This window comes from Dromiciops gliroides, chromosome 3 (assembly GCF_019393635.1).
Source record: "Dromiciops gliroides isolate mDroGli1 chromosome 3, mDroGli1.pri, whole genome shotgun sequence".
NCBI lineage: Eukaryota > Metazoa > Chordata > Mammalia > Microbiotheria > Microbiotheriidae > Dromiciops > Dromiciops gliroides.
Genome location: NC_057863.1, coordinates 282752945 through 283803660, shown reverse-complemented (window position 1 = coordinate 283803660; position 1050716 = coordinate 282752945). Strand labels below are relative to the sequence as shown.

The 1050716-nt window shown below is 35.7% G+C and overlaps 3 protein-coding genes and 1 pseudogene across 3 annotated transcripts; 2 read left to right on the top strand and 2 right to left on the bottom strand.

The window, feature by feature from the left end:
* Window positions 1–90439: 90439 nt before the first annotated feature.
* CFAP47 (cilia and flagella associated protein 47) lies at window positions 90440–939841 on the bottom strand. Its single transcript, XM_043993472.1, is given in 66 exon segments — window positions 90440–90600; window positions 90603–90654; window positions 125288–125456; window positions 158174–158335; window positions 166376–166547; window positions 219796–219951; window positions 225660–225754; window positions 229380–229539; window positions 290849–290941; window positions 335264–335420; window positions 340356–340460; window positions 342808–342919; window positions 361951–362058; window positions 363472–363647; window positions 412157–412260; window positions 448865–448969; window positions 500561–500672; window positions 530493–530666; window positions 531278–531421; window positions 535291–535478; window positions 564541–564706; window positions 577951–578177; window positions 579545–579656; window positions 597700–597845; window positions 600218–600280; window positions 602285–602295; window positions 610041–610127; window positions 619070–619158; window positions 628260–628410; window positions 634640–634758; window positions 647766–647900; window positions 655947–656063; window positions 665627–665724; window positions 696427–696619; window positions 704992–705117; window positions 706089–706170; window positions 724363–724584; window positions 727575–727800; window positions 729108–729242; window positions 732299–732399; window positions 751989–752198; window positions 757761–757956; window positions 783988–784147; window positions 792633–792733; window positions 797670–797832; window positions 822239–822330; window positions 830018–830162; window positions 836526–836603; window positions 839832–839963; window positions 852981–853103; window positions 859193–859323; window positions 862948–863192; window positions 863603–863819; window positions 871576–871672; window positions 871773–871962; window positions 872193–872345; window positions 880078–880291; window positions 881047–881236; window positions 884757–884992; window positions 886354–886481; window positions 889528–889688; window positions 891148–891376; window positions 893989–894127; window positions 903592–903647; window positions 916397–916548; window positions 939689–939841. Coding segments are annotated over 66 exon segments (9402 nt in total).
* Window positions 129560–131108, top strand: LOC122748758 (L-lactate dehydrogenase A chain-like). The gene has a single exon (XM_043994699.1). The coding sequence runs from the start codon at window positions 129606–129608 to the stop codon at window positions 130599–130601; it is 996 nt and encodes a 331-aa protein (XP_043850634.1). The 5' UTR covers window positions 129560–129605; the 3' UTR covers window positions 130602–131108.
* LOC122748759 lies at window positions 428784–429709 on the bottom strand (annotated as a pseudogene).
* LOC122748756 (Na(+)/H(+) exchange regulatory cofactor NHE-RF3-like) lies at window positions 810992–812850 on the top strand. Its single transcript, XM_043994697.1, is given in 1 exon segment — window positions 810992–812850. A coding segment is annotated over 1 exon segment (1530 nt). The 5' UTR covers window positions 810992–811024; the 3' UTR covers window positions 812555–812850.
* Window positions 939842–1050716: the final 110875 nt, after the last annotated feature.

Sequence of the window (1050716 nt, the reverse complement as noted above, 5' to 3'; positions counted from 1 at the left end):
TGTACTTTTCATAACTGTAATGGGGAAAAAAGGAAGAGAAAAGACTAGGAACTTACACATTCTGTCTATTTATTTACATATTTAAGTTGTGAGTATATCCCTAGAGCCAAATTGAGTTCCTTACACATGTTTAATAGATGTTTGTTGAATTTGTTTGAATGTATAGCCAAATTGCCAGCTGACAAAAAAACAGATTCAACATTATATTCTCCCTGCCTTCCCTGGAACAACTTCTTGACCTGTCTGTGAATGGATACATCTGGAAGATGTCCCAGGAGACATAATTTTTCAATGTTGTAAAAATTCTTCAATGAAAAAGCCTCAATTATTTGCCAAAGACACTATCTTCTTTTTAAATGCATGACAACCACCTTCTTCACATGAAAAGTATACCTTGGGTTCGCCTTGTTTTGTGGAAATCCATTTATCCGTTTGGAAATGTGAAAGATTGGAGTCAATAAAATTGTTTAGTCATTTAGTCATGTCCACATTTTCATGACCCAATACAGCATGACACACCAGGCTCTTCTATTCTCCACTATTTCCCAAAGTCTGTTCAAATTCATTTCCAATGCTTCCATTAAACTATGTCATCTCATCCTCTGCCATTCTTTGGTATTCAACAGATTTCTTTTCAAATGAGTCCCATCTTCTCATCATGTGGCCAAAGTATTTAAGCTTCAGCTTCATGATTTGCCCTTTCAATGAATAATCTGAATTAATTTCTTTGATTATTTACTGATTTGAACTTGTTCCTGTTTCAGGGACTCTCAAAAGTCTTCTCCTATACCACAATTCAGAAGTGGTGATTCTTGTGGCACTCAGCTTTCCGCATAGTAAACTTTCACAGCCATACATTACTACTGGAAAAAAAACATAGTTTTGACTGTACAAAATTTTGTTAGCAAAATGATGATTTTCTGTCCAAATTTTGCATAGCATTCTTTCCAAGGAGCAAATGTCTTTTTAATTTCATGGCTGCAGTCCTCATCAATAGTGATCTTTGGGCTGAAGAATGTAAAATTTGACACTGCTTCCATTTTTCTCCTTCCATTTGTGGGAAGTGATAGAATCAGTTGCCATGATTTTATTTTTATGTTGATATTCAAGCCAGTTTTTACACTTTTTTTGCACCCTCATCAAGAGGCTTTTCATTTCTTTTTGACTTTCTTCATGTCAGAGTGGGATCTGCATATCTGGGATTGTTAATATATCTTTTCTCCTGGCAACCTTAATTCCAACTTTTCATTTATCCTGTCTGTCATCTTGTGTGATATACTCTGCAAATAAGGTAAATAAATAAGGTGACAATATAAAGCCTTGTCATACTCCTTTCTATAAATCTCAAACCAATCAATTGTTCCATGTTTGTTTCTAACTGTTAATTCTTGATCCACATACACATTCTTCAGCAGACAAGTAAGATGATATGGTACTTGCATGTCTTTGAGGACTTGCCACATTTTGTTGTGATACACAGGGACAAATAATTGACATTTATCTAGGACTTTAAGTTTTAAAAAGTGCTTTATCATTATCTTTTTTGAGCCTCATAACACCCATGTTTGGAGCTCAATAACCCCAAGAGAGTGCACTTACATCAAAATACAAGAGTAGCTCAATTTCTCAGCACTAAAAAAAAAAAAAGTAAAGCTTCTTCAAGGCAGGGCTTGTGGATAATAAATCATAATGATGGCCAATCAGTTTTATTTGAGTCCTGGATATCCCAGAATTCCTTGCTTCAGGGATCCAACTATATAGTTAAAATAAAATGTTTTTAAAATGGGAGTGAGTGGCATTTATAGCTTTTAAAATTCTACCCAAAGGGTTCTCCTAAGTTGTCTTGGGAGAGAGTTTAATTAGCTCCATCTTCTCTGAAAGGTCACAATGTACACAGTATTACTGAAAAGGTCTTACCTATTCCAGGTGATATGGCCCAAATTGCCATGGGAGCGCTTCCTCCTGAGGAAAAAAAAACACACTCATGTTCTTCAAAGAAGACCTCTCTGGTTCCATTAATTGACTTATTGAAATAAGCTACTTATATTCCACCTACCCTTACAGGTGCCTTTAAGTAGATTTTGTACTAAAACCAAAAAACAAAAAGATACCAAGAATAGGGTTGTAAATTTGAAATTAAAAAAAATATATTTTAGTAAGTGTTAACTAAGATCAAGGCATTGTTCTGTGTATTGTGGGAGATATAAAAGTTAAAAAGATTTGCTTCCAGCTTTCAAGGAGTTTGGAAACTAGGATTAGGGGAAATATTATTCAAAAATAGCTCTGATGCTAATAATAATAGTAGATAATTTTTGTATAGTGCATTAAGATTTGCCAAGCACTTTACATAAATTATCTCCTTTGTTCCCCACAATAGCCCTGCAAATAGCCCTGCAAGGTATGTCTTATCACTATGAGGAAATTGAAGCTGAAAGAGATTCAAATGACTTATTCTGGCTCATGCCACTAATGTCTGAGACAAGATATGAACTCAGTTCTCCCTGACTTAAATTCAGAACTCTATCTCATACTATATCTAGCTGTCTGATGGTGGTGATGATGTATGACCAAAAGGTGGTGTTACCCAGTATGGATTAGATATTGAAGGTGGATAGTGAAAATGAAAGGGAGGAGTACTCCTCCATTGGATTCTACCGTTATGATTTTTGAGACAATGCCACTCTTCCCCCAAATCTCCCTTTTCTCCTACTGAGTTGAGATGCTATTCGGTCATTGTCCTCACCCCACTGTCCAAGTCTGAGAAGAAAACAATGAGGGTAAAGCAATGTGATTCACATATACCTATTCCCCTTATGGCTACCTGGATCATAGTTTTAGCCTGAGAAACAGAAAAAAAAAAAAACTCCTGCAATTAAATTAATTTCTTTTGGGGGGAAAATATTAGTAAAATGTTAACCAAAACCATAGATTTCCCTATTATAGCTGAGAGACCCAAGCTAGGATAAAACTATGGCTATTTTAGATAGAGAGGCAAGACTTCTGCCTACCTTTCTACCACCCATTCACTAGTCATCTCTGTCACAGCCCATCTGTTCACAAATTAATTATAGATTCAAATCATAATAGTTATGAACAGCCATAAATTTATATCAAGGATGAAATAGCTTCTAAGGCAGTAACCCTCCCCCCCCCCAAAATGAAAAAAATTACAGAATACAAAAGTCTTTTAGTAAGTTCTTGCAATGTAAAGTGGGGGTGGGGAAGTGAAGTATTAAACCCTTCACTCTTTGGTTCCAGCTAAATAGTCCACCTTATAATTTGAACAGGCAGAAGCTGAGAGCTGAGAAAGTACTCAAGATACCTCACTACTTTAGGCTGTTCCCCATTCAAAGCTCCCACTGGATCATCTGTCTCTATCTCTCCCTGTCTCCGTGTCTGTTTCCTCTGTCTCCTTTCAACAACCCCACCTGTCATTATGCTGCTGCTGTTGCTTTTTCTTCTACTTTGGTGTTCTAACATCTTCTCTGTGTCAGTGCTCAAACACCCACAGGTATGTGTCTTTATCTCTCCCAGAAAAGCAACCTGCCCCTTTAAAACACAGCTCCTCTTTTGTTCATCAAATAAGCCAATGTATTCCAATCCCTCCTGAAGGCTTGATCCTCAGCTGTATTTCTACTTGACAAAGAGGTAACAAGGGTTATAATAATAGTAATAATTCATTTATATGTCATATGATTTGTGTTGCACTTTAGAACATAAGTGCATGAAATGAGCAACACCAGGTATGATGCAAGGTTCATGAAACCGAATATCATTCCTGATCTTAACAAGGACTGTTTATGAACTAAGAGTGCTACAGTGCATTTGGAACAAATATATTTTTCTCCCACCTGACCAGAGAAATTGCTGGTAGTCATGTTTATCTGATAATAATTTTGACAAGGGAAAGATGGAGGAGAAGAAAAGCTATGTATTCACCCACAGGCAGCAGTACAGAATGTTAAAGCTTCACACATCAAGGGCTGACTGCCCATACAGTGTCTCTTGCCCAGTACTAAAAATCACCACTTATATTAAACAAAATTGTTTAAATATGAGCCTAAGGAGTTTGCTGTGTGAAGAAAGAAAACACAATTTATCTCATGTCCCACCACCTGTTACCAAGGTGACTAGCAGTGCTTTTTTAATTTCCTTCTTTGTTCTTTAAGGGACTGAGCCAGCACCTTGGGAAATGGCTATTTGCTCTGCTATATTGACTTCTGATAGGATAGGAAAGAACATTTGAACCTGACAGCTTCTGAATCACTGAGGTCTCTGAATTGCACTTCTAATCTCTTCATATTCATGTCATGTCTGTCTATTGAATTTTTATGATGGACCCTCTGGGAAAAGTCATGTCTACTTCCATGTTTTATTGTTCATTTTCAATGAGTTTTTGGTAATGATCACTGCAAGAAGGGGGTATGGTTGGAGAATGGTTTCAATCTATCAGATGTATATAGATATCCTCATCTAGGACACTACAAGGAGATTTCCAGAAATGTTATATAAGATGAGTTGGCTCAAGATGTTTCCAGGAAAAGAAAAAAAAAACTGAGCTGACTTTAAACATCTGGGCTGGAAAGCTGCAGGGAAAGAACAGCAGCAGGCTGTCATATTGACTGTGTAGAATGTCAGTGAGAAGGCAGCCCTGAGTCAGGAGGGAGTTCAGCCCAGGATGCTAGAAGAGAGGAAGGGGGTGGCTGTCAAAAATGAGATCTTTGGAATAATATTAACTATGAAAAATGAGACAGATTTTTAATGTGGAGTTTCTAACTAAAGTTAACAATCAATCATCATCATCATTTAATGTTATTATAACGCTAAAATGTGTTCAGCACTTTATAAACTAGCAATTCCTAAATTTACCAGGCAGACAAAAACATACACAGTACACAAATACACCATTTCTGTCTCTCTGTATCTATCTCTTTGCATATACATATATATATATGTACACATGTAGATCCATCTATATAAATAGGCATATACATGTACATATATAGCTATATATGTTCATATGTCCATATATTTTTAAAAAGAGAAGAGAAAGAGGAAGAAACAGAGACAGAGACAGAGAGAGGTTATATTCTATTGGTCTTATAAAAATAAGTATATAAGTTATTGTTCTTCATTTTTCAAGGATCCATGTTATATCCAGGTATTTTTGTGCAACCATCCTATTTTTAATGATGGTCTAGTTATAAACAATTTTCTAAATTATCCAGAATATTTTGAGGTTTCTAATAGTAACACCAGAATTTCTTATATGAAGGATGGAAAGTTTTGGGATATTATTATAATATTGTAATTGTGTCTTTCTAGGTGTCCAATAGAAAACTGTTTTTTTCTATCTTCAGTGATTTCCAATTCATTGGATAATGTGTAACAATCAATAAGTCCTTAAGCACGACCTTCCTGATCCCAAATTGCTATCATAAACTTTTCTCTTCCCATAAAGTAATCTGCATGTTATCTATATACTTCAATTAATTAATCTGATATTTTTATATGGTACTCTTTTTTACTTTAAAGCCATCATCAGTTCCATCTACAAGTGTTGATAATGGATTTCAAACCCTGAAAAAATCATAAAAGACTTAAACTATCTCATTGGAAATTGTCACGTTTTACAAATTCTTGACATCATTATGCCAGTGGCAATTCAAATAGAAAACATTTTTCTACTTGGACAAGAGATACATAATTTTTTTTATTATTATTATTTGTAGCATGTAGCTATACCATAAGTACAGAGCTACTCAAAGCTTTCTGATGATCAACAGAAATAGTAGAAATGTTACAGCTTTGGGTATTGCTTGTTAAATAATCACTGATTCCATAATGAGTTTCTCTTTAGACATCATTTTTGGCACACATTTTTTGCTCCTTCGCCAATATATGTATTTTTGTATATTTTATAGATTTTTAGAGCAATACAAGCTGTGAATGTTTTGGATAAGGTACATAACACATAACTGATTTATATTTGGAGGATTCATTAGTGCTATCAACTTTGAGTAATAAATATGTGTTGCTTTCTGTTAAGAAAAGTGGAATCAAGCCCTCATCAGAAAGCAACCTGTTGGATTTATGTGTATATAATTCATGTACCATGGTGAACTACATAAATCAAGAATTATGAAACTTGACATGCCACTTTCCAGTTTTGCAGGGAAGCTAGAGTTTCAGTCACTTCCCTTGAAATAGCTATCCTGTCACTTATTATGTTAATAATATGAAAGATTTCTTTATCAGATCTGATACAACTTGAATGTTGGTTGTGCTTGGACTGATTTCAATCATATATAAAATCAAAAGTTGGCACATCCACCATCTTCATGTTGGTTTTTTATTGTTGTTGATCTAAAGTTTACATTCTTCAAGATCTCTAGGACAATTTTTAATTTATGTTGAAATGTTTTGTTTTGTTGCACTGGTTTGACTCTTTGTATCATCTTAACATTTTTCATTGAAATACTGATAAATGATATTAAGAATTTCTGATGTACTTTTATTTTGTAGACTCCATTCTGCAGGTTTTTTCCCCTCTTGCTTTTATCTGAGCAATATGGAGTTCAAGTTTTTTCTTGAGCATACTAGCTAGATATTGATGTAATACTCTGATGTCTTTCTGTATGTATTCAATAGGGGGTTTTGTTTGTTTGTTTGTTTTAGTTTGGTTTGTTATTTTGGTGTGGGGCAATGACTTGCCCGGGGTCACACAGCTATTAAGTGTCAAGTGTCTGAGGCCAGATTTGAACTCAGGTCCTCCTGAATCCAGGACTGGTGCTTTATCCACTGTGACACCTAGCTTCCCTTCAATAATTTTCTTAAGCCATTTCTGCCATAATGGTATTTGATACATGTGCTTATTTCTAGATAATTCCACCTTTCCACCTCTGGTAATGGCTGAAGCCCATACTGATAGACATGTGTACATCCCTCTATGTAGTCTATGATCCAGGAACACTGGTCTATTTTCTGTTCCTTACATATGATATTCCATATCCCAATTACACACACACACACACACACACACACACACACACACACTGGCTGTTCCTCCCATTCCTTGAATTTTTTCCCTTCTTTCTGCCTCCTGGCTTCCCTCAAATCTCATCTAAAATGCTACCATCTATAAGAGACTTTCCCCAGGTCTCCTTAATGCTAGTGTCTTTCCTCTAAGATAATCTCCAACTTATCCTTTATCTCTTCATTTCACCCTACACTATACTCCTCTGGACTTCTCTATCATGGCACAGAAACCTCTTAATCTTCCAAAATCATTTCAGCCCTGGAACTCACAAAATTATACCTCAGAAGCACACTCTGATGCTGGGGCCCTTTTCTCTCATTAGAATTAAGAGGGATTTCCCCAGAACCTACACTTAAGGATGGTATTCAGATTACCCATATATTCATTTCCGAATAGGTTATAATCTTCCATCATGCCCTTTGCCCATTTTTATCTTCTCAACCCTTTCATCTTCTTTTTGTATGTTGTTTTTCTCTTTAGAATTTAAGCTCCTTGGGAGCATCTAGGTGGCACAGTGAATAAAGCACTGGCCCTGGATTCAGGAGGACCTGAGTTCAAATCTGGCCTCAAACACTTGACACTTACTAGCTGTGTGACCCTGGGCAAGACACCTAACCCTCATTGCCCCTCCAAAAAGAATTAATTAAAAATAAAAACAGTTCTATGCCACCTAGAGCAGACCTTCTCACTCCGGCAACATCTGAAAGGAAGTGACAACTATCCTGATAAATAATTACACTTCAAAAAGGCACCCCGTTAATTTAGTTCTACCACTTCTTCCTGTTGCTTCTTGTATTTGTAAAATATGTATTTTCCAATATATCACAGACTCCTTACTGATCTTCATTGTATTGGATTACCATCACTTATTAGACTCATCTGCCTGATTGAATTCTGAATTTTGCTTCTTTGGACTTGAATACCTCTAATTCTTGTTGTTCAGTCATTTCAGGCGTGTCTGACTCTTCATGACCCCATTTGGAGTTTTCTAGGGAAAGAATGGTGTAGCATTTTACAGATGAGGATATAAGTTAAATAAGGTTAAGTGATTTGCCCAGAGTCACACAGCTAGTAAGGAAGCGCCTGAGGCCAGATTTGAACTCAGCAAGGTGTTTGTGAATTCTGGCTTAGTACTCTATCCACTGAACCACCATTGTGAGCAATAGTCTACTCAAACCTTACTATTATTAGTATGTCAAGGATAGAGGGAAAATCACTGGATTTAGTTAAAAGACCTAAATTAAAATCTCCACTTTGGCACATACTAGCTATAAAATATCAATTTATTGTTTCTGAAGTGAATATACAGTCAGGTATCCTTTTCTATTTGATTATGACACCAGTACACTAGAGAACTTCATAGATTCATATTAGTTCAGGGGTGGGGGCAGTTATTGGAAGTTTGAGGATGGATGAAAAAGTTTAAAAGATACACTGTGGAGAGTGGGATAGTGAGTTAATTAGGGAAGCATAGTAGGATTGCCTAGCAGCAGTGAGGAACCAATTTAGGTTATGTAAAATATTTTTGTTGTATACTGTGTAAAAAAAAGTCATGATTTTATTTACCTTCATTCTGAAGCACATATTTAGGAATGAAAGCAATTAATGGTCAGAATGATCCAAGGGTGAAGCTTGGTTTGGCATAATCAGCAATCTGCTAAGAAGCAAGGGATTTAAGAGAGGAAGATAGTGCAGAGTCAAGTCTACCAACTATAATAGTTCACCAAGAAATCAAGATGGGGAGAAGAGGAGAAAGTGGCTAAAGAAGGGAAAATGACCTAGGAGAGTATTAGCAAACCATAAAGCACTGTGTAGATGGCCATTATAATAAGAAATTTTCATAGAATTAAATATGAGTATTTAGTATCAAGAGGTCCCCAGTCAGTTATTTCTCACAAATCAGTTTGAAAATGAGCAGATAATGCACACAGATACACTGACACAAGATACCTCAGTATGCACCATACATACTTTGATACACATACATCAATCTCACAATATGCGCTGATTCAAAAAGAAAGATGGAGGGGGCAGCTAGGTGGCTCAGTGGATAAAGCACCGGCCCTGGATTCAGGAGTACCTGAGTTCAAATCTGGCCTCAGACATTTGACACTTACTAGCTGTTTGACCGTGGGCAAGTCACTTAACCCCCATTGTCCCGCCAAAAAAACCCCAAAAAACAAAACAAAACAAAACAAAACAAAAAACAGAAAGAAAGATGGAAATGCCTACATATCCAGAGCAAGACTGGCTTCAATGACAAAGTCCTCTTCACTCTAGGGCATTGTTTCTGTTTCTGTCATTGGTTGCCATGTCTTTACCCTTTCCACCTCTGGTTTAGACAGCATCCAGTGCTCAAGACTGTTTAGTATCAACCTTCAACTTTGCCTTTGACCACAAGTTTCTGGTGCCTGGTTCCAGGCTGTCTACATGGTTTATCTTATGCTTCATTCTTCACTTCCTCCTTGGTTCTGGTAGTAATGACTTCCAGACCTTTATTACAAATCTCTCTCTACCCAAAGCTATCATTATTGGCCTGACTTCAGCCCCTGAATCTCTCAAGATGTGGTCATTTTACTTTTGCCAGCAGGATTCTTAATACCACAAAAGGCACTGGGACAAATCTAATCCTTACTCAGCTGAGATATGAAAATTTGTAGCATGAGTGATTAAGCAATGAATCAGCCTCATTATTTGTCCTCCAGTGACCTTAATTCAAATAACATTATTTTTAAAAATCAATATAACATTTATTTAGTGTCTTTCAAGAGAGAGGCAACATGGTATAGCATAGAGAGAGCCTGCCTTGTGGCCTAAAAGACCTGCCTCTGACACATACCACTGCATACCCTGGGCCCTTAGCACTTTAGACCTCTAAGCAGCTCTCTAATTTGCTGAAAAGATGCCAATGTCTATTTGTAGAGGACGTTTCTTCACCTGAGATTTTCCTGTACCAATTAAATCACAGGTTTAATCTCAATTTATATCTGAAATGCTATTCTTTTTGTCTCTGATAAATAAAGATTTTAAAAATATCAATTAGTTTAAATCATCTATGTACCTATAATTTAATAAAGTTTACAATACATGATCAATCAGCAAACTTAAGTGCCTACTCTCTGCGAAGCACTGTGCTCATCCATCATTGGGAATTACAAATATAATGATAGAAATAATTCCTACTAACAAGGCATTTGCAATCTAAATATATTTCTTTATCCCTTCTAACCATGTTTCCCCACTTTTTTTTTCCTACTCCTACTTGTATCTCCCAGATACAAGAGTCAGTCCTCTTTCTAACTGTTGACCTTATGGCTAGGAACTACAAAGTTTACTGCTTGTAACTCAGCCATGTTGTTCTGATGGTACACCCAGCTGCTTAGAATGCCTCTTAGTGTAAAATATTGGGCCTTTCTAGGAATATCTCTCCCCACACCAAAATGTCTGCCTGATCTCTAGGTCCTAAATATTCATGATTAGGCCAAGTCTGAAAACCATTAATCTCTAATATGGACAGCATACTAAGCCCCTAATAGCTGTGAGAAAATAATTATTAATAATGTATTTCTTGGGGGGAACCAGAGATCAGTTTCAGTCCTCCCCCCACCCAACTCCAGAAAGTGCAGTTCTCAAGGAACTTGAGCAGATCTTATTTGGTTGGGACAAACCCAATGGAACAAAAGAAATGAAGATAGACTTTTTAGCTCAGTGAAGTGAAAAACTGATAGAATCAAACCACACTTAGATATTGGACTTCTGACTTTTCCCATCAGCTAAAGTCTTTTACATTCTTCCCAGATGGGATCTATAGAGTACATTTTGATTTAGATCAGCCTTAAGTCATGTCAATCAATGGAATTGAATGATGCTAAAGAATTAGCTTCGATAAACATATAATGACCTGCCTCTATCAAAAGAGGATAAAACCCTTGGCCATGCTAGGGTCTCCCTCTCTCTTGGCTTAGCTCATGGATCTCTGGCTCTCTGTGTCTGTCTCTCACTCTCTCTCTCTCTCTCTCTCTCTCTCTCTCTCTCTCTCTCTCTCTCTCTCTCTCTCACACACACACACACACACACACACACACACACACTGTGTCTCTTTCTCTCTCTGTCTCTCAGCTTTCTCCTCCCTCTTAGGACAGGCCTGAGTCCCATGAGAAGTTAGGGAGGAGCATGGTCAATATTTTACTGTTATATAATATTAATTAATAATAAATGCTTGCTGCCAAAACTAGGGCAATAGCAATTAATATAAAAACACAGTTTTAGCAATTAAATATATTTGAAAAACAGTTTTATTTTAATAATAAAAAACAAACACATAGGTTAGTCTTTGATTAGTGGGAATTATATATCCATAGTTCATTCCAATAAGACTTTTACTCAAATTTCAGTTTTAATAAAAAGAATTAATCTACACTTGGCACCAAGTTGGTCAGAGCTATTTTACTGACAAGGATACTCAACCGGATTGTATGTACATAGTACCTTTTGTTCTATCTTTTAATTTTGGGGCGTATAAACCTAGCAATGGTATAGTAGGTCAAAGGGCATGGATTGCTTAGTATTTTTTTTGCATAATTCCAAATTGCCTTCCTGAAAGGTTGGACCCATTCACATCTCTACCAAGCTATCTGTTTTCTTGAAGACCCTCCAACATCTGTCATTTTCTTTTATTTTGTTCTTTCCCCCCTTTTCCTTTTCCTTTTCCTTTTCCTTTTCCTTTTCCTTTTCCTTTTCCTTTTCCTTTTCCTTTCCTTTCCTATTTTTTTTGGTCACATTTACCATTCGGATATATGTGAAAAAGAACCTTTAAATTGCTTTAATTTTAATTTCTCTAATATTAGGGAGTTGAAACATTTTTTTCATATGACTATAGCTAAGTTGACTTTCTTCCCTTGGTAACTGCCTGCCCATATCCTCAGACCATTTATCATTTGGAGAATGAAATTTATTCTTATAAATTTGACTCAACTCCTTATGTATCTTGGAAATGAGACATTTATTAGAGAAACATGCTGCAGATTTTTTTTCTAGTTGTTTAAATAATCTTTTGTTAGTATTACTGGTAGGATTCTTAATAACTATATTGATTTAGCTTTTTTATATTTTTTATTATTTTACCTCAGCCTACTTATAAACAATTAATTTCTCCAATTTTTAGGATCTGTTTCTGTAAATAGTGTTTTGCACAAAAATATTTATAGCACACTTTGTAGAGAACAAAAATGAAATGGAACAACAAGGATGGTGACCATCTATTGGGGAATGACTGAACCAAACATGGTGTATGAATATAATTGAATGTCATTGTGTTATAACAATAAATGAAGGAAAAGATGGTTTCAAAAAGACATAGAAAGACTTATATGAACAAAGAGGGATGTAAGAAGAAACCGGGAGAACAATTTATAGCATAACTTTTTTTGGGGTTTTAATTTATTTTTGCCTTCTTCCTCTTCACCCTACAATTAGTACAGTGCCTGGCACAGACTAAACACTTACTTTGATTTGAGGTGATGTCAATATTATTAAAAAGAACAATTTTGAAAGACTTAAGAACTTTGGCCAAGGTATCCAACTCCCGCACCCCACCCCAACCCCATCCCAACACACACAGGACAGTACTCAACATGACACTGAAGTGACCATTGTGGGAATTTGTTTTCCATGATTATGTTCACATAATATAAATGTTGTTGCTTCCTTCCTTCCTGTTTTCTTTCTTCCTTTCTTTCTTCCTTCCTTTCTTTCTTTCTTTCTTTCTTTCTTTCTTTCTTTCTTTCTTTCTTTCTTTCTTTCTTTCTTTCTTGCTTGCTTGCTTTCTTGCTTTCTTGCTTTCTTGCCTCTTTTCCTTCTTGGTTTCTGTCTTCTTTCTACCTCTGTTGTTTCCTTCTTTCATTCCTTTTATCTTTCTTTTCTTTTTTAGTGAGCAGGGGAAGTGGGATAATAAAAGTAATTCTTGATAACTAAATAGAATGAAAACAGTAATGTAATGTACACATTTCAGTCCATTTATCTCGTAATACTCAGAATTCAATGCCCTGAGATATGCTATAGCAAAACATTTGCTTCAGTTGAAAACTTTCCAGGAAATGATGAAATACTAAATTAAGTTAGATGGTTAGTAAACACATTGATATAGCCCATGATAATGTACATCTCACACATAATATAGTTCAGTTTGAATTGTTCTCTATCCTTCATGTAGCTGGTGTCTTTCTGTTTAAAATGAAGTGATTCATGGCAAGTTTTGCCATGTCTAGTAATGTTAGTCACTCTTAAGTCACTAACTTAAAATAATGAGGCTTCATCATTGAAAAATCATCTAATTCTAAGCAAAATACTAAAATATATAACAATAATAGGAAAAACTTAAAGAATTCTTCAATGGATGTCAGTTAAATGAAAGCATGTTCTTCCAGACATGTCTTAAATAATACAGTTAGGTTATACTTGTGAGAATCAGAGCTCTGCCCTGAGGAGAAAGCATGTGACTTGGCATCGGGGAGTTCCCTGGTGTGCAGAAGTTGCATCTATCGAACCACCTATAGTCATGTCAATTAACCCTACCAGCCAATTAGCTTGGAGCTGTGTGTGTTGACGGCCCTGCTTCCTGTTTCACAGAGGGCTTCTGGGAGAAGCCACTGAGGATTGCTCTTTTAGTCCAGGACTTTGGCTTGACTCCCGAACTTCACATGAGCTGCTAGGGAAAGACAAGGTTTCTCTCTGGCTATACCAAATAGATCGAAGCTAGCATTTTTCATTCTATAAGAGATCTGTTCTCAACCTCTCTCTCTCTTCACTAACTTCTAATACACTTTAATAAATACTTAAAAGCCTAAACTTTTTCAGTAATTTTAGCCAGTTTCCCTCCAAAAAATGGGAGTGGGGGTGGGTGGGCAGGTTAGGACCCACATTAGATTTTAAACATCACACATTACTGTCAGTTATAATTTTCAAAGTCAGATTAGTACTATCTATCTTGAAACATGTAGTGGGGGAGGGGGAGGAAGGGAGAAGTGTGGGAAACATACTTAGAATGGATGTTGTATGTAAGTATGAAAAGAAAGCTTTTTAAAATTGATATGCTCAATATGCAATGTATACTGAGTAAAGAAACACATATTTTGTGAAAAGAATGTTTAAAAAAAACACTGAGGCTTACAATCATAAGATAATAGATTCAGGCTGGAGTTACTAGGTATTCTGGACTGAACCTGCTCCTCTATTATAGCTCAACTACACACGGGGATAGTCACACACTTGCCTTTTACATTGTATATGTTCAAGAATTCAAACAATCCTATATCTGTTTATAATTATTTATTAGTCACATATTTCTTACTACTCCAAATACATTTTTCAGCTTGGCCATAACCTTCAGTGCCTCCATCTCTCAGTACTTTCTCAGACCTTCTCCTCTGCTCTGGTTTAATTCTATACTATACTTTACACAAATATCTTTTTTACACAACAAATATACCTGGAGATTTTAGTGTACTAAAAAGTTCAATAAGGTTTAGCAGTGAGATAACAGCCAATAAAGTTAATTCAGTGTTATATTTCATTAGGCAGGAGATCATAGCTTCCAGGAATAGGAGGGTGATAGTATGATTCTATTCTTCCTTTGTCAGGTCTATTCGAAGGTCTTAAGGATATCGATGATAATCTAGACAGTATCCAGAGTAGGGCAAAAAAGATGGTGAAAGGACTTGATCCTTAATGCATAAAAGGATGGCATGGAGGAACTAGAATGTTTAGACTAGAGAAGAAAAAATTCATACGGAGCATAATAGGTGTGTTCAAGTATTTGCAGGACAACGAGGAGTTTCTTTTATTCTCTTTGGTTACTAAGGGATGAACTATGAACAATGGATGGGACCCATTAGCCTAAAGAGAGATGCCTACCTAGGCTTGAAGTCTGGAAGAGCTTACTAATGGAAATATATTATAGAGGAATTTTTTACATCAAGAGGTGGTGGATTTTACCACCTTTCAAGTTGTAAAGCAGAAACTGGATGACTACTTTTTGTTGTACATATAAGTGAAGATTTCTTTGTATATGAAATAAGTTAAGTGGCTGCTAAGGTACCTTCCAAATCTCAAATTATATGATTCTGCTATAATTTCAAAATATGACATTTCTAGCCTACCTCCTTTTTCCTACACTATGAACATGAAGCTAAACAGAGCTGGATGAAATCACAGTAATGTGCTGACTGATTCCACTACACATTTATGTTATCTAATCTAAACAAAGCCCTTACTGCAGCAACGCAATCTTATTATCCCTATTCAATTTTTAATTATACTCACAGCAGTAGTTACTAGAAACCTCTCCTTCCCTTCAGTTTCACAAAGTATTGCTTCCTCACACTCTCAGCTTATGATCTTGTCTAGAATTTCAGTCCCCAAATTGAAAGTACTTACCATGAGCTTCCTCATCTCCCTTCTATTCCTTTCTCATCACTACTTTAATCCCACTCCTCATCTTCAAAATATCTCTTTTAATGTCTCCTTTCCTAATGTCTATAAAAAGCCCATATTTTTCATTCTGAAATGTGTATGTGTGTGTCTTTTTCTATCATTCTTTTCAGATATCCTCCTATAATTCTTCTCCCTTTCTGAGCTAAACTCTTTGAAACATCTATACTCATAAATTCCAATTACTCTTTTCTTATTGTCTTCTAAATATTCTACAATCTGGATTTCTACTTTATCACTCAACTGAACTCAATCTCCCTAAAGTTACCTAAAAATCCAGTAGTTATTAGTTTCCCAGTTTTCAGTGTACTTTTCTTAATTCTCAGAATTCTTGACTGTTTTATAGCATTGGCCACTGGAAATCATATTATTTTCTTCAAGTAGATATTTTCCCTCTAAGTTATGGTCATACTGCTATCTTTTGCTTTTCTTCCCATTTGTCTGACTACTCCTTAGTCTCTGTTGCTCAAGGTTATTCAATAAATGTGTCTGTACCCTAAGGCTCTTCCTTGAGCCTTTTACTACTATCTCCCTATAATCTCTCTCTTGAAAACCTTATCTGTTTTTATAGATTCAGCAATCAAGTCTATGAAGACAGATACCTTTCTAAGGAATGCTTGAATATATACCCAACTAAACAAAGCAATTCCAGGAGTATTCCTGGATAAAAATGAAAAGATCCTAAACAGAAGAAAAATGTCGCAGATTTGCAAAAATTATTAAATTCATTTCTTCTTCACCAAGGATAGTGGCACTACCATACCTAAACCTTGAAATGATAGTCCATAAAGTGCTCACTAGACTAGTTGAAATGGCACAATTGATAAATAGTCAAAGGATACGAACAGGCAGTTTTCAGACAAAGAAATCAAAGCTATCTATAATCATAGGAAAAAAATGTTCTAGATAATTATTGATCAGAAAAATGCACATTAAACTAACTCTGCAATATCACCTCACACTTGTCAGAATGGCAAATATATATATAAAAACAGAAAAAAAATGTATGTTGGAAGAGATGTGGAAAAGCTCGGACACTAATCCACTGTTAGTGGAGTTGTGAAAAGATCCAACCATTCTGGAAATAAGTCCAAAGGGCTGTAGATCTGTGCATGCCCTTTGATCCAGAAATACCCCTCCTAGATTTATATCCCAAAGACATCCACCAAAAGATAAAAAGACCTATTTCTACAGAAACATTTATAGCAGCTAATTTTGTGGAGGCTAAGAATTAGAAATCAAGGTAATGCCCATCAATTGGGGAATGGCTAAATAAACTGCAATATATGATGGTGATGGATTATTGTGCTATAAGAAATGACAAGTAGGATGACTTCAGAAAGGCCTGGAAAGACATGTATGAAGTGACATATTGTAAAGTGAACAGAACCAAGAGGCTATTGTACACGGAGACAGTGATATTATTTGATGAAGAACTGTGAATGATTTAACTATTCATAACAATACAATTATCCAAGAAAATCTGAAAGAACTATTGATGAAACACACTAACCATCTCCAAAGAAAGAACTAATATTGACAGAACAGTCTTAAGCATGCTGTTATTCACTTTCTTTCATTTTTTCGTTTAATCAAGTTTTCTTGTGTAAAATGACAAATATGTTAATGTTTTACATAATCATATATGTATAATACATATCTGCTTGCCACCTCATTGAATAGGGAGGGGAAGAAGGGAAAGAGAGATGAAAATTAGAACCCTAAACTATAAGTAAAAACATTTATATTTTTAAAAAATAATAAAGCTTTCCCAAATAATATTCAACTTTGGACAATATCTTTATCATCTTACAAGTGACTGAAGGATATAGAAAATATAAAGTTTCATTGTAATTATTCGTTCATTACAAAAAAGAATATAGTCTGAGTAGGAGAAAGTACCTTATAGACAGACACTTTATAGACTCTTTTTCACAGGGTGTGTTCCCATCACATATAAAGACCACTTAAAATGGATGGTATATAAACACATGGATGGTATATAAACACAAATACCACTGTTTAGGCACTCCATGATAATAAATATCAGGTAAGGCAAGAAAAAAGAGATAAATGCTCATGAACAGTAACAACAACAATAATAATAATAACAACAACAACAACAATTCTATAGTGCTTGCCATGTGCCAGGAAATGTACTAAATACTTTAAAATTATTATCTCATTTCATCCTCACAACAACCCTGGAAAGTAAGTGCTATTATTATTTCTGCTTTATTTATGAAGAAACCAAAGCAAACAGAGGATTAATGACTTGTCCAGGGTCACACAGCTAGTAAGTATCTAAGGTCAAATTTTAATCCAAATTTTCCTTACTTCAGTCCCAGTGCTCTCCTCACCATACCATCTATAATGGAGGACATCATCTAAGAGTCCAGGCTCTGATTTTCTCATGATATTGTGCTGATTTCATAAAGCCACAAAGAACCATCACCCCCCCACTTATTTATTAAATAGAATCTTAAATGAAGTAGAAGTAAAAATGTCTAATTTAATGGCATAAATGGCAGCACCCCACCACTTTTGTTAATATTTCAACTACCCACCTGTCTCTTCAGTGCTCTTAGTCTTACTCTCATCATTGAGAAAAAGATTCCCAAAGTCCTTATCAGCAAAGAATGAAATAACTAAGAGAAAATAGGCTATGGGGATATGGAAACTTGCTGGGTATAACTGAGATATAAAGGGTGGAACTGAATTTATGTATCTCAATGTTAGTACACACCCTGGCAGTTTTCATCTAGTGGTTAACTTAGCCATCCATTTCTACCTGTCAGAAGACAATATTATCTCTGCATATAGAACTATCTTGCATAGTCAAATTCACAATGTGATTATCAAATTCACAGCTGAAAGCTATATGCTGTCGCCCACAATTAAGCAAGTAATAATGTCTCCTTTCCTTGACATGGAAGGCTATTCAAGTTACTACTTTTACTTTGTGATTCTCCTAGAAAAGAGAACTGCTATATCTAAACCTCTCTAGCCAAAGCTACTATATTATCTTTTTCATAGAAAACAGTCCCAGGAGGGTAGATCCCAGATGGCAGAGAAAAGTCAGGGACTTAATTGAGTTCTCCCAAATTCCCCTCCAAATACCTTTAAAATAATGTCTCAAAACAAATTCTTGAGCACAAAACCCACAAAAGGATGGTGTGCAACAATTTTCCAGCTCAAGATAATATAGAAGGTCAGCAGGAAAGGACTGTTATCATGAGTGAGAGTAGAAAACAGTCCAGTGCAGATCATGCCAGCTGAAACCAGGCCCCATAGAACCAAGAGCAGACCCTGGGTTGGACTGAAAAAAGCATCAGCAGTGGCTGCTTCCAGACTTCTCAGCTCACAGATGTTAATTGGGTCAGACAACTGGTCAGAAAGAGATTACTATGGTCCCTTTGCTGGCAATTGGGGTAGAACTTTGATGCATTGCCCATACTCATATCTAAGTTGTATACCTTGTTGGCAGTCCTGGGGTGAGGAGGAGCACTAGCAAATAAGAGTTTGTGGATGCAGGGGAGCAGGGACCCTAGTCATAATTCCAGGTCAGAAAAACAGAGCAGTGGCTCAGGCCAGGAGAGTAGTAATCCCATCTCTCCTTAAATCATACTACTTTGGAATAAAATCTTACAGACTCTTCAGAACTAGCTCTGAAAACAGTTGCACAAAAACTATGAAGCTTGGGAAAGTGTTCCTTACACCCCAGAAGCAGAGTCCCATTTTAGTACAGCATTAAAAGTTAAGAAATAGGGTGGGAATGTGAGGAAACAACAGAAAGAAATCTGACTATAGAAAGCTAGTATGATGACAAGGAAGATTAAAAAACATGCACTCAGAAGAAGATAACATGAAAAATGCTACATTCAAAGCCTCAAAAAATTGTCTCAGGTCATGGAAGAATCCAAAAAGGATTTTTAAAATCAAATAAGAGAGGTAAAAGAAAAATTGGGAAGAGAAATGAGGGTGATGCAAGAAAATCATGAAAAAAAGGTCAATAGCTTAGTAAAAGGGGCATAAAAGAAATAAAGAAAATAACCCCTTAAAAAGAGAATAGCCTAAATGGTGTAAAAAAAGGGTACAAAAATACAATAAACAGAAGAATGCTTTGAAAAGAAATTTTGGCCAAAGTATAAAAAGTTCACTGAAGAAATGAGCTCCCTAAAAAGTAGAATTGGTTAAATATAAAAGGAGGTACAGAAGTTCAATGAAGAACTAATTCCTTAAAAATTAGAATCAGGCAAGTAGAAGCTAATGACTCCATAAAATATCATGAAATAATAAAACAAAATCTAAAGAAGAAAAGAAAAATTGAAGAAAAGGCCCCACCTAGCACAGTGTCTCATACACTATCAATCTTTTCATAAACATTGTTGATCTTCCATAATATTGACTCAAAAGGCAGAATTTTTGACACGCAGCCCACAAAATGAGAATATCCAAGAAACTATTATAGGAGGAACCTTAGGTTTTATTTGGGCCAAAAAGCCACACAATAGGATAAAGAGGCTCCATCTATAGTGTAATATCTTCTTGGTACTTCTTGCTTTTCTCCCATCACCTTGGACATTTGGAATTCTTAGACAGAGAAAAGAGTAATAGGGCTCTGAGCTGTTCAGTTGGTATTTCAGTGACACTAAAGCAAATTGAATAGGAGCCAAAGAAAACAGGAGAGCTTCTGATTCTGACATAGAGAACAAGGTGACTAGGGGTCACCACAGCAAAAAAAGGTTCTTATCTAACAACAGAGATTGGAATTAGAAGCCATGAGAAGATATATGAAATTTTTTGATTACCAATTATTTTTCCATATAAATATTTTATTATTTTCTAGTTATATTAAGAGAGTTTTCCACATTTGTTTTTATAAGATTTCTAGTTTCAAATTTTTCTCCCTCCCTCCCCTCCATCACCACTCTTCCAGATAGCAAGTAATCTGTTATAGGTTATATATGTATAATCAAATTAAACATATTTCTGCATTACTCATATTATGAAAGAAAATTCAGAGTAAAAAGGAAAAACCTCAAAAAAGAAAAACAACACCAACAAAAAACAATAGAAATAGTATGGTTTCCATCATGAGTCCTTTGGAACTACCTTGGACCATTGTATTGCTGAGAAAAATCAAGTCCATCATAGTTGATCAACATATAATGTCATTGATACTGTGCACAATGTTCTCCTAGTTCTGCCCATCTCACTCATCATCAGTTCATGCAAGTCCCTGCAGGATTCTCTGAAATCCTCCTGGTCATCGTTCCTTGCAGCACAATAGTATTTCATTACATTCATATAACACAACTTGTTCAGCTATTCCCCAAGTGATGGGCAACCCCTCAATTTCCAATTCCTTGATGCCACAAAAAGAGCAGCTATAAATATTTTTGTACATGTGGGTCCTTTTCCCTTTTCCATGATCTCCCTGGAAAAAAGACCTAAGAGTGGTATTGCTGTGTCAAAGGGTATGCATAGCTTTATAGCCCTTTGAGCATAATTCCAAATTACTCTCCAGAATGGTTGGATCAATTCACAGTTCCACCATCAATGCATTAGTGTTTGAATTTTTCCACAGCTTCTCCAACATTTATTATTTTCCTTTTTTGTCATATTTGCCAATCTGATAGGTGTCAGGTGGTACCTCAGAGTTGTTTTAATTTGCATTTCTATAATCAATAGTGGTTTAGAGCATTTTTTTCATATGGGAAAAGATAGCTTTGATTTCCTCATCAGAAAATTGCCTATTCATATCCTTTGACCATTTCTCAATAGGGGAATGACTTGGATTCTTATAAATTTGGTTTAGTTCCCTATATATTTTAGAAATGAGGCCTTTATCAGAAGTACTGGCTATCAAAATTTTTCCCAGCTTTCTGCCTCCCTTCTAATTTTGGCTGCATTTCTTCTGTTTGTACAAAACCTTTTTAATTTAATGTAATCAAAAATCATCCATTTTGCATTTCATAATATTCTCTATCTCTTGTTTGGTCACAAACTGTTCTCCTTTCCAAAGATCTGAGAAGTAAACTATTACTTCCTCTGCTAATTTACCTATGGTATCACTTTCTATGTCTAAATCATGTACTCATATTGACCTTATTTTAGTATAAGGTGTAAGATGTTTCCTGGGTAATAGATTCTTGGCTGTAATCCAAGCTCCTTTGCCCCCTGGAATATCATATTCCAAACCTTGTGATCCTTTAATCTTGAAGCTGCCAATTCCTGAGCAATCCTGACTGTGACTCCATGATATTGAAATTGATTCTTTCTGGCTGCTGGGAGTATTTTCTCCTTCACCTGATAATTCTGGAATTTGGCTACAATATTCCTTGGAGTCTTCCCTTTGGGGTCTCTTTCAGGAGGTGATCAGTGGATTCTTTCAATGATGATTTTATCCTCTGATTCTATAATATCAGGGCAGTTCTCCTTGAAAATTTCCTGGTATACGGTGTCTAGATTCTTTTTCTGATCATGGCTTTCAGGCAGCCCAATGATTCTCAAATTGTTTCTCCTGGATCTGTTTTCCAGATCAGTTTTCTTTCCAATGAGGCATTTCACATTTTCTTCTATTTTTTCATTCTTTTGATTCTGTTTGGCTGATTCCTGGTGTCTCATAGAGTCATTAGCTTCAAACTGTCCAGTTCGAATTTTTAAGCCATTGTTTTCTTCAGTGAGATTATGCACCTTTTTTTTTTTTCCATTTGGCCAAATGAATTTTTTTAAGGAATTGTTTTCTTCAGTGAGTCTTTGTTCTTCCTTGTCCAAGCTGCTGATTATTTTTTCATAATTTTCTTGTGTTGCTTTCATTTCTCTCCCCATTTTTCTTCTACCTCTCTCAATTAGTGTTTAAAATTCCTTTTTTTAATTTAATTTTTATTCATTTTAAACTTAAAGACAAAAAATAATTTCCATGTACACAGCCATACATAAAAAGAGGATTCACTATAAAACCATGACTTTGCATTTCATACTGTTTACTTTAAAAACAAAAAAAATATACTAAGTACAACTTGTAATTTTCAAAGTCACTCTTCTTTTTTTGAAAGCAAGTCAGCTTTATTAATTTTTATAATTGTATTTTCCAAATTACATGTAAAAGCAAATTTTGACATCAATTGTTTTTAGCTTTCTCCCCATTTTTCTTCTACCTCTCTCAATTGATTTTTAATATCCTTTTTGAGGTCTTCCAAGAGGGCTCTTTGGTCTTGAAACCAATTCATCTTCCCTCTTGAGGCTTCACATGTAGAAAATTTGAAAGTATTGTCTTCATTTGAGTTTGTGTTTAGTTCTTCCCTGTTGACAAGAAGGTTTCAATGGTAAGAGCTCTTTTTTGTTTCTTATTCATATTGCATCTTATTTTTTTTTTAAGTTGAGGTCTGCTTTGGGGGCACCAGGGTCCCTGTTTCAAGCTTCTTGGGCTGGGGTATAGGGGCTGTGTCACTGGCTTTCTACACTGAAGCCTCTATGGCTTGTGGATGTCTCACCACCCTGGGCTTGCTCCCTGTGCTTGCTCCTGGCACACTGGGATGGCCAGACCTGGTCACGCCTGTTCTGTAGGTAGCCCTATAGCTGGCAGCCTGCCCTCTCAGCTGGTGGTGGTGGATCTCACGACTGGCCTGATCCACCACTAGCTTGCTGAGCCAGGATCAAGGGGCCTCAGTTGCTTGGCTATGGCCTAGAGCTTCAGCCTGCCTTGCCCTGACTCCCTCCACTTTGTGTTGCACTGTGGTGTACTGCGCCTCCCTTTTGCCCCAGTGAGACCGACCTTTCCTGAAGTCTTCTAAATTATCTCTGGTTGGAAAATTGTGTGTCTCTGACTCTTTGTAGGTTCTGTAGTTTCAGAATCCATCTAGAGGCTTGATTTAATGTTCTTTTTGAGGGAACCCAAGGAGAGCTCAGGCAACTTGCTGGTATCTTTCTGCCATATTGGCTTTGCCTCACTTGCCAATTATTATGAGTCATATTAAGCTAGTAATTTGGGAAAGATCATTTACCCTTCTGTTTCCCTATTTTCTCTTGTTTCTATCCTACAATAGTGAGATAGTGAGTAGACATCCTTTTTTTATTTTTTTCTTTCTTGTGACTTATAGATGAGTGTGGCCTGCTTGGAAGCAAATAATCCCACAAGATATGGCTGTGATATAGATAGGGAGGATCACAAGAAAAAAACTAGTTCTGATTAAATTAAATTAAAAAGGTTTTACACACACACACGCACCCAAATAAACAGTGCAATTTTTTTAAAAATCAGGAAACTCAAGGCAAAATTACAATAAATTTTCCTGGTATACATAGTGTCCTGAGCCAAATTTATAAAATAAAAGCCATTCCATAATTGATAAATGGTCAAAGGTAATGAATAGGCAGTTTTCAGAAGCAGAAATCAAAGTTAGTGATAGTCATATAAAAAAATCTAAATCAGTAGTAATTAGAGAAATTAAAATTAAAACAGCTCTGATGTACCAACCCATTCCTATAAGATTGGTTAACATAACAGAAAAGGAAAATGAGAAATGCTGGAGTAGATGTGGGAAATGCAGTACACTGAGATAATATTGGTAGAGTTCTGAACTGGTCCAACCATTCTGGAGAACAATTTGGAACTCTGCCCTGAGGCCTATAATATTATTTATACACTTTGACACATCAATATCACTAGTATACCTTTTTATTCTTTAAATTTCAAAGAAGAAATGAAAGAATTTCTATGTATAAAAATTTTCACAACAGTTCTTTTTGTGATAGCAAGGAATTATAAATTAGGGGAATGGCATCAATTGAGAAATGACTGAATAAGTTGTAGTATATGATTGTGTTGGAATATTATTTTACTATAAGAAATTATGAGCAAGATGGTTTCAGAAAAACCTTGAAAGACATATGAACTCATGCAAAGGGAAATGGGAACAAGGAGGATATTGTACACAATAACATCAATATTGTAATAATGATCAAGCAGGCTGAAAAATACTATACATCCCCAGAGAGAGAACTGATGAACTCTGAATGCAAATTGAAACATTTTTTTGTTGCTGTCTTTATTTTTCTTGTTTTTGGCTATATTTTCTTTGCAACATGGCTAATATGGAAATGTTTTTCATGACTTTACATTTACAATCAATATTGTGGTAAAAACGGAAGTTTTAGCTGAATCATTTGAGAGTAGAGCACATGCTACTGAAGCGGCTTTTGAAGGACTATCGTTTTGGGGAGGAGACCATGACGAACAGTGCACCTGCTGCTACCCTGAGAGCATGGCCAAGCACGCCGTACTTCCAGGACACCAACTTAAAACTGAAAGTGAAAATGGAAGTTCGCTCTCTATCTCGCACACTCTGGCTTCTTAGCTTAGCAGTGACAGGCACTCGCTTTGGTGGTCGGCTCTGGTTCTCGGCCTGGCAGGCAGCTTTGAGATTCTGTGAGTTTTATAAAAGTATATAGACTAAGTTTAGATCTAAGATTATTCATTTGTATTTCTACTTTCCTATTTCCCTAATCAGTATCACCTGTTTGTTATCTAATTAATCCCCAAACAATAAAAACTAATCCCTCACTGATTAAAGCTCAGAGGCTTCTTTTCTTACTGGTCTGGGAGTTATATAAGGGAAAAGTTAAAGGGGGAGTTTAATGTTTGTATATCCAATTTTAAATCTCACAATATCGAATTGCTTTCCTTCTCAAAGAGTGGGGATTATTGGGCAGGAGGTAGAGAAATTGGAACTCTAATTTTTTAAAAAATGATTGTTATCAAATCTATAAGAATATGAGTCCTTCCCCAAATGATAAATGGTCAAAGGATATGAACAAGAAGTTTCCCAATGAAGAAATAAAACAACATATAGTTATATAAAATGTTTTAAATCATTATTTATTAGAGAAATGCAAATTAAAACAACCTTGAGATAGTTTACACCTATCAGATTGGCTAAAATGATCAAAGGGGAAAGCAGCAAATGTTGCTAGGAATATGGGAAACTAGGGACACATTCATTGTTGATGGAATTCTGAAATGATTCAACCATTTTGGAGAGCAATCTGGAATTTTTTTTTCAGGGCAATAAGGGTTAAGTGATTTGACAGCTAATAAGTATCAAGTGTCTGAGGCTGGATTTTAATTCAGGTCCACCTGAATCCAGGGCCAGTGCTTTATCCACTGCACCACTTAGTTGCTGTCCCCCTAGCAATCTGGAATTATGCTCCAATAGTTGTTAAATTGCCTATACCCATTGACACAGCATTACCACTAGTAGGTCTATTTCCAAAGATAATTAGGGAAAAAAGAAAAGAACCTATATGTTCTAAATTCCTTATGAGAGTTCTCTTTGTGGTGGCAAAAAACTGTAAAATGTGAGAGTTACCATCAATTGGGGAATGGCTAAGCAGTTTGTGGTATATGATTGCAGTGGAATACGATTTTGTTATAAGAAGTAATGAGCATGATGGTCTTAGAAAAAATGGACTTGCATGAAATAATGAAGAATGAAATGAGTAGAATCAAGAAAACATTGTACATAGTAACAGTGAGAGAATAAATCATTTTAACTATCATAAATACCCAAATTAACTACAAAAGACATATGAAGGAAAATATTATCTGCATCCAGAGAAAGAATTAAAAAATACAAGTATACATACATACACATTTGTGTTTGTTTTTTAATTATCGGGGAGATAGGCAGTCTTTTCTAAATTATTATTATGGCATATATTCATGGCTATTTATATAATAATTGCTATTGTACCCACTTTGGAATTATTTATTTTTAATTAATATTAAATATTAGAAATGTATTGACCGTGTGGTATTTAACAAAAGCAGAAAAAGCTCCACCACCATGTCTCGAAGACATAGAGCACATGGCTTACAAACAGGGTTCAGAAGGCCAACACTATCTACTGTCCTAAGAGAAGAGTGCTCACCAACCAAGAGCCTTCTTGAATCAAGCGTGTGATCAAAGATGGTGCCAGCCAGGCACCTAGCATGTTCATGACTTTTACCCTATTTTTATTCAAGTGGGTTACTATACACTTATCAAAACTAATTGAGGAGCATAATTCAATTCCATTATCTGACATGACTTGAGGGTGTTCTATATTAAAATGATCTCTACCATGACAGCAGGGGAAGTGTACAAAAAGACTCTTCCCAAAGTTGCTCAAGGCAAAGTCTATTTTCTAGGTGTGTCAATCCCATCTGCACAATTTAGCTAAATCAAAGGCTCTATAGCTCCATTTCTATTGTACCTCCCTGTGATTTGGTCAGATAACCAGCTGAAGTTCCTAAGAACTGGACTTTCTGGGATGTGGAGGAGAGAATGCTAAAACTAATCCAGGTCCTCTCAAGAAAACTCATTATTAATAAGTATTTTCTCACACATACATACATATTTGTGTTTAATGGTAGCCATCTCTAGATTAGGGAGTAGAAAAAATGGGAAAAATTGCCCAATAAGTATTATGTATTTAAAAGGAATAGACAGTTTTACATAATAGATCTGCAGTTCCATAGGCATGCACCTATTTTTTAAAAATTGTACTATGTTGTGCAAATGCTTGTTTTATTTCATTAATTAAAATAAAATAAATAGAAACACTTTAAATGACTGTTAAAATTATTTTATAGGCAATTGTGAAATATTTAATAAGTAAAAATATTTTGAAAGTTTGGTTATGTCATTTTCCTTTCCCATTTAATTAATATACAACAAATCATACAATCACAACACACAGAGTCCTTGAAACTGTGAATTCAGTGGTAGAGTGGATCTTAAACCAGAAAAAGATTTTACATATAGCCTTGGTAGAAATAGCAGATTTTATATTTTAATGTTTAAAGCCACATCTCTTTTTCATCCCTTGCAGTAACTTGAATTTAGTCAGAAAGATATTTAATGCTGGCAGTGCATGGACTTGATATTTGGGGTACAGTCTAAGTGTTTGCTCTTTCTGTTGGCCAGAGTGGATGCTACTGACTCTTAGGTATGTGCTACCCTTGAAATGCTCCAGGCAGAAACTGTGAAGGCTAAACTGGGGGTCTCAAGTAGACAATCAGCTGGACTGTGAACATGTGGTCTTTCCCTCTGTCAAGTCTTTATCAATGATGTCTTTGAAATATGTGTAGCTTATTTAAGTAAAGATTTTAAGGTAGTGGAAAAAATTGGCATATGGATGGATAGTTATTGATATATTCTGGATTGCTTTTTTCGGATAAAGTTTGTGATCCCCCCCCACACACACACACACACACTGAGAGAGAGAGACAGAGAGACAGAGAGAGACAGAGAATCAGAGAATCACCTGGAGGACAATTCTGATACGGTATTTTTTTCATTGGATAATTAATGGGATGGTATAATCTTACTGTAGGTTTAAAAAGGAAGTAGCTCTTGACCCACGGAAACAAAGGGTCACATATCGGGACTTGTTCAGAATTACTATATTTACCTTAAAAAATTCGTAGGCCAACCTCAATTAAAAATTTTGGGATGTGGGGCAGGGGGTCCAATATGGGGCACAGAGAAAACAAAATTAATTTTATTTTTCTAAGTTTTTGAGCTGAAATGTGTTATTAAGGATAATTCTCTAATTTTTTTCTCTTCTAATTTTAATTTTGAATTTTCTCAGTTCTCCACTGGGATTATTTAGTTACAGTATAGATGCTCATATAGTCTTTAAATTTGGTTTTCCTATGGAATGTTTTTCTTATTGTGACGCACTCTTTCTCATATGATTTCAATGACATTCTATTTGTGGAGGTATGTATTAAATAAGTCATTTTGCCTGTTGTTTTGCACTAGATTGTACTGTTGATAATGAACACTGATTTATCTTATATTCTATTAATAGCATTATTGTCACTTTTTGGGTACTATTAAAATCATGGGTATTCATTTAGCCTTTAAAATATTAAGAAAAATGTAGTTCATGTTGTTCAATTATTGTTACTTGAATTTGCATATCTTTGTGCTGCTTTTATTTATTATATGGCCTTACATACTTGGTTGTCTGCTTTTACTTGATTGATTTGCTAAAGATAATTTTAAATAAATTTCAAACAGAATGGAGGCAAAAACGTTTTGAAAAAGTTATATCAAAAATGGGTGTAGAAAAATAAATAGTAGATTCTGGATATAAAAATAAGGACATTGTAAAAACATATGAAAGAGTTTTAAGTGATTTGGGGAGATGAGCAGAAATAGTTATACTTTATTTAGCACTTTGAGGTTTGTAATGAACTTTACAAATACTACTTCTTTTAATCCTCATAGCAAACATGGATTCTATTATTACCCTTATTGGGGATAATAATATAACGAGAAAACTGTGGAAGACATAGGTTAAGTGATTTGCTCAAAGTTACACAACTAGTAGAGTGTGAAACCAGATTTAACTTCAGGGAAGAAGGGAATAAACATTTATTAAGTGCTTACTCTGCGCCAGGGCCTCTGCTAAGCATTTTACAAATATTATCTCAATCAATCCTTACCACAGCCCTGGGAAGTAGGGGCTATTATGATCTTCACTTTGTATTTGAGGAAACTGAGGCAAACAGAGGTTAAGTGATTTGCTCAGAGTCACACAGCAGGTAAATTTCTGAACTCAAGTCTCATGAAAACTCTAGGCTCAGTCTTTTTTATACTATTCCACCTTCCTAACACATTCAAAGCAGAAAATACAAACCAGGTGTGTGTGGGGGGATGTGGGAGGTGGGGGGGCAACTACCAGACATAGTTGATAATTCAAAAAAAATCTTCATATATAGTTAGATATGGGGGCTAAAAATTGGTCACTATAAATCTCTTTGCAAAGGTAGAGGTGATATAAAAATGGAAACCCTAATGAGAAGAGAAGCTTTGTAAAAGGACAAAATGAAAAGCTGGTTTTTGATAGGAAAAGATACTCTACCCACTATTAACCTCTGGAAAACTGAAGGATTAAGTTAGTACCCATCTCTTCTGGAACAGAAATTTGGATCAGTCATAAGAGTGAATTTCTTTTTTTTTCTTTTTTCTTCTCTTTATTTTTTTGCAGGGCAATGAGGGTTAAGTGACTTGCCCATGGTCACATAGCTAGTAAGTGTCAAATGTCTGAGGCAGGATTTGAACTCATGTCTTCCTGAATCCAGGGCCGGTGCTTTATCCACTGTGCCACCTAGCTGCCTCTCCATAAGACTGAATTTCTATGGAAGTGGCAAGGACCTCAGATAGAATTTTTTTTTCATAGGCAATTTGATGAAAAACATCAAATGTTTTTGCATTTTCTCTGATGACAGCAAATACTACAATCTCATCAGAGACTTAGAAAAATTTAGGCTGGCAATTTTGGAGTGGCAAAGATGCAAAGGAGATATTTATTAAGTTAAGCAATAATAAAATTCAACACAAAAATTGGAAAAGTCTTTTGATTTTATGTGATTTACAGAAGCTGATAGAATGAGGAGTGACACATTCTTAGGAAACTGTCCAAATCAGGATTGTAGAAGTGGGCATAAGTCTAAGAAACTATGAAAACTTAAAAATATAAACTAATGTCCACCATGACTCAGTGACCTTCTCCCTCCACCCCTGGCTACCTTTGACCATTTGCAAATTCTTTGTAGAACCTGAACTACACAAACCAGATATCTTTCATTTTCTGACTTCACTGACATGCATAATTTCTCCCTCCCTCTTTTCTGTTTCATTTTCTGTTTTTTTTCCCTATTAGAATATAAATTCCTTGAAGATAGGGACTGTCTTTTTTGGGGGGGGGGCATGAATTTTATATCCCCAACGCTTAGCACCACAGTGATTGGCACTTATGCATACACATGCATACACATACACATTAATACATAAACACAAACATGTGTGTGCATATATATATATATGTATATGTGTATGAATAAACATGTATATATTTATAATTTATATAGCATTTTAAGGTTTGCAACACACTTTACTAAAATTGCCTCATTTTATCCTCACAACAACCCTTTAGGGTAGATATTATTGTCATCAGAATAAGTGTTTTAAAATGTTTTTTGACTTGTTTACTTGACAGCTCCTGAGGGAGAAAATGAAGAGCTGAATTATAACTGCTGAAGAGTAAAAGGGAGAAATACATGTGTGTGTGCTTGTATGTACATACATATACATATGTGTACATATGCATATACATGTAAATATACAAATACGTAGAGAGAAATAGAGAGACCGAAAGAGTTAGTTCAAAGAGAGGTGCAGAAACATGAAAATCCAATTCCACTTGAATCTAGAGTAACTTCTCATATATGGATCACAGAAAAAAAGTCAAAGACCACTACTACTTCCTATTATTTGAAAGCCAGAGCCTATTAAAAAAAATTGAAATATGCAACCATGATAAAAATCAGATCGATCAAAAAGATAAATGATCAGGGTACCAGTGGTGACTATAACATTATCTAAGGATACCACTGGTAAAGTATAGTCAGAGAAGCAGAGCCATCCTGAAAGAATTAGTGAATGATGTTATAAATGAATAAGTGAATTAATAAATTGTGTGTGTATGTGTGTGTGTGTGTGTGTGTATTGAATCTATCTATCCATCTATCTATCTATCTACCTATAACATATGTCTATATACAGAGATTTAATTATTTCATTTCCAAATTCTTTCTCTATCTCTCTCTTCCCCTTCCCTGAAAAATCACTTGTAAAAATTTTATCTCTCATGCAATGTGCTGCACATTGGGGATAAAAATACAAAAATAAAGATAATTTCTACTGTCAAGCACTTAAATTCTTATTGGCAAATAATATACATAGGATGATCATGGCCAGGGAGTAGAGCAGTTTGGAAAGTTACTGATTTGCTGAATGGAGTTGCCCTACTAAGTGGGGCCCTACTAAGACAATTTATCATAGTACCTTTTACTCATAGGAAACTTAGTTATACAGTCTGATGAATAGGAAGAAAGAAATGATGGACAGCCCACTAAATAGACTTTTAGGAAAAGAAAGAGGCAACTAGCAATAGACCAACTGAACTGGATAATGTCTCAGAAGGTGATATTTCAAAAAAAGGGTACACTGTATACAATAGCACACCAATGCTGCTTCACTCTGAAGGGCTAAGATATAGATAATTGTGAGGATAGATTGTTTCATTCTTTGTGCTTATATCTCCAAAGCATAACACAAATGTTTGGCCCACAGTCGATATTTACTAAATGCTTGCTGTGGGGAAATTTGGAGAATGAATCTTTTCTTATATAAAGCTTTAACTATAGAAACTCCAAGGGTGTAAAGTTTCCATAATGTTGCAGAGGACTGCTACAGGGTTTGAGAATATAAGCCTGGGGTTCTAAGGATGCTCATGATCAATTTGGACCATCGGCTAATTCTAGTGAAGATGGAGAATAGTCAACAGATCAAAGAAGAGGTAATACTTTCTTATGAGGAAGCAAATTAAGATGATGTGTTAAGAAAAGAAGGAAAAAAATGGTTACAGGTTGGTAGAATGCAGTTTCCAAAGTATGAAGCCCAGCTTTTTACTATTGTCATTGATGCACTCAATGGGAGCAAAAATATTTGCAAATTGAATACCCTCTGGTGCTTAGAGGGGATTCTAAAACCTCTTAGAAAAGAACTATTTCCTGGGGCATCTAGGTGGCACAGTGCATAAAGCAGTGGCCCGGGATTCAAGAATACCTGAGTTCAAATCCGGCCTCAGACACTTGACACTTACTAGCTGTATGACCCTGGGCAAGTCACTTAACCTTCTTTGCCTCACCAAAAAAAAAAAAAAAAAAAAAAAAGAACTTTTTCCTACAGGCCAGTTCACAGCTGGGCTGGTAACTGAAAATGGCAAAATACCAGGGGCAGCTAGGTGGCACAGTGGATAGAGCACTGGCCCTAGAGTCAGGAGGACCTGAGTTCAAATCCGGCCTCAGACACTTGACAACTTACTAGCTGTGTGATCCTGGGCAAGTCACTTAACCTTAATTGCCTCACCAAAAAAAAAAAATCAAAATAGCAATCCTTCTTGGGTAAAAACAAATATCACACTTTCTCATTGGATAGTTAATAAAGCTATGTACCGTCTTTCTGTAGGCTTAAGGAAGGCGTCCTTTTAGTCATATAACCAAAGGTGCCCATGTTCAGTGGTCAAGTGTTACATACATATTATTACCATACTACATCTTCTTTTCCTTTTCAAGTTGTTGCTTTCACTATGTTATCTGAAATCAAACATCCTATGGAATTGATGAAGGTAATAGGAAGGTAGCCTGACACAGCATGTTTGGGCATGACTAAGTTGATTTTCATAATTTTAAAGATCATTGTAATGTCTGTTGAACCCAAATGAGGAAAGTGAAATCCAGAGACCTGTAATTAATTACATCCCCAGTTGATCAGCTAGTTAGTGGCAGAACCAGATAAAGAACTAAGGCTCCCTCACTCTGTGTTTAGGATTATTTGAAAAGATGCTCCTCATGATAGTGGGCCTTCTCAAAAATGGGAGGTTATAATTGTATATAGAACCCTAGAGAGTAGGAGCTTGAAAGGAATGTGTGCCACAGTGATGTCCAGAATGACACTTGCCCCTAGCTTATTGAACCTGCACATTTACAAGGTTAATACTCTATTTTGTTTTCCCAGGTCACCCTTTCCAGGGGAAGGACATTCCCCAAACCAAAAATTGTTACAGTTTCTACATGACTATTTTGAGCAGATTCAGGGGAATCAACCTTTTTTTTTTTTTTTTTGCTTGCTTTGTATCAATCCCCAAAGATATATTAGAGTCATAGGAACTTTTTATCAGACTAAGATGGTCTCATGAGTTCATTAATATGAACACCCCTACAGTCATGCAGATTGCTCACTTCTTGGTCTTCTAGTCCTATTCAGTCAGTCAGCAAATATTATTAAGTTTCTACTATATGCCAGGCACTGGTGCTAAATGCTGGGAATAACAAAGAAAAGCAAAAGACAAGCCCTCAAAGAGTTCTTAATCTAATGAATATGTATCTTACCTTTCCACCAATCCAAGATAGTGGCCCTCCTCAAGTTCTTTGAATATCATGAAAGAATGGGAAAAACACTCAGCCTAACATTTGTCCATCCTCATTTTTGCTGTATGAACAATCCACCTTTTCCAGGTATAAATGTCCACAGTGATTTACTTATGTTATTACATGCAAGCAAGGTCAGCCAAATAAGAAATTAAAATAATAATAATAAATTATTGCAGCAGAATTCTATGTCCATAATTTGTGGCTAAATTTAACTTTCCTTAGCTATTATGTCAAGATCCTAATCTCTCCCTTCAATCTATCTACTATTTTACCCTCTTGCTCCCACTTTTAAATTAACCACGTCCTCAGGGATCTAGAGCCATTATTTCCTCTCAGACTGACAATTCCTTCCCTCCTTTTCAACTGCCATTACTATTTTAGTCATACATGGCCAGTCTAAGCTTTAATCTCGCTACCCTCCATAAATATAGAATTCATCTTTCACCCATCAAAGTAAAGAAGACAAATGTTTGTTGACTGGACAAGGTAAATAGATCATTGACATCCAGACACAATAAGCAAAGTCTTTGAAATCTATTTCTTTACAAAGATCCCAGAGCTTTCTAGGCCATCATCTCAATCATTCTTGTATTGATTACTTGCCTGCTATATGCATAGCCCCCTATAAGGCACTTTAAAAGATTCTAAGGAAATATAGAGCAATTCTCCCTCTGAGCAGCCTATGGTCTATTTTGACAATAAGATATATATAAAAAAAAACAGAAGTTTATATATGCATCCATGTGTATATATATATTTATATATATGCATATATATGCATATGTGTGTATATATGCATTTTATTGCTTTAATTTTTCTATAAGCAATATTAATGGCTGAAATGGCATTGAGCTCTCTAGACTTTGATAAATATCAAGAATATATTTCAAGAATGAAAGAAATATTGACTTTAGTGCAAAACCGACTTATATAGCAGGTTTAATAAAAACTGATGAATCTCCTCATCTCCTCCTACTTTTCTTCCATCTTCTTTTCTTTATTTACTTATCTCTTTTCTGTTTTTGAGGAAGTAAAATTACAGAACACATATAAAACAACATATGTGTATGATAGTGTGATGTTTTGTTCATTTTTCCAAAATTAATATTGTGAATTATTGGATGACCAACTTCCATAGAACTAGGGCTTGCGAAATTGATGAATGTTATACTTATAAGTCTTGTTTATTTTTTTCTCCTGTGTAATCTGGAATTCATCATTCATCTCAGTCATAAACTTAAGAATTTTACTTCCAGTGAGAACATACTGCTATTACTTTAAATTCAAGATGTACCAAAATGTCCTCAAAAATCTCTTTTCCTCTCTCCTTGATAGACTTTTCTTCCTTACTTCTTTTTCCTTTTAATGGTACTGCTATTTTCCCAGGTCATCATGTGTAAAAGCTTGGGGTCAACTTTTTCCCATCTCTTTTTTCCCTTACATGAAAGTAGTCATCAAATCTTTTCATTACTTCCTTTGTAAGTTCTATGATTTGGTCTTTACTTGCCATTTCCATTGCACAAATTCTGCCCATATCCATTCAACTTTGTCCCTGGCTTCATATAATAACTTCCTAACTGGCATATCTATTTCCTATCTTTCTCTTAATGTTGCTGCCAAAGTAATTTACTAAAGAATTCACTTTCCTTACTAAAAATTTGTACCATATCTAAAATCTTTGTCCTAATATCTAGGTCACCTTCTAATAGGGACAAATTTGACCCCTTTAATATTGTCCTCTTTTTTCAAATTTTCAAACATGTACCCTCTCTAGTTACTCAATTCTTTTAATTGTCCTTCAAATTCACCCCTCTCCTTTGTGCCATTGTACCCTTGTTAATGTTATTCTTTCCACTTGTGATGCCTTCTTCATTTCTATTACTAATTTTAACAATATGTCAGGGCAAAAGTCAAGTGCCATGTCCCCCATGAATTCTTTTTTATCCATCTAATCTGTAATGGTGCTTCTTTTTTTTTCTCAATTTTTATAACCTTTATCATCATTATGACCCAATAAAGAGTTTATTCATTCTCTGTTTAATATCAGAGTACCTGTTTCTATTATTTGATGACAGATTGTTTAGGAATAGAGGTCATGCCTTATGCTTTTTGTGTATCTTCTACAATACTTAAAATTGTGCTGAGCACATAATACGGGCTCAAAAACATTTAAAGGTTGATATGGAAAGTCTTTCCTTCATGACCTCCCATGATGTTTAGTGTTTGTGCCATATATTCTGAACCTTACTACCAGTTCTGCTATTGAAAGACTAAATCAATTCATTAGTAAACAGCTTACTATTTGCAAGAATTTTTTCAAGGTATCAGAGACATGAAGATAAAAATGAAATAGTCTTTGACCTCCCATGTCTTTCCAAATAGACCAAATCTTCCTTGAGAGTAGGCATTTTATATGCCTGCTGCTTCTCTGTCTATCATAGACTTAATACAGTGATTGCAGGTGTTCTGCAAATATTTCTGGATATGATTTCATCTGAATTCAATCTTAAATACATAGTAGCTATAATGTTTTCTCTGAATTATGTGTGACTTAAAATGTCAAAATATTATGTAAGGAGTTTTGTCTTGGAAGAGCTTTGTATTTCTAATCTAAAGTAAATTTTGAGATGCATATGAGACAGTGCAAATGAAAGAAGGCAAAGGCAATTTCAGACTTCTATCAGAACTAATTTCACTATTCAATAAAACAAGTACATAATGACTCTTTGGCCAAAATATTATCTCCTTAAAGAACATGTTTTCATTCATGTGTTAGTTGTATGGAAAAAAAAAAGGCTCTAAGCTTGGAGGGGAAACATGCTTTTGTGGGATGGTGGGAAAAAATCTCAGATGTAGGAAAATTTTAAAGCTTTCAGCTGGCAATGAAGAGGTTTAATTTCTAAAGTTCATTACCCACTTATATAGTGAGTCTTAACTTTCTAATTGATTTTGCTATCTCCTACAAATTCTTCAGTCATCAAGTCCCTACTTGAATACTTCCAGTGATGGTGAGCTTACTGATTTATAGCATAATCTGTTCCATTTCTTACAAACTGTGATGGTTAGAAAATTGTTCTTATTTGGTTATTTCAGTAGTGTATGATTTTTTGCAACACCATTTGGGATTTTCTTGGCAAAGATACTGGGATTGTTTGCCTTCTCCAGCTCATTTTACAGATGAGGAACTGAGACAAACAGGATTAAGTGAATTGTACAGTTGACACACAGCTATTAAGTGTCTGAGACCAGATTTGAACTCATGACAATGATTCTTCCTTACTCCAGGCCCAGCACTTCATCCACCATGCCACTTATCTGCCCTCCATGCCACCCAGTTGCCCAGGTTACAAAATATTTTTTTCTAATGGGTCTGAAATCTTTTTCCTTGTAACTTCTACCCATCTCCCATCTGACACTACGATTCAAAATAAATCTTACTTCCAGATCATAACCTAAAGCCAAACTTTCATTTTATGCAAGTTCTCATAAATCTCTGACTAAATAAATAATTTCATTCACACTAAAATGGTAAGACCTTCTAACTCTGAATTCAGTGCTCAATGGATCTTGAATTTTTCTTGTACTCCCTCTTGGAGTCATGACTATAGACCTTCTCACAAGGTCACATGAGAGAGAACATGGGAAGGGTTGTTTGATCAGAAGAACAGAAAAAAATGACCTATTTGCTGCTTATTTTGAAAAACCCCATGCAAATTTCTTGAAAGTCAATGGCCTGTTCTTTTTCACCATGAGTACTGCAAGAGGAATTGACTGAGTATCCTGAAAAGTACAGAATTTTAGAGTTGGAAAGGACATCAATTGCCACAGAATCATCCATCAAAACCCTCAATAGTATATTTCCTCAAATAATGTATCATCTTGCTGGTCAATGACCAAAACAATACACTTAGGGAAACAACATTTAAATTAAACTTTGCATATGACTCATAATCTGTATGCTTCTTAGAAACTCTTTTCCCTTTTTCTATCATTCTTCCCCTTGTCACTAATGAGGTGAAATAGGGCTACACACAGTATATTTTAAAGAACTAAGTAGCTATGAGAGTAAAGATGGGCCAAGAGTATACCCTCTGGAAATAGAGATAGTAAACTGATGATGGTGGTAGTGTGTGTGTGTGTGTGTGTGTGTGTGTGTAGGTGGGTCTTTGTCTTTCTTATATCATAATTTTAGTGATTTGGGAGTTTTTTCCTTTGATGTCAACCTCCATTTTTTAGATAATGGAAAAGCAGGAACTTTAGCATTAAAATAAAGGTTATTTACAGGTATTATTTTTTAGAAAAGTGATTTAGACTATCAAAGATGAATGAAGGGGCAGCTAGATGGCGCAGTGGATAGAGCACTGGCCCTGGAGTCAGGAGTACCTGAGTTCAAATCCGGCCTCAGACACTTAACACTTACTAGCTGAGTGACCCTGGGCAAGTCACTCAACCCCAATTGCCTCACTAAAAAAAAAAATGATGAATGAAAGTTATATAACCCAAAGTCCAAGAAACTCTAGACACACAATAACCTAATTTTGGGGAGTTTTTCAAATAATGTTCATGCCCTGAGTTTGTGCCTTTGACCAGATTCTCTTTGGGCAAACCAGTATCTGGCTCATTTCTAATCCTCCCTCAGAGTTTAATTCAATTTCAGTCTGAAGATCATTTATCAATTTGATCCACTACTGTTGATATGCATAATATATTATATTTATATAATGCTTAATAGTACCAAGATAAGGGCAGATAGATGGTGTAGTGGGTAGAGCACTGGACTTGAAGTTGGGAGGATCTGAGTTCAAATCTCACCTCAGACACTTACTAGCTATGTGATCCTGGCAGAGTCACTTAATCCCAATTGCCTTAAAAATCTGGGACTTTCTCTAGTTATCCTGATATATGTCTTGACACTGGACCCAGATGGCTCTGGATGGGAGAGTAAGATTGTTGACCTTGCACAGCTCTCCCTCACTTAAATCCAATTCACTGCAAGTCATGACATCATCACCCTAATGTTATTGTATTCTTTGAGAATAAAGGAAAAACATTAAACAAGTACCAATATAAGTATCATATGGCCAAAATAAAGAGGAAATAAAACTAATAAGAGAATCTGAAGAACAAAGGTTAAGAATATCATCAATGAAAATATGAGAGGAAGAGAAGAAGGACTACTTATGCAGTAAGAGTGAAGGGTGACAACTGGATGACTGACCACCACCTGAAAGAGATCCTAAAAGGAAACCTCAAAAGAATATTATAGCCAAATTCCAGAGCTCTCAAGTCAAGAAGAAAATATTGCAAGCATCCAGAAAGAAACAATTCAAGTATTGTGAAGCCACAGTCAGGATAACACAAGATCTAGCAGCTTCTACATTAAAATATCAGAGGGCCTGTGATATGATGTTCAAGAGGGCAAAGGAACTGGGATTATAACAAAGATTCACCTATCCAGTAAAACTGAGTATAAACCTTCAGGGGAAAAATGAGAATTCAATGAAAGAGAGGACTTTCAGGCATTCTTGATGAAAATACCTGAGCTTTACAGAAAATTTGATTTTCAAATACAAGATTCTAAAGAAGCATAAAAAGGTAAACAGGAAAAAGAAACCTTAAGGGATATTAAAAGTTTAAACTTTATATCCATACATGGGAAGATGATACTTATAATTCATAAGAACTTTCTCATTATTAGTGCAGGTGGATGGAGTATATATACACAGAGGGCAGAGGTGTGAGTTGAATATGAAGGGATGATATATTTAAAAAAATTAAATTTAGGGGTGAGATAGGAATGCACTGGGAGAAAGAGAAAGGGAGAGGTGGAATAGGGCAAAGTATCTCACATAAAAGAAGCAAGAAAAAGCTTATTCAGTGATGGGAAAGATGGGGGCAGTACTAGAGCACTCTCATTAATGAGTAAGTGAACCTCACTCTCATTAGAATTATCTCAGAGAGTGAATAGCATACACACTCAATTGAGTATAGTAATCTAGCTTACCCTGCAGCAAAGTAGGAGGGGAAAGGAATGGGGAGGGGGGGAAGGTGATAGAATGCAGGGCAGATTGGGGGAGGGGTAATTAGAAGCAAAACACCTATGAGGAAGAAAGGGTCAAAGGAGATAGAGAATAGAGTAAATGACAAGGGGGGGTGGATAGGATGGAAGAAAATTCAGTTAGCTACAATGACTGTGAAATAATGAGCAGGATGATCTCAGAAAAACCTGGAAAGATTTACATAAGCTGATGCAAAGTGAGACATACTATATACAAAGTAACAGCAATATTGTAAGATGATCAGGTGTGCATGTCGTGGCTATTCTCAGAAATGCAATGATCCAAGACAACTCTGAAGGACTTATAAACAATAAAATCCATCTCCAGAGAAAGAACTGATAGTGTCTGAATTCAGATTGAAGCACATATTTTTAAAATTTCTTTTGTTTATGCTTTTTGGTCTGCTTTCTTTTACAATCTGACCTTTGTGGGGATGTTTTGTGTGCTGAGTTGCTTGCATTCTGCATTCTTAAGTTTGTAGTTGGGATGGGGAGGGAGGGAGAAGAAGAATTTGGAACAGAAACTTTAAATATGAATGTTACAATTATTTTTACATGTAATTGGGGGGAGGAAATAAAATTCTAAATAGAAACACAGGAGAAAAAGTGTTTCATTTTCACAGAAATTCTAAGTTAAGTGATGGCTTGAGTAGGGTAGTTCTTTATTATAGAAATAAAATCTTAAAGTAGATAGTACATTTGGATATTGTCCAGTATGTTTAGACTCAAAAGTAAGCCTTTATATAGTGGATTTCTTTTTTTTTTTTTTTTGCAGGGAAATGGGGGTTAAGTGACTTGCCCAGGGTCACACAGCTAGTAAGTGTCAAGTGTCTGAGGCTGGATTTGAACTCAGGTACTCCTGAATCCAGGGCCAGTGCTTTATCCACTGCACCACCTAGCCGCCCCCTATATTGGATTTCTGAACATTTTTAGTGCAATTTTAAGCTTTAGGAGATTTATAAGACTAAAACTACACCAACCCTCATTTCTACAATATATAGAAAATTGAATTAAATTCATGAGAATACAAGTCATTCCCCAATTGAGAAATGGTCAAAGGATATGAGCAGTTTTAAGATGAAGAAATTAAAGTTATCTACAGTCATGAAAAAATGTTCTAGATCACTATTTATCAGAGAAATGCAAATCAAAATAATTCTGAGGTACTAGATCATACCTATCAGATTTGCAAATATGATAAAAAATTATAAATGTTGGAGATGTGGGAAAATTGTAACACCAATGTATGATATGATTATGGATTTGAGTCAGATTAAACTCTGACCATGGGGTCTGGAAGGTACCCAGCCCTGCCCCAGTATAGTTTGTTAGAAGTTTATTGCTTGTCAAAATTCTCACTGTCTCCTTTAAGTTTTATTGCCAATTAACAGTATTTTTACTTCTGCTCAGTCTCCCCACTTGTCAGCTACATATTAGTTTTGTCTGCAATCTATCATGTGTCAGAACCCCAGTCAGTGGGTCAGGGAGTTTGCCCACCAATTCAATACTCGGGACTCAAGAAGAAAGGATGGGACTAGGCACAGAATGCAGCCATTGAGTTGAGACCAGATGTTAAGTAACATTGTCTCTTTTTCTCAGAGCAGAATCCCCTTGGCCTTGGGGTCCCAACAATGGACTATTCTTTTCTTCCCAACATAGCCAAAGATAAATTTTTAACCCTGTCATCCTTATCTTTAGAGACAGGGGCCTGGAGAGGGGAGTCAGTGGGAACTGTGAGATGTGAAACATCTGACTCTCACTCCCCTGTTTCCTTTTCCTTTGGTTTGACCTTGTTCCCCCTCCCCTTTTCTCCCTTGTCCCTGGAACACGTATGCATGTCTCCATACGCACCCTGGGTGAGACAGGATTGGATGTTAGATTGTGAGCTCATCCACCCTAGGTGTATGTGGGGACAGTCCTTTTCAAGATTACTATAAAAACCTAGAGGATTGGGCATATCTTTGCAAGACTTCAATGTGTAATTGGGTTTTGCCCGTCCTCATGAGGATGTAATAAATCTGTCTCTGCTTGACTTGGTGGTCTCCTCGAGTTATTTGGGTAAACTGAGGCAGTTTGCTCCATACAGATGGGGGCGCGTCCGGGATCTCTTTGGGGATCTTTGGAGACTCCCAGGAGCCTGTCCTTCTGAACAAGGATGTCCCTGCTGAGTTCAGCAGGTTCAGGGGTCTGGCTCTTGGTGAGGCTTCTCAGCATCCATGCCCGGAAAGAGAGAGACTTAAAAGCCAACCAGACACAGGGATGCCGGCTAAAGTAATGAGGAGTATCCGGATTGGTTCGGTCACAACGTGTGCACAGACCCAGACTGGTGAGTAACTGGGTGACCATTCAGGGGGATTTCTAGGAAGAAATCGGGGAACCCCTAGTTATCATCCTAAGGTCTGTTGAAGTTTTGCAGGGTTGAACAGGTCACTAGGACTGAATAGACACCCTGATACGAGATACAGAATTAACCTTAGGGTGCCCTCTAGGTCCTATTGAGTTTGCGGGGTTGAAAAGGTCTGGGGACGCCCAACCAACAATAGACACCCCGAACAAAATATAGGAACGCCCCTAGGGGGGGTTTAGTACCTGTTGTTTGCAGGATTGAAAAACCTGCTAGATGGTAGAGACCTTTTAAAGGTGGAGGTCCATGCTGAGCCAGGGTTGAATAGACATCCTGAGCAAAAACAGGAGCCCGGTGAGTTCAGGGTTAAAAAGTCCAGACCAGGCTAGGATCTTGAACAAAATACGGGTAGAACATCTAGAGTAGGGCAAGTTTAAAGAGCCAGAGGAGGCTGGAAAAAATCCTGGATTAGATAATTGGAAGGAGACCTTTTCAATTGAAATTAAAAGTAGAGGTCCAGGAGTAAAAATTCCATCAAAATAACTGTATTGACAAAAGAAGAAGAAAGGGAAATTGATCCCTGCAGTCTGGGTTAGAGAAGGGACTGAGAAGGGGATTGTAGAATTGTAAATTACTCAGAATTTGAATTGAGCCATTGAAATGTGATCTGTCGGCAGCCCTAGGTAAAAGGCTGCTGACCACAAAGGAGAAAGAGTGAGTGTGAAGTTTGTTCTTAGGGAACACCTAAAGTTTGTAATAGGCAGATTAAAGAAGAGAATCCCCTGGGTCTATCTTAAAATAGATAAATGGGGTTATTTGGTGAGATATTGGCTAAGCTGCCACTTTGCTAGTTTCAGATGGTTTAAGTATGTTGAGAAGGTACGAGGAAGTTTGATTAAGTGAGGAGGAATGAATGGTTAGGAAGTTGTTTGCTAGCCTACATGGTCTGCCCTGTCTGCATTGACTGTGACCAGGGGTATGAGAGTGAATAGTTAGGATTTTTGAGAGAGAGAAAGAGAGGAAAGTAGAAGGAAAGAGAGAGAGAGAGAGAAAGAAGAAAGAAAAGAAAGCCACCCCTTCCCCTTTTTCTGCTGTGGGGGAGGAGAGAGCATAAGTCTGTGCTTGGAATTTAGAAGGAAAAGTTTTGTTTAATTGAAGAAGCTACCCTTAAAAAAAAAAAAAAAAAACAACTTGCTAGGTTAAGGAAGTGGGGGAGGAGCAGGGGGAATCTTGCTGATCTGGCATTGTCTTTCAGACTGAATTGGAGGACTAAATGTGGCATTAAAATATTCCTTTAAACTAGCAAAAGAAAAGTTTGTGTAATTAGGGAATCAAGAAGGGTAATTGAATTTGATTGGGCTATCTATTTAAGAAACTTTGGGAATCATACAAACTATATACTGCCACTTTAAAAATTTTCTTTTGTAATGGAACTGTTTAAGGAGAAACAAAAACAGGAAAATAGGAAGTGTTTAGATTAAGTGATTATGGGATGAATTAATACTAATATGAAATTATCAATGAGGTTCTATACGATATCGTTCAGAAAATAAATTGGGGTTTAATTGAATTAATTCTGATTTAACTCTAAGTGAAATATATACTGTTCTATTTGTGTAACTTTAAGCTGACTACCTCAAGGTGATTTGTAATATGGAAAGGAAAAGTGCCCAATAGTTTAATAGTTTATTGTATTGGAGATATGGTCAGATTTGGACTCTCTAAATTACTTTGGGTTATGAATTTAATTGAATGTGATAATGGTTTTCTGTGAAGTGGGCATAGTAAGAATATTCTTAGCTGTATATTAAGGCTTTAAGATCCAACAGATCCTCAGTAAAGTATAGTGATTTGCTTTTTTTTCTAAAAGTTAGAAGCTTGATGGGATCTCTTTGTGAAATGTAATTTGGTATTAGAGGGGGATGGGACTTGAAATCCTTAGTGCAGTCTCTTACCTTGAAGGACAGGAAGAAACGAAATCTAGAGATAAAGAAAAAAAAAACTGGCAAAAGAAACTGCTGGATTACTTCAAGTTGTATTGTGATCTGGTATACTGTAGTTTGAAAGAGCAACTACAACTACAACAAGAGATAATGAGAGGATTTAAAAAGGGGCCTAGTAAAATTTGTTATTATGATTGGAACGGGTTATTTGAATATTTCCTCTTTGGTTTGGAAGAAGCTGAAATTCCTCCCCACTGCAAACACTTTAGATGAGAGAGAAGGGGAGCAGAGATAAAGTTAAGCTAATTTGTTGCAATGGTGATTTGATATTGATAACAATCATGTTCAAACTTACTGTGATTTGTGAAATTGTGTTAATTAATGGAAAAAGCTTTTCTGGAATCCTGAATATCTGAATATTTGAGTTTTATTCTTAAGGTTTGGTATATATTTCTATTATGAGAATGGACAAAGTGGAAGTTTGTTATTGCAACATTGAATTAATTGGTTATTGAATTAATACAAGAACATCTAAATAATTTGTAAGTTATGAGAAAGATCTTGCTGTTTTGATCTGGATTTATTGGTGCTAAGTAATAGTTAAATTGGTGCCTGAACTTGTCATGTATGACATGTTAGTGAACAATAAGTAACTTATGAGCTATCTTGTATCATCTTAATAGGGAATCTGAAGTTTACTTATGTTTTTATTTAATTGGAATTAGAACATGTGTAGAAACACATGCAAACTAGTTGTCACTTTAAAGATGTTCCCATTGTTTAGAGGAATTCTGAGGACAGTATCTTATGTTTAACATCTAAACCCATTTTACCATGTGCTATTGTGTGGGGCATTTTCTAGTTTGTTCCCAGTATGCAATTTGGGATTGCTTACACTTATTTCAACCATTGCTTGTTATTGAGCATCTCAAAGCAGATTCATTTGTGTAGTGCTAACCTATGGATGAAAAGAGAAACCTATTTAAGTACAAGTATAGTTAATACTTGCTGTCTAGGATATGCGATCCTTGAGAAATGAATTCACTTTTAGTGATGATTGTTGGGACTTGCTATTTAAGATGTTATGGGACTATTAATCATTATTGCTCTGAGTTTGACTCCAGTTATTACTATCAAGGAATGGTGAGCCATATGATTCATGATACCAGCAACCCTATAGGGGTTTTACATGTGTGCACTGCAGGTGGAGTTCTCTTGGGAAAGGATGGGAGACCGACTGTTTGGCAAAGGCTGAGGTAGGTGTCTCCTGACTCGGTTTCCCCGAATATTACATATGGAATGCAAACTTTCCCACCTGGCTGATTTTAGGTCTGGCATATTGCATTGGTTGTCCACAAAACTTCTACTGGGAGTTGGGAAAGTACCTTTCCCCCAGAGCTTTGTTCTTTTTCTTTTGTGGCAAGTTCCTATAATCATGTCACTTGATAAGCACGAACACAATATTGTCTCTTCATCCCTAGATTAATACTGTAACATCTGGGTGAGATGCAGGTTTAAGATTTAAGCTATTTGCCTTAGAAATTCTAGTCCCTTTCAGAATCTGAACAACTAGAATGTATAAGCATTTAGCCTTGTCATCTGTCTGTTATTAGTTATGCATGTTAGAAATTGAACCAGAGACATCTCAAGTCTGTTTCAAGAAAACAGAGAAGAGTAAAATATAGAATGTTTTGTTATATAAGTTTATTGTGTAATGTAGAAATAATATCTGTCTATAGAGCATGTCCTGTAATACAAACATGGTTTATTATGGACAACTTATTTGACATGCACTGTTTTGAAATTAATTGGTTAAATGTCATCCTAAGTCTTTTATTAGAATTGAAGTTAACTTGGTAACTCTTATGTAAGTTCATTTGTGGTCATCTTCTTACAAAGGTATTTTGTAACCTAAGTTTTATGTGAGGATTACATCTTAAACAATTGAGTGAAAACTTTTGGAGAAATAAAGTGAAATGGATATAGATGTAATTTGGAAAAATTTAAGGGTTCTGCCATCAGTGGCATTTTGAAACATTTAGATTATATGGCTTGCATGTAGCAAGATAGTGGTAACCCTTTGACTTGTTGTTAATAATGTCTGTCAGATACAGAACTAGGTAAAGCTTTGAACAGCACGGGGCATTCATGACACCTTTCACTGGATGAAGGACATTTGTGAACAGCTTTTCGCTCCTGATGCAGGATCTGGGGGTTCCTGGATTCACTCTTTTGGTTTGCCCCTTTTCCCTATTGTTGTCTTTTAAAATTTTTTGTCTTTGTCTCTTTAACCTCTTGATAGTTTGTTTTATCTAGGCTCAAGGCTTTCAATTTTATGTTAGCAATTCCAGACTATATACCCCCTTCATCATCTGGACCAGGCCTGCAAGGATTTCTGCACCTTCCACTGTCAGCTCTACACACATATTCAGCTGGAAGCAGTTACAGAAGAAGAGATCTTCGCCCTCTTTTTCCTTAGCTATTGGAAGGAGGGGTGGGGAAATGTAGTGGTAGCCTGGTGGGCCTGAGTCTAGTTGGGGATACTCAGGCCTAGAAGAGGTCAATTAGAGATTACTCTTTCCTTGGATAAAGTTGGGAAACAGTTGTATTTGCTATTTAAATTTGCTTTGTAAAAGGTTCTAATAGGGGTACCTGAGGTCAAAGATGAAAATTGCTAAGTGAATGGACACTGGGAGCACATCACTGAAATTATAAAGAGGTTTTTAAATCATATTTGTTGTTATAATATTGGTAGTTATTGACATGTATATGGTATATTGGGATAATTAATTAGACCCCAATTTACCTCCTGAAAGATGCCTATGGGACAGGATTAGGTATTCATTTGTAATTTTGGAGTTCTCCTTATATTTGTCCCTGTTTAGTCCCTTGCTTTATAGGTTTGATACAACGTGCAGTTCAACAGATGCAGCTGATGGTGACTCAGCAGTTCACTGAGAAAAGATTAAAGACCCTGATTCTGAAACTTCACGAAGGAGAGACTGGTGATGAGTTGGACTTGGACTGATGGGCTGAAATCCTGCATGGCTGAAGGGCTCAATGACAGTGACTCAAATCCAGAATATGCTCTCTGAGCATAAAAGAAAAACGGAGGATTGTATGATATGATTATGGATTTGAGTCAGATTAAACTCTGACCATGGGGTCTGGAAGGTACCCAGCCCTGCCCCAGTATAGTTTGTTAGAAGTTTATTGCTTGTCAAAATTCTCACTGTCTCCTTTAAGTTTTATTGCCAATTAACAGTATTTTTACTTCTGCTCAGTCTCCCCACTTGTCAGCTACATATTAGTTTTGTCTGCAATCTATCATGTGTCAGAACCCCAGTCAGTGGGTCAGGGAGTTTGCCCACCAATTCAATACTCGGGACTCAAGAAGAAAGGATGGGACTAGGCACAGAATGCAGCCATTGAGTTGAGACCAGATGTTAAGTAACATTGTCTCTTTTTCTCAGAGCAGAATCCCCTTGGCCTTGGGGTCCCAACAATGGACTATTCTTTTCTTCCCAACATAGCCAAAGATAAATTTTAACCCTGTCATCCTTATCTTTAGAGACAGGGGCCTGGAGAGGGGAGTCAGTGGGAACTGTGAGATGTGAAACATCTGACTCTCACTCTCCTGTTTCCTTTTCCTTTGGTTTGACCTTGTTCCCCCTCCCCTTTTCTCCCTTGTCCCTGGAACACGTATGCATGTCTCCATACGCACCCTGGGTGAGACAGGATTGGATGTTAGATTGTGAGCTCATCCACCCTAGGTGTATGTGGGGACAGTCCTTTTCAAGATTACTATAAAAACCTAGAGGATTGGGCATATCTTTGCAAGACTTCAATGTGTAATTGGGTTTTGCCCGTCCTCATGAGGATGTAATAAATCTGTCTCTGCTTGACTTGGTGGTCTCCTCGAGTTATTTGGGTAAACTGAGGCAGTTTGCTCCATACACCAATCCATTGTGTGAACTGATCCAACTATTCTGGAGAAAAATTTGGAACTATGCCCAAAGGGCTTTAAAACTGAGCATACTCTTTGACCTAGCAATACCAATACTAGGCCTGTATCCCAAAGAGATGACAAAAAGTAGAAAAGGACCCAAAAGTACAAAAAATATTACTAGCAGCTCTTGTGTTGTCAAAGAATTACAAATTGAGGGGCAGCTAGGTCGTTAAGTGGTAAAGCCCTGGCCCTGGATTCAGTAGTATCCGAGTTCAAATCTGGTCTCAGACATTTGATAGTTAGTAGCTGTGTGACCTTGGGCAAGTCACTTAACCCTCATTGCCCCCCCCAAAAAATCAAGGAACATTATGCTGACATTCTATAAGTCGAGAAGTGGGAAGGGAGAAAGGAGAAGGGAGAGCAGAAAAAGTTAAATTGAGGGGAATCAAATAGAGCAACATCTAGGTGACTCAGTGCATAGAGTGCTGGGCCTAGAGTCAGGAAGGCCAGAATTCAAATCCATCCCCAGACACTTATTAGCTGTGTGACCCTGGGCAAGTCACTTAACCTCTGATTGGCTTATTCTACTGAAGAAGGAAATGGCTTACCATTTCCAGTATCTTTATCAAGAAATACAGATGGGGGCAGTTAGGTGGCACAGTGGATAAAGCACGGGCCCTGGATTCAGGAGTACCTGAGTTCAAATCAGGCCTCAGACACTTGACACTTACTAGCTGTGTGACCCTGGGCAAGTCACTTAACCATCATTGCCCCAGAAAAAAAAAAAGAAAGAAAGAAATACAGATGGACAGTATGGTCCATGTGGTCACAGAGTTAGACATGACTGAATAACAACAATCTCAGAGGGAAGTTGCTAATATTAAGGAGGACTGTGAATTGTTTCTTATAGAAAGTGGAATATTAGCTGGAACTCGAAGAAATCCAGGAAAGTGAGGCAGTGGAGCTGAGAAAGGTGAGCATTCTTGGTATGAGTGAAAATATTTGTAATTAAGTGGTGGAAACATGTGGGTGATAGAGAAAAAAAGGCCAGAGTCACTGGATTGCAAAGTACTTGGGGGTGGTAGGTTTGAAAAATAAGATATAAGGAGACAGGAAATGTAAGAAGGGTCTGGGTTATAAAGTACTTTTAACTCAAGATAATTTTATCTTTGATCTTGGTAGTGATAGGAAGCCATTGGAGTTCACTGGTGATATGGACAGCTGTGATTTTTAGGAAGATTAATTTGGCAGCTGAAGGAAAAAGGAACAGGAATGGGGAGAGACCTGAGGCATTGAGACAAAACTGCAAGATATTGCAAAAGTGTAGGCAGAGGAGAAGAGGAAGAGGAAGAGGGAAAAGGAGTTTAAGAAGGAATAGTAGAAAAATACTTGGATTTGGTATCAGAAGACCTGTGTTCAAACTCTGGTCCTCTTCCTTAGTACCATAAAAGTATAAGCCTAGGCAAATTATTTCACTTCTCTGGGAACCAGTTTCTTCAACTCTTTTTTTTGGGGGGAAGGAGCAGGGTAATGAGGGTTAAGTGACTTGTCCAGGGTCACACAGCTAGTAAATGTCAAGCATCTGAGGTTGGGTTTGAACTCAGTACTCCTGAATCTAGAGCTGGCGCTTTATCCATTGTGCCACCTAGCTGCCCCCTCAACTCTTAAAATATAATAAAATAGATGATCTCTAGGGTCCCTTCTAGTTCTAACATTTAATGAGGATGAGAGAGGATGGAAAAAGAGTATTTTATCTCACTAGGGCTCTGACCTGATTGGAGAAAAAGAGAAAATGGTTCATTGTCTGTTACTTTGACTTCTAATGAAGAGGAAGAGAAAGGAAGGCTCATAAATGTCTCCTTTAATTACTCCAGTATTTCACTCCTAGATGAGTCATTTGTATTTAATTATCTTTACTATTCCTAGAATTTATTTGGAGTTTATTTGTCAGTGGTCTCTAGGAACAAGGGACAAAAATCACACTATTTGCATTTCAATCTCTGGGTCAGATGAGAACCATTTTAGACTGAAGTAGATCTAATCCTTGTAAATGACAAGTCAAGTATGAGCCACTTTTTTGAATCTGTCTGCTTGAAGCCATTTTCTCATTCTGATCACATATCCAAATATCTTGAAGGTAATAATAGAAAATGATTAGAATATATAATTGCCTACTACATCTAATATGTAATATATGTATGCATACATGCATATGTGTGTGCATTACCCCATAATAAGGAATAATTCTAAATTGGCAAAATCCCCTCTGGTTCCTCGGTCCAGGGGGGAATTAACTGAATCAAAAACACTCTTTCTGAGACAAAAATAAATGAATCCTTGAAGGGACTGTCTTTGTAAACACCTATAATCACAGTGACTAAAAGCCTGGCAGTCTCCCCTGCAGTATAATTGTAGCCTATTGCTATTAACATGTACCTGGTGGGGAAAAAAATCATTTTTTAAAAGCTACTTTTCGCCTTTCTATCCAAGACAGTCTAAATCCCAAAACAAGACAAAGAGGAGAATTAAAGAAGCTTCCCTTTCCAGGGAACTGAGGCATTGTCGGTTTTACTGATCCTATGTAGATCTGTCTCCAAGTCCTGATACAAGCTGGCAGGCCTCTTTTTTCACAAGATCTCAAGCCCAAGAGCTTTGCAAATGAAGATAGAAAGGAGCCAAGGCCACCTTCTAAGCCAGTGCAAGGCAAACCTGACTATTTACTTTGTAACATGGGTGCTATAAGCACCCCCATGACACACTAGTGTTAATTCAGAATTTAATCATTCTATATGAATAAAAAAGATCAAGACTTCTCCATTTGCTTTTCAATTTGGCCTCTTTCAACCTTTTTCTTTGACTCTTTCCTTTTTGACATGCTTTATTTTCTTCATTATCCTGCTAGCATTTTCAAATTCACATTCCCACAAAAGGTCATGAAGATCTATGACCATGCCCTATAAAAATGTTTCCTTCCCCTCACAGTCACTATAATGCTCTCTGTGGATAATTCAGTGATGAGAGTTTCCTTAATCACATGCATTTTTGAAAAATCTCTTTACCTGGAGTAGAGTTAGGGGAGAGTATTTTCTTAAGCCAGAGAGAATTTTCTTGTGGTGGGTACTATTGGTAAAAGTGCTTTTGTGGAACAGTAGAGAGATCACCCCAGGGAAAATCCTCTAACATTTTTCTCCATTTCTAGTTCAGTAGTTCTCTCAACAACTGTAAATCTTTTCTTTTTAAGAAACCAATCGTTCTCCATGAGTCATTAAGTCTTATTCCACTGTTTTGTTATAAACTATCCATTTGAGCAAATATTGACCAATACTGGTCACCTATTGAGGGAGCTAGGAGTAAGGAAAGAAAGAGAAGGACAGAGAAAAACACAGAACCAGAAAATATAATGCAAATATAAGGCCATATTTATTCTACATTTCAACCACAAGTGAAAGTTTAATACCTAGTGTTGAGGATGGAATCTATATACTTGAAACACTAAGCATTCATATATAGAACATAATGCAGGCTTAAATTCTCTTAATTTGCTATAGTGGAAAAAAGACAACTCATCATTTTCCATCACAGAGAATACAGCATTACAAAAAGGCAGGTAACTCAATATGGTAAGGTTATCAGAAGGCATCCAGGTTGAAAACAGAAAAAAAAAGTATTTAATATTTAATAGCAAGACTATACATCAATGCATATTGAGTGAATTCTGAGATGAAATTTATTCAACATACTAAATATTAATATTTACTTTCTAGACCTATCTTTGCAAATGAAAATGAAATCTCATTTCAGCAATGCCCAGAGTCCCAAATTATATTTTCCTGCTAATTATCAAGGGAACAGCTTTGATGTTTAGTGGGCTGAGAAGAGTAGTGACTATATGATATTCCATCTTCCTCTGTACTCTTGCCTAGAGTCAGGTCCTCAGAAACATGCCCATACATTAGACAAATATTCTGAGTTATTTTTCAATGTTATAACTACAAGTGAATTTAGTGATCATCTTGAAACATTTCCATCCACCCTCAATTTACAAATAAGGAAATTGAAGCCTAGAGATCTTAGGCCAAGTTAATATTAGGTACACAGAGACAAACTAGAAACCAGGTCTCCTCACTCTGAGCTCAGGGAGGACCTTAAAATTATTTTTTTTATTCCCTATGACTTCTAGCCTTCATTTTCATATTCAACATAATATGATAACACTCCTATTTCAGTTACACTATAATCTCTTACCTTGATTCCTTGTAAATCAATCGAATTTTACCATCAAATCATTTGCCCCCTTTTCTTATTTTCAATCATACTTTGCTAAACTCTGACCTTGAATTACTCCTATCATTTGCTTTCTATATTTCTATCACTAAACCATGCAGACTGGGTGCACTACCAGTTAATGTTACATAATATTAAGAGGGTCCTCATTGCCAAAAAGTGAAGTTATTTACATTATTGTAACCACTTCCCTCTTCTACCTCCCATAACATCTATTCCAAAAAAAAAAAAAAAAAAGAATCTCTCCTCAAGCTTCCTGCGGGATTCTCTCTCCACACCCTTTCAGGATATTTTGCCTTATATTTCACTGCAAAAAACAAAAAACAAAAACAAAAACAAAAAAAAACCTGAGGTCATTTTTCAAGAGTACCCCCTTCTTCCCTTTTCTTGATCTCACATCCCGCAGACATACTGCTCCACTATGTTCTCCTTCACTCCTGCATCATATGAGGTAGCCTTCCTTCTTACTATAATAAACCTATCAGCAAGTACTCTTGATCCTATCTTTTTTCAACCTTTCTAGCAGATAGGCCCTTCTATCATCTCCTTCACTCTAATATTCAATCTCATACTTTCTAATGCTCTTTCTTTACTGTCTACAAATATAACCATGTCTTTTCAATCCCTAAAACACACACACACACACACACACACACACACATCATGGTGCTACTATATACCATCCTATAGCTCTCTTCACTTTCTTGATTAGATAAATAAAAAATCTCTTAGGTTCCTCTATTTTTCTCTCCTTATTTTCCTCTACAACCTCTAAAATCTGTTTTCCAATCTCATCATTTAATTTAAAAGTCTGTCTCCCAAAGTTAAATGAGTTTTGGGTAGGAAACTATTAACATTATTTGTGTTATGGTCTATCTTTGACAATCCAGTGTTGCTGCAATGGAAGTATACCTAAAGCTCTTAAAATAGCTAAAGGTCTACTCAGTAGAGTCTCTATGGTGTCTTTTGTCTGAGGACCAAACATAGCTAATGTCAGATATGCTTATCGCCTAACACTGAATCATATAACCTTGAAGAATTGTATTGTTACAAGGATAATTATTCTTGTTATCATTCTCATTACTATCACCTCCACCATTTTGCAACATCAAATAAGATATCTGCATTGGCATCAGGAGGATCTACACTGACAAAATCCCAGGTTTAGTTGAAATTCTTGTTGATGTATATATATCTTTGAATATACAAAGACAAATCATGTCCCTATCTGTGCATGACTGGCCAGGGCTCAGGGATATAAAATAGGAACAAATGAAATGGCACCCAGTGAAAAGTTTCTCTACATAACTATGTCTCTGAAAAGTAATCTTGAGTTTAGAATATATCTACTATTCCAAAAGCTATTGCTTCGAGAGGCACATTTCACAGCATCACCTGTCTCTTTATACATATCTATGTTAAATCGGGGAGGCTATTAAGACTATTAAGAATTTTAATTCTTACCTATATCAGATCACTTGCTGTCTTGGGGAAGGAGGAGGGAGGGAAGGGAGGGGAGGGAGGGAGAAAAATTTGAAACTAGGAATCTTATAAAAACAAATGTTGAAAACTATCTCTAAATGTAACTGGAAATAATCAAATACTTTTATGGAAAAATAAAACATAAATGGAATAAAAATGTATTTTAATTCTTGTTACTAATAAGATCACAGATTTGGAGCTGGAAGGGACCTTGGATATTATTTAGTTTAATTCTCACACTATAAATGAGGAACATGAGGCCCAGTTATGTTGTTAATTGTCAAAGGATGCATAAGTAGCAGAGTTGGAATTCAAACCCAGTTCTTATAACTCAAAATTGCACGATCACTTCACTGCACCATGTTGTTTTTACCTTTCTTCTGACACTTTTTGAATAAGGATTCGTGAATAACAAGATATACATGTTTAGATATATAGATTATCAATTGATATTATCCCCTTTTATCAGATACAGAAAGAACTTGAACTAATCTTTTCTTACTAGGGATCTCCTATTTGATTACGGACAACTTCCCAAATAGTTTTGGATCAGAATCTCTGTTCTAAGGAGATTTTGTGAATTACTCTTTTACTTGATCTGACATCCTTACCAAAAAAAAAAATAATAATATAAATATTCTAAACAATCAAATGCCAAGCATTTACTAAGCACTTACAACATGACAGCCACTGTGCTAAACACTGAATATGCAAAGAAAGGCAAATATATAGTGTTTATCTGAGATGAGTTGGCATTCTAAAGGGGAAGACAAAATGCAAAAATTTATGATGTATACATGAGATATATTCAGTGTAAATGGAAGGAAAATTCAAATAGAGAGTATAGTGGAGAGGGATAAAATAAAAGGAAAGGCCTGTTGTCTTTGATTTGAAGTGAATCTTGAAGTAGGCCAGGGAAAACAGGGGATGAGGAAAGAGAGCATTTAAGGCATAGAAGATGACCAGAAAACAGCTAGAGTCAGGAAATGGAATATCATGTGTAAGAACCATCAAGAAAACCAGTACTACTGGATTTTAGAGTACTTAGAGAGAAGGGAAATATAAGGAGACTGCAAAGATGGGAAGGGGTCAGAGCATAAAGAGCTATAAATGCCAGAAGGACCATTTTATATTTGATCTGGGAGCTAATAGGGACCCAGTGGAGTTTATTGAGTACAGGGATTACATGATCAGACCCAGGCTTTAGAAAAATTTCTTTTGAAAGTGAGTGAAACATAGATTGGGGTGAGGAAAGACTTGAGGCAAAGAGAATAACCAACAGGTTTTTGTAATAGTCTAGGCATGAGATAATAAGGGCCTGGAGAGAATTGCACCTGTATGAGGGGGATAAAAGAGATGTATACTAGGTTTTTTAGATGTACAAGTAGCAAGACTTTCAGATAGATGAATACTTTGGGTGATTGTTAGTTAGGTTGTGAGCCTGGGTGGTTGGGAAGGTAGGAATAAATAATAGGAAATAATAGAGGAATAAATAATAGAAAAGTTTAGTTCTGAAATAAATTTAAGTAAATGATAAGACTGTGTAGTGACATTCTGGGTAATGTAGTGCTTAATTAAACCTACCTATGACTTATAAATGAAGAAGTAAATGTGAGTGGGGGGGGGCTATGGGTATGGGTGTGGGTATGTAATGTGTCAAAATTATGGGACCAAATATGAGTATTGAAAGAAAGTGATTATTTGGTGCTAAGTAAACATGACACAGGTGTTGATTCAGCAGTATCTACATTAATAAAATTCACATAGAAGAAATGGCATCCATGTGTTTACCTTTCTTTTTACATATTGATTTTGAATACTTAGTTGCATTAAATCACAAATATAGTCATTTTCAAGAACATGAATTAAAGCTTTGAAAAAAAATAGCTCACATATACCTAATGTAACATGACTCTTTCTGTCTCTGTCTCTTTGTCTCTCTCTATATGTCTCTCTCTATATGTATATCTATATCTATCTATATGTATCTATATCTATCTATCTATCTATCTATCTATCTATCTATCTATCTATCTATCTATCTATCTATCTATCTATCTATCTATATTTTGCATGGGGCAATGAGAGTTAAGTGATTTGCCCAGGGTCACACAGCTAGTAAGTGTCAAGTGTCTAAGGCTGGATTTGAACTCAGGTCCTTCTGAATCCAAGGATGGTGCTTTATCCACTGTGCCAGCTAGCTTCCCCCTATATTTTAAAATCAATAATAAGGCACTATACTAATGTGGAGTTTGGAGGCCTGCACTAAAGTGAGAGCAACAATCATCTCCCCAAAACAATTGTTAAGTTAATTTTTAGGCATTGTAAATTTTAGAGGATGAATTAGAATACTCCCTTCTTGATATATAGAACACATATACTAATATGCACCATTTTTTTTGCTGATGTCTTTTGTTGGTTTTTTTTTTACATTTCCATAGTTTTCCCCAGAATCCCTTTCTCTCCCCCTTCTAGAGGGCCATCTCTTATAGCAAATAAAGGAACACAAAAAATCAATGTAACTGATAATACCTTGAAAATGTTTGAAAATCTATTTAGCAATGTGTAACACTTCTAGGCTTACCAACATTAATATTCAATAAAATGTAGGGGAAGTCAAAGGGGCAGCTAGGTGGTGCAGTGGATAGAGCACTGGCCCTGAAGTCAGGAGGACCTGAGTTCAAATCTTACCTCAGAAACTTATTAGCTGTGTGACCACAGGCAAGGCAATTGACCCCAATTGCCTTAAAAACATCCAAGATCGTCTCTGGTCATCCTGATGTGTATATATACACACACACACATATACATATATATATACATATATACACATACATACATATACATATACACACATATATCTATAGATATATCTATATCTATAGATATAGATATGAATATGGATATGGATATGGATATGGATATGGATATAGATATAGATATAGATATAGATATAGATATAGATATAGATATAGATATAGATATAGATATAGATATAGATATAGATATAGACATAGACATAGACATAGACATAGACATAGACATAGACATAGACATAGATATAGATATAGATATAGATATAGATATAGATATAGATATAGATATAGATATAGATATAGATATAGATATTTTGCCACTGGACCCAGATGGCTCTTGAGGAGAGATTGAGGTTAGTGACCTTACATAGCCCTACCTCACTTAAATCCAATTCAATTCAAGTCATGACATCACCCTGATTTCATGGTCCTCTTTGAGAACAAGGGACAAACAACAACAACAACAAGTAAAGCCAAAACACACAAAAAATTCCAAAACAAGCACATGTGGACACAAACAAATCCTAGGTGTGGGGGCCCAATACAATAATGCCTTTGGTGGATCTGGGACTTGGGGGAATCCAAAATTCCTTGTAGCCATCTCAATCATTCCTGGAGAGTTACTAGCATCATTCAGGGTGCAGAAGACCTTTAATGACATAGGGTTGGATTTAAACAGGAAAATAGTTTTTTTTCTACACAATATAATAAATCATTTCCTACAAGTTCCTGAGATTATCACTTTGAGAGATCTCATGGTTACAAGGAAAATATAGCTGGGTTTAGAGTTTCAGGTGTGAGTTCAAATACTTGATCTGCTGCTTGGTACCTATGTCACTTTAAGAAAGTTAGTTTACCCCACTCTCTGGGGGCCTCAGTTTCCTCCTACATAAAAGGATAAAATTGGATTATATAATGGATTTGGAAGTAGAAAGGAAGAGAAAACATAACATTTACTATGTGCCAGTTACTGCGCTAAGCATTTTTTTACAAACATTATCTCATTTGATCTTCACAACCCGAGGAGGTAGGTGTGATTATTATTCACATTTTACATTGGAAGAAACTGAAGCACAAAGAGGTTTATTGACTTTGCCAGGGCATACAGCTAGTAAGCATGTAAGTGTCTAAGGTTGGATTCAGATTCAAGTCTTGGCTTAGTTCCAGCACTCTCTCCACTGGGTACCAGATGTAGACTACTTGTATCAACCCAGGGACCCACTCCCCAGTGGGACCCAACCAAATTAAAATGCAATTAAAAATTTTTAACCAAATGAATAGAAATATAATACATTGTGAATAATATTAATTTGTGGTTTTATAATTCAATATGCCTATTGTCAAGTATCCTTTTCTCCTTGAATTTCACACCACAGGTCTAAAGTAACCAGCTTATTTTGCTGATGAGGACACGATACCCAGCGTAGTTAAATGACTTAGTCTAAAGTCACACACACAAGTGTGTGATATAAGCAAGATGTAAACTCAGGTCCCATCACTCTAAAGGCCATGATTTTTTTTTATTGCAAAATAGTGCCATGTCTAAGAAGATGATTTCTGAGGACTTTTCTAGCTCTTAATTGGTAGTGCTCCTATGTACTTTATTTCTTTGAATTTCAGTTTTCTTAGCTGTAAAATGAGGAAAATAATATTCATACATATCATTATTAGAAGAGAGCTCTGTAAACATTAAAAGTGAATATATGTGTGAATTACTATCCATCAATCAATCGTTAATAAGCACCAATAGCTACTGTATTGAATGGATAGTGTATAGATGTATGAAAAGTGGATAGAATGCCATGCCTGGAGATAGGAAGATGTATCCATGAGTTCAAATCTGGCCTCAAAAACTAGCTGTGTGACCATTGGCAAGTCACTTACCTCTGTTTACCTGAGTTTTTTCATATGTAAAATGAGCTGTAGAAGGAAATAGCAAACCACTCTAGTGTTTATGCCAAGAAAACCCCAAATAAGGTCATAAGGAGTAGAACAGAACTAAAAAATGACTGAAGAACAACAGCAAAAGGAATGACTATGTGCCAGGCAATGTCTTATACCCTGGAGATACAAAAAGAGGCTTTAACTTCTACTGGAGGAGATAACATGCAAGCAAATATATTCAAAGCAATCTATATGCAGTAAAGAAATAATAGGGCAGGTAGGGGGCACAGTGGATAGAGCACCGGCCCTGGATTCAAGAGGACCTGAGTTCAAATCCGGCCTCAGACACTTAACACTTACTAGCTGTGTGACCCTGGGCAAGTCACTTAACCCCAATTGCCTCACCAAAAACAAAAACAAAAAAGAAATAACAGAAGGAAGGAAGCCATAGAAGTAAGGGCAGTTTGAAATAACTTCTAGTAAAAGATGAGATATTAGATGGCATTCAACAATTGGTACTTATTCCTTTTTTCCACACATTTTGGTGAAGAATAAAAGCACATTCCAGGTAGAATCAGAAGAAGGTCTCTGGTGGTAACTTCAATTATTGTTTCAAATGTCACAGTTTTCCACTTATTCTAGACTTTTTGAAATAAGAAACTAAATGAAGACTTTTTTCTCTCAAAGGCACAGCAATTCAGGCTATGAAATGATCATCTGTTCAAGTGGGTACTATTCTGATGTAAGTTCCACTCACTGCCCTGCAAGTGGGAGCTGGTTCTTCCAGTGGCTTCTGTATCACTTCAGAGGCATAGTGTTAAAGTCAGGCCTTTGCTTTTCCTTTGGAAAGTTCAGTCAACTTCCTTTCTCAGCCTTGCTTTTCTGGTCTCTGGAAGAGAGCAATTTCTGATGTCTCTGCAGGAGGATTGTACTTGAAAGACAGTTTTCTTTTACAGAGCATTTGCCCTTTACATTGTGACCTTGACACGTTAGTACTATGACATTATGCCTTGATGTCCCAATTAACCAGCCCCCATTAGCAGTCAGGTGCCCCTCTCTACAGTACAACAACTGACACAAGGTAAAACATGGAAAAATCTGATTCATGTCAGTAGAAGCTGCAGAGCCAGAAGATGAATTGAATTCTTTTTCGATGAATCTTTTATGGACCAGCAGATATATTCAGAGTTATTTAAAAAGCAGTTAACATTCCATTAGCAACAAACTGTGATCTGTGTCAGCAGTAAGAGACTGTACAGTCATTTATTTTACTGCAAGAAGTCACTGCTGGGAGAAATACAATTATTAAATATCTAGGAGGCAAATAAATATAGAGGCAAAACTAGGGCATTTTTCTTCTGGAATTATAAACATTATGTCTGCTGCTTAGCTTCACTCCATCAAAGCTCTCAGATATTTTACTGTGGTCAGTTGCCCCCAATTCATTATCAAGAAAGTAGATAGATGATAGATAGATAAAGAGAGAGAGAGAGAGAGAGAGAGAGAGAGAGAGAGAGAGAGATGATAGAGATAGAGATAGAGAATTATCAAATCATAACTAGGCTCACATTTTCTAGCAATTTCATGACTCATTCAAATAATAAAGGCATCAATAACAAAGGCTATGCTCTGAATAGCATAGTAGAGATGAGCTAGGTTACAGAGTCCTTTTTGGTCTAGAAACACTAACTGACCTACCACTTGGCTATGATTTGTACCTAGAAAGCACATTATAGGGGCAGCTGGTGGTGCAGTGGATAAAGCACTGGCCCTGGATTCAGGAGGACCTGAGTTCAAAACTGGCCCCAGACACTAGACACTTACTAACCATGTGACCCTGGGCAAGTCACTTAATCCTCATTGCCCTGCAAAAAGAAAGAAAGAAAGAAAGAAAGAAAGAAAGAAAGAAAGAAAGAAAGAAAGAAAGAAAGAAAGAAAGAAAGAAAGAAAGAAAGCACATCATAAACAGTTATTCAAATAACCAATGAATGAAAAAAAATGATGAATGAATGAATGAATGACAGGCCAAGGGACTGAACATTTCTAGATAGCAAAGGTCTCTTCCCTTTTCATTTTTTGCTTCAGTTTCACAAAGTACATACTCCCTCTTTAGTGGGCCTATATCTATACTTAGTGCCAACTTCAGAATTTATCTTGGTAATATAGAGAATAGATCTCAATAGTGATTAGTTATATTCTCAGTGAAGTTTAGGGTTGTGGGCTGTTACTGGTTAAATTGCATTAAGATAGGGAGGATAATATTTTTAAAATCTTCCCTATCATCTAAATATCTTTAATTAAGGCCATTAATTAGTAGCTTTAGAAGAAACCATTAAAATCATAGAATCCATTCACCTTTTTTTTTTTTTTTACCACACATAAAGAAGCTAGCACCAGAGAGTAGATTTTTCTAATATAATTTTTCACATTTTAGTGGGACAAAAGTTTGTGGAAGAGTAATAAAGAACTTCCATTTTTTGGTAAGAATTTGTTGCACTGATATCCTTTGGTTCTTTTAAGGATAATTGGCATTCATATAGCAATAAACATTTGCAAAGTGCTTTACACATATTATCTGATTTGATACTCACAAAACATTTGAAGTAAATACAAGTGGTTTCATGAGACTAAGTGGGTTACTTATGTGAGTGAAATTTTCCCTAGCCCTTAGAGTCAAGTGATTTAATTATGGTCATAATCAGTATTTAACCTTCAAATCAGTTCTTTGGCTAAAAGAATATGATTTAACATGCTTTACCTATGTAAAACATAGGAATAGATATTATGTAATATGTTCTTATGTATTATGAATTTGTCCTTTGACTAACACATCATGTCCATTTGTAATATTATTAAATGGTCAATGAGATTCTAAAAATAGTATCTCTGGGCTGGAGGAACCAATCAGCATTGAAGGTTATTTAACTTTAGTGAATTGTCTCTAACATTGTACATTGGCTGACTGCCAGCATGATGGGGCACCCTTAACCTCAAGTTTATGATGTTTTGGATGATGACCATTTGGAAATGTACATTTTCTGTACCATTTGAAATAGGCACAGAAGAGAATGTGTTTGGAGTTGTGTCTAAAATTAGTAGGGTATATAAACATTCAAGCCTTGCAGGGGGTATAAAAGCCACCAGATTCCTAGACTCAGGGTCTTTCCACAGGCTCACCCCTGACAGAAGCGGGCTTTATTGTGAGACAGGTACACTCTCTCACTAAACCTATCTTTCTATGGTTTGGAGACTTCTCTGTTTTTCTTTCCTTCATCAGACTTAGAAATTTTCGTGACACCTATAATGAGGAAGCTTCCGAAACAGGATTTGAACCCTGCAGAACTAATTCCAGAACTCTTTCCACTCAACCAAACTTCTATGAAACTCTGAATTCCTTAAGAGAAAGGACTATTTTTTTCTCCTTTCTTTCTTTCTTTTTTTTTTTTTAGTGAGGCAATTGGGGTTAAGTGACTTGCCCAGGGTCACACAGCTAGTAAGTGTTAAGTGTCTGAGGCCGGATTTGAACTCAGGTACTCCTGAATCCAGGGCCGGTGCTCTATCCACTGCGCCATCTAGCTGCCCCCTCCTTTCTTTATATTGATTCCCAGTACACAGCAGTGTACTCCCTTACATAGTGCCAGATGATGAATAAATACTAGTTGACTGATTGATTGACTTTAGTTTCCTCTGGTTGCCCGTTTTGGGGATCCTTTTGTTGTTGTCTCTTTTTCTTCTGGTAAATTTAATTTTCTCCAACCTCTCTCCTCAACATCCTTGAGATAATATACTTGTAACAGTATATTCTTAAGACAAATCTATCAAGGTTATTGGAAATATCACTGCAGGGCCTTCTACTTTACATTCTTGCACTGTAGCCAGCCTTTTCCCAAATCTCATTCACCAAAGCTCTTAGCCACTTAACCTCTTCACCACCATTATACGGGAGATATAAATTGATATATTTTTCAGGATCATTTTTGTTTTGATAAAAAAGATTGTGATGTGTCCAGCTGTTCATATTTTTATCTGAGTAAATATCAGGTAGAAGCAAATGTATAGAAACAGGACCAGTGGATAAGACCTAGAGTATAGGTGTTATACCTGGCTAAATAGTTTGGAACCAAAGGAAAACGAACACATATTTTGAATGTAAAAATGCTGATTAACTAATTAAGTGACTGGTCATGTGACCTGTAATCTGTACCATGCCAGAGAACTCTGAATTAGGATCACAGTAATAAAAGTGAAGATCAGGTGTGGGTTAGCAGAACAGATACCACAGATGGGAAATGAAGGTGGTGATAAGAGGTCAGCAAGTCAGGTCAAAATTAAAAATAGCAAAGGGTGATAGAGTAAGGGCTAGCTTGGTTTGGAAAGCAATAGCTTCTCTACATGAAGAAGAGTTTGTGCCATGTTGCTTATCCATGACAGTTTTGCCTTTTAACAAGGGCCTCATGGCTTTCTGAGCAACCAAAGTCAGAAGTTTAAAGAAGGAAACTAGTTCCAGTTACAGAGGATAGAGAAATCAAGAAAAACAGTTCAGTTCTAACTGCATTCACTTACTAGCTATGTGAGCCTGGACAAGTCACTTACTCTCTGTATGTTTCAGTTTCCTTAATTGTAAAATGGGGATAAAGAAAGCAGCTATGTTTCAGTGTTGTTGCAAGGATCAAATGAGATAATATTTTTAAAAGCAAAACAAAACAAAGCCCATAATGTAGATAAAAGGTTAAAAAACCAAAATTGCCCTAGCAATAAAAGAGGCACAAAAAATCACTGAAGATGAGGCAAAATTGAGAGGTAGAATGTGGAAAATTTTCTCATGTAGAAGAGGCACAAAAGGAAGAACTTTTACAATGGAAGGAAATTGCAGGGTGGGCAATACTTGAGTGTCACTTTCAAGGTAATTGGTTCAAACAGGGAAGAATATGTCTATGTATGTATGTATGTATGTATGTTTATAGATACACATATGTGTGTATATATACGTATATGTGTGCATGCATACACACAAAAATACATACATACACACATACTGAGTATGTGTATAGAAATCTAACTTACCTAAGAGAGAAATGGGGGACGGAGGGTGGGGAGGAAGGAAATAAGAGAAAAGAGAGGGGGAGGATAAAAGGAGATCAAATTAAGGGAGACAATGCTTAGAAACAAAATCGACCTTTGAGCAATGGCAAGAAATACAAAAGAGAGACAGAGTTAAAAAAACAAAATATAATGGTATGCAGGCAAATATATAATTAGTAATCATAACTATAAATGGAAATGGGATAAGATCAACCACAACCACAGCAACAGATAGCTGAATGGCTTAGAAACATGAATCCAACACCTGAAACAGAAAGACACATACTGAGTTCAAATAAAGGATTTGAACAGGAAGCTATTGTTCTTCAAATGAAATAAAAAATGCATAGGTAGCAATCACGATCTCATACATAGCAAAAGCAAAAAATAGACCCAATAAACAAGGATAACCAGGAAAAACAGATTTCACTAAAATATATCATAGTCAATGAAGGAACATCAAAACTTTTAGAGCAAGTTTTTCTGATAAAGACCTCATTTCTCAAATATAAACTGAGCATAAAGCTCATTCCCTAATTGATTAAATGATTAAAGGATATTAATCAGGCAGCTATCAATGGACATTTAAAAAAATGTTTAGGAAGAGATAGGTGATGAATAGAGTTCCATCTAGGGAGTTGGGAGGACCTGAGTTCATTTCTGAGCTCAGATACTTAATAGCATTGTGACCCTAGGTGTGAGAATCAGAGCTCCACCACCCTGCTGAGAAGGACATTGTGAGAACCAGGGCAGCTCCACCCTGAGGAGAAAACATGTGACTAGTGTCCGGACTGTTACAGACTTGTAAATCATGTCAATCACTGCTACCAGCCAATTAGCTTGGAGCTATGTGTGTAGGGGCCTTCCATGGGTGGGCCACAGGGAGCTTCTGCTCAGAGAGAGAATGGGGGATCTGGTCTTTCCATTGGAAGTCTTGAGAGGAGCAGCTGCAGGTAGAGGGAGTGAGGGTCTGTTCTTTCTTTCTCCATGTGTTCTCTTTACTAACCCCTAATATATTTTAATAAATACTTAATGCCCAAAGATTGGTGCTATGAGATTCTAATTTAAGGTGACCACTCATTAGACTTTTAGACATCACAGATTAATTTTTTGTTGTTATTTTATTATTATTATTTTTTTATTTTTAAGTGAGGCAATTGGGGTTAAGTGACTTGCCCAAGGTCACACAGCTAGTAAGTATCTGAGCCCGGATTTGAACTCAGGTATTCCTGACTCCAGGGATGGTGCTCTAACCACTGTGCCACCTAGCTGCCCCACAGATAGATTTTTAAGCTTCACAGTTTGGTGAACCAGCTAGGACAATGCTGAACCCCTGGACCTTCTGATCTTCCAGGTGGGTAAGAAATTTTCCCCTATTTTCTATGTGCCTGTCCCTTTAAATTTCAAGTTATCTGCTAAGGATCTAAGTACCTGCTAAGGATCTAAGGATCCTGAGTACCCTTTTTCTAATTTTAGCCTCCCATTTCCACGTGTCTCTTCCTTTACTTTTTCCAATGGATCTTAGCCTCTTGAGTTGTTTTTCCTTGCTATTCACCCTGGCCAGTCTTGAAATTGTGTTTATGCTTGGTCCTTATGAATTTGAATGTTCTATTCCTATTTTTATTTTTATTCTTACTTTTCTTTGTGATATAGTGAGGAAATTTTTGAATTATAAAAAGGCGACTGATGATACTATAGATGTCAAGAACACTAAGAAAACTATAAATACCAGGACATACAATATAATGCAGGGGTCTCCCCTAGAGAAAATAATTGCAGCATGGTATTCTCATAAGCCACTGATTCAGCCAGGCATGAAAAAAGCAAGGCTTATCAAACTGTTTTATGTGGCATAAAAATATTTTAGCTTACTGGAAAACAAATGTTTAGAGAATGGACAATTTGACTACTTAACACTGAGAACTCTACAAATGATCCTGCACTTTGATTCCCCCAAAGATTTAACTTATTGGAACCTCTGGAATATAGCAAGTAAGGAATTGACAAAAAAGTGGGGAAAAGAAGGAGAATCCAAGCTCGAGTTTGAATGCAAGGCTGTCTCTCAGGCTGAAATGCCAACCAAGGAAATAAAAAAGAAAAAAAGAGGAAATTCACCTGTAGAGGAGACAGAAAAGATAGAAGTTCTTCCCCTTCAAGAGATTCCCATCAAAGATAGAAAGGGTGTTGTAGTGAAGCTGAGCCGCTATATACCTTTTGGCCCCCAAAATTTAAGTTTATGGAAATGTAAAATTCCTAAATTTAATGAGGATCCCACATCGGTTATCAGGCAATTTAGGGCAATTTTCAGAGGATATCAGCCCACTTGTATTGATGTTACTGATCTCATGGAAACGATATTATCCCCAGGGGAAAGAGCTGATATAATAGCAGCAGCAAACTCCTTAGAAACATCAGGCAAAGTTACTATTGGATGGCCTTTAGAAGACCCTGACTGGGACCCCAATATCCCTGAACATTTTGATATGTTGAAGGAAGCAAGAGAAACATTGTTGAAGGCAATAGAATCCTGTGCTAGAATGACTGATAAATGGCAAAAATTTATAGATGCAGTTCAGGAACCAAATGAAAGACCTAATAGATTATATGACAGGCTGTGTTAGCATGCCAGGGAATATGCTAGACTAGACCCATTAGATGTTAGAGATCCCCATGTTATATGTTCTCATTTTATACACTGTTCCTTACCAGAAATATGGAAATATTTTGAAAGACAGGGTCCAGTTTGGAATACCTTGAGTCCTGACAGACTTAAAGAAATAGCAACATATATTTATGCAGGAAATGGGAGGGAAGAAAAGAACAGAAAAGGCATTTTAGCTCTAGTACAGAAAACAACAAGGCAGCGAGGCTGGGCAGTAGATAATCACTATCAAGCCCCTAGATTTTGCTATTACTGCAATAGACAAGGGCACATAATGTGGTACTGTATGACTATGCAAAGAGAACAGAACCAAAACATATATAGTTTATCTCAGAGGAGGACAGAGAGGCAAAACCAAAACAGAGATTGATCTTTTCAGGGGGGTACAGACAGACAGAGGCAAAAGAGACCCTTTCAGAGAGGTATAGGTGAGCAGAATGAAAACAGTTACAGGATCTCTCAAAGGGGTACTGATCAGAAAGATATAGAGGATTGAAGGTGTAGGGTAGTGGAAATGACAGTTCAATCTGAAGACTTTACCTTTCTAGACCCTGAAATTTTTAGCCCTCTTGTGCCAGTCCATTCACCTCCCCAAAGTAATGAACCCTAGGTAACCCTTAGGGTTGGAGATACTTATTATGATTGTTTATTAGATACAGGAACCACAAGATCAGTTCTAGTGAGCAAACCTGACCCTGGCCTATTAGATCTCCAAATGTAGTTGGAGTTTCAGGAAAAACTCAAACTGTTGCAAAATTAACCCCTCACATAGTGAATCTGGGCCCAGTAACAGTAGAACATTCATTCCTACTTAGGCCTGACTCTTCTGCAAATCTATTAGGTCTTGACCTCCTTTGTAAACTTAGAGCAACCATATCTTGTTCTCTATATGTTCTCTATATGTTCTATATGAGTTCCAGGGAACTCATGATAGAAGAGGATCTCCAAATCCAAGAAAAAAAAAAAAGATCTGCGGAGTATAGATGCTGAATGAACCATACTATTTCTTTTGTTTTGGGTGCTTTTTTTTTTCTATTTTGAGGATTTTCATCATTGCTCTGATTTTTCTCTTATAACATGAATAATGCAGAAATAGGATTAATGTTAATATATATATATATATATATATATATAACCTATATCAGATTACCTGCTGTCTAGGAGCGGGGGGAGGGAAGGGAGGGAGGGAGAAAAATCTGAAATTGGAAAGCTTGTATAAACAAAAGTTGAGAACCATCTTTACATGTAATGGGAAATTAATTAATTAATTAAAAAAAAACTGGAAAAGTAGTAGGGATCTGGGTTATGAAAGACTTTAAAAGCCAAAAGGCAGATTTTATATTTTATTCTGGAGGTGATAGTGAGCCAGCAGAGTTGGTCGAATAGGGTTTTACATCATCTTAAGGAAGATCAATTGGGCAGGTGAGTGGAAGATGTACTGGAGTGGGGAAAGACTTGTGGCAAGGAGGACAACTAGCAAGCTATTGAAGTAACCCAGACATGAGGTGATGAGTGCCTGTAGCAGCATGGTGGCAGTGTCAGGGAAGAGAAGTGATATTATATCTGAAATGTTACAAAGATAGAAGCAACAAGACTTGGGAATTGATCAGATATGGAGGATAAGAGAGAATCCATGATAACACATAGGTTGTGAGTCAGGTTGAGTAGGAGAATGGAAATATCCTTAAAAATAATAGCAAAATTATTAAGAGGGGAGGAGTTGGTAAAGATACTTAACTCTGTTTTTGACATGCTGGATTTAACATACACATGTGATATCCCATTCACATTAACTAATATACAGTTGGAGATGAGAGACTGGAGATCAGGAGAGTTCAGGGCTGGAAAAATAAAACTGATAATCATCTGCATAGGCAGAATGCTGGAAAGGAATCCCTATTGATGTGCATTTGGCTATTCTGCTTTCCTAGATTCTAAGATCTTTGAAAGCTAATTCATTTTGGAAAAATACAATGCTTAACATAATACCATATTCTAATGAATATTTGTTGAATCAAGTAGCTGTTATTGTTTTCCGATTTTATTCCACATTCCCTTGCTGTTCTTCCTAACTTAGCATTAACCACAATTGGCCATTGACTATATTCTATGTTTCAAGACAATGTTAAATGTTCAGAAAAGGTTGTGTAAAGTGATTTGCTGATGTTAAACCTTTACAAGTTTTCTTTATGATTTCTAGTTTCTTGCAAGAACTGAAAACAGCCTACTGTTCTCTGGAATATGTAGTATAGTCTCTACACAAATAAGAGATAGAATCATCACCATAATTATCCCTCATCATCATGATTAAAATCTGCCTTTTATTGAATAAAAAAGGCTGATGAACTAGAGCTATATTATGGATGATAATGCTGGTTTTATTAAGTCCTAGAATACTGAAGAAATTTTTAAATCCAATACATAATACCCAAAGGGGTTCAGCATCTCTGCATTGGATAAGCCAACTGGATAAAAAAATATCCTGTTTTCCAGACTATGATAAGAAGTTGAATGGACAAGCCACTGAGCTTATCCACATGAGTACATATAAATTTAACAGACATTTCAGCCAAGAGCTGAAATGGATGAACAAAGCAGAGAGAATTGCCTTTGAGAAATTATATACTGGTTTTAGGGCTTTAAACTTTTTCCCTAAAGTGATGAAGTCACATCTTCTTTTTTAATACCAGTATACTTATGTTTAAGTTGGATCGTTTTGAATCATGGAATCCTACAATCTGAAGAAGTGAAGTTGAGATTCACTTGAATAGCCAAGGAAAGGCATGAGGCAATTGTGAGCAAAATAGTAAACATCATCTATAAAGAGTTATTCATGGGAAAAGTAGTAAATAATATTAGGAAAACATGGAGGATAGGTGCTAGAACTGATTTCATTAATATAATAGAGCTCTTCAGGAAGGAAATTTCCTCTACCAACGCAGGTGTACATTTTCACTGGAATTTAGAGTCTTGGTGACTTCCTTAGTGTTCTGAGAGATTAAATGGCTTTTTCAGGGTCACACAACCAGTATATGTCAGAGGTATGACTGACACCAAAATCTTCATGGCTTTGAAACCAGGTCTTTTTTCCACTATGTGAGGAAAATGACCATAAAACAAAACAAAAACAAACAAAGAAAAAATAGAAGTTGGGCTGATCACAGTGGCAGTGATATATAAATGATGGACAAACTATTTCTTCTATATCAATAGAACAAGAGGATGCCCCTCAATATATCGAATGGATTTCCTATATAGATTTTAGGAGATTTGTACTGGAGTTGGAAAGAATGAGCAGGCATGAATGAGTTTTTGTAGATATTATGGGAAGGAATGCCTCCATTAGTAATTTCATATATGTTATAATGAATGAAACTATAAGATCACCTAACTTTATATTTGGAAAGTAGATAAGAGGTTATCTGGTCTGGAGGAGTAAAATAGGTAATTCACAGGCATACACCATGCAGCCCACAACACTCCCAGATCCAGATTAAAATATAAATGGCAAATATTGAACTAACTAAATAAAAATACAATCAAACATAGATAAAGTTAATCTGATTTTTTGATCCAATATACAGTCTGCAGGGATTCAGTGGGCCCCATTTCTATTTAAGTTTCACACCACTTATCTATTCCATTCATTCCCATCTCAACTTGCTTTACTTATATTTTTGTCTGAGAACGTAGTCTTGTTGAGTGCAAGGTGGGCATACAAACTTCATTTAAGAACATTTGATGGATCCAGGCAAATGCAAATTTCATAGAAATAACAATTTGTATTTATAGTGCCTTGTACGTTGCTATGCACTTTATGTACATTATCTACTTTGTATTATTATTCCTACATTACAGGGGAGGAAATTCATGTTGAGATACTTGTCCTGTGTCACAACATGTGTGTCAATGGTGGGATTTAAACCCATTCCTTCCTAATACAAAGGAGAGCGTTCTACATACATACATACAATGTCTCTCAGTAAAACGATATCCATAAAAGCAACTGCACTTTTTCCCACCCAGAATACTTTATGAAATTTAGTTGGCTTCATTATTTGATCATGATATATTGTCATCGCCAAGTATCAATTTGATATAAACAATGTAAAAAATAGAATATTAGCCTAATGATACTTTGGTAGGATTAGCACTATCATTTAGGAGTTTGCTTCTAATGTACTGATTATTTGCAATAGCTGAAAAATGTGATGTACTGACAAAAACACTGGATTTGGTGTCAGACCACTTGGGTTCAAATCTTGACATCAAAACTTTCTGCCTACATAGTCTTAGGAAAGTCACTGAGCCTCTCTAGATCTAAGTTTATTTATCTTCATGTGAGGGGGTACTGGCCAGTGGAAGAGGCTGTGGAGTCTGCTTCCAGAAAGTCCTGATGACATGTAATATAAGGAACTTGCTCCCTAATTTGCAATATGCTAAAATATTCTGTAACTGGTTTTGGAGCACTAACCAAATGATGAAAAGAGAGACTGATAATTGAGATTTAATTAGGGTTCATCCAAAATGTCAAAGCAAGCCTTTGGTACTTTCTATTTCCTTCCTAACCATATTCCATTGCCAAAACAAGGAATATTGAAAGCCTACAAGTGAGGAGAGAAAATTAATTACTTTCTCTCTCTACCTGGTTTTACCACCATGTGATACATGAATGCATAACCTGCTATTACTTCTTCTCCATGAAGTCTTTTAATTTTTTGTATTTTAGGTCAAAGAGGATTAGAGATGGGTATGACTTTTAGATACCACTAGAAGTTCAAGACATGGAGGCCATGATGAGATTAGCTGGAATCCAGACAGAATAAAGTCCTGATGGATCTGTTTAACCTAGAGTAGATTAAAGGCAGCTAAAAGAGAGCAGTAGTGATTCATCCATTGGCTATATCATATTCAGAAGTCAACATGGTGGGATGAATTTTGTAGTATAAGTGGTAAATTTAAGTATACTCTAGGAACTAAGGTGGTATATGGAAGTGTGACCCAGGTATTGTGGGAAATATTTATATTTTTTTTGGGGGGGAGTCTATTTTCATTGTAAATCTCTAATTGACATTAATTAATTCAATAATATTAAGAGATGAACAATGGTTGTTTGAGCCAATGAAGTTAGAGAGAATCCCTCCCAACCCATCAGGGCTACCCCTAGAACCTTGAAGGTGAAGTGTATACTTACTCTGGGGGTGCCACCTCATCTATGAGAGCAAGAATAGACAAAAGGATTCTCAGAGATTATGAAAATGACATTTAAAATGAGAGTTTGACCTCTACTAGGTACCTTATAACATTTATCTATGATTCCATGATTCTAGGATCAGTATTAGACAGAGAAATAATATACAGTATATGCCTTAATTATTTAACTGGTTGTTATTTAATATTGAATTAATGAATCTTGAACATATGAATCTGTATGTGCATGCATGTGTATATATAATAATCCATTGGCTTTTATTTTCTCTATCTGCCTTCCTTTACATAACCATATTCTTCATCTGCACTGTGCCCTCCAATTTCTACATCCCTCCATTTTCTCCAGGACCTTCTCCCTGGAACTAAACACTCTCTATTATTTTCCCTATTTTGACTCCTTGGTGAACCAATTCAACTCAGCAATGTCCTCCTTTCTTGAATCTTTTATCCCTTTATCATATTGTCCATTATACTTAGCCAAGCCTCAGTCTTTTGCCACTTTCATAATTTGTCATCTTCATGCCTAAACAAGTGCTTCTGAATGAGGGTTAAAAACCTCATACAACTCTTCTGACTGGGTACACTATAAATTTTTTTACCTAACATCAACTATGCCCTTACTTCTACTAGACAATTCTACTATACCTCTCTAATCAACTCACTATCCCACTCATCACAGTAGCTCTTCCAAAACTTCATTGTTCCTCAGGCCACCCATGGTTTGTCCTCTCCCTCTTCTCTCAGCTGAGAATCTTGCCTCATATTTTACAGAAAAATTTAGAATATTGACCATGAACACCCTATGCCCACATCTTTTTCATCTATCTCTCAGGTTCCTTCTTCCACTTTCTCCTATGCCTTTACACATGATGAAATGGCCATATTCCTTCAAAAAGCTAACTGCACTACTTTGTTCAAGTGATCTTATTACATCTCATCTTCTCCAGTAGATTGTTCCCTCTGTCATCTTCAATCTTTCTTACTTTCAATGTTTCTCTCTTCACTGGCTCATTTCCCTTTGCTACAAAAACATATACTTCTCCCCATCCTAATTAGATAAACAAACAAACAAACAAACAGATGAATGAATGAATGAAAATAAACATTCATACTTTTACCACTGTTATCATCCCATTTTTTCCTTCTGCCCTTTTATACCTAAAGTCTGAAAAAAGGCTATTTGCAACAGGTACCTCTACTTTCTCTCCTCTTACTCTTTTCTTAACCTCTTATAACCTGGATTTCAACCATGCCATTCTACTGAAACTATTCTCTCTAAAGTAACTAATGATTTTTTTTTTCAGGGCAATGGGTATTAAGTGACTTGCCCAGGGTCACACAGCTAGTAAGTGTCAAGTGTCTGAGGCCGGATTTGAACTCAGGTACTCCTGAATCCAGGGCCAGTGCTTAATCCACTGCACCACCTAGCTGCCCCCTAACGATTTTTTAATTGCCAAATCCAATGGTCTTTTATCAATCCTCACTTTCCTTGACTTTTTTGCAGCCTTTGACACTGTTGGTCAATCTCTCTTCATTGATATTCTCATTTCTCTAGGTTTGGGGGATTCTATTCTTTCCTAGATTTTCTCCTGACTGTTCCTTCTCTTTCTACTTTGCTGGATCCTCATCCAGATAATGGCCTCTAATTGTAGGACTCCCTCAGGTTCCTGTGCTGGGTTCTTTTCTCTTCTCTCTTTATACTCCTTCATTGATGATCTCAGCAGATCCCATGGATTTAATCACCAGCATTATGTTAATGATTCGAATTGACCTTCCTGCCTCAAATGCTCTGTTGACCTTCAGTCTGGCATCTTTAAGTGAAATCTGAAACTGGATATCTGTTAGAAATTTTAAACCCAATATTTACAAGAGAACTCATTATATTTCCCCCTAAACCCTTCCCAACTCACACCTTCCTTATTATTATAGAAGAGAACACCACCCTTTCAGTCCCTCAGAATTGTATGCCAGTAGTCATACTGTATTACTAATTATCTCTCAACCCCCCTAACCAATTTGCTAACAGGACCTGCAAATTTCAGTTTTGTAACAACTTCTGAATATGCCCCTTACTCTCTTCTGACTCTTCTACCACATTAGTGAAGTCCCTCATCCTCTCATGCCTTGATTATTTCAATATCTTCCTGATGAATGTACCTGCTTAAGTGTCTCCAATCCAATTAATTTTCAATTCAGCCACTAAAGTGACTTTTCTAAAACACAGGTGTGACCATGTCTCACACACACACACACACACACACACACACACACACACAGCTTTTTATTGCTTCCAAATCAAATACTAAATTATCTGTTTGGCATCCACAGTTCTCCATAACTTAATCTAGGCCCCCTTCTAATCTTCCAGTCACACTGGTCTCCTGGCTCTTCCATGAATAAAACACTCCATCTCTCAGCTCTTGTCATTTTCCCCAGCTATCCCCTCTGCCTGGAATGCCCCCCTCCTCTTTTCTAACTACTGACCTCCTTGGCTAGCTTTAAGTCTGAACTGAAGTCCTACCTTCTACAAGAAACCTTCCCAAATACCTCTTAATTACAGTCATTTCTCTCTTAATTATTTCCTATTTATTCTGTATACAGCTTTCTTTGTATATATTTGTTTGCATGTTGTCTCTTTTCTGTTAGATTGTAAGCTCATTGAGGGCAGGAACGCTTGGCCTCTTTTTATCCCTGGTGCTTAACTCGGTGCCTGGCACATAATAAATATTTAAGGATATTTATTAAATTAGGCCTAGGTTAAATTTTTAGATAAGCTTTAAAGGTCCATATGGATGATATTAACCAAGAAATTATAAACTCTAGTATCAAAGGTTTTGACCTTGATTTATCCTTAACTAGTCTGCTGAATTCAAAAGATCTATAGTTTGTCTTACCTTGTGAAATATCTCCTGAAACTGATACAAAATGCTTTATATTACTATTTAAATTTTAATATTTATAAATGAAAAATAAGGAGTCCTCCCCCCAAAAAAACAGTGAAATTTTCTTTTTTTCAATAAAAATGCCAATCCTGACAAAATTAGAATTCATAGTTCAGCTGTTTGTGTGTAATCTGGGCATAAAACACTGTGAAAGTTAATCTAGAATGGGAAAAGTCCATATGTTTTTAGGACTCAAAACACTTTCAAACACTTAAATCTCCCTTCTGTCACTTAAGATTTGTTCCATAGGATTGTTGGAAAACTAATGAAAGTGTCTAGAGGAATACAGAATGTAATATGAAATGTGAAGCATCATATTTTATGGAAAGGGGTTATTTATCATGCCTTTAAAGGAAATAGGGAACTAAAACCAGGCTTTCTAAAATGATTTATCATTCATTTCCAGATGCATTTGTGGCATCTTCACATCCCAAGCAATACTATGGAAATTTTTATAAAGTGCAAATCTGGTATTTTCACATCTGTCCTGAGGCAGAGATATACAAGTAGAAATGAAATATGAAAAAATAAACATTTTTCAGAACTTTCTGTTAACGTTTTGTTTTGGAATGAAAATGGAAATGGCTAATATGTATTCCTGTAACATATATAAAAATGATCTACCAGGTGAATTCCAAAGCCATCATTTTCACAGTTTTAGGGAACATTGTTCATAAAAAGAAGCTTGCAGTTTATTCTGAAAAAACCTCACCTTTGATAATAATGTAAACAACCCTTGGCATCATGGGATTGATAGAAGAGTCCAATAGGATAATATCCATGAAAGCAGGAGCAGGAGCAGCAGCAGCAGCAGCAATAGCAGTAATAATGGCAGTAGTAACAGGAGTAGTAGCACAACACATAGTCTAGCTGATTTCCTATGTTATAATCATGATATTTGTTTTTTCTTTTTGTTAGATGAAAACCAAGAAACTGGTCATGGCTTAGCTTTTTTCTTGCCATGTAAGATATGTTACCTACTCCACTGATTGTGTGTTGTATTTGCTGTTATATTTCTGGATAATTAAGCTTTCATAGAAGTACTAGGCACATTTTGGTGGATGCTGGGGTTGGGGTGTAGGAAGGTGATAAGTGGTGTACCTGTAAATTATATGATGTGAGAAACTTCCAAGATTGGAAGTTTACTCCATTCATAAGGATCAACACTTTGTAATTTATATTCTTATAGAGTCCCTTGGGAAGCAATGAGAATTTGAGTTACTTGCCTCTGGGAACACAGCCGATGTATATTTGAAGGTGGGATTTGAACATTTGCAATCTCTCTGCCTTTTATGTAATGTTACCTTACATTTACACATAGGATATGGGTTAAGAAACATATTTTTAAATGATATCTTCCCACTTTAGAAGTGAGAATGAATTGATTATAAGACAAGTCACAAAATTAATAAACCAAGTGATGTGGCCTTTACTTTCCTTATTTTGAGCCATCTCTGCCACATGCTAGCTGTGGGGCAAAAGGTAATGACAAAAACAAGTAGATATTGATATGTAAAATTCTTCATATTCTGACTTCAAGCTATCTTTCCAGACCTCATTTTAAGGCCACTGTTTTTCAGGCCAAATGGACCCATTGATATTTATGTATATACCTTCCATCTCTAGCTTTGTGCCTTTAAAGAGGTTATCCCTCTATCTAGAATGTTCACCTTTTTATCTCTAAGAATACTTACTTCTATTGAATGGTGAGTTCAAGTGCCATCTCTTACATGAGGTCTTTTCCTGATCACCACAAATGTCTTCCCCATTGATCTTCCTTCTACCCTGAGATTTTTCTTTTATTTACTTGTTATAATTTGTCTTTATCTGAGTATATGCTGTTTACATTTAGTAGAATGTAACCTCCTTAGGAGAAGAGACCTTTTCATTTTTTCCCTTAAATGTAAAGGACCTGGGGAGAGAGTTTAGCATAACTGACAAAGAGCTAACATTAGAGTCAGAAATTCCTGGGTTCAAATTTTCATCTTACATATACTTACTCTGTGTTTAACCTCTATGTGTACCAGACAACTCTAAAACTACCAAGTTCAAAAGATAAAAAATCTGCATTAGTAAGAGAATTTCATCACTAGGAGTGCCCTATTTCTCTCCTCTTTCTTGCCCACCAAAAATGTCCAAAGTATCTAGTAGAGTTCCTGATATCTATTAGGTAATTCATTTTTAATCAATTCAATTACAGATAGTGATATAGTCAGATCTGTGCTTTAGAACTATGAATTCAGAAGTTGTTCGGAGGAGAGAAAAAAGATGGACTGGAGGAAGGATTATGCATCAGGAGTTTGTTACAGTAGTCCAGAAGACAGGTAGTAAAGGCCTGGACTATGGTTATTAACATAAGAGGAGAAAGGGGAAACATTTGAAGTGTGAAAGAGATTCACTAAGATTTAGAAACTGATTGGATTTTTTGGGGGGGTGACAGGGGATGGAATGAGGAAGAATGAAGATCTAGGGATACCTTCAAGGTTTAGAAGCAGTCAAGTTAGGAAGAGAGGTGGATTTCAGCAGTAAAAATAAAGTTTTCTTTGGACGTATTGATTTTGAGGTCCCTATATAAAATTCAGGTAGAGATATTTAGCTGATAGTTATTGGTGCAGCCCTGGATCTCAAGATACAATAAAGGCTGGATATGTAGGGGCAGCTGTGTGATACAATGGATAGACTGGGCCAGAAATCAGGAGAATCTAAATTAAATTAGCACCACAGAGGGGCAGCTAGGTGGTGCAGTGAATAGAGCACCAGCTCTGGACTCAGGAGGACCTGAGTTCAAATCTGACCTCAGACACTTGACACTTACTAGCTGTGTGACCCTGGGCAAGTCACTTAACCGCAATTGCCTCACCAAAAAAAAATAATTAGCACCATAGACGCTTAATAGCTGTGTGACCCTGGGCAAGTCTTAACCCCAATTTCCTTAAACATCCAGGGCCATCTTTAATAGTCCTGATATGCATCTTTCCACTGAACCCAGATGGCTCTGGAGAACAAAGTAAGGTTGGTGACCATGCAGAGCCTTCCTTCACTTAAATTCAATTCACTGTAAGCCATGACATTACTCCATATCATAGTCTTCTTTGAGAATGAAGGACAAACAACAAAAATGGAGGTTGGAAGTCAAATGAATAGAGATGATCTCTGATTTTATGGTAGCTGACAAGCTCACCAAGATAAAGCATGATGAAAGGGAAGAAAAGAGAGGACAGGAAAGAAATCTGACGTGAAGCCCTGGAGTACATGGAGGATAATTCAGCAAAGTAGACAAAAAAAACCCATTCATACAGGATGGAGATAAACCAAGAAATATGGCATTAAAAACAAAACAAAACATAAAGGACACAGTATCTGGGAGATAGGAATGGTCAACAGTGTCAGACAATACAGAGAAGCCAAGAAGGATGAGGCTTGAAAAAGGGTCATTGAGTTGCTCAATTAAGAGATCACTGATAAATTTAAAGAAAGCAATTTTACCTTATTCAGTAGCCTGCGGGCAATGAATGGAAAAAATAACTGAAAGGTTGCTATTGTTTAGTCCTTTCAATCATGCTTGACTCCTCATGACCCCTGTTTGTTTTTTTGTTTTGGGTTTTTTTTTTGACCAAGATACTAGAGGGGTTTGCCATTTCCTTTTTCAGCTTATTTCATCTATAAATAGATGAGGAAATGAGGACAACAGGCTTAAGTCACTTGAGATAAGATTTGAACTCAGGAAGATGAGTCTTCCTGATCCCAAGCTCAATACTCTATCCACTGTACCTAGGTGATAGAGTTAGTCGTAAGGAAGTGGAAGTGACAGAGCAGATGAATTTTTCTAGGACTTTGTGAAAGGGAGAAGAGCTATAGGATAAAATTTAAGTCAGGTCCAAGGGAAGATTTCTGATGGATGAAAGGCTTGTTTGTAGTCAACAGAGAAAGAGCCAGGGATAAAGATTCAAGTGGAACAAGACATATCAAAAGTGAAGAAGGAATGAAGAAATGCAAACTTTTCCCACTGATACTCCAAAGTGTGTAGTACTTTGTTTATTTTTAAATCAACTTTGTTGGGGGGAAAACAAATCATACTCACTTCATTCTAGTTTGGAAAAGTTAAGGGAAAAAATAGCTACATGTCATTAAGACTTGTTGCACTATTTCAGACTTCTGTAGAATATTTTTTTTTTATATTTTTGTTCAGAGTAATCCTTCCAAGAAATCAGCAAGTCAACCTTCTTTCCTCTTTTTACCTTGAAGTGGCAAAAGCCTGAATAAGAAGAAAAAAAATGAATCTCTAAATCAAATCCCAGTCCACTAAAAGGAGGAAAAAAGCAGGAAATGTTCTATAAACACATACTTAACGAAAGTCATTCTGGTTTCTCTTCAGACACTATGTTTGCAAAACCAAAAATAGTATATTTTTTTATTTTTGCAAGGCCAGAGGCATGATAGAATTGGCTTACCTATTTAATAACTTCTATATTTAGGGAAGGCCAAGGTAAAGTCATCTGTAGAGGAAATAGACTATGAGAAATCCCTCTAGCTTCTTAGCAACAATCCAGTGGTAAGGAATGAGACTTTACAAGGTCATGGCTCCTCAATGCATTTTTGAGTCTGTACAGTAAATAAGCCCATATTACATAAACATGCATTTTTTGAGTGTTGCTAATTCATTAGACACTGCATAAAATATAATTAGACAAGGTCTAAAACAGTGAGCTTGGAGTCTACAATCAATTTGCAAAAAGAAAATATACACAATTGAATGAAGCAAGGGCAAAAGAAACATCTACACAGTTTCCAAAAATATATTTATTATTATTGTTGTTGTTTTCCATGGTTCTGGAGTCCAAAATTCATGAGAAATGCAAATAAGAAGGAATAATGAGTTGATGAATTAAAAATAAAAACCAACAACAACATTTTTCTCCATTCAATGGGAATACCAAGTAACTAAAAAAAAAATTAAGGCATAAATTAATTTACATATCAGTTGTAGTTATTTATCTGAAGCTAGTAATTTCAAGTTTTGTAATACATGGAACAAGTCATTTATAGGAATGTCACTTGAAAAAGCTGATCAAGAACTGATACTTTATTTTATCCATAAGGTCTTATAATCTGACTAGTAAATTTATTACTAAAATTTAAAAGCTTCTAAAAATGAGTAATGATTCATATTTATATCAGTCAATCAGTCAACAAGTATTTCTTAAGTACATATTAACTGTGCCAAGCACTGTGCTGGGCTCTGGGAACCCAAAAACAAAAACAAAACAGTCCTTGACCCTGGAGGGAAACAATATGTACACATAACAGAAATTTTAAAAGATTCAAAATATAAGGGAATTTTGAGAGTTGAGATTGGAACTAACAGCTCTGGGGGAAGGGAGAAGATCATACAGAAATTGCTTATATAAGAAGTTATGTTTGAAGTGAGCTTTGAAGAAAACCTGAGATTCTAAGAGGCAAGAGAACAAAGACTGTTCATTCTAGGCTCTGGGACATAGCCAGAGTAAAGGTACAGAGGTGGGGGATAGATTATCATATATAAGGAACAACTAATAAACCAATTGGACTGAACTATAGAATATGTGAACACAATATGTTTGTGAACTTGTCTTTTATCCTAGGGGCAGTATGGACCAGCTAAAGCTTCTTGACCAGGGCAGTGATGCGATCAAACTTATGCTTTAGGGATATCACTTTAACAGATTGTGGAAGGATGAATTCAACAGGAAAGAGCTTTGAGAAAGGGTTAATAATTTGAAGGCTATTGAAATAGTTCAAGTTAGAAGTGATGAAGGCCCAAACTACGGTAGTAGGCAGCATGATGCAGTGAATAATGTTGGATTTGGAGTTACTGGAGCAAAGTTGAAATCCATGTTGATCCACTTAGTACCTGTATTATGTTGGGTATATCATTTCACTTCCATTTAGCTTTGGTTCCTCATTTATTAAATGTTGAATTGACAGTCTAGATTGGACAGGACAAACAGAGTAAGAATCAATTTGGTAGTGATAAATATAAAGTCTTACATTTGGGTTTTTTTTTTTTTTGGAGGGGCAATGAGGGTTAAGTGACTTGCCCAGGGTCACACAGTTAGTAACTGTAAAGTATCTGAGGCTGGATTTGAACTCAGGTACTCCTGAATCCAAGGCCAGTGCTTTAGACACTGCACCACCTAGCTGCCCACTTAAATTCTTTTTTAAACAATTAAAGCAAAAGCACAAGTTGGGAGGGGTAACTGAAGAACAGCTCATTTGAAAATGTAGAGCTGGAAATTCAGTGGACAACAAGCTCAGAAAAAGCCAAAATATTATGTTACCAAAGAATACTCATGCAAACTTAGGCTGAATTAAGAGAGGAACAAAATCAAAGTCTAGGAAAGAGGTACTGCCACAATGCTTTGCCTAGTAAGTCTAAACTTAGACTTGGAAAACATCCAGAAGTGGACAACTAATGTGGTGTTGTAAATTGTTCGAACATGCTGAGTAAATTAAAAGTTTTTTAAAAAGTGTTAGACAATGGTTAAAACTTTTCAATCTACTATAGTATTCCTGTTTTTCCTTTTTTTTCTTCAGAATAAATACTTTAAAAATTAAGAGTCCTTTATTAATTAATCTTAGAAGCGACAGGGATACATTGGAATTTCTTCATCAGTGAAGTAACATAATCAGATATAACCCTTAAGGATATTAATTTGACAGTTTTTTGAAGATGGTTTAGAAAAAAGAGAGACGGTATTCAAAGAGACAAATAGCAGGGCTATTGCAATGATGCAGGCAAGAAATTATGTATGCCTTAACTTGGGAACAATGGTAATCCTTTCAGTTGCACAGGAACTCAAATTCATGCCATTTGAGAATTGGATAAAGTTAACTGGTGATAGATATCCTAAAGAAGACATAGAACATCGCAAAGGCATCCTCACATTGTTTTTCCTGTATGTCATGGACCCCTTTGATAGTATGGGTAAGTCTCTGCACTTTTTCTTGTAATAATGGTTATAAATACATAAGGTGGGGTATTATTTCTAAGGAATCCAATTATGCTTTTATATATATATATATGTATACATATATATGTGTATATATATATTATATATATATGTATGTATGTATATATTTAATGTTCATGTTTCCCCAGTTAAAAATCCCTGCCACTGAGAGTTACTTATCCATGTATGCAAATGGTTCACATAATACCATCTACTTTCCTGGATTATTGTGAGCATCAAATGAGATAAATGTAAAATGCTAAGCACATAGTAAGTGTCATATAATTGGTGGTGGTGGTGATAATGATCATGAGGATGAGGGTTAGGGGGTGGTGATGATGATATAATCCACAATACCACTGAATGATTTAACATTTGTTGCTTTGCATTTTGAATCTGACCCGTGTTCTTCTTTGGCCAAAGTTCTTATTTGGTCCATCAGTTCACCAACCAAGTCCAGGATGCTTAATTTGGGACTGCTCAGTTGCACCATTCCTTCCTTGGATGTGTATTGCCTCTGAATCCATCACTCCTGGGTCTCTCCCAAATTTGTGCTGGAGAATGTTTGCAACTAACTCTCAAAAGAAGTATTCATGGCACACTCTTAAGTTTAACCTATGTTTTCAACATTTTCTCAATCACTTTAAGTCTAGACAATCAACAAAATGATAAAATAAGCCCAATTTGCAGCATTTGCCGATTCCTGAGAAATGAATACAATGAACATTGATAAATTAGCTCTCACAAGTCAATTTAAAGGAGCTCCAGGACACCCCTGGTTCTTCCTAAACCTATTCTCCATCTTTATCAAAATCCCCACTCTCTCCATCCTTCCTTGCTATCTCAGACCATCACTACTGCCTTATTTTCAATTTCCTTTCTCCAAAATCAGATCATTAGGTAAACAATTTTACTGTCCTTAGTCCTTTGAGTTCCATATCTCTTATCATATTTAACCCCATCCCATCCCAAATCCCTCCCCTGGATTATTTCAACCATTCATTTCTATTCTCCTACTCAGGTGATACTGACTGCCACTGGAAGAGGACACACAAGTAGTCTAAGAGTGTCAACTACAAATTTATAGTATCCATTTTCAACTACACCATAACCATTGCACAACAATCCTTTTATTTCTTTCTGATTGTATTACCTTTATTCTTCATAGTGCTGTTAAGTGTTTACTCTTTGCTAAACACTGGCCTGTGCATGCAAATAGAAATGCAAGACTGGTCCTGTTCTCAAGGAGTTCACATACTTTTGGGGGGAAAAACAAACAAACAAACAAAACTATAGCTACAGGTCTCATGGAAAGGTCCAGTCTCAGGGAAGATCACATATGAGTCTATTTATAATTGGTACCTAATTGGATTTTCCAAGACTTAAATTCCTGTGATAGGAATACAGAAGTTTTCACAGCGGGATTAGGAGTCAAAAAACAAAAGGAATTTAGCAATTTGAAATAAGATTACAATGGCACCATCTGGGAATTCTATCTTCATCAAATCTGGGGTTTAAAAGCTTTTACAATCTGGCTCTAGCCTATATTTCTAGATTGGCTGAAAATTATTCTTCCTAACTCTTTCCATCCTCCAATCCAAATAAACTATCTCCACCCCACTAACCGATACATACCATCATACCTCCTATTTCTCTTCCTCCTTTCCTGGAATGCTTTCTGTTTGGTTATCATAATTGCTAGATTCTCTATCTTTCTCTCTCTCTCTTTCTCTGTATATACACATATGCATATATGCATATATATGCACATCTCTGTATGTATATCTGTATTTATACATATGTATGTCTATGTGTCTGTGCATGCCTACATATATACACACATAGACACAGACTCACATATATATACACACATACATACACATGAATGTGTATGTATGTGTGTGTATCTGTTGTATTTAAGAGGCAGTATGGCTTGCTGTACAGGAAGCTGAACTAGGAATCAGAAAAACCTGGGTTTCGGTCCCAACTTTTTACTGTCTGTGGAAGCTAGGGTAAGTAACAACCTATCAGTGCTCTGAGCAACTGTCTAAAAACTTTAAGGTACAAAGAAGGTGCCAACATATATTCATAAAGTCATAAAATAGCTTTCTAGAAACTCCTGATATCAATGAAATGGGAAGACCAGACTCTCTCCTCATACTTTATTACTCTGTAAATGTGATGTTTTCCTCCAATAGAATGTAAACATATATTCCTCCAATACCTCACACAGTGTCTAGTACATAGTAGGCTCTTAACAAATATTTATTGATTGATTTATTGAATGTAAATTCCTTGACATAAGGGGTCACCTCACTTTTCAATTTTTATCTCTTGTACCTAACATAGTACCTAGTACATAGTAGACAATCTGTTCCAGTTGAATGATTGATAGATGGTTCCCTGGTGGTATTTTGTAAATATTCAGGATTCACTTTCAGGGAGCTGATTCATGATGTCTGTACAGCTTTTATTTTCCCAGTATCTGTCTTACTTTTCATTCCTCTTTGCTCCATATTTTTGAATGTTCCCTCTCTGCTCTCCCTTTCCAATTAATCAATGAATAACTAATCTACTGAGGGCTGAGCTCTGTGTTAAATGTTGAGAATACAAAGAAATGTAAACAAAACAAAACACAACAACAACAAAAACCTAGTCCCTACCTTCAAGGAGTTCACATTCTAAGGCAGAAAGCAACATGTAAATAGGTGTATATAAGACTATCAACTAATATTTATTGAACCACTGTCAGGCATTGTGCTAAATCATGAGGATAGAAAGAAAGGTAAAAGACACTCTCTCATCTCTCAGTCTAATGGAGAAAACAACATGAAAACAACTATGTATAAATAAGCTATAGACACATTATCAGAAAAGAGAAAGCATGAAAATTAAGGGATATGAGAAAAGGTTCTTAGAAAATATGGGATCTTAGCTGAGAATTGAAGGAAGACAGAGAAGCTGGGAAGTGAGGATGAGGAGGGAAAAAGTTCCAGGTATGGAGTACTGTCAGTAAAAATACCCAGTCATGAGACAGAGTGTCGTATGAAAATAATAACAAGGAGGTCATTATCACTGTATTAAATAGTGTATATGTGTGTGTCTTTTTGTAGCATATATAAGGTATAAGACGTTGAAAATAGGAATTGGCTGGGTTATAGCAGGTTTTGAAAGAAAAATAAAGAAAATAATATTTGATACTAAAGGTCACAGAAAGACACAAATGTTAATAGAATGGGTTGGGAGGGGGAGGTGGAAAATTGTCAGATTTGTACTTGAAGAAAATCAATTTGACAGAAGAATTGAGGATAGAATAGAATGGGAAGACATCTTAGGCAAGTAGATCCCCCAACAGGCTACTAAAATATTTCAGATATCAGGTGATGTAACTTTAGAACAGAATAATAACAGTGTCATGGGAGAGAAGAGGGCATATTGAAGAGATGTTGCAACAGTATAATTGGCTGACCTTCACAAAAACTTCAATATTGGGAGTGAGGGGTGACAGAGATAGGAAAGAATCCAGGATGATTCCTAAGTTATTAGCATGAGGGACTAAGAAGATGGTGTTACCCTCTAAAGAAATAAGGAAAGTAGAAGGGGGCAGAGGTTAGGGGAAAATATAATGAATTCTGCTTTGGACATATTGAGTTTAAGATGTCCACTAGACATCTAGTTCAAGATTTTTAATAGCAGCTGAAAAATTGAGACTGAAGATCAGGATGGAATTTATGACTGGATAAATACATCTGAAAACCATTTGCATAGAGATGATAGTTGAAAACTGATAAACTGATGAGAATACCAAGTGAACTATTGTATAAGGAGAATAAAAGAGGACCCAGGACAGAGCCCTTTGAATCCTCATAGCTAACAAGTATTCCCTTGATGAAAATCCAGTAAAGACTGAGAAGGAATGGTCAGATAAGAAGAAAACCAGGAAAATGTCACTCAAATATAAAGAGAAATGTCACAAAAACCAAGTGAGAATATTAAAAAGAGTTTGATCAACAGTGTTAAAGGCTACAGAGTGTTCAAGAAGATGAGGATTAAGAAAATATCAATTGACAATTAAGAGAACATTGATAACTTGGGAGAAACAATTTCAGATGGATTATGAGGTTGGAAATTGGAAGCAAAATTGCAGGGAATTAAGAAGAGAGTTAGATGAAGCAAAGTGAAGGAATCTATTATAGATAGCTTTCTCAAAGAGTTTAGTCACGTGCAAAAAGCAACAAGATATGAGACAATTGTTAGCAGATGTGATATATCAAGTGAGGGTTTGTGATGATGGTGAAGAAATGGAGTTGTAGAGAGTAAGGAAATAATGAATGTACAAGTTACAGTTAAGTTTAAAAAGGGGGAGATGGTAGAGAAGGAAATCTTCTGGAATAGAGTGGATGAAAACAACTTGTGCACGTAGAGAGGTTTGCCTTGGAAAGGAAAAGGATCACCTCTTCATGTGAAACAGGAATAAAGGAAGAGAAAATGGTAGAAGATTTCTGAATGATAGGAGATGAAGATTAGGAAATAGAGAGTTCTATGTCTATGGCCTTAATATCTTCAGTAAAGTATAAGGCAACGTTCTCACTTAAGAAGGTAGGGGAAAAGGAAGGTATAGGAGGTTTAAGGAGGATGAAAAGTTTTGCAAAAACTGCTGTGGAGAGTGGGATAGTGAGTCAAATAAGGAAATGTAATGTGGTTATTTTTCTTCACTGAAGGCCCAGTTAAGATTATTTAACAGCAAAATTCCATGAATTTCTCTAACTTCTTTCAGCATTGTGTAAGCAGGATAGAGGTAGTGGATGATGGGAGTAATCTGGCCCTGAGGATTGACAAGATAAAATGTTTGATAAGATAAGGGATCCTGGGAATTGAGAAAAGAGGGCAGTTTAGAGTTGAACTGGTTCACTAAGGGGTCAAGTTCAAGAAGAGATAAGATTATAGCTCGTGGAGGAATGATGGCCTAAGGAAGAACTAAGGGGTTAAAGGATTAGAGGTAATGATAAAGATGAAGAAGTTGGGGGTTGTATGGCTGAGGGAGAAGTGTAATCACAACATTTTTTTTGATTAGATAAAGGAGTTCATGAACATGGAAGCGAGTTGTGAGTGACTGCAAAATCAAGGGTAGGATCAGCTCTGTTTACAGCTGAGGTCAGTGGAGGAGTAGATCATGGGAAATGAGTAACTTGAGGAACTATAAGGTTAATGTGTTTTAGGGAATATCAACATATGTTTTGAAATGCCCTTGTGTGAAAGCAGGAGTCAGGGAGGAGAGAAACACTGTAAACCAGGCAATAAGTTGATTGAGGAAGGAAGAAGAATGTTCTGGAAGATAGTAGGCAACAGTCACCAGAACCTTAATTGGGCCATACATTGGGATTGAATTAATATCAAAGAAAGAGACTGAATGATATGGGTAGAGGAAGTAGTAACGGAAAACAAGACATATTCTAACTCCTCAGTGCAACCCTTGAGTCAAGAGAGTTGGAAAGTGTAACCTAGCTATAGAGGGTGAGCTGGGAAGCTGTACCATGAGGAGGAAACCAAGTCTCACTGAATGCAGGAAGATGAAAGCAGTGGGAAAAGGAAAAGTTTGCAAGAAAAACAAGTTCTTTATTTCTGGAACAAGGCAAAGGATATTGAGGATGAATTATGTAGTTTGTCTCTCACCATCAAACCTTTCTGTTGGTAGTTCTGAGAGGCAAAGAACATAAAATAATCCCAGACAGTGAGTCCTGCCCAGAAATTTTCAGGCTCAGACATAGGAGACCAGGGTATTTGGGTTGCAGGACTTTTATACTCAGGGAAGATGAAGTGAAATGGAGAATTACATAGGAATCAGTCTCAAGTAAGCAGATCAACCACCTCTGAATACATCCATTATGAGGATAAGCATTGTTGGTACAGTTTCTCTGGTGTCAGAGAAGCTACAAATAATGAACATACTGAAAATTCCAGCTATTTCTGCCTACATATACTGCCTACTTCTACTCTTAGATAGACTGTATCTGTAGTTTTAAAATGATACTATGGAGTCTGGCTGAATGACTTTAGAGACTGTCCCCTTTCTGCCCTATTGCTCCATTTCTTGTTACCCCTCTAGAATGGAAGTTACTTTTAAAACCTGACTTATTAGGAGGTAGCAACTTTTAGATGGGTTATCCATGGGTCCAAGATTGGGCTGAAGGTTTGGGGGGCACAAAGCTTCAAGATAAAAAGGGGGTAGAATTGATAGTGGGTTGTCACAAATGTATGAGAACTATCCTGCCAATATGATTTCCTTATGTTAATGGAGTCATTTACAGTGCTCAATGGTGGTTGATAAGTAATTTATAATTTGTATGTCACTCCATCATCTGATGTTATATATTACATAAGATTTTTGTGTTTAGTTTACTGTATGCTATTCTGATTAGTGGCACTGTGTTCTGTATTTTCATTTTACCTAAATATGGGTGGTATATTATATAAAATGCTGCACCATAATAGGTTAATACGTTTTTTACCTGGGCATGTAACCTCTGTATTTTGTTTTCTACAAGTTTTTCATATGATACATTGCTTTATGTGTGACCTGTGTTCAACAGAATGCAGCTACAGGTTTAATGTCATAATTACTATCTAGCTTTCTGAGGCCTAGTTGTCTATACATGTTTTCCTCCATTCCTCTCCTTCTATTCACTCCAAACCTTTCCATTTGGTTTCCCACTTCATCATTCAACTAAAGCTGCTCTGTATCTAGTTTACTAATGATGACTTAATTTCGAAATGGGAAGTTTTATCTCAATATGAATCTTCTTGACACATCTGTTGTATGGTGACCCCACTGATTATCCTCTCCCAAAATATCCTCTTGTCTCTGGGTTTTGTGACACTAGTTTCTCATGATTTACCTCCTACCTATCTCATTCATTACTTATCAGTATCTTTTGTTTTTTCATCCTCCACAGTTTACCCCCCTAATTGAAGATGCCATGCCAAGTTTCTATCAAAGGACTTTTCTCTCCTGAAATTATCAGATCCCATGAGTGTAACTATTTATGCAGATGATTCCCTAATCTATATATCCACCCCCAGCCTTTTATCACCAATTTTCTCTTGGATATTTTAAACCAGATATCACAAAGACATCTTAATATCCACATATCTAATAGTGAACTCAATATCTTTCCCCCTAAAACCCTCCTTCTCTGCCAAGCTTCTCTATACCTATTTAAGGTACCACTTTACACCCATTCTCCCATGTTTGTATCAGCATTATCCATGTCTTTACTCTTCTTTACCCCATAGATCCACTCACCAAATTTTCCCATTTGCTTTATATCCTTTCTCACATCTAACCCCATTCTTTTCTCTCATGTAACTATTGCCCTAGTTCATTCATTCATGAGATTCCATAATCCTTTTGAGTAAGAATTGTTTCAATTACAATTGTACTTATGGCTGCAACACCTAGCACAGTGCCTGGCATTTAGTAGCTACTTAATAAAAAATGCATTCATAGTGCTTTATTAGCTCTAAAATGAAAGAATTTGATTAGATCATCTATAAATTCCACCTCCTCCCAGCCCTAAATCCTCTTATCTTTCTTTGTTGACAGAAAATAAATCCCTACTAAGTTGTTTTTTGTTTTATTTTTTTTCGTGAGGCAATTGGGGTTAAGTGACTTGTCCAGGGTCACACAGCTAGTAAGTGTCAAATGTTTGAGGCCGGATTTGAACTCAGGTACTCCTGACTCCAGGGCTGGTGGTCTATCCACTGTGCCACCTAGGTGCCCCTATCTTCTTAATTAACATATTAATGCATTTAAAACAAATAAGCTTTATACCATTATTTGGAACCCATTTCAAATTTTCTTAAGCTATATTCAAATTCTTCAGAATAGTGCAACTTGAATCAGCTGATGGAGGAAAACTCAGTTCCTCCCTTTTTCAACCCCCAGGAATATAGGGCTTATTGTCTCTATTGCATGTACACTAATCTAAAGTACTCAGATGTTGCAGATTGGACAGTAATCATGCTTCTCAGCTGGTACAATAAAAAGAGGTTTAACATTATTTAAATATTGGGAATTACTGTAAACATCCCAAATCTAAAAGCAATTAAGACTCTAAACAGGTGCTGGGGAGAAGTATTTGAGCTTTATTAAGGGATTTGAGAACCGGTATGAAGAATTTCTCGTGAATGTTGTAATGACCCCACCAAAGAACAGGAGAGAAAAATAGTGTATCAAACAAATCTATACTATACACCCAACCTGACTTGGGGGAGAAGGCAGAGTGGTATAGGAACTTGAATGGTAAATACCAAGCATTATTTTTCACCAATTTACAGAATTTTATATATCCTCTAGTCTTAACTCTTATATTATATATAATATTCTTTATGTAGGTGAAGCATATTTTCATTGTGTCTAAGATCACAATACTAAGTTCTGGCACTGACAGTAAGTAAAGGTCTCCAAATGTGTCATAATTTTCTGTCCACTAACTATTGTAAAATGTTGCACAATGATTGAGCCAAAGGGATCCATCATTGGGTTTTGCCCAGCCACTGGCTACTGAGAAATAAAGATGGTAGCATTTTCTGTTTCTGGGACTTGTAATAACTACTGTCACAGTCCCATTCCTGAATGAGCTTGGGGATATTTCAAAAATAGATATTATGTAGGCATATATACATATACACATTTATATGTGTTAATTTTTAAATTACTTCTTTGGAAAATTATGCAAAATATGCAAAACATAAAAATGAAATAAAAGAAAAATCTTTCACATTGCTTAGCAATCCATTCCTTCACAGTAAGTTAATTTTATGTTTAAAGTTTAAACGTTCCTAAGCTATGTCAATGTGAGGAATTGAGGTTTTAAAGCAACATCAGTATGAGAAACAGCTTTTTCACTGAAACTCATTTTCATTTTGACTATAAATGCATTCCTGTATTTTAAAAGTTAGCAGATGATGATATTTAGAGATTTGAAGTCAATTGCGTAATATGCACATGCCAATCTACCTAAAAACACATAACAGGAGAATAGAATTATTATGATTATTTTCACCATATAAAATGAAAGCAAAAGTATAGAAGATATTTGAACTATTCTGTATTGTCTCTATTACTCCCTAGAAGTATTAAAAATGAATAGACAAATAAGATGATGGAAATATTGCAATTGCTTTTGAAGGCAATTATATACCTAAACATTTTATTTTTTTTTTCTTAAGACCAAAGGAGCACCTTTTATGGTTGAGGACACCCCTGTGGTGATTAGTTTAATGTTTTCTTGGAGGAAGTTGCGCTGATGAACTGGGATGGTTCTCAAGTTCTTATTAATGCAATCAATTCTGGCTGGTACATTATATGGTGTACTGTGTTTGGTGGCAGCCCATTGATTTGATACATCCAGTAGATATTTTCTGTCTGGAAACAAAGAGGGGAAAGGTTTTATGTGAAGCATTCATGGTCTAATAGGGAAAACATTTGAAACAAAACAAACAAAATGCTTAAAGTAATGTGCAAATTAGAAAGTCATTTGTTTTTCTCTATGCAGTGCACATGGAGAGTACGGAAATAGATCCTCACCCATAGGGAAAAACTATTAACTTGCACAACATGCAAGAGAAGTCGCTTTATTTTAAGAATGAAGAAGCATTTACTAAAAATACACACATAGTCACAAACCTGCCCTGCAGGTGGTTATATCATTTTTTTCTCTATATGCATTATTATTTTTTTTGGTGGGAGGTAGGGGGAGAGAAGAAAAGTGAATGTAAAAAATGGAGGCAGGGTGTCTATATAGTTTGTGACAGGATCATTTTTAAGCATAAACTATGACTAATTGAAAGAACTGGTTGCAAAATTGATTTACAAAACAATTTTATTACTGCATTTCAATTAACTATGAATTTATGGATAGAATATTAGACTCATTCACTCACTGGGCATCTGCTACTATACCCAATTTTGACTCCAGGAAACAGGATGCTTCTTCCAGGTGTAGCTAGTTCCTCCAATCTCATCTCCATGCTGTTACTTCCAGCCTTGAATTACACCTCTTCCCTCAGCCTTCTCTTCCCTCTCATTAGGGGTTTGGGGGGTGGGGGAAGAGCTGGGAGATGATTCCTAAAATCCTCCCAATTCTTTCCTTTATAGAAATACGAATATGTTTGGTTTCAACTCCAGCGAACAAGATGTCCCCTCCCCAGGAACCTATTGGTCTCCCCTAGTCTCCTTTTCCCCTCTGTTTTCTTCTTTCTTTTTGTATATTGTCTCTACTTGTTAGATTGTAAACTCTTTCAGGGAAGGGACTATCTTTCTTTTTATTAACTGTAGCCTTAGCACCTAGGATAGTGCCTAGCCCATAGTAGTTGTTTAATAAATGTTCATTGCATTAGATCCAGCTAAGAGCCGAGATGATCATGGTTTGATCATGTCTTCCACAATGATTGTTTGATTACAGATGCCTTCTTTAACTTATTGGAGCTTTAATTGGCTCTCCTATAAAATAGAAATAATTCTACGTAGAGTACTGATGCAAATGACTATTGGGTGACTAAATGACATGCTGGTAAATATGTTATAACTAGCTGTTCCCCCACAAAAATGTGACCAAAACACACTTTTTAAGTTATTGACAATTTTCCATTTTTTTTCTTAAATCTAGACAATCAACAAAACAATAAATTCAAGCTCTAATTGTAGCATTAGCTGCTTTCTAAATCTAAATGTTTACTGATAATTTTTACAATCCACTCTCAGAGTCACTTTGAGCTGTCTGCAGCACACTCACATTTCAACCATGAAATCTATAGAATTTATATGTTTCTGCTTATAGAAATTCAAGTAAGAAGACTTTGTATAGGGACCTGGTTATGAAATATCTCATTACTGCTATGTATATGCATAGGGGATAGCATTGAATATGGTAATCATTTTCTAGTTTACTGTCTTTTATATGCCAAAACCACAATATTCTTGCTTTCACTCTTTATAGCAGCTAGCCTTTATTTATGCATTTTTGCCTTTCATATTTCTTGCTGATTCTCTTCCATAATACTCTTTTCCTCATTAAAATGTCTTTGTATTAAAACACACACGCCCTCAAGTCCAACTCAAGGATTTCCTTGTTCTTTCAAGTATCAGCTCAAGCACCACCTGGTACTCTCACCTCCCAGGCCCTTCTCCAGGAAATCTATCATATTTATTATGCACATCTTCTATATATACTTCTTAATTCATGTGTTAGCTCCCTGATGATGATTGAGCTAAGAGTGTCCATATGTATTGCCTTTTGAGCACTTGGAACTTGGTGAAGAGTATCTGGCTCTTCCATAATGGAGGATGCAAAACACATGAGGAAGAAGTAGCTTAATTGTTTTTCTAGGAATGTACACAGCATATATACATGAGGTAAGGAAGGGGCATCAAGAGCCAGTTCTTCCAGAAAGAGTGGGAGGAAGAAAAGACAAATAGTGGTTGTTGAAGTCTACTTGCCTGAAGGGTTCTCTAGGATGTTATTTTCATATTGACCCTAACAGTAGAGAGGTCTACAGTCTTCTAAGGATTGCACCTGAGGAATGAGGAAGAACTTTTTCAGAGGTGTTCACTATTACCTACCTCTGGATATTTACATGGATCAAATGATACTGACAGACAAAATCTAGAAACTGATGATAGAGCTTATGAAGATATGTGTAAGAATCTGAACTCTTAGGACCACAGGTGGTAATTCCCTAAGTGCCTTCCATTTGAAAGCAGGACTCTGGAACAGAAAGATGGCATTGTGATACAGCCAGCTGCTTAGAACATGGAATCTCATAAGAGGATTTTAAATTTCTGGACCACATTTTAAAATATAAGAATTAAATTATTTTGGTCAGGAATGATGTAATGCTTAACTAGGACTGGGAGAAATCACATTTGCCTAATGAGAAAACTTGTATGAACTGAAGCCAAGTAAGAAAGCTAAATCAGGAAAATATATGCAAAATGATTTGTATTTTAAATGGAAAGAACAACAGCAAACAAATGAATGAATACTGTTAATGATAATGATAAAATGATTCATCTTTGAGAAAGTTGGAAATGTGCCTCCCTCCCAATCTTTTGCAAAGGTGGAATATTATGCATGTGGAACTTTGGAAACACTTCAGACTTAGCTAACATATAACATACGTATATACATGCATACAGACAGAAATAATGGATATATAGATATATAAAGGTTCACCTCAATCAAACACTGGTTCTCTAGAAGAGTCACGTTGGTGTGGTTCTCCTAGATTTTAAGACCTTAGTGTTTCTCCCCTTAAAATTGCTTGGTGGATTCAGGTCTTTTGGAAAGGCAATTTTTTTTCCAAATAGTGTAATCAGAAGAATAGATCACAAAGCATTTTCCCCAATACAGGGTTACAGTCTTCCATAAATATATAGAGAGAATTTGGAGGGAAGGGAACAGGGAATAGGCATGAACTGAAAATACATGGTCCAGAGCACATTTATAGGAACACAAGTGGCCAAAGCAAGTACAACCTTGGCAGTGAAGAGATTTAATACCCTTTGTCCTATGGAGTTCCCTCACTATTTTGGGGTGTAGGGGGTGGAGTGGATCACATTCACAATGGATAACACAATTACAATGGATGAGATTACTGTACAGGCTCAGCTGACCTAAGTTTTCATAAAGTGTGGCTGGGCAAGTCAATCTACTGCTGAACCTGTCTGGGCTATAGCTGCCAGACTGGGCCCAATAGGTTGCTTACAACAGGACCAATTCCCTGAATGTCACTGGCTTGCTCTTTAATGGTAAGCACAGTCCTTTTCCACTTTTAGTCACTGTTTTGGGTGAGTGGCAGTGTGCCGTCTTTAATCTAGGGCAAAGACTTAGCTTAGGATCAGCAGAATAATCTTCCTTTTGGCTTCCTCATTATCTGCTTTTCACCATCTCACCTTCAGTCAGGCAGTTGGGAAAAAATCTTGTTTCTTCAGTTTAACAATCTTTCCAAGTTCCCTTTCCCTCAGTGAAAGGGAATAATAAGAGCTGGCATTTGTATAGTATTTACTCTGCACCAGATACCAGGCTAAAAATGCTTTACAAATATCATCTCATTTCATTCTCACAATAACTAAAAAAGGTAGATGCTATGATTATCTCCATTCTACAGATGAAGAAATTAAGGCAAATAGAGGTTAAGTGACTTACCCAGGGTCACATATTTAGTACTGAGGCTGGATCTAAGATTCGGGTCTTCCTGACTCCAGACTCTTTCTACTTAGCTGACTCAAACTGCGACTTTTCCCTTAAGTGAGTAGAGTTTCACGCTCCCATAGTCTTTTTAGGATCTTATAAATATGAGTAACTAGGGAAAAATCTATTAATGTATTCTGTGTCCAGAAGGCAACTGTATATATTTAAGAGTGATGTCCTTTCTAGGAAAGGGTGGTATGTGTGTGTGTGTTTGTGTATACACACATATGCATATAATATTTCTATATATAATGCACTTATGTGTATGGCTGTATATACACTACATATATCATATTCTGTTTATTAATTAAATTAAACATTTCCTAGTCTTGAAGATCAAAGTAATCCATGTGATTACTCATCCTCTGGGACCCTTATATATGTTTCTCAGTAATTCATGAGAGGCTACAACCAAAAGTCCAGGAATTCCTTCAATTTCTGTTGACATTGGGAGGATGCCAATGGAGCAAATGGGATTTCTCTCCAGTAGTCTCTTGATCTTGCCAAATCTTTTCATTTATAAATTTTTATTTTATCTTTTACTCTAATTCTATTTGTAATGTATTGCAGCCTACTTACAACTATCATGTCTTCTCTATTGTCCTTAGGTTGATAATAATTTTCATGGCTTCAGAGACTGTAATGATTTATGAATCAGCCATACAACTTTATGGGTAGAATTATTGACATTAAAAATGTGACCTTTGTTTTAGGGAAAAGTTTAGGGGCAATTTAAACAATTTGTAACATCTCAAAGGCAATACATCATATCCCTCTTGTACAATTCTGCACCTAGCTCATTGTCTATTTGCAAATGAATAAAATTATATATAAACAAAGACCCATCTTAATATTTGTCCAGATATGTGAAATATGTGTACACACATATACACATAAAGTGATTAAGCAGATATTATTCATCCACTTGGATTTTTTGTTTATTTTTGCTGTACAGGTAACTTTTTTAGTAGTTATTTATCTTATCCTTGAGGCTCTCCAATGGTCTAGGGCTTAATGCAACCAAAATAATGTCAGCCACAAACAAAATGATTCTAGAGAACCTCAATGTCATAAGGAATTTCTTCTTCAAATGTCACTTTACATTGCATCTCTTTCATGAAGATGGCAAACACTTTTGACAAGAATACATTTTTGTTTGATACTTCACTTACTTAATCATCAGGATGGTGTTGAGTGGGATCTCATATCTCTAAACCTTTCACCAACTATATGATGGAAAATATTGTCAAGCAAAAAGAAATGGTAATCCCCACCCGTACGGAGATTACATTTGAATGTTGAAAGATACCAGGTTAAAAATAGCTGAAAATCTAGGGGAAGGTCAGGTGAGAAAGAAGACCCATGGTGGATGAGTTTTGAGAGCCAGAAGCAGAGCTAGTGAAGGAGTTAGCATAGGCATGACCAGGGGACTTTATTTAAATGGAGGGTTCCAAGAAGAACTCAGAAATCAGAGAGAGGGGGTTTCAGAGGCAGTGGGTCCATTTTGAAATATCTCATGAATACCCTTTTTCCCTCTAATATATTTTTTAAGAATGTCCTTGATATATGTATAATTTATTTATATAAATTAATATATTGGGAGAGAGAAAGCATATAGATTGAATGGTATTAATTTTTAATTACTTACAATCTTCTCCATTTAAAAAAAAATCTGTTCTCTGATGCATTTGATCTTTAAATGTCCTTGGGATGAGTGCTTAATTAAGTTTCTAGCTAAGTTTACTTATAGTAGTTTTATCCTCCACTACTACTCTCTGATTTATGAGGAAATAATGTTAATAATCTTCTATCTTCTTTCTCTATAACAATTTTTTCAAACCAGTTGACATTATTTATTTATTTTTTTTTTTGCGGGGCAATGGGGGTTAAGTGGCTTGCCCAGGGTCACACAGCTGGTAAGTGTCAAGTGTCTGAGGTCGGATTTGAACTCAGGTACTCCTGAATCCAGGGCCGGGTGCTTTATCCACTGCGCCACGTAGCCGCCCCTCAAGTTGACATTATAAAGTGAGGCTGCCCTTATATTTCTTTATCTTTATGGAAGTCACATATGACCTCTCTTAGGTGCCATGGAGTTTTATTTTAGTCTCCTATAGTCATTGACTTATCCTAGCTAAAGTGTTGTTTTTTGTTTTTGTTTTTGTTTTTGTTTTTGTTTTTGGGGGGGAGTAATGAAGGTTAAGTGACTTGCCCAAGTTCACACAGCTAGTAAGTGTCAAGTGTCTGAGACTGGGTTTGAACTTGGGTCCTCCTGAATCCAGGGCTGGTGCTTTGTTGACTGTGCCACCTCACTGCACCCCTAAAGTTTTATTTTTGAAGTTTGTTGCCTAATCTTCCATTTAAATCTCATTTTCTGCAATAATAATCTTGTTTAGATATATCGTGTTCAAGTTGTTTCACTTCAAAGACATGATTCTCACATTAATCTTCTATTTTAAAGAGAAACGTTTGCCTGAAGAAATCAAAAAACAAAAAAACAAAAACAAAAACAAAACAGGGGCAGCTAGGTGGTGATTCAGAAGGACCCAAGTTCAAATCCAGCTTCAGACACTTACTTACTAGCCTCATTGTCCTGCAAAAAAAAGAAAAAAGACAATTAAGCAGTGAAGGGTGAAACAAAAGCAATATTATAATAAGAATACTACCAACCACCTGGAGAAAACTAGGAAATAGTCACAAGCCTGGCAAGTAACCATGCTAAAGTACTGATTGTACTCTATTATCTTGACACCTGCTGGAACTCTCTCTGCCTACCTTGATCTTAACCCAAAGAGGTGGAGAAGTGATAGCAAACTCTCCCTGTATAAAGCAGAATATGTAATAAATCATTGTCTTGCCTTAGTAATGAGTTCATTCCTCAAAATATAAAATAAGGTGTGAGAGAAACTGAAAGTCTAGAATTTAATCTGATAAATGAGGAGAAAATATTTGTAGAAATAGAAATTATGTAAACCTTGGAAAAAGTTACTATCCAATCTTAGAATTCATCATGTTGTTGTTCAGTGATTTTAGTCATGTCCAACTATTCATGAATACATTTGGGGTTTTCTTTTTTTTTCTTTTTTTTTGTGGGGCAATGGGGGTTAAGTGACTTCCCCTGGGTCATACAGCTGGTAAGTGTCAAGTGTCTGAGGCCGGATTTGAACTCAGGTACTCCTGAATCCAGGGCCAGTGCTTTATCCACTGTGCCACCTAGCCACCTCCTGGGGTTTTCTTAACAAAGATTCTTTAGTTACTTTACATTTTCTTTTCCAGCACATTATATAGATGATGAAACTGAGGCAAACAGGGTTAATTGACTTGCACAGTGTCACACAGTAATGTCTGTAATTATATTTGAATTTAGGTCTTCCTGACTCCAAGCCTGGCATTGTATTCACTGCATTATATAATATGTTCCTAACATTTTGAAAAGATTAAATTGAAAGGGCAGATTGACTGCAAAATGCATAAAATATCTGGGAATTAACATTCTGAGGTGCATAAGAGATATCTATAGATTCAATTATGAAGTATTCCTCAGAGAAATAAAGGACAATTTACATAGCTGGAACAATATGTGGTACTTATTGCTAGGCCTTCCAATATAATAAAAATCACAATAATCCCAAATATTACCCAGGCTTGGTTGAGCATGACCAGACCAGGTATCATGGAACCTGTACTGTGTCCCCTACTATGTGGACAGCAGAAGGCTCTTTTGATTGGTTGCCTGGGTCTTAATTAAAATTGGTGTGACTGAGGTATTGATTCTCTTTCTGTACCTATTCTATTGGTTACACACAGAAGGTAAGGATCTCAGGCCCCCAATAGTTGATGAGGACAGGAGTTTCCTTGTTCCATGTCTGTTACATAGTCTCCAAGAAATGGGCCTTAATTTGTTTATTTTTGTTCTGTATTGTTGGTCCTCTTTTGTTTCAGATGGTGCTGGAAATAATCTTTACAAGCTCAGTAGTTCAAAACATGACAACCTTGGAGCCAGGATTGCAGGCAAAATGTTGGAGTTAGCCAGCCCAACATAGTAGTCCTGAGAAGCCAAGGTGCCTGAAACTCAACTTTGTAGGATGTGTAGATGACAAAATGTGGCTGTTCTGTATGAGAAGCAAATTCACTTATTAACTTAATCCCCTTTCCTTTCTCCAAAGACTGAGGTGGTACAAAGTGGATGTGAGGATTATGCTTCCCACATGTTAGCCTAGTAAATTTGTATATTCCTGATTGTACCTTCTGGAGTAAATAGTTCTATGTAAAACACTGATCAGATTGATAGTGGTTAATGGAAATAGGGTTGTAAGGGCCACCTTTTAAGATTGAGGAAACATCATCATTAAGAGCTAAGGACAATAGCAGAGAGCCTAAATATACTAAGCAGCCCTCTTAAGGATACAGGAGAATCCAGAGAACAAGGGGAAACAAGAGTGAAAAGGTAGAGGGGGTTAGCTTTGGTACAATAATTTACACTTTTAATGCTATGCCAATCAAATTACCATATAAATTTTTCAGAGAACTTAATAAATTATTTGAATTTGAAAAAATAAGATACAAAACATTGCTGTTAATGAGGAAAAAAGTAGGTTTGAAGGAAGAATAATCCTTCCAAATTCAAACTGTATTGTAGAGCATCAGTAATCAAAACTGTCCAATACTGGTTAAAAAAAATAGAGAAATAGATCAATGAAACAGACCAGACAAAGGATAATCAGAAACAATAGAACACAATAACTCAGTATTTGATAAATTTTAAAAAATAAATCACATAAAAAAAAAGAAAGAGTCCTTATTTTATAAAAACTGCTGTGAAAACTAGAAAGTAGTCAGGCAGAAATTAGGCTTAGACCAGTATTTTATACTGTATTCTACAATACACAAATAAAAGATCATACTATAAGAATTACTAGGAAAGCAGATCATATATGTCTCAAAGCTATGGGTAAGAGATATATTCTTAACCAAATAAGAAATAGATTCAATTGCAAAAGATGAAGTAGATAAAGTTGATTACATAAAACTGAAGACTTTCTAAAGAGAGAAAATGAATTAACTTGGATAATAAAGGGAATGAAAGAATGTTGGGAAGCTTCATATCAAATATATTTGATAAAGTTTTGGTAATACATATGTATGTGTATATAAACATACAAGTGTGTATACACACAGTTATGTACACACAGAGACATGCACATATGTTTATTATATAGACACATAGATAGATGATATATATATATAGATATCTATATCTATATCTATATCTATAGATATAGATATATATGACTGACAGTCATACTCCAGTAGATAAATTGCCAAAGGATATGAACAAAGAGTTGTCAATGAAGAAATGCAAAGTATTTTGAACCACATGAAAAAATTCTCCAAATAATACTAAAAGAAATGCAAATAAAAACAAACCTGAGCATTTTACCTCATATCCTAAAACTTGGTGAAGATGGCAAAAAAATTAGCAATAATAAATGTTGGAGGGGTAGTGGAATGATAAGATTTTGAAATGGTATAACCACTTGGAAAAACAATATTAAATTATGCAAATAAAATTATTAATATACCCAGACATTTTAGATGGAGATTCCATTACTAGATTTATACCCTGAGAAAGCTTTCAAAAAGGAAAAAGTACTCATGCACACCAAAATATCTGTCAGCATTTTTTTGATATTGCAAATATTTGAAAATAAATGGATGCCCGTCTATTGGGGAATTCCTAAACAAATTATGGTACATGAATGAAATGGAATATTATAATGCTGTAAGAAATTATACATGGTATGAAATGGAGAAGTAAGAAAAGTTTTATTGGATTTAACATAAAGTGAAATAAACAGATGTAATAAAATAATATATACAATGAATAGAGAAGTTTAAACACCAAGAAACATGAAATGGTGTGTTTTTTTTTTCCTTTCCAATATTACTAGTTCTTAGTCTATAACTGTCTCTGTTTTTACTCTTCCTGGCTTAGGTGTCAGTATCATATTTGTTTCACAAAAGGAGTTTGGCAGGACTTCTTCTCTGTTTATTATTTCACAACAATTATTGAATATTGAAATTAATCGATCTTTAAATAATTGAGAGTATTCATGTGTAAATCCATCCAATCCTGGTGCTTTTTTTCTTAGGAAGCTCATTCATGGTCTGTTCTAATTCTTTTTTCTAAATAGGAATATTTATATATTCAATTTACTCTTCTGCTTATCTATGCAAGTCATTTTTTTTATAAATATTGTTCCATTTCACTTAAATTTCTAACATTTTTGGCATAGAATGGGGCAAAAATATATCCTTATATTTACTTTAATTTCATTTTATTAGTTGTATATTCACCCTTTTCATTTTTATATAAATTATATGGCTTCTATCTTTTTAAAAATAAACTTAACCAATGATTTATATGTTTTATTGATGTTTTCATAAAACCAACTCATAATTGTACTTATTAATTCAATGTTCTATATGCAATTTTTAAATTTCAGCTTTAATTTTTAGGATTTCCAATTTAGTGTTTTATTTTAAATTGTATACCCAATTCATTGGTATCCTCTTTCTTTATTTTATTATATATACATTTATTATAATATAAATTTTCTTTTGATTATTGTTTTTGCTGCATCCCTTAGGGTTTAATAAAATTACTGACTCTTTCTATGATTTTTTCTTTAATCCACTCATTCTTTAAGATTAGGCTGTTTAATCCCCAATTAGGTTTTAATCTCTGTTTCCATGGTCCCTTATTAAATATAATTTTTATTCCATTGTGATGTGAAAAGAATGCACTTAATAACTCTTGTTTTTTTAACTATAAAATGTTAATGTCATAAAATATCACCAATGTTTGTAAACATACCATGAACCACTGTGAAAAAAAGGTGTATTTCTTTCTCATTCACTTCTCTCTAGATATCTACCATATCTAGCTTATCTTAAATTTTATTCACTTCTTTAAAGTCTTATTTGTTTTTGGTTAGATTTATCAAGTTCTGAGAGGGGAAGATTAAAAGTCCCCTTTGCTACTAGTACTACTATCTATCTCCAGTATCATTTAACTTTTCTTTTATTATTAATCTATATCATAATAAAAGACAAAATTTCTAGAATTATTTTACTGGTTATATAAGAGTCCCCACTAATATTTACATAGTGCAAAATAGTTATTACTTGAAAATGAGCAACAGAACAGTTAACCTTCATATAGCAAAGAAACAACAGAATTTTTAAAAACCTTCATGTTGTAATTGACACTAAAGTTGCCAACTTTATACTATAGAATAGGTATATAGATAAATGTGGCATTTCTCTAGGAGTTAATTAAAATAAAGGAACACACTATTACACATAAGATATGGACACTCTGAAGGTGAGATGTGCCAACAGTAAGTTTTCAGTACTTGGGATTCAAATTTCAATTTAACTTTTCTTTTAAAAATTATTGATGCTATATAATTTGGTGTGTATATGTTCAGTATTTATATTGTTTCATTATCTATGGTGCCTTTTATAAAAATATAGTTACCTTGTTTATCTCCACCCCTCCATTTTAACTCTATGTGTATTTCTCATTCTTAAATGTGTTCCTTGTAAACAAAATATTGTTGGGTTCTGATTTCTAATACATTCTAATATATTTCCCTTTTATGGGTAAATTCATTCCATTCACATTCAAAGTTATAATTACTATTTACTTCCATCCTATTTTTATTCACTATTGTTCTTCAGGGCATCTTTTTTTACCTACTGCTATTATCTTATCCTCTCCCCTTATGTTTCTATTCCTTATTCTACCCACAGTTCTGAGTCCCTTCCTTATCTTCTTCTCCACCCTCCTAAATCTTAATCTCTCCTTCTAAAAGTCCCTCCCTTAATCTGTCCCTTAGTCCTCTTATTCCCTTATGAGTTTCTTTATATAAGTTTAGAAAACTTTTATATATTTTGTATATATATCTTGTTCCCTCTTTAACACAGATCTGAAGGGAGTAAAGTTTTAGCACTACCAGCTTTCCACATATACCTGCATCATCTGTATCAGTTCTTTACTTCATACCCCATTTCTATGATATACTCTTTTACCTTTTCCCAAATTTCTTTATTTTTTTTAGAATCACCCCATCATATACAACTTTACACAACCTTTCTTTCAAACTACCCTGATGATGACAATTTTAAGAATACTGATAATATTTTCATATATAAGAAGTTAACAGTTTGACTTTAATCAGTTGCTTACAGTCTTTAATCTTTTCCTTATATTTCTTTTGGATCATATTATATATGGGATTTTCCACTGAGTTATTGTCTTTTTATCACAAAAATCTTCTTCTTTCAGTATATTAAAGGTCCATTTTTTTTTCATTCAGGAGTACACCTAATTTTGCCGGGTAAGTTATTCTTGACCATAAACCCAGCTCTTTTGTTCTTTGAAGTATAATGATCTAAGATTTAATGATCTCTTAGTGTAGCAGGTGCTAGGTCTTGCAAAACCCTGATTGTATCTCCACATTATTTTTTTTGTCTTGCTACTTACAAAATTTTCTCCTTAAGCTCAGAGTTTTGAAACTTGTCATAACATTTTGCCCTGAGGTGCCATATAATAAAAGACTTTATTGCTGCAATGATTGATCCTCTGGTCTGCTGGTTCTAAGTGGTCCTATGGTGATCAAAAGGTATATGGCATGATGCCTTCATTCTATTACCTCAGCCTGAGCCACTTTTCTCAGCACATTATCACCAAAATGCCCCTCTCTGCTGGTTTTACCTTTCCTGGTGCCACCATAATAGTTTTATTTATAGCTTCCCTACATATCCTGGGAGAGGACTGTCATTGGCCATGAATCAATAATATAGGCTAGAATCTTCTGAATGTTAGGCTATTTGATCTGTGTAAACTCTCAATTTTCAACCTCGTGTGTCAAAGGCTAATGATAATGACTGACATGCTAGACAGTGATTAATTAAAGAAACTAGATATACCTCACCAGAAATAATAGAAACTTATGGGTAACATGGTTATGCTTGTTAAATAATTAAGGAGTTGTTTGGTATTTGGAGGAATAAGAATTATACATACCTGCTCCATGGGGCAGACCTAGGCAAAGTAGTAGAAGTCAAATAGAGGAAAATGCTGTCTTAATATTAGGAATAAGTGTAAAATAATTAGAGGTACCCCAAAATGAAATGGACTGATTTGGGGAAAGAAACTGGTAAAGTAGTCAGTGATCGCAGGTAAAGACAAGGATTATATGATAGCAGAGATACATTTTGAATATGATGCAGAAATCTGTGAAGGATTTGTAAACTATATAATAAAGTCAATTTATAGTACTTTGCTCTTAAATGTAACATAGTTTAACTAGGTGTGAGATCGTTTTAGCCATTTATTTTTCAGAGGACATGCTCACTTATATAGCACTAGATAAGATAAAATCTTGTTTTGAAGGAAGATTAAAAAAAACACCTTTGAAGTGTTTTTAATGGAACATTTTCCTCCTTCCCTGTTTGGAAATTGAAACCTAAATTTAAAAAAAAATCTCGGGTAATCCTATCCCAGAAATTATGTAATGTTCTCCTTTGATACATTTCATATTAAGGGAAGATAAATGCACTTAGAAAAAGGTGCTGTCATGAACCAGCACTGGCAGCTTATGTTCAAAGACAACAGTCATTAAGATAAAATACATCTTCTTCATGAGTTGGCCAATTGCCTTATTAACTTCAGCATAAAGTGAAATGGCTTATCTTCCTTCATTATTGTCAGATGACCAATTTAGTTGGATGAAAGTCTAACCCTACAGTCACACTCACTGAGTGAGTGGTTCATTGAAAACTTGAAGGTCAGGGAAGCAATTTGATTGGTCAGATGATTTATAATTTTAACAGATATGGGACATTAGAGAGGCAGCATGAAATAAAAATTAAAAAGCTGGCCTCAGAGGTACAAGATCTGGATTTAAGTCTGATTCTGACATATACTGGCCATGATTCCCAGGGCAAGTCACTGAGTCTCTTTATCAAGTCAGCAAACATTGATTAAGCATATACTATGTGTACATCCATGGAAGTTAGGTGGTACAGTGGATAGAGTACTTGCCCTGGGGTCAGGAAGACTCATCTTCATAAGTTCAAATCTGGCTTGTAAGGAAAGCTGAGCATCACAGAATTGATGCTTTCAAATTGTGCTTTTGAGAGTACCTCAGACAGCCAAGGGATCAAATTATTCAATACTTAAATTAATTCAGGGTATTCTCTGAAAGGTCAAATAACAAAACTGAAGTTTAAATACTTTCACCACTAAATAAGAAGATGGGATTCATTAGAAAAGACCCTAATTTGGGAAAAGATTGAAGATGAAAGGAGAAGGGGATGGCAGAGAATAAGATGTATAGATAGTGTCAGGAAAGAATGAAACATGAACTTGGGCAGACTTTGAGAGATAGTGTATCCTCCTTTAAGAAGGCCCTGGTGTGCTTTGCTTCACAGGATCATAAAGAATCAACTGGGGGGCAGCTAGGTGGCACAGTAGATAGAGCACCGATCCTGGAGTCAGGAGTACCTAAGTTCAAATCCAGCCTCAGACACTTAACACACACTTACTAGATGTGTGACCCTAGGCAAGTCACTTAACCCTCACTAAAAAAAAAAAAAAATTAACTGAACAACAATAATGTGCAAGGCACTGTGCTAAGTGCTTCTGACATAAATTTTAGACAGTTTAGAGTCATCAAGCATAGATATATATGTACATACATGCTCATAACACACATATACATATACATAAATGTAAGTATACATTTTATGAGACTTTTCACGCAAGTTTCAGAAACAATGGTTTTAAAGTATACAAGAATGGTAATGGAAATGAATATAATATTATTCCAAGTCTAAATAATTCGAAGTTTGTCACCCCAAGAACCATTTATTGCAGCATTCATGTATTATTCTTGAACTATATTCCACTCTTCAAACAAAAGAGAAAGCTAAATAGAATTAGGAAGTGAACTCCCACCATTCCAGCTGCTGCAGCATTCAGGGGTAATTTGAAACCTAATGCTGTTATAGTTCAAGCTTCATCCCATTTTAGGTAAATATACATTAGCTACCACTTACCAGCAGGACATAATGCTCAATGGTAACAACAACAATATGCATTCTTTATAGAACTTGTTTTTCAATCCATAAACTTCCCTTATGAAACGAGTGCACAGTATAATTGTATTAATTCTATTTTGCAGACTAATAGAAACCCAAAAATAGTTTATATTTTTTTTCATGTTTATGCACTTCTCCCACCTTCCTTTGCTGATCACTGCTTGAAGCTGTTCCCTCCCCTATCTGAGCTATCATAACACACCTTTTTCCATTTATTAAACACTTACTATTATAATACCTTTTCAAATTACTTTAATACTTCATGGGTTGTGGTTTCCTCCATAGAGGTATTCCTTCCACTCACGCAGATTAAAACCCCTAAAAACTCAGGAAGGCTTGTTATCGTTGAATGTGCCTTTCCACACAGGTAGATGATCTTGGGATAACAAATATGAAATACATTCCTAAGCCTTTCCAGTTCAGTCATATCCACCAGTGCTTGTGCTCCATTGGTATAGCCTTCAGGAAAGTATAGTTACCATTCTCAGGAAGAATTTAGAACTATGCCCAAAGAGCTATGAAACTATGCAAATCCTTTGACTCAGAAATACCAATATTATGTCTATATCCCAAAGAGGTCTAAGAAAAATCAAAGGACCTATATATACAAAACTATTTATACCAGATCTTTTTTATGGTACCAAAGAAGTGGACATTGAAGGGATGTACAGTAATTGAGGAATGGCTGAACAAGTTGTGGTATATAATTGTGATGGAATACTATTGTGCTATAAGAAATGATGAGCAAAATAGTTTCAGAAAAGCTTGAAAGGGCATCTGGGAACTGATGCAAAGTGAAGTGAACAAAACTAAGAAACATTGTGCATAATAACAGCCATATTGTAATGATGATCAATTGTGAATGGCTTACTATTCTGATCATTACAATGATTCAAGACAATTGTGAAGGATTTGTGAATGAAAAATACTATTTACTTCCTGAGAGAGAATTGATGATGTCTGAGTGCAGGTTGAGACATAACTTTTTTTCAGAATTTATACAAATTTTCACAAAAATTGCATTACAAAGAAAGTGGTATGAATAATATCAAGAACTATTCATGCCACTTTCTTTACAATGCAATTTTTATAAAAATTTGTATAAATACTGAAATAACAATCATAGAGTGATATAATGAGCTAGTTTTTTTCCAAATAATACTATTTGCCAGTTCTTCAATATTACTACTACCTCTGTGCTTGTATGGGTTTTCCTGGCACATTCCCTCTTCTCTTTCTCTCTCTCTCTCTCTCTCTCTCTCTCTCTCTCTCTCTCTCTCTCTCTCTCTCTCTCTCTCTCTCTTCTGGGAAGTTGTGTTACAGGATAGAATGTGTATTTCTATCTTTTTTTTGGTAGTCCTGATTCTCCAAGCAAGAGACAAAATTCCTCAGTATTAGATCAAATGATTCTCTCTTCCTTTGGGATCCTTCCTCTTTAATTCCCTTTTTATTTCCAGTAAAGACTAACAAGGGGCTATCATTGTAAGGTAGCACTGGGTTAGCCTTATTTTTTAAGACAAAATAAAAAATTTAAAACAAAGAAAAGCAAAAAGGGTGTCCTGTGGGATCTCAGGAAGAAATAGGAGATGTAAGATATTTGGCTTAGGGTTTATGTGGAATGGATTTTCAAGTAACATTCCTTTTATCCCAACACTCTTTGGGTCAAATTGCCCAAGTACTTTTACTCCCAAAGTTCTGCCACTTTCTTTTATAAAGGCCATCTCTTTACATGCTTCTGCTCTTAGAAACCCAAAACTTCTAAGTGTCCATAAATTCTCCAACATGATATACTTTCTAGAGGATTCATCAGAATCTTAGTTCATCTTTAAACCTCTCTTCAGGACTCCCTAAACCAACTTTTAAATGTCACTTGTGGGCCTGTGTTATCATTTTTCACTCTATGGCATTGCTTTCTTTCTAATTCACTCAAGGGTCTAATTCACACTTCATACAGAGAAAACCTAGCATGCCTAAATGTTTACAGTTATTTTAATAGCTTGTTACCAAGAGCCTTTTATGTGATTAGATCTATAAAAGACCAACTCCTAGTGCTTGATATTTTATAAAGATATTTACCATCAATGACCCTAGAAGACAGAAAATATGAATATTGTTATCCCCATTTAACAGATAAAGAAATATGCACAGAAAGCAGAAGTGACTTGTCCAAAATGACATAGCTAATAATAAGTGACTGAGGCAATACTTTGACCAGGCCTTTAGCTTCTAGTGCTATTTCCAATAGATCATGTTGTCTTTCTTCAATAGTGATGATGATGACAATAATGACAATGACTAATCAACACATTTTTTTAAATGACTATTATATGCTAGACACCAAATTTAATTATATGTATAAAAAATGTAAAAAACAGTTCCTGCCATCAGGAGACTGAGGAGTTGAAGATGATTCCTGGGTTGTGTGTACAGGATAATAGTAGTGTTCTTGAAAGGAATAGAGCTATTAGCAAGAAGGGAGGTTTAGGTGGTGGGAGATAAGATAATTAATTCAGTATTAGCCATGTTGAGTTTAAAAATTTTATAAGACATCTAGTTCAAGATATCCAATAGGTAGAAGAGTAAATCAATCTTAATATCTTAATAAAATCTTATTATTAAAAATAAATAAATCTAAATATCATTAGTCTTATTGTTATTATTCAGTAATTTCACAGTCATGTCCAACTCTTCATGACTCTGTTTAGGGTTATCTTGGAAAAGATATTAGGATGGATTTCCTTTTCCTTCTCCAGATCATTTTACAGATGAGGAACTTGGGGAAACTGGGTTAATTGACTTGCTCAGGGTTACATTGCAAGTAAATGTCTCAGGCCGTATTTGAACTCAGAAATAGGAGTCTTAAAATTCTATTCCTGTCAGGGGAAGCTAGGTGGCACAGTGGATAGAGCACAGGCCCTGGAGTCAGGAGTTCCTGAGTTCAAATCCGGCCTCAGACACTTAACACTAGCTGTGTGACCGTGGGCAAGTCACTTAACCCCAATTGCCTCACAAAAAAAAAAAAAATCTAGTCCTGTCACTCTAACCAATGCACCACCTAGTTGCCCATCATTACCTGAAAGATGATGACTAAATTCATGGGAGCAGATGAAATCACCAAGTGAAATACTATAGACTTGGACAATAGTCACAAGATAATGGATGTGACCTGGATGGAGATCTGGTAAAAGAGAAAAAGAAAGTAGGAAGAAAAGAAAGAAGAGAGAAATGTCTCAAAAAAACATGAGTTCACATGGGTATTTAGGCCTTATATAATCATTTTCCTCACAACAGCCTTTGAAGTAGGGAATTTGTATGGATGTTTCCTTCAATTTGCAAATGAGAAAATAGACAAGAAAATTGATTACCCTTAATTGATATCCAAATAGTGTTCTTTGCTATCATTTCTGAGCTGAAGAATTTAAAAAATAACATAGAATTTTATGAGCTAAATTCTGTCATAATGTATCTAACTTAGGGAAATAAATATAGTGGGGAAAACCTTTCTTTATTGACTAGAAATATTTATCAAGCATATTTCCAAAGGGTATTTTAAAACATCAAATTTAATGGACATTCTGAGGGCTCAGGATGTCATCTGTCTTTGGATAGGACATTGTAATTGTTTTGTTTAAGTACTTCAAAGTGATTTTACTGTAACATTATGCATTTCATGTACAAAATAGTATCAAAATAGCTATCAAAATAGTAACATTGCACAGCATTATGAGAATTTGATGAGAAAAACAGATTTAATTTTTTTTCATGACAGTTTAAATGTAGTCTGATTATGTTCTTTCAGGGTAATTTTATTTGGGAGTTGAATAAAAGAAAAAAGATGAAATTAGAAGAAAAAGAAATGATGTGAACACACATTACAATTTTCCTATAAATCTGGTGTGAAATACAATATAAAGTGAGTGCAACTGTTCATCATAGTCAGAGGTGAATCTAAACCATCTCTATTAAAGATAAGAATTTTTGCAGATGTAGATATTTTTCTGATATCTAAAAAAGATAAATGAAGGCAAAATATACTGAATCCAAGGATATATTGTAGAAATTTTGCATTAAAGTGAATTGCTACTGAGAGAGTAGAGACTCTATATCAATTTTCTCTAATAGGGAACATCCAAATGGAATGATGTTGGCAAAACTCACATTAACAACAACCTCTGGATAAAGGTTTATCTCTGTATCATAATATTTGGACTAAATTTATATTTCTTAGAATGTTGTAATGGTTCCAGCACTTGCTAAGTTGTATGATTTTAAGAAAGTACTTTAACATTTTTGAAACTTGGTATCCTAAACTTTTGCTAATGTTACTTTGTGGAGAGTAGCATTTTCATTAAAGAAACAGCATAGTGGATAGAAACTTACACTCAAGATGGTCTAGTTTTACAGACTGTTTCTGACACTCACTAGTTCTGCAACCAAACAAGTCAATTAGTATCTTGATGTCTATTTTCTCATTATGACATATTTCATAATTCAGTCATGTCATGGTTTATTAAAGTGGAGGTAGTCCCCATTCCAATGAAAATCACAAATTTTTCACCTGCTTAAGTGAACCCATAGATTCTTAGCCTATCTAAGATCTACCAGAAATCATTGTTGTCAGGGAAGCACAGCCAAGATTTGGCAGAGAAAAGGCAGGGACTTTTCAGAACTCTTCTAAAGTCTCCTACAAACAACTTGAAATAACACCTCAAAATTAATTCTGAAGTGGCAGAACCCACAAAAAGTTGGGGTAACAAAGTCCAAAACAAGTTAGGTTAGCAGAAAAAGTCTCTTACACTGGAATGAGAGTACAAAACAGGTACCCCAACAAACTAGCAGCAAGCCTTGGGGGCAACTAAATCAACAGTGGTAGAGCCCTCAGTCCACAGACTATAAGGGGTAAGAAAACTGATCAGATGGAAATTACAGGGGTCACTTTTCTAGCACTTGTTCCAAGATTCTGATGAATTTCCAATCTGAAGATCTAGATTGCAATTTTGGGTCTCAGTCCTGGTTAGGGAGGAACACTAGCACAGCTGAGCTTGAGGCCTCAGGAGAGTTGGAACTCTGATCACAGTTCCAGGGTGCAAAAAGTGCTTGTGGTCACTCACATAAACCAGGAGAGTAGTAAACATGTCTCCTTAAATTATACCACCATGGAATAGCTGAAAATTACAGACCTCCCGGAACTAGCTCTGAAAACAGCTGCACAAAAAAACCTGAAACTTGGGACAGTATCCTGGGGAGAAGAGCTCAACTTTAACATAAATTTAAAAGTAAAGAAAGAGGCTGAGGAGCCGAATGACAAAAAAGAAAAGAAGCTAGACATAGAAAATTACTATCATGATAAGGAAGATAAAAACAGAAAACAACAAAGTAAAAATTTCTACTTTCAAACACTCAAAGGAAAATATGAATTAGTGTCAGGCCCAAAAAGAATTCCTGGGAGGTCTTAAAAAGAATTTGAAAAATGAAATAAGAGAGGTAGATGAAAAATAGGGAAAAGAGAAAAGTGTGATAAAAGAAAATCATGAAAAAAGTCAACAACTTGGTAAAGGAGGTACAAAAATACTGAATAAAACACCTTAAAAATAAGTCAAAGGTAAAAGAGGCACAAAAATCCACTGAAGGAAAGAATGTCTTGAAAAGCAGTTGGACACATGGAAAAAAGATGTACAAAAATAACTGAATAAAAGAATTCCTTAAAGAGTAGAATTGGTGAAATGGAAAAAGAGGTACATAATCTCACTGAAGAAAATAATTCCTTAAAAATTAGAAGCAAATGTTTCCTAGAGACATCACAAAATAATAAAATTTTAAGAGAATGCAAAACAGAAGAAAATTTAAACTGTATCTTTGAAAAAAACAACTGACCTAAGAAATAGATTAAGAAGAAATAATTTAAGAATTATTGTGCTACCTTTTAGCTGCGATTTAAAAAAAAATAGCCTAGACATCAACTTTCAATAGATTATGAAGGAAAACTGCCCTAATATCTTAGATCTAGAACATAAAATGGAAATTGAAAGATTCCACTTATAACTTCCTTAAAGAGATCCAAAAATGAAAATTCTCAGGAATATTATAGTCAAATTCCAGAGTGAGCTAATAGAGCAGGGAAAATTATTGCAAGCAGCTAGAAAAAAACAATGCAAAAACCATGGAACCACCATTAGGATAACATAAGATTTAGCTGCGTTCACCTTTCAGGATCAGAGAGCTTTGAATATGAAGTTCTAGAGGAAAAAGAAGCTAGGGTTGCAATGAAAAAATCTTATACTCAACAAAACTAAGTATAATCCTTCAGAGTGAAATGGATATTTAATGAAATAGAAGACTTTCAAGCATTCCTGATGAAAACACTTGAGCAGAATAGACGATTTGACTTTCAAATACAAGACTGAAGAGAATCATTATAGAAGGTAAACAGGAATGAGAAATTATAAGTAATTTGATAAGGTTGAACTACTTACATTCAACATATACCAGGAATTGAGTCAAATTTATAAAAATCAGAACCATTCCCCAATTGATAAATTTTCTAAATATAATATAAGGGCCAAATTTAGTATGGGAAGAGTTAATTGGGTGGCTTCCCTTAATATTGGGTAATAAGGGAAACAGCCTCTTTCAAAAACATAAAACATGTTTTATTAATAGGAACAAATTCAAAACACAAGTGAGATTAATAGAACTAGAAACAATAAAAAACCAAACAAACCACAGGCAACCCGAACCTGCCTCCAGCCCAGCCAGCTCCAAAGAGCTAACTTTGCCTCAAAAACACAAACTTACCAACACCCCAAATCTGTAGCTCTAAGGAGAATTAGCTTGCAGTCTCTTCTGTTTTTGTCTGAAGGTCAAACACCAACAGCTCCTCTAACTGTCTCCAATGTCCTTCCCCATTTCTCTCAGAAAACTCTCTAACTGCCTCTCAGAAAACTCCCCTCAGAAAAAAACCTCCCTAACTGCCTTTTCTTCTAACTGCCTCTCCCACAGAAAGGGGCAGTTCTTAGCCATGCTGAGTCTCCAATTGGCTCAACACACCCACATGGGCTGTCCCCATTATAATCTGGCCAGACCCATGTGGGCATAGGGAAGCTAAAAGGGGACGTTTAGTGACTTAGTTTCAATAAATGTTCCCTGTGGTCAGAGTTCCTCTTGTCTGTTCAATTATCTCCCAAAGTACAGACCCATCTTATCTTAGGCTTTTCAAGCTTTTATATATATATATTTCATTCTGACCATAATGAAGCAAAAATAAGGTTATGAAAACCCCAAATCACAATTAATTGCTTACAATATTTACAGGAATTTTCAAACAAAGCAATGAAAAATATCTATATTAAAAATAATCTAACTCATTATTAATTTATTAATTGAAGAAATGCAAATTAAACTAACTTTTAAGTAGCACCTTATACCTATCAGATTAACTAACATGACAGAAAAGGAAAATGACAAATGTTGGAGATTATGTGAGAAAACTGAGACACTAATGCAGTATTGATGGAGATTTAAACTGATTCAGCCATACTGGAGAGCAATTTGTAACTATGGCCAAAGGGTCATAAAATTATGTACACAATTTAACCCAGAAATACCTCTTCTAGGTCTGTATACCAAAGCAATAAAAACCAAAAAGGACCTATATGCACAAAAACAATTATAACAGATCATTTTATGGTGACAAATAATTATAAATTGAGGGAATGTCCATTAATTGGGCAATGGTTGAATAAGTTTTTGCATGTAATTGTGATGGAATGTGATTGTACTATAAGAAATTATGAGCAAAATGCTCTCAGAAAAAAATATGGAAAGATTTACATTTACTGAGAGCATCCTGATCATTTATTATAGAACAATAGCACTGGAAAGATATGATAAAAAATACTGTCCATATCTAGAGAAAGAAGGGATGGAATCTGAATGGAGTTGAAAACACAATTTTTAATGTTATTTTTCTTGTGTTTTTTTAGTATGTTTTCTTTCACAACCCAACTAATGTGGAAATATGTTTTGCATGACTACATATATTTAACCTTTATAAAATTCATGCCTTAGTAATGAGGGGGAGGGAGAGAAATTGGAACTAAATTTTTAAAATAATGAATTGTAAAAATGATTTTATATGTAATTAGGGAAAATATACTACTAAATAAATCTGGCAAAAAATAATTGTTGTTCTTGTTGTTCATCCTTTATTTTCAATGAGGACCAATGACATCAATAGTTCATATTTTGACTTTCACATGAATTGGATTCAGAGTTGCACAAAATGGTTGGCCTCTCTCTTCTAGAGTCATTGAAATCCAGTGGCAAGACAAAAAGCACAATGACTCACAATGGGCTGGAACACAGTGATTTATCATGGAATCTTCCAATGTCAGACCAAGATCTAATCACTCCAAAGTATCTGCTTCAGCCATCTATATGGTAGTGGGAATAAAGTATTCTCATTCACCCATCCCATGATGGCAAATGTTCACATGCTTGAAAACATTCCTCTAACTGATCAATTGCTTGGAGACCTGTTGATTTCCCTCAACCTGGATTAGCTCATATGCAGAGATGGATTTGACAGGATATGGTGGCTGTGCATGCTACAACTTGTTAGAGCCATAGTTGAGAGTTGAGTGAAAGGTGGACACCAATGAAGATTGAATAAATTTGATTAGCTAGGATATGTAAGTGTAAGGATTTTCCAGATACCTCAAGTTAATATTTCTTAAAGAAATTTCCAACTAGATCTTTAACAACACTAAGCTGAGTGCCTGAGTAGACAGGAAAAGAGACTGTGATCACATGCTTATTCTGCTATGTGATAGGAAATGGGAGAAGAGTTGGCTATCCCGAAGAGCAGAGCATGGCAGAAATAAGAATCCTGACTTCATATTTTTGGTGCTAACTAAAGAAGAAGGGAAAAAAAATGAACAAGCCTAGCAATGTAATTGAGATGAGACTGGGATGACTAGCAGATCCATTTAATGAGAATGAATAGAATCTAGAAATTTAGATACATTTGTTGTCGTTCAGTTGTTTGTTCAGTTATTTAGCCTTTTTCTGCCAGTGATACTAGGGTGGTTTGTCCTTTCCTTCTCCAGCTCATTTTACAGATGAAGAAACTGAGTCAAACAGGATTAAGTGACTTTTGTAGTGTCATACAACCAATATCTGAAGGCAGATTTTAATTTAGGTCTTCCTGAATCCATGCCTAGTTTTCTATTCACTGTGCCATCTAGCTGCCCTATAGATAGATGGATGGATGGATGGGTGGGTGGATGGATGGATAGGTAGATAGATAGACAGACAGACAGAAAGACATTAATTATGCATTTACTGGGGATAGAAGCAAGCAAGATATTCCTTGGTCTTCAAGGAGTTTACATGATGATGGGGAAATTCAACACATAAAAGAGAGATGGAAACTGGGAGTGTGAAGATATCTATCCTGGTGTCCAAAAGGTCAGGAAATTGTGTGGAGGACTGATTCTAGGCAAGATAATGCAAAAATGTCTTTATAATAACCCAAGGATCCAGGGTAGAATATAAGGTTCTAGTTAGTGGGAGAAGGGAGAAGGAGCTTATGGTCAGAGTCTAGGAAAGTTTGGAATTGGCTGTAGCTTCTTTCTCTTGCTTCCCTGAATTCTACTTTCCTGGGGAATTCATGCTAGATTCTTCCCTTATTTTCTGGGTTCACCTGGGAGAAGGGCTGTGGAAGAAAGGAAAATTGAATTCCAACTATGAAAATACTGCAGCCTACCATTGGAATAATTGGATTTTCAATTATTCACATTTTCTATGTTATCTGATAATTATAAATAAATCAAATAGCCACTTATAGAAAACTGTCAAGTCCTTTGCTTGAGGGAGTGAGGTTGATTGATTTTCAATACTGGTAGCTTACTTAGCTGAGGTAAAAGAGAGATATTGCATATTTTTGTAAGTGCTAAGTATAATAAAAAACATACTCACTACATTGCAATTGAATATAGTAAGAAAAAAAATAAGGAAACAAGCTAAAAGTGGCAAGGCAGTCTACAAGTGTATGCTTTTGTTACTGATGGTTACCAATTTAGCAATCTAGCACTGTGATAAGCAATGTTATCTTTCTGTAATGGACATTTGCACTACTAAACCCACCCAACATTCAGGGTGGTTTTTAACATTGAAATGTCATTTAAATATGTTATTACTATTATTGTTATATATTACTATTAACTTAAAGTGCTATTATGGCTTTTTAGCTATCTCCATATTCTTTGTAAAATATTTCTTAAGCCTTTTGAAATAATTTTGTAAAAATTCATCATGGGCTTTTCATTTATTTTGTATGTTTTAATTAATTACTAGCTGAAATATGTTGATGTAGCTGCTTGACAGAAATAAAAATCCAAATTAATATCCTAATCAATCCTATTCAATAAATAAAGTAGCAATTTTAAATGGTGTAAGTTAGGTTATCAAATTGTGAAATATTTTCTTTTATTCCTTAAGAATTAAAGAGACTTGAACTTTTTAAACATGCATTTTGTATTAAACACAATTCTTTTTCTCCCAACATTAAACACATCACTTTTTATTTTTTGAGGCAATTGGGGTTAAGTGACTTGCCCAGGGTCACACAGCCAGTTAAGTGTTAAATGTCTGAGGCCAGATCTGAACTCAGGTCCTCTTGAATCCAGGGCCAGTGCTCTATGCACTGTGCCACGTAGCTGCCCCAAACACATCACTTTTTAAAAATCATAGATTATCTTGAACTAGAAGGTCGACCATGACTATTATTTTAATGTTAAGTATGCTAATTTTCATGTTAAAATCAATCAGAAGAGAGATTTAACTTTGCTTTACTTATAATGACTTCTTTAAGGTCAGCTAAAGTGGTGAAAGTTATCAAACACTGTTCAGAAATCCTATAAAAAGAATGTAGCCAAATTTTCTCCTATTAAAGTTAATTTTTAATGTATAAAGTATGATATTTGTTTTTATTTTTATGGTTATTCATATTTTTTGCTTTTGTCAGAATTTTCTGATTTATTCCTACCCACACACCTTTGAACCCTTAAAGAAAAATTATAAAGTAGAATCAATCAACACAGAGGAACCCTGTTTAACTGAGAGTATTTTGTGATCCATCATCTTTTTTCCAAGTTTAAGACTGGTCATTATAATTAATCTATATTCAGTTGTTATTTAGTGTTGCTATAACTTCCATTATTTTAGTCACTGTATGTGTTTCATCTCTTCATTCTGCATATTTAGAATCATAGATCCTAGGAGTTACCTAAAGAGACCCTAAAAACCAAACAAACAAACATAAATACTGGACAGTGATGGGTGGGAAAACTCTCCCAGAGTCAGAGTCAGTAGATATCAAAGGCAGCATATGAATGGAGGTTTTAATGACAGGAAGGCCAGCTTTCTATCTACTGTACCATGTTTTCTTTCATATGATCATAGAGTTAGAGCTAAAAGATACCTTCACAGTCATTTATTCCAAAGACTTCAGTTTGAAGATGTAGAAACTGAGGCCCAGAAAGGTGATTTTCCCAAAGCCAAATACATACTAAGTAAAATAACAAGGGCTAAACTAAAGATTTATAACACTAAATTTAACATTTTTTTTACTGTTCCATGCTTCACTTTCTGTCAGTTCAAACAAGTCTTCTCATATTTCATGAATAGTCAACATTTCTTATGGAACAGTCTTAATTTATTATGTAAACAAAACAAAATTTATTCAGTTCTTCCCAAATCCATGTAATCTATTTGTTTCCAAAGTTTTTCCTGCCACAAAAAAAGCTGCAATGAATATTTTTGCATATATGGGGATGTCTTTCTTTCCTTGACTTCTTTATACTTGACTGGGTAGTCCTGGCCTTCTCAGAGTCCACAACTATTGTAGGCCTAAACAAAAACAGTTCTCATCGTAAAATTCTTTGACACCACCAAGTGACTTAATGCCAAAAATGGAGAAATAGATATTATTTTATAAATTTCAAATAAACTAAATAAATTACATGACCATCCATTTTATCATTGCACCATAAGGACCATTGGGCTTCATTCATCTTCAAATGAGATGACATTTGTAAAAAGAACTTAGTATAGTTCTTGGACTATAGTAGGTGCTTAAAACATGATTGTTCCACAAATCAAGCTGACTAGTATACATAAAAATTCATATGTTGTCTCCCCCATTAAAATTATAGTTTTTTGAGGTCAATGTCTGTTGTGCTTTCTCTTTTATATCCCAAGTAATTAACATAGTGTATTGCACTTGATGTTTTTCTTCACTTGTTGGTTAGAGGCATATGCCTAATTGTGGGAATACTGGGTCAAAGACTTGGAATATTTTAATGATTTTTCACACTTAATTCCAAATATTTTTTATAAGTTTGGGGGTCAATTCATGGCTTCACTAACAGTAGATTATTATTTCTGTCTTCCTGAAAACTCTCTAACATTTACATCTTTTATCATCTTTGTTCAGTAATAGGTATGTAATTAAGCCTCACTTGAAAAAAATCTTATTATTTATGTAAAATATATTTTTACATGTTTCTTGATATGTTGTAGTTTTTGGAATTTTTTTCTTATATTTTACCACTATCTCAAATCTAATTCATTTGGGACCTTATACATCTTGGATATCAGACTCTTCTTTAAGAGATATTTGATGTGAAGATTTTTCTACTTGATAGTTTCTCTAATGTTAGATGCATTGATTTTCTTCATGTATTTAAAAAATTATGTGATACAACTTAAAAAATCTTTTGTGACTAGATTTATTCACTCCTTCTTTTCTTAAGAATTATAGAGTTAATAAAGCAGCAGTAATCAAAACCATTTGGTACTGGCTAAGAAATAGAGTGGAGGATCAATTGAATAGGTTAGGCACAGGAGACACAGTAGTGAATGACTTTAGTAATGTACTGTGTGATAAACTCAGGGACTCCAGCTTCTGGCAAAGGAACTGAATATTTGACAAGAACTACTGGGAAAACTAGAGGATGGTTTGGCAGAAACTAGGCATAGATCAACATCTTACACCTTATATGAAAAAAAAGTCAAAATTGGTACATGATTTACACATAAATAGTGATAGCATAGGTAAATTAGGAGAGGGAGGGATAATTTACCTCTCAGATATTTGGAAAGGAGAACAGTTTATGACCAAAAAGGAGATAGAGAATATTATGAAATGCAAAATTGATGATTTTGATCACATTATATTAAAAAGGCTTTGTACAAACAGAAGCAATGCATCCAACATTATAAGGGAGGCAGAAATCTGGGAAACAATTTTTATAGACAATGTTTCTAACAAAGGCCTCATTTCTAAAATATATTGGGAACTAAATCAAATTTATAGGAGTCCAAGTCATTCCCCAATTGAGAAATGGTCAAAAGGATATGAACAGGCAGTTTTCTGATAAAGAAACCAAAGCTATCTATTCCCATATGAAAGAAATGCTCTAAATTACTATTGATTAGAGAAATGCAAATTAAAGCAACTCAGAGGTACCACCTGACATGTATCAGGTGGCTAATATGAAAAAAGGAAAATAATAAATGTTGGAGAAGCTGTGGAAAAATTGGAACACTAATGCATTGTTGTTGGAGCTGTGAACTGATCCAACCATTCTGGAGAGCAAATTAGAATTATCCCCAAAGGGCTATAAAGCTGTGCATACCCTTTGACCCACCAATGCCACTATTAGGGCTTTTTCCCAAAGATATCATAAAAAAAGGGAGAAGGACCCACATGTACCAAAATATTTATAGCTACTCTTTTTGTGGTGGCAAGGAATTGGAAATTGAGGAAATGCCCATCAATTGGGGAATGGCTGAACAAGTTGGGAGATGTGGAGTCTTTAGTAGTTTTTGTTTAATTTATTAACACTGTAAGGATATTTTTGATTACTTCTGTATCTGTATTAATATCTTCCAATGATGCCCTTTTCTATATTTTAAACTGTGCCAAAGAGCTTTAATGAATACTCTTTATAATATAGTGTGAGGAGCAAAACTCACAGAAGAATGTGCTGAAATCATTTTTTAACCAAGAATGGCTTTGAAGGTCAGAAGGAGGGAGCTGCTGTGCTAATGCAGGAGTTGAGCCCAACGCCACAGTCACCCTGACACAGATCCAGTCCCAGAAAGGTCTCACCAGAGAAGGAGACCCCCAGAGCCTCTGAATCAGCTGAAGTACCAGGGTTATCTGGAACTAAGCTCACAGTCTGGTGAATGGGCTGAGCCCTGGGCAAGGGAGAGACTACAGGGGTCTATGCTGGTGCTAAGGCAGAACTTGGATTTTATACCCCTCCTGAGAACCAGGAGGTAAGCTCGAGTAGCAGTGGCCCAGGTGGGCATGGGGCACAGGCTTGTTGGAGCTAACAACCACCACACACAGAGCTGGTTGATTAGCAAGTTGGTCTGGGGTCATCTAAGGACCAGGGAACAGGCTGGGCAAGTGAAGAACATGATCCTCCTTAAATCATATCACCTGGGATCTTCTGAAGCTTGGGATACTGCAGCCTGGAAATAGTGCCCCACTTTAAGCAGCTAAAAGTCAAGTAAAAGAAAGGCAAGATGAGCAGACAGAGAAAGGTGAGGACCATAGAAAGTTTCTTCAGTAACAAGGAAGACCAAAGGGCACCCTCAGAGGAAGATGTCAACATCACGGCCCCTATATCTAATGTTTCCAAGAAAAGTATGAATTGATCTCAGGCCATAGAGGTGCTCAAAAAGGACTTTGAAGATAAACTTAGAGATGTAGAGGAAAAAATGGAAAGAGAAATGAGGGTGATGCAGGAAAGACATGAGAAAAAAGTCAACAGCTTGAAAAGTCAAATTGGTCAAATGGAAAAGGAGGTACAAAATCTCTCTGATGAAAATAATTGCCTAAGAATTAGGATTGAACAAATGGAAGCCAGTGACTTTATGAGAAACCAAGACACAATAAAGCAAATCCAAATGAATAATAAAATAGAGGGCAATGTGAAATATCTTCTGGGAAAAACTGCTGACCTGGAAAATAGGTCCCGGAAAGATAATTTGAAAATTATTCATCTACCTGAAAACCACGATCAAGGAAAGAGCTTAGACATCATCTTCCAAAATATGCTCAGGGAAAATTGCCCTGAAATTCTAGAAGAAGCAGCTAAAATAGAAACTGAAAGAATCCACCGATCACCTCAAGAAAGAGACCTCAAAAGGAAATCTCCTGGGAATATTATTGCCAAATTCCAGAGCTTTCAGGTCAAGGAGAAAATATTGTAAGCTGCCAAAATGAAAGAATTCAAGTACTGTGGATCCCCAGTCAGGATAGCACAAGATCTAGCAGCTTCTACATTAAAGAACCAGAAGGCATGGAATATGATATTCCAAAGGGCAAAGGAACAACAATCACCTACTCAGCAAAACTCAGCAGAATCTTTCAGCGGAAAAAATGGGACCTTAATAAAAAGAAGACTTTCAGATATTTGTGATGAAAAGACCTGAACCGAGTGGCATTTTACTTTCAAATACAAGACCCTAGAGAACCATAAATAATTGGAGCTGGGGGACATACCTGGGGTCGTAAAGTGGGCAACTGTCTTATATCTGAGGCCGGGTTTTGCCTGGGATCCCCCTGGGTCCAGGGTGGATGCTTTGTCCACTGTGTCACTTAGCTAGGTGATGACAACTTTAGGGTTAAATTGAGGGGTGAAGGGAATTCACTGGGGGAGGGGAAAGGGCAAAGGTGAAGTTTTACATGAAAGAAACAGGTAAAGGCTTATGGAGTGGGGAAAGAGATGGGGGAGGAGCAGGGCAGTAAATGAATTTTACACTCCTCAGAAAAGGCTCAAAGACCTTAAACTCATCAGAGCTGTCTCAAGGAGGGACTAACAGACACACCAAAATGGGTGGAGTAATCTATTTAATCTGGGCAGTAAATGAGCCTAACACTCATCAGAATTGGCTCAAAGACCTCAATCTCATTAGAATTGGCTCAAGGAGGGAATAATGTATACACTCAAATGGGTGGAGTAATCTCTCTAACCGTTCAGGAAAATAGGAGCTGAAGGGGATAAAGAGAGAGGGGCAAAAGATAACAGTGTGAGACTTCATGATATAATATTTTGTTGATTATTGCATATTTCTTACATTTTCTCTTGGGATTACAGACATTTAATTCCTCCAAATGAATTTTGGTATTACTATGACTAGTTCTATAATTTAAGTCACTGGGAGTTGGCCAAGTTTTAGAACTATTTCTGTAAAAGATTTCTATGGTGCCATTTGTGGAGAAGGGTTCAAAGCTGTGAATCATTGTTGTATGGACTTCCTATACCATCAATTCAGATAAGTGACAATTCTATGAACTGTGGTCTTGAAGAACTTAATTGGGAAGCACTAAAAGGTTGTGACTTTAACTGGGTGATACATTATCAGAAATAGGACTTGAATCCAGGTCTTTCTGACTGAGGCAAGGTCTTTATACAGTATATCGCACTTATCATAATACATAGTATCATTATTTTTACCAATTTTCACAGCCCATTCATAAACAAAAATATCTATCTCTAATTATTCAAATCTTCCTTTATTTCTATAAGAATTATTCATCCTCTTCATATCTTGTGTGGTGGTAAGTGAATACTGAGATATTTTATATATTTTATATGTATTTTGTTTTTTTGTTTTTTGCAGGGAAATGAGGGTTAAGCGACTTGCCCAGGGTCACACAGCTAGTAAGTGCCAAGTGTCTGAGTCTGGATTTGAACTCAGGTACTCCTGAATCCAGGGACAGTGCTTTACCACTGCACCATCTAGCTTCCCCTATTTTATATGTATTTTAAGTGGGATTTCTCTTTTCCTAATGATGTTGTTAGTTATATACAGAAATGATATATTTGTAGACTTATTTTTCATCCTGTTATATGATTAATGTTATAGATCAACTCAATTTCTCCAATAAGTCTAAATGTTTTACAATAAATCATCCTATCACTTGTAAATAAGTGTAACGATTGGAATGACGCCACCTGCTGGAGACTTACTGTAGAAGAGTTCCACCCATGAAGCGAAGATCTTTGAGGGCAAGACCAGGAGTCTTTTCTTTGGCCTCAGGAAGTGACGCAGGCTAGTGGGAGGAGGAAGGAAGAGACTGGCGCTCAGTCTCACTCTCTTTCCTCTGGACTCTGATGGAGAGCAGAGCTACAAATGCGCTCTCCCTTTAATAGATAGGAATCTAGGCCTTTTCTTCTCTCTTTACCAAACTCTTATTCTCCTTAATAAATGCTTAAAAGTCTAACTCTTGCTAAAGCTTATAATTTATTGGCGACCACTCATTAGATATTTTAGACAGTTTAGCTAGAATTTTAGCCCTTAACATAAGGAAGCTTTTTTCCTTTTTAAATTTTTTTTAAATTAATTTTTTTTTCTGTGGGCAATAAGGGTTAAGTGACTTGCTCAGGGTCATAGAGCTGGTAAGTGTCAAATGTCTGAAGCCAGATTTGAACTCAGGTCTTCCTGAATCCAGGGCTTGTGCTTTATCCACTGTGCTACCTAGTTGCTCTCTTTTTTCCCCTTTTTACTGATATTTATGTCCTAATTTCTCTTTCTTATTGTTGTTGTTTTTTAATTATACTAAGCATTTTTCAATAGCTGTCAAATAATTGTGGGGTGATAGGAATTCCTTATTTACCTTCCTTTATATGGAAAGTTTCCAGTTGTATTATATTGTGAATAATATTACCTCATTGGTGTTTTAGATGGTTGTTATGTTCACATGACATAGTTCACATGGGTAAGACATATGCTTTTTAGCTCCAAAGGGCATAAATACATCAAGTCAAATGGAATTAGTCAACTGGATTTAGCTCAAGGTAAAGTATAACTTTTCCACAAAAAAATTCTACAAGAGTATACTTATAGTAAGATAGTAGGCAATCTTATCAGACACTAGAGCTATTCAAGCAGATGTTGGGCTACCACCTGTCAGAGGTCCTTGAGTTGGGAGTAGTCATGAGGGTTGGACCATATCATCTCTATGGTTCCTTGTAATTCCAAACTCTTATTATTTTTTATACCTGTACTTGATAGGACTATTCTAAATATCTGATTAATATTATATAATGTTAAGAACATTTTAAAATTACCAAATTTACTGCCAAATCTAAGTGCCCTCTTATAAATATATGAAGGTCAAAGGACTCATTTTCTTTCCATAAGTGAACAGAAACAGAAACATATTGATTTTAGTCAGGCCTGAAAACAAAGCAAAGGAAACAAGTACAAGTTCAAAAAACCTAAGAACCTTTAGTTTTTCAAAATATTTTATTGTCTTATTTCTTAAGACATTCTAAAAATGGAGAATAGAAATAATTAAATCTACAAAAATTTAAAATTTAGGGTATTCTCTGTTTTTTAAACTTTTATCACATCCCATACATTTCTGCCCAGAGTACTAGTTAATTAGTTTCTGGTTTAGATACCTAATAAAAACTCTGGCACTTGGAAATGCATATTAAAACACCAATGTTCTTACTCCATAAGGTCTAAATACTGAAAATAGACAATGCTAGTCAAGATATTTTCAGAAAAAATAGAATTATATTTTTTTCTTTAAAAGGTAAGAGTTTCAAATTAAACATGACATTTAAAAAGATATTTTTACCAAAAAATTATTTTCTCCATATATATTAACCTATGTTATATAGAGTGATTGTTTTTGTAGATAAGGTAATGCTTTCCTCTTGAATTGTCTTCAATTAAAAGTATTTCCATCTTGTATCTTTCCCAGATCTGACTCTTTTATCTTAACTTTATGCTAAATATTTTTCTAAGGTTCAAAAAATGCTGCTGTCTTTCTAGACCAGTAAACTATCATATGTAAGTATATATGTGTGTATGTATACCTATATCTTACATATGATAAAGTATGCACAAAGCATACATATACATATGTATAGACACACATGTGTGTACATATATGTATATGCATGTGTAGATATCATATATCTACATATCTCTATCTATCTATCTGATATATCTTCATGAGATACCGTGAATATAAGGCCAATATTGGAAGCAAGAACATTGAGTTTCAAGACCTACCTCTGATACATAGTGATTACTGATCATGGGTAATTTTTCAGTTAGACTCAGCAACTCTCCAAAAGATTAAATGACAAATAAAGAACAAACAAGTTGTCTGTCCACATTATCAGAGAGGTCTCCACACTGGGAATCTCCTAAACTGATTACACCATAAGGTCAGATTCCTATAAAGGTATCACATCCTATTAAAATTTTTAGTTGCCAGAAAAATCACATTTTTTTTCATTCTATGGTCCTCTAAGTTTATGTCAAGCTTATTTTCAATCAGTGCTAAATAGATTTCTTGTTATATTTTATAGCTAAATATTTTCTCCAAGAATGACAACTGAGATCTCATTCCAGATTTATGCAAAATTCCTTAACTGAAAACTTTGAAATATACTTTGTTAATTTAAGTAGAATGGTCAAGATGTAAAAGAATATGCAAAAGAAACACACAGAGAGATCTTTAAGTTATATGAAAGAACATTTTTAGGTTTACCATATACATGTAAAATACGTGACTCTGGTTTTCCAAGAACTCACCTGTATTACTAATGTTGCCTGATGCTTCCTGCTGTACATTTGTGGCTTGAATCCAACACTGATAAGTGTTCCAGCAGTGTGAAGTGGAAGAAGTTCCCCCATCTGAGGTTTTACAAAAAACTCCCGATCACTGCCTGGGAGGAAGTATGCAGTGAATGACTCTGGGTACCTAGAGAGGTGTATAAAAATCATCTCATTAAGCAAATCATTACCCCATTTCATGTGAAGAAAACTTGATGAATATAGCTGGTATCCTGCTGTTTTAGGCTTACAATTAAACATTAATGATGCTATGCAACTGTGAGCCCTGATACTTGTTATTTTACGAAATACTTAGCGAATAATGAAAGAGGCTTGAAAATAATAATAATGAAAATATATTTTCTGGAATTGCACAAAGTAACTCAAAATGAAGTTGTAATCATGTATTCTATTTCTCATGTAAAACAATGACATATGTCTACCAATTCCTAATACTTTGGTGAAATAGTCCTTATTAAATGCTGTCAAATCAAAATTGAAATTACATTGGACAATATATAATTCTCTATGTATGTTCTCATGCCATTCTGGAACTTACTTAGCCATTATGAACCTTCACATCTATGGAGGGGTAAAAAAAAAAAAAGACAACAATGATATCATTTACAGACTCCTTTGGAACACTTATATCTGAAATTCATTTTCCATGATGTTAAATAAATTGGAAGAAAATGGTGCATAAGATACAAAATAAAATATATTTATTGAAGTTCAACTTGGTGATGAAGAGGACATAAATCATGGCTAAAGTAATAACTTACTGAACTTAAGGCGGTAAGTAGCCACCAAAGTGCAGGGGAGATATCAAGATGTTAGTAGCAATGTATACCAAAGCAGATTGATCTAATTACCTAATATGGTTTCTGCTAAGGGAACAACTTCTATTAGCTTCAATTTATATTAGAATTTATCAGGTATTCACTATATGGTTCTTTGAATTACTTTGGGAATCAATAATTTTGATGTGGTTTTGTTTTTATCACAGCAAGGGTCATAGGTATATACTTTTTATCAACACTAAGCTGAATCAAACCATCTGACCTTGATCAGATAAAATAGCATTGAGCTGATTTCTTCACTTTAGTTATTTCACTGATAGTTGAGTATTGAATTTAATGTTTTAGACACATTCCATTTCTCTATTTTATTATGTTTTGCTGTATTTGTTGGAGTTCTAAAAATTGCTATTACTATAAGAAAACATGACAAAGTTGAATCTCTTAAAGGTCAACATCAATTGTCTTTGAGAGAAGGAAAAAGCTGTTGACATCAGAAAGTCAAAAATTCCGAAGATCACTCAAGAAAAGCCACAATGAAATGGAATCAATTGCAATGAAGGAAAAAGGAAAGTGGTTGAAAACAAAAATAAAAAAAGCAAGACTTGGAAAACTATTGCTTCCATAGAGTCTAATTTATCCTCAGAAAAGTAGCAAAGGTCTTCAGAGTGATGGGATAGCTAAGTATTTGTTTTAAATGAAGTCATATGTTTCTGAAGGTTGGAAGAACAGTGAAAAGAATAGTTTTGTTTTTTTCAAAAGCTATTAACTGTTGCTATGAATAAAAAAATTCTCATGAGCAAAATAGAAGACCAGAGAATTGAAGACTAGAAAAGGTTAATTTTTATTGATAAAATACAATCTTTATTTCAAGGTTAAACAAAATCTTGTCAGAAGTCCAAGGGAATATATGGGTATCTGTATGACAATATAAAACATAAAGTCAAAAAATAGAGATTAATTATTGTAATGCAGACTTGTTCATGCCATATAGTGAAAAAATAAGAAATGTATATAATGGGAAGATGATAATCATAACTAATAAGAACTTTTTCATTATTAGGGCCGTTGGAAGGAGTATTTATAGACAGAGTGTACAGGTGTGAGTCTAAATATAAATGAATTATATCTAAAAATAAAATTAAGGGGTGAGGGCAATGCACTGAGAGAAAGGGAAAGGAAGACGTGAAATGGGATAAATTATCTCACATACAATAAACAAGAAAAAGTTTTTACAGTGAAGGGAAAGATGGGGGAAGTGAGAAGGAGTAAGTGAATTTCACTCTGATCAGAATTGGCTTAAAGAAGGAATAACATACACATTCAAGTGGGTATAGTAATCAGAAGCAAAACACTTTTGAGGAGAGACAGGATGAAAGGACAGAGAGAGAGAGAGAGAGAGAGAGAGAGAGAGAGAATAAATGAGGGAAGAGAATAAAACAGAGGAAAATACAGTTAGCAGTAGTAACTCTGAAAAAAATTGAAGCAAATTTCTCTGATGTCTCTTTTCCCAAACACATAGAGAACTGAGTCAAATTTATAAAAATAAGATTTATTCCCCAATTGATAAATGATCAAAAGATGTGAACAGTTTTCAGTTGAAGTAAAATTATATAAAGCCATATGAAAAAAACTGCTCTTATACACAATTGGAGAGATGAAAATAAGAATGATTCTGAGGTATTACCTCATCTCTGACATTGGCTAATAGGGTAGAAGAGGAAAATGACAAATATTGAAAAGGATGTGGGGGAAATGAGACATTAATGCACTGTTGGTGGAGTTGTAAACTAATTCAACCATTCTGTAGAGCAATTTGCAACTATGCCCAAAAGTCTGTAAAACCGTGCATACTCTTCGACCTAAGTGTTTAAAAAGAGATAAAAAACAAAAAGGAAAAGTACCTATAGGTGCAAAACTATTTATATCAGCTCTTTTCTGGTGGCAAAGAATTGGACATTGAGGGGATGCCTATCAATTATGGAATGACTGAACAAATTGTGTTATATAATGATGATAGAATATTATTGTGCTTTAAGAAATGATGAGAAGGATGCTCTCAGAATAACATGAAAAAAATTACATAACCTAATATAAAATGAAATGTACTGTGTACATAGTAACAACAATATTGTAAGATGACTAGCTGTGAATGAGCAATACAATGATCCAAGACAACTCTGAAGGACTTATGACGAAAAATGTTATCCTTCCCCAGAGAAAAACTCCAGGGAAATATATTCTTGATCAAAACATTACCTGTATCCCTAAGATCATTGTGTTAATATTTTTATGTCTAAGACTTTGCAACTCTAATCAATGTGTTCAGGTATTTTACAGTGTTATCATTTGTCTATACATGAATTGCAAGAAATAGGTAGCAGTTATCAGATTTGACAAATCTCAAGAGTCAGAACATCATGTACTATGTGTTATCAAGAGTATAAATTGAATTTATAGTACTCATGATAGAAAAGAAGATCTGGGAAGTAAACAACTGGCTAAGGATATAGTATTTGAGAATGTTATTTTAATTTCAAGGCCTGGCTTAAAATATACAAATGTTGGGTACTAGGCCAGGGGTAAAGTACTTTTAACAAGGGCCAGTAAAATATGTTTCTCTGAAGTCATCTGAATTTAATCAAAAGGACTTTAAATTGAAAAGGATGTAGAAATGAGATAATTGCTCACATAGATCTGCCAAGCTTCATAACATAGACAGTAGCAACTGTAGCAGAGGAAAAAATAGTAGAAAAGTGAACCAATAAGTAATTTCAATATCAATATCCAAAATGAGAGCTAGCAATAAATTCAAGGATGTCAGAAGCCTAAATTCTACTACAACTTGGCAAGAATAATATAGAGGAAGAAATTCAGGTCCTGACACACGGAAGCTAATTTGGCTTCACATATCACTGAGTCTGTATCATGTAACAATTGGAATGATGCCACCTGCTGGAGAGCTACTGTAGGAAAGCTCTGCCATGAGGAGAAGGCGACTGAGGGCAAGCCATGTGGTCAGTTCCTTGGCATCAGGAAGTGACATTTGCTCATGGGTACTGTCTATCAAAGCTACCAGCCAATCAACTTGAGGAGCCTCACATTTCTGGGAGGAGGACACAAAGTAGGAAGTGGATGCTGGTGGAGGGTTTCTTCCTCTTTTGGTTCCTGACCTCGCCGTGGCAGGTCAGATGATGGGGTCTCTTAGAAATAGTTAGATTTTTACCTTTCTCTCTCATTCTAGTGCTCTTTAATAAATACTTAAACACTTAAATACTCTTGCTAAAGCTTATAGTTTATTGGTGACCACTCATTAGATTTTAGATAGTATAGCTAGAATTTTACCCCCTTACAATGAGATGCTACTCATAACCTGACATGACTCTAAAAATATTTACCTTATTCAAAAGTTCCAACTACATTCAACTTTAAAAGCATATATCAAGATATCTAACTCAGAACTCCTCGCAGCCTGACCAGCAACCTAGATTTCCCCCAAAATGGCAACTACTCTCAAGGATCAGCTGATTCTGAATGTCCTAAAGGAAGACCAGGTTCCCCAAAACAAGATCACTGTTGTTGGGGTTGGTGCAGTTGGCATGGCATGTGCCATCAGTAGCTTAGTGAAGGATTTGGCTGATGAACTTGCCCTAGTTGATGTCATAGAAGACAAACTAAAGGGAGAGATGATGGATCTCCAACATGGCAGCCTTTTCCTCAAAACGCCAAAGATTGTTTCTGGCAAAGACTACAGTGTGACTGCCAACTCAAAGTTGGTTGTCGTTACTGCTGGGGCACGTCAACAGGAGGGAGAAAGTCGTCTTAATTTGGTCCAGCGTAATGTGAATATCTTTAAATTTATCATTCCCAATATTGTTAAATACAGCCTTAATTGCAAGCTGCTTATTGTTTCCAATCCAGTGGATATTTTGACATATGTGGCCTGGAAGCTAAGTGGCTTTCCTAAAAACCGTGTTATTGGAAGTGGTTGCAATCTGGATTCTGCCCGTTTCTGTTACCTAATGGGGGAGAGACTTGGTGTCCATTCTTCAAGTTGTCATGGATGGGTCCTTGGGGAACATGGAGACTCAAGTGTTCCTGTATGGAGTGGTGTGAATGTTGCTGGTGTGTCTCTGAAGAATCTTTATCCTGCTTTGGGAACTGATACTGATTCAGAGAATTGGAAGGAAGTTCATAAACAGGTGGTTGAAAGTGCTTATGAGGTGATCAAGCTGAAGGGCTATACTTCCTGGGCCATTGGATTGTCTGTGGCAGATCTGGCAGAAAGCATTATGAAGAATCTTAGGAGAGTGCATCCAATTTCCACCATGATTAAGGGCCTATACGGCATTCATGAAGACGTCTTCCTTAGTGTCCCCTGTGTCTTGGGGCAGAATGGCATTTCAGATGTGGTGACCCTGAACCCAGATGAGGAGTCCCGTTTAAAGAAGAGTGCAGATACTCTTTGGGGAATCCAGAAGGAGCTGCAATTCTAAAGTCTTTGAATGTGCTGCCACTTTACTGTCTAGAGAACATGACACTGGTTAAGGGATTAGGTATGATGCGCTTTTCATGTAGGTCAAATCTTTCCTCTGATTAGTGACACCAGAAATATAAAACCTATGAACACACTCTTCCTAACCTTAGAAATGGGGGAATAATACAGTGTGGCTACTTATAAACCCTGTTTGCCTAGTGATGCTGGATATGTACAGTCTGGAAGTAGTTGTTAAACAGAGCCAGCACTGGCTCTCCAAACTCCCCCCCAGGTATATGACTGCCTGCCTTGTAGGTGCTGTAGGTTCTAGTAGGTCCAGAAGACAACATTCCTGGACATGAAACAACATACAGTAGTAAAACTTTGATGCATTGATTACCTTTGTGTTCCCTTCCATTAGGGCTCTCCAGCATGGCCCCATGTATCACCCTTCCAGAGGACCTGATTTTGTCTACCTATATCTCTCTCTCTCTCTCTCAATAGTTGTAAATTTCCATATTATATAAAAAAATCTATGTACAAAGGTGCAACTGATTTCTCAAGTGTCATACTAACCCTAATACTGAATAAACAACAAATAACTGAAAAAAAAGCATATATCAATATTTATTATATGTCTGGCAAAGTGCTTGAACTTCAAAATACAAAGGCAAAAAAACAGTCTTTTCCCTCAAGAAGTTTTTTTTTGGGGGGGGGTGGTGCAGAGAGAATGGAGAAGATAAATATAAAATGTATACACAGTAAATACAAAGTGGTTGGGGTAAAGCTGAGAGCACTACTAACTTGGTGGAGTCAAGGAAGGTTTCAAAGAGGAAGTAGCACTTTTGCTGAGTTTTGATGGAACCTAAGGTATGAAGAATTGATGCTGAAAAGTGAGAATACTCCAGCCACAAGGGACACCTTGTTCAATGTTAAAGGAGAAGAGGACTTAGAATATGACATTCTAGAAGGCAGAAGAGCCAGGATTATGACAAAAAAAATAATCTACCCAGAAAAACTGAAGACATTCAAAACTATGGCATAGTAGAATTTCTGAATAATTTAAAGAGGAACATTTTTCTAAAAAATGAACTATAAGAACAAACTGATTCCTTTTCAATCCATTTGTTACAGAAACAATTAAACTTATTTTTCTCAATTTGTCATATACATGTATACTTATACGTATTTATACATATATCCATATGTTTATATGTATATAATGAATACAACATAATATTGGGTTGGCTTGAATTATAACAAATTTTTTTTTCAGAAAAGATTTATGTATGACATGGTACTTGGAATGAGTTTTGGAAGGGGTTAGGGTTTCCGATATGCTATCTGGTAGGATTGCATTGCAAGAATGGGAGTCAGCCTCTAAAGAGACTTAGAGACAAGGAGATGGAATTTCATGAATTGGGAACAACAAGGACAGTTTGGTTTAAATACAGAGAGTGCAAGGTGAAGGAATGTGAAAACAGCCCAGAAAGATCAGATAGAACTCCATTGTGAAAGGCTTTCAATATCTAACAATGGAGTTTGCATTTTATCTTAAAACAATAAGAAGCCAGTGAAGCTTCTTAGGCTACAAAGACTATGGTGTATGTGACAGTCATGTGCTTTTTTGACAAGAAAGAAACACTTAGTGTTAATGTATATATCATTTGTCTTAAAAAAATAAAGTTAACATGGCTAAGAAAACAATAGAACTTACTGTTTATAAGAGGCAAAATGATGTAGTAGTAGGAATAAAACCATTGCAGTATTATTCAGTGATTTAATTAAAAGTTTTTCTTGAGGATTTTGCTCTATGAATCTCATTCAGAATTTAAAGCTTCTCTATTGATTAGAAATTCTTTTAAGTAGTGATTGAATTATTTAATCAACCTGTCAAAAGCAATCTAAAGTGATGAAATGAAGAATGAAACTGTGTTATTTTCAACATAAAATATTTGGTTACTGTGATTTGATCAAATTAAATGCAAGATGAAATTACAAAGTGATATAATTTACAAGGCGACAGTGTAACGGCTCAATTACAGTGAACTCTTGGTTATGAAGTGTTTGCTATGTACAGAGAAAGATGTCTAGGCATTTTATGAATTCAGTTCAGTATGCGCTGCTTTAGGTAGAAAATGCCTATCTCCTTAGTAGGAAAGCCTTACCAACCCTTGAAATTTAAGCTGTAGAATGAGTCTGATAAAGAAATATAGAAAGCAGCAATTATACTTTATCTAAACTTTCTCTCCCTGTACCTTAGCAGAATCTGTATACATTAGGGCATTAAGAAATGTTTGCTGAATTTTAATTTTTCCAAATAACTTTGAAAATGGAAGGGGTATGCAGGCAAAACAGTATGAAGAGAAATGGTAATGGACAATAAATCTCCTCCCCAAGAGGTAATTTTCTTAGTGTAAACAAGTATGATATTAAAAATCTGCTGCCTAACAAACAAGCTAAAATTTATTTTTGCACTTATGATTGTAAAGGGAATTTTCAAAACCTGACCAAACTTGGAAACATACTCAGAGCAATCAGGAAAGAACATTTAATCAATTAGTAGAAAAACAGAGCCCTCATTCATGCACAGAATTGTGTTTCTTCTCAGCTAATTAGTTTAGAAAAATGGTCCTGTTGATTACAATGAACAATTTCATTTTAAAAGACTCCAAATTTGGATATATAACAGTCTGATTTGAGATATGAGAATTGCAATGGATATACTATGAAAAGCCATGGGACTCCTATTTAAATTATTTTGCTTAAAAAGCTCACAAATTCCCTAAGTATAGAAGAAAATATTATATGTTCTCCAATTACCAAAATGAGGAAGAAAATATAACTATGTATAGAGTGGGAAAGGAATTCAAAGACTAGATTAGTACAGTTCCTTTTTTTTAAAAGATGAAGAAATTTGGGATTAGGGATTCTAAGTGATACCTTAAGGAATAAAGTTTGTAAGCATTTAGAGTTGGATGTGAACCAAGATCTTAACTTGACTCAGGCACTGCATTATCTATAGTATCCCATTAAATCCATCCAATCATTTTTTTTTTTTTTTGGTGAGGCAATTGGGGTTAAGTGACTTGCCCAGGGTCACACAGCTAGTAAGTGTGTAAAGTGTCCGAGGCTGGATTTGAACTCCGGTCCTCCTGAATCCAGGGCCGGTGCTCTATCCACTGTGCCACCTAGCTGCCCCCAATCATTTTTAACCCACATAAACATCCTTATAAATATCCATTAAACCAGTCCTCATTATTGCCTATTTTATATAGGATCTCTAGCAGAGCCCAAATGTTCAATAATAGATTGAAAGGGATGCTACTAACATCAGGCCTGTGGATAAACTTTATTTTCAGTAAAATTGGGGTTCCACCATGAGGGTGTTTCCTATCTGGATCTTTGTTATTGATAGTGATTTGTACAACCACTGTACCAGAAGGCTATACCTGTTTCCTATAAATACAGGATAAACTGGGTTAGATTTTAGACTGATGATAAACTAAACATTCAAATACTCATCAACTTAGCTGACATAATGAATCAAGAGACATTCTGGTTGTATTTCATGTGACTTGCTTATGTGAGGTATATGCCTTTAGTTTTTAGTATCATACAATAATACTGAAGCTAATGATTCACAATGACAATAGTAAGACCCAAATATGAGTTATGGGATAGTTGAGTACGTTATTCAAAAAAACAGAATAACTTATATATGACAAGGAGAATTATATGAAGAAGCTTAGCAGGAGAAAAAACATTAAAAGTAATCAAGTACAAGCTCCTGACTAATACAAGAATTTCTTCTATGTGGCAGGTAATCACTTAGGGTCCAGATGAGTACTTCCAGTGATAGGGAGATCACTACTATTACCGCCAAAAGTACCTACCATTTTTTTCCAAAAGTCAATTTTTTGGAAAGTTTTTACATATGTTGAGCTTAAACTTGACTCTTTAACATCTACTCATTAATTCAATTTTTACCCTTTGGAGAAAAAACAAGATTACTCTGCTTTCTAGGAAATGGCAATTTAAGTATTTGAAGACAAGCATCATGCTTCAACATTCCTTTAGATATCTTATTTTCTGGACTCATCACCATACTGGTTATCCTCTTCTTGATATGGCCCATGTTATATCAATCAAAAATATGTAGTCCCAAAGTAAATACATATAAGATGTAGTCTAAAAAATGCAGAATGTCATAAAATATTATTTTCTATGATTTGGAAATTTTTTTGACTTATGTAAACTGAGCTTGCAGTCACTTTTATCAGGAGCTAAGGACTTGTGTTTCTAGCTTGCTTTAATCATTTTTTTATCTTAATTTTGTCATCTACCATATTACCATATCTTTACAGAACAATGTGTCAGGTCTTGATGATTCAAACCCTCTATTTTCCCATCCATTCTTCTTTCTGGCTATGCCAACACCTAAGTCTAAGCCCTCAACACTAGTAACTGTGTGACTGCAGTAGGCTCCAGTCTCTCCCATCTATAATCAATCTTTTACATCACCCAACATAATTTATGACTAAGCATGATCTGAAATGGTGTGTATGATATCTTGCAAATCCTAACTTTATATATCAAGAATCTGAGGTTAATGGAGGAAAAGTGCGTTTTTCAAATTCATTTAAGTAGTTTCAGCAAAAAGATTCGAAACCACATCCTATTTCCACTACACCATAATCATCAATGATTCCTCTGCTTAAATTTCTTTAATGGCTCCCTACCTACTACAGAATAAAGTTCAACTCTTTTAGCTTTGGATTTAAGGGCCTATATAATCTGTGTTTGCCTTATTTCTCCAAACTTATTTGACCATGGTCCCTTTGTCCAGCTATACTCCACTATCAGTAATTGCTTGCACATTTTTCATGTCCTGCTTCTGTTTCTTTGTTCATACAGTTCCTGATGGTTATGATATCTTTCTTGTGTCTCCTTCCCTCATTTATGCTTATTGAAATTCCATCTAGCTTTTAAGACTCAACGTAAATGTTCTCATGAAGCATTCCTTAGTTCCTCAAATCAGAAATAAAATATCATTCCTCCCCTTAACCTTGAGTAGAATTTTGGGCATTTCTTTTTTTTTCTTTTTTCTTTTTTTTTTTAGTGAGGCAATTGTGGTTAAGTGACTTGCCCAGGGTCACACAGCTAGTAAGTGTGTGTTAAGTGTCTGAGGCCAGATTTGAACTCAGGTACTCCTGACTCCAGGGCCGGTGCTCTATCCACTGTGCCACCTAGCTGCCCCCATTTTGGGCATTTCTAAGGCAGTTTTGTTTTTGTTGTCCAAATAGTTTCAGTCATGTCTAACACTTCATGAATTCATTTAGGACTTTCTTGTCAAAGATACTGAAGTATTTTTCCATTTCCTTCTCCAGATCATTTTACAGACTAGGAAACTGAGGCAAACAGGGTTAAGTAGCTTGCTCAGGTTTACACAGCTAGTGTCTGAGGCCAAATTTGAACTCAGGAATATGTGTTTTCCTGCTTATAGACCTGTAACTCTATCCACTGGAACACTTAGACACCCCTTCTTAGTCATCACTTTGTTATATTTTGCATCATATTTCCCTAATATATGGTAAGTTTCATGAGGGTAGAGAGTAACATGTAATCTTTAGCATAGTGATCTGCTCATAATTGATGTTTAATAAATTTTTGCTGAATTATATTTGATATCTTTTTTTTCTATTTTAAATTAATTATTATTTTTTGTTGTTGTTGTTGAGCAACAAACATTTATTTTATTTTTTTCCAGTTACATGTAAGGGTAGTTTTCAACATTCATTTTCATAAGATTTAGAGTTCCAAATTGATCTCTCTACCTCCCTACATTTGCTCCCCCCTCCACAAGACCACAACCAGGTTATATATGTACAATCCACAAGTGCTCTTTTTATCAGTTCTTTCTATGGGGGTACGTAGTAAGCTTCCTCATTAGTCCCTTGGGATTGTCTTGGATCATTGCATTGTGGAGAGTAGTTAAGTCATTCACAATTTCTCATTGAACAATACTGCTGTCACTATGCACAATGACCTCCCAGCTCTGCTCACTTCACTGTATATCAGTTCATGAGTTTTTCCAGGTTTTTCTGGGATCATCCTGTTTGTCATTTCCTATAGCACAATACCATTCCACCACAATCATATACCACAGCTTCTTCAGTCATTCCTCAAATGATGGACATTCCCTTTATTCTCAATTCTTGGCCACCACAAAGAGTTGCTATAAATATTTTTTGTACAATTTTTCACCTTTTTTTCTTTTTCATGATTACTATTGTTAACTGTTTCCCTTCCATTCTATTCCCTTCCCCATGATATTTATTCTGTTATCCATCTTCTTTCATCCTATCCCTCGTCAAAAGGGATTTACTTCTGTCTGTCCCCTCCCCAAATCTGCCCTTCCTTCTTTTGCCCCTCTCTCTTTATCCCCTTCCCCTCCTATTTTCCTACAGGGTTAGAGAGATTACTCCACCCAATTGAATGTGTATGTTATTCCCTTCTTGAGCCAATTATAATGAGATTGAGCCTAAGAGTGTTAGGCTCATGTACTGCCTTGATTAAGTACATTACTCTACCCAGTTGTTGACTCAACTCTGATGAGTTTAAGGTCTTTGAGCCTTTTCTGATGAGTGTAAAATTCATTTACTGCCCTGCTCCTCCCCCATCTCTTTCCCCAATCCATAAGCCTTTTCCTGTTTCTTTCATGTAGGATATCACCTTTGCCATTACCCCTCCTGCAGTGCATTCCCCTCACCCCTCAATTTAACCCTAAAGATGTCATCATGGGACAGCTATGTGACATAGTGGACAAAGCATCCACCCTGGACCCAGGGGGATCCCAGGCAAAACCCGGCCTCAAACACAAGACAGTTGCCCACTGCACAAGCCCAGGTATGTCCTCAAACTCCAATTTTTTATGGTTCTCTAGGGTCTTGTATTTGAAAGTCATATTTGCCATTCAGTTCAGGTCTTTTCATCACAAATATCTGAAAGTCTTCTTTTTCATTAAAGTCCCATTTTTTCCTCTGAAAGATTATGATGAGTTTTGCTGGGTAGGTGATTCTTGGTTGTAATCCCATTTCCTTTGCCCTTTGGAATATCATATTCCATGCCCTCTGGTCCTTTAATGGAGAAGCTGCCAGATCTTGTGCTATCCTGACTGAGGCTCCACAGTACTTGAATTCTTTATTTTTGGAAGCTTGTGATATTTTCTCCTTGACCTGAGAGCTCTGGAATTGGGCCATAATATTCCTAGGAGTTTTCCTTTTGGTATCTCTTTCTGGAGATGATAGGTAGATGATGTCAATTTAAATTGTAGCTTCTGCTTCCAGAATTTTAGGGCAATTTTCCCTGAGCATATTTTGGAAGATGATGTCTAAGCTCTTTCCTTGATCATGGACCAATAATTTTCAAGTTATCTCTCTTGGACCTATTTTCCAGGTCAGCAGTTTTTCCAAGAAGATATTTCACATTGCCCTCTATTTTTTTAAATTTGGATTTGCTTTATTGTGTCTTGGTTTCTCATAAAGTCACTGGCTTCCATTTGTTCAATCCTAATTCTTAGGCAATTGTTTTCATCAGAGAACTTTTCCATTTGGCTTTGCGGACTGTTGACTTTTTTCTCACATTTTTCCTGTATCACCCTCATTTCTCCTTCCATTTTTTCATCTACCTCTCTAACTTTATATTCAAAGTACTTTTTAAGTGCCTCTATGGACTGAGACCAATTCATATTTTTCTTGGAAGCTTTAGATATAGGGACCCTGACATTGACATATTCCTCTAAGTATGCACCTTGATCTTCCGTGTCACTGAAGAAACTTTCTATGGTCCTCACCTTTCTATGTCTGCTCATCTTGTCTTTCTTTTACTTGGCTTTTAGCTCCTTAAAGTTGGGCACGTTTTCCAGCCTGCAGTATCCCAAGCTTCAGGAGACCCCAGGTGGTATGATTTAAGGAGGATCAGGTTCTTCACTCACCTGGCCTTTTCCCTGGTCCATAGATGACCCTAGACCAATGTGCTAATCAACCAGCTTTGTGTGTTGTGGTTGTCAGCTCCAACAAGCCTGTGCTCCTACCCCACCTGGGCCACTGCTACCCAAGCCTACCTCCTGGTTCCCAGCAGGGGTGAAAAACCCAAGTTCTACCTCAGAACCAGCATAGACTCCTGTAGTCTCCCCCCTGCCAAAGGCTCAGCCCTCTCACCAGACTGTGAGCTTAATTCCAGATGATAGTGGCACTTCGGCTGATTCAGAGGCTCCGGGGGTCTCCTTCTCTGGTGAGGCCTTCCTGGGACTGGATCTGTGTCAAGGTGATGGTGGGGTTGGGCTCCACTCCTGTTTAAGCACAGCAGCTCCCTCCTTCTGACCTTCCAACCTGTTCTTGGTTAGAAGATTATTTCAGCACATTCCTCTTTGGGTTTCGCTGCTCCATTGTCCTATGACATTATTTGGATGTTTTTTGGAGCAATTGTGTCATGAGGTCAAGAGCTCACTGCCTTTTGTCCGCCATCCTATATTTGATACCTTAAAGGACATTTTTGATGAAAAATTATGAAGAGTGTAGAGGCAAGCCAGATTCCCATGGCATACTTATAGGAACCTCCTTCCAGGTAGGCTCCAATGATATAGAGCTAGAACTCAGCTGACTCAGTCTCAATATAGAAATCTGAGGTTAATCTGCACTGAAAAACATGCATACAGAAATACATATATTGTATTACACCCTGTTTTGCCTTTTCTTTTTCATTGGATTTATTCACAATTGTTAACTAAGATATCCCACTTTCATACCATCCTTGTCCATTAAAAATGTAAGGGATCATTTACTTTTTTTTCCTCTCACACAGTTATCATTATTCTTAAATTCATCATCATGCCTTGCCTGCAATATTGTGATTTCTTTTTAACTGGTCTCTTAGCTTCCATTCTCATCCTTCACCAGCTAAAATTCCCCACAACTAGTGGGCTAAATGATCTTTCAGTTACATAGATCTGAATACATGAATATATATATTCTTTTTTCTTTTTTTTTGTTGGACAATGAGGGTTAAGTGACTTGCCCAAGGTCACAAAGCTAGTAAGTGTCAAGTGTCTGAGGCTGGATTTGAATTCAGGTCCTCCGGACTCCAGGGCCGGTGCTCTATCCACTGTGCTACCTAGCTTCCCCTATTGCAAATTGTTATATCATAATACATACATCATCAGCTTTAAGAAAATGGTGTATTGGGGGAACAAAAAAACCAAGCAATTGCTATAGTAATCCTATAATATTTGGGTAGGTATCTGATGTCACTGAAGAGATTCAATTTTCTAAAAAATAGTTATAAACTATTAAGTTATAGGAAAGAGACATGTGTGATACCCTTCTGTCTAAACAAACTTTAACCTTGTTTTGAAGGCATCCAAAGGAGACTTTTTTTTTTATTATAGAGGGAGAACCTTACATTTTTTTAGGTTTATTCATAAGTTTTATTATTAATTAAAAGTTTTTAGGTTTTCTAATTCGCCAGTGAAAATGATGTTGATAATTTAGCAAATAACTTCAGTTGAACCAAGTTAGCTTCTTCTATACCAATGAAAAATGTATAGAGTACAAAAATTCTACATGTAATTATTAGTAGTAAATATATGCTTTGTGCTAATGGAACAAATTTTATTCAGGTTAAAATGGCATTTGAAAAGAAATTATATTTTTAAAAATATTCTGTAAAATATCTAAATAATTTAATTATTTGAAAAGAAAATCTGAAAGCACAGTAATGAAAGATTGACAAAAATTATATATGTACTCCAAATCTGGATGCCAGGGAGGACAATGAGTATGACACAGAAAAACAACAACAACAAACTATACTCAAAGCTGTACACAGTGATTCTAACATAAAAAACAATAAAAAACTAATAGGAATCAATATTTGTTTTCCACTGTCTATAAAGCATTGTAAAAATTACTTTTATAAAATAAAATTTTAAATTTTATACAGAAATAATCTTATAAGTATTGCTGAGATTTGCTAAGGTTCAAGACTACCTCACACAATAGGTGATAGCTATGGGGATAGAAGAAAGATTAAAGGTTATCTTCTAGTCCAATTTACTAATTCTTCAAATAAGGGTACTGAGTCACAGAGAATTTAAATGATTTTCCACATCATATTTTAGAACACAAAATAAGTGTCTTAAATTAAAATAGGTTTTCCACTCTGCCCTCCTGCATAAATGTTTGCTTAATTTAATAATGCAATATAATTATTTGGTGTTATTTTTTTATTAGGAAAAATTGCACTGTATATAACAAATTATGGAAATTTATGAACAAGTTAGAGGAAGCATAGATAATAAAGGGGTTAGGATAAAATGAGACCAAAAAATGAGTGATGAGAGGGAGAGCCACAATGGCTAAGTAAAGTCAGGGAATTGCCTGAGTTCTTGCAAATTCTCCTCTAAATTCTTAAAACAACACATTACAATTAATTCTGGGGTGGAAGAACCATGAAAAGAATGGGACGAAACAATTTTCCAGCTCAACAACTTCAAAGGCCAGCAGAAAATGTTTGTTTCACTAGGGTTAGAGCACAGCACAGTCATGTACAGACCTCATCAGTTCATTTAAAATAACTTTAGATAATATGAAATACTTGGGAGTCTACCTGACAAAAAAAACCCCATCAACTATATGAGCATAATAACAAAATACTATCAATCAAATAAAGTCAGATCTAAATAATTTGGGAAAAAATTGCTCTTGGTTAGGCTGAACCAATATAATAAAAAATGACAATTCTACCTGTCAATTTACTTATTCAGTAGCATACCAATCAAACTATCAAAAATTATTTTATAGAGCCAGAAAAAGTAATAACAAAATTCATCTTGAAGAACAAAAAATCAAGAATATCAAGGGAATTAGTGAAAAAAATATATAAAGGAAAGTAGCCTACCACTACCAGAACTCAAACCACATTGAAAGTGATAATAAAACAATTGTACTTGAAGAGAAATACAGTGGTACATCAGTGGAATAGATTAGGTACACAATACACTTTAGTAAATAACCATAGCAATCTGGATGTTGTTAAACCCCAAAATCCAAGATTTTGGGAAAAAAACTCACCATTTGACAAAATCTGCTAGGAATATTGGAAATCACTTTGGCAAAAATTAGGAATTTGACCAACATCTAACACTTCTTACCAAGAAAATTTCAGATGATTACATGTTTTAGGCAAAATCATAAACAAATTAATAGAGCATAGATTAATTTAACTCCCATATTTGTGGATAAGGAAACATTTTTGACCAAATGAAATAGAAAGCCTTACAGGATATAAAATTGATAACTTTCGTTACATTAAATTAAAAAAAAAATTCTCACAAACAAAACCAATGCAATAAAGATTAGAAACAAAAGAGAAAACTAAAAGCAATACAGTCTTTGTGATAAAGGCCTCAATTTTGAAACATAGAGAACTGAGTCAAATTTATACAATTGCAAGTCATTCTCCAAATGATAAGGTTTTTTTTTTTCTTTTTTGATCGAGGCAATTGGGGTTAAGTGATTTGCCCAGGGTCACACAGCTAGTAAGTGTCGAGTGTCTGAGGCCTGATTTGAACTCAGGTCCTCCTGACTCCAGGGCCAGTGCTCTATCCACTGCTCCACCTAGCTTCCCCAATAAGTTTTCAAAGGATATGAACAGGCAGTTTCCAAAATAACAAATCAAAGCTTTCTAAAGTCATTTTTAAAAAAATGCTCTAAATCATTATCAATTAGAAAAATGCAAATTAAAATGACTCCAAGGTAACACCTCATACTTATCAGATTGGCTAACATGACACAAAAGGATAATGGCAAATGTTAGATGGGATAAGGGAAAAGTAGGACATTAATGCACTCTTGGTGGAGTTGTGAATTTATTCAGCCATTCTATTGAGTAATTTAGAACTATACCCAAAGAGCTAAAAATTATGCATGTTATTTGACTTAGCAATACTACTACTAAGTATGTATACCAAAAATATTTTTTAAAAAGTAAAAAAGGGGGGCAGCTAGGTGGCACAGTGGATAGAGCATGGGCTCTGGAGTCAGGAGTACCCGAGTTCAAATCCGGCCTCAGACACTTAACACTTACCAGCTGTGTGACCCTGGGCAAGTCACTTAACCCCAATTGCCTCTCTAAAAAACAAACAAACAAAAAAAAGTAAAAAGGTCCTATATGTGCAAAAATATTTATTGCAACTCTTTTTGTGTTAGCAACATAGGAGTAGAATGTATTCCTCAAAGAGAGGGAGCCCAGAACTTGAGAGTGCATTAAATTTTTGCATAGAGCTAAGAAGGAAAACTATACACAATGATTACCACATGAAGAATATACTAATAACAAATGACCAAAATTAAATATTATGGACTTGTAATGACCAAACTTGGTACAAAATAAAAGAGCTGCCTCCCTAATTTGCAAAGGTAGAGGACTATCATTGTTGAGCACTGCATATAATGCCAGACTTGCTTGATATTTTCTTTAGTTTTGATGAAATATTTTCCAATTTATTCTTTATTTTAAAGAATGGTTCTGTAGGAAGGGTAGGAATATATTAAGAAATAAAGTTCATGTAAAAAGATATCAATATTTTAAAAAACTTCTCCTTCCTGTACATCTTATACTCTTTCCAGAAACCCAAAAATTTATTAACTTGTCCCATGTAAAATATCCCATGGCACTTCCTTTAGTACAAGCTGCTTCTCTAAAACAACTGATATATGGGACCAGAGAAAGAAGTAGACATACAAGTTCCTGTCACTGTCATTTCCAGTCCCTCATTTTATTGACATCACTCAGAAACCTGTCCTCTTTTAAGTCCCACTCATTTTATCTACATCATTGACATCTTTTCTGGATCTTTGTTATAGTTAACTACCAGCAACCACTCATTTTTCTCCTGAAGACATTCAGTACTTGACTGAAAGCCTTCATTTTCTTTTCAACCTACCATGCTTATGAGGAGAGAATTTTAATGCACATGTTAATGGATCCTTAAACATCTGTTTTCCTGTTTATTAACTTTCAAGGACCTATGTCTTCATTACATCATAAGCATGCTTATGGATTTTCATACCTGTTTTTTCTATACCACCCATAATTATACCGCCTCCATGACAGTGAACTCTTAAATTTCCCTCCATTATTATTATCCATTACGTATTATTTCATCTTTCCCAATAATTCATGAATTCTATGCCCATTCTTTCCACACCTAGTAGTGTTCCTTCAGTCTATTGATCCTATAGTGTCCTGACTTTTCTCTTTCTCAGACTTGAATCATATTTGACAAGTTCACCTATATATTGACTCTTATCCTTAAACACATTGCCATTTCTACTTCTGTCTTGTCAAACTCCAAAACTTGAGTTAGAACCACAATTCTGCTTACTCTATTTCTATCCATGATAAACAGAGTTGTCAGGTCAGGATTATTATAGATATGCCCATTATAAATTTACGTTATTCAACTGATAACTTCACTATTGCATGGTAATCCTCTTACTTTTGTCTGATTAATAAACTATACAAAATGGTTATTTCAAACCTAAATTCCTAAGTCATTTTCACAAAAACCACAAATACTCCCTCTTAAAAGCAGAAATTTTACTGACCAAACAAAGCCAACCAACATAAATTTACACATTGCCTCTAATAATTACCTCACAATTTATCATCTACCACATAACAATTTATAATCTACCATCTTCTCTTTCTCTTATTTCCAATCCCTCTGTTGCTTTTAATTTTTCTTCCTTTAAAACCTCTTTAACTAATATCAATGAGCCTGAGCAAATCTCTGGAACATTAAAAAAAATCTTTCTTTGACCCTGACATTCTCATACCATTCTTTGACCCTGACATTCTCATACCATTAAACTATTAAGCTATATTGCAATGCCTTTTCAATTGACCCTCAATAGTTAAAGCCGTTGTAATATTCCTTATGATTATACAATTAGAGTGAAATTTCTCCCTCAAATATTACCAATAATTTCTTTTTTTCTTTTTCTTTTTTTTGGTGGGGCAATGAGGGTTAAGTCACTTGCCAAGGTCAAACAGGTAGTAACTGTCAAGTGTCTTAGGCCTGATTTGAACTCAGGTCCTCCTGAATCCAAGGCCAGTGTTTTATCCACTGTGCCACTTAGCTGCGCCCACCAATAATTTCTTAAACTTATCTAATCACCTTTTCTCAGTTACAGTTCTACTTGATATCTCTTCAGCCCTTGACAAATGTTAGCAACCTCTTGTTCCCAATGTTTCTCTCATCTCACTGCTACAATACTGGTCTTAAGAAGTTTTTAATGATTATTTAGGATCATGATCCATTTCATGCCCACTAAATATGAATGTGCTTTTTCCTTCTCTTTGTCATGTCATTTGTTCCCAGGATATGAGTTTTCATCACCCACCCCGCCTCCCATTAACAATCTACATAACCACTTTCCTTTCTTTTCTGAAAGACATTGAGACATTTTTATCTTCTGAAGGTTTTTATTTGCAATTTAATAAATCCAACAAGACCTGAAAAATCTACCCCTAACCCCACAAAACTCAATTCTCACTTAGATTTCACTGGTTCATTGTGTGAATATTTGTATTACTTTTATTTCCTCTTTGACCTTCTAGCAATGTAGAATAATGCATGGGAATGTTGTCTTTAGGGGAAGAAGCATTATATTCAAGGACTTTGTTAAAATTTCAATCTCTTTCACTTACACTTGTTGTTAACCTTGGGTGAGTTACTTTATGTCCAAAGGGCCTTCAGTTTACTCATCTATAAAATGAGAGTATTGGGCTAGCTGACCTGTGATTGTACTTCCAACCCTCAATACATGAAACTGTTTTCCTGAGAAAAGAATTCTACATAGTAGTACTGTGTGTTACTATGGAATACAAGAAGAAAAAAGAATCTATGCAAAATGGTTCTGAACATCAATTAAGTTTTCCTGTGTTTGGATATTTATTTTAATTATTTCACAATCCTTCCACAGTAATCCATGATGGTACATGCTAAAATTCTGCATTAATTGCAAATTATGTAGAGTAATTACTATGAATTTTGTACCACTTTTAAAATCTCAATAAATTAAATGATACATCTCAAAATTGATGTCCATACCATTTCCCTTTTTTCCCCTTAACTCAGTCAGAAAAACTATTTTTAATGTCTCATTTTATATTGTTAGCTTTACTTCATTACTGAAACAAGGGGGAAAGCAATCATATTTTGTTGTTTCTCTGCTATATTTCATCTCTGGAAATCACATATTAATTTCCAAAACAACAAAATACTGGGGTCATAAATCCTCTGTTCCACAGCACTGAATATACAATATAACAACAAACCCATTGTTAAATAAAGAGAGCATGAAGTTAATGATAAATCTAAATTGGCTGTTATTACATTCATATGAAAATTTGGACTTTGAATGGAAAAACAAAAATATAAAAAGTAAAGAAAAACATGTGAATATCACCTAGAAGTAATGATTGATATCAGCAACAATTACAGTTATAATATGGATCAGTAGTGGAGATAAGACATTCTAAATCCCAACTTTTGATCTGCCATGGAAGTAATTGGTTATTTAAGTCATGGAATCTTATTTTTCTGTCTCATTTTCCCCCTTATTAGTAAAATGAAATAATAGCAGCAATTTTTATCTTAGGGCATTAGAAACTTCAACGGGAATACAGCATTTGGTGCAAAACAACACAAACTAAAGGAGAAAAATTTTCATATTAGCAGTAACTAATGTAACTGATGAAAAACTTGATTTAAAAAAATAAATATTTAACCTGTATTAAACTATGATATTTGTGTACTACAGTGAGGGATAATTTTATTATATTGTAAAGAAAACCTATAAAATTAGGAATAATGATATTAAGGCCTAAAACAGAAATAAACTAACCAGACTCTGTCAAATTCCATCTCAATGATATTAATAATTCTTCACTCAGTTATTAAAAAAATAACTAAAACTGACACCTAATTGGCCACATCCATTTGAAGTATATTGTAATTTTTCTTTTGTTGGCTTTGGGAGTTTATATCATGACTTGCAGTGAATTGGATTTAAGTGAGGCAGGGCTGTGCAAAGTCACCAGACTCACTGTCTCCTCCAAATATACCAGGGTCCCATGGCAAGACATCCATTAGGGCAACTGGAGATGTCTCTGGATGTTTGAGCAATGTGGGTTAAGTGACTTGCCCAGGATCACATATCTCATAGTGTCAAGTGTCTGAGGCTGGATTCAAACTCAGGTACTCATGACTACAGGACCAGTGCTCTATCCATTGTGGCACCTAGCTGGACCGTTTGAAGTATAATAAATGTATAAAAGATTCACACCTAATTGGAGAGAAAGAAATGAAATCCAGAAATAACGATATTGTTGAATAAAATTATAAAAAAAATTAAAGCATATAAAGCATAACTAAACAAACCCTGAAAATTTATGAGAGGAAAATGGGAAAATTCTGAAAATTATATGAACAGAATTGAAAAAAAGATAGTGAAATGTAAATGCCAAAATCAGCAAATTAAAACAGGTATGAGAAACTTGTAAATGTTAGAGAAATGGAAAAACTTAGAAACAAAAGCATATATACCATATAAAACACCAATATGATTTAATTCCAACTGAAATGAATAAACTATTAGACATTAGCTTAAAAAAAGAAAATGAAATCACACCCTCTCAAGTAATCAAAGTTAATTCGATAAAAAAAATATATGAAAAGGATTATCAGAAATCAAAACATATATATGCCATAAAAATTGTGAATTCAATGGACATTGACAAATAACTATAATGACAGAATAAACAAATAAATCTTATAGAACTCAATCTCAGAAATCAAGAAAGCTTAAAATAACTGCCAATAGTTAAATTTCCAGGCCTAGATTGATTTATGTGTACTATATCAAATATTTAGAGAACAATTAATAAATATTTCTCTTTATTCTGAGAAGTGGAGACAAAAGTTATTCTATCACAGTGTCTTTATTAGAAAAATCATTTTGAGTGTGTGTCCAGTGGAGCCAAGATGTCAGAGAGGAAGCAGCAAGCTGCCTGAGCTCTCCTTCTGTTCCCTCAAAAAGAACATTAAATCAAGCCTCTGGACAGATTCTGAAACTACAGAACCTGCAAAGGGAGAGAGAGACACAGTCCTCCAAACAGAGATAATTTAGAAGACTTCAGAAAAAGGTGGATCTGACTCGGGCAAAAGGGAGGCCCAGCACAGGGCAGCAACCCAGCTCTGAGGGGGTCAGGGCAAGTCAGCAGGAGCTGCGGGCCACAGCCGAACAACTGAGGCCCCTGGAACCTGGTTCAAAAATCTGGTGGCCAAGAAGGACAGTGGAAAAACCTACCTGCACCAGCAGGGAGGCCACGAACGGGTCAGGCAGGAACAGACACCGGGAGCGGGTGCCTGGCTGGCCCAGCGCACCCAGACAGGAAGTGCAGGGCGGGGGATCTCCACACACCATAAAGGCCTCAGAGTAAAAACCCGGTCACACAGCACCTATACCCCTGCACAAGAAGCCCAAAACAGGGACCCTGGTGCCCCCAGAGCAGACCTCAACTTAAAAAATAAATAAATAAGCTGTAATAATGAGTAAGAAGCAAAAAAGAGCCCTCTCCATTGAGAGCTTCTGTATCAATAGGGAAGAAGCCAATGCAAACTTAGATGAGGACAATACCCTCAAATTGCCTACATGTGAAGCCTCACGAGGGAAGGTGAATTGGTCTCAAGAACAAAAAGCCTTCCTGAAAGAGCTCAAAAGGATATTAAAAATCAATTGAGGGGGCGGCTAGGTGGCGCAGTGGATAAAGCACCGGCCCTGGATTCAGGAGTACCTGAGTTCAAATCCGGTCTCAGACACTTGACACTTACTAGCTGTGTGACCCTAGGCAAGTCACTTAACCCCCATTGCCCCGCAAAAAAAAAAAAATCAATTGAGAGAGGTAGAAGAAAAAATGGGGAGAGAAATGAAAGCAAAACAAGAAAACTATGAAAAAAGAATCAGCAGCTTGGAAAAGGAAGCACAAAGATTGACTGCAGAAAACAATTCCTTAAAGAATTCATCTGGCCAAATGGAAAAAAAAGTGCATAATCTCACTGAAGAAAATAATGCCTTAAAAAATTCATTTGGCCAAATGGAAAAAAAGGTGCATAATCTCATTGAAGAAAACAATGCTTTAAAAAATTCACTTGGGGGGCAGCTAGGTGGAGCAGTGGATAGAGCACCGGCCCTGGAGTCAGGAGTACCTGAGTTCAAATCCGGCCTCAGACACTTAACACACACTTACTAGCTGTGTGACCCTGGGCAAGTCACTTAACCCCAATTGCCTCACTAAAAAAAAAAATAAAATAAAATTCACTTGGCCAAATGGAAAAAAAGGTGCATAATCTTACAGAAGAAAACAATGCCTTAAAAATTAAAATTGGACACTTGGAAGATAAGGAATCCATGAGACACCAGGAATCAGTCAAGCAGAATCAAAAGAATGAAAAAATAGAAGAAAATGTGAAATACCTCATTGGAAAGACAACTGATCTGGAAAACAGATCGAGGAGAGACAATTTGAGAATCATTGGACTGCCTGAAAGCCATGACCAGAAAAAGAATGTAGACACCATATTCCACGAAATTATTAAGGAGAACTGCCCTCATATCATAGAATCAGAGGATAAAATCATCATTGAAAGAATCCACCGATCACCTCCTGAAAGAGACCCCAAAAGGAAAACTCCACAGAATATTGTAGCCAAATTCCAGAATTATCAGGTGAAGGAGAAAATACTCCAAGCAGCCAGAAAGAAGCAATTTAAATATCATGGAGCCACAGTCAGGATTGCTCAGGACCTGGCAGCTTCAACATTAAAGGACCACAAGGCTTGGAATATGATATTCCGGAAGGCAAAGGAGCTTGGATTGCAGCCAAGAATAGGGAATTTAGGAATAGGGGGAGCTTTCCTTAGAATAATAAACAGTATCTACCTAAAGCCATCAGCAAGTATTATATGCAATGGAGATAAATTAGAGGCCTTCCCAATAAGATCAGGGGTGAAACAGGGATGTCCATTATCACCCCTATTATTTAATATTGTACTAGAAATGTTAGCTTTAGCAGTCAGAGAAGAGAAAGGAATTAAAGGAATTAGAATAGGCAAGGAGGAAACAAAACTATCACTCTTTGCAGATGATATGATGTTATACTTAAGGAATCCTAGAGAATCAACTCAAAAATATACTTGAAACATTAACAACTTTAGCAAAGTAGCAGATATAAAATATCCACATAAAATCATTAGCATTTCTATACATTGCCAACAAAGTCTAGCAGCAAGAGATAGAAAGAGAAATTCCATTTAAAATAACAGTAGATATATAAAATACTTGGGAGTCTACTTGCCAAGACAAACCAGGAACTCTATAACACAGTTACCAAACACCTCTTCACACAAATCAAATCAGATCTAAATAATATGTAAAGATATCAATTGCTCATGGATAGGCAGAGGTAATATAGTAAATATGATAATAGTGCCTAAATTAATTTACTTATTCAGTGCCATTCCAATCAGACTACCTAAAAATTATTTTATAGAGCTAGAAAAAAATAATAACAAAATTCATCTGGAAAAAAGAAATCAAAGAATATCCAGGGAAATAATGAAAAAAAATTCACAGGAAGGGGGGTTAATGGTACCAAAACCTGGAGATTTACTATAAAGCGGCAGTCAGTCACAAACTATCTGGTACTGCTAAAAAATAGGGTGGTAGATCAATGGAATAGGCTAGGCTCAAAAAATGCAGTAGTAAATGACACTAGTCATGTAGTGTTTGATAAACCCAAAGACTTCAGCTTCTGGGATAGGGAACTCAGTATTTGACAAAAACTGCTGGGAAAACTGGAACATAGTATGGCTGAAATTAGGCATAGACCAAACATCTTATACTTATACTAAAATAAGGTCAAAATGGATCATGATTTAGACATAAGAGTGATACCATAGGTAAATTAGGGAGAGAAATGAATAGTCTACCTATCAGATCTTTGGAAAGGAAAACAGTTTATGACCAAGAACCAAAGAGATAGAGTATATTATAAAAATGCAAAGTGGATGATTTTGATTACATTAAATTTTAAAAAAATTTGTACAAACAGAAACAATTGCATCCAAAATTAGAAGGGAAGCAGAAAGCTGGGAAACAATTTTGAGGCCAGTACTTCTTATCAAGGTCTCATCTCTAAAATATATATGGAACTAATCAAATTTTTGCAAGAACCCAAGTCATGTCCCCAATTGAGAAATGGTCAAAGGATATGAACAGGGCAGTTTTCTGATGAAGAAACCATAGCTATCTATTCCCATATGAAAAAATGCTCTAAATCTCTAATGATTAGAGAGAGTGCAAATAAAAACTCGGAGGTACTCGAACCTGACACCTATCAGATTGGCTAAAATGACAAAAAAGGAAATAATAAATGATGGAGAAGCTGTGGGAAAATTGGGACCTAATCCATTGTTGGTGAGCCTGTGAACTGATCCAAACAATTCTGGAGAGCAATTTGGAATTATGCCCAAAGGGCGATAAAGCTGTGCATACCCTTTGACCCAGCATACCAACTTTTGGGTCTTTTTCCCAAAGAAATCATGAAAAGGGGAAAGGGACCCACATGTACAAAAATATTTATAGCTGTTCTTTATGTGGTGGCAAGGAATTGGAAGTTGAGGGGGTGCCCATCAATTGGGGAATGGCTGAACGAGTTGTGGTATATGAATACAATGGAATAATATTGTGCTGTAAGAAATGATGAGCAGGAGGAGTTCAGAGAAACCTGGAGGTTCTTGCATGACCTGATGATGTAGTGAGAATGAAGCAGAACCAGAAGAACATTGTACACAGTATCATCAACATTGAGTGTTGATCTACTGTGATGGTCTATATGTCTTCTCACCAATGCAATGGCATAGAAGAGTTCCAGGGAACTTGTGATGGAAGAGGGATCTCCAAATCCAAGAAAAAAAAAAAAGAAAGACTGGCGAAGTATAGATGCTGAATGAACCATACTATTTCTTTGTTTTTGATGCTGTTGTTTTTTTTTTCTAGTTTGAGTTTTTCATCATTGCTTCTGATTTTTCTCTTAATAACATGACTAATGCAGAAATATGTTTAATGTTGTGTGTGTGTGTGTGTGTGTGTGTATATAACCTATATCAGATTACCTGCTGTCCTAGGGGAGGGAGGAGGGGAGGGGAGGGAGAGAAAAATCTGAAATTGTAAAGCTTGTATAAACAAAAGTTGAGAACGTATCTTTACATTTAATGGAAAAAAATAAAATACTTTATTAATTAAAAAAAGAAAAATGAGTTCGAGTTCTAAAAAAAGTTTATACAGAAGTAGAAAAAGAAAATTTTTCAATAGGGGGCCTATTAATACAACTTTGAACATAATCCTTCCCAAGGGATCATTGAGGTAATTAATTCATGGTGGCCAATGTGATATAAGAAGAGTCTACACCAGGGAAAAATATAGCACAAATAAGCAATAAGGCTAGAAAAACTATGAAGGCATTATAATACATGTAGAAACGTGTTTGACAAATATAATATTGGTTATATAACAATGATAAAATGCATAAACATGGAAGGACCCTTCTTTAATATTATCAAAGTCATCGTAGTTTACTAAGATTTAGCATTGTTTATATGAGGAAACATTAGTAAAACTCCCGTACAACCTCTTTGTGGTATCATTTGACATAGTCTTAGAATGTTATTTTTAATTGAAGGCAAAAAAATAAAATTAATTTATGGAAAGAATCCGAAGTAATCCCATTTGGTAAACAACATGCAGTTATATATTTAGAACACCCCAGAAAGCTAGAGAAGATAATAGGTTATAAAACCAAAAGATTAGAAAGGTAGCAGGAATACAAAATAAGTATGCCAATATCACTATCACTTCGTTGTAGAACGAAATACAATCAAAGAGAAAAAAATACACACATAAACATACACATATATAATGTGTGAGTATGTGTGTGTGTATAGAACCTCATTCCAAATTACTATAACATTCAGACCACATTTTATCTTTGCCAAACTTTTCTATTATTGTAGAGAGTATTACCTATCTTTCCAAGATATCCAGACATTTATCTCTGTGTCATCCTTAATTTCTCATTCTTACTCCTTTCATATATCCAAACCATTGCAAAATATTTACTTTTCTACCTTCACAACATCCTTCATATTTGTCCCCTTGTCAGGGTCTAAGAATTCCTCATCACTTTCTCACTTGTCCTATTTTAATAACACCTTCTAACTGGTCTCCCTGCTTTTAGTCTCTTACTATTCTCCATCCAGGATGCCAAAACAGCCCCCCTTTCCCTAGTCCTGGTCTCAACATGTCACACCCTTGATCAATGAATTCCAGTAGCTCCATATTACTACCAGTTTCAAACACAGAGTCCTCTGTGTAGCATTTAAATTCTTTCATAATATAGCTGTTTCCTACCATTCTAGTCTTTTCACACTTGACTACAATTTATACACTCTAATCCAACTATACTTGCTCACTTGCTGTTCTGTGAACAGGACATTACATCTCCTATTTTCTATCACTGTGGTTTCATGCTAGTTGTTCTCTATGCTTGCAACAGTCTGCCCATTTACCTCAGCTTCTTAGTTTTCCTATTGTCTTTCAAGATATAACTCAAGTTCCACTTTATACAAAAGACATTTCCAGGTCTGTGCAACTACTAAGGTCTTCCCTTTCAAATTATTTTATATCTACTCTGACTATATTTTTGTTGCTATCTAGTTATTCCCATGTTGTCTTCATTAGAGTATATGATTCTTTAGGATTGGGCTATTTTTTTCCTTTAACTTTGTTCCTTTTGCTAAACAGTGTCACTTAAATTTGATCAATAAACATTTTAAGGACTTTTTTTATATATTTCAGTCACTCTTTTACTCAAATATAAAGAATGAAACAATTCCTACTGTCAAAAAGCTTATATTCTCATCTTGGAGACATCAAATACATAATTGCCATATATAAAATACATATAAAGAGTATAAATACAAATAAATACGAAGTATTTCAGTACAAGGTTTGGTAGTAGCAGCTTGGAGTTGCTCATTCGGAATGAAGATGTAGAAATTAGTGCTTGACCTGTATATTAAATGGAGGGATTAGAGGAGGCCAGTTGAGGAAAAAGTGCATTCCAGTCAGAGGGATAGCAAAATGCAAAGACAAAGGGATAATAAATGAAGTGTTAAATGGAAGCAATAGAAAGAAAGCCAATCATTACAAGGTACAGGGCGAAGGTAAGATATTTTCTAAAGAGGAAAAAATAGGCTGGAAATAGATTGTGAAGGGATTTAAAAAGCTGAACAGAGAGGTCTATAATTGTATTCTAGAGGCATTAAAATAGATTCTTAGAATTGAATGAATAGGGATGTGGCATAATTAGATATCTCCCTAAGGGGAAATCATTTTGAAATCAGTGTAAATCATGTACAGGGATGGGAGGAGAGATTTGAAAACAGGGACACCAATAGGGGACTATTGCAATAATCTGTGTAAGAGATGATGAAGTCCTTGATCAAGTTGCTGTATGTGGGAGGAGAGAAAAGGGATCAAAGGCAAGAGATAATAGTGGAGGTAAAGGGGCAAGATTTAGTAATTGTAAAGAAAAGTGAGGAATCTAGAAAAATAATGAGTTGAAAATCTGGAAGACTAAAAAACATGGTCAGGTCTTTGAAAGAATCAATGAGGCATGGAAGATGGGTGGGTGTGGAAAAAAGATGGATTCTGTTTTGAATATTTGGACTTAACTAATTTTGAGATGCATAAAAGGAAATCAATCTAAGTGAAAAAGACTGAACAGGTAATTCATCATTCACAACTAGTAGATTGGGGATAGATAGATAAAGATAAGGAAATAGATATATCTTTTAGTCTATCTTGAGCTTAAGTTGTGGATGAATATATATTACATATATATGTGCATAATATATAATATATAAGTATGTATAGTGTGTGTGTTTAACTCACATGCACATAGTTATCTATAAACAATTTTTTCTGAATCATTTGCATAGAATTTAAATATAAGCCTATGGTGCTTATGATTATTGAGCGAGCAGTGAGAATATAGAAAAATTAGAGAAGAGGATTGAAAGATAGACAGTCTTGGGGAAAATTCATACTCATAGAAATTTATATAGATAATGAGAGCGGCAGACAAGAAACAGTTAAAAAAGGTAGAAGAAACCAGGAGAGAATAGTGTCATGAAAAGGAAATGGCAAACTACTGTCCTTTAGTTCTATTTATACATGAATTCCTGTAATTGCCTAAACCAAAACTTGTTTCCCTCTCTACCACTTCACTATATGCATTGTAACTATCTATCAGAATGTTAGAGATAGTAACATGACCATCAAATGGCAGATTAGTCCCTTATTGCAGCCCATCAATCCTTCTTCCAAAGGAATTATATAACAAATATAGCATTATTATAGTGAAATCCATAGAAGATGGAATCTGTGACAAGGTAACAATCTTTTAACACCTGAAAAAAATTTCGACATAAAGTGCACACTCAATGCAACTCCCTTACCAGCCTCCACAAAACAATGACAGAAGTACGAATAAACTCAGAGGGCCTGCAAGCACACTGTTGCAATGGCTATCCTACTATCCTTAAAATTCCAATCCCGCAAAAGTCAGTGGACACTGATACTGATAGAGGGATGAGGTAGATTGAAAAAAAAGGCTAGTTTCCTGACTAAAGGCCAGTTCTAGGCTACAACTCACCTCCCCAATCCACACCACTCACCCTCCCAGGAAACTTCAGAGACTGAGAAAAAAATATCCCCTACCCCACCATTTTTTCCTCCTATTAAAAAGGGTGGATTCTGGTTCTGTTCAGCTATGTGAAAGAAACATTCTAATAGGTAGCTACAACAGACATAGTAAAGTAGTAGATAGGGAAGCAAGTTTTAGTTTGGGCAATTACACACACACACACACACACACACACACACACACATATATATGTAGAGCTATAGGGCAGTTGTTTGTCATTTACTTTCCAGATGCAATTGTGGTATTGATTTGTTGTTCCCAGAGAAAGAGCAAGGGGGAGGAAAGTGAGCAGAACAGAGGGGGAAATGCAAAGTAGCAGGGCAGATAACAAGATGCATGCGATAGAATGGGTATCCAGTTGTTGAGAATGGCTAAATGGGCTATGAAATATGATGGAAACTTGGTTAAATATAGTGGGTTAAGATGAATTTTAAATCACTTATTGAGGAAAACCAAGCCCCATTGTGAAACTCCAAGTAGAAAAAATAAACTATGGAAGATTACTTATAGGGAATTATTTTACCAGAATAGTATAAAAAACAGCATTATCAAAGAATCTGATCATCATAATCAGAACATGAAGTAAGCCTGGGAGAGTTAAATGAAATGACTAGCCTTTTCAAAACTAAGAGCCAAACTTGTCCCTAAATTGTTTGCCATATTTTAATCAATTATTTGGTTGAAAGCAAAAAAAACAAAAAACAAAAAACAAAAAACAAAAACAAAAACAAAAAACCTGCTATAATTAAATTTGCATTGAGACGAAACTAGAAAGATGATAATGTGTTGGATAACAAAGGTCCCCAAAGAATTCATGTTAGAGATTTGGACATTACCAGATGTATTATTCTGCATTAAAGGTCTAGAGAAATGGAGAATATTTAATCTTTAGTCCCTCAAAATATCTTACCTTCAAAAAGGGACACTATTGGGTTCATTGATTGTTGTGTGTAATCTGTATGTGTATTTAGCACATATTATATAAATGCTTAGCTATTATTATTAGTATTATAAATGAACAATAGAGTAATACTTTAAATAATATAAGAATAACAAATAAGAAATAAACATCATATGAAATCTATACTAACTGGGTCCCCAGTCAGAAACCTAGTTTCTTTGGGTTGAATATTTAACCTATTCAAACCAAATCACTTAACATGATTAATTTAATGTTAGTTTTTTATTTGTATCAACAACAATGAAAAGAGTTAAAAATATATATTCCTAATAAAATCAGAGGCAGGAACAATCATGATAGTACCCAAGCATGCTTTAACAGGGTTTGTAATAGCCAGGTATCTTGGAAATGTTTTGCTTTTAAGGTGTAAAAAAGGAAAAGCAAAGATTGAAGAATAAGCAGAATGAGTAAATCGCGATGATTGCTATGGTAAGTCGAACCATGGAATTGAACTTGGATATTCTAATCAATATAGTGATCCATGACAATTCCAAAAGACTAGTGGCAAGAAACTGCTATTTAAGCATTTGTTTTCCTATTTTTCTTTTCTTGTGTTTCATTTTCTTTTTGGAAAGAATAAAGAAATATATTTACATACATTCACAAGTATGGTGGTGAATTGTAATTTCTTGCTTTCCTCAATGATGGATATGGGACTGGGAGGAGGGAAGAGAATTTGAACTAAAAAAAAAAGAATGTTGAATTTTTAAAAAGGATAAAAAATACTAAATTACTAACCATTTATCTCCAGGTGATAAAATTATAACTATAAAAATTTGAGAGAGTGAAGCCAAAATGTTTTAGAACTGCTGCTTTCCAGGGCAGAATGACAAGGAATAGGTGGAATTTTGCAGAAGAATATTATCAGGGCCAAGATGAAAAAGAAAATCTTTCTCAAATCTTAAAATTATCCATAACCAAATGGAGATTTTGAGAGAGCAGCTGGTTTCCCTTCACCATGGATTTTCATATGGGAGTGGGGTATTGTAGATATTTATAGGTTGTTCTTGTTGAAGCATAACTGGGAGAAAATAGATTCTGAGTTCTCTTCCCAACTACAATTTGGTGATTCTGCAATCTGCTACAGAGAATAATATTTATCACAATAATGAATGAAAAACAAGATACTGACGCACATAGTCACACACAACAGGACACAATGAAAATCAATAGTACACTAAATTGTATTGATGTCTAATTGTTTATATTTCAAAAGGTGCTAAGTCCTAGATATATAAAATATATGTGTATATATTACTGTATGTATATATGTACACATCATTAAGAATTATTTTATTTATTGATAGCATTTATTGAATATTATATACATATAATAGCATTGATATTGTTTGTATTGTATTGGTCATTCAAATATTAGTCTTCATTTTATTTAAAATATTATATTTATACATAAATGATATATTCGCATAAATATTTTCCTTTCCTTTGACCCAAAATGATAGTTATAGGCTATTTAGAGATTGCAATGTAGAATTTATGAGGACATGCTGTAGAGTGTATATCAATAGTGGTGAAGGTTTGAAAAAAAAACAGCTTATAAGGTTTTCCAACTTTCCCTCTTGTTTCTCTGTTGAATATATATTATTTCTACAAAATCTGGACGTATATCTATATCTATATATCTACATATCTATATTTAAAACATATATTACCGTGTCTGACTTGTCAGCCTAAAGGCAACTGTGGATTCCTTGAATAATCCAATACCTTCAATATTGATAACATCATCCACTTCTGGCTCAGTGGCAATCAGAGTTATTGGAAACTTCCATATCCCATCGGTGCTGCATTGAATGGCCAATGTGATTACAGATCTTTAAAAAATACATACATCAATACCAATGATTAAAACAGGGAAAATACTCACTGATGAAATGAGTACAATGCAATTAATAAATCCATCAAAGTACATATAGTATCTGGTGTTCGGTTTCGGAATCCAGTGAAGTAACTGTAGAGGGGGATTAGATTGAAATAGTATGGATGAATCATTTTCAGATTTCGTTTGGGATTTTGCTTTCAAACTGTTTCTCTTTGCCCATGTTTATCTTACTTAGCTGATACTCATGGAGCCATATGGTAAGCAAATAATAGACTGCATATGATATTACATAAAGAGCCTTAAAGAAAAGGTAAAAAGCTTAGGAAAGGGCATAATAGAGTAAAAAGATAATTTTATTCTTTTAAAAATATATATGATTTTGGGGCAGCTAGGTGGTACACTGGATAGAGCATCAGCTCTGAATTCAGGAGGACCTGAGTTCAAATCTGACCTCAGATACTTGACTCTTAGTAGCTATGTGACCCTGGGCAAATCGCTTAACCTTAATTGCCTCACCAAAAATAAATAGATAGATAGATATGATTTTTAGTACTAGTTTTCTTATATTTGTGTACCAGTTTCTTCATCTGAAAGATATGGTAATAAAATTTGTAGCAACACTAGCCCCAGAATTAGTATCAGCAATAGTAGTCTTAATAGTAATACTAGTGGTAGTAGTGGTAGCGATGGTGGTGATAGTAGTAGTAGTAGTAATATATTTTTTTCCAGGGTATTCTCTTGAATATATTGTCACATAGAAAATTGGATGTTCCTTTAAATTACCCAAGGAGAAAATTTGTTACAAAAATGTGCAATATTAAATATCATTAACTCCTCAAAAATGAATATTTAAAATAAAAGGAGTAAGGGTATATAGAAGCAGCCAAAATACTACTTTTTTTTTAAGTGAGGCAATTGGGGTTAAGTGACTTGCCCAGGGACACACAGCTAGTAAGTGTTAAGTGTCTGAGACTGGATTTGAACTCAGGTACTCCTGAATTGAGGGCCGGTGCTTTATCCATTGCACTATCTAGCTGCCCCGAAAATACTACTTCTTATTCTATTTATCCTCTTATAGTCCAAGACTTAGATCCAAAGATTGGAACATGATTCTTGACTCTTACACATGATCCTGACTTGGTTTCCTCACCTATTAAATAAATTGCTTATGAGGGGCAAAGCAAAGATGGCAGAGGAAAGACATTAAACACACAGAGCTCCTGATACAACTACCCTGAAAACAGCAATAAAAGAACCCATTGAGCAGAAAAACCCACAAAAATATGAACTGAGATTATTTTCTAGCTATAGATAAATTAAAAGGGACTGTGCTGCACTATGAATAAAGTCCAACCCCGTGATCATGCCGACAGATACCCTAGGCACGCCATACCAGAATAACTTAACCCCAGAGCCTCCAAATCAGCTGCAGCACCAGCATCTTCTGGAACATAGCTTGTGGTCTGGTGAGAGGGTTCAATAGCTGGCCAGGGAGAGAAAGCGCAGGGGTATCAGCGTGACCTAGGGAGGAATTTGGCTGTCCCACCGAAGCAGGGAACCAGGAAGAAATACTGAGTGGTAGGAGTCCCGGGTGGGGGAGGGGTACAGGCTCATCAAAGCTAAAAACCACCACAGCACCCTGCTGTCTGGTTAACTAGCAAGTTGGCTTGAAATTATCTTTGGACCAGAGAACAGGTCAGATGAGAGAAAAACCTGCCCTCCCTCAAACCAAAACATCTGAGACCCTCTGAAGCTGGGGACAATAATATAGCCAAGAAGCAGGGCGCCCCCCCCCCGGGGGGAAATAAAAGTCAAGTAAAAGATGAGCAAGCAAAGAATGTTCAGAATTATAGGAAGTTTCTTGAGTGACAAGGAAGATGAAGGTGCACCCACAGAAGAGGAAATCAACCTCAGGGCACCTACATCCAAAACTTCCAAGAAAAACATGAACTGGTCTCAGGCCATGGAAGCTCTCAAAAGGGACGTTGGAGAGAGAGTAGGAGAGATAGAAGGAAGGTATAGAGAGAGGGATGAAAGAATAGAAAGAGAAATAAGAGCAATGAGAAAAAAGTCAACAGTTTGAAAAGTTGAATGGAAAAGGAGATTAAAAAAAAAACTGCCAGATGAAAATAGTTGCCTAAGAATTAGGATTGAACAAATGGAAGTTATTGACATTATGAGAAGTCAAGACACAGTAAAGCAAATCTAAGTGAATGTAAAAATAGATGGCAATGTGAAATATGTCCTTGGAAAAACAGCTGACCTATAAAATAGATCCAGGAGAGATAATTTGAAGATCATTGTACTACCTGAAACCCATGACCAAAATAAGAACTTAGATACCATCCTCCAAGATATTGTCAGGGAAAAATTGCCCTGATATTCTAGAAGTGGAAGCTAAAATAGAAATTGAAAGAATCCACCATTCACCTCCTGAAAGACATCCCAAAAGGAAAACTTACAGGAATATTATAGCCAGATTCCAGAACTCCCAGGTCAAGGAGAAATTATTGCAAGCAGCTAGAAAAAAGGAATTCAAATACTGTGGAGCTCCAATAAGGATAAAACAAGATCTAGCAACACCTATATTAAAGGACTGGAGGGCATGGAATATGATATTCCAGAGGGCAAAGGATCTAGGACTATAGCCAAGAATCATGTACCCAGCAAAATTGTGTAAAATCTTTGAGAGGAAAAAATGGGACTTCAATGAAAAAGAGGACTTTCAGGCATTTGTGATGAAAAGATCTGAACTAAATAGAAAATTTGACTTTCAAATACAAGACCATGGAGAATCATAAAAAGGTAAACAGGGAAAAGAAACCTGTTTACATTCATACATAAGAAAATAATACTTCCAACTCATAAGAACTTTTTCACTAAAGAATACACAGAGGACATAGGTCTGAACTGAATATGAAGGGATGGTAATTGTAAAGCATTCATTTTTGTGTATCCTTGTTCTTTGTGGAGCAAACAGGGTGAGTTGTCTTATGTCTGTGGCCAGATTTGGGCTCTGGGCCTCCTGGGCCCAGGGTTGGTACTTTGTCCACTGTGCCACCTAGCTAACCCATGATGACATCTTTAAAATAGGGTTGAGGGGTAGGAGGAATAGACTGGGGGAAGGGGAAGGGGAGAGGTTCCTCACATGAAAGAAACAAGAAAAAAGCTTATGGAGGGGAGGGGAAGAGGGGGAAGGAGTGGGGGAGTGAGTGAACACTACTATCATCAGAATTGGCTGAAAGAGGGAATAACATAAACGCTCAAGCAGATAGATTATATTGTTTTGCCTTGAGGAAGGGTGGGAGGGGAAAGAGATTGTGGGGGAGAGAAGAGGGGAGGGAGGGAAGGGAAGTTTGGGGGAGGGAGGTGTAAAAAGCAAAACACTTTCAATGAAGGTGAAGATGTTCTGCATGATAGCACATGTATGATATATATTGAATTGCTTGATTTCATAGAGAGAGTTGAGGAGGAGGGAGGAAGAAAAATTTAGAAAACAGAATTAGCTCAAAGACCTTAACCTCATGAGAGTAGACTCAAGGAGGAAATAACACACACACCCAATTGGGAGGAGTAATCTATTTAACCCCACAGGAAAGTAGGAAGGGAAGAGGGTAAGGAGGTAAATGAAGGGAGGGTAGAATGGGGGAGGGGGCAATCAGTAGCAAAACACTTTTGAGGAGGAATAGGGTAAAAGAAGATAGAAAATAGAGTAAATATCATTGGAAGGGAATAGGATGGAGGGAAATAGTTATGATGATTGACTACAATGGCAAAATATATGGTTCGTACTCTGCTGGGCTATTGTAAAGAAAATTCTTTGTCAAGTTTAAGGTATTATATAAAAGTTATGATGAGCAGGATGCTATCAGAAAAACCTGGAAAGACTCACATGAACTGAGGCAGAGAGAAATGTACTATATACAAAATAATAGCAATAGTGTAAGATGATCTACTGAGAAGCACGTGGTTATTTTCAGAAAGGCAATGATCCAATATAACTCTAAAGAACTTATGAAAATTGCAATATACCTACAGAGAAAAAACTGATGGTATCTGAAAACAGACTGAAATACATTTTTTTTTACAATTCCTTAATCTGAAGGGTTTTTTATCTATATTCTCTCACAACTTAGTCAATGTAGAGTTGTTTTCCATAACTACTCATGTATAATTTATATTGAATTGCTTGAGTTCTTAGGGTGGGGGTAGGAAGGGAGGAAGGAAGAGAAGTTGGAACACAAAGTTTTTAAAAATTGATGTAGGGGCAGCTAGGTGGCACAGTGGATGGAGCACCAGCCCTGGAGTCAGGAGTACCTGAGTTCAAATCCGGCCTCATACATTAACACTTACTAGCTGTGTGACCCTGGGCAAGTCACTTAACCCCCATTGCCCCGAAAAAAAAAAAAAAAATTAAAAAATTGATGTAAAAATTTGCTTTCCCATATAATTTGGAAAATAAAAGTCTAAAATAAATAAATAAATAGCTTATTTATTTCACAGAGTTGCTTTGGAGAAAAAACAAGATAACGTTTATAAAGCATATTGTAAATAAGAAATTGTATTTAAGCTACTAACATCACGATTACTATTGGTGAAGTACTCTGGAATCCATATGAGACATAGGCTGCACAGGAAACTGGCAAGTTATTATCAATGAATCATCATGCTATTTCTAATCTTGCTTAAAGAACTTCAATAGAAAATGGGATCTGTAGTTATTGTTGGGGTTTCTGTCATTTATGTTAGTGGGAGATAGGTATAAGCAAATGTTAATCCTACAAACTGGCTCACATTAAGCTACCAAACAACAAAAGTTTATATACATACAAAAGAATAACTTAAAATCAGCTTCCCAAATATATAAAAATAAAAATAATAACCAATAATAGTAATAACTTTTATATGATGCCTATTTTGTATTAGGCACTGTGCTAAGTACTTTATAAATATGATCTTTCCCCCACTTACAACAGCTCTGGGAAGTGGATGTTATTTTTATCTCCATTTTACAGCTGAGGAAACTGAGGCAATCAGGTTAAATGACTTGCCCTAGGTAAGAAAGGTAGTATCTGAGGTCACATTTGAATTCATGTCCTCCCACTTAACCACCCTACTGCCTTATATTTTTTTACCCCAAAATCTTGACATATCTCAAATTTCTATTTTATCCAGCTTGGAACTAACTCTGCCAACATTTTCTAGTGGTATTCTTTTGAATTTTAGTCTTATCCACCTTAATCACTGATCCCCATACTTATCACTAAGGAAACACATATTTTCATACAAAACCACTGGAAAAATTAAATGAAAAGGAATGAGGGAGAGCTAAGTAGATGAAATCTATTTCCATACCCCTAACTGTTTTTGATCTATAGGATTTGACCAGTTGATCACTTTCTCCTGTTTAATATTCTCTTTCCTATTAGTTTTCAAGATACCACTCTCTCCTGTTTTTCCTCCTACCTATCTAACCACTCTTGTATCTTCCCCCAGAAGGTTCTATGCTAGGCCATTTTCTCTTATCCCTCTATATTTCTTCACTTGGTTATCTCATCAGCTACTATGGATTTAATTAGCACCTCTATACTGACGATTCTCAAATCTACTTAGGCTGACAAAAGTTCTCTTCTGACCTCCAATCTTGCCTCTCCAATTGCTTTCTAGACACTGGATATCCATGAGACATTTTAAATTCAAGATGTCAAAATAGCACTCAGTATCTTTCCCCCACCCCTCCAGCCCCATAGCCTCCCTATTACTGAAGAGGGGAACATCATTCTCCTAGTTCCCTAGGCTCAAAATCTAAGAATCATCTTGGACTCCTCACAATCTCTCACCCTTAAAATTAATTTGTTGCCAAGGCCTATTACCAAGACCTTTGCAATATTTTATGAATATACCCCTTCTCTCCTCTGCTATCAACTTACTTCAGGCCCTTATTATTTAGTTCCTAGACTATTCCAGTCATCTGCTGGTGTATCTGCCCACCCCAATCCATCCTCCATTTAGTCAATAAACTTATGTTCCTAAAGCCTGTGTCAGATAATGCCATCCCACTACTCAATAAACCCTAGTGGCTTCCTATTGCATCCAGGAATAAATACAAAATTCTCTATTCAACATATATAGATTTCCAAACCTAATGCCTTCCTACATTTCTAGTCTGTTTACACCTTAATCTCTAATATATACTCATCTAGTAACATTGGCCTCTTGTCTAGTTCACAAACAAAATACTCCACCCTTTGAATCCAGGCATTTTCTCTACCTATCTTTCATGCCTGAAATGCTTAGGTCCCAACTAAAATCCTAGTTTCTACAGGAAACCTTCTTAATTCCTGTGTTTTCTTTCTGTTATTTCCTATTTATACTGTATATCGCTTGCTTTGTATATATTTCTTTGAATGTTGTTTCCCAGTTTAGATTATAAACTCCTTGAGAGGACTCTATTTTGGCTGTTTTTGTATCTCCAGCATTTAGCACAGTGCCTGTCTTAATAAATATTGACTGAAGTATCTATTATGTGCTAGGCACTGTGCTAAGTGCTGAGAATACAAAAAGAGGGAAAAGAAAGTCCCTGCCCTCAAGGAGTTTACAAATCTAATGAAGAAATAAAAGAACAATATTGATTGATTGACGATTGATTGACTTGGCTCATGGCATTTTTCTAGTAGATCTACCTGGATTTTGAAGCTCTGGGTATATATGTCCAAATAATTCAAATTTAATTTAAAACACATTTTGTATATTCTCTATGTAACCTCTCCCGCTAGACTTTGACATAGAGAGTGTAAATAAAGTTACTATAGCCTTAAGAGTCATGTGAAATGCTGTGCAAATGAAAACCCATAGTATGGGATTGAGAAATCATTTTGAATTGAACTTGTCTGAGCAAGTGACATTCTTTTTTGTACGTCCCCTTTTTTTTCTCACATATAAAATGCTGGCATTAGACTAGATGATTATTAAAAGCATTTTCCAGTTTTGAATCCTTTAAGCCTAGATCTTTATAGCTACTAGAGTGACTGTTCAGACACAGGGCATGAGAGAACTAAAGACAGAGTTTTCCTCACAAAGAAAGCTTAAGTTAGGAAAAACAGAGGGAAAGAAGATGAAAAGGTCTTCATTTTAGATGGAATTATTTTAACTATTCCCCTGTGAAAATGATTGAGAATTCTTGCAAAGGGATTTTTTTGAACTAAAAAGCATGGAACTGTTTTCTTAGACATGAAATCATCTGCTATTTCAGTTGGAATTTTGAGTGATTGGTTAGGATTGGTTCTTACATCTGAAATACTGTAAATAATTAGGTCTCTTATTGATTTCAATGTAAATAAAGTCAATTATCAGTGACTTCAATGTTTCTCTAATTATAGGAGATTAGGGAGATTAGATTATATTAATCTAGAAGATTAATATATACAGAGTTGAATAAAACCTATTGGAAAATAAAGTTTTTCCTGTTCATTAAATAAATGATATTTGATTGTGGGATTTCTGAGTTTAGTTGATTGAGAGATTTTTTAAAAATTACTAATAATTGAAGAAATATACAAATGTATTCCTGAATGAACTTAAAGAACAAGATAAAATTAAGCTAGCAATAAGTCAAGCAGCAGACTGAGGGGTGCTATATAAATGAGTTGGAAAAACCTCATAAACCTTCTTATTCAATCATGGCATTATATATATAGCCCACTGAGGGGAGAGTTGATGTAGTACTTAAAACTCAATTTAAATACATAAAACAACTTATCCTATCATATGAGAGTTAACTCACAAAGCCAAGAAAAGGTCATATATTTTTATTTTTAATTTTTATTTATTTATTTGGTGAGGCAATTGGGGTTAAGGGACTTGTCCAGGGTCACGCAGCTAGTAAGTGTCAAGTGTCTGAGGCCAGATTTGACCTCAGGTCCTCCTGAATCCAGGGCCAATGCTTTATTCACTGTACCACCTAGCTGCCCCCAGGTCATATATTTTTAAAACATGTATAACTTATTCTTTAAAGGAAAGTGAATAGACCTACCTCATTGGTTTCTTTGGTGCAAAGACCATATTGAAGACTAGTGATATAATCCCATTTTCTATATGTCGTTCTTTACTGGTTAGATATAATGCCACACAGGATTCCAAGTTAGATTTCATGAGTTCAGATTCAAATTGAATTTCATACTGAAATTCATGTACTTTAGACAAATCTAGAAAAAGTGAGAGCAAGCAAAACACATTATTCTAATTCTGTTCAGCAAATTATTATTTCAGAAGTCAAATATGCTATGGTGGCAGAGGGAAGGGATAACACAAAATAAGGACAAAAATTTCATCTTATCAACATAATTGGAGTAGACAAGATTCAAACAATAGATATTATACGGACATATATTTATCATCTGTTGTCATGCGGTTGTTTCAGTTATGTCTGATTCTTTGTGAACTCAATTGGAGTTTTCCTTTTTTTGGTGTTTTTTGTTTGTTTCAATCTTAAATTTATTTTATTATTTTCTAGTTACATGTAAAAATAATTTTCAAAATTTGTTTTTTCTTTTTTTGTGTGGGTCAATGAGGGTTAAGTGACTTGCCCAGGGTCACACAGCTAATAAGTGTCAAGTGTCTGAGACCAAATTTGAACTCAGGTCCTCCTGAGTCCAGGGCCAGTGCTTTATCCACTTCACCATCTAGCTGCCCCTCAACATTTGCTTTTATAAGATTTTGAGTTTCCAAATTTTTCTCCCTCCTTCCCTTCCCACTCCCCAAGACAGAAAGTAATCTGATATAGGTTTATATACATATATATATACACATACATATATACATATAGACACACACATATATATACATATATACACATATACATATATATACACAATCACATTAAATATACTTCTGCATTAGTCATATTATGAATGAAGAATCAGAACTGAAGGGAAAAACTTCAAAAAATATTAAAAACAAAATAAAACAAAACCTAGAAACAGTATGGTTCATTCTGCATTCAGATTCCACAGTTCTTTTTTTTTCCCTGAATGTGAGAGGATTTTTAATCATGAGTCCTTTGGAAATTTCTTAGATCATTGTATTGCTGAGAAAACCTAAGTTTATCACAGTTGGTCATCACGCAGTGTTGCTGTTACTGGTTCTGCTCACTTCACTCAGCATCAGTCCACATAAGCCTTTCCAGGTTTTTCTGAAATCTGCCTACGCATTATTTCTTATAGTACAATGTTATTCCATTACATTCATATATTACAACTTGTACAGCCTTTCCAAAATTTATGGGCATTCCCTCCATTTCCAATTCTTTGCCACAAGAAAGAGAGTTACTATAAATATTTTTGTACCTATGGGTCCTTTCCCCATTTTTATGATCTCTTTGTGATACTTAGTAGTAGTATCATTGGGTCAAAGGGTATACAAAGCTCCACAGCCCTTTGGGTTTAGTACCAAGTTGTTCTACAGAATGGTTGGATTAGTTCACAATTCCAACAACAATGTATTAGTGTTGCGATTTTTCCATAGCTTCTCCAACATTTATTTTTGTTCTTTTTTATGTCATAGTAGTCAATCTGATAGGGGTGAGGTGGTACTTCAGAGGTATTTTAATTTGCATTTCTCTTATCAATAGTGATTTAGAGTATTTTTTAAATATAATAGATAGTTTTGATTTCTTCATCTGAAAAATGCTTGTTCATATCCTTCGACCATATCTCAATTGGGGAATGATTTGCCTTCTTATAAATTTTATTTAGTTCAACATATATTTTAGAAATGAGGCCTCTTTCAGAAACACTGGCTGTAAAAATTGTTCCCAGCTTTCTGCTTTCCTTCTAATTTTGGCTTCATTGCTTATTTTTGCACAAAATTTTTTTCATTTAATGTAATCAAAATGATCCATAATGTTTTGTTTATTTCTGTTGAGAATTTTATTTTCAAAATTACATGAAAAAAATTTTTGACATGAATTTTTTAAAAACTTTGTGGTCCAACTTCTCTTCCTCCCTCCCTTCCCACCCCCACCCCCAAGAACTCAAGCAATTCAATATAAGTTATACATGAGTACTCATGGAAAAAATCTCCACATTAGCTAGGTTGTGAGAGAAAACAGATAAAAACAAAACTTGCAATTAAGGAACTATCCTATCTATCTATGCACAAATACACATGTGTGTGGGTGTGTATACTCACTCACACACACACACACACACACACGCTTCAATCTCTTTTCAGATACCATCAATTCTTTCTCTGTAGATGGATCACAATTTTCATAAGTCCTTCAGAGTTATACTTGATCTTTGCATTGCTGAGAATAACCACGTGCTTCCCAGCAGATTATCTTACACTATTGCTGTTATTTTGTATGAAGTACATTTCACTTGACTTCAGTTCAAGCAGGTCTTTCCAGGTTTTTCTGATAGCATCCTGTTCATCATAACTTTTATATAATACCTTAAACTTGACAAAGAATTTTCTTCACAATAGCCCCACAAAGTACGAACCATATATTTTGCCATTATAGTCAATCATCATAACTATTTCTCTCCATCCTATTCCCTTCCCATGGTATTTACTCTATTTTCTATCTTCTTTTACCCTATTCCTCTTCAAAAGTGTTTTGCTTCTGACTTCCCCCTCCCAGGTTCTGCCCTCACTTCTTTCACCCTTCCCTTCTTATCCTCTTCCACACCTACTTTCCTGTAGCGTTAAATAGATTATTCCTCTCAATTGGGTGTATATGTTATTCCCTCCTTGAACCCACTCTGATGAGGTTAAAGTCTTTGAGCTAATTCTGTGTTCTAAATGTTTCTTCCTCCCTCCCTCTTCAACCTTCCCTTTGAAATCAATCAATTCAATATGTAATACATGTGCAGTTATGCAGAACATCTTTGCCTTCCTTAAAAGATTTTTGCTTTTCACTGCACCCTGCCTCAATCTGCCCTTCCTTCCTTCTTCTCTTCTCCCCCCTCCAATCTCTTTCCCCTCCTACATTGCCTCAGGGCAAAATATATGACTATACCCACTTGAGTATGTATGTTATTTCCTCTTTGAACCAATTCTGATAATAGTAAGCTTTACTCACTGCCCCACCCATTCCCCCTCTTCCCCTCCCCTCCATAAGCTTTCTTCTTGTTTCCTTCATGTGAGCTACCTCTCCCCATTCTACCTCTCTTCTCCCCCCCCCCACCAGTGCATTCCTCCTACCCTTCAACTCTATTTTAAAGATGTCATCATGGGTTAGCTAGGTGGCACAGGGGACAAAGCACCAGCCCTGGACCCCGGAAGACCCAAACCCAAATCTGGCCCCAGACATAAACCTCCCCCCTGCCTGCCCCACAAAAAACAAGGGTAAACAAACGACAAAAAAATAAGTGCTCTTTTAAGAGATACCATCCCTTCATATTCAGTTCAGACCTGTCTCCTCTGTATAACTGCATTCTTTTCAGCTAAAATAATATGGAGAAAGTTCTTATGAATTCCAAGTAATATCTTCCCATGTAGGAATGTAAACAATTTAATCTTTTAATATCCCTCATGATTTTTTTTTAACTTTTTATGCTTCTTTAGGGTCTTGTATTTGAAAGTCAAATTTTCTATTCAGTTCAAGGCTTTTCATCACAAATGCCTGAAAGTCCTGTTTTACATTGATGTCCCATTTTTTCCTCTGAAAGATTATACAAAGTTTTGCTGGATCCATGATTCTTGGCTGTATTCCCAGTTCTTTTGCCCTCAGGAATATCATACTCCATGCCCTCCAGTCCTTTAATGTAGATGTTGCTAGATATTGTTTTAGCCTCATTGGAACTCCACAGTATTTTAATTTCTTTTTTCTAGCTGATTGCAATATTTTCTCCTTGACCTTGGAGCTCTGGAATTTGGCTATAATATTTCTGGAGGTTTTCCTTTTGGGATCTCTTTCAGGAGGTGATTGGTGGATTCCTTCAATTTCTATTTTACCTACTGCTTCTAGAATATCAGAGCAATTTCCCCCTATAAATTCTTGGAAGATGCTATCTAAAGTCTTATTTTGGTCATTGCTTTCAGGTAGTACAATGATTTTCAAATTATCTCTCCTGGATCTATTTTCCAGGTCAACTGTTTTTCCAAGGAGATATTTCATATTGCCATCTATTTTTTTTTATTCATTTGTATTTGTTTTACTGTGTCTTGTTTTCTAATAAAGCCACCAATTTCCATTTGTTCAATCCTAATTCTTTGGTACTTGATTTCTTTTGAGAGATTTTCTATCTCCTTTTCCATTTGGCTTTTCAAGCTGTTAACTTTTTTCTCATGACTCTCCTGCATTGCTGTCACTTCTTTTCCCATTCATTCCTCCACCTCTCTAAATCTTCCTTCCATCTCTCCTACTTTCTCTTCAAAGTCCCTTTTGAGCACTTCTATGACCTGAGACCATTTCATATTTTTCTTTGAAGCTCTGGATGTTTGGGCCCTGGGGTTGTTATCCTCTTCTGAGGGTGCAACTTGATCTTCCTTGTGGATAAAGAAACTTTCTATAGTTCTCATTTTTCTTTGCTTGCCATCTGGCCATCATTTACTTGACTTTTAACTCCCTCTTACAGTGGGGCCCTACTTCTGATCTACACTGTACCAAGCTTCAGAGGGCCCCAGGTGTTTTGATTTGAGGAAGGGTAGGTTTTTCTCTCACCATGTCCAGTTCTCTGGTCCAAAGATAACCTCAAGCCCACTGGCTAATTAATGAGCTAGCAGAATTTTGTGTGCTATGATGGTTCTTAGCTTCAAAGAGCCTGTGCCTTTCCCCCACCTGGGCTTCCTGATGCTCAAGATTTCTTCCTGGTTCCTTCTGGGGTTGGATAGCCAAATTACTCCTTAGGTCCTACAGACACGCTTGTATTCCCCCATAGAACTCCCCACCCCAGGCAGTCATTCAGACCTCTCACCCAATCTCAAGTTCAGTTCCAGAAGACTCCAGTGCTGCCACAGATTTGGAGGCTCAGGAGTAAGTTTCTCTGGTACAGCCTGCCTGGTTACTGTATTTGGGGCAATCTTGGGGTTTGACACTTTGCACCCCCAGTATTGCTCCCTTTAAGCTGTCTTTGGATGGAAAATAATCTCGACTTGTGTTTTTGTGGGTGTTGCTGCTCCAAGAGTTGTTTTATTGCTGTTTGGGGGGGTAATTGTGTCAGGAGCTCTGTGCATTTAATGTCTTTCCTCTGACATCTTCTCAATTCTAATGTTGTATCTCCTTTTCCATTTGGCCAATTCTACTTTTTAGATAATTATTTTCTTTAGTGAACTTTTACACCTTCTTTTTCATTTTGTCAGTTGTACTTTTCCATACATTCTTCTCCTCATTGGCTTTTTATAACTCTTTTATCATTTGGCCTATCCAGTTTTTGTTTGTTTGTTTTTTTAAGATGACATTTTCTTCAGAATTTTTGGTCTACTTTACCAAACTGTTGACTCTTTTTTTCATGATTTTCTTATATCACTCTCAGTTCTTTTTCTAATTTTTCCTGTACCTTTCTTACTTGATTTTCAAAGTTCTTTTTGAGCCTTTCCATGTCCTGGGATCAATTTATATTTTTTTGTGGAAGCTTTGGATAAAGGAGCTTTGGCTTTGCTCTCTTTTTTTGAGTGTGTGTTTTGATCTTCCTTGTTACAATAGTAACTTTCTATGGCCAGATTTTTTCTGTTGTTTGCTCATTTTTCCACCCTATTTTTGACTCTTAATCCATTGCTAAAGTGGGGCTCTGCTTCCCAGGTGGAGGACACGGTGTTTCAAGATTCAGGGGTCTTTTATCTTTTACAGCTGTTTTCAGAGATACTTCTCAGGACTGTAAGTTTTGTATGGTGGTGTGATCTAAGAAGCATATTTAATACTCTTCTGGCCTGTGCTCTGGTATGTGAGGCCCTGAAACTGTGACTAGAGTCCCTGAATCTCTGTGGCTGTAAGGCTGCCACCCAGGATTGTGACCTGGATCTGAATATCAGCAAACAACAGAGTCCTGCCTCAGTGCTATCAAAGAAGACCCTCTAATCTCCTTTTGCTAATTGTTCAACCCTAATATTATCTGTGGGCTAAGAGTTCCAGAAGTCGTCATTCTACATTCAATGATTCTCAAGATCTACTTCTGATTTGCTGGTGTGCAGTCTATCCTGACGAGACCTGTGCTGGATTGTACAATCCTTTTACACAAGTAAAAAGACCTTTTCTTCCAATCTTCTAAGTTGTCTTTGGTTGGAAAATTATTTCACCTTATCCTTTTTTTTTTCTGTCACCCCAGGAATTGTTTTTATCACATTGTTTAAAGGGGTTTAGTGGAGTCTGAAGAGCTAAGGCAAGTTGCCACCTTTCTCTGCCATCTTGGCTCTCCCCAAAATTTTAATTACCAATAACACCCAAAAGGAAAATATAAAAAGATAAATTCTATTTATAATAAATACAGATACTATGAGATATTAGGGAGTCTACCTGCCAAGACATACTAAAAAGTAAATGAACACAATTGCAAAACACTTTTCACATAAAGACTAAATTGGAGTAATAGTAATTGTTCATAGTTATTGAGACAATATAATAAGAAATGACAATTCTAGTTATATTAATGTATTTACTCGGTGTCATACCAGTCAAACTATTCAACAGTGATTTTATAGAGCTAGAGAAACATGGCATTCATATGAAAAAACAAAAGCTCAATAATATCAAGGGAATAAAAAAAATGAACAAAATAGCCTAGCAATATAAGATATCAAGCTATATTACAAATCAGTAATCTACCAAACAATCTATACTGGATAAGAAATAGGTCCATGGAATAGATTCAGTACACAATATGCAGAAGTAAATCATCATAGTAACCTATCATTTGATAATCCCCCAAAGATTCAAGCTTTTAGGGTTAAGAGAACACTATTTAATAAAAACTGCTGGGAAAATTAGAAAGTACTCAGATAAAAGACTGACATCCCACCGCATATACCAAGATAATGTCAAAATGGACACAGGATTTACTTTTTTTTGTTAGAGGCAATTGGGGTTAAGTGACTTTTCCAGGGTCACACAATAAATGCTTGAGGTCATATTTGAACTCAGATCCTTCTGACTCCAGGACCAGTACTCTAGTCACTGTACCACCCAGCTGCCCCATGACACATGATTTAGACACAAAGGATAAAATAAACCAATTAGGGAGTATGGGGGAAAGTACTTGCCAGATATATGGATGAGGGAAGATTAGAAATAGAAAAAATTGCAGGAGGCAAAATGTATAATTTTGATTATACAAAGTTAAAAAGGTTTTTCACAAACAAAATCAATAAAGACAAATTTACATGGAAATCAGGAAACTAGAAAAAAATTTATAGCATTTCACTGATAAAGGCATCATTTCTCAAATAAGTAGTGAAATGGGCCAAATTTATTAAAACAAAAAATAAGAGACATTCCTTTATAGTCATAGCATTTCAAATGGCAGTTTCAGAAGAGATCAAAGCTATCAATTGTGATATGAAGATTGCTCTAAATGACTAATTATTAGAGAAATGTAAATTAAAAGAACTCTGAATGGTCTGCTTCATACTCATCAGATTGGCTAACATGACAGAAAAGGAAAATGATAAATGCTGGTGTAAAGAATTGGTTGTTATTTGAGGTTTTTGTGCCTCAGTGCGCACTGGCCTAGGGCTCCGCAAACCACATGGTGTTCCACCCACTGGTTGTCCCTGTTGCCATGGAGCTGGCACCTCACCTCTTCACCCCTCACTGACACCTACATGGCCCTGGCAAAATTATGATGATTGGAAGCCTAGTGAAGGCAGTCATGTGACTGTCAGAGTGGCCATCCCATTGGCTGGGGCTGTGTGGGGGTGTTTTCTGAGATTGGGGGAGAATTGGGCTTGCTAGGGGAAAGCTGGGAGGCAACAGGCATTCTGCTGTGTATTCTCAGCTGATTCCTGGGCGGTGGTATTTTTTCAGGTATTATAATTTCCCTTTCCCCATTTTATTTCCTTTCTCTTGATTCTACTGATCCAGTTTGTGTTTTTTTTAAGTTCATTCTTGTTAAAATAAATCTTGTTCTGTTTTGAGGAAAGCTACTGGTCTCCTTCCTTGCTCCAATATTGTGGCAAGCCGCTTAGCTAATACTCCCAATTAAAAATTGGTCCCCACACTGGAAAGGATGTGGAAAAATATGCATGCTAATGCAAATTCAGGAGACAATTTGGAACTATGTAGAAAGGGATATAAAACTATGAATAGCCTTTGACCCAGCAATACACCATGACGAGGTCTGTATCCCAAAGAGTTAAGAGAAAAAGGAAAATGACCCCCATGTGCAAAATATTTCAAGCAGTTCTTTTTATGGTGGCAAAGAATTAGAAATTGAATGGATGCCCATCAATTGGGGAATGGCTTAAAAATATTGTTTAATGTCATTTTGATGGAATACTATTGTGATGTAAGAAATGATATGCAGGATGCTTTCAGAAGAAAAATCCTGGAAGACTTATCAACTAATGCAAATTGACATCAGGAGAAAATTGTACACAGGACATGTAATATTATAATGATGATCAAATGTGAAAGATTTATCTACACTGATCAACATGAAAATCCATGATAATTCCTAAGGATTAACAATGAAAAATATTATCCATCTACAGAGTATGAACTGATGAATGCAGTTTGAAGCATATTATTTCATTTTATTGCTATTTTGTGCAATATTACTAATATGGCAATATTTTTAATTACTCCACATATATAATGTATATTATATTGCCTGTCTTCTCAATGGGTAGGCATGGGGCTAGAAGGAGGGACAGAATTTGGAATTCAATGTTAAAAAGTGAATGTTAAAAAATAAAGCTCCATGATTTCCCACCTTTAAAAATATAACATGTGAAAAAGAGCATTCCTCACACACATGAACTCATCAGATGGATAAACCTAGAATCTTGGTCATTCCATGATATAGTAGTTCACACAATTCATATTTCCTAGTCACAAAAAAGGAAAGAAATTATTGTGGAATTTTACAAATAATTTAACAGAGGAGAAAACTGAAGCAAAGAATGGTTAAACAATTTGTTCAGGATCATATAGATAGTAAGTGTATGAGGTCAAAATTTGAACACAGATCTTCCTGACTCTAGGTCCAGTGCTCTAGCCACTCTCCTACTTAGCTGCCTAGATGAAACATATCTCAGATGGGCATCAGTTCATAAAGGTCTTTCCAGTTTCCTTAGAAACTGTCAATTTCATAATTTCTTATGAGAAAATAATATTCCAGGTAAGCAAAGTGATTCACTCAAAGTGACATGCCTAATTGGTTACAAAACCAAGAATAGAATATGGTCCTCCACTCTCTAGTCCAATGCTCTTCCCACTACCCTATTTGCTCATTAGTGCTTCCATTAAAAGTTCAAGACTTTCAAATGGAAAGAACTCCTAATGAGGTTTTTAAAATAACCTATCGATTTTTATATCAGGATAAAGCATCCAGGTCACTACCAAAAAAAAAGTATTGGCATAGATACTTGACTTTATATGGCATCTTCCTTTTCATATAAATGGAAAAAAAAGCATTTATTCACTTACTATATGTCAAACACTGTGATAAACTCTGGGGGAAAATTAAAAAAAAAGATAGCATATGCCAATAAGGAAACTGTGTGCTTTTTAAAAAATTATTGATATTTTTTGTTTTTCTATTACATACATGACCCTGGCCTGTGATTGGGAAATATTTAACAAAATAAATAAAATGTAATAGAACATAAACAACAGCAATACGTCATTTTCTAAGTCAATATGCAGCCCACAAGATCCTTATATATGGTTTAGTGGTCAATTTCTATTTGAGTTTGATACCACTGACATAGATTTCTCCCTATATCCCTTTTTCCCCTCTCCAGAGAACCATCCTTTAATAATAAGGGATTTTTTTAAATGAAAAGGAAAGAGAGAAAGACTAGAAAAATCATCAGAACTTATCAATATATTGGGAAAAATCTGACATTTATACAATATTCTACACACATGGACCCAGTCAAAGGAGAAAGCAGAGCTATTTTCTACTATCTTCTCTTTGGGCTAAGCCTTTTCTTTATAACTTCAGCATTTACTGTTGAGTTTGTGTGTATGTGTGTATGTGTATATGTGTGTGTGTGTGTGTGTGTGTTAGATCTTTCCATTTACATTGTTGTAAACTTGTATATTTTCCTTTAAATCATTTCATGTTTTTTGATGCTTCTATGAATTCATGGTCATATTCCATTATATTCATGTAACACAGTTTGTTTAGCCATTCTCTAATCCATAGCCATATAGTTTGTTTCTAGTTCTTTGATATTAACAACACCAAAAAAAATCCTGCTATCAATGTTTTACTGAATATGGTACCTTTCTACCTTTGATGTCTTGGGGGCATATGCCTCACAGCAGGATCTCTATGACAAAGGCTATGAATATTTTACTAATTTTTTGTTGTTTGTGAGAATTTAACCATGTTTGGTGGGGATAGGTTGGGACAGGGTGTTTGTAGGGTATAGAGATTATGATTTTCAATACCAGATGAGAGAACCACCATATAAGTAAACTTTCTCTAGCAATGAAGTTCTGCACCTTCCTTACAACTTGAGTTCAAATTTGACCCCTAATACTTACTAAATGTGTGACCCTGGGCAAGTCACTTAAACCTGTTTGCCTCAGTTTTTTCATCTGTAAAATGAGCTGAAGAAGGAAATGGCAAACTACTCCAGTATCTTTCCTGAGAAAACCCCAAATGGGGTCAGAGTCAGGCACAAATAAAAAAGAACTGAAAAACTATTTTAATTTGTTATTATATATGTGTGATGCTCCTTTCTGCAGGCATACTTTATTCTGTACTGTAACAATTGGAATGACGCCACCTGCTGGAGACTTACTGTGGGAAAGCTTCTCCACGAGGAGAAGGCGTCTGAGGGCAAGGCATGCACCTTTCCTTGGTGTCAGGAAGTGAAGTTTGCTCATAGGTACTGTCAGTCAAGGCTACCAACCAATTACCTTGGAGCTGTGTATATGCAAGTGGATGAGATGTTCCCAGTTTCACAGGAGGCATGTTGGATGAAGGAGGTGTGGCTCATTCTCTCTTTTCATGAGGATTCTCATGGAGAGTGGAGCTAAAACATGCTCTCCCTTTGATAGATAGATGAATCTAGGCCTTTCTCTCTCTACCAAATTCTTATTCTCCTTAATAAATGCTTAAAAGTCTAAACTCTTGCTAAAGCTTATAATTTATTGGCGACCACTCATTAGATATTTTAGACAGACTAGCTAGAATTTTAGCCCCGTACAGAACTCAAAGTCAATTTTCTCTAAGGATGATTACTGCTTCTTTTAGAGTTTTGGAGGTAACCCTGTGGCACTAAAATTTTAAGTGCCATCATATACTAGCCTCCACTGGCATACTTCCCATTATCAGTTGAATCAGCTGAATTCCATTAGGTTTTAGATAATGGATTTACTGAAAAGGGATAGCAAGGACAGCAGTAACAACAACAACAAAATATTTCACCAATCCAGGGCACATTCTCCTCTTAGACAAGTCCTTAAACAAAATCACTAATGAAAATGGGATCAAATATAAAGTACAATCTTAGTTAATCATATGTGCAGGGAAAGCACATGGCAAAGAACTAGTTCACCATGAGTGTCTCATAGGGCTCTGTCCTGCCTCCTCTTCTTCCTCCATACTATTTCACTTGGTGATCTCATTAGCTCCAATAGGATGTATTTATCATCTCTATGCTGATGACTCTCAAATGTACTTAACTAGCCTTAATATCTCTCTATATATTTAATCTCATGTCTCCAAGTGTCTATTAGGCATCTTGAATGGAAATCTTAAGCTCAGAATGTCCAAAACTGAACTCATTATCTTCCAAAGACACTACTTGATTCTTCCATTCCTGCTATGATCTTATTTCTCTTCTTCCTCTTGTAACTAAATTCCTCAAGAATGCTATCTTCAACAGGGTACCTCCACTATCTCACCTCTCACTATTTTCTTAACCCCTTATAATGTGGCTATTTACATTATCAGATCTGTAACTATACCTCCTCTCTCCAAAATTACTAACAATCTCTTAGCTGCCAAATCCACTGTTCTTTCTAAAATCTTCATTCTCTTTGACTTCTCTATGGTCTTGACATTGTGGAGTATTCTTTCTTCCTTTATACTCTCTTCTCTCTAGGTTTTCAGGACACTATTTTGTCCTATTTTTCCACCTCTATAAGCCCCTCTTCTCTGTCTACTGTACTGGATTCGATCATCCTTCCAGATCACACTCTCCAATCATTCTGTCCTGCACCCGCTTCTCTTCTAGTCTATACTCGTTCACTTGGTATTCTCATCAACTCTAATGGATTTTTAAACAATCTCAGTGCAGATTAATTTTTTTTTCTTTTTCTTTCCTTTTTTTTTGCAGGGCATTGAAGGTTAAATGACTTGCCCAAGGTCAAACAGCTAGTAAGTATAAAGTGTCTGAGGCCGGATTTGAACTCAGGTCCTTCTTACTCCAGGGCTGGTGCTCTACTGTGCTACCTAGCTTCCCCAGATTAATCTTTAATCTGCTTTTCTTGCTCAGTGTTTTTGCTGACTTCTAATCTTATATCTACAACTACCTTTCAGACATCTAAAACTAGATGTTCAATAAACATTTTAAACTCAGTACATACTAAAAAGGACTTATCTTTACCCCCAAACCCTTCTCACTTCTGATTTCCCCTGTAACTGTACTACTAGTACTAATAGTCCATCAGGCTTGAAACCTAGAAGTCATTCTGGATTACTCAAGGAGGCAGATAGGTCGCTCAACAGAGCTCTGGACCTGGAGTCAAAAAGACGAGTTCAAATTCAGCCTCAGACATTCACTATTGTTTCACATACTCATTAGCTATATGAACAAGTCACTTAACTTCTGATTGCTTTAGTCCACTGAAGAAGGCAATGGAAAACTATTGTAGGACCTTTGTCAAGAAAACCCTATAGACAGTATGGTTCACATGGTCATGAAGAATCATATATGAATGAATGAGTGAACAAGAACAATAATCCTAGTAGCATTTCTCAGATATACCCCTTTGTCTCTTCTGACACTGACACTCTTCTAGTGAAGGTCATGACTTGATTATTTCAACAGCCTTCTGGAGGATCTGCCTATTTCAAGTCCCTCCCCTATCCAATCCATCTGCTCTATTCAATGACTAAAGTGATTTCCCTAAAGAACAGGTCTGACCTTGTCACTTTCTAACTCAATAAACTCCAGTATCTTCCTATTGCCTCCAGCAAAAAAATACAAAATGTTTGTCATTCAAAGTTCTTCTTAAACTAGTCCCTTCCTACTTTTCCATCCTTCTTTTTTCCCTCATGTGACTTGTTTGGAAAGTATTTAAATTTTTTAACATTTTAATTAATTAATTTTAAACATACTTTTCTCCTTATTTTATTTCCAAATTCTCATCTTCCTTCCCACTCATCCTCCCTCACCCTCATCTTGCCCACTGAGAAGACAAGCAATATAATATCAATTATACATGTGAAATCACATAAAACATTTCAAAATTAGTCATATTTTTTTAAAAAATCAAGACAAAGTGAGAAAATGTTACTTCAATTTACACTCAGAGTTCATCAGTTCTCACTTTGGAGGTGAGTAGCATATTTTCATCATGAGTCCCAATTTTCTTTTATTTATTACTCCGTGTGTGTGTGTGTGTGTGTGTGTGTGTGTGAGTGTATGTGTGTGTGTATGAGTGTGTGAGTGTGTGTGGCTCTCTCTCTGGTTCTCTGGTTTTGCCTGCCTCTGTCTTTCTATGTCTGTCTCTGTCTCTGTATGCTCGTTGGACCTGTCCCTCCTCAAACATCTATTTTGTCTCTAACCACCGCCTCCCTTAATCTGCCCTCCCCTTTACCATTTCCTCCTTTTCTTATACCTCTCCCCTCCTTTTTTCCTATTCAGTAAATAACATTTCTATACACACAACTGAGTGTATATATATTGTGAGGGAAAAATTCATCCTCTTCTCAATAATTCTCAGGAACTCAGCAGCGAAGTGACAAAAGCTCTTTTATTTCCTTCTCTCGAAAAGGCACCCTAGTGTGCAGCTAAATGGGTGCAAAGAAAAGGGGCTCGCAGGCCCTGTTTTATACCCTAGACCCTAGCGCAGATGGGCCCTCCCCTTTTTCATCATTGGTCCGATTATTCAAGGGTTACAATCTTCACGCAAAAACTAGCTAATTGGAACACAGTATTCCCATGCCTCTTATTTTCCTTATATGGATAGAACTCAGGAGGACCTTGTTGAGAACAGGGCTCTTTGAACCATGTGACTTTAGCCTGAGGGGGAGGAGGAGGGGATCTGAGACCTTTGTCCTTCAAGCAAATATATATATATATATATATATATATATATATATATATATATAGAGAGAGAGAGAGAGAGAGAGAGAGAGAGAGAGAGAGAGAGAGAGAGAGAGTCTTCCCTCTTTGAACCAATTCTTATGAGAGTGAGGTTCAAGCATTGCCCACCATGCATTCCTATATCTCACTCCACTCTAAAAAAAAAACAAACAAAAAGAACCACAAACACCTCTTCCCTGTGCAATTCTTTTATATGGGAAAACTTCACCAATTTTACCTCTAGCTTCCCCCTTCTCCACGTGCACCCCTCTTTCTTGACCTTTCTTTTAAGAGATCTTCCCAATATATTCAACTCACACAGATGACCTCTGTCTGTATAAACTCCTTTTAACTGCGCTAATAATGATAAATTTCTTAGAAGTTACATGAGTAGGGGCAACTAGGTGGTTCAGTGGATAAAGCACTGGCCCTGGATTCAGGAGGACCTGAGATAAAATCCAGACTTAGACACTTGACACTTACTAGCTGTGTGACCCTGGACAAGTCACTTAACCCTCATTGCACCCCCCCCCCAAAAAATGGTTACATGAGTAGTCGTCCCATATAGAAATTTAAAGTTTAATTTTATGAAATCTATTATGATTACTCATTCACATTTATCTTTTTATGTTTCTCTTAAATCTTCTGTTTGTCATAGTTTCTATTCAGCTCCACTCTTTTCATCAGGAGTGCTTGACAATTCTCTCTTTCATTACATATCTATATTTCTCCTGAAGAGTTACACTCCATTTTGCAGGAATGGTTATGCTTGGTTGTAATCCTAGCTTTTTATGTTCCGGAATATCATATTACAATCCCTATATGTTTTGTTTTGTTTTGTGGGGCAATGGGGGTTAAGTGACTTGCCCAGGGTCACACAGCTAGTAAGTGTCAAGTGTCTGAGGCTGGATTTGAACTCAGGTACTCCTGAATCCAGGGCAGGTGCTTTATCTACTGCGCCACCTAGCTGCCCCCTCCTATATGCTTTTAATGTGGAATTTGGCTGTATTACTCATGGTAGTTTTCATTTAGGGATCTCTTTCAAGAGGTGATTTGTTGATTCTTTCAATTTCTCCATAACCCTCAGGATCTAAGATTTTCCTTGAACATTTCTTTTTTTTGGGGGGAGGGGGCTAATGAGGGTTAAGTGACTTACCCAGGGTCACACAGGTAGTGTCAAGTGTTTGAAGCTGAATTTGAACTCAGGTCCTCCTGAATCCAGGGCCAGTGCTTTATCTACCGTGCCACCTAGCTGCCCTGAACATTTCTTGAAATATGATATCTAGGATCTTTCTTTGACCATAGCTTTCATACAGTCTAATAATTCTTAAATTACCTCTCCTTAATTTATTTTCAGTTACTTTTACAATGAGGTATCTCACATTTTCTTCTCTTTTTTTTTCATTCTTTTGACTTTGTTCATTGTTTCTTCATATCTCATGTAGCCCTCAGCTTTTCCTTGCCCAATTCCAATTTTTTTAAGAATGATTTTTTTTGGTGAGATTTTTAAAATCCCTTTTTCCATTTGGCCAGTTTTGCTTTTTAAGGTGATTTTTTCCCAGTATTTGTTTGTGTCTCTTTTACAAATCTATTACTTTTCCTTTCCTTATTTTCTTCATCACTCTCATTTCTTTTCCTAATTTTCCCTCCACCACACTCATCTCTTTCTTTAACTCTTCTAAGAATTCTTATGTGGTTTGTGTCCAATTACCATTTTTTCCTAAGGCCTTTTTTTGGTAACTATTTTCACACTGTTGTCTTCTTCTGAGTTTATGCCTTGTTCTAACTTTCCACCATAGTAGCTTTAATGATAAATTTTTTTATTGTTTACTCTTTTTTTACAATTCATTTTTTAACTTTGAATTTTTTTTTTTAATTTAACTCTGTTCACCTATGGGTAGAGAAGCACTAACCCAAGCTTAGGCTTTTTCATGCTGCTGTTTTCAGAGCTAGTTCTGGGGGTCTGTAAGTTTTTTTTTTCATGTTTCCAAGGTGGTGTGATGCTAGGGGAATTATGGTAATGCTCTCCTGGTCTTTCCTTTGGCCTTTAACAAAGAAGGGCCCCTGGTCCCTGGCAGTTGCAAATACTGAGCCTCTCTCTGGATTACTACCAGGTTCCTACAATAGTCTAGCAGGAAAGATCCACTAACCGGGGAAAAGGCTCTTAAACATCCTGTTTCTGGATGCTAGGCATGAAGCAAATGAACACCTATAAAGCAGGAGGTTTTGAAAATGACACTGGGTAAAAAATAAAAAAATAAAAAAGAATAGAGGAAGAAAATGGCCATGAGTGGTAGGGAGAAAAGAAGGAAGCGGGGGATTTTCTCCAATGTTAGAGATTTTCCTTTTCTTCCTGTGATTTCAGTCTTGACCATTGATATTAAAGAAAAGCTACAATGCTAGAGGAGCAAATTCTGAGTGTCTTTACTTGGTATAGTGTGATTCTTCTCATGTCGTGTTTAAGATATCAGTAGTGAAAATGATCCTAAGACTTTTCTCTATTTCCCTGGATAAAATACTGAATTAATAAACATATTTGGGTACTAACAGAGTGCATTTGAAGTTTTAGTCATTTGAAGACTAAAAGGTTGATTGTACTTGAAAAGTGGAATTGAAAGTGTTTGTTTTTCATGTCTTTTCCTGATATTTATCATTGATTTTCATTTTAACTAAGTTACTTTTTTTAAATTTCATAAAACTGGAATGGAGAAATTAGAAGTGTTTATTCTTTTTGGCAGAGACTCAAGGTGAGAAATGTTAACCAAGCTGTTTAGTTGGTTTTTGTTTGTTTTTGTTTTTGTTTTTGTTTTTACAAGACAATGAGAGTTAAGTGACTTGCCCAGGTTCACACAGCAAGTAAGTGTCAAGTGTCAGAGGCTGGATTTGAACTTAGGTCCATCTAGCTGCCCCATATTTAGCTGTTAAGCCAAAACTTGTGAGAACCTGAATGTACAGGAGCATTGTGCTGATACACATGGAATACTCTCTAACAGATGCAATTTGGATCATAAATTAGATTATGTATTTAAAGCTTCATGGTTTAGTCCAAGCCACATTTTTTACAGACAAGGAAACTTGAATAAGGAGAGACGCAAGTTGCTCAGTATCAAAAAGGAAGCAAAGTCAGAATTTTAATTAAATGCCTCTGACTCCAAATATAGGATTCTGTCTAACATGATACCACTTATAACAGACTTCATATTATGAAAACAAAATAATAACAATCCACTGACTATTGACAAAATACCAAATCTAAACCAATAAGATAAATGAGTTCAACCTAGGTGTTTTTCAGTCCTTTGGAAGATGGCCTGTGGAAATTCTAAAGAGAGATATTCCCTGTTTATGGAAAGGTTCTATAAATGTTCCTGACCAACCAAAACAACTGAAACCCAGAGAATTATGAAGCCTCCTCTGAGAAAACCACATGAAGAAAGGGGATTTTTTTAAATTAGCCACAGCAATAAATTATAAAAATATATGTTATGCAAGCAGTATGGCCCAGAAGTAAGTAGAGCTCCAAAGAGATAAGGGTGGACTTTATTGGGATAATTGGACAGTAAATATCACAATTTGAAGGAACAATTCCTAATACCAGTGCTGTCTATTTCATGAGACTAAAAACTCTTGCAAGTGAGTTCAACAAAGCATAAGCATATGTGCAAATCAGTTCCGACATAGCAACTCCTGCTTAGGCTACTGAGGATTAAATCAATGATCTATGTGTATATTGCAGAATGCAAATTGCAGATTCATCAAAGAGGGTTCAGGTGGTAAAAAACAAGGACATTCAAAATGCACTAAAAGAAAATTAGGAAGTGTTATGGAAACACATCAAATGATATCAAGGGATTTGGATCATATCTTATAATGGCATCATTTTCAAAAGATTAATGGTGGGATGCCTCAGAAAATTTTGTAACATTTTTTTAAGTTACCATGAGTATAAGATGTAATTAACTTATAGTATATTATCTTATGTAACCTTGGGCTAGTCACATCACTTGCTGGGGCCTAATTTTCTCATATGGGGAAAAAAACGTTTAATAATACTGCCTTCACCAGGCTAAATATAATAGAGACAATGAACAAGCCTAATGGTAACAGAAACCTAACAGAATCTCTCCCAGCTAGCTTCCATATTCATCCATTGAAAACTGTGAAAAGTCTATGAAGTTGAGTCATCTTTTCTTTCCAGAGAGAAATGGGAAGGATGAGGATAGGGTATGACAAGGGTTAGACAATACCAAAAGTTTCTTCAATTTCTTTTGAAAAATATTTTTTTTTTATGAAAGGGTAGCTATGAAAGTGAAATGTAGTATAGATTTTCTGGCCTATGTTGACATTAATTTGAGCTATAGAAGACAGGACACTTAAAGACCTTTGAGGAAGGGATGGAGCTTTGATAAAACTGACCTAATTTTAGTACTTTCTCTCACGGGAGTTTTGCAATAGAGGAGGAGTTCTTAACACAGAGCCCTATAAGTGGAATTTTAGTGGTCTTTGATGGAGAAAATATTATACTTTTATTTTTAATAAGCACTAACTGAAATTTAGCATTTCCTTCAATTATTCAAAAAAGGTTATTCTGAGAAAGAAGTCATTCTCTCAGTTGTGTCTTTGTGACCTCTTTTGAGGCAAAGACATTGGAGTGGTTTGCCATTTTCTTCTCCAGCTCATGTTTCCAGATGAAGACCTGAAGCAAACAGGGTCAAGTGACATGCTCAGGTTCCCACAGCTAGTGTCTGAGGCCAGATTTGAACTCAGGAAGATGATTCTCCCTATCTTCAGGCCCTGCACTCTATCTACTGTATCACCTTACTGCTCCAAAGGCTTCATCAGACTGCTAAAGATGTTGCTGATGAACAAATAAATAAAAAAAACTTTATATTAGAAGGAAAGAGAACTGCAACATTTTCCCAAGAAATTCCTACTGGGAATCTTTTGTTCAGGGGTTTAGGAATTGTTGGAACCTTAAGGTCAGAAAGGTTTGAAACCTTGCATAGAAATTAATGTCAGAGTGAAAAGAATTAAGAGTTATACAAAATAACATTCCAAAATTCCTAGCACAACAATAATTAGAAATGTTGAAGGCAGGGACGAATTCAGTTGGTGGCCTCACCCACAGCAAAAAAAAAAAAAAAAGAAATGTAACAGTCTCTACTTTCAAGGAATTTCTGGGAAACAATATGAATACAGAAAAATAAATACGCCCCCCCAAATACAAAATAAATAAAGCTAATTTTCAGAAAGGCATTAGCAGTTGAGGGTGGGAGAATCAGGAAATTTTGCATACAGAAAATGGCTTTTGAAATGAGCTTTGAAGAAAATTAGGAATTTTAAGAGGGGAAAGATCTGGGGGACAAAAAGCACAAAAGAAGGAAGATAAAGGAGATGAAATGATACACATAAATGACATAAAGTAGGTCAGTTTGGCTGTATTGGAAAGTGTATGAAAGAAATTAATTTTAAGATAAGAAGGATATATTGGAGTAAAGTTATAAAGAACTTTAAATATGAAACAGATGCATATATTTTACCCTAGAAATACTAAGGAACTACTAGAAAACTAGTCTTCTCTGACAACTATGAATTGATTTTCAAAATATTTTGATAATGGTATATCAACATATTTGCCTTCCTATTTAATCCTATATAACTTATTTATGTTTTTAAAAATACATTCTGAGAAAGGGTCCATAAGTTTCACTGGCCTGTCAGAAAAGTCAATAACTCAAAAACTTTTAGGAACCAAGTGTAAATGTAAGTGTTGTGCTTACTCTGCCCAGTACAAAATGTGAATCCACAGAAAGGAGCTTAAATAATAGCTGATCCTCAGGAAAACCATGAACTCTTCTGATAATAAATATTCTTCCAGTTAGAAACAACCCTCAAATTGTTCATAATGATTTATTTTTTTTTTACCTTCTAGTTAGGAGTAAGGAATTTTCATTTTAACAGCATCCTCTTCAAAAGAGGAGACAGTGGCAATCAGGCTGAGTATGTTTTCAGAGTCCAAGGAGGAACAATCCTTAAGACTGAATTAAGTAGGATGAACTGGTGACTTCTACATATTAAAATAAATAAATAAATAACTGATGTCAATGTTAACTACTTTCTCTCTTTCTCTCTCTCTCTCTCTCTCTCTCTCTCTCTCTCTCTCTCTCTCTGTCTCTCTCTGTCTCTCACTCACTCACTCGCTCGCTCTCTCATGTGGGGCAATGAGTGTTAAGTGACTTGCTCAAGGTCACACAGCTAGTAAGTGTCAAGTGTCTGAAACCAGATTTGAACTCAGGTCCTCCTGAATCCAGTAATGGTGCTTTATCCACTGCACCACCTAGTTGACATAATGATAACTACTTTTAAGGTGTTTTTCAGGTAGAATAAAAAGAGAATGCTTAATTGACCTGGCTCTCCAAAGAATAGGTACAGTACAATGTCTCCACTAAAAACACGTCTATTTGTACTTAATAGTAATATCATTACTACCCCTACTTCTACTAGTAAGGAGTGGGGAGAAGAGGAGGAGTGGGACTAAAAGAAAAAAAGTCATGGTGTTAGAGAAAAGCTCCCAAATTTTCACAATTCAAAGTGCCCTTAATGTCTGGGAATATTTTCATGGTATCTCTAGGTAAAACAAATTAATTAACAAATCTAATAGTTCCATCTATTAAGTAGTTAGGTCCAAGCAAGTTAATAAGTAGTTATGTCCTATCTACTAAGCAACCTAAAAAATAATATATTAACTGAAAGAAAAATAATATTTTATTTCATACTTAAATAACAATAATGGGATGTGTTTCTCTGTTGGTCATTGCATAACTTTGCAAACCATTAAATCCAATTGGACACTGTCACATTCATTTTCTGTTTTAATCTTATTTTCAAACAGTATTTACTTCTTTGCCATTGAAACAACAGACAACCCATCTTCTCAAATAAATAAGAAGCAAACAAAAACATATCTCAAATATTCAAGAAGTCATTAAAAAATTTTGGTTTGATCTAATGTTGAAACTGTGAACTATCTGAAGCCAGTAGTTCTCTTAGTGTCTAGCAGATATCAAGAATCTCTGAAATTTTTAAATATCCCGAGTACACAGTCTATGAAAGGGGGAAACATTATAGTAAAACTAAAGGGGACAATATAAATCAATTAATCCAATTCCCTTATTTAACATATGTGGAAATTGAGAAGTAAAGTGACTTTCCCTCTCTAGTATAGCTGAAATTGGAATGCTAGTCATATGGCCCAAAATCCAGTGTTGTTTCTGCTCCTCACATAGATTTGGAACTCTAACTGAATAAAGAAATTAGATTTTATTTTCATTTCAGCAACAACAACAGCAACAACAACAAAATGCCTATACCAGCCATCATTTTCAGATAATTGATTATTATATATTGTTATTATTGTTTTTCAGTAGTCCATTTGTATCCAACCTTTTCTGGACCCCTGGACCAGATCTCCATACCAACTCCAGGCTCCTTTTGTGTATTGTCTTCCTCCATTATAATGTAAGCTCCTGGGGGCAGGGATTCCCTTTCTTATTCTTATTTACATCCTTAGAGTTTAGCACAGTGCTTGGCACAAGCAGATACTTACCTAATCTTAGCTAATTGAATTGAAAATTAAAAGCAGCCATTGTTCAATCATTTCACATCTCTTGGAAAAGGATTTTATATCTTGTTCTATGTAATTTTACTAAGAACTAAAATGAGACATTTTCTATAATGTCCAGTCATTACTAACTTTTGTGTTTATGCTAAAATATTAGGATGAAAGTCAGTCACTGGAGTTGTGCTTAGCCACAGAGTTCCAGATGGCACTGAAACACCAATTAATTGCTACCCAAGAAGAGTGTCACTTGCAGAAAGAAATTACACAAAAGTTAATAGAGAACATTTTGCTCTTATTAGGGACATCAGAACTTCTCAAAATAGCTTTTATAACTGGGCCTTTACAAGTCACTTTGCTCTCAAGTTTCCTTGTGTGATGATTTATTTTTATATTTTTGTGTGTGATTATTTTTTAATAATAAGCCCTTTATAATGTTATCAGCTATGAAGTACTACTCTTTGCTTAATGATAATGCCTATGTGTTGGCCAAGAGAAAGAAATAAAAGATTCAAATGCTGATTCCCTGAACCATTTGCTACAGTAAATCCCCAATCATGTTGTTCCATTAACACTGAATACAATAATAATAATAATAATAAAGAGGTTTTTTGGCCAAAAATTTCATATTGGTCAAATCTTACAATGATTAAGATGAAGATTCCAGATTTACCTTTATCTTAGACTGGGTATAGAAGAGAGGGATACAAGTGGAGGAATTCAATTAATTCATTAATAATCTATGTGTAGAAGCAGCTAGGTGGTACAGTGGATTCAGGAGGACCTGAGTTCAAATTCGGTCTCAGACACTTGACACTTACTAGCTGTGTGACCCTGGGAAAATCACTTAACCTTCTTTGCCCTGCAAAAACTAAAAAACAAATAAATTAATTAATTAATAAATAAATACTCTATGTGTTATCTGTCCATAAACTGTGAATTTTTCGGCAATCTTGGATGTCATCAGTCTACAAATGACACATTTTTGCAATGATTTTAAATAAAATAAACAGAAACAGAATAGAAATAAACCCTGAAAAGAGTTAAGTTGAACAGCACAAAAGAATGACTGCAAATAATTCTTCATGCAAAAGCATAGGTTATTATTTACCTTTTTAAAAAAGAGATACTTTTAATTTTAGCAATATAGTACCAATATTTTCTTTGAATTCAGGCTTTTTGCAGTCTATTATGTTTTCTCATGACATTGGCTTAGTATTGCTTCCTGTCTCAATAGAAATTGATTGCTATTACTGTGTTAATTACCCAGTCAAGAAGATTAAACTACCAGGGGGCTATATGTTATATCATCTTGTCAGTTACTATCACCACTGTGTAGGGCAACCTCTTTTTAAGACGTTGTAGTGTAGTACCTAGGCACTAGAAGTCACTCAAATATGAACATAAAACTTCCTCAACTCCCTTTTCCCTGTTACCTGACCCCTCACATGCACAAGAATTCCCATATAGCTTTTGCTCTGATGGTTCAAAGTGCCTCTTTGAACTCCTACTAGGCAAATTACAATTAGTCTAGAAGAAATAAAATTAAATGTCATTTTGAATATTAAGAGAAAATATTACTTTCATAGTTGATTTTTCTCTACCTCATAAAAGTATTAAAGTCTTTAATGTCACTTCTCACACAATTTATGAATGTCCATCATATTATAGATTATTAAGAATTTCTTCCTGTTGTATAATGAATAGATCTAAACTTCTACTCTCCTCAAATTTTCATTTGCATTGTGATTTTTTTCTTTTATATTAATTATTCATTAGAAATTTATTGTAAATGGTATAAGACTTGTCTATACTGGTCTAACCACCTTCACACCAAATATCTATTTAGTTTTTTAAACAGTTTTTATTGATAAATGAGGTTCCTTCAGAGTCATTTTGTTTGGGGGGTTTATAGAAAATAACTGTTTAATAGATTTGCTTCTAAAGGTTGTTTATTTAATCTATTCCACTGATATACTTTGCTTTTTAAAAAGTCTAGTGTGGGCAGGAAAGGATATGCTCCAATCTGTATCCCTAGAAGTAACATCCAAATCAATGGGATCACTGATTCATGCTGAATATCCACATATCTGGTACCAGATGGTTTAATACTTGATTAGATCTATGATCTTATCGATGTTCTCTCCATCCATTCTCTCCATCACTGTAGATTTCAACGGATAGATACTTGCATGATTCTTATTGATTTTTTTCCTCAAAGTAACTTTTCAATAACCTGTAGGCCTTTGATAATGGTTGCTTCAATATTTCAGATTTAGCAGTTCTATTCCTCTTTCTTTCCTCCTTTATTTATGGCTTTCTTTGGTGCTTTTAACATTTTTTTCCAGTTCAATTTGAGTATTATTTTGCTTATTCTATAAAATGGTCTATTTGTATTTTGATAGGTATGGCATTAAATCTGTAAATTAATAGGGGCAGAACTATTATATGCATTAAATATGACCATGCTAACCATGAATGTTACACATCTCTTCAAATATTTAGATCTTTCACTGTCTATGAAAATTATTCAGCTATTTTTATGTATGTCCACTAGTATCTTAGAGTAAGTTAATTCACAGAAACTTAATTCATTCTTATTTTAATTCCAATTTCTCTTCCTGTCTATTACTTTCCCCAGTTTGTGTTATTAATGCATTTGATATAGTGTCAAATACTGATATTGTTTCGTAGTTTATTGAGCCTTTAAGTATTTTTTAAATCAATCATTTGCCAAGCTTCTATTAAATACTTGCTATTTTCCAGACACTGTGCTAGAGCTATGCATACAAAGTAAAAACAACAACAGTAACAATAAAAATAATATTAAGGAACTTATAATCAGAGAAGTGATGTGCATGTATATGTATATATTCATATTTATACATGTATGTATTGTGGGAATTTATCTTGATTTGGGGACCCTGCCTTTGGGCTGAGACTAAAATGCCTTAGGCCCTCAGGGTTTTTCTCTGTGCAAGCAGAGCTGCCCCTCCCCCTTCACTTCAACAGCCAAGCTAAAAATCCCAGGCAGCTGCCCTGGGCACAGCCTGTGCAAGCAGCAGGGGACATGGGCCCCTTAAGGCCTGGGTGTGGTGTACAAGGCTAACTCAAGTCCCAAGGCCTTGGAGCTAGCCAGCAAATTAGCTTGGCCTGTGAGGGGGCCTGGGGTGCCCGAGGTTTGAGGGAAGGTTTGAGGATATATAGCCTTGGAGGTAGAGATGCTAGGACATCTGTGAGAATAGAGACACTGGGAGTTCACAAGAGTATGGAGGTCAGTGAGAAAGGAAGCGCTTGGGCAGTCATCGGGACAGTACAAAAAGTGGAGTTCGCTAAGGAGACAGTGGCTAAAATAAAGAAAGGGGGTTCTCAACAGGATGGAGTAAGGGGCTTTTCAGGGGTCACTACAGTGTAGAGAGGGAAGTTATATGGAAAGGGGGAATGCTAGAAGAAGGGGTCCTTTGGTACAGAGATGTGGGAGGATGCTAAGAAAGTTCCAGGCTTGGCAAACAGGAAGTGCAAGCAGCAGTGACAGGAGAGAGAGTTAAAAGATAAAGTGGAGAGTTCATTGACAGAAAAGCTGACAGGTTGTATTTTACTTGTGTTATCCTTGTTTTTACATTTAACTCTAAGTTTATTCACTTAAATAAACCCCATATTTGCTTTAATTAAAAGAAGCATATTAATCTTTTTTTTTTCTTATCAATTTGGGAGGAGCAGTGTGGAGAAAATTTTAAAGGGCCCTAACAGACTGCAGACTGGCTTAGACAATTAATAGCAGTCAGCCAGCCAGTCAAAATCCAACAGATTAGACCCAGCAAGTTAGTAAAATATTTCTAGCAGTATGCATATATATATATATATATATACACATATATATGTGTGTATACATATGCATACATATATGTATATTTATATATGTATACATATATAACTATATGTGCATGCACATAATAAATACATTGAAAATAAATAAAATGTAGTTATAGAAGGAAGACATTGGGAGTTGAGAGATCAGCAAAGGAATCAAAAAGGAATTTCATTTGTCTCTTGATTCTATTATAATGTCTTCATCTGAAATCATAATTGTAGCTCCTACTTTTTTTAGATTCAGATGAAGCATAATTATTTTTATTTTAGACTCTTATTTTAAATCTTTATGTGTATTTGTTTTCCCTCCTCTTTAGGTAACATATTATTTGCATGGGTATCCTAACACAATCTATAACTATTTATAGATGGACCTAATTAATTATGATAAATTCATAAATACACAATTGTTATTTTTTTCATTACATATAAGGCTATTTCACTAATGTTAATCCAGTTGTTCACCATGTACAGTATACACATATAAATGCATGCGCACACACATACACACACACACACACACACACACACAATAGCCCCCTCTCCATTTCCTAACTTTGACACTAAATACAACTCTCAATATTCCTCATTTACTGGAAAAATTACTTTCCAAACTCTACTTTCTTCTACTTCTGTGATTTTTTTTTTCTAGGATCTTCTGGGTAAATTGTATTTAGACTTTTTTGCTACTTCTTATTTTAGCTGGAGGCTAATAGTTTTCAGACTGTTTCACCTTGAGCTCAGTCCTAAATCTCTGTGATGCCATGATCTGGCCATTAGCTTAAGACTGAAGAGAAATGCTGTCACTAAAAGGAGTTTAAATTTTACTAGGTGTGTGATTAGGAGTCATTAAAGGGTTTTAAGCAGGGGATTCATGTAATTATATTTATACATATGGAAGATAAGATTTTGACAGAGGTGAGAAAGATGGATTAGGTGTGAAGAGATAAAAGATTAGAAAGCATATTAAGAAACTATTGAAGTAATTAGAATTAGTATTAATATAGTACTCTGAGGTTTGCAAAGTGCTATACTAATGCTATTGCTTTTGGTCATCATGACAACCCTGAGAGGTAAGTGTTATTATAAATACTATTTTATAGATGAGGAAGCTGAACCTTAGAGAAGTCAAGTGCCTTGCCCCAGGGCCTAGTATGTCTTAGGCAGCATTTGAATTCAGGTCTTGACTCCAATTTTGACACTACATCTACTTTGGAATCTAGTGGCAATAATCTATGGGGGTGGTCATGAAGGCTGCTATATATGGTAGTCACATGGTAATGGAAAAATAATCAATAAAAAGGACATTTTACTGGTAGAATTAATAGGAGTATTCAACTAATTGGATAGGACAACTAAGAGAGAAGGGGGAAAAAAGATAACATTAAAGGTGTCAACATAGTATATTACTCACCAGATGGTTTCATAAATGAATTTCTAACAAACTTTTAAAGAATAATTAATCCCAATACCATATAAATTATTTGAAAAAAATAAGAGCTTGAAAAAAGCTTGGAAAGCCATCTATGAAATGATGCATTAGGAAGTGAACAGAACCAAGAGAATACTCTAAAAAGAGATAGCAATATTGTTTGATGAAGTATTGTGAATGACTTGACTATTATCAGCAATGATCCAAATCAATCCCAAAGGAATATTGATGAAACATACTATCCACATCCAGGGAAAGAACTGATATTGATGGAACAGATTGGGGTATGCTATTTTTCACATTCTTTCACTAAATGGCAAATATGGTGATGTTTTCCTTGATCATATATGTATAACCCATATTAGATTATTTACCACCTCGGGGAGGGGAGAGGGGAAGAGATAAAGGAGGGATAGAGATTAGAATAGAAAAATATAAAATATAAATAAAAGTGTTTAATCTGGAAAGGTGGGGGGGTGTTCTGGGAAGGGTACAGGAGGTATATATGTATTTATACATACACACACATATATATGTTGTGCATTAATGAGTTATTTAGGTATTATTTATATAGTAATTATATTTAAACAAATTTGTCATAAATTATTTATATAAATTGATATGTATTTGTTATTTATAAAACATTTATTTGAGGAATTAAAATACTAAATTATATGTATTAGAAGATATCTAGGTATATTGAAATATAATAATATAGAAAATTTATATATCCCATATTTTATATGTTTATGTATATTATATCTATGATTGATATATGTATTGTTAATATGAATATATGGATAACCTGGATTTGATAGAAGTACCTTATTATCCAAATGGATTTTATGAGACTCTGGAAATCCCCTTTGGCTAAAACTTCAAGCTGAACCCAGATAGTTAGCAGATAAGTCCCTATATATTAACCTCTCTACCCAAGAGTGTAAAGAACTCAAAATGCCCCTTTTGACTAAACTTCAACTGAGTCCCCATTCACTATCTTCTTTCCACCAAAGAATAAATAGAGCAAAATATCTAGACATCCTTGTCCTTGGTAAACCCTTCCTGTCTTTAACCTTCCTCTTATAGTATTTGCTTTAGGTTAATTTGTATCATACTAATAAAACTGACATCATCCTATAACCAGTGAGCAGAGAAAACCTTATATACCCTCAGAAAGAGGGAGTCCTTGGCCTCTCTTGAGAAGGGAGACTCTACACATGATCACATGTTATTTCTTTCTTCTTGGGACAAAATATTAAATTGATATTTTGTTTTTTCTGTCTGTCTTTGATCTGGTTTTGTCTCATAGGAGATATTAAATTCTATGATCTGGTTTTTAACCATGTTCTCTGATCTGTTTATTAATTTGTAGGAGAAATTAAACATTATTTCTCTGATTTGTTTGTAGGAAACAGGAAGATACAAAAATTATATTTGAATATTTGACTGTATAAAATATAATTATATATCACAAATAAAATAAAAAATCTTAAAAATCGAATATTGAGCAGTGTCCCTGAAGGAACAGCAAAAAAATGTGGATGTTCTTGAAGCACAATGGGATTTCTCCTAGATGTGAAATTTTAAATATCAGAAACACAATTTTCAGGATAATGGTCAAAAGACAATAGTGATTCATACTAAGGAATACCTGTGGAAGGAATGTATTGAACAAGGTTTACCAAAATTTTAACCACTCAACATGTCATTAAATGTTCAACAATATGAATCATTCCTACCTAAAGATCTTGAGATTTGCCTCAATCTATTCAGATTTATCTGAAGACTTACAAAGAAAAAAAAATGTATCTTGCTTATTGCTTTAGTTTCATTCATTTCTAATTCAAGGCATTCTTTTTTTTTGGGGGGGGGCAGGTCAATGAGGGTTAAGTGACTTGCCCAGGTCACACAACTATTAAGTGTTAAGTGTCTGAGGCCGGATTTGAACTCAAGTCCTAATGAATGCAGGGTCAATGCTTTATGTACTGCGCCACCTGGCTGCCCCTATTGAAGGCATTCTTCATAGGAACTATGGAGGTAGACAGGGTTAGGGGCCTCCAAATAATTAAGATCATGAGGTCCTATAATATTTACAGGGTAAATGCCTAATGTGGCATTTTCATTTTGATCTATAGCAAAAAGGTTCATGCTAACAGCTAAATTATCAGTAATATTTTTCAGTCATTTTGTCTTCCTAGACATTTCCTCTTCTTTCTCTTCATGTTCTAGACAAACTAAACTATTTCTTCTTCTCCATAAACAACATTCCATCTTCTGCCTTTGTGTCTTTGCAATAACTTTCCCTAATGCCAGTGTTGATCTCCTCCACCTCTGCCTCTTGGAATCCCTTGCTTCTATCAAAAATCAGCTTGATTTCTTCCTAAAAAGTGTAAGACACTATGTTAGGCAATAGAGATACAAAAAAAATACAGGAAAATCTCTGTTCTTGAAAAACTTACTGGGGAAGACACCTCAAGATGATAATATGAAGAGGAAAAGAAAATGAGTAACCACAGGAATGAAGAAAAGTTCTCCATAAGAGGAGAAAAAGGAGTTGATCCTCGAAGGAAGATAGATATTCTAAAAGACATATGTAGGGGCAGCTAGGTGGCACAGTAGATAAGAGCACCAGCCCTGGATTCAGGAGGACCTGAGTTCAAATCCAACCTCAGACACTTAACACTTACTAGCTGTGTGACCTTGGGCAAGTCACTTAACCCCAATTGCATCACCAAAATATAAAATAAAATAATTTTTAAAAAGACATATGTAATATTGAACCATGTCTATGACATATGTCTATCAAATATGATCCTCATTAAGAGTAATTCTGCACTTAGAAAAGCAATGATAATATGTGTGCTTATTTTCCTACTTGCAGAGCAAAATTCTAACATTCAGTTAGAGGTTAAGATTTCAACCCATCTCTAGGAAAGGTCCTTCTCTCCTGAGTAACTCCCAATGTGCCTTCATACCTCAAACAAAAGAACACTTAGCAACATAAGGTTATGGTCGGCCACAGGTGTTTGTAAGAAATAATATACAGGGGACAGCTTGGTGGCGCAGTGGATAGAGTACTGGCCCTGGATTCAGGAGGACCTGAGTTCAAATCCAGCCTCAGACACAGTACTACTAGCTGTGTGACCTTGAGCAAGTCACTTAACCCCACCTGCCTAGCCAAGAAAAAATAATAATTATAATATACTATGGAGAAATGTATTTTAGCAGAATTTTAAAAGCACAATTAAACAAATAAAGCAAGGGCAGAGTAGAACTTGCTAATTCCTCCCTGCAATCTTTTTTCTAAGTATTCCTGCTGCTAGAATCATTACATATCACTACAAAAAAACAGTCATACATAACTTAGATTTCGTCCAATTAAAATTTATCTCTAATGGACTTAAAGGAATTGAACATATGGACATCACATCTCTACAAAAGGATAACAGTCACCTCTCCCTTATTTTTATTCCTCACCTCCACAACCTCAAAAATTCCTACAATTGCCCCTATGTGAAAGCAGGCCCCTCCAGTCCCCCAACTCCTGGCTAGGGTCTGATCTTGATTTAGTTTTCCCTCTTCTCAAACTAGGAAGAATTACAAATCCTTGGGATTTTTGCAGACAGTCAACCTCTCATAGGTTGTTACTCACATGTGAGAAGGGATTATATTCCAACCAGGTGGGACAGTATATAAAAAGCCATAAATGCAAGAGATAGGTTGACAAATTTTGGAAAATTTAAATATGGATTATATGAAAAAGAATTCTTCAACAAGCCTGGATAAGTTTGCTAGAATCTAATTGTGAAAGATTTATACCAGCATAACACACAGAGAGTTTTTTGAGTAGGTGTTCCACGTTGCTTAAAATATTTCAGTTGAGTAGACAAGGGAGTCAGTTAATATGGCACTTGTTACTATGGTAGCATAATTTTATTTCTTTTACATTCTTGCTAGTGTTTTAGTCCCTCTGAGTCCCTGTAGTTTATTTGTTAAAGTGATTGTAGGGTAGGGTATGACTAAGAAAATTTTGCTAAACTAAACAATTGTCATATTGAAACCCTAGATATTTCTACTGAAAACCAACAGAGTAGGAGAGGTAGGTCCATTTTCAGAAATGTAGCTGCCCCCATCAATATTTCCTTTTGAAGCAAGCTTTACTTAGGTTACTCACTAGCCAATACCTGGGAAGAAGGGGCAACATTTGCTTTTTTTTTTAATTTATGAAATGACTCAAACAATTCCACAACATAGTAGGACAGAAAACACATGAAACTGCAAGTTTGTTATGTACAACATGCCATTCCTTTTAAATATATAATAAAGTTTTCATGTAACCTTCTAGTTTTTCTTTTTTGTCAACCCCCAGTCTCCCAGTCTGGAGATGGCAACCTACCCAAAATAACTGCAAAGGACCTATAAAGGAAGATGCTATCTGCATTCAGAGAAAGAACTGAAAAATAGAAGTATGTGTAGAAGGAATTTCATATATGTGTGTGTATATGAGCAAGTTCATGTGCATGTATCTATATGTACGTGTATAGGTATATGCCTATATGTATAGATATATAGATTTACTTTTCAATATTGACACTTTTCAACATCAATATTGGGAAACATTTATTATTTGGCTACAACTTTTAAAATACTAGGCTAAGTCCTGGATATGAGAAAATACTACATGCTAAATTAGACAATATTGCTACCTTCATGGAGCTCATGATATACCATATGAGATATGACATACACAATTAAATGTAAGAAGAAGTGAAATGGGGGGGGGCAGCTAGGTGGCACAGTGGATAAGGTACTGACCCTGGATTCAGGAGTACCTGAGTTCAAATCCGGCCTCAGACACTTGACACTTACTATCTGTGTGAAACTGGGCAAGTCACTTAACCCCCATTACCCCACCAAAATAAAAAGTGACATACTAAGTGCATAGGGAAGAATTATCAGGTATGAAGGGGATGTCCAAGGGAGAGAGAAAGAGGCAGAATGGAATAACTGATAGAGATCTGGCTTCAGTTTCAAGACCTAGATTCAAGTCTTGGCTCTTAAAGAGTATAAGTGCATGTTACTAAGCCTTTCAAGGTGTGCTCCAGACTACTCACTTATGTTTTAGGTTACTGAAAAGTTATAAATCTCCATTATGAGAGGGACCTTCCTTACTGGGAGGTCCGCAAACCAATGAAATCCTAATTCTAGCAAAAAAAATGAGTGAAAAGGGGAGTGTCATCACTGATGTGGGGAGGTATCAGTAAGCTGGCAAATATTAAGCCCCTACAATATTCTGGGCACTTTGTTATAAAGTATAGAAAGGAATTTAAAAATACAACAACAACAACAACAACAACAACAACAACAACAACAACAACAAAAGAGCCCTTGCTTTCTGAGTCAAAAGCAAATAGGGGGAAAAAGACTTCATAAGAAGAAGCTCTTTGATCTTGCTTTTGTTTTATTTCACCATGGATTAGCTAGAAAACACGAGGGAAATAGAATTTTTTTAACTTGCTGCAGATCGTGCATGATGAAGAAATGAAGAGTTACAATATTTGAAGATCTTATTTATTATCTTCTCTTATTGTTAGTATGTTTTCCCTATTACCAAATCACTATGGACTTTGGAATGCCTGATTTCTTAGAGATGTGCTTTTTTGTTTTTTTAACTCCAATCCGGTCATTTTAGTAGACTTGATAAGTGTCTTCAGTCAGTGCAAATCTCAGATTGCAGTAATAGGAAAGGGTATGTCATATTAAATTTTGTCATGAAGAAATGATTATAACCATTATAATTTGATCCACAGATAGCTATTGCAAAATCATCTTCTCCTGTTTAAAAAAAGTCTAATTTTGGGGGAATATTTTTAATTTTTCCTGGCTACACATAAAAACAATTTTAACAGTTTTTTTTAGAATTTTGAGTTTCAAATTCTCTCTCTTCCTCCTACACCTACCCCCTTTCTAAAACAGTAAGCAATTTGATGGATGTTATACATGTGCAATCATGCAAAATATTTCTCTTTTAGTCATGCTGTGAAAGAAAACAGATTTAAAAAGAAAACCATGAAAAAATAAAGGGAAAATGGTATGTTTTGATCTGCATTCTGACACTATCAGTTCTTTCTCTCTAAATAGATTGCATTTTTCATTATGAGTCCTTTGGAATTGTCTTAGATCATTGTATTGCTGAAAATAGTGAAAATCTTATTTTTCTATGATTTTATCCATACAATACTTCTTGTGTTTGCTTGATTTTATCACGCATCATTTAAGAGTTCTGTTAAAAATAGTATGTACTTGGGGGCAGCTAGGTGGTGCAGTGGATAAAACACCGGCCCTGGATTCAGGAGTACCTGAGTTCAAATCCGGCCTCAGACACTTGACACTAGCTGTGTGACCCGGGGCAAGTCACTTAACCCCCATTGCCCCGCAACCAAAAAAAAAAAAAATAATATGTACTCAAATTAAGATTTTCTTGCTATTTGCTAAACAGATTGAAAGGATATAAATGCTAACATATAGGGGCTAAAAGTTATGGTATTATTTAGATATTATTATGTAAACTATAATGTCTATTGCAATGGCTAGTGTAATACTGACTTTTGTTTAGAAGTAAAATAAGTAATGCATTGAATATTATAAAGAACAAGTCATTCATTTTCTGAATCAGAAGATGTTGGGTGTACTATTTGTCTTTGGTTTTACTTCTAGTTTTTAAGAAAAATCATTTGTTTTCTTTGCCATAATTTATAGCTTAGATACAATGTTTTTCTTTGGGACTGTAGGGATAAATATTCATTTTTATGCTTTGGGATAACTCTTCAGTTAAACTATTTTAATATTTACAGCACCTGAGGAAAAACATACTGTGTCTAAGTACCAAATGAAAACAGTTGAAAGTATCGCTTTGCTGGTCCCTTAGCTGGTTGTGAATCTGCACTGTAAATCTAATTTAAAACTGTAGAAAACAGCAAAATGTAATTAGATTTTCATCAGAGCTGCAAACCCTAAAGACTCCCACATTATCATATTATGGAAACCCTTTGTGAATATGTTAATATTTGTTTCTAAACAATTCCTTGACACATCAGCCACCAAGACAAAACTACAGCTGCTGGAGGCAAAAAAAAAGGTCCTGTGATCCTCACAATAAGATCGTTAAAGTTGCATGACTAACTCAAATGCTCACAGTTCTTTCTGTTCAAAAACTTTTAAGTTTTGATTAAGCAATAAAAAGCATACATAAAACATTAGGAAAAGACTTGAATTGTAATCTCGAAGCATCTTTCTCCCCCCTTTTTTTTCCCTACTGATTTTATGAAGGCTGCATATTAATTCTAGTTTTTCATAATCCTATTTCTGGTAAGATAGTTCTATCAATGCATGTTCCTTGTGTAGCAGGTTTTTTCTCCCTTCAAAGGGAAGTGGATGAAAATGGCTACAAATAGATATAGACTTAGCCATAGAGGCAATTTAATTGACTCTCTTGTAGGCAGCTAAGTGGCACAGTGGATAGAATGCCTTGTCTAGAGTCAGGAGGACTCATTGTCCTGAGTTCAAATTTGACCTCAGACACTTACTAGCTATGTGACCTTGAAAAAGTCACTTAATACTGTTTGTCTCAGTTTCCTCATCTATAAAAATGAGCTGGAGAAAAAAAAATGGCAAACCATTCCAATATCTTTGCTACAAAACCCGCAAATGGGAACACAAAGCATTGTGTGTAACTGAACAATGAAGGAAACACAACAAGGCTCTACCCTTAATGAGTTAAAATTCTGCTTGAGCATATTGAAGATGTAAGAAATCTTACATCTTTAAAAGGTCATTTGATTCTACAACATTATTTTACAAATGATAAACTCAGTCTTAAAAATGTTTAAAGTACCAGCCAAAATCACAGAGTTCGTAAGAGTTAGAATGAAGCCCAAATCTTCTGACTCATCATTGCACCATGCTGCATTCCCTTATCCTTCCTAAACTCTCTTCATTGCCTACCTTTGTATCCTAGTGGCATATACAAATTCATGATTTGCTTTTCAGTCATTTTTCAGTTGTGTCTAACTCTTTGTGGCCTCAGTGGGATTTTCTTGGCAAAAATGGTTTGCAATTTCCTTCTCCAACTCATTTTTCAGATGAGAAAAATGAGGCAAAGAGGGTTAAGTGACCTGCCCAAGGGTCACACAGCTAATCCTGATTCCAGGTGCAACACTCTTCCCATTATGCTGCCCAGCTGTCCTGATACATACTTGGGAAAGCATGTACTCTATTTTGGTTCAGGAGTTTGACCAACTTTAAGAGTGGTTATAATGCTAAAGATTATTACAAAGGAAAGCTTTAAGATGTCTATTCATGCAAACTCCCATAATGGGGAGCAGAGCTCTTCTACCACATATTATCACTCCTTTTCTGAAACATTATTCCAGCTTCTTCCATATAAGTCAGCATTCTGCAGAACACAGGACCCATCTGAAAGTATGTTATAACCATTGTTTCATGATCACTGAGTAAGAATGAAAAACTTAACATCAAGCTATGAGGAAATCAAAGAAAAATTGGATTAATGATAAATTAGTTTGAGCTATGACTTTCTACTTCCCACCTCCAACATTAGGCTACATTGTCCCCCATTCCAACATAAATTTGAGATGTGTTCATGTTTTGTTCATTTGTTTACAGAGAATTCTAACTGTATTAGTTTACTTGATCCTCCCAACAACCATGAAAATATATTTTATGCATATATAGAGTATATATAATAGAGTATCTTAAAAGTCTTAGTACAGTTTTAGACTTTAATAGGCTAAAACTACACTAAGACTTTTTGAGATACTCCATATAGCTATAACAGATATTGGTATAGCTATGGTTATGATTATAATTATAGCTATAGATAAAAACCATATAACATAGAGAATACAAATTTCATATTATCTATACTTAAAGTTCATGTGTCACATATGCAATTGATCTCTGCTAGTCATTAGGTATTAGTATCCATTGTAATGGTAATCTCTTATTCCTGCTGTGGAGAGAGGAACTGCCAAAAAGCTCATTGTACTTTGCTCTATGACAGCATGAGAGTTTTTGAAAAAGAGGCAAAGAAACGACTATTTCCTTAAAGGCAAAAATGCTTGATTAATGTGCATTACAACATATGAAACTAATTTTAAAAGACAAGCTTTGAAGCTACATACGAATTCACCACAAATCTTTTAGCATAGAAGTAATATTTTCTGTAGTAAAATATCCTGAAACCATCAATAAAAGGAGAATGAACAGCAAAAGCCAATTAACATTGTCATCTAATTTATTTTCTTGGCTATCCTAATGTAGTTCCCTTTGATAATAACAGAAAGCATATAAGTGCATCTGAAAGTATATTATAACCATTGTTTGATGATTATGATGAAAAAGAATGAATAAAATCATTGAGGAAAAGTGAAAAACTTAACATCAAACTATGAGAAAATCAAAGAAAAATTACATGGAAGATGTAACATAAAATAAACTAAGAATATCCCCACTCCCATGAAAAACTCTGATATAATTGAGTAGTTCTTTTGTATAAATAATTTCAATACTTTCAATATGTCCAGATTCTTTTTTCCACTGTGTCTTCCTTCACCCAACTTATATGATGAGGTCACCCTTCTTTTTGGCAAGTCCAGCCCCACTACATGCACAAGTGATTCCATTCTTTCCCATCTCCTCCAGGAATTTCCCATCATCTTCAGTCTGAATTATCTTCAATCACTAATGCCTAAAAACATATCTATGTCTCCCCTGTCTTCAAAAAACTCTCACTCGGTCCATGTGTCCCTGGCATTATTTCATATTTGCTGTCTTTTGTGGCTAAACTCCTTGAAAAGACTATCTTTGACAGTTTTATCTATACACTCTCTTCTCATTTTATTCTTAATTCTATAGTCTGACTACTAACTTCATCATTCAACCAAAATTGCTTTCTCCAATGTTGTCAATGATCATTCCATTGCCAGTTCCAATGGTCTTTTCTTAAACTTCATCCTTCTTGATGTCTTTGCAACTTTTGACACTTATTGATCAAACTTTCCTCAGTGTTTGGCACATATAAAATATTGAATAAATTCATTGTGACTAATACTCTCTCTCTAGGTTTTCTAATGGTTGCCCTCCTCTCTGACCATATCTCTGTGTCTTGCTGGATCTTCATATGAGTCATGCCCAATAACTATGAGTATTTGACTGGGCTTTGTCCTGGGCTCTCTTCTCTTTTCTCTCTCTGATTTTTTCACTTGTTCTTATCAGCTTCCATGGATTTAATTATAGTCTCCATGGTAATGATTCAGAAATCAGTTACTTATTCAGCCCTAACTTCTCTACTCATTTCCAGTCTCATATCCCCAACCTCCTATTAAACTGCTTGAATGAAATGTATGTTATACAGACATCTTCAACTTAACATCTCTAAAACTGAACACAATCCTTCACCCAAAACTCCTGTTTTCCCAAACTTTCCTATTATGATTGAAGGTATGACTATTCTCACAAGCCCCTAGACTTGAAATGTAGGTACTACCCTGATCTCTTCATTTTCTCTCACTTTCCATAGATGAACAGTTTCCAAGGCTCTCATATGATATGACAATAAAAATAAGACTAGGGAATTTGCTTCAAGAATGGCATGGTTTTCAAATGTAAAGAAAAAGAAACCTGAAAACAGAAAAGGAATGCTCAAAATGAAGTCAGGCTTTTGTGGGTAAATTAGTTAATCAAAATCCAGTTGTCTAATGATTTTCTCTATTTAAATATAGACTTGATATATTTCCTAATTTAGGCAGTAACTTTAAAAAATACTATTTTTGAAACATCACCAATTTGATTAATTTATTCTTTTTATTTTCTAGGGCAATGAGGGTTAAGTGACTTGTCCAGGGTACCAAAGCTAGTAGGTGTCAAGTATCTGCAGCTGGATTTGAACTCAGGTCCTCCTGAATCCTGGGCTGGTGCTTTATCCACTGTGCCACCTAGCTTCCTCTTATCAATTTATTCTAATAAACTGCTAATACACATGTATTTTTTACACTTTACATTTTAAAGTTCTGATATTTCTAGTAAATTCTTCTTCCTATATAATACAAATACTGTATATTAATTTAATGGAAATTATTTTTCTGATTCCATAGTAGATGGAGTAATTCACTTGGAGCCAGAAAGATCTAGGTCCCAACCACTCTTCATAATTTACAATCCTGACAACTTTCTATTCCTCATCCATGACATTAATCTTCTGACTCCATGCCTTTTTAGAGGGTATCCCCATGCATGTCATGTACTTTCTTCTAAAGACCAACATAAGGTTCCCAATCCCTGTCTCCATCCCAGTTTCTAGTTCATTTATACACACACACACACACACACACACACACACACACACCTTGTAATTTTTCCCAATTATTTTTTCTAAAGTAAACTTGTAACAATATCACTCCTCTTTTCAAGAATCTTCATTGGTTCCTGTTGCCTCTGGGATAAAATACAAACATCCACTTGACATTTTGTGATCTGGCTCCACCCTACATTTCTTGGCTTAATGCAAGTGGTATGAATTCTAATTCATATCACTCTACATTACATCTCCTGGCCCCATTCCTTATCAAAGACTAACTAACATTCCTAGAATGCAATTGCTGCTCAACGCCATGTCTTACAATCCTATAACTTCCTTTAAGACTTACCTCATATTATACTACACTATTACTTGTTAGTATTCTCCAGATACTCATATTGGTATTTTTATATTTAGATGTTTACATATTTTATCTCTTCCCACACTAATATTAAATATAAACTTTATGAGAGCAGAATTTTTTTTGGTTTGTTTTTGTTTTTGGTGAGGCAATTGGGGTCAAGTGACTTACCCAGGGTCACACAGCTAAGAAGTTTCAAGTGTTTGAGGCCAGATTTGAACTCAGGTCCTCCTGAATCCAGGCCCAGTGCTTTATCCACTGTGTCACCTAGCTGCCCCCCAGAATGCTTTTTTTTTTTTTAACTTTCACTTTATATGCCTTATTGACTAGCAATGCCTTGCATATGATAGGCACTTAATAAATATTTGTTCAATTGGATGGATCAAATTTGTGTGCTGGTGTCGGGTATGGTTTCTCTCATGTGTCTTTCCAATATCAATTCATATATTGTCACCTATGAGTTCTAGGCAATTTCAGAACAGAGTAAGAATGTGATGATGATGAGTACCAAGAATCTACTCTGTTAAATAAACCTGGTGGGAGAAGAGAATGATGCCTGCAACAGTGGAACCATCAGCCATTGGAAACCTTTCTCAAAGCCTTTCTGAAATAATACATAATAGCAAGGTAAAATGAAACCCTGCAAGTTGCAAATAGTGACAGAATCTGGTTACTGAATACAAGTTTTCTTTTAGGGAGGTTCTCAGGTTGAAAATGAATTATGGAAAGAAAAGTTGGGTAGCTTTGAAAATGATGTGTAGTGTTTATTACATAGGTTTTCTGGAAATGGAAATGAATTATTTTATATTGTATTCTGTCTTATGTTCTGCTATGTACCTATAAATATACATAGCATTTTTTTGTTTTTTTCTTATTTTGTATTTTTTTGAGTGTGGGGGCAATGATGTTTAAGTGACTTGCACAAGGTGACACAGCTAGTAAGTGTGAAGTGTCTGAGGCCCGATTTGAACTCAAGTCCTCTTGAATCCAGGACTGGTGTTTTATCCACTTAGCTGCCACCTAGCTGCCCCCACTCTCATTTTATATTTAAGTTTAAAATGAGTAAAAATTTTTAAAAAGTGAAGAATAGAAGAGAGATTCTGTGAGAGTGTGGGATAACAAGACAAGAGTTATGTGAAGGGAAAGCTAACTCAGCAGTTATTCTGAGGACAACAAAATTCAGCTTCGGTCACCCTCATTGGCTTTATGCTTATTACAGCATTTCCCTCAAAGGGTTTCTTCTGGTAAAAATCATAGATGATTTTTTTATTCTTTTGGATATTGTGAAATTCTGCAGGGTAAAATAGCTTCTTAGTTGTCAATAAGAATGCAAGGAATCAAGTTCTCCAGAAAACTGCTGAATCCTTCAGAGAAATTCTATGCTTTAAATAGGAGAGGTTAAGTACATTCTTTAATATCCTTTTCTTTTTATAGTTCTTCATTTTTAAATATTGAGAATTTTTTTCTTTGATTGTCTATTCTCCAAATTTAAGTGATCAATTCACTACTTCACCCAAATTCCTTTATTTTAACTTGTATGAACTGGAATTTGAATAGTGATAGAATTCTGGTTTTATTTTACTAAGGATTGAGTATCATTCATTTTAGGGGGCTTCTCAAGATTTAATTGAGTACCAGGTGTAGGCTTGGATTTTTTCCCCCACTGACACTCATCCCAGCTGGTTGGTGTACATGATTCAGACTAAGTTAAAATCATCTCTCCTGATTCAAAATTGCTAGAGGGTTCATTTCCCCCACTGAGGCTCTACAGTTAACTGCAGGTGCAGAGTCTTGGCACAATATATCTAGGTCAGTAACAATTTGGAGGTTGCTAGTAGTTGGAGGCACTGAAAAGAGTTTTACTTTCAAAGAACTTCAAAAGCAAAGAAAATGTTACTATTTCTTCTTATAGTTTTCTAAGAAACCTTATTCCTTTATAACTCACATCTCAAATGTCACATGTGTATGCATATTTATTATAGACATTCTGAGATATACTAGTGGACAAAAATGTTGGTGTGGGAATGTAAACTAGCTACTAATACTCAATTCCTCAGTAGCTTGTTGTGTGATTAAACACACGTTAGTTATCCTCTTTCTCACAGAACTTCTATTCCTGATTCAATTGTTTTTGTACATATTTATTCCTTTTAAACTTAAATACAAAATAAAAAGAAAAAAAAGAAAAATTTCTATGAACATAGCAAAACATAGGAGAGGATTCAATATAAAAAATAAATTTCCATTTCAAGAAAACATATACTAAATACTCCACCGTATTATTTATAAAATATAGCCAACTCTTTTTGATCTTAGCCTAAATTATCAAAATTATTTCAAGAAAAATATAATAGGTGTAATAATACCTACTCTATCACAGTCAAGTTCTCATATAAAGGAGGACTCTATTATTAAGATAATCTCTTAACATTAATGATATAAAATATGTATGATCTTATGTGAGAGATATTTAAAAGCCATAAACTTCTACCTTCCAGCATTTTCCCAGGCAGCAAAAGTGAATGGAAACTATGGACGCATAGAGAAAGAGATGGCCTAGTAGCTTTCGAATTCTATCTTTAAATAAATGACAAAATATTTTAAGAGAAGGTTAGCCTAAAGTCTAGGAATTTTTTTTGATAACTTGATAACTGTTTGGTATATTTTTCCTTTATAATACCATCTATATTATTATATGCATTTAAAATATCCTGAGAAGAGTCCCATACACTTTACCATAGTGCATTAAGGATCCATGACACAATAAATGGGTTAGTGAAAAATTCTTGCTGGTAAGATTCTATGTTGCAGAGAAGATTCCTACTTCCATTGGAAGAAGGAGTTTCCTCATTTATGAATCTCCTCTATCAATTAAACCATCTCAGGTCTAAGCCCTATGCTTTACAAGCAAATGGACAAGCAAGTCTAGAGAGAATCACACAAACTCCCACCACTCTTCCTTATAGTGGGAACATGAGACTTAGTATAATCAGCATTGTGCTGAATACAGAAAACTGATACACAAAAAAAGATATTAAAAAGCTCTTCCTGTTCACTGCATTATCTTATTAGAATCAAGTAAGCAAGTGGATCTTATGACATTTTGACAGCCTATTCAATTGTCCTATTTCAGTTATACCTTCTACATATTTTTTTCCTTACAAAATCACAGGATCTCTTTATGGATGACATCCCTTGGGGATATATATTTTTTAGTTCTTAGCTTCTAGAGCATCCATTAGTTGGAGAGCCTTTCTGATTCTCCTCCTCAGAGATCACATAAAATGCTCATAAACGCACTAGTAAATAGATGGATAGATACCTGTGAATTAGATGTGTGATAAACTGAAAGTCAGGATTAGTTAAAAAGCACAATAATGAAAAGCTTATCAAGTGTGTTCATTGAAAAATAGTAAATGTGTGACAGTAGTGATAAAAGAGAAAAGTGGATAAACTTGAATTTAAACAATTGCTTCTTACTAAGAATTTAGGAACAACATGTGCTTTCTCTGTAAAAGAAGAATTGCTCATCATGTTGCCTCATTCCTGGTGATGTGTTCCAAATACATTTTTTTCACTTGATAATATCCTGCACCATGAGTTTCCTCATTAGTTGACAATACTTTGGTTTGAGTTTTAGCCTAACTGGTATGGGCTAATTACCAAAACGCCATCCTCCAAGAGCCCTCCACAATCACAAAATCGCATTTTATTAAAAAGGCCTTGTTTAGGTCTTGTGACATATTTGATAACTTGATTTTTAAAATGCTTTCATAATTTCAAGGCAGAAAACCAATTCTCAAAGGGTATAGTTACGTCAGTTCTTGTGGTTTTCACATTCTTATGGCCTATGGCCTAGAATCACTAAATAAAGCCATCTTGTCTCTTTAAAATTGGAAACTGTTAAATTAACCAGCATTTTTATTGTTTCAAGTCCTCTAATCACCCAATTAAAAGGCATCATGTCTTCAGGTTATGGTCCCTCATTTCTAAATCCCCTTTATTTTCATGGAGCCATTCAATATTTAATGGAGTCCTTTAGCTGTGGGTCATGTTTAATTTTGTGTTTTTACTGCCTCACAAAGAAAATGATAGGATACCTGATCCAAATCTAGTGATGCTAATAAATTGAGAACTGACAAGATGAAATTTAAGATTAGCTAAAAAGTGAAATTATGAAAAGTTGATAAAACATAATTGAGTAGGAAAACAACAGATTCAGAACTGAAAAAAAGAATTTAGAAGACATCGAAGCTAATCATTTTACAAAGAAAGAAATTGAGATCCAGAAAGGTTTAGATATTTTACCTACAATTACACAGGTGGCAATATTGACAATACAACCCAAGCCTTGTCAATATTTTCAATGTGGATTTCCTCAGTCATCTAGCCTGCCAGTGTTTGTAGGTAACACTCCTGATAGGAAAATAGAATTAGTAGCGGAGCTGCAATGGATACTAAAATTGAGGATTAGATAAAGGCCTCAAACCTACATAACATGATCACACAACTAGTCTAGGCCAACACCATGTTTTCAAAACAGGGGACCAGAGTACCACCTATCAGTTAGTTTTGTAGATCATTCTTCAAATTTTCCTTTGGATTAGAAATTCTATTCTTCTAGAAGAGAAAGCTTCAAAAAGATAGGAAGTGGCAAGATGGATATTGGGTTTTGGACTTGAAGCATTATAATTTGGAATAGATTAAACTTTTTTCAGTTGGCCCCCGAGAGCAGAACTAGAAATGGGTATAGAGTAATCTCTTCTGATTTAATATAAGCAAAAGCTTCTTATTAAATAAAGCTACCCTAAAGTAGAATGAACTGTCTTATGAGGCAGTTAGTAGTAAAAAGTCTTCAAGTAAAACATGGATGGCCACTTGTCAGGGATATTGGAAAGGTAGGCACAGATTAGTTTAGATGTCCTCAGATCCTTTTCAACTTTGAGATCCTATTACTAAATATACTAATAATTAAGGAAAAGAAAAGCATAATAAATGTTCATATATATATATATATTATATGAACATGCATATGAATATGTTTACTCATAAAATTTATACATTACTAGATAAAAATATAACAAGAAAATTCACTAAAGTGCATCTAATATATTTATTAAAATATATTGTTTTCATATATATTCACATTACTTTGGGGAGAATTCTTAAAAAATAAAAGATAGAAATTATCTCACACAATAAACAGATAATATCATTTACATGAAATTAGAAATCATTTGTATAAGAAAAATTAATGCAACTATAAGAAGGAAATCAGTTGACTGGGAGAAAAGTCTATGCTTCAAATATCTCTAATACAGTTTGATATTCAAAATATATGAGGAACTGTCACAAATACATAACACCAAGAATCATTCTCCAATGGATAAAGAAGTAATCAAAAAGGATATGACAGGCAGCTAGGTGGTGTAGTGCATAAAGCACCGGCCCTGGATTCAGGAGTACCTGAGTTCAAATCTGGCCTCAGACACTTCACACTTACTGACTGTGTGACCCTGGGCAATTCACTTAACCCCAACTGCCCCATTTAAATAAAAAAGTTAAAAAAACATATGACAAATCTCCAAAAAAAATGTGAACCTTTAAGTAATGTGAAAAAAAATTACTCTGAGTCACTAATAATAAAACACAAACTTTGAGGCATCCTCATATACCTTGAAAACTGTCGATGATAACAAAAGACAAGCTAATTAATACACTATTGATGAATCAAAAAATTGACCATTGATTCTATAAAGGAATTCGGCACTCTTCAAGTAAAATTACTAGATTTCACTGCTTGTCAAAGGATATCAAAGATAGAAATAAAGGTCCAATATACACCAAAATATTCAAAGCAATATATTTTTTTCTTTTTTTTTTCTGGGACAATGGGGGTTAAGTGGTCGGATTTGAACTCAGGTACTCCTGAATCCAGGGCCAGTGCTTTATCTACTGCGCCACTTAGCTGCACATAAAGCAATAATTTTTAATAGCAAAGAAATGGAAACAAGACATCAATTGGGAAATGTCTTAAATTTTGGAAGATGAATGTGAGGGAATATGACTGTGCCAAGAAACAATTATTGTGAAGAATATAGATAAAGATGGAAAAACCTATGAATTGAAGCAAAAAATGATGAACTAGCAGGAAAATAATACACAAAATAACTACAACAATGCAAATGAAAATAATTACCAAAAATTTAAAATAAATTCTGTACAATTATAATGATCTTGTCCTTGAAGAAATGTGAGACTAAAGAGGATAAGGAAGGAAGTGTGGAAAAAAAGGGAGTGCAGAGCAGGGGAGGGGGCAGTTAGAAGTAAAACACTTTTGAAGAGGAATAGGTTAAAAGAAGATATAAAATAGAGTAAATATCATGGGAAGGGAATAGCATGGAGGGAAATAGTTTTAATAATTGATTGTAATGGCAAAACGTATGGTATCTACCTTGCTGGGCTATTATGAAGAAAATTCTCTGTCAAGTTTAAGGTATTATATACAGGTTATGATGAACAGGATGCTATCAGAAAAACCTGGGAAGACCTACATGAACTGAAGCAGAGTGAAATGTACTGTATACAAAATAATAGCAATACTGTAAGGTGATCTGCTGGGAAGCATGTGGTTATTTTCAGCAAGGCAATGATCCAATATAACCCTGAAGTACTTATGAAAATGTCAACCCATCTACAGAGAAAGAACTAATAGTATCTGAAAACAGATGGAAACACATTTTTTTTCTCCTCTTTGACAATTCCTCAATCTGAGGTTTTGGGTTTTTTTGACTGTTCTCTCTCACAACCTGCCTAATGTGGGAATGTTTTCCATGACTACTCATGTAAAACTTATTTTGAAATGCTTGAATTCTAGTGGGTGGGGCGGGGGTGGGAATGGAGGGGGAAGAGAAGTTGGAACACAAAATTTTTAATAAATTGATGTTAAAATCTGTTTTTACATATATTTTGAAAAATAAAATTCTATACAATTAAAAATAATAAAAAATAAAAAAAAATAAGCCTGGGCAGCTAGGTGGCACAGTGAATAAAGCATTGGACCTGGATTCCCGGAAGACCTGAGTTCAAATCTAGTCTCAGATACTCGACACTTACTGGCTCTGTGACCCTGGGCAAATCACTTGCCCTGCCAAAAAAAATAAAATAAAATAAAATAACCCCTATTCCCAGGTTTGTTGAGGGGACAAGTTGAGATTACAATTGTAAATGCTTTGCAAATCTTAAAGAATTTTATATGTGTTAGTTATTATTATTGTTACTATTTAAGGCCCATAGGGAAACTAGGCAAGTCAGAGAAATCATGCCATCTAGTCATGGCCTGCAGCTGAACCTTATAGCCTCTGACGTAGAAAGTAAGTAGTGAAACTCTGTTTGACTGAGAAAGAACAGGGATAGGGGGAGAAGAACAATAACAATGACAACAAGTACAAGAAGAACAAGAATGAGAAGAAAAACAAGAGCAAGAAGAAGAAGAAGAAAGAAGAAAAGAACAATAACAAGAGGAGGAGGAGGAAGAAGAAGAAGAAAAAGAAGTTACTCATCCTCCAAGAGCAACAATTCTTCTGTCCCCCCCAAAAAATATGCAGGAAGGTAAACCCCACAATTATATAGCTTTTACTCATAATCTTACATTTCTTTACCTCTGAGTTCAAGGATTCCCCTTTCTCAAAACAATCAGAATTTAGCAATTCTGACTTAGTGCTTTTCACAGATTGGTCCTTTCTGTGGAATGCCCAATAAATCTTTTTGTGGAGTTCAGTTATCTCCCCCATAAATCCTTGAGAACTTTCCAATATCAATAGTTGTATCTTTCTAAGTAATGAAATTAGGTGCTCTGACCCCAGCCTGTAGCCTTGCCAAAGGTTAGTCTACAACTATCTATTCAGCCTCTCATCATGCCTTTGTATCCCTTCAATGTTGTTTCCCTCAGGAGAGTGTAAGTACCTCACTTCTTCTGGTGTCCGCATGAAAACTGTTCTTATGTGAATACTATTGCACTTCATTTTTCCTACCATTGCTAAGTGTGAAGCCTATGGGGCCACTGTTGATGAAGTTTTCAGAGGGAACACCTTGACAGAGACCTATGCCAAGGTCACAGGCCTCTCATCTCCTCCAAAGCCTAGTCTATCTGATTTAGGTAACCCCCAAACCAAGACCAAAAAAAGTGTTCAGGAAGCCATTTCATTATTTTCCACCTGTATCCCTGAACTTCAGTCTGGGGTCCAGAAGGTCATCTTTCAGCAAGATTCATTACAGCAAGAATCTTGAGAGTGATGCCACATTAAAATCCCCTGTGGCAGGGGCCCCTTCCTCTCTCTGACTGCTGAGAGTGGAAGATAGACATCAGAGAACTTCTTATATATCCTCCAGTTAAGGAGAGGAAGAAAAGCAGACCTCATCATTTCCCACCCAGATGCACTGGACTCCTCCAGTCTTTATCATGCCACATTCTAGGTATTCTTCCTCCATTCTCCTTCTTTACTCCTCTTTTCAGCCTCTTTTTATGTACTGTCATGCCCCCATTAAGTTGTGAGATTTTTGAGGGCAAGGGACTGTCCTTTGAATTTTTTTTCATCCCTCGCACTGAACATAGTGATTAGCACATTCACTGATCAATCACTAAACATTTATAAGGCACCTACCTATACCAGGCACTGTACTAAGTGCTGGGGATACAAGAGTCTAATGGGGGAGAGAAATCGCAAGCCAATATATACAAAGAAAGTTATATTTAGGATAATTAGGAAATAACAGAGGAAATGCACTAGAATCAAGTAGAACAGAAAGGCTTCCAGTAAAAGAGTGGATTTTAGTTGAGAGTTAAAGGAAGTTAAGGAGATCATGAAGTAGATGTTACAAGGGCAAGTGTTTCAGGCATATTATGATAGCCAGAGAGAGTCCCTGGGGGCAAGAGATTGAGTGACTTGTTCATAAGGATGCCAGGAGGCCAGTATCACTGGATCAAAGTAGGCACTTAATATATATTTTATTGATTGAATTACTAAAACACAAGAAGCGAGTGTGGGAATAACCTAAGTGTGATTTGGACCCAGACCACTTGTGTTACTTGTCAGATAGTTGACTGGTAGTCCCTAAATTCATTTTCCCCATTTAAGAGAGATGGTAGCAGTTGAAAAAACTCACTAATTTACCTCAAAGTTTCTTAAGGTGGCCCTATCTTCTCTGCCAATTCTTATAATAAAGGCAGAGACTAGAAAATAAGGACTAGACTTTCACTTTCATTGGTAGTAGGAACTTCTGGATGAGGAAATTCCCTCCATCAATGTAACTAGGTACCTTCATGACATCTTAGAGTTATAGAGCATTTCAGAGCTCACTGAGAGCTAAGGAGAATTATCTAGGGTATTACTGGTTACAAATCAACCTCTATCCATTGTCTCTCAGTGCAGGTAGCACTGTAAAAAACAGAGATTAGCCACAGGTTTTAAACCTTTGACTCTTTTCTGATCATTTATATGAGGGATTGTTAAACCTTTTTGTGTCCTTTGGCATTCTGGAGAAAACTGTGGTTCCTCTTTTTAAAATGCATCAAATAAAATACATAGGATAACAAAGGAAACTAATTATATTAAAATAGAACTTTCATAATACTTATTTCTTTACAGAAATCTCACATTCTCCAAGATATGGATATTTACTCTTGATGGACTTTATCCAGTTTGAGAAGTAGACTTTATCGGGCTACGGGAAGAGCTAGTTGTGTAAGAACAGTTTTGTTAGAGAGTCTCTATTTTCTGGCTGAATAAAAGTATACCCTAACCAAAAAGCAAAATCCCTTAGAGTAGACAGTAAAAATAAAGTCTTCAATGATTTAATTTCCTCTGGGGCCTATCTCTGTCCCTATCAAGTGATTTGTTGTTGCTGTTGTTACAGTTCAGTCATTTCTGACCATTTTCCGTTTTCTTGGCAAAGATACTGGAGAAGTACCTATTTCACAAGAGAAGTTGTTAAAGAAATATCTATTTCTTAAACCATTAGCAGAACTAACATTGCCCTCACTACCCTCTGGGAAATTCTCATCTTTCTTGACCTTGTGGCTGGAGGCTTTGTACTCGTTACACTCCTCTGCTACTCTATTGAGGAAAGGAAAGGAATCTGCAAATGGGCTCAGTCCAACATTCTCCTGAGGAGGACAGTTCTGACCTTTTTGCTTCATGTCTAGAATGGTGTGACATGTTGTCCTTTACAAGACAAAATAGGGTGAAATTGTAGCTATTTCCATTTTTAAATTATCTTTATTTTGTGGCTTAAAGTGAAGTGGCATATATATCTTGATCTCTAGCCTCTTTTCACAAATTATATAATACTGTGACAGGAAAGATTTCATCCAGCCATTAAAGCCAGCCTAACTGAAGTGACCCTTGGGCAACCCTTAAGTGAATGCCTTATTTCAATAGCTGTATTTTACGGATAGATGTTTAAATTCAAACGATGTCGGAAAATCTGGATCTAGCTGATATACTGACCTTTGCAGTACATATGTTTATAAAGCTATCTCATCCTGTTTGCTGATATACACAAGAAACTGTTTCATGTATAAGATGAAAGCTAACTCACAAAAATCATTCTCCAAGTTTTCTCCTGATTAATAAAACTATGAGGAAATATTAACTCCAACAAAAATAAGTGGCTTTTATTTCACAGGGACCATGAGCTAAAATGAATATTGTCTTCATGAAAAAGAATCATAATTTTCTATAATGAATTGCTGGGACATACAAGAATGCAGATTACCTACGAACACCATTGTGGGAGCATATGAAGGCCAAAAAAAGGAAATAATAAAAATTGCCTGTAGAGTCTTCTACTCAGCCCTAAAATCTGGCAAAGATCCTAAGACAGACAATATGGGATAGGTGGAAAGCAAAGAACAAGGCAGCTCCAGGGAATGACTCGCTCTGTACCAGGGGCACAGAGTATGGAGGAGGAAGGAAGACCCTAGGCAAAGACTAACCTTACTATCCTAAAAGCCAATGCTCATAGGAGAGCAGCCCTCAGGGAAGTCACAGGTAACTAGTTTGTCTGCTACAATTTGCCAGACGTGTGAAAAGTCCCGCAGAAAATACCAGCCCAAAATGTCTCTGAGACAGTTGGGTGAACGTCCAACATGAAATTTGCTCTTGAACCACAAAACAGCAGGAAGGTCTCCACACAAAGCCTAACGTATATGAAAGTCTTAGAATTCTATGGCAAAAGAATGACCCAGCCAGAAACTAGCACTGGAAGAGTCTGAGGCAGTACCTATGCATGCCATTCAGTTATGTAAATGGCCAGGTACAAGAATAAGTCCCTCAACCTAGAGACTGAGGCTGCTGAGATAAATAAACCAAGGAAAATTCTGAATACCAGCAGGAAATAAGTAGGTTTAAGAGGTGCCCAGAGGACATTATGAAGTAGTGGAAAGTAGGAAGAGGGGAATAAAATAAGAAATGCAAAAGAGAAGAAGTAATGACAAGGAGAAATGATGTTTTAGAAAAGATGTTGAAGAACCTTACCCAAAAACTAAATGTCCTGAAAATGAGAATGGTCATTTTCATATGACAAATGGTTCAATAGGAAAATGAGAAATATTAAAACAAAAAAAAGATTGAAAAAATATAAATAATATTTCTGAAAGAATTGACTTAGAAAATAGGTTGAGAGATAATGTTGGGATTATTGATTCTATGAAAATTCGAATCAAAAAAAGGAATAGAATTTGAGAAATTTCAGTTTTAAAAAAAGTATATCAAACTCAAAAGATAAAAGGGAGGGGACAGATAAGGAAAGAGGGATCCAGAAGAGATACAAGATGGTAAGGAAATAGTTATAAGTTAAAGAAACTCTGGGGGGCAGCTAGATGGCACAGTGAATAAAGCATTGGCCCTGGATTCAGGAGGATGTGAGTTCAAATCTGACCTCAGATACTTGACATTTACTAGCTGTGTGACCCTGGGCAGATCACTTAACCCTCATTGCCCTGCAAAAAACAAAACAAAAAAGACAGTGTACTGATATTTTAAAAATTTAGCTGTAATAAGTATATCTTTGGGGCAGCTAGGTGGCACAGTGGATAAAGCACCAGCTCTGAATTCAGGAGGACCTGAGTTCAAATCTAAACTCAGATGCTTAACACTTACTAGATGCGTGACCATGGGCAAGTCACTTAACCTTCATTGCCCCAGAAAATAAAAGAAAAAAGAAAAACACTCTGATGTTGGAGAATGTGAGAAGAGTAGTAGAAGTAGAGGAAGAAAAAGACAGAGCCAAAATGGTGGAGTAAAAACAGGGACGCATCTGAGGAGAAAGAATGTGATAATCTTTGCAAAAAGCATATATTTTCTTGTCAGTGTATTAAAAACAATTAAGTATAGAGAGATAAATATCCCCTTCATAACTTACTATTATCGTCTTCATCTAGCAAAGTATCATGTTAAATATTGTGACCATCATTATTTTATGTGTTTTTTTTCCAGTATATGATCTAAAAAGTATATTTGGGATTTATCTTTACCACAAGAAAAGGTAAATTGTAAGGGAAAACTTTGGGTATTCTGATAAGAATATTCTGTACTCAGCATCTGGTAATAATAGTCAACAATATACATAGTGGGGCAGCTAGGTGGTACAGTGGATAAAGCACCATCCCTGGATTCAGAAGGACCTGAGTTCAATTTTGGCTTCAAACACTTGACACTTACCAGCTGTGTGACCCTGGGCAAGTCACTTAACCCTTATTGCCCCTCAAAAACAAAACAAAAACAAACAAACTATACATAGCAGCAATTGAAATAAAGCTGTAACCAAATCTGACAACACACATACAGGTGAAAATGATCAGTAAGTAAAACAGAAGCAAATAAAATGTTCTTGATGAATTTGATTAAAGACAATTATACATTTGCTCCTCCCTCTAAAAATATGGTAAATAGATTAAATGTTACATTTAATAAATGACTATTGTATAAATACCTATGTTGATGATTTATTATATTAATGCTTATGTTTTTAAATTATTAAATATATTTTAAAATATTAAATGTTATTACAATTATTAAAATACTTGTTAACATAGATCTGATTCCTTTAAAAAAAATAATTACTGAGCATTCTTCACAAAGTCAGCAAATCACTACTTTAGAAAAGGGAATAAAGGAGAAAAAAACAACAACAAAAACAAGAGTTTGGCTGGATGTTTTCTTAGTATTTCACATTTTTTGTGTTATTCCTTTTATCGTAGGTAATACAAAAATACCAGGTAGTTTGCCTAAGAGATATCAAATTCATTCAGATGTAATGACATGATGTCATTTGAAGGTGTCAGAAATATAAATGATTCAAATACCTTTGGTGTCAAAGCATTTCATTACTCTATACTATACTAGAAAAGATGAGCTGTCCCAAATCAATATGTTATAATCCATGCAGAAGTGAAAGTTGATAAACATGAAATATAATTGCTAAATACAAATCAAGCCTTTACATCAGTAATTTGTAACTCTTTTGAAATGTTGTGACTTTCAAAATGATTTAAGTATGTTATGCATTTAAACTCAAATGACATCATATTGGAGAAAAAATTAAATTAAATTAGTTATATTTACAAATGACACATAGTAAATGTTCAAAATCATTTTATGTTGTCCTAAAACAGAAGTTATATTGTACTATATAATAATTCTTACAGTAGGAAGGAAGTGAAGAAGTCTTATCAACGCATATTAGTTTTCAAAATTAGGAAAAGAGACATGTCATTCAATATTATTAGTTTAACATTAAGAATACTACACAAGGGGCAGCTAGGTGGCGCAGTGGGTAGGGCACTGACCCTGGAGTCAGGAGTACCTGAGTTCAAATCCGGCCTCAGATACTTGACACTTACTAGCTGTGTGACCCTGGGCAAGTCACTTGACCCCCATTGCCCTGGGAAAAAAAAAAGAACACTACACAAAGTGTCAATCACTCTTAAATATATGTGCAACAATGAAATATAGACAGTCAAAAGAGCAGATGGAAGAAGGATAGAAGAAGAAATTATAGCTATCACAATTCTTACTTCTTTCCCTGAAGCTATGAAGTACTTTTAAGATGTCATTACTAAATACTACTAGTATTAATAATAAAGATGCCATTAATAACATTTATCTAACATTGCTTAAGAAAACTAGCAAAGTAAAAATATAATCTCTTTTAGGAGTTCAGGTGAAATATTTCCTGGTAACAGTCACATAATTCTTCAGTGAATTGAAAGGGAAAAAAAAATACAAAGGCTTGAACAATTGAGAAGTCTCTAGAGAAGACATTTTTTCAAACATTAGGAAGCTTATATAAAAGAGCAATCTTACCATTATTGACTTGTTCTTGCTTCTGATTATCTTCCAAAGGTGTTTTTTTGGGAATCACCACTAATTCTCTTTGTTCTGATGATTCAAAAACTACACCAGTTAGAAGTACTTGTACTGCCTCTTCCACTCGATGCCTTGCTCGACTGCTTATGCTGGCTAAAAACAACAAGGATGCATTCTATTATTTTGATTCATGATTATTTTCTGATGATTTGGTATCCCTATGACACAAAAAGGGGAAAAATTATTTTCCTGTTTCCAACTAGTTATTGCCTTTAGTGAAAAGGCATATAAATTTATGTCATGTTCAAACACAGAAATAACAGTGAAGGAATAAAATGTTACAGAACTTAGGGGGAGGAATTCCTCAAGACAATAATCAGAAAATGAAACTCTAATATACACAGAATAACCTGTGGACTAAATCGCAGTGCTTGGAGTTGGGCTAACTACTGAAAATTTATTCTAATACTGGATTATTGAGTAAAAGTAAATGGTATACTTTTTAAAATGTTATCAACTACTATATATGTAATCACGGCAATAATCTCTAATGACATGGACATGCTGTGAGAAAATGAAGTGAAATGAGGGACTGGACACCTTTAATAAATGCTTGGAAAAAAATTAATTTTCTTCACAGTAGAATTTATTGAAAATTGATCAGGTAACATTGCTAATACAAGAGTTTTATATTACATATTTCTTAATTATGTTATTTTTTCAAATAATTTGGCCAATCTATTTAAATTTTTATTTAAAAGAGTTTAAATTTATTCTCCTTTAACCAGTGTAAAAATAAGAAAATTGTTTTAAATGTTATGAAAACTAAAAAGAATTCTGATTAGGTAAAATTTAGTCTGAACATAAACATTTATATTTACACAATAAATAATTCTTATTTAAATATGGAATGTCAAAATACTAAATCTATCTTTGATTTAAAAGCATTTACTATCTTTTATTGCTAGATAATAAATATATACTGAAAAATCAAAACATTATTTTTGGGTACAGGAATAAGTGGAAACTAACAGCACCATTTTAGAACAAATTGACACAAATAAGTAGCATAAAAATCTTTCTCCTCTCTCTTGCTCTGTCTCTGTGTCTATGTCTCTGACTGTCTCTGTCTCTGTCTCTCTGTCTCTCTCTCTGTCTCTGTCTGTCTGTCTGTCTGTCTGTCTGTCTCTCTATCTGTCTCTCTGTGTCTTTCTCTCTCTGCCTTTTACTCCTAATTCTTCTGGAACCAAGTCAAAGGAGCCGAGCCTATACGAATAGGAAACTTATTGCAATTTTACAGACATTTCACTGTTATACTTACAACTAGTTTAATGAACATAGAAATATCTTTTCACCTAGCATACTACATTTCACTTGGTATATTTGAATCAATGAGTGGATGGATAAATGGCTGGATGGGAAACTATATTTTCCAGATTTGACATTTTATGTTTTATGAGCATAAAGCAGCATTCATCCTTGACACTACTGATAAAGGAATCCTCTGAATGCGAATATATATAATCAATATCTCAGAAAATATTTTAAAGCACTTACTATGTGCTAGGCATTGTGCTAGAGGATATAAAGATAAAAAGAAAATAGTCTTTGTTCTTACAGAGCTTGTATTCTACTGGGGGAAACACCACCACATGTAGTTATGTACAAAAATGTGCTAAATTAATAGAGCCTAATTGGGAATGGGAAATCACTAGCAGTTGAGTAACAACAAAGGCCATGTGTAAGAAATAGTTCTTGAACTGAACTTTGAAAATAGGGATTCTAGGAGGCAGGAGGGTTGAGGAAGAGGAAAGATACATAAAAATCCTAGAAACAAAGGTTGCAGCCAGATTGGGAAGGGCTTTCAGTACCTAACAAAGGAGTTTGTATTTGATCCTAGAAGTAATAAGAAACCATTAGAGTGGATAGATCAGGGGAGTCATATGGGCAGATGAGTTCTAATCTTTAGATGATGTATGCAGAGGTTTGGGGATAGGATGACTAAACAGAACAATTGCTGAATGTATAGATTGGAAAAGGTAAAGAATTCAGTATGATTCCAAGATTGTGAACCATGGTGACCAGGATGGTCTTGTTCTCTATAGAAACAGGTAACAACCCCCTCTACCACCATCGCAAGCACAACAACAGCTAGCATTCATATAGTGTTTTAAAGCTTGCAAAGCACTTTCTAAATATTATCTCCTGTTTATCCTCAAGATCATGGCACTTTCAATAAAAAAATAGGAAATTACAATGTGTTTCACTGGTATCTCATTATCTACCAAATAACATGCAAAATGCAGACTCCTTAAGATAGCAATCAGAACCCTCATGGTCTGGCTCCTACCTAAATTTCTAGCCAAATCCCATAGTACTCTCCTTACTATATACAATAGTTCAGCAGTTTATATTATTGTTTATACTTTCCTTGTCTTCTCCTGTTGCCTCTATGCCATTGTACACATTGTGCTTATTCCTGGAGTAAATTATTCACTGACTTATACCATTTTCTCTTACTCCTATTAAATCTTCCTTCTTTTTTCCAAAAACCAGTTCAGGTGGCATCTTTTCACAGCCCACTTTTTTTTTGGTGAGGCAATTGGAGTTAAGTGACTTGCCCAGGGTCACACAGCTAGTAAGCGTTAAGTGTCTGAGGTCAGATTTGAACTTAGGTACTCCTGAATCCAGGGCTGGTGCTTTATCTACAGCACTACCTAGCTGCCCCACAGGTGGCATCTTTTCCATATTATTTACTCTACCTTCCTAGATCAAAATGAAGAGTACTCTCTTTTTGAATGCCTCAGCTCACTCTTTTAATTTATGCTAAATTATATGCTATTATGTACATAATAACTTTCTAAACCATATTAATAATTATTTGTGATTATATTACATTTCCACAAAAGAACAAAATCTCCTTGGGAGTAGGGATCAGATTGTTTCCTTTTTTAACTTTTTAATTTTTTTTTATTACCAGTGCTTAGTATTGAACCCTGCATACAATAGGTGTTTAATGTTTACTGAATTAAGATTTTAAATGATAAATAATGCTTTGGTACACATTGCTGAGAAGGTAAATATGCTTAGGGAATGAGAAAGTTTTCTAGTTATAATTAATTTCACTGCCTTAAGTCATTAAAATGGAAATGAGTACACTGAATGTTATAATTAGTATTATGCCACTGGTCTTGTCTTCTAAATTCTCTGGAAATTTGAGTACTAAAAATATAAACATCATTCATTTCCAATGAATTCATTCTTCTACTATATTATTCATCTTCAAGTGAATAGCTTCTTTAAGTAACTATACCAGCTATCTTTGGCAACCCAGAAGCAAAATTCAAAATTTTCACAGGATCAAGTAATCAGAGTTAGAAGAGACCTCACTGACCAGTCAGTCAATTCATGCCAGGAAAATAATTCTCATTACAATGTGCTGTCAAATGGTCACTGACCCTCAGCTTAGGGGCCCCCAGTGATGGAGAAGCCAGTAGATAGGGACTCTCATAGGCTTGGAAAAGATTTAATTGTGAAGAATTTCCTCTTCATATCAAGCTTAAATTTTCTTCTACTGATTCATTGTTCTTGCTTTTGGCTTCTGAGTTTTTGAAAGAAAAAGGTAGCTGTGCTTTACTATACTTCTTCAAGACTACAATGGATGTACAATCACATTGTTCTAACTATTCTCTCCATAGTTTGAATAAACAGGCATTTATTAATTGTCAATCATATATTAATCACTCTACTGATTGCTAGAGACATAGAAATGGAAGAAAAAATAATGGTTCTTGCCTTCAAGGAGTTTACATTATATCAAAAGTATATGTCATGAATAAATACATAATATATACAAAGCAAAAATAAAGTAATCTGAATGGTGAAATGCTAACAGCTGAGAGGATGAGTATAGATATAATGCTTGAGGTGTGTTTGACATGAACTTTGAAGGAATTTAGGGATTTAAGAGGCAGGAATCCCTTTTTTATTTTTTATTTTTGCAGGGCAATGAGGGTTAAGTGACTTGCCCAGGGTCACACAACTATTGTGTTGAGTGTCTGAGGCCAGATTTGAACTCAGGTCCTCCTGAATCTAGGGTTGGTGCTTTATCCACTGTGCAACCTAGCTATCCTATACAACTTTTTAAAAGGGATTCCTGGGGCAGCTAGCCACATCATCTGCAATCCAAAGAAACTGGCTTCCTTGCTATTCCTTGAACAAGACATTCCATCTCCAGACTATCTGCAATTTCTCTGGCTCTCCCCAATATGTAGAATGTTCTTACTCCTGATTTTACCTCCCAGCTTCCCCGACTTTCTCTGAGTCCCAGCTAAATTTTCACCTTCAGAAGCATTTCCTGATTCCCCCTGAATTCTGGTGCCTTCCTTCTTTTGATTATTTCCAGTTCATGCTGTATGTACCTTGTTTGTATATAGTTTGTATTTTGTTTCCCCTATTAGACTGTGAGTCCCTTTAGTACAGGAACTGTTTTTACTGTGCTTTGTCCCCATCACTTAGCTAAGTTCCTGGCACAAAGGAGTTTGATAAATTAGTATTATTTATCTCACTGACTAATGGAATCACAGATCTTCTAGTGTATGAAAGTATTGAAATAAATAGATGCTGTCAGAGTTGTGTGTATTTGCTAAAAAGAAGACTAATTTTATTCCCAGATTTTCTCAATTTTATTAAATAATGTAATTCAATATATTGCAACAAAAATTCTTTGGGGTGGGGGCAAGGGAGGGAGAGAAAGAGAGAGGGAGAGAGGGAGGGCAGAGAGAGAAAGAGAGAGAAGAAGAAGAAGAAGAAGAAGAAGAAGAAGAAGAAGAAGAAGGAGGAGGAGGAGGAGGAGGAGGAGGAGGAGGAGGAGGAGGAGGAGGAGGAGGAGGAGGAAAGAGAAAACAGGTAAGCAAAAATAAAATATCAACTATATTATATATATATGTATATATATATATATATGTATCAATGATAGATCATTGTGTCTGATATAAACAAATTTGTATAGTTTGATTCTCCCACATCTTACATGAGGTGAGTTTTCTTCACATTTCTATTACAGGCTAACCACAGCAAACTAAATAAAAGGTAAGTGACATTAGCAACCTCTATGTTATGCACACTAACATTCCTTTGCAAAAGATGTAAAAATAATATGTAGTTTAATGCATCATTAGACTGTTTTAGTTTAATCAATTCTTCATGAATTCTTTCATTTAGGAAAACAAAAGTCTGTATTTACAAGACATGAACAACAAAGCTGTCAGAAGACTGGGAAATTGTTTATGTTTTATTACGTCATTTTAAACTGATGACCATGGATTGTAAATTCTAAACTGATGTTCATCTCTATAGAGAGTAAGAAGTCAATTATCTTTTACTGAGGAAAAAAAGAAAAAAAAATCTAAGTCATTTTGAAAGACTATAAAGATTATAATTTAGAGGCTTTGTGCTTGAAAGATTTGCATTGACCATAAAAATATTGTCTAGCATAGTATTAAAAAGTACTATAAGTAAATCAAATGACAGTTATTTGTAAAATGGATTTATAATCAGATACAATTTTAATTAAAGTTATATCACAGAGAAAGTGACTGATATCCTGTTTCCAAGTACATTCTGAAGCATTTTCTTTCTCAAAGTGATGGTAAAGACAGTGTGATGTAGTGGAAAGAGATTTAATAAGAACTCACAAAAACTGGATTTCAGTTCTAGGAATGGAAAATTAGCAGTGTCATATCAGGATCACTTTACTACTTCTGTTCGAGCCTCAATTTACCTGTATGAGATAAAAAGCTCTACCTACACTCTAAGTCTTATTCTAGGCCTGGCATTCTTTGATCTCATAACATACATACCATGGTGTGTTTTAGGAGGTGGTGCTTCTGGGATTCCTTGTATGGGGTACTTCCAACGAATGTTGCAGATGTCTCCATTTTCTGTTCTTGTTGTACTATTTAGACATGCAAATTTAAAAAGTTATAATGCTAGAAGATGAAAATTTCTGCTAGTGTCAGTGAACTTTCTAATATTTTAACTAAATGGCATTTTAATTTTTAAAAGGAATCTATCTTTTAGAAATAGAGAAATACAAATTGGCATTGACTTTTTGGAAAAATTTTGGTTTTGCAAAATATTGTAAAGAGACACAATGAAATAAGGGAAATTATCAGGGAAATAATATGCATGGTAGTTGTGATAACACTTCAGAATATTAGCAGCTATAATTAAGTGGATCCTAGGGTTGGGGTTGAAGTGGGAGAAAAGGGACAAAAAGTCATCATTAAGAATGGGTCCCAGGGGCAGCTAGGTGGAGCTGTGGATAGATCACCAGCCCTGGATAAGGAGGACCTGAGTTCAAATTCGGCCTCAGACACTTAAAACTTACTAGCTGTGTGACCCTAGGCAAGTCACTTAACCCCAATTGCCTCACCAAAAAAAAAAGAAAAGAATGGGTCCCAATATTATAACATTAATGAGAAACTATTCTTTACCAAGCAGGACCATTAAGATTATTTTTCTAAGAACTACTGTGAAAGTGGGTAAAATGCTTTAAGGAATTAAATAAAAGCATTGGGCAGTTAAAACAACTTTTATGGCCTCATTGGAAGATATTTAGGGGATCTATTATTACAAATATCATTTCTGTCATATTTCCTATGTAATTCAGATGGAAATGGACCTGGGACACGTGGCTATCTTGTTATTATTTTATATTTAATTTTCCACAGATTATTACAAATGTGGATAAAATAACTGCTGTTCATTATTGAATAAGTATTGAGATAATTGAAAAGGATTGTAAATCATCTTCTAAATATTCAACTCACTGAAAGCATCATTGGGACAACTGCATTAGCAGAAAAAAATGAAAGGGACTCTTGATTTCTTCTGGTAGGTATTAATATTTTGGAAATATTTCTGTTTTACATAGTTTGGATGTTGGCAGTGTTTGGACTGACAACCTCTATTAAAAATATCATTATTGTTGTTCTTTTTTTGGCTGGGCAATGAGGGTTAAGTGACTTGCCCAAGGTCACACAGCTAGTAAATATTCGCCACTTAGCTGCCCCCCCAAATATCATTATTAAGGGTTTTTTGTTTGTTTATTTTGTGGATCAAAGTTATATCTGGCTGAATATGGGCAACAAGTCTATCTGTTATAATGCTCCAATTCGAGTTGTTTCTTTGTTAGATGTTCACAGATATTTTGATGCCTGTATTTATAGAACAAAGATTCATTGTCTGCTAATTTATGAAAGAAAGCAAACTTATTGATCATTCCAATCACCAGGTTTGGATTTTGGTTGTTATTTGACAGTTATATTTTAACAAGCTACAGTGGCACATTGCAAAATAACTACAATTTCCTTGCATAATCTACATTGATTTAGTACTCTGCAATCCTTAAGAATAATCCTCTCAAATTTCTGGTAATAATGAACTTCATCCACAATTGCCATCATAAACACCACAATTTCTATAAATAAATATGCATGATTCATTCACTTGTTTCATGCTTCTTTAATCACTTACAGGTAGTTGAGTTTAAGCTTATTATTAGAATCCAGGAAGCAATTTTGCAGAAGCCTACTCCTTTCTTATTTTGCTACTAGTTTATTTCAAAGCCAAATCCCTTTGCTGACCCTACCTTTTAATTCTAGATACTGGTGCCTGTACTCTTAACATCTCTAGGCAAGAAACTAGAGAGGGAAATTTGCAGAGTCCTAGAAAGTCACAAAGAAATAATGGAATTGTAGGGTTCTTTTTGTTATACATTCATCTAATATAGTGACAATTTGTTAAATCTATTCCAACTGCTCTTGTCTTTTTATCTATCTCAAAACTTACTTTTATCTTTCGTCATAATAGTCAGGGCAGGTGTTCCTCCTTTAGAAATTTAACCTCTCCTCATGTGTTCTCAGTGCCATTCCTACTCACTGGTCTATTATCAAAATCAACGTGTCTATCTGACCCTTGGTCTCTTATTCTTAGATTATGTATTCTTTGAAGGCAGATATCTTGCCTTCATTTTACTGGCTGTTTTGGATCATGGAACATAATCCTTTAAGTAACTGTAGAAGTTTAGCACAAGACCTTTGTTATCTAAGTTAGATAAACCCAAAATAAATAGAAAGGATGAAACTCAATTAGAAAATGAAGAATTACACTGGGAAGATATCTGTGAAAGGAAACATAAATGGTATTTCTAAAATTTTTCACCTCAATCAGTATAAGGAATGAAACTATTCTGAATTTTGTCTTGTTCTCAGAGAATCTTGCCATGGTGTTTTACATAAAATGATCTTGTCATCATTTGTTGACTAATCTTTATCTAGAAGTATCTAGCTTACCAGTAGGCATCTTAAGGAAGACAGATGAATGTGACTTCTGATAAAGGTTTATGAAGAGAAAACCATTTCTGTTGTAGGAAGACATACACACACACACACACACATATACATACATCTATATATACACATATATATTATATGTGTGTGTCTTCCTACAACAGAAATGGTTTTCTCTGTGTGGGTATTTATATACATATATACATATATGTACATACTCATATATACATGCATTTATGCATTTATTCGGCATATATATACACACACATACACATATACATGCCTTTTCTTTCAAAAATATACACAACAGGAAGGAAATATATCTATATATCTATATATGTGTGTACATATATGTATACGTGTATATATGCAATTTATATCTATATCTCAATCTCTATATCTATCTTTAACTTCTATCTCTGCCTCTCTCTCTCTGTTTCTGTCTCTGTCTATCTCTATTTCTATAATTATAATTATATAATGTCTTGGTGGTAGAACCAGACATTTGGGAAGTTGATTGGGTTTAAGGAGGCCAATGGTAATGTACTTTCTAGAATGCATACTCTTTATTCATGCTAAAGCTTTATTATATACATATTATATAATGCCATGACTTTCACGTCTGCTCCATTACTGCAAAATTTCTTGATTTGCAGAATCCCAAATTATTTCAAGTTGATTCCTAGGCATTGGCTTCTTGTTTCAGTATGAATTATCACATTCTTGGTCAAATGTTCAATGTGTATTAAACACAATCTTTCATTACTTTGGACAGGGTGAGACAAAAGTCATAAAGTCATGAAGAGGTTTGGAAATTTAATAACTCTTTTTTTCATTTTGCAATACCATTACATAATATACAGTATATATTATGCACAGTATATATTTGTATGTATATATGTATATATATATACATGAAATGAAGAAAATAGTTTTCAATAAGTTATTAAAACATTTGATCCTTTTATGACTTCTGGCCCACACTGTATCTAAGTCAGCTTACTTGCTAATTCTATATTAGCTTCACATATTTAAGATGCTGGCTCACAATTCAACCAAACCAAATATTACATGAGTATCAAATGTTTATCCCTCTTCTCCTCTGTATCCCCTCCCACAGACTAGGCTGTGGTTTTGTTTCTGATTTTTAAAAATACAATAGAATATGATATGTAAAGGAAACAGGAATACTGTTAGTTGAAAAATATGATTCCTTATTTAATTTACCTTTCTAGACCTGGGCCCAATTCATCTGCATTATCATAAGGCCAATATTCACCATTTTCCCTCACCACCTCGACAATCACCATTGCTTCATATAATTTCATAATATGAGGAACAAATAACACAGGGATATCCAACTTTCCTTTTGGAGGTAATGGTATTCCTGTAAAATAAAATTCATTTTTGGTATAAAAATGGAAAGAGTAAATAGTTGAAAGAAAATAAACGATAACTGAAAAATTTTAGGCTTTATATATTTATTGAAGTGATTTTAAGTCATAAAGCCAAATATATTAAATAATTTCATTAATGAAAATTGTTCTCAGTGCACACCCCTCTTTACAAATGCATACTGGCCTAAGTTAGCATATATTTTTCCAAGAACTGAAGAAATAGAAAAAGGAGTGCTCGTATATTCCCTGGGTATGACCTACACAGCCTGGATTTTCTCAAGACTGAGGAAGACTTAAAAATACACTTCTTCTTCTTTTCTTTTTGTGAGGCAATTGGGGTTAAGTGATTTGCCCAGAATCACACAGCTAGTAAGTGTCAAGTGTCTGAGGCTGGATTTGAACTCAGGTCCTCATGAATCCAGGGCCGTTGCTCTATCCACTGTGCCACCTAGCTGCCCCACACTTCTTCTAAGGTAGTAAATACACAACAATGATTATTCAGTTTAGTTAAACTCCTGTAGAAGATTTGAGATTGAACCTAAGTTTGTGGACTATTTGGCTGTTTTTAGTGCACATTCATTCCTTATACTTGAGCTATTCCTCTCATTAGGACCAAAAATATTTCCCATATAAAAATTTATTTCTCAAGAGATCTTCAAAAATAGTTAATTCCCACTTTTAAAATATGGGAATACCTATTTAAACATTAGAGTTCATAGGAATAAATGAAATTTTCCATAAAATGATAAGTAGCATTTATCTAAAACTATCACCAAGCATTACATGACCTAGAAGTATTCAAAATAAGATCAGGGGTGAAACAAGGATGTCCATTATCACCACTATTATTCAACATTTTACTAAAAATGTTTGATTTATTCTGGCCTCAGACACTTGACACTTACTAGCTGTGTGACTGTGTGACCCTTGGCAAGTCATTTAACTCTTTATTGCCCCACAAAAAAAGAATGAAAAAAGAAATAGAAATGTTTGATTTAGCAATAATAGAAGCAAAATAAATTGAAAGAATTAGAATAGGTAATGACAAACCAAAACTATCACTCTGTAGATCATATGGTGGTATACTGAGAGAATCCTAAAGAATCAACAACAAAAAAAATACTTGAAACAAAGAAAAACTTTAGCAAAGTTGCAGGATATAAAATAAACCCACATAAATCATTAGCTTTGCTATATATACCAGCAAAGCCCAGCAGCAAGAAAGGGAAAGAAAAATCCTCTTTAAAATAACTGTAGGCAATATAAAATACTTGGGAGCCTATCTGCTGAGAGAAACCTAGAAACTGTAAGGACAAATTTATGAAATACTTTCCACACAAAGTCAGATCTAAACAATTGGAAAAATGTAAATTGCTCATGGGTTGAGTGAGCCAAAATAATAAAAATGTCAATCCCCACTAAATTAATTTACTTATTCAGTGTCAAACCAATCAAAACACCAAAAATATTTTATTAATCTAGAAAAATCATAACAAAATGCAATTGTAAGAAAAAAGTTGAAGCATATTGAGAGAATTAATGAAAAAAATGCAAAGTGAGGTTTCCTAGCCCTAATAGAACTAAAATTATATTATGAAGCAGAAATTAAAACTGTTGGTACTGACTAAGAAATAGAGTGGTAGATCAGTGGAGTTGGTTAGATGCGCAAGACACGATAAATTACTATAGTAATATGCTGTTTGTTTGATAAACCTAAAGGCTGCAAATTTTTGGTTAAGAACCCACTATATGAAAAAAAAACTGGGAAAACTGAAAAAGAATATGACAAAAACTATGCATGGACCAACATCTCCCACAGAATACTGAAATTATATCAAAATTCATACATGATTTTAACATAAAGAGTGATACCAGAAGCAAATAAGGAGAGAGAATAGGTTACATGTCAGGTCTACAGAGAAGGGAAGAACTTATGACCAAACAAGAGATAGAGAATATTGTGAAATATAAAATAGATCATTTTGATTACATTAAATTTAAAAAGTTTTTGCACAACCAAAACAAATGCAGCCAAGATTTGAAGGAAAGCAGAAACCTGGAAAACAATTTTCCCCAAGTAGGGTTTCTGAAGAAGGTCTCATTTCTCAAATATATAGAGAACTGAGTTACATTTATCAGAATACAAGTCAATCCCCAGTTGATTGATATGGAGAGGTGGTTTTTAGATGAAAAAATTAAAGCTATATTTAGACACATAAAATCTTCTAAATTACTATTGATTAGATTAAAACAACTCTGAGGTACCACCAGATACCAATCAAATTGGTTAATATGAGAGAAAAATAATAATAAATGTTGGAGAACATGTGGGGAAATCAGAATACTAACGCATTGTTGGTGAAGTTGTGAATTTATACAACCATTTTGAAGAGAAATTTGGAACTATTCCCAACCAAAGGTCTACAAAACTGTACATACCCTTTGATCCAGCTACTAGGTCTGTTATCTCAAAGATATTAAAAAGGAAAAAGGGCCTAAATGTACAAAGATATTTATAAAAGCTCTTTTTCTGTGATGGCAAAGAATTGGAAATTGAGGGGATGGCCTTCAATTGGGAAATGGCTGAACAAGTTGTGGTATATGAATGTAATTGAATGCTACTGTCCTATAAGAAATGATGAGCAGACTGATTCAGAAAAAAAAAAAAAAACATGTAAAGACTACTATGAACTGATGCTGAGGAAGGTGAGCAGAACCAGGAGAATATTATACACAGTAACAGTAGAATTATGAGATAATCAACTATGATAAACTTAGCTCTTCTCAGCAATGCAATGATCCAAGACAATTCCAAAAGGCGCATGATGGAAAATGCTCTCCACATCCAGAAAAAGAACTATGGAGGATGAATGTATATGAAAGAAGACTATTGTCACTTTTTATAACCTTCTCACAGTACACTTTTACCTCACTGTACATTACACGCCCCCCTCCCACATTCTGTGGTTCAGTCAAATATTTTTTACTATATGTTCTTAACTACTATATGTTCATCTCTCTATGTGAGTGCTTCTCATTTCTACCTCATGGTATTCCTTTCTTCCTTTCACATACATTTCAAGCACCTCCTTCTACATTAAGCCTACCTTGCTCCTTTTTCCCACAACTGCTAGATTCCTTCCTCCCAATCTATATTGTATTACTTTATATTTGTTTTCTTATTATACATACATACATATATTCATACATACACACACTATATATAATATATAATAGGTGTATGTGTATTTGTCTACCCTATTAAAACTTCAAGTTTCTTGAAAATAGACATAGTTTCATTGTTTGTATTCAGAGCTTCACACAGTATTGACACATAATTGGTGATTAATATATGCTGTTTAACTTCATTGATTGACTAAAAATATAGAAAAGGGAAAGGAGACCTTTGCTCCCTCTCACTCTAAGCAATATGTAGGTTTTTTATAATATCATATAGCTAATATTTTAAAATTTTCATTTCTTTCCTTTTAATTTGGGAAACATAGACATGTAACCTTACAACATCTTTTCATTTTTATCTACACAACACACTTCCTCAATTTCCCTATTTATAAAATAGAAATAATAATGGCACCTACCTCTCAAGGTTGTTGTGAGGATAAAATGAGATAATACCTATAGAGTGTCATGTAAACCTTAGGAATATTCTACAATATTGATGAGAGATTCTTCCCTCTCTGTTATTCCCCAGCAAATTAATAGATCACATGATCCTGAATTTCACAAATCATCAATACCATCTGCTCTGGGAAATCTCTGATTGAAGGACACAGAAGAATGTTCTTCTGAAAAGTTAATTTCAGGAGGTTGCCCATGGCAGTCATCTCTTCCTTTTTCACTTGGCTGTACTCCCTTGAACTTCTCCATCATGTCTCTGAGCCAGATATATTTATTTCCCTTTGTTCCAACCTTTTCTGCTTCCTTTTGTGTCTTGCCTTCCCCTATTAGACTGTAATCATCCTGAGGGCCAGAATTGTCTTTCTTTTTAAAAATTTATTTTCTTTTAATATTATTTTGTTTTCCCTATTACATGTAAAGACAATTTTTGACATTCTTTTTGTTTTGTTTTGTTTAATATTGAGTTCCAAATTTTCTCCTATGAGAAAATAATGGGGTTTGGAATGGCCAAAGGCCCTAGATCAAGTGGATTGATTTGGATTTACTGACTCTGCTGATTGATTTACTTGAAGTTGACTTGATTGAAACCACACCTACCTGAGATGCTGGCTCTCAGGGGCTGTAAACTCTGACCTCAACACGGAAACCACCCTCAAGTCCAGTGAACCAGTGGATTTGGGTGATGCTAGTCAATTAGTTCTTTCTCTAGAGGTGAATAGCTTTGTTCATCATGAGTCCTTTAGAATTGTCTTATATCACTGTATTTTTGAGAATAGCTAAGTCATTCATAGTTGATCATCACACAATGTTGTTGTTACTGTGTATGTTTTCCTGGTTCTGCTCACTTCACTTGGCATAAGTTCATGTAATCTTTCCAGGTTATTCTGATTGAATCCTGCTTGTCATTTCTTATAGCACAATAATTTTTCACTACATTTGTATATCACAACTTATTCAGCTACTCCCCAATAGATGGACACTCACTCGATTTCCAATTCTTTGCCAGCATAAAAAGTTGCTATAAATACTTTTTTATAAATAGGTTCTTTTCTATTTTTTGTCTTTCTTTTTCATAGTTGTATGTCATTACCTACTATGTAGGTTATCACTTAATGTATACCAGGCATTATCCTAAGCCCTGGGCATACAAAGAGTTACAAAAGGTAGGCTTCATTCTTTATTTGGGGGGGGGGGCAGGGCAATGAGGGTTAAGTGACCAGGTCACACAGCTAGTAAGTGACAAGTGTCTGAGGCCAGATTTGAACTGAGGTCCTACTGAATCCAGTGACAGTGCTCTATCCACTGTGCTACCTAGGTGCCTGGATAGACTTCATTCATTTTTTTTTCTTCTGATCAGAATTTAATTTTACAAATTACATGTAAAAACAAATTTTTACATCAATTTTTTAAAGGTCTGTGTTCTAATTTCTCTTCCTCCCTCCCTTCCCACCCCCAACCCCAAGAACCCAAGCAATTCAATATAAGTTATACATGAGTAGTCATGGAAAACAACTCCACATTAGCTAGGTTGTAAGAGAAAAGAGATAAAACAAAACTTCAGATTAAGGAATTGTCAAAAAAAAAGTGTTTTAATATGTTTTCAGATACCATCAGTTCTTTCTCTGTAGATGGATTGCAATTTTCATTAGTCCTTCAAAGTTATATTGGATTATTGCCTTCTTGAGAATAATCACATGCTTCCCACCACATCATCTTATACTATTGCTGTTATTTTGTATACAGTACATTTCGCTTTGCTTCAGTTCATGCAGGTCTTTCCAGATTTTTCTGATAGCATCATGTTCATCATAACTTTTATATAGTACATTAAACTTAACAAAGAATTTTCTTCACAATAGCCCAGAAGAGTAGGTACATATGTTTTGCCATTATAGTCAATCATCATAAATATTTCCCTCCATCCTATTCCATTCCCATGATATTTACTCTGTTTTCTATCTTCTTTTATCCTATTCCTCCTAAAAAGTGATTTATTTTTGACTGCCGCCTCCCCTGCTCTGACCTCCCTTCTTTCACCCTTCCCTCTTTATCCTCTTCCCCTCCTACTTTGCTGTACGGTGAAATAGATTACTCCTCCCAATTGAGTGTTTATGTTATTCTATCCTTGAACCCACTCTGATGAGGTTAAGGTCCTTGAGCTAATTCTATGTTCTAAATTTTCCTTCCTCCCTCCCTCCTCAACCCTCCCTATGAAATCAAGAAATTTAATTTTTCATAATTGTGCAGTAATGCAGAACATCTTCACCTTCTTCGAGAGTATTTTGCTTTTTACTGCTCCCTCACCCAATCTGCCCTTCCCTCTTTCCCCTCTTCTCCTCCCCCATTTCCTTCCCCTCCCACTTTCCCTCAGAGCAAAAATATATTACTATACCCATTTGAGTATGTATGTTATTTCCTCTTTGAGAGAATTTGATTTAGACATAGAGGGTGATATAAGAAAATTAGGGGATCATGGGATAATGTACCTATAAGATCTATGCATAAGGGTTTCTGACCAAACAAGAGATAGAAAAGATGACAGCAAGTAAAATAGATAATTTTGATTGCATCAAATTAAAAAGATTTTCCACAAACAAAAATAATGAGGCCAATATTAGAAGGAAAAGCATCAACTGGGAAAAAAATTTTGCTGAAAGTTTCTCTGATAAAGGCCTCATTTCCCAAATACATAGGGAACTGAGTAAAATTTATAAAAATAAGAGCTATTTCCCAATTGAAAATTGATCAGAAGACATGAAGAGTTTTTTGGAAGAAATTAAAGCTATTAGTAGTCACATGAAAAAAATTAAATCACTATTGATTAGGGAAATGCAAATTAAAACAACTCTGAGATAGCACCTCACATATGTCAGATTAACCAACATGACAGAAAAGGAGAATAACAGATTTGGAGGGGATGCAGAAAAAACTTGGGCCACTTATGAAGTTGTGGACTAGAACAACCATCCTAGAGAACAATTAAAAAATATATGCAAAGGCTATAAAATTGTACATACCCTTTGGCCCAGCAATACCACTGTTAGGTCTGTATTCCAAAGAGAACAAATGAAAGGGTAAAGGACACACCTTCACTGAAAAAAATATAACAGCTCTTTTTTGTGGTGGCAAAGATTTAGAAATCGAGAAGATGCTCATCAATTAGGGAATGGTTGAACAAGTTGTGGCATATGATTTTTATGGAATATTATTGTGTCATAAAAAATAACAAGCAAGATAATTTCCCAAAAACCTTGGAAGACTTATATGAACATTGGGAAATGCATAGAAACATGAGAATATTGTATACAGTAAAAGCAATATTATAAAGATGAACAACTATGATATACTTAGCTACTCTATCAAGACAATAATGTGAGGTAATTCCATAGGATCCATGATAAAAAGTGTGTCCACATCCAGAAGAAGAATTGATAAACTCTGATTGCAGATTGGAAACATTTTAATTTATTTATTTTCTTATTTTGTATGTGTTTACTTTTGTATCATGGCTAATAAAGAAATATGTTTTGCATGACTTTACATGTAAAAATAAGTAGAATAAAGCATTAAGGCTGAGTAAATTGATTTAAAGTCTTTTAAAAATCTACTCATTTATTTGTTTACTTATGTTTTAGATTATCAATATTTCCTAATATGCATCTAGCCTTTCTAATCTCTTAGAGTCATTTCTTATAACAATGTGGGAAGAGGGGAAGTGAAAAGCAGTTCAGGAAAATTAACATACCGAACAAATCTGATACTATATTCAATATTTCTCACCCACTATTCTGCTGTTTCTATAAAGAAAGTTGGGAAATATTTTCTTATCTTTTGGGAAGGGTCAGTAGTTGAATTGAGTTTTGAATTTTTTTTTTTGCAGGGCAATGAGGGTTAAATGACTTGCCCAGAGTCACATAGCTAGTAAGTATCAAGTGTCTGAGGCCAGATTTGAACTCAGGTACTCCTGAATCCAGGGCCAGTGCTCTATCCACTGTGCCACCTAGCTGCCCCCTGATATATATATATTTTTTGCCTTGGAAGGGATATTGGTTCTTCATCTTCAAAGTTGGAAATACTTAATGGTAAATTAGAGGAAATGTGGGTAAACTCACACTGACTCATCTTCTCCAAAAATAGGAGCTAAGAGGAGGAAAGGCAGTATAATGAGTTGTTATGACTTAAATAATTTATCAACTGGTGATATTCTTTGTTGTTGAGCCTTTCTTCAATTTCATAGACTAATCCTCAGACAACAGTCAATTAATGGGTCACTGGTTATGTACTCAAAGACTTTCTTGGGCAGATATTTCTAGGTTTATTTGTAAGCAGAACTTTTAGGAATGCAGAGTCATGTTCATGTTATAATAAGTCATTAGTAGGATTTTCATGGAAGAAAGCATATACATAAAGAAATGTTATAAAAAATTTTAAATTATTATGAAATCAGACAAGAGCTGTTAATACCATTTGAAGGGCCACAGTTTTATCACCTATTTCGGATAGATGAAGAAGAGTTTGTAGCATCATCTGGAATGTAATTCAACACACCATTGGAGGTGATGGACATTTCAATGTAAAAACTGACAATGAGGAGAAAGTTGAAGGTCACACCCCTTGTTTTCTGCCATGGACTTGTAAGTAGGAAGAGGAAACTTCAATATAGGATAGCATTGGAGATACTGTCTTCAAGCAAGGAGCATCCTTCAGACAGAGCAAGGAGATGAGTTGAGGGTAAAATGAAATGAACATAGAATAAAGGGAAAATTTGCACACAATAAAATAGGGATGTGATATTGCCCCAGCAACTGGATAGTTATAATTTTATGTTTATAATAGATACTGTCTTTTGAGTGCAAGGTTTTAATTCAAGAGTAATCACAACCACAAAATATATCAAAATATATCAAACATTATAAAAAATACAAAAGTACCTAGACTTGATTCTCCTCAGTAATACATATGGTCCAAGATAGCTCCAAAGGACTCATGATGGAAAATGTTCTCCAAATCCAGGAAAAAAAGAACTATGAAATCTAGATGCTGATTGAACCACACTATTTCCATTGTTTTTGTTGTTCTTTTACTGTTTTGAGGTTTTCCCTTTTTGCTCTGATTCTTCTTTCACAGCATGACTAATGCAGAAATATGTTTAATGTGATTGCACATATATAACCTATATCAGATCACTTGCTGTCTTGGGGAGGGAGAAAAATTTGAAACTAGAAATCTTATAAAAACAAATGTTGAAAACTATCTCTACATGTAACTAGAAAATAATAAAATACTTTTATGGAAAATTAAAAAAATACATAAGTAACAAGATCACCTTTTATTGGTCAATCACTGAAATGATTTTAATATTCTTTACTAGGCACATCATCTTTGAGGGACAAAATTCCACTTGGTTGCCAAAGGAAAAACATTTGTTAATCGAGCCATGGACAAAGTTTCTTCCCATTATGTTCTCTAAATTTGTATGCTTTGTTACTGATGACCTAGAAATCCAGCCATTTGTCTGATGAGATGGTAAGTATACATGAATTAAGAAATTTTGCAGGTCAAAAGAAAGTTATCCCACTTTCCTATTTTTAAGCTTTAAGCTATAGAGCAGTTTTTGCTTAACATTCAAGTTCCACCCAGGGCACTTTACAACCACTATTTTGATAACTCCTTTGATTAAATGTGTTACAAATGTTTACCCACCAGTCTTCCATTTAAAATATAGAAATTGTGCAATCTTCTAATGGCTATGAAGTTTCCTGTTTTCCCAGAAGAAAATCTTCTAAAGAGAGTAAACTGAGCATGACCTTCATTTTAGTAATGGAAGTATTTTATCCTGGGAGATTCATTTTTAATCACTTCAGTGGTATTACATTTCTGCTCCACACAGCACAATCTCTGCTATTTAGCAAAGCTATTAGAGATGGTCCAATTCCAGCAATCAAAGAGGTGCTGGGAAACAAAGTAGGAATATAAGCTATGTTCATTTTCTCACTACAGTGACTTTTTAAAAAAGAATAAGTGTCTATTTTTAAAACACCAAATCTTCAAGAACATGGCATGATCATCCGATTCAACATTTAAATTAGCACTCTGTTGAAGTTTACATGCTTTCATTCTTTTAGCAACTAATAAAAATTTTAATAATAAAATGCAACTGAAAATATATAATGCTGATCTTAATTTTTCATCATATCACAGACTAGCTGCTTTATGGGAATGCAAGGGCATGTTAAATGTACTCTAAGGGGTGAGGATGACAGTGTTGGCATCAAAGGCAGCCCAGTGGATGTAGACTCAAAAGTCCTGACTTCAGCTGGTCCTGGTATGCACTCTGAGCATAGAGAGTAGCAACTGGAATATAAAAAGAAGGGGAAAGAGTGTGGGAACAGTCAGTAATTCAGTGGTTGGAAGTCGTAGAGATTTTGTGAATATGAGGAAAAAAATCTGAAAATTAGAGTATCCTAAAAGGAGAATGGACTGCCACATGAAGTAATTTGTTCTTCCTCAGTATGTCTTTAAGCAAAAGTCTAAGGACAATGTGGGGTTTGGGCAGTAAGAAGGAGGCTATATTGGGGTTACATGAATAAGTACAAGTTGGGTTAGATGGGCTGTGAAATTCTTTTTCTGCAATTATGTGAAATAACATAATTTCTTGGGACTTCAGTGTCCTTTTCTAAATCATGTAGAAAATTGGATCACATGCTTCTCCATCACAGCTTCCTTCTACACAAAAGTTTTGTCATTGTTTATTTAACAGATAACATCATTCTCCCTGAACCAGTTAAAAATTGTGTTCAAACAGATAAAAGAGAATTAAAACTTCCTGGAATGATTAGAGTTCACAAAATATATACTCTTTTAAATAGAAGATTTTATTTATTTTCACTCCTATCTCCTATAATTCTTTTTAAATTTCTAATTCTTCTCAGACATCTACCTATCATAACTATTTTTGCAATAAGCAATTTTAAGAAGCACTTTTGTGCTTATAACTCTTTTATTTTTCCTCTTTTATTTATTTGTTTATTGCTTTTTTATTGACAGGTTGCTAGAATCAGGATGATCTGAATTCGAATCTTTACTCACACTATATGTGTCCCTGGACAAATAATTTCACTTCTCTTAGCCTCAGTTTCTGCACTCACAAAGTTTTTGTGAGGATCAAATGTGATAACATAGTAAAGTACTTTGTAATCTTAACATATGTAAGGGCCAAATTTAGTAATGGAAGAGTTAATTGTGTGGCTGGCCTTAATATTGAAGTAAGAAAAGAAACAGCCTCTTTCAAAAAAATAGATTTATTAATGGGAACAAGTTAAAACACTATCTGAATCACACAAGTGAGATGAATAGAACTAGAAAAAAATGTATAAACAATATATAAATCTCTGAGGTACAAAGACCCCAGGCACCTGAACCTGTCTCCAGCCCAGCTAGCTCCAAAGAGATAGCTTTGCCTCGAAAACAAAGCAAGCTCACCACACCTGAAATCTGCAGCTTTAAGGAGAATCAGCTGTGCAGTCTCTTTTGTTTTTGTCTAAAGGTCAAACACAAGCAGCTCCTCTAAAAATGTCTATTTTCCTTTGCTTTTCCCTCAGAACCCTCTCTGACTAACTGTCTTTTAACTTCTTCTCCCTCCCCCTAACTCCCTCTAACTGAATCTCAACTGTATCTTAACTGTCTTCCCAACAGGAAGGGGAAGAGTGTTTCTTAGCCATGCTGAGTCTCCAATTGGCTAAGCACACCCACATGAGCTGTCACCATTATAATCTAGCCAGACCCACATGGGCATGGTGAAGCTATTAGAGAAGGCCTAGTTACATAGTTTCAATAAATGTTCCTTGTGGTCAGAGTTCCTCTTGTTTGTTCAATTATCTCTCAAATTACACACCCAAGCTTACATTTTTTACAGTCTGACCATAATAAAGCAGATAGGGTTATGAAAACCCCAAATCATAATTAATTCCTTACAATGCAATGTCAATGCTATCTATTGTTATTATTTCATTCCTTACATCCACTTCATTAAAGACATATTAAGTATCCAACATATGCATAACACTGTACTGACAAAGACTTTACCCTATTCTATGTTGTCTAGGAAGATAGTTTATTCCTATAAAATTCTAATGAAAGGTTTTCTCCATCTATCTCCTCTTCCCTATGATTCAATTCCTTAAACACACACACACACACACACACATTTAGGTCTTGACATTAGAGGCACAAAGACAAAATTAAAACTGCTACTAATTTGGAGAAAATTATATCCTAGAGGAATGAGCAACATGGTCTGACATCAGTTAAATACAATCTGTTGGGGTGTTAACAAGTATGTGTATAGAATGCTAACAAGTATCAGAAATATCAGGGAATATCAGGAAAGGCCTAATATAGGAAATGTTACTTGACCTGAATCTTGAATTTGAATTAGGAGTTCCAAGAGGTTGAGGTAACGAGGCAGTGTGATGGTGGCAGAATTATAGAAAAGGAGGTAAATGGGATGTTAAAATTTCTATAGTTCAGGGGCAGCTAGGTGGAGCAGTGGATAGAGCACCAGCCCTGGAGTCAGGAGTACCTGAGTTCAAATCCAGCCTCAGACACTTAACACTTACTAGCTGTATGACCCTGGGCAAGTCACTTAACCCCAATTGCCTCACTAAAAAAAATTATATAGTTCAGATGGTCTATAAATATTAAGTCATTTGTTGGTACTCTAAATGTAAAATGGGACAGTGAATAGAGTGTTGACCCTGAAGTCAGGAAGACTCATCTACATAAGTTCAAATCTGGCCTCAGACACTTACTAGCTGTATAATGCTGGGCAAGACACTTAACCCTGTTTGTCTCAGTTTTCTCATCTGTAAAATGATCTGGAGAATGAAATGGCAAATCACTCCAGCATCTTTGTGAAGAACACTACAAATGGGGTCACAAAGGAATGGATATAACTGAAAATTACTGAACAGAAAAATGCATAATATTTATATAGCAACCAAAAAGCAGATACATTATTGAAGGAACTGAATGATATTCAGCTTGATATTCTTCCCAAAAATGAAATCAGAGTACATTAAGAAGCTGACACTAAAGGTATGGACATCTAATGGACATCTCATAAGTTCTAATAAAGAAGTGTATAAAAAGAGTTGGAAGAATTGGTTTCACTGGTTGCCAAAAGCCAAAAAGAAACTCTTGGTCACTAAACCTTGAAATCTCAAAATAATGAAGGCTGAGTGTAAAAATATAGATAAAGAGTAAAGAGATTCTATTGAGAACCAAGTAAAAGCCTTCAAATCACATTAATCTTTCTTAATACTAAGGCAAGTAAGGCATAGTGTATATCATGCTAGGCCTGGAGACAGGAAGACTAGAGTTGAATCCAGCTTCAGACACACCTATTTGCTGTGTGAGCCTGGTTAAGTTACTTAAGCTTTTCTTGACTCAGTTTCCCCATCTGTAAAATGGGGATAATAATAACACCTACATCCCAGGGCTGTTGTGAAGATCAAATAAGATAATAATTGTAAAGCACTTGGCACAGTTCCTAGCATGTGGAAAGCACTATATATTTATATATATATATACATATGCTTCTTCCTCAACACATATATATTTTGGACGTGGAAACTATACAACGATCTTGGTCCATAATTGAGCATAAAGAGGATAACAATTTGAATTATGTTTGAGATACTATACCGTGCTTTTAAGGATTCCAAGCTTCTCTCAGAAAAAAATAGTCATCTTTTTTTCACATCAGTATCATTACAGTGACTGGATAGCTACAGGCTATGGAATATACTAATTAAAGGTATATGTGGCCAGAGAGCAATTTGTACATTTTGGGCTTGAGCAGGTTGAAATTTCAACATACAATCAACACAGAATTGTGCAGAGGTAGGGAAAAGGATATCATTAGAAAGATGGGGGTCCAGAAATAAAAGAGGTCCAGGTATATTTTAAGAAAATGTGATTACCAATACTCCATTGTTATGCAGATAATAAAAGTAATGTGAAAAATGGTTCATAAGTCATTACAGGAACCCATTATTTAGGATTTATTTATTCAGTTAACCATTTTCTTGAAGGGTTTTATTTTAAAATTACAAATATGTGCAGATTATTCCCACTTCCTGAGGGGTGACTAATAATAAAATAAAACTGCTGTGAAAATGTTTTGCGTAGTTGCACATGTATAACATATATCTGATTGATTACTGCACTAAAGAGAGAGGAGGGAAGGAAAGGAAGGAGGGATAGAAATTGGAATTCAAAACTTTAAATTAAAATGTTTTTAAATAATAAAATAAAACTGTTAAGTCAATCAAATAGAGTTACTTCATATGAAATTGCATGAAGAAGATTATGGGAAACTACTCAGTTAAACTCTCTCAAAATTCCCCTCTAAACAACTTTAAAATAACACCACAAATCAAATTTTGGAGTGGCAAAACAAATATAAAGTCAGATGAGATATTTTGATTGTCTAAGGAAACTTAAGAGGCAAGCAGAAGTGTATAATATTGAGGTAGAGGTCTGGTAGAATCTGTTCAGAGCCCACACAGCAGTGAGAAAAGTATATGCAGCAGCAGCTTCAGGAGCTCTCAGCCCAGAGATCATGAAGGCATTGGACAACTACTTAGAAAGAGATTACAGGGGACTCTGTTGGCAGTAGGTACAGCTAATGCTGATTGGAAACTCTATTGCTCATACATAGTTCTGGCTCACAATTCCAGTGTGGAAAAAATTGTTGATGATCAGTCACAAGGGATCAGGGGCCCTGATCACAGTACCAAAGCAGAAAGGAGAGATAATATTTGTGGCAACAATGGACCAGGGACTCTTCTTTAGTAAAGACCAGAGCACAAACCAGAAGAGCAATAACCATACCACTCTTGGCATCATACATCCTTGGAAGAACCAAAACCTTGAAGGCACCCAGGACTAGCTCTGAAAACAACAGCACAAAAAAGCTTAAAGCATGGCACAATAGATTGTCAACCCCCCTGAACAGATACCAACTGTAACATAAAGTTCAAAGTCAAAAACTAGCCAAGAAAAAAAAAGCAAAAACAAAAAACAAAACAAAACAATTAAAAAAAAACCTAAAAAAGGTTTTGACATTAAAAAGCTATTACTTAAATAGCTACTACAGGGAAGATCCCATAAGGAAATCTCCCTGGAATATTATAGCCAAATTTCAGAGTTCCCAAGTTAGAAAGAAAATATTGAAAGCAGACAGAAATAAACGATTCAAATATCATAGAGTCATTGTCAACAAATTCCACACCAAAGAAGCAGAACTCTTAGAATATGACATACCAGAAGGTAAAGGATTATAATTAAGAATCATTGACCCAGCAAAACTGAATGCAATCCCTCAGTGGGAAACCAGATATTTAATGAAATCGAGGACTTTCAAGCATTTCTGGTGAAAAGACCAGGGCTAATTTGAAAATTTCACATTCTAACACAAGTTTCAAGAGAAGTATAAAAAGGCAAACCTAAAACAGTAATCATAAGGGATTCAATAAAGTTAAACAATTTACATTTCTATATGGGAAAATGATACATGTAACTCCTAAGAAGTTTATCATTATTAGGGCAGTTAGGAGGTTTTCTTGTTTGTTTGTATTTTGGTTTGTTTGGGTTTGGTTTGGTTTTACAGAGGGCATGGATGTGAGTTGATTATGTTTGAATGATCTCCAAAAATGAAAAACATTTTAAAAACCCTGAATGTGGGGAGAGAGATATGTTGGAAGAAGGGTTAAGGGAAAATTAGAATGGGAAAGAAAAGTTCTCACACAAAAGAAGCATGCAAGGGACAGTTTTTACAATGGAGGTGGCAATGGCAGGTGTGGCAAACGATGCTTGAACCTCATTCTGATCCAAATTGGTTAAAAGAAGGAAGAACACATCAATCAATACATAAACAAAGGAACAAACAAATAAATAGATAAATTAATAAACAAACAAATGAATAAATAAGTAGATGGATGAATGCATGTGTAGATAGATAGATAGATAGATAGATAGATAGATAGATAGATAGATAGATAGACAGACAGATAGAAACATATAGATACAGGTAAAAGTATTGATATAGTTATGCATACATGTATATGTGTATGTATGTATAGCTACATATAAGTCTGAGTCTCCACCCTAAACTTATGTAATGAGTAGCATGTTTATAATCATTTTTCCAACATGAATGGTGATTTTATTAATCATAAAATTTATAGCTTTCAAAATTATTTTACAATGTTATTATTATGGAAATTGATGTTGGTTATGCTCATTTCATTATTTATCAGCTTATAAAGTCCTGTAAACTGTTCTTTTTTGTTTGGATTTTTTTTTTTTTAGTGAGGCAATTGGGGTTAAGTGACTTGCCCAGGGTCACACAGCTAGTGCGTGTTAAGTGTCTGAGGCCAGATTTGAACTCAGGTACTCCTGACTCCAGGGCCGGTGCTCTATTCACTGCGCCACCTAGCTGCCCCCTATTCTTTTTTATTACTGATGTTATAAAATACATTGTTTTGATTCCACTTACTCAGTCTGAGTCAATTCATATAAGGATTTATTTTTTGAAATCTTTTATTTCCTTATTTCTTACAGCAAAATAGTATTCCATACTCATATACTACAACTTCTTACTTAATTCCAGGATTTTGCCACCACAAAAGGAGCTGCTATAAATATTTTTGACCACAAAGAATCCCCTTCCTTTGATCTCTATTAGTTATATTTCAGTCAAAGACCATGTACTGCTTAGTAATTTTTTGTGTATAATTTCAAATTGCCTTCCGGGATGGTTGGACCTCTTTGCTGGTCCACTAATAGTACATCCATCAATGGGTCTCTTTTCTTATGGTCGCTCAAACATTTATCTTTCTTTCCTGTGGAGGATTTCTGAGAAAGAATGGACATAAGTCACAGTGAATGAAGTGTAGGTAGTTTGCATTGTTAGAGGTTGTACTCCAAATTAATGAGATAACAGATCCACTGGAGCATTATAATAATAAAAGTTAAAATTCTTCTCCCTTCTTTAGTAATTCTCAGTTTATTTTTTAAGTGTTTCCCTTCAGTTTTATTAATATGTTGAAAATCAGGTGGGCATGTTGGCAAAACAACAACCACAATCTTGTTGTTGTTGGGTTATTGGTTTTTTGGGTACTCAAGTTACCAATTCAATTTGACATATTATAAAACCCACGAAGATGGCCGAGAGGAATCAGCAAGCTGCCTGAGCTCTCTTACTGTTCCCTCAAAAAGAACATTAAATCAAGCCTCTGGACAAATTCTGAAACTACAAAAATCTGCAAAGAGACAGAGAGACACAGTCTTCCAACCAGAGATAATTTAGAAGACTTCAGGAAAAGGTGGGTCTGACTCAGGCAAAAAGGAGGCCCAACACAGGGCAGCAGCCCAGCACCGAGGGGGTCGGGGCAAGTCAGCAGGAGCAGCGGGCCACAGCCAAACAACTGAGGCCCCTGGAACTGGGCTCAAAAATCTGGTGTCCAAAAAGGACAGTGGAAAACCTACCTGCACCAGCAGAGATGGCAAGTTGCCAGCTGTAGGGCCACAAACAGGACAGGCACAACCAGGAACACTGACCTAGCATGCTCAGACAGGAAGTGCAGGGGGGCGAACTGCACACACTATAAAGGCCTCAGAGTAAAAAGACGGTCACACAGCACCTATACCCCTGCACAAGAAGCCCAAAACAGGGACCCTGGTGCCCCCAGAGCAGACGTCAACTTAAAAAATAAATAAATAAGCTGCAATAATGAGTAAGAAGCAAAAAAGAGCCCTCTCCATTGACAGCTTCTGTATCAATAGGAAAGAAGCCAACAAAAACTCAGATGAGAACAAGACCATCAAATTGCCTACATGTGAAGCCTCACAAGGGAAGATGAATTGTTCTCAAGAACAAAAATCCTTCCTGGAAGAGCTCAAAAAGAATTTTAAAAATCAATTGAGAGAGGTAGAAGAAAAAATGGGGAGAGAAATGAAAGCAAAACAAAAAAAATTATGAAAAAAGTATCAGCAGCTTGGAAAAGGAAGCACAAAGGTTGACTGCAGAAAACAATTCCTTAAAAAATTCATCTGACCAAATGGAAAAAAGTGCATAATTTCACTGAAGAAAAGAATGCCTTAAAAAAATTCATTTGGCCAAATGTAAAAAAAGGTATATAATCTCTCTGAAGAAAACAATGCCTTAAAAATTAAAATTGGACACTTTGAAGATAAGGAATCCATGAGACATCAGGAATCAGTCAAGTGGAATCAAAAGAATGAAAAAATAAAAGAAATTGTGAAATGCCTCATTGGAAAGACAACTGATCTGGAAAACAGATCGAGGAGAGACAATTTGGGAATGATTGGACTGCCTGAAAGCCATGACCAGAAAAAGAATCTAGACACCATATTCCAGGAAAATATTAAGGAGAACTGCCCTGATATCATAGAATGAGAGGATAAAATCGTCATCGAAAGAATCCACCGATCACCTCCTGAAAGAGACCTCAAAAGGAAAACTCCAAGGAATATTGTAGCCAAATTCCAGAATTATCAGGTGAAGGAGAAAATACTCCAAGCAGCCAGAAAAAAGCAATTTAAATATCATGGAGCCGCAGTCAGGATTGCTCAGGACCTGGCAGCTTCAACATTAAAGGTCCGCAAGGCTTAGAATATGATATTGTGAAAGGCAAAGGAGCTTGGCTTGCAGCCAAGAATCTATTACCCAGCAAAACTGATCATTCTCTTTCAGGGGAAAAGATGGACATTCAAAGACATTGGGGGACTTTCAATCTTTACTGATGAAAAGACCAGAAATGTAAAGAAAATTCAAATTTAATATACAAGACTCAAGAGAAGTTTAAAAAGGTAAACAGAGAAAAAAAAAGGTTACTCAATTAGGTTAAAGTGTTTATATCCCTATACTGGTAGATAATACTCATAACTTAAGAACTGTAAATGTATTTGGGCAGAGAGAAGGACTTTACACAGAGGGTATAAATATAAATTGTCTTTGATGTGATGATACAAAAAAATTAAGGGTTTAAAAAGGGAGTCTATGTGGAGGAGAGGAAAGGGGAGGTAGAATAGGGTGAATTATATCATAGGAAGAGGTAAAAAAAAAAACCTATTACAATATAGGGAAAGAAAGGAAGGGTGAACATTGTTTCAACTCTACTCTCATTAGATTTGATTCAAAGAGGGAATAATATATACATTAATTGGGATAAAGAAACTTAGCTCATTCTTTAGGGAAGCAAAAGGAGAAGGGAAAGGGGGGACTGATAGAAGGGAGGACAAAATCAAGGGAGAAAAGGGAAAAGAAAAGAGAGGGGGTGATAAAAAGGGAGGGCAGATTGTGGGAGGCAGGGGTAAGAAGTAAAATGTCAGTGAGGAGAAATGGGGTGAAAGAAGGGGGAAAAGTACAAAAAGGGTAAATAGAATGGAGGGGAATAGACAGTCAGTAATAATAACTGTGAATGTAAATGGGAAAAGCTCTGCTATAAAACAGAAGCCTCATTTATAAAATATATAGGGAACTAAATCAAATTTATAAAAATCTAAGTCATTCCCCAAATTAGAAATTGTCAAAGGATATGAACAAGCAGTTTTCTGATGAAGAAATCAAAGCTATCGATTGCCATATTAAAAATGCTCTAAATAAGTATTGATTAGAGAGATGCAAATTAAAACAACTCTGAGATACCACCTGACACTTATAGATTGGCTAAAATGACAAAAAAAGGAAAATAATAAATGTTGGAGAAGCTGTGGGAAAATTGGAACACTAATGCATTGTTGGTGGAGCTGTGAACTGATCCAACCATTCTGGAGAGCAGTTTAGAATTATGCCCAAAGGGCGATAAAGCTGTCCATACCCTTTGACTGAGCAATGCCACTTTTGGGTCTTTTTCCCAAAGAAATCATGGAAAGGAGAAAGGGACCCACATGTACAAAAATATTTATAGCTGCTCTTTACGTGGTGGGAAGGAATTGGAAGTTGAGGGTATGCCCATCAATTGGGGAATGGCTGGACAAGTTGTGGTATATGAAAACAATGGAATACTATTGTGCTGTAAGAAATGATGAGCAGGAGCAGTTCAGAGAAACCTGGAGGGTCTTGCATGGGCTGATGATGAGTGAGATGAGCAGAACCAGAAGAACATTGTACTCAGTATCATCAACATTGAGTGTTGATCTACTGTGATGGACTATATTCTTCTCAGCAATGCAATGGTACAGAAGAATTCCAGGGATCTCATGATAGAAGAGGATCTCCAAATCCAAGAAAAAAAAAAAAAACCTGTGGCGTATAGATGCTGAATGAACCATACAGTTTCTTTTGTTTTTGGTGCTGTTGTTTTTCTGTTTTGAGGTTTTTCATCATTGCTCTGATTTTTCTCTTATAACATGACTAATGCAGAAATATGTTTAATGTTATTATGTGTGTGTGTGTGTATATATATATATATGTATGCGTGTGTGTGTGTGTGTGTGTGTGTGTGTGTAACCTATATCAGATTACCTGCTCTCTAGGGGAGGGGGGGGAGGGAGAAAAATCTGAAATTGGAAAGCTTATATAAACAAAAGTTGAGAACTATCTTTACATGTAATGGGAAAAAAATAAAATACTTTATTAATTAAAAAAAGAAAACCCACCTGTTTTACAAAGTAGTTGCTAACTACAAAGCTATATGATTTTATTCTGTATTCATTTTGGTGGAAAATTAGTCATTAAGCATCACAGAAAGGCTAATTCTGTAATAAATCTTTAATCACGCTACAGATGCATGCAATTTTTCACAAGCCTTCCTCTTGATTGAAACAGTTTACAATATAATCTCCTACAGAATAGGGCATGTTAATTCCTGTCATTGACAAACATCATTAAAGCAAGAAATTACTTACAAAAATACATTCCAATTCAAAAATTTTAGCATTTAATTTCATAGACATAAGATTTTTTTTCTTATAGACCTTTAAACTGTGTTATCTATTGGTAACAATAAATTAAAATTATGAGGGAAAATTGGAAATTTTGAAATGATTTTCCTAGCTATGTATAGCTTTTTGTCCTTTGTCTCAAAGGGATTCATGACAGAACACCAGGAAGATCACTTCCTGACTTTCATTGAATTAACTTTCAATTGACTTTCAGTGAATTGGATTTAAGTGAGGTAGGGCCTTGCAAAGTCTTCAGTCTCACTCTCTTCTCCAGAGCTTTCTGGGTCCAGTGCCAAGATATACATCAGGATGACTGGAGATGGCCCCTGGATGTTTGAGGCAATCAGGGTTCGATGACTTGCCCAGGTCCACACAGCTAGTAAGTATCAAGTGTCTGAGGCCAAATTTGGATTCACATCCTCCTGACTACAGGATTAGTCCTCTATCCTCTGCACTACCTAGCTGCCCTTGCCTACTTATAACCATGCTGATATATCTCTGACCACTAATAATGTTATACGTGTTGCTGTTCAATCATTTCAGTCATGTCTAACTATGATACTGTTTTGGGTTTTCTTGGGAAAGATACTAGAGTGATTTATTTCCTTTTCTAGCTTATTTTTCAGATGAGGAAACTAAGGCAAACAGGGTTAAGTGACTTGCCCACGGTCACATGGCTAGCAAGTGTCTATGTTCGGATTCAAATCCATAAATATTAGCCTTTCAGATTCCAGACTAAGGACACTACCCTGTGCTACCTAGCTATCTATAATGTCATATATAGAAATTATAAATGTATGTTTAATATATGATACATGTCTAGAAATCAAAGGAAAATATTTTTACACTTTTATATTTCCTTAATTGTCCCTTAAAGAATAATAAAAAGTATAATGTCAATTTCAAACATATATATATAAATATAAATAAAATAGATCTCAACTCATATGCAAAATAGAATGTATACACTGAATTACAATCTATGTTAATTCATAGGTTTTTTTTCTTTTGACTATTCCTTAAATACATTTAAACTTAATAGCCCCTTGGGGTTTTTTTGTTTTTGTTTTTGTTTTTTTACTTGTCTAGGGATGAGCAAAAATGTTACTAAGTAGAAAAGTACAAATTGAGATAAACTAATAAACTACATAAGAAATTGTTTGTATTTTGATATCAGCAAAAACAGTCATATAGTCTTTTGCCACCATGGAACAAAACAGTCACTAGAGACTTTCTTATTGCACACAGATTTGGACAGTTATAATGTATTCCCAGCTATTATATGAGGATCTCTCAATGAATATCCACAAAGCTATTTAGAATGACTCATAGTTTACACAAGGATTCCAGTCTGTGCCATTCCTAAAATAAAATTATATGTATTGTTTTAAAAGCACAAAGTAGTCATTGACAGAAGGGATGAGAAATACTGGTGTTGTGTGTGCCATTTTCAAAATAAATAATGTCAAAACAAATGTATTAAAGATTTCTGGGAAATTAGTGCAAATGGGGAACAGTATACTTGTATGTAAGAAATGTAATGGATTTAGGAGTAGATGCTTAAAGTGTAGTAAAATGAGGGAAATTCAGGTAGGAATTCACTGGCATTACTGCAATTCTATTAAACAAATACTTATTAGGAACCCAACAATTTTCAAAAACTATTATACATTGTGGAGACTCTAAAACAAAAATGAAATGGTCTCTGACCTCAAAAAGTTAACACTGCTGGAAAAAAGATTACAACATTTACCTATAAAATTAAATCAAATTTTAAGGAGAAAACACTAGGGACTAGAGAGATTAGGTAAGCTTTCACAGAGAAAGAAGGACCTGAACTGAACCTTAAAAGAAGATAAGATTTGTGAAAGATAAACATGAGTAAGGTATCATTCTAATGCAAGAGGGAGAGAGGGTGCCAGTATGTAATATGTAAAGAAAGATTAATAGTTTAATTTTGTCTGAAGAACAGAGAATGGAAGAGAAGGAATGAGAAATAGTAACAGTAGAAAGGAAGGTCCAGTCAGATTTTATGATTGACCTTAAAGGAAAGTCTGAGAAGTATTTCATCATAGTGGCAACAGGAACCTAGAGAAGGTTCCAGATAGAGGAATAAGATGATCAGATGTCACATAAGCTTTAATATGATTATTCTTGTATGTGTGAGGAGACTAAAGTACATATATTATTATATCAGAACATAATAAGTGTTTAATAAATGTATGTTGACTGACAGATGAAGGCTTAAATGTGAATTTAGATAATTTGAATGGAAAAAAGAGGATAAATTGAAGAGATTTGATGTAAGTAGAAACAGAGGAGCTGCCAAATGATTATTCAATGAGAATTAAATGAGTGGAAAGAGAGTGAAGGACAACCTTGGGATTGTACACCTACGGTTTGCTGAGAGTGTAAACCTAGTTGTAAAGTTTGTAAACTTGGGTTACTGGAAGAATGGTGATGCCGTCAATAAAAATAGGAAAGTTTGGAACAAGTTATTAAGAGGGAAGATAAGTTGCATTTTGTACATTTTGAGGTTGAAATTCTGACAGGACACCAATATGGAGATAGGTGATTGAAAGGTCGTAATTTGAGTTCAGAAGAAAAACTAGGAATATAAATATATGTGATAGGTGTGTATAAAACCTAATCGCATATTGCCAATTTAGTATTAAATACATATACACTAAAACTCCCTAGGTGTTTATATCTGTGTTTAGGTGCGAATCATTTACATTGAAGCAGTAATGGAATCCATGGAAGTGAGTAAGATTGCCAAGAAAGAAATGTCAAGACTGTAGGACTCAGCATTTGCAGGGCAACCATTTAGAGAAAAATGATGGATGAATAATGCAATGAAGGAGATTTAGAAGGGTATACACAATCATAGGAGGGAAACTAGGAGATTTTATATCCATACAGGTCAAGGAAAAAATGAGTAGCCCAGAGTAGAGGATGGTCAATAGTGTCAAAACCTGCAAAGAAGTGGGCAAAGGAGGATCAGAACTGAGAAAATTATATTAAGCGGATTGAAGTTTCAATACAATGGTAGGGTCAGAATATTACAAGAATTTAATAAGTGAAAAAGTTGTGAGGAGCAGTCAGAATAAATGACATCTCTGAGTTTGGCATTAAAAGAAAGGAGAAACCAAATGATAGCAGGGGTGTTCAGCAGAGTCAAATAAAAGGGGTTTCTTTGTTTGTAAGATAGGGAGACTTGAAAATGTTTATAGGCAACATGGAAGTAAGCAGTATGTGGGAGGGAAATGAGACACAGATAGAGATAGAAAGAGAGAGAAAATGTTTAATGGTGTAAGATCCTAGGGAAAACATGAGGAGGTAAGGTCAAAGAAATAAATAGAAAGGCTAGACTTGGCAGACAGAAGGGCCATATGGAAAGGATAGATGGATGGATGGATGGAAGGAAGGAAGGAAGGAAGGAAGGAAGGAAGGAAGGAAGGAAAGAAAGAGGGAGGAATTGAGGAAAGGAGGGAAAGAGCAGGGAAAGAGAGAGAGAGAGAGATAGTAATTAAGGTTCATTAAAAGATAAACATACCTTTTTTGAGGCATGTAGAAATGTAGAAAGAAAAGGAATTCAACAAATATTGACTCATATTTGTTTTTTCAGTAAAGCAACCATGGACTTCATATCATGAAAGATAGAGGTATCTGTGACATGTACAAAATTTTCCTGGTGGGGAAAGAAAACATAATATTCTATTATTATTAGTAGAACCTTCCCTGATTGGGTGAAAGGCTGATGGCAAGCAGAATACTGGTTCTTAAAATAAGTGATAGGGAAGGACTGGACAAAAAGAAAATTCTTAGAATTGAATTAGAGACTCAGTCAGGTGGAGAGTCTGATAAAGTTTTCTCCTGAAGTGAGATGGTAGAGCCCTGAAATACCTAGTCCTGATACAAGCCAAATGGGTATAGGAGATGAAACTCAAAGATGATCAAGCTCTAAAACTCATATGCTGTGTGACCTTGAGGAGTTGCCAAAATTCTCTAGGCCTCCTTTTCCTCATATATAAAATAAGAGAGATGGATTAGATGACATTACAAAAATCTACAATTTTAGGACTCGTTAATTCCTAAAACATATAGAGACTTCAACAGCTAAATTAAATATTCGATAAAAGATTCCTTATTGTGTAACATTATAATCTTATATGCTGTGTCATATTCATTTTCTATTATTTCTATTAAATGCTAGTAAAGTCCTTAAAAATAATGTCTCCAAATTAACTAAGGAAATAAATATAGATAACATTTTTGTAACACTTTATAGTTTGCAAAACAATTTACATGCAAAGTCTCATTTTACTGCCCTTCTATAGGTAATTATTATCCCCAGTTTTTAGGAGAAGAAATTTATACAGAGGGGTTAAATGATCTATCCATGGTCAAGCAGTTAATATTTAAGAGACAGGATTTGAACCCTATTGTTCTGGGCTAGACCCGACTTAGGCCTGTACCCTAATCATTTCAATTCAATACTGCTAGACAATGAGACAGTCATGGATTATTCAATCTTTAACAAAAGGTGATTTATTTAACCATATATGAAAAATGGATATTTTATGAGGATAAGGATTAATAATCCTTTAAATTAATTCAATTGACTGAAGCTCTCAACATTATCTACTAACCAAGCAGTTGAAAACTGATCCAGCTCTTCATTTCTGCTTTGTAAAACTCAAGGGATAAGGAATGACTTCAGTAATCTGAGTCATTTTCCCCCTGAGCCATTCAACTCTGAAAGAATAATTCAATACCCTTTAAGGAAAAACTAGGCTAATTTTCATGCTGTTGCTTTTGTTGTAATTTGTCCTTCATTCTCAAAGAGGACCATGATAGCAATGATGTCATGATTTGCAATGAATTGTATTTAAGTGAGGGAGGGCTGTGCAAGGTCATCATCCTCATTTTCTCCTCCAGAGGCATCTGGGTCAGGTGGCAAGATATACATCAAGATGACTGGAGATTTGCTGGGAAATTTAAGTCAATTGAGGTTGTGACTTGGGGCAGAGGCAAGATTGTGGAGAAAAGACATTAAATGCACAGAGCTCCTGACACAATTACCCCCAAAACAGCCACAAAACAACTCCTGGAGCAGCAAAACCAACAAAAAAGATGGGCTGAGATTATTTTCCAACCAAAGGCAGTTTAGAGAGGGCTGTACTGGGCTGTGAACAGAGTCCAACCCTATGATCACAGTGATAAAGACCCCAGGCAAGCTTTGCCAGAGGAACTTACCCCAGAGCAACCAAATCAGCTGCAGCACCAGTATCTTCAGGAACTAAGCTTACAGTCCAGTGAAAGGGCTGAACAGCTGGGGGGTGGGGGAAGGGAGTGGAAAATACAGGGGTTTCTGTGGGACCTAAGGAGGAATTCAGCTATCCTGTCCCAAAAGGGAATCAGGAAGAAATCTTAAGTGGCAGGAGGCCCAGTTGGGAGAGGGGCACAGGCTTATCAGAGCTAAGAACCACTACAGCACACAAAGTTCTGATGACTGGTTAATTAGCAAGTTGGCTTGAAGTTATCTTCAGACCAGAGAACAGGCCAGGTGAGAGCAAAACATGCCCTTCATCAAATCGAAACACCTGGGACCTTCTGAATCTTGAGACAGTATAGCTTGGAAGTAGGTTCCCACTAGAAGAAGGAGTTAAAAGTCAAGTAAAAGATTACAGGATGAGCAAGTAAAGAAAGTTAAGGACTACAGAAAGTTTCTTTAGCCACAAGGAAGATCAAGGTGCACCCTCAGAAGATGAAAGCAAGCTCAGGGCCCCTATATCCAAAGCTTCCAAGAAAAATATGAATTGGTCTCAGACCATGGAATTGCTCAGAAGGGACTTTGAAGAGAAAGTAGAAGAGACAGAAGGAAAATTTAGAGAGATGTAGGAAAGAATATAAATAGAAATGACAGCAATGCAGGAGAGTCATGAGAAAAAAGTCAACATCTTATAAATCTAAATGGGAAAAGATATAGAAAAGCGCTCTGAAGAAAATTGCCTAAGAATTAGGATTGAACAAATGGAAGCTAGTGACTTTATGAGAAATCAAGCCACGGTAAAGCAAATCCAAATGGATAAAATAATAGAGGGAAATATGAAATATCTCCTTGGAAAAACAGCTGACCTGGAAAATAGGTCCAGGAGAGCTAATTTGAAAATCATTGGACTACCTGAAAACCATGACCAAAATAAGAGTTTAGACAGCATCTTCCATAAAATTGTCAGGGAAAATTGTCCTGATATTCTAGAAGCAGAAGGTAAAATAGAAATTGAAAGAATCCACCAATCACCTCGTGATAGAGATCCCAAAAAGAAAACCTCCAGGAATATTATAGCCAAATTCCAGAACTCCCAGGTCAAGGAGGAAATATTGCAAGCAGCTAGAAAAAATGAATTCAAATACTGTGGAGCTACAATAAAGATAAAACAAGATGGCATACATACTGAAGTGGGTATAATACTATATTTTTCCCTGAGGGAAAGTGGGAGGGGAAGAAGATAAGGGGGGGAGAGGGGAAGGAAGGAAAGGCAGATTGGGGGAGGGAGCAGTAAAAAGCAAAACACTTTCGAGTGTGTAGTGTAAAACCACATGTGGTCGCCTTATTACTTTACCAAGTGTAGGGAAAATTAGCTGGGGTTTATCATATATTTGTTACTTAGAAATTAGTGACCACTGCACCAGTTTGGGGGTATTAAGCATTTATTAAAGAATATTAAATATTAGTAAAGAGAGTACATATGGCTATGAAAGATTCGAAAACCTAGCTAGAATATAGAAGAGAAGGGACAAAATGGGGAACCCTAGTGGGCTGTGTCTTCTCTCACCAAGTTCCCAGGCTAGAGAGATCAGTGAGCATAAGCTCTCTGAGGGAAGGGGCAGAGCCCACCCTAACACACTGCTTAACGCTAATTGGCTAGCAACATTCAAATCTATTGGTTTACTGGATTTGAGAGTGGTTCAACACAGTCATGCTGATGTCAGAGCAGAGAGAACAGATCCTCTGCTGGGATCAAGGCTTTCAGGTGGGTGGTGTTTTGAGTGAGGTAACTTCCTGACTCTGGACTGGCCTTAAGAAAGGTCAGTTCAGCAAAAAAAAAAAAAAAAAGAAAGAAAAAAGAAAAACAACAACAAAAAAGAAAGGTCATGTCAGGTGCTTTCAGGGGAGCCTCTGGGAGTCCCAAATCTCCATTATTTTCTCACACAAGGAAGGTGAAGATGCTCTACATAACTGCACATCTATGACATATTGAATTGCTTGATTTCATAGGGAGGGTTGAGAAGGGAGGGATGAAAAAAATTTAGAACACAGAATTAGCTCAAAGAACTTAATCTCATCAGAGTGGTCTCAAGGAGGGAAGAACATACACACCCAACTGGGAGGAGCAATCTATCTAACCAAGCAGGGAAGTAGGAGGGGAAGAAGATAAAGAGGGAAAGAAGATAAAGAGGGAAGAAGAAAGAAAGGGGGTCAGAGCAGGGGAGGAGGCAGTCAGAAGCAAAACATGTTTGAGGAGGGATAGGGTAAAAGAAGATAGAAAATAGAATAAATATCATGGGAAGAGAATAGGATGGAGGGGAAAAGTTATGATGATTGATTATAATGACAAAATATATGGTACCTACTTTGCTGGGCTATTGTGAAGAAAATTCTTTTCAAGTTTAAGGTACTATATAAAAGTTATGATAAACTTGATACTATCAGAAAAACCTAGAAATACCTACATGAAATGAAGCAGAGTGAAATGTACTGTATACAAAACAACAGGGGGCTTCTAGCTGGCACAGGGGATAAAGCACCAGCCCTGGATTCAGGAGGAACTGAGTTCAAATCCTGCCTCAGACATTTGACACTTACTAGCTGTGTGATGCCAGGCAAGTCACTTAACCCTCATTGCCCTTAACCCTCATTGCAAAAATAAATAAATAAATAAATAAATAATAACAGTAATAGTATAAGATGATCTGCTGGGAAGGACATGGTTTTTTTCAATAATGCAATGATTCAATATAACTCTGAAGGACTTAGGAAAATTGCAATCTATCTACCAAAAAAGAACTGATGGTATCTGAAAACAGATTGAGCATAATTTTTTTGATAGTTCCTTGTTTTTGTTTGCTTTTTCTCACAACCTGGCTAATGTGGAGATGTTTTCCATGACTACTCACATATATCTTATATTGAATTGCTTGAGTTCTTGGGGGGTGGTGACATTTAAAACTTTAGTTAGTGTGTAGTCACTTTAACTTAGAAGCTTTGGCATCAATATTTGGGCATTACACATTTATTAAAACAAATTAGGTATTAGTAAAAAGAGAATATGTGGAGTTCAGAAAGTTAAGAAAAGGACTATCGAGCCTAGAGTTCCAGCCTGGTCTGGTTCTTCCTCAAGTCCTCCACCAAGGGCCTGCTTCAACTACAAACTGCTCAAGTAAACTGAGTGTGGAAGCTTTTTATAGGTATGGAGGAGAGGTGGTCCTTACACACTGCTTCAAGCTGATTGGTTAGCATCATCCAAATCCATTGGTTCACTGGACTTGAGGGTGGTCTTTTGTTGATGTCATAGTCCACAGACTCTGAGAACATACCCTTTGGGAAGTCAACCAGATGTGGCTTTAATTGAATTAATTTTAAGTAGTTTAATCAGCAAAGTCAATCACTCTCAATCAGTCTCACTTATTTCAATCAGTTCTAAATTGATATCAGGTGAGGCCTTTGGGTATCTGGCAAATCCCATTATCTTCTCACAGTGGTGGGGGTGGGAAGGGAGTGAGGAAGAGACATTGGAACACAAAGTTTTAAAAAATTCATGTCAAAATTTGTTTTTACATGTAATTTGGAAAATAAAATTCTAAACATAAAAAAAATTTAAAAATTTTAAAGTGACTTGCCGAGGATCATACAGCTAGTATGTGTCTAAGGTCATATTTGCACTCAGGTCCTCCCAAATTCAGGGCCAGTGATCTATTCACTGTACTACCTAGTTACCTCAATTTGCATGCAGGGAAGGATCAAGAAATTTGAACTAAGCCTTGGTTTTTCCTAAGTCCAAATCTAATACTCTTTCTTAATATATCATGCTTCCTATGGAGTAAGGCAAAGAGCAGTGTCATGAATAGAAAGATGCAGAAGAACCTATAAGGTAATACTTTTGAGGCCCAGGGAATTATTGATCAATTACATGAATGCTAGATGTGGAAGCTGATCAAAATTCCAAGTGGGACTGGATTCTATCCTGTCTACCTTATTATAGGAGTTTCATTTCTTCATAGGAACACACCAGTTGCAAAATACTAGAACAATTTCTTTCTTTCTTTCTTTCTTTCTTTCTTTCTTTCTTTCTTTCTTTCTTTCTTTCTTTCTTTCTTTCTTTCTTTCTTCCTTCCTTCCTTCCTTCCTTCCTTCCTTCCTTCCTTCCTTCCTTCCTTCCTTCCTTCCTTTCTTCTTTCCTTCCTTCCTTCCTTCCTTTCTTTCCTTCTTTCTTTCTTTGTCTCTTTTTCTTTTTTCTCTTCCTCCTCCTCCACCTCCTCCTCCTTCCTGTTGTAGAGTTGTTTCAGTTGTATCCAACTTTGTGTGACCCCATTTAGGGTGTTCATAGTGAAGATACTGGAATAGTTTGCCATTCCCTTATCTAGTTGATTTTATAGATTATAAAGTAAGACAAACAGAGTTAAGTGACTTACCCAGGGTCATATAGCATTAAATGTCTAAGGCCCAGCAAGTGAGACCCAATGCAGAAGGAAATCTGCCAGCTGGGGTATCTACAACTCACCAGGCTGAACTAGGCAGGGCCATTCCAGCTGCAAAAGAAGCTTGGGACAATGCAAGCTGTACCCCAGAAGTAGAACTTTAAAAGGCATGAAAGAGGCTAAAATATTAAGTAGAAACAGAAAAGAACCTTCACCATAAACAACTGCTATTATGAAAGGGGGTGATCAATACACAAATTCAGAGTAGGACAACAATGTCAAAACACCTACACATGAAGCCTTAAAGAGGAAGAGGAATTGGTCTCAAGATCAAAAAGTCCTCTTGGAAGAACGCAAAAAAGTATTTTATAAACCAAATAAGAGAGGTAGAAAAAATGAGAAAAGAAATGTGAATTAAGCAAGAGAAAGTCAATACCTTAGAAAAAGAAAACAATGCCTTAAAATATGATTGGACAAATAGAAAAGTAGGTGCAAAATATGGCTTGGTAAAATAATTTCTTAAAATTGAGAATTGGGCAGATGGAGGCTAACAACTCGATGAGACAACAGGAAGAAAAGATGAAAAGAATATAAAAGTAGAAGAGAAAGGAAAATACAGAAAAACAACAGACCTTCAGAATAGATCCAGGAGGGAAAAGTTAAGAGTAATTGGACTACTTGGGAACCATGATCAAAAAAAGCACCTGGAGGGGCAGCTAGGTGGCTCAGTGAATAGAGCACCGGCCCTGGTGTCAGGAGGACCTGAGTTCAAATCCAGCCTCAGATGCTTAACAATTACTAGCTGTGTGACCCTAGGCATGTCACTTAACCCCAATTGCCTCACCCCCCCCAAAAAAGAAAAAAAATACCTGGAAAGCATATGTCATGACATCATCAAGGAGAACTGCCCCAGAGGAAAATATAGTCATTGAAAGAATACACCAATCACCTCCTGAAAGGGACCACAAAAGGAAAACTCCAAGTAATAATGTAGCAAATTCCAGATTTATCATGTAAAGGAGGAAAGGAAAGAGAAAAATATAAACAAGGAAGAATATAGTATGCAAGGAAATACAGAGTTAAATGTGAATGCGAATAAGATGAACTCTCCCATACAATGGAAGCAAATAGTAGAGTGGATTACAAAAATGAGTCCTATAATATGTTGTTTACAAGAAAGATTTGAAGCAGAGAGATTTAGAATAAAGATAAAAGGTTGGAGCAAAATATATTATGCTTCAGCTGAAGTATTAAAAAAAAACCCATGGGTAGCTATCCTTATCTCAGAGAAAACAAAAGCAAAAATAGACCTAGTTAAAAGAAATAAGAAAGGAAACTAGATCTTGCTGAAAGTTACCATACACAGTACAGTAATAGCAATACTAAAAATATATGAAATGAATGGTACAGTGACCAAATTCTTAGAGACGTGAGCAATAGGAAGAAACAGAGAGTGAAACTATATTAGTGGGGGACTTAATTTCCCCCTCTCAGACCCAGATAAATCTAAAAGCAAAATAAATAATAAAGAAGTTAAGGAGGTTAATAGAATTTTAGAAAAATTTAAATATGATAGACCTCTGGATAAAACTGAATGGGGATACAGCAATTTCATCAGTACATGCAACCTACACAAAAATTGACCACGTATTAGGGCATAAAAACCTCACAGTCAAATGCAGAAAGTCAGAAATAATAAATGCATCCTTTTTAGATTATGATGCAATAAAAATTACATGTAATAAATAGCCATGGAAAAATAGAGCAAGAATGAAGTGGAAGCTTAATAATCTCATCCTAAAGATGAGTGGGTCAAACAACAAATCATAGATACAATCAATAATTTCATCAAAGAGAATGGCAACAATGAGACAATACACCAGAACTTAAGGGATGCAGCCAAAGCAGTTCTTAGGAGAAATTTTATATCTATAAATGCCTCCATGAATAAAATAGAAAATAAAGGAAATCAATGAATTGGGCATGCAACTAAAAAAGCTAGAAAAAGAACAAACTTAAAATCCCCAATTAAATACAAAATTAGAAATTCTAAAAGTTAAAGGAGGGATTAACAAAATCGAAAGTAAGAAAACTATAGAATTAACAAATAAAAATAAGAGCTGGTTCTCTGAAAAAGAAAAACAATAAAATAGCTAAACCTTTGGTTAATTTGATTTAAAAAAAAAGAAAGAAGGCCAAACTACCTGTATCAAAAATGAAAGGGATGAATTCATCACCAGTGAAATAGCAATTAAAGCAATAATTAAGAGATATTTTTGCCCAACTGTATGCAAATAAATTTGAATGTCTAAAGGAAATGGATAAATATTTACAAAAAGTATAAATTGCCCAGATTAATACAAGAGGAAATCCTTAAATAAGCCTATTTTAGAAAAAGAAATTGAATATGCTATCAATGAACTCATTAAGAAACATCTCCAGGGTCAAATGGGTTTAAAAGTGAATTCCACATTTAAAGAACAATTAGTTCCAATACTATACAAACTATTTGAAAAGGTATATGAAAAAGGAATCCTACCAAATTAATTTTATGAGACAAATATGGTGCTGATACCTAATCTAGGAAGAGCAAAAATAGAGAAAGAAAAGTATAGACCAATCTTCTTAATGAATATTGATACAAAAATTCTAAGTATTATATTAGCAAAGAGATTACAGCAATTTATCACCAGGATAATACACTAAGACCAGATGGGATTTATCCCAGGAATGCTGGGCTGGTTCAACATTAGGGAAACTATCAGCACAACTGACCCTATCAATAACAATAACAGGAGAACATTGTTCAAAGTATCAACAATATTGTGTGATGATCAGCTGTGATAGATTTAGCTCTTCTCAGGAATACAATGATCCAAGACAATGCCAAAACACTCATGAAGGAAATTGTTCTCCACATACAGAAAAAAGATCTATGCAGTCTGCAGGCAGATTGAAGCATACATTTTAACTTTTTGTTCTTTCTTTTTGCCATTGTTGTTTCTTTCTTGTTGTGTTTTTTTTTTATTCCTTTTGTTCTGATTCTTCTCTTACAACATGTCTAATGTGAAATATGTTTAACGTGATTGTAATGTCTAACCTATATCAGATTGATAGCTGGCTTTGGGAGAGGGGAGGGAAGGGTGGGTGGGTGTGTGGGAGAAGAATTTGGAACTCAAAATCTTACAAAAGTGAATGTTGAAAACTATCTTTACATGTAATTTGAAAAACATAAAGTGATAAAAATTTAAAAATAAGTAAACGAATGAATGAACAAATAAATAAGTAAATAGGCAAACAAATAAATGAATGAATGAATAAATAAATGGATAAGTAGATGGATAGATGATAGATAGGTATATAGGTAAGTAAATTACTTACCTCTACTATTGTCTCCTTCTTTAGTCCTTTCCTGAATTCCCATTTACTAGAATATCCTCCTGAAATTACTTTGTTTTGGCTTTGTATGTTTTGTATTTACTTGTATGGGTACATTTTATTTCTCCTGATGGAAGGCATGTATAAAGATATAAGTTTATAAGTTTAAATCTCAGCTTGGACACTAGCTATGGAACCTCTTTTTTACTTCTTCAATTATAAAATGGGGATAATAACAAAACCTACTTCATAGGGTTGTTGTAAGGATCAAAAAAAGAAATCATGCTTATAAAGTATTCACAACAGTTCCTAGCACATAGTGAGCCCTATGTAAATGTTAGTTGTTGTTGCTGCTGCTGCTGCTGCACTTTAGGGCAGGGATGGTTTTATTCAAATCTCCCCACCCAATGATAAACACAGAGTAGCTATGTAATAAAGACTTGTTGATCTTTTGATTGCAAACTGAATGGATTCTGCTGACAGTCTATTTCTTCTTTCAAACACTTTCCTAGTTAGATATTAATTTTTAGTGAATAATATAATCCCCTTCACATTTGATTGCTTGATAAATACCATTTGATTATGGTCTGCACTAGCTATTCCTATCAAGAGAAAATGTAGGGAAATATTTTAGTAGAATTTGAAATACAGCTATAGAAGTATATCTACATCCAAGAAATATAAATATCCCCAGAAGGCAGTGAGGGATTTTACCAGGCAGAAAACTGTAAAATGTAGTGATCTGGGCTTCCATAAGATACATTTATCAATTCCCTTTCATCAAATAACTGGAGAAAAATGTAAATCCTACTCACTCTCTTAGGATTAAAACATCCCCTTGCTCATAGAACTAGCAATAGAAAAAGGTTTTATTTTTGCACTTACATCCTACCCAAGGAGCCTATGACAACTTTTATCCATTTGATCTCACTATCTCACATAACTTCGTCCAGAAATGGTGGAAAGGAAAATGTAACCATTTCACTGCAAGTGTAATTGAATTTTTGACATATCAGCAATAGTTCTGATTACATTTGACAGATATATTTTTTATTTTCATTTTAAACTTTTCTTAGTTTAACAACTTTATTCTTTTTTGAAATTATGTACTATAAAATAAGCAACTGACCTGAAAGTGTTTAATTAAACTCTTCTCTGTTTCAATGTAGAAATTATGCTAGAAATTAATCCCAATACTATTTTCAGTAATACCAAAACAAATGGGAAAGATCAAACTAATGTTTGTGTAGCTTAATACAGGCAATGTGATTAAGGTGGACAAGTACTGATTTATGAGCCAGAAGACCGTGGTTATTATATCTTCAAAAACACTTGAGTACCTGTGAAGTTGTCACAATTTTCTTGGTCAATCATATAATCTATTTCTTCATCTGTAAAATGGGGATAGTATTACTTGAACTCTATATTTCATAGGGATTTTTATAGGAGAGTGCTTTGAAAATAGAGGACTAGGGTACAAATCCTGGCTCTGACACTACTATTGTGACCTTGGCAAATCAACTTCTCTGAACCTTAGTTTACTCATCAGTATAATAAGATTTAACTAGGTAACCTCTAAGAAAATTTCTATCTCTAAATCTGTGATATTATGATATTTAAAATATTTTATAATTTCCCCAGCTAGGTTTCTACATGGTAAAGTTCTTCTTTTCATGCAGCTTAGGAATTAGAAGGATTTAGAATGAACTTATCTATAATAATCTATAAAAATATTATACTTAGGGTTTTATGGATCTCAGGCAATTTTAGACAAGTTTGTTCTGTGATAATGTTCCAGTTACAGGACAATTTATTGGTTGACAAAAATGTATGGGTCCGGTGGGCAGCTAGGTGGCACAGTGGATAGAGCACTGGCCCTGGAGTCAGGAGGACCTGAGTTCAAATCCGGCCTCAGACACTTAACACTTACTAGCTGTGTGACCCTGGGCAAGTCACAACCCCAATTGCCTCACCAAAAAAAAAAAAAAAAACATGTATGGGTCCACTGCAAAGCTTCTTAAACTGTAGGCTTCAAACCTATATGGGGTCATATAACTGTGAGGGTTGCAAAAAATTTCACTCTAAATGTTTTATTTGTATACCTGTTTTATATACCTATATACCCAGGGTCACATAAAAATTTCTCAGGCAAAAAGGGGTCATGACCAGAAAAGTTCAAGAAACCCTGGTCTATTGTGTGTATATGTGTGTATGTGTATGTATATGTTCACATATATGTGCATACATATGCAATGTATGTATGAATATGCACATATACATGTGTATGTGTGTACAATACATGCATTATATGTACACACATATATGATCAAAAGCACATATAAATGTATATGCATATTTATAAATATTAATGAACAGGTATATAGAATAATTCTTTTTGAGGATCAATAGAATATAAGCTCATCTTCTGTAGCTACACTGAATTCATATATGGTACAATTCCTGTAGCAGGCAAGGCAGCAGGGATTTTATGTACCTTAATTCTTCTGATATGAGTTTGATCTCCTCTGCTAGATCTCTACATATTAATGAAATTATACAGATTCATAATTGTTTGAATTAAAGACTAGTTATTAATAGTTTAATGTCAGTGTAGCAAGAGGCCTATTGTAGAGCACCTCAGGTATTATACTTGGATCTTTGCAATTTAATATTTTTATTAATGAATTGTATAGATGACAGCTTATAAAATTTGGAGATGACAAAAATTCTGGGATGGATAACAAGCATAATAGATAACAAAGTTGGGATCCAAAAAGATTTCAATGGTCTAAAAGAATTATTTAAGATGACATTCAATAGGAAAATATGTTAAGCCATATACTTGTTTGTTTGTTTTTTTAAGTGAGGCAATTGGGGTTAAGTGACTTGCCCAGGGTCACACAGCTAGTAAGTGTTAAGTGTCTGAGGCTGGATTTGAACTCAGGTACTCCTGAATCCAGGGCCAGTGCTCTATCCACTGAGCCACCTAGCTGCCCCTCATATACTTGTTTAAAAAAAAAAAAACAACAACTTCACAAGTACATAAAGAGGGAAGCATGATTAGACAACAGTTTTTTGGGGGTGGGGGAGATCTGACAGTAGTTATGTTTAGTGGACATCAAGTCCAAAATGAGTCAACAATGTGATGTAGTAGCCAAAAGGGCTCATATAATTTTGGGCCACACTAAGACAGACATATCTTCTAGGAATAAGGAATATCCTACTATATTCTATCCTATTCATTATACTACCCTATTATTATATTCAGTTCTGGGCACAATAATTTACGAAGGATATTTATAGGATGGACACCATTTAGAGGAAGAAAATTAGGATTGAGAAATGCTTTGTGTTGATGTCATACAAAGTTTGCAATGTGCTTTAAAGATATTTCTTTGTATCCTCCTGAAAATTACTGAAAGACAGGTACTATTGTTATCATCCCATTTTTACAGGTAAGGAAAATGAGGCAGGAATATTAAATTCTTGCCCCAAACTACAGGGTCAGTGTCTGAGGCAAGATCTGAATTAAGATCTTCACTACTTAGTGATTTTGTCACTTTTGGGGGGGGGCAAGAATTATGTCTTAGATTTGTTTTCCTCAGGGCTTCAGTATATTTCTCTCTTCCAGATACCTGGAGAAGTAACCTCTTAATGTCTTTGTCTATAGCATGGACTTCCTTTGTGTATATTTGCTTATACTGGTTACTTTTCACGTCTTTTCAACTTTTTCCCAGTACTTTTTCAACTTCCTCTATAAGCACATTAAGGACTATGAGGTTGTTTGTTCTTTTTTGTGGGTAGTTCTAAAAATGTATTAGAAATTTATTTTTCCATCAAAACTCAATATGACTCTTTGTAACTTGACCCACTGGGCTGCACAGAACAAGTTTAATCCTTTTTTCAGTGGATGAGCTGTTGTCAAGCATTCAGGCATTCATGCATTTATTCATTTTAATGTATAACATTTCCATATTAGTAATTTTGTATAAGGAGACTCAAATAAGAGAAAAGAAATAAGGAAAGAAGGAAGGAAAACAGAGAGAGAGAAAGGAAGGAAGGAAGGAAGGAAGGAAGGAAGGAAGGAAGGAAGGAAGGAAGGAAGGAAGGAAGGAAGGAAGGAAGGAAGGAAGGAAGGAAGGAAGGAAGGAAGGAAGGAAGGAAGAAAATAGCATGCTTCAGTCTGTATATAATCAATATCAGTTCTTTCTTTGGAGGTGGATAGTATGCTTGGGATTATCTTGGATCACTGTATTGCTGAGAATGGTTAAGTCATTGACAATTCTTCATCAAAAATGCTGCTGTTTCTGTGCACAATGTTCTCCTTGTTCTGTTCAATTCATTATACATCAGTTCATACAAGTCTCTCCAGGCCTTTCAGAAATCATACTGCTTGTCATTTCTTATAGCACATCATTATTCCCTTAAAATCATATGCTACAGCTTGTTTGGCCATTCCCCAATTGATGGGCATTCCTTTTATTTCTAATTCTTAGCCAACACAAAAAGATCTGCTATAAATATTTTTTGTACAAATAGGTAAATAGGTCTTTGTTTCTCCTTTGGTGATGTCTTTGGAATATAAACCTAGCAGTGGTATTATTGGATCAAAGGGTGTGCACAATTTTATACCCTTTGGACATATTTCCAAATTGATCTCCAAAATGCTTGGATCAGTTCACAACTCCACCAACAGTTCATTAGAGTCACAGTTTTCCCATATCCCCTTCAGTATCCAACATTTTCCTTCTTTGTTATATTTGCCACTCTGATAGGTATGAGGTGGTACATCAGAGTTGTTTTAATTTGCATTTCTCTGATCAATAGTGATTTAGAGCATTTTTTCTTATGACCATGGATAACTTTTATTTCTTTACCTGAAGATTGCATATTCATACCTTTGACCATTTATTAATCAGGAATCACTTGTATTCTTATAAATTTGACTCAGTTCTCTATATATTTAAGAAATAAGGACTTTACTGGAGATAATTGGTCCAAAAATCTTTCGCCATTTTCTTCTTTACTTATAATTTTTGTTGCATTGGTTTCATTTGTGAAAAGCTTTTTAATTTTATATAATCAAAATAATTGGTTTTACATTTTAATGCACTATGTATGTTCTTTAGTCCCAAATTCTTACCCCGTCCATAAATCTGACAGATGACTATTCCCTGTTCCCTTAATTTGCTTATGGTATCACCCTTTATGTCTAAATTATGTACCCATTTTTTAATAAAAGTGTGTTTCCAGTTACATGTAGAGATAGTTTTCAACATTTGTTTTTATAATATTTCTAGTTTCAAATTTTTCTTCCTCCCTCCCCTTCATCCCCCCTCCCCAAGACAGAGAAAAATCTGATATAGGTTATATATGTACAATCACATTAAACATATGTGTGCATTAGTCATGGTGTGAAAGAAGAATCATAGCAAAAAGGAAAAACCTCAAAAAATAAAAACAAAAAATAGAAATATTATGGTTCAATCTGCATCTAGATTCCATAGTTCTCTTTTTTTTTTCCTAGATTCAGAGAGCATTTTCCATTATGAGTCCTTTGGAACTATCTTGGACCACTGTATTGCTGAGAAGAATCAAGTCTATCACAGTTGATCAATACACAATGTTGTTGATACTGTGTACCGTCTTCTGATTCTTCTCATATCACTCATCATCAATTCATGTAAATCCTTCCAGGTTTCTCTGAAATCTGCCTGTTCATCATTTCTTAATTGTGTACCCATTTTAACTGTATTTTCGTATACAGTGTGAAAAGTTTCTGCCATGCTGTTTTCCAGTTTTTCCAGCAGTTTTTGTCAAACAATGAGTTTTTGTTCCAAAGGCTTGGATCTTTGGTTTTATCATATTAGATTAGTATAGTCATTTACTATAGTGTAATTTGTACCTATTCTATTCCACTGATGTACCACTCTAATTCTTATGCACTACCAGATTGTTTTGATAATCATTGCTTTTTCTTTTCTTTTCTTTTCTTTTCTTTTTTTTTTTGGTGGGACAATGGGGGTTAAGTGACTTGCCAAGGTCACACAGCTAGTGAATGTCAAGGGTCTAAAACCAGATCTGAACTCAGGTCCTCCTGAATCCAGGACTGGTGCTTTATCCAATGTGCCACCTAGCTGCCCCCTAATTATTGCCTTTTTTTGTTTTGTTTTGGTTTGGGGTTTTTGTGTTGTTTTTTTTTTTTTTTTGTGGGGCAATGGGGGTTAAGTGACTTGCCCAGGGTCACACAGCTAGTAAGTGTCAAGTGTCTGAGGCCAGCTTTGAACTCAGGTACTCCTGAATCCAGGGCCGGTGCTTTATCTACTGCACCACTTAGCTACCCCTGTCCTTCATTTTTGAAGAGGACCAATGATACCACAAGTGATGTCTTGACTTAAGCATTAATTTGGCTTAATTGAGGCAGAGTTACACAAAGTCATTAGCTTTGCTCTCTCTTTATGAGTCATCAGAATAGAGTTGAAATACAAAAATCAAGACAACTGACAATGCTCTAGGATGAAATGGATGACTTTTGCATCTTTGATAGCTGACCAAGCCCTAAGTGCTTCATAGCACCTACTTCAGCCTACTTCATGGCCATTGGAACAAAGTATTTTTATCCACCCATTTTGCCATGGAAAACATACACATGCTTGGGATAGACATCCTTTAATTCATTGACAGGTTTGAAGTTCATAGATTACCCTAAATCTGATTTAACCAATCTGATCAAATGGTTTACTAGATTATTGCTTCTGTGAATGCCACAGCTTCTTGGGGCCACAGGTGAAAGTTGGATAAAGGCAGACACCAAAGGTGCATGTGGAGCTCTGAAAAGGGCTCAGCAAGTGTTCAAAACAGAGGGGTAGGTAGTCCTCTCTGAATTCCATACACCCCCACCTACTGTGATGTTAAAGTCCAAATGTACTAGTTTCCATTCTTTTTAATGGTTATTTATTGTCACAAACCTACATTTTTCTGGTTAAATTTGGTCATTTGTGATTGAATATGGTAAAATTGTCATAAATCTACATATTTGTGATGATACATGTTGCTTATTTACTGCCCAAAATCTACATATTAATATGACTGTGGATTTGGAATTGGTTGAATTAAAGAGTAGTTATTGATAATTACTAATATCTAAATAAGTATTAGTATCTATTAATAATAGAATTGTGATGTCAAAGTCCAAATACCCTAGTATCCATTCTCTTTATTGGTGAAAAAGGATTTATCATAGAGAGTTCAGTTCTTTTTATTTTTTTCTTTTTATTTCATTTTATTTATTTAATTATTTTTAATTTAATTTAATTTATTTATTTATTTTTAAATTTTTTCTATTTGTTATCCTTCCAGTTCCATAATTATATGTCCTTACAGTGCTTTTGTTTGGGACAGTCTTTTGCCTATTTTTAATGGGTTTTCCTCCTTTTTATTCTCTATTTTATACAGTGATGCTGCTCTTGATCTTCTACTGTATTTAATAATTTGATGAATGAATATATATTATAAGCCATTGTTGCCTTTGTTTGCCACCTTTAACTGACTTGGCAAATTGTGCTTGCTAAATAAGTCGTTTTAGATACTTTATTTATTTGTTTGTTTGTTTGTTTGTTTATTTATTTATTTGCGGGGCAATGAGGGTTAAGTGACTTGCCCAGGGTCACACAGCTAGTATGTGTCAAGTGTCTGAGGCTGGATTTGAACTCAGGTCCTCCTGAATCCAGGACCAGTGCTCTTTCCACTGCGCCACCTAGCTGCTCCCATTTTAGACACTTTTGTCCTTCTTATTTTTAATGTTTAAATTTGCATGTGAAAGTATCATAGTTAACGTCAATGCCCTTTACTTCTTCTATGTTCCACTTGCTGTTGTCACTAAAATTTAAACAAGTAATATTACTGCTTTCTTAACTGCATGCATTACCTCCCTTTATTCCAATTCTTTTGTTTAGCTTTGAACTGACTTTGGTCATTAAAAACAAAATAAAAGATGTTTGTAGTTTTTTAACTCTCAAAAAGGCAAACCCACCAATTCTATTCTACCTATTTCATTTTTATACCAATTCACTGTTTGATGATGTATGAGAATAAATATTAGAGAAAGCTTAAAGCAGGAAGACATATGTCACCAAAGGCTTAACGACTGATTGTCCTAAAATCTATGCAGCAGAGTTAAAGTCAGAAAGGGATTTCTCTTAGATTCTCCTGGTTGCAGATGATTTTATGCTGAAAGAATAAAGAACTGAAGCACTGCAGCAGCTCCTGGATGAAATCCCTAACCACTCAAAAGGATTTGGCCTAACTTTAGCCAAATGAGTGGAAAATAGTCTCCAGATTATGGTATGAAGTTGGAACCAATAGAGCTCATCCATTGGATTACAAAAGGAAAATGAGTTGGGCCTAGAATTAAATAAGAATAGGACAGGTTGGCTTGTCTTTTGTTCTTGGAAATTACAAAGCTTTTTTGTTTGTTTTATTTTGTTTTGAATGACCCCAAACTCATTTGTAAAACACGTCTGACTTTTTAATAGCAATATCCTCTCTGTGTTGTTTTATGACTATGAAACATAAAGGCCATTGGTTTCCAAAAAAACAAAATCAGGCAAAGAAGGGATGTGTGACTGGTGAGTATGAATAGGCTGAAGTACAAAGGAATATCTAGGCCAAAAAAGAAATAAAAAAGCATTGATAGTGTCGCAGGGTTGCCATGTACTATAATTGTATCTTCATGATGTAAAGAGGAAGTGAAAAAGTCCATCATTTTGGATGGATATTATGTGAAGAACTTATTAAAGGTCATGGAAAAGAATCACATAAAGTGGGTAAGAATAGTTTGTGGCCTGTTTTTTAATCAATGAGAGCATGGATTCACTTGTATATAAAAGTACTGAAAGTTTTTGAAGGTAATAATAATATATTGGTTGCTATGGCCAAATAATTTATCATTAAATAGCCATCCCACCAGTGATGAGTCTTCCTATGATAAAGTAGACTAGTTACTGGAAAGCAGGCTCTAAGCCATTCAGCACAGTAAAACAAATTACAGTTTATGTTCTAATGAGATGGTTTTTAACATCCCAATAGACACATTGATGTTTGGACCCCCTCATACATGATTTTTGTCCATTTATTCCTATAAACGTTGTCCCAATGCAAATAGTGAAATGGATACACTAAATAATTATAAACAAATTCTTAGATAGTATTCATTGTAGCTAGCATAGTAATTTAGTATCAATGTATTATTTATTAATATGTGCTATATATACATCTTAGAATATTTTGGGATCTCTTGAATAATAAATTTATGGCTATTTTTTCATTTGCAATCAAATGATATTTTTTCAAATTATTTTAAATTTTTATCTATTTTAAAGGGTTTTAGAGGCTTAGTTTGGGGTTATTTGGGTATCCCCAATTTTATTTTCCCCCTTTCAATCCCCCCTTCAAGTAGCTCCTAAAATATCAGACGAAGGTTTAATTCCTTTTTGGATACTTACTGGCTGAATGACTATAGGCCAGCTACATCATTCCCAAACTTTTGTTTCCTCATCTGTAAAATGGGGATACTAATACTTAACATGCTTACTTCACAGAGTTATGGTGATAAAAGTGGTTTGTACATCTTATAACATCATATGTGTCAGTCAGTCAACATGCATTCATTAAGCACATATTATGTGCCAGTAACTGTTCTGATATAATAACTTCCTATTTCCATTTTTGGGGTCTCTTTATAGCTACAATAATAATCATACTAAGGGTGATGTTCATATTGTCCTACATAACTGTACTGGATTTACTGAAATTATATAGAATACCTTCCTCTTTCATAGGGGACAGATAGATTCTAAAAATTCATCAATCTAAACAAATTTTAAAAATTGAGTTATATTTGTTCAAAATATGAAAAATTTAGGGTAGCTGCCCTTTTGTATTTGCACTCCACCCCATCTAAATATACTGCTTTTTTTTCCAGTATTCTTTTAATACTTTTTTTGTAATCAGAGGGAAAACGTTAATTAGATGTAAAAACACCTTAGACATCTTATTGCTCCCTATTGTCCCCCAAACCAGAAGGTGGTTAATCTTTCTTCTAATCCTCTAATGAGTTTGAGCCCAAATTTTAGGTCATCTGAACTGGGGGATGAGGGGTTTATGGGATTAAGGAAGAAGAGGAAGTCAGAGCTGGAGAAGCAGGTTTTAGAACTGGTCCAGGTCAGCATCAGGGAGCAAGAGATTCTTAAACTCATGATGAGTTGTCAGTGAATACATAGAATATTAATTCTTAATCATAATTTTAATATTATATGAAGTCATTATAATTTAAGTACCTATAATTTTAGCCAAAGTTCAATTACTAAAAGCTATATAACCTATTATGCATCATCATAAATCTTAGGGAATAACATAATTTTTTTTAATGTAGCAGGGGCCTTAGAGATCAGAAACAAAAGAATAGTACTTTGGATAAGCTTTCTCTTCAAAATGTTGGTTAAGTTTTGTCAAGAATTATCATCCAAAAAAATGTTTTCTGGTTTTCTGAATATGTTTACCAGCCACAAATTAAGTACAGGCTCTAAGTTTCCTCATTTAACTAAAATGATATGTTGCAATTAATACTTAAAAAAAATTAATTAAAATCCATTAAGTGTTTTGAATAATTGGATTAATCCTATTTATACAATACTGTAAAATGAAATATAAGGAAAAGAATTAAAGTAGCCAAGACATTTGTACATGTTGCTCAGTTTAATTAATCCTTTCCCATAATGAGCAATTTAAAGATTTTGTTTCTGAAGAAGTAAAATGGGATGCTCTCATTCTTCTTAGTTTGTTTATTTATTTATTTGTTTGTTCGTTTGTTTCTTTGTTTGTTTATTTATTTATTTGTGCAGAGCAAGGAGGGTGAAGTGACTTGCCCAGGGTCACACAGCTAGTAAGTGTCAAGTGTCTGAGGCTGGATTTAAATTCAAGTCCTCCTGAATCCAAAGCTGGTGATCTATCCACTGGGAGACCTAGTTGCCCTCTATCCTTCTTAGTTTAAACAAAAATTTGATCTAACAAACAGCTAGAGTTAAGTCAATTTGGCCATCAGTTGTTGTCCCCACTCCCCATACTACCCCACCCATCCCACACTTTACAGAACTCATTTCTGACTTTTTTTTTTTTTTTAGTGAAGCAATTGAGGTTAAGTGACTTGCCCAGGGTCACACAGCTAGTAAGTGTTAAGTGTCTAAGGCCAGATTTGAACTCAGGTACTCCTGACTCCAGGGCCAGGGCTCTATTCACTGTGCCACCAGGCTGCCATAATTTATGACTTTTTTTTAAAACAGGGTTTTATAAAGTATTTCATTTTATATTCTGCTAATATTATCAATTTATATTTATATTTCACTTAGGTTGTCTGGTATGTGTGTGTGTGTGTGTGTATGTTTGTGTGTGTTTGGTACATAGTTGGATAAAATATCTCCTAATAATTGCTGTAATTTCATCTTAATTGGGTGTATATTCACATTTTTCATTTTTGATTCTGAGAATTTGGTTTTCTTCTTCCTTTTTAAAATCAAATTAGGGCAGCTAGGTGGCACAGTGGATAAAGCATCGGCCCTGGATTCAGGAGAACCTGAGTTCAGATACGGCCTCAAACACTTGAAACTTATTAGTTGTGCGATCCTGGGCAAGGCACTTAACCCTCATTGCCCTGCCCCCCCCCCAATCAAATTAGTCAGTGGTTTATCTGTTTTATTGTTTGTCTATTTGTTCTTTTTTTGAAACCAACTCCCATTGGGGGAGGGCAGTGAGGGTTAAGTGACTTGCCCAGGGTCACACAGCTAGTAAGTGTCAACTGTCTGGGGTGGGATTTGAACTCAGGTCCCAATGAATTTAGGGCCTGTGCTTTATCTACTGCTCCACCTAGTTGCCCCCCCCACTCCCATTTATTAATTCAACTTTTACTTATGATTTTATTAATCTCTCCTTTGATTTTCTGGATAAATACTTTGATATTTAATTGAGGATTTTTAATTTGAAGTTTTTCTAGTTCGTTTAAGTTATGTGATCAATTTGTTGATCTGTCCTCTGCATTTTATTGATATAAATGTTTAGAGATATCAACTTTCCCCTAGGTACTCCTTTTACTTCAACCCGCAAATTTTTGTGTCTCATTTTTGTCATTTTCTCTAATGAAATTATTAATTATTTCTATAACTTCTACTTAAAAGTATACAGTTGGGGGCAGCTAGGTGGCGCAGTGGATAGAGCACCGGCCCTGGAGTCAGGAGTACCTGAGTTCAAATCCGGCCTCAGACACTTAACACTTACTAGCTGTGTGACCCTGGGCAAGTCACTTAACCCCAACTGCCTCACTAAAAAAAAAAAAAAAGTATACAGTAAATATTCCTTTTTAAAAATTTTAAAGTGTAGTCTACAGACACTGGTATGAGGACAAGCTGGAAGCACAGAATCAGGATGCCATAGAAGCACATGGGCTTTTTGACTTTGGAGGCAACAGCTGCAACAGTAACAGTGGGGCACTGGGAATGCCAGATGTAAGTAGACTGAACACCTGGTCAGAAAGAGTTTCCAAGGGCCTCATCTGCTAGCCCTGGGCAGAATTAGGCAGAATCTAGTAGCTCAATAGCCTATTACCCAGGTCTGAGTCACTGCTTCACAGTAGGAAACAGCAAGTACAATCATAACAGAGCAGGGGACCCACCTGGATAAGGACCAGTGCATGGCCAAAGATGGCCTACCCCATTCCCCGTCATACAAACTTGGAAGCACCAAAAACCCACAGGTTCCCAGACTGAAGTAAAGAAAATCAGGTTTGCACTATCCCCTCCTTGCTCAGAGATGAGCAAAGTCCAACTCTAACAAAGTCTAAAGTCAAGAAATAGCCTGGAAAAATGAGTAAACAACAACACCAACAATAAAGAATTTGATCATCAAGAGCTTCTATGGTGAGAGGGCAGTGCAAGACACAAAATGATGGAGAGGATGTATGAAATAAGTACTCTAATATACTGTTGATGGAGTTGTAAATTCGTCAAATTATTCTGAGGAATAATTTGGAACTACGTAAGAGAGTATAAAACTGAACATACCCTTTCACCCAAGAATCCTGCTACTAGCTACATATCATCAAGAGATCAAGGAAAAATGTAAAGGACTTATATGTACATACTTATGTATACCACCTCTTTTTGTGGTGACAAAGAATTGGAAGAGGATCCCCATCAAATGGAGAATAGCTGGAAAAGGTTTGTTATATGATTGTGATAGAATACTATTATTGTATAATAAACATTGAAGAGGATGGATGATTTCAGAAAAAGCAAGCAAGACAGAACCAGAAGAAGGTTCACATTAACAACAATAGAGTAATGATACTCAAGTATGAAAGATTTACCATTATAGCATCTCAACAATATATGATTGATTAATCTAGTCTGAACAATACAGTAATCTATGAAAAACATTACCCACTTTCGAGATAAAGTACTAATAGATTGTGAATACAGATTGAAGCATATCTTTCCTCTGTTTTGCTTACTTTTTTCTTTTTCCTAACATGGCTAATGTGGAACTGATTTATATAACTTAATATGCCTTATGGATATTGTATTTCTTGTCTTCTCAATAGTTCAGGAATGGGGGAGAGAGGAAGAAAATTTGTAACTGACAATTAAAATTAAACTTAATTTTAAAATTTTGAAAGAAAGAAAATCAATATTGAAAATATCAGGAATAATAATGACATGCAAAATATACTTTGTGGAGAAGAAAAAAGCATTCAAAATTTGCTGGTGGTATGACACTATGATTTAGAACCAAGAATTTTCAGGTAGTAGAGTATCTTAGCTATAAAGTTATCTTTATGAGATGAAAATAGCAACATGTAACCCACCTTATACTGTTCTCCTAAAAAATATCATCTTGAAAAAAGAACAAAATTGTTTAAATAAGGATAACAAAACAGTAAAAGAAATTAAGTGATGCAATTTAATTCTCTTTTCAAATGAGGTAACTTCTTTAAGTTTTTTAGAAGCTAATGAGGTTGATAAAAATATAAATCTTTTAAAGTGAAGATGCTTTCTGATTAATAGAAACTTTATCTATCAGAAAGTCTACCTTCTGTTCAGAGAAGGAAAGTTCATTCTTTATGAGTGTATTGCTAATATTTTTATGGACTATTATTTTAATATTAATTTTAAAAGCACCTTAGCATTTTCTTTTACTTATAAGTCATAAAGAAAATCATGATCTCCAAGAAAATACTATTAATTGGTAACATAACTGCCTGAGCTGTAAGTACAGTTTGCTCTGAACTTCTAAAGGCAAGAAGCAACATGAAGCTGAAGCTAAAACTGTTAAAGGACTTGAAAGATTTCTAAGGACCGCATGAATAACCTAACTCTGCCCTGCTGACAATATGTATTTTCATATGAAGATTAGGGAGGAACACATCCAAAACAGATAAATGTCACTATATTCTTATTGAATATCCTTTCTGTGTTTGGTCAAACTAAACATGTTTGTGTTTAACTCAAAATTTCCTTATTTTATTTCAATATCAAATCTGAACAAATTGGTAGTTAGGTGGATAAAGTAACAGCCTTGGATTCAGGAGGACCTGAGTTCAAATATGGCCTCAGACACTTGACATTTGCTAGCTGTGTGATCCTGGGCAAGTCACTTAACCCATTGCCCCACAAAAAAAAAAATATCAAATCTGAACAGAGTGCTGTGTTAGAGCATCACTTCTTATGACCTATATTTGGAAGGGTCTGGTGCATAGGATAAGGCCAAGAGTTAGTTAGACTGGTTGTGTTAAGAAGGCAGATGTGTTTTACATAATATCATCTGATAAGATGTCAATAGGATGCTGGCTTCATACCTTTAAATACTACAAAATAATAGGTTTCTTTATAACAAACAATGTGATATAATAGAATGAATGTTAGTCCTAAAGTCAGAGACCTTAGTTAAATTCTTGCCTCTGCCACTAACTACATGTTGCTGATTTTGAGCTGATAAAAGAACATCAGAATTGTATTTTTTCCCATGAATTCAGTTAGTAACACTGGAATTCAGCAAAAAAAAATTGTTTCCACTAGTTCATTACAACAAACCCACAATATCAACAAAACTACAAAGATAGGGTGACTGATCCATAGGCTCCACTCAAGACCCTTTCAGGGGATTCACAAGGTAAAAATTATTTTATAATAATGTTATGATATTATTTGCCTATTAAAATGTTCCTCTCTCAAAAAATGCTCCTTTCTTTTTCAACATAATAGTTATGCAAGGCAATATTTTCTTTATATTTTTAATCTAAAACAACATGTCTCAACAGATTTTATACAGAAGCAAATAAGAAACTCCAGCTGTCTTCTATTAAGCCAGACATTAAAGCACTTTGCAAAAACATGAAAAACAATGCCACTCATCACTAAGTTATTTTTTTGAAAATATGGTTATTTTTCATAAATGTCTTTTTTTAAGTTAACATGTAATGGGATTGATAGTTATTTTCTAATGAATGTATGAATATACATCTATAAGTTTTCATTTCAAATATGGTAAATATCAATAAAAATAACTTACATAAACAAAAGTTCTTTGGAAGTCATCAATAATGTTTTAAGAGTGTAAAGGAGTCCTAAGATCAAAAATGTTAAGAACCATTAAAGTAGAGATTTATTCATAAATTCATCTCAATCTGACTCCACATACACAGAACATAGAAATTCTGAAGCCATAATACCATTTAACAAAGTAAAATAAATGTTAAGGAAAAGTATAACCATGGCAAATTGGACCTATAATTGTTTCTAACAACTGGAGTATCCAAAGTTGAAGTAGTCGTTTAAATCAAAATAAACAGCAGTAGGAGCTCTGCTAAATTAAAAAAAAAAAAAGAAATGTTTACTGTTATTTTGGAAATCAAAGTAGAATATGTTGTATTTTTTATGACAAAAGATATGTGCACAAATACTCAACTTTATCTATGATGTTAAAAATTGGAACCCTCCTCCAACAATTTAGAAAGAAAACCATCCAGACATACCAACCCTCTGAAAATTTTATCCTTATTCTCCCATGAGGTAACCACAGAGGACACACTCAGTGTGTTGTAGGATATCCATACTATATCTGATACCATGAAGGTAGCAATGGAATAATCTGCCTTTTTACCACATCATGTTACCAACATATCCTTTCTTTGTATTATAAATGTCCTTGATGACATCTTTTATTTTTGTTCTTGAAAGTTCTTCACTGGTTATATGATTCACCTTAATCACACTTGCCATTCATTGGTCTTTGTATGATATTCACTTTTAATTTTTTAGAGAATTCTCAACACCATGCCTGTAACCCAGTCATACAGTAACACAGTGGTATTAAATACATAGGTCTTTGTTGCCATGGGAATTTGGGGGTCATAAAAGGAGATTTTTATTTCCTGAAAGCAATACACAACTTTTTCCTTCAGATCAGCAAGATCTCAAATGCTATGAGAAATGAAATAAAACTTCATCTGTAAGAATCTAAAGGCTTTCCCCCTTTTACAAAGTAAAATTTGATTTACTTGATAAATAACCATAGGATATAGCAAAAATTAATAACTAATTACTGTATATGTTCTGGACAGTTAGGATTATATGATCTAAAGGTATTATGTATTATTCATATTGTGGGTAATGAAAAAATTTTAAATGGAGAGGGAGGAATAATAATGGAGGAGGAACAAGAATAGGGGATTTTTATAAGGTTGTTTGTGATGATTCACTTCTCATAAATGTTATTTCTTGTATAAAAAGCCAGAGCCGGGGTGGCTAGGTGGTGCAGTGGATAAAGCACTGGCCCTGGATTCAGGAGTACCTGAGTTCAAATCCGGCCTCAGACACTTGACACTTACTGGCTGTGTGACCCTGGACAAGTCACTTAACCCACATTGGTGCCCCCCCCCCAAAAAAAAGCCAGAGCTAAGATGGTGAATGAAAGATAGTAGATGCTCATACTTGCTGACACATTTACTCCAAAAAAAAAAAAATACTCCAAACTCATCCAGAAAACAACTCCTGGAGCAGCAGAATCCACAAAAAGATGGGTGAGATTATGTTCCAGCCAAAGACACCTTGGAAGTTCCACAGAAGGGGCAGCTGGGCTGGAAGTGGAGTCCAGCCCCCCAATCCCAACAACACAGATACAGCCTCAGGTAGGCTACACCAGGGAAACTTACTCCCAAGTCTCCAAAGCAGCTTCAGTGCCAGTGTCTTCTGGAACTAAGCTGATGGTCTGGTGAGAGGACTGAACCACTGGCCATGGAGGAGTCTACAGGGGTGTATGCAGGAGTTAAGGGGGGATTTGGGTATCCTACCCGAGCTAGGAACCAGGAAGAAACCTCGAGTGGCAGCCCTGGTAGGGGAGGGGTGCAGGTTCATCAGAGCTAGCAACCACGAGACAAAAAATTTTGGTTCTGGTTGATTGGCAAGTTGGCCTGGAGTTATCTACAGACCAGAGAAAGGGTCAGGTGAGTGAAGAAACTGCCCCTCATTATATCATAACACCTGGGAGGCCCTGGAGCTTTGGGCAATATATCCAAAAGAAAGACCCCATACTAAGAAGGAGGTAAAAGTCAATTGAAAGACAGGCAGGATGAGCAGGCAGAGAAAGTTGCAAACCATAGATAGCTTCTTTAGTGACAAGGAAGATAGAGGTGCACCCTCAGAAGAGGATAGCAACATCAGGGCCCCTATATCTAAAGCTTCCAAGAAAAATATGAATTGGTCTCAGGCCAGAGAAGCATTCAAAAAGGACTTTGAAGATAAAGTTAGAGAGAGAGAGGAAAAAATGGAAAGAGAAATGAGAGAGATACAGGAGAGTCATGAGAAAAAAAAGTTAACAGCTTGTAATGCCAAATGGAAAAGGAGATACAAAAGCTCTCTGAAGACAATTGGCTAAGAATTAGGATTGAACAAATGGAAGCTATTAACTTTGTGAGAAACCAAGACACAGGAAAGCAAATACAAATGGATAAAAAAAAAACAAAGAGCAATATGAAATATCTCCTTGTAAAAAAATCTGACCTGGAAAATAGGTCCAGGAGAGATAATTTAAAAATCACTGGACTACATGAAAACCATAATCAAAAGAAGAGCCTAGACAGCATCTTTCATGAGATTGTCAGGGAAAATTGCCCTGATAACTAGAAACAGAAGGCAAAATAGAAATTGAAAGAATCTTCCAATCACCTCCTGAAAAAGATCCCAAAATAAAAACTCCCAGGAATACTATAACCAAATTTCAGAGCTCCCAGGTCAAGGAGAAAATATTGCAAGTAGCCAGAAAGAAACAATTCAAATACTGTGGAGCCATGGTCAGGATAGCACAGGATCTAGCAGCTTCTACCTTAAAGGATCTGAGGGGATGGAATATGATATTCCAGAGGGCAAAGGAATTGGGTTCACAACCAAAAATCACTTATCCAACAAAACTGTGTATAATCTTTCAGGGGGGAAATGGGACTTGAATGAAAAAGAGGACTTTCAGTTATTTAGGGTGAAAAGACCTGAACTAATTAGAAAAGTTGACTTTCAAATGTAAGGCCCTAGAGAAGCATAAAAAGATAAACAGGAGGGGGCAGCTAGGTGGCGAAGTGGATAAAGCACTGGCTCTGTATTCAGAAGGACCTGAGTTCAGATCCTGCCTCAGACACTTGATACTTACTAGCTGTGTGACACTGGGCAATCACTTAACCCCCATTGCCCCGCCAAAAAAAAAAAAAAAAGATAAACAGGAAAAAGAAATCATGAGAGATGTTAAAAGGCTAAACTGTTTACATTCCTATATGGGAATCTAATCATAAGAGCCTTCTGAGTATTAGGGCAGATGATAGGAATAAATTTAGACAGAGCTCACAGGTGAGAAATGATTATGAAGAAATGATACCTGTAAAACATTTATGTTTTTGTTTCTCTCTTTTTTGGGGAGAGGGGGTGGCAGTCAGGGTTAATGAGTGTCTTGCATCAGAGAACGAATTTCGACTTGGGTCCTCCTGGGTTCAGGGTGGGTGCTTTGTCCACTGAGTCACCTATCTGCCCCATGGTGACATCTTTGGGGTAAAATCAAGGTGAGGAGAGGAATACACTGGGGAAGTGGTTAGAGGAGTGGCAGAATGGGGGGAAATCTCACATGAAAGAAACAGGAAAGGATGTATGGGGTAGGGGGAGAGATAGGAGTGGTGTTAGGAAGTAAAGGAGCCTTATACACATCAGAATTGGCTCAAGGAGGGATTCACATACCCACCCAATTTGGTGGAGTAATCTATCTAACCCTGCAGGAAAGCAAGAGGGGAATGGGATGAGGTAGGAAGGGTGAAATAAGGGAGGGCAGAGCTGGGAAAGGGGGCAGTCAGAAGCAAAACACTTTTGAGGAGGAATAGGGTAAAAGAAGATAGAAAATAGTGTAAATATCACGGGAAGGGAATAGGATAGAAGGAAACAGTTATGATGATTGATTATAATGGCAAAATGTATGGTACTTTCTTTGCTGGGATATTGTGAAGAAAATTCTTTGTCACATTTTAGGTACTATATAAAAGTTATGATGAACAGGATGCTATCAGAAAAACCTAGAAAGATCTACATGAACTGAAGCAGAGTGAAATGTAGTGTATACAAAAGAAAAGCAATAGTGTAAGATGATCTTCTGGAAAGCATATGGTTATTTTCAGCAATGCAATGATCCAATATAACTTTGAAGAACTCATGAAAATTGCCTTCCATCTACAGAGAAAGAACTGATGGTATCTGAAAACACATTGAAGCATAACTTTTTTTTTTTATAGTTCCTCAATCTGAAGTTTTGTTTTTGTCTGTTTTCTTTTACAACCTGGCTAATGTGGAGATGTTTTAAATGACTTCTCATGTATAACTTATATGGAATTGCTTGTGTTCTTGGTGGTGGGGGTGAGGAAGGAGGGAGGAAGAGAAGTTGGAACACAAAGCTTTAAAAAATTTATGTCAAAATTTGTTTTTACATGTAATTTGGAAAATAAAATTCTAAACAGAAAAAAATGTTATTTCTTGCCCTTTATCCTTATTTTATGTGTAATGACTATAAAAGACATCGATCAAGATAAATAAAAATTTCTTCTCGTAGCTCCATTCCAAACCAAAAAAATTACAGAATTAAGGAAATTCTGTAATTAGAGACTCTAATTCTTCACAAAGGTACTCCAAGGCACTCATCACCCTCCTTTCATTTTTAAGCCAGATTACACCTTTTTAATAGAATGTATAATATATTCATTAGCAAAATGTAAGAATCTCTGTAATCACCCCAAACATAGTCCAACAACGTCTTTATGCATTTTATAGAAATCATTCGCAACTTTCTTGTAATATACACATACTCCTGCACACAAATAATTCACAAATCCTTATAAGGAATCAACACATTGTTCAAGTTACAAAAATACAGTGCTCAAAAGATATATGTTTATAAAAGGAGTAAAATATTATTGATTTAATAATTATTAAATAAATCTCTTTAAAGCACTGTAACATCTAAAATGTCTTTAATGACGGTCTCAAAGCCTATAAATTAATCCCACACTCATGACTTGTTCGCATACAGCACATATATAAAAATGATTCAAGTATAGTGAAAACACTAGAGTGCTGGATCTGCATGTGGAAAACTGTCCTCTCTTTAAAAATTACTATCAGTAGCAGCTAGGTAGCACAGTGGATAGAACACTGGCCCTGGATTCAGGAGGACCTGAGTTCAAATCCAGCCTCACACACTTGACACTTAATAGCTGTGTGACACTGATCAAGTCACTTAACCCTCATTGCCCCACAAAATTTTTTTTAATCAAAAAATAAACTACTTTCAACAAAATAACCCAGGCACAAGTGATAATACAACATGGCTTTTTTAATACAGAGATAGTTTAAGTCCACGATGATTCTGCTCAGCTTTTAATCAATTGTCATATTTCCTAAATAAAAGTAAGTAATACTTCATGGATAAAGAGACTTGAACCAAAGCATTTAATTAAAACCTTTATTTAGATTAATGGCATTATGTAAATAGTATCATTGCTTTAAGAGCTAAAAATTTCAGTAAGTATGTGTATAAATATGTATCTTTACACATAGAAATACATGTCTGCATATATGAATTATACATATCATCTGAATATGTATATGCAGATATGGGTATATATTTATCTTATGGAATCTTCCTCCAATTAAATAAAAATGTTACTTGGACTCAATAAATGTAAAATTTTTATTATGTGTAAAGAAATATAGAGAGCTTTGACTTTGAACCTGCAGGTCAAATTGAAATGAAAGACAAAGATGATATATGAAAATACTTGGGTTTCTTTCAAGAAAGACAAACTGAGCATAATGACATCAATAGTCAATGAGTGTTTATTAGGGTCCTACTATATGCTCCACACTGTACTAAATTCTGGGGATACAAATATGAAAGGAAGTACCTACCCTCAAGATTGCAATCTAATATTGCAAAACAACACACAAAAGGAATCTGATGGAGGAGTTTGGGAAGCTATCCAATTTGCATAGTGGAAAAATCAGAGAAATCCCAAAGTAGTGCAGTCATGTGGGAAATGAAGAACTATATTTCTGGAACCCCCTTCTCAAGTAGAGATTTGGGAATTCATGGCTTCTCCCTCCAATCAGAGGTGAAAAGGTTAGTGATCAGGTATCAGTACAAAGAAAATGCTAGGGATATATATTTTAACAAATTCAATGGCACCCTGAAATCAAAGGTAAACAAGAGCAACATGCTTTAAGCAATTACTACTTAACTTCAATTTTAATATGAAATCTGTAATTATAGCATGGACCATGATAGATTTGGAAAGTATTCTAATGAAAAAAATTAATACCAATAAAATAAAAATCTCATCACCATGAGAGAGCAATACAAAGATTAAGACTTCCTAAAAAAAGTGTTGACTGATGGTGGGGAGAGGTACGTGTATTTGAATACATACATACACACACACACAGAGATAGAAATAATTATGATGCAATTAAAAAGTGGCTCATCAACACCAGATATTATTATTTTTTTTGACAGGGCAATGAAGGTTAAATGACACTTGCCCAGGGTCACACAGCTAGTAAGTGTCAAGTTTCTGAGGCAGCTTTGAACTCAGGTCCTCCTGAATCCAGGGCCTGTGCTTTATCCACTGTGACATGTAGCTATCCCTGACACCAGAAATTACAGAAGAGTTCTCCTTAAGGAGCCAATACTTACTGATTAAGAGCAGCAAGAAGGCAGAATGAACAGAGTGCCAAGCATGAAGTCAGCAATACTTGATTTCAAATACAACCTCAGACACTAACTAGTTTTGTGAACCTAGGCAAGTTATTTAACCCTGTTTGCTTTGGTTTCCTCTGTAAAAATGCACTGGAGAAGGAATTGCCAAACCACTCCAATACCTTTGCCAAGAAAACTGCAAATGGAGTCACAAAGAGTCAGACATGCCTGAAATGACTGAACAACAACCTAGTGATCAAAGCAGATTATGACAGAAAATTACTCGGCTATATTGGAATTAGAGCATTATCACATAAATAACTGTTGTTCACATTTACCTAGGCAGAAGATACAAGGAACAATATGGAACTTTGTTAGAAAGAAAAAATTAAATACCTAAAGCTTAATACATGATAAAAAGGGGAAAAAATCAAACCTTTCTACTATACACTGAAATAATGACCACTGTTGAATTTTTACAAACACCTAAAAAGTGGGTCCTTAGTGATAAGTGATGTCAGAAGCAGGGCTTTTTCTATTCATTAACAAGAGCAATCTAAGTCTCATATTGATGCTGAAAAATCATTGTTCAACCTTCTCTTGAATACTGTCATTTCTACTGATGTGGTGAAGGCTAGTAAAAGAATAAGCACTCTACAAGTTCAAAGGAGCTTCATCTGAAAGTAGCCAAAGGTGCCTTCCCAGGTTTCATGCTCCTTGGAATTGCTATTCATTCAAGCTTTGGATGGCTGTAGCTCATATACTTTAATGACACATAGTTTTCAATACACCCTCCTGAAGTATATTCAAGGTATGCATTGCATTGAATTTTCCTTTCACTTTTTAGTGATGGGGAGGTAGAATTTATCATATCCATTTAAGTGATATTTACTACTAAATATTGGGGAAGCAGGATGAAAAATCAGGATGAGCAGGATAGAAAAATCACTTTTCCAATACTTAGTGAGGCCCATGAACCTGTGACACATCAATGTCATATATTTCAAAAAGCTCTCATCTATAACATTAACAAAGATTATTAAGAATATTCTGATATTATGGTATTCTCTTCTTTCTCTTCATCTTTAAACTTCATGTATATGATAGCCAGGATGCTCAATTTTAAGATTATTCAATATATGAAAACCCAAGTTTACATGAAATGCTGACCAAGGACACATCATTTCAGTTAGATAATTCTTCCCTAGATGAAAGGTCCAACAATCATCTGCTCATTTTCACTACTTCCCAATCATTCATTCAATAAATCTATTGAACTGAAATGAATTTAATATTTACTTAGCACCTAATGTGGGCATAATAAGATATTAGTATGTGGAAAGGGGAGATATGAAGATACCAAATTTAGAGAACCCATGATCTCAGAAGTCATATGATTATTCTCTAGCAAAGGGATGTGAAACCATTAAAGATACTAGCATTTATAATATAATTGGACTGACATAGACAAAGGTTTGCACTGCCTCTATACAAAGATGACACCCAAGTTTGTGAACTATTCATTATTTTAAAACTTTCCTAATACTGATTAGAGCAGCTCATCTTCCCAGGCCTGTAGAATCAGAATTTAAGTGTCATCCTCAACTTCTCACTTGCCTCTCATCCATTTTATTCAACTTCTTGCCAAGTTCGGTCAATTTTATTATTGTAACATCTCCTACATATGTCCCTTTAACTCCTCTGATGAAGCCTCCACCAAGGGCATCAGCAATCACTTATATTATATTTTTGGTAACTGACTTCATTCTCTAGAAAGCTAAAGGGTATGTGTGAAGACCAACTAAAGACATTTATGAAAAATATACAAAACAATGTGCTAAAACTTTTAAGAGAAAGATATTGGAAAAATAATGGAAAATATACAAATAAGGCCATACCCTATCAGGTGCTGAATAAATGTCTACTGAATTATTTTGAAGCTAAATTAACTATTTAATTATCCTTAAGACTTTGGGGGGGGGTGGGCAGGGCAATGAGGGTTAAGTGACTTGCCCAGGGTCACATAGCTAGTAAGTGTAAAGTATCTGAGGCTGGATTTGAACTCAGGTCCTCCTGAATCCAGGGCCAGTGCTTTATCTACTGGACCACTTAGCTGCCCTATCCTTAAGGCTTTTAAAGGAAGTAGAAGTATGTTGTTGTTGTTGTTGTTGTTGTTTTCAAAAGGAAAATGAGGGAATGATTGGTGTCTTGAAATGGAAATTTTTTAAAAAATTATTTAAAAAATAACAAAGTTTAGCAGTTGGGATTTAAGTCTAGGCCATTTTCTTCTCATTCATATCCAACAGTGTTATAGAAAGTAATGAGAAAAGATCTGAATTTATAATATTCTAGGATTCAGAACTTGAAGATCAGTCAGTCCATAAATAGACCTAATATGTGTCAGGAATTGTGTTAAAAGCTGGGATCACAAAAATGAGTAAAGGCATTCCCTGCCCTCAAATACCTTTAGGGTGAATACTTCATTTTACATTTTACAAACAAGAAAAATGGAGATTTAGTGACATTAACTGTGTTTCCCAAAGTCTCATAGGAAGTAGCAAAGCAGGAATTTGAGGCCAGCTTCTCTGAGTAGAGATAACGTAGGTTCCCTCCAAGATTCTTTCTAAGCTGCTTTGGAAAGAAATCAAAATGCATAATACATGCTCTAACTTGTTTTCCCCCATCCATATAAATAATTGCTTCTATCACAATGAGAATCATCTCAGGATAGGGAAGATACTATGAAAACCAGTTTCAGTCCTAGCATTACTCCAGGATAGACTGACATCTGATTTTGATGGCAAAACTTCTGACATAGAATATAACTTTGATATTCAAGACTTATATGGCAGGGTCATACTGGTTAATGTTTAATGACTGGTTCTCATCCCACAAACATAAAAGGTAAGCACAACATAATTTAAAATCTTTTTTTCATCAATATTTTTCTGCTTCTCTTTAAGTATAGATAATCATCAAAATGACAAATCAACTCCTATTTTATGATGTTTGCTGATATCTTAGGTATAAATGTTCATATAAAAAATTTAAGAACCTGCAAACCAGATGAAGCTGGTTCCAGCATGCATTTGACCCAGCAGAGTTACCCACCCATATGATTCCCTTTTTGCTTACAGTTTCACCATTCTACAGTACTTAAAAGCCACCAATCTTGAGTCCTTTCTAAATCAGCTTAGTTTAGAATGTCAAGGCACCTCCTATTACCTCAGATAAAACCTTAAAGCAATTTTTGTTTAGTTAAAAATAACAATATAGGTAAGATTCAAGCTGAAATATTAGTGTTGAGTATTCTAATAATGGTTACTAAATGCTGAAGTGCAAATCGAGCAGAAATTGAAAACATGGGAAACAAAATTCTTCTGACTACCACTTATATGAATTATGACAAAGAATGGAAATGCAATTTCATTTGGATCAGGACTTCCAGGTGAGGAAATTCTATCTACCAAAATACTACAGCATCTTGTCTGTAATTTATACCTTATATTGTTACCCAGAAAACAGAGAATTTAAATGACTGGCATGGGACCATGCAGGCCCTGTATGTGAGAAAAAGGACTTAAACATTGGTCTTTCCACTGTTAAGACCAATTTTCTATCACTTCCACCACAGCACCCCTCAGAGGAAGAGTAAGAACATTAGCCACTGTAGCCCTCAATATTTAAATTCATCACAGCAGGTGGAAAAGAATTTTAACTCTCATATTTCAGTGCCACACAAATGTGAGGATGGGAACAACAGCTGTTTCCATCAAAGAAACTCCTTTTCAGCTTTGATTTGTCTGCAATTTATCTAGATGGCAGTGCATGCTAAACTGCACAATCCCCCTGAAATCATAAGCTGAGCACTTCTTTTTTTCCCATAGCACCAGTACAAGCAACAGTAAAGAATAAATATGTTAATAGGATACAAGTTGGCAACTCATAAATAAGCAATATAAGATAAAAATGTAAAGGACTGTTATGATAATGCTTGAAAATGTATAGTTTTGGCATAGAAAAAATTGGAATTATAAAAAGAGTTTTATTTTTATAGCATCTAAAATATTAATCTTATTATTTGTATTAAAGTTAATAATTAAATTTTGAAAATTACAATTAAAATTATAAGAATAATTCTGTTAATAAAATTCAAATGTATGATTTTTGTGCAGAAACGGACTTAAATGGGATTTACTTGAGTTCAAAGTAAATCTTTAAACTCATGGTATTAAAACTGTGATGAATTTATGTATTTAAATTAAAATACTCATCTTTGTAGTTAAAAAATACTCATTCTTTTAGTTAGTAAAATGCCCTTTCCCTACAAGTTTAGGATTAACTCATTATTTAAGGTTTTAAGTAAAAAGAAGTAGGGCATATATATATATATATATATATATATATATGTGTGTGTGTGTGTGTGTGTGTATATATGTGTGTGTGTGTGTGCATGTATATATATGGATGAATATGTGTATACATATATGTGTTAATAATATTTATTCATAGGGTAAAACAAATCTATTTATATTTATATTTTCTCCCCCAGCCATAATGCCTTGCAAATAGACATTTTTTTTTTTTGCAGTGCAATGAGGGTTAAGTGACTTCCCCATGGATACACAACTAGTAAGTGTCAAGGTCTGAGGCTGGATTTGAACTCAGGTCCTCCTGAATCCAGGGCCTATGCTTTATACACTGAGCCAACTAGCTGCCCCCCGAAAAGAGATTTTTAATTAATATTTTCTGAATGGCTGATTAAAATAAATGCAATTGTATGAACTCTTCTTGCATTTTTATATTAAAAATTAAATTGCTTTTAAAACTTAAGTTTCTATTTTAACTACAACTAGGCATTATTTTCCGGTAATATCCAGTTTCTGCACATGGAGTCTAACATACACAATTTGTAATATATAATTTCCTTAATAGTTAGAATTGCTTTTTAGAGTGAGGCTAACCGTTCCTCTCCAAATTTTTCTTGCCACTTCAGCTTTCCCACATCTAAACACCTATCTCAGGGATTCCTATACTTAATATTTTGAAAGCCTCAAATTATGTCACTCTTTTGTGCTATGTAAAATGGAGTGTTACTAATGTAATGAACAAGAGTTGAAATTTCTGTGCTTCTTCTTATCAGAATTCTCTTTTACAAGCCAAACTTTTCAACATTAACTTTTACATTCATATAGTTAGCAAGACACCATACATTTTAAATTTCTAAGTCTATGAAATAAAGCAGTCTATATACTACCAGAGTATAAAGAGGATATCACATACCTTGTGTTTGCTTAAGAGTAAAAGTGAAACCAGTTTCCTTAGTAATAGTGAAATCCATGGAAGAGGCAGGAAGCTTACGGTTGCTGAATTTATCTGAAGAAGAAGAAAGAAGAAAGAAGAAAGAAGAAAGAAGAAAGAAGAAAGAAGAAAGAAGAAAGAAGAAAGAAGAAAGAAGAAAGAAGAAAGAAGAAGAAGAAGAAGAAGAAGAAGATGAAGAAGAAGAAGAAGATGAAGAAGAAGAAGAAGAGGAGGAGGAGGAGGAGGAAGAGGAAGAAGAGGAAGAAGAAGAAATGCATAATTTAATGGCACTATTTAAGGAAGAAAATTCACTAGAGATTTAAATGTGATCAAAAACCTTTTCTAATGGAAAAACATGCAGATACTTTTTTATAATATATTTTGAAATTAAATCAATAGATTCTTAAAATAATTTCCATATGTTAAAGAGATTACAATATTAAAAAATTCAACCAAAAGATATATAATGCCATAGTATTATAATTCCAATCTAGATACCACATGGATAATTACTTATATATTTCACAATAGGCATGTGTTATTCTTTAGGATGTTAGGGATGTCTCAATCTCCTTAGATCTCTAAGGTGAGGACAAGCAAAAGGATTGTGTTGCCTCAAACATATACTAAAAAGCTAAAAAAATATGTGTTTTTCTATAGATAGATAGATGTATGCATGCAATAATGAAGTAACAGTAAACCTAATAAATCCTAAAATAGGTATTTCAAACTATTAATTACCATGCATTACATGTAAGTAAGTGTCTGAGACAGGATTTGAATTCAGGTCTTCCTAAATCCAGGGCTGGTGTTCTTTCCATTGTGCTGTCTTGCTGATATCAACACATGCACACATACAAATGTATATCAAAATACATCTATATAATATGTACATATTGTGTTATATGCTTGCATATACATACATACAATGCATACATGTGTGCATACATGCATGGACACATACATACAGTTAAAGATTTTTTACAACCAGGAATGCAGCATACCCTCAATAAAGTTATTACTCTACTGTGTTATCAGGGTAGGGAAATTATTTTCAAATCTAAGAAGCTATGCTGACCCTACCAAACTGATAAAATCTTTGAATATGTGAGTCTTTCCTCTAAAAACTATTCTATATAAATTAATTAAAGCTCTTCACTAAAAGGTAGTGCTCACCAAGTAATGAATTTGGTAAAGAGAGTCATCTAAAAAGGCATAGAGGAAATGGACTGGCTTTCATGGAAAGAATATCCAGATCCAGCTCTTTGAAGAATATCCATGTTTAGTTCATATTCTGATGGAATTCAGAATGGAAGGATTTAGTTCTTTTTTGTTTGTTTTGTTTTGTTTTTTCCAGGTCAATGAGGGTTAAGTGACTTGCCAGGGTCATACAGCTAGTAAGTATCAAGTGTCTGAGGTCGGCTTTGAACTCAGGTCCTCCTGCATCCAGGACTGGTGCTTCATCTACTGTGGCACCTAGTTGCCCCCGAGGATTTAATTCTGATATATGTTATCTAATTTTCCTCTCCCAAATTTTTTTTAAATAAAAGAATAAGGATGAAGGAAATGGTATAACATTTCTCCAATAAAATGCTAACCTTCTTGTAGGGAAGATGGAAGAGCAGCATCATTTATTAAACCCAGATACTGCAATTGAGGAAAATAGCTATTCTATAAAATTTTGTGATATTGCCTAGCCTGAAGAAATCTTCCATTTCTCCTATTTTATATTGTACTTGATTGATTAATGTGAGTTTCTTATTTGAAATATTCTCCTTCTGATTGGCAGTTGGCAAAGATCACAACATGCTTAACATAAATATTTATTAAGCACTGAAGATATTATACAAAACGTTCAGGAGACCTGTAGGAATAAAGTTATTACAAGCTAATTCAAACATAGGAAAATAAAAAGCAGTGGGATTTGTTTCATGATCATAGACATGATCCTGATCATCTTACCGAATCTGTTTTGGGGTTTTTATTTTTATTTTGCCTTAGTAATTAGTCCACAAATGTTTACCTACAAATCCAATTCAGTTTGTTTTATATTAAATAATTTCTCCAAACTCAGAGAAATTATCTCCAAAATGCTGGTGTGCTGATTTATATGAGTATTATATAAAATGCCTGATGTTATCATTTTACTTGGAAAAATGCCACTAATATCTACATCAGTGTGTAGTGGTTTGTTTAAAGATAGGTGAGATAACTGATATGCTAGTCCATGAACTATACCAATCTTGAAGAATAAAGACAATTCAGAAAATATATAATTAAAGAAGTTTCTTTGTGACAGTCATAAATAGCATCCTGGGTTTAACATCAAGAAATAGAGAACTGAGTAAAATTTATAAAAATACAAGTCATTCATTCCCCAACTGATAAATGGTCTAAGGATATGAACAGGCAGTTTTCAGACAAATAAATAAAAGCTATCTACAATCATATGAAAAAAATGCTCTATATTAAAACAACTCTGAGATATCACCTCACACATATCAGAGTGCCAAATATAATAAAAATGGAAAATATTGGATGTTATAAGGGATGTGGGGAAGCTGGGATGCTAATGCACTGTTGGTGGAGTTGTAAAAATATCTAACCATTCTGGATAGCAATTTGGAATTATGCCCAAAGGGCTACAGAACTGTGCATAACCTTGGATCCAGCAATACCACTGCTAGGTTTATATCCCAAAGGCATCCCCCAAAAGAGAAAAAAATATCTATTTGTACAAAAATATTTATAGCAGCCCTTTTTGTGGTGGCTAAGAATTGGAAATCAAAGGAATGCCCATCAATAGGAGAATGGCTAAACAAACTGTAGCATATGATCATGATGGAAAATTATTGTGATGTAAGAAATGACAAGCAGGATAACTTCATAAAGGCCTGGAAAGACATGTATGAAATGATATATAGTGAAGTGAGCAGAACTAAGAGAACATTGTATACAGAGACAGCAATATTGTTTGATGAACTGTGAATGGCTTGACTATTCACAACAATACAATGATTCAAGACAAAGGACTATTGATGAAACATACTATCCACCTCCAAATTTTAAAAAAAACTGATATTGATGGAACAGACTGAAGCATGCTATTTTAAACTTTCATTTGTTTTTCTTTTTTTTTTTTTTTGATAAGGCAATTAGGGTTAAGTGACTTGCCCAGGGTCACACAGCTAGTAAGTATTAAGTGTCTGAGGCCAGATTTGACCTCAGGTCCTCCTGACTCCAGGGCCGGTGCTCTACCCACTGCGCAAACTAGCTGCCCCATTTGTTTTACTTTTAATCAAGTTTTCTTGTACAAAATGATAAATATGGTAATGGTTTACATAATCATACATGTATAACCCATATGTGATTGTTCACCTTCTCAAAGAGGGTTGAGAGAAAAAGAAGGAGAGAGAAAAATTGGAACCAAAAACTACAAATTAAAATGTTTATTATTTAAAATATAAAGAAATACATTTGTATCCACATGATCTTAAAATAGCTACTGGATATCACCACTCTAATCCTCTATGGATTATTTATGGGAGGACATGACCAAGAACTACACAGAGTAAAATAGGTTTTGACCCATTATCCTGGAGGGAATTGTCATATCCATGACAGAAGGAAATTTCTTGAAATATTGTACTGCTCAAAGCTAACTAAAAATTCAGAAATCTTAAATTAGTTCTGAATGTTTCAATCTTGTATCCAATTCCCTCAAAGCTATTCCAGAGTTAACTTCAAATCAAATCAATGAAACACCCTATCATAGCCTATAGAGAGACTGCCTTGAAGTCACTAAGCCTGGTTCTTATCCGATGTCAGAGGTATGTTGGCTATGTGACCTTAAACAAATTACTTAATCTTTTAGTATGCCATGTATTATCTAAGATAAAGGGCAAATCAGATGCCAATCTGTATTAGTAGTCAGTGAAATAATAGGTCTAGTTAGAAGAAAGTAATGTGCATAGTATTGTTCTAGGACTAAGGACACAGAAATAAAGTGAGTTCTTTAAAGGAATTGAGGTTTAAAAAAGTGTTCTTCAAATGGCAATTTAATTAGTCTTAGTTTATTTGACGAGTTCACATTCCTCTTCCTTTGGGGAGAGAGATACAAATGGCATAAGGACCAATGTCACAAAAATTTCTAAGTCCAATGAAGAAAAAGAAACAGTGAAGTTTCCAAGCCATAGAAAATAAGTTTATTGAGAGAGGGATCCTGTCTCACAATAAAGCCAGTCTCAGGTCTAGGACCCAAAGACCCCGAGCCTAGGGATCCACATGATTTTATACCACTACAGGATTGTATTTATATACAGCTAATTTTATGCATACAACATAATCAAAATAGGCCATATCTGCTAGAAAAACCTCTTAATGCAATCAAAGTAATTTACACCTAAAAGAAGAGTCACAAAACATAAGCACAGTAGTGAGGAAGAGCCACAATAGGTGCTGCCACAACTGAAGTATGTGATTCTGTATGTGGTCCTACCAACTTCAGTAGGTGACTATTCCTGATTGGTCTATGTGGCTCAGGAGTTACTATTCTTGGTAGTTGACCTTTTGAAGTTGTGGATTTAGCTGATAATTATGTGTGGTTGCAGAACCATTTCAATGTAATATGTGTATAACCCTACAAACAACTATCTTACTTAATCCATTATTATTGACTTAAGCTAATAAAAATATTTAAATATATAAATCACAATTTTATTCAATATACTGATTATTACCATGGTTAAATCACTTACATCTAAGGGGTGGGGGAAATCTCACTCACACTCCCAAGGATATATCAAACATGAGGGAGGAAAGTTAAGGGATGTGAAAATGTTTTGAAAACTGAAGTCAAAGAAGATCATGGATTCAGAGCCATAAAGACCTTCAGAAAAATTCTTGTTTTTGTTTTTGTTTTTTGGGGGGGTTGTTTATTTTTATTTTTGTTTTTAATAGATGAAAAACTGAGGAATAGTAAAGTTCATTAGCTTGCTCTAGATCTTACAGACATTAAGTAGTGGACTGAACTCTGATTTCCTTACTTAAAATTCACCACCATACATTATAACTTTGATTCTCACGTTTGATTGTTTCCATGGCACTGGGAAATTCATGTTCCCTAGGAGCAATGCAGAAACAGGCTTTCAAAGTGTTCTGTCTGTGCCGAAAATTACTAACTATGAATTAGTGTCCTTTGTGTAGCAACCAGTACTTGGCCTATATCCCATATACTCTTTGGAGGTCCACATAGAAGTGTAGGACAATATTAGTGAAGCATAGTAAATTGAGCTTATCACTGAAGTGGGGAATCCTGGAGTCCTCTAGAGACAACTGTGCATTTTGTCCCTATTCTAATCTCCCAACGCACCCCTATCCTGATCTAATGCACAGACCAGAAAATCAATCTGATAATTAGGATACTAGCCAACTGTCCTCCATCTCCATAGAAGCAAATAAATAGAATCTCATAAAAATAAAGTTTTCATAAATATTGATGATTAAAAACTAAAAAACCTACTATATGTTTAATAATTTTTGAATGAGAACAAGTACACAATCATTTACATTTAACAATCTAAATTAATTTGTTTTATGATATCAAATGGATTCAATGATAATTCCTTCCAAATCCAAGATATTAAGGAAATAGACACTCCAGTACAAAAAGTATAACAAAATGAGTGCCACATAATGACAAATTTTTGGTGTTTTTCCAATACATAAAATTTTTTGATTGCTACTGATGACTTTTGTGTATCAGTGACTTTAAAAAAATATATATCCCTTTCCCACCTCCCTCAAAAGTAAATCCTCAAAAAAAAAAAAAAGTAAATCCTGCCCCATAGAAAGATAGTTAAAACCAAAAAAATACTCATAGTCACTCCATCTGTATATACTACATTCACGTATTCATCATGAGGAAAATGTTTCATTGCCTCTTCTTCAGAATACTGTGGTGATTACTTTAGTTTCCCTCTCTTCTGATCTACTTATTGTACTGTATATCAATTCACGTAAATATTGCAATGTTTCACTGAAATTCTCATATTTTACATAGTACATATACATGGTTATGTATACGTAACTATGCATATACATAGTTATTTGCATGTTGTTTCTCCCCCATAGCCCTGCCAAAAAAAAAAAGTTTGGACAGTTTTGTATCTAGGTGGGTTTTTTGTTTGGTTGTTTTGTTTTGTTTTGTGAGGCAATTGGGGTTAAGTGACTTGCCCAGGGTCATATAGCTAGTAAGTGTTAAGTGTCTAAGGCAGGATTTGAACTCAGGTGTTCCTAACTCAAGGGCCAGTGCTCTCTATCCACTGAACCACCTAGCTGCCCCAAAAGCTAACCCCTTTTTTTTTGTTTTGTTTTGTGTGTGTGTGTGTGTGTGTGTGTGTGTGTGTGTGTGTTTAAACACAAGTGCTACTATAAATGTTTTGATATATTCTAGATTTTTATGGTATGCTCATTTGGTCAAAGGGAATAAATAGCTTAGCTATTTTTTTTTTACTTTTCAAAATTAGTATCCAGAATCGTTGGATCACAGTTCCAGTAAAAAAAAATTAGATTAACGTATCTCTTTCTGGAAAACATCTACAACAAAAAGTATTCCAAGGTTTTGTTTTATTTTTCAGCTTTGTCACCTTGTAAGGTAGAAGTAAAACCCTAGAGTTATTTTAATTTACATTTTGTTACAATTAGTATTTTGGAACAGGTATCAAAAGGAAATCTAATAACATGTTAATTCATTCCTCTGGTTTTAATTTTAATGACAATTCTTGTTCATTTTTAAAAAGTGCTAAAAATTTAATATCCATAATGTTGTTTTTTGTGAATTGGATCCAAACCATACATTCTTTCCTCTTCATTCAATTTAAATGGTATCCTAACATTAGTTTAGAGTTAAAACAAGGAAAAGTGTAACACTCTAACAGTCATATTGGTCAACTATGCTACACAAAATTCATTAATCACAATATTATAATTTCTATTCAAAATTACTATTCATGAAATTTACAACATTTCCATGTTAATAATATATTCTGAATGCATAAAACCTTATTTTTGAACTCAGTAAAAATCTTACTTGAAATATCTGTGTATTCCTTTTTTTATTTATCCTTGCTGTTCTATATCCCTAGAAGGTATTTCCAAAGTAGAACATTTCTACATGAATAAAACCAAAGATCCTATCCAAAGAAAAGTAAATTGTACAGAAAAGAATGAACTAATTATAATATTTTTTTCTATAATCAGGCTCATTTTTGTTATTGCATCAAATTCTTCCAATCACTAATAGAGGTGATTGACTCAACCTTCACTTAGGAATATAAACATTTAACATGTGCTTCAATACTAGGAATATACAAGAACAATAATTTTTAGCCCCATTAAAGGGCTTATAGTGTGTTTTTTTTTTAATTCTATGGCTTTTTATCACTAAAATGATGGCTCTAAGCTTAGCATTATTCCTGCTCATTGAAACAGATTGATTATAAAACCTGTGTAGATCTATTTGTTTTCTACTGTCAGATAGCACAGTCATTTCTGCCCTTGGGATTAATATATTGCAAGAAAATAAAAGACTTCAGGAACAACTGGAAATAGTGGTCATCTCTCTTATCTAGGGGCTAATAATAATTAGATCTTACATTTCACTCATCACTCACATGATTTTACTACTTCTTATAATTCAGAAAGTAATACATCTCTTAACTCTGATTCAGAAATTTGGATATGCATGAAATTACATTCTAGAATCTATCCTGGATCATGCATCTCCCCTATCTCCTAACCACATATCCAAAGTAATGAAGTTTAGCTTTATTTGCTTTTGACAACTGTTGACTTTTTTCATTTTTTAAGATTATATGACCAAGTTACTTTGGAATCCAGTTTCCCTTCTCCTTTGCCAAAATTACATTTTTTCAATATTTTGCTTGCACTTTCCCCTTGTTCCAAGGGTCATAAGAGACAACTGCTGGGACACATGTCAGAATGAGAAAGGAAGGAAGGAAGGAAGGAAAGATAGAAAAGAAAATCTGATAGTTTTGTTTTTACTGTGAAACAGAAGTGACATAAAAAGTATATATATAATTGCATCACAACCATTTAATTTCCATCCTTGAACCACCGAAAACTATATTTATAGATTTGTTATTATTCTCAGTCTTCTCATATTAAGTGGAGTTCATTTAGAAATGATTCGTCTTCCTCCTGCTTTTCCATCTCTGTAACTTGAAAGAAAACTAACTTCAGTCAATGGGTCCCTATTCAAATCCCACCTTTGATACCTGGTATCTGTAAGATTTTGGTCATTGTCTTAACCCTCCTGGGCCTTTCTTCATCTATAAATTGGATGGGGTAGATTAGATGTGTCTTGTGGTACTTTCCAAATATATGATCTTAAGTTTGGCCAGCAGGTAGTGATTATTGTCTGACACAGAAATTCATAAAGACTACTTACTTTGTTGATAGATTATGAAATTATGAATTTTTGAAACACTATTACTATTATGAGGTCTCTGATCTCACCTCCCCATCACAAAGATACACACTTGGGGCAGCTAGGTAGCACAGTGGATAAAGCACCGGCCTTGAATTCAGGAAGACCTGAGTTCAAATCCGGCCTCAGACACTTGACACTTACTAGCTGTGTGACCCTGGGCAAGTCACTTAACCCTCATTGCCCCGCCCCCCCAAAAAAAAAACAAAGAAAAGAAAAGAAAAGAAAAAAAAGAAAAAGAAAACAAAGATACACACTTAACAGATTACTCTCTACAAATTTTGAGCATTCATCTTACATCTTATTTACTGTTTGATCAAGTTATGTGAATTGTGCTGTGTGGGAATGTGCATGTGAGTTTGCCATAAAGATCTCATCACTTCTAAAATTCCAAAAAGCCCTGCTTTAAAACATAGTGCTTTTGAAATAAATCTTATTTTTCTCAAAAGTCAAATATTCCTGTAAACTTAATGCAGAAACCAAAGCTTGACCAGAAGATACAAAAGCCAAACTGAAATAATACCCAGGACTGAATGACTGAACACAGTAGTGAGAAAGGAGTGGCCATAGGAACAAATCATAAGGGTTAGAATGGAAAGTAAATCCTGTCTATACAGACTTACATTTATATTAATTGTTCTCAGTCCTGAGAAACCTCAGTAACTATTTAAGATTCTTCTGCAAAATGTTTCATCAAAAACAAAGTATATAACAAAGATGATTTAGGATAATATATAAGAAAAAAGCCCATCTTTCTTAACATTTCATTTTCTCCTACAAAGTCAATCTTTATAGATAGTAATAATATTTAATTTTAACTCTTTTAACTGAAATCCAGGTGTTTTCATATGGACAATCCTTGGCTACCAGATAGTCATGCCTTCACCAGGATAAAACATGTCTAAATAAAGCACATCTAAACTCTAGGAACCCTCCCTATAACTTCAGCCTTCCTTACTGCTGCTCTCCTATGTGTTGTCTTCCCTTATCATATGTAATCCTTGAGGATAGGAACTGCATATCTTTTACATGTGTTTGTTCAGTCCGTAGGACAGAGCCTGACACATAGTAAGAACTTAATAAATGTGTTTTGTTTTTTTTCATTTATCCATTCCTTCATTCATTTCCTTCACTGAATATTTGGAAACAAAAAATTTGAATTCAAAAGGAATCGACACTTTTATTTTTAAACCAAACCAAATAGAATAAGCATAGTTGTATTTCACAGAGAATCAAGTCATGGCAAGCTTTTTTCTTTTTTCAGATGGATATGAATGTGTAATTCAATTATCCTGCTGTGAGACTTATTATAAGCCATACTCATTAACTGAGTAAGAAAAATAAGTATTTTCCATGATCAAGTTTTACAAATTCAAAACCTACATTTCTGAGAAGCCAAATCAGTAGATAAAATAGAATAGTCTCTTACATTTTTTCTTGTAAATCACAATTTGTATTCCATATATACATTTCAAGCCAGTACCTTATATGTTAGAAGAATGGGGACTATGTCACATCCTACTCAGTAATCTCCTATGGCTTTTGATTACCTCTGCAAAAAAATATAAACTCCTTTGTCTGTCAGTTAAAGAGGGTCAAAAGCTGGGCCAACTTAACTTTCCTGTGTAATTATACATCATCCCCTTTCACTTACTGTGTGGTACAAAGAGTCTTTGTTCTTATTATTCCTCATATCGAGCACTACATTTCCCAGCAAGATGGCATAGTCGATGGAGCACTTGGCCTGGAGTCAAGAAGCCCTAATTTCAAACCCACTGTAAGGCATTGACTAGCTGTGTGACCCCATTCCTCATCTGCCAAATATGGATAATAATAGTGCCAATTCATTGGGTTGTTGTGCAAATCAAATGAGATAATATTTGTAAAGCACTTACTATGGTGCCGGCATATAGTAGGTAGTTAATAACTGCTCATTACCTTCCCTATACCCCTCATCTTTGTATCTTTTTACTGATTTTCTCACATAAGGAAAGTTGTGCCCCTTCCCACTTCCACCTCTCAGAATAATTAGTTCCATCAAGACAGTTTAAGCCTTTTCTGATTCCCTCTAGGTGCTAATGCCCCAATTGTCTTGTAGCTATTTTGTACATACCTATGTTGCATCCCCTGAAAGAATGTAAGCTCTTTCAAAGCAAGTTCTGTTTCATTTATATCTTTGTATCACCAGGGTCTAGAATAATGTCTGGAACATTGTGGGTGAGTATTAAATATGTTAATTGGTTGGTTGAATTCCACATTGGTAACTTTAGATTTATAGCAGACCCTTTGGCCTATTATTCCACTGAAAACACTGAGGTTATTTAAAATACACTAATTCCTTGCTGCCAGAACATGCCTCAAATTTTTTCAACATTAGTATTCTCTCTTTTCCTTGACTATTCACAGAAGGAATGACTACCTAGTCTTTAGTAGGGATAATCCCTCTAGCTGTGCTCTTTCTTTCCACCAGGAAGTACCTAACCTTACTACAGCAACCACACCCATTTTCAACTGTATTTTTAATCTGTCCTCCACTAACTTTCACCTTTGTTTAAAAACAATTTCATGTCTTCTCAACCCTAAAAAAAAAGAAAAAAAATTCACTGACCCTTCCAGTTCATCTACTTATTATCTCATCTGTTTCCCTTTTTTTGCTTAGTTTAAAAAATAGTTGCCTACGTTTTCTCATTGCCTCCTTAAGTCCTGACTCTCTTGCACTCAGGTTTCTTCTATTTTCAAAATTTGCCAATACCATCCTTTTTTTTTTTTTTTGAGGGCCAATGTGGGTTAAGTAACTTGCCCAGGGTCACACAGCTTAGTAAGTGTCAAGTGTCTGACTCCAGATTTGAACTCAGGTACTCTTTTTTTTTAATTGAATAGAATTTTATTTTCCAAAATATATGTAAAAACAAATTTTAACATCAATTCTTAAAAAAATTTGTGTTCCAACTTCTCTTCCTCCTCCATTCCCACCCCTCACCCACTAGAACTCAAGCATTTCAAAATAAGTTATACATGAGTAGTCATAGAAAACATTCCCACATTAGCTAGGTTGTGAGAGAAAACAGTCAAAAAAACCCCAAAACTTCAGATTGAGGAATTGTCAAAGAGGAAAAAAAAAATTTTTTTTAATGTGTTTCCAGGGGCAGCTAGGTGGCGCAGGTGATGAACTCAGGTACTCTTGAATGAAGGGCTGGGGCTTTATCCACTGCACACCTAGCTGCCCCCCACCATCCTTTTACTTTTAACAATACTTTATTGGTGTTATGGCCTTTTCATAATATAAGTGTTACTTCTCAATGATGCCTGGTCCTCTCCTGATAGAATATGACATCACTGAGAGAATAAAAAGAAAGCAGCCCAAGTAGACTCAATGCCCTTCTGACTTGGTAGATGTTCCACAGTCATCATATTCACCACACTGATGACCAGGTGTGTTTCTGTATGGACACATAGGGAAACCACATTTCCACAAGCTATGTACTATATCCTTGTTCCATACACTTTCTATGATGTTATTAAGTCAATTTTCTTTTTTTTTTGTCTGTTGAATGTTCTGTGAGTGCTTGATTTCATTCCAATTTAAAATCTGAACTATTAGTCAGCCTGAGCCATACCAGGATAAATTCCCTCTCCTTCCCATCCCCTAAAATGTCCCTGTTTACTAGGGGGAAAAAATGTCAGGGAAGAAAGGTAATGAAATCAATACTAGTAATCTATATTTGAAACTATTTGATCCAAATCCTTTTTCTTCCCCCTGTTCACTAACTCAAATAAAGGTCACTGGATCATATCTTTTCTCACTCTCCTTTTACTCATTCCTTTATAATCAGCCTTCCAAGGTTTTGCGTTGTTTTGGTTTTTTGCTTGTTATTTTTTCCAAGTCTTATATCTCTTTTAAACCCCTTTCTTCTTTGGGAACACACCCAGAGAATTGGGCGGTTCCTTGTTTACAAACATATTTTTACATTTTACTTATTTTTGCTGTCCTTCCTTGGAGTTTGACATCACATATTACTTAGTGTGATGAATTTGGGGTTTCTTGTAGCTGAGGAACCATGGAATCCATTTCCTTTTAAATTCCCCTTTTGGATCAAGAAATTCTGAACATAAAAATTCTTTTATGATTTCTTGAAATATGATAAGCAGATAAACCATTTATTATGGTTTTCAAGGATCACAATGATTTTTAAAACATCACTCCATCCTGTTTTCCAGATAAACTGATTTTCTTGCAGGTACCTTAAATGGTTTTTTTTTTCATTCTTTTGATTTAGTTCTAATATTCCTTTTTTAATTTAATTATTGTTTTCCTATTGTTCTACTCTGTTTTTCAAGGTGTACACTACTAGGGAATGATTTATATTTTGTTTCAACTTTGTCTTAATTCCTTCTAGGCACTCTTGGGTTTCTTATCATCAATCCATTTTTCCTTCTATTTGTAATTATTCTGGAATAATTTCCTTTCATAATTTTATCTTCATACTATTATAACCCAATATTTATCAGTTCTATCAGGAATTTTATTGTTCTTTCTTATATCTTACGTTGCTCAAATAGGGCTGTTTAATATTTCTTTTGAACTTCTCTTTCCTCTACAATCATTTTTTTTCTGATAATCATCCTGATCCGTCAGTACTGGACTCTGGGTAAAAGTAGAGAGCTGCAAGAATCCATATTGAAATTTCAGAACTTGGATTGTAGTAAGGAAATCAGCAAGCCTATCTAAAAATATTTCCTTGGCCCTTCCTCTTCCAGCAATAGGAGTCTGGAGTAACAAGATGGATATGGTAGTCTTGGTTGGGACAATTGCTAAGATCTCACTCTCAGCTGCAGTTGACACAGTTGAGCAATTATAATAGTATTCTCTGTAATCTGTCATTTAGTTCAATAATGGATTGCTCTGTTATGCTAAATCATACCTTGGCCCATGCCACCTTCCTCAACATGTTATATGAGATAAACATTAAGACAATCTCTCTCAGGAGTCTTAGTTTGAAGACTCAAGAAGTCTTGGTTTCAAGGTTAGGGAGACTGGTATCAAATCCTCCCTCTGATGCCCTCCTCCTGTGTGACCTGAGCAAGCCAATTGACCTTTCAGCTGCCCCAAGCAGCTCTCTAAATTGTAAAGTAGGTGACCATTAGCAGAAAGAATTCCTCACTGGGACCTTCCTATACTCATTAAATAACAGGTTTAGTTTAAAACTTTTAAAATTGTAAAAAAAAAAAAATTATGCAATTTGTAGAAAGGCTGTCATAATTTTAAATAGTCCCATAAAGTTATTGAAAAATGGTTTTACATAAAATGAAAATGTGAAGAAAATAGAACAATGATAATAGATCAACTTATATAATTTTATGAACATATGATTATCTTACATTTTATTTCCCCAAGGATATTATTAATCCTAATATAATATTTCTAGGAAGCAAAGAGAAGCAGTGTAACTGAAGAAACTGACCAAGAGAAATTAATCAATTTGCCCAAGCTTTCACAGGAGGTTCATTGCAATTGGTTTCAGAAATTTCAGCACTGATTGCTATACAGTAAAAAAGACCAACCTCCAGAAATTTTCTTCAGTAAAACTGTTGACTATAAAAAAGATTAAATTCACTCATAGGCCATTTTAGAACTAGCTAGATGCTCAAAGATTCAGAATATCTCTGAAATATATATGATCTTGCTTAAACAGTGTAATCACATATTTCACAAAGCTTACAATCAGTTACTTCATCCAATTATTTCTGGTGCAAGGATGGAGGTAAATTAATTTCATCACAGAAGGACCTGACACCTAAAGGGAATCAACCAATCAGAAGTATAAATTACATGTGAATAAGCCCTTTATAAATTTGAGAGAATTATAATGGTTCTATTGATTGGATAAAGGAATATGAGGCCACTGGAGAAAGATCTTGTTATCAAAAGAGCTGTCAGTGCAGTGAGCCAGTCTAATGGTGGAAGAGCTCCTATTCAGATGATTCCACTTCTAGCCAACCTCCTTTAAAGGAAAGATCTCTGGGAAGGACAGGGTAGGTGAGAATTCCCTCCCTTTTACTCCTCTCAAAACCTTCCCCAAATGCCTAGTGAAGAGATTAGACCAATGGGAAGCAAACTTATTCTGGAACTGTGATACAATGAGGACACAGTGAAAACAAACTCAGATCCAAAAAATAGCCACTCAAGGGAGAAAGCATCCAGAATTTCTCCAGATATCATTATGAATGAGAGAAAAGGTGAGACAGAAAGAGACAGAGAGAGATAGAGACTTGTTGCCAAATAAGTAATTTCAAATCTCCTAGTGATAGAACTTCCTAAAACAAAGAAGATTAGCAACAATCTTGTAACATATAGCCTTGGAGAGTTGTCTAAGGCACTGAGAGATAAAACTCATTGTCCAGAGTCACAGGGCTTGGTACATGTCAAAAGCATAATGACATCAGGTATGTACACTACCAGGGATATAATTTATTTCACAATGATATTTTTCAATTTCATTATTTGTTTCAATAAACCTCAACACTCCTTTATAATAGAGACATTAGATAAAGTAATTAACCTCAAATTTGTATGTATTTAAAATATCATTCAAAAATGCAGAGAGGTTGACTTACTATACTTAGTGGAGGAAGTTACGGTCCAGGGATATAATTGTCTATGAGAAATATTTCATTTCAACATCATGCAATATCTGCATTTGGAGAAAAGTTTCTACAGACAGATATAAAGTGTTTAGCAATTTTCCGTGTGAGCCTCTGGAAATAGCAAATTAATTACTGTCCTGGAAAAAGGTAATCATATGTTGACTGAGTCCTGAGAGAAAGTGATAGGGATATACTCCAAGGAAAGAAAAGTGAGCAGGTATGTGGAGGACCCAACTGAGAAATTCTATCTCACTTTGTGTTTGGGGTATGAGTTCAAAGATTATGTGAAGCCATATAAAAGAATGTACCAATTCTCAAATAAGAGAAATGAAAATCAAAACAACCCTAGGGTTTCACCTCATGCTCAGCAAATTTACAAAGATGTCAAGTTAGGAATGGTCGTTGATGCAGAGAATGTGGGAAAATAGACACATCATTGCATTTTGGTGGGACTCTGACTCAAGACAACCATTTTAGAAAGCGATTTGAAATTAGGCAATGTGACTAAAGAGGCCATACTCTTTTACCCAGACATTGAACAACTAGGTTTATTACCCAAGGATGTGACTGATAAGAATAAAGTCTTCAGATGCACCACAGATTTTGTAAAAGCACCATTTGTAGTAGCAAAGAATTGAAAACAAGGGAAATACCCATTGGGTGGGGGATGATAAATATATTAGGAAAAATGAATATAATAAAATATTACTCTGCTGCAAGAAATTATGAATATGATGAATAGAAAGAAGTGTGGAAAAATTTACAAAGCAAGCAGAGTAAGGAAAACAACATGCACGATGACTACAATAGTGTGAAGGGAAAAATGACCACAAAACAACCAAAAGTTAATGTTGCAAAATTACAGATAATTACATGGCTCCCAAGATAAACTATGAGAAAATACTCCCACCCCACTCCAGTGGAGAGGTGGGAGATATGGAGATAGGGAACAATGAACATATTGTTAGACTAAAAAATACCGATCAGTTTTGCTGATTTTAAAAATTTTTATTTTATTTTTGTAATAAATAAAAGTATTTTATTATTTTTCAATTATATATAAGGATAGTTTTCTAAACTTGTTTTCATAGGATTTTTAGTTCCAAATTTTTCTCCCATCCTCCCTTCCCTCCCTCCTTCCCAAGACAGAAAGCAATCTGATATAGGTTATATATGTACCATCGCATTAAACATATTTCTGCATTGGTCACCCTGTGAAAGAAGGATCAGTGGACTAGGGAAAACCTCAAAAAAGAAGGGAAAAACCAGCCCAAAAGTAGAAACAGTATGGTTCAATCTGCATTCATAATACACAGTTCTTTTTTCTGGACCTTGAGAACATTTTCTATCATGAGTTCTTTGAAACTGTTTTGGATTGTCATACTGCTGAGAAGAGCCAAGTCTATTACCACTGTTCATCACACAATGTTGCTGTTACTATGTACAATGTTCTCCTGGTTCTGGTCCTCTCAGTCAGCATCATTTCATGTAAGTCCTTCCAGGTTTCTCTGAACACCTCCTGCTCATTGATTCTTACAGCACAATAGTATTCCATTACATTCATATACCACAACATGTTTAGCCATTCCCCAATTGATTGACATTCCCTTGATTTCCAATTTCTTTGCTACTACAAAGAGAGCTGCTATAAATATTTTTGTATATGTGTGTCCTTTTCCCTCTTCTATGATCTTTTTGGAATACAGACCTAGCAGTGGTGCCACTGGGTCAAAGAGTACGCACAGCTTAATAGCCCTTTGGGCATAGTTCCAAATTGCTCTCCAGAATGGTTGGATCAATTCACAACTGCTCCAACAATGCATTAGTGTTCCAATTTTTCCACAGCTGCTCCAACATTTATTATTTTCCTTTTTGTCATATTAACCAATCTGATAGGTATGAAGTGGTATCTCAGAGTTGTTTTAATTTACATTTCTCTAACCTATAGTGATTTAGAACATTTTTTCATATGGCAACATATAGCTTTGATTTCTTCATCAGAAAACTGCCTGTTCATATTTTTTGACAATTTCTCAATTGGGGAATGACTTAAATTCTTATAAATTTGATTTAGTTCGCTATCTATTTTAGAAATGAGGCCTTTATCAGAAATACTGGCTATAAAATTGTTTCCCAGCTATCTGCCTCCTTTCTAATTTTCACCACATTGCTTCTGTTTGTACAAAACCATTTTAATTTAATGTAATCAAAGTCTTCTATTTTGCATTTCATAATATTCTCTATCTCTTGTTTGGACATAAATTGTTTTCCTCTCCATAGATCTGTGAGTAAAACTATTCCTTCCTTTCCTAAATTATCTATGGTGTCACCCTTTATGTCTAAATCTTGAACCCATTTTGAACTTATTTTTGTATAAGGTGTTAGATGTTGGTCTATGCCTAGTTTCTGCCATACTATCTTCCAGGTCTCCCAGAAATTTTTGTCAAATACTGAGTTCCTATCCCAGAAGCTGGAGTCTTTGGGTTTATCAAACAGTAGATGACTATGATCACTTACTACTGCATCTCCTGTCCCTAAGCTATTCCATTGATCCACCACTCAATTTCTTAGCCAGTGCCAAATAGTTTTGATGACTTCTGCTTTATAGTATAGCTTCAAATTTGGTATGGCTAGCCCACCTTCCTGTGCATTTTTTCATTAGTTCCCTTGATATTCTTGACCTTTTTTCTTACAGATGAATTTTGTTGTTTTTTTTTTCTAACTCTATAAAATAAATTTTAGGTAGTCTCATTGGTATGGCACTAAGTTAGTAAATTAATTTAGGTTGAATTGTCATTTTTATTATATTAGCTCAGCCTATCCATCAGCAATTGATATTTTTCCAGTTACATAGATCTGATTTTGTGTGAAAAGTGTTTTGTCACTGTGTTCATAGAGTTCCTGGGTTTGTCTTGGCAGGTAGACTTCCAAATATTTTATATTGTCTACTGTTACTTTAAATTAGAATTTCTCTTTCTATCTCTTGCTGCTGAGCTTTGTTGATCATGTATAGAAATGCTAATGATTAATGTGGGTTTATTTTATATCCTGCAATTTTGCTAAAGTTGTTAATTGTTTCAAGCAGTTTTTAGTTGATTCTTTAAGGTTCTCTAAATATACCATGATATCATCTGCAAAGAGTGAAAGTTTTGTTTCCTCCTTGCCGATTCTAATTCCTTTAATTCCTTTTTCTTCTCTTATTGCTATAGCTAACACTTCTAGTACAATATTAAATAATAGAGGTGATAATGGGCATCCCTGTTTCACCCCTGATTTTATTGGGAATGCCTCTAACTTGTCCCTATTACATATAATATTTGCTGATGGTTTTAGGTAGATACTGCTTATTTTTTTAAGGAAAGTTCCACCTATTCCTATGCTTTCTAGTGTTTTTAATAGGAATGAGAGCTGTATTTTGCCAAACACTTTCTCTATATCTATTGAGATAATCATATGATTTTGGTTAGTTTGGTTATTGATGTGGTTAATGATGTTGATAGATTATGTTGCTGATTTTTATATCTTTTATTGTTTTCCCCCTTTTTCCCTTAAAATACCCTTTGTATATGAGAGGACTTTCTTGGAAGGGAAAGAGAAGGGCTCAGAGGAGAAATTCTAATGATGTACAAAACAAAAGCAATTAAAAATTTAATTTCAAAAAATATTGTGGGAAAATAGAAATTGAAAGGTTAGTCTCTGTGTTGGCATGGTGGGACCACCACAGAGTTCCTTTAGGAACAGACACCTCCACTTTCAATAGCCAGATGGCACATTCTAAGGCTTTGAAGAGATGATATCTCAGCTACCAATGTTTGGTCACTTTACAGTCATAAGAATAGAGACCAGACTTTCCTGTGAAATGTCAACTAATAAGTCAACCAGAAATGCTAATTTCTTGGTCATTTAATGAATGGAAAATAAGCATAAGAATCAAGGATACACGTAGTATCTACAAAATTTGGGAGAGACAGTGTAGTTTGGGTCCTTGGGCGGTAGAGGGGGATCAAACAAATTCTACTAGATGAAAAGCAGAGCAGTAGAATGTAGTAAATTGGTGAAGGGTTGTTTTGGGGGTTTTTTTGGTTACGTCTTAGTTATCTAGAGATCAATGTACATATTGTACATAGTAACAGCAATACTATTATAATGATCAACTGTGAAAGACTTAGCTAGTCTGATCAATGTAATGATCTAAGCCAATTCATAATGAAAAATGCTATACACTTCCAGAGAGAAAAATGAACTTAGTAAAAAATTAAGAATGATTTTTCACTTTATTTTTCTTGCATATTTTGCAACATGGCTAGTTTAGACATGTTCTTCATGATTTCACATGTATAATTGATATCATACTGATTGCCTTCTCACTGGGTGGAGGAGGGGCTAGAGGAGGAGAGAATTTGGAAATCAATTTTTAAATGAATGTTAAAAATAAATAAATAAAAAGAATATTGTTAACTTACATGGATATTTGAGTACAAAATAATATGGGGATAAGAATTAACTAAATGAGTGGTTACATGATGGCAAATAAGTAGGATCAAAGAACTGAGTCTTTTCATTGTTACTTCATGGATTAATATCACTTTCTCCCCCTTTTGACTGTCTGAAAAAGTAGATGCTAAATCTAAATGTTCCTGTTTATTCACATTTCCTGTTTTGATTAGTACTAATAACAGCTTACTCCAGATAAATATATGATTGATCATTACTTCCTGGTTTGGCATGTTTCATTATATATGAAGAAAGGGTTGTAAATAAAAGGAGGAATAGATTATAGAGAAAAATAGATAGAGAGAAAAAGTATCTGTTTGAATTTCAAGGTAGAAACAATTTGTTCTTCCTTCTCCCATTCCCTAGCCAGGGCTTATTTAGGTATATGAAAGAGAACCATCATTAATTATTTTAATTTTGCAAGAACAAGGAAAGTTCAAGTCATATGATTCCATTTCTCTTTCTTTTAGGCTAAAATTGTGGGATTATAAAGTGATTGGGCAGTCTGGCCATGATTTAGTACTGTCCTGATCATGCTGCCTTCTCCATTATTTCCCTCAGAAAAATTCCATAGAAAAATTCCACCAAAAAATTCCTCTGAAGAGGTGGAGCCAGGGGTGGCAATTAGTAGGTCTTACCTGAAGAGAGAAGGGGAATGGCTGCAAAATTTGTACCACACCCATATTCCAGGGCTTGGGGTGGAGGTGATGAGGAGAGTTAATTTTCCCTTCCCTTTCTTGTAGGAGTTTAATAGGTTATTCTTTTTCTACCTTTAACCAAACAAACCTCCAAACTGTCAGACTTACAGTTATATATGTTTCTACAGGAAAAACTACAGCAATGATTTTCACTGGATTCTCTTTCCCCTCCATCCCTTCCTCCTGTGTAATGATAAACATTGCCTTAGTAGAATGAAGCATGTCTTCAAACTCTGAGTTGTTACATAATGTTTTGAAAATAAAGAACATGTCAATGAAAAACAGTTCTATTTTACTGGCAATTTCCAATCCTGTCACTATATAAAATGTTTATAAACTTTTTATTACACTTACTGAGTCTTATTTACTGTAAAACTTCTAGAAAGTACAGTCTATATTTGTTTGCTACACATCATCACCACTTACTCTCAACTCCCTCAAACTGAACTTCTCTCCCCATTTCTCACTCTAATGAAATTGCTGCAAAGTTACCAGCAATATACCGTTGCCATACACAGAGATCTTTTCAAAGTCTTCATCATCCTCATCATCTTTGATCTCTCTAAAGCATTTGACACTAATGATCCTCCTTCATACTTTATCTTTCTTTGGATTTAGTGACTGCCTTCTCATAGTTATCTTTCTAATTCTCCTGACATTACTTTTATGTCCTTAAATGGCACCTTGTCTCAAGATTCTTTTATATTCCCTAAATGTGACCTTGGTTCACAATCCTGTCCTTAGTCTTGTTTTCTTCTATCTATATACTTTCTTCCTTGGCAACCCAGCCTTTTACCTCCCCACTCCCTTAAATGCACATACCTTACTGTTATCTTCCCAGGGGGTTAACTATTGAGAATAGACAGGGAAAATAAAAACAATATTCTCAGGCAAGACCTAATCTGGTCCCACATCTAATTATCAGCCAAAGCCCTTAGCAATATGATGAGATAAAGACAGTTCCACATTTCTTTCATGTAATTCATAGGCAAGAACAAATTACTGGGGTTCATACTCAGGAGCATTCAATTTCTTTGAAAACAACTATAGGATAACTACTCCTTTTTGCTGAAACCAGAAAGAGTCAATAAATGAAATAAACTCAAACTCATACCACAGACCCAAAGAAAGATAGGAATGAAACATCCCAGAACACTTGTTTTTGTTTGTTTGTTTGTTGTTTTAAAAAAAGAACACAGTTCTATAAAAAAGAATTTGAACTAAAAATCATATCCACTTCCTTTAATAACATTTGTTAGGAAGTTGAGATAGACTGCATTTTGGGACACCAGGATGAAATTCCCTGACTGATTCTTAAAGGCCTGAGCTAATTTACTCAAAAGTGCTTGTAGTTTATGAAAATAAAGGTCTAGCTAGGCACTGTGGTTATTATTTTTCTTCCATAGAACTATGTATTCCTCCTGACCCCCATCACTGCCAAAGCCTCACTTCACTTAGTGGACTTTCATAGAATTCATGAGTGTCTGTTTCCTATCCGGTTTCTATATCCTCAAACCCTAGGGCATTTCACTGGACTAATTAGAGTGAGCATACCCTCATGGTGCAAATCTTCAACTAGCACCCCTATGGTTCCCAATTGCTACTTCTAGCCTCAATTTCATCCCTGAACTCTTGTCCTTCATCTCCACATGTATAGCATTGTGACCAAGTTTTTCTGTTGACATTTTAACACATTACATTTATTCATTATTTTTCCTCAAAGCCTATACCTTCTAACTTCTCAGTTCCTGTTAATAGTCATTTTCTTAGTCACACAGGCTGTAAACATTGCTAAACTGGTACATGGTTTCTTGCAGTGGGAGGCTTGGGGGGGTGGGCGGTGGGGGGTGGGGAAGCAAGAATCCTTCTCGGATGAGAAAAAAAATCCCTCAGATTCTCATATCGTGTTCCTCCTATCCCTCTTGGCTAATGAAGCCTCTCATGTACCTAGCAAGAGTCTTTCAACCCCTATTACTGAGAATTTAGAGCACAGAGCAGGGTCCTCCCAATTAGCTGATATATACAGACTTAGATGTTTCTCTGAATTTCTCTTTCTTGACCAGGAACTTTGGTTCATGTCATAGAATGATTAGCATTCCATGTACCTCTGAAATTTCTTCTATAATAGCCAGACTATAAGCTAAATAATGACTATTTGCCCAACAGACAACCTTGGGAATCAGTATATAAACATTTATTAAGTGCCACTCTGTTAGGCACTAAAGATACTAGTTTTCAAACCCTATTCTTACTTCCTCTGGTATTGATGACTGGGAAGTGAAAAGACAGAGACAATGTGGACCCAAGGAGCAAAGTAGCAGTCTCTTCTATCCGTCTAGATGAAATTTTACATTATTATATGCAGATACCAGAAAGCTAAAGCCTCAGGGGGGCTTTGAGGCACTCTCATATATTTATATCCTTGGTACTTCACCAAGTGCCTGTAGATAATAGGCACTTGATAAATTCTTGTTGAATGAAGTCTAATTAAATTTATTGTACATGGAAGGGTGAGAATGAAGAATTGAGAATAATTCTAAGGCTGAAAATCTGGGAGAAAGTTGTTTCCCTTAGCGGAATTAGGAAAGTTGATGTGGAGGGAAATTTTTTTTGAATGAAAAAACCATTTATCTATCAGTATCTTCATATTCCCCATAACACCCAACTCAGCATCTTGCACATAGTGGTTATTTAGTGTTTAGTGAATTTTTGTTGACTAAACACATTTCTAATGTTATGGGCTTTCATCTCTTTTCTTTTCTTTTTTTCATATAATATGAAATTAATTTTACAACCTGATTTATGTCCATCCTTGGTTATTTTTCTCAGGCACTAAGCTAATCAGCAGGGTAGATCCACAACATGCAAATGCAAAATAGTTTATTAATCATTTTTAAAACAAAATACATCTCTGTATACTATAAAGCTCTTAGAGAAATTTTTATATGCTGTAGTATCTAAGATTTAATAACAGTTTTATGGCAGAAACTAAAAAATTATACAGCGAAACTAGAATTATTTGTTGGCTTAAGAAGGCTCAAATTGTTATTTCAGTTAAACATTTTGCATATTTAACTAACTGACCACATGAAGATGATATATAATCACTATAAGAAAAACAGGTTGAAAGAAAGATGGTGCTGATTCAAGAAGAGTTTCTGTACCTTTTAAGTCTCAGTGACTAAATGCACAGGTTTTTTTCATTGAGCAATACAATCTGTTTTCTAAATAAAGATGAGCTAGATGTGCACAAAAAGCCATTGATTATTTTTTAAAAGATATGCTTTGCACACTCAGTGAACTTTCTTCTTTTTCAATAGACATAAAAAATGTTAAAATACTTGGACTATTTTCTACCAATATATCCTTTGGGTAAATTAATTAATAATATGTTATTGTTGCATATTATAAATGCAGTTTTTCCAAAGCACTTACAATTACTAGGACTATTTACTAGTTAACAATTCAAATGACTATATCAAGTTAGGGAATGAAAGAAATTTTGTGTATAAAGGAATTCTAATTTCATCTGTCAGTGCAAAACTCTATTCACAAAAGAGTCTACAGGAGAATATGTGTGATCTAACAAGAAGATGTCACATGCCAATGATTGAAACCTACATTTTTATGAACTATTCATTTGAAGAATAGGTAATAGTTTATTTAAATGACTCTGCTATACTTATCCACCACATTACATTCTCTACCAGTGACAAGGTGTGTGGCCATGGCTGCACTCTGGGCAATGCTCTACTAGAATCACTGCTAGGTTACTACTGGTCTATATGTTTCTTCTAGGAGAGGCAGAAACAGCATTGATGCACAGTGTTGTGCCAGGTTAAATATCCCAGTTTTCAGTTTACATGAACACCAGGAACAAGACTTCCCCCAAGGAGACTTAAAGCAATGTGGTACTTATGGGAGCTAGATTCTATTTCTGTAGGGATTCTATAATCTACCCTAGGTATCTTACAAGGAGCCCTAAAATCTGGTTTTGGCAAATATAAAAAAAAAACTTCTTTTTTAATCTTATTTTTAAAATTTATCTACTTATTTATTTATAATTTTCTCCAAATTACATGTATAATGAAATTTTCACATCATTTTTTAAAACTTTGTATTCCAAATTCTCTTCCTTCCTCCCTCCACAACCCCCTTAGGAACTCAAACAATTCAATATGTTATACATGTGCAGTCATGCAAAAATTTCCACATTAGTCACATTGTGAAAGAAAACAGACAAAAAACTTCAGAAAAAGGAAAAAACAAATATATATATATATATATATACTTCAATCTGTATTCAGATACCATCCATTCTTTCTCTGTAGAAGGATTTCATTTTTCATAAGTCCTTCTTATAGCATTCTGCTCATCATTTATTAAAGCACAATAGTGTTCCATCCTAATCTAATCCCAAAATTAGTTCAGGCATTCCCCAATTGATGGGCATCACCTGAATTTCGAATTCAACTTTTTTTAAAAAAATCTCTTTTAGGATACCACCTAGTATTGTATTTCTAGGTCAAAGAGTATGCATGGTTTTATAGCCCTTTGGCCATAGTTCCAAATTGCTCTACAGAATATTTGAATCACTTTACAACTTTACCAAGAGTGTATTAATGTCCCATTTTCCCCATATCCTTCACATTTGTCATTTTCCTCTGCTTTCCTATTATCCAGTCCAATAGGTATGAAGTAGTAGCAAGAATTGTTTTGATCTGAACCTTTCCAATCAATAGTGAATTAGAGCATTTTTTTCATATGGCTATAGGTGGCTTTGATTATTTCATCTGAAAATTTCTTGTCTTTTGATCATCTATCAATGGAGGAATGGCTCTCACTTTAAAAAATTTGACTCAGTTCTCTATGTGTTTGAGAACTGACGCCTATCAGATAAATTTGCTTCAAATTTTATTCACAATTACTATTGCTAACTGTATTACACTTCTTCCCATTCCCTCTCCTTGATATTTACTCTATTTTCTATCTTTTTTCACCGTATCCCTCCTCAAAAGTGTTTTCCTACTTACTGCCACCTCCCCCAATTTGACCTCCCTTCCTTCACCCCTCCCCCCTTATTCCCTTTCCCTTTCCACTTTCCCATGAGGCAAGATATATTACTATACCCCATGGAGTGTGCATGTTATTACATCTTCGAGCTAAATCTGATGTGAGTAAGGTTCACTCAATCTGCCTCTCCTTCCCCATCTTCCCCTCCACTCCATGTGCATTTTCTTGCTTTTTTATGTCAGATACTTTACCCCATACCACCTCTCCCTTTCCCTTTATCCCAATGCATACCTCTCCCCATTTAATTTAATTTTTTTTAGAGATATCAGCATGGGACACTTAGGTAGTACAGTGCACAAAGCACCAGCCCTGGACCCAGGAGGACCCAAGCCCAAACCTGGCCTCAGAAACAAGTCACTCACCAGCTACATGACCCTGGGAAAACCAACCAACCCTGACCACACCTCAAAATGAATAGATAGATAGATATATAAAATGCTTTAAAGATATCATCCTTTCATATTCAACTCACACCTGTGCCCTCTGTCTAAGTATACTCCATTCAACTGTACTAATAATGAGAAATTTGTTATGAGTTACAAGTATCATATTACCATGTAGGAATGGAAACAGTTTAAACTTTTAATGTCCCTTATGGTTTATTTTTGCTTTTTACCTTTTTATGCTTCTTTAGGGTCTTCTATTTGAAAGTCAAATTTTCAATTTAGTTCAAGCCTTTTCATCAAAAATGCCTGAAAGTCCTCTTTTCATTGAATTCCCATTTTTTCCCCTGAAAAATTATACAAAGTTTTGCTGGGTAGGTGATTCTTGGTTGCAATCCCAGTTCCTTTGCCCTCCTGAATTTCATAATCCAAATCCTCTAATCCTTTAATGTAGAAGCTGATAGATCTTGTATTATCCTGACTGTAGCTCCACAGTACTTGAATTGTTTCTTTTTGGCTGCTTACAATACTTTCTCCTTGACCTGGGAGCTCTGGAATTTGTCTAAATTTGTCTATAATATTCCTGGAAGTTTTCATTTTGGGATCTCTTTCAGGAGGAGAATCCACCTAGGAGGTAGATTCTTTCAATTTCTATTTTATCTTCTCTTTCTAGAACATCAGGGCAATTTCCCCTGACAATTTCTTGGGATATGATGTTTACGCTCTTTTTTTGATCATGGCTTTCAGGTAATCCAATAATTTTCACATCATCTCTCCTGGATCTATTTTCCAGGGTAGCTATTTTTCCAAGGAGACATTTCACAATGCCCTCTTTTTTCATTCATTTGGATTTGCTTTATTGTGTCTTTATTTGTCATAAAGTTGTTAGATTCCATTTGTTCAATCCTAATTCTTAAGCAATTATTTTCTTAAGAGATCTTTTGTATCACCTTTTCCATTGGTCTTTTCAAACTGTTGTCTTTTTTTATTTCATGACTTTCCAGCATCACTCTCATTTCTCTTTCCTTTTTATTCCTCTAACTCTATTACCTTATCATCAAAGCCCTTTCTGAGTGCTTCTATAACCTGGGACCAATTCTTATTTTTCTTGGATGCTTTGGCTGTAGGAACTTTGATTTTGTTATCTTCTTCTGAGAGTGTATTTTGATTACCAAGGAAGCTTTGCAGGATACACTTTTTTTTTCTGAATTCTCATTTTACCAGCTTCTTTCTTGACTTTTACCTCCTTCTTAAAGTGGGACACTGCTTCCAGGATACACTGGTCCAAGCTTCAGGGGGTCCCAGGTGGTTCAATTTAAGGAGAGGCACATTCTATACTCCCCTGACCTGGGCTCTGGTCTGTAAGTAATCAAAACCCTTCTTGCTCTTTACCCCAGGAATAGAAAACTATTTTACTATAGTTGTAAACTCAGGCATGCTTGTACCCCTCCCCAACTTGGGCTGCCACCATGCAAGACTGCTTCCTGGTTCTGAACACAGGCAAAATGATAGAGTCCCACCTCAGCACCAGCATAGACCCCTGCAATCTCCTCCAGGCCAACCATTTGACTCCCTCACTGTCCATGGGCTGAGTTCCAGAAGTAGCTGTCGTTGTAGCCAAAACACTCCTCTGGAATGGCCTGCCTGGGGCTAGATCTGCATGTTATGTGGAGCTATGCTCCTCCCTCACCCTTGCACAATAGATTTGTCTCACCAACCTTCTAAGCCATCTTTGGCTGGAAAATGATCTCATCCTGTCCTTTTGTGGCTTCTACTGCTCTTGAAATTATCTTATGGCATTATTTGAAGGAATTTTGGAGGGGTTTGGGAGGAGAGCTCTGAGAAGTCGCTGCCTTTCCTTCACCAACTTGGCTCTGTCCCCTCATATCAAAAACGTCTATTTCTATTTCTCTAGAAATATTATCAAGTATATATTTCTCCAGTTTAAAATGTCTCTTTCCACTTTTTTTCCCAGAATCAAGGTGAATTAGGAAAAAGAAGGCTTTTAGTTTAAGGAAAGTAGATAAATTAAGGCTGGAAAACAAATTGAGGGCAATAAAGTACCTCTTGTCTTGTAAAAATTATTAACTTGTTCATCCCCTAAAGCAACTGGTATGCAACCCACCCAAGGAGAGTGCCCTCTTTTCCATTCAAAGGTAAGTGTCCTCTTTTTTTCCCTTTTAGAGAGTATTATGATATTGATAATTGGGAGGAGATATTTTCATTCCTTGCAAGGAGTATAAAAGGAAAGGATCCAGGGCTAATTAGAGATAAATTCCTGTAATGTTAGTGACCTTTCTTTTGGAATGTTAACCATAAATCCTATTTCTTCCCAAGATTTTTTATTTTTCAACATTTCTATAAATGTTACTGAAAATTGTCTTGGGAAGAGAGATATGCCTGATGAAATGGCAAGTGCTGGGGAGAAATTTGGGCTAGGGGTGGTAAACTATGCCAATTTGGACATTTCTTCCCTTAAAGGATAAATGTTTGAGTATTAATTAGATTAATAAAAAATATCTGACTTACAAGCATAAATCATATAATAGTATTAATAGTTTTTTTCCCTTTGACATGGTCAATATGACACAAGAAAATTCAAATTAAAATTCACTGCCAATGTTCCAAACTGAACAAGAAAGCAGACTATTTTGGGGTTATTCTTTTAATGACTCTAAACTTCTTTTTTGGAACAAAGAATTATTTTTAAAGCAATATACTTCTAGTGATGCTGTATACCTGCAAGACATGAAATACCAACGTTTCTGCAGAATAAAGTCCAGAATCCATCAAAGGACAATGGAGAGATTCATGGAAGATATGAGCAGGCTCAGAGCATAAAAATTAGGAATTACAAAGGAGAAACAGCATAAATAATGTCATCAGAGAAATGTATGATAAAATTAAAAGATAGACAAGTTATTTGGCTACATATACACTCACATAAACATACACACACATATATATATAAACATACATCTAGAGATGTGTATATGTACACACATATATCCATGTATATATACACATACATATGCAAAGAAGCTCCCTACCAACAAAATGCATATATATGTATATGTGTATATATATATATACATACACTATATATAACATAACACAACAAAATGTGTATTATATGTGTGTATATACACATATGTGTATGTATACATATATGTGTGTACATAAACATATACATACATATACACATACACATACGAAGAAACCCCCCCAAAGAAATCTTGAGCAGGGCCCCTGCTTGGAATTGTGGGATTGTACAAGGCAAGCAGGCTTATAGGATCTGAGATTTGTATCACTGAAGGAAATAATCCTAACAGTGAATTCATGGATCTATTGGACTACTATATGTGCAAAGCACTGTGGCAAAGATTTGAAATATAAAACCAAAAAATATTTTGTTTTAGTCAAAATGTAAAAATAATAGAAAACTTCAGGACACTTTATCTCTTCCTTTTTCCTTTGTCTGGTTAATCCCTTTACTGTGAGGGATGGGGATTTGGGCATTGCTTGCCAAGTGGCTACAGAAAATAAAAGTAGTATGAGATTATATTTCACAGAAACCATGAACTGAAGGTTAATGGAAGATAGGATTTAAGAAAGTATGTTTGAAGAGAAAGAGAAAGAAAAAAAGAATTGAAGACCAGAACCTCTGGAGGAGCCAATAGCTGGCTAGCAGTTGTGGAGGTAATCAGGATGGTGATAAAGGTTTCCTATTAGCAAGAGTCTCAGTACAACAGCCAAATGAAAATAACTGCCAAATGAGAATCACTGTTGATTCAAGCAAAAATGCCAATGGTTGACTTCACTGATTTTTCCAACTCCCTTCTCCAGTTTGAAAGAGAAATTTACAATAATTTTTCCTATTCATTTTATAAATGTTTGGAGCAAATTGAGACCAAAATTATAAGGGTGGAAAGGAAATGTGACTGTACTCACAAGGAATGCTGGTTGTGATTTCTTTATGTTGCTTTCCTTTGCCTTTATTTTATGAATATTTTTAATGTTGAATACTATCAAGATGCTTGGTTTTTTAACAAATGAGTCAAATGAATATGTATTAGAAGCAGGATACCTAGAGGAGTTTCCCATAGTTTGTGAATCTTAATGTTGGGGGTAAGAGGGAAATGAACCAGAGAAAATATTATTAAGCAACTCCATGATAGGAATCAGGCACACCTATCAAAAGTTAGGCTCTGCTACTGGGATAGAATAATTGTAACCTAGTGACTTAAAAGAGAAAATACATTGATAAAAATGGAATTATATGTGCAGTGGAAGACTACTGAATACTTTGTCTACTTTTTATATTTTCTTCTCATTATACCCAAGTCTTTTCTGGCTTAATGGAAATGATGGACAGAGTAAATTATAGAATATCTATAGAGAATTTATAAAACTTAATGTTATTCATTATTTTTAGAATTTTCCCTTTTATTAGAGCAAGTTAAACAAAACTATGATTACATTGCCATGAGTACTCTTCTCTGACTGGTCCAAATTTTTAATTCTTAATGGTTTCCCATTCCATGTATCTTCTATTCATGTTGTTTTTGCTGTTCTACAAATCTTCCAGAGAAAACTCACTAAACACACTGTTAGGCTTTGGTTATTTTAATACTGTGTACAACTAGTTGTAATATTGTGTACAACTAGACAACTTAGGCTATCGATTTGTGATCTCTCATTCTTGATCAATAATTATCCACTCCTTAACACCTTTTCAAGATATTCATTAGACAGAATTCTACAAACATTCTTTAAGAGCCTAGTATATGAGATATACTTTGCTCAGGAGTAGAAGTATTTAGACAAAAGCAAATGGTCCCTTCCCACAAAGAATTTATATTCTATTGGGGGATACAACATGTATACAGATGAGATATATGCAAGGAAATGTGTGATACAGAAAGTACTAACAAAAGTGGTAGTAGTTTTCATGAAAGGTATGGTCTCAGAAGCTAAGGCCTTTGAACTTAACTTGAGACCACCTTCAAGTCCAGTGAATCAATGGATTTGGATGATGCTAACCAATCAACTTGAAGCAGCATGTAAGAACCGCCTCTGCTCCAGACCTATAAAAATCTTCCACACTCAGTTTGAGGAGAGTTTGTAATTGAAGCAGGCTCATGGTGGAGGACTTGAAGAAGAACCGGACCAGGCTGGAACTGTAGTCTAGATAGGCCTTTTCTTAACTTCACATGTTCTTTTTTTCCTAATATCTGGTATGCTTTAATAAATACTTAATGCCCCAAAACTGGTGCTAAAGCTCCTAATTTAAGGTGATCATACATTTAAATTTTAAACAACACAGGTAACAATTTAATTCAACTAAATAAATACTTCCTAAGCATTTATTTATTCAAGACACTCTTCAAGGTGCCAGGGGGTACAAAGACAAAAGTGTAACTGACAGAAAAATGAATAATGAATTGAAGAGAGACAGAGAATGGAGTGGGAATACTAGAAATAAGGCAACTATAATGATTTAGGAAAATGAAGCAATGAGGGTGTGAGCCTGGGTAATGGTAGGATGAATAGAAAGGAAGAGATAAGTGCTACAGATGGTGTGGAGAAGGAATGGACATAACCTGATTCCTAGATGAAAGATGCAAGGGAGAGAAAAAAGTAAAAAATAATGGCAAGACCATGGTCAAGGGAAAGAGGCAGAATAATGGTGCTACAGACACCACATTCCATCCTAGGTTTTTGTGTATATATCTTATACCTCCATTAGACTCTATGCTCTCCCAGGTTAAGTCTAGTCTTACAGCTTCTTTCTATCTTCCTCTGAATATAGCAGTGCCTTGCAGAAAATAAGCACTTAATAAGTGTATTTAATTGGATTGATCTGAAATCTAGTGTGATTCCTTATAAATCACATTTATGCCAAAAACAAGAGGAAGAAATAGTAATGCTGCACATTCTATCTATCTGCTTTTCAAGGTCAGACAGATAATTAGGCAATATATTCAAGGAGCATTTCAACCTGCCATTGAAAGACAGAATAGAAGTATAACATTAGTATTAAAGGCTTTTCAGAAATTTATGTAAATTATAGGTATTATTTATGGCCTACACCACTCTCTACTTATCCTGTCCCCAACACTCTGTGATTAGAAAGACCAGGTTTAATCCTAAGGGCTGAAACCAAAGGTCTCTTTGTGATTCATGTCTCCAATTTAGAATTTTACTCCAAAGGAATCTTCAAAATAAAACTCAGATATAACTTGTATCTTGATATCCCTCAATGTGTATATTGAGGTTCCTGATTCCCACAAAGGTACCAAAATGGACAATTTGGTGCAAAATAAGGAACAGAGTTTCAGCCCTATGGAAAATACACAAGGCAATAAGAACTTACAGGAGTCAATAAAATAGTGAGAAATAAAGCACTCAAAAAGCTTATCAGCTCTTCCTGGAAGGGAATTAAATTTTGGTTTTGGTATCGGGGTAACCCTTTATCATTCTGGTAAGTCCCTCTTACCCACAAAATATTACAAAGTCACGCTGGGAGAACTGACTTGTAGTTCAGATTCATCATGGAAAATGAGTATACTTTCATCTTTTTAAAACCTTCCACTCCAAGTTCCTTACTGACTTTTGCCTTCAAGTTAGAAACTTAATCAAGAATTATGTGAGCTATTGTCTTCCTTCTCCAAGTAGTATATTACACCAACAAATCTTGTTAGATCAAAGAAAGAGGAGAAAAATGAAAAGTACCTATATGTACAAAAATATTTATAGAAACTTTTTTTGTGGTGGCAAAGACTATGAGGGAATGTCCATCAATTGAGAATGGTAAATTATATGTGAGATATGAATGTGATGAAAAACAGTTGTGGTATAAGAAATGACAAATAGAATACTTTCAGAAAACCTTGGAAAGACTTACATGAACCGATGAAAAATGAAGTGAGCAGAACCAGAACATTGTACACAGTGACAGGAATATTCTAAGATGATTACCATGAATGACTTAGCTGTTCTCAGCAATACAATGAAGGAAAGCAATATCTAATGATAAAAAATGTTATCCACCTACAGAAAATGATGTGATACAGTATGGATGCCAATCTAAGCACACGTTTATTTTTTTCTTTGTTATTCTTGGTTTTGTTTTGGTTGTTTAACTGAATTTCCTTTTGTAACATAACTAATATGGAAATGTTTTGCTTGACTGCACATTTATAATTTATATCAAAAAGCTTATATTCTCAAGGAAGCTTCAGAGAAGGAGAAAGAGAATATAGAACAAAAATGTTTAAATAGATGTTAAAATTTGTGTTTACATGTAATTGAGGAAAAAATAAATAAAACTTAAGTGGAAAAAAGAAGAAATCATCTCTAGAAGGTCTGATGCCTAAGCCTTTGATCTTGAAAAACCTGTCACTTGGGGTTCAGGAATTGGTGTTTTCCCCCCAAAATTCTTCATTATCTGTTAGAAAGGCTATATTGCAGGATCAACTACTTAGGGAATTCAAAACCCACACACCTCCTTTTCTACAGTGGAGAGTGGGGTTCAGGAGCAGTGTCCTTACTCGGGTTGCATATAAGCATAATTCTGTCTGCCAAGTACTTATACTCATGTAAGTATATAGCAAGTATGCTACTATATACTTGGCATGGAAAGTTCATTCCCAGGAATTCTAGTCTATGAACTACACTCAGGAAAAATAACAATAAAAAGGGAGAAGGTGGTGCAGAACGAGAGGCTTGACAAAGCTTCCCTCTTAGGTTCACCATGTGTCTCTTCAGTAAACTGCCATTACAGATCTTGGGGAAATAGGGGAGAGTGAAGTCCCTTCTGCAATACACTTACTGGGCTCTGATCTGGAAGTCCAAGGAAAAGTAAGTGTACAAAGAAGTTCAAGTCCTTTTGCAGCTTGGTTAGGGTGGGGAATGATGGAAAACTCTTCTCAAAATTGTCCATTCTCCATCTCAGTCACTCAGATTTTTAGAAATAGTCATAGTTTACTGGAAGCCAAGCAGATGACTTTCACTTGTCCTCTCCCTACAGGCTCAAGTAATTTGTCTACCTCCATAGGAGGTGTTCTTTTGGCAGAGGTCCATTCTCTGTAAACTCACTGAATTGTTCTGGAGCTTACCTAATTAATTCTACTTACATAAAATACTAAGTATTTTACAGAATGAGTTCAAGCCATAGCAATAGCTAGATACCTGAAAGACCTGGGTTCAAGTCCAACCTGTGATGTATGACTCTAGGCAAGTCCTTTAACTTCTCTATGAACTAGGCAACATTCTTAGACTCTAAGGTTAGAAGAAAGTGCTGACCTTTGCTAGTAGGAATTCTCTACTTTTCAGAACATTTCCACATTCATATCCATTTCATTTCAGTTTACCTCTTACTTTGTCAGAAAACTTAGCAATGGATTAATCTGAACATTTTTTAATATAACCGATCACCGTGGCTTTGGTTTTGGTTTTGTCCTTTCTCCCCCTCCTAAATTATTTTTATGTTAGGGTGGTTAAACAAAACTTCATAGCTTGAAGCCTATAAATAAATGCCTGCCATCCTTATGACAAAAAGAAAAACAAAATAAAACAACAATACACACGCACAAAACAGGCACTGGTGGGATTTAGCATGTTTTATGTCTTTATTTATTGAGTTTGAAAAAACCTGTCATTAAGAGAGCCGTTTGTTAAATGACTAGGGCCACTAAACATGTTAAAATGTCATGTATAAGAACACTAAATTTCTGAGTGCCTACATTAATGGCTAATCTCAATAAATCTTCAGAACAGTAAGAATAATTCAGCATAACACATAATAGCCAACTAAATTCCATGTAAGTCTTCCAAAGGGAATCTATACTATTATATTTTGTTTCTCTTTAAATTATGTCAAAATAAAAATAATAGCAGCTATACTGAAGGTAATAAACTGATTTGTGATATAAGGCAATTTTCAGACAGCAGCAAAACATTTTTCTTGGGAATTAGTGCTTTGTTACTATGTAATAAAATAATGTTACTTACTGAGTCTGATTTAATAAAGGCTCCAACATCCACATGGAGCCTCAAAAATGACAAAGGAAAAACTAGATTATCATCAATAAATGACCACTGATGCAAGGACATGAAAAGTATAAGCCTAGATTCTTTTAAAATGTTCCTTCTTTGGGGCAGCTAGGTGGTGCAGTGGATACAGCACGGGCCCTGGAGTCAGGAGGACCTGAGTTCAAATCCAGACTCAGATCCTTTACACTTACTGGCTCTGTGACCTCGGGCAAGTCACTTAACCCCAATTGCCTCACCAAAAAAAAAAAAAAATGTTCCTTCTTTGTTGAGCTTTGATTAAAGGTGGGGTCTATGCAGTATTTTGGCACTTTCAGTCAACAAGCACCTAAAAGCAACTGAAGTGGAATGGCAACCAGCATCTCACGAGGCAAACAAGGAATGTAACAAAAATGATGAATTCCCTCTTTCCCGTTCTTTCCTCTCAGTTACACTAGTTCCCTCCTCCAGATCCCCCACACTTCTTTCTCTGCCTTTCCAACATTAAAAATGGTCTTTTCCAAAGCATCTATTGCTGAGTGACAATCAAGAAGAACAAGGTGACAAGAAGGAGAAGAAAAGTGCCATGAATTCCATATCCTCTGCCTCATTCCTCTTCAACAGCCAGAACTAGTTTCATTATATCATGGTATGCCTAGATTTGCAAATAGCCACTGTCTCTTGTTTTGTTTTTGTTTTTTGTTTTTTGTTTTTTTGCTGGGCAATGGGGGTTAAGTGACTTGCCCAGGGTCACACAGCTAGTAAGTGTCAAGTGTCTGAGGCCGGATTTGAACTCAGGTACTCCTGAATCCAGGGCTGGTGCTTTATTCACTGCGCCACCCAGCCGCCCCGCCACTGTCTCTTACCACTACCAAAGTCTCTGTTCCCCAGTGTTCCAAAGAATTACTTAAAAATCTCGTACTCTTAGAGGTCACAGAAAGTCCTTATGAAAAAAAGCCCTAAGATCTTTGCTTTCAAACATTCTGTCTTATGTCCAAGAGGTCCTAAGCATCTGTTTATGTAATTCCATGACTAAAATAAAATCAGTATCCACTAACTAAGTTTTGAGGACTTCAAGCATTTTGGAGATTTTATTAGTAATCTCATTTTCACTTCAGAGCCAACAGCCATCCACATTTGTGGCTATTCTCAATAGAGGGGAAAAATGATTGTGCCACTCAGTTACCAAGCTTGAAGAGTGGTTTGGTATAATCAACCAACTGGCTAAAGACAGCAATGCTGCCAATCTCGTCACTGATCAAAGCCTTTGGTTAAATGTCAAGTTGCCTATGCTATACTCTCATACTCTGACATGCTTAAGAATCTCAACTGGTACAGGAAAAAGACATCACTGATGGATTATTTCAAACTGTTGTGAACTCCATGATCTCCAACACTATCCACCAACTGTAAAGGACCTCTTATTGGGGGTAATGTTAAGACCTTTCCAGTTTTAGCATTTTCTGACAGCAGTGTCTGAAGTCCAAGCAACACCTCCCTTGGTGTCAAGAGAGCAGCCAATGTAGAAAGGTTTACAGAAATGTAGTATATAGCACAGTACCCTCACATTGCCATTTTACAGAATGGAAGGTATTTTGAAATGTTTTAGTTTTAAGAATTTTATTCGCTGCACAATATTTGTGATATGTAGATTACATGTGTTATGAAAAGTAAATACTGTCTCAAATCAATGTTTTTAGTTGAGATATTAGCACAGAATTCTAGGGAATTACTACTGGGAAAAATGTTTTGCATGTTATCGGTTTTATTTTTTGTACTGCATTTTATGGGTTCATTGTGTTAGAAAAAGTACATATTGTCACTTTTGTTATAAAGAACTGTATGCAAAAAATTATATTTTCAACACTCTAGTGAAAGAATACCATTTTTGATGGTTGAAGAAACCTAACCTCCTATTTTCCATAGATTCCATATATAACCATTCATGTTTTATTTTGGGGTTATTTTCTAGGAATGTTACCCCTGCAAAAGTTGATGATCAATGCTACTATCTCTTGAAAGCAGAATGCTGGATAGTTATAATGGTAAGAAATTTCTTCCTTATCCTGTTGACTCTAATTCAAATAATTCTACAGTAAGCAGGTACTTTCAAAGGGATATTTTTGGGATGACTAAAGATCCTACTCTGTGTCAGGCCCTGTGTTAGGTCCTCTAAAGATAAAAGGATATGACTTTCAAAGTAGTTTAAAAAGTGAACACCTAATAACTTTTTAGCTTCTGACATTCTATACTCAGATGGCTTACTATCAAACTAATAACAACTATATCTGTTAAAAATATGATGATCAGGCAGCAAACAAGCTTCATTGTTGTTCTTTGTTGTATTACCAGTCAGGCAATAAATCATTTTTATCAAACACTTACTTTGGGCTCTAAAATTATTGATTATTGACTGATTAATTATTAAGAATTATAGTTAATCCCTAGAATCAATACTTATGGATTTAGATTTAATTAGATTGATATTTAATTCACGAGACTCCAGTGGTAGAGTTTATAAGAATATGTTAGAAAAATGTAAGCCCACCTTCTACCTTTGCTGGAAATCAATCACAGTCTTAGTTAATTTGCTTCATTCTCCATAAACATAGATAAATAGATGATAGATAGATAGGTAGGTAGATAGATAGATAGATGATAGATAGATAGATAGATGGATGGATGTGTGTGTGTGTGTGTGTGTATAAAAAGCTATTCTCATGATCTGAGCCTGCCATGACCTAAAAATTTTGTGATATTTAGCACTCTCAGTCCAATTTCCTACTTCTTTGTCACTGCCATTGTGAAGGTGAAAGGGAATTGAAGACCCTTTAGTAATTTTCTATGTATCACAGATTTCAATGGAGGGGGAAAAAGCCTGCCTAATGGTGATGATCCTTTCCATATTTAGCTGGGCTAATGCTAAAAAACATACTATCACCGGAACCATACTGAAAGTTTTCCCCAAATATTAAAACATAACAGAGCATGCACAATACTGACTGGGTCTTGGAAAACCTAAGGTCATATCAATACCATGATGAGGCATCAGAGTAAGCTTTGGGGGAGGTTTTTTATGCTTTATTGGAAGAGAAAGAAAGATGAAATTAGGAAGAGGACTTTTATTTGGGATGTATATAAGAATGATAATTGATAATGGAGAGAACTATATACATTTGATTGTTATTTATTTCTATTTCATCTGCCGAGGGGAATGACATTTGCACTGGAAATACAAAAAATGGCTAACAGGGAATTCATATGAAAAATAATGAGGTAATAAGAGAGCACCTAATTGCCATTCATCAATCAGGTTATCCAGCCGAGATTAAATAAGATCTTTAGTACAGAAAGAATCAGCAGCAGTGATTGCCAAAACATTGTAAGTAATATCTGAAAGATCATGGAAAATAGAAGTATTAACAAATTAGAAACAAGTAAATGTCCTGATTTGAAAAAGACAGAAACAGAGACAGAGACAGAGACAGAGACAGAGACAGAGGAGAGGGAGAGAGAAGACAAAATAATTTACAAACTACAGAACAGAAAATTTTGATATCTGGGAAAAATTTACAAGGGGATTAGGGGATTTGTGGTAGGAACAATATCTATTAAGACTAGAAAATCTCTGACAGTTCTCTGTTCCCCCCCCCCCACGGGGGTGGGGAATGTTTGTTTGGTGGTTTCCTTTTGTTTTTTTGTATGTTTTCTCAAAAAGTCAATTTTAAAAATCAATGAAACAATTCTTCAGATATAACTGGCTCAAGAGACTAATGCTTTGGGGCAGCTAAGTGGTATAGTGGATAAAGCATTGGCCCTGGATTCAAGAAGATCTGAGTTCAAATCTGATCTCAGACACTCGACACTTACTAGCTGTGTGACCATGGGCAAGTCACTTAATCCTCATTGCCCCATCCCCACCCTCCCACCCCTCAAATAAAAGAGAGACTACTGCTCCAACCAGTGATATGCTTTCCTGGTTCATAAAAAATAAAAATCCCAACACACATGTATGCATTTCTCTCCACATTTGATTAATTCTTGCTGCCGTGCAAGTCAGTACACCTGACCAGATGCATCTCTATACCAAGATGAAGAGAGGAATAACCAGACAAACTAGGTCTGCATCTTTGTTGACTAGTCTTCCAATGTGATAGGTATATGAACTTCCTTTTAAAAATCATATGTGAGTTGTGATTATTTCATTTTGTTCTGATCCAAAGTCTAAACCACTGAACTGGATTGCCAGCAAAAGGAAAAGAAGGAGAGTGAGATAAAACCTATCTTCCTATCCTTCAAGTAATTGATTATGAACTCCTTTAGGCAATATAAGGTGCTCTCCTATAACACCCAATGAGCTTGGGATCTCTACTTTGAAGACCACTATCCTAAGGCAAAAAATCCCAGCACACAAGTATCTGGTTCTTCTGAGATTTTATCAGTTCCCTAACACAGTAAGTGTTAATCCACTTCTCTGGAAAGTATCTCAAATGTGGTGATCAGATGAAGTATGTCCAACTTTACTAATGCAGGGTCTTTCCATGCTGTTTTTAAGTAAACTTCCTTTTGTAAAATATTATATAGCCAACAAATGTCTCATTTTATATTCTAGCCCCAAATATGGACCATTGTACTGGTCTTAGTACGGCCTGGCTTATAACTGCATTGTTAAAGGAATAAAAACGGTGAACTTCTAGAAAGAAAAGCAGTAAGTACAAAGAATTAGCAAAGCTTGATCAAGAACAGATCATGCTAGAATCACTTGTTTCTTTTTTGAATTCTATAGACACAGTTTACCTAGATTTTACTAAAGCATTAGGCAAATGCTTATCTTGTACAGAATATGGAGAGGTATGAAATAGACAACAACACAATAAGCTGTGGGGTAGACATACTCAAATATAATTGTTAATGGTTCATTGTTTTTTGGTTGTTTTTGTTTCTGGGTGTTTTTTGTTGTTCTTGGTGTTGTTGTTGTTGTTGTTGTTGTTTTAGTGAGGCAATTGGGGTTAAGTGACTTGCCCAAGGTCACACAGCTAGTAAGTGTTAAGTGTCTGAGGCCAGATTTGAACTCAGGTACTCCTGACTCCAAGACCAGTGATCTATCCACTGCACCACATAGCTGCCCCAGTTCATTGTTAATGAAGCTGAAGATATTCCACAGAGCACCCCAGGGATCTGTACTTGGCCCTCTGGTTTTTTACGATAGTTTTATTACTAATGTGGTTAAAGGAATAGATGACATATTCATTACATTGTAGATGACAAAAGGCCGAAAGAGATAGCTAACATACTTTTTGGAAGAGTCAGGACCCCAAAAGATCTTGAAAATCTTGAACATTAAGCTCAAATATAATGAGATGAAATTTAATGAAGTTAAATTTAAATCCTTACACTTAGAAAATAAATCAATTTCATTAGCAAAGGATGGGAGAAGCAGCAACATGCCTAAAGAAGGCTTTGTCCTTTTATTGAACTATAATCATAATATGAGTTAGAGGTATGGTGTGGTCACCAAAAACCTAATGACATATAGGGCTACATTTAAAAAAGCACAACTAAAGGTACAAAAAGGTAATAGTTCTACTACACTCTGCCCTCATCAGACATCATCTGGAGAATTGTATTCAATTGCAGCCATCACAGTTTAAAAGTCAAGTGGTGGTTGCTTGCAGACCAGAGCATATACCAGCAGAGCAATAAATATAACTCTCCTTAAATCATACCACCTTGGAAGAACTAAGTACTTATAAATTCCTAGAAGTATCTCAGAGAACAGCTGCTCAAATCCCCTGAAGTTTGGACAATGTGCCCTCCAACCTGGAAGCAGTGCCCCACTTTAACAAAGAGTTAAAAGTCAAGAAATAGGCTGGGAAAAGGAGCAAACAGAAAAAAAAATGCTGACCCTAGAAAGTTTCTATGGTGACAAGGAAGATTAAAATACACCCTCAGAAGAAGACAAGATGGAAAACTCAAAATTCCTACACCCAAAGCTTCCAAGAAAAATATGAATTGGTCTCAGACAATATAAGGGCTCAAAAGGACTTTGAAAATAAAGTAATAGAGGTAGAGAAAAAATGGAAAGAGAAATAAGAGTGATGAAAGAAAATGATAGAAAAAAAAAGTAAATAGCTTGGTAAAAGAGACACAAAACAACTGAAGAAAATAACACCTTAAAAACAGATTGGGCCAAATGGTAAAAGAGGTACAAAAAGCCAATGGGGAAAAGAATGCCTTTAAAAGCTGAATTGGCCACATGGAAAAGGAGGAGCAAAAACTCTCTGAAGAAATTAATTCCTTAAAAATTAGCGTTGAGGGGCAGCTAGGTGGCTCAGTGGATAGAGCACCGGCCCTGGATTCAGGAGTACCTGAGTTCAAATCCGGCCTCAGACACTTAACACTTACTAGCTGTGTGACCTTGGGCAAGTCACTTAACCCCAATTGCCTCACTTAAAAAAAAAAATTAGCGTTGAGCAAATAGAAGCTAATGACTTTATGAGAAATCAAAAAACAATAAAGCAAAACCAAAAGAATGAAAAATAGAAGGCAATGTGAAATAACTTATTGAAAACAACTGAATTGCAAAATAGATTCAGGAGGGAAAATTTGAAAATTATTGGACTACCTGAAAGCCATGATAAAAAAAAAGCCTAGACATCATCTTCTAAGAAATTATCAGGAAAAATTGTCCTGATATTCTAGAAACAGAAGGTAAAATAGAAATTTAAATAATCCACCAATCACTCCTGAAAGAGATCCCAAAATGCAAACTTCCAGGAATATTATACACAAATTCCAAAGCCTCAGATGAAGGAGAAAATATTGGGAGCATCTATAAAGAAACAATTCAAGTACTGTGGAGCCACAGTCAGGAAAACACAAGATCTAGTAGCTTCTACTTTAAAGGATCAGAGGGCTTGGAATATGATATTCCAGAGGGCAAAAGAATTGGGATTACAACCAGGAACCACCTACACAGCAAAAATGAGTATAATACTTGAAGGGAAAAATAGAATTCAATGAAAAAGAGGACATTCAGGCATTTATGAGGAAAAGAACTGACCTGAACAGAAAATTTGATTTTCAAATACAAGACCTTAGAGAAGCATAACAAGGTAAACAGGAAAAGGAAATCATAAGGGATATTAAAAAGTTAAACTGTTTTCATTCCTACATGGGAAGATGATACTTCTAATTCATAAGAACTTTCTCATTATTAGAGCAGCTAGATGGAGTATATTTAGAGAGAGGGTGTGGGTATGAGTTGAATATGAAGGGCTGATATCATTGAAAAATAAAATTAAGGGGTAAGGGAAATACACTGGGAGAAAGAGAAAGGGAGAGGTAGAATGGGGTAAAGTATCTCACATAAAAGAAATAAGAAAAAACTTATACAGTGGAGGTGCTAGGGAGTAAGGGAACCCTAATCTCATTGGAATTGGCTCAAAGAGGGAATAACATATACGTTCAATTTGGTGTACTAGTACATCTTACCCTGCAGGAAACGAGGAGCAAAAGGGGATAAGGGAGGGGTGATAAAAGGGAGGGAAGATTCAGAAAGGTGACAGTCAGAAGCAAAACACTTTTGAGGAGGGACAGGGTGAAAGATGATATAAAATAGAGTAAATATCATAGGATGGGAATAGGATGGAGGGAAATAGAGTTAGCAATAGTAACTGTGAAAAAAAATTGAAGCACATTTATCTGATAGCCCTCAGTTCTCAAACACATAGAAAACTGAGTCAAATTTATTAAATAAGAGTCATTCCCCAATTGAGAGATGATCAAAAGATGTGAAGTTTTCAGATGAAATAATTAAAGCTACCTATAGCCATATGAAAAAATGTTCTAACGCACTAGTGATTGGAGAGATGAAGGTCAAAACAATTCTGGAGTACTACCTGATACCTCTTGGATTGCATAATAGGACAACAGAAGAAAATGAAAAATGTTATAATGGACATAAGGAAAATGTGACTTAAAGCACTCAATCTTTGTAAATTGATTCAAACATTCTGTAGAGCAGTTTGGAACTATGGCCAAAGGGCTACAAAACCATTTGTATTCTTTGACCTAGTAATATTACTACTAGTTTGGTATACAAAAAGAGATAAAATACAAAAAGTTAAATTTGAAATTGAGGAGATGCCCATCAATTGTGAAATGGCTGAACAAATTGTGAGATAAGATTATGATAGAACACCATTGTGCTATAAGAAATGATGAGCAGGATGCTCTCAGAAAAACCTAGAAAGACTTACATGAGCTGATGTAAAGGGAAATGTGCTGTATACAAAGTAACAGCTATATTGTAAGATAATCAGCTGTGAATGACAGCTATTTTCAGTAATACAATGATTCAGGACAACTCTGAAAGACTTCTGAAAAATGCAATCCTTCTCTAGAGAAAGACCTGGTGGTATCTGAATACAGACTGAAGCATACTTTTTTAGTTCCTTCATCTAACTTCTCTTGTCTGTTTTCTTTCATAATCTGACTAATGTGGAATTGTTTTGCATGACTACACTTGCATAACTTATATTGAATTTCTTGCATTCTTAAGGGGGTGGGGATGAGGGAAGAGAATTTGGAACACAAAGTTTTAAAAATCTATTTTAAAATTATTTTTAAATGTAATTTGGGAAAAAATCAAATTCTAAATTCTAAAAAGAAAAGGTCAACAAGCTGGGAGAGTGTCTCCAGATGAAGGCAACCAGGATGGTGAAGAGCATAGAGTCCATGTCATGTGAAAGTTGTTTGAAGAACTGCTAGTACCTAATCTGGATAGAAGAGTAAGGGGAGCTATGGTAGCTTTTTTGAAGCATTTGAAGATATTTCATATGGAAGAGGAATTAGATTTGTTTTCTTTGTGCCCAGAGGAAAGCAAGATCCAGTCTACATACTTTGCCTGGCACCCCAGCACCTACCCTAGAGACTTGTGCTACTGATTTGAGAGTTTATTTTTAAAATTCTGAAATTTTTTTAAAATCTCTGAAATTTGAGATCCAGATATTCATATAACAAAAAAAATGCAGCCTGTTGTAGTAAAAGAATAATAAATAGGGGGTTGGGAATAAATTGGAAATAAGTCTTGTTCTGACATTAACTAACAGTCTTACTTTAGACAAATTAGTTAACCTTTCATAGCTTTAGATCCTCTTCTCTAAAATCAGACAGTTGGGATAAATGATCTCTAAGGTCTTTCTATCTCTAGAATACTTTGGTTTTAGGAAATAATTGGGAACATATGAACTGGGAAGCTAGGTGACACAGTAGATAGAGTGTTGGCAATGGAGTTAGGAGCACCAGATTTAAAATCCAACCCCAAACACAAACAGTGTGGCCCTGGGCAATTAACCTAGTCCTGTTTGCACAGTTTCCTCATCTGCAAAATGAATTGGAGAAAGAAATGGCAAACAGCTCTAATATCTTTGGCAAAAAATCCCCAAATGTGTTCACAAAGAGTTGAACACAACTAGTCCATTAACAACAACAAAAATAACTAATTTAATTTGATTAATATTGGCATGATAAGAAAAGGGGCAAAACCCCAATAACTCACCTCTTAATAGGATATCAACAAGAACATGTTCAGTAGTGGGGTTCCTGAAAGGTATAATTACAGACAAATGCCGACCAATACATGTACATATGGTCACTGGTTCCAAGGGTAGAGGAATGAGGCCTATTCCAGACAAATGAAATATCCATTCTTCAAGCTGTTAAAAAATAAAATGAAAGACAAAACTGAGATATTTAGATCACTTCTTTACATACTATATTCACAGCACATTATGATTTTTATATTTGAGTTGCCTTATATTTTGGTATTCACTATATGTCTATGCAATTGCTTTGTCTTCTTTTCTAGATATTACTGTACTTCACCAAAAATCAATTGATTAGTTTTCCCACTGAGGAGGAAAGGGAACTAATTGCCAATATTCAAATGTCTAGCTCATTTTAAAGCACATAAGGCTATTTATGGCAACATAAAAGAGAAACTCTAATGGAAAACCTTATATTTCTGCTCAAGGCTTTTTTAATTAACTCATGTAACAAACTGAGTCATAAACCCTGCATGTAGCTTCTAAAAGCTAGAACCTCATGCCAAATGTGATGAGGATTTTATTGCATGAGAATAAGAAGACAATATATGCTCTTACCTTATAGAAAAGGAAATGGGTATGATATTATTTGTCATTCACCATTGCAATGAATTTTCTTTGCTTAATTATAATGACCACTACATTAATGATATTGGGACTACTTCAGTGTGTACATGTGAAGATTCAGATACACTGTCCTTCTATGTCTTTCAACTGTGGCACTGATTTTCAAAAAACTCATCTCTTTGTTTTTTTGGTTTTTAAAAGTCATTTTAATGTGTGAATTATCTTGACCTAAACATTTCTTAAAGAATCATAACTCCATCTATGTATCACTCTGCACTCAAGCACATAGGGAACCAACTGTTGCACCATATAATAAATACATAAGTAAATACTGACTGACTAACTCAAGCAATTGATTAATAAGAGAATAGGAACCCAATAAACAAGCCAACAAATAATCACATGCAGATGCATATTTTTACATCAATGAATGTCTCCTTTTGAATTTCCAGTCTTGTATTTTTAATTTTCTAAACTAGCTAGATTTTGATAAGCCTGAATACCAGTGAAAACCAGTAACAGATTTTTGTTCAATCTTTGAGGCAATCATTTCTAAAGTCAGTACAGATATCAAATGTCCCTTAGTTTAACAAAAAATATAGGGATGTCTTTAATTTTCCCATATTTACTTGCGCATATTTTTGTATTACACCAGTTCAATGTGTCTAAATTAAACTGTATCGAAAAGTTAATTAAATTATTAGCTACCGTACACTCAAGCACCAGTCAAAACTATTTACCAAAACAGATGCCCCTCAAATTGCTTGCATTATAAACTTGAGACTAGAGGAGAAAATTAAAGAAGGAAACCTTGTACATGTGGAGACAAAAAGCTACCCAAACAGCTAAAACAGAAACTGAGGCAGAGCTCCAAGCCAAAGCACTTTATTAAAAGGACCTGGCCCCCTCTAATGAAGTGGACCCCATACCTTCCTCACAGCCTGAGATATCCCTCCTTCCAGGACCCTATTTTTATAAGGCTTAATACTAGATCTATTACCTGAATGTTCTAAAGAGGTTACACAAAGGACAGAATTCCATTGATTGATTGACATATAACACATAAGCTAAAATAAGCAAAAATTGTATGGCATCATATCAACGGTTGGGCTAAGCAGGGAATATCTCCACTGAATAGATGGTCACAAGATGGATTTGCTCTTCCTTAGAATGCAGAAAAGGAGATGGTACAAGCTATACATACATTCTGAGTACATAGCCAGGGTGGGGGGCAGTGCAGGATTTTCTGTAGAAAACCTCCCATGCTTGGTCTGATCATGGAATCTGAGCAAAACAGGATGAAGATATCTGTGGCAGCATTCTTGTGATTATACAAGTAAGTTTCATAGCTGTTAAACAAGTAGTGAATATTATTTTAAAGTTGGAGACTTATTTGGAAACTATCTTCCTGTGTAACATGAAATATGGATTAATACATTGCTTGTTCTGATGCCTATTATTAAATGATTGCCTAAATATCTATTATTAAATGAATATATTGAAATAATTGCTAATAATCATTACCCCTTAGAGAATCATAATGAACTGACTAGAACTAATGTTTGAGTAGGGGTCCCCGATGAATCATCTTTCTCACGTACATGTATAAGCAACTATTTTATATACTGACTAAATAGCTCCCTTTGTTTCATCTTGCTTCGCTAAGAATTGCTCTGGAATCTCCAAGGTTCTAATTAGAATGCTTATAAAGGATGAAATAGGGTAGAGGTCACGGAGGAAATTTGGTTTGCATGTTGAGCAGAGCTACAGGGGCCTTCAGGATTGGCCGAAATCCGCGGAGCTTTCTATAGACGCAGATTACAACGATCATTGACTCATGACATCATGAGCCTCACTGATTTTAAATATCCTTCTTTCATTTTTGATCTTCTGACCTTTAGGTGAAGAAAGACAAACCAGTCAGAGGAAATTGAGTGAAGAATGGCTATTCTTGGAAAGAAAACAGTAAAAAGGCAGAAAATAGGGGCAGCTAGGTGGCGCAGTGGATAGAGCACCAGCCCTGGAGTCAGGAGTACCTGAGTTCAAATCCGGCCTCAGACACTTAACACTTACTAGCTGTGTGACCCTGGGCAAGTCACTTAACCCCAATTGCCTCACTAAAAAAAAAAAAGGCAGAAAATATAAAACCAGCACATGATAGCTGATATATGCTAATGAAAGCCTGCCAGAATCCCACTTTTATTATACCTTCCCACTAAGCTCATCTTGCTACATTAAAATTCTATTACATTAAGAATGCCTGCATTCTAGCCTAAGTTTACTACCTGAACATATAACTAAGCTGCCACTTCATCTATGATACTCCAACAAAATTAATTTTAGGATTCAAAAATTATAATCAAGTGACTATAGCTCAAAGTTTGTTCTTCCCTCTATAGAGCTCTCCAGAGGTTCAAAACCAGAAACAAATGAAGCAAATAATAACCCATACTAATTTCTCTCCATTCAGCAAAGAGACACAATCAGGAACTGTTAAAGCTTATACTATAAGCACAGCCATTAGTTGATTTTAGATTAGTCAGCTACTCAGCAATGAGACGGCTAAAAGCATCCACTGAAATACATTTAATCAGTGGAATCCAGGGAGAACAATCAATGCAAGGTTGTTGTTTTGGGTGTTTAGGGTTTTTGTAGGTTAAAAGTTGTTTCAAAGTGCCAAATCTAGAACAAACTCAAAACATACCTTAAAAAAACAGAAAGAAACCCATCTTTCTTATGTATGCACACTATATACACTCATTCATTATAAAGATACTATTTTGAAATGTTTACACAGTCAGTGCCTTCCAGTGACCTGACATCAGTTTGTAGAGGATAGAAATTAAAGGAATTGAATAAAATGGAAAAAGTGAAATTATTCAGGGATGAAAAGGGCAAATAAAAATCACAAAGGTTAGAGTAATACACTGCAAAGGTTGAGGAGGACAAAGCAACTGAAAAGATGAGTTATTGATCAAAGTAGAGGTACAAACAAAACCCGCAAGAATCACCATTATTTGAAAGCAGATGTGCAGGATGACACAAATCAAGCTTCAGGGATCAATTGGTCCATGAAAGTTTTAAGTGAATTATTTACTTGTTTTGTTGCTTTTGTATTTGATGAAGGATTTAACTTTTAATTTATAGGCTTGTGCTCTCTGAGCACTTAAGTTCAAAGTAGATAATAGGTGTGTTGTCTTCTTGTACTCTCCTTGAGTACAGATCATTTTGATCACAGATACAAGCATATTTCTCAATAAAAAAGATGAGGTGTCTCTGAATATATCACTTGAAAAAATTGGTATTCTCAGATGCATTTTGTTGTTAAAACAAAATAGACTTACTTTATCTTTGTTTTTCCCCACTTATGTGACAAATTTCTGCTTTTGAATTATTACATAAAACTCAAAGGAAGTCTTCATCCCTCAGGAGGAAGCCCTGTAGTGAATTTGAGGGAGGACATGATAGGAGTCACAAAAGAGGGGCAGGCAGGACTGAATTGTGCCTGCATCATTGCTAGAATAGTCACATCAAAGAGGTAACAAAACCAGGGTGTTGGAGGATGGTTAGAGCCTTTGGAAAGAAAATTGGGCATAGTAAAAAAGGGGCTCAGCATTTGAAGTCAAAGGACCTGTGTTCCGATTCCAGCTCTGTCTCTTCTGCCTGAGTTACCTAGGATAATCTGTTCACCTCTCTAGGCTTGAGTTATGCCATTTGTAAAAGGAGATGATTGGACTGGATGACCTCTTAAAGTCCCTGCCCACTCAAAGTCTATCACCTTATAATATTTCTGATAACCAATATCATTCTCCTAATGTTCTTCTCAGATGACTATAAAGGTGACAGACCATTATGAATTTTGACAGGACAATTTCTTTTAAAAATGTAAATGACATTTCTTTAAAGAAAACATTACTGTTATGCCATGCCTATTCAAATATGCTATGGCATCCACCCAGGTCTTGTTATGATATTTAGTAAATAGCACACTACTCTTTTTTATTTATTTACTTGAAGTAGATCAAAATAAGAGTGATACATTTCCATCTATTTTTCACCCTTTCAAGACTGAGGAAAGCAAATCCAACCCAAAAAAATAATGAAGGCATCATTCATTTAAGACCAAAGATAAGCTCAACTAAAGTAAAATGTTATTTAGTTTTTCCAATGCTTTAGAAAGATTATTTCAATATCCTAGACATACTGGGATATTATGCTGATGAAACGATGGACAGATGATGGATTAAAGCATTCATAATGATATGTTCACCAATTTATCATAGCAATTTTGCATGTCAAGTTAAACAAGTTGAATGGTAAAATAGAAGATAGAAAATAGATGACCATCAAAATACCTGTTTGCATTCTAAGCATCTTGCTTTAGACTCTGAAAACCAGTATAGCAATAATCCTATGGCCTGAAACATTTATTGCACATGAACATTCCATTACTTTGAAATTGTGGCATTTTAGTCATACCTGTCTACAATGGAAGATAATTGAAGCTTGCTGTTTCTCTCTTCCAAGGGCAGAAGGATAAAAGTGAACAGGCACTTCAGTAGTAGAGTAAGGAGGTACAATGAGCTGTGAAAGCACAGAAAAAGAAAAAAGAAAAAAAATCAACATTTTGGTTTGAGGCATCCCTGAGTATATCTGTGTGTGTATGTGTTGTGTGAGTCAATGCATCCCTTGTATTGATAGTGTTGATGCTGGTGTTCATACTTATGTGATTAATGTTTCTGACTATTCCTATTCTCCACTCTTGATATGTATGTTCTGCTAAGATGGATAAAGTATACTGTAGTGGTACTCACAGCATGTTTATTCCCCAGAAAATAACAACAGGGTGTTATGGACTGTATAAAAAGCAGTTAAGCTTAGTTTCATAAGCTGACTTGAAACTTTGATAAAAAAGAATATTCCTTTTACTTTGTGTTTTATTCATTTCTTGTTTTCTCACAATGCCATTCTATGTTGTAACCACAGTGAATTCAAAATCAGTTAATTCCAGGAATAAAAGACCTGTTCTCACAATGGTTAGAAAATGAAGCTCCTTTTCCTTTAGGTTACAACCTAGGAACAACATGCTACATCTCTACTCCTCTCCCTTTTGGAGACTGTACAGCAATCAATTCCAGGGTAGTTTGAATAGCCTGGTCTAGTTGACTTCAAGAAAGTGAGGAAACCAAGACAAGGGAACTGGGAGAAGGCATCCTTACTAATCCTAAAGCTCAGTAGGAGGGGCTATCATCATGAGGAGGCATACCACCCATGCTACTGGGGATGGGGGTGGGGCAAAGAGGAAAATGGGCATGGCTTATCCTAAACTAGCTAAGAAAGGAAAGAGACATAGGAGTTAGGGAGTATTCTCATAGCATCAAAGCATCCAGTAAAACCTTTGGGGTTACAGAGAAAGGGCTGTAGGAACAAGATGATTTTTGAGCTCTAGGGTAATGTATCCACTTGGACTAGTTACTTCAGGATTAATCCCCTGAGGGAATGTGATGTCTGCCAACTGTTAGAAAGAAAAGTCCAAGTGTAGAAGTCTGAAAAGGATGTACAGCAGTTGCAGGAAATGAAACATGGAAGGCAGACACTATGTTGGCAGCTCAGCTATAGAAGTCAAACCTTGCCCTCCACTCTTTTTGTTGGACTCACAACTAGGTCAAAACAAGATGCAGTGCCAGGAGTAGGATGGAGGTGTAGAGGTTATCCACTGAAGGAAAAGCATCTTGTTTCAGATGTAATTCTTTGTTCTAAGAAATTCTAAGATGTAAATAAAATTGCTGTATAATTTTTAGACTAGTGAATCTGAATATTTGCCAGAGAAATGGTGCTACCCATGAGGAAATGCCTTACTATCAATAGGCCATGGGCAAGAGATGACTCAGAGGTCTCCAGAATATAACCAGACCTTCAAATCAGAAGCTAGCTTCAGACATAAGAATTCCAATAATTTGGGCTGTTTTTTTCACCCCCATAGCAAATATTAAAGAAGTTATTATAGCGATACTTCTCAAAAATATTAGTCTGACTCAGCCACACATACTGCCTCTACCCCAATGCATGGAATTTACTCTTTTATATCTTTGCTTCTTAGAAACTTTCTCCTCCTACATAGCTGAACTCAGGTGTTGCCTCCTTTATGAAGCTTTCCCTAACCCTAGAAGTGATTCCTATCCTCCTAAGACATTTCATGGCACTGCTCTTCCAACAAGGTTTTAAGCATGATAAGGGTAAGAACGTGTAGTGTCTTTCACTTTTGTACCCTTTTCACAGAGTGGTGACTTGCAACCAATGTAGGTGCTTAATAGAAAAAGCAATTTTTCACTTAATTTAGCTTTAAAAAGAAATACTCTGGTCTTGCCACAATATCTCCATGAGAGGTAGTATAAGACAGTGGGAAGGTTTGGAGTCGAAGTATATAGGTACAAATCCTGCTTCTATCTCTATCTGTGTGATTTGGGGCAACTCATTTAAACTCTCAGCTCTAATTCCCTCATCTCTAAAGTCAGGGGTTGAGCTGGATAGCCTTAAAGGTGCTTTCTAGCTCTAGTCCTATGATCATTTCATTCAGAATGAATCAAATCAAAAATCCCATTATTTTAGACTTGGGAGTAACCTTTTGGACTACTCCAATCACTTCTTTTTATAAATGAGAAAAATGAAGCTCAGAGTGAAAAAAATTACATAGCTAGTTAGCAGTAAAAATGGGATAAGAAACAAGATCTGCTGATTCCCAGTATACTATTTTCCCACCACACTGATTTGACTATTTTGTTTTTTTGAGGACTTGAAGATTTTTTTTTCATCGTAATTGAAGCGAATTTGGAATCTCACAAAAATACTTAATACTATCTTATTCTGGATTCGATATGTTCTGCTAGAATCTGTAACAAAGATAGTTTGTATTGTTTTCAAATATACTTACTAATGCTTTTTTGTTAGGATCCAACAAAAAGTTTACAGGATTACTGTTGGTAATTGTCAATTCCAGGGTTTCACGTGTAGAATTAACTAAAGGGATAATCTGATGGACTTTCCTGTAAGAAATACATAAGGCATAATTAATAGAATTTAAACTAATATACTGGACAAAATAATGTTCAGTAAATTCAAAGTTATTTTTCTAATATGAAAAGCAAAAATAATCTTAGATGAATGAATACATTATTTTGGGGGGGCGGGGCAATAAGGGTTAAGTGACTTGCTCAGGGTCGTACAACTAGTAACTGTCAAGTGTCTGATGCTAGATTTGAACCCAGGTCCTCCTGAACCCAGGGCTGATGCTTTATCAAATGTGCCACCTAGCTTGCCTCCTTGTATCTTTTTGTGAAGAATTTTTCATACTGTTTGTTTTTAGAATTTTTTAAAAGTGGTTTTCTGGGGATAGCTAGGTGGTATAGTGGATAAAGCATCGGCCATGGATTCAGGAGAACCTGAGTTCAAATCCAGTCTCAGACATTTGACATTTACTAGCTGTGTGGCCCTGAGCAAGTAACAACCCTAATTGCCCAGCAAAAAATAAAATAAAATAAACAAACAAATAATAAAAGTCGTTTTCTGCCTTAGAAGTAATTGTGACATATTATATCATACCAAAATTATTTTACTTAAGCACATATCTGACCTTGTCATTCGCCTACTCACTGAATTCAGAGCTCTATATTTATCTCTAGGATGCTCTATTATTATCCTCCATCTCTAACTCCTCTTTTTTGGCATTTAAAGCCCTTCAAAACCTAGCCTCAACCTATCTGTAAACACTGAGTATTCATTATTCCTCTTTCCATACTCGATGAACTAACTATACTTGCCTTCTTCATGTTTCTCATATACAATACTCCATTTCTTGTCCCACTGACTTTGCACTACTTTTCCAGGTTAACTGAAATGTAGTACATCCTCACCTTCACTTCATAGAATCTTTTTTTCTTTCAAAATGCAACAAAATGTTTTTACTGGTCTTCCAGAATGCTAGTGTTCTCTTCTCTACCTAGTTTGTATTTAATTTCTATTCTTAATGTATGTGTATTCTATTGATACTTATATATGTGCAAAATACCTTCTCTGATAGAATATAAACTCCTTTAGAAAAGATATTATTGCACTCTTTCTACTTCTATCCCCAGTGGCAATTATTATGTGCTTAATAAATTGTATTGATTGAGTGATTGATCACGGTTAAATCTAACATCTTAGAGATTATATAGTAGTGTATGAACTGTATTATATATGTATAGGTCATAAATTTTCAAGTCCTTCCATCTATAAAATTAATAGGACAGAAATTAATGATAATCAAGTGACAAATAATACCACATGTATTTACTTTCCATGCAAGGAATAGGTGAGAGCCTATAATTAATTCCTATTCCTAAATATCTTTGATATATAGCTTCTAAGCCATAATTCTTCTTTATCATTTTATATCCTTGAGCAATGACATCAAATTACTGAATATAGTACTGTCCATTTATGTGTGCACTCTCTTACTCACATTTATCTACAGCTCCCTCCCCTCTCTGAAGCAACTATATCAAGTATATTTTTTATGTCAAGATGATTATAGCATTCATTAGAACCTAGGGAACATTCACTCTGTGCAATATGTATATTATGATTTTTAAATTGTAATTCTATGATGCTCCAACAGAGTAAAATTAATAGTACAGGGAAACTGAACATCTATTCAGACCAAATTGTAAAACGTAATATGATTGCCTCTTCCCAGAAAACTATATTAAAAAAAACAAAATGAAGACATAACGATATATGTTAAAATAGAAATGTTGTGAAATACTATTCTTAGAAAATAAATTATGCAACAGACCATAAATCAGAAGCTAGTTGTGTCACCAAAGCTTCCTGTATTTTACTCAAATGTTCAAAGAAAATTATTAAATGAAAACCTATAAAATGAGATAACCCAAATACTCTAAGAACTGTTCTAATCTCTTAGTCTTACAAAGGAGAATATACTCAATGCATTTAGTTTTAGGAAATCACTGTCTACTTTGGAATATGTGTTAGCACAATAGAAAAATTCTGTAAGATTTATGCTGGAGTAACATAGGACACCAACAATATGGTTTACAATGGAAGAAAATAATCATATTTTAAGAAGAACAAAATTTGACCTATGGCTTAAATGAATCTGTGGGGTAGCAGAAGTTTAATATTTGAATTAAACTTATCAGATATCCAATATATAGCCCCAAGATTTTACTTTATCTTGTTTATTTATATTTTTAAATCATGTTTTGTTACAATGAAATTAAACATGAGATATATCTTTTACATGTACCTTTATTTTAAAAGGAAATAAATAAGTAAAAACTATGGATACCTATACAAATGTAAGTGTGAGGCAATAATTTATTAATTTGTAAAGAAGTCACACTTTTTTTTATGAAGCAAGAGTTAAGCCTGAGTACTTGACTAATTAATATGATTTTTTTATAGAAAGAGTATGCAAGATATCAAACATGACTTTTCTAAATTGAATTTCTTAATCTCTCTAAACTTTGATGTACATCCATGAAATCAAAATAGATAGAATCCTTACAATATGAACAGGTTTTAAATTTCATATTGAGGCAGGTTAATCACCTCACCTTCTGGAGGGTTAACTCTATTAGTAACTGTGATAAATTTTCTACGGTTTATATTTGCTTTTGAAGGGAAAATAAAACCTTCCTATCTCAACTGAATGCCTGTTGAAGTAGTGGTGTGTTTTTTCCCATCTGTATCTTCATTCAGAATATGTGATACAGTGTGTGGAAGTTAAAGGTATATATATATGGTTAAAACAAATAACTTCTCTCTGTTGGATGACCCCTAGCTTTGTGTAGACAGAGATACTCCTTCACAGATATCTTTCCTCAGTATTCCCTGTGAGAATAACTTTCCCTTAATACCTTTTTTATATATATTTTTTTCTTTTATCTTTTCTTTTGCAGGGCAATAAAGGTTAAGTGACTTGCCCAGGGTCACACAGCTAGTAAGTGTCAAGTATCTGAGACCGGATTTGAACTCAGGTCCTCCTGTATCCAAGGCTAGTGCTTTATCCACTGTGCCACCTAGCTGTCCTTCCCTTAGTACCTTTTAACAGTTGAAGGGGGCCTTTGACACAGATGGAAGGAAACAATAAGAAGGTAAAATTATTCGAACATATGGTCTAAGGCAAGGGTATTCAGTTTCTTTTACACCAAGAATCATCCTGAACCTATAGTTTTAAAACAATTGCACCCAGATAATTTACAGAGTTTGATTTTTTTCTCTACTTTCTGCCAATAGCTATGAAATACTGTTTTGTTAAAAAAAATAATGAGTAAAATATTCTTAATTTATTTCTAGAAGCTCAAGCTACTATGATTCCATCACATCTGGTAAAGAGTCCATTAGTTCATCTACTTCTTGGTATACTATATTTGTCTTCACTATTCAGACTGTCTTATTCTAAAGTTTGAAACCCATGCTAATCATGTTATTCATACTTTTCTCAGTTCATCATTCATTCTACTGTGAAGAATTAATTGTTATTTGAGGTTTTTATGACCCCATCTTTTGGCTGGGTGCTGTGTGTGGTCAGCCTGGGGTCTGCTGGGAAGAAGGGAGGTTTTCCACCATTCTAGAATGAAGCTGGAAGGTGAAAGGATGCTGCTGTGTGTTCTCAGCTGATTCCTGGGTGGTGGTGGTGTTCAGGTTGTATAATTTCCCTTTCCCCATTTTATTTCCTTTCCCTTGATACTACTGATCCTGGTTTTTTTTGTTTGTTTGTTTTTTAAGTTCATTCTTGTTAAATAAATCCTGCTCTGTTTTGAGGGAGGCTGCTGGTCTCCTTCCTTGCACGAATATTGTGGCGAGCCACCTACCTAACACTCCCCAATTAAAAATTAGTCCCTACAGTTTTGGTGAGCCAATCAGGAGTTGATTAACATAGTGAATTTCTTTAAACCACCCCCCTTCCCCCTTATTTGGTCATGAGCCAACTAACCTGGGAGACCTTCTTGCCCCTCCCCCACTGCCCCCTTAGGCAATCTCCCTTGCTTTTAAAAAACCTTAGCATTTATCTTGTTGGTCCTTTAGACTTTTCCTTGCATGATTTAAGTCCTGGAGACAATGTATATATTAAAAATTTTCAGTGGACCAGTGGGACCCAGCATGCTTGGGAGGGACCTTTTCAGGTATTATTGACAGCTCCTACTGTTATTAAAATTGGAGAAAAAGAATCTTGGATTCATTGTTCCCATGTGAAGCCCGCACCATTTGTGGGTAAAGTAATTACAGATAAAACTCAACCAACTGCTAAAGAGCAAAGAAACCGAAAGGAACCCAGGGGTAATAGACAGCTCCAATTTGTAAGCATTATCACTCAATTGCAAATCCTGGGACTCAAACTCTGTAAGGTATCAGGAGATGGAAATTGTCTTTTCAGAGCCCTCAGAAACCAGTTAGAAGGTCATTCGAGAAACCGTCTCCAACACAGACAAGAAACTGCTAATTATATGCTCAGTCATAAAGAAGACTTTGGATCTTTTATAGAAACAGATATTCCCTTTGAAGCATATGTTTCTGATTTGAAAAAAGCTGGTACTTGTTCTGGGAATGAGGCCATTGCAGCCTTTGCCAAACATAACCAACTCAACATAAACATTCACCAGTTGAATGAACCTCTATGACAAATTTGTGGCACAGAAAAAAACAATGCTAAAGAACTCCTTATTTTCTACCATAACGGTCATTGTGACAGCATTAGAAGAATCAATGAGGATTCAGAGACCCCTGCCATTTTGGCATGCAAAAAATTGGGGAACCAGTTTAAAAAATGTGGTGTACCCCAAATTCTAGCATTATAAACTCTTACCTTAAACACACTTTTCCTCCTACAGGTAAAGAACTCCACCAAGAGCACATGGCTCTGTCTTCTAGAAAGGGATATTGAACCTTATTGCTTGATTTATAAGACAATTAATAAACATATTGAGTCTCACTGATGTTTTATTTCCTTTTGATAAATTGTTTATCATTTCAAGTATCTGTTATTGTCATTGTACTAGATAGAAAATTCATGGACAAGATGATATACTTTACTTGCTTAATGAAGATTCTGTAATAATGTTTAATAATATCAGTCATTTACATTCATTTATCATTTGTATGTCACTGTGACTATGTATATTCTGGGTATGGTTTTGGGATTGTATATATATTTCAAGTATATCCTAAGTTATGCAGCGTAACATGCATTTTTGCCATCATATTGTTTTTGGTGAAATTAATATGAGATTTATGATTTATGGAAACTTACCATTTCAGAGACTAATTGCTCTTACAATGAGCTTGGTGGAGATGGTTCAACCCCACATTGCAGGCCCTGGAGAGAATATATGTACAATAGGAGGAGAGACAAGTACATGTAAGATACCCTGATGGAGGCTGAGAGAACAGCCAAATACATTCAGGAACACTATAGTTTGCTTATGAGAGCAGCTATGTAGAGCACAATTGCTGGATATAGTCCAGTTTCTTCTTCTCTCACTCCAAAAATAGTCTGGTGTCATATTAGCCCTAACATATGCACCTGGTTTAACTTGACTTGGCTTTTTCAATCAATCTGGTAGCATGGTCAGAATCCATCCACCTGAGGCCTAGCATAACTTTTTTTTTTTTTTTGGCAGGGCAATGAGGGTTAAGTGACTTGCCCAGGGTTACACAGCTAGTAAGTGTTAAGTGTCTGAGGCCAGATTTGAACTCAGGTACTCCTGAATCCAGGGTCAGTGCTTTACCACTGCGCCATCTAGCTGCCCCCTAGCATAATTATTAAATGTCTATGCACCACGAGATGTGGCATGGTAACCTTTCCATAACATTTTCAGGTGTCATCATGCACAAATAACTAAATTTGGCCTTGTTCCAGACATATAGTGGTAAAAATGTTAGTAATGTTATAACTGTCTCAATTTTGTATTGTGTATGGATATGAGTGTCCTCCAAATGTGGGACTCCAATATGCTGTATATATCAAGTTTAAATTTGTTTTGCATATTTGAAGAACTTTCATTATTTAATTTGAACATTTTTGCTAATGATTAATGAAAATCCAGCAGTTCCAGAGACAACCAGAATCCATAGACAGCCAGAATCCAGACCAGGGTCCAGTCCCCCTGATGACATCTCAACCCTCCTTTGAAGACAAGATTTTAAGGACTTTAAATGGACATTTTTGTTTTGTTTTTTTTCCTTCTGTTGCTATATACATCACCTGTAATATGTATTTTCCCTTTACTATATTGTTATTAGTATATTGTTTGTCAGCATTGGTTATGATATTCTATTATATTTTTTATTTATTTATTGTTTATTATTTATTTTTACATCAAGGAAACACCCCGTGTTTCTTGACGAAACAAAACGGGGAATGTAAATAATGAATTTTTGTTTGAGGTTTTTATGATCCCATCTTTTGGCTAGAATTAAAAAAAAAAAAAAACCTAAGTGCAGGCACCGTCCTGGGGCTCCGCCAACTACATGGTTCTCCACCCACTGGTTGTAGCCATTGCCATGGCACTGGCACCTCATGTCATCACCATTTGGGGATGCCTACATGGGTCTGGCAAAATTATAATGATTGGAAGCCTATTGAGGGCAGTCATGTGACTGTCAGAGCAGCCAGCCAATTGGCTGGGGGCTCTGTGTGGTCAGCCTGGGGTCTACTGGGAAGAAGGAAGGTTTTCCGCCATTCTAGAATGAAGCTGGAAGGTGAAAGGATGCTGCTGTGTGTTCTCAGCTGATTCCTGGGTGGTGGTGGTGTTCAGGCTGTATAATTTCCCCTTCCCCATTTTATTTCCTTTCCCTTGATCCTACTGATCCTGTTTGTATTTTTTTAATGTTGTTCTTGTTAAATGAATCCTGCTCTGTTTTGAGGGAGGCTGCTGTTCTCCTTCCTTGCTGCAATATTGTGGTGAGCCACCTAGCTAACACTCCTCAATTAAAAATTCGTCCCTATACTGCTAACCAAGGAATAATTGTCAAGAATTTAATATGTATAAAACCATGGACTATGCACTGGTGATACAAAGAAAGGCAAAAGCATGGCCCTTGTCCTAAAGTACTTCACACTTCCTTGGAGTAGATTAAATGTAAATAACAATGCGTCCAAGATACATATAGTACAAATGAAAGGTAATTTCAGAGGGAAGGCAATTGTAGCTGGGTGGCACTTGGATACCCTCCTGCAGAAAATAGGATTTGAGCTGCATCCTAATGGAAACCAGAAGCCAGAAGGAAGCCAGGAGCCATGAAGCTGAGGTGAAAAGAGAGAACATTCCTAGCATGAGGGATATCCAGTGAAAAGGCAGGGAATCAGGTGATGAAGGGTTAAGGAACAATATATAGGCGAGTGTGAGGAGGGGAATAAACTGTACACCTGGAATAGTCAAAAGAAACTAGATTGTCAATGTCTTCAAATGCCAAAAATATGATTGTATATTTGTTTCTATAGGTAATAGCAGGTTTAATATGATGAGGGCCTGCACCAGGAAGACAGCTATTTTGAATAGAAAGCAGGGATTGTAGATAAGAGACAAAAAAGAGGTAAAATGAGAAGACAATAATAGATTAAACACATGGGGTTAGTGTGGATTACGCATCAAGAATCACACAAGAGTTCTGAGCCTGTGTGACTGGGAGGGTGTTGGTGTCTGCAAGCATAATATTAAGTATGTTGGGAAGAGGGAACAGTTTAAGGGCAAAGTCTTCTTCTTTTGAGTATGTTAAGGTTAAGATGCCTATGTGTTCTGAGCTGTAGTTTAGGTTTGATTTTAGAACAAAATGAGATACTCATAAGTCATTCAACACTTAGCAAGAAGATGCAACTAGCAGGAAGAGGATTTTCCATAAGGATAAGCATCTAGGACATCTAGAGTTGATTCAGGGTCTCTTACCTGTCCAAGTCTCCAAGTACACCTGGAGCTCCTCATGGCTCCTCTGCAGTCAGATAATAAGGATATGATATCAATAGTCTGAACATTTCCTCTCCTGAATCAAGTCTTAAGGAAGATCTCAATACCTTTTATAGAAAAACTAGCCTACTTCACAATGTGAAAGGGATATGGCTCCAACTATATCATGAGACATCTAGCTTGAGAAGTTCATGAGACAATTGTTGATATAAGACTGGACCTACGGAAAAAGATTAGGGCTAGATATATAGACATTTGTGAGAATCAGGGTGCCACCCCCTGCTGAGAAAGACATTGTGAGAAAAAGGTCAAGTACCCCTGAAGAGAAAGCGTGTGACTAGTGTCCGGAAGCTGCCTGGCACCTGGAAGTTACATCTATTCATAGAACCGCCTGTAAGTCATGTCAATCAATGCTACCAGCCAATTAGCTTGGAGCTGTGTGTGGGGACCACTCCTCTTCTAGTCCCGTAGGGAGCTTCCGCCTTAGGAGACTGAGGATCTGCATCTTTTCAGTAGCTAGGCTTTTTCTTTCTGAACTCCATGTGTTCTTCCTCTCTTTTCCAAAGACTAATGATATAAGCTTCTAATTTAAGGTGACTACACATAAGGTTTTTCTCATAACAGTTAGATTTTAACCATCACCATTCAATAGTAAAGCAAGAGAAATGCACACTAATATTAAGAAATAAGTAATTGCTTATATTAAAGAATGATACTAAGAATAAACTTTGGGGGCAGCTAGGTTGCACAGTGGATAGAGCACTGGCCCTGGATTCAGGAGGACCTGAGTTCAAATCTGGCCTCATACATTAACACTTACTAGCTGTGTGACCCTGGGCAAGTCACTTAACCCCAATTGCCCTACCCCCCCCCAAAAAAAAGAATAAACTTTGGACTCAACATAGAGCTCCCCTGGACAGGAAAAGTAAAAAGCAGAATGGTGAGGAGCATGTAGATCACTGACTAGTATCAGTTCTGCCAAAGGTTAGCATTCCCAAATCATTGTGCTGAAGAGCCTCTTCTTAGCCTCAGGGTGCTTAAATAAGCCCACCTTCGAAGAGAGGCTGAAGTGGTGATGGCAGGGCAGAGCTCTGCTTGCTCTTTGATTCAAGCTCACTGCTGGGCCTCTCCAACTACACACCAATTTTGATCCTATCTCCCTCAAGTCTCTTTCCTCAAAATTTACTTAGCAGCATTTAAAATACATCTTGTCTCTCCTGAGACTGCTAGTCTCTTAACAAAAGAAGCCAACTGAATTCTTAGAAAAGATCTCTCCTCTAGTCCATGTATCATAATAAACCAAACTCAAAAGTGAGAATGTGTATGAGCTTGACAAAGTGGTAAAAAGATTGATATATGTATGGGCATCTCTGCCTCACTTTCCATATTTTCTTATACACAATAGCCATTTCAATGTTTAATTGAAAGGAAAAATCACAACCCAACTGGCAAAAAGAACTCATAAATGCAACTACTGAACTTATTTAATGAATTTTTAGAAAGAATAGAGAAAGAAGAATGGTACCCAAAAATTGAAAGTAGTATTGGTTTTACATTGGTTTGAATTTACATAAAAAGGAGATAAAATTGTCTAAAATATGGACTCCAGCTTGACATCCATTGCCATTAAAATTTTAGAATGCAGTATTAAATGGGCAGTTATTGAAATATAAAAAAGTAGTGATCACTAAAAACCAGCATAGTTTCAATAAGTAGAAATCTTAAGTTAAGCCTACTCCCTTTCATGCATTGGCCAACTATAATACTTTCCCTACAGTGCTAGCAACATCATTCTAATACACACATATGCATGTTACATGTATGCACACATATACATACACTCATGTGTACATATATGTTATAAATACATGCGTGCATTATGTGCATATATCTTTGTATGTGTATATCTTTTCCAATATAAGAGCTGTTCATGGAAATATCCACAAACAGTGCAGTATATGTGTGCGTATATTCATAGTTATAGGTCTATAAATATATAGAGATATATAGATATTTATATAATATATACATACACATATAATAGATTCTTCACATTATAAAAATGAATAATATTTTATGGAGTATATTGTTTCCTACAGAAGAGTGTTTGTGACAAATAGAGAGGTCTAATATTCTGCTTGACTCTTTAATGGAAAATGAAATGATCTGAGTTACTTTCTAATTCATCTGATTTCTAAATTAAAAAGTAAGGTCAAGTGTTGACATTTATATTTATATATATAGGTGTATATAGGTATATGTAGGTATATAAATTGGTATATATGTTATATCACATATTACATATTTTATATACACACACACACATACACACACACACACACACATACACACACACACATATATATATATTTGCGTTGAATAAGAAGACACAAAATCTGGATCCCTTTGCAATTTCATAATGTCCATTATAAAAAGTTCTAGAGGATAATAAAGTATAATTGAGAGGATTTTTTGTAGTTTTGAAATGAGATCTACTTCAATATTTTGTGTCTATTTGTGAAAATAAAGAATATATTTCATAGGAACTTTAATGAATTTCATAGCTAAGTGAATTGAAGTAACCTACAGGCACTTTCAAAATTAAAGTCTATAACTTTTCAAATATGTTATACCGCAAAATGTTAAGAAAATTGCATGTCCTATGTAAAGGAAAAACACAAAGGAGAAAAAATGGAGAGAAAAATGTAGTCTTTAAATGACTGCCAAAAAACCAAGGAGCTAGAAGGAAATTTAGAGTGTCATCTAATCTAACCTGCCCTTAACTACCAATTTCACAATAAATCACAGATGGCTACCAAAATGAAGATAATAATGCATGTTAAGAGGTTTTATATCAGATATATTTTATAATTGCTATTTTTAAAATATCCTGTCTACTTAACTAATGGACAAAATTAAAATTTAATAATAGGTAATTGTTTTAGCTTTTGATCTATTGTTAAATACTACTATTATTTCATCTTGGTCTTGCTATTTTACAACAGTGATAATAAATTATTTGTTATGCCCTCTGGAATAGTTGGTGATATATTACCTGAATAAAGCGATATGATAAAGCAATAAAGGCTGAAAGAGATTATGTATATATACATAAAGACACATATAACATCACATCTATAATGTACTATCATATGTTATGTCATGTCAATATCCACATTAAAGCATTATATAAAAGCTAGCTATTATTCCTTATTCAAGAAGCTCTATTAATATTGGCTAAATGTTTGTCAGGGATTATGGTCATAAGTTATTTTGTTCTAAAAGTCAACAGAAGATGAACTAGCATCAAGGATGAATCAGATCCAGGATAAGGTACATTTTCAATAAACCAAAGTTAAATAATGTCCAAAGAAAGGTCAAAATCAATAAAGCACTAAAGTTATTAACTAGGAGCTACATAGTGGATATGCTTGATCAGGGTTAACAAAGTCTACAGCAATAGCAAAAAAGATGAAAATTTGCTTCCAATGTGGGCTTGCTTCAGGGATTCAGACATCTTGTTATCAATAGAATTTCTGCAACTGCATCATTGAAATATATAATCTTGAACTAAATGGTGAGGTTTATGGAAGTATGGTAGAAGATAAACAGGGTGGAGTTGTTTCTGGGAAAGCTTACAACATCAGACTTCTAGCCTATATTTTCATTCAAATAGTAAGTCTGATGTCATAAAAACAAAAATGCAAAATTTTCCATATTACAGACATGTTCTAACTATCTACCATTACCAGAGAGGATAATAACCAGTTCTGGTATTGGTAGTTGGAAGTTTCATATCATTGTGGGTCTTTTGGGAAAAAAAAAAGTGAAAATCTAAAAGTCAGTTGATTAAATAGTTTGCAACAGGCCTCTCTCAGAATTTTAAAGATTGTTTTGATACATGGAATAAATAATTTTCTCAAAGATGGCAAAACAAAATATCTGAGGTCTTAAAATTGATCTGTCCCAAATAATTAGTTTCTAAAATTTTGTACATTTGTCTTATTTCAGATTAAAATGAAAAACAAAACCTGTGTTTTCTCATTAATAGACTAAAATGGGTTTAACAGAATTTCCCCCATATTATATTTGTTTGTTTGTTTGTTTGTTTGTTTTGGTGAGGCAATTGGGGTTAAGTGACTTGCCCAGGGTCACACAGCTAGTAAGTGTTAAGTGTCTGAGGCTGGATTTGAACTCAGGTACTCCTGACTCCAGGGCCAGTGCACTATCCACTGTGCCACCTAGCTTCCCCATCCCCCATATTATATTAATGAAGGAAATGGTTTATTTTATCTGCCACTCAAATTGAATAGATGTTATGGATTATTGTGGAAAATATTCCAAATCTTACACTGTGGGATACAGATCAAAAGAGACATTATTCAGAAACATATAGCTATGAGGGGATTAAAAAAGAAAATTTCCCTTTAACTCAACATATGGCAATTTTTTATGTTGTGTGAAAAACCAATTTATTTTATAAATTGTCTTAACCTGGTCATGCTTTAAGGGCAACAAATAATATTAATGGCTTTTGTCTAATGTGATTCCTCAACTGTCTCCTTATACTAACATCTCTCAGCTTGAAAATCTGGACTTGACCTTGTGCTAGGTCCTTCTCAGATCTTGTTATGAATGTCTGGTTTACACTCTGCATCTTTTGCCTTTGAAAACACTTAATGCTTCTGGCAAAATTTTTAGTTAACTTTGCATCTTAAAGAGGCTCCATGGTGTAGGCTCAATTAAGAAGATCTCTCTCCTTGCTTTTCTCTGGAATTCTGTATTCAGTTGGGTTTATCTTTCCCTTTCTAATGTCTGGCTTTGAGAGTTGGGAAATAAGGAAAGCTGAGCACGGCAGAATTAATGTCTTTAATTTGTGGTGGTGGAGAAAAATTTTGAGAGTCCCTCAGACAGGAAGGAGATCAAATTAATATTTAAAGACATTAATTCAGATTATTCACTAGAAAGTCAAATGCTGAAGCTGAAGCTAAAACTTAAATACTTAGGCCACATAGTGAGAAGATAGGACTCATTGGAAAATACCCTGATGGAAAATATTGAAGATAAAAGAAGATGGCAGAGGATGAAATGGATAGATCATGGCATGAAAACAATAAACATGAACTTGGACAGACTTTGAGAGTGTGTCATTTGAAAATAGATGGGGGTGCCTATCTCTGTCCTAAGTTTTAGGGAATTTTGGGGGGGTTTTAATATATTGCTACTTATAAATTAGACACTACTGCAACAGTTTGGGGCATTGAGAATTTATTAAAGCATATTAAATGTTAGTAAAGAGAGAGTGCATGGTTCTGAAAGTTCAGAAGCCCTAAATGACCTCGGAGAGAGAGAGAGAGATAGAGAGAGTGAGTGAGGGGCCTACATGGCTTTCTCCTCTAGTGTCCCAGCCAAGAGAGTGCATGAGAGAGTGTAAGTTCCCTGCAATCTGGAGGAGAGATAGCCCTTATACACTGCTCGAAGCTAACTAGCTAGCATCATTCAAATCTATTGATTTACTGGACTTAAGGGTGGTCTATATTAAAATAAGCAGTATGTGCTGAGGTCAGAGTCCAGAGAGCAGACTCTCTGAGGGGAAAGGCTGTCAGGTAGGTGTGATTTTAATCTCTATTGTCTCTCTAACTTTACCGACTCTAGGCTGGCTCTGAAAGCTCCCTATCAGGGGCCTCTGGGACCCCCCAAATCCATTATTTTCTGACAGAAAATAGTGGAGGATAGAAGGGCCTGGATTGCTATGGTCCATGGAGACACAAAGAGTTGGGCACAACTGAATGACTGAACAACAACATGGTGTAGACAATAGAGAGGGCTGGGCTCTGACATAGCCAGACCTGGCTTTAAGTCCCATCCATAACATATGCTTAATGTGTGTTTCTGCATAAGTTTCTTAACTTCTTCATGCCCCTAAGCAATTTTCTAAGAGTAGACATTGTGATCATGTACAGTGGTATGGGAGATTTCCTCACCTCCAACTATCTTTAGCATGGAGAATATAGGACTGGTAAACACACTCCTGTACCCACACACTCACACCCACATAAAACCTCTTTCTGTAACTTCCTTGTCCCTGCTTTTTCCTCTTTTCGGAAATGGAAAAAAGTTTTGGTCCACATCATAAACTCTGACCAATCTAAGTCCCTCCAGGGACCAAGTCATATAGGGCAAAACAGATTTTCCTTCTGTTATTACAACTATTATGGACAAAACATTTTTTTAAAAAATTAAGACAATATACTACCATATTCTTCTACAAAAATTTTAAGCCATGGTAAAACTATGAACATTGGTGTTAGCTTCTTTTTTTAGCTCTCTTTTCCTCCTACAAAATAAATTATTTAGGATTATGACTTTGATCTCTCCAATCTTTCTCATATCTCTTTTCTTTGTTATTACTGCTACCCTTTCCCTCCTTAAGTACTTACAAAACACCTGGAGTATAGCAGCCTTCTTATAGAACTCACCATGTCCCTGCTATCCTGAATTCAATCCACCTTTTAAGTCATTTTTAGATTAATTTTCCTTATGAACAAAACTGATTCTATCACTTTTCTCACAGCCTTCACTGCTACCCTCTGCAAAGAAATACAGTTAAAAGTCCTTAGCTTTGCCTTCAAGGTGCTCCACAATTAAGAAAGAAACACTATACTTTGCCAGACTTACTTCATACTCTTCACCCTTTAAGTCCTCAACTCAAACTGGGTTCTTTCCTCCCCTGAACAGGTCCTGAATTATGTTGCCTCTGGACTTTTGTACATGTTCTTCTTTTTTATTTTCATTCTTAATAGTATTTTATTTTTTCCAGTTAAATGTAAAGATAGTTTACAAAATTTGTTTTTATAAGATTTTGAGTTCCAAAAATTTCTTCCTCCCTGCCTCCCCTCCCACCTCCACAAGACATTAACCAATCTGATATAGGTTATATATGTATAATCATGTTAAACATATTTCCACAATAATCATATTGTGAAAGAATCAGAACAAAACACCTCAAGAAAGAAAAAAACAAACAAAAAAAGTGAAAATAGGATGGTTCAATTTGTATTCAGATTCCACAGTTCTTTTTCTGGATGTGGAGAACATTTTACATCAAGAATCCTTTGGAATTGTCTTGGATCATTTTATTGCTGAGAAAAGTCATGTCTATCACAGTTGATCATCACACAATGTTGCTGTTGCTGCTCTATGTACAATGTTCTCCTGGTTCTGTGTATGTTCTCCATAATGCATGGGATATACTCCCTCAACTACTGCTAAAAGAATTCTGGGAGATGGGTACTATTATTGTGCCCATTTTGCAGATGAGGAAATAAGGCAGAGATGCCTATACCTTAAGGCCTAGATCAGATGTCATTTTTATCACCAAACTTTTCCTTATCTCCACTTAGACCATGAAGAATAATGCTCTGATATATTTGATTTGTTCCTTTCTTGTGCAATGGGTATGGATACATCATGAAAGAAATAAAATATTAAATGCTATGCATGCAAAGCTCAGTATTAATAAGCACTGAAACTAAAAATAGAAAAGCAAGACAGTGTTTGCTCTCAAGGAGTTCACATTCTAATAGGAAGAGGCAACACATAATGGAGCTTTCAGTTGCAAGTTAGACGGAAAGACCTAGTGGTTCTTAGGGCACAGTACTAAAGCAGATAACAATACATCTTCTGCAAAACACATTAGAATTTTGCATCGATAATGCCATATTCTTTTAGGATATTAGGACATTTGACAATGCCAAAGACTTTGACAATAAGAACTTTCTTTTCCGTCTCTCCAGTAGTTGTATGTCACTGAGGAGATAAGGACTTCAGTACCTGCAGAGTCAGTGGCTAGGTCACATCTCTGCTTGCTCCCCTGATAAATGGCTTTATGGTGAAATAGAAGCAGAACTCTTGGTCTTCTAGGAGTGGTGGAGGGAGCTGACATTTCTGCGGACCTTGTAGTTTATCTGCCCATCAGTAGCAGTTGATATGGGAGGAGAGAATCCCATCGAGGATTGCCAGCCTGGAGAGTGTCTACATGGTCCATGCTATCAAAACCAAGTCAGTTTTGGTAGTAGTGCTATTTCCAGGTATCATTTTGCAAGAATGATTAATAATAATATGGAACTTTAAAATTTATAAAACACATTCTTCACAATACCCTTATGAGGTATTTCACAAATGAGGAAACAAAGGTTCAAACAGGTTATGTGAGACAATGAGCCTAATTACTACTCATTAATTAAAAATTAGCAGAATTAGTACTCAAGTTCAGGTCTACAAATATCAAGGACCATATTTTCTTTTCATCTCAGGTCTATGGTCAAATTCCTCTACTCATCTGTGAACTATGTGACTATGTTTGGCTTGATTTTGATCTTTGTGTTTCTTATTATTGTCTAACATGATGATTTATATTTGGTAGGTACTTAATCAATAAATGATGATACCTACTGAAATTAAGAAACTGAGAAACAAGGCAAAAGGTTAAATGTGTTGGAAAACTTAAAAATCAATAGAAGCACTTAGCATAGTGCCTGACATAGAATAAAATGCTTTATCATTCATTATTCATTGAAATAAAAATAGATCTTTAAATCACATTTCCCTAAAATAATGTTCCTAACACCTTTAAATGTAATGTTTTCAATAATCCATGGATTTTTGAAACCTCAATAAATATTTTGGCATAATAATAACTTCCTGGGGTGCAGAAATCTTGATTGGACTCATAAGATACTGATAAACAATTATTCAGATGAAGTATAAAGGGAGGACCGGCCACAGAGAGCTTAGTCCTTAAAGGCCTCTCAGATTAAGACTGACTTCCTAATGAATTATGTGACTCTAAACACAATAACTATTTAATGTTTTTATGGAATATTACCTCACAGTTACTTTATGTTTTTATTACAGAAACCAAAACAGCATGCATTTCATTCAAGTACGTGCACAAATATTTCTTCCCTGGTGCCATTTCAATCTGTGGTTCATTGGAGACCTGTTGCTAGCCATCTGTGACTGAGAGGTTTTGTCTGTGAGACAAAGAAAAGCCTTCCAATTAGCTGCCAAGGGGAGCTACTAAGCTCACAATTACTTCACTTGCAAAAGGTGAGTAACAACAATGCAAGAAAGTGAGGCAAGAATTATGAGTTTCAGGGCATGAAGAAGGTAGTTAACCTGTCTCCTTCATGGCTGCTATGTGTCTTTCAACACATTATGCCTCTGGTTCCTTTTTTTGTGAATTTTTTTCTTTATGTTAGGTGGAGTATTCTGAGAGGAAAGTACCCAGGCAAATATATGAGAAAGGAGATAGATACATTAGAGACATCAGAAGTTCTACTGACAACTGTTGTTGACAGTAGAGCCCACCAATAGTGACAGCAGTGAATAGCAGAGTGGTAGTATCCAACCACAGAGGAAGTAGCTTCAGATGTAAAGACAGTTACCCCAGGATAACAACTACTTCAAGAATCTAGAGCCCTTGGTTAGAGAGAAATGCTGACTATGAATTGTAGATAGGCTTTGAAATTTTATTATATAAGCATTAACTATTATTATTATTGAGTAGATGAATATTCCTTTTTTAAATTTTCTGTTTGAACTAAAATGTATTTTAATACTAATTTCCTGATTAATTGATTTGATAAATGTCAAAATAAATTTTGAGAAGGTTCAAATCATTTTGAATAATATGGCACAATTATTTGAGAAATGCAGGGATAAATTATTTTATATGTTCCAGCTATGCCAGGATGAAGGCTAATAGAAGACCAAAATGTTATAAGATGGAATAACTGACTTCTGATTCTGTGATTTCCAAAGGAGACACTTTTTAACAGATTTTTGACAGGTTCTAAGTTCTTCTTATGAGGAATCTCAGTTGAAGACAAATGATTACATAATATAAAAAACATTCATGTGACCCTGCATGCCATAATAATATTATGTTTTTATGGAATATTACTTCAAAGTTACTTTATGTTTTTATTACATAAACCAAAATAGCTTGCATTTTATTCTAGTGATTTTATTCTTCTGCTTTTTCTTTTCCAAAACAGGGGGAATAATGGAAGAACATTTTTTTTTGGCTGGACATTGATGCTGAAATTATGATTTGGATAATACTCGCCTTAATTTAATATTTTTCTATAATTATTAAAATGCAGGGTTTTAGGTTATTAAATTGGTGTCAAATTGTTACTTTTTATACATATGTTCAATTTTCTTCAATTTTATTGTTCATAATGAGTTTTTAAAATTTTCAATGTTACTGCCACTTCCTTTATATGTTATATAAAATATATGTTTATATATAAAGATCTTTTTTATCTCACCAGAGTCCTTCCTTTGTAGTATTTATTGTAACCAAATTAAACAGTGACTCTGATGTTTCAAAATGGAATGGAGCTAACCTTGAGTTTATAGGTTCATAGATTAAGAGCTAAAAGAAAATTTAAGCGTTCATCTCCTTAATTTTACAATTTAGGAATCTGAGGATGAGAGAGGTTAAATGACTTGCCAAGGGTCACATAGCTCATTAACAATGTGAAATTTTAACCCATATCTAAATGACTCCAAATTCAGGGATCTTGCCCTTATGCCACATTGTCAAATAGTAAGAGTAATCCAAACTGAAACTTAGAAGGGAAGATTGCCAAACAGATAAAGAGGCAAAGGATTTGAAAAAAAGAGGAGAGTGTTGAGTTGAATTAATTCACCAACAAGGAAAATGGAAATTAAAGGCTGACTCAAAGCCCCCAGTAGAGCAAATAATCATCACTTCCTTGATTAGTATTTGCAAACTCTTGAATGATTAGCCTAGTATAGGAATAAGAAAGATCCTATATAGTAGTAGCATCAATTTTTCCATAAATATTAAGAAATACTGAGAGGGATGGACTGACCAAAAGTTTATTGTTTGTCCCCATTTATCCTACATAGAAAACAACAAATTAGCTTGCTTTTCCTTAGTGATTCTTAAAAATTACACACTCCACTAAAAGCAAATCGAAATAATAATTAACTCTCATGTAAAATACATAAGCACATTATAGGAATATATTTACTAGTAGCAGAAATAATTGGTCCAGTGACACCCAACTTACTTTCCAAGGTCACACCGTATCTCTGGCATTGTAGTTGGTCTTGGCCTTTCAGCAGTTAATTTCAGTAAATACCAAAACTCGATACCAATATGAGGCTGGAAAACAACACTGGAAAGAGAAATGTTCAAGATTTTTATCAACAGGACTATGTGTCCATAACTGTTAGGCAAGCAAAACAAAAGTTCAGAATAATAAGCAACATTTACCTTGAAAAATAGCTTCAAATACACTGAATATCAATGTGAATGCCACTTGAAAAATTTATTATTTCATAGATTTGTAGTTATTTAAATTAAAAATGTGAAATATAGTTATCAATTAACTTAATATATATTTTCCAAAACCATTTTTAAAGTAAAATTGTAATCTAAGTGGAATATAACATATAAAGTGACATATAGAATCATGCTTTTGTTATATTTACAAATGGGGAAAAATTGGAAAATCTTCACAAATAAAATGTGCATAAATAAATTTTATTTAATGTAATCAAATGTCCATAGAAATAATATTCTTATTTTTATGCTTCCAGATATGAATATCATATTTTCATTGAAAACATTATTTTATCCCAAAATATTTTGGTACAATAAAAGCATTAATATACCCTGGCATAACAGTGATATTTCAAAGAATTTTTGTCTTAGAAAGTTAATATAAAACTTTTTTAAACTGCTTTTTAAAATTAATAAGGTTGTCATTTTCACTGATTGGAGTGAGAAACATCTAGGTTTAAATCCTACCTTTAACCATTCTGTTTCTGTATCTCTAGATAGGTCACTTAAACTCTAATAGCCTATTTTCCAAGGCTAAATATCAGTCAATAAACTTTTATTAAATATTGATTATGCTATTCACTGTGTTTAACAGATGAGATTCCTGTCTGTATATAGGGATTTTCCATAATAGGATTTTCCTATACAGATTCTCTGTCCTTAAGAGAATTTTGAGTTAATAAAGAAAATTAAATGGATTAGTTTAAGGTAAAACTTGTTTTCATCTGTTCTGAATGAAATATTTTTACTTAATTCACTTTTTTACTTAAAAAATTCTGTGGGCAGCTAGGTGGTACGGTGGATAGAGCACCGGCCCTGGAGCCAGGAGTACCTGCGTTCAAATCCGGCATCAGGCACTTAACACTTACTAGATGTGTGACCCTGGGCAACTCACTTAACCCCAATTGCCTCACCAAAAAAAAAAAAAAAAAAGAAAGTTCTGACCACCTACTTTATGACAAAGGATATCTATGTATAGAGATAGTGATATATACAGACATACACATATATACATGAGTACTACAAATCATATAACATAATTGTAAAGAAATAAAATGTGTTGCATCAAAGAAATCATATGGCAACATCAAGCTGCTATAATAAGAAATTCTTCCAATTAAAAAATTCTACAAGATCAAAGAGAATGTTCTTTAAGGTTAAGTCATGCAAAGAAATAGCCCATGTTCAAATAAGTTAGTTCGAGTATACCAAACATATGATATTCATTAGGCTTTCGTAAACATACCTTTCATTTGCACAGCCTATAATCATCGGGGAATATTTGACTACGTAGGTTATTTTTTCATTTGGATCCAGAACAAGCGTGGTCTCTCCTCTAAGGGAAATGTCTGTTAATATCACATCTAAATGGAGCTCTCTTTGTTTGGGATTAGTAATAGATATTTCAATTCCAATAGTATCCTAAAATTTTCAAAAAATAAGCAATTTTTAGTATCAACAAAGAATAATAATTTTTGAGATGTAAATCATAAGAAAACTCCTACAATAGTTGTTTCTTTCAATAAGAGTTATTTTTTAACTTGATTTAACCATTGATTACATTTCTTATATTCCAGGATTCATTCTTTTCTAAGAAATATACATTATACAACATATTTATTATGGTTTGTTAACTATGATAAGGCAATTAAAAAAAAAAATAATAGAGCCTATGAAAAGGCAAAAATACACATTTAAGTAGAAAGTCATTTTTTTCTGTGCTGTTAGATAACTTCACATACAAAATATTGTTGCTGCTTTCGCCTATTTCCTGTACTTACACCAAGGCCCCAAACCATGAAACCTCAAATTGCCTGAAGAGAAGAAAAAAATGTGCAATCATCGTTATATGGTTTGGGGTCAGCCCAGCTTATCTAATCAAACCCTTCCCATTTCCCCTCTAAACCCTGCCTAGCTCCTCAAGCCCAGGGTTTCCAACTTTAGCACAAAACCCAGGACTATGTTCTCTATGTTTCAGCACTCAAACTGAAGCTTCTTTTGCACTGACAACATGTGACTGTCTTATATCCCATTCTTTCAAAGTCCTTACTTCAGATGTGGGCTATGAATCAGAATTTGGGGAGTGGAGGGGACCTTGGACCTATCCATTGGAAGAGACCTATCAAGTCAAGTGCTGCTTAAAAGGAATCCTTTCTGGAACCTCCCTGACAAATGAACTAGACCAAACCTGAAGAAATCCAGTGACAGAATATCCACAGCCTCCTGAAGCAATACCTTATTTTGGAAGATTTCTATTTGCTATGACAAGTTATCAGCTTACACATAACTTTCACTTCTTGTTCTTGATTATGTCTATAAAGAATAATAGTGGGGGACAGCTAGGTGGCACAGTGGATAAAACACTGGCCTTGGATTCAGGAGTACTTGAGTTCAAATGCAGCCTCAGACACTTGACACTTACTAGCTGTATGACCCTGGGCAAGTCACTTAACCCCCATTGTCAGCAGAAGAAGAAGGAAAAGGAGAAGAAGAAGAAGCAGCAGCAGCAGCAGCAGCAGCAGCAAAACACAGGCAGAGACACACATACCTGTGTCTGGATGGATGGATGAATAGAGATAGGGATGTATATATGTATGTATGTGTATATGTGCATGTATGTGTATATGCACGTGTATATGTACATGTGTATCTATATATACATATTAACACTTATGTATGTGCATATGCACACATATGGAGATAGGGACATTTATATGTGTCTTTATGTGTGCCTAGAGTGCTTTAGATTGCAAAAAGTACTTTATATCAATCATCTCATTTAAGCCTCAGAACAATCACATAAGCTATATATTGTTTATAAAATTGGCCCCACTTTATAGGTTCATAGAGGTCTTCCTATAGTCAAGTGTCAAAGGTGGAATTTGAATAAAGCACTGCAGGTTGAACATACTTGCCACTGCATAACACTCTTACTCTGAGCAGAAACAAGTCTAATCCCTCTCCTCTTTTGTAGCCTTGAAAATACTTGAAAACAGCTGTTTTCTTTTCCTTTGCTAAATGTCCATAATTCTTTCAATAGATCCTTTCATAGTATGACTTCTGGTCCTCTCACCATCCTGTTCGCTCTTCTCTACACATTATTTTATCAATTGGCAGTTCCCAAGGAATTAATAAATAATTCTGAGGGAATAAATATTTTAATAGTTGGTGATATGTTACCTGAATAAAGTGATATGAATATGAATTTGAATGAGAGTAAGTGGTAAAAAAAAATTAAAAACCATTCCAAAAGAGGGGAGCATTGTGGGAATTTTGGACACAAAGAGCTGACAAGTACAAGAAATACTTGCACATTTCAGGGTCTTTTCCAGTTTTCAAATCAAGTGATATATAGATGACTGACAAGAGAGATGAGATATTCACTGCAAAGTGATTCCATATTGTAATTATATATTTGAACAACGCATTAAATCCACACAATAGATTCCAAATAGTCATCTTAAGAAGTATTTTTTTAATAAATTGCATAATAGAAGGAGAAAATTGGACAAATATGGTAGATTAGGTACAGAATAAACAATATATTATAATATGAACAATAAGGATCCTATCCAGGTTTATAGTTAGATTACTATATGGCTTAGGTATGTCAAGAGATAGAGACACAGCTCATGCTCAGGAAATTTACACAACAACAATTTATTAATTTTTTTAAAGGATTTGATAAGGATATGTACTTCTATGGTACAGTCATCCTTTTTTCCTCTCCTTATTTAGGCATAACAAATGGTAAGGCCCAAACAGGAATTGACTAGTCTAGCCATGACTAGAGATTGTCCATGAGTGACCCACTATCCCCTCTCATTTGAATTTCTTTATGTCCTGGAGTAAATATGTTATTCAGCCATGTTTTCCAACTGTACTAATCATAAATGAGCCAGGTAACAATGCAAATTGGGTTTGCAAAATTTCATTGGAGCTTAGTCATTATACCTTCAGAATTCAGCAGCTCTTCTGGCTTTTTCTACAGTAAGCCTTTCTCAAAGCTTCTTAATTCCAGTGACTTCCCAATGTTATTTCCAATTTATCCTGTGTAAACCTTCTATCCACTGCCATACTAACTCTTACTAGCATTATATAAAACATTTAATATCCAATAGACAGTAGAGTTTAAATCATTTAAGATTTTCACATTGTAGAAACTTGTTAGAAGCTATTTATCTTTATAATAAAGCAACTTGCTTTTCTTCCTAGGCAAGAAAAATAGTCGATCCCAATATGGGCATGACTTATATAGTATAGTATAGTATAGTATAGTATAGTATAGTATAGTATAGTATAGTATAGTATAGTATAGTATAGTATAGTATAGTATAGTATAGTATAGTATATATTATAGAAATGCCAAATGATAGGAACAAAAATGGTCTTTCCTTTTGTGATACTCTATAGTGTTTTGCCTTTAAATAAATAAATATATATATATATATATATATAGTAACATTAGAAAATTACTTTGAGCAATATGAACTATGGATACACAGTATTTGAAATATAAAAATGATACCTTCTTTGAGAAGTTTCTCATTTTTAGTAAGTAAACTAGTAGCAAACTATTTAATACCATCATTACATACAGGTACTAACAGGGTTTAAATATATTCTTTAACATTCCTCTCCTAACTATCTATAGGATTTTTGTAGGTAAATTCATTTCAATGAATGCTAACCTAAGACATTTAACAAAGGAAGCTCCATCTACAACAACTGTTAATTACCTTTCTTTGAAAGGTATTCCACGGCCTGTATTCTGTGGGAATTTATTTTTATTTGGGGACCCTGCCTTTCAGCTGAGATTAAAAAGCCTTAGGCTCTCAGGGTTTTTTTCTGTGTGAGGGGCTAGTGCCCCTCCCCCTCCACTTCAGCTGAGCCAAAAAAGCCCCTTGGGCTTTTCAGGATGCCTGGTCAGATGGCTGGGGAAAAAAAAAAAAAAAAGCCCCAGCTTCCTATGCCCTGAGGGGAGCTGCCCTGGAGAACCCAGGCATGTCCTGCCAGGCCCTAGGCCTGTGCAGAGGTCCCAGGTGCGCAGCAGGGGGCACAGGCCCCTCGAGCCCCACTGGGCACAGCAGTAGTGCAGCCAGTGGATTAACTTGGCATATGCGGGTTCGCACAGGGCCCGAGGTTTGAGGGGGAGAAGGAACAGATATACAGAGCTAGTGAGACAGTGAAGAGGCAGACATATGGACGTTGGGAGAGTTGGGAAGATTAAGAGAAGGGGGGGGTGGGGAGACAGTACAAGGAGGTTGGAGAAGACAGTAAGAGGGGAGAAGACAGAGGAAGGAGTGGTACAGAGTAAGGGGCTTTTCAGGGGTTCTTCACTAAGGTAGTGACAGAGAAGTTAAAGAGTGAAGCAGAGAAGTTGGAGTGAAGGAGTGAAAGTTGGAGAAAGCTGGAGCATACCCTAAGGCAAGAGGCTGCAATGGCCCTTATTATATTAAAAGCAGACAGGTTGTATAATTTGTATGTCTTAACTTATCTTTTACACTGATTTTTATAAATAAATTCTGCTTTGATTATTTAATTAAGAGGCTTCTTAATCTTTTGCTTATTTATTTGGGAGCAGTGTGGAGAAATTTTTAAACAGCCCATATTAAATTAATAGCAGTCAGATAGCCAGCCAGTCAAAAATCCCCAGATTAGTCCCCAGTCAGATTAGTCCCCCCAAATTAGGTAAACTAGTTAGTTTAAAATATTTTTACAATTCTATTTTATGATAAATGGATCTTGCTCAGTGGGCAGTTGATATTCATTGCAATTGCTGTGAATTCTTTATATTAGAAGTCAGAAATATTTGGTCAATGTTTCTCAGGTTTGTAGTGCACTCCCCCTCTTTAGGATGGATTATAAAGATTTACTGTAATAGTATTGTAAGGTCAATAATATGTTTAAAACTGCTGTGATTGATGTTTTATTGAAGATCAAGAAGAATAATGCTGACTGTAGATGGTGATTTCAGAAACAACCTTCATCTTTACATGAGATATTTTGGGTTAGATGATAGATCGCATTCCCCTAAAGTTGTAAAACTTTTTCTCCAGCTTATATCTAAAGAATAGTTTATTCAAGATTGCATGTCTAGGAGGCAGCTAAGTGGATCAGTGGATAAAGCACTGGCCCTGGATTCAGGAGGACCTGAGTTCAAATCCAGCCTAAGACACTTGACACTTACTAGCTGTGTGACCCTGGGCAAGTCGCTTAATACTCATTACCCTGCCAAAAATAAACAAAGAAAGAAACAAAAAAGATTGCATGTCTATATTCTACTTTCAAAGACATGGATTTAGAGAAACTAATATAATTTCTCAAACCAAAAATGCATACTTCATAATCTAAAAGAAAAATTGGAAAAATTCTCAGTTATCCATATTACTCAAGGAATGCACAATACATAAATTTGTTCTCTCTCTCTCTCTCTCTCTCTCTCTCTCTCTCTCTCTCTCTCTCTCTCTCTCCCTTCCTTTCTCTCTCTCTCTCCCAAAACACTGAATATAAGCAACTGTAATAATGGAGGGGGAGAGTAATATGATAACCCTAGGGGGTAGGTCCTATTATCATCACCTTTTTACAGAGGAGGGATTTGAGACAGAAAGAAGTAATTTGCTGAGGGACACATAGAAAGTATTTAAATATATATATGAACACAGAGCTTCCTCACTCTAAGGTCAGTGTTCTATCCATTGTGACACTTACCTGCCTAAGTGGAAGAAGGGCAATGATTTCCTACAAGTCTTGAAATATATTAATATTTTTAAACATTGAAAACTAATCGAAAAGCACGTGCACCTCCTGTTTGTAGTGAATAGGAGAATTTTTTATCTTTCCATGGAAGAAGATTGAAAACAAAATATGCTGGAACACACAAATACCATACTGTCCTTGTGAAAATTCTAAAGAGCTTTTGCCAATGCTCACTGAATTTCTTAGGTATTACACTTACAGTATTTCCTTCATTTTCCCTAAAATTTTACATTAATCCCTTATGTATAGTCACCATTCTACTGTCTTAGAAAGTTGTATGAGACTCACAAAGGATATGGGATTTTTCCATAGTCATGTAGCCATTAAGTCAGAGAGGGAATTTGGACACATGTGTTCCTGACTCCAAGTCCATCACTCTCAAGTACACTACATTCCCCTTTATGTATTGCTTATCTTTTCATTATTGGTATAAATGGTTCTTTTTTGTCACAGTAAAAAAGAAAATTCCAATTGCATTTTTACTTCAAAGAACTTCAATTTTATTAGTTGAATTCTACCTCCACTAATGTAGATTTTCTTGATGGATTGCTTTCACCAAAAATGTTCAAAAACTATAGCAAACCTTCTGAGGATGAGGCACTCCAAAGTTTGCTAGGTTAGTTCTCAAGTGATAGGTCTGTCTTTTTGTATATGTAACAATATTTATGTGTATGTGTATATATTTATGTGTGCATGTATGTGTGTGTATTTTAAATACATGTATATGGTTTCATCTATAAGTAGATAAAATACAGATACTTTTGTCTAGATAAAGATATAGATATCTATATGTATAGAAATAGATTCGGATATAAACATAGATATAAACACAGAAAAGCAGTTGGGTGGCACAGTGGATAACAAGGGTTAAGTGAGTTGCATCACAAAAGTCATGAAAAAAAGTGAACAGCTTGAAAAGCCAAATGGAAAAGCTCTATGAAGAAAATAATTGCTTAAGAATTAGGATTGTGGATAAAGCACTGGCCCTGGATTCAGTAGCGTCTGAGTTCAAATCTGCCCTCAGACATTTGACACTTACTAGCTGTGTGACCCTGGGCAAATCACTTAACCCTTACTACCACACACACACAAAAATAGGATTTAACAAACAGAAGCTAACGACTTTATGAGTAATCAAGACATAATAAATCAAATCCAAATGAATGAAAAAAGTAGAGGACAATGTGAAATATCTCCTTAAAAAACATCTGACTTAGAAAATAGATCCAGGAAAGATAATTTGAAAATTATTAGACTACCTGAAAACCATCATCTTCCAAGAAATTGTCAGGAAAAATTGCCCTGATATTCTAGAAGCAGAAAGTAAAATAGAAATTGAAAGAATCCACCGATCACCTCCTGAAAGATCCCAAAAGGAAACCTTCAAGGAATATTATAGTCAAATTCCAGAGATTCCAGGTCAAGGAGAAAATATTGCAAGAAACTAGAAAAAAATGAATTCAAATACTGTGGAGCTACAGTAAGGATAAAACAAGATCTAGCAACATCTACATTAAAGGAATGGAGGGCATGGAATATGATATTCCAGAGGGCAAAGGAACTGGGAGTATAGCCAAGAATCATATACCCAGGAAAACTGAGTATAATCTTTCAGGGGAAAAAATGGGACTTCAACAAAAAAAGGACTTTCAGGCATTCAGGATGAAAAGATCTGAACTGAATAGAAAATTTGACTTTCAAATGGAAGACCCTAGAGAAGCATAAAAAGGTAAACAGGAAAAAGAAATCATGAGGGATATTAAAAGATTAAACTGTTTACATACCTACATGGGTAGATAATATTCCTAACTCATAGCTGAAAGGAATATTCTTAGAGGGCACAGGTGTGCATGGAATATTAAGGGATGATATCTGTAAAGCATTTATTTTTTTTATTTATCCATGTTTTTTGTGGAGCAGGCAGGGCGGGGTGGCTTATGTCTGGGGCCAGATGTGGGCTCGGGGCCTCCTGGTGCTTTGTCCACTGTGTCACCTAGTTTACCCATGATGAAATCTTCAGAATAATGTTAAGGGATAAGAGTAATGCACTGGAAGAAAGAGAAAGGGAGAGGCAGATTGGGGAAAAGTAGTTCACATAAAAGAAATAAGAAAAACCTTATGAAGTAGAGTGGAAGATGGGGAAGGGGACAGGGGCAGTGAGTGAGCCTAACTCTCATCAGAATTGGCTCAAAAAGGGAATAAAATATACACTCAAGAGGGGATAGTTATATCTTGCCCTGTGGGAAAGTAGGAGGAGAAGGGGAAAAGTGGGTGGGGGCTGAAAGGCAATGGAAGGAAGAAGAGATTAGGGGAGGGGGCATTAAGAAACAAAACACTTTTGAGGAGGGATAGGGTGAAGGAAGATAGATAATAGAGTAAGTATCAAGGGGAGGGATTAAGATGGAGGGTAATATAGTTAACAATAGTAACTGTGAAACAAATGACGAGCAGGATGCTATCAGAAGGATGTATGAAAAACACAAACTATCAATGGAGATAGAATTGATGCATCTGTATACAGATTGGAGTATAATTTTATTTGTTAGCTCCTCTATTTTTTTTAGTGAGGCAATTGGGGGTTAAGTGACTTGCCCAGGGTCACACAGCTAGTAAGTGTTAAATGGCTGAGGCCAGATTTGAACTCAGGTACTCCTGACTCCAGGGCTGGTGCTTTATCCACTGCACCACCTAGCTGCTCCATTAGCTCCTCTTTTTAAAGGTAATTTTTCTATTTTCTTTCACAACCTGACTAATGAGAAGATGTTTTGCAAAACTGCATATGTATGACATATTGAATTGCTGGATTTCAAAGGGAGGGTTGAGAGGGAGGGAAGAAGAAAATTTAGAACACAGTTTTAAAAAATCAATGTGAAAACTAATGATGAGCCAAAGTTCAGAGAACCCTGGAAGGGCTTACATGAACTGATGCTGACTAAGAGGAGCAGAACCAGGATAACATTGTATACAGTAACAGCAACATTGTGCAATGAAAAATTGGGATAGACTTGGCTCTTTTTAGCAATGTAATGGTCCAAAGCAATTTCAAAGAACTTCATAATAGAAAATGTTCTCAACATCCAGAAAAAAGAACTGTGACTTTTGAATGCAGATTACACCATACTGTTTATACTTTTTGAGCTGTTTTTTTTTTCCTTCTTTGTTAAGGTTTTTCCCTTGGGTTCTGATTCTTCTTTCACAATATGACTAATGCAGAAACATGTTTAATGTGATTACACATATATAACCTATATTATATTACTTTCTGCATTGGGGAGAAGGGAGGGAAGGGAGGTGGGAGAAATATTTGGAACTGATAATCATATGAAAACAAATGTTGAAAACTATCTTTATATGTAACTGGAAAATAATAAAATACTGAAAAAGAAACAAAAAGTTCTTTCTGTCTATAAGACATTAAAGATACACCAAGGATTGTCAATCACTTTCTAATATAAACTACCTGAAAGGTATGGACTTGACGAAGGATGAACTCTTTCATTGATCTTAGTATAAAAAACTTACTCCAAATAGAGTTTAATTAAAAAATTACCAGTAAAATCCTAAAATTTCTTGAGAAAAGTTTATCTTCTCTTTTTATAGGAAGCCATCATAGGTTTAATTCCATTTACAATGACAAATCTTCGGAAACTAAAACTTATAACTATCAAAAGAACAAAAAATTTGCTTGTATGTCCAATATATCTGTTGCCTTGTGAAAGCCTATTCCACAAATTATATGTTCTTGAGCAGTGTGCTCAAGTTCCGACAGGTCTTATGAAGTTAAAAAGACCCCAAGTATGGGCCAGGGAGACTATATCCATTGTTTGAAGATCCATTCATGCTAAATCATGAAGGATCATTATCAGGTTGGCTACAGGATGATGACGTTTTTAGGGTTTGTTTGTTTGTTTGTTTGTTTTTTTACAATGCTCAAGAACTTCTAAGTTATAAAGGGACTGGGATGTGTATCAGTGAAGAGAATATCAATACTAATGAAATCACAGATCCTTTTAGTACTGAAGTATGGAGACAAGATTAATTTTTCTCTGTTAAGGCTAAAATTCTAGCTAAACTGTCTAAAATATCTAATGAGTGGTCGCCAATAAATTATAAGCTTTAGCAAGAGTTAGACTTTTAAGCATTTATTAAGGAGAATAAGAATTTGATAAAGAGAGAGAGAAAGGCCTAGATTCATCTATCTCTCTAAGGGAGAGTGCATTTCTAGCTCCCTTCTCCGCCAGAGTCCTGAGGAAAAAGAGCCAGTCAGAGCGCCAGGCTCCCCCTTCTTCCTCCCACAAGCAAATGTCACTTCCTGATGCCAAAGAAAAGACACATGGTTTTGCCCTCAAAGACCTTCACCTCATGGGCGGAGCTCTTCTACAGTAAGTCTCCAGCAGGTGGCGTCATTCCAATCGTTACATCTCTATTGAACAAATGGGAGGAATCATTTCAGAGAAGGCCAGGGCTCAAGAAACTTATTTGTTTAAAAAAAAATAGCACCTATATCCCAGGTTTGTTATTAGGACCAAATAAAATAATATGTGTAAAGTGCTTTGCAAACCTTAAGTGTTACACTAATCCTAGCTATTATATAAAGAGGTTGCTATCTCTATAGACCTTAATAAAGCTATAAATATTGAAAACTGATGCAGATATCAAAATCAGTATCTACCCAGAATCTCATCAGCTTACAGGGGCAGCTAGGTGACACAGTAGATAAAGCACTGGCCTTGGATTCAGGAGGACCTGGCCTCAAACACTTGACACTTACTAGCTGTGTGACCCTGGGCAAGTCACTTAATGCCAATTGCCAGGAGGAGGAGGAGGAGGAAGAGGAAGAAGAAGAAGAGGAAGAGGAAGAGAAAGAGGAAGAAGAAGAGGAAGAAGAGGAAGAAGAAGAAGAAGAAGAAGAAGATGATGATGATCTCTATAAGTATTGGTATTGCTTTGTTAGAAAGGCATTAAGTCCCAGACTTCCACACAAAGTCCCTCTTGCTTGCTCTTTGAACCAATGGAGAATCAAGGACACTAATCTCTTATACTTAACCTATGTCTCATACAAAGTAATTGCTGGGTCTCCAAATTATAGATAGATAGATAGATAGATAGATAGATAGATAGATAGATAGATAGATAGATAGATAGATAGATAGATAGATCGATAGATAGATAGATAGATAGATAGATATACATACATATCTTCATTTTTTCTCTACTGTATAAGAAATAACTTTCCCTAACCAATTTTTTCTCCTACACAAATTGCTATATATTCCAATTCCCCAACTCTCACATAGGCAGCACTCACTCATTGATGTACCTATTCCCTCTATTCTTAGTCTTGCTTTCAATTCTCTTTAATTCTCCTTCTTCTAATAAACATAATCAAAAATTGAAACACTCCCTAATTCACTGAAACTACCACTCTACTTTTTTTTTAATCTCAGTGTTAAGGGTATTAGCATCCTCAATACAGAGGAGCTGATTAGAATCTGAGGAAGCCAATATCTCCAGAAGCCCCCAGTCCACAGTTAAACCTATCATGAACCCAGTACTAGACACCTCTCCAGCTTGATAGGGCCTGACAGAACTTGTGCTTCCAAGAACTCATAGTCACTTCTAAACACAGTCAAACAAATAAATGATACTTAAATAAGGAAATTATATTAGCATAAAGACAAAGTTACAAAGACAACACAATGATAGTCTCTTTCTTAAACTGAATGCATATTCTTCTTTACCTAAAGCACCATTTTATCCCCTCTCTGCTAAATAAATTACCCTTGCTTCCAATCACTCCTGTGAAATACTGGAAACTCCAGAATTATATATCATTCCATGAGAAAAAAAAAGTTTAAGAAAGATTAATTCTGGGATGCAAATGCTGATCCTATGTAAATCACTCATTTATCTTAAGAGCTACTTACAACTAGTAATATCTAAAATCCCCAATACATTGGCATTCATATTCCAGAGTTGAGAGAGTTTAATCTCCCTTTCTGAATGAATCCTCTCTTCTGAGAGAATCCTCTCTTATGCATCTGTCATTACTCCTAAAGTACAAGTAGCAGAAGTTAGATATGAGTTTTTCAGATTTCATTGCTGGTTCCTTCAAGTGAAATGATCTCTTCCCTCAGCTGCCAAATTCTTCCAGATATTTCTTTTCTTTTACTTTTCTTTCCTTTTCTTTTCTTTCTTTTTCTTTTATGTTGTGAGGCAATTGGGGTTAAGTGACTTGCCCAGGGTCACATAGCTAGTACGTGTTAAGAATCTGAGGCCGGATTTGAACTCAGGTCCTCCTGAATCCAGAGTGAGAGCTCTATCTACTGTGCCACCTAGCTGCCCCAGATATTTCTTTTCAACCTCATAGCTACAAGTCTAATTCAAGTGATTATTATCTCATACTAGAAAAAGCACAAATGCTTTCTAGTTATACTCTCTTCCTTCAGGGTTTCCTACTCAAATCCAACCTGCACAGTATAATCAGACTAATCTTCCTAAAATAATGCATCAAATGTCATTCACCTTCTCAAAAAAAACTTCACAAATTCATTGTCAGAAGTCTTAAATTTAAGTGTACCCAGCAAAGTCTAGCTTAGTAACTTTCATAAGGCTTTGCTGCCATCCCCACAAACCCCCAATTATTTGTGCATACATCTAGAATAAAGAACACGCTGAAGAGCAATGGGTATAGTCAACATTTCAGTAAATAGGAGCAAGGAAATAAGAATTAAAGGACTGTGGAGGTGGGAAATTGAAGCAAATCAAGGTTAAAAAATAAAGTATGGGTAAGACGTGCCCCGAAATTTATTTGGCAATTGCTTGAGCATCCTCTTCCCTCAGACAAGGGAAACATCTAGATTTGGTATTAGAAGTAATCAAAGGAAAAGGAATATATATTTGGACCCTAATGGAGATTGTATCAGGTTTTGCTGTATCCCTTGATGATTGGCTTTAAAGGTACTAATTAGCACTATTGTCTTTGTGAGTGTTCATTCTAAGCCAAATCCAAAACCTGAGGCTACTCAAAGCAAATCTACTGCTCCTCACAACCCTTTCCAGGTATATCTTCTAACACTTTCCAAGACAAATCTTTCAATTCAACTTAATTAAGTTACCCACAATTTCTCAAATATGCCTTGTGTATCCAGCTTCTATATAATCTATTTTGCTTAAATTGATCAAGATGCCCAGTCATTAAAGGAGATGCTGTATCTCTCTTTCTTTGCCTATCAGAATCATATTCATTCTTTTTTTCAGCAAACATTTTATTTTATTTTTCAATTACATGTAAAGGTTGTTTTCAACATTCATTTTTGTAAGATTTTGAGTTCTGAACTTTTCTACCTTCCTCCCTTCCCTCCCCCTTCCCAATACAGCAAACAATCTGCTACAGGTTATATATGTACAATCATGTTATACAAGAATCATATTCATTCTTTAGGATTCAACTTTATCACCATAGTCAAAAGTGATCTCTTCCTCCTCTCAATTCATAGATAACTTTCTATTCAATCATGGGCAACATTCCTTCTTATAATTATTATTGATGTCTTATTTAATGTCTACTAAACCATAATAGTGCCAAGGGCTAAAATTCTAGTCTGTCTAAAATATCTAATGAATGGTCGCCAATAAATTATAAGATTTAGCAAGAGTTAGACTTTTAAGCATTTATTAAGGAGAATAAGAGTTTGGTAAAGAGAGAAGAAAAGGCCTAGATTCCTATCTATTAAAGGGAGAGCACATTTCTAGCTCCCCTCTCCACCAGCGTCCTCAGGAAAGAGAGCGAGAGGGAGCGCCAGTCTCTTCCTTCCTCCTCCCACTAGTCCGCGTCACTTCCTGATGCCAAAGAAAAGACTCCTGGTCTTGCCCTCAAAGACCTTCGTTTCAAGGGCGGAACTCTTCTACAGTAAGTCTCCAGCAGGTGGCATCATTCCAATCGTTACAATAGTCTTGTGAGTCTTTGTAACCCTCAGTACTTTGTAACATTCACTAAATACATGTTTAATGAATAATTTGATTCAATTAAATTTCCACATATCTTTATCAGGCACTACTCAGTATCACTGCATATTACCAAGGTACTCTGCTAAGTATGTCAGGAATGCAAAACTGAACAAGACATAGTTATCCCCTTAAGGGTTTACAATCTAGTAGGTAGAAAAAGAAATGTCTATGAATCTAACACAAAAGATGGATTTTTTCACATTTCTACCAATTACTATGTGATCATCAGAAAATTACTTAGCCTCTCTGAATCTATTTTCTTTTCTGTAAAATGAGAATAACACCTGACCTGTCTGTCATATAGGATTGTAGGAGTCATCATAGTACACTAGAAAAAAAGCTGTGCTTCTGGAATCAGAAGACTGAGGTTCAAATATCACCTCTGATTTGCATTATTGAGTAACTTTTGCCAAGTCACTTAGCCACCTGGGCATAAGAGTGTTTCCATCTCTAAAATGAGAGAGTTCATTCAGATGTCCTCTAATGTCCCTTTTCATCTGTGATCCAATGAACTCCCCAATGTTGAAAAGTATTTTGTTAACCATAAAACCCTCCAGTAATGGAAGGCATTATTATATTCATTTTGTGAGCCCATAGTGATGTGGAAAAAAAGGAAGCTGGATATTTTTGTTAGGCTTATGAGTCTATTTTGACCAATAAATGAAAAGCCAGTAAACATGAAATACTTTCTTAAAGCCTCATATGAAACAAAAATTAAATTACACTTGAAAGTTTTTTCTTAAGTTTTTATTTCTCCCTAGTTTTCATTTTTCTTCCTGTCTATTCTTTCAGGTTCCAGATGGGAACAGGAGAAAAATATCCAAATTATCATCAGAAGGTTATTTTTTCAGTTACTTCTATCCTGAGCTGAGACAGGGAACCTTGGAATACTTGTGCAAGAGCTTGTTTCTAATGATATTTCTAAGCCAATTTTTCAGACTCAATCCACCTAGCTACTTCAGAAAAAGTAACAACACTTTTGAAGGTTGTTTCAAATTAAAGAATCTCTCTAAACTTTTGAGGATAATCTATTACTTTGAACCAAAAAACTCTATGCAATTCTAAATAGTAACTACTATTTATTTAAAATTAAATTGGAAATAAATTTACTGATGTTATGTTAACATCAACAAGCACTAATGAAATATTTATATGCACCAAACGCTATACTGTGAACTGAGAATACAATGAGAAAAAAGTTATGAAACAGTCTCTGTTCTCAATGAGCTAACATTAAATTATGGGAGACAACATGTACTCAAAAAACATATATGTGTGTATAAATAGACACACATGCATATATATACATACATGTATACATACACATGGGTGTGTGCATGCATGCATGTATATGTGCATGCACATAGGTGTATGTATACATACATGTATGTATACACATGGGTGTGTATACGTATATATTCGCATAAACACATACGTGTTTATCTCTGTGTGCGCACACATGTGTGTGTGTGTGTGTGTGTGTGTGTGTGTGTGTGTGTGTGTGTGTGTACACAAGATAAAATCTGGAGGACAGCTAGGTGGCATAACAGATAGAGCAATGGACCTGGAGTCAGGAAGGCCTCAGACACGTACTAGCTCTTTGACCCTGGACAAGTCTTGTTTGCCTCAGTTCCTTATCTGTAAAATGAATAGGTGAAGGAAATGACAAACCATTCTAATATCTTTGCCAAGAAAACCTCAAATGGGGATACAAAGAGTCAGACATGACTAAAATGACTCAAGAACAATGAATTCTAGAGAAGACACTAGCAGGTGGGATGGGGAGGTAGGGTTGAAGAAAAGTCTCATTTTATAGATGATACTTTAGCTAAACTTTTAATGGTGGTAGAAATTCCAATGAGAAAATTTATTTCTATCATAGAGGCAACCTGTGAAAAGACAGAGATGGGAAACTGAATATTGTATGTAGCGAATCAAAAAATGGCCACTTTGGCTGGAACAAAGAGTGTGACAAGGAGTAATGACTAAGTGGCTTGTAAATATAGGTTGGAGATGGATTCTCATAGTCTACAAATGCCAAGCAGAGGAGCTTTGAATTTGATTTCAGATGTAAGAGGGAGACACTGGATGTTATCATCAATAAATTAGAGGAATGATATTTTCAGACCCTTGTCTAGAAAATATCACTTCAGTAGTTTTATGCAAGATTTCTTGGAGAGGGAAGAGACTTGAGGAAGGTTGACAAATTAAGAGGCTATTGCAGTCATTCAATTGGCAAAATAATACTCTCCCATCTCAGCACAATAATTTTGCCTCTGCTGATCAATAGCTACCTACTTTCTCTAGTACAATCTTTAGGAATATTTATCCAACAAGAATAGATTGTTTTTGGATATAATTCCAATGGACCCTCTCTGGACCTTCTTTATTCCTTCCTCAGTACAAAGTTGTCTTGGTCTCAATGTCTTTGCCCCCAGAGAGCTCCTTTACCCTTGAGAAGTAGTTCACATGCCTCTTAAAAGGCAGGCTTCTTTTCTTTGGGGATGTTTTATGCAAATCCTTCCCAGAAAGGGCTTGGGAAAGCAAAGGTTACTGTTGGAGTGAGGCTGCATTTTTTCTTTCATAGGGAAGCAAAATCGTCATTACATAACTATGGTAGGAGTATATTTACTTTAAAAAAGGAACCTCTTGGTTAACATTGTGGTAATTCTGAGTAGATGGATTGGAGAGTCCTTATTTAGCACTTGTTGAAGAAGGAGGTATTCCTTCCATAGAGGTTACTAAGGAAATAAATATTGTAAATAATTCCCTTGTTAAGGAAGACGTTTAGGTTTCGGCATGTGGGGAAGGGAATAACAGGTAAGTAGCAGTACCTAGAAAGCCTGACCATCAGCTTAAATTCAAAACTGGTCGTATACAAGAGGCTTATGACTGTAAAGTCTCTTTATTATAATTGACTGACACATGAAATGTTGATTATAACACAAATGTCTATACTGTAGCCTTGATACTCTTGGTGTTGTTCCTATTCAGTGTCAGTAGGAGAAAAAAATCAGTTACTATATTGAAATTATCACCATGTGTTTTGAGGCGCTGATAATTCTAGTTTTTCTCCAGTTCTTCATCACATTGTATTAGAAAATGCACCATAAACTATAAAGATTTGGTATGATCCAATGCATAGATGAGATTATTGAGACTCAAAATTTTTTCCTCTTGAATGGGAGAGGAAAAACCTAGGATCTCCAGCTTTTACTGTCATTTACATTTTTTCCTTCTGTTTTTGTCTTATTATTCTAACTGAGGAGGGTGAGGAGTTTGTGTTCCCCCCCCCCCACACTTCTCCCCACTCCCTTCTCCTTCTATACTGCTCTGCTCATAGCAAAATGGCAATCTTGTTAAAGTTCTATAAGTATTTAAAAGGTAGGAGATCCTCTAGAAAATCCTTAGGACCCTGCCATCAAAGGGTGGTATGTTATAGGAATTTTGACTAGCATTTCTCTGACATAACGTATTTTTCACACCTATGACATGAGGTGGGCCCATGCCCCTCCTTTCCCTGTCTTTTAACAGGCATTGGTTTCCTTTAAAGGAGTCACAGCTGTGATGGTACCTGACTGACTATGGCTTCCCCAACACAATGGTCTAGTCACTTAAAGGCATAAAAGACCTGAAGTCAGGAAGATTCATCTTTGTGTGTTTAAATCTGGTCTCAGACACTTTCTAGCCATAGGATACCAGGCAAGCCACTTAAGCCTGTTTGTTTTAATTCCTTATCTGTAAAATGAGCTAGACAGGGGAATGGCAACCCAATCCATTTTCTACACTAAGAAAAACTCAAATGGGGTCACGAACAGTTTGACATAAAGGAAATGACCAAACAACAACAACAAAAGCAGAAAAGATCCCAGTGATAGGAAGTTGGGACCTCGCTGACAGTGGATTTTTGAAAACTATTTGAGTTACTTTGCCCTTCAATGTATGAATTGAATTGTCTGATGACCAGACAAGTTGCTGTGTGGAGATAATGAGGACCAAGTCCAAATCAAACCTCCTTTGGTTAACTGTTCAATAACATGCAAGTTCTTCACTATATCGCAACATCATACCTGAAGTAAGAGAGTAATGGCATTAGGGCCACCTCCAAAATATGCCAAGTAAGAAGATAGAATAAAACAACCTTTGCTCTGATAGAGTTCATAGTAGAAGGTTTGTGCACATGTCTGTTGCCCCTGACCACCTCCCCATTTTGTTAGTACAGTAAGTTATAAGTAGCTAGAATAAGGTAACAATAGTAGAAAGTAAGATTGCAAAGGGGAACCTGGAAGTCATTTACAAGCTGTCTCATAAATTAAGGAAGAATAATAGTTACTTGCAAACTCTCTCATAAATTAGGAGAGCATAGGAGCCACGGACAACTGCCTCATATATTAGCTAAGACCATAAATGATAATTTCATAATTTAATCATTCAGTACATAGATATTATAGTATATTATACATGTGTGTATATGGGTCTATACATATTAGAAGAAAGTTAAATAAGAAAAGTACAAAATGTTGTAATTCAGAAAAGGAGATGATGCACAAATCAAGGCTTAAAGGAAAATGCACATGAACAGGGTTTTGAAGAATAACATAGATACAATCAACAATCCATTCCTCGTCTATTCACAAGAAACATTAGGAGCCACAACCATCAATATTTTTTAAACTCTGTATGTCTTTTAAAATAGTTAAAAGAGTAGTTTTGTGCCTTTATAAAATGAGTCATTCTGGGTTTTTACTTGCCCCTAAAGAAACATAGAAGCATTAGGATTCAGGGAAATTTTTCAAAACACTACATAGAGCTAGAGAGAAATAATGGAAAAGAAGGAATTTTAATGGCACTTACAAGAAGCCAACAAAAATTTTTCTATTAATTAAAATAAAAACAATAAGCTACCAGCTCAAATTTTATAACAATACTAAATATAGCATATCACTGGCAGGCAGAATTGGTTGCAAATAAATTATATGGCATCTTTTCGATTTAAAAATCTAATCATAAGTTCATAGATTTAGTACAGCCATCTTAACCAAAAAAAATGCTCTAAGCTTTTACTCATTCTTTTTCCCCTTCCCCCATATACCTTACCTATTTACTGATACCTGAAATTCCAGAATAGGAGTTTTGCCCCTTTAACTTAAGGTTTTTATATCTGTTCAAATAAAAGTTCCCTTGGAAGAGGTTATAGCTTAAACTGATATCGGGCACTTTTGCTTAAGTAGAAATGACTTTCCAAGCCTTTCTTGACAGCAGGTTTTGATAAGAAGAAAATGGAAATCACTGGATATCTTAGAAGAAAGGAATGAAGTTTCCCACTATATGAGGTCAAAGTGCTTAAAATTGAAAGGGGGAATGGTAAAGAGAGGGCCAAAGGTAAATTTGACAACTATGCCCCAAACCAGTGTGCCTTTTAACTTTAAGAATTATAATAATTTAAATTTTGAAAAGAATTATAAGTTACAAATGACAGGAGAAAATATGCTGGGAAATATTTTTTGAAGTAAAAGAATCTAGTCAATTGGGACTTCAGAAATGAAATGTTTAATATACTTCAATAACTTTTCATAAAGCTAAAACCCAACATCACATTTTTTTAAAAAAGAGAAACTTCTCAATTTCACTATAATAATTCCCTCATTTGGAATGTTTTGAATATTCTTAGAAACCATAGATAGACAACAAGTGAATCAAATAAGAGTTAATAATTGAATAGAACACTAAGGTGCATTAATTTTTTTCTTCTGATTTTAAGGTGGCATCTAGGAAGAAAGTTATACACCTTTATTATGTCCAAAATGGTACCTCAGAACTGAAAATAATATGGCTATATGTGTATTTTGTGAATCATAAGTTTTGATGTTTTCTAAAACTTAGAAGAATGAAATTCTAATGTCAATGTTTCTGGTTTGAATGTACAGGAAAGGTAGCTTTTAAAAGTGATCATCAGGATCTAGAGAGTCTTAATATTTTCCTTATTGAATGCATTTAAAAAGTCCTTTACTGCTTACGACTTTGTGATATAGCCTTCTATACAGCTCAAAGTACTTCTCTGTATTGCTTTAAATTTATTTCTTCACTCTCCTTTGATTTATTTCTATTTTTAAAATTAAAAGTAATTATTTTTGGAAGCATTTATTATCTCATATTCCCATTTCCCCCCAACAATAAAAACCTCCTAACAAAATTTATGAAACAAATCCAATATTATTCATGCCCAAATGCATTATATTCTGCATTTTAAGTCCCTAACTTCTCTGGCAGGACAGTATGCTTTATATTTGGTCTTAGAAATATTTTTGTTACTGCATTAATGAGAGTATTAATGTTTTTCAAAGTTGTTTTTTATACTGTTGTCATTATATAAATTATTATCCTACTTCTACTACTCCGTGCTAATCTATTAACAGTAAACTACCAATTAATCATTCATGTTTTATTTCACTGTGGGTTATTTAAGCCTTTCAGTAACTTTGCCATCATTCAAAAATTGTGTTATCTTGAGACAGAGGCACATTTAAAAAAGGCTATATGAGGCCATCCTTATCTAGGGAATTGCAAGTTCTGTTACAAGAAACTGATCTTGTCTGTCCTATCAAAAACTTGTCTAGAATGTCCACCTCTATAAAGCAGTTATAAAGTGCTGGATGGAACAGATGAATCTCTTTAGGTAGTTTTCTTAGTGCCTAGTACAGGAATATAATTAATGAGGGGTTATAGAACTATGCATATATGTAATTTAGCAATGAGATTATTAAATTAAGTCTAATTCTCTACTTCTTTAAAGTTGATTATTCCCATGAAAAGAGATATAAGAAATGCTATTTCTGTCACTTTTGCATATCAAATAATATTTTTTGAGTTCTTAATCAAGAAAACCAGGAAGAATTGGGGAGGAAGGAACAATGGATCAAGAAAAAAGAAAATATAAACAAAGCCTTTAATTCATCTGTTTACATATAATACACAAAAGAATATTTTTATTATCTTTGAATGCTAATGACTTTAGTTGGTTATGTTTAAATTTCTGAATGGTTGATAATATTCCTTTAGCCTTTTGAAGTATAAGCTTATTCTGAAAACTTCAAGATTCTTTAGAGTTTGATTTTCTGGATTTATTTTGCAACAATTTCCAGAGCTGATATGACTTTTATAAATTCAGTGATGCCTTTGTTTAAGAAGACCTTGAAGCCTATTCAAAACTGTTGGGTTCTAAGGTAACAAAAGTAGTGTATCTCTTCTCTAGCTTTATGAAGAAAATTTGCATTTTCTCCAAATGGAACTACCCTGAGATATTATTTGAGAATTTTTCATTGTACACATTAATGGTATAAGCCACCACATGTAAAAAAGATCCTTAGGTGGGTCTGTAATCTCATCAGTATGGCTACTCCCACTACTGCTGCTGATTAATAACTCCTCTATGCCTTCTTATTCTTATTCTAGATAATTCTTGTATCTTTCCGTAAATCCACCAAACAACCAAACTCCTGAAAGGCTTCCTGTAGTTCTTTTAATAGCTCAGGTAGACAAATATACTTACATATGTCTCACTATTTTTTCCATCTATAAGTTCAGCAAATCATCATTGATAGAATAGCCTCCTCATAGCCACCATACATGTTCCTTTTGATTTTGTTTTGGTTCATTTAAAGTTGTTATGTCCCATGATTAATAGCCTTATTTAGCAATAAGGAAGACACTAATGTTATGCACGGGACGGGGGGTTGTCAGGGAGTATGAGTTTGGGTGGTATCAAGCAGCTTGGCAGAGAACAATTTCCCAAATACCCCTTTTCTATTCAACTCTGAGAGAAGCACATTGTCCATTTATCTGAAACTCTCTCTAATTCTAACTCTAACTCTAAATTTCTTTCTCTGTATCTCTCTCTCTCTCTCTGTGTCTCTGTCTGTGCGTGTGTGTGTGTGTGTGTGTGTGTGTGTGTGTGTATCTTATCTATGGATATTTCCATGTGAAGTATCTGTGCAAGATATTTTTTAATCTATCTATCCATCTCTCTCTATCTATCTATCTATCTATCTATCTATCTATCTATCTATCTATCTATCTATCTATCTAGGACAAAAAAGTAGAGTGGAAAGTCCCCAAATATAGACTCAGGCTCAGCTGCTTACAAACATGTAACCCTAAGGAAGTCTCAACTTCTGCAGTAGATTTTGCTCATTTTCTAAACAGTGGGATTTGGACTATATAGCTTTGAAATTCAAGTTTTTCCTTAAATCAAGAATAAGTTAACATGTTTTTCAGCTTCTACATATTATATATTTCTGTATTATAGGGACAAAAATAACTAGGTTAATAATTTTTCCACTTGGCAAGCCTTCAAACTTGAACAAAGCTCTATAGTTCTGGTAATTCTTCTCTTCTCTAGTGTAAATATCTTAGTATCTTTCAAGCAATCTTCACATGAAAGAGAGGGCAGCTAGGTGGTGCAGTGGATAGTGTGCTGAACTTGGGGTCAGGAGCACCTGAGTTCAAATCTAGTTTAAGACTCTTCTTAGCTCTGTGACCCAAAGCAAGTCACTCAAATCTGTTTGCCTCAGTTTCCTCATCTGTAAAATGAGCTGGAGAAGGAAATGTCAAACCACTCCAATATCTTTGCCACAAAGACCCAAACGGGGTCATGACTGAAAAACAACAACAACAGTAAATGATATAAATAAAAGGCCACTCATAGTCCGGGTGCATTTCTTTGACTATACCCTCCTTAAGTTATGGCACCCAGAATTTAACACAATCAGCCATAAGTATTACTTCATTATTAGTGTGAACTTTCCATGCCTTTATTTTTTTTTGCAGGGCATTGGGGGTTAAGTGACTTGCCCAGGGTCACACAGCTGGTAAGTGTCTAGTGTCTGAGGCCGGATTTGAACTCAGGTACTCCTGAATCCAAGGCCGGTGTTTTATCCACTGCGCCACCTAGCCACCCCCTCCATGCCTTTCTAAACGAAGTCCAAGGTCATAGTCATTTGTTTGTTTGTTTTAGCTAGTACATCACATTATTTACTAAAAATTAACTAAAACCTAGATATTTCATATATAAAGTTTCCTTTTTCTATAACTTATGAAGTTGTTTTTAACCCACATGTTAGATCACCTGATAAGATTCCAGAATAAAAATTAAGAGCTAAAATTGACCTTAGAAGTGATTGTCATACCCCCTCATTTAATAAATTAGGCTTTAAAAGGTTGTATGACTTGGGGGCAACTAGGTGGTGCAGTAGATAAAGCACTGGCTCTTGATTGAGGAGGACCTGAATTCAAATCCAGCTTCAGACCTTGAAGCTGTGTGACCCTAGGCAAGTCACTTAATCCTCATTGCCCCACAAAAAAAGGTTATATGACCTGACAAAGGTCACTCATGAAGGAGATTTATCAGTCTATATTTGAACTCAGGTTTTCTGACTCTATATAATACTTTTTAAACTATACCATGTTGTTTCTTTTTTGAACATCATTCAGCTGAATCTTCTAGTTTGTTTGGGCTTTTGTTTTGTTTTTGATTTTGATTGTGGCTATCTCTCCCATCTTCTTGCCATCTACAAATCTGCTGAACATGCCACCTATACCTTTATCTAAGCCATTAATAGAAAATATTAACCATAGGGTCAAACATATATTCCTGAGTGATTCCAAAAGAGACTTTTTGTCAAACTGACATTGAATCATTAGTCAGTACCATTTGAGTGTAGTGTACTTGAATAAATGTAGTTTCAACTACTTCTATCTCCTATCTCTATCTTTTTTTTTTTTTAGTGAGGCAACTGGGGTTAAGTGACTTGCCCAGGGTCACACAGCTAGTAAGTGTTAAGTGTCTGAGGCTGGATTTGAACCCAGGTACTCCTGACTCCAGGGCTGGTGCTCTATCCACTGCACCACCTAGCTGCTCCACTTCTATCTCTTTCTGAAGTCCAGGACCCTAAGCTCATCAACAATTCAAAAATGGTAAGATGCATTACATTACATTCCCATTACAATACCTAATTTTATTTGATTATCTTCAACATAGCCACACCAATCAACCAATCAGGTCAATAAGCATTTATTAGCAATCTACTATATGTTGCCACTGTGTTAGGAACTGAAGATATTTTTTTTTAATTCTAACAGTGGAAACAAGAACAGAGATAAGTAAAAAGAAAAATACAAAAATTATAAATGCAAATGAATAAAATAGGTTTGTAATATGAGTTAGTAAAGAAGGAGAGTGATAACAGTTGAGAGGAATCAAGAGAGGATCCACATAGAAGTTGGTGTTTTAAGCTTTATCTTGAAAGAAGAGAAGGATTCTCTGAGGTAGAGAGAGATAAGGAAGAAGCATACTCAGGGCAAATCAGTGAGGTTATACTAAGGCAAGGAGTTAGAAAATGGAATGCTATGTGTAAGGGATATAATAATAATTATAATAAATATTAATAAATATTAAGACTACTACTAATTATAGTGACAATAATTTAAAAGACTAGTATGTTTAGATTGCAGAATGTGAGAAAGGGAATATGTGACAACATGGTTGTACTACTAAGTCAAAGCCAAGTCGTGACAGTATTTAAAAGATAAAGAGAGACATTTCTATTTTATTAGACAATACACAATGACACTGCCAGATCTATACTTAAGGAGAATCACTTGGAACATAGTGTAGAGGATGGACTAAAGTAAGTAGAGACTTAGGTAGGAAGATTTAGGAGACGTTTGTAATAATCTAGGTGAGAGGTGATGAAGGCCTGAATCAAGACGGCAACTGTGTGAGTCAAGATGTAATCAGATACAAGAGATGCTGTGGAGGTAGAACTGGCAAGATTTGGCAACTGATAATCTATGTATTATGAATGAAGTAAAGAAACTGAGGAAAATATCCTAGTTATAAACCTGGAAGACTGGGAAAATGGAGGTGCCTTAGCTTGAAATGGGAAGTATTGGAAGAGGAGTGGGTTCGTGGTGAAAAGATAATGAGTTTTCAATATGTTGATTTAGTGATTTCACTGAGATACCATTTTCAAATATCCAGTAGACAGTCATGTGGTACTGACTTCAGGGGAGAGAATGGGATTGGATATGTAGATCTATCGTATATCTGCTCAGATATTATCATTAAATTCAAAGCAATTGATGAAAGAGAGAATACATAGAGAAGAGAGAGGTCCCAAGAGAGAACCTTGACTTAGATGGCATGATATGGTTAAAATGCCAGAAAAGGTGAAACATCTTTCACTTACTATAACTCAAAATACCCACAATTCATGCCCCTCCCTAACATGGGAACCCCTCCATGGCCCTCCTACCTATTTTCCTAACATGTTTTCACCATGAACGGGGGTTCTCCAGGAAATCAGAACCTAATCATGGCCGAGATGCTTGTACTTATTATTGGGGTCCTGGACTTATTATTTTTTTTTGTTTTGGTTTTGGTTTTTGTTTTTTTTTTTTTTGCATGTGTATGTGTGTGGTGCAATGAGGGTTAAGTGACTTGCCCAAGGCCACACGGCTATTAATATTCCTGTACTTATGCAGGCAAAATTCTCTACTCCATTTTACCCATATATCCCCACAACCTGTATTCCTCCTAGTTTACCTTACCTTTTACTTCAGCAAGTGGAACATGTAGTGAAAAGTGAGTACACCTCACTTTTGGTGAGAAACAGTGAGAAGAGAATGAACAGACATGGATGAGTTATTATATATAACAGATCTCATTACCATATCTTTCCCCACCAAATGCATTGCTCTTCCAAACTTCCTTAATTCCATTGAGCATACCACCATTTTTCTAGTATTACAGGTTATCAGCCTCTATATCCTTGATTTCTAACTTAACTAAAATTGCTTTCTTCAAAATCATAAATGATCTCCTAATTGATAGACCTGATGGTAGTTCCTCAAATATTTATCTTTCTTGACCTCTTCAGCATTTGAGCCTGTTGATCATTCTTCCCTCCTGGATAATTATCATCTCAGTTATAGGTTATTGAAAATGAGATAACTCTGCCAGCTACAAAACTATATATCTGCAAACTTTTAAAAATAAAAACATAGAAACAGAATTTTGCAATATGTTTTAGAAACTTATGAAGGAAAATTTTTAGTAGATTTTAAGGCATTCACTTAAAACATTAAAATACAACACCTGATCAGCTTGCAAGAACAATTGATGGATATCAGTGATATAATTTTATTGCCTGAATTGCATTAAAAAAAAAAACCTTTGCAGAATCAGTGGATAGGGATAAATATGAGCATTATGATTTAGTAGGTACAGATAATTGTTCTTTTTTCCATGTAGATTTACATATCTTTATAAGGTATCTTTTTCATTTTGGAAATCCACTAAAATTAATTATCAGAATAAAATGAATTTAGAGCCAAGCCTTTGTATCTCTGTATTAAACCAAGATTTCCAAAAATAATTAAATGTATTAAATCCTATTATTCTTAGCATTAATAATAATATTTAGATAAAAACAAAAATGTTTGTGTATCACTAATAAAAATTCAAATTTATCTAATCATTTTTAACTTTCAATTTTTGTATATATTTTATTATGTACATAAGTATTAGTCTGGGGAAAGATATATACAATTAGTAAATAAATATACATATATTTAGGGAATATACTTTTTTATTAACAGGACTGTGTGATCAAAAAATATTGAGGCCCACACTGATACATCTTTTTGATTATAATAATGTGAAATATTTTATCAAATGTTTCATCACAATAGAAGTAAGCAATTTCTACAATATTTCTCTAATATAACAGTTTAGTAACCTTGTCAAAAAAAGGAAATGAGATTAGTCTGAGATGATATATTCTTAATTAAGATATGATAGTTCTTTGCAATAACTGCTTTCTTTTCTACATGTTCTCTTGCCATCTCATTAATGATCCCTTCAAGAATTTTCTCATTAACCTAAGTTAAGTCAAATGACCTTTGGTTCCCATATTCTAGTTTTTCCTTTAAAAAACAAAAACAAATCCAAAAACAGCAGTTGTTTTGCTACAAACACGAGGTAACTAAGGTTCAGCTGGGTGGCACAGTGGATAAAGGACTGGCCCTGGATCCAGGAGAACCTGAGTTCAAATCCAACCTCAGACACTTGACACTTACTAGCTGTGTGACCCTGGGCAAGTCACTTAGCTCTCATTGCCCTGCAAAACAAAACAAAACAAAACAAAACAAAACACAAAAACACAAACAAAACCCACAAATATGAGATAACTAATTTTTCACCATCTTTCAAACGTAATTAATTAGGATCAAATATCAAGAATTAGAAATGGGTTTAAGAGGCCATCTATTCAAATCCTCTTATTTTACAGGGAGGGCCCTGGGAGTTTAAGGGAGCTACCCAGACTCATATAGTTAGTAAGCATCAGAAGCACAATTTGAATCTCTTCACTCTGCCTCCAAAGCAAGTGATCTCTTCCCTAAAGCAGCCTGATTTCCATCCCCCAGGCCTTTCTATGTCTGAGGATAAATTTCATTTAGGTTAAGTGACTTAAACTTGTGAAGGGCTAGGTGATCTCCTGTCATCCCTCACTTATCTTGATTAACTGTTAATAATTTTTATTCTGCCATTTTCTAGCTAAGGAAAACAGAAAAGAAACAAGAGATAGGCAGCATCAACTTCTTTCTCTGATCAATTATAATCATCTCATCTTCCCCAGAGTGGTCCTATCTTTTATTTAAAACTCCTATATAGTTTTTTTAATCCCCTTTTATGTCTTTAGAATTCCTTACAATTCTGAGTTCAGTACAACTTTTAGCACTACTGATATTTTATTTTTACAACTGAGATACATTCATATTCATCAGATTCATCATATTTCTTCTATTTTTGGACTGCTTTAAACAATCTGGTTTGATTGGTGAATTCCCTTTGCACCCACAGTTATTCTCTGAAAATGACTTCTGCTCTAGTTACCCAATGGAATCATCTTCAAATGTTTACTCTTGAGAGTTTCCACTTTCTTTTAGGATAATTTCCTGTGTAAAGTAGCATTCTATCCAATAAGTCAATATTATTCCTCTCTTTAAACTCTTTGAAATATAAATTTCAAAATTGTACACTCCTTGTCAGACTATGCCCAATTTTCTTCTCCTCAATCACAAACTCTAGGAAGGTAAAATAATTTTCACCTAAGGTGCAAATCATTTCCCACCCAACATTCAACTCCTCCCTGTTAATGAGATTAAGATTCAGAACAGGAATTATTTTTGTGGATTCCTCAATCTTTTTAAGGAGAAAATTATAATCAAAACTAGCAAAAGAGTTATTGGTAGCCCTGCTTTTTGCACGGCTTTAGCAAGTGTATAGATAATTGATGTCCCCCATTTGTACTACATAATTCCTCTTTGCCAGTCTTATGGGATTTCATAAATTCCATGTATATGTCTTCTTTCTGTCTAGCTGGTCTTGAGTTTACTCCAATGTTAAAAATCACTTCTAGATCTGTCTCCATTGCATTTCCCTCAAATGTCATCTGCCATGTTTCCCTGCTGAACTTCCTGGATTTCCTCACATGCATATGCCTTCTTAATATGTAATGCTATTTCATTTTTATCTATTTTTTCTTTTGATTAGGATACATCCATCTTTAATCATATTTCAGGTATAAGTTTTTCATAAAGCCAATTCTTAGGTCAAATCTTTGTCTTTTCATTGGGAACTCCTTTTTCAATTTCCTTATTTTTAAATTTGAGGCATTTATAAAAGGGCTTTTGAGGCCATGGCTTGCCTGAATTATGCCTTCTATACCTTTCTAGGGTCCTTACCTATTCTGCCTTAATATAGTTACTGTCTATTGAAGTCAGTGTGGTGGATATATAGGAGTTTTCCCCATCCCCTATCATTTTTTTTTCCATTTTAATGCCCTTTTAATTATGTAGTACTCCTCTAACTGCTAGTCAACTGCCATCTATGTGGCAGGGAAGCTAACCTAATTAAATCAGCAAGGAAACCCTGAGAAAGGTTGTATATGCCTGGCAAGTCGAGCCACCACTTTGACCACCATATTTCCTGGTTTTTGAAGCACTTTGTTAGAGAGACTGAGGCTAACCACAAAGACAGCAGAGAAAGAGACAGAAGGGTAAGAGTTAAACACATGGGCAAGAGGAACGCTATTCTGAGTCATTTTGAGAAGCTTTTCAAGCATTGTTTTAAGACACTGGCAAATTGACCAACCTTGCCTTCCCAGAATGAGAGGAGTCCTAATAACAGGGATATCTTATTACAGAACAAGCGACATTTTAGATTGATAGAGCCTTTCCAGCATAAAGCTACAGGGGTCTGTAAGTGAGAATAGCTTTCAAGATTCCTTCAGACTCTGGATTAGAGAAAGCCCATACTGATGCCAACTGACTACAAGTAAGTATTATACCTGTTATTCCTTTAACTTGCATTTGGGGGATCTCTTGTTTTATACAATTAAAATAAATAAAACTAGATAACTGTGGCAGCTAGATGGCACAGTAGATAAAGCACTGGCCCTGTATTCAGGAGGACCTGAGTTCAAATCCGACCTCAGACACTTAACACTTACTTAGCTGTGTGACCCTGGGCAAGTCACTTAACCCCAATTGCCTCAAACACCCAGGGCTATCTCAAGTTCTCCTGATGTATAACTTTCTACTGGACATGGTTTGCTCTGGAGTAGGGAGTGAAATCCCTCCTTCAATTACATCCAATTCACTGTAAGTCATGACATCACCCTGATGTCATCTTCTTCAAGAACAAAGAGCAAACAACATTTGTACCCATACAAATAACCAAAATGGGTAATCGTTCATTTAGATTTACTTTAAGAAAAGAACACTCTTACTATGTAACCCTATGCTCTCCCATCAACCATAAAAAGCTTTTCCAACTACTCCCTACTGCTAGTGCCATGCTTCTGAAATTACTTCCCAGTTATCCTGTATATATCCTGGTTATCTTCCCCAAGTACAATGCAAGCTCGTGAGGGCAAACACCTTGTTTTTGCTATTCTATGCACAGCACACTGCCTGGCATATATTAAGTGCTTATATAGTTTTGATCTTATTTTTGTTGTTGTTCTTGATGACAGTGGGGGTGATAACGATCATGGAAAAGCTTTGTGATAGTGTTCCAACATTTAATCACAAATATCAAATTGGAAACATGCTTAAGTTTAAAAGAATAATATTAGAGCAGTTCTAACAAAGTATTCCTCGATTTAGTAGCAAATAAACAAGCCCTTCTTTATATTAATATAAAACATTTTGACTTGGTTCAAATTTCAAATTTTCAAAAAAGAAGTGACAACTTCCAGGTCATTTCTGCAATTATTATTCAGTACATTTATCTAAAATACTTACTTTAAGTGAAGTGACATCTATTTCTTTTTATTGTTCAATGCTCTACAAAGGTGTTTGGCTTAAATTTATGTGTGAGGCTGAGTGATTAATAATCATAATTTTCTTCATTAATTTTCTCTTATGGTAGCTCTTGCAAAATTCCTCAAGAGATAATACTCTTTCAGTCTTTATACTTTCAAAATTATGGAATAAATTTGAAAATAGATTTGAAATATTTATTTATAATACAGCATTACAGTTTTCAATATCTCCCAATATCAGAAATAATATATAGAATTCAGCAGCTTGTTAGTTCATGTTTTATGAAAACTAGTGCATAATTGATATGAATATAGTTATAAGTAAATATCATATGCCTGATAAGCAAAAGAGATTTAAAAACATAAATTTGTTTCTATTTAAACTGGCTTAGGATATCTTACATTTTTATACAGATCCAAAAATTTCTTAATCCTAAAGAGAAAAAAAATAGGAAACAAATGCTGGTATGATATACTGTTTTATATTAGTTATATAGAAAGCACTATTGCCCAGTTCAATCATTTATTAGCTGTAGAAAGCTACTGACTCCTATTGATCCTTGCCAAGTAGGTCCTTTACAAAAATAGTCAAATATTTTTTTCTTTAATTAGTTCGACATTATTAGCCTTTTACAGGATGAATTTGGCAAAAAGAAGAGGAGAAAAACAATTTGGGATTTTGGACACAAAATTTAATTCTCTTCACCAAAATTAAGGGTTATTTTTTTCAATTTATGAATATCTTAAAAATCAGAATATGGTTTATTTGTTATGTCATATGTTAATGCTTTCTTCTTTTAATAAGAGCATCAAGCTATGCTTTATATAGGAAATTTTTTCTTTAAAAAATTAAGAAGGGGCAGCTGGGTGACGCAGTGGATAAAGCACCGGCCCTGAATTCAGGAGTACCTGAGTTCAAATCCGGGCTCAAACACTTGACACTTACTAGCTGTGTGACCCTAGGCAAGTCACTTAACCCCTCATTTCCTTGCCAAAAAAAATTAAGAAGGTTAAGAGAATTCTGGTGAGATTGCTGACAAGGCTGCATCTAAGCTGAATCTTTTTTTTTTCCAACTCAAAATAATGAGAAATATATCAAATTAAATAAAAACTATCATAAAGAAGGAAAGTAGGAAAAAAACCATAAGGAAGCAACATAAAACACAAAAAAAAAAAATGAGCAAGAAATGTTCTAAATTCAAAAAAAATATATTATGCAAAATAATGCCTAAAGAAATTGCCAAAGGAAAATAATTTACATAACGACAATTAGAAACTCAGAAAAAGATAATAGAAAGTGTACCAGAATTGCCAAACTAATTGGGAAGCACAGAAGAATCGAAAGGAGAGATAGCACTTGAAATTGGAGTTTTGATGAAAAGAAGGAAAGGAGAACCACTGGTTTAAAACCAAAGGGGATTTTTTTTTAATGTAGCAAATACCAAAAAGAAGAGGACAGTAAGAACTCAAAGATAAAATAATACATCAAGAATTGTTACAGCAAAATTTTAAAAAGAGAGAGGTCTATAAGACTTTTAATCTTACTACATATATGACCTTGGACAAGTGAACCTCCATGTCCCTTAGTTTTTTTTTTTTGGGGGGGGGGTTTGTTCTTTCAGTGAGGCAATTGGGGTTTAGTGACTTGCCCAGGGTCACACAGCTAGTGTCAAGTGTCTGAGGCCGGATTTGAATTCAGGTCCTCCTGAATGCAGGGCCAGTGATCTATCCACTGTGCCATCTAGCTGCCCTGTTTCTTTGTTTTAAGATGAAACAATTGACCTTGATAACTCTTGACTTCAGTCACTTTCAGCTCCTAAGATCTAAATCAGAGTTAAGATCCTTATATTCTCACAATAAAAGACAAATGATAAATGGGGCTTAGAGACAATATAAAATATTAGTAGTATCCAAGAAAAATACACATGCATAAACACATAATCTGAAACAAAAAGCCTAAAAACTATAGTTCAGAAATCATAAAATAAAATTGCCTGGAAATATTAGAACAAGAGGGCAAAGCTCAAATCAATAGAATCCAAAGGATATCATCAGAGAGGACTATCTCCAGTTCAACCACCTCTGAATTGTATTTTCCAAGCTCCAGTACTTCCAGATCAATGAGCAAGTAATGCAAATGATCAAGAAGAGAATTCAAGAGGTTATCTACTATCTATAGCAATTGACTTGGGAAATAGGTTGATGAGAGATCATTTGAAACATTATTGAATTTCCTGAAAGCATTAATTAAACAACGGGAAAAAACTGGATATCATATTTTAAGAAATCATAAAAGAAGGCTTCTTATATCTATTATGAAGAGACCAAATGAAAACAGAAAGAATCCACTGCTCACTTCCTAAAATAAGTCCCCAATTTAAAATGGCCATAGCTAAAATGCAGTTTTCATATTAAAGAAAAAAAATACTTCAGGCAGAAAGACAGAAAGTGTTCAAATAATCAAGGAACCACAATCAGTATCACACATGATTACTGTTCAGCTACTTATAAAGAAGAGCAAATCTTAGAATAAGATATTACAGAGAATGAAAGATAAAAGCTTACAATCAGGAATGATTTGCCTTGCAAAACTGAATGTAATCCTACTGGGTAAAAAATGGACCTTTAACATAGTAGAATTCTTAAACATCTTAGTGAAAAAGCCAGAGTTAGATACCAACTTAGAAGTGCAAATAGATCAGAAAGAAAGAAAGCTGGAAATATAAATATAGTTGGTGAAGGGGAGGAGTGTGCTAAATGATGGTGAAGTACTTATATTACAATATGGGGAAAAAAGTTTATACACTTCTAGAAATTTCCAGCTATGCTGTCTACATTCCATCATCATCTCTACTTTCTCCCTTCCTAAGAATGGAACTCTGGAGCAACCCTGGGCTTTCTTAGGCCAACTTAAATGGAGAATAAACAATTAAATCCTAAAATATTGGTGTCATTAGGATGGTAGTAAAAGTGAATCTGATGTTACCACCAATGAAGTGGAAATTAAAGCAATATTTAGGAAATATTTTCCACAACTGCATGCCGATAAATTTGACAATCTAAATGAAATGGATGAATATTTACAAAAATACAAACTGCCCAGGTTAACTGAAGAGGAAATAAAGTCCTTAAATAAACCCATATTAGAAAAAGAAATTGAACAAGCTATTAATGAACTCCCTAAGAAAAAATCTCCAGGGCCAGATGGGTTTACGGGTGAATTTTACCAAACATTTAAAGAACAATTAATTCCAATATTATACAAATTATTTGGAAAAATAGGTGAAGAAGGAGTTCTACCAAATTCGTTTTATGACACAAATATGGTGGTGATACCAAAACCAGGCAAAGCAAAACAGAGAAAGAAAATTATAGACCAATTTCCCTAATGAATATTGATGCTAAAATCTTAAATAAGATATTAGCAAGGAGATTACAGCAAGTGATCACCAGGATAATACACTATGACCAGGTGGGATTTATACCAGGAATGCAGGGCTGGTTCAACATTAGGAAAACTATTAACATAATCAACCACATCAATAAGAAAACCAACCAAAATCATATGATTATCTCAATAGATGCAGAGAAAGCTTTTGACAAAGTACAGCACCCATTCCTAATAAAAACACTAGAGAGTTTAGGAATAGGGGGAGCTTTCCTTAGAATAATAAACAGTATCTACCTAAAGCCATCAGCAAGTATTATATGCAATGGAGATAAATTAGAGGCCTTCCCAATAAGATCAGGGGTGAAACAGGGATGTCCATTATCACCCCTATTATTTAATATTGTTCTAGAAATGTTAGCTTTAGCAATCAGAGAAGAGAAAGGAATTAAAGGAATTAGAATAGGCAAGGAGGAAACAAAACTATCACTCTTTGCAGATGATATGATGGTATACTTAAGGAATCCTAGAGAATCAAGTCAAAAATTACTTGAAACAATTAACAACTTTAGCAAAGTAGCAGGATATAAAATAAATCCACATAAATCATCAGCATTTCTATACATGACCAACAAAGTCCAGCAGCAAGAGATAGAAAGAGAAATTTCATTTAAAGTAATGGTAGGTAATATAAAATACTTGGGAGTCTACTTGCCAAGACAAACCCAGGAACTCTATGAACACAACTACCAAACACTCTTCACACAAATCAAATCAGATCTAAATAATTGGAAAGATATCAATTGCTCATGGATAGGCAGAGCTAATATAGTAAAAATGACAATACTGCCTAAATTAATTTACTTATTCAGTGCCATACCAATCAGGCTACCTAAAAATTATTTTATACAGCTAGAAAAAATAATAACAAAATTCATGTGGAAAAACAAAAAATCAAGAATATCCAGGAAAATAATGAAAAAAAATTCACAGGAAGGTGGGTTAGCGGTACCAAACCTGGAGCTTTACTATAAAGCGGCAGTCACCAAAACTATCTGGTACTGGCTAAAAAATAGAGTGGTAGATCAATGGAATAGGCTAGGCTCAGGAAATGCAGTAGTAAATGACACTAGTAATGTAGTGTTTGATAAACCCAAAGACTCCAGCTTCTGGGATAGGAACTCAGTATTTGACAAAAACTGCTGGGAAAACTGGAAGATAGTATGGCAGAAATTAGGCTTAGACCAACATCTTACACCTTATACTAAAATAAGGTCAAAATGGATACATGATTTAGACATAAGAGGTGATACCATAGGTAAATTAGGAGAGAAAGGAATAGTGTACCTATCAGATCTTTGGAAAGGAGAACAGTTTTTGACCAAACATGAGATAGAGTATATTATAAAATGCAAAGTGGATGATTTTGATTATATTAAATTAAAACATTTTTGTACAAACAGAAGCAATGCATCCAAAATTGGAAGGGAGGCAGAAAGCTGGGAAACAATTTTTGAGGCCAGTGCTTCTGATAAAGGCCTCATCTCTAAAATATATAGGGAATTAAATCAAATTTATAAGAATCCAAGTCATTCCCCAATTGAGAAATGGTCAAAGGATATGAACAGGCAGTTTTCTGATGAAGAAACCAAAGCTATCTATTCCCATATGAAAAAATGCTCTAAATCTCTAATGATTAGAGAGATGCAAATTAAAACAACTCTGAGGTACCACCTGACACCTATCAGATTGGCTAAAATGACAAAAAGGGAAGATAATAAATGTTGGAGAGGCTGTGGGAAAATTGGAACACTAATGCATTGTTGGTGGAGCTGTGAGCTGATCCAACCATTCTGAAGAGCAATTTGGAATTATGCCCAAAGGGCGATAAAGCTGTGCATACCCTTTGACCCAGCAATCCTACTTTTAGGCCTTTTGCCCAAAGAAATCATGGAAGGGGGAAAGGGACCCACATGTACAAAAATATTTATAGCTGCTCTTTACGTGGTAGCAAGGAATTGGAAGTTGAGGGGGTGCCCATCAATTGGGGAATGGCTGGACAAGTTGTGGTATATGAATTCAATGGAGTACTATTGTGCTGTAAGAAATGATGAGCAGGAAGAGTTCAGAGAAACCTGGAGGGTCTTACGTGAGCTGATGATGAGTGAGATGAGCAGAACCAGAAGAACATTGTACACAGTATCATCAACATTGAGTGTTGACCTACTGTGATGGACTATATTCTTCTCACCAATGCAATGGTACAGAAGAGTTCCAGGGAACCCATGATAGAAGAGGATCTCCAAATCCAAGAAAAAAAAGAAAGAAAGAACTGTGGAGTATAGATGCTGATTGAACCATATTATTTCTTTTGTTTTGGGTGCTGTTGTTTTTTTTTTCTATTTTGAGGTTTTGCATCACTGCTCTGATTCTTTCTCTTGTAACAGGATTAATGCAGAAATAGGATTAATGTTATTGTGTGTATATATATGTGTGTGTGTGTATATATATATATATATATATATGTATATAGATATAAGCTATATCAGATTACCTGCTGTCTAGGGGAGTGGGGAGGGAGGGGAGGGAGGGAGAAAAATCTGAAATGGTAAAGCATGTATAAACAAAAGTTGAGAACTATCTTTACATGTAACGGAAAAAATAAAATATCTCATAAAAAAAAAAAGTGAATCATGATAACCAGGAGGGAGCCTTAAGTTTTTTCCCACTAAAAATTAGGACATTACTGTCAGCCTCCACTTTCCACTTGATTTATTTAGACCACTTACGGCTTTGCAACCAAATTTGACAGCCATGGTGGCAGAAGTCTTAGACTGAGGGGGAGGGGAGGTTGAATCTTATTAAAGACAAAGAGTAGGTGAGTAATCACAAGAAGATTTAGAATCCAACCTGTACAATTCAGCTTTTATTAATATACAAAAATGAGGAAAACCCAGATGATTTAGTATATAACCTGTAATAAACTAGGGATAGTTATTCCCCACAGTATAAAAGTGAATCCTAGTTGCTTATTAGATATACTGGGCTCTGGAAATCCCCCATTCCCTATCTGAGTATGTTGATGAATCCTGCCCCCAATTTATACCTTGGTAAATCACCAACATTTCTTCTTTCTGATGGAGACCAGAAGTATTACTCTGGAAGATCTTAAGTGGTCCATCTAGTAGGGTTTTTTTTCTTTTTTCCCCTCTGGGTCTTTATAATCCTATGGGATTTATGTTTTGAAAATTCTTTATATGGGCCAGCAGTTAGCAACCTATTACTTGGTTTTACCACTAGTTGCTATTGAATGGAGAATGCAAGGTCATATTGTCACCTTTCATTCAAAGTTTCCCATTATGAATTATATTGATATAAAATGGTTCCTCAAGCTGGGTGGGCAGGTTAGAAGAGACTGCTATTGTTAAATGCAAATGGAACATTCAAGATTGTTTGTGACAAAGCCCCTCAGTTATTAGTACCCTTCTTGACCAGGTTGTGACTTTTGTTAGAGGCTGAGACCTTCAGTCTCAGAGTGTTTTGTCTTCTCTGTTAGTCCAATTGACTCCTATGAGAATTTTGCTCTTGAGAAAGAATAGTGCACTGATGAATCTTCCCACTATGATATGAAAATATGAAACTGGACCTTAATGGCCATCAAACTAATAATGGTGGATGCTTTGAGTAACGGAGGACTTGTTAAATCATACCAGTGGTACAAATTGACAAATGACTGGTCTATGAGAGAGCTTTGAGGGACAGGGTCAGTAAGATAGATTTTCATCTATATTTATTCTTAAGAGATAATCGTGAGTGTGGATGAGATTTGGAGATAAGAGCTAAGGAATCAAAGATTTTTCCCTTTGGGGATAAAGTCTAATGGAAGAATTTTGTAAATACTTTTTACTGAAGACAGTTATTTATGGGACATTTTAGAGTCTATCAAAAATGATATGTGCATTATGATGAACTAAATAATCAGTTTAATGCCCTTAAAATAATTGTAAATATTTAAAAATGGGTCCATCCCAAATGTTTACGTGGAAGCCATAATACTATGCAGCAGTAGGGTCAGAATAGACTATATGTTCTCCTTATCTAAAGATGAGGCAGTTATTTCTAATAACTGATACTTAGTGTGCCAGTCTGAGTCCACCCTCGAAAGATCAGCATAGCATGATCCCACATGGTTCTCAGCTTGCCTCTGACTAGGAAATTGATTATGTAGGCTTGGTGCCCCCAGTGCAGGGAAAGAGTTTTCCCCTTACTGTAGGTGAAATTTATTCAAAATATTTCAAAGCCGGCTAAATCCACTACCATAGCAACCACCACCAAAGCTCTTACAGAAAATATTGTTCCCTATGGAAGAATTCTTCCCTATAGGCCCCCTTACACCATTGACTTTACTTCAAAAATCCATTGTTTTAAACATACTCAAGATTGGTCCTACTATCATCACATCTGTTGAATTTTCCATATCCTTTAATGGTAATTTGTATTGCCAAATGCCAGAACGAATTCTTGCAACAGTACTTTTACCATCATAAACCAGATTTAACAGAATTAAATATATCAACTTAAACTATATCTATGATGAAGTGATGCCATCCTAGGAAGGGGAAGAATCCTCTACTAATGCATTTTCTTGTCTTTAACCATGAGAAATATTTACCTGATAAGATGGACAATTTTTAATGAAATATTAGTCTCTCGAACTCTTCCTTATTTCTGTCATTTGCATAGAGTACCCTTGATCTTGAGCTGGTTTTGCTTTTTACCCCTCAGAAAGTCTTATGCATTCTAGAAAAGTGTTTCACATCCCACTTAATTGACAGATCTCCTTTCCCCCAAACCATTCAGAAAACTCTTTATTAGAAATTGCCAGGAGGACTAATGGGTTTAATTATTCGTAGATATGTTCTTTGTAGAGTTGGAGTGTCTCTAAATACAGTGTTTGTATTTTAATAGACTGTGTTCTTATTTTTGTAAATAAATTCAATTTTTATTGTTATTTATGTCCCACAAGTACTTCATTCTAATACTGGGCCCCAAACACTGGACTGGCTTGAGCTAAACTTTGTCCATAATGCTAATTTTCAATTTTTTAGAGGCTGCTATATTCCCTGAGAATGGAAGACAGTATAAAAATAACATTAATAGGATGTGTTTTTAAAAGATTAGGTCTTTATAAATTTAGAGTTATTAAGGGAATTTTACAATTACCCTAAAGCAATCTATCCCACTCTTCTCCTCTTGTTACATTATGGGTCCAACTCATTGTCCACTTTTACTGTCTATATGTGTAGTACAAATAGTAAAAATGGACATTACATACACAAAACAGTATAAATATATGTATATATTACATATTCCTACAAATGTTACCTCTTCTTTTTCATTCCTCTTGCCACTGCCAATCCTAATAGTACGTCTTGCTGGGAGAGACCCCAAGGTGAGTCAAAATTATAAAGAATATGTTTATATGTGAGTAGCAGGAAGAGGCAAAAATGGGGTTCTCCCTGGGCAGTAGTCAACAGCTAGAGAAGGGAAGGGAAGTGGGAATTGTTGCACTAGGGACATAAATGGATATTCGATGTCTGCCAGTATTCTCCCTAAGGAAAGGGAATACGCAACCAATATATCCTGAATATATCTTCTTTTTTGAAAATAATTAAAAATTAAAGTTTTCTCTCTCTCTTAAAATGTATTTACATGGTTCCTATCAATGCTATCAAAAAATCCTAAAAGCAGAATTTTTCCAGGAAAATCGGTTGTTTGATGGTCAACTGTTATATATCGCAACAAGCAAGATAATTTACTTGTCCCATAAGTTTGTAATAAACATTCTATTCCAAGGAGGATTTGACAGAAAATCATTACCATTTATTTACAATAACAACTAAATATGACCTGACAAAAGTAACAGCTCAAAATCAGAAAACAGGAATCCTAGAGAAGGTGAATGAATTGGATTTTTTTTCCATAGTGCATCTCAAAAATATCTGTTGGCTCAAAGTACTGCATATGTAAGAGCATTTGCAAGAATTCATTAGTTATTGATTGCTTAAATCTTTGAGATTAGGAGAGTTACAAGAAAATAATTGTTTACTAACTCCTAATAAGTCCTTTATCTACTTAATAGGCAGGGCACTGAGGTAGGATAACATAGCAGTTCACAGTGGCGGATGTCAGAGCACACTACTCAAATTCAAGAGGGAACTCCTTCAATCAAATGGAAGGATTATGTAATGTTTATATTTCTAATGTTCATTTCTTCCTTTTTTATTCTTTTTTTCTTTCCTTCCTTCCTTTCTTCTTTCCTTCCTTCCTCCCTTCCTCTCTCCATCCTCTTTCTTACTTGCTTGTTTGAGTGCTTTCTTTCCTTTTTTTCCTTCTCTGTATTTCACCCAAATTCAAAGTGTAGCAAACACTCATGACCTCATCAAAATCTCCTTTCTGACCTGGTCCTATTTGCCCCAACTCCCAAACTCACCAAAGTAATGCCAAACTTAGTATGTACAACCAATTCATTCTGTTTTACAGCTAAGAACACTTTCTTTAAGAATTCAATCAGGTTAAGCCACCAAGGTTGCACTTTTACATGCATGAGCACCACCCAGGATATCATCTTTTTTCCTTCAGAAGAAATCAATACTACTAATAAGTATACTAAATGTAAATTATCCTACTTGCTAGAAAAGAAGATAAAAGTACCATAAGAATATCCCTCTACACTCTTTTTTTCCACAAAAGGATTATGTGTTCCTATAAATGATAGATAACTAAAACCAAGAACCAAAATTATTTATTAACAACAAAGTGACATTGATGGAAATTCTAGTTCTTAAAAATAAGACCAAAAAAGAAATTTTAAAAAGAAGCACAGGCAAAGAGGAGGCAACACTATTTCTATTTGTAGATAATATGATAATATACTTTTAAAAAATTCAATTGAAAAAGACAATAGCTTCAGTAAAGTAGCAGGATACAAAATAAATCCACACACAAAATACCAGGCACTCTGAACCTGACTAACTAAACCTTGGAGAAGATATCAGAAGACACATTCCATTTAAGATAACATAATATAGTTTAGGCGAGTTTGTCTTTCAATGAATCAAGTACGAGAAACCAAATGAATGTTGTTTGGATTTGTTCTCTTTCAATTACTTCTTGTAAGCTACTTTCCCATTAATTAAATTTGTCACAAGATCTATAATAATTCTCTTGAGAGTAATATTACAAAGGCAACCAGGAAATCAATAAATTTGATACATGATAACATGTCTTTAGCACTTGACTATAGTTTCTGCTACCTGAGCACACATTCTCCACAGTGTCATGCCTAAACTATTAGACAAGGATGCCAGTGGTAAAATTATAATATTATAGAAAGAAAAGCACTTTTATTGGGTGAAATTGTCCCACTATTTTAAAGCATAATATATTTTCAACTATAAGAATCTGTGTTTTTTCAAGGCTCAAATACATTTTGATATTTTAAGCATACTATTATGTACTTCAAAAGAGACACAGATATCCTGTGGGCAAATAATGACGCTATGGAGTGCAAATATTTCAAGCTCTTAGAATAAAAGCTTAATGTAAAAACTAAAAAAAAAATGCCCTAAAACCAAAACTACATAACAACAACAACAACAACAACAACAAATCAACTGCTCTGGTTTTGAGGACTGGCATGTTTTGAGATCCTGGCTGACAGAGGTGACTCCATATTTGACCACTGATCTGACAATGTTTCTAAATATTAGTATATTCTTCATAAAAGCCAAGTGTACAAGGTATGCAACACTCTCCTAACCATAACCAATTTAGCAAATTTTTCTGATCACAAAGCCTTCATGGTCCTTGAGAAGAACTCAGAAGAACCTAGCCACTCTGTGATTGACTATCCCTAAGGGTCCCTTCCCAACTAATCCCTATGAATCTGCCCAGAACCAGCAATCAATTATGAGGGCAGAGACCCAGAGTTCCAATTTCAAATAAAAGTATATATGATATCTACATGTATATATGTATTTATGGAGAGAGAGAGTAGAAGATAGAAAAACAGATGGATGGATGGATGAATGGATAGATGGATAGATGAATAACTGGATGCATGGAGAGATAGATAGTAGATAGATAGATAGATAGATAGATAGATAGATAGATAGATAGATAGAACAACTGATTGACCAAATTCTTTATAACAGTAAATTATAAGTATTAACCATTATTCTTCAAAAGATCTGTGATAGCAACAATTGGGTTGCTGTTTCCATCACTGTAGCTTATATCTTCTCCATTCTCTAGTAGACATTTCAGGAATTCTTATGAGCAAAAATTTCATCATGTCAGGATCAATCAAATCTATAACATATAATTTTATTTTACCCTGAATCATTCATTTCCCATAAGTTTCTTCATGCTCTCAATTTTTCTTATTCATTCTGTTTTATAACATAGTCATATCCCATTACATTTATCTACTACAAGTTGTTTAGTCCTTTCCCAATTGATGGATACATTCTTTGTTGCACTTCTTTGTGGTCATAAAAAGTTCTTCTACAAATGTTTTCAGTGAATATAAGGCCTTTCTTTTTCTCATTGATGTTCTTAGGGCTTGTCTAGTAATAAGACCTCTGTGGTACAGAGAACACACAGTTTAATCACATCCTAAAAGCAGCATTAGATGGACTACAATCAAGCTCAGGCTATGAGACATATGGATTTTATGACCCCAGAAAAAATCACTCAACTTCGTAATGCTCTGGGCAACTCTCTAAGACAATGTTGTTGTTCAGTAGCATCTGATTCTTCATCATCCCATGGACAATAGCATGCCAGACTATTCTACCTTCCACCAACTCCTGAAATCTGTCCAAGTTCGTGTTCATTGCTTCCATATCTCTCATCCTCTTCAGTTCCCTACTTCTTTTCCTTCAATTTTTCCCAACATCAGGGACTTTTCCAGTGAGTCCTAGTTTCTTATAATGTGGCCAAAGTATTTAAGCCTCAGTTTCAGTATTTGTCCTTCCAAAATACAGTCAATTAATTTTTAACTATTGATTCATTTCATCTCTTTGCTGTCCAAAGGATTCTCAAAAGTCTTCTTCTCTAGCATCATGATTTGAAAGTATCAACTCTTCAGCCCTGAGAGCTAGAGAAGGAAATGGCAAATTAATCAACTATCTCTGCAAAAAAAAAAAAAAAAAAAACCCAAATGGGGTCAAAAAGAGACAGATGTGACTGAAAAACAACATCAACAACAACACACAGCTTTCTTTATGTTGAAAAAGAGTGTTTGCTATGAACGGCGACTTATTTTGACAAAACTCATAGTCCTTGCCTGCTTTCATTTTGTACTCCAACACCAAACTTATTTGTTATTCCAACTATCTTTTGATTTCCTATTTACATATCCCACTCCCATAAGATGTATTTGACATTTTTGTTTAGTTTATTCTAGATATTGTAGGTCTTCATATATTTGAGCAACTTCGGCCTCTTTGGCATCGGTGATCAGCACATAGACTTATATTACCATGATGCTGAATGGTTTACCTTGGATGCAAATAGATATTCTGTCAATTTTGAAATTATATCTTATATTTCTTTTTTCACCCTTTTATTGACTATGAGGCCTATTCTATTTGTTCTAAGGGATTCTTGTCCACTACTCTGTCATATGTATGTATATGTAATGATCACCTGGATTAAACTCACCCATTCCCATCCATTTAATTTCACTGTTACCTAAGATGTAAATGTTTAAACTTTCTGTCTGCTTTTTTATTATATCCATCCAGCTTATCTTAGTTCATAGATCTTATATTTTAGCTTCCCAATGAAATATTTATTTTTTGCAGCATTCATCTTTCCAATATCACAATATTCATATGGTTTATCCTACTTGATTCATTGAAATGCAAACTTGCCTAAACTATGTTATGTTATCTTAAGTGGAATGTATCTTCTAATATCTTCTCCAAGGTTTAGTTAGTAAGGTTCAGAGGGCCTGGTATTTTTTGAGTGGATTTATTTTGTATCCTGCTACTTTACTGAAGCTATTGTTTTTTTTAATTGAAATTTTTTAAAGTATATTATCATAGTATCTAGAAATAGAAATAATGTTGCCTCCTCTTTGCCTGTGGTTATTTTTTTTAATTTCTATTTTGGTCTTATTTTTAAGAACTAGAATTTCCATCAATGTCACTTTGTTGTTAATAAATAATTCTGGTTCTTAGTTTTAATTATCTATTCTTTCAAGGAACACATAATCCTTTTGTGGGGGAAAAAAAAGATTGTAGAGGGATATTCTTATGGTCCTTTTAGGAAAACTCCCAGGAATATTATACCCATCACATACGGTTTAACCACCACTACTTTAAAGAAATTTAGGGCTTGAAGTATGATGTTCCAAAAAACAAAGGAATTATGTTGTGTAACCACAAATAGGCTGCCCAGTAAAACAGAATATAATCCTTCAGGGGAAGGGTCAGGGGAAATGAACATTTAATGAAACAGAGGACTTTCAAGTATTTCTGATGAAAAGATCAGAGCTGGATAGAAAATGTGAGTTTCAAATACAAGATTCCAAAAAAAAATCAAAAGAGAAATAAGAAAGGACCCAGTAAGGTTAAACTGTTCACATTCTTACATGGAAAGATGACATATGCAATTGCTAATAATTTTTTCATTATGGGGATGGGGCCAAGATGGAGGAGAAAATGTAGGGACTCAGTGGAGCTGTCCCCCAAATCTTCCCAAATACCTTTTAAATAATTCAAAACAAATTCTAGAGTGCCAGAACTCACAAAAGGACTGAGTGAAACCATTTTCCAGCATAAGACAACTTAGAAGTTGGTAGGGAAAAAATTGTTGCAATAGGGTGTGAATTGAGTGCAGTCCAGTACAGGCTATGCCAGCACAGACTAGGCCTCAGAAAACCATGAACAGGCCTTGGGGGCAATTGAATCACTGGCAACAGTGATGGCTTCCTGACCTCTTAGCACACAGATGCTAAAGGGGTTAGACAATTGGTCAAAAAGAGATTACAGGCATTCTTTTGTTGGCACTTTGGGCAGGACTCTGTTGTATCACCCATACTTGCATCTGGGTCATAGTCCTGCATTTCAGTTCCAGCATGAAAAAGAAAACTAGCACACCAAAGTGTACAGCCATAGGGGAGCAGGGACCCTGCTCACAATTCCAGGGTGGAAAAGAGCACTTGTAGACACTGACAGACCAATGCATAATACAGAAGTGTAGTAAACAAAGCTCTCACTAAATCATAACACTTTGGAAAAACCATAAACTTACAGGTCCCAAGAATTACTTCTGAAAACAGCTGCACAAAATAATTTCAGTTTAGAGGAGTTCCCCCTCCACTCTGGAAGCAGAGCCTCTCTTTAGCATAGAGTAAAAAGTCAAGAAATAGGCTGAAAAATGAGTAAACAGCAGAAAAAGATTCTGACTATAGAAGGTTACTATGGTGAAATGGAAGACCAAAACACACACTCAGAAGAAGAAATTCAAAGCTCTTACATCCAAAGCCTCAAAGAACAATATTAATTGACCCTATGCCATGGAAAAACTCAAAAAGAATTTTAAAAATCAAACAAGAGGGGGCAGCTAGGTGGCGCAGTGGACAAAGTCCACCTATGATCTCAGATTAAATTCTAGTTTCTGCTGGGCATTATTGCTCATAAAACAATTCTTCCTTAAACCTATGATCCCATAAACATCCACATCATCACTGGAGAGAGTGGGGCATACATAAAGAACACATGTGGCCAGAACAACTAATGGGTTCCATTACTGAAGGACTATCAATGTTACCTGGTGATGCAATTCTATTCTCCCTTGTGTCTGCTTACTATTAGGTATTGTATCTTTCCTGGATGTGTTCCTCGTTTCTGATCCTTGATCTCAGATTAAATTCTAGTTTCTGCTGGGCATTATTGCTCATCTGAGTGTTAATTCCTTTGTCTCAGATGATCTTGTATTGGCTAGTGGCCCACAACCTAGTGAACACATAGTCTCTGTTGGTCATTGCTCTCTGCTACCAGTTTTGGGGCTACTCTCTTCCAGGTCATACTTTGCATATTTCAGTGATAACTAGAACTTCTATTTTAAGAGGAGATTGACAGTTCTAACATAGCAACTATGCTTAGACCCACAGGAGTTTCAAGTCAGGAAGAATACCCATAGACTAAGATTATATCTTCTATTTCCTACACCTATAGTTCTGTAAATAAGTCAGTCCTCAGTTCCAAATATCTGAGAGTTAGACCTTCCCAAGATCCTCTCTGGTTTTTAATGCAGATGAATTTATGGTAGAACAAAAGGCAAGTTCAAGCATTATGCACCTATCTGACCACAAATCATGTCCCATTTTTTATGTGTTGCCAGAGACAAATCCCTGTAGCTGTGGGGCTCTATTCTAGCCATTCAAAAGACTCACTATGATCTTCAAAACAGATACATATGTAACAAAATATAACAATATAATATATATTTCGCCCAACTTCAGGTAGGTAATTAATTAATTAAAATTCAAAGGAGGAAGTTAAATACTTGCCAGAATTTATATCATTACTTAGTAGTGGAAGAAAGACTAGAATTCATCTTTCCTAAAGGTGAGAAAATTTTCCGGGGAAGCTAGAAGCTCAAAACCAATCATTATCCTCTCTTTTACCACCAAGTGGCATATTTTTCAGGAAAAGAACAACCAAGAGAAGAAAACTACTAGGATATCTCCACTTACTTTATCCCCTTACCTTAATAAATATGGAGGAAAAAGGCAAGGTTCTTATCAAATTTTAACCAATAAGCCAGCAAATGAACTGCTACAACATATCACTGGACATTATTTGCAATTCTGTTGTAGATCATAGATATGCTGGGGTTTTCTTGGCAAAGATACTGGAGTAGTTTAACATTTCCTTCTCTGGCTTATTTTACAGATGAGGAAGGTGAGGCAAACAGGGTTAAGTGATCTGTCCAGGGTCACAGAGTTTGTAAGTATCTGAGGCTAGATATGAACTCATGAAAATGAAACTTCCTTATTCCAAGCTCAGTGCTCTATCCACTATGTCATCGGTTTATTCAAATACTAATTATTATTGCTTTGCAGAGAGATTGTTATTAGGATCATTCAATTCAAGTGAAGTCACTAAGTATTACCCTATGCATGGTATGATGGATTTGAAGATGAAAAAATCAAAGTCCCTCAAGCATAATTACAATTTAGGGAGGCAGTGCAGTCTTGCAAAGAGTGATGCAATTAACATCAAGAGATCTGGATTCAAATCATGGCTCTAATACTTGAAATCAATTTAACTAGATATCTAACACCGAACATAGCACTAAATTGCTTTGAGCCTCAGTTTTCTAATCTCTGAAATTTAAAAATATAAAATATAAAACCTGTATTGTTGTAGTCAGGAAAGAATATTATGGGGATGAGAAATGTGCACATGATTATATTAAATAATAAACACATAAGCAAAGTCTGAAAGGGAAAAAAAACGTGCTCCAAGAGATTCAAAGGGGGAGGGATCATTTCCAGTGAGGGATCAGAGAAAGCTTCATGGAGGGAAAAGTTCCTGAATTAGGCCTTAAAGAAAAGGTGAATAAAAATTAAGACATGGAAGAATCAATTTTAGCTTTGGAGGATTGTTGCTTGAAAAGGAGTGGAAATAGGAGATATTCTTTACATTATCTAAATATAGAAAGTGACATTACTTGTTGATAAAATATGTAATGTATATTTTGCATCCTTTAGGTCAACAAGGAAAACAGTGACTACCAAACTAAGAATATAAAAAATACCATCAAAGAGCAAAGTTAAAGAAAGAAGAAACTATATCAAGTAACATCAGGATTATTCTTTAAGATTCTCTGTTTTATAAAATATTATGATTATGCATGAGTATTTACAAACAAAATAGTTACATTAAAAGAGAAAAATAAAATTAAAATATTCTCTAAACAAATTGAATATGTTTCCTTGAATTCTTTTAAGGCAGGATTTGAACTCAGGTCCTCCTGTATCCAGGACCAGTGGTTTAAACACTGAGCCACCTAACTGCCCCTTGAATTCTTTTAAGAACTGGGAATGTGAACATTTTCCTTTACCCAATAAAGGTTATTATTTCATAATATTTTAATCATCCATGTATATTTAATCCTATTAATCATGGAAGTTATTTAAACCCCACATTTATGTAGATTCTTCTGAATACATTTTCCCCCAATTTGCAAAGGCATAGCAAGTAGGTTGAATTCATACTGAAATGTGCTTAAAGAGCTTATTGTTATATGTTCATTTTTGATAGGAATGAGGACAAGGATTTAAGCTAAGGTTAATTTAGCTTCAGAAGATTCAATTCAAAAGACATACCCAAAGAATGCTAAATAGTACAAGATACTACATAGGTAATAGGTTTTTACATAAGCAATTGAGATTTATGTTACTGGATTTAAGCAGAGGATTTTAACAACTTCTCCAAAATTATCACTTATGCACAACTATGTTTCCCCAAAGTTACCATTTAGAGTATATAAGAAAAAATTCATTTCTTTACTGAGGGAATTGAGATTAGAAGAGCAAGTGGTAGTAGAAATTGAATGAACCCCACTGATTTCATCTTGTGACTCAAATCTGGAGCTAGCTTGGTTCCTTTTTTGTTCAAAATGTGGAGAGTTCAATTTCTGACTTTTGAGAAAACTTTACTGAATCATGGGAATTGTGAGCAGATTTTATTCTATTGTATGAACCAAGCCCTGCAGAGCTGGGAATCTGTACCACCTCTACCTATTGCTTAGAGACCCTTAAATGAGGACTTAGGTTATGCTGAACAAAAACAATAGTCAGATCAAAAGATTGGTGTAAAGAGCTTTCTCACTCTTGTGTATCTCAAGCAACCCTTATGTCTTATCAAAAATCTGGCCCCCATACTGATAAATCAGTTATTGCGTCCATGTTCCTTTCCTGGAATATAGATCATTGGGAGGAGTGGGATGCCTCTTTTTCTGATTTCAGGGAATTGCCCCAGTTTTCTCTCCCCCTCACAATTTGAAAACTCCTTAATCTTTCTTCCAATTAGAAATCAGATCTCCTTAATTTTACATCCTGATTGTTTCCTTTTAATTGACCTTATTTGATTGTCTTTAATGCATAAAAGTCTGTCTTCCCCTGTATTTGGGATCCATTGCCAAAACTGAGTAGACCTGGTTCTGGTCTGTTGGGCAATTGCCATTTATTGATTAATAAATTGACATAATTGGAAGAATGAATCTGTTTCTTCAGTCATTTCATCCTTCACCCCCCACATTAGACAGTAAAACAGTCTTTGGAACATTTTAAAGGGACTTACCAAGGTGGCACAAGTCACTTCAATAGTATCTACAGGTGGTGCAGGGAAACTATTAATTTCGAGGAAAAACCAGACTTTTACATGTGAAACACATCCTTTGTTATCTGAAAAATAAAATCACAAAATGGGACTTTTCTTTGTTATTCCTTATTCCTTTAGGTAGCTACCATGAAGTACTCTGGAGTAAAGCAACATTGCATGTATAAGTTTTTTTTGGGGGGGGGGGGTTGTTTGGTTTTGTTTTGGGGTTTTTTGTTTGTTTGTTTTTTGCAGGGCAATGAGGGTTAAGTGACTTGCCCAGGGTCACACAGCTAGTAAGTGTCAAGTGTCTGAAGTCGGATTTGAACTTAGGTACTCCTGAGTTGAAGGCCGGTGCTTTATCCACTGTGCCACCTAGCTGTTCCACATATATAAATTTTGATGGAAGAAAATGTGGCAGGAAGAGGAAATGTATAGCTCACAGGGTAATATGGAAGATAGCAAGTCCAGGACAGGGAGCTGGTAGAGAGGGGTGGCCTAGTGCTGAAGAGTGGTGCAAGAGAGTCAACTCTTACCCACCACAGTCAATGCTTCAACTTCAGTGTAAACATTTACACCTCAGAAATTGACCAACTACAAATAAGTCTTTGATTTATTGCTTTCTTGATTACATAGACTTAAGAAAGTGATGAAGAAAATGTTGATAATGAAGATTAACCTCAAAAATATGTCCCACATACATTTTTTTTTCAGAATGAAGTGTTAAACATTTACCAGCGAACCCTTGTGTGAGAGCCACTGAAGGTAAACAAACTAATTCACATTTCCTTTAGGGCCTCTCCTGTTCAATAACTAAGAATAAGGTCTAGACAACCACTATTTCAAAAGACATTCATAAGTTTAATTAATAATAATAATAGCAAAATAATTGCAAGTAGTTAGGTGATCCATGCATTGGAGAGAAATGGGCTTGGAATCAGGAAGACCTGAGTTCAAATTCTGCCTCAGACATTTGTTAGCAGTTTGGCACTTGCCAAGTCACTTGACCTTTCTCTGCCTCTGGTTCCTTCTCTGTAAAATGAGTATATAACAATAGCACTCACCTGACAAGGTTGTGCTTTGCAAATGTAACATACTTTATAAATTTTATATATATATATATATATATATATATATATACACATACATATATGTGTGTGTATATATGTATGTGTGTATATATATGTATATATGTATGTGTATATATACACATAAATACATATATGTACGCATATATTATTATTATTATTATTATTAGACTAATTCAATAGAAGATACGGGCAAATAAGACCATTTTATGACAGCATTTGCAATGATTATCCTTTCAATTCTCCAATAATATTTCATTTCACACATTACATTTATATTATGATTTCATGATTGCTTTCTACCTACTCTAATATTTATGATCTGATAATTATTAAACAAGATTAATGGCATTGCTATATTTTAATGGAATCTTATTTTTAATGTATGGTGGAGAGATAACTTGGAATGAAACCTTGAAACAGCATTTTTATTATATGAAAAGACAAAACACACAGCTACAAATCAAAAGCTTTTTATAATCAACAAACAGTAAGTACAGTGGGATCTTGGATTATCTATTTCTTTCAGCCAGTTGTATCATGGTAAAGACATAGTGTTCTGTAGAATTTCTTTTACAAAACTTGCCTGATTCCTAGCAATGTTCTCTTTATGTATGACCTTATGCACATCTAAGTAATTATCACATAAAATGTCATATATATATACATATATGATAGAAATTTCATATATATGAGAGAAATATTTAAAAGTTAAAATAGTGATAATAAATGGAATAATTTGGGAACACTCAAAATAATTAAAACATTCACCAGAATGATAAAAATGTAAGTTAGTAGTTGATATTGTATTACTTAAAAAATTAAACTGTATAAAGGCCCAAGACCTCCCCCACCCAAGATCTTTAGTGTCTTCCTCTCCTTCAGATAACTTGTTAATTTCAATGAATCTTTCATGCCCTCACACTTTTGTCATCATGGATCTTCCTTATGCATGTTTAGGCAAATTCAGTTCCTTTTTCAATCTTTGTCCTCTTTACTACCTTATCTGCTTACACATCTGCACTCTTATGATAGAGAATAACTATAGTGGAGCTACTTTACTTGATGGTCAAGGTTGTTTTAAAAATCTTTATTGAATCTTTTCCATTTTTCCAATTTGTTCTTCTACTATTTTCATCTTTAAATTCATTTGTGATGACTTTGCTCACCTGAATTTCTTGCCTAGCTTTCTTTCTTTTTTTTTTGTAAGTATTTTTTTTTAGTCAATTGGGGTTAAGTGACTTGCCCAGGGTCACACAGCTACTTGTGTTAAGTGTCTGAGACTGGATTTGAACTCAGGTCCTCCTGAATCCAGGGCTGGTGCTCTATCCACTGTGCCACCTAGCTGCCCCCTTGCCTAGCTTTCTTTAAACTTGTTTTCCTTCTATCATTTTCCCCTTGTTTTGTGATTTTTTGATTATCTTCCTCTGTTAAGATTTTGCCGGAGAAGTTTTTCTTTACACTGATGTTGTCAATAAGTCAAGGGTTTGCTGACTTAAGAGCTTTTGGGGCTTTTCTATTTTTCTTTGTTTTAGGAATTGATACTCATTGACTATGCTTCTGTATGAAATTATGATTGTCAGTATCTGTGTCTTTTCCCTATTTTTCATCAATAGTTTAAAAGTTTATATCCAAATTAATTTCTTTGTTTGACATTTTTATTCTTTTCCAACCATCATATTACTTTAGATTTTTTTTCAGTGAAAATTCAATGCTCTGACCATACAAACACCTGATTTGGTAATGACTCCCACCTTCAGTAATGAGTCTCTCATCTATTCTAATATAAACAATTTCATTTTTTGTTATGATATTTTTGGTGCTCAACATGGAAGTACCTTATGATACTTATCTTGAAGAAGCATATATACATCTAAGGCCTATATTCAGTCTACAAATATCATGTCCCTTTTATGCTTTTTTGACCCATTCTTGGGCTGTTCATTTACCTTTAGTATTCACTTACCATCCAACTCTCACCCATGACTCTAAGAAACTGTATAATGTGCAGCAGAGAACACAACCTGGTAAAACCATCTCACCAGAAAGGCTAGACTAGGTTGAGGGTAACCAGTAAGTTTCAAACCCATTGGTGAATTGAGGGCGGGGGGGGGGGGGAGGGGGAGGGTAACTACCTAAGCGTATGAAGACACCTCCTGGCAAAATTGGCAGATGAAAACAATTTGTTTCGACTGCCATGAAGGCAGATGATGCAGGTATTTTAGAGCACTAAGAGCTTGGTCAGACACCAAAGATGCCAAAGTAATCCACTGGATCCCGGGCCAGCACCAGTAGTTTGACCTTTGCCCTGCCACTGGACTTTGATAATTCTGGAAGAGAAAGTGAGTCTAATGACTTTGTGCAACTCTGCCTCACTTTAAATCAAATTCACACATAAGTCATCACCTATTATGTCATTGGTCCTCTTCAAAAAAGAAGGATAAACAACATTTCAAATCTATGTTTTCCATCATATTTTTCTCCAGCCTCACCTATTCCCAGAACACCATTGAAATTAACCACTATCAAAGGATATGTTGATAACCTGGAGCATATTAATATAGAGTTCTTTGTAGATGGTTCTCTCCCTCTTCATTCTCTGCAACAAAGGTTGGTGCATAAACTGCAACTATTTTTGTAATTATTTATCATATATGATGTGGCACATAATGACTTAATGGATTTTGAAATTTTGTTTCTTTTTTCCTTTGGTTACATAATAAAACCAACTCTTCCATTTCCATTTGTTCTTCTAAGGAAAACTTTTGAGCTAGCCTTCCAATTAGATTCACACAGCTTCTTTTGCCGGCTTCCATTTATGGTCAGAATATTAAGTTGATATTACCTAGTTGCTACAGTAGTATTTCAACTAATTGGTCATTGGAAAAATATCTCACATTGAGAGTATATACAGCCAAGTTAAAGCTTATAGAAAGCCTAAGAGCAATGCAATTCGCGTGTATGACATATCACATTGATTAATGTCTTAGGGAGGAAGGAGAGGAGGGAGGATGGAGAAAAAATCGGAACTCAGAATCTTATTAAAATAAATGTTATTTTTTTCACATGTAATTAGAAAAAAATTTAAAACCACAAAACAGAACAATGCAATTATTAGCATTTTTCCCCATCTCTAACCATTGTCACTACAGAATCAGAAAAGGAAGAGGGACAGGGATTAAGAATTTTTATAGTTCTAGCATATTGATTATGAATTGTTCTATAATTATCTAGGTCATTCCCTGGAAAGTAAACTCATTTTTTTTTGTCACAACTGTACCATCCCCCTGGTAGAATTCACCAAAACTCATACTCTACAGGAATAGCCTCTAATAACATATAGTTACTTCAACATAACAATGAAGTATCAGAGTACAAATCTCTGGAAATAATACTTAATATATAACAATGCTAATAAACTCAATCTGACTATAAAAATAAATATCAGGAAATACCAGGCCTTCCTTAGTTGCTATTTCTTCCATGAACACCATCTGCCTAACCCTAATTTCTAGGATAAACCATCTCTTTCTTCTCTGATTTTTTTATTGTACTTTATCTCTACTTTTCCAATTAATTTATTTTATCGTAATTTATATCATAGTCATTTGTGCCTGTCATATTTCATTCTAGATAGTGAGAACCTAGAGGGCTTAAATTCTCGCTCCCATTCATTTATTTATACTCCATTAACCTTGCAATAATGATTTCCCAAGGGAGGTCATTAATAATTGTTTGTTGAATCCAATTATTCATACTTTTGCAAGATCTAGTTTTATTATCCTTTGATAATTTGACAAATTAAACATTTACTAAGGCATTTAGTGTGTGAAAAATAATATAGTCCCCATTCTTTGGAAGCTTACAATGATATTAATAAATGTACATAATAAGTACAGTTAGTACTGCCATAAATGTGAATTTCTTCCAACACAATTAATATACTAGGAAACATTTTGAACATATTTCAAATTTCAAGTTGGCTTCTGTTGGATTTCTTCTCTGAGAAACAGTAAGAGTGAAGAAAACAACCCCTCTACAATAACTTAAAAGGTGAAAGTTTTTCAATGCTCACAAGCAAACCAAATATTAGTCAAGGCAAAGTTTAACACTTATAGTATATATTCCAGTTTTTTGGGAGCTGTGGGGAGGGCAGGGCTGGTGCATACCATCCACATCCCTACTTACTTCCATCATGGCCTCTAACTTCAGTCTGGCTATTGAGGTCTGTCCAACTTGCTAGTACAACCAGAGATTCAGGCCTACCTAATAGCCAAGAAAGTGGCCACTATTTATTGTAGTAATTCTGTATTTCTTTTTTTTTTCTTTTTTTTTTAGTGAGGCAATTGGGGTTAAGTGACTTGCCCAGGGTCACACAGCTAGTAAGTGTTAAGTGTCTGAGGCCGGATTTGAACTCAGGTACTCCTGACTCCAGGGCCAGTGCTCTATCCACTGCGCCACCTAGCTACCCCCTGTATTTCTTAACTATTTAAAATATCTGAGTGTGCATCAGGTTTTTTTTTTTAATTAGGTTTCTATATCTTTTTATGAGTCACTGTCACAGTTTTTTATTGTACCATAATCCTATTTTCTCCATGAGCTCTTTGGTTTTATTTCAGGATTTGGAATAGGAGGATGCTTTGGGGGAACACATGCCAAGTTATAGCAAAACTGCCTGTATTGTATAAGACTGAAGGTACTAAGAACAAATATAATAAGAAGGACATAACTTTGATCTAAGATGAAAAAATGGAAGCCTTTATGGAGAAGATGGTACTTGAACACAGCCTCAGAAGAAGAGAATCATTTCAACAAATTGACATGGGGGTGGAGCTTGAAATTAAGTTTCAGCTATGAGGCAGCAAATATACAGAGGCAAGAAAGGGCAGGACAAGATTTGAGAATAGCTAGTACTCCACTTTCTTGGGATATACAGTACATGAACTATAGTGTAATGAAAAGGAGGCCAGGTTTTTGAAGTCCTCAAATGCCAGACTTGTTAATAATTTTGTCTTATAGGCAATGAGGATCCACTGACTTTTTTTAGAGTAACAAATTGAGACCCATGAATGAGGATGGTTAATTATTGTAGCAAAGTGAAAGACAGATACAAGAGGCAAGAGGAGTAATAAATAAACAATTTAATATATTCTAGCCAGAGGAGATGAGCAGCTGAACCAAATTGCCTACCACTATATGAGTGGGAAAGAGAGTATAGAAGTAACATATTGCCAAGATACAATTAACTGAACTTGATAACTAATTGTTTATGGGAGAAGAAAAGTATCCAAAGATAACTCCCTGGTTTCAAGCCTCAATGACTGGGAAGATGTTGATACTATCAATGGGAATGGAGAAGTAGGGAGAGAATGAGTTTAAGTGGGAAGAAGACATTAGTCATAGTGACACAAACTAAGGAGAAAGTTCTTTTCTCTGTACTTCTTATTCATGGAAATATATCTTAAAATAAATCGTAATACTGAAAACTGAAACTTCTCTCACTGGAAATTCAAAAGTCATTACCCTATACAAGATGATGTTATATGGCTATTATATTTCTTCTAAGCACAGCTTGCCACCTGAAATACTCCTAGAAGCAGTTATCTTAAAAGCAAAATATGATGAGCTCGAGTAAGAATAAAACTTCAAAACTGAAAGGAAAGATATCCATTATATAACCTAGTTTCAAAGAATAGACCTTAGGACTAAGTAGTTTTATTCACCACAAATATATCTCATGGCCTATAGCTTCAAACTCTAATGATAAAGCAGTAAGATTAGAAAACTCATATAAAACAAAATGACATAAACCCATAAGAAACACCCTCTCAGAAAAGAACCTAGGTAGCATTAGCGAGAATCATTTTGAAATGCTTAATCCTACATTATAAAATATTAAATCTGGTAGGAACACATAGGCACAAAGTTAACATTTTTAAAACACAAATATAGTCAGAAATTCTCAAAGAAGCCCAAAAAATTAAGAACAGAGGGTTTTTATCCCTTCAAAAAGTCCAAGTAAATGATAAAAATGAACCCATATAGCAAAACATACACTTTTTGTGCTGGAAAAGAACTAGAAGCCAAAGTAGTTGCCAATTGATTGGGTAAAGCTAAATAAATGATAACATATTAATAAAGTGGAATGTCATATTATAAGAAGTAACAAATATGAAGATTCCAAACATAGAGAAGAGGTAAACTAAACTAATGCAGAACTGTCAGAACAAGGAAAATAATAAATTTAATGAAATACAGCAATTTAAGTGGAAAGAATAAATAGAACTGATTGCTACTTAATTATAATGACCGTGCTTGGACCTGGAGCCAAGTTGAGAGAATACACCTCTCTCCAGTGAAGGAGACGAGAGGAGGAATTATGGAAATGAAATATTATATGCAGTTATCCTTCCAAACTGCAGGGGTTAGAGGAATGGGACCCCCATCTGGAAAAATTTTCACCCTTTCTTCATACAAGGGGAAAGAAATTGTGTCTATTTCTGGTATTAAAGGATGAAATATAATTATATTTTACAAATATTTTGTGAATTTCTGAGTTTATAAACCTTTTCTTTGTCATCTGCTGGACTTTGTGTGTTTTCTGTAGCTTCTACAATACTCCCAGAAAATTTCCATTTAATTTCTTATGCTGACGCACAATATTTCAAAACTGCAATGGTGAAATTTGCAATGTGGAAGGGAAAACTTTATGTTGTTATCAACATGTTTGTTTGAATAACCTGCTTCCCAGAACCATCAACATTTCTTTTTAAATCATTGTTACAGGAGATAGATTTCTGGGTTGAGGAGACAAGGAGGGATATTATTTGGAAATTGATGTGACAATAAATTAAAAGGCATAACTACATATTTTTTAATTCAAGGAGGAAATCAAGTTACTATGTAAACACAAATTTTGAAAGCTGAAAAAAGTCTCCTGCTTGTTATACTACAACACAGATGCCTTTAATGGATTAAAAAAAAAAACCCTAATGATATTTGTATGGTATAAGGTCAGTCATGAAAATGGTAGCATGGCAGGGGAGGGATATTGAAAGGGAGAGCAAAAAGTAAGATGGACTTTTGAGATTTGGGCAGTAAGTCAAATGAGGATTAGTACAATATGAGAGCACACACAGGTAAATTCTGAAAACAATGCATTGCTTTCTCACTAGGTTTTCAGGGGAACCATTGAATTTGGGGGAGTTTAAATATTGGTGGTTTTTGTTTAATTAAGTTGTCAGGTTGACACTTTCTCTTAGAACTGTGATCTGGGTAATAAAAGAATGAAAAGGAAAGAAAAAAATGGAAGTAGATATAATGAAGAATTTGTACTGTAGATAAAACACGTGTTCTCTACATTCTTAGTAACCCTTTGCAAGAAGGGGTTCTCTATAAACCTGAAGTTGATCGTGTAATATGGAAATATTTTACTATACAAGTATTCAAATTCCTAAGAGTGATATTTAAGAGAGTATTGTAATGTCCTGCTTAGAGTCATTGCTGGTAAAATATTAATTTAGATATGCCACAGACCTGACATAGTAAGGACTATGTGGTAAAAGCTAATCACAGAGCATCAAAAGCATTCTTTCCTTATTGAAAATATATTTTCAGAAGGGATTAAGAAAAACTCAGTGATGAAGAAACCAAGGAAGGAAGAAAATAGACTTTTATATAATAGCACTTACTAACTGCCCAATTTTTCTCTTATGATTTCAGCTCTAATAAGAAGGGGGTTCACAAATAATACACATGTACTAGGGGAAAGGGCTATGGTCACTCTGTAACATGACAAAGTTCACTCATGAAAGAGCAGAATTCAACAAGACCAGACTATATGATACATGATCTGAAGTAAAATGAAAGTTGGAGGCTATGTTGAAAATAATTGCATCTGCATTCATAGAATCATAGTTTTAAAGTTGAAAAGGATCTTAGAAATAATCTAGTACTTTTCCCTCATTTTAGAAATTAGGAAATGGAAACTCAGAGAAGTAACTTCTTTAGGATCATATGTATAGTAACTGGAAGAGATAGAATCTGAACTGAAGTCTTCCAATTCCAAGTCTAGCAAGTTTTTCCCATTATTCTCTGTTATTTTTCTTCTCTGCCAAGCCCCAAGAGACCATAACTGAATAGACCATGTAGATACATACAGCCAGTGCCCAGTATGGTGCCTCTCACATAATAGGTGCTTAATAAATGTATTGATTAAATGACTGGTTGACCAACACAGAGAATAGTCATTGTTATATCTTGGGGGGGGAGGGGGCGGGCGTCAGGCTGGGATGGAAGAATTATGTTACATAATATACTTGTATTTCTTAATTAGCCCCATAATCATAACTTATAAGGCTTATTATAAAGAAATTCATATATCAGGATGAGTTTTGAAGTTGAGTTTTAAGCATTTTCATATGGTACTTTGGCTGTCAAAGATCATTATAAACATTTATTGAATTAAATAATAGAAATATTTATTGCAATTTGTAAGAAAATCTAAAGAGAAAGGAGTAAAAAAGTCAAAACATGTAAAGAAAAAATAGATATTTCCAAAGTTAACAAAACTACTTTATCATACTCATTGTTATCACAGATATGTTAGTTAAAATACTGTTATTATGCTCATAAATTAAAATGAATTTGATCAATCCATTTAAAAGGATATATTTATATATGTATATATTACATATGTGTTTATGTATGTATATATATTAGATATACCAAAGTGTTGATGTATGGAAGGTCATAAATAATCAGTAATATAAATTACAGGGTAATACGGCTACATTTTAAAATTCCTATTTTATTGCTCAAATCCTCCACTTTAGTGTAGATTATCACCCATACAAATTCAATCATATATAATTTAGTTTTAAATTAATTAAAATCATCTATGCAAGTACATTATAATGTTATCAGACTTTATTACAGAACTCTAAATAAGGTTGAAGTCACCAGGAGACTAAAGAAAATTACACAATTTGTTGAGACCTATGTACTCTGCCTGAAATGAAGACTGAGTTTAGTAAACTCCTGGTGATCTGTGCAAAAAGTCAATATATTTTCAGGCCCCCAAATTCTTATTACAGTGACATCCCAACTAACTAGTACTGGGCCAACGGAATCAAAGAATTGGTACTTCCTCCTGAGTCTGCTGCTTATTAGTTGCATGACCTTAGGTAAGTCACTTAACCTCTCTGTTCCTTGATTTCTTCATCTGTTACATGATGGGGCTGAACTTTATGACCTACCAGCTTAAAACGCTATGAACATATAAAACTAGTTTCAAGAGTTGAAACACTCTGAAAAGATCTAAAGACCTACATTTTTTTGAAAATGTCTATTTGAAGACAAAAGTCTTCATTTTTTAAAGTCTGTAATTTTTTTGAAAGCGTCTGCAAAAGAGACCAGCCTTAAGAACTCAGTTTAAGAGATTTTATATGTTGACTGGTCATCAGAGCTCATGAAGTTAAGTTGTGACCAGTGAAATGTAAGTTTCTGTCATGTTTTACTTTAATTGTTTTTTTAGATCTGAGGCCTGTGGGTAATTTTTTCATGACTCATTAATCTGGTCTGCATACATAAAGACAAAGACAAAAATAAACAGAGGGCGATTTTTCCAAAAGTAAAAATTCACAACAAATTAGCTTTTTATTACATTACCAGAAGGGGAGTAGCTTACTTTTCTTTTATAAAATGAATTTTAAAAACCATTTCTGAACATTTTCTTTGGGGGATCAAAAATTATGTTGTCATTTATTGAAAAAAAATTTTAAAAACAATTTCAATCATAAATTATTTCAAGGAGCTTTATCTTATGTTTCCTATCTTTTTTTTTTCTTCTTTCAATTCTAAATAGAGGATTCATGTCAAGTGCTGAACACTTTCTTTTGATTCTTTAAACATATTGTGGATGTCTGTACTTTCTAGGCTTCCTACATAATAATATTCCCTTAATCTAAATTCACAATTAGAATTTCCTTTTCATATCACAAATGTCCTTGATAATGACTTTCATAACACTTTTCCAACTAAGTCATTTCTGGTAATATTCTCCAGCCTTCTTGTGTCTATCATTTGTCCTTCCATTACCTTTTAGGTCATCTGCAATTTGAAATTGTCAAATATCATGGCATTTCCTGGTTTGCAGTTAGGTAGCATCTTTGGAGGATACTAGAATTAAAAATATGAAGTGTTTGCAGTAGGGAGTAATCAAGGTTAATTGAAAACAATAGATAATTTCCCAGATGTAACCTAGATAAATCTCTTTCTTCTCCTATTCAATTCTTAGCCCAGATCATAAGCCAAATATAAGCCCTGTTTAGGATTTACTAATGACATATTAAATCAATGAGCTTCCTATTTAATATAAGATTGTGTAACATTTTCAAAATGTATACTTTTTTATTAGGAATACTTAGACCTATTCTCTTTCAAATGACAGTTTCACTGAAGCATTTTTGTAATGTTATGTGATTCAATGTCATTAGCCCAATGTCACCTGTGAATAGAAGCATGTGGAGAACTCCACCAAACCTTTTTTCAGTTGCACTCTGTGTAGGTTATCATCCATGATACTGCTGAATACCTTAGGTAATCAGATGTCTATTTTATGTCCTACTTCATATGTATACTTAGCATGGCTATTAAACAAAATTATCAGGGCAGCTAGGTGGCTCATTGGATAAAGCACTGGCCCTGGATTCAGGAGGACCTGAGTTCAAATCTAGCCTCAGACACTTGACACTAGCTGTGTGACCCTGGGCAAATCACTTAACCCCAATTGCCTCACCCCCCCCAAAAAAAATTATCTGTTTTGTCATACCTATTAAAGAATCTTATGTAGGTCTAACATAAATTGCATTTTGATCTACCAAGTATTTTGTTGTTGTTTTTGTTTTGGGGGGTGGGGGGGTTGCAGGGCAATGGGAGTTAAGTGACTTGCCCAGGGTCACACAGCTAGTAAGTGTCAAGAGTCCAGAGTTGAACTCAGGTACTCCTGAATCCAGGGCCGGTGCTTTATCCATTGCGCCACCTAGCTACCCCCTACCAAGTACTTTTTTGAAGTTAACTAACAATGGACAAAACAGAATCTTACCATCTCTCATCTCTGTGCCTCTCAGTGTATGCCCACAAACATAGAAGAAACCAAAGCTATCTATAGTCATATGAAAAAAATGCTCTAAATATCACTTATTGAAGAATTTAAGATTAAATCAACTCTGAGGTATCACCTCATACCTGTCATATTGGCTAACATGACAGAAAAGTAAACTAAGGAATGTTGGAGAAGACACAGGAAAATTGGAATACTAATGCACCTTGAGGCATTCTGGAAAACAACCAATCATTCTCACAAACAATGTGACAGTAAGCCCAAAGCACTGTCAAACTATACATACCTTTGGGGGCGGCTAGGTGGCGCAGTGGATAAAGCACCGGCCCTGGATTCAGGAGTACCTGAGTTCAAATCCAGCCTCAGACACTTGACACTTACTAGCTGTGTGACCCTGGGCAAGTCACTTAACCCCCATTGCCCCACAAAAAAAAAAAAACACAACTATACATACCTTTGATGCAACAATACCATTATCAGGTCTATATCCAAAAGAGATAAAAGAAAAAGGACTTACATATACAAAGATATTTATGATAGTTCTTTTTGTGGTGACAATGACCTAGAAATTGAGGTGATGCCCTTCAATTGGGGAATGACTGAATAAGAGCTCAAAACTAATTTTAAAAAGAATTCTAATAAATAAATCACAAAAAGTCCAGTAGCATCCTTTTTTTATTTTTTTCCTATTTGTCCTGTATACCTACTGTTCCTATATATTTCTTTGCATATTATCTCCACCATTGGATCATGAATTCTTTGAAGCCTGGAACAATCTTTTGCTTCTATTTGTATCCCTAGGATTTAACAAACTGCCTGGTACAAGGTAGGTGCTTCACAAATGTTTATTGATAGATTATCTATCTACCTACCTACCTACCTATCTATCTATCATCTATCATCTATCTATCCAACTATCTCTCTGTTTTTTCTTTTTTTTCTTTCCTTCTCCCCAAAAAAATCATCTAGAAGTGGGTAGTGTCATGTTTGACAGCTCTTGGGGTAATTTCTATCCTGTTTTGGATGCACCCCTCAAGGAGACATCTTTCTTCTGTTCATTTTGTGCTATCATATGGTGCCCCTAATACATTTCCCCAAGAAGTTTCCAACACTGCTACTTGTCTGTCCTTCTTCTGAACAGTACTGAATGATATCTTTCCAAGTTGGACCTGTGGGACCCCATAATCCTCCCTATAGTCCAATAATTATCCATACATTTTTCAAATATTCCAACTACAGCCACCATTGATGCAATGAGAATTTCTATCTGTAGGTCTACTAGTTCTGCATTCTTTTTTTTTCTGTATCATATTCTTCTACCTGATATGTCAAAAGTTCCCCCTTGCATCTTTAGAGTTTTGATTTCTTCATTTTCCCTGTGAAGCACTATTTTAATTTTTTAAAGGATCTTTTCATTTTATGTGATAATCTGAGTAAATATTTCTAATATTTTTTTTGGTGGGGCAATGAGGGTTAAGGGACTTGCCCAGGGTCACACAGCTAGTAAGTTTCAAGTGTCTGAGGTCGGATTTGAACTTAGGTACTCCTGAATCCAGGGCTGGTGTTTTATCCACTGTACCACCTAGCTGCCTCCTCTAATATGCTTTTACCATCTCCTATGGTTGGGATATAAACTTCAATTTTGTGTATGTATTGCTCTTATTTGACAATGGAATGGATGCTAGCATAGTATAAACATTTTGCACATCACTACTAAATTTCTCCAGCCCTTCATTCTTGCTTAAAGTGGGGGTTATTACTTAAAGTGGGGGTTCTTTGTTCTCTGACATTCTAGCTATCTCTCATAGCAAAATGCTACATAAAACTTTTTTTCCCCAAGAAATTTTCCAAAAAGCCTCCTAGAAATAAACCTTTGATCAATAGCTAGTGAAGACAGAAGACATTGGAGAAAAGTGGCATCAAGACAAAAAATAAAATTAATACTGTGAGGTCAGGAGAATTGGAAGAGGTATAAAATAGGTTATAATTTAAGACAATCTGGCAGACAACAGCAGAGGGCCACTCTATTGGCATTAAGATTGCTGTAGAAAGCTGGGAAAGAAAACACTGTCTCAGGAAGATAAGGTCTGCTATAAATAAAGCTTCATTTATAGGTTAGCAGGTAAAAATAATCTGGTGTGGTGAAGAGTAAAACTATGGTCACCTTATTTCTGTCCTAAGTTTAGGAAAATTAGCTGGGTTTCCTAATATAGTTGTTACTTATAAATGAGAAGCTTTAACATCGGTTTGGGGGATTAAAGCATTTATTAAAGTACATTAGATATCAGTAAAGAGAGAACACCTTGGTCAGAAAGTTAAGAAAAAGTCTATCTAGCATAGAGGAGAGAATAGAACTCAGCCTGGCCTGCTTCTTCCTCCAAGTCTCCTGCCACCAAGGGTCCCTGAGAGAGTTTAACTGAGAATAACTGCATGTGGAAGCTTTTTTGGGGTAGAGAGGAGAGGAGTCCTTACACACTGCTCAAAGCTAATTGACTAGCATCATGTAAATCTATTGGTTCACTGGACTTGAGGGTGACCCCATGTTAAGGTCAGAGTTTACATCCTCTGAGAACACACCCTCTTGAGGGCCAGTCCTTCAGGTAAGTGTGGTTCCAATCAAGTTAATTCCAAGTGAGTCAATCCAATCAATCCCCTGGGGGGCGGGGGCAGGGGGGGGTGCTTTGGGCAGTCCCCAAACCCTATTATTTTCTCATAAAGGCATAATAGAATAACCATTAATGTAAGGGCTCAGGGTTCGTAGGAGCTTGGCAGTTCAAGAACATAACCTTATAATAGCTATACATTAAGATTTCTGGAAAAAACAGAATATGTTAAAGTGAATCTCTAAAGAAATGTCATTTAATATATCCTTCATGGACCAGAAGATCTTGTTTCACCTGATTAGAATTTTTAATAAAGTGTTTAACTGTAGTTATACTAAAAATCACTATATGAAATAAACCCTTTAATAAGATTTTCATAGTAAATCAAAGTGAATGCACCTTGAGAGTTGAGCTCCTTTGGCTAAAATATCAAAGTCAACAGTTTCATTTTTATAAATAAGGAAACAGAAGAATGAAAGAATAGACAAATTAATGAATGAATAAACAAACAAATAACCAACCAAATAAATAAATAAATAAATGGATGACCAAATGACAAAATAGATAGATGAATGAATGAATGAACAAATAAATAAACAGATAGATAAATACATTTTAAAATGAACAAATAAATAAATTGATAACTAAATAAATAATGAATAGCCTTGGGGTCTTTACTAGAAAAGAAAAGAATGTTCTTTTTATTTTTTTCCTTAGAATTCAGCACCTTATTCATTAAAAAGTTACTACATAACACATATATACCACAAACATAAAACTTATGAAGTAATTCCGAGTACAATTAGAAGTAAGGAAATTTTACTTTAAAAATATAACTATCGGGCTGCTAGGTGGTGCAGCGGATAAAGCACTGGCCCTGGGTTCAGGAGGACCTGAGTTCAAATCCAGCCTCAGACACTTGACACTTACTAGCTGTGTGACCCTGGGCAAGTCACTTAACCCTCATTGACCCCCCCAAAAAATAAATGAAAATATAACCATAAAATAATATATAGCCATAAACCCAAATTTTTCATAGCCTGGGAACTTGGACAATAGACATAGTTCCTTACTTAGCATTTCCTCAAATGGTTTTCACTTTAGTTGTACCTGTTAAACTTTGTGGTTCTGAGGACAAAACATATGAGAACCAAGGCTCAATCACCTCCCCAAACCTTCTACTCCCACACAATACAACATTGATGTCACACTGAAGTAGGACTTTAGTGGAGGACCAGATCTATGCATAAGTACTAATAGAATGGAGACAATATGAAGGATTATTTTAATTAGAAAGATATTAGAAATAAGAAGGAAGTTATTGCACTAGACAGGGAAGTAGTAACAGTAACTTAAAATGGTGGCAGCAGAAACAGGAAAGAAAATATCTGAGAAGTATTTAGAAGATAGAATTGGCAAGAAGCTCTTTTTTCCCCCCTGTACACAAGATTTTTAATAAAATAGTATATGTAATACCCCAAACAACATTTGATCAAATGAAAAAGATTCAACAAAAATCATAATCTCACAGTAGAATAATGGCACATTTGGCTTTTTTAGTGTGGCCACATGCCTTTTATTAGCGGTACAGCTGAAAAGTCATTACAGCATCCAGTTAACATTTTGGAAAATTTGTGATCTCCGTGACTATAAATGTATAACATTCTGCTTGCTACAAGCAACTGATTTGTGTTGGTTCAGTCCCCATTGGTCACAGATTATATCTCAATAGCCTTTCAAACCCCATATAAATATCCTAGAATGCATTTGCCAGTTCCAGTATGGGAAAGTGAGCATCACACAGAAAACTCTGGGCCACCTTTCTCTGACTTCAGTAGGAATCTCGGAGTTGAAACCCAGTGAAAGGGTTCATCCACAGAATTGAAGGCTGGTCTCCCAAAACAGACTTCATCCCTTCCCATCCAATCCTCCGTTCCCAAATTGGCTTTTCGCTTTTCAGTCTTTCAATCTCCGTTTCATCATTGCATACTCAGTGGATCTGAGGGCCAAACAGAACTTTGGTGAAAGTGAGAAACAGAAGACCCTCAAGGCACAAGAAGATTACCAGGATTACAGCTACAGGTGGAGAAAAATCACTGCATTCAGTCCACTGCCAGCGGACACAGGAAAAAAACTGAAATCCACACAGATCAGAGCATGAGCTGAAGATAAGGCTATATACATTGTAAAGAGCAAAAAAAACCCTCTAATTCTTTTCTACCACACAATTGTTCACGCACAGGCAGTGGTGATCCATCTTCCGAATACATCACTTACAAACAGTGCAGCGGTGTGCACGCTCAGGCTTGACACAGCAACAATCGCGACACTTGTAGATCACCTCACCAGGCTTCAGCTCCAGACTCTCCATGTGTTCTTTAGTAGCATTGCCTTTGGGAACCGCCCCAGGGTCAGTTAGCATAATCCTCAAATGAGATGACAGGGCCAGAACTGCCAAGCAGTGAAAAACAACACTGTTGATCAGGGAGTACCAAAAGTCTTTGGAAGGGAGAAATGTGACAAAAGTCACAACAAAGTCTGCATAGACAACTAGAAGCCACGTCATGATAGCACAGACCACCCCACAGCCATCTCGGATGAACCAAATTCTGTCTGCGGTGTCAGTTTCAGTTGAGGATGAGGATGAGAAATCCTAATCCTAATTTTCACCAAGAAGGGGATGATGTTCCACATCCCGGAATCTGTGCCCTGATGACTGCATGATTTCCTGGGCTTACCCTCACAGACTTTTTTTTTTTAATGTTACTTGGACGTCGTGCCTTTGCTTCAGGCTAAGGTGCATATTGTCATATATGATATGATCCGGGTCCCAGGGCCAGGCTGGGCGGGAGCCCCAGGGGTTCGCCCAGCGTAGCGGCTCCTCCTAGCCTGCGGGGGACTGCAGCAGCAAATGAGAGCGGGCGCACATCACGTGCTCATGACCCGGGCGCAGGCGCCGGGAGGAGAAGACAGGGTCACCACCACACTCGGTCCCCTGGCGCCCGGGTTCGTTGGGGGTCTCTCCCCCAAGGAGGACCCAGCCACCCAGGGCTCCGAGAGCCGAGCGCCAGAAGCTCTTTTTTAAAATAGTTATTTCTTACAAGTTAGATGTAAAATGTTTAGGAACTTAATGCATTAGTTTTTGAGTGTGAGGAGGAATTTAATGGCAATGGTTTCATGTGGCACAAAATAGGTTGAATATCAATAAATCAAGTTACATTCAACTTTGGCCTGACATTGTATATCTTTTTGTCCCTTGCAAGGATTTGTCATTTTCTTTATTCTATCCAAATATCATTACAAATATGCATCTTATTTGTAATTTACATTATAATCATCTTTAAAATATACACATCAACCAAACCTACAATTGTTCTTGTGTTCCTGAGATGCAGCCTTAATTCTCTGAATGGATGTTCAGCTGCATTAATGAAATACACAAATCTCATTGCAGCAGGAAGCAATAAGGCTTCAATGTCACTTCCCTGACAAGAACAAGAAAACTATGCTATGAATCTTTAAATATGCAAGCTAAACATCAAAACAATGGAGCACTTCTAATTGCTTTATCAGAGGGCAAGTCATACTAATTAGATTGTAATGTTAAGAGTACTTCAGTGGTACTTTGACACAATAATCTTTTCTAGGGCAAGGAAGCAGTTTAGATGTTTCCTTTTCACCTTTGAAGTGCAGATCTCAACAATACTGCAGGCTGGAGGATGCAATATTGACTGAAAAAAAAGCAGATTTAGATTTTAGTCCCAATTAACCTGTATATTCTTTAGTCATTTAAACATTTACTAAATGCTTACGATGTGCCAACCACTGTGCTAAGTGTTTTAGTCAATCACAACCTCTCCAGAGTAGTTTCTCCACTCATGAAAGGGAAAGCATTCATTCTGATCTAGTGAATTCATGTATTTGAAGGAAGACTAAAAATCAAGAAATGTACTCCCATAATTCTCCTTGATCAGAGGTCATCTGCTTTGATGTATGACATATAATAGAGTCATACTGCTGTTATTAATAACACATCCTAAAAATTAGGAGGCAGTGTGATCCAGTGGAAACACTACTGGCTCTATAGTTCAAATTCTGACACTTTAGGAAAGTCATTTAATTCCCCTCAAACTCAGTTTACTGAGTTGTAAAATAAGAAAAGTGGACTAGATGTCCTTTGACATTTTTTTCCAGCTCCAGTCCTTTTTTTTTTTAAAACTGGATTTATTATTCCACCAGCGTAAGGAATTCCCAGTAAGGACCCTCCCTCTAGGAATGCACATGAGCAACTGTTCTGAAACTTATATTTTTAGAGCATTATCTAAAGCCTTGGTCACATAGCTATTATATGTTAGAGGCAAGATTTGAACATAGGTCTTCCTGACTTGAAGGCCAGCTCATTATCTTCTATGTTGTTTCACCTTATATTATAAAATGTATGTTTGGGGGGCAGCTAGGTGGTGCAGTGGATAAAGCACCAACCCTGGGTTCAGTAGTATCTGAGTTCAAATCCAGCTTCAGATACTTGACACTTACTAGCTGTGTGACCCTGGGCAAGTCACTTAATCCTCATTGCTCCTCAAAAAAAGAAAAAAGAAAAAAAAAAGTGTGTTCTATTTTTTTCTTTTTGTGGGTCAGTGTGTGTTAAGTAACTTGCACAGGGTCACATAGCTAGTAAGTGTCAGGTGTCTGAGACTGGATTTGAACTTAGGTCCTCTTGAATCCAGGGCTGGTACTTTATCCACTATTCCACCTAGCTGTCCCCTTAAAATGTATAAAGGGAAAAAAATATGAATGGTAATGAAAACTTAATCAAGCAGCGGTTCTTACATGTTGTATGGGACCCATGAAGGTTCCCAAAACCGGTTGAGGGAGTCCCTAAGTGGAAAGCCATTTTCAAAATAATAAGACATTTTGATTTGTAATAAGTAAATATAAATATAACTCCTATTTCAAAAAAGTTTCTGACTTGTCTGAACTGCTGGTGAACAGAACACTGTACACAGTAATAGTAATATTATACAATGATCAACTGTGAATGACTTAGCTTTTCTCAGCAATACAATGATCCATGACAATCCCAAAACACTTGTGATGAAGCATACTATCAGCCTCCAGAAAAAGAATTAATGTTGTCTGAACACAGACTGAAGCCAGCTATTTTTCACTTTCTTTCTTTGAGGCTTCTTGCATAAAATGACTAATATGCAAATGTTTTAAATGACTGGACATGTTTGACTTATATCAGATTGCTTACCATCTCAGGGAGTGGGGGAAGAGGGATAGAATTTGGAACTCAAAATGTTTTTTTAAATGTTAGAAATTGTTTTTACATGTAATAGGGAGAAAAATAAAATGTTATTAAAAATAAGTTTTAAAAGCTTTCAGGAGGAGTCTTTAATAATTTTAAGTGGGCAAAGGGGTCCTGAAAACAAAAGACTTGAAAACTGCTGGTAGGCAGAGGTGTCAAACTTGTGACACATAAAATGCAAGCTAAAACCCCCTAGTTCCTATTTAATTAGATTAAAATATAATTGAAAATGTACTATAAAATAATTTAAATACAATGCAACACAGATAATGTTAATTTGTGATTTTCTAAGTCAAAGAGGAACTCATTTTTATTTGAGTTTGACACCACTGTATAGAACAATAGATTTTTTTTAAATTAATAAAGTATTTTATTTTTTTCCGTTACATATAAAGATATTTCTCAACTTTTGTTTATACAAGCTTTACAATTTCAGATTTTTCTCCCTCCCTCCTCTCCCTCCCCCCTCCCCTAGACAGCAGGTAAACTGATATAGGTTATACACACACACACACACACACACACACACATATATATATACATGTATATACACACATACATATATATACACACACATACATGCACACAGACATACACATATATACACATATATACATATATATACACACATAATAACATTAATCTGCATTAGTCCTGTTATAAGAGAAAAAATCAGAGCAATGATGAAAAACCTCAAAATAGAAAAAAACAACAGCATCAAAAACAAAAGAAATAGTACGGTTCATTCAGCATCTATACTCCACAGTTCTTTTTTTCTTTCTTTCTTGGATTTGGAGATCCTCTTCTATCATCATGAGTTCCCTGGAACTCTTCTGTACCATTGCATTGGTGAGAAGAATATAGTCCATCACAGTAGGTCAACACTCAATGTTGATGATACTGTATACAATGTTCTTCTGGTTCTGCTCATCTCACTCATCATCAGCCCACACAAGACCCTCCAGGTTTCTCTGAATTCCTCCTGCTCATCATTTCTTTTTTTTTTTTTTTTTTAGTGAGGCAATTGGGGTTAAGTGACTTGCCCAGGGTCACACAGCTAGTTAAGTGTCTGAGGCCGGATTTGAACTCAGGTACTCCTGACTCCAGGGCCGGTGCTCTATCCACTGTGCCATCTAGCTGCCCCTCATCATTTCTTACAGCACAATAGTATTCCATTCCATTCATATAAAACAACTTGTCCAGCCATTCCCCAATTGATAGGCATACCCTCAACTTCCAATTCCTTGCCACCACGTAAAAAGCAGCTATAAATATTTTTGTACATGTGGGTCCCTCTCCCCTTTCCATGATCTCTTTGGGAAAAAGACCCAAAAGTGGTATTGCTGGGTCAAAGGGTATGCACAGCTTTATCGCCCTTTGGGCATAATTCCAAATTGCTCTCCAGAATGGTTGGATCAGTTCACAGCTCCACCAACAATGGATTAGTGTTCCAATTTTCCCACAGCTTCTCCAACATTTATTATTTTCCTTTTTTGTCATTTTAGCCAATCTGATAGGTGTTAGGTGGTACCTCAGAGTTGTTTTTATTTGCATCTCTCTAATCATTAGAGATTTAGAGCATTTTTTGATATGGGAATAGATAGCTTTGGTTTCTTCATCAGAAAACTGCCTGTTCATATCCTTTGACCATTTCTCAATTGGGAAATGACTTGGATTCTTATAAATTTGATTTAGTTCCCTATATATTTTAGAGATGAGGCCTTTATCAGAAGTACTGGCCACAAAAATTGTTTCCCAGCTTTCTGCCTCCCTTCTAATTTTGGCTGCATTGCTTCTGTTTGTACAAAAAATTTTTAATTTAATGTAATCAAAATCATCCATTTTGCATTTTATAATATACTCTATCTCGTTTGGTCATAAACTGTTTTCCTTTCCAAAGATCTGATAGGTAGACTAACAATAAATTTTTTCAAGTATTGGTATAGGATAGTCACAGAATTCTTGTGATTTATAAAGCTGAAAACATAATCTCCCTTCTCACTCAAAACTACTATATCCATTATGACCAGAAATGAGAATGAGTTGCATTACCTGGTAATTTATTTCAGCTGGTTTATCTCTCTGGAATGGGGTGAGATTTCTACTGGCAAGGAATAAGCACTGAATGAATTTTTAAGAAATTGGTCATTTCTACCTATCTATAAATCAATATTTTTCTACAAATGAACTTTAGCTGCAACATAACCACATAAAATAAAATGTGTTGTAAAACTATATGCTATAGAAACTACAAAAGTATGAGTAAAATTATATGTATGCGGAGCAGCTAGGTGGCTCAGTGGATAGAACACTGGCCCTGGATTCAGGAGTACCTGAGTTCAAATCCGGCCTCAGACACTTAACACTTACTAGCTGTGTGACCCTGGGGAAGTCACTTAACCCCAATTGCCCTGCCAAAAAAAAAATTATATGTATGCATATATACATATAGATGCAATGAAAATAATAGAAACATCAAATTTCAGAAGGCATATCTTATTTTAAATGCAAAATAGTTGATTATTTTAAGTAGGTTAAACACAGAAAATTACATAAGAATATTTGCAGTCTTCATGTAGGTTTAATCATAGCACATGGGAGGATAAGAGTATTTTTAACAGGGAAATTGGAGAGGGACAGGGGAGATGATCATGTCAAGCAGCATCTAGCCAAGGAAGGGTCTTTGTAACTCAAATCCTGCCAATTTGCCAGGAATGGAGAAAGCAAAGAGGAAGAGAATTCCAAGTATGCTCAGCATGTAAATTATATATGCATCCCTTATGAAAAAATGAACATATTATGATATTCATAAGGGTATGGATTGACTGTTTTGCAGACCCCTCTCTGGGAATCCTTGTCATTTTCAGAACCATGACAAACTATGGTAATTTTTGAGATGGGGGAGAGGAGTGGACCTTCCTCAGAATCCTGAGTTTCAAAATAATTTGAGATGGAGTTGAGAGGGCAATAATCTGCCTAATGGAGACTGAAACAGATCCATATTGTCTTAAAGTGGGAGTAGCAGGAGCAGGTCAGAGCCATCGGATCCCTGCAGAAATCTTTCTATGTGTGTTCTGAAACTAAGGACTAAGCAAAACAGACTAGACAAAAAGCCTTTTGGGTACCTAATGCTTAAAGAATTTAAGGAAATCAGTCAAAGGTTTTAAATTCTTTTCAAATTTCTTCTCCCAGGCCTATTTAATAATAGATATTTATATGATTTTTTTTACTATTTAATCTGGTTTTATTTCCTGATTTTTCCACATAAAAATATTTTTGAACATGACTTGTGATGAATAACTGTTTACTAATAGCATACAGATAGCACAATGGAAGATGCCTGTGAATATATAGGAAGATATACTTAACTGGGACAAAAAAAAAAAAAAAGGAGGCAGCTAGATAGTTCAGTGGATGGAGGGCTGTTCCTGGAGTGAAGAAGACCTGAATTCAAATCCAACCTCAGATACTTACTAGCTGTGTGACCCTGGGAAAAACGCTTAACCTCTGCTTGCCTCAATTCATTGGAGAAGGAAATGTCAAAGCACCCCTGTATCTTTAGTGACAAAATAATGGAATTTGGCAGTTCTTGGTTGAAGCAGGCTCATGGCAGAGGACTTGAGGAAGAACAAGCCCAGGCTGGAACTCCAGGCTAGATATGCCTTTTCTTAACTCCATGTGTTCTCTTTTTTCTAATACCTACTATGCTTTAAGAAATGCTTAATGACAAAAGACTGGTGTTAAGTTTCTCGTTTAAGGTGACCAAAGATTAGATTTTTTTAGACATCACATTTAGATTTTAAACAATACACTTTGGGGGCAGCTGGATGGTGCAGTGGTTAAAGCACTGGCCCTGGATTCAGGAGTGCCTGAGTTCAAATCCGGCCTCAGACACTTGACACTTAATAGCTTTGTGTCCCTGGGCAAGTCACTTAGCCCCCATTGCCCCGCCAAAAAAACAAACAAACAAAAAAAGCACATACACTTTGCCAAGAAAATCCCATGAACAACATTAATGTGCTATGGACATTAGTCAGATACAACTGAATGACTGAACAACATCAAAGGACAAAAGAGTACATGTCAGACGAAAATAGTTAAGACTTTGAATTGCTTTTATGAGAGAAATGTAAACCTGACATTTTATAAATAACTTGTGTCTTATGTCAATTCCTATAAACTAAGACAATTTGACCTAGCCTAGAAAGGAATTGCTTATTGTAACCAGGCAAGATTGCTTTGAATGGTGATGGCTGAAACAAATACCCAGCTTCTGACCTGAAGAGGAGGGATGAAGTAGGATATGGATAAAGAGAAACTTTTGGTTTTGTAAATATTAGTTCCTCCTCAAATTCCTATAGAAAGAGGAAATAAAGAGTGAGTTCCAAACCCCCTTGGTTCTGCAGTGAAGCTTGACAGATATAATGAATGAAAAAAGTCTCATTTAAATGTTTATTAGCTAATTATGTGCCAAGCACCATCCTAAACACTAAAAGCAAAACAATTGCTGACCTCACAGAGCTTAAATTCTAATAGGGCAAGACAGGACATTTAGGATGGAGTTGGTCAGGCAAGTGTATTTTGTTCTGGGAATTCAAGGCATAGTGAGAGCAGCCTCAGATAAATCAATTTAACTAAATTAAATGTCTTTTAGGCATTATTGAGGTATGAATTCTATTGCATTTCCCATAACAGGGGAAAAGAGAAAATCTCAGCAGGGGGAAGGAAAGCAAGAAGATGGCTCAGGTGGACAGCTGAATGTGCTATAAAACCAGATCTCAGTGATCTAGGGTCACCCTAATATCATGAGTTTTTTCACTTTTCACTGTGACTAATCTGTTCATCCAGGTTCCTGGACAATCATTCTAAGGCTATGATAACTGCTATTGCCAGGGTGTAAAAAGGCTACTGTCAATGCTGTGTCTAGTTTTTACTCCTATCCTACAGATGGATGAGATGTGACCTTTTAGGAGTGATGGTGAAGGAAGAATGGAAAGAGGAAATCAGGTCAAAACTAATGGGGTAGCTAAGTGTCATAATGGATAAAATGTGGAACTACAGACTATGAATCAGGAAGATCTGAGTTCAAATCCTACCCCAGAAATGTTATAGTTGTATGACTGGCCAATTCACTTAATATCCTCAGCCTCAGAAAATTTTTCGTAGGTCAGACACATCTCTACCAAATAAGAATTTCAAGTTTAAATTATACTCTGATACCCATTTAGTCCTGATTGCTGGATGTAGATCTAGAATGAGGGAGGGCAGTGGGCATAATAAGAATAAAGTCAGGTGGGAGCAGGGAAGAAATTTCTGATGGGAAAAAGATGAAAAATAACAAGGTTGTAAGATAGAAGATGGCTAGAATTCAGAGACAGAAATCATATTTTTAAATTACCTTTTCAACTCCCACGTTTTTTTTGGCCTCAAAAAATTGTAGATAAAAGCATTTAAAGAGAGGGAAGATCAATGCTCCTTTGACCTGGAAGGATGAACACCAACTAGAAGCAAGAGGGAAGGAATTGGGGTTTTGGCAATCATATATTTTATCTGGGAACTCTGCTCTCCCCAGGCTTCGAAGTGACTGAGAAAGTCACCCTATTTGGCTGGAAACATGACCAAATTGCTATCTAAAAGAATGCTACATCAGGAAGAAAAGTTCAAGAATCTCTAGAGAAATGAAGAAAAATATCGGAAGAAGGCAGAGGGGCTACTACCACTGGATCTCAAACTATCTACAGAGCATTATCAAAATGATTTCATACTGGTTAAAAAACAGAATTTGGTCAGTGGAACAGATTAGATGCAAAATATAACTATGTAAATAAATCCAAAGAACCCAGTTATGGGGTAAGATCTTGTCCTTTGCCAAAAACTGATGGAACAACTGTAAAGCAGTCTGAAAAAAAAGTTTAAGAGGAACATCTTACAGCATATTTCAATAAAAGCTCCAAATGGATATATTACCTACAAATAAATGATCAAATCTTTAATAAATTAGAAGACCAAGGAGAAAATATTTAACAGATCTATGAGTAAACACAGAACAGAAAGAATCATAGCAGATAAAGTAGACAATTTTGATTAATATGTCAAAACATTTCTGCACAAATAAAATGAATATAGCTAAAATTAGGCAGGAAACAAAGCTGGAGAGGGGGCATATTTTCTTCAAATTCTCTGAGTAGGATCTCACTTCCAAGACATGTAAGAAATGGGTTTAAATTTAGAATAAGGAGACATCTAATCAATAAATGCTCAAAACATAAGAAAAAGCCATTCTTAGGGGAATAAATGCAAGCTATGTATAGTGGTCTAGGAAAAGGCTCCAAATCATTAGTGTTGTTTATTGTTCAGTCATTTTCAGGTGTGTCCAACTCTTCGTGATTGCACTTGGGGTTTTCTTAGTATCTTAATAAAGATACTGGAGCAGTTTGTCATTTCCATTGGAAATATGAGATTTAAAATTACTTTCTTACAATTATTTGATCTGAAAACATCCATAATCATCTTCAATGTATATTTCCTCATAATTAATCTACCAGAGATTTGTCATGTAACTTAATATGATAAAACTCAAGTCCTATCACCCCAGGTTGTCAGTTGACATGGACTAAATTCAACCTTGGGAGCCTCCCACCCCTACCTCAAATCTAATCTTAATAATTTGCTTTGCCCTCATACATAATTTTCTCGGGGAATCTTAAAATATAGCTCATTTCCAGGACTTCACAGATGTGAGTAAAATGGTTGCAATTCCTGTGTAAGCATTCAAGATAACAATAAAATTTAGGTACAAAGAAACCTTTATTTCATCCATAAGCAGAATGCAGAAAACATCAAGGACTCACAGTAGCCCATAAATGATGAAATTCTCTTTCTTTTACAGTGAATCCCACTTTCTTCCCAGGGACCAACACATTTCTCAAGATACACAAGGCTAACGTATGATTTAAGTTCCCCTCTGAAGGAAAAGAAACTCAGAAAGGCAAACTTTTTCCCATTGAACCTGTTCAGTCTAAATAACAAATTGCAGTAATGAATTCACATCATAGCCCATTCCTTTGTTACCCTACATGGATTCACATGTATAATACATGGATTCACATGTATAATCATCTTTCTCTCCAAATGTTTGGCACTGTCTAGGTAATCTCTCTTTAGGATGCCAGGTTTGGGAATCTTTCAGGAGCTCAACATTGTCATAGATGTCCTTTTTCTTTTACTCAGAAACTTGGGCCATGTGGCTCTATACTGTTTAAAAACTGAAGGTATAAGGGGGAGCGGAAGGACACATGGTTCTGAGTACATTCTTAGCTCAGGTTTGAAACTTTCTCTTTGTGTTTCTATTTTTCTGTGACTTTCTTTCTGTGCCACTGCATGTGTATGTAAGTGTACTTCTGTGTATCTAACTATCCAACTTAGCTTTCTCAAGGTTTCCCCCAAGCATTAGCTGAAGACACGTTTTATGGTCCTAATACATAGGGTTAACCAGTCAACAACTAATTTATTTAATCACATCATCCACAATCACTGAGTTTTAATCATTTATTCTCACTGAGGTGTGAATTTTTTGACAAATACCCTGTCCTAGGAGGTATCTTCATACCTCTCATCGATATATTACTGACCATGCACAAATTTTATAGAGACAAAAAATTTAATACAAAGGCTCTTCTTCCTATTTCAACATCAACTTCATTAAGCTCCAGTAATTAACCCTCTGAACTAATAATTATTTTCTTTTTTTCCCCATTTATTTAGAATTTCAACTTTCCCTAAATTACATATAAAAAAATTTTAACATTTATTTTTAAAATATTGTATACCAGGTATCATCAACATTATGTTCATCAACTGAGACAGACTTGATCCTTCTCAACAATACAACAGTACAAGTTAGTTCAGAAGGACTCATAATGGAAAAGGCTCTCCAAATCCAGAAAAAATAAAAGAACTGTGGAATATCAATGCAGATTGAACTGTACTATTTCTTTTGTTTTTGGTATGGTTGTTTTTCTTTTTTGAGGTTTTTCCTTTTTGCTCTGATTCTTTTCTTATAACATGACTAATGCAGAAATATGTTTAATGTTATGGTACATATATAATCTATATCAGATTACCTGCTGTCTTGAGGAGGGAGGAAGGAGAAAAATTTGAAACTAGAAATCTTTTAAAAACAAATGTTGAAAACTATCTCTACATGTAACTGGAAAATAATAAAATACTTTAATTTTTTTTTAAAAGTTGTATACCAAATTATTTTCCTACCTACCTACCTCCCCAACATCCCCCCTTAAGAACTCAAGCAATTCAATGTAAGTTATCCATGTGCCGTCATGCAAAACATTTCCATGTTAGGTTATGAAAGAAAACAGACAAAAATAAAACTTAAGAAAAAGGAACTAAAAAAAAATATGCTTCAATCTGCATCCAGACACCATCAGTTCTTTCTCTGGAGATGAATTGCATCTTTCATAAGTCCTTCAGAGTTGTCTTGGATCATTCTATTGCTGAAAAAAGCTTTTATTCACAGCTGATCATCTTACAATACAGCTGTTACTTTGTTTACAGTACATTTCACTTTGCCTCAGCTCATGTAAGTCTTTCCAGGTTTTTCTGAGAGCATCATGCTTATCATTTCTTATAGAACAATAGTGTTCCATCATAATCTTATCTCACAATTTGTTCAGCCATTCCCCAATTGATGGGCATCATATCAATTTCAAATTCAATTTTTTTAAATCTCTTTTTGGATACTGAACTAGTAGTGGAATTACTAGGTCAAAGAGTATCCATAGCCCTATAGCCCTTTGGCCATATTTCCAAATCACTCTCAAGAATGTTTGAATCAGTTTACAACTTTACTAACAGTGAGTGTACTAATGTCTCATTTTCCCCATATACTCTACATTTGTTACTTTCCTCTTCTGTCCTATTATCCAAACCAATACTTATGAGGTAGTACCTCAGAATTGACCTGAATCTCTCCAATCAATAGTGAGTTAGAGATTTTTTCCCATATGACTAGAGGTAGCTTTGATTATTTCATCATATCTTTTGATCATCTATCAGTTGGGGAATGGCTCAGTTCTCTGTTTGAGAAATGAGGCCTGTCAGACAAACTTCCTTCAAAATGTTTTCACAGTTACTACTGCTAACTCTATTTCCCTCCATCCTATTCCTTCCCCATGACATTTACTCTAATTTCTATCTTCTTTTACCTTGTCCCTCCTCAAAAGTGTTTTGTTTCTGACTGCCTGCTCCCCCAATCTGCCCTCCCTTCTATCACCCCCCTTCTTCTCCCTGTCCCCTCCTACTTTCCTGCAGGTCAAGATAGTTTACTATACCCAATTGAATATGTATGTTTTTTGATTCAGCAAATGCTAATGAGATGTAAGGTTCACTCACTCCCCTGAACCTCCCCCATCTTTCCTTCCACTGTATAAGCTTTTTCTTGTTTCTTTTATGTGAGATACTTTATGGCATTCCACTTCTCCCTTTCCCTTTCTCCCATCGCATTCCTCTCACCTCTTAATTTTATTTTTTTAAAGATATCCCTAAATATTCAACTCACATCTGTGTCCTCTATCTCAATATACTCCATCCATCTGCCTTAATAATGAGAAATATCTTATGAGTTACAGGTATCATCTTCCCATGTAGAAATGTAAAGAGTTTACTTTTTAAATATCCCTTTTGGGTTCCTTTACTGTTTACCTTTTTATGCTTCTCTAGGGTATTGCATTTGAAAGTTAAACTTTCTATTCAGCTCAGGTCTTTTCATCAAGAATGCCTGAAAGTCCTCTCTTTTATTGAATTCCATTTATCCCCTGAAGGATTATATTCAGTTTTGCTGGGTAGGTGATTCTTGGTTGGAATCCCAGTTCCTTTGCCATCTGGAATATCATATTTCAATCCCTCCAATTCTTTAATGTAAAAGCTGCTAGATCTTGTGTTATCCTGACTGTGGCTCAACAATACTTGAATTGTTTCTTTCTAGCTGCTTGCTATATTTTCTCCTTGACATAAGAACTCTGGAATTTGGGTATAATATTCCTGGAAGTATTCATTTTGGGATGTCTTTCATGAGGTGATTGGTGGATTCTTTCAATTTCTATATTACCTTCTGTTTTTAAAATAACAGGGCAATTTTCCCTGACAATTTCTTGAAAGAATGATGTCTAAACTCTTATTTTGGTCATGATTTTCAGATATTCTAATAATTTTCAAATTATCTCTCCTGGATCTATTTTGTAAGTCAGTTGTTTTTCCAGTGAGATATTTCACATTGCTTTCTATTTTTTCATTCTTTTGGTTTTACTTTATTGTTGAATTCTCATAAAGTCATTACATTCCTTATGCTTAATCCTAATTTTTAAGTAATTATTTTCTCCAGAGAACTTTTTTACCACCTTTTCCATTTGACCAATTTAGCTTTTCAAGACATTCTTTTCCTCATTGGCTTTTTGTACCTCTTTACCAGTCTTTTTTTACCCAGTCTATTTTTTTTTTTAGTGAGGCAATTGGGGTTAAGTGACTTGCCCAGGGTCACACAGCTAGTAAGTGTTAAGTGTCTGAGGCTGGATTTGAACTCAGGTACTCCTGACTCCAGGGCCGGTGCTCTATCCACTGCACCATCTAGCTGCCCCTGGCCCAGTCTATTTTTTAAGGTGTTATTTTATTCAGTATTGTGTGTGTGTGTGTGTGTGTGTGTGTGTGTGTGTCTCCTTTGCCAAGCTGTTGACTTTTTTCCTGATTTTCATTTAGCACTCTCATTTCTCTTTCCATTTGTTCTTCTACCTCTTTTACTTTATTTTCAAAGTCCTTTTTGAGCCCTCCATGGTCTGAGACCAATTTAAAATTTTCTTGGAAGCTATGCATGTAAGAGCTTTGACTTTGTTATCTTCTTCTGAGCATGTATTTTAATTTTCCTTGTCACCATGGAAACTTTCTAGTGTCAGAATTTTTTTTTTCTATTTGCTCATTTTTCCAGCCTATTTCTTCACTTTTATCTCTTTGTTAAAGTGGAACACTGCTTCCATGGTGGAGGGTTTACTTTCCCAAGCTTCAGGGAGTTTGAGCAGCTGTTTTCTGAGATACTTCTAGGAATTTTTAAGTCCTTAGTTGTTCTAAGGTGGCATTATTTAAGAAGAGGTATGTTCACCACTCTCCTGGCCTATGCTCTGGTCTTCAAGCAACCACAGGTCTGCTCTTCTGCCCTGGAACTATGAACAGAGTCCTGCTCCACTGTGGCTGTAAACTCTTGTGTGCTTGTGCTCCTCTCCCTCCTGGGACTTCCACCTAAGACTATGACCTGGATCTAAGTAGTATCATAGTAACTTTTCAGATTTTTGTAATAAAACTACTTCATTACTAAACACACACACACAAATGCAAAGAATGATTCATAAAAATGAAGGATGACTTATTTTGTGTGATTCTCATTCAATTGTGTAGTCTTGTCTTTCACTTTAATGTGACTATCCTATATTCTTCTATACTAGATTACTATTGTTGAATTCCAATGACTTTAACAATTTGTCAGACATTCTTTATATTTTGACTAAAACCTCCATAATTTTGTCATCTGTGTGTAACCCTTAGTTCAAAGCATCAATTGTCTGATACTCTCATTGGTAGAGATTGATTACTACTTAGTTAGGAGTGAGTGGAGTTGGTGAGGGCAAAAGATGAAAGAGATTCAGACTCTTCTGGTTCCCAGTTTCAAGAGAGAAGATGAGCAATTCCAACCTCTCTTCATGTCATTGAAGGGAGAGAGAAACTGAGTAGCCTGACCTGAGAGAAACTAGCTGTTGGGCAAGAACAAAACAATAAGTCATAACACTCCCACACATGCAATTGGTGTACTTTCATCCTTTATACCAATGAATTATTTTTAATTGAAATTATTTTTAGGAATATGAAATTGACAAACTTAACAAACATTTCCTTGTACAAAGAACAGGAAAAGAGGACTATTTATGAGGCTATCAATCTCTACTATGTATTACTTACTGGGGTGGGGGAGGGTTGAGAGGGAGAGAGGATATATCAAATTTAACATGAAAATTCCAATGCTATCTGGCAAGTATATGTTCCCTTCTGAAATTCTTCCATGTTCTAGTTACATTTTTGTTAATTAATGCTTTTTTATTCTTTCCTTTTTATAATATCATTATCACTACCTACCACCTATCCCCCTAACCCAAACATCACTGAATGAAAAATAAATAGCTTCCCTATAAAAAGGAGTATAGCCACACAAACCAAATCAAGTACTGTATGACAATTAATTCTTTCAACTAATGGAATTTGACAAATTATCTATTAAACTGTGATTTTTAAAATCTTAATTGTGGTCACCAAAAATTAAAAGGCTTCAGTACCAGTCTTTGGGCATTAAACATTTATTAAAGCATACAGGTATTAACATGGAGTTCAGAAAGTTAAGAAAAGGTCTATCTAGCCTAGAGTTCCAGCCTGATTGGGTTCTTCCTCCTCCATGAGCCTTCTTTAATCAGGAACTCCTTCTCAAGCTGACTGTGGAAGCTTTTTTATGGTTCTGGAACAGAGGCAGTCCTTACACACTGCTTCAAGGTGATTGGTTGGCATCATCCAAATCCATTGGCTTTGAAGGTGTTCTCAAATTGAGTTCATTCCTGAGAAAAGTACCTTCTTAAGGGCTAGCTAGGTGTGATTACAATCCAGTTAACTTGAAGTAGGCTAATCAGCAGTCAATCACTCTCACTTGATTCAATCAGTCTAGATTCATCTCCAGGTGGGTCTTTGAGTATCTGCTAAATCCCATCATTTCATCACATTCCCTCCTTTGTTTCTTCTAAGAACAGGTATTCCTTGATGAAACAGTAAAAAATAATTAAGTTTTTGGAAGTCTTTTCTCAGTTCTCTTGTATTCTTGGAGTGGTAAGATGTCATCAGGAAGAAGCTGGATTCTGGTCTGGGAAACTGGGCTCTGGACTCTGGACTGGAAAGCTGGATTCTCTTCTTTAACTGTTTCAACTGTTTCAACTGCTGGATTTTTTACTAAACCTTAGCATAGCATTGTCAACGATCAAATTTAATACAAAGAAAGTTCTTAAAAACATGAATTGAGAATACAAGAATTATGGGGATTACCATAAAAGAATAGAGAATTGAAGGGATATGAGCACTCCCACACTTGAGCAATATATACAGCCCATGCAGTATGCCAGGCTTAAAATAGGTGGATGGGATATACGTCCATGTCACCAAACATATTGGAGGAAACTGAGTCAGGTCTAATCAGATGCATGGGATTGAGACGTCCATGGCATCAAGCATATTGGAAGGGGAATAGAAGCCAGGTGTAGAATGAGATGGGTGGGATAAAAACTTCCAGCCATCTTACAATATTGTGGGGAAATGGAACCAAAAGAAGCCAACCTCAGCTCTTGCCAATAGCCATTCTTTTGGTCTCTCCCAAGTCAGTGTAGTACCTGGACTTCATAAGTATCTCCCCTTATGTGAGAGTTCAATGCCTGCTCTTGTATGTATTCCTCTCATGGGTAAAGCCAATTAATGTCTTAAATGGTAAATTCCCATAATCCAAGTCTCATATGTATTTAAAAATTTGAGGATAATAATGATCACAAAAAATGTAAGTTGCAATGTATAATAATTCCAAATAATAGTTTTTGTAAAAATAGTATTTCTAGAATTAATTTACACTTGTCATGGTAATCAATTTACCAAGGAAATACCTTATATAATTTGATCAAATAATCAGTTGGAAAAACAAAACACAACCTTAAAAGAATGAAAATCTCTATGAAAACAAACTTATACTATTAATTTCAAAATGTAGATACAATGGCATAAAAAGGAAACCTTTATGTAACATTTGAACTGACATTATTTCTCTGAGTGAATTTAGAACACTTTTGATTTCAATATCTAAAATCTCCATATCTCATATTAATATCTTGCTATCTACTTCTGCATTTTGGCAAAATATGTCCAAGTTTATGGCAATAGAAGCAGATTCTTGAAATACAACAATGATAAAGTTTTTCTTGTTTTTCTTCAACCCCTTTATTTTCTCTTTCATAATACCAATGCTTTATAAAGTTATTAGTTAAAGGCAAAAGCAGGTAAAGATAAATCAAAATAGAAAATCCACAAAAATGAAGCATTTTCTTATCTAATGTGAAGATCAGAAGGTTGAGGGGTTCAGCAGTCCCTTTGTGGTCGCCAGACTGTGATGTTTAAAATCTTAATTGTGGTCACCAAAAATTAAAAGGCTTCAGTACCAGTCTTTGGGCATTAAACATTTATTAAAGCATACAGGTATTAACATGGAGTTCAGAAAGTTAAGAAAAGGTCTATCTAGCCTAGAGTTCCAGCCTGATTGGGTTCTTCCTCAGGTCCTCCTCCATGAGCCTGCTTTAATCAGGAACTCTCCCATGAGCCTGTTTTAATCAGGAACTCTTTCTCAAGCTGACTGTGGAAGCTTTTTTATAGTTCTGGAACAGAGGCAGTCCTTACACACTGCTTCAAGGTGATTGGTTGGCATCATCCAAATCCATTGGCTTTGAAGGTGTTCTCAAGTTGAGTTCATTCCTGAGAACAGTACCTTCTTAAGGGCTAGCTAGGTGTGATTACAATCCAGTTAACTTGAAGTAGGCTAATCAGCAGTCAATCACTCTCACTTGATTCAATCAGTCTAGATTCATCTCCAGGTGGGTCTTTGAGTATCTGCTAAATCCCATCATTTCATCACAAAACTAAGTCTCCAAAGATATTTCTTATAGAAAAATGGAAAGAGATCCATAGGACCATGTGATATTAGACTAGAAAGAGACTTTGGAGAACATGAAGTCCAGTATTTTATCTGATAGAGGACTCACTTCTATAGCATACTAAGTTAGTGGCCATCCTCCTTTTTCTTGATACTTTTAAAGGCAGGAAACTAGAGGTTTAAAAAAAAACATTATATTTTACACAGTTCTTCTAGTTAGATATTTCTTTCCTATATTTGACTAAAATCAGTGTCCTTTGAAATGCACACTCATTGGTCCTGACATTACTTCTTTGCAAATAATATGGCATAGTAGAAAAAGGATAACTTCTAGAGTGAGAGTCTGTGTTCAAATCCTGCATATGATGCTTCCCCCTTGGTTACTTTTAACAAGCTCTTTAACTTTCCTGAACCTTAGTGTCCCCATCTGTAAAAATTGGAATTGGATGGGGCAGCTAGATGGTGCAGTGGATAGAGCACCGGCCCTGGAGTCAGGAGTACCTGAGTTCAAATCCGGCCTCAGACACTTAACACTTACTAGCTGTGTGACCCTGGGCAAGTCACTTAACCCCAATTGCCTCACTAAAAAAAAAAAAAAAATTGGAATTGGATTATTTGGCCTTTGAGATCCCTTTCAGCTCTAGAGTTTTAATCCTAGTTACCCAATTCATTTACATGTTATGGCAGAGAGCTAGAACCCTAAATTTTTTCTCCAGAATAAATATTCCTAATTTCCTAAACATTCCTCACCTTCCAGTTTCAAGTGCCTTTATCATTCTTTCTCTGGCCAAGCTCCCACTTGTCAATGTCCCTTCTAAACTTAAATGACAGTTATATCAACATATAATTATTCTAATTAGGCATGGGTAAAAAGTAGCTATATATAATTTATATTATATTACATATATATACTCAATATGTATATCTATATATGTATATAAATTTATATTTATATATAATCAGCCTTATGTCTGTACTCTGTGAACATGCTGCTGGTAAAGGAAGGTAAGTAGTGAAGATCACTTCAGTGCTCTGAAAGAGATATCACATTGTTAGCCAATCAAAAAATAACCTTCCAATTCTGTAACAATGGGAAGATCTAAGAAGAATAGGAAAGCTATTTAGCAACATTCAACCAAAACAATTTAATCAAGGAGTATTAAATGGAAGTATCATTGTTGGCATGGGTGGAGTGAACCCATAATATATTTTGTTTTGTTCTGGGTTTTTTTTTTTTGGGGGGGGGGTTGCGGGGCAATGGGGGTTAAGTGACTTGCCAGGGTCACACAGCTAGTAAGTGTCAAGTGTCTGAGGCCGGATTTGAACTCAGGTACTCCTGAATCCAGGGCCAGTGCTTTATCCACTGTGCCACCTAGCTGCCCCCGGACACCCAAAATATCTTTTAAATTTATTTCCATAGTTGTGGTAACACCAGCATTTTGCTTTCTTTAAATAAAAATACAACCCACTAATCAGCATTACAACAAAGAGCAGAAAACTATGTTTAGTGCTTTATTATATGCTTGATAGCAGGCTAACTTTAGTGTAAATTATTACAATGTTGACTATTTAATGACATCATAGAAGAAAATAGAAACAAAAATATACAATTTTGAGAGGATAAAAAAAATTCTGGGTAAAACTATTTGGGTATGCATTATTCAGGGAGATGTTAGTTACCAAATAAAAAATGAACATTCTATTTAATGTGACTAAAAGCTGCGTCTTATGAAAACTAATGATAACATAATCCATAATAATAAACATATCAACATTGGCCATACCCAGACTTTCTGATGCCTCCAATAACCATTTATGAAGGGACTGTTCACTATTCATCTCGTTTGAATCAGTCTGTATTGGGTCTTCAGCAACAAATGAAACTGCACCTAAAACAAATAGATACCAGATGTTAGATTAACCAGGGCATTAGTTTTATACAATGGGGTGCCAGTCTTATGTATTAATGTCACCTTAGATTGAAATTAATAAATATGAAGGCAAAAATGAATTTTAGGTATCACCTAATGAAATTAAACTAATTACAGGACAGGAGACTTTTTTGGAGGGTTAAGTTTAAGAAAAGAAGTTCAAATTCCTTATTTAAATGGATAATTCTTTTAATAACTCACTTGAAATAATTAAGGAAAAACGATAAGGGCTGCAAATAAATTAGAATTTAGAAGAATGGCCACATAAGATAGTTCTAATTTATTTTCTTTCTGAAGTGATTTTTCATGCATTTATATTGATCTTTCAAAAACCTGGATATTTTTCAATATGCATGTTGCTTTACCATGAGAAACTAATATTTGCAGTCATGAATTTTCTTTAAAAATTATTACATATATTCAATTATCTCTGTAAATCTTGTGACACAAAAATTCGAGTGGCAAAAAGTCAACATTTTTGCAGTATGTATGTTTTAATAAAAGTGCTTTAATCCATCTTTTATATTTCAACCAACACTTATGAAGTGGAAAAGAAAATAAAGCTATCTCTATAACTAGTGCTGATAGCATCCTAAGCTCTAAAATAGTACTTTGAACAAAAGTAAATTTTGTTATAAGGACTATCTGCCTGTAGCCATGTTGTTTAGCCAACCTATCTTGGAATAAGCTCGATTTAACTTCTAATCTATTTTGGTCACACTCAATATTTCATTGGCACAATTGAAAGACTGCTATCAAGATTGATTTAGGTTTATGATTGATGGGTTTTTTTCTGTGTTTTCAGCTGACAAATAAATTCAAGAGGATAATTTCAGCATTGACTGCATAAGAGTGAAAAATATATATCCAAGGAGACTGTTCCGCCTAGGAAGATATCTGAGGGTAAAGACATACTGAGATAATAGGTGTGATTGTAGGTAAAATGGAAATGCCCTGAATTGAGAGAATTACCAATGTTGTTTTTTGGGGGGGTGTGGGGGTGTTATTTGTTTTACTGGAGTGGAAAGTTTCATTCATGAAACAGAAAAGAATCCTGAAAAAAAACAATATGAAAATTTGTTAAGAAGAGAGACTAGTGTCCTAATAACATAGCTCCATCAGTTACTAACTTTTACCATGTCAAAAATGCCATTTTGCTAATTTTCTTTAAAACTTAACTGATAATCTATATCTAGTATAGATATGTTATATATAAACTATAAAGTGGTGAATGCAATGGCAAAGTGGGGAAATGATAAGTAGAATCACTTACAGTAAGGATTATGAGAGTCCTGAGACTAATATGATAGCTATGGCCTAGCATCAACCTCGATATGCTGGCAATTTGATCTTTGGAGAAACTAATGATTGGGTTAGAAACCTCTTAATATGATATAACTACTTCTTAGAGTAAAACGTACATGGTATGACATAGGCCTTAGTCTGGTTCTATGTATAAGCAGTTGTGATGATCAGATTCACACAAAAGACAATAAAATTAGATGTGTTCCTTTGTCTTCTGGTACCACAGGAAATGCTTCATTAGCAATGGCTGGAACTGACCACTATAGTGAGGAAGAGAGTGCATGAAATATACTAAAGGTATAAAAATTTTATTTATCCTTTAGGACTATGTCACAACAAAACTGGAAAGAGACCTTATCAGTTAGAGGCAAAGGCTTTAAATTGTTTTTTGTTTTGGTTTGGTTTGGTTTTTTTATTAAAGGTACTCTCAGCTCCAAGGCAAACAAACTGCAGACCAATAAATGTCAGGCTTAAGAAGTAATTTCTACCCAAATCCTAGGTTAGATGAAATAAGAACTAAAATTCAGGATTTATTCAAAGCTAAGGAGGGAATTGAAGAAATTGAGTTCATTAAAAATCTTTACTTAATACATATTCTAGAAATTCTACCTAATAATGAAATGGATAACAAAAAATGGATAAAAAAACTTGATGTCTGAAAATTTTTTTGAAGAAAAATGGGCATTCTTAGATTATAATTATTGAAAAAAGCTACCCAATAGCACTGATATGTCTATTGCTTTATTTGATCATTGGATAATCATACAACTCAGTTCCACACTCACTGTTTATCTATTTACTTTTTTTTTCTTTTTTTTTTGGAGACTGAATTCCCTGGCACTTCAAGTCTAGAAATGCAATGACCATTAATGGACCTGATGTTACAACTGATTAGCATGGGATCTTGGAACTGTTTTGTCTCCAAACTGGGCTGGTTTGCCCCTCCTCTCCCCTTGTGGGTCTCCACTCTCAGGAATTTATTATCATGATTCCAAACTGTGCAGGCAATCAATTAGTACAATATATTGCAACTTAGCACTTGAGAACTTAGGAGATCCAGCCTCCCTAATAAGAGGTATTTATTTACAAGTATGTGCTACCATGTCCAGCTTATATTCTTCTAAGATATTTATATCAGTATTTATAGATATGTTGCATTCAATAACAGTAAGTATGCTAAAGGACTTGTCCATGTTGAAAAAATATCTATAACATGCAATGAACATAACATTACATGACAATATAACAACACATGAATCATTAGGATTTCTTTATAGAAATAAGAGGATTTATAATAGTAAATCAAGATGACATCATTTAAGCCGCAAAAGATAGAAATGTTATCCTTAAGAAGTTTGGCATTATTGATCAATGTGCATTTTGAAAAGGATTTATAGAAATTGTGCAGTACATCATTGTATATCACACCGATCAAAAAAAGTTAGTACCAACCCAATTGTAAGGAAGATACAATCAACTGACTAAATTATACATGAGAAACTTGTTACCTTTTGTAAAGCAGCAAATGACAAATCCTTAAATACAAATTCCAAAATGTTCTTAAGAATTCATTAAATAAACTGTACTCAAACTGAAACATCATCACACACAAAACTATGACAAGCCAGTCACCCAGACAGGTCATTGACCCATAAAGATTTATGAATAATGTTTTAAAAATATGTCAACATACAAAATGCCAATAAGATCCAACCTCTATGGAATGAAAAGGTCTTTAAATTTTAAAATGTAATAGAAGAAATCAAAACTCTGTAGGGATAGAATGAAGTACATGTTATTCCTGTCATCCTTCTGCCATTGGAGATGAACTAAAGATGTATTCAGTGAGTTTACACAGTTTGACTTTATATTCCAAAATTTTTATTCAACTAATAAAGAAATCATTTTATCCACCTTCCCACTAGTCCACCAAATATTAAAAGAACAAAATTAGGATAGTGACGTTTTGCTCATTTTTTCTATATGAACTCCAATGAATATAAGATGAGAGGAATGAGAGCAATACTAAAAACAACAATAATAGCAAACATTTATAATGTACTTTAAAGTACTTGCCAAGTGATGCACATACATTGTCTCATTTGGCTTTCACAACAACCCTCTGAGGTATGTGTATATTATTGCTTCCCTTTGTTGTAGAAGGGGAAAATGAGGCTCAGAGAACTTAAAGTGACTTGTCTAAGATCATGCAGCTAGGAAATGTATTTGTCAGAATTCAAACCCAGGTTACCTGATTCCAAACCTAACGTTCCCTCCCATCAGATAATTGTCATAGGATATTTGGGAATACAAAGGTGGAGTAGAAAATTACTTTTAGCAGGGATCAACTATTTCAAAGGGACTAATTAATTTGAATTTTGAAATAAGCATGAAAATAAACTCAAAGTATTCAATTTTGAATGGAATTTCCACCAAAGAAATAATATTTATTTCAAACTCAAAATGCTGGATCACTAAAAGTAAAAAGATATTAGCCACAAGACATAGCTTTCTACTTACAATATAATTTGAGCTAGTAAGTGTGCTGGCAGCTGGGTGGTACCATAGTGCAGAGTTCTGAGCCTAGAATCAGGAAGACTCCTTTTCCTGAGTTCAAATCTGGTCTCAGACAATTACTAGCTGTGTACCCTGTTCAAGTCACTCAACCCTGTTTGCCTCAATTTCCTCATTTGTAAAATAAACTGGAGAAGGAAATGGCAAAACACTTCAGGATCTTTGCCAAAAAAGAGTGGGAATGGGGCCACAGAAAGTTAGACACAAATAAAAACAACTGAACAACAAAAAGTTTGCAGAATGTTTTCCTTTTCTTTCTTATAGTGGACATGACGTTTTTCTGAGTTCTCCATTTTCATTTCCCTCTTGCTTAGAGTAATCAAAGGAATTAATTCAAAAGGTAGAAAGCCAGAATTATCTCTCAAAATGTAGAAAAGAGTTTAAATATTCCTGAAGAAGGTGTGAACACATTGAACAGGACCAACTGACATGAGATACTGTAACCAATTTGCTACACTGTGAGTTATATCTGATATGTAAAAGGTAAATAGCCAAATCAGCTATACTTACCTTTGAAAGAACATTTGCTATATTCATAATTTGTCAAAGTGTCAATATAGTTTGAAGGAAGCCTAGTGACACTGGAAATATCAAAAAGATTTTTGAATAAACTAAAGAACAAAACTCTAGTAGAAATTTGAAATATCATCTCTGATAACATTAAAAGTCAAAAGAAAAAGGTATGAGAAAAACTTTGAATCCCATTCAACAAATATTTCTTACATAACTGCTATGTACTTGACATTTTCCTGTGAAAAACAACTAAAGAACAGTCCTTCCCCTCAGTAAGCTTAAATTCTACTGGGTATACATAACATGTACAACTATAAGTAAATGCAAAATAATTTGGGACAAGAGAGAGCCCTAACATTTGGTAGGATCAGGAAAGTCTTCACATAAAGGGATAGTAATTCACATGCATGTATAAAAGTCTATAGTATGAATAATGTAAGCAAAGAGAGATATAGAAAAGGAGCATGGCATTATGCAATAAGAGCTGCCTATGGAGTCAAGGAAGTCCTGGGTTCAAATCCTAACTCTGACACATACTACCTGTGTGACTCTAGGCAAATCACCCACAACCCCTAGTAACTAACACTTTAATTTACAGAATAAAAATACTGATCTTTATTGGAAGAAGGAGTTCTCTTACTGGGATATTTCTATGTCCATGAAAAGAGAAAAAGGAAAGGGTAGAGGGGCAAGGAAGAGAGACAGATAGGTATATAGATTAATAGAAAGGAAGGGAGGAGAGACAGAGAGACAAAGAGACATATGTAGACAGAGACACAGAGCATTTCAGGAGATCAGTGTCAAACTAGCAATATTAGACAAAGTGAAATTGACCATCTAAAGTGAAAAAATATAGAGATAAAAAAAACCAAAATGCCTGGTGACCAAAGTGGTAGTGATTTCCAAATCAGCAGTGTGTAAGACTATCAATCTATTAGTATAAAGATCAAAATTAATACCAAGAGTAGGACATGAATCTAGGTCTTCCTGGCTCCAATCCTTCTTTCTACTCACTATATCACAATGCTTGTCTAGATACATATGTAAAAAAAATATGTATACAGAATACATAAAGGAAGCTTGGAGTAGGGAAAACACCAATAGCTTTGGGTATCTAGGAAGATTTTATTTAGATACTGGTACTTGAACAATTTTGAAGGAATTGAAGGAAACTTCCAGGAGAAAGTATAGATGGAATATACTCTATTGTTATGCATGGAATGATAAGAAAAAGTTAAGAAAACCTCTGGCAGATTGCATTAGCTGCTATGTCAAATTCACGGTAACACACGAATGAAAATTGTATAATATAGACATGGATTGTGATCTGCATTATTGGTGGGAATACCCCCATCAAGTTAAATAAGATCCAGTTACATAAGTCCACCTAAAACGTCTAAACTATTGCATTTTAGCAAAACCCAAAATATACCAAATATATTTTGAAATAATAAAACAATTGTAACTTGTTACTATAGCACACCATTGTTTGTGAGTTTGTATGTATGTATGTATGTATACACAATATTTTTTAAAAGGAATTTCATTTGATATGGTTAAATACAAAGGAAATCATTGAGTATAGACTTCAAAGCATATCTCTATCTGTTTACCAACCAATTCTGTGTAGTGGTAATCTAATATAGAGATCTCACTGTTATGGTTTCAGCTATTCATGTTCAATGAGTTGTTTTTTGTCATAAAGTATAAGCATAAAGTAGTCCTAAGCAGTGAACTTATTAGGATTATCAACAAATATATTGGATGAAGGGGATACCAAGTTTACTAGAAGGTGTCTCTGCTTCATGAAATTAAAAGTCTACTTGGTAAGACAGTACATATACTTTAAAAAGAAAATATCACTATAAATTTGCATATATGCAAGTGACAAGCAAATAGTTTTAAATACTATATATGATATTCAAGCAACATATGTTTCCCAAGGCAGTACATCACTGCAAGTCTGTTAGAAATCTAAATGGACAGAAAGGGCTAGAGGATTATATGGGAAATGATCAATCCCACCCCTCAAGACACTAAATTGAAGAGACTTAATCCTTTTGTAGTAAAGGAAAAGATAATAGTTAAATGTTGCAAAACTATTGAATATGGCAAAAAACGATACCCTGCTAGCCCCAAATATAGCCACATTACCATAAGTTTCTGGCCAAGCACTGAAATACATTAAAATGAAAATCTGAATGGATCCCAATAGAAAATTTCTATTATTCTCAGGAAATTCTATTGTCTTAGAACAATTAATCTGAGGTTCATGAACTATAAAGACAGATTAACAACTTTATTTAAATATGATTGGTTTCCTTGGTAATTCTTTTATTAATTAAAAAGCACATTTTTCTAAGAAGGTGAATATAGATTTTGCCATACTACCAAAGAAGGCAGTGACAAATATTAAGTTAAGAACTCCTGGCCTAGAAAGAAATATTTGAACCATAGCTAATATCTTTATAAGATACTACAAGAGTAGCAGCTATTCATCACAAACAATACCTAGAAAGAATATAATATGTGCATAGGTTAAAATGGGAAAGTCTGTTACAATATATGCATAACATAGTATAATTAGTCCATTTTATGCCAAGCAATATAATGACCTCTAATGTCTATGGATATCCTCCTCTATGGCCAAAGGGAGTTTATTTTAGACAAAAGGTTATATGTTTTGACTCCAATCACTGAGCTCCCCAAATATTTAAGCAGAGGGCTTTTATATTCATCAGGGGTTTATATAACAAGTATAAGACTTATACCAGGTAATCTGTAGAGCATAAGCAATCACAAACTTATAAAATTAGTGCTCATAGACTTCCAGTCCTTTGAAGGCTATCAAAAGTACATAAATAACACACTAATAACAAATGACCTATCTGCTTAAGGTTGCATGAGACTATGTAATCAGATATATAGTATTTCTTGATGAACAATGCACTGTGGAAGAAGTACTACATGGCTTTCATTCCTCTAAGGAGGTTTAAGATCTTGAAAGAAATTTATTACTCAGAAACTTGGCCTAGCAGTAATTAAGGAACCATGCCTACTTCTCCACTCAAATTGTTTCAACCATTCCCTATCTATAAAGAGGGTGGGTCTACTAAGGCCAATGTAAAAGTTTCAGTGGACCAGCAAACAAAATTTCTATTGCATGCTTACAAATTCCACCATAAAATGATGCCATAAGATTTCCCATATACACACATATATGTTAAAAATTCTATGGTATCATTTTATGGTGGGATACATACATATCTATACTATGTGTGTGTGTGTGTGTGTGTGTGTGTGTGTGTGTGTGTGTGTGTGTGTGCGCGCGCGCGCAATTCAGGGCAGAGAGCCAGCTGCCCAATGACCTGTGTATTGAAGAGTCAGAGCATGAAGATATAAAAGAATAGTTGAAATAGACCTATTACCTAGCTATAGCTTCAGCAATGAACTGAGAAGAGAAACAAAATGGCAAATGTGCATTACGATTTTTGAGCTCTCCATCAGAAAGCCTAGCTACAGGAGTCTCATTTCTTAATCCTGGTATCACTATGAAATAAAAAAATAGCTTACTGATGGGCAGATATATAATATCAAGTAACAGAAGGAACTGTCTGTAAAGTAAGACCAGAAAGCGGTTGAAGTCCTATGGACTGTTTCTACATGGGGATACTGAGATAAGTAGCCAGACATAGCATTTTTACTTCCAGATGGTACAGTTTAAATTCAAGAAAAGATAAATAATTAAAGTGAAAGGTCTTAGGACATGGAGATGTTCATGAGAGTCTCTCAGCAGCCAGGTAATATAGTTCCCCTGATTTCTCTAAGTATACCTCTGGGATTTTAGTAGAATGAATGAGTTGGGGTTTCAATAAGACTAGGCAACCATAAAGGGATTCTGGCATTTGTTTTTAATATGATTTATATTTCTTGTCACCAAGCCAAGCCCAACCACCTGGATAAAGCCTTGTAGTGGTCTGCTCTGTTTGTAAATTCTGTAGTTGGACTGTTCTGTCAGGCTTACTGGCATACTTACATAAGCAAATTTAATGCCAAGAGGAATAGAGTTTATAAAATGGAATTATCCAAAAGACTCCCCCAGAGTAACCCTAGACTTTCTCCTCTTATGCATGACAAAGGGAATTTACTTTATTTTTAAAATCTGTTCTCTCTGCACTTGTCTGCAATTCAATCTCAGTTCTACCAATAAATTTATTGAGATTTATAAAGGGCCTACTGTTTGCCAGGCACTTTGTTCAGCACTAGAGATACAAATACAAAAAACAGAACAGTTTTTACTTGAAATGAACAGATACTCTGTACTTGCAATTCAAAAGAGGGAGGGGACATGAGCACTTATGAACTAAATGTGCAATATAAATAAAAGAATTATATACAAAAAGAAAGTAATCAAAGACAAGCTAGTTTGGTAAGGAAGCTATCAATTGTAAGGATGAAAAAAAAAGACTTGTGCAGAATATGTTATTTCTACCAAATATGAAAGGAATAGAGGGAATATATGAGGTGGATCCCATTCTAGGTATGTGGGATGTCCAGAGTAAGGCATCAAGATAGAAGGTGGAATGTTGGAAAACCAGTTTGGATGGTCATCACAGAATATTGGAAGGGGAGTAATTTCCAATGAGGGGGGGAAATATAGGTTGGGACACTTTATGAAAGGCTTTAAAAACTAATCAGTTTATATTTTACCCTATTGAGTCTGGGAGTAAAATGGTCAGATTTGCAATTAGGCAACTTTCTTTGGCAGTAGTACCCTTTGGAAGAAAATTATAGAAGACATGGGCAAGATAAAAGACCAGAAGCAGCAACCCGGCTGAATTTTTGCAACATTCCCCTACAAACAACTTTTAAAAATAAAAACAAATTCCTCAAATTGATTTCTTGAGTGGCAAAGACAAAAAAGGTCAGAATGGGACAGGTGTCCAGCCCAAGACAATTTGGGAGGTTGACAGAAGAGTTCTATGACACTGGAATGAGGACTGACCTAGAGATTAGCAGTAGCAGCAGCACAAGCTATGGGCCTTGAAGGCAGCTGTGATACTAATATTAAGAGCAGCTTCAGGAGTTCTCAGATGAGAGATAGCAATGGGGTTGGACAAGTGATCAGAAAAAAATTACAGGTGATCCTGAGCTGACAATGAGAGCAGGCACCATCTGCAACTTCCCATAAGCAGTTCAGGATGATAATAACCATGGTGGAGAGGAGCACTAGTACTTCCAGTTACAGAGGAACAGGGGCACTCCTTTGGTAAAGACCAGTTCACAGACCAGGAAAGCAGTGACCAGACCTCTTCCCAGATCACACCTCCTTGCAAGCACCAAAAACTTACAGACCCCCAGAACTAGCTCTGAAATCAGAAGCATAGAAAAACTGAAAACTTGGGAAAGTGTTTCCATACCTCCAAGTGAGCAGATCCCAACTTTAACATAAAGTTCAAAGTCATGAAATGGGCTGGAAAAATGAGAAAACATAAAAAAGAACGTGACCATAAAAAGATACTACAGTAGCAGGATTTACTGAGAAACAAACACAGAAGAGAAAAAGGTGAAAAAATCTACAAGCAAAGCCTCAAATGAAAATGCTGACTAACAGAAGCCCAACAAGGATTCCTGGAAGAGTTAAAGAGATGAGTGGTAAAGAAAAATTGGCTTGGGTGGGGGGATGAAAGTGACACAAGAAATTTATGAAAAGAGATTTAACAGCTTGGTAAAAGAGTCACAAAAAATAATGAAGAAAGCAAGACTTTTAAAAGAAGAATTTGCATAATAGGAAAAAGAGACACAATAAAAGAATTGAACCTAATGAACAAAACTGGCCAAGTGGAAAAAGAGGCACAAAAATTTGTGGGGTAAAAAATTAATTAATAATTAGAATTGTAGTTTTCTGGGAATGGATCCAGTACCACAGAGTAGAGAAAACATTCAGTGAAATTCTCCCAACATTCCCTTACAAACGACTTTTTTTAAATGCCTCAAATTGAAATCTAGGGTAGCAGAGCCAACAAAGGGTCAAGATAAGATATTCTTCCATCCCAAGGCAATTTAAAAGATTGGAAGGAGAGATTTGTGATATAGGCACAGAGGCCGCATGAAATGCAACATTAGTGGTTAGACAGAAACAGAAACAGCAGAAGCTTCAGGAGCTCTCATTCCAGATCTTGCAAGTGATCAAAAAGAGATAACAGTGTATTCCTGTAATAGCACTAGCCATAGTACTGGAAGCTATTTGGCAACTCTATTGTCTGTATTCACTTCTAGGTCACAATTCAAGTTCAGAGAGGAACATGCTTAGTCAAGAAGGAACAGGGACCATGAAGATCAGTATTACTTTCAGTCATGAGGAATTAGGGACTCTGAGGAACAGTATTGCTTGCAATCCAAAGGGAGCACAGTACCTGAGGAGCAATATTGCTTATGGTTGTAAGGGATCAGGGGCCTTTCCTGGTTGTGTGATTTAAAATTCTAAATGTGGGTTCTAATCTGTCCTCCCAGTTTTGGGGGGAAACTGAATAAAATCACTGATAAATGAGTTTAGGTTTTTTAAGAGTTTATTGAAAGATAGTAAAAGAAAGAGTAAGATTGAGAACAGATTTCCTATAACCTGGCGATCCTAACCTTCCAAAACCTCCCACTTCTGAAGTCCTCTGTCACCATGTTGATCTCTCGCACCAAAAGAGGAAGGACTCCCTCGCCAGTGTCTGCTTCCTCCATCATGTTCCCTTCCCAGAAATGGGAGGTTCTTCAAGCTGATTGGCTAGTGTCATTCAAATTCATTGGTTCACTGGACCCGAAGGTGGTCTCCATGTAAAGTTCAAAGTTTTTAGCTCCTGAGAACAATATCTTCTTAAGTACTTTCTTAAGTACCAGCCAGATGTGCTTACAATCTAGTAAGCCAGTCTGCAGTCAGTCGCCTTATCCCCAATTCAATCAGTTTAGATCAATCTCCAGGTGGGCACCTGAGCATCTGCTAAATCTCATCATCTACCACATTCCATTATCTTGACACATGGGGAAGGACCAGAGAGCAGTCCAAGAGAGCTGTGACCACACCTTTTCCCAGATCACACCACCTTGGAAACACGGAAAACATCCAAATCCCCAGAACTATCTAAAACAGCAGTGTAAAAAGGTCTAAAACTTGGGACAGTGTCCCTTCTTCTCCACACCAGGAACTGAGGCCAAGTTTAATGTAATTTAAAAGTCAAGATGTAGGCTGGTAAAAAAATGGAAGGAAAACCACAGCAACAAATAATTTGGCAATAAAAAAGATATTATGGTAATAGGGAAGGTCAAGATAGCAACTCAAAAGGAAAAAATGAAGTCAAAATAACTCCAAGAAAAGCATCAAAGGGGGGAAAAACTATATGAATTGGACCCAAGAACTCCTGGAATATCTAAAAAGTGACTTCAGAAATCAAATAAGAGTTGAAGGGGGAAAAATATGTTTAAAAATGAGAGAAAGAGGGGGCAGTTAGGTGGCACAGTGGATAAAGCACTGGCTCTGGATTCAAGAGGACCCAAATTCAAATCCGGCCTCAGACACTTGACACTAGCTTTGTGACCCTGGGCAAGTCACTTAACCCTCATTGCCCCACAAAAAGAAAATGAGAGGAAGAAAAGATAATTATTAAAAGTCAATTAATAGCTGGATAAAAGAAGGAGAAAAATATTGAAGAAAATAACAATTAAAAAACAGAATTGGCCAAATGGAAAAGAGGTACAAAACTTCACTATTGAACATAACTCCTTAAAAAGCATACTTAAACAAATGGAAAACAAGGCAAAATAGAACACTGAAGAAGTCAAGTAGAAGCTAAGGACCCCATGAGATATCAAGAACCAATAAAACAAAGTCAAAAGAATGAAAAAAATGGAAGAAAATTTGAACTATTTCATCAGAATAACAACTAGCTTAGAAAATAAATCAAGGAGAGACAATTTAAGAATTATTAGACCACCTTAAAGCCATGATCAAAAAAATATATATTAGATAAAATATTTCAAGAAATTTTAAAGAAAAAAATACCTCTAATATCTTAGATGCAGTGGGTAAAATAGAAATTGAAAGAATATACTGGGGCAGCTAGGTGGCACAGTTGATAGAGCACTGGCTTTGGACTCAGGAGGACCTGAGTTCAAATCTGGCCTCAGACACTTAACACTTACTAGCTGTGTGACCCTGGGCAAGTCACTTAACCCCAAATGCCTCGCCAAAACAAAACAAACAAACAAAAAAAAGAATATACTGATTATTTCCTGAAAGAGATCTCATACTGAAATCTCTCAGGAATATTACAGCTAAATTTTAGAGCTCTCATGTTAAAAAGAAAATATTGCAAATAGCTAAAAACACAAACACAATTCAAATATCATGGAGCCACTGTGAACAACTTCTCCATCAAAACAGGAGACCTTGGAGGATGACATTCCAGAAAACAAAGGATTATAATTAAGAATAACCTACCCTTGGGGCAGGTAAGTGGCACAGTGGATAGAGCACCGGCCCTGGAGTCAGGATGAGCTGAGTTCAAATCCGGCTTCAGACACTTAACACTTACTAGCTGTGTGACGCTGGTCAAGTCACTTAACCCCAATTGCCTCACCAAAAAAAGAAAGGAAAAAAAAAGAATAACCTTGCCAGGAAAACTGAGTATAACTATTGGGGGAAGGAGATATAAAATGGACATTTAATAAAATAGAGGACTTTATGCATTCCTGATTAAAATACCAGACCCAAATAGAAAATTTGAAATTCAAACATAAGACTCAAGAGTAGCATAAAAAGGTAAACATGAAGGAAAAATCATAAGGGGACTCAATAAGGTTAAACCATTAAATTCCTATGTGGAAAGATGATACATATAACTTCTAAAAACTTCAGCAATATGGGGGTATTTAGGAGTCTATAAAAAAGAATTGATTATGTTCAGATGATCTAAAAAAAGTGAAGGGGCAAGAAAGAAAAATATACAGGGGGAAGTTCTGGTATATGATTGTGATAGAATACTATTATGCTATAAGAAATGATGAGGAGAATAGTTTTTTTTTAAATCCTGCAAAAACCTACATGAACTGAAGCAAAGTGAAGAAAACCAGATCATTAGGGAAATAGTAATGACTATCAACTGTGAAAGACACCTTCCCTGTGTCATCCACAACAAGAATATCTGAAAGATGCCATTAGTCACAGGGATAACCTCTTTGACCTGGGCTTTTCACTGGATTTTATCTTTCACAGTGATGAATTTTGGTGAGCATATGTCTCCTTGTTTTATGTCTTGTTTGATGTTTATTACCACATGGTGCTTAAAAATGCTTATTTCTGTTATATCTTCCAAGAATCCTTTATTATTTTTGACAAGCATCTAAGGCATAAATTATAGAAAAAGAGTCCACAAGATGCTTTGTTCTACTAAACAAGGATCTCACCTCTTGATTAATAAATAATAAACATAAAGGTATCTTCTATTCTTTACATCTTTCAGTATTATAAAATGGTAAAAATCCACTATTGACTATTACTTGTGAAAACCTACTTGTTCCTTATTATCCTAATAAAGAATGCCCTGAATTTGTGTATTACTCATAAAGATATTTTATAGATGGGAGAGTATGCATGTACATTGTTAGGTGTTGGTGTGTTCCTGGTCAAATCTTTAAGTAATATAAAAGCTTGAATTTATTTCCATGTCTGTCACCTCCAACATGAAGCTTCTCTACAGAAACTTGTTCCAATTCTACTACTTTGTTCAACCTGTTTTCTTTAATGCCATTTCTTCATCTTCTATAAGCACACCTGAGTCTATGGTATTGAATTAAATATATTTGGTTCTACTATCCTTACAGAAAAGTTTGTTAAATAGATTATTTCAAGTCATTCCCTCTTTTCTTGTTTGCATTCCTAACATTTTCACCCTTAAATGTCCTTGGGATGTCTTTATTTGGTTGGCTATTATCAAGCTTTCTTATTTTAATCTCCACTGATACTCTCTGCTTTATAAAACTCTATTTTTTGTTTCATACTTTTTCAAAAGATCTTATAACCAAGTAGAGCCTAAAAAATATGTTTAACAAAATCTTCACATATGGATACATTAAGTTACTGTGTAATTTACAAGGTTTTATTCCTCTATGAATCCTTTTCACTGAGCCATACATTCCCATATAGTTCTGATTCTCACTTTTTCCCCATATTTTCCTTTATCATTAATACAGTTTATGCTAATTTAATTCAGAGGTTCTTTCCAAGCTCTCTGTAATATTTCTCCACCTATTCCTTCTCAGTAACCAGTGTTGGCCCATAATTTGCAAATATATTTATGGTGTTTTGTTTACATATACTTATTATTAGAAATGTAATATATGGTGATCACATATAATATGGAAAAAAATGTTGCAAGTTGCCTTTGGGTTTCTGATGATATCCATTGTGCCAACATTTCTTTGTCTCTCCAAGGAACACTTTGAGACTAGGAAGATGAAGAGGACCCAACAAAATATAACAAACCATCAGAGAGATAGTATTACCACCATGAGAGAACAGTGTCATGGAAGCCAAGGGAAGACATTTCAAACCTTCCCCTTTTTCCCTGAGCCCTCAACTCTACTACTACCTCCATCTCTTTCAGAAGATACAAATGTGCTTCCTACTTTACCAAGAAGATTGAGACTAGCAGCCTTGAGATATCTCATCCCGTTTTCCATTCCTCAAAACCTTTTTTACATTCTTGCATTATTTCCTACTTTTCTACAGTCTCAGAGAAAAATGGAGTAAAGTCCCTCTGAATTATCAATAATAATTTTTCTTCAACACGTCTCCCCACACAATTAATACATTTCTTCCTGTTCCCTGTAGGACCTTGCACTATTCTTTATATCCCCTCTTGCTTACTCATTTTTACTCTCCCCTTTCTTTTGATTACTTCTATTCTGAAATATTTGCTCCCCCTTTTAATAGAGTATTAAATTTTCACTATTTTCAATGAAAAGCCCATGGTCACAAATATCAAGCATCTATTAAATCACTAACTCAGACCTGACTCTAAGATTCAATGTATTTTCCCCTACATTAAATTTATTAAAAAGTGTCAAATCCTATTGATTACATATGAATGATATTTTTTTTCATTTTCAGGCTTTACTTCAGATAATTAGAAATAGTATTTATGAGAGAACTTAATCAGTTGATTTTCCTTTTTCTCCCTTTTAAAGAGTTTCATATTTTTATCACTGAAAAATGAAATAAAATTAATTTAATAAAATAGTTTTCTCAAAATATTACAAAAATCAGTGTTATGCATGTAATGAAATTAAAAATGAAGTATTTTTTGTAAAAGAAAAATATAACAAATTAATACAACTATAGCAATGATTATATTATAGAACAAGAGACACTTTAGACTGAGAGAAAACATAACTAAAGAAGTTATTTGGGCCAATATTTTGTCAGTTATCTCTTATCTTATTTTCTCAAATTAAATTATTCCTTTTATGTATTTTATTGTCATTGTTATTTGTGGAACATATAAATCACTATCAAGTTAAATTAATTTCTGAATCACGAATTTTAGAGTAAAATTTTTATATCCAGAGACTAAAGAAAATTCTTCAAATCAAAAACTCATAATAGAAATTCAAAGTAGAAAACTTGTCTCTTAGAGCTAGTCATTTAAAGGGGCAAATCAAATCTATTACATTTTGCATTATGTTTACAATACTCCAATTCAAGACAAGAGTAACTGAGCCGCTTCCCATCCCAATCCCAGAAAGAAAAAAAAAACATTTTGATGTTTTAATTGCTCGAACCAATCTGAAAATTTGTAGAACACTGTAAAATATTCAAATATACCTACATAATAATAATTGTCTTCTTTAAGATATAGTGTAATAACATCAAGGAAGTGTTTAATGTTTACTGGTCTGATAAGAGTTCAAAAGAGATAATACTCTAAGAATAATAAGTTTAGCTATTTCATCTATTCAATAAGATTTTATTTTAGCAAATATAGAGATTATATTTCTGGGTTATTTATTCTCAAGAAGCTGATTCCTCAAATGCTTAGTCCATTGATAAAGAACAAGAAAAAATGTTCCTGGTAAAATGTAACAGTTCTTTAGACAAACTATTTTGCTCTCAGGTTCAGATACTTTGAAAAAAAAGTGGGAGTTTGAAATCAAATACAAGTCAAAGGGCTGGGCAGCATGATTTTTCCTCTTCATTTTTATTGAAAGTCTTTGGAAAGCTTCAAGCATAGCCTCAGGGAAACACAAAACCAACAAATCTAGACATATTCTAAATTCTCCTTTAATTAAATTATTTAAAGGAAAATACAAAGATATATAAATCTCTGGGGAGAGAGAGAGAAATATTTAGGCATACTTTGGCATTTTATTTTATATAATTTAATATATACATTTGTTGGTTTGAAGCTTTGGATTAAAAAAAACTCATCAGATTAAAAACATACTTTAAGAGTGAGTATTGGGGCAGCTAGGTGGCACAGTGGATAGAGCACTGGCCCTGGAGTCAGGAGTACCTGAGTTCAAATCCGGCCTCAGACACTTAACACTTAATAGCTGTGTGATCCTGGGCAAGTCACTTAGCCCCAATTGCCTCACTAAAAAAAAAAAAAAGAGTGAGTATTGAGCTAATCAATAAATCACCCCACTCAATTTAACTAATAAAATGCTGATCCTTTTATCAGGAGAGAACACCTCTATTATAAGCAGTTATTTAAGTCATTAAACAAAATGTAATAATTAAATTATTAATCATTGCATCGAAAGTGTATTGTGATTTTTTGAGGAAGCTTAGTCCTTTAGGGTTTGGATAAAAGAGAAACATAGTTCAGGAACTCAACATTAGAAAGGCAGATCATAGGGGCAGCTAGGTGGTGCAGTGGATAGAGCACTGGCCCTGGAGTCAAGAGGACCTGAGTTCAAGTCTGACCTTAGACACTTGCCAACTTACTAGCTGTGTGACCCTGGGCAAGTCACTTAACCCTAATTGCCTCACCAAAAAAAAAAAAAAAAAAAAGGCAGATCATCCTAGAAGAGAAAGCAGTGCACTCAAGTCCCTGAAATAGAATCATATGAGGCTGAGGGGAGATAAGCTTCTGTCTCTCCCATCTACTGACCAGAGGAAAACCTTTAAATCAATGAAAGGTACAAAAAACTTGGATTTCTCACTGATGTTCTCATAGTATCCCCAAAACCATAAGTGTTAGTGGCAATGTTTGCATAGGGAGCTTTTGACAAACTAAAAACAATAAGGAAAAGTAGCCTCAGGGTTCTACAAGGGCATCTACAGAAAGCTCTGCCATACCTCAGAACTTCACAAGGGCTCAAAGATGGGGAAAGAAATGATTTGGGGGAGCTCTAAGTTAACTTCTTTGTTAGATGTTCTTTAAGCTTGGGTCTACTTTCTCTTGATTTCTATATTTTAGAGAAGGCAGAACAGGCCCCTGTTATTATAGGGTAGAGGGGTATTTGTGCCAACTGTTCTTACTATACCATCTTAGCAAATAGCCATTTCTCAAAACTAAGCCTGAATGGCTAATTGATATCAGTTGATAACCAATATGGGCCTTTGGGTAATTTTAAAGTTTTTAAAGGGAAGAAATAAATACATAAGAAAAGAATGAATATAAAAGAAAGATAACAGAGCACAAGCTATCAAAAAGGTCCCAAAAGGATGGGATCAAAGTCACAATCTGAGAGCTTAATAGTAACAAGAAGACAAGCCAAGAAAATGAGTGAATATATTATAGTATTCAACATAGGAAATGAGGAAACTCTGTTTTCCCAATAAATTAGAAAGGAAGGTGATCTGACAAGACAAAATTAGAGTTGCAGGTATAAGGAGAAAGGTGAAGGTTTAGAGCAACTGTCATTGACACTGAGATGATCAAATCCAAACAAATAACATTATTGTCTTGAAGCAATAAAGCCTAGCTATGGTTATATACCACAAATTCAGAAAAAATCCATTATTGTTAGGTGACTTCTTCCAGCAATGTTCAGCAGATCATGAATAGGGTTTGGTTGATGTAACTTGGATTGAAGGCATAAATGATGAAGAACAAGTGGGCAAGACATTAAAAGATGGAGAATGGCGACTTGTAAATGCCACATGACTCAGTAGTACTGACCAAACATGAAAAAAAAAAATGGAAGATGCCTACAAGGCTATACTAGTGACAAATATAAATGAATTTTTCACAGAGAATCACAAGACTCCATTACTAATATGATATGGAAACTGAAAGTGAGTTGAATCAAAGATGATATAGAGGTTTTTAAGACTGGGTTAATAGAAAAAAATACTGCTACCATTAAATGAGATGGGGAAATCAGGAAGAGGAAATAATTTGAAGGAGATTATTAGTTTGAACAATTTGAGTTTTAGGCAACATTAGAAGCTACAAGAATGGAATGAGATTATCAAGGAAGAAAATGCATAGAACAAAGGAAGGAAGGAGGGAGGGAAGGAAAGAAGGAGAGGGAATGAAGGAGAAAGGGAAACACTTTTATTAAGTGCCTATTATGTGCCAGGCACTATGCTAAAGCACTTTAAAAATATATCATTTTATCCAAAGACCCACCATGGGAGAGAGGTGATACTATTATCCCCATTTTACAATTGGAGAAATTAAGACAGACATGTTAAGAGATTTATTCAGAATCCCATCATGACCAGAAATATCTGTGGGATCCAAGTCTTTTATTATCTAGAGTCAGTGCAATGAGAGGGATGTCCTGAGAAAGCTTCAAAGTAAGCATCCAAAGAGAAACCACAGCAGAGACCTTGGAGTAGATGAGGGAGTGGTAGCATTTGGCACTGGTGTTATAGAACTCTGATCAGAGCAGGGGATGGCTCAGGCCCAAGGTCTCCAAAGTCCAGTGCCCTGGACCTCAAAAGTCCAAAGGGAGAAAACAAACAAGGGGGGTAAGCACAAAAGCCCAGCTAACCCAGATCAAAATGAAGCATATCCAACTACCCTAACCAAAAGTGCAACAGAACTCTAAATTTAACTTAATGGAAAATTCAGCTTATAAGATCCAGGGGAAATATAAGGTAAACATTAAAGACCAATCATACGGGGCAGCTAGATGGCACAGTGGATAAAGCACCGACCCTAGATTCAGGAATACCTAAGTTCAAATCCAGCCTCAGACACTTGACACTTACTAGCTGTGTGACCCTGAGCAAGTCACTTAACCCTCATTGCTCTGCAAAAAAAAAAAAAAAAAAAAAGACCAATCATAAAGAACTCAATAAGACCAAAATTGTTGCCTCTTATATGTGAAAAGTTATCAGTACTCTAATAATTGTCGTCATTATTTCAGTATTTTGAAAAAAAGGTTTGGTCTAACAGTACCAGATCTCAAACTGTATTATAAGGTGGTAATTATCAAAAAATCTGGTACTAAGAAATAGAGAGGTGAATCAGTAGAATAGGATAGGTACAAATTATGCTAAAGTAAATTACTATAGTAATCTAGTACATGATAAACTCAAAGATCCAAGCTTTTGGAACAAAAACTCATTATTTGACAAAAACTGCTGGGAAAACTGGAAAACAGTATGTCAGAATCTAAGTATAGACCAAAATCTCACACTGTATACTAAAATAAGGTCAAAATGGGTGCATGTTTTGCATATAAAGGGTAATACCATAAGGAAATTAATAGAGCAGGGAATATTTTATCTTTCAGCTTTATGGACAGGGGAAGAATTTAGGACCAAAGAAGATATACAGAGCATTACAATTGTAAAGTAGATAATTTTGATTATATAAAATTAGTAAGCTTTTGCACAAACAATACCAATGCAACAAAATTTTAAGGAAAGAAGAAAACTGGGGAAAAATGCAAGAAGTATCTCTGATAAAGGCCTCATTTCTCAATTATATAGAGAACTGAGTCAAATTTATGAAAACAAAAGTCATTCCCCAATTGGTAAATGGTCAAAGGCTATGAAGAGGCAATTCAAAGCTATTCTAGTCATAAGAAAAAATGCTCTAAATCACTATTGATCAGAGAAATTCAAATTAAAACAAGTCTGTGATACCACCTCACACCTACCAGAGTGGCAAATATAACAAAAAAGGAAAATGATAAATGTTGGAGAGAATGTGTGAAACTAGGACATGAATGGACTGTTGATGGAGCTGTGAATTGATCCAACTATTCTGGAGAGCAATTTGGAACTATGTCCAAAGGACTACAAAACTGTGTATACCCTTTTATTCAACAATATCATTGCTGGGTTTATATTCCACAGACATCCCAAAAAAGAGAAAAAGACTTGTTTGTACAAAAATATTTAAAGCAGCTCTTTTAGTGGAGGCCAAGAATTGGAAAGCAAAGGAATGATAAACAAGCTGTGGTATATTATTGTGCTATAAGAAATAAGCAGGATGATTTCAGAAAAACCTGGAAAGACTTATATGAATTTATATATGTGACTAGAACCAGGAGAACATTGTGCTCAGTGACTGCAATATTGTTAAATGAAGAACTGTGAATTATTTAACTATTCTCATCAATACAATGATCCAATCCCAAAGGACTATTGATAAAGCATACAATCCACCTCCAAGGAAAGAACTGATATTGATTAAAGCTAAAATAGATCTATTAAAAGGAGAAAAATAGAGAAACTACATTATATGTTACCAATATTATTCAATATTGTTTGAGACTGGGCAGCTAGGTGGCATAGTGAATAAAGCATGGGCTCTGGATTCAGGAGTAATTGAGTTCAAATCCGGCCTCAGATACTTGACACTTACTAGCTGTGTGACCCTGGGCAAGTCACTTAACTCCCATTTCCCCCACCAAATATATATATATATATATATATATATATATATATATATATTGTTTGAGACCATTTAAAATGACCAGACAGTATAAAATTCCTGAGAGCATACCTGCCAAACAGGCGCAGGAACTATATAAACATAAAATATGTTTTTCACGCAAAAAAGTTACATTTAATTAATTGTGGTGATATTTATTGTTCATGGGTAGGTAAAGTTGATATAATTTTAAAATGACAATTTTACCTAACTAATCTATTTATTTATTGCCATCCCAATTAAATTACTAAAAAAAAAATCTTAGAAAAATAATAATAACGTTCATTTTTGGGGGAAAAAAAAAGGTCAAGAATTTCCAACAAACCAGAGGGAAAAGATGTAAATGAAGGAGATTCAGCAGCATCAGACCTTAAAATATATTATAAAGCAAGAGGATTATTAAAGTGTAAAATGAATGAGTTTTATTATTTTAAATTAAGAATTCCTTGTATATGTAAAACCAATGTAGCCAAGAATACAAGGAATACAGAAAATTGGGGGAAAGAAATCTTTTCATGGACAATCTCTCAGATAAGATGTGATTGTGTTGGGATACTTCTTGATATAGGAAATCATGAGCTGGTTGATTTAGAAAAACATGGGAAGACTTTGACCTATGAAAGAAGACACTATGACCCTCCAGGCAAAGAGACGATAAGCCTAAATATGCATAGTCCTGTCTTACATATATGTGGATGAGTAAATATGTGTATGTGTATGTGTATGTTTATAGCTATCTATGTATATGTATATATAACCATGTTGAATTGTAATCGCCTTTGTGGGGAGCAGGGACAGAGGGAAAAATAAAGTAAAAAGTACACAGCAGAGAATAAAAGAAAACCTACAAGGAAGCAAAGCTGGGTATCTTTGAAAACATTGTATAGTATTTAATATATAGGTTTTCTTGAAATGAAAATGGATTTATATTGAATCCCCTTATGCTCTGCTGCATATATGTAATGTTCTTTATCTTTTCTCATTTTTATTTAAGTTTAAAATGAGTAAATAATTTACAAAATTAAAAAAAAAAAGAAATATAAAGCTATCCTTGGTACAATGTCCTAAACGAGTAGCTTGGGCTGGAGAGAAGAGTAAATACAATGTAACTGAATTTTAGTACATGTCCATATCACATAAATAGAGGCACCCATATGGGAGATGCCAGCAACGTTCTTCTAAGAGAAAACATTCCACATGGGTGGGAGCAGTTTCTTTCCATTAGTTGTATAGCAGAAACTGCCTACATCTTTAAAACTACCAGCTAGTCAGCCCTCCTCTCTCTTTCTATCTGTCTCTGTCTCTGTCTGTCTATCTCTGTTTTTGTCTCTGTCTCTGTATCTCTCTGTGTCTCTGTTTGTCTCTGTCTCTATCTCTGTCTCTGTGTCTGTCTGTCTGTCTCTCTGTCTCTCTTTCTCTCGATCTCTGTATCTCTCTGTCTCTGTAGTATCAGTACCATATAGAGGAGTAAGGAAGGAGAAGAGTGGGGTTGGGGAAGAGCCACCTTCCCCTTAGGCCCTATTGTCCTGAGAAATGGGCTTTGAGTTTTGGTCTGTTTTGTTTCTCTTCTTCATGTTTAGATGCAGCTAGTGGAGGATAATTTATATAAGCTCAACAATAAAATAAAACAATGCAATAGCAGCAACAACTCTGTCAAAGTAATGATAAACCACATAATCAAAGGACCAATGAAATATGTTGCCCAATTACCATACAGAGAAGTAATAGAGTCACCTTGCAGTAGACACATTTTTTGTCAATGGATTTGTTTTACTTAACTATATTACAAGAGGTTTTTTGCACTTTTTTTTAATTGTTGGGGAGGGGATTGAGTAAGAAAACAGAATAGTGATGTATGCAAAAAAAAATCCACCTGAAAAAACTTTTTTTAAGTGCAAGAAAAGAACAGAGGGAAATTTAAAAGGAAGTCCAGGCACATGTGGGACAGTGGATAAAGTACTGGGCCTGGAGTAATTTTTTTCTGAATTCAAATCTGGCCTCAGATACTTACTAGCCATGTTACCCTGGGCAAATCACTTAACACTGTTTTCCTCACTTTCTTCATCTGTAAGATGAGCTGGAAAAGCAAGTAACAAAGCACTCCAGTATCTTTGTCAAGAAAATCCAACATGGGGTAACAAAGTATTGGACATGAAGGAATCAGTCTGAACAGCTTTGAAAGTACCATGTCAAATTTATTATTCACTTTTTAAGAAAATGGAGATTGATGATTTTATATAGAATCTTTTTTTCTGTTCTGTGAATCTGCTAATGGTTATTTTGGCATTTAAGTTCAAATAATTAAAATAAAATTTAAAAATATAATTTTATTGGTATAAAGCTCTGATTCCATGCCCTCAAACCCCATTTAAATGTCAGTTCTCATGGACAGTATGTGAATAGGGGCATGGGCCCCATAGCCTGTCCTGTCATTCAAGTTAAATAAACATTTTAATTACTTGGGGGGTTTTCTCGATACAACTAAGCAAAATATCTAATTTAGTGATGACAGCTCAAAATGTTCATCTTATTGTGACCTAGTAGAAACCTATTTCTCTACCATGAGTATCACATCATTATAGATCTATAACTTGAAAAAGCCTATAGTGGCATCTTGTCCCTACTCCTCATTTTACAGATGAAGAAGATTTGAAGTAAATACAACAGGTAGCAAAATGTATGATAGACAAAGATACTCACTAAATGATTATTCAGTGAAAGAATGAACAAGATTAGTAGAAATTGAAGTAAGTAGCATTTATGTATATTTTAAGGTTTGTAAAGTACTTTTCATATAATATCTCATTTAAGGCTTAAAAGAGTCCATTAAATTAGGTGTTATTAGTATTATTTGCATTTTTTGTTGTTGTTTGTTGTCAACTTTCCATTCATGCTTAAATGCTTTGGAATAATTTTCATTAGTTTTATCTCCAAGCTCTCTTTAAATTGGTTTAATATTACATTGTTTCTGCTACATAAGACAAAACTGTTTATAAGCATGTCATCTTTCTTCCTAATAATAAAATTATTATAATTGGTGTTGATGTCATTTTTAGTGTCCATTTTTGTCAGTTGTTTAGGCTGAGTTCTTTAGGGCTGAGTTCTTTCAATTGTTGCATCCCTAACTTTTTTTCATTATTTTTCTTTCTTATTTTGTAAAAAATTATTTCAGATCTTTACTGTGACAAAACTCATTGGAAAACACAAATAAAGAAGTTCAGAACAGATTTCTACAGTTTTAAGGGTTGTCATGTGGAAGAAGGATTAGTCTTGTTCCATTTAGCCTGGAGCAGAACTAACAGCAATGAGTAGAATTTGCAAGGAGGCAAATTTTATTTTTCTCTCTTGAAAAAAGACATCCTGATGACTGGAGCTTAAAAATAGACTGCCTTGAGACAAAGGCTCCCCTGACCCCACTGAAGGTGAAGCTTCAAGTGATGACCATTCATTGTCATATTGTTGAATATATTATGTTGAAGCTTTCTAAGATTGCTAAGGTCCCTCCCAATTTAAAAATCTGTGATTCCATGCACCATTATCATTTTTTCCTCCTGTCTATTAAAGGTAATCATCATAGAGACTGAAAAGACAAGAAGTCATTGGAACTGATTTTCTATGAGATGCCATTTATTCTGAAATTCCAGGTCTTTGATAAGTACCTTTGATTGTCACCTTCAAACTAGCTATATTCCCATTAAGTCTATAATTTCCTTCTTTGTCAGTGGGAACAATTATGAAAGATGGAGTCAAAAACCTTCCTAAAATCAAAACTGAATAGTTCCACTACTTTTATTTGTATGTAACTAATAAAAATATTGCAAAATAAAATGTAATTGACCTGATACTTCTTATTCTTTAGAAAGTCAGGTTTATTATTTATTCTCAGGTAGATGGTATTTTTTCAGAGCCATTTCTAAGTAAAGGTATGAAAGAGGAGAAATTATCATTGCCCATCATCTTCCTTTTCACTGCTTTGATTTTTTTTTTTTTGCAGGGCAATGGGGGTTAAGTGACTTGCCCAGGGTCACATAGCTAGTAAGTGTCAATTTTCTGAGGCCGGATTTGAACTCAGGTACTCCTGAATCCAGGGCCGGTGCTTTATCCACTGCGCCACCTAGCCGCCCCACTGCTTTGATTTTTAATAATATTTTATTTTGCCAATTACATGTTAAAACAATTTAACAATTTAGAACATTTTTAAGGTTTGAGTTCCCAATTCTATCCTGCCCTCCCTTCCTGATTCTTCCCACCTCACTGAGATGGTAAGCAATCCAATATAGTTTATACATGTGTAATCACATAAAATATTTCCATATTCTTCATTGTGTACAACAAGACTTGAACAAAAAAAGGATTGAAAGAAAGTGAAAACGTAGTATATTTCAGCCTGTATTTAGACAATATCAGTTCTTTCTCTGGAGGCAGATAGCACGTTTCATCATGAGTTTCATCATGAGACTCATTATTGCTGAGAATAATGTCATCTACAATTCTGCATCAAACAATATTGCTGTTACTATGTAAAATGTACACCTGGTCCTGCTCACTTCACTTTGCATCAGTTCATGCTGGTCATTACAGGTTTTTCTGATAGCATCCTGCTTGTTATTTCTTATAGCACAACAATATTACATCACAATCATTTACCATAATTTGTTCAGACATTCCCTAATTGATGGGCATCCACTCAATTTTTAATTCTTATACACTACAGAAAGACATGCTATAAATACTTTTGTACAAATATTTTTGTTTTGTTTTCCCCTTTGGGGGGATATCTTTGGGATATAAACCTATGTAAAGAATTGATTGTGATTTGGGGTTTCTATGACCCCATCTTTGGCTAAAATTAGAAACCCTGGTGCATGCCTGTGCACACCAACCTCATGCCAGACACCCGCAAGCCTACACGGGCCTGGCCAAATTATAATGGGAGCAGCCAGGTAGCTTTAGCATTCAGAAGCTGGCCAGCTTGCAGCTGTAGGGCCCCCTGTTGGTTTGGTCAAAGTTGCAAGCCAATTAGCTTGGGGCTGTGTGTGGTCGGCCTGGTTTTACAGTTTTGCGGAGGTTTTTGGGAGGAAGCCAGGGAGAAGAGAGTTCACTCTTGCATGCATGAGAGAGGGAGAGGGACGCTGGTGTGGTGGACCTTCGGACCAGACCGGGAAACGCTGTGCAGCTGGTTCTCCTTGGAACTGCGGATTCTGAGTGGTGGTGAGTTTGTGTTGTTGAGGCAAGGCTAGCTCTTTGGAGCTAGCTGGACTGGAGGCAGGTTCAGGGTGCCTGGAGCCTTTTGCCCCAGAGATTTAGATTCTAATCATTTGGGAAGCGGGTCATACTTTTTCCTTCCCCTATTCCCTTCCTCATTGTCCCTAGCTCTATGAAGCTCACTTGTATTTTAAATTTGTTCCCATTAATAAAATCTGTTTTGTTTTTTTGAAAAAAGGTTGTTAATCTCCTTTCTTACCCCAATATTATGGAGAGCTGCCCAGTTAACTCTCCCCATACTAAATTTGGCCCTTACACCTACCAGTGGTATTGCTGAATCAAAGTATATAAACAATTTTATAGTTCTTGGGAATAGTTCCAAACTGTTCTCCAGAATAGTTGGATCAGTTCACAACTCTATGAATAATGTATTAGTGCCCCAGTTTTCCCACATCTTCTCCAACATTTATCATTTTTTGTTATATTTGCTACTCTGCTAGGTGTGAGGTGGTAACTCAGACATGTTTTAATTTTTATTTCTCTGATCAATAGTGATTTAGAACATTTTCCTCATGACTAGGAATAGCTTTGATCTATTGTCTGGAAAATGCCTGTTCATATATTTTGACCATTTACCAATTGGGGAATGACTTTTATTTTTATAAATTTTACTCAGTTCTCTATATAATTGATAAATGAGGCCTTTATCCGAGATACTTCTTGCAAATTTTTTCCCAGTTTTCTGCTGTCCTTATAATTTTGGTGTGTTGATATTGTTTGTGCAAAATCTTTCCAATTTTCTATAATCAAAATTATCTACTTTACATTTTATAATGCTCTGTATATCTTCTTTGGTCCTAAATTCTTCCCCTGTCCATAAAGCTGACAGAAAAACTATTCTCTGTTATTTTCATTTGCTTATGGTATCACCCTTTATGTGCAAATCTTTTACCGACTTTGAACTTTAGTATACAGTATGAAATTTTGGTCTATACCTATTGTCTGCCATACTGGTTTCAAGGTTTTGTTTTTTTTTTTTCCCCCACTTCTTTTACCATTTTGTCTTGATACTGCTGCCCCATAGCCTGTCCTGTCATTCAAGTTAAATAAACATTTTAATTACTGGGTTTTTTTTCTCAATACAATTAAGTAAAATATCTAATTCAGTGATGACAGCTCAAAATGTTCATCTTATTGTGACCTAGTAGAAATCTATTTCTGTGCCATGAGGATCACATCATTACAGATCTATAACAGTGTCATCTTGTCCCTACTCCTCATTTTACAGATGAAGAAACTGAACCACAAGAAGGAAAACTGACTTGCCCAAGTGAGTTCAGGTAGTAGGCATCTAAAGCAGTCTTTGAATTATGATCCTCAAACTTCAGAGCAGCTTTTAGTATCTATTGTTTTGTTGTTGTTCTTTCCATTTCCATAATCATAGTCATTGTGCATATTTTTTGTTGTTATGCTTACTTTGCTTTGCATCAGTACATAAAAGTATTTTCATAATTCTTAGTATCCATCATTTTCATAATTTTTCAGAAAAGTAACATTTTATTATTTTCATGCACTATAATTTGTCTAGCTATTCCCCATTCAATATATATACATAGACATATATATACATATACATATATACATATACATATACATATATACATATACTTGTTTGCAGTGTTTCATTACTACAAAAAGTTGTTATAAATAATTATTATATGTGGTGCCTTTATCACTGACTTCTTTAGAGCATATGCTAGAATAGGAATCTATGGTCAAAAAGGTATAGATATTGTCACTTTCTCCACATAATTTGAAGGTGCCTTCCAGAAAAATTGTATCAATTCACAGCTACATCAATGATGCATCAAAGTCCCTGTTTTGCTGTAACTCTCCTAATATCTGTTGTCATTTTTGCTAATATATTACATGAGGTGTAAACTGAGGTAACCATTTTGATTTGAATTGATTTTATTTTGCAGTCTTAGTTTGGAGTCTTCTTTCATATGGTTGTTAATAGCTCATTGTTTTTTGAGAACCATTTCTTTATATCCTTTGACCCCACTTATTCAGTGAAGAATGGTTTTGGATGTTTATTTTTCTTTCTTGGATATCAGAATCCTAGAGATATTCACAAAGGTTATTTTTCCTCCCACTCTACAATTTCCCCTCTTATCCTAGTTATATTTTATTAATGTAAAAGCTTTTTAATTTCTTGTAATTCAATTTATCTAATTTATTTTTTGTAATTATCTCTAGTCCTTGCTTGGTTAAGAATCTCTTGTTACTTATAGCCATGAAGCAATAATTTTGTTATGATTTTCAATATTCAGGATCCCATATCCATTTTTAATTTATTGTGGAATGTGGTGTAAGATGTTGGTCTACATAATTTCTTCCAGTTTTCTAATTTTCCTAAAAGTTATAATTGAATAGATAATTTATTCCTGGATAATATATTTTTTTCTGGTTTATGGAGTTCAATTATTTCTGGATCCTATTTGTACATTAATGACATTAATCTTGAGTTACTTTCTTTGCTTTATCCTTGGTTTAGTCATTAATAATTTTTGTTTTTCTCAACTTTTCTCAAAATTTGCCTTGTTTAAAATATACATTTCTTTTTTAAAAAATATGATAGAATTTCCTCAAAAATCCAAGATAATCAATCTATATTCATGATTATTCCTTCTTTGTTCTCTTTGAATCCTTCATGGAGTTAAATTTTCTAAAATATCATGTTTGAGTTCCCTTTTTAAATAAGTTTTATGTTATTGTTTTTGTGGATCTTTGCCCTATTGATTCATATTTCCTGTTATGCATCACTCTTAGAAAATACTGCACTTTGAAATATTGAGAGAAGTTGTTAATGTGGAAAGAAGCAGTGACTCACAGAAACAGTTCTTGTCTTGCAAATTGTATGGTCTAATTTTACTCCCTATTCTTCCCATGATTGTTCTCCTTATTGGCTGTGCCATACTATCCCTGCATCTATGTTTTCACAACCACCTGAATGCCATTTATCCTAAGATCTCCAATTTACCCCCTGCCAAGACACAATGTCATCCATAGAGACAGACTCTCAGAGAAAGTAGTCTCTCAATGTACAAAATTTCCATAGATTCCCATCTCCCATCACAGACATGCTCCTCTCCTACCTTGGGGATTTTGAACTAACATTTGAATGAAACAAAATATTCTAAAGGGCAGACAAGAGTATATCTAGGCAGTATGGGAGACACGTGTCAACGTTTTTAAGGACAGAAAGAATCAGGAGGAGGATCTGAACTCAAACAAAGGGAAATATTGAAAATGTTAGGGAGATGATTGTGTGAGCAAACTTTCAGAAGAGATGAGAAGAGATATGATCAAGGGTACAAATAGAAAGGGCTAGCCTTGGTAAAGATCCATAGTAGGCACTGTAAGAATTGGTTCAGTTATCCTGCCTTTGGCTAAGATCAGAAAGCCTTAGGCCCTCAGGGTTTTTCTGTGTGAGCCTGGGATGGAGCTGCCCCTCCCCCTCAGTTTCAGCTGCAGAAGGCCTGTGGGCCTCAGAGCCAGGCTAAGAGGCGCAGAGGAAAACCCGGGCCTGGGCATGGCGTAGCAGGCCTGTGTGAAGGCCCCAGGCCCAGCAGGGAGCACAGCTCCCTCGAGCCCTGGGCATGGTATGCACGGCTTCCTTGAAACCCCTGGCCATGGCCCAAGGGCTGCCAATCAATTAGCTTGGTGTGTGTGGATGTTTGGCCCTAGGTTCCCAAAGAGAGAGGCCTTTTATATACTGGGGAAGTTAGACAATGTGGGGAGCAGAGAAGGAAAGAGCACAGTTACAGGGAAGCTGAGAAGGAAAGAAACTGCTGATGAGAAAATAAGAAGGGGTTTTCAGTGAGTTGAATGAGGGTGGCTTTTGGCTAAGAGGGGAGCTGTGGTGAGTGAAAGGCAAGCAACCTTATAGAGACACACCCACAGAGAGGAAGGAGATTTCAAGGTGGCAGGGAGAAAGTTAAATGCAGTCAGGTGCTATATTTTACTTTCTTTATCCTTATCTCTAAGTTTATTCTTATCAATAAACCCTGTTTTGTTGTTAAATTGAAAGGAGGCTTTTTAATCTTGTTTCTTGCTAGTCTGGGAGAAGGTGGGAAGGGGCTAAAAGTTTACAGACTGACTTAGGCAGCTAATAACCTAAAGATAGGCAGACAGCTAGCAATAGTCAGATAGCCAGCCAGCTAATTACAGCTATTGAATTTTTCAGATGGTGACCTCAGCAGGATTTACAAGCCAGCTATAGAAAGTTACAGATTAGAAAGCCAGTCAGAAAGCCAGATATAATTTTTCAGATAGCTTATAGTTAATATTTTTCTCAGCACTTATTAGTCATTCAATGAATGTGGAGGAAGTGCTAGATTTATAAATAAGAATAATTTTACAAAATTATTATTATAAAATAAATGTAACTATTATTTGTAAAAGAGAATTGAGCTTTGAAATATTTTATTTTATTTTATTTATTTGTTTGTGTATGTGTGGGGCAATGAAAGTTAAGTGACTTGCCCAGGGTCACACAGTTAGTGTCAAGTGCCTGAGGTCGGATTTGAACTCAGGTCCTTCTGAATTCTGGGCTGGTGCTTTATCCACTGAGCCACCTAGCTGCCCCCTAAAATATTTTAGAAATTACTATGTGTAAATCATTTAATTAAAAATCATAATAGAATATGTATATTCTTCAGGTGATCTTATATGTGATAAAAATAGTTCTTAAGCTCCCCTTTCCCCCAATAAAATGTTATGGTTATGTTACAGTAAAAGTTAACATTAAAAATCAATTGAGGTATATAAGATTAGTCCTTGAAATGCTCTCAAAGAGTTATTTTAAGAAAACATTGAAAATGCATTACTAGATTTTTGAATTTGTCCCTTTGTAACATAACAGTGATATAGCAAGCTGAAAAGCATAAGAAATGCAATTTTGCTGCTGCAGATACATGGGAAGAGTCCAAATAAAAATGCAAAAAACACTGGTATTCATTTTCCTCAGTGCCTGGAATTTCATATGACAAACCATACTTTTCATCACATATAATATCAGAAATCAAATTTTGGGCTGTTTGTCATTCTAAAGATAACAACTGAGAATAAATACCTTGCTAGAAAGTTTTATCATTTGTGGCAGTGGCATAATGTTAATCCCAAAGCCTATTTATTCTTTGTTTTAATATAGGAACAATATAATGTAACACAAGAACATCTTTATTGTATGCACATTAAAACATTTTATTTAGACAGTTCTCTGATATCAGTACTTTACCAAAAATGAATGAAAGCTTATTTGCAATTGCTTCAATGAGTTTTCCTGACTGTCAGTGTCAATAATATATGTCCTTCCAAGTGTACTAACCTCTGAGTTGCAAAATTTTCAAAATGCACTGTATTTATAATTCATAGTTGTGCTTCACTGAATAAACAATCATTTTCAACAAGTAAATCTTGTATTTCAAGCTGACTTATTGAACCAAAAAGTAAAATATTTGCTGATTCTCCTCAAAATGTGTTTCAGGGACCATCAGGAATTCCTACCACCTTCCCAAAATTTTCTGGGGTTCTTCTTCCCCTCCAAGACTACCCACATGCCAGTGGGTACCCCAAATACTTATTTATAAGAAAAATCTTTATGAATTAATGTGTAATACATGGCTCAAAGTTGGGAATTGTGTGTAACTAAGTATATGTGTCTTATTTGTTTTATGAATCTCCTAAACACTATAATAGGTTCCAACTTGAATTGAGTCTTGAAGTCATCTATATTGAGTCTCCAGAATAATAAGAAGCTGTGCCAAATGAAGTACAATATCAAGAGATATGAAAAAAATGAAAAGAAAATAGAGCCATGGGGGGAAATACATGAAATAAGGTCACGTCATCCAATGTGGATCACCAAATCTAAGTCCATTCTAAGCGAAAAAGGGGTTGGTACCAAGGAGAAAGGACCCTCAAGTTACTATCAGACAAGCTTCTTGGCTGCTCTGGTCCATGCTGATAAATGAAAACTATACATGGCTACTAGTTCCCTTCCACACTCTGTGCTGAGGAATTATAAAATCAGTAACTCAAGTAATTGCAGAGCCAAGAGAGGATCTGAAAAAATAGCAAGAGGGAAGGACCTTGGCCAAGTGAAGAGATGAGAAATGAGAAGATACAGTAAAATCTACAATATGATGAAGAAATATTCTAGTTTAAGACAGGAATTCTCCAAATGGGATTTGTATATAGCTGGCAGGTACAAGAAGCCTACCATGGGTTATGGGTTAAGTTTCATATTCAACTATATCACACTATTGAAATATTCCAAAAGTAGTAGTAAATGTTTTAAAATATATATATTGATTGGAAAAAGAAGAGCAAGGAGCTTCAAAGAAGTAAGGAAAGGGAGGGAATATTACAATGCATATGCAGAATCTGAAAGGGATAATTGAAGGAATAATTCCTACTGATCAAAACAAAATGAGTGGGATATGGAGAGGAAACCCTTTTCAGACTGACAGGGGAAAAAAAATTCAGCAAATATAACCCAGTGAAAGTGAGCCAGTTATTTCCCACAAGAACCAAAAAAGTCCAAATTGATTTTTATTCAATGAAAAAAAGATATGTTATTGGTGAAGCATATCCCATAATTATTAAGTGTATTCATAAAGCTTTAATTCTAACAACTTAACTCTGTTAATTAGGATTTTGAGTTCTCTCAGTCAAATCTAAAGTAACAACACAAACTGAAGAACTGAACAGTTATTTCTTTCAAAAACTATGTCAAGAGCAAAGCTGTTGTTTCACCAGAAACAGAATCAAAGTTCTACTAATTTATTTAAACATTTAACAGCTTCAAGATACTAAAAATATCTTGTCCTGGATAAAATGTTCCTTATGACAAATAAATTAGGGATGGAGACCATCATTTTGCCAGTAGGAGTAGGTCTTGGTAGGAAGCTCCCTCTACATCAGGGCTTTTTAAACTTTTTCCACTTGTGACCCCTTTTCACCTGAGAAATTTTTATATGACCCTGGGTATATAATTATATAAAATAGTTGTAAATAACCTTTTACTCTTGCCAAATTTTTCATCACCCCCACATTTAGGACCTCCCATATGGGGTGGTCATGACTCAAAATTTAAGCTTTGCCCTATACCAATGCAAGTTTACTCCTCCTATTCCACTTAAACTATAAAAGTAGGGAAGGCACTGAGATTTGCAGTGGGGGGAGAAGGGGGGAAGGAGAGGGAGGTATTTCCAATGTAACATAGTCAATATGTCACAGCCTAGACATGAACCAAGATTTTAGTGGGTTAGAAACTGACTAGCTATTCATTAGACTACACTGTCTCATGAAAAATCAATACTTCTTATATGCATATGTAAGTAAAGGACTCCCCTGATTATTCTTGCCCACTTAAAAAAAAATCTTTAAGTAAAAATGTTGTTCAGCTGTGTCTAACTCTATGACCCCATTTAGGGTTTTCTTGGGCAAAGATCCTGGATTGATTTTGTCCATTCCTTCTCCAGATCATTTTACAGATGAGCAAAGATGCAAACAGGGTTAGGTGACTTGCCAGGGTCACACAGCTAGCAAGTGTAAAAGGGCAGATTTGAGCTCATAAAGATGAGTCTTCCTGACTCCAAACCTGGCATTCTATTCAGTGAACCATCTATCTGCCCACAAGGCAGAATGCGAAAGGTTTATCAAAAGCCCTAAAAAGCAGGCTCCTATATCTAAAAGAATAGGACCCACAAGATCCCCTTTTTACTGTCTTGGTCTTTTTAAAAAATTATAATGTTTAAAAAGGACTAAAAATCTAGAAGTAGATGTAATAGATAAAATTCTGCTTCCCTACCAGGTACTACCCTTCAAACCCTAAAAGCTGCAACATCCCTTGTATACAGTTATCCCTAGGAAGTCATCTTTGAGGATGCTATATGACCAACTTAATATGAACATGAACTTAGAAACATATATATATAATGTGTGTATGTGTGTGTGTATGTATATATGTGTGTGTGTGTGTGTGTGTGTGTGTGTGTGTGTGTGTGTGTGTGTGTGTGTGTTGTGGTAAAAAACAGAAGTTTTAGCTTAATCATTTGAGAGTTGAGCGCATGCTACTGAAGCAGCTTTTGAAGGACTGCCCTTTTGAGGAAGAGACCGCTAGGAGGAACAGTCATGCACCTGCTGCTGCCCAGAGAGCTGGCCAAGCACACTGTGTCCTGAGGGCACCAACTTCCAGGACAGCAGTTTAAAAACTGAGGGTGGAACGGAAGTTCGGTCTCTCTCTCTGGTGTTTCAGCTTAGCCATGATAGCGCATGCTTTTGGTGTTTGGTGCTGGTTCTCAGCCTGGCAGGCGATTTGGTGAGTTTTATAATGGAATATAGACTAAGCTTAGATCCAAGATTATTCATTTGTATTTCTACTTTCCTATTTCCCTAATTGGTATCACCTTTTTGTTGTCTAATTAATTCCCAAACAATAAAAGCTAATCCCTCACTGATTAAAGCTCAGAGGCTTCTTTTTCTTAGTGGTCTGGGAGATATATAAGGGAAAAGTTAAAGGGGGAGTTTAATGCTCGTATATCCAATATTAAGTCTCACAGTTTGTGTGTGTGTGTGTATGTATATATATATATATATGTGTGTGTGTGTGTGTGTGTGTGTGTGTATATGTATATGTGTGTGTATATATATGGGGGGATGGGGTGGGGGTATATGTATGTATACACAAAAACATATATGTATATGTGTATTTGTATCATTAACCTGGAAATTAAGGAAACAATCAACATACAAGAAACAAGGTCTTTAATTAGGCAGAGAAACTATAGCTCCTGGCATCCCAAAGCTCAGAAGTTGAGAATACCCAAAGATGTGAACAGAGGACAGGGTTTTTATGGGGTAACAGGAAAAAAAGGAACCAAAAGATTACTCCAAGAGTTAGGTAAAACTACTTAATGCAAATGAACCTTTAACAAAAGAAACAATAGAACTGCTCCTAAATTAAGTATAGCCCTACTAAGTCTAAATAGAAACTACTTAATGTAGGTGGACTCTTTTACATAATAATCATAAAGTTCCAGGAGTAAAGTGGGGAGGGGATAAAAAGTTGCTTGGGGGAACGTGGGGGAGGTCCATAAGTCTATCAAGAGTCTGGAAGTGACAAAGACAGTCAGCCCCAGGCAATTCATCTGCCTGGGTAGGGAGACTGAATGAGGAATCAGTCCACAGTGAATTTGTAGTTATCAATATGTATGTTTGTGTGTTTATGTATGTGTATATGTACACACATGCATAATATTTGTATCACAAAAATGTATATAATATGATGTGTCAAACATGCTTGAAAAAATGTTTGGAAAAGGTTTTGTTTGATTTTTCCCTATAGCAATGTAAAATCATCTATGTTCCATAGAAAAATATTGAATGCAATGAATGAAAATACTTAAACTATAATTTATAAATAATTTGATGCTATGAATGAAAATTAATAAGCTATAATTTTGAAATTGGAAAGTGTACAGTATTAATGTTAACATAATAAGAACCTGTGCTAATATTTGAAAAAGCAATTCATACATAACTCAAACAACAGTATAAGAGGATTCAGAACTTTAGAAGCACATCACAAAAGGAAAAATAACCCTAAATTTGAAAATGACTCAACCTTACAATTTTAGCCTCTTCAAATGACCCAAAGCCAAGTACCCTATGAATATTAAGAAATTGTAGCAATACCTAGTGTTGAGAGATTTTTTTTTCCTTATTGCATAATCAATTAAATATATATTTCTTAATGTCATAGGTACTAAGGAGACAAATTCAATAAAGGAAATAGGCCCTACACTCAAAGTTCACATTCTAACAAGAAAAAACACAATTACCTATACTGGTAAGTACAGAATTTTATATATATATATATATGAGTGGGATATGGTGCACTTGAGTCAGCTTAGACTCTGAAGGAGGTTATTACCAGATCTGTCCATGTTTTGTCCCATTGCTAATAACAGAATATTGTAGTAATCATGTATCTTGCTTTGCTGAACTTGGTGTGCACCGGTACCATCCCTCCCTCCCTGCTTGCATTCCATAGACCCCAGTTCCTGTTATTTTTAGCCATTCCATTGCTACAACACACCTCTTATTCCCCCACCAGCTTGTTCTGTGGCCAAGCAGGAGAGCTGTCTCCTATTAGCACAGACCCACCCTGACACTACCTTTCCCTTCTTGCATTCCTAAGCCCTAGCTCCTGGTACCATCTCTCCCTTCTTCCCCCTTGTCCCCGCCTTACACGGGTAGAGTGGTTTCACCCTGTCCCCCTCCCCTTCCCCCCAGCTCTCAGACATAGCTGAGCATACATACATACCATGATCACACACTGAACACACATACTGGGTGAGACAGGATTGAATGTTAGATTGTGAGCTCACCCTGTGCACAAGGGGACTGCCCCCTCAAAACTTCCATAAAACCCAACTCATGAGCTCATCAGTGTGCTCCTCATCTCTTGCATGGGGTTGCCCATTCTCATTAGAATGAAATAAATCTGTCTCTGCTTGACTTGGTGGTCTCCTTGAATTATTTGGGTAAATTGAGACAATTGTCCCATATGTATAGTAGGCTTCCGCCAGTTGCGGATGACTATAGATCAGCGCCTTGAAGAGCCACAGGCCACAATGTGGCTGTGCAGTCCGATACGGGAGCCACAGCTCCTGCTGCAAGGAGGACATAGGAAAACTGCACTCTCTGTTGCCCATCGGTTCCTGTGTCTCATTCATTTTTCTTCCTCCAGAGCTTGGAGGCCCATCTCAGCTGCGCGCAAGCCCATACGTATATATACATAGATACACACATGCACATACATATATACCTATATATACACATATATACATGCATATACACAAATATAACCTAAAATTATACATGTATGACTATATATATGTACAGAATTTACATATATTAGTATAAATACAATCTACGCATTGATGAGGTAGTTTGGAAAGTAGGGCCCTTAAAGTTGGGGGATTGTGGGGACCAAAAATACTTCGTATTGATTATACTTGAGCTGTATCTTGAAGGAAGAAAGGAATTCCATGAGGCTAAGCAGAGAATGCAGCCCCAATATGGGAGACACTGTGAAATTGAAAATTGATTTTTAATTTTATTTGTTAAGACTTAATCAAGCCAGCATAGATTTTATATTCTTCTTCACTGTATGAATCTAAATCTCTTACCCCTGCAAGTGAACTCAGGTAACCTGAGTCACAATTCTATTGACTTGTTGCCTCCATCCTTATAACTTCACTCACTGCCCACATTCCAGAGAAACTTGCCTAAAGGTTCTTCCTTAGCCTCTGAACTAATCCCATCTCCTGAGGTCTGATCTCATCTCTTAATGTGGGTAATGGGAAGGAGCTGAGTTGATACTTGTCCCACCTCCTCATTCAATAGTTTAGCCACTTGGAAACCTCACCTATGTTAATCACTATGAAAGATCCTATCATCCCTAAGGCAGTCTTTGACTTCCCCATTAACCCCATTTATTGGCAAATGCTGGTCTTGCTGAAAAGGGAACATGCTCAGAACTCTATTGCCTTCATTTATCTTCATTTCTAAAATGACAACAGTCAGAGCAAAGGCACAGAGACAGGAGTTCTTCACGTGTGAAGAATAAAGAAGAAGCCCCTTTTCTCTCTCTTGTACAGGAGAGGGAATAATATAAAGTGAGACTAAAAGGAAAAAATGGGGCAAGGTTTTAAAGTTCTTTAAAAAGTAGAGTTTATTTTTGATCCTAGAGGAAATGAGAAGCTTATTGTGGTTTAATATATGGGGGATGAGGAATTGACAAGCAGATTTGTGCTCAATGAAAATCACTTCAACAGCAATGAATAGTACATACTGGAATGAGGAAAGACTTGAGGCAAGGAGACCAATATGACATGGGGAAAATAGGGTAGGGGGTTCAGGATAGGGATAGGGGTTTGGGGTCCTTAGGAATTACTCTTTGAAGAATTACACCCTCTTGCTTTCTTTAAAGAATTACACCCTCTTGCACACAAAAGCAATTAGAATAAAATAGTAGTTTATTTAGGGGCTGGAGAAGGGAAGGGAAACCAAGAGATTAATCCTTGGACTTCTCATGGGGAGAAAAGCATGGCACAGAGTGTGGCTCTGAGATACCAATCTCCTCAAGCAGGAGACAAGCAGATACTTTTTTTTTTTTTTTTAGTGAGGCAATTGGGGTTAAGTGACTTGCCTAGGGTCACACAGCTAGTAAGTGTTAAGTGTCTGAGGCCGGATTTGAACTCAGGTACTCCTGACTCCAGGGCCAGTGCTCTATCCACTGTGCCATCTAGCTGCCCCTAAGCAGATACTTTTATAGAGGTCTGATGAAGTGATCCTCTGAATGCGGAAAGTTCCACTATTGAGGGAGGACCCTCCCCACTGGTGGTGGCTGGTGTAGTTGGGTTAGGGGTGGCTTCAGATCTCTCAAGCCATCTCTCTGCTCCTCCTCCCACCACAAAGGCAGCAGCCACACCTAATCTTATCTCCCCAGGGGTGAGTGAGACTAGAATAAAGGGTGGGGGTCCTTGAGCTAGCTCAGATGAGACTACTTCCACTTATCTCTTTAGGAGTGTCTGTCCTTTGGATTAGTTTCTCAAGGAGGAGTTTCTTTGATGTACCCCAGAGAACTTCTGGGGTGCTCTGGGCCCATAACAAATAAGAAGGCCATTCTGATTATTTAGACTACAGGCTATAAGGACCTCAACAAAGCTGGTAGTTATGTGAATAGAGAAATGTTGTAGAGGTAGAAATGGCACGATTTGGCAACTGAGGGATGAGAAAGAGTAATAAATCCAGAATAACACCAAGATTTTCACCTAAGAAACAAGAAGAATGATGATGTTTTTGCCCAAAATACAGAAGTTTAAAATAGAAGTAGGTTTTCAGTTTCAAATGTCTCAATGATAGCCAGTTTGAAACGTTTAATTGGCATCTAGTGATGTAATCTTGAACCATAAGGATAAGACTAGAAATGGATATATAGAAATGAAAGTCATCACCCAATAGATGATCATTTCATCCACTGGAGTCAATAAGGCCATGAAAAAAAATAAAGAAATAGGAGTTAAAGGGGCCTGGGACAGAGCCTGTGAAAAAACATACAGCGGCAGCATGATATGGATGATGAATCAGCAAAAAAAACCAAATAAACAAAAACAAAAACAAAAAACATTAAGAAGGCTTAGCTAAACACATAGAATGAGAACCATATGAGGAGTAATGTCAACTAAACATCAGAGATAAGGGAATATTCAAGAGGAGATGATCTTCCACAATGTCTAATGCAGCAGATACATTAAGAATGGGGAGTACCTGGATAAAACACCAGCCCTGGATTCAGGAGGATCTGAGTTCAAATCTGACCTCAGACACAGCTTACAAGCTGTGTGACCCTGGGCAAGTCACTTAACCCTCATTGTGCCACCAAAAAAGAAAAGAAAAGAAGAATACTATTTTTACTTTTTATTTTTTTAGGTTTTTCCCTTTTGTTCTGATTCTTCTTTCACAACATGACTAATGCAGAATATGTTTAATATGACTGTACATTTATAACCTATATGAGATTGCTTGCCATCTTGGGGAGGGGAGAGGGAAAGGAAGGAGGGAGAAAAATTTGGAACTCAAAATCTTATAAAAATGAATGTTGAAAACTATACATGTAATTTTTATAATATAATACTATTGAGATTAAAAAAATAGAATGGTGAGAACAAAAGAAAAGACTATTAAGTCTGGCAACTAAGAGAATATTGGTATTTTTCAAGGATACATGGGCAAACATAATACCTAGCATTCATATAGAGCTTTAAGTTTTGCAAAGCACTTAACAAATATTATTTAATTTTATCCTCACAGCACTCTTAGGGAGAGTGAGAAGAAATGTACTGCTATTTTTATTATCCAAATTTAATAGATGAGGAAACTGAGGCCAACAAAATTTCAGTGATTTTCTCAGTCACACAGCTAGTGTCTTGAGACTAGATTACTGTCTAATACTCTTATCTTTTGGGGGTAGCTAGGTGACAAAGTGAATAGAGCACCAGTCCCGGAGTCAGGAGTACCCGAGTTTAAATTTGACCTCAGATAGGAAAAAAAAAGTATCTGTTTGATCCTGGGCCAGTCACTTAACCCTATTTGCTTCAGTTTCCTTATCTGTAAAATGATCTGGAGAAGAAAATGATAAATGATTTTAGTATTTTTGCCAAGAAAACTCCAAATGGATTAACACTGAGTCTGAAGTGATTAAAAGGACAAAACAACTTTATCTCTCCATCTAGCACAACTGAACTACCTGCAAGACTCACCAAGGTAACAGGCTTATGAAATAAGAGTGGATAATGATAATTCCTGTCTACCACTTAGGATTTCTCCTCACCAGTTCTCTCAAACTGTGTCAAAGGACAAAAATTAACCAACCCAGTTGTACTTTGGGGTACTCTCAGGATTTTAGGAAATTTTGAGACTGCAGGATGAGGGATATCAAGGTTTTTACATGAAACAACAGTCATTTCTGTTAAAAATCACTAGAAAACTTAGGAAAAATTATACTTTTCTTTTTATAAATACTATCTATTAAAAACCAAGATCCAGGGGCAGCTAGGTGGTACAGTGGATAGAGCACTGGCCCTGGAGTCAGGAGTACCTGAGTTCAAATCCGGCCTCAGACACTTAACACTTACTAGCTGTGTGACCCTGGGCAAGTCACTTAACCCCAATTGCCTCACTAAAAAAAAAAACAAAAACAAAAACAAAAAAACCAAGATCCAGAATTATTTGTAATAGAAGTAATCTGGAGGACTTTTCAGACAGATCTGGGGAAAGCAAAGATGAGAATTATTACCAATATTATTTTTTGGTATAGTGCTGATAATGCTAGCTACCACAATAAGATGAGAAAAATAAATTGATGGAATAAACATAGGCTTATCCAATTTTGAAGACTGTATAATGACTTACTTAGAAATCCCTTGAATCAAGTAAAAATAATTGGAAAAAAAATTTAGCAAACTTGTAAGTTATAAAATAAATCCATACTAATTATCACAATTTCTGTATATTACCAACAAAACTAGTCAGGAAATGATAGGAAGAAAAATTCCATAGAGTTCCATAAATAAATAATTACAGAATGTTTAAAATATGTAGGTGGGAGTCAACCTCTGAGATACATACAGAAACTATATGAATACTCCTACAGAAATATTTTTAACAGTAGGTACACAATATACAAAAGAAACAAAACAAGTAGTATAGTGTTTGACATAACCAAAGGCCTCCGATAGTGTGATACAGATACACTATTTGACAAAAACTGCCAAGAAAATTGGACAGACTGGCAGAAATTGTGTTTAAACCAACACCTCAAAACATTTAAGTTCCAAATAGATACATGATCTGGAAAGAAAAGGTCACATCACAGACAATTTGGTGAAGCAAGGAAGAAATTACATTTCAGTTCTACTTGTAAGGGAAGAGTTTATTACTAAACAAGGAATAGAGAATGAGACAGAGGATAAAATGGATAATAAAAATTCCATAAAATTAAAAAGTTTTCCACAAGCAAATACAGTGTAGCTAAGATTAGGGTAAAACAATTATCTGAGGGGAAGAAAATCTTTGCAATAAGGGTCTCTGATAAAGGTTTCATATCTAAGATATAGAAGTTGATTCAAATTTATAAAAGAAAATAATGATTCCCCAATTATATGATCAAAGAATAGGAACAGGCAGATCTCAAAGAAATCCAAACTAGCTGTAGACTTTGAAAATGGCTATAAAAAAGGTTGCCAATGCCTAATAATTAAAAAGTGAAGTAACTCAGAGGTTACATCTCAGGATCATCAGCTTGGCAAAGGTGAAAAAAGGGGAGAAATGATAAATGTAGTAGTAGTTGTGGGAAAATAGGAACTTTAATCCCCTGATGGTGAAGATATGAATTGGTATAGCCATTCTAGTAAATGATTTGGAACTATGCCCTATTATAATAATACTTAACACTGAATGCCCTTATACCAAACAATAACACTACTAATCCTATATGACAAAGAGATCAAAGAAAGAGCAAAAGGACCCATATGTAAAAAAATATTTAGAGCATCACTTTTGATATGGCAAAGAACTGGAAACAAAGGAGGTGCCCATCAAATGGGGAGTGATAAAACAAATTATGGCATATGATGATAATGAAATGCTATTATGTGGTAAGAAATGATAAAGGGGAGAGTTTCAAAGAAACCAAAGAATATTTGGATGAACTGTGTGAAGTGACAAAACCAGGAAAATAATTTTATATGTAACAACATTAAATAAAAACAATTTTGAGAATTAAGAACTCAAATCAATATAATGATTAACCACGATTCCAGAGGACTGATAACAAAGATTGCTACCATCTTGAATGAGAAGGAATGGAATAAATAAATTTGAACACAACCTAAATTGGATTTTGTTTTCCAAAGAAGGGAAAGAAACAAATGTTTATTACTTTTAAAAATACATATTTTTTTAAAAGGAAAAGGTACACTAAGAAAAAAAATCTATTAAAGAAAATAAGTTGGAGGTGAAGAGAAAGGAGGAATTTTTAATTAACCACTAAACTGAAAGGGATAAAAGATTTCAAAAGAAGGAAACAATGCAATGAGAAAATGAAAAAAAAAAAAACAACAAGGAACTAATCACTTACATAAAAATCCAGAAATAGTGAAAGAGTTGACAAATGGAAGGGAAAGAAAAGTTAAGGGAGAGGAGGAGAGAATCTGTAGAAATAAGCTCTTTAAAATGAATTAAGCCAAAATGATTACAGGGAAAATTACTTTAAGCTCATGGAGAGCAGAGACTATCTTTTACCTTTCTTTGGACCCTCAGAACTTAGCACAGTGCCTGGCACATACAGTAGGTTCTCAATAAACTACCTGGCTTAAAAGAGGAAAAGGGAACCATAAAAATTATAATTCACTTTATAGAGACTTTTTTGTCATGGCTAAGAAATGGAAATCAAGGGAATGCCCATCAACTGGAGAATGGCTAAACAAGCTGTGGCATATGATGGCGATGGAATATTATTGTGCTATAAGAAATGACAAGCAGGATGATTTCAGAAAGGCCTGGAAAGACTTGTGTGAACTGATACATAGTGAAGTGAGAAGAACTGAGAACATTATGCACTGTAACAGCAATATTGTTTGATGAAGAACTGTGAATGACTTAACTATTCTCAGCAATACAGTGATCCAAGACAATCCCAAAAGACTAATGATGAAGCATACTATCCACCTCCAAAGAGAGAACTGATATTGATTGAACACAGACTGAAACATTCTATTTTTCACTCTTTCATTTTTTTCCTTTTATCCAAGTTTAATTGTACAAAATGACTAATATGGTAAAGTTTTACATAATTGCACATGTATAACCTATATCTGATTGCTTACACCTCAGAGAGGGAGAAGGGGAGAGAGAGAAGGAGGGAAAAATTTGGATATAAAAACTTTAAATAAAAATGTTTATTATTAAAAAAATAAAATAATAAAGATAATGTCAGTAAACAAAAACAATACTAAAAAAGTGCCATGTTACTCATCATAATTTATATGAATGGATTAAGCAACCCAATAAAATGAAAGAGTAACAGTTTTTTGTGGGGTTTGTGTGTGTGTGTGTGTGTGTGTGTGTGTGTGTGTGTGTGTGTGTGTGTGAGGCAATTGGGGTTAAGTGACTTGCCCAGGGTCACACAGTTGGTAAGTGCCCAGTGTTTGAGGCCAAATTTGAACTCAGGTCCTCCTGAATTCAGGGTCGCTGCTTTATCCACTGTGTCACCTAGGTGCCCTAAAGAGTAACAGTTTTGATAATAAAATAAAACCACAGAATCTGTTGCTCTAAGAAGCACATGCTAAAATCAAAGTCATACATACAATAAAAATTAAAGACCAGAACAAAGACACATCAAGGAAAAACAAGAAAAAAGAGTTGCAATAATGCTACCAGATAAAGCAAAAATAAATCAATAATAAACAGAAATAAACAAAGAAATCACATTATGTTCAAAGGAATTGTAGAAAAAAATATTAAAAATGTATATGCTGGGGGCTGCTAGGTGGCGCAGTGGATAAAGCACCGACCCTGGGTTCAGGAAGACCTGAGTTCAAATCTGAACTCAGACAGTTGACACCTACTAGCTGTGTGACCCTGGGCAAGTCACTTAACCCCCATTGCCCTCCAAAAAAGAAATGTATATGCCACAAATGCTATAGCATCAACATTTTCCAAGGAAAATATTAATTGATATAAAAGAAGGCATTCATAGAAACAAAATAGTAGTAGAAAACTTGAATGTCTTTTTCTCTGTTGGACATATCTAACAGAAAGATAAACCAAATGGACACTGGATAATTTAGAGCACCACATGAAAGTTTTCTAAAAACTGACAATATATTATGGAAAGAGATAATACACATTACATAAAAGAGCAGAGATTAAAAAAAAAACATTTCCAATATGGTGAAACCTATTTCATTTGAATGATAAACTAAGGAGTAAAATTGCAAAGAGTTGAAAAGTGAGTGGAATAACATGAAAGACTATTTCATTAATTACAACCTATGTCTTTAAGATGGGTAGTCCAGAAGTTCAGGACATTAATTTAGCTGAAACAAGCTTTGTTTTCCACAATATTTAATTTTTTCTAAATCTTGATTATTAGTAATATTCATTGGAATTTTTACCATGTGGCTGTTGAAGAAAACTTCTAACTAAAAAACAAATGGGAACTATATTTATTTTTAACAGAAATCCTTGATCATTTAAATATATATTTATAAAATTGGTTTTAGATTTTAAAGTATCATATGTGAAAGTCACATGGATTCTGTAAATTTGTGAAGTTTCTCTGTGTACACAGAAGCTAGCCATTGACCATGTATAGCATAACTTAAAAACAGTGCAGTTGACATGACATAAAATTTGTAGTTCAATATAATTGAGAAGAGGATGCTTATATAATATGTAAATAATGTAGTGAATTGTCTCCTAGCTTTCCTTTTTCTATTATAATATTTTTGGGTTTACTTAGGCTAGATTTTTTTATCATCTTCTTGCTCTACCTTCACTCTCTATTCTCCAGTAGAATGGCTATTAAAGAAGATGGGTTTCAAAAGTATTTAAAACAAAATCTCACCTATATAATCATAGAATTTATAGAATAAACTTCATCTTGAAAAATATATTGAACTAAATAGAAAATGGGGCTATGAAATCCTGCTATCTTAACAGAGGAATAAATCTGTGAAACACACAGTCCCATAAAATAAAGCACAAACTCACGAGGGGGAAAGCCCTATTAATATCATGCAATTAATGAGATACTGAATGAAAAATAGTTTGCCTTGAGACAGCTAGGTGGCACAGTAGATAAAGCACTGGCTCTGGAGTCAGCAGTACCTGAGTTCAAATCCAGCCTCAGACACTTAACACTTACTAGCTGTGTGACCCTGGGCAAGTCACTTAACCCCAATTGCCTCACTAAAAAAAAAAAAAAAAGCTTGCCTTGAACTTTAGACAGATCAATTCCGTTTGTTCTCACATCAAAATGTAAGATTTTAAATTCTGAAGTGTAAAAATATAAGAAATATGATAGCCTCACATCGATTTGTAAGTTTTCATTTTGCTATAAATGTTTAAACTCAATATAATTTGATTATAAATCACATAGTATGCAGATATACAGAATACATATTCCCTTGTTGAATTTTTTATTTCCTGACTGATCAGGAAGTATACATAATTTGGAAAAATCTATTAAAGAATAAAGGGGGCAGGTAGGTGACACAGTGGATAAAGCACCAGCCCTGAATTCAGGAGGACCTGAGTTCAAATCCAGCCTCAGACACTTGACACTTACCAGCTGTGTGGCCCTGGGCAAGTCACTTAACCCTCATTGCCCTGCAAAATAATAAAAGAAAAAAGAATAAAGGATATCTGGGGCAGCTAGGTGATGCAGTGGATAAAGTACCAGCCCTGGATTCAGGAGGACCTGAGTTCAAATCTGGTCTCAGACACTTGACACTGACTAACTGTGTTACCCTGGTCAAGTCACTTAACCCTCATTGCCACACCAAAAACCAAACAAACAAAAAAGGATAAAGGATATCCTAAATTTATGAGGTTATTGAAAGGATTTTAGATTTTGACTTATAGCAGTTCTATTTTAGTGCAATTTGGATCTTTTAAATTCTTGATTACCCTACTGTAATTGAAAATAACAAATGAATGAATTGGAATTATTAAATGAATGCACATCCAAATGAATAAGTGAACAAAGGACAAAAATACTTATTGTAAATAACGACTTGAAAATCACTATTAATCTTTCAGCTAATTAGTTACATTTATTAATCTTTACTATTTACCAGGTGCTATGCAAAGTCCTGGAAATACAAAGAAAAGAAAAAGAAAAAACCTTGCCCTCAAGAAGAACACAGTTTAATAGGGGAGACAACAACTATGCAACTATTTATAAATAAGACATATACATATACAGGAAAAATTGGGTATAATCTCAGAGGGAAGGTATTAGAATTAAAGTAGATTGGAAAAGGTTTCTTGAAAAAGGTGAGACTTTAAATTAGACTTGAAGAAAGCCAGTGAAGCTAGTAGAGATGAAGAAGAGTATTCTAGGCATGAGGTTCAACCAATGAAAAGACATATAAGGGGAGTAAGGTACAAGAAGGCTAAAATTATTGGAAAGGTCCAAGGTATGAAGAGTTTTAAAAGCCAGACAGAAAATTTTAAACTGGGTGTCCCAAAACTCTTAGTAGAACTTTATGTTTTAATACATTTAAACTATTTGGTATTTCCAAAATATTGTTGGACTTTTAAAATACTCTGTATTTGATCCTATAAGTAATAGTGAGCTGTTAAAATCTACTGAACATAAAGTTGATTTTGTCAGACCTGCATTTTTTAAAGATCAATTTGATAGTCGAGTTAAAGATGGACAGGAGTGGGAAGACACTTGAGGCAGAAAGACCAATGAACAGGATATTGCAAAAGTATAGATGTTACATGATAAGGGCCCACACCAGAGCAATGACAGTGTCTGAGAAGAGAAGGGAGAGTATATGAGAAATATTACAAAGGTAGAAAAGACAGGAGTTGACAACTGTTTGTATATTGATTGGGAGCAGGAGGGATGGGAGAGTATAGCATTAAAGATGACACTAACATAGTTAGCCTGTGAGTTAAACCAATGTTGAGGTACCATTTAACATTCATTTGAGTGGCAAAAATGAGTCAAAGTTCCAAACTTCGATAATGATAGGATTGTGCAGAAACAGGTAAAAGTGGAAATGTTAATGGAGGGACTTTTTGGTGATTTATGTGGTAATGCAAGAGTTATCAAACGTTTGCCACAATAATTCTAATATTGTGATACACTTTCATTAAGAGTATTTGTTGGATAGAGCACCAGCCCTGGATTCAGGAGGACCTGAGCTCAAATCCGGCCTCAGACACTTAACACTTACTAGCTGTATGATCCTGGGCAAGTCACTTAACCCCAATTGCCTCACCAAAAAAAAAAAAACAAGAGTATTTGTTCACAACTATTTCAGTAGTTATATATAACTGCCAAAAAAAAATCCTGAAAATAACCTAATAATTAGGTTACCAAGTAAAATATGTTCTAGCAGTTAAAGCAATAAAATGGAATATTGACTATATTTTAGATGGATAAAAATAAAAACTATACCAAAATTTGGAAAATGAAAAATTTTTAAATGAAGGAAATGGGGGCAACTAGGTGGTACAGTGGATAGAGCACTGGCCTCTTAGGAGGACCTAAGTTGAAATCTGGCCTCAAACACTTGACACATGTTGACATGTGTGCACACAAGAATAGATGAACAAAGAATATAAAAGTATAAACAGTGAGTGTAACTACTAAGTTGCTATGGACATGTGTATGTTGCATGTTAGCAAACTAATGCACCAATAAAGTAAATTATATAACCAAACTTACTCCTTACATTAATTAGGTCCCTATATTTCTAAAGTTAGTGCTATATTAATGGCAATTCATTTAACACATATTCATATTTAATCTGTTTATTTTTCTAAATTCTTTTAAAATTACATTTTGTATTTATAATTGTTGAAATTAAACTAAATGCCATAATCATTTTTGTCAAAGTACAGCTTTGCCGCTCTGTGTAGCCAATCTCCAAAAATTATGGAAGACATAAGACATTAAACTAAGAAAAATGAGAATTTAAGTGAGTTTTACATTAAGTATTTACTGGTATTTAAGAATTAACCTTTCCTATTTTACACAATTTAGTACATTGCTAATATGACATTTGAAAGGAAAGTTAGCCTTTGATGTTTTAATTCTTATCCACAGTAGAAAGGTCACTTTAACGTTATCAAAAAAGCAATTAAGCTTTCATGTTTTAAAGTATGCTGTCACTAACACACTCTAATTCTGCTCTATCTTTGAGAAAAATCAGCAGGAAAACTAAAACATTAATACATCATTTCTACATGAAACTAATATTGCAATTATGGGATCAGGGTCTATGTTTTAATTTCTAAGTAGATAAAGTTTCAATATTTTTCAATTGCCTAAAATTTGTCAGGCCAAAATTTAATTTGAGGATAAAATGAGAGGTAAAGTCTTAAATAGACCATTCAAAACAAGTCTAATGTATATAATGCTGAAGAATACATACATACATGTATGTGTATACACACACACACACACACACACACACACATATATATATATATATAAAATTCCATGTATTTTTAACAGCATTAGTCCATAAATAAACATTTAAATGCGTACTGGGTACCTAAGGCTGTGCTAAGTGCTAGGGATACAAAGAGAGGCAAAAGATAAACCCTGACCTTGAGGAGTCCACAGTCTGATAGGGGAGACAATGTGCAAACAATTATGTATAAAAAAGCTAAATACAAAATAACTAACCAATAGAGATCAAATATTAGAATTATGAGAATTTGGGAAAGGCTTCCTTCCTGTAGAATACAGAATTTAAGCTGGGACACTGAGGAAATCAGGGAAGCTAGGAGTCAGATATGGAGAGAGAAAGTATTTTGGGCATGGGGGATGGTCAGTGAAAATGCTTGTATCCAGGAGATGGAATATCTTGTGCAAGTAACAGCAAGGAGGTCATTCATTGTCACTGGATTAAAGACCAAGTGGGAGAGTTTAAGGTGTTAGAAGACTAGAAAGGTTGGTAGTGGGGTAAGAGGTAAATTATAAAGGCATTTGAACGCTAGAGGTTGCATTTGACCTGGAAGTGATAGGGAGCTGAAGGAATTAGAATAGAGAAGTGACATGATCAGGCTTGTACTTAAAAAAATTCACTTTGGTGGCTGAACGAACAGAAGATGGACTAAATTGGGCAGGCCAACCAACCAGCAGGCTATTGCACTAATACAGACATAAGGAAAGGAGGGTCTGCAGCAGGATAGCAACTGTATCAGACAACAAAGGGACATATCCCAGGGCTGTTACAAATGTGAACTCAGCATGCCTTGGTAAAAGAGTGGATATGGGGTATCTGAGAAATAGTGAAGAGTAAAGGAAAATAACTGATTTGTGAGCATAGGAGACTGGGAGGATGGTGATACCCCTAACAGTAATAGAGCATTTTGAAAGGTGGAAGGTTTGGAAGGAGAAAAAATATAAGTTCAGTTTTGCTCATGTTAAGTTTAAGATGTTTAGAGGACATCCACTTTGAAATGTCAAATAGGCAACTGAAGATGCAAGATTGGAGTTCATCTGAAAGATTACACCAGAGTTGAAAAATCCTAAAGCTCATTCTGACCAACTTGATCATTTTAAACATAAACTACATCCTAATACCTGTCTTGTCTATATGATGCTTTTGTTGCCAGCACCAAATAAGATGATATAAATACCTTCACAGAGAAGATATTATTCTACCTCAATCCCTAATTTCTTCCTGGAGCACCAGTCCACTAATTCCAAATATATGCTGGATTAATTAATAAAAACTAAACATAAAAGTTTATAAATTAAGTGGAAGATCATCTATTTCAGGGGGTGGGGGTTAGCTAGGTGGTGCAGTGGATAAAACCCCAGTCCTGGATTCAGGAGGACCTGAGTACAAATCCGGCTTCAGACATTTGACACTTACTAGCTGTGTGACAGTGGGCAAGTCACTTGATCCTCATTGCCCTACAAAAAAAAAAACCACATACACACACAAAACAAACAAACAAAAAAACCCAAGATCATCTATTTCTAGAATGAATTAATTTGTGTTCTTCTGTCAAACTGAACCTGAAGATAGTAGAATTATTAATAAATTCATTAATGTTAACAAAAATAGTTAGCATTTATATAGCAGTTTAAGGTTTGCAAGGTGCTTTACAAATATTATCTCATTTGATTCTCGCAAAAAACCCTTGGAGGCAAGTGCTATCATTATTCCCAATTTGATAGATAAGGAAATTAAGTTAAATAGAGGTTAAGTGACCTGCCCAGGGTTACACAGTAAGTGATAAGGAAGGATTTGAACTCAGGTCTTTTTGGTTTAAACACCAATACTCTATCCATTGTGAAGGCTACGCTATTCATGACTTAAGTGGAATATGTGTTTGTGTCTGTGTGGAGAGAGAACAATTGATGGAAATATGAGGAAGTTAAGAAATTATTTATATATGTTAGGGCAATCATTTGGCTATTAATTTTGAGCAGTTTGTTGGTGCAGTGGAAAGCACTCTGAATCAGGAGTTCAAATCTGGCTTCAGACACTTAACAGCTATGTGACCCTGGGCAAGTTACTTAACCCAGTTTACTTTAGTGCCTCATCTTTAAAATGAACTGGTGAAGGAAATGGCAAAGCACTCCAGTATTTTAGCCAAGAAACCCACTCCCCCTAAAAAATTGGGTCACGACTGGAACTAATGAACAACAAAGTTTAGATACCTTTAAATGTGCCTCGTTTCCATGGACATATGTGTAGAACATAAGAAATCATGTTATCAGGCTCTATAGTAATCCTTGGACATCCCCACACCATTGGAAGATCTGAAGTTACCTAGGAAAAAAGTTCATAAACAAGAATTACAAACTTTTAACTTTAGTATGAGGTAATTAAAAAGTTAAAATTTTAAAAGCATATTCAATTTAAATGGTTCCTCATACTTAGGATAGTATGTTGTTATATGTCACTTGTATGTTTTCCCATATATTTTACATACATTCATTTGATTTCACAACAGAACTGTGAGGTAGATGTTACAGATAATGTTAACATAATCTCTATTTTCTGGAAAAAGAAAATGAAGCCCAGAAAGGTTGTGATTTGTCTATGCTCATTCAGCTAGTTGGCATAAGAAATGGGATTCAAAGCTAGGTCAATTTAATTCCAAGTCCAGTGCTCTTTCTACCAACAAAATATAGCATGCAGAATGGAGAAAAGTAGAGAAAACAGTACAAAAAGGAAGATTATTTTTTACAGAAAACTTTTTATTATTGCTATGGATTTGAAGATAAGTCATGCTTGAAAGAAATGTAAAATATTTTTCAAACCATGTATAATTTGCTTAAACAGATTTTCAAAGCAGTTGAAGCATTTAAACAATCAATATTAATCTTAAACTTAGCAATTAGAGAAAAATATAGGGTATTTAGAAAATTAATAAGGGTATAAGGAATGAGCTGTCTTTGAACCAATGAGAAATCAGTCATTTCAGCCAGAAAATATCATATTGGCACTTCATTTTCAATATCCTTAGTTTCTTTTAACCATGTGTAACCTATAGTTCATTAGGGCCACAATGGATTGGCAGAGTATTTCTTTAAAAAAGAGGCAATAGCAATAGGGGCACCTGGTACAGTATAGCTATGAATGCAGTCAGACTAGGGGAAAGTGACCCATACCTAAGAAGCTGTAGTCTGTACCCCTGAAAGATTTGAAGTAGGGGAAAAGAGCCTCAGAAGAGGGGCATTGACAGAGATGGGATCCTATGGGTAATGGACCTGGGAGCACTTGTAAAGGTAAAGACTAATAAAATATTTCAAAGTAAGAAGGCACAGGGGGCAGCTAGGTGGTGCAGTGGATAAAGCACCAGCCCTGGATTCAGGAGGACCTGAGTTCAAATGCAGCCTCAGACACTTGACACCAGCTATGTGACCCTGGGCAAGTCACTTAACCTTCATTGCCCCGCAAAAAAAAAATACAAAATCAATAAAATGAAATAAAAAAGTAAGAAGTCACAAAGAAGGTGCTTGAAAGAGGGATATAGTGTGGCTCTGAAATTGGCTGATGAATATCTTTATGCTTTGTCCTAGTTATAGTTCTAATAAATTGGTTGAATCTCAAAGCCTTCTCAAAAATAACCTGTTTTTAATGGATAGCATTGTTCAACAACCAGGTTTGAAGACCTGGCAAATTTTGAATTTTTCTCCTTCCTTTCCCTCTTATTCTGTCTTCTATTCCCTTTAAATCAACTAAAGGCATAGAAAAGAAAACACATTTATTACCTCCAACCAGGAGGACAATTAATCAATAACCATTTAATAAGCTCTGGCCCATACCAAAGCACAAACACAGTTAAGAAAATCTTGGCATCCATGGGTCCTTACCTCCCTTAAGACTGGTAGAGTCACTCTAACATAGTGCCACACTGGGTTTGAGGCTATCTTACCTCCAAGAAGGAAAACAACTACCATCAAATTGGGTGCCACTGAATTGGGACCACTAGTTTCAAATTGCTTGTGTGCAATACACCCGATTCAGAATGCCAGGGAAGATCACTGTCCAGGATTGCTCTTCTATTTGATGGCTGTGGGTCACTCTGCTTCCTAGTTCTTTTCCCTCCTCTAATTCATGTATCTAGAATTCCTTACTGACAAGTCTCTCTTTTCTTCATGGTGCTCTCTATTGCTGAGCTTACCATTTCTACTACATTTGAAGATATCTCTGTTTCTCTAGTGCCTGAGTGGCTCAAAAGGCTCTAGTCTCTCACTTTTTTCTCTACTTGCTGACACTGTTCTGTTGGGAGATTGTAGCTGTTCGCACTAGTTCCACTACTTTAAATGTCACTAATATCTATTTCTCCTTCCTTCTTAAGAAAAATGTTAAAGATTTTTACCAAGAGATAGGACCATGGATGGGTTGGAGTCAGTTTCAACTGACTCGACAAATGCTGCAAATCAGAGCTTGATTTAGTGGTTTGTTGATTTTATCTAGAGTATAGACATTCACATTGGCAGGCAACAGGGGGAGGCAACAGGAATCTGATTAAAATATAACTGAGAAATATTTACCAAAATAAATAAAAATACAATAGAGCATAATAATGTTAATGAGTGATTTTATAAGTCAATATGTGGCTCACAAGGATCCTTATATATGATTTAGTTATTCTGTCTGCATTTGAGTTTGACATCCCTGGTCTATATTTAAGAAAGGAATGAAGAAAATGTTAATAATATAGTCTAAGCTTAAAAAGTGTATCATGTCTATATTCCCTTCTTTTGCCCCTAGCTCTCCCCATCTAGTTGTCATAAAGTCAATGTCAATCATTTGATCTCTTGCAATGATTATGGACAGTGGAATTGACTGCATAAGGTACAACTTACTAAAGGTTCTTTTCTTGTTGGCTTATGGTTCTATTTTGACTTTTGAATTAAACAATGCTTCAAATATCAGAGATTCACTCAAACTGGTACTAAAAGCTCATGGATGTGGTGAACATTGATATGGCAGTATCCTGCGAATGAAGGGAGGATATCAGCAGGTTTCTTACCAAAATAGTGACAAAAGACAGTGAATTTTCATCAAGGTTCTGAGTGGCACATCAACTCTTGATTCCATTCCAGTATAGGGCAATAGAAGAAACTAGTGGCAGGACTTCTCAAAACTTTCTCAAAAAAAATGTTTTTCCTTCTTTGACCATGTGGCTGACCATAGGCTTGACTATTATACCCTTCATTTAATTTTGTAGAAGTATTTCATGAATTTATGTTTCTAAAACTAAATTTTACCCAGGATCAAAAATTGAATGAAAAGGAACTAGGTCCAGAAAATTTCCATAAGTTTCAGCTATAATTTCTACACCAAAACCTAGCAGAATATAATCAGAGTTACCACAAGTGTCCCATTCCCCGTTTTTCACAGGTTAATGTCCTGATCTTAGTATCTACAAGTGCTCTGTAATGATCAGCATTACATTCATCATTATATTAATTTGTCACATTGTTTAAATTCGAAGAGGTTTAAAAATAATCCTTATATAGGACCAAAAAAATTGAGATGGACAGTAATGGGCTAAAACTCATCTTTGAAATTAAGTAAGAACATTTGGTATCATACTAAAACATATTCTAGGACAAAATATACAGAAAAGGAAGAAATAACATTAAATCAAGCAGACTGTACACAGGTTATGTCCTAAATTGGAAAGCCCTTAATAGCATCTGGATATCAGTTCTGTTCGATCTATCTCACTACTACAAAGTGCCCAGATGTATGACAACCAGCTTTTTCCTACAGCAGGGGTTCTTGACCTTTTTGGTATCAAGAACCCTGGTGAAAATCTATGGGTTCTAGCAGCCTGGTGAAATATAAGGCTCTGTCCCAGTATTATGATTTATACTGAAATATTTGATTTTCGATTAATCAATTTATTGTCAAAATCAAATGTCTAGGATTAGAAAAGAAACCAATTATATTAATTATAAAAATAATGAAAAGAAGTTCACAGACTTAGGATAAGAATGTGTATTCTAGAGCTACAAGGGTATTCCTTCCCCTTTATATTTTGGGCTCTTCAGATTTTGTTTAAAATGTGAGAAACTCAGAGAACAAAGATCCTGTAACCCAGGCACAGAGATACTAGAGTCCAGGGGAGGGAAATCTAGAAACCATGCTGTCCCTTATCTGGAAACCTTTATTATCACCATTGTTTTAAGTAAAATCACTGTAAAAAAACAAACAAAACACCCCTGAGCATGAGCATTATGCCTTGGGGATAATCAATACTTTTCCAGCTTTTTTTGTTACAGCCAAAACCAGAGCAGTGCCTGAACAACAACAACAACAACAGCACACACACACACACACACACACACACACACACAAACACACACAAACACATAAATGGGCAAGGGGAAAGAATGCAGCTTTGAATATATCCTGCTCACCCCTCTCAACTAATGATCCCTAACTCTCATTGCTAGTGAAGTCAGGATAAATTAATTCCATCCATCTCTTAACTTGCTTCAGGCTGCAAGAAGTATGCACCCCACACAGTACATCCCACTGATTCTTTATGAGGCTGATGAAAAGCAAACTCCTATCTATATGCATTTCCAGCTTCCATGATCCTCCCCTTAAACCCTAAATCTCTTTGTTCCTAAGGTCAAGCTATACAAATTACCCTGATGCTCAGAAAATCCTTGAGAAAGAACTAGGAAAACTGAAATAGAAAGGAAATAGTTTTCAGTGACGGCCAGCACTTCTATAATTATGAAGGCTCCAGTCAAATAAGGAAGTCATGTAACATTCAATAGTTAAGCTGTCACCAGTAACAAGTTCCTGTCTAAAGGAAATGCATGGCTTAACTATGAAAGAATAAGTTCTTTGGTTCAACTTTCCTCTCACAAAATTTAGTTGTTGTTTTTCCTTTATAGATAGTAAACTTCATTTGTGATTATTTTAAATAACTTCATGTTAGGAAAGTAAGCTTGTTTTCTTTTGCAATTTTTCTGATTATCTTTATCTTTAAGTATATAATCGGTTCTCATATAATCCGGATTTATTCCAAACTTGTCAGAATCAGTTATTTCACAATGCCGAAAACCACTATAATACTAAAGTGAAGGGCAAAATACTGAGTGAAATATGGGAAGCTTTGTAATAAATCTTTAAATGATATTAATAAAAAATTGAGAACTGGTTACAAATATCTATTTTTTTTGCTTGATTTTTCCCCTAATATTTCCAGTGACTTCCGTATAACTTTTTTTTCTCTTTTCCCCACTAGCAGAGAACATGTGAGAGCTGAGGTTTAATTAAAAGTCCTCATTCTTAGAAATATTCTCAACCATTTGCGGATGAGTGCTGCAGTCAGAATTTGAAATTTGGACTTGAAATCTATCTCTGTCAGTGTTCAGTCAGAACAAATATCATAACTAATATAAAGTTAGTGGGGTAAAGGTCTAGTAAGGAATTGAGTTTGTATAGAAAAAGATTGATAGACCCTTCCCTAGGCCTCTTCTGTGCTTGTCTCTTTCATTGTAGCTTGTGAGTGAAGAACTGTTGTGAGGCTCTGGATGGAAAGAGGAGTAGCATCTCCCCACTTAGCACTTCCCTGAGGGCATCTTTTTTTTCTTTTGTGTTTATTCTTTCCTGATTTTAAATAAATGGGTATACAGCGATGGAAGGGACCAAGTTATGCCTTTGTGATTTTTGAAAAGTCAGAAGAGCAATCAGAGCAACCAAAAATTGGTAGTAGCAGAGACCACTGGAGCTCTTGGCAATGGTAGATGAATCTTGAGAGAAACCAATTATGAAGAGCAAACTGATTGACCGAGCCCTTGAGATGATTGTCCTGTCAACAGAAATATCATGTCCTTGAAAAGGTCAGCCCAGCTGAGCAAGGGAACAATTTTTTCCATTACTAATGAACAGGAGTATGTTAGCAACAATGCCTTGGGCTAATGAACACGTTTCTAGTTTTTTTGTTTTTGTTTTTTTTCTATTACAGTCAAACCCAGACTACCACCCAAACAATACATATACACACAAAAAAGTCTGTACATATAATTTAACAACTTGCTCCAGGGGGAAAAATGTCCACATGACATACTTTTGAGCTTGATCTGCATTACTAACATTTTCAACATCACTTTCTTAAATCTAGACAATCAATGAAATAATATAATCAAGACCTAATTTTGAGGTTTTGCTGATTTTCAAGATGTAAACTCACACTAAAAATTTAGTAATTGGTTCTCATGAGCAGATTCAACCCCTGCCAGTGAAATTCTTTGGCATGCTATCCAAAGGGACTCCTCAAAGGAAGAAGTGCTTTCAGGGACAAGAGTCATGAAGTACCTCTCCCAAGACTCCTTGGACATCTTAATTGGAAATCTTCAGGTGTTGAACTGGCTAGTACAATTGCTCAGGAGCCCATATTTGGTACTGTATACAGTAATTATCAATTAGCCTGATAGATTTAATTATTTTTTAAGTAGTATTCCCTTATAGCAAGGACAGAAGTTACAAAATATATCCCAAATCAAAGCATACCCCCAACTCTGTATACTCTTGGTATGGACTTAAATTTAAAGCATAAAGATATTAAGGCATATATGGAATGAAAAGTTAGTTCATGAAAATGGCCTTTAAACTGAGTAGAGATAAGCCCTTGATTTAAAGGTGTGCAAAAGCCAGGAAAAGGGATCTATTAGACCCTTAGTTTTCTGGTAATGAATATGGGTATCTTCTGGATCTTCTAATGCTGTTTACACATGGGTCTCTTCCATTTAAACCTGCCAATGTGGTGACTATAGTCTATTAAAATGCCATGCCAAGGATCACTGCAATTAATTTCCCTTATTTTGTATTTAGGGACTTTACACAAAGATTGAGAACGCCAGTACCACAGGCTCAGTCAAGAGCAGTTCCTAAACTTTACATGTAGGGGGACTTTATATGTCCAACCAAGAGTTGCATGTAGTATCTCCAATTATTCTTAATATGTGTGTGACCCATTTCATATATTGGTTGCAGGTAAATGCCACCCTATATATCTCCCTGCATTGTTTAATTGAACAGATCAAGGCACCATGATAAAGGATGAGACTGTAGGTAATGGTTTGCTTTACCACAAAACAAATAATTTTCTCACATTAATTGGTATATGGACTAGAAAATTCTGGGATTCATGGAATTTCTATTATAAATTCCAGATATTCCATAATAACTTTAAAATATCAGTTGGGCTAACATATATTATAGATATACATATATATATATATATGTATGTATATATATATATATATTTTTTTTAATGCTTCTATGTTGTTTTTTGCAAATATTTTCTTTTCCTGCAAAGAATTAGGCAACTAAAAGGAATGGGTTTTCATTAATCTAAGTGAACACAATCCATAGAATGGAACTAAAACCAGTGTTCATGGGAAGTAAAAATGAAAGAGGCTAAATACCTCTTGGAAATTCTTTAGAATAGTTCATGTGCTATGAAATAGTTACAGAGAAGGAGTTTTAAATACCCTATCCTTTAATACTATTTTGCCTGCAATAAATTGGAAAATGGGCTACTTAATTAATTTAAGTCCTTTGAAAAAAGAATTATGTTCTCCAACTAGGTAAATATAATTTTCCTTCTCTGGCTTAACCCAGGTTTTAATTAACTCCTTAAACTTAATGGATGGCAGTCATCCTTACTCTTTAATATGAACCTTTTAAATTCTAAGAGGATTGTAAATTTTAAAATATCCCAGCTTGAAAAATTCCCTATTAAAGAATTTTGGATGGAAATCATTTTTCCAGTTTATTCCAATAAGTAATATTATCCAAATCTTTTTTGGCTATTGGTTTCTAGAATCAAATTTTGTGAAGTCTATAAAGGGTCTTCACCAGTCATGGTGTGCCTATTTAATTCCACTTTTTCAGATCAGTGATTTTTAACTTTTTTCATCTTAGGAAACACTTGTAAACCCACTAGAAATGAGAATTAAATTCCTGCTTAATTATGGAAAAGTCCTCATATTATTCTATAATAATTTTCTGAGACATATATGGAAATGGGAAAAATCTCTAAACTACTCTTGTTTTAATATAGTAGCTAACATTTACATAGCACCTACTATGTACCAGGCACTTCACTAAGTGCCTCACAAATATTATTTCATTTGATTTTCACAATCATCTTGAGATATAGGTGTTGTTATGATCTCCATTTTACATGTGAGGAAACTGAGACAGAGGTTAAATGACTTACCCAGGGTCACACGGATATCAAGTATCAAGCTAGATTCAAACTCAGGTCTCTCTGACTCCAGACACAGTGCTTTGGCTAAAAAATTCTGTAATATGAGGAGAATCAAGAGTTGAGCAGTGATATGTTGTTTTTTGTTCTTCTTTCTTGAAGAGGACTATGACATCGACTTGATTTCATGACTTGCACTGAATTGGACTTTTAAGTGAAGGAGGGCTATATGCAAGGTCACCAACCTCACTGTCTCCTCCAGAGCCACTTGGGTCCAGTGGCAAGATGTAGATAAGGACAACTAAAGAAAGCCTCAAATGTTTAAGGCAACTGGAGTTAAGAGAGTTGCCCAGAGTCACACAGCAAGTAAGTGTCTGAGGTGAGATTGGAACTCAGGTCCTCCCAACTTCAGGGCCAGTGCTCTGTTCAGGCACCACCTAGCTGACCCACAGTGATATATAAACCAAGGCAGAAGAAAAAAATCCTGGATAAATGGCTGACAATGTTAAACACTATGCAGAGCTATGCAGAGACTAAGTAGTATGAGTGGAGGGGAGGGCAGGGAGGACAGGCAAACCACTCAGAAGATTATTGGTAATCTTAGGGAAAGGAGTTCCATTTAAATGGTGGGGTCAGAAAGCAGGTTGCAAGTTACTGATAAGTGAGTGGATGGTGAAAAAGTAACAAGAAATTCAGACTTGTTACTTGAAGTTTGAAAAGAAAGGTTGATATCTTTTAAAGAGTTGACAGTCAAGTGAAGTGTTTTGTTTTATTTTTAAACAATAAGATATCTGGGCTTGTTTGTATATAGAAGTAAAGAACCCAGTACATAGACTCAGGACAGATGGGAAATGAGAAAGAACAACTGATAGGGCAAATTCCTGGAGGAAAGGAAAGGATGGAATGAAGACAGTGGTGTGCTGGAGTCAGTTCATATTGCCTTACAATAGTTGGCTATTAAATTTTCATAAGGAACATTTATGCATTGGCATCTGGCAAATGTTACAAAGGTGGGCTTGATTTATTGTTTTATTGATTATCTAGACTTTAAAAAGTGTTGGAGAAAATGATAATAATACAGATTAAACTTAAAAGTGTTCCACATACATTTTGTGGGGGGGAGCTAAGTTGATAAACATTTACCAGCATGTTTAGAACCATTGCCATGAAAAGTATGAGAGAAAAGAAACACAAAATAAAACAATATCATGAAGGAATTAGAGGATAATTGAAATGACATAACTTTGTATAACTTCATGCTATAACACATTAACAAGAGTGGAAAAATCATCTAGGCATAACCTAGGATTGAGATTTTTCAAGAGGGGCAGCTAGATGGCACAGTGGATAAAGCACTGGCCCTGGATTCAGGAGTACCTGAGTTCAAAACCGGGCTCAGACACTTGACACTTACTAGCTGTGTGACCCTGGGCAAGTCATTTAACCCCCACTGCCTTGCCAAAAAAAAAAAAAAAGATTTTTCAAGATACAAAAGGAGATAGAGGGTAATGAACTGAAGAGTCAAGGAAAGTTCATAGTTGAACTGGTCAAGCATAAGGCCATTGGTATGAATGGAGGAGAGCAAATGGAAATGGACATGGAAAACAGAAAAAGTTATTGGAGGTTGAACCAAAATGGGGATGAAGAATAGCTTTTATAATGAGTATGATGGAGGGGATGAAAAAAGGATAACAGGCTATAATCAGGATAATGAAGCTAGCACAGTTTAGGTAATGATGCCATATACTGAAGATTTTGACCTTCTTCTATGGATGCTATGGCACTAGAAAGAAATTGAAGCTAGTGGGGACTGAGAGGGCTGAAGAAATAGGGAGCCAAAATGTTTCAGGGGATATCAACATGTCTATATGTGTGTCATTATGACAATAGCTAACATTTAACATTTATATTGCAGTTTAGAATTGCAAAGTAATTTAAAAAGCATGTCCCCCCAATTTTTTTGTGGTCTCAAGCAACTAAACAACAACTTTTGCAAGACCTTGTATAAATGCTCTAATCTGATCCTCACAAAAGATCCTTTGAGCTTTTCTATGACAGCTGTGAAGAATTTGGGGGAGTGTATGTGCCACTGTCCTACTCATTTTATAATAATCACCAGAAGGTTTTCTGCTACCAAGTCTTGTAGGGAATCTTAAATAATTTTGAGGTATGATTGAATACCATTTTTGCCCCATTTATACAAATACTTTTTATGCTTAAAAATAAAAATTGTATAATATATAATACATTTTACATAACGTATATTTATTTTTAACCATAAAATTTATCAGTACTGTAGAGAAGTGAAAATGTAATTCTTGTCCTGGAGAATAAAATCTATATACAACTGACACCACAAAATAAACAGATAGATAGATGAATAAACAAAATCAAACAAAAATTAAAAATGAATAAATAAAAAATTAATTAATTAAATAAACATTGAATGATTGAATAAAAACGAATGAATGGATGGATGGATGGAAGGATGGATGGATGGATGGATGGATGGATGGATGGATGGATGGATGGATGGATGGATGGACAGATAGATAGTTAAAGAAATATCATACCATTATTCCAAATTCATAAAAAAAAACATAGTAGCATGATTTTTTAAACATTCCACAGTTGACCATATCTTTGTAATCAATGACTGAATGACAAATGTAGAACACACATCTTTTGTGTGTGTGTGTGAGGCCATTGGGGTTAAGTGACTTGCCCAGGGTCATACAACATGAATCTTTTTTGATAATATATTGCATGCTTTTTTTAAAATGAAAAAATATTAAACATGGAATCTAATACAGTACCAAAAGTTGTTGTCTATACAGTTTTAAATCAACTGAATGATAGGGAAGGTGTGGTCAACTGTAGAATATTGCTTGTGAAACCCCTGCCTATTCCCATCTAATAGGCTAATCTTGCAAATTAATTACTTAGTGCCTTAAAACCATGTCACCTCCAGGACAAACGTTACATTTATTTGGTCAAGTATAGCTGATTTTCTTATCTTTATTTTCTTCACTACCCTTTCCATTTCACCCATAATTACATTTAAGACTGCAATATTATATTCCAAGAGGGATATAACTCCTTGAGGGTGAAAATACTTGCAATAAAAATATTTGCAAATCTTTTCCATTTTTCATCAGTCATCCATCTTCCAGTTTTATTCTTAAAAATCTTTAATAGAACCATAATTAGCAATTCAAATAATCAGGGCAAGCACTAAAAACAATTTAGTTGAGGTAATAGGGAACAGAACCTCAGATCTCAGTGAAAAAGGTCCCAGGGCCCCATAGAGGAAGAGATATAGACACACAGTGCAGAAAGCTGACTGACTAGGAAGGGCACAGGATTATATGGAGTTACAGATATATTAGAGTATCATTTTCAGTTCTGAATCCCATGTTTTAAGAAATACATTGATAAGATGGAGAATATCCAGAGGAAGGCAATCATTTGTGAGAGGATTACATGCCATGTAAAGATCAGTTAGAGGGCTGGGGACATTTGGTATGATGCAAATGAGCATTGAAAGTAGGGCAAAATAGGGGCAGCTAGGTGGCACAGTGGATAGAGCACCGGCCCTGGATTCGGGACTAACTGAGTTCAAATCCGGCCTCAGACACTTAACACTTACTAGCTGTGTGACTCTGGGCAAGTCACTAAACCCCAATTGCTCAGCAAAAAAAAAAAGAAAGAAAGAAAGAAAAAAAAAAAGAAAGTAGGGCAAAATAACCATATCTAAGTATTTCAAATGTTATCATGTGAAAGATAAAATTAGACTTATTCTGCTTGATTGTATTAATAATGTTGGGTGGAAGATACAAAGACACTTAGATTCAAAGCAGAAGAAATCCAAAAGTTTTAGCAGGCAAAATAAAAACAGACTGGCTTATTTCGAGGTAATGGATTTTCCCTTATTTGCAGTTTTTTGTTTTGGTTTTGGTTTTGGTTTTGGTTTTTTTAGTGAGGCAATTGGGGTTAAGTGACTTGCCCAGGGTCACACAGCTAGTAAGTGTTAAGTGTCTGAGGCCGGATTTGAACTCAGGTACTCCTGACTTCAGGGCCGGTGCTCTATCCACTGCTCTATCCACTCTATCTAGCTGCCCATTAGCAGTTTTTAAGCAAAAGGCTAGTTGACTTTTTGGAAATATTATTAGAGGAGATTTTTACATGTGTGAGTTGGACTAGATGTGTTAGAAGTACTTTATAAATCTAAGATTTTATATTCTCAGATAGAGAACTCAGTTGATAGACAAATGTACAATGAATGCAATAGCTTCCTTGGTGCTTTTTTTTTTTCATGTTAACCAATTTCCTATCCTATTAAGAACAATAAGATATGATAGAAGACAACTTTTAATGGAACTATTAATTTCCATTGAATTTTAGTAAAATCTGCCCAGATATGACCAATTTATCTTTGCTTTTCACAGAAATACAGCATATGCACTAACAATATCTAATATAAAGCAATTTAGTAGAATGAATATTATATGACTACAAACAAATTTGTTCTACCAATAGTCATTTTCTAGTAGATATAAATCTTCCATTAAAATAGCTTGGGGATTTTTTTCTCGATAAATATTTGTTGATTGGTACCTCGATATTGCCCTTGTAACTTGGGAAATTTTTCAGCAAGAGTAACTTATTTTTACTATATATTTTATTTCAACTTTATTCTCCCTTCCACCATTTACATTCATTATTTAATATAGCCACTATTTCTAGCACAACCAAACTACAGGAAACCATGAAACAACAAAGGACAGAAATTCTTTTGAGTCAAATGTTCTCTTGCCATTTTTAAGACAGTGTACAGAATTCCAGATAACTCCTTGACTAGAGATTTGAAAAAAATCAGAAATAATTATTACAGTAATAAAGAAGAGTGGTTAGTTAATGAGGCATCAAAGCTAAATCTGTGACAGATAATCATTACCATTACCAAACCAGGCAGAGTGCTGAATTTATAGAATGCCAATTAAGGCAGTGGTTAATTGCACTAGTGTAGCTATTAAGATCATCAAATAAACCCTGCCTTTTGTGAAGAATCTCTATATCATCTATCACATTTCTCTCAACTACTTGTCAAATTTTACCTCAGAGGTAATGGAGAACAAATCATCTCAGACAGATTTTAACAAGACCACTTTTCTTACAAAATGGAAAACAATCCAATCTACTATTGAAAATGGTAGAGACTGAATCTTCTCTAAAACTACTTTCAGTTTCATTAAAAAGTAATAGCACAGGGGCAGCTAGGTGGCACAGTGGCTAGAGCACCAGCCCTGCAGGACCTGAGTTCAAATCTGACCTCAGACACTTAACTCTTACTAGCTGTGTGACCCTAGGCAAATCACTTAACCCCAATTGCCTCACCAAAAAAAAAAAAAAAAGAGAGAAAAAGAAATTGAAAAAAAGTAATAGCATAAAATTTTAAAATGAAGATTTTGCAGTTTTATACTTTTTCTATAATTACATTTTAATATACTCAAAAGATGTGTTTTACACTCATTAATACATATTTTACTTTCAACTTTGAGGCATTAATCCAATGAAATACAGGTGAAAAGTAAATACACCCTTAGTACCAAGTTTGTATTGCTTTTTCATTATTTTGATCAGTTTTATATATCTACTTTTCAAAGGAGTAAAAAAGAGTTGAATTGTTTGCTTTCCAGACAGCAATGCATGTTTTCTTATATCTGCATTGTTATAATTAACTTGTTTTTGTTTTGTTTTATGTCCATAGCAAAGGTATTTATATTAGATTTTTAAAATTATTTTTCCTATTGTTCTCAAAAGTAAAGTAGAATATGTGGGAAAGTTACAGTATAGGCCACTAATATGTTTCTAAATTGCCATGAATGAAAATTTCAAAAAAAAATAGTTTACCCTTAAAACTGAGTTTAATAACAAGTAGAGAAAAATGAGAATTACTCTTCCAAAATTAGACTGAATCCCATCAAAGTAACTATATTCTCTCCATGATACCGGTCACTTTTGTTCCACCCCCCTATTATCTTTACAGAAAAAAAAATGGTCATACTGAACAACTGTACCACAGGTGGTAGCATTGGATTGGGTACACTGTGGGAATTTGCTGTACCCTTTTTAAAACAGGTCAAAGCAAAGAGCCTCTGTCCTAGATTTAGACTGTTCAATTGTGCCACCTCTACAAATTTTGTAACCTTTTTGAATTTGAATTCTGCTTCCTTGAGTGCATATATGCCTTCTCTTATCTGCCTTAGTGGATCTCCTTGGATTCATCTATCAATATCTAAAGTGTGTATCTATCTAGACTCCTGGTCCTTTACCCTCTTGGAAAGCACTGCTACATTGGGAGTAATGGCTTTTGTGTTATAGCCTTAGTCTAACATAATTAGAAAGGCAAATAGCCTGTTCCAAACAAAAACAAACAAAATTTATGTAGATAATTACTTGGTCAGAATATATTGCAAAAGTCAATTTGTTCCTAAATTCAACTGATATTTGTAAAGGAAGAAAAATGGGCCATAAGTGTGGAGGATAATGGACTTGCCTCCTTTGTTTAACTTTGTCCTTGTTTTAATTGGTTTGTGTACAAATCCAGAGAGGATCTTTGGAGTAAAGCAATTTTTTGCACCCCCAGCCTCCATATTAGTGAAGAGGTACCTGAATTGGGTTTCGTGAGGCAATAGGGGCCCCATAACGAACATGTAAAGAATGTCTAACCCTTAGTTAGCAAATGGTCTGGAGCAATGAACCAGAAATTAGATCTAGCACCAAATATATAGTTAAATAATAGATTCAATGTTAGCCTTAGGCAGTTCTTTTTATCCCCAGCCCAGTGTTTAATACATACTGAGGCAAGAGTGAAAATGACCAATAGATGAGCCTAGAGATATATACAAGAAACTAGAAACAACATAATACCATCAGAAATGAGATGACCAGCACTGATGTGCTAAGAAAAAATGATATGTCCAGCAGAGAGCAGAGATGCCATCAACCCAGGAGAGAGTAGAATGAAAGCATTATCAGAGGGTATCGGCAGCCTTGTAGTGTCAAGGTGTGAAATGCCCTGGTCATTTTTCAATATATGTGCCTGGATACACAGCTTCCTATCAAATACTTCTTCACATATCAGTTAATTAATAAATCAATAGCTATGTTCCAGGCATTGTGCCAAGTACTAGATATAATAGACCATATCAGATTTCATGCATGTACCTAACACATAAGGTCCCTAGTCTTATACGTTCTCTGCAGACTTATCCTCTTTCCAGCAGTATTGTGATAACACACACATTGAGGAAATCTCTTGTCACTTTATTTGCTAAGCTATTTGATTAAAGGTCTTTTGTTTAAGCTCTTTCTGGTAAAAGGAAATATCTAAGTGAGTACTCATGAACTAAGTGGATGCTGATTCACATAGTCCCTCCAACCTCTGGTAGCTTTACTAAGAGCCCAAATATTGGGAATGGGTTCCCTAGGCTTACTTTGGCCAACATCAGTATGTCAATACCTTAAAATTGATTGTGTCACCTCTCTGACTCTGAAGTATGATACTCTCTTTTCTGATCATAAACTACTTCATCTCTCTCCCACCCTTATATCTCCTAAATCTGTTCTTCTCCTTGCCACAACCTCCATTTTCAAATACTTCTCTTTGTTCTCCTGGTTCATTACCTCTGCTTTGGCCTTAGTTTCTTTAGTTCTTTTTTTGTTTTGTTTTGTTTTCTTTTGTTTTGGTGAGGCAATTGGGGTTAAGTGACTTGCTCAGGGTCACACAGCTAGTGAATGTTAAGTGTCAGACCAGATTTGAACTCAGGTCCTCCTGAATCCAGGGCTGGTGCTTTATCCACTGCACCACCTAGCTGCCCCTCTTCAGTTCTTTTTGACTCCAGACTTGGCCAATTTAATAATACTATTCTCAACTTTGTTTCTGTTGTCCCAATGTTCTATTGATCAGACACCCTGTATATTCTTCTCCATTGCCATCATCCTTTTTGTTTGATCATACTCCCAAGGTGCTTAACTCTTTCAGAGAAATTTAAAACATTAAACCAAGTGGGTTCATTACAAATTCAGGTTTTCTATTCTCAACCTGTCCCGTCACAACTGCAAGAGGAAATGTTTTTTTTCTTCTTTAGTAACTATCCCACTCTCCCCAGAGGGTATTCCAAATCTTCTCTTCTGCATAAATACTCTAGAAATTATTGTCTCAACTCATCACCTCCACTTCCTTGTTGTTCTTTAACTTCTCAGCCTCTTGTGCTATTGCTTTTTTCTGCTGTTTAATAATCCTTTATTTTTAAAATTTTTCTTCTTTCTTGTTGTTTTTCTTCATTCATTTTGTAAAAATAATAAACATTTTTATTTAAAGTTTCGAGCTCCAAATTTTATCCCTCCTCCTCTTCCTCCCTTGCCCCTTCTCTGAAGGAGTTAGTAATAAGATACATGTGCAATTATGCAAAACATTGCCATATTAGTAATTTTGTATGAGAAAACAAATAAAATTTTTAAAAAACAAAATTGAAAAAGAACATGCTTCTGTCTGTGTTCAATCAATGTCAGTTCCTTCTTTGGAGATGGATAATATGCTTTATCATTTGTCCTTCGGGATTGTCTTGGATCACTGAATTGTTGAGGACAGCTAAGTCATTCACAGTTCTTTATCAAACAATATTGCTGTTTCTGTGTACAATGTTCTCCTGGTTCTGTTCACTTCACTATACATTAGTTCATATAAATCCTTCCAGATCATTCTGAAATCATCCTGCTTGTCATTTCTTATAGCACAATAATATTTTATCACCATCATATAATACAGCTTGTTTAGCCATTCCCCAATTGATGGACATTCCTTTGATTTCTAATTTTTAGCCACCACAAAAAGAGCTGTTATCAACATTTTTGTACAAAGATGTCTTTTTCTCTTTTGGGGATAAGTTTGGGATATAAACCTATGAGTAGTATTGCTGGATCAAAAAGTATTCACAGTTCTATAGGGATGTTACTTTTGACTTTATCATTTAAATGACACTGAATCCATGTTTATCAACTGCTTAACTGCTAAATCTCATGACCTTTTCTTAGTTCTCACTCAGCTTCAGCTCTGCAATTTTTTTTTTTTAGGTTGTTGATTCTCCCCCTACAAACACACCTGTCACTATTCCCTGCTGATTCTCCTCCAGCTTGCTTGACTGCTCCTTCTTGGTCTCCTTTTGTGCCTTTTACAACTATCCCTCAGGGATCTCTTCTGTGCTCTATACATTCTTTCTCCACTGGTAATCTCATCTGTTCCCATGTGTTCATTTTTATACAAATGACTCCCAAATGAATATATCTAGCCCTAATCTCTCTCCTGAGTTCCATCCATACATAATCAACTGCCTGCTGAGTATCTCCTCGTGGATGTCAAGAGACATTTCAGATTCTAAATGTCTAAACAGAATTCTTTATTTTTACCCCTAAATCTATCCCTCCTTAAAAGTTTCTTTTTTTTTTCTATTGAGGAAACTTAGAGTTATCTTTGATTCCATCTTTTCTGCACACCCTGCTATCCAATATATTGTCAATAAATATTGATGCTAATACCAGAATGACCTTCATATTAAATGAATTTGTATATGTACTTTCAAAGAGGGATATATATATATGTATGTATACACACACACACACACACATATATATATATATATAAATTTGCATGTGTATAAATATGCTTCATCATTATATAAACATGTGTGGACATATATATATAAATTAGTGAGGGATATCAACAATATAAAGTTGCAGAGAGCTCAATCTGCATGAGAACTATGAAAAGGCAATGAAATTTCGCACTTAATATCAATAACCTTGGAGGATTCAGTTTCCTTTGAATTTGGATATATACATGTGTGTGTGTATATGTGTGTGTGTGTGTGTGTGTGTGTATGTGTGTGTGTGTATACACACAGACAGATGAGTGGCCCATGCTATGGATGAAAACCTTAGGACCATAAGAACCTCCACTTTCCCTGAAAGTAGTGACTTTGCTGGTAGAATGTCAAAGAGTTAACTTAGAAATGATTGCCTAAAATAAAATTATCACAGATACAGGGGTACCCATCTTGAAATAACAGAATAGTGAATTTGCTTTTACTCCTTTTTTGACTTATTCTTTTTTCATTAGTGCTTAGTGAGTTCTTTTCATCTGAGAGGTTTTTACATGTATGATTTGGATTGGTGAAGAAAGAGCTGATGCCAGGAAACCATAACATTAACCTAAGATACTCCATTAACGGTTTTTCTTTCTCTTTGAATATAGTTCAGTAATTTTATCAATATATTTCATATATATGTATATATATACATGTATATATATTTATATTTCAAATTTTAAGACAAAATGTTTCAAAGATGACACAATTACAATGTTAATTGGAAATTATTTATATATGTATATTATGATATATATATAATTTTATGAAATACATTTTTTCTAACAACTATATCTTTGGGAATAAATATTACTTAGATAATTTTTTTGTTTATAACTATCTTTTTGAGCAATAAAGACAAAAAGGATCTTAGGCAAATGAAGGATAAAGTAATTATTTTAAGTTAATATTTTAAGGAAGTAGTATTTCATTAATTTAACATATTAATATATTTTATTTAAAAAAGAAATTGATGTAAAATTTACTCTAAAGGTAAAACTATCCATTTTAAGCAGTGTGAATATGATTAATTATTCTGGTTTGCCAGGTCTATTTTGTCATTAATAACTTTCATTTGTCCTGAACTTTTTTATATTAATATAATTAATATAATTCCTTTTTAAAACATTTCATTAAAATGTATTCATTCTAAGAACTGAACTATGAGCTTTGCTGTAATTTAGAGATAAAACTATGATGACTAATTAATATGAAGTAGAAAAATAAAATACTTATTTTAAGATATATATGAAAAGTTTTCTATTCAATGATCAGCATAATAATAAATTCCCTATTCAAATATATTTTCTCCGCTGCTTCTAAAAGATTTCTGAAAATATGCTTCCAAATTATTAAGGTACAAAAAAATTATGAAATTCTATGATGTAAATCATATGTCCACCAAAGTATCCAAATAGCTACTTTTTTACATTTCTTTAACCCCAAAACCTCAAAAAAAAGGTTTATTTATAAGATATACAGTGATTATTGCTGAATCTAAAAGATAAGGAGATACTCTAGCACAGGAAAAACTCTCATGATTTTATACTAGAGTACTTAAATACTTAGAACATTTCTACTCTCAACCAACTCTGCACCTTTTACAATGGACACAAATCAGTTTGAAGGTTTGGAACTCAGGATGAGTTTTTCAAGATTATACTACAACAGTGATTCTGCCCAAACCACAGACTCCCAGAAAATTGGAAGGCAGGACTCTATACAGCCACAGAAAAGAATCAAGGAGAGTTATTTCAACAGGAGGAATGTATGGTTGAATAAGGCAGAACGTATGCATATGCCTTTCATAGAACCACTCTTGCAATAAATAAATCTTTGAATTCGGAATTACCAGGTATGCTTCAGCTACATGAGTATGTAAACTACTTGAATGCAAAAGTCTGGTGAATGTGTTCAGCTGTCTTGACCAGATGACTATTTGTAATGGTTGAAACGGACAAACCTTTTTAATCATGACTTACCTTGGCATGTGGCATCAATATATTCACATACTGACACAAACAATATAGGTACCTTGGCTAGGAATTATATAAGTAAAATGTTGATTGTTCAGGTTCTGCTTCAAAGTTGTTCACACTAAGACATCCTCCCAAAAAGTAAAAGACTTATTTTTACAAAAATATTTAAAGCAGCTCTTTTTGTAGTGGCTAAGAATTGGGAAGTCAAAGGAATGCCCATCAATTTGGGAATAGCTAAACAAGCTGTGGTATATGATGGTGATGGAATATTATTGTGCTATAAGAAATGACCAACGGGATGATTTCAGAAAGATCTGGAAGGATTTATATGAACTGATGTATAGTGAAGTGAACAGAATCAGGAGAACATTCTGTACAGAAACAGTAATATTGTTTGATGAAGAGCTGTGAGTGACTTAACTATTTTCAGCAATACAATGATCCAAGACAATCCTAAAGGACTAATGATGAAGCACACTACCTCCAAAGGAAGAACTGATATTGATTAAACACAAACTGAAGCATGCTCTTTTTCACTTTCATTTTTTCTTTTATTCAAGCTTTTTTATAAATATACGAAATGACTAATCTGACAATGTTTTATAATTTTGCACATGTATAATCTATATCTGCTCATCTCCTAAGAGAGGGGCAGGGGAGGAAGAGAAGAAGGGATAAAATTTGGAACTCAAAACTTTAAATAAAGGAGTATTTGCTGAGAAGAAAAAAACAACAGGAAAATTGTCCACACTGAACTGAAGATGTTACTTCTAATCATGATGTAAAAAAGAAAAAAGGGTATTAGAAGCTTTTTTATTTTTAGAATTCACAAAAGAGAAAAGAAGGGAGTTCAGAGGGAATAGATCAACAGGAAAGCTTTGAAAGTAACATGTTGAATATATCATATACTTTTTATTTTATTTTAGTCCCCGCTCTACCCTTCCTACATTCACCCTTCACTCCTTATCTTCTTCCCTTCCTACTTTCCTGTAGGGTTAAATAGATTACTCTCCCCAATTGGATGTGTGTGTGTGTGTGTGTGTGTGTGTGTGTGTGTGTGTGTGTGTGAGTGTGTGTTATTTCCTCCTTGAGCCTGTTCCGATGAGGTTAAGGCCTTTGAGCTAATTCTGTTTTCTCAATTTTTCTTCCCCTCTCCCTCCTCAACTCTCCCTGTGAAATCAAGCAATTCAATATATGTCATACATGTGATGTTATGCAGAACATCTTCACCTTCCTCAAAAGCTTTTTACAGCTCCTTCCCCCAAACTTCCTTCCTTTTCCTGTTCTCCCCGCCCCCATATCCTTCTCCTCCCACTTTTCCTCAGGGCAAAAATATATTACTATACCTACTTGAGTATGTATGTTATTCCCTCTTTGAGGCAATTCTGATGAGAGTGAGGTTCACTCACTCCCCCACTCCTTCTCCCTCTTCCCTTCACCTCCATAAACTTTTTTCTTGTTTCCTTCATGTGAGCTACCTCTCCCCATTCCACCTCTCTCCTCCCCCTTCCCCCTCCCCCAGTCTATTCCTCCTACCCCTCAACCCTATTTTAAAGATGTCATCATGGGTTGGCTTGGTGGCACAGTGGACAAAGCACCAGCCCTGGGCCCAGGAGGCCCAGAGCCCAAATCCAGACCCAGACATAAGACAAACCACCCTCTTTGCTCCACAAAGAACAAGGATACACAAAAAATAAATGCTTTACAATTACCATCCCTTCATATTTCAGTTCAGACCTGTGTTCTCTGTGTATTCCTTACTGAAAAAGTTCTTATGAGTTTGAAGTATTATTTTCTCATGTATGAATGTAAAAAGTTTAACCTTTTAATTCCCTTGTGATTTCTTTTCCCTATTTACCATTTTATGATTCTCCAGAGTCTTGTATTTGAAAGTCAAATTTTCTATTCAGTTCAGTTTTTTTCATTACAAATGCCTGAGTCTTCTTTTTCATTGAAGTCCCATTTTTTCCTCTGAAAGGTTATAGAAGTTTTGCTGGGTATGTGATTTTTGGCTGTAGTCCCAGTTCCTTTGCCCTCTGGAATATCAAATTCCATGCCCTCTGGTCCTTTAATGTAGATGCTGCTAGATCTTGCTTTATCCTTATTGGAGCTCCACAGTATTTGAATTAATTTTTTTTCTAACTGCTTGCAATATTTTCTCCTTGACCTGAGATCTATGGAATTTGGCTATAATATTCCTGGAGGTTTTCCTTTTGGGATCTCTTTCAGGAGGTGATCTGTGGATTCTTTCCATTTCTATTTTAGCTTCTGCTTCTAGACTATCAGGGCAATTTTCCCTCACAATCTCTTGGAGGATGGTGTCTAAGCTCTTGTTTTGGTCATGGTTTTCAGGTAGTCCAATGATTTTCAAATTATCTCTCCTGGATTTGTTTTCCAGGTCAGCTGTTTTGCCAAGGAGATATTTCACATTGCCCTCTATTTTTTCATTCAATTGGATTTGCTTTACCATGTCTTGGTTTCTCATAAGGTCACTAGCTTCCATTTGTTCAATCCTAATTCTTAGGCAATTATTTTCTTCTGAGAACTTTTGTATCTCCTTTCCCATTTGGCTTTTCATGCTGTTGACTTTTTTCTCATGACTCTGCTGCATCACTCTAATTTCTTTTTCCATTCTTTCCTCCCTCTCTCTACATCTTCCTTCTATCTTTCCTACTTTCTTTTCAAAGTCCCTTTTGAGTGCTTCCATGGCCTGAAACCAGTTCATATTTTTCTTGGAGGCTTTGGATATAGGGGCCCTGAGGTTGTTATCCTCTTCTGAGGGTGCACCTTGATCTTCCTTGTCACTGAAGAAACTTTGTACAATTCTCAACTTTCTTTACTTGCTCATCTTTTACTTGACTTTAAACTCTCCACTGGGGCTCCCTGCTCTTAGGCTACACTACTGTCCCCAGCTTCAGAGGGTCCCAGGGGTTTTGCTTTGACGGAGGGCAGGTTTTTCTCTTGCCTGGCCTGTTCTCAGGGCCAAAGATAACCTCAAGCCTACTTACTAAATAACCAACCAGCAAAGCTTTCTGTGGTGTGGTTCTTAGTTCAGAGGAGCCTGTGCCCCTCCCTGACCTGGGCCTCCCACTGCTCAGGTTTTTTTCCTGGTTCCATGCTGAAGTGGGACAGCCAAATTCTGCCCTAGTTTCTGCTGATACCCCTGAACTTTCCCCCTGGACAGCCATTCAGCCCCCTCACCCAACCGCATGCTCAGTTCCAGAAGATGCTGCTGCTGGAGCTGATTCAAAGACTCCGGGGTAAATTCCTCCATGTGGGTGCCTGGGGTGTCTGTCGGAGAGATCGCAGTGTTGGACTTTACTTGTAGCCCAGCATGGCCCCCTGTAATCTATCTATAGCTGGAAAACAATCACAGCCCATATTTTTGTGGGGTTTTCTGCTCCAGGGGTTCTTTTATTGCTGTTTTGGGGGTAATTGTATCAGGAGCTCTGTGTTTAATGTCTTTCCTCCACCATCTTGGCTCTGCCCCTGCCCCCTTTCTCATATACTTATTTTTTTTTTTTGGTGAGGCATTTGTGGTTAAGTGACTTGCCCAGGGTCACACAGCTAGTAAGTGTTAAGTGTCTGAGGCTGGATTTGAACTCAGGTCCTCCTGACCCCAGGGCTGGTGCTCTATCCACTGAACCACTTAGGTGTCCCAGCTCATATACTTTTTTAAAAGAAGTAATAGAGACTCAGTTTTACATATAATCTTTTCTGTTCTACTTTGAGAAAACATTCTCTTTTTATTAATTAAATTTCAAACAAATCTGTTTTAAATAATAACTGTAAATGAGAATGTGATGACTTCAACCATTAAACAGAGGAGGATGGTAGAAGAATTAGGAAGTTAAACTAGGCAGATTATTTACAATAAATATACTTAAACATAAATATGTATGTGTAGTTTAAATGATAAATTAGCTAAGCCATTATGGTCTCAGCAGTATTCCAAAACATGACTTAATCCATAGAACATGATATTGGGAGACAGGATGAGGAGAGTTCAAATCCTGTTTCAGACACTTAAAATGTGTATGACCCTGGTCAAATCACTTAACCTCTCTATGTCTTAGTTTCCTCAAGAAAAAATTAGGTTAATAACAACACCTACCTTACAATGTTGTGAAGATCAAATGAATTAACATATAAAGCACCCCATAAAGTACTATGCAAATGCTAGCTTTTATTATTATATTAAAAATAAGGTGGGGCAAGCATAATCTCAGGAAAAGAAAGTAAAATGGTTATATTTAAGAGAGGCAAGGGGGGAAATTAAACTGTTTCAAGATACCATAAACAGTGATGTAATCATAATATTAAATATGGATGTGCCTATGATTTTGATGGTATAGGGGACTACCAGTAAGGAAGCTTCCTTTACCAAAGCACATCAAATACCTTTTTCTTAAGTGACTAAATTTAAATAAAAATTCACTAATTATATAGCAACTTAGTATTCAAATACAAATGAAATGAAATGAAATAATAGTAAGTAAAAAATGGTTGGTTATTTAAATCTGACTCTTATTCTTAAAAAAAAAAAGTAAAATAAAGAAAAGTTAATTATATGAACACCAAGCTAGAAAATTAGATTTAAACTTTGAGATTAATCAGTAGAAATATAAATGAATATATCTATTTTTAGCACTGGATAGCACCTTTGCCAAAAATAAACTTATGTTATATAAAAAATAAAATAAACACAAAAAGACGCAGATTATAAACCTCCAAACAATAAAAAATGTAATCAATAAAGAAAATAATATTAAATGACAATTAAATAGTGGCTCAATTTTATATGTGTGTACATAGATTTGAACATTTGAACATATATATGTGTGTATGTTCATATGTGTGTATATGTTCAAATGGATTTCTGAATTCATTGACCAGAAGTATGCCTTTCAGTGATGCAAATCACAATCCAGTCATACCTTCTGATCCTGTATTGGCACTTTATTGTTCTTCAGTCATTTTCAGTCGTATCCAAATCTTTATGATCTTGTTTGGGGTTTTCTTGGCAAAGAAATTGGAGTGGTTTGACTTTCCTTTCTCCAGCTCATTTTACAGATGAGGAAATAGGCAAACAGGTTTAAGTCACTTGACCAGGGCCACGAAGTTAGTAAATGTCTGAAGCCAGATTTGAATTTAGGAAGACTAATCTTCATAATCTTCCAGGCCCAGCACTCTATCTGCTGTACCACATAACACTTTAATGTTCTTCCAAAAGTTGACTGAAGGGAATATAATGTTATATAATAAAGATACACGTGGGGGACAGGGGAGGGATAGATACTTCAGGATGAGGGAAGAGTAGATGCCACAATTTCATTTTTTTAAAAAGAAAAGATCAAATCTAGCCTCAGACACTTGACACTTACTAGCTGTGTGACCCTGGGCAAGTCACTTAACCCTCATTGCCCCACAAAACAAAAAAGAGAGAGAATAGATTTTACCAACTATAGAACAGTGGGTTTGATTTTTGCTGTCTAACAAAATGTTAAGCTCTATTATTAAGTACAGGGAATATATTCTAATTCTGAGAGAACAAGTTTGAATCAGCAAGATTTTTGATTCAAATCTTACCTTTGACACCTAACAGCTGTGTGACCCTGGCAAATCATTTAGCTTCTATGTGACTCAGAGGAGTAAATCCTTGGCAGATAGTCATAAACAGGCGTTAAACCATGTCAGTGGAGAGAAGGGCTTTTGCACGGTATTCCCAACAGTGATTAATTCAAAGATACTTTGAATATTTATGCATTGTTAAGGGTATCATTTCTAATAATGTAGAAATGGAAACAATGATAGACATGAATCAACATGATTTCATCAAAAAGGCCACAACAGAACAATTACATTTCTTGTTTTGACAATTACTAGACTGATAAATCAGTAATATTCTATAGATAAGGTACCTATGTTTTTTTGTGAAGCATTTAACAAAGTTTCCTATGCTATTCTTGTGGACAAAATGATGAGAAATGGGCTTGGCAAGAGTACAATTAGAAGGCTGTGGCATTGGATAAACAGGAAGACTTGAAGTCTAGTCATTAATGGTTCAATGTTATTGTAGAAGGAAGTGACCCAGGGACCAATGCTGACTCTATATTATTTAATATTTTTAACAGTTACTTGGACAGAGACATAGATGGCATGTTTATCAAATTTGCAAATGGCATGAATCTGGGAGGAATTGCTAATAGGTTGGAAGATATTGCTGTGAGTATAGATAATAGGCTATTACATAATAAGATGAAATTTAATAGGGGAAATCTCATACTTAAGTTAAAAATCAGCTTTGCAACGTCAAAATAGGAAGGAAGAATTAGAGAAGATTTTGTCAGGTAAAAAAAAAAGATTTGAAAGTTTTAATGGACAATAAAACAACATAAATCAATAGGGATATAGGATCCAGAAAAGCTAATATGATCTTAAATTACATTAAGATTGGCATGGAATTCATGACTAAAGCTTTTAGAACTGTGGTCTTCAGTTCTGGGAACTTCATCTTAAGGAGAACATTGATAAGCTGAAGAGGACACAATGGAAGTGGCCAGAATCTGGAAGGATTTGATATCATGCCATATAAGGTTTATCTCAAAGAAATGGATATATTTAGCCTAGAGAAGACAATATTTCAAGAGATAAGACCTAGCTATGTTCAAGTGCTTAAAGGGATATTCTAAAAAATAGGAAAGTGAGTTGGTCAGCTTGGCCCCAGCGAACAGAACTAGGCATAATTAGACATCACATAATTAGCAGTCACAAAGAAGCAGATTTTGTTTAGATGTAAGAAAAAAAAACTCCTAACAATTAAGAGTATAATGGGAGGTTAATATTCACTTATCTCCAACTATCTCCAAGCAAAAGTTAGATGAGCATTTGTTGCTTATGTTATAGAGTGGATTCCTTTTTGGATAAATTTGGATTAGATGACCTCTGAGATTCTAAAGTACTCAATTTAAAATATATTTTCCTTTAATGTGACATTCATTTTGAGAGTCTTTCTGGCTCAGATTCTAGCACACATACATTTTTTTCAAACAGTATTAAGGCACTTGGTAAGCTTTATCTTAAACGTGAAGCCATTCTTCTTTCAGGACAACTTTTACAATTAAGCAATAATATACATTGAAACAACAAAAAATGTAGAGAAAACCCACATATGGAAAGAAGAAAACTCAAATCATTGGGTTTCCAATTAGTACACATCACAAGCAGAATACATTTGCTATGAACAAACAACAAGTATATTTCTTTTTGTATGTATCCTTTCTCGAGACTAATAATACTTGTCTCCTGAGGAACTCGTCAGCAGGCCAAGAAGCAACAGTTAGAACCAAACATGGAACAATTGATTGGTTTAAGATTGGAAAAGCAATACAACAAAGGTATATATTGTCACCTTATTATTTAACTTATATGCAGATTACATCATACAAAATGCCAGGATAGAAGAATCAAAACCCAGAATTAAGGTTGCTGGGAGAAATATCAACAATCTCAGATATGCAGATGATACTGTTCTGATGGCAGAAAGTTAAGAGAAATTAAGCAGCTTTTTGATCAGAGGGGAAGAGGTGAGTGTAAAAGCTGCCTTGAAGCTTAATAACAACAAAAAACTAAGATCTTAGTGACCAGTCCCATCACTTCCTGGCAGATAGAGGGAGAAGAAATGGAAGGAGCATCAGATCTTATATTCCTAGGTTCAAAGATCACTGTAGACAGCAATTGCAGCTATAAAATTCAAAGATGCTTGCTCCTTGAAAGGAAAGCTATGGCAAATATGGATAGCATACTAAAAAGCAGACATCACCTTGCCAACAGAATTCCACATAGTCAAAGCAATGTTTTGTTTTGGGGTTTTTTTGTTTGTTTGGTTGGTTGGTTTTTTTCAGGTTGCAATGTATAGCTGTGAGAGTTAGACTATAAGGAAAGCTGAGTATGACCGAATCAACACTTTGGAAATGTGAAGCTGGAGAAGACTTTTGAGAGTCCCTTCAACAACAAAAAGATCAAATCAGTCAATACTTAAACAAATTAACTCAGGCTATTCACTGGAGGGTCAAATCCTGAAGCGGAAAGTTAAATACTTTGGTCACATGATAAAAAGGTAGGACTCATTGAAAAAGACCCTGATGGGAAAGATTTAAAGAAAGAAAAAAAAAAAGGGAACAGCAGAGGATGATGTGGATAGACAGTACCATGGAAACAATGAACTTGAACTTGGACAGACTGAGAGGCAGAAGAGGTGAAAAGGAACTGTAGTGCTATGGTTCAGAGTCATGAAAAGTTGAACGCTACTGAATGACTGAATAATAACAACAGCAAAATTACATTGTTCATACTATTGCTTTTGCTTTTAAAAATCTAATAAGGTATATGGATATGAGAGGTAACATGGTAATTAATCTGACAGTTACGGGCAAACTGCATAGAGTTGAGCTTGGATTCATACCCTACCTCTGACACACACTAGCTATGTGGTAATAGATAAACCAATTAAGATCTCAGTATTCCACACAACTAAAATCATTTGTGCAACTGAATCAATGGAGAGGATTTCAACACTGAATGTGCCCCATAACTGTGAAATTACAGGTCCAGATTAACAGCCACCACCAATGTAGAATAAAGTAGAGAAGGCAACTGAATAGGAGGAAGCATAATGCTGCAGAAATAATACTGAATATAGAGTCAGAGGATCTCAGTTTGAATTTCAGCTCTGCCACTTAGTACTAATGTAACATGAGGTAAATCACTTCTAGACTCACTTTACTAATGTGTAAAATGAAACAGTTGAAATAGGTGATTCCTGAGGTCCCTCCCAGTTCTAAACCAATGACCCCGTGAATCACAAGCTTTCTATGAAGAGAAGAAAACAAGGAACAAAAGAGACAAAATGTGCATCTGGGTTCCCAGTATATTATTGTCCTCAAACTTGAAACTTCAAGCCTTACTCATTTCCCTCCCTGAATTGTTAAGTCACCAGTTAGCTCATGGATCTCCAGTTCTATCAGGCCCCAAGTAGGTCCGTGGATAACTTTACTATGAAGGCAGAATAGCTAAATTCTCATCATTTCATCAATCTCAAACTAAGGCTTAAAATAAATGATAGAGAAAGGGATTAGACCTGTGATTTTACTAGCACAGGGATTTGCTGATCAGAGAACTCCACCCCTAGTAAACAAAGATCAGAGCTTTCCTTGAAATTTAGTAATCTTAGACATTTGTATGTCTCGTCCAAGGTTACACAGCCAGTGTGTGTTGGACAAGAAAGTTGAACCTAGGCTTTTTACACTAATTCTCAATCCACTGTGACATCCCTAATCAAACATAAAAAGTGATAGTTCTGTTTTTAAAACAAAGCAAATAAAGAACAAGAAAAAAAGTTTTTTTTAAGTGAGGCAATTGGGGTTAAGTGACTTGCCCAGGGTCACACAGCTAGTAAGTGTTAAGTGTCTGAGGCCGGATTTGAACTCAGGTACTCCTGACTCCAGGGCCGGTGCTCTATCCACTGTGCCACCTAGCTGCCCCTCAAGAAAATATTTTTAATAAAAATTCATGACTTAAGTAAATCTGTGCTTCCTCAGGCTTCCATCATCTATTATTTTTCTATCATTAGTCAGTTTGGTAAATGAAGTAGAAACCAGTAGAAATTTTGGTGGCTGAGAAATATCTCATGAAAATCTATGACAATTTGATTATTTTCCCTGGATCTTGGGGGAAAGTTGTTTTACATGCATTGATGAAACTCCCTTCATATAAAAGGATATCTTATAAAAATCTCAAGTAAATTACTAGAGTACTAAGATGTAAAATTTTATGAAAGTAGTCTTTATAACTTAAAGAGACTAACTTTGAGATAAGCACTATTAGCCTAATCAGGAGAATTTAAGTCTTAGAAATGATATATTGCGGGGGCAGCTAGGTGGTGCAGTGGATAGAGCACTGGCCCTGGAGTCAGGAGTACCTGAGTTCAAATCCAGCCTCAGACACTTAACACATACTAGCTGTGTGACCCTGGGCAAGTCACTTAACCCCAATTGCCTCACCAAAAAATGTAAAAAAAAAAAAAAAAGAAATGATATATTGGATTGGTCCACATGATTAATGAAACAGAAAATCTTAAGTATTTTACATTGTACCCTTTGCAAAATTTAAACACTAAGCAAAATGCATTCAACTTCCCAAAAACGTTTACCCTATATGTCAGCATATCTTTTGTATAATTGGGCACAATAATGGGCTTCTTGGTCATTTTCCCCACTCGACAGTCTATCACAGCATGATCCAGGGGCAGAGGTTTTTTTCCGATCCCTTTTAGTTCAAAGACTTGTTCTATACCATCTGTTTCATTCCGTAGTTTAAGTGTACCCTGTAACAAGAAAGAAAGTAGAGTTTCAGCTCTAAAGGAATTTTACTTGGCTGCCAAACAATGTCAACTATCCTATTAATCTTGAGTCCAGTTAGTGAAATGAGCTTTCCAGGGGTTACTATCCATTGACTTTCCTAGTTCATGTGTAAATGTTTCGACTGAATTAATGAAGATAAACTTCTGGTGGAAAGCTTTCTTTTTGCTCTTTAATTTTTCTAAATTATAGATAGTATAGGCATCTTCATACATATTGATTATATGCTTGTTTACCTCCACTGTAAAGAAATATGCCTTCCAAGAAAATGCTTTCTGAGCCACTAACTCACCCTAATGAAGAGGAAAAACAAGAAACAAACTTTCTGTCCTAAAATTGTTATTTTTAAAAATCCTGAGAAGACAGTTCATTGACACAATGTTCTTTGGGCCTATTTATTACCCAAAATTAAATATCTATTTAAAATTTGGTAGGGGAAAAACTGTGGAAGTCATACAACAATAAGAAAATTCTTGGAATTCTTAACTTTTCAGAAGCTACATTTACCCATCAGTGATCTAAAATGCGGTATGTACAGTGCATATAAATCATGAAGAAAAAAATAATGGTCTCTTACAATAACTTCACATTCCAGGATAGGTTTGAATGTAAGTGGATATTTGGCAGTTTCTCCTGATTTCACATATAAAACAGAAGGTCCATAAAACCAATCTCCTTCTATAGTCACTATGCATTTCCATTCAGTCTTTGTTTGATTACTCTGAAACAATAAAAATAGGAGATTTTATATTTTATAAAACTGTAAAGTAAAATTTAGACTTAATTTCCTTTCTAGATACCATCAGGAAAACAGTAAAATGTCTTTCTTATCAATAAACAGGTGATATCTGCGTAAAATATCAACTCTTGATAAAGGAGTAAGAGTAAAGTCTCACTTGTTTTTCAATAACAATGATAATTTGACTATATCAAATTTCTCCCTCCCTCAATTCTTGTCCTAGTCCACTAGCACTGGTCTTAGTCCAATATAGCTACCAAAGTGATTTCCTAAAGTGTAGATAAGAATAGATCGACTCCTTCAAATAAAGGTTGATGTCATCGCCACCCTCCCTACCTCCCTATCACCTCTAATGTTAAATATAAACTACTATATTTGGATTTAGAACTTTTTTTTTGGTGAGGCAATTGGGGTGAAGTGACTTGCCCAGGGTCACACAGCTAGTAAGTGTTAAGTGTCTGAGGCCGGATTTGAATTCAGGTCCTCCTGACCCCAGGGCTAGTGCTGTATCCACTGTGCTACCTAGCTGCCCCAGATTTAGAACTTTTTACTACCTCTTTTCACACTATATTTCCAACCTTATTATACATTAATCCTTTCCATGTATTCTCTGGTCCAGCTAAACTGGTCTTTATGACATTTTATCTTACAGGTCCATGCTTTTGAATGGTCATACCCTATAGCTGGAATATACTCCCTCCTTCTGTCACTTACTTTCCTAATTCTGAGTGCCACATTTTTTTTGGGGGGGGGCAGGGTGATGGCAGTTAAGTGACTTGCCCAGGGTCACACACCTAGTAAGTGTCAAGTGTCTGAGGCCGGATTTGAACTCCGGTACTCCTGAATCCAGGTCCGGTGCTTTAGCCACTGCGCCACCTAGCTGCCCCCTCTGAGTGCTACATTTAAAAAGAATTATTGCAAAGTTAGAGAATATCCAGATGAGAGTGACCAAGATGCTGAGAAGTCTATATAAAGTATATCACACGAGGGGCAGTAGAAGGAAATAAAGATGTTGAGTCTCTAGAAAAGATTTGGGGTAACTAAAGTGATAGCCAGAAAGTCTGCCTCTTTGTTGGAGTCTGGACCAGTCTGTGTGACCCTGGTCAAGTGACTTAGCTTCTCAATGACCCAGACAACTCTCCAAGACAGAGATTCTGGGAGAAAAGGGCTATGAGAGATAAATTGCATAATGGTTCCCAACCTGCATTATTAATGGATGTTTCCTTCTGGTTCCCCCAACTACTTTCAGCAAGCTACTTAACCTTTGTGGTTCCCAATTTCTTTATTTTTAAAATAAGGAGGTTAGATGAAAGAGTTTCTGCGCTCCCTTCTTACTTTACTGCTATGAAGCTATACATGTACATTTGTACAAATCATAGGTTTGCATGGAAAAAACCACATACACACAAATGCACACAAATATCCACATACACATAAAGAGAGAGAGACAGAGAGAAATAGATAAATTCTGAAAGGTAGAGGAGAGTAACATTAGGACCAATGTGTAGGAGATACAAAGAAGTAGCTTTGCATTGAACTTCCTTAGAGTTAGAATGATAGAAAAAAATATGTAAACTGCTTCATGAGGCAGAATATTCTCTATCAGTGAAAGCATTCAAGCATATATTTGATAAACACTTGTCAGAAAGGAAAATGCGCAGGGAGTTTCTGCATCCAGAAGGTTGTTAGACTACATGACCTTAAAGGTCCTTTCCAATTCTGAGACTCAAATTCTTCTTGAGTCCTTCCTCTTCTAACTCCCCACCCCACCCCCAACTGAAAATTTGAGAGTTAATATAACACAGCACCCACTATGTCCTGGATTCTCAATAACATATACATCGTAAGTGCTTCTGATCTTTAAAAATCATTTCAAATTAGTTTTTCACATGATTCAAAAACAAAGGTTTATGAATCTATTTAGAAAATCTCAAGTAAAAATACATGTATGGCTGGTCAGGCATCCACCAGCAGTAAAAGTGCCAAGGTGGCTCAAAGTGCATAGGAATCCTAGATGTGAAGGTCTCCTTATATTTCCGTAGGGATCAACTTAGTTTAATATTAATATTAAAATCAGCTTTGAAGACAAAAAGACATTACAAAAAGAGGAAGCATCTACTTTAGGGGTATTTGTAGGAGGGAAGATGGAGGCTTTCTTCCATTTAAAACTAAGCAGTGCAGAAAGAATGCTGGATAACTCATTTTATTAAATGAAAAGCAGCTTAAGTTCCCCTCACCAAAAAAAAAAAAAAATGTGCTCCTGGATCATATGACAGGGAACAGAGACAGACATGCCAAGTACAAAAAAAAGCTCACCGAAATCAAGATCAAGATAACATTTATTTTTTTAAAGTCAGCACGATGCTTCTCAGGAAATACCAGATTAGTTGGTCAGAGAACAAAATCAGACAATTAATTATTGCCATTTTGAGGCTACTTCTTCATGTCGGGGGGGGAGGGGGGAAGGGGAAATAACTCGCTGATATTTCCATTTCTGTTATCTCCAAAGAAATTGTTAGGTAAACCAGAAAGTTACAATATGCCAATAAAACTCAATTGACTTTAAATGATCATTCTTATTGCTAAGATATCTATATCTTATTAATGATAGAGAAACAGATTTTGGTTAAAACTACCAAAGATGCAATATTGATATCTAGTATTAAATCAAATAAAATGCAGACATATTATTATTATTCTAATAATTCAAGAAGGTATTTTAAAAAGCATCATTAAAATATCTCTCACATAGAGGGAAAGAAAATAGTCATTTTATGCAAGTAATAAAATTACATTTTTAATGCTATATTAAAATACATAGGATGGGGTCTAGGCAAATTTTTAAAATAAGATAATAAACTTGGAGCTGGCAGATACAATAAAGACCATCTTGTTTAACTGCCTTCATTTTTTTGGTTAAACTGAAGACTAAATAGTTTTAGTAACACACTCAGGGTCAGACAGGTCATAAATGGTAGAGGCAGAATACAAAACCAAATACAAATCTAGTGTTCTTTCTCCTGCTGTGAAAAAAAAGAATTAACTCAAATATTTATAAATATGACAGATATTCTCTTTTTTATAAACACTACACTTTAAGATTTGTTCAGCAGCCCTTGGTCCCCTTTTTAGTCATCCCATTCGTCTATTTCTGTGTCAGGTTTTCACCTCTCCCAAACACTCAGAGCCTTCAAGGAACCCTCTTGTTTCTGAATTATACATTCTTCTACCCTAGCCAACTATACTAATGATTGTTTCCTGTTCATGCTCTTCATATACCTAGAGTTTACTAAAAGTGTATCACCTTCCCTCAGCAACTTGCTAGGTTATTGGACAAATAAATAGATCAATTAAGTTGGGGGTAATTATAATCCACTCCATATAAAATGGTCATATTTTAATAGATGTCTATAATTCTTTAATCCAAAATAATAATCTTTAACATTTCAGGGTATATGCAAACCTGGTAAGGAGTAAGAATGGGACAACTGGGGCTTTGCTTCAGAATGTCATCATTTGTAACATTTTCATTTGGCATAATAGAAACAATTGAGTTTAAGCACTTAGCAAGAATAATTAGTTAACAAAAGTTAATTAAAGGTATATTAGATTCCATGTGTCCCAGGCCCCAAAATGTCTCCTTATGACCATGGAATGGGAATTATTTTGGCATAGATGAGGACTGGGAGTGGCATTTGCATGGAAGTAGGTGGAGACATATAGAGCTGACATTGAAATTCTAGTGTCAAGAAGAAATTCAGGCCTAGTTTGTTTGTTTGTTTAATTTCCTTTAGTTTACAAAAATAAGTTAATTAATAAACATGAACTGTGAGGCCAAAAGTTAAACTTACTATTGGAATATCCTGAGTCAGTGGTTCAAATGCTGGAGTTTCAAATTGAAATTTGGCCTCTGGACAGTCTGAATTCACTACACACTCAATGGAAAAGAGCCGAATATCATGTGACGACCTCAGCAAAATATAACAAGGATATCGTCCAGCAGTGAGAGGAACAAATCTTAAAGGAAGTAAAGCATAGTCTATCAAAAAAAAAAGAGAAAGAATACATCAAATTCATAAATATATGAAATTTAAAACCTACTTAAAAACCTACAATTTTTTTAAAATACATAAAATATAGAAATAATTTACCTAAGCATAGAGTATATGAAATAAATTATGAACCTGATTTCTAGGTATAAAAGGAAAGACCTAAAACTTTAACAGAATTTTGAAACATGAAAACCATTTTGTTGCTGTTCAGTTATCAGTCATGTCTGACTCTTGATAAATCTATGGACCATACAGTTGATGAGGTTTCTTGCAAAGATAAAGTAGTGAGTGGTTTGCTATTTCCTTCTCCCGTCTGCTGCTCTTAGCTTCTTCTTGCTGCCTGCTACTATTGTTCTTGTTTTTAACTCCACATATTTATTTTTGTTTTCTTATTTTTTCCCTTTTTTTTTCTGGAGTAATTTCATAGTTGCTCTATTTGTTTACTTTTCTCGTGTTTCTATTACCTGTTTGCAAGCTGAATAATCTGCTCACGTTTATTTTGTTGTTTTTTAGAATGCTTTATATGCCTCTCTTTAACTGAATGCCCATCTGTTTTCATTGATGAGTGGGCCCAGGTTTGAAGGATGTCTTGAGCTCCTTTACTCATTGGAACATTATTGTATTCCACTCTACATTTCCTGATGGTATAGAATAATCATGTGCTATGAAAATTTTTTTTTTAATTTTTTTGGATGTTTTTCTCCTGGTCACTTGCAGAATTTGTTGCCATTAGAATTGATCGATTTAATTATTCTTTAACTGAAGTTTGCATAGTAGTAGAATTGTTTCTTTTATGAATATCTATGTATTCTTTGACTAAATCTGTTTTCTGTATTCAAATATTCTGGAGAGATTACTTGTGTTATTTTTTTTTTCCTTATGGTGTTCAGAAATTTTTGTTTGTTTTATTTTATTTTGTTTGATTTTATATTCTTCTGAGGGGAACTATGCTCCTTAAATTGTCTCTACACATCCTGTTTTCAGAATCAATATTTTGATCTTGTTTTTTGAGACTTGTTATTTTAATATTATTCCTTTTTTAGTCTTTTCCTCTATATTGTCTTTTATTTCATGTATTTTTATTCCCAATCAGTTGCTCTTAATTGTGTATCTTTGGAGATGTTCACTACCCTGGATTCATGTTTTTCTGTACTGCCAAATTTTTCTTTTGTGCAGGCTTCAAATTATTCTTTCATGATTCTTATTTTCTCTTGAACCATCTGGAAACATCTTACTATAGTTCCATGGTCTCTTAGAAACTTACAGTGTCCTCTACTTAGTCATCATGTGTTGATTCAATTTTCTTTTACTTGAAATATTTATTCACAGATGCTTGCATTATTTTAGATGTATTGGACATCATCTCCCCTTCTGCTTTTATATCTTCTCTACTTATATTTCTATGTGTGCTCAAAGTTTTTAACTATTTTCTTCCTTCTAAGAGCTTTGATTATTAATAAATTGTTTTTATTTATAACCTTCCTACTACTCACTTTTTAATTCCTAACCCATGGTGGCAGACACCCCAAGTCCACACTTCAGAGTAATCTCAGTTTCCTCCCACATGGGGATTTTTTTTTTAATTTTCCTCAGTCCCCACCATAATGTGACTTCTGTGGGGGAAAGAGCTGACCTCAGCTGGCTGACAGTCCACTTTTGTTCAGATCTAGCACATTCCCAGATATGTGCTGGGGCCATTCCCCCATTTCCTCAATTCTTAATTCTTTGGCTGTTTTTTCTATAGTGCACCATGTTGTCTTCCAGGTCATAGTATGCTTCAGTTTTCCTATGTCTATACTTCCTAGGGGCAGAGGGTAAGGCAAAAAGTGAACAGAGTTGGTCAACTGCCTGTTGCTATAGAATTGTGAGGTAAGGACAGGGGCAGGGTGTGCTGGCAGATACTTCAAGAACAACAACAAAATTGCTAAGTGCATCCCAGAGCACCAGCCTATGGGTTCCTTTGTGCAGCCTTGACAGAGAGTTGAGGTGAGTTGGGCAAGGGGTCATGAGAGAGTTTGGTTTAGAGATTAGCCTTTTCTGCTGGTAATTCATCAGGTTGTTCTCTTATTAGATTTTTTAGTTTATTGACCTGGGGGCATAGTAAAAATAACTTTACCTCTTCCATATAAGTCTTTTATTAAAGAGTTTTGAAAATTCATAACTATAAAAGAAAATATCATTATGTTTGTTTAGTGATCAAGAAAAGGTGACTAAAAGTTCAAGGGGCATTGTTATCCAGATAAATGTAAGAAAAATCATGCTTGAAATTGCTATGAGTGAGATATTTGTGGTGTTAAAACCTCAAACCTAGAATTCTATCACAGAGTTCTATAAATTCATTTACATTCTCACCAGAAATATAAATAAATAAATTTATTCTTGGTAGGAGATCAAGGAAATATATTACTTGTTCCTTGCCATAATATGATCTCAGGAAGCAAAGAAGCATGTGGAGGTAAAGTGAAGGAAGAACAACAAAGCTATTTTTAATTTTCATCACAAACTCCACATAATAGTGCTTTTCCATGATGAGTTGATCTCAGGAAAACAGTGTGTAGTCATGAAAATGGAATATAAGCACAAGCAGTTAATAATATCAATAATATTATTATCAAAGTTAAAGTGCCTAAGGAAAGCAAGTACATGACTCCCTTTGATATTAATTCAACTTTATGTGGAGTTCATAAATACAGCCACAAGAAAACAAATACAAACTTCATTTAATAATTCTACGACTTGAAGCCAGGGAAATGTGAAATATCACTTAATACCTCTTATGAAAAAAATCATTAGAAAAGCTTGTTCTGCTATTTAGAACACCATGTTCAATAATTGAAAATCTTCTTATATAGATATTCCTTCATATTTTCAAATGCTCAATACTCAAATTGATTTCTCATCCTATCAATGTGAACATTATTTCCAGATTATAACCTGTCCATGTCTGTTAATGTTATGCTATTCTAGATTATCTTCTCCTGTAAGTTCACAATAGGAGGCACAATCAATGTACTTGAGTCATTCCAATTTTTTTTGACATTGCAAAGAGAAATGTGGAGCAAACAAGCCATCACCATATGACCTGCCTGTACTCTTTTTTTTTTTATCATATGGCCATTTCCTTGAAGACATCCTTTTTTTACCCATTTCCTCTCAATAGCTACATATTTGTAATATGTTGCAACCTACTCACAACCCCTCCATGCCTTTCCATTACCTACCAGGTGATACTCATTTTCAATTCATCAGAGTATAGAGAACACTATGACTTGCAGCCTTAGAGCATGGATGAAAGGGATGACAACCATCTCTTGATTTGAAAATTAATCATGTTCTAAGACAGTTGGCTTTAAATCAAAATTATATACTGAACTCAATTTTTCATTGCTGTTGTCAGCTATTTTTTTGTAAGTTGTGTCTAACTCTTCATGGGATTTTCTTGACAGAGATACTGCAGTGGTTTGACATTTCCTTCTCCAATTCATTTAATACATGAGTGAACTAAGGCAAACAGAGTTAGGTGACTTTCCCAGGCTGAGCTAGCTAGTAAGTGCCTGAAACTGGATTTGAACTCAGGAAGATGAGTCTTCCTAACTCCAGACCTGCCACTCTTTCCACTGCAGCACCTAGCCACCCTGATTTTTCATTAGCTTTCATTAAAAATTTGAATGTGAGTTCTACCAGAAGACATTTAAAAGAGAATAGGCCTAGAGGAATGGGATTAAGGACAAGGTACATTGCAATGCAATCTACTAGGAATTTAATCTTTTAGATACTAATTTCTTTCATTTAACCATTTTTATCATAGTAAATATTGACAAAATGGAAATATGACCTACTTGACTAGAAGCTGGTCACCATAAAAAATATCTTTTGATTCACTTGCAATTAAAAATTATTTTAAAAAAAAACACCTTAAATACTTCCCTTCAGATACACTATATACAATGACACCGGCCTCTTTGTTGTTCCTTACACAAGATACTCCATTTTCCAACTCTGCATTTGTATTGGCTGTCCCCCAGGCTGCAATTCTCTCTGTTCTCATCTCCATCTCCTGTTTTCCCTTGCTTCCTTTCTGCAAGAAGCCTTTCCTGGATCCCTCTTAGTAACAGGGCCTTCCTTCTGAGATGATCTCTAATTTATCCTATATGTACATTTATCTGTTTGTTATCTAGTTTTTTCCCATGTTTTGAGTTCCTTAAGGTTAGGGATTCTCTTTTACCTTCATTTCCCCAGCGTTTAGCACAGTGGCCAGAACATAGTAGGTACTTAGTGCTTGTTGACTTGATTTCTCATCCCCAATGAAGATTTTAGTTATATCGCAATATACTATTCTCAGGTTATTTTCCCAAAATAACCTTCAGAATGAAGTAAATATTTTTTGGAATTTATTTTTCAAGCAACTTGTATATATTTTTTCATTTGCTTTTAGAAGAAAAGATGCTGCTTTTGTATCTTTAGAGATTCATTGAGAATTACAAATTTATATTTTATTTCTTCATATTTTTTGATGATTCTAAATATAACAAGGAGGAGAATCAAGCAGATGAATAGGGAAAAGATAAAGTGGAGGATGGGAGAAGAACTGGAAAAGGAGGAAGAGGAAGAAAAGGTAAAAGGAAGAAGAAAAAGGAAGAGGAAGTATGTTATTAATTTCTGCAGCAATTCTATTTTATTAATTAGATATGAGGAATCTGATTTCCTACTTACAAAACTGATAAAATACTCAACATATTCCTTTAAATCATATTTTCATTTGAAAATCCCTATATATCAGCATACATTTATGATCGTCATCTTCAACCTTATGAAATTGTCAGGACATCTTATCAAGCCCCTCACTCTATTGGGGATAGGAAGAAGGAAAGAATCGGATCAGTGGATGCAGGAGATTAGTAAAAATTAATAGACTTGAGCAGTAGAGAAGAAACATGTGTACCATGGAGTATGAATGAGATTGGGCAAAAAGTGGCTATCTCATGTAGTATATGCCAGAGTTTTTCTGACAATTTCTGGGAAGATGTGAGAAGCAGCCTCCATATTGACAACTTTGTAAAAAGTGCTAATTCCTCAGTGGGTCTATAAAAGGAAATTATGTCTCCTTCTCTGCTCATATGCTGAGCATAGCAGGAGTCTTCCAGCCTCTCCACAGAGGTGTGGGAGCAGAACTAAAGACTTTCCTCCAGTTTGGCAAAAATGTTGAACTACCTGTCAAGCATATGTCAGTGAAACCTCTTATGTGGGCCGCTGTGAGGCTGAGTCTGGGAGTTGAGTCCCTTGCTATATTATTTATTTCTTTGACTGAGGTAGGAAAATGGGCATAGATTCTGAGATGGGCATATCCAGCTTTGGACATCCATCTTGCACTTTGATGTCTAGATATCATGATTTCTCAGTCTCTATGAGAGGGGGCTTTCTACTTTCACTGCAGTGTTTCTAGGGAACAAAAGGAACCACCAGCTAGAGAATGAAACTAACAGTGTGTCTCGCAGAGAAATATTTGGATAGTGTAGAAATGAAATGCCAGTTCAGCAGTCTCATAAACTATTTCATGTTTTGATGTTGAAGTCTCAATCTTCAGGGAAAATATATATGCCCACTCTCATGTCTACATATATCCCTAACCCATAAACAGTAAATCATCCCTTCTAACAAAAGAAAAAAGTAGTTAAGCTTGAATGAATCACATGAATGAAATCAGAATATATATATATATATATATACATATATTTGTATGTGTGTAATATTTCATACCCACAGGTCTTCACCTTTGTAAAGAAAACCACCTTTTATCATCTCTTCTCAATATCAAATGTTGTGCTAGTCATTCTAGTGTCCAGATTTATTTTTAATATCATTAAAGTAATAGAGTCTTGGATTCAGAGCTGGAAGGGACTTCAGAGGAAATATAATTAAAGCTTCTCATTTTATAAATATGCTAACTGAGAATAAGTGATTTGCTTGCTTTAAAATAAACAGCCTATTCTTTCTATTTACATTGTTTTAATCATTGGGCTGCTAGGTGGCCCAATGGATAGGGTGCCCAGCCTGGAGTCAGGAAGACTCCTCTTCCTGAGTTCAAATCCAGCCTGAGACACTTACTGGTTTTATAATGCTGGGCAAGTCACTTAACCCTACTTGCCTCAGTTTCCTCATCTGTACAATGAACTGGAGAAGGAAATGAAAAACCACTTTAGCATCTTTTTCAAGACAACCAAAAAAAGAAACAAGAAAGCAAGGAAGGAAGTGAAAATAAAAAATGAATAAATAAATGTATGAGTGAGCAAACAAATATATAAATAAATTAATAAATAAACAAATGAATAGCTGGATGGATGAATGAATAAACAAATAAACAAGTAAATAAATAAAAAGGTATGAAACCTTTCTCAAGTAATAGATTCACTGAAAATTTGAATGGACCAAATAGAGGATAATGAGATAACAAAGATTTAAAAAAAAATTTTTTTTTCAGTCTTTTCTTTTTCTGGTGAGGCAATTGAGGTTAAGTGACTTGCCCAGGGTCACACAGCTAGTAAGTGTTTAGTGTCTGAGGCTGGATTTGAACTCGGGTCCTCCTGACTCCAAGGCTAGTGCTCTATCCACTGTGCCACCTAGCTGCCCCTAAAATTTTAAAAATTGAAAAATAAAATAGAAGAAAATGTTAAAATAACAGACACAGAAAACAGATCAAGGTGAGATAACTTAAGAATCACTGACTACTGGAATGCTGTGATTAAAAAAAAGATCCTGGATATTATATTTCTGAAAGTTTCCAAGATTCCTTAGAACAAAATAGGAAAGTAAAAATAAAATCCATTAGTACCTCAACGTGAATACCCCCAGGAACATCATAGTCAAAATTCATAGCTTCAAACTATATATTCATACCTACATATATACACAATGCAACCTATATATGCACATGTGTATGTGTATATATACATATATGTATGTGTATGAATGAGTATGCATGTGTTTATATGTATGTATTATCTATGTGTATATATGTTGTGTGTGTATGCATATATACTTGAACTTGCCAGAGAGAAAGAGTTTAAGTAACAAAGAACTTCAGTCACTATAGCACAAGATTTAGCAGCCATCATTATAAAAGAGCAGAGAACATGGACTATGGTATTCCAAAAGGCAAAAGATATAGAACTACTACCAAGAATAACTTACCCAGAAAAACCAAGTACAATCTAACAGGTGGGGTAAAGGATTTTTAATGAATTTTAAAATTTTCACGCATTCTTAAGAAAAGAACATAAAGGTAATTAGAAACATAAAAAGGTATTAAAAGTAAGCAATCACAAAAGACATTATAAGTATAAAGAGTTTATATTCTAATGGTAAAGGAGTTGGATGATAAAGCATCCCCCCAAAATTGTAATTCTCTCAGAGAATGAAATAAGATGGAGGTTCTGTGAGTTAGTTTTGTTATATATTGATGATCTTAAAGAAAATAAATGGAGGAGAGAAAGGATACACTAGGGAAGAAAATGAGATAAATGAGAGGAACTGGAGCTCTGTTGAAAACCATTCAGAACCATGTGAATATAATTTGGGAATATATCTGAGAACCTTCCTTCTTCTTTTCAAAGTCCTGAGACTATCTAGCTGTCTGAATAGACAAGCAATTACTCCCACAAGCAATCAGAATGTTGTTATTTTTACTCCATCTGACTCAAGAGCAAATCTAATTTTAGAATAAATATTTCTCCTGGCACTAAAGACTTCAGACACTCTTCATCATCTGTTCATTGATTACTTTCATTCTGAGAGGAATTGGGGCAGTTTGCCTCATTAGACTCAATCATGGGATATAATTGTTTAATCAGAATTGGGAGTTCACTTAGGAATGGGGGGGGGAGGAAAACTATCTTCTTTGCATAAATAGATTTAAAATGTAAAATAGAATGAAAACTATTTAGGATAAGAGGAAAGGATAGGGAATTCAACAATAATTATTAGTTTCCTCAAAACCACAGAGAGAATTAAAAGCTATTTAGCAGTTGTGTTCAAATGCTCACGTAAGTACAAAGCTTTAGCAAAGACAACAGCATGATGTTCTACATAATTCTTGTGTCATAATGTTTTTTGTATTCCTAAAATACTCATCCCCTGCTTTCTGAGCATCAACTAGCTAAAGTACATAAAGCACCAACTTCATTAGTTCATAGGTCCCTGTAATGGGAGGGAAACTTCCCATAGACCACTTACCCCAGACATTCTAACGTACCACTTAAAAAACATCTTAGAATTAGTGGAAAAACTAGCTGTGCTTGCAACGTCAGATAATAAGGCAGCATCTTTTTAAAAATAAGTACTAAATATGTTTATTAATTGATGCTAGAACCTATGGTAATTAAGATACATTTTGAGTTAATGGCATCAATACCTGAATGACAAAAATTCAGGACAAGTACAAAAAGCACATAAAATATATATATTTAGCAGATATCTTGAGAATATGGTCAAGAAAGAGAGAAAATAAAACTGTAGGGGGAGAGCAAATAATGTTCACATATATCTACCAAAGCAGCTACTACAGAGAGTAGGAGATACAGTTCCTTGGGGGGGGGGGGTAAAGCATAGTAAACTGTTGGATTGGGAGTTGGTATAGCCATTCTGAAAAGCAATTTAGGATTATACTCCAAAAGTTATTGGATTATGTTTATAAGCTTTTTCCAGTAATATTACTAATGGCCTCACACATAAAAGAGATCAAAGAAAGAGGGAAAAGAACCATTTATACAAAAATATTTATAAGAACCTTTTGTAATAGCAAGGTAAAAACAAAGGGAGTCAATTAGGGAATCATTGAACAATTTTTGGCACATCAATGTAAGAGAATGTTATTGTGTCAAAAGAAATAATGAAAGGGATAGTTTCAGAAAAGCCTGGGAAGGCATGTATAAAGAGAGCAGTTCCAGGGCACGAAAATCTATACAACACTGTAAAGACAAAACAACTTTAAAAGATAAGTACTCTGATTGACCACAGTTCCAGAAGATGGATAATGAAGCATACTATTTACTTCCTAACAGCAAGGTGACAGAGTCAAGATGCAGAATGAGAAATACATTTTTTAAAACAACCAATTTGGAAATTGTTTTTAATATTCTTTTATTGATTATTTATTTGTTAGAAGGATTTGGGGGGAGCAGGGAGGACTGAAGGTGAATAGAAAGAAAAAAAAATGCCTGTTAATTGAAAAACAAAACAATAATTCACAAAAGCCAACACCCAAGATGAGGTGATTGTATTTTTAGCAATAAAATTCATGACCTTGAATTTTAATAACAAATGTACAAAGTATTATTTTAGGTGTATATAATGATCTATATTAAATGATATACATATAAAACATATACATTATGTTGTGTGATGTGTATTATAGACAAGAAAATGTATATAATGCAATGTATTGCATATAATGTATATGTATATCTATGTATGTATATGGATCTTTTCCTTTATTTTGCCAGATTCTACTTTCTGAGGTAGAAAAAACATGTAATACTGGATGGATATAAAAATAAGATATGCAATAATACCTCTTGATATGCCTGAGTAATTACATCTCTGAGAGATTAGAATTGAAGTTAGGAAGGCCTTGGTTCAAATGTTACCTCAGAAATTTGCTAGCTAAGTGAAACTGGGCAATCATTAAATTTATCTGAGCCTCAGGTTTCTCATCTGTAAAATGTCAATAATAATTGCACCTATCTCAGAGAGTTGTTGCAGGGATCAAAGGTAATAATATGTAAAAACACTTTGCAAACCTTAGAATCTATGTAAACAAGAAGTTGTCATAGTTGTAAAGATTCTCTTAATGTTCTTAAAACATTATTACTGTTACAGGATATAACATTCTCTTAATATTTCTCATTTCACTTTTCATTATTTCATGGAAGTCTTTTCATGTTTTCCTAAGATCATCAAGCTCATGATTTCTTATGTCACAGTAGCATTCCATCATGACCATATACCACAACGTGTTCAGCTATTCCCCAATATATGGGTATCCTTGCAATTTCCACATCTTTGCTACCACAAGGAGAGTTGTTGCAATGTTTTAGAACATATAGGTTGTTTTCCTTTTCCCTTAATCATCTTGAGAAACAGACCTAGTAATGGTGTTACAGCGTCAAAGGATATAGGTGGTTTAATAAGTCTTTGGGCACAATTCCACATTGCTCTCCATCACAGTTCTACCTACAGTGAATTAGTGTCCCAATTTTTCCACATCCCCTCCAGCATTTATTACTTTCCTCTTCTATCATTTTAGCCAATCTGATAGGTGTAAAATGATATCTCAAGGTTGTTTTAATTTGCATTTACCTAATCAAAAATAATTGAGAGCATCTTTTCATATCACTATAAAATATTTTGATTTTTTTCATTGGAACACTGACTGTCCAGATAATTTATCAATTGGGAAATGCCATATTCTTAGAAATTTGACAAAGTTCTTTATATATTTGAAATATGAGCCCTTTATCTTAGAACCTGTCTATAATTTTTTTCCCATTTTCTGTTCTCATTATCTTGGCTACATTTGTAGTACATTTGACTATTATAAATACCCAAATAAACTGCAAAAGACAAATGAAAGAAAATAGTATCTGCATTCAGAGAAAGAATTGATAAACAGAATCATGGATAGAATGGTTTTATATGTACATATATATATATATATATGCACATACATACACACACATAGTATGTTTGTATAATGGTAGCCATCTCTAGGGCATTGTGGGGGGTATGAAAGGAGGGGAACAGAAAGTTACATGATAACTTTGCTGCAAAAGAACAGAAAGTTGTACATAATAGATTTGCAATTTCATGAAAATCATCTCTTCTTTCTATTCTATGTTACAGAAATGTTTGTTTCATTTTTAAATATCAGAATAAAATAAATATATTTATATATATTTTAAATCTCTCATTGTTTTCAAGATTGGGTCACCTTCAATAAAGATATCCTCAGGGTCTATTTTCTCTGATCTAGTGTTTCAATTTTTTCATCTATAAAATAGTGATAATAGTCATTTAAATGAATAATAGAAAAATAACATTCAATAACCGGTATGACTGTGCTTTGGGAAAGGTGTAAAATGGCAAAGAAATATGAAATACATTTCTTCTTAGATTAAAATTATTCTATTCTTTATAAAATCTACAAAATTGTAACAATATAGAAAAAAGCTGTATGATTAGCATATAGTTTGGGGGCATGTCTTGGAAGAAAAATAAATGTTAGGTAAGACTTTCTCCCACAACTATTTCAAAATCTCTATAAATGATTTAACCCCTGATTGACTAATGAAAACGGAGAAAAAAATAATGCTTTGCTAGTAATTATGTCTCTGAGAAAATCAGAATTATTATATGAAGTCAACAAAATAAAATAATAAACTAAGTGTCAGAATAATAAACCAAGACCTGCAATTCAAATACCTAACAAATTTCAAGAATGCTTAAAGACCATGTAGTGCACACTCTGCCTTCTTAAAGTTAGAGAGTGATAGATAAACAAGGCTTTTTAAAAATTGATGAAACTTTGGCTTTATTCTTAATTAATAACAATTACAATAACAAAGCAATTGTGTTTCTGTGAGATATAGACTTTAAAATGTGATGGTTTGTTTTGGCCTCAGGATTCTAAGACAGGTCAGACTCCATTTGGAGTTTGGTTATCCTTGTACAAGAATTGGAGTAAAGGAAGATAAACATAAGGTTTAGATATAGCTGATATAAGGGCATATTCTAAAATGACACTACTCATGTCAAGAAGGAAAAATACTTATTTTCTTTCTCTGCCACCATATTGCCAACTCAATTCCTCAGCAAAATCCTGAGGCTTCTTCCCCTCTCCTCTTTTGTAGTATCCCTTTCCTTGTACTAAAAACCCTTTAAAGGTAATGGTTGAATTTATGTATTGATGAATGTCTCATGTGACGTTTTTTTGAGAATTTTTTTTAATTTTTAGTGAGGCACTTGGGGTTAAGTGACTTGCCCAGGGTCACATAACTAGTAAGTGTTAAGTGTCTGAGGCCAGATTTGAACTCAGGTACTCCTGACTCCAGGGCCGGTGCTCTATCCACTGTGCCACCTAGCTGCCCCAAGATTTTTTTTGTGTGTGTGTGTGTGTGTGTGTGTTTTTTTTGTGAGGCAATTGGGGTTAAGTGACTTGCCCAGGGTCACACAGCTAGTAAGTGTTAAGTGTCTGAGGCCAGATTTGAACTCAGGTACTCCTGACTCCAGGGCCGGTGCTCTATCCACTGTGCCACCTAGCTGCCCCCCCAAGATTTTTTTAAAGGACAAAAATCAAAATTTGTTCAGGTTAAGGAATCCAAGGAAAGCTCTTACACCCAGAACTTTGATACTGAACAATGGAATGAATACGTTTATTAAATATAAACTAATCATGGAAGCATGCGACTAAAGTCTATTCAGGTATTATCTTTTTTAAATAAAAAAATTACATTGGTGCATATGCCTTCTTAAGATATCATGTGAGGGGTCAGCTAGGTGGTACAGTGGATAAAGCACCAGCCCTGGATTCAGGAGGACCTGAGTTCAAATAAGGCCTTAGATACTTGACACTTACTAGCTGTGTGACCCTGGGCAAGTCATTTAATTTTCATTGCCCCACCCCCAAATAATACTTGTAAAAAAAAAAGATATCATTTAGCACTGTTAGGACTGCAGTTGTATCTATGCATGGACATACCTACTACAGACACCAAGAAGAACCATATCTAGAGACAGAAAATGCAGGCTTTGGGCAGAGTACTTTTTTTTTTATTTTAATTTTTTTTACATGGCAATGACTTGCCCAGGGTCACACAGCTAGTAAGTGTCAATTGTCTGAGGCTGGATTTGAACTCAGGACCTCCTGAATCCATGGCTGGTGCTTTATCCACTGCTCCACCTAGCTGCCCCTTGGGCAGAGTACTTTCACCATTCCTCTCCTTACCCCTGAGGAGCTTTGACCTGACTTTGGAAATTGAGGGCTTGATGACTGACTGACAAACTATCCATGATCTGGCCTTTAAAATTTTGGGAAGAAGGGGAAAGAAAGGAACCTTTGAGCTGTAAGAGGCAGAAGGTAGGGCTGGGGAGGGAAGCCTCTGTGGGATCATGAACACTGTGAAACAAAACTTGTGTGGATGAATTTTATGGTTGAGGCATTTGGAGACAGATCTTTCACTCCTAAAATCTATTGAGCCTGCAGATGGAACCTAGTGATTTTTTATTCTTTTCCCCTTTCTTTTCCCTTCCTGTTTCTCCCCAGAGAAAACAAGCTCATCACTCTGAGTCTTATCCTTCAGCCTCCCACCCTGTCTCCCCAAGAGAGGCTTATTTTTGTTCACAAAAAGTTTATTTACATTTAAGTGTTTAAACATTTACTTTTTCTCTTAAATAGGCATATTTGAAAGAAAGGGGAAAAAAAGCTGTTAACCACCTGCACCACTAAGTGGTGTGTATTATTGTTAGACTACAGCACCGTATGGTGACTGGGACACCTGGGATAGAGACAGAGAGAGAGACAGTAAGAGACAGAAACCGATAGAGACAGCAAGAGACAGAGAGAAAGAGACAGTGACAGAGAGAAAAAGAGACAATGACAGAGAGGCAGAGACAGAGAAACAGAGACAGAAAGACAGAGATAGAGAAGTAGAGACAGAGACAGAGGGGAAAGATATTTTAAACTGTGGTATTTTATTCCTGGGCATGTCTAGTTATAAGCTTAAAGAAAAAGAGTTAACTGATATACCTTTCTACTTCCCAGGGCAGAGAAAGTACCTTTACTGGGATTTTTCAAGGCAAATTAACAAGAAGCAGTGACTGGTATTTAGCTAAGCAGCTGGGATCGCACTGAAGTAGGCATCCACCATTTTTTCTTATCTTTGCCAAGGAAAGATAATGTTTTAGAGAGGGAGGGGCCAAGGGAGTGGCTGGAGAAAAAAATCATACCTCAAGTGGAAGAATAATCCAGCCCATAAAGATCTGCCTGCCTTCCTACTGGACAACCAGCTCAGCACATCTAACTTAAATTTCAGTTTAAGAGGGAAAAATGTTATCCAGCAAAGTAGCTATATAGTATACTTCTCATACAATAAAAAATATTTTTTTACTGCTAAAATTTGAGTTCTGTCTCTATTTACTGGGCACCAATATTATAGAATCCCAAAATCATAAAACTGAAAGTGACCTTAGAATTTATTCAATCTAAACCCTTCATTTAACATATAAAGAAAGTAAAGCCCAGAGAAATTAGCTGACTTACTCAAGGTGACATAGCGTCTGAAATGGCAATATAGTTGTCATCACAGAAATATCTTCTCTAAGTTCAAATTTAATTACATGTACATAGGATAAATTCCAATGAAATGGCATTCTACATATTGAATTGTCACATACAGAACGATACTAATATAATAATCAATTGCTCCTAAGCTATCATACTTATTTATACATCTGAGTAAAGCAGCCATGGGAAAAATATGTACCTTTGGACATTCATAATCCCCCTTGAATCAAAATTCAATCTATTAGTTCTATTAGTGTCAGCTCTTCAGTAAAATTTCCCTATTATGTAATTCAAACAATAAATCCAACATCTGATAGGTAAAGGCTACCTGTGAAAATGAAAATGTGATTTGAGCTTATATGTAGTAAAGTTTCAAATTATAGGTCACATCCCAAAATATCAAAAGGGTATCATCTTCCTGGAAAATAGTCACAGGCTATTGATATGTGATAAGATAATCATAAAAGAAGAGAGAATAAATAAATGCCACAGTTATTTAATCAGAAAACTTATTCTGAGAAATACTGTTTCACAGTCTGCATGGTTTCTGAGATTCTGTGTAAAGGTCAACAGAAAATCAGTGTACCGAAAAACTATGAGCTGTGGAAAGGTAACACATTTATTGTGCTTTGCAAGCCTTAAAGTACTCTATAATTGCTAATTGTTATTATTATTGTTGCTGTTATTAATATTAATTATGACTCAGCAAAGGACTAAGGACCACAACAAAATGCCAATATACATCGTCATGTGGAGAAGAACAGGGTGGGAAGCTTGACTTTTATTAGAAGTCTGGAAAGAATGGCCATACACAAATGAAATGTTCTTCAAAAGGGAAGGGGACCTTGGTACTTCCAAGGTGGAAATCTGTAGGACTAGCATCAGGGAAACAGACGTAGAGCCCAGGAAAGGGACTGTCCTCGTTCCAGGAAGCAATGGCAATGATTTTATCTGAAATTTCTACTGGTTCTTTGCTATGTGGATTCTTGGGACTTCATACTCCCTGACTTTTTTATAAGTTTTGGTCTTAGAGGACTAAGTGACAAAAACTATTCATATTTGTGATTTAATTTAAAATAACAATAATTTTAAATGCTTTGGGGATTTTCTGAAAATATTTCCTATTATCTATGTCAACAAAATAATGCACATTCTGTCCTCAGTTTGTTTAGATCCTTTCTTTGTTAATTGAGTATTTGCTCTAATTAGAAACAATTCTATATAGTCAGAATACTAGCAGAATATACCATATGATGGGTGTCAAATCAATATCTGCACATTTTAATTCTGTATGCAGCCAAAGATGAAGCATACAGAAAGATAGTGTGAAGCTGTGACAGCGATCACCAACAAAAGATCACTCCTCACTCTTCAAACCATGAGTTTGATTCTAAGGTATTTGACTTTGGATTTCTCCCTATACCAGAGGAATAGAATGAATAACTAAGATGAAGCTCAGCAAGAGGTTAGGTGTGTTCTATCTGTGTGAGTTGCACCTGGGATGTATGCAGGTAGCAACACACAGGCTCATGTCTACTGACTCAGCCTTTCTGGGAAAGATCTAAAAATATTCCTGGAATGGATGGCCTCAGAGAATATCCCAATGGTATTATCACTGTATCTAATAACCTCTATGCATCACACATGATGGTAGTATAAAAGAATAGTAAGGTATTGATATTTGTAGTATACTGGTCTTTAAACCAGAGAACAGAAGTAGAATAATACAACATATATCAAGGATTCAAGATACCCTGTTAGGCAGCCAATGATTTTTGTCTACTGGATTTACACAGTGGTTATTAGCAGATTCCTAGAGCAGCTAAAGCTCCTTCTCTGTCTAGACAGATTTTAGTGGTTCTAACATATGGCAGAACATTCTCAAGGGCATCTCCTATCTTCCAAAGAATGATGGAGAAATTCGTTGGTGACATGAATTATCTTCAAGTATTTATTTACCTTCATGACATTATTGTCTTTGAGGAGACTGAGGAGGAAAGATGCATGAAAGTGTAGCACCTGCTAGAGGAAAATGGCATGATGCTTTAACTTGACAAGGAGCAGTTCTGTAGAGTCTCTGTCACAACCTGGTATGAACACTGACCCAGAGAAGATGGAAGTGCTCCCATCATGGCCAAGACCAGAAATCTTTCAACATCTGAAAACTTTTCTCAGATTTCGAAGTTACTGTTGAACTTTTGTTTAAAACTACACTGTTGGGGGACACCTAGGTGGCACAGTGGATAGAGCACTGGCTCTGGATTCAGGAGGACCTGAGTTCAAATCTGGCCTCAGACACTTAACACTTACTAGCTGTGTGACCCTGGACAAGTCAACTAACCCCAATTGCCTCACCAAAAAAAAAAGAAAGAAAGAAAGAAAGAAAATTAAAAACTACACTGTTGGCCAGAAGAGCGGGGAAGGGAACTTGCTGTGGTTTCCTGCTTCAGCAGTGCTTGAATGGAACCTGCTGCTCCATTCCCGGAGAAAGCCGCCCTTTGCCACCTCTCCACCTTCACCTCCACTAACCAATACTTCTCTGTCCTAGCAGCAGTTGTCCACCTCAGCCTCCCTGGCTGCTATCCCTGCTGCCCCAGCCTCAGCCCCAGCTGCCTCCTCCCTCCGCCTCCTCGTCTAAGCCTCCTCCACCATCTCCGCCACTCTGACAACCTTGTCTCCCTCTCAGGTGTGACACAACTACCACCAGGACTCTGAGGCTGCCATCAACTGGCGGTTCAACCTGGCGCTCTACACCTCCTACATCTACCGGTTTATGTCTTACTACTTTGAACTGAGATGACATGGCCCTGCATAACTTTGCTAAGTATTTCCTACACCATTCCCACAAGGAGCAGGAGCATGCTGAGAAGCTGATGAAACTGCAGAACCAATGCAGTGGCCGCATCTTCCTGCAAGACATCAAGAAACCAGATAGCAGGGCAGCTAGGTGGCGCAGTGGATAGAGCACCAGCCCTGGAGTCAGGAGTACCTGAGTTCAAATCCGGTCTCAGACACTTAACACTTAATAGCTGTGTGACCCTGAAGAAGTCACTTAACCCCAATTGTCTCAAAAAAAAAAAAGAAAGAAAGAAAGAAACCAGATAGTGATGACTGGGAGAGCAGATTGAACACAACAGAGTGTGCTCTGCACTTGGAAAAAAAATGTCAATTAGTCATTACTTTACCTGTTTGTTCAGGTAGTTACAAGTTACCAGCTTGTAACTGACAAAAACAACCCCCATTTATGTGATTTCATTGAAACCCACTACCTGAACAAATAGGTAAAGTCCATCAAACAACCTGGTGATCATGTAAGCAACCTGTGCAAAATGGGGGCCCCAATTCTGGTGTGGCAGAATATCTTTTTGACAAGCACACCCTTTGAGACAATGACAACAAGAGCTAAGCCACACCTGGCTTCCCCCAACTGGGAACTGTGGGTGCCACTCCTCCTGTCTTTCAGTGCATGCGTATTTTGGTTATCTGACCTTTTCATAAACCGTACCAAAAAACTACCAATAAAGTGAGTTGGTACTGATGAAAAAAAAAGCCTACACTATTATGATTAAAATACTAAATGATCTTACTTATATGTATGTGTTTAAAGAAGTGCAGAAGTAAAGAAATAAAAATAATTTTAGCCCTCATAAAAGACATTTGGAGACCCCTGGACAGACAGATATGTCTTGGTCAGCTGCCTAACACATACTGACCTATGCTTACAAGTCTTTTTTTTTTCCCTATTTACATAAGCTTGGGAGAAGTAGAAGTCTTGGGAACAGTACTGTACCAGGCATGTTAAATGAAACCAGTTGCATCTGATATCAGAGATATTAATGACTGTGGGAACCCTAACCCCATCAAGAGGGTAGAGTTTCTGGCTTTGAAGTAGGCAGTGAGTGAGAAATAACATGGTAGAACATGGTAGAGAAATTCAAGGTATGATGCTCAAAAAGATGTTTGCTTTCACTGGCATCAAATAGCCAAGGAAATCACCTTATACTTTCAAGGGGACTTACAACCTGAACATTTGAGATATACTCTTATTAAAATATTGGAAATAGTGAGACTAGAAGAAAAATCTCAGTGCAGTCAGTATGCACATGCATACAATAACAACAGGAATAATTCCAATATCCTACCTAATGATATTTAGGTACAAGCCATATCTACCTGTAGATCTGTGTTTTGAAGTCTCCCTGAGAATGGAGAGACGGCAGATATTCACATCCAGTATGCCTCTTATAGAGGAAAAGCTGAAAGTAGCTTACTACCTAGTCATATCTTCTGTCAGCAATTATGCTGAAAAAATAAATAGCTGTAAAAAGTTCATGTTCAGGGCAGCTAGGTGGTGCAGTGGATAATGCACCAACCCTGGAGTCAGGAGGACCTGAATTCAAATCCTGCCTCAGACACTTGAAACTTACTAGCTGTATGACCCTGGGAAAGTCACTTAACCCCAATTGCCTCAAAAATATATTATAATATTACAATATTTTTCTTTTTAATCTGGTTCCCATAGCACTAGGGAATGTTATGTTTTTGAACAGCTCTAACCTAGACATAATAAATAACTGAGAAAATGTGTTTGTTTGTTTGTTTGTTTGTTTTTTAGTGAGGCAATTGGGGTTAAGTGACTTGCCCAGGGTCACATAGCTAGTGTGTGTTAAGTGTCTGAGGTCGGATTTAAACTCAGGTACTCCTGACTCCAGGGCCGGTGCTCTATCCACTGTGCCACCTAGCTGCCCCCGAAAATGTTATTTTTAAAAGATTTTATCCAGCATATTTTTTTCTGAGAGCCAGATCTATAATATTTAATAGCACAGCTCTGATTGGTTTGGATTATACTAGGTGCTTTATCTGGTAGCTGAGCAAAAAACAACTTTTTTTGGTGAAATCAACACCTCTTTCTAATAATGGTGTTTAACAATTATATCAAAGGCTGCATTTGACAGATCTAATCTTATTTATTAACTGTGGTTGATTCTGTCCTTATGTTGCCTAGTAATACTTATTCACAGCATGATAGCCTGGGAGCCACATAAAAGAAAATGATTTTACTCAGCCCCCCAGCCAATTGCTAGAAAATATTTCCTCTAAAACTGAAGACATGAACATGAGCCATTTTATAACTACACTTTCAACTATTCATTATTATGAACTTAGATTATTTTTAAAAAATTCTTCTTCAAAAAGCCAGCCTGTTGTTCTTCATGCTTGGTTGGGATTTTTTTGTTGTTTTTTTGGGGGGTGAGACAATTGGGGTTAAGTGACTTGCCCAGGGTCATAGAGCTAGTAAGTGTCAAGTGTCTGAGGTTGTATTTGAACTCAGGTCTTCCTGAATCTAGGGCTGGTGTTTTATCCACTGCGTCACCTAGCTGCTTGCCCATGCTTTGTTTTTGAAGAGGACCAAAAGCCATCCTAATTATACCTTAGGGTTACATTAAAAATTAGGATTTTCCAAATTTGTATAATATTTAATAAAAGAATATAAACAGTGGAAAGTCAAAAAGTCTAAAGTAGAAGATACTCTATCATTGAAATTGTTGATTACACGAAAGGTAGGAAATTAATCCAAAAGACTTGTGATCGTTTCTACCAAGCCAGGAAGGGAGGGAAAGACTATAAGTAATGATGATACTAAAGAATAAATCCAACAAGAGAACAGATGTGAAAGAGATTAAGGTGAGAAAGGGAAATTCCAGAGCTCAAGATTATAGATATCCAGAGTTCAAGGTTTTAAGTGTTGAATAAATGTTTACTATTTAGGTTAACCTGACCATTTAGGTCAGATAGACTGTGGCAATATCCTATAACCATTACCTCCATTTCTTTATCACCCATTAATTCCTCAATTCTATTCCATTCTTAATTTCAACCCTACTATTCTACTGAAATAAGTATCTCAAAGCTGCCAATGATCATTGTCAAAGGTTGCCAATTTGGTGACTCTTCTTTACCCTTGACAGTAAACAGAGTCAATAATCATTTATTAAGCTCCTGGTTGTTGTTCACAATCATAGAGGACCAAAATAATATCATTATGTCATGGTCAATGCACAGTGTGTCCAACTATGATTGCTCGGACCAGTATGAGCTTAGAAGGCTCTACTACAGGTCAGGCACAAATAGATTGTATGAACATTTAAAATGGAGACATCTCTAGACTTCAGCATCTCATGTTTCTATTAAGCATCTATTATGTACATGACTCTGTGATAACAGCAGAAGATATAAATAAAATAATTAAAAAAACATGGCCCTTGCCCTCAAGGAGCAAACATTCTAATTTGGGACAGAACATGCAAATATAGTGTATTTGCAAAGAAAATTGAAGAAAATCTCATAGGGAAGCACTACTATGGGATAAGGATGGGGAAGGGGAAAAGGGGAACTGGGAAAGTATCCTACAGAAAATGGGACCTGGACTGAGTCATGAAGGAAGGAAGAGAAGCCAGGAGGCACAGATGAGAAAGAAAACAACCCTGACAACCAATAAAAAGGACATGGAGTGCTATGTGTAAAGAACAACAGAAGGTTGGTGTTGTGAGTATATTCAGGGGAGTAATATAAGGTGATTAGAAAGTTAGGTTAGGATCAGTTGGGAAGAGTTTTAAATAACAAACAGATGATTTTATATTTCATACTGGAGATAATAGGGAGACATTGGAATTTATTTAATAGTTGAAAGATCCAATAAGACCTGTAATTTAGGAAGATCACTTTGGCAGCAGAGTGGAAGATAAGACTAGAGTGGGGAGAGATTTGAGGAAGGGTGACTGACCAGAGGACTACTTCTGTAATCCAGATGTGAGGCATTATAAAATTGGTAGCTGTGTGAGAAGCGCTATATAAGGGAGATATTGTAAGGGTTAACAGATATAATATATTGGGGGGAATACAAGTAGGATCTTGAGGAAAACAACTAGGCTGTAACCCTGGGTTAGTGAGAGTATGTTGCTAACCTCAATAGTAATAAGGAAGTTCATAAGATGGGAGGATTTGGGGAATGGAGGAAGGTAACAAATTTTGTTTCATACACATAGAGTATATTTATAGGACATCCAGTTTGTATTGTCCAAGAGGCAGTTGGTACCAGAATACATTTCTATAGCTTTCAACACAATTGATTACATTCATTCTTCTACAGGATGTTCTCTTTTATTGGCTTCTATGACACTGCTCTTTCCTGGTTCTCTCCCTCTCTCCCTACCCATTTGACTGTTACTTCTAAATTATCTTTGCTGATTTATCCCCTAGCTCCCACTTACTGGACATAAGTGTTCCCTAAAGCTTTGTGCTGGCCCTCCTCCCTCTCTCTCTCTCTCTCTCTCTCTCTCTCTCTCTCTCCATGTACATATGTACATAGATACACATGTATGTATGTGTATGCATGTGTGATGTGTGTGTGCATAAGTGATCTCATTCATTCTCTTGGATTCAGTCATGAGCTCTGCAAATAATTTATAATGACATAATTCTCTGTGTTTCTCTCCTGAATACCACTCTACATCTCCAACTATCTACAGGTAAACTTCATCTAGATTTCCAATTAATATCTGAAATCTAACATGTCAAATTCTGAATGTCTTTCCTCCAAAATCCATCCTTCATCAAAACTTATATTCCTAAGCACACTCATATTTCATAGTTTCAGAACTTGAGAATCATAGTTGAATTTCTTTTCCACTATCTCACCACCCATCTCTATTTAGTTAGCAAATACTATGGGTTCTATGTCTATAAAATGTCTTGAATCTAGCACCTTTTCTGCATCCATATTGCCATTATCTCTCCAGTACTACTGTTATATCCTCCTAATTTGTCTCCTTCCATTAAGTATTTTCCCTCTCCAATTCACTTGCCATAAAGCTGCCAAATTTATCTTCCTAAGGCTTATTTCTGACCATGCCACTCCTATGCTCAAAAAGCTTCAATGGCTAGCTATTTCCTCAAGGACAATATTCAACCTAGCATCAGAAATACTTCATAATTTGGTTCCTGCTGACCTTTTAAGTCTTATTGTATATTACTTTCCTTCACACACTTTACAATCTAGTCAGAGTAGTAATTATTTTTTCATGAAAAAGTTCCACAGCAAAACTTCTACTGTGTCATAATTATCACCTAATTTTAAAGTAAAATGATGCAAAATTTTAATTAATTTATAAGTCAAGGAAACTTTTAAACCATTATTACCAGCTTTATTTAGCATCTGGGTCACAATGTCAAACAAGGTAATACTTCAAGTTTTAAATCAACGTTATTTTGGTCTGTTTAGTTATGATACAAGAATTCCCATGAAAAATCTAAAAGGTAAAACATTTGTAACCCCCCGTTAGACAGCTAAAATTTTCTTAGTCTTAACTATACAAACTATAGTTGGGATAACCAATTATTTCAATAGATGTTTTAAAACACTTGATATAAAATATTCAGCATAATTATCTTACTTTTTTAAAATTTCAAACATAACCTGTCAATTTTAGAGATAAAGATCCTCAGAAAACTCTAAGGAATTTGTAATGTTAGGAGAAAAATTTCAGATTTCTCCACTGATATGCTATCACTTCTTGCAATTTTGAAACTGAGATAAATTTCAGCCCCAACACATCCATATATCATGCCAAATACATCATTATTTCAATATATGTGTGATGAAAGTCATAAATGAGTCCCTAAAACCTGATTTAGTTTTTAAAAAAATTTGGTCTCTATAACAGAAATTGTACAAAAATTATCACATGTTGCAACAGAAGAAAAAAACTGAAGAGGCTAAAACATTTTAGAAATAGTGACTGGTAAATTTCACAAATTTGATTTAACTCTCCAACACAAAAACTCAAAAGCAAGTCGTGTTTTTTTTAAATACTAGAACATAAGAATAGAAACAGGAAATTTGAGTAATCCAGAAATAAATTATCATTCCACTATAGACTCAGACAGATTACATAAAGATAATCTATTAAAGAGGTGAATAGAATGTTAGAAAAGTTAGATATGATAGATGTCTGGAGAAAATTGAATGGGTATAGAAAGGAATATACATTTTTTCTCAGTGGTACATGGCACATATTCAAAAATCAACTATGTATTAGGGCACAAAACCTAATAGTCAAATGTAGAAAGGCAGAAATAGTAAATGCATCCTTCTCAGATCATGATGCAATAAAAATTACACGTAATAAAGAGCCATGGAAAGGTAAACTGAAAATTAATTGGAAACTAAATAATCTCATCCTAAAGAATGACTGGGTCAAACAACAAATAATAGAAACAATCAATAACTTCATCCAAGAGAGTGACAATAATGAGACAACATACCAAAACTTATGGTATGCAGCCAAAGCAGTGCTTAGGGAAAATTTTATATCTCTAAATGCTTACATTAGTAAAAAAGAGAACAAGGAGATCAATGAATTGAGTGTGCAACTTAAAAAGCTACTAAAAGAACAAATTAGAAACCCCCAATTAAATACCAAATTAGAAATCCTGAAAATCAAAGGAGAAATTAATAAAATTGAAAGCAAGAAAACTATAGAATTAATTAATAAAACTAAGAGCTGGTTTTATGAAAAAAATAGATAAATCTTTGGTGAATTTGATTTAAAAAAAGAAAAAAGAAAACCAAATTACCAGTATCAAAAATGAAATGGATGAATTCACCACCAATGAAGTGAAAATTAGAGCAATAATTAGGAACTATTTTGCCTAACTACATGCCAATAAATTTGACAATCTAAATGAAATGGATAAATATTTACAAAAATACAAATTGCCCAGGTTAACTGAGAGGAAATAAAATCCTTAAATAGGCCCATTTTAGAAAAAGTATTTGAACAAGCCATTAATGAACTCCCTAAGAAAAAATCTCCAGGACCAGATGGGTTTACAAGTGAATGCTACGAAACATTTAAAAAAAGAATTAATTCTAATACTATACAAATTATTTGGAAAAACAGGTGAAGAAGGAGTTCTACCAAATTCCTTTTATGACACAAATATGTTCTTGATACCTCGACCAGGCAGAGTCAAAACAGAGAAAGAAAACTACAGACCAATTTCCATAATCAACATCAATATGAAAATCTTAAATAAAATACTAGCAATGAGATTACAGTAAGTGGTCACCTGGATGATACATTATGACCAGGTGGGATTTATACCACAAATGCAAGGCTATTTGAACATAAGGAAAACTATTAACATCATAATCAAACACATCAATCACAAAACTACCCAAAATCATACGACTATCTCAATAGATACAGAGAAAGTGTTTGACAAAATACAACACTCATTCCTATTAAAAACCACTAGAGCTCATAAGAATAGGTGGAGCTTTCCTTAAAATAATAAGCAGTATCTACCTAAAACCCTCAGCAAACATTATATGCAATGGGGATAGGTTAGAGGCATTCCCAATAAGATCAACGGTGAAACAATGATGTCCATTATCACCTCTATTATTTAATATTGTACTATAAATGTTAGCTTTAGCAATAGAAGAAGAAAAAGGAATTAAAGGAGTTAGAATAAGCAAGAAGGAAACAAAACTATAACTCTTTGCAGATGATATGATGGTATACTTAGAGAATCCTAAAGAACCAGCTAAAAAACTACTTGAAACAATTAACAACTTTAGAAAACTTGCAAGATATAAAATAAACCCACATAAATCAGCATTTCTATACATGACCAACAAAGCTGAGCAGCAAGAGGTAGAGAGAGAAATTCCATTTTAAAGTAATGGTAGACAATATAAAATACTTTGGGATCTATTTGCCAAGACAATCCCAGGAATAAAACACCTTTCACACAAATAAAATCAGATCTATATAATTGGAAAAATATCAATTTCTCATGGATAGGCCAAACTAATATAATAAAAATGACAATTCCACCTAAATTAATTTACCTATTCAGTATCATATCAATCAGACTACATAAAATTATATTATAGAGTTAGAAAAAATAATAACAAAATTCATCTGGAAAAACAAAAAGTCAAGAATATCAAGGGAACTAATGAAAAAAAAATACAGAGGAAGATGGGCTAGCCATACCAAATTTGAAACTATACTATAAAGCAGCAGTCATCAAAACTATTTGGTACTGGCTAAGAAATAGAGTGATGGATCAATGGAATAGGTTAGGCACAGGAGACACAGTAGTAAATGACTATAGTAATCTAATGTTTGATAAACCCAAAGAATCCAGCTTCTGGGATAAGAACTCAGTATTTGACAAAAACTGCTGGGAAAACTGGAAGATAGTATGGCAGAAACTAGGCATAGACCAACATCTTACACCTTATACAAAAATAAGGTCAAAATGGGTACAAGATTTAGGCATAAAGGGTGATACCATAGATAAATTAGGAGAGGAAGAAATAGTTTACCTCTCATATATATGGAGAGAAAAACAATTATGTCCAAACAAGATATAGAGAATACTATGAAATGCAAGAGGGATGACTTTGATTACATTATATTAAAAAGTTTTGTACAAACAGAAGCAATGCAGCCAAAATTAGAAGGGAGGCAAAAAGCTGGGAAACAATTTTTATAGCCAGTATTTCCAATAAAGGTCTCATTTCTAAAATATATTGGGAACTAAATCAAATTTATAATAATGGAAGTTATTCCACAATTGAGAAATGGTCAAAGGATATGAACAGACAGTTTTCTGAGGAAGAAATCAAAGCTATCTATTGCCATATGAAAAAATGCTCTGAATCACTATTGATGAGGGAGATTCAAATTAAAACAACTCTGAGGTACCACCTCATACCTATCAGATTGGTTAATATGACAAAAAAAGAAAATAATAAATTTTGGAGAAGCTGTGGAAAAATTGGAACACTAATGCATTGTTGGTGGAGCTGTGAACTGATCCAACCATTCTAGAAAGCAATTTGGAACTATGCCCAAAGACCTATGGGACTGTTCATACCCTTTGATCCAGTGGTACTACTGCAGGGTCTGTATCCCAAGGAGATCATGGAGGAGGGAAAAGCACCCACATGTGTAAAAATATCTGTAGCAACTCTCTTTGTCATGGCAAAAAGTTGGAAATTGAGGGAATGCCCATCAATTGGGGAAGGGCTACACAAGTTGTGGTGGAATACTATTGTGCTGTAAGACACAATGAGCAGGAGGAGTTCAGAGAAATCTGGAAGGACTTAGATGAATTGATGCTGAGAGGAGCAGAACCAGGAGAACATTGTACACAGTAACAGCAATATTGTGTGATGAACAATGGTGATGGACTTGCCTCTTCTCAGCAGTGCAATGATCCAAGACAATTTCAAGGATCTCATGATGGAAAATGTTGTCAAAATCCAGAAAAAAGAACTGTGGATTATGGATGCAGATTGAACCATACTGTTTCTACTTTTGGGATTCTTTTTTCCTTCTTTTTTTTTTGAGGTTTTCCCCTTGTGCTCTGATTCTTCTTTCACAATATGATTAATGCAGAAATATGTTTGATGTGATTGTACATGTATAACTTATATCAGATTGCTTTCCATCTTGGGGAGGAAGGAGGGAAGGGACGGTATGAGAAAAATTTGGAACTAAAAATTCTATGAATACAAATATTGAAAACTACCCTTACATGTAACTAGAAAATAATAAAATATTTTATTTTTCAAAATATAATCTATAGTTACTAAATAATTATTCATAACCCACATATAAAATATCCCTTACCTATCTTCTCTTATTCAGAATCAACATTTCCTAAGGTCCAGCTCAAGTCTCAACACTTTCTTGAAGATTTTTCAGGTAATTCCAACTCATACTTGCCTCTCTCTTCTCTATCTCCCAGGTAATAGAAAGAGCACCATTTAGATTTAGAATAAGAATAACTGGTTTTGATTCTAGGTCTAATGCCAACTGTGTAACTTTGAGTAAGTAACCATAAGTTTCTGAACCTCAGTTGACCATCTATAAAATGGAGATGGTATTCTTTATACTACTAACCTCTCAGAATTGTTAAGAAAGAGCTTGGTAAACAATATGTGATTTTGACATACTGATTATCTGCATTATTGCTATTGTTGTTTTTTCTGGTATTTCATCTTTCTCATATTCTCATGATCTTGCTATTTTTCTTGTGTATTTAATGTTTTGTGGACTACTGTGCAGGTGAATAAAATAACTTCTATATCTAATTAAACAAGATCACTAGGATGTGAACTCATCTTCAGTAGACTCAATCAAAATATTTTGGGGATAACTCCAGTAGGAGACAGAACAACAGAGATGACAAATATATTATCTATTTACAAATTTAATAGAAACTATGTATATATTTATACATATACATAGTATATACATATATATAGTTTAGATTTAATTTTTCCATTAAAATTTATGTTCAATCATTTTCACTAGAAAAAGATATCTTAAGATAAAGGAGCTGTTGAATCCATTTGGATGTGGGGATGGCAGCCAAATAGCTTCATGACACCCATATACATATGTTTTGGTTTGGTTGCATCATCAACACCTAAGTAATATTTAGTTCTGTTTTGGGAGAAGTTATAATGGATTTAAGGTTAGGCATAATGTTAATAGACCTAAATTGAAATATATGCACTATTCTAGAAACATTCTTCACATAGTCTAAATATGGCAAAAATAGAAGTAGAGCACAAGCTGACCCCCTATTACACTTCTGTTTTGCCATGTGACCAGCCACCTCTTTATTTCTTTATTTTTCCTTATCACACATTTCTTTGATGACATCCCTCATTCCTATATACTTCTTTATTTTGGTGAGGCAATTAGGGTTAAGTGACTTACCAAGGGTCACACAACTAATAAGTGTCAAGTGTCTGAGGCTGGATTTGAACTCAGCTGCCCCATTCCTATACTTCTTCAAAGATTCTCAATTAGTTGTATGTTATATCATGTTCATTAAACTTTGTGTAATACATACATTTTTGATTCTTTAGAGACTGAGATCTTACATGTTTCAGAAAAATATAGCAGTGGTAGAATATTGATATTAAAAAGGTTGGCTATTCGCTTCCTTCTTTTATACCAAACAGCATTTGGTGTGGTGTTGGGGATAGAGTAGATATTCATGTAGTAAACAATCTTGTTGATCATTACAACCCTTATAGTTGAATATAAAGTGTAACGATTGGAATGACGCCACCTGCTGGAGACTTACTGTAGAAATGAGGTGAACATCTCTGAGGGCAAGACCATGCGTCTTTTCTTTGGCGTCAGGAAGTGACGTTGACTGGTGGAAGGAAGAAGGGAGGAGCCTGGCGCTCTGATTCTTGCTTTTTCCTGGGGACTCTGGCAGAGAGTGGAGCTAGAAATGTGCTCTCCCTTTAATAGATAGATGAATATAGGCCTTTCTCTCTCTCTTTACTAAATTCTTATGCTCCTTACTAAATGCTTAAAAGTCTAACTCTTGCTAAAGCTTATAACTTATTGGCAACCACTCATTAGATATTTTAGACAGTTTAGCTAGAATTTTAGCTTTATCAATAGGATCTATAAAAAGTGGACAAGAGAGTGGCAGCTAGATGGCACAGTGGATAAAGCACTGGCTCTGGATTCAGGAAGACCTGAGTTCAAATCCAACCTTGCACACTTGACACTTACTAGCTGTGTGACCCTGGGCAAGTCACTTAACCCCAATTTCCTTGGAAAAAAAAAAGTGGACAAAAGAAACATTTGTTGTTTCTCTACCTGCTTGTTGTATTGTCTCATCATCTTCCATATGCTTTCCTTTAAGTTTGCTTTGTGGAGCCGAGGGAATGTAGATATTCTTTGGGATATCAAAGTGTTCTGGAAGGCTTAATTCCGTGGTATACAAGATGGATTTAGATTTTACATTATGAAAAAGCATACGGGTCTGCAATTAAAAAACAAATAGAATATAAATCTTACTGAATTTGCTTCTAAGATGAAAAGGAGAACTTTTATTTTTTGTTTATATTACTACAGATTTCAAGAAATCTTTTAATTTTCCTTCCACTAAGATATTTTCTTTGGTCATTTCTATGGAAAAACTACAAGTCTAAGTAAGATCTAAAACTTAACAAGATTTTATACAGTAATAAAAGTTAGAAAAGATATTAGAAGCCATAATCCAGTCACTAAAAGCATTTTGATATATTATATAATTAGAGAAAACTCTTCCCTCCAAACTCAACCAAGTCTTTCCCCAATGAACTACTAGTTCTCCCCCAACTTGTAGTGTTCAAGTGATAGTTAGAACTAAATGCTGGATTTTTACATTTATTCCAATATCAAGGTATAGTACATACATGTTAAACTCAGACCCCAGGCTTTAAGCAGCCTAATAAATCAAACCAGATTAAAAGGAAATTGGGAAATATTTAATGAAATGAAGTAAAATACAACATATAATAATTTTGTGCTTTTCAAAGTTAATATTTAGCACATAGGGATAAGTTTGTATTTGAGTTTGACTCTGGTGGAGGCAAGGGGTTTTTGTGACTAGCACTAACATTGTTAGACAAAATTTTAAATATACAATTTAGAAAAAGAAATTAATTTCTCTAGTAAAAGCTGATAATTTACTCCTTTCTCACCCAGAGTTACAGGTTCGTTATACTTTCTTTTTTACTGTTTAGAATTTTATTTTCCAAAATATATGTAAAAACAAATTTTGACATCAATTTTTTAAAACCTTGTGTTGCAACTTCTCTTCCTCCCTCCCTTCCCAGCCCCCACACCTAAGAACTCAAGAAATTCAATATAAGTTATACAGAGTAGTCATGGGAAACATCCCCACATTAGCAAGGTTGTGAGAGAAAACAGACAAAAAACAAAACTTCAGATTAAGGAATTGTCAAAGAAAAAAAATGTGTTTCAATCTGTTTTTAGATACCATCAGTTCTTTCTCTGTAGACAAATTGCAATTTTCATAAGTCCCTCAGGGTTATATATTGGATAATTGCCTTCCTGAAAACAACTACGTGCTTCCCAGCAGATCATCTTACACTATCACTGTTATTTTGTTTACTTTACATTTCATTCTGCTTCAGTTCATGTAGGTCTTTCTAGGCTTTTCTGATAGCATCCTGTTTGTCATAACTTTTATATAGTACCTTAAACTTGATAAAGAATTTTCTTCACAATAGCCCAGCAAAGAAGGTACCATAGATTTTGCCATTATAATCAATCATCATAACTATTTCCCTCCTTCCTATTTCCTTCCCATGATATTTACTGTATTTTCTATCTTCTTTTACCCTATTCCTCCTCAAGTGTTTTATTCCCCTGCTCTGCCCTCCCTTCTTTCACATATCCCTCCTTATCCTCTTCCCCTCCTACTTTCCTGTGGGGTTAAATAGATTATACCTCCCAACGGAGTGTGAATATTATTCCCTCCTTGAGCCCACTCTGATGAGATTAAGGTCTTTGAGATAATTCTGTGTTCTAAATTTTTATTCCTCCTTCCTTCTCAGCCATCCCTATGAATTCAAGCAATCCAATATGTTATACTTGTGCAGTTATGCAGAATATCTTCACCTTCCTTGAAAGTGTTTTACTTTTTACTGCTCTCTCCCCCAATCTGCCCTTCCCTCCTTCTCCTCTTCCCCCTGCCACTTTCCCTCAGGGGAAAAATATATTACTACATCCACTTGAGTATGTATGTTATTCCCTCTTTGAGCCAATTCTGATATTAAGGTTCACTCATTCCCCCACTCCTTCCCCTTCTTCCCCTCCCTTCCATAAGCTTTTTTCTTGTTTCCTTCATGTGAACATTTTGCCTTTCCCCAGTCCACCTCACTCCTTTCCCCTCCCCCAGTCTATTCCTCCTACCCCTCAACCCTATTTTAAAGATGTCATCATGGGTTAGCTAGGTGGCACAGTGGACAAAGCACCAGCCCTGAACCCAGGAGGCCCCAAGCCCAAATATGGCCCCAGACAATAGACACCGCACCCTGTTTGCTGCACAAAGGACAAGGATAAACAAAATAAAATGCTTTAAAGATATCATCCCTTCATATTCAGTTCGGATATGTGTCCTCTGTGTATTCCTTACTGAGAAACTTCTCATGAGTTTGAAGTATTATCTTCCCAGTAGGAATGGAAACAGTTTAATACTTTAATATCCCTCATGAATTTTTGTTCCTGTACCTTTCTATTCTTCTCCAGGGTCTTGTATTTGAAAGTCAAATTTTCTATTCAGTTTAGGTCTTTTCATTACAAATTCCTGAATGTCCTCTTTTTCATTGAAGTCCCAGTTTTTCCTCTGAAAGATTATACTCAGTTTTGCTGGGTACATGTTTCTTGGCTGTGATCCCAGTTCCTTTGCCCTCTGGAATATCATATTCCTTGTACTCCAGTCCTATAATGTAGATGCTACTAGATATTTCTTTATTCTTATTGTAGCTCGACAGTATTTGAATTCCTTTTTTTCTAGCTGCTTATAATTTCTCCTTGACCTGGGATCTCTGGAATGTGGCTATAATATTCCTGGAGGTTTTCCTTTTGTGATCTCTTTCTGGAGGTGATTTGTGGATTCTTTCAATTTCTATTTTACCCTCTGCTTTTAGAATATTAGGGCAATTTTCCCTTACAATTTCTTGGAAGATAATGTCTAGGCTATTATTTTGGTCATGATTTTCAGGTAGACCTATGATTTTCAAATTATCTCTCCTGGATCTATTTTCCAAGTCAGCTGTTTTTCCAAGGAGATATTTCATATTGGCCTCTATTTTTTTTCATTCAGTTGAATTTGCTTTACTTTGTCATAGTTTCTCATGAAGTCACTAGCTTCCATTTGTTCAATCCTAACTCTTGGGCATTTATTTTCTTCAGAGAGTTTTTCTATCTCCTTTCCCATTTGACTTTTCAAGTTGTTGATTTTTTTCTCATGACTTTCCTGCATTGCTCTCATTTCTCTTTCCATTCTTTCCTCCCTCTCTCTAAATACTCCTTCTATCTCTCCTACTTTCTTTTCAAAGTCCCTTTTGATCACTTCTAAGGCCTGAGGCCAATTCACATTTTTCTTGGAAGCTTTGGATATTGGAGCTTTGACTTTGTTATTATCTTCTTCTGTGTGTATTCTGGTCTATCTTCCCCCCAAAGAAGCTCTCTATTGTCCACTGTTTTCTTTGCCAACTCATCTCAAGCCTGGAAGTAGATATCTGATTGAAATCTGATTTTCTATGGTTGGAAGCTTGGTGTGCCTGTACCCCTCCCCCAATGGGCTACCACCACTTGATCCAGCCCACTAGTTCAGAACCAGGGCACTTCACCCCAACCCCAGCATAGACTACAACCACATCACCCGAGTCAACTGCCAACCCCCCTCACCCAGCCTCAGAAGAAGCCACAGGCACACTGAAGACTCTGAGGCATTTGTTCTTAGATGGGTCCAGGCCATGTGCTACACTCCTCTTTCAACCTGATCAGCAAGTGATCTCAATTGCTGTTTCTGGCTGGAAAGTAGTCTCACTCTGTTCTTATTTGAGTTATGCTACTTTGGAGGTTTTTTTGTGTTTGTTTGTTTTTTATAGCATTATTTGAGAGTGAGTGGATGAGTTTACTGGGAGCTTGCAAGAGTCACAGCCTCTACTCTGCCATCTTGGCTCTGCCCCTCCATTATACTTTTAACACATGAACATACATACACACACACTCCTCCATTCTTTTTTTTTTGAAGGGCAATGAGGGTTAAGTGACTTGCCCAGGGTCACACAGCTAGTTAAGTGTCAAGTGTCTGAGGCTGGATTTGAACTCAGGTCCTCCTGAATCCAAGACCAGTGCTTTATCCACTGCGCCACCTAGCTGCCCCAACCCCTCCATTCTTAATATATTCTAAATATAGTAAACATTCAAATTATTTTAAAACACAATAAAATGCATAATCCATGAAAACTTATTTTAAATGTCTATCAACTATAACAATAACTAAAAATACTCATTTCCTTTCATGTGACCTTCTGAATTTTTTCACAACTGGATAATGTTTTGGTTATTCTTTAAAATTATAGTTATTGCATGACACTGCTTTTTCATGTTTTATTACTTAACATAAATCATTGCATATTTCTTTGAATTTATAGTATTCATTTTTATGCTATAATCATATATTAAATGCATGTACCACAATTTGTTCAGCCATTTCCCAAGTACTGGATAAATAAGTTGTTTCCAGGTGTGCTTTTTTGTTTCAGTTTGACAAATAATACTAGAATTATTTTTATCCATATAAATATCTCTTTTTTGTAACCTGTGAATAAAATATTTAGGCTAAACTCCTAGTATACTAGGATCAACAAATCAAAGGATATACAGATCTATCTTGTTTTCCAAAAATGATTATGTAATTCACATCTACACAACACTAGTATAACAGTGTACCTGCTTCTTCTTAGTCTCATCTACATTTATTTTTTTTTCAATTCAATTAATGAAATGTCATCTCTTAGAGTTGTTTTAATTTTTATTTCATTGTTAGAGGATTTAAGCAACTTTAAAGTAGCTATCAATAATCTGTATTTCATTTGAGAACTGCCTATTGTTGATTTTTCATCCCTCGACATTCATTAAGTAATGAACTTACTCATATGATTCTGTCAATCCTTTGTAGATATTGGACATTGGATTTGAATCAGAAATATCTAGTGCTAAGACTTCCACCTCCATTCTATTCAATTATTCCCAATCTTCTCTTTTCCTTTCCATTTGTGTTGTTCATTTTTTTTTGTTGTGGAAAATCATTTTAAAAATTAAATTACTGATTAATTACCAAGAACTTGATCCATTTTATTGAGATCATAATCAATTATATAAATTATAAATTGATTATATTAATGTAATCAATTTTATTTTTCAGTTACTGTTAAAATATAGAGATTTTGTGATTTTATCTTATTTGTTGCTATTTTAGTGAAGATGTATTATGTAGCTATTGAACATAATAAAAATCCATTAAATAATGTTAAATGGCTTAGAATAATTCTATAATGATTATTATATTGGTTGATCCTTTTTTATTTTCTAAATATACTAGTATATAACATTGAGTCATAGAATCTTCAGGGTGAAAGGTAATCGATTGACTATTGTAAGAGGCTAAAATTAGCTTTGGATGCCCCAGGAGATTTTCATCCCAGCCCCTGGCTCTGGGCACACTCAGTGCAGAGTCTCTGTGCCCCAAACTGGCCTTAGGAGTGGCCTGGGGGTACCAGAGAATTAGCTTGGTCTGCATGGGCATGGTCAGCCCAAGTTTCAGGTAAGAGAGAAGGGTTTATCATTCATAAGTGCAGATGCGGCAGGGGGAAGGTGACAGTGAAAGGGAGGACTGAGAAAGGAGACTCAGGGAAATGCAACAGAGAAAGGGAGGGCATAAACAGAGATAGAGAAGTCGAGAAAGCACAAGTGGCAAGCTAGAGAGAGGGAGGCGAACAGGTCTGAGTGAGGTGTGGCTGCAGGGGCCAGAAGCACCCACAGACGAGAGATGAGGGAGATTTCACATAGGTAGGGAGAAAGTTAAACACAGTCAGGTCATATATTTTACTTACTTTATCTTATCTCTAAGTTTATTCTTATCAATAAACCCTATTTTTGTTTCAATTGAAAATAGGCTTTTTCTTATAAGTATGGGAGAAGCAGTTGGGGATTTTTTAAACAGCCCTTACACACTGGTTTAGGCAGCTAATAGCCTACAGGCAGAAAGCTAGCATCTTTCAGATGCCTCCAGCCAGCTACAATTTTACAGATAGCTTATAGTTAAAATTTCACACTATCCAGTACAAAGTATAGCTAAGAAGATCATCCACTAAAATATACCTAAGAGATAGAGGGCCATCCATCAAGTCTTTGAAGATCTTCAATGAAGAGGATCCTTCTATATCATAAGGCAGAAAATTCCATTTTTGTAGATATCTAATTATTTAGAAGTTGCTTTTCATAACATTAAGTCTAAATTTGCCTTTTTACAACTCTTACCCATTCTTCTTCATTCTGTATTCTGGGCTCAATGGAACAAGGCTAATTCCTCTTCCAATGACAACTCTTCAACCACTTGGAGATAGCTAGCATGTATCTCATCTCTCCTGTTTTCCCTCAAGAATTTTCCAGAGGAAGCATCCTAGAACTTTCAACTAATGAATACATGAAATGAAGTAGAGGTCCTTTACTATCCTGGTTTGCCCTTATCTGGATGCTCTCCAGCTTCTAACTGTCCAATACTGACCTCAACACATCTAAAGCTGAACTTATTTGATTTCCTTCATAATTCATACTCATCCAAAATCCCCTTGTTCTGTCAGACACCCACTAGCCTTTTAGTCAACTCAGTTCAAAACTTTGGTGTAATTTTTTACTCTCTCCCCCTCTCTCATCCTAAAAGTCCAATCAATTTTTTAATCTTATCATTTTTACCTTCACACCATTATTTAGTATCTGTTCCCTTCCTTTTAGTCACATGTATATCAAAAGGAATGTCTTAGCATGTTACTACCATATTTAATAAAATACAATGGCTCTCTTTTGCCTTTAGGATTTATATAAACTCCTGTGCTAAACTTTTAAAGGTCTTCATGGTCTGATACCAACCTACCTTTCCAGATTTATGTAACAATTTATGTGAACCTACCCCATGTTTCAAAGCATTTGAGAATATGAAACTAAAATCATAGCTCATGAGGTCTTTTCCAATGTGTGTCATTGTACCAACAATGAGAAGGCATATTTGATCAAACAAAATACTTTTAATAAAACAGCATAAGAAATAGAGTAACAAGAAAAGATTTAAATTATGTAGATAGTCATTCAATAAGCATTATACTAAGCACTTAAAAATGTCAGAAAATGAGCTAAATTGTAAGACATAAGACAAAGAAGAAAGGCAAAAAAAAATTCTGGCCCAAAAGGTGTTTATATTCTAATAGGGGAGACTATATATCTAAAGAGAGAGAGAGAGAGAGAGAGAGAGAGAGAGAGAGAGAGAGAGAGAGACAGACACACATATATACATACATACATATATATATATATATACACACACACATATATATACATACACACACACACACACACACACACACATATATATATATAAGATACATATAGTCAAATTGATTGCTTCAGTTTCCTGAACTGAGAAATGAAGAAAATAATGACATCTACCTTCCAAGATTTCTGTAAGGATCATATGAGATAATATTTGTGAAGCACACAGCAGACACTTAAATACTTGTTTTCTTTCTTCCTTCTTTCCTTCTTTCCTTTGTGGAAGTCAAGAATTCCAAGACATGGAGTTAAGAAGGGAGAGCAGTCTAGGAATGTCCAATGCAAAAGCATAGAGATGGGAAATGGGGAGCTTTGTAGGAGAAGTAACAAGTAAAGTAGTTTGACTGAATCACTGAATTCATGTAGAGAAATAGAATGGAAGAAGATTAGAAAATTAGGGAGGGGCCAGGTTTTGAAGAGTGTTAAATGTCAAACCAAGGAATTTATATTTAATCCTCATGCTAACAAGGATCCACTGGAGTTTGTTGAATAGGAAATAACATTTTCAGATCTATGTATTAGGGAAATCATTTTGATACTTATGTGGAATATACATATATATATATATATATATATGAGTGCGGAGATACATGAGACAGAGAACAAAGAGAGAACTATTGTAATTATCTAGGCAAGATGTAATGAGAGTCTGAAATAGGATAGTGGATATGTGGAGGGGAGAAAGCGATAAATATGAGAGATATGGTTAAGGTCAAAACAGTAAGATTTGGCAACTGATTAGCTATGTAGGGTGACAAGGTAAGGAATTTAGGGTAAAACTGAAATTGTACACCTAAGTGACTAAGAGGATAATGGTGCCTTTTTTTAGTAATTGTTGTTATTGTTATTGATCCTTCATTCTAGAAGAAGAGTGATGACATAATGTGAGTGATATCTTGACTTGTGAGTAAACTGGGTTTAAGTAAGGAAGAACTGTGCAAAGTCAACAACCTAACTCTCTCACTCAATCACATCAGCCTCTATTCACTGAAGTCCAATGACAAGGCAAGAGTCAAAATAATGAAGACATCCCAGGATGCAGTGGATGACAATGGACTTTTTAAATTAAGGTCTTTCCCAGGTCTCAATTTGTCTAAGTCTGACTCAGCTTGTCTAACCATTCAATGACTGAGAAATAAATAAGAATTGAGAAAAAAGATGGCCCATATTATCATCACAAAAGTATCAATTTGGGAGGAGAAGACCCTTATAGTTTCTGGCCAGAACATAAAATAATTGCTATTTCCAGTCACTCTAATCCAAATAATGAACAACTATTATTGCCCATTCAGTGAAAACCAGATTGATTCGAGTTTGAAAGCATAGTCAAGTAGCTCCATTTGAACTATAGCTGCCTTTTTTAAAGCCTCTTTTCCAGAGCTATACTTCAAGAAAATCATAAATGAAAACTATGCAGGACAAAGCAAAAGTTGATCCCAGCTTTTTGAAAAAATAATAGATGACAGATAGATAGATACATATATACATAAAAAGAAAGAGAGAGAGAGAAAGAAAGAAAATGTAAAAACCTAGCCTCCATATCACAAGATATCTTACAAAATATAAGCTAAGCAACCAAAAGTTTTGTTCCTTTGGACAGAGAACACACATGTAAGGATATGACACCTTAAATGGATAGAAGGATCACCCTTGGCAAGAGAAGAAGAAAAAGGAGGAGGAACACAAGAAACATGAGGAGGAGGAAAGCAATGACGTGAAAGTGTTCAAAATGTCCAGTAGGTAGTTGTTGATTCAGGATTGGAGCTCAGGAGACAAATTAGACCCAGATATAGACATATGAGTATCATCTTTATAGAGATGACAATTGAATGTGTAAGGGCTGTTAATATTACCAAGTGAGTTACTCATCTAACTTGATACTAATTTATCCAAGTTTTCCAAGATTGGAGTGAATAAGAAAACAGTGGAGGTAAATTCAAAAGTATGTGAAATGAGGAAGAATGAGATTCTCTTGGGAAATATTTTTCATTTTTTTCAGTGAAATATGGGTTAAAAGAGTAAGAGAAGGAAGTGTTTGGGGAGACTTAAGAAGGAAGAAAAAACTTGGAAGATCATCTTGGTGACTGGGATAGAGAATCTTTTAGAGAGGGATAGAAGGATTGTCTTATTTACTGAGGGCCCTTTTGAGTTTATGTAACAGATTTGTAGTGGAACCAATGTGCATCATTTTGTGACTTCCTCTAGTTCTGCTCATTAGCACAGAGGTAAAAGTGTGAGTCATCTAGTATTGAAGTTTTGCAAGACATGATCAGAGATAGAACAGGTGACAAGGAATTCCAAAGAAGATGATAATGTAGATTGCAATTGTTCAGCAAGGGTTTGAGAAAGGGAAGAGTAAAGCCAGTGCAGGGCAGATATCCAGGAAAAGTATTGTAAGGTACAGTGATTGTGGTTGGAGTGAGGCAAAGAACAGAATTAGTGGTCATAAGACACAGGGAGAGATGGAATGAACTGGTTAAAAGAATTTCTAAGATCACAAATATGGAAATGAAACATTTATGCAGATATGGGTATACTTTCCCATTGATTACCATGCCATTAGTAAAGAGGACAAACATGTAGAAAACATATGTGCCTAGGAAGCATACGTGGGCAGTATATGTACAGAATATACACAACCATAGACCATGCATGGAAAATAAGTGCATGGTTAGACAATACTTTTAAAACAAATAAAAAGTTTTATTTTTTAACGTCATGCAAACTTAATGAGTCAGACATATGACATGGCAACCAAAAAATATAATAACATTTTGAGCTGTGTTGTGAGAGGCAGAGCTTCCAAGAATAAGATAGTCACACTCATGTTGTGCTATAGCCTTCTCAGATTGCATCCTCTTTGGGTTAGGTAGTGACTGTCCTATATCTAATATCTTCCCTGTGTGCTTGCAAGGTAATTGGCCATCTTTATTTTACTTACACTTACAGAAAAATTGATATAAGCTACATTTGGAAACTGACCAAGAGTATACATCAGGTAGAGCAACAAACTAAAAAGAAAATGACATTTGGGGTTCAATACCTAAGGTCAGATATTGTCCAAGTGAGCCCAGATTCTTGGAAATCTCCAGACATTAGGGCACACAATCTTTAGAACTTCCCTTCTCTTCTGGACTGAATTCTAATGTACAATGTTAAATCATGGGATACACCCTACTTTTTCTCTGAGATCTTTAAAATCTGTTCTTCCAAAAGCTAACTGTATGCCAGCCTCCCCTGGGCTCTTCACTGTTTCATTCAACAAACTCTAAGATGAAATGAAGACTTCTTAAATCATCACTTTTTTGTGTCATTGACCCTGTTGGCAGTCTCATAAAGCATAAAGAGCTCTTGTCAGAATACTGTTTTTAAATTCATGGGAGTACAATAACCTTGAAGTACAGTTATTTTAAAATAATTTAAGGTTAGGGACCTCAGCTAAAAAAAAAATCCTTTTGAACTAAAGCCTATTAACTTCTCTTTTTTTATATTCTTCAATAAAGTCTAAGCAAGCAAACCAGCCATAAGTATGCTGCATGTGTCAGATCATGGGAATTCTTGGAACCCAGTAACTTCTATGGAGATACTCATTAGGTAATCGATCATATTCTACTTCTGAAATTGTTTTCTATAAATTATTTATTCCTTATTTTATCAGTCTGGGTATTTTATATTTTTGTAATTTAATCATTTGTTTCTTTTTTAAGTTCAGGTTGGATGATACATACCTATATAGAATAGTTGTTGAGCATTGTATTTATCTTTATTTGTTGTTGCATACATTTCTAATTTTAGTAATTTAATTTTACTCTCTCCTTTTTTAAAATTAAAGTTGCTATTTTTAATAGAGTTTACTGGTCTTTTTGAAAATCCAGCTTTTTAAATAAATTCAATTGTTACTTTACTCTCTTATATTATTGGTCTCAATTTATTTTCACTATTTGCTGTTTTTCTATTAACTTATTCATTTTCTAAATTTGCTAATTACAAACTCAGCTCATTAATTTTCTCTTTCTTCTCTTGGTATAAGTATTTAGGGATATAAATATGCCTGTGAATACATTTTGGCTGCTTCTCATAAATTTTTATGTGTTGTTAATATTACATTGTCTTTAATGTAATCTCTTATTTTTCAATAATTTATTCTTTGAGCCAGGCATCACTTAACAAGTCATTTTAGGCTCCATATAAGAATAAATCTTTTGTTCATATTTTTATCTCAATACAAGGAATTTGTTGCATTATGACTCCATACAGAGGACAGGGACTGGGTCTATGATTTATTGACATTAAAAATTAATATATCCTGAATTAAGCCTGGAGATGTATGACCTAATTGGATTAGATATCTTAATCCAATTTGCAAAGAATTAAAATAGAAAATTCATTGTCAATTTGGGAATATTCTTAAGAAATTTTTAAAAGGGTGATCTTTAAAAGAATTACAATAGTGTGGTGAAGACTGAAGTCAACAGATTTTAAGGGGGAGATAGTAGCTAATGAGAAACTGAAGACACTAACTAAAAGGCAGCTCTTTGAAGAGGTCTGGGAGAAGTAGAAGGGAGGACAAAGATGGAATGGTACCTAGAAAAGGTAGAAGGGTCAAACATTTTTAGGATCAAGGAAACCTGAGCTTGTTTATAGGCAGTGAAGAAACAGAGAAAGTTTGAAGATTCACATGAAGAAAAATTCTTGTTGGCCAAAGTCCTGGAGGGCATGGAAAGCATGAGATGAAGGCAAAGATTGATTATGCTTAACAACTAATAGTGATATTACTTCCTTTGAGCCATCAAGGAAAGAGGAAAGAAGAATGGTGATACAGAGAAGTTTTCAAGAGAACGATCTTCTCTTATATGGATTTAATCTTGTCAGTGAAGTAGATTGGATCCTGTTAGAGTACATATGCCCCAGGTAGACATCTACAGTCACAAAACCTTGCTCTTCTTGGCCCACAAGGTCTGGCATAAGAGCAATGAGAGGAAGTGGCCAAGAGACAGATTTGGACATTAAAGTAAAAATATCTTAGTCATTCAAGCTGTCCAGAGGCTGCCTTTCTCTTCACTGTAGTTCTTTAATAGATTCTGGATGATCACTTGTCAGGGAGGTTGCAGATGAGATTTCTGTTGAGGTACCTAAATGACCTTTCAGATACCTTTCTAATGTACAATTTTCTATTCTTTTCATTCAATTCTATGTATCTGTCAAAACTAGTTTCTACACTTCTTCATGTCTGAAATTTATTTCCTATTTATTATTTTCTTGGAAATAAATTTCCCTTTTAGTTGTATGCTGAAATCTCTTGCTGGCATTGATTTTAGATCTCTTGTTTGAAATTCAAAAAATGTTATAAAGTTAGTTGCAATACTGTTATACACATAACTGTTTAATCCTGGTATTTGCTCTTTGCAAATAGCTTTAAGCTTGTTATAATTTCTTTACTTAGCTCTATTGCTATATTACTTGAATTGTTTTTCAAATTTTATCATTGTAAATTTAAATCCTCTGGAGATAGCTGAAGCAAGATAAACAAAAGGTATATGCAATAGGTATATGATAGAGCATGAGAAAGGTATCCATAGTCGATGCCTATGATTAGAAGAGGACTGTAATGGAAGAAAAAAATTAAATATTAAAGATAAAAAATCATGATTTTATATTACATATAGGTTATAATGATAAAATCTATAAATACCTATTTAGAGAGATGACAAATGCAGTTAAGTTTTCTCAAACTTTACCATTGGCTTAATTGAACTTATTTTTATTTTAAATTAATTACAAATAAGGCTACTTTCTAGGGGAAAAGAAATGCATTTTTAATAATTTGTCAATATCTAGTATTTTTCCCACAAAAGCATTGTTAATTAATAAACTAAAGCTACCTACATATGAAAAAAGATATTCGGGGCAGCTAGGTGGTATAGTAGATGGAGCACCAGCCCTGGAATCAGAAGGACCTGAGTTCAAATCCAACTTCAGACACTTGACACTTACTAGCTGTGTGATGCTGGGCAAGTCACTTAACCCCAATTGCATCACCCAAAAACCAAAAAAAAAAAAAAAGATATTCAGTTGTGGCAGATTTTCTTCAATTCCTACCTCAAGTTTTGTTAGTCCTAAAAGGGCAATTGCAGCTCGTACACTACTACTATTGAGAGTTCCTGTGATTTTCCTTCGTTCATATTCAAGAGATGACATCTGCTGATGTGCTGAAAAATCTAGGGCCTTTGCCCTGGCTTCATTAACCAATGGCACTTTGAGTTCTAATTCTAGGATGTTATTGAGATCACATTTCAAATGTAGAATTGGATCATCTTTGCCTAAATCTAAAATAAAAGAAAAAAGAAAAAAGTGATTACAACTGAAATAACATTGGCTTCATTAGTTGTGAGTTAGATACAGAAACATAAAATGTGTCACTCATTTTGTATGTTATCACTTTTCATTGCACAGTTTAAGATTTCCTTATCAAATAAACATTCATGCAAAATATTTATAATATATATTGTTTTAGGATTACCCCAAAAATTCACAGTAAAGAAAATGTTTCTTGTCATTTTGTTATCATGTAATATTCAATAATATCAAAATTTAGAAAATTAGTATCTATTGTACTCATGTTTACATAGAAAAAGAGAAGGGGATAAATATATTAAAAGATTATCCACAGAAGCTGTCATTTACTTTATAATTAATTTTAATATCTTATTAACAGAAATAATACAAGTCAAAGATGGCAAGCAATTATCTGCCAACTTTAATGGTCGCAGAACAGATCTTTGAGCCTATCCAATTGGTGACCAAGCCAGAGAAGAGGTTTGTATGTATGTAGACAAGCTAATAAAAATGTTAAAATCTGTGTTGTCCACTGTATTTGGAGAATAGGGAATATCAGTTAAACAAATATTCTGAAGCCTAAACTTTACTTTTTACTTGAACTTTTGAAACACAGGGGCAAAGGGATGGGGAAAACTGATTGAGGCCATAGTATCAAACACCATAAAAGTTCTGTATAGATTATCAATAAGAGCCTCAAATTTATTTTTAAAAAATTTAATGGTATCCAGCTAATTCAGGTACAATACATACAATATTTGATTTCTACACTATTCTGCAAAAACTTCATTTTCAATGAGTTTTTAATTTAGGAACAAATATTCTATTCAGTATTTATAAAAGGTCACTCTCAGAATTCTTTTCTTAATACAATTCAATTACATTATGACCATGGCTCCTAATGAGTAGAAACTAGACCCAGAATACAGGGGCCAAATTAAGTCCTTCTCCTCACTATTTCAGTAACTTTATGAATAACACTTTACTTCTTTCACTTTGTTTGCTAATGTGTGAAAAATAAATAAATAAATGAACATAAATGAATAAACAAACAAATAAATAATTAAATGAAAATAATAATAATAATTTGCCTAACTTTTAGGATGGTGAAGATCAAATTGAATTTGCAAAAAAAAAACCTCTATATGCTACAAATTACTGTGTAAATTCCTTTTTGTTATGAAAACTGTAATTATTATATGGATTCTGATATATTGTAGGTCAAATTATGTTGCCTAAAACAAGTCCATTTGATATGGGCTTGATTTAAGGTGATGTTGTTAAATGGCAATAAAATGTGTTTTCATCTTGTCCCCAAGCACTAGCCTTATAAAATATTATATTATGTTGACTCTACCTTCATCAGGAGGGTGGTTGTAATTCAAAATACTTGGATTATTTATTGGGAGGAATTTGGAAGGCAAAGGAACAGCACTTGTCCCTTCCACAATGTAAACAAATTCTCCAATCTGAAACACAGCATATCTGAATATTAACTTTTTAAAAGTTCCAATAGAAAAAGAAGTTAAAAAAAATAAAAGAAACTATAAAGCCCTGACACAATTATATTCCTTATACTGTGACCATGGAGCAGTAGGAGAACACATTTCACAGGACACTCAGCTCCAATGTGGGCCATTTCTCCAAATCTGAGAGGATACCCAGACAATCTTTCAGTCTGGATTATACCAAAATTCAACCTTACCATCAACCCTCTGTTACTTCCAGACTTGTGGGGGGGTGTAGGAAAAGAGCCTCTGGAGCCACAATGATCAAAAGGAACTGAGAATTGGTGAACAGAAGGAGGCAAAATCAAAGCAGAGAGTGATAGGGAAAGTCATGCTCCTGCCACTGTGTCCTTTGTCCTTACACTGAAAGGAGTCACTGATTTCATCCCCTTTCCCTTTTTTTGTTTTCTTTTACCTACAGACTTTACTAGAAGCAGCCCCCAAGATAATTTGTTTTGAGCTGGCTCTGCTTCCATCAAAGAAGCTGGGTAATAGGAACATAACTAGGAGTCAGAAATAAAGAGCCAAGAAAAAGAAAGAAAGAAAGAAAGAAAGAAAGAAAGAAAGAAAGAAAGAAAGAAAGAAAGAAAGAAAGAAAGAAAGAAAGAAAGAAAGAAAGAAAGAAAGAAAGAAAGAAAGAAAGAAAGAAAGAAAGAAAGAAAGAAAGAAAGAAAGAAAGAAAGAAAGAAAGAAAGAAAGAAAGGAAGGAAGGAAGAAAGAAAGAAAGAAAGAAAGAAAGAAAGAAAGAAAGAAAGAAAGAAAGAAAATAGATAGAGGATAGAGATAGAGACATAGATATAGATAAATAAATATATAGAGAAATAAAGAGCCTATATTTATATATAGGCATCTTCAAGACTTGATGTGAGATGCTGGACAAGCATCTTTCTGTGAGAGGAGAAGAGAGAAGACAGGAGAAAAATTCACACTAAGTGTTTCAAGAATGGAAAGTAGAAACTGTGGAATGCAGTGTACAAAACAGGGGAAGAAAATATTCATTATGTTTTCAGAGTCTTCAAAGTGCTATAACTGTCTGCTCAGACTCCAGTATTATTTCTCCATACCATCGTACATACCATCGTACAAATGCCCAGAATATTTCTTTAAAATATCCTGTGATTTCAGAATGCCCTGGAAACATTTATAGGAACTGATGTATAGTGAAGTGAGCAGAACCAGGAAAACGTGAATAGTGACAGCTATACTATTTAATGAAGAACTATGAATGACTTAACTATTCTCAGCAATACAATGATTCAAGAAAATCCCGAAGGATTAATGATGAAGCATACTATCCACATCTAAAGAAAGAACTGATATTAATTGAACACAGATTGAAGCATGTTATTTTTCACATTATTTTTTTGAGTTTTCTTATACAAGATGACTAATATGGTAATGTTTTACATAATTACAAATGTATAACCTATGTCTGGATGCTCACTGCCTCAAGGAAGGGGGAGGGGAGGGAAGGAAGGAGAGATAGAATTTGGAAGTCAAAACTTTAAATAAATATATTTATTATTAAAAATAAAATATTACCCTGATGAAGAAAGATCAAATGTCATATACATATATTTGTATGTATGTATGTATGTATGTATGTATATGCATAGATAGATATTTAGATTGCGAGGTCAGAGGCTGTTGTTGGCTTTCACTGTGGCTACAGCACTTAGCACAATGCCTACAACATGCTAGGGTGTTAAATATTTATTGTCATGCTTTGACTATCTCAATCATAGTTAAAGATGGGCAGAAGAAGCAAGCCCTCACATAAAGCCTTAGCTATAGCAATACTATGAATCATAGGGACTACATAACTTTCTGCTAGTGCAATGTCAAAGGGATCTTCTCAACATTTTATAGTCTCGAGTAAGAGTCAATTCTGTGTTATTCCCTGTATAAATAAAAATACAATTTTTTTTGGATGACTTGTAAGTCTGAACACTTGTAAGGAGAACAGATGTACCCTAAGGAGGCAAGGCCATATATGGAAGTTCCCAGACACCATCTAGGTGAGGAAAATTGAGCCAGCAAAAAACAGTGAGAGCCATAAAGTGCCCCAGACCCTTGTGTCAGAAGGTAGTCTCTTACAATATGAATTTGCAATTAGATCTAACACATTTATATATATATATATATATATATATATATATATATATATATATATATATATATATATATATATATATTTTGGTGGGACACTGAGGGTTAAGTGACTTGCCCAGGGTCACATAGCTAGTGTCAAGTGTCTGAGGCCACATTTGAACTCAGGTCCTCCTGAATCCAGGGATGTTGCTCTGTTCACTGTGCCACGTAGCTGCCCCTCAGATATAAATTTGGATGCAGCTTGAATATTTTAAGACTGGCTGTTTTGGGGGGTTTTTTCCCAGTAAATTTCCTATACAACTATCAATAAGTTTCCATTGTTTTACTACTTATTTTTAACTCATATTGAAAATGTTATAACATTAAATGTAGAAATGTTATTGATATAAAAATAATAATTCAACTCAATACTATTATAGAACTCAACAGGGTGCAGCTATATAAAACTCAAAACAAGATTCATTTTATACAAATCAGTCCGGCATTTTCCAAATAAAAAACAAAAGCATTATTTTATAATGAGTTCAAGGAAATCAAACATAGATATTAGTGAAATATAAAACTAAAAAATTACAAAAATAGAAAAGTTTTAATGAGTCACAATGATATAATATCTCTATAGAAAAAACAAAATAAGCTATATTTAATTTGGCAATAATTCTACTTTAATTTTCATTTAAGTATCAGTTGAAAAATTTCTATAAACAGTACTTTTATGATAAAAAAATGAGAATCAGTATAGTTTCCTGGCACAAATGAGTATAAATGTATTTTTTCCCCTGGATGTGTGAAGTTTCCATTCTCTGCCAATTTATAACAACATAGGAAGCCAATCCATATAAGTATATACAGCTACTTGCCAGAATATTTTCCCTCTATGACTAAATTTCCATTTCCTCTGTAAATAACCCTGTGAAAATATTAGCAATTAAAATTTCATTAAACTATCCTACACTCTCTCTACAACTTGTGAGGTTTTTCTTGAAACACCTATCTTATTGCATCTCAACATGTTCTATTGTTAGTAACATAAACATACTACAGATGAATCATAGTGAAATACAATTATCCCTTCCACATTGTGAGTTCTTCCATTGAGATTTTCATGTATCACAGGTTGGCATAAGAAATTAAATGGGAATTTTGGGGAGGTTTTACAGAAGCTGCAAATGACATGTGATGGGCAGCAGACAACATAGAAAAAGTTATTTTTCATATACTATTTTTATTTAGCATTGACCTATATGTAGCCTATGACCAAACACTTAACTGAAACTAGAAACACCCCATAAAAGAAAAGGAAAAAAGTCAACTTCTCTAGTACTAAAGGAGGGCCAAAAAATTTATGTCCATTTTCTAGATCATGGGGGCACCATACCCCTATTCCTGCAATGTGAAAGGGATAAATGTAATTAAAATATTCAGGACTGTGTACAGTACCCAGTGTTTTCCTGCTTCCATATATGATATGTGGTATACTTATCCCAATTTAAATTCTAATTGTCGAGGGCAGCTAGGTGTCACAGTGGATAAAGCACCAGCCCTGGATTCAGGAGAACCTGAGTTCAAATCCGGCCTCAGACACTTGACAATTACTAGCTGTGTGACTCTGGGCAAGTCACTTAATCCTCATTGCCCAGAAAAATAAATAGATAGATAGATAGATAGATAGATAGATAGATAGATAGATAGATAGATAGATAGATAGATAGATAGATAGATAGATAGATAGATAGATAGATAAACAAATAAACAAATAAATTAACAAACAAACAAATAAATAAATAAATAAATAAAAATCAAATTTTAATTGTTCTTCAAAATCTAGCTCGTGTCATTTCTGTCATAAGGAACAATTTTACCTTCCTTGAACCTTGCCTGACACTTTGTACTTTTCTTATGTTCTGTATATTGCAGATTTTAATTCTAAATTTTTAAAATAAAAGTATGTTATTATTTTACAGTTACATGTAGAGATAGCTTTCAGCATTTGTTTACATAAGATTTCCAATTTCAAATTTTTCTCCTTCCCCCAGACAGCAGGCAATCTGATATAGGTTATATATATATAATGCTTATAAGCATATAATGCTTGCTGATGGTTTTAGGTAGTTACTGCTTATTATTTTAAGGAAAGCTCCACCTATTCTTAAGCTCTCCAGTGTTTTTATTAGGAATGGATGCTGTACTTTGTCAAAAGCTTTCTCTGCATCTATTGAGATAATCATATGATTTTGCTTAGTTTTCTTATTGATGTGGTTGATTATGTTGATAGCTTTCCTAATGCTGAACCACCCCTGCATTCCTGGTATAAATTCCACCTGGTCATAGTATTTTATCCTGGTGATCACTTGCTGTAATCTCTTTGCTAATATCTTAAGATTTCAGCATCAGTATTCATTAGGGAAATTAGCCTATGATTTTCTTTCTCTGTTTTTGCTCTGCCTGGTTTTGGTATCACCACCATGTTTGTGTCATAAAACGAATTTGGTAGAATTCCTTCACCTATTTTTCCAAATAATTTGTATAATATTGGAATTAATTGTTCTTTAAATGTTTGGTAAAATTCACCTGTAAACCCATTGGGCCCTGGGGATTTTTTTCTTAGAGAGTTCATTAATGGTTTATTCAATTTTTTTTTCTAATATGGGCTTATTTAAGGATTTTATTTCCTCTTCAGTTAACCGAGGCAGTTTGTATTTTTGTAAATATTTATCCATTTAATTTAGATTGTCAACTTTATTGGCATACAATTGGGCAAAATAAGTCCTAATTATTGATTTAATTTCCACTTCATTGGTGGTAACATCACCCCTTTCATTTTTGATACTGGTAATTTGGTTTTCTTCTTTCTTTTTTTGTTAATCAAATTAGCCAATATTTTATCTATTTTATTGTTTTTTTCATAAAATGAACTCTTAGTTTTATTAATTCTATAGTTTTCTTGCTTTCAATTTTATTAATTTCTCCTTTAATTTTCAGGATCTCTAATTTCTAATTGGTGATATCTAATTTGTTCTTTTTCCTAGCTTTTTAATTTTCATGCCCAATTCATTAATCTCCTCTTTCTCTTTTTTATTCATGTAAGCAGGTAGAGCTATAAATTTTCTCCTAAGCACTGCTTTGGCTGCATCCCATAGATTTTGGCATGTTGTCTCATTATTGTCATTCTCTTGGATATAGTTAGCGATTGTTTCTATGATTTGTTGTTTGACCCAGTCATTCTTTAGAAAGAAATTATTTAGTTTCCAATTGATTTTCATTCTACTTTTCCCTGGCTCTTTCTTACATGTAATTTTTATTGCATCAGGATCTGAGAATGAAGCATTTACTATTTCTGCTTTTCTACATTTGACTATGATGTTTGTGCGCTAATACATGGTCAATTTTTGAAAATGTGCCATGTACTGCTGAGAAAAAGGTATATTCCTTTCTATCCCCATTCTGTTTTCTCCAGACATCTATCATGTCTAACTTTTCTAACATTCTATTCACCTCTTGCACTTCTTATTTATTTTTCAGCTAGATTTATCTAATTCTGAGAGGGGGAGATTCAGATCCCCCACTAGTATAGTGTTACTGTCTAATTCCTCTTGTAACTCATTTAAGTTCTCCTCTGAGAATTTGGATGGTATACCATTTGACACATACATATTTAATACTGATATTACTTCATTATCTATAGTACCTTTTAACAAGATGTAGTTTCCTTCCTTATTTCTTTTAATGAGGTCTATTTTTGCCTGTGCTTTGTCTGAGATAAGGATTGCTACCCCTGCATTTTTACTTTAGCTGAGGTATAATATATTCTGCTCCAGCCTTTTACCTTTACTCTGTGTGTATCTCTCTGCTTCAAATGTGTTTCTTGTAAACAGCATATTGTAGGATTCTGGTTTTAATCCACTCTGCAATTTGCTTCTGTTTTATAGCCTAGTTCATCCCATTCACATACACAGTTATTATTACTGACTGTCTATTCCCCTCCATTCTATTTACCTCCTTTGTACTTTCCCCCCTTCTTTCACTCTATTCCTCCTCACCAAAGTTTTGCTTCTTACCCCTGCCTCCCCCAGTATGGCCTCCCTTTTTATCACTCCCTGGACTTTTGTTTACCCTTTTCTCCCTTGCTCTTTCCCTCCCTTCTTTCAGTCCCCCCTTTCCCTTCCCCTTTTATTTCCCTAAGGAATGAGATAAGTTTCTTTATCCAAATGAATGTTTATGTTATTCCCTCTTTGAATCAAATCTAATGAGAGTAGAGTTGAAACAATGTTCACCCCTCCCTTCTTTCTCTCAATTGTAATAGTTTTTTTACCTCTTCATATGATGTAATTCACCCCATTCCACCTCCCCTTTCCTCTTCTCCCAATTCCCTTTTTATGCCTTAATTTTCTTTGTATCATCACATCAAAGACAATTTATATTTATGCCCTCTGTGTATAGTCCTTCTGTCTGCCCAAATACATTTACAATTCTCAAGAGTTATAAGTATTATCTTCCCATGTAGGGGTGTAAGCAGGATAACCTGAGTACCTTTTTTTCCTTCTGTTTACCTTTTTAAACTTCTCTTGGGTCTTGTATGTTAATATTGAAGATTCTATTCAGTTCTGGACTTTTCATCAGGAAACCTTGAAAGTCCCCAATTTCATTGAATGTCCATCTTTTCCCCTGAAAGAGAATGTTCAGTTTTGCTGGGTAATAGATTCTTGGCTGCATTCCAAGCTCCTTTGCCTTCCGGAATATCATATTCCTAGCCTTGTGATCCTTTAATATTGAAGCTGCCAGGTCCTGAACAATCTTGACCGTGGCTCCATGATATTTAAATTGCTTCTTTCTGGCTGATTGGAGTATTTTCTCCTTCACCTGATAATTCTAGAATTTGGCTACAATATTCCTTGGAGTTTTCCTTTGGGGGTCTCTTTCAGGAGGTGATCAGTGGATTCTTTCAAAGACTATTTTATCCTCTGATTCTATAATATCAGGGCAATTCTCCTTAATAATTTCCTGGAATATGGTATCTAGACTCTTTTTCTGATCATGGCTTTCAGGCAGTCCAATGATTCTCAAATTGTCTCTCCTCGATCTGTCTTCCAGATCAGTTGTCTTTCCAATGAGGTATTTCACATTTTCTTCTATTGTTTCATTCTTTTGATTTTGCTTGACTAATTCCTGGTGTCTCATGGATTCCTTATCTTCCAACTGTACAATTTTAATTTTTAGGGCATTGTTTTTTTAATGAGATTATGCAGCTTTTTTTCCATTTGGCCAAATGAATTTTTTAAGGCATCGTTTTCTTCATTGAGATTATGCACCTATCGTTCCATTTGGCCAGATGAATTTTTAAGGAATTATTTTCTTCAGTTAATCTTTATGCTTCCTTTTCCAAGCTGCTGATTCTTTTTTTTCATAATTTTCTTGTTTTGCTTTGATTTCTCTCCCCATTTTTTCTCCTACTTCTCTCAATTGCCTTTGAAATCCTTTTTGAGCTCTCTTCCCATTTTTTCTTCTACCTCTCTTAATTGATTTTTAAAATCCTTTTTGAGCTTTTCCAAGAAGGATTTTTGTTCTTGAGACCAATTCAACTTCCCTCTTGAGGCTTCACATGTAGGCAATTTGAGAATATTGTCCTCATCTGAGTTTGTGTTCGCCTATTCCCCGTTGATACAGAAGCTCTCAATGGTGAGAGCTCTTTTTTTGTTTCTTACTCATACTGCAGCTTCTTTCCTTTCTTCCTTTCTTTCCTTTCTTTCCTTCTTTCTTTTTCCTTTCTTTTTTTCCTTCTTTCTTTCTCTTTTTCCTTCTTTCTTTCTTTCTTTCTTTCTTTCTTTCTTTCTTTCTTTCTTTCTTTCTTTCATTCTTTCTTTCATTCTTTCCTGTTCCTTCTTTCTTGCTTGCTTGCTTGCTTTTTCCTTCTTTTTCTTTCTTTCTTTCTTAAGTTGAGGTCTGCTCTGGGGGCACCGGGATCCCTGTTTTGACCTTCTTGTTCTGGGCTACAGGGGCTGTGTCAACGGCTTTTTACACTTAGGCCTCTATGGTTTGTGGATTTCCCCTGCCCTAGACTTTTTGTCTGAACATGCTGGGATCAGTGGGCCTAGTCGTGCTTGTCCTGGGTGTGGCCCTCCAGCTGTCAACCTGCCCTCTAGGTTGATACAGGTGGGTTTCACCACTGTGCTGCTGAGCCACCAGATTTTTGAGCCAGGATCCAGGGGCCTCAGTTACTCAGCCGTGGCCCACAGCTTCCTGCTGACTTGCCCTGACCCCCTTGACTCTGTGCTGCCTCCCTGCACTGCACCTCCCTTTTGCCTGAGTCAGACCGACCTTTCCTGAAGTCTTCTAAATTATCTCTGGTTTGAAGATTGTCTCTCTCTGTCTCTTTGCAGGTTCTGTAGTTTCAGAATCTGTCCAGAGGCTTGATTTAATGTTCTTTTTGAGGGAACAGAAGGAGAGCTCAGGCAGCTTGCAGATTCCTTTCTGCCATCTTGGCTCTACCCCCCTAATTCTATAATTATTAAATATTTATGTAGTACCATCTTTCCCTTGCTAGACTATCAGCTTCATAGAGGCAAGATCCATGTAAGTGTGTCCTAATATCCATAATACTGCATTGTGGCTAGATAGTATTGTTCCACATTAACATTTGGAAATTTCCTGTAGATAGACTGAGGGAATATAAATCATGGAAATACCATGGAGGGACAGACAGATAAATAAAGCCTTTAAAGTTGAAGACCTCTGGGCTTTAACTAGTACAATCAAATTTCTGATGGACAATCTAAAATTATAAAAGTAGCTAATAATAATTATATGGCTTATAGATAACCTCTTAGAGGGTAATGAAGCATTTTATCTACTCATAAGTCAAGTTTTTGATTAACATTGTCTTTATAGAAGATGGTACACCATGTTTACATAGGAAATGTTTTGAAACTACTCTTCTTACTATGCCATTTGAGTAAATGCTTTAGATAAGAACTAATTGACTCCACTGACTCATGAGGCATAATTTTAGGAGTTCATACCTGCAGTGTTGTACCAAAACCCTTAAGAAACAATTGCCCTAGGGAGTAGCTAGGTGGCACAGTGGATAAAGCACAGGCCCTGGAGGACGTGAGTTTAAATCCAGCCTCAAACACTTGACACTTACTAGCTGTGTGACCCTGGGCAAGTCACTTAACCCTCATTGCCCTGCAAAAACAAACAAACAAAAACAAAACAAAAGAAAGAAACAAAGAAACAATTGCCCTCTAGGGACCAAGCCCATGAGTACAAGTAAAAGTTGCGGGCATAATACAGAAAGGGTGCTTCACTTATATTATTTCTTAGAAAACAAATATAACAACATTGGCCCTTATTCAAAACCTTTTCAGTTCAGTAGAATCTTTTAAATGCTCCATTGACAGAGCCTTCAAGAATCAAGTATTGACTCAATGCCAAAATTAAACAATAGAATAGGAATATAGGAGAGCGTATATTTAAAAAGTTTAAAAATCCCTTGCACTTAAGTTACGTTTGATTATCTCAACATGATGTAAGATAATCCTGGGCTCTTGAAAGTTATACTAGAGGAGCATAGGTTTTCTCAGGTCTTACTGAAATAAACTTGATATTAGATAATATGACCTGAAGATAGACTACATGACTCCTGCCTGAATACAAGGCTACCTGAGGTAGAAAAGGCTTTTCACTAAGTAAGCTACTAGGAAATATTTTGGCCTCAGGAAATCTTGAAGACTGCCTACTAAGTTAAAGTCCACAAGGAGGGAGCATCCAAATCAATGAAATCACATATCCCTGAGGTATTGAAGAATACCCTTCATTGCCACCTCCCTTCCTTGCTGAACTCTTATGGAGAGATTTTTTACTTAAAATCATAGAATCATAGAATTTCAGACTAGTAAAGGACCTTAAGGATCATTCAATCCAAACCCTCATTTTACAGATGATATGATTAACAATATTTCACAGGAATATCCCAAGGAATACCTCTGGTCATGAATGCAATATTTATTTTGATGTTCAATCCATACAAACACTTGTAATTATCCCATTCTCTTCTCCAATAAACAGCTCATTCCTAATTACTTTAAGCTATTTTATGCTCTAGGATTTTGCATTAATTTTGCTTATTTGTAGTTTCTCACTAAGGATGGAAAAATTTACATTCTGTGTGATATGTTTTATTAAGGTATTCTTGTCTGCATCTATCTATGGAAAGCCAGTATATATACTGGTACTGTGTGAAACAAACTAATAAATATCGTTTACCATTTAACTCCTAGCTGGCTATACCTAATGTCTTCTATATAATTAAAGGAAGGGTTGTATTTACTTATATCTTTTATTCAACTCAATTATATTTAATGACTCTTTTTTTTTTTTTTTTAGTGAGGCAATTGGGGCTGAGTGACTTGCCCAGGGTCACACAGCTAGTAAGTGTTAAGTGTCTGAGGCCAGATTTGAACTCAGGAACTCCTGACTCCAGGGCCGGTGCTCTATCTACTTCGCCACCTAGCTGCCCCCCAACTCAATTATATTTAAAGATTTATTCAACGCTTACTACATGAAAAGGCAAAGAATTAGCTCATGTTTTAATAGGTAGTTATGACAGAGACACAAACAGATGAATGAAAAGACAAAGTTCCATCATGGCTGGCATCAAATCCAGCCTCTGACACTTACTAGCTGTGTGACCCTGAGCAAGTCATCTAACATACCTATACTTCAGTTTTCTCAGCTGTGAAATTGAGATAATATCTGTAGATCCTCTATTGTAAGACTTTTACGAGACTCAAATGGGTATATAAAGCATGTGGTAAATTTTAAAGCTCTATATACATGTTGTTTATTTTTATCCTTAAATATAATGTGAAACAATATATTAAATGTTCAAAATAATGGTGAATACAAAAAGCCAAGTGAGGACAGGTCATTATCAATTGACAACTTTCTTTATTAGATATCATTAACACCTTGCAAAAATGGAACTGGTATACTATATTCTTATTCAAAAGTTCAAAAGGGATTAAGAGTATTAATGTAAATAATATTTCAGAGACACCCCCCCCAAAAAGATAACTCTGGCAAGCACACATCTCCCTATATTGTGTATACACAAAGATGGAATATGTGTGTGCATATACACATATGTGTATGCATATAGGTGTGTACATATGTGCATATATGCATGTGTCTCATATATGTGTATATACCTATGTGTGTATATTGTATAAATGTTGTATATATACATATATCATCTATATGTATACACAATACAAGGAGATGTGTGCTTGCCAAAGTATTTTTGGTGGGGGAAGGGAGAGTATGAAATATTATTCACAATAATACTGTATCCATGTGTGTATTTTGTATGTATGTATGTATGCATATATGTATACATACAGATGGAAGGAACCTCAGAAACCATCCAGGCTAGCCAACATATTTTATAGTTGATGAAAGTCAGTTTATTCTATATTAATGCCCTCACATAGAATACATGTGCAGATGATTTCCAAATTTAAAAAAAAATTACATGGAAGGAAAGTAAACCTTTTAGTTGTCAGGTTTTTGATGCCCTCCAAATTTTGTCTCCTTCAGCACATATAGTCCCTAAATATTCTTGGTCAAATTTTGGCAGAGACTCTTCTTGCTTATATTTGTATCTCCAGAATTTAGCTCAGTAGTCCTTACACATAGTAAGCACTCAAATGCTTTGTCAACTGACTATGTTCCTCGAGTGATGTAGATCCCAATCTCTCCAAGCCTTTCTCTCCATCATATGTTATTCTTGTTCATATCTTTCCATAGGAACACATTGATGTTTCTTTAAGAAGGTTACCAGTAGATCCTTTCTATTTTCTCCTTGCTCTCTATTTCTAATAGGACCTCTTGTTCTCATGATTCTTCACAGTTTTCTTTCATGATTTCTTAAAATGTAATATCCTGGCTTGGTTTTGGTCATCACTTGCAAACAATCCAATGATTTTTTTCTTACTTTAATCTGTTTTCTAGGTCATTTTTTATATAAGATACTTGATTTTTTTCTATTTTTCCAATCTTCTGAATTAAAAAATATTTCTTGTTATTATATGGGGTCACTATTCTGTTTGCCAAATTTCAATTTTCTCTTTGTTCTTTTAGTGTTATTTATATCACCTCTATCAGCACATCTGAGCCTGTGAGATATTACACAGTAATTTTAGTATCCAACAAGGCATTATTGGCCTGACAATGACAAAAATGTGTTATAAAAATCTCTGCAGATCTTTTCTGTTTTTCATTTCCTTACCATCATTCTAGTTTCATGCTTATATGATATTGAAATGACCTTATTAAGTTGATTTTATCATAGAACTTTCTGAAAACTAGCTGTATTCTCTACTTCTCTTTTTATGAAGTGATACTACTGATAATTTCCCATTCTAAATCAGTTTTTCCCCTTATCTTTGACTATCTCTGCTTGACAAATAAGTTATGCTTGATAACTAAGGCAACTTAGAATTTTTGGAGTTTTCATGTTTTTTTAAATTTATTTACCATGATTAAAATTCTGAAATTCTTGTCCTTATTCTATTTACAATCCAATAGTTTAGGGCTCAATTGTTTCATTTCCACAATAAATAGTTTTCTCATTTTTATACCTTCTTCTAGTTTTGTACTAATTTTCATCCTTATTCCAGTAAGTCAACATCTTGATGTCTACAGATAATTGATTCAGAAATTTCTTCCATATAAGTAACAAGTTGTTTCCTGTGTGTTAAAATGTAATCAATTCCATTTTATAGTGTTATATAGTGTTTACAACATCTATCTATCATTTAGACAAAGTTCTATCAACTCTTTTTCTTAGCATTCATGACACGTGGGCATGAAGCTTCTCTGTAGTCAATGAGGTCTTGGCCTCTCTCATTCCTTTTTCCTGATCTCTTTTTATGAATTATTCCCTGCCATTTTTACCTATTTCTACTGTAGCACTGAAATCATTGATTATCATCAAAATATGTGTGGACTTGGAAGGTGTTCTCAAGTTCTTCATAGACCTTCTCCTTTTTCTTTATCTACACTAATTGCCTCTGTTTATGCTGCAATTATTTTAATGGCATTATTTTGCAAATATTTACTATGAATGTGGCAAGATAAAAAGACTAAACGTTCCATAAAATACTGTTTGTTCTCAGCTTTAGGCACATGGCAAAACCATCTCTGCAAATTCCTTTATTTGCTTCTCCTAGGAGAAGCTATGAGTCATCCTTTCATTTACTTGCAATTTCCTTCTTAGCGTTTTATTTATAGTGAAAATATCAAGATTGGTTCAATTAATTTCCTCTAGCACTATATCCACTCATTTGTTATAGGACAAAAATCTCACAGAATTCAACGAGCCAAACTGGAGCTTATAGACACTTAGAAAATCGTGTGATTCTTCTAAACCATTTTCTAACACTCTTCCACTATTGTTGCACAAGGAATTGGACTACATTGTACTGAGAGGCATTTGGTACCTATCTTTATTCCTCTGATTCATAGGATGCCATGGCCACAGTAAGTCAGTGATCACTACTGTGGAAAGCCAAGAACATACATCAGTAAGTCAAACTTGCTTTAGAAATAGTAAATAATAGGATCAAAAACATAGAGCTGGAAAAGGCATTAGAGAGGATCTAGGACAATCCCCTCATTTTACGGATGAGGCAACTTAGATACCCAGAAAAGTTATATGACTTTCCCAACATCACATAAATAGCATCATAGGTCAGGTTTGGATTAATGTCCTTTAACAATAGAGTAATGTTATTTTCACTGATGCCCCATATGTTCCTGTTTGCAGATGACATGCTGGTTGCATCAAACCCCAGAATATGGTAGCCTCCCAGAAGAGATTTGTAACCACTCACAAGGTGATGACAATAAATCACATGGGAAAACCCAGGTGGAAGAAGAATATTTATTGTCTAGATTATGTAATATAGTTCAATGGACAATCTATAGAACTTCATAGATAGAAACATAGATAGATAATAGATTGATGATAGATAATGAGAAAAAGAAATGCATACATATGAGAGAGAATGAGAGAAAAAGAGGAATCCATATATATTTATATATATGTATATGTATATATGAGAGAGGTATACATATTTATGAGAAAGAGAAATGCATATATATGAGAAAGGTATCTGAGAGAGAGAAGCAGGAGGAGATCTCAAGGGCAGTAAAAATGGACAAGTTCCAGAACTGGAAAAAAAAGAATAGAAGTAGCAGGATTTCTTTTGAGAAACTGCAAGGTTGCCTGAATTTTGGTTGCCTGAATTTCCCTCAAAACTAAAGGTATACCATAAAAACAAATGTTGAAAAGTATCTCTACATGTAACTGGAAAATAATAAATACTTTTATGAAAAAAATAAAGGTATACCAACAAATGCTGATATTATATTTTTGGTGTTGTGCAGTCATGAGTCATGTAATACTATAGCCTTTGAACACTTAAAAATGACCATCATGGCTGTTCCTAACAAGATGACTGCCAGTATGGGAAGTACACTATCTATATCTTACATAACTAATGCAAAAAAAACCACCCCAAATTCCCACAAGATCAAATAATGATTAAAAAAAAAACAATGAAAAACTTCAGCAAGTGATTCCTTCCTCTTCAGAATTGCACAAAAACCCACGTGTAATTGGGAAGGAGGCCTCTTCTGGCAAAAGTAATGATAACACAAGGTAAGCTCCTAGTGCAACCTGAGATGGTACACCTTGATAGTAGCTTGAAACCTTCTATGTTCAGCTGCAGAAAGAGAATAGGGCTCACTAGCCTGAGAAAGTCCCAGGTTAGGAACCTTGAATGGCTCAGGGAATTGTAGCAACTGATGACCAGTGACCAATGACTAGCACCTAGCATATTGCCATAGTTCTCAGTGCTGCTTTGCTCAGACCAGTATGAGTCTGGAGACCTGAGGTCTGCAACATCCTGTCCTGGGTCACAAGTGGGTCCTGAATGTGAAGCCCTCTGAAGATTAGAATGGGCCAAAGAGAAGTTATAACACAACTAGTTGTGTTAAAATAATGGAGTTTGGTAGATGCCCAGGGGTCTGACTTGATTGACTTAGTAGACCACTCTCAGCCAATCGACTTGAAGAGCCTCCCATTTCTGGGAGGAGGACGCGAAGTAGGAAGCAGATGCTGTCAGAGGGCTTCTCTCTCTTTTGGTTCAAGAATTATAATTTAGTCTTAATAATTTTCCTTTTTTTTTTTTTTTTGCGGGGCAATGGGGGTTAAGCGACTTGCCCAGGGTCACACAGCTAGTAAGTGTCCAGCGTCTGAGGCCAGATTCGAACTCAGGTACTCCTGATTCCAGGGCCGGCACTTTATCCACTGCACCACCTAGCCGCCCCCAAATTTTCCTTTTTTATTAGAGGGGTATGATTTATAAGGAATTTTTTAATTGGTTGAATTTTCTAATATTTTTGCAAACAAGAATACTGTATAAAATCAAAAACCATGTTTGTACATTTGAAATATTAAACTAAATACAATTAAATTTTTATTAGTTGATATAATTCCATACTCAAACAACTCATTACTCCATTTCATAATGCAAAATTAATTTCCTATGTGAATGCAACTCAAAATTCTTAAAATTTAAAAATCAAGGAAAATATAGCTTACTTAGTTTTCTAAGTCTATATGTAATTGTGATAGGATTAGCAACTGTTTATGTAGGCTAAAATGGTTTTTCTTTAAGGAAATGAGATTGGCTCTTCTTGGAATCATTTGTTTAGCTTTCTAACTGTCTAAGGAATAAAAGACCTAGCTTATGGCAAACGAGTATCAAATGGTTTAGTGGAATTTCTCTTACCCTGCAGGAATGCATTTCTGACATAGGGCTGGTTTCCTTGGTATATGTGAAAGTGAAGCAAGTAGATTTTTTTCAAATAAATATTTATGTCTAACTTTATGAATTATATTCTTTTTATCCTTTTAAAATTAGTAAAGTCATCTTCATTTCATTTTATGGTCCTGTATATCTCATTGCATGCAAATTTTGAGCCTAAATCCCTGAAGGAGTCTATAATATAAGGGATTGTGGAGAGTAAATAAAATAAAATGCAAATGGATAAAGGAATGGGAAATAATGCAGAAAGTAGAAGTTGGGGCAAATGGGACTTAGGAAAGAGTACAAAAGAGAATCACTGCAGTTTGGATCTCAAAAATACTATCTATGTTCCTATCCTCAGTTATCTTCATCCAAGACTAAATTAAAGTGGTACCTCCTACATGAAGCTCAGATAACAGTAATAGTTATTAATATAGCACCTACTACTCTGTGCCATAAATTGTGCTAAGCACTTTTCAGATATTACCTCATTTGATTCTCACAACAACCCAGAGTTAAGTGACTTGCTTAAGTTCATCCAGCTACTCATTATCTGAAGCCACATTTGAACTCAGGTCTTCCTCGCTCCAAACCCAGTGCTCTATCCACTGTCTCCTCTAACTGCCCATTAGTTAGTTTTCTCCCTCTTTATACTGCTTTATCCTGTACCAGGTACATTTTTATATATTCCCAATAGAATGTAAGCTCCTTGAGGACAAGGGCTGTTTCATTTCTGTCTTTTTATCCCCTGATCTAACACAGTGTCTTTTATGCAGTAGGTGTTCAGTTTGTGGGTTTTAGCTCTTTTAACTAGAACAGAGATGAGGAGTTGTTTGTATTGCTGGCTGACTCTAATTTTTAATTCATGTGCATCTCAGCACTGGAAAGAGACATTTTACCCAAGTGTTGGTTATGGGCTGCATCCAAATGGGAGGAAACTGTTAAAGTTGTCTCCACTTCTCTCTTTATGTCAGATGATTTGTGCTCCATTGGGCTAAATTCCATCATGTCCCCAGGAAGTCTCATCATCGGGAACCTCACTAACCAATGAGATTGCTTCAGACTTGAGACGTATACTTCATCAGTACCCTCCATACCATCTTACCTTCTAGTCCTCTGATTGGAGAACTATAGGGCAAAACAAAGGGATCCTCCCTCCCAAAGTCTCCATTTAAAGACAGCCACCAAAACTGTCATATGAGTATTAATACTAATGATGACGATGCTAATATCTAATATTCATATTACCTTACTATGTGCTAGACAGACACAATTATTATCTTATTTGATCCTCACAACAATTCTGTGAGGTGGGGCCTATTACTGGGCAGATTTTGTAGTTGAGAAAACTGAGGCAAACAGGTTAAGAGACTTGTTCAGGGTCACAGAGCTAGTAAGTGTCTAAGATTATATTTGAATTTGGGTTTTCCTGATTCCAAGCCTGGTGCTCACTGTGTCACCTAGATGCCTTCTCTTCATTCCTTACCAAACCAACTGCACCTCTTTTTTTTTTTTTTAAGTGAGGCAATTGGGGTTAAGTGACTTGCCCAGGGTCACACAGCTAGTAAGTGTTAAGTGTCTGAGGCTGGATTTGAACTCAGGCACTCCTGACTCCAGGGCCGGTGCTCTATCCACTGCACCACCTAGCCGCCCCATGCACCCCTTTTTATGGGTAGCTTGTCTCATCCTCCTCTCCCCGAACATTTTCAGCTTCATTTGATGTGTTTTCTTCCTACATCACGCTGAAAGATCCTGGAAGCCAGTGAAAGTCTTTCTTTTTCATGTTTCTATCACCACTTCTCAGCATAGTGCCTATCGCATAAGAGGCACTTAATAAAATGTTGATTGACCAACAACTTTTATTACATTATACATTTAATGAAGTTTAGAACAAAAAACCATGAGGCACAAAGGAAAAAATTCATACTTTCCCTATTCATCACAACTGGCCACATAAGTTGTTCAAGTAAAGATATCAGGAAAAAGAGTGAAAATAAAAACTGCAATTTTGTTCTTACCTTATCATTGCTGAATATGATAACACAATACCGCTTACTGAGATTAAATGGAAGAAAATGAAGACTTAGAGTTGAAGTCTCTTTGGATTCTAGATAAATAGAATGCACCTGACAGAAGAATTCTTTCATGAAACTGCATTTTATTGCTGCCAAAACAAGATTTAAGAGAGGGTTGTTGTTTTTGCATATAATAATTTGCAATTTGTTAAAATAAGTATAGTCTTAGCCACTTATGCAATGACGCCAAGAATTGAAATGAGAGAGCACTGGTAGAAGGTAGGAAAACATTTCAAATTACATGGACATGTTGGTTCCAAATTAAAATAGTTAAAACATAGAGTCTTCTGTTAATACCTAGTTAAACACAAAAATAGAAAGTGGTATGTATTATCTCTAACAATTACTCTATTAGCAAAGGACCTCAGAAGTCATCCTGTCCAGAATCCTTTTTTTTTACAAATGAGGAAACAAACTAAAACTGAAGGTATAGAGACTTGTCAAGAGTACACGGAACATGAAAGGTAAGATTTTAACCAAATTCCACTGTACCGGTACACAAAAGTATTAGGCCTCGAGTTAGAAAAATCTGAGTTCAAATCCCTTCTCATACACTTAGTAGCTTTATGACTTTGGGAAAATCATTTAATCTCTATTTGCTTCAGTTTCCTCAATTGTAAAATGGGGGACAAATAATAGCACCTCCCCTGAAGGGCTGTTGTGAGAATAAAATGAGATCACATTTCTAAGGTCCTTACCACAGAGCCTGGTGCATAGTAGGCACTGTGAGAAAATTATTAATAATAGGGTGTTTTGGGGATTCAGAGTCTCCTGCCCCCCATACACACACACACACACACACACACACACACACACACACACACACACACACACACAAACACTCTGGCTAGTTTTGGAGGGCCAGTCCAGAATCAGGAGAATTTCAAAGGAAATATAGATTGACCTTCCTAACTAACTAAAGGAAGTTAACTAACTTAAGACCACCTTCAAATCATGTCAATCAATAGACTTGAATGTTACTAACTAATTAGCTTGGATCAAAGTGGAGTGACCAACCTCTAACTGAGACAAGTTAAAAACCCTGGAGAGGGGTCTCTTTTCCTCTTTTTTTGCATGTTCTTGCCTCTCCCATGCTGCTCTCTCCCTTCTATCCTAGGTATACAGGGCTTCTGATCTTTCTGAGCCATGTGCTCTCTATCTTTACTAATATTTAATATGCTTTAATAAATGCTTAATGCCCCCAAACTGGTGCAGTAGCCTCTAATTTCTAAGTAACAAATATATTATAAACCCCTGCTAAACTACTTAAAATTTGGGACAATTATAGGGCAACCCATAAATTTTTATTCGCCACAGCACTATATAATTGCTTATTCTCTTTTTCCGTTTCCTGACTTCTACTATGAAGGGAAGTTGTATGGTTGGAAATTGAGTGAGGTATAAAAATAAAACATATCAACAAATATTTGTCTAGGAATTTCATATGTACAAACACATATGTAAGCATATATGTATATATAATTATGTAGATAAGCAATTTCAACTAGTATTTAAGGTCTTTTTTTGGATCCCCTACAAAATATAAAGTTTCAGCATACCATATTATTTCTCATTATATGTGATGATGTAAGTAGAATTAAGCTTAGCTTTTAAAGAAACTTTCTGTATGAAAAGTCATTTTTGAAAATGCTGACAAATATTCATTTAACTAAAGCTTTCACTTTAGCAAATAATTCTTTTCAAAAGGAATCACCATAAAATTCTCTTATTAGAAAGGAAATATTTTGTTACATTTAAATTATTAATTTATTTTTAAATGTATAAGCCATGTTCCCAAGTGTCTACTAAATTAAGCAAGGTTGTAAGCTATATCACAGGAAAAAACACCCAAATCAAGGAGATTCACTGATCCAGTTTAATTTATAAAAGATATTATGACCAGCTGTGCATTCAATATATGAAATTGAATTCTGGTCCTCTTTTAATCTAGTATTACCTATATAGATTATAAGCCATAAACATTTTTATTTTTTTCTTAACTGATGTTTTCACATATTTGAAGGCCTACATCAGGACAAGGAGTAAGATTTATTCTCTTTGATCTCAGAACACAGAACCAGAAGCAAAAGATAGAAGTTTTAAAGAGGCAAATTTAGACTTGATATCAACAAAAACCTTCCTAACAATTTGAACTTCTCCAAACTTCTCCAACTTCTGTCTTGAAAGATAGTATGGAAGAAACTTGTCATGAGTGCTATAATGGTGATTTCCTTCATGTTTGGCTTGAATAATATGGCTGCAGAGTTCCCTTCTAACTCTAAAGGTTTCTGATTTTAAGATGCCTAAGATAATTTTAAAATAAATTATTTCTAAAAAAATATTTCTGAACTTTCAAAGCTTTTCCTCTCATTTTCTCAAAGTACTAGAAGACATTTTTAGGGAGGAAAAGATAACATGTATGTCAGAGATACAAAAATAAAAAACATTTGGAAGTACTTACATGTATTTAAGAGATTTCCTTTGCCAGGAAATTCATCATTTTCACTTTCAGTGCTCAGTGAGTCTATTCTACAAATGAGTAGAAAATAAGTTTTAAAATTCACTAAATAACTATATCACATATCATCTAAGTAAAACCTCTTAATTATCATATTCATATTGATATGTCATTACAAGTCAATTGATTCAAATAGCATTTGAGATGTTTGTGCTACTGCTTCATATCCCCAGAGCATATTGCAGCTCCTGGCATATAACAAATACTTAATAAATCCTTGGTGATTGATTTAGGTAACATTATTGAGATGAACTTACAAATGAATCACATTAAGTTTCGGTTTAAACTATCACTTGGTGAGCAAGTTTTCCCATCAAATGGTATTTTATGAAATTAAATATAATAACAGAAACACAAATTCAAATGCCAATTAACAATGACCCAATATATCATCCTACAAATGATATTAGAACAAATATTATGGGTTTTTTCCAACTAATTCATTATTTTGAATTAATCTGTATTTCATTATAGTTTTTCAAAGAACTGAATGTTTTTGATAAAATATAGTGGTGTCCCAAGTGCCTTGCCAACCTCAGAGGCAGGCCCTTTATAAGGGCAGCCAGAAATCTTCAAGGATATAAACTGAAGCATCTTGAAAGTAAGTATGGTCCCATGAAGCTAGGACCCATCAACTAATCATCAAAGGAGATCAAGAACTGGCACCTTTTAGTAGTGGCACCATGCCTTGTTACTGCCTTTATAGACAACTTCTCCTTCTTCAAAATAATGCAATTTTGACTGGTGATAATTTGTGAAAGAAAAATTCATAAGGCTGAAGGGAGATAGAAGGGAATTAAGGAGTTAGAAGATAATGGTTATTAACTGCCTTACTGGAAGTGTCATTCTCCAGAATGAAGAACTTATATGAGTCCAGATGTATTAAATGGGGGAAATAACTACTTCAAATTCCTAAAAGCAATTTGCCTGTGTAAGCTGGGTCTAGGCATAAAGTATCACCAAATGTTTAAAGGTTATTTGTAACAGCAAAAAAGGAAGGTTAAATAGTTATATTTAGACATGGTCTAATTGGGCAGACAAGTTAATTAGCCTTATTAAGAGCATGGTGTGAAGGACAAAGGACAGTTCAAAGAGATTGAAGTGGTTTAAAATAAATGAAAGTTGTAATATTCATTAAATGTTATATTATACCTGTCATATTTTGTGTCTATAAAAAGCAATCAATTTAACAGGCTAGCTAGTTATATATCATCAGTCTTCAGAGAAAAAAGTTATCTAGTTAGTATGTCTGGAGATTTTGATTTTCAAATGCTATCTAAGAATATAAGCGTCAATAACCTCTTTTATCCAATTCTTTAATATTTAGGCACTAGTAGAGTCTAGATTGAGGAGGACTACAGTTTTTAAATCTCTCATTTAATTACTCTACACAAAATCTGAATCTAAACAGAGGAAGCACAAAAAACAAAGATTCTGAATATTAACAAATTTCAACAGTAAATAATGAAATACATTCCTTATATATTTCACCTTCTCTATCATATTCCTAAAGAGACTTATAAACCTTCTCTTTTTTTCTTTTTAGACACTTCCACAACATCCTCTCCTAACATTCTCTCAGCTGATGACTAGGCTAGTATCAAGTTTAGCTGAGCAGTGGAAAGGCTGATCCATCACCAAAGTCATACCAGTCGATGAATTTCATGAGGACCTTCTGGGGAGAAAAAGACAACAAATATCTACAGTTGTCAGTTTTCTGGCCATGTGTTGAATATATGTGTGCCTCTTAAATTTATATTTTAAGTTCACATTCACTCTTCCCCCCACTAAAGACTTTGTGCGTATTTTTGGAACAGTATGACCTTCATCTTGAGGAAATTTTCTTCATAAGTACTGTTCTTGTTATGCCTTTTGAATAAATGACTTTGCTAAAGGACCCACAGAATCTGCTGGCTAATTATTAAGGGGAAGTGACCAATGGGGAGTTCATGGAGTAATTTCAAATAACTAAGAATATGTTAACTCATAGTACTAGTTAACTGAAAGTACTAGCAGAGCAGCTAGGTGGCACAGTGGAAAAAGCACTGGCCTTGGATTCAGGAGGACCTGAATTCAAATCCAGCCTCAGACACTTGACACTTAACTAGCTGTATGACCCTGGGCAAGTCACTTAACCCTCATTGCCCTGCAAAAAAAAGGAAAAGAAAAAAAAAAGAAAGTACTAGCAGGCAATCCTTTGGGGACACAAGCTACCAGTGCCAATATAAGAGTTGTAGGAGTAAAATGCAAAGAATGGTATTATGGTGTTTCATGCTCCTCAAGGAGTGTTATTTATCTTTGCCTTTATATCCTCAGATAATAACTAAATACTTTGATCTTACTAGGAACTTACTAAATGTTCCTTGAATTAAATTACTCTACATTAGGCCCTATTCATATTTCAGCCAAATTATAAATAAATTATAAAATTTCTTATTTACCAGTCTCCACCTTCATAAGTTTTGCATAGGTTTGTTCTATAACCTTCTTCCTCACCTTTGCTTGTTAGAATCCTTTAACATCCTTCAAAATTCAACTCAGATAGATAACCCCCATCAATAACTGACTCAAAGGTCACACTACAAAGCTAGAGTGTACAATTTTAACATTATCCATCCACACCCTCCTTCTTCCACTGAAGAGTTCACAGGGATATAAATTTTGCAGTCCTTTTTATAATTAATAACTGAAGTTCTTCTAGCATAACACTTAAAAATAGTTTTTATCCTTGTTTATTCAGAATTCATTAGTCCTATCCCAGCATAAAAATATACTGATTTTTTTTCTATGGATCAAAAATAATTCAGGTTTCATTCGCTTAAGGTCATAACTACATTATAGTGCTGATTTCAAATACTACTTTAGTATGCAATACTATGCATCAATCCAAATTACAACTAGCTGAAGAACCTCAGTGTTACAGAGGGAATTCTTTGTTTACAAAACAACTACTTAATCAATAATTCAACAAAAAATAACAAGGGGCTGAATATTTAATTAGAAAGATAAGTCATCCAAGAAGCTTATATTCAGTAATACTAGGCTTTTACAAAGTCATAGAATCTTACATTTTGAAGAGATTTCTGAAGTCGTCTAGTCCAAATCTATTCCTGAATAATAATTCTCTTTACAGCATTCCTGACAAATGACCATCTCACTTTTCTTCAAAGATTTCCACTAAGGGAAAACCCAGTCAACTGCTACTCCTGCTCTAAGGTCTGAAGCAAGGCAAAACTGATCTCCCTTTAAGCTTACATCTTTTGAGCTGCTTGAAGAACAATAATGGGTCCACCCATAAGTCTTCTTTTTTCCAGACTAAATATTCCCACAGCCTTTAATAAATCTGAAGGTGAAATGAAATCTAGCCCCTTTAGCATCAAAACTGCTCCCATCTGAATACCTCCAGTATATCAGTATCCTTCCTAATATGTTATGCTACAAACTGAACACCATACTAGAACAGGCCAGATTCTAGTGGGGCTATCACCTACTTGATCATGCACACTATGCCTATTTTAAAATAGCCATAGATGTCATCAGATTGGTTCAATGTCATGTGACATTGTTGATTCATATTGACTTGGTAGTCCATAAAACTCACAAATCTTTTTATATAATCTTCTGAATAGCATGCATCTTCAATCTTGTACTTCTAAAGAAGATTTTTTTTTAACCTAAGCATAAATTCCATGTCAGTATCTTGGCAAAGAAAACCCCAAATGGGGTCACAAAGAGTCAGATATAACTGAAATGACTCAACAACAAAGACAAAAAACACCCATAAATTTCATTTTCATTAGATTAAGGCCAGTATTCAAGCCTCTCAAGATATGTTTTAAATCTTAAGAGTCAGCTAGCAACCCTCCTAGCTTAATATCTTCTGAGGATTAGAGAAGAATGCTATCAACCTATCAATAAGCTTTTTTGTTTCTTTGTTTGTTTTTTTTTAGTGAGGCAATTTGGGGTTAAGTGACTTGCCCAGGGTCACACAGCTAGTAAGTGTTAAGTGTCTGAGGCTGGATTTGAACTCAGGTACTCCTGACTCCAGGACCGGTGCTCTATTCACTGTGCCACCTAGCTGCCCCTCAATAAGCTTTTAATAAGTTTTTCCAACAAGTTAAGTACTCTGTTAGATGCTGGGATAACAAAGAAAAAAAATGAAATAATCCCTGCATTCAAGGAGCTTATATTAATTATATAAAGAAAGATAGCATATATATAAATAAGCATATTTACAATATAACGATTTACACTATGATGTATGTGTATAGGGGACTCTCTATATTAATGCAGGGCAATGCTTTCTATGCATTTCATAGTATAATTTAATCAATAAACATTTTAAGTGTCCATTATGTGTTAGGTACTTTGCTAAGAGCTAGATATAAAAAGAGGCAAAAGAAAATCCTGCCCTTAAGGACTTCACAAATCTAATGAAGGAAACAAGGAAATAAATATGTACAAATCAGTTATATAAAGGAAAAATAGAAAATAATTTTTTTAAGGAAGACATAGAATTCAGAGATGGCATCTTGTTGTTTTTTGTCCTGCATTCTTGAAGAGGACCATGATACTGGAGTTGATGTCATGACTTCCAGCAAATTAATTGGATTTAAGTGAGAGAGGGCTGTGCAAGGTCACCAACCTCACTCTCTCCTCCAGTGCCATCTGGGTTCAGTGTCAAGATATCCATTAGGACAACTGGAGATGGCCCCAGATGTTTAAGGCAATTGGGATTAAGTGACTTGACCAGGATTACATTGTTAGTAACTGTCTGAGGTTAGATTTGAACTCAGGTCCTTCCAATTTCAGGGCTAATGCTCTGTTCACTGTACTATCTTAGTTGGAACTTGAAAGAAGTCAGGGAATCCAGTAGGTAGAGATGATGAGGGAAAGAATTCTAGCCATGGGAATAGTCATAGAAAATGCTTGGAGCTAAAGTATGGAGTGTCTTCTTGTTGAAGCTCAACAAGAAAGCCAGTGTCACTAGACTGAAGAATACACAATGGAGAGTAAGCTGTACAAGTACTGGAAAAGTAGGAGGAGGGGCAAAGTAATGAAAGACTTTAAACACCAAACAGAGCATTTTGGTTTTTATTCTAGAGGCAATTGAGAGCCACTGGAGTTTAGTGAGAAGGAGGGTGGCATGGTTAGACCTGCATTTTAGGAAAATCACTATGGTAAATGAATGGAGAATGAATTACAGTGGAGAGAGATTTGAGGCATGTAGACCCATTAGCAATGCTGCAATTGCAATACTCCATGCTCATGAGATGACAAGGTCAAGGATCAGGATGGTAGAAGTATCAGGGGAGAGAAGGTAGTATATGCAAGAGATGTTGCAAAGGTAAAATTGACCCTCAGAGTCACCTAGAATACTGAGAGGTTTTGACTTGTCCAGGTTCACACAGCCAATATGTGTCATATATGGAGCTTGAAGCTAGGTTTCCCTAGCTCCAACACAAGCTATCTACTACATCAAAAAATACAAGATGACTTTGGAAGAGGGAGAACTAAGAGGTAAGGACATCAGGAAAGATTGATATAAATGGTCTTGTTTAAGCTGAGTGTTGAAGTAAGTAATGGATTCTAAGAGAAAAAGAGGAGTGAGGAGAGAATGCCTTCCACATATGGGGAATCACTACTAAAAAAAGGTTGATAGACTGTAATGTTTCAAGTACAGGAAAAAGCAATGAATTATAGTGGGTAGGGCAAGGGCCTATCCCAGTTAGGAAGACCTGGATTCAAATCCTGCCTGAAACACTTACCAGCTTTGTGGTCCTAAGAAACTCTCTGTATTACAGTTTGCTCGTAATGAAAATGAGGGAGTTAAATATGATGGCTTATTGGGCCCTTTCCATCTCTAAATATATATATAATCCCATTTTTGAAAAATCCAGCTTTTCTTGATTGTGAAAGATGTAAAAAGGAGTAGTGTATCATGAAAGTGTATAAAGGTATAGATATGGAAGTTTAAGTGTTGTGAATTAGGAAGAAGGGGTCAGTTTGGTTGTATCATACAGTCCAGGGAGGGGACTGGAAAGATAGAATGGGGTCAGATTGTAAAGGGCATAAAATATTAAGCAGAGGAATTTACATTTTATCCTAAGGGGAACAGAGAGTGATTAAAATTTATTGACCAAGGGAGTGACATGATATGTGATTTAGGAAAATCATTTAGACAACTGTGTAGAGGAAGAGATGGAGAATAAATATAAATTAGAATACTCCTTAAATATGCTAGGAAAGAAGTGTTGAAGACCTGAACTAGAGCCCTTGCCATAAGAGTAGGGAAAATGGAAGGATATGGAAGTAAAAATAAGTAAATGAATGGATAAGCACTGAGAAAATGAGTAGTCACGGAGATCAGGATTGGGAACATGAGAAAGAGGAAGGATGGTGGTATCCTCAACAGAAGTAGGGAAGTTCATAAGTGCCTTGGGATTTGAGTAGAGGAAGATATCTCTTTGAGATATTTATCAGATATACTGTTTGAAATATCCAAAATGCAATTAGTTGCTAGCGTAAGAGTGTAGCTCAGGAGACTGACTGGGGCTGAATTTATAGATCTGGTTAGGAATCATCTAAGTGGAGAGGAACATTAAACCTATGGAGGCTATTAATGTCACCAAGTGACATTGTGAGGGGACAGACAACAAAAAGAGGATCCAGGACAGCATGAATAAGTCAATGATAAGGATTTATTAAGCTACCTACCATGTGGTAAGCACTGGGAATACAAATAAAGGTAAAAATAAAACCTGTTTCTATCAAGAAGCTCACAGTTTAATCACAGAAACAATGTGCAAACTATATACAAGATACAAATATAGACACACACATACACACGCGCACACACACACACACACATATATATATATATATATATGATGAATTAGAGATAATAGCAGAATGACACAAGCATTAAGGAAGATCAGAAAATTCTTCTTGTAGAAGGTAATATCTTAGTTGGGACCTTATAAACCAGAAAGCAAACCTAGATAGAGTAGTCACTGGAAAGAAACCAGAGATAAGTTTCAGAAAAACCCGAAAGGAGAGAGTATCCATGAGTGATGGTCAATGGTTTTAAAAACTGTAGAAAACTCAAAAAGGATAAATAGTGAGAAATGGTTCTTATGTTTGGTAATAGAAAGATCACTGGTAACTTGGGAAAAAGTAGAGTTTCAGTTAAGTAATGAGTCTGGAAGCCAGATTTCAAGGATTTGAATTAGATGAAAGGCAAATGGGGAGCTATTTCTAGGAATTTGAATGTCAAAATAGTGAGAGATAGAAGATAAAAGCATAAGGAAAACTGGAGTCTAGCAAATTTTGTTGGGGGTTGGGTTTTTTTATTTTTAAGGATAAGGGATTCTTGGGTATGGTTGCAGGTAGCAGCAAAGGAGTCAGTAAACAGTGAAATATTGAAGATTAAAAAGAAGGGGTGATCATGGGGACAATCTGAAAAAAGAAATAAAGGTGTATGGAATCAAGGGTACATATAGAGGAGTTCTTAGTGAGGAGGAGGATTACTTCTTTATTACAGACAGGAATAAAGTCATAGAGAATGAGGGATGATGTTGAGGGTGGGGGAGTTGATATGCAGGGAAGAAAAGGGAACTCATGGCAAAACATCTGTATTCTAACAATAAAGTATGAGGCAAGTTTTGTGTTTGACAGTGTTTGGCAAGGAGATGGTATGGGAAGTTTGATGAGCAAAGAGAAAGTTTCAAATATTTACTTTGTGGAGTAGGGTAGTAGAGGAAGGAGTAAAAGGATTACATTGCAATGAGGAGGGACCAGTTGACATTGGATCATTTGCCTTTTTTATTTCCTCTAACTCTATGTGATTAGGAGCAGAGGCAGCTTGAATTTTGGCCAGTTATGAGTGTAGAATGGATAAAAGGTGACTCCTTCAAAAGTTGTTGTTCATCCTTCATTTTAAAAGAAGACCCATAACATCATGGGTTGTTTTCTTGAATTGTGTGTGAATTGGTTTTAAGTGAGGCAGAGTTGTGCAAAGTCATCAATTTCATTCTTTCTTCTATAGTCATTGAAGTCTAGTGGCAGGACAAAAGTCAAGACTACTGGTGATGGCCTGGGATGTAGGGAATGAACTTAGCATCTCTGATATCTGACCAAGCTCTAAGCACTCCCCAGTGCCTGCTTCAGTCATCTTCATAGCCACTGGAACAACTTGTTCTCATCCCTCCATTCTGTGAAAGGAAATCTTCACATGCTTCAAGCAGGTATACCCTAACTAATGGATGGGTTTAAGGACAGTCAATTACCTTCAACCTGGTTTAACGTATCTGCCAAGATGATTTATCAGTGGCTACTGTGCATTCTATAACTCCTTGGACCCATAGGTGGGAGTTGGGAGACAGATGGATACCAAAGACGAATGACTCGGGAAGCCCTTGTACCAGAGATGCTAAAGGACAAATTAGAACTGAGTTGATTAACTCTTAAGAATTCCATATACAACAGTTGTTTTTATAAGAATCTAGGGGGGGTTTCTGGGCTACAAGTTCAATGCGAGTCAGAAGGGTGATATAACAGTTTGGATATGCAATCTTTAACTGCAGTATGAGGGCTTAGCTTAAAGAACCAGAAGGTGAAAATCCCTCTATTTTCAGCACCTTTCAGATTCTAAATAAATTATCTCTCTCTTTTCATCTCGGCCTGAAATATTCCGGAATGTATATAAAGATCAAAAGAGTAAGAAGGTGGAGAAAATCTGAAATCAGGACATTCATATGCCAATCAACACTAATGTTCAAATCATCAAGTATAATGTCAAGGAATGGGGTATAAAGAAATACTTTAAGTCAGACACTAAATTCACTGAGAAAAGTGAGAAGGATGAATAAAGGTCTTGGACCTTGACAATGAAAGGAATCAACAAGGATGGAGAATGCTTATGTGGTACAAAGGAATGACACAAATTTCAAAAAAGAAAAGGTTATTTGTTGAGTGATGGGTGTAGAGCAATGGGCTGAAGTTAGGAGTGAGATTAGGAAGTATGGAGTATGCTAATTCCTTCTCCTGATCCAATGAGTTAGAGGAAATAGGAAAAAGAGCAGCCATTATTGGAGACTACCAGGATGGCCAGGTCATCAAGGCAAAACCAGGTTCAGTTTGTAAAAATATGGGGGGGCACAGCTATGTGAAACAGTGGATAAAACACCGGCCCTTGATTCAGGAGGACCTGAGTTCAAATCTGACCTCAGACACTTGACACTTACTAGCTGTGTGACCCTGGGCAAGTTGCTTAAGCCTCATTGCCCCCACCAAATATATCTATATCTATATCTATCTATCTATGTGTGTGTGTATAGAAAGAATTAAAGAGAAAGATATGAAAGGGAGATTATTTACAACAGGATAAGAGACATGGAAGAAGCTGATAGAAATATAGACAAGGATGAAAAAAAGAGATGTACATGATAGCATAGGAGAAGTAATAACAAGAAGGGGGGTTGCATCCGTTGTGAAAATTCAAGATAAAAGGTATTAGAGGAACAGGAAGGTGGGAAGTAAGCTAGAGGGACATATTAAACATTAAACGGGAAGAATCCTTCAATGAAAATTCAAATGCTGGAGAGACAGAATGCTAGTAAGATACATTGATGAATAACATAATCAGCATGAGGATGTGTAAATAAATTTCAAACTTATAAAATTGGGAAAAATTTCTTAGAATCTAAATTACATAGACTGTAGCTTTATTCATTCAATGAACACATGAGAAAACAAAAATATTTACCGAGAGTTTTCTTCCCTTATCGATTGATTTAATTCATTTAATTGCGTGGTCTGGTGTACAAAAGTTGAGGATTCCACCAAATTCACACTGAAATAAATGTAACAAGAATCGTTAAAATACTGGAGAGTTCCACTACATTAAAAAATATCTTAAAGACTGAAACTACCAAAAGGATGGTTAAAATTAAACATTCATTTTCTTAATCTACTGAAAATAATTGCAATTGTAAGATAATAATTTCCCCAAAAACAGTTTGAAAAATATTCCTGTTCTACTCACAATGTGAATGCAAAAGAGATATAGTATTAGTGTCTAAATATTCATATTTCCTTTGGAAACTTATCCAGACTGCAGAATGGAAATTTGCTCAAGTTATATTTCCTAGTCAGAGAAGTAGAAAATATTGTGGTCTTCATTTGCTACTGGAGGTGATTGATTATCATTCTTTCAATAATACTCGTACAAGGGGCAGCTAGGTGGCACAGTGGATAAAGCACTGGCCCTGAATTCAGGAGTTCCTGAATTCAAATCCGGCCTCAGACACTTGACATTTACTAGCTGTGTGACCCTGGGCAAGTCACTTAACCCCCATTGCCCCGCAAAAATAAATAAATAAATAAATAAATAAACAAACAAACAAACAAATAAATAAATAAATAAATAAACTTGTACAAAAGGAGAACTATTTCACTCATTAGTGTGCATTACACTGTAATGGGAGGAAGAGACGGATGATGAGATAAGACTGGTGCCAGGCAAATTGTGTTATAATTACAATCAGAGTGGATCTGAGTTCGAATAACACTTTTCCATTTACTACCTATGTGACCTCTGGTAAATTATTTCAGCTTTATGAATGTCAGTTTCCTCAGCTACAAAATGAGGGGGTTTAGTATACAATAAAATTGTATTTTAAAATGCATAAGACATGCTTAGCTTACCCTCACAAAAATAGGTGGGATCCAAATTCAGTGCTTAGGACATATTTTAACAACTCCTGGAACTGATCACTGTCATTTTCTTTCTATCTTTAAATCAACTCCTTGTTTGTTAATCCATGAAACTTTTTTTTTTTTTACCAAGACAGGGGGTCTTGGTAACTTCCATAATGATGTGTAAAACAATAGCAATTTATATTCATCTGCTAGTTTAAAAAGCCAAAATAACCACAGATGAATAGTTTACTCTTAATATATCCTAGTGAGTTTGCCATTACTGTTTAGTCATTTTTCAGTCACGTCTGACTCTTTGTGACCTCATTTAGGCTTTTCTTGTCAAAGATACTGAAGGGGTTTGCCATTTCCTTATCTGGATCATTTTACAGATGAGGAACTGAGGCAAACAGGGTTAAGTGATTTGCCCAGGGTGTCCCATAGCTAATTAGTGCCTGAGGCCAAATTTGAACTCAGGTCTTCCTGATTCCATAGAAAACAAAGTAGCAAACCGATCCAGTATCTTTGTTAAGAAAACCCCAAATGGGGTCACGAAGAGTTGATGACTAGCAAAAACCAACTGAACACAACAACCCTAGTAGGCCCAGTGCTCTATCCACCTAGCTACCCATCCTATTGAGCAGAAGCCTCTTAGTGCTTTTGCTGTCTAATGGACTGTGTCAGCCATTGCCCCAAATCTAGAAAATCATGACATTCAAAGCCAACTGAAATGTCTAGACACTTTGTGGGAAACCTTTGGAATATGTTAAAATCAAAATAAATAATACAATGAAACATATTAGATAATATTTGTGATACAATCAGATGTTAATTATTTGCCTATTGATGAGGCAGGTAAAGAAAGGAAACAGAACTAGTTCTGCTAGAGATAGAATTAACTTGAATATACAACGTTCCTAACCCCAGTTGTTGTTTTCTAAAGCTTATGTAGTATGTTTCCAGGGCTATACTCAAAACCTGTAAGAGCTTACATTCTACTAACATAGTCTTCAAAACCCTATAGGCAACTCAATACCACATTGAAGCCTATGACTTTCCAGATGATAGTGTTGACAGCAACATACTATATCTGCTTTCAGAAAAGCAGCCCACAAAGTAGAGTGAGGCTTGTATTACCTTCAGGCTTGCCCCTTGGTAATGAATGTTTTGGCCATGGCAACCTATGAAACAAAGGAAAATGCAACCCCACCTCTGTCTCTACATCTGCTATGACAGTGTCCAAGTTTCTATGGTAACAAGGAAGATCAAAATACATCCTCAGAAGAAGAAAACAACATCAAAGCTCCTACATCCAAAGCTTCCAAGAAAAATACTAATTGGTCTCTAACCATAGAACCTCTCAAACAGGACTTTGAAAATAAAGTAAGAGAGATGGAGGGAAAAAATGGAAAGAGAAATTAAAGTGATGCAATAAAATCATGAAAAAAAGCCAAAGAAAGGTAAAAGAAAAAAGGTAAAGAAGACACAAAAAATACTGAAGAAAAGAACACCTTAAAAAACAGACTAGGACAAATGGTAAAAGGTACAGAAAGCCAATGAGGAAAAGAATGCATTGAAAAGCCAAATTGGACAAATGGAAAAGGAGGTACAAATGCTCTCTGAAGAAAATAACTCCTTAAAAATTAGAATTGAGCAAATGGAAGCTAATGACTTTATAAGAAATCAAGACACAATTAAGCAAAACCAAAAAAAAAAATTTTCAATAAAAGGCAATGTGAAATATATTATTGGAAAACCAACTGACTTGGGAAATAGTTCCAGGAAATATAACTTGAAAATTAATGGACTACCAGAAAGCTGGGATCAAAAAAAGAGCCTAGACATCATCTTCAAAGAAATTGTCAGGGAAAATTGTCCTGATATTCTAGAACCAGAAAGTAAAATAGAAATTAAAATAATCCACAGAACATATCCTAAAAGTGATCCTAAAATGAAAACTCCCTGGAATGTAATAGCCAAATTTCAGAGATCTCAGGTCAAAGAGAAAATATTGCAAGCTGCCAGAAAGAAACGATTCAAGTATTGTTGAGCCACAGACAGTATAACACAAGATTTAACAGCTTCTACGTTGAAGGATCAGAGGGCTTGGAATATGATATTCTGGAGGGCAAAGGAACTAGGATTACAACCAAGAATCACCTACCCAGCAAAACTGAGTTTGATCCTTCAGGGGAAAAATGGGAATTCAATGAAAGAGAGGACTTTCAGGCATTCTTGATAAAGTTACCTAAGCTGAATAGAAAAGTTTATTTTCAAATTCAAGACTCTAAAGAAGCATAAAAAAGTAAACAGAAAAAAATCATAAGGGATATTAGAAGTTTAAACTTTATATTCTTTCATGGGAAGATAATACTTATAACTTATAAGAACTTTCTCATTATTTGGGCATCTGGATGGAGTATATTTAGACAAGAGGGCATAGGTGTGAGTTAAATATGATGATATGATATATTTTTTAAAATAAAATTAAGGGGTTAGAGAGGAATGCAATGAAAGAAATGGAAAGGGAGAGGTGAAATGGAGTAAAGTATCTCACATAAAAGAAGTAAGAAAGAGCTTATACAGTAAAGGGAAAGATGGGGGAGGTAGGGGGAGTGAGTGAAACTTACTCTCATCAGAATTGGTTCAAAAAGGGAATAACGCACACACTGAATTGGTATAATAATCTGTCTTACCCTGCAGGAAAGTAGTAGTGGAAAGGGATGGGGGAGGGGTGATAGAAGGGTGGGAAGATTGGGAGTGGGAACAGTCTGAAACCAAACCTTTTGAGAAAGGACAGGGTGAAAGGAGATAGAGAATAGAGTAAATGTCATGGGGAGGGAACAGGATGGAGGGAAATACAGTTACCAATAGTAAATGTAAAAAAATTTTGAAGCGAGTTTGTCTGACAAAGGTCTCATTTCTCAAACACCTAGAGAACTGAGTCAAATTCACAAAAATAAGATCCATTCAAAAAAAAATGGGGGGGAGGGGATGGCAGCTAGGTGGTACAGTGGATAAAGCACCAGCCCTGGATTCAGGAAGACCTAAGTTCAAATGTGACCTCAGACACTTGACACTTACTGGCTGTGTGACCCTAGGCAAGTCACTTTACCCCCATTGCCCCAGAGAAAAAAGATCCATTCCCCAATTGATGAATGATCAAAAGATATGAACAGTTTTCAGATGAAATAATCAAAACTATCTATAGCCATGTGGATAAAAATGTTCTAACTCACTATTAGAAAGATGCAAGTCAAAACAATTTGGGGGTACTACCTCATACCTATTAGATTGGATAAATCTAGGACAAATAGGACAAAATAGGAAAATGACAAATGCAGGGGATGTGGAAAAATTGAGATATTAATGCAATGTTAGTGTTGTGAACTGATTGCACTATCATGTAGAGAAATTTGGAACTATGCCCAAATATAGCAACTCTTTTCTGGTGGCAAAGAATTGGAAATTTATGGGATGTCCATCACTTGGGTAATAGATGAACAATATCTTGTATATGATTATGATGGAATATCATTGTGATATAAGAAATGATGTGCAAGATGCCCTCATAAAAACCTGGAAAGACTTACATGAACTGATACAAAATAAAATTAGTAGAACCAAGACAACAATGTACACAGTAATAACAATATTGTAAGATGATCAACTGCGAATGACTAAGCTATTTTCAGTAATATAGCAATCCAGGACAATTCCATAGGACTTACGATGAAAAATGTTATCCATCCCCTATTTTTAAACTTTGTTTTCCTTGGGTTTTTATTTTGGTTTATGTTTTCTTTTACAACATGACTTATATGGAAATATGTTTTGCATGACCTCACATATATAACCTACATTTAATTGTTTGTCTTCTCAATGAGGGGGTTTAGAGGGAGTGAAATAATTTGGAACTCAGTTTTAAAAACAAATGTTGAAAATTGTTTTTACATGTAATTAGGGGAAAATAAAAGACTAATTTTTTTTAAAGAATCTAAGACTAAATAGAGTTTGGAATTATGTAGATTGAATCAGAGGAGCTGATGAATTAACCAAGCAATGGAGTACAGAGGAAGAAGATATAAGGTCCAAGGAAACAGCTAGTGGGCATTCCAGGGATGAAGAATCACCAAAAGAGACTGAGGTGCAATAGAACTGCTAGAAGGGTTTTTCTTTTGAGGAGAGACTAATGTGACTGGCAAAACCCTGGAAAGGGAAGAGTAACCAGAAGGGAGACTTTGACAATTCAGAGAAGGATAAGTTGCTTGTATAAAGACAACTTGGAACCATCTTGTATGTTAACTAAAGAAGTACAGGGAAAGACCTGATGTAAAGACACATATCCACTTTCTTCAAAATTGTAGTGCAGTGGATAGAAAAGAACCATGGAGGAAAGAACACCTGAGTTCAAATTCTGTCCAGTCATTTACTAATTATGATACTGGATAAGTCACTAAACTTTCCGTTCCTCACTTTATTCATCTATAAACATGAGGGAGCTGAACTGAATATCTTCTAAGATCCCTTCCTTCTTCAAATCTATAACTTGAATTCACATTGAAAATAAAAACTCCTTCAACTTTTCATGCTTTTAACAGAGAATAGAACTGGGACTAATATATATATATTACAAGAAGGCAGATTTGAGCTCAATATAAGAAGGAATTTTTTTTATAAACTAGAATCCACTAAACTGGAATGTACTGTTTTTCAAAATAAATTTCCTAACATTGGAGGCCTTCCTTCCTCAGCACAGAAAGCTAAGGCTAGATGTTCAACATAATCAACAGTCTCGGGAATTGTGTGAATATGAGAAAATGTATGCAGTAGAAGTTAGAGGCTACATCTGACCCTTAACATTTTACCATTCTATGATTTTATGCATTATTTTATGCAATGTAGAGAACGTAAAAGGGACAAGTGGGAAGAAGAGCAGTTGTGTAAGAAAAAGTAGTAAAATTATATTCCTAAATTAACTTGTTTTTCTGAGTTTGACAAGTTAGTATCATCTAACAAAAAGAAATATATATGTGTATGTGTGTGTGTGTACATATGCGCATTTCTTCTTGTTAGATGATATATATATATATATATACAGAGATATATAGATGATAGATAATGATAGACAGATAGACAGATAGACAGACAGACAGACAGACAGACAGACAGACAGACAGATAGATAGATAGATAGATAGATAGATAGATAGATAGATAGATAGATAGATAGATATTGGCAAGCAAGAGACTGGACTTCTAGACTTGATTTTGTTATTAACTCGGTGTTTCCTTTTATGTGAGGCATGTAAGAAAACTTTTAGAGAAGAGAATACTAGAAAGGGCCATGTCAGAAGCCCCAGATTCTAATCCTGCCTTAGACTTCTATCAATTACTACATTAACATGAGCAAAACATTTGAGTTCTCAGTGCCTAGAGTAGCTAACAAAGTAAGTTACCACAATGAGGAAGTATTGTTTTTTCCACACACAGAGTTCCCTACATTAATGAAATCAGAGGCCTGGATAATCAAACAAAGACAAATCTGAACCATATATTTAATAAGGTTATTGCACACTTTAAAGTGCTAATGTAAATGTGAGCTTTTTTAGAACTATGAAATGGAAGTGTAATGGGATTTTGTACTTAGCACAGTGCCTGACACATAATAGGTGTCCAATAAATTTTTTATTGATTGATAAATTGATAAGAGACTGCTTCTGAGAAAATCATGATAATCTGTAATGGAATGGTCTTGAAGATACTTTGGAGCATATGTAGATATTCTGTAACTGGTTCTGGTCTATATCTATAATATCCAAAATGTAACAATTTTAAGAAGCTTTAGCTGGCCTTGGAAGGAGGGGGCCCAAGGCCTCAGGTCTTATCCAACATTCTCTCAGGGGATGCTGTAACTGAAGGGTTGTAAAACAAAGAGCAAAATACACCAAAAAGAAGAGGATGAAGCTAACTAGAGCTTTTTGAAGGCCTTCCCAGTTCATATTCCAAAAATGCAGCTAAGAAAAGAGGTTGTTGCCATGCACATGATTAACAGACCATCAGAGCTAATTACAGAATATCTAAACATGCTACACAGACTCACCATGGCACATCATTTACACATAACCATGACTCTTCAGGAAACAAGCTACCCAAATTCACCCCCCACACATACACCCTGTTGGGAATGGCATCAAATACCACTCAATCAGTAAATATTATTTAAATGCCTACTATCTGCCAGGCACTGTACTAAGGGGAATCCCCCATTAACATTACTATTACATATTTCTAAAAATAATAACTCACATTTACATAGCACTTTAAGATATGCAACAAACTTTTGAGGTAGGTGGTTCAGATTTGTTTTATTGCCTAGACCTGTAGTTTCATCATGTCTGCACACATATCATTCTTTCACTCTTCACAAGTACCATTACACTAGTATTTTTCATGGTAATAACCCAAATGCCCATTTATATACATAAGTAAACATTTTAAACAGCCTAATTGATTCTATATTAAATTCAAATTGTTCTTGTTCAGTCATTTTTCAGTTCTGTCTGACTCTTTGTGACCTCATTTGGGGTTTTCTTGGCAAAGATACTGGAGTGATTTGCCATTTCCTTCCCCAATTCATTTTACAAATGAGAAAACTGAGGCAAACAGAGTTAAATGATTTGCCCAAGGTCACATAGCTAGTAAATGTCTGAGGCCAGATTTGAACTCAGAAATATGTCTTCTTGACTCTAGACCTGGCACTCTATCCACTGTGATACCTAGCTGCTCTTCAATTCAAACTACATTTGGTCTTAATGTGAATGCCATTATTTGTTGTTTTTAATCTTTGTACTTTCACTTAACTTTCAAAGTTGTCTATTCTAGGAATCATAAGACCAATAAAATCCTTCCAAAGACTTTAAAAATACATAAAAGTGTAATTCCCTCCAGTAACTTACTTAAAGGCTCCCTGTGAGATATTACACAAGGGAAAGCAAGATTTTACATTATTCATTTTATTTTCTTCCTTGCTAGGAGCCAGAGTCAGCCATTTGTGCTGTCTGAAATAATTTGTTTTCTCTAGCTGTTTATAGATCTGCCTATATCATCCATTTCTTCAGAGTGTTCTTAGTGTCTACACTCAATTACATAGCTTGAAAAGTACAATAATTCTCTTGCACCATGAGAATTGGAAGCAAAAAAAAAAGGTAATATTTTCACAGCAGGTATAAATTATTTTAAGTTATCAGGAATTATTAATATAATCATTTTACTTATGTTACTGGCAATTTTACTTATGTCACTGTCTTGAAACTGACAAAGGATTCGAATATCAGAGAATGATAGAAAGGGAAGCTATACAATATTAAAATGACAAAGATGGCTTCATTTCATATATTTTAATAAGGAACATTCCTAAATCTAAGGGAATATGAATTAAGCATATATGTTAGGTCCAAGTTGAAGTATACATTCATTTTCAAATATTTAACATGGCTTTCCCAGATGGTACTGTTTTGAAAATATTAAAGGAAGAAAATATTAAAGAAATAAAATATTTTTTATTTTTCTAACGTCCTAAAAAGTCATATTCAAGCCAGTTAGGTTCTATTCTTTCATTTCTAATTCCCCCTAAATTATCCTTGTCTCAGGAGAGGTACAGATACAGTGAAAATGGGGCATACAGTAATTGAGAGTAGTACAAGTCTGAGGCATAAAAAATTTCAGTTTTGTGTTATAACCAGTGAGATTAAGATGAGGGGTAGGGGGGAGTCTAATAATTATCATGGTTTTGGTTTGTTTTGGAAGTATGCTGAATCAAATGGGGAAAAAACAGTAAGGTTTTATATATTCACTTTGATAAAAGGTGTAATTTTATTGCTATAAATTTCAAGTAAATTTTATTTATCTTTATTTATTATAATAATAATACACAAGTTGTCCTATATAAGTCTTTATAAATTTATAATGTAAACAAATTTTATTTAACCTCATTTGGTCATTTCAACCAGTTAAATAAAATTATTTAATTTTGTAAAGAATTAAAATCCAAGCATTGCTTGATACTAGTAACCCCAAAGTTAGGAACATCACCTACCTGAATTCTGCATCAGTTTGAAAAGGATTTTTAACATTCACAGTAATTTCTTTCCACTCATAACATGGGGTTTTGCAGCTCACAATTTCCTGAAGCACAGCAAAAGTTAAAATCATAGTTATAAATAAAACCAAAAATAATATTCTGAATTTTAAATTTGGACTTAGACCAAGATTAAAAAGTTATTTAGATAAATATATATGCAACCATTCTCTTCAACAGATATTTTACTGTTAAAATGGGTGAAGGAGATGAAAAAACTCATGCCCCAATTTACATCAAAATGCTAAGGATTAATCACCCCAAAATTTGCCTTTCATTAACATTACAGTAAAATTTTCCTGACTGTAAGGTGTGCTTCTTTTGGGGAAGGGAGAGAGAAGACACATAAAGAAATGAAGAAAGTAATTTTATATATTCAAATACACCCCTTTTCCCCAATGAAACACACCCACTTTTTAAAATGAAAACAATATTCAAACCAAAATTAATAATACAAGTGAGACTAATTTATTAACTCTGACACAATATATAGTAAATGCAACATGAAAATCATTTAGTATGATATTGACAAATAAAGCAAAATTTTAGTTGATACATTCAAAACTTTATAAGAATATCCAAACATCACCACTAGTAAATAAAGGATCGGGGCACAGATAAGTTGTAACAATTACCTGCTTGCTGTATTTGAACACGATGTATATAAATTTAAAGTTAAAAAAACACTTGGATAGAAATTAAATGTATTATAACAGGGATATTTTAATGTCATTCATTTTAGTGAGTATAATAAGCTGACAAATACAGAGAGAGACACTATCGAAACTGCAACTTTTTATAATGAGAATGATTATAGAGTACTGGAATTTTTAACAAATTTTAACCTAATTGTCAAAATTTTATTGCCTCTATTTTTTTTTAGTGAGGTAATTGGAGTTAAGTGACTTGCCCAGAGTCACACAGCTAGTAAATGTTAAGTGTCTGAGGCCGATTTGAACTCAGGTACTCCTGACTCCAGGGCCAGTGCTCTATCCACTGCACCACCTAGCTGCCCCATCTCTATTTTTAAGTGAAATTATTTCCCTCTTTGAAAAATCTTTCAAAAAGAAAATTCATGGGAGCTGCTGCTGCTGTGAAACTAAGAAAAAATAGCTTAAATAGCAGATTTTTCTTTAAAAGACAAAAAAGTTATCCCAAACACAGAACATATTACCCAATAAATTTATCATTAGGAAACAGAAACATTGTCACTGAGGGATAGGACAGTTCTCTATTTTAGAATATATTGGCAAGACGAGAAATTTTTCAGGTAAAAAAGATGCTCTTAATGAGCAAAACCAGGCTTCTTTAAAAAAAAACTTCTGTGACATCAAAATCATTGGGTACATTAGTATAAGTTTATTTGCATCATTGTTAAGTATAAAAAACTTGATTTCATAAGAAAAACATTACTGCTCCTTAGAGACATTGATATGGTAAAAATAATGCTTGGAGAATCAAATGCAAAGCAGCTCTAATTGTTTCACTTGCAGATAATATAGTGGAAAAGAAAATTCCCCATATGTCTGAAAACCTTCATTATTAATCTATTGAGAAACTATTTCTTTTCTATTTTGCACTGAAAATAGATGAAGGAAGAGATATAAAATGTTAATTAGAATACATAACGTATGATATTTGACATTGATAGAAATTAATGTTAGTTTATTCCCAAATAAAAAAAATCAAAGACATAGGCAAAGTTCTCAAGAAGCATGGCAAACTATTAAACTACATGAAGGATTCCTCACAATCAATAATACTAAACAAAATGAAAATCAATCAACTCTTGAGATTTCATCTCCCATTTAGCAAGTTGGCAAAAATAAACAAAGATAGGAAAAATAAATGTTGCAGAAGTTTTGGAAATACAGGCACACTGATACACCATTGGTTCAGCTATAAATTGGTCAAACATTATGGAAAGCAATTTTGAATTATGCAGATGAAGTTATAAAAGTGACAAAAATGTCCATACCCATACCCATTGACTCAGAGCTCCTTCTGTTAGGCATATACTTCAAAGAGATCAATGATAAAAGTAAAGGTCCCCCACAGTCCAAAATATGTATAGCAGAACTTTTTGTAGTAGTAAAGAACTAGAAAGGTAGATGCTCAATTAGAAAAGAGCAAATAAATTACAGAAGATTTATTTAATGGAATATTTCCATGGTATATGAAAAAATTAATATGAATAATACAGAGAATCCTAGGAAAACACATAAAGCAATTCTAAGTAAAATCATAAGAATTCAGAAAACAGCATATACAACATATATCATTGTAACTCTAATACATATTGTTTTATCTTTATCAGAATATGAGTGTGAGGATTTCATGTTGATTTATACTTATTACTCCATTTTTCAAAAATATCTGCCAAATCTGGAAGTTTCAGGAGTAAATTTACTTCTTTCATTTTTATTTGAACCACTAAGGAAAATATCAATTACTTCTTTTTTTTTATTTTTTGTTTGTTTGTTTTTGTGGGGCAATGAGGGTTAAGTGACTTGCCCAGGGTCACACAGCTAATAAGTGTCAAGTGTCTGAGGCCGGATTTGAACTCATGTCCTCCTGAATCCAGGGCCAGTGCTTTATCCACTGCACCACCACAATTACTTCTTCAAGTTCAAAATGTTTCTAATACTATGATATGAAGCTAATGTACTTCATATTAATAAAAATTTACATTTTAGGTTGAAAAATAATTGTAAGTAGCATCATTGATGACACTATTAATTTTGTAAACTTATTGTATACACCATTTTACACACGCTTCTCCTGAGCCAGGTTCTCTTGGGCAACCAAGGAAGAACAAAGCTATCTTACAAAGTACCAATTCTTCCTAGATTAAACTCGTGCAATCCCTACTTCCCATATCAAGCACAAACTTCCTATCTCATGGGAGTACTCTTTACTGGAATTCCTCTCCTCTATATCCCAACCCCATTGGAGTGAGACCTTCTATCCAGTTCCCTATATGTCTCATAAGCTATTTTTGATATTTGCTTACGTTGTTTTTTATATTGATTTTATTTATACATTTCCTTTCTATATCATATATATTTCTTAATATATTCTTTCCCTTCATCCTTCCAAAAATCCATCTCTTATTTTAAAAAAAAAAAGCAAGGGTAGAGGGGAAAGTGGGAGATTGAGATAAGGTAACAGAAGGGAAGAGGGGACACCATTTTGGTAAAACTAACAAACACAATGAAAACATTTCACATATTATAAAAATGTGTGTATATGTGTATACATATGTACATACAGGCATATTTATTTACCTGTATGTATATATTACATATATACAATATAGACACACACAGAGTGTTCCACACCCATAATCCCTCTCCTTCACAAAGGCTGTGAGGAGATGCCTCCTCATGCATCTTTTCTGGGGCTGTATTGTTTTATTAGGCTCTTTGACTTTGATTGGTTTCTTGTTATTGTTACTTCATTTACATTATTGTAGGCAGCTAAGTGGTACAATGGATGGAATGTTGTTCTTTGAGTCAGGAATACCCAACTTTTGTTTCAGATACTTACAAGCTGTGTGACACTAGAGAAATATCTTAACTTCTCTCAGCCTCAGTTTCCTAGTCTATAAAATGGGGATAATGATAGCATCTACCTCATAGGGTTGTTGTGAAGATTAAACAAGGTACCACATAAAGTGCTTAATAAACCGAAAAGTATTATATGATTGCTAGCTATTATAATCATCATGAATACTGTTCTTCAGGTTCCTCTCAATTTACTTTTCAATAGTTCCTATAAGTCTTCCTATATTTCTCTTTATTTATCATAATTATGATTTCTTAGAGCAAAATACCATTCCATTACATTCATATACCATAACTTAATTATTCTCTAGTTAATGAAGAACTTTGTGTTTCCTGTTCTTTATTACTGCAATAATGTTGCTATAAATCTTTTGGAATATGTGGAACCTTTCTCTTTATCATTGACATCTTTAAAGCACATGCCTAGCAGTGGGCTCTCTGGGCTAAATGATATGAAGGTTTTCGTTACTTTCTTTGGCATAATTCCAAACTGATTTTCAGAGCAGCTGGAGCAACTCACAGCCATATCAAAAATTCATTAGCATAGCCATCTTTTCAAAATTTCACCAGGATTGACTCTTTCCATCCTTTGTTGTCTTTGCCAATTTGCTGCATACAGTGATAAAACCTCGTGAGAATTTTTTTTTTCATTTTCATTTATCATGACACTTTTCTTTTGGGGAAGGGCTTTTAGTCATATATTTCTGTAAGTTACCTACCTAGTTTAGACATGCAACTATTTCCATTTCCTAGAGTATAGGAAGCGCCATCCTTTCACTAATAGGTTTGGCAGAGGGACCTCTCCCATTCCTCTCTACAGCAATGTCACATGTCCCCATTTAAGCACCCTCCCACTCAAGAATTCCCCAGACCTTCAAGTCTGTTCCTGTCCCCTTCACTTTCATACTTATAGGTTCTACCTACATTTTTGTTCCTTACCTCTTGACAATGCTATTTTCCTTTTATTTTTTACTCCATGTGTTTTATTACTCATTTATTTCTGTAAAATTGTACTTATTCTATGTTCTTTATATTTATATTTCAGAGAGTTTAGAAGTCAAATATTTTGTCCATGCCTGTTTGGTTTTGGTTTTGTTTTTCCTTTTTACAAGAGTATCTCATTAAGTTCAAGTTTGTAGGATATGTAATATTGTGTCACAGTTTAAGCTTCTTTGTTTTGATATTATAATGCTCAATCACCTTCTGCAATTCTATTCCCAAGATCCCAACATATAAAACACCTACAAGTACTTTAAGAAATCAGAATATGCCTGTTAACATGTAAGCCTTTTATCTTGTGAGGGTTCTGTTCCCCACCCCCATGCATTCAGCTGTAATGATTCAACATCTGGTGGGTACTTCCTGTTTTGGAAAGGTTGAAGAGGAAAAGTGGTATGGAGAAAGTAGGTAAGTTGTCATTTGGCTGTTCATTATAACGTTACATTTTAATAAACTTTGGAGTACAAAAAGTTGTTTCTACCATATTAATAATGTTATAAATTTGATTATTTTGCTGTAAAAGTTATCAACTTACTTTGTAAATACATATCCTGTTATATTTATTATTTATATAATGATACATTTTTCAATTTTATAAAAACAAATATTATCTATTTGCATAAATTGTTTTTTGAAGGGTGTGAAAGTAAAAACTACTACTTACAATGATTTGGCATTTGAAAATAAGCAATCTTATGACTAATGAATGGTCCAAGTGAAAATTTCAAAAACAATTTTTAAAAGAAAATTTTTATCAGAAATCAGCCATGCAATCCATACTATTACACATCAAATAGGGAAATTTTTTTCTGCTTTGTTTCCAACCTGAGTCAGTCCACTCCTACTTAGGAAACCCAGTGGTCCTCACCTTGTCCTCCCATTCTTAGAGACTTACCATATTGCTACCAGAAAGTTCAGATACCTGACCAGCTCTATTGTAGGTCAAAACTCCTAAGCTTAAACAATCCACCAGCCTCGGACTCCCTGAAGTAGTAGGGATCATAGATGTATGAAATCATGCCCAACCTAGAAGTTTTGTTTTTATGACTTTAGAAAAGGAAGCACTGATTATAACCAGCCATTATTGCTACACCAAGAGTAAGTTGAGAGCATCTAGGTGGCACAGTGGATAGAGCACCAGTCCTGGATTCAGGAGGACCTGAGTTCAAATCTGGCCTCAGACACATGACACTTACTAGCTGTGTGACCCTGGGCAAGTCACTTAACCTTCATTGACCCACAAAAAACAAAAGAAAGTTAAAATGGACTCATTTTGTTTCCTTTTCTAACCCACATATTTCTGGGCATGCCATATTCCCCCAATATGGAGGCACCCTCTAGGGGACTTGGTAACATATCCAGATTGCCTAACATGAAGACCTCTTCATGCCATACCACACTGGTAAGGATAGCCTCCTTTAATTGCTGCCTGTATCTTTTAAACTGATAATAATGAGCTATTCACTATCTCTTCCAATTCCCTTTTGTACAGCCACTCTCTTTTCACCACACAATCTGCTGCATCCAGAGGGCAAAGAGCACCCACAACACAGATGACAGGACTGAACCAGTGAGAAGGGAAGGACTTCCTTCCCTTGCACTCCCTCTTTTACCCTATTCTGAGAAATAGGCCTAAAGATGTCTATCTGTTTGTTGTACTGTTCTGTGTTGTTTATCCTTCCCTTTTGTGGTGCCAATGTTGATCCCATTCAGACTCAGGAATTGAAGCCATGGTGTCCTTGAAGCCAAGCCTGTAAGGAGGACGGTACAGCTAGCAGGGAAGCCTTGAAAAGCCTGGGACTTCAGACAAAGTAGATTTTTGGACTTAGAACTGGGAGTGTGTTATAAAAGAACTGAGATAAGTATTGAACCTTTTCCTCTCACCAGAGACTGAGGTGGTACAAAGGAGAGGGGGAGAGGAAATTATGCCTCCCACATGTTGGGGGAATAAGTCTGTATATTTGTGATTATACATTCTGGAGTAAATATTTCTGTGTAAAATCTAATCTTACTGTTAATGGCTAAATGGATTTAGAGCACAGGAGATCACCTCTTATTCTTGGGATAACACCTTCACTGGGGACTGGAGCCATTTACATGGCACCTAGACTCCTTCAATTACCCTTAAGGGTACTGGAGAACCCTGAAGTAGGGGTGAAAATACAACGTACCTTGTCTTGAGATGGTTGGGGTCAGGGTAGATAAGTTATATTTTTAACAGTTTACTAATCTCGTAGATGAGAGGGATGCTGTAGATTTTGGCAAAGCATTTGATAGAGTATTTCATACCATTATTATGGAAAATATGGACTGTGTGATAACAGAACTAGATGGGTTTAACTATTTGAATTGGCTGGACTCAAAATTTAGCTATTAAAATTCAATGGCAACAAAGAAGAAGGTCTCTAGTGGAGTCTTCTAGTGATCTGAATGATCATGTTACTTGGCTATTTAACACATCCATTTACTTAAGTGAAGATATAGATGTTATACTCATTAAATTTGGAGATAACACAAAGTTGAGAGACATAAATAACAGAACAGATGATGGAGTAGAGATTCAAAAGGATCTTGATAGACAAGAGCATTGGGCTGAATCTAATAAGATGAAATTCAATAAGCATAAATGCAAACTTTACAACTGGATACAAAAACTAAACTTCATGAGTATAATATATGGTTATACAACAGTTTTATGAAAAATATCTGGGGAATCTTAGTGGAATGCACCTCAATACAAATAAGTAGTGGGATATTTCAGCTTAAAGCAGCTAAAGTCATCTAAGACAGCATGAATAGCTCCAGATATAAGAACATTGGTTTTCTATGCTTTGTCCTGGTCAGACAATATCTGGAGAACTGAACTTAGTACTGAGTACCATTTTAGGAAAGAAATTGAAAAACTGAAGTAGTTCAAAATGAGAGCAACCACTATGGTGAAACACCTTGATTCTAAATTCTGAGAGGAGCAGCTAGGTAGCGCAGTGGATAAAGCACTGGCCCTGGATTCAGGAGGACCTGAGTTCAAATCTGGCCTCAGACACTTGACACTTACTAGCTGTCTGACCCTAGGCAAATCACTTAACCCTCATTGCCCCTCAAAAATAAACAAACAAACAAGAAATTCTGAGAGCTGGATGAAGGAACAGGTTAAGAGAAAACTCAGAGGTGGGGGTAAGGGGAATGGAGGAGAATGACACTTTCTTCAGTCGCTTGAAGGACTGTCATATGGAAGAGTAATTGGATTTCTTATACTTGGCCTAAGAATGGAGAGCAAGGTGAAATGGGAAGTAAAAAGTGGTGAGTTTAAGACTTATGTGAAAAAAGCTTCCTTAACAATTAAGCTTAATCAAAAGAAAAATGAATATCCTGGAGACATAGTGGGCTCTGCATCTTTAAAAGTCTTTATGACTAATTACAGGCATATTGAAGTAATGATTCCTTTTTGCATATTTTGAATTAGAAAGCTTATGAGTTCTCACCAATTCTAATTTGTTGTAATTTTTGTTCTCTAATGAAGACATATATAAAATTATATTTATATTCACTTAAGGATTATCTGTGGGTATAAAGAGTTTCAAAACAGATTTCTAAACTTTCACATTAATTATGTGCCTTATACTTCTTGCTTTCTCAGCTTTAGTCATTTTCCTAAAGGGTAAAAGTGGCATTTCAGAACATTATTTGAGAAGGAATATAAACAAAAACTGGCCAAGATGCAATTCTAATCAAAGGTCACATATCCATTGGTAGCTTAACACAAACTCCAGGTCCAGTTCCAGTTGACTAATTTAAAACATCCTCCCTTCCTCCCAAGGCTTTCATTCTGAGCCAAGCATTCTAAAATTATCTTCTTACCTCTACACATATGCTCATTCTCTTCTCAATAACTCTTATCTGATATTATAAATATTAGTAGATCACCATCAGAAATATACATATAACAGTGGATAGAGCACTGGCCCTGGAGTCAGGAAAACCTGAGTTCAAGTTCTGCCTCAGACACTTAACACTTACTAGCTGTGTAACCCTGGGCAAGTCACTTAACCCCAATTGCCTCACAAAAAAAAAAAAAGAAATATACATATGAAATTATTCTGTGTACAAAATAAAGACACAGGGAAATTTTCTGAAGTCAACTCCTATGATACTAGCAATAATAAACTATTTCTACTATGATTTCTTAATATGTAGAATTGATATTATTGTGCTTTGGTGTATCAAATACTTTGATAAATATGTTTTTTAAAGTTGTCTGCAAATTAAAATTTGCTATAATGGGTCTTTTTCCTTGACTTGTTATATATTTGGAGATTTATTTCTGGGTTAGGGGGATCAATATGAGAAGTAGAGTTAGAGGAACAAAGAGATTGTGACAGAAGGAATATTTTTCCACATTATATATGTTTGTGTATATGTATATATTTTTACACATTATATATATATGTAATTTATATATATGTATATATATATAAATAAAAGTGCAAAGAAATAATTGCTTTCCATATTTGTGGGCTGTAGTAATGACATTAATATACCATTATATGAGATAATAATTAATAACAGGTACAAAAGTTACTTACCATGGCTTTAAAATTAGTGACTTCAGCCTTAAGAGCAAAAGTCAATGTAGTACCTCTCCTGCCACTCTTCGTTTTAGAAATTAACATTAGTATAGCTTCAGCAGGATGTATAAAGCGACTAGTAAATGATACATTAATATGAACTTGATCTCTAGTTCACAAGATAAAAGAGAAGAAAATTAGGATGAAATATCAACCAATAAATATTTATTAGGAACCTATTGTATTTTTAGCATTGAACTATATTTACTACACTATGCTAAGTATAGTATAGAGACACCAAATAACATAAAAGTTTATAGTTTAATAGCCAATAAGAGATAAATAAACATGGTACTAGTCAGTATGAGTTAAGTTTGTAGAAAATAAGTCAAAGAAGGATCACAAGTAGTAAAACATAAGCATTATTTAAATATGATTTTTATTGACATTGTTTTTGACATCTTTTTTACGTCTTATAATGAGAGAGATAAATATGTGAATCTTGGTTCTTTCCTATTGCCTGCACAGTTTGGGGCAATCACACATAAATATAACTTCATCTTCCCATAATTTTTTGTTAATCCATAAAAAGTTGTCTAGCTATTCTTGGGATTTTCTGAAATAAATTTTCTCAGATGTTTCATAAATAAAAAGTGATGAGAAAAAACAAAAGTCCTCTTATTCCTAAATAATACTTGATTGAGTTATCTTTAGATTTGTAAAATCATGCCTGATGTTTTGCATATTTAATGTTTTATAAGGTAGTTACCTGATAGCATAGAAACTAGAATTGTACTTATAGAAAAAACAGAAGCAGCATTTAAGATTTTCTGCTGCCTAAAAAAGCATATTACAGATGTTTTCACATTACATTCAAAAATATGTTTCAAAGGACTGAGAATTATGAACCTTACAGATAATATCATACAACTCCCCATTTTTCTATATTAGGGACCTCATACCCAGAGAGCTGAATTGAGTCAACTAAGGTTACATAGGTAATAAATAGGTAAATGAAAATAAACACGTAAATTAAATAGGTAAAAATCAGAAGCATTTTTAATTGCCTTAATACATGTCAAGTACTGTACTAAATTTTGAAGTTACAAAGAAAAAATAAAAATAGTCCCTACACTCAAGAAACTTACATTCTAATGGGAAATGAAATATGCAAAAATCAATAGCTACAAGATAAGCAAGGAGTAGTTGGGGAAGACATTAGCATCTTTGAGGGAACAGGAAAAGTTTCCTGGAAGATGTGATACCTGCACTCAGTCTTATAAGAGTAAAAGGTGATGAGGAAGAATGTTCTTGTCATGAAAGAACACCAGTGCAAATGCATGGAGATATGTGAGTTTATTTTATATCCTGCTACTTCACTAAACTTATTGATTCTTCCAACTAGTTTTTTTAAATCGATTCTCTAGGGTCTTCTAGGCATACCATCATATCATCTGCAAAGAGTGATACTTTTATTTTGCATTAACTATTCTATTTCCTTTATTTTTTTCTTGTCTTATTTCTTTCATAGCATTTCTAGTATGACATTGAAGAATAGTGGTGATAATGGATATCCTTGCTTTATCCCTGATCTTACTGGGAAGGTTTCTAGTTAAGATCCATTACAAATATTGCTTGATCTTAGTTTTAGATAAATAATACTTGTCTTTTTAAGAAAGGTTTCTTTTATTCCTATGGTTTTTGGTGGTTTTAATTGGAATGGGTATTGTATTTTTTTTAATGAAGACAGGGAGTTACAGTGTGTGAATAATGGCTTAGAACATAGAGAGGAGTAGTATATAAAAAGTCTAGAAAGACAGGAAGGCTTCAAGCAATAAATAGCTTTATATTCCTAATGCAGGGTTTTCATTTTAACTCTAAAGTAAATTGGGGGCAGGGTCCTTATAGTTTACTAAATTGAAGAGGGAGGTATAATTAGGAAAATCACTTTGGTAACCATGTGGAGGATTGATTGAAGTGAGTAAAGACTTGAGGAAAGGCGATCAATTAAAAGTCTCTTCAAATAGTCTTTTTGAGAATTGATAGGTCCCAAACTAGAATAGTTGGCCTTGCAGGATGATTATATAAAAGAGATCTTATATAAAAAGAAATTACAAGATTTGGTAAGTAATGGAAATTATACAATTTGCTAAGTACTGCAATATGTGAAAAGAGAGAGTGCATGTGTTTAGGATGATGTTTAAGTTGTGAACCTGCTATCTGCAACAATAACAGCAAAGTTCAAAGGAGGGAAAGTTGGAGGGATATGGAATATTGAGATTTGTTTAGGAAATATTGGATATAAGGCAGGTCTAGGACATGCAGTAAAAAATTCTACAAAAGGGAGTTAGATTACAACATAGAGCTCAGGAGACAGACTAGGAATAAATAATAAAAATAGATATTGGAGAAAAAAAGGGGGCCGCTAGGTAGCGCAGTGGATAAAGCATGAGCCCTGGATTCAGGAAGACCTGAGACACTTGACACTTACTAGCTGTGTGATCCTGGGCAGGTCACTTAACACTCAGTGCCCTGCAAAAAATAATAATAATAATAATAATAGATATGGGAATTATCAATGGATAGAAACTTGGACCCATAGGAGATAATGAGATCACAAAGTGAGATTTTGTAGAGAGAAAATATTTGAGGAACTTAGCTGAAAAGTGAAAAAGAGGAATAGAAGATGATCACTGACAGGAATTGTAATCTAGTTATCAGGCTTTTTTGTTTTTGTTTTTAGGGATTTTACATTTTTTTTGAAGATGAGGTGTGTTTAGGTGTGTTTCTGGCTATCAGGAAAGAAAGCAATCAATAGAATGATTGAAGACTTTTTTTTTTTTTGCAGGGCAATGGGGGTTAAGTGACTTGCCCAGGGTCACACAGCTAGTAAGTGTTAAGTGTCTGAGGCCGGATTTGAACTCAGGTACTCCTGACTCCAGGGCCAGTGCTTTATCCACTGCACCACCTAGCCGCCCTCTGATTGAAGACTTAAAAAAAAGAGTGGCCATGATTGTGGAGAAAATCTGCTTAAGTGACTCACCAAAGGTCATACAAACTGTATGAGGTGAGTATAAGATGTGAACCCTGATATCTCTATAACCATAAAGAACAGTAAAGTCTTAATTCTTAAAATGAAGATTCAGGAATGAGCAAATTTAGATCAGTCAAAAGCTTTTTTCATTAATAATGATATAGGAGTAAAAGGGGATAGGGAATAGAAGGGAACAATCATTTATATACAGGCTACTATGCTAAGCTGACAGTTATTTAAAATGTCTTATAAATGACTGTGGATATGTAACTCCCAATGATGTTCCACAATTTTAGTATTTGTAGGTAAAGGCTAAATTTGATTTGATCTGATTTGATCAAATGAGATGACATAACATATGAAAAGTGTTTTGTAAACCTTAATGTGATATATAGATGCTAGCACTTATTACCTGGTCTGGTTAAATTTCAATCAAAACCTAACACTGTAGATAAATTTGGGCATCAAGTCTTATGTAGAGTTACAAGTATATTTCTAGGGGGGCAGCTAGATGGCGCAGTGGTTAAAGCACCGGCCCTGGATTCAGGAGTTCCTGAGTTCAAATCCGGCCTCAGACACTTAACACTTACTAGCTGTGTGACCCTGGGCAAGTCACTTAACCCCCATTGCCCCACAAAAAAACAAAACAAAACAAGTATATTTCTATTGCTTGTTATTTTCTTGTTTGTTTTTACATTCTTATAGATCTCTTCACCAATAGATCTACCTATTTGGGGTGGTAAATTCATAATGCTCAAAGATAGTGTTTTATAGGGAAGGAAACTAGCACAGCCAATTGTGGGCTGATGGAGCATGATGATTAATTATGATTTTTTTGTCCTAAAGAAGTTTTTTTTTTTTTTTTGCTTCTGGAGGTTTTTAGTTTTCTTTTATTTTTAATTTTCAAATGATAATTGTATCAAAAAATATTCTCCCTTCACTTAAAATAAAAAGAAAACAGGATAAAATGTAACACAATGTTAATTTACTGTTTTGGAAAAAACAATATTGAAAACTTTAAAAAAACAGTAATGCATTGCAGTGGTCATGGAATTTCTTCTAGTAGTATTTTAAGAGAGAATGGATTCTCATCTAGATGAGATATAAGGTACATTCTTATTTGAAGGCAAAAAAAAGACTTTTTTTTCTAGTCTAATAATTCATTGCTAGCTTCTCTTTACCCTCATGTTAAGTGATTTGCATTTATTTTAGCACTTTATAAAGCAGTTTCCTCATAACTGTTAAAGGTCAAAAATGTGTTATTCCCATATTACATATAATAAAACTATTGATGAAAGAAGTTAAATAACATCCCCAGATCACATAGATGACAAATGTTGACACTAGAATTCAAAACCAAATCCTCTAACTTCAAATCTAATGCTATTAAAAAAAAAAATGTTTCACACTGTGGCATCTTATAACATTCACATTTAAATATATTTTCAACAACTTAAAAAATACATTGTTTTCTACCATCTTCATTTGACATTTTGTTTTCTAATATAATACTATCATAAGATAACATAGTTTGTCAAATTTACTAGAACTTTACCATCAGAAAGCAAAATTCATTAGAAAGAAGATCCTTCTGGGAATCCATTCAAGAAGATTTAGTCAATGAAGTATCAAATTCGTCTACATCAAAAATTGCTCCTACTGGAACCAAGGCTAATGATACAATAAGGCTCTAAAATAAATTTAACTACAACACTATGCAAAAATAGGGAGATTGAATGATGTTCCACACTGTTCCTCCAGCCTTGGTAAGTGAGTTTCCCTGGGTGTGTGCTCTTCCTATATTTATGCCCACTCTCACATGTTCTCTTCTCCCTTTGGTAATGTTGAGATCAGCTGGAAAGACAAGGAAAAGTATACCCCTGCTTTTATGGAAGAATTTTAATTATTATTTAGATTGGATGTCGTTGCTTTGAAATAAAAGATTCTTTGATTGCTCTGGTAAAAAGGAAACATGGGAGAGACAATTAGTTCAAAATATGTAATTTTGATTAAGTGTTGACCTAAAGCAAACATTGAAGGTGGAATAGTTTTAATAATTCACTTTTTTAAAGGGTGGCCTGTATTACATGTTCTTTTTTAATATGATTTATGGAGCTAATTGATTCCAAACCCTAAAGAACATTATCTAGGTTAGTGGAGTAATATAGGCTGATATTCAATTTTAGATACTACATATATTCAAACTAGAAAATTCATCATTATAATGTTTTCTTGGGACAGCAAGGTGGTTCAATAGATAGCATGTCAGACTTGGAATCAGAAAGACTCATCTTTTTATTTTTTTTTTTTAGACTTTATTTTTTGAGTTATTTAAAAAAAATTTTAGACTCATCTTCTTGAGTTCAAATCTGGCCTGTGACACTTGCTATTTGTGTTGCCCTGGGCAAATAACAACCCTGTTTGCCTCAGTTTCCTCATCTGGAAAATGAGCTGAAAAAGGAAATGGAAACTACGCCAGTATTTCTGCCAAGAAAACCCCAAATGACATCATAGTCAGACACAATTGAAAATAATTGAACAACAATGCTTTTTCATCGTAAAGAAGAAATTATTTTAAATAATGTTCATTTAAAAAGCATGACTGACTAAATTAATTTCTTGATTGGCTAATATTCATTCATATTAGCAAATTATGCTTATCTTGAAATTTCTGATTAAATGAGAATTTTTGCCTTCAGTGCATCCACACCAAAACAACATTTATTAAGCCACTCATAGTTTTTAGAATGCCTTTCTAAAGAAGATAACATACTTCTTGATGTTTTTACTATATATTTCAGATAAAGCTATAATCAGAGGTATGAAATACAAATGATTTAAAAAAAGATAAATCTATTTAAGGCAGGTAATGGTAAAATATACAGATTGTTGGGCTTTCTGTCATGAATACCTCAGATCAAATTCAGCCTCATATACTTACTAGCTCCGTGATCTTAGAAAAGTCATACAATGTCTGTTTGGCCTCAATTTCCAGAACTGTTAATTGGGGACAATAAGAGCACTAATTTCCCATGGTTATTGTAATGGTAAAATGAGAGAATATATGTAGCAAAATAGGTGCATAATAAATTGTTTCTTTCCTAACATCAATGATTATTACATATGTAAAATTAAAAATAAATGCTTGAATAAAAGGAAGACATATCTCTTTGGCAAACCAGCCTTTTTTTAAAAGAAAAAGACAAAATAGTGCATATTTGTATTTTGAATAATTCATTGATTCCTAAATGAAAGCCTGTTATCATGTATCTACAGCTGAATCAGATTACTAATGCATACTCATGTCCTTTGTTAAAATACTAGTGTTGTTCATTTTATCAAAGCCAAAGAGAAATTTCCTTACCTTGAAGCAATGGTTATAACGCTCTGATATTCTTCAGGCAATGAAAAATCTGCCGCATCCCATCCTATAATTCTAGCATTATATACTAAATTCTTAGGGCTTGTGTTTTTCAGAAGAATCTACAAAAGAAGAAAATGCATTGCAATTATTAGACCACATTAAAAAATGTGGGCAAGTTATGATCAGAAGATAATAAAATGATGGAATATGGATTTGAAAAGAATTTTAGAGATAATCTAGTCTCATCCTCTCATTTAGCAGATGAGAAAACTGAATCCAGAGTGAAATAGTAAAAAATAGAGCTGGAATTCAAACCCACGTCTTTGGCCTCCAAACCAAATGCTCTTCAAATGACCTTCCAAATAAAAATGAAAGAAACATAGAATTGGAAAAGAGTCTCACCTCCTTATTTTACAGTGGAAAAAAAGTGAACAATAAAAGTGAAATGCCTTGTCCAAAGCAATGAACAAATGGACAAAACTGAATTAGAATACAGATTTACTGTGTTCTAGTCTACCTTTTTTCTCAAGCTGAGTTTTAAAGAGTAGGGGAGGACTTCCAGGAGCCAAGATGGAAGAGTAAGAAGAAAATCACCATAACTCTCCTATATTCACCCCCAAAAATCATAAAATGGCACCCCAAAACAAATTCTGGAATAGCAGAATCAGCAAAAAAGATGGGGTAAAACGATCTTTTGGCCCAAGAACCTTGAAAGGTCTGCAGGAAAGGTTTGTCTCACTCAGGTAAAAAGGGAGCACAGTCCAGGACAGGAAAAGAACCAGCAAGCCAGCAGTAAGCCTTGCCTTAGAAAACCAATGGGAGATCCTGAGCTCTAATGAGGACAAATAGTCAAATGCCAACACCTGGACACCCCGCGCACCGCCCCCCCCCATATATTTAAAAATAACCAGAGGAATTGGCAGACACCATCTCTAGGATCTACCTGTGCTTCAGTGAAGAAGGCAAAATCTAACACAGGAACATAGCACCTGCCTCAGCATGCCAGAAACCAGAAATGGAATACCAGTTCAGAACCAGGTAATCAACCAGACCCCTATGGCCACCAGCAGCATTAGCTACCCCACCCCAAATCACCCTCTCTGTGCAGCACCAGACAGAACGGTCCTCAATGGACCTCAGAGCAACATCAGTGCATCACCAGTTAAAAAATCAGGGCATTCAGCCCCAGAAAAAAGAAGCCTGAGACAATTCCCCTTCCATCCCAGAAACAGAGCTCAAATTTGGGGGAAAAAAAGTAAAAGGCCAAAAACGATGAGCAAAAAAATAATCTGACCACAGAAAGTTATCATAGTGAGAGGGAAAATCAAGACATAAACTCAAAAGAGGAAATTATGTCAAAACAACTATGGGCAAAGCCCCAAACAACAACAGAAAGTGGCCCCAAGCCCAGAAATGACATTTCTGAGAAGAAATCAAAAAAGAGTCTAAAAATCAGAGAGACAGAAAAGAAAAATGGAGGAAAAATGAGAGTGAAGCAAGAGAATTATGAAAAAAAGGCAGTAGCTTGGAAAAAGAAAATAATTACTTAAAAAATAGAATCCACCAAATAGAAAAGGAGATACAAAAATCCACTGAAGAAAACAACTCCTTTAAAAGTACAATTGGCCAGAGATCTGGGGGGCAGAGCCAAGCAGAGGAAAGGCAGTAACTGCTCAGACTTCCTGACACAATTATCCCCACAAAAAAAGGGAACACAACCAGTAAACAACTCCTAGAGCAGCAGAACCCATAAAAAGATGGCTGAGATTATTTTCCAGCTAAAGGCAGCTTAGAAGTTTGGCAGAAGGGGGTGATGGGCTGGGAGTGGAGTCCAGGTCCACAATTACGCCAACACAGGTACAGCCCCAGGCAAGCTGCACAGTAAAAACTTACCCCCTAACCTCCAAATCAGCTGCAGTGCCAACATCTTCTCAAATTAAGCTCATGGTCTGGTGATAGGACTGAATAGCTGGCCAGGGGGGAGTCTACAGGTATATATGCAGGAGCTAAGTGGGGGGGATTTGGAAGTCCTACCCCAGCAGGGAACTGGGAAGAAACCTTGAGCAGTGGCAGCCCAGGTAGGGGAGGGGTGCAGAGTTGTCAGAGCTAGAAACCATGGCACACAAAGTTTTGTTGTCTAGTTGATTGACAAGTTGGCCTGGGGTTATCTACAGACCAGAGAAAGAGCCAGGCAAGTGAAGAAACTGCCCCTCATTAAATCATAACACCTGGGACCCCCTAAAGCTTGGGACAGTGTATCCTGGAAGCAGGACCCCAAACTAATCAGGAATTAAAAGTCAAGTGAAAGACAGGCAGTATGAGCAGGCAGAGAAAATTGCAAACCATAGAAAGCTTATTTAGTGACAAGGAAGATCAAGGTACACCGTTGGAAGAGGATAGCAACATCAGAGCCCCTACATCTAAATCCTCCAAGAAAAATGTGAATTGGTCTCAGGCCATAGAGATACTCAAAAATGACTTTGAAGATACAGTCAGAGAGGGAGAGGAAAAAATGCAAAGAGAAATGAGGGTGATGCAGGAAAGACATGAGAAAAAGTCAAATGAAAGCTAGCGACTTTATGACAAACCAAGACACAATAAAGCAAATCCAAATGAATAAAAAAAAAATAGATGGCAATGTGAAATATCTTCTTGGAAAAACTGCTGACCTGGAAAATAAATCCAGGAGAGACAATTTGAAAATTATTTGACTACCTGAAAACCATGATCAAGGAAAGAGCTTAGAAATCATACTCCAGGAAATTATCAGGGAAAATTCCCCTGATATTTTAAAAGCAGAAGGTAGAATAGGAATTGAAAGAATCCACTTATGACATCCTAAAAGATATCCCAAAAGGGGATCCCAGGAATATTATAGCCAAATTCCAGAACTCCCAGGTCAAGGAGAAAATATTGCAAGCTGCCAAAAAGAAAGAATTCGAGTACTGTGGAGCCTCAATCAGGATAGCACAAGATCTAGCAGCTTCTATATTAAAGGATCAGAGGGCATGGAATACGATATTCCAGGAGGCAAAGGAATTGGGAGTACAGCCAAGAATCACCTATCCAGCAGGAACTGATTATAATATTTTAGAGGAAAAAAGAGACTTTAATGAAAAAGGGGACTTTCAGGCATTCGTGATGAAAAGACATGAACTGAATGGAAAATTTGACTTTCGAATACAAAATCCTAGAGATCCATAAAAAGGTAAACAGGAAAAAGAAATTAAGAGAGATGTTAAAAGGTTAAACTGTTTACATTCCTACATGGGATGTTAATATATCTAACTCATAATAACTTTTTCAGTATTAGGGCAGATGATAGAAATAAATTTAGACAGAGGCCACAGGTGGGAATTGATTATGAAGGGATGATATCTGTAAAGTATTTTTTTGTTTCTTTCTTTTTGAGGGGTGGTTGGAGTGGGATGACATGCCTGGGGTTATACAGTGGGTGAGTGCTTTTGTGTCTGAGGCCAGATTTGGGCTCAGGTCCTCCTGGGTCCAGGGTGGGTGCTTTGTCACCTAGCTGCCCCATGATGACATCTTTAGGGTAAAATTGAGAGGTGAAAGGAATGGACTGGGGGAGAGGAAGGGGAGAGATAAAATGAGGTGAAATTCCACATGAAAGAAACAGGAAAAGGCTTATGGAGTAGGGGGAGAGACGGGGGAGAAGCAGTGCATTAAATGAACTTTACACTCATCAGAATAGGCTCAAAGACCTTAATATCATCAGAGTTGCCTCAAGGAGGGATTAACACACACACACACACACACACACACACACACACACACACACACAATTGGGTGGCTAATATATTAAAGATGGGCAGTAAATTAGCCTAACACAAATTAGAATTGGCTCAAAGACCTTAATCTCATCAGACTTGGCTCAAGGAGGGAATAACATACACAACCAACTGGGTGGAGTAATCTATCTAACCCTGCAGGAAAATAAGAGGGGAAAGAGGGCAGTCAGAAGCAAATCCATTTTGAGAAGGGATAGGGTGAAAGAAGATAGATAGTAGAGTAAATAACATGGGGAAGGTAATAGGATGGAGGGAAACAGTTAACAATTGTAATTGTGAAAAAGAGAAAAGGGAAAAAATTGTACAAAAATATTTATGGCAACTCTTTGTGGTGGCTAAGAATTGGAAATCAAAGGAATGTCCATCAATTGGGGATTGACTGAACAAGCTGTGGTATATGATTGTAATAGAATATTAGTGTGCTGTAAGAAATGACAAGCGGGATCCTTTCAGAAAAATCTGGAAAGACTCATATGAACTGATGTATAGTGAAGTGCACAGAACCAGGAGGACATTGTGCACAATGACAGCAGTATTTTTCTATGAGCAATTGTGAATGACTTAACTACTCTCAGCAATACAATGATCCAAGACAATCCCAAAGGGCTAACGATGAAGCATGCTATCCACCTCCAGAGAAAGAACTGATATTTATTGAATACCAACTAAAAAAACCGAGTACTTGCAGATTGTACATATATAACCTCTATCAGATTGGTTGCTGTCTTGTAGAAGAGGGAGAAAAGGGAGATCACTTTGATATTTTAAGGAATCAATATAAGACAAAAAGTTTTTTAAAACTTAATTATTATCTTACACAGAGCTCAGTGAGCAGGAGTGTTAACATTGAGATACATCATCTCTTCTCTTTCAAAACAACTGTTTCTCTTCCCCCCACACCATCTAAAAATCCCAAAATTCTCAGTAAAGGGAATTACCCCATTGTAGGGCAAACACCCTCACACAACTAAATTACACTATGATAAAGACTATATGAGTGGAGAGAAAAAGTCAGATGTAAGAAACATTATAAAAGTAGAATGAATTTCTGGAATTAATCTGGGCATCTGAAAAGATTATGATACCATTAAGAGAAATGAAAATTTGAAGAATGGAAAAGGGCAATTAGGTGGCATCGTGGATTGATGATTGGGCCTGGAGTCAGAAAAACCTGAGTTCAAATACAGCCTTACCAGCTTTATCACCTTGGGCAAAGCACTTAAAATCTTTTTACCCCCGTTTCCTCAATTATAAAATAAGGACAATAATAGTACCTATTTCCCAAAATTATTGTGAGATGATATTTGTATAGCATATAGCACAGTGCCTGGCACATACAAAGTGCTGTATGTGTATATGCAAATGTTTGTGTGTACGTGTGTGTGTGTGTGTGTGTATAGATATAAATATATAGATATACATATACATGTATATACATATGTGCTGGCTAAATTATTATTGTTTTTATATCATAAGTAATGTTTTGGACATGTTGAATATGAAACGCCTACAGTATATTTGGGTTAAAATAATGTGTCTGTCTGCTGATGATACTAAAATAAGGTTCAGGATAGTGATAAAAGCTAGACAGATTTTGAAGTAATGTGCAAAGAAATGAAAAACTGAACATTTAAGAGTTATACTATCACCAAGGGAGACATCATGGAAAGAGAAACCTCAAGATGCAGCATTAATGGGCTCTGACATGTAATTGGCATAAGAAAATAATCCAGTAAAAGAGAGTGAGAAAGAATGACAGCTAGAATGAATCCAAAGTAAGTAAGAAAGTTTAGGGGGGGTGATTGATGGTGTCAAAAAATACAGAAAAGTCAAGTAGAATGCAGGCTGAGATAAGGATAATGGCTTTAACAATGAAGAGATATAACCTTGAAGAGAACAGTTTCAATTGAGTACTAGAGTTAGAAATAAGTATGCAAGGGATTGGGAAGGAAAAGGAAGATGAGGTCACATGGACAACATGATTTAGTATTCACAAAATATTAAAAAGAACTTGAGGAAAGACTCCAGCATATGGGCAATCTTCTTTGGAGAATTAGACATCATAAGAAGGCAAAGATATGTTGTAATCTTCCCTAAGTGAAAGAGTTTTTACTCCCATTGAAATCATGGGCTTACCAAAGTAATGAAATATAAAGAAAATCAGTTTTTAAAAGTAGAGAGGAATTAGATGAAGTTTTTTCTGTTGCTCTCCTACCTATTGTAAAACTATGCTGCTATGTAATAAAATCGCAATTTATTTCAAACACCATTTTAATAAGCTCAAAATTTTCAAGATACTGTATTTATTTTTTATACAAGTGTACTTTTACCCTTTTAGAATGCCAAGAGTGGGTAATTTAAATGTAGGTTTGAGTTAATCTCCATTTTATGGAATGGTGAAGGAAAAGCACTCTGCCTAATAAATTACAATTTAAAAATGCCACTAACCAGTATGTCACATTCAAGGACTTCAACATGTTTAGCCTTGATTCATACATGGTTGCTTTTCAAAGAAATTCTTTTCTCATATCCTTAAACATCTAAGTCCACTTCAAAAGAAAACCAACTTGATTCTGGATTCTTAAGGCTTCATCTCTTAATGCAGGTTTATGTTATTTTTAAAAATGAGGATGTGATGGCTCCTAGAAGATTTGACTTATAAATTAATAAGTATGAGGTCAGTTATAATTTGGTGCTCTACCATATCCACTTAATATAGAATCTGCCATTTTTCCTCTTGATCCATATTCACTGCCAATTTCTAATGAGGTACCATCACCAACATTGTTCACTTTCTCTGTTGCTGCTGCTACTGAGACAGTCTTCATTCTCATGAATCCCTTTGCAGCATAATAGTGGAATCAAAATACTTTATTTATACAGATGACATCCATTTGGTTTTAACCAAAATATGTCAACAAAAATGCATCCAACAAATAGTTGAGTCATGCAAATTTGCTTATAGACATGGAAGGGGCTTCTGACAGCATTCAGGATTAGGTCAATGCCACCATAAATTACAAAAATGCTATTGTTATAGTGCCTAAGACAACTGATTGATACTGATTATATAATGAAATGATGGAAACTGAGTTTCTACTATTGTACATTGCAAAAAGTTAGCATCTAGCAGATACCTAGAAAGACATGACCAAGTGGCTAAAATTATACACTAGAAACTCACTATTCATTATTTTAAAAATGAGAACTCCCATGCTATAAATACAAATCCCATAAGAAATGAATAGTTCTCCAATTATTTAGTTCTGTCTTTATTTCTGTGAGCAATGCTTTGTAGGAGCATTCCATTAGTTCCTGTGTGGTGTTAGTCTTAGTACATAAACTCTCTGGTACTTTCTACATTCCATAGCTGTGTTGAATAGAATGTGTCTTTCTGTCTTTTCCTGAAGAGTTTTGTTGGTTACATAGAGAAATGCTCATGTTTTATGTGAACATATTTTACCTGCTACAGTTTTTTTTCTGATATAGTTAATTGGTTCAGTTAATTTTAGTTGATTCTGTGATTATCCAAATAAAAAAATCATATCTGCAAAAAGCGACAAATTTTTCTCTTATTTTATATTTATTCCCTCATTTTCTATCATTGCTCTAGTTGCATTTTAGCACTATGTTGAATACTAGAAGTGATAATGGGCACCCTTGCTTTAAATCTAATCTTATTGGGGGTGGGGACATAATGGAGAAGTCCAAAGAAATTAAAAAATTGTGCAGATGGTGATATAAGAGGAGAAGACTGCCCTAGGCTGCCTCTTTAAATGGAAAGTTTGGAGTTCATAGCTCTGCCCTCCAATCAGAGGATCAGAGGGCACTAATGACCTGTAAGGACCAAGTTTGATTTAATTTTGCTGGGTGATGAGATTTCCCAAAGAAGAGTTTCTTGGAACATGAAGATAAAAGGAAATCAGATGAAAATTAATTCCATGGGATACCTGCCCCCCCATCCCCTTCTCCATGTTTTCATACTCTTTATCTTATGTATTCTTATGACATAATTTTGTGAGTTCTTTCTGTTTCATTCTCATTTCCTCCAAAGTATAGTCCCCTAGATCTAAGATAACCAGAATAAGACAAAACCTTTCCTAGTCCCTTCCCCTGTCTTATTTAAAAATTTCTCTTTGACCAATGAAGACATTAAAGTCCTAAGAGTATGCTTATTGCTTCTCCCCTCCCAACATTAAGCATATAAGTAGTTCATCCTCACATAGTCCCTTTGAATTTATGAATTGCCTGTACCTTTCTATGCTTCTCCTGTTTCTTGCATTTCCATTCTAAAGTGTCTACTTCCTTCAGAACTTTTCACCAGGAATGCTTAAAAATTCCTTATTTTGTTAAAGATCTACTTTTTCCTCAGTTGGGATTTCTTGTCATATGTTTTCTTTGTTATAATATTTTGCCTTTTGGAATATGTCTCCAATGTCTCCTCCCTCTAGAATAGCTGCTGCTCTGGTGTGACCCTTCCTATAGTTCCTTTCTACCTGAACTTTTTTTTTCTTTATGACTATTTGAAGTATTTTCCTTTTGACCTGAGATCTCTATATTTTAATTATTATGTTCTGAGGAGTTTTCATGTGGCAATTCCTAGAAATTACCAATGCATTCTATTTTCACTTTGCTCTCTTCTTCAAAAAGACAGAAGTTTTCATTTCTGATTTCTTGAAATATGGTATCCAACCCTTTTCCTGGTTATGTCCCCTTATCCCTTAAAGAGGATGGTGTACTCAAAACATCCAGACTTCATATTTTCTTATCAAATGCTAATTACACAGGAGAGGATCATGAAGACGACTGGAAAGCATTTTGAGTCCCCTAGCAAATAAAATCATTTTCTTTAAGTTAACAATAAAGAATTTTTTTCTGCTAGCCCTTCTTTGAGCAGAGCTGAGTGACTAGCCTTGTTACCCTTTCTCACTCTCTCCTGTTGGCAGAAATCATGGATGGCAAGATTCCTGAGATATCTATTAAAACCTCCCAGTGAGTCACATTTAGACAAGCCAAGTGGATAGACCCATAACCTACATAGGCAACATTCACACAAATTACAAAATTTTTATAACAACATTTTTGTTTGGTTTGGGGGGGGCTGGGGGGCAATGAGGGTTAAGTGACTTGCTCAGGGTCACATAGGTAGTAAGTGTCAAGTGTCTGAGGCCAGGTTTGAACTCGGGTACTCCTGAATCTAGGGCTGGTGCTTTATCCACTGTGCCACCTAGCTGCCCCCATGATACATTTTAATACCATAAACACTGAAAGTAAACAATGAGAGAATAACTCACCCAAGAGCTACTTGAAGACTCTCCTGAAGATAAAATTGACTTTTCTCCCATCCACCCAGGCTTCTCCCTTTGAATCAGAAAGGTGTGAAGAAAGAAGTGAAAGATTTGAAAGGGCAAATGGTTTTCTTTCTGGGAGACCAGAGTGGGGGAGTGCAGAAAAGTATTCATCAGAATGATGTTCCTCACCAGTCCCAGGGCCTATTGGTCATTGCCTTACTCATTCCTAGTGCCTTGTTCCTGGTCACAGCTATGTTCTAATAAGCTTACAATTTCATCTGTTATATAATTTTTCCTGGTCTACTCTCCTCCATACTCAGACTCTATAATCTCTGCTCCTGTCTATCAAAGAGGTGATACATCATTCCTCAGCTCAGACAGTCCAGGAGGTAGTCATGGCTGCTGCTCCCTCCTACACCAACCTTGTTCTCTGGCAAGACAGAGACAGCATCTCATGTGTTTTCTCCTTGGACTTCAACTTCTTTTTGGAAGTCCATTTGAAGTCAAGAACAAGAAAATAGTAAGAACTGGTGAGAATAATAGTTTGCCTGATCCACAAGAAGAAATTCAGCCTACCACATTTTCAGTGGTAACTTCTTAGGGCATAGAGCAAGTTCCAATTACATTAACAAAAGGCTCTTTAGAAGTTATGTTTCCTGAACCTTAAATTGGAATATGCTTCCCTAGATTTTAGTCATTGGGCAGCTAGGCGGCACAGTGGATAAAGCACTGGCCTTGGATTCAGGAGGACCTGAGTTCAAATCCAGCCTCAAACACTTGACACTTACTAGTTGTGTGACCCCGAGCAAGTCACTTAACCCTCACTGCCCCACAAAAAAAGATTGTAATCAATAGGCTCAACTAGACCTTTATCTAAACAAGAGTCATAAAATGAATGGACATGGGAAAGCTCTGTCCATATTCTCCAAATGAAGAGGTTAGAAGGGCAGCCATCTCATCATTTCCCACATAGCTGCACTCTTCTAGACTTTATCATAGTCTCTCACTGGGGGCATATAGGAGGAGAATGTTATAGACAGAGTTTACCTAGATGTTAGAAAGAATTTGATAAAGCTTCTCATACAGTTCCTATGGAGAAGATGAGAGGAAGTAGACTAGACAATAAAACAATTAGAAGAATGCTGAACTGATTTAATGAATTGGTACAAAAATAATCATTAATGATTGAATGTCAACTTTGCAGGTCTCCACTAAAGTACCTGAGTATTCTGTACTAGTCTCTATGTTTTGTTTAATATTGTTTTCAGTGACTTAAATAAATACACAAGATGGCATGCTTATCATAGTTGAACATGACACAAAGCTTTGAAGGAAAGTTAATGTACTAGATGGCAAAGTGAGGTTCCAAAAGATAGTGTTAGGCTGGAGCACTGAGTTCAATCTAATAACATATAATTCAATAGAGATAAGTATTCAACAATCATTTTCTAAGTCACACTGTATCAGGTACTGTGATAAGTCTAGAGGATACAAAGAAAGGGTAAATATGGGGTAAACAATACACAAATAGTCATGTATATAAAAGATGTAGACAATATAAACGGGAGGGATTCCTAGAGGGAAGTCACAAGCCACCTGGAAAATGTGAATGGCCTCTTAAAGTAGGTGGTATTTGAGCTAGGACTTAAAGGAAGCCTGAGAAGTGAAGTAGAGGTTGAGAAGAGAAATCATTGAAGGAATCTGCAGCAGCCAGCAGAAAAGTCATTGGGCAGGGAGCTAGAGTATTTTGTTCAAGGAAAAGCAAAGAAACCAATGTCACTGGATCACAGACTATGGGTTGGGATGGCAAATAAAGTGTAAAAGGCCTGGAAAGGCAAAAGGAGACTGGGTTATAAAGGGATAGAAAAGCCAATCAGAGAAGGAGACAACTAGAGTTATTGAATTGTGGGCAACATGGTTAGAACTGAACTTTAGGAAGATCACTTTGGAGCTTAATGGAGGATGGACTGGAATGGAGAGGGTCTTGAGGAAGAGAAATCAGGCAGAAGGCTATTTACAATATTCTAGGCATTAAGTGATGAGGCGCCACATCCGGGTGGCAGCTGTATGAGTGAAGAGAAGGGGACATATACAAGAGATGTTGAGAAGGAAGCAACAACGTAACTTGGAAACAAATTGGATGTGTGAGTTTAACTTGAATGAGTAGTTAAGGATAACACTTAGATTGCAAGCTTGAGTAACTGAAAATATCATGGTACCCTTTAGAAAGCAAGACAAAACAAAAGGTAGAAAGAAAGCAGGATTTGGAAGAAAAGATAAGAAGTTCTGGTTTTGGATATGTTGATTTTGAGATGACTATTTGTCATTGAACTTTTTGGTCATGTCTGACTGTTCATGACCCCATTTGGGGTTTTCCGGGCAGAGATACTGGTGTGGTTTGCCATTTCCTTCTATTACCTTGCTCATTTTACAGATAAGGAAACTGAGGCAAACAGGGTTAAGTGACTTGCCCAGGGTCACACAGCTAGTAAGTGTCTGAGACCAGATTTGAACGCATAAAGATGAGTATTCCTGACTTCAGGCCCAGCACTCTATCCACTGTGCCACCTAGCTGCCCTTGAAATATCTAAGAGACATCCAGTTTGAAATGTCCAATAGCCAATTATTGGCGCAGCTAGGTAGCACACTGGATAAAGTGCTGGCCATGGATTCAGAAGGACCTGAGTTCAAATCCAGTCTCAGACATTTGACACTTACTAGCTGTGTGACCCTGGGCAAGTCACTTAACCCTCATTGCCCCATGAAAGAAAGAATGAAAAGAAGGAAGAAAGGAAGGGAAGGGAAGGGAAGGGAAGGGAAGGGAAGGGAAGGGAAGGGAAGGGAAGGGAAGGGAAGGGAAGGGAAGGGAAGGGAAGGGAAGGGAAGGGAAGGGAAGGGAAGGGAAGGGAAGGGAAGGGAAGGGAAGGGAAGGGAAGGGAAGGGAAGGGAAGGGAAGGGAAGGGAAGGGAAGGGAAGGGAAGGGAAGGGAAGGGAAGGGAAGGGAAGGGAAGGGAAGGGAAGGGAAGGGAAGGGAAGGGAAGGGAAGGGAAGGGAAGGGAAGGGAAGGGAAGGGAAGGGAAGGGAAGGGAAGGGAAGGGAAGGGAAGGGAAGGGAAGGGAAGGGAAGGAAAGGGAAGGGAAGGGAAGGGAAGGAAAGGGAAGGGAAGGGAAGGGAAGGAAAGGAAGGAAGGAAGGAAGGAAGGAAGGAAGGAAGGAAGGAAGGAAGGAAGAAAAATGGGGATCAGACTGGACTGAAAGAGACTGGAGATCAGGAGAGAGCATAGTGTTGGAGAATAGATTTGAGAATCACCCATGTAGAGATAATTGAATCCATGAGAATAACCTTTTTTCCTCTCTGGCAAATTTTCCTATTACAATAAGCTGATAGTTCACAAAAGTGCTAGAATCATGGTTATGTTCAAAAGCCACCTTCTGCAAGAAGCCTATACTGATTATTCAGGAATAACCTCTCTTTTCTGAATTTACATACAATATCAATAAATTAATATCTGTAAATACTAGCCAGGCAAGTCGCTGTTGTTAGAATGTTCACTTTTCTCTATTAGCACTTGCACAAAATCACTGGTAAGTAAGCAACTGCTTGGAAGACAGAAAATGTCAGGCTTTCCTGTCTATTTAATAAATGAAATAAATAAATGAACCTAGTGACCATAAAAATTCAAAACCACTTTAAAAATAAAGTTCAACTCTCTTCTTCCCCACTTACCACACTCACTAACAATCACCACTAATACCAAAATCCAGCTGATTAATGGGTAAATTTGAGAGATTAACTTCATAATATGTATACCTACCATTTGTTACATGCTGATTTCCAGATTAGGCAGGAATGTGACACTTCCTCTTTTGACATGCCATTGAGATAGCAGTTCAAGAGCACATGCAAGTATGCATGCAGTTCTATCATCCCTTTGCCATTTAAACACTTGACAGTATTTTTAGACTTCAGGGAGCCCTTTAGATCCAATGATCAGAAGGTTCTGTTCCTCCCCACAGCCATACATACCTGTCTGATGACAGTGGTATGCAGGGAACAGGGAAACTCAACAATCTTCGTAGGTAAGTAAGGTGGTAGGTTTTCATACAGATAGACACAAAGCATAATCATCAGAACTGGATTTGGATCACAAATGTCAATGGCCTAGTTTCAAAGCAGAAAAAATATATACAAATTAGCAGAAGAGATGAACCATAACATGTGAAGACATTATTAGGCAGATACTAAAAGGCAGTGTGGTGCAGTGGATAGTGAATTGGCCTAAGAGGCACCCAGGTGGTACAACAGATAAAGCTCTGGGCCTGGAATCACAAAGATCTGAGTTCAAATGTGACCCCAGATATTTAGCTGTGATACCCTGGGCAACTCACTTAATCTCTGTTTTTCTAAGTTTCCTCAACTATAAAATGGACATAATAACAGTGCTGACCTCACAGAGCTGTTGTGAGCATAAACTAAGATAATATTTGTAAAGTGCAACTTAGTACCATTAAGCCCTTAATGCCCTGGGCTACCCTCTAGACAGTTAATGATAGAACAGCTGCCTATAAGCATTAATAGCAAGACTTTCCTTACCTGGAATTTCCTACTCCAGTGAAATGAATGAGTCTGGACATAGCAATCATATTCTTTAGTCGTTTCAGTCATGCCTAGCTCCTCATGAAAATATTTGGGATTTTCTTTGCAAAGATACTGAAGTGGTTTGCCATTTTCTTTTCCAGCTCATTTTACAGATGAGAAACCTGAGGCAAGCAGGTTTAAGTGACTTGCCCAGGGGCACACAGCTATTAAGTGTCTGAGGCCAGATTTGAACTCATGAAGCTGAATCTTCCTGTTTGTATCCACTGTGCTACTTAGCTGCCTAGTTACTAAATATTTGTAAAAATGTTATTATTTTCCATCCAATGTATGCTGCCCCCCCAAAACAAAGATAGGGAATAAGGGAATGTGAAAATCAGCTTGAGTGTCATGGAAAGGGAAGTAGAAATGGTATACAAAAATTTATGTTCCTAGAAATTCCTGAGTTTTCTAGTGAAGGTTATAGGGAGACTTAGATTTAAGTGACTACAAGCTCAGTAGGGTATCAGCAGTGCCAAAAACAAAATAAAACCCTTATGTAGTCTGGAGCTAGAATTACCAGAAACATTATTCCGAAATAGGGGAGATAATTGCTCCATTGTACTTGGCATTACTTATAACACATCTGGAATACAGGGCTTTCTAGGGGCACTACATTTTAAAAACAGCACTGATTAGAGTTTCTAGAGAATGTTTTTTAAAATACATATGTGGGGGCAGCTAGGTGGCACAGTGGATAAAGCATTGGCCCTGGATTCAGGAAGACCTGAGTTCAAATCTGGACTCAGACAGATTTGTGACCCTGGGCAAGTGACTTAACCCCCATTGCCCCGCAAAAAAAAAAAAAAAACAACAACAAAAAACAAAAACAAAAATACATATGTGAAATGAATGAACAAATGAGGGAAACTTAGCTTTCAAATATCTGAAGGACTGTCATCTTTAGAAGTCAACTTGGTCTTTATGTAGTACTCTCTTGTGGACTCATAATGGGAAGGATTCTTTTCCCTTACCTCAGAGTAGATGTGTATATCCTCCGATTACTTCCTGTCTACTGTGGAGCCACTTTTAATTTCCTGAGGAGGTAGAACTCCATGGATATGATAAGGATACAGTCCCCACCCCTCAAACCTCTCCTTCCCACTTCTAGATGTAAAACAAAGATGACTCTTTCATCTATAAAGAGAGGGGGAGGTTGCTCTTCCCTCTCCCCAAGCCTGGCTCCATAAACCCCTTAGCCTCTTAGGTAAGCCCATGTCTAGGGTGGGACCACCTCCTCTTTGGGACTTCTTTCTTTTCATGCAGGACCTTGTTAGAAGTTGGAAGGCAAAAGGTATCTTCACCCCTCCCCTTCCTGAACACCCAAGCAACCAGAACTCAGCTACTGAAGCAGTTGCAGCAACAATAGCCATAGCATAAAAAGCAACAGAATAACCATTAGAGAAAGAGTCATCCCCAGTGAATGAAAACACGATAAAGAACACACTTGGAGTTTTAAGTGTAAGTGAAATATAAAATAACTCATAAGTAGCTCTTTGCAAATATCCCAACAAGGTTTGCAAAACAGATTCCTAACTTAACTGTAATCATTCTACAATTATTTATTGATTGTTGTTGTTGTTGAGTTTTTTCAGTCGTGTCCTACCTTTTGGGGATTTCTTGACAAGGATTCTGGAGTGGTTTGCCATTTCCTTCTCTAGCTCATTTTACAGATAAGGCAAACGGGATTAAGTAACTTGCTCCAGGTCACACAGCTATATCTGAGGCTAGATTTGAACTCAAGTCTTCTTCAAGCCAAGCTGACCTTTATTGATCAGTATCACACTTTGGGGGTAGGCATAAAACTGTTTCAGGCACCATTAATATTTGTACACTGGGTAGCCTTCTTTTTTTTTCCTTTTCCCTCCTTCCTTTCGCACTGTTTTCCTTTAGACCATAGTTGGGAATATTATGGTTCCTAAGGAATCTGAGAAGGGAGTGGAGGTATGGGGAGTTTTGTTGCCCTATTGAGGAAACAGGCTGCCCCTAAGCAATGAAGCTAGGGGAAGGAATGATAGTGGACAAAGAACAGAAACTGACAAAGGAAGTCAGCCCCCATGACTTCACTGTGGCTAGCCTCAGTGCTAGACATATAATTCTAGTGGGAACACGAAAGATAAATATTTAGGATCTGAATTAGTGAAGAAAGAAGACCAAAGAAAATTATCTCTAATTTTCTCATCCCACTTCCGAAGAGTACAAAGGGGGCAGAGCAGATATTCCCCAAGGAAGTTCCCATATACTAAAGAATGCAGTTGTTTATTAGATACTTATAAAATGTTATACATCATCATTTTTGCTTCCCATGGATCTTGCCCCCAAGTAGACATAGGGAATAAAAGAATGTTAAAATCAGATACAGTGAGAAGTGGTAAGCTTGGGTGTCATGGAAAGAAAAGCAGAAATGGTTTATAAAAATCTACATTCTTAGAAATTCCTAAACTCTACAGGGAAAGTTATTGGGAGGATTAGGCCAGTTTTTTTAAATTTTTAATTTGGGGGCGGGGAATGAGGGTTAAGTAACTTGCCCAGGGTCACACAGCTAGTAAGTGTCAAGTGTCTGAGGCTGGATTTGAACTCAGGTCCTCCTGAATCCAGGGCTGGTGCTTTATCCAATGTGCCACCTAGCTGCCCTGAGGCTTAGGACATTTAAGTGACTATGTTAGGGGGCAAATGGTTGCCACAGGACTAGGTCTGTTGTCAACAGAAGCCTTAATGACAGTAGTTCCTTCTCTGATAGGTCAGAGATGGAGATTCTTCAGAAGACCCAGTCTTGTTAACAAGCACATCTTACTAGTAATGTATTCTGTGCTAAACCAATAAGCCATTATTCTCCCCCATACTGGGACCAATCCAATGATTTAGACCTGGGGTTAAAATGCAATGAGATACTCAAGGACCATAAAATACAATAAAAACAATTTTACTTTAAATGATTAAAAAGGATACAATTCCTCAAGTTAAAAATTATACTGAATCAGAACATTCTTCTCCTCTGCCTCCACAGTCTCCAAGGCAATTAGTAAAGCTAATTCAGAGGAATGAGAGTTTTACTAAAACCTCTGACACCAACTCTCTATAGGATGAGTTTTTATCCTTTTTTTAAAATAATAAACATTTTTATTTATAGTTTGGGGTTCCAATTTTTATTCCTCTTTTCCTCCCTCCCTGAGATGGTAAGCAATCAGACATGTATGTTTATGTAAAACATTACCACGTTAGACATTTTGAATAAGAAAAGTTGAATAAAAGAAAAAAACTAAAGAGTGAAAACTATCATGCTTCACTCTGTGTTCCATCAATATCAGTTCTTTCTTTGGAGGTGGATAGTATGTTTCTTCCATAGTCCTTTGGGATTGTCTCGGATCATTGTATCATTGAGAATAGTTAAGTCATTCACAGTTCTTTATCCAACAATACTACTGTTACTATGCACAACCTTCTCCTGGTTATGCTCAAGTCACTATACATCAGTACATACAAGTCTTTCCAGGCCTTTCTGAAATCATCCTGCTTGTCATTTCTTATAGCACAATAGTATTCCATCACTATTATGTACCACAGCTTGTATTGCCATTCCTAAATTGATGGGCATTCCTTTGATTTCCAATTCTTAGCCACCACAAAAAGAGCTGTGTAATGATTGGAATGATGCCACCTGGTGGGGACTTATTGTGGAAAAGCTCCACCATGAGGAGAGGACCTCTGAGGGCAAGCCATGTGGTCAAGGTCCTTTGCGTCAGGAAGTGATGTTTGTTTGTGGGTACTGTCTATCAAGGCTACCAGCCAATCAACTTGAGGGGCCTCCCATTTCTGGGAGGAGGACACAAGGAGGAAGGAGACACTGGTGGGACTGTTCTTCCTCTTTGGCTGCAAGACATGGGCATGGTGGCAGGGAACTTCATAAGTGGGAGATTAGGAAGGCTAGGATTGCCAGGTAATAAGAAATCTCTTCTCAATCTCTTTTTCTTTTACTCTCTTTTAATAAACCTTTAAAAATTCTAAATTCATTTATCAGTGATTTTAGTCAGTTTTCCCCAAAACCTGGTGGGGGGAACAGATTAGAGCTCACATTTAGAATTTAAAATTACACAGCTGCTATAAATATTTTTGTACAAATAGATCTTTTTCTGTTTTGGGGAATGTCTTTGGGACATAAACCTAGCAGCGGTATTGCTGGATCGAAGGGTATGCACAGCTCTTTGGCATTTGAGCATAGTTCCAAATTGCTCTCCAGAATGGTTGGATCTTTTCACAACTCCACCAATACTGCATTAGTGTCCAAGCTTTCCCATATCCTTTAAGCATCAGAAAGCTAAGAGGATTCTCTGCCCCCTTAAGAAGTAGCCCTACATGAAACAAAAGCTGTTCTTAGCAAAATTACCCCCAAAAAACTCTTCAGAAAAAAATTTTAGTAGTAAATATGTCTAAATTTATTTTTATTGTTTAGTATCATTGTATATAGTATCTTAGTATTTAGATATATCTATTTTTATTGCTTAGTAACTTTATATAGAGGGATATAGTAGCTTATGTTTTATTGCTTAGAATCAATCTATATGTCTATCTCTACATATATGTGTATATGCATGTATTTATGCATGCATGTATATATATGTATGTATGGGTATTGTATATGTATGTGTATGGAGAGAGGAGCTTTGTATCTATATAGATAGAGATATATTTCCCAATGAAAGACTTTTTGTGGAAAATTATTGGGGATGGGCAGTAAAAAAAGAAAACAAAATAAAAAACCTTGTTTCATGTGAGGCTGGTCTTTTAAGGGGGCAAGGAGTCAGCCCTCTTAGTTTTCTTGCTGAATAAGGCATAAAAACACAACTTATTGAGAGTTGGCACCCCACTTCTGCTGTGGTCAATAAGATCTACCTTCTGTTTCCAACTAGCTCCTACTATTCACAGCCATATAAAGATTCCCTGGTACATGTAGCATACAAATCATTCTGTCTTAATGCCCCTTAGTCATTATTCTCCCACAGAGCCCCAAATACAATTTGTATTTTTAGTGAACAGTAAGTTTAGGGAACAGTGAGTTCTCTCCAAATCCAAATCAGATTTTAGTGGATTTTAGCAAAAAAGCATCCATCTGATACAATACCTTAAAAAAAAAAAGAGGTTGTTTCCCAGTATCTCTCTACCTAAGAGCCAGACATCATAACAAAAAATATGAGACAAAATAGTTAAAGAACAATAATTAAAATACCAACTGAGTGTAACAGTATAATGCAATATTCCATACCCATAGTCCCTCACCTTTGCAAAGAAAATAAATAGAGATAGTCTTCTTCAGGCTCAATTTTAATCATTATTTCATTGTTCAGTCATCAGTTATGTCTGACTCTTTATAACCTGATTTGGGGTTTTCTTAGTAAAGACTCTGAAGTAATTGTCATTTCCTTCTCCAGCTCATTTTCCAAATGAAGAAACTGAGGAAAACAGGGTTAAGTGACTTGACCAGGATTGCACAGCCAGTAAATGTCTGAGGCCAGATTTGAACTCAGGTCTTCCAACTCCAGGCCTGGTGATCTATCTACTGTGTCATCTAGTTGTCCCCTTAACCATTATAATTATACAGTATTCAGGTTTGTCATTATTGTTTGCATTTACACCATTATATTCATTATATATGTAGTTTTCATTATTTTGCTTACCTTTCTTTTTATCAGTTCATGTAAGATTTTTATGCTTCTCTGATCCTTCATATTTTTTCTTATATTTCAATACTATTTGATTATATTTATGAATTACAGTTTATTTAGCCATTCCCCAGTCAACAGGCAGATAATACCTTATATGTCTTGTCTCACATATTATGTCTGTCTATACCCAAACTGGGCCATCTATAGGATTTTCTTTTTCATACCTTGCTTTTCCTTTCCACATTTTATACTGCAATCCAAATCAGTTGAATCAGCTATCACTGGTAGAGCCCCTATTTCCCAAGCCAATGCCACCTACTAATTCCTTCCCAAGCATTACCTTCTTTAACATTAATTTTTTTTTAAGTGAGGCAATGGGGGTTAAGTGACTTGCCCAGGGTCACACAGCTAGTAAGTGTTAAGTGTCTGAGGCCAGATTTGAACTCAGGTACTCCTGACTCCAGGGCTGGTGCTCTATCCACTGTGCCACCTAGCTACCCCAACATTAATTTTTTAAAATAACTTTCTAATTATAGGCCTATCTGACATTAGATTGGGCTATATGAGGTAGTGGGTTCCCTGGGATAAAAATTATTAAAGCAGAATCTAGATAACTTTCTGCCATTAATCACAGAGAAGGAACTTTTACTATTTTATAGTAGTATAACCCAAACGACTTCTAAGGCCTGCCACCTCCACATTTGTTCAAGCCCTCATTACTTCATCCTAGAACATTTCAACAGCCTCCTAAAATGGACTTCTTATCTTTAATCACTTCATCTATAGAATATTTTGCATTCCTTAACAATATCTTTTAAGAACAACTTTTATTGCAGCATTTCCCTCCTCGATTTTTTTTTCAAAGTCTCTATGAGCCTGTCTCATTATTGTGGCATTAAAGATTCAAAAATCTAGGGCTAACATGTTTTTCCCACCTAATGTCCCATAATACAAACATTCTGCCTCCAACCTGACTGACAACTCACTCTTCCCTAAATTTATCTTTTTCATTTCCATTTCTATTCTTTTACTATTCCACTTTCCAACTCTAATGGTTGAATCTTTTCAAAGTCTAGGTGAATTACTACCTATTTCACTCAAGCCTCTTCTGACCACCATAGCGATAACCCTCTCTTCTAAATTCTCATAACACTGTGTCTCACTTATTCAACATTTCATCAACTACTCCTTCACATTAGTAACTTGTCATGCACCTAGCTTTAAGATTATGACCTCCTCAAGAGTAAAGTCAATGTCTTATGCTTTTTTCTCCCTCAAATTATCTAATGAAGTGTTTATAAAGGCACTGTATATTTATAATAAATATTTTGTTCAATGATATTCAAGACAACATTGAAAGATCAAATGGAATTCCAAGTTGGGGTTCCAAGTAAATTGAAATATGGCATCACTATTGCATTGCCACAAGCCTATTTATTTGAACACCAAAATGAGAAAGCTACGATTATTATTTTTACACTATAAAATTACAAATTATATAATTATAAATCACCATAAATTATATACATACATAATTATAAAATATAATTAAACATCCAAATACATATAAATCTACTCATTTAATTCATTCTTACTGCTCTACGAACATTAATGAAACATTCAATAAAATTAAACATTAATAAAAATAAAGTTTTATTCAGGTGGTTTATGATCTTTGAGTCTCTCAACAGAACTAGAGGCTTATTGTACACAGTTGGGTGTATATAATATTACATATTAAAATATTGCAATAGCCTTCTTTGGAGTCATATTTCAGCTTCTACATTGTAGCAATATTGTACAAAAATATTTTTCAATTCGTGTTTGAAAAATTATGACAATATTGCAAAGGAGCAAAGTAACAGAAGGGCTCATAAATGGTTTACGGCAGGCATAATATAAAGCCATTTACCTGTATATCTATATTTAAATCAACTTCACGTAGAGCATTCACAACAATCAGACAATTGTGCAAGCGCTGTTCAGGACTGTGTGGAGAGGTATACATGTCTACAAAATGCGTTGGTATCTGCAAAAGACAAAAACCTGACTCTTTAGTTGGAGCAGGGAAAAAAAAGTGTTGCTCTACCATTGTTCTTGCTGATATTGTAAAGTATCATCTGGAAAAAAGCAAGTAATGAAAGTGAGAGGTATTTATCAAAATGCCAGAGTGAGGAAAGAAGATACAAAGCACAACCATTTGTTCTTTGAAATTTGTTGTTATAAACTTAATAACACAACACCTTCATAATGGTTCCCAAAACCAATGATATATAAATATTAAAAAATTAGGAGTAAAATGTTGCACAAAACACTTTAAATTGACAAAATATAATTCAGAAAATTAACAACTGTGTCCCTTCCCAAATATGGGGATCTACTTTTAGCTGTTTTTTAAATTTTCTTCGCTGTCATCAATATGAAAAACATATAGTTCTAATGATTTCACTTTGTATCATTTCAATTCTTTCCATATTATATGTCTCATATTTATGATTTTATATAATTATAATATTCTATCACATTAATATCATTTTATTTAATCAGCCATTACATAATTGTTGTATGCTCAACTTTTTTTGTACTTTTTTTTTTGCTCATTACAAATAAAACAATTGACGAATACTTTTGTAGAGATAGATTCTTTTTTTCTCTCTTTAAAATATTTTGGGATTAAAGTCCTTGACATAGAATTGTTAGGTAAAAAGATAGGATTTGTTTTTATCTTGTCATATTAGTCTCTAAAATATTTGCAACAGTCTATATTACCATCAATAAGTATAAAGTACCTACTTCCTAAAAGGCTTGCTAGCATTGGATTATTTTTTTACCATTTTTTGCTCTATTTTAATACGGAGATCACTAATCTAGTCAAATTTCATTGTGGTTTTAAGTTGGTACCTTGCAGTTATTCTGATTTGCATTTCAATAATTATTAGGGAATTATTTCATCATCTTTTCACATGTTACTAAAAGTTGACATTTCATACTTTATATTTAGTGCTCATATTCTTTAACTGCTGTTCCAATGGGTAGTGTCTTATAAGTATATAACAGTTTCTTGTAGATTCTGAAAGTTAGGCATTTATTTAATACTGAAAAAGTTACATTATGTTTCTATTCTTTTAAGTTGGCAGTGTTTTCACTCTGCAATATATTTCATCTTTGCATAACCAAACACAATAAATATGTCTACAATAGTCTCTTGTATTTTTTACAATCAAATTAAAATGCCGCTTCTCTCCTTAGTAGAGATAAATACTATGAAGCCACCTACACACTTAATGAGTTAAAGTACTAAGTCAAAAACGAACTACATCCTACCATGAAGGACTGGAAGCAATGGTGCATGTTCTTACATAGTCTCTCTCAGTAACCCGTGAAAGAATATGGAGAGTAGAAGGATTGCCAGATCAGAGAAGGGCAAATGCTGTACTTATTTTGAAAAAAAAAATGCAAAGAGAGAAGAATCTAGTAAGGCACAAATCAGTTAGCCTGATTTCAATTCCTGGTAAGATTCTTCAATGTATTTTATAAGGCATAGTCATGGAATGTGAAGAAAAGGAAATGGTTATCAAAAAGAGCCAAAATGGCTATATCAAGAATAAATCATGCCAGACAAAACTCATTTGCTTATTTGATAGAGTTATGGGATTGGTAGATAAAGGAAATGCTTCAATTTTAGAGCATCCCTTTACAGTCTCTGTGTTCTTATGGACAAAATTTACAGATGCTGGATAGATGATAACACATATAGTTGGAAGTAAAATTAACTAAAATGGATGGACGACAGCTGGAAGATTTCCAGTTGTATGTCCCAGGTTTCTTGTGTTTGGTCACATGCTGTTTAATAGTTTTATCCATGACCTGGATAAAGATATAGATGGTATGTTTATCATATTTACATATGTCACAAAACAGAGTTAATATGTTGGTTAACAGCCAAAATCCAATCAAAAAAATACCTCATTTTCTCCTCCTCTTCATTTCAAAACCCCTTGATATCTCCTAAGGAGAGAAGGGGCATTGTAATTTGATTGGTCTTCAACCTCTCCTTATCACCTTCACAAATGCTCATCTCCCCATACTTAAAAAATCTTTGGTAGATCCTATTATTCCCTGAAGGTGCCATCTCATATCTCTCTGCCTATAACTAGAAAAAGCAATCTACAATCCCTGCCTTCACTTCTTCTCCCCATCCCATTGTAATCAGACTGACTTCATCACTGGACTGAAACAATGTCACCCCAAAGTTAACAGTGATTTCTTTTTTCTTTTTTGTGAGGCAATTGGGGTTAAGTGACTTGCCCAGGGTCAAACAGCCAGTAAGTATTAAGTGTCTGAGGCCAGATTTGAACTCAGGTACTCCTGACTCCAGGGCCTGTGCTCTATCCACTGCATCTAGCTGCCCCCAACAGTGATTTCTTAATTGAAAAATCTTACATTTTTCTCATCTTCATACTTCTTAACATATCTGCTTCATGGGATACTATCAACTATTCTTTCCTACTGGATATTCTCTCCTTAATGAGCTTTTATGAAATTATTCACTCCTGATTATACTCTTACCTATTTAACCTCTCCACAATATCCTTTTTTGGTTCATCATCCAGAGAATGTTCTCTAACTTTGGATATTCATAAGTATGTTGTCAGGGAACACTATTTTCTCTCTACATCATTTCACTCTCTCAGTGAACTCATCAGTTCCCATGGATTTAAGTATCATATCTATGTGGGAGATTCCCAAATCAAGACAACTCCAGGACCCAGTCACTCACCTGAGATACAATCTCTTTATCACAAATTATCTATTGGACATTTGAACCTGGATATCCTGGAGACATCTCAGAATCAATATGATCAAAACAGAACTCATTATCTTCTCCCTCCCCCCATCCCCCAAAATCTATCCCTTTTCCAAAGTTTCCTATTCCTATTGAATGCATCATTCTTCCAGTCTATATAACTATATAACCTTAACCTTGATCATTCCCTTTCTCTAACCCAACTTCTACTGCTGGCTGATGGCTGTTCAGCAATACACATCTCTTACAAATGTCCACTGCTTTCCATTCACACAGTTTTCATCTTAGTTCAGGCTCCCATCATATCTCTCCTAGATTATTCCAAGTGTTTTCCTGTCTAAAGTCCCTTTCCACTTCAACTTACCCTTTCATATTGCTGCTAAAATGATTTTCCTTAAGTATCCTTAAGAATTCTGCCATGTTACTCTCCTACTCTATCCACTTCAGTGGCTTTCTATTATCTCTAGAATCCAATATAAACTTTGCCCATCCTATTTTTCTAGCCTCATTATAGTGATGTATATTTCGTGATCCAGATGAACAGGGCTCTTTCTTCTCCATTTACAGGCACTATATATTTGCAGTCGTCCATGCCTAAAATGAACTCCTTTCTGGCCTCCATTTTACAGAATCATCATTTAAGATGTAGCTGAAGTATTACCTTCTACATCAGTGCTTGTCAAAATCAAATAGAAATGGGAATCATTAAACCATATATATAGGTTTTGAGGTATATGGTATAAGATATAACTCAAAATCCATCCCTCCATAATGAATAATGAAGCCATTCTCCAGTGTTTTTAGATAAGAGTTAATCAAGAGCTAAACATTTATATACATATAATTCTATTGGTAGATTACCTCCACTGTTGTCTTATGCTATTCTTTTTCTACTACTAGAGAGTTTCTAGAAATATTCCTTTATAGGACATTTTGAGACCAATTTTCTTTTTTCAAAATGCTTGTTCTTGTTTTCATTCATCTGTTTTCCATATGAATGTTATTATGAAATAACACATTGATAACTTAATTGGAAAGAGAAGGGGAAAGAATAAGCATTTATATAGTATCTACAATGTGCCAGTCACTGTGCTAAGTGCTTTACAAATATTATCTCGTTTGATCTCAATTCGTATTTCGTTAAATCTTTTTAAGTTAGTTTGGGACATAATGACACGTTTACTACATTGGCCCAACTTAATTATGAGCAGGCTCATTCATGTCTTTGTTTTCTGTCAAAATCATTTTGAATTTTTTATAGGTCTCTTGATAAGCTAATGCCCAAATATGTGATAGATTTTATAACTGTAAATTTGTTTTCTTAATTTTTGTTGATGGCATAGAGTAATGCAGGTGATGATCAAGTATATCTAACCACTTTGCTCAGGTTACTTATTGCTTTAATTATATTTTGTTGACTGCATTGAGCTTTCTAGATTACATTTTAATTTCTTCAATGCCAATTTCTTGTTTATTTTTTATGTGCTTTATTACTATTACTAAGATTACTAAAATAATCTAAATAGGAGCTACAAGAGTGGACATTTGTTTAATACCTGTTTAAATTATAAATGCTTCTGGTGTTTGTTCAGTGTTTGTATATATACATATATAATTATTATTAATAATATGTGTGCATTAAATATGTCTATATATGTATGTGTATATTTATACGTGTATATGGAATAAATTGTATATGTATGCATATATACATTAATATAAATGTATATATAATATACATATATGTGTAATATATATGTATATTAAGTATATGTGTATTTTATGTGTGTATGTTAGATAGCAGGCCTCAGTCCCCTTGAGTTATCTCTCTTACAGGCTAAACATCACTTGCATTTTCAACTGCCCTTCACTATTCCAATTCACCATTCCAGATGACCTCCTCTGTACACTTAGAGAATATCAAAATTTGAGATTTGGAAAAGACTTCAGTAGCCATCAATCCAACCCATACATGAATGGAATACCCACTATAACAGAAATCTGATAAGTGGATGTTCAGCCCCCACTTGAAGCCCTCTAAGGAAGGAAAACCCACTACCTTTAAAGGAAGCCCATTCCACTTCTGGATACCTCTATGCTAGGAAGTTTTGTTTGGTTTTATGTTTGCTTGGATTTTTTTTTCCTTTTTTGTTTGTTTTTCATTTTTCTTCTGATGTCAGTTATAAACTGATCTTTTTTCAACTTCCATCGATTATGCCTGGTTTTTCTGTCTATGGTCTAAAAAGAACAAATCTAATCTTTGTTCTACATGACAGCCCTTCACATTCTTTAAAGCAGTTATTATGACGACCCCTTTGGGTCTTTTCTTCTTTAAACTAAAGAATTCTAGTTTCTTTAACTACTATTTAAGTTACATAGACACAAGGCCTTTCACCATCCTCTATGCCCTCCCAGTCTTTAGCTTATTAATGTCTCTCTTAAATCATGGTGTTTACAAATTAATATAATATTCCAGAAGAGTATAGCAATTCTGCAACTCATCTAAAGATAAAAATTTTGAGTCAACATTTCTATCTTGTCCACAAGGGGAACATAAGAGGATTATTAACTGTATCATTAAATTCTAAGTGAAATGTTTCTATAGCATTCCTCAGATATATTTTTAAAATAACAAGTTGTAGAATTTATACAGGAACTGAAGTTAAGCTCGTTGGCCTGTAGTTTAGAAATTTCATTATCTTCTATTTTTCCAAAACCATGATAAACATTTGACCTATTCAGTACTGTAGTATCTCTCTTGTTCTTCATGATCTTTCAAGACCAGCAATCACAGATAGCAGTTTTTCAGGATATAAGGATATAATTCAATGGTGCCAGGTAACTTGAACTAAACTCAAGGGAAACTGGGGATTCTCTTACAATCTCCTTATTTATCCTGGTTATTAACTCTTCATTAATATATTTGTTCTGTCCTTTATATTCTGAAAAATTATTCTCCTTTGCAAAAAAGGGAAGCAAAATAATTAAGCATCTATATCTGCTCTATCCTCAGTTATCTTTACCTCATCCACACAGAATAGCAGTCCTTTACTTTTGTGATTCTCCATAGCTTTCCTCACCACCTCAGCTCATTGTGAGCTGCATCAGACTATTCTTATTGCACCACAGTATTATACACATTCTTTATCAACTGGCCTTTTTTTCATCATTCTGTATATGATTGTGTTTTTTGTTTAATCAGAAATTAGTGGGTAGTTTATTGGTTCATCCACATCAGTCTCCTTTGACAATGTCCTCTATCCATCCTATAAGAATTGGATATCTTTTATTTTTTACAATTTTATTCTTTAGAGATCAGAAATTTAGTCCACGGAATACAACCTCTTTCCTCAGAACACTTTGAAATTTCCTCTTATAAAATCTAAGGTACATATCAAATTATTCTTAGTTATCCTGTCATACTCTATCAAAAATTCCAAAAGAATAGTCATTTTCCCTATAAGAATCTTATCATCTCTACCCTAGCAACTAGTTCCTCCTTGTTGGTGACAATCGGATCCAAAATGGATGATTGGTTCTGCTACATATTGAAGGATGAAATTATCATTAAGAAAAATCAAGAAAACCTCTGTATTTTTTAAAAACATTCCATCAGGTGTACAAATCATTAAAATATTCCATCACCATCATATCATGTCTTGACTTCAGACCTGTGATCTCTTTCCGAAGCACCTCATATATTTTCTCTTTTATTCTAGGTTTATAACATACTCTGGTGACAATAGCACTTTGGTTTGTGCCTTCACTGGTATTCATCTAAATTCTTTGCACCATATTGATTAATGTCTCCTAGAATTTTTTTCACCTTTTTACCTATCCAATTCCTTTTGAATAATGTATAATGTTCCATACCCTGTCACTAGGTGGATTCCAACAAGACCCAGTAATACTAGTGAAGTCACATACTACTCTCTTTGTTAGAATCACTAATTAACTTTTTCATTATTCATATTTTATACCTGTATATGGAAGGTGGACGAGTTTACACTTTCTCATGGAAACTATTCATTTAGTTATTGAAAAAATACAAAGATTCTATACTTCCAAACTCTAGGAACTGTGATCCTCAATCCTCTTCTTTGGATAACTGCTATGCCTAACTCATTATTTAATAATTGATTTCAATAATACAGTATAGATTATTTTTGGACCATGACAAGTCATTGCTTAACACACACACACACACACACACACACACACACACACACACACACACACACACATATATAAGTTTCCCTAAGCCTATGTCTTCTTTGCACTCCTTCATGGGAAAAACCTTGTGTTCATTGTCCATGAATGTTGGAAAAAATAAATTATGGAATGGCTTTACCCATTTAATTTAGTATATATATGTAGTAGATCTCTCTTCAAAAGACATTGTTTAAACCTGAAATTCCTTTATTTATTTAAAGGAGTTATCATATATAGATGTAGAGATAATGAATTGTTAAAATTATTAATGATTATTAAAAATAAGAAATCTTTTCTTTTTGTAACATATTTTCCTTTATAAATTTTTATTGAATTAATAAATTATGAATTTTGATTCAATAAACAAGCACAATAAATTATGTTTTATTTAATAAAATGAATAAATTAATAATTGAATAATAGACATTTAAGATTAATATTCTATAATTTTAGAAAACTTTTGTGCTTATCACATCTTATATTACCTCATTGAGCACACTGAGGTTTGAATTCACCTTTGAATGCAACTTTGTCTCTAGTGCAAATCTGGAATTTCTTAATTTGGCAGCATTAAATGGTAAATTATTGACCAGCTTTTCAATTTGAATCTATTTGTAAAATAAGAATAATAATATTTGTACTGCTTATGACCTGATGAAGCACACAGTGAATGGGAATGGGTCATATTACAAACCAGAAATTAGGAAGGAAAACAATATAAAAGAAGTCATCAGAAACATGAGAAACAAAAACCAAATTGCTGGTGATGGGTTTAATGGAAGATACAACCAATGCACAAGTTGTATGCTCCCTTGTTATCTTTGCAAAATCAAGAGGAATAAAAAGACTAATAGCACATAATGTTATCTCCTCAAAAATAATTTATGGAAGGTGGATACAGATAGGTGTCTCTGAGGATATGCATATGTGAACATGCTGGTATTGTCTCTACTGTTCAAAAGAATGCTAATACCAATGGGTTCATGCATCCTTTTGAATTACTTTATAGTGTGGCTATGGGGAAAGTGCTCCATAATACTTAATTGAATGAAACCAATCCCTGATATCATTTTTGAGTTATTTTAATGACATTAATAATCTGGAGAGAACTTAATCTAATAGAGAAGGTGGGGGAAAATGGCACATAGAGCGGTTGATCTTGGCAAGAAGAGCCATTTCTTCTTCCAACATGGTCAAGAAGGAGGAGATAGAGAAAGATGTTTCCGTTTCAAGTGTAGACTCTCACTGGCATCTCCTCATTTGACCCAATAACATGTTCCCATACCCAGGACTTAACTACTTGCACCTATGATGAAGGTACCTATAACAGTACAGACAGACAAGGACTCTGTTGCTTAATAGTCTTAGAGAATTGCTCTGAGGTAAACAATAATTAAGTGTCTTACCAACATATGTCAGAAGCAGGACTTGAACCCAAATCATTCTTACTCCAAGGAAGACTCTATCCACTATGTGATGCTACTGTATTATCAAAGTTTAGTATCTATCTTGCTAAGATCCTATAAGTTCTTTCTATTTACATTTCACCACCTGGTCATTTTCATCAAATTTCTAGCATTTATTTCATGATTTCTTAAGAAATAGTACTCATATTCTTTCATTTTTCTCAATCGTATAAAATGTCAGTTATACTGAGATTATGATGTCAAAATTTATTATAAAGATCAATCACCTGAGTCTTTGTGTTTTCCAGGAATTTGGATAATTCAGTGCATTTTTATCCTAGTTGTACTTTGTATGAAATTCTGTTTTCCAGTGTAATAAGCCTGATATTGGGTGCTTCTAGTATTTTTGAGACTTTCTTGTTTTTTCCCGTTTTATTTTCTCATTTCATTTAATTCCTTTCTCATCTCCTTTTCATTTCTTATATGATTGTACTTATTTTTTCAAGCTTTTCATTTGTTTTTGTGATTTCAAATTATTGTTTAATTTCTCTGAATGTATCATTTATCTAGTTGAGACTATCTGAAATTACATGAACCATTTTCTCTTTCCTGTTTTTGATTTTTCTTCTTTTCCATCTCTCTGTTGTTTCTGGTATTTGAGATGACTTGATTATTCTCCTACTGCATTTGTCTTATTTTGCTTAATTACATGGGCATTCTATCTTACTCATTCCTTATCTAAGCTAGTTTTAATTTTTGCTATGATTTAATTAGTCATTTTTGTTCCCTGTGGTGTTTCTATTCATGGTTTTAAATTTATAATGATCCTATCATTCTAAAATTTTAGATCAATCTCTCCATTATATTCTTAAAAAATAAAATTTGAACCACTTTCATTCACCCAAAAGTTAGTTATTAAGAATTTATTTTCTATGAAGCAGACAAAAGTAGTGTGGGGTGGGCTGGGGTGGGGGGGTTGAAATAAGGCATGATCCTTGCTTTCAGAAAGTGTAAAAATCCAGTATGAGACTTACAATTTAGTAAACTGAATTATATTTGTTTCTGACCCTAATATTAATAAAGATCCTTTCAAATCAAAATCATAATTACTGAAATATGTGATTTTTAAAATACAATTTACAAGTTCTGAATGAAAGTAAATCTTACCAAAAATGGACAGTAAGCTGCCAACTGCGTTGCTAAAACTAGGCCATCCAAAAGATCTTTATCAAAATTTACTATCCATTTCTCAGGGGGAGGAAGACCTAGTTGAAAGGAGAGAAAAAATAACTAGTTATCTTGCTTTATTGAAAAGGAAAATTGAATTGGGAACATCAAAGACATAGGGAGAAAATTTTTGCAGCTATAAATCTGAAGAAATTAAATTTTATGTAGATAAGGTATTTGGAAGGCATATTATTTATCAACCTTAATTTGCATCAAAAGGCCTTCAAATTCATCATATTTCAAAGGAAATCCTGCGAACTTTCAAAGGTCTTTGTGTCTCATGAACTTTTGCATTAAACTTGGGATTATTCATTTGTGTTTATGCACATGCACATGCCCATGCACATACAAATATACATACTACTCTACTTAGTAACCCAATCTCACTAAACAACTTATTTTTCCTTGATATATTCTTGTTAAACAAGTATTTCTGTCTCCTAAATACAACTTTTTGCTTCTTTCCACATTATCTTCTTGAATCAAATGAATTTATCAACCTTTCTAGCGATTTTCTATGGCATTTTTTAATATGTAAAATAATAATCTATTGTAAATGTATAATGACCCCTTATTATGTGTTGAGTGGTATATAAAGCACTACAAAATAGATAAAACCAGATCAGTACCTCCACCTGAAGGTATAATATTTAGCTAGAGATACATACATATGCACTCTAGATGGGGATGCATTATATATAAATTTTAATCATGTACAATATGGAGATATATAGATATATATAGATAGACTTGGCGATGCATGTACAATATTGCCCATGTTCATATATGCATATGTGGGTGTTGTATGTGTGTATATATATTATATATACATACACATATATGTATATAGGGGCATATGTGTATATTATACATATAAGGCAACATGGCCTAATGGATGGAGACATGGCCTAAGGAAGAATTCAATTCAAGTCTTGACTCAGATACATTAAGTTAAATGTATTTGTTTAGTTGCTTTTTTTCAGGGTAATGAGGGTTAAGTAACTTGTCCAGGGTCACACAGCTAGTAAGTGTCAAGCGTCTGAGGCTAGATTTGAACTCAGGTCCTCCTGAATCCAGGGCTGATGATCTATCCACTGCACCACCTAGCTGTTTCCTAAACTAACATAAGTTTAAAGGAAGATGACAACCTGTAATAGTAGAGGAAAGTCCAAACTAAGAGCTCCCTAACTCATAAAATGCTAGGTCCAATCAAATACTTAGACATTTAATGTTTTTTAGGGGAAGTCCTGAGTCTTCTAGTTAATTTTATTGGGGTTTTATTTTTATATATCAATCAACACATAAGGTTGTTACACATTCCCAATAGATAATTATATTCATATGGGGGGGATGCTATAGATATGATGACTGGGAAGGTTACTTACAAGAATGTTTTAGATAAGAAAGTCACTATGACTTTTGTTAATTTCAATATCTAAGTCAAATATTGTCATAAGTACATATATACATATTAATGTATTTGAGACAATTTTTGAAAAAGCCAAATGAACATTCATTCCCAAAGAAGAAAAATGAATAGAAACAACTGTATTGACTCAACGTATAAAAACAGACTACAGGAGTCATCAGAATGAAATTAGTTTAGTCAGGAAAGCTTTCTTGAGGAGGTAAATTTGAATAAAAATTTTGAACAAAAGAAGGCAAAAAAGGAAGAGTTAAATGGGAGATGTAAAATGTGCTAAGATAGAAAGAAAATAAGGATTGACATCAAGAAAAAATAAGTTGTTTGGTAAGATTGAATTCCCAAGCAGAATAGTAAAATCTTAAGATATTTCCAGTCGCTATGTTTGGTAGGCTGAAAGGGTCAGAGAGACCATTCAGGAGTCTACTACAATAAGTCAGGTATCAGGTACTTAGGATACAAATTAGGGTAGCATCTAATCAACTTTCCCTCCCAATATACCTTATAATATGTGTGAGCTAAATGATTAATAGTAATTATATACTGCTTGTCCCCTTATGGGTAAAAGTTATATACTTTCTAGTTTTGTAGTAATGTTCATGCTAACATCTCACAAGCATAATTTGATACTATCATTGGCCAATACACAAAAATAAACCAGACTTCCATTCACCATGTTTATTTCATCCATTTAAAATGTTAAAAAACACATAAAAGGTAATATCATAAGCAAATTAAGAGAACATGGAATAGTTTAACTGTCAGATTTATGGAAAAGTGAAGAAATTAGGGCCAAAGAAGATAGAGCATTACAAAATGCAAAATAGATCATTTTTATTATATACAATTTTAAAGGGGTTTTTGCACAAACAAAACAAATGCAACAAAAATTATAAGAAAAGCAGAAAACTGGAAGGGGGAATCTTGCAACAAGTATCTCTGATAAAGGCCTCATTTCTCAAATATATAGTGAACTAAGTTTAATTTATAAAAATACAAGTCATTTCTCAATTGAAAAATTATTAAAGGATATGAACAGGCAGTTTCCAGGAGAAGAAATCAAAGCTATCTATTTGAAAAATTATCTAAATCATTGATTAACCTATTAATCTAATCTATTGATTAGAGAAATGCAAATTAAAACAACTTTGGGGTGCCACCTCACACCTACAAAATTGACTAATATGACAAACAAAGGAAAATGTTGGATGTGGGAAAACTGGAACACTAATGCACTCTTGGTAGAGTTTTGGAGATAAAATTGATAATGTAAAATATTTTAAAGTATGTTCCTTTTATCTTAGATTTAATATGTGCATATTATTATATGTGGAGTATATCATAAATTTTATATGAATTCATAACTTAATGATTTCACTCACTTGGCATCTTTTAAAATTTTTTAAATTTTTAATAAGGTATATCATCATTTCATATTCTATATAAGATAAATCCAATTACTATTATATTGTACTAGCTACAGTTAATCAAATTCTCTTCTCTTCACCAGTCATGCAAGCTTTTAAATGCTTAAAAGTCAACAGAAAGTATAATATTTAATATGTTACTACAATAGGGTGAGATGGGTGGCAACTAGGATTTGGGTTATGTCTATGTTTTTTATCTCACGTTGTCCTCAATGCTAAAGAATCTCAGTCACTTTTTCATCATTGTCTTTGAAAATGCTTACAGAATGAATTAACAATGTAGCTTTACAGTGCAGTATAATATAGAATTGATTTTTACAAGTATCTTTGTGGATGATAATAAAGTTGATGACAATAAGAATGAGAAAAGGCTCTCCTTTACCAGAAATTTACCAGTTCCCTTACAAATACATCATAAATTGTACTGCAAGCAAGTTTCTTAGAAGGACAGGACTTATGAACACATCTGCCAATTTCAGAGCACAAAATATTTATCACTTTTTCCTAAATTGACCAAGGTCATCTTCATTCCCAAACCCAAAGGACACTTGCCACCTTTTCTCTTTCATCTTTATGCTCATCCTCTAAGAATGCCTTTCTGATTTTAGGTAAGCTCTTACATGTCTTTTTTTTTTTTTAAACTATCATGCCTCATAAAAATCTTTTCTTGTCTTTAGCAGCTTTTTCTGGATAGTGATGACCTAATCTTCTTGGACACCCGAGATTTCCACTATGTTTCTTCTATAAAATCTATGTATATCAATTTTGATGTGTCTATCTCATTAATAATTAACTAATAATTAATAAGCTAAATCTAGCAAAGACAAATTCTCAGCTTTCTCCATAAACTCTCCCTCCTGAATATCATGGTGACTGGTTCCATAATTTCAGCTGCCTTTGTGAGAAAATAATTATTAGTGGTGGGCTTTTGGGGGAATCCAGGGACCCCACTTTGGAAAGCAGTTCTTAAAAACCTTAGCTAATCCTTTTCAAGACCAGCTCACTAGCCCATAGGGGGATCAGTAGAAAAGGAGATTGACTAGGTGAGATTAGCCACACCTGGACATCATCTGCCTTGAACACTTCTCCATTAAGTCATTATATAATTAGGTCATAGGTAAAACTCATTTTAATATGGGCCACCCTCAGGTCACATCAACCTGTGGAATTGAATGATTCTAGCTTTGATCAATGTGTAAGAGCCAGGACCTCTATGAGAAGAGGAAAAATGAGTGAGATCACAAGGTGAATGCCATTCCAGGGGACACGATAGGCAAGGAAGGCTGCAGTAGCTCAGCTCTCTTTCTATGTAATGTAAGGCTTCTGAACTCCACATGGAGCCATGTGCTCTCACTTAGAGATAATAAGGTGCTGGGGAGTTTTCAGCTTGTGTTGAATGTGGTAAATGCTCTCCCTCTCTTGCACCTGGAACCCATGTGAATGAGCCACGTTTTCTCTTCTCTCTTTCCTCGGACTCCATGCTGGGTATGTAATTGCTTAGGCCTATAACTAATGGGGAAGTTATTCAGACAAGTGGTTAATACTTTAGTAATTTGTGATCTTAATTAACAATAAATGCCTGCTGCCAAAAATGGCGCAATAGTCTTTAATTTGTAGGTACCAAAATATTTTATATATGTGTGTGTGTGTGTATAGACCTATATACACATACATATAAACACATATATATATATATATATATAAGAGAAACCCCAGCCTCATTCCCCAATAATTTAGGTGAAAGAGGCTAGTCCCCCCATATTTCAAATGACACACTCTCAAGTTATATATATATATATATATATATATATATATATATATATATATATATATATATATATAAAACCTATATCAGATTACCTGCTGTCTAGGGGATGGAGGGGAGGGAGGGAGAAAAATTTGAAATTGGAAATCTTATATAAACAAATGTTGAAAACTATCTCTACATGTAACTAGAAAATAATAAAATACTTTTATTAAAAAATAATAAAAGAAAAAAGAATAAATCTGAGATGCACATTAATGAAGCATCTTTTGTTTCACCTTTGTTTCTTAAATTATCTTTTCATGCTACTAAAAACTCTATAGAGGTAAGGATTGAAGAGGGCTTCCTGTAAGAGGTAAAATTTTAGTTGGGACTTAACAGAAGCCAGGGAAATCAGTAATTATGCTGAAGGGAAGAGTGCTCCAAGCATAGGGAAAACCAGAGAGAATTTCTGGAGCTGAGAGCTGGAGCGACTTGTCTATGGAATAGCCTGGAGGCCAGTGTCACTGGATCAAAAAGTATGTGTAGGAGAAGTAAGGCATAAAAAGACTGGAAAGGTAGGAGGGGGTTAGGTTATAAAGGGATATGAATGCCAAATAATACATTTTGTGTTTACTCCTGGAGGCAATGGGAAACCACCAGAGCATACTGAGGAGGGAGTTGAGATAGGCAGTATTGTGTCATGATTGGACCTGTATTTTAGAAAAAATCACTGCACTGGATGGATAGAGCATATATTGGTGTGGGTGAGAATGTAGATAGGCAGGCCTACCAGAAGGCAATTGCAATAATCAAGGTGTGAGGTGATGAGGGCCTGTACTGTTGACAATGTCAGAGGAAAGAAGAGGGTGTGTGAGAGATGCTGATGAGGTGAAATAGACATATCTTGGCAACAGATTAGGTTGGGTGGAAGAACATAAGAAAATCAAGGCTGACTCCTAAGTTGTGAGCCTGAAAGATCAGAAGGCTGATGTTGTCCTCTACACTGATAGGGAAGGTAGGAGACAAGGAGAGTTTAGGGGAAAAGATAATGAGGTCAGTTCTGAACATACAACAACGAGATTCATCTCCATTACACATAGTGTCAGCTATGTCCTCTGCTTTAAAACTGTTGTTCCCTATTGCCTACAGAATTTGGTTCAAACTGCTTTGCTGGCATTGTAGCATCAGCCTTCCCACCTCATCTTGTGTGACTTTGCCACACTTTCTTCCTCTGAATCTCCATTTCTCTAAGAACAAAACTTGTGGTAAGAGTTCTGAGTCTCTATACATGACGAACAAAATCCAGCAGCAAGACATAGAAAGAGAAATTCCATTTAAAGTAACAGTAGATAATATAAAATACTTGGGAATCTAGTTGCCAAGACAAACCCAGGAACTCTATGAACACAACTACCAAACACTCTTCACACAAATCATATCAGATCTAAATAATTGGAAAGATATCAATCGCTCATGGATAGGCAGAGCTAATATAGTAAAAATGTCAATACTACCTAAATTAATTTACTTATTCAGTGCCATACCAATCAGACTACCTAAAAATTATTTTATAGATCTAGAAAAATAATAACAAAATTCATCTGAAAAAATAAAAAATCAAGAATATCCAGGGAAATAATGAAAAAAAAGTGCACAGGAAGGTGGGTTAGTGATACCAAACCTGGAGCTTTACTATAAAGCGGCAGTCATCAAAACTATCTGGTACTGGCTAAGAAATAGAGTGGAGGATCAATGGAATAGGCTAGGCGCAGGAAACGAAGTAGTAAATGACACTAGTAATGTAGTGTTTGATAAACCCAAAGACTCCAGCTTCTGGGATAGAAACTCAGTATTTGACAAAAACTGCTGGGAAAACTGGAATATAGTTTGGCAGAAATTAGGCATAGACCAACATCTTACACCTTATACTAAAATAAGGTCAAAATGGATACATGATTTTGACATAAGAGGTGATACCATAGGTAAATTAGGAGAGAAAGGAATAGTCTACCTTTCAGGTCTTTGGAAAGGAAAACAGTTTATGACCAAACAAGAGATAGAGTATATTATAAAATGCAAAATGGATGATTCTGATTACATTAAATTAAATTTTTTTTGTACAAACTGAAGCAATGCATCCAAAATTAGAAGGGAGGCAGAAAGCTGGGAAACAATTTTTATGGCCAGTAGTTCTGATGAAGGCCTCATCTCTAAAATATATAGGGAACTAAATCAAATTTATAAGAATCCAAGTCATTCCTCAATTGAGAAATGGTCAAAGGATATGAACAGGCAGTTTTCTGATGAAGAAACCAAAGCTATCTAATCCCATATGAAAAAATGCTCTAAATCTCTAATGATTAGAGTGATGCAAATTAAAACAACTCTGAGGTACCACTTGACACCTATCAGATTGGCTAAAATGACAAAAAAGGAAAATAATAAATGTTGGAGAAGCTGTGGAAAAATTGGAACACTAAGGCATTGTTGGTGGAACTGTGAACTGATCCAACCATTCTGGAGAGCAATTTGGAATTATGCCCAAAGGGCAATAAAGCTGTTCATACCCTTTGACCCAGAAATACCGCTTTGGGGTCTTTTTTCTCAAAGAGATCATGGAAAGGGGAGAGGGACCCATGTGTACAAAAATATTTATAGCTGCTCTTTACATGGTGGCAAGGAACTGGAAGTTGAGGGGATGCCCATCTATGGGGGAATGGCTGGACAAGTTGTGTTATATGAATGGAATGGAATACTATTGTACTGTAAGAAACAATGAGCAGGAGGAGTTCAGAGAAACCTGGAGGGTCTTGCGTGGGCTGATGATGAGTGGGATGAGCAGAACCAGAAGAACATTGTACACAGTACCATCAACATTGTGTGTTGATCTACTGTGATGGACCATATTCTTCTCACCAATGCAATGGTACTGAAGAGTTCCAGGGAACTCATGATAGAAGAGGATCTCCAAATCCAGGGGAAAAAAAAGAACTGCGGAGTATAGATGTTGAATGAACCATACTATTTCTTTTCTTTTTGGTGATGATGTTTTTATATTTTGAGGTTTTTCATCATTGCTCTGACTTTTCTCTTATAACATGACTAATGCAGAAATAGGTTTAATGTTATTATGTGTATATATATATGTGTGTGTGTGTATGTGTGTGTGTGTATATATATATATATATATATATATATATATATATATATATATATATATATATAAAACCTATATCAGATTGCCTGCTGTCTAGGGGATGGGGGGAGGGAGGGAGAAAAATCTGAAATTGGAAAGCTTGTATGAACAAAAGTTGAGAACTATCTTTACATGTAACGGGAAAATAATAAAATACTTTATTTAAAAAAAAGAGTTCTGAGTCAATCTTCTCTCCTCTCTATTATCTGTTATTGCCAGCAAGATGATTAGTATATTCTGTTGTTTTTGCTGCTGGCTTTTGAAAAGAATTAATAGAGATAGAGCAGTTCAGCTACAGCCTTAGACAAAACTATGAAGTCAAGTCAAGGTTTTTCTTGTCCTTCTGACACTTTCCTTTTCACAGCTAATTTCCTCTTCCTTGTACCAATGATTTCCATCCTTTAACCTCCACTACTTAATTTACCCTGTGTTCCATTCCCAACTGGGAATTTAGAACATAATCTGATTCCCTCCACTGAGCATTGTTTGATAGGGGCAAGAGTCAAAGAAATGAACCTCACCTGTCAAATGGGTATAACACCACCACAAAGCGGGCAAGTTAGAGAAATCCTTATTAATCACCAATGATCTGGAAGGGGTGCAGCTAGGTGCTGCAGTGGCCCTGGATTCAGGAGGACCTGAGTTCAAATTTGGCCTCAGACACTTGACACTTACTAGCTGTGTGACCCTGGGCAAGTCATTTAACCCTCATTGCCCCACAAAAATAAAAAATAATAACCAATGATTTGGGGAGATCTAGAGTTCTCCCCTTTTTGTAAAGTCTTTGTTTCAAAAGCTTAGTCTTTGAAGGTTGAATTAATGTTCTCCTCAATCGTGTTCAGACCCCAGGAAACCTTCCCTGCACAGGTTTGGGTGGGGATAAGTTATTTGAGTAGATTTCCCAAGGCTAGGAAATTTAGGAGTAAATGACATAATCAAAGTTCAATATAATAGGTCCACGCCCCTCATTATAATATTCATTCTCTATTATTACTTGTTAACCAATCAGAGTTGATTGCCACCCTCTGAAACACGAACTTTTCCAAAGGCATATAAACCATGAGCCCACCACCATGATTGTCTTTGGTATTCAAGAATGCCAATGACCTCTATTATTAATAAAATGATGAATTACCCAGAAATTATGTCTCTCGAGCTTTTTAAACCTCACATAAAGTTGTTTTGAGGATAAAGTGAGTTCTTGTTTACAAAAGTGCTTAGCACAGTTACTGACACAGAGTTCATAGGTATATAAATTAATGTCCCTTTCCTTTCTCCATCTCTAATGGTACAATTATAGAAAGTGCTCCTGACCAATGGAATTTGATTATTTATGTGCTCATGTTTTGCCATTCAAGATTGTTGGCATGTGTTTGCTTTTGCTAGTGGTTTTCCTGGCATCACTCAAATCATAGGTAGCCAATTACTCTATTTATTTCCTTGCTTCTAGTCTCTCTACTTCCTCAAATCCATACTTCACCCTGTTGCCTGATTAATTTTTGTCATGCACAGAGTTAACCCTTTCTATGGTCCCTTGTTGTCTGAGGCAATTGCTATTTGGCCTTTGGCTGGGTAAAGAGGGACCATGGTTAGCATGCTACCATAAAAGATGCCATATTGGACTGAATCTTTATATAAGACAACCTGCCTCTTGCTGCTACCCTATGCAACCCACTACTATGCTGTTTTCTTGACACTTTTTTTTCTATTCAGAATCCCCCCTTTCTCCTTGTCTCTGCTTTGAACAATTTTCTTCTCTATCACGTTCCCTGCCTAGAAACCTTGATCAGTTGTTTCTGCAACTTTCTGAACATGACCTCTGAGTGTATTATATCTCTCTTTGGAGTTGTTTACTCTAATCTTAATCACACACTAACCAATACTATGTAGAGTTGATATACTCCCCTTCCCTTCACATGGTACTGCCCACTGAATAAAATACAAATGTCTGAATCTTTCATTCAAGGCCTTCCACATCCTGTCATCACTCTGATCTTAAAAGGCACAAGCCTGAAGGCAGCTAGGTGGCAAAGTGGATAAAGATCCAGCCCTGAATTGGGGAGGACCTGAGTTCAAATGCGGCCTCAGATACTTGACACTAGCTGCGTGACCCTGGGAAAGTCACTTAACCCTCCCCCACCAAAAAAAAAAAAAAGGCACAAGACTTATTTTGCATCACTTTTTTAACAAGCTCTTTGTTCTAGGTAAATGTTACTACTTGTCTTGCATATCCCCAACACCGTCCCTCTTCTGTGACTCTACTCATACTAATTTCATCCTATTCAACCTTCATAGCTTGGGTCAAATGTGACATTCTCTATGGACCCTTTCCTTCCTTAAATCTTTTTTGGGGGGGTGGCAATGAGTGTTAAGTGACTTGCCCAAGGTCACACAACTAGTGTCAAGCATCTGACGCCAGATTTGAACTCAGGTCCTCCTGAATCTAGAGCCAGTGCTTTATTCACTGTTCTACCTAGCTGCCCCCCTTCCTTAAATCTTAACATGTTGTTTGTACTTCTCTTATGCACTTGTCACTGCCTATTTTATATTATAGTTATTTGTTCATGTATTGTAACCTCCTACTAGAGTGCAAAACCACTAAGAAAGGTGTTAATTATCTCTATAATCCTCAGCATTCATCATATAGTGTTGTTGTTGTTGTTGTTGTATGGTTGTTTTTCAGTTGTATATGGCTCTTTTGTGACAGCTCTTCAGTTTTTGTAGCAAAGATAGTCGATTGCTTTGCCATTTCCTTTTCCAGCTCATTTTACAGATTAAGAAAATGAGGCAAACAGGCTCAAGTGACTTGCCCTGGGTCACACAGCTAGTAAGTGTCTGGGGCTGGATTTGAACTCAGGAAGCTTAGTCTTCCTGACTCCAGTGCCAGCACTCTAACCACTGCACCACCTCATGGTCCCTCATCATAAAGTACTTAATAAATGTTGAATTTAACATATAACTATAATTATCATTTTCTTTTTATTTCTCTTCCATACTTAAACGGATACATGGAGAACTGACAAGACCACTAGTACATTGCAAGTGTTAAAATGATTACAAAACCTTTGACAAAAAAATTTAATCTAATCTAATGTTTAACCTAATGATGAAAATGATGCCAAAGGCTGCCAGCTATATTAGTCACAGGTAAACAGCAAGATTTTTTAAAAGTCTTCATTTATTATATGACTAATTTTATATAGTTAGTGAGCAAAATTCAGTTTTATAACTTTATAAAGAGAATATGAGGTGAATATAGTACTCCTGCCTGTAACTAAGCAAATAGATATTAATGTTAGAGGGATTCTGTACAGAAACCATTATACTTAGTTGGTAGCAGATGGCACAGTGGCTAGAGAACCAGGCCTGGAATCAGGAAGGCTAATCTTACTGAGTTCAAATCTAGCCTCAGACACTTCCTAGCTGTGTGACCCTGGGCAAGTCACTTCACCCTCTTTGCCTCAATTTCCTCATCTGTGAAATGAGCTGAAGAAGGAAATGGCAAACCTTTCCAGTTGTATCTTTGCCAAGGAAACTCCAAATGGAATCAGGAAGAGTCAGACATGACTGAAATAACAACAACAAAACTGAAGATGATTTCTGGCATCCTGAGTAAATGTTGGATCAAGTCTGCTATCCCTATTTGGAATATATAGGCCATATAGATTCGGGGCAGCTAGATGGCGCAGTGGATAGAGCACCGGCCCTGGAGTCAGGAGTACCTGAGTTCAAATCCGGCCTCAGACACTTAACACTTACTAGCTGTGTGACCCTGGGCAAGTCACTTAACCCCAATTGCCTCACTAAAAAAAAAAAAAAATAGATTTTATTTAAAGATGGTTTGAGAGTTAAAATAACTTATGTGAAAAACAGGGTCCGAGTTGTATTTGGGTAAATAGTTTAGACTATTCATCACCAACACCCTCACAGAAGAGAAAAAAAAAACTAGATAGAAAGCATTTTAATTAGATTAGGGATATTAAATCAGCCTGGGAAATTTTGGCTGGTAATAATACTGCAAGGGATATTGATGGGAAAGGATGAGAAGAAGGGGAGGAAGATGGATAGAGACTTTTATTTCTTTCCTTAAAATAATATGCAATAAGATTAGCAAGTCTTTATAAAGTACAAATATTTAGATAAAATGCAAATGAATTGTATAAACTTAAATATATAATTTGAGTTTGGGGGCCGTTAAGCTAGATGCTCCTAAAGTTCCTACCACTCCAAATTTATCTATGCATGCATGTGTATATGTATGTGCATTATGTACATACATGTGTATGTGTGAGAGCACTGTGCATATACACATATACCTGCATGCACATATAAATATATAATATATACATGTGTTGATATTATCTATTTATATATACATGTATCTGTATGAATGTACACATGTATTGTGTATGTGTGTCTATGTGTGTATGTATACATGTAGTTAGATGTATGCGTGCCTATATAGAGTATGTGCACGTATGTATGCATGCATATATAGTCTATGCAGCTTAAAAAACTCTATATGAAGTAAGGTATTCCAATATCCAGGAGTACTTAACTAATCATAACAAAAGAGGGATTCTTTACAGTTGGACCAGGCTAATAGGCCAAGCCTCAAAAAAAAAGACATCATTTTTCTAAAAAAACACCATAGTTTTCGTTGATAAACTAGCTATATAAAAGAACACAGCTGTTATTATAAGGTATTTAAACAGAAATATATGTACCTTCTTCTTCCATCCTCTAAAAAAATTTATAGGAAAAACTGAAAGTCCTAATGCTTTCTAGTATTAAGGATAGTAGTTTACAACTGAAAACAAAGTTGTTAATTGCTATCTACAACAATTTGTAACAGGACATTTAGAAGACCCTGGGATTTGTAGTTCAGTGCTTAAAAGACCAATATTCCCAGCCCAAGAGAGACTGGATAGAGTGATTTTCCAACTGGGCAAGAGAAAACTGCCCTGGGGGAACTTGAATAGCAAATAGAGAAAGTTACACTTAGGGACTGAGCATGAGGGTGGACACCTGTTCCCTTTCTTTGCTTGTTGATACAATTGTGAAAGAACTTAATTTGGAGAAAAAAAATATCGTGACCAACTGTGACTGCCCAAATTTGATTCAGAGACCTGAAAAATTTCTTCAGTCTCTATTTTATTATCTTCTTTATTATTGCCCTGCAGCTCAGTATGATTTAACTAATAACTGGAGTAGTTTTACCATTTCCTTTTTTTTTTTTGTGGTTTTTTTTTTTTTTTTTTTTAGTGAGGCAGTTGGGGTTAAGTGACTTGCCCAGGGTCACACAGCTAGTAAGTGTTAAGTGTCTGAGGCCGGATTTGAACTCAGGTACTCCTGACTCCAAGGCCAGTGCTCTATCCACTGCACCATCTAGCTGCCCCACCATTTCCTTTTCTAGCTCATTTTAGATATGAGGAAACTGAGACAAATAGAGTTAAGTGACTTGTCCAGAGTCAACATAGCTAGTAAATGTCTGAGGCTGGATTCAAACTCAGAAAGATGAATCTAACTAACTCCATTCCCAGCACTCTATCCACTGTACCACCTAGCTGACATCTAGCTAGTCAGTACCATCTTTAACTATGACTTGATGAAATGAAACAAGAAAGGATGGGGGAAGGCAGAATTATTCTATTTTAAACTGTGAATAAGATTAGATTTCTTGAGAACCAGGAGATCTTGCAGGGGCTGCTAGAACCTCTGCAGAGGGGATTCCCTTCTAAATAGAGAAGTCAACTCTATTTGAACCAAAATGATATAGCTGGATCCCAATTACTACAAATTAGGAAGGGATTCTCCTAAAGCGGCCACACTATTTAAATTCACATTTCAATTGGTCTGGAACCAATTACCCTATTTCACATAATTATAACTTCAAATAGTACAAATTTGAATACTTTAGGGGGCTCATTATTCTCACTAATTGGGACTATCTGCCTACTAGCAGAAATAGTTCATGAAGTGGAAGAGCAATATTTATACTAAGAATTGGGGAGAAGCCAATGATTGAAGAAGAGCAGGAGGTTGCCAAAGATGCTATTAGTCAAGCCATAAAGGAGTTCAAGGGAATTATGGATAGCTAAATAACTTACCCAGAAAATCAGACAACTGGGAACCTTGGAATGTGACTGAAAAGTCAAAACAAAATATGAAAAAAATGTCTCCATACAAAGGCTGCAAATGTAATCAACAACATGAAAGAAGTAGGAGACTTTCCAAGAGTTGAAAGCCCAATATAAATGCTATCTCAGAGGGCTAACCAATGAGACTTGGAACTTTCCAGTTATAAAACAGGCAGAAGCAGAGAACACAGGGGTTAACATTATACCTGTTACCACAAAGAGTAAGAGGGGAAAATATTCTAATGATAAGTTAACATTTATATAGCACCTTCTATTTGCCAGGCACTGTGTTAAACACTTTACAATTAATAGCTCATTGAATCCTCACAACAACCCTGGGAGTTAAATAAGGAAACTGAGGCAAGCAGAGATTAAATGACTTGTCCAGTGTCACACAGCTAGTTAAAAGATTTGAAATTCAAGTCTCTCTAACTTCAAGCCAGTTGCTTTATCCACTGTATAAACTATAAAATAAGGATATTGGATGAAATAATCTCTAATAGTCCCCAAATGCTCTTAAAGAACTCACTTCCCATGATTCTACATCATAATAATTATAATAATTTAAAATATCATGAAAACTATGAAGCACGCACATATGTACACACATATGTGTGTATATATACACATAATCATTATATGTATATAAATACACATATATGTATATCCACAGCATTTGTACTCCAAAGAAAATAGTTCAATATCCTAATAATATAAATGCAGTCATTTCTATTCATAAGAAACTACAGTTATTACTTCATCAAAAACATCCCATAATGATTGCAATTTAAATGCAAAGTATCATTTCTTCAGAACTGCTCTTTCCAAACAGAGTTCCAAAGTACTAGTTTGAGGGGATTGCGCTAAGTGGAGAATCAAATGAAAGTACTTAGTCATGACAGAAACATTAATGAACGCTTCAAAATTGTCTGTGGCCCGACTTCAGAGCTACAAGACTATTAGAGAAAAATAAAATTTCCATTAGCCTTCTAAAGCTGCTCTTGATTCAAAGGGTCAAGAGGAATTTCTCAGAGAGTACTCTTGCAGAGGCACACCTACAGAATGAGGGACTGTCAGGTGGGAAGAAAAAAAAGGATCATCAGAAAAACATTTTATACTTAATGTCCTTGATGTGGTAAGTGCTTAAAGATACATAATTCAAGGTGCTAACAGAAATTGAAGGCTAGGTGTGTGGTATCAAATGTGTGTTCTGTCAAATCCTCACCAGTCAGCTCAAAGACTTTCTTATTCATATCAAGCAGATGGCCATTCATCAAGTGAAAAATGCCTCTTGATTTTTACCATACTCAGAATACATGTGTACATAGCAAGGCTTTGGCTTTCAAACATGGGGAAATTATTTTTCTGTATACTTTTTTTTTACAATAAGCTCGCATCTCTAGTTATTAAAACATTTGGCTACAAGGCTTTTTCAGAAGTAGAAAAGGGGAAGGGAACAAACATTTCAAAGTACTCATCGTGCCCAGATGCTGTGCTAAAAACTTTATAAATACTATCTCATTTGATCCTTACAACAACCATATAAGGTAAGTGTTGTTATTATCCCCATTTTACATTTAGGAAACTGAGTCAGACACAGGTTAAGTGACTTTCTCAAGTCATTCAACCTGGCTTTCATAGAAATTAGCTACACTCCATCTAATTTTATGTCTCATTATCCTAACACAAACCCTCTATTCCAATCAGGTGAATCTTACTATCTCTTGATAGCATTAGTTTGCTGGTGTACATTCTGTCTCCTGAGATGTTCACTCTTACAAATCAGTCAATAAACATTTAGTAAGCACCTACTATGTGCCAGGCACTGAGCTAAGAGCTAGGGATACAAAGAAAAGCAAAAGTCAGTCCCTGACTTTGAGAAGCTCACAATCTAATGGGGAGGAAACATGCAAACATATCATTTCCTATTTATCCTGTAAATGGCTTAATAGCTATTTACAGGATAAATAGGAAATGAGGAAGGGCACCAATCTTTAGAGGGATTGGGAAATTATTTCTGCAGAAGGTGAGATTTTGTCTGAACTTGAAGGAAGCCAGTAGGCAGAGATGAGGAAGGGAGAGCATCACAGGACCTGGGGACAGGCAGTGAAAATTCCTGGAGTCAAAAGATGAGATGTCTTGTTTGAGAATAGCAAGGACAGTGTCTCTGGATCTTAGAGAACAGTGAAAAATAGAAGTTGTAAGAAGGCTGGAACGATGGGAGGGCAGGGTTTATATTTGATATTGGAGTTTAAAGAGTAGGAGGATGACACAGTTCAAACTTGCACTTCAGAAAAATCATTTTGGCTACTTGGTGAAGAATGAACTGGAGTGGGAAGACACTTTTGGCCATGAGAAAGATCATCAAGTGGTAGCAGTGTCAGAGGAGAGAAAAGACATGTTCAAAAGATGTTACAAGTGTGGAAATGATTGGTCTTGACAAGAAATTGGATGGGATCAGAGAGGGGAAGACAGAACGGTGAGATATAGTGCAGAGACAAAGATAACACCTGGGTTGTGAGTCTGTGAGACTAGGAAGATAGTTGCGCTATTGACAGTAATAGGGAAGTATGAAAGGGGAAAGAACTTGAGGGGAAAACTGAGTTCAGTCCTGGACATATTGGGTTTAAGATGTCTATAGAAGGAACATCTACTTCTGGATATCTAATAGGCAGCTGCAGATGAAAGGCTTGATGGTAAGTAGGGAAGTTAGTGATGAATAAGTAGATCTGAGAGTCATGATCATCATAGAGATGATAATTGAATCCATGGGATCTGAGGAGATCCCAAGTGAAGTACTATGGAGGAGGAAGAGAGAGGGCCCAGGACAGAGCCTATGGGACTTCCATGCTTTGGAGGCAGGACCTGCATAAAGATCCAGGAAAAGAGACTAAAACCTGTGGTCAGATAGGTGAGAAGAGAACCAGGAGAGGGTAGTGTCCTATAGACATAAAGAAAAGAGAGTTATCAAAGGGAAGAGGATTGTTGGCAGTATCACAAGTTGCAGAGATGTCAAGGACAAGAACTGAGAAACAGCCCTTAGATGTGGTAAGAGGTCATTAGTAACTTTAGAGAGAATACTTAACCTAGGGTCCATGAGCTTTTTAAAATATTTTGATAATTGTATTTCTACATAATATTGGTTCCCTTTGTCTCTGTCTCTCTCTACCTCAGTTTCCTCATCTGTAAGATGGGAGTAATGATACGTAACACCTACATGCTAGAGTTATTGATAGGATAAAATAAGATTTTTTTTTGTTTTTGGTTTTTGTGAGGCAATTGGGGTTAAGTGACTTGCCCAGGGTCACACAGCTAGTAATTGTTAAGTGTATGATCCCAGATTTGAACTCAGGTCCTCCTGAATCCAGGGCCAGTGCTGTATCCACTGCACCACCTAGCTGCCCCATCATATTTGTAAAGTCTTTTGTAAACCTTAAAGTGCTATGCAAATGATATTATTGTAATTTTTTATATACCTAATAGCATTATTCTGTGAAGAGATCCATAGGACTCAGGCAGCAAGGTTGTACAGTGGATAGAGAGCTAGTCCTCAAGTCAGGAAGACCTGAGTTCAAATCTGACCTCTGATACTTTCTAGATATGTGACCTGTTCAAGTCATTTAACCCTATTTCCTTAGTTTCTTCATCTGTAAAATGAGGTGGAGAAGAAAAGGGTAAACCATTCCAGTATCTTTGCCAAGAAAACCCCAAATGGGATCATAGTCAAAAATGAGTGAACAGGGGGCAGCTAGGTGGCACCAGCCCTGGATTCAGGAGGACCTCAGTTCAAATCCAGCTTCAGATGCTTAACACTTGCTAGCTGTGTGACCCTGGGCAGGTCACTTAACCCTCATTGCCCTACAAAAAACAAAAGCAAAAAAAAAAGTGAACAACAACCAAAATATTCTCCATATTGCCAGCAAAGATTATGAAACAAAGAAGATTAAGAATCCCTATTTTAGATAGAATAGTTTCTTTTTACTTCCTATACTGGAAGATAAAATTTTAGGGGAATTAAGGGAAATATAAGGAAGAAGTCATTTGTGATATATTTCATAGTGAAGGGGTTGTAGAAAAGGAAGGGAATTCCTAATTGTAAAAAAATATATTCATATGCACAAAAGTTTTATTTTTCTAGTTTGTAAGGACTATTGTAATGTCACTAGCATATTCATTTGCTAAGACTATGAAAGGATATTTAGTGAGTCTTAATACTCTACAGATAGCATGGGGAAAAATAGAAAGATGTATACATAATTACAGTTTTGTGCTTTTAACTATCAAACTGTACAAGTCTTTTGGGCCAAATAAAGATTCTCACTTTTGACCAAATATGTAATCTTCCTGTGATGTTTAAATACCCAGCAAGAGAAAAAGATGAGCTCAGGGCACTTACCATAACTCACATTATATTTTGAAATTCAAGCCAGTCTCCATTTGGCACCTCACCAACACACCTGTACTCTATTTAATCATAGCTAACATCAATTTCTTATGATGAAACTTATACATTTTATATGATATGATGAAATGTAACTTGAGAAGCTTTGGCTGTTAATATATGTTTACCTAATAATGTATAAGTTCCCTGTGTCAGTACTTGTGTTTGTTTGTGAGGTCTAAAAAGAAGACCAAAAAATAGAAATTTGGTCAGTTCTTATAGATGTTATTTGCTTTCTCCTTTTTTAGTAATAATAAAGTTTGATATTATTTCTAAGTCTTTCATACTTTCCCCTCCTTCAGATACATTAAAAATTCATTCCTAACATTCTCTTTAATTGATTTAAATGGAAAAATTCAAAAATATGTCTCCATTTGCCCTAAGGAAACATACCTTAAGATCCCTTTTCTTCAAATCATGTTCAGCAATTCTACTCTCCATTTGCCTAAATTTGTCTCAATTTCCCCTCCTTGTTTTCCTTCATTCCCCTACCCCACTCCAATTTCTTCTTTTATCCAAAGGCTACCTTTTTCTCCTCTGTGTCCCCTGAGTACTTTTATTCTATTTCCCTTACTACTGAGTCTATTTTTGTTCAATATTAGCATTATGATTTTTTAAAATTTCACATCATAATCAACTTTCATGTAGCATCTCTCTCTTAGGTGCTACAAGTTTTGTGTATGAAAAAGAAATAGTGTGTGCTATAAAGAAAATTAGGTTTTTATCCCTGCTCTTCCACCAAAAAGAAGTGTGACTTCAGGCAATTAGTTTAAATTTTATGTGCCTATTTCTACATCTATAAATTAAGAAAGGAAAATTATTTGGATAATCATTATGGTCCTTTCCCATTACTTTTTTAAATGAATAAGTAATGAAGTTTTAATGGCTCACTTGCAGTGAATAGGATTGGGGTCCAGGGGCAAAGGAACTTAGGGCAAGCCCATGCCACATTATCTCTCTCCTCTATTCCTCTTTCTGTTCTCTCCTCTCATCTTCTCTCTCTCTCACCTTCATAAATCTTCATAATTGAACCCATGGAAGTTGGTAATATCACTAAATGATACAGAATGGAGTAAAAAGAAAAGAGGGCCTAGGGACAGAACCTAAAGCGATATATATATATATGTGTGTGTGTGTGTGTGTGTGTGTATGTATATATGTGTATGTATATGTGTGTATATGTGTATGTATATATGTGTATGTATGTGTATATATATATGTATATATATATATCCACATGCAGTGTGCATGATAAGGCCTGATTTGAGCTAGGTCTTCCTGACTCATTCTAGTGCCTGTGCACTACAGTGCTGAGCTAGCCTCCAAGAAGTAAGAAGTACAATAATACATGAATTTACCACCTATACTAACTTTTTATGAATAATAGTGATCAATCAAAGAATCTTAGAATTGCAAGGAATCTTAGTTCATTATCGATTGCATTGCAGAAAATTTTTCTTGAACCTTTCCAACTGATTGCCATTATACCACTTTTGGAATATCTATATCCAATAATTGGAAGCTTTTCAAGTCAAACTATTGAGTTTCTAGGCAGTTCTGTTATGAATATTTTATACTGTTTTAAAATATGGCTAAATTTAATTACAAAAATGTTTAGAGATAAAGGAGATGGGAAGATAAATAATAATACCAGAAAAATAATACACCTATTGGTCCTGGATCTATCCTCTGAAGTTACAAAGAATAACTATAATCCTTGGGCCATTTGTTATAGTTCAGTTATTTTTAAGTTGTATCTGACTCTTTGTGACCTTATTTGAAGTTTGCTTGGCAGAGATAGTGGAGTGGTTGTCACTTCCTTCTCCAACACATTTTACAGATGACAAACTGGAGCAAACAGGTTTAAGTGATTTGCCCAGGTTCACACAGCTGCTAAGTGTCTGAGACCAGATTTGAATTTGGTAAGATGAGTCTTCCTTACTCTAGGCCCAACATTCTATCCATTGTTCAATATAGTTGCCCTCTACCATTTGACAATCCTTCATATAATTGATGATAGGTTTCACATATACCCTAAGGATATAAATTAAATAAACCCCAAATCCTTCAATGACTTCTTAAATGATATGGCATCTCATCTCTTCAACATCCTAGCCATTTTCTTCTGGATGATTTCTAGGTTACCAATATTTAATGCAATATTTCATGAGCAGTCTGAATAGCGTAATGGGACTATGACTTCTCACGATGGCATAAACTTGTAATAATTATTTAAGGAGGTAAATAACATTGTTGACTTAAGTTGTCCATGTTTAATGGAAATTTACCTCTTTTTTCAAAGTACTACTGTTAAAGTTTCCTATAACAAGCTTGAGAAATTGGGTTTTTTGCATCTAGTAACCAGCTTTCTTATTTATCCCTGCAAAATGCAATCCTATGGGTTTCAACACTGCATTCCAGCCTGTAAATGTTTTGTTTGCAGCATGATTGTCCTTGACCACATCACTCTATTGTTTAAGATGAAAAAAGTCATAGGCATGCCTTCTATACCTTCATCCAAGTTATTGACACAAATGTCTGCTAAAGCAGGACCAAGGACAAAGAAAGCTTTGTACCACATAAGGAGATAATCCTCATATCCATTTATTAATCAACATTGGTTGAATGTGTTTGTTCAACCAGTTATGAACCCACTTAACTACAAAATTATTTCATGCCTAGCCTAAAGCAGGTTCAAAGGCTTAAAAATTCAATGAGCACTCAAAGATGATAAAAACTGCAATTAAAAACCACTTCCCTAAATCAACTATTAAAAGAATCAATTAAAAGGATGTATGGTTTTAAATGACACTCAACTTCTTCTGGACAATCAGCATAGCCAGGAAAGTATTCCCCAGAAAGCAGAAAACGATAGGCAAGGTGAATACTCGAAAGCCAAGTACTCCTGCGTCTCCTTCAAATAGCAAGGAAACAAAATGGACTGCCCTCCCTCTTAAAGGACCATAACAGCCTGCACAAAATAGGAATTATTCCTACCACAATGATCATTTAGCAGTATATTTACATCCTTCCTAAAAGTCTATTATGATTGAAATCATTTACTACTACTCTATATTGGCAGCCAAATGGAATATCTTGCTGTTATTATGCAATATATGCTGAGTAACTGAACCATAATACTCTCTTGAAGCTACCAAAAAATAAAACTTTAATTCAAGATAAGCGGCCTCTAATTTGCCTGCAAAATTTTATAAACAATGTAAAATGCAAGATGAACTTCCATTCCCCTATCATAACTCTACCATAACAGAAGACTGTTACTGTGGATATTAAATGTTATTTCCCCAAATTAAATGATGGTTGGAAGAGGTTGGTTTAAAACAAAATATGCATTTTAAAAATTTCTTGATGTGTCATTTATTAATTTAAATTCAACAATTCTTACTTTATCAAGTCCATATCTTATCAGGAGATGTTGCTGCAATCAGGACCACATGCTAAATGTTCTCTCTAAAGAGAACCTCTTTAGAGAAATTTGGCCACTTTAAAAGCTATAATTTTTGATGGAATTCATGATGGAATTAGAGAACAGCTCTGAGCCAAGGCTCAGCCTCACCCTGGTGGCCCGTTAAAAAGCCGAGTGTACTTTCTAAGGGGTCAACCAAATAAAATATAAGAAAAGTAATATTAAAAATAACATTAAAGAAAAGTATTTTGGGGGAAATTGTAGTCAATATAGTGAAGAAAAGGCATGGACTTGCAAGAACTTTCCCCAAAATCCCTCACATCTTGAAATAATACCTCAAAACAAATCCTGGAAAAGTAGAACACACAAAAGGATAGGGTGAAACAATTTTCCAACCTAAGACAACTTAGATGGCCAGCAGGAAACATTTGTTGCACCAGGGTAAGAATGGAGCATTGTCCAGTGTAGGCCACACCACAGCAAACCAGAAGTAGGACTTGGAGGCAACTGAATCAGTGGCAGCAGTGATTTCCAGACCTCTTGTTCCACAAACAGTAAGGGGGTTCAACAACTGGGGTCTCTTTATTGGCATCTGCGACAAGACTCTGTTACATTGGTCATACTTGGATATGGGGGACATTCCTGGGTCTCTGGCCCAAAGTGAGGACAAAAAATAGCATAGCAGAGCTTGCAGTCACAGGGGAGCCAGGAAGCTGGTCACAGTTCCAGGGAAGAAAACAGTTCTTATAGTTAGACCAGAGCACAGACCAGGAGAATAGAATCCTAAACACATCTCTCCCTACATCATGCCACCATGGAAGAACCAAAAAACTAACAGATCCCCAGAATTATCTGTGAAAACAATTGCACACAAAAATCACCTGAGGCTTAGGAAAATTCCCCTCCCATTCCAGAAAAAAAGCTCCACTTTAGCATAGAGGAAAAAAGGGCAAGAAATAGGCTAAAAAAATGAAGAAACAGCAGAAAAAAATCCTGACTATAGAATGTTATTATGGTGACAGGGAAAATCAAATCACAAGCTCAGAAGAAGACAACAATCTCAAAACTACTACATCAAAACCTGAAGGAAAAATATGAATTGGTCTCAGACCATGGAAGAGCTCAAAAAGGATTGTAAAAATCCATTAAGAGGGATAGAGAAAAATTGGGAAGAGAAATGAGAGTGATGTAAGAAAATCATGAAAAAAGAGTCAACAACTTGGTAAATGAGGCAAAAAAATACTAGAAAAAAATAATACGTTAAAAACAGAAGAGGCGAAATGGTAAAAGAGGCACAAAATCCAATGAAGAAAAGACTGCCTTAAAAGCAGAATTGGATAAATGGAAAAAGAGGTACAAAAACTCACTGAAGAAAAGAAATCCTTATAAAGTAGAATTGGCCAAGTGCAAAAGAAGTTACAAAAGTTCAAGGAAGAAAATAATTCTTTAAAAATCTGATTGGGGGGGGGGCAGCTGGGTGGTACAGTGAATAAAGCACCGGCCCTCAATTCAGGAAGACCCGAGTTCAAATCCGGCCTCAGACACTTACTAGCTGTGTGACCCTGGGCAATTCACTTAACCCTCATTGCCCTGAAAGAAAAAAATCTGATTTGGGCCAATGGAGACTGACTTTATGAGACATCAAGAAACAATAAAACAAAATCAAAAGAATGAAAAAATAGAAGAAATGTGAACTATCTCACTGGAAAAACAATCAACTTGAAAAAAAGATTGAGGGTAGATAATTTAAGAATCATTGGACTACTTGAAAAGATGATTAAAAAAAAGAACCTAGAAATCATCTTTCAAGGAGTTATCAAGGAAAACTGCTTTCATATTCTAGAATCAAAGGATAAAATGAGAATTGAAAGAATCCACAGATGGCCTCCTGAAAGACATCCCAAAATGAAATTCCCAGGAATATAACCAAATTCCAGAGCTCCCAGGTCAAGGAGAAAATATTGCAAGCAGCCAGAAAGAAGCAAAGCAAATATTATGGAGCCAAAGTCAGAATTTAGCAGCTTATACATTAAAGTATTAGAGATCTTGGAATATATTCCAAAGGACAAAAGAGCTAGGATTACAACCAGGAATCACCAATCCAGCAAAACTGTGTATAATTCTTCAGGAGGAAAATAGGTATTCAATGAAATAGAAGATTTCAAGCAATCCTAATGAAAAGACAAGAACTGAATAGGAAATTTGCCTTTCAAATACAAGACTCAAGTGAAGCATAAAAAGGTAAATAGGAAAGAGAAATCATAAGGGACTCAATAAGACTGTTGTGCACATTCCTCCATGAAAAATGATACTTGTAACTCCTAAAATTTTTCTCATGTTTCATACAGTTAGAAGTATATACAAAGACAGAGAGCACAGATCTAAATTGAATATGATGGGATGATTTTCTTTAAAAAATTAAATGGTAAGAAAGAGGAATGCACTGGAAGAATTGGAAAGGGAGATGTAGAGGGGGGTAAACTATCTGACATAAAAGAAGTACAAAAAAGCTTTTACTGTGGAGGTAAAAAATGGAGCAGCTCTTTTAGTGGTGGCAAAGAATTGGAAATTGAGGGGATTTCCATCAATCAAAGAATGACTGAATAAGTTGTAAATTATTGTGATGGAATATGTGCCCGAAGAAATGACAAGCAGGATGCTCTCAGAAAAACCTGGAAAGACATGAACTGATGCAAAGTGAAATAAGCAGAACCCAAGGAAAATTTTACACAGTAACAACAATATTGTATGATGATCAACTGCAAATGACTTAGCTATTTTCAGCAAAATAATGATCCAAGATAATTCTGAGGGACTTATGATGAATAATGTTATCCATTGCCAGAGAAAGAATAAATGAAGTCTGAATGCAAATCAAAGCATAATTTTTCTTAACTTTATTTTGGTGGGGTTGGTCTTTTTTTCTTTCGTGATATAATATAAATATGTTTTGCATTACTATACATGTATAACCTATATCAAATAGCTTGCCTTCTCAATGTGCAGGGCGGGGGATGAAGGAGAGAATTTGGAAGTCAAAAATGTTAGATATATATTAAAATTGTTTTATCTATAATTAGAGAAAAAGAAAATATTATTTTTAAAAAAGAGGCATGAACATCTCCCTTGCTGCTTCATCCTAAAGGTCATGGGATGTCTTCATTGGGCTTGTAGTAGAAACTTTCCATAAGTGTTGTTTCTCCCATTAGGATGTGAGCCCTTTATAGCAGGAAAAGTCTGACTTTTCTATTTGTACCTGTTCAGTTGTATATAACGCTCCATGACCCCATTTCGGGTTTTTTAGCAAAGATATTGGAGTGGTTTGGCATTTACTTCTTGAGCTCATTTTACAGATAAGGAACTGAAGCAAACGGGGTTAGGTGACTTGCCCAGGGTCAGACATTAAGGGTCTGAGCCCAGATCTGAACTCAGAAAGATGAGTCTTTCTGACTTCAGTCCTGGAACTCTATCTACTGTACCACCAGCTGCCCCATTTTTACATAATAAATGTTTCATTTATTCATTCAAACAGGAAGCAGCTCCAAGGAATGTGGGAACCCCTGAAAACAGAGAGGAGATCCAGACATGGAAGAACTCAAATTTTGAGAAATAATTCTTTGGGTTTTTTTTTAACCTCCTCCAAGTTCAGAAGAAGAGGATTGCTCTCCATTCTGACTTTAGAAATCTGGCCTAAGAAACAAGTGAATTTCGAGGTGACAGGACTCTTAGGATTAAGAATGAGCTAAAAAAAATCCTATGGCTCTATCCCATCTTTGTCTAGCTTTACTATCTTTGTGACCCTAGGCAAGTCCCTTAGCCTCTGTATTGTTGCAGAGGATCAAATGAAATAATATTTATAAAATCACTTTACACAGTGCCTGACACAGAGTTAATGTTATAAGGGCAGGGACCACTGAGTAAAGGCAGGACTTGGTGGGGGCCATCAGCAGCTCCACAAGAGGTAGCCTCATATTCAGTATTTTAAGAGATTCTAGAAATTTTTACATACATTTTAGAGACTTGTGGGTATTCATTCATTTCCATTTTCCACATTTTAATAATATTTTCTCCATAGTATTGTGTAAATTGTGTTTGTGAATTTCATATACTCACAATGCTTTAAACCAAGAGAGGCTCACTGAGTAAAATTCTGAGAATTTTCTCTCCCAGAAAGCTTTTTTACATGGCCATAGCACTTATTTAATTGGATAAGCAAACTTCTAGTGAGTAAAGTTGAAAAAGAAGATGGGAATCTCATGGGGGTTGTGAAGTATAGGAAGTCAATAGCCACAGTGAGCTTGAGGGAAATAATTGAAGAGACATGGTGGGGATAGGGAGAGATACAATGAAGGACTTGTCTTTTGGTGCCTGAGAAGGCAACAGCACTCCCCATGTTGCAGTGGTAAGACACGTCAATAGTATTCCCTGCACTGGGGAATGCAGGCTGAGAGAAAAGAGAATAAGTAGACTGATTTATAGTCATGTAGTATGGGTGCAAAAAAAAGTATGCTATCAAATTTAACTCCATGTCATTTACTATTCTGTTAAGTTTTAATTACATCTCCTTTGTTCAGTTTTAATAGTATTTTATTTTTTCTAGTTATACTGTTAATATAGCTTTCAACATTCATTTTCATAAGATTTTGAGTTCCAAATTTTTCTCCTTCCCTCCCCTCCCCCACTCCACAAGATGACAAGCAATCTGATATGGTTATATATGCACAATCACATTAAACATATTTCCACATTAGCCATGTTGTGAAAAAAGAATCAGAACAAAAGGGGAAAACCTCAACAACAAAAGTAACAATAGTAAGAATTCAATCTGCATTCAGTCCTTTTTCTGGATGTGGAGAGCATATTCCATCATGAGTCCTTTGAAATTGTCTTGTATCATTGTATTGCTGAGAAGAGCTAAGTCTATCACAATTGATCATTACACAATGTTGCTGTTACTGTGTACAACATACTGGTTCTGCTCACTTCACTAAATTGCATGTCTTTTTACCCTAAATTCAAATATTATTTGTTTTAATCTAATGTAGAAATTTATTGGAATGAGCATGTAAAATCTTATATTTGATTAAATGGTGACAAAAAGAGCACATTGAACCTGTGTGAACCAGGTCTACATTTGCTTAGTGTGGGAATCAGTATAGTAAGGGTTGGGGGAGTTGGGAGGCTGGAAGGGAAACAGAGTACATTGCTCCAAGTATTGCCAATGATCTGAGTCCCTGAAAGCATATTAGAGCTTTTTATTTCATGAAATAAAAGAAAGCCCAAATTAAACTTCAGGTCCCCAAAGTAAAATGGAATCATGGAAGCATGAATGTCAGAGCTGCAAAGGACTTTAGAGATACTTCATGTAAATGCTTCAATTGTTCTTTTATCATTCTTTTGTTGTTGTTGTTTGTTTAACAACCCTACCACTAGCCTCCCCTCACTCCCAAAATTTCCTTTCCAAAATGAAAAAAAAGAAAAAGGAAAAAACCTTTTTAACAAATAGACCTAATCAAACAATTTTGGGGGGCAGGGCAATGAGGGTAAAGTGACTTGCCCAGGGTGGTTACACAGCTAGTAAGTGTCAAGTGTCTGAGGCCAGATTTCAGGTGCTCCTGAATCCACTGCCAGTGCTTTATCCACTGCCCACCCCAATGAAACAAAATTAATGACAACATTGTTAATATCTGAAAACATACTTTTCATTCTGCAATTTAAATGTTAGCCTTCTGCAATCATGGTTGTTCATTGAGTAAATTAGAGGTCTTAAGTCTTTAAAAGTTGTTTGTCTTTATAATATTGCTATTGTATAAATCATTCTCCAGGTTCTATTCCCTACATTCTGCATTAATTCATCATTCTTCCAAAGTTTCTCTGAAATTGTTTGTTCAGCTCTTCTCCAACTAATGGGCATCCTCTAAGTCTCTAGTGCATTGCTATAACAGATGTCCTACGAATATATTTGTATGCATGAGTGCTTTTCTTCCTTCTATGATCTCTTTGAGGTAGATGTCTAGTTCTGCTATTATTACACTGAAGAGTATACAGAGTTTAGTGACTTTTGGGCTATATTTCCAAATCACTTTCCAGAATGGATAAAATAATTCAAAATTTTACCAACAGTATGTTAAAATGTGGCTACTTTCCCAACGCCAACCTGATAATTGTTATTTTCCTTTGCCATCATCTTCAAAAAACTGATAGATATGAAGTAAAACCTTAGAGAGACTTAATTTATGATTTCCCTTATTATTATTGATTTAAAGCATGTTTTCAGATGGTTATTGATAGCTTGGATTTCTTCCTTTGAAAATCATCTCCTTTGATATGACTCTATAGGACAATGGCTGTCATTCTCTATTTTAATTCCTTATATACTTTAGATATAAGAATTTTATCAGAAAAATTTGCTACAAAGTTTTTGAGGTGTGGGAGTCTTTTAAACCAGTTAACTGTTTCCCTTCTCATTTTAACTGTACTGATTTTGTTTATGCAAAATATTTCCAATCTTATATAATCAAAATTGTCCATTTAACTCCTGCAACCCTTTCTATCACTTGTTTAGTCAGCAATGGTAATTTACACATATGCTTTGAAATTATATTCTCTATGTCCACCATAAGCATTACCCCTTGAATCTTCCATTTAGAGCATCAAATAGATCTCACAAAGAAAGGCTTAAGCCAAAGAGGAAATTAAAGCTGTAGTAATTCACACAAACTGGGATGACCAGTTTCCCTAATGCCTCAGCCCCAACAATGCCAATAACTTCTTTACAAACCCACTTTTGTCTTTTAGAAAAACTGAAAAATAATATGGAGGGGAAGATGATAATATAATAAGTATGTAATAAATTAACTGCATTCGGAAATGGGGAAATATAATTAAATCCAATGAAAATCCAGAGTACCATAACTCTTTACCTAAAGCACTATTTATAAAGAAGACAACAGTTAAACAAAATAAATAGATTTGAATTTTGCCCAGCTAGAATGATGCCAAAGATTCTTGGAGATGAGTTTGATTATATCTTTACAAGGTAGGCCCATGTGTCTAGGGCTGGCCAAGAGATAAACTGGCCTCTGTGATGGTGCATAAAGCAAGTAATTGCTTGTCCCAATATGCTGTGTTTAATTAAATCACCCAAAAATTCATGTGGTATTACTGAGTTATGTTCAGTGGTTGTACTTTGTTCTCTAAGAGGACCAAAATGACGTCTCTATGTCGGAATCAAAGTACTTTTCATTTATCTCGAGAAAGGACGTCAGTGTCTATTACGTTATCCTGTCAGGTGGTCTTCAGAATATTCCCAAGACAATTCAAATGGAAGTAGTTCTGGTAGACTGCCCCAGGTGTCACAGGCATAAAAGAATGAGGTCAGCACAACAACTCTCTAGACCTTCAGTTTAGTAGGTAATCTAATACCTCTTCTCCCCCACACTTTCCTTTAAAGTCTCTGAAATCTTGAGCTATCCCTGGAAATGTGTGCATCAACCTCATCGTCTATGTGTATATCGCTGGAAGGTATACTGTCAAGGTAACAACTTATCCACAGCATTCAACATTTCTCTATTCTCTGGAACCTATTGTTCCACATATGGATTGTGTGGTGTTGGCTGGTGAAGAACCTCTGTTTTCTTCATGTTAATAGTTAGGCCAAAATTAGCACAAGTAGCAAAGAATCAATTCATACTTCATCTCAGCCTCAGTGTCTGCATTCAGTACACAACCATCTGTGCAAAATAATTCTTGCACCAACTCTCACTTCACTTTAGTCTTGACTTGTAGCCTTTTCAAGTTAAATAATGCTAACTATAGATAAAACAATGGTGTGTATTATACTGTTTTCTTATTAAGCTTCAAATTTGTCTCAGCACACTTTATACAAGAATAAAAAGCACATTTAGACAAAACTAATTTTTAGATTTATTAAGTACTGTTGAACACTTCATTTGCATGTCCCAAATAAAATAAATTGAAACTTTAAATCACATTACCTTGTTTTTAAATAAAGCATCAGTTTTCAAAGGACTTACATTCATGTGATTTCATTCAATCTTCAGTGAGATAGTCAAGAAAACTGTCATGGATCTCCATTTAATAGACGAGAAATATGAAATTGAGAAGGTGACTTGTAAAAATCACATATCTAGTTTGTTACAGAACCAAAACTAAAACTAATACTATGTCTCCCAGAACAGAGGTGATTAGAGCTAAAAGTCTTCTTGGTTCCCATTCAGTTAATTTTTCCTGTTATATTACATAACTAAGCAATTAAATAAGGTAAGTGTATATGTATGTACAGGATAAGATAAGCCAATGTTTGAAGAAAAGCTCAAGAATAATGATGTTTAGCAATATAGAAAGATACACAAGAATCTTTGCAGCACCGTTAAGTGCATATTTATGTATATATACATATACATATTACATATATATGCATATATATATATATATACATATTGTGTAATTTAAGATTCTAAATGTGGATTCTAATCTGTTCCCCCAGTTTTGGGGGAAACTGACTAAAATCACTGATAAAACAAGTTTAGGTTTTTAAGGGTTTATTGGAAAATAGAAAGAGAAAGATAGAGAACAGAATTCCAACAACCTGGCATTCCTATCTTTCCTCAAATTTCCTGTGAAGTCCTCTGCCGCCACCACCACCATCAAGTCAGGAACCCAAAAGAGCGAGAGCTCTCCGCGCAGGCTCTCTTTCTTCCTTCCTGTCTTCTCCCAGAAAATAGGAGGCTCCTCAAGTTGATTGGCTGGTAGCCTTGATAGACAGCACCCATGAACAAACGTCATTTCCTGATGCCAAGGAAAAGCCACATGGCCTTGCCCTCTGAGGCATTTTTCTCATGGCGGAGCTTTCCCACAACAAGTCTCCAGTAGGTGGCATCGTTCCAATCATTACAATAAGTATGTAATAAACTCACCTTTATCACAATTTTTCCATATCTTACATCTGGTATTCTCATAATTTGTATTCATCCAACTAAGCAGGGTCCTTTCAGGTTTAGAGTAAACATTACTAGATGAAAAGTCTGGGTTGATTTTTGGAGTATTCTGAATGTTTATGGCAGGCATATTACTGGTACTCAATGGTACTACCCGGGAAAGAACAAGTACCTGAAATTATGAGAGAGAGAAAAAAAAAAAACATTTTCACAAAACCTGAATATGGTGACAAGATGGCAAAGAAAAATATTTGAATAGGAGCTGAGGAACTATGATGTTTATTAATTCATAAGGAGAGGTCATGATCTTTGTGGCATGGATAAATGCATCTTTTCTAAAAACAAGTAGAAGGGCCTGAAGGACTCACAAAGTAATTCAATCTAGAATTTGGAAGTTTTCTTGGAGTCATCCAGTCCATTTCTGTCTAAAGCATAATACAATATGTATAATATCCCCAGCAAGTGACCATCTGTGTTGAATATAAACCTCCAATGAAGAATGCACTATCAAATTTGTATCTGACAAAAGCAACAGGAATTCAAAGATATCTTTAGTCCTTAGGGAAATTGATTTCACATCTAAGGAAGAGTCAGAACATTGTATACCATTAATATTTACTTAGGCTAAATTTTCTGACTTCATAAATGAAGAGTATTATATCAGTTTCTTATATCAAGAGCAAAACATTAGTTGATTATAAAGATAGAGCCAATGTTAGGGACTTTGTTTTTCCCTGAAAATAATTTCTAAAGTTTTGAGGATTAGAAGAGGTTGAGTGAAGAGTACATATTTTTAACTAAAATGCATAATTCTTTGACTTCCAGGTGAGCATAGTTGGAAGGGACTTTAATGGACATATCTAAGAAAGAACAAAACTGCTCTGTATAATCTGATCAAAAAATGATCATGCAGCATTTGTTCAAAGACCCCTAGTGAGAAGAAACCCACCACCTCCTGAGATATATCAAATTATTAAGCCTATTTTTTGAAATAGTTTTTCTGTTACCTCCCTTAATGTCAGCTTGTCTTTCCCCACTACTATTCTCATCACACTTGCTCCTTCTATATTAGTGCTTCTAATCTGCTGTTGTTGTTTTGTTCCTTCATTCTCAAAGAGGACCAATAACATCAGAAGAGTGATGTCTTGACTTGCACATGAATTGGATTTAAGTGAGGCAAAGATGAGCAAAATCATCAGCCCCTGTCTCTCCTCCAGAGTCATCAAATTCCAGTGGCAAGACATAAATCAAGACATCTGGCAAAGACCCAGGACATAGTAGATGACCTTGGCCCTTCTAAATTAAGGTCTTCCCCAGGCCTCAGTTTTTCCACTACAATGCACTTTTAACAACTAAAGTTAAGGTAAGAATTGAGATAAAAGTTGACCCAACTTGATGATGGCTTACAATTTAGAAATACTAAGTAACTCAATGCCTCAGTTTAAACCAAAGAAATTTGTGTGTGTGGAGAATAAAGATCAATAGTTTCTGTGAGAGAACCTCACACAGAATTGCAAATAAAATGCATGCATTTAAAGATGCTATGGAATTTCTTTAGCTGTGTAGAAGCCAATTTCCTCTACTACCCCCCTACTTACCATCCATGTAACTTTCCAGACCTAAGTGCCTCTTCCTTTCCATGACTTTTCCAGGGTATTTTTCCCCATTCGAATTAAAACACTTTGAGGGTTATGACTGTCTTTGCTTTTGTACTTGTATCCCAAGTGCTTAGCATAGTGCATAGTGCTCAATATATACTAAAGCATTTAATAAATGCATTTTCATTCACTCACATTCATTTATTAATTTTCCCTTTTATATTAAAGTTCCTCTGCATGTTTTTTCAGAAAGATAGTTTCCAGATGTCTGTATATTTGTGGGATATTGTTATAAATCTATTCTCTATTAACAATGGAATAAGGCTCAAATATTATTCATTCCATTTCCCTCAGTAATTCTCAAGCATTTAATTTGTGAATTGGAAACCAATGTTAGACTATTCTTTTCATCCTCTAAGGGACTTAAGTTAGCTATCCACAAAAGTCCCTGAGACAGTTCAGTAGATGACAGGGGTCTCAACCTACAGGCGAATCAGAGAAGGGTTAGAATCCTAAGGATGAAGGCAGGGGCATCTCCTCAGATACAGTGCAGAGAATACAGTACACAGTACTTGACAAACAATAGGTATTTATTAAATGTCTTTTGATTGATTGAGGAAGAGAAAATAAGGGAGAAAGGTATAGAGGAAAGGAAAAGGGGAACTTAGGGAGCTCATCGTTTATGGCCCCAATATCTCTACTAAAGAAGGTAAATCATCTTAAGTATGAGATAAAATTTGATTGGGAGTTTGGGGAAAGGAGAAAAGAATTGTAATAGTTCCCATGGGTAATTAGCTAAGGAATCAATAAAGGCAGAGTGTTGTTATTATTAAACAATAGCAAGATCTCAGCCAAGATTTTGCACCATACATTTGTAGAGAGTGAAATGAGTGTGTTTTGTTAATTTCTCTAGGAACACCATCCAAGAAACAGGGATAGACATAGATATATCAGGAGGTGAGTTCTCCATGGATGGAGATTGACAGTATCAGAAGGTCAGAGGACAAGGAGTTATAGAATGCATTTTTTAAAAGATAGGATTGGGAGAATTTCTATTAGAAAGTGATCAGGAAGCAGTTAGGTGGCGCAGTGGATAAAGTTCCGGCCCTGGATTCAGGAGGACCTGAGTTCCAATTTGGCCTCAGACACTTGACGCTTACTAGCTATGTGACCTTGGGCAAGTCATTAAACCCTCATTGCCCCACAAAAGAAAAGAAAAGAAAGTGATCAGTACAAAACTATGGTGGCTTCCTCAAGAACAAGTTATGCCAAACTAACTTCATAACTTATTATAACTGATAAGATTATTACAATGGTGTATCAGAAAAATATCAATGATATAATATTCAGAGCTAGTTCTGGAAAGCTGTATGCTTTTAGTTTTTCCAAAGTGGTATGATCTAATAAGAAGTCTGTTTACTATTCCTGTGGCCTCTGCTCTGGTCTATATGTGACTACAAGCATTCTTTTCTACCCTGAAAACTATGACCAGGGTTCTAGATCCCCAGTAGGCTAGTGTTCCTTTTCATCCTAGGTCTGTGACTCAAAACTGTGACCCAAATCTGAATATGGACAAAGTAACAGTGCCAGCAAAGGGATCCCTGTACTTCCTTCTGACTAGCTATCTGACCCTCTTGCAAGTCTTGAGCTGAGAGCTCTGGAAACAGTCACTGTTGCCTCTGATTTAGTTACCTTGGAAAGGCCTGCTGGTTTCCTGTGGTTGTACCTGTGTTGGCACAACCTGCCCTGGACTGTGCTCTACTCTCACCCCAGTGTGATAGGCCTTTCCTGCCTACCTTCTAAGTTGCCTTGGGCTGGAAAATTGTTTCTCCTCATCCTTTTCTAGATTTTACCATTCTAGAATTTGTTTTTGAGGCATTAATTAAAGATCTTTGGATGGGAATTTGGGAAAGCTCAGGTGAATCTCTGCCTTTTCTTTGCTATCTGCGCTCTGTCCCACTATAAGCAGCTCTTTAAATTTATTTTTCCTTTTCCTATTTATGCAGAGCATCTCATAATTTCTTCAGGGTAAGGTTACCTGGAAGTAGCATTCAATCAAACAATCAATTGATAAATAAGTATTCATTAATACCTACTATATTCCAGGCACTATGTTGGGCACTAGGGATATAGGCACAAAGAATGAAACAACCCCTATTCACACAGATCTTACATACTAACAATGGGAGAAAACAAGGACATTCGTGTAATAAGTGTACATACAAGAGGGAGTGTACTTGTAGCTGGGGGATCAGAAAAGGATTCATGTGGAAGTTCGTGTTCTGAGTGTGAGAAATACATGAATTACATGAGGCAGAAGTGAGACGGGAATGGACTTCAGGCATTGGGGACAGCCAGTGCAGAGTCACAGAGACAGGAATTAAAATGTCCTGTGTGAAGGAGGCCAGTTCGTTCAGATTAGAGAGTATAGGAGGAGAAATAATGTACAAGAAGCCTGGAAAGATAAATTGGCATCAGATTGTCAAGGGTTTTGAGGCTAAACCAAGGAGTTTTTATTTGATTCTCAAGGTGATAAGGAGCCACTGGAGTTGATTGAAGAGGAGAGTGGCATGGTTAAAGCTATACTTAAGGAAAACCATTTTTGCAGCAGTGTGGAGTTAGGACTGAATTGAGGAAAGACTTGAAGCAGAGAAATCAGTTAAGAGGCAGTTATACTAGTCTAGACAGGACATATTGAACTAAGGTGGGAGCTATGTGAGTAGAATGAAGGGAGCAGATGCAAGAGATTTGGGGGAAATAAGCATAGTGAGATCTGGCCATTGATTGGATATGTGAAATAAGGGAAAGTCAGCAGTTGAGGACAATTCCAAAGTTTAGAGCAAGGGACATTAGAAAAATAATGGTACATTTCTCAGAAATAGGAAAGCATAAAAGAGAAGTTGGTTTGGAGGAAGGGAAAATAAGTTCTCTTTTGGGTAGTTTAATTTTGAGATATCTCTGTGACATCTAGTTTAAATTTTTAATTAACAACCAGTGATGCAGGATTGAAGGTCAGAGGAGAGACTGGGGCTGTATACACCCACATGTACAGGTAGGGGAAGAGTAGATAGAACACTGAGATTGGAATCAGGTAGACCTGAATTCCAATTTGGTCTCATACACTTACGTGTGTGTGTGTGTGTGTGTGTGTGTGTGTGTGTGTGTATGCGTGAGTCATCTGCACAGAGATGGTAATTAAATCCATGTGAGCTGGTGAGATCACCAAGAAAGGGAATACATAAAGAAAAAGTTAGTAAAAATAGGACACAACCTTGGGAAATGCCCGTAATTAGGAAGACGACAAAATCTGGACTGTGAAACAGCAAAGGAGACTGAAAACGAGGAATGATATGGTAATTTGACAACAAAGAAAAATGAGCGTTTATAATGGTGTGATTCTGCCTATCTAATCCTTCTCAGCGGCCTTTGATCATCAAAACAAACCTGTTAAGTGTGAAGATTATCCCCATTTTATAGATAGTAAAACTGAGGCCAAGAGGTTAAGTGACTTCCCCAGCTAGGCAAGGTTTGAACTCAGATCTTTGACTCCAAATCTAGTGCTCTTACCCACAGTTTTACTGAGTTGAAGAAAATGGAATAAGTAGAACTTGAAGGCATTTTATTCTGTTGGTGATAGAGAATAAATAGATATAGAGAGACCCCATATACTCAAGGATACAATGAATGCAATCCTCACTTTCTCTGAAATAGTGTACGTACAGAGAAATAAAAAACCTCTGAATAAACCAAATAAATGTCCTTAAGTCGATGCAATAAAGTTAATGCATTCACCCATAATCAAAGCTGTCACATAGAACCTCATTATTCTTATTTTTCCCACAAATGTGGCTGGTTCCTAAGCTGTAACAGAATAGAAAAAAACAGACTAGGATGGAAAGAAGACCTGCTATAGTACCAGGCACACTGAAAGGGGCAGCAAACTAACTCCAACCTCAGTTAAAAGAGGCAACAGTAAAACTATAGAAAGCAGATGTAAGAATTGGAAATGACTTTGGTTTGGGACCTTTTAGTGTAGTACCTGCATATCTTGGTATCACTCAATTGGTACATATTTATTAAGTGCCTACTATGTTCTAGGCATTGTCCTAAGCACTGGGGATACTAAAGGAGGCAAAAGACAATTTCTGAATTTAAGGAGATTACAATCTAATTATTATAATCAATAATTATTTACCAAGGAACTACTGTTTGCTGTGGATTGTGTGAAGTATACAAATATGAAAAAGAGATCCTGTTATCTATTGAGGGATATAACATGTTAACAGATAAATACGGAATATATAGTTATTTTAAGGGTAGGACACTAGCCACTCAAAAAAATCAGAATAGGTTTCTTCAAGAAGGTGGCACTTGAACTGAACCTAGCATGAAATTAGGGATACCAATAGGTGAAGATGAGGAGGAAGAACATTCTAGAAAATGATGACAACCTTTGCAAAGTTAAGGAACTAAAATGTCTACATGGGGAATAGCAAATAGAAATCATTGTATTTGGAAACAGAAAAACAATTGATGTTCACAGTGATTAATCAAAGACAAGTTCAATTAATAACAATTATAATCATAATAGCTAGCACTTAGATTAAGCCTGCTGTGTGCCAGGTGACGTGCTAAGTGCTTTATAAGCATTATCTCATTTGATGGTCACAACAACTCTGGGAGGTAGGTATTATGATCGAGGAAATTGAGGCAAACAAGTTAAGTGACTTTCCCAGGATCACACAGCTTGTAAATGTCTAAGGCAAAGTTTGAACTCAGGTCTTCCTAACTCTATGACCCGTACTCTATCCACTGGGTCAAAGTTTTACTTAAAAAGATTTTAGAAAGATATCTATCAAAATAGCTATTTTTTAAAATAGTATTTAACATGACAAAATTCAAATCTCTTGAAAACTGAGTGACCCAGAATGACCATCTCTTAAATATTCTGGAAAGCTAAAGTTTTGCTGTACCTTTAACTCTTATGTAAATAGCAAAATTATAATAGATTGCTCTTACTTCACTTTCATGAATCAGATTAATTACAGAAGGAAAGGGTACAATTAATAAATAGAACTGAAAACACTACTAAGTAGGCATTGTCATAGGGCAGTGTCATTTTAAAGATTTTTAAAGTTTCTTTTTTCTTCTTTTTTTTTTTTTTTTAGGTAGGCAATTGGGGGTTAAGTGACTTGCCTAGGGTCACACAGCTAGTAAGCGTTATGTGTCTGAGGCCGGATTTGAACTCAGGTACTCCTGACTCCAGGGCCAGTCCTCTATCCACAGCGCCACCTAGCTGCCCTAAGTTTTTTGATAATACAGATTTACTTTACTACCAAATAGAACTTGTACTGAAGTTATACACAATACCGCAAAGATGATTAAATTAGCCACCCTCTACATACACCCTCCCATGGTTTTTATTTTATTACATGTCAATCCAATAAAAAGAGTTGACTAGATAAATGAAGAGCTACATAGCAGCATTGGCAATGTAAATGAAAAGAGCTATCAGTACAAACATTTATAACTTTAATTTCTTTAAGGAAATAATAAAATCTTTGCAGAAGTTATATCTAAAGAGTAGCAAATATTATGCCAGACATTGTGCAGATCTTATTATTTTGTGACGGTCTGTAGAACCAAATAGTGAATACTACAACCAGTTCATCTTGCCTTAAAGATGTTAATTTTTCAAAAAACAATATTGTAAGACACATTATTTTTTTTAATTGTCAGTTGTTGTTATTCAGTCATTTCAGTCATGTTCAATTCTTCATGAAGCCATTTGGGGTTTTCTTAGCAAAGAGACTAGTCGGCCATTTCTTTCTACAGCTCATTTTACAGAGAAGGGACTAAGGTAAACAGGGATAAGTGATTTGCTGTTAAGGATCTGAGACCACATTTGAACTCAGGTCCTCCTGACTCCATACCCAATGCTCTATCCACTGTGCCACCTAGCCACCCCAGCCTGGGAAGTAGGAAAAGGGAAAAGGAATATGAACTCTAAAATCACTTCAACTTAGTATTCTATGATTTTTCTTTCCAGAGCCAGTCTTTTGGGTAAAGTGGGGATACCGCTGTGATTTTTTAAAAGTCTTCCCTCTGGGGTGCACCTAGGTGGCACAGTGGATAAAGCACCAGCCTTGGATTCAGGAGGGCCTAAGTTTGAATAAGGCTTCAGACACTTGACATTTACTAGCTGTGTGACCCTGGGCAAGTCACTTAATTCTCATTGCCCCACACAAAAAAATTTAAAAAGGTGCAGCTAGGTGGCACAGTGGATAAAGCACCACCAGCCCTGGATTCAGGAGGACCTGAGTTCAAATCTGGACTCAGACACTTGCCATTTACTAGCTGTGTGACCTTGGGTAGTCACTTAACCCTCACTGTCCCGCAAAAAGACACACAAAAAAGTCTCCCCTCCCACCCAAGAATATCTTCTTTTCTCTGCCTGAAACTTCACCAGAAATCCATTTGTGTAAACAACAAACATTTAAACCATCTTGGACAAAAGTCAATCTGGCTTCAGTATGGATTACTTCTATCTCACCTTTAAAACCTAGCTGGGATACACTGAGGAGTTCCACTGTGGAAACTTGGGATAGAGTGAAGGTGGGACAGGGAAAGATGAGACAAATAAACTTGTATTACGGACATAGATTAGGCTGGGAAAAACTACTGAAATGATGTGGAAGAGAGAGCTTTGTTTGGAAGAAGACTGTTATAGTCATAAATTGAGGGACACAAACAAAGAATTAGAAGGGACTGGAGAGGATATATTATACCCCATACAGCTATACTTTGTTATTGCTTTAAAAGACTTTTGGAAGGATTTTATCATAGCAGGCTCTAACCTATAATGTGGTACTATTACATGAATTCCAAGGGAGGCATTATAGTAAGATTCTAGGGGTGATAATAAGAAGAAGTGAAAAATTTTTACCTTATATGTTTGAAGTAACACATCTGTCCAGACACGTTTACTCATAGCTTCAAACTTAGAGTCTTCTACTATCAAAGTATACTTCTCAGGTATTTGGGTATTCTCAAATTCCCCTTTACTGGCAGCCTTTAAAAAATAAACAATTTTAAATAATTTTTAAAAATTTTAATTACCAAGTAGACTGTGATAACTACATCTTAACTTTCTAAGTATACAGGATCATAGACAGAGATGGAACATCATCTATTCCAACACCACATTCTACATATGGGGAAATTGAGGCCTCTAACTATCAGGGGGGTAAGAGACTTCCCCAAGGTCATATAGATCTTGAGTGAAATACCTGATAGCAGCCACCTTAGCAGTTTGTTGTGAGATCAGGGAGATTGTCATGTAGGAAGCGATACTTGAGCTGAGTTTTGAAGGGAACTAGAATTTCTAAGAAACAGAGAGGTAAGGAAGGAAGGAGTGAATTCCAAGTATTGGAGTCAGCGTGAGGAGATGTCTAATGGAGTGTCATGCACCAGGAAGAGCACGTGGTCTGACTGGAACATAGAAGTAGAGTACATGAAGGGGAGTAATGTGTGATGAGTCTGCAAAGGAAGGCCTGAACTAGATTGGGAAGGATTCAGAAATAACATTTTGATTTGCATAATATCATTTTTTTCAAATATGTGACTCCTAAAACTGCATGTGTTATAAGTGGACATTTTACAGTCAGTTTTACAAACCAAATTAACATAATAATAAAGTTATCCCTCTCTGACCAGAAGTAAATATATAATATATATGCATAAATACATATTTTAATATAACAGAATGGTCCTGACTCATAGCAGAATTTAATTTCTGCATAGGAATCATATATATAAGACATTCAAGTTAAAAGCATCAAGAAGGATGGCTGCAAGTCGACAAAGGCCTGTAACATAACATTACTTTTAGGGGCAGAATGCTATTGTCAATTCCTATTCACAATAAATTAAAAGAGAAGACTCAAATTTTTAAAAGATTAATAACAAGTTAATTATGATTTTTTACAGATTAATAAAGGTACTTCTCTGTACACTTTTCTCAAGCACTGTTTCTTTCCTTACTTTCATTTTAATCCATTTCTTATAATCTTCCGGTTCAAGTAGAAATTCAGGAAGAATATAGGGAAGGCACGCTCCTTGAGTTCTTTAAAAAAGAAATTACACTTAGTATGTTGGCATACTTTTTCATGAAAAATAAATAATAACATCAGAATATTTAACATTTAAATAGATTTGTTAGGCTAGAACCTTACAAAATATAAATTTTAATAAAATATAATTCTGAAATAGAAAAAATCCATCTCCAAGTAGAAACTGACATAACTTTTAATTTTAAATTATTTTTATAAATCCATAAGTACCTATTAAGGTAGTATACTATGATAAAAAAGTGACCTTGGAATGAAGAAAAACCTGAGTTCAAATCCTATTATATGAGCTGTGTGACTCTAGAGAATGCACTTAATTTTTCTTAGCCATCTATAAATGATAATAACAAAATATTTATAGTGCTTACCCCTCAAGGTTATTTTACAAATCACTTTTTAAGAATATAAAACTAGGATGTCTTTATAGAATAACAAATCTTAAAGGGTTATTTAAATGACAGTTTTTTATTATCATTGTCATCATTACTTCTTTTTATTTGTTTTGATCACTTTTACTTCATTCAGACATATGATTTAATTAGTTCCCTGTAAGGAAACAAACATTTTGAAACTCTTAAAGTCTTGCCTGGGACACTGAGAGGTTGAATGATTTCCCCTAGGTCACATAACTGGCATGTGTGAAAGGAGTGGGGCTTAAGTCCAGATCTTCCTGATTGAGGCTAGGATTATTTTTTAATCAATTGTGCCATTGTTATTATGTCATCTAATATTTAATAGACTAATTACTGTAATTATTATCTACTGGAAAAATACTATGAAATAGTGAACAATACTATGAAATCAGATCAGAAGATAAACTAGAGATCCTATTTAAAAGGAGATAAGTTTCACTTTGTTGGAATGAGATGCTTGACTGGAATATTATTCTGGAAGGCTATGTGTGAGAATGTGTGCGCGTGTGTGTATGTATGTATGTATTCAGTAGTCACAAAATAGAGAGAGGTAAAGTAGCATGATATATTAAATAGATGCATTCATGTCCAGAAACTAAGGGACTACAAGTATGGTGAAAAGCCTTAGGATGAAAATCAATAAAGAAACAGGAATAATATTTCATTGGGTATACTTGATGGATCACCTGGAAAGAAAGAAGAAATAGTTGAGGTACACAGAAAACAGAAACTGAAAGCCTGTCATGGAAATATGATGAAGTAATTATGTGAAATTTCAACTATCCAGACATATGCATGTAAGCCAACCTAGCTGAAGCAATGGGACACCTTGGAGAAGAGCCAGGCAGCAACATTCACCAGGTGAGTCAAACCACCACCACCCACCTCCACCTCTCCTTTCAGTCTCCTGATAGAGACAGTCCAGAATTCTGAATCCAAGAACCTTGGGAACAACAATATCTCAAAGTCTAACATACCTGATTCTAGCCTAGCCCCTGCAGCCATTATTAAGAGGAGAAATCATTGTGGAGAAGAGGTCTACCTTCCTCATCACCAGCAATAACTGCCAGCCAAATGCCACCAGTGGGGAATAAGCAAAGGAGCTGTGGGAGTGGTAGCATCCCTCTCTCAGACCACTCTTCCTGCCTCCAAGTCCACCCTCTCAGTTCTTTGTACAACTCTCTAATGCATTATGCTACAGAGGAGGTGCCAGTCTGCATCGGTAGAGGAAGTTTCCTCATACAGGGAATTCATTTTAGTAACAAAATCACAGATATAATCCCTATCACTATACTCCCCCTTAATGAAAATTTCATCATTCAAAAAGTAAAGGCAGGCAAGGCAAAGATGGTGGAGGAAAGGCAGTCATCTCTCAGAATTCCCCACATGATCACTCCAAAAGCCTCCAAATAATGTCACAAGAGAATACCTGGAGCAGCAAAACCCACAAAAGGATGGGGTGATATCATTTTCTGAAAGCCAAAGATGACTTAGAAGGTCAACCGGAAAGGTCTGGTTTACCAGGGTAGGAGTGGATCCCAACCCCATGGCCACACCAACACAGATCCAGCTCCAGGCAGGCTGTGCCAGAGAAAGAAACTTCCAGAGACTCTGAATATGCTGCAGGGGCAGCTTCTTCTGGAATTCAATTCACAATCTGGTGAGAGGGTTGAACAGTTGGCCAGGGGGAGGTTATAGGGGTCTCTGCTGGAGCTAAGGTGGAAGTCAGTTGTTTTATCCCTACTGGGAACCAGGAAGCAGTTTTGAGTGGCAGAGGTCAAGGTGGGGGAGGGGCAAAGGCTTGCGGAAGCTAACAACCATAGTAAAACAGAATTTTACTTCTGGGTTAAAGAGCAAGTAGGGTTATTTACAAACCAGAGCACAGGACAGGTGAGTGGAAAACCTGCCTCTCCTTAAATTGTACCACCTGGGACACCCTGAAGCTTGAGACAGTGTGCCCTGGAAGAAGGGCCCCACTTTAAGTGGTACTTAAAAGTCACAAAATAGGCTAGGAACATGAACAGACAAAAAAAAAATGCAGACCATAGAAAGTTAGTTTGGTCACAAGGAAGATCAAAATACACCCTCTGAGGAAAATAACAAAGTCAAAGCTCCTACATCCAAAGCTTCCAAGAAAAACATGAATTTGTCTCAGGCCATAGAAGAATTCAGAAAGGGCTTTGAAGATAAAGTAATAGAGGTAGAGGAAAAATGGAAAGAGAAATAGAGTGGTGCAGGAAAGTCATGGGGAAAAAAAAGTCAAAAGCCTGAAAAGCCAAATGGAAAAGCTCTCTGAAGAAAATTATTGCTTAAAAATTAGGATTGAACAAATGGAATATAATGACTTTATAAGAAATAAAGACAAAAAAGTAAATTCAAATAAATTTTAAAATAGGGGTCAATGTGAAATATCTCCTTGGAAGAGCAGCTGACCTGGAAAATAGATCCAGGAGGGAGAATTTGAAAATCATTGGAATACCTGAAAACAATGATCCAAAAAAAAAAAAAAAAGCTTAGACGTCATTCTCCAATAAATAGTCAGGGAAAATTGCCCTGATATACAAGAAACAGCAGTTTAAATAGAAATTTAAAGAATCCACCAATAACCTCCTGAAAGGGATCCCAAAATGAAAACTACTAGGAATATTATAGCCAAATTCCAGAGTTCCTAGGTCAAGGAGAAAATATTGCAAGCAGCCAGAAAGAAACAATTAAAGTACTATGGAGCCACAGTCAGGATAACACATGATCTAGTAGCTTCTACATTAAAGGACTGTAGGGCATAGAATATGATATTCCAGAGGGCAAAGGAATTGGGATTACAACCAAAAATCACCTACCAGCAAAACTGATTATAATCTTTCGGGGGTGGGGGGGGATGGGACTTCAGTAAAAAATAGGACTTTCAGGCATTCTTGATGAAAAGACCTGAAATAAATAGAAAATTTGACTTCCAAATACAAGACCCTAGAGAAGCATAAAAAGGTGAACAGGAAAAATAAATCATGAAGGAGGTTAATGGGTTAAATTAGATAGGAAGATGATACTTCTAACTCATAAGAATTTTCTCAGTATTAAGGCAGCTGAAAGGAATAAATTTAGACAGAGACCATAGGTTGGAATTGATTATGAAGGGATGTTATCTATAAAGCATTTATTTTTTGTTTATTGTTTTTGTTGGGGTTTTGCAGGGCATTTAGTGTAGGGTGGCATGCCCAGTGTTGATCAGCTGGTAAGTGTCTTGTGTCTGAGGTCAGATTTGGGCTTGGGTCCTCCTGGGTCTAGGGCAGGTGCTTTGTTCACTGTGTCACCTAGCTGCCCATGATGACATCTTTAAAATAAAATTAAGTGGTGAGAGGCTTGCACTGGGAGAAAGGGAAAGGGAGAGGTGGAATGGGGTAAAGTAGCTCACATAAAAGAAGCAAGAAAAAGCTTATGGAGTAGAGGGCAAGATGAGGGAAGAGCATGGGAATAATTGAGCCTTAGTCTAATCAGAATTGGCTCAAAGAGAGAATGATATACACACTCAAGTTGGTATGGTAATATATCTTGCCCTTAGGGGAAGTGGGAAAGGAAGGGAGGGCAGATTGGAGGAGGGACAGTCAGAAGCAAAACATTTTTGAGGAGGTAAAGGGTAAAAGAAGATAGAAAATAGAGTAAATATCATGGGGAATGAATAGGATGGACGGCAAGAGTTAGCAATACTAACTGGGAAAAATTTTTGAAGCAGAGGCAAGAGCAGTGTAAGATGAGGAAGACAATTATGATGACGATGATGATGGTACTTACTTTGCTGGGCTAGTATGAAGAAAATTGTCAGGTATAAGGTACTATTTAAATGTCAGCTATTATTATTATTGCAATAATCAACCTCATGGGTATTTTGTAAGGCAATCTCCCTTTAGAGTATTACATAAATGTAGTTTACTATTTTAAAAAAATGAGCAGGATGCTATCAGAAAAACTGGAAAGACTTACATGAGCTGATGCAAAGTGAAATGTACTGTATACAAAATAACTGCAATATTGTAAGACGATCTGCTGCAAATGACTTAGTTATTTTCAGCAATGCAATGATCCAAGACAACTCTGAAGGACTTATAAAAATGCAATACATCTACAGAGAAACAACTTATGGTATCTGAATACAGATGGAAGTATGTTTTGTTGTTCTTGTTAGTTCCTTTTTCTAAAGTTTTTTTTCTGCTATGTTTTGCACAACTGCACATGTATAACATATTGAATTTCATGAGTTCTTAACGGGAGGATAGGAAGGAAGGATGAGAATTTGGAATGCATAGTTTTAAAATCGATGTTACAATTTGTTTTTATATGTAAGGTGGGGCAAAATTCTGAATGAATGAATGAATGAATAAACAAACAAATAAATGGATGAATGGCTAAATAGATGAACAGGGAAAAACAAAACAAACAAATAAATAAATAAATGGATGGCTAAAAGGATAAATAAATAAAAAGAAACTTATCAGATAACAAGTTGAAGAAAAAAAGTAAAAACGATGATCAGGAAAAGTGTTATTCTGGTCCTGATTCACCTGATTACTGATGTGGAATTGATGAGAAGCTTGGAGTGAAGTGACCACACCTGTGACCAAAGGAAAGGGGAAATCCAAGGAAAGTCTAACATGCACCCTAAATTTAGGAAAAGAAGATTTCTAAGGGATCAGAGAAAGAATAAATAGGATTCCATGGTCTAAAATTCTGCAAGGAGAATTAGCCCAGGAATAAAAAGGAAATTGAAGAAAGAAATTCTGATGACATAAAAATAATTTATTCTAATGAGGAAGGGAAGGGGATTGGATACGCAAGGAGGACAAAGATTTAGAAAATGAAAGGAAGGTCAGGTAATAAAAGATGAATAGATTTGGATGACATGATGTAAAAATAGTATCAGAAAAAGCTGGATCTCAAAATCAGATTTGGAGTAATGATAAGGACAATAAAGATTTTTTTGGCTTTTTTGTTTTAGGTTCACTTGAGTTTTTCAGGAGAGTGTTTTGTTTGGGACTATACAAGGGAAAAGAAAATTCAGAAAAAGATGGAACCAAAGTAAATATGTATGTGATAATGAAAACTGGTGAAAGAAAGAAAACTGATGCTAGATTTCACTTTTGTTTTCTCTATCAATAAGAATAATTTGGAGACTGGAAAAGGGAATGAAAATGGGTAATAGGGAATTGAATCCCAAGATAATAAGGAGATCATAATAATACATCAACCTTCTCTTGTAAGGCTAACGAGGTTACCAGATCCAAGCAAGCTACATCTCACAGTACTGAAAGAATCCCAAATTCTAAAGGTTTAGAAGAGGTCCTCAGAGATCACCTAGTCCATCCTATATATGGATAAGAATCTTCTGTAAAGCATCTCACCAAAAAGGTCATCCAAGCTTGGCTTACATACCACTAAGAAAGATAACTGGATACTTTCTCAGAAAGCTCACACCACTTTTCTATAGTTTACAATGTTAGATTTTTTTTATTCCCTTTTATGAAGTATAAATGGGCCTCTTTGCACTTCAACCTATTGCTAATACTTTGGCTCTCTGGTACCACACAGAACAAATCTATTCCCTCTTCCACAGGACAGCCCTTTATATACTTGAAAACAGATGATCAGGAACCCTGTAAATCTTTTCTGCTCCAAGTAAAACATATACAAGTCAAAGGAACATAGATCATAAATGAAGTCAAGTCAACATGCATTTATTAAGTGCCCACTATGTGCCTGGAATTGTACTAAGTGATGGAATACAAAGAAAGACCAAAGAAGTGGATGGATGGATGGGCGGATGGATGGATGGGCGGATGGATGGATGGATGGGCGGATGGATGGATGGATGGGCAGATGGATGGATGGATGGGCGGATGGATGGATGGATGGGCAGATGGATGGATGGATGGGCGGATGGATGGATGGATGGGCGGATGGATGGATGGATGGATGGACGGACGGACGGAAAATAGAGCTAATCAACAAAGGGAATATGTCAGCATTAAGGATAATTGATCAAGGCCTGTTGTGGAAACTGGGATTTTAGCTGATACTTGAAGGAAGCCAGAGAATCTGGGAGAAGGGCTCAGAGCTGGATGAGGAGGAAAAGAGCTCCAGGAATGAACATTCAGAGAAGACAATTACAGTGAGGAGATGGAATTACAGGGGCATAGGTGTAAGAAAAGAGAAAAGGCAGGAAAAGGCCAGGTTATGAAGAGATTCAAAGGCTAAACAGAGAGTTTTCTACTTCATCACAGAGGTAACAGACCCACTGGAGTTTATTTAAAAGAGAGAGATTCGGGCTTTAGGAAGATCAATTTGATGGTAGAGCAGAGGAAAGATTGTGGTAGGGAGATTAAATATATGGCTTACAGGGGCCTGAGAAAGCATCTAGTAAAAATCTCATTTTACAGATGAGGAAAATGAAGCCCAAAAAGTTCAGGGCCATGTGCAAGGTTACACAAGTGTCAAGAATCAGATCTTCAGGCTCCGAATCCAGGCTCTTTCCACTGAACCTCCATTCTTGCAACTTACCCTCATTTGACATAATTTGATTGTCATTGTGCATCCTGCCCTAGTTTGAATGCTGTCCAACTTCTTAATGTCCTTCTTAAAATGCAATACCCAGAACTGAACACAGCATTCCACATGCTATTTGATTAAGGTGAGAGCTAAGTCTTTGTTAGTGATCTTTGAAAGAAAGAATACAAAAGAGGCACCACAAAAGTGCAGGAGGAAAACTGTTGTTTTAATTTTCAAAGGAGAAAACAGAATCAAGTCTGAAAATTATGGTCCAGTTGGCCCTGGCTTCAATTCATGGGACAATTCGAAAACATTTTATTAAAAGGCCTAGTCAGAAGAAAGAAAGTAGTGATCATAGTCAGAGTGACTTCATCAAAAATAATAATAATAATAATAATAATAATAATAATAATAATAATAATAATAATAATATAATGCCACACTGATTTCATTTCCTTTCTGACTGAGTTACAAGGCATGTAGATCAAGTGAATATTGGAAATACTGCTCATCTAGATTCAAGGAAAAAAATGTAACAAAACATCTAATATTATTTTGTGGATTGAATGGAGTGATATGGGCTATGTCAGATGGATTCATAATTCACTGAATGGCCAGACTAAAGTACCTTGATGTCAGCTTGAAAGGAGATCTCTAGCAGAATGCGCCAGTGGTTTGTGGTTGGCATTGTGATTTTTACATTTTTTTCAATGACTTGGATAAAGGAACTTTCTAATAATATATAAAGTTTGAGGATAACACACTGGATTTAGTTCTTCTAATTTAAAGTTCTCTATAATCAGTTAATCAATTATTAAGTGCCTACTATGTTCCAGGCACTAGGTCATGGGAATATCAATACAAAAAAAAAAAATTGAAACAGTTGCTACCATCAAAAAACTTACATTCCAATAGGGGAGACAAAGTACACATGCATATTTGTATGCATGCATATATGTATATGCATATTCAATTGCATGTACACATATATACACATGTGGCTTAAAGGGTCCTTAGGCCCGTTTTTATATTGTGTAATTTTACATATATGATATATGTGTTATATAGTGAGTATTGCATAGGTATATGTGTTGTATGCATATATACATGTTGTTCAATCATCCAATCATGTCTGACTTTTCATGACTGTGGATCATACCATGCCATTGCTATCCATGGGGTTTTCTTGGCAAAGATGCTGGAGTGGTTTGCCACTTCCTTCTGCAGTGGATTAAGTAAAACAGAGGTTAAGTGACTTACCCAGGGTCACACAGCTAATAAGTATCTGAAGATAAATTTAAACTCAGGTCCTCCTGACTCCAGGCCCAGCATTCTCTCCACTGAGCCACCTAGCTGTCTCTACATGATTTCATGCAGAACGTGTTCCTTAAACTGAGTTCAGAAGGAATAGAGGAATTCTATGAGCCAAAAGGGAGGAGTGACTGATTCCCAGTATGGAGGAAAGTCAGTGAATATTAACGCACAGCACAGACAAAGGAGATGGAGTGATTAACCACATAGAAAAGGCCAGTTTGACTGAACTGTCATAGGATGACAGCATTCTATCTTTGGGCCTAGTAGACTTTGGGGCCAATGCAATAGTAATCAATGCCCTGGCACAATATTGAGATGAACTATTGAATTACATATGGATCAGAATTTGAAAACCAGGGTTTTAAAAGATTATAGCAGGGGCAGCTAGATGGCGCAGTGGTTAAAGCACCGGCCCTGGATTCAGGAGGACCTGACTTCAAATCCGGCCTCAGACACTTGACACTTACTAGCTGTGTGACCCTGGGCAAGTCACTTAACCCCAATTGCCTCACTAAAAAAAAAAAAAATTATAGCAGATTAGAAAAAATAATCCCCATTTAATAATATGAAATTTAAAATGAGTAAAAGTGAATTCAAGGAACTTCCATTTTTAAAATCAAGTTCATACTCTACTTGTTTTGTGTATGGGAATGGTTTGTTAAGACCTCTGCTTTAGAAAACGGGTATTTTTGCTTTCTAAACCATGAAGAATAATCCTTCAAAGGGAAAAACAGGAAAGAAATAATTAATTGGGAGTCCAAATATGGATCAGTATCTTGAAAGAAATAAGAAGATAGTAACTGAGCACCTGTGAGCCAGTGTGGAATAGTGGAAAGACATGAATTCAAGACCTATCTGTGATATGTCCTGGAAATAAGACACTCAGCATATTCCATTGTATCTCCATGCCCCCAGGAAACTCACTATACTCATAGACTGCACTCATCTGCACTGGTAGAGGAAAGTTCCTCAATAAAAGCTCCCTTTACCAATGAAATCATAGATATGGTTTATTTCTTTTTTTTCTAAATCATTTTATCAGAATAGGGAATTCCCAATGGAAAAAAAAAAGCATTCTCTTGATTAATTCAGACCAGAAGTTATACTGTAATCCATATTCTTAGGAGAGTTGCTTATGGTATTAAAGGCTTAAATAGTTTTCTTGAGCCTCACACATCCAGTAAGTATCAGAGTTGAAATCTGAACCCATGTCTTGATTCCAAAGCCATCTTTTGGAGGGGTCAGCCCTCTATTCACTATCTGAAGTTACCACTCATTGCCTATCATGTAATCCCTGAAAACTATTAGACTTCAAAAAAATCATAGGTGGATTGAGAAATTTTTCTTTGCCCTGAATATGAATATATATGTATATACATATATGTACATAAGCATGTATATGTAACATGATATATAAACATTATCAGAAAGTAATAAATCATTTATTTAATATGGATATTATAAATAAAATGTGTTTTAAACACACACATGTGACATGTATGTATATATGTATACAATCCAATATATTAAAACAATCACATATAATGTATAGTTTTGTACTACATATGTGCATGTGTGTATATATGTATGTATATGTGTATATATACACAAACATACCATATAGCTATGGCTTATATGGACATGCATATGTATATGCATGCAAATACTTACATGTGTACATATGTACATATATACAAAACATATTGTAAGTGATTATTATAATACATCAGGTTGTATGTGTACGTGTCATATATGTGTGCATTTAAAATATACATTTTTTTAAAATCAAGAAGCATAAGGAAAAATTTTATTCAATGTCATTGAGATCCTTTACACTAATCCTTTCTATCTGTATTCAGTGATACTGTGGGCTGAGCTTTTCAGAACTGAATTTACTGGGCAAATAAGGCAAGATTTAGTTTTACAGCTGGTCAATAGCTTATAAAATTAATGTCATGTGGCATCCATATCTGACTTTACTATACTTTTACAGACTTGGTTTTTTATTTGAATTAATTTCTCATAATTTTATATACAGTATCAAGACTCAAGAAAGACATTAATAGTACTTTCTAGATAATAAAATTTTAAGTGATCTCCAGATATAAAGATATATTGTGATGGTATCTGATTCCATGTCTGAAAAATCTTATTCCCCTGAAAATTATAACATTTGCACCTTTTTTTTTGCTTTTATGGGAAAAAAAGATTTCATTTTACTCTCTGGTGTGTCTACTTTAACAGTGAGAACAAGTAATCAGCATGGTCATTTTTATAATCTAATCTTTCCATTTCTAAGATCAAGCATTTGAATCCATCCCAGATTAATGAACCAGTTTTATTAACCATATTGGCAATTTCAAGATGTTACAGACTTTCATCATAGTCAGTATTTCCTAAGAGACCTATATTTGCTGCTAAAAGGAATAAATAAATCTGGGCAGCCTGCCTTTAGTGCAGAAACTGCTCTTCCATACCTATATTTTCAGGTCATAAAACATCAAAACAGGAATCACCCATACCAATGTCAAAGCCACTGGGATCGCTGCCAACAATAATGCTGTAATGGTAACACAGCAAAGGGAAGTACCAAGAAAATTAATGATGCCATCATGAAGTTTGGTTTTTTCAATCCTTTTTGTGTGTGGAGCATGCATACATACACACACACACACACACACACACACACACACACACCTGTTCACTTAAATATAAGCTGCACGGCTAAGATGCTACTAACTTCCAAAAACACACTTTCTCACTAGCTAAGAATGGTGGTAGAAGCTCCTACTATTAAGGAATTACCTTCTTTCTAAGTAAACAGGCTTGAGCTTAATAAGAAGAGAATGATGAAAGGTTATATAGGGTGAGAAGTCAACTTTTCCTTTTATCTAGTAGGGCACTGGAGTTTCTTAACCCTTTTGGTTAGGAATAAGAATTTTCAGATTGCTTCCTATTTGAAACTAAGAGTAAGGAAAATGTTTCTAATAATGCTAGTAACTCCAAGGTCAGAATTTCAAATCTCTTGTTATTTAATATTATATTACAATAATTTTATTCAAGAGAGAAATTTCAGTTTGGTGATAGTTCACAAATCAAAATACATCTTAAGCGAGCTGACTAAAGGAAGTATCTTCTGTGAAAACCATTGCTTTGATAGATGCATACCAAGGAGCATCATGGTACAGTTTAGAGAGTTCTTCATGGCTTCTTATCAGAATTCTGTGCTTTTTAAGTTCCTACAGCTGTATGCTGCAGTGGTTTTTAAGATAGGGTTTTGCCTAAAGTAGATATTTCAGTAATAAAAAGACTACTTTCTGTCTTAAGAACTACTTTATTCCTCACCTGTTACTAATATCCAAGCACAAGACCTTTCTTGCAATAAGAATAGGGTCCTATTAAAACCAATTCTCAAATATTACAGTAAGCAATTACAAATGACCCTCACTTTGTAAAATGAACAGATCTGTACTTAAAATGACTACTTTGGGGTAAATTGAAGGGCCTTATGACATTCATTAAATATCATGTGCTTCATCTGAATTACTTTATTTCTGCCTTGAAGTAAACTAAATAGAAGGCACTATAAAAATACTGTTCTGAACTATTTATGGGACTCAAATGTGGCATAATAGAATTCCTTACTGTCTCCTACTTCATATACGCTGTGAAATAATTGAAAGAACATTAAAAGCACCATTAAGTAGTATTGATTATATTTTGCAAAAGGAATCAGCAACCTGGTAAAACCATTACTTGTTATACAATTAGCTTATATTATAGGTCCAAAAATTATTTTAGACATTTTAATGCCATGTTTTAAGATTACTTCATAGGTAAAGCTGACTACTTGCGGTTCTCTTAATTAAACTAAATTGTATGTTTATAAAATCTGAAAACAACACACTAGACAGAAAATATTGTTTCATGTCACAGAAATTAAATTAAATTTTCTACTAACCATACTATCCATAATAGAGTTTTTGCTAAGAGTCAACAGAATATAGGAAATGCATGTTCCTCAATTTCTGCAGATCATTCAGGTATGCAAACCCCTGCTCAACATACAAATGTTATTCGTGAGGGATAAACAATGCAGAGTTTGGGGGCAGCTAGGTGGTACAGTGGATAGAGCACCAGCCCTGGAGTCAGGAGGACCTGAATTCAAATCTGGCCTCAGAAACTTAACACTTACTATCCATGGGACCCTAGGCAAGTCACTTAACCCCAACTGCCTCACCAAAAAAAAAAAATGATTTTAAGAATACAGAGTTCAAATTCAAAATTAAGTAAATTTTGAGTGATTCTGACTTCTCAACTCCATTGGAAAGAAGTCCCCAACTTGTTCTAAGAGTTTCTATCACTTAGCATCAGGTGATCTTGATTATTACATCAACATAACACTAAAATCTCAGGGTTGCATTATATTCAAAGAATCACCAGCAAGCTATCTCTGGATTCCACAGTATTTGCCACAGTGCTCACAGATGGCAGTTAGGACAAAATGGAAATTAAGTCATAGTGTTCTGTACTAGTAACCAGTAAGGATAATTTTCCAAGAATTTTTTTGCAAACGCTATTGCCAAAGTTACTGATGCCAGTATGGAGTCTTCAAGATTAATCAATTAACTGATCAATAAATATGTATTAAGAGCTTTGTAGATTCAAGGCACTGTGCTCAATGGCAGTTGTACACAGACAAAAGTAATACAGGGTCTACTTCAAAGAAAGGGCTTATGTATTAATTGGGAAGAAAATATGTACACAAAGAAGTATATAATGAAAATACACAGCATAATTGAAGTTATTTTTTGTTAGAGGGGTGTACTAGCAGCTCAGAGGACCAGGAAAGACTTTATGAAAAAAGCTGAGACTTGAGCTGAGTTTTAAAGGAAACAAAAGACTTCAAGATGTAGAAGATAAGAAGGGATGCAATACAAGGCTGTGGGACAGTGATAACGAAGGGGCAAAGATGTGGACCATCATGCATGAAAAATAGCCAATAGAACAGTAGGCTTAGACACATTGGAAGAAGAGGAATAATGTGTAATAAGTCTGGAAAGGTAGAAAGTAATCAAGTTTTGGATTACATTGATGCCAAACATAGAAACTAAAACTGGATCTTAAAGGTCACAGTAGGTGATTAGAGATTGTTGAATGGGGGTAGGGGTCAGGAATAAAATCTACAATTTACGGAAATCACTGTGAAAACTCTAAAGAGGATGAAATGGATTGGGGAGAGACTCAAGGCAAGGATACAAAAAAAGAGGAATTATCTTCCTTTGATTGACTCAAAATTATAGCATTTACACTTTTCTGCTTTTACCAAAAAAAAGTTCATTTTTTTCTTCAGTGTGTCAATTTTCCCAGTGAGAACAAATAATCAGCATGGTCCTTTTTAGAATTTAGTCTTTCCATTTTCAGGATCAATCATTTAAACACATCCTAGATTAATGAACCAATTTTATTAACCACATTGGCAATTTCAGGACGTTAAATTAAACAGTCCACACTAGAGGTAATGAGAGCCTGAAATAGAGTGGTGTCTGCGAGTGTAGAAAAGGGAACATATGCAAGAGATTTTGCAAAGACAGAAATGACAAGATTTGGCAAGTGATGGGATATGTTGGATGAGTTAGAATGAGTGGACAGTGTCACCTGGGTGACTACAAAAATGGTGGTTCACTCAACAATTAACAGGGAACTGTGGATGACAGATGGGTTTTAGGGAAAAGATAATGAGTTCCATTTTGGATATGTTGAGTTTTAAATGTCTCTGGAGCAACTTGTTTAAAATGACCATTCCGTAGTTGGTGATATGGGATATAGCTCAGTAAAGAGAGTAAGCCTGGCTATTTAGATCCAGGATTCATCTAGACAGGGAAACAATTGAACTAATGGGGACTAATGAGGAGAGAGGGAGACAGACAAACAGACACAGAGAAACAGAAAAAGAGACAGAGACAGACAAAGACAAATAATAAAGAGAAAACAGAAATAAGATATCCAGGCTAGAGATTTGGGATATACCCAGTTAGTGGATATAACATAGATTATGAATCAATAAATGATCTTACAAAGTAACAAATAGGTAAGAAGAGAACCAAGAGAAAACACTGTCCAGAAAACTGAGAAGGGAGTTAGTAACCAGGAAGAGAAGGTTGTCAAGAGTGTCAAATGGAGCAGCGAGCCCAAGAAGGATAAGGAATGAGAAGAGGCCACTGGATCTGGCCATTAGATCATTTGGTAACTTTGGAGACAACAGTTTCAGTAGAATGTTGAAGTTAGAAGCCAGATTTCAGGGGACTAAGAGGAGAGTAAGTAGAGAGAAAGCTGAATTACCAAGTATAAAATAGCTTTTCTAAGAAGTTTACCTACAAAAGACAATTATAATATTTACCTGGGTGATGTTGGCAAAAGTCATGCATTCTCATATACTTTGTATCTTTTTTATGATGCACTTAGTGCACTTTATTTTATTGTATGTGTGTGTGTTATATTTATGTATATATTTTCTCTGCCCTTCCAAATTGAAAGCTTTATTTGGACAGAGGTTATGCCTCATTTATCTTTGTACTCACCTCAGCACACAAGAATTCAATAGAGCTAAATGCAACTATGAATGAAAGACATGAATCCTCCAAAAAGACATTTCTTTTTTGTCATTACAAAAAGGCAAGAACTTATTATTTGTATCATTAAAATAGCCCGACAAAAGACATGTGTTCAATAGATTCCCAAGGGTGTTTGCTGAGAATCAGGCACTTAAAAGGGGACAACAGAATCATTCCACCTGTTCTCAATGCCTTTACCACAAATGTCCTAGACCCAGTTAGATACAGCTGGTGTCCTGCCTCAACTGTGAATGGAGTAGGCCCTGGATTTTAGGTACCAGCAGGGAAAAAATAATAACCACTGGAGATATTTAGAACAAAATAACCAGGGATGAGCTCCCTCGATACACTTGCTCATCCTTGTCTTTGCACAAGTTGACTTATTTGGAAATGAGGGAAATTTATGGGAGTCAAAAATAAATCTTGTCATTCCAGCTCTACAGAGTTCCTTCAGAGTTTTGCTAAGAAGCACTTCAGGGATGCCTTGAAGGGCTATACCAGGAGGTATAACAAGGCTTCAAAAGAATTTTCTAAGCCTAATGGTTTCTGTTGGCTTTTTGCTGACTACCTAACTGGGTGGGGCTATATAGACATTGTCCGCCAGGAGAAAACTGTGACAATGAACTTTGCCAGCATGAGCATGTTTTCCAGAACTGCAATTAAATAAGTATTTATTAAGAGCTGTGCTAGGAGAGTGAGGAGGGGAAAGGAGATGCAAATACCATGACTATAATCCCCTAAAAATAGCTCCTGTTCTCAAGAAGTTGCATTCTGGATAGAAGGTAAATGCCTGTGTAGGCATTTCCCTTGCACCCAGGGGAAATAACAATAATAATTCAAATAGATAGAGAGTAATGTTTATGTGTCACCTTTATTAGTATATGAAGATGAAGATGAAGATCTTATCATTGATACTTTACTTTCTAGTGTCAGAGCTGTTCTTAATCTTAAAATATCAATTAATTATTACTCAAGATCATTGACATCTATAGAAGAAACTGCACACTGATAAAGAAGCCCTTGTTGTGACTGAAGTATGTCCATCAGTCAGTCTGTGAATGGACATTTGTGAAGCACCCACTCTGTGCTAAGTGCTAGGGAGACAAATATGAAAAAGAAAAATAAATCGTACCCTCAAGAAGCTTAAAATTGAATCGTTGCGGAGCAGCTAGGTGGCACAATGGATAAAGCACCGGCCCTGGATTCAGGAACACCTAAGTTCAAGTCCAGTCCCAGACATTTGACACTTGCTAGCTGTGTGACCCTGGGCAAATCACTTAACCCTCATAGCCCCACAAAAAAAAAATTAATGGATGAACACAACACACAAAGGGACTGAAAAGTAGATCTTGAAGAAGAAAGTATCTTTCTGAAGCATAATAAAGAAATCCACAGGAGTAAAGCCAGGGGTGCAATGATGACATAAATAGCTGGCCAGGGAATGTTCCTAGCTCTGTGCTCTGCCTTTTAATAAGAGGGGTCCCAGGGACAAAGGATACCGATGAGTTGTGAGAGCTAGGGCTGATGTGATTTTTCAGGATGATGAGGTTCATGATGGAGAAGATCAAAGGAGAGCAGCCATGTAGAAAATGAAGACAATGAAATGAAGACTGCAGGATTCATAAAGCTCCATACCCACCTCTATTATCATGGTTTTGTAATTTTGTATTGATCCAGGACTTTTATGATGCTCTTTTCTCAGAATACCTAAATCCTTAAATCTATTGGCATTTATATTTTATTGTAGTCTTTGGCTCAGTGATTATGACATGTTTGTCTACAAGCTGGAAGAATAATATATTTATACTTTGATCTACAATAATACAGATCCCAGATTATGCTGTGCCACCTCTATTAAAATTTTTATGTAGTTTGACTCCCGAAAAGAGTGTGGAAATGTGCCTACTTTTTGTAGAGGTGGTTAACTATGGGTATAGAAAATTGCATATATTTATTTTCAGATTCAATTGATCTATGTTTTATTGAATAGCTTTTTTCCCTTTTAAATATTTTATTACCAAGAATTCCTCACTGGAGAGGAGTGGAGGGTAGGATCTATTCGAAAATGAGAATTATATAAAAAGCAAAATATATTAACAAATTCATTTTTAAATTTTGACCCACCATTTTAAATCATGACCCACCTCTTAAATTGGACATCATATTATTTACTACCTAGGGCCTTTGATTAACCATTATATTGACCTGTGTGTGGAAGAGATAGCCAAGGAAATTTCTTAAGGAATTTCAATCCATAAACATGACTTATCTATGTGTAAAGGATAGATATTTTAGAGAAAAACCATTGTTATTCCAGGAAATAAATATCACATCATATTGTTCAAGCTACCCATACTGGGGGAAAATATTGTCCACTCATGAATGTAGTGGCCTATACCCTTAAAGCAAGACTTCTTAGAAAGTAAAAGTATATGAATGTAATGGAATACTATTGTGCTATAAGAAATTATGAGCAGGCAGATTTCAGAAAAACCTGGAAAGATTTAAATGGACCAACACTGAGTGAAGTGAGCAGAACCAGGAGAGCGTTCTTCACAGTAACAGCAGTACTGGGTGATGATCAGCTGTGATACACTTAGCTCTTCTCATCAATACAATGATCCAAGAGAAAGGACTTCATGATGGACATCCAAAGGCCTTATGATGCAAAAAGCTCTCCACATCCAGAAAAAAGAACTGTGGAATCTGAATGAAGATTGAACCCTACTATTTATACATTTGTTGTTTTTGTTTTTTGAGTTTTTCCCTTTTCTTCTGATTCTTCTTTCATAATATGACTAATGTGGAAATGTGTTTAATATGATTGCATATATACATATATATTTATATATATGTATATATGTGTGTGTGTGTGTGTGTGTATATATATATATATATATAAAAACCTATATCAGATTGCATTCTGTCTCAAGAATACAGACAATGCTATGAAAGTAGGTTAAGTTTTCCGTGCATGAAATGTCCTCTCATTTCATGCAATGATATTAAATAATTTTTATAGTTATTTGCCATACATGCACATAGATTAAATTAACAATACCATTTGGAGAGTACAGTTTCATAAACAAATTCATATTTGTTCAGTGTGTCTATCTCAGAGATATTTAGTACTTTGAGCCTCCATATATTATTCCATAGCATATATGGACTCATATATATACTGGCTATTAAGTTAAGCTTAGGGTTAGGGTTACAGTGATCATGAGAATAAGTAATACCACAGGACAATGCATAGGAAGAAACGAAAGCCCATAATCATCAGTATAATATATCATCTGTCGATTCTTACTTGAGGAAAGTGAGAAGTGTAGAATGTAGCCAATGGAGGTGGATCACTCTCTCAGTATCATCAATAGGTAATGTCTGAGTTGTTGCAACTCCGGGTAGCATCTGTCCACTCAAGTAGAATAGCATGTCATATATGGTTTTATTATATCTGGCAAAGTCACTATTTGCATTGATTTGCTTGTTTGTTGAATTTGTTAAGGATAACTCGCCTTTAGACACATCCCTAAGAAAAAGAATACATTTTTGTTTTAAACAAAAACCATGTATTGCCTTAAAAAAAACATCCTGTTACCTATATTAATTTTAGCAAATTTAACAAATAAAAATATTTTATTTATTTTTGTGTGTATTTATTTATGCCTGGACCTAGGGTTCTCATCATGTAAGGAATTCTTTGTGGGAGAAATGCTTCTACCAATAAAGCAACTAGTCTGTCATTAGTCATCTTTGAAAGATGCCTGCGACACTAAGCATTTATGATCTCTTCTGGGTCACACCACTATCATGTGTCAGAGGTAGGACTTGAACTCAGGTCCTCCTGACTCAGAGTCTGTTCATTGCAAATAACTCTTTTCCAAAATAACTGAAAAATAACATAGTAACATCAAAAATGAAATTTAACAGAGTTTTGTTATGATCATCAATGATTTGTATTAAATCATTTGTCTACACTTTTGACATATTTTAAGTATTCACTACTGCCAAATGTCATGGCCAAGGTTAGAATTGTGAAGATTATTGTGGACTTGGACTAGAACTGGACAAATTTCCACAAGCTCACTTATGGAACAACTTCAAAGAGAAGTTCAGAGAAAATCAATCAAAAGATGAACTGTGGTGTTCATAAAAAAGAAACATACAAAAAAGGACCAAAGAATATTGTTAACTTGAGAAAAAATAAGAAGTAAACATTGAAAAAGATATGGCAGTTGGAACACAGGAATAAAGTACTGGACAGGGCATATGAAAGGAGATTGAGTGGGATTTTGGTGGACTTAAAGATTAATATGAGTTGAGTGTAACAGAACAGCCAGAAAAACAAATGGAATTGTGGGTTGTATTAAGGATATAGGACTAAGGAAGCAACAGTCCTGCTGTATGTAGCCCTATTCAGGCTCATATAAATTTTATGGGGAAAAAAAAAAAAAACATTGATGATCCAGAAGGTATCCTTAGAAGGGAATGAGGGGCAGCTAGATGGCGCAGTGGATAAAGCACTGGCCTTGGATTCAGAAGGACCTGAGTTCAAATCCAGCCTCGGACACTTGACACTTGCTAGCTGTGTGAACCTGGGCAAGTGACTTGACCCTCATTGCCCTGCAAAAAAAAAGAAGAAAAAGGAAATGACCAGGGAGGTGAAAGATTTCAAGATAATGACACATGCAGAATAATTAAAAGAACTTGAGAGATGATTTAAAGGTGAAAGATGTTATTGAGTATTTGAAGTGAATCAAGTGAACAGATATTAGACTTGCTCTAAATGGCAGCAGAGGGCAGAACTGTGACCTCTGGAGAAAAGCAGATTGGGCCTCAATGGGCTGCTCAAGCTTACGAGATTCCAGGATAGAGGCTTGGATGTCACCCATACTTAGCTCACTTCTAAACCCCTTAGTGAAGAAGCTAGGTGGTACAGTGGCTAGAGTTCTGGGCCTGAAGTCAACAAGACTCAACTTCCTGAGTTCAAATCTGACCTGAGCACATCACATAACCCTGTTTGCCTCAGTTCCTCATCTATACAATGAGCTGGAAAAGGAAATGGCAAACCACTCCAGTATCTTTGCTAAGAAAGCCTTAAATGGGGTCAGACACCACTGAAAACAACTGAACAACAAAAGCCACTTAGTGACCATAGTGTGAATTCAGCTAACAGCTCTGTTTCGCTACTACCCCTGACCAAGATGACTTAAGGAAAAATTTCCAAACAATTAGAACTTTCTAAAAGTGAAAAGGGCTACCTTGAGCCATAGTCAATTCCCCACTACTTCTCAGGTTGTAACTGCAACCATGCTCCTCAAGGCCTTCGCTTTCCAGTGAGTGTCCTGTATTTTGAACCTTTCTCTTCCTTCCACACTCCTTCATTAAAATATGTTCTCAGAAAACTATTTCACTCTAAGCTAACTGATAAACTAATTCAAGATAACAGCCAATGATTAAGAATAATGTTGTGCATTTCACTTCCTGGAAGTGTTTTATTTGAAGAATAAGGTCATACTCTGGCATATCATCACTGTGATATAAAGATAACCCTGGGTTTTCAAAAACATAAACTCAGATAGTTTCTTGAAGCTAGACAGAATTTGAGTGTGGTTCTGTTGGTGGACTGAATGTTTAGCATCTGGGAAAAATTCAAAAAGACTCATCATCAATTTGGCCAGAGCAGAGATGTTAAACATGAAGCCTATAGGCTGCATTAGGCCTAAAACAGATGAAAATGTAATTGGTAAATATTTAACAAAATAAGCAAAAAGTACAATAAAATGTAGATGACATTAGTGTATGGTTTTCTAAATCAATATGTGCTCTCGGGGACCCTTATATATAGTTTAGTCACCTCTGTTTCTATTTGAATTTTAAATCACTGGCCAGAAGATAATGAATTTTTTGGTCAAAGTAACTCTTAAAGTCTATTAAGTTATAGTGCTGAAGAGACCATCTGAAGGATAGGTCTTTAAAGTACTGAAGATTTCTAGAACTGGCAGTATCAACTCAAAGAAGTAAATCCCCAATGGTAGAATTTTAGACATCAGGAACAGAAATGCAGGAAATATATTTGGGAACAGGATGCCATTCCCCATATTTCTCACATAATCAAAGAAGTGCATGAAGTCAACATTTATTGCTCCAAAATGTCCCAATCATAGACTATTAGTTTGTGAAAGGCATTTACACATCATTCGTTGCAGTTGCTCTTTTAATACATGGGGACTCAGAACAGTTAAGTAAGTAGGAAAAGGTCACATAGCTGGTTAGGGATTAGTGTAATGGAAAATATATATGTTTATATGTGCTAAGCAACAGAGTTAAATTGACATTAGATATAAATGTATGTTTGCAAATATAATTTTATTTACCTAGTTAAGGATTACTTTATAATTCTATTCACATATTCTATGTGGTATTTAAATAATTTTTCTTTGAAATTATCCCTATGATAAATTTGTAGTTCATTATATTAGTTCAGCATGGTAATTGAATAATCATAATTATCCTCACCTTCTTATACTCTCTGGAACAGAAATAGGATTGAGTCCTTGAGACCAACCGAAGAGACTAAACCATGTCTGAACTGCAGTTACCACCTTCTCAAAAAATACATATTCATTTTTGTCTTCATCAGGAAAAAAATATTGCCCCTGTTTCACACCTACGTATTCATTTTCTTCTGTCTTTGGGTTTTCACTTCCTTGCAATGACAAATTTTCACATACCATATCAATACCTAAAAATTTACAATCATTTGTTAAAAATATCTTGTTTCCTTCAACAAAGATATCCTATTTATAGAACATATCAAAAGTTAGCAAAGCCCCCCAAAATATAATTATCCATTAATTGCATTACTTATTTTCAAAGGTAGGAATGGATAGTATTGATTGCTACAATACTATTAAACTACAGCATTTAATAAAATATCATTTAACAGAATTTGGCTCACTTATGGCAAGGTAGAGATTCCATTGTGCCCCTTTTACTATAAATTATTCTTAGTTCATTGAGTAGAAATTTTGAGCCAGTTAACATTGTAAAGAAAACAAAAAAAAATTTTTTTTTGAAAAGTTTCCAACAGGAATGATATAGAAACACATGAATTTTAACTTAGAGAATAACAGTGTATTCTCGTGTGAAATATGTGATGTGAAAACATTTTCACCAAAGAACTCTTCTCACTTTCCTGAAAATATAAATCAGATATCTATAAAATTCCTATCAGGATAAAATATTAATTAGGACACCATTGCCAGCAGAAAACCTTTCAGATGCACAGCTACTTCTATCCAACGAAAAACTATTTAACTAAAATAATAATGCATTGGGTTTATTAGGAATCATTTCAAATACAGTAAAACATCAAATTTGAAAATGTCAGGCAGCTAGGTGGTGTAGTAGATAAAGCACCAACCCTGGATTCAACCCAGGACCTGAATTCAAATCTGACCTCAGACACTTGACACTTACTAGCTGTATGACCCTGGGCAAGTCACTAAACTCTCATTGCCCCTCAAAAAAACAAACAAAAAAAGAAAATGTCTACCTTGTAAAACATACTGAACTTAATTTCATTTGACTCAATTCAAGGAAAAATTATATTCAATAATTATCTACATTAAAGAATAGCAAAACTTATAAATAATAGCAAGTAATGCATTTTACATCTTTCAAATTGCATATATTTTCATGTATAACTTATTTTGAATTGCTTGAGTTCTTGTGGGTGGGGAGTGTGAATGGAGGGGGGAAGAGAAGTTGGAACATGAAGTTTTTTAAAAATTGATGTTAAAATTTTGTTTTTACATATATTTTAGAAAATAAAATTCTATTTAAAAAAGTATTATATATATATAGACATTGTATTGGCCCTAATCACTAGAGATAATCCAGAGAGCAAATGGCCCATCTGAGAGTAATAATTGACTATAATTTTTTCAAAATACTTTGGTTAGGCAAGCTATATCCAAAAATATGAGTTTACAAATTTAATATTACATAAATTTGGTTTTAGAGGTAATCAATATCTTTATAACATACTGAAAAGGGAATCTTGATGGAGTAATTCAGAATCACTAGTACTTGTACTGGTGCTATTGGTGGGAGATAGTATTCTTGGGGGACAAGTGAGATGCAGTATTCCTTTGGTTGAAGAATGAGATTGTCTCTCCTTATCTACAAAAAATAAATTGCAGAGTATTGAGTCAGATAAATGTTCTGGAATAAGTATTAAAAGAGTACATGTAAGATTCAATAAATCTTTCATCATTTTTTCTTTTATGGCTCAACATATATCATTTTATTCTGATGATGATCATATCACTGCTTTCACATGGCAACTAAAAAAAACCTTATTTCTACAAGAAAAAAATCATTATTTTTATTCAATCACAAACTTTTTAATACTATACTTTAAAAAGCTTAGCATTTTCACACCAACTCTAATTTAGTATTCTGGATTAATAAAAATAAGAAATATTTGAATGAATTGACTCACATTGGATTTCATTTTATGTATTTTGCCATTCTTTTTCTGTGATGGGAAACATTTTAAAATTTATCTTAAATGTTAAGACGTCAAGTATAAAATTACTTTCATATTTTAAAAATATTTGTTCATGTATCTGATTCAATTATAGTTGATGTAACAATGTAAACATTAAATAAAATCGAAATACATTATTTATAATAAACAAATGAATAATAGTTGAAATTAGCATGTTTAAATATGTTTAAAATCCTTCTATATTTATTAAATTTTTAGGGTTACTATTAGCTAAGATTTAAATTATGATATAGGGGCAACTAGGTGGTGCAGTGGATGGAGCATTGGCCCTGGAGTCAGGAGTACCTGAGTTCAAGTCCAGCCTCAGACACTTAACACTTACTAGCTGTGTGAACCTGGGCAAGTCACTTAACCCCAATTGCCTCATTAATAAATGAATAAATGGATGAATGAATGAATGAATGAATAAATGAATGAATAAATAAATAAATTATGATATAAAAATCTAGTCACCAACCAAACTTTTTTTACTAACCAAGTCTGTGACATTTAAAAATTGCTCAATTATCTATAAAGAACTCTACCCTTTTCTTTGTTCCTCTGCTCAAAGTGGAGGGTCTTATACCATATGTTGTTGCAAAAAGTGGTTTACATGAAGTTTCATAATAGCCTCCTTATCACCAAATCCTATAGCCTTTTTTTCTGTCATATTAATTCTTCCCTTTTTTACTACATTCGACACTGATGAACATTTTATCTTCTTGGTACTCTTTTCTCTCTTGATTTCCATAACACTAGACTCATGGTTTTCTTTTCTCTCAGCCCACTTTGCATCTATTTCAACCTGAAATCCCTCCTTCAAGGACAAATTCAGATGCCACCTACTCTTGTAAGTCTTAATTGGTTCATTGATTCTATGATCCCTCTGCCTAAAAGTGATCTCTCCATCCTCAAATTTCTAATAACATTTTTATGGAAGTCTCTTTTTCATTGATTACATTCTACTTTTCATTATAATTGTGTGCATACATATCATATTTCTTTATTAGCATGTAAATTTCTTCAGGAAAGGGGGTCAGTCATTTTCTTTTTGTACATCTTTTGCATAGTTGTCTTGTTTTGTTATTAAATAAAAGCCCTCCAATTCAGTACACATAAGGGTATATCTAAAGAAACCTTATAGAAAACAATATAGACAAAATCTGAATTATAAAAATGAGGAAAGGGATTTTAGGGAAAGTAAATTAACGTCCCATGGCACACAGGTAGTTACGTTTACTAAATCAACTGGTGCCAATTCCAGCAATACTACACTATGTTACCTTGGATTAAATTTATTTCATTAAAATGTATTTGGAGGCTGCTAGGTGATGCAGTGGATAAAGCATGGGCCCTGGATTCAGGAAGACCCGAGTTCAAATCCGGCCTCAGACACTTGACACTTACTAGCTGTGTGACCCTGGGCAAGTCACTTAACCCTCAGTGCCCCACCAAAAAATTTTAAAAAAATGTATTGAAGAAGGCAATGCCACAGGAAAGGGAATAGCACTGAAGAAAAATATCCTACTACATGCTTTTATCTGGGGCTGGCAGGTAGGCAGCATTATGGATATATCGATCTTTGTACTTCAATCAGAAAAATGAGTTCAAATCCTGCCTCAAACACTTGTATGTTACTACATGATCCTGGGTAAGTCACTTTATCTTTCAGAATTCCAATTTCTTCATTACCAAGAGAAGCACAACATTATAGTACCATTATAGCATACAAAGTTGTTAACTATTCTTATTACTAATTAAGTACTCGAAGGACCAATGCAAAACTACATGCATATAAATTTTCTTTAAACTGTGCTAATACAGACATACCTGACTTAAACCAAATCACACTTCTTTCAGAGGCAGCAAAAGATAGTAGATAGAGTGCTAGACTTAGAGTCTGGAAGACCTGGATTCAAATCTTCTCTCTCACCCTTACTAGCAATGTCACTATGAGCACTGAAGTTTCCTCATTTGTTCAATTAGGGTCAGACTTCACAGTGAGAAAGAACTTGAGAGGCAAACTGACCCAAATCCTTCATTTTACAGGTAGGGAAACTGAGGCCTAGAAAGTTTGAGGTACTTGCAAAAGGTCATATAGGTCATGGAAGAGTCCACAATGTCCAACATACTTACCTCAACAAGTTGTGGTGAAGTTCTAATTAGATAATATATGTAACGTGCTTTGTAAACTCTAAGATCCTATATAACTATTGTTGATCATTACTATTAATGACTTCTATTATTAAATTCTTTTTCTTTTTTTTTTTTTTTAGTGAGGCAATTGGGGTTAAGTGACTTGCCCAGGGTCACACAGCTAGTTAAGTATTAAGTGTCTGAGGCCGGATTTGAACTCAGGTACTCCTGACTCCAGGGCCGGTGCTCTATCCACTGCGCCATCTAGCTGCCCCTATTAATGACTTCTAAAAGAAAGAGTGGACCTGGCTACAGAAATCTTCACTATTCATAGTGGTTTTGTGAGATAATGCTGTTTTGCATATTGTCAAATTGATCTATCCATTATCTCTTTTTTATAATTATTGTTCACAGTACACAATCAATCAATATGAGTCAAACATAAATGATAAGAAATGGATTTATCTCTTTTATTTTAGCATAGTATCTCTCTCTTAAATACCAAGTAAATACTGGTAGGTTAAAAATTACACTAAAATAAATAACTTACCTTGCCTCAACATAATTTTTTGATCATCAAAGTGATATGCCAGGTATGGATAAATAGTAAGTATGCAGTTTTCTGCTACTGCAGTAATCTGCATGGCAAACCTAAATGCAAAAGAAAATTGCAGTACTTATGGAATTAGCATTATAATATTTTTCCCACTTAGTGACAGTATTTAAATATATTTTATAGTATTCAAAGCATGAATTATTCCTAAATCTAAAACGGAAATATATATAAAGCATCACATAAAATGTTCAAAATTAAATGTTTAATTCTTAAAATTCTTTAAAACACAATGGAAATTAGATTTAAGTTTTAGTTTAAAATAGTCATATATTTTATATGTATCATAAATATGAATCTCACGTACTCTTAGGATATGGGAAATTTAAAATCAGAATAGACTCTAAAGTTAAATCATCTTACTTTCTCCAATATCTCTAATAGATGTTTTGCTTGAATACGTTTAGCGACAGGCCTTCTGCCTCCCAAGGAAGCCTGTTCTATTTCTGCCTGTCTCTATTAGGAAGTTCTTAGGTTGAACATAAATCTATTCCGTTTTTTGTTCATGCCAAGCTCCTGCTTTTCTTTTTGTCCTCTTTCTCTTCTTTCGTTGTATAATCTCAGCTATCCCAATAGCTCCAATTATAGCCTTTATGCAAATGAATCTGAAGCCTCTATCTCTCTTACTGGGACACCTTAAATCTATACCATCTGAAACTAAAATAACCAATCTTTTTTTTAAAAAAACCTTAACTTTGTATATAAAGGATTATTGTTATCATTATTAGCTCCTAAACCCTTTCCTCTACCTAATTTTCATGTTTAATTTGATGTTTGTTACTCATCTCCCCAAGTATTCAAACATGAATCATGGGAATCATCCCTGTCTTCCCTTTCTTTCTCTCTCACACACACATACACACACACACACACACACACACACACACACACACACACACACACACCTTTGAATCAATTGCCAATTCATGTGAAAGCCTACCCAGTTCCCTAGTTCAGGAACTCACCAACTTTTGCCTAGACTACTAACTTCTTTCCTCACCTCCAGCTCCCCCCCACATACACACACACACACACATACACTACAATCCATAATTCAAAGCACTGCCAAAGTAGTTTTCCCAATACATAGAAAAATTTCCCTGACCTGAAATTTTCAGTGGCTCTCCACTAGTTACCGAAATAAAATATAAACTTTTTAAGCTGACATGCAAAATCTTCCATTATCTGATTCAAATCTAATATGCTAGTTTGATTCCTTGGCATAATTCATATACTAGTATGATATATGCTTCATGAGGAAAGTAACTCTCATTTTTGTGTTTTTATATTCAGCATCTAGCCTAATGGCCTAATACAATAGACAATTAATAAATATTTACTGACTGGTTGATTGATTGATCGATCGATTGATGTACTCCATGTTCCAGCTGTAAGAGTTTAAAGCATTCCAAACTTTGGAAGGGATTCTAATGCTTTAATAAGGAAAGACTAATAGACACAATTAATTTGATACAGGACACAGATTGTCACAGTATCTTCAGCTCCAGACACTTATTTGCATAAGATACAATAGGAAACTGCATGTTGTCATCATAAATGTGGGTGAGGTCCCTCCTTGCAACAACTCAATTTAATTCAAAAGAATTATCAAATAAGAGAAGCTTTACCTCTCCTAACCTCTACCTGGGAAGTGACAAACCTCTTGAGTAGAAGTTCTGAGAAAGCAAGAGTGAAGAGATCTCTGTCCGTCCTAAGATAAAAAAGGTCTCTGCTCTTTCTGAAAGAACAGAGTAGCTGATAAAAGCATTATAATAGCCCAGATTAAAAAGCAAAGTACCCAGCTGACTCTGAGGCTATAAGTGCCCATTGAACAATGAGTCCACAGGATGAAAGAGAAATAGACCTATCCAGCACAGATTCTGAGCAATGCTTCTAACCCTGCCTGGACTGGACTATTCAGCAGATCACCCCTCTACTCCTTGTCAAGAACAAGCCCAGCTAAACCACCTTTTTCCGCTGAGATGCTGTGTTCTAGTGGGGAGATAAAATCTAGTAGCAATAAAATTCATCCATCCCTGACATCTAAGCAGGAGGACCTAGGCTTAAGCCATCTGATAAATTCTGACTTTGGAACTCACTTTGGCTCATAGTGATCAAGGCAACTCTAAGACTATAAGTTGCAGTGAACATGCTGACCTACATAGGAAAAGGGAGCTCTTTATCTTAGAATTCCCCATACTAATGAAATTACAGGTCCAATCCCTATCTTTATCTCTAAAAAAAATAGGAAAATAGATCATCAGAAAAGAATGAGCAAGACCTAGAAATTTAAAAATGCAGTGTCCTAATATTTTATAAACTCAAGAAATGAAACCAATGGGATAAGGAATCCCTATTTGACCCCTGCAAAAAAAAAAAAAAAAAAAAAACCTTCTGAGAAAATTATACCGCAGTTTGGCCCCCAAACTTTTTTTTTTGGTTTAGACTAGCATCTAAAACAACCCATCAATATGCATTAATAAGAACCAATGTGTTCTTATAAATTTGATTTAGTTCCCTATAAATTTTAGAGATGAGGCCTTTATCAGAAGTACTGGCCTCAAAAATTGTTTCCCAGCTTTCTGCCTCCCTTCTAATTTTGGATGCATTGCTTCTGTTTGTACAAAAAATTTTTTGTAACAGAAAAAAAATAAAATACTTTATTAATTAAAAAAAATAAGAACCAATGTGTCAGGTACTGTGCTGGTCTCTATAAAAACTCTCTCATCTCAGGAAATTAATATTCCATCAGGGAAAACATCAACATGTCAGAATAAAAATAGAGAAAAGACAAAGTAGGAGAGATTATTACCAATTTTGGGTTAGAAAGGATGTTTTAGGAAGGACTTGAGCCGAGTCTTGAAAAAGAGGGATTATCTGAGGTGAAGGTAAGGAGGGAATGACTTCTAAACTGGGGGAAATGACCAGCACAATAGGGACAGAGAGGGAGATAGAGTGTTATCTCTGATGATCAGAAAGGTCAGTCTGGCCAAATCAAACCACATGGTAGGGGGAAAATATAAAATGAGGCTGGAACACTAGATTGGGGCAATGTTTTGGAGGCAATAAAGAAAGGACCTAAAGTGTATTGAGTAAAAATAACAGGATCCTATCTGAACTTAAGAAAAATCACTTTGGTAGAGAAGGGATTAGAGTATGGAAGGACTTGAGGCAGGGAGAACAATTAGGGACCAATGCAATAATATAGACAAGAGAAGATGATAACCTAACCTAAATTGGCAGTTGTATAAATAAAGAGAAGTAAAGAGATGTTGTGGTGCAGGGAGAAGTGTGAAGATTTGTCAACCGATTGGATCTGGAGTGTAAAGAGAATGAAAAATCAAGAATAATCCCGAGAATGTGAATCTCCCATCTTTTACCAAAATAATCTCTAAAAGGATATGTCATCCAAATATTAAAAATAATGTTGTAAAACAATTAAAGAACAGAAAGACAATCTTTACAGATCTTTAGCAGACAGAAAATTTTAAATGAAAAAAGGAATAGGAGAGTTTACAAGAAATAAAAATACAATTTTGGTTATATAAAATGTTTTGAAGTTTTACACAGACAGAATCAATGCAAGCAGAAAAAGGAAAAGTAGAAAAATATTCACATGAAATACTTTGAATAAAGGGCCACATATAGAGAGAATTAGCATGAATATGAAAGAATTAGATTCATTCCCCCATTCATGTGAACAAAGGTTGAAGTTATCAAAAAAATAATTCAAATCATAAACAAATATTTGAAAAAAAGTTTCTAAATCACTAATAAGAAAAATGTATATTACAAGATCTCTAAGGTTTCACCTCATACCTATTAAAAGTGAAAGAGAGAGGGCAGCTAGGTGGCACAGTGGATAAAGCACTGGCCTTGGATTCAGGAGGACCTGAGTTCAAATCCAGCCTCAGACACTTGACACTTACTAGCTGTGTGACCCTGGGCAAGTCACTTAACCCCCATTGCCTCACCAAAAAAAAAAAAAGTGAAAGAGATGATAAAATATGGAATCATCAGTGTTCAAAGAGCTAAGCAAAGACAGGCACACTAATTAAGTTAGTGGAGCTATGAATTAGTTAAACTATTTTGAACAAATATCAAGAATTATTTGAAAAATGTTATTAAATTATTCATACCCTTTGTCCCAGCAATCCTGACACTGTTAATGTATTCCAATCAAGTAAGGGGGGGGGAGGGAGGGAGGAATGGGGGAAGGGAGGGACAGATGGATAATCAACATGTTACTGATTGCTATAATAGGGACTCTAATAACGGAATTCTAAAAATAGTTTGACACTGTAGTACCAATATTTTCACAACATGAAAAATTAAATCCCCTCATTAAATAAAAACTCCAGAGATTATATGATGACTATATTTAGAAAATATGACCATTTTAACCATAGGTTAAGGGGAGAAATCAAAACATATTTATATTATTTTGGCAAATATTGTGCCAATAGAACTCTTTCCTCCTCAAATATAGATTTTTTAAATTATTTTGATAACTCATTTCCTTAATCATAATTTTAAAATTTAGTTAGTAAATTTATGTTATAGCATTGTTATCAATATTTCTATCTTCATTTGGTCAATTATTTTTCTATAAAATTATATGATGATATGAAATATTTATCTAAAATTTCTATCGATCTTGACAAAACCTGAGCCCCAAAATCATTGGATTTAATGTTGGAAAAAACATTAGAGATCACCTTGTCCTTGTCCCAGCCTTTTGTATATAAGGAAGTGGTTGTCTTTTCTATTAGGAACTGAGCTTGTTACAAGAAGATATTATTTCAAAATTTGTAATTATATCCTCAGAGTCTAGCACAGGGTCTGACATATAATTGCTGCTTTTAAAATGCTTGTTAATTGATTGTTTGGTTGGTTGAGACCCATGAAGGGAAAGTTAAAAAGGGAGATCAAATTTAAAATTGAAGAAGCCAGACCTTTCATGAATGACACAAAAAGTAAAGGAGAAACTAGAAAATCGATAATTTCTATGAACAGGATAACATAATTCAGAATATACTAGAAGGGAAAGAAATTCCATATAGACAATGAAATCCTCCATGTGCTCCTTTTTGTGGGTGGCATTATGTTGTTTGCATCAAATCCCATAACACTACAGAATTTCCTAAAAGAGACTCAATCATTCAAAAGAGCTCAGCCTAACCATCTATACAGAAAAATACGAGTGGGTAAAAATGGCTATGGTACAGATAATAAGCAGCTATATCACTAGAAACATAGTTATTATGTATGTGTCTGTCTATATTTCTCTATACATAAACATGTATATTAAGTATGTGTATTTATATGTGTGTGTATATAACCATTTGCATATGTGTATATATATATATATATAGATATATATCGAGGGCAACTATATTATGCAGTGGATAGAACCCAGCCTGGAGTCAGGAAGACTCATCTTCCTGAATTCAAGTCTGGCCTCGGACACTTCCTAGCTGTGTGACCCTGGGCAAGTCACTTAAACCTCAAATCACTTAATCCTGTTTGCCTCAGTTTTCTCATCTGTAAAATAAGCTGGAAAAGGAAATGGCAAACTACTTTAGTATCTTTGCCAAGAAAATTCCAAATGGGTCACAAAGAGTTGGATGAGACTAAAAATCAACTTGACATATATACATGTATTTTGGATGGCAATTAAAGATACACAGAGTCTAGAATTGAGCATGAGCAGAACAGATTGGATTGCAAAGGAATGATGTTGTGAGTAGGCTAATGTATATTATAAACAAAGCAGAAATAGTGAAAGACATGTGTATGTGGGATCTTTCTGTCTTTGGCCTTATCAGAGTCATCTTAAGTTTCTCTTGCATTCCCTTACCCTGTCCCAATCCAATTTGTTATCAAAGTTTGACAATTTCACCTGCATAATATCTCTTGCATCCATTCTACTCTATTAACATGGCCACCATCCCTATCCAGACCCTCATATCACCTCTCACCTGGCCTACTACAATAGTCTGCTAATTGTTCTCCCTGCCTCATCTTTACTCTTTACAATCTATTTTATACATAGCTAGCAAATAATATTCCTAAAGCCCAAAGCTGACCATGTCACTTCCCTACTCAGAAAAGCTCAGTAGCTCCCTGTTGCTTCTAAGATCACATATGAACTTCAATCACCAGGATTTAAAATTCTTTACAATCCAGCTCCAGTCTACTCTGTCAGGCATTTTATATAGTACTTTCCTTCAAAAAGTAAATGGTCCAATCAAACTGGTCCTTTAGGTTTTCCTTCCACATGAACTCACCTCCTACTTCCCTGTGTTTGCACACGTTGTTTCCATGCCTGATATGACCTTTCTCCACATTTCTCTCTCTTAGAATACTTGCTATTGTTCAGTCACTCAGTCATATCCAACTCTTCATAACCCTGTGAACCACAGCATGCCAATAATGTCCATGAGATTTCACTGGCAAGGATACAGGAGTGGTTTGCCATTTCCTTCTCCAGTGGATAGGGGGTAAGTGACTTGCCCAGGGACACAAAGGTAGTAGTGCCCATTGACACAGTGTGTCTGAGGCCTGATTTGAACTCAACTCTTTCTGACTACAGGCCCAGTGCTCTATTCACTAAGCCACCTAGCTGCCTCCCTTCAAAGCTCAGATCAAAAGCTACCACCTTTGTGAAGGCCATCCTGATCTCCCTAACTATAATTGCCTCTTCTCCTCAAAAAAATATTACAGATGTATATGTAGCACCCCTTTAAGCTATCCTCGCACCTCAGATGGATAAGCTGGGTCACCAAGAGTGGTATCTGCCCCCCAAGCTGAAAGTACTCTATAATTCTGTGTAACAAAAACTATAACTCATGAGCTCCCTACCAGTGTTTTCATTTTCTCTAGTTAGTTATACAGAGGAGAGGATAAAATTACTTCAAAGCAAAGTCATTTCCTGAATAGGCATTATAAAAAGAGTAGCAACACATTTCTCCATTAATATGTGGCATACACTTCTAAAAATAAACATATCAGTGGAAAGAATAAGCAAACAAGAAGGGATGACATGTAGCCATGGCACATACAAGGAAGGACAACTTAAACCTCTGTTATTGCAGAGCTTTGTGATCACCGGTGTCATGACACATGTCCACATCACACAGTTTCCAGGGGATGCTGCTCCCCTAGAACTTTCTGGATACTTCTCCACTGAATTTTGTTCCACTGATTATCTCTAGTCATCACCATCTCCAGCAATTGGTTTAATGAAATTCCTGTTCTTGGGCATTGCTATTCAGCCTTTGAAGGAATTGATGTCTAAGTATGAAGACCAACAAGGGTCTAAACTCTAATGCTCGTCATCTCCTGAACAGTATCCCACATCCAGGACAGATTCTTCACTGCTCTCACTGACTCAACTCAATTCCCCAGCTACCTTCTCATCTGGGTTGGCTAATTTGTGTGTTAACTTTCAGTCTATCCCTCAGTGAGTGGTAGAGAAAAGTCACAAAGTCAAGTGCATTGCCTTCATCAATCCCCAAATACTTTCTGATTTCTTTTTATGCAAATGGGCAACTAAAATTGATATTCCTTTATAATCTGTGCTACTTAAAGTCTGAAAGAAATTTTGTTTCACATCCTTTAAAATATGTTTATATTTATTTGTATGTGTGCACATTATTTTCCTGTCCCTTGGTGACCAATTTTTTAAAGTATCTATGCCATAATAATTGCTTGATAAATGCTTACTGGTGCTTTGTTTAATGTATGAATGAAAAAGCTTGGTCATAGAGTATAGATGATGTGAGGACTACAGGCAAAGGTGACAAAGAGAAAGATGTTAGCCTGTTCTGGTTACCTTGATAAATATCCTAGTAAAGATTTAAAGTTTACAAAATGAAGAGGTGATATAAGAAAAGCAAATCTTAGAAACAATAAATTCCTCTATCCATTCAGTAATATACAAAAAGATAGACAAAAGTCTGAGCAGTGTCAGACACCCCATAGGAGAACCTGAAATGGCTGTGATCACCAGGTAATAGAATTTAAAGTCCTGTCCATTTCACTATAGGGGACAAACATATAATCTGGTGAGAGAAATTATTATTTCTCTCATATTAATAACCATTTACCATTGAGTATATCCAGGATTTTTTCCCTATCTATTTCTTCATTCTCTACTAAGTTGAATCAGTCTCTGAAGAATAGGGCTCATGATGAGATTGGATTTAACAGTCTCCTCAATCTTATTCAGACCCCAGCCAACTAGAAAAGTTTTAGATCTGATCAAATGATAAAGATATTTTAGTCCAGGTGAAATCAGAGCCATTGTAATAGAGGTGAAGCCCCTTTGTCTGGATTACCCTAGGTAGAAGTGGTATGAGTGACCAGTGCCTCTAATCCCCCAGCCTCTCATTAGAATAGGTCCACAACTCATTATAATATTAATTCTTCTCACTCACCATTAACTGAAAGAGTTGATTGCAGTCTGTCAAGAACAGGATTCTTCCAAAGGCATGTGAATGTCAATAGGCCACCATGATCTGTCTTTGGCCAAATGACCAATCCTTTTATCAATTACTCACTAGTCATAATTAATAAAATGGATAATTATCCAGAAATTATGTCTCTCAAGCTTTTCACACATCATACTGGGAAAGATTGGAGACTGGGCAAGGAGATGTCAGTGAGGCAAAAGCCAAATGCCAGTATGATCTCCAGAATCTCATAGACTTAAAAGGGCCAGAGAAGGGGACAAAGACTATGCACAAGGTGACTACACACCAGGAGGAGACAAATAGGGGGCCAAGGGCAGTGACTGAATAGGACCATGGGAATATAGAGACCAAAGTCAGGGATTGAAGCAGAGATTGAACCATAATCCCATATACCAGTCCAGCTCTCTGTCCCAGTAGGGTTTGTAGAAGATGACAGGGAATAGGAATAGGAACTAGCCACCCCATTAAAAGTTGTAGCAGAACACTATCAAACATATTCAGATTGTACCGGGGACAATACATAACTTACCTCCATTCACAAATGCAAGAGAGTATAAAGCCAGGCACTGACACAAAGTCCCAATCCAGAAACTGGAGCCAGAGATAGGAATAAATGGAAGACAACTCAGAATACAATAAAGAAATAATATGGGTTAGGGGTAGCTAGGTGGCACAGTGGATAAAGTACCAGCCCTGGATTCAGGAGGACCCGAGTTCAAATACAACCTCAGACACTTGACACGTACTAGCTGTGTGACCTGGGACAAGTCACTTAACCCTCGTTGCCCCTCAAAAAAGTTTTTTAATCAAGGAAATAATATGGGTTAAGAGATTCTCAATACCTAAAGTGCAAAGAACAGAATAATTTTACAATTAAGTACAAGCAGAATGTCCAAATAAAAGAATGCTTTACTATCTCAATAGTAATAGTGGGAAAGTCAGAGTACTCCTTGTTCTTCTTTGCCACTTCCAGACTCTCTACCACAATCACATAATGATCTCTCCTCCCTTGAGGTGCATTTAATCCAAATTTATCACACAATCAAGATTCTAGTAGCTGATACCTACCAAAACCCAAGACATCCTCCTTCCTTCCTCAAGGTTCACTATCTGGTCCAAATCCTCCTTTCCAAATCCTGCCCTCATAATTGAGAACTTCAATGTATATCAAATACCTAACTTCCCAGTTCCTGATCATTTAATTTTCATTGCCCAAGCCTTCACTTCACCTCATCTGCACACAAACATGACCATACGCTTAATCTTGCCATTGTCTACAAATTTCCCACTTCCATGTTCACTTGACCTCTTTGGTTCTCAGTTCTCTCAGATCTTAAATGAGGATGATAATAGTAGTTTGTACTTCGGAAATGTTGTAAAAATCCAGTTTTTAAAAAATGTATATAAAACATTATATAAATGTGTAGGAGAAGGAGGACTAATAGTAGTGGTATAGGCTCTTGTTTCTATCTACCAATAATAATTAATATCCTCCTAACAGATCCTGCCACCTCCATTCTTTATTGATCTCATCATGTCACACCTTTGATCAAAAATCCTCAGAGACCAACCACTTCAATGGCACTAAACAAAATTCACCCTGTCATCACCTCTCCCTCTTAGAATTCCTAGTTTCTTTCAAGTCTCAATTCTTGTGCTACTTCCTATGGCAAGCCTTTCCTGATTCCCTTAGCTAAGTACTCTTTCCTTATCACTCAAACTGATTTACTGACTTGTATCATATGTATCTGTTTCTAAGTTACATTCCCCCAGCAAAAATGTAAGCCCCTTAAGGTTAGGCCCTATTCTTCATCTTGAGTTTGCATTTCCAGTGCCTAGCAGAGTGTATGTTTAACCATTTAGGAAATACTTGTTGGATTGGAGGATGTGATAGGAAGGAATAAATTACTAATATTATGTTACAGAACCTTCCATACAAAGGTTATTTAAAAATAAAAGGAGCATAGAGCATAGATTTTTTGTTTAATCTTGGTAAATGCAAATAGTTTCCCCTCTTATTACTCCCCATGCAGAGCTAAAATTCCTTACATATTATAATTAGTTTTTGTGATAGGGACAGCATCTACTAGGATCCCAGCCAATGTGGAAAGCACCCTAGTAGATGGTTTGCCTAGCCAAAAGCAAACTTACTAACAACACCTAATAAAGCTGAGTCAAAATTAATTTGTTAGCTATATGAACCATTAACTGTTCTGGCTGTTTGCACACATATGTCTTTAATGCTTATTTCCAAGAACTTTGGAAAGAGGCAATAGCCATTAAATATATTATGTGAATCAACATTCACAGCCTGCTGATAACCAAAATTTTAAAACTCCAACTGTGATGGCATAAAGACATTTAGAAAAAAAAATAAGCTCATTTTCATTAAACTGTTTCTTCTATTTGGTATTACAATTGACGTTAGAATATAGCCAGCATCTCTCTTTCATTATGCCCTCTGTTCTTTTCCCTCTATATTTTCATTTGGTGTTCTCATCAGTTCCAATGAATTCATTTACCATCTCTGTGCCTGTGATCCTCAAATCTACTTTTCCTGCACCAATCTCTCTACTGACCTCCAATCCCACAATTCCATCTGCCTTTCGGACTTTTCAAATTGGATATCCAGCAGACATCTTAGATTCAATATAGACCCAACAGAACTCATCTTTCCCCTTTAATCTTCCACATCCTACCTTCCCAATTGCTATAGAAGACTGCACCATCTCCCCAGTCCCTCACGCTAACACACATCTTTCATTCCTCATTCTCTCTCATCCTCCATAAAATCCATTGCCAAGGCCTGTTGATTTCACAGTTGCAACATCTCTTAAATACACGTCCTTCTGTCCTCTGACACTGCCACCAGTCTAAATCAGCCCTCATCACCTCATGTCTGGACTGTTGGAATAGCCTGTCCACCCCAATCCAATGAATATTCAAAACAGAACTGATTATTTTTACCTCCAAATCCACTCTTCTTCTGCCCTTTCACTTTTCTGTCAAAAGCACTGCTTTCCTTCCAGTCTTCTGGTTTCTTTCCCTTGGTGTTATATTTGACTCCTCAGTTGTCAAATCTCATAGATTCTATCCTCCAACATCATTTATTTCCATTCCCTTCTCTTCACTTACACAGTCTAGTTCTCACCTGGATTATTGCCACTGTCTTCTAATCAGACTTTGGCTTCTAGTCTCTATTCATCTCCAATCCATCCTTTGTTCAGTGACTAAAACATTTTTCCCAAGACAAATCAATGTTATTCTCCTACTCAAGAAACTTCAGTGGCTCCCTGAGGCCTTAAAAATAAAATACAAACTCCTCTGTCATTTAAAGTCCTTCCTTCACAAGCTGTTTCCTGCCTACTTCTTCAGGCTTATCCACATAGCTCCCTTTAAATATAACACATTACATTCAAATTTCCAATTTGCTGTTCCCTGAATTTAGCACTCAGTCTCCTACTTTCATACATACTGTTGGACAGAACATCTCCTATACACAAAATCCACCCTCTCATCACCTCTCCCTCTTAGAATTCCTAGTTTCAAGTCTCAATTCATGTGCTATTTCCTATGGCAAGCCTTTCCTGATTCCCTTAGCTAAGTACTCTTTCCTTATCACTCAGACTGATTTACTGACTTGTGTCATATGTATCTGTTTCTAAGTTACATTCCCCCAGTAAAAATGTAAGCCCCTTGAGGTTAGGCCCTATTCTTCATCTTGAGTTTGCATTTCCAGTGCCTAGCAGAGTGTATGTTTAACCATTTAGGAAATACTTGTCGGATTGGAGGATGTGATAGGAAGGAATAAATTACTAATATTGTGTTACAGAACCTTCCATACAAAGGGTATTTAAAAATAAAAGGAGTATCTATTTTTCCTATATGACTTTTAGGTGGTTAGTCTTAACTTATATAGAGTCACTGATATCTCAAGAAACCTTTTAAACATGATTTCTGCCAGACATCTCAGTTTGCTCTAAAGCTAGTCCAAAAAATATGAGTTAAACATGTAAGATATATATACTAATCAATCACATTTCCCTAGCTTATTTTTAAGTATGTCATGTCTACTGCATATGTCACAGTGATTATCATTATGATTGGCCTTCTACAATGAATATTATATAAATATCTATCAAAAGGAAAGAGAAAAACTTCCAATTTTCATAAAAATATGTATATAAGAACAAAGTCATTGCATAGAAGTAGTGCATCTATAATAAAAATGAAGGCTTCAAAATATTCCTGACATTTTAAAGTATAATTTTATAATAAAATTCTACTAGTGGAAAATTAATTTAAATAATCCTATTTAAATTTTGAAATATTTTTCATTGATTCTTTTTTAAATCTTGGTAATTTTTTCTGTGAAGCAATTAAAATGTTCAAACTTCACATAAAACTTGACAGGATTAAATGTCATTAAGCAGTCAAGATACATGAAATTAGGGATATTAAATAAAATAGCTAGATGAATTTAATAAATGTAATTAAATTAATAGAAGACATAATTAGTATCAAGCTTAAGAGAAATCTAAGAAGTTATTTTCTTCAATTATCCAATTTTTTGTCCTCTTCTTTCCAAGATTTGTAAACTATTTTCTTTTACCACAAGACCCTTTCTATAATTAGAATAATTTGATTTTTCAGACCTCTTTATGCTAGAAGATGCCAGATCATATTTGATTATGAGAAATAAGTTTCAAGAAATAATACTATTAAAATAAACCAATAAAAACAAAAACAAAAAACAAATTAAGAAGATAGTGAGTAACAAATAAAGTAGACTTTACACAGAGATTACTTGTACTCCTTTCATTCACTTATCAACACTTTGCAGCCTGACTTCCAAACTAATCACTCTATTGATACTGCTCTCTCCAAAGTTACCATTGATCTCTTTATTGTCAAGTCCATTGACCTTTTCTCAATCTTTATCCTTATTGACCATTCTGTAGCATATGACATTTTTGGCACTCTTTTCCCAGAAAGGTTTTCTGGGTTTTTGTGACACTGCTGTCTCTTAGTTCTTTTAAATATTGGACAACTCCTCAGTTCCCTTTCCTGTACAATTTTCTATGTTCCATCACCAAACTGTAGATATACTCTAAGACTCTATTGACTCTCTTCTCTTTTTTCTCTACACATTCTCTCTTGGTGGCCTTATCAGCTCCCATAGGTTCAATTATTGCCTGTTGTTTCCCCAGATGGAATGTAAGCCCTTGAGGAAAATCACAGTCTCCTTTCTTGTATTTCTAGAATCTACCATAGTAAATGTAAAAAATACTGGATTGGATGGCAAGTTTAAAATTAAAATTATATGGGAGATAGCTAAGTGGCGCAGTGGATAAAGTACTGGCCCTGGATTCAAGAGGACCTGAGTTCAAATCCAGTCTCAGACACTTGACACTTACTAGCTGTGTGACCCTGGGCAATTCACTTAACCCCCAGTGTCCTCAAAAAAAAAAAGAAAAGAAAAGAAAAGAAAAGAAAAAAATTATATGGCTCCACTAATTTGAGAGTTGGAAATTTATACTGTAAAATCTGAAGTTGAAAGGTAAAGATCAGAACGTGTGATCTCCTTCACCTTGTAATATTCCCAAACTAAGATGATGGTCACATAGGTAGCAAAACTATAACTGGGGTGGGACCATTGTGGCTTTGTCCCAAAGCATGGAGTTTAGAGAGTGCTGACAGAATTTGTGATCATTCAGTAATGTAGGGGCAGGGGGTAATAACTTTATCATTTAGTTAGCAAAAAATAAATAGAAAACTATCAGATAATAGTGTTGAGCTCCACACCCCCCCCCAACCCTGCCCTAATGACCAAATATAGACAATTTCCCAGGGTTTCTGTGTTTACCACAGTTCCTCCACTTAAGATAAGCTTCCTGTTGCTTGTGGGTTGTGAGTGTGGATTATGATATTTGCCCTAGGAGCAAAAATTCCTAGTAATGACTTTGACAGGCAACTGCTAAAACAGAGCCAATATGCACCTCCTCTCCCTACCCCTTACTCTTTCCTGCCACAGACACTATAATAGAATAGAAAGGTCACAGTGTAGTAGAATAAAATGCTGACCTTAGAATCCCAAAAGCCTAGGTGCAAATTCTCATTCTTAAAATACCTATGAGTTTGATAAGGTCACTTAATTTGAGGCCACTTCAATTTCCTTATCTATAAAATCAGGCAGTTAGACTCAATGATTTCTAAGGTCATTTCCAAGTCTAAAATTCTGAGTCTAAAGTTAGCAAATACAGAAAACAAAATGTGTTCTATTGTGAAAGGATCATAGATTTAGAGCTAAAGGAACCTTAAGGTCATCTAGTAAAAAATCTTCATTTTACATTTGAAGTAAATTGGTCAAGCTCACAGGTAGAATTCAATCGCGGGTGCCATAACTCCAAATCCAGCATCCTTTCTATGACAGAGTGCTGACTATCTCTTCTTATTGACTGGGAATCAATAAGAACACATAGGCTCTCATCACCTAAATTTATCACCTACAGTATCAGCTTTCAGTCTGCAGATTTGCCAAAACTAAGAGTCCACATTAAATCCTAAAGAACATTCAACATTGCAGGGCAAACACTTCCAACTAGATTATTTTCAGAACGCTAGACCACTAAGACTAAGTGATAAAAGCAAAGAAATGGAATGTTTTTGGTTTATTAGTTGTCTTCTAAATTACTATTTAATTTCAGTAACACGAAATTTTATGTCCTCCTTTGTGAGAGATAAAAACTCAGTAAATTGATGCCATAATTCGGTGACTTTATGAATAATGCCATACTCAGCGATTATTTTCTTTACAGAATGTACACATGCTTACTATTACCTTCCATTATTCCAGGAAGGAGAAATCAGAACAATTCCTTTTTTTTTTTTAGGAAACAGAAATGGGCCTCACAGAAGCATTACTTCTTTTATCTTTACAGCTGCTTCTTTCTCTCTGAGAAACTTCATGGTAGGGAGTAGAAGAGTAATTAAACATTTACCAGATTTTCCACTTCTTGGAACCATAAAATGTACCCCAGTTACAATGTATCATCCGGTTTCAAGACCCTACTCTAATGTTAGCCGCCAACAATTCATGCTCCAGGAGCTGAAATCAGGACATCCAGGGTATATTCGGGACTCTGCCATTAAGCTAGTTGTCTCACCTTAGGCAAGTCACCACTGGGCTTCAGTTTCTTATTCTGCAAAATGAAGTGGTCACACTGGACTGTACCTAAGAATGTCTTCAATCTCTGAGGTGACTGTCCTCATTATTCCATGGTGCACAACAATTGGACTGGAGCAATAACTAGATAGAGTTCTCAAAGAAAGAAGACCCAGTGGACTCCTATACCTCCTATTCCATTCAAAGAATAACAAATGCTTCTTAGTTTGCTCTAACAACTTAGCTACATTATGCCTTTCAAAGAAATTCAAAACTTTTTAATCATCTATGAAATCACATGCCCGATGCCTTTCCCTATCTCTATGTAATCCTAACTTTCTAGGTAAGTATATAAAAAGCAGATGCTAATTTAATTTATATTTTTTGCAGTTGAAGAAATTAGGGTATGAAGGAATTTTGTAACCACATTTATTCATACCAGATTCATGATTTTATCACTGTAGAAAGTATCCCATGAGAAATTTCCTCTATACATAAAGCCTGGCACTGTTTCCAAAACGCAAAAGTTTTCTGCCGCATACTGAGAGGCTGGGCAGCTGAGGGGTATAATGAATAGAGTATTGGACTTCAAACCAGGAAGACTTATTTTTCTGAGTTCAAATCCAGCCTCAGATTCTTACTATCTGTGTGACCCTGGGGATCTCACTTAGCCTTAATTGCCTCAATTTCTCATCTATAAAATGAGCCGGAGAAGGAAATACAAAACTACTCCAGTCTCATTGCCAAGAAAACACCAAATGGGGTCATGAAGAATGAGACACAATTGAAACAATTAAACAATAACTGAGAGATTAAATGAATGGCTGAGGGTTATGGTTCGGATGTGTCAAAGGTGAGAGTTGGACCCAAGTCTCCTGGTCCCAAGGCCACTTCTTTTTTTTGTTGTTTCTTTTTGTTTTGTTTTGTTTTGTGTTTTGCAGGGCAATGGGGGTTAAGTGACTTGCCCACGGTCACACAGCTAGTTAAGTGTCAAGTGTCTGAGGCTGGATTTGAATTCAGGTCCTCCTGAATCCAAAGCCAGTGCTTTATCCACTTCGCCACCTAGCTGCCCCGCCAAGGCCACTTCTTTATCCCAGACTTTGCCTCTCATTAAGAACTTCATAAAGCCTAAGACATGCATCTGCATCATTCCCTTACAGCCTTTTCTAGACTATTCAAAATTTCCTGTGCCTTCATTAATATGAATTTATTTGGACAAATCAATTTTAACAGACACAAACGGAACTCAAAATCAGTCAACTAAGAGTAAAATGTATTTGCAATAAAGGCTTCTACATCAATGAGTTAATGTATAGGTCAGTCTTTGGTGTTTCTTTATTGCATGTTGTTTTATTGAATCATTTTTTAAAATCATTAATTCTTAAGTTAGTAATTATGCCTATCTATTATTTTAATGAGAGGAAGCATAGCAAGGTTTATTAAGTAGTAAAAAGGTTTATGACCCCATAACAAGATTTGATAACCTACTTCTTCATTATATAGAAAAGTTTTTAAAATTTAGCATTATATCATCTTATATTTAGTTATCAGACTCAATAGGTTTTTTAAATCCTTTGAGGATTGAGGACAAACTTCATGAATATTCCTCTAAATATGATATATTACAATGTTACCTACCGTTATAAGATTTATTGAGGTACAAGATATAAATTAATTATTTACATTTTAAGCTGTTAAAGTATTCAGTTATCTCTTGTTTACAGGTAATTCTGTTTTCAGGGCAGATAAACAAGTTACAGGGAATCATGATTCAGGCAAGAACTTTAAACCAATTTTTTTCCTTACTACTCCATTCTTGAAACAAGTAGACTAAAGTTAATGAGTCTAACAGCCAGCCGATAAACATTTATTAAGCACTTACTTTGTGTCAATACTGTGCTAAGTACTGGGGATACCAAAAAATGCCCCCCCCAAAAAAAAACAACCATGTTATAGCATGCATATAACAGGAATAAAAAAAATAAGATAAATGCAGGATACATTGGATACAACCAACAGAGGGAAAATATTAAGATTATGAAGGATGTGTGGGGTAGCTAGGTGGCACAGTGGATAAAGCACCAGCCTTGAATTCAGGAGGACCCGCATTCAAATCCAGCCTCAGACACTTGACATTTACTAGCTGTGTGACCCTGGTCAAGTCACTTAACCCCCATTGCCCCACCAAAAAAAAAAAGATTATGAAGGATGTGAAAGGCTTTTTATAGAACAAAGATAGGACCTTAGGTGAGACTTGAAAGAAGTCAAAGAAGCCTGGAGGTAGAGACAAGTTAGGAGGCAGTTCCAAGCATGGCAGACAACTAATGAATGTGCAAGGAGTCAGTAGATGGAGTGTCTGTTTCAAGGAACAGCAAGGAGGCCTTTACCTTTTCTATAGCATACACTCTGTTGACCACCTTCTTCCATAGACTTTCTCCTCTTTTTTCATAAAAATACTCTCTCTTAGTTTTCCTCCTTCATTTTCACCCACTCTTCCTCCTCAGACTGCTTTGCTAAACCATTTTTCATATTATTCCCTCTAACTTTGTGTATGCCCCAAGGGTCTATCCTGAATATTCTTCTTTTTCTTTACAGTGTCCCTTCAGACCTCATCCACTCCCATGAGTTTAATTATCATCTCTATATAAAGACCTTCTAGATGTATATATCTAACCCTCAAATCTCTCTGTAGCTTCAATATCATATCACCAACTGCCTATTAGGCTAGATTTAAAATAATGTCCTAAAGGCACTTCAAACTCAACATATTTAAAATTAAATTTTCCCACAAAAGCCTGCCCCTTTCTTCTGAATTATACTTCTGAATAAGACAGGCTTCCAACCTTGGAGTAATTCTCAACTTCTCATTCTCTCTCACTCCACGAATCCAATCAATTGCCAAGACTTACTGATTCAGCCTCCATGCCATTTCTTTTTTTTCATGCCATCTCTTGAAACTACCTGCTACTTCCCACTCAAATGACTACCTTCCCTATTTCAGGCTTTGAGCACCTCTCACCTAGAAAGTTATGATAAATACTTTCTGGCCTCCCTAAAGCTAGTGTCTCTCATCTCCAATCTATTCTCCACATAGCAGCCCAGGTGAATTTCCTAAAGCACAAATCTAATCACTGAAATACCTAATAAACTCCACTGGTTCCTTATTACCTCTAGGATCAAATGCAAACTCCTGTGTTTGGCATTTAAAGTACTGTGTAGCCTGACTCCATCCAGCCTACCTTTATAAACTTATGTATTATTCCCCTTCACACACTTTATGGTCCAGTCAAACAGGCCTTCTTGCTATTTCTTACACATAATATTCTGCCTCCCAATACTCCATGCCATTGCACTACCTTGGAATTCACTCCCTGATTACTTTTACCTTTTCTTCAAAGCTAACCTTATGCTTTCTGAACAAAACTCTCCCAGGTCCCTCCAGTTTCTGGTGCCTCCCACCACAAAATTACTTTGTATTAATTTTGTATGTTATTGTGTGTATACATATGGAGAGAGACAGAGACAGACAGAGAGAAAGGAGGAGGAGAAGGAGTATGAATTTACGGGACCATTTCTTTTTGTATTTGTATCCATGGTCCTTATCACAGAGCATGACACAGTAATTATTCAAGAAATGCTTGCTGATTGAGTGATTCTTGAATGAAGAATTTCAACAGACAGACACAAAATAGAAGGTAAAATAAATATACTACAAATTAAAATGTTTTCATTTTCATTTTGCCATATCAAAGATTCTTAAATTTCTTTTATAATCTACCACTGATTAAAAAATAATTAGAAGAAAGTACAGCTTACAATTTTTTGCTGCTTTTCTCAATAATGATCCTGAAAGCAAAGTTATATTTTAGGCTTTATCTTATAATATTAAATGGTATATTGTTAGGAATTTTTTCTAACTTTATAATATTCTTTCCCTTTGATAAGCACATCAGTGCCAAAAATAATCCATATTTAAACACCTTACCAATTATTTTCTTCATCCAAGAATAGCACATCAGCTGAAAAAGACACTGGCTTCATTGATTTGAAACTGATGTGAGAAATTAGTCCTGTATTTATTCCATCTGGTGAGACTTCAATATCTTTGCCATTTGGAAAATCCACAGAAAGGACATCTATCATAACACCATCATAAAGCTTAATTGTTGGAACTCGGGCATAGACTGCTGATTTCCTGTTTTCAAATGAATCATAACTGTTAGTTTGAAAGGACTAAATATTAGATTCTCTTTCATTTACCAATTTGCTTTGTACTATCATATCAATAATGCTCATGAACAAAATATTTACCAAGAAAGTTGACAATATTATTTTCTATGTATGCATTATAGTAGGATTATAACAACCTACTATAAATAAGCAAAATCACTATTCTAAATCTCCTTAGACTAACTAAAACTTCGCTGTATATCAACAAAGAAACCAGACATTTTAAGATTAGCATAATTATAAACATAACATTAGCCTTAACATTACTCTTCTTAAATATTTTTTAATATTTTATTTGGGACAATGAAAAATACTTCTACTTCTAAAATCTTAGTTTATTTTACCTGAAATGTTTATGTGTCTCTAACTAATTAAATAAATGAAATAAAGTTATAAAGGAAGAAAGAGAGGGAGGGAGGAAAAAAGCATTTATTAAGTACTTACTATGTGCTAAGTGCTGCAAATATCAACAGAAAATTAAAACAGTCTGCTCTCAAGGAACTCATATATAGAGGGATTCAGTTGCAATCTGAATGTAAAGTTTCCATGATCCTCAGGATTCAGCACAAAAGATGATATTAACATATTATCTTTCATGCCATTTACACTGATAAAACTGTATTAGTCTCTGATGTTGAACCAACTTTCCAAGCTTGGACCTTAGTAGCATGGATTTTCTTTTCTATGCTCTTGAAGCTACTGTATCGACAGAAGCAGGTGCCAGGCCACATCTCCTCATGCAGTGGTGGTGGTGGTGGTGGTGGTGGTGGTGGTGGTGGTGGTGGTGGTGGTGGTGGTGGTGGTGGTGGTGGTGGTGGTGGTGGTGGTGGTGGTGGTGGTGGTGGTGGTGGTGGTGGTGGTGGTGGTGGTGGTGGTGGTGGTGGTGGTGGTGGTGGTGGTGGTGGTGGTGGTGGTGGTGGTGGTTGTGGTGGTGGTGGTGGTGGTGGTGGTGGTGGTGGTGGTGGTGGTGGTGGTGGTGGTGGTGGTGGTGGTGGTGGTGGTGGTGGTGGTGGTGGTGGTGGTGGTGGTGGTGGTGGTGGTGGTGGTGGTGGTGGTGGTGGTGGTGGTGGTGGTGGTGGTGGTGGTGGTGGTGGTGGTGGTGGTGGTGGTGGTGGTGGTGGTGGTGGTGGTGGTGGTGGTGGTGGTGGTGGTGGTGGTGGTGGTGGTGGTGGTGGTGGTGGTGGTGGTGGTGGTGGTGGTGTTGGTGGTGGTGGTGGTGGTGGTGGTGGTGGTGGTGGTGGTGGTGGTGGTGGTGGTGGTGGTGGTGGTGGTGGTGGTGGTGGTGGTGGTGGTGGTGGTGGTGGTGGTGGTGGTGGTGGTGGTGGTGGTGGTGGTGGTGGTGGTGGTGGTGGTGGTGGTGGTGGTGGTGGTGGTGGTGGTGGTGGTGGTGGTGAGGGTGGTGGTGAGGGTGGTGGTGAGGGTGGTGGTGGTGAGGGTGGTGGTGGTGAGGGTGGTGGTGGTGAGGGTGGTGGTGAGGGTGGTGGTGGTGAGGGTGGTGGTGGTGAGGAAGGTGGTGGTGAGGAAGGTGGGCTCCTCCACAGTGATTTCTTCTCTTAGGGATGGCTATGGGGCCCAGGCTAGAAGCAGGATTATTCATGAGCAGGTTGGGGGAGGGAGGACTTCTATTCCTAAAGCTCTTGAAATCAAACCATCTGGATCCCAGGGAAGGACCTAGTGGTGGTGGTTTGCCTCTCCTAGTCAACCTGTCTCCCTTCTCCCTCATGATACCCTTCAGCTGGACTGACTTACCTGTCCCATTAGCCTGTTTTAGAACTCTTTATAAGAAGTAATTCATTCAAACAAAAGTTCATGGACAAATTTGTAATATTTTCATTGTTAATGCCAATTAACTTTGGAAAATTTTCAACTAGCCCTTGCAAATGAGGATATTTTTAAAAACAAAAAATCACAAGTTCAGGGGGCAGCTAGGTGGCTAAGTGGATAAATCACCAGCCCTGGAGTCAGGAGGACCTGAGTTCAAATCCTGCCTCAGACACTTAACACTTATTAGCTGTGTGACCCTGGGCAAGTCACTTAACCCCAATTGCCTCACTAAAAAAAAAAAATCACAAGTTCTAGTTTCCTATAGATTACTTACCTTCTCTATGTTCTAACACTCTCACAGTCATTTAAAAACATATATAAGCCATGGATATACAAAATTTCAAAAATAATTTAAATATCTGAAAATAGACATAAGTAAAGAAAAATATCTAATTCATACACTAATTGTTTTAGAAAAGGATTATTATCACCATTAACAGAATATTTGTTCTGTTGAAATATAATACTGCCAATATAGCCTTATGTAATCATATAATTGCATTGAATATAAAATTTTGTATATTAATATAAATATTAATACTAATATAAATGAATAAATAACTTTTTAAGCACTTACTATGTGCAAAGCATTGTGCTAGATTTGGGGGCTACAAATAAAAAAGCAAGGCAGTCTATGCTCTCAAGGAAGTCACATTCCAATGAGGGATACATATAGAAAGGTTCAGCTGCAAGTCCCATGGAAAAGTGCCACGATCATTAGGGGGCAGCAACAAGGCTGAGATGGCAATTTCTCTTCTTTAATGTCATTTCCATTGACAAAATCATGTCAGTTTATGGCGCTGAACCATTTGACAATGGCCAAGCCTTTTCTGATGAGAATTTTCTTTTTCTGGTCTTCAATAAATGTGACTGTAGTACCTACAGGAATAGTTGCAAGGCTGGATCTCTAGAGGGGATACTTCCTAGGATGATGCATGTAAGCAATGGGCTGGCAGCTTTGCTCTTCCAAAGGCTTTGGGGTTCAGAGTCCTGTACTGTTCACATAAGAATCTGCAGGGAGATGATAGTCAAGATGGTGATGGTTGTGGCTGTGCTTTCACTTGCCTGGTCTATGCTGTGTCCTGTCTTTCCCTTAGGGGACCCCACAGCTTCAGCTTGGCTAGCTTGCCTGTCCTGTATGTGGTGGTTGTTTGGCATTTGCTGGGGATGATTTATAACTAAGAGCACAGGCAACTGCTAGAACACAATTACAATGAGAAGAGGGAAAGGATAATGTTGAAACTAATTTTATTTACTCAATCTTGGCACTATTGCCATTTAGGCCTATATATGTTTATATAAGAATGTGTATGTCAATGAGAAGCAGTTGGTCATGAGAAGCAACGGATCAAAACTTGATAACTCTCCAAATACAATCAAGATGCATTCTAATTGCAATGCAAATATGGGAAAAATGAGGATGTGGAAATTGGGTGAAGGGGTAGGGGGAATATGGTTCAGGGGAAAGAAATGAGAGAGGCCCATGACTTTATTTTTTTTATGGGAAGAAACTCGATATGGTAAGCACCTAATGAAATTGATCGCATTTTAATGGACAGAAAAAGATTCTTTATTGATATAGGCATTATCCCTGAGCCGTGTCTATTCACCATCAGACTATCAACTCATCAAAGTTATGATGAGAATTTATGATAAACAAAAAGAATGATAATGAGAAAGCTGATAATAGATAATTTTAAATGATTTAACCCTGGATGACTTAAATAAGTTATTAAAAATCAAAAACGGGAAATAAATAACAGAAATAACATCAATGCTGACTATTATAATTTCATCTAAAACTTTTAAATCAATTACAACAGCAGGGAGAAGAAAAGAGCCCAGAAAGTACCTTAGTCAACAACATCTGAATTATTTGCCAAATGGAGAGAGATAACTGCCAAAGGCAATATCAGTTTAAACTATACACTCATCTGTAATATCTTACAAAGAAGAATGATGAATAATTATAATCAGTATTGCCTTCTAAAGCAGAGAGCAGTGGTAGAGAATAAAATGAATTTAAAGGAAAAAATATCAAAATTCTGGTATTTTTTTTGTAAAATATATAATAAAAGCAGGCCTATCTATGAGACATTATTTCTTATGTAATTCCTGTCCTGCCTCATAGTGGTGCTTAAAATGACAGTATGAGTGTAATGGGGGCTATCTTTATCTCCTTCTCCTATGAACTAGTCTTAGTGTGCCATTTCTGGTTCTGGTGATCATGTGGGTTATTTGGGGTCTATTTCTGGCCATGTGGTAGCCCAGGATTTTAGTTTATCTTGGCAAACCCTGAGTGATTACTGAGTCAACTCACCCACCACCTACATGACATCAGTAGAGGGTCAGGACTACATCAAAGAAAGAGAAATTTTTAGGTTGGCCTCTTAGCTGTGACTCTTAAATGTGGTAAGTAATGTCCTCTCTCTGGACTATCATGCAACCCCCTATATAATGTGGACCTGCTTAAGTGGCCTTGAGCCTAGGCTCTTGCCAGCCTTTTCATCTTTGTGTTTACTTTCCTACTTAAGGAGGTCCAGGCTTCAAGGTGATGTTGCTTGCGCATTTAGGCAGTCCAAAAGTCCTGGGTCCAACAAGGGAAGTGGCTAGTTGCAATACCTCAAAGAGTAGATGGACTGGCTTCAAGGAAAGCTTAAGCATCAGAGGAGGTGATTAATGGCAAAAGGAATGACCCAAGTCTGACTCATCAGCAGGCATATATAGCGGGGGTGTTTTAGGCAGTATACTGCAAATATAAAATCCCTAATTAGCAGTCCAGCAAAATGCTTTCCATTCTGATGAGGTTTAATTTACCAGCCTTCCGGATGATTGTAACACTAATTATAAGTCAAGTTGCTGAATCCTAATTTGTTAATACATGGTTGTAAATCTTTTTTGCTTAGTATTTCCTTTGTGTGTAGGAATAAATTACTTGTCCCATACCTGATGTATATTGTATATTGTATATCGAGTGTCCTTTTTTCTGCCTTTTCTTGTACTTCTGTTTCAAATAGCTCTTAATACTACAGTGAGTCTTTGCTGATTTTTCTGTTGTTGACTTGTTTCACCCTCTCTGGGTCACTAACTCAACCTACTCCCAAATTCATACTCATATACTAGTTACCTTGAAAGATGACTACCATAGGTTCAAGGTACTCTAATGGACCTACACTCTTAAAACTGTAGCTTACCTTTCTGTAGGTACAGTTTGCTTTCCACATAACTTAGATATTCTCTCTTGGCATGGTATAACTAAAACTAATTTTAAACGTTTATAAATTATATTCTTGATATGGAAAGGACTGTCTTTCTTTTTCTTATTTGTATTCCCAATGATTAGCACAGTGCCTAGAACATAGTAAGTAATTGATAGATATTTACTTTATTAATTGAAATTTTTCCTGAACTGATTATAACTACCTAGTATGTAAAACTATTTGCTTTTTATGCATATATTTGAATTTAACAAAGCTTAAATCTGAAATTCAAGAATATCTAGTATTTCCATACAATATAACATACTAAATTGCATATAGCAACTACTGGTAACTTCATTTGAAATTGTGTTTTCCATACAAAAACACAGTTAATGAATTTGCTAATCATTCTTCCCTACTATAGAAATGAGCCATAACAGATATCAACAGGACAGAACAAAAAGGGAGCCCATATAGCAAATTTATATGAAGTAAATATTTACCTGAAGTAGTTTTGGGGAATAATGTTGATATCTATCCCAGTTTTTACACCCAAAGGAACAGGAGTCAAAAACACAAATGGAGGGTCAAAAGTTAACTTCGGTGCTCTCACAGTTCCAGTTAGAGTTAACAATCGGTAGCAAACAGGATCATTCTTCAGATGAAGAGGAACTTCAGCCGTATATACTCCAGGGCACACTGATGAAAAAATTAATAAATATTCACCCATCTTAATCTGGAGGGGAAATGCCATTTAAAATAACATGGAAGGGGGCAGCTCAGTGGCTAAGTGGATAAATCACCAGCCCTGGATTCAGGAGGACTTGAGTTCAAAGCCGGCCTCAGACACTTAACACTTACTAGCTGTGTAACCTTGGGCAAGTCACTTAACCCTTATTGCCCTGCCCCCCACCAAGAAAACCAAACAAACAAAAAAATAACATGGAATACATTAGAGCAAGTTGATTGTTTTTAAAATGGTAACTATAGTCTTGCTATCTTCAGAACCATGAAGAATTCCACATAGCAGGCACTTACTAAATATTTTTAGATTTTTAAGTGGAATCAAAGATCTGTGATTTATTCTATATGGGTACCTCCCTCCACTAAAGCAAATGGCAATTCTTTGGTGCTTTAGTTCAGTGGGGTATATAAATAGAAATGGGGGTGGGAGTGGCTCCAAACCTTATGTTGCTGTTCTTTGTCCTTCATCCTCAAAGAGGTCTATAACATTGGAGTAATGTCATGACTTGTAGTGAATTGGATTTAAGTGAGAGAGGGCTGTGCAAGGTCACCAACCTCACTCTCTTCTCCAGAGCCATCTGTATCCAGTGGCAAGATATATGTCAGGATGACTGGAAGTGGCTCTAGATGTTTAAGGCAATTGAAGTTAAGTGACTTGTCCAGGATCACACAGCTAGTTGTCTGAGGAAAGATTTGAACTTAGGTGCTCCCAACTTCAGGGCCAGTGCTCTATCCATTTTACCACCTAGCTTCCCTTCTAAACCTTATATAAAGGTCCTAAAGGCCATGTCTTGATTTAGTAAACCACATATTAAATATATATTTATTGCATTTTTATTTACTTTGTTAAATATTTCCCAATTACTTTTTAATCCAGTTCAGACCGCAGTCAGGAGTGTTGTGGATCACATGTTTAACCTGTTATAATGATTTGCTCTGAATAAAATTAGTGAGGGTGAAGCTGAGCTGAGACAGTGGAGAAAAGGCAGGGACTCTCCTGAGTTCTTCCACCAACTCCTCTGAACACCTTAAAATAATGCCCTAAAATAAATTTTGGAGTGGAAAACCCTGAGAAAGGATGGGGTAAAACAATTTTCTAGCCCAAGACAGCTTAGAAAGTTGACAGGAAAGGTCTAACCAAGAGCAGGCCTTGGGAACCACTGAATCAGCAGCAGCAGCAGCACAGGCTGAATCCAGAACTTTCAGCCCACAGCCCATAAGGAGGTCAAACAACTTGTCAAAGGAAGATTATAGGCGTCTCTTTGCTAGCACTTGGGGCATGACACTGTTGCTTTGCCTATACTAAAGATCTCCGTCACAGTCCTGGGTGGCAATTCTAGGGTGAGGAAGAGCACTAGCACACTAGAGCTTGTGGGCTGCAGTGAAGCAGGGACCCTCATCACAGTTCTGGGGAAGAAAAGAGTGGTTTTGGTCACTCATGGACCAGAGCACAGGTCAAAAAAGTGGTAAACACATCTCTCCTAAGATCATACCACCTTGAAAGAACTGAAAACTTATATGTCCCTACAAGTATCTCTGAAAACAGCTGCACAAAACCCCTGAAGCTTGGGACACCCTGGAAGAAGAGCCCCACTTTAGCAGAGCTAAAAGTCTAAAAATAGGCTGTAAAAAATGAGCAAACAAACAGGAAAAAAACAAACCTCTGATCAAAGAAAGTCACTGTGGTGACAAGGAAGATCAAAACACACACTCAGAAGAAGACAGCAAAGTGAAAACTCCTACATCCAAAGTCTCCAAGAATAACAAAAATTGGTCTCCAGCCATAGTAGAGCTCAAGAATGATTTTTAAAATCATGTTTAAAAAAAATCATAGAGGAGGGGCAGCTAGATGGCACAGTGGATAGAGCACTGGCCCTGGAATCAGGAGGACCTGAGTTCAAATCTGGCCTCAGACACTTAACACTTACTAGCTGTGTGACGCTGGGCAAGTCACTTAACCCCAATTGCCTTGCCCCAAAAAAAATCATAGAGGAAACTAGGGAAGAGAAATGAAAATGATGCAAGAAAATCATGAAAAAAGTTTCAAGAGCTTGGTAAAGGAAGCACAGAAAATACTGAAGAAAATAACACCTTAAAAATAGAATAGGCCAAATGGTAAAAGAGGTACAAAATCCAATGAAGAAAAGAATGTCTTGCAAAGCAGAATTGGTCAAATGGAAAAAAGATATACAAAAATTGACCAAAGAGAAGAGCTCTTTTAAAAGCAGTATTGGCCAAAGGGAAAAGAAGATACAAAAGCTCAGTGAAGAAAAGAATTCCTTAAAAATTACAATTGCCCAAGTAGAAGTTAATGACGATGAGACATCAAAAACCTATAAAACAAAAGCAAAAGAATGAAAAAATATAGGAGACTGAGAAAGATCTCATTAGAAAAACAACTGAGATAATTTTAAAATTACAGGACTTCCTGAAAGCCACAATCAAAAGAAAAACAGTGCCTAGACATTATCTTTCAAGGGATTATCAAGGAAAATTGTCCTGATAGTCTAGAACTAGTAGGTAAAATAGAAATTGAAAGAATTCACCAATCACTTCCTGAACGATATCCAAAAATGAAAACTCCCAGGAATATTATACCCAAATTCCAGAGCCCCCAGGTCAAGGAGAAATATCACAAATAGCCAGAAAGAAAATATTCAAGTATTTTAGAGCCACAGTCAGAATAACACAACATTTAGCAACATCTACATTAAAGGATGAGAGGACTTTGAATATGATATTCCAGAGGGCAAAGAAGCTAGAATTGCAACCGAGAATCAGCAAACATACCCAGAAAAATTGAATATAATCCTTCAGGAGGAAAAATGGAAATTCAAAGAAGTAGAGGATGAGGATTTTCAAGTATTCATGATGAAAAGACCAGAGCTGAAGAAAATTTGTCTTTCAAATACAAGTCTCAAGAGAAACATAAAAAGGTGAACAGGAAAGGAGTTCTTAAATGGGAAGATGATACTTGTAACTCATAAGAGCTTTCTAATTATTAGGGCAGTTAGAAGGAATATATATTAACAGAGGGCTGATGTATAGATGATAGATAGATAGATAGAGGATGATACCTAAAAAATAAAATTAAGGCGTGAGAAAAAGGAATGCATTGGGAGAAAAGGAAGGGGTAAATTAGAATGGGGTTAATTATCTAACAAAAAAAGAGGCAAAAGTTTTTTTTGTTTTTTTTTTACAGTGGAGAGAAATGCTTGATCCTTACTCTCATTAAAATTAGCCCAAAGAGAAAATAACATGCACACTAAATTGGGTAAAGAAATCTATCTTACCCTACAAGAAACTAGGATGGGAAAGGGATGAGAAAAGGAGAATACTTATAGAAGGGAGGGCAAATTTGGGTCAGTAGTATTCATAAGCAAAACACTTTTGAGGTTTAACAGGGTGAAAGGACAGAGAGAATAGAATGAACAGGGTGAGAAATAGGACAGAGGGAAATACAGTCAGCAAGTATAACTGTAGAAACATTTGAAGCAAGTTTCTCTAATAAAGACCTCATCTTTCAAATATATAGATAAATGAATCAAATTTATAAAAGTAAGAACCACTCCCCAAATGGCCAATCATCAAAGAATATGAACAGTTTTCAGTTTAAGTAATCAAAGCGATCTATAGACATATGGAAAAAAATGCTCTAAATCACTATTGATTGAATAAATACAAATTAAAACAATTCTGAGGTACTACCTCACACATATTAGATTGGCTAATAAAACAGAAAGGGAAAATGACAAATGTTGGAGGGCAAGTAGGAAAATTGAGACACTAATGCACTCTGTTGGTGATGTAAACTGATTCAACCTCTATATAAAGCAATTTGGAACCATGATCATAGGCCTATAAAACAAAAAGTAAATGGACCTATATGCACAAACATATTTATAGCAGTTCTTTTCTGGGGACAAATAATTGGAAATTGAGAGTATTTCCATAAATTCAGGAATGGCTGAATAAGTTATGGTATATGATTGTGATGTGATACTATTGTGTTATAAGAAATTATGAACTAGATGCTTTCAGAAAAACCTAGAAAGACTTACATGAACTGATGCAAAGGGGCATTGGAGGTGGAGTCAAGTAGACTTGAGGTTCAAATCCTGCCTCATACACCTACAAGCTATGCGACCTTAGGCAAGTCACTTAATGTTTCTATGCCTCGGTTTCCTCAACATTAAAATGGGAATAATAACAACTATCTCAAAGTGTTTCTGTGAAGATCAAATGAGAAAATATTGTACATAGCGACAGCAATATTGTTTGACAGAGAACTGTGAATGACAGCTATTCTCAGCAATACAATGATCCAAGATAATATCAAAGGACTAAGGATGAAGCGTACTATTCACCTCCAGAGGAAGAATTGATATTGATTGAACATATAATGAGGCATGCTATTTCTCACTTTCTTTCATTTTTTCTTTTATTTGAATCTTCTTATGACTAATATGAAATGTTTCACATAATTGCATATGTATATCTGATTGCTTACTACCTCAGGAAGTGAGGAGGGGAAGGAGGGATAGAATTTGGAACTCAAAACTTTAAATAAAAATGTCTTAAGAAAAGAAGAATGAAGGAAAATTAAAGGAAAGGATGTTATCCAAAAAATATATGATTGAAAAGAGTCTTTCCAAGTCCCCTTTAGAACTAGTCCCCAGGGGCAGCTAGGTGGCACAGTGGATAAAACACCGGCCCTGGATTCAGGAGGAACCGAGTTCAAATCTGGCCTCAGAAACTTAACACTTACTAGCTGTGTGACCCTGGGCAAGTCACTTAACCCCCATTGCCTCTCAAAAAAAAAAACTAGTCCCCACAATTTATCCTGTATAAATCTTATTTGTACATAGTTGTTTGCATGTTGTCTCCCTGACTGGACTGTGAGATTCTTAAGAGAAGGGACTGTGTTTTGCCTTGTTTGGTATCCCCAATGCTTAGCACAGTACTTGGCTCTTAAGAACTGCTAGTGGACTGACACATCAACTGATATCTGTTATCTACTATTATTATGATTACAAAATATCTCTCTCCTCCCAAGTTCCCTATTTATATTTATGATAGCACCATCCTCCCAAACAAACAAATTTAAAACATTAGAGTAATCTTTGGCTCTATCCAATCCCTTTTCCTCCCACATCCCAACAGTTAATAAGTTTTATCATCTACCTTGATAATGTCTAGTATCTATCCTTTCAACTCTAATCACATTGTGGTCCCCTTACATCAGGCTCTAATACATATATAGCACTTCAAAAACTTCAAAGGAAAATAAAACTGTTATTATTATAAGTTTTATCACCTATACCATTGTAATGATCTCCTAACTGGTCTCACAATATCTAGTCTCCTTCTTCTCCAATCCACACTACTACCACAATAACTTCCCTAAGACAAATCTGACCATGTCAATCTCCAGATCAAAAATATTCAATGAGGGCCACATTTAGTTTCATGTATATTTAATGGCATAATTTCAGTAATAGAAAGCACAATGTTAAACAAAATAGATTCAATGGTCCTTTTAATACCAATGAGATAAAAAAATTCCTTTGCCTTTCATGTAAGGTCCTCTATAACATGACTACTTTCCTAACCTACTTCTCCATATTCTTTTACATTGTTCTCCATATAGACTCCATGTCTAAACAGGCCAACATCTCATTCTAGATTCTCACTTTCATGAATTCATGCAGCCTCTCCCTCATAACTAGATCACACTCCATTTCTTACTTTGTCCTGTTAAAGTATTCAAGAGACTCAATTCAGATAATGCCTCTTTCAAGCTTGTTTTCCTTATTCCCTCATTTGAAAAGAGTTAAGGGAGACAGTATGGTTAGATAAGACATAGTCCCTTTAGACTCAGTTTTGACAGTACCTCACATTTATTCAGTACTTCATGGTTTAACAAGTACTTTTATTTCTCTCATTTGATCTTCTCCTCTAGGAGTTAATTCAATCTCAACCACATTAAGAAGTTTAATAAAAGGTCCACTATGTTATACAGACATTCTTGGAGGATTCAAAGTTACTACAATAAATATGGATAAACTAGCGTGTCTTTAAATGCGAATGAATAAAGTGGTTTGTATTACTCTGCTAGCACAAGGATTATAGGGAGGGTGTGATAACAAGATTTTTTGCCAACCTGTACTTTTATGCAAAAATGCATGGAAACCTTAGTCTTTTTAGAACATTCCTTCTTAATTTGTTTAGAATTTATTTTATATGTAGAAGATGCACTATTGAAAAACTATAGAAAGGTACAAAACAAAACACTGGATGTTTTTAGAGTAAAGCAAATTTTAAATCATACAATTAACGAGACAACTTAGTCTGAGAGTATCTAATTTAGGACTGAAAATGAATGTATTAATTTAGAGGTAGTTAGCTCTCACCACTTTTCCTAGAATAAAGATTAATTTAGACACTTTATTGGAAGCACAATTTAGTACAGTTTCATTTACCACTCTATATCCATTAAGAGAGTAGGTCAGGGGGCACTCCAAGCTCAAATATAGTAAAAGTGACACAAATTTTATGTAGGCAGGACTGGTCACTTAAGGGGAAAGGGAGGCCATTTGGCTTGACACCTGAAGTATAAAAAAGACATTAACCATGGGGAGACCAGGGATTTGGCAGAATTCCCATTACTTTGCAGTGATTCCTTTCTGACTTTCCAACTTCCGTGAATTTGGAGGCGAGGGTGTGGGGGAGATATAGTGTTTCATCTGACGTTATATAGATATTTGTTTCCCTCCCAACACCCCCACCTCAACTATGGGAACTGAATCTTTTTTTAACTTTAGTCTAAGTAAGGAATTTTCATTCTATTTTATGGTTCACAAGTGCCATATTGTATTCATATCCTGAGTCTGAATTGCTGGCCTGGCCTAGAATACTAAATAATTCTTGCAGGAACCTATATGCACTAAAAATACAATAAATGCATGACCATGCAACCACTCACACTTTTGTCTTCTCCATCACATTTATTTCAGCTGTTAGCTAGACCTAGTACTCTTGCCGGGGCTTTTAAAGCTTCCATACAGACATGAAATTCCACTACTTAACTGTTTTTAGATGATATATATTTACATGGAAAAACAGCCATATGACTCAAGGAACCCATGGTTTCCATAGTTTCCCAGAGGACCCCATGGTCTTAATATTATCTTAATAGTAGAATGGAGGGAGGGAGGGAGGGAGGAAGGGAAGAAGGGAGGAAGGGAGGAGGGAAGGAGGGAAGGAGGGAAGGAAGGAAAGAAATCTATTCATCAACCACAGCTTTACAATCTATAGTATCTCATATGGAACCAATATGATCATTTAATGCCAACATAAAGAAAACACAAAGATCTCAAGCTAAATAATATTTTGTGACGCTAGTGGACAATTTTTGAGAGGTTGCATGGACCAAAGGACTATATAACAAACTTGGAAAGTTTATAAATTCTAACCCCTAATCGCAGCTGATTTTGTTTTTTAATTTGGTCTGGAGCACTATACCTCAAATCATTTCACATGAAAAATAAAGTCAACAATACTAATATTGCTTCACAGCTAAGAGAGATTGTAAAGAATAACCAATTTCAGTGTTCTTGGCAAATGAAAAACAACATAGAAATGATATCTCAGGTATCTATGTAGACATGGACTATAAGCTTCCAAAGGTAACACATTAAAATCAGGTGCAAACACTTCATGACTCTTCCTTCTTCATTTACCCCTATTCTCATCTCAAGTTAACTGGCCTCCCTCCTGCCAGCCCTCACTGTATGACAATTCATTTTCTCAATATTTTCAGGCGACTTTCTAAGGATATAAATTGCATAGCAGTTGCCGATCTTCGTTGGTAGGAGGAATTTCTTTACTAGGACTACCACACATTAATGAAATCACAGGTCTGGTCCAAAGAAAACAAAATAAAATTGGTCTAACTACATTGACAGCTTTGTGGTTTCTCTTTAAAAGTCTTCTGATGCTCAGTCCCTGGAGACACTGAACCACCATCACCAAAGAACATTTATGTTTTCAAATTCTGAAGCTTCATGCAAGGATTTGTATCTATAATATCCAGTCTCAATAAGCATTATAGATGTCCCATTTTGATAACTGCGGTGAACACTGAAAAGCATTCTATATATACAAAAGTATATACAGAAAAACAATAATAAATTTTAAATGAATCTAAGAACTATATAATTATAATGATCCAGTTTTTTCCATAGGGAAGAAAGGGGAAAATGGGTCTCTCTCCTTTCTTTGCAGAAGAGGGTGACTCTAGCTAGGAATGGAACATTGCATATACTCTAGTAAATGGTTGATATTTTGAGCATTTTATTGAAATGATTTTTATTCTTTGTGACTCTCTGTGGTAGGGATGGGGGGAGGGATTTCTTTTGGAAATGCAAGTAATATAAAAGCAAGAAATAAAAATAATTTTTTTAAAATTTCATCACATTAATTTTGACCCATCCTTCTAATTTGCCCATACTAATCAATCAATAAGCAAATATCTTAATACTACTACTTAATATCATTGCTCCATCTTGAGCCCTTTTCAGATATTTGTTGGCATTTGTGTAAGAGAGGTGGACTCCTCTACCACGTCTCATGCCACCATCTTAACCAGAATTGTGAGATGAATTGTATTGTTCAGTCTCCAGAGGGTAGTGATATGGTGGCAAAGGCCCATGGCTCTTGGAGGCTCCTAACTATTCCTCTTGTCTGGGTGAGTACTGGGTAGATAGTGTAGTAGGAGCAACAGAAAAGAAAGAGTCTGTCTGGGCCTTGGATAGCCCAGCTGCTAGTTCCTCTACTCTGGGGGCAGCAAGACAGAGGAAGGAGAAGAGTGAGGAAAGAAACTGAAAGTGGTCAAAACAGGTTTTAATCAACCCCACCCCCTCTTCCTCTAGAGCAGCTAAATTGAAATGGAAGCAGGAAGACTCTTCCTGAGTTCAAATCTAGCTTCAGATGGTTACTAGCTGTGTGACCCTGAGGAAGTCACTTAATCTTGTTTGCCTCAATTCCTTGTCTGCAAAATAAGCTGGAAAAGGAAATTAAAAACAATTCCAATATCTTTACCAAGAAAACTCCAAAAGGGACCATGAAGAGTTTGACAAGACTGAACCACATCTCCTCTTTCTCTAATCTAGTGGGGAGGAAGGAAGTAGAAGGTGTTCAGCCTTGGTTGGCCCCACCATAGCTTCTTTGGGTTGAGTAATAAGGTAAGAAGTAGAAGAGGGAGTTCTTCACAAGTAGCCATTTCAGAGCAGTGTTGCTCACAATTTGTTTCTCAAATTTTGATCCTCTTGCAAAACTTTCTGCAAAAATCCTTAATTTCTTAAAACTCATACACTAAATAACCTATTTCTCTTTCTCTTCATCCTATTTAAGAGCATTTACTCTCTCCTTTTTGTGCTTCTTTTCCCTACCTCCTAATCCTCTGAGAATACCTTGTAGAGTTGTTAGAATATTTAGATTTTAGGTGTTTTTTTATTTTAATTTGGGAAAAAATATTCATGGTACACTGAAAAGCAAGCCCAACAACTTAAAAAGGTCAGGATATATCACCTTAAACTTGTGAAAAATATAATCTATAAAAAATAAATATGTAAATTTATACATAATAACCCAAGTAGAGAATAAAGATTCATATGATTTAGCAAATACTCCCCTCATTCAATCTTTTCCTAAATCACACTGTCAAAATGATGAATGTAATATAGCTTAATTTTTGTAAAAGATATGATTAAATTCTAAAACAAGACGCAGAATGTATGATTATCAAATTTACAGATGTCACAAAGTTGGGAAAGCTAATGCATTGGTTGGCAGAATAAATATTCAAAACTATTTTCCATGCCCTCTAACTGGTAGGGTCTCTGTTTCCAAGCCTAGACCTTGTCTTATCTCTCAATCCTAAAGGTCAGCGAACAATTTCACCTAAGACAAATCTAACTGCCTCCTGTTTTTGTACAGCCCATAGGTAAGCTATGATATCTACATTTTTAAATAAAATTGTATTATATTTAAAAATATAAAAAACATCCTTAGCTTGTGAACTGTATAAAAACAGGTGGCAAGTAGATTTGGCTTTCTGTAGAATTATAGTTTCCTGACTGCCCCCGCCCCGCTTTACACTCCCTCAATGACCTGATCTGCTCCCCTAAATTTAATTATCATTTCCACGTAGATGATTTCCAGATCTTTATAACTAGCCCTGGTATCTCTCTTGATATCACGTACCCATGGGATGTTTCAAATTGTATTTCCCACAAGCATTCAAAGTCAACATGTCCAAAACAGATCCCATTGTGTACCCCCTGCCTCCATCAAATTCTACCCTCTTTCAAATTTCTTATTTCTGTCAGGGTCACCACCATTCTTTCAATGACCTAGGTTTGCAATTTCAGAGGTATTCTTGATTCCTTATTCTCCTTCCATGATAGAATCCAATCAGTTACAAGTTTAATTGATCTGCAACTTATTTCACATACCTCTTTTTCTTTCCGCTCATCTTAGTTCTTGTCCTAATCACTTTTCATTTGGACTATCCCAAGCAGTGGCCTCCTAATTTCTCTATCTTCTTCAAATCTTTTTATCTTCCAGTCCATGCTCCACACATCTTCCAAAGGGATCTTCCTAAAGTGTAGGTCTGACCATCCCATTATTCTACTCAATCAACTCCAGTGATTTCCTGTTACTTCTAAGGTCAAATACAAATGTCTCTATGTGGTATTTAAAGACCTTCAGAGACTAGCTCCAAACTTTGTTTCCAGCTTTATTATATATTATTCTACTTCACATACTCTGTGGTACTACCAAACTGACCTTCTAGCCGTTCCTCATACAGACTGCTCCATTACTCATTTCCGTGACTGGAATGCACTTTTTAGACCTCTTCATCTTCATGAATCTCTAGTTCCTGTTCCATGAGGCCTTTCTTGAATCCCTCCCCCACCATCTGCTAGTTCCTTCTTCTCCTAATCATTTTATGTTTATTTTATATTCACTTTGTCATGTACTTTTTATTCCCCGATAGAATATAAACTCTCTTTTAGTAAAGATTATTTAATTTTTGTTTTATATCTTGGTACCTAGCACAGTGCCTGATATAGGGTGGTCTTCCTGCTCCCCCACCTCAGTCTCAGAGAACCCAGTGATCAGGCTGACTAAGACTTAGTACCATCTTCTACTGCCTCCCACCTAGACTGGAAGAGGAAGGTGGCTGACCACCCCTCTCCTCAGTGTTCCCTCTTCTCATTCTTCTCCAGTCTGGAGGAGCTAACAGCAAGGCTGAACAAAGGCTAGCATTCTCTCTTCTGCTTTCCTGTCTCCACCCAACCTAGAGAAAACAATCTGGGCTGACCAAGGCCCAGAGTGACCCTTTTTCTTTTCCACTGCTCCCACTATACTATCATCTACCAAGACCAGAAAAACAGTTAAGAGCCTCCCAGAGCCACTGAACTTTGTCCCACACCACTACCTGTGAAGACTGTGAACAGTGCAATTCATCTAACACTGCTTAAGATGATGACATGAAAGGTGGTAGAGGAACCCAGCTCCCCTAAACAAACCCCAACAAATATCTGAAAAGGGCACAAGAAGGAACAATGATATTAAGTAGAAATATGAAGATGGATGTTGATTGATTGATCATCATAGATAGTCTAAAAGGATGGGTCAAAATTAACATGATGAAATTTATTTTCTTTCTTTAAAAATTGATTTTATTTCCCTTTTTATATTACCTTCATTTCCCCCCTCCCACAAATTAAATCCCTCCTCTATCCCTACTCCAGAAACCCACAAAGAATAAAAAATCATTTCAGCAAAAATGCTCAACACATCACGCATGTAAGCAGAATATTAAATGTTCTATGCCCATCCAAAGTGACAAAGAGGACAGTCTGATCATAGCACAAAGTCACAATCTAATAACAGGCTAGAATAATGTCTAAACAATATGAAGCCCCAAATATAATAAAGAAATGCTATAAATTAAGAAAAGGACAAGAGGTAGTTAGCCTAGAAGAAAAGAATAACGTTCTAAAAAGTACAAAAAAAGCTTCAGAAGGAAAAGATGGTTTCACCATGAGGATTACAAAAGTATATAAGAGAGTGGCAGCTAGGTGGTGCAGTGGATAGAGCACCGGACCTGGATTCAGGAGGACCTGAGTTCAAATCCAGCTCAGACACATGACACTTACTAGCTGTGTGACCCTGGGAAAGTCACTTAACCCCAATTGCCTCACCAAAAAAAAAAAAAAAAAAGACTATATAAAAGAAATATAATAATAAATAAGAACTCAAATTAGAATTGAAATAAGATTTCTGGAAGAAAACCTTGGAAAGAATATTAATGATTTACAATAGGTGGGAACCCTTTCCTAATCAGTGATTTTCTCAAAAATAAAGTGACACGATCAAAACTCAATGATTCCATGAGACAATAAATGGTATTGGGGGGGGGAGGGAGTACAGAAATCAAAAGCATAAAATAAACATAAGTTATCTACTATCAAAAACAACTACCTTGGTAAACTGCTCAAAAGAAAATCATTTTGGAGTCATTGACTGCCCAGATAACTATGACTAATTTAAAAGGGTGGGAGAGGGGCAGCTAGGTGGTGCAGTGGATAGAGCACCGGACCTGGATTCAGGAGGACCTGAGTTCAAATCCAGCTCAGACACATGACACTTACTAGCTGTGTGACCCTGGGAAAGTCACTTAACCCCAATTGCCTCACCAAAAAAAAAAAAAAAAGACTGTATAAAAGAAATATAATAATAAATAAGAACTCAAATTAGAATTGAAATAAGATTTCTGGAAGAAAACCTTGGAAAGAATATTAATGATTTACAATAGGTGGGAACCCTTTCCTAATCAGTGATTTTCTCAAAAATAAAGTGACACGATCAAAACTCAATGATTCCATGAGACAATAAATGGTATTGGGGGGGGGAAGGGAGTACAGAAATCAAAAGCATAAAAGAAACATAAGTTATCTACTATCAAAAACAACTACCTTGGTAAACTGCTCAAAAGAAAATCATTTTGGAGTCATTGACTGCCCAGATAACTATGACTAATTTAAAAGGGTGGGAGAGGGGCAGCTAGGTGGCGAAGTGGATAGAGCCCTGGAGTCCTGAGTACCTGAGTTCAAATCCAGCCTCAGACACTTAACGCTTACTAGATGTGTGACCCTGGGCAAGTCACTTAACCCCAATTGCCTCACTTAAAAAAAAAAAAAGCATAAAAAGGGTGGGAAAGGGTGGGAGTGGGTGGGCGGGACTATTCTATATAAAGCCTTATTTCAAGAAATCATAAAAGATTCAGATCCATGAAAAAAAGAGGGAAAAGTAAAAATAAAAAAACAACAAAAAGCATTGCTTTACAGTTTCCCAAGTGACTTTTAATTTTTTAACCCCAATTATATTGAATTGGTTACTCAGTTCTTATTTATTTCTCTCCATTAATTCTCCTAATATCTCTTAACAAGTCTGACCACTTCCAGAGTGTCATTTACTTGCACACCTACCACTATGATTTCTTTTCAACCTATTTACGGTTAAATGATCAACTAGAATAGATTTTTTTTTATGTTCAAATTATCCAGTCACCCATATGAACTTACTCTCCCTGAAATAGTTTCATTTTCCTCCCAGGCTCTTTTCAAATGGCTCTCATTCAACAGTCTTTATCAAAATGTTTCCTCTAGTGTTAGTTACCCTCACTAACAATAAAACTGTTCTCCTTAGTTTATACTTCATTAACTTAATTTCTTTAGAGATATACTCCTTTTAAATTAAAGTTAGCATTTTCTCCATCAGAATTCTTAGAATGACTGGAAAGAAGCTAGGCAAGCTGGAGGGGACTTCAAGGGCCCTATAAGAAATGTTACAATCTAAATCAAATCTCTTTCTTTTCACAGTTCCAGTGAGGTCACTCCTTAAATTTTATCAGGAAAAGACCAAGTATATTAATATATTAAATACAAAGCACAATGTAGTATCAACAAAAATAAATATTGATTTAATGAAATGAAATAAAATATTCACTGCATTTTATCTTATTGTTATAAAACACTTAAAAAGCCATGAGCTGGAAAGAAAATACCATTAAAATTTTAAATTATCAAAATGTAAAAATTCAAGATTCATTAAAATATTTTTCATGGCAAAAGTGCTAAGTGATAATTTCTCTTCTCTTTGTCTTCTATGATATTCTATCAATTAATCACAGTTGATTTATTTTAATTAATTTGAATTTATTCTAAAAATTCTTTTAGAATATGTATTATAATGTGAGAATACTATAGATAAAGTAGATATTTCTATAGTACTATGTGAATTAACTAGCTCAAAGTAAAATAATTTATTTTATTGGTGTATTATAAACCTCACAATTGAAAAAAAGCTTTGAATAATCTTTAATATGCAATATGTTCTTTTGTTACAATCACTAGTTTTACATGATTAGGCATAGTGTTCAAAAGTTTGATATATTCTTTAATTCTTCAACATGAAACTTTATTTTTATTACATTGAATTTTAAATATGCTTTTAAAAAGCAGTTCTTTTTTCTGACTAGCTGTGATTATAGCCTAATTAGGAGTTTAAAAAAAAACTAGTCTTCTTCATTTCTCCTCAACTTATGATGCTTATGCTGTACTCCAGCTAAATCAATAACAGCTTCTCTAGCTGCCATGTCCCTCTGAAGGCCTTTGCTTTTTTTCTGATGATTAATGTATTTTACAGAATTGTTTATCAAAGCTTGGCATTATTTTTCATTTTCAATCGTACTTTCCTTTGTGCTTCTGTAAAACAGATTTTATTTTGTTGTGTATTTGAATGATCCTTAAAATTAGTCAATTCCCCAGAACAACAGTTGGTAAAATCTTTCTAATAGTCATTGAAGTGTACTCTATAAGAATTAAAACTTTTGTAGCTCTCCTTACAGTAATGTCCATTCTTTAAAAAACACAAAATTAGGGTCAGCTAGGTGGCACAGTGGATAAAGCACTGGCCTTGGATTCATGAGGACCTGAGTTCAAATCCAGCCTCAGACACTTGACACTTACTAGCTGTGTGACCCTGGGCAAGTCACTTAACCCTCATTGCCCCGCCAAACAAAAACAAACAAAAAAAACCCCCACAAAATTAAAAACTCCATTAAAATACAGCAACAAAATGCATGTCTGTGGCAGAAGATCTAGCATTCAACTGACAAAGAAGTAACTTAAAGATAGGAAAAACCAAGTCAGTTTAATTTCCTCTGGTTACGGTTAGACATTTTGAGTCAATTTTATGTCAATAAAAGTACCAAAACATTACCATTTCTGTCACAAAACAAAATTCTATCAAAATTACAGCTTATCCCAAGTAATTTGCATATCACTGCAAATCTTCCACCAAAGTCCCATTCTAATACCTTATCATGACCAGCAGATATCTATGGGTTGCTCAAGCATTTTCCCAACTGAGCACAAGCTATGATCAAGTCATAGCAAGCCAGAAAGGTTTTGTGTTTGGGTTTAGCCTTGGACCATGTATCTGTCATCCAATGGATCATGAATCTGTCATTCAAGCCCAGTCAAGTGCAGAGCAGTTCATCACCAGGTTTTTCTACCAAGCAATGATTTTTTTTTTGGTCATAGCAATCACAAACTTCACAAGGTTGTGACCCACATCAGTGGAAAGAAAAGTCACACTGCTAAATCATTTTTTTATTAATTAAACTGTCAACTTTTCCCATAATGGTTAAAAAAAGAAAAACCAAGAATGTGCTTCAATACCAAATAATGTAAAGCATCATATCAAAAGCTGCAAACCTGTTTCCACATGCCTCTCACACTGGTTTTATGGAAAACAGCACTTGCATTGTTTGTCTGTGAATTGCCACAGAAGGTCTAACTAAATCCTGTCCCGAATCTACTGCCCCCATGGCAAATACATACTGAATTTTACTGAATTTTGGTTATCAGAAATCAACTAATTTACTCCTGGCTTTCCCACCAAAGACAGGAAATTCAGATACTGCTTGACCTGACTTCATGCCTACCCCAAACTCTTTATGTAAATGCCTGGTACAAAGCTAGTTAGGGAGAATTTCATTTTGTAGCAGTAATAAAGTCCCAAGCTCAGGATCACAGGTTTGCCTGCATTCTTCAGATCTGTGGGAAATGTCCTAAATAAGGGTGTGGGGAAACCATGCATACAGCTATACATCAGGATTTCACACAGAGCTCTTCTGGAGGGTCTAAAAACCTCTTCCAATAAGGAAATGGGAGGAGGACTTTAAGTCACTCAGTGTCTTAGTGTTTCTGACTGCAAGAGCATTTTCTTGTCCATTTTTTCCCCTAAGGGTTCACTATGCTCACTCCTGCCACCCTCAAATGTTTAGTGTTCTACTGCTGGTCCAGGGTGTAGTAGCAAACTGTCCTCACTGCTGATAATACTGCTAGTTGACACCTATTCCTGAATATCCCCTCAGAAAACATTGTTTCGGGGCAGCTAGGTGGTGCACTGGATAAAGCACCGGCCCTGGATTCAGGAGTATCTGAGTTCAAATCCAGCCTCAGACACTTGACACTTACTAGCTGTGTGACCCTGGGCAAGTCACTTAACCCCCATGGCCCCAGGAAAAAAAAAACACATTGTTTCACTTCCTATCTGTGAATTATCTAATTTGGCCACTTCCTGGACCTTTTTATTAAAATTTAAGCACTAAGGAGTTTATCCCCAAGAATTTCACCAAGTGTTATATGGAACCAAGTACAAACAGTTGTTTTTTGTCCTTCATTCTCAAAGAGGACCATGACAGATGTCATTACTTGCAGTGAATTGGATTTAAGTGAGGAAGGGCTGTGCCAAGTCACCAGCCTCACTCTCTCCTCCACAGTCATCTGGGTCCAGGGGCAAGATATAGGTCAGGACAACTGGAAATGACCCTGGATGTTTGAGGCAATCAGGATTAAGTGACTTGCCCAGCGTCACAAAGCTAGTAAGTGTCAAGTGTCTGAGATCAAATTTGAACTCAGTTCCTCCTGACGCCAGGGCCAGTGCTCTATCCACTGAGCCACCTAGCTGCCCAAGTAGAAACAGTGCAATATAGTAGATAGAATACCAAGATTCTTGCCTCTCAGACTTATTTGCTTTGTGACTTTGGATACATAGATTAATCTAGATGATTGGAGGGAGTTAGCCACCCTGATGATAACAAATTAAAGATATGAAAATCCAGATCCTATATTCCTCTATAGAAGCCAGATACATTCTAATTAGACTGAAATGTCTAAATTAGAAGTTTAATCATCCATTCAGTCAGAATGAAAAATAGTTTGGTGTTTAGCTATGCTTGTCTAAAAGACAGACCTAAAAGGCATCCAGGAAATAAAAGACATTCCTTGATTTCTTTAACCTCAATCCAACCAGATAAAAAATTAATTCATCATGAAAACTTCTGTACAAGTCTACTCATTTTATAGGAATACAAATGAATTTAAGAGATTCTCTAAAAAGACATGACACAGTATTAGTGATAAAGATATTCTCAAAACATTCCCAGTAAATACTTCAACCAAAGCTACTACCTTCCCTGATGATGCAGAAAAACCCATAAATATATTGTCCCATTAAAGTCTCACCTAAAAATATAACTGCATGACACTCATGGATGCAAGAACTCTCTAGATATGGGTTCAGCAGCATGAGAAAGTTATGGCTGAGGTTGCAAGCTGCATGCTAAAAAGAATTACTTGGAATGTTTTCAACCAAATCTTGTTCTCCACATTTTAATGACAAATGATATTCACAAAGTTATAAATTTTATACTTTGTGACTAAATGATTTCACATAAGCAATTACCCAACAATGGAAAGAGCATCTATTCACAACTGAAGAAAATATGCTACAAGAGCAAAAAAAACACTTTGAATACTTGGAGCATCCTCAAACTTAAAAGCATCACTGTTTTTGAGAAACTTTAGCAAATCAAATTCTACTGTGAAATGTGTTTAATTAAATAGTGCTCAAGATGAAAACTGAATAAAGAGCAAGATACCTCATTTAACAAACTGACCTAGGATCAGGTCAAAGTTGTCTCCAAATACCCCTATTTTCTGTCAAAAGCAGCACTATATCCTTCTGGTCACTCAGATTTGAAATGGTTTTCTTTTCCAGGCTCCAAATATGAGTTATCAATCAAGTCTTCTCCAGTATACCTACACATTTCTCCTATCTATTCCCTTCTCTCTTGTTACTCTGATACTCTTTCAGGTCAGAACCACAATCAACCACCTTGACTATACCAGCCTCCTAATTGGTCTCCTGCTTCCTGTTTCAGTTCCTCTTCCTTCTCCTAGCCTCCCTCCACATAACTAACAACTAAAGCACAAGTTTACCCCTTTCACATCCCGGCTTATGAATCTTTAATGGTTCCATATTTCTTCAAGAAAAATCTATAAAATTCTCAGCCTGGCATTTCAGGGCTCCACAATCTGTATCAAACCTATCTTTCCATTCTTATCCAGGATTTAGGAGTTTAGAGAAAGACAACTTAGCTGAGGCTCCGGGGTTGGTGACCTGCACCATTTCCTGTGTTTTATCTATCAACTGTAGTTTGCCCTCATTCAGCTTTGAGGAGACTTAACTTCTCAGTAATTAGGCTTCCCATCCTTACCTTTATTGACTCATAAAAACCTCACTCCAGCTATTCTTCTTATTTTGAACTATAGTTTAGGGCTTTACCCAAAAGGGGTGAAATTAAAAGGTACTCAAAGTACAAACTTGAATCAGGTAAAAGACAAATTAATTATCCCTGCTTGAAATCAATCCATTAAAGAATAATTAGAAGAAAATTAAGTAATTTAATTTACTATCTCTAGTACATTTAGATGGTAGGTGAATGGCTCATCAAAAGATAATACAGTTATATAATACTGCTAATTGTGCATTTGATATTTTCCTCTGCACTGGGCAAAGGTGATCAACTACCAGTGGCCTCTCTAACTGATGCTTATTCTCCCTTGGCACCTGCTGCTGCTTAAGCATTCTCTCCCTCTTGCTCCTCATGCACTAGTGAAGGGGAAGATGCCAGTTACCACCACTACATTCTTTCCAGACCTTTCATTGTTCACAAGGTTGATGCTAAAGGAAGGAAATACACAAGAGACAAAAAAGGCAGCCAGAGACTCTGGTAAATGCCCAGCTGGCTGCAGCCCCTGTAGCAATTATTTAAGCATAGAGAATGGTTGTACTTCTCTGTCAGTGACATCATAGCTCCAATGAAGAAGCCTCCAGCTGTAAACTGCCTCTTCTTCTACCAACTGAGGTACCTCACAGAGGCTCAGCAGCCTCTGAGTGGATAAGTCATACCCAGCTGGAAGCCATACCCAGATGACTCTGAGTCCCAGAGGGCCAATGCGTGGAAATTAGCTGCCCTCACCCCACCAGCCTGTGAGAGCTTGGCTATATCTGAGATAAGACTTCATCCTCTTTTATCTTTCCTTTGTGACAGGGCTACCAGATATACCAAGGCCATGTGTAGAAAGGAGGTAACCCTGAGGAGCAATCTGCTTGATCCAGCCCATGACTGGGTCATCTCAACAATGAGATCCTGTGTCCCCAAAGCAAGAGAGTGACTCCATCCATCTCTATGGCATACAGAAGGAAAATGTGGGGTAAATGCTATGTAGCAACTGCTTTAAGTGAAACTACTATCTTGAGAGGACAAGGTGGTAGGAGATTTGTGATCTGGTTCTGGAGAGATTTTGTTTTAATTCATTCATATTATATCTTTTCAGTATGCATCCATTTGTAAAAGCTAATTGATTTTGGGGCAGCTAGGTAACACAGTAGATAAAGCACCAGCCCTGGATTCAGGAGGACCGGAGTTCAAATCTGGCCTCAGACACTTGACATTTACTAGCTGCCCCACAAAAAAAAAAAAAAAAAAAAAAAAGCTAATTGATTTTATTTGGCTAATTGATATTAAGGGGAAAATTAGTTAACTGATAAAGTGCTAATCTCTGGTATCATTGATATTGAGGGGACATTAACCCACACTGATGGGAGGAATGCAATTGAATGAGGTTTTAAGCCAATAGCATTAGAAAAATCATCCTAAACCCTGAGTGATACCTCTAGAACCCTGAAGGGACAATATAGTTGCTCTTTGAGAACTTAACTTGTCATCTGTCCCAGAATCTCCAAGAAAAATAAGTGAATTAATGTGGTTTTCTCATATATAATATATAATATTGGTACACAGCCTATTTTAAGAAGCTAGAAGGTATTTTATTGAGTTTTAAAAAGTAATTTTTTTATTTTGTAAGTGTAAAATAATTACCTTAACCAGACAATGAAAAAAACAAGGAAAACAAGTATCTTAAAAATTAATAAAAGATGGTGAATTCAGTAAAAAGAATTGATAGTGAATAATTTAATTTTATATTGCCCCAAATCTTAAATTTAAGAAAACTTCAGGCTAGCACATACCACATATTAGATGGCAGTAGCATATTTTAAAAGCTCAGCTCTTTTAGGCCATTGAGAATACTAAGCATTCTAACTTTAACTATATTCGCTCAATGAAATTTCATATTATTAAAATTACATTCTAAATTTCTCACAATGCATGTTTCCACTAAAGAAAGAGCAAAAACTCAAAGAAATTTTGAGAAGTAGAATGAGCTTCTACAAATGTTCCACAGCTTCCTTTAAATTTTCTAAATCTTTAGTGGTTAGCTACTAATGAAATTAGAATGAAAATAAGAATACCTCAATCACAAAAGGTTAAAGTTGGATGGCACATCAGATTTCTCCTATCCAACTGCCTTATTTTGTAAGTTAGGCAACAGAGACATAGAGAGGTTGAGTTACCCAAGATCCCATAGATGTCTGGCTGGTGAAAGAGGCAGGACTAGAAACCAGGTCTTCTGACTCCTAATTTAGTTTTCTTCCCAATATTCTACACTTTCCTTGAACCATTTCCTCTCAACCATTCTGTACCATTCATGGTGTGTAAGAAAGATAGTATGGTATAATGGAAGCAGTGTAGGACTTAGAGTCATGAGAAAGATAAGATTTAAATCTCACATAAGATACTTACAAACTGTGTAACCCTGAGCAAGTCACTTTGCCTCTATTGGTTTTCTCATTTGTTAGATAGAAATAATGGTACCTATAGGACTTGGCTTACAGGGTTACTGTTAAGAATAAATTAAATAGGGGCAGCTAGGTGGTGCAGTGGATAAAGCACTGGCCCTGGAGTCAGGAGTACCTGAGTTCAAATCCGGCCTCAGACACTTAACACTTACTAGCTGTGTGACCCTGGGCAAGTCACTTAACCCCCATAGCCCCGCAAAAAAAAAAAAAAAAAAAAAAAAAGAATAAATGAAATAGGGCAACTAGGTCTAGAGTCAAGATCTATAGTCTATATAGATCTATAGTCAAATATAGTCTCAGATACTTATTAGCTGTGTGACCCTAACCAACTACCTTAACCCAGTTTGCCTCATTTTCCTTATCTATAAATGAGCTAGAGAAAGAAAAGACTAAATACTCCAGTGTCTTTGCCAAGAAAATCCCAAATGGAGTTTGAAAAGTGGGACACAATTGAAATGGCCGAACAACAAAATTTCTGGCACTAAATTTGGACCCTACAGACTGTGCCACCCTGCCATACATACACACACACACACACACACACACACACACACACACACACATACATACATATACACACATACACACTCAATAAGAAAAGAGTCAATGAAATAATAGCTATATTGTACTTTGTGAGCTTTGAAGTACCAAAGAAATACCAGCAATTATTATGCTACATTAGCCAACTACTTATTCTCTCCATTTAATAAAAGAAAGGTGCTTAGACCTGAAGTGACACTTTCACCAGCTCATAAATATTAGGATCAGAAATATCATTTAAATTTTTTTTCTTCTTTTAAAAAAGAAGTAATACGGAGGCAGTTAAGTGACTCAATAGAGAACTGAGCCTGGAGTCAGAAAGACCTGAGTTCAAATCCAGCCTCAGACACTCAATAGCTGTGTGACCCTGGGTAAGTCACTTAACCTCTTTTTGTCTTGTTGTTGTTTGTTTTTTGTTCTCAAAAAGGATTATGACATCAGGAGGTGATGTCATGACTTGCAGTAAATTGGATTTAAGTGAGGGAGGGTTATACAGAGTTGCCTGCCTCATTCTCTCCTCCACAGCCATCTGAGTTCACTATCAAGATGTACATTAGGATAAATGGAAATGGCCTCAGATGTTTAAGGGCATTGGGGTTAAGTGACAGCCCAAGGTCATATATAGCTAGTAAGTGTCAAGTGTCTAAGGCTAGATTTGAACTGACATTCTCCTGACTCCAGGGCCAGTGCTCTATCCACTGCACCAACTGGCTGCCCCACTTTTTTTGCCTTAAACCAGTGGAGAAGGAAATGGCTAATAACTCCAGTATCTTAGCCAAGAAAACTTCATATAGTACCACAAAGAGTGGAACACTGAACAACAATAGGGAGACGGGAATGGGGGGGGGGAAAACGCTATTTAAATTGGATGCTCTTAGAACAAAAGAGACAGGAAAAGTGAGTGTGGGCCAAATGAAACTAGCCACTAAGGAAAAACCGTATGTACCCAGCATACAATTTTATCAACAAAGCAAAGTAGACATTTGGCATGGACCCTGATCTTGCCACCCACATGTGAAGCTAACTATGATTTCTTTAGAGGTCTGTCTTTTTCTTCTCCTATAGGATTTATTATTTCATCTCTTTAGAAAAATGTCTGCTTATGTTATCTAGAAGTTTCCTCTGTTATAAAAGAAGCATTGAAATTTTCTTCTCTAGCCAAAAAAGGACTAACAAATCAATGAGAAGAATGTGGTTTCATGAAGTATTTTCCCCCAAGGAACAGGAAACACTAGCTCTAAGGGACCTTGTGGATGATGAAGTGCCATCACCCTCCCTTTATAGATAAAGAAGACCTAAGGTAAGGTGTATAGGTGAGGTTATTTGCCCAAGGAATATATTCAGGGCTGCAACTTCTCATACACCATGAAGACAATATTTTAAAAACAAATTTGAGAAGATAAGCAAAGAAAGGTAAGAACACCATTCAAGAACCCAGAAGAAAAGAAACAAAGATTTTTTAAAAGAAGTTAGAATAAGTATAAAGTTTTCTGAAGCTGCTAAGGAAGCAAGACCAAATTAGCTAATTGAATTTTACAGCAGAATGGTAGTGTGAACTATGCTAAAGACACAAATGCACACTTAATAGTCAATTGAATAGGCTACCTGGGACCAGCACAGGAAGTTGAAAACTATAGCTTCATGTTAATGTGAAACTTCTAAAGGTAGGAGGTTTTAAAGTATCCAAGGGAAGCAAAGGAGCATCATGGGCTTCCCAAATGAAAATAAAAGTTGGTTGAATAGTTGTGTTGGCTTATTTTTTGATGTTACTGAAATGGTGCCCTTTACAACACCTTATTAATCATTTGGACTGAATAATACATAATTTGAACTGGGCTTTTAAATATGAGCAAGATCTTAATGAATGTAGAAAAGGTAATAAGAAAATTCCTTCTATAAATTCATTTTGTTGCCAACTAAATTGAATTGATGAAGATAATCAATATTGTTGTAAATTAACCTTTCCAAGAGATTCAGGTAAAAACAATTATGGATACTATCTCATACCCATTGGATTGGATAATAGGACAGCAGAGGAAAATGACAAATGTTGTAGGGGATATGGGGAAAATAAGACATTAGTATACTCTTGGTAAAGTTGTAAATTGATTCAAACATTCTGTAGAACAATTTGCAACTATGGCCAAAGTACTATAAAAGCATGCATACTCTTTGACCTAGTAATACCACTACTAGGTAAAAAAAGTTAAATTCAAAATTGGAAAGATGCTCATCAATTGGGGAATGGCTGAACAAATTGTGGGATGAGATTATGATGGAACACTATTGTGTTATAAAAAAATGATGAGCAGGATGCCATCAGAAAAACCTAGAAAGACTTACATGAGCTGATGTTAAGTGAAATCTACAGTATACAAAATAACAGCAATAGTGTAAGATGATCTACTGTGAATGACTTAGTTATTTTCAGTAATACAATGATCCAAGACAACTCTGAAGGTCTTATGAAAAATGCAGTCCATCTAAAGAGAAAGAACTGATGGTATCTGAAAATTTTTCCAAAGTTTTTGTTGTCTATTTTCTTTCATAATCTGACTAATGTGGAAATGTTTTGCATAACTACACATGTATAACATAGTGAATTCCTTAATTTCTTAAGGGTATGGGGAGAAGGGAGGAAGAGAATTTGGAGCACAAAGTTTTAAAAATCTATGTTAAAATTTTATGTACAATTTGGGAAAAATTAAAATTCTACACTAAAAAAAGTTTTAAAAAGTGAACTTTTCAAAGACTAAAGAAAAAATTACTAAAGAATGCAGTCAAAATTCCTGCTTTGTTATTAAAATGTATAGATAACTCACAGAAAATAATGGAATGAAATATCATGAATCAAAAAGTTCTTCAAATCAAGGGTAAATAAGTCATACTCTTAAGTGAATATCACTAGTATTTATAGGATAATGGAATATTAAATAGCACCTTCACCAGGTCCTCTATGTGAATAGGCTGCCCAAATCTAAATATTTTCAACTAGACTAGTCTGAAACAATGAAGTTATCTAGTAGGAAAATAAAATATATTTTTCAAAGATATTCCAAACAATTTGAAAAAAGTAAATTATATATAGCATCATAATGACTATGGTCCAGGTCCATTCAAATGAAAACACATAGTGATATAAATAATGAGGCACTGAAATATATAGAGTGAATAAAATAATTAAATAAAATGACCAAAGCCAAAAGTTTGGTTTTAGTCATTGCTTCTAAAAAAATGTATAAATTAAGAAAACACTGCTTAGTCTGAACTGAATTCATTAATTAATAAATAAACCATGGGAAAATTACCCCTATCATCTTCATTTGGTTCAAATTCCCCGCATTCATCTTAGATTTTGTCTAGAATCTTCTTCCTTCTTTTTAAACCCTGAGAAACTTCAGTCCTAGGCCCCTCCTCTCATTGGTGACTCCCTTCCTAGGACATTTTAAGAAGAACCGGCAGTAATTCTTCACCTCACTCAATTCTAGATTCTCTAGTATTTTTCTAACTGACTACATTATCACCACCCTGATACCCTTCTTTCCCTCCTTCACCTCTGTTCTCCTGTCCCCTTTTATGTTTTAAGTTATATTGAAAGTAAGTTCTGTTCAAATCTGGCCTCAGACACTTGACACTTACTAGCTGTGTGACCCTGGTCAAGTCACTTAACTCTCACTTCCCTCTCATTTCCCTATGAAAGAAAGAAAGAAAGAAAGAAAGAAAGAAAGAAAGAAAGAAAGAAAGAAAGAAAGAAAGAAAGAAAGAAAGAAAGAAAGAAAGAAAGAAAGGAAGGAAGGAAAAGAAAAGAAAAAAAAAAGTTCCTTGAAAGTAGAGACCATCTTGCTTCCTTTTATGTCTCCTCACTGCTTAGTACAGTGCCCAGCTATAGTAATCCTTTAATAAATGTTATAAATAATAAACTAATTACATTCTATCCATCTACAGTGTCTTTTTCTACCTATGTTCTTCATTTGAAATGGAGGCTCTTTTATTGAAAAAGGTAGGATCACAGATACACAGCTGGAAAGGACCCTACAGGTCAATAAATCCAAAACTCTCATTTTAGAGATAAAGAAACTAGGGCTTCCAAGGGTTAAGGTCACTCAGGTTACACACAGATACCGAATTCAAACCCAGACCCTGTGACTCCCAGTTCATCACTTTCTCCCTTACCACATTGCATCTCTAAGCTCGGAGAACAGATAAACTGTTGAATAATGTTAAAGAAATGCCAACAACAATGGAAGAAATACTTACTTGAACAGAAGTTGACAAATATGCTAGTTGTTTCCCCTGGTCCAAGAGAACCAGAAAGTACACTGAATGAAAAAGTTCCATCTTTTACTCTTTTGCCTGCATAATTAATGTCCAAAATCCATGATACTTCTTGTTTTGAGGTGCTGGTCAGTTCAAGAACCTGTAATAGCATTTTTAAAAAGCAAATTATATAATAAAATAAGATAAACCATCTATATAGTAATTCTCAGTTTTCTGCATATTATTTTTTATCCTCCAGCATGGGAGCTTTGTAGTTACATGTTCATGAAGAAATAAGAGAGAAGAGAGAAGAGAGAAGAAGGGAGAGAAAGAAGTGGCAAGTTATTCTTCCTAGAAATGTATAACCTGTAAGTTTATAATTATATTATAATTATATTATAATTATAAAATGATAGCCATAATTTATATAGAAATGTATAAAGTTTACAGAATTCATTCCTCACAAGCACCCTGTGCTTGTACCCTGTAGGTAGTATTCATTTCAGGGGTTCACTGAATCTTTTGAAGGATAAAGTTATCATTGAGGCCAGTCAAGAAATTACAAGCTATTCTTCCCTTAGGCAGAGAGAGTGTTCTAACCAATATTTTAAATTCCAACCAAACATTCCAGTGTGGCCATTCCTCTGCAGCGTGTTCTCCCCTATTTTCTAGCCTTTGCTCACTGTCCCCTATATGGTAACTTCAGGAAATATAGGATCTTGTTCAATTCCTTATCAAATTAGGTGTAGAGAGTAAGAATACTACCTCTTTTATGTAGACTGGGCTGGTCCTGTAAAACAGAAAGATGTCGAATTTATGAGGCCTAGAAAACTCCCAAGTGTGGCCAGCATCACATTAAAATATTATTGGGAAATTAATCTGATCTATTTAAAACACATACTAAGATTTCTATGCATTCATCAAGGGTATTTTAGTGAAACTATAAGACAAGAACTGACAAGCTTTCCAAGATTATTTTCAAAAGTAGACCAAATCTTTATTTATCACAAAATGGACTGAAAGGTCTAGAGAATAAAACAACCAGCTGTCTTTAATGAATATTCGTGTTTTTTTAAAGCATTTGACTATGTAGAACAAAATACTGGCTTGAAGGCTATCCTTAGGGAAGATATATTCTAAGCAAACATTAAAATTATACAAGACTCTATAACAGATGCAACTATGAAGATAACTAACTGTTCAATAATCTAGTAAGTATTGACATTAAGTGAGGTATCAAACAGAGAGGCAGCTGTTCACCTAATATGTTTTCAGTGTCATGGAAGATGTTCTATGAAGAATTCAAACAAAAAAAAGCTTTCCTGTTGATAGCAAGGTTCTTTAAAAGTTCTTATTTATAGATGAGGCCATATTAATTGCATCAAATTCTGAAACTCTGCAAAACTTCCCTAGATCTCCCTATAGCACTGAGAAACATATTGGTCTAACCACCTGCATTAAAAAAGCAGGAGGTGAAAAATGACTATGACCCAGACAGATTACAATATGTAGCTGAATAGTCAGCTCAACAAGTTAAGTCCACTTCTCTGAAGAAAATGGTATAGTTAAAGAGATATAAAAGTTATACTCCTCACAAACTTCAGAAAAGCCTGGTTTGGGAGAGTCCATTAAGTCACAGTTCCTACTCCTATAATCATCACATGTTAACAGTTCCCTGCATAGAGACCTAAAAAGTCTGATTACACATTTGTACAAGCATAATAGTACAGATAGCACAAATGGAAAAGAAGGATATTTTCCATCTTCATGATCTAGTTACTCTGGGAGTTAATCCATCAATATAACCAAAACAGGCTTAATTCCAATGGTACTGGTTTTGGAGGTGGAGCAAAGATGGATTTTTCAACTGTTGAACTCAGCAATAGAGTACATACTTGACAAAGTTCAGGTATAGAGATATCATCTCAATTTCAAAGTTCTATATAATTTAAAACATTTAACATTATATTTTGCTCTACATTAAATTAAGCATTCTCAGCTCTTCTCTCCGATATATTATTCTTTCCTGTTGTATATAGATTGTTTTGTATTGCTGGGTTTTATTTGTTTGTTTGTTTTGTTTTGTTTTGTTTTTGTGGGGCAATGAGGGTTAAGTGACTTGCCCAGGGTCAGACAGCTAGTAAGTGTCAAGTGTCTGAGGCTGGATTTGAACTCAGATCCTCCTGAATCTAGGGCCAGTGCTTTTTTCTACTGTGCCACCTAGCTGCCTTATTGCTGGGTTTTAGAAAGAAAAAAACATAAAACATGTGAAAATATTGCCCCCAAATGCCCTTTATTATTTGAACAGCGCTCCTCATGAACCATGTTTGCTTATAAATAAAAGATAAACTACTCCTGTTATTTGATGCAGGGTCCAGTTCATCATTCACTAAAGTGTCTATTCAAGATATAAATATTTAGAAGTGAAGTCAAGATGACAGAGTGAGGGGTCACAACTGCCAAACTTCCCCCAAACCCTCTCCTATAAAAATGACCACAGTAAATACCAAAATGAACTCTGAGAGGAGAAAAATCAACAAAAAATTACTGTGAATCATTTTACAGGACAGCATAGGAAGACAGAAAGAAAGGTCTATGGACACTGGTGATGGCTGACAGGAAATACAATCCTAGTCTTTAGGGTGGCAGCAGTAACAGGGGCACCAGGAATGCCCAACTCACAGGGACATTAAGGAGATAATTCCTGGGCAGAAAGATATCTCAGGTGAACCCTATACTAGCACTGAGGATGGGATCTGATACCATTTGGTGACTCCATAGTCTATTACCAAATTATTGGTTGTATTTCTACAGCATTAAAGAGGTAGAGGAGAAGAGGTAATAAAAAAGAGGTGGGACCCAACCTAGGCTAAGATTACAATGCAAACCAAGAGGACAGTGACCAGATCTTTTGTCAGATCACACCACCTTGGGAACACAATAAACCTCTAGGGTCCCAGATCTAGCCTCAGAAGTTTAGGCTAGCTACCTTCCCAGAGGTGAGTATAGTTCAACTCTAACATAAAATCCAAAGTCAAGAAAATCTAGAAAAATGAGAAAATGGGGGGGAAAAAAGACTCAATGATAATAAGCTTCTCTGGTGACAGAGAAGTTCAAGGCAAAAATTCAGAAGACAACAATTTGAAAAGCTCAACAAGCAAAGGCAAGAAGAAAAATGCAGATTGGACACAAGGCCATCAAAAATTCCCAGAGAGGAGCAAAAAATAATCCAATACTATATAAACTATTTGAAAACATATACAAAGAAGGAGTCCTACAAAATTATTGTTATGACACAAATATTGTGCTGATACCCATACCAGGAAGAGCCAAAACAGAGAAAGAAAATTATAGACCAATTTCCCTAATGACTATTGATGCAAAAAATTTTAATAAAATAATACCAAAGAGATATATAAATAGCATCAAGATATCACAATAGGGGCAGCTAGGTGGCGCAGTGGATAGAGCACCAGCTCTGGAGTCAGGAGGACCTGAGTTCAAATCTGGCCTCAGACACTTGACACTAGCTGTGTGATCCTGGGCAAGTCGTTTAACCTTCATTGCCCAGCAAAAAAAAAAAAAAAAAAGATATCACAAGAACCATATACTATAACCAGGTGCGATTTATATCAGGAATGTAAGGCTAGTTCAATATTAGGGAAATTATCAGCCTAATTGACCATATCAAGAGCAAAACCAATAGAAACTGTATGATTATCTCAATAGATACAGAAAAATCCTTTGACAAAATGCAACATTCATTAATGTTAAAAAGCACAAAAGCCCTTAGGAACAAATGGAGTTTACCCTAAAATAAGTAAAATTTCTCTAAATTCATCAGCAGACATTATCTGTAATGGGGATAAGCTAGAAGCCTTCCCAATACAATCAGGGGTAAAGCAAGGATACCCATTATCACCTCTATTATTTAATACCATACTAGAAATGTTAGTTACTACAATAAGTGAAGAAAAACAAATTAAAGGAACTTAAATAGTCAATGAGGAAACAAACTTTTCACTTTTGCACATGATATGACAGTATATAAAGGAAATACTAGAAAATCAATTTTAAAAACTACTTGAAACTATTAACAACTTTAGCAGAGTTACAGGATACAAAGTAAACCCACATAAATCACCACCATTTCTATATATAACCAACAAAGTCCATCAGAAAGAGATAAAATAAGAAATTTCATTTAAAATAACTGTAGACAATGTAAATTGCCTGGGAATCTGCCTGCCAAGACAAAGCCAGAAACTATATGAACACAACTATAATACACTTCTCACACAAATAAAGTCAGATCTAAACAATTGTGAAAATATACATTACTCATGGCTAAGCCAAGCCAATATAATAAAAATGACAATTCAACCTTATTTAATCTATTTATTCAGTGTCATGCCAATTAAACTGTCAAAAATTACTTTATGGAGCTAAAAAAAATAACAATATTCACCTGGAAGAACAAAGTCTCAAGGATATCAAGGGAATCAAGGAAAAAGGTAAAGGAGGGTGATCTAGCTATACCATATCTCGATCTGTATTATAAAATTAAATTGTCAAAACATTCTGATAGTAGCTAAGAAAAAGAATGGTGGATCCCTGGAATAGATTATGTACAAATTATATTGTAGTAAATGACCATAACTTTTAGAACAAAAAGTCATTATTTGACAAAAACCAATAAGAAAACTAGAAAATTTCATGGCAGAAACTAAGTATAGGCCATTATTCCACACAGTATACCAAGATAAAGTCAAAATGGGTACATGATTTATATGTAAAGTGTGATACCATAGGCAAATTAAGAGAGTGTAGAATAGTTTATCCATCAGATTTATGGATAAGGGAAGAATTTAGGACCAAAAAAATGCAGAGAATATTACAAAATGTAAAACCGATGCAGCCAAAATTATAAGGAAAGCAGAAAACTGGGAAAGAATTTTTTGCAACAAGTATCTCTGATAAATGCCTCATTTCTCAAATAGACAAAGAACTGATTCAAATTTATAAAAATACAAGTCATCCCCCAATTGATAAATGGTCAAAGGATATGAATAGGCGATTTTCAAGCAAAGAAACTAAAGCTACCTATAAGCATATGAAAAATGCTCTCAATCACTATTGATTAGAGAAATGCAAATTAAAACAACTCTGAGGTACCCCCTCACACCTATCAGAGGGTCTAATATGGAAAAAAGGAAAATGTTGAAATTTGGAGGGAATGTGGGAAAACTGGGACAAAAATATACTCTTGGTGGAGCTGTGAAGTGATCCAACCATTAAATTGAGCAATTTGGAACTATAACCAAGGGCTATTAAACTATGATCCAGCAATACTACTTCTAGGTGTACATCCCAAATATATCCCCAAAAAGAGAAAGGGATCTATTTATACAAAAATATATATAGCAGCTCTTTTTTTGGTGCCTAAGGATTTGACATCAAAGGGATGCTCTTCAATTGGGGAATGGCTAAATAAGCTGTGGTATATGATGTTGATGGAATATTATTGTACTATAAGAAATTATAAGCAGGATGATTTCAGAAAGGCCTGGAAATACTTGTATGAACTAATATGTAGTGAAGGGAGCAGAACCAAGAGAGCTTTGTACCTAGTAACAACAATTTTGTTCAATGAAGAATTGTGAATAACTTAGCTATTCTCAGCAATACACTGATCCAAGACAATCCCAAAGGATTAATGGTGAAGTGTACTTAATCCACCTCCAAAGAAAGAACTGATAAGGATGGAACACAGACTGAAGCATGCTATTTAAGACACATGAAGAATTTTCATAAACATAATTACAAAGTACTTTTCACACAAATAAAGATAGACCTAAAAGAATGGGGTAATATCAATTGATAATAAATAGGCTGAACCAATATAATAAAAATGACAATACTACCTAAATTAATATACTAATTCTGTTCCATACTGGTGAATTACTAAAGCTAGAAAACATAGTAACAAAAATTTTCTGGAGAAACAAAAGATCAAGCATATCAAGTGAATCAATGAAAAAATATGAAGGAAGAGGTCTAAGCAGTACCTAATCTTAAACTATACTACAAAGTGATAATGATCAAAACAATCTGATACTGGAAAAGACATAGAGTGGTTAAGGGAAAAGATTAGGAACACAATATATCAAAGCGAATGAGCACCATATCATAGTGTTTGATAATTCCAGAGTCAATCTATTTGGACAAGAACTTAGCATTTGATAAAAAGTGATGAGAAAACAGGAAAGCCATCTGGCATAAACTAGGCATAGATCAACACTTAATACCATATTCCAAGGAAAGTTCAAAATTAGTTATGATTTAGTCATAAAGGGTGATATCATAAGCAATTAAGGAGATCATGGGAAAAAATAGCAGTTAGATATATGGATAGGGAAAGAGTTCATGACCAAATAAGATATAGGAAGTACAATGGATAATTTTAACTACATTAAATTAAAAATAAAACCAAGGAAGCCAAAATTAAAAGGAAAGCAGGAAACAGGAAGGAAAAAATTTAAGAGCAATTGTCTCTGATAAAGGAATCATTTCTCAAATGTATAGGAAACTGAAATAAATTTATAAAAATAAGAGTCATTCCCCAATTGTTAATAATCAAAGGAAATGAACAGGTCGTTTTTAAATTTTTTTTTTTTTAGTGAGGCAGTTGGGGTTAAGTGACTTGCCCAGGGTCACACAGCTAGTAAGTGTTAAGTGTCTGTGGCCGGATTTGAACTCAGGTACTCCTGACTCCAGGGCCAGTGCTCTATCCACTGCGCCACCTAGCTGCCCCCGAATAGGTCGTTTTTGAAAGAGGAAATCAAAGCTCTCAAAAGTTATGAAAAATGCTCTAAAATGCTAAAAATTAAAGAAATGCAAATTAAAACAACTCTGACATCACATCCATCAAACTAGCTAAGATGGCAGAAAAGAAAAAAGAAAAATGTTGGAAAGGATGTGGGGAAAATAGGAACACAGATTCACTGTTGGTGGATCTGTGAACTGATCCAACCATTCTGGGGAACAATTTGTAATTATGCTCAAAGGACCATAAAATTATGCATACCCTTTGACCCTGCAATAGTAGGTCTGTATCCTAAGGAATTCAAAGAAAAAGGAAAAGGACCCTTGTGTTCAAAAATATTTATAGCAGCTCTTTATCTTTTAGCAAAGAATTGAAAATTAAGGTGATGTCCATCAACAGGGGAATGATTGATTTGGATGGAATACTATTGTGCTATAAGAAAGGAAGAAGATGTTTTCAGAAAAACATAATGAAACATGAACTGATACTAACTGAAGTGAGCAGAACCAGAGGAACAATGTACACACTAACAACAATATCATAATGATAATCAACTGTAGAAAAATTTAGCTACTCTGATAAATACTATGATCCACAACAATTCCAAGGGACTCAAAATGAAAAATGCCATCCACCTCCAGTTAAGAACTGAGGGATTCTAAGTGCAGATTGAAGGCTATTTTTTCTCTTTATTTTTCTTGCCTCTTTTTTCCACAACATAGCTAATGTGAAAATATTTCACATGACTTCATATGTGCAATGGGTAATATATATTTTGCCTTCTCTATAGGTATGGGGGCATGAAAGCAAGAGGAGAATTATGGACCTGAAAATTAGAACTACAATTAAGATTTTAAAAAAACACAGGATATATGTCCCAATGAAATATGTTTATGTGTTGTCTATCCAACTGAATATGACTGGACAATAGCCAAACGTTTTAAGGGAGAATGTATTTCATTTAGGAAAATCTTCAATATTATAGGACTTGAGGCAATGAAAATAGTGTTTTCCACATACAGGAGAATCTGAAAGACCTCATCCTCTGTAAATATAAAGAATCCCTCTAGCTTATCTATATAATATAATATATAATATATAATCATAGGATTTGAACACCTTTCATGAGTGACAAAAACCTCTCTCTCTCCCCATCTCTCTCTCTCTCCCTTCCCCCTTTCTCTGCTTTATTCCCCCTGTGATATTTATACAATCTGAGAGTTACCACAGTTTTCCAGTATGTAATAATGTTTTGTCATTGTTATTGTTGTTTTAATTACTTTTACTGGGTCATACATTATGTGTCACTTAATCTCAGTTGCCTCAAAAAAAAAAAATTAAGTTGCAATTCTCTGATAAGCCACAAGAGCAGGATCTGCTTTGGTAGAAGAAGTTTGCTTGCTGAAACTTCACTAGGAGTTCCCTATCATGAAGAAATCACAGGTCCAATTCAAATATAGATTGGATGGATGGAAGGGAGGGAAGAACGGATGGGAAGAAGGGAGGGACAGATAGAGAGACAGACAGAGACAGAGACAGACTGACTGACATATATGTATCTATTCTGTTTTCTATGATAGGTACCATATCTGATTAAGTCCTTAGAATATTTTTAATGTTCGCTTTTTTCCTTTATATATTGAAGCAGGTGCTAGAATTAACACTAATATATTTATCCACTTAATGTGTATATAACAAACTTGGTAAAATTTCTCAAAGGAGATCATTTTTATCATTCAGTATTTAAAATCTCACACAATAATTTAAAAATTAAAAACATAAACACTGTTATAAAAATGACTTAATTTTGTATACCTACCTGATTATTCTGGTTTTCATCACAAAAATCCAATGGTATATTATTTAAAGGAACTTCAAAGGAAAATTCTGTATTGGATAATTTCAGTGGTGGCTGCAATACTAAGAAAAAGGAAAGCATCATATTTATAATTCATAATACAAACATATTACTAATTTTCAAAGTATCATTCAACTTGAAAAAATTCAAGCCAGGCATATGAAATATGTAATCTTAGCAGCAGAATATTTTTACTTCTATATCCCCTGTAAGATTCCTTCTAACTAATAATTTTTGTACTCAGTGATCAATCCATCAGCATGCATTTATTAAGTGCTTACCTTCTATAGGCACTTTACCAGGTGCCCAACAGGAGTAATACATCCTCCAGTGGCTGGGGATACAAAGATATAAATGGAATCATCTCTGACCTCAAGAATCTTATATTGTGTCGGTAAAATCAACATATATAAGCCTATACAAAATATATACAGAAAAGGTCCGTGATAATTAGGGGCAGAGGAAAACATTCATAGATGGTGACATCAAGAGGAGGCACTTAAGCTGGGCTTTAAAGAAAATTAGGAGGTGAAGTGAAGGGGTGAGGCAAATAAAGAATATCCATGTAAAAGCAGAGATGGAGTAGATGCATGATGAATAAATAGCAGGAGGTTAGTTTGGCAAGACGAAAAAGTATAAAAAGTAATGTATAATGATTGGGAAGGCAGGCCAGAGTCTGGGGGTAAAAGGCTTCATATGCTAAACAGATTTGTCTGTATTTGATCCTAAAGGTAATAGGGAATAATTGGAGTTTATTGAGTAGGGGAGTGACTTGGTCAGATCTATACTTAAGGAAAATCATGTCAGCAGCTATGTGGAGGATAGATTAGAGAGGAAAGGGACTTGAGGCAGGGACGCCAATTCAAGGCTATTGAAATGGTCCTAGTGAGAGGAGATGGGTGTTTGAACTAAAATTGTGTATGAATAAAGAAAAATGGTCTGATGCAAGAGACATAGAGGAAGAAATAGAAAGAGATGAGGGGTCGGATAAATAATGCTGAGGTTTAGAATTGCCTAGAAATGCTTCACATACATGATCAGCTCTTGATTAAGATCCAGCCTAGATAACTTTAGAGATATTCACTATCAGAAGTTTGGCTACCAGTTTATAACTGTCTATAGCCATGGGAAGTGGAAAAAGAGATCTACTGGGAAATATATGGAGTTGTGATCAAGTTGGGAGAATTCATATTCACAGTTATTAAATCATAAGGATTTGAAATATTCTAATAATTTTAATTAATTTTGTATTTTAAGCCCTACATCAATTTTTTTCTTCAAATGAGCTCATATATGTACTCAATCTTTGGCAAAAAAAAACTAGTACTTTACAATTAATTCTCCAAGAATTTTGGCATTTAGCACAGAACACAAAAATCTGGTCATTTCAAGTAATTGTTTGATATGTCAAAACAGTATAATACATGATAATATAACAACACTTCTGATTCAGTGACTTAATTTTTCTTTATTTTACCTCACTTGAAAATAGATGTATTTTTCTGAGAATCATTGGCTAAGCTAAAATTAGAAAGTCATAAGAAATACAGAAAACATTAGAAGAAAAGCACCTCATTTACTTCAAAGGAAGCCATATCATAAATCAAGGAAAATGCTAAAGTATAGCATGTGTGTATAAGTATATTCACACTCATAGTTTTGTAATTAATTCTTTGATTTAAGAAATTCTAACAAATGAAGTGATGGACCTTTTACTTGCTAATAATAATCCCTCCAGTCTTCTCTAGCAGATTGCTTCCATTACACTCTTTAATCTCTCCCCAACTATTGGTTCTTTCCAGCTACCCACAAATATGCTCATATTTCCTTCATCTTAAAAAAATCTCTCGGGGTGGCTAGGTGGTGCAGTGGATAGAGCATCAGCCCTGGAGTCAGGAGTACCTGAGTTCAAATTCAGCCTCGGGCACTTAACACTTACTAGCTGTGTGACTCTGGGCAAGTCACTTAAACCCAATTGCCTCACTAAAAAAAAAAAATCTTTCACTAGGTCTGACCATCCCCACTTCCTCCAAGTTCAGTTTCCACACTATCATTCTATATCTACCTTCCTCTTCTCAACTAAGGTTTGTAAGAAAGCAATATGCAAGAGGTTCTTCTATTTCTTCTCTTACTCTCTTCTCAACCTTCTCCCCAATCTGACTTCCAACCTCGTATTTCATTTGAAACTGCTTGCTCCAAAATTATAATCAGTAATGTGTCTTACATAAAGCTTGCACAGATATCCCCTGTCTTCTTCTGCCTGACCACATCTATGAGTTAGCATTTGGATCCTTTGGAGAGGATGAACTTCCTGGCTGCTTTTGGCCATATGGTGGCTCAGAGGTAAAAGGGGCTTTTTCTTTGATATGACACAGAAGGCCTCAAGTGGCCACTTCCTTCACTTCTGGGACATGACAGCAACAGGAGGGCAGACTGCTGTGTCAGTTGAAAGAAGATTCCCCTTCCAGATGATTCTCTTCCATTGGCTATCCAGATGTAATAACCCTGAGACTTCCTGTGAGGGGTTAGAAAGGACTGACCCTTTTCCACACATGCATGAAGATGCTAAAGGCCAGAGCAGGAAGCTCAGAGGCAAGCTTTAGCATAGGCTCCTGACTGTCTTTTCCTTTTCTTGGTAACATCATTTTAAAGGTGGACATGTCAAGCTTAGACGTAACCTTGTGAGTTTGAGAAGTTCTGAGTCTCTATGGTAGGAGCTCATTCTTTTTGAGAGCCCTGTAGCCTTTGACACTATATACCAACTTATTGCGCTTGATACTATCTTAACTCTAGGTTTTCTGGACACTGCTCTCACTTGGTTCTCCCACTAGCTGAATGACAATGATTCCTTCTTCACCTCCTTTACTGGATCTTCTTCCAAGTCAAAATCACCAATCATGGATGTCTCCCAAGTCTCCATCCTGAGCCCTTGTCTCCTTTCTCTATACACCATCATCAGCTTTTGTGGGTTTAATTATCATCTCTAAGATAATGAATTCCAAATCTCTATATCAAACCCTAGTTTCTCCCCAGTGCTTAGTACCATGTTACCAACTCCATATGGAACATTTAGAACTAATTGTCCCATAAGCATCTTTTTCCCAAAACTGTGAACTTCTCTGTTACTGTCCAAGATATCATCAAAACTCAGTCACCAAGATTAGCAACCTCACTCTTATCCCTGAGTTCTCATTCTCACTTAGCCCATATATCTAGTCAGTTACCTGTTTCTGCCTGCATGACGTTTCTTGTAACATCCCCTTCTCACCACTCAACAATCACTTTCCTAGTTCATTCCTTCTTTTAACCTCTAATCTGGACTACTGCAATAGCCTTTAAAATTGTCTCCCTGCCTCAAGTTTCTACAGACCCTAATCTATCCTCCACACAACTGCCAAACTAATTTTTTCATACATAGATCTAACCATGTCACTTTCTTAGTCAATAAACTCCTGTAGTTCTCTACTATCCCTAGGATCAAATATAAACTTCCTTGTTTAACATCTAACGGTCTTCTTCACAACTTAGCAGCCTCCTACCTCTCTAGCCTTATACATATTACTCCCCTCCATGCTTTCCAATCCAAACACACTAACCTGGTCAGCTCCAGTTCCCATTCCCATGTTATTGTGATGACTGTAGCCCATGAGTGGGATAATGTGCTTCTTCTTCATTTCCACCTCTTTTAGCTGAATCTTAAAAGAAGCAAAGGCTTCCATTTTCACTTTCTACAGGACTTTCTGAGACCTCCAGCTGCTAGTGTCTTTCCCTATAAGGCTACCTTCCATCTGGTTCAATACCTTCAACAAACTTATTTATAGATGTCTCACCCATTCAAAAGTGAGCTTTTTGATGGTTTTTCTTCGTATCCTCTGCACTTAACCTGCTGCCTACCGCATAGAAACACTTAATAAATAGTTGTTGAGTGATTGATTGATTAGTTGAATTGAAGAAAACTTCTCATATGATTTTGTTCACTTACTGCTTTACCTAACCTTATACATTAATAGGCTGAGGATAAGACATAAGAGGAAATATGATCATTTTAGTATTCTTGAACTTAAATATACATCAGAATTTTAATACTTTAATACTTTTCCACATCAATGGATGCATATATTTTATCCAATAAGAAATAACAAGACATCCCATCACCCAACACCAAACATTTTCACTGACTGTTGTTCAGAACTGCTATGCTATAAGCTCCTCTTTCCTACCTTCTGGCGTCCCTGGCCTCCTTCAAGTCCCAGTTCAAATTTCACTTTCAACAGGAAGCATTTCCCAATCACCCTTAATTCTAGTGCCTTTCCTCTGGTGATCATTTCCAATTTATCCTGTATATAGTTTGTTTGTATCTAGCCCCACTAAGTTGTGGGATCCTTGAGAGCAGGGATTATGTTTTACCTTTCTTTGTATTCCCAGTGTTTAGCACAGTGCTTTACAAGTAGTAAACACAATTTTTGTTGACTGACTTTAAAGCATAACAGAACCTTTCATTCATATATATATATATATATATATATATATATATATATATATATATATATATATGACTTTACATATAAATATGCCATATATGGAACCTTTCATTCATATATATACATGCATACATATGCCATACATGTGTGTGGTATATGTGGCATGTATGATATTCATGATATATGACATATATATGAAATCAAAATATCCTTATTGCACATTTTAAACACTAAAACCAAAGCAACTACAGTTATGTTTTAAGAAAATTAATGCAATTAAGTACACTTACCTGATGTAATATACCTAAATATCCTGTTCTCTCTGAACTAATTACATGAAATCATTGCTATGAATCATAATATAACTGTGGCATATTAAAAAAAACAACTCTCTCATACAACCTAGTTTCTGTTGTTTCTAAAGTCTGAAATATAAATTCCATTGCATTCCTAAACTTTCCATACATTTCAAACATTTTGTATCCAAAACCTTATTCCTATCATTTAATTTACCTACCAATTGCTTTGACACTACATGGTGGTACCAGTGGAGCTATCAACGGGACTAAAGAAGCCGAGAATTGAGTATCAAAAGAATGTGATGTAGAACAAAGGTAGGAGAGTGTTGATGACTCAGTGAAATTAACACTAATTGGAAGACTGAAGTCATATGCTGCCACCTAAGGGACAAAAATATTTTTATATTATCTGTGATTTAATAGATATGTTATATAACAAAATAGCTTGAAAATAATACTTTAATTTTCTAATGCTATTTAAATTATTTCTTTAGGGATAGATTTTGATTATTTTAATAAATTTTTATCAATTAATTAATTAAAGTTAATCAGATAAATAAGAGGTCCACAATCAGTTGTTTCCAGAATCTAACATGATCAGCCTCTCAATGGCTACTCCTCCACGTCCTCTTCCTGGTTCAAGGGGATTTTCAGCAGAGAGACAAAATCTGTCCCCATGACGTACCAAGATATAAATTAGAGAGACTAGTACAGTCAGTGGCTAATCAGAAATTTTCCCATCTTTAGATGTTCTCAAGATTTCAGATAAATAAAATGTAATTCCTCCCCACAAAAAAATAATAATTAAAGACTCTTAATTTAAATTAAATAAGAAGAATCTTTTCACAACTCCACCAACAGTGGATTAGCATCCCAGCTTTCCAATATCCAATATTTTCTGTTTTTGTTATGTGTGCCACTCTGATAGGTGTGAGGTGATACCTCAGAGTTGTTTTAATTTGCATTTCTCTGATCAGTAGTGATATAGTGCATTTTCATGTGATTATAGATAGCTTTGATTTCTTTGTCCGAAAACTGACTGTGCGTATCCTTTGACCATTTATCAAGGGGGAATGACATGTATTTTTATAAATTTGACTCAGTTCTCTATATATTTGAGAAATAAGGCCTTCATCAGAGATATTTCTTTCAAAAGTTCTTTCCCAGTTTTCTGCTTCCCTTGTAATCTTGGTTACATTAGTTTTGTTTACATAAAACCTTTTTAATTTTATATAATCAAAACGATCTATTTTACATTTTATTTCACTCTCTATATCTTCTTTGGTCCTAAATTCTTCCTCTGCCCATAAATCTGACGTATAAACAATTCCATACTCTCTTAATTTGCTTGATATCATCTTTTATGTGTAAATCATGTACCTATTTTGACCTTTTTTAGTATATGGTGTGAGATGTTGGTCTATACCTAGTTTCTGCCATACTGTTTTCCTGTTTTCTCAGCAGTTTTTGTCAAATAATGAGTTTTTGTTCCAAAAGCTTGGATCTTTGGGTTTATCATATAACAGATTACTATAGTCATTTGCTATAGTGTAATTTGTACCTAATCTATTCCACTTATCCACATCTCTATTTTTTTAGCCAGTACCAAATTGTTGTGATAATTATCACTTTATAATATAGTTTGAGATTTGGTACTGGGTGGAGTTGTGAAAAGATCCAACCATTCTGGAGACCAATTTGGAACTATGTCCAAATGGCTATAGAACAGTGCATATCCTTTCACCAGCAATAGCACTGCTAGGCTTATATCGCAAAGACATCACCAAAAAGAGAAAAAGACCTATTTGTACAAAAATATTTATAGCAGCTCTTTTTGTGGCGGCTAAGAATTGGAAATCAAAGGAATGCCCATCAATTGGGGAATGGCTAAACAAGCTGTGGCATATGATGGTGATGGAATATTATTGTGCTATAAGAAATGACAAGCAGGGTGATTTCAGAAAGGCCTGGAAAGACTTGTATGAACTGATGTATAGTGAAGACAGCAGAACCAAGAGAACATTGTGCAGAGACAGAAATATTGTTTGAGAAGAACTGTGATCCAAGACAATCCCAAAGGATTATCTATGAAACATACTATCCACCTCCCAAGAAAGAACTGATATTGATGGAACGCAGACTATTTTTCATTTTCTTTCATTTTTTTCTTTTATTCAAGTTTTCTTATACAAAAAGACTAACGTGTTAATGTTTTACATGACCATATATGCATAACCTATGTTCTGATAGCTTGCCACCTCAGGGAAGGAAGAGGGCAGGAAGGGATAAAACCTGGAACCCAAAATTATAAATGAAAATGTTTATTACTTTAAAAAATAATTAAGTAGGATTAAGAGGTCTTAAAGATGAATAACTTGACTATTCTTTTATGTTAATATTATTTCACCTTATAGATTAATTCAACCTTAATTTTAAATTATGACCAAGTCATTAAAAATGCACCTGCAATGACAAGGAGGAATGGCACACAAGTAGTAGGGAGGGAGAAAAGCAGGGTGTTTACCATTTCTAAAGCAGAATTTTCACTAATATTCTGACATAATAACAAAAGCAGGAGAACATAGGTGGGGGAAAAGTCTAAAAACATTAGATTAGGAGTAGGAATTAATTTTCCAGGGTAGATTCAAAGAACCACAGAAGTGAAATAATAAAATTGATTTTGTGTCTTTTTTTAATAGATCCTTTGTTATAATTAATTGATTTTATCCTTTAACTGCCTAAGTAATGATTCTTTTTCTCTGAATTTAATTCAGAATTTAACTGGCCAATGATGAGTTAAGTTGAAAAATCCAGTTCTTCTATTAATCACTGTTCTATTCTTGTGTCAAGGAAATCTGTTACCCTTGAAGGATGCAGGTGGACACCTAGGAATTTGGTCTAGTATCATTACATGACCAAGTTATCCTTCATTGATAGATTTGTTATCCAAAAAAGTCTGGTTGTTGTCTCTGTCCTTCCAGATGCAGCTGAACTCAAACAATGAACATTTCTTAATCACAAGAGGGAAGGAAGGGGCTGTTGCTAGCACTCATTCCCATTTCCATCCAATCATATTCTCTTCCATCTATGATGCTAGCCTTCTTATTTTCTGTATTCTCCAAAATTACAAAAAATAATTGTCATGCTCAATCAGGGACTTATCTTTGCTGGGGAAGCTGAGCTCATATCAATTGGTAAATTCATGCTTTATGAGGAAATTGGTTATGCTCAGAATTTTGTGCCTCAGTCTATCTGAATTTTTTAATTGGAATTTTGTGGAGTGAGCAACAAATAAAAAGGATAGAACAAGTAGAATATTCAAAAGTGGTATAGACTGCCTGTAGAGGAAGAAAATTGCCCTTCATTAGACTCAAAGGCTAGATGACCACTTGGTGGGTAGGGCATGCAGGTTTTACATGTGCAGGTCTGAGTTAGAGTAGATGACCTCTTAGGTTCCTCCCAACCAAGATTATTGATTGAGTATCATCAAATAAGATGGAGTAACACTGTCAGGGAAATAATAATTCCAAAAAGAAAAAAAGTTAAAATTATGTATAAGAAAGAAAAACTATAAAATAAAAAGTCAGATATTAAAAGGGTAAGGAGTGATCTGCCATAAAGAACAGAATTATTGTTTAGTGTCTATCTTTCTCTGTTAACAAAGATAGTGGAGGAGAGAGCCAATTCCACCTTTTGGCAAACTGTTGCAGGAATAGTAGAGCAAAACAGACATATGGAATCTTTAAACCTTATTTTAAGCTGCACACAAGGGCTCTGAAACAAGATGTCACAAAATGAAGCCAAAGCAACGTTGGCCAGGTGGCTGCAAGATTAGGCACTCTCCAGAGAGTTTGTAAAGCCTCATGAGAAATAAACCATTGGTTCAAGAAGTGAATGGAGTCATCTACCCTAAATACCAAAAGAAAAGGGAATTGTTATTTTGTTAAGCAGAGCACCTTTCAGGGTTTCTAGTCTAAAATAAACTGTATATGGGCAAGTACTTCCTATAGCCCAGGACCAAATATAATAATACATTTGCTAGAAAGGTCAGTCTGCCTATAGGATTATTCCTTACTTCTACAGTATATTTTTAGGGTTTGTTTCATGTTATGTGTGTTTCCTGGTAATACAGTCCTGAACAAACAGCATAATTACCCTTCACCTTAAGAAGGATTTAAAAGATGTAGGAGGGACTCCTGGAGAAATTTAGTAAATGCTAGCATTTTGCAGAGTTTTTACTGTTTAGCATTAGAGACCCTTGGAGTGGAAGTAAATGAAGCCAAGTAAATGAGAATAAGGCAGAGAGATGGAGGCTAAAGAAATAAAGTACAAGTCAGTGAGCCAGCAGGGCTGCAGTTGATCATGCCCAAGTTCACTATTGCTACAAGATAGCTGGAACAAGAGGTATATCTGATAGCAGAAGACTCATCTAGTTGGTAAAATGCCTCTCTCTTCCTCTTCACTAGCCCTTTCTTTTTTAAAAAAAAGAGAGATTTAAATTCAGAATTTTCTGTTCTTCAAAGTTTATTTGTTGTGTTAGTTAATGCTGTCCTCTAAATGAAGAGATAAATTAAGTTCTTCCATTGCAGCCTTTTGTATGCTGTTCCATCTCAGCAGCCTGTAAAAAGGCTTTTCTCCATCATTCATGAAGAAGACAGGAAACAGTCACATAACATGAGTATGCTCTGAAATGAGGACTGTGTCTCCTCATTATACATCATGTATTTCTAGATGCAGTTTTGTGGCTTAGGACCGAATCTTAAACATAGGCTATGAGTCATGAGTAAGCTTATTTAAAACCATGAGGAATCTTGGCAAACAAGTTGATGTACAAGAAGCTTAAGATGATTTTATTCCTCCCTTAGCCCCATTGTACTCTCTAAGGTAGTTCAAATATTTTGGCTTGTTTCTCAGTAAGAGATGAAATCTCTAGAGATTTGGACTAATAAAAGATAAAATCTATGAGGCCAATTAAAGGAAGAAGTTGAGAAAGGTGATTGTGTCCACATTCATCAGACACTTCACCTGATAAGCCAACTCTGCTAAATAACACCAATATTTTTTTTATATTTCTTTTTTTTTTTTAGTGAGGCAATTGGGGTTAAGTGACTTGCCCAGGGTCACACAGCTAGTAAGTGTTAAGTGTCTGAGACCGGATTTGAACTCAGGTCCTCCTGACTCCGGGGCCGGTGCTCTATCCATTGCGCCACCTAGCTGCCCCCATTTTATATTTCAAAAGAAATTGGATCCTCTATTGGACATGTAGGTTTTCTGCCAATATTATAAGAACATCTCTGATCCCAATATGTCAATCATCATATTCATCCACTCAGGCAAAGACAAGGAAACACATTAGAATTATGGCAACTCCAATTACATCCCTAAGTCAGTAATTACCAGAGAATATCTGTTGCCCTTATTAATCATTTTTTTTTATATTTGGCTATATTTAACTTCAGTAAATTCAACCTAGTCATACCCCTACCAGACAAAATATCTTCAACTGAAATGATCCTTAAAATAGCCTTGCTACAAAGGGAAAATAAGATTCACAATTTCAAAAATGAAAATTCCACAAATTAAAAAAATATATTTTAAGACCTATCCAAGGCGGTGACAACATAATACTCTCCAGCTACTCCCAGCACCTTACAACCTACTTTGGTATTTATATTTATTAATTATATTTATTAATGCTCTGAGACACACTCCCTTAATTTCTTCCCCTTGACCAACCGAGACACTAATGACATATTATCACATTGTAGCAATGAAAACAGATAAATTACTCAAAATATAAACCCAGGATTAACCCGGAAATTTGCTAATAGAAAATATTTTAAAAGAAAATACTAACAAAGTAAGCCACCAGTTCCCCATATTTTTGTATGAGAACACTTATTTTGGACAAGACACTCCAAGGTAAAAGCACTCATAAAAATCTGTCAGCTTGAGAACCAGGATAATTGAAAAAAGTTTTGTTTTCCCTGAGCACAGCAACTTTGCAAATAGGACTTTAGGATAAATACAAAGTTGGAGTTGTATAAGCAGGTTGGTTTACCTGGAAATAGATACTGAGAGAAGAAAGATGTTAATGAAAAACAATTATTTTAATTAGTTTCAGATATATAGTTAAGACCGTAGAGGGTGACAATCAGCAGTTGTACAAAAAGTTGGTAAGAAGGACAAAGCATTTCATTCTTCAAGGGAGCAAATAAGAAGAAAGAGGATCAAAGGTTATAATAATTTGTGTTGTATCATCAAAAGTTACTGAGTATTTCTTGTATATAGGGTATTACTTAGTGAAAATACAAAGAGATATAAATCAGCAAAGTGACTGATAAAAATCAATAAAAGCTGAGAAAAAAGTAGCAAATAACTGAAAAGGGCCACTCCAAGGAATAAGCAATTTGCATCAAAGTAAAGTGATGTTTGACATAAAACTCAAAAGCAAATTGAAGCAAAAATAAAATAAGTGGTGTTACAATAAGTTCTGCAACAATCCTATGAAGTGACAATGAAATACCTCTAAGAATCACCAAAGTGGTTCAGAAAAGGAACCAAACAATTAAATATCAAGTGTATAACAAATTTAAATTTTGAAGAATAAATCAAATAAATGAAAAGATGATTAAGTACAAAAGGTATTCTTTTAAAAATCAGATTCTCTAAAAAGGGAGAATGAAAGGATTGAGATCCAAATATTCAAAGAGAAGCAAAATTAATTTAATATAATCAAAATACTAATATTGATAGCTTACATTCATGTAGTGTTTTCAGGTTCACAAAGCACTATAGATATGTGTGACTTTATAATTAGACACACATATAATTGTATATGTGTAATATAATATGATTTGATCCTTACAATAGCCATGAGGTAGATGCTATTATAGCTAGGTCACATTTAATGTGAATTTAAATAATGTGAAATTTGATTTAATGTGAATTTAAAAATGATACCAGGGGGCAGCTAGGTGGCGCAGTGGATAAAGCACCAGCCCTGGATTCAGGAAGACCTGAGTTCAAATCTGGCCTCAGACACTTGACACTTACTAGCTGTGTGACCCTGGGGAAGTCACTTAACCCCCATTGCCCTGCAAAAAAAAAAAATGATACCAGGTTCTATTTCAGAAAAGCCAAAATTTAATTATAATGCATGCAAACTAGTTGGGGGTTTTAACATGTTGCTATGTGATGTTTCCACTTGCTTATCATCATATATGGATGTGAAATGATGCTTTATACCTTATTACCAACATTTGTCATAACTCTTTTTAAAGCCTTAAAAAAATGCACAAAAGCAAGAATACTTTTTTTTGGGGGGGGGGCAGGGCAATGAGGGTTAAGTGACTTGCCCAGGGTCACACAGCTAGTAAGTGTTAAGTGTCTGAGGCCAGATTTGAACTCAGGTACTCCTGACTCCAGGGCTGGTGCTCTATCCACTGTGCCACCTAGCTGCATCGCAAGAATACTTTTGATGGAAACACTGCCAAGAAAAAAAATAAGAGGTTTTTTATTACATTAGAATTTTTCTCTAATGTAATAACAAGATTCAATATAATTTGACGTAACTAAACATAATAATAATGATGTTTTCATCATATTTAGGTTTATATTTGGTATAAAATTCAGTCTTCTTTAAATTTAATTTTGCTCTTTATAACTTTTCTGTTACTTTGTAATAAACTTGAGTCATGGCATGAACATGATTATAGTAACTCGAAAGTAATACCAAATGTTAGAATGTCTGAATCTACATTGTAAAATATTATATTTTAAAATGGCAAAGTTGTATCCAATATTTGTGTTTTGCAAACAACTACAAAGAATAGAGTTATTACAGTGATATAAATGGAGCATCTTTTAGTTGTATGGCTTGGAATCAAAGATTGAGATCAAAAATGAATTTCTGGGGGCAGATAGGTAGCACAGTGGATAAAACACCAGCTCCTGGAATCAGGAGTACCTGAGTTTAAATCCAGGTACTTGACACTTGACAATTACTAGCTGTGTGACCCTGGGCAAGTCACTTAACCCCCATTACCCAGCAAAAAAAAAAATAATTGCCCTTAGCAGTGAAGGCATTAATACAAAAGTTTACACTTTATTTAAGCCAGTAAAACATACACACATACAGAGAGAGAGAGAGAGAGAGAGAGAGAGAGAGAGAGAGAGAGAAATGAAGAAACTTGTACTGTAAGCATTGCTTGACTTGATCACTTTAAAAATCTAGTTCAATTGTTAAATGTTAAGATTACCAAAGAGGAGGTTCAGGCATGTGAGAATGTAGCAGCTAAATAAATATCTTGATATTTTGAGGTAAATGAATGAAAAAGGTAGATGGATAGATCAACATAATATAATATAATAATAACATAATATGTGTGAAACAGGTTGATTCTGGAAAAGGATGTGATAAAATTTACATTTCTGAGAAATAAAAATGTGAATCTGGATTTAAAGTATCTAAGGATCATCTAAGAATGTTTTGAGGAATGATGCAGAAAAGGGATTTTTAAATTTAAATCAATATTTGTTCATAGGTCTCAAAATCCTTGCCTTCAATCACTTTCAGATCTTTAGCAATCAAATAAGAAAGCGCTGGTGACAAACTGTTTTGGAAAACTGGTTTTCAAGTTTAGCACAGCTGCTGAAAAACATTGCAAAGACCACACTCGCATGTAAATTGCAACAATCGCATTACTGATTTTAGATAAAGCTCCGAGTCATCCAACTATACTTGGCTCATTGTGTGAGAATGGGAGCATGCAAAGTTCCCATGAGGTGGTTGAAGCTCTCTGCACATACAAGCATCTGTGTGAAGATTTAAAGAGAAGACGGTTCAGTCTATGCTGCTAAAATATTTACAATTATGATGTTTTCACATATCATCTGATTTGTATATATTCAGTTTGGGTTTTTTGGTGGGGTTTCATAAATAATAAATAGATGATATTTTTTAATTTTTTCCTTACTAATTTCCATTAGACTGGAACAAATCACCATATTTTAGATGGAATTATAACTTCAAAGGGTGCAAATTTGAATAATGGAACTATTTTATGGCATTCACTGTCTCCATTAGCTGGAATCTCTCAGTATTATCCCTGTTTTATGGAGGTTGAGGCTGGGAGACAGAAAAAAGTGAAGTTTAATGCTTAGGGTCACACTGCTAATAATTGTCTAAGGCAATATTCAAAGTCAAGTCTTCCTGACCACAAATCCTACACTCTATGCACTATACTACCTGGCTATATCTCAAATCAAAAGACAAAAATGCTGTGAAAACATGTGAAAATGCTACAAAATAAGAGTTCCAAAGTTAAAAATGGGATGCAATGTGGCAACATAAAGATTGTAGGGCTTCCAAAAAAATCATGAAAAACAAAAGCTCAATAACACATTTCAGGAACTCTAGATAGAAAAGTTACCTAGAAACATTGAAAGGAGATAAAATACAGGGTCCACAGAATACCAAGAAAACACAAAACTTACCTCATGAACAAATATCATAATCAAATAGAAATACAATTAGATATGAATTAAAATAATAAACATTGAAGAGAGCGAGAGAAAAACTTTTCATATAAATAAATTGGCATCCATAAAATAGTGCAAAGGAACTCTTGAAAATTTGAAGTGTTATCAGAGTGGCAAATATAACAAAAACAGAAAATATTGGATGTTGGAGGGAATGTGGGAAAGGTAGGGTGCTAATCCAAATGATGGTGGAGTTGTGAAAAGATCTAACCATTCTGGAGGCCAATTTGGAACTATGTCCAAAGGACTATAGAACTGTACATACCCTTTGATCCAGCAATACCACTACTAGGTTTATGTCCCAAAGACATCCCCAAAAAGAGAAAAAGACCTATTTGTACAAAAATATTTATAGCAGCTCTTTTTGTGGTGGCTAAGAATTGGAAATCAAAGGAATGCCCATCAATTGGGGAATGGCTAAACAAGCTGTAGTATATGATGGTGATGAAATATTATTGTGCTATAAGAAATGAGAAGCAAGATGATTTCAGAAAGGCCAGGAAAGACTTGTACGAACTGAGGTATAGTGAAGTGAGCAGAACCAAGAGAGCATTGTGCCCAGAGATAGCAATATTGTTTGATGAAAAACTGTGAAAGAATGAATTATTCTCAACAATACAATGATCCAAGACAATCCCAAAGGACTATTAATGATATATAGTGTCCTCCTCCAAAGAAAGAACTGATATTGATGGAACACAGACTAAAGCAAGCTATTTTTCACTTTCTTTCATTTTTTTTCTTCTATTCAAGTTTTCTTGTATAAAAATACTAATACTGGGGGCAGCTGGGTGGCACAGTGGATAAAGCACTGGCCCTGGATTCAGGAGGACCTGAGTTCAAATCCAGCCTCAGACATTTGACACTTAGTAGCTTTGTGACCCTGGGCAAGTCACTTAACCCCTATTGCCCTGCAAAGAAAAAAAAAACCTAACATGGTAATATTTTACATGATCATACGTGTATAACCCATATCTGATTGCTTTCCACCTCAAAGAGTGGGGAGGGGAGAGAAGGAAGAAGGATAAAAATAGGAACTTGAAACTATAAATAAAAATGTATAATACTTTAAAAAATAAAAAATAAAGGGATGTAAAAAAAGAAAATTTGGTGTGGATTAGAGAAACAAGAAAATAAAAAACTGAAACTCATGAACAAAACTGAAAGCCGATTTTTTGAAATAATAAAAAAGTTACAAAGTGGTGAAGAAAATGAAAGAATAAGCAAGTTACCTGATTTAAAAAATGAACAAAGTAAAGTCACAAAAATTAAGGAGAAATTAAAGAGAAATATCAAAAGTTGCCATTTGCAATTCTGAGCCAACAAAACTGAGCATTCAAAAGAAGTAAATAAGTAGCTCCAAAATATAAAATGTCTAGGGGCAGCTAGGTAGCGCAATGGATAGAGCACCGGCCCTGGAGTCAGGAGTACCTGAGTTCAAATCTGGCCTCAGACACTTAACACTTACTAGCTGTGTGACCCTGGGTAAGTCACTTAACTCCAATTGCCTCACTAAATATATATATATATATATATAAAATATCTAAACTAACAAATCATAAAAGAAAAGTCTAACAACCCAATATCAAAAAAAGCAAGCCATAAATAAACTGCAGCAGAAAAAATGTCCTATGACAAATGGATTTATTAGTGTATTCTTTGCAACATGTAAGGACGAATTAATGCCTATTTTATAAAATACTAGAGACAGAAGGAACCATAATAAATTTCTTTTATGAGACAGATATGGTTATCGAAACTCAAACTATGCAAAGACAGAACAAGACTTACACATCAATATCACTAATGAATATTAGTACAAACATTATAAATAAAAACCTTAAAGAGATTATAGCAAAATATCCAGAAAATAATTCACTATTATCCAGTTGGATTCAAATCAGTGAGGCAAAAATGGTTCAACATTAGGAAAGCAACTAACATAATCATATAAAGAAAAAGAACTAAAATTGAGTGTTTATGGAGAAAAAGTTCATGAAAAGATATTCATTTACTTTGCTCTAAAGACCTATCTATAAAGCATAAACACGAAAGGATCCTTGTGTAATCAGAAAAAACTTACGTCAAAAAGCAAGATTTGGCACCATGTACATTGGAGAAACACTAGCAGCTTTCTCAGAGCAAAAATAGCTAAGGCAAAGATGCCCCTTCTTCCTACTGTTATGTGACAGTATTTAAAATTCTATTATTTAGAAAAGAGAACAAAGTCAAAGACAAAAACATAAGCAAAGAAGACGCAAAATTAACCCTATTTGCAGATGACATGATGGTATGCTTAGAAAAACCCAGAGAAGTAGTAAAGAAACTATTTTAGACAATTAAGATCTTCAGTAAAGTAGCAAAATAGAAATTGAATCCAGAAAAATTATCATTTCTTTAAAGTATCAATAAAAAGTAGGTAGGATAAATAAGAGCAATTCCATTTGAAATAATTACAAATTGCATAAAGTATCTGGGATTTAACTTAACAAGTCATGCACATGTTTTATATGAATACAAGTATCACAGTGTGATAAATAGAGGTGGCTAGAGAGAGCACTAGGCCTTGAGTTAGAAAGCCCTGAGTTGAAATCCAGGCTCAGACACTTATTAGCTGCATAACCTTGGGCAAGTCACTTATCCTCTGCCTCAGCTTCCTTATCTATAAAGCGGGGATAATAATAAGGACCTATATCACAGGGTGGTTTTGAGGATCAAATGAGAAAATATTTGTCAAGACTTTTACAACCTCTAATAAATAAAATTTAGTTATCGCTACATAAATTAAAATTAGTTCTCTATCAAAATGGCTTATAAAAAGTAGACTTTATAAAACTAGACAAAAATAAACTTCATTTAGAGGAACGAAAGAGAAACAATAAGAAAAATTATAAATGAAAGGAAGCATATCATTACCAGACTACAAACAGTATTATAAAGCAGTAGTCATTGAAACCATTTGGAACTGGTTTTTAAAAGTTATAGAAGTAGAATCAAAGAATCTACTCAATAACAAGAAGCAAAACTAATCCAAAAACAGTAGTCAAGTATTTGATAAATACAAGAACATGAAATACTGGGGGAAAGTTTCCCATTTTTACAAAAAACTACTAAGCAAGTGAGAAAATAATTTGGCTGAAGTTAAGTTTAAGCTAACATCTTACACAAGGTTACATCATAAAATTAGAAGAAAATAGGAGGACATACTTTTCACAGCTATTACTTTTAAGGGGAAAAGTCTTAAATAACTGATGGAGAAAATCATAAAAGACCAAAAAAAGATTGTTTCAATTATATGAAATTTAAAAGTTCTGCACTGAATAAAATCAATGAAGGTATAATATGAAAAAATTTAAAGTGAAAATATATTTGCATAAATGTCACCTGCAATAGTCTGATATCCAAGATATATAGGGAATTAACACAAATAGGTAATACCAATAGCCATTACACAATGAATAAAAGTCTAAATGATTTAAGCAGTTTTCAAAAGAAGCTCTAAGTGATGTTATAAAAATTATGTTATAAAAAGTGATGTTATAAAAATATGTTCCAAATAATTTTTAAGAATCAAAATTCAGCCCCCTCCCCTCCCTCTCCTTCCCCTCTCCCGCTTCCCGCTCCCCCCTCCCCCATCAGTGGCCGTCGGCTTCTCAAACCCCCCCCCCCACCTTGGCTTACCGTGTCCCAGTCCCGTGCTTCCATACGTGCCACAGATCACGCTCAGAAGGCCCGCAATCCATGGCCGCCCTCCCCTTTAATAGCAGTTTTAAACTTATCTCCTGCAAGAAGATTAGCCCGCTTAACCCTGTTCCCCAGGAAGGGCTCGACCGGCTCGCCCCCTGCCCCGGCCCACCCAGTGCCCTGTGACTTTTCCTTTGGGGCGATGGTGCTCCGCCGGTGCTCCGTGAGGGTTCTTGTGGCTGCGCTTTCTCTTCTGAAATGTCTGTCCATCAGGTTCCAAGTCTAGCACCTGTCAGCAGTGCAAGAATTCCAGACAAAGCCAAGAGCTCCAGTCCTGGGGACAGACATGGCCTCTACCATCACACCTCGAGAATGTAAACTTTCCAAACAAGATGAGCAAAGCTATGGCTTCTTCCTCCGGATCGAGAAAGATGTTGAGGGTCACCTGGTTCGTGTGGTAGAACAGGGCAGCCCAGCTGAGAGAGCAGGCCTCAGAGATGGTGACCGGGTCCTCCATATCAATGGGGTGTATGTTGACAAAGAAGAACACTTGCAGGTCGTGGATCTGGTCAAGAAAAGTGGGAATTCAGTGATATTCCTGGTTCTGGATGGAGTGTCCTATGAACAAGCGGTAAAAAAAGGGATAAACCTGAAGGAACTGAGTCAGAACCACAAGGAGTCCCCTCCAGCCATGAATGGGGTAGCAGGTGCAGGGAGCCAGCCCCGGCTCTGTTACCTGGTGAAGGAGGGAAGCAGTTATGGCTTCTCTCTGAAAACTGTCCAAGGTGAAAAGGGAGTGTACATGACTGACTTGACTCCCCAGGGTGTGGCCTCAAAGGCTGGTGTCCAATCTGAAGACCGTTTGATTGAAGTGAATGGCGAGAATGTGGAAAATGCCAGTCATGAAGAGGTGGTTGAAAAGGTGAAGAAGTCTGGAAGCCAAATTACGTTTTTGCTGATAGACAAGGACATGGACAAGCACTACAATGATCATAAGATCAAAGTCAAAAGAGAGACAGCCAATCTGATGCTGCTTCCCCACAAGCCGAGGATCGTGGAAATGGCCAAGGGTTAGGGTGGCTATGGATTTTATTTGAGAGTAGGCCCAGGGCAGAAAGGTCAGATCATCAAAGACATCGATTCTGGAAGCCCAGCAGAAGTAGCTGGGCTGAAGAACAATGACCTGCTCATTGCTGTCAATGGAGAGTCTGTGGAAACGCTGGACCATGACAGCATTGTGGAGAAGATTAAAAAGGGTGGAGACCAGACCTCGCTCCTGGTGGTGGACAAGGAGACAGATGCCATGTACACACTGGCTCAGTTTTCTCCATTTCTCTACTACCTTCAAAATCAAGCGCTGCCTAATGGTGCTGCCAAGGAGGTTCCTGCTGCCCCTTCTCCCATGGCCACCAGCCCTGCTCCCCCCGAAGTGGTGACTCACAAGCCCAAGCTTTGCCGACTGATCAAAGGCCAGCAAGGCTACGGCTTTCACTTAAATGCAATTCGGGACCAGCCTGGTTGCTTCATCAAAGAGGTACAGAAGAGCAGCCCTGCTGACCTAGCTGGTCTGGAAGATAACGACTATATCATTGAAGTGAATGGGGTGAATGTGATGGATGAACCTTATGAGAGTGTAGTGAACAAAATCCAGAGCAGTGGAAAGAGTGTCATTCTATTGGTCTGTGGAAAGAAGGCCTATGATTACTTTCAGGCTAAGAAAATACCTATCATTTCCTCCATGGCGGATCCATTGGAAGACTCCCCTGATTCTACTGAGGAGTCACCAGCTGAACCAGAGAAAGAGTCACCCATGCCAAAAGAACGAGCTGACAGCACATCCTCTCATTCTTCCAACTCTGAAGATACTGAGTTATGATGACACCAATCCTTGGTTTTGACTAGAACATCCTGGAATTTGACAGGGATAATCCTCTCTCAAAGAACAAGCTGTTACCTGTTGTGAAGAAAGTAACCGACAGGGAAGGATTCCACATGAACCTGCACCAGACAGAAGCCCCTTGTTTTTTCCTGTCACCCATCTTAGGGATGGCTGCTGTAGACAGCCAATTCACTTGAGGTTAACTTAGAAAATGAGAACCCACGAGGCATTTTCATTCCCACAATCTCTCTTTCTCTCAAGTGATTGTACGAGACAGAGAGGTGTGGTTAAGCCTTTCAACACAGGCTTGTGTCTCATGAGCACCAAAGGTGATTCACAATTAGTAGAGGAGACAGTTGCTCATTAGATTTGTGAAATCTGACCAGATCAACCTTTCTTAGAAATAGTGCACTATGCATCTGTGAGTGCAATGAAGAATAAACATCTTCAATACTTGTGCGACAAAAAAAAAAAAAAAAAAAAAAAAAAGAATCAAAATTCAAATTGAAACAATTTCACCTAACCCTGTACATATTGACAAACATGAAAAAAATGGAAGCAAAGATGGAAAGGCTATGGGAAGACAAGCACATTACTAAGTAGAACTTTGAACCAGTCCATATATTCTAGTAAATAATTTGGTATTATGTAAGAAAAGTGACTAAGCTGTCTTTGACCTAGTAGTTCTATTAACTGGGTATATACTCCAATAAAATCAAAGATGAAGATATATCCAATATATTTACCAAACACATATACCACATCCAATATATACTGAAAATATTCATAGAAGCAGCTCTGCAGTCTCAGAGAACTGAAAGCATATGACCAACTAGTAAGTACCTAAAAATTATGTTATGTGAATGCAAAAATATATTATTGTACTGTCAGAAAATATAAATATAAAGAAACATGGGAAAATTTGCATTCATTCATAAACAAAACATAACATGTAAACTCAAAAGAACAACATACATAGTGGCTACAGCAATGTACATGAAAAAATCACCCCAAAAAGTCAAACTCTTGAGTCCTCAAAAAATCAATCACTGTTCTTGCAGAGGATGAATAGATTTAAATTTAATTGGTATATATTTGGTGTTCATGGGGCAAAATGTTGTAAACATTAGTGGATAATGTATTGTACTCAAACAGAATGAATCAAATTTTTGCATAATTGTTTTTCTTTGTTTAAAAAAATAGGATTCAAATGAAATTAGACAGACTATTTTAGCAATTGTAATTACCAAACTTGTCCTCAAAAAAGTTAGAAAATTCAATTCCTCTCCTTAAAAATAGGCTGCTATAGGTACGAAATATTTCATTTACTATAAGACATAGCTGATGTATTTGTTGGTTTTAGCAAACTGCTTGTCTTCTCTTTTATTGTTGTTGTTGTTGTTACCAAGGATGGTTCACTGGCTAATGAGTGGAAATGAATATATTCAGAATGAAGTGAGGTAAAAATAAATTATACTAATGAAAAACAATATTTAAAATGAGGCTTCAGTCTGGAAAGGGGTAAGTTTCATTTCCAGAAATGAATTTGATCAAAAACATTTTAAAAGAAAAAAGTTGAGTTGTTTCATAGAGAGAACATACTCAGTTTTTTTTTAATGGTGAAAAGATTGAAATGTATGAAATAAAATGAGTTTCTTGATCTTATATACAAATATTAAAAGTTCAAGTCCTGTTGACCACAGACAAAAACAGTGCCAATTATGTAAATGGTTTAATAAAATGAACTTGGCCCAATACCATTATGTTATAGTTATTTAAAGTCCTTGAAACTAGAAATATAAACCATTTGTTAACAGGCAAGTACAGAATGCATGTTACCCCATTATGTTATGTTACACACTGTATACATAAATGCTATTAAAATCAAGAAAAAAAAACTTTGTTTATAAAATTGGCACAAGTATTTGAATTTATAGCATTTATTTGCTTCCTAAAAAGCAGCATGTTGTATTAAATCAAGAACCAGTCTCTGAACCAGAAAAACCTGGGTTTAAGCTCCACCTCTGACATAAAAATATACTGCAACCTGTTCATTTAAAGTCTTTTCCCTTCGTGGTCACCATCTGTTAAGGGCTAAAATTCTAGCTAAACTGTCTAAAATATCTAATGAGTGGTCGCCAATAAATTATAAGCTTTAGCAAGAGTTAGACTTTTAAGCATTTATTAAGGAGAATAAGAATTTGGTAAAGAGAGAGAAAAGCCTAGATTCCTATCTATTAAATGGAGAGCACATTTCTAGCTCCACTCTCCACCAGAGTCCAGAGGAAAGAGCGTGAGACCGAGCGCCAGTCTCTTCCTTCCTCCTCCCACTAGCCTGTGTCACTTCCTGACACCAAAGAAAAGACTCCTGGTCTTGCCCTCAAAGACCTTCGCTTCATGGGCAGAACTCTTCCACAGTAAGTCTCCAGCAGGTGGTGTCATTCCAATCGTTACAAACCTATCTGATCTAATATGTTCAGATATGAGCTTTGCAAAACCACTTTGTACTATGAAGGGGATGAATTCTAGAGATGAGAGAGAGGTTTGAAGCAGAGACTAATGAGGAAGCTAATGAAATAGTCAAGGCAAAAAGATAATGAGATCCTAACCTAGGGTGGTAGCTGTGTGAATAGAAACATGAGAAGAGATGTAAGAGATATTGTAGAGAAAAGATATGTCAAATAATTTGCTGAAGGTTCAGATTATGGCTAGCATTTTTATAGCACCAAAGTATTGTTAATTAAGGCATGTACTTTTTTAGAAATACTATTATGTACTTAATATACTATAGGATAGTGGAAACATAACTTTTATATGCATTGGGAAGCCAAAAAAATCATGAGACTCATTTCATTGCAATATTTACTTTATTACAATGGTCTAGAACTGAACCTGCAATATCGCCAAGGCATGTCTGTAGTAGTAGGGAAGGTCATGGGACCATAAATTTAGACCTCAGACTTCATTCAGCCCAATAAACTTATTTTACAAATGGGGAAATTGAGAGCCAGAGATGTTAAATTATTCCCCTGGGTTACACAAGAAGTAGGTGACAAGGCTAGAGTCATTGAAACTGGGGTTCCCCAATAACAAAAACTGTTCATACCATGATTTGAGAAACTTTGTGGTACTTCCAATCATCCCAAGTTACTTCCTTACACAAAACACCAATATTCTCCAGAGAGAGTACTCTTCATTATTCTGTGTATCATGGAGTACCATGGTCTCTGAAGAATCAGAATTGCAACCCAAGGGGCAATGAAGAGGTGCATAAGGGATATAAGCAGGCTGAAGTTTATTACTAACAATGACTTATCACAAATAATGATAAAAGAAGGTAAAAAACTGAACAACTCAAGTGTTATAGTAGTACTTGAAGGGGGTTAAATAAAGAACTTTAAGAAATGCTTCTAGGATGTTGGGTAGATGCTCCAGTTCATGTGTCCAAGAGGAAAAACTAGATCTTTTCTCTGATCTTCATAACCTCTCAAACTTCTCCAGAACAGAAAGAATTTAAATTATCTCCATGATAACCAAGAACTGAAAGGTTAAAATTCCATGCCTAACTCCTGCTCATTCAGCATGCCTGCCCCCACCCCCACCACATAGCTGGTAGCAGGGTTACTCTTGCCAACATGACCCATGGGCTTGAAACAGAGCAGAACCCCATAACCTGATCTCCCCCTCCCTATTTCCAGTGCCACTGAAATTCAAAATTCAGACTACATCAATTTGCTGAGGTCATAATAGCCTGCATGAAGATAGAATTCTGTGTTGCAACAGAGCTCTTCAAGAAAGAGAAAGCTCAAAAGGAACAAGGTGTAACATTTCTGTGTTTGTGGTAGAGCTCAACTCTACAGCCCGACCTTGCGTCCTCCTAGTAACATGGAGATTGAAACTCCAAACAGTAAAACTTTATTCAAGCCATGGTTACAGCAGCATAGCAGTGCTTTAGAACACTGGGCCAGAGTGAGGAACAGAGAGAGAATGGAACAGGACATCATGTATGAGGGGCTGTGTGGCACACTACAAAGCCTAAGAGAGAACTCAGCATGCAGTTAGGAACAGTTCTTTCCCAAAAAAAGTCATTTAGGGCAGAGACCTATGCTAGTTATCTGTGAATTGCCCAGCACAAGAGGAGGCTGTGACACTTTGAAATCCAGTCCCCAAGAAAACCACTATCAGAGGGAAAGGCTTCAGAAAGTGAGCAGTAAGGAAAAACAAGGGAGGAAAATTACTGAAATTACCAAAGATCTTAGGAGGAAGAAAATCCAAAGACCTTAAGCATAATCAAATAAATCAGCACTTAAGACAGAGGGAAATACAGTCTCTAGGTCTAGTAAATGAATAAATACTACAGAATAAATGAAAACAATTTAACACCTGATGAGGGAGAGCTCTCTCTGATTTTTTTTTCTTTTTTGTGGGGCAATGGGGATTAAGTGACTTGCCAGGTTCACACAGCTAGTGTCAGGTATCTGAGACCAGATTTGAACTCCGGTCCTCCTGAATACTGGGCTAGTGCTTTATCCACTGTGCCACCTAGCTGCCCCCTTTCTCTGGATATTAAGGAGTGTGGAACTACAAGATGTTGTTAATAAGTGGTTTAAAAGAGAAATGAGAATTGTGAGAACAGAATTTATGACATGCACAGCAGAAATAATCATCAGAATAGAAAAACTTGAATCTGTAGAAGCAAGTCTCGCCAAAGACAGAAAGAGAGAACAAATGTTTGGAATTGTAAATATATAAAAGTGAATGACAATCTGAGATAAGAAAAATAGAAAGCAATAACATTAAAAGAAAATGTTTTTCATATAAGCAAAACATATTGATCTCAAAGATAGGATATATAGAAATAATCTAAAGATTATAGATCTTCCAGAAGACAATGACGAGTTAAAAAACTTGAATGTCATAATGCAAGAAATGATAGGAAAAAAGCCATCCAGAACCTCTGAACATAGAAACAAAATGTTAATCAAAGAAATCCATAGATCACCTCCAAAAAAAAAAAACAAACAAGGCTACAAACACAAATAAACACAATAAATTTTGGAAGCAACAAGGAGAAAGACCTCCAAATATAAAAGAAAAGAAATCTGAGTAACATTAATATAATAATATAATACATCCATCAGAAAATGCTGAAGGGAATGGAATGACGTGTTGCAAAGAGCAATGCAACTCAAGATGCTGTCCAAGGTGACTAACTGCAAATCTGAGCCTAACCTATATGAAAAGATCTAAATATTCAATAATAAAGAGACAATTGAAACATTCTTTTTTTTGTGGGTCAATGAAGGTTAAGTGACTTGCCCAGCGTCACACAGCCAGTAAGTGTCAAGTGCCTGAGGCCAGATTTGAACTCAGGTCCTCCTGAATCCAGGGCCAGTGCTTTATCCACTGTGCCACCTAGCTGCCCTTGACAACTGAAACTTTCTTAGAAAGAAAATCAGACCTGAAGAAGTTACTTGACTCTCAAAAATCCCAGACAATAGAAATGCAGAGGACTGAAAAAATGAAGAAACCAAGGACAGCAACAGTGTGACAGCAGAGACACCAAAAATAGGCTTCTTTCTAAAAATACACAAAGAGACAAGGGCGAAGATGAAAGTAACATGGGAGTGATGGTGGAGAGGAGGACCTGAGACATAATGGCTAAACCTCATGGCACCCCAGCAACCAATGTTTTGTGGGACTAAATTACAAAATGAGAGGTGGGAGGGAAGGAGTAGGATAGAAAGGAGCATGTGATGTTCCTTGATCAAGTCAAGGGCTAGCAATGAGGAGAAGGTGACCCCTATAGTCTCTCAAGAAAAAGAAAGCCTCTAGGAAAATAGATGAAAAGGTAAAGGAAGAAACATAAGCAGGAAAAGGGGAAGAGAAAAACCTTGTTTTGCTGGGGGGACAGGGTGACACTAATAAATGCTTCTCTGGGCAAAGAGAAATGTTCTACCAAAGGAGATGGGTACCATGCTCCAAATGTTGCCTGTGGGGTCAGGTGCTTGGAGAGACCAGCTCTTAAGGGCCTGGATAAGTGAGCAACATGATCAGGGGCATGGTGAGGAGATGGTATTGCCATGGATAAGTGTCCTTTCTATATCCTATAGCAATTGACTTTTTTTCTAAGAAAGAAACACAATGGAAAAGGAGAAGCCAAGGAGAAAACACAACAAAGCAGTGACAGAAACTGCTTAGAGGAAAGAGCTCATTATGGGTACCACAGAAGTTTTGATGCCATGAGATATGCAGAGAAGAGAGCAACTGGATAATTATAGGTGGTCATGAAAAAGAAAGTGAGGATCTAGGGTAAAGAGAAAGGGAGGGTGGATAGTTAAGAGAATGAGAGAGATGCTCTCTGGGAGGGAATAAAAAAAATAATTTTAAAAGCTAATAAATAGGACTATAAGGGGGAAAAAGGAAGAGGGGTTCTAATCGACTGAGAGAAAATGATAGGAGGCAATTAAATAACCAGTTAAGAAAAGGGATAAGAAAGGGATCTAATAAGCAGAATTCCAAAGGGAAAGGGGATAACAAAGGAGAAGGGGTTTGGGTGAGGAAAAAGAAAGTTGGTGGGCATAGTCACCTTTTTTCTTTTCTTTTTTTTTCATTGTCACCTTTTAAAGATTAAATTAAAGTAACTGGAAAAATGCAATATAGTGAAAGAGGGGGAAATCATAACTCAAAAAATATTACTGACAAATGGATGAAAATATAAAATTTACTCTCATCACCTTAAATATTAATGAATTAAATAAGCCAATAAAAAGGTGACAATTTGGATAAGAAAACTAAATGTGACAATCTGTTTCTTATAAGAAACATATTTAAAAAACAAAGATATCCGCACAGTAAAACTGAGGGGCTGGAAAAATAAATTTACTATGCATCAAAAGAATACCAAAGGGGCAGCTAGGTGGTGCAGTGGATAAAGCACTGGCCCTGGATTCAGGAGGACCTGAGTTCAAATATGGCCTCAGACACTTGACACTTATTAGCTGTGTGACCCTGGGCACTTAACCCTCATTGCCTCACAAAAAAAAAAAAACTAAAAAATTAAAAATTAAAAAAAGAATACCAAAAAAATTGGAGAGTTGCAATCATGCTCATTGACAAAGAAAAAAAATCAACAAAATAATTGAAATAAATAAGGAGACTACATTATTCTGAAAAGAGCCATAAACAACAAACAAAAATCAGTATTAACTAATATGCTCCAAATGCCTTCACATATAAATTCATAAAGTAAACATTAACTCAACAAGAATACATAGCAAAAAAAATAGTGATAAAAGATTTCAGTACCTGTCTCTCAGTTTTCACTATGTCCAACAAAAATGATAAAAGAAAGGGAAACTATGGAACTTAAAGAATTGCTGGAGAAACTAGTTAAAAGCCTTATTCTATCTTCTAAAGGGAACTGCAAAAGAATATGGATGTCAGCATGATATGGAACTTTACCAAAGTAAATTAGGGCACAGAAATATTGCAAACAAATGTAGAAATGCAAAAATAGAAAATACATCCTTTACAGACTATAAAACAATAGGAAGTGTCTATTGTTCAGTAAACACAAATGCAAAATATAGATCCAAATGGTAACTTGACATGAGATCCTAAATAATGAGTGGGTCAAAGAGAAACCATAGAAATAATTAATAATTATATGAAAAAAATAGCATGATGAAACATCCCCTAAAGCAGTCCATGGAGGAAAATCACATCCCTAAAAATATGCAATTATAAAATAGAAAAAGAGAAGATTAATGAGCCAAATATGTATTTTAAAAATTAGAAAACCAGCATATAAACAAACCTAAAGTAAGTACAAAGGAGGAGATATTAAAACTAGAGAAATAGATCATTCAGAAATAAAAAATGTAGAAATGAACATTAAAGCCACAAGCTGGTTCTTTAAAAAAAAAAGACTAAAAAATTTGATAAACTTTTAGCTAATCTGATTAAAAAGAAGGAAGAAAATCAAATCAAAGTGCCAAATAAGCAAAGTGAAATCACAAGAAAACTAGAAGGTATAAAAACAGTGATCAAAACCTATTATACACAATCATATACTGTTTGTTTGTTTGTTTTTGTTTTGGTGGGGCAATGAGGGTTAAGTGACTTGCCCAGGGTCACACAGCTAGTCCACCTAGCTGCCCCCAACACAATTATACACTAACAACACTTGGAACAAAAAATAATCAGAGAAATACCATCTAAAAATATAAAATATCTGAATTGCCAGAAGACCAAATAGAGGTTTTTAATAACCCAGTCTCATAAAAAGAAATAAAATGAGCTGTAAAAGAACTGCCAGGGCAGCTAGGTGGTGCAGTGGATGAAACACCTGCCCTGGAGTCAGGAGGACCTGAGTTCAAATCCGGCCTCAGACACTTGACACTTACTACTTACTAGCTGTGTGAGCCTGAAAAAGTCACTTAACCACAATTGTCTTACAAAAAATAAAAAAAAAGAACAACCAAGATAGAGAGACTCCTGGTCCTAGTCCTCACAGGAGAATTCTATCAAACTTTTAAAGAACAATTAATATCTATACTTCACAAATAATTCTCAAAAATTCAGAAAGTACCCAACCTGTCAATAGTTATATGGAAAAATGTCCCAACCCACTAATAATTAGTGAAATGAACATTAAAAGAACTCTGAGGTTCCACCTCATACCCATCAAATGAGCAAAGTTCTCAAAAAAGCAAATTACAGATATTGGAGAGGATCCTAAAAAAAGGGGCATTTTGTTGGAATTTGGAAAGTAATTTGGAACTATGTCCCCAAAGACAGTAAACTCTGTGTGTAATAATACCACTACTAGATTTATACAATACCATACTATAAAGCCAGACCATAAATATCACAGAAAGAGTAAACAGATCCATATGTACAAAAACAATGGAAGACCTGTATGAACTAACAGAAAGTGAAGTTAACAGAATCAGAAAAATAATTTCTACAACATCCTTGTGAAGACAAACAACTTTGAAAGACTTAAAAACTCTGATCAATGCAATGAATAACCAGAGCACACACCAGATGACTAACAGTTAAATTTACCTACTGAGGCGATGGCCTCAAGATGTAAAATGTCATATTTTTGGAAATCGTTAATGTATGAATTTGTTTTACTTTACTATGTATATTTGTTAAGTTTATTTTTCTTCCCACAGTGGAAGGCAGGAGGAAAACAAGAATGAAAAAAATAAATTATGCTTTTTATTTGGAAAAATAAAATTTATTTTTTTTAAAGAATACATGAGAGCATATGGATAAAAATTGCCTAAGATGAAAAGGTGCAAAATGAATTGCAATCTGCACTATTGGAAAGACTATACACATGGGTGAGATTTTAAGTCCACTGATATACTAAAAATTTTCAAAAGAGTTTTGTTTTCATCCAACATGGAAAATATTTGAATAATTGATATAATGTGACTAAAGGGAAAACCTTCATAAGAGTTCTTGGATAAAGTCTAAGCAGCAAGATTTTATTATTTTGCTTTAGGAGAATTTTCATTGTGCTGAACATGCCCACATTCAATAAAAATACAAAATATATTACAAATCCAAATAAAAATGAGGGGTTTTTATGTTCCAGCTTATTTGGAGCAAAAAAAAAATCTGTTGTGAATAATTTAGAGTTGACTTAGAATAACAAAAACTTACTTCTTTAGGAGAAAATGCTAGTCCACATTCCAATGATGTCTTTTCTTCTAATTCCACAGCATATGAATAAGGAAGCATGGGGTCTTTGAAAACTGTTGAGGAAAAAAATGCATTTATCAAATATAGCCTGATAAATGTGGGGGAAAGAATTTAATTTGGTAATTTGAGAAACCTCATCACATAAGCAAATAACAATTACTCCATAATGTTACATTACTGTACATGTATGTAATACAAATCTATTACACAGGAACATTCCTTACACTCAAAGAATTTACAAAATAAAAGAGTCAATTACAATGCATACAAATGTGGTCAAATATATCAATAAAATATGAGCAAATAAAAAAGTAACTATTAAACACATGACAAACATAAGATTAAGTGCATGAAAGTGCGGAACATAAGAACAAATATATAACTGAGGTAGAGATCTGGGTAGCAGCTGCAGGAGTTTTCATTTCAGATTACATGGTGCCAGGCAATCTGTCTGTTCTCACATAATTAATTGAGGAAAACTTCGTGAAAGTGGTTCTGATTTTAGAAATTCTTTTATGTGAGGAGCACTGTTTGGTAGGTAGAAGAAGAGGGGAATTATAAAGAAATCTTCCCCCCAAAAATAAAGAAAATGCTAAATAAAAAAGAAGTGACTGAAATGATAAATTAACTGTACAGGAAAACCAAGAGAATGATGAATGTCAGTAAATTAATCAATTTATTAAGCACAGTGTTAAATACTGGAGATAACAAAAAGAAGCAAGCAGCCCCTGGCCCCAAAGAGTTCTAATCTAATGGAAGAGGCAACAAGTAAAGAAATAAGTACAAAAAGCTATATTTGAATTATGATTAAGTAGACTAGAAGAGCAACTGGACCAGAACAAATTCACAAGAAGAAACTCTGTGATCAAAGTAACGGAATCTTAAAAACACTGAGAGATCATCTTATAAGATATCTATTGGAGAGGGAGATACTAAAAGTCAGTCAGTCAATCAATAAACATGTACAAAGTACGTATTATTTGAGGCAAAAGATAGCCCCTTTCCCCAAGGAGATTAAAATTTAATTGGGGAGGGGGCAGCTAGGTGGCACAGTAGATAAAGCACCAGCCCTGGATTCAGGAGTTACCTGAGTTCAAATCTGGCCTCAGACACTTGACACTTACTAGCTGTGTGACCCTGGGCAAGTCACTTAACCCCCATAGCCCCACCCAAAAAAAATTTAATTGGGGAGACAATATGTAAATAAATATATAAGTAGAAGTTATATATAGATTAAATGGGAAATAATTGAGAGGAAAGACATTAGAATCAAGAGGAATTGCTTCTTTTAGAAAATGGGATATTAGCTGGGATTGAAGGAATCCAGGAAGGTCAAGAGACAAAGATGAGGCAATGCATTTCAGGAATGAGACACAGTCAGAGAAAATGCCCAGAGCCAAGACATGGAGCACCTTGGCCCCTGAGCAGCAAGGTCAGTGCCAAAAGTTAAAGAGCACATGGTAGTAAATTTAGGAACACTAAAAAAGTCGATCATGAAGGATTTTGAAGACCAAACAGAAGATTTTATATTAGATCATGGAAGTTATAGGAAGCCCCTGGCATTTAAATGGAAGGGAAGGGGGGTTGATATGGTGACACCTGTGCTTTAGGAAAATCACTTTGGTGGTTGAATGGAGGATGGATTGGAGTGGGGAGAGGATTGAAGCAGGCAGATCATCCAGCAGCAGGCTATTACAATAGCAAAGTGGGAGATGAAGGATCCCTGCACTAGAGTAATAACAATATCTGAGGAGAAAAGATGTGTTCAAGAGATGTTGTTAGGTAAAAATCAATAGACCTTGGAAACATATTGAATATGAGGGATGAAAGATAGTGAGAAATTCAGGATTATACCTATATTGCAAGCCTAGGGGATTTTGAGGATGGTAATTCCCTCAATAATAGTAACAGGGAATTTAAGGGTAGGGTTAGGGGAAAGGATAATGAGTTGAGTTTTGTACATGTTGAGTTTAAGATGTTTAAAACTAGATATCCAGACTGAGATATCTGAAAAGCAATTAGAGATGAAAGACTGAAGGTCAGCAGAGAAGTTAGGGCAGGAGAGGTCCATTTGAGAAAGGGAGTAGAGAAGAGAGGCCAGGAAAGAACTCTGTGAGACACCTATCATTAAAGGTCTTGTTCTGAATGAAGATTCAGCAAAGGGGACTAAGAAGGAGTAGTTATATAGGTGAACCAGGAGACAGTAGTGTCCCAAAAACCTAGAGAAAGAAGAGTATTAAGGGAAAGAGAGTTATTGATAGTAGCAAAGGCTGCAAAGAGGTCAAAAAGAATGAGAATTAAGAAAAGATTATTGGATTTGACAATTGATAACTTCGGAGAAAGTACTTTTGGTGAAATGATGAAGTTGGAAGCCTCACTGTGGAGTATAAAGAGAGTAAGAGGAAAGAAAGTGGAGACTTCTATTATAGAGGGAGACTTTTCAGGAAACCTAGCCACAAGCAGAAGAAGAGACATAGGATGGTAATTAGCAGGAATGGGTGGAAGTAATTGCTGTTGGAGTTTTTTTGGATGAGGGAGACATGGGAAATAAGGAAAAGCCTGGCAAATAGGGAGAGACTGAAAATAAGTGAGAGTGGGCATTGCAGAGGGCGGCAATTTGTTGGAGGGAACAGGATAGAATGAGATTGCTTGTGTAGGTAGCAGAGTTTGCCTGGGTAAGGAGTAAAGACTCCCTCTTTGTTTAAGGTGGGTGAAGATGGAACTAGCAGAAGGTTTCTGAGTGATAAGATGACAAAAAAGAGAAAAGAGTGTTCATGACAGTCTGATTTTTTTCTTTAAAATATGAGGTAGAGGGGCAGCTAGGTGGTGCAGTGGATACAGCACCGGCCCTGGATTCAGGAGGACCTGAGTTCAAATCCGGCCTCAGACACTTAACAATTACTAGCTGTGTGACCCTGGGCGAGTCACTTGACCCCAATTGCCTCACCAAAAAAAAAATATGAGGCAGAGTTCTCAGGTGAAAGGGTGGATGAGGGGAGTCTATGGGAGATTTGAAGAGGGATAAAAAGGTTTAGAAGGGCTTCTGTGGATAGTGAGTTGAGAATGGTAAGGGAGGTGTAGAAGAATTGCCTGGAAGCCATGGAGGACCAGTTGAGGTTGTCTAACAGATTTGTAATAGAGCCAGTCAGAATAGTTGTGTGATTTTCTCTACCTTTGTTAAGCAGCACATGTATCGAAGGTAAGGCAGCTGATGGTGGGAGTGATCCAAGGCTAAGATTTGGCAAGGCACAAATTACAATATTATAAGGAGGCTAAGGTCTCAAGAGAAGAAGACAGTGTAGAGTTGAAATGGTTTATCAAAAGATCAAGATGAGGAAAAGGGGATAGAGTGCCTTGTGCAAAGGTGATGGCCTGGAAGACAACTGAAGACTGAGGGACTGAACATCATGGTACAGACAAAGTGTAGGGTTTGGTTGGGAAACGCAGAGGTAGAGGTGGACAGCCAAAAGATTATGGTCAGATAAGAGAATTGTGGAATTCTTGAAGATGGAAGCATTTATGGGTAATGGAAACATCAAGGATATTATAAACTTTGTAAGTAGAAGAGTAAGTTATGGGAAATGAGTAGATTGAGGGGCTGAAGTTTTAGGGTATTTGAGGAAGAGTTGATATGTATATTGAAATACCCTAGTATGAGGGCAGGAGTTGGGGAAAAGAGAAAAAATTTAAGCCAAGTATTGAACTCATTGAATAAGGAAGGGGAGTAACCTAGAGGTCTACAGATAACATCCACCAGGATTTGAGTTGAGTGGTAGATATAGATAGTATGAACCTCAAAAGAGGAGAGGTTTTTGAGTAATGGAGGTAAGAGAAGAACCTAGAAGTTGCAATGGGGAGCAAGGAGTATTTTAACTACCAGTGAGCCAAAATTATGTGAAATATACAAGAAAACCAAGAGAATGATGTCAGTTCTCAAGTTGGATGAACAATACATTGATCAGAATATGACTTAGACAAACACTACAAACAGAAAATTATTTAGGTCCATAATTGAACATCAGAAAAGGAGAGATCTAGATTCCTTTCGGGAAACTGCACTATGCTTTTATTTCTCCCTGAAGCAAAGATCCAACTTTTTAACACCAATATTCTTTTAGTGATGTTTCATGGAATTAAGTCATGGAACACTACACTGTCCAAAGAAATAAAGTTAAGAGTCACCTAAAGGACAGTTGAGTGACATGTGGTAGGCATGAGCAGGCTGCCACACATTGCAAATAAAGAAATGCATGGGAGAAGTGGTGTAATTGTATAATTGAAAAAGAAGATGATTTGGTCATAAGGTAAAAGCCAGAGATCACACAGATAACATGCGTTCCAGTTGTATCATTGGAGTATCAAGAGAAGCTACAGAGCTCTGACTCAAGTTTCCTGCTAGAAACCTGTTGAAGGTAGGGAGAGACATAAGACAAGAATCACACAGAGTGGACAGGGATGAGGATCAAATGAAATAATATGTGAAAAGCACTTTGCAAACCTTAAAGTATTATATAAAAGCTAGTTATTAATGGGTTGTAGTCTACACTGGTGGAGACAATCCAACTTTGATGAGATAACAGATCCACTGGAGTTTGGGGGGTTTTGTTGTTGTTTTCAGTCATTTTTCAGTTGGGTTAAGAGATTGCCCAGAGTCACACAGCTAGTAAGTGTTTATGGCCAGATTTGAACTCAAAATTGAGTCTTCCTGACTCCAGGTCCAGCACTCTATCCACTGTACCACCAAGCTGCCACAAGGGATGCATAGCTTCCATGAATAATAAGAGCATTGGTCCCTCGGTGCTTCACCCTGGTGAGACCACCTCTAGAATATGGGGTTCACTTCTGAATGACATAATTTAAGAAGGAAATTGATAAACCAGAGAGCATCCAGAGGAGAGGGTCCAGAACTCTGAGGTCTTTACATTCATGTCATAGAAGAATTGAAGGACCCTAGGGATAGTTACCCTCGAGAAGAGAATCTCAGGGGGTGGTTCTAACTAGCCAAGAGTTTGAAGGGCTATTATCTGGAAAGATATTTGACTTATTAGAATTAAGACTAACTGGCTCCAGAGTACAGAACCAGGAGCACCAAGTAAGAGCTGAAAAGAGACAAGTTTAGGTTTGATAATGGAAGAAAATATTCTTAATAATTGTGCATGTATGTATGTGTATGTATATATATGTATATATATAGCCTTTTGGATACACACACACACACACACACACATATCCAAATGTTAGGATTCCCTGGGAGAAGGCAAGTTTCTTCTCATTAGAAATTTTCAATCAGAGGCTAGATTGCTACTAGTCAGGTGTGTTACACAGGGAATTACTCTTCAAATATTGGGATTGGGTTCAATGGCCGGTAAGTTACCACCTAACTCTAAATTCTTCTATCTTTAATTTAAAGAGACATTCAAAAGTAACTTCTGAAGTATCTTTAGTTATCTAAAATCATACTACCTACTGCCTCTCTCCCCATCACCCAAAACTCTAGGATTCTGAAAGGAATGAAACTAATAGTACCCATAAACTCAGATTTTCCTGAACATGATACTTCCATGGCTACTCTCTCCAGTTTCTAATTCACTTTATTCCAGTAATCCTTGATATGATATAATAAAGAAAAGATTTAGTGAGTTTCTACCAAGCATAAGCAATTAACTGTATATAGCATTGGGTTAAAAATGTGAAAATGAAAATTAGGCAGACATGGTTATTGCCCTCTAGAAACATAAAATCTATAACAAACAAACAATGCAATCAGGAATGAAAAGAACAGATTAAAAATGAAACAAAATATTAAACCAATTCAATTGAGCAGACACAGCTTAAATACCATCCATGTACAAGGTCTTTTGTGAGGCAATATAAAGGAGTGGATAGAGCAGACCTCAGAATGAGGAAGATGTGGAGTTGAAGCCCACTTCTGAAGTATACTGGCTGTGTGATATTGGTCAAATTATTTAATCTCTTATTGCTCTGGGCAATTCTCTAAGACTCTCAGTATCAGAATAGTTGCTTATATGCATTGGTAGAGAGAGTTCCCTCACTAGGAGGTTCCCTACACTGATGAAGCCATAGGTCTGGGCAGAAATAGATCAGACAGACAGACAGACACATAGAGAGAAAGACAAGAGTTAGAGAGAGATAGAGATAGAAAAAGAGAGATACAGAGAGACGGAGACAGAGAGTCAAACAGAGATAGACAGAGGAAAGAGAGAGAGAAAGAGAAGTGCTATACAATGGCATGTAAGGCAACATATAAGTGGATACAAATAAATGTTTATTAATGAAATAAAATACCAAAATATCACATTTTAAATGAACTTTTAGAAAAATATGTTCTCAATAAAACTTCATTTAATTTAAATCCCATCACGTCAATCAGAGTCATCTGTCATATTTGATCATTCTTATAAGGAATAGCAATATAATGATTAGCCATTACAGTTTTTAAAATATGTTTGCAATTAAACTGTCTTCAAGAGTTAAATTTACCAAATACATGTAATTCTGTGATATATAGAATCACAGTTTTAGAGTTAGAAGAGATCTTAGAGACCATCTTGTCCAATCCATAAACAAAAGGAACCCCCACTATACCACAAGATGAAAGTCATCTGACTTCTCTAAGGAGAGTGAACCCACCATCTCTCTCCTTGTTAGCATCCCATCCTATATTTGGAAAACATTAATTTTTAGAAAGTTTGAGGGTTTTCCCCCTGGTATCAAGCATAAATTTGTCTCTTTACTACTTCCGCCATTGCCCCTAGTTCTACCTTCTGGGACCAAACAGAACAAATATAATGCCTCTTTTTACATGACAACTCTTTCACATACCTGAAAACAGTCACATATCTCCTAAGTCTTCTGTTTTTCAGGTTAAATATTTACAGTTCTTTCAACCAATCTTCATATAACATGACTTCAAGGCACTTCTCAAGCCTGGTTACCCTCTCTGGATTCTTTCCAGCTGATCAATTTCCTTTTTAAACTATGGTACCCAGAATTGAACACTTATACTACAGATGAGTTCTGACCAAGGAAGAGTATACTATCACTGTCCTTACTCCTCAAAGCTAAGCCTCTCAATGTAGGTCAACATGGCATTACCTTTTGTTGGCTTCTATATCACACTTCTGACTTAAATACTGAGTTTTCAGCCCATTAAAAATCTAAGATTTTATTCAGAAAAACCTCTGTCTCATTGAATCTCCCTTATTCTGTATTTCCAAGGCTTATTTTTTCCAACCTAAGCTTCAAATTTTGTTTGTTTGTTTTTTCCCTTCTGAATCTTAGCTTTTTGGATTCAACCCAATCACTTTCAAGATTTTTTATATCCTGGTTCTGTCATCTGTACCTTCCAATTCAACAATCCAATATTTCCTCTCAAGGTTACACTGGCACTTATTAAGATTGATGTGCAATTGCAAATGAAACAATTATATATTATGTACCCTAACAACAAGGGTTTAAGATGATGTCTTTTTTAGCTTTGTGTCCCCTCACAGTACCTATCACACTGCATTGCAAAAATAAATGGTCAATAATTATTTTTGAAAAGCCAAAATAACTATTACTTCAAGAAAAGTCATACTAATATTGGGTTTTAAATGCCATTCTAATGTCATTAAGAAAGTTACTGTAGCAGCATTTAAATTTATTGGCAAAAAATCATTTTCCAAACTTTTAAATTGTTTTTTTTCTTTCACAAGTCATTCTGTCAAAAAGAAATACCTTCATGGTCTTTAAATTCCAATGTAAAATCTTTATAGTTTGATAAATCAAATTCCACTCGGGCACGTGTTGTACCTTTGTTATTTAGTAAAAATGGAATAACCTTTGTAGAGCCAACATAAACACCTTGGAAATTTATTAAGCTCTGTAATTAAAAATAAAACACAAAGTCAGAAGTAGGCAATACAGAAACAAAGTCAAGAGCTTACACAAGCTTAAAACTATATTATTAAACATTTCAATAATATTACATGCTCAGAAGTAGCACTATGCCAAAAAAGAGGGTTCATGTTAGAACTCATTTAAGGAAGGAGGATTACTCAAAGAATGCTTTATTATAAATTCCAGTCTTGTCATTTAAAAGAAAAATTTGTAATCATACATCATTTTTCATTAATATTTACTATAAAGCAAATTTTAAAGGATATTACTAATGTACAATTACCCTTTGTCAGCTATTAAACAAAAGAGTAACGGGGCAGCTGGATTCAGGAGTACCTGAGTTCAAATCCGGCCTCAGACACTTAACACTTACTAGCTGTGTGACCCTGGGCAAGTCACTTAACCCTTAATGCCCACCAAAACAAACCAAAAAAAAAAAGTAACATGATGAAAGCAGTGGTAGGAACATAAAACTGTCAGCAGTTTACAAGGAATGTTGTAGGAGTAGAGAATGGAGAAAGGGAGGCCAGCTAGAAAGCTACTACAGTAAGTTAGGGAAGAAATGGTAAGATCTCAGACTTACGGTCCTGGCAAAGGGGAGGTATCAAAGAAAAATGCAGATGGAGACAGAAAAGATTTTCAAACATCTGGGCTAGTCTTTCCACTCAAGAGGTAAAGACAATCATGAAAAATCATAAAAACGGTAATCTATAATCACAACATAAGTATGAATGATTACTTTGATGAAACATACACACAACAACTCATGCAATTAACTGGTCATGGACTGCTTTGTAGAGTGAGCAAGGTGCTATCGACTTATGATAAGTCCTTCTGATGAACTTATAGGAAATGGCATGGATCTGGCTGAAAGATGTAAACATATACATAATCAACGGTTTTAATTTAAAAATGAATAACTGAAATCTGTCACCTAAATCTGATTTTTAGATAGTAAATTCCCTACTCCCAGCCTGAAAAGAGAAAATCAAAACAAGAAGGCTTTATGTCCTTGGGGAGGGTGATAGAACAAATATGGGTGACGGCTTCATCAGTTTCTAAACAGCGGTCTATAAAGCAATAGTAGCCTCTAATCTCCTACACTGGACTACCACCTCCAAATTCTTCACTTTGGAGGTAGGAGCAACATCTGCCATCTAGGCTGAGCTAGTTTTGGGTCTTGAAACCATCATTCTTATTTAATTGGATCAAGGGGACTAAGGTCTCAGCCACGGGTATACTTTCCTAAGGGCCTAAATATAAAAGTCAGGCATGGGTGGTCTCCCTCAAATTGTTGTTGGCCAATATCAAGTCAGAAAAACTGCACACGAGTAAATAAATGCTTTGTCCTTGCTGAATTTCCTTTCTATGATCTGACTAAGTAGACTTCTTTTTGTCAACCATTAGATGGCCTTCAAGTATCTCATTTCTTTCCAGTTCTAAAACTGAAGTACCAGATCATGCCAAATCAGGCCTTGCCTATAACATTTGGCACGGCGGGCAATATTGGATCAGAATAGATTCTTTGAAGTGGTAGAAGGGCAATGCAGAGGAAGGTGAGCCTAGATGGATCCCGTGCTTCTAGTGCCCCTTGAAGAATTAGAAAGTCAATTTTGTGGGAGCATTCAGCAACTAGATACGGCATGAATGAGTTTGGTGTCTTTAGTATCCATGTCCTAAAGATGATAAATGTTTGTTGAATTTGCATCATTTTTGTATTTGAAGATGACAGTGACTTCCAGGATCACTATCTATGTTAGGCTAGGACCTTCCTAAAGACTGGAATTTTGGAGTTCTTTAAGAATCATACTAAAGGAATATCTTGAGGCTTTTTATGTCATATATTATTTATTTTTAAAATAGCTAAAATTTTTATAGCACTTACTATGTACCAGATACTTTGTAAAGCACTTATAACTATCTCCTTTGATCCTCATAACACCCAAGGAGGTACATACTATTCTTATATCCATTTTACAGATGAGAAAACAAAGGTAAACAGAGAAGTGACTTGCCCAGAGTCACACAGCTAGCTTGTGAGTGTCAAAGCCTGGATTTGAACATGCATTTTCCCGATTTAAGGCTATCTCTTATTCCCCCTAGCTACCACAAAGAATTGTATCATATGGATTTAGGTGGGACTTTTATCAAGGCCCCAGGGTGGACACTTGAAAGGAAAATGAGTGGCTCCAATCCCTAGGAGCTCAAAGATCTTTCTGGAATTTGGGATATAGACAAATATCCCAGCCAACTCACTGGGCTGGGGTAAAGGAGGGAAAGCATCAGTTTAAAAGGCAAGATAGCTTCCTTTCTTGCTCCTATGAACTGTAATTGTCTTTCTGTGACTTTTAGTGAAAGGTGGGTAGGCCTCTCCCCCTCACCTCCAATGTAGGCCTCGGCATAGGGGGAAAACAGTATCCATGGAAGGATTCAGCCTAGCATAAGGAGGCAATGCTCAGTCCCAACATAGGGGAAAAGCACTTGGAACCTAGCAGTGATTCAGTTTAGCATGGAGTTGTGCTTGACCCTGGCATGGGAGCTACCCTCAGATCTCACCAGTGGCAGTGTCCATGGCAAAACTTCACCCAGCATGATGGCAGAGTTCAGGAGAGGAAGAGCCCTTGGTGCCTGGCACAGAGGAAGCAGCTTTTGATCACAGAATGGTTAGAGAGAGACATTCTTAAGATCTGTCTTGAGTAATCACAATTGATGCCAGTAGAGATGGTAGAGGGAAGAGGGAGGGGGGCCCAGTAGCAGGTGATGAAGTAGGAAGCAGAGAGTAGAATAGAAAATGAAATAGGCCCTAATTGGGTGAACATTGGCATGAACAGTGGCAAAGATGACCCTGACCCATGATGAAGAGCAGTGCCTGTACCAAAAGTATTGTCATCTGTGCTGTAGCCAGGATGCTGCAGTGCTATTCATATTAATGAAGTATACTTTACATTGGAATACTGACTGTAAACTGCAAAGATTTGGCATCATCTTCTACTTGGACCAGATTATGTTATTACTTAAGACCCAATACTTTTGAAGCAGGGAGGCAAAGCCTAATTGTTGTGGGAATTCTGTGGGCCCCCAAGAAACCTAAAGATCCCAACCCCCAAGACCGAGGGAAAAGCAGCTACTCACTCACTTGCTCTCTCTCGCTCTCTCACTCTCTCTCTCTCTCTCTCTCACCTCAGGTATGAGGTATGGCAGGACATAACCCCAGTATGCTGATAAGCAATATCAAGGTCTACAAGATGATATGCAGGATATGGATGAATGCTGCATGCCCTACCGATACCCCATTATTCAAAGATCCCCTCACAATTATATTGCCTTTCCCTCCCCTTTGTTTTATAAAGATAGAAAAGACCAAGTCTTCTCTCACTCAAGTGGGACAGTTCTCCACAGTGACCTGTTCCCCAGCCATTATTCCTCTCTCTTAATAAATCTCTTTTTATTTTACAAGATTCATGATGAGCCTCCAATTCTTTGGGTGAGCTAGCTACCCCTCCAGGTCAGAAGTCCCCCCAAACAAAATGTCTGTTCTTCATTCTCCTTAAAATTTTGTTTCTTTGCCACATCCTCAGGAGGTCATTATATTGCTAGTTGTCTATTTACTATTGTTTTGCTTTTTTTCTTTTCATTGCATTGTCTATGCCAGACTTATGCCTCCTACTATATTAAGGGTTGTCCAGTAATGTCCCTAAAGTGTTGACGAGTCTTTTAGAAGGCCTTGAGGACCTAGACACCAAGGAATGAGATATGGTAGAAGCAATACTTATCATATAGTCTAGTCTAATTTTAGGAACTGAAACAAAATGTATGATTTGTTAACAAGACCAGACAAGCCTCTAACCTGTGGATGGCCAGAGCTGAACAGAGCAGAGCAGGGAAGAGACAGAAAAGTCAAGAATCAAACAGAAGTTTTATTTGTTTAGAAGCGAAACAGTTGCAAGCAGAGTCTCTCTTCCTAAGAAAGGAGGGAAATCAGACACATAGGCCAGGGCACTCTGGGCCTGCCTGAAAATGAGCAAATATCAACACTTCTGCCAATGATTAGCCAATAAGCTGTAGCCCTGACAATGAGGGGTAACAACAACGAGACAAGTTTGATTCCTAGCAGGGCTTCATGACTGAAACATAGGTCCTGCAGGTGCTTGTCAGAGCTCAGGGACCACCTGGTGTTGGTGTGAAGCAATTCCGGGATTTTGCTGCTGCTGAGTTCATCCAGAGGGTGAGCACAAAGGATTGTTGTAATGCCAAACTCAGGACATAGTTTGCTTGCTGGGGATCCTGACAGATTAAATTGGTTGGTTCAAGAGACTAAGGCTCAGGCCAGTGATGTGCCTTCCTGGTATCCTTAAGTACAAAAGCTAAGTCAACCTCCTTTGGTTAACTGTCAGATGATCTATAATTGTCTCATTTTTGTTTCATTTCCAAACCTGAAGCACTAGAATAACCTGAAACAGACTTGGCTTGTTACCACAATCTCTAATTCCTATACCAAATGCAAAGCCAAGATTGTAAACAATGAATTCTAGAAAAGTGACTAGCTTGCAGCCTATCACAGTGGAATATGGTGGGGACTTAATATATGTTTGTTGGCTTAAGTAAAGCTACCCTCCTAGCACTGAAGCAATGCTTAAAACTAGAGTCCCATTATAGCTGTCCATGTGGGAATTTATCATTAAATCCATCAATAAGCATTTATTAAGCATCTACTCTGTCAGAAACTGTTCTAGACACTGTGAGATAGCCTCTGCCTTTAAGGAGTTTACATTCTACTAGCATAAAGATCCTGTTCACAGATAAGTAAAGACAGGATACATACAAAATAAATGCATAATGTTTCAGGGGAGAATGAACTAATTAGGAGAAGTCAGAAAAGCTTCTTGAAGAAGGCAGCCCTTGAGCTGAACCCTGAAAAGAGCTGAGAGTTGCAATATGTAGAAGTGAGGATGAACAATCCAGAGAAGGCAGAGGAACAAGCATTTATTAAATACCTACTAAGTTTTAGGAAGTGCTCCAAACACTTTACAAATATCATCTTATGAAAAACAGCCTGGCTAAATACATAGAAATGAGAAAGAAATGATCATGTCCAGGGAAAAGCACCAGTAGGTAGCACCAATTTCACTATAATGGAAAGTGTATGATGGAAAGTCATACATAATCAGCATGGAAAGATAGGTGGAAGCCAAATTGTGAAGGGCTTTAAAATGCTCCATCTTATTATCAAAGAAGGCATTGAAGCTTCTTGAGTAGGGTAATGACATGATCAGAACAGGACTTTATCAATGTAGCAGCTGTCGAAAGGATGGGTTAGAGAGGGAAGATGCTGGAGTCAACAAAAGTATGAGGCTAAAAAAAAGAGTATGAGGCTATTGCAATAGTCCAGGGAAAATCATCAAGGCCTGGACTAGCATTGTTGTGGTATGAGTAGAAAGAAAGGAACAGGGCAGCTAGGTGGCGCAGTGGATAGAGCACCGGCCCTGGAGTCAGGAGTACCTGAGTTCAAATCCAGCCTCAGACACTTAACACTTACTAGCTGTGTGACCCTGGGCAAGTCACTTAACCCCAATTGCCTCACTAAAAAAAAAAGGAAAAAAAAGGAAAAAGAAAGGAACAGATTTGAGGGATGGTGAAAAAATGTCATCAACAAGACTTGTCAAATTATAGCATATAGTGGGAATGGACGAGTGAGAGTGAAGAGCAAAGGATGACTCCTAGGTTATAGAACTGGATTCTTAGAAAAATGATGGTGCCTTAAAGAGAAAATAAGGAAAGATAATAGAGGAGGTACATTTAAGAAGAAATATAATGAGTTCTGTTTTGAATATATTGACTTTGAATGCCTATCTATCTGGAACATGCAGATAAAAATGTCAAATAACTGGAGATAAGGAATTGGAATTCTAGAAGAATCTATAAAAACACAATATTAAAGTCATCATAATATAATAAGATAAAAGGGGGATTTTCCTATCAGAGAGAATGGAAGAAACACTTAAAGGATTCTTTGAGCACAACACTAAATAAATATCTATGGCAATCAATTTATCTTTAATATGGCTATAAGAAACCGAGTTGTGTTAGGGAAAGAGAGGCATGCAGGGCACACAGGGTTGGGGAGGGAGAAGGATAATAGCAAAAACTTAGAACCAGCCTTGCAAATATGAAACTCTACAGCCAATAGCTATCACATGTCTACCAACAGCTTGCAAGTATTAACAACAGAATCTGAATATGAGTAACAACAAAAATATGAGGTAAAAGAAGTAAACTTGGTGCCTAAAGAAAGGATCAATGAAAAATAATACTCTGAGAAAGTGAATACAACAATCAGCATACTCACCAGACTGATGACTATGTCAGCAATATCTATAGATCCACCAATCCTAAGGTCTAATTCATTACCATGGCGTATTATTACCTAATTTTTAAGAAAAAGTGAAATGTTATAAGAATGAAATACCATCACTTACATAGCTTTAGGGACATTACTGGACAACCCTTAATATAGTAGGAGGCATGAGTCTAGCATAGACAATACTATGAAAAGAAAAAAGAAAAAAGCTAGTAAAAAGACAACTAACAATAGAATGACCTTCTGAGGGTGTGGCAAAGAAACACCATATAATCAAGATTGCCTGAAAAAAACATTTTATATTATCTGACATGAAAGAACTCAGGGTACCAAAGTACTTTGTAAATTTCATCTAATTCATTCTCACTTTTTCCTTTGAATTGTTGCTACTTATAATTCATGCCCATGGGGGGAGTCACAATCATAGTCAACAAGTATTCATTAGGTATCTAGTAAGTACCAGACATCTATTCGTGAATCAGAAAAATCAGATGAAGGAGCAAAAGCACAGAAAATGTAATGGTCCTATGGCCACAAAGCCACTATCCAAAATTAAAATAACTAAGGACTTGTGGAACTATTCTATCCATGTGACTATGCTTCCTTGATAAACTCCACCTAGAAAGTATTTAATGTATTCTTCAAAATTAAACCAAATAAAATACTCAATTTATCACTTTTCTTCCCACTGAAAGAAAAGCAATGTGAATGATTTCTTAAAAGCTTCCACATCTAATCTAGTCAAGTCAACAAGCATTTGGTAAGTGTTTAATAGGTGCCAGGTACTGTACTAAGTGCAGGTAATACAAAGAAAGCTAGACAGTATCTCCCAAATAAATGGCTCTTTTAGATCATCTGAATATGAAAATTTTCTGAGCAAAAACCCAGAGGCAAATAAAAAGCACTTCCTGAATCATCAAAAGAACAGAGATCTAGAACTACAAGTTATGGGTTCAATTTCCTCATTTTACCAAATACTTTTTCTCTGTAACACAGTTAGTCATAAGAGCAAAAGCTCAGGACATTGGGGGTTTTTTTGGGGGGGGAAGGAAGGGGAAGGCAATGAGGGTTAAGTGACTTGCCCAGGGTCACACAGCTAGTAAGTGTCAAGTGTCTGAGGCAGAATTTGAACTCGGGTCCTACTGAATCCAGGGCTGGTACTTTATCCACTGCGCCACCTAGCTGCCCCTGAAAGCTCAGGACTTTTAATACAACTGCAGATCTATGAAGAGTAACCCAATATGAATGTTCTTTCATTCAATATAATCCATTTTATATTCAAAAAGGAAATTCCCTCTATCTAGAATTATTATGAAACAGGATGTTTTGACTAAGTATGTATTCGTCAGATCAACTCAATTGCCATGCAATACCATACAAGACTTTTCGGTTTCTAAACTACACCACAGCACTGAAGGTAAATTTAATCTATGTTTAAGGAGTCTGAAAGGGAGTATGACATACTACAAAGAGCCTTAAACAAGGAATCTGAAGTGGGCCAGAGTCTGATTCACTAGCTTTACAAAATCTAGTGATATAGCCATGGGCAAGGAAGTCATTCTCACTCTCCCAGATTCTGTTCCTTCTGCTAAAAATGGGGAATATTATGCTTTTACTATCTACTTCATGAAGTTGTTGTGAGGAAAACACCTGGTAAAACTCAAAGCACTATTTCATTTGCAGTTATTAATATTCTCATGAAATGGTCAGTCATCCTCCTCCTCATGCTCTTCATCCTCATCATCATTACTTAATTCTGCATGTGTTAGAGGAATCAATTTAGCAGTCTTTGAACTAACCCAATAAGATAGATTGGAAGTGGATCACTTAAATGAAACTGGTAGCAGCCTGTTTGTCATTTGACTCAGAAAAAGTACAATATAGGAAGAAAAATCCTTACTTAAACTTATTTAATTATTTGGAGTCAAATGATTTCCAGTTTAAGCTACATAACAATATTAATTGATATGGAAAGTTGAAGAATACAATTCAGTCAGTTTTCATACAGATAGATAGCCAACATAATGGCTTTTTTAAAAAATTCTATTGCTGATAACCCATGTTAAAGGTTAGCGATATACTATAACATTTCACAATTTAATAAAAACAGAATCTGTCATGTTTTATTAATCTGTTTAATATACACTTAAAGGGATTTTGTAAAGTCAAGGTAATTTCATTTCATTTACCTAATTCCCAGAACATAAGGCAATAAAATATTTCATGTGAGCTATAAAGTACATTAGACATTAATGTCATACAGATTTTCCCTGAAATTTAATCAGTCAATAAACTACTTAGAATTAACACAAAAGAATTAGAGACTTCACAGAAGGTCACTGCATCCAAATTTTGTCTTCCTTGTATTCTCAGAGCTCAGCACACTGTCTAGAACACTTTTAGCACTTAATAAATGTTTGTTGACTGACAATGATTTAAATAATTTTTCCATGGCATCTCTGTAGTACTGTACTTTACTGAGCAGTTGGTGGGAGACCTGGAACATTTTGAGGGAAACAAAAGAAAAGTTTGTTATTGATAAGAAGTGAACTAGAAGTGACTTCTTCCATGAAAAATGTCTTCAAACTAAGTAGAAAATGTTTCAACTCCATCACACCAAAAACAAAAGTTTAATTACAGATTTAGAATCAGAATTCTGCTACTTACCTAAGACTGAAGGAAACCAATACTTCTGTCTAGTGAAAACTTAAAAGTTCCCTCTCCACTTCTTGCCCCTTCCTTCTTGTCTAACTCCTCCCTAGTTCCCCAGAGTTAAGGTTACAAAGCTACCAACCCTGAGCATAGCCAGCAAAGAACTTTGGTAAATGTCACTTAATTACAATTTCTTCTGAATATTACCTGCAATTTCTATGGCTAAGCTTCACAATTTGGGGAGATCACCAGTCAACATTATTTAATATTATTCCTGTTACAGTTCTAAAAGCTGCTCTCCTCTAAACGCTCAGGATACAAGTATAGTGTGGGCCAAAAATCAAAAAGGGGGTTCAATATTTAATAACTCCTTTATTTTTTAATATTATGGCATCATATATAATATATATACATAAATATGAAATGAATTTACATTATGTGTGAAAAATCAAATCTCTTAAGTTGAGAAAAAATAATTTCCAAAATGTTACTAAAACATCATGACATTTGGCCTAACCTATACCACAAAAATTGAAATCAAAACCCCTAAATTAAGCAAAATGTTTTTTCCAAAATAATTTAAAAGTAGCTCCTGTTGTTCTATAATAATATTTTAAGTGCCACAAATAAAAATTCCCATACCTTTGCTTTGGTATCAAATCTCTCTGAAAAATATGGTGTACAGGCGATATCGAGTGGAGTTAAACCTCCTACAGGTATAATGCCATGAGATGGAGTGATCTTAATGAAAGGCAGAAGTTCTTTCTCACAAATCTGAAAGTGTAAATTTGTGAAAATGTTAACTCATTCCTTCAAATCATTGTTGGGAAACTTTTGGGACTTGCTGGACTACATGATCCAAGAAAAAGATAACTTACATCACAAATCATCACTGGCAAACTGTTAAATCTGAATTTCAATTTTGATAGAGGAATCTTTGGTCAAGAAACACCAACCATAGTATTTTTTAATTGAAAGGAATATACAGTATATGCATTTGGAAAGGGATATTCAAATTTCACTAGAATTATATGGGGCAGACCTCTAGTACATTACTATTTGACATTTGACAAGAATGAAGTACTGGTTTGACATTTGTATTTGCAGAAAGTTAATGGAAAGAATACTGGACTTAAAGGCAGAAACGGGACTAGAATTTCTGGAGATAAATATCTGGAATAATTTATTTAATTCTCCAAGAAACAATTTTGAGCAGAATAATTTAAAGAGAAATTAAGAAAACTTGGGAGAGAAACTGAAGATTAGAGATTTTAAAAGCTATTCTGGGGACATATATAAACATTATTCTCCAAACTGAGTGCAGAAATTTGTACAGAGGATTTAAATTGTGAATGTTATTTACAAGACAAAGATCAAAAACAAAAATATGAGATATACAACTACCTCTTTACAAATATCTTGCAGTGATTCAATGGAAGAACAAAAGAAAGATTTTGTTTCATTTATTATAAAATCATCATGAATATACCACATTTTCAGACATTATCAAATAATAAGCATGTAGTAAGTACACATTTTATGTATCTTTCCTACTCATAAATTTATTTTACCTTACAGCTAATTGTGCTACTTGAAGGAGAAAATTATTATTATTATATTCCCCCTCTACATTTTTTTGCTTTTGTTGACTCAAGAATTGTGATTGTAAAGAACGGCTAATCTAAGGATTAAGGAACATCAAGAAAGTTTCACAGCTAGAAAAAGTGATTTAGAGTAAGATTATAGCAACAATCCCTTGTTTAACATGTTTTTTTAAAATACTTACTCTAGTCATTTCTTCAATTAGAGAACAACATAAAGATAGGGGAGGTACTTTGACCACCCCAGCATTAAGCTGCCTCCTACTGGAATAGAAAGGGAACTATCTGCCCTGCCCCTCTCTACCTCAGTCCTAAAGCTCCCTTTGTTTCTTTCCCACTCACCCTGAATCGAGTTGATGGCTGTCAATGCCCAGTTCAGCTATCAGTGTCCATTTTCAGGTATTCATTTTGAATCCTTCACTCTCCTTCACCCCACATATCAATTCAGTGTCAAATCTTGAGAATTTTATCTTCACATCTATCCCTTCCCTGTAATCCCCTCTTGCCTCCCTCTACTTTAGACCTTCATCACCTCCCATCTACGCTAGTTCAACAGTCTCCTAGTTTCCCTCTCCCATATATCCTCTACACAGCTGCTTACTCTCACTTAATAAAGCATAGAGTCATAAGGTAGGAAGTAGTTTGTGTGACAATTGCACTCTATGGCTAACCTCCAAGCTTGGGAGTAAATAAAATGAGGTCACAGACTTGCCTAGTACTTCCCTTGACACAAAGAAGATTGAACCCCAAACTTACATGCAGAGACTACTTTTCTCTTGCAAGCCTTTAGCTTGCTTTTATTGGCTTCATATATTATGTAAATATGCATATATAATATATATGTCTGTGTGTACATATATAAATATATTCATTTATCCAATTGTTTCTTCGTTTAATAAGTGCCTATTATGTACCAAGGTACCATATATGAGTCACTGGAAATACATAGACAAAAAAAAAAAGCAACCTAAACTTATCAGTGACTTAAAGGAGAATAAAATGTCTTTGAACACATTACATGTTCATAGAAAGTTAAATAAAATATATGAAAAGTAATTATGGGTGGGGAGGGAGAGAAGAAAGGAATTCAACAACTGGAAGAGTATAACAGGATTAATTTGACCTGAACTTTGAAGGGAGATAAGGATTCTATGAGGTGAAGGTGAGGAAGACAGAGTTTGTGTAAAAGCAGAGAGATGGGAAATGAAATGTTATGTACTAGGAACACTTAGCAAGACAGTTTGTCTAGATGATAAAGTATGGGAAGGAAAAGTAACATTCAATGATCCTGGGAACATAGGCTTTGGCCAAATTTCAAAGGGCTAAATAAGTAAATCTGTATTTCATTCTAGAAGCAAAGTGGGAGCCATTAGAGATTCTAAAGTAGGGAAGTTAGCATGGTCTATGCCTAAGACCATATCATTCTGGCAGCAATTCAGAAGATAGTTTGGAGAGAGAAGAGATTGGACTCAGGGACTTCAATTAGTGGGTCATTGCAGTAGTCCAGAAGAGAGGCACCTGAATCAGGAGTTTAGGCATATGAGTGGAGAGAAAAGAATTAACATGAGTTATAATTTACAAGTAGCATCAACATGGCTATTAGAGGTCAGAGAAAAAGAAGAATTGAGGATTATTCCCATATCTATATCCAAACTAATCTCCACTGAGCTTAAGTCCCACATTAGGAAAAGTCTGCTGGACATTCTCCACCCAGATGTCCCATCAGCATGTTAGACTCAACAAATTTTTTCCTCAAAATTCATTCATCTTCCATACCTTCCTACTTTTGACAAAGGGGGCACCATCTTTCTAGTCTACAAAGGTTTAAAACCTCAAAGCCATTTTCAATCCTTCACTCTCCTTCACCCCACATATCAATTCAGTGTCAAATCTTGAGAATTTTATCTTCACATCTATCCTTTCCCTGTAATCACCTCTTACGTCCCTCTACTTTAGACCCTCATCACCTCCCATCTACACTAGTTCAACAGTCTCCTAGTTTCCCTCTCCCATATCTCCTCTACACAACTACAAAAATTGATTTTCCTAAAGCATGGGTCTGACCATGTCAATCCCTATTCAATAAACTCCAGTATCTCAAAGATCAAATACAAACTCTTTGTTTAGCATTTAAAGTCCTTTACAACCTAATTCCAACTTACTTTTTGGCCCTTCGCAGACATTGCACACTTTTTCATGTTCTATGGTCCAGCTAAACCAGTCTTTTTGCTATTATTCACAAATAACATCACATCACCCATTTCTTTGCCTGTGTACACACTGTCTAGTGTCTGGAGTGTATTTGTCCTCACCTTTTCCTCTTAGATTAGTTGGTTTCTTTAGAGACACAGGATTAAATGCCTCACATTTTACACAAGATCTTTCCCACTTCACAACTGCTAGCGCCTAGCCTCCTCAAGCTACTTTGAATTCTGCTCATACACATTTTCTTCATTGTTTCATTTTTCTCTATCTTCAACTCTTAACACAATTTCTGCCACAAAAAAAGTTTAATTAATGTTTGTTGATTGTTCCTGTACTATCATTCAGGAGAGAAACTGGAGTTAGATATAGATCTGGGAGTAACCTTTGGAGAGGTTACAGTTTAATCCATGAGCAATTATGTCACCAAGAGAGTGACTATATAGACAGAAGACAAGAGTATTCAAGACAGGGTTCTTAAGTCTATCAGTGCATAAGGTGCAGAAAAATGATAGTAACCCTAGAAAAAGAGACCAAGAAGAAATAGTCCTAGATATAGAAGAACCTGGAGAGCAGTGTCACACTAAAAAAAAAAGGTGGGGGGAGGAAAGGATGTGTAGAAGGAGGGATTGGTCAATAGAATCAAATGGCACAGAGAATTCAAGAAGGATAGAGACTGAGAAAAGGCCTTAGATTTAGCCATATAAACCTTGGAATGAAAAGTTTCACTTGAGTGATAAATAATTCAGGCAGTTTCTCACCTCACATTCACTTCTCACACCTGCAGTGCTAGAAGGGGTAGCCCAAGAAATCAGTATAAGGTAAAAGAAAATGAAAACAATAAGATTAGATTGTTTGGGGTTTTTCCCAGGAGGCAAGAAATTATATAGAATGGAAGAAAGGTATATAATGAGAGCTTGAAGAGATACAAGGACAAATGAATGTTTTGCTGTGTTTTGGTTTTTTTGGTTTGTTTGTTTTGGTTTTTTTAAGATGGGAGTGATTGTCAGGTCTAGTATGGTGCATGCATATAATCCTTGCTGCTGGGGAAAGCTGAGGTTGTGGAATTTCTTGTGGTCAGGAGTTGTAAATTGTAGTAGGACTGAAACCAATCAGGTGTTCACACTAAGTTTGGCACAAATATTGTGTGCATCTTGAACTGGGGCTCCACCAAGCTACCTAAGCCAAGGCAAATCATCCCAGGTCAGAAAAAAGGAGCATGTTAAAACTTCCATGGAAATCAGTATTGGGATTAGTCCCATTAGTAGTCACTGTAACTTCCAGCCTGAGGAAAATTGGGAGACCCAGCCTCAAAAAAAAAAAAAAAAAAGAAAGAAAGGAGTAATCTTAGCCTATTTTTAGATACTATAGAAGAAACTAGTGGTAACAGAGAAATTCAAATTGGTAAACAGAGGGAAAGGTATGGAAGGAAAACGTCCAAAAGAGGTGGGACAGGATGCAACACAGGCCACAAATAGAGGTTTTGAAGTATGAAAGAAGCGGAGACACCTCTTTCTCTAAGTCAGGAGTAAAGAAGGAGAAAGTTGGAGTTGGGAAGGAAACTGATGATGTTGAATTGATTTGAAGTATAGAACTAGAAAGAAGAGGAGTTGACAACAAATAGCCTCAGTTTTTTTTTCAGTGGTGAGATCCTTTGTTGAGTATGAGATTGAATGAAAATAACAATAATAATAATAAATAATTAAGCACTTTCTATGAGCCCAGCTTTATGCTAAGTACTAGGAATAGAAATTAAAATGTGAGACAAGTCTTGTTCTCAGAGAGTTCATATTTTACCTAGGGAAGATAATACATATAGGAGAGTTCAGATGAAGTCTTTGTGGATGGAAAGTCTTTGTAGTTCTTAAGGTGCAACAGAAGAGTGTAAGAGTGGGTGACAAGACTCTGGCATCCTTAGGGAGAAATGACAGGGCAGATGGCTATGTATATAAATTACTAGGGACCTGGATGGGGCTGACACAACAACCATTAAGAAGGAAAGATCCTGGGCGGGGCAGAGCCAAGATGGTAGAGAGTAGCCAGCAAATTGCGTGAGCTCTCCTTCATTGCCCCACAAAAATAAAAAAATAAAATAAGCTGCATTATGAGTAAAAAAAAAAGAACTTTCACGATTGAGAGATTCTGTGTTGACAGGGAAGAGGAAAACACAAATTCAGATGAGGACAATACTCCCAAATTGCCAACATGTGAAGCCTCAAGAGGGAAGATGAATTGGTCTCAAGAACAAAAAGCCTTCTGGGAGGAGCTCAAAAAGGATTTTAAAAATCAATTGAGAGAAATGAAAGCAACACAAGAAAATTATGAAAAAAAAGAATCAGCCGCTTGGAAGAGGAAGCACAAAGATTGACTAAAGAAAACAATTCCTTAAAAAATTAATCTGGCCAAATGGAAAAAAAGGTGCATAATCTCATTGAAGAAAACAATGCCTTAAGAATTAAAATTGGACAGTTGGAAGAGAAGGAATCCATGAGACACCAGGAATCAGCCAAGCAGAATCAAAAGAATGAAAAAACAGAAGAAAATGTGAAATACCCCATTGGAAAGACAACTGATCTGGAAAACAGATCCAGGAGAGACAATTTTAGAATCATTGCGCTGCCTGAAAGCCATGATAAGAAAAAGAGTCTAGACAACATATTCCAGGAAATTATTAAGGAGAACTGCTCTGATATAGAATCAGAGGATAAAATTATCATTGAAAGAATCCACCGATCACCTCCTGAAAGAGACCCCAAAAGGAAAACTCCAAGGAATATTGTAGCCAAATTCCAGAATTATCAGGTGAAGGAGAAAATACTCCAAGCAACCAGAAAGAAGCAATTTAAATATCATGGAGCCACAGTCAGGATTGCTCAGGACCTGGCAGCTTCAACATTAAAGGTCCTCAAGGCTTAGAATATGATATTCTGAAAGGCAAAGGAGCTTGGATTTCAGTCAAGAATCTATTACATAAAGGAAATTAAGGGGTTAAAAAGGGAGCCTATAGGGAGAAGAGGAAAGGGGAGGTGGAATGGGATAAATTACATCATATGAAGAGGTGAAAAAAAAACCTATTACAACAGAGGGAAAGAAGGGAGGGGTGAACATTGTTTCAACCCTACTCTCATTGGATTTGATTCAAAGAGGGAATAACATATACGTTCATTTGGATAAAGAAACTTAGCTGATTCTTTAGGGAAGTAAAAGGGGAAGGGGAAGGGGGAGACTGATAGAAGAGAAGGCAAAAGCAAGGGAGAAAAGGGTAAAGAAAAAAGAGGGGGTGAAAAAAGGGAGGGCAGATTGGGGGAGGCAGGGGTAGAAGCAAAATGTTGCTGAGGAGGAATAGGGTGAAAGAAGGGGGGAAGTACAAAGGGGGTAAATAAAATGGAGGGGAATCGACAGTTAGTAATAATAACTGTGAATGTGAATGGGATGAACTCTGTTATAAAAGAGAAGCGAATTGCAGAGTGGATTAAAAGCCAGAATCCTACAATATGCTGTTTACAAGAAACACATTTGAAGCAGAGAGATACACACAGAGTAAAGGTAAAAGGCTGGAGCAGAATATATTATGTTTCAGCTAAAGTTAAAAAAAAAAGGGGGGGAGGGGTAGCAATCTTTATCTCAGACAAAGCACAGGCAAAAATAGATCTCATTAAAAGAGAAGGAAGGAAACTACATCTTGCTAAAAGGCACTATAGATAATGAAGCAATATCAATATTAATATATATGCGCCAAGTGGTATAGCATCCAAATTCTTAGAGAAGTTAAATGAGTTACAATAGGAATTAGACAGTAATACTATACTAGTGGGGTATCTGAATCTCCCCCTCTCAGAATTAGATAAATCTAGCTGAAAAATAAATAAGAAAGAAGTGAAAGAGGTGAATAGATTACTAGAAAAGTTAGACATGATAGATGTCTGGAGAAAATTGAATGGGGATAGAAAGGAATATACCTTTTTCTCAGCAGTACATGGCACATTTTCAAAAATTGACCATGTATTAGGTCACAAAAACATCAAAGTCAAATGTAGAAAGGCAGAAATAGTAAATGCATCCTTCTCAGATCATGATGCAATAAAAATTACATGTAAGAAAGAGCCATGGAAAAGTAGACTGAAAATCAATTGGAAACTAAATAATTTCATTCTAAAGAATGAATGGGTCAAACAACAAATCATAGAAACAATCACTAACTTTATCCAAGAGAATGACAATAATGAGACAACATACCAAAATCTATGGGATGCAGCCAAAGCAGTGCTTAGGGGAAAATTTATAGCTCTAACTGCTTACATGAATAAAAAAGAGAAAGAGGAGGTCAGTGAATTGGGCATGCAACTTAAAAAGCTAGAAAAAGAACAAATTAGAAATCCCCAATTAGATACTAAACTAGAAATCCTGAAAATTAAAGGAGAAATTAATAAGATTGAAAGCAAGAAAACTATAGAATTAATCAATGAAACTAAGAGCTGGTTTTATGAAAAAAACAATAAAAAGATAAAATATTGGTAATCTGATTTAAAAAAAGAAAGAAGAAAACCAAATTACCAGTATCAAAAATGAAAGGGGTGATGTTACCACGAATGAAGTGGAAATTAAATCAATAATTAGGAATTATTTTGCCCAACTGTGTGCCAATAAATTTGACAATCTAAATGAAATGGACATTTACAAAAATACAAACTGCCCAGGTTAACTGAAGAGGAAATAGAATCCTTAAATAAGCCCATATTAGAAAAAGAAATTGAACAAGCCATTAATAAACTCCCTAAGAAAAAATCCCCAGGGCCAGATGGGTTTACAGGTGAATTCTACCAAACATTTAAAGAACAATTAATTCCAATATTATACAAATTATTTTGGAAAATAGGTGAAGAGGTTCTACCAAATTCGTTTTATGACACAAATATTGTGATGATACCAAAACCAGGCAGAGCAAAAACAGAGAAAGAAAATTATAGACCAATTTCCCTAATGAATATTGATACTAAAATCTTGAATAAGATATTAGCAAGGAGATTACAGCAAGTGATCACCAGGATACTACACAATGACCAGATGGGATTTATACCAGGAATGCAGGGCTAGTTCAACATTAGGAAAACTACCAACATAATCAACCACATCAATAAGAAAACTAAGCAAAATCATATGATTATCTCAATAGATGCAGAGAAAGCTTTTGACAAAATACAGCACCCATTCCTAATAACACTAGAGAGCTTAGGAATAGGTGGAGCTTTCCTGAAAATAGTAAAGAGTATCTACCTAAAACCATCCACAAGCATTATATGTAATGGAGATAAGTTAGAGGCCTTCCCAACAAGATCAGGGGTGAAACAGGGATGTCCATTATCACCTCTATTATTCAATAATGTACTAGAAATGTTAGCATTAGCAATAAAAGAAGGAAAAGGAATTAAGGGAATCAGAATTGGCAAGGATGAAACAAAATTATCACTCTTTGCAGATGATATGATGGTATACTTAGAGAATCCTAGAGAATCAACTCAAAAATTACTTGAAACAATTAACAATTTTAGCAAAGTAGCAGGATATAAAATAAATCCACATAAATCATCAGCATTTCTATACATGACCAACAAAGTCCAGGAGCAAGAGATAGAAAGAGAAATTCCATTTAAAGTAACGGTAAATAATATGAAATACTTAGGAGTCTACTTGCCAAGGCAAATCCAGGAACTCTACGAGCACAATTACCAAATACTTTTCACACAAATCAAATCAGATCTAAATAATTGGAAAGATATCAATTGCTCATGGATAGGCAGAGCTAATATAGTAAAAATGACAATTCTACCTAAATCAATTTACCTATTCAGCACCATACCAATCAGACTACCTAAAAATTATTTTATAGAGCTAGAAAAAATAATAACAAAATTCATCTGGAAAAACAAAAAGTCAAGAATAGCAAGGGAAATAATGAAAAAAATGCACAAGAAGGTGGGTTAGTGGTACCAAACCTGGAGCTTTACTATAAAGTGGCAGTCATCAAAACTATCTGGTACTGGCTAAGAAATAGACTGGAGGATCAATGGAATAGGCTAGGCACAGGAGACACAGTAGCAAGTGACATTAGTAATGCAGTGTTTGATAAACCCAAAGACTCCAGCTTCTGGGATAGGAACTCAATATTTGACAAAAACTGCTGGGAAAACTGGAAAATAGTATGGCAGAAATTTGGCATAGACCAACATTTTACACCTTATACTAAAATAAGGTCAAAATGGATACATAGTTTAGACATAAGAGGTGATACCATAGGTAAATTAGGAGAAAAAGGAATAGTCTATCTTTCAGATCTTTGGAAAGGAGAAGAGTTTATGACCAAACAAGAGATAGAGAATATTATGAAATGCAAAATGGATGATTTTGATTACATTAACTTAAAAAGGTTTTGTACAAACAGAAGCAATGCAGCCAAAATTAGAAGGGAGGCAGAAAGCTGGGAAACAATTTTTGTGGCCAGTACTTCTGATAAAGGCCTCATCTCTAAAATATATAAGGAACTAAATCAAATTTATAAGAATCCAAGTCATTCCCCAATTGAGAAATAGTCAAATGATATGAACTGGCAGTTTTCTGATGAAGAAATCAAAGCTTTCTATTCCCATATGAAAAAATGCTCTAAATCACTATTGATTAGAGAGATGCATATTAAAACAACTCTGAGATACCACCTGACACCTATCAGATTGACTAATATGACAAAAAAGGAAAATAATGAATGTTGGAGGAGCTGTGGGAAAATTGGAACACTAATGCATTGTTGGTGGAGCTGTGAACTGATCCAGCCATTCTGGAGAGCAATCTGGAATTATGCCCAAAGGGCTATAAAGTTTTCCCTTTAACCCAGCAATACCACTTTTGGGTCTTTTCCCCAAATAGATCATAAAAAAGGGAAAAGGACTCACATGTACAAAAATATTTATAGCTGCTCTTTCTGTGGTGGCAAGGAATTGGAAATTGAGGGGTTGCCCATCAATTGGGGAATGGCTGAACAAGTTGTGGTATATGAATGTAATGGAATTCTATTGTGCTGTAAGAAACAATGAGCAGGAGGAGTTCAGAGAAACCTGGAAGCATTTGCATGAACTGATGATGAGTGAGATGAGCAGAAGCAGAACATTGTACACAGTATCATCAACATTGTGTGTTGATCTACTATGATGGACTAGATTCTTCTCACCAATGCAATGGTACAGAAGAGTTCCAGGGGACCCATGATGGAAGGGGATCTCCAAATCCAGAAAAGAAAAAAAAAAAAAAGAACTGTGGAGTAGAGATACTGATTGAACCATACTATTTCTTTTGCTTTTGGTGCTGTTGTTTTTCTATTTTCAGGTTTTTCCTCATTGCTCTGATTCTTCTCTTGTAATATGACTAATGCAGAAATACGTTTAATGTTATTATGTGTATGTGTATACATATACATATACATACATATATATATATATAAACGTATATCAGATTACCTGCTCTCTAGGGGAGGGGGAGGGAGGGGAGGGAGGGAGGAAAATCTGAAATTGGAAAGCTTGTATAAACAAATGTTGAGAACTATTTTTACATGTAACTGGAAAAAAAATTAAATACTTTTATCAGAAAAAAAAGAAGGAAAGATCCTTATTGAATCTGAGCAGAAGGTGGGCTGAGGTATTGGGAGAAGAAGTCCTTTGATGGTCCAATATGCTCTGCCCAGAGAGGGAGAAGTAGAAGTGGTATAGGAAGCTTGAAAAGAGATAAGAAGGTGTGGAATGAATGCTGAGGGCGACGAGATAATTGCTCAGATAAGAGTAGTTGCTAGCACAAAAGCAGGGAGGGGAAGAGTTTAGTACCAAGATTTGCAATCTTGGAATCCTTGCCTCTTTCCTCTTCCACTTTTCTCCCAAAATCTTATCCCCTGCTAAATCTCCTCAATTTACTTCTCCTGTTTGCAGACTGCTCTTCTCTATACTCATACACCTAAATCCTAGAACCTTGTTCTCATCACTTCTCACCTGATTGGATTACTGAAATAGCCTTTTAATTGCTCTCCCTGCCTCCAAGTTTCTTCACTAGCCAATCTATTTTCTATCCAATGCAAGAACTAATCTTCCAAAATCACAGATCTGATCATATCTACTACCTATTCAGAATTCTTCTAGGTTTCTCTATTTGTCCTGAGGGCAAAATACAAAATCATCATCCTTCCTTTTAAAGTTGTTCTCAATAGAGCATCAGCCTACCTCTCCACACTTACTACAAATTATGTTTACACATTCTACATTCTAGTCAAATGGTCCTACTAGCTATTCCCCATCCAAAACATCCTGTCACCTATCTCCATGTGTTTGCATAAGAGATCCCTCACATCTGGAATTTATAACCTCCACCTAGCTTCTTTCAAAGCATTCCTCAAGTGCCACCTCCTATCTACATAAAGCCTTTCCTGATATCTCCCCCACACTCCCAGTTATCAAATCTCTCTTCTAAATGATATTACTTGGTATTATTTCATGTGAACTTTGTATTTATTGATGTACGTGCTACACACTTCTCCTCCCCACCCCCAAATCTAAGTTTTTCAAAGGCAGAGATTGTTTTTGTTTTTCTATCTCAAAAGCTTAGATCAGTGTGTTGTACAAACTGGGCATTTAGTAAATATTTGTTGAACTGAATTGAATTGAATTTGCCGTCATTTGCATGGACCACAATTGGAAATAGAAAGGACTTGGAAGCATAGCTATATCCTAAGTCAAAAAGTCTACTGAGCTCAGGAAAGGCAACTAAGGAAACAATTAAGTAGATCTTAAAAAGTACATTTAATCTAAATGAGAGGTTTTCTGCTAGTTATCCTGATGCATTTGTATCTCAAAAGAATAAAATGGCCCCTTAGATTATGTGCTGGAAGAGTTGCACTCTCTTTATAAAACTAGAAAAGATACCAGTAGATGGCAGCAGAGAGTAGCAGAGAACCTTCTTGGACTGCTTTAAGAGATTCATGGTGCCCAAGACTCCAGAGTTGATGATTCTTCTATAATTTGTTCTGTTCAAACTACATCTAGAGTATAGTATTTGGTTCTGGGTCATATCCAGAGGAGAGAAAGAAGGTAAAACTAAGGTTATCATGGCCTTGAATTCATGCCATATGGGTATTAATTGAAGAAACAAGGAATGTAAGCCTGGAGAAAAGTAGACTTATTACGACAGTGGAGATATAACTGTTCAAGTATTTTAAGACATGTCACATGGAAGAGTGATGAGACTCGTTCTGCTTGGTCCCAGGTAACAAAGAGGCAATGGGTCGAAGTTACAAAGTAAATTTAGGCTTGACTTCAGGAAAAGCCTCCTAACAATTAGAATTATCCAAAAGTGAGATGGGCTGCTTTGAAAGATAATGGTCTCTCCCCAATGATATTCTGGAAAATATTTCACATTGAGCTCTTGGTGGGGGAATTGTTTACACAACTCACTTTTAAGTGTAATCTTCATTATTAACACTTTCTTCATCACTTTATTAAGTATAGACCATCAACAAAACAATAAATTAAGATCTGATTTGTAGGATTTGCTTATTTTCAAGGTGTAAATGAAAATTTAGCAATCAGCTGTCAAGCACTGGTATGAGTTGACTCCAGAAAATCCCTGGTTCTCCCTCACTAGAGATATTAAGGTAAAAAATAGAAGGCTACCATTTGTCAAATATGATTGAGAAGAATTCTTATTTTGGCATGAGTTGGATTAGGTGCCCCTGAAATTCAATACAACTCTGGGATTGTAGGAATAGGGAAATTCAAACGCAGGTTTCTTCTGATTCTAAGTCCAGCAATCTTTCATAAAGAGAAACTTGCTAAGCATAAACTTCATGGAACTCACATAAATATATTTAATTGACTATGAATTTTAATAAACCCAATAAAAAATAAGACCAATAATCTTACCTTTAAATAAGCTTATTATGGTCAGTAAGATTACTTACCTTAAAGTAAGCATGATGTAGACCAACATTTTGAAGAACTGTTTTCCTCGATGTTGTTAAACCTTGAGGGCAATTCTCAAAGTGTACATGATGAGCCAATAGCACAACTTTGGCAGGACCAATCTAATAGTAATATGAGGAAAAGAAAGGGAAAAGAGAATGTAATTCACACTCAATAAATACAGTATCAATTTCAATCAGGCTTTTCCTGCCCAAAAAATAATCAAGATATAATAATAGATAATACATATTAAAGCAAAGTTATAACTTTGAAAACAAAGATTAAAACCAAACATGTTGGGAGGGAGTATGGTAGAAGGAAAGATGTATTGCATCTGTAATCAAAAGACCCATATTTAAAGCTCAGCTCTACCACCTGTGTGACTTTGAGCAAGTCATTTAACCTCTTAAGGCCTTAACTATAAAATAGGAGGGTTAGACTAGATGACTTCTTTTGTCCCTTTCAGCTCTAAGCCTATGATCCATGTTCTTTCTTGAAAATATTCTATTTCAAATGAAATTCATTAATAAGATAAGGATATTAAGACCCAGACATGTTAAATGACTTGCCTAAAGTCATAAAGATAGCAAGTAGCAAAACCAGGATTCTCAGACTATAAATTCAGCTTTCTTTCTGCTACACCACAATACTTCCAGGGTCTATCATTTTATTTCCATTTGAAACTAGTGGTATTATTTTGTTTGCCAATATTGAACTATAATATCTAAGGTTTATAAGGCACTGTGATGTTTGTAGAGTGCTTGACATGCATTTCATTTCATCCTTACAACCTTTCTGTGAGGTAGGTTTTATAAGCATTATTATTCCCATTTTACAGAAGAGAAAAACAGTTTGAAGAGTTTAAAAGTAACCATTTCATAATGACACAGCTGGTTATAGCATGGAAATAAAATTTGAACCCAAACTGAGTCTCCTAACTTCAAATTTAAGGTTCTTTTCACTGTGCTATAATACCTCTTCAGTTTAAGTTGAATTTGTGCTTAGAAAAGTTTAGATTTTTTTAAATTTTTTAATTTAATGTAATTGATTATATTACAAGTGGTACTACAAATCCCTACAAATGCATATCAATAAACATGGTTTTAATCTTTTTGCACTAACCAATGTTCCCCTTTTAAGGGCAAGAGGACACCCCACACAAATTTTCCACTTTGGGAGAAGGGAGAGAGAATAGTACCAATAAATCACCATTCTTTTCTGAAATAAAATTAATTTTGTTATATTTAATTTTTGTTAAAAGTTAAATATGTATTTTCATGTTATATTTCATATCATAAAAATGAATTTTAATAAAAAGAAAAATAGCAAAAATGATCAATATGTAGGGGAGGGTCAGAAATTTGACAATAGGAATAAGGTTGTATACCTGTGTACCCCTTGCCTCTACAAAAAAGTTGAAGAAGATGTCATCTGGCTTCTTTGAGGCCAAGTTTATTCCTCAAAATTTTGCAACATTACTTTTTTTTGGTTGTTAAGGGTTTTTTCCATTTACATTATTATTGTCAATGCTTATATAGTTTTCTTGCCACTGCTTACTTCACTTTGAGTCAATTCATGTACATCCATCCATGGCTCTGTATTCATAATGTTCATCATTTTTTACAGCATAGTCATATCCTATTACACTCATATACCAGTTTGCTTAGTCATTTTCCAAAAGACAGGCATCTACTTCCAGTTCTATGCTACCACAAAAATGTTGCTATAAATATTTGGGTACATATATTTTTATCACTGACCTCCTTGGGGTATATTTCTAGCAGTGGAAACTCTAGGTCAAAGGATATGGACTTTTTATCCATTTGTTTTCATGATCCAAAGTTGTTTTCCAAAATTATTATACTAATTCTCTCTACCAATAATGAGTATCTATTTTTTCAGGACCTCTTTAATATTTATTATTCCCATCTTTGTGTTATTTTTGTCAATTTTCTTGATATGAGGTAAAATGCCAAGATTGTCAGATTTGGATTTTTCTTATTACCAGTGATTTGAAGTAATTGGTCATATTTGTTATTAGTTTATAACTCTTTTGAGAACTGTTTGTTCATATCCCTTGATCACTTATCTATTAGGGAACATCTTTTGGTCATACATGTGTATAGACAAATATATAAATATATATATATAAACATATACATATATTTGCTGTATGCAACATATATATTTCTATATAAATATCTGACCAAAACCTATTTAAGTATGTATGTATGTATACTTGTATGTATCTCAGTGTATATGTGTGTATATTCATACATATATGTGTGTGTGTGTGTGTGTATTAGTGGTCCATATGCCTTGGATATCAAACTCTTATATGAGAAATTGGAAACAAATATTTTTCCATTTGACTATTTCCATTCTTATGCTAAGTGCATTAATTTTCTTTGTAAAGAAACTTTTCAATTATATGCAATCAAAATTGCTTATTTGATTTTTTGTTAAATTTCTCTGAGAGCAGCTAGGAGGCATAGTGGATAGAGCACTAGGTCTGGAGTCAGGACATGTCATCTTCCTAAGTTTAAATCTGACCTCAGACACTTACTAGCAATACGACCCTGGGCAAATGACTTCACTCAGTTTGCCTCAATTTCTTCATCTGTAAAATGAGCAGAGAAGGAAAGGGTAAACCATGCCAATATCTTTGCCAAAGAAACCCCACATGGGGTAGGGTCACAAAGAGTTGTACACAATTGAAAAATGCCTCAACAACAACAATTGGGAGTATATGCATGTAATAGAATATGACTATTCTGTGAGAAAAGATGAAATATTGCAGATGTATAAAAACCTGGAAAGGCTTGTAGTAAACTGATTGAAAGTGAACTGAGAAGAACCAAAAGAACAACTTGTATATTGACAACAACATTGTAAATGACAACAACTTTGAAAGACTTAAAAACTCTGATCAAAACAATGACCAACCACAACTTCAGAAGACTGAAGATGAAGCATATGTCTCCTCTCTTGGCAGAGATGTCAAGTCAACAAGCACCTGCTATGTTCCAGGTATAGTGAAAAAACAACCCTACCCTCAAGCAGCTCACAGTCTAATGAAGGAGACAAGAGAGATGTTGTGAAGATAGAATGGCCAGAGCTAAACAATGGATTACATATAGGAAGAGGGGAAAATAAAAAGTCAGGAACAATGTCAAGGTCGCAAGCATTGGTTATTAGGAACATGGTGGTGCTCCAAAGAGTAAAAGGAAACTTAGAAAGAGGGGAGAGTTTTGGAGAAAAGATAATGAGTTCAGTTTTTGATATGTTGGATTTACTATGTCTACAGGACAAATGGTTCAAGATGTCCAATAGGCAGTAGGAGATGTCAGATTAGAGACTAGGAGAGATTAGGGCTGGATAAACAGATCTGAGAATTATTTACATGGAGATGATAATTGAGTCCTTGGAAGATAATGGATTATATTTACAAAACAATACATACATTTTCAAAACTGAACAATATGACATAAATGGGGGGGGGTAGTTTTGACAAGTTATTTGTTACAAGGTGGGAGCTTAATATGAGGAGGAAACAAGGAAAGGGGAGTTGTGTGTAGTGGTAGAAATACAGAAAAAGAAGAAAAGATAGAAAAGAACATTAATGAAACTTTTTGTTTTTGTTTTTGTTTTTGTTTTTGTTTTTGTGGAGAAATGAGGGTTAAGTGATTTGCCCAGGATCACACAGCTAGTAAGTGTCAAGTGTCTGAGGTTGGATTTGAATTCAGGTACTCCTGAATCCAAGATCCGTGCTTTATCCACTGTGCCACCTAGCTGCCCCCATTAATGAAACTTTTTAAAATATGGAGAAGAGAATGTAAGGAAGTTCTAAAACAGACACAGACAAGAAGGACAGTGTTTGATATAATGCTACCATGTTAAATTTGATATATACTTTATTTTTTTGTGTGTGGGGGGGGGCAATGGGGGTTAAGTGACTTGCCCAGGGTCACACAGCTAGTAAGTGTCAAGTGTCTGAGGCCGGATTTGAACTCAGGTACTCCTGAATCCAGGGCTGGTGCTTTATCCACTGCACCACCTAGCCATTCCTCGATATATACTTTAAAAAAAAAAAAAACATGGTAGATTCTAAGTTTGGTTTCACATGCAATCCTCTCCTCTTTTCCTATCTTTTGTATACAAAAACGTTCATATTTGTTGAAGACAACCAAGTTCATAACAAAAGAAATATGTAGAAGAAAGAATAAGTGATTTAAAGATTCCCAGTGGAAATGGGACTAGCACCCAGGTCTCCTGAACTTAAATTCAGAGCTCCCTCCACAACATCATTCCTCTATATGACCAGGCTGGTCCATGGCTGGCAGACATACAGTGCATTACTGAGGTAATATTCATAGCATTTCTGGCTTCATAGGATCTGCCAGAGCATGTATATCACTGACATCATCTTTACATAATGATGAAGCATTGTCCTAGGTGTTTTGTGTACATAGATATAGTTGCATTATAGATGCACAGTATGTGTTGGTGTGTGTATATATAACAGGATTCTGGAGGCCATGACCCAGTGCTCATCTACTGAGTCCAAGAGAACTTTGCATTTCTATGTTCTTAAGAGTATGGAAAAAGGAAGAGAAATTTCTAATGAGATAACTTTAGAGAGGCTGAACTTGAGGCAGCCAACCAGCCTACCTCTATGAGCATAGCCACAGGCTGCTCCTTTTGACAAGAGAGTGAGTGACAAGATGAAAAGAGAAGACTGTAAGTTAACCATGGAGCAGTTGAAAAGTGATGTGACTTTAGCCATACATGGCTACTGCCAAGTATAAAACTGGCAGCATCCAAACATTCACTCCCTTTCATTTCTACATTCTCTGAGAAAACACTAAACTATTTCCCCAATCTGTTCTTCAAGAGACTGTTTGGTTTCTCTGGTGGTTTTGGGGAGTGCTTTTCATCAGTTGGGATTTATGTTTTAAGCATTTTCTTGTAAAGAAGCTGGTTTCTCCAAACTAATATCTCTGTTTAGTGTATTACTGGCTTGTATGTGCACACCATGGTATTAATTGCAATTAAGGGAGAGTCAGTTATGTAACAAGATTTCTAGAAGGAGAGGATAGATATAACTGGAAAAATATGGGAGCCCATAATTAGATAAAAAGCAATATTTTTGGTCTGTTTAATAAGTCCCCAACATCAGAGCAAAAGATTTGGGAATTCAGAACAAATGAACTTAGGCACAGCCTGAGCTTGAAGTAGTCTAAGTAGAGGGAAAAGGAAAAAAGGAGTTGGAGCCCACTCTTCTGAGACCAACTCTCTCAGATACCTTCTCTATTTTTGTTCCTAACCAGGAAGGCTTAATGAAATTCCTCTCCTGGGAAGGACTAAAGAAAAAGCTATGTATGATGTTAATAGTTGGGAATCGATTAACTAATCAATAAACATTTATCAAGTGCCTACTATGTGCCAAGCACTAAGCTAATTTCTGAGGATGCAAAAGAACAAATGACAGTCCCTGTCCTCAAAGAGAAGTTTACAATTTAACGAGGGAGACAACACAGCAACAAATAGATACAAAGCAAGCTATATACAGGAAAAATTGGAAATAATTAACAGAGGGAAGGTGCTAGAATGAAAACGGTTTTAAAAGGGTTTCCAGGGGCAGCTAGGTGGCACAGTGGATAAAGCACCGGCCCTGGATTCAGGAGGACCTGATTTCAAATCCAGCCTCAGACACTTGACACTTACTAGCTGTGTGGCCCTGGGCAAGTCACTTAACCCCTGCTGCCCCACAAAAAAAGGGGGAGAGGCTTCCAGTAAAAGATGAAATTTTATTTAGGACTTAAAGGAATCCACAGGATTCAGTCCATAAATTGGAGCAGGGAGAACATTCCAGACATGGGGGACAGCCAGAGAACATGCCTAGAGCCAACATATGAGTCATTAAATTGAAGAGTATGTGATAGGGAGGAAGGTATAAGAAGACTGAAAAGATAGGAGGTGGGGGAGATTATGACAAATTTCAATCCCAGAGCACTTTGTATTTTATGCTGGAGGTAACTGGGAGTCACTGTGGGTTATTGAGTAAGGGGTCAGTGACAGGATGTGATTTGTGCTGGGAATGACATTGTAGACCACATAGGAACATGAACCAGAGAGTAACAAGTCTCCTAAGAACAAGCACCTATTGCAATCCACACAACAAGTAGACACATCAACGAAAAGGCATTACCTTCACTGCACAGTCTAGCTGCACTGTGTTTCCATTATATACTTGAAGATTGAAATGGCCCCTTTCTGGAGAGCTGTAACTCGGTTGCCATGTCACTTCACAATCAAGTGCTGAGTACCCTTCTACAGTACCTGTTTATGTACAGTACAGAAAGACAATTAGCCATGCACCATGACTTTTTTTTTCTTATTTTTAGTTTTCAATACTAAAATTCATAGGATTTCCAGAGTGGGAAAGGAGATGAGCATGCCACCTATAGTTGTTGTCCTTCATAACTGAAGAGCACGGGGCAGCTAGGTGGCACAGTTAATAAAGCACCGGCCCCCGGATTCAGGAGGACCTGAGTTCAAATCCAGCCTCAGACACTTGACACTTAATAGCTGTGTGACCTTGGGCAAGTCACTTAACCCTCATTGCCCCATGCCGGGAAAAAAGAAAGAAAGAAAAAAAGTCATCTAGTCCATAATTAAAGAGGACCAAAATAACATCACTATGTTGGGTCAATGTTCAGCATGTCCAGCTGTGGCTGATCAGAATAATACGATCTCAGAATAGTCTACCACAGATGTGGCACAAATATTCCATATGAACATTTTGAATGGAGATATCTCTAAATTTGTACGTCTTGAGTTTCTTTTGAGGTACTGCAATTCTGTTGTGCTCATAGAGCACAGCACCTTCTTTGATGCAGGTATGCCAGGCAGGGTGGTCCTGTGCCAGTGTCTCCCATGTTTCACAATTAATTTCAAAGTTCTTCTGAGAGACCTTGAGAGTGTCCTTTTATGACTTCTTCTGACCTCCCTGTGAGCACTTGGCATGTGTGAGTTCTCCATAAAATAGTCTCTTTAGGCAAATGTACATTTGGCATTGGGACAATGTGGCCAACCCATCAAAGTTGCACTCCCTGCAGCACAATTTGAATGCTTGGCAGATTAGCTCAAGGACCTCAATGTCTGGTACCTTTTCCTGCCAGCTGATCTTCAGCAACTTCCTAAGGTAACAAAAGTCATCTAGTTCGGGTCAATGTCCAGTGTATCCAGCTAGTGCTAGTATACTATCCAGGCATGGCACTTCCCTGTAAGTGGCAATTGCATTGTCATGGGCCTGTTGTTCATCCCTTTTGGGAGGCATGCAAGCTTATTGGCTAGATTAGATTTGATTGAAAAAACCTACACCGGCTTCATGGCCCCATCACTGTAGCTACTCCAGAAAAATCCAGCTCCAACTTCAGTAAGCTGGCCTTCATTTACCAGGTTTGTTTCTCTCAGGGTTGCTATTTGGATACAATAACTGCTGGGTTCTCTCACTACAAGAACTGTTCATCATGCTGTCCATAAGCATACACGCATTCCACCAAAGGTGGTGTGATGTTAAAATCTATATTGTGTGATCGCCTTAAATTAGAAGCTTCAGCACGAGTCTTTGGGCATTAAACATTTATTAAAGCATACAGGTATTAACATGGAGTTCAGAAAGTTAAGAAAAGGCCTATCTCACATAGAGTTCCAGCCTGGTTGGGTTCTTCCTGAAGTCCTCTTCCACAAGCCTGCTTTAATCAGGAACTCCCCGGCAAGCTGATTGTGGAAGCTTTTTATAGGTCTGGAACAGAGGCAGTCCTTACACACTGCTTCAAGCTGATTGGTTGGCATCATCCAAATCCATTGGTTTTGAAGGTGTTCTCAAGTTGAGTTCACAGTCTAGCTTCTGAGAACAATACCTTCTTAAGGGATAGCCAGGTGTGATTACAATCCAATTAACTTGAAGTAGGCTAATCAGTAGTCAATCACTCTCACTTGATTCAATCAGTCTAGATTAATCTCCAGGCGGGTCTTTGAGTATCTTCGAAATCCCATTATTTCATCAATCCCTGCCTTTGTTTCTTCTAGGAACAGGTGTTCCTTGACAAAACAGTAAAAAATAATTAAGTCTTTGGAAGTCTTTTGTCAGTTCTCTTGTCTTCTTGGAGTGGTAAGATATCATCAGGAGGAAGCTGGATTCTGGTCTGGAAAACTGGGCTCTGGACTCTGGACTGGAAAGCTGGATTCTCTTCTTTAACTGTTTCAATTGCTGGATTTTTTACTAAACCTTAGCATAGCATTGTCAATGATCAAATTTAATATATTCCAAGCATCCCTCAAAAGGACTCAGCAGCCCTCACACCAGAGGCTAAGGGTCTTACCTTAACACCCTCTACACCCCAGCATACCACTTATACTTTTATCCAAACTGGGGAGTAAGGGCAGATGTTAGTTACCAAGAGACAGCATGGTAAAGTATGTACACAACCAATCTCAGAGTCACGAAGACCCAGGTTGAAATATCATTTCTAACATAACTTCATCTGAGATCCTGGGCAAATCCTCAGTTTTTCAGTGTCCCCAGACAGCTTAATAAGACTAAAAGGTTGTGGCCAACCTGAACAGGTAGAGAGAACAAGCAGTAATTACCCATGCCGATAAAATCACAGTTGTAGTCAAAAGTTTTAAAAAAATTAAACATGGGACCAAGGAAAGGCACAACACTAGCTATCTCCCTCTATTTTAACATGGGGTGGGTGGACTACAACCCTCTGTTTCTAGTCAATCAACCAGTTGCAAATACACTTAACTATACTATGACATGTTTCATATGTCCCACCTCATCCATGCTTCCACATGACTTGTTGATATCCAGGTATACAATGTCTATGGTATTCCCTTTGTCCACTAACCTAGTAATCCTTTCAAAAGAGGAACTGAAATTGTCTAGCATGACCTTTTGCATGTGTGATGTACACATTAATTTTCATGAGTACTGCTTCCCTTTCTAAATGCTAAAAAATACCTTTCAATAATGTGTCCTGGAATTTTGCCAGGGACCAAAATCAAGTTCATTAGGAGTGAGATGAAGAATGTCAATTAACGGAACACTGAGAAAGGGCTCAAAAGACAAACTTTGACTATTATCTATTATCGACTCTAACTGAGATTTGTCACATCAAAACTGGGATTAGTGAATGACTGATCACTATCAGAGTTTCATTAAGAAATTTTAGCAGTAACATAGATGCAGATAAATACAGAGACTTCTTCTGATGGAGAGTCTAGAATCAGGGAGAAGATTGGAAGGAAGACTATAAGCTCTTCTAGATTTTAAACTTGAGGACAAGTACCGTGATTTGTTTTTCTTTGCATCTTTCTTGGTCCTTGAAGAGTGTTTTGTACTAAATAATAAATAAAATACTTAAGCACTTATGAACTTAATAAAGAAAATTTAAAAGAGGCACTCAGAGTGCCAAGGGATTATAAAATTCTCTAAATTTTATTGGTTTAGGAAAAGGAGGTTTTTCATAAGGTTCAATGACACATTCTCACTAAATTCATAATTCTGTTCAGTGAAATTCCATTAAATCACTGTCATCCATAACAGGGCTTCTTAAACTTTTATATTAGGGACCCCTTTTCACCCAAGAAATTTTTATGTGACCCCAGGTATATAAGTATATAAAATGGATATGCATAACCTTTTACTGTTGCCAAATTTTTGAAACTCTAACATTTAGTTACACAACCCATATGGGGATCATGACTGACAGTTTAAGAAGCATTGATCTATAATGAGCATAATGAAAGTTAAGTCTATAGAAAAAAAACACTTAAGAAAGAAACATTATAATATCAGTTCTAAATAAAAGAACAAAACCCATGGTTGGCAATATAATCATATATTTAATATTATAGTCTTTAAACAAATAAAAAAAATAAAGCACACTCTACCTTTAGCTGGACGTATAGAAAATGCAATCCCATTTTCTAAGATCAGTGGTTGCCATTTAAATCTAGCTGCACAGTTTCGGCGATTATACAGTCTGACTGTCCCCCTATAGCTTGTTTTCACCAAGAAGCCTCGAGTAGGTCTCAGAACTACTTCTTTAGTAGATAACTCAAGAGCCACAGGCATTACCATTGCCTTTACTAAAATATTTCCACTAGGAATGTTGTTTATTGTAAAACTGAACGACCTGTGATAAAATGAAAAAGTCATAATGCATGTATTATTTTACTATTGAGATTCAATTATATGCATAAAGGCATATAACATTGAGCTCTACAATAAATTAATAGGTAATATTCCCGTAGTTATTCATGAAAGAAAAATGGTTGCATTAAAAGTGCCATTGAAATACTATTTTTTTAAAAAATGATTATCATACATCTTGCTTTCTCAATGGGTAGGGGAGGGATGGAGAGAGGGAGAGAATTTGGAGCTGAAAATCAAGATTTAAAAAAAGAAATACTACACAAAAGAATCAAGAAAATATACATAGTTAGACATCCACAAAGATAGATGAATATAAATCAAATTAAAACCTCCTAATTTTAGAATCAAAAGCATTTGACCAAATAAATAAAGAAACAGAAAAAATCTTACCTCCAAAATTTCCCCAGGGTGGTCTTCTCAAATGCTATTGGAATGCACATATTTGATGCAGGTGGAACCACATAAGACAATGGATTCGTGTTCTTTAGTTCTTCTTGATCAATTTCTAACCGCACCAAAATATGCAGAGGCAGATTATTAATAACATGCACTTGTTTGGTACATAGGTAATTCACACAAACATCACCAAAGTCAAGAACAGATGGACCTGAAAGAAGGAGGATAAAATGATAAAATGTCACTTTTTTTAGTTACTTAAAGTAAATGCAGGCAAAGTTGATCATTTGGTTGTTCTGTTTTTCACTTTGAGGCTGTATCTTTTTACTCTACTTTTTAAAAGACTAAAAATAATTGCTGTTATAACAAGAATGTTAAATATAACATTTATATCCACCAAAATAACCACATAATTAAATATTAAGTACTAAGATTCATTAATTAAATAAATAATGGGCCAAGAACAGTAAAGATCTGGGATTTCAATATTCCCTTTGTGGAAACTCTCTCCACTATTGGCTTAGAGAGTGAGTAGCTCTGGGCATTAAAAGGCTAAATGACTTGCCATTGGTAGGAAAGACAGTATGTGTCAGAAGACTTGAACCTAGGTTTTCCTAATTCCAAGGCCAGCCCTTTCTATCCAAAGATTAGTGAGTGGGTGTTGCTTCAGACAAACTGAGACCTAGAAAAGACCTTAGCTTAAAAAAGCCAAGGTCTCCCACTATATCCTGGGCCATTGACAGTCATCCTGAACTATATCTTGCCACTGAACCCTGATGGCTTTAGATGAGAGTGAGGCTGATGACTTTGCACAGCTCTGTGTCAACTGAAATCCAATTCACTTACAAGTCAAGACATCACCCTGATGTCATTGGTCCTCTTTGAGAATGAAGGATGGACAACTATGCCATGGTGCTTCTATGTAAGATATATAAACAACTAAATATTAATTGCTGATAAAAAGAGTGGTTATACAGATGGGAGGAAAGGTTTGTTTAATGAACATTATAATTCATTTTTGGTGAAGTTCATCACAGAAGCTCTCAATGACGAAACTTCTTTCCTTGATTAACTTTTAATATTAGACAGATGGCCTATCAATGTACCAAGTGTTGTTTGTGCTACAGGAAAGATCATTTTCTATGAGATCTATCTAGGAATGCTTCATTGATTAAGCATTTTCAATGAAAATTTTCCAAATACATCTCTCTGGTAGAATGTTCTATGCTAGATTATATGTCAAGGGGCAGCTAGGTGGCGCAGTGGATAGAGCACTGGCCCTGGAGTCAGGAGGACCTGAGTACAAATCTGACCTCAGACACTTAACACTTACTAGCTGTGTGACCCTGGGCAAGTCACTTAACCCCAATTGCCTCACTAAAAAAAAAAAATTATATGTCATCTCCTTGAAGGTAAGGGCTATTTAATTGTTATCTTTGTATTCCCAGTACCTAATACAGTGTCTCACACATAATAGGCACTTAATCAGAAGATTACAAATTTAGAGCTGGGACTGATCTTCCAGGCTATCTGGTCCAACCCCCTTATTTTACACATGAGAAAACTGAAGCCGAGAGAATTCAAGCAATTTGCCCAAAGTCACACGGGTAGCAATTAAGAGTTGGAATTTAAATCCAGGTCTTCTGATTCCAAATCCTGTGCCCTTTCTACTACACCATGATGCATCCCTAACAAATGTGTGTTGAAGAATACACATCGATTTTTCAGATAACTAAAACTTACACCCAGTAGTATATTGATAAAGGTTTAACAAATGACTCTGGGGGGAAGGGGGGAGTGAATGCACGACACACTCTTAAGCTTAATTTGCATTATTAACATTTTCTCCATCATTTTCTTAACTTTAGACATCCAACAAAATGACAAATCAGGCCCTTGCAGCCAGTTTTGAAGCAAAATTACTGCGCTGGAAATATAACAATCTGCTCATGTGTCATTTAAGCTGGCTCCGGCACACCCCTGTCTATACTTTTAAGCACTAAAATTTTATTTTTCTTCTTACCATTTCTAAAATATATTATACATTCACCTGCCTGCTTAGGCAACATAGCTCAAAAATTATCTATACTGCTCTTGATGACTGTATATCATCATCATGGAGGTCAATTTTTTTAACCATGCTTTAATATAGTGATACCTACTGAGCTAATACCTCGATGTAGTTGTGCCTGTTTTCTTAGCTGGGCTTTTAAAATGATTTTTCTATCCCATTCTTCACTTTTGAATAGCATTTCTTGGCACTGTCAGTATGTCTACCTCTGACAGTAGCTGTTCGTCTTTCAATCCTTTTTATTATTCTAGAAAACCATATATCAAAGGATTTTTTCCTTTAATTATGTATAAAACATTATAAAATAGGCATTGAAGTGAGGTCATAAAGGGCTCTCCACTAAGTAAAATGTCTGTGTGTTACTATATGGACTTTAAGGTCTCTATATTGTATGCTAAGAATGTTTCTTGCTTAATTTCTCAACTATATTCTGGAAAGATTACCTCTGAAAAAGTAAATCTCCAGAAAGTGCTTCTACTATACCATAAACACTGATTCCTATATAATACAGTTTTCCTAGAAGGGAACTGTTAATTCTATTCATTCTATTCATGGAACAATTTTATTAGAGGGGTTCTAACATTTTAACTTAAGACTTATTTACACTCCAAAAATAAAGTGCTTTATTTGATCAATATCTACAATGCTGGTTGAATCTAGTGAATTTAATTTTTTAAATCAATCTAATTTTTAGAACTTTTTAGTTACTACAATTATGTTGCTTATATAGCATTAAAAAATCTAATATTAACTAGAGGCAATTCTCTTTGAATTAGAAGAAAGTCTTCATTATAGATTACCTTTAAAGAAATTCAGTTGTTTATCCTTCAAGGATATATACAGTAACTGGAACCAGGAGCAGTGTGTTAACTAATAAAAAAACTCTTAGAAGAGATAATGAAACAGATGTGAACAAGACAAGATATAGTAGGTGAAGTTTATGAGAGGAGGAAACCTTGAGAGGAAGAAAAAGGAACGAGGAAGAGCCAAGAAGGGGCTAGAGGTTGGATTTCTGCATTGAGTTCTCAGAGATAGAAACAGTTTGTATAAGGACTTCAGGAAGAAGCCCTAACTGTGCTCTAACACAACTAACTGTGTTCATCACAGTTAATGATGGCTCCAATATAACTGAAATACAGTGAATATCCAGAGAAAAAGCAGAAGACACCCCCAAAAGGAAATAAGGTTGCTATAGAAGAGGCATCTATTAGATGTTCCCAGTGCCAGTCTAAGACACAGTGAATAGGCACAACAACTGGTTATTTGGCTGTGATTGTTAAGAACTCAGTTTTAGAACCTCAATTTCAAAAGTATCTTTGTTTCATCTTTTATTGCCATTGCTTGACATAGTGGCTTGTACCTACTTAAGAACTCCTTCACAGGGTGATTGTATCAAAGAAGATAATTTAAGTAAAAACACTTTGCAAATTTTAAAGCACTTAGATAATAAGCTATCACCATTATTATTATTACCCAAATAAATCACGGATTTCATAATCATAGTAGTTCCCTCCAACCATGAGGAATCTAATCTATCCACACCTTTCCATCCTGGACAATTCTTACTGAAATTCTCCTATATGCTTGGTTGAATTCCTCAAAATCGTGTGGTAAACTTATGGGAAGATAATGCATTTCTAAATATCTACCAAGAGAGTTATAATGGTGACTTAAGAAAAAGAATAAAGTGAAAAGGACCAGTAAATCCCAAGGGACAGTATGTACAAAAGGGGTAATAACAAAATGCATGGTTTCCAATGTCTATTCACAAATGTGTAGTGTATGGATAATAAGCCAATTGAATCTTAGTGCATGGTGGCAAATCTGTCTTCATTTGAGATTCACAAAAGGAATGTAACTATGGAATTACATGTTCCAAGAAAATTAAATTTAAAATGTTAAAGTAGATTTGCTTATCAGGAAAATAAATATGAGGAAATCCATAAGCTATAGGGAAGTATAACAAAAGAACATGAGGGCAAAGACCAAGGGAAGGAAAGAATAGAAGCAAGACTGGGATGGGACTGTGCCACCAGACTAATCATCACCTAGCCATCAAATAACTTAGTGAATGATGGATGTGTGAATAAGTTACATGATTCTTATGTAATAAGAACAAGGAATTTCAACTAACCAGATTATATAGAAATTCTCTCTTTCCTAGGTGGAAAGCCTCTGAAAAATCCTGACTTGCTTTAAGAATAATTTCATTCTTCAATAATATAGTAATCAATGAAGAGAACTGTTATTTAGTAATTTATTATAAACAACAAAGAAAAATTGGCCACATAAGAGGCAGGAACCCTGGAAGGAAGCTACCTTTACATCTCTATTTTTAATTTTCTTTTATTATGGACTTGGAAACATCAAAAACATAAATATTTCAATATATAAAGATAGGAAAAAAGTTTTTTATATGAAGCTATGGAATTGTTATGTACAGTGTAGTTCTTTTTAAGAGTATATATAAATTAATATTTTAGTAACACTTTCCTGCTTGTCAGTTTCCTTTCAAACATTTTTTCTTCAGTATTTTTTCAATATGTCACTGATGCCCATCTTTTTTTTTTGTATCACTATTATAATCCACTAACCCCCTCATAAACATACACGGTGGGATAAAAGTCAAGAAGTCATGAAAGGGTTTCAATATTTAATAACTCCTTTTTTTGTTTTTAATTCATTATATTATACCATCATATATAGCATAGACAGGAAACAAATATGTCTATATACATAACAAATAAAGAAAAATAATTTTCAAAAAGTTATAACATCAAACCCCTTCATGACTTTTGGCCCACTTTATACACAAGCACACACACATAGACACACAAACACATACACACAGAATCCTTCCTTGTATCAAATAAGTAAAGTCCTTTCAAAATAAAACAACATATTGTCTATGTCTGAAAATTTATGTCTTTTTCTAGGCCTCTAGTCTATCAACCTTCTGCCAAGAGATGGGAGTTATAAATAATCATCAGTCATCTGAAGACATGATTGGTCACATCATTGATCAAAGTACTTAAGTCTTTCAAAGTTGTCCTTTACAATACTTTGGTCATTGTGTAAGTTGTTCTTCTAGTACTATTCACTCTCCTGTGTATTATTTCATATGTCTTTCTGGTTTCTCTGAATCTACCATAATAATAACCTTGTAGTACAATCATATTTCATTATATTCATGTAAAACAATTTGTTCAACCACTTCTCAGTTTACCCATTTTGCTTCCTCTTCCTGTTACAACAAAGTGTTGAAATAATTTTTTTTTTTGCATTTATGGGTACATATATACCCTATGTACTTGATTTCTCCAGGGTAAATGACTAGAAGTATAACCATACGTCTTGAGAGTTCAAGAAATATGAGTAAGGAAAAACAGGGAAAAGAGGACATATCACCTAAATTCTGAGCTGTGTTTCAGAGTTTTTTAAAAAATGGTTTAAAGACAGGTTCTCAGGGGCAGTTAGGTGGTGCAGGGATAAAGCATCAGTCCTGGATTCAGGAGGACCTGAATTCAAATCCGGCCTTACACACTTAACACTTATTAGCTGTGTGACCCTGGGCAAGTCACTTAACCCTCATTGCCCTGAAAAAAAATACATTCTCAATCTGAAGTTCAGAACCCCAAAGGGCCTACGGGTAGGATTCAGAGGATCCAGAAACTTGAACTGAAAAAAAAAAGAGATCTGTATTTTCACTAAATTCTAAATGAAATTTAGCTTTTCCTTCAATTATGAATGTAAGCAACAAACATTCTGAGACACAATTGAAACAACTGAACAGCAACAACAAAAATAATATAATCCAGGGGAATTGTTGGGTCAAATAACAATTTAACAAAATAATATGTAATTTTTCTAAAGACAATGAAAATAATTAAACAAAATACCAAAACTTTGGGGACACAGCCCAAGCCATACTTGGAAATTAACACTTTCATTAACAAAAAAAAGAAAAAATTGATTGAGCTAGCAACTGAAAATAAGGAGTAAATCCAAATAAACACCAAATTTTAAAACTCAAACACCAAAATAGAAATTTAAAAAACAGAGATTAGCAAAATTGAAAGCAAAATAATGAATTAATAAATTAATAAATTAAACTAGAAGCTAGTTTATTGCAAAAAAATAAAATACAAAAGCCATTAAATAAATTTAATTTTTAAAGAAGTTACTAGTTTCAATAATGAAAAAGGGAAATAAATGACAAAATAAGAAACAAAAGAAATTCTTGAAAGCTATTTTGCCACACTGTGCCAACAAAAATGATAGCTTAAATAAAATGGAAGGATATTAGCTAAAATATAAAATACTTGGATTAACTGAATAAGAAATAACTAACAAACAACCCAAACTTAGAAAAAGAAATTGAAGAAGTCATAAATCAATTCCCAAAGAAAAAAATCCTAGGACCAGAGATATTTGAAACATTCAAAAAATTGATTCCAAAATATTAAACTGTTTGAAAAATAGGAAAAGAAGAAGTCCTGCCAAATTCCTTTTATGTTACAAATCCAGTCTTATATTAACCCATGGAGAGTCAAATCAAAGAATGAAAACTTTAAACTAATAATCCTATTAGAAAAGAAACCACATGAATGTATTAACTTTATACTATGAAAAAGTTGGATTTATACCAAGAATACATATTTGGTTCAATATTAAATAATGGATTCAATATGGAGAATGAGGTATTGGATAGGGCCAATGTGGAAAATTATTTTGCTTGACTATGTATTTGTTACCAAAAAACTGTCCTAGGTGTAGAGAAAGAAAAAAGAATGGCTGAAGTGTAGAAGCTTATCTTTTTTTCGTTACACATGGGTAGTGTTGAAAGCATCCATTTCTCTTTCATCACCTTCTTGCCCTTTGTAGAAGACTGGTAAGAGGCAGGCCAAAGAGAAGGTAGGTATTCAGGAAGTGCTAAATTTTTATAGCCTGCAGTGATGTTTTATACAGTTTCTACCATGTCTACATAATCTATGTTGATTTCTAAGATTGAGCTCCCATAGATTCAATAATTTCTATGCTTATCATTATTAGGAGTAATTATCCAGCCCTAACCTCTCTACTGATCTCTAATCACACATCTCCAAGTACATTTTTGGACATTTTGAACTGGATGTTCCATAGCCATTTTAAATTTAATGTACCCCAAATGGATAAATAAATGATAGTATAAGAATGTGATGGAATATTTTTGTGCTATAAGAAACAAAGAATATGAAAAATTCAGAGAAGCATAAAAAGGCATATATTACCTGATATTCAGTGAAGTAAGCAAGAAGAAACATATGATGACTACAACAACACAAATAAAAACAACTTTGTAGAAAAAAAGGATATCGAATACTGTATAATTATAATGACTAAGTTTAGCCTTGGAAAAGAGTTGAGAAAATTATGCACTTCTCTTCCTCCCTAGCAAAGGGAAGAACTATGGGTATAGATTACTCTAGATATTATCAGGCATGATTGGTGTCTTGGTTGGTTTTACTTAATTGCTTTTTTCTCTTCCTTTTTAAACTCTTTGTCACAATGAATGCTTTTCTGGGGAAGGGAGAGGGAAGTGAAGTCGATGTAAAACAAATGATGTCGATAAAAATACAATTTAAAAAGAACCAGTAACTTTTTTAAGTATATGTATTTTGAAACTATTCTACCAGATGACACTCAGGATTTGCTTCATTTGTCCAGCTAAAAATTAAGGCAAATTGAACTTAAACTTGACACAATGAGATTCATAATTGTTTATAATAAAGTCCTTGCCAGATTTATGTTCACATGCAATTCTAACAGAATTCAAGTTAAACACTACACATCTAAAATAATATGGCTAAAACAAGATTGTCTGTCAAAAGCATTGTGATATTTTGCCAAATCTTACCAATTACTACTTGATGAAGTTGCTTTGGTGTCAAAATTAAGTTACAATCTTCTTTTGCTTGTGGAGTGTACGGGCTTTGATTAACTACATTAATAACCTATGAGAAATGAAAAATGGTTTCTTACATCAAAATTAATTTTTTCCAATATCAGCTTATACAGATTTAGGTATTTTTTATAGATTCCTACTAAACTTACATTTCCTTGCAGGGATTCTGCTTCTTTTGCTGCCAGATTTTGAGTACTTAGTAGAGAACTTTCCTTGAAAGGCAATTTTACAGGTTCAGTCATCTCTTCAAATAATTGTGTAACTGAGAGGTGAGGTGACTTCAGTCGTCCTCCTGGTTTCATGCCAATATCTATCTCATTATCTGAGAGTTTAAATGCCCTATTTTTAAAAAGGCCCCCCAAAAGAAAGTATAGTTTTACATATATTTATTTTTAAATAATTACTAACTAGAAAATAAAATTGTTTATTAACAAATTGACAGAATTCTTCTGTTTTACTATTTTTAAATATGTATTGCAATTAATGGAAAACATAAGAAATAAAGTAAGAACATCTGAGTCTTTAGGCTTACTATTTTTTCTTCTATGATTTTAGGAAGTGTATTTTACCTTTCTGACTTCCTCTGCATTCTACGCTTTGCCAATTTCAGGGTGAAGTTGGTATAGTAGTCTTTATTTTCTCGTATTTGTATTTCTTCCTCTTTAGTATAGGCAAAATCAGGATCCACATAATTGTATCTCGCAACTTTTGTGAAAATTGTCCTAAAAACATAAAAATGTGGTGTCAATGCACATTTATCTCATATTATGTCATCAAATTTGAAATTGGTTTTGAACTAAGATATCAATGTTCATAAGAGAAAATGTTGAGGTATTGCAACATTTTATCCTCCCTGCACAAAACCCTGATGATACAGAGATTGAGTTACTTGGACTTAGACCTAGTGATAGAACTTAAAAGGGAAGAAAATCAAATCTGAATTTATTCAAAAAAGTTTTAAAATAAATTTGTCCTAACCAAGAGATGAACTCAATTATAAAATTATGAAAGATGTGTTTTCTTTCATTTCCCAGAGTTTTGTGAAGAAGCTCTTAATAATAAAAAACAATGTATAAATACTATGCTGTTTCCATCTACATCTCTACTTGGTATGAAATCCACAGTACAAGAGACCCACACACCAGGTAACTCCAGGTAACCCCTGCTCTTTCTAGTTGCCTTTTCTGTATTGTCTTCCCCCTTTATATTGTAAGCACCTAGTTTTCTTTTTCTTATTTGTATCTCATGTTTAGCACAGTAGCTGGCACATTGTTGTTTTTTTTGTTGTTGTTGTTGTTCTTGTTCTTGTTAGGTTGTTTCAGTTGTATCCAACTCTTTGTGATCCCATTTGGGGTTTTCTTGGCCAAGATATTGGAGTGTTTTGTCATCTAAGTATTTCCAGGTTTTTCTGAAATCTGCCTGCTTATCATTTGTTACAGCACAATAGTATTCCATTACATTCATATACCACAACTTGTTCATCCATTCCCCAATTGATGGGCATTTCCTCAGTTTCCAATTTTTTGCCCACAAAAAGAGCAGCTATAAATATTTTTGTACATGTTGTTCCTTTTCCTTTTCTCTGATCTCCTTGGGATATAGACCTAACAGTGGTATTTCTGGGTCAAAAGGTATGCACAGTTTTTTAGTCCTTTGGGCATAGTTTCAAATTGCTCTCCAGAATGGTTGGATTGGTTCACAAATCCACCAACAATGCATTAGTGTTCCAATTTTTCCACAGTTTCTCCATTGGAGTGACTCCTTTTGCATCAATACTCAACACATTGCTGGATGACTGGAGACCATACAAGCTCAGAAGGCTGTATTTCATCTGGGTGTGCAGGGATATACAATCCTTCCACTGGTTTGCAGATTTACTCTGTGTGCTGCATAACAAGCTTTGGCAGGAGAACCGACCTGACTATGTGAACATCCAACTGTATCTCAGTCAAACAGATGGAATACAGAAAATAATTGGTGAAAAGTATCAAGCACTGAATTCTAGACTTTTTATTGGAAGACCTCGATGGAACCTTCTCTTTGATGAAATAGCCAAATGTAACAGAGGGAAAACAGTTGGTGTTTTCTGTTGTGGACCCAGTTCTATTTCCAAGACTCTTCATCAACTGAGTAACCAGAACAATGCTTATGGGACAAAATTTGAATTCAATAACTTTTTCAGTAACTTTTTTATTTTTATTATTTTCCTTTTTGTAATATTAACCAATCTGACAGGTGTGGGGTGGTACCTCAAAGTTCTTTTAACTTATATTTCTCTAATCAGAAGTAATTTAGAGCATTTTTTCAAATGGCAATAGATAGCTTTGATTTCTTCATCTGAAAACTGTCTGTTCATATCCATTGACCATTTCTCAATTGGGGATTGACTTGCATTCTTATAAATTTGATTTAGTTCCTTATATATTTTAGGAATGAGGCCTTTATCAGAAATGGCTGTAAAAATTGTTTCCCAGCTTTCTGTTTCCCTTCTAATTTTAGATGTATTTCTTCAATTTGTACAAAAACTTTTAAATTTAATTTAATCAAAATCATTGATTTTGCATTTCATAATATTCTTTATCTCTTGTTTGGTCATAAATTCTCCTCTCCATAGATCTTTGCTAATTTGCCTATGGTATCACCCTTTATGTATAAATCATGTACCCATTTTGACCTTATTTTGGTATGTGCCTAGTTTTTACCATATTCTCTTCCAGTTTTCACAGCAGTGATAAAATAATGGAATTTGGAAGATACCCAGGGGCCCCACCTGATTTAGCATTGTTTGAATTGGATGAGAATGAGAAACTGACCAATTATGACTGGATAGAGGCCACACCTGGCTGGCCCTGAATGACACATTGGTGTACTACTGACATCAGCAAGAGACCACTCTCTACCAACCAGCTTGAAGAACATCCCCTTTGGGGGAGGGAGAGAAGAACAAGGAAGTGAACCCTCGCTCAGAGAACTTTCTTTTTGGTGAGAAGGAATGAGCTTGGTGGCAAATGGAAAATGGGCGGGGGGGCCGGCCTCTTAGTCGTTAAGACACCAGCTTGGTGGTGGTGAGAGATTTCACATGGGCTGCTAAGAAAAGAAATTGCTTTCTTTCTCTCTGGCTATACCGAATTAGATCTGAACTAGGATTTCCATGCTATATGGAATCTGTTCTCAATCTCGCTCTTCACTAACTTATAATATATATTTTCATAAATCTTTAAAGGCCTAAACTCTTGCTGAATTTATCAGTGATTTTAGCCAGCTTCCCAGCAAGACTGGTGGGGGGGGCGGGGTGCAGATTTAAACCCACAATTTGGATTTTAAACAACACATTACTATGCACTGTACTAAATACTGGGAAGACAAAGAGTGGCAAAAATAGTCCTTTCCCTCACATTCTGATGGGGAAAAGCACACAGACGAGATAAATAGAGGGTAAGTTAAAAAATAATCTCAGAGAGAAAACAATGTAGAGCAAGGGGCAAAGAGAAAGCCTCTCAAACAAGCTAGGTAGGATTTGAGCCAAGTCTTGAACCAAATCAGGGAGGTGGAGGTAAGGGAGGAGAGCATTCCAGTTAAGGAAGACATATGGTAAAAAGGAGCAGAATAGGGAGATGGAGGCTATGTTAGAGACAATGAGGCTGATGTTGCTGGATTTTAGGGAACATGAAGGAAACTAAAATGTAAGACGACTGGAGAAGGAGGAAAAGGCAAGGTTGTAAATGGCTTAAAAATAAATTAAATGTTTTATATTTAATTCTAGAAGTAATAAGGAACCACTAAAGTTTATTAAGTAGGCAATGTGGTCAGACCCGGGCTTCTAAAAGGTCTTGGCAGCTGAATGGAGGAAAAATTTCAGGTAGGGAGACCAAACAGCAGCCTACTGAAATAATTCAGGCATGAAGTGATAAGGGCCTGCATCAGATTGGAAGGTCTGTCAGAGAAGAGAAAGGTGTGTGTGTGTGTAGGAGAAGGTAGAAAGACAGGTCTTGACAATAGATGGGATATCTGGGGTTGGTATGAGGTAGAAATTCAGGATAACACTGAAGTCATGAACCTAGCTCACTAGCAGTACAGCAATACCCTCAAGGGTAATAGGGACTCAGGGGCAGCTAGGTGGCGCAATGGATAAAACACTGGCCCTGGATTCAGGAGGACCTGAGTTCAAATCCAGCCTCAGACACTTGACACTTATTAGCTGAGTGACTCTGGGCAAATCACTTAACCCTCATTGCCCTGCCAAAAAAAGAGAGTAATAGGGACGTTTCAAAGAAAGCATGTTTGGGGAGGGAAGATAGATTCTTCTTTGGCTATGTTGAGTTTAAAATGTCTAGAGGGCATACAATTAAAATTGTCCAATAGGCAGTTTGAGCTATAAGGTTGTAGGCCAGGAGATTACCAAGCAAGATTATATATGAGGATCATGTTATCTATTTGGACCTTATTGTGGTATATGATGTGAGTTGCTGGTCTAAACCTAATTTTTTATAAAATTACTTTCCATTTTTCCTAGATTTTGTCAAATAATGAGTATATAGGAGTAATAAGGAGTAACTGGGGTCTTTAGATTTATTAAATAGGAGACAACTAAGTTAATATGCTTCTGTTTACTGTGTACTTAATCTGTTCCACTGGTTGACCTACTTTTTATCCAGTGTCAAATATTCAGATAATTACTATTTTATTGTATAATTTGAGATGTTACTGTTAAATCCTCTTCTTTCTCAGGATTTTTCATTATTTCCCTTGAGAATCTTGACCTTTTGTTCCTCAATATGAATTCCATTATTATTTTTTCAACAGTAAGAATGTTATTTTGATAGTTACATTGGTTTAGTCTACTCAGGAGCAATTAATATATCTTCAAGTTATTTATGTCTATACTTCTGTAAAGAGTGTTTTGTGGTATTGTTTATTTAGTTTCTATATGCCTTCGTAATTATATCCAAAATATTTTATGCATTCTGCAGTTATTTTAATAGAATTTCTTTTTAACCTATGCCTACCATCTCTTGTTATTAATAAACAGAAATGTTGATGCTTACATGAATTTATTTTATGTCTTACAAGTTTTTTGAGATAATTGTTTTAATTCATTTTAGTTCACTTACTTGTATAAGCAAGGGCTATCTCCTGTATGTAAAATGGGGTCTCATTCTGTTGATTGAAGGGAAGTAGAATAAAAATCTCCAGATTACTCTTCCCCCACTGTTCTCTAAGGGAGATTTTTAGCTCCTATTAAGAGAGGAGGCATCAAGTTGATGCCAAAACTCTTGGATACTCTGCTCTCCTCAGAGAGAAAGTACTTGATTAGAATTGCATTTATCTATTCCCTTAAATATTAATAGTCTTAGGGATGTGGTTTTGAGGTTCAATCTAACTTCTGATTACTGCTTCATTAATGGAGAGGACCACCAAGTTTTGATCAAGACTTGATCCTCTCCCTTCAAATATCAGTTTTATAATTAGTATACATATCAATTATCAAATGAATACATTCATCCAATTTGAGAGCCAAACAGAAATCAGAGAAAGTATACAGAGGAGAATACATGCCAGTCAATGCAGAGGGAAGGAGCTTTCCCACCAGGAGTGAGGTAACAGCTCAATTGAGAGAACCTCAAATTTCACTCATGGGAAAAATCTCTGAAGTTTCTAGTGTAGCAAGCTAGGGACAGGGGCATGATTGAGGCTGGTGGTTCCTCTTATGTTGGCTTCTTCCCAGAGTCTTTTCCTTCAGAAACCTGAAGTGGTGTTGACATCTTCAATCTTTCTCAAAATTGGAAACAAGAGGTACCTGAAGTGACTGTAGAAACCAAAAGAGATCCAAAGACTTGAAGAGACTGAAGGGCTCTCCTCTTTCCCACTCTTGTCAACTCCTCCTTGTTCTCACACAGGCACAAGAAATTGATCTCTACCAATGAGAAAAGAATCCCATACCTAATGGACTTTGAGACTCAAGTTGGACTAAAATTCTATAAGTAAATTATATTATCTACAAAAAGCAATATTTTTCCATCTTGATATTGCTTGTTATTTGATTTCTTCTTGTTGTCTTTTTAGAATAGCAAGCATTTCTAGAATTATATAAAAAAGGAATGAAGATAATATAATGGACACATTTCCTTTACCCCTAATTTTATTGGATATAAATCTAATTTTTCCCCCTTATTTAAAATTCTAGCTCTTGGTTTTAAATAGTTACTACCTACCATAATAAGGAAAGGTTCATTTAATCCTATATTCTCTATGGTGTTTGTAATAGAAATTGATGTTATATTTTGTCAAAAAGCTCTTTTCTACATCTACTGATTACATGATTTTTATTGTTCTTGTTATTAATGTGGTCTGTTATGGTGATAATTTATCTGAGAGCTTAAAGCTACATTAAGACTTTTGGAAAAACCCTTTGTTTCCACTACCCATATCTCACAGGGTCATTAGAAATAAAGTACTGTATAAAATTTACATTTCTCTACAAATGTAAGTTATTTATTATTGGGACTTTGCAAGTAGACAGTTTTCACTTCATGTAAGTACACTGTTCCACAGACCTTAACTTAAAGTAATATTTTATATAAAGTGAAGTTACCCCTATCTACCAACTTTACTTATCCTGTATAAAGGCATAAATAAAAATAATACTTTTACACACGTCATCAAATATACTAAAATCCAAACATATTCAATATTATACCATGATAATAAATACAATTATGAAATGAAATGTAAAGTTAATGATAAATTATGAACAGTACTGTATGGCAAAGTTAACAGAAGCATACAGTATATTGTGCTTTCATACCTACTACACCCAGCCTTTATCACTTGTGGCTGACTGTGCAACTTTTTTTAGCAAGAGATGTTTGGACAGTAGTTTTCTCTTTTTACTTATATATCAGATGACAGCAAACAATATGATATTCAATTAGTCTTTGAACTTTTAAACATCTTGAAGTATTTGAATCCTTATTTTCAATATAAGAAAAAAATTTGCTCAAATGATGAAATGTTTCTGCCATTTGTTTTGTTATGAACCTTTTTGGTTTCAAAGCTTAACTCTTCTTCTTCAATCTTTGCAGCTAGGAGATCAATCTAACAATTCTTCTCCATGATACTCGATCAACTCCTCCACATCATTCTTTATCCACTTATAGCTCCAATTCTTGTGCTAATTTTTAAACCTTGTTCCTTCTTCAAAGGTTTCATCTTTATCAAATCCACAAAAATCAGGGCGAAACCCAGGCAATTTTTTTTCCAAAACCTCTTCATACATGTTTCTGTTACACCTTTCCATACCATACCAATATTCTGCATTATATAGTAAAGATTATAGGACTTCCAGAAATCTCTCAATGCCAAGTCCTTAACCAAATACAAAACTACAATTACCTGAACAAATATAGTCTGTAAATAACCGCCTTTGAAATTCCCAATCAGTCCCTGATCCACAGGTTGCAATAATAAAGTAGTGGTAGGGGAAAAACAGACCACTTTTACATTTTCATCAAAATCATCCAGATGCGGAGGGTGACTTGGGGTATTATCCAAAATAAGTAGAATCTTGAAAGGAATGCCATTAATTCTAAAAGTTCTTGGGAGGGGGCGGCTAGGTGGCGCAGTGGATAAAGAACCGGCCTTGGATTCAGGAGTACCTGAGTTCAAATCCGGCCTCAGACACTTGACTTACTAGCTGTGTGACCCTGGGCAAGTCACTTAACCCCCATTGCCCAGCAAAAAAAAAAAAAAAAAAAAAAAGTTCTTGGGAATGAAGCAGGGTTTAAACCATTGCTCTAAGATGAAAAAGGTTATCCATGACTTAGAGGTAATGAAATAATGCACAGGTAATGTTATCTTACTGATTTCTCTCAATGCTCTTGGATTTTCTAAATGGTGCATAAGAATACATTTCAATTTGTACAACCCAGGTGTATTCCCTCAATCAGAAGAGTAATTCTATTTTTTAAAGCTTTAAGCAAGTACTTTTTTCCCTTCCACAGATATGTTGGTTCAAGATGGCATTCTTTGGTAAAATAGGCCAGTTTCTTCCACATTAAAGATTTACTCCAGCAAGTAGGGACCTTAATCTATTGATTTCTGCAGGAACTCTGAGAACTTCTTTGTTGCTTCAATATCTATAGTAGCAGCCTCTCCTGACACTTGAACATCTGAAACCCTGCACAATTTTTAAATTGGAATTGAAACGTGTATTTCTTTCAAAATTCTTTAGTAAAGTCAAATTTCTTTAATGCAAATTTTTGTAAAGCAAGAACTGTCTTTATAACAATAGTATATTCTAAAGAAACATCCTAGTTTTCCTAAAATTTACATCCAAAAAATACCCTTTATTTTAAAAGGAAAAAGTCTTCTTTATGACTGTATTTAATTCAAATTGCATTAAAGTGACTTTGGAATTTGTTATTTTTTACATGTTTAACTTCATCAGCATAGTACCTGATTTCCACATGTGGATCTCCAGACCTGAGGCTAGCACATCGGTCATTAGGAAAGGCAATGAGTGCATCTTTCTTCAACTGTCCACTTAATCGGTGATCATGGATGGATGTTAAGTTTGATTTCAGCATTGCTACTGGTGCAAAGTTTTTGTACTCTCCTGTTTCATCAACAACGTATTCTCCAGTGGTATTAGTAATCAGGGGGGTTAGACCTTAAAAAATTTTTGAAAAATTAAGTCCCTTTGATACCTTTCTAATTTAAACATGTCGCTGCAATTTTCCAGATATTTAGTCATTTCTTAAAATCAAATTTAAAATAGGTTTATCAAAAATTTTAGAAAGCACTCATGATTTAACTTCATCATGAATCTTCAATGAATTAATGGATCTACCTTTCACAGACCCTAAAATGGCTTCACAGGCCCAACTTGACAAGGGATTGAGGGGAGAAAATATTTTTATAGCTTTATAAATGCTCAGTAATGCCTTATTACAATGAATTTTCCTCCTCTAACTTATGAGTTACTATTGCTTCTCATTCACAAAGGCTGTCTCAACCCTAAGAATTCTAGAAAATGTTAACTCCAATCAGAATGTTCCTCTCCCAGAAAAGAGAAATAATTTTCTGTCACAAAGGAAAAAAAAAGAAATCACCTAGACTCTTAGCCCTAAGACTCAAGCTACATAATACTTGATGCTTTCCCAAATGCTCCTTCTACCCCTAACCATCTCACATTTCCTGGCAACTGGTAGTACCAGGAATAAGAGAAATAGCAAAATTTTTTAAATTTCTTCTGTATCAAAGAGTCCCCCCAAAAATCTCCTTTTTGTGTGTGACTATTTATATGAATTTTTTATAATAAATTATATTCATATATGCAAAATAAATTTTAATTTACACATTACAAATGTATTTAAATTATTGCTCATTAACTAAAAGGCCTTATAATTTTTCTCAGTAGCATACCGGGAATGATTTTCATCTCAATTCTCTTGGTTGTAGGTTTGCAGATACTAGTAAAACTTAACTGTATTTGGTGAAAAGGTTTCACTTTTACTGATTGTAAATCATCTTCTGCCACAAAACCAAGTATATCCATTAATTGCTTTACTTTAAATATGCCAAGTTGGTGTGGCACAAATGAAAAGAGTACATTCTGAAAGAAAAGATAATGAAGCATATATTTAATAATAAAAGAGTAACAAAAAAGAGAGAGACTTCCTATGAAATGTAAAGTAAGATAATTTCATCATAGCAATGACTACACACACTCTTGATTCATTGCCCTTGAGACACTTATAAAAACTCTATATGTGGCCTTCAAGAAGTAATAGGATCAGGGGCAGCTAGGAGGCACAGTGGATAAAACACAGATCCTGGATTCAGGAGGACGTGAGTTCAAATCCGACCTCAGACACTTGACACTTACTAGCTATGTGACCCTGAGCAAGTCACTTAACCCTCATTGCCCTGAAAAAAAAAAAAAAGAAGTCATAGACTCTATTTGAGTAATCAAGCATTATTCATTTCATATGTGTAAGGCATTCTGATAGATGCTGAAGGTACACAGACAAAATTGAAAAACAATTTCTACCCTCAAGAGGTTTCCATTCTATACAGGGATGCAACATATAAATAAATAAGCAAATCTACAATAATTTGAAGTAAGAAAGAGCATTGCTAATTAGGCAGAATAGGAAAGGCTTCCTGTGGGACACAGAACTTCAGCACAGTGTTGAAGGAAGATAAGGAGTCTAAAAGATCAAGATGAGAAGAGTATGCATTCCAGACATGAGAAAGTCTATGCAAAAATACAGAGATGGGTGACAGAATGCTGAGTTCAGTAAGTAGGCTAAATCATCTGGAATGGACAATACATGAAGGGAAATAACACAGACTAAGTCTGGAAAGATAGACTAGAGTCAGATTGTGAAAGAATTTCAATGACAAAGTGAGGAATTTGCATTTTTTTCTTAGGAAGGAACTGACTAAGTTGGACCCATGCTTTAGAAAGATTTATTTTGGCAGCTCTATAAAGGAAGGATTAGAGAAGTGAAAGATTGACAGCAAGGAGACCAATTGGAAAGCTATTCAATAGTCCAGGCAAGATGTAAGAAGCAAAGGTTTGAACTAGGGTAGTGGACATGGGAGTAGAGAAAAGGAAATAATTACGGAAAGTTATTATGAACATCATGTAATCATTAAGACCTAGGAACTGACTGACTGTGAGGCAGAAGGAAGAGTCACAGATGATTCCAAGATTGCAAACATCTGTGACTGTAAGGATGGTGGTATCCTCAACAAAAATAGGAAAGGGCATAGGGGAAATATTTAATTCTGTTTTAAATATGCTGAATGTAGATGTTAGTGTACATATTGGTCTATAAATCAGCAATCTCATTTCTATGAAATGTCCTTTTGGAAATTTGATTTACATAATAAATTAATTTAAGAAGCATTATCATTTTTATTTTATTGGTTCAGCCTACCCATGAACAATTTATATTTCTCTGATTCATTAGGTCTTTCTGCAAATAGTTTTTTATAGTTGTAGTCATAAAGTTCTTGAGATAATATTGGTTAATATACCCTTAAATACCACCATTCTTCTAATAACAAAGAATAACATCTTTGGTGTTATCTTCCATTCCTTCTACTTTTTCACCCAACGTATCAAATCAGTTGCCAAATCTTCTTGTTTCTACTTCCATAACATCTCTTACCAGCCATCTCCTCTACACTCATACAGATAACATACTAGTTTAGACCTCTTACTTGAACTATTGCAATTAATTTATAATTGACCTTCCTGCTTCATCTTTCTCCCATTCTAATTCATATTCCACACAGCTGCCAAAGGATTTTCTTAAAGCACATGTCAGACCATGTCATTCTCCTTTTCAAAAACTGACATGAGGGGCAGCTAGGTGGCGCAGTGGATAAAGCACTGGTCCTGGATTCAGGAGGACCTGAGTTCAAATCCGACCTCAGACACTTGACACTTACTAGTGTCAATGACTAATTGTGCCCTCAATTTTGTACTTAGAGCACCATGAAAGCTACCTTCCCTTAAGTAATTTAGTACTAAAGATAGTTTCAGTACCCCTTAAAGGAAAACCAGCCTAGTCTTCATGGAGTAGGGTTTTAAGATGGTGCTCTTATCATAGATATTATTAGCTATTCTGTTTTTGGCAGAGAGAAAGCTCTAGCTGTATAAATGAAGTTCCTCATCACTACTATAGTATATCATGTCTCTGCAAGTTTGGTATCTATCTCCTGAATTCTTCATTTTCCCCCTCTTTGTATTCAAATAGTCTGTAGTATATCCCAATGATTATGTATTCACTTTGTTTCTGCCTCAGTTGATCTTCACCCCAATGTACTATACCATGCTCTTTCCTCCAGTACTTGGATTTTCTTATGTGAGTAAATAATATTAATATGTTTATATATTAATATATATCTTAATATATAATGCTACTCTCTTCTTTTACCTATTTTGATTCCTTTTTAAAAATATACATATTCTTCTAGATTCACTACAGTCTAATCTTGTCACATCAAGTCTTAGTGATACTACTGACATCAAAGGCCAAGGGAGGGAACCTCCTTCCATTAGGATCCCTGGTTTAACTTATTTCTTGGTTATACTTTCTGCCTTTGTTTATAAAAATTTGGGGCCATAGGTTTTAGTACTGGTCCCTTCCTTGAATTGTGCTTCCTATGCACAATCTGGGTGTCTCAACTATTCATCTTATTCCTATAATGTAGCTTTCCTTTATATTACCTACTTTCTTGTACATATATGAATATTAATATTATATATACATATATATCGTAGATGTTTTATTTATATTTATGTGTTATGTACACACATATATACATATATTTAAGCAATATTCTCCCTTACTCTTCTTTTTGGTTTAAAGTCTTTCTTATTAATTTTTTTGGTGAGACAATTGGGGTTAAGTGACTTGCCCGGGGTCACACAGCTAGTAATTGTTAAGTGTCTGAGGCCAGATATGAACTCAGGTCCTCCTGAATCCAGGGCCAATGCTCTATCCACTGCACCACCTAGCTGCCCCCTCTTATTAATTTTAATGTCTTGAACCATTATTTATATTTTTACTTTTTTAAACTTCGTATATTTGTTACCTTCCCAATTACATTGTAAATACCTAAAGGCAATGATATGCTGGAAAATATTTAACAACCAGCTCTCCCCTTTCACCTCCCACAAATGTACCCTCTATACACTTTTAAGTTTAAATAGAATTGTTAATATTTTCTCCATTACTTTCTTAAGTCTAGAAAATCTATTCCTAAATTGTTAGCATTTTCTAATTTCCAAGACATAAATGCTCACATTGGAAATTTAATAATTGGCAATATCAAGTCTTTAACACATTCCTACCTGAAGATCATATACAATTTTATTCATCATTGTGTTTCCTACATTGACTAGCAGAATATCTTGAGTGTAGTGCTACTAAATATATTTTATGCATTTCAGTGAAAGATAAGGGGTGATGATAAATATCTAAGATGGATGAGAGAACAAAATAATAAGTGAGGTTTTTTAACGTGTTTTTGTTTCTTTTTTTTAAATGAGGAACAGAATTTTTCAGACCCACATGTTTTAAAAGCAATTTAAAAGGAAAGGTCGGTTGCATTACCTGAATACTTTCTTCATCTATCTTGCCTTTCTCTGGAGTAATTTTAAAATGAGCTACTTTGTGGAAGCTGAATGCTACAGGAAGTGACTTGGAATGATTTTGTATACTGCACAAAATCTCTGAGCGTTGACCCATAAAACAAGGTGTGAAACGAAGGACTTTTCCTGGTATAAAACTTAGTAAGACAGGGAGTCCTGAGCCTGTCAGTGCTAACTCCACTTTGTGAAAATGATGACCTGTAAAAGACAATAAAACTCCTGAGCATTTAAAATACCTTGGGAACTCAGATAACATTCAAAACCTTTGCTTAATTAATATAAGATACTATGAAGTGCCAATACATCTCTGTAACTGCTATATGTATGTAGGTTAGAAGTGTATGTAAAGCTTAACACAAATGGCTCCTGAGAGTTCCTATTACTTGTCTGTTGCCATCAAAAAAGATACAAACCTTCCAGATATGGGATGACTAGGTATTGCTTCCCTAAGTGAAACTCATTGTGAGATAAGACTAGTATTTCTGTTTTCCCTTGATGAGGAGCAGGATTTATATGTAGGTCTCTGACTATCTTCTTACTAAAACCCTAATTTGCGAACCCAGAGCCAACCACACTCAAACAGACCCTGAACAAAAGAGAAAAGAACAGTTTCTGCCTTAGAGTCAGGGTTCACTTTTGCTCTTCTCATTGACTTTATTCTTCTGGAATATATATCCTCCTCCTCCCCCCTCAAAAAAAAAAAAAGTACAATACCTATCTGCTTACCCTGACCTTATTAGACTTTACTCCTTGATACTGGTCTGATACAGACCAGTACTATCTTCCAAACTTCTCCTGCTTGAATGGATTTTCATCCCAACTAGCTCTGTCCAATCACTACTTATATTTTAACATGTCAACAGCATTGTAAGTGCAGCCTCCTATAATGTAGCTTATAGGGTGTGTTTTCCCACCAAAACCTTGTGATAGGCACATATCTCATGTACCTTACAGGTCTATTTTGGTCTTGGCAAATCTTATTCTGTGTATGGTCAAATAATGTCAGAATAGATTACAGTTTTATACTGTAAAACTGCAGCACAAGAAAAGAATCTGTGTGTCATGTTGGAAAGAACTCTGGACTTGGATCCAGAGAAAGATATTAGTTTGAACCCTGGTTCTTACTATATGTGATTCCCTGAGTATGTCACTCTTCCTTTCTTAGCCTCAATTTCCTCATTTGGAAAATAGGAATAGCAATACTCATGTTACTTTTCTCACACCCAACTGTTGTACAGAAAGCTCCTTATAACTTAGAACACTATAGAAATGTGAGTTAGTACTATTGTTATCCAAGTTTCCTAATCCCCCTAAGCACCACAGTACTAAATACTAAAAGCAAAGTAATATACCATGGATAATTAAATTTCCCCATTATCAAAAGATATAAAAAATACTCTAATATTAACTTTTCCTTCATACAAAATATACTTTGTTTTAAGCAGCTCTGTAAATTGTTTAGGATTTCTCACAGCAAACACATTTTTAATGTATTTTTCTATGTTAACTTTTATCATTTCAACTATTGTCTATTCTTGGTATTTTTCTTTTACACTTACTTTCAGTAACTTTTTCTTCTTCAGGTTTCAAAAAAGTATCTTTACTTTCTATTGCCTCAAATCTCAAAAACAGAGCATAGTCTTGTCTGTGAGACAAATCATCATGCTTCTTACCATTAGCATATAGTCTACAAAAATTGATAGAGTTATGTTTCAATTAGAGTACAAAGAAATTTTAAAATAATTTTAAGGTATTTCATCACAAACTCCAACTCTATTTAGTGTTTCTTAGTTAAAACCCTAGGATAAGAACATGGAACATAATTACCTATCAAATTTATGGATAGGAATATAATTTATTTATATACAAAGATAGTGAGCATTGCAAGACGTAAATTGGATAATTTTGATTGCATTAAATTAAAGTTTTGTACAAATAAAACCAATGTAGTCAAGATTAGAAGTAAAGAAGAAAGTTGAGGGGAGGGAAGAAATTTTATAGATAGTTTCTTGGATAGAGACTTTATATCTCAAATGTATAGAGAAATTTGTTAAATTCATAAGAATTTAAGTGGAAGTGTCAGAGGATACTGTCCACTTACTGCCAATTTTATCTTAAAAGCCTAAATTGTTGCCAAATTTATCATTAAACTTAGCTAGTTCTACCCCGCCCCCATACTGGGGAGGCAGATAAGGTGATCTATCATTAGAGTTTAAACATCACAATGTCATTCCCCAAATGATAAATGGTCAAAGAATATAAACAGGAAGTTTTTGGAAAAAGAAATATATATATATATGGAGAGAGAGAGAGAGAGAGAGAGAGAGAGAGAGAGAGAGAGAGAGAGAGAGAGAGAGAGAGAGAGAGAGAGAGAAAGCTTTCTTTGTGGTACAAAACAAAGAACTGGAAACTGAGGAGATGCCCACCAATTGGGGAATAGCCAAATAAATTGGTGTATATAATTGTAATGGAATAGTATTGTGCTATAAGAAATAATAAGCAGGTTGATTTTAGAAAAACATGAAAAGACTTACATGAAATAATGAAGAGTGAAACAAGCAGAACCAAAAGAACATTGTATAAAATAACAGCAATATTGCTCGAAGAGTATCTGAATGACTAAGCTATTCTGAGTAATATGAAAATTCAAACCAACCACAAAGTACCTATGAAGGAAGATGCTATCTACCACCAGAGAAAGAACTGATATGTGGAAATATTTATGATATAGTTTCACATATGTGTGTGTGTGCGTGTGTGTGTGTGTGTGTGTGTGTGTGTGTGTGTGTGTGTGTGTGTGTGTAATGTTGGCTTTCTCTAATGCAAGATTGAAAGGGAGAGAGAGACAGTTTGGAACTCAAACTGTAACAAAAAATAAAAACCCTGAAACAAATTTTGAAAAGTTAGACAAAACTTAAAAAGTAAAAAATTATTTTTCAGTAATATCTTTCAGTAGGCTTATTCATAGAATACTTATACTGATTATACGCATATTAGTTTCTTAAACTCAGCCAATATACTGTGAAGAAAAGAACATAAAGAAGTTCATTAATTTGTGGATATCTGTCCTGATGATTCTATAAATGTGTACTATTTTTCAATATTGTATAATATTGTAGATATATGTAATATTCTTTGAGATGTGATTTTATGTTATTCATTGAAACTAGAAGGGTTTGGGGGGGGTTGTGGGGTTTAGGGGGGTTTTGTTTTGTTTTGTTTTGTTTTTTTGTGTGTGGTGGTGTGTGTTTTTTACCAAAGAAGATCTGCTAAGGTCTTCCAAAGGCATTTTGGTTGGTTGTATGACCAAGGGAAATTTTGGTCAAAGAATCTACAAATGTTCAAGTTAACAGAAAAATTTTGCAACTCACTCTTCAAAGAATTACAGTAGGTACATGTATCTAAGTCAACATAGTATCCCTAGTTAGGATACTTTCCTAAATTAAGAAATTAAATGAACACAAAGAATTTTTTAAGCTCTCTCTTACTTTAAATTCTGAAAGTCAGCACATTTCAATGAGCAGGTGAACATGCTCCAATCAAATACATCATTTGAATTCAATTCAACATACTTTTATTATCATCCTACCAAATTAACCAAAATAAAAATTTAATGCTCAAGACACTCTAATAAGGCACAGGGATACAAAGGTGAAAATAACAGAATTTGACTTCAAGGAATTTGGCTTCAAGGAGCTGACCAGGGTGACAGCAGTGGCAGGAAATACAATGCATATGGAGATGTATGACAAGGTAGGAAGTGAAGGTGGAAGGCAGAGATCAGACAAATTGTTGTAGAAAATGTGAGGAGGAAAAGAGCATTAACTAAGGGATAGGGCAACATTTCACAAAAGAAAAGGCACTTCTGAGTTAGGCTTTGAAAGGAGATATGAATTCAAAAAAGATAAAGACAAGAAAGGAGTTCATTCTAGACACAAAGAATGGTTTTGTATAAATACATAGTGGCAGGATAAGGAATGTCAAGTTTGGGGAACTAATACACTAGTACACCATCTAGACAGCACTCATGAAAGGAAATGATGGACAATAAGACTGGAAAGGTAAGCTGGAGCACATTGTATAAGACCTTTTATATGTCGGGCTGAGTATGTATTTTATGCATAGATCTGCCTTTATATATAGTGTTCACTCACCTGGCACCTTGTATCTGTAGAGCTCTCTATTACAGAATCCAGTAGCTGGCTCTGTTTAGAGAGGCGGCAGTGCAGGGAGGGACCTATGATAGTTCATTCTTCTCATCATCTGACCCAGTTCAGAATCAAGAGTGTGGGCCATATCCTCTCATCCATGGCCTGTATGCCAAATGTCCAATTTCACCCTACAAACTGGGATATTTATTCATTCACTAACCCCTTCCCATAGGGGAACAACTTTTATTCCAACTTACAACAATAAATAAAATCTAAATCAAAACAACCAATCTAAATTTATATGACATAATTTTGGAAATTCTGTTTGAAAACTAATCATACATTGAACTAATTTTAAGTGTATTAACAAAATATAGTTATAAATAGAACTTCACTTTAATCAATGAGACCTAAGAAATGTTCAACCTAAAGTTTAAAGTTCATAACAAATGTCAATAAAGACTTATTTTTGCCTTTTTACTAGTGCTGTAAGGCAAATTATTAAAATTAATATAATGAATGTGTTAATAATAATTTTATAATACAATAAACATTATTTCTATTACAAAGGTGCATACTTACTTTGGACTAAAGCAAAATGTAATTACTGTCTTTTGATAAGGTAATAAAGTTCCTTCATTGGGAATGCAAGCAATAAAAGTGGTAACATCTATGTTTCTCATTTTGCTTATGTAGCTTAAATCATGTAAAGTGCCATCTATTCTTTGCTGAAGATTTGTACCCTGCAATATAAAACCAAAATTTAAAATAGTTAAGAAAAAATAATATTAAAGGTTTTATTATATATCATAGAATCACTACTATAGCTTCACAGTATATAAGAAATGTATAGGTCATTTCCTTAAACATTAATAAATGAATATTGGGGTAAAAAAGTAGGCACATTACAAAATTAAAACAGTAAATCATCCCTCAAGAAAACAGATGAGAATAAACATTACTAAAAAGCTACAGTCTATTAAGAACTAGAACTTTTCAGCATTTGTTCATCAGTTTGTACACAGACATATGCATATACACTGTGTGCATGCACACATATATTCACATGTACATATGTGTACATACTCTCAAATTAGACTAGTCCAGGTGGAAATTGATCAGGAAACCCCAGATCAGTTAAGCTCCCTCCAGTTTACTTGATTCACAGGATTCAAGAGATAGATAACAACACTAAGATATCACTGTTTTAAAGGGAGAAAGTATTTCCAGAAGTATTTATACTTCATAATAAAGAAGTGTTTATACATTATTAGTCCTTTAGGAAGCAGAGAGTTCTTTAAACAAATCTTATATAATTAAAGAGTGAATAGCCATTCCCATCTGCCTTTAAAAAATAAGACACTTTCTAAGCAGTACAGAAAGGAAGTCTGGTAGAAACAAATACAGCTGCAGAGCATAGTTGAGCTATGCAGAGAAACAAGTCCATGGAGCCCAGCAGAGCCACACACCATCAGAAACCATACACAGGGGAAGTAGAGTGGGGATGCCAAGGAAGAGAAAATATCCATGTGCACTATAATAGTGCTGGAGATGTCAGCTGCCTTGAACACCAGTGGTCTCGACATCTGTGCCCCTTTACTAATGTACTCTACCTATGTGGTAACTATCAAGGCTGTGTATATTTGTGGGAGAGTTACCCTAAGGCTTATTGAAGGGATGGTTTGTGGTTATTGTTCTTATTATGCCATTTTAGGAACTGCCTTTGCTTTGAAGGTAAATGGGGGCTTATAAGCAATAGTTTTAGGAGAACCAACCCATAAGAATTATTTTTTAAAAAGCTATGATTTATTAAAAACCAGAATTGCTTTTGTTCATCTGTATATGCACACATACACATACACATACTGTATCTGTGTACACATATGCTGATATGTATATATGTGGAATACACTCAAATTAGACTTCAGAGTACCTTGAACTTGGTAGTCATTCTCCCAAGGGACTCCAACTTTCAAGTGCAAGGTGAAGGGTGAGGGAAAGGGAGAATGGGGTTGGGGGAGCTACATTGGATCACTGTTATTTTGTTTAAATTACCATTTGTCTGGAGGTTACTCCCAAAAGACAAGTATAGTGAAATAAACTAAATTAGGATAAACAACTTAAGTATTTCAAAAATCAAATGATTTGTTCTCATTTCGGTTAAGACTTTCAAACAATATTAAAACCATTCAGCTAACTTACCAATTCTTCTCCAACTGCTTCATGCTCCATTACTGCTACCCAGCTCATATGTTCGGGACTGTTATTATACAGAATCGCATGCTCAATCTTTGATGTTCCAAAGAAGACAGTTCCAAATTGTATACACTTCAAACTTTTTTCCCCACACATATCTAACAGTTCAATAATTTGCTGAACGACATAGGCTTCAATCTTTAAAAATGTTTCTTTTCCACCCTGTAAATTCACTCTAATAACAAGAGTAGAATAAAATAAAAACATGTTTTATTAAAAGAACCAAAAATATACTTTATTTGGCTCCCAAATATCAAGAAGTTGTATATGTTATTAATTAGAGAACTATCTACTAATGAGAATGAAATAAATCTTTTTTTTTTTTTTTTGCAGGGCAATGGGGGTTAAGTGACTTGCCCAGGGTCACACAGCTAGTAAGTGTCAAGTGTCTGAGACCAGATTTGAACTCAGGTACTGCTGAATCCAGGGCCAGTGCTTTATCCACTGCACCATCTAGCTGACCCCCTTGAAATAAATCTTAAACTACAGAATTACAGCCCAATCTGTGTGGACATTGAAAAGTGGCATATGATAAATCTATTTCTTCATCTCTAGGGGGAAAAACAATCCAAAGTTGTTAAACAATGGAGACAAAACCTCTCATGTCCAAAATAAAAGATCTCCTGCTTCTCCCACCATAAAGTACCCCCCTCTTCTACCAAAACATAAATTCACACTTTTGAATGAACTCACTCTTTTCCCAAAATTAATACTTCTACCTAAAGTCATTCTCTCACATAAGAAATCACCCTTTTTTGTTTTTAGGAGACTGAATTTCCCTATCTTTAGTATTACTGAATCTCAGAACTCCTGAACTCAAGCAATTTACCAACTTAAACTTTTCCCACTGGCAGAAATTACAATTATATGCCACCAAACTCAACCAAGGCCAATCATTTTCCTTCCTCCCTGCCCTTAACTCTATTCCCATCATTTGACCTCATCTGACATTGTTACTCTTCCTATCAAAACTCATACTCAGTCACTTTGGGAAAAGAGAATAGAGTCAAAAGACCTGAGTTTGAATTCCAGTCCTGTCATTTATCACCTCACATTCATTTTTGTCAGGAATATTAAAGGACTTGATAAAAGGGAAGGGTATAGGTAGAGTTTACCAATATTTTAGCAAAGTATGTTTAGAAGTGGTACCTCTAAGTTGATTTCACTTTAAGGGAGCAGGAAGGCTGTCTTTTGGACTAGGGCTTGAGTTTTTGATTTGCTTTCCTTGGTCTCTGAGGCCCAAAAGTTCTAGGTTATGGGAAATAGTGGTCTGGAAGTTTTAGAGCAATTCTTCTTGCCCTTCAGGGAGTTAAGTATTGCCAACTACTGGAGTAAATATGGAGATGGATTGGAATAGTATTTTATTCAAAATTAATTAGGAATTGTATACTTTTTTAATGTGAGAAACTATCAGTAGATTATAACAGAACACATTTGGAATTACCTGTATTTTCCCCAGTCAACATTGTCATTAACATATTGGTTGACATCAAGGCCCTCAAAAAGCAGGACCTCTTTCAGTCTCCTCTGCCTACAAAATGGAGGTAGTATGGAGAACTCAAGTAATCCTGGAGAAAGACAGTGAAGTTCTACCAAATAACTAGACAGTTAAGAGAAACTATTCCTATTTAATCTCAGACACATAAAAAGAAGAAAATGGTACTGAGGAAATCAATAACCCATGCCACTCAACCAGGGCCTATGTTACCTAGTTCATTATATTGACAAGGTTAGAAATATCCCACAGCAATGAGCACAAGTTTATTCAAGCTCCCAATAATCTACCCTAAATTGCCAGGTATCACCCATTTTCTTCACCAGCCACAGAGGGAAATTATAAGAGGAATTTATATAGCAAAGTTCTTTAGCCTAAGATATGAAAAGGGGGTCTTCCACCCACCTCCCCTGAGCAAGTATGTTTCTTCACTCAGGGGTTTTCCCTATAAAATGCCCAATGGAAATGAGAGAACCTAATGGATATATTGAGGGGTCCCTGATATAATAACTATAACAATGATAAAACATTTACGTAGAACTTTAAGATTTGAAAATCTCTTTATGTAGGTTTTTCATTTAATCCTCACCACAACCCTGTGGGATAATTTGCTATTGTTGTTGTTCATTCTTTTTCAATCATGTGCCACTATTGGCAAAGATATTGGAGCGGTTTGCTATTTTCTTTTTCCATCTCATTGTACAGATGATGAAACTGAGCCAGAGTTAAGTGACTTGCTCAGGGTCACACAACTAGTAAGTGTCTGAGGACAGATTTGAAGTCAGAAAAATGAGCCTTTCAGACTCCAGACCCAGCTTCTATCCACTGAGCCAGGTTAAATATTACTGTCTTCATTTTACAAATGAGAAAACTGAATTGAGAGTGGTTCAGTGGCTTGCCCAGAGTCAAACAGCCAGTGAATGTCTTGGACAGGATGTAAACTCAGGTCTTCTTGACTCTAAGTCAGTATTTTATATTCTGTGCCCCTTACTAATCTGCCCCTTATATATTTGGTGATACCCTTCCCTCCTTTTCTTCAATGAGTCACAGTAACTTAGAAATATGGATTTTTGTCCTAGTATTGTCACATAGTTTAAAAAGTATGAGCCCCCTTATTAACCCTGGACTGCACCCTACCATGACAAGAATCTCTCAATTCTGTATGTATTTGTGTACTTCCAAAAGACCAGGTTGGGCAGAGGAATAAGCAGGATAGGCATATGTAGCCCAAGACAAGAGAGCGAAATGTGCTAGCAAGGCTATTATAATGAATAAAATTAAAATATACTCACTTTGCCAATTCACTAACAATTCTGGGCTTATCTGTACATATGCAAACTTTAATAATCTTTGATGATTTGGGGTCGACAATTCCATTAATTGGTTGTATAGTGATAGGTAACTTCCCTTTATAATCTATGTCAAATGAACCTAAGGAAAACATAGAAATAAGTATTTACATTTGAAAATATACTGCAGTTCAATAAATAAACACTTAATTTATGCCAACACTATTCTAAGCACTGGAGGTGTCAAGAAAGGCAAAAACAGTCACTCCCCTCAAAAAGCTTATGTCTGAATGAGGGAAAGAACATGTAAATAGATATAGACAAGGAATGTAAAAAGCAAATAGAAGGTAATCTCAGAGAGGAAGTTTCTAACAGCTGGGAAGAATGGGAAAGAAGACTGGCAGAAGAGAGTATCTAAGATAAGCCTTGAAGGAATTCAAGAGGTATAGGTGATGAGAAAGAACCTTCCAATCAAGAAGGACAGCCAATGCTGGAGTGCTGAGGTAGAATGTCGTGTGTAAGGAAGAGCAAATGGGCCAGTGTGGCTAGAGAGTAGAGTGTGTAGAAGAAAATTAAGGGCAAGAAGACTGGAAAGGTAGAAAAGAGGCAGGTCATTAAAAGCTTTAAATGCCAATTAGAGAACTAAATGTATGATCCTGGATGTTACAGGCAGTTACTGGAGTTTATAGAGTAGAGAAGAGTGACATGATCAACCTATGCTTTGTCATTTTGGCAGTTGGGTACATGGTGCATTAGAATGAAAAGAGACTGAAGGCAGAGAGACCAATTAGGAGGCTATTACAATTGTCCAGACAAGAGATGATGGTGGCCTTAAGTATACTGGTGGCTATGGAAGTGAAGGAAAGAGGTACAAGAGATGTTGTGTAGATAGAAATTAGGAGACTTGACAACATATTGACTATGTGGAGGGTGTGAGAGCTATGAGCTGAGTATAACAATGAGGTTTCAAGCTTAGGTCACTGGGAGGATAGTGTTGCCCTCAGTGATGATGATGGTGGTGGTGAAGGTGATGGTGATGGTGATGATGAAGTTCAAAAGAGGAGAGGGTTTAGTGGGAAAGATAATTATTTATGTTTTCAGTGTGTTTAGTTTGAGATGCCTGTAGGACTTCCAGTTCCAGATTCCAAAAAGCAACTGTTAGAGCAGGACTAGAGTTAAGGAGAGAGACCAAGGCTGGAGATACCACTCTGGAAATCATCAGCAAAAAAATGGCAAATAAACCCATGGTGAACTGATGGGATCACTAAACAAGATCATATGAGGAGGAGACAAAGAAGAGAATCATGGATAGAGCCTTGAGGTATAACCCATTGTTTAGTAGATGTGGCACAGATGAAGATCCAGAATAGGTAATTAAGAAGGAGATACCAGACAGGAAGAAGAAAAATCAACAGACTACAGAAAACTATCTTTTGAAATAATAAAATAGTATTTATTAGAAAATGGACTTTGATTTATGAAAACTTGTGAAAAGCTTACTGTACTTTGGCATTTATGATGGGGGGTTATTTCAAAGGATATTTTCTATATTTGATTGTAGGACAATTTAGTTTTATTAATGCATTTTGCTTGGGCATATAGGACTGTGATTACAGCTGAAAGCACATATCCTTTTTCCTCTTTTGTAGTCTACTGACTTTAAGGGAAAGAAAGACTGTGTGCTTTAATTTATATAGGATGTTACTAGCATTGTTATGATTTGCTTGAATTTTGTTGTCTTATGCTTTTGTCTTTATTTATACTATTATGATAATGCATGGTGTATATTCTTTTGAAAGAATACAAAACTGCATCACCTCAATCAATCAATAAGCAAACATTTATTAATCCTTTACTATAAGCCAGGCACTGGGAATACAAAGACGCAAATTAAATAGTCCCTGTTCTCAAGTAATGTAAAACAATTCATAGATCTTCCCATGTTCCTCTGAATTGTTCAAATTCATCATTCCTTAGAACACAGTATTTTCCATTTCATTCACATACCACAATTTACTCAACTGTTCCCCAAATGAGTACATCATTTCTGACTATTTTTATCACAAATAATACTGCTATAAATACTTCTGTAAATCTGGGTCTTTTCTTCTTATCATTAGCCTCCTTCGGAGAATAAACTCAGGAATGATACATCTATGTCAAGGCGTGTAAAGAATTTAGTCCTTCCCTGCACAATTCCAGCTTATTTTCCAGAATATTTGGACTAGTCCTCAGATCCATCACCAATAAATTAGTTCTAGCTCTACTGATTATATTTGCTGCAGACCAGTTTCTCAGAAAGCAAATCATATAGTACATAAAGTTATTAAGCATATCATAACTGACAATAACTTATTAAATTTTAATTATTAAAAAATTAGAAGTAAAATGAAATCATTGATAAAAGAGTAGCTTTGGAATCAGTGGAAGTACTATCTCTGTTACATTCTATCTTTGTGCAAATTACTTCATCCTTTAGTTACCAAGGAACTCTATAAGATATAAATTACAGACAAGTTGCAAATCTCCATTGATGGAGAGAATTTTTCACATGAAGAGTTCCTTCTACTGATGAAATTCTCTCTTTCTCTCTCTCTCTGTCAGTATGTATATATACATATATTATATATGAGATAAGATAATATTATTTTAATGTCCAGGACATTTTTAATTGTTTGATATTTTATCATTTCCTCTGAGTTTATAGTTATCTTAAAAATAACATCATCTAAAATTATATGAGAAAAGATAACAAAGCTATATATAATATGCATGCCCTGAAGGAGCTCCAGGAGGGTCAAAGTGACAACAAATTCTCAGGAACAAACTTGGAGAACTCAATGGGCTGTTTGAGCAAGTGAAACAAAATCTTTCTCACTATCGTTTCATTAATCTTTTTCTAAACCTGAAATAGAATAAGCATAAGTTGTGTATATGTGATTTTTTAAAAGAATAAAAGAAGTGGAGACAGCTAGGTGGTGCAGTGGATAAAGCACTGGCCCTGGATTCAGGAGGACCTGAGTTCAAATCCAGCCTCAGACACTTGACATTTACTAGTTCTGTGACCCTGGACAAGTCACTTAACCCTCACTGCCCCACAAAAAAAAAAAAAAAAGAATAAAAGAAGTATTTGGGGAATAGGTGTTTGAGTATATGGTTTTCCAAAAAAGAAAAGTCATCTAAGCCCACTTAAATCTCATTCTGTTAAATAGTTCCTAAAAATCTCAAACACTCAAGAATAAATAAGAGAAAGAACTTTAGGGAAATTCTATACATACTCAAAAGTTAAGAAGAGGACAAGGAGGAGGCATGAATAGAGAGTGAACAAGACCAAAGTCAGACCATTCAATACTATATGCATACATATATGTGTGTATGTGTGTATATATATACACATGCATTTACAAATGTAACTGCATAATTGCCTAATTCATTCATAAGGATAAATCTAAGTGTCATAAACATATAATGAATAACAGATTTTTAGGTCCAGACCTGGGTTCAAATAATGGCTCCAACAAATAACAGCTATTTGACTTTGAATGGGTTACTTGATCTCACTGAGTTTTCTATGTAAAAAGGGGCCAATAATACTTTTAGTAACTACCTTACAGGATTATAAGCAAGGTGCTTTATAAGAAAAAGGGCAAGAAAATTTCATGCATTCAGTAAAAATATTTATCTCCTAAATACAGTGGCATGTATATACATTGGCAATGTAACAATGATAAAAAATATTTAGATGCATTAATAGAAATCTTGTGTAATATTATAAAATAATTTTATTAGAACCAACGGTGGTTGAATCACTAGGGTATTGGTCCTAATTTAGATATGTGAAGTCCTGAATTTACTTTTATTCAATAAAATATTAGAAAAATAAACAAAGCTTGGATTATCATTTTTAGATTGATTACTAAAGTAACATGTTGCTTCCCAGACTTGATTCATTCAAAATAATTTCTAAAACAATGGAATAAGATTTTATATGACAATGTAACATATCAGTTCACTGCAGTTTCTTTACAAAAATAGCAATACAGAATAACTCTTACATTCAAGAATTTAGAGTTATTTTCTATTTAGTCATTAAATCTACTTTTGAGGTAGTCTTTCTTTCATGAACATGTCAATCTATTCATGAAGATGAATGCTAAATTTGCATATAATATATGCATTGTTATATTTTGTACACTTAATATAATATATAACACTAATTTATATAAGAGTGAGAGACTGTGGGGACAGCTAGGTGGCATGGTAGATAAAGCTCCGGCCCTGGATTCAGGAGTACCTGAGTTCAAATCCAGCCTCAGACACTTGACACTTACTAGCTGTGTGACCCTGGGCAAGTCACTTAACCCTCATTGCCCAGCAAAAAAAAAAAAACTGACAAAAGTGAGAGACCATCATTTGAATCTACTCTAAGAATAAGACAAAGTCAAGGCAAAGAAAAATTTTTATAAATATATATATATATATATATATGTGTACATATGTAAATGTGTGTGTAACAATTTGGTTTTATTCATAAGTGAACAATAATTACAATTTCTATATTATAATGTCTTGAATTTCAAGTAGAGCAGTTAGTAGTCCAGTCACTATAGACATGAAAAAATGAATATTCACAATATAAAAAGCTTACATATACTGCTATTTCATAAACCAAGAGAAGAAAAGCAGTATAAACACAACACTACAGCCCAACTTTTTTTCTTGATTTATAGAACAAGAGAATTAATATTCATACTAAATGGGAATAGTGTGTATATCTGTAATGAGAGTTAGAGTATATACAAAATAGCCACTCCTGACTGACCATGAATATTACTCAGAGCTAAATGATTCTTGTGCTTTGAAATTTAAAAATGACCCCTCATCAGCTGCTGGGGCAAAAAAAGTCAATAACTAAGTTGTCTTTAAAAAAAAAACAAACAACTCCTCCTCTCAGTGTCTCTTCCATTCTGGACTATAAGGATATTTTGAGCTCTTTCCCACTAGGGGTGGGGAGAAAGAGCCACTCACCATTATCCCTCACCCCACCAGACACTCATCTGTGGGCACATGAAGAATTCAATCCTGTATCCTGCCAGACAAGCCTGATCCTGGGTTTGGGGGTTGCCTTTTCTGGGTTTGTTATTCTTTGACTTTAGGTAAATAAACATTTATCTTGAGATGTCTGTGTCAAGGTTTGGGAGTTGTTTTATGTGGATAAGAGGTTTAAAAATTCTGTGTCACAAGAGAATAATGAACCTAGTCCATTGGACCCAGCAAAGGGTCCAAAAACTCATTTGGGACTAGAGTTTTTCTGTGAGAGGAAAATTTTAGTTTTTTTCCTTTTTCATTTTCCTATTATCCAATTTTGTTAGTTGTTCACATTATTTTAATTCTTTAATTGCTGTTTTTCTTTTCCTCCATTTGCTTAGATTGAGACAAACCCTTGACTTATACTAAGCAGACAGTAACTAACCCCTAATAAGCCTTGAAAAAATGTACTATATTTGGGGATTGGGGTGAGGAGAGGAAGGGGCATGATCTCTAGGCTCACAGGATGTGGTATTCCTGGGTCCTCCCTAAAAAAAAAATATTAACATAGGGAGATTATATAAGAAGTGTGCCATCTGGACTTTGAGACTCCTTTGTCCACAGAACGTAAGAGAACAATGCTTCGGCCTCCCTAGGAGACTCAGAAAATTTTCCAAAATTAAGGTTCTGTTCAAATGTGCCAGTTGCACTCTCAGCTGATTTGCTAAGGACAGCAAATGTTTAACCAGAGGAATAGTATGATGGGGACTATCCAGGGCAATATGCAATATTGCCCTTCTCAATTCTGACCATGCATGTAACTCATTGATGAGACTTTTACTTTGGGTGACAAATCTGGCCACCAAAACATAAAAGCTGTTGACTACATAGAATCTTTTTAAAGATGAACTCTGCCTCATTTCTTCTTTTCCCTTCCAGGCTGTGGGACGTTTATGAGCTGCTTCTCATGATGGATGACAGAAAGAGTGACTCACCCATCCTCAACCCAGTCACCATGTAGCCATAAGCAAGGTGACAGCTAAATCCTATTCCTGACAAGGTGTGTGATCCTGAATTTGGAGACCTCTTCTGTGCTTGTTATTCTTTGATCTTAGGTGAATGGGCACTAAATACCAAATGAATGTGTCCAGGCTGGGAGACCCCTTTCTGATATATAGAGGTTTGGAGCTTCTGATCTTTTAGTGAGAAATGACTGGTGGTAAGGGAAGGGGTCCCTGCCAACTACTCCAGCATTTCTTCGACCTGGTAACCAATGGCAAGAAGATGAACATAGTCCCTGGGCACAGCAGTAGTGCTTAATGTTAAGCATCTCTAATATACAATATCACTTAACCTTTCCATTTATTAAAAGCATATAATACTGGTTTTTCAAAGAATAAATGAGGATAAATAGGTTTTTTAAACAAAAGTCTGCACAAGTTAGGATGGTTGGAAATTAAGGTAAATTTTTGGAAAGGAAAGTAATCTAAAGCATGCTGTCATCTTTGCTCTAGGACTGATATTCCTACAACATAAGGAAGGGTAATAAGTGCAATGGAGGGCTTCAAGCACAATGCTATGGAAAACACAAGACATCATTTCAGTCATTTGTCAGGTATATAATGTAAGGGATTTATGCTTCAGTTATGAGGTGAAGCATATGATCTCTGAAGTTCCTTCCAGCACTGCTATTTTGTTGACATAATTCTATGTATGACAGAGACAAAAGATGGGAAGACAACATGCCTCCTCATTTTTAAAAGGAGAAGTCTTAATGCAAGACTAGCTCATCCGTAACAGAAATCTAGGCATAAGTAACCATCATGTGGGCATTCTCAAAGTCAATAGAAAATCAGTAATTCTACCAAAATCAAAGAAACAACTACTGAAATTAAGAACCAGTAAATGTAAGTCAATGAAAGGCCAATCAAGAACATATGAGTCAGGGAAGCTAGGTGGCTCAGTGGGTAGAGCACTGGCCCTGGAGTCAGGAGTACCTGAGTTCAAATCTGTCCTCAGACACTTAACACTTACTAGCTGTGTGACCCTGGGCAAGTCACTTAACCCCAATTGCCTCACTAAAAAAAAAAAAAGAAAGAACATATGAGTCATGATACAGGATTTATACAGATATTAAAATTATGGGAAAGGAATGGAGAAGAAGTAATGGAGTTCACTGTATTAAATATTCATCAGTACCTCAGTGGGTCTATCAAATACCTCATCTTGTGAGATTCTTTTTTTTTTTTTTTTTTTTTTTTTTTCGGGGCAAGAAGGGTTAAGTGACTTGCCCAGGCTCACATAGCTAGTAAGTGTCAAGTGTCTGAGGGCAGATTTGAACTCAGGTCTTCCTGAATCCAGGGTCGGTTCTTTATCCACTGTACCAAGCCAAAAGGGGGTAAAAAAAGGCCCATATATACAAAAATATGGTAGCACTACCTGAGATGGCAAAGGAGTCTAGAAAGAAAATATGTGCCAATGACTCAGGAGCAGCTGAACTAACCATGCTAATCAAATCTTATCATGCTGTAAGGAATGATGAATATATGAAGAACAGAGAAACCTGGCAAGACCTGAAGAGACTACAGTTAAGCAAACAACCTAAGGAACAATATGCAAGATTATAAAAATATAAAGACATAGTAAATAGTAACAAAACTCAGATGAAATATAATAATTTGCTACTCAATTTTTTTTTGGTGAGGCAATTGGGGTTAAGTGACTTGCCTAAGGTCACACAGCTAATGAGTGTTAAGTGTCTGAGTCCGCATTTGAACTCAGGTCCTCCTGACTCCAGGGCCGGTGCTCTATCCACTGTGCCACCTAGCTGCCCCATGCTACTCAATTATTAAAATTAAACTTATTTTTTCTTTTAAGAAGTGATCACACACACATATATATGCCTGTACTCTGTGCTGCAGAGGAGGATCACAGTGGTTGATCTCTTGAGCTCAGGAGTTCTGAACTGCAGTGGGCTAAGCCAAACAGGTATCTATACTAACTTCAATATTCATATGGTGAGTCTCCAGAATCAGAGGGTCACCAGACTGCATAAGGAGGAACAAACTGGATGAGGTTGTAAATGGAGCAGATCAAAGTTCCCATGCCAATCAGAGTGAGACAGCTTGTGAGGTGAGTAGCCTCTGCATTTATAGCATTTATATAGGAATCTGTCTTTTTTTTCCTTAATGACAAATACAAAATGAAACTTGTATATGCTCCCAATCACCATTATGGCAGTTTTGCTTAACTACTTTGGATAAATGTACATGTTGGGTCTGGTTTAAATGGTTTTTGAGAAGTTATCTGCAATATCAAAACAAAATGAAATAATGATAAAAAAATTTTTTGCTTTAGTTCTCATTACTAAAAGTCAGAGACAAGAGGGTTCTCTAGTATTCATATAATGTCGAACGCTACATTTACATTGTTTAAATTAAAAGAAATGTTAACACACACACACACACACACACACACACACGTCACCAGACTTCAAATCAAGAAAGACCTGCCTGTAGACATTAGTCATGCAATGTAGAGCAAAAGTGTCAAACACACCTTCCCTAATACTCCTGAGTGCAGGAGGAACCAGATGAAAATATGATTGAGAATTGTTTAACAAAATAAATATACAATTTGTTGTTCAATCCTTTGTCATGTCTGACTCTTTGTGACCCCATTTGGAGTTTTCTTGGCAAAGATACTGGACTGGTTTGCCATTTTCTTCTCCAGCAAAAAGTAATACAATAGAACATAGTTAATGTCAACATGAAGTTATCAAGTCAATATGCTGCCCTCAGAGATCCATATGTAAGGTATACTGATCTCTGTTTTTATTTAAGTTTGACACCATTGACATATAGTATGTCACTTAACTTCACTGAAACCCAGTTTCCCCATCTGTACAACAGAGATAACAATATACTATCCTACTTTACAGGATCATTGTGAGGAAAGTGCTTTATAAACCTTTACCTGCTTTATAAATGTGAGTAGAACTGTTATTATCATTAATGCAGTATTGGCTACAATTTAGGAGCTACCTAGAAGATCCAAAAAGCAAAGAGCCTGATAATATTGCTGTCCAATCTAATGGAGATCCTAAAACTGTGATATAAGCATTTTAAGGTTGCAACAAGAGACCCCCTAGTCATCTCATCTCTAGAGACTCATGAATCAGCAATTAAAATTACATTAAATGGAGCCCTATAAAAATAAACTATATACAGCTGTAATAAACTTATACAACAGCTTTATTGCTACTATTAGGCCATAGCATAGTAGTAAAAACACCTATGGAGGCTTCTTTTCTAGGAACTTAAAAAGAAAAATTACAAGTTAAGGTTTCTGGATACAGGAATTACATTACATTAGGTTTCCTCACAATAAATTTCAGTCTGAGTCTTGATGCAACAAGTCCATTAAGCTATTATAAAAGGCCAATTTAATTGTTCTCAGAATCTAAGGACCTTTTTTAAGATGAATCAGAAGACCTATTAATCTAACACATGTTGGAAGTTTCAAGTAACATTCACTTTCAAAATGTTAAAGCAATTTTAGATGACAGCAAACATTTACCTGGAATTATTCCGTGGTTAACAATGTTAATTGACTTACAAATTGCTTTACTATTACTATGATTGTGCCAAAATTAAACTTGTGACTCAATTTTCCAAATGACAGCATGGAATCCAACCTAGGGAAGGGAAAAAGTAGACCTTTACTATTAGTAGTTATGTTCATTTCTTGCAAACCTATTAAATCAATGATAGAAATTTCAAATTATGAGTTGGAATTATAAAATGGTTAAATTATGGTTTTGTTTATTCAAACATAAAACTTACACTATACAAATTTGCGTTGCCCCGTTCAAACTAGATACCTTAGAGTATTGACATTATTATGTATTCTATATACTGTATAGAGAAGGACTATATATCTATATATGTTGTCAAATGAAATTTGAAAAAAAAAACTTCAGTTCAATAAACAGTTTAAGTACCTACTCCATGTAAATGCTATGTTAAGTATTGAAGGCTCAAAGTCAATAATAAAAACAAACTCCACAAAGTCCTTATATTTTTAAATCATCTTCTAAAACCTTTACAACATACTTTCTGAAATCTGGCAGTACAGCAAATTTTCATCATTGAAAGGCAAATTTTACTTTTAGAAATGACCAGAAGTACCTTGGTATTAAGTCTAATGAAGGACATGGGTGATCTAACTGGTGTCTAGGTTATAGCAAAAACTTAGCAAATATTGGCTGAATTAAATAAGAAAATAGATGTAATGATACATCATTCCACTGATTTTTTCCCCTGGGAAGTTTATAAACTGATCCCAAAGATGAGTCCAAAAGAAGCATGCTGAAAAGGGTCTTAGAAAATGATCATGTTACTGAAATAAATATCAAGTTGCCCCAAATGTCATTAGAGAACACACTCCTCATTGGAATGTAGAGGTCCTGGTGGGTTTTATTTAATCATTCTTATCATACAGTCAGTCAGGGATATGATGAAGCCCCCTCCAACTGGCTCTTGAGAGCCAAGTGTTAAATTTTCAGCATTAGAAAAATGCTACAGATCAGAGCATGTGATTGTTTTGTTGATTATCTAGTCTTCAGAAAGTGATGCTAAGAAAGTGATGATTGATTATCTAGTCTTAAGAAAGTGAATACTGTAGATTCAACTTAAGTGTGTCCTATGTCTTCAAAGAGTCAGTGTGATAAACATTTACCAGCACGACCACACTGTACATTGCATAAACAAATAAGAAACAAATCAAGAAATATTATGATGCAGCAAGTTGGTGCAGTGGATAGAATCCTGGGACCCGGAGTCAGGAAGACCTAAGTTCAAATGCAGCTTCAGACACTATTTGACATTGGGTAAATCTGTTTGCCTCAGTTTCCTTATCTATAAAATGGGGATAATAATCACACCTGCTTCTCAGGATTGTGTTGAGGATCAAATAAAATAATTGCAGAGCTTATCACAATGCCTGCCACATAGAAAGTGCTATATAAGTGTTAGCTATTATTATTATTATTACCTATAATCCATCAGTCAATCAACAAACATTTTAAAATACCTCTATGTCCTCAGCACTGGAGATGCAAAAACAAAAGTGAAATCATCCTTGCCCCCTGGGAGCTTAAATTTCTATTGAAGATACGAGGAATACATACCTACTAGCTATAACACAGACATACAGCTGATGGGGGAGTAGGGAATGAGTACTAACTATTGAAATTAAGAATGGATTAATTCACAGGGAGTACTTAAACCAAGTTTTTAAAGAAACCAGGGTTCTAAGAGGCTGAGGTCAGGAGGATGTGCATTCCAGGCAAGGGAAATAAACCACCACAAAATTATGCCTATAGAAAATGGAGTGTCATCTCTGAGGAACAGTAAGAGGACAGGTTGACTGGATCACAGAGTTTGTCAAGGGGAATACTATGGAATACAGCTGGAAAGGTAGGTTGGGATCCAGTTATAAAAGGCTTTAAATGACAGACGGAGGGGTTTATATTTACACCTAGTGGTAAAGGAGAGGTCTAGAATTTACTGAGTGGGGAAGGGAAGAGATAAGGGGGGAAAGATGGAGGGGGGAGAGAGAGAAGAAGGAGGAGGAGGAGAAGGAGGAAGAACATATGGTTAAATCTTTGCTTGAGGAAAAAATCACATTAACAGTTTGTCTAAATAGATTGGAGTGGGCAGCTTGAAGGAGAGAAATGAATTAGGAGGATACTGACTGCGAGAGTCCAAGTGAGATGGGGTGAGGCCCAGATCTAGGGTAGTGGCTGTGTAGGAGCGAAGAGAGGGTAAGGAGGTGATCAATTGTGTGGAGGTAGAAACAATAACATTAAGAAACTGTCTGCGTATTTGGGGTAAGAATTAGGATCTGAGGATAATACAGAAGTTGCAACCTTGGTGACATGGAACTAGAGCTCAGGAGAAATTAAATCTGGATATATAAATCTGGTAGTTATGTGTATAGAGATAAGAATTAAACTCATGGAAACTAATTAAGTCACTATGTGAGAGAGGAGTAAAAAGGGCTCAAGACAGAGACATGTACATAAACATATGCATTTATTTGCCTTTGGGGGTGGGGCAAAGGGGGCAGGGTAGGAGAGGTGTGTACTCTTTTGCTTGTAGCTTTGAAATGTGGATCATTTAAAGAGCACAAATCTTTAAAAGGATATATAGTTATCCCTTCTACATCATGACTTTTACCATCATGGTTTGAATGTATCATGGGTGAGCCTAAGAAGTTAAATAGGAAATTTGAGGGAGTTTTGTAGAAGGTACAGATGACAGAAAAGATTTAGAAACTTGGAAATGCATAACCCATTTTTACTATAAGGTACTGTAAATATCCCATAAATTGTATAGTTATTTTCAATGGAATTTCTTTATCTCTTGCTGTTGGACTTTATTGGTAATATATAGAAATACTGATGATTTATGTGGGTTTATTTTGTATCCTGTGACTTAGATGAAGTTGTTATTTCAAGTAGTTTTTAGTTGACTATCTAGGATTTTCTAAGTATAAGATTATATCATCTACAAAGTGATGGTTTTGTTTCCTCATTGCCAATTCTAATTTTTTGCTTTTTTCTTCTCTTATTGCTATAGCTAACATTTCTAGTACAATATTAAATAATAGAGGTGATAAGGGACATCCTTGTTTCACCCCCTGATTGCACTGGGAAGATTTTTAGCTTATCTCTATTATAGATAATGCTTGCTGATGGCTTTTAAAAATATATATTATCATTTTAAAGTAATCTCCATTTATTACTATGCTCTCTGGTATGTTTAATATGAATAGGTGCTTGTATTTTGTCAAAGGCTTTTTCTGTAACTATTAAGATATCATATGAGTTTCTGTTGTTTTTTGATATAGACATTGTCAATTATGCTAATAGTTTTCCTAATATTGAACCGGCTCTGAATTACTAATATAAATCCCACCTGGTCATAGTGTATGCTCTTGGTACTATATAGCTGTAATCTCTTTGCTAGTATTTAAACTTTTGCATTAATATTCATTAAAGAAATTGGTCTCTAATTTTCTTTCTGTGTTTTGGCTCATCCTGGTTTGAGTATTAGCATTATATTTGTCTCATAAAAGGTATTTGGTAAGACACTTTTTTTAATATACCTATCACATATTTTTTTTAATTTAACTTAATTTTTAATGTAATAAATATTTTTATTTGTAGTTTGGGGTTCCAATTTTTATCCCTCCTTTCTTCCCTCTCCTCCCCACTCCCTGAAGCAGCAATCAATCAGATATGAGTTATACATGTATGATTATGTAAAACATTGCCATTTTAGTTGTTTTGTACAAGAAAACTTGATTAAAAGAAAAAAATGAAAGAAAGTGAAAATAGCATGCTTCAGTCGGTTCCATCAATATCAGTTCTTTCTTTGGAGGTGAATAGTATGTTTCATCGAATAGTCCTTTGGGATTGTCTTGGGTCATTGTATCGTTGAGAATAGTCAAGTCATTCACAGTTCTTCATCAAACAATATTGCTATCTCTGTGCATAATGTTCTCTTGGTTCTGCTCACTTCACTAAACACCATTTCATACATGTCTTTCCAGGCCTTTCTGAAATCATTTTACTTGTCATTTCTTATAGCACAATAATATTCCATCACCATCATATACCACAGCTTATTTAGCCATTCCCCAATTGATAAGCATTCTTTTGATTTCCAATTCTTAGCCACCACAAAAAAGAGCTGTTATATTTTTTTTTTTTACAAATAGGTCTTTTTTCTCTTTTTGGGGAAGTCTTTGGGATATAAACCTAGCAGTGGTATTACTGAATCAAAGGGTATGCAAAGCTGTATAGTCCCTTGGACATAGTTCCAAATTGCTCTCCAGAATGGTTGGATATTTTCAAGGACACCTTCTTAGTCTATTTTTCCAAATAGTTTTATATAGTATGGGAGTACTTGTTCTTAAATGTTTGGTATAATTCACTTGTGAATTCATCTGGTTCTGGGGATTTTTTCATAAGTTCATTGATAGCTTGTTCAGTTTCTTTTTCAAATATTAGGTTATTTAAGTATTTTATTTCTTCTGTTAATCTGGGTAATTTATATTTTGTAGATATTTATCCATTTCGTTTAGATCGTCTAGTTTATTGGTATATAATAGGGCAAAATAGCTCCTAACAATTGTCCTAATTTCCTCTTCATTAGTGGTGAATTCACCCCTTTCATTTTTTAATACTAGTAATTTGGTTCTTTTTCTTTCCTTTTTTTAATCATATTAACCAATGATTTATCTATTTTGTTGGGTTTTTTTTCCATAAAACCAACTTCTACTTTTATTTATTAGTTCTATAGCTTTCTTACTTTCAATTTTATTAATCTCTCCTTTGATTTTTCAGGATTTCCAATTTGGTATTCAATGGGGGATTTTTAATTTGTTCTTTTTCAAGTATTTTTAGTTGTGTGCCCAATTCAGTGATCTGTTTTTTCTCTATTTTATTGATATAAGCAATTAGAGATACAAATTTTTCCCTAAATTCTGCTTTGGCTGTATCCCATAAATGTTGTCTTATTGTTGTCATTTTCTTTAATGAAATTATCAATTTATTCTATGATTTATTTGATCAATTTGTTTTTAGAATTATATTATTTAATTTCCAATTAATTTTAACCCCTCTTTCCATTGACTATTACTGAATTTAATTTCTATTGCATTATGATCTGAAAAGGATGTGTTTATTATTTCTGTTTTTCTGCATTTGGTTATGAGGTTCTTATGTTCTAATATATGGTAAATTTTTGTGGAGGTGTCATGTACTGCTGAGAAAAAAAGGTATATCCTGTTTATTCTAATTCAGTTTTCTCCAGAAAACTATCCTATTTAATCTTTCCAGAATTTTATTCACCTCCTGAACTTATTTCTTATTTTTGGTTAGAATTATCTAGTCCTGAGAAGGGAAAGTTAAGTTCCCCTGCTAGTATTGTTTTATTATCTATATCCTCCTGTAACTCATTCAACTTCTTCAAAAATCTAGATGATATACCATTGATGTATTTGTGTTTAGTATTACTATGACTTCATTGTCTATGGTACCTTTCAGCAAGACATAGTTTCTTCTTTATCTCTTTTAATTAGATCTATTTTTGCTTTTGCTTTATCTGAAAGCATGATTGCTATCTCTTCTTTCTTTGCTTCAGCAGAAGCATAATAGATTCTGTTCCAGCACCTTACCTTTACCCTGTTTGTATCTTTCAGCTTCAAATGTGTTTCTTTAAACCACATATTGTAGGATTCTGGTTTTTAATCCATTCTGCTATCCACTTCTGCTTTATGGGTGAGTTCATCCCATTCACATTTATGGTTATAACTAACTTGGCATTTCCTTCCATGCAATTTTCACTTGTTTATCACCCTCTCTCTCTCTCTCTTACTTCCCCCACCCTTTCCCTCCTCACAAGTGTTTTAATTCTCATAACCACATTCCCCACTATGCCTTCCTTCCTATGTCTCCTCTCCCCCTTCTTTTATCCCCATTCCTTTTTTTATATGGTAAGATATATTTATATACACAACTAGGTTTATTATTCCCTCTTTGAGCCAATTTTTATGAGAATAAGGTTTATGGATTGCCTGCCACGACCACCCCAATTATCCCCTTCATAAGAGCTCTTTCCTGCCTCTTTTACATTGGATAATTTACTCCAATCTATCTCCCCCCACCACCTTCTTCTTCCAGTGGAATTTTCTTTTGAACCCCTTTATTTTGTTTTTTTTGAAGTATCACTTTAAAAGTCACCTTTTATCCACACCCTCCATCTATATATACTCCTTCAAATTTCTTTTATAGCAATAAAACTTTTAAGAGTTACAAATATTAGCTTACCATATAAAAATATAAACAGTTTAATTTTTTTTAATTTCTTATATTTTCTTTCTTGTTTCTTTTTTTATCTTTTTATGTTTCCCTTGTGCCTCATATTTGGATGTCAAAATTTTTATTCAGCTTTGGTCTTTTAATTAGAAATACCTAAAAGTTCTCTATTTCATTAATGTTCATTTTTCTCCTGAAAGATTATGTTAGGGACAGCTAAATGGCAAAGTGGATTAAGCACTGGCCCTGGATTCAGGAGGACCTGTGTTCAAATCTGGTCTCAGATACTTACTAGCTGTGTGACCCTGGGCAAGTCACTTAACCCTCATTGTGCTGCAAAAAAATAATAAATCAAAAGATTATGTTCAATTTTGCTGAGTGATTCATCATTGTAATCTGAACTCTTTTGCCTTCTGGTATATTATATCAAGCCTTCCAGTTCTTTAATGTGAAAGCTGCCAAATCCTGTGTAATCCTGACTGCAGCCTCACAATATTGGAATTGTTTATTTTTTGGCTGCTTGGAATACTTTCTCCTAGATTTGAGAGCCCTGGAATTTGCCTATGATGTTCCTGGGAGTTTTCATTTTGGGATCTCTTTCAGGTGGTGATCAGTGAATTATTTTTATTTTTATTTTACCCTCTACTTCTATCAAGGCAGTTTTCTCTGGTAATTTCTTGAAAGATGTTATCCAGGCTCTTTTTATCATGACTTTCAGGTAGTTCAATAATTCTTATATTATCTCTCAGGGATATATTTTCTAGGTCAGTTATTTTTCCAATGAGAAATTTCATTTTCTTCTATGTTTTATGCTTTTTTTGATTTTCTTTATCATATCTTGCTGTCCTCATAATCATATTTTTCCACTTGTTCAATTCTAATTTTAAGGAATTATTTTCTTCCATGAGCTTTTGCACTTCCTTTTCCATTTGGTCAGTTTTATTTTTTAGGAAGTTATTTTCCTTGGTAAATGTTTGTATATCTTTTCCCATGCTATTGACTCTTTTTTCATGATTCTCTTGCATTACTCATTTCTTTTCCCAATTTTTCTTCTACTTTTCTAATTTTCTTTTTAAAATCCTTCTTAAGCTCTTCCAGGAATACGTTTGCGTCCTCAGACCAAATTACATTTTTCTTTGATGCTTCACATGTAACCATTTTGACATTATCGTCCTGTTCTAAATTTATGTCCTGATCCTATCACCACAGTAACCTGCTATAGTCAAACTCTTATTTTGTTCAATTTTTGCTCATTTTTCTTCCTTTTTTGTGACTCGGTATTTTTATGTGAGAGTTGGGCTCTGGTCCTACACTGTCCCAAGCTTTTTATGCTGGGGCTCTAGGTCTTACTACTGGTTTTGACTGGGCTTCAGGGCTTAGATGTTTGCTTTCTCTGGAGTGTAGGCTTCCCTTCGGGCTTGTACTGAGGGTATGACCTCCCTGTTGACCTCCCCTTGGTGTGGGGTTTAGCTGCTGGTCTGTCCCAGAAGTGGGGCTCTGATGCTGGGTTACTATGAAAACAGGGCCCGTCTACTAGCAGACACTGGAAGAGCAATTTTGTTGCTGATATGACTGGGGGAAGGGAGGGGGTGCTATGAAAACATGACTTCATTACCTGTCAGCAATGAGGTCAAGGCCTTGCTGTGCTGGGAGTGGGGTCTCTAGGGTGGGGCCTGGTTGAGCTGCACATAATGCTCACCTGCTTACGGGTATACTGTTTTACTGAAAGGTGGGGACTTGATAGTGGATTGTTCCAGGCCCAGAGCCTTGCTTCTGGCCTCCTACTGTAAGACCAGGCTGCTGCTATTGTTCTTAGTTCTCTCTCCTCCCATCTGAGTGAGACAGACCTTTCCTGCCATTCTGGTAGGCTGTTTCCCTGCTCCTAGATCAATTCCGAGGTAATTTTCTAGTTCTTTGGAGGGGAATTTGGGAGGCCTTTGGAGGGCTCCTTCCTCACTCTGCCATCTTGACACCAGAAATTCAAGAATTTTTTTAAATTAAGTTAATAACTAGAAAAATTAACCAAATGTAAATTCTGTCTAACTTTCTACTCTCTATGACTCCTCCTATAAATCCTCCATGGAAAATTCTCCCAACATACTGGAGACCCTCCTCAAAGAAATGTATGTACATCACTGTAGTTCTTTTGGCTCCAAAAGAAAGGCAACTGAATTCCATGATGCCATTTCATCTTCCAGGCTACGTCCATCCTAAATTCAACAAACATTTACTAAGTGTTTACCACTTATAAGGTATTAATACTTTTACTTTGCTACATGACTAGTCCATCATCTTTTATGATCATACATTTCTTAAATAATCCCTTTAATGCAACTTTTTTTTTTTTACACAAGTCATTACTGCTAATGTGCCTTGCCTTTTTATGCCTGCTATCAATCTCTCCATTGTCTTTTGGGTCACCTACATCTTTTATTCCTCAGAGACTGTGGTGTTACATGATTTGGGACCATGCAGCAATACAAGGAGAATAATCAAGCATTCAAAGAGTTCCTTCCAATAAGGCAGGGAGCAATGCATTCAGGTCTGACCTTCCTCTTTGCCTCTTGTCCAGGTCTTCCCATGAGCTTGTCATATCGTGTCCACCCAATGTGCTTGGGGCCTTTCTTTCTCATAATATTTCAAGGTTAAAAGTAGAAAACTCTAGCTGTCCATCTGTCATCCCTCAACCTAACCTTCCCATCTTCTCTTGCTGTCATGCATTGCCTTGATGGTATCTTTTATGCCTGGACATAACCAGTATTCTTGACTTTTGTCTTGCCACTGGACTCCAATGACTCTGGAGGAGAGAGAGAGGCCGATGACTTTGCACAGCTCTACCTCACTTAAATCCAATTCATTCTCCTTATATCATTGGTCCTCTTCAAGAATGAAGAATGAACAACAATAATTTTTACATCTGTTTTTCTTAGTATTTCGTAAATTATATGTTGCAACCTGTAAACATCTACCATGTGCCTCTCCAATGCTCTCTGTGTGAAGTTCATTTATAATTGTCAGATATGCTTTGTCTCTACCATGCAGCATGTGGGTAGAGTATCAATATTCAAAAGATAAGCCTTGTTTCCATGGGAAATGAGGTCATTAAAGAAACTCTGAAATTTCCCAAAGACAATCCAGCCCAGTCTCTTCTGGCTGTTCAACTATGAACCCAAATCATTGTCTAGCTGTGTAGGTTATCCCACATATACAAACTCAGAAAATGTTGGTATTAATATGACAGGGGTTTTTTTGTCAGGAAGAAACCTGGGATCATTAAAAATTGTCATATTTCCCATTGTAGTCTTCCCCCTCCCAGAACATAATCCTTCATGATAAAAAAAAGAAAAATTTAAAGAGAAAAGAGGAAGGAAAAGAAAAAGGGAAAAGAAATAAAGCACTGTAAATTTTTTGAAAAGTGGTTTAGGGGGCAGCTGGGTGGCACAGTGGATAAAGTACCAGCCCTGGATTCAGGAGGAACTGAGTTCAAATCTGGCCTCAGACACTTGACACTTACTAGCTGTGTGACCCTGGGCAAGTCACTTGGCCCCCATTGCCCCACAAAAGAAAGAAAAGAAAAGCAGTTTTGCCTGCTCTCTTCCTCCTATTCAATTACAAGATCAGCTCATTGCTTATCTGTGCTGCCAATTCAAGATATTTGGACTAACTCAATGGGCTATCCTTCCCACATCATGTCTGGATAATGGGAATTTTTCATCCTGTGGTGGTGGTGGTGGTGGTGGTGGTAATGGTGGTGGGTTGTTTTCTGTGGGAACTATTAAATTGAGTTGAAATGGCCAAGAATCTAATTAAGGACGTCTTGTAGTATTCTAAAGCTGAATGGAATCAACACAAGATTATTAGCCAAGTCCCAAAGGACTTCTCCATTTATCCCTTTTCTATTCAGACTCTGCCCAAGATGTCCTCTATGACAATGGCAAATACCATTAGTGAGCATGTTGATTTATTCCTCAATGATAGAGGATTGTTGAACAAAGTTATCTCTTTCTAACATCTATCAAGTAATCTCATGTGAGTTTAACATATAGTATAAGAAAATGCTTTCAGAAAAGAGCTTTAAGGGTCCTTTTTTGCTTTGCTTCTGTATTTCTTTCAAAGGCACAACCAATCCTTCCAGCTGTTCAAGTTCATGGCCCTTAAGTGCCATCACTGACTATTCCCTATCCTTCAAACCACATTCCCAATTCAGTTACCCAGTCTTGCCAAATTCACCTCAACATATCTCTTACATCCATTTCCTTTCTCCACTCACATGGCCATTTACCCTAGTTCAGGATCTCATCTTCTTTCACCTCCTCATTGGTCTTTCTCCAAGTTTTTTGTAGACCATACTATTCAAATACTTCAGGAAGTGGCGTTATCATAATATTCTCCAATCATAACATTTGGCAAATAAGATTATTCTAAAGGAGAATTACTGCTGACCACTCTATCTTTTCCTTTTTCCATTTTCCATTTTTTGGTGAAAATGCCTTGGATGAATAGGTCACATTAGAAGTATATTCAGGGGGCAGCTAGGTGGCGCAGTGGATAAAGCATTGGCCTTGGATTCAGGAGTACCTGAGTTCAAATCCAGCCTCAGACACTTGACACTTACTAGCTGTGTGACCCTGGGCAAGTCACTTAACCCCCATTGCCCCGCAAAAAAAAAAAAAAAAAAAAAAAAGAAGTATATTCAGTATCCTCTCATCTTTACCCTTTCTTTCAACTCCATGTTAGATTTTCCCTTTGTTCTTACAGTGATTAGATTGCATGCTGAGAGCTAATTTATAAACTATTCCCATACAAATAACCAATTACTTCCATCCTATTGATATGTAATCAACTTTTTGTGGGAATATTATTGTTCAGTGTTTGCCATAACCATGCATTTCAATTCTTCTTTTAAAAGTTTACATGATATACAAGCATAAGATTTCCAAGTAACAGTATAAAAATCTTTTGTTGTCTTTTCATTTCTTAATCTTGAACCACATTTCCCAAAGTAGTTTCCCCCATTTTCCCCTATGTCCACCTTGAAACTGAGTCTACCAAGAATCAATATATATGCTGACATAGGTTAGAGAAGTTTGTCAAGTTCATTATGCTCTGCAATCAATCGGAGCAGATAAACTGCAATTACCTTTGGGGACTCTTTTTGGCCTATGCAGTGTAAGATAACCAAGTGTCCAATGACAATGGCTTTTCCTACTGCCTTGAGGCATAAGATCATAGGATCATAAATAGAGCTGTAAAGTACTTCAGAGGTCATCTATTCCAACCCCCTCATTTCATAGAAAACTCCAGCTCATGGAGCCTAAGTGACTTGCCCCAGGTCACATAGAGAATGACTAAGTTGTAATTAGAACTTGAGGACTGTGATTCAGCACTCTTCTGTACCACAAAGATAAAATCAATTCAGCCAATTCCTTTTTCCCCTGAAGGAGAACTTATGAACCATCCTTTCATTTATCTTTAATTTCCTTATGTCTCTGGTTTCATTTATAGAAAAAAATGTAAAGGTTAGTAAGAGTCAATTTTTCCAGTAATATATCACTTTGTTGACCAATGGTGAGAATCTCATTCTTAGAATACCAAATTAGTGTGTGAAGAGTGTCTAAAAACTAATTCGTGCAACCTCCAATTACTTTTTTCCATTCCACTAATCTTACTGCAGAAGCATGGATGACCAGGGGCAATTTCCATTTTATTCTGTTCCCTGAGTTGGAATAACCACAGCCAAAGAATTAATCACCTAGTGGACAACCCATGGAATGGTCAGTGGACCTTGCCAGGGCTTGGACTCTACTGGCACAGTCTTCAAGTAACAAAAGTCTATACTATTAGGACACATTGGAAAGTTATTTTCAGAGAAGAAAATGAGAAGATTGCTCAAAAAAGCATGACAGCCTAGCTTTAACAGTACATTTAAGATTAAAGAGAAAATCTAATTTTCTCCTTTAAAATGAAAGTGTAACTGCCTAGGCAGAATCTAATACTTGATATCGAGCAATAGGTCTGAGACAGTCACTCAGTTCTCCACTGTACTTAGGTAGCCAATGCATTTCATGTAGCCTCAGAATAACAGCATTTTTACTGATCTTCTAAAATTCAATGTACCTTCTCCATTATTTACAAAACAGTTAAGTGGATCCATTATGCTGCTTTTCAAATTAAATAAAATATTAGCTGGACTACAAAGAAACACTCTAAATAATAGATTTTCTTAATAAGAGTGCTCTACTAAGCAAGATAAAAGAACATCTTTTTGATTGACAAGGAAAGGCCATTTTTTTCAAAATATAGGCAAAAAATCCTAACACATCAATCATAAGGATCATCAAAATATTCTAAAAGTGTGTCCCTTTATTTAAACTGTGGTGAAAATTAAGTTAAAATAAGTTTTTAAATCTTTTTAATGTAAAATGTTACTTAGAGGCAAATTTTTTCTTTGGAGAATTGTGAAAGTATCAGCATTAAAACATGCAGACAACATACCCAATCAATGGAATTTCTATTTTTCTTTTTCCTACTAAAATTTGTATTTTGTCAAAACTGTCCTCTTCTTTAACAGGCTGATATGTCACAGTAACTGTCACGTGAAGTCCAGTAGCAATTGCTATTTCTTTTGTATTCATGTTCAACTTGAACTGCAATAAAAACAAATAAATAAATGAAAAGATCATTCAAATTATACCTAAATGATAACAAATCATAACTAAATTTCTTACTAAATGAATTTACAATGTAACTCTCTCATTGTGGTTCAATTGAATTTTTGTGCATATTTCTGCCAAAAAAAAAGGTTTATTATATGAGTACCACTTCCCTTCCTCCTGTACCAAAAACAGCTTGATCCTGTTGCTATCTTTCCAATCCTAGGCTTTTGACATGAGCAAAACATAATTGAATATGACAAACTCAATCAGTAATTGAGTATTTTGAATGCCCACAGAGTGCAGGCAGAATTGAATACTTAGAGAATTGACAAGTATTCCACCAGAAAGCATTTTTAAAATCTAACACAGAACAAAAGAAAAATACACTCAAAAGTGTTGCTCAGAGGCAGCTAGATGGCACAGGGGATAAAGCACTGGCCCTGGATTCAGGAGGACCTGAGTTCAAATTTGGTCTCAGACACTTGACACTTACTATCTATGTGACCCTGGGCAAATCACTTAACCCTCATTGGCCTGAAAAATTAATAATAATAATAATTAATTAATTCATTAATGTTGATCAATATTAAATGAAAAATTGGTATTCCATGTTTTTAAAAAATGATTTCTATTGCTTAAGTTTGTTTCTATTGTGTCAACAGGTGACAGTGTGGGAAACAGTGAGCCAAGGAATATATTTGTCAACATAACCTAATCCTTCTAGGAGCAGGAGAAGACAAATTTTCTGAGACCACCCTGTCTCTGCCCTCCATTACCACCCACCCCTGCTTTTTCTTACTTTGAGGATGGGATGGTACTTGGTATTGGGCACCTGCAGCTTGCCTCTGATTCACTTCAGTCTGGAGGCAAAAAAAGGAAAGCTGAAGGTTTAGCATAAAATTCTGGATTTTTGAAAGTCTATACATATGTACAAATTATTAATAAAATAACAACAGCCCTTCGAGCCTCAAGAATGACCGACCTCTAACCTCCAGACTGGAAACTTACCAACTGGTGAAATTTTGTGCACTACCAATGGACAACCATGAACTGCACAGCTTTCTGCCTAAACTATGGAATTTATGTGAAGAAAGCTTCACTATAATAAAGAAATAAAAGAAAACAAAATAAAATTTCATTATAATGAAGAAACAGGTACCAGATAGTAAATTGTAATTGGAGTGGGGGTGAGGAAGTGGTGTACAAAGATTTAGAAAAAGGAAACTTTTCCAGAGGTTCTTCCAAACCATCCTGACTTATGATGAACCAGTTCAACTCTACACTGTATTCTTCTCTTGAGTCCTTCCCCAGCCCCTTTAACACATCACAAATCTTACCTCTTAAGGTCTCAGCTTTGGATCACTCCCACCATATATTGCTGAAAATTACACAACTTTTCTAACTGGATCCAATACAAATTAATATTACATAACCTCAGCTAGGCCTTCACTAATGCTGGGCAATACTTCTATACTTCCCTAATCAACTCATTGCCCTACTTTCCACAGTGGCTCTTCCCAACTTTTTCATCCCTCCTCAGATCTCCCATGGCCACCCCTCCCCACTCTGCCCTATCAGCTAAGACTCTTGCTTCATATTTTACTGAAAAAAGACCATTCATCCCCCTTTCCCCTCCTCCTGAACTCATAACACTCAGATGTTTTCTGGTACTATATCCTCCTTGATTTCTATCTCACACAAAGAACTTGTCTTTATCCTTGACAAGGTAAACCCCTCTACCTGCACAAATGACTCCATTCCAACCTGTCTCCTCCAGCAGATTACCCCCTTTATCATACCCAGTCACAAAAGGCAGGAGAAATATGGGATTACAGTTAGTGGGGATAAAAAATTGAGTGAGAATTTTTTTTAGGAAAGAAACATTAGCATCTATATGTATATAGACTAAATTCTTTGAGAAGGCCATCTAAAGTAAGAACCTCCACTTCATCTCCTTTCACTCTCTTCTTAATTTTCTACAGTCAGGCTTCCAGTCTTATTATTCAACCAAAATTGCCCTCTCCAAAGTTACCAATGATCTCTTAATTGCCAAATCCAAGGGTCTTTTCTCAATTCTCATCCTTCTTAACCCCTCTGTAGCCTTTGATACTATTGATCACTCTCGTCTCCTTGATACTCTTTTGTCTCAAGATTTTCAAGACATTATTCTCTCCTAGTCCTCCTCCAATTTATCTAATCCCTCTTCCTCAATCTCCTTTGCTATATCTTTATCCAAGACACACTCACTAACCAAGAATGTCCTACGGAATTTTGTCTTGGACCCATTTCTCTTCTCTCTATATACTATTTCACTTAATGATCTCATTAGCTCCTATGGATTCAATTACCAACTCTGTGCTAATGATTTCCAAATCTACTTATCCAGCCCTAACCTTTCTGCCAACTCCCATTCTCGCATCCTTAACTATCAGACACCTCAAACTAAATGTCCAGTATACATCTTAAATTCAACATGTCTAAAGTTAAACTTGGTTATTTTTCCTCCCATATATTCCCCTATTCGAAACTTACCCATTACTGCTCAAGTACCACCATCCTCACAGTCTCCCAGGCTCACAACCCAGGCATCATCCTTAACTCCTTACTCTCTGTCATTCTCCATATTTAATCTGTTGTCAAGTCCTATTTATTCTACTTTCATAATATCTCCTCTTCTCACTATTTTTGTCACACAAGACATAAATTCTGCTTTCATAATTCTCATGTCTCTTTTAAACCACTAACAGCTTGTTTTGATTCCCCAGGGTTCTCCATCTCATCAAGTGTTGGAGCACTTTCCTTCATTTTGTAGTATTTATTCATAGATGCCTGGACTCATTTACTAGATATGGAGGCCATATTTCCTCTGTTGTTACTGTGTTTCCTGTTGGTGTATTTGTTTATGCTCAAGATCTTTAGGATTTTTTTCTTCCTAAAATCTTTAGTACTGTCTGTCTTTCCTCCCTCTCTTATTTTCCTTATAACTCACTTCCTGACTCCCTTCCATCTGATCCTGGTGTCCTAAATGGTGGATCTCAAAGAGGCTCAGTATCCTGCCAAACTTGGCAATTCGTGGTTCACTGCCCTAGATCTCTGCCCCAAGTGGCTTTTGAGGGGTCAGAACTGGCCCCAGCTGAGTATTGTTCTCTTCCCTCAGACATGGAGTCTTATACAGTTCCCTACACACACAGTGTTCTGTCCTGGTGACCTGTATGACTGACTCTCTCTGTTCCTCAGTTCTCTGGCCAAGCACCAGAAGTTCAAAGTTTTGAAATGTTGGCACTACCGTGTTGTGGCTTTGAAGTGTTGGTGCTTCCAGGTGCTTCCAGTACCTTGCAGGCTTTAGTTCCTGAAGGGCTATAGCCAAGCTGGCTGCCAAGGCTCAAGGAAACTTTCACAGCCTGCAGCTGGGGTCTTTACAGCACTTGAAGGAGGGAGAGAAGACAGTCAAGGGGTGGTTTTGATGTAAGCCTCTGTTCTTTCCTTGGTTCTGCCAGTGAAACCTTGCTGCCCAAAGCATGGGTTGAAAAGGAGAGGTGCTGAGTGAGCTTGAGATCAGTGAACATCAGTAGCTATCTCTGGAATCTCCCATACCCCTCTCCAAGAAAAGAGGTTGATTCCTACTTAAAAGAAAGCAAGACACTTGGACCATAAAACTGGTCTATCCTGCTTTCCTCAGATAGGGAATAGCAGACAAGAATTATATCTGTCCCCTTCTAAATATTTCTATTCTGGGAGAAATAATTTTTCCTGGTCACCATTCCCTAAAGAAGGGGTGTCCTAGGCTTTTACTCTCTTCTCATAAAATATTTATTACACAAAAACCATCACAGCTATTGAATAGCCAAAAAAATAAAAGAATCCATTTATCCAAGTAATTAAAAAAATCAGGATGCTATTTATTTTCTCTCCTTAAAATGGAGAGAACATGGGGTGGGAAAAGGGCCATGGCTTGAGTCAAAAAGCAGAGTAAAAATGACCCCCAAACTCCTCAAGATACCTGATGACTCTTAGAGGGGGAGATTTAACAAGCCTGGCCCTCAGGGATTCAGAGCACACATTACACCCTGAGCAAGGCACTAATCATGCATAGCCAGTCAATAAACATTTATTCAGTGCCCTCTGTGTGCCAGGTCCTGTGCTAAGCACCTGCCCCATTCTATAGCTGTAAAGTTAATTTTCTTAACCTAAGTGTAAAATTTTTCATTTAACCCATTTATCATCTAATTAAATTCAGCCCAATGCTCTAATATGTCAAGATCTTTTGAGATCCTCATCAGCATTCAGTGGGTTAACTATCCTTTTCTGCTTTTGTATCTTTTATCAGTTTCATGTGCACACAATCTATATCTTCATTCACATCATTCATTAAAATGTTAAACAGGGGGCAGCTAGGTGGCACAGTGGATAGAGCATCGACCCTGGAGTCAGGAGGATCTGAGTTCAAATCCGGCCTCAGATACTTAACACTTACTAGCTGTGTGACCCCAGGCAAGTCACTTAATCCCAATTGCCTCACCAAAAAAAAAAGTAAAGAAAAGAAAAAAATGTTAAACAGCATGGTGTCTAAGAATTGAGAAGCAAGGAAATGTCCATCAATTGAGGAATGATGGAAGAAGCTGTGGTATATGATTGTGGTGGAATAGTCTTGTACTATAGGAAATGACAAACAGGATGATCCCAGAAAAACCTGGAAAGACTCATGAACTGATGTATAGTGAAGTGAGCAGAGCTGGGAGGACATTGCTCATAGTGACAGAAGTATTGTTCAATGAGCAGTTGTGAATGACTTAACTACTCTCAGCAATGCAATGATCCAAGACAATCCCAAGGGACTAATGAGGAAGCTTACTATCCATCCCCATAGAAAGAACTGATAAAAAGAGCACTTGTGGATTATACATATATAACCTGGTTGCTGTCTTATGGAGGGGGGCGGAAAGGGAGGGAGGGAAGGAGAAAAATTTGGAACTCTAAATCTTATGAAAATGAATGTTGAAAACTACCCTTACATGTAACTGAAAAAATAAAATAAATGTTTGTTGCTAACCCCCCCAAACAAATGTTAAATAGCACTAAGGAAAGTCCCTAGGGTACTCCAATAAAGACCAGACAAGTTGGCAATGAAACATTAACAGCTAATTACTCTTTGAATATAGCCATTCAATCTATCTAATGATGTTATCAACTAGTGTACATCTACTTTTTTCCACAAAAAAAAAATACTTTGTAATATATTTTAACAAATGTTTTGCTATACTCTATATCTATAGCAGCAGTTTAGTGACCAAAAAAGGAAAGGAAATAAGGTTAGTCGGGAATGATCTGTTCATATTGAAGTCATTCTGACTCTTTTCAATCAGACCTTCCTTTATTAGAGAAGTTCATTAACCATTTCTTCAATGATTCATTCCAGAATTGTCCTATAAATTAAGTCAAGCTTTTATTTCCAGGTCTATAGTTTAGAGATCCTCTGTCCTCCCCCTCCCTCCCTCCCTCTCTCCCTCTTTCATTATCCATGTTCCTATGGTACCTCTCCCATTTTCCATGGTTGTTCAAATATCATCTGCATTCATATCTTCCTGTTCTTTCAGTAGCAAAGAAAGTAGCTCATCTAGGATAGATGGCTTGAATTTCTCAAGGACAACTAAGTGCTATCTTAGATTCTCCTTACTTACCTTTGGTATCAATTCCCTGTTAGTCATTTTCAATCTATCACTTCAATTGTAAAGGCCCATCTCCTTGGTAGAGAAAATGGAAATGAAGTAAGAGTGGACCGGCTCTGTCTTCACTCTGTTGTCAGGAATCATTGTTGTGTTTGTCCCGGAGCAGCAGCTCAGTCTCTTATTTTATCCTCCTAATTTTCCCAATATGGCTTTGGAAAAGTTCCTTTTTTTTTTTAACATAGCTAGCTTCCCTTGCAGCCTCAGCTCACAAATGTGGAGCAGGGCACTGAAGAGTAATTTCTATAAGCAAAGTCTCCAGCAATAACCCTGTATAAAATTTCTGGGGGAAGTAGCTTTGGACACAGTATTATTTCCTCTCCCCCAACACCAGGTGACCATGACAGAGAAATGTGCATATGGACACAAGATTGGGAGGAAGATGCTAAAGAAGTGATTTGACTGAGAGGCAGAAATCCTGGGGCCATCCAACTGATGGCCTGTCAAGATGCTTATGCAAACAAGAATTTGAGGTAGCCACAATTGAAACCACCTATGTTCATTTCAGTGAGCTGAGATATCTGGGTGGAAGCAAGATGCAAGTTTGATGGTGCTGAATTCTGCTCTCCCACCCACTCCCCACACCCAGAACTCATGCAAATGGTGAAATTTTGCTTTCTTTTTTAACCTTCACTTTCTCCCACCTGGGAGTATATGTAAATAATCCAGAGTTTTTCTGTTCTTTAAGGTTATGTTTGTTATTCATTTAGGGTTTTGTTTGTTTGTTTGTTTTTCTTTTTTTTTAGTGAGGCAATTGGGGTTAAGTGACTTGCCCAGGGTCACACAGCTAGTAAGTGTTAAGTGTCTGAGGCCGGATTTGAACTCAGGTACTCCTGACTCCAGGGCCGGTGCTCTATCCACTGCGCCACCTAGCTGCCCCATTCATTTAGTTTTTAATTTGCAGGATAGAAAAAAATTGATTCTAACTGCTCTGGCTTAAGTACTTCATTATCTACGAATGAAGAGTTGGAAGGAGAGGAGGAAAGAAAGGGTCATAAGTAGCTTGCAAAATATGAGAGAGCAATGAAAAGATAGAGGATCTGATTTTCTTTCTAAGTTGCCAGGATTCTATACTGGCTAGAGCTTCCTAAATCAAATGGGAAGTTTATGGATCAGTATATTTGATAAACTTCCCAAAACAAAGCAAAAGCTGAATACAGGGTTTCCTCCTTTACAGAAGTTTGATTCATGAATAAGCAGATTTAAAGGGTGGAAAAGACTTTGATAATGGGCTTTCCTCAGAGGCAAGTTCACTGTCCTAATTTTTTTCTGAAGACCTGGTCTCTTCCTTAATGAGAGGGTATTGGAGACATTGACTGAAGGAAAGTCAGTCTCCTCAAGGGCTGACAAAAGAAAAGAAATGGAAAAGAGTAACTGCTCACATGAAAGTGAGTCCCATCAAGGAGGGAATACTTGGTTTGCTCATTTTCCCATTTAACTATTTATGCAAGGGTGTGCATGCACACATGTGCACACACACACAGATACACACTGCTACAAATTAATAAATCAAAAAGAATTTATTAAGCACTCTCTTTCTTCTAAACACTGTGCTAAGTCTAACAATACAAACATAAAAATGAAAAAGAGATAAAAACAGTCCTTGACCTGAACAGGGGACAAAAGGGAGAGGGTACATGTGTAGCAGCAGGCAGATAGTAAGAGAGTCTGGGTGGATGGCTGGATGAGATGTCAAGTAGGATGTGGTGGCCTAAAAGAAATAGTCTACCCTTACTTGGTTAAAAATCAGTTGGGCTGAGCCCTAGGGCAAGAGCTCCAAAAATGCTGGATTAACTTCCCCACAGACTGGGGGCATGGATTTGGGAAGAAGGAGAGCCCTTCATACCTGAAGGATGTCTCACATGCATTTGAATCACCACACTGGTGATCAGTCATGTTTTAATAGGAAGACAAGGGGGACCATGCCTAACTAAACCAGGACTATATCCTTACTGAATATTCTTTGTATTCTATGGCTAAGAAAACCTTTTGTTACCTGCTCAATGGTCTAGAAGCGTCCCATTCCAATCTCAAACTTGAACTATGACACTAGCCAGCATCAGGCCTGGCCTATAAAATTTTGACATAGAAGGCAAGATTTGATCACAAGGTAATCATGGCTCACAGTGTAGCAGAAGGAAGGAAGGATAATGCATATGCAGAGCATAGATTGTTTGGTCAGGTACCCAGATATTGGTGCCATGACACTTTATGGTAAAGGCCCTTCTGGTGTCATATGGAGAATCCTCTGAATGGAATATAGAAAGGGTACCAACCAACAAGAAGGAATTACCTCAGTGGATACTAAGAGCTTGACAAGGACTTCCCCTGGCATAAATAGGCATTCCCACCTTGAATTTGTGATAGAGAAGGAAGTGAAAGCTGGGCACGGTTTGACATGCATACTAGCTTTAGGGATTGCAGATTCCAAAGAGTACAAAGAAAGTATACATGGAATCCCAAGGATTAAAATTCATTCTACAGGAGAACTCAGTCCAGGAGGGATGGGAAAAATCTCAAGAATGAAATCACGAATACATGAAGGGGAAAAATTCCCATGAGTATGAAAAATAGGAGTTGTTTAAAAAGAGATATGAGTATACACAAGGACCTTACCAGCCAACTTTGGGTTTAAAAAGATATAGATGGGGGCAGCTAGGTGGCGCAGTGGACAGAGCACCAGGCCTGGAGTCAGGAGGACCTGAGTTCAAATTCGACCTCAGACACTTAACACTTACTAGCTGTGTGACCCTGGGCAAGTCACTTAACCCCAGTTGTCTCACTAAAAATAAATAAATAAAAAGATATATATGATGATAAAACCCTGCAAGGACAGGTAAAAGAAGATAAACTTAATAGTGGCATAATCCTGTAAAAACAGTGTCAGGAGTGCCAAAGCACACCCAGCTACCCTCTAGTCCAGAAAGGCCATCTTCCCATCTGCCTGCTGCTGCAACCCTTAATTTCCCTACTTGGACCAACATCCTCCATTACAGACCTAGACCACCCAGACTTCCAGAATTCACGTCCCCATTCCCTGGTTATTGGACATTAGGCTTGATGTAGGTGAGTCTGATAATTTAGATAAAAACTGAATGTAATGATACACTCATACATAATCTAACAATTAGTCATAGAATAGCTAGGTGGGAGAATAATGACAATGGGAGGGAGTTTTGAGTGTGGCTACTGAAACATGGGCTTGATAAGGAAGCAATTGATCATCAGTCTATGGGAGTGCCAATAGAACTATACCAAGAAATCCAGTACTAAGGCAGAAAGGACCCAGTAACCCCAAGTCAGCATAAGACATCCCTAAAGCCCACATAGTACTTGGATATAAGGGCCTCCCAGACAATGAAAAACAAGCTACTATCATATCACAGGACCCCCAGAGGATCTATCAGGACACCCCAGTGTCTATGTGGAGTTTTGGAAGTCAGCCTACTGAATGCAAGGGCATCACAAGCTCTTGGAAAGAGGTGCCCATACAGGTACCTTTTGGAAATCTCTATGCTATTGTGGGTAGAGCCGAATGGAAAACTTTAGTTAACTAAGCTATCCAGTATAGTTAATACCAAACAAAATCAGGTCTTAGGAGATATGAAAGATATTTGCTGCACAGTAACTCCTGTGGTTTCCCATTTCCTGTGGGATAACACATAAATGCCTCTGTTTAGCTTTTAAAGCCCTATATAATAGTCCCAACCTAATTTTTCTAGGATCATTGAACATTACTATTCCACACTCTTAGATTCAGCCCAACTGGTCTCTGTTCCTCATTCATACTTCATTTCCTTTCTCTGTGCCTCAGGGTATCCCTAGGCTCCTGGATTAACAGCTGCTGGAGTTCAGTTGTGATTATCTCTCTTAAAGAAACCAGAGTCATTGGTAAACCAGAAAAACAGCATTCCTCAGAAGCCAGATCTTCATAGGTCAGTGTCACAACTGGGATTTTATTCCACTTCACACGCTATGATTTTGTGGCACTGACCTTCCTGCTCCCCTCACAAGATGCTGTGCATTCTCACTGGCTGCCTGTTCCTTAGCCTAGAGTATTATCTTTCTTCATCTCCACCTCTTGACTTCCTTGAAGTCTCAGCTAAAATCTCACCCTCTACAAGCTGTTCCTAGTCCCCCAAAATGTTACTGCTTTCCCTGAGTTTATCTCCAATTTACCAGGTGGATATCTTATACATACATACTCCTTTGCTTGATATCTCCTCTATCAGAATGGGAGCCCCTTGAGGGCTAGGAGTATTTTTACCTTTCTTCGTTATTCCAGTCATTAATTAGCACAAGTGATTGGCACATAATAAACACTTAACAAATGCTTGTTGACTTGACTTGATTTGATCTCCATTAGACTGTGAGCTCCTTAGGGCAGGAAGGACCTTTTTGCTTCTGTTTTGTATCCTTAGCACTTAGTGCAGTGTCTGGCACAGAGTACACACTTAATAAATGCTTACTGACTGACTGACTCACTCTAACAGGAAGAATAAGACAAAGGAAGCCTCAAATATTAAATGGAAATGGTACAATCAAGATTTCACTCCCTGTGACATTCGTGTCCTTCATAAACAAGAGCTATCCTCAGGGATAAGGACCCTCTCAATGCCATAAGGTACCAGCCATATGGCTACTGTGTGTGAAAAATGGGTCAGATAACATTTATACTTATAGTATCTATAATTACTTCTGGGTGGTGGCCATGGGGACAATCAAAGACTCTCTCCTTTGGGGAATAGGACCAATGGAAGGATTTTGCTAATGTGTCCCATTGTATACAGTTGTTTATGGGGCATGTGAACCTCTCTGATGAAATAAAGAACCTAGATGATATTATTACAATGACAACAGAGGTTGGAGAATGAGACTTTTGCCAATCTGGACATGAGGGTTGTAATGTCATATTGTTACTAAGTAGGAGACTATATTATTGCCCTAAGGACTGAAGTGACTATTTCTGACCAACCAAGCTCCTCATGCCAAATGTGGTCTCATACCTTCTTCCAACCGGCAAACTGACCCTCTTCCTTCATCTCAGAGCAACTGTTTTGCCCCAACAAGCAATATTGTCATTATCATTCCCTCAAATACCAGCATCTGTTGTCCCATCTCTAAGATGCCATATTTGTAATGAGTCATGCCACCTAGAAAGGGGGAAAGCTCTTTGATCCAAAAGTTTCTCAAATCCAGCTTCCAAGATACATACCCAAGAAGGATGGGCTAATATCTTTATTCCATCCAAGGCACAGAGTTACCCAGGCTTCAAGATTCCTGCACCTTTAGATAGCTACATACATCTTTAGCAAATGGTTCAAGTCTCCTTTGCTCTGGGATGATTGGGACAACTTCTTCCCTGAAAGAACTTGAGAAACCAACATAGGCAGTATTGTTGGGAGGTGCCTTACTCTCTAATGACATGGAAGAGGTAAACCTCATTATCTCTACATAATATATATTTAACTCAACTCAGGTGATCCTGAGTTCCGAATGAAAGAGAGGGAAAATGCAGACCGCCTGATAAAAGAAAGGGGCAGCTCCTCACCAGAGGTCTTTGGTATCTATCTTCCAACTTTGTGCATTTTCATTGCCTGTCTGTCTCCCTGATGAGACTCCCAGAGAAGAGCTATATCGGTTTGTATGCCAGGCAACACTAAGGGAGCAATGGTACAGTGCAAGTCTCGGTAAAGCATAATGATCTTTTGGCAACCTGAATACAAACAATCCTGAACCATGATGAAAATCAGAGACTTTTTCAAAAGTGTTATCATTGGTGTTGTGTCCCTCATGTCCCTGGTGGCATTACTACTTTACATTAGGAGACCCGTTGTGAAATTTGGCACCACACATCACAGATCAGTAAGATCTGGAACTTGGTGTTTTTGAAAAGAAGTATAGGGTGGAATTTTGGTCTCCCCATATCATGTAACTTCTTCAGAAGATTATTACATTACATTGCTTGTTATTAGGAAGAGAGGGTTATTTTTGACTTTCTACTTTAGGTTTTTCTTTTCCTTTATGAGGATTGTCGATATCAGGCTTCTCATATCTCTGAGATTATAGGGTTGTCCCATTATGGCCCTACAGCCTTTTAAGTGGTAGAATACCCTTTAGAACAGAGATGTCAAACTCACAACAGGTGACCTTGGCTGAATCAAATTAAAATGTAATTGGGAAATGTTTAACAAAACAAATTAAAGTACAATAAAACAGATAATGTTAATATGTGGTTTCCTAAATCAATATGCAACCCTCAGTGATCCAGAATTTGAGACCACTGCTCTCAAAGACTTTTAGGACTTTAAGGTCTCTCTAGGAGACCTTAGTGTTACTTCCATGAATGCTAAGCTGTTCTTCCCCCGCGCCCCCCAACCATGCTTCCAAAAAAGGCAGAAAAAGTGTTTCCTATACTTGATTAGTCCAAGGAAGGAAAGTATAAGCCATTGATATAGCTGTCCAGTCATCTTAAACCAGCACATGAGGAGTTCAGTAGTTCTCAAAACTTAGTGGATATCCCAGTCATTCCAGCCACCATGCTGCTGACCAGAAACATTTCCATATGGAGACAAAGAGGTGTGGAGGGCACATCTACCTTAACTAGTGCTGTAAAATATGAAAAGAAGACTGGCCCTGGAGTCAGGAGTACCTGAGTTCAAATCTGGCCTTAGACACTTAACACTTACTAGCTGTGTGACCCTGGGCAAGTCACTTAACCCCAATTGCCTCACTAAATAAAAAAAAAGACTTCATGTTACTTAGCTGCTCTAATTAAGACAATGATTCAAGACAATTTCAAAGGAGCCAAGATGAAAAAATGCTATCCAGATCCAGAAAGAGAACTGATGAACAATAAGTATAGATTGAAGCATACTTATTTTTTCACTTTCTTTATAGGTTTTTTTTGCTTTTTATTGTTTTTTGTAACACGGATAATATGTGAATATGTTTTAGATGAATTTCCATGTGTAATTGATATCATATCACTTGCCTTCTTAATGCATGAGGGAAGGGAGAGAATTTGGAAATCAAAATTTTTAATCAATATTATAAAGGACTTTATATTGATGTTTTGACATTATATGACTGTCAATAATTCAGATAATTCAAGGGTTTATAATCTAGAATATATGAACTGTTAAAAAATATTTTGAATGAATGACTAAAGCATTTATTAAACACTTGTATTTGAAAATTATTGTGCTAAGCACTAGAGACATAAGTGAAAACAAAATAGTCCTAATCTCAGAGATCTCATCTTTTTTTTTTTTTTAGTGAGGCAATTGGGGTTAAGTGACTTGCCCAGGGTCACACAGCTAGTAAGTGTTAACTGTCTGAGGCTGGATTTGAACTCAGGTCCTCCTGACTCCAGGGCCGGTACTCTATCCACTGCACCACCTAGCTGCCCTGAGCTCACCTTTTGATATAGTAAATAATACATATGGAATTCAGCTGCAAGAAAGATAGGAAAGGCCCATCATCCTTATGGTGTGGTACAAAAGCAGATATTAATATTTCTTCTTTAATGTCATTTTCACTAAGAAAATTATATCAGTTTCTGATGCTGGACTATTTGATGATGCTAAGGCCCCTAGTGGCAAGAAATTTCCTTTCTATATCTTCAGTAACTTCTGAGCTTTCTATGTCTTCAGTAGCATCTACAGGTACGGTTGCCAGGCTGCATCTTCACAAGGATTGCTTCCATGGATCATGTCTGAGTGCACTGGGCTAGAAGCAATACTATTCCCAAGGCTTTGGGGTTCAGAGTTCTGGACTAAATCCATCAAGGTCTAAGGAGAGATAGTAATCAAGGTGGCTTGGCTTGTGTGACACATACTGCTCCCTGTCTCTCCTTTAGGGTAGCTTGCTGCTTTAGCTAGAAGCTTGTGTATGGCAGGCCATTGATTGGCAGTTGGTAGAGATGGATGGTCCCCTTTCCACAGGAGTTGATTCCCTGGATGATGGCCATGAAGGATATCTTGGAAACATGAACAGTGGTCTGAAGGATGCTGTCACTCCTAGGACTCCTGTGCCTATCTGCTTATTGACAGCAGTTGGTCAATAGTTGTTACTGGTGGTAGCAAGGAAGGTAAATCTACGTTAGAAGGCAGACTGGTGGTTTTGGTGGCACTGCTTTTCCCAAGGATTTGGAACTCAGAGATCTAGGCTGGATAGAAAACATGGGTATATTTGTGGATAGTGGGAAAGGATAGGGAGAGATTGAAGGACGATGAGAAATGAGGGTGATAGGGCAGTTAATCTGCTGGAGAAGACAGAATTGAATGTGATCACTTCTGCAGACAGAGGAATCTGCTTTTGCAAGGAGAAAGGACAACTCTTCACGTGAGATATGGTGAAGGAGGAAATAGTGGCAGAAGTCATCTAAGTGATACGAGATAAAGAGAAGAAAAAAAGACCTCTCAGCAAATGGCCTCAATTTCTTCAGTAAATATAGGCAAGTTTCTCAGTTAAGAGGGGGAGAGTGAGGGAGCCATGGGAAGTGTGAGGAGGAGTGAAAAAATTTGAAAGAACCTCTGTGGTGAGGGAGATAGTGAGCTAATTAGGAAGGTGGAAAGGATTGCCTTTCCAGTTATACCTCTCTTTGAAGATGTATTTTACACTGTACCAAGCACAATTCATTGTGGGTTTTTTTTGGTTTTTTTTTTTTTTTAGTGAGGCAATTGGGGTTAAGTGACTTGCCCAGGGTCACACAGCTAGTAAGTGTTAAGTGTCTGAGGCTGGATTTGAACTCAGGTACTCCTGACTCCAGGGCCAGTGCTCTATCCACTGCGCCACCTAGCTGCCCCCAATTCATTGTTCATAATATGCTGCAGCTTTACACCTAACAAGTGTCTCTCCATTATTCTTTGAATGATTCACAATCCTGATTGAACCGTTCCATAGTTCCCAGCCATATCATTTCAGCAGATAATATTAATGTTAAAGGATGAATCTTTGAAGATCTGAGGGAAAAGTTTATTATCTTTAAAAGTATTGGGGCAGCTAGGTGGTACAGTGGATAGAGCACTGGCCCTAGAGTCAGGAGTACCTGAGTTCAAATCCGGCCTCAGACACTTAACACACACTTACTAGCTGTGTGACCCTGGACAAGTCACTTAACCCCAATTGCTTCACTAAAATAAATAAATAAATAAACAAACAAACAAACGAATGAATGAATGAATAAATAAATAGAAGTATTGTGTAATTTCCTCCACTTCAATCCAACCTACTATCCTCCTCATTTTCGATCTGAAATAGGTATCCAAGAAAAAGAAGTACTAATGGACCAATCTACAGGTTGTTCATCCAAACTTATCATGGTTGATAGGCATTTTTCAGCCACTGGGTTTTTCCTCTGCAGATAGGCAGGCCAAACTCTCAAGTCAATCTGATGAGGCTTTGCAATCCTCCAGGGCTTGGTGCAAATCATCACAATCGCATCAATAAACAAGAGTCACTGCCTCTTTCATTTGGCCTCTATCTTGTAAATCCTCTAAAACAGCAGCAAACACCTTTGGCAAATGCAACCTTCTATTTTATTTCAATCTTGATATTAATAACACTGGACAACAACAACAACAAAGGGTTGGGTTTTTTTTTCTTTCACATCTATAAAATAGATGAACTTTAAAGTCTTTTTCTCATTTCCAATGTAGCTTCCAATTTTGTCCATCACTCACCATTTTCAGAAGATTCACAACTTCGTATTTTTTAAGTAAAATTGTGCTTAACTCAATTAAAATGTACCTATTGATCATTTTCCACTTGATTTTACAGGTGAAACCTCCCTCTACAGCATCCAACAGTAGTTAGCTGCCAATATGCTTTCACTAGTATCATTTTTCCATTGTGAAAATGTCTTTTGTTTTTCTTTTTTTTTAATTCACCAAATGCTAAAAATATTTATGAGGATGACTTAAAAGTGTGTTAAGGGTATCCTTGGTGAAAATGTAAGAAAGGAATAGGCAGCCTTTTGCAAATGGTTTTCTTCAGTAGACAATATCTTTAAAGTCATACAATTGACTGAAAGGTTAAGTGAATGTAAAATCAATTATGGAGATTTATTGGTGGAAACATCCTTCACACACATCACTGAGAGCACCTAGGTTTTCCAGGAACAAGTCCAAATGTGAATTCAAGGATTGGATCATGCATGACATATTATATCCCATAACTGAAGGCTCTCAGGATCTTGGTAATTTTTTGCTTTGTAAGTACCTAAAAAAAAATGTGATCACTTTTGAAAATGATTTTCTTCAGTTCCTTCAATTTCATTCAATTGTCCTTCAAAATGTTTGTTTCTTATCCCTTGCCTGATTTGAAGACACTTAAGTATCCCTTCTTTGATTTTAACCTTGCTGATGCTTAAAAATTTGTCTTTTCAGAAGAATTTGTATAATTTTAATCCACAGCCTTGACAAAATTCTTATTTAATCAAATTTAATGTGCAATATTGGCAGGAAAACTTTTTCAGCACTAACCAGTTGTTACCACATTTTTCATGACTAAAAGTTCTTTCCTTTGTATCCATATTTTTCCTACTATCCCATTTACAAACAAAATGGCAGAATATGGTATATCCAAAATGTAATCCTAGAAAAAGAACAATCACATTCAGATCCCCGCAGGATTCTAAGAATACTTTAATATTTAAAGATTCTCAAGAGAAGCTTCATATTTTAAAAATATGTGGGCATGTTCTTGAAAAAGAATAGATAAGTTAAAATTAAAACGTTATTAATAACTTCTTGAATCAGAGGGGGGATTTTAATTCAAATGGGGGATCACCATCTTGCTGGTCTCCCATTGGGCTGGGCCTAATCCTTGACAACTGAATCATTAAGTTTATCTTCATCTGAATTCCAAGTTGTTGGTGGTTTAAGTTCTTTACTTGGTAAAACACACTTTAGAGCTAATGGTAGATTTGGCTATTGCACAGTACATTTAGATTTGTAGGTCTTCTCTGAAATGTTTGTCAAGCAAACACAACAATCTGTGTAGTGATCTTTTGTTGTTCTCTCTCCAAATAACAAGTACAATAAAAATCTTGAAATAATATCCTTATGTTAAAACAGTTAGTAGTCTAACACACATAACTCAACACCACCTATCAACTCAAGCCTCATCTTGATCATCTATTTTACAACCCAAGTACAATTCAAATGTTTTCTTAACTAAAAGAATAAAAGTATAGTCTCTGAAACATGAAAGTTAACTCACTGCACACATACAGCAAGGCAGCTAGATGATGCAGTGGAGGGAACATTACATCTGGAGTCAGGAAGACCTAAGTTCAAAGCCAAGATCAGACATTTATTAGCTATGTGACCCTTAGCAAGTCACTTAACCACTGTCTGCCTCAGTTTCCCCATAAGTAAAATGGGTATAATAATGGAAACTATATCCTAAGGTTATTGTGAGGATTAGACATATGCAAAGTGAATTTCCCAAAATGCATTTAGGACTATATCACTCTGCTCACTCAATAAACTCCAGGGGCTCCCTGTTGTTCTAGGGTCTACTATAAGCTCTTCTGTTTACCTTTTAAAGCCCTTCACAACCTTGTCCCAGCTTACATTTCAAACTCATTATATTGTACTTCCCTTTCCTCACTTTATGGCCAAACTGACTTTCATACTATTTGCCACATACAGCACTCTTCCTATCTCCCAACTTTTGCACTGGCCATCTTATGCATAGAATCTGCTCAACCTTATGTCTGCTTCTTATAATTCCTTGTGTCATTCAAAACTCTACTCAGGCGCCACCTTTTGAATTAGGCCAATACATATTACCTTCCCTACACTCTTCCAACCTCAGCTGGTTGTGCCTGCTCTAGACAAAAAATATACTTTGTATTCTTTTATATGTGTGTAGATAGATAGATAGATAATTTTCATTTATACATGTATATACTCACATATACACCTATATATACACACATACATACATGCATACATACATACATCAGTTCCCCAATAGAATATACATAAACTTTTTTTTTTGTTTTTGTTTTTGTTTTTTTAATTTTGTGGGGCAATGGGGGTTAAGTGACTTGCCCAAGGTCACACAGCTAGTAAGTGTCAAGTGTCTGAGGCCGGATTTGAACTCAGATACTCCTGAATCCAGGGCCGGTGCTTTATCCACTGCGCCATCTAGCTGCCCCTTATACATAAGCTTTTTTTTTTTTTTTTTTTTTTTTTGTTGTTTTTGCAGGGCAATGAGGGTTAAGTGACTTGCCCAGGGTCACACAGCTAGTTAAGTGTCAAGTGTCTGAGGCTGGATTTGAACTCAGGTCCTCCTGAATCCAAGGCCAGTGCTTTATCCACTGTGCCACCTAGCTGCCCCTATACATAAGCTTTTTGATGACAGGGACTGTCTCTTTTTTATCTTTTTATCTCCAGTGACTGCCACAGGGCCTGACATATAATAGGCATTTAATAAGTGCTTGTCGGAGAACTTATTATCAATAATCATATTCCATAAAGAGTTCAAGAAGGAGGAGAATTGAGAAAAGGACATTGGATATGACAATTAAGAGATCATTGGTTTAATAATGTAAACCAAAAAAATGGAACTAAATATTGTATAATTATAACAACCAAGCTTGGTCCCACAGAAGAGTTGAAAACTACAGCTCCCTCCTCTCTTGACAAAGGCTGGGTACTAGTGGGGCAGAATGTTTCACATACTGTCCTATATGTTAACATGCCTGATGGTTTTGTTGAAATGCTTTTCTTTTCTCTTTCTTTTCTAATCTTGGTTATAAGGAATGGCTCCCTAGGTAGAGAGGAGCAGGAAGAAATATATTCAGAAATGATGTTGCAAAAACAATACATCGATAAAAATAAAATATGCTTTTGAAAACCATTGAAATTAAATCATTAATAACCATGAAGACATTCCACATTCTAGTCAAATGGACTACTCTGTCCCACTCTGGCTTCTGCTGCCTCTGTACCTTCGCTCATGCTGGTCCCCATATCTGGAATGAACTCTGCTAGTCCCCAGTTCTATCTATTCCCTGAGTTCATTCAAGGTCCCCTCAGATGCCACCTCCTTCATGAAGCTTTCCATAGTGTACATCCTCATCCCCAAAGTGACAGTAGTCCATTTCTCCTCATAACCATATGCCTAGATCTCTCTTTTGTACCTCTCTCATGCTTCTTTTTATCATGGTTATCTGTGTAATTCTCCTTCCCCCAGAAGATTATAAATTTCTTTAGAACAATATCATAGTTTTATGAACCTGTAACCTAGTATGGAAATGAATTTAATTACTTCCAGTTTGAATTTCAAAAAGAAGACCTTTCAAACTTACCAGAGTATGAAAAAAAATCATTACTAATCTCCCAAAAATATAACACTTCTACTAAGCTGTTTTCTTGACCAAAAGTCAGCCTGGGAACTAATTAATTACCATCAATCAACTGAAAAGTATTTATTAAGAGCCAAAATGCCAGGGATTCTGCTAGGCACTGGGGGTATAAAGAGAAAAAGAAAAAAGAAAAAGAAGGAAACAGATCTTGCTCTGAAGGAGTTTACATTCTATCAGAGGGGATAGCATGTGCATATATAAGTATGAATAATAAAAGCAAAATAAATGCAAGGAAGTTAAGTATAAGGTAGTTGGGGGAAGCATAAAAAGCTTTCTGTAGAAAGTGGTGCTTGATGTGGATATGTGGTGAAAAAGTATGCTATGCATGGCAAATGACCAGTGAAAAGGCATGGATGTGGGGGGACAGAGTACAGCACTGAGGAACAGCAAGGACAATTTGGCTGGATCATGGGGTTTTAGAAGGTGAGTAATGCATAATGAGGCTGGATAGATAGGTTGGGACCAGGCTGTGAAGGGCTTTAAGAGTCAAGCAGAGGGGGCAGCTAGGTGGCGCAGGGGCAGCTAGGTGGCGCAGTGCATAGAGCACCGGCCCTTGATTCAGGAGGACCTGAGTTCAAATTTGGCCTCAGACACTTAACACTTACTGGCTGTGTGACCCTGGGCAAGTCACTTGGCCCCAATTGCCTCACTAAAAAAAAAAAAAAAAAAAGAGTCAAGCAGAGGAGTTTATATTTGCTCCTAGAGGTAATGGGAAGCCACAAGAGTTTAACTAGGGGGTTAACATAGATTTATGCTTAAATAAAATTACTTTGGCAGCTGTGTGAAGAATGGATTTAAGTAGGAGATGGGGGACCAATTAGAGGGCCACTGCAATAATCAAGGAATGTGGTGATGAAGGCATGAATTAGTGTCAGCTGTGTAAGTAGTGAGAGACATGATGTGAGAGATGTTGTAGAAGTAGAAATGGCAGGATTTGATAAATGACTAGATATGTGGACTCAGAAAGAAAATGAAAAGTCAATAATAATGTTTCTTGCTGCCCTCCCGCATACATATACATTCCATTAAGAATGATTGCTTTGGAAAAAAAACAAAAACAAAACAAACAAAAAACGAAAAACAGGGGCAGCTAGGTGGCACAGCTGGATAGAGCATAGGCCCTGGAGTCAGGAGGACCTGAGTTCAAATTTGGTGTCAGACGCAACACTTACTAGCTGTGTGACACTGGGCAAGTCACTTAACCCCAATTGCCTCACCAAAAAAAAAAAAAAATCAAGAATGAATGCTTGAGGGGGCAGCTAGGTGGCGCAGTGGATAGAGCATAGGCCCTGGATTCAGGAGGACCTGAGTTCAAATCTGACCTCAGACACTTAACAATTATTAGCTGTGTGACCCTGGGCAAGTCACTTAACCCCAATTGCCTCACACACAAAATTTTTTTTTTAATTTTTAAAAAAAGAATGAATGCTTGGAATCTTACGGCCATTCTAAATTAGAAAGAGATAGCAATTTAAATTATTGAACAATAAATTGGTATCTTCAGGTTGGCGAAAAGGTGGCCTTAGTAATCATAATAATAGTTCAATATTTCTATGCTGTTTCAAAGTTCACAAAGTGCTTTCCTCACAACTCTATGAGGTAAGTAGCCCAAGTATTATTACACCCATTTTATAGATTAGAACACTAAGGCTGAGAGAAATTAAGTGACTATTGAAGTTCACACAGGGAAGAGCTAGCACAAACTAGGTTTTCTGAGTCAGCCCACTACTCTCCCAAATGCCCCAGGTGCTTTTCCAATGATTTTATTGTTGCACAAAGGATTCATTCATTCAACAAACACTTTTTAGCAACTGCTATATGCAAGACATTGTGTTAGGTCCAGGACATAGAAAAGCAAAAAAGGGAACAATATATGCCCCTAATGAGATTAAATTCTGCTGGGACCTACCTACCAAAGTGGCATTTAGGTGGTACAGTATAGGGTACTGGCCCTAAAGTTGGGAGGACCTGAGTTAAAATGTCACCTCAGACACTAACTAGCTGTGTGACCCTGGGCAAATCACTTAACCCCAATTACCTTAAACATCCAAGGCCAACTCCAGTCACCCTGAACCCAGATGGTTCTGGAGGAGAGAGTGAGGTTGGTGACCTTGCACAGCCCTCCCTGACTTAAAAAGCCTATTCAGTGCAAGTCATGAATCACCCCAATGTCATGGTCTTCTTCAGGAAAGAAGGACAAACAACAACCTAACAAAGCAAGTAATTTAATAGATAAGTCTAGGGGGCAGGTAGGTAGTGCAATGGATAAAGCACCAGCCCTGGATTCAGGATCTGAGTTCAAAGCCAGACTCAGACACCTGACACTTACTAGCTGTGTGACCCTGGGCAATTCACGTAACCCTCACTGCACCACCCCAAAAAAAAAAAAAGATAAGTGTTACAGAGTTGCCTGAAGCTCGGAGATGATAAATAACTTTCCCATGGACTCACAACTAAGTGTCCCAGGTGGAATTTGGTACTTAACTCCAAGTCCAGCATTCTGTTTACCATACTAGGCTGCCTAAAAAATGCTTTAATGACTATAAGATAATATCTGTAAAGTGTTTAGCACAGTGTCTAGTACCCTAGCACATAGGGGCTAAATGAATGTTTGTTCCCTTCTCCCTCCAACTATAGAATAAATTACAGAATGCACAGATCTTGCTTGGGACACAGGATAGATCTCTTCTTACCATCACTAGCTCTGGAGCACATGACATCTTAGGTTTTAATATAAGACGTACAAATACATACATATACACCCATGAAATACTGACAATTCAGGGATTGTTCTGAAAGCAATAACTGAGGAGAATCTCTCAGGCCCATCACATACCCTGGTGGAAAAAAGCATCCTGACAGGTGCATTCTGGGAATGTAGCTACAAAGCTACATCTCCCCTAATCTAGCTCCTTCTTCCAAAACAAACAATTAAAAATAAACAAATAAATAAATAAAAAGTAAGTGAATGAATGAATAATGAAAATAAAAATAATCATGACAGTGTAGAGTTAGGGCTGAGGGCAGAGGACAGTCCTGCTATATTTTCCCCTTCACAACTTCTGTCCTAAACCTCTCCTTCTCTCTGCTAACACAGTGGACACCATATTTCAAGTCCTGATCAGCACAGGCCTGGACAACTGCAATAGTGCACTGCTTGGTTTCCCTGCCTAACTTCTCTCCCCACTCCAATCCATCTTCCACTATCACTTCCCTACTCAATAGGGGCTTCCAGTGGCTCTCCAAATATAAAAACCTCTGCATGGCTTTTTAAGCCCTTCACAAATGGTCCCTTCCAGTCTCCCCAGTCTTCTTACGCTTTCCTCCCCTCCACACTGGCCTCCTTGGAATTGCTTGCACAGGACACTCTGTTTCCAGAAGTGCATTTTCACTGTCATTCCCCAGATCTGAAATTCTTCTCCTCCTCACCTTTGCCTCATGGCTTCCCTGGCCTCCTTCAAGACTCCATTAAAACCTCACCTTCTGTAAAAAGGTTTTCCCCTTAATGTTAGCCCCTTTGCTCTGAGATTTTCTATTTATTTTGTATGTTCCTATTCGTCTACATGCTGAAAGCTTCCACATGTACTGTCTCTCCCCTGTGAGTTCACTGAGTGAAGGGACCCATCTTACTTTTTGTTCTGTATCCCCAGTGTTTAGCATAGTGCTGTGCACGTAGTGCTTCAAAAATGCTTTATTCATTCGTTCACGTTGTCTCCCTATTAAGAAGGTGCCCTACTTGAGAGGAGGGACTGGTTTTGCCTTTCTTTGTATCAAAGTGCCTGGTACATAGTAAAGTGCTTAATCAATGTTGACTGACAGAAGGAGGTAGGAGGTCCAGGACTGGACCCTTCTCCAGCAGAACCGGTCCCGGGGAGGGCATGGACAGTTCTGGGAGGAAGGGAAATAAAGGGTGGTGGCAAAGGGATGGTGGCAAGGCAGGGTGTCTTCGAGGTGGCTCCCCTCCGCTTCCGGGGTTCACTCCCAGGTGACCCGCTCCGTCCTCCCCCGGCCGGGCCCTCATCACCTGCGGGTCCTGGGGCCCCAGGAAGCGGATCTTCTTGTTGCTGCGACCGATGTTCTGCACCTTGATTTCAGTGCTATAGTTCATCCCGACCTGCACATCATCGAAGCGCACCTCCGACGGGCACAACCGCAACGACAGCACTGTTTTCTCCATGGCTCAAAGAAGCGTAGAGGACATCAGGCAGCCGCCGGAGTCCAGAAAACATGAGAGGGGAGCAAAAAAAGGAAAGCCCCCAGTACCCAAGGCTCCTCTGGGGGCAGGGAGGTTATGCCCGCTCTGACTGAGGTCTGGCGTGGACACCGTCACTTAGCAACCGGCCTGGTCCTGATGCAACGTTCCTGCGCATGTTCGCTGCGGGAATCAGGGCGTTTACCCCTCGCCTCTATCTCTGAGAAGTAAAAGATCAAGAGAATGTTCCTAAGAGTCCCTGATTGGCTGTTGCTTAGCACCGGGAAAGTAGAGACGGGACAGGACGGGAGCTGGGGAAAGGACTGAAGGCAATAGCCACCATTCGTCACACATTCCTAATCATAGAAAATGTTCAGGTTGATGTGTGGGTGTAAATGTGTGTGTGTGTTGGTAGTTTTTTTTTTTATTCTTCAATTAAGCATTTATTTTCTCTCCCACTTCCCCTCCAAACACACATAATTTAAAATTGCTTTTTTAAAAATTGTGTGGGAACAGTAGGAGAGAAAATAAAAGCTCGTTAATTTAACAACAAAACCCTTGTAAAAAAAATAAGCATAGCATTTATTTCGTTTGCTTGGGTTTTTTGTTTTGTTTTGTTTTTAATCAGTACTTGGAAGGAGTCCCTGGGGATATGCTGGGAATGTATATTAGAAACCAGAACTTGATTTATTGTTTTGTTAATTGTCTGGGTAGCAGGACTGTCCCCTACTTATAGCACAGAGGTGTTCTTGTGTGGCTGGAAAGAAGACAGAATAGACATCTCTTACCTCTTCTCCCTGGACTCTTTTCCAAGGGAGACTTTAATTCCTGCCAGGAGGGGAAACAGGAAGTTGGGGCTTGGAGGCCACTGCTATGCTTTACTCAGAGAAAGAGGGTACTAGGCCAGAATTATATCTTTCTGCTCCCTTAAATATTGTTAATTTGGAGGACATAATTTTAAGACTCAGGATAAACTTCTGATCACTATTCATAAATAGGGAAAGAAGGACCTCAATCTTTATATACAAGGCTCTATGTTCCATGATGAACAAAAGGTAAATAGCAAAGAAATCCATTTAGGCAAATGGATAGCAAAACAGAGTCAGGGAAAGTATACATACCAGCCAATTCAAAGTGAAGGAGTTCTTCTACTGGATGTGAGGTAACTCAGTTCAACCAAAAGAGAGTTCCAGATATCACCCAAAGGGAAATTCCTCATAGTCTCTAGTGTAGCAAGATCAGAATAAGAAGAGATTTAAGTCCTACATGTTGGCTTCTTCCCAGAGTCTTTTCCTTTCATGGCCCTAAAGAGAGAGAGAGAGATTGGAATGACCTATCTTCTCTATCAAAGCTAAAAGCCAGAAAAATCACTGGAAGTTAGAAGAGCCCAAAGGAAACTTGACTTGAGACAAGGCTCAAGTCTCTCTTCTCTCACACTTCTCACCAACTCCACCCACCCCTCACAATCAGTGGGAAAAGTGGGCATTCATCAGGATTGTTGTGGGGGAGGTATACACAAAGGGGAGATGTGGCCAGCACACTCTGGAGTGGGGGGTACAGGTACAATTCATACCTCTGTTGCTGCAGGGCCTATAATCATTAGAAATGTATTAAGGGGGCAGCTAGATGGCGCAGTGGATAGAGCACCAGCCCTGGAGTCAGGAGTACCTGAGTTCAAATCCGGCCTCAGACACTTAACACTTACTAGCTGTGTGACCCTGGGCAAGTCACTTAACCCCAATTGCCTCACTAAAAATAAAAAAAATTTTAATTTAATTTTAAAAAAAGAAATGTAATAAGAATGTAATTGCTACACTATTCTCCCCACCCTACTCTATAACATGGATAAGGTTCATTTGTTGGTGCAATACCCACTCTCACACCTATGAATCACTGCTGTCCACTCTAGTGACCGTTGCTTCAAAATCACAACTTCCTTGAATCTAAGAATACTGTTGGTTAAACACTAAAGTCGTGTGACTTGTAGAAGTCCCTGAGATGGTATTGCTCCAAAAAGCTCATGTCTTCTGGGAAGTCCTAGCTAATATATCTGGAGCTGATGGCCTGTGGAAAGTCTCATGACCTGTAAAAGGCCTGTTGACAAAGTGATTGTGATTGATGGACATGCCCCTCAATCAGTCATAGAGTTTTCCCCAGTTCTGATGTTAACCAATCATGAAATTGTACTGCCTTATTCTATGTTTAGTGTGCTCTCAATCTGTATAAATACTGGTCACCCCCCAGCAGTAGGGGTCCCTGATCATGGGGGAAATCTTAGGTCCAATTAATTAGGGACCCCTAGATTCCCTAATAAATTGATTCATCATGCTTGGAGGTCTCAGTGACTTTTGTTTTTGGAATTTTCTGGCCCATAGTGACTTGCCAAAGATCACAGGGGTAGTAAGTAGCAGAGCTGGGATTTAAATTCTGGTCCTCTGACTCCTTTGATATCTCTGCTGCTCTGCTAGGTAGTGTGGTGTATAGAGCACCTGACCTGGAGTCAAGAAGACTCATCTTCCTGAGTTCAAATCTGGTCTCAGACACTTATTAGCTATGGGATCCTGGGAAAGTTACTTAACCCTTTTTGCCTCAGTTTCCTCAACTTCAAAATGAGCTTTAGAAGGAAATGGCAATGGAAAGGGGAAAGGGACTCACATGTACAAAAATATTTATAGCTGCTCTTTATGTGGTGGCAAGGAATTGGAAGTTGAGGGGGTGCCCATCAATTGGGGAATGGCTGGACAAGTTGTGGTATATTAATAAAATTGAATACTATTGTGCTATAAGAAATGATGAGCAGGAGGAGTTCAGAGAAACCCGGAGGGTCTTGCGTGAGCTGATGATGAGTGAGATGAGCAGAACCAGAAGAACATTGTACACAGTATCATCAACATTGAGTGTTGATCTACTGTGATGGACTATATTCTTCTCACCAATGCAATGGCACAGAAGAGTTCCATGGAACTCGTGATAGAAGAGGATCTCCAAATCCAAGGAAAAAAAAAAAAGAACTGCGGAGTATAGATGCTGAATGAACCATACTATTTCTTTTGTTTTTGATGCTGTTGTTTTTTTCTATTTTGAGGTTTTTCATCATTGCTCTGATTTTTTCTCTTATAACATGACTAATGCAGAAATAGGATTAATGTTATTATGTGTATATATATATATATAATCTATATCAGATTACCTGCTGTCTAGGGGAGGGGGGAAGGAGGGGAGGGGGGGAGAAAAATCTGAAATTGCAAAGCTTGTATGCAATGGAAAAAAATAAATAAAGTAACAGTAGACAAAAAAAAAAGAAAAAAAAAGAAGGAAATGGCAAACCACTCCAGTGTCTTTGCCAAGAAAACACCAAATGGGGTCACGTGGAGTTGGATATGACTGAAACGACTGAACAACAATGACCTCTGACTAAATCTAACACCTTTTTAAATTATACCATGTTAGCATACCCATGTTAAGATCAAGCTAGAAGCTTTTTATTTAAGTCATCACTCCTATCTAAAATATCTCCAAACAAAAGCCAGGAAGTATGTTCTAAGCTAAGATTGTTTATTCTTTGAATTTACAATCACTCATCCTAAATCAAAGACTTTTGTCCCAAACAACAATCTGATTTAGGCTTAGAAATGCCTTCAAAGGGGCAGCTATGTGGCAAAGTGGATAGAGCACCAGCCCTGGAGTCAGGAGGACCTGAGTTCAAGTCTGGCCTTAGACACTTGACACTTACTAGCTGTGTGACCCTGGGCAAGTGAGTCACTTAACCCCAATTGCCTAGGAAAAAAAAGAAATGCCTTCAAACTCCTCTTTAGCTCTCTACCTACCTATTTGACTTCTCCTCAGTCTCCTTAACTAGTTCTTCATCTAGCTCATGGTCCCTAACAGTGGTTGTCTCCTAAGGCTCTATCTTGGCCCACTCTTTTCACCTGCTATACTATCTTGAATAGTGATCTCATCAACTTCCATAGATTGAGTGATATCTATGCTGATCTTCTCAAATCTCCTTATCCAGTCCTAGCCTAATTCCAATGTCATATCTCTATCTGCTTATTAGAAACCTCAAACTGGATAACCACCAGACATCTTAAATACAACATCTCCAAACTGAGCTCATTATCTTTCCCAAACCCCACCCCTACCCTTTTCAAATTTCATTATTACTGTTAAGGGCACCACTATTCTCCAAGCTCACAACCTAGGTATAATTCTCAACTCCTCACTCTCACCCCCATATATAATGTTAAGTGTAATTGTTTCATCCTTCATAACATCTCTAGTATATGCCCCCTTCTCTGCTCTGACATGCAACCACCTTGGTGCAGGCCATCGTCCCTTCACATCAAAACTATCTAAATAACACGCTGGAGTGGGATTGGTCTGCCTGCCACAAGTCTCTTACCACTCCAGTCTGTCCTCCATTAAACTGCCAAAGCAATTGTCCTAAAGTGTCTGATTAGCAGGCTGGTTCTTCCGGTTGTTTGACATGGCTCCCTAGCCACCTAGGGTCATAAAATTTTCCATCCTCATAGTGTTAGTGCCCTTCAGACATGGTGCTTCCTTGAGGCTAAGTATTCCATATGGAATGAAATAATGGTTGTTATTTAATTCCCTTACCTTTCATGATGATCAGAGGCATTTTGTTGACTTTTTTTTTGTGGCGACAATATCAAATTAAGCCAATATCTTCAGGGAAAAGCCAACAATCACACCAAATTCTAAAACTCATATTTTATTTGCATCTTGTTAATTCAGGTTTCAAATCTAGGATAAAATGAGGCACTCACAGGTTACTGGATAAGTAAAAGGAAGTTTACTTAGCCCTAACATAGAATGGGAATACTCTAATACTTACCTGAAGTAGTCACCCTCATTACCATATGAAAATGTGTCTGGTCAGTAGGGCAGGGTTGATTTGTATGGTGTCAAGGTACAATGTGTCCAGCTGTGACTGATCAGCCAAGAGAGCTCTACAACAGGTGGAGGAAAAATAGTCCATATGAACATTGGAAATGGAGATGTCTCTAAATTTGCGCATCTCACATTTCTTTTGAGAAGATGCAATTTTGCTTCACTCATGGAGCACAGTGCCTTCTTTGATGTGGGCACGCCATGTTGTGTGGTCCTGTGCCAGTGTCTCCCATGTCACGCAATTGATTCCAAAGTTCTTCAGAGAGAACTTGAGAGTATCCTTCTACAACTTCTTCTGACCTTCCTGTGAGGACTTGCCCTGTGTGAGTTCTCTATAAAATAGTCTTTTAAGCAAACTTATGTTTGGCATTTAAACAACATGACCAGCCCATTGGAGTTGTGCTCTCTGAAGTAGAATTTGAATGCTTGGCAATTCAACTCAAGAAAGGACCTCAGAGGGGGCAGCTAAGTGGTACGGTGGATAAAGCACCAGCCCTGGATTCAGGAGGACCTGAGTTCAAACCCAGCCTCAGACACTTGACACTTACTAGCTGTGTGACCATAGGCAAGTCATCTAATCCCAATTGCCTCACAAAAAATAAATGAATGAATGAATGAATGAAAATTTAAAAAAACACTTCTCTCCCACGCTTTCCTTCACAGTCTCCCAAACACTGAGCTAGTTCTGGCAATGTATGCATCAACCTCACCATCTACGTGTATATCCCTTGAAAGTATACTGCCAAGGTAAATTAATTTATCCACAGAATTCAAAACTACCCCATTTGCTATACAGTGGTTCTATGTATGAATGGTGTGGTGCTGGCTCTGTTTTCTTGGTATTAATTATCAGGCCAAAATTGTCACAAGCAGCAATGAAACATGAGAAGGTGTCCTCAGCTGAGAGAGTGGAGAAAATGGGTATTAAATGGAGGCTTGTATACTCCCTGCCTACAAATAGTTTCCCTTATATACTAAAGGTAAGATTAGGTTGAACACAAATCTTAGACTTGCTCAACAAATCCTAGCTTAGCAGAACTAAGCAGAACCATTAGAAATGTGAAAGACATAATTTTAGTTTCAGGGAAAGTCCCACCTTCTACAAGAAACCATTCCCAGTCCTCCTTAATCTTAGTTCCTTCTGTCTGAGATTACTCCCAATTTATCTTGTATATAACTTATTTGTAAATAATAATAATTGTTAGCATTTACATACCACTTTAAGGTTTGAAAAGTACATTAGAAATATTATCTCATTTTTTAAATTTTTTGCATGCTATCTACCTATTAGACTGTAAGTTCCTTAAGAGTAGGCACCATGATTTGCTTTTGTTTTTATCCCCATTCTTAGCACAGTAGCTGGAATGTAGTAGATGATTAAGAAATTGATTTAGTTAAGTTAATATAATGAATACATACATGATATATGTTCATATTTGTGGCATATATATATATATATATATTTTACATAGGTAGTAAGCTTGTGATAGGAACCTTACTCATTACCATTAAGGGATGGTACAGGTTTAAAAAATTAAGAAGTTTAAGAAAGTTTTAGGCAAATTTATAAGAGATAGATCTGTAAGAAATGACTCAGGGAACCTAGAGATGTTTTACAAGCATCTGCACTACTTTTTGATGTTTTCTGCATCTTCATAAAGGACAACTATGACCTTCCATAAAATATCTCTGGTATGGCTTATTGGTGGAACTAAAGGGACTTCACAGAAGAATTGAACTAGCCATTCAATGATAAAAAAGCAATAGTCCCTTTTATTTAATATATTTAAGGAAAGGCCACATGGCTTAACTGGAGATGCCCAAGGAAACACAAAGGAGGCCAAGACAATAAGGGAAGAATATTAAGGAAGCATACACATTCCAAATTGGAATACCAGGTGATACCCCTAAACTAGGGCAGCTCATCTTCTCACATACTGATCCCAGGACTGACACCCTTCAAAGACAGGGGGGAAATACAACCAGGGATGTCATTAAGTAGTCTTAAACTCAGTGGTCTCAAAGTGATAGCAGAGGGAGGGAGTCAGTGTGGTCTTTTGGAAGGCTGCTACCAGGACTTGACTCAGCATTGTATCAAATTGTCTCTGAGACTCCTGAGTCCTTTTCACCATATAAATAAAGGCAGCTCAAGGATCAATGCAACTCAGGTGGGATTTTTTGTTTGTTTTTTATTTTTATTTTATTTTAAATTGTTTTCCAATTACATATAAAGAGATTTTTTTGAGTTCCAAATTTTTCTTCTACCCTCCCTTCCCTCACCTCTCCACAGGTCAGCAAGCAATCTGATATAGGTTATACATTCCAATCATATTAAACATATTTCTACATTAGTCATGTTGTAAGAGAAGGAGCAGAACAAAAAGAAAAAAAGGAAAGAGAATAAACAAGAACAATAACAAAAAAGCAACAACAAAAGTGAAAATAGTATGTTTCAATCTGCATTCAGATTCCACAGTTCTTTTTCTGGATGTGGAAGGCATTTCTACCATAAGTCTTTTGGCATTGTCTTGTATTGTTGGGAAGAGTTAAATCTATCACAGTTGATCATCCCACAATGTTGTTGATTCTGTATACAGTGTTCTCTTGGTTCTGTTCATTTCACTCAGCATCAATTCATTTAAGTCTTTCCAGGTTTTTCTGAAAGGCATCTGCTTATCATTTCTTATAGCACAATAGTATTCCATTACATTCATATACCACAACTTGTTTAGCCATTCTCCAATTGATGGGTATCCCCTGGATTTCCAATTCTTCGCTACCACAAAAAGAGCAGCTATAAATATTTTTGTACATGTGGGTCCTTCTCCCTTTTTATGATCTCTGGGATATAGAACTAGTAGTGGTATTGCTGGGTCAAAGGGTATGCACAGTTTTAAAGCCTTTGGGGCATGTTTCCAAATTGCTCTCCAGAATGATTGGATCAGTTCACAGTTCCATCAGGTGTTTTATAAGGATGGGATGCTTCTTAGGCAGATTTTTTGTTTCCCACTTGTAAGGTTACAGTTGTAACGATTGGAATGACGCCACCTGCTGGATACTTACTGTAGAAGAGTTCTGCCCATGAAGGGAAGGTCTTTGAGGGCAAGACCAGGAGTCAGGAAGTGACGCGGGCTAGTGGGAGGAGGAAGGAAGAGACTGGCGCTCAGTCTCGCTCTCTTTCCTTTGGACGCTGGCGGAGAAGGGAGCTAGAAATGTGCTCTCCCTTTAATAGATAGGAATCTAGGCCTTTTTCTCTCTCTTTACCAAAATTCTTATTCTCCTTAATAAATGCTTAAAAGTCTAACTCTTGCTAAAGCTTATAATTTATTGGCGACCACTCATTAGATATTTTAGACAGTTTAGCTAGAATTTTAACCCTTAACACAGTGAAAAGTCGATTAGCTTGAAGTTTCAAACCAGTTTCCACACATAGAAGACTACAAAGCAGGCAAGAAGGGACAGCAGTGGTGGGTAGAAGGTAGCATGGCTGGGCCACTGGACTGTGAAAGGCTAGGCCTACAAAGCCTCTGGGTTTTCTAGACCATAATAATCTCTACCTAGTTTACCCACAAACTCCAAATTCAACTCATTTAAACAAACACTTTTCAAGAGTTTATTATCAATCATAATTCCTAATTCCTGGCTAGTTCTGGAAACAGAAGTTCAAAAAGTTGCCCATGTCAAATTGTGCTCTAGTCTAGGAACAAAACTCCTATAGCTCCTACTTGAAGAATTCTAAAATGTAACTTTCCCTTTTGTGGCTCCTTTGAAAGAGTAATTACTCTATAACTCTTTTGGTGATTTTACTGCTTTATCGCTATAAAAACTAGAAACACTTTTCTGCATGAATCTCTTTTTTGAAATTTAACACCTCTGTCACATGAATTTTGCTGCTTGCTTCCTGAATCACTTGTATCTCCTTTTTCTTCCATTTTGATTCATAGCCTTCTCTACCAGTTATCCTGATTTAATGTCTGATTCACTGCTTTAGATTTTCTCATTACTTCATTCTTTGATTTTCCTTCACATTGTCCACATACTTCAACCTCTCCTTACTATCCCGTGACTTTCAATCCTATTTTCTTCACGTCTGCTTTTAACTTTATGGTTGTTATGAAGTAAGATCTGGAATTTTCAACAGGGAGCTTTTACTCTATCTTTCTGGACCTTATTCAGCAGTTCAGCCTTTGATTGGTGTTGGATCAATGAGCTACATGGCCAATGCTAGTGTTTCAGATGGGGTTTGTTTTGTAGTCTGACCTCCTGGATCAGATTTTATTGGATTGCAAGATATTTATTTCTACTGAGTTTTAAGATACAATCAACTCCCTTCAAATTGGGGTTGATGTATGTGTATGGTTTCTAGCTGAGCTCAGTATGAAAAAAGTCCCAATGTGGTGTTTCTAAAAGCCATTGTTCATCAATGATTATTTCCTTTCTCAGTTCAATTCTTTCTGTACTTTCACTGCATTTACAATCTAACCTAGGTAACTCCTAGAATGCTTCTGATAATGCTAAAATGAAATAGAATCAAAGGCATATTCCCCAAAAGATCTAGTGAGATTGGCAGAATAATGAAACAATTTAAAAGCCATTCTGGTGACAACAATCAAAAAATAATAATAATCTGTGAAGTGTGTAATGAAAAATTTCAGTTTGAATTAGATCCTATGATCATTCCTGGCCAGAAGCAATCTCTCCCTCTGATAAAATGCCAAAAGATTCCCTTTGTATCTCTCTTATGGCACTAAACATTCTATTTTGTATAATAATTATTTATGTATTTCTTCTCACCCCTATTAGACCATAAGCCCCCTGAGAGCCAGAGTACTCTTAATATGTCTTACACATAATTTCAATGTCTAATGAATGAATAAGATTGACAAGTAAAAGTTTTCACCAAAGAGCCCAAGGCTAGATATTAGTTATATAAACATGTTTTTTTCTAATCTGAAAAGACTTACATGAACTGATGCTGAGTGAAGTGAGTAGAACCAGGAGAACATTATACACAATAACAGCAACATTGTGCAATGATCAACTTTGGTAGACTTAGCTCTTCTTGGAAATGCAATGATCTAAGACAATTCCAAAAGACTTATGATGGAAAATGTCATCCACATCCAGAGAAAGAACTGATGGAGTCTGAATGCAGTTCAAAGCATACTATTTTCACTTTCTTTGGCTTTTTTCATGTTTTTTTTTCCTTTTGGTCTGTTATGTTTAACATGATAATACATGTATAAACTATATCAGAATGCTTTCTATCTTGGGGGAAAGAGAGTAAGGGAGAAAACTTTGGAACTCAAAATCTTATAAAAATGAATGTTGAAAACTATATATGTGACTGGAAAAAATAAAATACTATTTACATTTTTAAAAGAATTACATTAAATAAACATTTAAAATTTTTAAATTTTAATGTTTCTTCTCTGCTAAGAGAAATGCATACTTATATAACTCTTTAAGGTTTTCCTGAGTACTTTAATGTTTCTATTCCTGCGTTTAGCAAATCATATAAATTAAGCCCATAAAAATCTTTAGAAATCATCTAGTCAAACCTTCTCATTTTACACATAATAAAACTGAAACCCAGAGAAAATAAATGGCTGTTTCAGAGTCACACAGTTGTAGAATCTCAAAGTTCAAAGGGACCCGAAAGGTCATGTAATCTAACTATCTTGTTTGACAAATGAGGAAACTGGGCCACAGCGAGATTAAGTGACCTGTTCAATCTCATCCAGGTCAGGAGTTGAACCCTCTTCCACCATAGCACACTGCCTCAATACAACCTGTCTACAGGTGTTCCCTGTAAGTAAAAAAAAAAAAAGAAGAAGAAGAAACTTGAACTAGAACTAAATGGATTCAGTAGTTTTCCACCCCATCACTTAAAAGGACAATACAGCTGTGTGACCCTGGGCAAGTCACTTAACCCCCATTGCCGCCCCCCCCCCAAAAAAAAAGACAATACAACTATCAGAACCCTGATGCTCAGATTGAGTCTCAAAATCTATTGCCTGAGTCAGGAAACACACATTCTCCAATGTGTTAAGGTTCTGTGATTTTTCCCAACTCCAATATTCTAGCACTCCTGGGTACAGTATTTGGAAATGACATATCTCACTTTACATCACAGAAGCACTGCGTGTAAGCCCTTAGATTCGTACTTTAAAATGTACGGGAGATGATTACTATTTAACGATAACCTGAGGTAAACCCCACAGTGAGGAAGAAAGAAGGGCTCCTACTGCAGAGGTAGAGGTAAGTGGCAGACACTTAGCACCTTCGTGACCTTGGGCAAGTCATTTAACTAGTTAATTTAAATTCACAACTAAGTCAAGCCTCAGGGTTAAAATGAGACTGACCTCAATGGTCCTTTCCATCTTTAGATCTATGATGCTAAAACCTTTTACTAATGCAGATCATAATTCCTTTACAACATAGTAGTTGGTCTTTGAGAGTTGCTGTGGTCAAAATATCCATGACCCTGGACCCCCACACCCCACTCCACCCATAACCCCTTCTTGTTGAGCCTCTCTGAACATAGCTCACCTGGTCCTCAGATGAGAGAACTGTCATCCAGCTGGGTTTTTTCAGCTTTATAAAGTCTACTTCTCTGGCACTGCCCTTGAGAGTCTAAAGACAGCAGAGTAGCAGGCCTTTTGTTAAAGAGCCAGAAAATTTATTTGGACCCAGCTCATCATTTCAGCAGGGTACAGAACTCTGGAGAGGAGAACTCCCTCAACCAATTAAGATGGAGCCATGCTCTGCAACTTGTAGTCTTAGAGAACTGCCTGGGGCATTGAGGGGCACAGCCAGCAGATATCAGAGGAAGGACTGGAACTCAAGACTTCCTGACACTGAGAATCCAGTCCTCTGTACTCTATACTGTCTAACCCTAAATTCTAAAAATCATTGATTGCATTTTGGCCAGTCCTATGTATGAATGAATACAATATATAGTCAATGTTTATTATAAAGTGCTTCCATGTGCATTAATATTTTTAAGCCTTATAATACAATGAATTATATTCAACTAGACCACCTCAGGACAGCTAGGTGGCACTGTGGAGAGAGCATCAGGCCTGAAGTCAGGAAGGCCTGAGTTCAAATCCAGCCGCAGACACTTACTAGCTTTGTGACCCTCCGCAAGTCCCTTAATCCTGTTTGCCTCAGTTTAATCCAGTTTTGCCTCATCTGTAAAATGAGCTGGAGAAGGAAATGACAAAACATTATTCCAGTATCTTTGACAAAAAAAAAACCAAAAAACAACAACAACAACCCAGTTGGGATCACAGAGTCAGACACTCTGGAAATTACTGAACAACAACAGACCCCCCCTGCATTTCAGGAAGGAGAGAAAAAGCACTATAAGAGTTTAAATCAAATAGAGTTTGGGAATAGCTATTTGTTTTGTTTTTCTCCCATCTCTTTTATACACAAATCAAAGGAGGGCATCAACATTTTTATTAGTTTAAGTTCAAGCTGGTGAGTGAAGTGTGCGTAAATGAATTAGTGACTGACCCATTCCCATGTGCTTCTATTTTGATATTTTGAAATAGATTTTATTCTAATATGAGAGTTGGTGATTTCTCTAATGTTATTGAAATATTACTCTTATTCTAAAGCTCTCTCACCCATTAAAATGCTAAAAAGTGACAACCACACACATTTTAAATAATTCACAAGAACAATCACATTTTAGTTTAGTTATAATCTAATCATAAAATATTGACTTTCAAGTTAACAGAATCTTTACCAAGACATTAATTCATGATTCGCTTATTGCCTCCACAAATATTTATTTAGCTCACTAAGTAGAAGATGCTGTTCTAGGTGTTATGGGGGAATATAGAGATGACTAAGACATTCATCAACCTTGTAAAAACTTACATTCAAATAGTTATTTAAATTGTAGCCTTTGTATTTTAAAAACAAACCTGGCTTCCAAATCTAATATCTTCAATATTTATATATTCTAAGAGCCTCTTTCCTGAATGAATAATGTAGCAACTATTAATGAACCCTTAATAACAACATAATTTTTTTAGAAAATAAAATGTATCAGATTTCTTGGTCCTTAGACAATTCAGCATCCTACTATATCATAAGTTCTACATCAATGGACCAATGAAGTCATTTATTTAAAGTGGAGTAGATTATTCCTTTACCTAAATGCACCCCTCACATGGTTCTTTTTTATAGAAATAATAAATATTCAGTTTCAGAATCCTTTACTTAGTCTCAATCTCTCCACTGCTCATTGCCATGAAGCTTCTCTGACAATCTTTCTGCTTTGCATGAAACAATCCTAAATTAGTGGGGGGAGGGGGGAATGTCACTTTGCCTTTGACTGACAATCAACAAGCATTTATTATAATGGAAATGCTTTAAATCCTGAATGAAAATACTTTAAATCTACCAAATCATTGTCTTACACTAGTCATTAAAGATAGGCAGTGCCTCATCTGTGTCTAACCTGGAGTGTAGAAGAGAGTAAACACTTTAAAAAAAAATTTGCTAAATGAATGAATGAATGGATGGATGGATGGATTTACTCTATATTATTAGGAAATGAACTGTTCTAAATGAGAAAATTTTCCATTTGATTTGAATTTGCCCTTTCAAATTCTAGAACAGTATTTTGTTCATCTTTATAGAAAGCTTCCAAAAATGTATCATGAATTTGTTGTTTTGTTTTGTTATTGTTTTATCATTCAGTATTTTATTATTTTCCAGTTACATATGAAGATAGTTTTCAACATTAGTTTTCATAGGATTTTTAGTTCCAAATTTTTCCCCCTCCCTCCTCCTCAAGACAGAAATCAATATAATATAGGTTATATATGTGCATTCACATTAAACATGTTTCTGCATTAGTCATAAATCAAGAAGAATCAGAGCCCAAGGGGAAAACCTCAACAAAGAAGGAAAAAAACAGCTCAAACGTAAAAACAGTATGGTTCAATCTGCATTCATAAACCATAGTTCTTTTTTCTGGATGTTGAGAACATTTTCTATCATGAAGTTCTTTGAAATTGTTTTGGATCATTGCATTGCTAAAAAGAGCCAAGTCTATCACCATTGTTCATCACACAATGTTGCTGTTACTGTGTACAATGTTCTCCTGGTTCTGCTCCTCTCAGTCAGCACCAGTTCATTTAAGTCCTTCCAGGTTTCTCTGAACTCCTCCTGCTCATCAGTACTTTTCACATTGATTTTTTTAAACTTTGTGTTCTAAATTTTCTTCCTCCCTCCCTCCTAATTCCTCCCTATGAAATCCAGCAATTCAATATAAGTCATACATGTGCAGTTATGCAAAACATCTTCTCATTAGTCAGGTTGTGAAAGAAAATATACAAAATACCTTTAGAAAGAAAAGTTAACAAATAAAATTATACTTCAATCTGTATTCAGATACAATCGGTTCTTTCTCTGTTGATGGTTTGCATTTTTCATACATTCTTCTGGTATCATCCTGCTCATCATTTCTTTCACAGTTACTATTGCTAACTGTATTATCCTCTGTCTTATTCCCTCCCCTTGATATTTACTCTATTTTCTATCTTCCTTCACCCTATCCCTTCTCAAAAGTGCTTTGCTTGTTACTGCCCCTCCCCCAAACTGCCATTCCTTCCTTTTCCTCTCCACTCCCCCCCATCTCCTTCCAATCCCACTTTCCCTCAGGGCACAATATATTACTATATCCACTTGAGAATGTATGTTATCCCCTCTTTGATCCAATTCTGATGAGAGTAAGATTCACTCACTCCCCCACTCCTTCCCCGTCTTCCCCTCCACTCCATAAGTTTTTTCTTGTTTCTTTTATATGAGCTACTTTTCCCCATTCCACCTCTAGCTTTCCCTTTCTTCCAGTGCATTCTCCTTACCCCTTAACTTTATTTTGAAGATGTCATCATGGGTCAGCTAGGTGACACAGTGGACAAAGCACCAGCCCTGGACCCAGGAGGCCCTAAGCCCATATCCAGCCCCAGACATAAGCCACCCCACCCTGCCTGCCCCCCAAAAAAACAAGGATAAACAAAAAATAAATGCTTTACAGATATAATCCCTTCATATTCAATTCACATCTGTGCCCTCTGTCTAAGTATATTCCTTTCAGGTGCCCTAATACTGAGAAAGATCTTATGAGTTAGAAGTATTATCTTCCCACATAGAAATGTAAACAGTTTGGGGTGGCTAGGTGGCGCAGTGGATAAAGCACCGGCCCTGGATTCAGGAGTTCCTGAGTTCAAATCTGGCCTCAGACACTTGACACTTACTAGCTGTGTGACCCTGGGCAAGTCACTTAACCCCATTACCCTGTAAAAAAAAAAATGTAAACAGTTTAATCTTTTAATATCCCTCATGATTTCTTTTTCCTGTTTACCTTTTTATGCTTCTCTAAGATCTTGTATTTGAAAGTCAAATTTTCTATTCGGTTCAGGTTTTTTCATCACAAATGCCTGAATGTCCCCTTTATCATTGAAGTCCCATTTTTCCCCTGAAATATTATACAAGTTTTGCTGGATATGTGATTTTTGGTTGTAGTCCCAGTTCCTTTGCCCTCCAGAATATCATATTCTATGCCCTCTGGTCCTTTAATGTGGATGCTGCTATATCTTGTGCTATCTTTACTCTAGCCCCACAGTATTTGAATTCCTTTTTTCTAGCTGCTTGCAATATTTTCTCCTTGACCTGGGAAGTCTGGAATTTGGCTATAATATTCTGGGAAGTTTTCCTTTTGGGATTTCTTTCAGGAGGTTATTGGTGAATTCTTTCAATTTCTATTTTAACTTCTGCTTCTAGAATATCAGGGCAATTTTCCCTGACCATTTTTTGGAAGATGCTGTCTAAACTCTTATTTTGGTCATGTTTTTCAGGTAGTCTAATGATTTTCAAATTATCTTTCCTGGGTCTATTTTCCCAGTCAGCTGTTTTTCCAAGGAGATATTTCATAATACCCTCTATTTTTTTTATTCAATTGCATTTGCTTTACTGTGTCTTGGTTTCTCATAAAATCACTATCTTCCATTTGTTCAATCCTAATTCTTGGGCAATTGTTTTCTTCAGAGAGCTTTTGTATCTCCTTTCCCATTTGACTTTTCAAGTTGTTGACTTTTTTCTCATGACTCTCCCGCATTGCTCTCATTTTTCTTTCCATTCTTTCCTCCCTCTCTCTAAATCTTCCTTCTATCTCTCCTACTTTATCTTCAAAGTCCCTTTTGAGCACTTCCATGACCTGAGCCCAATTCATATTTTTCTTGGAAACTTTAGATTTTGGAGCTTTGAATTTGCTATTATCTTCTTCTGAAGGTGGATTCTGGTCTATTTTGCCCCCCAAAAAAGCTTTCTATAGTCTGCTGCTTTCTTTGCCTACTCATCTCAACCTGGAAGCAGATGTCTGATTGAAATCTGGTTCTCTATGGTCTAAAACTTGGTGTGCCTCTGCCCCTCTCCCACTAGGCTGCCACCACTCAGTTCAGCCCACTGGTTCAGAACCCAGCTGCTTCACCCCATCTCCAGCAAAGACTGCAGCCACTTCACCCAGGCCAACCACCAAAGCCCTTCACTGGTCCATAAGCAAAGCCTCAGAAGAAGCCTCTCCAAGACCCTGGAGGCATGGTCTGTTCCTGGCTGGGTCCCCATGCTGAGCTCCTCTCTCAGCCAGATCAGCAGGTGATCCTAATTGCCAGATATGGCTAGAAAATGGTCTCACTCTGTTCTTATATGAGTTAGGCTGCTCTGGGGGAGGGGGGTTATGGCATTATTTGGGAGTGAGTGGATGGGTTTATTGGGAGCTTGCAGGAGTCACAGCCTCTATACCATCTTGTCTCTGCCCTCCCCCAAATGTATCATAAATTTGAACATAAATTGACTTCTTTTGAAAACAGTAATCAGTACAAATATGTTATTATAAGTGCCATGAAATGAGGCAACTACATGTCATGATGGATAGAGCACTTGGCTTGGAGTGAGGAAGACCTGAGTTCAGATCTGTCTTCAGATACTAGTTATGTGACCATAACATGCAAATGAATAAAATGTGTAATCAACATTTATTATAAAGTGCTGGCCAAATCACTGAAACTCTGCCTCACTTTCCTCATCTGTAAAATGAAGTTAATAATAGCACCTACCTGGAGGGCTGTTGTATCAAATGAGAATACTTATAAAGTGCCTGGTACATAGTGTAAGAAAATAATGGGATTTGCTAAATGCCCAAAGGCCCCAGATTGATTTGGACTGATTGGATTGACTGAGAGTGATTGACTTCACTGATTAACCCACTTAAAGTTAATTCAATTAAAGCCACACCTGCCTGACTCCCAAGAGGGAGTATTCTCAGAGGCTGTGGACTATGACATCAACATGAGACCACCCTCAAGTCCAGTGAACCTATGGATAAACAAGGCTAAGACCAACAAGTTACATCATATTCCACAACACATTGTAAAGGGATTTATGAGATTAATAATAAATATCAGACTATAAAAAAATTAGAAGAGAAGCAGATCATATATTTCTCATAGCTATGGATAAGAGATATATTATTAACTAAACAAGAGATAGAAGCAATTACAAAAGATAGATGCTTTTGATTATTCAAAACTAAAAAACTTCTGCACAGACATTAATGAATCCAGGATAAGGAAAGTGATCAAATGGAGGGAAAATCTTTGTAATAATATTTTCTGATAGGAGTTTGGTCTCCAATATATAGAAATAATTAATTAATTAATAAGATTAATAGTCATTCTTCCATAGATAAATAGTCAAAGGACATGAACAAACAGTTATCAAGAGAACTGCAAAGCATTCACAGTCACATGAAAAAATGTTCCAAATCACTAATAATGAGAAAATCACAAATTAAAACAATCCTGAGATTTCACTGCACACCCTGAAAATTGGCAAATATGACCCAAAAAAATGACAACAATAAATGTTGGAAGGGTTGTGGGAAGACAGCTATATACTAGTACATTGTTAGTGAAGCTATGATGTAGTACAACCATTTTGGAAAGCTATTTGGAAATATGCAGATAGAGTTACTAAAATGTCCATACCCTTTGATCCAGTCTTCTTTACTGAGCTTAAAAGATAGGACAAGCAAGCCATCAATAAGAAAAGAGTCCCCACATACTTCAAAGTGTTAACAGCAGAACTTTTTTTATGATAGCTAAGAATTGGGGTGAAAAAAAAGTAGATGCCCATCAATAGAAGAATGACTAAACAAATTTGGTATATAAAAACAATGGAATATTACTGTATTATAAGAAATGATGTGTGTAATGAATCCAGAGAAACATGGGAAGACCTGTATCAACTGATGCAGAGTGAAGTAAACAGAATGAAAACAATATACATAGTAACCACAACAATATAAATGGGAAGAGCAACACACCAAAAAAATCAAAAGTAAATGAAACCAAAATTTTAAATCAAGTGGGACTCAAATGAAAAGACACCCCCAACCTACCTTTTGTGGAGGTAGGTGGTCTACATACGTTTAAGTATCACACATGTTTTCAGACTTTTTCAACGTATCAGTTGTGCTGATCTTTTTTTTTCTCTCTAAAAATATTATTTGCCATATGGGATGGCTCTGAGAAAGAGGATAGAGAAAGGAAACTATGAGATACTATGGTAATGTAAGATAGAGAATATTTTTTAAAATCTTATTTTAAAATTGTTTTAAATGTGAGAGGTCCTACTAAGCCTCCAGTGTGGGTATGGCAACAGATAAACTGTGTTTATCATACAAGGACCAGTCTAGCAAAGTTTACCAGGCTGGCCACTGGGAGCTGTTGATTCCTTGGCTGTGCCAAGTTCTTGGAGACAGTCTGCTATGTGACACAGATGAGCTGTGATATGTCATTGGAGAAAATCCATTCCAACCAAACTGTGGTTCCAAACAAAAGTAATGTTTCCAAACCATCAGCAGTGTGTAGGCCTACAGCCCTCCTTCTTTAGCTATTCTCATGGCCCACACCTATTTCAGACACTGTTTTATCCTGCCCAAGATTTTAACAGTTAGTTTCCTAAATGCCATTGAAATGTGTGCCAGATAGCTAGCATTTTGTTACAGTTTTCAATGTTACACAAAAAGTGTAACATTTTTACATTAGACCAATGATGACCCAGAGGTTAGGAGTCTGAGAGAATTTAATTCTCAGAGTTGCATTTTATTATTTGATAAAGTTTGAGTATACAATTCAATTACAAAAGCCCTTGATACAGTCATGTCCAATTTGATTTTTAAAAACATACTTGTATTAATGTAAGAATGTCTTGGGACAAACATCTAAAGAAATCTCAACACTGATCCTTTTTAAAATTATTTGATCTTGAATAAACTGCTAAGGTTAATATGCGCATAGTTCAAAAAGGACAATGTTAACTGTCTATAATACAATGAGGTATGTGCTGTTTGTTATTGACTAAAAAAAAAGATTCCACACTACTAAAAAGGTGTGACATTCTTATATCTAATTTTATGAGAACTTAATACTTGACGCTGAATTCATGCATTTATATTGGCTTTCTTTTACCAGCACAACTTACTTTAAGTATTAAATATTCAAGTATTAAAATAAAAGAAAACCTCTTTAAAAAGTGAGCTGAGGGGGCAGCTAGGTGGCACAGTGGATAAAGCACTGGCCTTGGATTCAGGAGTTCCTGAGTTCAAATCCAGCCTCAGACACTTGACACTTACTAGCTGTGTGACCCTGGGCAAGTCACTTAACCCTCATTGCCCTGCAAACAAACAAAAAGTGAGCTGACAGACCTGCTTGGTCTCTTTTAGACTTCTTTTTCACCTTCTTGTGTTCAGAAGACAGATCTGAGCATAATGGTTCTGAGGGGAATGAAGTCTAAGTCCATGCAGACTCTGTTCTCAGAACAAAAAAAAATGTCTACCTGGGATACTGCATGTCCTTACAGACAGTCTAAGAGTAGAGATCACATGAGTGGAGTTTTCTGGATAAAGAAAGGGCAGTAACTGGGAAAATTGATAGAAATGCCCTGCAAAAGTACATGGTCTGGGGCAGCTAGGTGGTGCAGTGGATAAAGCACTGGCCCTGGAGTCAGGAGTACCTGAGTTCAAATCTGGTCTCAGACACTTAACACTTACTAGCTGTGTGACCCTGGGCAAGTCACTTAACCCTAGTTGCCTCACCAAAAACAAAACAAAACAAAAAAGTAAAAAAAAGTACACGGTCTGACATTTACATATATACTTGGTCCAAGAGAATACTTCATGAATAAGGTTAATGAACCACAAACTCTTGGAAAAGGAGAGTTTTGAAATTCCCTGGGCAATATAAGTACAGAATCTATCCTTCTAGATTGAAAAGGGAAATTGTTCTGGGTAGTAACAATCCTAAAGATTTCCTCAAGAAATTCCTAAGAATTCAAGTATTCCCAAGTATGAGAGTTCAGAGACCTGGCACTTTGGAGGGGGAAGATTTCATGAGCATCATTGCCTCTTAGAGAAAGATCACCAAATCCTTCCTCAGCAGCATCCTATTTGGAAAGTAAAGTCAGTAAATTGTTCAGATAGTGAAGGTCTAATGGTAACTGGGGAGACTGGAACTTATGGTTAAGATATTCTTTGTTTTAACTTACCACTGTTGAGAAGTAACAGTGTGTGTTAGCTTTCTGGGGGAAATCCATACCACAAAGCAATACAGTGAATCTGGAAGGAACTGGAAGGAGTTGCACTAATGTCAAACTTTAATTCAGTACCCTTCCAAAGGGAGCTGATGGGAGCACTATTTGAGTGCTCTGTGTGTGTGTGTGTGTGTGTGTGTGTGTGTGTGTGTGTGTGTGTGTTTTACTCCATTTATGGTTCCTATAGGTTATTTGTAACATCTACATTTTATCTGGGGTGAAATAAAGGCTTTCCTACTCATGTATATGCAGTGAGTTGGAAATCCATTTGAGGAAACCTAGACCCAAGTCAAACAGAAACTATATGTTCTTGGAGTAACTCCAAGTGCCATAGAGAATGGATGAGATTTTAGGACATAAACTCCCAAAATCAAACTTAGTTTGTGTAATCCCAGAGTCTGCAGGGGTCCTAAGTCGCAAGCATACCAAGTATATAAAGAACTCTCCTATAAAATTCATGACACTGTGACAGCCATTTCATGTGCTTAGAATCTCTTTTCATTTATGTCCTTTTTTTAAACTGTGACATTTAAAAAGTTTGAGAGAGGGGCAGCTAGATGGCGCGGGGCAGCTAGATGGAGCAGTGGATAGAGCACCGGCCCTGGAGTCAGGAGTACCCGAGTTCAAATCCGGCCTCAGACACTTAACACTAGCTGTGTGACCCTGGGCAAGTCACTTAACCCCAATTGCCTCACTAAAAAAAAAAAGTTTGAGAGATATAATTTCTGGATAATTAATCATTTTATTAATCATCCTAGCAATAATTAATAAAAGGGATCAGTGACACTTTTGAATGCCAAAGACCCCTCATGGAACCCACTCTATGCTTACATGCCCTTGGAAGAGTGGGTATTTTTGATAGTAGCAATGCCTCTGATTGTTTAACAAGTAGTGAGAGAGAATTAATATTATAATCAGAGGTGGGCCTATTTTAATGAGGGGTTGGAGGAACTAGACTTTGATCATATCAAAATCATCTCCAGGTGGGGTCTGAACAAGATTGAGAAGAAAGACAATCTGATCTCATTATCAGCAATGGCCTTTAGATGCTGTCCTTCAGTAGAGAATAAGTTTTCAGAGAGGCATAAGTCCCGTTTCTCCCCAATATTAACAATTAGCTATTTAAGAATCATTTATCTCAAAGCTCTATTTGGGAGGGTCTGACATCCAGATAATTCTTGAATCATAGGCTGTTATAGCTAGAACAACCTGAATCCATTAAGCATCCACTTAATCTTTTTTAAAAAATTTAATATTAGCCAGAAAGATCTGGGTTTAAGACTTTCCTATGAAATATACTGGCATGTTAATCCAGGCAAGTCATTTAACCTCTTACTTCTCTAGACAACTCTCTCAGCCTATAAGTTGCAGCAAAGGCACCAACCTGAATTGTTAGAGGGAATATTTTTCCTCAAAAATTCCCTGTACTAATGAAATCACAGCTCTTTTCCCTCTCCTCTATTCTCTAGTCTTTTTAAGTCTTTAATATAATTATTAAACAGTGTGTCAAATGGAAAGAGCAGTAGAGTAAAAATATCCACATTCAGGTCCTAGTTCTACCACTTACTCTCTGAACCTCATTTTCCTCATCAGCAAAGTGGGGCTAATGCTGCTTGAACTATCTGCCTCATAAAGGGGATGTAAGAATCAAATGAGATGATGTATATGAAATTGGTCTGTAAATGTTAATTAGTGTTACCTCCTCCTGGAATGGTACCAGAAATGTCAATTTCAGACTGCCCTTTCTTCCTAATATCCTTCTCTAAGCTCCTGTGATTCCCCAGATCTGACATGAGCAGAGTTCATCAAATTTAATGCTTGCTATTCCTGAGCATGGCTGCTGGCATGCAACAGGACAGTCTATATTTCTATGCTACTTATCATGACACCAGATTCACAGCAATATGTATGCATTTTCTATTTATAATAGTATTAATCTACATACTTAACAGCAGTCGCACTTACCTTCTCTTCCTATGATATCAAATTTTAAAAATCTACTTTTAGAATTTCCCTTCCCTGTTCTAACTCTTTTTGGCAGTTAATATGTTTGTTATATAATAAGAACCTTTTTTGATATTCATTTTATATATGAGTAACTTTATTTTTTTTAGGTAATCAGGGTTAAGTGACTAAGCCATGGTCATAAAGTGTCTGAGGCTGGATTTGAACCCATCTCCTCCTAACACCAGGACCAGTGCTCTATCCACTGTGCCACCAAGCTGACCCCCTTTATTCTTTCAATATTATATATATATATACATATATATGTGTGTGTGTGTATACATACTTGCATACATATATATACACACAGAGATGAGAATTTTATTCTTTCAATATTCATTATATATGCTTTAATATTTCAATGAGTCCCTGATCCCTGTTGAATATTCCTTCCAACAACTCAGGTCGCATCCCATCTAAGACTGTTCATATTTCATGACTCTTGTTCACGTCTATTTATAAATCAGATACATGGAGTCCATCCATTGAACTGAGAATCTTCCTTTACATCAAGGGTGTTTAACTTTTTTTCTTTCATGCACCCCTTTAGTAGCCTGTGGACCCCTTTTTAGAATGATGTTTTTAACATGCATAAAATAAAATGCATAAGATTACAAAAGAAACTCATATTTAAATATTATAAAAAGATTTTTAAAAAAAAAGAAAACAGGTTCTGGGGGCAGCTAGGTGGCACAATGGATAAAGCACCAGCCCTGGATTCAGGAGGACTTGAGTTCAAATCCAGCCTCAGACACTTGACACCAGCTATGTGACCCTGGGCAAGTCACTTAACCCTCACTGAGAAGAAGAAGAAGGAAGAAGGAAGAAGAAGAAGAAAAGAAGAAGAAGAAGAAGAAGAAGAAGAAGAAGAAGAAGAAGAAGAAGAAGAAGAAGAAGAAGAAGAAGAAGAAGAAGAAGAAGAAGAAGAAGAAGAAGAAGAAGAAGAAGAAGAAGAAATGAAAACAAGTTCAGGATCAAGTCCTCAGGTTACAAACCCATGCTCTAGATTACTTAAAATTGGGTGGAAATCAGTGAATTATATGGGCCAATCACTCAGTCAACAAGCATTTATTAGGTATCTACTATATGTCAGGCACTGTACTAAGCACAGAGATTCAAAGAAAGGCAAAAGAGCCCACAGTCTAATCAAGGAGACAACATGCAAATGATCATGAACAGATAAGACATTATACAAAATAATTGAGATTCTCTCAGAAGGCACTAGCCTTAAGAAACATCGTGAAAGATTTCTTACAGAAGGTAGGATTCTGGCTGATATTGGAAACCAAGGAGGCCAGGAGAAAGCAATGAAAAGGGAAGGAATTCCAGACACAGGGGCACTCAGTGACAAAACAGAAAGGGAGAAGATTAAGTCTCTGGTGAGAAGAACAGCAAGGAGGTCAGTTTCCCTTTCACGGAATGCAGGGGCTGGGAAATGGAAAGAGGAGTAAAACATAAGAAGCCTAGAAAGGAAAGAAGGGACCAGGTTATGAGGGGCTTTTAGTCCTGGAGGTAATAGGGAGCCACTGAAACTTACTGAATAGAGAGGGAAACATAATCAGACGTAAACTTTAGGAAAATCAATTTGACTGCTGAGCAGATGATGGAATACAGTGGTGCAAGAGATGAGGCAGGGAGACCAACCAGCTGAGGCTAAAGTGATAAGGGCCTGGAACCAGGGTTCCATTGTAACAGAAGAGAAAGAAGTACATACTAGAGATATTGGGGAAGGGCAGGGTCAGAAAGCATGTAGAATGAAAGAAAAAACCTGTTGTGAGGCTGGGTAACTTGAAAAATTGTGGTATCCTCTACAGTAACAAGAAAATTAGGAAATCATTTCCCATCAACTGGTAATGGCTGAACAGATTGTGGGATATTATTGCATTTGAAAAACCTGAAAGGATTTGTAGAGACTGTTGTTGCTTAGTTGTTTTCAGTTATGTCTCTCTCTTCTTGACTCAATTTGGGGTTTTCTTGGCAGGGATACTGGATTGCCATTTCCTTCTTCAGCTCATTTTACAGATGAGGAAACTGAGGCAAACCAGGTTAAGTGACTCACCCAGGGTCACACAGCTAGTAAGTGTCAATAGTGAGATTTGACCTCATGAAGATGTCTTCCTGACTCCAGGCCTAGCACTCTATCTACTGTTTCACCTAGCTGCCCTAAATAAACTGATATACATTAAACTGATCACAACCAGGAAAACTGTTTATACGGTAACAACAGCATTGATAGAACTTGGTGATAGATTGCATATGGTTGGTAAGAAAGACTGAAGAGTCAAGGATAACACTTAGGTTATGAGCCTAGATGACTGGGAGAACAATGGTGATACCCTAGAGAGTAATAGGGAAGTTCAGAAAAGAGAAAGATTTGAGTGGGAGAAAGAGAACGAGTTCACTTTTGGACTTGTTGAGTTTAAGACGTCTACAGAACATGCAATTCAAGATATCCAATAGGCATTTGGAAATATGAGGTCAGCAGAAAGGTTGTATTTGAAAATCATCAAGTTAAACAGTATAAAAGGAGAAGAGGGTCCAAGACAAAGCCCTCCTCCATGGTTAGTGGGCATGACCTGAATGAAGAGCCAGCAAAGGAAACTGAGAAGGGGCAGTAAGATAAGTAGGAGGAGAACCAAGAGATAGTAATTTTCACATAAACTGACAAGAGTATCAAGGAAAAGAGGGTGTTCAATAGTGTTAGAAGCAACAAGAAAAGGCCATTAAAAATCATTGGCAAAAAAAAAAGAAAAAGAAAAAAGAAAGAGGGCAGCTAGATGGCATAGTGGATAGAGCACAGATCCTGGATTCAGGAGGACCTGAGTTCAAATCCAGCTTCAGACACTTGACAGTTACTAGCTGTGTGACCCTGAGCAAGTCACTTAACCCTCATTGCTCCGCAAAAAAAAAGAAAGAAAGAAAGAAAGAAAGAAAGAAAGAAAGAAAGAAAGAAAGAAAGAAAGAAAGGAAGAAAGAAAGAAAAAATCATTGGCAACTTTGGAAAGAACCATTTCAGTTGAATGATGAGGTGGGAAGTCAGAATGTAGCGAGAAGAGAATAAGATAAAAGGACATAGAGGAACCTAGTGAAGATAACCTTCTCAAAGAATTTAGCCACAGAAGAGAGGAAAGATGGGACAATAGTGAGTAGGAAGGATCAATTGAGGGGTTTTTTTTAGGATGGAGGAGACATGGGTATATTTGTAGGCAGTTGGAAATCAGCTGGTAGACAGCAAGAGATTAAACATAAATGAGAGAGTAAAGATAGAACGCATCTTCCAGCAACATTGTGATCATGAAATGAAATAAAAATATGGATAAAATGTTTTGTCGGCCTTAAAGTTCTACATAGAAGTGACCTATTGTAGCATAAAGTTAATAAATACAAATATATTCAAAATAGCAAAAAATAAAAGGCAGTTGGGCAGATAAGGAAGGCTTCCTAAAGAAGATGATGTCTTAAAGGAGGAGAGGGATTCCATGAGCCAGAGTGAGGAGGCAGTGCATTCCAGGCATGTAGGATGAACGGTGCAGAGAGATTTGAGATGGAGAGGTGTGTGTGTGTGTGTGTGTGTGTGTGTGTGTGTGTGTGTGCCCATGCGCACGTGCATGCACATGTTTTGGAAACAGAGAGAAGGCCAGTTTGGCTGGATTTGAGTATGCAGGAGGGAGGAGTAATGAAAACCCCACAAAGTATTCCTTCTCATGGAAGATTCACAAGGAGCCCTGCTATACCACTCCTAGCAGACTAGGAACACTTCCATCATTTCATTTCTGTGTTCCTTAGGGAGGGGAAGCTGCATCAGTGATATAAGGAATCTAAGCCCAGAATAGCTACACCACTTTGCATCCATTTAATTCTGTGTATGATCACAAGACACACACACACACACACACACACACACACACACACACACACACACACATATATATATATATATAAACTGTGTACACAGACATGCAAGCACACACACATTTTCACTCTCCTTTCACCAGCTCCCTGTCACCACAATGTCATTTCCATTAGTGCCACCATCATCCAACACTGATATTTTAGTCTCCAAGTGAATAAAAATAACTCCTTATATAACTTCAACATGACAGTGTTTGACTGCCTTTCAAAACTCTAAAAGCCTTATTAATCAATTGAAATTAGAAGTCAGGATGCTTGAGGTTTAGCCATTTGTTGAGTAAAAGCCTCAAAAGAACTCTACTTACAGAAAAAAAGAACTTCATAGAAAGACAAAATGATGTTATGGGGAAAAAATTGGGAGTGGGGGTAGCAGTGCTGGCAAATGCCTAGTTTAGGTCAGTCATTAGCTAAAGTTAGCATGCCTCATTTTTAAATTTTTAGCCCTTTAAGAAAAGAAAATGAATAACAAAAGACTGGGCTGAAAAGTACAATGTTATTTAACTTGAAACATTCATGAAAATATGAAATTATAAACCTTGCATTTCCATTGAATTCTCATTATTTCCCATGTATTATGATGCTATTATGTTCATCTTTATTTTTTCATTTAGATCAAATGATTTTTGCTGTAGGCCCATCTAATTTAGAAGTTCCCTTGGGGAACATTTCCTTCCAAAACCTTTAATGAAAACATTTCTGCTAACTCTTCCACTGTGACATCTTCTATTGTCCACTCTATCTAGAAAAATTACCTCTCCCATTAATTGTGCCATAGATCATTAAAGACATTCACCTGTATCTTAACATCAATTTCAAATTGTCCTAAGAATCAATATGAGCCATTTTGAAATAATTATGCCTGACTTTGCTTCTCTCTTACTAGCATTAAAGGGGGAAAGCTTCCTAATGTCAATAAGTAGCTGGAACAAATAGTCTTCACTGGTAATAGAATTGCTATGTAAATCAAAACAGGCCTATAAATGCAAAAGATGTCTAAATTAAATTAGAAAGTGGACACAAAATTTTAAAAATTAAAAATAAAAATTCTTTTCATGACATGGCATGCAACTGCTTTATGCCAGAGATTCTCCTTGCTATTATATTGGTCAATATATGACATATGAGTACATATTTTGGTATTAATAGATTCTTTAATTTTATCTTCAGGGCCAAATTTAAAACCAATTGAATCAGATTTTTTTATTTTTCAAAACTGCCTCTAAGTTAATCACCACCTCTCAGTATCTTTTCACCATCAATCAGTGCTTCTCAAAAGGAAGCGTCTATGCATTAATTCTTCTTACCTATTTGAACAACACAAAGAACGTGACCTGATATGATATTCTCTTCCTGCTGTCTCTTCTTTCCTTTATGGTTTTATGGAGAAATGTACAATAATACTTCACTTATAGTCACTTTCAAAATTAGGTATCCAGAATAAAGCTGAGACTAGGAAGTAAGTAGAAATATCTCTCTGAAGCCAAAATGAATATCACAAAATTGAGGTACTTATGTATGTAAAATCTCATCAAATGAAAGCTCATTCATTTTACCCATAGCAAAGCCTGAGATTCTGGTTTATCAATCAAGAAGTACTTATTTGTCATTCCCCAGGCTAAGGGCTATGTGCTGGGGATATAAAGATAAAGTCAATCAACAAACTTTTTTCTCTTTTAAATGCTTAAATTTACCAATCTGGGGCAGACAGAGTTCCTGCCTTCAAGCAGCTTACATCCTGAAGAAAAGAAAATATGTAAATTCAGCTAGGACTTACTCTCCCAACCTACATGTGATATAGATATGAATGCATCCAACATAAAACGGCTGTCCCGCATATGAAATGGATACATAGATATTTGATCTAGAATCTGGAATACCCCATTTCAGGGTAATGTGATTTCTACCTTTATGGAGAATAGGTGTTAGGCTTTCTCTAAATTCCCTGTTAGTCATTCTTGTTCTCTGTATATTCTGTATTCTGTCATTTACCAAAGTCATTCTCCTTAGAAAGGAAAACAGAAACAAAATAAAATTTGAACAATTCTGTTTGGTTTTTATTTCAGTAATCATCAACTTAATATTCAGAAGCAGTATTCTCTGATCTTTCCCCCAATATAACTTCAAAATTAAATTAAAAGCAAACAAATAAAAAACACTTTTTTGTCATGAATGAATGAACAAAACATTTATTGAGTGCTTACTATGTGCAAAACACTTGTGCTGAGTGCTAGGAAGAAAAAGATTGCTCTCAAGTAAGAAAAATCCCTGCTCCCAAAGAGTTCACATTCTAATAGGGGAGACAACATCAGTTTCACCTGCAAGTGAGATGGAAATGCTCCATGATCCTTAGGATGTGGTGGCAAAGCTGATATTAAAGCCTCTTCATTAAGGTCATGATTTAATTTAAGAGTCTCAGGATTCTTGGCTTTACTACTTGCCTTTGCCTTGTGTGATTTTTGCCCCTGTACCCTCTATGGGTTATTTTTTTTAATGTAATAAACATTTTTATTTATAGTTTTGGGTTCCAATTTTTATCCCTCCTTCCTTCCCTCCCCTCCCCACTCCCCGAGGCTGCAAGCAATCATATATGGGTTATACACATATGATTATGCAAAGTATTACCATATTTGTCATTTTGTATAAGAAAACTTGATTAAAAGGGAAAAATGAAAGAAAGTGAAAAATAGGCATGCTTCAGTCTGTTCCATCAATATCAGTTCTTTCTTTGCAGGTGGATAGTATGTTTCATCAATAGTCCTTTGGGATTGTCTTGGATCATTGTATTGTTGAGGATAGTTGTCATTCATAGTTCTTCATCAAACAATATTGCTATCTCTGTGCACTGTGTTCTCTTGATTCTGCTCATTTCACTGTACATCATTTCATCCATGCCTTTCCAGGCCTTTCTGAAGTCATCCTGCTTGTCATTTCTTATAGCACAATAATATTCCATCACCATCATATACCACAATTTGTTTAGCCATTTCCGAATTGATGGTCATTTATTTGATTTCCAATTCTTAGCCACCACAAAAAGAACTTCTATAAATATAGACTTATGTAACAATTGGAGTGATGCCACCTGCTGGAGAGTTACTGTAGGAAAGCTCTGTCATGAAGAGAAGGCATCTGAGGGCAAGCCATGCTGCTTTTCCTTGACATCAGGAAGTGAGATTTGCTTGTGGGTACTGTCTATCAAAGCTACCAGCCAATTAGCTTGGAGCTGTGTGTGAGTGGATGGGATGTTCCCTGTTTTCACAGGAGGCTTGTGGGATGATGATGGGGTGGTTCTCTCTCTTTCATCAGGACTCTTGTGGAGAGTGGAGCAGGAGATGCTGGCTCCCTGAGATAGACAGCAGAATATAAGCCTTTCTCTCTCTTCACCAAATTCTTATTCTCCTTAAAAATGCTTAAAAGTCTAAACTCTTGCTAATTTAATGGCAACCACTCATTAGAAATTTTAGACAGTATAGCTAGAATTTCAGCCCCTTACACCTACAAATAGGTATTTTTCTCTTTTGGGGATGTCTTTGGGATATAAACTTAGCAGTGGTATTGCTGGATCAAAGGGTATGCAGACCTCTATAGTCCTTTGGGCCTAGTTCCAAATTGCTCTCCAGAATGGATGGATCTTTTCACAACTCCACCAACAGTGCATTAGCGTCCCAACTTTCCCACATCCCTCCAACATCCAATATTTTCAGAAAAAATAAAAAAACACTTTTGTTGCCCTTTGCTTTCCTTGCCTGCCTTAGCTTATTCTGACCTTTAAGACAGCTAGCTCTATTTCTGCAGCATCATGCCATGTTCTTATACCCATCATCAGTTACTTGGCCTTGCTTTAATCCAAGGCAAAGAAAAAAAATCGTTAAACAATTGTTTCCTGAAACACCAACATGATTACATGCAAAGATATCATAGCCAAATCCAGACTTTCCAAGTCAAAGAAAAAATAATACAAGAAGCTAGAAAGACATCAAGTACCAAGGAACCACAAATCGATTGCATAAGACAAATCTGCAATTATTATTTTAAAAAAGGAAAATTTAGAAAATTGTATATCAAAAGGTCAAAGAAAAGGCTAATTTGTCCTGAAAAACTGAGTCTGAACCTAGAGGGAAAATGAAATAAAAGACTTCCAAACATTCCAGTTGAGAAATCCAGATCTGAGTAGAATCCCAGTGTTGAAGTAAGAGAGACAGATAGAAGGTAAGATAACCCCTTTCTCAAGTACCATTGAGTTATTAACTTCTTCATGTTTAGTGGACAATAAATCTCAAAGCACCGAACCCTGTCAACACTGAGATGCAGATGCCCCTGTAGTCCATGGAAGTTTTCAGGGAAGCTCTGTGGAATACTCCATGGAATGGCCCCTAAAGAATTATTTCCACACATGCTCCATGGGGTGCAATCCCTACTACACTTATATATGTACATGTTTTTCCCCATGTTAGACTGTAAGTGCCTTTAAAAAGAACTTTCACTCTTGTCTTTCTATCCCCAACACTTATCACAGTTCTTGCCACATAGTAGTTGCTTAATATTATTATTGATTAATTGATTGACTTAAGTCACAGCTCTGTATCCATAGAGGAAGTACTCACACTGACAAAATCACTGATCTTTGAAATAAATAATCTGTGAGTCCTTTCCTGGAACTAACAGTCAGATACAAGATGAAATATTTGACAGATATAGACTTTTTTATGCAAATATCTAATTTAGAACACTCACCTTGTTAGGCATCCGATCAAACCTTCCTTCTTGCTGTTCCTTATTCATGACATTATATATCCTGGACCCATGCCTTTGTACCCACTGTTCCCCATGCCTGGCATGCACTCTCTCCTCATTTCTGCCTTTTAGAATCCCTGGCTCCCTTCAGAGCTCAACTCAAGTACTGTCTCCTAAGTTATATCTTTCCTGATCCACCCCTGGTCCCTAGCAAGAAGACCTTCCTCCATCCCAATCCCACTCTGAAATTAACTTATATTTAGATACATTATATATGTTTAGTATAATATATTATACATGTACATGTACATATATATTTATCTTTTATATATACATGTATAGGTATACATATATACATATTCATATATACTATACTTTATCAGTGTGTGTGTGTGTCTGTGTGTGTGTGGTGGCATAGAGGACATAGCACCAGACCTGGAGTTAAGAAGATCTGAGATCAAATTAAGTCTCAGAAAAAAAAAATAAGCCTCAGACACATAGCTATATGATCTTGGGTGAGTCACTTAACTTCTGTTTGCCTCAGTTTCTTTATCTGTAAAATAGTGATAATAACAGCACCTACCTCCAAAGGTTGCTATGAGGATCAAATGAGATAATAATTGTAAAGTGCTTAACACAGTGCGGGGCACATAGTACACACTCTATAAATTTTAACTACTGTTATTTTATTATTAATATATCCTATAGCATAAAGTTATAGTATAGCATATAGTATATGTGCTATATGCTATCTATATTTAGTATATGTGCTATATGCTATCATATATATAGTATATGTGCTATATGCTATCATATACACATAGTATATGCCATAGTCCATATGCTATATAGCTATAGCATGTAGTATATATGCAATAAATACTATATATGTAATTATTAGTATGTATATCTACATATATCATATATGGAGAGTTGATGTTGTATACTTCCAGTAGAACATAAACTCCTTGAAAGCAGGAATTATTTAACTTTTTTGTCTTCATACCCTCAGCATTTAGCATAGCATCTAGAACATTAAGTAGACAGTTAATAAATGTCTATTGATTGATTTATTGATCAGATTGTAAAAAAACTGACTATTGCAAGTCAATCCCTACATGTACAGGTAAAACAAGCTTTTTTCTTTTTTTTTTTGTTTTTGTTTTTTGGCGCGGCAATGGGGGTTAAGTGACTTGCCCAGGGTCACACAGCTAGTAAGTGTCAAGTGTCTGAGGTCAGATTTGAACTCAGGTACTCCTGAATTCAGGGGCGGTGCTTTATCCACTGTGCCACCTAGCTGCCCCCAAAAGAAGCTTTTTTCAAAATTCTAATTCTGAACAAACTAAAAAATTTTATCTGAATGATTTACATTTTTTTAAATAGCCTGGTGATATCCTGAATGTACTATCTTTAAAACTAGGAAATTCTCATCATCAGTATTGAAAGCTACCTTTAAGTTCACCTACAATTTATCTTCTCCTAGCACAGGCTTTAATGCAAAGTAGGTAAGGAAGAGATAGTCCCCTAAAATTTAAATAACATGAATACTTCTTAAATAAATCTTAAATGATCATCTTTTGACTATGAAAATATTTAATATCTTTTCTGTTGCTGTCCTCCGTTAGTTGAATCCAATGTTAATTTTACATTTCAAACAGAATCTTCCAAAGTCAGAAAAACCTGAAATGAATATTTTTAGCACCCTATCCATTATTTAAAAGAAGCAGAGGCAAAAATATTTGACTATCTATTTATGTATGTTTCAGGGGGAAAAGTTCAAACCTAGTGGATAACTTTATTTACATACTCCCATTTAGCCTATGTAATACATTAAATAATCCCTAATAATTTGTACCTTTTTAAAAAATATGATCTTGTTCTAGCCAGAGATAGATGTACCTCTGCATAATTATTATCTACAATAAACATCTCAAAAAAACACTAAAAGAAATGGAAAATGAACTTTTCACATAAGATCATGTGGGGAAATGGTGGTTTTTTTAAATGACTGACACTGAGAGTATAAAATGATGGTGGCAAAAATACAATCAGAAGGGCAGCTAGGTAGCTCGGTGAATAGAGCACTGGCCCTGGAGTCATGAGGACCTGAGTTCAATCCAGCCTCAGACACTTAACACTTACGAGCTGTGTGACCCTGGGCAAGTCACTTAACCCCACTGCCACACACACACACACACACACACACACACACACACACACACAAATATGTATATATATACACACACAATCAGAGGGACACCATATACCTGCAGAAGAGCTTACTTATGGTTAAAAAAAAAATTAAGTGCTCTCAGATTATATAGTCTGTTTCCCAAGAAAATAGTCTGATGATCCCTCATATAACTTTTGCAATTAGTAAAACATCAAATTTTCTTTTTTCTTATTTTAAAAAATTATGATTTATTTTACATACATTTATTATCTGTGCCTTCCACTTTCCCTTCCCTCCAAATGAACAATTTTAAAAAATTATATAATAACAAATATGCATAGGTTGGTAAAGCAAATTCCTACTTTAGCCACATCCAAAAATGTATCATTCTGCATTTTAAGTCCATTACCTCTCTGACAAGAGATGGATCTTTAGTCCTCTGACATCGTGGTTTGTCATTGCATTTATCAGAGTTCTAAAGCCTATCAAAGTGACTTTTCTTTATATTTCTGTTATTTTACAAATTGTTCTAGTTAGGCTAATTTTACTTTTCATAGAAGTCTTCCCTATGAAATTGTTCATTTTGGTATTTCTGATGGCAAAATAATATTTCGTTACATTTCATATACCATTTTAGCCATTCTACAACTAATGGACAATCCCTTCATTTCCAGATTTGGGTTACTATGAAAAGAACTGGAAAAGTGAGGGGTGGAGCCAAGATGGCGGAGGAAAGGCAACAACCTCTCTGAGATTCCCAAACAATCACTCCAAAAACCTCCAAATAATGCCATCAGACAATTGCTGGAGCAGCAGAACCCACAAAAGGACAGGGTGATAGCATTTTCCAACCAAAAGTGGCTTAGAAAGTCGGCAGGAAAGGTCTACTGTACCGGGGTGGGAGTGGAGCCCAGCAACCCAGCCATGCTGACACAGATCCAGCCCCAGGCAGGCTGCACCAGGGAAAGAGACCTCCAGAAGTTCTGAATCAGCTGCAGCTGCGGCTTTTTATGGAATTCAGCTCACAGTCTGGTGAGAGGGTCAAATGGTTGGCCAGAGTGGGATTACAGGGGTTGCTGCTAGTGCAGAGGTGGGACTCTGTTGTGTTGTCCATGGTGGGAACCAGGAAGCAGTCTTGAGGGGTAGGCCCAGGTGGGGGCAGGGCGCAGGCACACCCAAAGTTAGCAACCATAATGAGACAGAATTCTGTTTCCAGGTTAAATAGCAAGCAAGCCTGGGGCTATTTATAGACCAGAGCACAGGCCAGGGTAGTGAAGAACCTGCCTCTCCTTAAATTGATCCATCTGGGACCCCCTGAAGCTTGGGACAGTGCGTCCTGGAGTGCCCCACTTTAAGAAGGAGTTAAAAGTCAAGAAATAGGCTAAAGAAAAGAACTGCTATACATATTTTTCTACATGTGGGGACTCTCATCTTTTTTTTTTTAACCTCTTTGGGCTATAGGCCTAGAAGTACAGCCTAGAGACTTTTGGGCATAGTTCTAAATTACAAAATAGATGTACCGCTTCACAACTCGATCAAGAGTGCATTAGTGTTCCTATTACCCAAACCCCCTCCAACATTTATCATTTTATTCTTTAATTATCTTTGTAAATCTAATGGTTATAAGGTAGAACTTACAGTTGTTTTAATATGCATTTCTCAAATCATTAGTGATTTGAAGTATTTTTTAATATGGTTGTTGATAGTTTGGATTTCTTCCTTTGAAAACTGCCCATTCATATCCTTTGACCATTTATCTACAGGCATACCTTGTTTTATTGCACTTTGAAGAGAGTGCATCTTTTACAAATAGAAAGTTTGTGGCAACCCTGCCTGGAGCAAATTTACTGGCCCTATTTTTCTAAGAGCATGCGCTTACGTTGTGTCTCTGTCATGTTTTGGTAATTCTTACAATATTTCAAACTTTTTCATCATTATTATATATTTTATAGTGATCCATGATTGGTGATCTTTGATGTTAGTATTATAATTGTTTTGGGCACCACGAACCACACCCATATAAGATGGTGAACCTAATTTCTAAATATTGTATATTTTCTGACTGTTCCACTGACCAGCTGTTCCCCATCTCTCTCCCTCTCCTTGGGCTCCTCTATTCCTGAGATACAACAACATTGCAATTAAGTATAACCCTAGAATGGCCTCTAAGTGTTCAAGCGAAAGGAAGAGTCAATTGATGAAGTAAATTAAATCGTTCTCTTATTTTAAGAAATCGCCACAGCTACCTCAACCTTCAGTAACCACTACCCTGATCAGTGGACAACCATCAACATTGAGATAAGACCCTCTACCTGCAAAAAGATTACTACTCACTGAAGGCTTGAATGATGATTAGCATTTTTAGTAAGACAGTATTTTAATTATTTTATGTCCATTTTTTAGACATAATACTATTACATACTTAATAGACCATAGCATAGTATAAACATAACTTTTATATGTACTGGAAAAACAAAAAATTCATGTGGCTTACTTTATTGTAATAGTTGCTTTATTGTGATGGTCTGGAACCAAACCAGCAATATCTCTGAGGTATGCCCATATTGAGAAATGACTCAATCTTACAAATTTAGTCAGTTCGTTCTAAATCTTTCATATGAGATTTTTATCAGAAAAACCTGCTGCAAATATTTTTTCCAATTGCCTGTATGCCTCCTAATAGTAACTATATTAGTTTGCCTTCAATATTGCCTATACTAGCTTTGTTAGTACAAAAACTTCTTTCATATAATCAAAATTGCTCATTTAATCTTCTCTGAGGTTCTCTCTCCCTTATTTGGCCACAAACTCTCACCTTATCTATAAATCTGAAAGGTAATTTCTTCCTTTCTCCTCTAATTTTCTTAGAAAGTCACCTTCCCTGTCCAAGTCATGTATCCATTTACAGTTTATCTTGGTATGTAGTATAAGGTGCTGATCTTTACCTAATTTCTGCCAGAGTTCCAGTTTTCCCAGTAGTTTTGGGGGTTTTTTTTGCCAAATATTGAGTCTTTTTATTAGCTTAACATTTTGGACTTATCAAACACTATACTTGCTACTATGTTTTATTCTTTATGCTATGTACCTACTCTGTTCCACTGATCAACCATTTTGATGGTTATTGATTTGTAGGATAGTTTGAGACCTTTTCTTATAGTGATATTTTCCTTTCTTTTTTTTATCACCTTAAGATTCTTGGTCTTTTGTTCCTCCATATAAATTTTGCTATTATTTTCTCTAGCTCTACAAAATAGTCCTTTGGTAGATTGATTGGCATTGAATAAGTAAGTTAATTTTGGTAGTATTGTCATTTTAATTATATTGGTGTGACCTACCCATAAACAGTGAATATTTATCCAATTATTTATATCAGTTTTTATTTCTTCAAAGAATGTTTTGTAGTTAGCTTCATATAGTTCCTTGGCAAATCTTGATAGATACATTCTCAAAATATTTAATAGATTTTATATTCTCAATGAAATTTCTCTTTCTAACTCTTCCTGCTGGGTTTTGCTGGTAATGCAGAGTCATGCTAATGACTTATTTTATATGCTATAACTGCTGAATTTATTTTTCAATTAATTTTTTAGTTTACTAGGCTTTTCTGAGTAAATCATCTTATCATCTACAAAAAGTGATGATTTTGTTTTCCCTTTGCCCTTGGATAATCCCTCAATGTCTTTTTCTTGTTTTTTGTGGTAGAATTTCTAGGAATATGTTAAACAATAGTGGTTGTAATGGGCATCCTTACTTTACCCTTGATCTTATTTGAGATGTTTCTTATTTTTTTCCATTATATATAATATATATATATATATAATTTGTTCTTGATGGAAGCTCCATATATTCACATGCTTTCAAGTATTTTTAATAAAAACTCACATTGGATTTTGTACAAAGCTTTTTCACTATCTACTGGTATAACAATGTATTTATTATTTATGTTAATATTATGGTTTAATTATATCTATAGTCTTTCTCTTTGAGGAACCAACCCTTCATTCATTGTATAAAACCAACCTGGATATAATGTATTATTTTTCCAGTATATTATTATAATCTATGTGATAATATTTTATTTAAAATTTGGGGGTCAATTGTCTATTAGGGATATTGGTCCATAGTTTTTTTTCTTTGTTTTATCTCTACCTGGTTGAGGTATCATGATCATATCTCTATTATAGGAAAAGACTGAAAAGGTACCTTCTTTTCCTATTTTTTTTCAATGTGTGTAATATTAAAATCAATTTTTATGTTAGACCAAATTCACTTATAAATCTGGTTCTGTTTTTTTTTTACTCTTTGGAGGTTTATTTATGGCTTGTTCAATTTCTTTTTCTAATATCATGGTTATTTAAATACTCTTTTTCTTCTCTTGCTCATCTACATAATTTAATTTTTTTAAGTATTTATCCATTTCCTTTAAGTTATCAGTTTGTCTAGCATATGATTGGGCAAAATGGTTTCTGAAAATTTCTTTTACTTCAATTCTAAATTTTCCTTTCTCATTTTTAAAACAATTTTGTTTTACTCTTTTTTTATTATCAGATTAGCTAACATTATATTACTAGGGTTTTTTTAAGGTTCCTAGTTTTATTAGTCAATTCAATGGTTTTACTTTGCTTTCAATTACTTTGTTTTCCATTAATTGCTTCTTTGATTTCCAAAAAATTTAGTTTGTTATTTTTTGGTGGTTGAAGTGATTAGTTATTGTTTTCAATACTGAATGTCAAATTCCTTGATTTGTTTTTTTCTCTTTTCTGTTGATGAAAATATTTAAAGATATAAATCTTCCCCTAAGAACTTCATTTAGATTCCTCCCATAAATTTTTGGTGTATCTTCTCATCATTGTCATCTTATTTGATGAAATTTTCTATGATTTTTATCATTTGTTTTTGACCTAATTCTTTAGAATTAAGCTATTTCATCTCTATTTTTTAATTCTCTAAGTGCCCTTTATTGAATATAATTTATTACATTGTGATCATTAACAAACTTCAAATTTTCTAATAAATTAAAGTATACTGAAAATCCTCCAACAAATTAATACCAATAACTAGGACCAATTTGACAAGAATTTACAAGAATATTATATTAAAATTGTACCAGAATATTTTCTTCAATCCCTAAAGAGTCTTTATGTGGTATGCAAGAAAAAACAGTAATGATTAAAATAAGACACCAGTTTTTAACAATTCTCCACACTCATTGTGGCTAATATTCTGTATTATTTTGTATTCTGGATAGAAATATTCTGCTTTATATTGTATTCTGGGTAGAAACTTGGTCCAAAGGACAAAGGCTTTGATCTTCAATCTGTCATTTTAATCATGATTCAAAATGAGACCATTAGCAACCAATGACAAAGCAAGGAAATGGCAAAAACACAACAGCATCCCCTTTATGACATAACATATTGACTTCAAACAATTGTTTTGATGAATGATGGATCCAGATTCATAAATAAGCAACTATTGCCTAGTGTCATCCAAGTAATTCTTTTCTAGTGTGTTTGTCTTCGTGTTATTATTAATCAAAAAGAATTTATAGACCACCTCCTATGCATCAAGTACTTTGCTTAGCTCTGTGGAAGAATAAAGTTGAAAGACCATGACTATAGTCTAGTTAGGAAGGTAAGATTTACAAACAGGAAACAATTAAAGAACAAGGAAGTACTAAAATGAAATACAGACTATAAATGCAAAAGGAGTTCAGAGAGGGAGGAAAGACCACTATGTACTGATCTCTCTAGGAAAGCTTCATGGAGGTAGATGGGCCTGGCCATGTCCCTGTAGGCTAGGTGGGATTTAAGAAGAAGGAAAAGAGAAGACAGATAAGGACATGGATCTATGTGTGCAAGAAATAGAAATATTGTAGTATTGTAAAAATAATTTTGATCTTGCAGAAACCCCGAAAGGGTCTCAAGCACCCAGACAGATCCCCAGACCATACTTTGACTAGGCAAATGCCCTTACTTTGCAAGTGAGGAACCTGACTTCTACATAATTATTTAGAAGCAAGATCAGAAATAGAAGACTAAAAAAAAAAAAAAAAGAAAAAAGAAAAAGGGGGGCAGCTAGGTGGCGCAGTGGATAGACCACCGGCCCTGGATTCAGGAGGACCTGAGTTCAAATCCGGCCTCAGACCCTTAACATTTAGTAGCTGTGTGGCCCTGGGCAAGTCACTTAACCTCAATTGCCTCACCAACCCCACCCGCCCCCCCCCCCAAAAAAAACAGAAATAGAAGACTGAGGGGCAGCTAGGTAGCGCAGTGGATAGAGCACTGGCCCTGGATTCAGGAGGACCTGAGTTCAAATCCGGCCTCAGACCCTTGACGCTTAGTAGCTGTGTAACCCTGGGCAAGTCACTTAACCCCAATTGCCTCACCCCAAAAAAATAAATAAATAATAGAAGACTGGATTAGCAGTCCTATAGTTCCTACTATGCCACACTATCCTGCAAGAAGTTTTTGGAAGAAGACTTCAGAAGACAATTATAATTGTCTATAGTTAGAAAGGAAGGACAAAGACAGGAATCAGAGAGACTAGCAAGGTCTTAATGCTTGTGGTAATCAAGGGAAGGGTGATGAGAACTTAGCCATTCAAATATGGCCTATAAATTCAAATGGCAAATAAGGGAAGGTACTGTTAAAATGCATCAAATCTTTTGCCTTGCCTACATTGTCTATTGATTCTTTAAAAAAAAAAAAACTAATCCGGGGCAGCTAGGTGGCACAATGGATAGAGCACCAGCCCTGGAGTCAGGAGTACCTGAGTTCAAATTCGGCCTCAGACACTTAACACTTACTAGCTGTGTGACCCTGGGCAAGTCACTTAACCCCAATTGCCTCACTAAAAAAAAACAAAAACAAACAAAAAAAAAACTAATCCAACCATTTTGGAGAGCTCACTTCTTAGTATTCTCATTTCATAACCCTGGCAAGGAAAAGTCGACGGAATAATAGAAGGCCATAAATCAAGCCAAAAGTGGGATCTGGCACCAAATTGCAGGGTTTTAACTTTCCAGCCAACTTAAGCCTCCCTCTGTGGTCAGGACAGCACAGAAGCCAGCCATAAGCACTAAAAGAGAAAAAAAAAAAAAGAAAGGGGATGAGTCATAGAAATGCCTTTATTTTTAGATTTAATGAAATCAAAAGGGTTTATCTCATTCTGAGTGCATCTACTTTGCTATTAACAATTCAAAAAGGCCAAAAAATGCAGAAAAGCATAACTTGAGTCTAATAACACCCCATAAGATGTCAGGAATTACAACTGACACCAGTCTTGCATAGTCAAAGACATATTACCTGAATAGGCCCTAGTATACAGGAAGGCAGTCTATGAAAGAAGAAGTCATAGCCATCAACATGATTTTTTTTCTTTTTTGCAAATGAGACAACTACCAGAATGGCAAAAGGCATGAAATTTACCTTCAGCTATGGTGGGGAAGGGAAACGGAGAGAGAGAGACCCTGGGACATCATAAGGCCACTACTAGAGAAGCTGCTACACACACACACACACACACACACACACACACACACACAGCAGGCCATTTGGCAGCAAAAATTTTTATTAACTATGTGCTAAGCTCCTTCATATCTACATCCAAGAAGTCTGATTACTAAATGTGGGAATGTAGTGGTAACTATTAAATTCCCCCCAAAATAAATAGATAAATAATTTGTGGTAGAGAACTAAAAGAGCACTGAAAAGTAGGTGCATGTTGAAGCAAGCAAGAGGCAATTATTAAATTTTTCATTGTTTCTATCTATACCTTGGAAATTGGCGAATGCTATAAATTAGTGCTTAGTTTATTGATTTGTTGATTTCTAGACAAGAAAGGGATAAGGAGAATGCAAATTAAACTAATAAGTATCATGAAAAAAATTGAGGAGTGGGGAGAGAACTGGTTGCTAAACATTTACTAACATACCCATGGCTTAAAGGAATACCCCACCCAACAACAAAATACTTTAGAAGGGATTTTAGAGATAGAAAGGATATGAAGCATTCCCTAGTAAAATTCTTTCACTTTACAGAGAAAGAAATGGAGATTCCAGAAAAAGGAAATCATTGCTCAAGATCACAGTTCATTAAAATAAAAATTGAAAAATTCATTAAAATTAAAAATTGAAACTGAGGGGGCGGCTAGGTGGCACAGTGGATAAAGCACTGGCCCTGGATTCAGGAGTACCTGAGTTCAAATCCGGCCTCAGAAACTTGACACTTACTAGCTATGTGACCCTGGGCAAGTCACCTAACCCCCATTGCCCCGCAAAAAAAAAAAAAATTGCAACTGATCTGAGAAAGCATGAAATGGAGTCCAAATTTCACAAACACACAAATGTTAGAGCTGTAAAGGACCTTAGATCAAACTTGGGCAGTAGAACCCAGGTGTCCTGATTCCAGAAATTTGATTTCCTTTGAGGACACAAAGCACTAACCCTTCCTGGACAGCAGCCCCTGGTGCCATGACTTGAGACGAGTCACTGAGCAGAGAGGAAGAGCCTCTTAGTCCTTCCAGGTGTATTTCAGCCCTAACCTGCCCTGGAATCCACATCTTAAGAAAGTTCTAGTATTTGGAGAGAGCAAAATTTTCAAGGAAAGATAAATTCTGAAAGATGCCGTCCCCAGGAAGGCACGACTCACCAGCAGAATCTGAGGGGTTGTCTCCCTGACCTGCATTGATGTGTTTCATCTCTCTCTCCTTATGGACTATACTGAGAAGTGAAAGATCACTTCTAGGCCTGAGGAATTATTTCCCCCTCCCTAAGGAAGCCAAGGCCAAGGTCCCTAAGCTGCCCTCCTCTCTCCTCACAGAGCTGCCCCAACACTTTCAACCCAGTCCTATTGCCTAACACCAGGGGAAAGTTTGAGAAGCTGGGGAGGGCAAAGTTTCAGGAAAAAAAAAATAGGTTTCTGGATAAATGAGATAAATAAATCCCCAGGATAACATGGGCATCCAAGAGGAGCAGAGACTTGTCTACTTCCCCCTGCCTTGCCTCTCCTGAAGGGCCTCCCTGACTTCATGGACCAATTATAAGCAAGTCTTTTTTCTCATCCCACCACCAGTCCCTGGACTGTCTGCTCTCCCCAAACTGTGAGATAATCCCAGAAGGTCCACTGCTATTGGCCTTGAGAGCTTTCTGGGCCAAGACCAGGCCTCTCCCTTCACTAGGAAAGACCAAAGATTGAGTTGCACCTGCTTGTTCCCCTGACTTTTCTTTCTCCTCATCCAAGAACCCAGAAAGATAAGTAAGAGGCTCCCAAAATAGAAACCTGTCACCTGCTCCACTCCTACCTGTACACCAGGCTTTATCCTGCCATCTTCCTTAGAGGAAAACTTCAAATTTCTCACACTTAGGCAAATTTCCTGTCCTTGGGCAAATCCCTACTCTGGAGCATCTCCTTCACACTATAGTTACAGCTCTGGAAAGGGCCTCTGTGTGCTTGAAAACTATTTACTTTTCATCACAACTGAGGCACCCTCTAAAAATGGGCCAACAAAACAGCTACCCAAGATTTGGGGGACTCTGTGAGTCAGGACCAACTCAAAGCCAAAGTTGACAATTCCACCCAGATATGTTTATTTTCACCAGCCAATAAAGAACGCATGTGCTAAGGAACATGCTGACTTCCTCTGGTAACACCATCATGCTTCTCTTTCCTGGGTATTATGTTGTCTCCAATTTCTGCAATATCTTCTTCTGGACATCTCCTGGTCTCTTAGTTACTGAACTGCTCTCTGATGCCATCTTTGGTATCAGAAGATATCAGAAGGCTTTCATTCTTCAAGGTTATCTACTGGCACACTCATGCTGCTCCCATATACTAAGGTGAATTGACTAGTAAACCTCTCCCAGATCAAGGGCCGTCTAATAGCTATTTAATAAGTAACCAAGGGGGCAGCTAGGTGGTGCTGTGGATAGAGCACCGGCCCTGGATTCAGGAGTACCTGAGTTCAAATCCGGCCTCAGACACTTAACACTTACTAGCTGTGTGACCCTGGGCAAGACACTTAACCCCAATTGCCCAGCAAAAAAAAAAAAAAAAAAGTAACCAAGTCTATCAGTGATCAGAAAGATCTATAAAACAATGAAGAAATCCTTCCAAGATAAATCTATTTTTTTTTACCTCCCTATGCTTGAAGCTAATTCTAAGATCTTAGACCCTGATAACTGCCTAACTTAAGGTTAGGAAATTACTTTTCAATTTTGTTATATTCATTATTAGAATCTAACTCCTACAAAACTTATCTTGGGGACCCTGTCCCATATATCCCCACAAAACTATAGAATTTCTTATGTTACTGCTACATATCCACAGTATAAGAATTTCAATTTTTCTAAATTTTTATTTTTTCATATTTTAAGTTAATTCAGTTTGAGTTTAGGATTGAAACTATTCCAATTTTTGAGGAACTTTGTCACTTTGAATTAAATTGTCTTTTTTAATTCCAATTTTGCATTTTACTGACTTTCTCACTTGTGATGTGTAAGTGGAATCTATTGTTATTACATAACTGGTTATTTTGCCTTGATGATCATTTCCTTACAACTGCTATTGCTGACAATTGTTAATAATTAGCAATTATTAATTAGCATTGGTGCTAATCTGGATGGTTGTTTTATTGTTTTTGTTGTGTGTCACTTTATTAAAGCATGGCTCTATAGTATCCTTGTGGTCAGGGGTATATTGGTAAATGTTCAACAACTGGCTCTCCAGAAAAAATATGTATGGCATACTTTTCAATTTAATATACATCATTAACTTTTTTCTCCATTACTTTCTTAAATCTAGATGATCCAAAAAAACACAATAATTCAAAGCCCAATTTTGTAGCATTTGCTAATTTTCAAATTATACATGCTCACACTGAAAATGCAACAATCATTCTTCACAAAGTTCAAGGTGGCTCCAACACACCCTGGCTTATGGTATGAGACTGAATGGATAGTTCACTTTGATACTGTTGTATGACAAATGCTGTCATTATGGATCAATATTACGAAAAATGTGTGTTACATGTGAAATTTATTTTCATTTCTAGGCATCGATTTCATGAGGGACTTCTAATATTTGTAAGAGACTCTAAGTATAATGACATTATTACAAAAATGTTGGACAGATTAAAAGAGTTGGCAGATTGTAAAATAGTTTATGGTAAAATGACCAAGCAAGGACAAAACTAGATATATCATTGAAAGGAGCATATTAAGCCTAAGATAAGGACTTTCTCTGGGAAAGTACCATCTTCCTCTAGGAAATAAACATAGGAGGTTTTGACAAACAAGGCAGGCATATGAGTTAGAAAAGATGAGTAGGTTAATGGAATGACTCATAAGGTCAGCTTTCAACTCACATAATATCTGAATGACATTCAACCTCAACTCAATTGACAAACCTACTTATAAAACTAGAAAGAAGGAAAAAAACAATCTTGTATGAATGGTACACTGGGTAAGCACATGATTCTTTTGTGAAAACTACTTTTCAGTACAAAAGAGAGGAGCCCACCAAGTCTGAAGTTCATAAGAATGACTGACTGAAGAGATTACTACTGAGAGGAGCTAGAAAGCCAAAGGCAGAAGGTGTAGTGGGGTGACATAATAACCCAACCTGTAACTAAAATAGTGTCATGACATGAAACAGCCTCCATTACATTTCATAAATTTGATGGACATTGTTATGCAAGATGAAGTGTGAGGACACAGGCGTCAAGAGAAGACAGCTCATCCAGACATAAGGCTCTTTTTCATGTATGGATGCCTTGGATACAAGGCAAAAAGGTCCCACTGCTGATACGGATTCAATGGTTAAAGCCTTTATAAAATCTGATAATAGGTGGGACCATGGGAAAAAAAAAACATTCTATCTAAAAAAGGTAATATAACAAAAGAATGGAGGCCAAGCTAGTCTGACATATAAACATCAGTACAAGAGGAAAGCCAAAGAGTCAGAGCTACATTCTATTGAAGCTGCAGTGAAAATATCCACGAAAACTACTCATACATTCATGATTTTATGATATATATGATTTTGGAATCTCCTAAAAAACTCACTAGCATCAGTGAGAAAGTGGATGCCCTAGCTCTGATATGTCCAGACACAATAAGAATAAATGGAATTTTAATTCTAATTAGAACTAATTCCAGTTTATTCAAGATATTGGGAGAATACCACAAATAAGCTGGGACTCAACTTTGAGTACTTTGACCATTTATGTAACCCAAGCAGTAGTATATGAGAAGGTAAAGTCAAATGATGATAGTCAATATTATTGACATGAATTGGCTCTTCAATATCTGAAAAAGATAAAGAGATATTTGACTCTGAGGCTTGCCCAAATTGTGGGTAGAGAGGAAAGAAAAGAGTGGTTGAAACAGCAGCCCAACAATAAGACAGGTTTGGTTTCACTTCATGAATAAGACATTGGAAGTGCTTGAGGAGAAAGTCACAAGATAATCAACATCATTGCCATCGTTGTTATCATCACCACCACCACCACCATCATCATCATTATCATCACTAGCATTTACATAGCACCTACAATGTATAAGTACTTTACAATTTTTTTTCTTTTTTTAGTGAGGCAATTGGGGTTAAGTGACTTGCCCATGGTCACACAGCTAGTAAGTGTTAAGTTTCTGAAGCTGGATTTGAATTCAGGTACTCCTGACTCCAGGGCCGGTGCTCTATCCATTGCGCCACCTAGCTGACCCGTACTTTATAAATATTATCTCACTTGATCCTCAAAACAACTCTGAGAGATAGGAACTATTATATCCATTTTACAATTGAAAAACTGAAGCAAAATAGGGTTAAGTAACTTGCTCAGGGTCATGCAGCTAGTAAGTGTCTGAAGCTAGATTTGCACTTAAGTTTTCTTGACTCTGGGCCCAGCACTCTGTCCACTGTACCACCTTGGTTCAGTTTACCAATTCCTGATCACTCTGAGAAAGATCTAGGCAAATTTCTTTGTGATATATGACCTCAGAGAACATCTCAAGAGTTTGTTGGTTAATGGTACCAACACAAGGCCTAATAACCCATCTGTATCACCCAGACTGGTGGTTTCAAAGAACGGAAAGATAAAGAAATCAAAGTGGATGAGTTTATAATGCTAAAACTTCAAGGTCCACTGGTTTATCTCTTAGGTGGCCAGTGATTTTCTGTTTTGGACTTGCAAAGTCACTACTACAAGCTTCCCGTGGCAGAGGAACATAAGAATATGACAGCATTCATACATCCAACTGGATTTTACCTGTTTAAAATCATGCCCCAAAGCATCTTTAGGGTACCTGCCACCTTCCAAAGACTGCTAGAGAAAGTAGTTGGATATATAAACTACCTGCAAGTGCTGGTATAGCTAAATGACATCATTGTCTTTGGGAAGTCCCTGGAAGTACATGAGGAAAGAGAGATGAAAATGACAGATGAACTAGAGGAATTGAATTGGAGTTGATGAAAGGAGTTGAAGCTGCCAAGTTTCTTTAGATATTGACTGAGGGCTCTGAACCACCATTTTGCCTACTTTTATCATCAGAGATAGTGGCTGTTATCATCAATGACTATATTTATATGTTATCTCTTAGATGATGAAGTAGAGTAGAAGAGCAACTGAATCAGATCAAGTGCACAGGGAGAAAATCTATTCTCAAACCAAAACAATCTTAATAGAGCTATGAGATCATTTTACAAGATATTTCAGGGAGGGGAAGATACCAGAAGTCAAATAGTTAGTAAACATTTATCAGGTGCCTACCATATGACATGCACTGTGCTAAATGCTAGGGATACAGAAAGAGGCAAAAGAAGCCTTCAAGGAGCTTACGATCTAATGGAGGAGTTAACAAGCAAACAGATTTGTACAAACAAGTTATATACAGTATAATCAGGAAACAATTAAAAGAAGGAAAGCACTAGAATTAAGAGGGGTCAGGGAAGGCTTATAGAAGATAGGATTTTAGCTGAGACTTAAGGGAAGCCAGTAGGTGAAGATGAGAGAGAACATTCTAGGCATGCAGGAGAGCCAAAGACAATGCTAGTAGCCAAGAGATGGAGTGTCTTGTTTGAGGAACAGCAAGGAGGCCAGTGTCACTGGATTAAAGAGTACATGACATAGAGTAAGGTGTGAGAAGACTAGAAAAAGAGGAAGGGGACAGATTATGAAAGGAAAGATAAGGGTATGATAAGAGGCAGTACCATAGTGGTGACAGTATCTGAGAAGAGAAGGAGGTGCGCCAGAGAGATGTTGCAAAGATAAAATTAACACATCTTGGCAACAGATTAATTATGGTGGGTTGAGAGATAGTGAGGAGTCGAGGATGATACCTAGGTTGGAAACCTGGGAGACTTCACAGAAAAGTGTTGTCCAAAAGAATGAGGAGTGAAGGATCATAGACAATATTATGTCTCCAAAAATCAATTGAGATGACCTCAATAAGGTCTGATGTATATACAAACTTTTGTAACTTTAGAAAATCTCTGCAAGGTTTAATGACATATTATCAGGGGCATTCTTTATAAAAATATGAAAAGGACCTCATTACTCTCTTCCAGAGGTGTACTTAGAGCCAGCTCCTAGATCCAGTTGTTAAATTTTCAGTGTGAGCATTTACACTTCAGAAATTAGCAAATGCCACCAATCAGAGTTGGACTTACTGTTGTGAGGTTTTGGGGTTTTTTTATTGTCTAGACAATAAAAAATGTAAATAATGAAGGCTAAACTTTAAAGTCTCCTGCTTTTTTGGACTTCCAGTTGCTAAAGCACACTACTGTCCTCTTCCCACAATTTCTATACCTTGGACCAGAGTGCAGTTCAATAAAAGGAGAAAAGATTTTCCTTCTTTTTCAAGTCCCACCCCAAGCAGAAGCCAAAAATAGTGACTTACAAGTGGGCACATGGCCAGCCACCTATTCTTGCCTCAGCAAGTCTGAGAGTAGAATTTCAGGACTTATAGTTCCTAAATACCTTCCTGTCTTTCCATTTTCTTTTCTGAGCATAGGTCAGAGACTAGAGATCTTGAGAATGGGCATTTAGAGATCCTAGAGATCCTGAGAATGGGTAACCTTGAGGTTGCCCATAATCCCTGAGAACAAGATTCAAGAGTTGAAAACTGGTCGCCCAGAGAAAAATTTGGAGGCAGAGGATATGGGTTTAAATCCTACCTCTAATGCTTACTATCTGTGTGACCTTAGAAAAGATGTCACTGGGCCTCAGTCTCCTTATTTATAAAATCGGGGTTGGGAATGAAGTGGAACTAGAAATCCTCTGAGGTCATTTACAGCTAGCTATATGATCCATCCTATGATTCTAAGATTTCCTTATCATTGTGCTTGTTGGGCTCAGTTAATAGAGCATGTGCTGTAGACAAATTTTGTAAATAGATGAAGTTTATCTTTAGCATCCTACAACCTTTATTTCTATCTGTTCCTGGTCCCCCTTTCCCCTCCCACCAGGCTCCTTCACCTTCACTACACAACCAAATGATCTATACTCCAAAATGACCTTATGCTCAATCCAAACTCCCATTCTACCCCAGCAAATAGACTCATCTAAGTATTTGTATAGGCCAGTTAAGTGGCACAGTCAATAGAGCACTGGGCTTGGAATCAGGAAGACCCATCTTCATGAATTCAAACCTGGCCTCAGACACTTACTAGCTGGGTGACCCTGGGGAAATCATTTCACCCCCATTTGTCTCCATTCCTCATCTGAAAAATGAGCTGGAGAGGGAAATGGCAAACCACTCCAGGAACTTTGCCAAGAAAACCCTAAATGAGGTCACAAAGAGTAGGATGCCACTGAAATGACTGACCAACAACAACAAAAAGTATTTGGATGAAACTGGATCTGATTAGACTAATTCACACAATAAGTTAATTCATACAACTATGTGTGACTCAGAATATTGGTCAAATGTCACTGGGCTTTCTGTGGGAAGAATGAACAGCAAATGAAGAATGTTTCAAAGAGGATCAGTGATGGCAGAAATATCAAAGTCTATTATTTCATGCCACTCTCCCCCCAAAAAGTCCATGAAGTGGCTAAGCCAGACACTGTGGTTGGTGCTAAAGATACAAAGAGAGATATGACACAGGTCTTCCTCTTAAGGAGTTTTAAATGTAAGGGAACATGGCCTGCTTATAACCAGGGTGAAGAAATTCAAGGAGAAAGCTAATTTTAGCCTTGAGGTAGTGACACCATATGGAGTCACCAGTTGATGGAATCCTCTGAGAAGGGGGTCACTTTATCCTCACTGTTGCAGTGAGGACAAAATATACTCCTCCCATGTCAGTACCCTGGGATTAAGTTCTGCTCTACTCATGTTAGTTTGAACTCTGGTTAACCACTAAGAAATAATTAAATGGATTCCTTTCAGGTCCACCCATAGTTTGTGTTAATGAGGGTGAGACATGGGCAGCTAGGTGGCACAGTGGATAAAGCACCGGCCCTGATTTCAGGAGGACCTGAGTTCAAATCCAGTCTTAGACACTTGACATTTACTACCTATGTGACCCTGGGCAAGTCACTTAACCCCCATTGCCCCACAAAAAAGAAAGAAAGAAAGAAATGGGGGTGAGACAGCTGTAGTTAAAAGGGGAAAAATGTCTGAGAGTTATTTTTAGACTAGGAAAAATTCCAGAAATCAAAACAAATACACACACAGGGGGCAGCTAGGTGGCACAGTGGATAGAGCACCAGCCCTGGAGTCAGGAGTACCTGAGTTCAAATCTGGCCTCAGACACTTAACACTTACTAGCTGTGTGACCCTGGGCAAGTCACTCAACCCCAATTGCCTCACTAAATACATATATATATATATATATATATATATATGTATATATATATATATATATATATACACACACACACACACACACAGGTATATATTTTTATATTTAGGTATATATTTCCAAAGGTTTGTCATGACAGGGTGGGAGTGGGGATAAGCTCCCACTCTCTATAAAATGCTCCAATAGCGTGCGTCTCAAAAAGCCTCTGACAACCGAAGCCCAACTCCTGGCAGAACTGTTTCCATTAACAGGAGAAAGGGCAAAGGCAAGTCACTGGCGCCTTAAAACTAGTCGCTTTGGGGGCAGCTAGGTGGTGCAGTGGAGAGAGCACTGGCCCTGGATTCAGAAGGACCTGAGTTCAAATCCGACCTCAGACACTTAACACTTACTAGCTGTGTGACCCTGGGCAAGTCACTTAACCCCAATTGCCTCACCAAAAAAACAAAACAAAACAACAACAACAACAACAACAAAAAAAAAAACCAGTCGCTTTGGGCAGGTGGGGCTTGTTAGCCTTGGCAGGCAACCCGCCAAGGGGAAGGAAACCCTGATTTTAAACCTCTGCTGCCTTGCGGCTATACTTATATATGGGAAAGGCTTCCAGAGTTAACCCTGAGGAAAAATCAGGAGTTGGAGTCCCTTAGGCAGGTGGATGTTGGACATCACATCCCTCTGGCAACTCCTGCAGCGGCACTGGTGCCAAACTGTATTGGCTCTGCCTCTCCTTTGGATCTACCAATGTCGCAGAGAGGGAAAACCTGCTGCATGTGGGCAACAGCTTGTTTTCCATATTGATCCACCCAGGCCAGCGCCCTGGAGAGGACACTCCAGCTACTCTTCATGGGGTAGATACAACACGGGATGCAGCAGTTACCGGTTACAAGTCACTCAGGAGCTTCAGCTCCCATATGGGACTGCACAGCCACACTGTGGCCTGTGGCTCTTCAAGGCGATGATCCATGGTCGTCCTCGACTGGTGGAGGCCTACTACTACTACTATATACGTATATATTTTATATAATCCATCTGTAAAGCACTTTACATGTTCTCTCATTTGAAGGAGGTACTATTATCATCCCCATTTTACAGATGAGGAAATTAAGGCTGAAAGCTATTAAGTGACTTGCCCCATGGTCACACAGCTAATGTCTGAGGTGGGATTAGAATTTAGATCTCTTCTGACTCAAAGTCCAGCACTCCTAGCAGCTGTACCACCAAGCTGCCTGAGGGTCTGGAGCTGGCTGCCTGGCAACAGTGACCTGCCTGGCTTTCTTCCAGATAGGTCCCTTGGGTTGCATGTTGGCTTTTAGTCAGCTTCAAGGCTGCCCTTCAAATCTACTTTAACTAGAATTGGGCTATATAAAATATAACCAGTGGGGCTGGCACACAGTGCTATTTGCCCTGGGCCATGCATTCCTCAAGGGACAGCTTTGTTTTTCTTACTCTACATCTGAAACCTAGAAAATTCTGACTTATGAAATCACAACTCAGATTATCAGCTAAACCTTTTAACCAAATTTAACAAAACTTCTTTGCTGGGGCCTGGATTAAGTTCCACCCTACACCTTGAAGTAAATTGAAATCATCATAATATCCCTGGGGCAATATTACATAACATCAATCAGTGATCACTTATTCTCAGTTACTGCACAAAGAATGCCACAAGGGGGTTCATCTTTAAGTGCCTTCATGACAAAATACGGAGATATTGCCTTTCAAGTGAAAATGCTCATATAAATAATTTTCAGTACTGAGATCCATTGCGAATGATATTGGTCATTAGTGAGAAGAACAATGAAGAAAATTAGTAGAGCAGAAAATTTTCAATGGCACATTGGATATGTTCCAAGCATTTGATGCAGCAGTCTATTAACTGTCTTTCCTTTGAAGCAGTCTGTCTTTGTTTAGTCTCTTTTTTTTTTTTCCAAACTGACAAGTGGATGATCACTTCTCTACATCTGCATGAAACAATGACATCCGGGGGCACATTACTTTCACAATGCATGAGGGATTATCGACATGATTCTCCCTAATGTTAATTGGGTTTGAATAGTCAGATCCTCACACATCCAGAAAACCTACTCCCTTTGCAGCAAAATTACAATTAATATCTATGTCTCTTGTGTTTTCAGGCAGCTGCTTCAAGCAACTTCTATTACTGTGTGAAAAGCTAGATGAAGGATCAAGTTTCTTCTTATTGCTTGGCTGAAGAGAAGGATTCACTCATGGTGCTTTCTGCTTGGTTTACCCTGTACTTTGAGACACTTAAATTAAGGGCATAACAATTGTCAGAATTGGTATTTCAAATTTCTTTGGCATAAGGGAGGGTTTTATGAGAGTATTCTTTGGAAAATGATGGTGATGCAAAAGGTCATTAATAACATTAGTAAGATATTTAATTTTAAAATGTAAAAACTGAGTAAAGGAAAACATTTAATTTCAAGAAAACACATATTAGGACAACTGCTTAACACAGTGCCTTGCACATAGTAGCCACTTAAAATTTGAGATGATTAATTGACTAAATGACCATTAGTTTAAGGTGATTCTGCTTTGAGAGTAAACTTTTCTGTAATGCAATTGGCCAATAAGACCCATTTGTCATTGTGTGAATACTCCAATAATTCAATTTCTAGGAAAAAAATTCTTCCAATAATAATAACTCTGCCACTCTATAGTTTACAAAGTTCTTTTTCATACTTTGTCTCCATTGATTCTCATAACAGCCCTGTCGGACAGACTTTATTATTCCCATTTTACACAAAAGGAAACTTCAGTAGGAATTCAGATTGGAAGAACACATTGAACACCGGAGAGTTTGGAAGCAAAAGGGAGAGATAGTAAGGGAGGATGTAGTGCATACCTCCCCCCCAACTCAGGCTCACTGGGTTAGTATAGGGAGAGAGGATGCTATGCAAAATGTAATTATCTATCTATCTATCTATCTATCTATCTATCTATCTATCTATCTACCTATCTATCTATACATACATTCATATACATATATGTGTATAAATATAATAATCTATATGTGATGAATATATATAAACAACCTGGATTTGATGGAGCTGCCTTATTATCCAAAAGAATCTTATGAAAACTTGGATTAAAGAGATCAAAATGCCCTCCAACTGAACCGAGACAGTATACAATGTCAAGCAAACCCCAGAGTTATTTGGGGTGTTACATACCATTTGCCTCTCCAGATGTCTGGGAGTTTATAGCTAGAAGATAAGCTCCCATCTACTGTGACTTCTTTCCCCAGGATAATTGGATGATTTTATGGCTCTCTAATGAACACCTTCATCTGCAGGAGCCATTCTGTTTTCCTCCCCAGTACTTGCAAAAACATCTGGGTATTCTTATCTATGACAACCCTTTTTGAATCAGATGCTCTTGTCATATTGTTTGCTTTTTAGTTTAATCTATCAAATTGATTTGTATCATGCTAATGGAGCCAATACATCCTGTACTAACAAGCCAGGAAAACCCAAAGTTAATCAATCTGTATCTGATTGATTTACCAATAGAGAACTAAAATTTGGATGACTAAGATCTGTTAAAATACTTTCACTAACAAAGGGGTTTTGAGCTTCTTCTTTGGAAGGAGTCTCCACATGTACATGCCTGCTTGCTAATGGGACAATAAACTGGTGCTGTGTTTTCCTAACTGCCCTCTTATCTGTTCTGGGAATCTCTCTGTTTTTTGTAGGAGAAAGTTATGAAATATATTTTTTCCACAAGGGGGAAACAGTGTAGAACAAGCAAAATGATGCTTATGCTCAAACCAAAGACCTCACCTGAAACAAGAATTAGGTTTTATGGGCTAGGGCAGAGAGTTGGAGCATCCTCATTCCAAGGTAGACCAGTGGGCAAAGGATGAGTGTCCTCAGACTATGGGGAACTTTAACTGCCCCAGGAAGTCAACCAAATGAGGAAGTTGCAGTATATTAGGTGTGGTACTGCCTTAAGCAAACATGCATAGCTTATAGAGCTTAGGGAGGAAAATTCCAAGGCCAACACTCCACACCCCATGACTACTGAGAAACATATTCTGAATGAGACGTAGTGATTTGTCCAAGATCATATGGGTAGCAATGGACAAAGCTAGAACTAGAATCCTTGCCTTCTCTAAGTTCAGTGTTCCTTCCACATTACACATATTCTTACCTACATTATTTATTCTTTTGGAGGTTCAAAGCTGATGAGCTCAACACATTTTAGTACAATGGCTGGTGACTCTTACAAAGCTCAAAACACTTCTTCATTCCTCACATCCATAGGAAGCAATTGAATTAAACCCATTTGTTTTAATAAATAAAATAAAATGTATTAATAATAAAATATACAATAAACTATTAATAAGTTATTGATGTTTATTTTAATAAATGTAATTATTTTTATTTGTGATAAGGTTGTATTTCTTATAATATATTCATTGCAAATAGTATAACATGTTTATTTTCATTTACTAATTTACTATTTGATATTTAAAAATAAAATAAAACTCTCATTTTATCCAGGATTTATTTTTTTTCTTGTGTCTCCTTTATAGCTCAATTACCTTTAAGGTCATACATTACTCCTCACAAAATCCTAAAATGTGTCCTTTTTTCAGGGATTTTTTTTTTTTTTTGGCTAGCTAGGACAAGTAGATATTTTGTTTCCCTATTTAAGAGCTTATTTTTCATCCCCCTTTTTTTTTCTTTTGCTTTTTTGTCTGTTGCTGACAAACTGCATCATGGAGAAGGTTGATAGAGATGTTCCCCGACCAACCTAATGTCAATGGAATTGTAAGCCTTTGCGTATTTGATTATATCTCATTTATTGGGGCTGAATGGATTAGTTCTGATCATTTTATCTTCTTTCATCCTCTCCATCTTTTGTTTGGTCCTTATCATATATGTGAAAGGTAATTTCTTCCTTCTTCCTCTAATTTGCTTATGATATCACCTTTGATGATCTCTATAGGAATACCTTGGAGATATTGTGGATTTGGTTCCGGACCACCACAGTAAAGCAACCATTGTAATAAAGCAAATCAAATTCTTTGGTTTCCCAGTACATATGAAAGTTATGTTTACACTATATTGCAATCTATTTAGTGTGAAATAGTATTGTTTTTTAAAATGTACATAATTTAAAAATACTTTATTGTTAAAAATTATTCATGGGGCAGCTAGGTGGCGCAGTGGATAGAGCACCAGCCCTGGAGTCAGGAGTACCTGAGTTCAAATCCGACTTCAGACACATAACACTTACTAGCTGTGCGACCCTGGGCAAGTCACTTAACCCCAATTGCCTCACTAAAAAAAAAAAAAAAATTCATTATCAGCTGAGCCTTCAGGGAATCATAATCTTTCTGCTGGTGGAGCATCTTGCCTTGACATTGATGGCTGCTAACTGATCAGGGTGGTGGTTCCTGAAGGTTGGGGTAACTTTGGCAATTTCTTAAAATAAGACAATGAAGTTTGCCACATCAATTGACTCTTTCTTTCCCTTGAACACTTATAGGCTATTATGGGGTTATTAATTGGCCTAATTTCAATATTGTGTTTCAGGAAATAGGGAGGCCCAAGGAGAAAGAAAGAGACAGGAACTGCCAGACAGTGAAACAATTAGAAAACAGAACATTTATCAGTTAAGTTCATGGTCTTATATGAGTGTAGTTCCTGGTGCCCAAAAACAATTACAATAGTAACACCAAAGATCACTGATCACAGATCACCGTAAAAGACATGATAATAATGAAAAAGTTTGAAATATTGCAGGAATTTCCAAAATATGACATAGAAACACAAAATGAGCACATGCTAATAGAAAAATGGCACCAATAAACTTGTTCAATTCAGGGTTGCCACAAACTTTCAATTTGTAAAAAGACTGCAATATCTGTGAGGTACATAAAGCAAAGTTCAGCAAAACAAGGTATGTCTCTATTTGGGGTATATCTTGGGATGTGGTACAAGATATTAGTCTTCTTAAAACTCTTTACAAGGGGGGCAGCTAGGTGGCACAGTAGATAAAGCACCGGCCCTGGATTCAGGAGAACCTGAGTTCAAATCCAGCCTCAGACACTTGACACTTACTAGCTGTGTGACGCTGGGCAAGTCACTTACCCCTCAGTTCCCAAGAAGAAAAACTCTACAAGGCAGCTAAGTGATACAGTAGATAGCAAACTAAGCCTGGAGTCAGGAAGAACTGAGTTCAAATTCCACCTCAGATGCTTACTAGCTGTGTGATTCTGGGCAAGCTACTTAACTCTGCATTAGTTTTCTCATCTGTAAAATGAACTGGAGAAGGAAAAGACAAACTATTCCAGTTTCTTTGCCAAGAAAACCCCAAATGGGGTCATGAAGAGTCAGACCCAACTGAAATAACTGAACAACAAAAACTCTATACATTCTGACCTCCCTGGATTCCATTAAGTCCAAGCTAAAATCCTAAGTTCCTTCTAGGAGAACTTCTGAGGAAAAGAATAATTCACCAACCCCTCTTAATTCCAATACCTTCTTTCTGCTAATTATTGTCTATATATCTTGTATATAATTTGCTTTGTATATATTTGTTTGTATGTATGTTGTTTCACCCATCAGATTGTGAACTCTTTGAGGGCAGGGACTATCTTTTGCTTCTTTTTGTACCCATAGTTCTTAGTACAGTGCCTGACACATAGTAAGTACTTAATAAATACTAACTGAGTGAGTGAGTGAGTGAAGTGGACTGAGACAAGAGTTCTTGAATCCTAAGTTCCAGAATCCAACCTTATAACTACAGAAGAATTCCCAGACAGCTCCAGTCTGATGGTTGTTATTTAGCAACCCTAATTTCCTTCAGAGTGATAACAGACTCTGGGAGATTAAAGTATAGCACTAGGATTTACAAGAAAGGAAGAATAGCATTTACTCTTTATGGGATGCTAAGGTTCTTTTATGCATATTCTTATTTTTCTGTATAATAAAATAAAGACTGTACTGTGGGAGCCAAAATGGTGGAATGAAACCAGGAAGCTGCCTGAGCTCTCCCAAATTTCCCACAGAAACCATGTTAAATTAAGCCTCTCAAAAGATTCTGGAGGGGGCAGCTAGGTGGCGCAGTGGATAAAGCACTGGCCTTGGATTCAGGAGGACCTGAGTTCAAATCCAGCCTCAGACACTTGACACTTAACTAGCTGTGGGACCCTGGGCAAGTCACTTAACCCTCATTGCCCTGCAAAAAAAAAAATATATATATATATATATATATATTCTGGAGCTGAAAAACCTGCAAAAAGATGGAGTGAAACAATCCTCTGACTTAAGATAACCTAAATGATCTTTAGGAAAGGTCTGTTTCATCTGGGTAAAAAGGGAGCACAGCTCAGTGCAGATGGTGTCTGGGCAACCAGCGAAAAGTTCTTAGTCATAGAACAGATCAGCCACTAAGGTCCCTTGGTCCTAACTCAGCAAGCTAGTGACACAGCAGGCCAGTTGTGAGGCCCTCAGCCACAATGCAGAAGGCAATCTGCCAGCTGGAGTATCTGCTGTCCAACAGGCCCAATAGGGTGGGCCGCTCCAGTGCAGTGAGCAAGCTGCAGGCAGCTGAGGCCTCAGAGCAGAAAGCCAGTGACTGGATCCCTGAGCCCCAACAAAAGGAGTTTGGGACAGTGCACACTATACCCCAGGAGCAGAACTCAACTTTAAAAGCCACAAAAGAGGCTAAAATATGAATAAGAAACAGAAAAGAACCCTCACCATATAAAATTACTGTGGCAACAACAAGGATCAAAACATAAACTCAGAGGACAACAATGTCAAAATACCTACATGTGAAGCCTTAAAGGGGAAGAAGAATTGGTCTCAAGACCAAAAAGCTCTCTTGGAAGAGCTCAAAAAGGATTTTACAAACCAAGTAAGAAAGGTAGAAGAAAAATTGAGAAAATAAATGAGAGCTATGCAAGAGAGAGTCAATAGCTTGGAAAAAGGACAAAAATTGACTGAGGAAAACAACTTGTTAAAAAATGCAGTTGTGGGGGCAGCTAGGTGGTGCAGTGGATAAAGCACGGGCCCTAGATTCAGGAGTACCTGAGTTCAAATCCGGCCTCAGACACTTGACACTTACTAGCTGTGTGACCCTGAGCAAGTCACTTAACCCTCATTGCCCTGCCAAAAAAAAAAATGCAATTGGTCAAATAGAAAAGGAGGTGCAAAAGCTGACTGGGGAAAATAATTCCTCAAGAATCAGAATTAGGCAGATGGAAGCTAATGACTTAATGAGAAAACAGGAAGAAGTAAAGCAGAATCAAAAGAGTATAAAAGAAAAAAAAGATTATAAAAGTAGAAGAAAATGCAAAATATCTCTTCAGAAAAAGAATAGACCTAGAAAATAGATCCAGGAGGAACAACCTAAGAATACTCAGACTACCTGAGGATCATGATTTTTTTTAAAAGCCTGGACAGCATATTTCATGACATTATCATGGAGAACTGCCCCAATGTCTTAGAAACAGAGGAAAAAATAGTCATTGAAAGAGACCCTAAAAGAAAAACTACAAGGATTATCAGGTAAAGGAGAAAATACTGCAAATAGCCAGAAAGAAACAATTTAAATATCAAGGAAGAACAATCAGAATTACATTAAAGGATCAGAGAGCTTAGAATATGATATTCTGGAGGTCAAAGGATCTGGGATTAAAACCAAGAACATACTACCCAGCAAAATTAAGCATAATTTTTCAGGGGAAGAGATGGGCATTCAATGAAATAAGTTACTTTAAAACTTTCCTGATGAAAAGCCCAGAACTGAACAGAAAATTCAATCTACAAATACAAGACTCAAAATATGCATGAAATGGTAAAATGGGGCGGGGAGAAGTATGCTATATAATAAGGTTAAAATGTTTACATCCCTACACAGGAAGAAGATACTCTTAAGAACTGTATCTTTATTAAGGCAGATAGGAGGAGTACACACAGAAAGAAGGTATGGGTGATTCTGATGTGATGATATTTTTTAAAGGGTGGGTTACTAATAGAAGGGAGGGCAAAACTAGGAGTTGAAAGGGGAAAGGGCAAAAAAGAGCTGGGGCTGATAGAAGGGAGGGTAGACTGAGGGAGATGGTGGCAAAAAACAAAACACAGGTGAGAAAGAGCAGAGGGAAAAGAAAGAGAAAAGTACAAACAAGGGGAAAGACAGGATGCAAGGAAATACACAGTAATCATAATTGTGAATGTGAATAGGATGAACTCTCCCATAAAATGGAAGTGAATACCAGAGTGGATTAAAAACCATAATCCCTACAATATATTGTTTATAAGAAATGCATTTGAAGTAGTGAGATACACATGGAATACAAGTAAAAGGCTGGAGCAAAATATATTATGCTTCAGCTGTAGTAAAAAAAAAAAAAAGGTAGAAATTCTTATCTCAGACAAAGCAAAAGCAAAAATTGGCCTAATTAAAAGAGATAAGGAAGGAAACTACATCTTGCTAAAAGTTACCATAGACAATGAAATAATATCAATACTAAACATGTATGCACCAGGTGGTAAGCATCCAAATTCTTAGAGAAGTTAAGTGAATTACAGGAAGATACAGACAGCAAAAGTATATTAGTGGGGCATCTGAACCTTCCCCTCTCAGAACTAGATAAATCTAACCACAAAATAAATAAGAAAGAAGTTAAGGAGGTAAAGAGAATTTTAGAAAAATTAAATATGATAGACCTCTAGAGAAAACTGAATGGGGATGCAAAAGAATATATGTTTTTCTCAGTGGTACATGGCACCTACACAAAAATTGAGGATGTATTAGGGCATAAAAACCTCACAGTCAAATGCAGAAAAGCAGAAATAGTAAATGCATCCTTTTAAGATCATGATACAATAAAAATTATGTGTAATAAAGGGCCATGGAAAGATAGGCCAAAAATGAATTGGAAACTATATAATCTCATCCTAAAGCATGGGGGGGGGGGCGGGTAGCTAGGTGGCACAATGGATAAAGCACCAGCCCTGGATTCAGGAGGACCTGAGTTCAAATCTGATCTCAGATACTTGACACTTACTAGCTGTGTGACCTTGGGCAAGTCACTTAACCCTCATTGCCCTGCCAAAAAACAAAAATAAAGAATGAGTGGGTCAAACAATAAATCATAGAAACAATCAATAACTTCATCCAAGAAAATGACAATAATGAGACAATATACCAAAACTTGTGGGATGAAGCCAAAGCAGTTCTTAGGGAAAATTTTATATCTCTAAATTCCCAGATGAATAAAATAGAGAAACAGGAAATCAATGAATTGGGCATGCAACTAAAAAGCTAGAGAAAGAACAAATTAAAAATCCCCAATTAAATGCCAAATTAGAAATTCTGAAAATTAAAGGAGATTAATAAAATTTAAAGTAAGAAAACTATAGAATTACTAAATAAAAATAAGACCTGTTTCTATTATTTTGGGGGTTTTGTTTTTGTTTTTGTTTTGTTTGTTTGTTTTATGGTGAGGTAATTGGGGTTAAGTAACCTGCTCAGGGTCACACAGCTAGTACGTGGCAAGTGTCTGAGCCTGATTTGAACTCAGATCCTCCTGACTCCAGGGCTGGTGCTCTATTCACTGTGCCACCTACTTGCCCCTGACCTGTTTATATGAAAAAAACAATAAAATAGATAAACCTTTGGTTAATTTTATTAAAAAAAGAAGAAAACTAAATTACCAAAAATGAAAAGGGTGAACTTACCACCAATGAAGAGGAAATTAAAGCAATAATTAGAAGCTATTTTTTCCAACTATATGCCAATAAATTTGACAATCTAAATGAAATGGATGAATTTTTACAAAAATATAAACTGCACAGATTAACAGAAGAGGAAATGAAATCCTTAAATAAGCCCATTTTGGAAAAAGAAATTGAACAAGTCATCAATGAATTCCTTAAGGAAAAATCTCCAAGGCCAGATGGTTTTACAAGTAAATTTCTACCAAACATTTAAAGAACAATTAATTCTAATACTATACAAACTATTTGGAAAAATAGGTGAAGAAGGAATCCTACCAAATTCCTTTTATGAGACAAATATGGTGCTGATACCTAAACCAGGAAGAGCAAAAACAGAGAAAGAAAATTATAGACCAATCTCCCTAATAAATATTGATATAAAAATTATAAATAGAATTCCAATCTAGGTCCTCTGACTCCAAACTGACCCATGATAGGCATAACAATTTTCTTTATATCTAGGAACATTCACTTCAGCATCCCATTCAGACTCCCAACCTGAAGAGCTCCTGTAAATCCCTATGATTTTCTATGGTAGGGCTATACTTCTTCAATATAATTTATTGCTATACCATATGGTTTGGGGCATTACCATTACTACTTAACAATCTATACCAGATAAAAGCAGTATCCCAGAGATATTACCAGACCAGTTTCTGTACCTCTTAGGTGGCCTGGCAGGCTGCCCAGGTGTTTCAAGGTTAAAGAGTTTGCTGAGTGTGTGAAGACAGAGAAGGGACTTTAAAAAGATGGGAAGAAGGCTAGAGAAGGAGGAAATTAGCAGAGCCACAGATTTACAGAATTGGAAGGGACCTCAGAAGCCACAGAGTCCAACTCTTGACTGAACAAGAATTATGACCACAACCAACCCTACAGAGTGGTCATATTACTTTTGTTCCAATACTGCCATTGATCAGAGAACCCACTATGTCCTGAGGCCTCCTCTCCCACTTTTGAATATTTCTCCTCAGTGCTGAGGTTTCTTCCCCAAACCTTCATAAATTTCAAAGAAGATGGAAAGGCTGGCTCCTTCCATCATCTTCCCTCCCTCTTCACCCCCAACAGCAGCTGGGCCAAGAGAGAAAAGATAAATCCCTCCAATTACATTACCCCACATAATCTGGGTTGTTTTTTGGATAGATCACTGGACTTGGATTCAGGAAGCCCTTTATTCAAATCTGAGCTCAGACATTTATTTGCTGTGTGACCCTGAGAAATTCACCTAATCTCTGTCTGACTCTTTTCTCATCTGCAAAATAAGGATAATAATAGTTCCTACTTACCAGGGTTATTATGAGGAAAAAATTATCATTATCATCACAACAACTCCTTTAGATAAGCAAGACAAATAATATTAATCCCATTGTATAAAGAAGCAAACAAGTCCCATAAAGAAGAGGCAACTTGCCTGAAGTCACACAGAACCCAATCTGGATGGCTGCAGAGGTAAGAAGGGCCTTCTCATTCTACAGATAAGGTCACTGAAAGATGATATGATCTGTCCACGTTTTACACTCATAGTAAGTGACAGAACCAGAATTTGAACCCAGGTCCTCAGGCACTCTTTTTACTGCACAACATTGCTTCTCTTCAAGCTACAAAGTGTCAATAATTTATATTAACTACCATTTGTGATTTATTTTAAAAAATGCCATACAACCACCCTGTGAGGCTGATAGGTAAATTATATGTGCGTATGTGTGTATGTTTGTGTATGGGGGTGGGGAGTATGTATGTGTGTATTATGTATGTGTATATGTATATGTATGTATATACACATATATTTATAAAAACATATATAATGTATATGTATACATAGATATATATCTATATATAAAAATATAGATATATAAAAGAGCATAGAATTTAGACCTAAAAGGAACTTTAAAGATCTTCTAGGCCAACCCTTATATTTTACAAATGATGAAACCAAGGCCCCAAGGGGCTAAGTGGCTTGCCCAAGTTCATGTAGTAAACTCTAAAGCCAATTATCAAATTCAGATCTTCTGGTTCTAACTCTACTGCTTTTAAGCATGACATAGCATAAGATAAAAATAAAAGTCAAGGTCATATTTATCTATCTTTCTATTTATTTATGAATGATGCTCTGGATAATTTCGTTCCTTACTAAAGATGAAATAACAGAAATAAGAAACACAACAATTCAATGTGTGAACATATTTTGCAATGTGATTTGAAATTTGAGATGCTTTTGAATGAAAACTACCACAAAGATAAAATATCACAACAAATTGTTAAAAAAAAAATACTGTCCTCATGGTGACTGGATCCAACATCCTCTTTGACTTTGATATTTTGAGAGAGGTAATGTGGAATAAAACAAAGAGAATTTAACTTACATCCAAAGGTCTTTTAAGCAAATCTTGGCTCCACCATTTAACTAGCAGTATGACTATGGGGGAATAATTTGGTCTCTATGAGCATCAATTTTCTCATCTATAAAATAGGATTAACAAGATTTACATGACCAATTTGACAGGCTGTTATGAAGATCAAGTTTGATAATGCATTTGAAAGTATTTTGTCACCATCAAATCCTATACTAATAATTGTTATTATGTATCATTATTATAATTCATTTTAACGTGGCTGCAGACTCTTAAGATATAATCTGTACTGTATCAAGAAAAAAATTCCTATAGGGTTATGTTGTATAGCACTGCCCTCTAACCTTCAAGCTCCTTAAAATAGCCACCTCAGATTCAAGATACTCTGTATGTACACATCCACTCAAAATAGGGTTATTTTTTCTTTCGTCAGCCAAAGAACACAATTACTTCAAAGTAAAGGTTTTTAATGAAATAGTATTGGGAGAAATTATTTCAATGGAACATCCCCCATCCCCCATAAACCAAGGGCTCCCTCTTCCACAAATATGTGCACCAACAGCAAGGAAAGTAAACATGGACGTCATACGAGAGGGGCCCCAAAATGGGGAATACATAGGGAAAGGCAATTCACACCACCAATGTTGCATCATCAATGATGTCACAGGGCTGCTCTCCCTGGGGTTTCAGTTCACTAGTAATGACAAACAATGTCTCTGCTGCAGCGCTGTGCTAAAATTTTGCTGATCTTACTACCCAGTCTCCACCAGTCTCTTGGTGACTACTGTGAATGCTGTGTCATGCTGACACTTGTTCTGCTGGTCCCTCTTGGTATCAGTTGAATGGTGCTCCCTGCACGCACCTCCTATCTCAAGTCCATTCGAGCCCTCTAATTTTCAATATTTTAGAGCACAGTGGCCAGAACCTTCCTCAGAACTGTAGGTTGACATCTTTTTTTTTTTTTTTTTGGTGAGGCAATTGGGGTTAAGTGACTTGCCCAAGGTCACACAGCTAGAAAGTGTTAAGTGTCTGAGGCCAGATTTGAACTCGGGTCCTCCTGACTTCAGGGCCGGTGCTCTATCCACTGTGCCACCTAGCTGCCCCTAGGTTGACATCTTTTTAAGCCAAAAGTATCACATCATCTTACACTAGGGAGAGTCCTATAAAGTGTTCCCTTTAATACACCAGTGTCTAGACAGAAACCAAAGTCTTCTGTTATAGCTATCTAACTGGAAGGCAGGTAAATGGACAGAGTGCTAGGCCTGGAGTCAGGAAAACTCATCTTCCTAGGTTCAAATCTGGCCCTTCCAGGGCAATTTTAGGCAAGTTACCTCTGTTTGCTTCAGTTTCCTCATCTGTAAAATGATCTGGATAAGAGAAATGGCAAACTACCCCAGTTTCTTTGCCAAGAAAACCCCAAATGGTGTCCCAAAGAGTCAGACACACTGGAAATGACTAAACAGCAACAATTTAACTAGGAGTTAAATACTCTTACATAATACTAAGGTCCTCCATGTCTTACCTACAAGTGAATTTGAGCCAGAACAAGAGGTAAGTTAAGGAAGGGTAACTTTCTATCTGTACCTAGACCACATTTTAATTTTGATTACACATTATCAGCAAAGTCTGATTTTCCTGCTATAGTTTGGCCACACCTCAGTGTCCCTTCAGTAGCAAAATAATGGAAGTATTTATTTTATTCATGAATTTAATCATTACAAGAGGGATAAAGACAGCTATTCCTCCATCTTCCTGGTACCAAGTGGAAAGTTAACACCCTTATCAAAAGGTGTTGGGCACTTAAGCATGTGAGACGCCATGTTGGGGTAAAAACAGGAGAACAGAGCAAAAGGGAAAGCTCTTATCTGGATTCTTAGGGCATATGATTAAATCCTAGTTCTGCTTCCTATCTCTATGTAGTTTGACTTCTTCCGGGCCAAGTTTCCTCATCTGTAAAATGAGTGGATTGGACTAGGGCCTCTCCAGCTCTACGTCTATAAAGATTTTCCTCCCTTCAGCTTCAATTGGTCAGTCAAGAAACTACCATTTATTAAGTACCCATTTTCCAGGCACTATGCTAAGTACTAAGGATACAAAGAAAGTCCAGCACATCCTTCCCCCCAACCCCCCACCCCACAAAAAAAACCACAACTAATCCCTACTCTCAAGGAGCTCACAGAGCAGAAAACATGTCCCCCCCCCCCAAATAAAAACCACCTATATAAACAAAATAAATTGAGGGTGCTCTTAAAAGGAGGCACTAAAATTAAAGAAGACTGGTAAAAGCTTTTTGCAGAAGGTAGGACTCCACAATCAAAAGATGTTCCGTTTATCTCATAACACAAAGAATACCAGAATAAAAGGCGATTGTATTTAAAAGATAGTTTTATCAGTTTTTCCAGTTATTCTTTTCTTTCCTGAACATCTCGCTATTACATAAGTTGATAAATATACTTTTTTGGGGGGCAGAGCAATGAGGGTTAAGTGACTTGCCCAGGGTCACACAGCTAGTAAGTGTCAAGTGTCTGAGGCTGGATTTGAACTCAGGTCCTCCTGAATCCAGGGCCGGTGCTTTATCCACTGCACCACCTAGCTCCCCCTATTACATAAGTTGAAAGATGAAAACATTCTATAGTCGGCTTATACTCAATCTAGCAAGTTTCCTGAGAAAGCAGTGTGCTAAGGACCCAGTCTGTATATTCACAACGACAACAACAACTACAACAAAAAATGATGGAATAAAGAAATCCATTGAAGCTAAGGAATCAGAGATAAGGAGGCAGAGCATTCCAGGCATGAGGGAAAAAGCCATCTAAAACTCTCAGTCAGAAAATGCAGCATCACTTGCAAGGAACAGTAAAACAGCCAGTCAGTATCTCAGTATTATTGAGTACAGTGGTCCATCAACATTCATAGGCATTAGGGACAAAGGACCCCTACAAACGTGAAAAAGTACAAATACCTCTAGGCCCCATTCCAAAATCCATTTTAAGTCATTTTCATCATGTTTGTTAAATACAAAAAAAAAAAGAAGCAAAACAACACTCTTCACCCATTAAAAAAAAAAAAGTTGCCATTTTTACAATGTTTAGTATCTCACACATTATGTAGACTCTTCGTAGCCACAGGTATAGTGGCAGCAACAACTTCACTAATTTCCAACTCCTACAAGAAGCACAAGATGCAACAATGATCTAGACTAAGAGGAGGTGTTGAGTACCCTGAAGCCCACAATTCTTTATTACAATGAAACTTTTCAGCAAATTGAACTGTTTATAGTAAACTTATGTAGGTATACTTATGGCAGTAAATTTTAAAATAGATTAGAAATATACAATATTTATGCATTTTACCTACTTTTTTTAGTTTTCTTTACATATGCAAATAGACTTTGATTTTTTTCAATAAGCCACAAATCTCCAAAAGTTTCTATTTAATTATGGGCAACCAACATAAGCATAACTAAAACTCGTAAATATGGAGGGATGACTGTACACAGAGGGGAGATTAAGGTATACAAAAACACAAAAGGTAGGAAGGGACCAGATTATGAAGGACTTTGAATGTCAGAGGATGCTACATTTGATCCAGGAGGGGATATGGACCCACTGGAGTTTATTGGAGAGTAGCAATGATACTGTCAGATCTGTGTTTTAGGAAAACCAATTAGATTAGCTGAATGGAAGATGGATTGGAGTGGAAAGAGATTTGAGGCAGAGAGACCCACCAGCAACACGGTTGCAATATTAAAGGAGAGAAGTGATAGTGTAAGAAAGACATTACAGAAGTATATTTAAGGTGAAAATAGGACTTAGAATATTATGTTGAATGGCTGTAAAGATAATAATCCTTATACTTACTACTTACCTCACAGAATTGTGAAAAAAGAACTTTGAAAACCTTAAAGTGTTATATAAATATCAGTTATTACAGAGATCTTTGTCAGAAATGGATGTCAGAATCTTTTCCTGATGCTCAGTTGTCCTAAACAAGAGGGGCAGCTCACTTGTTTGAAGACCTTTGCTGGAAAATAATAATGCCTCAAAGAGAGATTCCCTCTAATTTGTGAAACCATATCATTATAAAAGTCCATAATCAAAATGTGCTCCACTTATCCTAAAGCACAAAGATGCCTGAATAAAAGGCATTTGTATTTAAAACACAAGTCTTATCTTTTCAGGACTTTTCACTATTGCGTTAGTTGACAGATGAAAACATTCTATAGTAGACTTGTACTTAATCTTTCAAATTTCCTATAAGAAGGCAAAGTGTGCTAAGAATCCAGTCTTTATACTCACACATAAAAAAATGGAATTTACTTTGTTAATGGGTTAGAGCTATGTGGGGTGCTAAACTCAATAGATTAGACTCCAACCCAGTTATTTTGATTAAAAACTTTAAGGAGAGCGCCCTCTTGACACAAAGATTAAGATAGCATTAATGGAGGCAGCGAGGTGGTGCAGTGGATAAAGCACTGGCTCTGGATTCAGGAGGACCTGAGTTCAAAACCTGGCCTCAGACACTTAACACTTACTAGCTGTGTGACTCTGGGCAAGTCACTTAACCCCAATTGTCCTGCAAAAAAAAAAAATAGCATTAATGGTAGTAATCTATTGATTCTGATAAGAAACTGGCTGAGTGCAAAGGCTGTAACTAATATTTTTAAAGGCAATTTGATATCCTTTATGAAAAAATTACTTATAAGGGCTTTCATGCAGCATTGAAATCTAATCTTTGCTTATGGAAATAGTTATGAGAAATTATGACAAAGTTCACTTATATTGCCAATGACCTGCACACCAAAAGCTATTATTTTATAACATAGGACAATGGGTGTACAAGTACAAATAAATTATAAATATTTAATTAATCTCTTGTGCTTACATATTTTTGCCTGGTCAGAGAGGAAAATGAATAAGTAAGGTAGAAAACATAAATTAAACTCAAAATGAACTGTCACTGACACTCCCATAGCTTGTGTAAATTTATCTAGCTAGTGGGACAAAACAACTGGAATTCACACAGTTCTAAGGTCAAATATTGGAAGCTTCTTGATAATTTTACTCTTTGCCCCTTGCCTTCAACTACTGATTCCACCCAGATCACACTGAGTATGTCTTATTTTTTTAGCTCTCCCAAGAGGTGTTCATTTTCTTCCTGCAAGCAACCAAGATATACTAAGATCAAACTTGGTTAAAATTGATTTTAGAAAGATTCAAGAGTATAATGAACCAAAATGAGACTAGAATTGTATACCCTTTACAAAGGAATATGTGTATGAGAGAGAAATGATTATTAAATAACCAATTGCTAATATTGAGGAGACACAGGATATTTTCCCTTCCTAGTTCCTTATTCTCTACTAGGTCAAATCATCCTCTAAAGAATAAGGATGAGAATGAGACTGGATTTAAATCTCCTCACTCTTGTTCAGATCCCATCCAACAGGGAAAGCTTAGATCTGATCAAAAGGTAATGAGATTCTTGGGGGCAGCTAGGTGGTGCAGTGGATAAAAGCACCGGCCCTGGATTCAGGAGGACCTGAGTTCAAATCCAGCCTCAGACACTTGACACTTGCTAGCTGTGTTACCATGGGCAAGTCACTTAACCCCCATTGCCCCGAAAAAAAAAAAAAAAGGATAGTCTTATCAGTTTTCCAGTTATTCTTTTCTTTCCTGAACATCGTGCTATTACATAAGTTGATAGATATACTTCTTTTTTGGGGGGGGGGCAGGGCAATGAGGGTTAAGTGACTTGCCCAGGGTCACACAGCTAGTAAGTGTCAAGTGTCTGAGGCTGGATTTGAACTCAGGTCCTCCTGAATCCAGGGCCGGTGCTTTATCCACTGCACCACCTAGCTCCCCCTATTACATAAGTTGAAAGATGAAAACATTCTATAGTCGGCTTATACTCAATCTAGCAAGTTTCCTGAGAAAGCAGTGTGCTAAGGACCCAGTCTGTATATTCACAACGACAACAACAACTACAACAAAAAATGATGGAATAAAGAAATCCATTGAAGCTAAGGAATCAGAGATAAGGAGGCAGAACATTCCAGGCATGAGGGAAAAAGCCATCTAAAACTCTCAGTCAGAAAATGCAGCATCACTTGCAAGGAACAGTAAAACAGCCAGTCAGTATCTCAGTATTATTGAGTACAGTGGTCCATCAACATTCACAGGCGTTAGTTCACAAATGTGAAAAAGCACAAATATCTCTAGGCCCCATTCCAAAATCCATTTTAAGTCATTTTCATCATGTTTGTTAAATACAAAAAAAAAAAGAAGCAAAACAACACTCTTCACCCATTAAAAAAAAAGTTGCCATTTTTACAATGTTTAGTATCTCACACATTATGTAGACTCTTCGTAGCCACAGGTGTAGTGGCAGCAACAACTTCACTAATTTCCAACTCCTACAAGAAGCACAAGATGCAACAATGATCTAGACTAAGAGGAGGTGTTGAGTACCCTGAAGCCCACAATTCTTTATTACAATGAAACTTTTCAGCAAATTGAACTGTTTATAGTAAACTTATGTAGGTATACTTATGGTAGTAAATTTTAAAATAGATTAGAAATATACAATATTTATGCATTTTACCTACTTTTTTTAGTTTTCTTTACATATGCAGATAGACTTTGATTTTTTTCAGTAAGCCACAAATCTCCAAAAATTTCTATTTAATTATGGGTAACCAACATAAGCATAACTAAAACTCGTAAATGTGGAGGGATGACTGTACATAGAGGGGAGATTAAGGTATACAAAAACACAAAAGGTAGGAAGGGGCCAGATTATGAAGGACTTTGAATGTCAGAAGATGCTACATTTGATCCAGGAGGGGATAAGGACCCACTGGAGTTTATTGGAGAGTAGCAATGATACTGTCAGATCTGTGTTTTAGGAAGACCAATTAGATTAGCTGAATGGAAGATGGATTGGAGTGGAAAGAGATTTGAGGCAGAGAGACCCACCAGCAACACGGTTGCAATATTAAAGGAGAAAAATGATAGTGTAAGAAAGATATTACAGAAGTATATTTAAGGTGAAAATGGGACTTAGAATATTATGTTGAACAGCTGTAAAGATAATAATCCTTATACTTACTACCTACCTCAGAATTGTGAAAAAAGAACTTTGAAAACCTTAAAGTGTTATATAAATATCAGTTATTACAGAGATCTCTGTCAGAAATGGATGTCAGGATGTTTTCCTGATGCTCAGTTGTCCTAAACAAGAGGGGCAGCTCACTTGTATGAAGGCCTTTGCTGGAAAATAATAATGCCTCAAAGAGAGATTCCCTCTAATTTGTGAAACCATATCATTATAAAAGTCCATAATCAAAATGTGCTCCACTTATCCTAAAGCACAAAGATGCCGGAATAAAAGGCATTTGTATTTAAAAGACAAGTCTTATCTTTTCAGGACTTTTCGCTATTGCATTAGTTGACAGATGAAAACATTCTTTGGTAGACTTGTACTTTTCAAATTTCCTATGAGAAGGCAAAGCTTGCTAAGAATCCAATCTTTATACTCACATGCAAAAAAACGGAATTTACTTTGTTAATGGGTTATAGCTATGTGGGGAGCTAAGCTCAATAGATTAGACTCCAATTCAGTTATTTTGATTAAAAACTTTAAGGAGAGCACCCTTTTGACACAAAGATTAAGACAGCATTAATGGTCGTAATCTATTGATTCTGATGAGAAACTGGCTGAGTGCAAAGGTTGTAACTAATATTTTTAAAGGCAATTTGATATCCTTTATGAAAAAATTACTTATAAGGGCTTTCATGCAGCATTGAAATCTAATCTTTGCTTATGGAAATAGTTATGAGAAATTATGACAAAGTTCACTTATATTGCCAATGACCTGCACACCAAAAGCTATTATTTTATAACATAGGACAATGGGTGTACAAGTACAAATAAATTATAAATATTTAATTAATCTCTTGTGCTTACATATTTTTGCCTGGTCAGAGAGGAAAATGAATAAGTAAGGTAGAAAACATAAATTAAACTCAAAATGAACTGTCACTGACACTCCCATAGCTTGTGTAAATTTATCTAGCTAGTGGGACAAAACAACTGGAATTCACACAGTTCTAAGGTCAAATATTGGAAGCTTCTTGATAATTTTACTCTTTGCCCCTTGCCTTCAACTACTGATTCCACCCAGATCACACTGAGTATGTCTTATTTTTTTTAGCTCTCCCAAGGGGTGTTCATTTTCTTCCTGCAAGCAACCAAGATATACAAACTTGGTTAAAATTGATTTTAGAAAGATTCAAGAGTATAATGAACCAAAATGAGACTAGAATTGTATACCCTTTACAAAGGAATATGTGTATGAGAGAGAAATGATTATTAAATAACCAATTGCTAATATTGAGGAGACACAGGATATTTTCCCTTCCTAGTTTCTTATTCTCTACTAGGTCAAATCATCCTCTAAAGAATAAAGATGAGAGGGGCAACTAGGTGGCGCAGTAGATACAGCACCAGCCCTGGATTCAGGAGGACCCGAGTTCAAATTGGACCTCAGACATTTGACATTTACTACCTGTGTGACCCTGGGCAAGTCACGTAACCCCAATTGCCTCACCAAAAAAAAAAAAAAGAAGGATGAGAATGAGACTGGATTTAAATCTCCTCACTCTTCCTCAGACCCCATCCAACTGGGAAAGCTTAGATCTGATCAAAAGATAATGAGATTCTCGGGGGCAGCTAGGTGGCACAGTGGATAAAAGCACCAGCCCTGGATTCAAGAGGACCTGAGTTCAAATCTGACCTTAGACACTTGACACTTAATAGCTGTGACCCTGGGAAAATCACTTAACCCTCATTGCCATGCAAAAATAAAAAAGGTAATGAGATTCTAGTCTAGGTAAATTCTAGCCCATTGTGTACTAGTCAAACAGTGGACCCTGTTTGTCTAGATTGCCCTAGAAAGGGGTGGTCTAGGTAAAGATAAGTCTCTTTTTCCAAGACTGAGAGTCACATCCCCAGTCCCTCATTGGAATAAGCCCACCTCTTATTATAATACTCATTCTCTCATTAACTGTTAACCAATTTGAATGGATTGCTGCCTGTCAGAACACCCACTTTTCCCAGGGTATATAAGTGTCAAGAGGCATCAAGGAAAGGTCTTTGGTTTACAAGAGACAGACAAGTGACCATCTTTTTATTAATTATTCACTAACCATAATGAATTTTATTAATTTTAGATTGTATATTAATTTAATAATTTTATTATTAATTACCCAGAAATTATATCTAACTTTTTCTATATTGCATGTGTCGATTGTTTGTCCTTAGTTTTCAAAGAGGACCAATGACATCATGAGGTAATATCTTCACTTGCCCATGAATTGGATTAAGGTAAGGCAGAGCTGCACAAAGTTGTCAGCCTTACTTTCTCTTCCAAACTCATCAAAGTCCAGGGATGGGACAAAAGTCAGGACCGATGGCGTAGGATGCAGTGGATGACTTTGGTGTCTTTGACTCTGACCAAACTCTAAGCACACCACAGCTCCTGCTTCAGTCACTTTCATGGACATTGAAACAAATTATTCTCACCCAATTACTGTGCCAGGGGAAGTCTTCACATACTTGGAGTAGACATCCCCCATAACTCACCAATAGGTTTGAAACCTGTCAGTTACCCTCAGCATGGTTTAGCCCATTGGCTGAGAAGTTTTTACCAGGGTTTGACCAATATGTATGCTTGGGGCTGTGTGTGGACAGCCCAGGGTTTGCTGGGAAGGAGAAGAGAGGAGATTTGCCATTCTGGCATTTGAGCTGGAAAGAGATGGGATGCAGCTGTGTGTTCTGCTGAGCCCCAGGTGGTGGTGTGATAGCAGGTCGTAAAATCTTCCTTTCCCCATTCCCTTTTTCCCTTTTCCTTAATTCTACAAATCTCACTTGTGTTTTTAAGTTCGTTCTTGTTATTAAACACTGTTCTGTTTCTGAAAGAGGCTGTTAATCTCCTTCCTTGCCCCAATATTGCAGTGAGCCGCCTAACACTCCCCAATTAAAATTTGGCCCCTACACCAATACAGAATCTCGGTAGCCCAACTACACTATCAGATAGGTCTTGAGTTAAAACAAGCTCTGCTTTCCCATATCCTGATCTGCCTTTCTCCTCTGGGGTCAAGCACTACTGTCATTTCTGCGGAATGTTTTAAATATACAAACGTAGATTCATAATAGTTGTATAATGCATTATTTCCTAATTCTCTTTCATAGATATAATACACGGGGTAATAATAAAACATAGTAGCACATATACATAAAAACAATATCTGTATATCATGTAAAAACAAGTAAAATAATTTCTAGAACAGTTTTATATAGAACAAACTAGCATTTACTTCTTGAATTCAATGAAGATAAATAATTTATTTCCTGCTAAAAAAAAGGTAAAAATGATACATCCTTAGTTTATATTCATTCACCCCAGTCATATCATTGTGCTCTCTCCATATACATACATATGTATGTGCATAGGTATATGCATGTGTGTATATGCATGTATGTATATGCATGTGTAATTAACTACAAAGTAGTTTGACAGGAAAAGCCCTAGAATTTGAGGGGTTTAGAAAGGCTTCATTAAAAAAGCTAGTACCTGGGCTGATTCTTAAAAAAGATTAGGATTAGGGGCAGCTAGGTAGCGCAGTAGATAGAGCACCAGCCCTGAAGTCAGGAGTACCTGAGTTCAAATCTGGCCTCAGACACTTAACACTTACTAGCTGTGTGACCCTAGGCAAGTCACTTAACCCCAATTGCCTCACTTAAAAAAAAAAATTAGGATTTTATGAGGTGGGGGAAAGGAAGGAGTGCATTCCAGGCCTGCGCAGGAGCAATGTGATGGAAGATACAGTGTCATGTGTAAAGAAAATTATTGTTATTAATAATTAATAATTAATTAATAATAACTAGCATTTATACAGCACTCTAAAGTTTGCAAACTGCTTTACATATTATACCTTATTGATCCTCCAAACAACCATGGGAGCTATTATTGTCACGATTTTACAGATGAGGAAACTGAGGCAGAGGTTAAGTGATTTGCCATGGGGCACATAGCTAAGTAAATGTCTGAGGCTGAATTTGAAAGCTGGTTGCCCTTATTCCAGTTCAAAACACATCCATCTCCACTCATCCTGTGAGACTCACTCTGTTCCACTGAAAATGGAAAGCAGAAGGGGGTGGAGAAGATAGGAACCAAGGCCTTAAGCAGTCACTATCCCTGATGGCAGAGGTCACTGCCTGAGACGTGCCTGGCCTGATGTGGCCAAGAGGTGATCTAAAGGTTGGTGGTGGATATGCTGGATGTTAGTGATTTTTCCAATGGTACCTGCACAGTAGCTACGGTATGTGTCTGGAGAGCAATAATTTCCCTGAGGGATTAACAACCATCAAAGAAGTGAGGAGAAGGTTGGAAGTCTACAGAGCTTTAGAAGAGGGTAAAATGGATGCATCTAGGGGGATAAAGGTAGGTATGGTTGTTTTAGAGTGTCACAATTGGATTCAACCCATCTTTTCACCTTTCAATTAGTTAATCACTCATCCCTTGGCGTTAGGTATGCCAGAAGGGTGACCCACACACACACACACACACACACACACACACACACACTTTGGGGAGGACTGCTCCAGATAACTGTGTATTCAGGGAAGCTTGGATCTGAACTGTGTAGCAAAATGCAGCAGTTTAGGCATTGGCAGACCACACACCCTTTGTTGGCCAATAGGTATATGACTGCCATTATGAAGGCTGTACTATATTCTATATGTTGTATAAAAAACCAAGGTAAGTAATAGACTGGTGGCTTAAAGATGAGCCCACCCTGAGTTCTAGGGATATCAGATATTGCACTTTCTGATTAATTAACATAAATAAGGCACTTTAGCCAATTTGGTTGACTTACACCAGAGTATCACAACTGTAGTATTTACAAGTGTTACATGTGGGAAATAGGAGTTATACTTTAATAAATATTTTTTCAAAAATAAAAAACCAGGCTAATGGGTTTTATAGCAAAGTTGTTGAAATCTTTGACATATTGACTCATTCTGATACAATTAATAAGGAATATAACCAGAAGATGTTATTTCAGGGTCTCAGTCAGCAAAAATAACAACAAAAACTCTCTGACCATCATAAGCATTCATAGGGTGTGGGTTGACTGTGTCCAGGGTCTGACTATCATAGGGTGAGCATTACCATTGGCTCTTTCACTTCTATTCTATGTATACCTATTTTGGCCAGCTAGTTAGCCCACTGGATAGAGCTCTGGCCTTGAAATTAGGAGGACATGAATTCAAATCTCACCTCAGATTCTTACTAGCCATGTGACCCTGGGCAAGTCACTTAATCCCAATTGCCTTAAATATCCAGGGCCATCTTCAGTCGGTCATCCAGATATCTCTCTTGTCACTGGACCCAAATGGCTCTGGAGGAGAGAGTGAGGTTGCTGACTTTGTACAGCCTTCCCTCACTTAAATCCAATTTACTGCAGGTCATGAATCACTTCCTAATGTCATGGTCCTCTTTGAGAATGAAGGACGAACAAGAACAACAACAATGTACACCTATTTTAACAACATGAAAGAACTATGGAGATAGTCTGAGAGGGGGAGCTGTACTCAGTAGAAACAAAAACTCATTTTTAAAGAGCAGTGGGCAGGACATGTTACTATTCTTTTAGTGTTGGAACACAATTCTTCTTTGTTCGGGGTATTATAAGACCAAGGCTGGTAAGTCATGTCAGGATCTACTTTGGGCTTCCAAAACCATAAGAAATGGGTAGAGATACAGGGAAGAAGAGGACATGCTGTGTAAGTGAAACTTCTTTTCTTTGTATGCTGTCATTCTTTGGAGTAAATTATCTTCACTACTGGATCAGTATGCATTCTGCCTGTTTTCCTGGCTGTGCTGAGGGATGAATGCTGAATACGTGTGAAGAATGCAAGGGAAAAATATTCAAACAGTATGTTTTGAAGACTACATCACAGAATCTGTCATGTTACCAATTAGAGACAAAAGTGGAAGCCAACAAGGCTGAACATTCTTAGAAAGCAATACATGGTGAAGGAAAACATAACTGCCAATCAAACAAATCCCTTTATGTAAATTTATAAGAAGGATGTCACCAAGAGAAAGTGTGAGTCATAGAGTAAACAAAATAACCATATGTAAATAATAGTGCTTAGAGGACTACCTATATTCTAAGCATTATTATAAATTGATTTCTGTACATCCTTCAAAAAATTCATTTAAACAGATATAACTGATATATACTCTAGCTCACTTTCCCAAAGCCAGTTTGATTACATTTCCTTCTCAGGATGCTAGGGTACCCTGAAAAATGAAAGCCCCACCAAATGTCTTCCCCCACTCCCACCCCATGGTTAAAGGCTGTGATTAGTACCTCAGTTTCATTTAGCTGCTTAACACCAATTAGATTTTACAAAGGGATAGTTACTTCAAAGATATAACAAAAACAAACTTATAAACTTTCCCCCAAATCTCTGGGGAAGGTCTCTGGTGGAGTAATCTCAAACTTACCTAAGTTCCTACATAGCATTGGTCCCACCAAATTCATGTCCAGATGTAACATGCTGTATGAATACTCATCTGAGATTCTAACTAGCCTAGGTCAAAAAGGTGGTTTGCTCATCATGGTATCCTGTCCCTAGAACATAAAAAAGACAAATGTTAAGAGTCTGAGTCTGTTGGAAAGCAGGTTCTAAGATTATCCTCTTTAAGCAAGAGTCACTGAGCTCCACTAGACACAAATTAAGCAAAAGAGGAAATAGCTAAATCTTATAGGCCTTTAAAAAATGCTTCTAGAGCCAAATTGAAGAGTCTCTCATTTGCTACATTATTCTACAGGAACCAGTTACACAATATCTACATAAGCTCCACAGTCTCTTCCAAGGGCACTACCCTTTCATGTCATCATGAGTCTTCCAGAAGTCTTTCTCCAACTTCTTCCTCATGGAGAGGTTGCATCAGCCAGGTGGTTGATGGGGTACCCCAAATACCCAAAAACTTATTGAGCCCTTATCATAGGCTAGATAATGGGGCAAGACTCTATCTTCATTGATCTGTGATCTCCTAGATGTAAATTTTTACTCCAATGATATAGACTACAATGTACCCAAGCCAGCCAATACTGCAAGTCTCTTGTCTATGCCTTCCCACAAATATTCCACAGGGGACCGTCCATCCAATAAACTGGAGAACCTTCCTTCAGATCTAGAGCTCCTAATATCTCTTGGATATCAATAAAGCATTTGAGTTGTCCATTGATTATCCCTAGCTCTCAATACATAACTCATCCATCTTTTTTTCTGGTTATGCATCTTTCTGATAACACTATGCCAATTCCCCTGCATAATTCTTTGTTGTTAAAGTTATGAAGCATGTTCACATCCATGATATGCTCTTCAATATAAATCCTTCAGAGATTTTGTATTGGTATTCCATGATTCATAGTCATATACTACCCTTGGAAAATACAAATATTAGTAAGATTAAACCCTATCTTCACGGCATTTACAATGCAATGGGGGAGAGGTGGTATAGCAAGTACATATACACAAGTAAAAGACAAAAAGAGTAACTATAATAACAAAAATAAAGTGAGGCGGGGGCAGAGGGAAGAAGGTGTCAAGTAATGTGATAAAAGCAAATTCTTAGAAATAACAAGCTTTCAAAAACCATATAAAAGTTTACTCCTAATTATTAATACTAGTAGAAATAGAAATTAAAGTAAAAGGTTTTACATTACTTCCCTTTAAATGTCAAAAATTACAAAAGACAGAAATAGTCAATGCTGGAAAAGGTAAGAAGACAGAAACATTAATACATTATTTATGGAGCTGTAGATTTGTCAACCATTCTGGAAATGCTCTTTAATTGGGTAATTTTGTGAAAAGCAGTAGTCACACCAGAGAAATGAAAGATAGTTCCTGAACAAAAATTGCAAATCCTAGTAAAATTTTAAAAAGAAAATAAAAGACTGGATTTCTCTATCTTTCCCAAGCTGGAACTGCAAAGTCTACTTGCAGACCAATACCACACTGATCAGCACAGGAGATTTGACTTGATCCATTTTTTTGACCTGAGCCAATTCACCCCTTCCTAGACAATCTGTTTGTGCCCTCTTCCTGGGGAGCTCACAAAATAAGTGCCAAATTTAGTGAAGATACCCAATTGCCTTAGCCCACTGCAGCTCAGTACTCCCCAGCCCAAGAGGTCTGCCAGCCTCAGCCTCCCCCCTGTTCTAAGGAGTTATAGGCATGCCCCACTCTAGTGATATTTATTGGAAAGATATGTCTTTAGCTAGCTAAAATCTCTGATAACTGATCAAAGGCTGAAACCATGGACATTGCAGGTTTTTTCCCAGGTACTTCTAGAAAAATGTCTTGCTTCAGGTCTCTTAATCAAGTCTTACCATCTGCTGCCATCACTCAGAGCAGTTCAAAAGGTACAGCTGCAGAAAAATGTCTCTACAATTTCCCCTTTATATTCAAGAAAAGTCAGAATATTCCTAGGTATTTTGATCTAGGCATCAATGTGACGTGTCTTTAATTTGACACTTCAGGTTTTACACAATGTCATAGCTAGAATTCTTCAAGTTGAACTGAATTAGAAAGAAGGACTTTGGTCAACAAAGCATACCCATGGTCAGTTAACGTGTAGAAGCCATGCTTTGTTGATATGGTTACAACACATTCTGTACAATGAATGTATAAGTTCTGAACAACAAAGTTTCATCTGCTACCTTGCTGTCAGTGTAAGAAACATATATGTAACACAGGAGGTAAGGGTAACAGAAGAGCAGTGTGGTGTTTTAGAAAAAGCCTAGGGGCAGCTAGGTGGCGCAGTGGATAGAGAGCACCAGCCCTGGAGTCAGGAGCACCTGAGTTCAAGTCTGGCCTCAGACACTTAACACTTACTAGCTGTGTGACCTTGGGCAAGTCACTTAACCCCAATTGCCTCACTAAAAATAAAAAAATAAAAAAGAAAGAAAGGGGAAAAAAAAGAGAAAAAGCCTAGAATCTGGAGTCAGAAGACATGAGTTGAACTAAATGACCTATAAGGTACCTTCCAGCCCTAAGTCCAATGGTCCTAGGAACTGAATTGAGCTTTTTATATCAGTGGGAATTTTTTTTTTTTTACTATTAAACAGCAATTGTTTTCCAATTTCCTTCATCCCTGGATATCTGAAGTTTCCATTTTACAGATAAGAAAACGAAGGCTCAGAGGGGTTGTAAATGATCATATAATAAAGGCTAGAGGAGGGGGCAGCTAGGTGGCGCAGTGGATAAAACACCGGCCCTGGATTCAGGAGGACCCAAGTTCAAATCCGGCCTCAGACACTTGACACTCACTAGCTGTGTGACCCTGGGCAAGTCACTTAACCCTCACTGCCCCTCAAAAAAAAATGCTAGAGGTAAAACTTATGATTTCAAACCCAAGGTCATTTGGTTATGGTGCAGTTTCTCCAGAGTTTGTTAGGAGGAAAGGGATAGGATGAAAGAGTGTCCATGAGAGCTTCTCCACTATCCAATTAAAAATCTTCTCAATTGTTAATTCAATTATGGCCCAACAGGCAGCCATCTGGTAGGCAGTTAAATGAGAAAGATTGGATTCATTTGGTCCTCATTACATTAACATCCAACAACTTTTACAACTGTAAAAGTTTGTCATTAACAAAACTACATTTATTCATTCATCAAATATTGATGTATGCTTACTATATAAAACAACTGTGCTAAAAGAAGAAACTATTCTTTAAAAATGTCATTCTCTTTTAGATGAAACTACATTTCATCAACATTAAATTTAAAAATTTAACAAAGTTTTCCCACAGACATATAAAGTGATTTTGACACAATGTCATGACTAACAAGTGCTCTGAAAAAACAGAAGGCAGGAAGGTGGGATTTAAAGATAGGATATTAAAGCCAGCAGGCGCAAGAGAAGAAGAAATAATGAAAGGAGCAAGCATTAAAGAAAGGGAGAAAAAATAAACTAAATTATGACACAAGATAAGCAGAATCCCAGAAAAGCCCATAACACCAGATCCTAGACTATGAGAATATTTTTGTAAAATCTCATCATTCTAATTTTCATTCTATAAAAGCATGAAGTCACCTAAAGCATTATTGTAAACACTAATAACATTGCCCCTAGGACCTTCTCCTGGGAAAGCTTCAGACTAGCAAAATGTGTCATGTCAGTATGAGTTAATACTTGCTTCCAGAAGCCATTCAACTCCCAAACAGAAATAGATTGTATGAGGTAAAGCCAGTTAATCTAGTTTTATGGCCAAACTCAGGGAAAATGCAAATCAGATAATTTCCTCTCTAGACACAAGTTCAGTAAGTTGTACTACACATTTTTCGCTTACATTTTTATGGCTCCAAAGTCTAACATCCCTGTCACAGAAACGCCATCCTTTCATTTGGAATTACAAAGCAGAGTGAAGTACATGCAATAGAAGCTACATTTTAAAGACTTATTCTAATATCGAGTTGAATTCAAAATTTTATCTCTTAAGAAGAAATGACTGCAAAGTTGAAAGTACTTAGAAAAATGAGAAAACTGAAGGAAAAGAAGAGAAAAAACTGGAAGGGACCTTGGAGATCACATGTTCCAACTCTCTCTCTCTCTCTCTCTCTCTCTCTCTCTCTCTCTCTCTCTCTCTCTCTCTCTCACTCTCTTTTTTAGTGAGGCAATTGGGTTTAAGTGACTTGCCCAGGGTCACACAGCTAGTAAGTGTTAAGTGTCTGAGGCCGGATTTGAACTCAGGTACTCCTGAATCCAGGGCTGGTGCTCTATCCACTGCGCCACCTAGCTGCCCCCAATCCTCTCTTTTACAAAAAAAAAAAAAAAAAAAAAGGGAAAATCCAGAGGGGAAATTATTTGTCCAAATTAAAATATACTGAGTAGCAGAGCCAGAATTCAAATACAGATCCTCTGATGCCAAACCCTTTTTACCTCACTAGAATGATTTTTCTGAGGGAAGAAGGTAAGGAAGATTATAGAAGAAAGGTGCAAAGCAAGAACCTCTGGGGTTATTGTGGGCTTAGTTGAGCATTCAGGCTCAAGGTTTAAGAGGCAATAGACATTCTTGGGTTGTAAAATACATTTAAAGTCAACTTTATATTTATTTTTCCAACTTAATGCTTTATTTAAACATTACAATGATACTCTTCCAAGTTAAAAGGATATAAAGTTACTCCCTCCCACCTCTACAATCACCAGGTCAAGAAACTCAGATCAGGGACAATATCCCTGCAGACAGTGAGGGGTCAGCAGTTGCCATGACAACCAGTCAGTTTGACATTCCCTTGAAAGAAGGGTTTGTAAAAATAGTTACCTTGGCAACCAGTCAGTTTGCCATTCCCTTGAAAGTAGTTGCCATGGCAACCAGTCACCTTTCTGTTCTTCAGCAATATTCCCTGATCACCATTCTCCTTATGTCAGACCTTTTCTATCATCTTAGCCAGAACCAGCTACCTCCTCCTTGAAGGCTACCCTACATGCTTCTGGAGCAATTAGCAGATTTATAAAGCACAAGTTGGGCCATTAAGAGAAAAGGAGAAGCGAATTGAGGGGTCAGGGATGAAAAGGGAAGGAGGGAGAAGAAGTTCTAACCATAACAGTCCAGAGGGGATGCAAACACAACCTACCCTCAGAAATGTGCAGCCCTATTGCTCTGGTTTCTCCTCCCTCCTATGCTCCACTCACTGTTCACATAAAATCAGCATAGCTTTTTACCACACCCCACCCTTTCTGGCAACATTCCAAAAAATTTCTAAGGGATCTTCCACTACTAAAACAGCATTAAAGCCACCCAAATAATTAGAGGAAGAGCTTGATACAAACATGAAACAAGAACAGTCTTCTTTAAAAGGCAGGGGGTAGGGGCAGCTAGGTGGCGCAGTAGATAGAGCACCGGCCCTGGATTCAGGAGGACCTGAGTTCAAATCCAACCTCAGACACTTGACACTTACTAGCTGTGTGACCCTGGGCAAGTCACTTAACCCCAATTACCTCACCAAAAAAAAAGAAAAAAAAGGCAGGGGGGGCGATATCAGGGAATAATTCATAAAAGTTTTCTGAGATGGGGCAGCTAGGTGGTGCAGTGGATAAAGCACTGGCCCTGGATTCAGGAGTACCTGAGTTCAAATCTGGCCTCAGACACTTGACACTTAATAGCTGTGTGACCCTGGGCAAGTCACTTAACCCTGATTGCCTTACAAAAAAAAATCTTCTGAGATAAAACATTCATAACAGCCAGGAGCAGAACCAGGAAAAGCTGGTCCACCAAATAAATGATGATACCTCTAACACCATCACCAGTCCCTAGCATAGGCGTGGATCATTTGACTTAAAGTAGCTAAAAGGTTTATGGCTTCCTACATACAACATCTATCAGGCTGATCCCGTACTGCCTCACATTCAGTGTTCCCCAGTTCACCAAATAAAACTTCTTCCTTGGAGCCCCATCAAGAGGTTGGTTTCAAATACTGACCCATTTAGAAGGTTCTCCTAAGGAGTTATGCCTTTCTTTCTTCTTCCAAGAACTCAAAATCACTACCAAGTTAGCCAAGGATTCCAGTTTCCTCCAATCAAATCCCCACTCATTATGATTATGAAAAATATAGTTCTATCTCCCTCATACTGTTATAAAGCCAAACTCCTCCTAATAATTTCATCCCTTGTTCGCCCAAAGTCCTTCCAGGAAGGAGCTATCCAAACCATCAGGGCAAAGGAAATCTGACAATTAAAGATCAGAACCATTTCCCTCAGTTGCACAGAATCTTCTAAGGGAGCAGAAGTCTTGATGCCTGAGCAATCCTGCCCCTGAAGGGCAGATCCCAGAAACCACTGGAGGGAAGTACCCTCCCCCCTCTTGGGATAGCACTGACTTATCAGGGACAAATCTTCTGGGAAACAGGGTATCCAACCTAGGTAATCAGGGATGGGATATAGCAAAGCTGTGGTTTTAAAGCCCATTCTAGTGCCCTATGATACCAGCTGCCCAAGTGTGGTATTGAAGATGAAAAACTCAGTGAAGGTAGTGATAGAGATAGACCCAATTACAGTAAAATGGATACCCTGATCAGAGGCATTGATATGAGGGGGGCCCATGTTGAATAAGGATGTGTTGTATAAGAGCCTCGACAGTGGCTGCTGCAGTAACAAACTTAAGTGGCACTGCAGTCCTATTTCTGAAATGGATGCCAAGAGCATTGAGAGCAAATCTCTTGTTTTACAATGGAAGAAGAGAGTCAAAATAATAAATTTGCCAAATAGAGGGCAGTTGAACCATAAGGAATCATGTCTACTCATCTCTAAAAGGCATATGCTTTTTGTGTGTGTGTGAGGCAGTTGGGGTTGTGACTTGCCCAGGGTCACACAGCTAGTAAGTGTTAAGTGTCTGAGGCTGGATTTGAATTCAGGTCCTTCTGAATCCAGGGCCGGTGCTCTATCCACTGCGGCACCTAGCTGCCCCCCAGGTATATGCTTTTAATGGTATGAAAAATTGTTGAACTGAAGTAGCAACGTAGTTCTAGGCCAAGGAAGGAATATCCTCCTCCCCCATGTCTAAATAAATGATGATTTCCATCTCCAATCTTTCTTGTTTTATTGATATCATCAGCTTGGTTATTCAGTTCAGCAGAGTTACGATGGTTCTGATGGGCATTAACATGGCCCACAAACTTCTTGCTGAGTGTGTAGTCGAAGGCATCAGCAAATAATAGAGTTAATAGAGATTAGCCTGGCCCCCAAAGCTGAGAGCCCTTAATTTTCTAATTCTGTTCTCTGGTGGCCTCAGACTCGTCATCTAAATGCTTAGCCATTGGGCAAGAATCTGTATAAATAAAAATCTTGTCTCCCCCAACTTTCAAGTCTCTCTTATTAAGCAGTCATGCAGGATGTAGGTTAGCCTACCAGCAAGACTTCCCTGAGAGAAACTTGTGGGCATCCATCATTTAAGGATTACTATGGCATGATCCCTCATGGTTCTCAACAGCCCTCTATTTGGCAAACATTATTTTGGCTCTCTTCCTCCATTATACGACAAGAGATTTGCTTTCAATGTATTTGGCTCCCATTCAAGATTTGGGTTCAAAGAAAAAGGAATCCACTTAGGGCAGCTAGGTGGCACAGTGGATAGAGCACCAGCCCTGGATTCAGGAGGACCTGAGTTCAAATCTGGCCTCAGACACTTAACACTTACAAGCTGTATGACCCTGGGCAAGTCACTTAACCCCAATTGCCTCACCAAAAAAAAAAAAAAAAAAGATTTGGGTTGCAGTGCCTTTAAATTTACTATTCCATCAGCCACTGTCAAGGCCCTCATACAACACATCCTTATTCAATATGGGCCCCCCTCATATCAATGCCTCTCATCAGGGTATTCATTTTACTGTAATTGGGTCTATCTCATCACCTTTACTGAGTTTTTCATCTTCAATACCACATTTGGGCAGCTGGTATCATAGAGCACTAGAATGGACTTTAAAACCATAGCTTTGCTATATCCCATCCCTGATTACCTAGGTTGGATACCCTGTTTCCCAGAAGTTGTGTCTCTGATAAGTCAGTGCTATCCCAAGAAGGGGGAGGGTACTTCCCTCCAGTGGTTTCTTGGATCTGCCCTTCAGGAGAACTTCTCTGATCAGGATGTACTACTTTCAGATATAGTTCCAGTTAACCCTCCCCAGCCTTTTCTTATTCAGTTTTCTGTACAGGCTTGCTCAGGCATCAAGACTTCTGATCCCTCAGAAGATTCTGTGCAACTGAGGGAAATGAGAGTTCAACTCTTCCCAACCTAGTGGTTCTAAACCCCTGGCTGTCATTGTACAAACCCCATTCTCCACTCCCCACACTCCCACAAAGTTTGTTTCCTTGTTCTCATCCCCTTGAACCCTAGTCCTAAAATGTCTCGCTCCAAATCTAACTGTCCCTCTTACTGTGCCCTCTGGAATGCCTGCTGCATAGTTAACAAATTAACTTTCATCTTAAACCTTTTGTTTTCCTACTCCCTTCCTACTTCTGGCTCACTGTTTCACAGCTTTCCTAGCCACTCCCTTCAGCATGGGTGTCACTTTTACTAATGACTCAGTAACTCACTGGTCATGATAGGGGGGATCCATAATTCCTTGCTCCCCATTGTTACTTTGGGACTTTCCTTGCACCATCATCACTCAGTAACCTCTTCTCCTTTGAGGTTCATCCAAGCTATATTTATTATACAATCACTATTCTGGTGGCTATTATTTACTGAAACCCAGTCACTCTCCTTTCTTGTTCAATGAATTCAGTGCCTGGCTCATAGATTCTCTTCACCCTAAATCCTGTCCTCATATTAGGGGACTGTAACTTACATATTTCTACTCCCTCAAACATCCTAACTTACCAGTTCTTCAATCTACTCAATTATGATAACCTACTCTTACATCCCACCTCAGCTACCCAGAAAGATCATCAAACCTTAGATCCACAAGTCTGCCACTTGCATGTTGAGGAACTCTGAAATGTCTTTATCTGATCATAATCTTGTTTTCCTTCCATTTTTCCCTCCTCCTTATGACCCCCAACACTGTTCTTCATTCTCACTGTGACCTCCAATCCTTCTGCTCCTCAATTCTTTTTTTTTTTTTTTGGTAAGGCAATCAGGGTTAAGTGACTTACCCAGGGTCACACAGCTAGTATGTGTCAAGTGTCTGAGGCCAGATTTGAACTCAGGTCCTCCTGAATCCAGGGCCGGTGCTTTATCCACTTCACCAACTAACTGCTCCCTGCTCCTCAATTCTTTCCCAGGCATTAGCCATACTCTTCTCCCTCCCCTCTCTCAACCATTTGTGAATTAGTTCCACTCTACACTTGAGTCTGTAGTCGTCTTCTATTGCCTATCCTGCCCTGCCAAATCCCAGTCATGGATTCCTCTAGCCATCTTCTATCTGAGCAGAGCTGGAAAAAAAAAATCATGACATTGATCTAACTGGAATCCACTACAAATCTATGTTACATAATCTCATCTGGGCCCTCTGCAGCAAGGCACCTTTTATACCTCCCTAATCAATTGACTATCCACAGTGGCTATTCCCCAACTTTTTGTCCCTCCTCAAACCTCCCATGGCTCCCCATCTCCTACTCTCTCAGCTGAGAACCTTGACTCATACTTCATTAGAAAAATTAACACTACCCACTAAGAGTTCTTTCTTCTCCTCTTCTTCTCCTTTCATATCACTCAGAAACCTTCCCCTAAGATCTCCTCCTTCACTCCTTTCTCACATGAAAAAGTGGCTCTTCTTCTTGCTAAGGTAAATCCTTCTACATCCCTTCTACATGTACAAGTGACCTCATTCCATTCCATCTTTTGTAGGAGATTACCTCTTCTATTATCCCCACACCTAACTCCCAAGGTAGTTGTGAGGATAAAATGAAATATTGGTAAAGCACTTTGCAAATCTCAAAAAGCTACATAAATACTAATTAATAACACTAATAATAATACTAATAATACTTTAGTTGTTGTTCAGTCATTTTCAGTCATGTCCTACTATTTGCGACCCCATTTGGAGTTTTCTTGGCAGACATATTGGAGTGGTTTTCCATTTCGTTCTCCAGTTCAATTATAGATGATGAGATTGAGGCAAACAGCATTAAGTGACTTGCCCAGGGTCACACAGCTAATAAGTATCTGAATTAAGATTTGAACTCATAGGGCAGTTAGGTGGTACAGTGGATAGAGCATCGGCCCTGGATTCAGGAGGACCTGAGTTCAAAGCCGGCCTCATACACTTAACACTTACTAACTGTGTGACCCTGGGAAAGTCACTTAACCCCAATTGCCTTACCAAAAAAAAAAAAAGATTTCAACTCATGAAGATGAGTCTTCCTGACTCCAGGCCTAGAGCTCTATCCACTGCACCACCAAGCTGCCCAAATTACTACTACTACTACTGCTGCTGCTGTTGCTGCTACTTCTGTTGCTGATAATAATAATAATAATAAATAGTATTAATAATAGTAATAAATCTTCTCCTGTCTACTGACTGTTTACCTATTGCCTACAAATATGCCCATGTCTCCCCTATTCTCAAAATAACCTTACTTCATTCATCCATCCAACCTCTCAGGTTATTTGTTGTCTCTTTTTCCATTTGTGGCCAAATTTCTTAAGAAAGTCATTTACTCTCAATGCCTCCATTTCCTTTCCTCTCACTCTCTTCTAAACCCTTAGCACTATTCTAAATTCATTGATCAACTGAGACTGCTCTCTCCAGTATTACCAATGCTCTCAATCAATCTAATAAGCTTTTCTCAGTCATGATCCTTCCTGACTTCTCTGCAGTCTTTGATATGATCACCTTCTCCTGGATACTTTCTTCTCTCTAGCTTTGTATGACATTGATCTCTCCCTACTTCTCCTTCTACCTGTCTGACAGCAGGTCATACACACTTAATGTGAGTATCCCCCAATGCTCTATCCTGCTCTATCTCTTTATCCTCTGTATTTTGATTGGTGATCTCATCAGCTCCCATGGATTCAATGACCATTTCTATGCAGATGATTCTCAGATCTATTTATCCAGGTCTAACCCTTTCTCTTGACCTCCAGTCTAACATTTCCAACTGCCAGTCTAATGGCTCTGGGGGAGCTAGGTGGCTCAGGAAGACTCATCTTCCTGAGTTCAAATCCAGCCTCAGACACTTACTAGCTGTGTGACCCTAGGCAAGTTGTTCAAGCCTGTTTGCCTCAGTTTCTTCATACAGAAAATGAAGCTACAGGAGGAAATGACTAACCCCTTCAGCATCTTTGTCAAGAAAACCCTAAAAGACATCATGAAGAGTCAGACAGAACTGAAGCATTCTTCAACAACAAAACTGAACAACAAAAATATGATCTCTAAATGGATATTCTGCATCTCCTATTCTAAATTCCCCTGAACTTTCCCCTCTGCTAAATTTCCTTCTCATCATGGAGGGAACCACCATTCTTCCATTCACACAGGTTTGTAGATTTCCTTGCTGTCTTCTTCTCTCTCTCTCTCTCTCTCTCTCTCTCTCTCTCTCTCTCTCTCTCTCTCTCTCTCTCTCACTTGCTCGCTCTCACTCTTTCTCGCTCTCTCTCCCATACCTCATATCCAATCTTTTTCTAAGTCTTCTCAATTCTGTTTTCACAACATCTTTTGAATATATCCCCTTTTCTCCACTACAGCCACCAAATTGGTGCAGGCCCCCATCACCTCATATATAGACTATTTCAATAACCTGCTACTGTACCCTTAAGTCTCCCTATTCCAGTCCATCCTTCTCTCAGCTACCAAAGCAATCTTTCTAAATCTTAGACCATGTTACCTCCCTACTCAGTAAACCCTACTGGCTCCCTATAACCTCTAGGATAAATTTTTTTTTTTGGTGAGGCAATTGGGGTTATGTGACTTGCCCAGGGTCACACACTTGTAAGTGTCAAGTGTCTGAGGTCACATTTGAACTCAGGTCCTCCTGAATCCAGGGCCGGTGCTTTGTTCACTGTGCCACCTAGCTGCCCCAAGGATCAAATTTAAATGCTCTATTTGACTTTTAAAGGTCTTAACAACCTGGCCCCTGTCTCCTTTTCCTGTCATTTTATACTTTGCTCCCCTCCAAGTACTCCACAATCCACTGACACTAGCTTTCTTGCTGTTCCTCACACAGGATCTTCAGCTCCTGACACCATAACTTTTTAATGGCTTTCCCCATGCATGAAATTCTCAGACTCCTTCCTCCCATCTGCCTCATGACTTCCCTAAAATCCTTCAATACTCAGCACAAAATCCACCTCTTTTGCCCCAACCCTCCAATTTCTAGAGCCTTCCCCCCTACAAATTCGTTCTATTTACAATGTACAGTTTTTACATGATGTTTCCCCTATTAGACTGTGAGTTCCTTAGGGGCAGAAGCCATATTTTTGTCTATCTTTGTATTCCCAGCATTTAGCACAAGACCTGGCACATAGTATGCACTAATAAATGTTTGTTGATTGATTGAAATAGCCTGAGGAAATAGGGTGAAAGTACATACCACTTCCCAAGAGAAAGTTAAAGGTTCCTAACTGGTTTCAGTTACTGGAATGGAAAAGAAAACATAGAGATCAATAACCTATACACTGACAAGATAGGAATAGCCAAAGCATTTGACATAATAACTTTACTCAGCCACCAGTAATCTAATGTCAGTTTCCAGGTACTATCCCCATGGGGTTATTATAAACAGAATTTGATTAAAGAAGTACTCCAGTCTCCTTCATCTTTATTAGTAGGGAGGAAATATCCTTAACCCCACCTCCATCCCAGGCTTCAGCATTGCAATGGTTCAGGAAATTCCAGAGGCTTCCATTTAGCCCTACTCATGACAACCAGTATAGAAGCTACCTTAAAGTCTGATATAGGTACTGGTACCCCAAGACTCATCATATACTACCCCGGGTCAGACACGACAGATCAAACCCAAATGGGATCTTCTACCCACCTCCACCTGAGCAAGGCACTCCTTTCTTCTGTGGCTTACTCCCAAATATCTGTAATAGAAACTGGATACCCCAAGAATCCATCAAAGGGCCTCTGTTAAAATAGAAACCTAATTGCCAGTATCTAGCAATCTCATATATCTGGCAACTCTCCCTTTCTAAGACATAGCAACTCAAGCATATCGACTCCTGTCCTCCTATGTCCTATTATTAAGATAGTCTGAGCCTCAGGAACCTAGGGTCTCTGAACTTGTGTGTGTTTGTGTATGTGTGTGTGTATAGGCATATATAGGCACATGCACACACACACACACACACACACACACACACATAGCTACATATACACATATCCATTCAACTAGGTAGCATAGTAGATAGAGTGCCAGGTCTAGAGTCAGAAAGATTCATCTTCCTAAGTTCAAATCTGGTCTCAGACACTTACTAGTTACATGACCCTGGGCAAGTCACTTAATCCTATTTGTCTCAGTTTCTTCATCTGTAAAATGAGCTGGAGAAGGAAACATCAAAACCACTCCAATATCTTTGCCAAGAAAAGCCCAAATGGGATTATGAAGTTGACCACAACTGAAAAATGACTGAACAATAACAACTCTCTCTATCATCTCTATCTCTTTCTCTATCTATCTCTCTCTCTATGTATATATATATATATATATATATATATACACACACATATATATATATATGTATATTATATATATATATATATACATATATTCCAATAATGAGTCTTTAAGCCTTAGCAAACTGCCAATGGGCTTCTGATACCAACAAAGTCAAGGACCCTCACCTTAGGAGTCCCGCACACATCAGTATATAATAACTTGTATGGCTCCAAAAAAACTAGGCAGGGCAGCAGAATGAGCAAGAATGAGGATGTATGAAGGGAGAAGGGAGGAGTAAACAAATGGGATGGGGGAATGACCAAACAGGGCATTGGTTTTTAAGGATGTCCTAAATTTTGGCAGGGCAAATACTCTTACCAACCTAGTCCCAGATATCTGAATATAATTTTACTTACACTTCTTTTGGCTGACTATCAAACATCTTATCTGCCCCCAGTTTGGAAAGTCATTACTAAAGTTTCTTACAGAAGGGAATATCGGGGGAGGAGGACAGCTAGGTGGCGCAGTGGATAAAGCACTGGCCCTGGATTCAGGAGTACCTGAGTTCAAATCCAGCCTCAGACACTTGACACTTACTAGCTGTGTGACCCTGGGCAAGTCACTTAACCCTCATTGCCCTGCAAAAAAAGAAGGGGAAAAAAAAGGGAATATCATTACCCTCTGCCCACCTAACATCAGGATGAGCAGGCCTCCTCCCATCATCCCCAAAGTGACTTTTTGTATTGGTAACCCTATTTCCTGGGACAGCTACTTGGAATTCCCCAATCACTCTCTTAAATTTCACTAAGTTATCTGTTGAGGCCTATATTGTGGTTTGGATGAAGACCTATAACTAAGGCCAGACATTATACAGATGGGGTTCCACTCAGAAAATAAGAGGTTGGTTATAAGGAGTTGGGGCTCATGGGAAGAGAATATAAATCTCATCCACAAAACCCATCTCTTTGAAAAATGTAACCCCTTTCTCTTGCTGTCCCCAACCAGGGAACTGGCTATACAGTAAATTCATCTTCCATTTTATTCCCTCAAAGATGGACAAAGGGCAATCCACCCATCTAGAGCCTGCAATTGATTCAAATGACTTGGCAAAAACAAATCATCCAGAACCTTTGCCAGCTGATGAAATTTTGCAACTGATAAATACTATAAATGTTTCCATTAGACTATAGTCTCATTAGTAATTGCTAAGTATTCATTGACTTTCTGTTTATTTTTTTTCAACCACCTAAGTTTACTGGTGTTCTAAAAAAAAAGTCGTGCCAAAATATTGTGAGCTTACCCTACCATTCAGGTTGAAGGTTTAAAATGCAATAAGTACTCCTGGACCATAAAATCCAATTAAAACCAATTTTGCTAATTAAGCATTAAAAGGATACACTTCAAAGTCAAAAAGGCTATAAAGTAACTCCCACCTCCACAGTCATCAGGTTAGGAAACAGAAGAAAAACCCTCAGTCATCCCAACAACCAGGCATCTTGGTGTTTCCCCTGGAAAGCAGTAAAAACTCAGCAGTACTCTCTGACCCCCATTCTCCTTAAGTTACACCTTTAGATCTCTGCCTAGCCAGATTGGTCTCCCTGCCCTTTAAAGGAACAGCCCTGCCCGTTTGAGCTGCAGAAACAACCATTTGGTGTAGGAAACACTCAGCGAGGCTAGAAAGAAAAGGGAGGAGGAAATAGAGGAGATGGGAATGAATAGAAAAGGAGAGAGAAGGGGATCCCTCCATAGCTGGGGATTTCTGAGAATGCTCAGGATGTTCCTCCCCATGCTTCTCCCCAGTGCCTTATTCATTCACTGTTCTCATAAAATGTACTTCTACCACAGGATACGAATTATAAACTAACAGATACCACACTGAAAAGCAAACCATTTCCTAAAAAGTTACCCAAAACAAAGTGAAGTGAGTAGTCAGAAAAAGAATACAAAGAAAACCCAATGGAAATGGAAATAACAAGAACTACCCTCAAAAAAAAAAAAAACCCTAAAGTTAATGTTGCAGAATTACATGAGAATGAGCTTGGCTCTAAAGAAGAGCTATGAGGGGCAGCTATGTGGCGCAGTAGATAGAGCACCGGCCCTGGAATTAGGAGTACCTGAGTTCAAATCCGACCTCAGACACTTAACACTTATAACCCTTACTAGCTGTGTGACCCTGGGCAAGTCACTTAACCCTAATTGCCTCACTAAAAAAAGAAGAAGAAGAACTATGAGAAGCTACCCTCTCCTCTTCTCTTTGCAGAGTTCAAGGGTACATGGGTAGGTACCATTGCATAAAAGTATTTGGGGTTTTTTCCTTTGTACTGATTAGTTTTGCTGATTTTTTTCCTTCTGTTTCCTCTTTTTCTTTTTAAAAAAGAATCTTCATTATAAGGAATGTAGGGAGGGGAGAATACAGAAATCTAGGTGATGTAAAAACAAAATATGTCCATTAAATTAAAAAAAACCAAAGTTCCCTGTTTAATGTGGTCTCCTTTTTTCCCACAGTACTGTCAGTTTTTCTGGAGCTTCTCAAACCTTGACACCTTTTATTCAAAAATTTGAGAAATATTTATTAATCATTTATACAATTCAATCATTCCAGGAATCGTGCTTATAAAAGCTACGTTGGTTTATTTCATCTTACTTTTGGTTTTTAATCCTCTGCACTGGTGGTCTTCAAAGTAGAGGCTATAACCCAACTCTAAGGATTCATAGTGACCTGAAGGGAAACAATCCAACTAAAGGATGGGAAGATATGTCCCATCCCACCCTCTCAGAATCAATCCTGTCCCTACAACACATCTATCCTTATTCCACAATACTCTCCCAATTTCCTCCCTCTTATGAATGTATAAGCTCCGAACCTTGCCCCTTCTGAAATGGGGATGAGCTTCTCACAACAGTTTTAACCTAAAACTCAACTGAAAGCATGCATTAACAGTTGTACAAGTGAAATTGTGAAATGTCTCACACAAACACACATCTAGCATGCAACCTATATACCCCTTACCCCCCAGATCACCTCATGGGTCCCACTCTCCCCTTCTTGCTTTGAAGGGGACAGAGTGATTCTCAGGTTAAAAGGCATGGGTGAATTTTGATCTGTGCTGTAGTTCTCATTAAATTATCTTTCTCTCCAAATCTTCTACTCTTCCAAACTCTCCTGCTGTGTTGTTGTTCGGTCATGTCTAACTCTTTGTAACTCTTGTTCTCTTGGCAAATATACTAGAGTGGTTTGCCATTTCTTTTTCCAGCTCATTTTGTAGATGAGAAAACTGAGGCAAATGGGGTTAAGTGACTTGCCCACAGTCACACAGCTAGTGAGTGTCAGAGGTTAGATTTGAACTCAGAAAGATGTCTTCCTGACTCCAGGCCTAGCACACTATGCACTGTGGCACCACCTAGTTGCCCTAAACTTTCCTATGACTGTACTGTTGGTTTAGAAGACCCTTCCAAAAATTCACTTTACTAGACTTTACAAGCTCACAATCTCGGAGTCAACCTCAACTCCTCACCCTCTCTCACACCATATATCCAGTCACATGCCAAGTCCTGTCATTTCTTTCTTAACATCTGTGGATTTGTGTGTCCTCTACTCTCCACTCACACAGTCACCACCCTCGCTCATTATATCTTGCCTGGACTATTTGGGCTCCCTTCTCCAAGTCTCTCCCAACTCCAATCCTTCCTTCAATCAGTTGTCAAGGTGGTTTTCCTCAAGTGCAATTCTTATTTACTCAATAAATTCCAAAGCCTCCTTATTAACTTTAAGATCTAATATTATTTCATTTTTATTTCATCTTTTTCTAACATCTATTTTTTGTTTTCTAATGTATATATTATTAGTGTATTGGTGCATATAGTTTTTCAAAGTCAGTAAATATACATATATTGGGGTTGTGTGTACAATTTTGTTTTTACTGTTGGGATACATAAATGAAAAGGTTTGGAAGCTATTGATCTGGAATTTAATGCAGCCATAATACTTTTTATAGGTTCAGATTCAGATTTCAGATCAAAGAAATTAGGATGGACTGAGGAATAAACAAAATGAAGCAGGTACCAAGTGAACTTTCTAATTAACCTGGGAAATATACCAACCAACCCAAGGCTTCTCACACTAAGGCTTACTACTAAAAGATGGAATATTTTGCCATATGGAAGTGGTGAGCATGAAAAATACTTTTTAGTAGACTGATAAGGGCAGCTATGTGGCAAAGTGGATAGATTTATGTATAAATAAACATACATTTACACACATAAATATGCATGTGTATATATATGTGTGTATGTATGTATAAATATAGATACAGATATAGATGCAGCTAGATGGCACAATGAATAGAGCACCAGGCCTAGAGTCAGAAAGATTCATCTTCCTGAGCTCAAATCTGGCCCTAGACACTAGCTGTGTGACCCTGGATAAGTCACTTAACCTTGTTTGCCTCAGTTTCTTCATCTATAAAAAGAGCTGGAAAAGAAAATGGCAAACCATTCCAGTACCTTTGCCAAGAAAATCTCAAATGGGATCACAAGAGTCAGAAACAACTGAAAAACTACTGCACAACAACAACTGAAGGCTGACTAAAATGTAGACAAACTATCAGCTTCGGAAAATCATAGTTTTAAAGTGTTTAAAATGGGTTTTTATTGCATTTAGTCATTGTTTTTTTAAACTCAGATCTCCCTCAATTCTAAACTACCATGTCAGCTGAACCCCACTCTCAGCTACTTTTTCCCATACCCACCTAAAAAGGGTAATGGATTTCAAACAATGAGCCAGTCTACATTTCTGATCCTGTGACATCCTGTGTGATTTAGGCTGTGCTATTGTGTCTCTGCTCCTCTTGTATAATGAGAGCCAACCATCCTGTTATGCTGACATTTGTTTCATATGACCCATTCATAGACAAAAGGTCCCCAAATTCTCGAAACTATTTTTCATTGATTCTTCTTTGTAATCCCACCTATAAGCTTCATTAAAAATGTCTCTAATTATGTTTTCTAATACCTATAAGTTTTCACAGGACTCTGCCACTCAGGGAGTCTGCAAACAAACAAATAAGGCAAATGAACACCTCTCTTCCAAAAGCATAAACCAATAAACATTTCCCCAATCCCTTCTCCTACTCTTCCCACTATTCTACGCTACCTTCCCACAACCCTCTTTTACTATAGTGAACTACCTGGTTCTAGGGAAGTCATCAGGTACTAATATAAATGGGATTGCTTTATGTTTTGGAAAGTTTTGGAGAGTAGATTCATAAGTCTTGTAGCGTTTCTTCTTTGGAGAAGAGGAGGCAGTTAGAGGGACAGTCCTTGAATCTCCTCAGGACCTTAGAAAGGTCTTATTTAAAGTAGAAGTAAGGCCTCGCTTATTGTAGATGTCAGAGATATATGCAATTGTTTAGAAGTCAGAAATATATCTATAAAATTGCCTAGTAGAAGTCAGGAATATATACAATTTTCTGTATCTGGAGTCAAAGATATAGACAAATTGCCACGTGTAGCCCAGTGGATTTGTTATGAACAGAGTGAGGCTACATCACTTTAAAAGGAGAGAGACCTTCTGCTTTTCTTCTGAAACTGAATTATAACTCTCCTTCTAACTGGAACTTCCAATAAGAAAGAAGTGAGGAATCTGGTTAGACCCCCACCTCAAAAACTGGCTTCTCATAATCTCCTATCAGAAGGTACTTGGCAAGGGAAATTAAATGAGAAAATGTTAGTGGAGGAAAAAGCTGAAGAAAATTGTAAGCTACTTGTTATCAAAAGAATAACTGGTATGGAGACAGGTCAATAACAAATAATTCTGGGGCAGCTAGGTGGCGCAATGGATAAAGCACCAGCCCTGGATTCAGGAGGATCTGAGTTCAATTCCCGCCTCAGACACTTGACATTTACTAGCTGCGTGACCCTGGGCAAGTCACTTAACCCTCATTGCTCTGCACAAAAAAAATAATAATAATAAAAATAAGAAATAATTCTATAAGTGTAATAAGAAGAAACACTTTAAAATCATTATGCTTCCTGAAAGCTATCCTGGCAGAAATGGAAACTGCTCATACATAATAATCACTAATAGTTATATAGCACTTTAAATTTTGCAAAATGTTTTACATCTGTGGCAGCTAGAGCACCTGTACTGGCCTAGAGGTCTCTCTGGCCACCTTTTCTTCTGTGTCTCTTTTCCTGAACATGGGTGAACAAACACAAAGCCTGAGACACATAGTGATGGTCCCAACCTTGATGGAGGGAGGCAGACAACAGGACTCCAACTTTGGTATAGAGGGTCAGTGGTAGTGCCCACAGCAGTATTCAACTTGAATACAGAGAGACAGTGGTCAGGCCTTTGTGTATGTGTTGAGTTTGATGTATTTCTATACCAAACCCTGTGTGTGTATGCATGCGCATGCATGCTTGATCCTCTTTTGTCAGGTTCAGACAAGAGTGAGGTTCATCTGATGCCCTCACTTTCAATCTTTTCATAAATGTGAAAACAGTCTTATTGCATTCCCTAATTATAAGAAATAATAAGGTCCCTTTCCAACCTAAAGTATTTCTTTCACTTTTTTTCCACTCTACCTTTTATTTCTTCTGAGAAACCCACTAGAATAGTACAAATTCACCCCCAGGTCCTCTGTCTTACTTAATTCCCTCCATGACCTTTAAAGATGATAAAATTATTAAGGAACACCTTTTATTAGAATGTTAGTGTAAAAAATTAATTATTATTAATAATCTAGTCTGAAAAAGTTTGTATAATTGGGCTTATGAAAAATTAAAAGTATATGAAAAATGATGTTTAGAAAAATTATAATTGGGCCATAAGTCCTGCCGCGGTCGCCATTCAAATGTAGAAATATTTTACTGATTTGCCTAATTTTGGGGGGACTGATCTAATTGGGGTACTAATTCTGGGACTGTTGACTGTTTGGCTATATGACTGCATTTAATTTAATATGGGCCGTATATAAAGTTCCACCACACTGCTCCACTCCCAAATTGACAAGCAAAATATTAAGAAGCCTCTTAACTAAATAATCAAAGCAGAGTTTATTTATGAGATACTATTGAAAATTAAGAATACAGGGAAATAAAATGTACACCCTGACTGCGTTGTGGCATGTCTCTTTCCCATCTGCTGGCCTGGACCTTCTTGAATATAATAAGGGCCTTAGCCGCCGCCTGCCTCAGGGCACGTTACACTTTCCCTGCTCAGCTACTTTCTTCTAACTCCTCTTAATCTTCACTTTCTCCAACCTGTACCCTGTGCTGACCACTTGTGTGCTCTCTGCTGCCTCCTGGTCAGTCTGCCCTCTGCCGCCTTTGCTGCCCCTCTAATCTTGTCCGCTGGCCTTTCCTCCTTGCTCCTAGTCCTGCGTTACTGTTCATCTTGTCCCCCTGACAGATCTCACTCCCAGGTCTATATATACCCTTTTTATCTCCACTCAAATCTCAGGGCTTTTTGCACCTACACACCAAGCTAATCCGCCAGTCAGGGCTACAGCTGGGGCTGGGGGGAAGCTCCAGCATCACATGCCTCACCAGAGCCCAACCTGGACAAGCCCAGTATGTCTCGGATCCCTCCACTCTGGTCGGAGGGGGCTTTTCCCCCCAGTTGTCTGATCTAGCATCTTGTACAGCCCACAGGGCTTTTTGTCTCAGCTGAAGCAGAGAGGAAGGGGCACCAGCCCCTCCCACACAGAAGAGACCCCGAGGGCCTAAGGCTTTCCAATCTCAGCCCAAAGGTAGCGTCCCCGAATCAAAATAAATTTCCACAGTAGTAACCCTCAGTGTCCCACATAACCCTCATTGCCCTGCAAAAAAAAAAAAAAAGTCAGCACTTCATCATCATATTGCTCAAATATAATTTACCTTTGTAAATTTCTCTTGACTCATGTTTGAATTTTAAAGTTTTTATTCTGCTCTGATCTAATCAAGAAAGCTTAAAGTCCTTTGTTCCAAGAAAAGTCATGCTTTTTTCCCCTGGAAAATTATATTTTGCTTTTCAGGGGAAATCTTTCTCAGCTGTAAGCCTATATCTTTTGCTTTTTGAAGTATTGTATTCTAAGACCTCCTCTCAAGTAAGTAGAAGCTACTAAATCTTATGTGATATTGACTGATTTATTTGAATTCTTTCTTTATAGCTGCTTGTAGCATTTATTCTGTGATTTGGAAGCTCTAGATTTTGGTTACCACATTGAAAGGAGTTTTCCTTTTGGAATTTCTTCAAGATGTGATTAGTGGATTCTTTCTATTTTCACTTTGCCCGTTTGTTCTAATAGATGTGTGCAGTTTTCACTTATTTCTTGAAATATAGTATCCAGACTTATTTTTTTAGTCAGGGCTTTCAGGATGTACAAAGATTTAAAAATTGTTTCTTATTGACCTATCTTCCAGATCTGTGTGTTTGTGTGTGTATATGTGTGTATGTGTATGTATATATATATATGTATACACAGATATACACATTTGTTTATTTATTTGTGTTTATATATTTATATAGTATATACACATACTTGAATATTTTCCTCCCCTGGAGGGAATTTTGGCATCTAATGAACTAAACTATGCCAGTCAATCAGCTCCTGATCCTACAACTGTGCACTCAATATAATATGGATAGAAAAATGTGACTTCCATAGTTCATGCATTGGCTCAGAAACTCTTTGTTGCTTGATCAGTAATACATTGCTCAATCAGTTCCATCTTTCTAAAAGCCCTCATAGTCCACAGAACACCTATCTATGCCTCCACTTAGAGGGTGTGATCTAGATTAGGCTCTAGCAAAGAAGTAGTCATGGGGCAGCTAGGTGGCACAGTGGATAGAGCACCGGCCCTGGATTCAGGAGGACCTGAGTTCAAATCCGGCCTCAGACACCTAATAATTACTAGCTGTGTGACCCTGGGCAAGTCATTTAACCCCAATTGCCTCACCAAAAAAACAAAACAACAAACAAAAAAAAGAAATTAATTAAAAAAAAAAAAGAAGTAGTCAGGTAGGTAGGAGGAGAACCAGGAGAGAATGGTGTCCTAAAAACCTAAACAAAAGAGAGTATCAAGAAGGAGAGGGTGATTAAGTGTCAAAGGCTAGTAAGAGATCAAAGAGAATTAAGATAGAGAAAGAGCCACTGCATTTTGCAGTGAAGGGCTCATTGATAACTTTGGAGGGAGAAGGTTTGGTAGAATAATGTCAGAAGCCAAATAGTAAGGGGATAAGAAGAGATTGAGAGGAGAGAAAGTGGAGGCAACTATTGCAGATGTTTTTTTCAAGGAATTTGGCCACAAAAGGTGAGAGAGACATAAAATGATAGTGAGGATGAAAGGATCAGGTGAAGACCAAGGAGACATAAGTATGTTTGTAGGCAGGAAGGAAGTAGGCATCAGAGAGGGAGAGGTTGATGATAAGTGATAGAGTGGAGATGCCAGACTGGTGGTCATTTGTTGAAGGAGACAGGATGGAATGTAGACAGAGGGGAAGGATTTGCCAATAAGTAAAGCCACCTCTTCGTGTGAGACAGAGTTGAAGGAGGAAAATAGTGGTAGAAGGCATCTGAGTGGTATGAAATGAGGAGTAAGGGAAAAGATGGAGCTCACAGTAGATGGCTTCAATTTTTTCTGTAAAATGTAAGGCAAGTTTCTCAGCTGAGGGTAAAGGGGAAGGAAAGCTATGGGAGGTTTGAAGAGGGAAGAAAATGTTTGGAAGAAGTATGATGAGGAGTGCTATTGTGACTTGATAATGGAGATGAAGAAGAATTGTCTAGCGGCAGTGAAGGCCCATTTGAGGTCATATAACATTAATTTGTAATGGAGATTGGCTGAATAGTTGAATGATTTTCTACATCTTTCTTCTGTAACACATATATGGGGAAGAAGGCAGCAGATGGTGCGGGACATACAAGACTAAGGCTTAGCCAGGGACAATTAGCAATATGACTAAGAAGGCTGAGGACAGAACCCTGAGGGATGCCTATTGTTAGAAAATGTGACCTGGTAGAGGACCCAGCAAAAAGCTTGAGAAGGAACGATCAGATAGGGAGGAGAAAAAGCCTCAAAGAAAAAGACAGAGTAGAATTGAACTGGATGACCAAGGAATCAAGATGGAAAGAGAAGAGAGAATGGCTAGTGCAAGAGAGATGGGAGATGGGAGAAAACTGAGGGAGTGAAGCTTTGGGGATCATAGTCTGAACCAAGAACAGGGTTTCGTAAGGGAAGGCAGAAGGGGAGATGGAAAACCAATAGATTATGGACAGATAATGGGATTTCAGAATTCTGAAACTTGGAGGTGGTACATTTGTGGATGATGGTAAGTGAGTAGCAGAATTGGGATCCTGACATAGATTCGAAGTCATAAGATCATAGATCTAAAATCAGAAGGGTGCTGGGGGCGGGGGGTAGGGGGGGGGAACTAGGTGGCACAGTGGATAAAGTACAGGCCCTGGATTCAGGAGGATCTGAGTTCAAAGCTGGTTTCAGACACTTGACACTAGTTGTGTGACCTGGGCAAGTCAGTTAATCCTCATTGCCCCGCCAAAAAAAAAAATAAAAAGAAGGGTGCTCAGAGGCCATCTAGTACAATTTCTTCATATTACTGATAAGGAAATTTAGGCCCAGCAAGGCCTGCTTTTCTTTCTTCTTATATATTTATTTCCAATGTTTAGCCCAGTGCCTAGCTTAAGAAATGTTTGTAGGGGACAGCTAGGTGGTGCAGTGGATAGAGCACCAGCCCTGGAGTCAGGAGTACCTGAGTTCAAATCTGGCCTCAGACACTTAACACTTACTAGCTGTGTGGCCCTAGGCAAGTCACTTAACCCCAATTGCCTCACTAAAAAAAAAAAAAAAAGAAATGTTTGTTGAACTGGCTTGACTTGAATACTGACAATTCATTTAATTTGGCATACTATGAACCTGCTCAAACTGGTTTGTGATAGTTTATTGTTAATTTAAAGTGTGGATATGTATTTACTTGGGGGGGGCAGGGCAATGGGGGTTAAGTGACTTGTCCAGGGTCACATAGCTAGTAAGTGTCAAGTGTCTGAGGTCACATTTGAACTCAGGTCCTCCTGAATCCAGGTCTGGTGCTTTATCCACTGCACCACCTAGCTGTCCCCAAAGTGTGAATATTTATACCTTAAAAATCTGCAAGAGTTACACATCAGGGCTTGATTTTTTGTTTTGCTGCTTTCTCTAGACTTAAGAAAGGAATAGAGAAAATATTCTTAATACAGATTAAATTTAAAAGTGTGAAGTGAGTACATTCTCTGATGCCCTACCCCCCCAACAGCCAATTATTAAACATTTGCTAGCACCCCGCCCCCCTGAGCCATTGTGTGATTTAAATGAAATAATTAAAAATGAAATAAGACCTAGACAAGTCCTTTAACTTTTCTAGGTTCCAGTTTCCTTATTGGTAAAATAAGTGGGATTGGATCAGGGTTTCTTAATCTTTTTATGGTCATGGCCCCCTTTTGAAATCTGATAAAACCTATAGAAAAAGACAACCAATTACATCAGGGGGTGATGTCTTGACTTGCTCATGAACTGGATTTAAATGAGGCAGAGTTGCACCAAGTTGTTATTTTAGCCTCACTGTCTCTTCCAGAGTCATCAAAGTCCAAGGGCAGGACAAAAGTCTAGACCTGGGCATTTTTGACTCTGACCAAGCTCTAAGCACTCCACTTCATAACAGTTGTAACAAATTATTTTCATCTGTATATTCTGCCAGAGGAAGTCTTCACATGCTTGGGGAATACATTCTCCTTTATTCACCAACAGGTTTGAGGCCTGTTAGTTACCCTCAACCTGATTTAACCCATTTGCTGAAATACTGACTGGGAGCAGTTAGTAATTGAAAAAGTAACTAGGGAATTACAAAAATTTTCTGACTCTGTCAGACATCATCTCTTGTTGGTGACCAGTAAATAGGTTTTAATAGGGAAGCCAGCCATTTTCATGGCCATTGAAACAAATTGTTCTAATCTGCCCATTCCACTGGAGAAAGTCCTCACGTGACATCCCTTTAACTCATCGATTGGTTTAAGGCTTGTCAGCTACCCTCAACCTGGTTTAGTCAGTCTGCTGAGATGGCTTTACTGGGATGTCGCCGCTGTGCATGCTACAGCTTCTTGGAGCCACAGGTAGATAAAATGCATAGTATTACAAAGAAAACCAATTATAATGAAATGCCATTATCAATTTTTTAAACATTACAGAACCCGAGTTAAGAACCCTTGGAAGAGATGATCTCTACAGCTACTTTCAATCTAGAACCCTATCATCTTGTGCTTTCTTTCCTCAGGGTCTTTGCTCACACTATTTCACATGCATGTGATTTGTGTATTAACCCTGATTTACTGAATTCCTCTCCATCCTTAAAAGCAAAAGTCAAATGTCTTCATTTCTTTTCTTTTTTTTTTTCCTGCAGGGCAATGAGGGTTAAGTGACTTGCCCAGGGTCACACAGCTAGTAAGTGTCAAGTGTCTGAGGCCGGATTTGAACTCAGGTCCTCCTGAATCCAGGGCCGGTACTTTATCCACTGTACCAACTAGCTGCCCCCAAATGTCTTCATTTCTTCAGGGTTTTTATAGAGAATTTGGCTCCCTTTATAATTGTTGGAGTCCTTACTTATTAGTGTGTATAAAACCAAATGATTTCTATGTGCCCTTCCAATTCTGAATCTAAGATTCAAAATGCTCATGTCAATGTTATATAGAGGCATATCACACTTTAAAGTATAATCTGTATTATTCACATGTCTTCCATCACTTTCTAAAGTCCAGATATTCAATGAAACAATAAATTAATACCTAATTTTTTAGTTTGCCCATTTCTCATCTTATACTGAACTATCTCTTTGAGCTAGCTCCAGCACACTGCTGTTATTAATATATGCTCTAAGGATTAAAAAAAACCCCAACATTGATTGAGAAGTCCTGGGTTCTAGTCCTGGTTCTGACATTTATTACATGTGTGACAATGGAAATTTTACTTACTTTCATTTGTAAAACGGAAATAATAAAGCTGCCAAACATAAAAGGCTATGGTTAGAATTGAATGAAATAATGTGTCAAATGCTTTAGAACCATAAATTTTTATGTAAATGTAAGGTATTTAAGTATAACCAGCGGTGTTGCTGTGGAGAGAAAAGTGGCTGGCTGGTACTTCCTCCTTTCTGCTCTTAATTCCCTTCTGGAAAAAAATCTTTCCACACCATTCCTATCTCTACTCATAGGGCATGGATTTCCCTTCAGATAAAGCACCTATTCCTTCTCCTTTCCCCTGAGGGTGGAGCTCTTGCCTAAGGAGCCAAACTACAGGTCTCCTTCCCTTTTCCCTCCTCTCCCATTCTGAAATGGGTATTGGAGATTTAATCAGTCATATCTTGTTACAATAATAAGCTAATTAATCTAGAAGAAAAAAAAACAAGTACACTTTGAAATCTTCCTTTTAGAAGCTTTATTGAATTATTTAATAAAACAACATGGGGGGGGCAGCTAGGTGGCACGGTGGATAGAGCACCAGCCCTGGAGTCAGGAGTACCTGAGTTCAAATCTGGCCTCAGACACTTAACACTTACTAGCTGTGTGACCCTGGGCAAGTCACTTAACCCCAATTGCCTCACTAAAAAAAAAAAGAGAGAGAGAGACCAAAAAACGAACATGGAACATGGGTTCTGAGCCCCCACTTTAGGGATTCCTTAACTATTGGCCAGAGAGTAGAATCTTAGTCTTATTTTATAATTTATGTGAATTCAGATAACTGCTAAAGTCTCCCATTAACCTCTTTAGTACTCCAGCTAGGTAAATGTCAACAAGCATTTAAGTGCTTAGCATATTGTAAGTACTTAGCTAAAATTTAGGGGTACAATGAAAGTAAAAAAACAGTTCCTCCAATTAAGAAACTCACATTCCAATGAGTGATGTGCACACATACAAGATATATAGAGGCTAAATTGGAGATAAGGCCTGGAGGAAGGCACTAGCTTTAAAAGGAGTCAAGGAAGGCTTATCTCAAAAGGTTGGATTTTAGTTGAGATTTGAAGGTAGGCAGGGAAGCCAAGAAATGGAGAAAGACAAGGAGAGAGAGCATTCCAGACATGGGGGACTGCCAGTGAAAATGCATGGAATCAGGAGCAGTCAGGAGGTCCGTGTCATTAGATTGTAAAGTATAAGGTAGAAAGGGACCAGGTTGTGAAGAGCTTTAGAAGCCAGAGTTTTGAGGTTGATAAGATGATATTGAAGAATCAGACATGATTGAAAAAAAATGATGAAACAACAAGTACTTAGAGAACCCAATAAAGATGACTAAAATGTTAATTGAATTAATTAACAACTTTAACAAAGTTTCAAGACATAAGATAGACCCACATAAGTTATTAGAGTACTTAAATATAATGCAAAAAATCCAGCAAGGGGAGCAGCTAGGTGGCACAGTGGATAGAGCGCCAGCCCTGGATTCAGGAGGACCTGAGTTCAAATTTGACCTAGACACTTGACACTCACTAGCTGTGTGACCTTGGGCAAGTCACTTAACCCTCATTGCCCCACCAAAAAAACAAAAAACAAAAACCAGAAACCAGCAAGAATAACTGAAATGAAAAAGTCCATCCAAAATAACTACTGAAGCTATAAAATGCTTGGGAGTATATTTTCTAAAATTAATGAGAATGAAGATGGCAGAAGTGTCAATCTACTGGAGAAGATGGGATGGAATGAGATCAAGGTTGCCTGTAGAGGTTTTTTTTTTTTTTCCTTGGCTAGAAGAATGGCCACATCTTCATGTGAAAAAAGAGTAAAGAAAGAAATAATTGGGGAAGGCATCTGTGTCATATGAAATGAGCAGTAGAAAGGTGGAACTCTCTGCAAATGGTTTCATTTTTTTCCATGAAATATAAGGCAATGTTCTCAACTGAGAGGCTGGGAAAAGAGGAGCCATGAGAAATTTGAGAAAGGATGGATGAAAATGGTTTGGAAAAGCTGCTGTGGTGAATGGAATAATGAATTTATTAGGTGGGTGTAAAAAAAAGTGCCTTGCTGCAGGGAAGGTCCAATTGAGATTATGTAACATAAACATGTATTGGACTCAGTCCAATGATTGTGATTTTCTCCAGTCAATTCAGCAGCATAAAAATAGGAGCAAAGGCAGCAGATGGTGGGAGTAGTCCAAGGTTGGGGCTTGGCAGAACAAGATTGGCAAAAGCATTAGGGGACAAGGGACTTAAAAGTAGGGGGTACTGTGAAGTTGAGCTAATTCACTAAATGGGTGAGACAGAATAACCAGTGCCAGAGTCAAAGTCAGGTCAAAGACTGAGGGGCAAAGGGATCACCAGTCAGGTCAAAGAACAGAGTTGGGGTTTTAAGGCAAAGAAAAAGATGGAATAATAAAATACTGTTATTAGAAAAAGGAATTTCAGCATTCATTATTGTGGAAGTATAACATTTGTGGGTGACAGCATGATCAAGGACATGGCTAGCTCTATGGATAGCTGAGGTGGAGTGGAGGGGTCGGTCATGGGAAATGAGTAAACTGAGAAACTAGGAAGTTTAGGATGGTTGAGAGAGCATCAATACATACATTGAAATTACCTAGTATGTGAGCAGGAGCTGGGGAGAAGAGAAATAACCATGAGCTAGGCACCAAACTCACTGAGGAATGAAGGAGAATATTCTGGAGAATAGTGGATAGCAACCACCAGAATCAATATTGGGTGATAAATATCAATTGAATGAATTCCAAAAGGGATGTTACGGAATGATGGTGGCAAAAGTCTGTAAGTTGCAATGGGGAGCAAAGAGTATGCAGACTGCCCTACCCTTAGGACCACTGAGTTGGGATGGTATTAGTGAAAATGCAAGTAGTGCTGGAAAGAGGGATCGGAGAGAACATCATTAAGAGAGAGACAGGCTTAGTAAATATAAGAAGAGCAAGAAAGAAAAAGGACTAATATGAACGTTCATTTTTTTTTGTGGGGCAATGAGGGTTAAGTGACTTGCCTAGGGTCACACAGCTAGTCAGTGTCAAGTGTCTGAAGTCAAATTTGAACTCAGGTCCTCCTGAATCCAGGGCCGGTGCTTTATCCACTGCGCCACCTAGCTGCCCCAGAGAGTTCATTTTTAAACTATGGAGCAGGCATTCCAGAAAGCATGGGTAGATCTGGAGTGAGATATTGGTGGCTCCAGTTGATAGGGATGGAAGTAACAGAGAATAGAGTTTGTACAATGACAGCAGGGGGGTCAGATTCACTGAGATGGATATAAAGAGGTGGGAGATGTTAATGATTGAGAGTTCAGGCAGATTATCAGTGACTAAAAAATAGTTCATAAAAGGAGGTAGATGATTGGACTGATCAATGCCCTCCTTCAATGTCCAACATTTTGACAAGTTGTGATGGGTCCTATGAAACCCAGAGGCTCACTTCACGATAGGCTGGAAGAAGGGGAGGTACAGCCAGGGGGTGAATAGGTTGCTGTAATTTAAGATGAATCTGATTTGATAATGGCCTCAAAAGCATTGAAGAAGCTGTGGGACAAAGATAGAAGTTGGAGAGACCTTGGGGCCTGGATTGGGGCTGATGACAAGGCACCTTACAATGCTTGGATAGATGAATCTGGGCTGATGCAGGAGCAAAAGCAGAGGGCAGCGTACAAATAGTACACAGCTTCCAAGAGCAAGAATAGATGTGGTGCAAGGAGAAACTCCAAATAAGAATAAAATACAAATTAAGGAAATGCAGGAAAATAAATCAAATAATACCTGACAACCAGCAGGCATGGGGAGGGGAAAAGTTAGAGAAAAAACAAAGCAAAACATTCTATAGCTTCCATAGGCTCTCCAAGATAAAAAACAACAAATAAAAACAAAAAAACAATTCAGTTCAGCCACCTGTGAGGTATTTGTGGACGACTGAAGTTTCAGCTATAGAGCTCAGTCTTTTGGGGGTGGGAGGTGGGGTAGGGAAAGGTGAGACTGTTTTGGCTCAGCTAATCCTCTCTCCTTCTTGCCCTTTCCCCCCCGAATCAGTTGAAAGACTTCCTTCTGGCTGGCCTAACCCTGTCCCCAGTCTAGGACAAGTTATTCAACATTACATTTCTTTCCAGGCTAAGAAGAGGGTGTGGGAAACTCTATAAGCCCCAGGGATCTCAGAGGGTCCAAATAACTTCCAAATGTTGTAGGGGGAATCCATCTGAATTTGTCCAAATAATTAAGCATCCAGGAGCAGTATACAATAAAGAAAAGAAAAAAATCCAGAAATATGCTATTGGCCATATTTTATTTCACAGAATCTCAGAGTTGGAAAGGTTTTCTGGGACCATGTAGTCCAATCTGCACTTGAGTAAGAATTCCCTTAACCACATCATTGATAAGTGATCATTAAATCAAATCTTAGCTTGAGAATGTTCAGTGGGGAAGAACCCACTGCTTCCTGAGCCTGCCCATTTCACTTTGGAAAAACTAATTTGTTTGGAAGTTTTTACTTAAGACCAAGCCAAAGCTGCCTCTATGGCCCAGTGCTCCTAGTTCTGTCTTCTTGTGCCAAACAAAACAAGCCTAATCCCTTTTCCATGTTACAGGCTTTCAGATACTTGGAGATTTACCCTGGTGGCTCTCCAATTAAGTCTTCTCCTTTCAGAGCTAAACATCAGCAGCTACTTCAATCTATGTGGCTCCACTGGGGCCCCCAGTCATCTCACCATCTTGGTTACCCCCTTCTGAATATACTTCATCTCATCAGTGTCCTTCCCAAAGTGAAACACTCAGAACTGAACAAATAGACTTTGACCTTGTCAGAGGAAAAGCAAGATTAGAAGAAACCTTACTCTGTATATGTTCCTTTTCATGCAACCTAGGATAGCATTAGCTATGCTCCTGCTGTGTTACACTGTTGACTCAGAGTGAATTTCCATCCACTAAAATCCCCTGACTTTTTCATGCGAATTGCTATTTGACCACAACTTCCCAAGATTGCATTCTCTATTCTAGGCTAAAGTTCCATTCTGTCAGCTATTGCTCAGATGGCACCTAGTCCCTCTCCTCTGGATATGTTCCAATTTGTCAAATGACCCTCTTAAAATGTGTTGCCTCAAACCAAACATAGTAGCATAGATGTCTGAGCAAAACAGGGCACGGAATTCTTTTTTTCCGCTCAGTATTCTTCTGATAATGTAGCCTGAGCACAATTTTTCCCCAATAGCAATATTTAATTAAAACATGAAATCAATGTAAGTAACTAAAAAAGAATCAAGTAGTAGAGTCTCTTTCCCAATTCCTACACAAATAAATTTAAGTACTTACCAGATCTAAGAGTAATATAATCTAATTCATTCTTAATTCCCATCAATGTCCCCTTTTTCCCCGTGCAAAGACATGGAAGGAAGTGGTGATAATATGTCATGGATGATGAGTAGTCTAAATTGGTTGGAATTTAGAGTGCATGAAGGAGTGTAATGTATAATAAACCTGGAAATATAGGCTGAAGATAGACTGTGAGGTATTTTAGAGCCAAGCAGAGTAATTTATAATTTATCCTAGATGCAAGAGGAAGTCATTGTAGCTCTTTGAGCAAGAGAGGGATGTAGTTAGACCAGTGTTTTAGAACATCAATTTGGCAACTCTCAATGGAAAGATGAAGCAGAGAGACTAATTAGGAAGTTATTGTAATTGTAATAGTCCAGGCAACAAGTAATGAAGGCCTGAACCAGAGTAGTGGTTATATGATTGGAGAAAAGTGGGGGGAAGTAAGATATATTATGGAAGTAGATTCAACAAATCTTGGCAACTAATGGAATGTGAGGGGTAGGGAAAGGGAACAGCCAAGGATGAGTTATAAATTTAGTGATAGTAGCACGAGCAGCAGCAGCAGCAGCAGGAGGAGTAGGAGCAGGAGCAGGAGGAGTATCAAATGGCCTCTGAAATCCCAACTCTGGGATTCTGTGAAAAAAATAATCCATTATCAAGACCCACAGAAGAATCCCTGGTTACATTTGATTTAGAATTTGCAAAGTGTTCTTACATCATCTGATCTTTACAATACCCTGTGTATTAGACAAAATTGATATTATCTCCATTTTACTGGTGAAAAAACTTGAGGTTCAAATTAGAAGGTCATTTCAATCTACTCCTAGTTCACTGGCCTTTTCACTTTAGAATTTGCCTCTCTGATCAAGATTTTCCCCAAGATACTCCATTCCTATCTATCCCAATAAGTTTTTAGTATATATGCTTGCTCATTTTTTTTCAGCTTTAAGCAATTCAAAAATTCAATCAACTTTAAGCATAATTGTCTGTTGGCTTTTACAAGGTTATGGGAGATTCATTTTGTATAATAAATCTTTACTAATAAAACTAAAGTAAACAAATAATTCATTCTTGTGTTATACAATTTGGAAATAACGTTTTAATTAAAGAATCTTGGGGAAAAAAGCAAGGCCCAATCCTTTAACCTAATCATATAATCTTTTATCCTAAATTAACATTTATAATTTGATAATTTTGCAATTATATTTTGTTAAATATATACATAATAATTAGCACCTAAAAATATCCACCTACGAGGTTGCAGTCACTGTGAGGACAGGGACAATATTTGAATTGTCACATGTATGTATCCCAGGGGGCTACTATACTACAATGCTTCAGTGAGCCCAGGATTTCCTCTTTTTGTCAGGGGTTCCTGACCTCTGACCCATAAAGGTTTGTTTTTATTATCATATTTTGAGAACTGTTTTTCAACATAATTAGTTTTCTTTGTAATCCTATGTATTTTATTTTTTGCGTGTAAAACTATTATTCTCAGAAGGAGTCCATAGGTTTCACTAGCATACCAAGGGAATCTATTACACAAGAGATCAAGATCTCCTTTCTTGAAGCTGAAGAAAGAAGATTTTAAAGACAACTTTATACATCACTAAAAACTAAAATTCCATCATATCCCTGTGATTTACTATGTTGACAGGAATGAAAGATTATGTTTTTGATAGCTCAATAGAATGATGAAAGTTGTAATTAAAATAAACAACAATCATTAGAAATGTAAAGTTATATTCCATTTGTAAGTCTTAGTAGGAAAATCACAGGACTGAAATACTCATTTTCTTTTGTTTGTAGGAATATGTGGTGGTATTTAAGATTCAATTTGAGAAAATTTTAGATACCTAGGACAAAATGTCTACCTAAGCAAGCTGAGTAATAAAAAAAAAAGGATAATTCATACGTAAATGTTAGCTATGAAATTATGTACTTGAATAATTCTGTTTAAGGGAGATTACTGGATTTCATCAGTACACTCAAAATTTCCATAGAACCTGGAAGTGCCACAGAATCTATAGACACACAGGACCCTAGAAGCCTCAAAATAA

Bases quoted from the DNA above. Each gene is read 5' to 3' on its own strand.
- LOC122748758 (XM_043994699.1), top strand. From the start codon at position 129,606: ATGGCAACTACTCTCAAGGATCAGCTGATTCTGAATGTCCTAAAGGAA.